The 1,153,433-nt window shown below is 42.1% G+C and overlaps 18 protein-coding genes and 5 long non-coding RNA genes across 64 annotated transcripts in view; 15 read left to right on the top strand and 8 right to left on the bottom strand.

The window, feature by feature from the left end:
• Positions 1–197, top strand: part of LOC116782851 (transcription initiation factor TFIID subunit 13) — a 2,415-nt gene extending 2,218 nt beyond the window's left edge. The window contains exon 4 of the mRNA XM_032679883.1: positions 1–197. This exon is cut by the window's left edge and continues 458 nt beyond it. The gene's annotated coding sequence lies outside the window, so the exon portion shown is untranslated.
• Positions 198–2,175: 1,978 nt separating this feature from the next.
• On the bottom strand, positions 2,176–5,399 carry LOC116782850 (nucleolus and neural progenitor protein-like). The gene is made up of 6 exons (XM_032679882.1): positions 5,337–5,399; positions 5,099–5,230; positions 4,677–4,754; positions 3,442–3,803; positions 2,683–2,744; positions 2,176–2,293 (listed from the first exon to the last, which is right to left on the bottom strand). The coding sequence occupies exons 1-6, from the start codon at positions 5,381–5,383 to the stop codon at positions 2,264–2,266; spliced, it is 711 nt and encodes a 236-aa protein (XP_032535773.1). The 5' UTR covers positions 5,384–5,399; the 3' UTR covers positions 2,176–2,263.
• A 2,491-nt stretch (positions 5,400–7,890) lies between these two features.
• Positions 7,891–25,050, top strand: LOC116782848 (protein spire homolog 1-like). The gene is given in 18 exon segments (XM_032679881.1): positions 7,891–7,978; positions 7,981–8,007; positions 8,861–8,892; positions 9,326–9,490; positions 10,258–10,331; positions 10,333–10,381; positions 10,653–10,718; positions 13,574–13,735; positions 15,822–15,890; positions 16,357–16,486; positions 16,888–17,012; positions 18,619–18,694; positions 19,245–19,393; positions 20,545–20,676; positions 22,001–22,065; positions 22,909–22,936; positions 23,343–23,485; positions 24,645–25,050. Coding segments are annotated over 18 exon segments (1,752 nt in total). The 3' UTR covers positions 24,817–25,050.
• A 24,876-nt stretch (positions 25,051–49,926) lies between these two features.
• On the top strand, positions 49,927–146,264 carry BOC (BOC cell adhesion associated, oncogene regulated). Of its 3 annotated transcripts, none has more exons than XM_032678801.1 (19): positions 49,927–49,939; positions 122,327–122,494; positions 122,870–123,148; positions 130,866–131,012; positions 131,604–131,747; positions 132,168–132,461; positions 133,267–133,539; positions 134,178–134,476; positions 137,243–137,402; positions 138,286–138,396; positions 139,595–139,801; positions 140,601–140,782; positions 141,878–141,983; positions 142,169–142,291; positions 142,956–143,177; positions 143,595–143,821; positions 144,350–144,429; positions 145,041–145,234; positions 145,575–146,264. In XM_032678801.1, the coding sequence occupies exons 2-19, from the start codon at positions 122,410–122,412 to the stop codon at positions 145,757–145,759; spliced, it is 3,318 nt and encodes a 1,105-aa protein (XP_032534692.1). In that variant the 5' UTR covers positions 49,927–49,939; positions 122,327–122,409; the 3' UTR covers positions 145,760–146,264. The 3 variants fall into 3 exon arrangements, with proteins under 3 accessions (XP_032534692.1, XP_032534691.1, XP_032534690.1); XM_032678800.1 differs by lacking the exon at positions 49,927–49,939 and adding an exon at positions 90,695–90,830; XM_032678799.1 differs by lacking the exon at positions 49,927–49,939 and adding an exon at positions 90,695–90,830 and having other exon boundaries at positions 137,240–137,402.
• A 1,466-nt stretch (positions 146,265–147,730) lies between these two features.
• CFAP44 (cilia and flagella associated protein 44) lies at positions 147,731–190,620 on the bottom strand. 3 transcript variants are annotated; one of them, XM_032678796.1, is made up of 34 exons: positions 190,542–190,620; positions 185,873–185,962; positions 184,085–184,247; positions 182,947–183,109; positions 181,815–181,917; positions 181,280–181,496; positions 179,691–179,805; positions 178,988–179,152; positions 177,845–178,000; positions 177,158–177,205; positions 175,988–176,087; positions 174,627–174,721; positions 172,466–172,675; positions 171,413–171,523; positions 169,596–169,748; positions 168,036–168,254; positions 167,425–167,567; positions 166,273–166,543; positions 164,277–164,332; positions 163,702–163,864; positions 163,260–163,390; positions 162,068–162,288; positions 161,519–161,684; positions 160,049–160,226; positions 157,673–158,173; positions 156,108–156,311; positions 155,497–155,692; positions 154,416–154,523; positions 152,814–152,944; positions 151,575–151,691; positions 150,398–150,599; positions 149,642–149,802; positions 148,716–148,850; positions 147,731–148,153 (listed from the first exon to the last, which is right to left on the bottom strand). In XM_032678796.1, the coding sequence occupies exons 2-34, from the start codon at positions 185,949–185,951 to the stop codon at positions 148,019–148,021; spliced, it is 5,316 nt and encodes a 1,771-aa protein (XP_032534687.1). In that variant the 5' UTR covers positions 185,952–185,962; positions 190,542–190,620; the 3' UTR covers positions 147,731–148,018. The 3 variants fall into 3 exon arrangements, with proteins under 3 accessions (XP_032534687.1, XP_032534688.1, XP_032534689.1); XM_032678797.1 differs by lacking the exons at positions 184,085–184,247; positions 190,542–190,620 and having other exon boundaries at positions 185,873–185,954; XM_032678798.1 differs by lacking the exons at positions 182,947–183,109; positions 184,085–184,247; positions 185,873–185,962; positions 190,542–190,620 and adding an exon at positions 182,022–182,042.
• Positions 190,621–190,729: 109 nt separating this feature from the next.
• ILDR1 (immunoglobulin like domain containing receptor 1) lies at positions 190,730–205,268 on the top strand. Of its 2 annotated transcripts, XM_032678803.1 has the most exons (9): positions 190,730–190,879; positions 190,990–191,041; positions 194,099–194,269; positions 196,447–196,596; positions 197,315–197,434; positions 197,593–197,739; positions 202,005–202,136; positions 203,308–204,113; positions 205,088–205,268. In XM_032678803.1, exons 1-9 carry the CDS (start codon positions 190,745–190,747, stop codon positions 205,127–205,129), a joined length of 1,755 nt encoding a protein of 584 aa, XP_032534694.1. In that variant the 5' UTR covers positions 190,730–190,744; the 3' UTR covers positions 205,130–205,268. The 2 variants fall into 2 exon arrangements, with proteins under 2 accessions (XP_032534694.1, XP_032534695.1); XM_032678804.1 differs by lacking the exons at positions 190,730–190,879; positions 190,990–191,041 and adding an exon at positions 191,135–191,231.
• A 5,287-nt stretch (positions 205,269–210,555) lies between these two features.
• Positions 210,556–214,135, top strand: LOC116782330 (apovitellenin-1-like). The gene is made up of 4 exons (XM_032678805.1): positions 210,556–211,059; positions 212,507–212,605; positions 212,899–213,058; positions 213,711–214,135. Exons 2-4 carry the CDS (start codon positions 212,545–212,547, stop codon positions 213,805–213,807), a joined length of 318 nt encoding a protein of 105 aa, XP_032534696.1. The 5' UTR covers positions 210,556–211,059; positions 212,507–212,544; the 3' UTR covers positions 213,808–214,135.
• A 12,226-nt stretch (positions 214,136–226,361) lies between these two features.
• On the bottom strand, positions 226,362–230,405 carry GPR15 (G protein-coupled receptor 15). The gene has a single exon (XM_032681059.1). The coding sequence runs from the start codon at positions 228,452–228,454 to the stop codon at positions 227,288–227,290; it is 1,167 nt and encodes a 388-aa protein (XP_032536950.1). The 5' UTR covers positions 228,455–230,405; the 3' UTR covers positions 226,362–227,287.
• Positions 230,406–235,228: 4,823 nt separating this feature from the next.
• CLDND1 (claudin domain containing 1) lies at positions 235,229–243,281 on the top strand. 2 transcript variants are annotated; one of them, XM_032680491.1, is made up of 6 exons: positions 235,229–235,289; positions 235,649–235,827; positions 239,832–240,130; positions 241,314–241,421; positions 241,793–241,930; positions 242,024–243,281. In XM_032680491.1, exons 3-6 carry the CDS (start codon positions 239,842–239,844, stop codon positions 242,242–242,244), a joined length of 756 nt encoding a protein of 251 aa, XP_032536382.1. In that variant the 5' UTR covers positions 235,229–235,289; positions 235,649–235,827; positions 239,832–239,841; the 3' UTR covers positions 242,245–243,281. The 2 variants fall into 2 exon arrangements, with proteins under 2 accessions (XP_032536382.1, XP_032536383.1); XM_032680492.1 differs by lacking the exon at positions 235,229–235,289 and adding an exon at positions 235,483–235,501.
• A 20,070-nt stretch (positions 243,282–263,351) lies between these two features.
• LOC116782887 (phospholipase A2-like) lies at positions 263,352–276,880 on the top strand. The gene is made up of 4 exons (XM_032679943.1): positions 263,352–263,394; positions 266,603–266,768; positions 273,461–273,567; positions 276,643–276,880. The coding sequence occupies exons 1-4, from the start codon at positions 263,352–263,354 to the stop codon at positions 276,804–276,806; spliced, it is 480 nt and encodes a 159-aa protein (XP_032535834.1). The 3' UTR covers positions 276,807–276,880.
• A 1,884-nt stretch (positions 276,881–278,764) lies between these two features.
• Positions 278,765–288,575, bottom strand: LOC116782225. Of its 2 annotated transcripts, XM_032678600.1 has the most exons (5): positions 287,641–288,575; positions 285,575–285,676; positions 281,601–282,044; positions 279,946–280,087; positions 278,765–278,887 (listed from the first exon to the last, which is right to left on the bottom strand). In XM_032678600.1, exons 2-5 carry the CDS (start codon positions 285,639–285,641, stop codon positions 278,878–278,880), a joined length of 663 nt encoding a protein of 220 aa, XP_032534491.1. In that variant the 5' UTR covers positions 285,642–285,676; positions 287,641–288,575; the 3' UTR covers positions 278,765–278,877. The 2 variants fall into 2 exon arrangements, with proteins under 2 accessions (XP_032534491.1, XP_032534490.1); XM_032678599.1 differs by having other exon boundaries at positions 285,575–288,575.
• Positions 288,576–288,643: 68 nt separating this feature from the next.
• GRAMD1C (GRAM domain containing 1C) lies at positions 288,644–341,407 on the top strand. 6 transcript variants are annotated; one of them, XR_004355173.1, is made up of 18 exons: positions 288,644–288,721; positions 290,038–290,166; positions 306,726–306,810; positions 310,039–310,142; positions 311,887–311,982; positions 313,191–313,271; positions 319,385–319,503; positions 320,661–320,781; positions 324,613–324,772; positions 331,539–331,685; positions 332,483–332,601; positions 333,677–333,819; positions 335,482–335,585; positions 336,281–336,460; positions 337,965–337,981; positions 338,573–338,683; positions 339,508–339,613; positions 341,190–341,407. XR_004355173.1 is itself a non-coding variant. In XM_032678594.1 (18 exons), exons 1-18 carry the CDS (start codon positions 288,644–288,646, stop codon positions 341,265–341,267), a joined length of 2,016 nt encoding a protein of 671 aa, XP_032534485.1. In that variant the 3' UTR covers positions 341,268–341,407. The 6 variants fall into 6 exon arrangements, 5 of the variants coding, with proteins under 5 accessions (XP_032534485.1, XP_032534484.1, XP_032534487.1 ...); XM_032678594.1 differs by having other exon boundaries at positions 331,542–331,685; positions 337,965–338,022; XM_032678593.1 differs by having other exon boundaries at positions 337,965–338,022.
• A 1,110-nt stretch (positions 341,408–342,517) lies between these two features.
• On the top strand, positions 342,518–349,611 carry ZDHHC23 (zinc finger DHHC-type palmitoyltransferase 23). Of its 3 annotated transcripts, XM_032680640.1 has the most exons (5): positions 342,518–342,655; positions 342,839–343,525; positions 344,164–344,331; positions 345,129–345,283; positions 345,373–347,780. In XM_032680640.1, the coding sequence occupies exons 1-5, from the start codon at positions 342,549–342,551 to the stop codon at positions 345,381–345,383; spliced, it is 1,128 nt and encodes a 375-aa protein (XP_032536531.1). In that variant the 5' UTR covers positions 342,518–342,548; the 3' UTR covers positions 345,384–347,780. The 3 variants fall into 3 exon arrangements, with proteins under 3 accessions (XP_032536531.1, XP_032536530.1, XP_032536532.1); XM_032680639.1 differs by having other exon boundaries at positions 345,129–349,611; XM_032680641.1 differs by lacking the exon at positions 345,129–345,283.
• Positions 349,612–352,715: 3,104 nt separating this feature from the next.
• On the bottom strand, positions 352,716–373,259 carry CCDC191 (coiled-coil domain containing 191). Of its 3 annotated transcripts, none has more exons than XM_032680612.1 (16): positions 373,202–373,259; positions 370,973–371,102; positions 369,576–369,704; positions 368,863–369,041; positions 368,139–368,362; positions 367,195–367,351; positions 365,211–365,401; positions 364,227–364,476; positions 362,458–362,912; positions 361,855–361,949; positions 360,219–360,301; positions 358,712–358,813; positions 357,410–357,553; positions 356,071–356,223; positions 355,518–355,672; positions 352,716–354,023 (listed from the first exon to the last, which is right to left on the bottom strand). In XM_032680612.1, the coding sequence occupies exons 1-16, from the start codon at positions 373,247–373,249 to the stop codon at positions 353,891–353,893; spliced, it is 2,628 nt and encodes an 875-aa protein (XP_032536503.1). In that variant the 5' UTR covers positions 373,250–373,259; the 3' UTR covers positions 352,716–353,890. The 3 variants fall into 3 exon arrangements, with proteins under 3 accessions (XP_032536503.1, XP_032536505.1, XP_032536506.1); XM_032680614.1 differs by having other exon boundaries at positions 355,518–355,648; XM_032680615.1 differs by lacking the exon at positions 373,202–373,259 and adding an exon at positions 373,134–373,182.
• Positions 373,260–373,299: 40 nt separating this feature from the next.
• QTRT2 (queuine tRNA-ribosyltransferase accessory subunit 2) lies at positions 373,300–387,792 on the top strand. 2 transcript variants are annotated; one of them, XM_032680707.1, is made up of 8 exons: positions 373,300–373,557; positions 374,637–374,692; positions 376,998–377,074; positions 379,666–379,875; positions 380,842–381,041; positions 383,649–383,800; positions 385,276–385,396; positions 386,475–387,792. In XM_032680707.1, exons 1-8 carry the CDS (start codon positions 373,355–373,357, stop codon positions 386,734–386,736), a joined length of 1,281 nt encoding a protein of 426 aa, XP_032536598.1. In that variant the 5' UTR covers positions 373,300–373,354; the 3' UTR covers positions 386,737–387,792. The 2 variants fall into 2 exon arrangements, with proteins under 2 accessions (XP_032536598.1, XP_032536597.1); XM_032680706.1 differs by having other exon boundaries at positions 385,273–385,396; positions 386,475–387,791.
• Positions 387,793–397,778: 9,986 nt separating this feature from the next.
• On the bottom strand, positions 397,779–414,390 carry DRD3 (dopamine receptor D3). The gene is made up of 7 exons (XM_032679309.1): positions 414,322–414,390; positions 407,785–408,076; positions 402,644–402,756; positions 401,297–401,439; positions 400,030–400,226; positions 398,833–399,178; positions 397,779–397,989 (listed from the first exon to the last, which is right to left on the bottom strand). Exons 2-7 carry the CDS (start codon positions 408,064–408,066, stop codon positions 397,793–397,795), a joined length of 1,278 nt encoding a protein of 425 aa, XP_032535200.1. The 5' UTR covers positions 408,067–408,076; positions 414,322–414,390; the 3' UTR covers positions 397,779–397,792.
• A 41,816-nt stretch (positions 414,391–456,206) lies between these two features.
• On the bottom strand, positions 456,207–933,894 carry ZBTB20 (zinc finger and BTB domain containing 20). Of its 25 annotated transcripts, XM_032678450.1 has the most exons (11): positions 905,575–905,750; positions 905,434–905,478; positions 846,236–846,295; positions 811,442–811,563; positions 770,341–770,416; positions 617,546–617,646; positions 571,929–571,983; positions 490,557–490,653; positions 483,207–483,394; positions 462,869–464,476; positions 456,207–457,716 (listed from the first exon to the last, which is right to left on the bottom strand). In XM_032678450.1, exons 10-11 carry the CDS (start codon positions 464,454–464,456, stop codon positions 457,298–457,300), a joined length of 2,007 nt encoding a protein of 668 aa, XP_032534341.1. In that variant the 5' UTR covers positions 464,457–464,476; positions 483,207–483,394; positions 490,557–490,653; positions 571,929–571,983; positions 617,546–617,646; positions 770,341–770,416; positions 811,442–811,563; positions 846,236–846,295; positions 905,434–905,478; positions 905,575–905,750; the 3' UTR covers positions 456,207–457,297. The 25 variants fall into 25 exon arrangements, 24 of the variants coding, with proteins under 24 accessions (XP_032534341.1, XP_032534343.1, XP_032534344.1 ...); XM_032678452.1 differs by lacking the exons at positions 905,434–905,478; positions 905,575–905,750 and adding an exon at positions 925,630–925,703; XM_032678453.1 differs by lacking the exons at positions 905,434–905,478; positions 905,575–905,750 and adding an exon at positions 917,628–917,702.
• On the top strand, positions 649,221–655,742 carry LOC116782188. The gene is made up of 4 exons (XR_004355163.1): positions 649,221–649,316; positions 653,419–653,521; positions 654,716–654,787; positions 655,553–655,742. It is a non-coding gene; the product is annotated as an uncharacterized LOC116782188 (long non-coding RNA).
• A 248-nt stretch (positions 933,895–934,142) lies between the features above and the next one.
• On the top strand, positions 934,143–935,210 carry LOC116783097. Its single transcript, XR_004355465.1, has 2 exons — positions 934,143–934,291; positions 934,651–935,210. It is a non-coding gene; the product is annotated as an uncharacterized LOC116783097 (long non-coding RNA).
• A 35,220-nt stretch (positions 935,211–970,430) lies between these two features.
• Positions 970,431–976,204, bottom strand: LOC116783065. The gene is made up of 4 exons (XR_004355452.1): positions 976,135–976,204; positions 971,461–971,632; positions 970,788–970,869; positions 970,431–970,474 (listed from the first exon to the last, which is right to left on the bottom strand). It is a non-coding gene; the product is annotated as an uncharacterized LOC116783065 (long non-coding RNA).
• A 6,440-nt stretch (positions 976,205–982,644) lies between these two features.
• Positions 982,645–984,566, top strand: LOC116782797. The gene is made up of 3 exons (XR_004355356.1): positions 982,645–982,902; positions 983,467–983,585; positions 983,716–984,566. It is a non-coding gene; the product is annotated as an uncharacterized LOC116782797 (long non-coding RNA).
• Positions 984,567–991,821: 7,255 nt separating this feature from the next.
• Positions 991,822–993,225, top strand: LOC116783082. Its single transcript, XR_004355461.1, has 2 exons — positions 991,822–991,876; positions 992,137–993,225. It is a non-coding gene; the product is annotated as an uncharacterized LOC116783082 (long non-coding RNA).
• Positions 993,226–1,076,966: 83,741 nt separating this feature from the next.
• GAP43 (growth associated protein 43) lies at positions 1,076,967–1,136,189 on the top strand. Its single transcript, XM_032679614.1, has 3 exons — positions 1,076,967–1,077,283; positions 1,107,092–1,107,719; positions 1,130,189–1,136,189. Exons 1-3 carry the CDS (start codon positions 1,077,254–1,077,256, stop codon positions 1,130,275–1,130,277), a joined length of 747 nt encoding a protein of 248 aa, XP_032535505.1. The 5' UTR covers positions 1,076,967–1,077,253; the 3' UTR covers positions 1,130,278–1,136,189.
• The last annotated feature ends 17,244 nt before the right edge of the window (positions 1,136,190–1,153,433 follow it).

The following is a 1,153,433-nucleotide window of genomic DNA, read 5'->3' as shown; positions in this document are numbered from 1 at the left end:
TAGACAGCTGATGATCCATGATTCTCTACAGCTATTTCAGTTATCACTGGGTACTCCTGTGAGAGGAAACCCAGAAAATGGATCTTGGTTATCTGGACACAGGCTGGACACAGCCTTCAAGCCCAAACTACTCTAAAAGTTCTGCTTTTTGCTCTGTATATGCTCTTTGAATAAAACATTTTAAGTTTGTGCCTACTCCTCATAACTAAACTTACACTGATCGATTCACACAAGATGCACAATAGAGGGGTTTTTTACACTTAACAGGCTAGGAAGGTTATTTTAATTTTTGTCCTGGTGGGCACAGCTCTTTTATTTTTTACCGCTCTTAAGCCTAAGAAATTGAACTTAGCCCATTCCTGATTTACTTCCACTTACAACCTTTCCTTATCCCTGTTAAGCAGGTGCTCTCTACCAAACCAGATTCCTGTTCTTTGTTCTGAGAATTTTTTTCCTTAATATTTCCTGGTGATCCTGCTCATGGGAATTACTTACAAGCAAAAGCCTGGCAGAAACTACCAGGCCAGTTGCTTGTTCTAACACTATGGAATACCTGTACCTTACACTGCCAAGCAGACAAAAATTGCACTTATATTAAAAAGATTTTTGGACAGTGAGAAACATGTTCATCAGTCAGGAGTTTACTGTTGCAGGCCAGACTGTGCTTTCCCCTATTTCTGGAAAAACAGTAGGTTCAGCTAACTCCTCATTTCAGGACAAAAGCAACAATGCTAAAACAGCAATACTACTGCATGTCAAGGCTGTCCCCTCTACAAGCAGCACAGAAAGAAGGGTGTACGACTTGGAAAAGTGTTTGCAAGTCTTTTATCCTAAGCAGCAGTAAGTGATCAGCTGCAGCCTTCTGCTGTGAATGGTAACTAACTGCACTGTGGATTTGACAGCAGCACTTAACATGTGGTCGAGCAATACAGAAGGGTCACTGAGTGAGAGTAACAAAGTCGCTGCTCCTGGACAAGGCCAGGTAAAAGGATGAAGACTATTCAGCTGTTTGGAACACCCTTAAAATATAAAAAAACCACCCATTAAAAATAGCTGTTTTACAAAAACAAAAAAACGGTTGCTACTTTCTTAGCAGAATTCAGAATTTGAGTTACTGAGACACCATTAGAGTTCAGATGGTTTACTTTAAAAAAAAAATAAAATAATTGAAATTACTTCCTTCAATCCAGGGTCAGACACCTATTGCTGCAAAAATAGAATCAATATCCATGTTCTCAGTAGATTCTTTCCACACAGGGCCGGGGCTTCCTTCAAGCAGCAGCTGCTTAGGGGTCCCTGCTGTGCTTAGTCTGACACGGGCTGTATCAGCATCAGAACGTTCTTCTTGACTCAGAGGTCCATCCTGGTAGGCGGGGAGGATGAGTGATGCACTTGTCTCACAGACCCCAGAAAGTTCAGAAGGCTTTTGCTGAACAGTCTTCAGAGCTCTCTTCAAGCGTGCAGACGATTTGATCCTCCTTGGACAGAGCCATGTCCCGAGGTACCGCCTTGGCCACACTTGGTGTGTGTGGGACCCATACAGGAGGTATTTACGGACAGATTGTTGACACAGCGCAGTTTTTCTTCAAGCTTAAAAGGAGGCAAGGTGCACAAAACATAACTTTATCAGATACTGAAGTGTTACTTCATTTGGAGTTTGGAGAGATTTGGTTATTAGCCTTTATCATTTCCTTTGTCATACCAAGGAAACATAACAGCACCTTCTATATAGCACTACTATAATAGTACCCAGGGCAATCTGAAGAAAGACAACCCATGCATCATACAACTGTTACCATTAAACATGCAGATGATTGAAGTTGCATTTGTTATGTATTTATGCATTTGTTAGCCTTTTAGATCCTTTCACAAGTGACTGATGCTAAACAGAATGCTCATGTCAGAGCATCAAGTAACCTGAACTAGTGATCCCGAGTTTAAAAAGAACGGCTTAGACCACTGTGTTTCACTATACTGTAGTAATATATGTATTAAAATGTGAAGTGTTACATCCAGAAATCCCACACCCATGCAAAAACTACCTGCATCCTTGAGCTTCCACGTGGTGCAGCCGTTTGGTTTTCAACAACTTGTTACGCAGAAAATAAGCTTCTGATTGAGTTTATTGTTTTTGCACCACAGAATAGCTTTCCTGAGTGCCTCTGACAGCTCCCAAAACGATGCAGCTGTTTGGACCATCTGTACAAGAGATTCAGTATGCTGTGACTTTGCTACACGAGAGGAAGGTGGTGCCAACTTTGCTTTAAAAGGTGTTGATTGCTATGTTTATACCCTGAAACAATACAGAATATTAGTCTTTTAAAAGATTATGTGCCTGTCCTTTCGGTGGAGGGGGAGCAGAGTACTGAGATTTTGTGAAGAACATTCCTATTTCCCAAGAAGAAAGAGAAAGAGCACTCTTGTTTTTGTGGAATACAAAAAGAAGACAATTAGAATTTGTATTCCTGTCTACTACTGAGCTCTCTGGTCAGTTCACTTGACAAACCAAGAAATGCTCAAATTCCTAAGCAGAAATGAGTAGTGATTTTCTGTGCAAAGCTTCCACAATACTTGGGTTCTCAGACAAGCAAAAATAAGGCAGGGAAAGGGGACGTTTTCAATCAGGGATATTGTGTTAGGGTCTGTAAAACTTAAAAATGTGTAAAAAAATACCCTACAAACCTCTTGTGCTGGATGTCTGGATGGCTTAAGCAAGCTCTTCACATCAATCCCAAGGTGCTTCCCTACAGAGAGAGAGGAGATTTCCCATTACAATGTTGAGATAGTTTTATGTCTTTGCACAGAGATGCTGCAGTGTTTTGCCACGCTGAGCTCTCAGCAGGTTCACACCTGTACTCAGCATTTTCAGGCAGCTCAAGGGGACTACACTCATCTTGCATTGCAGCTGGCAAGGGATGAAGAGGATGCAGAGATTTACAGATGGCTACAAAGAACTTAATGGGTAAAAGCTTCACACAAACACCTGGATGCCTGCAGTCACTGGCCATAGCCCCGAGTACAGAGAAAGTCTTGGGCACAGTCCAGAACCAGCAAGCACAGGATACCTGCATCCTGTACTTATAGCCTTGCCTACTCTTGTATGGAATGCAGACAGTGTTCTTAGCTTCTCACTATCCTTACTATGCAGAAGGAGGAAAGTAAGATAAACTATTTTCAGGACCTGGATACTGCATTCATTATCTGCTTCTCTCCAGGCTGTATCCTCTTTAAACAAACCCTCCAAAAAAATCACAATGCTGACATTTATCCACAGCTTTTATAAAGGCAAGGTACATGCAGCATTCTCTTCTCCAAGGACAGGAGAGGGGAGCTTGTACTAGAACCACACTCTGTGGTAGAAGTGCTTGGCTCTGTTGGACAGAAGCTGTGGTCAGTCTCTGAGATGTCAGAAACCATTTGCACTGTGGCACAAGGCTTTACCTCTGCTGGCTCTGGGCACCAGAACTGTCTCTCCAATATCCATGGGGCGTGGGATGCTATGGTTTGTCACATCAGTTGTACAGGTTACAAAATTTCTCTTTTTTCCAACCTCTGATACTGCCTCTGCCATTGTTGGGAAGAGCTTCTTCAGCCAGCTGGTAGATTTTTTTGTTGTAAGCATTTTAGCCTTTTGCTTCTTCACCTCAGAAGATAGGTTAATTCCAAGGAAGTTACTGATATCGGAAGGGAAGGTAAACCCCTTGATATAAGGCATCTGTTGGGTCTCAGATACCAGCTGAAGTGTTGTTGACAAGACGTCATACAAGGACATGAGGGTCTGCAATACACACCTGTACTGAATCCTGAAGAGAGAAAAGACAAAAAGGTATGGAGTCTTCTCTAAGAAAACGTTATGCCCACTGAACAGCTACCTTAATCTCAAACAGAAGAGATTCCAAGCTGCCCTTTCCCTGTTTTCCCTCAGTGCAAGCTTAGCTTTTTACACTCCATCACCCTGCTTTCTTAAATCTGAGCCTTAAGGAACCATTAAGGATTAGAATGTAGGAGTGACTTGACTAGTAAATTCCAATCAGGAGCCCCTCTGCTTCCCTAGAGTTTTGCAGAGTGCCACACCTGGGACTCATCAGGTTCTCGGGTCGCATCCAAATCATTTGCCATGAGGTATTCCCCCAAAAGCACTCTGTACCAACTCAGGCTGATGCCATACAATTGCCTGCTCTATGTTTCCTGGAGAGACAGATTTCTTGTGCCAAAGAACATTTTACTGAGTTCTTCTACACAATGATGTTATTTTCCTGTACTGAGAGAGACCAGAAAACCATTTCCCTGGAAAACTCAGCAGTGTTATAGAACAGGTTTATCCCAGCCTTTCCCTTTCAGCAGGAGGCAGGACTTACTGCTTGCTGCACAGAGTACCAGGTGTCAGTGTTTGTGTCAGGCTGGCACTAACACTGTGATTTCATTAGTGCTACATAAAGTTTGCTATGAGCCAAGAACAAAGCCTTCCATAACAGCATGTAAGAAGTCTCCTCTCCAGTTGTACAACTCTTCAGGTGCTACAATCAAGTCCAAAAGAATGGAGGGACATCCTCTCCTCCTCCTCCTCCTCCCAACTGAATAAAGCTCACTTAGCAGCAAGGCCTAACTACAAGCCCTTATCCCTGACAGGCACATCAAACAGACAGACAACAAACAACAACTTTGAAGACACAAACCATAGCCGGCTCAACAGCCCCAAAGCCACCGTGTTCAGAAGTATGAATTCCTTCGAGCAGAGATGTTTAATGGACAAGCTGAAGATTACAGCAGTTAAGGATAAAAAGTAAACAGCATGTAATGAGACTTGTTGAACACACCACTAGAGGCAATTCGCAAGGCGATACCCTGTAATAATTTGGGAGATGAGTATCCAAATTTGAATTGCTCAAGGCCAGAACAGCAGCCAGCCAACAGCCTGAGGTTCCTACATAATAACTTGAAAATAAGGTGTTTGGCTATCAAATAAGCTTCAAGTTGCACATATGAATTGCACAGTTGAGTCCATTAGCAATACAGGGCCTCCAGCAGACCTAGGTTTGGATGTCACGAGGTGCTACTAGTGAACTGTAAGAATATTTTTATGATGAAAAAAGGATACAGAAAAGTTTTACTGCAACAGTCCAAGAGACGCAGTATGAGCTTGCAGCCTCCCAATACCTTCAGAGCCACTGTTTCCAGCATGGGCTGGCTGGGAACCAAGCACTCTGCATGGGCTTCAGATGTATCTTTCCTACGTTAATACAAGGATGAGAAGATGGTTACGATCTAGCAGCCCCCTCCTTTAGCTCTGCAGATTGAGTTAATGGATAGTATAAATATAGGATCATGACACTTACTTAGGAATCAGTTCTACCAGAGTTTCAAGGCAGCCCACCAAATTCATTTTCCATAGGCGCTTCAAACATGTTCTACCTAGAAAAAAAAGAAAACTCTTTTGACTGGTATTTTGAGAGACTGGCAGTGCCTTGGTCTAAGAACCATCACTATGTTAAACGACACCTTCCCTTTACCAGTTTAGCAGCACAACAGCAGGTTTGTGTTATGAAATGTTCTGGGATATTCCTGTATCTGCCCTTCATCACTCTACTGTAAAAATGGAATTAAGAGAAGGAACTGCAGTAGGTCATGGTTAATTGGTGCAGCATGGTTTCCCCTGCTGTATACAATTACCTTTGGTTTTCTGTCAAGAACGAAAACACATGAACAAATCAACAAGGTAAGCACCATTCCTGCTCTGTTTCAAAACAATTATTTGAAGGTACTGACAATCCCTTTCCTGGAAAATCGGTAAGAAGTTTACTTTTCATGCTAAACCAGAAAGTAACCTAATAAAGCAGCTTAGGACTATTCTTCCCCCTCCCACTATTACAATTAATTGAGAACGAAGCCTCTGTATTACTCCTGCATTCAAAGGTATGTAACTGTAGCGCCTTCAGGTCTCAGCGTTGAGCACAAGACACACATATGCGTGGAAAAGTGAAAATGGCACTGGCCGCACAGAGCGGTCGCTCACCTGCTGCAGGGCGAGGTAGGGGCGGTGCCGGAGCAGCCTGCTGTGGAACGCGTAGAGCAGGGCGCGCACGACGCAGTCCCTCGGCGGCCAGGCCGGGCCCCGACAGCCGCCTCCCGGCCGTGTCGCACCGCCGCCGCAGCACCGACAGCCGTCCCACTGTGGGGGGGGGAGCCGGACACGGCCTCAGCGCCCGCCGTCACCCCGGCCCCCCGCGCCCCCGGGCCCCCACCGCCCGCCCGCCCGCAAGCGCCCGGCAGCGCCTTCAAACGCCCCCCAGCCCCTCTCGGTACAGCGCCGGGACCTGCGGGGTGTTCGGCCGCCAGCGCCACCGTGGCGCTGCTCGTGGGCCAGGGCACGTCCAGCCGGTTCCACGGCGCGTCCAGCCCGCTGCACGGCACATCCCGCCGGTCCCACGGCCAGCACAGCCCACGCCGCCCTGGGCGCCGCCATGTTTCCCGCCCGCGCCACGGCCTGGGCGGGAACCATCCAGCAGGGCCGGGGGAGGGCCGCGGGCTGGACCAAGTCACGCCGCGGGGGCGAGGCAGAGCCCGGGGCCTGGCGTGGTGCGCTGCGTTTCCAAATGTCGTAAGCGAGAGAGAGGAATAAATGTAAATTATGAGTGTTACTCACACTTTCCAAACCTCGCAATTCTTCAGTGTCAGCCTCGGGGGCTGGGGCTGTCGGTAGCCAGCGCAGCAGCCGCTGAGCTCCTCCGTGATGCGTTGCCCGAGAGCCCGGGGGTGACCCCAGTCACGGGCCCTGCAACTGCGCCCTCCCCTGTGACACACACACCCCTTAAAGTGCAAAAAATCTGGGAGATCGGCTTCACACCAGTAGCAATTCCTATCTGGATGAGAGGATACAGCCTTAAGCTGTGTCAGGGGAGGTTTAGGTTGGACATAATGAGGAATTTTTTCACAAAAAGGGTGAATAGACATTGCAATAGGCTGCCCACGGAGGTGGTGGAATCACAGACCCTGGAGGTGTTTAAGGAAAGACTGGACATGGCACTTAGTGCCACAGTCTAGTAGACTTGGTGCTGGTCAGTCAAAGGTTGGACTTGATGATCTCAGAGGTCTTTCCAACCCAACTGATTGTGTGATTCTGTGATACCAACACTCTGAGCAAGGACAGGCCTTGCTGCCCATACCCCAGGTGCCCACCTGGCCATCCTGGTCCCTGCATGCATTTGTCCCAGCTCCTGGGATTTGCCATGGCAGGGACAAAGGGCCAAGGCCAGGCAGAAGTGGGGCCTGTGGTGAATGCAGGTGTCCCATGGAATTGATTGCTGACATTTATTAGTGTTGTTAGAATAGTTTTCCTACCAAATGGATTGAATTTTTGTGGTCTTCAATGAGTTCTCCTCCCCCAAGTATAAGACATTGTTTCCTGCCTCTTTCCCTTTCTGCCTGTAGTTGAAATTTCCTAACTGCTAACACTGGTATTCAAAATTAAAATATTTGTTGGGAACAATGGAGCTAAATTGGGCACAATTTTTTGTATAGTCTTATCTTCTCTTGATTCCATTTTGTTGTATACTTTCTATTCTCTTTTAAGGAATCTTGTACAAATACAGATTAAAGTGATGTCCTTTTAAAAAGATAGAGCAAAGATTGGCATTAATGGTTGCACCTGTAGGGAAGAGAGATAAGAGCAAACCAAGAGGCAGAACTGACAAAAGGCTGCTGTGAGCGCTTGCCTGGCCTGGAAAGAGGAGTGTTAAGCTTCTAGACTAAGAGTGAAGGTGAAAGTAAAAATGGATCTCTGAAGTGTGAGCAGAGGATCACAAAGGTCTCTCTAGCTGAGCTTCTGAGGTGTTTTGAACATCCTATAAGTGAGGAGCAAGCCTGGGCTATCTGCTTTCAGTGTTGCTGTAAATGGAGCAGTTGGCTCAGGAGCTGAGCCCATCACTCCATTCTGTATTCATAAAAGGTTGTGGGAGTGTCTTGATCCATGCTGATGGTACTGCTCCTTCAAGGTCTACCACAAATCTGGTAAGAACATAGGTAGCTGCAGATGCCAAGGGTTGTTCCTTTAACAGGCTGAAATGGGACAAAGTAGGGAAATTTTTCTTTTCCTCTGTTTTTTTTTGGTTTGGTTTGGTTTGGTTTTTTTTCCCCTCTCCTCTCTCTGTATATTGTCATGAAGCTATTCTCCTGCCTATACTTTATTTCAGAGGACTGTAGATGAACGGTAATACAGATATATGACCTACTAATTTCTCTAGTTGTGCTCTATCGAGTCATTTGGTTCTAGGAAATAGCTGGGATAAAAGCTTTTCACCACTTACTTTATTTGAAATAAATAATCTGAAGCTTTATTATATGTCCTGCTCTGTTCATCTTCCAACCTTCATCTTCTTACTTTGTTATGGTAACTTTCCCAATGGATTTATGATTGCAGTTTCCCTTTTTCTGTCACTGTGTGTAGCCAGCAAGTGGCAACAAGTCTGTGTTATGTACGGCTTGGTGGGGCTGCTGCAGAGGACAGTGCTAGGCTAACTCTTCAGGGATTAGAGTGGATCATTAACAATAAAGACAAAGATCCCATGCCTTCCTTATGGTTAGATATCAATTAGCAGACAACAACAAAAAAAGGGGGGGGGAAACCTGCAGCAGCCATTAGTTTGGGGCTAATGCTTACAGTAAGAAGAGCATCCCATGTTGCTTTCTAGCAACATAGGATTTCCCCCAAATCTAGACCTTACTTTCCCCAAGTGGGACTGACTTTAGTCAGAGGAGTTAGAATTCCTTGTCAAAAATTCTTCCTGTTTCCCTCTCTTGAAAGGGGTTTCTAAATGCCTAAGCAGTTTTTCTTTCTCCCCCAACCCTCTTTTTTCCCTTTCAGATATTGGCAGCATTCAGCATTCAGAGGACAAGGTAGCTTGTAGCTTTACCTTCATTATGTGTGCAGATAGAATCCTGCTATAGTAAAGGCCAGCTCAGGAGATATAGATGTCTTTGGAACTATCAAGGTGCTTAAATTTGCTGTGCCCTGTGACTATTTCCCCTACAACCTGGAAAAAGAAAGCAAAATGCTCAGACTGAACTCAAGGAAAGCAATGGGACTGGGAAACAATGTGCACAGATGCTGTCTACTGTGCCCAGAGTCTTGTTGTCTTAATAACAATAACTTAGGGGTGCTAGTTCAGGCCATTTAAAAATCTTACAACAACTTAAATGGGGAGTATCTCTCATCCTGAGAGATGTGCTCAGCCCTCAGGGGCAGGATGAGGGTACATGCATGGCTGGGAATTGAGAGCTGTGACATTCTCCAGTTTGTGCTGCTTGCTTCCTTGGTCTGTGTCTGCAGCTGTTGGAATACTTGGGAGTGGTGATCTATGAAGCCCTGGACTGGGGAATTGACAGCCAGCTGGAGCGACAACTGAGTGGTCCTTTGGAGAAATTGCTGTGCCTCATGTTGAAACTGGATGATGAGCCAATGAAACCAGAAGTCACCCTGCAGGATGTTATCAAGGTTTCCTTATTCCCACTTAGTAAATGTAGCAACTTTAGAGGAGCTGATGGAACGGTGCAGTTAACCAAGGGGCAAGACAATTTCTGGGTAAAAGCTGGGTAGATTGTTGGAGAACATAGAGGGAGCATGTGGCTTTCCCATCAGAGGGAAAAGGCAATACCATCTTAGGTACTTGCAGGTGCCCATGGAAAAGAATTAAGAAGGAAGACTACACATGGCTCTCACACAGCTGTGTCTACAAAGTCCTTCTGTACATAGTCTCCAAATTCAATACCCAGAAGACTATGGATATTGAAAAAAAAGTCACTTGTCTGTAGTATTCAGTTTCTGCAAAGGCTGGAATTTCAATGGCTCAACTCAAACAGGTATTTGCCCTCAAACAGAATTTAAAGGTATGAGAAACTTCCCATCCCTCTGTCTGATCTGGGCAGGGGAAAAGAACAGGGTTAAGTGACTCCACCTGCTGTGGGTTTTTGTGCTTTGTTGGCACTGCAGGCTTCCCCTTTCAGGTACTTATTTTAAAGCACACTCTATGGAAGACAATATACATAAATTATGCAGTTACTTACATTATCATACATATAAGATTGGACATTTTGCTTCTTTGTTCCTCTATATCTGCAATAGAAAAATAATATAAAGGGGCTATGAGGAAGATGATTTTTAACCATGGATTGAGGAAACTGAATCTTGCTTTATTCCATCCTCCCATGGTAGTTTTTTTTTTTCATTTCAAGATCTCTTTTAAATAGCTGCAATTCTTTCAGGCCTGTGAGGAGCACTTGCCCAGGCCTTCTGAGGCTACCAGACATTATGAAATGACTGTAGGAATCTGTTTGCTGATATATGGAACTTCAAAAGCTTGTGACCATCATCCAAACCTCCAAAGAGGTACATTTGGGATCACCCCTTAGCTGCTATTCCCTCCACCTTCACAGACCACCAGGTTCTAAAGTAACCTTCCCACTGCACTGAAAGTGGAGCATGTAGATGAAGGTCTGTTTTCACAATGGGAATGGCTTCTGTCTCTGCACCTTTTTTACTTATTATAGCATTTTAAAAGTTTAGGTGTTTGGGGTTTGTAGGCTTTTCAGATAAACATTAGTAATTTATATTGGATAGATACTGAACAGTGCAATGACCTCATGTGCTTGCTTCTCAGCGACTGAGAAAAATGGATGTGGAAGATTTGGTGGAAAATCCCATTCAAAAGAAGAAAAACTGTGGCGTAAGGGATTTAATTTCTTCATTATGGGCATGGGTTTTTTTCTTCAGCCTTAGCTCTCTGAGGCTTCCCACTGATTCTTCTATGAAAAGTAGAGATTGAATATATTAAACTGCTTAGGTTTTTTCAGGAGCTTAAGTAGTTAACGACTTGTCTGCAAAACAAGCTGGGGAGTGAACTTGAAGTTAAACTATTCATATGTCAACCTCACGTGGACATTTATTCTACACAAATATTGTCTTTGTGGTCCAACTTAAACCACTTCTAAAAATGAAGTTGGAGGCAGTCTTGGAGTAAGTGTCCACAAGCAATTACTCAGGCTGTTTCTTTCTGCAGCTGAGCCCCAAACTCCAGCTCTTGGCGGGAACTGACACCTGCCAAAAGCAATCTGTTCCTTTCTTGTAGCTGGGACTGAAAAATCCCAGAAAACTGTTCTGTTATTGGTAGTACTGGGATGGACTATTTCACTTTACTTTGTGGGGTCTATGTTGGTTCAGGACTGGCAGGGACTGAAGGCCAGTAGTGCTGTCCATCTTTATGGCAGCTCCAGCAGCTCAAAGGGGTGAAGGGGGATGAGGCTGGAGATGTCACTATACATGGGCTCACTGCCTTTCTGGTCTTTGCATTCTGTCCTCCCATAGATCTTGGACTGTATGTTTGGGGCAGAGAAAGCAACTTAGTCTGTTCTTTTCAAGGCCCTGCAAAGTCAGAGCTCAATCAGAAACAAATAGCTCTTCCTTCAGGCTGGAGCTCTGCCCAGCATAAACAAATGCACTGTAGTCTGGAGTCTGTGGAGGCAAACAGCAAGCCCCAAGAGACTTGTGGACTCGCTCCCTTTGTCTAAATAGCACTTGCTTTGAAGCATGCTCAAACTATTCATATGAAAATGTTTGTGAAATGTGTGTTTGGGCATATTCTCAATTTTGTGATCTATTAAAATAAACTGGCAAGCTATCTCAAACCACAAACTCATCAACTGCTATAGCTCTTTTCTGCAGGGAATACATGAATAAATACAAGGGCTCTGCTGTGTGGCCTGAAGGCCAGTGTATTTGGCCTCTGCTCCTTCAGGAGACGTGAATTCTGAAAGCTGGATGCCTGTTGCAAATCCTCTGTCTCTAGTTTTCAAGTCCCTAAGCACCAGTTGATTGCATTGCTCTGAAAAACTCTTGAGTTTAAAATAACCAGGGTGCTAACTTCACTGGGATCCCACAGATCAGAGCTGATGCCTTGAGTGGTGCTAAGAAGCTAATGCTCTCTGTGGGCCACACTTTTTTTGTTGACTGCTACAAAACAGGTCTTCTGAAATGCAGACCACAGCCTGACAGCATGCAGGGTTGTACAGTTTCAGCAGAGCTTATCTGTACACGTTACAAGTTGATATTCACCTTGAAATCTAAGCAGATGAGACCTGCTAGAAACACAGCTGTCTTACTGCTCATCTGTTGAACTTAATGCAATGGATTTATGGTGTTGTAGCATTTTTGTGTTGTATTGCACAGGTGTGGGAAGTTTAGGTGGTATTTAACACTACATGGGATGGCCCAAGTAGAATAATTGCAATGATCCAGTCAGTAGGGAAAGAAAAGTATGACTGATGATGATGTCACCAACATCTGAAAAATGTTTTGGGTGTGCAAGTTGCTCTGAAATGGACAGCTGAAGACAATTCTTGTCCCAAAACTCATGTGGCAATATTACAGTACAGAAGTCTCTCTTCAGGTCATGTTTTTCAGTCAAGTGCTATAACTATATGAAATACAACTCTATAAAAGTAAAAAAAAAAAAAAGTGCTATTTCAAAACTCTCTAGTACTGATGGGTTTGCCAGAGACTTTTGTGTGTTCTCCCACACAGTATTAAATATAGCCTAGGAGATAGGGCTTGTATGTGGTCACTCTTTGATAATTCTAGTTCTCTGGAGTTGAGGTATGACTGTACCAAAGCCAGGCTAAAACAATCCAACAAAAAAATCTCTCTCCTTGAAGGCAGCCATCAGTCAGAGCTTGTATAAGACTCTTCTGATATTGCACCAAGATATCTGAAGGGATAAGTTGAGAGAAGATGCTGTAAGTGGAAAAGGGAGAGAAGTCTAAGTCAGAAACTTTGTTTTGAGGCAGTTTTCTGAAATGTTTTGCTTCCCTTTCACTGTTTATAATACAATCACTTGTTCTTACTTAATTTGCCATTGGGATCCAGATAAGCTGTTGATTTAGCACTTCCATTACAATGTTGTCTAAACATGTTATTGAGTTGATTATTTTTTTATCCTGTTTTTGTTGGGTTATACTGCATGCCTGAGCATCCTCAGATACTAATACAGGGAGAGGATGAGCAGATGTCAGTTTTTAGCTTGTGTCTCCAGGCTGAGACTGCTAATGTATGCTTCTGTGAAGTATGAGATCCCTTGTTTGTGGACACTTCAACCCTTGTTTTCTGAAAATTTAGAGGATTTTAATGGTGAGATTTGGGATTTCATTCGCAGTGTTTCCTAGGATTCAATAATGTGAAAACACTGGCACCTGGAGTGCTTGCAGAAAGAAAATGTGTCTTGCTACCTGGCAGCAAAAGCTGTGTTTTGCTGAAGTACATTCATAAAGTTAATGACAAAATTTGGGAATGAGCCTGGTGAGCCAGCTCCTGGTTTCCTCATTGTAAATTAATCTCTGCAAAGAGAAGCAATTCTCTGCTCTGGTACTGTACCCTGCTCTGAAAGTGAGTAGAAGCAGGTATTAAGGACACAACTGTGCATTTCTGAATAACTTCAGTTTCTAAGTGTGCCCTGTTACGTGGAGGGAGGGGATGCTGCTCAGTGTGTTCTAGCCAGCTATTGACTTGGCCCTTCCTGGTTTCTCCGAGGCATCCCTGTGGCCCAGTGTCATCAGTGAACTGCAGGCTGGCGTGAGGCTGCACAAGGCCAGCGAGCGACCACAGCGTTGTGTGCCTCCGAAAGAACGGATCCGCTCTCCCTTTGAATTGCTTTTGGATGATATTCAGCACAAGAGGTACACCCTACGGAAGGTGAGTGACTTGGAAAACATCTGCTCTACTTCATGTCTAAGCAGTGTGTGTTGAGACGTCTTCTCCAAAAGCTTGTCTTTCTCAAGGGCACTTTGAAGTCCAGAAGTGTCTGGGTATCCCTCTCAGTTGCAACTCAACATTAGATCACCCTGTTTTTCTACCCAAGTGCTTCATTTCCAGTAATTTTTTAAGTCAGCAGTAGTCACAGTTTCATGAAGCTGAATAGTAAACCTCTTCTCCCTCCAGGGGTCAGCCACTCCTTTCCCTGGAGCAGTTATGCTGCCCCGCACACAACAGTTTCATGGAACAGATTCTTGCCTGCTTCTGCTTTCCACCTTGGACACTCATGTCCTTCCAGGCTCCTTAAGCTGAGCTATGCTTGGCAGCATCTCTTACTAGTTTCCTCGCCTTCCCAGATGCTCCAGATGTTCCGGGTGTATGCAAAAGCAGTTTTGAGACAATCCTTTGCTCAGTCTCAGGCAGAGGCCTCTAGGCAGTGTACTTGAGCTACTGCAGGAGTTTAGTCAGGGTAAAAAAAGTTAAGGCCCTCCCAGGGCCAGATCCTGTTCTGACTCAAGTGGCAGTGACTTCCAACTTCACCACTTGGTTGGTGAAGATGACCAGATACAAGAATGTCTGGGGTGTCTCTAAAGGCTTGAGATACTCTTTGCTTGCTGCAGCTTGATCTGGGAATGATGAGCAGATCTAAAACATTGGCATAAGGCTTTGTGGCATTGGCATGCTTTGCAAACAGACGTCTTGGCAGAAGATGAGACACAACTCTTCTTGTAATAAAACCCAGTATTACAAAAAGTGAAAACTTTGCCTACCACACTAGACATCAGCTTTTTTTCCTCTTTGTTTGTGCTGCTGGAGTGCAGCAGGTTTATAAGCTTCAGCTAAACCATGCACCTCCCTAAAGCCCCAGCTCTTGCTTGGCTTGACTGTGGTTCCAGCCTCCAGGTAAGGCTATGTCATTTCTTTGGAGATAATATCTTTATTGATATATAAATGAATAGTAGTATAAAGGAGACAGTGCATCATAACTATTTGTGTTCCTTGCAATGTACTGTATATCAGTGCACTGTGCAGTACAGAACCATAACTCAAGGTGGCAGGATGATCTGGGACTTGATTTTCTCTTTTTTTCTTCTTTTAAAAAAACAAAACAAAAACCAACAAAACCCCCCACACTTTTCTTTTTGAGGAGAAGCACAAATATGTTTGAAGAGTAGTAGACAGAAATGCTCAAAGAAAGCAGAGTGCACGGGTCTTTGTGAAGGCTCTTAAACTAGGATTTCCCCATCTGCAAAGCTATTTTAAAGCTTCTCTAGCAAACAGTGGTCTAATTTGCAAATGAATGAAAGCACAGCTAGTGTGGGAAGCTGTAGTGTTGTTCTACCTGCACTCTCACATGTTCTGAAGTTGTACACACAGGCACCATAACCTCAAAATAACAATACGTGAACAAGGCAGCTAAAGACATGTGTGTACAATTGACTTTTTTGTCAGTTCTCCCCTATGCAGCTAGCACAGCGCTTGATGCCTCACATGAATATCTGTCCTGCAATTCTATCTTGCTATTGTTCCTAGTTTATGTAGGGCTGTAAGCCAGTCTCTGAGACTCTAGCTTACGCATACAGCTGCCTGCTGCTGCAGTTTTTGTTGCAGTTCTGTTAACCCGTTCAATTGCTCTCCTCCCTGGAGCTGAGTTCTCACTGACGAACAGGATGTGACGATGGTGCTTATCAGGATCACTCCTGACATCAAAATCTGAATACAGTGTTTTCCAGCATCTTCATGAGCAGTTCATGAGCTGCTAGGGCTGGAAGCCTCTAAGGGCTGTGCAGCACTTCTGATTACCTCTAGCTTACCATTGGCAAATCTGTCTCCACTGAGAACCCACATAAGTAAATCTCATCATTCTACACTTCCCAACTCATTTTTTTTATGCCATCCCCACCTCCCCCATTGCCAAATCCTGGATTGCACTGTTCAGTGTGCCACTGAATGGCAGGGTGTACCAGGAGGAAGGAACTATCGTAGAAAAAACCCTATTTCTTAAGCATCGTTTTTCCTCTTTCAGGTGATCGTTGAGCAAAAACACAAGGACCCCAAAGTTGATGTAGCTGCTCCCAAGCCTCATCTAAAGCTGGTAGGTGACCTGGTGCTGCATCTGATGATAGCAAAAAAAGGTAATTCTGGGGTGACAGTACAGCTTCAAGGAACATAGAGGTAATACCTTAGCTACTGGTTTGTGTTTGGGAGGGGGATATATTAACTTCTGAGCAGATCCTCCTGCCAAAACTGGGACCTAGGAAAATGGGAGTTGACATCTTCACAGGAGAAAGATGGTCAGTCTCCTTACTTCTTCCACTGCTTCTTTCATTTGGAACATTTTGTGGTTCTGAAAGAACTTCTGAAGTTCTCAATTTCAAATTTGAGAGTCACCAAAGTATTCTGCTATGCCCAGTGCTGGAGGGTGTCTCACATGCAGGGCCCAGTGCCCTCTTGAGTGACAGGCACTTGTAAAACAATGCCATTGCTGATGGATTTTTCTGTCACCACTGGTCTCCTTGCTCTATGCAGTGGCTCTTTGTGGTGCTGTGCTTTGCCTGCAGGTGTTGGAGAGGCAGCTGAAAGAGTGTGTGCCATGTGAGACCAGCTGGCATGAACGGTCCATGGTAGAAATAAAACAACCACAGAAGCTTCAGTCAGCAGCAGCACAGGAAAAAGGGAGCAGGCCCAAAGGTACCTGCTCCAAAATAGTGGCTGGCCTTTGAAATGAAAGCCCATTTATTTTTTCAAGAACATTTATAATGCAAAGGGGGTGGCAATGCAAATTTTGTGTTAGAGGTGGTTTGGCATAAGAATAGTTATTTCTAGAAAATCTGTCTGTGGCTTATTAAGACTCAAAAGATGGTTCAACTTACCCATTTTTTTATGGATGTTCAAAATTGTCCACTAAGTGAGAGGGCAGAATTTTGACCATCACCTAACACTAAAAGTTTATGTAACTATCATGAAAAAGTCTGGCCTAATCTCACATTCTGATTTATGGGTATCAAATTTGTAATTTTCTTGTCCCAGCACAATATGTCATTTAGTTAGTCTGTGTGTATGGGGGTTTTTGTTCTCCCTCTCCCCTGCAGAAATGCTTTTGACACCAAATACAGCCTTGAACTCTCCAAGTGACAGTTTTTTAACTCTCCAAGATGCCAGTACTGAGTTTAAAGATGTCAGCACTAAAACACAGCAGCTGGGACCAGGAGTTCAGGTAAGGCTTTAAGTGAAAGGTCTGTGGAGAGGCATTAGATCTGCAAACAAACACATAACCTGGAAGGCCAGGTACAAATCCTAGTGTAGGAAATCTTGTGTCAAAAGTGAACAAATGTGGTACTGTTGGGTTCATTGAAGTTCTTTTCTCTACAGAAGCACATATCATATTCAGACAGTTCTCTTTGTGGCATGACTGCAGTCTATAGGTACAGCGTATAGGATCCCTTCTCTCTGACCAGTGCTAGGACCTGAGGAACTGGCCTGAAGTTGTGTCAGTGGAGGTTTAGGTTAGATAATAGGAAAATGTTTTTCACCCAGAGGGTGGTTGGTCACTGGAACAGGCTCCCCAGAGAAGTGGTCACAGCACCAAGCCTGACAGAGTTCAAGAAGTGTTTGGACAAGAGTGTAATTCTTGGGATGGTCCTGTGCTGGTCTAAGAGTTGGACTTTTCTTGTGGGTACCTTTCAGCTCAGGATAGTCTATGATTCTATAGAACCAAGGCCTGCTCTGGTCTCTTAAAACTAGATCCTGCAGAAGTTGTAATATGCATGGGAATCTGGCCAATCTTACAGTGAGGCATTTAATGCTAGGGGTATTGATGTATTTTGGTTTCACATGGTATGTGAGCTCATGGAAGGAAAACTTAATTATTTTTAAGAAGCAACTTGATTGGTGAATTCCCACTCTTCTGTCTGTGGAGTTATTTTGGGAGCACCACTCCTTAATAAACCAAGATGTCTTTGGGTTCTTTTACTCCTGGCTCAATCATGAAAAGCTTGACTTACTCGGTTCTGGGATTCAGTCTGAGCATATTCAGAAATTCTGTGGAACAGAATTTAAGCCCTAAAACATCATGTCTAGCACAGATGCTCTGGCATACAAACAGGAATCTGTTTTCTGTAAATATTTCTGTCTGAAATGCAGTTGCTTAACTGACGAAAGCGGATATGAATTAATAAAAGCAGAAAATCCCAACTATATTTGCCCCCATCTGTGCTACTTGGAGGAATGTTCAGCATACAAGAACCCTGTAGTTGATGTATTACTGCTAAACTAGAAGGACCTTCATATGGAGACTAATATAATCAAATTTGTTTTCTGCTTTTCTAGAGAAGGTAGAAACAATGCTGTTGAGATACAGCACTGGGTTTGAGTTGGGTTAGCGAGTTGGGTTGGTCATAGTCTCTTGAACTGTTCTCCAATGTTGCTGTGTGTCAGCTGGAGCCAAGAATATGGTTCCAATGTACTCCATGGGTTGCTTAGGGAAGATTTTGCAAAGTTGGTTCCTGAACCGATGAAACTTTCATATTAGTATCCACATTGAACTTGGGAGAGAGAGAGCAGATGAATTGGAAATTTCACGAACTTGGCTGGAGCTTCCTGATTGTGGAGTGCAGAGGAGGGTTAACTTTATATTCCAAGAAGTAATAGAAAGTTCCTAAATGTACTCCATTGATTTCTTTCTTTGCTTCACTTTCGAGTGGAGCCCTGAACATTTCTGCTCAGTCCTGGGTATCCTGGTTTTGTTTAGCAGCAGTACTTCTGCTGAAGTGGGCTTAGTGTCTTGCTTGCAGCTTATGAACATCCTGTCCTCTGATCTACAGGAAACCACTCCCAAGCTGCCTGACAGCGCCTGCCTTTCCTCCAGCAGGTCATCGCTAGTATCCTACAACAGCACAGGTCAGTGTACTTCCAGCTGCATGTCCAAACCAGGTGACAAAGTACAGTCAGTGGCCTGCTGAGTTCCCAAAGCCTTAGGTTGGGCTCACTGTACACTTTCTTTTCACTCTGATCACTTGGAGTTACTTTACAAGAAGAGCTCCAACACTAAGTAATGAGTCTGGGGAGGTGCCCTTAGAAAACCATTTCTCTGCAGTTGACTAAAGCCTGTGAAGTTCCTGCAGCTTCAAAACAATGATACCATGTCCCCAAAGGCCTAACTGGAATTTGCAGTAAAAGCTAAATGAATGTTTTGAATATTGAAGTAGAAAGTGCACCACTTGATTTCATTAAACTAAGTGGTGTTAATGAAGCCTCATCACTGCCTACTGACAAGCATAATTACTGTAACCTCTGCTTTTTGTGATCTGAGCAGATGGGGTGAAGGAGGAGAGACCTAAGCCTTGCAACCTTCAGAGGGCAGTGTAGTGCTCTTGAGTGTTTTTTGGGGTGAATACTTAAAAGCTGCCAGTTAGTTTTCTGCACCCTAAAACTCTCTCTTCCTATCCAGGTCTCACTGCAAATTCCCTGTGTCCCCCATGTCCACCCACACTAGGAGACATCAAACCCAAGAGTTTCCTGAATACTGGCCAACAGCAGCCGCCTCCTTACAGAAGAAGGTCCAAATCTTTAGAGACAGGCCTTCAAAGCAAGGAACTTGTAAGTCCAACATGTGAGCAAGCAGCCCTGGTCTGATAGATCTTGTAATGACTAGAGTTTGCACCTTGATCCTCATGTAAGCGCTAAGCATGCTCTGTGGTTTTTATCTTGGGACATGTTGTATACTGATCTGAAATGGGTATATTGTTCTCTCACTGGAGACAGCTTATGAGGGGACTGGATGCTGCAGTGTCCTTGCAGTGCCTTCCCAGTTTGAATGATATGAAATAGTTGTTTCTCATACAAGAAGAAAAAAATACCTCTGTATTACTTGAAAATGTCCATCAAGACTTCCTCAAGCAGACTGTAGTTGACAGTAGGACTGTCCTGCTTTCTCCATCTCCCCTCATTCTTTCTAGATTCTGATATGTTCACAAGTGTCCCTCAAGCTGCAGTAAAGGGATCAAGCAGTTGACAAACTGTAGATAGCACAGCATTGGTGACTTCTAAATATATCATGTATGCAGTACTGAAGTCATCAGGCTCTGCATGATGGTAGTGAGAGAAATGCTGGGGTTTGTGTGCTTCTGTGCAACTTTCTGAATTATGGCCTTGTCCTGTTTTGCCCTGACAAGGTGTGCTGTGCCCTTGCACAGCATCTCTCTCTGCCTGACCTTGGCAAGTCTCTAAACTGACCTGAGGACTCTGAGACCTCTTTGTTTAGCAGTGGGCTGGGGGATGCAGGTGGGTTGGGTTCCCCAGGTCTCTCCTGGTAGACCACCAAACTATAGTTGCCATGTGTGTGGGGCCAGTGATTCCTGGGAAAGAGAAGGCAAGACAGTGCTGTGCTGTGGAAAGGGATCTTGTACTCAGGAGGGGCCAGGGTGGCATCTGTTCTGTGGTCTGTTCCAAAGGGTAAAATTCCCCGAAGACTGGCTCTGGAGATGGTATTAGCTGCTGTGGGGACCAATGGATCTGCTTCCTTTATGAGGTGTCAGGAACCTGCTTGAAAACTATAGCAATCACTAAACCCCCTGTAGTAGTTTCTCCACTAGCATCATCAAACAGTCAACCGATATTCCCCATCACAGGCAAAACTGGGTTTTGGAGACAAATGCTCCTCAGCCTTTGGGACCCAGTTTTGAGGATAACCTCCCCAAATAGCTGCTTTCTTCAGCTTTCTCCAATGCTTAACTTCTGCCTTTCAACAGGACTGTCTCTCTCCTACCAAGTGGCCATCACCAACCATTGCTGAGCTGATTGGAACCAGATATTCAGAGATGGTGCTGAAAGGGCAAGACTTCTTCCAAAGAGGTGGTGATGGTGTCTTTCTAAGAGCAAAGGTATGTTTCCTCTTCTTCTCTTTGTGCTATCCTTGGTTTTTCAAAAGCTATCTGGTTTCATAACCCTCAGTGCTGAACTGCTGAGGTGCCCTTTGCCTCAACTTATCCTGTTCATAACAGCTGATCTGAGTTTGGTCCTAGGCTGGAAACAGTTTTTAGTACTTGTGCAGTGATGGCTTTTAATCCAGTTTAAACTCTGTAAATTACTTAGAAAGTAACCCAGCCTTTGCTTTTTACTTCTTGTCTGTGATTTCCATGCTAGGAGAGCTGACTGCCGTGACTGTTGGTGAGTTCTGAAATCCTGAAGTAAATAGTTGGGATTTGGTACTGCTAAAGAGTGAAACTGAGGCTCCCACACCCGAGTTGACCTAACGCAAACCACCTTGCTGAGCGGACTCAAAGGTCAGGGAGATGAGAGGGGCAGAGAATGACCTGCAGCACAGGACTGTTGGCTGTTCACATTTCTTGACTACTGCCTTACTCACTGAGTCTCCTTTAGAGGGGGTGTTGCAGCCCTTCAGAACAGATGTCCTGAGTACAAGCCCTTTGCAACACAGATGTGAGGAAGTCTGTGCTACTGGGCTTATGGGTCAGCTTCTTGCCCTCATTTATTTAGCAGTACAGACAGAGTCAAAGGGTTCTACTAGCAAAGCTATGCTACTTCCACAGTCTGTCTGATGCTCCTGAGACTGAATTCTTGTTTTTATCTCACCTTACCGACCTTGCTTTAACTTGCCTGTTCTATGCGTATTCAAAAATGGCTCTTATCCCCTTTGTGTTCTTGCTGCTGAAGTTTTTTTAGCTTTCTCAAGCTCTATTTCTCAAGATAATATCACTTCTGACTGCCAGCTGTGTATGAATGTGCTCTTTTTTATAAAGTTCAAGCGACTCATCAGCTTCCTTATGACTCATTTTTTGCTTCAGGATTGAATTCAAATTTGCCCTGATTTAATCTCTTTGGGATTGCTGCAGTCTACCTCAAAGAATGTCTCTCTTCTTCCCTCTCTCTTAACTAGCTACTGTTACACTCTTACACAATACAGCTATTGTTTGCTCCAGAGCCTTTTTTTAAACTCCTGTTGTCTGGCAGCTGCCCCAAACCTCTGCATCATAAAAACACTGGCCTACAAGTAAGAATTTTTTTTTTGCCTTTTTAGCTTTTAATTCCTGTGTCTTTGCTATCCTTTATTCGACCTCTGTTATTGTATATGGATCTAAAGCCTTTAGAAGGTTGGTTTATATGCTTGCTCTTTGACAGGCAGTGGATACTGTTGGTACAAAGATATTTCCCTTTTGCATTCACAAATAACTTTCCTTTCCACAGATCTGTTTCAGCTGCCATAAGCAGATGTTTCTTAAGTGGCCTTACAACTGTTACCTCTGCAGCAGGTGAGCTGGTACAAAAGGGGTGAATGAGGAGGGAGAAAAGAGTGAAAGAATAATGCTGAAAATACCCAGTATTCAAAGACTTGTAGTACTGGATAGGAACAGGTTGCTGAGCCCTTCAGTTTTGTCTTATTGCACAAGCCAGGCTGAAGTGTCTACAGCTGCAGAGGATGTGGAAAAATTTGTCTCTGAAGTCGTATCTCAGTTTTAATTCTTAGTATTAAGCTAGCAATAACCAAATTTACTGTGCCAGTATTAAATTCAATTTCTCTGAGATCACTCTGAATTTTGCTCTAAAGATTGGATTTAACTTCAGACAAGGGCTTGAACAGGTTCTGGGAAAGGGTCTTCACCAGAATCTTCTCTTGAGGACTGAAAAGGAGAACTCCAGACCTTGTGACTGGGGAAGGAGTTGGACCTACTTGTATCCGCTTAGTTGTCAGAAACTTTCTGTTCATGGAAGAGGGAGAGAGATACTTCAGGCTCATTAAGGCTCACTTAAATCTATTTGAAGCAGGGGTGAAGCACTGAATTGATTACAAGCAGCAAGTAAACAACCACTGGAAATTGAGCAACTGTCTGGTGGTAGTGCTGGGTGAATTTTAATGAGGATTTGCAGAGAAAGCCTTGAAGCTATGGATGCTGACACATTTCAGATGAATTAAACAACCATAAATAGGAGAGCTGGCAAACTGAATGGGGGAGTTCTAAGCTTGCTTACTTTGCCATCAAGGAATTCTGCCACAATCACAAATTCTGACTTACTTGGGAAAGTCACCTTTAGCTGCCATATTAGTATCTGCTGAGCTTTACTCAAATGATAATGCTGGGAACTTTTTCTTTCAGTGTTGTCTGCTGTGACTGCTGCATCAAGGCAAGTCTAGTCTGTACAACAGCATATGGGTTTTTTACATTTTCTGTTTTCCCAATGCCTCACGTAGTCATAGGAAGCTTTCCTTCATCCCACTGATACCTCAAATCTTCCCTCTACCTTGTTTCTAAGAAAACAGAAGAGGGAACATTATGAGGTGCAAAAGCAGCAAGGGTGCTGCAGGCATCTCTTGTCATACTCAGCTAAAACAACTCTGGTGCCTCTTTCATCCTGTGTAAAGTGGTTGGGATTACACTGTGATCTATTTATACAAGGGTCAGAAAGTTCAATGCATTAACGTCTACCTTTTAAGTGCACTAATAAATCAATTGCATGCCATGCAAATTCTCCTGCTAAGCAGGAGGATGTGTTTCCCTGGGAACTCAGGTGACTTGCGTTGTGATTCTAGATGTCGATGCCCTTCAGAACGTGTGTACATCTTCCACTTCACTTCCTAAAACTTTTGAGACTCTCCAGAAAGGATGACCCAGCTACTGAAGAGCAGAAGAGCTCAGAGTTGCTACATGAAATAGAGCACGGGCAGTATTTTGGGTAAGCTGGGACAGGGATGTTCTGGTTTTACCTTGAAAGATGTTACCAGTTACTTATGCAAATCTACAAACATGCAGACAGCAGTATGTAGTAGTAGGTTGGTCAGCTGAATGTTCTGCTGAATGACTGATTTAGTCCCTGGTCTAACTGGTGTATAGTTCTCTGGAAGTATTGTGGATTTTAGATAACCAAAAGGGAGGATGTGAAGGTGCTCTGAAGTAGATTTTCCTGTCTAACTGTTAGGTTTTGGATGTGGATTTAGAAGTGTCCACAGTAGCCCAGACATGGAAAGTCCTTTGCAATAGTTTCAACTGTATGAGGATTTCCAGACTGCATTACATTCTATCCCCCACAGTTGGAGGTCTGTCACTACAACCCAGGCGTAGCCCCTTTATACCTACAAATCAAATATGCTAATTGTCTTAAGCATAACTGACTGAAGAGTAATGCCACAAATGGTTTCTCATTTTCCCTCCACACATATAGACACCCTTTCTTTTTTGTCCCCAGAAAACGAACTATTCCAAAGAGAGCTTTTGATAGTTCTGAGTGGAAAAGACAGACCATGTGTGTATAAGTGCAATATCTAAGACTGAAAACATACATTATCTCTTCTCTATGTTCTCGTCTTCCCAAAACAGTTAAGTGGAGGAACTGGTGTCTTTTTTTTTTTTCCTTTCTTCTCTGAAACCATTCTTCAGTGTAGCCAGAATAAAGTCACAGCAGTTTCTGGTTCAAAGGCTTGTACCTCAGTTGCCAAAAAGCAGGGGTAGTGTTCACTATTGAAGTTGACTGCATGGGGCAGGCAGTGGTTTGGTCTGTCTTACAGTGCAGGTGCTGTAGAAGAGGTCTGAGAGGCTGCATTGCTGTCATACTTCAGGATGGCAAAAAAAAATCCTGCTGCATGAGGATGCAGCCACAACCTTGAAACAGACATAGTCATTAGCCCTTTGACATACTGACGATAGAGAGAAAGTGTCGGTAAATGAAAGTGTTCTGGTGCTTAGTAGCCTTCCTAAGTGGTGCTGACGGCTCTTTTGAACTCATGCAGTTACCTAAATCACTTAGCAGCCTGGGGGGAAAGGTGGAAGAGCACGATGCCCTCTAACAGAAACCTAGGTCAGCTTTCCTGCTTTTGTTTTTCCCTCTCCCTCTCCAGTGTACCCGTTATTTTGGAGCCACGTTGCCTAGCACGGCCTCTGTGCTGTTACACAGGGGCCATGGCAGACTGGCTGACTGCAGACATCTGTACCCACTGTGAGCAGTACCTGATGAATGTGGCTTCCTGTCAGCAGCAAAGCATCCCTCCCAGAAGAACTTCCTGGGCTTGATCCAAACTGCAATAACTATATCATATATTTCTCCTGTCACTTGTTCTGTACCTGAAATAAATGAAACAGCTTTATGCACATATTGACATAAAGGCCTGATTAGAAGACCTCCCTGCTAGTCAGTCTAAGCAGGAAGCACAGTTAGTATTTCTGTATTGTGAAGTATTCTAAAGCTTTGTGGGTTTTGGAGCTGTTTTGATTCTTTTTATGTTTCTTTGAGGAAAATAAACGTTGAAGCACTATCACGTCTCTAGCATTTTCTTCTTTGCACCTGCAGTTGCCATTGTTCCGTGGCACTGTTTGCATTCATTGCTGAGCAGGCTTCACCCAATGTAATGAGTACAGGGAAACTTTTAACCTAAACCCCCATTCCTGAGAGGGTTGGAAAGTGGAACTCTCAGTTATGTGACCACATCACCATGCATTTTGCAAGTGCTCCTTCCTTATAACTCACTAAACAGCACTTAAAGCTCACTGCTTTGATGCATGTAACACCACAGTGATGGCTGCCAGGCTTTAGGAAGCAGATTTGATTTAAGAAGCTTGATTTGGTTTTTGTCTGTGCACAATCATCCTTTGGCACCAGAGCTTCCTGGTGTGTGTCACTACTATATCTCAATGCCATCATCACCTGAGGAGTAGATGTTTTTTCTTGAAAGATTCTTCTCTTTGTATTGGCTTTAAGCTTTACTCTAAGGTGAACTGGGCTGTTGCAATGTATATGAAAAATAAAGAATGTTTTAGTAGATTTTTTTGTGTGTTAAAACCAGAAATGAGATATTTGATAGTACATGTATTTCTCCCCAGGAATTGCCTGTATGGAAGGGATGTAGGACCTAAATGGAGTTTGCTTTGATTAGTTTCGCAGTGTTGAAGGATACAATGGACTTGTAGCTGGAATGAGTCATGCTGAAGAAAATAATGTCTAGGGAGGGCCAGTTCTTCTAGATAGAGTAGAAGGGAAGAAAGACATGTTTAAGCTGAGCCTAACTAAGGTCTGCATCCAAACTGCCAGGAGGGTCAATACCTCCAGCTGACTTGCACTGGCCTGACTCTGCTTCCTCCAAACTGCCTGTCTGCAAGCTGATGCCACTTGCAAGTTTGGGCAAGCTCTGCAAGTAAATGAATGTGGAGAAGCTGGAGCTTGTGCTTCCTTTTGGAGCAAGTTCAAGTGCTCCTCTTCCTTCAGTCAATTAGGAGGGATGCAGCCTGCCTGCCCAGGTCCTCTCCTGTATGTGCTGCTGGGAGGCACATCCATATCAGGCAGGTGGGCTCCTTGCAGCCTTCAGGGAATGGCAGCCAAGCCACAGGTGCGCTTGCTGGCAAGATGGGCACAGTGTGGGCCCAGGGGCATGAGGTGCTCTTGGACACTTGCTGAGTGGAGTAGTTTAGGTAAAGCTAGAAATGAGCTGAGATCAGCCTGTTTTGATTAATGTGTAAGCCCAAAATGCTGCTCAGAACCTGAGTGTAGCAGCATGGAGAGTAGTCTGTATGGCACTGAGGTAGATTTCACTTTATCTGGAGAGCAAACGTAGTTCTACGTTCTGTCTCTTGCACATCTGCTGTGGTGTGACGTGGGCTTGTTTTATTGCGTTTCCCTTTTCCTACCTTGTGACCATGACAGGGGTGAGGCAATGCCCTCACTTGCAGAACAGACAGGCAAAAAGGTAGGGGTGGGTGGATGCTAAGGGATAGCCTGACTTTCTCTGCTTCTCCCTGATCTAGCAATCTCATGGGATAACCCATGTTCCCATCATTCCTCTCAACTACATCGGTTGCATTGACCGCTGGGCAGGCTAGCAAAACCTCTGTCCCCTGTACAGGGGTGACATCTTCAACCCTGGTGAGCAGCCATTGTTCCTGATCATGGCAAGTCATGAAAGTTGGCAGGGGCAGACTTACTAGAAAAGTACACCTGTTTAAATACAGCCAAAAGAGTCTTTCCTTTCCCTGGCTGAGGAGAGCCTTTAGGCGGAAAGAGAGAAAAGGCCTTATCTGGGAGCCAAAGAATGCAGAGTGGAGCAGGTACAGGCACAAGACAGGCAGCCTGAAGCAAGGGTGCAGAGAGGGAGGCTCCTGTGTGGAACAGATCTGGGACAAAGCCTTGAAGGCACCGAGAGCAGCGCTTTCCAGGGATGTAGAAGGGATTGTGCAAAATGTGTTCTTTCCAGACCCCCTAAAAGGTGGTGGTTTGGAAGAAAGCCTTCCCTCTGCAAGCACACGGCAGGATTGGATCTGGTTTTTTAGCTCATTCCTCTCTCATATGGACCAGAGCCTTCACGGCTTGATGTTAACCCTCTAAGCGAGCTTGCTCCAATTTTGTTTCCCCGTGGGGTCAGCTCTGTGTCGGTGGTGTGCTGGGGTCAGCCCTGTGCCGGTGTCTGGGGTCAGCCCTGTGCCGGTGTCTGGGGTCGGCCCTTTGCCGGTGTCTGGGGTCAGCCCTGTGCCGGTATCTGGGGTCAGCCCTGTGCTGGTGTCTGGGGTCAGCCCTGTGCCGGTATCTGAGGTCGGCCCTGTGCCGGTATCTGAGGTCAGCCCTGTGCCGGTATCTGAGGTCAGCCCTGTGCCGGTATCTGAGGTCGGCCCTGTGCCGGTATCTGAGGTCAGCCCTGTGCCGGTATCTGAGGTCGGCCCTGTGCCGGTGTCCCCGAAGGGCGGGCGGGGCCGGGCCAAGCCCGCCCCGCCAGGGGGCAGCCGCGGGCCGCGCTGCCCGGGGCCGGGGGCCGCAAAATCAGGGACATCTCAAAAATAGGAAATATTTTTTACCGCCCGCTTTTCTTTTTTTTTTTTTTTCTTTTTGTCGGTCCCGCGGCGCTCCCCCAAACCCTTGTCCTGGAAATGTCCCAGTGGGCATTTCCCACTGGCAGAGAGGGCCTGGGTAATGGGCAGTGGGGAGGTGAGAGTGAGGGGAAGGTGGGGGCACACGGGCCAAGGACATCTGGGACAGAGGCACAGGAACACAAAAAGGAGGTTTTAGCTGGAGGGGAGAGGCAGCACAGGCGTGACTGCAGTAATGTCATGTGGCTGTCAGAGTAGTTTGGTGTTTGCTGCTTGAAGCCACCTGGGAAAACATGCTCCAGTAGAATCATAGAATGGCTTGGATTGGAAAGGACCTTAAAGATCATCTATCTCCAACCTCCCTGCAGTGGGCAGGGACACCTTCCACTAGAGCAAGCTGCTCAAAGCCCCATCCAGCCTAGCCTTGAACACTTCCAGAAAGAGGTACAAACCCACTTGAATAATGTCACCCAGCGCACCACTGCCAGCACCTTCTTATTCAGATGAAAGGTGGATTTTGAGTGGGGTTTCACCCTACATCTGATCCAGTTCGGCATAATTATTTTTGTTTCTTTTGTTATAAAGGATAAACATAAGGACTTCATATTTTACATATGAAATAAAGCCATAGATGTAGTGTTGGGCAGGATCGGATTTAAAAGCAGGATTAGATTTAAAAACTGTGTGGGCAAATTGGGGAAATGGTCTGGAAGAAACAGGAGGCAGCTGAATAAGGAAAAAGTGGAAGGTCGCACACTTGAGCAACAATATGAACTCCCAGAGTACAGAGGAGGGAGTGATGGGTTAAGTAGCAATTCTTCAGAAAAAGGATCAAAAGCTGAATGCAAGTCAGCTATGTCATGGTGTTGAGGTGATGGAAAATAAGTTGAGGGTAGATGTGGCGTAATTGGATCCAGCCCAGTAGAGAGCAGGGAGAGCAAGCGGAAGTGGAGAAACCATTACCTACCAGGGAAGTCTGAAAGAACTGAAATTCTCTAACTCAAAGGAGGAGAGAACTGAAGTCTTTAGGCACATAAAAGGACATAATCGTTGCTCCTTGTCTGTGATGGAGGAGAGGAAAAAAAAAGAAAGAAAAAAGAAGGCTTAAGTCACAGCAGGAAAGGCTCAATTTAGATGTTAGGAAAAACTTTCTAATGACAGGGATAATAAAGAATAGACTGCCTGGGGAGTGGAGAGCTTTAAGATCAAGTTAAGCAACATCTGTCAGGGATGTCCAAGGTTTAGGTGATCCTGCTTCGGTTAGTGGGATGGACTGGTCTGACCTTTCAAGGTCCCTTTCAGCCCTAATTTTTCAGTGGTTCTGTGAGTCGACATTAATCTTCTTGATGGTATTTAAACAGTCAGCAGCTTCTCTTAAGTAACTGCTAGCAAGTCTCTTCTCTTGCCTGCGGTTTAAAATTAACTTAATTTCCATGCATCACTTTCGCCCTCCAGCTCCCAGGTCCTGCACGGCCAAGCAGCAGCTGAATTCCTGGACTGCTTGTCAGTACCTTCCTTGTGGCTCTGTAGCTATGCATTAAAAAAAAAAAAAAAAAAAAAAAAGGGATGCAAACGCTGTATATCGGTGACTGTGCCACCAGTGTGAGGGTGCCCTCCTTTTCTGCACTTATATGTAGGAGATATGGTCCCCCTTCTTGAGACAACAGGATCTCATATGTGGTTATTTCATTTTGTGCACTCCAGGGACCTGCCTCTTCATGTTGCCTGCAGCCTTCTGATTCTATAAGGTTTGAGTGTCCAAGCCCAGACACTGCCCAGCGTGCATGGCACTTCTGTGTAACAATGTGTACAACAACAGGTAATACTTGTCCACAAGTGATCTCTCTTCAAATGGGGCAGACTTCAGAAATAAGAAGGCTGAAGTTGGCCCTGGAGGCCCTTGAAGCCACTAATGGAGGTGAATTTCATCTGCCAGCAACAGAGTAAGAGGGAGAGAAAAAACCAGGCCACGATGAGCAGTATCTGCAATCCTTGTTGAGTGCCATTGGAAAACAAGGAGAGCTGGTGAGTGTGTACTGAAGGCATGGTGTCTGAAAACTTCTTAGTTTTTTGCTTAAAACAGAAAAGACAGCATTTCCATAGCTGGGAAAAACTGAAAAAAAGCTGAAAAGAGAGGGAACCCCTGCCTGGAAGTCCTCACCTTTGGAAAATAACTCCCTGCCAGGCAGTGAGCTGCACATATGGGTTGTGAAGAGTGACCATGAAAATTGGGTGAGTATGGCATCAAGAGGAGCACTGACCCCACATCACAGCTAGAAGATCAGCGATAGAGGAGATAGCCATAAACCAAAACAGGTTATCCAAAGTCAGGAAAACATGAGGCTTCCAAACATTCATTGCATCCTCCTTAGTTTATTTACTTAAAACAGAAAAGATTACATTTCTATAGCTGGGAAAAATCATCCCCATTGAGAGAGAGAACCACAAATATCTTACCTGCCCACAGACAAGCAGTCACAATTTCTCTCACTAATCTTCTCCAGTGGTTTTAACCATCCAAGATAATTGTGGGCCCGATACACAGGCCTTCACACTTGCTTTTGTTAACAGAGCAAGCAAGATCTGTGTTATCTCTGCATGACAAGTAGTAAGAACCTTATTTCATACGTGTGAGTAACGTATAAAGAAATGAAGCGGCCACCACCGGAGCAGGTTGAAACACAGGGTCTTTCACTCCCAGCCCTGAGCTCCTTCTTTCAGACCATGCTGCCAGCTCCGAGACGTGGCTGGGCTGTTATTTATACGTGTAATAAAACGCCACCTGAATGCAGCTGGAGTCCTACCTTTGAGCAACACGAGCACGCTAGGGACTTTATTTACGGCTCTTTCACTTTGCCTCTCTTGATGCTGGGAATGGGAGTTTCAGGTGTGCTACCCTTTAAAAAAACCCACTGTGAAATATGCATATGTTAAAGTGGGTTGTGCTTTTGTGGAGCCTGTATCCCAAACTACATAGTAGCTGCTTTGTGCACAAATTGTACAAAGGCACAGTTCCACTCCAGTGAAAATGTATTTATCAGAACTAAGACAGTATGAATCTGATTCATTAAATAAGACCTCATTTTTTTAAGGGAATGTTAGGAGTAATACAAATACAGCAAGCTCATAAGGCCCTTGAAAGGTAAGGGTGAAGCAAGCTTACTCTTTAACTACTGCAATTTGGGAAAGGTGTTTTTGGAAGTGCCACAAAAATTGTAACTTTCTTGGGATATTCTGGACACTACTGTACCCCACAGGATTCGGGGGAATGATGAGATTACCCACCCAAATATAAGTTTATTTGAACAATGCAATTTATATGAAGTCCAGGATTTTTCAAGATAAGAGAAAATCAGGACCTTTTTCATTTTTTTCCCAGACAGCTGGGGAATTCAGGACCAGCTACACTTGAGCATCCTGCATTTTGGGCATTGCAAACTCAAAAGTTTCCCATCTGAGGGGTGCTGCCAGCTGCAGTGAGCTTGATCTCTGCTTAGCTTTGGAGCTGGAGCCAGACGGCCTGCTAACACAGTATGGCTGCAGGCCTTTTTGGTGTTTTCACTCTGTGGAGTTTTTATGAGACCATATCTGTCAAACGTATGTGTGAAGATAAATCAAACAAGCACAGCCATGGCTATTAAATAAATGTGAAATCTGAGTGGCTTCCACCAGCCCCTCGGTCCCTCCCCCTCGGCTGCCGTGTGTACTGAGTGTTTTATAGGCACAGGACGGTGAAGGATGGCTGGTTATGAGAAAGGGGAAGCAGTGGGGAGGCAGCTCCAAGGGAAGGGAGTGATTTCATTGCAGCGGGAAGCAGAGAGCTACAGGATGGGTTTGGGGCTCATGCTGATGAAATGTTTAGGTCTGGAAAGAACCTGTTTTGAATCTCGATGACTTTTGAAGAAGGAGAGACTCAACAAATTCCATCAGGGACGTGGTCTGACTGCTGTGATGGCATCCAAACTGCAATGAAGATGGGAATTCAGCAGAGGAGACAAGAAGGCACTCCATGCAGAAGTGTAATGGGGTAATCAGTCTCGGACCACATTTGGGGCTAATGCTGTGTGAGCACCACAAGGTTCCTGCAACTTGAATACCAAAGCATGAGAAGGACATCAAGCTTCTACATGCCTCACAGCCTGTCTTCTCCTGGAAAATAAAATAATCTTGACCTGATCACCACTCACATTTTCCCACTATTCCCTAAATTGTTCTTCCCCCAGGAGAAGGGTGGTCTTTCCAAGGTCAGGGTTGAGGTTACTGACAGGTCAGGGAGGGCAAGGTCAGGCTTGAAGCTGACTGTCTGTACCAAAGCTGTCCCACATAGGGAGAGGGCCTTGCAGTTTCCAAAGCCATCAATCTCCTCCCCACTTTCACCAGCTATTCACCTCTCCCAGTTTTAAGTGGAAGAAAATACAGCCAACCTCTTCAAGTCCTTGTGTCACGCCTCTGGGAGCTGCATTCTTGCTCTCGAGTGCTCAGTCACTGAAACAGAATAGCCAATATATCACTCCCAGTGTCTTTATTTGGGGGTTGAAGTTGGATCAATGTATCTGAAGCCTACTGTAACCAGGAAATGATTCTTCTTATTTCTGACAATGGGGTCGCTTCTGCTACCAAGAAAGCATTTGTCACTTCTCCCTGGCTGCACTGGGGTTTGGCTGAATGTGCCTGTTTACCCTGGCACACAGGGAGAGCATCCTCGCAGAGGAGATGGGGACTCAACAGGAGTCGAGGCTAACAAATCATGTGGTGGTGAAGTGTACGGTGCTGGTGCTAAAGGCAAAGCAGGAAGGGCAGGACATGGCCCATAAGGCAGGAGCATGGGACAAAGATTATTTGACATGGCTCCTAAATCTGTGATATCATTGCGCCTCCATTGATTTTTAATGCTGACTGACACTAGGAGAGGATTTGACCCATAAGATTATAGTCTGCTGCACAGAGGATGTCATGGCAGCTCTTGGTCCTTCTGTGAATATCACCGATGTTCAGCTGAATGAAAATAAATACTCAGAGATGGTTTTTGCCAGTAAAAACATACAAGGAAAGAGAAGGCTAATGTACTAACAAGTGCATTTCTGCTGAGTTGCTAATGCAATGCAAAATGATTATTAGTAATATTAGCAATGCACGTGAGGCTACCATTGAACAAATGATCCGTGAACACCCAAAAGGCCAGGAAAACACTTAGAACAAATCTTTCTTTCAAAGTAAATAATTTAGATTGGATTCTGTTAGCTCATGGGGCCAGGTTGCTTTGTTGATGTGCTGGCACTGTTACTTTCAATGAAATCTAAATCAGCCAGTTTACACAAGCTGAAAATCTTATCCCAAGTTTTTTGTTGATCATCAGAGTCATTATTAATGTTAAATATTTAAGAGACTAGCTTTTCATTCATTGTTGGAGATGGGTTTTTTTAAGAGTATTCTGTAGGTCCCCGCGTATACCATTTACATTCTGTTCCAAGGGATTCAGCTGCCACTTACCATCTGAAATGCTGAGTCTATACCATGATGTCAATGGGAACAATTTTATTCTGATTCCAAATAACAGAAGGCACAATTCAGAGGTCCTGAAGTGCTCAATTGTCAGGGCAGAGCACAGGGCATAATTTGAATTTAGAATGGGAACACAGAGGAAAATATGTTTGTGACTCATGGCAGCGATATGCCCGCAACTTATCTGTGCATATAAACACCTAACAACCCTTATTCTGCCATTCAAGGTAAGGATCCATACTTTACTCCTACAACTGTGCTTCCTCATAGAGCAATTCCATTCAAAAATGCAGGTTTTCATGCAATAGTGGTTACTTCCAGCTCTCAGGTCTTCAGTTTATCCTACCTATCTCTCCTGTGGTCACCAGCCATCCTCTGTTTAACACTGCTGCCCTGTGACCAGGGTAAGAACCTTGTCAAGAACAGGCTAGAGATGCAGGTTGGCTTTGACAACTGCTGTACTGCCTGTTGTGGGAAAACTCCTCACACGGGTATCCCTAACATTCTCCAAGGCACAGGCAGCATGGACAGTATCTTGGAAGCCAGACCTGCTGTTGTTGTCTTTCCTTAGTCCAGAGGAGACAGGCACCATTGCTGACAGGGGAAGTGTGAAGGCAAACCACTGGCTTCTCACCTCCTGCAGGCATATCCCTCCATTCCTGTCACCACCACCAGTGCTGGTTGCAGGGAGCTTCCTTCTACAGCAGCAATAGCTGTTTTCCCACCCCATCCCTTCAAAGGCACTGGGTGCAGCAAGCCCTACCTCCAGGGTTTTCAGTGCTCTCCCATGTAGCCCTGTATCCTTCACCTTCTCAGGACAAGGCAAATCTGGACAGGCCCGTCCTGCTCCTCAGGCATTCAGCAGCAGCTGGAGAAGTGCAAAAAGATCAGTGACACCTGTCGCAGCTGAGGGACTGCAAGGGGAATAAGTGGAAACAGGCCCTGTGTAGAGGGAGAAGTTGGGGGGGGCGGACTGAGGAAGGGGAAAGGAGAAGCATTCTAGTGCTTCTCCATTCCTGTCCCACTGAATACTCCTAACAAGGCTCTCCACATACAGTGGACCCTTACCAGCTCTCCTCCATAGTCAACCTCCCTCAGAAGAGCTGCAGACTAACCCCAAATCTCTGCTCCGCCTTCAGAACCCCGAGGCAGGACACTGCTGTCATTCCTGACAGCTACCCAACCTGTTCTTAAAGCTCTGGCCTTAGGGAGGCTTCATGCCTGGACACTTTATGCATTGCCTATATCTATTTGCCCTATACTTTTGCAACATCAAGTTTGAACCTTTCTTACTGCAGTTTAAGGCTGTTATTATTTCTGAACATCTTGGTTTTCGGCAAGTAGAACTGACAGTGCCTTTCTCCTCTGTCCCGAACTTAAAGACTTGCTGTGCTTACTGTTGGTCTTCTTTTTTTTAAGGCTAAGCTTTACTAAGACTTCTCAGTTTCCTCCCAGAACATGTTCTCTAGACCTCTGATGATAATTCTCATTTTTGTCTGGATTGTATTTAATTAGCCCTCATCTTTTTTTTGCTTTTTCCAAGAGTATGGCACTGATGACAAACAGTTTGGTTTTTAATCTGTGCTAAACCTCAGCTCCAGTAGTTCCATATCCATATTTGTGCAGTCAGTTATTCCTCAGTGTGGATTCTCCTCTGTAGAGATTCCTACTGTGTCCTTTCTTTTTTTCCTCTGACTGTTTCTATAATTTGTCGGGCTGTTGTTTGCTTTTTTAAAAAATTCTAGTCCTGTCTGCAGTGTCCTTGCAGATTCTTCAGCTTTGGGCATCCTGCAAATTTAATCATCTTTCTTCTAGTTCACAGTCCAAGTCACTAACAGACTGGAACTGGAGACGGAGAGAAACCTGTACATATCTGTCCAATCTGTACATCTCTATTCCTGTCTGTGGCAAGTGAAGTCCTGTTCACAGCCTTCTGAGTACCAGTGCTGTGTCTGCTCTGCAGTAGATAGACCACACATTCCTTGCTGGTTTATGAGAATTTCATGCGAGACAGTGTCAAAGGACTTCCTCGAGTCAAGATACTGACATCTGCTTCTCCTTACTGGCCTGCGAGGTCTGTCTGCTTGTTTTAAAAGAAAATTAGATGGGTTTGTCAGGACCAGACTATGAAGCTAATACTGGTTGTTACTCATCCCATTACATTCCTTACAAATAGCTTTTTTTATTACTAATTCCAGAACTTTTCCTGTAATTGAAATTAAATGAATGTCTATAATTCCCCACTCCTTTTTTTCCCCCCCAAGACTTCTTGATTTTTACTTTCGTTGCTTTTGCTATGCTTTTATATTAATCCTTAGTAATCCAGCCTAGGTTTCACTCTCTACATAGCCTCTTTAAGCTTAAGGTCAACAGTGGCATTCTAGTCAATCTATTCTTTTCTTGTATTTCTATTCCTTTCTCTGCACTGGTGTAGAGATTGCTTGGGCAAACTGTATCTTGCTGTCTTCCTGTCCCAGCAACTAGCTGAGTGCAAAAAAATCCCCCTTTACCACCAAAGTCTGGACTGTGGTTGAAGTCTGCTTATTGCTTCTTGGCTCATTGGTTTGCAGGAGACTTGTCACAATGCTGAGGCCCACACTTGGTGACCTGTAGGCCACCCTATGCTGTTAATGCTCATATTTTCTCCCTAAGCTATTTTAGCTATGGCATTTCACCTGGTAGAAGTTCTGGGCCACCCACCTCACTGCTGGTGCCACCTTCTTTCTTTCTTTCATGGTTGGCATGACTGAGATGGCCACATCTTCTGCCATGCCCAGCAACTATCCATTCCAGCTACTCTGTAGGAGAGGGAAGGAATACTGAGCACCGCTGGCAAGCTAAAGCCTCCCCACTCTGTTACTTTTCTTAGCCTTCGAAGTCAAGGTTAGATCTGCATTACCATACTGGCAGTGAAATCCTAGTTCAAGCCAGCTTTGGATAATGTTTGCTCAGGTGTAGTATCTTGGAAAGTGAAATCATCGCTGCTCCTTTCCCAGAAAAAATAGTCATTGTTTGCCACATTTAATTAAGTTTCCCCCTCTGTTCACACAGCCTCCCCCACCCAGATCTGAAGTTAGTTTTATAGTTTCCTCTCAGCCTTCTCCTTTGATCCTAAAGGAGCTGTCACCTCAGTACCTACAGCCCTTCCTTTCTCACCTTGGCCAGCATAAAATGTGTTTGTGTGTTAATGGCTTTCTCCTTAGGGGCAGCTGACTCTCTTTACAAGTCAGCTGGATGCTGGATGAAATCATTCTCTCTGCTTCAAGTATGTCACACATATATATTTCCCTGCCTGGGTTTTATGTTCCATCCCAACTTCATTCATAGGAAATGATTCTGGTTTAGTTCATTTTGTTTTGGAAAGTGAATCTGTTGCCAGGGGAATGTGAGAGATTTCCAGAGACTGGGTCCAACTTTAGTGCAGGAAGGTGCTACAAAGACTTTGCCACACACAGCCTGCTGCTGCTGCTCTTCATTCCTGCACTGCAAGAGGCTGTTTCCTCCTTAGAGCCTCCTCAGCACCAGCCATACTCAAGCCAACGTGTCTGAAGTTGTGTGGAGTCTCTGCTTTGGTCAGCCGTGTCTGTGACCTGCTCTCTCCACCTTATCTGGCTTCTGTCAGACGACTTGCCCTATCCCTTAACTAGCACCAAAGCTTGAACCCTCAGGTCTGTGCACTGGGGAAAAACCTGCTTTGCTAAAGAAAGCTGTATTACAGCAATGAAAGGGCAGGATCAAGCCTTCAGGTTACGGTGAAGAAGGCTTAAGAGAGAAAAAAGAAAAAATGCCATTTGACATAAATAAACAACAAAATTACCCGTGGTTGTGAGACCTAAGTGCAATTATGAGTAGTGCCATTTTTAGACTGTTGGGATACAGTTCTGCAACAAAAGTTATTAATAAAATGCTTCACCATGAGTGTGGCTTCAATAGCGTGACTCAGAAACCTCAACCCAACGACAGCTTGTCTGCTGTAGAGCCTAATATGGATGCTACATTTAGCCATGCCACAGCAGGCTAGATTCAAAATTCTCAATTAGTATGATTAACCCAAAGTATAAAGCAGACTGCACATTTTCTCTGCTGTACCATCAAATCAATGCTGTTCAGCTCCAGTACTGGAATGGGATGGATCTGCAGGATCCATTCCATAGATGCGGTGTATGAAGAGGGCTAACAGGGGAGAATGGTGACTTAAGGAAAGTCTGGAAGAGCAAATCTAGAAGGGAGGAGTGAGCATGTGGAGTGAAGTGCCAGAGAAGAGTTGTGTGCAGTTGCACACAGGGACCCCAATCTGCTCCCCCTCTGCTCCTCAGAGGTAGAATCTTAAGCTGCTGTAATCGGTGACAGATGCCGGCTGCTGAGCCAGAGCTCTGCTTCATCTCAAGAGAGGGAAGTGACGAAGGAGGCACAAAAGATGTGTGTTAGAGAGGTACACAAAGAACTGTTACAGATTGCACTGTCTGAAATGAACAAATGTTGTTCTCTGGTGTTAGCTGTAGATTAACTTTCAAAAGTACCCACACTTGTAAAGAAGGTTTAGAGAAAATCTCTGACTTTTGACTTTTTTTTTCTTTTTGGTGTATTACTATGTCAACAGGCTTATTAAATCTTACTTCTACAGATCATTTTGAAATTCGTGCTTACATTATGACCTAAAAGAATGAAGGAAAAAAGTACCTCCATCCTAAACATGGATGGCAGAGGACGAAAAAAATGTCTGCTTTGAAAATGAACACTCACTCATTTGGAAATGAACACCCCTCTCTCATACATATGCACACATGCTCTTGCTAGGCAGATTACTGCAAATCAGGTTAACTAAGAAGAGCTAAGGCCAAATCTGGAACAAGAGAAAACTCTGTCAGTAGAAACAGCTCAGCAGATGCACATTTATTACATTCACTGAAGCAGCAAAATAAAAAGCAAAACAAAACAAAACAAAACAAAACTATTTCTTGGTGCCTGTGTCTGATTTGCCTGCAATGACCTCTCTTTCCTTCAAGCCAAGTCCTTTCTTTCTGCAGATCTCCATGTATGGTTGGCATTCCACAATTAGGGAAGCATCAATAAATCAGTGACAGACAAGGAAGGACTTCAGCCTTCCCTACAGCTTGCAGTACTAAAAGTTCATCTCCAAGTGCTCCCTCTTCATTCTAAGCAGCAGCCAGGGTGCTTAAGGTTTGGGAATAGGAACAGCATGGGCTCAATGCTGGCCAGGCCGTGAAACTGGAGTCGGAGGGGATGGGGATGCAGATAATACTGCACTGAACCAAACACCATTAGATATTGGACTACACAGCGAGCCAAGAACTTGGGTGGTAGCTGTTATTGTGAATCATGATCAAGAAATGTTGTTGTTACATAGTGCTTTACGTTGGGTTGATGCCTGATGCAAACAGTGGGGATCCAGCTTTGTACAACATAAAGAGCAAAGAAAGGCTCACAGAGCAAAGGGGCAGAAAAGCCTGCATGAAGACAATCAATATGGCAGAGAGAATACTGTATGAAGCATCAGTGGCAAGGTTCAATTGCATAGGTAGCTTCTGTGATACAGCATACCTGTCACAGAATACTTCAGATGAGACCTTGGCAGAGCTCCAGCCTTGGCCCCTACTCAGACCAAGGCTATTTTCAAAGTTAGGTCGTGTTGTCCAGGGCTCTGTCCAGTTCACTTCTGAAAATCTCCAAGGATAGGAGTTTCACAGTGTCTTTGTGAAACTTGTACCAATGCTGAAACATCCTCCCAGACAACATTTTTTTTCCCTGTGACTCTTCCAGGTGCGGTCTGTCTTCTCTCTAACCAACTTTAGCTAACTGAAGACTGCAGGTAGATTCCTCCTTAGCTAGGGGTTATCCCCTTGTTCCAGGCTAAACAGGCCTGTTTCCCCCAACTTTTCCTGATATGCCCCTCTGTAGCCCCCACATCTCTTGCTGGGCAGTAATTTTCCTCTGTCCCATGTATTTAGACAGTCAGGTCTTTGGGATGGGTATTGTTATTTGACAAATGCATGGCAGATTGATTGAAGAGGCAAGGGGCACAGATGGAAAACTTTCTCCTTGAAGTAATCCTGTTCCTTTGCCTTGCTGGAGGTCAGAAAGGGGCTGTAAGTAAAGCTGCAGGCTCACTTGGAGACCAGGACAAGGAAGGAGTACACCAATGAGTGCTTGGTTATGGTCTAGTGGGTGTCTTCATCTTCTGAAGCAAGATTTGTTACACCTGAGCCATCACTGACAAGCGTATCTCCAGTCTCCACCTAAATTGTGCTCATGAAGAAGAGTCTGTGGTATCCCTTATCAGCTCCAAAGCCTCCCTATAACTGCTCTGTTGGCCTAAATCTTTGCTGCAAACCAACCGCAGTTTTTCTCATGCTTCTCTCTTGGACTCTGAAGTCTTTAGGACAAGCCCTTATGTATCAAAAGGCTGTTAATGCTCTCTCTTAGTTTTTTCTTCTCCAGACTAAACAAACCCAATTCTTTCGATCTGCCCTCATAGATTATGTTTTCCAAAGCTTTTATCGTGCTTGCTCCTGCACCTCAGAGCGCTCCCCAGTTTGTTTACCCATTTTGGAGAGCGCTGTGCCCAGCATCCCCAGCTGAGGCGTCCTCAGGGCCAACTGCAGCACAGTCATTTTCTCCCATGCCTGTCCTATGAATCTCTCATTAAAGGGTCCCAATCAAGAGACTTGCCTCTTTTGAAATAGCATGACAGTGTTGACAAAGTTTTTGTCTGCAGTCCTGGGAGCCTTTCCTGCAGCAGTGCTCTTTATCCAATTAGTCCCCATTTTGCGTTTGAGTTCCAACACCTCGCTGTGGTATTTTGCACTCACTCTTGTGTGATTTCCATCCTGCTGATTTGAGACCAATTCTCCAATTTATTCAGATTGTTTTGAAATCTGCTGAGGCTGCCTTCCCCTCCATGCAGACCCCATGGCTGCAACTCCTCCCAGCTCAGTGGTGCACATGAATGTTATCCTGATTTCTCTGCAATATCCCTGACATTGTGGTCCCTATTATCTCCAGTTCTGTGGTCAGGTAAGCTGCTGAACTGCCTGGGGCAGAAAGCTGTTTACAACAAACACAGTCGTTAACCTTTTGGGACAGTGTTACAGTGAGCTGCACACCTGCTTGTAGGATGATTTCACCCACCACAGGTTCCTGGTGGTCTATGAGGCAGTATTCCAGGACACCAGAGGGGTTATTGCTGGGCTGTGGTCACTCTTGATGGTCTTGTGGTGGCAGCACTGGTGAGTGCAAAGGTTTGGGGAAAAAAAGCTTCCTTGTGGTCGACAGCTGTGAAGAACTGAGCTGTGAAAGATATCCAAAGGGAAGTTTTAGGCAGAAGGATGCATGGAAGGGTTACTTCCCTTTCTTTAGTTTCATAAATACCCAAAATACCCTGGCCAGCTGGGGAAAGGGAATGCATCCTCAGGACCTGGGGGCTCACATCAGCCCTCCTTTGGCCCCATGAGCTCTTGGATGACCACAGGGCCCCACGAAGCACCAGCTCATGCCTGGAACCAGGGGCCTCCCCACAGACTGAGCCTGGAGCAGGACCCCTTCCCCATTGCTCCCTTCGGTGCCTGGCTGTCTCCAGGTCCTGGCTGCCAGGCTGGGATGTGGGTTAGCAGATTTTTTCCACGCTGTTTCTCCGGGATCCCTGACAGAGCCCATCAGAGCTGCCTTTTATCAGCACTGCACGCCTTAGTGAGCCTGTCATGACTCACACACAATGTGCTCTGTGCCAGATTAATCCGGCTGGCTTTCATGCTCAGGATGTGGGCAATGGGCAAGGTGGGGGGGGGCATGGGGACAGATGCAGGGCTAGTGGGGGCCCGGGAGATGGGCAGACATGAGGCCTGTGAGTACTGAGGAGAAGGACTTCATTTCAGGATGGTCAGAAGGGACAAAGAGAGAACAAGCCCGGGGCACAAAAAAGAAAGGAAAGCAACAGGTGTGCATGCTGCCTTCCAGCTGCAGGTATAAGTTGCCCTGAATTTTTAACAGGCTCCATGCTGGAAGTTGTGCAGAGGTGTTCATCCCCATCAGTGAGTTTGTTTGCACTGTTGCACCCCTAGCTTCACTCCCTTAGCTCTAATTCCCCCTTCCCAGCAGTGTCAGTGTTTGGGTCTGGTGGAGCCAAGGGTGGGAGGCAGCCCTTGCCACGTGATTGTCTCCTGCCACCTCTTGAGTCTCTCCAGCTCCTGGCACAGCAATCATCCACTCAGCCAGCAGTAATTTATCCCCAGCTTTTGGGGTCACACAGTATTAAGCGTGGTTTGCAAGATTTCATGGAGCTCTTCTGCTCCAGAAACTCAACTTGTTGTCAGTCCAGTTGGGATCATGCCAGTATGTTGCTGCAGGTACATGAGATTATAATTAGGTGTTCACCTCTGTTACACAGCTCTATCCCACCCTAAGAGAGAGGGAGAGACAGATATTTGCAAATTCAGGTGCAAAAACATTCTTTGATGTTGCTAATACTTTTGATTTAGGTTTGACATTTCTTTGATACATAAACACATCAGTTGAAACAGATCACTTGGGGGGCTTACTGAGACAAGTGTGTCTGAAGCCTTGGTCCATGAACTGAGGGAGGACAGTGTTTATAGCTCATCTTTCATCTTTTATCTTTTCTGGACTGCAATTCCGAAGTAATTAAAATTTCTCAAAAATGTATTGGTTATGAAATGGATGTCTTCAGAAAGGGCTGCCATGAAAGTCATCCCTGAAATATGATGCAAGCTTGAGAAAAGCTGCCCGCTTTCATTCCAAGGTTAACTGCATGCCACTCAAATATGGAATCTCTTTCTGCTCATTTGTTTAAAGTGTTTGCCCCTGAAATAAAGACCTGTGAAGCTGAGCTATGAGAAAGAGTTACGTATACTATAGGTAGAAAATATCCAGTAAATTATGTTCCCTCCATAGTTAATTTCTGTGAGTACAATTTTCTGTGAGTCTGTTTAGCATGTCTCCTAAATCATGTTCAAACTGTGTTGATTCAAGAGGAGTGTAGAGAAGTCATATTTTTGTCTTCCAGACTTTCTTTGGAGCAAGTATCCCCATGACATGAGCTGCAACCTGAGTAGTGCCACAACAGCTCAGAGGCACAGAGGAGGGAGCTTGACCTGCCTTCTTGGTGCTAATGCACCTTGTAGGACAGCATTATGGACACTGCTGTTGCCTTTACTGCTGGCACCTACCTAGTGGGAATGCTGAAAAAAGCTGAGCAATTACACCCTGCAGAGCTAAACAGGGTGTTCAGGTTATTTTGGAAGTCTTCCTACAGTGCATCACATTGGGGTTTGGAGCTATTGGTCCAGCACCTGGTTAAATAGCCTGGTTACTTTTTATTTAAAGAGCTATAAATTTGCTCAGAGGGCCCTGACCTGCACTGACAGCTTGGTTAATGGTTTCGAGGTATGCAGAATGGAAATCAAACATTACCACGTCTTTCTGAAAAAAGACATGTTTCACATCGTATGCAATATAAAGAAAAAACAGGAAAATGCAGGAAAGTTTACATATTTCTTGCCAGTTAAAGGTATTCAGTTGTGTAATACATCACCACATAGCTCTTTCTCATTGGTTGATTGTTCCATCTTCAGTCACCAAGTAATGAGCATTTTCATTCATCTTCATTAAATGCAGAATAGAGAACCTGAAGTGGTTCATTGTTCAAAAGCTGCTCTTCTATTCTACTTTGGCAGCTTTTTCCTTTTGCTTTCCTCAGGTGTAAGGCCTTGATTTAGCAAGGTGTTTAAACATCTCTTTAAGTTTAAACATATAATTTAGTTTATTCCTTCCCGGCAGCACCTCTAAGCATGCACTCCAGTTGCAGTGAAGTAAAGCAAGCAATTAAGCAGGTGCTTTGCTGAAGCAGATCCTAAATGACTACTTAAGTCCTTTGTAAAAAGGAATATAAATCCTCCTCCTGACAGGGGTGGGAGTGGGGATGGATACGTTTTATTATCATCCTCCTCTTTAAAGCTTGACTTCGTCTTGCAGACTGCCCGGGTCCTTCCTTGGGCTGGTAACCAGCTGGTAAGTGGCTGTCACCTCTGTGAGAGCTGTGACCATGTACAAAAAATTCAGATTTACAGCAACAATGACACGATCATCATCCCTTTTATGGAAATGCAAGCTGGTGGCAGGGATGTTGGGAGCTGGCTTGTGTTAACTCAGGCAGGGAGAAAACAGCAAGGCTGCCCCAGTTTACACCTGCTGAGGATGGGGGCAGTGAGGGAGGGAAAGGTTTACCCTGGTTTTGTTTCACACCACACCACCGTCTTCCCACGGGGGCCGCGAGGCCCTTCTGCGGTCACCGTGCTGCTTGGAAAATGAACACCGTCTCTGTTTAATTTTAATGCAGCCCATTAACTAAGCTGCCTCACTGCACTTTGTCCATCTGGGTCGTCCCATGCACGCCAGAGTTTCCCTTTCATATTATTCCCCATCGATTCAGGAGGCCCTTTTGACTCACCCCCCTTCCCTCCTCCTCTCCCCAGCCCATCAACATTGTGTTGCTCAGCCCTGGAGCACAAGCCGCGGCCATTCCTCGCGTTCCACTGCCAACACAGAGAGGCAGCAACCTGTGCAGAGATAAGTTGCACAAGTGTTCGCCCCACCACCACCAAAAGAAATAGCCTTTGCTGCCATAAGAAGGGCAAAAAGCACGATGGAGGGAGGGAGCACAGCTGTAACAGTGCACACTTGTTAACCAGGAGAAAAAAGGGGTAGGGAGGAGGAGGAGAAGGAGGAGGAGGAGGAGAAGGAGGATGGATGTAGCAACAGCAAGGGCTTGGTCGGGAAGGGGGCTGGGGGCAAGGGAGGCAGCCAGACAAGTAGAGTCTCTCTGCTGAGGCCATCAATTATAGGGCCTGGGGCCTGTTTGTTGCCGTTGTTGGCAGCACGGAGAGTTGGGGTTTGCTTTTTTTCTTTCTTCTTTTTTTCTTCCTTTTTTTTTTCTTTTTTTGTGAGGTCTGGGCTGCAGCTCAGCCAAGGAAGGCTGGGGGTGGGGAAGGAGGGGTGAATATGGGATTTTGCCCAATCCACTGACTCTCAATGGAGGCTCCAGGCAACACTCAAGGCGCTGTGAGGCAGCACTGTCCCGAAGAAAGGAACCTTCGTGGGCTGTGGTGGGAAAGCAAGCAATAGGAGGCATCCCTCCTCACCAGGTGAGCGGGAGTCCAGCCGGTCTCCCCCCACCTCAGTCCCATTGCCCAGTTAAGCACTGGGGATGCTGTGGAGATTTTGGCCCCTGAGCTCGGGCCAGTCAGTTGTGCAGCACTTTAAGACTGAAATGGGTAAATAGAGTGTACAGAGCAGACCTTTGGCTGGGGAGGTGATGGTCTACGCCAACTGGGGCTGTACGTGTACTGGGGCTACACATACACATATGTGTGTGCATATATATATATATATATTTATATATATACACACACACACACATCCCTGCGTGGAATGTGGGCTGTAAGGCCAGTGGCACTGGCGGCAACTGTGACTTTCCAGCCTGGGCCCTCATGGTTCCTTCCCTGAGCCTGCCATCCCTGGCTAGGTGATATCATCTCTTCCAGGGAAACATCTGGTCCTGATTTCAGGCCTGTCGGTGACTGAGGCACCGCTGCCTTTCTAGGCAATGTGCCCTACAGATTAATTACTTTCACAGTTGAAAACGTGCACCTTGATTTTCAGTCTGAATTTGTCTGGCCTCAACTGCTGGCAGCTGGTTCTCATAAATGCCCTTTTCTGCCCGATTAAAGAGCCCTTTGATATCAGGAATCTCTCTCTTTCTTGAAATGCCTGCAGATCAAATCGCTCCTTGGAAGAACCAGAGTGATCATGCCTTTTTAAATTGCACGCCATAGGGTGAGTTGTCCGACTTCAAACCTTTCCAGATTAAGCCATGTGGCATTAAATATCCTTTGGCATCCACACCTGTTCCTGCATCCCTCACCGGCACCAGGAAGGGCTGCCTGCCAGCCCAGGATGCTTGATGCCTTCAAGATGGGAGACACAGCCACGTGTGGAGCAGCGGAGAGCAGAGACTTTGGGAGAGACCTGACAGATGCATTTGGCCATGGAGGGGTTGCTCCTCAAGTGTAAAAACACTGATGAAAATAAATTTGCTGCTTTTTCTGCTGCTGAGGAAGTCATGGCATGCTGAATGGGTCTGAGCAACTGAGGCTCATCACTAGTGCGAGGGTGGGAGGGAGACAGCAAACTGGCCAGCACATTGTGTACCAGAAGCCTTGGAGAAACAGATTCATCTCTTGGATCAAAGGATGTTTAGCCACAATAGTTAATATATGGGGGAAAAAAATTGTTGGCTTACAACATTTATTTTTCAGATTTAAAATTTTTGTGGTAGTATGGCATAAAAGGGGAAAAGGTTTTTAGTGAAGCCTCAAGCTCACAAAGTGCAAAAAATAGCTTCCTGCCCAGCTTTGCAATAAAAAGATGTTTGCATAGAGAGAGGACCCTGCAGAAATTCATCTTGTATGAAATGGAAAGGAGAGCCATGTTGTATCTCTATGCTATTACATAGCTTTTGTTTGTTTGTTTGTAAGCTCTGCAGCCCAGTATCACTGCTGTGTTCATCAAGCCCAAAGCTCATGCAGAATGGCATTTCCATGCAGCTCTGCTTGCTTGCTGGAGTGGCATAGTCTGTAACATGCATAACCTAAGATGCTGAGGCATTGCTACTCTATCATATTTAAAACTCTCTAGGGTTATAACCAGGTGAGATAACAGGCAGTTAGGTACAACCACCCCTGTTTAAAACAGCTGGGGAACATGAAACACTGTCCTTGGCGAAATAACTTGCAAAAGGTCACCCAGAGCATCTGTGGCAGGGCAGGACCTGTACCCTGATTCTTTTAACTCTGCCTCCTAATCACAGAACCATCTCCCAGGTGGGGCCACTCCTCAAGGGCTTTAAATCAGGCAAAGCTGTCTGTGCAGCCTTTTCCACTAAACTGCATCTCTAAAAAATTTATTGACCTCTCACAATTGTGCATAGCTACAAGTCTTAAGGTGAGGGTAAAGCACCTACTCCCCACCTGCTGAGTCTAAGAAGTAAATGCATAGGGTATCTCAGGAGGGAGCACCACAACAAACTAGTCCAATGCAGACCACAAAACTTTTAATCAAAACCTGGATTAAAATTCACCTTTCAGAAAGATTTAATTTCTTTATGGACTCAGTGCAGGCTCCAATTCTGCAAACTAAAGCAAATGGTAAAAGTCTCTTTCACCTGGCCGAGTAGGACCAGTGAAGTACTCCATCCCACTGGGGTGCTGACTGGTAGGATATTTCCCTTAGGCCTGTATCTCCATCAGGAAAACTAGGGAGAGCGCTTGGCTGTTCAGACATCAAAACTCCTTCTTCCTGTGTGTTGCTCAGCACTAATGGGAATGGAAAGGAGAAGAAAGATATTCTTTATTGCCTCAAATCCTCCTCCCCTTGTCCCAGTCCCAAGGGTCCTGTGTGATATGAGACATGTGTTTGCCTTTCATCCCTGCCTGAGAAACTCATGTTTCAGCATTAGCATGCAAGACAGAAGAAAGCCAGCATTTCTTTGGGGCTACTCGGGGAGGATTTCATCCCAGGGTTCACTTCTACTTTTTTCTTACTTCACTTTTTCCCCTATGTTGACTGCAGCAGGAAATCTCGTCATTTTTATAGAATCATAGAATCAGCCGGGTTGGAAGGGACATCTGAAATCATCAAGTCCAACCCTTGATCCAACAGCACCATGGTTACTAGACCATGGCACTAAGTGCCACATCCAGTCTCATCTTAAAAACCTCCAGGGATGGAGAATCCACTACTTCCCTGGGCAGCCCATTCCAATGTCTGATTACTCTCTCTGTAAAGAATTTCTTCCTAATATCTAACCAAAACCTCCCCAGGCAGAGCTTAAGACCATGCCCTCTTGTCTTACTGAGAGCTGCCTGGGAGAAGAGACCAACCCCCACCTGGCTACAACCTCCTTTCAGATAGTTGTAGCGAGTTGTAGCAAGGTCTCCCCTGAGCCTCCTCTTTTCCAGGCTGTTTGTTACCTGCTCACCCCTCAAGGTGGTGAACTGGATCTCTTGACTCTGTCAGTGATGCCCTTAGACATGGTGACAAGCACCTCTCACCAGAGGCTGTTTTCAGCAGCTCAGGTATGAGGTGCTCTATAGGGTGGATGGCAAAGGAGGCATGGAGGGGGGAGGTAGCTTCTTGTCTCACTTGGTTAAGAGGTGTTAATTAAAGTAGCTATTTTGACTTTTTCATGCCCTGACATTCTTTGTCAGTGTGATGAGAGCACATGTGACCCAAGTGGCCCCCCAGCAAGCACTGTGTGAGATCCACTCTTCACCATCTCCTGTTCATCATCGTCTCCCACCTATCTCAGTGCTGCTAATGCATTTCCATTATTTATGAGACATCCCTTGGGGTTTCCAGTTCAGCCTTTCAAATCCACTCTCTTACTGCTCTTTACTTGGCATGTTGAAGTCCATGGTCCAGAAGTCAATATGATTCAACACTCAGCTACCAAACATAGATCTCTTGAACTTTTCCTTTCTAGCAAGGATTGTTTTAAAGGAGCAATATGTGATCATTGCACATGGTTGTATGCACAAATAAAAAGTCTCAAGTTCTGGATTAACAGCAGTGGAAACCAGTGCCTTCTCAGGTTGGTTGTAAAAATATATAACATACCATCAGCAGTAACATGGACCAGAATCCTGTCAAAAGAGGGAAAAGAGAATTAATCTTTTCAGATGCAACACACTCTTACTTTGAGTTTACCAATGCAGCAGCCAGATGGTGCCTATCGTGACAACAGGTTTCTTTTGCCTTGCACAAGGAAAAAATATGAGACACTATCAGTGCATTTCCCATGTGCCCTCATCTGACAAATCCTTACCATCACCAATCCTCTGCTCAGGGGTACACAGCATTTTGTTACCGAGTTCTCATTACATGAATAACACTTTAAGCTGCAGGAAAAGTAGGTTTGAACTCACTGTGGTGAGTTCACTCATTGCAGTACTGCTCTGTAGGGAAATGGGCCTTTTTACAAGGCCTGCATTTGCTCGCTGACAGAGGAGGCCCAGAGGAATGCTTCCTCACCAGACACCAGCCAGACCTTAGCTTATGGCTATGTATGACCTTATGGCTCGCAGACAGCAGTTTTACTAGCACATCCAAAATAAACCTATCCTTTGTTCTGATGCAGAAACTGTACGGAGGCTGTTTCATTTAGAAGATGTTCCTTGGACAGCTTATTCCTCCAGTGGCCTGAGAAGGCTGTCAGCTTCTCCTGTGAACTATTTACCACATCTGCCCTTTGTAACACCAAGTTTTTTTGCTGCCTTGCTCCCTCTCCACCACCCACAGCATGAAAATAACAGTGCACACCCAATTTAAGCCACGCACAACTCCCCCAACATCTTCCATCAGCCTTCATGGATGTCCATGGATTTTTCCACTCTGAGTGCAGGTTTCTCATTCCCACTGCAATAGCCCAGAGCTCGTTGTCTAAATCTGATTTTGAATTAGGCAAGGGTCCATGATTCCATGTCAATGCCAAACTGTGGGTGGGAGCAGAGGGAAGGATTTTTTTCCTAGGGATTTGAATTCTCTTCTTATGGTGTTTCTGAAAGATTTCATCTCTCCAGGAAGCAGAAGTCTCTCGAGATGAGCTGTTTGTGCAAAACTCTGCCGTGTGGGCTTGAGCTGGAGGCTTCAGATGAAGCCAAACCAAAAGACTGCTTTTTTTCTGGGTTGGGTCCAGTCAGGATCCAAACTTCAGGGGAGGATTTTGGTCCAAGAAATTGAATCTGAGCTGCTCTTATCTTCAAGTGTTTCAGATGAAAGGATTGTTTGAGTCCAAGAAGGCGTGAGAAATGCAGTCACCCTGACTTAGTTGTGCCTCCAGGCAGAAGACGTGGTAGGACAGTAAGAGAAGCTGCTTATGGCTTATGGTGGGCGCTTGATGAAGTGACTTGACAAGAGACACACAAACAGCCTATAGCAGAGACAAGGAAAAAATGATCTAAGTACTGTTTTGTTATCCCTCTTTGATCCACAGAGACTACTTTGGCTGGGCCAAATCCACAGCTGGCGTAAGAGCCTTCATATTATCCAAATGTCTAGGAAAGATACAAACATAGAGATCAAGTTAGGATTGAGTGAGCCCCATTTCCAACTGGAATTTACGACAGGAGCCGAAGCTGGGGTTCGCATGAAACACATCCCGTTTCACATCCCTAAAGCCAAAGCCTGGGTTGGATTTTCTTCTACACCAAATATCAAGGCTGAAAGCGTGGGAATGCCTTCTCTTGAAATATATCTTATTTCCACGGTCTGGCTAAAGAGGTCCCTCACTCCCAAACCATTACAGCCTTTGTTTCTTTCCTAAATCTCATAGCACCGACGTTTGCCGTGAAATCACTGGGTCAGCATCCCCCTCCTGGCTTTACTCCCCCATTCTCTGTGAGCTTGCTGCGTTACACTCCAGGTTACACACAGAGAGATGAGCTGAGAATGCCCGGCAACGGCAGATAAAATGCCGCCATGTGAAACCCACACTTGTTTCAGAGTCGTGTTTTAACCTTGTCCCACCCCTCCCCTTCCAAGAAGCCAGCCTGGGTGGGAAAGTCGAGGAGAAATAAGATGTTACGTTCATCCCGGGGAGCCGAGAGACGGGGGATTTGTAACTGGAGACCGGGATGAAGGCGGGGGAGAAAGAAACACGCAGAGATATTGATGACCCCCTATCTCGGCAGGTCGGCGGTGCCCGGTGCCCTTCTCACAGCACGTTTCGCATCTCCCGGCGCCGTGCATCCCCGTACGTGCATGTCCCCGCATGTGCGCGGGCGGTGGGACTGGGGGGGGGGGGGGGGGGCGGCTTAAAAAGCCTCGCTGAGAAAGGTATTTCTTGTGGGGAGAAAGACGCGGGGGGGGCCGGGGGGTGTGGATAGAGGGCAGGCCCCTTCGCTCCCCACTGAGTCCATTTCTCCTGCTTTGCCGGAGCTGTCAGCCTTGAATCCCGGTGGCGTCCCGTAACTAATTGACAGCAATGGGGGCCTTTGGGAGCCGAAGAATACGCATCCTTGCTGGGCGAGCGCTGGAGCAGGGGCTGCGCGGGCAGCTGTGGGGGGATATAAAGGGCGGCTTTTAAAGCCTTTGTGCCTGTCCGCAAGTGCGTGCGTGCGTGTGTGTGGCGGTTTTGTGGCGGAGGTGAGGGGATGCTGAGCAGGGCGGCGGGGGGAGAGGCGGAGGGAGAAGCCGCCGCGGAGAAGTGAGTTTCTCCCAGAGAAAGGGGGAGGCAGGGGGGAGAAAAAGCCCCAAACGAGGTCCCCGCGCTCTCAGAGGCCGTCAGCGCTGCGAGGAGGGAGCAGGCTGGGATTTCGGTCTAAACCCAGGGCCATCGAGAAACTAGATCTCTGTTTTTCATCCTGTCCTGGCCCAGACTGTAAAATATGACCTGCCGGCACGGCCGCCAAGCTGCAGCTTCGAGAAACAAAACCCCCACTGTGGTTTGGTTTTTTTTTTTTTTCTGGGCTTGGGAAACGGGCAAAGAAATCTGCCCTCCCAGGTGTAACCTGGCTTTGTCCCTGTGGTCATCTTACTCCTTCCTGAGGATGCTTAGATACCCACCAGAGGATGGCCTGGGTTTTTGTCATTGTCCTGAAGACAGTTGCACAAACATGTACCCACGTCGCAGACAAAATACTGTCCGGAAGACATTTTTATGCCTCTGGCTTGACTCATGCAAAAATGCCCCATTGTCTGTGACATTTTCAGAGACAATCTGTGATAAAAGCATTCACACATTTACAGCTGGAAAGAAATAAATAAACTGCTTGCATTTCTCCGGGATCTGTCACTGTGGAATTTAATAACAGAAGCAACCAACCAGGGACAAGTGTAGAAGAAACAGCTCCCAAGGCAGCAGGGCAAGGGTAAGACTACCAAACAAGCCCAGCACAATTGTAGTGGCAACATGGGACACTTATATTTTAGACCTAATCTGCATCCAGCTCTTGAGGGAGAAAATGAGCGTTTGAAAGATGGGGCATCAATTCATAGGTTTGAAGGCCAAAAGGTACCATTAGACCAGCTAGTCTGATCTTTTGTGTTATAAAGACCCCCGGATGACAACCAATTACCCGTATATTGAGCTGTATCTGACCAGGTTTTTTTGTTTGTTTGTTTGTTTTGGTTTTTTTTTTTGTTTGTTTTGTTTGTTTTTTTTTTTTTGTCACGATCTTTAATCTCTGTATTTCAAGTAGACCCTGGGCATTTGGCAAAATGTATTTTTCATTCTGCATTTTCCTCACTTAAGTAGATGTTGTACTTTTGCTACATCCTGTGTGTGGAGATAAAGCATAGAAGTCCAGATCCTCACAGGTTTGCTCGCTGAGCAAGGCTAATTGTCCTTCTAGGCTAAAAGAGAGGTGCCAAGCTATCTCCCAGGTCAAGTCCAGAGGCCCTTGGAAGTAATCCCATCCACAATGTTCTTCAAGCTGTGGGCAAAGCAGTGAGTCCTCACCCTTTCTGTTGCTTGGAAACTATACATTACAGCAAAAGGGGAGCTGGTTTTCCGGTGATGATAAACAGTTTTTGCTTGGCAATAGCTCACTGTGACAATCCAGGTGCTGTGCAGTGAGCATCTGGTAAGGTTTTCCAATTAAGCCAGAGTGGGCATGTTAAATGCAGGGAGCAGGGCAAGCCCTGGGCAGGCAGGGGACTTGGCTCAGAGCACCCAGCCCCTCTGATGCCCATCCAGTAGCTGACTAGTGCCTCTGCTGGTGTGAGTTAGTGGTATTAAAAGGTGGCTGATCAATTTGTGCTGCTAAAAGAGGAGAATGCCTTATCTAACTGGTAGAGAAAGGCATGAAAAAGTATACTCATTTATCAATATTTTTGAAAATTTTTTGGTTTTCTGGTTTGATTTTAGTCACATGGATGATGGCATTGCTTTCTCCATGTCCAAAACACAATGCTTGGTCCAACTAGCAGCCACTGGCTTCAGCCTGAGTTCCCAATGAACTCAGTAAAAAGATTGACTCAGCTTAAAAGGGAACATGACCCTAGTCTGTACCTTGAACAATAGTTCAGAAATGCCTGCCTGGCTGCAAGCTTCAGTGACCTGTTGCCACTTGTGATAGTTGCACTGCAAGCTCTGGGCAGCACCAACCATCTTTAAGCTCCGTGTTTGCAGAGTACCCAGTAGGGAATCAATATCAGTTTTCTGATGGGCGCTTTTACACATTGTTGCAGCAGATATGTGATAGCACAGCCTGTCTGTGCAGGTGTGAGCAGGGGTGGCACCACTTTCCCCCTGTGAGCTCTGGAATCTTAGGTGGCCGTTTTGTCTGCAGATGGGTTGCTGGCTTGTGTGGGAAGAAAGACAGGCTGTGGCTGCTGGTGGAGGCATCAGTTCAAGCCTCCTGTTTGCTCTCTCTCGGCTGACAGTAAAAATAATTCAGTTTCAGATAATACAGCGTTGTTCTTTCCATGTGGAAAAATTGGAAAGGCATGCAAAACTCTCCCTCTTTTTTTCCTGCTAATTGCCTTGATTTCTGCTTCCACACTCCCAGCTGCTGCTCCTCTTCAGCTTGCCCTTTTTGACTCCTCGATTAACTTCTTTGTCCACCCATTTACCACTCAGGACATGGCGACCTTTGGATGTAAATCTGTGCTGACGTCCCTCCCACTTGCGTGCTTTTGTTGGGGGCTGACATCTGTGAGACTCCTTGCGGCAGAGGTGGGAGGGAGCTGGGTGGATGTGGGTTCTGGGCAGTGCCGTCTTCTGCCAGGGCTGCTGCCCACCTCCACGTTGTGTCATCGGCTCCCCATCCCAAAGCTCAGTGCCTTAGCCTAGAATGAAAAAATCATGGATTTTGGTCTGCAGCTACCAGGTGGGACACGAGTGTAGGCGTAGCCTTCACCCTCTGATATCTGCTGGATCAGGAGTTCCTGAGCTGATGGTGGGATTGCTGGGTATCACCTCCTCAAGACACAGACAATCTTTACTATTAGTTTAATTTGGACAGGCATTCTTGACGAGAAAGCATATGGTCCCAGCCCACATATAGTGCCCTTTGCTGAGTGCTGGAGATGCTGCTGTTTGAAATGGGAGGCTTGTTTGGAGGACACCTCCAGAGCCAGCACAATGCATTTGCTCCTAATGTTGCCTCAAGGTGCAAGAGGAACTCACAGCACACCAAATCTCTGACAAGCTTTGCAGCTGTGAGGGGGCCAGAGACCATTGCAGAGCCCAACTGTGCACCTCAGAGCTGACAGGTGGGGTGGCCACAGCACCATTTTGCAGAAGAAGGGCCCTATAGACTTCTGAAGCAGATACACAGCTCTTTCCCAAAATGATGTCCCAGGCTACAGAATGAAGGCATTATTTGCTCTGCAGCAGGTTTTATTCTGCACAGAGTTTGACTCCTGGAACATGGAGCTACGCCTCCAGGGTCCACTATGATTTCTGTGATTTTTGGTAGCATCTCCTGAATCCTGCTCCGAAGCTTTCTGCATACCTGTGGGCTCTGCCCAGAGCCTCTACCAGCGATGGGAGACTCCAGTTAAGATTCAGCTTTCCAGCATCATGCAGGGCTTTTGGCTTTAATTACACAGACAGATCCCCCTTCCCCCAGCCTTCCCCTTATCCCCAGCACAATGAGTTCAGACACCTGCAAAACTGAACTTCTAGTGAAGTCGCCCCAGTGCAGGACAAAGGCATTAGGCGGCGGGGGAGGACGTGAGGGGCAGTCAAGCAGCTGCAGCAAAGGAGGCACAGCTGGATCCCTGCACACTGCTGTCTCCCTGCCTGCCCCTTCCTCATCCTTTTAGAGCCTGTTAGCAGCAAGCAAAGTAGTTTCTGCTTGAATCCCACAGTATCACCCGTGCTGCCATGCTAAAGTCCCTGGACAAGCTCCTTGCTGAAAGCATCTCCGAACAGTCAAGGGAAGTGGTCTTGTTTGATGTTTATTCACTGAGCCCTTTTCCTCTGCTCAGCATTATCCAAATAGAGAGAGACAGCCTTTTGTGGAAGTTGAAATAAATGAGGTCTCCCCATCGGACCTGTAGACACTAGGAATGGGCAAGCTAGAAATCCCTGCCTTGCCTCACTTAGATCAATCTTTGTTCCTTCATTGGAGGTAGCATGCAGATGGCATTGCCAACCTGTGTCCAGATGCTTGAAAGACTTGGTCTAAATACCTTCCTAAGCAAAAAGGAACCATGAACATGGCAACTGCACAAAGTGATATGAAGTTGGACTTACATGCTCAAGAGGTTTGGGAGCTTTACCGAGCACTCTGGGCAAATGGGGTTTAGTGAAATCATATGTGAGTTGAGCTACATCTGGGTTTTTGTTTGCCTCTTCCCACTCAATAGAAAGGAAATAAGAGGACATACCCATTTCTTAAAAAAAAAATAAAATTAAAAAATTAAGGATTTAGAAAGAAGCAGAGAAAAAAAAAGAGCAGGACCAATAGGTGACCTATGTTTCCACCACTGGTCTACTCCTCTGGGTTCCCATACATATGGGAAGAAAAACAATGAGTAGATAAGGAAAATAGATCCCTATCACAGATAGGGATGAGTAGGAGGATAATGAGGGAAAAAAAGATTAAAAGGGTCATCAGTTCTCATGCTTCAGGATTCATCTCAATATATTAAGTGCCATGAGGAAATCTGGGGAGTTGCATCATTCATCTGCTTCCAGTAAGATTGTTTGCGCTTCCTATTGACATTGGGCAAGTGGATCTGGCCCAACAGCACCTGCTTTCACACAGCACTTCTCTCTAGGGCATTGTATGAGCATTGTATGAGTATGAGAAAGCATCTCTTACTAGAGATGAGTGGTTAGAAGGGCCAAGGGAAGTCCCTACACTGTAAAGGTCTACAATGCAGCAGTTACAAGGCAGTGAGTTATGCCTGAGCTTCGGACAGTGTTGATTTGAGGACTTCCCGTTCAGGTTCCATCTCTGTTAGGAGGGGTCTGTTCTGCCCTGGAAGGGTGTCAGGCTTGAAGTCCTCTTGCCATCACACTGTGGGAATGTTGCTGAGGGGGTGCTGTGCCTCTCATCATCTCTCCCGAGATACAACCCACTGTGTTGCTGCCTGGGCTGAGAGGTGGTGGTGAGGGGTCGGGATGGAGGGGAGGGGTGGGGGGAAGAAGTTGGTGAAGAGGGTAAAGGAAGCAACTTTTTAAATAAAAAAAAATAAGTGATGAATAGATCGGCTAATCCCGGGAAACCTTGAGAATATAGAGCAGCGTCTGTGGAGCCTCCCTTTTTTCTTTTCTTTTTTTTTAATTTTCCTTTCTTTAATTTCGCTGCAGCACGTATAATCAATTATGGCTTGAATCGGGGATAAGGGGAGGGAAAGTACTTCAATTCATAAATCAATTTTATACGGTCATCAGTCAGGTTGTGAATGCAAATACCTCTGTCGGTTTAGGTTATTCAGAATTAATTGACTCCCACCGGGCTGGGCTGCAGATGGAGAGAAGCTTTCTCACAAAGTCTGCTCAGGCTCAGCATGGGGGCAGGCAGGCGGGCCGGCTTCCTCCTCCTCCTCTTCCTCTGCTTTCCTCTCCTGGAGCATTATACTATTGGCGTTGAGGAGTTTTGTGTGTGCGTGTGTGTGTCCCCGTCTGTGAGAGGGAGAGATGCTTGAAGAAAGAAAGGGATATGCAAAGATTAAAGTCACAAGCCCCCTCTTCAGCCCTGGCCTGCGCAGACACTTTTATGTGATTAGGAATGCTTTGCTTTCAAGGGTTTGCTTTTAAGCCTTGAGCTTCTCTTGAACTTCTCCAATAAGAAAACAAACAGCAGTGTCAAAGCCTCCCCCTGTGCCTGGAATTCGAGCTCAAGTCGTGTCATTAAAAAGCCACTTCGCTACTGGGACTTTGGCATCTGAGTCACTGTTTCAAAGCCAGTCTGGGGCAGGAGAGATCGAAAGTCATTAAACATCTAGTGGTTGTTTTGGTGGCCTATTGAAAAATGAGGTTTGGAGGGTTTCAGGGCCACCGGGAGGACGCAGAACAAATGCTGCCACCTGAATCCCCCCCCTTCCTCCTCCTGCACCTTCTCCCCAAGGCCTGCATGGCCAAAGTGTCTGGCAAGGCAGGGCTGTATGGAGAAAACCCAAAGGACGGATTTGCTGGAGGGTGAAAAAGGGTGTAACCTGCAGCCCCTCTTTTCCTCTGCCATTAGCACTACCCAGTTCACCACACGTCCTGGGCTAAACAGCAGGACAGAGATGGCACTGGTTCACAGAGGGAGCTCTCTCAATTTCCCACCACATACTTCAATCCCTTTGTGGGACTGCATCCAGTCACCCTACATGGTACTCCTGGGCTGTCACACCACTCCTCTCCTGTCCCTGTGACTCCTTCCCTCTTCCATGGCCATTTCCCTTTGTCTCACTGGTTAGATGATGCTGTGATCCCAGCTGTGAGTTCCCTCACCTGAGGGACAGTTGTCCCAGCTTTTTTGCATGGTCTCACCAACCAGTCAAGGCTTCGGACATCACAATGATACTCTCTATGGAAGGCAGCATGAATGGGTGGGGAACACCACTCCATGAAACTCTGTGGGAGGGATAATTGGTATTAAGACCTAGGTATGTGCCTTTCCCTCTTTGTTTTGGCTTGTCACACCTAGGCCTTTTCAGACCAGGACATCTCAGCCTCAAACTGCAGGAGCTCATCGAGAGCAGGAGGCCATCAGACATGCATCAATAGATACCTAACTACAAGATCAATTGCCAAAAATGATCCCAGTATGTAACCCTGTTTTCTGTCTGGGGAAACTGAGGCACAGATGAAGATGTGGCTCAATCCAAAGCATCCCCCTCTAAAAGAGTGGCATAGCTGGGAATAAAGCCTAGGTCCTGTTGTCTCCACTCTCATTATTGTACCCACCAGGACCCAGACAGCAGACCACCAGACCACACAGGGCATATCCATGCCAGCTGCTGTACAATGGGTTCGACATATGAGGTTTCAGCAGGGCTGGAGGAACTGGCATATTAGTGGAGTGCTGGAGATGACCCAGTGGAGCTGATCCCCACAATGCCATGGAAACAATAGGTCAGAAACTCTAAAAGCTCTGAGGAGGCTGTGGAGGTAGCAATAACTGGAGAGGAAGCTTGGCTATGTTTAAAGCACCCTGGGAGGAGGAGGCTGCAAAGGAAGATGAAAGAAGCTGTCTGTAACTTTCTGCAGTTAAGTGGGGAGGTGGGAAACGGCTTTGCAGTTCTTCAGCAGGAAGCGTGGGGAGCAGGTCTTGGCAAAGGGAAGCGAAAGGGAGAAGCAGAACAAAAGACCCATGCAACTTCCACTCAATGGTTTCCTCCATTTTGGGCAAATCTGCTATTCGAATAGCAACCAAAGAGCCAGGTGCTTTGGATGGCCCTCTGCAAGGCTTTGCCAACTTCACAGCACCCCATATCTGCAGAATTTTCCACTAGTTTTCACAGATGCAATTTTGCCAAAGCCCCTCCCCTCAGCCCATGTTCCCTCTGCCTCCAATGCAGTCATGGGCACTCCTACACACACCGTCCTGTCCCTCCATTTCCCCTCAGTGCTTCCCCTTCGTGAAGGGGAATGAATGAATTACTACGGACAGTAATTGATGAGAACACAAATGCTCCAAATTCCTTGTCCTGCATTTTTCAGAATGAACTTGTGCCACAGTCTAGAGAAGGCAAAGATGGGTTTGTTAGCTCCAGCACCAACTTGGAAGCCTCAGGGAATTTACCACTCCTGCCACATGCCAAAGTAGGAAGGAGGGCTCGGTATTTGCAAGCCTGTCAAGTCTTTCACACTGAGAATGAGAATCACACGGACACTTCAGACTCTCTTCTGCTAGACAACAGCCCAGTGGGATCTCCATGGCTGGCATGTTGTCTCTGCTGCTCCTGATGGCAGCCCAAGTGGGATGTCCTGCTCTGGGGCCAGCAGTGACTGGGATGGGAGCACCTTGTATGTTTTGTGTGTGGTGTGTCAGGCTTGTGGTGGTACCAAAAAGCTTTAGCCATATGGCTCTTCATGTGGGAGCCATGTGCTCCCTCTCCCTGTGCCAAGCACCAGGAAATCCATGAATTTGATAAAAAAGTGTCATGATGGCCTGTTCTGCTCTTTGTGCACATCTGAGTCCCATCTACCCACCTGACAGTAACCAGGTCTAACTCTTGCTAAACACACATCCCTGGGGCCAAAAGCTGGAATCTGCGCTGTGTCTGCTAAGCCTCGGCTAAATTCCCTGCTGAATACCCCTGGGAAGGTCTGCTTGTGTTCATCAGGTTGGAAAGCAGTTTTCAAAAAAACAAACACCCTTTGGGATCTTCAAGCAAATCTGTAATATGAGAGAATTAACCTATTTTTAATGCACTGCCTGCTTTCCCCACACTCCCTTGCTGGCCCGAGGCTGGTTCATCTTTCAGAGCTGAACAATGCTTCATGTGTTTCTGTTTGCTCAACGTTTAGAGGGGAGGCCTCCCTCTCTTCAGCGCTTTCTTAGCATTTTTTAATCATGTTTATAAAGTCAAATACCTAAGTGACCAAAAGAGCGGCGAGAACTGCTTCTCTGCTCTGCAGGGTACTGAAATCTCCTCTTGAAGTCAATGGGGAGAGCCATGCTCTGCTGAAATCCTGATCAGAGCTGGGGCTTTAGCAAAGGGGAAGAGTGAGCCCCTTGCTTTACTACATAGCTCCTTTCACAGAGGCCCGGGGAAGGAGGGGAGAGGTGTGTGGGGGGAGAATCTTTACACCCATGGTGGGACTTCTGAAGAATTTACAGTCATCTTTCATAGAGACACTAAAGATTTTATAGCCTTGGTACCAGTGGTTACAATGCCCTATGGAGCACAGAGCTGAGCGTATGCCAGGGACCCCTTCATCTCACCAGAGGCTGGAAGGTGGCCAGGGGCTTCACATGGGGAAGTTTATTTCAGAGAGAGAAGGGAGTGAGGAAGCGGGAGGGAGAAAAGAGGGGAGAGAGGCCGAGTGGAGGGGGAGAGGGAAGGGAAAACAAAAGCATGTGAGATTGGAGAGCAAGGGAAGGAGGCAGGATGGAGAGCCAGGGTGAGGGAGCAGAGGGAGGCAGAGAAAGGAGAGGATGCCAGCGTGGGAGGAATGAGAGGAGAGACCCAGAGAGGAGGAACAGGAGGAAGAAATGAAAGGGAGGGAGAAAAACATTTTTTAAAAGTGGCAGAGGGAGGAAACATGAGAAGAAGGAATAACAAAAAAGGAGACAGACAGAGGGAAAGGAAGAAATAGCAAATATGAGAAAGTTAGAGAGCAAAACAGGATCTGAGAGCAGGTACAAGAGGGAGGCTCAGAAGCAGCCTACAGCCCAGTACCCCAGACAAACTCAGCACAGAAAATGAGGCTTTTCAGCAACTGTCCCCATTCTCCTGCCAAGTCTTTAAACTGACAGAGGAGCCAGGGAGCATTTCTACATACCCGATTCTGCACAGACCTGCACACCCAGGCTCTTCTTGGGCAGATACTCACAAAAATGAATATGCATCTATATATGCATGTGCGCACATATGTGTATGCACCCCTACATGTATGTGCAAGCATTTCGTACATCCAACCATATGACATCCATGCTTTCCCTCTCTTCACACTTCTGTGCACCTGCTGTGCATGTGCAGGCTCTTCGTGTGCCTTCACCTGCCTCCACAGCCACCCACAGACCCAGCTCGAACTCCACTCCCTCTTTGGCTGGCTGCAAAACAAGGGTTACACTTCATGAAAAATGCTGAGGTTTGGCTGTTTGGGTTCATTCCATGCTGGGGAGAAAATGAGCCTTTAAGATGTTGGTTGTTCTTTTTTTCTTTTTTTCATGAGGGGAAAAAATCCAACAAAAAAGTGAAGCCAGCAAGTGCTCCACCCCAGAACATGAAACACAGACATGCATTTAAGAAATGGTTTCTATGATCTGGTGGTCTGTAAATGCAGATTTAATGACAATGGTAGTATTCAGTTACAGCCTGCTCATTTATAGACCTATAAGGCTCTGCACAAGATCCCCAGCCTAGGAGTTACAGCGCTTAAGGGTATAAGAGAGTCAGTTCCACGTTCTTCATCCTAAATCTGGCAAAATCAATGTGGTGGCGTATCTCTGGATGTAATGGGGTGATTTCTGGGCACTGCATCTGTTTGGTTTGCAGATGGGGGGAGTGTTTGCCCGGTATTCCCACACAGTGGTGAGCCTCCTGCGAGCAGAGCCACGGCAAACCTGGGGCTCTCAGGACAGAGTGGATATAGAGCTACTGCCAACATCCACTGCCCATCACTGCATTTCTAAAGCACAATATGCCAACTTATTCTCCCAGAGGATCAGCAACAATGATAGAATTCCCTTGAAGTGAACATTGCACTCAACATGCTTCTCTCTCATTATAATGAACACAAAGTGATTTGTAACAGAGATTTTCTAGGCTTTTATAGGTGTGACCAGGGCACAGAAAGTGTAGGGAACCAAAGGGCAAGAGACCGGGCAACCATATATTGGGATAAAGAAGCAACAGTGGTTTAATATTCTATTAAAATCCCTTCCCACAAGCTGTGCAAACCTTCTCCTATTACAAAAAGGCTGTACAAAGGCCCTGGGTGCTACATTGTTAATGGGTCTTTCTCATACTGATGGTAACCACAGCTTTGTGCTGGAGGACTCAGCAAACCACCAGAGGAGGTAGACTTGTGCATGCCACCATTGCAGGAGCGTGTCCTGACATTTGAGTACCATAGCAGAGTCATGAGGATGGCAGGCGGGCATCCTCTCTGTGTCAGTGTTAATGTCAGACCTCCTATAGAACAGCTGCATGTTTTTGGATGCCTAGGGACATGCTGTCCCCTGCCATAATTTGGCACCAGTTGAGTCCCTTTGACTTAAGATGGATGAGATGTAGAGAGACAGACCTCCAGTTAGACGGCTGTTGGGGAATAGCTTGGGGAAGTGAGGCTTTTATTTCAAGACCTTCCAGATGTACATTTCCTTCAGCTTGTAATTCAGCCTTTCACCTGTTTGGGGGAGGACTCATCTAATGCCACTTTTACAGTCTCCCTGTGAAAACCACTACTTCAGAAATACTCCTGTCCCCTTTCTCCCCACATTTTCTTTGAATTTTTTTTGCTTTCCTGTAGAATAACAAAGAAATGTGTAGAGTACAGTGCCAGTGTCAAGGTGGAGAAAGCATGAATCAGGAGAACAACAGGAGTACAAGCTGAGCACACCCTCTGAACCCAGCAATGGAAGTCAAATTTACTTTATTTTTACTGTGCAGGCCCTGTTCTTGTTTGGTCATCAGAGGCAGATGTAAAGTAAGGCCGTCTGCTGTGGAGGTGTGTGGTCATTTCTGCTATGAGAGAGTACCAGCAAGCCTACACATCAGGGCAGGAATAGGAAGGAACTGGCTCTTTTGCCAAGACTTTCTTGGTAATCCAAGAAATTCACCCACAAAAAATGCTAAATAAGTTCAAACTATAGTCCAGAGGGGCCCTGGCATCCTCAAGCCATAAACAGAGAAGAGAAATGGATCTGATAAAAAGCTGCATTTCTGGTAGGCTTGGAGGAATGCTGTGTGCTTAGTACACAGGAGCTGGAATCTGCATGGCTGGGCACAGGTCTTTACTCTGGGGCCATGCACTACTGGCTGATTAAATCTTTTACTCCTGCTGGTGAATAATTATCCACCTGACCTGTTCCACCACAGGCAGCAGGAACACCCCATTAGTGACTTCTCCCCAGAAAGTGGGGTGCTCATTCCTCATCTGGCTCTACAATGATGCTCAAGCCAAACGTTTCATTGCCATTGCTGGCAGGGAAGTCCCCAGGTTCAGGGACCTGGCTCTTGCAGGTAAGGAGAGCACTGGGCTCCTGCTGCTTCCCAAAGGAAAGAGCTTGGCACCTTGGGAGGTGTGGCCCAGGGCCTTAGTTCTGATGTTATTTTGTTCCCTGATTTTGGAAGGAGCAGTGGAAACAATTAGGTCTCTTAATTTCTCTGAGGCAAGATCCAAATACAGAAAAGAATACATCTCCCAGGCAGGGAGAAGTGGGGAATTAACTGCCTTTTTTTGGATGAGATCAGAGAAAGCTGATTTATGAAGCAAAGGGAAAGCAAAGTGCTTTTATGGGTAAAATGTTCCCTGCTTATTTCCTTTCTGTCAGACTACGTTCCTCCCACGCTTCTGGCTGCAAGCTCACTCCTTGGAAGCCTGTTTAAGCATTTCAGCATGTGATGACTTAACTGGGCATGGATTCTGACAGATCTTTGCAAATAACATCACAGGAGTTGCTGGAGGTGACTGCCTAATGCCGACCCGGGGCACGTTCAGGAGGACAAGGCTGGCAGACAGAAACCCAGCCATCCCTACATGCTCACAGCCTCTTCCATGGCATCTCTGAGTACCAGGCGAGTACATCTCTGAGTACCGGGAGACACCCCTTGCCATCCGCTGGGATGAGGAGCACCTCACAACCTGCTCCTTCTGCTTGTCTCCCTCGAGGAGATGGAGGCAAGGCCAGTCTACAGCAGAGAGGGCTCGAGAGCTGGAGCCTCGTGAAGAGCGGGGGCGTTTGGTTACAGTTCAGGCGGAGCGAAGGAAAGCAGAACAGGAGAGAAATTCAAGAGGTTGGGTGGGGAATGAGAAAGTTTTTGAAATCGAATTTCCACACATGGATCTTTCAGCTCCTGCCAACGTACATATAGGAAGGGATGAACTCAGGGAAACTCAAGAGGCTTATTCCTACTAAGGGAGAATGTAGCAAGCAACTAATCTTGACTTACGGGATGCCAGAACTACATCTGAGGCATCTTAAATGTTGATGGTCATGCTGTGCTCTCTGCCTTGACAGCATGGTTCCTAGTGATAAAGATGTCCAACCACAGTAGGTACAGGTCCTGACAGATCTGTCTGCAAAGATGCATCTGCTGTGCCCATAGATCCACCCACCCATGCAAGCAGAGCCCAGTTTTCGCCTGTATAGGTGCAGGCATCAATATTGTCTACACTGTCCAGAGGAATCACACCTGTGGAGCATGAATATGGAGCAATTCAACGCACGGATGTAGCATGTTTTGAACACCCACGAGACCATTCTGGGGATTGCTGAAAGGTTTTGGTACCACTGGCTGTCACTTCTGCCCAAGCACCATCCTGCTGATATCAACCAGAAAAGACTCCAGAGCACATCCAAGGACATAGTAAGGTCCAGGGACAGGAACAATTCAAACACTTGACATATCCTCACAGAATAAAATTAGCAAAGGAAGTGAAATTAAATTAATCCCCTATGAAGTCAGGCAGAAGAGGAAAATATAGTTTAATAATTGATAATGATATAGAGAAGCCCCCATGCTCAGACACCAAACTGCGGTAGGTTTACAGGGAGGAGAGGAGGGGTGGAAGGTGGGGGTAGGGAAGAGAAAGCTGTACGAATTGACCTCCCTCCCCCCTTGCCCCCTCCTTTTTCTTTAAATCCCCACCTAGTCAGGAGTGCTCATTAAGGATGGCTCTCGTTTCCCTAATTAGGCTGCCCCCTTCCCTTCACAGGGCTCCAGACCTCTGCCATTCAGCAATAACAAGAATAACAAGAAACTCGTTATTTTACAACCTGGGCTGGAGGGGAGGGGGAGAAGGAGAAGATGGCTTTGTGATGTGCTGCTTGGAGGAAAATCAGTTTAGAAAAACCTGGGTTGAGGGAGGAGTCCCTCCTGCTAGCAAGACCTTGTGTGCTTTTTAACACCCTCTTGCCTGCACTAGAAGTAACACTAAAAGGAATGGGGATTTGGGGGGGTTTTTCCCCTTTTTTGTAGGCTTATTCTTGAAAGTTGTTTTTCTCTGTAGCAATCATATGTATGTGCACTTGATTTTATGTGAAAAGTAACCTTTAGGGACTCTGACAAGACAGGAGCCATCCCAGCCCTGAACTGGGGAGGAGGAGGTGGTGGCAGTGGGAGGCTCAGCGCGTTGATGTGGTCTTTATTAGGCACTCAGCAGCGAGAGGGAGGCTGGGATGGCTTGCCTCGGGGAGGGCAGCAGCAGCAAGCCTGGTCTCAGCCTGGGTTTCCAAATTCACTTTTCCTCTCAAATGCAGATGCTGTGCGCACTCACCCAGCCAGCGGGCCCAACAGTGCCCCAAGCATGCGAGGTGCCCCCCTCCCAGCCAGGACACCCTCCCCGCTGCGATGGCCACAGCCCCTGTGCAACTCTGCCATCTCCACTCTGCATCCCGCGTGGCCCTGGCTGATGATCCCCTCTTTCATGGCACCCCGGCAAACCTCCTCACCAGTGGATGTTTGATTCACAAAGCTGCTGTGAAAAAAAAAAACAGACAAAGAAACCTATGCCTATTTTATACCCACAGAGCAAAGGTAGAGGCCTAGTGAAATGAGGGCTCTCTGACAGACTCTTCTGGGTCCCCAGTACAGGATCAAGAGATGATCTTTCCTCTAAGAGTCACATTGCGTAGCATCCCACCCCAGAAGTGAGCAAGCCAAGTCAGCACGACCAAGCATGTGTTTAAGTGTTGTTCTAGATGAGGGGAAAATAAATAAATGCTCACCACCTTGCAAAATCAGATGCTCTCTGAGCATTTGGAATGAATTTTGTCAAAACCAGCTTATCATCTCCATAAATTGCCACAAATCCACTCCGTTTTGCAGAGCTAAACATTTCAACATTTTATGCACATTACCAATTGAACCATCTTTGCTCAATTTATGCCTCATTTAAATAACTTATTACATCAGATATAGAGCTTTTTTTATAGTTCAGTTTTAAGTCTCTTTCTCATACTCTCTTTAAGACTTGTCTAAGTCTTTCAAGATGTTCTTTCAAGCCCTCAGTCCAAATTAAAACATCATTCACTAGACCTTCCGCACTTAGCAGTTTCTCACAGATCTGGCAAATACTCTTTGAAATACCTCGGGAGCAGAACAAATGCCAAATAGTGTCTGCCTTAACTTACACATTGACACTTGAAAGCACGGATGTCCAAAGTTATGCCTCAAAAGTAGGTGCAGGCATGTAAGCAAGGGATCCTGAATTTTTCTGAGGTGACAAATATCCCACAACAATGTCCTGAGGGATTTATGATATCAATTACTTGGATTTTGCCTCCGAGCCTTTCTTACAAATGATTGTTCATATTGTTTTCTAAATTCATGTTCATGCTTTAACTCAGTTACATCTGCTAATGGGTTTGGATTGTCCTGATTTTAAATAGACAAACAAGTATGTATCTGCTGGGACTGAGATTCACTGTGCCAAACCCTTTGTAAACTCTCTTCTCTTCCTCCCACCAAAAAAAACAAAGTCTAAATCCCAAAAGACCCAAAGCCCCCTAGATTTAGAGCAAGGTAAATTGCTTCAGCTGTAACATAGTTTTCTTGTGGTAGGTTTCTTTGTGCCAAAGACCCAAAAGTTTAGGTCACCCGAAACATTTAGCAAATTCACATCAATTTTGCTGAATTATTTTGACTTAAAGAAAAGAAACCCTTGTCTGCAGTGATAAAAAAGACTCAACTTTCTGCTTAGATCTTCACCATTTTTCTGAAGGTAAGGTGTCCCAGCAGATCCAGCAGACTTAGGAAGAGTTGTTTGACCTCTGGTTGTGATCGGCTTTCTCCCACCAAGAAACACTTATCGAGGGTGCAGGCTGGAGAGAAGGTGTGTTACAGCTTCATGGACAGCCTGGGCTGGTGGAGCCTCTTCCAACCTATGGAAACATTCAGTATGTTCAAGACTTTGCCTTTTCCTGCTGGTAAAATATGGCTTTTGCTTTTCCAGTTACCCTCGCCCTCCTGCCAAGAGCCAATATGTTGTCTGTGTTGATCCTCCATCTGGGGCCGGGAGATGTCTTGGCCACAGCAGGAAGGGAGTGCCTTGGATCACACATATGGTTTTACATCTCCTCTCACTTCTCCTGTTTCAAGCAGAAACACGTGGCAGGTATCTTTACAAGCAGGGGATATCCGTATTATACCAAGTGCATCTGCATTGCACTTGGAGGGGAGGCCAGAAATTGCTTCCGAAGTCAGACTTGCTGTCTATACTGAAAACAGTGGACATGGGAGTGTGGGAAGGACCTGGTATGCCCCATGCTGATCTGGAGGCATCAGTGTGGTTGCCCAGGGGCTGGCAGATTAAAAGCACAGTGTATTTGCATCTACCCTGGGACCCTTGTGTTGAAGCTGGGCAGCACAGCTAGTGCTGTTTCCTCGCAGCCAGAATCACTCTTGTGCCAGTCACACACTTTTTTCTCCTTAGTCCACTCGTTAATTGTATGCTGCAGTCACATTTGAGAGGGCCAGTTGGGATTACAGCCTGGCAGATCTCACATCTCATGGAAGTGGAGGCGGAGGTGGAGGTGGAGGTGGGGGAGTTATTGCCTTCAGGCAACTACAGCATCACAATGCCCACCACACTCTCTTTAATACATAAGCACAATGGGAAGGGAGGCATTCCCAGCTGGGAAAAGGCAGTTTGCAGCTATTCCGAGATGTACTGGTTGGAACCCACTTGTGCAAGTAGAGAGACGTCCCTGGTCGCTATTGACTAGGACTGCTGGGACAACACAGGCAGCTTTATTTGGTGAGAGGGGGGATAGAGAAAAAGGCCCCAAGTTCTTCTTCCGCCCTGCTCTGCTCCATCCTTGCTGCCCTGGGGTGTATTGTCCCACTTATTCCCTGGGAAGCACATGTGTCCGGTAGCACTGCGGCTATTTTTAGGCGGACTTGGCCAGCGTCCACAGTGGTGGTGGCTTTGGTGAGCCGGGAGAAGTAGACTTTTCTCTCTCTGCCTTTCAATGTTTGGAAACAGTGAGGCTGCCAAGTCAGCCCGTCTCCTGCTCTGCACTTCCAGCCTCTGGAAAGCGAGAGTGAGCCCTGAAAAGCCTGGCAAGCTGACTGGGAGAGCCTGCCAGGCAGCCGGCAGCACCCTGCCAACACCAATGGCTCCTTGCTGCCATCAGCCAGGGAAAGTCGGGCCAGGGGGATGGAGAAGGGGAAGCAGCAGTGGAGGGAGAGGCTGGAAAATTGCACAGGTCCCCCTCAGGGACAGCCTTTTCATTTCCTGAGCCTGACTCTACATTTGTTATGGATGCAACTGTGGAGAGGTACAGCACCCCATAGCTCCAACAGCACGGAGGTTGGAGCAGGAGGCGGGGAAGGGAGAGGCATGCACTGCAGTCCCTATGGATTTTTTGTACATGTGTTTGAGACTTGCTCAGGGGAAGGAGGCTGCTGGCATTGGCCAGACTTGGACACCAGAGCAACTTGCAACTGACAATACAGTTGGCCTGGGCCAGGACAGTTGTAGGGCTCCCCCTGGCCTCCTGATTTTGGCCATCCCTGGGGAGAAGGGACCAAGACACCCCTCAATGGGTCAGAATGAAGAAGCCTTGGAACACCAAGGGATGGTGTTCCAGTTGGGGGCAGCCCAGCACCTCGATAATGGAGGGGGGTGCTCTATCCTTGATGGAGCAAATAGTGAGTCTAACATAGTCAGCAGCCCATTCAGCCATCTGACACTGATATTGCTATTTTTGCCCCAGCTACTTGAATCTCACCTCTGAATGAAACCAATTGTTTTTTTAAAAAAGGAGCAGGAGGCATGTTTTTCTACCAAAAGCTTTGCAGATACCAGGATGGCAGGTCCGGGGTAGTGGCTGGAGCCCCGTTTTTCTCTCAGAGCCCCACAATTCCTGGCTCTGAGCCATACCACTGCCAAAAAGGCAAGGGACTCCAGTGTATGAAGGGGAGGGGGAAGGAAAAGAGGAGGTGCAAGCGCGCGCGCGCGTGTGTGTGTTGGGGGGAGATGGAGACATCGGATAAGAACAGACCAGCTTTCAGAGTTTGGCTAACACCCTCTCCAGCCTCTTACTCAGCATACACGGGGTCCCATGATCTGAGTAGCAGCCCCTCTCAAGCCATTGTGTGCCTGACCTGCTTAAAAAACGGTGTTATTTTAAGCAAGGGCAGTCGAGCATTTGCTGAAGGTCCTTCTCTTTCTTGCTCCTTTTCTCCCGTCCTCCTTCCCCCCCTTTCCTGCTGCTTCAGTTTTCCCTCCCACCCCACTTTCCTTTACACAGCACGATTAATCCATCAAACCGAATGGGGGGAAGGAGGAGGGGCAATGAGCCCGCACTCCACTGAGCACTGAAGAGGCCCCCATTCATGGGTCAACAAAACCAGGGAGGACTCTTGGACTTAATCAGCCAAGGAGCGCTCCAGCCCTGGAGACAATTAACATCAAAGTAATGCAGGAGAAAGAGGAGACGGGACAACCAGGAAGCCTGGAAACCCACATACAAATCCCGATTAAAAAGGAAGGGAGGTTAGGGAGAAAGCAGAGAGAGGGAGGATGCTCAGCAGTGTGCAAGAGGAACAAATTCGTGTCTGCCTTTGGGAGTGGGAAACTGAGGTGTGAGAAGGAGGCAAGACTTGCTCGAGGCCAGTGTGTGGGGCAGAAGCATGGGCTTGCTGAGGTCAGGGTCCTGGTCTCCCAACTTCTGTTCAAACCCTCTTGCTCAGGCTGCCCTGGGGTCGGATCCCGCACCGTCAGCAGCTGTGGCACATATCCCTTACACCAGCTGAAGTTTCATGAACATCAAGAAGCAACATGTGGCTGGGTGTTGCTAGACTCCCGCACCTCGTTTTGAAGGTTGTTTCCAACAGTCTTGTCATAGTATTGTCACGATCCACATAATTGAAAAAACTTAATAATACTTTATTGTTACCTTTGGGCACTACATCAAAGACTGCGTGCACCTAAGCATAATAATCATATTTTGCCTTTGTAACAGATGGTCACTTGGCTGCTAACGTAAACTGGCAGCGGTCCCGCTCAGTTCTAGGGACTCAGTGGCAAGAGCCTGGGGCTCAGGCTGGATTGCCCCTGGGGAGGGACAGCCAAGCTCGGAAACTGTCCTTGCACTGGAGCTTGGGGTCTATTTGCAGCTTCCTTTGGAAATAAAAGCAGCAGATGAAGTTATAGGTGAAAAAGGGGCAGCTCCTGCCCCTGTGGCTGTGGGCCCCCACACGCACGAGTGTGCTGAACCAAAAAGAAAGGGCTCACACACTGCTAAGGGGAAGGGTAATGGCAAAGGAGGCTGCAGGGCAATTTTCCAAAACTTTTGCTGCATGCTTCCCCCTTCATGGGCCTCACTCTGCAGAGATCTTTCCGCACCTCGGGAGCACCATGAGGAAATGTTAGGCTGTTAGTGAGCTGTTGCAGTTGCAATTTACCATCTCCTTAAGTTACTGAGGGGTTACTGAATGGAAAATCAGATCTGTGCCACGGCTTGCTAATGTATTCCCTCTTCTCAGCCCCAGACTCTTAAGGTGTGTCTTCCCCAGAGCTCTGCGACAGGTAGTGTTGTCACCAGCTTGCAGCTGCTGAGACCTTATAGTCTGTGTTGAAGCAGGACAAGGTTTGCATTACCTCCCCTACCATCTCATTAGCACTGCTAAAATGTCACAAAGGTGCTGGAGCCCTCTTGGAGGGGAGCAGGATCTGTGGGCATCTCAGGTGCTCAGCAAGCAGAAGGTACAGGACAGGCGGAGATGCCACCTCTCTTCCCAGTGACTCCGTTGGTGTTTCTCCTGGCTGTGCTTGCCTGTTTGAAGCAGTAAAATTGCCAGGACTGGGACTTTCTCCTGTGGTGGGAAAGTATAAATCCTTAGAGCTCAAAAGTTGGTGCCATAATCTCACTTGATTAAAGTATATAGAGGGGGAGTGCACAGTGCATCATGATGGTTAGGCTTAACTCCTGATTCAGGGGAACGGGGGATTCTGGCTTCTGTTTTTTGAGGAAACTGTTTACAGATACAATTCTGTTAAAGGCTATGAACAGAAATCATGGAGAACAGAGTACAAAATCTAGGAAAAACTGAGCAAAAACACTGCCAACATCACCTACCACTTCTAGTTGAAAGGTGACATCTCTATCCCTAGATAGAGAGGAATTGCTAGCTGGCCCAATGAAGCACTATGTTTCCAGACTAGTATTTACCTCAGAGTACCTTACCCAATTCAGAGTAACTTTTGGAGCATTTTGAAAAACTTTCATGTTTTTCAGTGTGTAGATGTGTGCATCATCCTTCTATACACCTGAAGCCCTGATCTACACAAGCCTCACTGTTCAGAGGCAGGCAGCTGACAACTTTCCTGATGCTGATCTCCAAAGCTTTGAACTGGGCGTGAATATCCCTGGGTATAGGGATAAGGATAAGTGCATCCCTCAAAACACAGGACCCTGAATGATAGGCTTGGGTCAAGATCATGGCCCTGGGCCAGATGAGCATAGGACCAAGTAGTGCATCAGATCCTGCAAGAGTAACGGCTCTTTCCAGAGGAGTTAGGGCCACAGAGGAGCAGGACATGAGTCAGGTCCCATGATCTCCTGAACACATAGACGGCAGCATGGGCAGGTCCATGCAGCCATTATTACCCACAGGAGAAAGGGCAACTTGAAAGCAGTCCACATTCCCTGTCCTGGGAGTTGCTCTGCTCTGGCAGGGTTTGGCTGCTCTGGTTGGATTTGGTAGCCATGCAGTAGCTCTGCTGGGTTCATGCCTGGGCAGTTGTCACCACTGTGGGCAGACAGGCGAGGCAGAGGTGAGGGAGCACCAGCATAAGGGACCAGCTCTCAATGTATCACTTACATCTTAATTGCAGCTGTCTGGTTGCAAGGAAGAACAGGAAAGAGAGAAGACAGCCAGCCTTGGCTTTTGTTTCATGTGCTGAACTTTTGGGCTCCTCTTTCCTTTCTTCCATCCACCCCTTTTTGCTCAGATAGAGCCACCCACATGCTCGCACCACGCTTCCTCATGCTTTCTCATTTTGTCCTATCATGGCTCTTCTCCAAGAGCCTGGAGAGACTCTTAAAAAGGGAAAGGGGGAGACGGGTTTGCATGGAGGTAAAACACTGTGCAATGCATTCCTTCACCTTCCTTCTCCTTCTCTGCGCTGTCTCTTGAGCATCCCTCCCTTTTCCTCAGCAGGTACCTATGGAAAGTGACACTGTCAACAAAACCCCAGCAGGATCAGCCTTTGGTCTTACTCAGGCAGCTGGTTCTCATTAAATGTTCTCAATCATGGAGAATTCTTTCTCTCTCATCTGAAATATTTTATTATTGCTTTTCCTTTCTTTCAGTTTCCTAAGGAGAAGGGAGGGAGTTTGCGTGTGTGTGTACAGTGAACTAAAGAAAGGGAATTTAGAGCTCAATCTTATCATGCCCTTGTGTGCCTATGCATTAACCAGCTGCTGTAACATTTATTCTTTCTTACACACACTGAATTATTGCCCCCATTGCCTCAGGTAGAGTTCTCAAGGATGAGAAAGGCCACTGTTTTTTGAGCGTGGACCCCTCCATCTGCTTGTCTGCAACTAAGTGAGGCCAAGATTTAAACTGGGCTGGGTTACCCACAGCAGGAGGCTGAGAGGACTCACAGGAGTGGTCGAGAGCTGTGGCATTCTGTTTTTACCCAGGTGCCACTGGTTTTGGAGGACAAGAGGAATAACTTGGCTGGACAGTTTGTCAGTACCCTCTCTCCTGAACTGACACATATAAGACCACTGTCTGGTGACACATGTAAGAACAGTGTCTGGGTTCTGCCTAAATCTAGTGAGGACAGGTCAGCCCAGCCAGGTGGGAACTGGTTCCAGTGTGTGTGCTTCTCCAGTGAAAGTCACCCAGGGAAGCTGAACATGGAGGTCAGGCACTGTGTGTAGCCCCCCTGAGCTGTGCTAATCTGCCTCCTGGCTTACAAACCCTGGCAGACGCTCTGCTGGTCGGCTCCCCTGAGGTAGAGGGACTGACCACCCCTTGCTGTATGGCTGCTTCTAACACTGGGTTTAACACATGGAAGCCCGCTGATGGCTTGGAGACACAGCCCTGGGGAAGCACAGCAGGGCTGAGAGATGAAGCATCCCAGGTGCAAGGGAAGACAGATGCCTCAGTCTTTGCCTGGGGCACCCCAGTCTTACCCTCCTTGCCTTGTGTGGGAATCCTTTTGGCCAGCAAGCTTTTGCCTTCACATTGAGCACAGACAGGTGATTTCAAGCCTGAGGCATCTGCTTGCTAAGTGACTCCTCCTCATCTCTAGCTCCCAGGGCTGTCACTTCTTGCTGTGGAGCTCCCTCACCATAGGACTTCCAACAGGTCAGTAAAGAACCTCGCTTCATACCTCAGCCTCTGGGCCAGGGTAGACCATGTGATACCGTCAGAGCTTACCACAGGCTGCCAGCACTGTTTGCATTGGGAGATGCTGAAATGAGCAGTGGGCTCTAACAAGGCTTTTGGTGGTTTGTAGCCAGGGTGGGAATTCTCCTCAAGAAGAGATGAAGGTATATGACTGAATAAACCCACTATTTTGCTGAGATTGACTCATCGCCTGAGAGGCTTAGCTGATCCTAGGGCTTGTTGCAAAGCTACTGAGGCCCCAGATGACAGAAAGGGTTATGTAAATTTTTCTTGGTAATTGTTAAACCTCTATTGCTTTTGAAAAGACAAAGAAGACATGAAGTTCCCTGCTCTCTAACGAGAAAATGCCCGCACTTGGTTCTCTCCTCTGGAATTTCAACTCTTTGCCTCTGCTGTTTGTTTCTGCCCTGATGCCTGGCTGTGGCCTGGTGCAATGCCTGCAATATTCCTCCTGGGACAAAAGACACGTTTCTCCTCATAGCTCATTAGTAGCAACCATCATATCATCTTCAGCCATCTGAGAAAGTATCCTTGTCTCCTTGCTTGCAACTGGCTTGCAAACAGTTTACCCACAGGGCTGGATGGCAAAGGATCCTGCAACTCTCCTGCCTTAACATGGACACATGAGAAACAAATCAATCCCAAGTGCTTCGCAGTAGGGATGTAGCGCTGGAAGGGATCTCCTATTTTACCATGTCTTGTCCCTTGCTATTGTCAGCAATCACAACATGCAATCTTTCGCACAAATATGAAGATCCAAACAATCCTAACAAGTTTTAAGATTCTCCCACTACCCCAATTAGTAGGCTCTTCCAGAACTTGACAGCTCTGAGGCTTAAACCATTCTTCTTATTTCCAGTCTCAATTTATTCCTGGCTGGAGCATGCCCACTTGTTCTTACGCCAACATTGTTCCAAGGCTTAAATAACTCTGCTCCCTCCCTGGTGCTTATCCCTCTGATGTGTTTACCAAGAACAATCATATCCATTCTCAGCCTGCATTTCACTGGGCAAAATAAATCAACAATCTCCTGCCTCAAGATAGGCACTCTCATTCCCTTGACCATACTGCTAGCCTTTGTCTGCATTCCCTCTCTTTTAAATTTTTCTCCTTCCAGTGCAAATGGGGAGAAGTGGAGATGGTTCTCCGTCACCTGTGCCCTGAGCAGGCTCCTGAGCAGCGCTCAGGTGTTTGCTGGTGCCCTAATGGCCAAGGAAGGTCAGAGTGTGGGGATTTTTATAGGCACAAACTGCTTTTCCCAATGGATTCTGGTTTTGACCCTTGAGTGACGTGTAGAGTAGTGCCTCATCTTCAGGCAGTTTTTAAGGAGCCAGCAGCCCCACTCTGCTCTGAAGCTATCACTGCTTGGCTGTTGGTAAACCTTGCAAGATTTGCTTGCAGAAGTGTAGGTATGAAGTTACTCTTGAGGTTTTGACTCATGTGGTGGCACTAGCTGTTGAAGCTGGCTCTCTGATTACCCAGTGCAGCAAGGCACCCTGAGCCGCATCACTGGATGGGTTTAGCAGAAAGTTTTGTGTATCTGGTAGTTTTCTTACAGAGCAAGAGGTCCATGTAGGTTTTTCCTGTGATGCTTTCCTGGACACTCTGAATTCTTGCCAATAGGATTTTGAGAGGCCCAAATAAAATTATCTAAGTGTGAGTGTGCTTTTTACCTAGTTTAGTATGCATCTGACCACTTCATTTTTCAATTATGAAAGGTGTGCAAAGTGCAGATGACAGATTTTTAGGCTAGGACATGCTGCAGCAGAAAGAAAATAGGTTTATTTTTTAGTTAAGCCAAACCTGGGCTTCTGAAAAAAAAACAAGCCAATTTCGGCTCCTCAAAGTGTAGGAACTCAGCCATGCTCCTAATTTTTAATTTTGTGACTCAACCCTTCTATACAGGATGCTCTATTAGTACCATGCCCTATAGATTTAGGAAAGGTAAGCAGCTGTGGAAGTACAGTGTGATATTACTTTAGGAGCCGGTGTCAGAAGAAGTGACTAACTAAAAGGGAGAGACGCATGGGCTGCAGTCCTTGGGGGCAGAGTCTTCCTCTGCATGCCTCAAACCAGCTCTTACTTGCAGTCTTGAATTGTTCTTCTCACTTTTACAAGGATGATATAAAGAAATCCTAATCTTTTTCCCAACATACCTTATTTTGGCCTGCAATGGACCTTTCTGGGTATATGTCTGCAGGTCTGCAAATTTATGCAGATGCACTGCCACACTGTTCAAGTTTCACAAACAATGATGTATGATCCTGGGAGGTGCTGAAAGACATCCTTCTTTCTGCATCTTTTCTGCCACCTGAAAAGTTACGAGTTAGAGAAATTTTCTCTTACTGACAGCTGTCCTTCAGTTTCATTCAATTCTGTTCTGTAGATGTGTAACACCAATTCTTGGATCTTGGTCCAAATCCTGCTCTGACTTTGCTTGGACCCAAGATCTCAGCAGACGCCACTTGTATAGAAGCAGCACAACAGAGTGATCTGCTGTTTGATAGACTGACCCCCTGCTTGAGAAAATGGGACTCTGCCAGAGCACCTGCGGCCCAAACTGTTTTAGGTCCTTTTTGGTGCCAGGCAAGTGCTGGTATTGTACCACAGCATGCTTTCTGTCCACATAGGGAGGCTGAGGTATAACAGGAAAAAATATTCAAAAACCTAAATGGCTTCTGAAGTCTTTTGTTTCTGAAACCAAAGCACAGTAAATCAAGGGGTTCTGCCTTAAATGAACTTGCAGTGCTCTTTATTTAAAAAAAAAAACAACCCCCAAACCAACTAAATCCCCAGGTCCCTGAACGGAAGAGGAGGAGGAAAAAGATGGGACCTCAGAGAGAATTCATAAATCACATTGCAATGGACCTGGTACAGATGTTCCTGCATTCAGCCCACCAGGCAAAGCACAGCACCATAATGGGACTGACGGGCCACGTGTGAAAGGAGACAGAACACAGCTGACTCGGAGGAGATGTGCTCTCTCTGGCACATATAACAATATGCTCTGTCCCTACCTCGGCCTCATTCAGTCCCTCCTGCCAAAAAGTAAACAAGCCAGATCAAACCTGTCATGGTCTAGAAGTCCTCAGCTTTCCCTTTATTTTAACATGGCGTGCATGGTCTGGTTTCCCAGCACTTAACGCTTTGGCATAGTGCTGAAAACCTGTTAATTCTCCAGTTCTTGGACTGTGGTTTCCCACCTGGTTGTCAAGGGTGTGCCCTGGTCCCAGGAAGCAAGAAATTGGAAGGAGAGGAAGAAAAGGGCCAGGCATTTCTCCACAGCCAGACCCTTCCAATATTTTTCTTAGGGGACTTCTTGCAAAGTTGCAAGGAAGCCCCAGGACTGCAGCACCTGAAGTCTGGAAAACCACTGCATGACCCTCCATGCCCTGAAGTGAGCGGCCAAGGGCTGAGGCAAACATTTGGGCACATAGAACAGAGCCAGTGAGGAAGGGCTGGGGGCTGTGGGGCTGTGGAGTCCAGAGGCACATCAAGCTGTGCGCCCATCCCCTGGGGCAGAGGCTGCTGGGTGCTGCTGCCGCTCTGCCTGCACACTGACCACATCTGCAAAAACATGGTCTGTCCCAAAATCCTCAAACCCTAAGCATCCTCATTCACATCCAAGGGTTTCGCAGCTCCTTCTGTAGTGGTCCAAGCAACGAAAAGGTCAAAAATTACAGAAGATAACAGCTCACATGTCACCCAGAGTCCATGCCCTCTATCTGGGAACAGGAGAAGTAGGTGGCAGATGAAGGCCAGATTTTTCTGTGGTTTGCCTCAGAAATTGACTTCTATTGCACTGCAGAAGCCTGAAATGCTGCTGTTGTCATAAATGGCCTCAGGACATTCACTAGCGTTTCCCTCAATGTCCTTTGGTGGATACCCACAGCAACAAGATTGGAAAGAAGCTAAATCTAGGTTTTACCTGTACTGCAATAAGCTGCATAGCAATTATGCTTTTGTTTCCTGTGCACCTGGGTATTGACCTGCAAGTATCCCAGGGCCCCGATGAGTGCAGAGACAGGCATCTACCCTGCCTTTGGCCCCCAACAGGCACAGAAGCAGGCAAGTGTGATGCAATTTGGGCATGTCAGCATGGGATATGTTATTTTTCTTTTTTTTTTCTTCTTTTCTTTATTTGTCCTTGTTTCAGGAAGAAGGAATCACTCTCATTGGGACCGTTTTGTGCTTTGTGTAAGGAAGGGAAAGACAAATAGGGAATTCCAATGGGTTTTGGGGCAGCCAACACCTGGGTGGTGCATTGTGTTTCAAATGGTCTCCAAAAATAACTAGGACCACAAAAGGGGAAAAATTAATAAGGATAATTAACTGGTTTCCATCTCCAAGTGCTTCAGAGACATGAGCTAATCAGTCTGTAGGCACATACAAGCACACACAGTGTCTGTAATTAGTTTGCTCTTCTACTTCCTTACCTCTTTCACCAGCAGATTGCCCACCGAGATTCCTATCAGACAGAACAGGTCTCTTTCTGCCCCTTCTGCAGAGGCCTGACAGTCTTGCCTCCGCTCTAAGTGCACTGTCTCTGTCAGTCTATCTGTCTGTCTACTTCCCTCCCCTGCTGGCCATGATCAGGTTTCACTAAATGAATCACAGTCTAGTGGAAACTCCCTCCGATCTTTGCCAAGAATTGCAAAGTTGATGAAAATGGGACTCAAAGCCAAAGGGTGTTCAGCACGGTGCCTTACTAGTTCCAACCAACTGGATTCCCATTGCAGTTGGTTGCTTCTGGTTGTCCTGTTTCCGCTTTCAGCCTGGCACCTCTCCTCCACCTGGAGCATCTTTCCCAGGATTATCATGCTAATTACTAGATGCTGCAACACACCTCCTGGCAGTCACAGGTTGTTTGATCACTTCCTTCCACGAAATGTTCCCTGTTTGCTTTTTGTTTGAAATTAAAAGGACTTGTTGAGACCACATGCCCATTTATCCAGATCACTGGTGTGGGTTTAAACATCTCTGTTCCCAGTTATCTGGTGCAGTTCTCCTCTTGAACCTTACTTCCCGTCTCTCCCAGATGGGACCTGGATTCTTTATGGAGTCCTAGGCATTGTTACTTTGTTTCTCTGACCCTCATTTTCTGCACCAGACACTGGATTTAGTGCTGGAAGGGTATCTCAAGATGGAGAGGAACCATTGTGCAGTCTCCTGGGAGTCTCCAGGACATAAAAAAGGAGACTGTTTCATGCCACCCTCAAGCTAACCCCCAAGGACTCAGCAACAATCTTTTCCTCAGCCCCAGGCTGAGTTGGTGAAACAAAGGTCATGGGGATGTAGCACTGGAGGTCTTCAGGTTCTCAGTCCAGACCAAGCTGGGGTGTCAGATCATTCGGAGGAGTTACTGAGAGAAAAAAGTCCCTGTGCTATCAGCCTTAGCATTTCCTCTCCATGGCCACCAGGACCATGCTATGGAGTGACATCATGGCCCTGCAGAAGAGGCCCAATCAGATCCCTGGCCACCTGTGCACTTTGTTCAAGTCTCTTTGAGTTGATGTTGTCCACATGTCCAGAAACAGACCTGCCCCTTGGGCAGTTAAGCCTGGTGAAACATTGAGGAGTAGCCTCTAGATATTTACATGTTGATAGGGAGCTCTTTATTCCTGAGACTGCAGTGAGATCCCAGGGCTCCCAGGCAGGACAGCATGCATTGTTCCCTGGGGCTCTTGGAGAGGCTGCAGCCCTGTCTGGCTGCTAACACAGCCTTCCCAGGCCACAGTGTGGTCGTTGCAGGCTGTACAGGAGCAAGATTCACATACCATACACCATCTCCTTATTCTCCAGCCTTCACTTCTTCTTCTTCTTCTTGTCTTTCCCCTTCTGCTTCTTGCTTCTTGCTGTACCTCCTATTCTATTTCCTCTCCAAGCCTCTTTCTTTTCTTATCCCGCCTACTCTCACCTCCCCAGCCCCCTTCTCTCTTATTTTCTCTCCTCTCCACCTCTGATCCATGTCCAAACACCCCAGCTGGCTCCTCTTCTCCTGGAAGCCACCAGGGATGTGTGACAGATGCCCCAGATCAACAGAGAGAAGCAGCTCAATCTCAGCTCCCAGCTGGCTCCCAGCTCTTGTGTCCCAGCTTCACATTAGAAAAGCTCAAGACCTGACCAGCCTGGGAACTGGTAAAGCCCAGGTGTGCCCCAGCTCTGCCTTGCTGCCCCTGTGCAAGCAGAAGCCTCCCCCAGGAGCAGGGAGCAGCCCCCCAGCACAGACGTGGGTTCTCAAACAGAAGGCAACATTCCTCTGCTGGCTGCTGTCCCATACACGACCCCCTCGCCTTGGGGGACAACCACAAGCCCTTATCAGGATTCAGCCCCTTGCTGTGAGGAGGAGGGATCGTTTTCCTTTCTGGGTCTCCCTGCTCTCCCTCTAACCCTCTGCTCTCTCCTTCCCTCTCATCCATTTCCTTTGACACTGGTCCCAGGCCCACTGCCAAGTCTCAGATCCATTAGTGAGGTGCCTTGCTGACTGAAGCACAAATCAGGACTGATCCGGGTGCAATTAGCAGCTTCTAGCACCTCATCTGGAAGGCATTAGCTCAGCTTTTGGGGGAGGGGGTTATGGGTTGGGAGGAGAAGAGGGAATGGATATAGATGCCAAACAGAATAAATAAGCTATTTCTACCACTCCTAGGAACCGCCATCATGCATCCAACAGCAACATACAAACAGATGTGCAGTATCCATCTGTGAGGGACACAGTTGCTGTATCAAGTCAGTGTGACCCCACAGACCTGCCCTCCTAGAAGGAGGTGGTTTATCGTGTCCAAGAAGGTACCAAGATGGCATGAAGGTGTACAGTTAGGCACAGATTGTGGGTGATATCCCTCCTGATTCTCTCTCACAAACCAAGGCTTGTGGTTATGGTGTTAGTAAGTGGACTTGGTCTACCTTGCCCTCCATCTGGTTCCCAGTGCACTAAAATCTCTAATAACACGATGATGTGGTGTCTGTCTTACACATGAAGAGCCAAGACAGACTAGCACGTATTAGTTATCATGGCCTGTATGTGTTACAGACACAAGACCCAGATAAAATAGTTCCTATCAAGCCAGGATTCTGTACAAAATATATTTGCCTAAATTTTCTTCACCCAGCCTTGTAGATACCTTTGAGGAAAATGTTGGTATTGCTCTCAGCAGAGACACAAGCCATCCCCTGCTCTCTTGCCACCTTGTTCCAGGCTACAGCCAGAGTGCAGGGATGCACATGAGGCTTTGACTCTTGAGCAGTCTCAGTCCCAAGCTAACAGGACAGAGCAAATGTACTCAAAGCATGTGTTCCTGCTCTTTCATAGGCCCAATGATGCTGTCATGGAACATGCCTCTGAGGGACTATGAGATTACTGACCATTAGAAAAGGTGACTGTCAGGGCGAGTTTGAAAGCGCTCTTATGCTCCAGAACAAAGCAGGCAACCCGTACACTTGTTCCCTGTCATCTCTGCAGAAAAACAGGCTGTGCATTTAACTTTCATTTGTCCTCCAGTCCCTACCTTATAAAAGGGACCAGAGCCAGCCTGTTCATTACCTTTGCTTTTCCTTTTTGCTGGATGTCAGCTTTGGGGAGAAGACAGGGTGGGAGTGGGGGAGCTGGGGGCTGTCCTGGGCCCCTTACAGTGACGGAGCAGTGTGCTGGGAAGCAGGACCCCGAGGGCTACGGAGGGCTGCTGGCAGCAGGTGGCTGGCATGCCTCTGAAATGGCCCGTGTCGAGCCAGGAACATTCAGGGGAAAAGTCAAACACCGATCACAGTCTTCTCTTGCAGGAGAGCTCACCAACCAGTAAAACAAAGGGGGCCGGCTTTTATTTGTTCATCTGTGTATGATCCCCATACCCACACGCCAGGTCCCCCACACCACAGCATGCACAGGCCATTCCACTTCCCAGGGGCCACCTGCTGATGGGCAGGGGCTAGGGAAGCCAAGGCTTTCTCTCAGCCAGTGATCTCATGTTTTTTCTGTGCAGGCAGCAGCTGGAAGTAGCTGGAAACTTCTCTAACAGTAATTTTTCCTACACGGCTGTTCTCAGACGATGGTCTGTGAAGCCCTGCTGGTTAATGAGCTCATGGAAAGTGACCTGCACCTGGGCTCAGGGGCCAGCCATATTCTGAAGATTTCCAGTCCTGAAACAGTGGAGACATAGGTGTGGGAGTGCCTTGGAGAAATGTTGAGGGCTAATGATATTTGTTGGTTCAAAGAGTTTGGGACATGTTGTTATTTTCTCTCTTCTCTGTTGGTTACCCCCTGGTAGGTACAAAGTGAAGGTGCTGATGGTTTATCCTGTCAAGAGAAACAAGACTGGCAGTGGATGATGTTGGGTTAGTTTAGCAGGACAGTGGTTGGAGGGACCCTGTGACTGTTCTTTCTAGTTTTGGTACAAGGAGGCAAAATTGCAAGGCATGACAGAAAACCTGCAACTCCTCTTGCCCCATCCATGCCTCTTGCTAGCAAGCTGTGGCCAAAGCCACAGGGATGGCAGAAACTGTGACTTTCATGCTTTCAGTGTCCTTGTTCATCAGCCTAATGTGACAAGGAGGCAGCCCCGTGGTACTCAGTGTTTCCAAAAGGGCAGATGTGCAATGCTTGGAGAAGGATAGTGTAAAACAGCATCTGGGAGCCTCCTCTGGGTGAGAAACACCAAGTAGATGGGAGAGGGGCAGAAAGGCAGGAGCAGATGTGCAATGAAGGGTGTGAGTGCCACGGTGGCGGGAAGTGTACCTCATGCCAGTAGCTGCTGTGCAGGAGCAGGGGACAAGGGAGGCCACATGCCCTGGCGGTGCCCCATGAGCGATTGTCTGCCCTCCCTCTGGTTGTGAGGGGCTGTGCCTTGCCTACATGCTTGGAGGCAGAGGAGGACACCCGTGCACGCTCTGCCGGTGGCTGCCTGCACGTACTCTCTTGTTTTCCTGGCTGAGGCAGAGGGAGAAGGCCTGGTTTCGGTTAAGCCTCGGTCACACGAAGATGCCTTTCCTATTACTCTTTTGTTTTTTCTTCTAAGCAACGTTCCCATTTAACTCTTCCAACTCTCCCCTGTTAGTGTAGCCTGCCCTGCCTGAGGGCTGGCCCAGGTCAGAGATAATTCAGGAACAAATGGGAGTTGTTGGACTGCAGGGCTGGAAAACCCTCAGCCCCACAGAGAAGCTTTGGGAACCTCAGTAAATAGGCAGGATGGCATCATTGAGAAGATCTAGGAGGCAAGAATATAGATACTCCAGTGGTGTAGTGCTGAGCATGGTAGAAATACCTAAAGAGTCAGTCATGGTATTATCATGTCTGAATTTGGCACCAAACTCCAAATCCGTAGAGGGGGAGTGGGGGAGGTGGAAAAGAAAACACGCAAAGGCCTTTTCAAAACCCAAGACCACAAGAAAAAACTTCCTATAAACAAATCAAATGGAAATATTTTTTTAGTTCTATAAACATTTCCCCTTGAAGCGTTCAACCCAAATATTGCATCACTGTGCTAAGACATAAACAAATCTTTCAGTGAAAGAGATGCACACCAACAATAGACTAGCCTGTTTGCCTTGTCCGGGCTGTGAGAAGTGCAAAAAATAAACAAACAGGGCAAAGAGTGACAAGCAGAAGAGAGATGTCTGAGGAGTACTTGTTGGAATATTCAAGGGAGAGAAGAAACACACACCCCAAATCTCACTGAGGTTCAATAAGGAAATTCATCTCCTTCAGGATCCTTAGAAAATCACAGCTCTGGAAGGTCACAGGACACCAGCCAGACTTGTCTTTCAGAAAGCAAGGTAGCTTCTGGTTTTCCCCAAATATATTATTCAAAAATATTCTTCAACACAAATATCTCTTGAGTAGAGATGTATTTATTTTTGCAGTGATTGTAATGGTGGTATCAAGAACTAAACTGCGAAGCTGTGCAGTGTTTTACGCCGACGTTGTTCTTCCCCTTTGGGGAGCCCAGCCACTCGCCCACGGGAAGGTTTTTGTCTTCTGAGCAGCAGTCAGCAGGTCTTCAGCAGGAGGCAGGGGGCTGAGGCCTGGCTCTTAGTTGGTAAAAATCGTTGGAGGCACTCTAGGCGGAAGAATTTGGGACCAGATTAAAAAATGTGAAGTACCCCACAAGAAACACACCTGCAAGGAACAGCAGCATAAGGTGATACTGGAGGCCTCAGGGCTGCCATTTGCTCTATCTTCCCGGTGTATAGGTTCCTCTAATCTGGCTCTGCCCCCTTCACTTTTCAATATTTGGTTCATCCCTCAAACAGACACTGTAAGAGCTGCCAGGGATCTACTGGCTTTGTCTCCATCATGAGAGACAGGCGAGGAGCTGCACAAATCACTCATGGGAGAGGATTTCACTGTTGTTCCAGCTCACAAAAGAGACACTGTAGAAAGGGCCGCCAAAACAAGCTGCTTAGTCTCATGGGAAAGTTTCACTAACTTCAAACCTCTTGGGCAGATAAACTGGCTCTATATTCAGCTGAGATAAAACAGAAATATGATTATGCTTGATCCTTTGGCTGGGACCATACTGCTCAGTCCGTGCAACAGGCAGACACAACTACAATTTATCTGGTGGCTTAACGTCCTCCTTCCAGGAGTACTCCTGGCACTGAGCCGTACTAGGCATTGTCCTCACACTCAGCAACCCTGGCTGAGCTGCCTGCAGTGCTGCAGGGAACAGCAAACCTTCCGAGACCATTTGATCTCCCTAGACTCTTGACAAAATTTTCTCCATGCATGCTTTGGTCTTGAGAAAATGACTTCAGGTGCTGCTGCAGGAGCTGATTTAAAAGGGGAGGCTGAAAGAATAAAGGGCCTCATACACTTCTCATGTTACATTGCATTTTAGCTGGTGTGAATTCAGAGGCGTTTACACCCGGCTAACTGAGGGAGAATTGGGCCCAGACCCAGTATATCTGTCTGACCAACAGAGAAGATCAAAGACCCGTAAATGCTAAGCAGGGGTGGTCCAAAAATATTAGAATCAGAAGTAATGGGATGAACTATATCAGAGTAAAATTTAAGTTGTAGAGAAAAGATTACCGCTGACATCTATTCCCTAAGCTGGTGTTCTGCCTTCCACAAGAAGCCTCTAGGTATGGTTTACATCAATCAGAAAAGGGAATTAAATGAGTTTTGGGTTTAGCACGGTCTGGCATGCAGCAGCCAGACTAGATTGTGAGTATTTTGAGCACTGATGGTTTGCAAGACTTCAGAAGGCAGTCTGCAAGTGGATTACAGCACCCTTCTCCAAATTCCCACCCATACACTCATGCCTCATGCAATATCTAACACACACAGTCAAATGAAATGGCAACAAGTAAGAGCAGCTGGCAGAGATGAAAAATGCAGAATTTCAAAGCTTTGCCTGATTTTTATTTGCCTATAACCTCTGGCTGCTGTGTCGTATCACACCATGAAAGAATGCGTGGCTTTCTTTTTTATTCCTTGAAAGGTTACTTTGCTCTTTGGATTAAAAAAGGATTGGAAACACTAAGTTATATAACCTTTTAAAGTTCATCTAACCCTTGTTCTCAGAGACTGTAAATTCCTGAGCACCATGGCCTTGGTATTGGCCATGATTCTTTTTTCTAAAAGACAACCTGGTTCCTAAAGTTTTGAAGAAACAACTAGTAGGTGCTTTGCTATCCTGCTCTTTAAAATGCAGTAGAAGTGTATGTGTGCACAGCCTAATGAAAAGACAAAACAAGTCATATATGCCCAGAGGCGCAAATCTGGAAGAGCAGCTCTTTCTTTTTTTGCCTTTTACTGAGTCTCCAGATTGCAGTAGGGTGACAGGATTCAGTGGACAACATAAAAAGATGAGAGTATTAAGAGGATACTGCAGATAGGCAATCCATAACCTGGCTGACCAAAAGGAGAGGAACTTAGAAAGGCTCAAGCATCAGTGTCTGCAAGGCTTAACACCAGAGAGTTGGAGATATTGATGAAGATGAATAAAAGGGTTATATGAAGAATAATGAACAAATAATAGGAAAGTGCAGGTAGGTAAAATAATGCAGTTTTGAGAGATGTGTCCTCCAAGTTGGACAAGAGCAGTCTCCTACAGGCTCCCCCAGCTGGGCTAGCTGCTGGGGCATAGCAGGAGAAGGTCGCTTTAGGGAGGGTGACACCTCTGACATTGCTTGGGATGTCAGGAAATGTCCTTTGGCCAGCTGGTCTCTCTGGGGAGAGGGAGGTTACCCTAGGGCGCATCTTCAGGACCTGGGGGCTTGCACTAGCCCTCCTCTGGCTCCATGAGCTCTCAGATGACCCCAGGACCCCATGAAGCACCAACTCATGCCTGGGACTGGGGATTTCCCCACAGGCTGAGTCCAGAGTGGGACCTGCCAGTGCCACGGGGGCTTCCCCATTGCTCCCTTTGGTGTCTGGCTGTCTCCAGGTCCTGGCTGCCAGGCTGGGATGTGGGTTAGCAGATTTTTTCCACACTGTTTCTCCGGGATCCCTGACAGAGCCCATCAGAGCTGCCTTTTATCAGCACTGCACGCCTTAGTGAGCCTGTCATGACTCACACACAATGTGCTCTGTGCCGGATTAATCCGGCTGGCTTTCATGCTCAGGATGTGGGCGACGGATGGGAGGGGGGGTGTTGGGGGGCATGGGGACAGATGCAGGGCTAGTGGGGGCCCAGGAGACTGGGGATCCCCAGCCTTTTCACTTGCTGAAGTTAAGGATTTGCTCGAGGGCTGTTCCAGGGGACAGGGGAAGAACAAGCCATAAGCAATGAAACAGAAAGATGGAAAGGCAACAGGTGTGTGGGAAAGTGGTAAAGGAGGAGAGATTACAGGTAAATAATAGGTGAATAAATGAACTACAGCAAATGCAGAATGTGATGTAAAGGGAGATCTGTGTGCCTTAAAAATGTGAGCTCCCTTGTTGATAGACGTGACAGGTAGCTATTTCCCATAGGTGTAATTACCCAGGGACTGCACTCCAGCTAAAGGGATCTTTTCAGTCTTCAGCAGTAACCTGAAATGCCTTTAGGATGCCTCCCCATCTTCACTGTTGTCTGTTAACCCGCAACAACCTACCTCAGATTAAGGGAATCATAAAAAGTGTGAAATCCTAAACCCAGTCAAGTCCATACTGATGGGAATAAGACTCCCATTGACTACTGTAGCACTAGGTTTCCATGCAGAATCTCCACAGAGAAATCTCACATGAGAAGAAACGAACTGCTTTTTCCAACAAACCTCTACCAAGCTAAAAATAAATTGCAGGGGAAGAGGATCAGTAAAAGCCACCCAACCACTAAAACATCTTGCACTCTGACATGATTTCCAACTGAAGGTGTGCATGCACCAAAAGAATCCCCTGATTTTCGAGGAGCTGGGAATGCTGCAGTTTTATGTGCATACATATAATGTGAATGCATACACTAAAACATTAACTACATTGCATATATATATATATGTAGATATCTCCTCCGATTTGAGATTCACAATGTTCATTTGAAATCATTCTATCTAACGCATTTTACCCGTGAAAGCTGCATTTTCATCACCTACTGCCCAAATTCCCATCTCCACTTGGAAGGGTGTTATTTTATAACATCCTGCCCTGACTATCCACTGTACATGCATCCTAAAATTTCCAAACAATTTTCCACTTGATGACTTGAATAAGCTTGCCTGTTGCTGAAATGTCACCTTCTCTGGGGTAAAACACAACATATATCTAATAGCACAGAGCAATGCTGTCACTGCAAAAGATGACAACCATGGTCCTACTTTTACATTCTGTCCATCAGGGAAGCATTTGTTAGTATTACTCTGAGATGGATCTTGGCAATGAACCCAAAGGCAGGAGGACATGCACTACCTCTTTCTGCATGCAGCAGGTTCATGGCGCTTTTGTATCCAGTCTTAGGACTTCCCATATCCAGCACTGGCAGTGAGGTGTGTGGTCATGATCACAAATGGGGTTGCATTTGTTTTCACTGCATTAGAAGTTTTAAACTGTAGGACGGTTGTTGCTAAGTTCTGAGGAAGGAAAAAAGGATTTGGGGGAGGGAGGGGGGAACTACTTATTTAGAGCATTTCTCTGATCTTCTTACTCAAGCAAAAAGTTTTATCTATTGCATTTGATAATTTCCAATTAACAAAACCTTTTCTTAAAGACCCTATCCTCCACCCAAAATGTTCAGTGATGTTGTAAAACACTTGTCAAACACAAGAGGGTCTCTCTGGCTGCTTATCCCTGAACATTTTAAGACAAGGAAACAAATAGACCTGAACTGAGTCTTCTCATAGACTTGGGAGCCCACTGACTCTCCAAATATTTCCTTTTAATGACCTGATTACAAACAGAATGGTAGTTCTTTACAACATCCCCTGTAGGTAAGCGACACAGAGCAAAGGAACAGCTGTACCCGTATATAACACATTTTATTCCAATATACCTATCACTGCACAAAAGGAGAATGACACCTTTGTGGGGCTGTTTCTTTTATATTGTTTTTACCATGTCTGAAATAGGAACTCTACTAATAAAACTCCCCCAGTGCCAACCCCTCTCTGACACAGGGCAAAGCTAGCACCAGCTCACTGAGATTTATTTTATTTTATTGCAGAATACCCCTCTTGTGTGCTTGTTTCGCACACGAGGGGTAACATATATATTCTGAAATAAAAGAAATGCCAATGAACATACAATATTTCTGTCTGACATCAGGGTGAGCTTGTCACAACCAAGTCTATGCCCCTCACTTGGGCTCTAGTGGTAAAACTAAACTGACATTGAGTTGGTTTAGTTTACACCATCAGAGATTTCCTAATATAGACAGGCCCTATCTCTTGTCCTCCCATCCCACCCCCCTCTTTAATTTGGCTGAGTTTTGATGACTGAATCACTTCCCCCTTTGTTTCTCTGATTTCTTTCCTAATCTCCTGCTCCTGAAAGATGCTTAGTTCTTGAATCCCTATACAAATACACTTTCCTTTCTAAGCTTCTCACCAGCCAAACAAGGTTTTATTTGTTTATTTAATTTGACATGCTGAGAGAGAAATGATCCCATTTCCTATGGATTATCAAAGTAACAAATAGCTTTACAAGAGGGTAAACAAAGTAAAACTCATGCTGAAACTCCTTTGAACCAGGGGCTTCCCATTCCCATCCCTTTCCGATGTGAGTCTTTCCCCACTCCTCTACACCATACGTGGGATGAATTTCTGGTTGCTTTGGACCTTGACTGCTACCCTCAGATCAGGCCACTGCTGGGACTGAGCTAGTTATCACCTCCCCATCCTTCCTTTCGCCAAACTCACCATGAATTTCCCACAACATGGCCAGAGAGCTTTGAACTGACTCTGAGAAGGAGCACTTTATACATTTAGTCTTTTCCTTCATAGCCCAATTCCCCAGATCAGTTTTTCATTTTTGCAAAGATGCAGAGCTAGAGAAACTTGGGCATGAGTTTGAGAGCCTCCACAGAGGTAGGGATGCTGTACTGATTTTTGCTGGGAATTTTGCCTAACTCAGGTGGCAGACACGGACACCTGAGAGCATCGCTCTGCAACACACCTCCTGCAATATACATTTCTGGAGAAAAATAGACAAAAGAACAAAACTCAAGCCTGAATATGGGCTAAAATTCATAAGGACTTGGAGCCAGGGGTGCTGATTAGCTCCTCCCAAGGTGACAGACCCCAGCAGTGCGTAGCTCACATTTCTTTTGGGGTGCTTAGGTTTGGTGGCTTGGGCCTGGCCAGCTCCCCCCGCCCCCAACATCCTCTTCTGTTTATTACTCCTGCCATAATTGGGAGGCATGTGTGGATGAATTAAACATAGCAGGACAGATGAGAAAACTCTCCCTCTTAGCTGGCTGAATGAGCAAATTTAACTGAGCCTGTTACCCACTGAGTATCATACCGACATGCCAGGGTCCGGTTTCCTTTGATTTCGCCCTTTCATGCGGAGTCCCTCTGTGCCCCCCGCCTTGCTCCTCACAATATCAAACAGCTGGAGTTTCGGCGGCCCCAAGGAGGAGCCTTTGCATCCAATGGCAGCAGCAGTGGGAATTTTATCTGGGATCAGAATGGGACGGGGCTGATCCGCACAAGCTCATAGCTGAGAATCAGGGGGCTCTGGCACCTCCAGAAGGAGACAGATTCCCCCCCCCCCGCCTAGCCACAGGCTATGCCTGGTCAATGCCCAGAGTAAAAGTTTCCTTATGCCTGAGGAACTGAGGCTAAATGAAAGGGTTTTGGCTTTCACACTTAAAGCTTCAGACAGGCCAGTGGCATCCAGAAGTCAGTTCTGGTGGGGAGTTTGATATAAATGGGTGCCAGCATAGAGCAGGCATTCCCAGCACAGCAGTAAGAGAATTTCCGGAAAGCAGGACTGCCACTGGCATGTCCAGGGGTGCCAAGAGGATATGGCTGCACAAACCAGAACCCTGCTTCCTCCCAAGGCACTTCTTTCGGGAGGCAGGTGGGAAGTGCAGTGTATGAAGGGCACCATTGCACCCACCGTTTCCCTTAGCCCCGGGGATAAACCGGGAATGTAATCCTGCAGGGCTACAATCTGTTTTTTCCCCAGCATTAAACAAGCCCTGGGGCACTTCTTTGCAAAAGGTACCTCTGATTCTTCTCCCTCACCTCTTTCTTCCTACCTCTGTAACCCTAAAACTAGTCAGGGCTAATTCAATTCCTGGTTTAATTTAGGAGAGTTTACGACTGCTCTAAATTAGGAAACCACTGCTTTTCAGACAAAGCAGGTGCTAGAGGTCTTAGCACTTGTAAAAATTAGACCACTTAGTGAGGTGTCTACGTATGGATTTAGCACCTGAGGAATGTGTTACTGAGCAAAATAAGGAAAAACTTGGAATCTTGGAAACAATTCTTTAAAAGATAATTAGCAAAGTTAACATTTCAGAGGAAGGAAGTTGTGTTCAACTTGATAAACCTTTGTGTTCAACCTCATAATCCTACCCATTCAAATGCAAGTTGAAGAAGCCATCAAAACACATTCCCTTGGAACTCAAGAAATCCTTCAGAAAAATCAGTTTTGATCTTTTCAGTACCCATGTCATAAAACAAGTAAGTAAGAAACCAAAATCCAAATAGAAAAAAACACAAAATCCTTTGCATCATCCTCATGTGTGAGAAGGCAGTAATCCAGATCAGACCCCTCCTACAGTGCCAATAAGCAGGAATAACTCTGAAACCTAATGATGACATGATGAAAAACTGCAACTCTTTCACCTTCTTCTTTGAAGACTGAAGGACTTCAGATTCCAAAAGAAACTATAGATTATGTTTGTGATATGTATATGGCAAAGATGTGAGAAATCTATCCTGACCTTTCAGTGACATCAGATTTGTTTCAAGATGGTCTTTATTGAAGGGCCTTGAAAGATGGAAGATTTCCCAGCACCTCTGGGTAAATTTAAGTTTTGGGGTCACGAATTCATCCTTTGGCGTGGGGAGACCCAGTGAGCAGGAGCTGGTTTGGTTTAACCTCAGGGAGCGGTGCCGCGGCTTTTCCCGAAAAATTTGTGCCCGAGACACTTTCCGTGAGGGCTAGCACCTGCCGGAAAGGGATGGTTGGAGGAAAAGACCTTTTCTTTCCTGTGGTATTTACTGCAACTGATGGCTACCCAGGGCCCCGCCACAGCCGGGATGAGGCGGGATGGCCGCCCGGGAGGGGCACTCGGGGGCTCCGTGAGCCGCTGGAGCGGCTTCAGTCAGCGGTGCTCCCCCGACCCCCCCCGAGCCCGGGGCGCCCCGGCCTCGCAGCCCCCCTCACCCCTCCTACAACCCGGGCCGGCAGGGCCGCCTCCCTCCCTCCGCCCAGCCCGAACTTCATCCCAACTTTCCCGCTTCCGCCTGCCCGGGAGAGCGTGGCGGCGGCGCAGAGGAAGGGCGGGAGAGGGGACAGCGTCTCCCAGTTAGTGTTACTGGGGGGACGGGGATGCTGGGAACAGGGGACGGGGGGTCGGCCGCTGCCTGGCTTTAGGGAAGGGGTTTTCTTTCGCGTCTTCTCCCTCCTCTGACTCCTCCTCTTCTTCCCTCCTCCTCAGGGGGAGGGGAGGAGGGAGGCTCTGGGGCAGGAGTAGCCGGAGCAGGGAATTGTTTGGGAGTTCAGTCATCCAAAAGCCGTCTCCCGTATGGAGGGTCTGGCTTCCCGCATCCCGGCGTCTCTTCCCTCCTCCTCCCTCTCCTCCTCCTACTCCTCCCGCCGCGCCTGAGCTCAGCGCGGCCCCCCATCCCCAGCGCCAACCCGCAGAAAAAGCACAACCACCACCCCCAAATCAAGGACCCAGCACTTTCCCCTTTCCCCCAAAACAGGCTTTCCCCCACTCTTTTTCTCTCTTTTTTTTTTCTTTTTTCTTTTTTTTTTTTTTCTCTGTGTGTGTGTGTGTAGTGAATTCCCCGCAGATCCGGCCTGGAAGTTCACAGCTCCTGGAGTTAAGCCTCTTTGTTGCTTCCCTTCGTTTGGGGCATCTTTGTGTTTCCCCCCGCCTGCTCCACTGGAGACCGCGGTGAGTGAAGAGAAGGGGGCCTGGGCCTGGTGGCCCTGGCGAGGGACCGGGAGAACGGACGGCGGTGGCGGGTGATGAGGCGCAGGGTTTTCCCCCCATCCATCTTCAGGCAGCGGCAGAGTTAGGGAAGTTGGTGTGGGGATATGAGGAAGGGGGTCTGCGTAGGGATGCGGGAGACGTGACAAGGGAGTAGTGGAGACCTGCTGGTCCCCACCAGTCCGGGGCTTGTTTTGGCTCAGGCAGGTGAGATGTGAGGGGCTCGGATGTCTCCCTCCAGCTCTTCCTCCTCGGCGGGTCGGCAGCACTAATGGAGGGCCCAGTGCACGCACACTCGCTGCCGTGCTCCAGTGCTTGCCTGAAACTCTTCCAAAAGCTTGGTCCACGACCTTGCCCCGTCCTCGCTGCCGGCAGTCCGGGAGGGACGGTGAGCAGCGGAGGGAGGGAAAGGGAAAAGCTGTGCAAAGTAAACCATTCATCCTCCATTGCTCCAACTCTTGTCAAAAGCTGATAGGAGTTTGGAGGCAAGAGCTGGCTCTGGCAGATGCGAAGGCATTTCGGTTTGTGCTCTGTGAAGGGGCTGCTGCTGCTGCAAAGAAAAGGGGGGAATGTGTAGTCCGTTAGTAAAATTTTTATCGTTTTTTTCCACAACTGTAAAGTTTTTAACCCTGGTGCAAGGATGACAAGTGATTTGGGTCAGGGAAAGTAATTTTCTGCCCAGCAGTGGGATGTTGTAGGAATTGTGCACGCGTGTCTCCCTGCTTGGACTGCAACTTTGGCAGGTCCTCTGGATGGTGGCTGCAAATAGAAAATGTGTTGGGGAGAAAGTGGGATGCTGAATTTGTAGCCATGTCCAAAGGAGACTTTTTAAACTGCTCTGAAGATACTAATGTTTACTTTGAAAAATAATAATAGACTTTAACTAATATCCCTGGCTGGCAAAAGGTATTTAATACAAATCCCATACTTTTGGGCACTTCCCCAACTAATTCTGGTATCCCAAGTGTTATTTCACTGGCATTGTGTGAAAGGCAGGTCAGGTCTATTAAAGTTTTTTTTTTCCCCCTTGTTTGTTTTAAAGAAACTCTCTTGACCTCTCTGCAGCATTATGTGAGTAGGATAACAGGAATCCATACACACACTCAGCACCCGCGCGTAATTCTCAGCATGTCGTAAATGTTTTTCTTGGTGCCCAATTCTCTTTAATTTCTACACTGCTACCATAGTGCCTTTTTGATATGTTCATTTGCAATCTGCCATTTAAGTTTCTTTTCCCATGGGCTAAAAAACTACCATGGAAAATATTAGAAGAATGTGGGCGTTTTGTAAGTAGAATTTTATCTTAGCTTTCTTTTCTTTTGAAACTAACTGACTCAGTGTGCACATGATTAGGGGAGAATTCTTCCATATTTATGCCTATATACATATATGGCAGACACTTAGATTTAATGGGTTGGATGTTGAGGTTCATGGTTCAGAGAAGGATTTCAGCAGAAACACATCATTGGTTTGCAGTGAAGATTTGTTCTGTTTATTTAAGTGACCTAAAGAAATGAAGGTGAAATAACTTCCCATGCTAATAGGAGTCATCTGGGGATCTTCTGAAGTAAATAGGACAATTAGAGAGAGCTGTGAGCTCTCTGCTGGGTGCATGATATTCTTTTACAAGAAATAAATGGAGTTCTGTTCCACGTCCTTTTCTTAATCCTCCCCTTCAGATAAAATTAGAGGGACTCATCCTGCATATACCATGCAGAAGAGGTCCCAGTAGGTGTTTGCTGTGAGGGTTGAAGTCAGATACAGTGCAGGTCTCCCTGCTTCCCGCTGCGGAGTATGAACCAGGTTCATCTGAAGAGTGCACAATGGTCCTCTGCAGGTTTGAAAGGCAGGTCCAGTTTTGTCCCTCTCATACACATGCACACCCACAGAACTCTTATTTGAGAGATATCTCAGTACAAGTAGCTGAATCCACACACATTTCTTCTCTGCTTGGAACCAAGAAGAAATATTAGAGGTGCATGATTCTATCTGTACGTGCTAGAAAATGGCATGTAAGTCTTTTGGGTGTTCTGCAGCCCTGCAGTCTGGAAAATGCAAGTTTTCAGTACCTTGTACTGGCATGGTAAACAAGCACAGAGCAAGAGGTTCTGAGATTGCAAAGTGAAACACAGTATTTGGTGTTTGCAAAGGTCTTTCCAGCCCTCTGAGTGTAGGACTCTTGGCTTGGAGTTTTGCCCTGTTGAAGGACAGGTGAATCATTGCCCAGTTCACCTCACTCTTTGAAATTCTGCTGTACCCTCAAAACTAGTAGCAGACAGATCCCTCCAAGCCTTCAGTACCAAACTGGCAGTCCCACAATACTATCAGGATGCTGGTACAACTCCTTCATTTGACTGGGGCCAGCAGAGTTGCCCCTTCAGCAGCCAGCTGGAGCCTCCTGCCAAGCAAGGAGCATAGCAGGAGGGGCTATGAAGCAAGCAGCCTGCTTTGTCCCCATCCTCCCCAGTGATGCAGAGGAGAAACTTCCTTTCCTGAGTTAAGAAAATTGATCCATTTAGGGCGGTTCTGAATTTTTGTACTTTCTTGTCGTTGTTACTGAATAACCACACTTGACTGAAACACCACCAAATCTACTCACCAGTGTTTCCTGGCCTCTCCCTGAGCCACATGCACTTAGGAGCACACAAATCTTGTGGTCTGATAAGAAGCACAACATGAAAAAAGAACTATTACCTCTCCTACCTGGGCTGTGGGAGGGAAGATGGGTGATAGGACAGGAAAGAGGCTTAAATTGGAAGCATGTGTTTGAATGTGGAGGTGTTTGGGCTGTTCTCAGCCAGTGCCCATGCCCAGTGTGAGCTTAAATGATTCCCTCTGCTGCCCTGTGCCTTCTTGTTCCCATGCAGAAGATGGGACTAAACCCTGTGCTGATGGGTTGAGCACTGCAGCAGGTTAGATACTGCTTTCCATGTTGACTCCTGCCAGCCAGCCAGTACCCATTCTCGTGCCTCTCAGAGCAGAGCTCAGGTGTACCAGGAAGGACTCTCTCTGTCATACTGAGCCTCCTCAGGACTGCCACAGGGCTGGAGAGGCACCTCTGTGCCTCTGAAATCATTCTCTTCCCAAGCTGTTTCCCAGTACCCCACCTTTTGTGCCTCATGAAGTGAGGGAGCAATGACAGCGAAGAGTATGTTGGGGACCACACTGGTTGTTTTAGCCTAGGTTGGCCTGCAGGTGGGTTTTCAGAGACTTCGGGCTCAGCTGAGCTCAGTTTAGTCACTCAGCCTGCAAGATGTTACAACAGCAGTAGGCCAACGTAACTCCAGGTTAACAAAAGTTTCTTTGTCAGTAAATGGTGGTAGGTTGTTCGTTTTAATATTGGGTGCCGAGTACCCCAGAGGTATGAGGCACAATTCCATTGGACTTCTTTAGTGGGCAAAGATGACTTGATATGTTACTGCTGACATGTTACGGACCAAGGCTTGCAAATCTCTTGGTTTAAACCGTTACCTCCTTTGCAGTGAGAAGTCTACAGTTAGGATGGCATATCCCACAAGGAAAAGATTCTCTTGCAAAGTCTTTGGAGACTTCCTGTTTCTGGTTAGACTGAAAACATCCTGAGGGAAAAACCTGCTGCCATGTATTTTGGTGCTCCTGTGGTCAGTCTCAGTTTAAGAGGTTGTTATGTATTCTGGTTCCTAGGCCACAAGAACAATTTAAGGCAAATAATGACTAAATGAATTGCAGGTCCTTAGGTGGAACGGGGGTGAATGCCATCTTCCAGTTTTCTAAGAGTACTTTGGGTAACTGTTCAACGAAAGGTATCGCAAGCATCTTTTTCTATTTCCTGTATTTGCTTTAGTTCCTCTTGGCCCCGAATCATACAACATCGTATCTTCTGATTCATTGGCTGAACATAGTGCTTGCAGCCAGTTTTCTGGAGGGAATGCTTGCAGGATGGGAAGCTTTCAAAATTTGCTTCGTATGCATATTTGCGCGCAAGAGTCTTTTAAAATCTCTCCACAGGAGCGTGTGCTCCAGCAACACAGCTGTAGGAATATCCATGGGAAGCTAAGACATAAGGAGTATGGATACAGTGGAAGCAAGTTGGCTGAAAAGCTCAGAAAGATATTTGTTGTAAGGAAAACACCTTCTTGATGCTTACACAGTCCCAAAGCTCCTGCAGGCACTGCAGGGCTTTCTGCTTAAACAGGGAACAACAGATCCCTGCCCTGAGGATGTTGTTCCTTTTATTAAAACGACCTCTCTTCCCTGCAAAAGGACAAATGGGATGGGAGGCTCAGCTCTGCCTGGTGGGGTTGTTAGCAGAGCACCTGGCACAGCACAGACAGGGTGCCTGAGAGGGGCTCTCAGGGCTGCCATTGTGTGTTGTAGGAGCTCTTCAGTAAGAGGCAGTGCCAATTTATTTTGGCTCTGGTGGCATCGACGGAGGGAAATGTGCTTCAGGGAGCGTGTGGGACGTGCTTGAGCTTCTTCTCCCTCCTTGTGGGCACTGTGCCAGCACAGAGGTGAGAGCCAAACTTTATTCTTGCTTTCTGCTCAGCTGCTCTTGAGAGGCTGCTGCCCTGTGTCCAAAACCCTTCCCTGAGCTCCCCTTAGATGTGAGGATGGTGACTGCACCTTGTGCCTGTGCAGCATGTTGGAGGCTTTCTGGGCAAAGTCCAAACCACACCACAGCATGTTGCCCCCATGAAAACCCACTGTTGTCAAGTTCACAGAGGTTTTGGGCTGTGGCGTCTCTATATATGTATGCAAGAGCCAGATGGTGTTTTGGAAACAGCTCATTTTTCATTAATTTCTGTGCTCAGCATAGGCAGTAAGTCTTTCACCCTGAGTCCTGCGGTGGCAATGCCATTTTGGCTCTCTAAGGTCCACTCTGGCAAGGAGATTAGCCAGCAGGTCATACTCTTATGCACAGCCATAGACCCGGGGCTCTGCCAAATGCAAGGGATGCGTTCACTGGTTGCAATGTCAGCAAGTCAGAACAAGCTTGTGTGTCTTAAAGACTGTGCATCAGGCCATTCTGCTGTTCTTTAAATCATGAGTGGAGAGGGAAAGGGTGTAAATATCCCTGTCAGAACTGTGTTGTCAGCTTTCAAATACCAAAATGAGGTTGCTTTTTATTTTTCTTCCAGCTGACAAAAGGACAGGTTAGGCAGAGACCTGTGAATTAATGTGTTGAGTTTAGTGTGGTTTAGAAAGCCTGTGGTGATATAAACCTGCTAAGGAAGTCTTTGGGAAACAAACCTCAAATGTGCATACACTGGCCTGGAACACAGGATTTGTATGCAAAATGCAGCTTTGTCTGATAATGTCACTGTAATTTATCCTGGTACTTTTAGGGAGAGCAGCCACCTTGCTTAGTGATTGCCAGTGTTTTAGGGCTCAAGCCTGCGATGTGAGGAGGGTCAAATGTCAGTCTCCACTACACCACAGATTTCCCCCCAAGTTGGGGCAGGTTGCTCTTTGCCTCATCCCTCCACCTGTAAAACCTGTAAGTGGCACATCCCTGCCTCCTTGTGGTGTTGAGAATAGGCCTGCTGGAGATCAAAAGAGAGACCATACATTTGCTGGCCCTCGAAAAATCTCTTGGATAAGGACCACGGTGTTTTCAGCAGAGAGCCTCCTGTGGCATTGACAGCCCAGTGGGGGGCTCCTGCGGCTGCCTCTGGGGACGTCTGCCTCTGCTTCTTGTGTGGATATGGGCTCTGTAAGGGCTGTGGGATGCTTCTGGTTTGGAGGGTAGGCTGGGTGTGGGGCTATAGAGAAGCCCCTCTCTGAGTGTGACCCTCGGGGAGTCCAGCGTAGGTAGTAGCACTGCAGCTGCAGCGAGTTTCTGGCTCCAGCCAGTGGTGGTACAGAGAGGCCATTGTAATCCTATGTACTGTACAGTGTACATCTCAACAGGCAAAGTAGCTCCTGGGTTGGTTTTTTTTCCCCCCGCCCTCCTCCTCTCCATCCCTTCAAATCTACTTTATGAAGTTCCTTCCCTTAAATTGCAAATTTGGCCTTATCTTCAAAGAAACCCTTTAGTGCCAAGCTTTTAAAGGTAGGGAGGAGGCGAGAGCAAAAACATCAAATCCATTAGCAGCCCAGTTGCCAGAGAAAATGTTTTTTAAAACATAATCTGAAACCTTAGTGTTTGAGAGCCAAAGCCGAGATTGAATACAAGTATGGGCCTTGTCCCCAGAGAGTCGCAACGCTGGGAATATGTTGGCACAAAGACAGGCCATGGAACGAGGATTCTTGTGCATGCACGCACACAAATAGACAATTATTTGGAAGCCAATAGTATTCTGGATGCTGAAGAAACTTAATCTAGTGCCTTCTGTCCCAAGTTGCTCCCTGAGCTGTAGCTGACTTGAAGAGCATTCTCATCGCTCCAGCACTCTGCAGGATGGCAGTCCCCTCTGGGGCAGGAAAGTTCCTGCTATTCCTTGACCATGGGTGGTAAAAGGACTAGCTGGTCCTGCTTCTTTAGAGCCTGCTGCTGTCAGTGAGAGGTTCCTTTGGGCCCCCAGAGTGGTGATGGGAATGATTTTTATTTTTTATTTCCCCATAGGAAAGTTGCTTGTTTAACAAACCCAAGCCCTGTCAGATTGAAGGGGTGGATTTGAGTCGTAGTGTCAAGAGGTGTTTTCAAAAATGTAGTGGGTGGAATATTTAAAAAATACGTGGGCTGACTTTAATGTTGTGGTGGGGAGTCAATGAGATTTGTGCATTCAGAGGTCAGACAGCTCTCCTCCTCAGTTTTAAGTACAGGATCACAATTGGTGGGTTTGTGGGATGGTCCCACTGTCACCAGTGTAACAGCTGCCCAGATTAGTCCTGACCACCTACTGCTGCATGGAAGTGGACTCTCTGTTTCAGGAATGGCTATCAGACACATCTTGGCTGGCAAGCAGTTGAAGTGCAGTTTCTAAGCCAGAGTCATCTGGGGCAGAAGGAGGGCAAGATGCCCTAATTATCCAACTGTAATGGGGTTTGAATCCAGTGAGGAGCACCCCATTAGTAACTTCTTTGGGGGCCTTGTGACGTGGCCAGCCAGACCACAGCAGAGCTGTGGGACCCTTGCAGGAGGAGCGCTTGTTATCTACTAGCTCTTGAGTCCCTGTGGAGACTTCCCTACTCCTCGGCTGGCCGAGCAGGATATCTGACTTGTACCTGTCAGCCACTTCTGGAGTGGGGGCTTGTAGGGTGAGACAGGGCTGTGAGAAGGGGGCCCATGGAAAGCTCCTCAGAGAGTCATGCCAGCTGCTCTGGATGTGTCCATTATCACTGTTTCATCACTTTTGGGGTGTCTGGGAATGGCCTAAGGAGAAAAGGTGTTTGCTTTCCAGCTGGGGAGGAACAGAGCTCCTGTTTGCATGTGCAGCTTGTACCTGAACACCTCTGTAATGCTATAAAGAGTCCAGGGCGGCACAAGGGCTTAGATGACTTTGAGGACCTTGCTCTTCTGGGTGCCTGAGCTGCTGTGAAGGTTGCAAGAGTAGTTTAGCATGTTGTCACCCCAGCTCCAGACCCTGCTAGAGATGGCTGCCCAGCCAGCAAAGAGGGAGAAGGTCTTGGGATCATGGTCAACTATGCTCAATGACCACGCAGCCCATTAGCTCCCAGTATCTGGGAAAGAGAGATCAGTACTAAGGTATAGAGCTGGAGCTGCTGGAGCCTAGGTGTGTGTTTGCTGACCCTGCACCCCTCTTGGCAGGGAGGTGTGTAGCCAGTTTCAGGAAGCATTAGGGAAGAGGGATGGTTTACATGGCTACAGCAAGATAAGCCAGCCCTGTGTCTCATAGGACAGGCACTGGTCTACTTGTATTCTCACCAGGGCTGTACTTGCCTGGTATGCAAATGTGCAGTACAAGCTGTGGGATCCTGCTGATGGCATCAGGAAGCCTGTGGTCTTTTGTGGGAGCAAGGGTCAGCTACTTACACCATGTAGCAATTTAGGCAGGAACATACTTGCTAAATATACAGTTGTCCAGTTTTCTTCACAATTGCCTGGACTGCAGATTTGTGGAGGAGGGAATAGGAGCACAAGAGAACAACATCAAGAGCAAGTGGCAAGCTGTGTTTATCGTTGATGCCTGACCCTGTAATCTGTCTCCCTGGGGATAGCTTTGGACATCCCCAACCTCTGAGCCACTTGAAAGAACCACCTTTAAAAAAATTTCCCAAACTAGTGACCAAGCAAACAAGCACACATTTCATCGGCCACAAAAATGTGAGCAAAACCTAGTTTTTACATAGCTTCAGCATTGAAGATAAGTAGAGGTTTCTTGATTCTCTGGATGAGGGCCTGAGAAAGGCCTGCTATGCCATCTTCTGCCATCACCATATTCCAAAACCTAAATTATTATTTGTATTACGGTTGTGTCTACAAGTTTTAACCAAGGCTGGAACCCAGCTGTGATAGATACTATGTTAACTTGTAGTGGGAGATGGTTCCTACATCCCTGTTCAAAACAGCAAGGCTCTTTGCAGAAAAGAAGATAAAAACAGAGCATGAAAATGACTCTTGTGCCTTGGAGTGACTCAGAAGGTCAGGACTGGAGCTTAGTACAGACCCCATGTTGGCTGATATTTAGTCTTGTGCTCCTTCCTCCACCTTACCTGGCTTGTCAGAAGGGGAGGTCAAAGTCTAGCATCACTAGGGCTTGACTGAAGGTTGTCTGCCTTCAAGCTGAGAGTTACCCATAGAAGAACCTCATCTTCCTAAGCCCTCAGCTCACATCAGTCAGTAGAGAGTGACATGGCTACATGTGCTCCAGTGAGTGGTTTCCCACATGGAGCACGTGGCACTGCAGGTGTTGCTGGTGACATCTTGCCTCTGTGACAAACCTTACCTTGGGGTGGGCAGCTGGTCCTGTGGAGCTGGGGGGTGGCAGGTGGAAAGCAAGAGTGTGTGGCTAAAGGGGAAGGAAAGGAGCCAGTTATGTCTTTAATTCTCTCCTGTCAGCTAGTTTTCAGTTGCGGCATTGTGCTTTGAAAGATAGCTGGAAGAGCAGAGAGCCAGTGTAATAAAAGTGTTTTGCTTGCAGCATGCAATCTCACGTAAAACAATATCATTACATAAACATTGTGTGCCTTCTTGCCAGGGGGTCTGGGACTGTGCTCCTCCTGCTCTGGAGGCATTGTCTTTCAATGTACAAGCCAAGGATGAACTCCAAAAGATGCTGCTGAGGCCAAGTCCATGGCTTGCACTGTGCCCAGGTGCAAGAGGAGGTGTTCACATCTCCATGGTCAGCACAGAGGTACCTTACACCGGAAGGAACACGGATGAGGGACAGCTGGGTTACCAAGAGCTGCTCTTCCTGAGAGCTGCCAGCCATACTGAGGGTATGTCTGGGAACACACAGGGGTACCTGAATGCTAATCTGACCCTTGCAGGCACAGCTAGCCCAGGGTGGAACAGCTGTGGAGACACCAATGGCAGGACACGAACAAAACCTGGCATGATGGGTTAACTGGGATCTATCGCTCAAGAAGGGTAGGAGTGCTTCAGTGAAACCTGGGCAGGTTCCTTCACCACTCCTTTCTTGTCTGACCTAGAGGACTTTTTGGGGGAGCAGGTGGAGATGCGTATGCATCCTCTTCCAGTACCTGTTTGTTTGCAGAAAGCTGTGGGCGAACTCTCCTGAGGGGCTGCTCATGGCCATGCCCTGCTGCTGTCTGAGTAACAGCCTGAACTGCAGCTGGAGGCTTTTTGCTCAGAGGAATGCTTTGAAACATACTGTTTTTAATGGCACTGTGTTGTCAAGGGCTCTTTGTGTCTGGGTGAAGAGATGACTCCATGCTCTACTCTGCAGGGACAGGAGCCCATCTGAAGCAGGACTCCTCCATTTTGCGAGTGGGTTTGATCTGCCCTTTGCAAGCTAAATAATTGAATTACAGAAGAGATCTTAGATGAGGTATTTGTGCCATTACAAGGCTCAGTCAATGCCTGGGGATTGGAAAGGTGGTGGGAGATGTCAGACAGCTGCAAGGTTATGGCTTTTTCTTTCTCTGTTGATCCCAGGTCACTCCCTATGAATGAAAGACTGCAAAGAGGCTGTTGCCTTCACTTCTGTCCAGCTGAACTAGACAGGGTGTGGGATGGAGAAGGTGTCAAAAAATGGGTTTGTGCCACCCATGCCTCCTCATACTCTCAACATATAATCTCTTCCTCTCTCCCAGCACACACCCCCCTTTCAGTTTTGCCTCAGACCCCGGAGAGAACGGGATTGCAGCTAAGGCTTCTAGAGTGCCCCTGTTCCCTGTATGTGTGCTGCCTCCCAAAGGATGTGGGTGCTGCTGCCAGGTCCTCGCACCCTCCTTTCTCCCCCTTTTCCGTCTTTATTTTCCCCTCCTCTGCCTGAGGTCTCCCTGTGCTGCCAGCAGCAGTTGCTGGGGCTGAGAAAGGCTTGTTGGGCCATATCCTGGATGCCCCTGCCCTTACTTGTTTTGGGGAAGGCTGATAAGGAACAACTAGAGGTGCCTCCCCAGGCACCATCCCACTGCCGGAGAGGTGCTCCCAGCCCTCGCCAACCCGAGGCGAGTGCCGAGCGCTGGCATGTCGGAGCGGGTCTGGAGAGCCCTTGCCTGGGCAGAGTGGCTGCCTGCAGATGCAGGCAGGGCTGCTGCCTCCCCAGAGGTTATTCTGTAGAAACACCATCCTTGAAACGAGAGCTGTGTCTCTCCTGCCCTTCTTTCCTCGCAGCTGGTGGGTTGGGGCTTGGGGGTTCAAAGGCAACATTTTCCAGTCTCCGCCACCGTTTGTGATCTCACAGGGTTTTGCAGGCTGGGAGGGTTTTATGCTGACCTGTCTCCTCACGGGCAGTCAGAGAAGCAGCTCAGTGAGGCTGGTGGACGTGGCATGCACTGAGGTGCCAGCATCTGCAAGGGGCATGTAGGCACCAGGCCAGGAAAGCTCAGTGAGCTGTTAATGAGACACAGATGGTCAGCTTTATCTGGGAGCCTGCCGACTTGGGCTTCTAGAGCTTTCTGCAGAAGAAATACATGAGTAAAAGCTGGTGGTAGGTAAGGGTTGGGAAGGAAGACCCTAAAATAAAGATCCTTCCAAAGGCATATCAGGGGGACCTCAAGAGATCACCTCTGCTAAAGGCTCATTGTGTTTTTGCTGAAGGTCTCCTTAACTACTCATGGGCTGCAAAAAAAAGAGTAATTTTCCACGTAAGAATTTTGTAGTTGATGTGTAAGACCAGCAGAGACTTGTGGCTTCTGCAGAGAAGGGTCTCCAGAGACTCTGCTGGGGTACAAAGCCCTGAAGGCTGTGATGGTTGCATTCCGCTCTTGCAGGGGAAAGGACGCTCCCAACAGATGTTTGTTATCAGAAGAGCAAAGCAGAGAAACAGAAAAACTTCAGTTGGCCAGAAACGCAGAGGGAAATTGTCATTGTTTCCCTGTTGGGCTTGCAGAGGGAATTCTTGAAGCTGCTTTTTGTCCCATTGTAACATTTTATGTTTATATAGCTTATCTCTTTCATGAGGGATAGTTAAATCCTGCAGCATGTTGTGGATGTGACTATGAAAACAGCTTGTTTTACCCATCCCAGGGCAGAGTGTGCCAGCTGCACAACTGGATCTAAAATCATGGAGCAGCATTTTCTTACAACTGAGTGGTTTTTTTCTTAAAAGAGTTTATGGTATTTTCCAAATTAAGAAATGGTCAATCATTTCCCTAATGGTCATTCTAAAGTTGCGTTTCCCTTAGATAGCTGAGTTTTCCCAGTTGCTAAAGGGAGGGGGGAAGACCTTGTTCCTTTCCACTTCTAATATCTGTAATAAGTGACAGTATTTAATGTAACATTTAACTGTGGAAGGTAGGTACTGCCTGAGCTGGTCTACAGATAACTTTACACTGAACAGTTAAAGTTTTTTCTAGGGGTATTTAGTGCTATGGGACAGTCACAGACTTCCCTTCTCAAAGAAAACGGTTTGACAGTCCCCGTAAGCAGTTAGAGATAAATGTCCTTGAGGCAGAGGATGGCTTTCCTAAAGCACCTAATACCAAGGTCTTAAAGGACTCTCTGTAAAATGAGACAGTCCTTATGTTCCTTTACTGTACAGTAATGTCAGGATCTTTGGAAGACCCAGATGTAGTTTTAGATTCCTTTTTCCTGGTAGACAAGCAAATATTAGGGGTTTGCCATGTTCTCCCAGACCACTACTGGTTGAGTCTTTGGAGAGTGTGATCTGGTCTTTCCTGTGAAATACATACTAACACCTCTCGAGCAAAGGTGATTTTTGCATTAAAAAGGCTTTCTACATTGATAAAGCAATTCTCAACATAAAAACGTCTTAGTCCTTTGCAACAGGAGAGGTAGACTTCTTGGATTAGACTATTAGTCTCTTAGATTTAGGCTTTTAAGAATATCTTGGGCTGAACAGAATGGTTTGAGAGATGGAGAACAGATTAGAATCTCCTATTGTCACCCCCCAAAGCCTAGGAGCTGGTGTTACTGTTTATTCTTGGTCTCTTTACTGCTTACAGTTTTCTCCAAAAATGACTAAACATGTAAAAAAAGGTTTGGGTTTGGGGTTTAAGGTTTCTTTTTTTTCCTTCCCAAATTCTAGGCCAGACTTTGACCACAGTCATGTAGTTGTTTTTTCTTCCTTACTTCCAAATGCAGTCACATAACAATACCCTGGAATAAAAAGTACTGGAAGTGATTTGTTCATGAATTTGTTTCCTTTTTTGGGCTACAAGGAGTGGGTTAGCATTTGGGTAAGGAGGCTGGGAGCTCCAAGCCATCTCTTTCAAGGTTGAAGGAGGTTTAAATGGGAATCATCCTGGTAAAATGAGAAGTACTGTCGAGAGGCAGCCTTTCCTGGGCAAGTATTTCCATTACTCCATGTGCAGAGCCTCATGCTCAGTGCACCTTTTTTCAGCTGAACCCAGGACTTTATTTGCTATTTATGTAATAGCAGAGTCTTGTACAGACGCTACTAGACAGGCTTTGTCTGCCACAGGCAGGCAGGGACGGACTAGAAGAGAGAGAAATGCTCCTCCCATATTAAGGCTTCTTCAGAAGTGGGTGATTGTTTGCTTTCCTTAACAATCTGCTAATAGGAGGTAGTGGGTGGTGGTGTCCTTCTTATTTATTTTATGTAGGATGTCATGACAGATGGTGATTTTGACTGTTGTCCACAGCTGTAGAAACTGATTGCTTCCTAAACCAAGTTGACTAGGATGGATGCATCGTAGCTGAAGAGACACATAACCATCTGTGAAAGAGGAAACCAGTCAGTCTTAGTTGGCTGTGTTCAGTCATCTCTGTCCTGAGGAGCAAGAAAAGAAGTGTTTTGCAGACAGGGCTAGGGGATACAGTTTTAGTGTCTGGATTTTTGGGTCTTGGGATGTGATACCTCCAATTACAAAGAAAATGAAAGGTCACCAGGTGGGACAATGTCATGGTTTGAGAGCCCCGAAATCCAATTCCCTAGTCCAAGCCCCCTCCCACAGACAAAAATGAATATATGATTGCTGTGCTGGTCAGAAGGGTGTTTGTTGAAATATCAAACAGTAGAGCCAGTGAAATCTTGACATTTTATTGATGATTCAGTGGATTTGGTCCCTACAGGAGAGAAAGCAGAAGTGGAGCTTGTGCAAATTGGCAAGAGAATATAATCTGATAAAGGCTAGACCAGTCGGTAAAGTTTTCAAATCTCAGGAAATTTCCTCAAAGTATTTATTTATTTATGGCTTTGCTGAAAAATTTTCAACCAGCTGTGTTTAAAAATATAACGGTAATGAGATACTTAAAAAAGGAGTTAATCTCTCCCTCTGTTTGACGTGCTGCAGAGCACCAGCTGTAGCACAAGCAAGCCCTGGGGAATCAAAGTGGCCTAACCCTACAGCCTGCGAGCCAAAGTCACACCTTGGGAAGCCAAACCTGAGAGGGAAGCACTGGCCTGTGGCAGGTCATAGGGGTGCTGGAGGGGTGAGCATTTGGCCATCCTCCAGGGGCAGCAGGTTTAGCCTGCCCAGCTCTTCCACTCTCCAAATCTCCCCAGTTCTTACAGACCCCAGCCACTTGTCCTCAGGGCAGCAAGACCCAGTTTTGTCTGAACTGCTGGGAGGCCTTGAACTGTCTCTGACACCCCTGATGGGGAAATGCTGGAATGAGGAGGAGGGAAACCAAGGGCTTTTGTACCGAGGGAACAAAAAACATGCTCTGCGTGTCCCTGGGTTCAGCTATTACAGACTACAAACTGGACTGGGTTTTTTTGTTTGGCTTTTAAATGCTTCTTTGGCCAATGTGATTTTTTATATTTTTTTTTTTTTGTCTGGAGGATGTCTCTTTGGGAGACAAAGCCAGTCTGGGACTCTTCATTTGGCCCATCCAGCTTATCCACAAAGCATGCACAAGCCATCTTCTCCAGGCTCATTTCCTCTAGGATTCCCTATGGCTTTGCAATGGCTAAGCCTTTGTGTTTGATATCGAAGGCAGAAAGGCCAGCAAGGGCAGGCCAGCTGTGCTGTGTCCTCTAGCCCCGTGCCAACAAAGCTCAGTGCAGGGTGGGGGAACTCTGTGAGAGCTACAGCTGTGAGAGCGGTGCAAAATGCGTGTGGTGATTGGCAGAAATTGTTTTGAGGAAGAAGATGCCTCTTCTGATGATGATGGGGTGGCACATGGTGGATGGGAAAGGTAAAGCAAGTTAGTTTTGGTCACTGGTGGAGGATTGTGTGGAGAAGTCCTGTCTGGGCCTACAGGTTTCAGCTTCAAGTTACATATCAGAACAGAAAAATCTCCTCTCCTCTCTTTCCTTTTTCTACCACTGGTAGCTAATCAAGATTCAGTTTTAATGACTTCCCTCTACTCTCTCTGCTTCCTCTCCCCCTGCCCCACACATGCCTTTTTTATATTTTTTCATGCATTTTTTTGGCAGAAGTTGAAACACAAGAAGCGTTTGGACCAAGATGAAAACAGTGGAGGAGCATGTTGGGCAGTGCAGTGCTTTGTTCTGAGTTCAGGAGGAGAAGAGGGGGAAGCGAGGGGGGACGGATGTCATTTCCCAGATGGGGACCCTGCCAAAGATGTTCTTGCTGGAGAAAGCAAAGGCCGATTTTTGAGGTTATACCAGGTTTAACCCTTTGTCAACCCGCTTCTGCCATGCAGGGAAACGCCAGACTCTGGCGCCAGTCTACTGTTGTGACTAAATGCCAGCAACAGTCCAAAGTTTTTACTGGAAACCCTAATGAGAGTATGAACAATCTGCTCTTGTTTATGAGTGAGGGTCCAACACTGGTGCAGTTGCTGTTGAAAAAGAAAGATCAGCATGTTCTTTACAGGGGGTCAGGACTGCTGGGCTGTCTCCTGTCCTGCCAGAAGCATCTGGTGGGAGTTGGGATGTTGCTGAACCCTGCCTCAGCTGTTCCCATTGTGGGGTAGGGAACTTTTGTCTCATGATGCTCAGAAAACACCTTGTCCTTTGACCCTGTGCTGCTGGGACTGGGGCAGCAGCAAGCCCCAGCCCCGGGTAGCTCGTGGTTGTGCTGGGGACCACTGGGAGGTCACAGCACTGGTTCCTCCTCTCTGGTTTGAGCCAGTGTCTTGTGTGAGAAAATTGTTGGTTTGGAGGGTATGAGGGGTGGAAAACCTCTATAGGCATGTACTGTTGCTATATTTGTGTCTGCCTTGGGCCATAAATACTGCATGGTGTGTAGGCTGCTGATTTAATTGCCCCAGGGCTGTTGTACAGTAGCAAACTAAGGGTGAGGATACAGAAAGGGAGCAAAGAAAGAAAAGTTAAGGCAACATCATTGCTTCATTAAGATCTCTTCCAGGTTATAAATACTTGGAGCACTCACATCAGGACCCCAGAGGAGTTCATTTATCTCCTGATTAAAAAAACTCAAGGGTTTTTGTCTATGGTACTGGACTGTTTCTTGGTATGGAGGTCCAGCCTCTTCAGTCTGGATGGGATTCTCCTGGGAAAGACTACGCTCTTCCCTCAGAGCTGGAGCAGACCAGTGCTGTATGCATCAAGTGCCTTTGTGTAGACTCAGACAGAGTCACTGTTCACCAGAACCAAACCTGCAAGCCTCTTCTTCGTGGGGCCCAGCAATCTCTTTGGCCCTTTGATCTCTCACAGTCCTTTTTCTCTGGCTAGGGGGATAACAGCTTCCCTAATCCCCACGTGAACCTCCTGAACATAAACACAATCTTCAGCTACAAAGAAGGTGTCAGGAACTTTGGGCTGCAGGCCACAAACTTCCTCTTTCCAGCAGCTTTGGCTGCAACATGTGAATTTTTGATCACTTGTGCAGATTGCAGCAGGCTGCAAACATGACAAGGGGTGGGTATAGCAGCACCACTGTGGGTGCATCCATGACCAGTGACTAACAGAGAAGTGGTACATCCAGTGCTGGCCTTGAAACATACCTTGTGTCTTGCACACTTCTTTCTAGACAGCCAAGAGAGGTCTGATCTGTAGGAAATGAATATAATGGCATTCTGGTGTCACCTGTTGGGATGCAGCATGGAAGAATAAAGGCATGTGGATAAAAGATGCACGTGCAGGTTTGACTGTGATGGGTGTCAGCTTTGTTTTTGATGTGCAATCTTGAATGCTTTCCCATGGAAGTCAGCCGACCTGGTTGGAAATTTCATGTGTGCAACTTACTGCACAGCATGTCTGAACTTGCACATTTTTCATCCCTTTTCTTGGACCCTGTGAGTCATCCAGGTACGCTTTTCAGCAGCCTTGTGAACCATGGGTAGGAAGCACTGACAGGCACTTGGGTGGGAAGCAGAAGACTAGTGTTTCCCTTCACTTACTCAGTGCTCCCAAACTGGGATCAACTGGCTTGCCCTCAGATCTGTGATGTGTGTGGCCCTCGTCTCTGGCTCCTCATAAGCACAGTAACAGGTTTCTAGGTAAAGTGGGACTAAAATGCATGATACCAGTAGCTGTTGGGTATCTCTCGTTGTCTTGGAGGACTCTCTTCAGCCTAGAGTTTGGCTTCGTTTCATTTGCCCAGGTGGTTGCTTGTGTGTGGTGCAGGAAAGTGTCCACTGAACCCACACAGACTACTGTACCCATACCTGCCCAGGCCTGCAATTCCTGTTCATTTTGAAGGCATGAATTGCTCCTTGTTTGTCCAGCCTGGTGGTGGGTCCTCCTGCAGTAGCTCAGCCCTTTGGCTTCACTAGTGCCTGCTGATGGGCTCAGTAGGCCTGTGACTGCTGATCATGGGGTATTTGCAAATGGTGCCACATTGGCTCTGCTGCTTTTCCTTCTCTGTTTACTTAGTTCTTGGCAGCTGCATATTTGAATGTTTGCTTGACAAACACTTTCCCTGCAGTCTGTGATTACAGAAAGTTTAGTCTGACAAACACCACTGAATTATCCAGTTCTCTGTTGTCAATAATATCTTGATTGCTGTCTCCCTTAACCAAAATATTTTGTGTGTGGTGCATATTCATATTTTCCCCCTTGTTGCAATCAGCCTGCCCCTCCCTGCTTGGTTCAGTTACTGAGGCAGTATCCTCAGGATGCTGACATCTGTATTTTACTAATCCAAAAATCCTGGGGCTACCAGGAAGCAGCACAGATAATAACACTACATACCTGTCTAGCACCTTTCATCTGAGAATCTGAAATTGTTTGACTCATGTTCATCTGGTTACTGCTTGCACCAGCTGGGCTTTATTATTCCTGTTTTTGCAACCTGGAAAGCTGAGGCACAAGGTAGGGGTATGTTTTGTCCAGTAGAGGAAGCAAATCCAGAAATATGACATCATAAGCTCCAAGACTATGAGTTTCTGTCCCTCTATGTCTTGCAGTACCTAATTTGCCTCCAAAAGGGAAAGAGATCAGAGTGGGATGAGAGTGGGATGGTTGGTTGAGCAATGGTTTATTTGCAGCAATCCATGGCTTTTTTTGGCACCTCAGTAAATTCCACCCAAGAACAAAAAGGCAATTGCAAGATTTCTCCAAGGTAAGTTACCTTCCTTGGCTGTGATTGGGGTCCATAATGTTGTTCTCAGGAAGAGCACTATCCAAATATCGTCTCTTGTTGTCAGTTTGGTGGTTTGGAGCGATGCTGAGGGACAAGTATTCACGGCTGGCCCGGAGAGGGTAAAGATCTTACTGTGTTTCAGGGTCGGTAACGAGACTGGTGAAAACATGTCTGCAGGTGGCTGGGTGGTCAGGCTGGGCTGTTAATCTGTCCAGCTGCTGGCCTGTTTTGGATGAGATCCAAGATCAGGTAGGACACTGCTGCTTTTCTTACAGCCTCCAAACACAGCTGAGGACCTGCCAGGCAAACCTGGGCTGGTTTATGGTTTTGGGTGGAAACCACAAGTAAACCACGTCAAATCGCTGGATTCTACCCCAAACCAGGCAGAGTGCATAGGCTTCTGTTTCTTTTCGTATGGAGATGACTGGGAGAGGTGGGAGAGTGAGGAAAACTGCATGGATCCAATGTTGATGTAAGGCTGTAGGTGATGCCATTCCTAAAGCCTGCAAGTGCGATTCCCTTGGCTGGACCAGACTGGTGAGGGTAGAATAATAAATAATACCTGAGCTGACATCTCCTGGGAACTTGGGTTTGAGAGGAGGGATATTTTGCCTGAAACCCTTCCAGAAAGGGACAGTTGGGAGGGGGATTAGTGTAAATGTGTGCCGTCAACATCTGTAATCTCAGCCAAGGTGATGGGGCACTTGGGTCAGGGTTTCCTGTGCTGTGGGGCCCTGGAGCATAGTGTACATTGGAAATAAGAAACCCTAAGAAAGAAAGGGGGAGAATTGCATGCCTCAGGGGGTAGAAGTGTGTTTATTTTTCACATGTTGCATCAGAACACAGTAATTTTACCTGAGAGGGAGGACAAGTGCATGCAAAACCAGTCCATCTCGCTAGGAAAGGGGGTGGGGAAGTGTGATGCCAAATAGCTGGGGTAATGTGGGGCACAAGATCAGCACCCATATGTACAGACTTTCCTTCAGGCATGTGCCAGGGCTTTGTAACAGAGTCACACTCTCCCGTTGAGGCCAGGACACCCCCAGTCCCCACTCTGCCCCCCTTTCTCCCCTTTTCCCATGTGCTTTTATTCCTTTTGCAAACAGCGTATGCCAAATCCGACTTCACAGCTGGCTCTGCTCCACGTGTTTGTTTTCTATGCCTGCGCGGCGCTCGCCAGCTCCACTTGTGCCACGGCTCAGAGGTGGAGGTGGCGGGGGGAGAGCAGGGGTAGTAGGGAGGGAAACAGGAGCAGGCTGCTGCTTGCCAAGCCCTTATTTGTTTAAAGCTTAAGCCTGTTTGAGAGAGCCTTTTTGGAGTGAGGGGTAAGTGGCAGGGGTGGGATGCGGGGGAATGGAGAAAGTAAACTGTGCGTCAAGGAAAGCAAACTTTACAGCTGGAATTGCTGCTGATGCCTGTTGTGGGAAAGGCCTGGGGAGATGCCTTCGGCTCTGTGCTCCTGCTTTTAGCATCGGTACGAGTGTGGATGGGCAAGGGTGAAAAGTGGGGAGCCAGCGGCAAGTCTGTGCTGTGCCCACTCGTCACGGACGCTGCTGCTTGGCCAGCACTGGCCATGGCACTTGCCAGTGTGTCCTAACGGCTGGCTGAGGCATGGGCAGGTGAGTCTCCCTTCCCAGGCCCTGAGGCATCAGCTTTTTGCCACCTTTTTGTTATGGAGCATCATCTTGTTGACAGGGAGAAACCATATGCTGGGCCCTGCCCATCTGTCTCTACAGGGCAACGTGAGGTCTTGCTCCATCTCCTGCCATGTTTGGCTCGCAGTCCTCAACAGGATGATTATTTTTGGAGAGGTATATTTATTGTTGGGGTGATAAATGAGGCAAATCACATGCAGACAGAATCTTTAAAAAAGCCCAAATGATGTTACCCTCTCCTGTTATTCTCTGGGACAGGGGAAATCTGTCACCCATCCCAAGACCCTATTGTGAGTGCCTCCCCCATCATTTTTCACCTCTGGGTGGGCCCTGTGTGGTTTTGGAGCAGCGTGGCATCTGCTGGTCATGGCACAAATGAGGGCTGTGGCTCAGCCCGTCTAGGTTCTGGCACTCAGTGCTGAGTCCCCACACCCCACCTGGGTGTTTGGCACCAGACAGAGCATTTTCTATGGGCAGTCATTTCTGTCCCTTTGTTTTGCTAGCCTTGAGCTTCCTCCTATGTTTTTTTGAGTAGTGACATGTCTTCCAGGGGAAATTTGTCCCATCTGAGAGTTCTAGAGGCTTTTGACCCGCTCCCATAAACAAAATTATTATTGTTAGTGAAAAGCAGTTAAGTGACAGCTATGGAGAGTAAAAATTCCCATTTATTCCCAAATTTATAAAAGAAAAACAACCCCAATTTTTAAACACCATCCTCAAAGGACAAGAAAAATGGACTTGTGCTCTTTTGCACCCCAGCAACAAGTCATTGCTGAAAGGAGTGCAAACTAGAAGGCAGTTTCTCTTTATGGTGGTGATGGGGATGTCTCTAAAGCCAGCCATCTGGGGATTAAACTTTGTATTGACGTTACTGGCAAGTACTTTGTCCTGTCTCTTTTGTGTGCTCTCCTGGATTTTGATGTCAACGGTGTTAAACTAGCCTTGCACTTGTTAATGCGGTTTCTGGGCCTGCTCCCATTGAAGTCATGGCAAAGATCAGGCTGATTTTGGTGGCAGCAGAATCAAGTCCTCTGTTATGATCCAGAGGATGCATCGTTTTAGCAGGTATTTCTGCTGTGCCGCTGGCTTGTATTTTAAGATAAGCTTGGTCAGTTTTTTACTACAGCTGTTGTAAGCACCCCTGCTCTTCAAATACACACTGGAAGTAAGTTCAAAAGCTGAGAAAGCTATCCAAGTCTTTGCTCTGCTCCAACAGGAAAATTTCCCCATGGTGGCTTTCTCCAAGGAAGGCTTAACACTGTCACCGGCAGTTTCTGTGGACTTTCCTGGTTTGTAGGGGAGAGGTTGTTGGGGTATTTGTTTAATTCTATTTTGTTTCTAGTTGGACATGGACAAGATTTTTCTATTGTTCTAGACAAAGATGATTTTTTTTTTTTAATTTGGTACTTAAAGGTAGGCTTATGCTTAAGGATATGAAGACATGGACTGCTCTCAAAAAGCATCCATAGCTGCTGTCTCTCTGGCTTGTGACCTACTCTGTGAACAAGAGCTTCCAAGTCTCAGTTTGGAGGTGGCCATAGCTGACAGACACACTGAAATGCTCCTTTCTCCCTGAGCACTCCTGCTGTGCTTCATGCAGATGCTGACTGGTGTGTCTAGTATACCACTCCTCTGTGCTTTGGTTTATGTTATACAGAGAGGGGAGTGTTTCAACTGGTGGTTACCAGCATGAATGGGTGCTATGATATTTATTGTCTGTCCTGTTGCAAGCTTGACCTGTCATGTGACAGAAACAATAAAACAGAGATGGGTCTTTTCAGGGCAGCACCATGTCACACCTTTGCCATGATTTGTGGTCCTCTTTCTCGTTCCTGACCATTGGTCCAGCTACCTGTAGGATGATTTTAGGTAGCCTAGGATTTGGGGTTTATAGTGTTGCTGCCACATCGGTGGCAAAATGGTTGTTCTGGTCAACATGTTGGTGTCCTGTGGTTGGGGAGTGACTTTGGGTGTGTGTGCTCCCCAAAAGCTGCTGGGGGAAGGGACACAGAGCAGAGCTGAGCAAAAACACCTTTCGAGGAGAGCATCCTGCTTTCCCAGTGGAAAAATGCTGTTTCCCTGGGACCAGAGCACACTGTGGAAGTGCACCTGTCAATTAAGCTTTTGTCTTAGAGCAGCATGGAGTTTCTGGCGAGAGCAGGAGTGGTTTTCCTGCTATTGTAAGTAAGCCATGTTTAAGCAAAGTGGAAGAGTGGCAGCTGGGAGAGAGACTTGCTTGAGAGGTGATAATCCCAGGTGACAGCCCATGCTTGGAGGAAGGCAGGGCAAGGACTTGAGCCTGGATGCACAGGCGGCAGGTGAGCTGTGATGTTGCCTGCTCCTTACCTGACCAAGCTCTGAAGCAATGGGGACAAATACAATATAAGGAAATTGGCCAAAATCCCAGCTCCCCCATTTCTTTGTCTTTCTTGACCCTCTCATCTCAATTTAATTTTCCTGCCTTTTCCTTTCTGCCACCTTTATTCCCCATTTACCTTTAGTATCTCAGAGGGCTTTTGCCCAACATCACTTCCCTTCATCTACTGGGGCTGCCTTCTCTCCGACCTCTCCCTGACCCAGGAGGCAATTAGAGCCTCAACATCAGACTTCAAGGTTTGGGGTTTTTTTTGTTTGAAAGGGATGAGAAGGGAAAAACAAAAGCAGTGCCCTGAGTAATGTAAACTAGCCACAGACACATCTGTGCCTGTTCGATGACAGCTCCTGATGGGAACTGCCTGTCCCTCCCAGCACTCTCCTCCACTGCAGTTGTTGACAGGGAGGGGAACAACCTGACGCCCAGCTCCTGTTGATGTGGGATTTGGCATAGTGGAGCCCAGACTAGAGCCAGCTGCGTGGCCTCGTGCTCTCCACTCATCCTGTGTGTCCCACAGCATCAGGCCCCAGCAGAGCTGTCCTCTGGGCTTTCCTTGTCCAGGTGCACACTCTTCCTCATTCCTAGCTCTTTGTTAGGTGCTTTGCCTCTCGGCCCAAACAGGGGAAGGTTGTATATAGATAAATTTTGTTATTGCTTGTATCAAGCATCCTAAAGTGACCCTTCTTACCCAATGGTGTGAAGTCTGCAGGATATGGAATGGTTTTTACTCTGTGTTTAGTACAGCATCTGCCTGGAGCTCTGGTTGAATTGACACTGATCTCTGGCTTTGCTTGTGATAGGAATGATAAAATGGGTATTGTTTTCATGTGGCAAGAGATAGGGTGCTTCAGGCAAGTAATACTGTACAGTAAATGCCTCGCTTCTAAGACTGAAGGCCTGTTTTCACATCACATTTGTGTCAGTGGGGAACTCCTTTCCTGCTGTCTCCTTGAAGTGTTTCTCACTGTGAAGATACAATGTTGTCCCATTGCAAAGCCTCAGATAAGTGAGACTTTGTTGCTGCACTGTGAGCTGAGTTTGTAGCAGGTGTGGGCAAACTGAAAACACTCCAGAGTAGGTAATTTCCCACAAGTATGTGACTACATTGATGTGGTTTTCGAGGGGATCCTGACCCTTTTTGTCTGACACCAACCTTGGCAGGAGAGTAGGTTGAGCTGCACCCCTGTGGGGTCAGGATCTCGCAGGACCTTGATACCAGTGATTCTGCTAATTCTATGACGTTTGATGACCAAGGCCCTGAATACACAGCCTGCACCCCTTGGTAAGTGCTGCAGATGTACACCCTCTTTGGGATTCCGTAGCTCTTTAAATCAGGACCTTAGCTGGGAGGCTGGAGAGCCTACAGGTGGATCAAGGATGAGGAGTGCAGAGAAAAAGTTGGTCTAAAACTATGGCAGCTCTCCCAGGTTGGGAGTGAAGTTGGACTGAAAGGTTTTGACCAGAGAGGCATCCTGTCCCAGCCACGGGGGCAGCCCCGGCAACTGCTGCGGGGCCGCTTTCTCCCCTCACGTGCTTGGGAGAAGGAGACGGAGAGCAGCCAACAGTTCTGAGCTTGTTGCAGCAACAACATCTGTTTCCTAGGTGCACTTTGTTTCTGAAGAGGCTGTGCAGCACGCTCCATCTGCGCCCTTCTCTTTTTTTTTTCTTTTTTTTTTTTTTTTTTTTTCTGCTTGTGCCGTGTTCGGCAGACAAGGATGGAGGCTCTTAGGAGAGGCAAGCGCTTCCCGGGAGGACCCTGCGCCAGCCTCTGTGCCAGTGCTGGCTGTCGGGCTCTTTGCACCCGAAGCAGTATTGTCAGCATCTTGACAGCTGGCCGGCTGCGTGCTTATTAGTTACTACTTTCCTCTTGCCCTCCACTTCTCCTTCGCCTCCCTAACCACCTCCACCCTCTCCCTTCCCCCTTCCCGCTCCTGCCCCATCGGCTGGCCAGCCCTTCGGGGAGCCCCCAGCCTCTCCAGATTAGAGCTCTCCAGGGACTTGGTCGTTTTGAAAGGAAGAAAGAAAAAAAAAAAAGAAAAAAAAAAGGGAGGGGGAGAAGGAGGGGAGGAAAAAAATTTATTAAAAAAAAAAAAAGAGAGAGAGAGAGAAAAGAAAGAGGGGGAACAGAAGAATGAAAACAGACCCAAGGGGCAATAGTCCCTCGAGCCATTTCACTGCATTACAATGAATATGGACTCTATTAAGCTCCGTTCTGCCTGTTAGTGTTTCCCAGGGCAACACAGCTCCCATATGGCAAGCATGCAGCAGATTAGGGTAGGCCTCCGGGCTTCATTGAGGGCCTGAGGCTTGACTGGCAGTTGAACCCCATCCTTCCCCCCCCCTCCTCACACTTGACACTGCCTGTGTTTATCTAAAGCAAAAAGGGCTGGGGTGGGAGAAGGGGGCATTTGGGGGGTTATTGTCCCGGGCAATGGGAGAGGGCAGGGAGAAGGATGGGGGGGTGATGAGGGAGGGAGGTGGGATGGAGGAGAAAGGGAGTGGGGGGGTGCAACCCCTCATACATATTCAGGAGGGGTCTTGAATGGGCAGAGGAGAAATAAAGCAGATGGAATTCATGTTAAAGAACAGCCACAATCGCCCTCCAAAAACAAGGAGAGAAAAGCGGGCAGCCTTAAAGGAGCGTAGGGAGCAGCGTTTATCCAATTAGCAGGGTTGTCAAATTGAATTTACTCAGAATGGAGGGGGAAGCTGGGGGGGAGAAGGAGGGAAATTAAGTGTCTAGGGCATGGGGGGAGCATGATATTGAAGAAAGGACGTGGGTTTTCTTTCTTTCTTATGCTTTAGCCTTGTCTTTTCAAGAACTGGAGCTGTTTTCAGGGCACACCAAGGGGCAGCAAAAGCCAGCATGCATACTCAGTTTTAGCAGAGGGCTCCTATCCTGGTAGCTGTGGAGAAAGGGAGGCATATCCTGTGGGGCAAGGCCATCCCTGCATCCCTGGCCTGCCTGTATGAGGGCTGTCCCAGGCTGGTGGGTCCAGCCACCCTGGGACCACCATGCTGCAGGCAGCGCCCAAGGCAAACCCCATTCGTGTCAGTGCCACCACCGTGATGACACTGGGGAGCCTGTAGCCCATATGAGGGTGGTATTTCGTCCTTCAAGCAGCCTCACACTTGCTGGCTGACAAAATACCAGTGTGAAGGGGTTCAGTGGGGCTCAGTGAAGTCAGACTGATCAATGCCAGCTGGAAAGTGGCACTCAGTTCAGAGGAACCATCGGATGGAGAGGTGCCAGAAACTGCAGGCATTGCATCTTCAGGGATATGAGCAAAACTCAGGCAACAAGGAGGCTTTGCATCCTGTTGCTAATTCGAAGCCAGCATGCCCAGTGCTCTCCCTGGTGATGCTGCAGGCTGTTGCAGAAAGGAACTGTTCAGGAAAGTAGCTTTATCTTCAGGAAGACAAAAAAATCACAAAGATTGTTGCATGTTTGGTTTAATTTGGTTTGTTGCTGGTTTGGCTTGCATGAGCAGTTCTGTTCAAAGAAAAAGAGTTTTTCCACCTGAAAGTTTTGTTTATTTTTTAGAGAGATGTCTATAGCTGCTGAATTCCTCAGGACTTGCTTGAATTAAAACTGTAGCTCTGCTTTAGGGTCACTCAGTGCTCAAGTGGGATTTGCAGTTCACAGGCAAACTCCCTGATTTGCATGACGGTTGTGCCATGCCGGGTTTTACTCCGGGTATTTTTCTTCACCTGACTGTAAGCATGAATTTGTCCCAGGCTTTCTCTGTTGTGGCTTCTTGATAGACTCTGAGCTCACAAGCAGCCAGTAAGAGAGTCTTTTTTTGCCTAATCACTTTAAAAGAGAGAGGAAGGGAACTCCTCATACAGTTAGTCAAGGGCTATGTTAAAAGAGCTAATACACTCTCAGTGCTAGAGGGGAAAAAATAGGCAAGCTTTTATCCCTGTTTGCACATACACCGTGCTACCTCCTTGACTTCAAACATAGTGGTGTAACATTGGATTCTGCCTCTCTGCCCACTCCTGATACCGTCTGCTTCCTGTTGGAGATCCTTCCTCTCCCTATCGCACCTGCACCCTCATTCCCGTCAGGTGCCCATGCTGTTACATGGAAGCAGGAGCGTCTCTCCTGCTGCCAACCTGTCCTTCTTCAAACCCTTTCAGAGAGAATGAGTATAACTTAACAATGTGAAATGAATACTTTGAAATGGGGATAGGGTATGGGTAGAAGTTAATTTTGTCCTGCGTGATGCTACTGTTTGATGGGTTTGGGAAAAGCAGTCGGGGTGCCCAGATTGCTGTCCGTGCCCAGGAATCATGCAGGAACTTTGCAGCTGACCTGCTCAGCTATGTCACTGGGACCGTATTTTTTTAAACTAGAGGATTATACAGTTCTATACTGTCATTTTTGAGATGGGATGCAAAAGATTTGGGATCCAAGAGTAACTTGCCTGATGGGATGGAGCTACCAGTCAGAGAGCTTTTGATTTAGAGCATGGTGCCAATAACAGCAAGGTTGCAGGTTTGATCCCCATGTGGGCCATTCATTAAAAGCTGGACTTGATTATCCTTGTGGGTCCCTTACAACTCAGAATATTCTGTGAATCTGATTTCTAGCCTTGCCTCTGCTTTACTGTATAACCCTGCGCCAGGTTGGCTTTCTCTTCTAGCCCTCAGATTCCCTAATTTGTAGAACAAAAGGGTACTGTGGCTCTTTTGTATTTTCTTTTTCAGTGGTTTATACTCTATGGAAAAAAAATCCTGTCTTGTATTAAAAACTAATGATTACAAGTAAAGTTGGCAGACAGTACTGTGTAAGACATTGCTTTTTCTGAAGAGCTCAAGTCTTGATGTATAAAACAGAGAATTGGGAGTATCATTGTCCCTACTTGACCTGTTGGAAACAGAGACCAGCTGCAGTGAATTCTCCAGAGTCACCCAGGGTGTCCCCAGCTGGTAACAGGACCGAAGTTGCTGCAGCCTTTCCTTTAGTGCAAAGCAGCCCCTTCCCCTTCCTGCCGTTCATCCCTTACACGAAGAGCTGCTCAAGGTCCAGCTGCCTGACACGACCCCAAACCACCCTCATGTGAGTTTTCCCCAGCTCCCAGTCTGCCTCTGCATTCCCCTGGTTGAGCTGGGGCGTGTGGTGCGGGGATGCTGCCCCGGAGCCGGGGTAGATGCTGGTTCCTATTTGGGAGGCTTGTAAATTACGGACAGTGTGGCAGTAACAAGGGCTGCTTGGCTGGCCCTTGTTAAGCAGGAGGGGGCTTGGGGCTGTGAGCAGCATTTCCTCAGTAAAACCTTCAGTTTCTAATCAGCAAACACCTCTCCTGCTGCCTGTGCTTAATTCAGATCCCTTTTTCCTTTCGAGCTTTGTCAGCCCCCGCACACGCGCGCGCCTTTCTTCCCTTTTATATCTTCACCTCTGGTTTTCCTTTCTTGCTACGCTGCCTTTGCAGTGCCCTCCATGTCCACGCCGAAGCTGGGGCTGCTCGCAGGGGCCTCGGTGGGCTTAGGTGTGTGGCGGGAAGCCGAGCCGACAGATTTTACGCCCCCACCACCCTTCCAGAGCTGATGAAGCTCTCGTTAATTTTGTTCTCCTAATGGCCCCTCCTTTGATTTACTGGTCTGTCTGAAAGGGACTTAGAGCTCCACCGACAGGAAATTGTTATTTTAACCTGGCAGGAAGGAATTTAAAATAAATAAACAAATAATTTTTGTTTTCCCTCCCCCTTGAAGCACTTTAAATTACTTTAACTCTTTCTTTTCCTAGGTAGCAATTAAGCAGGAGTTTTTGAGGCCAGTGGTGTCGGTGGCTGCAGAAGTGTCAGCAACTACCCCTGTGAGGAGCACCTCGCAGGGTACCTGCCCTGGGGAGAGGAGGCAGCAGAGCAGGACACTGTCATGCAGCAGCCTGGCAGCTCCCAGTGCAGCCCCCTGCCTGGGACCACCACCTCTGGGAAGTCAGCTGGAGTGCCTGGGGCCTCCTCCACTCCCCACCTCTGCTGCCTGTCCCACTGCAGCCCACTCTGGTGCCGCTTGCAGGGGCACCAGGCAGATCGAAAGCTGCCTGATTAATAAAGTGTCATGCTTTGCACTATTGCAGGCTGCTTAAGGGCAGCATTTTCAAAAGAGGTCAGCTCCCATTTAGGCATCGAAATAAGTTGGTTGCCTATTCAGGAGAGCTCAGCATGTCAAGAACTGAATGCTTTTGAAAATCTGGCTTCAATTGTGGAAGCTGAGAATTTCAAAATCTGGCTCTGGATCCTAATAGTTCTTTTGGAATTGATGTTTTCATTCATTTTCCTCATTATTTTTATGCTGCCTATTTACTTTTTGTACTTCACTCAGCTGTGAAAGAAATGGCCACATGTCCCTATTTAGAGCTTGTACTCTTGCCTGGAGGTTTGGGGAGGTACTATACACTTGTTGCAACACACCTTCTCTCCTCACTCTCTGCTCAATACTGTTCAATCTGCCCAGTACTGTGGCCAAATTTTTTGTTCTCCCCTTTTTTCTCCCCACCTATTGCTCTTCATCTTTTTACAGACCTGGGAGCAGCCAGTTTAGTCGTTGCATCGATGTGCCTGGGTGGTCCCAGCTCACGAAGGGTCTAGTGCACATTTCTGCTCCTTTGGCTTTGCCCTTCTGGCCAGAGGCTCCGTGCGATGCAGAGCTGCAGGGAGGTCTGGTTGGGAACATCTTTGCCTACCCCCTCCCTCAGCATGGGCTCCAAGGAGCAACTCTTTTTCCGTCCAACATTTTTCCATCCTACTGCCAAACCCATCCAGATAGGGGGGGAATGAGTCAGCTTTGCTCTGTAGACTTCCAGCACTGAGGAACAAGAGGCTAAGTTCTACCCCAAAATGTTTCTTCTACATCGGTGTAAGGCTTTCTATCACCAGTAGACATTAGAGTATGAGGTGTTTTTAAGCCTAAACTAGCTCAAAGTCTTTTCCAGATGAGTGTAAATAGTGTGACATTAACTTGTGCATCAGCAGTGGTGTCAACAGTGCATGCTCTGGTACAGACAGACCTAGGGCACTTTTACAACCATTGTCAGGGGTGACTTGCTGAGATGGTTCTAGTATAATGAAGGGTGCTTTGGTGGCTGTCTTACATGAAGAAATGAACTTGAGTAACTCAGGTGGTCTCCAAGTCAATCACTACAGTATCTTGTACAACGTGTGCTGATTGGTGGGGGAAATTGTCGAGACTCTCTTCTTAGGTGAGGAAAGTGAATATCAAGAAGGATGAATGTGTGGAAGGGAAGTTCCTGTCCTGTTGCTTTGGCACTGGAGATTGCCAGCAGAGGTTTTTCCCGTGCACAGGGGCTGTGGTCTGCAGGAGGTAAAGAGTGAGCCTACCTGATCTGTAGGTGCCTTCAGAATTTGCCCAATGTCTGAGCTCTGTCCGTGCTCCTAGATGCCTGGAAGCCACATCAGGCCATGCCAAGCTTGACCTAATTTACCCTGCCTCTCAGCAGGGCTTGTCATCTTGGCCTCACAGCCACACTAACCATGACTGTGTGACTCCAAGGAAAGAGCTGCCTTGCATGGAGCCCCCTGGGCCAGCCAGCCAACTGAGCTCACACTGGCCAGCAAAGTGCCATGTAAAGATGCCCTTTGTGGCATTTGCAAAGCTCTAGGGGCAGGTCACTTTACTTAGTGTTGCTTCCTTTTGAAATCGCCAGGTCAGAGGAGACTTTTCTTTTTCTTCTGTCTTCTCAACTTTATATGAATGTGTCCTCCATGCCTTCTCCCCCAAGCAGTGCTCTGGGGCATGGTGGGGAGAAAGGGGACAGCTTGAGAGGCTGCCAGAGGGACAGCCCAGTTTACAGGGATTCCTATGCCTGCAAGCCAGCTAGCTGGATTCTTGCTATCACAACATGGACCTCAGCATGGCTGGCTGTGGACATTGCCCCATACTGCACTCTTGCACCTTTGCTGTCACCAGAGGCCAAGCAAAGTCATTTGAGAGTATCTCACCTTTCCCCAAATGCTGTAGTTCCTTGCTAGGAGTAATCAGCCTGGCCTTGAACAACTTGCCAGGCATCTTGGGAGGAGTCTGGGTCAGTGCTTACTTCAGGAGCTAGGAGGTTTAATTTGGGAGGTTATGCTGGAAGGGACTTGTCCCCTCTTTTTAATGAGATGGTTGTGGAAAGGGCATATGCAAACAGTTGATGGCTCAAGCAGCGTTAAAAGTAGGAAATGCTGTTCTTCGGAGTCCAGGTGTTCTTGAGTATGGTGATTGGAGCTAATGAGATCATTGTGTATCTGCAGGGGGAGCAGGCAATATAACTGCTGCTTGGGCTGGCTGCCATGGATGCTTTGGTCTTGGGCTTCTCTCCTGTAGATATGCCATAGGGGCAATTCTGCAATGCCTTTGAGACTTGCGGGTCACCTTAGTGCTGCAACTGGAGGGAGCTCAAAATCCTGTAGCTGCGTTACGATGTCCGTAGAGGGAAGTCTCTTCTTGACTTCAGTCCATTGCCTTTGGTTAAAGTTGAATTCAGTCTGACATCTGAGGTGTCTCTTGAGGCAGCCACTGAGGTCTTTAATCCCCCTGACCTGGCTTGTTTGCCTTAGAGTCAGTTTATGAGTCTGCCCAAAGCAGCTGCTGTGGTGTGCAGCTCTTCACAGCAACCTGGGTTGTGACAGGTGGCCTTGCACTTCTAGCTTTTTGGAGATAGTTGATGCTCTCAGATATGAAGTTGGTGGTTTGTCCAGACAGGGTAGTTCTACTCAAAATAGGCAGTGTATTTCAGGCAGAACAGTTAATCTGAAATCTTTTCATAGATTGAGTCTCTTTGTTTAGAATAAAGATGTATTTTGCCAAATGAGTGTGATCTGCCCCCAGCTTACTGCATTGAATTTAAACAAATTTAGAACCGGGCATTTCTTTGTCCTGAAAAAAGGTGTCCCCTTCACTTCAGAATAATCCCTTTCAGAGATCCCCTGAAACACTTTTGTATCTCCTAAGATCTCCTGGATTGAAACATAGGTACGCCCAGTAGCTACATGGCCAGTGCCTTGGGAAGAGAATGTAAAACTGCAGGATTACCTCTGTTTTCATGTGGCTTGTGACTTGTGCTACTTATTTGCTTTTGTGTTCAAGATACAATGTATTCCAGACACAGTCAAGAAGTGGCAGCGACACTTAGTGAATATCTTCAGTGACACTTTGTTAGATTGTGTTTTGCCCCTGAAAATTGCCTGGTGTGCATTGCTCTTACTGACTGGGCCAAGTCTGAAATGGGGAAGGGGAGTGTGTGTCTGTGTACACACATGTGCCAAGGGCTGAGGGTGGGATCTCTTGGGAGACTCACAACCATGCCTGGGGGAGAGGCTGGAGAAGTGCTTGCTTTAGTGTCTGTAGCCTCCTCAGGTCACTGGCTCGGTGAATCTGTGGCAGTTTAGAGATGTTGGTAGAGAAGCCAGGCAGGGCTGGAAAGCAGAGGGAATTCTGAGGGTCTCATCCATGATATCTCTTTTCATCCACAGGAATCTGCTGCTACACGTCCACTGCACCCCTTGAGGCAGCTTATGGGACCCTTCCCTGGGCACCCCAGGTCGCACTGCATGGGATGGCAATGACACGTGGAAAGAAGAGGCCCATGTCCCCCATCCCTTGCCTTATGCTTGCTGCCGCTACCTGTTTTGCCAGACTGAGTGAGTTCCTGTTCTCACCCATTTGTTCCTTTCATTTTGCCTTGTTGCTGTTTAGTGTAGCCATGCCTCAAGCAGAAAGTGGTTTCCTCTTTCCACTACTTCCTCAGTAGCCTTGACCAAAGATCAAACACTCCTATAGAGGAGAAGGAGATACATAAGGAGGGGGACATTTCTATCTGGCAGTGTCAAGAAAAAGTGGGGCTGGTGTGCATCTTCAGGCACTAAGGGTGGGGGTGTGGGGAGCTAAGGGGAAGCTACAGCACAAGCAGAAGTGATGGGGAATGCAAAATGTACAGTGCTGCAGCTTTTTCCTCTGTCCTTTCTTTTGCTGAGTCTCATAGAGCTTTCTTATTCCCATTTTTTCCCTCTGTGCAGGTGAATCTCTGCAAGTCACAGTGCAGCCTGCTTCCATTGTCCAAAAACTTGGGGGCCCAGTCAGCCTGGGGTGTGTGGTGGACCCCCCCAGAGTGAACCTCACATGGAGACTGAATGGGAAGGAGCTGGCTGGATCAGATGAGGTGCTGGGTATCCATGTGGAGCGAGGGAAACTCGTCATCACAGCTCTCAACAACCACACCGTGGGGCGGTACCAGTGCATTGCTCGTGTGCCCGAGGGAGTCATTGCCAGTGTCCCTGCAGTGGTCACATTAGCCAGTGAGTAGCTTTAGTCCTCTGCCATCTCCTGCTTTGCTTGGGCCATCCCTCATGCCTCTTGGGAGGCTCATCCATACTTACCTGTTCATGCTGGCATCAAGGGAGGGCTCCTTTGGCTTAGGCTATTTTGTAGCTTTTTTGATCATGGACTGGCTGTCATGTTGTGACCCAGCCTTGACCCAAGAAGTTCTCCTCCTGCGGAGTAGGCTGCAGACCTGTCCTGCAGTGACAAGTTTTTACAAGAGCAGGAAATACCTGAGCTATGGGGTTTGTGTGTGTGGTTGGTTTCCCGAGTGTCATGCTGCCTCCTCTGGTTGCTGACTTCTTGGTTGAGTTTACAAATGGTACCTGCTGATGCTGATGGCCAAACTGCTGCCTGGGCTGCTGTGGGACTGCTGCCAGCGCAGGGAGAACATGTGCTAAGTTTTACTGCCTTCCTGAGACACAACTCTGAGGGACTCCACTTCTATCCCTGAGCTTACATGCTCCTCACTGCTACCTTCTGGCACTGGTGACAGACCAAGACCTGTGCGTGGGAGGGGTTGTCTTAGAGTGGGCAACTTTTCTTACAAACACCTGGTTTTGGCCAGATGTTATGCTCAAATGTGAGAAAGTGCTATATTTGGAGGCATCTGAGAAAAAGCAGTGGAGAGCCCGACCTTCTCAGAAACCCACACAGTTTTTGGTATGTGCAGAGGAGACTGCTATCCCCTGGCAGTGACAGCCCCTGAGTGTAGAAAGGGCTTCATCTTCTGGACAAGGGGGAGTTTGGGGCTGTCTTAAGAAAATGAAGAAGTGAAGATGTTTGTGCAAAGTGGGAGCTGGCTTTGCTTTAAAGCCGAGAGCTATTGGCTTGTCACTGGTACATTAATCAGGAGTGAAATGTTTAGGCCAGGCTGGGTGGGAGGAGGAGGCCAGGGAAAGCGAGGAGGGAGTTGCTGAACTCTGAGGCGGGGTGGGAGGGGGTTGTCACGGGGCCGAATCTGTCAGGGGATTTGGCCTGAGCCCCATGCTGAGATTAAGTTTCGTAGAACACATTCCAGAGCAGAAAGGGGGCTGTGTGTGCTGGTGGCCTGATAGAGGGAAGGAGAGGAGGGGAGAGGTGGATGGGATTACCAAGGGCATGGTTTGCATTTAGGAGAGCAGGGTGTGCACAGCTCCTCAGCCTGATCAGTTCCTTCTTAGGCTGATCCCCTTTTCTTTTTTTACCCTCACCCCAACCCACCACCACTAGCTCTGTCTCATGAGACAAAGTATGTCTGATCTGCCTGCTTTGGTGTAGCGTCAGTGGTGGATAGGAGACAGGTCCTAGAGCACCAGAAGGTCCCACCTTGTCCTTCAGGAACAAATCAAAGCCACAACTGAGTAGTCCATCAGCACTCTCCAGGAGCCAAATCACCTTTACCTACTGGATTGCAACTGGGGATGTGGGTACAAAAGAGAAGGACTTGGCCATTGCTTTGGTCCCTCCCATGGCAAAGGTGCTACTGCTGAGGGGAGGTCAGGAGCACCATTCAGTGAGGCTCACAAAACTGGAGCCAGAGGTTGGATGATCATGCAACTAATCCATGGTGGAGCATCCCTGTGCTGTGCTGCATTGGTCCCTTTTCCTCAAGGAGAGCTGGGCATGGCAGAGGCCATATCCCATACACCCAAACAGCCTTGGGCAATAGAGAACCCCCACATGGGTAGACTGGGCAGTCATTGAGTGAAGAGAGAGAGTGGGCATCCCAGAAAAGCCATGGGACTGAAGGTGTAGGAGGGAAACCTTCTGGAGGGGTTCAAATAACCAGTTTCATGTTCATGAGCTGGAGGTTGCTTGCAACAGTGGCTTTGCAGTAGTCTGAAATAACAGGGAGCATGGATTGATTGTGGGACTGAGTTGGAAAGCTATGGTAGCAGATGTGTCACAGGCTCTCACTCCTGCTCCAGACCTCCTCTACAGGATCTTGTCTGGAGCTGATTCAGTGCCGACCATGGTCCTGGGAGTAAGAGGGAAGTCCCTGGCAGGTTGGCATTGCAGTTGATACTTCTCTTCTAGATCACCTTCTGGACTGTAAGAAAACCCTCTGAAAGTTTTAGCTCCATCCAAAAATTATTTTGGGGTGGCAGGGAAAGAGTGAAACTGGAATGTGAATGAAAGCTCTGGCGTTGGGGGTGGGAGGGTGAGAATGGAAATATTTTCAAGGTTTAGGTTTATTTTGGAAGATGACCTAGAGTCATTGGAAAAGTGACTTGCTAGGTTTGAAGGGGTGTAGACAACATCTGGCCAACTTCTAGGCTGTTTCCACTCTTTTCTCTTCACCTCCTTTGGAGGAAGCACTCCTGAGTGGCCCAGGCTGTGTGTGCCCAGTCCCTTGGGGTCTCCCTGTGCTTTGCTGACAGTCAGCAAGCAGATAACCATCGCTGCAGTGCTGGCAGCCACAGCCTAGCCTCGGGACTGATACTTCCTTCTCCCATCTGTGGCACAGTGAAGCCACATCCATCTCTGTTCTCCCTGGCTCAGAGAGCTGGTTGAAACTAACATTTAATTCCTCCAGCAGAGATAAAATAGCTATTGTATAGCTGAGGGGCGGAGGGAGGAGAGATTCGCAGAAAGGGAAAGATTTCATAAAGTAACAAAAAGACAAGCACTTCAGGCATTACTTGGATGCTTTTGGGTCCAGTTAGAGCTGACCTGGTGCTCCATACTCAAACTTGGCAGCCTGTGGCATATTGGTGCAGATACACACCTGCTGATGACTGCTGGCCTAACTGTGGTAGGCTGCAGTCTGGGACAGCTTGAATAGATGAGACAGGGATATTCTTGGTTTTCCAAGCCAGGCCTTAAGCCTTTGTATGGCTAACAACTGCAAGGAAGAGAAAGATACTTTCTGTGCCTGATTCTAGGTAGCAAAGAAGCCCTGCCCCAGCACCTCTCCTGGATCGAGGTGCTGTATGTAAAAGGTATGGCTGCAGTGGGCTCTGGTGGGGCCAGATAAATCCACCAGGGACACAAACATGCTGCTGTGGGGCTGGTTCTGCAACAGCAAAAGGCTTGGACAGCTTCAAGAGCTCTCGGCGGAGCTCACGGAGCAACTGAAATGCAGGACTGGAGCAAAGCTAGTGAGCAGAGGTGGCGAGAGCTGTGTAACTCCCAGCATTCAGCTGCACACATGGAAAATCACTGCAGCAGACACAACAGCAAGCCTGACCTGGATAGATGTGACATTTAAAAACAAAGCAAGAAAATAGATGAAGGGTGCAGCAAAGAAATTCCACCCGCTCTGGTGTATCTCCTGTGGCCAGGGACATGGGAGTGCAGGGCACCTGTATCCCAGGGATGCTGTGGGACAAGAGAGGTTCATTGCCCCGTGGCCCTCCATCAGTGCCACTGGCAAGGTCAGTCCTCAGCTTTTTGGCAGCACATGCGGGAAGCTGGGCCTCAGTGCATGGAGCTCATGGGCAGTGACCCTGCACCAGGTCGGGTTGGGCATCCCCCAGGAATTTGCAGCTGCTTTCTGAAGACAACCCCATTCATTTTCCTCTGCTTGGGCCTCTCCTCTGATACTCCCCAGAGGCGATAGCAAGAGGGAGGGAGGGAAGGGGGTGGCTGCCTGTTGGAAAGGCATTTGCTGAGCAGGCACGGGGGCTCTGGCCTCGGGGGCAGAGGTGGTGTGAGGAGGGGAGAGAAGGAAAACACAGGTGGTGTTTCATGAGCCAGTAGAACTGTGACATGAGGACTGTGAGGTGGGCCCAGGGTGGGGTAGTGGGGCTGAGGCAGTGGGGGGGATGTGCTTGGGAGGGTGTGAGTAGGCAGGAGTCTGGGGGGCTGTGTCTGTCCCAGCAGGGCAGGAGGAATCTGGTGGTGACAGCACCAGTGCCCAGGCTCCTGTGGTGCTGGCTGGATGGGGAGCAAGAGCCAGGCTTCTCTGACAGGCAAGGGGATTAATGGAAGTTGCCCGCCCCCATTCTGGGGGACCCCATCCCTGCCCATTCCCCTTCTTGGGCTCCCTCCCTTCCCTCTTTCTCCCTTCCCTACAGCAGGGAGGACTTTTACCTTGAGGACCGTCATTTTATTTACTACTGCTTTTTCTCTGAAGTTATTTATGGTCTCCCATTCATTTAATCTGGTCTGTCTCGCCTGCCTCGTTGCTTGGCCCCCAGCCCTGGGATTCAGCTGGTTTCCCTCCCTGATGACAGCGGCACAGCCAGCTGCAGGGCTGACCCTCCCTGTGCCCCGGTTCGCCCCATCGCACCTCAGAGCCGGGTGCAGATGACCACAAGCATTGGCCTTTGGTTGCACCCCCTCCTAAACAAAAAAAGAGGAAAAAATGAAAAAATAAGCCCTGTTATCCCAGCACGGCTGGGATTAGTAGTGCTCTGTCTGTCCGCAGCACCTCCCGGATGGTGGCTGATGGATGAGGACTTGCTGCTTCACTGTGGTCAGGCATGTCTTTTAAGGACAAGGACATGGGCTGGCATGCTGGGTGCTGCCATATGAGAAGGAAAACCCAACCAGTGAGAGGGGATGTGGTTTCTCCCAGCTGCAGTGGATGTTGGGCTGGGGGTACAAATTGCATGTTAGACGTGGGGCATGGCTGCTGCCAGCTGGGCAGCCAAAGGGGCAAGCGCTGCTTCCCCCTAGTGCTCACCCTCTCCTCCACCCCCCCACCCTGCACTGCCTACTGGGGAGAGCAACTCAGGAGCAGCTTGTTTGAAGCCCCCAGAACAAAGCTGGCTGTCCCAGCCTGGCATGGCACCCTCTGTTTTGCTGTGCCAGATGCAACAGGATTGTGAGGGGGAGCTCAGCACATGCACAGAAGGGGACAGGGGTGCCCCTGACCACCCGTCACCAGCCGTGGCTGACCCACTGGCATTAATAGATGGCTGTATGTGCCCATACCAGCAGGGAGCAAGGGTGGTTGAGGCCGCCCATGGCCAAAATCCATTGGCAAACAAACCAGTTTTGTTCTCTGTGGGGGAGCAGGAATTTAGGGGAGTAGTTTGGCCGGAAGCTCCTACACTTGCATATTGGAAAGCAGATTGTCCTGGTGCCCACCTGATGTTTTTCCCCTCTCTCCTGCCAGTTTTGCTCTACTTCTCCAGAGGCACCTGGTTCTTGCTTCTGCAGCCACCCCAGAATCCGTTTCCTCTGTTCTTTCCCCCTTTGTCCCCAGTTTCACCCCTCGTCCCCCAGGGCTGGGCTGAGGGAAAGCCAGGAAGAGCTGGAGGCCCTGCTCCCTGCTGTGGGGCTGCAGCACTTCCAGCTGTGAGAGAGGTGGGCTGAGCTGCCATCTGGGGGGGCTGCACGTGAGGGGTCCCCATGTCTGCCCAGCCCAGAGTCATTCCAGAGGTCCCCTGGCACAGGGTCATCATTTTCCATCTCTGAGATGGCTCCACCTGGCAGGACCATGGGTCTGCTCTTTCTCTGGGCTCCTGGGCCCCTTCTTCTCTTTGGGGTCTATGTGTGCATGTACACGTGCATATGTGTGTGTGTGCAGATCCCTGCCAGCAGTGCTGGAGCCTCTGCCTTGGCTCCAAAATCTTAATTTGGCTGTGATGAATCCAGACCACCAAGGCACACATTAATTTTCCTGATGCTCGTTTATATTTTGTTGATCGGAGAAATATGCATGATGTGGGCAAGCAGACACTGGGCTTTCGCCACTTCTCCACCTCTTTCCATTTCTGTGGCTCTTACTATTTTATTCCTTGATCAAATATAAAAAGCAAAGAGGAGAAAATATCCAGCATCCTTCCCTTCCCCAGCAGTAACTTTCGTTGGAGGAGGAGCATGAGGCACTGCCAGCTTTTCATAAGTTAAGAGTTAACTTTCATCTGGCTTTAATATCCAGTGGAAACATGGCTCCCCTCCTCAGCTTGTCTTAAAGGATTGATCACATTTCTGAAGTTCACCCGTATTCCTTCTTTTTATTATTTTTTTTTTTAAATTGAACAATGCCAAGAAATTCCAGAAGTATGAAGCATGTTCACTGCAAATCATTTTTATGACATTGCAAAACCTCCCCTTTTCTTTTCAACCTCCTCCCCTTCCCTCAGATCTGGGCCCGGGAACGCTGGCTCCCCCAGCAGCCACCCAGCAGCCCCTCCGCGCCGCGCTCGGGGAGGCTTTCTCGACTCCTTGCCAAGAGAGCTGTTTTTTATTTAAACTCCATAAAGGATCTTGCTTTAATCAGAAAGTCTGCTTGAGAAATTTCATGTCACTTTTCCATGACTGTGGGTGGGAGAAGCTTGGAGCCACAGTTGTCTTTTGCTCTTGGAGCGCTGCTGCATTTCCCAGAGAACAAAAGCACATTTTTCTGCTGGCTGGGGCTGCCAGGGGAGGCTGCCTGCTGTCCGCCCGCCGCCAGCCCTCCTGCTTCCCCTCGGGCTCTCCAAACTGCCCGAGGTCGCGGGTGCCACGTCCAGGGATGGGTTTCTAGGGGCGAGGGAGCTGTCGGCAGCACGTGGCTGTGTCGTGACGACAGATGCAACGTGCTGCCTTAGCGTGGGGTTTTGAAAGGGAAGGGCAGTCTCATCCAGATTTAGCAGCAGTGCCACTTGGGAGTGTGTTCGTGCTGAGTCCCGGGAAGAAGCACCAACCTGGACCTTGATGTGACAACATGACCTGTGACCAACTGTGGGATGTGCAGTTGTCACTAGTGGTCGCCTGGGCTGGTGCGTGGCATTGTAAAAATGCATGTGAGGGATGTTCTTCCTGGCACAAAACCTTCTCCTTCCCACAACAGGCTGTCTGAGACAAACTTTGAGCTTGCAGTGCCCTGCAAGATTTGCCATCATGCTCAGGGAGAGTGGAAACCAGTTTTCTCCCTGGAAAGCTTGGTGGGGCCAGGCTGGCATGCTACCTATCCTGCCAGATCTATGAGGTTTTGCTGCAGTCTTCTGCTCCTGCTTTGAAACACAGGGAAAAGAAAACAAGTTGGCACCCCTGCCTCCTCACCCCTGTGCTTCCAGTCCTGCTACTCTCATCAGCCTGGCCAGGGTGGGAACCCCCATCACAGCCTGGTAGGGAGACACGTGGTGGGATGGGGTTTTCACGGCTGCTTTAGCAGGGGAAGCGGCTGTGCTGTGTAGAGGAGGAACTGTTTTTCCTTGCAAGTCCATGTTCTTTAAACTGGAGCGTGGGCACTGCTTGGGCACATGTGAAGCGTCGTGGTTGACCAGCCTTTGGCTGGGAGATATTTGATGGGAGTGAGAGTGCCTGGAGCAGAGACACCAATTGCTCAGGCATTGGGGGACCTCAGGGAAGCTCTGGGAGCATCCAGCACTCACACACTTTCTCCCACCTGTCATCTTACACCCTCAGAGCAGGCTGGGTACCCGAGTTGTGACTACAAAGTTAGCTTCTCAGTAGCAGGACAGCAGTTGTGTTTGAAATAGCAGGCAGCAGAAGGACCTTTTTTGGCCACCCTTCAGTGCTGCAATAAGTTGGCTCATTTTTTACTCTCAGGCCAGGATTTTTCGCACCCAGTTTCCCAGCCCTGGAGCAGGCGGTTTCTGCAGAAGCTGTGTTTTAAGTTATTCATTTTGTAGGAAGGGGGAGGAGAAAAAAAATAAAGCTGTGAGACCACACCTGTTTCCCCAGCTGCTGGTGTCAGAGCGGTCCTCTGCCGGCACTGCCGTGAAACAGTCCTGAGTCCACAGGGGGAGGATGAGCTGACACTGAGATGCTTAGCCAGCCACTGAGGTGCCCTGTCTTTTGCTCTGTTTGCAGATCTCAAAGATTTCAAGTTTGACGGCCAGCACGTGATCGAGGTGGATGAAGGGAACACGGCTGTGATCGCCTGTGACCTGCCCGAAAGTCACCCCAAGGCACAGGTCCGCTACAGTGTGAAGCAGGAGTGGCTGGAGGCCTCCCGAGGTGAGTGCACAGGGGTCTGTCCTCATGGGTCCCCTCCCAAGACTCTCAGTTTTATCCTTCCTTGCCAGCAGTAGCTTTCTCTGCTTGCTGCCTCCTTTCCCTTTGCCAACAAGTTAGTTTAGGGCCCCTGGCAGGTCTCCCTGATGTCCCTGCTGCTTGGGATTGGGAAGCTACATCTAACACTGGCTTGCAAAAAGGCAAAAGGAAGCAGAATTAGGTGAGGCATATCACTCTTTATTGGGTGTCTCTTTGTGCCCATTAAGAATTCTTTCAGCCCAGCTTGGACAAAAGGTGACCTTGAATTTATTGAAACTTTTAAGATTTAGGTCTAAATTTAGTAGCTTCATTCCATTTGCTGCATGTACCTGTGACAAGCTAGCTTCACTTGAGGCTCTGTTCCTTCCATCACTGCATGATTGCTCCCTGTGATATTTGAACCAGAAGGGATCATTTTACTGCCGTCGGTGTTGCCATGGTATTTTTTTCCTTTCCCACTTATCCACCTGTCCTTCAGGACACTGCGTGTCTTCCAGGAGGCTGGACAGGAGCATATCTTGTGACCACCTGCCACCTTCTCTTCTGTCTCTACAGACAATTACCTTATTATGCCATCTGGGAACCTTCAGATCGTCAATGCCAGCCAAGAGGATGAGGGGACTTATAAATGTGCTGCCTACAACCCTGTGACACAGGAGGTGAAAACTTCGGTCTCCAGCGAGAGGCTCCGTGTGAGACGTAAGCCTCACTGCACATCTCCATAGCACTTCCAGCTGTGGCAGCATGTACCAATGCTAACACAGCTGTTTTTCTGTTTGAACCAACGTTACCAGTTCCCGGGAAAACTCCTTTCTGGCAGCAGAAGGCCCCATGGTCTGCTCCTGGAGTATGTGCGTGCAGCCCTGGGATTGCCATACTTCCTTAGGATTTGTTCTTGGCCATGGGCAAGCAAAGGCCCTTAGCCCTTTAGCAAGGCTCCTAGCTGTGTGCATTCCCTTAAGGAACGTCCCACTTGGCCTGTGTTGCCATTTATCTGCCCCAGCACAGGGAAACAGTGTACTAGCCCTGCCATTAATCCTACCTACCCACTGCACAGGGTGCTTTCCCACCCGCCACTTTCCTTCCCACCCACTTCCTTCCCCACTCTCTCCGCCCCAGGCTCTACAGCAGAGGCAGCCCGGATAATCTACCCTCCTGAAGCTCAGACCATCATTGTCACCAAGGGCCAAAGCCTCATCCTGGAGTGCGTGGCCAGCGGGATCCCCCCACCACGGGTCACCTGGGCCAAAGATGGCTCCAGTGTCTCCGCATACAACAAGACGCGCTTCCTGCTCAGCAACCTCCTGATTGACCCCACGAGTGAGGAGGACTCGGGCACCTACAGCTGCACGGCTGACAATGGGGTTGGGGAGGCCGGAGCTGCATTCATCTTCTACAACGTGCAGGTGTTTGGTGAGTGCTGCTGTAGCCATTATTTCAGGAAAGGCCTGGACTTTCTCCACTGCTTTTAGGGGAAAATACTAGCACTGATGTACAAACCACAATGTAATGCAAACCCTTGCTTGTGGTTCCAGTTTCTAGGAGACCAGACAAACTCTTCCTTGAGGATGGTAGTTCCTCCTTCATGGATTCCACCATGGGCTGGAGATGGGGGATCCTCCCTTCGTCTGCAGAAGCTCTTCTCTTGTCATTTGTGGCACTGTTTTTGTTCTAACGCTTTCTAGTGGAGGACTGGCTGCTCTTTAGACATATTTGACATTGGCATAGGAAGGCATCAGAGTGTCTTGCTTTTTCTTCTGTTCTGTAGGGAAGCTCTCTATGGGATGGGAAATGTAAGGGATACTACCTACACCTTATATATTTCTACCATGCATCCTTGCCCTTCTCACAATCACTACGTAGGCTAAGCCTCTTTTATGGATTGCATTTCATCCAGGTGCTGATGTATTGTTGTGGCACAAGCTCAGTCTTTGAAGAGTAGCATTTCAGCTCAGCAAAATGGGACTTGTAGGTGGCTGCTGTCATCTGAGAGGGGCAGATGGCTTTGGGCCACCTCTCTTTGTGGTTTATGTGGATGCAGAAGGGGAGGTGCATTGAAGCAGACCAGTGTGGGCCCCCACAAAGGGAGTGGGACTTGAGGGCAGGAAAGGATCCATCACTCTTCTCCCATCCCTGCCAGAGAGGAAAGTGCAAAGCCATGACTGTGCCATGCTCCCAGACAAGTGGCACTCAGCAGCTGTGGTTTTTCCCCACACAGAGCCCCCAGAGGTCACCATGGAGCTGTCCCAGCAGATCATTCCGTGGGGCCAGAGTGCCAAGTTCACCTGCGAGGTGCGAGGGAACCCCCAGCCCTCCGTCATGTGGCTGCGCAATGCTGTCCCCCTGTCCGCCAGCCACCGGCTCCGGCTGTCCCACCGGGCACTGCGCCTGGTCAGCGTGGGGCCCGAGGATGATGGGATATACCAGTGCATGGCGGAGAACGAGGTTGGCAGCGCACAAGCCATGGTGCAGCTGCGGACAGCCCGGCCGGGTAAGTCCCTCTTTCCGAGCTTGTGACCATCCAGTCACAGCCTAACACACAGGAGAAGAGCAGGGCGGGGAGCAGGAGAAGGATGTTGGTGTGTAACCCTCCCACTTGTGTTTGATCTGCCTTGCTCTCCCCTCCTTTTTAACCTACACTTTGACTACTATTTTGACTGGGATCTCCATATCTCCCTGTGGGAACAGATGACAGCAGAGCAGTTTTGCTTCTAAGGCAGGAGGACCATGTGTGCATATTTGAGCAATCTCTACATGAGAGAGACAAAACATTCTGGGTGTAGTGCCTTGCCCCTTGGCTTAGCTCTGCCTCTGAGCTTGGGCACGAGCATAAATACTGATGTGAGTGGATTCACCTGGGGCAAGAGAGAGACCACCTTATACCTTGGACCATGTTGAACTTATCCAGGGTAAGAGGGGCTTCTAAGAGGGAGGAAGCCTCATGTGGCTAAGGCCTATTCTAAGAGAGGCCCCAGTGAGATGTGCTAGGTTTAGAGCAGGGGAAGGAGAGATTGTTGCCAACACCTTTTTCAATGGCACTGCAGGCAGCACCACACAAGGGTCTCATAGCTCTGCCATCACCACAGACTGGGATGGACATTTACCCTGCCTTGACACCTTGTCTTTCAGGAGCTTCACTCAACCCTGGGCGAGATGCCCAGCTGGGTTCAGCTCAGCTTCCAACACCACCTTCCAGGGAAAATGCCTTAAAGCTGCCCCTGGATAAAACTGGGCTGCCAAAGCTTGAGACAACTCCACTGGCAGTGTCTCCACAGTGTGCAGCCAACAGGGAGCTGGTGGCTCCAGCTGAAGCCCCCATCATCCTCAGTTCCCCCCGGACATCCAAGACGGACAGCTACGACCTGGTGTGGAGACCCCGTCCCGACAGCAGAGCCCCCATCCTCTATTACGTGGTGAAGCATCGCAAGGTATTGCTGTTTTGCCCTGCTCCCGTCTCTCCTCTGCACCGTTCCATGGGTGGGCTGGTGCCTCACCACACGTTTTCACACCTCGTGAACAGGTGTGTTGGGGCAGGGGCACCCACTGCTCACTGGTGGCACTGGTTGGTGGGACCTCCTGGGCCACAGTCTCAGCCGGCTGAGGTACGACGAGTACAGGCTGTGAGAGGAGGTTTGCTGAGCTGAAGAGCCCATAGCAGTGCCCGTCTGCCTCAGTATGCAGAAGGCATGTGCACATACATGGGTTTCCAGTAGCTTCCACTTAAAATTCCCTGTTGTGTGCTTGCACAAGTAGGAATTCCTGAGAGCATATTGTGCATTACTTGCTCTGTAATGCTTTTGTCCTGGCACAAGCCACAGGGACACCTCTGCCTTGAAAGGCTTGGGCTGCAGGACACAGGTCAGCAGCTGTGTGTAGCTGCCATGCTCAGCAGCACCAAAGTGTCCATGCTCACTGAGTGTGACAAACCAGCAGAGAGCCTTCATAGCCACTGTAAATCCTCTGGGAAGGTCCTTAACCACCAGTTTTATTCTGGAAGTTGAAAGGCAGGGCACTGTTGAGTATGTCTCTTGCCAGTGGCACGTGGTGCGGTGCCGAGTCCTGCTTGAGTCCAAGGGCTCCTGCCCTCTGTGGTGCTTCACAGCATCACGGGCACACTGCAGGCAGAGCTGTACCCCAGCAGTTTCTTTAAATAGTGAAGTATTGTTGAGGGAAATATTCTGCTTTTCTGATGTAAAGTATCACTTTCCATTTTGCTGGGGGTAAGTGGAAGAAAGTGGCTTAAATTTATCTCTTTGCTGTTTGTCTTTCCTTTGGGTAGTTAGGGAGTTGCAGTAGAGAGGCAGGTTTTGCCTCAGACTCCAAAGGGTTTGAGTATATTCCAAAAACATGCCAGACTGTATGTTTTGAATTCCCAGCCACTGCAAGGGAAGCCACTCTTTTCAAGTACATGTCAATATATGTATCTATTTTCCTGGAATTGTTTGATTTTTGTAAAAATATATTGTAGGCTGTAATAATCCTTAATTTCTTTCTAAACAAAACTTAAGATGAGGATTTCAGCTAACTGTCTCTTTAAAGAGCCTTTTAAAACAAAGGCAGAAGATGCCAACACAAGAACACAATAGAGCAAGCTTAAGTAAAAAACAAAGATGCCTAAAGCCTCACCAGACTATTGGCTCTGGTTGTCTGCCAAGAAGAGATTTGTTCCCCAATGGTGTATCACATAACTACCAATTCTGCATGTGATCTTAACTTGCAGGCTTGGAGTTTGTCCATATTTGATTTGTTTTTCCGCACTTCACCTGGAAGGGGCCGTAGGGCAGTGGAGGTCACCGTGGGTCACTGCAGTTTGCAGTAATATGTTTTCAGTGTAGTCCAAATTCTCAGCTGGAGACTCTTTCTTGGCATGCTTAAGGATTATGTGGAAAGGAATTAGTCCCAATAACCCTTAAACTTGTTTAGAAAGAGTCTTTCCATCTGAGATCTTTAGGATCAGGTTATATAATGATCCGGTTTTGACATTTCTGACTGGAAAAGCATGTGTGCGGAGAGGGAAGAAATCAATTCAACAACAAAAGAAAAGGCTCTTTGTGTAAAAGATGGCTGAAAGGAAAGTTAAACCTACAGACGGGAGACTTACATTTGTACTGGGCAAGAGTCTGCTTCTTCTCTGGAAAATATCTGTGGATGTCTCTTTTTTTCTCCCTGTTCTTGCACTGCCCCTAAATTCTCAGCAGCCTCCAAGCAGTCAGATGCCATGCAGCCCTTATTTTTGTTTCCTAAGAATTTCTCTTTTTCTTTCCTGGATATTAGCAGCCTTTAGGGCTCCCCTCCCTGGCCCCACAACTTCGCAGGTTCAGGAATAAAAATAAAATGAGGCAGGCATTAATCAGTCAGTGTCAAACGCTTGGAGAAGATAAATGATACAGCAGAGTCTTGGCATTTCCGTTTTGTTGCGTTGCCTGCGTTACTAATGCTCCTTTTGGCATCGGGTCACTTCAGTGTCCTGCCTGTTTGCCTGCAAAAATATTATCCTTGCAGCTGGGGAGAAGGAGGAAGGTCCCACCTTCCCTCCACCTCCGCATGGGGCATCAGGGCATCACTGAAAAACAAACTGTGTTTCCAAGCCTTTCTCGGGGCCATGGCCATACACAGTCTCTTTCCTGCAGGAACCTGTGCTCCAGCATTATGGTTCTTCATTTCAGCCTGAAAGTGCCAGTGGTGAGGCTGGATAAAACTAGGTAAAAAGCTGTTGGTCAGATGATTGAGGTCCGGATGACCGAAGTAGTGTCTGGTACCTCATCCTGTGGAAATGGCCAGTGTCTAAATGAGCAGCTCAGTAACTGGGCTGCAGGAGAAATCTGGCTCCCTACAGCAGCTCAGTCCTCTGGTTAATGCTGCTTTTTGTGGGGCATGCCTGCTCTAGGGCTTTACACCCATTGAGGGGGCATGGTATCAGAGGGAACCAGCACACAGAACACAGCTAAGTGAACCTCTGGAGTCAAGACAACACTCTGGTGCTTGGGTGACTTTTCCCACATACACCTGAATCCTTCAACTTTTCAAAATCAGGCTGGAAACATCTCCCTCCTTTGCAGACAGGGAACTGGCCTCCAGGCAGAGGAGGTAGCCCTGGTGGATACACAGCCTGTTGTGAAAGTTTCTGAGCTCAGTGCCTATGAGAAGCCCAGCCTGCCCCCAGCTTTGAAATGCCTGTGTTGGTCTCTCAGCAGGTCGCCAATGCCTCGGACAGCTGGGCAGTGAGGGATGTCCCAGCCTCGCAGCACCGCCTGACCCTGTCCAGGCTGGACCCTGGGAGCCTCTATGAGGTGGAGATGGCTGCTCACAACTGTGCTGGCGAGGGACAGACAGCCATGGTGACCTTCCGGACTGGTAAAGGTCAAACCTTTCCCTGGGTGTTTTGCTCCGAGTCAGGGGAGGGCCCCTCAGAGACATCCTGTCCCAGCCCTGAGGCACAGGCACCAGGCTTAGGACAAAAGGGCCGTTTCTGCTCTGGAAATCCATCTGCCCTCAGCTTAGAGTGACTGTCAGAGCAAAAGTGGAAGGTAGGATGGGGAAAATCAGGTCCTCCCCTCTGTACGGGTTGAAACAAGTCCCTTCCTCCCTCCTTGTCTCAGTTGAACACCTGCAGAACTGTAGAAAATGGGTCTAGCGGGGATGTCAAGAGGTTTAATCCATCCTTTGCCTGGAGACACAATCAGCCTGTGGGGATTGTTCCCAACACCTGTTCATCTAATGTCTTTAAAAGCTTCTCTTGTGCTAAAGGAAACTCCAAGCTTTCCCATACAGTATGTGGGGTGCTGCACTGTCTTTGTCACTAAAAGGATATTCCAAATGTCCACACAAAGTCCCCATGTCCCCTGGCTGTTTTTCATGTCTCCAGCAGGTGTGGAGAATGTCATTCCCTTTGTAGCAAGCTTCCCCATAGTGGTGGGCTTGCTCACATCTCCCCTCAGGCCCCCATCTTGTGCTAATTACTACTTTCTCAAGGCAGAAATCTAAAAACATTTCAATAAAACCAATTAAAAGTTGTAGAAAATTAAATATGAGGGAGACCTATTAACAGTTTAACAAACTTGGCCCTTTAGCTTTAGTTCCTGCCTGCAGGCTGAGTGCTTTGAATCCCTAGGGCCTCTAGAGTCCATAGAGTATTTATTTCTGACCCTTGGCTGGGAATATTTTCTTTCCTCATCACATCACAAATTAACTCTGAGCCGCATCTCCATGTCAGTGATGCCACCTCCCTTCTGCACAGGTCGGCGCCCAAAACCAGAGATTGTTGCCAGCAAAGAGCAGCAAATCCAGAGGGATGACCCAGGCACGAGCACTCAGAGCAGTAACCAGTCTGACAACAGCCGTCTGTCCCGTAAGGCCCTCCTGGAATGGGGCAAGGAGGGAGGGCAAGGGGTGCTGGATCTCTTGTGGGTGGCAGTGGCCAGGCTATGCTGGGCTTGAAGTCTCCACTGGGTGAATCAAGACTGTGCAATGCTGTGGGTGGTCTCTACCTCCTGACAAGGAGAGGTCCTTCTTGAACATCCCTGCTACTGCCCTTGGCAGACTGTCTCAGGAGAGCAGGGAGATCCTACTGCCTGGCCCCACCTTTAATGCAATGACTTGTCAGAAACTCTCTGTCTCTTGCTGAGTTTCATGTGGAGGGTTCAGAAAGCCCTGCCATGAACTCTGTGAATGCGCAGGGTACAGGAACAACAAACTGCAGTGCACCAGTGGGTGCTGGCAGAGTGTGAGGAAGGAAAGGGGACCAAGTCCCTGCATGTGCTGGCATCCTCCCCTCTCAGCCAAGGCCTGACAAGGGCCGGTTAGTGCCCATTTAGGGGTGTAGGGTGCTCCATTTGGGTATTTTGCTGCACTGGAGAAACATCAGATCCCTACTGGTTTCTCCAATTTATTGTTTCCCACCTTGTGTTCGTTATTACTATTGCCATTATAATTTCTGTGAAATTCTCTCCTTCAGTCTGTATCTTTTTTGTAAAGTCCCATCAGCCTCCCCCGTACAATCATGTATTGCCTTTTCCTTCATGTTCACAGATTCGTTCATCTCTTTCTCTCCCGTCTTGTGATGATTTTCCTATCAAATTGTATTTCCCCAGTTTAGAACTTTTCCATATTTCCTCCTCAGCTGTTTCTTCTCAATCTCTCTTGTTTTCATCTCCTACACTTCTTTGTCCCCAGCGTTATCTCCCCTTGCTCACAGCCAGGCTTTTTGCTCCACCTCCAGCCCTGCATCCACACCTCTCACTGCTCTCCTTCCCATGATGGGGGTACACACCTCAAACCTTGTCTCATCCTACTTGAGCTGGGAGTGGGAAAGGAGCAAGATGCAAGCAGGAGTAAAAGATGTTTGTAGGCACAAACTGAAAGGAGTGGGGATTTGGGCGTGCCAGCTCTAATGAAGAGATGGAGGGAAGAGAGCATTCAGGATTTAAAGAGCATGGTGGGTTCGTGCAATGCAGGTCGTCCTTCCTTCACCCACATACCTCTGAGGTACATGATCCTCCAGACAGGGCAAGAAGGATATGTTTCATGGCCTTCTGTGCCTTTTGCAGCTCCAGAGGCACCAGACCGTCCAACCATATCTATGGCATCAGAGACATCTGTGTATGTGACCTGGATCCCCCGTGGGAATGGCGGGTTCCCCATCCAGTCTTTCCGTGTGGAATACAAGAAATTGAAGAAGCTGGGAGACTGGGTCCTGGCCACCAGTGACATTCCTCCCTCTCGCCTCTCTGTAGAAATCCCAGGCCTGGAGAAAGGTAGGCAGGTGTTCCCCTCCTTGCTTCCTGGAGGTCTGCAGGAAGGCTGCACAGTCCCTGTAGGATGGTTATCCATCTATCACATCATGCTAAGCCCCAGTGTGTGTGAGCAAAACAAAGCCTCCCTGGCTCCCGCCTTAGGTGCGTGGGGAAAAAGCTGCAGATGCTTCTCCAATTTCTCCAGCTGCAAAGACCAGCGTAGGTTTGACCTCCCTCAGGGAGGCTTAAACATGCTTTTCTACATTACAGGATATAGTTATTTAAAGGCATTTGGTTTTGCCATTTACTAGACAGGACAGAACTTTCTGTAGCCACAGGCAAGACAGATGGGCACACAATTCCCATTGCACTTCACATGAGAAAAGATTTCATCACTGAAAGCGTAAGAGGGGACATAACTACCCCAACCTAAAGACCAGTAAAATGATGATTGAGTAAAAACTACTTAGGCTTTGAGCTTTTAACTGATGTTTATGTACTTAAGTCACATGTAGTAGAGAAAGGACACCTTTCCATACCTGCTTTCAGGTCAGGATATCCTTTCATGCATCTCTTAAACCCCACACAAATCCAAAACTGCTACCTGACCTTTAGACCATCCAGACAGGAATTGGGGAAGGTAAATAAAAGCAGGCTCCATCAAGAACATGGCTGAAATGTGGCCATTCAGTGTTTATACCTAAATCACAAACTCCCTGTAGGCTCTTTGCCTTCTGGACAAGATGTAGCCCCTCTTCACAGACAGGCCTGTGCTAACAGTAGAAGTCTCTGCAACTCTTATTTCCCATTTTCCCCCTAGGCACATCCTATAAATTCCGTGTCCGGGCACTGAACATCCTGGGAGAGAGTGAGCCCAGTGCGGCGTCTCGGCCGTATGTGGTGTCTGGGTACAGCAACCGGGTCTACGAGCGCCCTGTGGCCGGGCCATACATCACCTTCACAGATGCCATCAACGAGACCACCATCATGCTGAAGTGGATGGTAAGGTTTGTAGGGGCCGAGATCTCTGCATGTGCAGGAAGAAGGTGTGTGGGAGCTACTTGCCCAGCTTACACCTCTTCCAGGTTACCACAGTGAAGCAAAAATAGATCAGAGATCCAATAGCTGCCTCCACCAAATGAGGACTGGGTTTGGGCCGCATAGAAGGGCAGGAAGTCCCTTGAATTCAACATTGTATACAGGAAGATTTCAGTGGATAACCTCAGGGTCTTGACCATTTTGATCAACAAGCACAGTTCAACAATGCATGGGGTGGCTGCTTGCTCTCCTGGCCAAATTCCTGGAATCCATTAGCACCTCTGTCTGTGCTAGTAGTTTCCAGCAGATATATCCTTCACTCTGACTTGCTGGATAGCAGTCCTAAGTGCTAAAAATCATTTACAGCAGTCCACCCCAGAGGATTTTTAGGAGTGGGCAGGATCTTTTGGATCACAAGCCCTGTTCCAAGTGTTTTCAACAGCTTAAAGCTTATTCAGAGGGATGTATTGCCCTCCTCTCTCCTAGTTGCTTCTAGCCAGAAATTGCTACAGGGCAGGATGGGCACTGCTGTTCATTTGAACACAAACAGTAGCTGATAAAATACTGTATGAAAGACAGCAAGAACATGTGAAGCGGGGACAGTACCGCCCTGGGTGTGGGAGAGGAAGAGAGCTGTCTTCAGAAACACAAGACTCCTGTGGTCACCAGTTTGTGGCAAGACGTAGTTTGTCTGGAAGCTATGAGCCTACTGGAGTCAAGATGAAGGTGTGTTTGCCCATGCCCAGTTGAGTCACTGTTGTTTAGGAATTTTTTCTCTGAATCATTGGTTGTAGCTGCTGAGAGCGAGCAGAGCACTGGATGCTTGGGGTGACAGGCCCAGACTCATGGCTTGTCTGTTACCTGAGAGAAGCAAAGTGTGAGAGTATAAAATAGCACTGAGCTCTTGTAAAGAAACCCCTACTGTGCAACACAAAGAAGATCCCTCTGCTAGGTTTTCTTCCTGTCCCATCCCACTTATCCAAACTGCTCCTCACCTAGAGCAATATGGAGCACAGACATCTCTACTAATTTCTCTGCTCTCCCTCCCATTCTCTGCAGTATATCCCAGCCAGCAACAACAACACTCCCATTCATGGATTTTACATCTACTACCGCCCCACTGACAGTGACAATGACAGTGACTACAAGAAGGACGTGGTGGAAGGTAGGAGAAATTGAGAGACTAGTCGCAGGTGTTGGTTTCTTCTGGAAGATGACACAGCCAGAAGGAGCCCTGTGCACAAAAGGTGGCGGCTGTCTGGGCCTACTCTTCCTAGCACTGCTGCAGAGCTGGGCCAGCCGTGTGTTCCCTGAGGAAGTTAACGTCACGTGTGTTTGTTCCCTCCTCAGGAGATCGGTACTGGCACTCCATCAGCCACCTGCAGCCAGAGACCTCGTATGACATTAAGATGCAATGCTTCAATGAGGGTGGCGAAAGCGAGTTCAGCAACGTGATGATCTGTGAAACCAAAGGTAACCAGCTTCACAGGGCAGCTCTGGGAGTGCAGCAGGTTGCCTTCCCTGCCTGCAGCTGTCAGAGCATAGCAGAGGAGGTACCATCCCTGCCTGACAGTGTGTCATCCAAGCTCAGGCAAGGTGATGGATGGAGGCAGCACTAGGGAGAAGAGAGACATAGGGTCATTCGTGCTGTTGATCAGTATGTGTATGTACTCACAGCAGTACTCACAGACCCCTTGCACAGAGTCCATCATTGTCCCTCAGAGTTGTAGTTAGCTTTTGTTTTCCTAGATGGTGACTTGAACCAGAAGGACTACCTTTCTCTTGCTGTGCCAAACTCCTGCATTGGGTTAGAAGCAGGTCCCAATGTTGTCTTCCAAGCAGCTGCACTGTCATGATAGGAACAGCATTGAGCCCAAGTGTGTGTTTTGGAGAAGCTATTTTCATTTTTGCTTTTGCTTTAGCAGTCCACAAACAGATCTGGCAAAGTTGTAAACCAAGCACAGAGGACTTGCCTGTACTGCAATATGCATCAGCCTGAGAAATCCTATCATCCAGGGCTGCTTCTTTAGATCCACCATAGTCTGCCCACTCCACAGCAGCATAGAAATCCCTGGAATAGGCTGCTATTCCATCTGCCATGTCTGTGTCTAACGCTCACTCTCTCTTCCCTTCACAGCTCGGAAGTCTCTTGGCCTGCCGGGTCGTCTTCCACCCTCCACAGTGCCCCCCCAGCAGCATCCCCCACTCAGTGGTGGGCACAGTGGCCTGGGGACAGGAGCCATGGTGGCCCGTTCCAGTGACTTGCCATACTTGATTGTAGGCGTTGTGCTGGGCTCTATTGTACTCCTCATCGTGGCTTTCATCCCCTTTTGCCTTTGGAGAGCCTGGTCCAAGCAGAGTAAGGGATCTTTCTTGAGGGCTAATTTAAAAGATATGCTTTGTGTGTGGATTAGATCTGACCCTGGGTGTAGTTGGTCAAACGCCCAAAATGTGAGGGCTGCACATTCTGGGAAGCAGGGAAAGGGTGGGCAGAGGGCAGGTCTTGGATGCTCTGTGGAACCCCATAAAGACAAAGGCCACTGTTTGTCCCTTGTTCTGCTTACCTTGTTGAAAAGGAACCTCAGGGACTAGGGGCAAAGGGACACTCCCCATTGGCAATTATGTAGGGCCCCTTTACACCATTTGGCTCCAAGGGTGCTTTGGGTGCCAAAACATCTTCCTGATAGGATAGCCTAACACTATCCCTGCTGAGCTTCAGGAAGCTCAGCTTTACCTCTGATTTTTCCCTCAGACTTCCCTTTTCTTCCCTCTGCAGAGCAAACCATTGACATGGGCTTTCCAGGAGCTGGGCTGCTGGTCTCATCCTGCCAGTACACCATGGTGCCACTGAGGGGCATCTCTGCTCCTCGTGCCAGTGGACACCCTTACATTAATGGGCAGCCCTACGCCAACAGGGCACACTTGAATGGCATCTGCCCCTCCTCAGGAGTGGGGTATGCAAGCACCAAGCCCCGAGATTACAGCCCAGATGAAGTGCCACCGGTATGTCCACACCTGTAGTTAAGAGCTGGTTTGACATGAGCTGGAGGCCATGGTTGCAGTGGGAGGGCTTCTCCAGAGTTTGCCACACTTTGCAGCATGTAGAACTGACAACACTGGCTTTTTAAAAGAGATTTCCTCTTTGCAGTGGAGTCTGAGACATGGGGGGAACAGGAAGGTCTCCAAAACACTGGTAAATGGGTGGTTTCTTGGGGCAGTGGCTCTTAAGTATGGAGGAGGTTCCTGTTTCTCCTGAGCGAAGCTCACAAGGACTGACAGTGCTGAGGACTCTGTGTGTAAAGAATAACACAGGCCAAGGCAGTGCCTTGGCAGAGACTATAAATTGGTTATTGTCCCCCACTGATTCAGCAGTAAGCATGAAGTGAGTTTCACTGTCCTCTGTAGCAAAATAAACAGCTTTCTCTGCCTTCTGCCATAAAAGCCTCACCCATTTGCCCCAGGGTTTCAATTCCCAGAAGCACCTGCTTCTTAATGTGCTATTGCTCCAAGAATCCTTCTCTGTCCTTCCAGACACACGAGGAGACCAACGCCTTGCTGCAGGCAAGAGTGCTGCAAAATGGGAATGCCCAGCAAGACTACCAGCCCTCCAGGTTAGTCCTGGCTTGTGGAGGGGGTGGATGGAACCCACAAGACTACACGCTCACAAAAGCTTGCCCTCAATACACTCCCATCTGTCCCAACTCATTTGGGAAACAAATCCATGCTCCACCACTAGGCCTTCTTGGTCCAAATTCTCATGTAAAGCTCATTCAGGGAGGAATAATTAAATTGTAGAGGTGTGTAAAGGTGGCCAAGACCTACTTCCCCTGTCCCCTTTTGCTCCTCCTACTCCTAAATGGGAGAATGAAAAGTAGAACGATAGAAGCAAGCAGCTATGACTGAATGCTGATAAACAGCTGCCCCAGAATCTGCCTGGGTTCCAGCTGGGGGTGCTTTGTGTCTCACTGTTCAGATGTCTTTATTACCGTGTTCCCTATGAGGCACTACTTCTCCCAGCTCCTGTGGCACTCACTAGCTGTTTGGATCAGGGATACCAGGTCCCATCACCTCATTCCCATCTCACAAGTAGATTCCCATTTCTTCCCCTCACTTAAGAATGCTGTGTGTCACTGCATTGATGCAGCTGGCTGTTACACAGGTTATCTCTTTCAAGGAAGAAAGATCTGTTAACAGCACCAAACCTCTCTGCCTGCCTCCCCAGATTGTCCAGCTCAAGAACAGAAGACAGCTCTTTCCTCTACAGTCTACCAGATGACTCCACCCACCAGCTTCTTCAGCAACAAGATGACTGTCCTCACCTTCAAGAGCACTTTGTTGGCCTCCATCATCCAGTAATGGGAAGCAAAGTGGGATGCCCTAGCCTGGATCCTCGACGGGACACCTTGTTCCACCAAGGTCAGTGGTGGAACACTTTGGAAAAGTCCATGTCTCCTTCATCTCATCATTTGAAGCTGATCTTGAAGGGAAGTCTCACTGTAAAGCATTTCTGGTTGCTCGTGTTCAAATTACGTGAATCCGTCTCCCTAGGACATGATCCATTGATCCACACCTGTAGTATGGATCAGACTTGTTTTGTGCAGTCATGGGATCGAATTCCCATACGGACTTTCAGAATGCACGTTCCTCTTTGACCAGAGTACCTCTCCTCAAAAAGTGAACTCTTAACTAAAAACCTCCCATCTCATCTCTCATTTCATCATGCATTGTAATTATTTCTTGCTCCTTTCCCTTTCAGGAAGCCCTTGCTGCCTAGGCCTAGTGCCAGTTGAAGAGGTAGAAAGACTAGAGTGCTGCCAGTCCAGAGGAGATCTCCATTCCCAGAATCCAGTGATCACATCTTTGGGTCAGGATCTACCAAGACACCTGAACAGCAGCCCGTCACCACTGAGACCTTTAGAGACTCACCCTCCCCCCAGCTAGGGACCAAGCTGCCTTTTGCAAAAGACTTATTCTAAAGAGAAAAAGAGAAAGGGTATTTATTTTTGTATAACACCCCTATTTATATATTTATGCACTTGTATATAGATGTATATGTGCCTTTTATAATGCTATGGAGACAGAAGGCATCCTCAGCAAGGTCACAGGAGGACCCAGGAAACAAAGCAGCAGCTCTCCATGGCACCGGCTGTTCATCAGAGCACAGGATTGCAACAGCTGGACAAGAGACATTGCTGGACACGGGCCCAAACAGAGCTGCCACCACCAAGGTCGAGTACCCTCTTGCAGGGAGGGCTTCACAAAAGGTCTTCTCCTGTCCCCTACAGGAAGGTTTGTTCCAGGAACACACTCCTGTGAATGGACTGGAGTTACACACTCTGCCTAATCAACTTAAACAACCCTTCACATACACGCCATCTGCAGCCACCTATCTGTAAAGACAAACCACGCTTTAACATCTCAAATAAAGGCTTTAGTCTTTGCTGTGCCTGGCTTTATGCTAATTCCTCACACAGAATGAGCCTTTTCTTTTTTTTTTTTTACTTGCAGACATACAGCAAGCAGGACACCTGGGGAATGGTGACATTTTCCTGCAGTTAGAGTTTTTCAAATAGCCACCCAGGTGAAATCTCCTTAATGCTGAGCTCAGAAGAGGGACAGCTGCTACTTGTGCCAGTTAAGTGACATGAAACTTCCAGTGAGGAGCACAGCTAGAGGAAATTTTCATTTATTTACAAGGATAGTTGCATGAGTTTGGTGATGGAGGGAGGCAGCCAGACACTCAAATCTCTGCCAGTCTTGTTTTCTTTACCCCCACCCCCATCCTGTGGTTTTCCAGTTTCAGGAACTTTCAGCATGCAGGCCTGTGGATAAGAGTGATTTTTTTTCCTTAAGGAAACATGGGATGCTCAGCACCTCCAAAGGGACTGTTAAGGAAACTTTCCTCTCTGACCATCCAGGAGCCACTCTGGCAGTCACACTCCCTCTACCCAAGACTTTTAACTGCTGGGACCGAAGCCCCTTCACAGTAGGCAGCTCCAGTGAGGCAACAGGTGCCCCTCTTGACTCTGCACACCCCCCACTCACACTATCAGACAAGTTTCTCTTACTGGCTCAACCCTGGATTCCCCAAAGCAGAGTCTCAAATGTTTGGTTCCTTAAAGTAATTTAATTGTGGTGCAACACCGTAACAGCTCAAGCGGGTGCCTCCCAGAAGGGACCCCAAACAAAAGAACCAGAGAGAGACACAAAGACCAGTGGCAAAAGGCACGGAGGGGGGAGGAACAGCAAGAGCAGCTACAGGTTGTCCAACCTATTCAATTAAAAATGAGCAACAACCCCCAAGTGTTCCCGTGCACTCTCAGAAGCCTTGCACTGGAAGACCTGTGCAACATAATCCTTCGCCCTGGGGGTGAAGGAAGTTTTCTCAGTAAGGGTAGGTGCTGTAAATGATCACATGCTGCTACCATACTAAATGCAAGAGGCAAAAAATAGTAAGACCTGAAAACACACTGAGCCTGGCTCTCTCACTCTGATCAGGCAGGTGCAAGTGGAGTTACAGGCTGACTTTACATTTGCTATACCCTCCTCATGCCAGGTAAATGCCATATCCTGCACTGCAGTGCAGTTTTCCACTGCTCCATACCCTTCTGAGCACCACAGGCCCTGAGGAAAAAAAGCCCCCTTGCTTTCTCCCAGTAAATAGCACTTTCCTTAAGTAGCTCAGTTAGCAGAGCAGTGCCGTTCCTGCTGGGATGCTCAGTAATAACAAATGCACCCTTAAGGCAGACCTCTTCTACCATTTTTGAGAACAAGGTACCAAAGCTGTATTTGCCCATGTGAAACTCTGATCCAGCTTTGCACAGCCACTTCACTGAAGAGCAGACAAACATAATGAACACACACACAGGGCACCTGTCCAGTGCAAGTCTCTCCAATGGACTGATAACAGTATTTAGTCGTTTTATTTGCAATTTATTTTATTCCATATCTGTTGCTGCAGTCATATTTTGATAGAGGAAACAAGTGTAACCCTTTACAACTAACCCCTATATAGCCAAAACAATTTCTCACTCTGAGCATGACTGCTGCCACAGTTAATTTTAAGGGCAACTTGGATTGCTAGTTACCATTGCTGGTGTAAGAACAAGGAGTACTTCAATTGGAGTCTCACAGTCCTGTGGTGAAAGATTGTAGAAAGAGGTGCCCCCCTTTCCTGCCAAGGAAAGTGAGTCCTTCTTTTCAGTACCCACCTCTTCTGACCAGATTGATCTCCTCTCTCAGGTGGGCTATGTCATGAGCCATGCGCATGAGCCGTGACCCCAGCCTGTCTCTCTCTTTCATGTCTGTAGTTTGGGTGCCCTGAAATTCTGCTCCCTGTATGGAGAGGAAAAAAAAGGCTCCTATAAAACATGGGAGGATGAACGGTGGAAATTTATTTCACGGGGGGAAAGTGAGGCTTTCCAAGAAGCAGGACATCTCCATGACTTCTCCGTTCCTTAGTGACGACTACTTGAAACTTGAGAGTGAGGGACCACTAACTTAGGCTGTCACAGGTGGCTGCCTTATCCCCCAGTACAGAGCAATAAAACCACTTTTCATTGGAACACTTTGTTACATGACTATTTCCATGTAACAAAGGAATATATTTTAATTCCTTCCTGCAAGGCATATTTTAATTAGAAATAAGATTAATTTGTTTCAGTCTTAGAAAGCAGCTAAGTAAGAAATTACAGAAATGCCAACGTATGGCTTCTTCAGGATCAGCTCATTACTCTCCCTTTCTACAAGATCTGGAGCAGCCATTCTTCCTGTCCCACTATTAGCCCAAACAGCAGAGCAGGGTGCAAGACCAGACAGCTGCTGAGGGCCAGATGATCCCTTACCCATTTCTGAACAGTCCCAAACCTGCATGTAGTACAGTGACTAAGAGGCTTACCAGATCATTTGGTAGTGAATCCAGCTTAGTTTCAAGTTGATGCTTTTCCTGGCAAAACTCTTCCAGCTGCAGCAGCTTGGTGGTGTTTTCCTTTGTCACCTTCATTAGCGTCTGCTGCAGTTCTAAGATTCTTTCCTGGAAATACGTAAAATATTGAGCAGGGATGAGAGAGGACAAAAAGTGTGAAGTGGGGAAGAAGTGCTAGGCACAATGTAAGTGTCACAGAAGTCATGTAAACAACAGACTGATCCTGCACACACCACCTGATCCCACAGTATCTTTAGTGCAATCTGTCATGTTTATATATATATATATATATATATGTACACACACATATATATATATTGCAAATGCCTAAGTAAGTGAAGCAGTTAGGCAAAACTGTGAGAAAGAGAAAGCCATTAGGTACATAGTACTCCTGTACCCTTCTGTGCCTTTCTGTAAGGGCAGCATAAGCATGTTGCCTCCTTGCACTAACAGTAGCTGAGCCTTAGGCTCCCCCAGATAGAGACATGAACTTTCCAGACTGCACAGACTGGCATCCCAGGCATGAGCCAGGGCTTGCCCTGTACTCAAACAGTTTGTCACTAAAGGTGGTGGGAGAAGGCAGTAGGTGCTGAATGCTACCTGAGAACCAAAGAGAAGCACTCTTGAAGAACTTCATATGGGGACTGAAGCAGAACAATGCATTTGAGGAAAATAAAACGAGATCATCAACTACATCCATGAGAAAATGGGATGTGCATCAGCAACTGGAGCAGAGGTAGGAAAGATGATGGATATTATAGTCTATTAATGACAAGTGAAAAATAATCAAACATGAGCATGTTCACAAAAGATTTTAGTGTAACTATTCAGCTCCAGGGAAATGAAGCCTTAACAGATAATCATAACACGTTCGTCTTCCTCATTTTCCTCCTCCTTACCTCCCATTTTTTAAGCTCCAGGTAATGCTCATATTCTTTCTCCATTATTTTCACTTTCATGTCCTCCATGGGTATGTTAACAGAGTGTGCTTGTACTGCTTCAAAATCAACCAGCCGACCAAACTTCTCCATCATCAGATGATTGCACTTCTCTTCCAGTCCTAACAGAGGGGCACGAATGGCAGCACTGTTGGTTAATAAGAATTTCTGCCTTATCCCAGCTTTTTCTCTGACCTCTTTTGTATTTGTTTTCTAATAAATAATTCACACAAACCCACACAGAGCTCACAGTTGAGTATTGCTGTTTGCCCTTGCCCATGATCACGCCTGTGTGCTCATCAAGCCACACTCTAAGCCAGTCCTAGTAAGCCATTCCCACACCATAGGCTATATAGGGCCTCTGCAGGTCTGGTGGTGCTAGACACAGCTTTGGGTTTAGTTCTTGGGACAGTGCTTTGAATAGGGCTTGTTTCATTCTTCTGATGTTACACAGAAGAGGAAATTGCCAAAAAAAGCTTACATAGCTTTGGGGAAGCAACTTCCTTCCTAGGAGTTCTGGTTTATAATCAGAAATAGCAATCATGTATCCAGACTTCCAGTGTCTCGCCTCAGTCAACTCTACTTATACTAAGGTCCCAAATTATTTTGCACAGCCTGTGGAAGTATAGAGACAGACCCATGGTGAGTACCCACACCCAGTGAGGGGGAAGGAATGAGCATTAGCGTGCTGTGTAGTTCAGAGTCTCTGTTACTCACGTCGAATCTCTGTCTCCATCTCCTTTTTGTCCTGGACAAGCTGCCTATGTTTCTCCCGGGCCTTCTTATAATGCTCCCTTTGCACTGTCTTCTCATTACGTAAGTCCACAACTCTCTTCTGCAGGTACTCCAAGGACTGACTGGTAAATACCAAAGCCTGGGAGAAGTCGCTGGGCATCTCCCCATCAACTAAGCACTGCACCTGCAAGAATCAGCCACAAATAAGCAAGGCTGACTTTACTTATTAAGGTGACTTTACTTATTAAGGTGACTTTACTTATTAAGGGTGCTGGTGATCTCTGGGTAACAAATGTGTGAGCAATAGAGAACTAAGGAGGGAGGTAATAGTAAGTGTGAGCACAACTCGTGTTTTGGGCCAGGGAATTGTTACCACTCAGTGAAGCTGAAAGACCACTTAGATCTATCACGACTGCCTACACATAAAGCTGTCCACCCTTCAAAGGCTACTGGAACAAAGGGAGAGTAAGCCACTCCCTGTCAGCTGTAATTTTGAATTATCTGGGAGCTGCAGGATTGCACAGTCAGGCCTTAGACTCCCCTGTCTTTATTATGAACCTTTTAATGATGGGAGATAGAACAAATGGAGAGAGCTGAGCTTGCCTCAAAAGTATACAGGCACTAACAGGCAGAGCCCTATCTTCTCTGAGGACATGATCCAGCCCAGACAAAAAACCAGTATTGTCATGAGTTTTCCTCTTAATTTTCTGCTATCTTCCCTGTGCTCACAGCTGTATAAACAAATGCAGTGTATCCAATCCAACATTATTGAACTGGGCAGAACTCACATGAGTTTCAATAGTTTTGGGGCTTTTTTGGTCTGTTTTTTTTTAGGGTGGGTTTTGGTTATTTTTCCAGAAGAATATCAGTAGATAAGGTCCTGAAGGAAAATACCATGCCAAACCTATAAAGCACCTGAAGACTATGCACATTTCAGCAATGGACCAACCTGCCTGTCCTTACCTCATTTCTGTCAGTCCAGGAGAAGGAAAAAAAAAAGAATTCTAGAGGAAATAGCAGCATGAAGTTCAATTAATGGCACTTCACTCCCAGGATAATATGGTGAATCAGGAACTAAGGGGCCCACAGAACAGTAACACCATTGTTTAGATGTACATAGGCCATTCTGCACCTGCAGATGCACAACATCTTGAATTACCTGATGGAGTTTCAAAGGCACAACTACATTTAGCTCATTCAGTCTCTGCAGCTTTTCCCACTGAAAGATCTCCAGATCCCTCTTTGTTGTGTCCAGACTGGTTTCCACTTCTTTTGCCTGCAGAAAGACAAACTGTGGATTAAAAAAATCCTGTAGTACTCAAAATATAGAAGGTAGCAAGGTTCTGGTCCTCATCCTAAGGGAAAGAAGTATAGAAAAAAATGCTCTTTTACTTTTTTTTATTATATATTATAGGTGAGTTTCACAGACAAACACGAGGCTCATCTATATATTCAAGCAGTATTCTAACCTGAATATGTCTGTACACATGTGCACCCGTAAATGTCTCCTTAGAGAAGCCCTGTATATATCAAGAGACAGCTGCTTTGTTTAACATCTAAAATACTTGTAGATCTACAGAGCCTGCAAGATAATTTTTATTGTGTTATGCCTGGAAATGCTTATTGATTCTGCATGAGAAAGAAACAATTCAGACTCAAATGTCAGACCCCAGGGTGAATATGTGGCAGCTGGCACTTAGGAAAGCCTTTAAAAACTAAACAAAAAATGTTGTAAGTTAAGCATATTTTATGGAACATTTTTGAGACACAATAAAAGAAAGACTTGCATAATGTTATTTTGGTAGCACTCTCTCTCTATCCTGGATAACCCTTCAAATGAATATATTTTTGAATTAATATAAATGAAATGTCTTCGTGAATGCAGGAGTTCAAAAAAGCTAAAAGGAAAATTTGCATCAAGAGTTTATTCAGTGATTATCTGTGACAAAGAGCAAAAGAAAATAACTAAAAGCAAAAGAAATAGATGGAACAATAGCAGTTTTATGCATTTATTTTAACCTACATTTGTGTTAGGATAAGTATTCTTCCATCTCTCCATCCCCATACACCTGCACAGAGGATTGGGCAGGCTACACCAGGTGTTTCTTCTGATCCAGAGAATCCAGCTTCTGCTGCTGCATGATGGCTAAATAGCTGGAAAGGGACTGGACCTAAAACCGGGATCCAGCCTCACAGAAGCTAAGCTGGGACTACCTTGATTCCCCCTTTTCAGGAGGACAGGTGACCCACGTTGAGATGCCTCCTGCCTCTGTGCTACCTCCACCCAAACTGAGGCCTTTCAAAGGCTTAGGATTTTGTTTATACATCTTAGCCAAAATCACTAGCACAACATTTTCAGTGGAGCATGCTGATGTTTGCTGAGAAAACACTACAATACCTTTTCAGCCAAGGCATTATATTTCTTTCTGAGGTCAGCAGCAATTTTCTTCTCCTCTGCTAAAGCTCTCTCAATGTCTAACCGCTGCTGCCGGAGCTGGAGGGTGTTTAGGAAGAGTGCCTCGTCGCAGTCTGAGGAGGAAAGAGCCAAAGAACAGCTTAGTTCCATTATGACTGTACTATAGTTACTGGCTGGAGCTGGTAGCATCTCCTACTGTGCACATTGCCCAGTGTTCCTCTTAATAAGACCAGGGTTTTGGTCTTATGTTTGAGCTTTCTCAAACATAAATCCCGTGGGCCACATTCCTCCATGAGGTGGTGAATGTCTTGGATGGATCTTTTTTTCTTTACATTCAGTAAGTTTGTTTCCAGAAGTCAGATTAAATGCATCAAAGCCAACATTAAAGCCAAGTGCTCAAAAATTAGCTTTTTTAAGCAATACAGTCTCAGTAATTAATACATGTTACAGTTCAGTTATGTGAACACATAGTTTTTTATCCATAGCACCCTTCTCTATAAATTAAGAACTTGCTGTAGGATTCAGTTCTAGCTCTGTTTGTAAACGAAGCTGTGGTTCACAGGACCTCTTTCATTTGTTTCATGGTAAGGAAGACCTGCGAATTTCTATCTAACACTGTGATTTCAGTCATACTAATCAAGTGCATAATTATGCCCAAATCAGCAGGCAAAGTAATAAAAAACAGAGTCCAATAAAGGCAAAGAAAATGACACATGAAAAGACAAGTAATTTCCCTATTAAATTAGCAATTTGGACTTTTTAAATAAAAAGTAAAAATATTCATTTCTTCACAACATTTCATTGAAAAATGAGATGAATGAGGAGTTAATAAAAAATTCAATTTGTGGAAATGATATTAAAATCCAATTAAAAAAAAAAGTAAGGTGGACTGTTAGTAAGTTCTAACTTAAAAATGAAGCAGTGTTGTTACATGGTCATTGGCATATCAATTGAAGATTTTTTTAAAAAACAACACCCTAAATTAGTTAAACTCAGACAAAAGAAAAAGCAGGGGAGAAGTTTCTTGCCTTTTTTGAATGCACGGATGAAGAGGATTTTGCAAAGTAAAGCTCCCAACCTTTCAGATACCCTTAAGAGAGCAGCCTAGCAACAGGCAATTGCTGCATAAATCCACGAGGTGGTAACAAAGAGCTTCAATTAACAGCATGGTAGAGCCTCAGAACTTCCCTGAACAGGGAGGGATCCTGCTAGGCCAGGCAGGAGGTTTCAGAGAGCAGCTACAGCCTTGCTACAGCTCCACTCCTGACAGGAGCCTTTTTTCTCCACAAAACAGCCGTGATGGTGAGTGGTTCTTTACACAAAATAATTAATTCTTAGTGCTTACCTAAGTTTTATTTTTCCAAACTTTTTAATTACAGTACCCTATGCTACCAGCTGTTTCATTATCTTCACTGAGATTTCCTGGGAAAAAACGCTGCACTCAGGAGGGGCACACACATTCCAGCCCTTCACGGCTTTAATATGCAGTGAATAATGAAAAATTCTGTGTTTTCTTTTTAAATACACAATACTGTCCCTAAAGCTAAACAATTAGTCAATGCAAGGAAATAATGGCTTAAGTACCATCCGGGCAAACAGAGTCATCAAAGACTTCATCTTCAGATCCAGAATCTTCTTCATCAGGCTTCAAGTCAGACTCTTCATCCTCCCCTTCACTCTCATCTTCTTCATCTGAAAGAAAGAGACAGTAACGTTGGCTTGCAAAACACCTCCAGACCCACAGCTGTGCATTATGCCAATGTGCTGGTGAACATAATCCCAATAATCCATGAAAGATCATCCTGGTAATAGGTGAATCCAGGCACCTTGTGCCTATTGCATTGATCTGATGATTTCACAGAAAAGAAAAAAGAGGGGAAAAGAAAGAGGGAGAGAGATCACCTAGTAAAGGTAAAGGCACAGGTATATTTTTGGGACTTCAATAATGTTTCCTCTCTATACACGCCAGGAATTTAAAACTTGTGGGTTTATCATTCTACTACACAGATTAATCAATCACACAAAATATGGAGGCACAAATCTATTATAAAAGCATCACCATTGTCTGCACTTTTTGCTAATCCTGTCCCTCTTGAAATCAAAAGCCAAGTCAGGAAGAGCACAAGTATTTTAGCTCAGTACGGCTGCCTAGCTTTAACAGTGTAAAACTGAGTCACTAAGACAAATTAAATCCTTTTGTAATATGTTTAGTCCTGTGACTAATAGATGATTGCAGATTAGGTTTATGATCTCTCATCAGTCAATGGGCAGATTAAAGCAGAATGTCATGAGTGTGACAGACTAATAACTTATCCATAGCTCCCATTGGTACAGCATAGGAAGTACCTATTTAAAGCTTTGCCTCTTCTTTTTACCAATTATCAGTCATCAATATTGACTTACAGGAAGTAAACTGCAGGACCTATGATCAGACCAACTGTAGTCATGTTAGAAACTGAATCACAGCATTGTTATCATTCAGGATAGTTGCCATAGAACACCTTGTCAGTATACAAACAAATACGGGTAGATCTGATCTATGGGTTTTTGAACTGACTTGAGTGCTGCATGTACTCAGGGCCCCAGATAGAGTGAGAGACGTTTACTTGACCACACAGACATACATGTAACAAATCCATAAAACAAAAAGAACAGAATCTCCAACCTGCTTCTCTTCCTACTTCTCTTTTTTCCACACACTCGATTTTCTTCTTCAGAACCTTGGTCAGAAAATGGGCAAATTCATTGTCTTCTCCAAGGGATGCTTGGAAGTTGGCATAAAGAGCTTTCTTACATTCCCGAAGCTTTAAAATCTCACACTTTTTATCCTCCATTTGTGCAAGGTAGCTCTTCAATTCCAGCTAAAGAAACAAAAAAACCTACTTCAGTTAAAAGGTAAACCCATGTGTATGTATATATGATGCATCTGTGAAGATCTGGATATGCAAAACTCATCTTTCTCTCTTTAAACCCATGGTTCAACCAAGCAACACCTAGGAGTATGTTCTTAAAGTATGTGATTTGTCACTTATGCCACATCATGAAGTACCCATTAAAATGCAAACATTAAGATTATGAAAAGATTAAGTATTTGAAGTTAAAAGTGACCGTCCCAGGTTGATCATAAGAGTTTCTTGGTTTTCAAAATCTAGCACTAGACACTGCATCAGTGCTAAAATGAAGCAAAAGCATGCCACCATTTACTTTATGGCTTGCTTTTGTTTCAACCCGTGCATTAATGGTACTGTTAAATCTAGAGACACGTGGCCTATTTACTTGTATGGCCTCCTGTTCACTGATGAGGGCGTAAATTTGCTCCTGGAGAAAGTCCTCATGTTTCTCAAGTTTCTTCAGGATAAGCAGCTCTTCACAGCATGTGATGCAGCGCAGGTCAGCATTTTTCATCTGCACATCCATCTTCAGCTTCTTGTGCCGCAAAAGGCGAAGTTCAGCATCAAAGTTGATCACCAGCATGTTGATCTGGAGCACATCAGAGTCAAACAGGAAAAGTATTACGAGTGGAGCTAAACATGTAAATCTAGAGAAAGGAGCAGAAGGGTAAAATTCTCTCTGCCAAATCAACAACTCAATCAACTGGATTACTGAAGCACTTAGAAAGACAAAGTTACCCCCAGATGTTTCTTCGTTCTCAGTTCTATAGTAAAACAATCACTAGGGATTCACAGGAATCTTTCACTGCATTCCACTGCACCCTAGAAATATTTTACTCTTCAGAGAATACTTTACAGTAAGTCTGTGGTTTACAGTAGTTTATGTAGCAATAAATAAGTCTTCTGCCTTGACAGACCTCTTTTGGAATACCTGCCAGCTCTTCCTTAAACATTTACAGTTAAATCAGTACTAGCAGCTGCCAACGTTAACTTACATATATGTGACTGTCACAGGAGAATTTGGATATTCCCTCAAAACATTCATATGCATAAACACAAGAGTGTCTGTGTTGGAGAAGACTAAAGAATCGATGGCCCGTAGCAGAAGTTAGAGAAAAGATAGCAAGAAATGGAGCAAACGGGTGTACCTCTGGTACACTCCTCTCCATACCCTCCTAATTCTGACTTAGGGACATCCTGAATTTGAAGCAGTATGCTTGTGTTCACCAGCTTTGAACGGATTTTTCTTCCAAAGTTTATCAAATTGTAGCTTCCCCCACATCCTCACACTGAGTTCCAAAGCTTAGCTATTGTTGGGTAGGAAAACTACTTCCATTTGCATGTTTCAAGCTTTCTATGTGACCATTTCATTTGATATCTCTCTTTTTTTTAAGAGATGATTCCCACTCTCCTTGTCTATGCTATTCATAATTTTATTACATCTCTACCACTGTTTCAGTTGCTCTTTTTGCAGGCCAAAGATGTTTTATCCGTTTAGATGTACCTTTAAAAGAAGCTTTTCCATGACTAATCATTTTGGCTACTCTCTTTTGCATCTTTTCTAATCCTAAAAAATAGTTTTCGAGACCAAAGAGTTGGGACTACAGTTATTTAAGAGCTGAGAACATCATGAATCTACAAAGTTGTAGTGATGCTCCTTTTTTAACTCTTTGTAATTTTTCAAGTACTGTCTAATATTTTACGTGGGGTTTTTTGCCCATAGTTTCACAGAACAATCAATAAGAAATCTAAGATGTGTTTTTCAAGTAATAATAGCCCACAGGTCATAGTTATGGATTTATAGTGATTTACACTGCAAATTTGCCACAGATATAATTTTTTGAACTTCAGAAAGGTAATAGCTGCAATCCTGAGAAAAAAAGGGCTTTGGTTTTGTTTCTGATCCAGTGGCCTCGTTTAATCTGACAAAAATAGCTTTTGATTTCCTACCTTTTTAATCAAGGTCTCCTGGAAGTATAGATTTTTTATCTTCTCCCTCTTTAAAATTTCCAGTTCTATTTCTGTTGGCTTTGCTTTCTCAGTCTCAAACACCTTCTGCTGCTCTGTGCCCACAGATGATGCTGTGTTCACTGGGTGTGTATCTGCAGCCTGTGCCATGGGGTCAGTCTCCTCCACTGAAGGAGCTGGAAAAAACCCACGTCTAAATGCACGAAACGAGGCAGACCCTTCCAATTGTTCCTGGGGCTTTGCCTTGGCCAGCTCCTCTTTGAACCTCTGGAGGATGTCACTGTTGCACTCAAATTTTTTTTCAGGGACCTCATCTGGGTGTAGCTGAGGGATCAGGGGAACAGGGAGACGTTCTGACAAATCCAAGGTTGCCTGTATGGATTTCAACTCCTTCACTAAACACTTGATTTCATCAATAATAGAAACCTTGAGGTCCCGCAAAGACACGATCTCTTTGTTCATATTCGCTTTCTTCCTATGGATCTGCAATGGAAAAACAATTTTAGTAGGATTCCCCAGGAATACTTACATAATAAGAAATCTTCCTCAACACAAGAAGGCTAACATTATCCTGGATTGTGTTAGGGAGTATTGCCACAGGTCAAGAGACGTGACCCCTCGTCAGCATGGCAAGGTCACATTTGGAGTTCTGTGTCCAGTTCTGGGCTCCCCAGTACAAGAGAGAAACAGTGCTACTGGAGACAGTCCAGTGAAGGGCCACTAAGATGATCAGGGAACTGGAGCATCTCTTCTCTGAGGAAAGGCTGAGAGAGCAAGGACTGTTCAGCATGGAGAAGAGAAGGCTTGGGGTGGATGTCATCAATGTATATAAATACCTGAAGGAAGCATGCAAAGAGGATGGAGCCAGGCTCTTTTAAGTGGTGCCCAATGACTGGCTAGAGGAGATGGGCACAAACTCAAACCCAAGTGGTTCCCTCTGAACATCAGGAAACACTTTTTTACTGTGAGGGTAACTGAACACTGGCACAGATTGCCTAGTGAGGTTGCAGGGTCTCAATCCTTGGAGATATTGGAAAGCCATTAGGACATGGTCCTGGGCAACCTCCTCTGTATAGTCTTGTTTGAGCAGAGGGTTTGGACTAGATTACCATCAGAAGCATCTTCCTACTTCTGTCATTCTGCAATAAGGAGATGCTGTATTAGTTGACCCTTTTGACATGAAATAATAATTGAATGTGATCTATCATTAACAGATTTGGCAAAAACCTCTCTGATCTTTATAACAGAAAATAAGCCTATACACCACCTACCTGAAGTAACTGGAAATCTTCATCTATACAAACCCGGAATTTATGAAAAGAATTGTTTCCTTTGTTTGTATTGCTTGTCCTAATGAGTTAGGTTAATCACTGGGTATCTGGTAGCATCAGCACTACAATGAAGTGCTGAAGCCCAAGCATGAGACTAAAGTGATCCAAAAGACCCCCTGTGACTGTAGCATTGATTCTATAATGCTTAGACCTCACTGTCAAAGTCATCCAGCACACAGGGTGCCTGAGATCAGGCAACACGTTCATGAGGATAAGGCTGGAGAAGACTCAAGGCCACTTCACCAGGCAAAGAGAAACCATGCAGCAAAGAGGCTCCTCTGTCACTAAGCAGGGCAAGAAAGAAGCCTTCCTACCAAAAAGTAACTAGGCAGTTCCAAGTGCAATAGATGTATTTCTTCACTGTTCTTTTAGATAAAGAAATGTGTCACTATTTGCACTCCAACAAAATAAAATGAAAAACAGTTCCTATGAGAAAGACTGGGAGAAAGAAGTCACAAGGAAAGCAGCAAAGATACTGCACAACACTTGTGCTTATTGTGTATTTGTGGTTAAAAGATGTGTGGTAGCTGTAGGAGTCCTATCGCAGCAAGGTGGCTCCAAAAGACCTGATTTCTCAGGAAGATTCTAGAATCAGTGATAGCCAAAGTGCAAATATGGGGAGGCCACACTAGAAACACTCATCCTTGCTCACATCTCTGTTTTTGGAAAGGTATTTCATGGGGGGGATGTATTTAGCTCAGTGTTTTGCTACATGATAAGACTTTCTGAAGAATTCAAAAAGACGTCTGTTCCTACTGAAATACTAGTAAAGGTAAATTCTCTTTCTCATTTATAATGAGCCATCTGAAGATTATCCTGGATTGAAGGTGAAGCACTAACAGTTCACAAGAAAAAGGCTGATTTGTAACTGAAGCTGACTCAACACAGCAGTCTGTCCTTCAAGGCTTCTTCCTACATCCACTTTGATTTCCTTTCAAAAAATTTCTTCAGTGACTAATACACTATCCTCCCTTCCCCCTCCACCAAAAAAGGGGAAATATACACAGCAACGAAGCAGTTTACATACCAACTCTTTCAGGGATGAAAGCTGCATCATCTTCTTCTCAGTGTTCACATACTTGTGTTCAGGGAGTTTGTAGTCAGAGGCAGTCTTGAGCTGATAACATCCCATATTCTCCCGTTCTTCTTTGATCTCCTCAGCATCTTTGGGATTCTCATAGTCATTGCGAGGTTTGCTCTTGTATCTGGTAGGTACAAAATAAAGCTGAACTTTAAGACAGAGAGCATACAGATGAACAAACAGGATGATTTCACACCTTCTGATTTGTGCAGCAAGGAAAGCGAAAGAGGGATCAAGAATGATAAGCCTCTTTCACAAAAGGATGGCTACTTTGGCAAGAATATCCTTGCACACTTGAAAGAAAACCTCAGATTATTTTTTTTTTCCCCTAAGAATTCTTAAAACATAGTTCTGTTATGGGACAGTTTAAACCTTCACACTCGGACTGAGTTCTGGGTTAAGTAAGTACATGCTGCTCTCAATTTCAGGGAGCCATGTGTCAACAGTCTACCAGCCTGTAGCACAGAATACCTTATCCTGCTCTATATTGTTAAACACTCGATAACCTTAAAAGCCTTGTATTCTGACTCACATTGGTCCCATTCCCTTTTATTCATCTCTTAATGAAGAACTTCTGTACTTCCATGAACATAGAATCATAGAATGGTTGGGGTTGGAAGGAACCTTAATGATCATCTAGTTCCAATCCTCGTGCCATAGGCAAGGGTACCTTCCACCAGGTTGCTCAAAGCCCCATCCGACCTGGCCTTGAAAAAAAATCATTCAAAGATGTTACTTAGGTTACACATTAGGAAAAGGTTTTTCACCCAGAGGGTGGTTGAGCACTGGATCAGGCTCCTCAGAGAAATAGTCACAGCACCAAGCCTGACAAAGTTCAGTAAGCATTTGGACAATGCTCTCAGGCACATGGTGTGATTCTTGGGGCAGTCCTGTGCACGGCCAGGAGCTGGATGTCAGTGATCCTTGTGGCTCCCTTCCAACTCAGGATATTCCATGATTCTGTGAAATATGCCACCCTTTCTTGCCTCTCAAGATAAAGATCATCATGGAGCATGAAGGCCTATTACAAACACTGACATAATGGCTGTAATATTCACACCAGTGACCTAACCCACCTGTTACAGTATCTGCTCCATGTGGTGCTGACAGGATTAACCGAGAGTTGACTGTAATGGCCTAGGTGTCTCTCAGTCATGATCAATTTAGACATATTTTACTACCTAGCTGAATTCAAATTTGTTAATAGCTTAGAAGAACCATAGAAACTAACTGAAATATTTTAATGCTCTCTTGAGACTCAGAGATACATGAACATTCATCTATTTTAATTACAGCCTTTAGGAATATAAAAACCTAAGCAGAGAGATTATAGTGCCATATGACAGCTATATAGCATTACTTGATCTCAGACAAGAAGCACAACTAAAAGGGCACAGAGACCAGTTCAAAACTCACAATTCATCCCACTGTGCCTTCCTCTTTATGATCTTGGCTTTAATTTTGTCAGATTTCTCAACAATTCTTCTGATTTTCTCACGTTTCATTTCTATATAACGTGCAGTTGGCTTTTGGACCTCTGGCATCTTCAGCTCTTCAGCCTCATCCACAAAAATTCTAATATCTGGACCAAAAAATAACTATGTGAAGTTATAAATACCATGCAGCACAGTGCCGTCCCAACTACTGGAAAGCCCCTGGGACAACTCCTGTAGAGCTGATGTAAATCAGTATAGTTACAGTGTAGTGGAGGTTCTGAAAGTATTCAGGTTCTTTGACCTGGCTCTTAGTCACATTCTACCCATGGGGTTGATAGACAATTTGCAACATTGACCTAAACGTGGAAAACTATGTATGAGTGTTACTATGTATGTAGGTACTGAAAAAATACCACACTACATTTCTTTACCTGCGTTTACACTTATTTCTTTAGCTTGGACTCATGGAAACAAACTGAGGTGAAAGACAGAAATCATATTACTGCAACACGTAAATAGTTATCATTACCACTATGTATATGCCTTTTCTCTGTGGTGATCTCCATTTTTTTTGCTGCTTCTGCCTGTTTAAGTGCTCTCCACTTGTCTTTAAGTACTTTCCACTTGCTGCCCACTTGTTCCTTATCTTGGCTGTATTTCTCAGTCACTGGTAGAAGTTTGTAGGTGGAAATCTGATGATTGCTTTGAATAGCATGAACAACAACAGTAAATTCTAGTGAGTCCCGAAACCTGAAAAGCCAAAATAGAAAAAACTGTCAGTAAAAATTTAGTCAGTAGGCACAAGATACCACTTTGCCTTGACCAAAAGGACATGAATAGTGTAGTTTACTTATTGCATATGCAATCATTACACAAAAATTCAGAAGTCATAAGTAATATTTAAGTGCTGTAAGTAATATAGCATATGCTATTACAGCATAACATCTGACACTATCTATTGACATTTATCCAACCTAGGAATGGAGACGCTCAAGAATAAATATATTAAGACCTCTCCTAATATTGAAACTTACACCAGGTTCTTCATGAGAATAACTTTCATCTTCCATTAAGGAATTATTAAAAACATGTTCATTCAAGCCTTTTCCCCAGTCCTCTGTGTGCCTAAGGTGTCTTTTTTATTGTGTATTATTTATATTGTGTATTTATTTTTAGGAATTCATCTTTTGCTAGATACTTAGATTTACAAAAAGCAACCCCAAATGCACCTCATGTTTAAACTTGTGTTCTTGAGAAAGTTTTTGCATACCTTTAAATTGTAGAGAGAACACTGTGTTAGCAATGACACTAAAATATCTGACGGACATGCAACATGCCTGAAAAACAGGCGTTCATTTCACAGGTTGTTCTTTAACATTTCAATAACAGTTCTGGGCTCTTACTGAACTTAGAGGTAAAACTCCAGGCAAACAGTCTCAACCAGCTTTCTTGATATAGAAGTGAATAAGAATGAAGCTATTTCTTTCATTTGACTATCTGAATTTTTATCAAAGATTCAAAAGAACTAATTTCACACAAATATCAATATGTACTTTCATATATGTTCCAAATAAAGTAAGAACAGAATCAGAACAGAACAGATGAAATATTGACTATATGAGGGAGAAAAAACATCACATTCTTTTTCCTTGTTGGAGGCACAACTTCATAAACAATAAGTCCCATGCAAGGTCAGAGGGAGAAGTAAAAGTGGTACTTACTGTTTTTGTAGCTTCTGCAGTCCAATCAACTGTTTCTCATGCTCCCAAGCCAGCTCCTTTTGCACTGACTGGATTCTCTGTGCTTTCTGTCTATCCAGCTCCTCAAAGATCCTATGGTCCATCTCATACTCCTGCAGAAAGATGGAAAACCCAGCATCACATTATCTTGGCTACTAGGTTTTGATAATAAATATTTTTGCCCAGGTACTTTAGTTCCATGCACATCAACACAATCCTTTATTTCAGAAGCTACTTGGATCTGTACAGAGAACCACATTTTTCTCCTATACTTCTTAATTGGCACAAATCATCAGCGGTGATTCAGAAGTTCCAGCAACTTAATCCAAAGGGTTGGACATCTTTGGCCCCAACATGATGGGCAGCAACATTTTAGAAGAAGGGGCCTCTAAAGTTAGATGGCACTCATAAAACCCAGATGTACCTCTCTGCGCAGCTGCATGTGCTTGGGCAACTCCTGATTCTTTTGAAGGAGAAAAACAAAGTCATGTCTCAGTGCAATTATCTCCTGTCTTTTCTTATTTTTCTTTTCTTCAGCTTCCTTCATTATCCGTTCAGACTCCTTTTTCTGCTTAACTTCCTCAATACTGAAAATGAATGAAAAAGGAAATAGTGTTATCTTAATGAAAGAGAGGAAAGATTACAGTTTATGTGACCTTTTAGATTTCCTTGACAGCCTTCAATTCCCAGTGAACTAAATGACTCTTACTGTAACTTAGAAAGGAATCATCTTCCTTCATATCTGTACATTCCTAGCATCAAGGGGCTTTGACCCTGTAGCCTGAAGTTAAGTATGTCCCACAGTAAGTATCATATTTGAATTACTGCCACAGAAAAGTATGGAGGGAAAGCATGAAAAAACTTTTTGTATAACAAAGAAATGACCCAAATTCAGATCAACAACTCTCTCCTCTAAGTAGGATAAAAGAAATATGTGGTGTGAGGAAAGAGCTACCAACACTTGAAAATCTCTTTCATCATTATCTAAGCATCTCTTACTTGTAGGCATCAGGATCTTCAATGTCTTCAGCAGCTTTCTCCTTCTCAAGACCAATCTGGAATAAAAATGTTGTCTTGTCTTTAAACAAGCAATAATAGCTTCAACAGACAATAAGGCTTTTATAAACATTAAGACAGAGCTCCCATTGCCTCTCACAAAACCAAAAGAAATCTTCATGTTCAATATTACTATATGGGCCTTAAATATCAGGTTTTAATGTTTCAAGAAGAAAAAGCAATGAAGCTGGCTTTTATATGTAAAAGAACTAATGAAACACAATTCTTAGGGACAGAGAACACAAATCCTATATCCTCCCCATCAACATTAACCATTTACATCATTGCTTGTCCTAACTTCACTCTGCCCCATAACATCTTTAGTTCTCCCAGACCCAATTCTCGTCTCCCCTCACTGGCACATTGACAAGAGTCAACATATCCTGGGCTAATTCCAAGTAACATGTGTAATTAATCTGGTTTGCTTTTGCTGACTGCTTAATGGGTTCACAATTATTAGCTGTGAAGTATGACAGATGGATGGACACTGCATTGCACAAGCCTCATTTCCCTAGGCAATTATGCTCTAAAAAAAGAGGGGGCCTATCACCCAACAATTTAGTTGTACTAAATTGATCTGTAATTTAACTCAATTAGCTTCAGATGATTTGTATTTCATTCTCTAAGAATCTCATTTAGTTTAATGAAGATAGAATTTCTAAAATCTTCCACATGACTTAAAATTAGAACAGATACTTAATGAAAATATACTTTGAAAAGGGAAAAACTCTATTAGGATGGTCATTAAGCAATGTTGCTAGCCTGAACAATAGAAATTGACCATAAGGATCTTTATATAGACCTACTTACATATTCAAAATTATAAAACTGCATATATGCTTTATAATTGTATATTAATCACTTCTTGTAGTACTGGAGCTAGCAATACTCTGATATCAAAGGTTCCAATCATTCACTTATAGAAAATAACTCCGAGTCTATTCTCAGTGCTGTATGTTCTTGTGATACTGGTAAAGAATTCCAACTAATCATGAACAATGTGGCTGAATGACCAAAATCACAATTTCCTCTGTCTCCATTGTCAAGCACCCTTCAAAATGTAGTTACCAACTAGTATTAACAGTATTTAAAAGTTGAATTTGTTCTATGGTGACACTTTCAGGATTTTTAAACTGCACTCAATGTATATCTACTGGAATATTAATTGCATGAAAGCACTTCTTTACTCAACAGGTCTCATTGCTTCTTTCAAGCTATATTTATTTAATTCAGATTTTCTAGGGATTTTTTAAAAATTCAATAAAGTCTGGACATTTTCAGTGGGGGAATTGACATCTCTTTTTTTGTGTATTATCAATACAACTGTTATTCCAGTGTCATCCGTTCAAATGTGCTAGAGATGATGAGCTCTGCAGTGATTACAGGACACCTGTAAACTCATTACTGTGAATGCTGTCCAAGAGTGAAAAAGCAACAGGATCAGCATCATGCTGTGCTATTTTGCAAGTGTAAAAAAGCCAACTTGTGAATTTTAGATGAATGGTACTAGATGCATGGAGAAACTACACATTTGGTATTCTCCAACATTATTTCTAGAATCCCCATCCAGAGCAGAATCATACTTTACAGGAATTAAACCTAAGAAAGTAAGAAGTATGACAAATCCTTGTGGTCCTTGCATTCTGGGAATTTTCATGATTACACCTCTGAGTGGGAAAACACTGGTAGAATATTACATATGAACAACATATACAATGTTTATTTAGAGAAAAACAAAAAACATTGAGAAGGAACAATACAGTCATAGTGCCTGTTTATTAGGGAACATTTTGCAAGAACTATTCTTCTAAATTGTTTGGAAAACCTCAGCTTTTGCTATGAAAGACCTATGATGTCAAATAATTGAACTTTGTTTTGCCCATCTACAGTACTTTCATACCAAAGAGGCCTAATTTAATGAAAGGGGGTAGCAACTTACCCTTGGAAAGGGGATTTCGGCTTTTCGCTCTAGGGGAACATCCTCCGTTGACAAGATGTCGAATGTAAAAATGTTTCCATCTCCACCACAGGTAATCAGAAACCTATCATCATAGCTAGAACAGATCCCCTGGATCTGGCCATCATCATTGTCATGTACATTGAGGGACCAGTATTTCTTCAGGGTATTCACTGAGAGGTCTTTCTTAGGGAGAGGATAAACACGCAGTGAGCCATCCTGCATCCCAAAAAACATCAGTGGACTGCTGGCACTGTCAAATAAGCAACGAGAAACAGAATAGCAGACAATTTGTAACAAGTAAGCTCAAAACATGATACTTGAAAAGAGCTAATCTAGGTTAATAAAAGTCACTTTCCCAAGTTTGGAAGCTGAGCGCAAAGTATTTGGATCATTTAAAGTACGTGTGATTCTGCTATAAAATTTTTTTCAGCTAACTGGTTGCTCAGGAATGTTCAAACATTTGCTATGCATCACGGAACTAGACTCAACCCTGAGTTGGACAGTGTAGCAGACACCAAGTTAAAAGCTAGAAAAGCAGCTTTTCCTCCCTGCTCCCAATTTAGTACAGATGGTGGTGAATGCAGCCAGCAGTACATTAATGCCTAACTAAAACTGCCTCCTTTGATGCAGAACATGCCTAGTCTTACAGGGAACCTAATTCTGGGAGTCTGAAAAGAATCCACTCTTTTTATTCATACAGTTCACAGACGTCCAGAGAAGCCTATATTCTTCACACAAAAGGGATGGACTGACCCCTCTGTGTTCTCCTTGAGGGCTCTTTGCTAACTATGAAAAAGAACTGCTGTTCTAGGGATCACTGTATGGAGGGACTTCTAATGGGTCACCTGGGGTTCTACAATCTAGGGTGTTTGAGTCCTAATCAGTACTTAATTAAAAATCAGACTTTTTCATCTTTGAAGGGCTTTTTAAATTATTCTCTCAGACACAAGACTCAGCTACGTCTATTAGGAATTTTAAGTGAAACTCAATGCCAGGAAAACCAGAGAGAGTTCCTGCATACTAGAGTTGAGCCACAATTAAAAAGGGACTAAGGAGTGTACACTCCTCCCTTCCAAGTTCAATTTCATCAAGCTTTATCACAGAGCTATCTGTTACATTACAGTGTTTTACCAGAAGGAGATTTGGTGAATGGGATTGTTGTCGGTGTCCGCAATAGGAATCACTTCAAAGGGTTCATCTTTCCTGTTTTCAGGGTCTTCTTCATGATCATGTGAGAATTCACAATGATAGAGAAATCCTGAGTCATACCCACCCTGAAGAAGAGGACCATAAAGAAAAGGTGACAAAAGAAAACTGAAGCAGCTCACCAGGTAAATGAAATTTTCAGAATGATTCTATGATACATTTGAAAATGTTACTTCCAAACACCTAAAGATCCTATTTATCCACAGACAAAAATCTGTCATGATCACTGGCATTACAAGCCATTCTACCAATATGTTAAGATTCTATCCTCTGCCTGTGAGGGAACAGCTTGGTCTTTGTGCCCATTCAAGCATCACCAACAGCGATACCTATTGGAAATTTACCAAACAAGCTGAATTGGAGTGACACTGCTGGTTTATTTCACAAAACCCACAGAAACTATTAAGTATGAAGGGAATTCAATGTCCTAGAGATGACAGGTTTCAAAAAGTCAGGTTTTTTATAAGGCAGTCATATGTGAAGGGAAGGTTGTCACATCATGCAATCCCATCAACACAAAGTAAAAACTGATTTACCAAGGAAAGCCAAAATTTTCCTGGTGTTGAATAAAAACCACAGAGGATGGGACTGGGTTCCTCTGGTATATAGAGAGGTGGCAATGGCTCTTCTTCGGGTTCCTTTTCAGGTTCTTGTTCTATCTCAAGTCCCATCTCCTTTTGCTCCTTTATCCATTGAAGCCTTGCCCTCTCCTTCTCTTTCTTTTTTTCCTCTCTCCGTGCAATCTCCTCTTCCAGCTATTACAACAAGCAGAGAAACACAGAGATATGAAACTACGGCACTGCATGCATCACTGACTGAAGGAGTCACAAATATAATCCAAGGTGGTCCTGGCATTATACATATGGAATATCTAGAGAAATCTCTTTTCTGTCAGCTAAGCAGAGATCAACCAGACTTCATGGGACTCTTCAGTGGAATGCCCCATTTCCCTTCTCTAAAGTATTTTAACTCATGGTCCTTTGAAACAGAAATAATTCTGTATGAGAAGCAGACTTCAACATGTCCTCAGAGAGATTATTCCAAATATTCACCACTATGCATACTCCTTCTGCAGAACTCCTAAGTCCTGTCCTCTGCCTGCTCAGAAGAAAGAAAAGTACTAGAAAGTTGAACTCAAATTCCGAAGACCTAGTGCATCACTGATGTAGAGAAAAAGAGAAAAGTAATGGACTTTACTTTTTCTTAACAACGAAGGGAAGATGTGCATAGTTATCAAATCTTATAAACTCCTTTTCCATTCAAGCCTACTGTAGCATAAACAAGTATCATTTTCTAAAACAGGATCTTCCTAAGAAGATATTAGATAGCAAATCATAATGAAAGGTCTGGAAGGGATCTCAAAAGAACATTGTTTTTCCCAAAAGCCCAAATCAGCAAAGCCTTAAATATTATCAGCTGATGTTTGTCTGATTTACCTTTTTAAAATCTCCTGCTCTGGGGACTCTACAGTCTAGGAAAACTAATTCAGTGCTTCACCACCCTTACTGTGAGAAATCTTCCCTTGCATCTTATCTAAAACATCTTTGTTGTAACTTATTAATTACTGATATATTTCTAGAGGAAAATTAGAGCAATTAATATTCTTTTTCTCTGCAGAAACCTTTTCAATTTTAAAGATTTATAGTGTCTCTCAACAATATTCTTCTCCTTAGATTAAAAAAAACCACTCAAAAACCCCTAAAAAGCAAACCCCAACAAAACTCCACAGACATTCTTTTAATCTTTCCTTTCATATGTATGCTTTGTGATCATTCTTGTAGATCTTCCCGGGAAAAAAAACCAAGAAATCTTCTCCTGAATACTGACTTCTTCCAAGTTATAACATGAAATGAAGCTTTGCCTGACATTCAATAATACAGCACTTTCAGTATGATGTATGTTCTATTTGAATAAACAAACAACAACTTCTAACTTTAATGCTGAAGCACAGCCACAAATGGACTTTACCTAGCCTTCCCTTTCAAAAGCTTAGCAAAAATCCGATGATGCAATACAGGGACTAGAAACCTTTTTGGGTAGTTTTTTCCTCTGGTACAACAAAGAACATGAAATTCTGCCACAGGAGAGTTTTTTACCTTGATTCGGGATTTGATACTATAAAAATGGAAGTATTGCATCGGCAGGTTTTTTATTTGATAGGTGGACACTGTATCCTGTTCCCCAGGGAGAGGGGCAGGAACCTGGACAGCAAAGCCATTCTCACAAAGGATGAGCAGTGTGCTCTTCTCCTGTATAAAAACACAAAAAATACAAATATAGGGCAGATGTATATATGAAATCAAGACTTATGAGAAAAAAAGTTAGTTAGCAGATGCATAGATACAAAGCCAAACTCCAGCCACTCTTAACTGTGCTCTTATTTAAATGGACACTTTTAAGTAGACATCAGAAATCAGTGAGCTTCTTTTATGCTATACGTGCTAGGGAAAGCTGAGGAATTGAAGAAGTCTTTGCCATGTACAAAGCAGTTATAATTCTGACATTGCTTAGCTTGGAAGCACCATGACGATATTTCGGGTGTTTGCTTAAATTAAAAGATAGATCTGACCCAACAGTTAGGAGCTGAGGTTTTGGGTTGATAATTGCATGAAATATCATATGTTTCTATACTAAATAAATCCTTTATATCTTCAAGACTTGGCTCAGAGTTTTGCCAAATGCTATCTAGCTTTGAGTTTGTTTGTTCTTTGATAATACATGCCAAGTCCTTTAAAATGTAAAAGTTAGGAAGAATAGGTGAGGGTAATAATTATTTAGAGTTTTGAGATTTTAAAAGACAAGTGTGTGTTTAGTTTCAATGTGGAGAACAGAGAGATAGGTTTATTTTATTTGATCCACTACTAAAAATGTGCAAAAAGGGCATATTAGAGTTGCTATGGAAACCTTAACCAGGACTGATATGGTTCTTCTTTCTATAAGATCTCAGTTTAAAAATGCATTCATTAAATGTAATGTATTTAATTACCAAGGTGCTTTTTAAAACACAAAAATAAGTAGTGTACCACTCAGATGCTTGTACTATGTTTAGCAGGTGTTCAGATCTAGCAATGGAGACCTGACACTGGTACACAAAACTACTCAGTCAGAATCTAACATATCCGAGATACAACAGGTGCTTTTTTAGTAAGTAGGAGTACCTCGTCTTGAAGGAAAGGGCTCAAAATGCAACTGTCATATTGAGATCTGTCACACCAGCAGTAAGACAGAATTTATACCAGTCCTTTTGCCAGCACAGTCTTCAGAAGTTGCAATGAACAAGCAGTAATACCAACACCTTGCCACTGTGCACCTGTATAGTGTATCTTGTCAGCATCTAAGTATAATGAACAGTCTCTTCTCTAAATAAGGATACTGGACCAACCAAAATTTCAGATGTTACCCTAACCCCACAATACTTTTTAAATATTAGCAAGAATCTATTTGGATATGTCCCTGATATGCTTCGAACACAGAATGTGAATTCCAAGAAGCATCCAAAATCTTTCTTAATGTGGTCCAAAAGCTTTGCAAAAGCCTGTTTTAACATGGGCAGGAGTCACAGGCAGTAACACTCAAATAACCTCTTTTGTTAAAGAAGACTAAGACCTTCCGAAAGATAAGGAACAAGATTGTTTCTTCAAGGCAGGAGCTCAAAAAGCATAGCAAAATCTTGTGGTTTGCATTATCCAAGGTCCAAAATACATCCAAAATGTCTGAACCAGTGATACTGCTACACAGAATCTATCTTTCATGTTGAAGCAGCATGACGAACAAAGCAGCAAAATATCTTTTGCATTTTCTATAGAGAACACAGCTAGAGTCATGGATCTTCATCTATTTTCATTGCAAGTTCTTTTCAAAATTATATTTTAACACTGTAGGGAAGGAAAGAAAGCAAACATGCAATACTCACATGAGAAGGTGGAGACCACTGTAATGCCTGTACAGGCCCAGGGACACAGATAAATCCAATTGGCTTGTATTCAACTTTAGCAGCAAAAAAGAAAACTGTTTTGTCTTTACTCTGAAGGAAAAAAAATAAAAAACAAAAATAAAGATGACAACTGAATCAAAGCTGACCAAAAATTCAAAAGACTGTAAGCACTTTGTGATAGAAACACATACTTCAAATTTTTTTGTTGGTACTTAGAATTGGATTCCCATGATGATTACTGTGAGGAAATAAAAATTCTGCCCACATTGCTCCAGGGCCATGAATGCACCCATAGCCCTTAATTGCTCTCATGGGCCTTCTCTGGCATCCCCAGTCATGTGCTTTCTGGCCATTGCTCTGGGAGTTCCTTTAAAGCTCAGGCTCAGGCCCGATTTTTCAGATAAGGCAGCACAAGCTGATTTCCCCAGATAACAAGAAAATCCAGAACTGGTGCATAGCATAATTCATGGCAGCTTAAATCCTACATTAAGTGAAATGCATGGCAATTCAGCTCAAGGAACATGTAACTGCAAATGCACTGCTCATGGCTGAGGACCAGCTTTTAAAAAGAGAGACCACATTAACTTGAAATCATCTCAAAGACTACCAGGCATGCTGACAAACCGACTGGCTGACCCTGTGGTAAGGCCAAGCAGTACTGGGTAGCAGCTGGAGTGCTGCCAAGGTGGTGTATAAAAGGACTTGCTTTTACTAATTCCAAGATCCTACTAAACTAATTCCAAAATGAACCAAATCCATCTTCAAAGGGGATTACAGAATTCACACTAAACAGTCCAGTAATTCACAAAATGAATTGTGTGAATTGCATGGTTGCTTTCCTTCAGAAAAACAGATGTGAGTGCAAACAGATCCTTCTCCCAGCAGTGCAGAGGACTACAACAAGCAATCCACAGCAGTAACAGAAGTATAACAAGTATAACTGCATTGTCGGTGAACAAACTTCACCTTATCTCTTTAAACAATCTCTACAGTTTTGGCTTAATAAAAATAACCAAAAGAAATTATACAAACCCCTGTGGCAAACACATCTCCATTTCGTTCATATGCCAAGGCTGTAACTGCAGCAGAATGAGGTTTGAAAGCCTGTTTCAGATTTATCTCTGCCTTCTCTGTACTGGCCTGTTCTGCACGACCAGGCAGTAGTTTGGGATCATAAACTTCAATTATGCGGACAACACCATCTTCAAACCCCACAGCAACTAGACCTCCTGCAGGATTTACCTTTAAGTGAAATGAAGAAAAAAAAATCACAGTGTACATCTGAGACCTTAGAAGAATCCATATGGCACATGCTCTTGTGTTTATCTGTAACTCATCTTACATACAAGTGCTGCTGAAGCACAAAGAACATTTCATACATGGGAAATGTTGTTTATTCTCTCTAATATGCTACTATAAAGGAAGGGAGAGGATTGGGAGTTATTTTTTGGGTTGGGTTGTGTTTTGGTTTTTTTTAACTGGTAACGTCATTGAGACTGGAAGTATTAATGAGGATGTGGTTGTAATGTCTGAAGAAGAGGTAATTCATACTGACATCAAGATATATCAGTAGCTTCTTACGGAAAAGAGTTGTAACTCAAAATGGAAGTATTATAGTACCCTGAATATAATATTGAGTATCAAATATAGGTATGATTTTTGAAGAGGTGAGGGGACGGGCGTGGGTCTGGCTGACTCCATGTAAAGTACAAGTGTCAACAGGGACAGCTACTTGAGATGGAAAATAGGAGTTTTTACCATAAGTCCTGTAGGTAAGCCAATTGCTACCAATTAAGACATTTGAATTGTGAGAGAGAAGGATTAGCAGAAACAGGCCTGTGTTTTAGCTGGATATAGCTGGACTTGCAGATTTAGCTGATATTAGCCATACATGATAGTGCCTTAAAGTCATTTACAAGCTGAGCCAGCTCCAGACATGGCACACTAGAAATGAGACCAGACATAGAATTGCTGTATGAAGAGGTAAATGTAAATGGATAGGTTTTATCCATTTGTCCAGATCCTGCTGAATGGCAGCACAACCCTTTGGAGTATCAGCCATTCCTCTTGATCTTGTATCATCTGCAAAGTTGTTAAGGGTGCATTCTGTTCCAGAGTCCAGGTAACTAATGAAGAATACTGGCACCCATAATGACCCCTAGGGAACACTGCTAAAGACTTGTCTCTAGCTGGATTTTGTGCTACTGATGCACCCCTTGGGGCCTGGCTATTTAGGCAGTTTTAAATCCATGTCACTGTTCACTTATCTAACATGTACATTGCTAGTGTGCCTATGAGGACATTATGGTATACAGATGCTCCAAAGTATGCTGGATTAAATTTTCTTAGATTAATAGCACAGATTTTCAGATACATTTGAGCACCTTAAGCTGGGTGTAAGTATCTAATGGGATTTTAAATGCAGTTAGGTAGACTAAGTACCCTTTGTTTCTCAGACTGTGTTTGGTAATAACTTTCATAGAACTGAGTCAGTTTTGTGATGCTGTACAATTTATTGTGGCAGACAGCTTACCTCTTGAACGTATAGGTCATCACCTAACAGCATCCCAGAAAGGCTGCATGGCCAGAATTGTATTTAAAAAGCACTCTCCCAGCGTAACCCTCACCTTAGAAATTCAAGTAAGTACTTTCCTCCTAAACTTGCTTATAATTAATCCACCAGGCTTGCTACATTTCCTCAAGAACATAACTAGACACTATTTTAATTAAAATTAGCAAATATGTCTAAAAGCGATAGACTCCACACTCCACAAATGATCAGTTCTGGCAACAGTTTTTTATGATTTATCTCCAAATGTTTGTGGATTGTCTGGGCTGTCATTTCAAAATGTGTTGACTAACTCGTGTTAATTGACAATTACCCTGCGTGGGTTAAATAGAAGCTGTCAGTCTACAAACTAAGACTACTTTGCAGACTGCACACTGACATCTGATTTTACAATCTCAGGAAAACACAAAGTAGGATACGTGATAATCCATAGTAAAGCCAAACTGTACACATACTATATACGTACATACTACTCCACAAAATTATATACATACTACTACAGTACATTCCACCATAGCCTAACAGTGACCTCTTTTATGTCTTGTTTGGTGAGCAGCTTTCTTGATGCTGGCAGGCTCATAGGCCCCTTTATGAATTTTTGTTAATATGCTAGCAAAAACTCACAACGTATGGTGCCCATGTCAGTGCTGTTCCTCCTTGTTTAAACTTAATTTCACTCAGTTCAATGTGGCTGCTGAAATCATAGATACGCACTGACCCTGTGTGGAAATAAGACAGTAAGAATTTCTTTCTTGCAATATCACTTACTGTATAACTTACAGGATTTATGGAGAACTGTCTATTTATTTGAATTAAAATCTGGATAGAATGTATTTTTTCTCTTTTGAGTAACAAAATGCCTGCCTGGACAGACATGACTGATGGTTACAGAGTACTACAGGTAGCACGGTGTTCATGAAGAAAACATATTCTTTCTTCGCTCTTTAACTTACACAGAAACAAGAGCTGTCGAGGTTAAGGATTGTAATAAGAAGTTCCATGCTGACCATCCACATGTAATTTTCAAGTAAGCACAGAACTGTGGCATACTGTAAGGAGTATCTGTACTGACAACATAGGAAAAGACGATATGCTACTACTTGGGATTGCCTAGGGAGGAAAACATTTAAAGGGAGGAAAACATTTAAATTAATGAAAATGGGAGATTGTCCACAGAAGATCCAGTTTCACCAGAGGTAAAATTCACAGATTCGCAGGCACACATTTTGGTTTGCATAAAATTCCATTCCAGCTGGCATATATCCAAAGTGTCATTTGCTCAACTGGTAGGAGTTTTGTCTTCAGGCTAGAAGACGTTGCATTGTAAAATACAGACAAATTACAAGATACTACTAACAAAAATTGAATTAAAAGACCTTGTAGCATTTTCTAAGCAGTGTAAATGACATTGATGACATTGTTAATGTTCTGACCAGTTGTTCTTCTTTCAAAGCACAAAAAAAGCTAACAGTGAGAGGCCTAAATGGTAATATTTATACAAGTTAAATAACTCTGTCTATAACTACATGTTATCTGTTGTTGAGAGCATAATAGTTACTGTATTTTCTAAGAAAGACACAAATATTAATATTCACAATGGCTTACATAATGCTAGAGGTGTATGTAATCCCTTACAAAACAAAAATCCCAACATTTATCAATCCAGAGTCTTGAATACTAGTGCTGTTATTCAAACCAGATGTCTCAAATTTTCAGACATTCCTTCAGAACAAACAGAATTTACAGTGTTTCCTATTAAAGTCTGTTGTTAAAATCCCACATTTTTAGGATGAAGCAGTCTTAGTGAATTGTTTCAAAACATTAATGATTTATTTGCTTCAACTATTAAAGAACTGTGTGGAAAGTGACTTTGCAAGAGCAAATACACAACTTCAGTATCAAACAGAACAGTTCCAAACCAAGCATCACTGCTCTTCGAAACCAAGAATGACAGTGGTATGAGAGGAAAGAAACAGTGCACTTACGGTCAAGAGCTGTGGTGGCCATAAGGTATGTAATGGGAGAGACACTAATGGCCTCAACCCTCCCAGAGTGAAAGGTACACAGGCACTCTGGATCATGGGTCTGCAGTGCAAAACAGAAAAAGAGGAATTCTGCTACATTCTACAGCTGCACTTACAAGGCAGTACCGGTCATTTCTGGCAAACTTGGAAAATCTAGGCAGGTGCTCTTTGTGTGAACAATATCTGGCAAGCACGAGATATCTATATGCAATTCCCTTTATTTTATTTAAATGTTCATAAGAAGATCATGAGCAAACTTAGCACAGGAACATTTTGTTCATTTAAAAAGTCCATCATTTTCTATGTGAATATAAAGTGGAATGCCTTCTGTTAAGTGGTTTCAGGCTTGGAATTAATGTTTTAAACAATGAGCTGTTGCTCTGAAGGCAAAGAAAATGCTCTCAAGTTTGAGCTTATGCTGCCTGGGAAATCATTCATCATCCAAGGAATTCTAGGTTTTGCTATACATTTTTTACATTAGTTTTTATAGTATGGTTTGTAAACCTTTATTTACCATAAAATTCTTGGAACACATTTTACTTTTCACAACAGAATTTTATTCCACTCACGGGGTTGTTCCCATTTATTTTAATATGCTCGGGAGCAAAAATTAAATGCCCCCTTTTTTCACCTGTGTCATCTATTTCTCCATCAAAAACATCTCCAGCAGTAACACTGGTTACCAGCAGGCTAAAACATGTCAAGTGTGTTTCATCTTCTCCTTGTTTTTTTTCTAGTTCTTTCTGTCATTTAGAGACAACAATAAGGATTGCTTCAAACACCTATTTAGATAGGCTATATCAACAGTCCTTCATTTCCTGCATCCGTGCAACTTTCAGTTAGCAGTTTATGCAAATAAAACTTCTTTAAAGTAGCTTGAATTTGGCAGCCAAAATTTCAGGAATCAAAAATCAAATTACTCTTTATAACCCTGCACAATCCTTATAATCAATTACACTTGAAATTTTTAACGAAAAAAAATATGTTTCAATCCTAAAATTTTCAACTGAGCAACTTCATAAAACACAAATTTTATTGCAGATGCAACCAGTATATTTAAAGGATGCAATAAGATATGGTTCCTATTACAAAGGAACTGAAAAAATCAGAAGAAAGAAAAAACAAGTTTACCATATTTGAAAAAGTCAAATCCAGCTTCCAGATTGCTCCATTTGTATCCTATAGAAGGAAAAACAAAACATGTAAATTGAATATTTTCAGAATCAATTTAGAAATAAAACTGCACACTTAAAAATTCCTTAACAAATATCACTGTGAAACAGAAATGACTAAATGTGATGATGTTGGTCCTATGCATCCCATCCATCAGATCAGGGTAATAGAACTTGGACAATACTTTTTGGCATTCTTCTATTCTTATGCAGTTCTGGCTCTGAAAGTTAGAGTCTCACATGTTACTATACACTAAAAATACAGCATAGCATAACATAGCATAATTCAGCTGGGAGGGACATACCAGGATCATCTAGTCCAACTACATGGCCACTTCAGGGCTGACCAAAAGTTAAAGCATATTATTAAGGGCACTGTTCTCTTAAATGCCTCTTAAACACTGACCGGCTTGGAACATAAACCACCTCTTTAGAAAGCCTGTTTCAGGGTTTGAAATAATAAAATTATATATCTGGGGGGAGAGAGAGACTGAGAGAGAGAGAGAATTTTCTATATATCCAGAAGAAGATTGAACTCTACCAAAAAGAAATGCATTGATTTGTAATGGACTCCTGCTGTTACCTAATATCACCTCCCCCATTCTGTGTTCCTCCACAGAGATATATGTACTTGAGTGCATCTTACCTGAGCATACCAAACAGTCTGTCCCTGGTCCTGAACTTTTGACATGAAATTCAGGCTGACATTCTTGCCAACACAAAGTTCATTCATAGGCTCCACCTCCAGTAACCCTGTCTCATCCACAGAATCAGCACCATCTATTACCTCAAAGTTCCACACCTTCATGGAATTGGAAGCATTTAAAAAAAAAAAAACAAAACAAAACAAAAAAAACAGAACAAAAAAAACCCAATACTTTTTTTTGTAAGACCACGTTGTTTCATACACAACTGATACAGAAATTCAAACTTATAAGAAAGCAAAATCACTGCTTTGAATATAACTTAGAACAGTGACAGTAGCTTAAATTCAGCCCTGGCCCTAGCAGAGCTATACGTGGCAGCTTCAGAACTATAGAGAGTAAATGATATTTGTGGGCTCTCGGTGTTGCTGAGGCAGCATAAAAGAATGGGAAATATAACACATCCATGTTCTGCTCTGTGGGATAAGGACAGTATGTTTATAATCAAGTGAATTTTTCTAATGGGGTAATACCAATTTATAAAACACAACAACGACAACAAAAACTCTAGGGCGTTTGAAACCATCCACTGTCTATAACAGTCAGTTTTCCATTGATTATCTGGGTCATTTCACACACCAGCAGAAGACCCATCATGTCTTCCCTTAAAGAGCAGGCAAAGAAAATCGTTAGTTAATTTCTGTGTAATTTTAGCGTTAATAATCTGAGCTTTCAAATACTCAGAAAATTAATTTCAAATATTCCTGTAGTTTATTATTTATTTTCTAAATAACACCACATGTATTGACAGTCCTGAAAATTTTAAAGAATGACAAAAACTACATGTGAAAAAAATGTTAGAATGCAGGCAAGAACAAAACTGTTAGAGAACAGCTGAAAATCACTTTGATTTACTAAAGTAAAAGGTGATTTATTTATTATTGTTAAACGGGGAACACTTTGTGAATGTTGTCCAATTCAAACATACACTGTGGAGATGTGCTCCTATTTTGTTTGGTTTAAAAATTCATTTTCAGGAACTACACTTCAAAATTTCCTCCAGAAACCTGGCAAAGGAAATATGTAACCTTTACCTGTTGACCATATATTTGCATACCTAAAGACAGAGCAGAAGGAAAACTCACCCGAATGAACCCATCTTTTCCAACACTGATAAGTTCTCCCTCCTCAAGAACTAACTGGTTGACAGGGCCATGGTGACAGGGCTGGCGTCCCTCTCGACAGAGCTCTACTTTAATGAGGCCCCCTTCCCAAAGCAGCAAGTTGCCCCACTCAGTTCCTGAGACAACCTTCAATGCAGATGAAGATAAGCACATAAGCATGTGCACTTACTTGTGCAGAAATACTGGCAAGAACCCAGTTCACATTTGTGCCTTCCTTCCATGAAAGCATTAAATCAATAGCAATGCACAGATATTCGCGAGAGAAAATGTAAGGGGTGAGAAGGTTCAACCTTTTAGCAATGTGACATAATTTGCATGCACTGAAATGGTTAAAGATTAGGACTAACAGTCTTTGTATTTCTGTAAACTATTGTTTTCACTACTCCATTAGAAGACCCTCAGTTCTAAGCCAACAGAGATCTTTAATCTGTGAATTGCAGCACTAACCGTATTTTTCAATTATTATAAAGCCAGACAGGTTTGGGGTTAATTAATGGCAATATTATATGATCAAAACAAGGGTCTAATATTATATTATCATCGTGGCTCTAATTCAAATCACTTTGAATCAAATAGTAACTCTCCAATTTATGTAGTAAACTTTATATCAAAGCCTAAGAGAGAACATAAAATCTTTTTCTTTTTGTCATTTTTTCTTACTTACCTTCCCATCGGGGAGCTCCACAAAACCTAAAATGTCGGACACTGCTGTTTTTCCAAACCTGCCCAAAGCTCCTTGTAACTTGAGACCAGTTAATGTGAGAGCCATCTTCCAGAACCTGAGTATAGAAAAAATATCCCTCTCTGATAAGATTTCTTACACACTCTCCAGTCCCTCTTAGATATTTCAATACTGCTATTAAGGTTGTTCATTTATCACTATTTTTCACAGGAGAACTTGTGTTTTTTCTTTTGAAAATGAAATAAAGCTTTGTAACTACTAACTAATATTTCCCTATACAACGCCTATGAAAAAGCTAGGAAGAGCATTTGGAATGGGCAGAATGAAGATTAAATTACAATTTAAAATTAAGAAGTGTAAAATCAACTGCTACATCTTTCTAGCTACAACCCATACATATAGTTAGGGATACCTATTTTATTCTTGCTGTCTCCAGTGTACGATGCTCAGCCTTGTAAATCTAAGGGACTAAGGTCTTCACCAAATGTCATGTAAGTACTCTCGTGGACTTGAACTGTACTATAAAACCTTACCAAGCCAAAGGTTTTATCCTAGGTCTTAATAGTTCTTTTTTTAAGTTACTGCATTACAGAAAAATTAACATCTACTGCAATTAGGGATCGTACACTGTGTGTGCAGAAGACATTACCTCTAAGATAGTGTTGGAAATTGAAATTTGAGACCACATTTGGGTGAAAGGTCATGTTTATCATGTCATAAAAGCTGTGTCAGAGTTTATTCATAGCATTTTAGCTCAAAAGAAAGTTTACAGGAGAGTTTGTTTTGTCAGATTTCCATAAATAATGGATTCTAAACCATATTTGCTCTGGGTCTAAATAAGTAGTTTGCTATTTCAGACCCAGCTTGCAACTCCACTATAAAGCAAATCACAGATTTTGATCCGATTCCTCTGTTAAAATTCCAAGAAAGTTTAGATGCATTACAATTTTAAAGGTATCATTTTTATTACAATAGAATCCCATTCATATCTTAAGTCTCTGCTGTGTTAACATTGAGTACTAGATAAAACTCTTGTTTTGTGTTCTGTATTTAAGTTGTTGTTTATTTTTTATTACAAAAGGATCCATGAACTTATCAGAGAAGGGAAGAATACCTTTGGTAAGCCTTCCTTGGAGGCTTTTGGTGGGATCAGAGGGTTTCTGATGGTTGACTTGGCAACCAGCTCTAACGGCTGCCCAAACAGCAGATGACTTTGCAAAAGGTAGAAAGCCCAGAAGGCACAGAAGGCATATATGCTATGTTACCAGCTAGAAGACATGTATATGTAAATATTTTTATTACTTCTCCCCAGTGCTTGTTGAAATTACAAGAATGGAGCCAGTGGTACTGACACTTAACATCAAGCATTGCCCTTTTTGGACACTGAAGGTGTTAAAAGGCTTGTTTGACTCCCTGAAGGATTTGAACTTCCCCATTTTTGTAATTGTAATGCCCAGGTAAAATAGCATTCCTCATTGGTCCATGTTTGCCAATGATACATTCCTGTTAGTCATCTTCTATATATTATGACTTCAGAGGTGATATGTATTAATCCTAATCAGCAAACTTACTTGATGTGTCCTGATCCAGATGTAGTTAGATGCTCTTCATTCTCAGCAGAAAATCTGACCTTGTAAACATCCTGTGCAAAAGCTTTTGACCTCAACACAATCTCTTCTTGTTTCCAGTCCCAAATAGTCAGCATGTAGTCAGGGCTGCTCCCAACAGTGGCCAACAAACTGCCAGCACGGTTGAAATCACCAAAAACATAGGCTTTCTCTGTTCCACCTGAAGAAATGTACAACCTCAATACATATGCACAGGAAAGAGGTAGAAACAATATGAAAATCTACTCATAAGGAGCTCAACTTTCACTGCAATTATTTTTTTCAATAGTTAATAGCTCTTGATTGGCTATCTCTACCAAATAAAAGTTTCCTCCCATGCAATAATGAAAAAGCTTGAAACCAGTGTTTTCTATTCTTGCTGTGAAGGATTTAAACATTGTATTTCCTTCTAAACTTCAAGTGACCCACTACTCCATCTGCTGAGATCTATAAACACTAGCCCGTCTGTGTAAAATGAAAATAGAACTTCTTACACTACCTTGAAGTATTCTGTAGGGCCTCAGTGAAGGATATTTGTAGATGATAAGGTTTGGCTTCTTTCCTTTTTCTCCTACTGCAAAGTACTGCTTAGTAGGGTGTGCCTTGAAAAAGCAAAAGTCCTGTTGCATGCTGTAATGACACCTTTGTCTCCATCCTGCTAGTTATTGAGTTATTGTATTTTTCTCACTTAGTAGTCTAAACATACTGCCATAAATTCTAGGTTGCATTTTTCTGTGCATTTATTCTGAACAGCTGCTAATCTATTGGTCAATATAAGAATGAAGCCACTATGCACACAAAATGGTGTATTGCACATATATGCACATATGACAAACTGTGAAATAACTTGCTTTATGATGCATTCTTTTACTATTCCTACCTCACTCAACCCTCGCTAGCTAATCTTTCCATAGCAGCATTTGTGTCAGCAGCCATTTAATTCTGCAGCCATCAACTTCAGCAGACAGCTGCAGAAAACCCATCCTGAATGACACTATTCTGAAGATGTAAAAATGTACACTTATTCCCCAGAAAAGGCTGCTTACAATGAAGTAGAACAGTCTGAGGCTGGTAGTCTGAAAGCCTTGCTCATGTGAAATAAAACTGAGAGATGGTAGAGCTTTCACAGGGGAAGGTGCTTCAAATTCAGAGATAGCACTTGAAAGTTCAAGCTCTTGGTAAGTTCACTAGAGTGAAACCAGATACTTTTTCTCTTCACTTGTATAGGAACTTGATCTTCTAAATTTTAATACTAGTATCACTATGACTAGGACAGATTAAGTGTTAAAAAATAAGAGTTGTTATGAGCCAAAAGGTTTAAACAAGAAATTAAATTAATTAAAATGAAATCAATTTTATTTTATTAATTAAAATTAATCCCAGCTGGCACTTGTCAGTTTTTTTAGGTACCTGAGCCTAGGATTGAGGTGTGCAGATATTTATCCTCTGCCAATTATATTGATGGGACAAGTAGCCTACATTGCATGGTTCACACACTCCTCTAATCAATACTACACTTTCTTACATATATGCATGTGCAGCTGTAGAAATCTCCCATATCTGGCAACCAAACAAACATTTTTTTTCCTAGAAAGTGACCAGCATTCTAAAGCAAGAAACAAGAGCCATACTGCAATAAATCCAATTCCACCACCACTGCTGCTCCGGAGATATCTCTGAGATTTAGTTTTCAGATCCTGGATCACCAGCTGGTTGCCTGCTATATACAGCAGTTTTTGGCTATCCATCATCTGCAGGTTTACGGTTCTGGTAGACTCATATCCAAAAGAATATCTGGGAACAGTCCAATAAGGAAAAGATTAGACACTGCCTTTCTAGAAAAGTTTACTAAGTGGATAGGAATGCTTAAACCGAAACTGAAATGGGAATACTGAAACTAGTGACTAAAAGCCTGATGGCAGGAGATAGTTTTCTTCAGTATACAGTGAAAAAATATATTATGCCTCTATAAGTGAGAGGAAGGCACAAGTGAAGGCCTTCTAAAGTTCACATTCCATCCTTTCATCTCTACTACAGGCCACATCTCTTGCTTCTGCTGGATCCTTTGGAGCCGCAAGGAATGCATATTCTATCCGTGTTCTCTTTTCAAACAAATGTGAGAGATGTGCATCAGATTACTAGAAACTGTTCTACAATAGGCAGATGTAGACAAGGGAAAATCCAGTCTTCAGCAGCAACTGAATCATGTTTGCAGAGAAAACCACCAGCACATACGGAAGTCATGTATCATATCCTATTTGACCATACCTAGCACAGGATTTATTGTAGCTCTTAATTGATGGGCATCATTTCCTTCATTCTACCAGTTTAGATCTTCTGAGCACCAGACTACAAATCTACCTGGTTTCTTTCCCACTTCCCCCTTAGTAGTTCTGTGAGGAACTATGAGCTACACAACAGCTCTTCTGCCCTCCCCTCAGTTTCCTGTGTGCCTACACAGAAAGGGAGAGCTTTGCAGTGGACATTCTTATGCTAGTCTTCTGCCTGGTCACATTAGCTTGTCCATGATCTAGTTCTACAGAAGTACTTATGATAGTAAGCACTTTGTCTAGTAAGAAATGTTTATGAGATCAAGACAATGTTTAAGATTAAATTCACCCAGAACCATAACTGGTCAGGATTCTTACCTGGGTCTCAACCAAAGGCATTCCACTAATACCACATAGGCTATTTCAAATCTGACAATTTTAAGAGCACATATTAAATATCATTAGCTTTGAATTTGCACAAACTCAGCAGAAAGGATACTTAAGAGTAAGGAGGTTAATGGGTATCTCAGAGTCTTCAGTGACAAATGGTCGTGAACGTATATCTTCATAATTATAGCAGAAGGTTTCCGAGAGTTTCCTTTTTACCTCCTCAGGTTGTTTTTCCGAGGGTACTTCACTCTTCCCTTGGTCTTCTGACTCACCTTCGGCATCTCAGAAGTGGGAACATAATGGAAATTTATAGTCAGCATAAATTTTATGTTCCTTGCTGATATTTGCACCTAACCTCAAAAGGGGAGGAGTCACACATCCTTTGCCTTCTTTGACAGAGCATGGCTCAAAACAGGGGTGCCTTATCTTAGTAACTACTGGTCCTGGGACGATCTGTAACAAATTCTCTCTCTGGCAGAAAAATTCTGAGACTGTTTTAAGAACAGTGATTTTAAAACTTAAAGACTTACCAAAGCAGCTCAGTTGAGGTTTGCTTTAGGTCTCAGCTTTAGAAACCAAATAAATTTTAGAGTGTCTCTTTTCAACAGCTATTGAATGCACATTGTCGTACAAAACAATTAGTAAAACTACATATAACACGCCACAAGATGACACCATTGTCCTCAAAAAGGCACACTGATAATATGTGACCCAGGGTAGTTCTTTGCTGGATTGCAATGCACAGTGCCATCAACTTGACTTCCAACTAGTGGTAAGCATTTGTTGAAAGTAGTTTCCAGTTGGATATCTCAGGACAAATCCTCATTATCTGTTTTGTAAGCTTTTCATGCTGTCCTCACCTTTTTCTCTCCTAGGTGTTCCATGAAAAACAGCCAAAGGGATCAGAGACCAGCCATGGGAAAGAGCAAAGTTAAGCCAACTGAAGGAGAGTAGAGAAGCTCAGTCACTGTAACTTGATGGCACTGGCTGAGACGCTGTTCATAATAGTTAACAGTGAAAAAAATGAAAACTAGAAAGTACTGGGGTTTTTAAGTTTGTGCCAACATCTCCTCAGTGGACAGCAGTACTCAGCAATGCTCTCAGTGTCTGACTCAACTTGCTCCACTTCCTCCTGCTCCTCTGCAGTTGGTGATTCCTTTGGAACACTATTTTTGTTTTCTTCTGCAAAGTATAATTGGGATCACTCTCCTAGGTATGAATTTCTTGGTCTTCTTTGCTCACACATGCCATGTTAAATAAATACATAGGTCTGCAGTAGTAAAAAAATCCCATCTGTCCAACAATGGACTTCCTGCTGTTAGCATTAAGTGTAGGGAGAAGCTTGTTTCCAAAAAACAGTAATTTAAAACTTAGGGGAAGGAAAGAAATACATCCTATAACAAGAAAAAAGGTATAACAGAAAGATCAAACAAATGCCAAAAGTAACGCGGCAATACATAAAAAAAATTCTTCCAAAGCGGATTTTGTTATCCATGCTACCTAGATGTTGTATGTTAGATGACACACAGGACATCTGAAATAGACACTGGACAGGCATTTCAAGATGAAAAAGACATTAAAAAGAGAAATACAGGCCTCTGGCTGAAAGAGTCTGGTGGAGTCAACAACCTTATTGCAGTATTAGCTACAGAGACAGGCCTAAGCAACAAAAACTTTTAGGGGAAGGACTTTGTGAGCTGAGGGACAGCAGCAACTGCAGGTACAGTGGTTAGCCCAGAACTTCACTTTGACCAGAGTCAAAATAAAATTGGGCAACACCAAGAACAGAAACTGGAGATGAACACTTACTACTAAGGAAACAGTCAGTGGTGGGAGAAGACAGAAGGTACTGTGGGTTTGGTATTGAAATCACTATATAATGGGCAGAAATACTCACGGACACCACTAGGATCTTCCTGTTCATCTTCTGTTGGTTCCTCATCATCTCCCTCCTGTTCCCTTGGAAAAGATGGCATGTCCTCTGTATCTGGTGGTGGCGAGGAGGAACCTTTACAATTTTTGCATTCATCTGTCATTTAGACTATTTTCATTTCCTCTCCAATGCTTTGAGATTCCCAAAGATAATATTTGCATTCTGTCTGTACACAAACATGGATAACCCAAAGATATGTCTTACTTTGTAAAGTGAATTAATTGGTTCAGGTTTCAGGACGCCAGGCTTTGCATACAGTTCTATAGAAAGACTTTTATCTAAATACTGTGAACTGATTTAAACTGATTTAAATGTTTTGGGCTTCTCTTTAATATATTGTGTGGGGAGATCTGTTTTTGAGACAACAAGACTATTCCTTCACCTTTCTGATGGACTTCACTAAACTATCAGGATGTAGACATTCTGAGAGTATCTAATATCTCGAATGGAAAAGCAAGAGAGATGAATCTTTAAGAAAAAAATCATCTTTTCTTCAACACATTCTATAATAATAGAAAATTAATTTAAGAAGTTAACACAATTTTAGAAAATCTGAAAATTTTAAACAGCTTAATAACACCTCCCCACACATGATTTTTCACCTTTCAGACTACCACTTTCACAGTGCTACAATTTCACTAGTTACTATTATCCTCTGGAGTGGAAAATGTCCAAATTTTTCATTTAAAAACCCAAAATATTGACCATTTTTATAAAAGTCTCAGAAAGAAGCAAAAAAAGCATAAGGATTGCTCTTATGCTAATTTTGTTCTACCTTCTGATTTCAAAGGTGTTCTCCGTTTTCAAATAAAACACCTTAAAATGAACATTGGAGCAATTTTTTACAGATATTACAGTTATAAACTATCAGAAATCAGAAAATTCAGAAGTTGAATGTAAAGAAACCTAAATATTCAGAATATGAAATATAGGCAGGATGCAAGCAAATCTCTCTTTATTTGTAAGCATGACTTTGATAACAAGGAAAAGTTCCTAAATATGCATTTTCTGTTTCTGGGTTTCGGTCAGAATCCATTTGGGAAAAGATATTTAGAGGAATTTCAGACTTTTCAGATATTTCAGGAAAGGCAATATGCCCAAACATAATGACATCCTATAGAAGGTCAATGAGGATAAAGAAATATGGTAGATATGTCGTTCTTGTCATTAGATATCCAATCTTCATCTAAGGATTCTGAGTCTCTGCCAGAGTCTGACTTTCCTGCATTATTTCACTTAAAAATTATGAATGAGCTTTTATCCCTCAGCAGTGCTGACAAAAACTTGAAAATAGACATTCAGAAAGTTTTGCATTTAGAAAACAAATGAAAACAATTGCAATATATCTCAATATATTTAAATGAAATTAATGAGTTTTTAATGGGGTACCAAAACTGATATCACTGAAGTTGAAGAAATAGTTGTAGACTATTTGCATAAATATATAGCAGAGTGTTCAGAGACCTGAATTCTAATTCCAAACCCAGTAATGACGTGTACAATTTGTATCAGCCATTTCACCTCTGGCTGTCTCAGTTATCTCCTGTGAAAAATGAGATAATAATACTTACCCATCTTAGCAAAGTGTTTTGATATCCATAGAGAAAAGAGCTATAAAATTTCAAATTATTGTAGCTAATTAGAAATCATTTATCTTCTAAAAATTAAGAATATCATAGTTTTCATTATAAATTAATTCCTATCTGGAAAATGCTTTAGGCTGAAAGAGGGTATGAACATTTCCGCCTGCATTGATATCTGGGTTCTAGTTAAAGAAATCTATTGCAATGTCCATTGTGCATACTACTGTGATAGCGTTCAAGCACTGTGCCAAAACAAACTTTGAATTTAAAGACTCAGAGGAGGTTCAAGGGGGTAACATGTCTACTTTGGCTGCAGATTGTGGGTTTCATGAGGTGGCTGATCCAGAAAATTTATGTGCGGGTTCACCGTGCTGAAAACACGTATTTCTCTGAGTGTTGATTTTCCTCTCCTGTATGTTTTTTTTTTTAAATAGATTTCCTAAATCAGAAAGAATTAAGGGTTTTGGTACTGAAAACTGAGACAGTGGCAAGTAGAACTGGTGTGACAAATCTAGTGGGGAAAAAACAAGTTAGCAGTTAGAATTTTTCTGCCAACACCTGACCAGGGCAGTATATTTTTCCTTCATTCCTAGTAAATCAAGACACTGACTTGAAACGCTGTACCAGATCCACATCAGTTCCACCATTTATAAGAACTCAATCAGGAGCGAATTCCGGTTTTCCTTGTTTCAGTGGCCGGTGCTGCAAACTGTGAATTTCAGCAAAGCTTCATTTTCTTTCAAATTGCCTTTCTCTCAGCTTGTGTTCTCAAAGGCCACAGAATGGAGAAATGTGTTCATTCTGGTATATGCTTTCAGTTATTTCAAAACTAAAATGTTTCTGGCAATTTTGCTCCCACACAGAATCCCTACATATGGGAGCTTCTCAAATATTCTCATCTCAGACAACTGTCTCATTTATTCAAATACAGCATAATTAAATGAAATGGGTGTTTATTTGGTAACACATAAACAAATTCAGTGAGATGACACCACTTTCTTTCTAGTTTGTCGTCCTACACTTTTCATCTTTCCAGAAAAAAAGATGTTTAAATGTGTAAGCCTCATAAATGCAGTTCTTGCTTTCATAAACCCTGTGACTGATGCTTCAATTGCATAAAATACATCAAATTAAATAATGATCAAAATGCAGCCTATAGTTTTACTGTAGAAACAGAACATATCTAATAGTTATTTTAAGCTGTCTCTGCCCTACTATTAAGCAAGTGTGCTTAAAAGGCATCACTTTTACATGTACAGAAGAGTTATAGTTCTGTCCACTAATCCAGGATATGTAGAAATAGGGAACTATTAATGCTGAACATAACTACAATGCTATTAGTACCAGCAACAAGCAAGAGATTAAAAATTAATCTCTACATGGTGCTACTTCTTCAGGATTTTATTTTTTGTTTCACCCTAAAATATGCCATTTTTTGTAGAAAAGCTTTGGCCACTGGAGGGCTTTGAAAAAAAAAAAAAAAGACACTTGGTCTTTCTTTCAGGAGAGATTGTCTTATGTATCACTCCTTTGTCTTTATTCCACATGAAGGAATTCAGTTTGTCCCAGGACTTCCAATCCTGACTCCTCTTAGCATTGCACTGTGATCCTTAAAGGCTCTTTCTGACCAGGTGGTAACACTGGCCTAAAATATGGCTGCAAAATTTGGCTGTCATGAGGGGTGTCTGCCAAGAGGACTGCATACTAATCACCTCTTCCAGGATGAGGCATCTTCTTCAAGCCTAGCTCTGCTTTGGATGTGTCAGATTTCTCCCCATCTGCCAAGTCCTGCTCGTTTAACTCACTTTCAAATAAAGTCTCCTGTCTCCTCAGCACTTTTTTTTCTGAATCTTCCATTTCTTTATGAAAAACAGCAGACCAGTGAAAAACTCTCTTAGCATTCCTTTTAGCCTTCAGACCACATCAGAGTCCATCAGCAATTTATTGGGCTGCCGATGAGCACCAAATGTGCAAGCAGGAGAGTTCTGCAAAATTTTTTTGAGTTCACTCAAAAAATATTGAAGTCTTTTAGTGCTTATACACACTAAGAAAAATATCTAAGTGTAAATCAGGCATAGCTAACCAGTGCTGTCTGTTAATCATTATCCATCAGCATTACTACAGAATTAGTAATGAAAGTCAGTTTTAGGCAAGCAACCTAAGATCCCAAGGAAAAAAATTCTGTATGAGAGAATATTGCTGTCTCTTTTACAACAGCTAGAAGACTTGAGAGCAAGAGAATAAGAGAAGACATCAATTCTCACAACAGCGAAGTCTATAAATTATTTACTAGTCAGAGACTGAGACAGCAAGGAAAAAGCTACAAAGCTGGATCTAGACACACTGTCTTTACTATAGCCCCATTGTCTCTTTTTCCCCCCATCAGAGAGAGAAAACAAGTAGATGGAGAGCCCTGCTTAGAAGCTCACTATTGCTATGTTGCAGACATGCAGAATATTTTTTTATAAAATTAGGAGAAATAAAATCTAACTCTAATTTCCAATTTACATCTAAAGTAGCCCTCTCTATGATCCACATATCCTAGCTCTGTCTCAGGCAAGCAACTGTTTCAAGTCTCTTAAAGCGCGCCTTGTGAATAAAGGTTACCAGGTTTTTATTAAGCAGAAACCAGAGTGGGTGACATCACCAGTTACTTATTAACTTAGAGCATAAAGGAAAATCATAAAAATGAGTATGAGAACAGTGCCACAAACGCAACAAGTCATAAAATTAACTGCCTCGCACGTGGTAACGAAAACCCAACAAGTCCCACATTTCAGATGAAGTACGGGATGTGCTGCAGGACAGTCATTCCTGTCTTGCAGCGGGTACCAAAGGGGCAGGCAGGGGACACCCGGCGCTCGCCAAGGGCAGCAGGGGAAGGCGCCTCAGAGGGGCCAGGGGGAGGGTGCCTGGCACGGAGGGGCCCCGGGGAGCGCAGTGCGGGTGCATGAGGAGAGGGGCTGCCGGGCAGAGCCGCACGGAACCCGCGGGCCCCCCGAGGGGCGGCGTGAGGCCGGAGCGACCCCGACCCTCCCACCTCCCCGTACCTGGGGCCGGCTCCGCCGCGGCGTTACCGGTCTCCGGGCAACGGGAGCCGCGGGGCGCCCCGGGAGCCGCCGTCCGGCGGGGCGGGCCCGGCGGCGGCAGCGGGCGAATTAGAGGGGCCGGTGGGTGTTTAACTTCGGGTTGGTTTGGTTGTGGTTTGCTTTTAAAGTAACCTCTTCTTTGGCCGCGGTCGCGGTCTTTTGAAATGTCGGCAGGAGAACGGGACGAATTCCCCAAACGCTCCTCCTGCCCTCAGGACGAGGCGTGCGCTCCCGTGCGCCCCTGGGCTGGGAGGCGCTGCCCCGGGCGAAGCTGCGTGCCCATAACTTCCCGTACACCTGTGTGCGAATTACATGGACTTTTTAACATTTTATTTTACATTTATACAATAAATATATACCGTGGAATATATCTTTGTATTATACATATATATATATATTTTTAAAGCAGTGTTGGAAGCAGGCGGCGGGTGTTTTGCCTGGCTTTGCGGAGCAGAGCGCAGGTAGAGAGGGAGGGGACTGCAGCCGGCGGCAGCGCCCGACCCAGGGACAGGTGCCACGGAAGGGGAGGGACAGTGGGCGCGACGTCCCCGGGCGGCGGCGGCGGAGGAGGAGGATTGCGCGCCATGGCCCCGCACGGGCGCTGCCGGTGGGCGCTGGCCCTGGCCCTGGCCCTGGCCTGGCTGCCGGCCGGTGAGTGGGGCCGTGGGGTCCCGGCCCGCCCAGGGGTCCCGTCCCAGCCGGTGACACCCCCGCGGCACCGGGCCGGGACCCGGGAGGCGCCCTCGGGGTTCGCCCGGGATTAAGGCGGTGCGGGGTCGCGGGGAGCGGCGGCGGCCCCGCGGCGAAGGGAAGGGGCGGCCAGGGCCGGGCGAGCGCCGTTCTCCTCTCGGTGCCTTTCCCGGGGCTCTCCCGAGCTCGTTACGAAGCCATGCAGAGGGGAGTTTCGCTGTCCCAAAGGTGCGGCTGGGCGCTCTCCTAGGAGGAAGTGACCGCCTGCTTCCTGGCAGCCTCCAGTATCGGTCGCGTGCGGCTGGCCTGGCTGGAACCTGGGAGCAGGGCGCGGGCACGGACGGGTCGGTCCCCTTTTGACCTGTCGCAGTCGCCCACCTCCGGCTTTGCTGCTGGCTCAGCCTGTTTGCGGATCGGGGGAGCCGCAGCGCTTCCTCACCCGTGGGTACGAGCTTGTGGGGAACGGGAGCTCACCTCCGTGTCCAGGGGCGGCCTCCAGCAAGCAGAGTTATTTCTGCCAAGCTTTGCGGGTTGCCTGACAGCTTCGGGCCTCCAGTCGGAAATAAAATTATCGTTTTGCTTCTTGGATGCCTGGGTATTGGCTGGTGATCTGGTTTTAAGTACCGGATTTCAGTTTTTCACAGAGAACAAGTGAAAGAAGCAAAAAAGTGTGGAGGGATGCTTGTCTGTTGTCTTGCTTGACAGCCATATTCCTGGGTGATGCTCTAACCAAACCTCGGTTTCGCTGGCCCTGAAGGTTCGTGGCTTCACTGCGAAGCCATAGCCTGAGGGAGCCTACTAGGTTAGTAGTGTCCAGATTTGTTCTTCCCTGCCAGGATAAGAAGGATAGCAGCCTGCAGTGGAGTAATGCAGTCCAAGTTTAGGAAACAGCCTTCATTTTTACAACTTTTCCGTTTTCTTGGAGGAGGTTAATATGAAACATCACACATGCAGAGACATCTGACTGTCCTCCAGTGGGAACAGTAGGTTTTTCTATCTCCTTAGAAAATAAGGAACTTACCTTTCAATTCTGACTCTTTTGCAGAACAGAGGTAATGAGAAAGGATCCCCTCCATAAAAAGATTTTGTTTCTGTAAGTGAAAAGCACGTAGTGATTTTGAGTGTTTTACTCTTGCCAGAGAGATTCTGTTGTAAGAAACCCATGGAAAATGTTCTGTTCCCATGAGACAAGTCAGAATTCATATGGAGTTTCATTTGATTGGCCCTGAGATCAATGTTCTGCCAGTTTTGAGAGTTCAAAGTTTTGATTGGTTTCCTGTGATTTTCTGAATTAAGATTCCATGAGTCAACTATTTCACAATGAAAGCTGAAACAGGATGTGTTGAACTACAATGCTTTTAAATAAGAGCAACTGTACCTGTCTGCAGCCTGGACCTTGCTTTGCTAGAGCATTGTAAAAACTTGTTTTCCCTAGAGGTTTGCACAGCTGCTGGTATTTCAGTGTTTAAGCGAGCCTTGGATTCAGGGTTTGCCCTGGTCCTCTCTGTGTTTGTGTGGTATTTTTAAGGCAAATTACTTCGCTCTGCCTATACTTTCAGTTGGTGACCAGGAGTCCACTTCAAACCAGAAACTGAGCAAGTACTGCATTGAAAATACCCTACTGCAGAATTACTTGCTGAGGCAGTGTTGCACCTCTGCAGCATGTTTTCCACCATGTGGAAACTGTGTGAACTCGTATTTGCCTGTACAATAGTGTGGGTGTCCAGCCTAAGAGGACATTGAATGATGCTTGACAAAGAATGATGCTTGCAGCTGTGATCCAGATGTCAGTACATAGTATTAGCAACTTGTTCCCTTGCTCTCATCCTGAAAACATGGAGTAGAGAGAAATGTGTTGGTTAATGGAGACCTGTTCAGTTGGTACCTTCCAAGCCTCCCCATTTCCTTCCTGCCTTTCCTGCTATCATGCTTCCCAGTTAAGAAGCAACTGGCACAACACTGCAATCACTGCCCTGTTTTCTGGCATGTATTCAGACAGGGCATCCCACACTTGCTCTACACTGTTTGTATTCCCTTATCAAAGGCAACTGGTGATAACTTCACTATTGTTAATGACAAGCACAACTTACTGTATTATTTAAACTTTGATAAGATAGAGATGTCTCTGGAGTATGCCTAAAATAAAGCATAGATTATGAGAAGCTTTGTAAAACCCTCCTCAGTGTGTGCAGCTTCTTAGATAGAAAATGATGTGGAGGTTGTTAGGAAGAGTTCTAAGATACATAACAATAGCTTCATTAAAAAGGAAAAAAAGGGTAATTGATGTGTGCTGTTCTGAAGTTGTGATAAACAGATTAAGTTTAACTACAGTGCCACAGGATGAAAGCTGTATTGTCTTAATCCTGGTCACCACTAGGTAATGTTCTGATGACTGTCTTAGTGAGACCTTGATAAAATTAACTTGGTGTTTATATGAACAGGTGGTGCTGCAGAATTTTTCTGGTTAGGATTAAAAGCCAAGGCAATCCCATCCTGTGTGCTTCTGGGCCCAACAAATTATCTCCCTCAGCTTGGAGGGACAGTTTTCTCCATGTAGAAAAAGAACACAGAGTGATTTGCTGCATAATGGCTACTCATAGTTGCTTTGGAGAATTCAGCCCATAGGGCAGGCCAAAGAAGCTGCCTTCAAGGAAGGATGGGACTCACATTCTAACCAGGGTTTGTAACCCTTAATATCTTCACCAGAGGGGCTGGAAGGTCTGTAGGTGCAGGTCCTGGATGAGGCTGAAAGAGATGTGATTCTATCACTTGGTGTGATGTGAGGTCTGAGTCTGTGGGCTGATGGTCTTCTCTGTTCTTGTTTACAGGTTGCCTCTCTCTCCTGGTGACAGTGCAGGATGCTGAGCGTTACACCACCTTATTTGCCAGTGTCATCCTCAGGTGTGACTACAGCACCTCAGCTCAGCTGCAGGACGTGGTGGTGACCTGGCGATTCAAATCCTTCTGCAAGGACCCCATCTTTGACTACTACTCAGCCTGTAAGTGTTAAGCTTGTCCTCCAAGGAATCCCTCTTCCAGGGGAAAGGAAGGGGAAGGTGGACTTACTTGGTAATACAGGCTTTGATACCTTTCTACTCACAAACCGAGTGGTGGTGTTTTCCAGCACTCCAAGGAAAAAAATAAGTCATGTCTGTGATTTGCTTTGAAACGTCAAGGGCTTATGATATGAGACTGTAGAGATTCCAGCCAAAGCACTTCATTTGTCTCCTTGTCATCAATTCAGAAGGCAGAGCAGCTCAGCCACGTTTGACGTAAGTCAATCTTGGCAGCCCCATTTTATCCTTCAGCTTGTTTGAAAGCAAGGGCCCTGCAACAACATGACTTTATGATTCCATGGGGGACCCCACAGTTGGAGATAGATACCTGTGACGAGATGTTACTGATCTTAGAAAGTAGAAGAAACACATGCATTTTGGAGGGTAGAAAGACTTCTAAGTAATAACATTTAATACTGGTGAGAGCACTTCATGTGCAGACACTCTGGTGTGGGCAGCCTTAATTCAGGAGTGTTTAATATGGTATGCAAACTGCATTCCAGAGTGCACCAAACACAGTATAACCAGCTGGCCAAAAGATGTGATGATCCCACTATATTTAATGTTGGTGTGGCTTCACCTTGAGAATTGTGTGCAGTTCTGAGTCCCAGAATTTAAGAATATTAAGGTACTTGAATGCATCCAGGGGAGGGCAACAAAGCTGGTGAAAGGGCTAGAATGCATGTCCTGTGAGGAGCGGCTGAGGACTTTGGGCTTATCTGGTTCAGAACAAAGGAGGCTGAGAGGTGACCTCATCGCTCTCTACAGCTTCTTGAGGAGGCAAAGTGGAGGCAGAAGTGCTATCTCTTCTCCCTGGTATCCAGTGATGGGATGTGTAGGAATGGTCCAAAGCTACAGCAGGAGAAATTCAGACTGGACTCCAGGGAGCACTTCTTTAATGAGAGGGTGAGCAAGCACTGGAATAGGCTTCCTAGGGAGGTGGTCAATGCCCCAAGCCTGTCAATGTTTAAAAGGCATTTTGACAGTGCCCTTAATAATGTATTTTAAGTTTTGCTCAACCCTGAAGTGATCAGACAGTTGGACTAGATGACCTTTGTAGGTCCCTTACAAATGAACTATTCTATTCTATTCTATTCTATTCTATTCTATTCTATTCTATTCTATATAAACCCTGCAGTATGTTTAAGAGGCCTCAGCTTAACTGTACACTTAGGACTGAGCTCAGAGTGGGTGTCTTAGTGCCCAGACTCTCCTTTATGCAGCCTGAGTGGGTTAGGTAGGCATATTAACAAGTGCTCTACAGCCTAGTCCACAAGCAGGCAGGTCCCTGGCTCAGCTGATCCCAGCATAACATGAGTGCTTTTAGCCCAGGCTCAAGCTAATAGGCGCAAACAGTGACAAAAAGCATGAAGGTCATGGTGTCTGCTTAGCTGGGTCTGGTATTCATGCTCTGTGGTAAGTACAGCAGTGGAAGAGACTTTGACAAGCTTTGTTCTCTCCTCTCTTCACTGCAAGCCCTTTGCAGGCAATGCTGACTGAATCAGTTGTCTCCCCAACTCTCAGCTCCCAAACACCTGGCAATTCAATGCTTATATTGTGAGTCTGTCACAGGAGTATTGCACAGAAATTGCCTCTAGTCCTCCATTAATTCTCTTGGATATCTCTAACTTAATCCTTAGCCGGAATCAGATGATGGATTATATCCTGTCTTTATAAGATGCACAAAATCTAATGGGATACAGGAGGGAAAGGCAGACAATCCCTTTCGTGTATGTCTGGAGGTTTTGTTTGGTAAATAAACACACTTTTGTTTTAGTTCCAGTACTCCTTGGTGTTTTAGGATTTTTTTCCATGAGCTGCCCTCCAGCCTACCACCATTAGGCTCTTTCTGTTGCTGTTCTTTCAGTTGTGAGTACAGGAGGGATCTCCTCCACATCTTCTGCATTCTCAAAATCCCTGCCATTCCTGTGGCTCTACCTCTGTTTGTTTTTGAGTACTCCAAAGTGACTTGTCCTTGCCGGTTTGAAGCCATGCTTTGTATTATTAAACTAAAGCAAATGCACACACGCACTCAAGAGTTTCTCTACTGCTCACAGGGGAATAGAAATTGGTCCTTTGAAATAACTTTTGGCATCTTATTTGCTGCTGTGTGTTTGTAGCATACCAGGCTGGTTTAGCCCTGGGCCAGGACCCATCTAACGACTGCAACGACAGCCAGCGAAAGGTGCGCATTGTCATCCAGAAATACGGGCAGAAGGACCCCGTGCTGGGCATCGACTACCAGCAACGGAAGATCACCATCCAGAACAGTAAGTGACTCGACCTCCCAGGCAGGCACTGAACTCAGTAACTATAAAATATCTGGGTCTGCTAAGTGAAGAGAGGTATAAACGTTGCTAATGTAGTCTGTAGCTTACACATTCCGGGAGGTGGCAGTGGAATAAGAGCTGTGAAGGGCCCTGTCCCCGGTTGGCCTGAGGGTGTTGGAGCCACTACGAGCTAAGGCTGAGCTGGGGATGCCTGAGCATTTTGCTGAAGAGCACAAAAGCTGAGGAGCCCAGAGGCTAGAAAACAGTTCGTTCTTCTAAGAAGTACTGTGTAATTGTCCAGGTGTATTATATGCTCCCTGCTGTTCCCAGAGCAATAACTGTTGCTCCTGCCAGATGAGCTATTGGGATGGCTGGCCTAAGAGGGACAGTGAAGTGTGTTCCAAAACCAGTAGAGCTGGCAATCGGCAGCAGCTGGTGTCAACATTCAGCAGCATGCTGGTTATTTCACTCTGCACAGAACTAGTACCTCTTCTAAGTAGTGTTACCTTCTAGCAACACAGAAGAAAGGGACTGGCAGTGAATGTTGTCTATAGGAATTCTCAGTTGACTCAAATGTGATTGTTTGAAGGTGATTGCTATGCTTGGGAAGAGGGGAGATGCGGTACTCCGTGTTGCCTGCAGGCAGAGGTTTTGAGCGGGGCCTGAAAATAGTGTCAGTCCCAAACAGCCCACTGACCTCTCAGTCTCTCTCCCGCAGGAGCAGACCTTGTCATCACTGAGGTCATGTGGTGGGACCACGGCGTGTACTACTGCACTGTGGAAGCACCAGGAGATACATCAGGTGATGCGGACAAAGAAGTGAAGCTGATTGTTCTCCGTAAGTGCCTGTGGTTTGTTGCCCGGGTGGCAAGATATCTCCTCCTGTTCTCTTCTTCCCCACTCCAAGACATCTCCAGCAGTGGAGAGGCACTCAGTAACTTACCACAGCCAGATACATCAGGATCAATCCTTTTTCTCTCTCCTTTTTTCCCATAGATTGGCTTACGGTGCTCCTCATCATTCTCGGTGGCCTCCTTCTCCTTCTGCTGATTGGAATATGCTGGTGCCAGTGCTGCCCCCAGTATTGCTGCTGCCACATCCAGTGTGGCTGCTGTCCAACCCGCTGCTGCTGTAACCAGGAAGGTGAGGTTCAAGCAAATGTGCATCCATTTATGGCTTTTGTCAATACAAAAGCTTGACTAGGAGCTTGCTGAGCTCCCCTTTCTCCCTTCTGCTCAGCATCCATATAAAATGAAACATTTCTGTGGCCAATGTGACCTCCAGGACCAGCTTATCTGAGTTTAGAGGAGGGGAGCTGAGATACATAGAACCCACCTTGCTCTTCTGTGTCCAACTTTCAGAGGTTCCTCCTCACTCACACCTTCTTACCAGCTTCTCTCATGTCATCCAGCTCCCTTGTATGAGTAGCTCAGGACTTTTCTTCTCTGTTTTGTGGTTCATTTGCCTGTGCATGTGAGGAACACAAGCAAATGCCTTTGTGCTACTGTCCAAACTAGCCTAACCTTCAAGTATGTTGCTCCAAGAGGAATTATGTAAAAATTGGCATTTTCTGTCTTCATGTTTTTTTCAGAGCTGCTCCCTCCACAAGAAGAAGGTTGTATTTGTTTTTCTTGGGGGAAGGAAGTGAGAAAAAAGAGGAGAAAGATGGTCTCTCTTGGTGCTCAACTGTATAAGTGTGCTTTTGAGGTCAAAAGAAACTTCGTTATGTTTGTTTTTAGCAGTAATAAAGTTTCTGCAGCCAGATATAGTTTTTTTAATACGGCTGCTGTTTTAATAACCTCTGCAGCCCTGTAAATGAAACTTAGCCACATGGTGGACTAGCCCCTCTGCAGCTTACACAGTCTGACAGAAACAAAATAGAACAAATAAGTTCATTTATCATTGAATCACCTGATTCTTCCCCAGATGCTACAAGGAGAGATTTATGAACAAGGAGCTGGGCTCCTGGTCTCCCTTTACCTTCAAAAGAGCTATTTGGTATCAGTTGGGTGTAAGCTGTAAGAGTTTTAGGCTTAAGCCTGATTTGGTTAGCCCTTGCAAAGAGAGAACAGAACATCCCTCTTACTGCTAAAAAGAAAACAAAACACTTTTGAGGGGCTTTACAGGTTGTCAAGTGAAATGCGTAGTGTTGAGGAGGCTGTGGAAATTTGGCAGAAAAATTAGTTTCCGTGAAAGGAGAGAGAGGTGGTGGAGATGAAAGACTCTCGCCTCCAGAATTCCTAGTTCTCAACAAAAAAGGGATTCAGATTTGTGTGAGCTCCTTTCTGTTTCTCTTTGCAGTAGATTATAGCTCACTCCAGACCGCTGCTGTTATTTCCTGCCTCCTGTTGAGGAGGAGGAATTCTTGCAGGGTTCCCAAAACTTCTCCCTGTTCATGAGAGTAGGTACAGACAAGACCAGCCTCCTTGACTGGCTGCTGGGTTCTGTGGCTGTAATTTCCATACCAGCTGCCTGCCCTCTTTATCCACTTTGCAAAGGGTCCTTGTGCCTGCTCCCCTCCTCTAACACACCTTCTCTTCACTTCATCCTGCCTCTGACTTACTTTTTTTTTCACTCCAAGAAATGAAGTGGAGGCCTTAAAAAACACAAGAAGATAGATTCAGAGAACATCTTAAAAACAGTCCTGAGGAATAACAGTTCCATACAGCTGAAGAGAAGGCAGAAATCCTCATCTCCATTACGATTACAGTGGGAGCCAAGTGTGGGTGTTTTCTTCCCAGTTGTTGGCCACTAGAGGACAGCCTAGATCTACAGAACAGTCACAGGTGCCATTGAGGAAACGTAATCCTGCGGCTGTGAATCACGGCACTAAGTACCGTGGTTTTGAACCTAGCAGTAAAAGAAGTGCATTGTTTGAGTAATTCAGGATTGGTGTACAGAAATACTAAACATGCCCCAGGAGCAAGCCAATTACGTTCCCAGTGGAAAGCTCTGCGAAAAGCCCATCAGGGTAAATATATGTATGACCTCCTTCTGTTCCCATTAGTTCGTTTTCTACTGTGGACTTCTTCTAATAATGAATTGGTATAAAATAGGATATACTTGCACCTGGGTCTGACTAGGTTTAAAAATATTTTTTTTTATAATTGAATAATTGGCCCAGCAGCTGTAAGATCTGTCAGAGGTGAAGAACAACCTTTCTCAGCAGGGAATAAATGAAGGGAACAACACAACATTCTGCTAAAGTTTTACAGCAGGTATGAATCTTGGAATTCAGGTGAATCTGACCTTTCTTAAATAAATATGTTCACTTTAAAAAGATCTATAGCTTGTATTTTGCAGGTGGGGAACCAGAATATATATCAGATTCAAACTGGAAAGCAAAGTATCTGGGGAAGGAAGAAAGGCTAAAAGTAGTGAAGGAAGTCCAGGGGTAATTCTGCATTTGTTCAGCTGTAGGAAGAGATCAGAGAATTACAGGGACATGATGACCTTGGTCCTAGTGACTACCTTCATACCTTAAGGGGGAGAACCCTAAGTAGGTATGCCCACAGCTGCTGGACCTCTGCTCCTCAGGCAAAGACCATGGTCAAAACCGAGGGACGTGCAGTCAGCAGGTTCTGGGACATTCTCAAGGTGGTAACTGGAGGAATAAGAGAGGGAGAGATGAGGCTTTTCTCTTCTTTTTATCCTTCACCTTCTTTCTCTCTTCCTTCAAGTTTGAAACCTAAACTGGAGGGAAATCTCTTGGGACAAAAAAAAAAGAAAAGAAAGTGAATCAAGTTTGACATAAAGTGCTTGAAAGCTGCTACCTCAGGCCACAGAGCTTTGAAGATATATTGGAGTATTAGGATTAAAACCCCTGAAGTTTCCAGCTTTGTAGTTCTCTCTGGTTGGAGCCAGACTGAGGAGGGAGTCTGAAATGGAGAATGAAGTGGAGCTGCATGACCTCTGGGGAAAGGGTAGGATGAGTTGAGAGGCATGGTCAGTCCTTGTTTTGCTGCAAGTGGTGCTCTGTATAAATTCAGTGAAACAGCTAAAGGAGGACATGTTTAATAACTGGAGTGCTACCTGAAATGGAAAGCTCAGTCCCAGAGAACATGCAGTCTAAATGCTGCCTGATACAATGAACCCGGGGGACAGAATTAATTGGAGCTTAGCTGTAGCCTGGTTTCTTAAAGAAGCAAATCTTTTGCAGTCAACCTGTCTGTCTATCCCCTATCTCTTTCCCTCCAATAGCTTTTAATTTCATCAGCCTACTTCAGCCAGAATTATCAGAGGAGTAACAGTCTCAAAGGCAATTATGTTCCTATCTGTTTCCTGAACTGTATAGCCAGGAATGTTCTGTTCATGCCTGACCAGAGAAGAGGTTGCAGTAAAAGCCTATCACTTCTGAAACTTCAGGGAAGCCATATGAGAGAAATTTTACAAAGGCCCTGTTGCAGAAAAGCTTTACTCAGTAATGACAAACAAATCAGGCTTTGTAAAGTCTGGGACTTGCAGAATTTGTTTGCTTGTAAACCTAAGTTTTGAGGCAGAAATAGTAAGTTTCTGTAAGATGTTTTTAGGTATTCCCCCAAAAGAAGCAGTGACGAGCTATGGTTTTGAAGACAAGAATGGTTGGGTTGTCTATGTAGAGGAGGTGAGATGGAAGTGCTGAAAAAAGTGAATGGAGCCCGACCTTACGAATAGGGTTCTGGAGATGGTGGCGGAAACCCAATGAGGAAGAGACATTTCCACCGAGTTTGCTCTTTTGGCGCACAAGACATTGCTGTTGAAAACTGGAAATTTAGTTTGTTCACCAGTTTGATCACACTGTCCTAAGGGATTTAGTTTTAGCAATCATGCTGAGGTAAATTACAGAGAGAGACTAGAAAGGGAGAAGCTGGACAGTGCACCTCTGAGTGCCCTATATGTGGAACAGAGAGGAAATAATGGAGTATAGAGAGGAAAATACGATCTGGACAGAACCCACGTGAAAGTGGCAAAGAAAGATCTTGTTTAGCTGTAAATCAAAACTAAAAGGGGAAAGGACCAATGATGAGCTGAAAAAGTTTTGAGAGAGAGAAAACTGTGCTATGTCTTACTGTATGAAACATTATTTCACACCTTTCCACAACTATACTCATAATGACAAAGCAGGTAGAAGTCTTACACCTGGTAGTGCTGCATACTTAATCATAGTGTTATTTGTTCCCAGTTACTGGGACTGGACTCTGAATGTTAGGCAGTAATGCTTTTCTTCTGTTTTAGGTATCTTTTTGAAGATATACAATGTCATATTGGAATTTCCCATGTTCTGTTTTAACTTTGTCATAGGGTGGAGAGAGATTTTCATTTTGTGAATTTCCTGTATCCAAAGACTACAGCCTAACAAGCAAAATGGTATGTGATCTACAAGCTGTGCTCTCTGGATAGCTGCAGTAAGCTTTCTTCTTCTTTTACAGTACTGGAACGGCATCGGTTCATAAAGCGGGCTCAGGCACTTGCACCTTGGATATCACCCAACATGTTCTATGGAGGTGGTGACAGGAACTCAAAACTTTCCTCTTACCAGCTGAACCCTCTACTGCAACGAGGTAAGACCATGGGCATCATTTCAGAGGGAAATCAGGATGAGAACTAGGTAACTTCTTAGGGAAGTTCAGCATTGAGCCTTTAGCCTCTCTACTACAAAAGAGAGATGTTTCTAGCATGGTTGCATGTCTGAGCGTAACAGCTCTGCTACATCTACAGCGTACTGTAGACTTGCCTGGGTGGATAAATACAGCCTGTTCATCTTAAGTGTCTTGCTGGGCTCAGTGCTGGGTGAAGTAGTTTAGTGCTAACTAAGGTATATCTGTGCTACACCCCAGCGACTGCAGGGTAAATATACCCAGCTTATCTTGCTTTGTGTGGCAGAGGAGGGTACTGTCTCTTTGTTCTGCTGTGCTGGTCACGGTCAACTCCTTATAGCCAAAACTGACATGACAAGTGAGGTGCAATTTGTTTGAGTTCTTATCAAATCTCTAGTCTTAAATGATTAAGGGCAAACTGCCTTCTGTGAAATAGATCTACCCTGCATGCAGCAAAAAATGAAAGACTCTTTAATGAACCAGGAAGAATTTTAAATGCTGTTCTGCCCCAAAATCACTTGTATAGTGGAATTCATTTGTAACTTAAATGGAGGAGGGAAGTCTCTGAAGTCCTGGAGAAATAAATAAAATAACTTACTACCAGTAATATTGTTTAACCACTCAAGGAAAACAGAGGAATTTAACATAAAGACTTCTCAGAAGTATATAACGTATTTTTATCTGAAATTAGCTTTTCGTCACTGTGCTGTAGTCACAGATTTAATCTGTGTCTGATGAGTTTTACCTGTTGTTTGAAGAAACTGTTTGCAAACATCTTAAATGCTAGATTCAAGATGTTTGAGTATATACTTCTTCAGCCCATTAGTTAAATCTACAGTTACCATTTTTCCTAGTCAGGGCACCAGTTTCCTTAGAAAGGTCCAGTGACTGAGCCTCCATGATTTAATACACAATACACTGAGTCTTCTTAAGGAAAGGCAGCTACTAGTTACTACTCTCTGCATCTTACCTTGTTTGGTCTGGATGTGCTGGTTGTGGTACTTGAGAATCATGCAGCTGTTGCAGTGAGGAGCAGGAGGAGGAGAGAAGGGACTCAGCCAGGCTCATGAGTGCAGAAGGGCCCTCTCTTCATTTCCTCTTGACTTGCTGCATTCTCCTGTGCTTTTATCCTTAGATGTGTCTTTGCAGAACAGTCTTCCACTGGTACAGCCACAAGCCCAGCTTTCCCATAACAACGGTGTTTTGGACTATCTGGAGTCTGAAATCCAAAACCTCAACATGTCACAGCTCCGGCCACCCTCCCACCAGCGGCAGGCTGTGCAGCCCAGCCTGCTGTCCTCCCTGGGCTCCGACATCATGCCACCTCCTCTCGCTGATCACATCTCCTCCATCCATGGGAGCAGCAACTCCTCACGGCCGCAAAGAGCCACCCGCACCCCCCGACCCTGGGACTCTGCAGCAGAGGACAGAAGGGAAAACCGGAGGTGGCCCGTGCCTTCCAGTGGAGATTCTCATTCCAGCTACAGTCAGGAGATCTGGGACAGGCAGCGAGAGGATCATCCTCAGAGGCAGAGGACAGGTGGCTACAATGGCAGGCCACAGTACTCCAGGCAGGATGTGTCGCCCACACGCCAAGCTGAGAGGGGCAAGAGCAGCAGCAGCAACCGTTTCTATCCAGAGGAGGCCAAGGAGCGCTCCAGCCACCATCGTGGCGGGAGACAGGAGCCCACAGGGAGGCGAGAATACGAGAACCACACTGGGAGGAGCAATAACTCAGGCCAGCAGCGGCACAGCTACTCCCCCCCGTCTCGCAGGGGGTCGTGGAGCTCCTCAGAGGATCAGGTCCATGTCCCAGCGACAAACCACGGGCGGAGGAACCGGTCTCGGGAATGGCCGGAAGATAAACCCCCCAGTTATCGCTCCTTAGAAATCATCCCGAGTCAGGACAAGAAGCTCAAAGGCAGAGCAGGGACACGCTCAGTGAGTCAGCTACCTTTTCGCTTTCCCACCTAAGGAAAAATTGGGTTTTGGGGAATGAGAGTAAACGTTTTATACTTTCTATAGCCTGTCGTCTTGCAAACAGAGGCTGAGGAGCAGGGGGTGCTCTGTGGAGCCTGGTTGTGAAGAGCTTACTGAGTTCTCTGTCTTGAGACATGTGTTGCATGGCTGTAGAAGTAGGTCTCCCACAGGGTGATATGTTATACCCTCTCACTTTTGGGGTTCTATGCATGTGTCGGTGTTAAAATAGCTGTTCTCTGGCTCTGACTGGAGAGAAAGCACCTGCAGACTAGGCAGCAGTACTGAGTACCTCTCTGCAACCATCTCTGGAGTTGGTTTACTTCTGATTTCTTTTACAATGTGCATCATTCTCCTATTATCTATCCTTAATTTTTATTGTATCTTGGTGATATTTTTAAGATGATTCATATCCATCCAGGTAAGATGCCTAAAGCTAAATAAAATAGGCTTTCAGGTAGCATGGATAAGAAATGTGTCATTCTCCAAGCCAGGTGAAAGAGTATGACTCTCTTCTTGGGACTCCTGAAAACTGAACATGCATTATATGGGCAGTGAACAGCTATTGTTTACAGCTCATCTTGTCTGGACTGGGACTGGATTTTAGGTGGCAACCTAAATGTGAAAAACTTCACATCCAAATGCTAGTCTCCAAGTTAGACAGTGTATTTCCCCTTAAAAAATGAAGGTTCTTTTAAATAAAAAAAAAAAAGTGTCCCTTATGACATATATGCAGAGTTCTAACAGGTGGAAATCTTCTGAAGGGACTGTATTTTGCACATTTTCACTTCTGTGTTTTGGAAGGAAGCACAATTCAAGTTCCAGCTGGGATGTGTGTATGTATGAATGGTTTTTGTTATGGTGTTCAGAGCAGGTAGGAAGACATATGATTTCTATTCATCACTCCTTGTTCCTGAATCTTTTCTTTTCTCTTGCAGGACAGAGCAAGTTCCCACAGTGGAAAAAGCATAATCATTTAATGTCAGTACTGAAAGAACTACGATTCCCACTGGACTCCTCTTAATTTTTTTACTGTGTGGGTTGGGATGGCTGCTTTTGACTGAACAGACAACCAGCAATAAACCAGCAATAAAACAGATAAAGCAGCTTCTCCTTAGATTTGCAACTCTGAAGAATCTATGACTCATGCCCATGAAAGCCATACATAACCCATTTTTATTCTCGCCGTGATTGGAAACACAGGTTTGCAATGGGCTGTAGTTCATTGCTATTGGAAACAGCAGATTTTTTTCAGTAAATAGTATACTCCTAATCTGAAAGATAGATACCAGTTCTCTTTGTTAAGTGCACTGCAAGGAGCCCAGTCTGTAGAATGCTGGTGCTTCACACACCAGTTACTGGAGAAAGGCTCCAATGTTCACAGAGTTGTAAAGTCACAAGACAGTAGAATAATTTTGATTAGAAAGGGCCTCTGGAGATCATCTGATCCGGTCCCCTGGGAGTCTGTTGTGGGGAGGCACAGCATCTTCTTTCTAAGGCCCTTTGTTGTGCTTCAGAATGTGTAATGTTTGTTGCTTCTGCCTGGCTGCTCAGCACAGTTGGGGCAGTTGCTTCCTTTTGTCCCCACTAAGCCTCTCTCCCAAACAGGAGGATCACAGTGTTGGAAGGATGTTCACTGCCTTAAGATCTCACTAACATGTCTGCAAATTTCCAGGTTATCCACCCTTTACTGACTGAAACAATTTGACCTTCTTTAAGCTTAGACCTTAGTGCCTTAAAAGATACTTGTTCTAGCCTTTCATCAAGACTTGAATTTATTTGTAACTTAAAGGGCTAAATTTACCAAGGTTTGGCCTTCTCTTCAGGGACTGAGTAAAGTATAACTGCTGTCCCTTGCACCATGGACAGAATTTCCCTCAACTCGAGGAAGCACAGTTTTGGTGAATATATCTTTCCTAAGCCAGGTACTCTTTTCCATGCATTTTATATCCTCCATTTGCTCTCTATGCCATGTATCATATACATGGGATGGGATAAAGGGCTCTGAAGAACTCTTACAGTCACCATTTTTAATATTGTCCCTGATCTTCACCCTGGCACTTACACAGTGCTGCATGTGTGGTGCATCTGATCTATAGCTAGATTGTAGGGTCCCCTCATCTCTCACCTTACAACTAGAACACAGAATTTCTCTGTGCTCTGAGACCAGTTGTGAAGGAGAAAAACTTACCATTTCTCCTTGATGTGATTAATCCACTGTTTTAATTTAAAATGTACTGGAGAAAGAGAAGCCCTCTGGATGCTGGCTGCTTCCATAGGAAACTGGCTTGCCAGAGGCATTTCTTGGATTTAAGAGACTCAACGGTTGTCAAGGAGCTTTTGGAGAATCTCATGAATTATTTTGTAACCCAGAGGCAATGGAGATTGGCCAGTACCAATGACTGTCTTACCTGGTTCGTTTCCCAGCCAGTGCCGCATGGGACACTTGCTACTGTTTGTTCTTTAATGTCCTAATTACTGATGTGCTTATGCTTTCCCTTGGAAGACTGACTTGGAGAGACTTTCATTTTGCCCACCTCCTTGTTTTTCTTTTCTTTGGACAATGATGGGAAGCATCACACTTCATACAAATGGTCCTAGTTGGATATCCGATGCAGTTGCTGGTCGACCAAAGGCTACTACAGAGAGTGCTCATCTTCCTACAGTTTCTTGGCTGAAAGTGCTTATTCCTAATTTCTGCCTCTGGAGATAAAGCAGAAGGACCAGCTAGCTTCTCTAGTTGACTTTGTTTCAGAACCAGAGGCCTACTTTTTGGAGACAGAGGGTCTATTTGCAGCACTTGTTGGCTATCGAAAAAAAAGATCTAAAAGACTAACTCCAAAGTTTGAATTTAAGAAAGGAGGGCTATATTAAGCGTAATACTTGTCTGCATTAGACTCAAACTGAACAATGTGAATAGACCCCCAACTCACATTTGAAATATAGGGAATTAAGTGTGTTTGCAGAACTTGCAAAGCCAGTATCACTCTTGAATCTGTTCCTCAGCCACTGGCTGTGAATCATTTTTATTTTTATTTTATGACCTGCTGAGGATTTTATGAACCCTCTCTTCTAAGATGGACTAGTATTTTTATTAGTTAAGAGGAGTTTATGATGACCGCAATGACAGAAAATAATATGAGGCACCTTCTTCCAAAACTAGCATCGAGTTCTGACTTTAGCTTTGCCCTCTGGTGACTTCTAGCAGATAGCCAGGACCCTGCGGATTCTACCCGTGGAAGCTGAATTGGTAACTTGGAATTTGATTCTCTCCTTGTGCTTCGTAGTTTCATGCAACAAACAGGATAAATTTTTCCTGTCATTCCAACCAAGCCCAAATGTCCAGGTTTCAGGGAATGGCTGCCCCTTTCTCCATCAAAGAGTAGAGGCTATTTGAGACATTAGGGGAGATCCTAATATGGTAGCATGGAAAGAGTTCATTTTCAATGACACTGAAGTGTGTATAAGCCAACATGTGTCCAGCAAGTTTTCTCAAGAGCAAGAACCCCCTCACACTGCAAGAAAACCCAGATGACTCTGTAACAGGAGAAGCTGTTGAAGCTTTCTGCTGTAGTATGAGCACACTAACTGCAGAGAATGTGCTTTTTTATCTACATCCTATGAAGGAGCCCTCCATCTTTATTTGCTCCTCTAGTCCCCATAATTGAGCTAGGGTGACTAATTGCAGATTGTGTGAACACAATTTGTGCTGTGCGAAGTCTGAAGAGTTTTGTCTTTATCGTACTTGATATCCTCTTCAGTCACTTTGTTCTTATTTATAGAAACATTAAGCAAAACTCTTCAGGGAAAACTGATTGTATCTGAGTGTTAATTCTGTAACTTCTTAAATTGCGACAGAAGTAGACTAAGTTATCCAGCAGGGAAGCAGAAATGATACCAGGTTTACTGGTCCACAGACCACTGCGGTTCATAAAACACCAGTTGGTGGTGGGCTGTGAAATAACGACAGAGGAAATCTATATATGCATACTTTTCAACTGCAAGCAGACAGAAAAGTGGGAAGGAAATAGACTCTGCTCTAGATGCTTATTTCTAGTTTTAATTGGCTATAAATGAAACCCATTGTGACAGCATTGCACAATACAATACCCTTTTTTCCAGTAAGATTACAGTGTCTTTGACTTTTGAAAAGAGACTGAGAACTAAGAGACTCCAGTGCAACACACTAAAAGAAATAGCAGTAGGGAATCACCTAACCTCATTCTTTCTATATTGCAATTTATTGATGCTTAATTTTTCAGCCATTCCAAAGAGCTGATGTTCATATGTCAGCCCATTCGTGATGGAAAAAGTTGAATGTTTCACATATGGGAGTTATTGCTATTCTAGTGTTTTGTTCTTCTTGTCATACAGTTGAAGGAATATATCTTACTCCCCAAAAATGAATCTTCTGTCTCGAATAAAGTGCCTTCATAGCCACTGGAGTTATCCTAATTTAAGATAATGTGACCATGCCACATAGAGAGGGCCAGATAAGGACACCCATGCTGCTATCAGCTGCTTTCCACCTCAGACCATAGATTCATAAGAGAGATAAAAAATCATGTAATATTTCTTTGATTAAGAAAGGACCTGCAATATCTGGGTTTCTTGCTTATTTGCAGAGCGCCCTGCCATTCTGGAATGCCATTCCAGGAATGGAGGGCAAGGGCTGCTTCTGTGCAATCATTGATCTGGTCTTGGCAAGTGCCTGCTTGGCAGTAGAAAGTGCTGAAATGCCCAGTTGCTATCTCTGCGATTGTATTCATGATAGCACTAGCTAAAGTTAGGCTAACTAAGCTGGGGAAGTTACCTTGTGTGATACAACCCCAAAGCAAAGTCTTCAGCAGTATGTATTACCACACAGGGCAGCTAAGTCTCCTCTGTGCCACTGTCTATCTCCAGCAGCACATCAGTTACAAACACTCACATAATGGGGTGAGAGCCTTCCATTTGTTGACCTGACACAGGAGAGGGATGACACTTGAGGTTATATTAAATTAACCCCCACAAGTAAGGACTGCTCATTCCTATTTCTGCTAAGTTTAATGCCTATAATGTGCCTTGTTACGGTCTTCTGAATGTTACCCCAGCTGTAAAAGCAGATTATAAATGTGTAGATCCTCTTCAATGAATGTCACATGTCTAACTGAAATATAAGAGAACTTTCAACCAGTTGCTCTTATGTGTACTTCCTAGACTATAAATTGCTTTTAGTGTTTGCACCAGAAGTAGAACTGAAAATTCTATGTTCTTATTTCTGGAATTAGCCTTGTTACCCATTAGTAAGAATCTGCTGTTGTCGTTTGTTGGACAAAAATGCAAAATTATTTGCTTCGATGGGGGAAGCAAATAATAAATAAATAAATTTTTTTCTTATTTTGGAGACTTTTTTTCTTTGTTTTTCTAAGGAAGATCATTTGAATAAATACCAAGAGAGGGGAAAAATATATGGGAAACCATTGACAGCCCTCTTTAATGATGTGACCCACTCTAGCCATCACTGACTGGCTACCATGCCTGTAAAATGAGAACAGTTACTGTTTGATTCTAAAGCACTTGAAGCACCATGAGAAGAAAAGTCTAAAAATTTTGTTTGGTTGATAAACGAAGGTACTGGTTGAGCTTCTCACACTTCCCACGTGTGACAGTCACCTAATAATAAAGTGGCCAACATGAAAATGGAGGTCTGTTGGGGCTCACATGATAGGTTTAATTTATGTCCTCCCATTCCCCTTAGCTGATGACCTTTGTAGCTCAGTGTTGCAGCCTTTCTGTCTCTTCCCCCTTCTGCTCAGTGGTCCCATGTGCTCAACTCAGATGGTTGGCCCGACTGAAGACCCAGCAGGCGCTTGGAACCTGACATGCCCTACAGCAGCAATGCCACCACTTTCTGACTGGGACCAGGGATCTTTCAGAGACATTATAGAATCAGAATAGTTTGCACTGGAAGGGATCTTACAAGGTCACCTTATCCATCCTACCCCTGCAACTAGACCAGGTTGCTCAAAGCCCTATCCAACCTGGCCTTGAACGTTTCTGGTGATAAATAGGGTGTCCACAACTTCTCTGGACAACCTGTTCCAGTGTCTCACCACCCTCACAGTAAAGAATACTTCCTTGCATCCAATCTAACTCTGTCCTATTTCAGTTTAAACCTGTTTCCCTTTCTCCTGTCACTACAAGCATTGGTAAAGCCTATTTCTTATAAGCACCCTTTAAGTATTGAAAAGCTATAATAAGATCTCCCTGGAGCCTTCTCTCTAGGCTGAACAGACCCAATTCTTTCAGCCTTTCCCCATGGGAGTGGTGTTTCAGCCCTCTGATAAATTTTTGTGCCCATCTGGGCATGCTCTAACAGGTCTGTGTCTTGCCAGCCTGTGCAAAAAGACTTGACCATGGGGAAAGAAGAAATGTGAGAGGGGTGCACACTTACCTCTGTGCACCATTTGGTTAATGCTTTTACTGTAAATGAAGGGGGAAATGCCAATGGCCATAAAGCTGCAAGTAAGTTCCAACTATCAGAGCAGGGAGGTTATGGCACAGGCCTTCCCAAAAATTCAGCTCAGGTCTAGCTACTGTTAATGTGGAATTTGGTCAACTTATGAGAGCGGTCTCTATGACACAGATGCCTGCGAAAGTAGGGGACTCGGTGACCCAGGAGCTGCCTTCCACATCTCTTAGGCTCAGGTCAGACTGACCCTCCATTACCAAATCTCAATAACAGGTCCAGAGTCCTCCACAGCTTCTTACCTGTCCCACTGAGCTGGATGTGCTTGCAAAAGAGCAAATGGGGAAACAGAGCAGGACCTTTGACCCCTCGCTATCATTATATTCGCTCCATAAATGCCGGTGTCTCAGATGAGCATCTACCTCAGCTTCAGCCTGAGAAAGAGAGAAGGCAGGACAGGTAAGCACTGAACTCTCTGTTCTGGGTGGAATGGGCATTATGACTGGTGTGTCTAGATCAAAGGGAAGTGAGTGAAGATGATCTTCTGTTTTTCCCCATTTCTTATTGCAAGCCAATAAGAAATTGGCTTCTCACACTCTGCAGGCAGGAATACTGATGAAATGGGAGAAGGTGGGGTGCTTGAGGTGACCTGGATTGAAGTTGAGTGATGGATGCTCCATAAGACACTCATAGGAGGGTCAAGCCCATGGTAGGAATCACAGAGTTTCAGTGTTGGAAGATACATAAGCTTTTCCCAGCTGCCTTCACCACAGGGATTACAGGCTCTAAAGTGGATAAGAGCACCTCTTTATACTCTTGGGAAGCAAATTTACGCCTTTTGTGTACATGGAGAAAAACTGACTCTGGGATTAAAAATCAAGGTAGGGTGGTAAAGGAGCAACTGCTCCTGGGCAACGTATGTCTAGTAAATGTAATGGTAGCTTTTGGAGGCAATCTGTGCACAGAAGGATGTAAAAATGGATGGAAGTTTCCTTACTGTGGGATAAGAAGGAGCACTGACTTGTAGCCACCTGGTATGGGATTTAGCAAAGCATTCATATGTAATAGACTTGCAGCCTTTTTTGCTGTTGCAATTCTAAAACTTCAGTGTTTTCTTCATGTTGTTCTGAGTGATGCAGCCCTATAGTTGAGGGCATAAATCAATATTAATTTCTAAACATGTTTTTAAGCGCAGAATGTTTGAAAAGCTTGTTTAGATGTAATGTATTTTCAATGTACCAAGTACTGAATTTTCAATTCTCCAATTCTGACTTTTTTAACAGACAAAAATAAAGGAAGTCAGATGAAGCTAAATTTTGCACTCACTCCCTTTTGAGAACTTGTTCTGCTTGGGCTACTATCTGCTGCATTAATCCCAGAGTGAAAAAGACAAGTGAACATAGTTGGCTGGTTGGCAACTTTCCTCAGCTAAAGCAAGGCAAAATACTCAGATCACTGGGTCACTAAGATGATCACTGTATGTGATGCACACATGCACACTAGCACAATGTTCTTTAGAGCAATTAAATAAAACAAAGAAATCCCACATTATGAATTTTTCAGTTGTATTTATGCATAGAGGAAACCTATTCTTATTTCTGGCAGTTTTAGTGGTTTGTTCATGTGCTAAAATAAGGGATTTTAGCTCTCATATAAAAGACCTAGCTTTACTCTCACATATTTCTTTGAGCTCTGAAAGTTATTATTGTGGATATTTGTGATTATACAAATAAAAGGACACCTTCCTTTTTATACTATTTTTTCCTCACTTCTTCAGAGTAAATGCACCGTGGTCTTTCCTGTTCTTGTTTTCATTTATTGGTTAGCTTTGTTGCAAAAATCTGGTGTTTAACCAACATGTTTTTTTCTCTGAAAACAAACAAACATTGTATGCTGATTCCTGCAGGTCTCTCAGTATAGTGAGCAGAACTGGTACTGCAAACCATGTTGCAATCCAGGGTATTGGTGATAGCTCTGATTCTGCTCCTCAGCACCACTCTGCCTGGTAAGTCTGAAAAGCTTTTCTGTCTGCCTGAGACAAGGCTCAGCTCTACAGGTTCTCACTGGACTTAAGCCCAGCAATACAGTTGAAGACCATGAATACATAGTGCTCAGCAGTGTGAAACAAGTCAGTAGAGATCTGGCATGAAAATTGTCCATACATCGCAAACACTCTGCCATTCAGGGAGAGGTTCTGAATCTCAGAATTTCAAGAATCTTCCCACTGAACCTGGGGGAAAATATGAGAGACATGAGTGACTGGAAAAGCCTCATGGGGTTTTGCCTCCTTTTTTACAGAAGTGCACTCAAAGTCCGTCTTTGAGAGAGACCGTCGTGACTGGCTGGTCGTCCCTGATGCAGTTGCATCTTATGTCTATGAAGCTGTGAACAAGGTGTCCCCTAGAGCGGGTCAGCTCTTGGTTGATGCTGCCCAGACTCCAGCAGTTGTTGCAACTAGGTATGGAAAGCTCCTCTGTGCTAACGCTGCAATAGCCATGTGTGAAAAGGAAGAGGGAGGAGTGGGAGGAAGAACAGATTAATCAAGTATCTGTATGGGGAGACCCAATGGGAAATGAATCAGCAACCAAAGCCTGATGTGACTACCATGGGAGTGAGGTGCTGGGAGGTAGGGTGAGATGATATGGTCTCCTGTGAAAGCACAGGCTCTTCCCAGGGATGCACATTGTACATGACCATGCTTGTGGGGACAGCAGGTTCTGCTCTTTATTCTTGGGTAGTGAGGGAGGAGGCCTCTGGCTGGTGGGGGATCAGCTCCCCTGGAAGGGGGTTCTCTGGTGCTGCTGTCTGTGAGGGGCTCAGTACTGACTGTGCCATTGTCACTTGATGCAAATCACAGAATTGGCTCTAGCTATGCATACATATTCCTCAAGGAAGAGGAATGAGTTTCCTCACAAAAGGAAAATCGTGATCACCCTAGAGACAGAGTTTCATGTAACTCATGCCACACACATGCTGCCTATTGAGGAAGCCTCTCTAAGACTGCTGAGGAGCTCTGCACTCTCAGTGACAGGCAGCGTGATATCCACAGCAGATGGAGATTACCCTCATGTATTTGTGTATCTTATCACATGCACTGTCATCTCCTGCAGGAACTTCCTCATAAGAGAAACAACTAAACTCAGTATAATGGCTGAACAGCTGATTGAAAAAGTAAAGAACCTGTGGACAAGAGTCCGAGGCTATTAGCCAGAAGAAGACAAGTCAGCGTCTCCTGATGTGAATTGGTAACACCCTGCAGTGTCCTCTTTCCTCCTGCTCCTACTACGAGCCAAGATCAGTCGATAAGACAGAATCAATGCTCCTCTTAGTGCCACTAGAGGGAACCCACCTTCAAAGACCAAAAGACGGAAGGCATCTGCTGAAGCCTCCCCCAGAAAAAAAAAGAACACGCAACTGGGCATAGGGAAGACAATAAGATTGTAGAGCTCTTCTGTAGCCAAATCTTGAAAATTAATTCCTCCTGAAAGGCTTGGCCATTGCCCCTCCAATAAAATAGTGTTGGTTGTTACACTTCCTTAAGTTTCTTATTTGTATTGACTATTACAAAATCACACTCACCTTGGCATTCCATTCTGCTGAGAATGTAGCTGTTATCCACAAGAAAATGTTTCAGGCAATGCTAACAAACCCTGACTGTTCAGGCACTTTTAACTAAGCTCAGATTCTTCTTGAGTAGAGGGGGCACCACCTGAGCATTTTTCAGGGTAGCCACAATATGACAACTGTAATCTCACATAAGGAAAGACCGTGAAATTTAAGTCCTACTGATTGTGCTTCTTGGTTAGGTAAGAAGCAAGTAGGTGCGCCTGTATCAAATGTATTAAGATTTCAGATAATTTGGGAAAACAAGTGCCAGTAAACTGAACTGTCCATCAACCTGAGCAGGACTTCAGAAGTGTGTTTCATCAGCTTATTCAGTGAGACTACCGAATAAGCTTTTCCAAAGGAGAAACAAGGGGAAAATGTCTCACTATCTTGAGCAGTTTATGAGAAGGGCACCCATGCCCAGCACTGTCTATGAAGACCTGGCAGGTCCTCATCAGTCCTATGTAACTGCATCATTTCAGATGCCCACACTGGACAAAGACATTCATCTGGTTTCTCATTAAGCAAGCAGAAACAAGTGGGCAATTTGTCTGAAATCACTCTGTGAGACTGTGGCAGAGGCTAAAACAAACAAAACCCTGCTAGCCTGAGAGCTAGAAGTCATTTGCACATGGGTAGAACTACTGGTTTGGAGGGAGAGCATTGCTGCAACCGGCAAAATGAGATTTGCCTAATGACTGCAAGGCAATATTACTGTCTTTTTAGATACATCTCCATTTACTTTTCCCTCATAGGGGTCTTAAGCCTCAAACTTTATTCTGCTTCAGCATTACCCTTAAGTATTTGTCAGAACTTGAGAGCAGCAGCAATGACTCTCATCCATGCACTCTGCCTATGGGCCCAGAAACCCCATCTAAGCTCAGGCTCTGGGCACCCAGACCTGTGGCTGCTCCTGGCTGTCTTGGCTTACTGGTGGGTTTTTCTGCATTGATGTTGGACCTACGCTGTAGGTAGTAGCCTCATTCCATCATTGGTTGTGCTTCTTGGATCTGTGACGTAGCCTTGCCTCCATCTCTGCCTCCCGCTGTCCTGAGCAGACTCCCTGGTATGACTGAAGGGCCCCGTCACAGTTACTACTCCACTTGGGTACAGTGGGACTGTGCCCCAGCTGGGGACGTCACAACCTGTGCTGTGGTCTCTGCTGGCTCCTGAATTGTCCTCCCTCTTAGAACACCCCAGCTCTTGATGCTCCCTGACAGTATTTCTAGATTATCAAGTAATCAACAATTGAGTAGGGAAAGCTGGAAAAGCAGAGAAGCCCAAGGAGTAACAGAGATGTCAGTGTTTGGCCCTTCCCATGGAAGTGTGCAAGAAGGTAAATGAAGAGAATGGGGGTGACAGGGAGAAGGGAGAAGCAATAGAGGAAATTGAAGGAAGTATAAGAATCAGCAGCAATTGTGCTAAAAGCTGAATATATTTCCCCAAGGCTATCCTTTATCCCCCTGATGGGTTTGACTATGGAAATTAACTCAAATAGATGACAAAAGGCTTATTAATGGAAAGGCTAATTAACAGATGAAGGCTATATTTCATCCAGTATCTTTCTGCCAGTCTCCATTAGCATTGGTGGGAGAACTGCCCTGACATCACATACATAGTTCCAGACTTTTATTTTAACCTGATCTCCACATTTTACAGAAGTATTTGACCACCTCAGGAGAGTAGGCTTTGCCATTGTTGAGCTTCAATACTCCTATTACTTGGGTAGCAATAGGGGTGGGGGATAAATGCCCTAAGCAAAGCTTTTTCTCCAGCCTGAAGTGCTGGATGTTGAAAATCTGTCTGTTCACTTTCTTTCTCAATGATCAGAGAGACTTATTGCCAGCAGTACTTGATTCTCCAAAGCTTCCTATTGCCCCAGTCTGAATTTCATCTCGCAGAATCTTTGCTCCTGAGAAGTTTGCTTCAGCACAAACTGAACATGCTGCGGCTGTTGTCCTGTTGGAGCAGTTTAGTAGGCTCAGTAATGCAGGAGAAATGAGTCCCCAGTGTTGTGGGGTTCGTTATTTTGTTGATTTTTTTTTGTTTCTTTAACTGTCAGTCAGATCAGTTATAATCTTGCACTTAACCACCTGTCTGGAATAAAAAGTCCTTCTTTTGCATTTCCTTTGTCCCAGCAGCTCCTTGATACTGCGTGCAATCAGAATGAAGTCAGTGTCCCCATGCAGCAGCAAGTTCTTCCATCTCCGGTTGCTTTACCACTTCTGCAGAGCTCTTTTGCAGGTTTCTTTATTGCTGCTTGTTTTGCTTAGACAGTCTGTGCTTCCCTGGCCACGAATGAATGTGCACATGCATATGTATTATGTAAATGTACCAGTATTTAGAGGGAGACTTAGAAAAGCGGATGTTTGGGCAAATAAGAACATTTACCATGTGAAAAACCCAGGACATTTAGCTTTTTTGCTACTAGGATGATTTCCTACCTGCTTGTTTTGCATATGTCTGCTCAGTCTTTCTTTTTTTCTCAAATATAACCCTTGTAGGAGAAGTCCTGCAGCTTAAATTCCCTCTTGCCCCAGGAAAGAAATACAGCTTTCTGAGTTTTCTTGGAACTGAGCTTGTTCTTCTGTATTTCAAAAGTATTCCTTTCTGAAAGACTGAAAGTCATGACAGAGCCTGAATGTGCCCTTAGGAGTTTGGTGTCCTGGAGATCTTTGTTGCAACCTTTTCAATCTATCTGTATGCACTGCCAAAAAGAGTAGGAAAAAGTCTGGAAAGCATAGGAGTCTCATATTGCATTTTGAGCCTGTTGTGTGACTTCACCAATGCAAGCCAGAGGCATTTCTGTATTGCACCATTGCACAGCTGGAGCAGAGCAGTACCTGGTAGGAATTCTATGCTAAAACTTAACAAAGTTTTGATATTTTTTTAAATGCACTTAATTGTATCTTTTTGCTTTTCTGCAATGAAACCTCCAGAAAATTCAAGCCAGCCACATGCTCATTAGCTGTTTGATTTTAGAATATGGTCAAAACTGAATCAGCCCATAGATCTCTGTATTCGTTTGTACTCAATCTCCTGATCATGTAGTTAGTTATCTCTGCATTTTTATGCTTGAAAAGAAGTAAAAAGAAGAGCTTGCAGGTGGTTAATCTGCTGCACAATCTACAAAGTAGGGCAACCTACAAAGAGCAAAGTAGAAAATAGAAAATCTCCCGCCACCACTTCTGACGTTATTGGTATCACCCTTTGGTGTGTTCCTTAAAGGCAGAAGCTAGCAGCCAGGACAGCATTCAGGCAGGGACCAGGTAGCAAAATAAAAAAGCTTTTTATCCCCAAAAGGATCCTGGGGCAAATTCATAGGATATGTAATGAGGGGGGCATATATTTTACTCTCAAAATTTAAATATTTCATATCAACTCTCAGTTTTCAGTCGGAATAAACAGGTTAATCTCTAATTTCTTTCTAAAATATGTATAGAAATCACTTCCCAGGTGATGTCTGTTAGAGTTCACTGAGTGCTTCAAGATTCTTGGAGAGGCTTTGTAAGTGAAGCATTCATTTCAGTGAGATTCATGTCACAGGAAATTTCTTTGTGAGTAATCATCATTCACTTTACAGCTTTGGAAAAGCTTGTGGTGTAACGGGTTCAACTGAGTTCATTGGAAAAAAAAATCTTAAGAAATGTCAGGTTTCTGTTGTTTCTGAGACGGGTGAATAACGTGCAATTTTCTGCAAAAATGTTCTTTCTTTGAAAGTATTTATTATGGTAAATACTTTACACCATTTTCAGTAGCTCAGAGTGTCGATGGCTTTTACATTTTCTAGTTCCCCTCACCTCTTACTTTAACTTGTTAAAATCCCTAACTAATGCTAGGGAACGCACGCCTCGGGCTCTGCACTGCTGTGAGCAGTAGCGGCTGCTTTTGTCGACAAACAGCCCAAGTCCTTCAGCAGGGGAAATCCCAGCACGGGGTGTTCTCTCCTTTCAGGGAGAGAAGACGAGGACTGGAAAAAAAGTCACGTAAAGTATCTGAAACTAATGGCTGGTAGTCACACCTACACACACGGACATTTCCATCTCCAGGTACCGTATCGTTTGCCCTCTGGCGAGGGCTGTGCGGGCAGGCAGAGCAAGGTGAGGGAGCGGACTGGGACGGTGTATGTTCTCTGAGGCGCAGAGCTGACACGGCCGTCTGTCAGACGGCTCTGCGCTTTCCGCGGACTTTTGGCGAAGAGGCTTTTCCAGATTACTTAAAAGTAAACACCAAAATCACCAACGGGGTGCCTGTGCGTGGAGCCAGTAACGAGAAGAGGCAGCACACGGATGCGGCAGGTGGCTGAGGGTCAGCGCTCCCTCCAGAGGGAGGGGGTCACCGGCCACCCCCAGCGGGGCAGGAGCAGCGCCTCGGGGGCTCGGCGAGGCCGGCGGAGGAATGCAAGCCTTGCGTGCCAGGCGGGCCCCGGCGGGCGGCAGAGATCAGTCAGCGCCGTTCTCCCTTTCGCTCCCCGCCCGCGGTTCCCGCCGCAGGGCGAGCACTGACTCAGAGCGGCACCGCCGCTTCGCACGCGATGCCGCGGCCTCGGCTCCCACATCCCCCGCCCCGATCCCGCCACCGCTCCCGCCCCGCTCGGGAGCGCAGGTGGGCTCGGGCACCGAGAGGTGCCTGGGAAGGAAGGCCAAGAGGGTCGCCAGCCCAGTAGGGGATGCTCGGGGAGGAGGGAGTCGGGCAGAAGTGGCTGGAGGAAGGGCGGAGCAGCTTTGCAGCCATAAAGCCGCTCTTAGGGGCGGCTGGGACAGGTAAATTGCTCTCCGCTGGGCGGTTGACCCCGTGGAACGGGAAGGGTGTTTCGGCATGGGCCGAGTTGGGGTTGAGAGGCTGCAGGTGGGACGGCGTGGGGCGGGGAGTGTTTGAATGTTGTTTCTGTAATACATAGAAAGGCAGTTTTTCGCATGTGTTTGTTCTTTTACCTACCTGCTCACCAGGGAGGTGGGAGTTCCTTTCGCTTGGGTGTGTAGTGATCACGCTGTGTGTAGTGATCACGCTGTGCTTTGCAGACCCAATTTTTGGGAGGGAAGTGATGGTGCGCCTAATTAAATGATCCCGTGTTGCAGACTTCTTTACATTTAGATTTGGGGATGATACGAGACTAGGTCACTTCTCGAAAATGTTTCTTTGTGAAAAGTTCCTTAAACCATTTCTAGGTTTAGCTATTCAAAAACCTAGAAAATTGCAGCACAAGTACAAGTTACCTGTTTTGACTGTAGCTGTGAAAACACTTCTTTAATAAAGTTTCTCAGTGCCGTAACATGGCGACAGAGCATCAGGAACCGTCCATGTTGCATGGGAGATGCACTAACCTGCTCACTGCCATGAAAGGAGTGTATCTGGAAATGGTTTATAAGAGCAGTTGCTATCAACCCCGAGCGGCACTGATTACTGAAGATCTTAACAGAATAAATATTTACAAGTATAGCTGTGATATATGTCAGTGAAGAGCAAAGATCGTTTATATTCACAGCTCCTATCTCCAGGTGTACAGCAGCATCCTTGTTAAATGGGTTCTGGTATTGGGTTTGAGGCTGCTTTATTCTCAGAGTCCACGTGAGAGGCAAAAACTGCAGATGTGAGAGAAAATGTGTAACTGAACCAGTGTTTGGATCAAGTTCACTGCTTAGAAAAACCACTTCAAGATTGTTATTTTTTTCCTAATTGTAACATTTTCTCTACTCTGCAAAGGCCTCGTTGTCTCTTGCCTTTCTCTGGGGCGATGATGTTAAAGGTTCCTGCCAGTGAAGGATTGCTCCCTCGGACTCTCCCAGGTAACGTTCCCCGCAGCAACGGCTTTGAAATGGTGTGCTCAGGTCGGCTTTGATGCCTGGAGAGCACAGAATTGTAAAACAGTCGACATCTGTTTTCAGCTGTGGTCGCTTAAATGCAAAGTTTTGGGATTTTGTTTGGTTTTTTTAACAAAGAAACCCACGTAAATCAAACCTTGTTAACAGCATAGGCTGTCGTATCCTTGGTTTAATGCTCTTTTGTCAGTTTAACTGCTGCTGTAGCTGTAGCTAATTCAGCATTTCAGGTCCCCCTTGTTTCTGAGCTGCTTTTCTTGGCGTGAAAGTGGGAATTCTCCTGTTTCTCCTGTTTGGGTGTCAAAAATAGCTGGAGCTCTATACAGTTATTCTAGCAATTTAAGTGACTAATTAAGCCTTTTTTTTTTTTTTTCAGATAAAAGCTTGTGGTGATTTTTAGATTTCAAAGGAGCTTTTAGTATTGTAGTAATAAGGTTGACTTGATAGAAGTCCTATTTTGTAAAAATAACTGGTAGATATTGCTGGAGGGAGCAAATGCTACTTTTACTTGGAGTTACCCATTTTTCCAAATAGTATGCTGATACCTCTGAAAGATAAAGATCTGTTGTATAAAATCAACACAGGTACACGTTACATGTAATACTTCAGTACTTATTGAGGAACAATGTTTTATCTAAAATAGTCATTCATCTGATCAACTGTATCTGTAAAAATGTCCTTTGTCCATAGAAACTCTGCCTTTTTTTCTGAGGACTTTTTATTAGTGGTTCGGTTTAAAAATTTTCCTCTTCAATTGTAAGCACCTTTTGTTCCGTCATATATTATTGTGCAGGGTGCACGGGGTGGCTGAATGGGAGAGGAAAAGAAATATTTCTTTACTGAATTGACTTATTGTGGGTCAGTAATTTTTGCCAGCTCATGAGCAGTGTCAGAAATAGGCTGCAGGGAATTGTCATCTGTCAATCTAGAGAAAAATGCTCGTAGCAAAAGACAAAAAGACAAGAACACCAGGCACTGTTACAAGTGTTTCGGGCACCTAATTGGCAGCTAGCCACCATAGAGGGCTGGCTGGTAATGCAGACATTGCTAACTCATCCTATGTCATAACACATAAAATCAAAATACATTGAAATAAAATGAAATTAAATGAAAATACAACGAATCAAAATACATGAATGCAGAAAGTACTTCAGTACTCAACATGCATTTGCTCCCACAGGGTACCAGGGTTTATGGTTGATTCCCTTGATAAAGTAAATCACAGGCCTGACTTAAATAACTGAGTAAATAAAAAAACTGGTTTTGAAGTATCTAAACTGGTATGTGAGAGCATGTCCATTCCCTGAGAGAACTATGTGGTGATTCTAATAAGTGGTTAATATTCTCAAAATCTTTAAGCTTTCCTTTTAAATGAAGGTTTGTTGCAAAGAAAGCATGTGGTTAAAGGGTAAACCTACCAGCTCAAAAGCAATTAAAAGGAACCTCTGAATATATTTGCATGGCATCTCATGATTTTCAGTGGATTTTAGAATAAAGAATGACCACCTACCCTTATGGTTTTTGACAGATATATGTCAGGGATAATCTATAGGTATTTGCTCTTAGTGAACCTGATGATTGCCTGCAGTATTCTCCAACCGTGTTGGTAATGCCACTTGTGCTAAAGCATGAGTCAAAATACAAGTTTACTTTTTTCAATTAAAAAGGAAGGAGGCTGCATGTCATATTTGTCCTTTCTATGAACATGAGATACTCTGTGTTAAAACCCAGTAGTATTCTGCAGCTGTTAGCAGGCACTTCAGTCTTTGCCTTTTTACACTACAGTTTATCACCTTCTTGCAGCCACAGGAGAAGAGCATGCACACCTCAGCAGGGATTTCAGACATTTTTAATAGCCTCAGGATGGCTTCAGTCCCTAAAGTGGCTACGGAAATGTGTGTGCCACAGCACCATCAAAGCATGTTGCCAACATGTTAGTCCTGGAAGCTGTGGGATTATAAGGGTTGTTCAAGAGTTATTCTCTTCTTTAGTTAAATTTAGTCCTTTTTCCATGCAGCAGCTCTGCTCTGAAATGTCCTCCTGCTCTTTCTGTGCTTCTTAGCACCCCTTTATCCATAATGCCCTGGTTGGTTATAAGGAGAACATGTGTTTCTTGAAAGCTGTCAAGCTTTTCTTCTTACCTGCAACACTTCTTTAGGTGTTGTGATTATACCCATGAAAGGAAACTCCAACGGGTTCAAAGACAGGCAAACCCAAATATGCACATCTCTCTCTCTCTCTCTCTCTCTCTCTCTTTTTTTTTTTTTTTTAATTTTTTTTAATGGTTTGAATGTTTTGCTCTGTGTGAGGCCTGGGTAGATGTTTCTGTGGTTCCCAGAGGAGGGAGGGTGAGGAGTGAGTGACAGGGGAAATGCTGGTTGTGGTCACACAATTGTTCAGGCAGTGCATAGAGGGAAGTCAAGTGAGTGGTCAAGTCAGGTGCATGATACTATAGATGGAAACATCTGTGGGGTATTTATTTATACACAGCACTTCTCAGTAGAAAAAACTGCTCCTTGCATTTAAAGTCTGACTTTCTGGACATTTACCAGTTTTAAAGCTAGACTGAAATTTTGGATTGATTTTAAAACCACTGACCAAGTTTCATTCTCTGAGCAGAGTGCCCCACAGTTTCACAACCTGGTTTTCTTTGCCTCAGATTGAGGATAAAAGAAAGGGCATCCTTTGGGGAACAGCTGGTTTTTTATATTCATATTAACTAGTTTTGTCAGTGTAGAAAGAAAGAGGGCATCAGATTCTGGGATCTCTGTGGCACTGTAGAAGGCAGAGGTGTGGGATTTTTTCTAGAATTGACTAGTGACTTTTGGGTGCATCCAGTTATTTCCTGATATTATTGAATCCATTTATTTTTTAAAAACCTGCTGTTTAGAAAGTGAGTATTCAGCCCTTTCTGCATATCAGTGCTTTGCAAAGGATCTGAAGCAAGGCATTTACAAGTGAAAGCCTCTGAATTTACTAATCACTTTGGTGGAAGCATTCTCTTTCAGCACAGATTCTTACCTTACTTTCCCTGTGCCCTGCTCTAGTCCCCAAAGCAGCAAAATACAGTCCAAATTTCAAGAGAAACATTTGCTTCTTCTTTTTTGAGATCTGTTGTTGAGATGCCTCTTGTAAAAACCCATGTGGTCTAGAAAATATGAAAAGTAAACAGTAGAGGAAGTATGTTCACTTACTAATTTAGTGGGAGCTTCTGACTAAGAATGTGGTCTCTTACTAACAAGGAAACTGTTTTGAAGTTTGAAAATATGTATTTTGGTCACAATGCATTATTTAGGTGACCAATACTGATAATGTTGCGTGCTCTCAAACCATAACATGTGGCCTCGATTTCCAAAGCTGCTGCAATCTGTTACAGAAACATAGGTGAGGTGAATTGGGAAAATAAAATCTACAGTTCAATTCGTATTTAAAAATAAGTATCAACCCAAGCAGCTTGGCCTTGGGCAGGACTTTTTTACCAACTCACAGGTGGAAGACTGTCTTTTGTCTTGAATGCTGTTGGTTTTCAATGCACTTACTTTCTCATCTCCTATATTTTACATTCTTTATGAACTCAGATCTTAGCTGCCCAGATGTTTGGAGCCAAACTCCCTCTGACTTTTACTGAGACTGGAGTACTCCAAAGCTTCCTGTCACTTGCAGCAAGACTCCAGAAGGATATTGAACACCCACATCTGCGAAGTGAGCAGGTGATGGGGCTGTTATTGAAACTTGAAGTGCACTAATTGCAGGCTTTGTGGTCACTGCTTTCTGTTCTTCACCAGCCATGTAATGTGCTTCTTAACTGGGTGGAGCCTTTTAAACAAGAGAAGAATCACAGAACTATTTAGGTTTGAAAAGACTTTTAAGATCATTGAGTCCAACTGTTTCTGTTAGAAATTTTGGGACATGTAATGAACTGTGCTCACAGCTTGTAAATCTACTCAGAAGTTCCTGCTGACCTCATGAATGTAAGTGATCATACAGGGATAACAAATTAGTATTCCAATAGTATATAACTGTTAAAAGTACATGTAAGTGTCCCCACCGCTCAGCTGACATCTCTTTGCACTGTATGCCTTGCAAAACACCTGAAAAAAAACCCTTCTTTTGTCAACGACCTTACTATTCCTGTGCACTAGTCAACAAACATATCACTGCAACATCTTTGCAAAGTCAGGAAATGTTCTTTTTGTAATTCACCCTATTTGAAACCTGAGGCACTGCTTATATTCCATCTGAAGCTATTCCCTGTGTGACTTTTTCCTCAGTTCCCTGCAACTCAAAGTGCCATTTAGCTGCTGTGCAGTTGTCAGTGTTAGCAAATCTGGTGCTGAAATTAAGGTTGCAAAAATTCTTTGCCTATTTAAAGGAAGCATCAGGTCTGGATATGATTTTTCTTTGTGTTGAGATGAAATACTCTATTTCTGAAAAAATGCTGATTCACTGGAGCCAAAATGGAGACCAAGAGATGCATCTAACAGGGTCCTGATTTATATCAAGAAGCAGAGGCACTTCAACCTTGATTATGCACTTCTCATGAAAGTGCACCAACCTCTAGATTGTTAGGGGTGGTACTGGTGGTGTAGTTGTTTTCATTAAAAACCTCAAAAGATCTTGATTTCATTCCAAGGCAGTACAACAGCATCTCTGAAGTCGTGAAAATGTTTGTGGTGGGATAGGCAGATGAGTGTTCCCATCCAGATCTGCTGACAGATTTTCTAGTAATGCTTTGCTACTTTTTCATGACAATGAAAGCAGAAGTTCAATTTCAAAAAGCCAAACCATATTTATTAGCAGCAATCACATTGAATTTACTTTAAAATAATGGAAGTGGGAGAAAAAAACCCCAACAATCCAAATTACTTACCAAGACCTTCGGCAGGTGTCATATCAGAATTGCACCATTTCCATTTCACATAGCAAACGAATTTACAGTCATTAAATTATTTTAACCTGCGTAAAATAGGCATCCTGTTATATCACTCAAGCCTACCAGGTTAAATACTTTCAATCACAATAATTTTGGTATCATCCTATGCTGTTTAGTTCTAAAAAATGATCAGTATTAACATGGAATAGTAAAAATTCGAGAAGTTAGTTTGTTCAAGCATAGGTTGTCTTTTCTTCGAAAAAAATAATTGAAAATAATGTTTACACTTATGAAAATGACAAATAGATCTACAGTTCACAAGAATATAAAGTACACTCTTTTGGATGGAAGTCTAAAACAGTCTGGTGAGTTTTCCTTTGCTGAATTAGTTGCCATTTTTGTTTTCGTTTTTGCTCATGTGGAGCATTTGCTGTGGCATTTATATGTGATTCTCTTCAAGCGCAGCAATATTTATCAAGTTTATTATTTGCCAAATGCCTGTACTACAGCTTGAGGCAGGAGATCTTGGTAGATTTCCTTAGTCATTTTTCCGATTTTATCTGGTATTTTGAAGTATTTAACAAAGAAAGAAAGAAAGAAAACAGAAGTCCTAGCAGAATTATTTAAAGTCTTGTAGATAGATAGATAGATAGATAGATAGATAGATAGATAGATGGATATCTTCCAAAGATTATGTACAGCTTTGGCTGGGAATTGAGGAAATAATGAATTAGGCTGACTTACTGAATTATTTTGTAATAAAAATCATGGCTTAGTTGAAATGCAAATCTTAGGCTAATTTTTGCAAAAAAACTATATATAAGTCTCTTGTTATACACTACTAAAGGTAGAGAGAAGATAAGAGATTGAGAAGAGACAGTAGTTTTTGATGATTACTGCAAATAACTTTAAAATTTGAACTGACATTGGTCTGATTTTCAAACACTGGAAGGTTTGAAAACACAGTTGGTGCTTTTCATGCAATTTTAAGGCTGAAAAAGGAGTTTGGCAGCTACGTGTAGAAAGAAAATCAAAATCTTTTAGAAGAGGTAGTGGTTGAGAAAAAAGTGCAGGGGATGGGAGAGCAAAGAGCTAGTGTGTGTTTCTGTAATATCCCCCTTGTAGCCCAGGCACATGTCCCAGTACCTTACTGGGTGCCAGAGAGCAAAATGCCACCAGCAATTGCTGAAAGATACTTCTGCCTTGACAGATCCTGCAGTGCCAGCTCTCCACCTGCTCCAGTGAGGGTTTGCTCCATTACCCAATGGGTCCAGTACAGAACTGGCTGGGGAGTTGGGCAAGATGTCCATGCCTTGGTTTCTAGGTTTGCGCTGCCATTGAGTGAGATCTGCTTTCATTTCTCTGCGTGCACAACACAGCTCAACTGCAAGGATCAATAATAATGCAAATACCAGGATTTATTTGTAACACTCAAAATAGTCATTCTCATTTACAGATGTTTAGAAAATACAGAGGTGTGAAAATAAAAGCTATGGTGAATGGTATTCATGCTGTAGTTACATCACAGGGAGACCCCTTCTGTCATTCAGACTCCAATTTTATTTTTTTTTTTCTGTCCAGACAGTAGTCAGGACTTCAGGCTTTACCCATTTCTTTGTTTTTCATTAATTACATTAGCTGGTATAGCTGTCTTTCCTTTGAAGCCTTTTAGTAGGTTTGCATGAGTGTAACCATTCACCCTGCAACTCACCGTATCCTTTTCCTTAGTAGGAGGGACTGATTCGTTACTTCTGACCCAAGCAGTCAGAAATTGTGTCAGGTCCTCAAAAAAGTCTTAAAAAGCACAAGTGTGCTTTTAATGGTCTTTTTCGTTTAAGAAAAAGGTTAAATGCAGGACCTCTTTTGCTTGTCTTCTGGTTTCTCCGCCTTCGAGTTATCTTCTTTCTTACTAAAATCACAGGGGGTAGACACTTTACTCATTTTTATTAAAACTAAAGATTTAATGCCATAATAAGAAGCAGAGACTTAAGATGCACAGGACTTAAATCACAAGAACTGGTAACACACAAACTCATTAAAACATTGAATTTCTAAATTCAGAAAAACTCCAAAAAACCAGAATTGATTAGGTTAGTTTGAGAACATTGTGACACGTTTGTGGGTATGCTAGGAACCAAAAAGAAACACTTGTGTTAGTTTTGTTGCACAGAATAAAAACCTATATACATTTAAGTTCAGAGCTTTTCTTGGAGTGGCTTTGATTGAATCACACGATTCTCTTCTGTTGTTTGTAGCATTTGTGCTGGGGTTCCAGGGTAAGTCCTTCCACCCAAAGCGCTGACTGCATTACACTTGCACCTCTGTCTGTGTTGCTCATTTCTCTTTTTCTTTTCCTGCTATCTTTGGAGAGAGAAGTCCCAGCTCCCAGTCACAGGGACACAGAGCGCTTCCTCTTCCTAGGAGCATACTCCCCCGCCCCAAAATTGGATAAGGAATGACTGAGGCGAGTGTCCAGAGTATCAGAGTTATTGCTGCTGCTGCTGATATTCACCCGTGGGCACAGGCACTGGAGCATGGCTCTGCGGATATAGCTGTCGAAGCAATAATAAATCAAAGGGTTGGCACAGCTATTGGCAAAAGCAAAAGGGTTGCTCACCTTCATGCCCAGTTGGGCAACCATGTTGGAAAAACAGTCAGACTGCTTCAGGAGTCCCAAAAGAATGGCCATAAGCTTGAACAGATTGAAGGGAACCCAGGAGACAACAAAAGCCGCCACCACAATGAAGACGATCTTGATGGATTTTCTCAATTTCTTATCATGTTTCCCAGTCTTCTGATAATGCACACAGAGTCTCTTGGTGATAGAGCAGTAAAAGGTTAAGATACTCAACAGTGGGAAGAAGAAGGCCAGGATTAAAAGCATCAGCGACGCAATCTGTTTGGCTTCTGTCATGGCTTTGTCTGTGCAGTAAGTCTTTCCATATTGCTTCTTCAGTTCTCTAGACAAAAGGGTTGGCATCCCCAAGCAGCAGGATAACAACCAGACACAGATGCAGAGTGCTCTGGAATAGGATCTTGTTCTGATCCGTCTAGCAATAGAGGGGTGCATGATAGCCAGGTATCGGTCAGCACTCATACAAGTGAGGAGGAGGATGCTGCAGTACATGTTGACTGAGATGACATAGGAACTAGCTTTACAGAGGAAAGATCCTACCCTCCAGCTCCCATCCAACACCTCCTCGTCCACCCAGAATGGCAGCGTGATGAGGAAAATGAAGTCAGATGCAGCGAGGTTGATGATAAAGACGTCAATCAGCCTCTGGACCTGTCGCTTGAAGACCAAGGCTATGATCAGGACTGCGTTGCCAACAATGCCCACCAGGAACACAGCAGTGTACAGGATAGGGAGGAAAGTAGACAAATGTTGCAGGTGCTGATACTGGCAGCTGTCCTCGTAGTAGTACTCATAGCTGGGGGTGACTGTAGACACAGATGAGAGCTGGTTGAGTTCCATTTCTGGCCAGGCTGTTCTCATCCCTGCTCTGAGGGAGGCTCTGAGCTCCCCGGCCCTTCCCGTCAAGGTCTTTAAAAACATTTTATCGAGTGAGGGGGGAGGAGAGGAGGGAGGGAGGAGGAGAATAGTGGTTTTGTGGGGAGATAATTTATATACTTTAAACCAACCGCTTAGGCAACAAATAAGCACCAAGAGTCTCTGATTAGTTGAAACCTCGTCTTCAGAATAAACACTTGCAGCTTTTTTTAAAAATCAGGTTTAATTTTACTGATTCTATCTCGCTTTTGCATTTGCCCATGAAAGCAAACGAGGTTCAGGTTTTGCTTTTTTTTCTTTTGGGGGGAGGGAATGTAGTTTTCAAGATATAGAACTTTTTATTTTTTAGCATAGGATATTGATAGCTTGCAGAGATTTGAGATTGTACCAGCTCAGAAGAAGTTAGAGAACAGTGAATTCGGGTGTCACATTCTTTATCTATACTCAAAATATTTTGTATAAACTGCTTGTCAGGGCAAGTTCAACTTTCCTGAGGCTTGGAGTTTTTTACTTTACTTGTTCATTTATTGTTGTTGTTTTCTGTTGAGAGTTATATGAAAACATACAGGGAGAAACACTTAAAACTACTATATCCTTTCTGAACTGTAGTTGGTTGTTCTGTATCAGTTCCAGGCTCTTTGCTGCCCTGCCAGTGCACCCCTCCTGCCCTGCAGTCCTTTCAGTTCCCCTAGACATGGACTCTCCACACCCAACTCGATGAATGTGTTAGAAACTTAGAGAATATTAGAAACTTAGAGAACAGTTTTCCAGAGTGTCACATATTCTTCTGTAATTTGAAACTTGAATTGATGCTCCCATCCCCCTCACAGACTTCCTTATCAGCCACAGTCCTGGACTCCAGAGCAGTAGTTTGTTCCTTCTTCTTCTGACTGCACAGGCTGCATGGCTCTTGAGCTGTTCTTATTTACAGTGCTTGCTTCCCTTAAAGAGCTCTGATTTCCTTCATCTTTCATCTGTAGTATCTGTATCGCTTCAGCTGTGACTTACCTTACAGACAGCCCTTTCAGCATTGCATAAATCAAATGGAAAGTCTCATTTTTTAAACTACTGAATTCATTACAGATTTGTCAGTGCATACTAATTTGAAACCTCTACTATTGGTCGTCATCATCCTTCCCCTCTTCTGCAGATAAATTAATTTTCTCCTTCCACTCCCTCCCACCTGCATGTTCACAGACCAGGCGCTTCTTCAGGATTCTCAAAGCTTTCAGGAAATTGCCTACTGGTGTAGGCTCCAGCTCTGGGCACATAGATTGCATCTCTGTGTGTCTCCACAGGCAAAGAGCAACTGCAGATTGAATGGGCAGCAAATCAGTCCCTCCAGTGCACTCTGGATGCACTCAGATTCACTCTCTCAGTGCTCAGGTTATGTGCTCCTGTGCAGCAGGTGCCTGGTAGACTTCCAGGCACCTGGAAAAGCAGCCAGCTGCTATTGAAAACTGGCTGCTGGATGGAAGGATATTTAGGTGGGCACTGTCTCTTGTGTATATGTGCTGATGTCTAATAAGGAGTTAGTTATATACAACTGCCCTCCTATCAGTAGGGCACTAGTGGACTCTAGCTGACTATTTTTAATGGAATGTGTAAGGATTTACTTAGTGATTGCAATTCAGCCATCACAAACTCTGAAAAAGGATCAAGGTGTATAAAAACACCCCGGATTAGATTACTGATTTGTATGCCACAGATGTAAATGTGAACCTGTAAGGAAGAATAGGCTAAAAATCATCTTGCCATCTCAACTTGGGTGTAACCGTTCAGTTTAAAAATAACTGTGTCCTCTTCCTAAGTAGGAGGCAGTGACCCTTTTTAGTTAGTCACTTGTGAATTAGAATAAAAATAACATTCCATGGATTTGTAAAATGCCTCATTGTTATTCTAGGAGTAATCTCCTGCACCTGATTGCCTAAAAGACAATTCTTATTTTCAAGGCAAAGTAAAAGTCTCTTCCACGGTGCTAAAAGTGAGCAGATACTATTGCTGCAAATCTTTTTGTCTGTGAGACTTGTCACAGATCAGCTACAGCATGGATTTATGTGCCAGCTTATTCTTTCCCTGGCAAAGCTGAGAGAAGGGAATGCAGATCAAAATTCATAAAACTCTTAAAATCGGGTTGGGTTGAGGACATTGGGATTTGTACATGACAGATGTAAGTGTAAACCTGTAAGAAAGCACAGGCTAAAATTCATCTTCTCACCATCTGAAGATCACAAAAGATATAGCAAGTTTCACAAGACTTATGTGAAAGTGCCGGAGTAGCTCACAGTTTACAGAAATTATGTTTGATAGATTCAGTGCAGAGGTGAGTTTTGTGTCATCTCTGCTTATTTCTACTCAAGGAATGTGTTTCAGGCTTTTTCTTCCCAGGAGCCCTGGGAAATAGATGCATTCTCTTTGTATTAGTACTAGAGTAGAAGATCAGCTGAATCCTACCGTCTGTGATATTGATTCACTGAGGGTATCACATAGTCTTACTCTTCCCAGAGCTCACTTCCCTGAGGCAGAGCCAAGCTCTCAAAAATACTGAGTACATTGAAATTCCCTTCATAACACTCTCCAGGAAGGTCAGCAGGTAACGTGCAAAGATCCAAGAGATGTGGTGAGATGTTTTATCATCAAGAGAAAGCCTCCATCCTCTCCTCGCTCTTCCAGATTTCCACAGAATTTTTTTCCTCATAGACTTTGCCAGATGCACATAAACCCTTTTCCTGAACAAAATTCTCTGCTGAAGAAAACAGCTAGTGGCTTGGCTTGGGTGTATGTTCTTCCATTTGGGATACCCATCTTGTCCAGCCCTTGACACAGGTCTGAAAAAATGCAGCTGCTGGGTGCTGACTAGTTTTGAACCTGAGAGTGAACCTAAAGCTTCTGTAACCAGACACTCAGAGCAGCTCCTGGGATCATGGCCTCGAATTTGGCCAGTTCTGCTTTAAAGAGCATTGATCTACTATGGTCCTGCCTTTCTCAAATGCACCTGTGAAATCTGTCACGGCAGTATCTGGACCATTCCTTAAATCTTCCTCATAGGAAATGCTGAGGTGTTTCCAACAGTAGCAAGGGAAAAGACTACATGTTGCTGTTCACAGTTCTGTAGTGTTTGCCATACATGTATTGCAGGCAGTAGCCACCTATTTTTGTGACAAAATCTGTAAAAGAGCTGCGCAGCAGAACCATCAGCAAGGAAGTATGCAGGATTGCTGGTTTAGTTTGTTACACACACCACCTCCCCCTTACAAATTTCTGCAATTGAAGCATTTCAGGTAGCGAGGTGTGAGTTTGTTTTTTGTAGTTCCTTTTTTTCTGTTACATTCTCTGTTTTACTGATAGCTCAAATGTGGTCTTATTCCAGCTTGTATATGCACTTTTATACAAGTACAGGCATCTAGATAAAATAAGGTGTGAGTCTGTAAATTATTAATGATGATAAATGCTGAGAAGGAAAGAGGTTCATTTGGATGTAAAAGAAAGTGCAGTAGTTTCTAAATGATTGTGCTTCAAAAATATGTAAGGAACAGAGATTTGCAGACCTAATTAAAAAACAATCCAAAAAACACACTAAATTGGCTGCAACTATGCCATAACCAGTTGAAGGCAGGCTCAGAGGTGACCAGTGAATGATAACGAACAGAAGTTTCACCCCTCAACAAAGAGGAGAGGCTGGAACCAATTCAGGTAAAATCATGGGCAATGAGACAACGTATTGCAATAGGTTGAAATAGTTCCATGCTGAGAGCAGTGGTCTACAAAATGCAGTGCAGGAAGAAGATAATTTTTGTACACTTAATTTTTAAATATTTATTATCTCGTCATTTTTTAATTTTTATTTCTGTATATGTTTTATAGTGTACATAATCTATTGGTACGGTAGTACATTTATATAATTCTAAAAAAATATATACATATTAGAGGGATGCCTGCTCACAAAGATTTTATAGATGGGGTGCATGATAAAAAGGTTTGGAGACCATGGACCTAAGTGAATATAATTAAAATGCACCACTGCTATTCATGGTATTTGGAGGAAGTGCATCTAGAAGGTCTTCTCTCTGTGAAAATTATAATTACAGTAGGATTTTCTTATCCTACTGTGTTCTGTGCCACAGTAGGAAAAATAAAGAAGGCAGAAACTGTATAAAGAAGTCTGAGACGAATCCATGGGATTTTCTGCTCCCTCCGGCTAAGTGCCTAAAACACAAAAACTAAAACTGCCTTTTCTGTTATTACAGAAAGAATGTTTGTTGAGAGATGCAATATCTTGTAAATTAACGAGTAGTATTGGAAAAAAGACAGACTTCTGAACACCTTTTTCAGATCTGAATCAGTACCTCCTGAAGTGAATGTGATATATGAAGGGGTTTTTTCTCTTCTCATCCTATATCAGCTTCATTTAATACAGATGGTGCCACCTCCTATAAATACTTACTTATTTCCTTAGACTGTGAGAAGAAAAATGACAAAAATTTTGTACTAAACAATTTTTTTTTTTTGCAGCATACTGGGGGTTTGTTTGTCTTCCTTGCAGCACTCTGATGTTAAACTGTCTGTCACTGCCTGAGAACTTACTAATGCACATGATCCAGGTCTTCTATCGAAGAAACTTCACTTTTACAAAAAGCAGGAACAACATTTAAGCTATAGCCCTCAGCATTATTCTTTTCACACTTTCCTGTGCAAACTACCACTGTTTCTGCACACTAAAGCAAACTTTTACTTTTATAACCTTCCCAAATGATCCTGTTCTGTAACTAAACTGATTGGCCAATGGTTCTGCTGAGGCAAACTGAAGTAGTGTGAAAAAAAGAGAAAAAGAAAAAAGATTGTTGTTGGCAAGGAATTACCCTGTGCGTTCATTTGTAATGTTTTTATTGGGTTACTCGTAAAATATGGGAGGGTATTTTTCCAGGAAAAAAAAATAATCCAAGTGAAATCTGGAGGGATTATTTGAATTTAAATAAATAAAATGAAAATGAAAACACGTCTCTTCTCTCTGGATGCTTTTGAGCAGCTACACAATTCATATTGATCAGGGCAGATTATGAAAAAGAAGAGGCCACTGTAATTTAATTTAATAACAAAAGTAGCAATGGCTACAAAATTTTCCAGAATTGATTCTCATTTTTACAAAATTAGATTGTTTAGGAGAAAAACCTATAGAGTTGCCAATGTTAGATATTTCACTGTGATTTACAGTAAATGGTTCCAATTATCCTATGGCTTAGAACATGGACAGGTTTTGTTTTTTCCTTTTAACATTTTCTAGCTTCAATCTCTAGATCTCTAGATCTTCGATCTCTAGATCGTTTTGTCAGAGAACTGCTACTGATTTTTTTGTTCCCTATTCCCTTTACATGTATTTTATGGTGTTGCAACTCCTTAGTTCAATAAATTAACTCCTTAAATAAACTCCTCTTCTATAAATTAAATTGACTGACGTTCTGTGATATATTTCATTGAGAGAGGTTTTCTAATTGCTCAGTGATTTTCACACACCTTTTTAGGTTTATCTCTACTTTATCAACATGTTAAAACTAGACATGCTATTTCAGCACCCACCAGCAACTCCAGATGTGATACAACTTCTTTCCTCTCTGTTATTTCTCAGTTTATACATCTGAGTTTGCAGGAAAGTTAGGGGTTTTTTGGCCACAGCACTGTCTTGGCAGTTGGTAATTCACCAACATTTTTCCTTTTCATTTTGTGCTTCCCAGGATAAAGTCTCACGTCAGTGAGCCTCCAGTCGTTGCTTTTAAATTAATGAGCTCATCGCTGACCTTATTGAAATGCATGTTTGCTTGCCCCAGCTGCTAAATGATCAGGTCACCCTGTACCAGTGCCTTCTCCATGTCATTATTTACCCTTCCCTCAGGCCTTGTGTCATCTGTGAGGTTTATCAACAATGCTCTGCTTTCTTCCAGGCCCTCTATAAAGATGGTAAGTATTTTGGAGTCTAGAATAAACCCCAGTCAGACCCCAAAATACATCCTTGCAGACAATTACATTATGAGGTGTTGGTGAGAAAGTTCCTTGGTCTGGAAAGGTGGGGTGTATAGACAGAGGTTTCTTTAGTATAATATTACTTCTAGTACTTTTTTTTTTAATTAAAAAATCATTTTTTGCACCAAGTCAGAGAAGTTTCTTCTATCACTACTTTCACCTTTGCCATTCTAACTTCTTACATTGCTTCAAAAACGCTTCCTCGCTGTTCTGGTAGAGGAGTTGGTTGGGATAATTCCCCAGAGGGTCCTCAGTGGCGTGAAAACCTGGGATGTTTCTGGTTTTTCTGAGTATTTGTTTGCTAGTTTGGTGGTTTGTAAAATCAAAACTGGGTGGGGTGATCTCTTGGCCAGGGGAGTCGTTAAACACTTTTAAGAGTCCTCTTGCAATTCGAGTGGGTTCATGTACCAGGGAAATGTCCGGTTTGGGGCATGGAATCAGTGTTGACAAATTTTTGCAATTTTTACTGAATTTCTTTTTTTTCCCTTTACTTGGTGTTTTCCCAAGTCCTTCCTTTTTTTTTTTACAAGCACTCAAGCAAAATAGAAATAAACAGAAAGGAGGTTGTAGCCAGGTGGGGGTCGGCCTCTTCTCCCAGGTAACTAGCGACAGAACAAGAAGACATAGCCCCAGGCTGCACCTGGAGAGGTTTAGGACGGACACGAGGAGGAATTTCTCCACAGAAAAAAGGGGCTGGATGTGGGAACGGGCTGCCGGGCGCGGTGGAGGAGCCGCCGCCCGGCACCTCCGGAAGGGGGCGGCAGAACTACATGGCCCAGGGTGCCCCGCGCGGGCGGGCGTGACGGGCGGAAGCGGGGCCGGGCTGGGCCGGACCGGGGGTGCGAGGCGGCGGCGGCGGCGGACGGTGGGTCCTGGGAGCGGGGCTGTTCCTGGCGGTGGGACGGGGCAGAGGGGTCGGGGATCGGGGCGCTTCCCTCGCGTTGGCTACCAGCCGGCGGCTGCCGTCCCCCCCGCGCGGGGCTGTTGCTTGTGAGGCCCGAGCCCCCGGGGGTGGTCGCGCCCAGTGGAGATGCCCGGCCAGCCCGGCCCTGCGCTGGGCTGGCCCTGGTGCAGCAGGTGGTGAAAAACCCTAGAGCTTTTCAAGTCGTTTTTCCCTCCCCTTCATATTTTTTTCCTTAATGAATAGCACTGAGAGGTGTCTGTTAAATAATGTCGGAGTTAAGTAATTGTCTCCAAACCATTCGGTTTGCTCTCTGCTTCTAGATCACTTGTTGTGAGCTGGTGGTGTGGAAGGAGCTGAATGAATGGCACAGTCGGGGCAGAAGGGAAGTTTGCGTTTCGTGCTCTCTGCTGGCCACGGGATACAACCAACGCTGTGCCTCTGAAGCCACCTGGAATCACTGGAGCTGCGTGTCCTGAGGGACGCCTGAGGACCGCCAAAGGTAAAAAAGTGTTTGGCAGCAATCTTTCCTAACCTTCCGTTGCCCATATGAAAAGGACGATCTTGTTCGGTGCTGTTGCCAGCCCTCTCACCACATTTACACCTTCTTGTAGGCCTTCTCCCTAATTCCTCTTCCTAAAGAGCAGTCAGATTGCAAGCATGTTTCCCGAGAGAGAATGCCAGTGGACGCAGCCTCCCTCTTTGGCGATGTCACGTAACAGGAGTTTTTTAAATGTGGTGGCCCACTGTTGGCTGAAAGGAGTGACCACAGTAACAAGATAAAAATCTTCATGTTTTTGTATTCCCTTCCGCCATGGTACAGTAACTTCTTACAAAAGCTGTCCATTCTTCAGTCTTAAGTTGATTTTTTGCCAGAATACTTGTTTTTGTTCTGTTCTACATTTTTTCTCTTTCAGCTCTACTGACTTGCCCCCTTTGTTTCCCCCCCCCCCAAACTGCGTGCATCCAGTCGTTGCTTTGAATGTTGCTGCCAGTTTGGCCTTTGCCTTCTCTTTGTGAGGTGGACTTTTACAATTTTTACGTCTTGCTTCTTTAATGGTTACGATATCATGTGAAGCACTTCTACCTGTTTACAACTGCCTTATGTTGTCTTAGATTCGTTGCATAGCTTAGTTGCAGCCATGACTTGTTTGAAGTAGCCTCTGCTGTTAGAGTAAAATGTGCTGGCAGTGCTATATGAACAAACCTTCTGTAAAACAATGAAGGGTCTTGCTGACAGCCTGTAAAGACAAAATATTTTTATTTGTAATCAATCTTTATGTCTTTATAATTCATGTCATCTTTGGCAGTAAAGTTATTTTTTCGTAAGTAAGTTTATTCCAAAGCACCACCTACACATTGTTCTGTACAGAACCTTTTGCAAAGTGTGGCAATAATCCTGTGAGCATACAGTGTCCTTCTTCATGGTCTTCTCTGGTAACTATTTCTTACTGACTGTGCTTGCAACTGCCATTGAGCTCTTCCTGGGGCTGGGCAGAGGGTTGTGCCTTTTAAAAGGACACTTCGTTTAAGTGGGAATGCGTCTGCTGTACGTGAAGATGCATTGGATATACACAGTGAATGGGCAGGGTAGTCAAGTCTACTACATAGACTGTGGCAGGAAAAACTAGTTCAAAATTTGCTTGAAGCGTTGTGGAGTTCTTAATCTTTTCTGTAAGCAGTTGAAATGTTAGGCAGAAGCATTGAGGGGACCTTTGTTGTAAGGAATTGGGGATGTGCTCATGCCTTTGCACTGTCTTGTCCATACTGAAAATCTGCATGTGTTTTTTGGGACAAATGCCACACGAAGCCACCCACTAGATTTTGGGATCTGTAGCCCCATTAGCTGCTCTCTGCCTGTGCCTGGAGTTACATTACAGGGATTGAACCTCAATAGATTGCCACATCCCTTCTAGCAAGTGAATAATGAACACTGGGCAGTGCTTTAATTTACTGTTTGGGGATTAACCCTTCATTTTGCTTATGATTTGTTCTTGGTTGCCAACTGGCATCGGCTCTGCCAAGTCCACAGTATGCCAGCACAGAGGAGGCTGGTCAGAAGGATGTGGTCGTGTTTTAATGGTGGTCTGATAGGGGCATTTCCAGCAGCAGTGTTCTGCACCTGGCAGCAGGGATTTGTATCTGAAAGTAAGATTTTTGAGTCAGTTCTTTTCTTTCTGTATGTTAGGCACAAAGTTGATAGGGCTTTGTTATTATAAGCATTTATTGAGCATTTGTTATTATAAGCATTTATATTGAGAGGCAGTGACAGCAGATCAGTGGCCCAGTAATGTTCTGTTTACGTTCTTTTTCATTAGACACCAGTCTGAGGATGGAGCTTGAAGGTTCTTGTGATCCTTCCACCCAGAGAGAGCCCTTTCTAAAGAGAGGAATCTGTTGCAGAGGGTTCCTCTTGCAGTGAATGTGACTGCAGTGGAGTGAAAAATCCAGACCAGCCTGCTCGCCAGCCTGTTCTGCTGCTTGCTGGGAGAGTGGGTTCCTGGAGAATCTGCTCAGCTCTGAGCTCAGCTGGGCAGGAGCTTTGGCCCTGGAGGTGCCACATGCCCTGTTTGCTTGATGAGATGTTTGTGAAGGGGAGGGGATCCCTCAGTGAATTCAGTGGCGGGTGAATGGTGAGGCCAGATCTACGCAGCAATGTGCTCTGTCCCTGTCCTGCTTATCCCACACCCTGTGTTCCTTGAGCTAGATGCTGGGATATCAGAAGAGAATGGAAGTACGTAACCAAGAATTAAACACTGCGCAGAGAATTTGCTTCCAAGTCTAGTCTTGATTGTGTGTTTTCTGGATAAATAAGCCTGGATACAATGTGTTCTCCCTCTCAGTATTTAAGTTAGCTTATAAAAGTTCACAGCTTGTGGATTATTGTTTAAGTGCAGTTGTGGTATGCAAACTTTGCAGTATTTTAAATGGGTGCTTCTTGTCAGTTCACCAAAAATCAGTTCTATTCGTGCTTGTTGCTAAGGATGCAGTTCAAAGATGGATATTACAAAGAGTGTGCCTCATTTAATATGCAAATGAAGCATAGGGAAAGATATGGGTACACATAATTTCTCCTCCTTGTTAGCCAATTTCAGATAAATAGAGGAGCAGATGGAAGGAAAAAGAAAAAGAATGGTATTGTTAACAGCAAACACTGATGCCTTTGAAACTCCCTGCTTTAATTTGCACCTCGTTTCTTAGTTCAGAATTTCTTACTGGCAGGTCTGACTTGAGCACTGGTGTCTTTCCTTGAGAATGTTGAGTTTTAAGGCACTTGCTGTTTCCAGTTGTGGTTCAGTCACTTGCAAAAAAACTAGACCAAAATATTTTGATCAAAGTATGTGGGAGAAGGGAGGTAGAGCAAGCAATGGACAAGAGCTGATTAGATAGTAGCTCCTGCCACAGGCCTAGCTGCCGAGTTAGCTTCCATTGATTTTTTTTTTTTTTTCCCCTTCTGGCTACTTCATCAAGCCTGATTCATGGTAATCCATAAATTTAATCAAGCACAGAAACTGCATGAGAACAACAGGCATCTGAGAGGAGTCGTCTGGTGCTTTGCATTATCCGCAAAACATTTCATGTGTTACCAATCACTTGCTCATTAAAGTCACAATATTGTCATAAGTGTGTGGTATTTGTATTTTCCCATGCCTCCTTTCACCCCGAATCCATGCCATTTGTGAACACAGCCCTGCAAAGGAGGGCATAAGTGACCCCTAATAGAAGGAGGCAGAGCAAAGTCCTTGTGGCAGCATATGGAGGCCTTTCAGTTTTATCACCTTATTCCCATGGAGCAGGGCACCCTCCTGCATTGCTGTAGTTCTTCAGAAATATCACAATATGTATTGTGGCATTAGTGCACCATTTACCATAACTTCAAATCTGTCTTTCAGTTCTTCCTTCATGTTCTGTCTCTAGTGCCTGGATGCATTTCTCTGATTCCCTAAAGGCATTCCAGTGCTTTGGCATGGCTGGCTTTAGTGAACAGTCTGGAAGAGCTTTTTTGGCATGCCTGTGGTTCTTATCTTTGCTGTAAACACAAGCTGTGAAAGCCGTATGGGGTGGCAGGCTAAAAATAACTTCTACCCTTGGTAATCGCCTAAGGAAAGATAAGTCTTCTGCCTGGACACTGTGGATGGATTCTCTGACGTTCCTTACAATCAGGATCACAAATGGCAGCGAGCTGTGCCATCTGCTTTGGGGACGGAGTTGGTGTTGCTCTGTCAGTTGCTCTTTCAGAGAGAGCCACTAGTGCAGTGTGGCTGGGAGAGCACACTCTCTGGGATATTATCCATACTTTGAACTCGCAGATCCAATGTGCGCTGGCCAGTACTGTAAATTTGCTCAGTGTTCTTTGATTCCAGCATGTTGGAAGAGGAAGACATGGGTATCCTGACAGGACATTGCATAAAAGAGGGATGATGTGATGAGTTTGACCCTGCTAAGATAACTTTATGTGTGCCATCAGAAGAGTTGCTCACTTGTCACTCTCCTCCCGTGCCGCAGGAAGGGCGCCATGATGGATAACCGGTTTGCCACAGCACTGGTGATCGCCTGTGTGCTCAGCCTCATCTCCACCATCTACATGGCAGCTTCCATTGGCACCGACTTCTGGTACGAATACCACACCCTGTCCCCAGCTGAGAATGTTAGTGAAGCTGGTAGAAGCATCTGGGAGGAGTTTTTCAGCAAAGATGCAGATGAGAAGACCTACACAGATGCGCTCTTCCGGTGCAACGGCACGGTTGGACTGTGGCGGAGGTGCATCACTGTACCCAAAAACTCTCACTGGTACAGCCCACCAGGTATCTCCAGAGCAATTAACACTTCCCTAGCTTGCCTGGGGTGGTATGTGCTAACTTCCTCAGAACGTATTTGTGCCACTTTGTTCCTCCAGAAGGCTAGCTTATGTTTTGTTTGTTTGTTTGTTTGTTTGTTTAATAAAGACAGTCCAGATTTTTAAAGGAGCAACAGGCAAAATGGTCTGTGGCTGTCACTACTGCAGATTCTGCATTTGACACATCATACTTGATCTAAATTTAGTCTTACACAGCTCGATTTTTATTTCGCATCAGCTGTCCAGCTTGGGATACAGTTACAGCTGCTGTACCAGTCACTGTCTTTTTAGGACAGATCCTGGGATCCAGCAGTGGAATAAAGATACCACTTTGTCAAGGAGGAACTCACTCCTTTTAGCTAGTCATTCGCTTTGTTTGCATGTCACAAATATCCTACCATTGCATCAGCACATTTTAGATATGAATGGATATGGACTGAAATATTAGTAATATTTTTCACAATGGTTGGGGGAAAATAGGTGTGGTAAACAATTATTTTAATTGCTTCAAAGTAGATTTTGTGTACTTATTGTGTGTGTGTGTGAAGCCCTTCATTTTGAACCCTCTTAAAAATGTACCTTCAACAACATTTTCTAAAGAAAAAATGTTAAATTCTTTTTTTTTTTTCCTCTCATGAAAATACTTATTTTGGAAAACATTTAACATTTAAACAAGCTTTGCTCAGTAGTATTCTCAAAGCAAAATCTGAGACGTAAAAAGGGAGAAACTTAGTGTAAAGAAGTAAATATTTCCTGTTCTTTAAATAGTTCTTTCTATCCCATTTTTGAATTAAATGTTTAGTATGAGACTATATTCTGCACATGGAGATAAGCACAACTTATTTAAGGGACTCTGAGCACAAGAATATGTGGCAGCATAGTTGAGCATCATATGCCACATTTCTTTTCCAATCTGTCAAGCATGGAACAGTTTTGTGGATAACCCAGGTAAGCCTGAAGATGCTGCATGTTTGAATGCTAACTGCATCATAGTAAGGCATCTACAGATCTGTTTTGAGACATAATTTTTTCTCTCAATAGAACTCTTCAAGAGCTTCCCAGCTCAAATGATTGGGAAAGGAGGATTTGAAAGGTGGAGGGAGAGGGAAGGGAAGACACCTAATAGTAACTTTTTCTTTTTTCTCTCCCAGAAAACGACATGACTACAAACTGCATCAGTTTTTCCCTCTCTGATCAGTTTATGGAAAAGTACATTGAGCCTGGAAATCACAATAGTGGCACAGATTTGAATCGGACTTGTAAGTGTCTTTCACTTCTGGCAGATAAACAAATAGAATAAAAAAAAAAAGATGCTTCTCAAATACAGTCACTAGTAAGGAAAGCTGCTGTGTCTTGCTCTGCGTTTATTTTTACATTAGCGCAGGCAGTAGATCAGAGTTTGAAAGGAAAATGTAGATGTGTTAGCAAAGGCTTTGCCCATGAATGCAGTACAGGAATTTGGGAGTTAACAAATTAAGTTCTTTCTACTTCACTGCAGCCTTTGGTCCTTTTTAGCTATGAATGTAGAATATCTGGTGAAGAAGCATCAGCACGGGTAGAAGGTAATGTAAGATGGTGGGAGAAGATCAGTTTCTCACACATCTTCAGCAAACTTGTGTGTTTCTTTCAGATCTCTGGCGACTGCAGTTTCTCCTGCCCTTTGTCAGCATCGGCCTCATGTGCTTTGGGGCTCTGATTGGGCTCTGTGCCTGTGCCTGTCGCAGCCTTTACCCAGCCATTGCCACTGGAGTCCTGCATTTCCTAGCAGGTAGTTGTCCTGCCATCCTCCTCCCAAAGCTCACTGTGCCCACCAGAGCACTGCAGGGGTGAGCTCATTGTGCTTTGCCGCTTCCTTCCCCAGGGCTTTGTACGCTGGGCCTCGTTGGCTGCTACGTAGCTGGGATTGAGCTGCTCCACAAGAAGCTGCCTCTGCCTGATGACGTGAGGGGTGAATTTGGCTGGTCCTTCTGCCTCGCCTGTGTGTCGGCACCTTTGCAGTTCATGGCAGCTGCTCTTTTCATCTGGGCAGCTCGCACCAACAGGAAGGAGTTCACCCTCTTGAAAGCGTACCGGGTAGCATAAGTGCTGCTGCTGCACTTTGGGGTTTCCATGTTAGAGCCTCCTCTCCTCCCAGCCTGTACTACTTTTTTCTTTTAGTCAGAATTTTATCGTGTACTGCATGCTTCTTGCCAGTGGAGACAATTTAGCCTGTGGGCCCTGAAGACAAAGACCTCTGGGCTAAATGACCAAACTCCGCCAGAAGTCTGCAGAACTTGAACAGGTTTTTTAATTGGGTTTTTTTAAGAATTGCTATTATTTTTTAAGCTTCATTGGTTGTTGACAATTCCCCTTAGTTAGGTGTACATGCCCCTTCCTAATTTTATTACTCTGTCAGCCTGGAGGAAATAGAAGTGGTGTTGTGGGGTGAAAGAGAGATAGGAAAGGGTGCAGGTAGGCAAGAATGGGCACTTCAGTGCACAAATAATAAATAATCAGGAGCTGTCTGCTGTGTGACCCAAGTAGGCAGTACCTACAAGGGAGCACCCAAAAGACCTGGGGGAACTCAGAAACCTCAGTTACGGAAATACTGTAGCTAAGTCAGTCTGTAGCTTAACTCTGGGTCTCCTGTTCTCACTGGTTTGCTACATCTTGTGTCGTCTGCCAACATTGATGGAGGCAGAGCAGCCAGCTATGGGAGTGCCTGCACAGCACACCCTCCTGAGTGCAGGCTCTGCACTTGCTTCTGCCAAGGAGTGGGATAAGACGGCCCTTGTGGAGCTCTGTGCTGCTCTAGCTACACTGCTTCCAGGACCCAGGCTAGTTTGGTATCTGCACTACATGTGATTGTGCACTCTAATCTTAACTTGTGGTGCTTTTGCTTGCTGTGAAATAAGGCTTTCTTCTCTCCTGTTGAAAATGACCTCCTCACAAGTTTTTTTGGTTTTAATTTGGTTTAGTGTATGTGTGTATATGTACATATATAAACTTAACTTTTTTTAAATTTCACCTGTTTGTCCTATATAACACACATCAGGTTTTTTTTAAAAGGTGCTGCTCTTTTCCTATCTTGCCCAAAACCTAATGTTTAAATGAAATAATAAAAACTAAAAAATCAGAAATTTTCGGCATTGCGTGAATCTAATGGGAGGGTAGGGAATGATCTAAAATGAATTTTGCCTGGGGAAAGTAAAGCCAATGTGTAGATAACTCTCTGTTTTAAGGGAAATGTCACCAGAAACAAAGATAATAGATTTGGGCTTCTATTAATTTTAAATTTTCTTCTGCTCATCACTGGGGGGCACAACACCCCATAAATTCTAATTAGTTCACAACTGCACATATTTCTTCTAAATTACTTCAACTCTAGCCAGACTGTCATATCGAGAAAACAATGTTCCAAGACTAAACTGTTTAATTCTGAGGCCTTAACTCTCCTCGTTTCCTTACTCCATGCTTAATGTAAGAAGTACGAGTTAGGAGAAATAAATCTTGACAGTAAGAGTAAGTCTGTTATGGCAAGGATTCTGTGAGACACTTTGATGGCAGTGACACAGATACAGGCACTTTTATCTCATGGCTGTTTTTCTGTTTTGTTTTGTGCCTTTTTTCTTTTTTTCGCAGTAAATGTTTCTACCCAGGCTGTGTTTGCTGGGTCAGCAAACAGCCCTTGTCATGATTTCCTTGAAGATCAGGTATATCTGCTTGTATCTTTCTTTTTTTTTCCTGAAGTGTGTGATAGGAATCAACCTACTTCTTTTGTTATCATCATTGGAATCTTTACAAAGTAAAACAAGGATGATGATGAAAACAAAGATAACTGAAAAAGCAGTGGCAGGCCATTCAAGATAATCCTCTTTCTCCTGGTTTGGAGTAATTTTTCACTTTTCCTCCTTAAGCAGCTTCTTTCCCTCTCTGCAATGTCTGAGCCAGGTGTAACATTGTGAGAGGGGATGTGATACTTTTGTGCTGTAACTGAGAGTAAATGAAAATCTGTGCTGCTGATCTGTACTGATATGATGCTTTTTCAGTGTAATTATCTCTGATTTAGATAAGGCCTAACTGCTCATGTTCCTCATGTGCCAGAATTACTAGGGCACACAAACCTCAGCTTGGGTCAAAGGGACTGGAGTTGTTATTCTGCAGTTGGAGAGGAAACACTGCTGATGTTTTTATCTAATACAGTTTGTTGGGTTTTGTCTTTTTTTTCAGGAGCTGGCAGAATAATCATATTGTGTGATTTTGATCTGAGCAATGGAAATCCTGTGCCCTCGTTCTCTCTCCTTGTATCAGATGCTTATTTTTCTGAATTGTAGATCTCAGTTTTCAAATGTTAACTTTCTTGTTTCCAAAAGAAGGATTATTATGGGGAGAAAAGAGAATGTTAGTGATGCTGTCTATCCTTTCTTGATAATTTTAAGTATCAGCAAAACCAAGATTGCCTGCTTGTGTCTGTGCCTAAGATAAATGTTTCTGCTTTTTCTGCCCAGGAATGAAGAAAAGAGGCTTTAATTGAGCCTTAGTTTGGACCATTTTAACTAAAAAGAGGGTCACCTTTCAGGTTTGGTGGGGTTTTTTTTCTGTTTCACTCTTGTGTAAAGATTTCTTCATCAGAGTGGATCTTGGTGAGAGGCACATTTCACCTAGAAAGGAGGCTGGTCTGTTTTCTGGGATGGTGGATCTGTGTATCACTATGTTCTTTTGTAGCCATGTGCTTTGCTCAAGGTGTGAAGGGAGCAAGAAGAGTTCTTAGACTGCTGGCTTGGGTCCAGTAAATGGCGTTGGAGGACAGAACAGCAGAGGAGATGTCAGAGGAGATACGGAGGACGGAGTAATTCTGTAAAAGAGAGATGACTGAGCACACTGACAGATAATGATTGAGCTCTTGACCCAGTGGCACAGGCCCTTCACACTGTCAGAGCCTCATGCCAGGTTCAGAGGCTGCATTCAAGAGGATCTTGACCTGTGTGTATATGTTTGTGGTCACATACATACGTGCAAATGCAGGCACAAGTGCTCCAACTGGGGAAGAAAGTGGTGAGATCAAAGGCTGATTTGTGTTCCTTGGTATTTTGTGGTCTGACCATGTGAGATGTCTACTGATACTGGTTCAATGCTGGAGATAGGGATGAGGCAGATATACACAGTCATATGAAAATAGGGATGAGGCAGATACGTGCAGTTGTATGAAAACGGGTGAAAAAAGGGATGTTGTTGTGTGTCTGTGATCACAGAGAAAAAGGGACACATCTGTAACATTCTTGTATGGGCCAGTGAAAATGAAGAGAAGGCATATCAAAGGAAAAGGAGAAGCAAAAGAGGAGGAGGAGGAATCCAGTCAGATTCTAAGTGTGAGAACTGAGGACTCTTGGCACTGCATGGGAGCAAGCTCCCAGGACTCCATCATGAATTCGTGGATTCCCTGCGTGGTACTGAGTAGCATAGCAAGGGCCAGCTGCTGCTCCTTCACCACAGGTACCTTCCTCCCCACTCACAGCACCATCACAGTGGCAGCATAAGAAAGTGGGTGAATTCTCCTCTTGTGCTTATGAGAAGCTCATAAAGGTCCTGTCCCCCAAATCTAAGGTGAGCAAGCTGCATTTGCCTTTCAAACATGCCTTTATATGACACTGTCCTTCTTCACAGGCTTGGGTTTGTTTTGCTGATGACACTGTGAAACCTCTGGGAAAGCAGGACTAGCAGAAAGCTACACAGAGCAACTAAGTTTTTAGTTTAAGTAGCAGCCTCTTTTCCTCAAGTCGATGTTTTCCCTGTTCTCTCCCCCTGCTCCAAACCATTCTGAGAAGGGACTGGTCAATGAAGCTGCAAAGAGGGGTTTTATTATTGTGATTGTAAGGACAGCTCCTGCTTGTATTAGAGGAGAGATGACTGAAAACAGGTGGGCCTTCCCAGCCAAATCTGTTGCAATCTTCTTGCTTTGGTAATAATGAATCTCTCCAGATCTAAAATGATCTGAAGTGGTTTTTGAGAAAGGTGTTTGCATTGTTGGGGGGTTTTTTGTTTAGTTTTTCTGTTCTTTGTCACTTACTGTTGGCACCAAGTTATGTACCAGCTCAAAGTCAGTCTCCTGCAGTGCTGCTGTTCAGTGACTCAAGGCAATGACTTCAGAAAAGCTCTTTCTCTACGCTCTAGCCTTGCTGTGTATTCAGCCAGCACCTGCTAATCAAAGGGAAATTCTGAAATGTCAGCAGCTTGTCATCGGTACATCTGGGACTGATTGTCCACCCCATCTGTGTGTATTTCCTGCTCAAGTGGATTGTGTGTCTCAACTGAGAGGATAACATCTTGAAACTGCTTTTTTTTTTCTCCATTTCCTCAGGAACAGCTGGAGTTTGTGCTACTTCTTTATAACCTGCTTTCTAATAGGAAAGGATCAAAACTTTGCATGTTTACTGCTAACTCTTCTATTGCTGTAGAATATTGCCCTATATTTTTAAACTACAGCTTTCAGGACTACAGAGTGTAAAATGAAGCCTTTGTTCAAGTTGCAGTTCAGATATATGACAGTGGAAGGGTGGATACTCCATCACTGGAAGACTGTGTAGGTATCTGGATATGGCAATAACAGGCATGTGCAAAATCAACACTTAGCAAGCGCCTGTCTGCCTACTGATACTTGCCAAACCTTTATACAAATGATGAGCACTGAAAAAAATCTGGAAGTGTTAATGTATCCCACTCCTCTGTCTCCTCCTTCCTTCTAAAGTCTCCCCTTTTAAAAATAACCATGGGGACAGTGTTTTTATTTATTGATCAGATTAGAGCAATGAGTATCAGATGTGTCTGCTGCATGCTTTCTGTGTACAGACAAAGGTGAAGATGACTTTTGCAGAGGATTCAAGCATCTCTCTAGCCTGGGATTTTCGGAGATGAAGATTGGAAATCTTCAAGAAAACCAGAATCTTTTGTTTAATGAAAGTTAATTATTACTTAATCAAAATTCTCCTAAAAAAAAGTTGGGGTTTCTTTTCAGCTTTCTCACATCTTTCATTTGCCTCTTTTGAAGTGTCTCTCACATAAAAAGATTTTAGAATATTATATTTTTTAGATTGATGTTTGCAAAGAGGATGTCTGCCCATGGAAGCTCAGCTGTGGGGAGTTGCATTAGCTTTGTTAGTATTGAGTGTCCTTTGCTCTGTGTCAGGCGAGTGTGATTTGGAGCCTTTCCTAGCACTGTCCAACTGCAATGTGCCATCAGTGTAGGTACTCTTGGACTGAGCAACAGAATCAGCACTGCAGAGAATTATGATTTTTTTTTTTTCCTTCCTCGGAGGCCAAGTACAGCTTGTACCTTTAGCTAATTTGATTTTTTTGGGAGATTTCTCTACAGAGCCAGGTAGCTGACACTGTTGGCCAAGTCACCGTGACAATACCTTTTTACATTAAGTGGTTTCCATGTAAATTCACCGAGAACTTCCCTCATTTTCAGAGGATTTGCCTGTGACAAACAGGCGTGAGAGCACCAAAGCTGACCACCCGAAGTGCTTACAGTGATGTTGATTTCGTTGTTGATTGAATCCACCAGTTAATCACCAAGCTGGTATGTTTTGGAGCACTGGCTGGGTGAGATCAGGAGTGTGCTGGAGTGGCAGAGCCAGTGCTAATTTTCTGTGATGTCTTAAGTGCAACAGAGCCTTCCTGCCTGCTGGTGATTTTGATAGCAGATGCTGGAGAACTGGTTTCACAGCTTCTCCAAATCCTTTCTGGGTCTCAGTCCTGCACTGGACCGTCCTCACTTACCCACGGCTAATTCCCTAATTTAAACAAACTGCTTGTGATTTTGTGGTCCCAGTGACTTAACTCATTTCTCCAGCCCTCATTAAATTGCTTTGATTGAGAAAGGGGTGCAGTTTGTCTTCACTACAAAATCAGCGACGGGGCTGTTGCAGTAGTTTCTTTTGCAAACAAATCCCTTTTGTCCTGTACTGAAGTGACCCATTTAAGCAGCTAGCTTTGATTTGCATTTTGATGTTTACTTCCCCACAGAACAACAGCAGTGGTGGTGTAAAGCCTCAGTGTCTGCCCAGTGCTGGAACTGCTTGGGTTCGCTAAAGGTCTTGGAGTTCCATCACAAATGACGAGGTTGTCACGAGTGGTGTCAGGAGGAGCAGATGCTGCTGGCAGAGTCACCCCATCTTCCCAGCGCTGAACTGTGAGGTGAGACAGCAGGAGCTGGTGAGCAGGACAGGCTGCAGTGGGAAATGAGCGGCCCTTGAGAGTGAGTTCCAGGTTCTGGAGCAGCTTCACCATTCTGCTTGAGCCACTGCAGACGTGCCTGAGAACAGCACTAGGACAACTCTATCAACCATGTGAGGGACAGAATGGACCAAACTCTGTGAATTCCCCTGTGGGCCGGGGATTGAAATGCAGGCTGGGGCAGCCCGGGCTCTCCCTGCAGGGAGCACAAGGAAGTGTGTAGCATTACAGGGAGAGGAAGTCAAACCTGTTTTGCAGCAGATAAGTGTGCTTTACCTTCAGCCACCTTTGTGAGCTGACAGGAGTGTCATCATCCAGGTGATAGACTTGTCCCCCTTCTGTGTCTCCTTGCTTTCTTCTCCCAGCTCCTGCACTAATTCTCCCCACATTGTTCTCTTTCTTTCATAGCTTCTTTTACCACAATAAATAAATTAGCTACTCACTTCAGGGGCACTTTGGGCCCTATGCAGAGGATCTTAAATCTGTCCACATCCCCATTACACACCCAGTTGGGTGCGTCTGGAAACTGAGGCAGAGGAACAGGTAAGGGCATGCAGCTCCAGCCATGAATGCCTTTAAAGCACTGGCACCCTATTTAACATGGCCTGGATGATGTTAGCTCTGCCAGTTTGCAGTTTAAACTCTCTACATCCAGTGTTTACACAATGAGAAATAAGACCTTAATTTGCAGTAGCAGATTTGCATGATACAGTGTGGGCTGTCTGCTTCTGTTATGCTCCCTACTCCAGGTCATCTTCACCCCAGGAGATGCCAGTAGAGGGCTGATAGCTTCTTGATATATGGATATTGTTTGTTCAACAAGCTGGCAAGGAAATAGGGATCAACTGATGGAGCAGTAAAGAAAACTGCAACAGTGCCATCATACACAGTGCAAAGATTCTGATCTATGGGTAAAGACAGTACGTGCGGAACTTTTCCCCCCATTTTCAGAGGCTGTATCATACATTTAGTCTGGGTTTTTTCTTTATTGCCAGTAATTTTTAGATTAACTGCTAGGGTTCCTAGAAATTATGGGAGTCACCTTTGTCTTCTCATTGGAAAGGAAGATTTTCAACAAAGATGTCAGAGATTCCAAGTTCCCGACCCAATAGAAAGTTGGGAGGGTTAGTTAAAGCAGTGAGAAGTAAGTGAACAAAGTAAGTCACTGATAATGAAGATTCAGGAAGTTGAATTTCAGATAAAGGTAATGTTTACTGTAGATTCCTATTCTGAAATGTATTAACTTGGGATATGCATAAAAGATGCAGGAAATAATTGTTTTTCACTTGACCATGTTCAGCCTTAGCTGACATTGTGTGTTGAAGTTGTAGATAGCTGGGAATATCCTGAGAGGAGTGAACAGCACCTCTAGAATTTTTAGAAACCATAACCAACAAGACAGGGAGCAACAGAGCCATTATGTAGAAGCAAGGACACTTTGAGTGGGGCAAGTAACATTTTTTTACAAAGGAAATTGATACAGAAAATGGCTGGTAGTTCTCCACATCCACTGGTGATAGGAGAAGAGGTAACCAGCTTAGTCTGTAGTAAAGGAGAACAAAACTGATGGACAGAAAAAAGAATTCTAGGTCTAGGTGTGCTTGATCCTGGCTAGATGATTATCCATCCCTTCAGCATTACACTGTTCCTCATCCAAGCTGTCTTCAGGAAAACATTTTACCAAGGGCTCATCTACTCAGTGACACCATTTCTGAGGGACTGTCTTGGCTTAATCTGTCGCAGAATTATTTATGAAATACAAATTACCAAACCTGGTAACTGAACATGGACCCTCAAATGAGTGTTGTGAAATATGGTGAAGATCCAGTTATTTATTTTACCTAGGACACTGGCTCAAGATATGTTCCAAAAAGTCACTTCCATAGTTTTTTTTCCTAAAGTTTTTGTTTATTATATTTGTTTGAGATGTATTTAGTTTGGGGCTTATTTAATCTTGTTTCTCAGTGAGACAAACCTGAGGAAACTATGATGTCTATGTATTTATGATTATTGTCCTTCCTTCCCTTTTAGAATTTATTGGCCAGTTCAAGATGGAGTTGCTGACATACTGATTCTGTTTCCTATAAAGGAGGCTCATAGAGGACAGGGGCTCTGTTAGTGCCTCCACTGAAGGCAGCACTGCCATCGGAGTGCTTACTAAGCAAGAACAGTCCTTTGTCTAGATTACAGTTCATAGTCTTCTTACCCTTCTTTTTTAATCAGTGGTGTTACTGTTATACAATGAATGGGAGGTATTAGGTATCTGGACTTCTTTAGTTGATATTGCAAGGCCTGAATGAACACACTGGGGTTTGTACCTCTTGGATTTAGAACAAAAAAAAAGAGTAGCCTTGAAATCCCGCACACACCTGAGTGATGCCATGCAGATCTGGTCTGTAAAATTCACAGTCTTATGTAACTGTTTTGAACCTTGGTGAACCATTTTAAGAAAGTCTGTTGCTTGGTGTAACGAAGAAGCATTGATTCACTCTGCATGATACATCTCATCGTACTCCTGTCCCATTTACAGCATTTCTTGTAGGGGTGAAATGAGACCACACATATTATTTGTAGCTCAGAACTGCTGTCTCTTAGACATTGATGAAGTAGTTCATATGGAGTTATATTAAAAATTTGTCATAAATAGCAGAATAAGGGCAGATGTTTGATATGCAGTGAGTCTTCTTTTTGATGTTTGTTATGCTGAGTCAGGCTGAAATGAAAGGGATCAAAGGAAAGCATCAGAAAATAGAGGTGACATAGAATTTGACAAAGGCAAAGTTTGGAAAATAAGTCTGAAATGCAAATAATAAAGCTGATATTCCTTCTGACCTTGCAGGAAAGCAGACAGCTTCATATTAGTGATACATTCATATCCCTTCTGAGATAGTATTGAGCTTATTCACAAGGAAGTACTCATCAGCCGTTTCTCCACAAACTTCTTTGGAATTTACCACTGAAAATGAGGTTTGTTAAGCAAGATTTCTTCCTTGGTATAGATTTCTCTTCCTTGTCACAGATTTCTAAGACAGAACTATCTTTAAAATAGGAAATACTTATTTCTCATCAAACTGTTCGTCTAACAAAAAATTCTGCCCTATCTGAAGTCATGATGCCTTATCAGAGATGCTTCATTTTTGAGCTCCACTTTGTTCTCTGTGTCTTTATATTTTAATGAAAGTTCTTTCTAATAAGCGACTGACTTCTCCCAGATGAGTTCTTTGAACTGTTCCCAGCTCATGTTATCCAACGCTGCACAAATCTTCTCATAGTGACAAAATTTAACAAACAAGAAGAGAAAATTAAAATCATGAGCAGGTAAGCCCATGGAGAGAAGAGCCAGTCCAATTGGAAATAATCAAATTTGAAGGAAGTTTCTAGCATCCCAATGTGACAGTGTTGTGCACTTTGTGCTCTGTGGGTATATGAAGCTGATTGGAGTAGGTCTCGTATTCAAAAGTTAGAGGGAAACAGTGTTGAGTTCAACTCTGATGACCAGTTCTCACATTTAAGGGCTTTAAATAAAAATTTAGGGTTTTAGTGTTAGATGTTAATTTTGTTTCAAAATCTTGCCCTAAATCTTATAGAAAAATAAGGAGAAAGTTCAAGACTTTTTTGCTTGCCTACAGTCAGTGGTATAGGGAATTGGTTTTGAAACCACATTGTGGTTTTCAGTGGGGTTTGCTTTGCTTTGAGGTTTTGTTTGTTTTTGAGGCAAAGAAAATCTTAGTAAGAGAACTGTCTCCCCAGAGATCACTGCACCAACACATTTAATCTCTAGGATTATGTTGCTTTGTCAGTTGTCAGTGCTTTGAGGTTGACACATTTACCTCATTTGAGGCATTATCCTATGAAGAGTAACAAAATATTGGTGAAGGGAAAGGGGCAGCCAGTTGAACATTTCCAATCCCTACTTTTTTTCACAAAGCACCCTGCCATTGGCCTGTTAATATCAGGCTTCCAATTAAAGTTCTGTGTGATGGTACTGAGAGAGCTGGGCAAAGAGCACAACAGAGCCCTGAGTATACAAGTTAAAGTAAATGCACAAGTACACTACTACAGACGTGCAAAATATCAGGTTTGACACCTCTCACCATGTGTAGGTAGTAAGCAATGCAAATCCAGAAATGTTCTTCCACTAGCCAAGTATAATAACTGTAGCCAGAAAAAGTATGCAGAGAACATGAAAGAAGAACTTTCTTTCAAAGAAAGTATGCCATGACTCAGAAAACAAGATTTTGGTCATATCTGGCATTAACATAATGCCAATAAGCAAAAATTAATTCAGCAGTAGTCTCAGAAAAAATACTCGCTGTACAAACAGGAAACAAAGCACCAAACACATAATTTGGCAGTGGTTGAAATGTGTGAAGACGTGCTCAGTGCTGTGGAAGAGAGGATAGCAAACTTGCCAAGCTAAATTTAAACTAAACAGTGGACGAACTATCACTCTGCCAGGGAAAGCCAAACTGCAATGCCAAGGAAAATTTAAAGGTTAAAATATCAGGGAATATAGCGATTACTGAGAAATATGTTTTGATTGATGGATGTATTTATTTACAGTTAAACTTGCTAAACAATTGGCAAGTGATGACCTTGGTAGATTTACAGACAAAACAATTGCTACTGAAAGAGCATGCGTGCAATTTTGGCTTTTCTCTAGCAAAGCTGCAGAAAAACTTAATGTTTTGGAAAGAACACAAGTAACAACTTTTGGATAAGTTACTCCAAGAATTAGACTGCTTGTGTCACTCAGTCCAGAAGAGCTTTACGAAGTTCTTTTTGAAGAAAAAAACCAACTTCAATAACCTGTATTCCTAAAGTAAGAGAAGAAGTTAGGCAAATAGACAGAGTCCTTGTCCTGAAGTACATAAAGCCAAGTAACCAACTGGCCAGTCAGCCTTGCCTCAATCCCTGGCAAGGTAATGGAGTGCCTCATTCTGGAGGCCATCTCTCTTCACATGGATGAGAAGGAGGAGATCAGGAGTAGTCAGCATGGATTCACTAAAGGTAAATCATGCTTGACCAACCTGATTGCCTTCTACGGTGAAGCAACTGCCTGTATGGATGAGGGGAGAGCAGTGGGTATTGTCTACCTCAGCTTTAGCAAGGCTTCCAACGCTGTCTCTCACATCCTCATAGGCAAACTCAGGAAGCGTGGAGTGGGTGAGTGGAGAATGAGGTGGATTGAGAACTGGCTGAATGGCAGTGCCCTATGGCACAGAGTCTAGTTGGAGGTCACTAGTGGTGTCCCCCAAGGTTCAATACTGGGCCCAGTATTGTTTCAGTTATTCATCAATGTCTTGGATGAAGGGACAGATGCCTTCTCAGCAAGTTCACTGGCAACACAAATCTGGGAGGAGTGGCTGATACCCCAGAGGGCTGTGCAGCCCTTCGGAAGGACCTCGACATGATCCAACAGGAGAGATGGACAGAGAGGAACCAACTGAAATTCAGCAAAGGCAAATGCAGGGGCCTCCACCCGAGGAAGAATAACCTCAGGCACTGGTACAGGCTGAGGGCTGACCTCCAGAAAGCAGCTCTGCGGAGAAGGACCTGGGGGTCCTGATGGACAACAAGCTGTCCTTGAGTTAGCAGTGCTCTTGTGGCCAAGAAGGCCAATGGTATCCTGGAGTGCATTAGGAAGAGCATTGCCAGCAAGTTGAGGGAGGTGATCCTGCCTCTCTATTCAGCCCTAGTGAGGCTGCATCTGTAGTGCTGTGTCCAATCCTGGGCTCCTCAGTATGGAGAGACATGTATATAATGTCAGTGTCTGTAACTATCTGAAGGGGGGTTGTCAGGAGGATGGAACCAGGTCCTTCTTGGTGCCAAGTAAGAGGAGAAGAGACAAAGGGCAGAACCTGATGCACAGGAATTTCCACCTGAATATGAGGAAGAGCTTCTTTACTGTGCGGGTGACCATGTACTGGAACAGACTGATCAGAGAGGTTGTGGAATCTCCCTCACTGGAGTTATTCAAGACCTGTCAATGCAATCCTGTGCAATGTGCTCTGGGATGACCCTGCTTGAGCTGTGAGGTTGGACCAGGTGACCCACTGTGGTCCCTTCCAATCTTACCCAATATGTGATTCTGTGAAAACCGAGCCAAGACGCATGGTTGGCTACATTCAAACAGTTTAAACAAAATACCCTCAAGAGTTGACTGCCAGATGCATGCAACAAAAGAAATACCATCTCATTGGGATAAAAGTCATGATTTTCTTACAATTTGGTACCAAAAATAAATATCAGCAATTTGGATAGAGTGCTCCCTACTGTGGTAAGAACATTAGTAACAGAACAGAGGGACTGAGAATGCTCCTGAGGACCTGACTTGGGGAATACATGAAGCCTCACAGCACAGTAGCTGTTATATTAGAATGTCATCTACCAGGAAAATTTGTATGACTGTGAAAACAACTGGTTGAATTATTCTTGTGTCTTCTAGAAGCAGCCAACAAAGCAAAACTAAAATGTTTGAGCAGTAAGTGCAACAGCATGCATGTCAGACCTACTCATCTCAAGGGTCTATGATACAAGGCTGACAAAGTCCCCACAAAAAAACCCATGCCTGTAGCTTTCATCATATGCTTTCTGCCCAACAGAAGAATTTGAGAACCAAAGGGATCTCTGTCCTCAGTCCAACAGAACTAGAAGCAAACATCCATCGAGTCACCTCTGAGCTAATTTCCAGGTAGAAGCCACATAGAAATTGTGAGTAAACAAAGAAGTGGCATGAACTTTACCAGTGTTCACACTCACTCTTCTGAGTGGAGAAAAGAGAAGCCTCATCTTCTCATGCATCTCAAACTCTCACTATGGATTGAGTGCTCAATATAGCATCATTTATGAAGACACTGAAACCTTCAATAAGTCTTATGTCAGAGAGTTCAGGAGCTGATTGCAACATGTATCAAAGTGTCCAGAATGAGAAGAATGCCTTTGGGCAGAGACAGATGCTGTTTACTGTGAAAATATGACTGTGATAGAGATCAGGGACTTGATGTCCAGTGGAATATATGGATGGGAACAAGATGCAAAAAGAGACAACGAAAATACGCAAAGTCCAAATGTACAATGGAGCGAAGTGGCAAGGGTGAGTGGCTTGACTGAGAGAAAATGCACTGAAGTAGAACGTAGAAATTTTAACTAGGGCTGTACAGAGCTGACCTACTCTTTGCTGCCCAGCACGGAAGGCCAGACACCCCCACAATAATTTATCCACTTCTTTATCATTGCAGATTTTTTCTGCTAACTATACAAACATTCTTATTGCAGGCAGTTTCTTGGTGTACTGAGAACTGAGTGAACTCCTGAACTCCCAAGTGATGACTGACATCCATGAAGTGATAAGGCATTTCATCAGGCACAGCCTGCTATCTCATTCCACCACCTCACAACCAACAGCATTCTAATCATATATTACTACGTAAAATCATAAATACACTATCTGTGTCCTTCAGTGTTGTCTTAGGTTTACTGTAAGTACTATGACTGGTATGAGAAACAGGCAAGAGAGCCAGGTAAAGGTTGAAACTATACTTGTAAGCAAGAGACTACATGAAGTCATAATCAAAATGCCTCATCAGGATTATTTGCTGAATATAAAAGAGGCAGCTTTACTGAGAATTGAGATCTCTTTGGGGCTGGGAGCTTCCTGTGTTGGGAGATCCTTGTTGTATCTCAAGGAATGTTGGTCACAGGAGGTACTAAGCTCTTCAGCATTCAGAGCACAGCAGCATCCAGCCCTCACCTAACCTGTCCCTGGGCAAAAACGTATTGGCTTTGATCAGATAAACCCTTGTCATGTAAGGGAGGAAAGGGTTGGGACTGCAAATGTGGTAATTTACCCGCTACAAGCACAAAGCTTGAAGAGTAGATGTAATACAGGCAGAGTGCCCTCAGCTAGGGGCTGGTCAGAGAGGAAGGAAACACAAACCAACTAGGTGACCACAGTGACCAGCTCAGTTCTGCCATCCCAGCAGAACAAATTGCAAAGCCATCTCCTCTCTTCCTCCTGAAGGGTGGAGCTCTTTTCACTGTCCTGATGTTTTTTTCCTTTTCTTCTTTTTTTTCCAAACCTTTTAATATACCAAGTATGGAACTCTAAAGACAACAGTTTCCACAGCAGCAAAGAGGTGGTGAGTCATGTAACAAAATAAGGTAGCAGTAGCAAATATGTGTGTTAGTGCAGGTGTGTATATGTGTTTAGAAAGAGAGAGGTTTTGTAGGGCCTGTGGAAGGATATTAACCATGTGAGTTACAGCATTTGAACTTGGGCTTGATAATTCAGACTGTGATTGTGGAAATAGTAAAGAGGAGTTTCTAGGGTATTTTAATTTTAATATAAGCTTAACCATATGTATGAGTTAATGAAACCGTGGTGTGATGAACAGCAGAGGGATTCCAGGAACACTTAAAAGCTTGCTGTCACAGTTTCACTTGCCATATGCAGCACTGGTTCATGTCAAGAAAAGAGAGCAGCTAAGCCTTTATTTTCCAGTGTTTCTTCTAGTATGTCCATAACAGTAACCTTGAGCTCATGGCCAGCCTTCACAAAAAGGCTACAGGAAAACAGATGGTGAATCATCGTAGTAGTATGTTCAGGGAATGATTTCACATTTCCTGTAGGAGTAGCAACACCACCTAAAATTTAGCCAATTATTGGCTTTCTCTTTATATACTGAGATATGAAAAATAAAAGACATTAATCTATGTATTCGGTGCATCCTAGTATAACAATCTGAATAATGGAGCAGAGGTATTGTAAGTTTTATCCTCTTTTCTTCAGGAAGTCTCTAGTCGCCCATTTCTTAAAAGTGGAAAATTCAGAGCTCCCAAGTGCTCCATGATCTAAACAAGACCAACTGCTGTTATGAATGGAAGCCTTCTATAAAGAATAACCCCACACTTTTCTGTCTCTATTGGTGCCTGAGGCTTGAGACAATAACAGCATGAGTCTTCAAGCTGTTTATGATGTTGTAGGTGAAAGTGGTAGGTTGGGAGAAAAGGTGAAAGGAGAGAGGTATGAGGTGGCAAGTGTAGAAGCAAGAAAATCTTTTAGCAATTGGAAAAAAAAAGAAAACGAAGCCTGAACAATGGGGAAATGAGAAGCTAATTCAGACATTGCATAGCAGACTACACAGTTAGGCAGCACTGGAATATACTGTGGTCTAGAGTTGTCAGGGTTGAAATATACCTGCAAAGGTGAAATAATAATTTTATGTGCTCCTGATCTGTATTACGCCTTCTCCACCCAGGCCATCCCTTCCTCTGTCTCCCAAGAGGATCTACGAACACACCTCTGTTTACACTACCTTTACGATCAGAAAAGAAAAATGTAATCTTGCTCTGTTGAGGACTGCCTGTGACTTTAAACAACAGACTTTGAAACACTGACACATCAAAACAAGTATTTTAGTGGGCTTCAGAGTCTGGATGAGTATCATGAATCTTGGTGTCATGGGTCTTTCAAGTTTGCCTCCAACAGGGGTTCCTGTTAAATGGACACAGACATTTATGTTGGTCGTTCCTTTTCAAGGAACTCAGGGGCATTTCAGGAGCTTGTTTGGGATATCAGAGTGTATGTTCATCTCCATGTGTGTGTGTTCCCTGGGTCTCCTATTGGATAAAATAGCCAAAACTCTTGGTGGATCTCATAGACTAAGCAGCTCGAGAGGGTGTCAGTATTTAAATAAGACACCTTTATTCAGCCTGTTCCCATTTTAAGTGGTCTTTAATCCTGGTGATACAGCCATATATCCTCTCTATTAAGTGGGAATTGTCACCAGGGCTCCAAACTAAAAGCCAGCTGTCTCAGGGTGCTCAGCTGATGGTATATGCCTCTTTTTCACTACAGGCAGTGCTCAGTGGGGTTCCAAGGAGATGCACTTTTCCCTGGTTTGTATCAACAGCAATGCCCCCAGGTGGTGATGGCAGCAGGTTTCTGCACTGCCAGGGCATGCTACGTTTCTGATTCCTGGCTATCTGTGGCCAAGGGACATTGATTGCAGTCTTGAAAACCTTTTTGGAGTCGTGGCCCCATTGTCCTGACAGATGCAGTAGGTTATGTGAGGCCCACGAAAGCTCAACAGTTTCTGGGGGACAGAAGAACCTCTCTGTTCCTGAGCGAGCCTGTCCCTCGGGCTGCAGGACAGCTGCTTACTCTACAGCAAAGGGGGCAGAACTAGGGAATGGACACTTCTGAAGGCCTCAGCATAAAAGATAGTGTCGCTAACACTTGGGAAGACTGTTAAAGCCAGAAAGCCTTGAAATTTCCAGCGACAAGAGAAGGAGGCAGCCAGAGCCTGTACCCATCTGCAGTGACTGCACAACAAGGGGACACCTGCACCCCATCTCCCTTCTGTGGATTGCATCTCCTCTCTCCACGGCCTGTGGCAGGGATGTGTGAAGGGTTGCAGTTCTGGGTTTCATGTGTAGTGAATGGAGCTTGAGCAGTGGCAGATCCTCACGAGGGCTGGATGGAGGCAGCCATGAGGATGGAAAGGCAGCCTGCCGGGGTGGTGTAGCTCTTCTCCAGCACATGGCCCACAATGTTTACCCTATATCCAGCAGTGCTAATAAGGAAGAAGCTACTGCTCCCTCAGCGTATCACATTACCCCCCTGTTTCAACTATTCATCATTTCTGACTTGTATCAGCTCTGCCTCCTTTCCTCCAGCAGTTATACATATGGACCATGAGATCCACTCCTTCATGGGAGAACCGCAAGAAAGTGTGCAGAATGGGAACATCATATGTAGAAACAACTTCCAAGGGGAAGGTCCCCCACAGTCAGTTCAGGAGACAGCACCCGCTGAGACTCTGCTGGGAAAAACCTGTGACAGCAAAAGTCGGAGAGAGGTGGCCTTTCTCCTTTGTCACCTGAGAGAGGTGTGTGTGTGACTGACTATTGACAACAAAAGCAGGCACTGACTTTGAGAGGGTGCTGCAGGCTGGAGACATCCAGCTTCACTATTCAGAAATGCTACCATCAAGATGAGACCGGTGCACAGCAGCAGTGAAGCTCAAGGAGATACATACTGGACATCCACAAACCAGAAGCCACTTTTAAAACTCCTTTTGGGGCTGTCTTAGAAACTGGAAATAATAATAATGTTGTCTTTCCTCATCAAGGTCTGACTGAGCTGTATCAGCAGTAAAGTATGTGCAGACCTTCCATGGAAGTCAATATTAAACAAGACTGTTTGCTTATTGTATTGCTATGTTAACTCTGTAACTGGTTATGTCACCACAAATCATGTGGCAGTCTTAGAGTTATTTTTCTTCCTCCTGAGAGGTAACGTGGAGTTTTTTTCTCTTTAGAACTGATTTTCTCTTCTAAATCTGATTACCCAAACAGTCATTCTGTATCCTGCAGTTTCCTTAGTCCTACAAACCAGTCTTTGGAAAGGCAGATCCAGTATTGCAAGAAAGCCTCCCCTGCCCCTTATAGGAAAAACCCTTGCCTGTGCAGCAAAAGCATCATTCCTTCTGCTGGTACTGAGCAGAGACCTCTTCTTGTGGTTAGTGGTGACATCCACAGAGGTGTCTGGGTATTTCATTTGAAGAAGAACAGACTCCATGAGGTGAAGGACAGCCCAGCTTCTACAAGAAGATCTGACGCCTTGAACTGTGTTAGGTAAACTTTGTTAAAAACTGTAGAGTCCTTAGAAATTTCTTCTCCCCTTCAACTGAAGACTTTTCCGTAATATTGTCTTTCAACGACAAGTCCAAGAGCATGAAGTAGTATCATTCCTGAAGGCCAGCTGGTTTGGTGGTACACGCCAAAGGAACTCTGTTTTCAACAGAGCTGAAGAAATAGGCCTCCAACAGTACAGATCGATTGCCCCACGCAAGTGACCTGAGGCTCAAAGTAAGTTTATTGCACCTGCAGTTTTGGACAGACAGTAATCTGCATAGCTGAGTTTGATGAGATAATATCCAACAGCCTCATGTGCTGCCTCTTGTCACCAGTGAGAAGTGGAGCTCAAGCAGGTAACATGCAAAATGCACATGAAGGGGTGGGATCAGGGAATTCATTTTGTTTCCCTAAACAGTAATAAAAAATACCCTCCTGATCTCAGTGCCTTTGACATAACATAGTAAGAACGTGATTAGCACTTAATACTGTTTAATAAATATGCCCATTAACTTAGGCAACAGTAACCAGTACTTGCACAGATAAATAACAAACTTGACCAGTCAGTGGTGTGAAACAATCACAAGGAAGCAATACATTAATTCTGCTTCCCACTTTAAGGCTGAATTTGGACATCCCTCCCTAATACCCTGCAGAAGTCTTCTTCAAACACTGCAAATATATTTGGCTATGAAAGGAGTCTCTATTTATTTAGTATTTGTTGCTAAATGGGGGGTAAAAACCCTCATCTGTTATTTGGGGGGCTGTGAGAATGGGAAGAATAGAATTAATTTGTGATCTGAAACTTTATAATCTGAAACTTTCGGCCCTTGGAGGAAGTTCCCAGGCTTGGGGACCCAAGGAATCCTGTAAAGCACCTGTAGAGGCTCCTCACAACTCCCTCTTGGTCCCCACTAAAGAACAGAGCTTGCCAAGCACCTGTCAGGGTTGGAGCTTGCTCTAACAGGGCATGTTGTTCAGCCAGGCCCCCCATGGTGTTTCAAAGCCTGTGTTCTTCTTTGCACTTCCACGGGATTGGTGTCCACAGAGCCATTGGTCACAGCACAACTGCCCTCCAGCATTCTCCTTCCTCAAACTTATATTCTTAAGGTTAAACATTTGCCAAAAACAGCTCACATACACAGCAACCCCAAGCACAATTACAGGCTGGGTGGAGAATGGAGAGAGAAACCCTGAGGAGAAGGGCTTGGGGGTGTTGGTGGGTAAGAAGGTTGACATGACCCAACAACGTGCACTTGCAACCCAGAAAGCCAAACATGTCCTGGGCTGCATCAGAAGAGCGTAGCCAGCAGGCCAAGGGAGGTAATTCTGCTCCTCTACTCCGCTCTGGTGAGACCCCACATGGAGTACTGCATCCAGATCTGGGGTCCCAACATAAGAAGGAGGTGGAATGTTGGAGCAAGTCCAGGGGAGGACAATGAAGATGATCAGAGGTCTGGAGCAGCTCTCCTATGAAGACAGGCTGAGATACTTGGGGCTGCTCAGTCTGGAGGAGAGAGGGCTATGGGGAGACCTTATATCACCTTTCAATACCTAAAGGGGGCTGACAAGATGGATGGAGAGGGATATTTTTACAAGAGTGTAGAGACAGGACGAGGGGGAATGGCTTTAAACTGAAAGAAGGTAGGTTTAGATCAGATATGAGGAAGAAATTCTTTACTGTGAGAGTGGCGAGGTTACCCAGAAAAGCTGTGGATGTCCCATCCCTGAAAGTGATGAAGACCAGATTGGATGGGGCTTGGAGCAACCTGATCTAGTGGAAGGTGTTCCTGCCTGTGGCAGGGGGGTTGGAACTGATGATCTTTAGGGTCCTTTCTAACCCAAACCATTCTATGATTCATTGATTTTGTATGATTTGGCATTATTACTTGAGTTAATTAATAATTACTGAAGGGAGTTTCCAAAGGCAGAAGAATAAGCTGTGCAGCTCCTCCCAAGCCCCTCTGAGGTAGTGCAGGGAGCAACTGGGTGAGTGGTGCTCATGAGATTTGCTCAGTTCTTCTGTTTCATTTGCCCTGTATATACCGTATCCTGAAAACTTGCTTGGCAAAGAGTGCCAGCAGCTGCACTAGGGCAGGACTCAGCAGAAGGAAGCCCATTAAATGACTTGCTGATGACCTTTGATTTGAGTACCAATATTTAGAAAGCAAATGTTTAAACCCATGCCATTAAGAAGGGAAGCACAGCTTTGCCATGGGCAACTCAGGCAAGGGGTGCTGCTGAGGCAGTCCTGGGCCATGCAGGGGAAGAGGGCTGTTTGCCCTCTTCCCCTCCCCTTCCTCTCCCACCAGAGCAGCCCACCCTGCCCATCCTGCCCACACCAGGGAAGGGGCAGATATTTAGACTCCAATAAGGAAGGTGGCTGCTGCACCACGAAGGGTGGGAGTTTTAGAGCTGTTTCAAGCCCAAAGGCAAAATAACTTTGGACATCCCTCGTGCCCACATTGCCTGAGACCCTGTACAAGTGGAGACTGTGCAATGAGAAGAACACCTTCCAATCCAGGTGCCTGCTGTGACCAGAGCTCAGCTGGCCCTGTGAGACTGGCCCCAGCTGCTGGTCTTCTACCTGGTTGGTACCCACATACTGATGGGACTTCATGAAATCAATTGATGTTGGTCAGGTGCAGCAATAGGCCAAGAGAGTATTTTTCCCTCAGAGTGGTGCAGAATTAGCTCTGCTGGTCAGTTTATAATTGGGCACTTGCACTTAACAGTATTCTTTCTGTTGGATTTTTATAGTTTTGTCTCTTCTTTTTTAAACATGAAAAATAATCAGTCTTAAAATAAAATAATTTTAAAAAAAATACCCTGGAAAGTGATCTATAAAAAGAGAAAATCCTTGCCGGGGGAATGCCACAGCAGCGAGCCCAAGCCACAGAAAGCCCGGTTGAAGGCTTCCCTTTTCCGCAGCTACTCAGAGGTTAACCAGGGTCTGTAAGCAAACAGCTTAAAGAAGGAGCCCGGCTTAGTGCCTGGTGTCTTGGGCTGTCCCAGAGACTACCACCCTAATGCCCTTCCAGCAGCCCCTCCCTCCCAAAGGTGATGCTGGGCAAACAGAGCCAGCCCTCGCCCCACGCAGCAAGGAGCCTTTTGCGGGGACGGGACTGGACCCGAGCTGGGGCTCAGGGACATCGCAGAAGAGGGTGTTTCTCTTCAGACGGGCACAGAGCCATGTATATATAAACCCTGGAGCAGCAGCCCGGGAGGATTGTTTAGCACAACCACACCTCGGCTCACTTGGCAGCACGGCGAGGCGCTGCCGGGAGTGCCGGCGGCTGAACCCCGAAGTACACGAGCGTGGAAGTGATCTGCCCATGGGCTCCCGCTGGCTGCTCATACTGATGCTGCTTCAGGCAGGTGAGTACCACCTCTCGGTCCCTCTGCCTTGCCATGCCTCCCCCCTGTCTGGGGACAGCCTCTCCCCTTGCCGTCAGCTTTGCCTTTTTCACAGCAGGCACCTCGGTGTGATTTGGCCAAGTGAGAAAAAAAAAAGCGTCACTGGACAATTTTCAACTTTACAGTGAGGGGCTGTGTAAGTGACCTGCCTGCCCACCTCACTTCCCAGCCCTGACTATGGTTTGCATAGCTGGGGCTGTATGACACAGGTCATTTTCTTTTTTAATAGTTTTCTGCTACAGAATTTTTGGTGTCCGTGTTTCATAAAAATACCTTCTTTTTATACCAGTGACTATGGAGTAAGCAGTTTTCAATTAATCTGAATTTAAAATAATTTTTAAGAAGTCTGTTTATAAAAGCCATAAATGACATAAAGCCCCTACACAGAGAGACAACAGTAAACTGGTAAGTCTGGGGTTATACCTGCAGTAGAGTTTCAAAATAAAAAGCAAAACTCTGCTTTAATCTAAAGGCTGCCAGCGTAAGAAGGACATCGAAAGTGTAAGTTGTCAGATCCACCTCTGCTCACCTCTCTGCAGGTATGTTCCTAGCCAAGGTGCTCCACTGCTCCATTAGTAGTACAACTAATGATTGGACATGCTCCTAGTGGGAGATGTGGCTAGATGCAGGCTACTGCAGAGATTCAGACTTTTTCTAGGCTTTCCTAGCTGTACTGGCTTGGCTGCCCAGCACAGAAAAAGTAATTTCAGTTCTTGGTCAAGTTATTAGCTGTGCACCTGAATATTAAAATGTACTTTCTGGGGCTGACCTCTCAGCTGCAGCAACCCGCTGCTGGCTCAAAATCCAGGCAGCTTTCAAAGAACAAGAACATCAGAGGCTGCCTGGATGCCTCTTGCAGAACATGCAGCCCTAAGCACACTAATTGAGTCTTTTGGACTCAATTTCCTTTGGGGCTTTCACTCTACTTCATGAGCAGATCTGCACTGTAATTACAGTTCCTTGATCCTCAGAGATATCCCCAAAAGAAGAATGGCCTTTCTTCTTCTGGGTGAGGTACAGTTACCTTACATCATTTTCAACCAGTGGCCAACAGACCAAGTCCAGCAGTCCTGTCTTAAAAGGCCAGTGAAAGATAACTATAAAAAATTCAAACTGCTCGTCAGGGAGCCAGCCTACAAAGAAGTTTTTGTCTCCATTGGAACATTTTCAGGGTCTGCAAACTGCAACAGGTTAAAAAAGCATGAATTATTTCCCCGAATCCAAAGCAGCTTACTGCTTGTGATTTCCCCTGAGGTGCCTGAGAGCTTGAGCCCCCTTCCAACTCCGAAGCCCTGCTGTTTAGACAAGGAAAATAAGTGGTCTTCTTAGTTTTGAATAACACCCATATAATGTGTTTTTAGTACGCAACCTGAACACTCAAGTAGTGTTTAGGTGAGCAGCGCTGTTACTTTTTCAGGAATGTGCATTTAATCCCCGAGGAATGCCCCAGGAAGCAGAGGGAGGCTCTGCTGAAACCCCGTGCCCTGCCAGGGACAGCCCGAGGTGCGATCACCGGGGTGAAAATGGTGGAGGACAGGGATGAAAATAGTGGAGGACAGTGCCAGTTCCTGCTGGGGGCTTGGGCTGCGGAGAGGGAACAAAGCTCTGCTTTGTCCTTCATGAGGAGAGACCCTCGTTGTCCTTGCCAGCACTTGGATTGGGCTCAGAGGGCGAGCTAGCCCAGAAGATGTGGGGAGAGGCCCAAGCAAGGGGATTAGAGGCTAGGTTTTAAAAGGAAAGCAACTGTTTTAATAATAGTATTGAGTCCTTGGGTGGTTTAGGGGATTAATTAGTCCATGTTTGCACAACGCTTTGAAGAGGTCAAGCGTGCTGCAATAACCAGGGGCAGGTGGCAAAGCAACTTCAGTGTCAAGTTCCCAGCTCCCAGGCATCACTTCCCTCTCCATCCAAGCGTGCCACGAAGTCCCCTTGTTTCTTTTTGGAGTGGTTGTGCATTGGTAGGACAAACACATGGGTTAGGCTGTTGGTCTGAGGGGTTTGATGCTACTGGTGAGTTGTTTTGCAATTCAGGACAGAGTAGAGCAAAGCACACTTGGTCCTTCACAGTAAGCCCGGGCATAAAATACTCCTATTTGTCACTATTGTTAGCATGATTAGCATCAGCATTTGCAGCTGAGTATCACAGTGGTTTGAGTATTAGGGGCAGAGTACTCTTGGTTTCCATAACAGTACTGCAGAGTCTGTGGTTTCCAAAAAAGTTCCAAATTAACGTGTGAAATCACAACACTGAAAAGTTGTAACTCAGAAATCTCCAGACTGGCTTGGGTGGTAATTCAGACAGTTCAGCTGACATAGAGTTCCTTTCTTTTTTTTTTCCCCCCAAATTAATGTGGCCAACCTGTTACGAATTGAGTGGAACACAATAATGGAAGTGGATGCAAGTGTTGCCAGCACTTCCAAAGTGTCAAAAGAAAGGTGATATATACATGGCTATTGGCTAATGTAGGGCACTCTGTGTACATATCTATAGTACATACTCTTGACAAAGTATGTACTATACAGGCTCAGGGACTTGTAGCTATCCCTTAATGCAAACTAATAGTTCTGTCAGCTTTTTGCCACCTGGAGAATGGGTTAAAACATCCTGGATAGCAGATAATGTAAGAAATTTTGGGCAACACAGAAACCTCATTTTTTTCCAGAGAGTCCAGGTTAGGTCTGGTTGCGTGGTTGTACTCTGCTGCTTCACGTCCCACTTGGGACCGCAGCATAGCTGGAAAACTTTCCCAGGTTTGGAAGCTCTGGGGTGCAGTGAAGCCTAGCTGGCTGTGCACGGTGCCAGCTCAGGCCCTGCAAAGCTTAGCATCTTGAGCTTTGTGATCTGCAAAACCAGGCACGCTGCTCCTGGGTGCAATAGAGCTGCAATCACAGACTAGTCGACCAGAAATAGTAAATTTTGCTTGAATTGAGCTCTCTTAGAAGAAGTAGCCTGCTTGGGTATTTCTGCATCCACCTCTTGGTCACCCCAGACCTCAGGCAAAGCCTCCTGCAGAGTCCCCCTTACCAGCTGAATGTCATGGCTAGTTAGATTGTTAGGGCTGCAACCAACTAACCAGTCAAAACCAAAACCACTTCCCTTTAAGGACTGTAGGAAAATCAGTGGCAGGTGAGTTTAATTCCTTTGTATAGCCATGTCCTGTCTTTGCAGTTTGGAAAGGTGCTCTGGGAAAATCACATTCACTGCACACTCGAGGAATCATTGAATTGGCTGGAGCTATATCATGTGGCACGGGACGGTCTCCCTTGGCATATATTGGCTATGGATGCTACTGTGGACTGGGAGGACGAGGCTGGCCTAAAGATAAAACAGACTGGTAAGAAAAACATCATCTATGTGTCCAGAAGCAGTGAAAACCTCCCCACCCTTCCCTGTTTGTACTACTGTGTCTCCACGGACTCATTTCCTGCCTTGTGGAGAGGGAACTTAGTATATATGAACAGTACTGGGGATTTGTGGGTAAGGACCCACATATCACTTGGGATTTGAATGAGGGTTTAACCTCCTTTTGGATGAGACCTTGTGCTATGTGGGGTAGAAGGCAAAGGGGAAACCAGGATACAATTTCCTGAAATAGCTTAATATGTATTCATAGAGAGTAAACTCTGCCTGACAAAAAGAGAGTGATCCAAGGTATTTGGAGGGTTATTTAACCCAGGTCCTTAAAATGTCAGCAATGGGAATATCACTGTTTATTCTCTTGAAGAAATCCAGATTGTTGCAAGGAGGAATCAATCAAACCTGTTGCCTTCATTGCCTGTTAGTTCACACTGAATCAGGGAAGAACAACAAGGGGGGGAGTATGATGTTATTTCCCCTTTTCTTCATCAGTGGGGGGAGATGATGTGCTTGTTATTCCCAAGACTACAAGCAATGTGTCTAAGAAGTGTTGTAATCATGTTTCTTTCGTGTACTTTGTGATTAGCATACATGTAAAGCTTGAGCACAGTGGACTCTTGTGTGCTCTGAACCTGTTATTTGCAATCTCATCCAGTTTGAAATACCAAAGGCAGAGCACACAAGTCTGTCTTTACCTAGTCAACACACCAGGCCTTACTGATAATAAGCAAGCCCTGCTTTTAGCAGTGGTGAAGGTGGTCTGCAGCTCACTGGAAAGGAAACTGAGCTTTCCAGAATCCCCGGCTGCTGGAGACATTTCACAAATGCTACAAAATTTTGCTGAATTGCCGGGTAAGAAAAAGGGAGAGAAAAAAAAGGAAGAAAAGATGTCAAGGTTAAAGACCAGCTCCTCTGCGGGCATGAAAAAAAAGTTGTCCCTTAAAACTAATGGAGCTGCCTTCATTAATGCAGTGAGATGTTATTCTCCCAAAGCCATTTCATCATACCCCTTTTTTTTATCTGTGAAATATTTCTATGAACAGTCACTATGGGGCTCACAAATGATGAGTAACTACCTACAAAGGGTCATAGCTTTCAGGTGTATAGGTTTCTTTTAACTTTTAGTAATATCTCTTGATCTGCTTATCACCATCTACAGCAGAAGATGTGAGGTGTTTAATTATTTCTGTTACCATTTACCAGTTCTCATAATAAAGCCTTTAAAGTAAAACATGACTTCACTAATTTGGAGTACTGCTTTTATTGAAGGGCTGAGCAGAGGGACCTAAAAGCTGTTTTCCATCGAGGCTGAGTGACCTCCAAGTTTATGTGACTCCAGGAGATGCAAGTAGTCAGCACTCCTGAAAAACAGAGAGTAAAATATGGCCACATATTCAGCAGCCAGTGTTTCTGCTGTTGTTTGAATCCCATTGGATATGGATTTTATCCTAAAAGCAGAAAATGAGACTTTGCAACTGGAAATGCCTCAAAATACCAGATAGTTTGTAAAAGGGAAGCTTGATCCTTTAAGTACAGTCATTATTATTCCTTAGCTGCAATGCTTGGCTGCAATAGAAAAACTGGGAGGTTTTATTTAGCTGGGAAGAACCAGCAATGCCCCACTAGATTTAGCCCTAAAATATTCTATTTTCTGTTTGCTAGAGAAATATTGATATCTGTTACAGAGAACTGCTGCAAAGATCAGTGTGGTTGAGTACTCCACGCCTGTGAAAGTGACCACGTTACTTTCCACATTTGCCATTCTAAAAAAAAAGGAAGCAGAGTGGCAAAACTACTGGCCATGAATGACAAACACTGTCTGAAATTACCCACTCTCTTGACATTCTAGGTTTGTTACTGAGACCCTTACAAAAGGAGTAATTTTCTTGTGAGTAACTCAGTCAATATGTCTAGACAGGGCTAGAATGCTTCTAAGCACCTCTCTTTTATTTGAAAAGAAAAAGCCGCTAAGTGGGCAATCCTTTTACAAGGTTTATTCCACACACTGACTTTGATGTGGTGTTGTCAGTAATTACCTTTTCCCTTTTGTTCCACTCTTAGTCTCACCACTTCAAGACATAATAGCATCTCTTCCACATCGTAAATAGATTATTTTTTTTTTCTCCTTTCTGATTCCCTCGGCTGCTGCAGCACCTATTCTGTAAAGCAGGACCTGGAGGGTGCTCAGTGTTTCCCTGAAAACACCAATGCCATGAGAGGCAGGGTGGCATATATGACTCATCTAAGTCATAGGATCATTAAGGTTGAAAAAGATTTCTAAGATCATTGAGTCCAACCTTTAAGTCCTGGAAAACGCATAGGAAGGAGAACGATTTCTCCTCTGTTGCAAAGCTAAAGCAAAAGAAAAAGCCACACAGCAATGATGGGGCTGTTAACATGACAAATACAATGTGACAAATTCTTACTTTATTGGCCTTTGCTCCACAGCAGGGGTCTGGCCGGCTGATCCTTGGGGACCAGCCGGAGCTGTCTGTAGCCATTAGGGCTGTCTCATAGCCCAGAGGTGATGAACAGGTTGTTTACTATCTAGATGACACAGTTGTATTTGTTCTCCATACCTGCTGACCAGTGCTCTGCCGTGGTGTTGGCTGGCTCTGTTTGTGTTGGTGTTAGCAGGTTATTAAAAGCTTAACACTACTCTGACCCAGGTGCAGCAAAGGGCATTTCCAGACAGGAGGGGACTATCTGAAGGTGGCAAAGGACAACAAAAGGCTTCCTCAGTCTTTGCTCCCTGGCATCTCATCACATCTGAAACAGATGTTTGTAAAATATGAGCCAAAAACTTCTCACTTTGAGTTGGTGTAAGCTACATGTCACCCTGCTGCAGCTATGGGTGTCATCAGGAGGAACTCCTGTAAGGGGAAACAGAACTGTGTCCCAAATCCTGTGGTTCTGCAGAATTTATGCAATTCTCCCTGATTTTGCCAAGCCAGATAAGGAGCAGTGAGTTCTCACAGCTAACTCGCTCACCGCTCTGGTGCTTATTTGCTTGTCCTTGCCTGATTCCCAGACCATCTTTTTACTCCAGCAATATCTGTTCTCTCTTCTCCTACCTCTTTTTGTGTTTGTACCCTCTGACTATCCATGAAGAACAGTTTCTTTCCCTTGGCAGAGGCTCTTAACACCTTCCTTTGCCCATCTACCTCCATGTTGTTCTTCCTCCCCAGGTACCTCCATCCCTGACACCAACTTTCCCAATTTGCCTCTTGGTTTACTCCCCAGACCTCACAAACCCTGTGATCAACAACCCACTGCATCGCTACAGGCTGGGCACAGAGAGGCTGGAGAGCAGCCAGGCAGAAAGGGACCTGGGAGTGCTGATTGACAGGAGGCTGAACATGAGCCAGCAGTGTGCCCAGGTGGCCAAGAAGACCAATGGCATCCTGGCCTGTATCAGGAACAGTGTGGCCAGCAGGACCAGGGAAGTGATTCTGCCCCTGTACTCAGTGCTGGTGAGGCCTCACCTGGAGTCCTGTGTCCAGTTCTGGGCCCCTCAGTTCAGGAAAGATGTTGAGGTGCTGGAGCAGGTCCAGAGAAGAGCAACGAGGCTGGTGAAGGGACTTGAACACAAGTCCTATGAGGAGAGGCTGAGGGAGCTGGGGTTGTTTAGTCTTGAAAAGAGAAGGCTCAGGGGAGACCTCATCGCTCTCTACAACTACCTGAGAGGAGGTTGTAGGCAGGTGGGGCTTGGTCTCTTCTCCCAGGCAATCAGCAGTAGGACAAGAGGGCATGGCCTTAAGCTGTACCAGGGGAGGTTTAGGTTAGATATTAGAAAGAAATTCTTTACAGAGAGGGTAATCAGACATTGGAATGGACTGCCCAGGGAAGTGGTGGATTCTCCATTCTTGGAGGTTTTTAAGTTGAGGCTGGACGTGGCACTTAGTGCCATGGTCTAGCAACTGTGGTGGTAGTGGATCAAGGGTTGGACTTGATGATCTCAGAGGTCCTTTCCTGTAGAGGATTTGGTTAGAAATGCAAGGACATATGAGCATGGCTAAGGCCATGTATGAGCTGCTAAAGTCCAGCTAGGCCCGTGAGAACTCTGAGACAGCAGGGCCATGAGAAAGCAGCAATGTCCTTGGGCATTCTAAATTGGGCTGAAAAACAGGAGCTTGGCATTAACACAACAAAGACCCTTAACGAGCCACCTGTGTAAACAATGAGAGGCAATTGAGATGATATCACCACCTAACTGTGTACCAATAAGGAGCCTAATCTTGTAATATTCATGAGCCTATTATAGAGTGTATATTAAGCTACTGTCAATTTTCAATAAAAGAAGTTCCTGGATCCTTACATTAAGGTGTCTGAGAGCTTTCCGTCGCGACACTTTCCAACCCGTCTGATTCTACGATTCTATGATTTCTACAGCTGGCACTCTGCCTCAGCTCAGCCTGATTGTGGCTCTCCACCATGGCCTCCTGTGCACTGGGTCCCACATATGAGACACTGATGATGGGCCTGCTCTGCTCTCTGTCATCCCCCTGAGGATGGATTAGGCTTTGCTGAAGCTTCAGGTCTTAGCCAGGATGCCCTGGGCTACAGCAAATCCTCCAGATGACACATACCCCAGCTGTAGCTCAGTGACTTAGTCCATCCCTGCCATATTTTATGACACATTGTATATGGACTCAAATGTTGGAGAAAGCCGAGACTTTCACACTTTCCACAAGGCTGCAAGTTCTTCTCTCCTTTAGCCTTTCATGTCTAACCTCTTCAGGACAAGCCCAGGAGGCAAGTGTTACTAGACCAACAAAGGTCTGACCCACAGCCTGCTACTCTTGTCATGTCCAACAGAACTGGTTCCATAGGCTGGGTAAGGTCTTCTCAATTATAGCAATTGCTGCAACTCCTCATGGGAAAACTTCTAGATATGTATGTCCCATAGAGCTTAGTCCCTTTCCAAAGTCCTTTGAGGAGCTGGCATGGAAGATGCCACAATGTCTGCTACAATTAACTTACATTTCTATGTTTCACAATGCAGTGAGCAGTCTGGTTGTAATCTTCACACAGCTTTCATCTTCGTAGGTAGAGGAAAAAAGGCATTTAGTTTGCAGACTCATCTGTGGGATGAAATTGCTACTTTTAACCACTAAATTGGGACCTCAGTCAGTAGGGAAAGCAGGCTGAACTAAACACAACCTCCATATAATCACAGAGGTTACATGAAGGCTGAATTTGATCTGTTGTCTCTTTCACCTGATTCACCTGATCTGGTTCCAGGGATTTTTATTAGTATTTGCATCAGTGGTGAATTTTCTTTGCACTTCAAAAATTGGTGGGTTTTTTGTTTGGTTGGTTGGTTGGTTGGTTTGGTTTGGTTTGGTTTTTTTCTCCTGGGCTTTATCACCTCACAGAGCCCACCACCCCTCATATCCATAAACCAATTTCTAAAAGGGAAAAATCCTCCTGCAGCAGAGGGTAATGAAGTTCCTGATGCTCCTAAGCTCTCGAATAAGGTACTGGCAGCTTCCAACACGTCCCTAGAGAAGTCCTATTTCTTGAACAAGAAATCCTTATCCTTCTCGCAGTGGTTTTCCACTTTTCCACAGGGACATAATGATGGATCTCAGACTTTTATTGACTTTTCGTACATTGGCTTCAGGTCTTGAAGATAATCAAGATCTTCAACTATGTTTGGTAATCTACAAGCACCCAGCACAGCCATGTTCCCTTTTGGTCAGCTCATCAACCTCTTGAACCGATTTACATTCACAACTCCAGAGCTTCTCTAAAAGCTGTCCACTCATCATTTACCCCTAAACCCAGCCTGTCTCAATTCCTCCCGCTTAGTACAGTAGTTTCTCTGTAGAGTCAGAGCAATTGTGCAGGGGTGGCTTCTGGAAATACAGATCACTCCCATCTGCCTTCAGCCTCTGACTAGCATCTTTGTTGAAACAACCTTTGTTATTCAGCAGAGAACCTCTTTAAGTGCTGAATCTTTTCGCAGTTTATTTTGAGTCCTTAAACTACCAGAATAAAATTCAAGTGGGGTCAAGTTTTATATAAATTCTGAAGTAATTGACAGTGAGAGTTATCTCACTTCCTAGTCTGTAGGACAGATGTCATAAGCTGAGCTACTCACCCTCATCCCGCTCTATGGTCAGCGAAATGCAATTGCACTTTCAAATACAATGGTTTTCACCTATGTTAGATCTCTGCAGCATGAAAATGTGAACTGTGCCCCAGATATGCATAGAGAGAGCATTTAAGGATCTGAAGTTAACTGATACAAATTTCCCCATTGAGTCTGATGAACTTGTAGCCAGCCCTCAGAAAATGGATGGGTCAAAGAGCATGTGACAGGTTCAGGTGAACCGAAGAGATGAAGCTTCTTGGTGATATTGAGGAAGGCAAAAAACTTCCTTTCAGTGACATTACCATGTCTTGACCATATGTGCCTTTTTGAGGGCAGAAGCTCAAAGGAAGAAGCACAGTGGTGGGAACAAATATGGCATTAATGAGCTCCTGAGAGATGTGAATCTTCACACAGATGTCGGGATACTTGGTTTGTCAGCAGATGATTTACTGACAGCCAGGGCCAAACGGTGCTGTCATGAGCTGTGTGTGAGCTGAGCCGTCCTGGAGTATATGCAAACATGCAGGATGCAGGAGGACACCCAGACTCTACCTTTTATTCTCTCCCAGGTGCTGCCACATGCACGACTGCTGCTACGACAAGGCAGAGAAGGCAGGCTGCAGCCCCAAGGTGCAGCGTTACCGGTGGACGTGTGAGCAGAACACCGTGCGGTGCGGTAAGGAAATGTTTGCTCCTGTCGGGTGTGTTTCTCTCCCTCTGCAAGCACTAGGCTGACCAAAGAGCTTTGTGGGCCCCAGAGGCAGGTCTGTGTATGCTGAGCTGCTCTCAAAGCTGCTTTAAGAAACATCTATTCTCTGCCAAGATCTCTGCCCATCCCTGGATTGATAGGCTTGCCAAGAGTCCCCAGCTAGAGCTGGGAGGAAAGCTGGAGCCCCAGCACCACCCATTCCAGGTAACCTGAGTGGTCCCCAGGCTGAAGAGTGAGAGTTGGGGTGTCCACAAGCCATCTCAATTTGGCAGGGGTGCAGGTGCCTCTCTGTAGACCTTCTACTCACTGGTATTAAGCATTGCCTGCTCCTCACTGACCTCTTTCCACAGCTGTGCAATGATCTACAGGGGTGCTCTTCCCATTGCAGTTTTGGCCCTCCCTCCAACAGGACTGTTCACTTTTTTACTTACCCTTGTGTGCTGCTAGAGAAGAGCTATGCTGTTTTGCATGGCTGCAAGACAGGTTAAACAGGGTGCCAGCCTGCATCTCTGCCTCATATGGGGCTCGGGTCTAAAATCCCCGGGTTCCAGCAGGGATTTTGAAGCTTGTAGAATCAAATGCTCTTCAGTGCTGCAGGCATACAGTGAGTGTAGGCTGTGCTGAGCTCTACAGCTGGTACCCAGTCAAGAAGGTTTGAATTACACAATCACAGACCGTCAGTGTCTTGCAGAGTTTGTTTTGACGTGCACCAGATGACTTGAGTCTTAGTATTTGTCACTTCTAAGTCTTCAAGAAGTCCCTGGTGGTAAAATCCATTGTAGAACACTTTGAAAGTTTGAATAGAAACACGAGAGTAAAACTTGTCCCCATAATCATCAAAGCTACTTGCTCAAACATTAAAAGATACCTTATCGAAAGACCATATTCTATTGGTGCAATCCTCAGCCTCGCCAGCAGCTGAAAACATGCCAGGAGGTATGGGATGGGGCACAGCACATCTGCAGTTGCTCTTTTCCAAGTGCCGGAACAACCTATTAAATACAAAGTGCTGGCTAAGGAATGTACCACTTTAATGTATAACTGCTCTCCCTCCTGCTTACCCACATTTCCATAACTGACTGATACCCTCTGCAAGTCATCTTTAAATGAAAAAAAAAATCCTGTTTCTTTTTGCTGTGAGGGAACAAGTTGTGAATATAAGATGTATCACTGAATCCAAGAGACGTGCAGAGTCTGTCCCATAGGAGTGCAGTGGGCTGCAGTTGCTCTGACTTGGCTAACAAGCATTAGTTAAACAAATGCCATTAATTCCCTAACTGACGTCCAGGCAAGACCTGAGATGCATCCATGAGGGCTTGGTCTCCACAAGCCCTCAGCAGGTTTCACTTCCCCTGATATACCCCATGGGGACGAACAATAGAAATGTGTTCTGAAGGCATATTTCCTACCCCAAGCTACAACACAGCAGGTGTTACTGGGGTGCGAAGGTATAGTGTCTGATCCCATTCAAACAAAAGGGATGAAGAATTAAATTTCCAGGCATGCTTGCTGGGCCCAGGGTAATGATGTCCAGAAGCTTTAGAAGCAGAATTGTTTGCACTGTCATTCCAATGCAATAGGAATTAAATGACTGTTGCCTGACACTGTAACATAAACACAGACATTTTAATGTAAATTGAATAGAAACTCATTTTACCTGGGATTTCTCCTCCTTTTGCCACCGTTCAGTGGTTTTATTTGTGATATGAAAATAATTGGCAAAACCATATTCTTCAGTCCATATATGCCATAGTCTGTAGGCAAATTGCATTCAATAAATATCTGAAATATAGGAAAGGCTGTAAGTTATGGAGGCTGGTCAAAAAAAATCATTCTACTCTAACAGAAATGCTGCAAAGCCAGACTTTTGTACTCACATTAGATAGTGGCTAGCACAGCATAGGAAGAACTAAAGGAGCAGAAGGGCAAGATTGGTATCTCACGCAAGATAGGTAGCTAAAAAAAAGTGGCCTTAGTGCTAAAGAACTAGTTGGTAGGATCCTTGAAACACTTTTTACCAGTAAATGTGTGATTGTTCAGACCAGCTTAGGAAACACAGGCTTTATTTATTTATCAGATACAGGGTTGATCCAGCAAAGTCCAGTGTAATCTGCAACAATTCCTGTACTCATTGCAGTTGGTTTTGGAGTGAAACTTTGCATGAAATTATATATTGAACTTTGCATACTGGAGGTTTTGTGGGTGTTAGATAATCCATGGTAGCAGCCTCAAAGAAACAAGGCACTTTGCTTTGAAATAATATTGGCCCAATGGCTGCATTTGAGCCACCTAGAGGTGGGATGGGGTTCATTAACCCCAAATCAGTCATTTGCAATGTAGCCATCTAAGCTGGTGGCTTTGATGTTCCTTATGGTCCTTACTTAGTCATGACTAAGTTGCATTCTCTATAGTTCCATGTATGGCTTTGATCAGTTTTGTTAGCTGCTGGCTTATAAAATTCAGGTACCTGGCCCTGTTGCAGAGTTCCTTGGCTCCTCTGCCATGGTCAGAGAGAGATGTAACATTAACTAATGGAACATGAGTGAAGAATGCCCAGTGGGTGCTTCTATGCCCTCAGGTTTCTGCCTATGGGAGGCTCCTCCTTTCAAAGCAGTATTTTTTTTTCTTTTGAAATCAGTCTGTTTTGCAGAAGGAAGAATTAGAAGGGAAATTTACTGACTGAGGAAAGGTAGAATATTTTTAGTTCAGGCTAAGATAAAATAATTTTCTTCTTTAGCTCTGACTGCTGAATTAAGCCCCCATTGATCACAGAGCTCTAGAAGCAGGGAGTGCTCTGTACTGGACAAATTTTTATAAGCACTGCCAATTTACATTTAGCTGCTACTTTGTGATGCTCTTGGTCTGTTGACAGAGAGAGGACAGGGGAGGGTCAGATCCACTCACAACATGACATGTCGGGCCTGCTGCCACAGCCTCTGATCCCTAAGAGTTGCTTTTTCAGGGTATTGTTCCTCCTAAAACTGTTTCTTGCCTTCAACTGATATAGAATCTCTCATCCTCTGCTCACATTTTCTTTTGCAGGTAACCTGACAGACCAGTGTGAAAAAATGGTGTGCCTGTGTGACCAAGAAGCAGCCAAGTGTTGGGGAGCAGCCCCATACAACCCACACTTCATCCTCTGGCCAGATTTTTTATGTGGACGGACTCATCCCACGTGCCATGTCAGAAACGGGGGGCCAGAATAGTCTTTTTAGGACCTTTCTTCTAACCCTTTGAATACAAAGGTGCTGCAATAAAATTCTTCCTCCTTCACCAGAGCTAACAATGGTATGAGAGAATTTCTATCAGGCCAGGGTTTATGGGGAGGAGAGACAGACCAGGCAGGCACAGTGGTGGAGTTGCCCTCTATGTGAGGCAACACATGGAATGTATCGAGCTCTGTCTTGAGGTGGACAATGAGCAAGTTGAGAGCTTATGATTTAGGGTAAAGGGGCAAACTAGTAAGGGTGACATCATTGTGGGTGTTTGCTACAGGCCTCCTGGTCAGGAGGAGGAAGTGGATGAGGCCTTCTACAGGGAGTTTGAAGCAGCCTCAGTCACACACTCTGGTTCTGGTGGGGGACTTTAACTACTCTGACATCTGCTGGAGAAGCAACAGGTGAAATAAGTAACAGAAATAAGTAAGAGACTGGAACATCTCTCTTATGAGGACAGGCTGAGAGAGTTGGGCCTGTTTAGCATCGAGAAGGTATGACTGAGAGAGGACCTCATCAATGTCTATAAGTATCTGGAGGGAGGGTGTCCAGAGGATGGAGCCAGGCTCTTCTCAGTGGTGCCAAAAAATAGAACAAGAGGCAATGGGCAGAAACTGATGCACAGGAGTTTCCACTCAAATATAAGGAAGAACTTCTGTACTGTGCAGGTGACCCTTCACTGGAACAGGTTGCCCACAGAGGTTGTGGAGTTTCCCTCAGTGGAGATATTCGAGACCTGTCTGAACACAATCCTGTGCAATGTGCTCTGGGATAACTCTGCTTGAGCAGGGAGGTTGGACCAAGTGACCCACTGTGGTCCCTTCTAACCTGACCCATTCTGTGATTCTGTGACAGGGTAAAATATATGCTGAATTAAGGACAAGATCCTGGTCTGATCATGTCCTTCGCAGAAACAGAGGGTTTGGCCTGCAGTGCAGTGGGAACACATTACCTGTCACCAAATGGCTTTCTTTTTTTTTTTTTTTTTTTTTTTAAATCACAGAATCATAGGGTAGTTTGACTTGAAAGGGGCCGTTAAAGATCATGTAGTTTCAATCTCCCTGCAGTGAGTAGGGACATCTTTAGTCAGATCAGGTTGCTCAGAGCCCAGCTGTGTTATCCCTCATGCTCCTGCCTCCCAGCACTAGGGACACTTCTGAGCTGTGTTGCAAGGATCAGTGTTTCTGACTTCTACTTACTGGTAGGCGCAGCCATACTTTGCAAAAGAATATATGTGTTACACGCGTTTCAGAGCTGATATGCTGCTGCTCTCTGATTCAAATAGAAGATGGTCCTATATTGGTACATCCCCCTGTCACTGACTACCTGGGAATCAATTATTGTCATGTCAGGAAAGGGAGGCTGTGGAGAACATCAGTCATGTCAAGAACATTTTTCATCTCTTTTTTTTTTTAAGGGTATTAGAGGCTTATATTGAAACACTACATTTTCTTCTGGCAAGAGTAAAACAAAATCCCGTTCTTTCAGCCAGGGGGTAGCTATGTACAAGTGGGTCTTCTTTCTGCCTTTGTTACAAGCCCGTAGGCTGGAGCAAGGCAACAGGACAAGATCCTCTATACCAGGAGGCACAGGCAGATGGGAGCCACAGCTACACCCCAGACGCAACGCTTTTGATTTCTTTGGGTAGGTGGAAATAGCTGGGTAGGTCGGGTTCCTTCTGTCTCTGCTGAAGCACAGCTGACAAACTTTGAATATCACCTTTAAAATAAGAAATAATAGCATGGAAAGACCCGAAGTACCTCATCAGAGTCTAAATTCAGACAAATCTGGCCAAACTATGTGGCGTTTTGGCAGGTGAGAATGCAAATTTCTTCACAAAAGGCTGCTTTGCTCCTTGCTGCAGGAGGATGGTGAATATGCCACTGTGACTGTCAAAGCTGCAGGAAAAGAAAAAGGCCAGCAAAAAGAAAAATCTCAAAGACAACATGTAGAGGCAAAGGCTTTTATTCTGTCTAGAGCTCCATTTTTTGGCTTACAGGGCATCAGAAGTTGTTCCACCTGCAGGCTTCGCATCTTCCAGCAACTCTTGCAATGTTGCACCTCAAGCGATGCTGAGCAAGAAGGAAAGGAGAGAGAGTGAGTGAACAATACAGAGTCAGTACAATACAACAAACTCCTCCAAGGCTTTCTGGCAAGTAAAGAAGTTGTGAACTCTTCGTGCAGAGGGTTTGCAGAGGGCTGATGCTGGGTGGGCAGCATTAGCCTAAGGGAATGAGCGTGCTTCCCAGCAAGGGGTGGAAGACCCTCCCCGTTGAGGGAGGCAGAGCTCCTGGCGCGTCCCTGTCGCTGCCACACTGTCCATCAGGTGGCGGCAGCGCTCCAGTGAATGGCAGGAGCAGCTCTTCCTTCAGCCTTTCCGGGAGGGGATTTTTTTCAGCAGGCCGAGCAAGACCTTTGAGCGCCAGGAGAAGAGGTACGAATCACACATCTCCTCACTGAACGCCAAAAAGTCAGCTGAGCTCGGTCTGAAATGCATACCACATCTCGGGTTGCACAAAATGGGAACTAAGCTTGCTTCAAAATCCAGCCTTCTGTGTCAGTCTCCTCAAACTAGACTAGTTGACAGAACTGTAAAAAAAAAAAACAGGTGAGCTTTCAGGCACATCAGCCTCTTATTGGGTCATTTCTTTGGCTCATGTGTGATGAAAACCTCTAGTTTTTCCAACCTGATCAGCTGATGTAATAAAAGAGATTATTGGGTTTTACAAACCACACCTCACTCATTTAAGCCATCATAGGCTTTCTGTACATAAGCATTACAAGAACACAGCATGTAGTCGGTAGGAGGAAGAACCATCCTTCAGCATAAACCTAAAAGAACTGAATGAGTCGTAGGACTTTGTTGAAAGAAGCAGCAGCATCTCATTGAACAACTCTGTCAAAAGTGGCAATTAAAGAAGATCGTATTGTTTTGTTTATAAGTAACTCATTAGGCCCATGCATCAGGGTCTGCACAGCATAAACAAAGAATTATTTGAAAAAGAGATGGAATATAGAACAAGCTCCATTAGCATTTTATGCACACTGCTTATTTCCTGAATCAGATCCCATGTCTGACCAGAGGTAAGTAAATGGCTAATTCCTCTTTAAGTAAGTTAAAAAAAGGTACCTTTGGCGAGACTCTTGTCTCATGCAGAGGATGCACTTCCTCAGCTGCGGGGTTAAAACAATGATCAGAACCACTATGCCTCCAATACCAGCTGCCACAACCCCAATGATTGTTCCAATGGATTCTTCTATACCAAACAAGGCTGGAGGAGAAGGGAAAGTAGAGAGAGTAAAATAAGATGTTGTGCAGACATGCAATGCAGCCAGCATGTTTTCTGCCGTGGCTGAAGAGGAAGCTACTTACTAGGATATCGATTATGCTGACGTCTTGTCTGACATGAAATCATGGGCCTCTACGTGGGAGAGTGTATTGCACTACAGAGGTATTGGTTTTTTTCACTCCAATGTAGCAAGCTGCTACACTTTCTGGGGCTTTAGAGACAGGACAGCCCCACTGCCCTCGGAATCTCCCTTAACATGCTGCTCCCTGAATTAATGGGACTCATGGCATATGCTTTATTTTCAAATGGAAAAAAATTACTCTGACGATTTCAACAAAATCATCGGTCTCCTTGTCCGTCTCCAAAGAAGACAGCACGGGAGAGCAGACAGAGCTCTTCTGAAATCCTTTCTTCAATTGGTTGCTCTTTGGGACTGTTACATGGCAGAGATGGCATAGTGCTGAAATTACATATTTCATAGTCTCAGGAACACACAAAACCAATTATACCGGCTCGAGTGTAGACATTGCAAGAGTAACCTGCACTATTGAGACTATGAGATCAAGCCAAGAGAAGGCCCCATTAGTTACACAACTAAGCCCTTGCAGAGGGACACAGTTTTCTTGCCTTGTTAGTGTTGCAGTTTAAATTGAATAGTTTCATACAAATTAGTAAATCAGGCTCAGAAGAACAAAGGCCTAGTGAATCTTGGTGAGCTAGAAGCTTTGGTAATTAATAAGGGGGAAATGGCACTTGCATAATTTACTCTTGACACAGAAGGTGCTATTTTTTGTTAATTAGATCATAAGATAATAACCCTTCTGATGTATTGACTTTTTGGGACTGCAATGTGTTTAGCCTATGGAAAATGGTTTGACATTTCCAGCTGATAAAGGCAAAGCGAGTTCTCTCTTTACTTAATATGCCTAGTGTCTATCTGAGAGGCTAAGAAAACACAGCATGTCACTTTTAATGCTACTTTGATTTTAATGTGAATGAAGTTAATCAGAAATTATACTATATGATCCTTGTGTTCATTATGGGATTACTTATGTCATCCAGAGTTAAGGAATGACTATGCAAGTTAGTGGGTTGGAGAAAAATAATGCCAAAAAAAATGTTTTGGAGCTGTTCCCTGAGATGATATCTTGACACCTTTCACTCATGGGGGTTCTGCCAGAGCTGTGATTACAAGGGAACTTGTCTGTTTCATTCTTGGCACTGACTTAATTTTTAAGGATAAAATTATTCCTTCTTTTTTTTGGTTGTATATGCTCCTCCTTATATAATACCTGTTTGACTGTTTATAGAGACAAGCCAATCCAAATTAGATGGCCTTACAAAAATAATGAGAAATACTATAGAGCAATTACACTCCATGACACTGGGCCCTTACAGCTAGAGGACAAACAGGCCAAATTCCCTTTCTGCAAGCATGTAAACCAGCTTTGGAGGAAAAACAAGGAGAAAAGAAGTCAATAACATCAATTATTACCCAGAGCCCTCCTGATCCTGAGCTTTGTGCCATCTCCTGTCACCACCTTCCCGTCTGGAAGTGTAACCTCACAGAAATAAATACCATGGTCACTGGTTGTCACATTGAGGATAACCAGGGAGGCATCCCCTTGGGACAAGTCTCCACTCATGAAGACCCTGGAGTTATTTGGCAAGACGGTCACATTGTTTTCTAGCAGGTCCATCTGCCCCTTTTCATCTTCTTTGTACCACTTCACCATCAGGCCATTCAGGGAGGGGCGTCGTGGACTGTTAAAACGGCAATTTAAGACCACGGTTTCGCCCTCTTTGGCTTTCTCCTTGGCTGGTGTTTGAGTCACCAAAAGGTTCCATGGCTCAAGTGTTGTCAACAACAAAGGCTGTGCTGTTACATGGGTTACAGCTGCTGCATTCTCCTTGCTTGCGCTTCCACCAGTAACACCATCTGCACCAGGAAAGAGAAAGAAGACGACAGTTGAGAATGATAAACCTTCTAGCTGCTCCTGACCTTTAACCAGCACAAAGAATGGCTCCTGGAATTAGCACTTGAGGGCAGTCAATATTATGATGATGGGGTTTTCTTCCTAATTCCTGTTTAGATTATATTCGTGTGTGTAGATGGATCTTTTCCTGAACCTCAATTCCTTCCTACTGCCATACTAGACCAGTCAGCCACATTTTCACCTGAAACACTAAACTCTTTCTTCCCACTCCAAAAAGCATCAGGGCCCGATGTTCCTGCCTCAAGTGCTTTTGAAGCAAAGCAAAAAATGCACATACACTCACACACTGGCAATTCTGTTCTGGCAAGTACAGTAAATAAGTGTGCATCCTAATGCAACTGCCTGCATCCCAAAACATAATATGAGCTTCTTAGAAGTTTGGGTGTGCATTTCCAGCTGTGGAAATTGAAATTGTGGGAAGAATGTCCATTGCCAGAGACCGAACCCCCAGCAGATCTGATCAGCAGTATGGGAGACAGAACCTCGGCCTCGTCCAGGTACTGATACTGAGGGTGACAGCTGTTCTCTCTGAAGAGACCATTGTCCTATTAACTTCTGCTAGAAAAATATGAGGATGACTGTAGTAGATATTTAAACCTGCCTTCTCGCACTCAGGTGCTAATCATAGTATCAAACAACTTCTAGCTACGAGTAGTAAGAGTGGATCTTGTTTCTGGAAACAATAACCTGGACGCAGAAGATGAGAGGAATAGTTGCTGTCTCAAAAAGAGGGGAAAACAGACCTAAAAATAAGCCAACAGCTTTTGCCAAGAAAGTGTTCAGACCAATTTTTGGAAAAGGTTCTTCCTTTCAAACTAGTTGATGTCCTCTCAAGGATTGCAGACAATTGCAGAGTGAAGGTCTTGATTTTCCATTGTCTTGAGTCTTTCATTGCCATCCATAGAGTGTGAAACACTATTGTCTAGGTCTGGTAAAGCTTCACAATGACAATAGATGCTCTCTGCTCAGGGACAAATGTCTCAAGACAACATAGTTGGTTTGGGAGTTAGTTGAATGGCTCCTTCAGGCATGCTTGTATACAAAATCACAGTTGTATTCATAGTTATTATTATTTATGACTCTTATGGGAGTAGAGGATTTCTTTCAGACAGCAGGGCCCTGTTGTTCTGAGTGCCTTATAAAAGGATGGGGTATATAGCTTACAGTTTAAATATCAGACAAGAGATAACTTGTGAATGTAAAAATACGGGAAATATAAACAGGCTATGAAACCAGGCAACAACAAAGCATATGAAAAACATTATGAGCTGTTTTGGCTCTTACCTCAAAGAGAAATTTTTTGCCTTTTAACTGGAACACCAAACCATGAAAATCAAATACCTGAGAATTAGGCACCCAAATATAGTTTTGAATCTGGTCCCCTAAAATTAGTGGTCCTTATTAAAGATACTGGATGAGATACTATCCTCCTGTTCATATGTAATTGTACCAATGAGCCTGCTGGAGCTTCTTTGAGAAATCTGAGTTCCATATTCTCCCTTTCCAGTTAGATACATGTATTGATGCAAGAGTCACAAAGTTGAAGTATCTTGACAAGATACTTTGATGAAATACAGACTATAATTGAAATACTTGACTAAGTTGATAGTAGCTTGACATACTACATACATATTTGTGCATCCAATATTCTGATGTGATATATTCGGTTATTCATTAGAGTGAATTTGAGCAGTTTCATAATGAGTACTCTTTTTTTAAATTTCAGTTTATTACCCATCATCTTCACCTGTTGCTTTAACCAAAGCAGTATGTGCTACTGCTACCTTGTTTTCAAGGAATGGCCACAAAATTTCTTCTCCATTACCAGTATTCTAGCCTTGCCATATGCATCCCTGTAACACAACTGTAATTTTTATTCCTTTTAGTGATGCAAAAGGTATCATTTTTATATAGCCACTTAGTGGGTAGAGAACATAACTGAGCAGGAACAATGTGCTCCAATGTTGCTTCTGTTCATCATGACTTTTATTTGCATCTCTTGTCATGAAATAACTGGCCTTATCATCTGTGTTATCCCAGATCTTTGATTCAATACAAATCATGTAACTTGAAGATAATCAGGAAAATCAAAACACAAGAAGAGTCAGCCGTGTTGTTTCATCCCAGCTCTGCTTGAGGGTTTCACTGAGAAGGTCACAGCACTGCCTCTATTTTTCTTTCTTCATTTCTTTTTCTTCTTTAAGGCTGCAAAACTGGAACATATTAGTTCACTGGTATTCAAATACACAATGCCCTTATCGTATTGGCATCTGGGAGCAAGCAATGCCAAATGCTTTGTTGACTCTGCTTCAAAGCTCTTTTTAAGTCAATTGCTTCATTAGCAGAGTGATGTGTAGGTCCCTTGTCATGCGGGTTGTAGGGCTGGAGAGGAATGCAAGGCTTTTTGGTGAAAGCACTTGAGCAAGACAGAGTACAGAGAAACACAGCATGAATAATCTTGTCTTGACCTGGAAAAACGATTAGATGATCTAATAGGTCAGTGTCACATAAAGTTGTTAGTTCACGGTAAGTTTTCAGCCATGAGGGGAGAAAGCTCTCTGGGACTCCCCGTAATGTGGCAGTGTGCTCCACATTTGGCAGTACTAATAGGGCACCTACTAAGCCCTCAGCCTCCCCTTTACATAATCTGCAGGTTGATACTTTCCCATGTAAAGCCATATCAGGCTTTACACAAAGCAGGCTAGAGGAGGTGGGGTGACAAACGGAAAGCATAAAATATAACTGCACTCTCTTCCTGTCCTGGAGCCTCTAACTGACTCTTTGGTGCCTGGAGTAAACCCAAGCAGCCCTGCAAGCTTCTTTTGCCAGCTCTCAGCAACATGGGGGAACAAAAATGGTGGGCGGAGGTCAGCGCAGAATGTTACCTTTCCTTTGTTCACACTCAGTAGCTGGAGGAGAGCTTGACGGCAAATAGGGTTTGATTTCTAACCCACATAAAAATCCTCTCCTGCTGAAATGACTGTCTTTCAGGTGGTTTTGTTGGCTTTAAAGCTCAGCTTCACATTCATGCCATGCTGATGCCATGAAGGTGCTTTAAAAGCTGTATCCAGCTCCCAGCGATCAGTGACTGTACTTTGCTACTCTTAATTTATATGACTTTCGCCCTGGACTGAACTTGGCTTTCACAAATGGATATGAATAACTACCTTGTGACAATAACTGGTTGCTAATACATCAGAGAACCAAAATAGAAAAGAAACTTCTAGCAATAATGATACACATCTCAAAAAAGACAGGCAAATACACTCTTTCTGAACATTTATATTAGCTGAACAGGAATGTATATAAAAAGAAAAGTATGTTTTAATGCAATGCACAACACTAAATACTGTTTCTCTGCAATCTGAGGAAACTTTCAGTGGGAAGTTGCTTTCTGAAAAATAGAAGAGAACCTCTCAAGCCAAACTCTAGGAATAAGCTATGTTTCTTCTAATCAAGGTTTAGTACTCACCCAGCACCAAGAAGAAGAGGAATGAAGTTGCTGCAGACCTATAGAGCTTCCCAATGTGCTGAATCATAGTTGCTGAAGTATATGGCCTCACTGTCTCTCCCTCTGGTCGTATGGGCAAAAAATATGTGTGTATTATAGCAACAGGACCGCACATTCTGCCCAGTGAATGTCACACTTACTAAAGTTACCACAGCTTTGAGCTCACAGTGCTCTGCCTGCTGCCTGGATGACAGCCACGTTTGAAGTGACAACAATGACTTCCCCGGCGGCTGTTCTGAGCTCCCTCTGAGAAGATGTCGAAAATGCTCTGAGAGCAAAGATAATACATTGTTTTTCACTTTAGCCTTGTACAAACCACAACTTTGGTTTGAACACAGAGTATCCAAATACTCAAAAGGAGACCTTTCTTCTGCTGAACCACTCCCAAGTAAGTGGAGGCGAGAAGAGAAAGAGCATTGGATTAATTTTCTGAGCAGCTGGACTCCTATCATCCTAATACACCACAAAAGGAAATTTCCGAAATTTAATATTTTTGTGACTATATGTACATGGTGTTTACAGGTAAAATGTATTCCCCAAGGTATTCTTTTCAGTGCAGAACAAATGCTTTTTCATCAAAATTTGATTACTTAAACTCTGTTTAAGTAGAGCTTGTCCATGCCACCAGGGTGGAGGGGAAAACTGCTGAAGCAGGTGGTCTATCTGCAAAACCAGCAGGTGTACTCTGAAACAGAGTCTAGGTTTACATGAGGCACATATGAAGCACGACTTTGTGGGGAAAGCTGAAGCATCCCCAAACCCTACCTGTACCATCCAGTCCCTCCAGCAGTGTACCCCTGTACCAAGCATGTACCACCCTCAATACCTGGCTGACACCTCTTCCCTCAGATACAGGATTAGGGATTACTGCACATTTTGTCTAATGATCTCGTATATCTTTAAAACTCTCCAGGTAATGGAATTGTGATTGAGTATCCAGTAAAAACTCAATTCCCTATCTCTTAAAATACATACAAACCACAGTTCAGCTGAGAGAGGCATGAGTATTTCTGCTTTTCTTTGTATTTGAAAGCAAAAAGGACCCATATCTCACCTGAAAAACTTGGCTGACCAAACAATGTCAAGAGGAACAATTCATTCCTGTAGTCACCAGTTGTTACTCTAGCTTTGGTGTACTGACACCAAAGCAGTAGTATCAGCAAAAGCAGGATAGGCTAGAGGGAGTATAGCTAAAGGAACTTGGAGGGCAAATACTTCTCTGAAATAGCTTGGAACAGTGGGAAGACCTAGGATTATCAGGCAGGAATCACTCCAAAGCGAAGTATACATTAAGAAGGGAACTGGGATCAAGTGCAGAGCAACACAGCGCTTCAGAGGAAAGTTGGAAGGAAGTACTGCCAAAGCGTAACTGAGTAAAACCAAATTATCCATGAAAGGAAAAAAATTAGAGGAGTCAGAAATGATCAAGAGTTTGAGGAGGGAAGATCAGTAGAGTCAAAGGGATCTGGCAGATGAAGAGGAATTGGGACCAAGTTACTGAGCTCAGAGTATTGGTCATGACTGCATGTCAGAGAAGTCAGCGTGGGAAGATGGAGGTGGACTAAAGGCAATCCAGTGTCTGATTCAAACCCGAGTATTTGGTGTGCTTCAAAAAAACCCTTCAAGTGTGTTGTGATGGACATACTACCATTGTTCATGCAAATGTTGTTTATGTTCATTTTATCCTATAATAGCAATTCTCTTGTGAATCCTCTATTGAATAGGTCAATGCCTGAGCAAAACTGCCAGATCAGCCAGCTTTTAACCAAAGGAATACAAAGGAGGTTTAGTGTCGCTGGCAGCCAGGAGCTGAAAACGAAGCTTCTCCCACTTGGATAACTCAATCCTATCCTAAGAGAACCTCAATTTTTGGACAAAATGAAAAGTAAACTTGGTACACAGATTGTTGTTGAGAAAAGCATGGAAAAAAATTGAGTTTTAGAGGTCCAAATCAAGAAACCAAGGAACAAAAATGAAACAAAGCACACATTCTTTTTCACACTTTCTTGTAAATTTTGGAGACTCACAGTCTCTTGCATTAAAACTGTCCTATCTGGGCCAACAGCTGGGAGGGGACATCAGCCACTGGGACTTCACCGGTACCTTTGCTAATGTATCAGGGGGCAGATATTGCAGGGCCCTGAGATGTCCTTTCAGGGAGAGCATTCACATGCTTTCAGGGAAATCCGTGGAGAGAAAGGGGACAGCAGGAAGAAACAGTGCTGTCACTACGGTCTGCTCTACCCTTCCTTCCCTTGGCTGGCCATCCATCCATCCATCCATCCCCTTTCATCATCTAGCAGGCAGCTGCCCAGCAAGGTGGAGATTTCTTTGTACCTCACAGGGCTCTTCTTCTTCTGTAAAGTGACCCGAGGGCAAAAGTCTGTGAGCCATCATTGCACTGGTTGGATCCCCTGACTTGAGAGGCATCGTTTGCTGCAGTCTAAGACGGACTCCAGCTTTCCCAACCTCCGTGTGCTCACAGCTTGGGGCAGAAACTACCGGGCGCTGCTCAGCAGCTTCAAAAACGAGACCCTGGGTTTCCCGCATTAACTTCCTTTGTGTCACCTCATCCTCCGCTGAGCCCGCAGCCAGCCTTCCCCCTCTCCCCCTAGGTGTCCCCCTGGAGCGGCCTCCCGGCGGTGTTTCCCGTCGAATCCCAAGAATTTAGGATTTGGGAACCTTTTTGCTGCCCGGGCGCTGTTGAACCCATTGCCGGGACTGCGCGCACGGGCTAATCCCTGGGGATGGAGGCACCGCCCCCCCCGCCCCCCCCCGGCTCCCTGCTGCCAGGAGTTCTCCCTGCCACAGCCCTCAAACTTTCCACCGGCTCCCGGTTAACTCTTGTGGAAGGCGCAGAGGGGTCGCCGGAGCCGGCCGGGGTGGGGGGGGGGGTGGGGAGGCTGGGAGGCGCCACCGCCCTCTCCGCCCCCCATGACGGCTCCCACTCCCCCGAGCGGCGTTGCCGCTCGCCCTTGGCAACCCCCTCCCGCCGCGGGCCGGCGGCGCGGCCGGCGCCGGCCCCTTTAAATGGCGGCCGCGGCCCCGCCGTGCGCCCCGCGGAGGAGGCAGTCGCCGGGCGCCGCGCCGCCCTCTCCCCCTTCCATGGTAAGCGCCGCGCTCCCCGCCCGCCCCTCCGGCGGGGCACCGCCGCCCCCCGGGCCGCGCAGGTAGGTGCGGGGGGCACCAGCCCCGCTCCTGCCCCCGGGGAGCCGCGCGGGCGGGCCCCGCGGGCAGCACTGGGACGCGCCGCCGCCGCCTCCACTCCTCTCCCCCGAAGTTGGGTTTTTTGCGGGGGGGGAAGTGGTGTCCCTCGGGGCCCCCGGTGAGGAGCGGCGGCGAGCGCCCCGCGGCGTCTTCACAGGGAGAGTCTGAGCTCCCGGGAGCCGCCGGGGGGACACTCAGCGGGGAGGCAGCCGCGGGGGTCCGGCGTTATGGTGGGTCGGGAGCGGGCGGGCAGCAACTGGTGGAGGTTGTAGGCATCCCGGGTGTTTGCGTGGAACCCCCCCCGGGGTGAGCCCTGCTCTCAGCCACGTATGCTGGAGCGCCTCTGCCTCACCCCGCTGTCCGCCCCGGAGCGTGTCCTCTGCCTGGGCCGCGGGCTCGGCTGCAGCCCCGGGAGCGCTGGGCGGGTGTGCGCAGCCCGGGCTGGCTGTGGGGGCGTGTGTGTCCCATCACCGACTCGGGGTTGAGTCGGTTTGCACTCTAAATTCAGCGTTGTTTCATCCCGGCAGATCTGGTAGTACAGGCGGTGTTACTGGTTAGGGCCCTGGGCTGGTTTGGTACCGTTTGCTGGGTGAGTTGGGACAAGTGACGTTTTGTGGCTCTGTTTGCCTTCATAAAGTAAAACTGACCTTCAAAGTGAGGAATACTGATACCAAGAGACAGCGCTACAGAATTCGAATACAGTGCCACTTATCATCTTTCTAAGTGATATGAGTCCAACTATGTGCCTATAAGTGTTGTGCTTGTATTTATATACAACAAAATGTACAGTTTATAGTGTAAGTAAAAGTATTTGATGTATTGTTATTATAATAATATATATCAGTCCTCTGGTAAAAGTGCTACAGCTGTATGACAATTCTCAAGTTTTGAGAGGTCTCACAGGTTCCTGAGATGTGCTGCATGTTATGGACTGATGTTTCATGTTGATATTATTTCAGTTCTAAGCATATGTGCAGCTTCAATGTGCAAGTTTTGGGGCTGCTGTGGAAATGAAATACTTTGAAAAAAAATGTAAGTAATAATTAAATGTAGTATATTCTAGGAAAAAAACCAAAAAGTTGTCAATGGGAAGTGTTTCAATAACACTCACCTTGGTGAGACTAGCATGCCACATTTTGTGTAATATACAGATTAGCCATCTTATTTCACCTTTCTCCACCACTGCTGAATTACATACCTTGCTTCTTTGTTCACAGGAAGTTCATGAAGTAGATCATGGTCTTGTTAACCAGCTACTTGCTGATTCAGAGGAGACTCTTAATTTGTGCACAGAGAAAATGCAGGGTCCTGCTCAGTATAGCTGGAGTGCTGACTGGAGCTTTTGGGTAATGTGTTTTATTTCTCTTCTAATTTGTTTTTAATTTATAAATGTAATACATGTATATTTTAATTTATATATGTGTGTATATGTACAAGCTTTATATCCACTGTTCTCAAGTTGCTTTGTAGTCATGAATTAGTAAAGTGCTCTCCACCCATGTAGTGAGGTAGGTAATTTTATCATTACGGGTTTACCAAAGTGTAAGCTGAGACTGAGAGGGGGTGAAGTTGTTTACCTGATGTCACATATCAAGTTAGTAACAGAATTTCTGGCTTCTCTGCGCAGTCCTGTCTCCCGGTTCCTGGCGTGGTTCATTAATGTACCCGGTGTCTCTTTATGCCTTTAGAAAAACATTACTGATGCTTTTTCACCATAAGGGCTGAATTTTGATTCTCATTGTTGGGTGATTCTTCTGATGTGCTTTCTTACTGTCTGTTTTTTGTCAAGTAAACACGTTTGTTTTCTACAAGAGTAAGTGAGCTTCCTATCTTCTGTGTAAAAATGAGATTTGTGAATAAGAAGGGCAGAAATGAGGGGTTTAACTTTGTTCCTCTCCAGGGAAATGCCTCACTGAAAGCAGAGGGTGTAATAACAAGTGCTGATTTGAATACTTTTCTCATACTTTTGGTAGTGTTTTTTTAATGCCTTCAGAGAAGGTGAATATGTTTTGCTGTTAGTTTGGTAGATGAGTTGGTGTTGTTTGATAAGGAAGAGGATTACTTGTGCATGCAGCCATGGGCAGGGTAACAGCTGATCATGTGAGAGACTTATGTTCCCTTCCTCACAGCTCTGGCAGTCTGACTAAGGTTCTGCATGAGGTGTCCTCAGTAAACTGGTTTGCTTCAGCTTGTGCATAAGATCGTCCTCTGGACTACTCTGTCCTTCTGATGAGGTCATCCGAGTGTTCATTGTGCTCAGCAGGTAGAAGATTAAGTAACTGGCAAAGGCCATATGGAATCTGTGGCAGAGCTGTGAGCAGAACTGGGGGGGATCAGGTTTCCCAACTCCTTATTTATAAATCTAGCTTGTATGTGTTTTCATCCCTTCTGTTCAAACTAAGTGAAAGTCCTAATGCTCAGAACATCGGTTTGTGCATCTCAGGCCCTAAGATAAACTCCCTACAAATGTATGTGTACTCTTAAACTGAGCAATAGTAGTCTGGAGCCAATGGAAATAGGACAGGCCTAATGAATCCCAGCAGGTTGTAGATTCGTGTTGCTAGAGAGCAAGTACTTGGATTGTTCAGTATTTTTTCCGCTATTCCTACGGAGACAAAGGTGATACAGGGCTGTCCTGCCTGTGCCCAGCTGTATCTCTGTACTTGAATCGATAGTAAATCATGCTGTGCAGACACTGTAGCTGCCAGTTATGCTCTCATTAGATGGCAGATTAGACTGTGTAAACTAACTCTGGATGGTTTGTATACAACCATTAATGGAGGTGGTAGTTTGTGTGAGAAATAAGCCTGTTCAGGTCGTGGGATCAGTTTGTTGGACTTGCGCTTAGTAACTCAGTGTCTCCTTGGTAAGCTTGGCAATTGAAAATAAAGTCACTAAAGTATACTATATGAAGAATATAACTGCATATATTGCACATATAATTGGCTTTGCATTCTTAGGTTTTAGGTGCATGATGAAGGTCTGAAGTTTATTTGAACAGAGCTTTAAGCCTGTACAGTGTGTCCTCACAGTGCCACTTTCTGCTTCCTGTGGTAATGTGTGCCTGTAACTTCAGCGGAGTGGGATTCTTCAGTGCAGTGGCAGCTGCTGTGTAAGGTGTTTTCCAGCATGATTAAATGATTGCCTTCTGTCTATGATTTATACTTCAAGAACCTCAGTATTTGTTTGATGTTAGTGTTTATCTGGTTCTACAAATATGACCTTGCAGTTAAAACAAAGTCATTGTGTAAATACTTGCCTCTTGTAAGATAATGCTGTGGCTTGTAGTGTTCTAGCCATGCCGTCTGTTACTGATTAGTTTTAAAAAATCTTTATCAGTCTGGTTATAGGAAGCTGTGGTACTTATTTTGTCAGCCTCGAGGGGGCTGAACTTAAAAGTAGCAGGAGTCAGAAAGCCACAAATTCAAGGCAAAACTAAGATCTTCTCATTAAAATGTTATGTCATTGGCATCTTTCCTCCTCTTCTTGACAGAAAATGTATTTCAATAACTTGCATGGTTGATGATCGGCTGCTGACTCTGAAAACAAATCCTTCAAACTCCCTACATTCTGAGTCATAGTAAATGTGTAGGTGATAGCATGGAAGGCAGCTTGTTGCAGTGTGTAAAGCATGTGTCACTAACACTTGACGAAGGATGATGTTACTGTCCTGTGGCAGGTGTGGATTTGTTATGCTCTTTCCTACTCTTCAGTCAGCAGAAGAAAGGAATTGCTAAAACAGCAGGATTAGCCTGTGGTAGCATCCAGGGATCAGCTTTGTTGCCTGAGTTATTTGCTTTGAGAGGCTGCATGTTTCTGACAACTTTGGTTTACTCCAAGGGTTCATTTCTTCTGAGTGTGATGTACTCTTGTTTCTCTGATGTTGGAAACCAAATGTGGATGTTGGAGCCTGACTGGTTTGACTTCAATTTTTCATGGATGGAGTGGGAGTAGGCACTTGTGCCATGCCCCTGGAAGTCAGGCCAGATATCCTGAATGCTCAGTAGGTGCTGTGAGCACATGTAATTAACAGCAAGACAGGGTTGGCAGCCTCTGGGATACAATCTCTTTCCTGGCTATGGTGAGTGGGGAGAAGAAAGGGTAGCAGAAACATTAGAAGGGAGGGAAGAAAAGAAGAGAATCCTACTATGCAGAATAATATTGAAAAATTTTGAGAAATAATTAATTTTCCATTATTGTAATCTTAAACTGGTAGTGTTACTAACTGCTCTTTTTAAGGTTGATGGTGTGTCATGGATGTTTTTTGTGTAGGTTTTTTGATGGATTTTTTTTCCAGCTGGAGGTGTACAAAGCTGGACTTCTGTAACCTCACTGGAGGAAGAAAAAAACCTGCTAACAAAATTAATCTCAGGGCTTTCCCTCTTTGCTGGAAGCCATAAAGCTTGTATCTGCATTTGATTAAATGATTCTAGTTTTGGCAACTGCAAATAGAAGTGATGAAAGTCAAAGATGATTTGGAAATTAAGTTACATCTGGAAGCCCTATCTCAAGATTCTGAATTCATCTTTTTACTCCCTTCATACTGAAGTATAATTCAATTTAATATGCTTGGAAGAAGAAACCTGTGAAAGTCTTAAGTGTTCTACTGTAATGAAGAAAGTAAAGGTGAATGAGGAAGCTAATGAAAAGGATCTTTGCATCAAAAGTGAGGGTATTGTGTCTGGGGACTCTAGTTTATATTAATGAACAGTCAAAGAAAGTTCATGTGTGCTACAATAAGAAGAATGCCCATGGCAAGAAAGAACAAAAAAGTGAGTCCTGTTGGAATGAAAAGGTAGGTGGAAAGAGTTGAAATCAAATGAGCATCTCTGAGAAAATTGCTTATATCTGGGAGGCTTGTTTAAGGATTTGGAAATGTGAGGTGTCAAAGAGGTGATGGATTGAAAATAATAGAGGCTTTAAAAAAGCCAGTTGATTGCAATGTAATACCAGTTTAAAGAGTTGGTCAGTACAAAGCAGTCTGACAAGAGAAGCAAATGATAGACTGAAAAGTGAAAATAAACTTTTACTTTTCATAATAGAAGAGCAAGTGAGGTTGCGCAAGATCGGGAAAACATTTTGAATTATTACATAGAATTGGCTTCTGTGAGAAAGAGCTAATCTGTGGGAGCACGTGACAAGTATGTATGGCAAGAATACAATTGGCATATACGTCTCAAACTTGCACAGGAGGGATGCAGATACGCATCACAATTTGGAAGATGACTTATTGAAGCACGGAATTGAGTTGAGGTACTTTGTGGCCCAAGACTGGTGAGCGTTGAATGAGATATTTCTTGTATTTATGGTTGTTTGGATGCTCCTTCTGCTTTTCTCTGAAGACTCACAACACTTGAAATGGCTTACTGGGCTGGTTAAATTGTAACTATGTTTTGTCAGGCTGGTATTTAACGCCCTCTGACAGTAGCTACATTGTTGTGTATTTGGTATGTTTCTTCTTCTTATCTGTGCCTTCAAATCAAATGTTTGGGTTGTGAAGGAGAGACATCAATGCTTATGACATTGGGGGAGGATTTTTAACCTCCTTTTTCTTTGCTGGTATGAAACAGTCTGCTAAGGAGGATGAGAATTGGTTAAATGGTGTAGGTCTCCAAAGAGAATAAAAACCTTAATCACATTAGTGCTAGGTTTTGGGGTGGCTGTTTTTTAGGCTTTTTGGGTTTGGTGGTTTTTTTAAATGTTATAACTTCAGTATAAATAGCTTTTGTTTTTGTAGCACTGGTGTGTTGTTTGTTTGCCTGTCTGGAATCCCTACAAATAGGTGCCTTTTTCAGCCCTGTGATAGCACTGATTATATAGCATCAGTGTTTTAACATGGTAAGAAAAGACAAACTGCAGTTCTGACCAGCCTTCGAACATGGCTGATTAGGCCTAAAGGGTTTTTTTCACTTCTTGCCATGCTGGGAATCTCCTTACTGCTGTTGATGCAGCTCCAAAGTGAGCGCTGGCTGTCATCAAGTTTCAGCCTGTCCTTAACACAGACTGACAGTGGTGCCCTAAGTAAGCTTTTGCTAGCTGCAGCAGTGGGAAGCCCTATATAATATGGATTATTACTGCACACATGTAAAGAATTAGTTTAGAACCTGAAGAATAATATTCATAGATCAGAAAGAAAATATTTCAGATTTGTGTGGTTTACTTTTTTTTTTCCCAAGTCACTGTGAGCAAAACCGTTAGAAATGCAACGTAGTTCAGAAAATCCACATGGAGTTGATAGAATAATGATATCCTTTTAATGAAAGGGCAGTTCCTAAGCTGCAGAATGCAAAGTTTAAAAGACAACTCTAGGAGATGGGAGTAAGCTCTCTTTTTGGTCCTTGTGTTTGTTTACAGCTTGTATTTCTGCAAACAGGCAGTGCTGGAGCACTGTCTCTTTCAGGTTTGCTACAGATGAGCCACTTGTATCTAAGGAGAGGGAAAGAAGACAGGCAAACAAAGCAGGATGTGATTCCTTGGTGACACTTGGCAGCATTTTAGAAATTATGTGGAGTAAGAGGGTTTTTTTAAGTAGTGTTTTTTATTGGAGCTGCTTGCTGAGTCAGTAGAGCCTATAATTGTGATATTTGTGTATTTGTTACTGCAACCCCCTAAAGCCTCTAGAGAATGACAGATAAAGGCATTCAGGACTTTGGTCTGTTCATACAACCTCTCAATGTCTCCTCCTGTTTTCTGCTGTGCCTACTACCCACCAGGACTCAAGATATCACCCCTTCTTCAGCTATGGCAGCATGTGGTCGTGAACCATTGTCTCTGTGGCTCTGATCAGCTTGTACTGACATGCAGGTCTCCCAACAGCTGCCCCTTTGCATTTCACTCTATATAAAGCTGAAGAAAAACTGTATGTGGTTTGTCTTTGAGAATGGTTCAATCAAATGTGGTAGCTGCTTTTGATATAGAAATGACTAAGAGCAAAATTGGTGTTTTTCTAAGGCATAAAAGGAAGAGATCAAATAAGGTATTTCATAGGAAAAACACTTTGGGGACAATTGCTTGGTAAGTGCTATTTTCCATGTAATTTCAAGTGCAGTAGGGCTACCAGCAGACTTAATGAGATGACCAGAGTAATTTATAGGAAAGTAGTTTATGTAATTGGCTACAGTCACTACTGCCTTAACTATGTAACTACTCTTCTGGCTTAATACGCTCCTTCAGGTTTTCACCCTAGTCCTGATCCAAAGTATTTATGTATCCTTTCATCAGTTGCTGAAAACTAAATGGCACCAAAGGGAATTCCTACCAAGATGACTGTTTCTTTCCTTCGTGATTGTTTTTGATCAATATTTGGGTACTGTTACTAAACATAAATACGAATCAGAGATGCATATATAGTGCTACACATCTTGCTGGCAAAGTAAGGAGGGGAATGCCCATTCTTTTGCTTCTGTATTTGACTAGTTCTGTATTAAGTAATCTTTGTGGTACTTTGCAGGTAAGGAAGACACGAGTTCAAATTTCGTATCTTATAGTTCCTTTGTATGTGGCTTTTTTTCCTCCCCTGAAAAACATCTGGATTTTTTTTCTCCTGTTTATTAAATGGATCAAATATGTCTAAAGACAAACAGTTTATTACTTAGGCAGCCTGCAGTGAAAGATCAGGTGAAAGAACAGATGTTCTTAACCACTAACATTGGCTAATTGTTTTATACACATGCTGTAGAAACAAGCTTGAGTCAGATGGAACTGCTGTTCAGAAAGGAATGTATTTTGTTATCCAAAAGGAAGTCATCTTGCCTGAGCTTTTAATTGCTCTTGCATCATATTAGTTAGTACACTTATGGCTGTTGAAACCTGGACAACATAGTTTCAGGACTCAAAGTGGGGAGCGGATAAATTGTCTTGAGCTAAAGGATACCTTTCTGCTGGGAGGGTGACAAACTCACTTCAATTACACAATGTTAACTGCAGAGTTCATCCAAACATGCTTGGTTTATTTGTATTAAGCTTGTTTTAGAAGTCGATGTATCACAGGTTTTTGTTGTTGTATTTTGGTTTACTTTTTCTTCTTTTTTTGGTTAAATCCTCATGCAATAGATGAAATTATTAAAACAGAACAAAAAAAAAAATGCTTGAATGATGCATCTTTGAAGTCAAGGAAGTAGGTACAGATCCACAATTTTTCCCTAAAATGAAAAGGAATTAGATATTTAAGAGCCTTGTGAACTTGGTTTGTACTTGTATCCTGGGAGGGGAGAGCAGCATGAAACATGGTCTCTGGCATGGCCATTACATGCATAATTTTACTACCAGGTTTGGAGGAGTTATTACCAGCCACGGATGGTGTTGGTGAGGATGCTGAATAAATCTGAGATTGGAGTATCTTACCTCTTGGAAGCTAAAACCACCTCAATTTCTAATTCCTTGTTGAGGAAGATGTTTATCAATGGAAGTGTCCAAACCTCTTGAACTTTTTGCTTAACTTTATTTAAAACTTAAATGTTTGTTTCATCCAAACTCAGAGGTACTTGGTGGCAGTTACATAAATAATTATATTTGAAACTGAAATAATGAGCCTTATTGCTAATTGCAAACATCCAGACTCAGGTGTTTAATCAGCTGCAGATGGTGTTATCTCATAAACAGGAAATACGCTTAAATCACTTCATGCTCATGCTACTTCTGAGACCTGTCACATTGGTACCCAGGCTCTGGCAGGACTTTTCTGAGATCACTTTGAATCTTCCCACTGTCTTTCTGATGGAAAGAAATGGCCAGTGAATGGTTTTCAGTACAGGTATGCTTCCCAATATCTTGCTCCTCTTTCAGCACACAGAGATTTCCCGTGATGTATCTTGTCTGCTTTGGGAACGAAGAAGAGTTATCTTGTTTTTCTGGTGAAACCAGTTCCTGCTATTTGCATATGTAGCTGATCTTGACAACAGAACTGCAGGCCATCCAAAGCACCACCACCGAGCTAGGTGCACAGACACAGCTACTTATCCTAGGGAGCAGCCTGGGCTGGCAGAATGACTGTAAATATAGCCTTATTGTGTTCAGTTATCTTCTTTCAGGCTTTCAGATTTAAATCTCAGTGATTAAAATGCCTTGAAAAGCATTTTTCTGTTTCTTCTGTCAGCTTCCTTAGTAGGGCTATGCTAGGAGAATGATCTCTCTTTGCTGCTCTTGAATCATTAGCTCAATGTTCAGCCATGTGCCCAAGAGGATTGGGCTTGTAGAAGGCTGGGCCTTCAGTGGGTGATGTGGGTGCAGCAGAGAGACACACCTGCCTCTTGTCGTGTAGCTCTGAAACTGTGTGCATGTTGTGATAGCTTCTAGGGATGCAGTCTTGCAGCTGGGGATGTGGATGGTGCCTTGCAGCAAAGAGGGGCTGCACAGCCCCTCACTCTACTGTGCTCTAATGGCTCACAATCTGTGCAGGATGAAGCTCCTGCACAGCCTCCTGTTCCCTCTGTGATCTTCCTTGCTTCCAGACCCTGACTTCATGTAGTTAGTTGCAGAAATGTAGCAGACAGGTCCTAGATAAGGCAGATGGAAAGGGACAGACAGCCTAAAGAAAGCAGAACAGATGTAAGTCTGTCTTTCAGAGCAGGCAGAGATCTGCCAGGCACACAGAGCCCTGTATCCCTTGCCTCACAGTGTCTGCTCAGTGTCCATGAAGAAGTGAGCTCTTGGCAGCTGCTGAAGGGGTGTGTTGGTAGTGTATGCATTTGGGGAACGTGGCTATGCATGAAGCATGCCCTGCTCTCCTCCCTCCCCAGCTCTGGAGCTCAGACTGAGAAGATCTCTTAGCAAGGGCCGCGTCTTGTGTTAGAGTAGACTTGGGACAATGCCAAGTTACCAGATGTAGATGTACTCTGGGACTGGTTCATGGACTGTAGCCTTCAGTAATCCAGAGAGGAGGAGCACTGGACATCGAGTGCTCCTTTCCAAGCTGGTGTTTCCCTGGTGATAGTACTTTTCTCTGCTATTCTCTTTGGGACTTTGTGAACTTGAAATGATCAATGCTACTCCATTTTGATGATGGTGGTTTTAGGTGTGAGCTGGGCAGCTCTAAAGTGTGTCCCCCTCCTCTTAAGTTTTCTTTGACCACTTGCTGCAGCATTTGCGTGCCTGTTCTGCAAGGCTGGTGTGTTTCAGCCTGCTTTCCAAGCTGGCATGCAAGCAGAGGCTAGCAGAACATTAGCTGGCTCTGCTGGATGGTGTCCAGCACCAGCTCTAAGCAAGTGGGGGAGAGAGGGGGGGAGCTGGAGAGGGTTTGGCCAGGGATTTGCATGGTTTAGAACAGGCTGCAGGCAGCTAGAGGAGGAGGTATGTGTAGGGGGTGTGTGTGTCTCCTGACTTTACATTAGCTTCATGCCTCAGTCAGCTTTATTCTGAAATGGAGCATATGCTTTGCTCTGTACTGTATGTGTCAAACTTGCAATTATATCTCCAAATCAGAGTTGTCAGGAAAGTACCTTGGCTCCACTGTTAAAAATGCTTTAGAACACTTATTTGCAGGAAGAAAATACTGAATACTACAAAACAACTGCTCCAGAATATGCAGGGAATATTCTCAATCCAAACTTCTGTTTTTCTGGGAAAAGTCTATAATGCTGCTAATGACAAGAGGCTTTCTTATCATTGATAAGAAGCTTATCAGCTTGTTTGGAGTAGCTTCAGCTGAACCCTATTTCAATGAAATGTAATGGCTTGTGAAATTGAGCTAATTCTTGTGGGATCTTGAAAGAGAAACTTGGGAGAGTTCCTCACATGTTCTAAACTAAAATACTCTGTTACAAAATTCTTCCAGGTCTGTTCTAATTTTGATTTTGTTTTTGGTTTTTTGATTTGTTCTTTTAAAGAACATTAAAAATGTAATTTTCAACTGGTTATGCAACCAAAAGTTCTCTGAAGAAATACCTTTGTATCATTCGACTCTTTAAGTCTTTTGAGTTTTCTCTGCTTGGGAAGGATGCCAAATTTTAAAATTCTTCACAAAAATGATACTTTTGTTATAATTATATAACCTCATGTTAGCAGCATAGTATTTCATATGATGCTAAATTTTCTTGTCTGTCAAAACTGTAATCATGACAGCTTTGGTTGTGGATTTTCTAGGCTGTTTTCCAAGCTATGCTCCAACATGATTTGATATTTGTACTTATACAGGTGAAGCTCAAGTATGAGACCTTCCTTCCTGCACTTGGAAGGGCCATGTGACTGATAAGGTGCAGGAAATGACCAGGCCTTCTGTGAGCAGGATTCCAGTTCAGCCAAGTTCATGTCACACTATGGAGAAACAGTTGTGATCTGGTCTCCCTCCCTGCTCAGTAGTTGAGCAGAACTGCTTTTCAGAAAAACAGATTTTCACCATGTGTCAGGTCAATGATGGCTGGATGAGTCTGATGTCCACAGTGGAGCTTGTGGGAGCTGGACTACCCTTGTGGGACACAGTGCTTTTGACATACTAGTCTCAAAAGTTAAATAAAGAGTCTCCCTTCCTCGTTCGGTCAGCTTCAGGATGCTGGGTGTTAGAAGTTTTTTAAGTTGGTGTCCAATATTTCAGAAGATCTCTATAATGAAATATTTCTGAGGAATTTCTTTCTACATGGATTTTTGGAAGCTACTGGTGTTAGTGGTAAATAATAGTCTGTTAAACATTTTCAGTGTGCCTGCCTGTGCATCTGTGAGAACTAGTTAATAATAACACATTTGGGAGGGAGTAGGGACTCTGTCTTTAGCCTTGTTTATGGGATCTTGTAGGCTTAAAAAAATACAACCCACCCCTCATTCCCCCCCCCCAACAAACAAACAAATCCCTAGAAGATACAGTAGCTGGAGTATTTGCCAATGAGCTGTATTTTAATATCCCTTTGTTGAAATTTTATATACTGTATTTCCAACAGAAGAAGCCCATAGTTTCACCAAAATGCTATTGGATGCTACTCTGCCTGTACACAGATGCCACTGAAGAACTGCCATTGGTTTGTTTTCTGCTTAGTCACTAAGAAATCTTTCTCCTTCAGCCTCTACAAATAAGAGGGGGGCTGGGCCACGGAAGTGGGGACATAATGACCCTAGTGCACAGCCCTGTGCCTGCCAGCGACCCTGTGCTTATGAGACTCCCCTCCCCAGAGGTAAGGGTGAAGGAAAAAGCATATAATGAATGTCATTAAAATAGTCCTGGCTCCCTAAACTCTTCCCCCTCCCTCTGTGACTCTGACCTTGTTTGCATTTCCTTGAGAACATGGGAACTTCTGGAAAGCAGGCTCCTGAGGAGTACAGTGGCTGAGCAAACCCTGGCAACAGTTGCTTGGTTTCTTTATTTTAGTTGGTTGACATGCCTCTCATGACCTATGAATTAAATACAACTGTGTGGATAAGCAGGTGTGATCAAATACCTTCTTATTTAAAAAAAAAAACAAAATAAAACAAAAATCCCCCCCAAAACCAAAAAAAAAGTGAGCCAAAGTGTACAGTATACTGTACACAGCACAGTAAGTCATGCTAAGTAATGTGGTGCTGCTCTTCACATCCTGTGAGTGGTTCTTTCTCTTTGTAAGTTTAATGTTTTTGTCCTTTAAGAGAAAGAAGAGTAAGTCACTGCTAGTAAAGCTTTTGAGTACTCAAACTGGTTTAGGAACAACTTTCAATCATTTTTTTTTCTGTGATTGTCAGGAATTGGTCAGTGAAAATAAATCACTTTAACAGAGTGGATCTAGACTGTTTACATGTGATAAGGTATACAGAAAAGTCTGACACTTCTAACATACAGCCTAGTGCTTGTTTTCAGAAGAAATGGAAAACTCTGCCCGGTAACTACAAAAAGATAAGGGAGACTGGTAGTCATGTGGATCTGGGCTTTCACTGTGATTTTTGTGCCTAAAAGCAAATGTGAGTCAGATTTGTGTGTTTGTGTGACAATGCTATATTTAGCTTTCAAGAAGGACATGACAAATAGGAGGGGATTCAGAAAAGCCACAAGAACAAGTCTGAAAAAATAAAATCTTGAGAAGCTTAATCCCTACGTCAAAAGAAGATATGGAGTAACTTGCTTACAATCCAAAAATAATTCACAAAGCGAAGATAAGATTAGCTAACAGACCAGTAGAAGAAATATCCATAGCTAGGATGGATTTTTCCATCAGGAGTGACTTTTAATTTAAAAAGGTAATATATATATATATTTGCCAAAGGGAAATTTGGTCATCACATCTCTAGTTTTAAAGTAGGAGAGCTGTGGTTTGTGTGATATAGATTAGATGGGTGGTCACAATGAACTTTTCTGGACTGAAGAAATGGCTGCAGTGGTGTCCACATTTCTCTGATGGAAAGGCTTGTCAGACTTGGCACCTTCTACAGGTAGCCTCAGCAGGGAGACCACCATCTCAGTGTGCCAGAGGAGTTGTTCTTGTGTTTATAGGTAAGCATGCCTGAATTTATTTTAAGGTATGTGAAACCCTAAGTTTGCCTGCCTTACCCTGCTAAATGAGGCTTTTGTTCAGGACTATTAACTTGGCTCTCACCTAGCCTAAGGAGGCTTTAGTCTCACTGAAAATGGGATGTTGGCATGTTTTGGTTTGGCTTTTTTTGTTTGTTTGCTTTTGAGTTGATTTTTTTTTTCTGACTTATCAGATAAGTTTAAAGAATATTTCCATTATAAAGTAGTCTTGTTGTATAAAATCAAACCTCCTCTCTGACTGTGTGTTCTTCTGGAGGCTTTCTTTTTCTTTCTGCTGATGCTAAGAAGGGTTTTAGCTGAATTTGAAGAGGGAAGAACACAATGTGTTCTTCAGTAGAAATGCAGGAGCTTTTGCAAGAATATTTAATATTTGTTTTAATGTACTAGTGTAGGATTATAATGTACTTTCATCCTAACCTTACTAATGTCTCCAAATTTGTTTTTGACCATGTCAGGAAACTTCATAGGAAATTACTGGTCAGGCTCTTCTGTCTTTGGGGAATAGCATGTCAAGTGGTCTTTAAGTAGAGTTTAGAGAGAGTGGCGTGGATTTACATGCTTTATGTGGATTTACAGAGAAGCAAAGCCATGTGTTCCATGGGCCATATTTTGTTGCTTGAGTGAGGCTTCTGAGCATAAAAGGGGAGTAGGTGGGGCAGCTTCCTTGTAGGCTTGTTTGATTCTGGGACCCCAAGCACTTGGTGGTAACTGATACCAAGACGGAATCTCAGTGAGAGACACGTGTGCATCTCTTAAAATGAGGTGACATCAGAGTTGTGTTGCTGTACTGGTGAGGTCAACTTACCTGTGATCTCAGCTGTTGTATTCGTAGCTGCATGTCAAAACCATGGAATGCGAATTGTCAGGTGACTTGGGTTTTGTAGTTTCTCAAAACAAAGGGAAAACACTAACAAAGTAAATGCAAAATTATTACTGTCATTAGTTGATTGTTAAAGAATGTGCAAACCATTCTGCTGAGGTTGATTGACTATTTGCATGCTTAGTGATATGTGCAATCAAATAATTTCATAACGATTAGGGGTTTTGCTGTACTCCTGAGAGAAGGTGTAGCTTAATTTTCCTCTGCAGTTTGCTAAGAGGCTCAAATTGTTTGCAGTGGCCACACTTCGAAGATGTAAATGTGAAGGGAAGCTGGTTTTTTCTATCCTATAAATAACTCAGCTTAGTGCTAATTTAAGTTTACATATTTTTTTTTCTGGAACATGACTTTATGTAGTTGGACTGTTCCTTTTCTAAACAACATATGAGAGTCACTTGGTTATGTGTCTCCAAGTAATACCTGTTTCTTATATAAATGTCTTCTGTAAAACTTCTTGGTTGTCCCTGAAGATGGTTTTCCATTTATGCTAATCTACAGTTTTCTGGTATATTTTTTTGGTTCAGATGGAAAATGCTAATATACTGTTAGCTGGACTTAATTTCCTTGATGATTATATAGCATAACCTTAAATGGCTAAGATTATCCTCAGGCAAAGTGTTTACCTGATGACTTATAATTAAACCTAGAAATGTGTATGTGTTAAAAATGAGTTGCTGTTTTCATCTCTTAAATATCATACTACAATCTGATTTATGTCTTTCTTCTTTTAATATTTGATGTTAGATTTTGTAATCCAGAGGTGGCAACCTGCTTCAAATGCTGCCACATGTTGGACATTATAGTAGCCATTATAAGAGATGCTGTATTCATAGAAATGTCTTATTTTCTTCAGTTTAGGGAAATCGAAATTGCCAATAGTGTTAAAATTGTCCCTGTTGTTTCCCAAGTCCATGGAGGGATCTCTTAATCACCAAGCCATGTATTGAATAGGTAACAATTACAGATCTAAGTGAGCCTGTTTTCATGCAAAGTAGAGAAAAGATAAGGGTAGAAAGTTTCAGTGTGCTCACTCTCTCTTTTCCTGCTGATTAGATAAGGATTCAGAGCAAGCTCCGCATAAATGGCCTAAGAGCTCAGTAGAAAGCTACAATTAATAAGAGACTTCCTTATTTGTGGCTCATGACAACACTTCTAAATGCCAGCCAGGATTTCTCAGAAGCTATAGCAGGTTTTATGCTCTAGAAAAAAAAAATCCTTTCTAAGTAAAACTCAGTGTCTTGAGTTTGGATTCTTGGAGCTGTTGAACTGGCTGATTCAGACACTAATATAAATGTGTCTGTGATACTATGATGTTCCTATTTTCCTTCTGATTCCTTTTGTCTTATAGCAACAAAAATGCTTAACTCCAGTGTAGCTCTTTTCTCTTGTATACAGTGTGTTTGAGAATCTACTTTCCTCCTTAAAAGTGTTGCTGCCTAAATCATAGTTTCATAAATCAGACTTGGAGATAGTGAGTTTTCTTTTACTCTCATGGCAGACCAGTTCTTTTTTCTCCTTGTGTGCTGGCATTTTCAACACAAGCTATACTTTAGTCAACTGAGGTATGACTGAGTGTAAACCATAGGGTCTCTGGAACTACAGGTGGAAACTTTACAGATGAGAGTTAATTTCTCACTTTTCCCTATGTCTCTTTCCAGAGTAATTGCAAAGAACTGGGTTTCTTCAAAGCAGTGCAGTTGTTGGATGCTTGTTTTGGATGAGCAGTTAGAAGTGGCCCATCAGGGCTTGATGTGGCTAGGCCAAGAAACCACAGCCTATCTACTTCAGGAGGTTACATGCTCTCCAAGAATGTTATTTTTGTACTCTCAGAAACAACTGAAATATAACTGGAAGCATACAGCTTAGAGGACATGTTAAACATGTTGCCCTTTACCTGCACCCAAAGCTTTCGTGTTTACTTTTCTCAAAAGGGGGTGGGGGTGGATGTCTTTTCAGTCTCCATCCTTCACTGTCTTTTTGCATTACAATGCTCAGAATATTAGTGGACAGCAAATACCTCCTCAAACAGTGATCAAATGTAAAGATTTACCTTTAATTACCGTGAATAAAATAAACGTTAGCATATTTATTTTTTTTTAAAGCTGAACCGAGTCAAGGCAACTTTGCTCTCTCTTGTGTTAGGTGCACTTAAACATTTGACCTTTCATGTTGTTGTGGCCTAAGAGCTCAATTCTCAAGTATAAGTAGATGACAGACCATCATAGTCTGTGAGTCTAGGGTGGTGTTCAGGGAACTTTTGAACTGCAAGAAGCAGGAATGTCCTCTGTGGAAAAAAGAGTGAAAATATGAGAATCTTGAGGAGGTGGGAGCAGTATTGGCTTTAGTTTATTAAAAGACCCTGATAAATCTGTCTTTATTCTGGGATTGTTTTGACAACAAGCACAAACATAATGAGGACAGACCAACTAACATACAACAGGAGTGTGTCAAAAGTAGTAAACATCCTGCAAGGTTATACAGTCAAAAGTGGTTCTTTGCCTCCTTTCTTCCCTCATGCTAAAAGTAAATAGCAACGAATCTTATGGCAGAGATGGATTTAGTGGTGAATGTCAAGTTTTGGAGTAATAAAATTGCGCAAGGAGAGAATAGCAGCCATGTGCTTAAGATCTTCAGAAAGGTTAAAAAAAGTGTAAAGGAGGTCTTTTTGTTATATTTGTACCTGATTTTAGTAACACTTGAAAGTGGTTTCTTCCTGTCTAGCTATAGTCCAGCTGAGTCATGGCCTTATACAGAATTTAGTTAGGTAGTTAGGACAACCTCTAAAATAAGTGTCCAACATCTGTCAAGAAAAAAAAATGGCCCTGTTATAACTGCAAAATGAAAAATAGGGCTTTCACAGCAGAATATTTTCTGGAGAACAAGCTGAAGCTCTTTATTTGAATGGGAGCAGGAACATTTGTTTATAAGAATAAGGAGTTAAAAGTCCATCAAGACAGTCTTCTTTGCTGTGAGTTTGCTGCCCACTTTGAATCTCAAATGAATCATATAAACAGTGATCTTGAATATGAGGTGAAATGTAGAACAGATCAGAAAATCAAGAAGTGATTTCCTCCTTATTGGAGGAAACTATTACCTTTATTCCTACTACCTTTATTCCTAGTTATACCAACTGGAGAAAAATCCAGTGCATTGTAGTGTTCCTGAAATGGTGTTCCAAGTAAGACATAAGTGTTCTAGGTTGTGTTCTTGTGTCTAGCTAGCAGCCTACATGAGGGCTTGATCTAGTCTGTCACCTCTGTGTTGTGGCCTTGCTGCCTCTTCATTTAGCCTGTGCTAGAATATTTAGTCCCAGAAGGGCTCTCATCTCCTTATGAGTGCAGCAGGTTGCCATCATACAACTGTAATGCCTTGTAATTGGCATCTGGCCTGATACAGGGAATAGTTTGGCCCATGCTCTCCTAAATACTCTTATATAAGCAAGCATAAAGTTACAGTGATGATCACATTTAGATACCACCTATTCTTTATTGCTCTTTTGATGTTCATTTGTTCTTCAAGATAAAATTACACTTCCAGTATGAAGACAGTTGAAGGCTGAAAATAAATCTGTTTGCATAACCTTTTACTGTTCTTTGTTGCAGCTCTCAAGTTCCACTTACAAATATAGGAGTGAAGAATTCAAGAGGCAGTTTTCTCATCTGCCAGACTCAGAGAGACTCATAGTAGGTAAGACATAATCACAGCAAAAATCCTTGTCTTCTGGCTGAGAACTCCGGATTGCAGTAGTGTCAAAGCATTTTGACTTCTTTTTATGGCAAATTCTAACTACAGCTGATAACTTTCTGTTCTCCTGTCTCTGAAATAGCACCAGATGCCTTAAGGGAAAGTCAGGTTCATATTCCTCTCCTGTACTGACTGCTTTGGGAAAATGACAGATTCTTTTTGGGGATTGAGAAGTGAAGGAGAGGGTGCAGAATCCTCCAGTTCATCTAGATACAGGATGGGAACCTTTTAATGACTTTTCCTGATGCTACTTTTAGTACATTTTTAGACAAAACCCATAGTGGAGATATGATTGTCTGACAGTGGACAAGTTAGATCATTATGCAAGGTCAGGGTGAGCACTGAGCACATAAACTTTGCATACATGCGTTGCCAGGCTTGTGAGATGGTAGTGTGAGAATAGCAGAGGTAGAATTTAATCCTGAGAGCACTGAATTTGTTTTATGCTCTTTCCATCATGGGCAACCAACTTGGTGTACCTTTTGCAGTGCTACAACCTTTCATTTTCTATCCTGTGAGTCTCTGCATCCTCTCTCTTACTTTAAAGAGGCAAATATGACAGTCAGTTATGACAGTCAGTTGCTGTAGATGTTGGGGGAGGGGGGAATGATTCCGCAGTTGTAATGGTTTGGGGCGTGGATACAAAGTTAAGGATGTTTCAGAGACCCTCTTAAGTAGGTAGATCATCCTTGCAAGGAGCATTTCTCTTTGCTCCCTGGAACTAACACCCTTGCCCAGGCACCTTGATTAATGTGACTTGTGGGACTGAGTGGCGCAGTGGGTGTTTGTAATTTTAAAAGACTTTTTCAGATGAATAGGAGAGGAAAGAAGCTGATGTCAGAGAATATCAAACTATGGTGTATAACATTTCTCAACACAGAGATATATTCCTTTTGAGCTCCAATTCCCTGATTCAGTCCACTGTAGAATCCATAGAAGGTAAACATGTAACCTACCTCCTTCGAATACAGTGATGCACCTTATTCCCTCCTTTATTACCTGTCTGCACTGTATTTGTTTAACAAATACCCTGTCAAAGAACTGGGTGTTAGTTTTATACAAAAGTGGCATTGTGACTGTTTAAAATTAATCTCTCATTTTATGCAACCTTTAAAGAAATTAATATTGAGAAGCTGTCAGTGTATGCCCACAGTGTGCAAGTGACAGCTCTGAAACAGTTAAATCCCTGTATCTTTTTCCAGCCTCAGAAGGGGGCAGTTATCCTCTGAAATGCCTTCTGAATTTTTAAAATATTTGAGTACCTAAAGTAAAACAGAAGAAATGGGTATTACTTCAAAGCATTGTTTTGATGTTTCTCCTTATACTTGATTGATACAAAAAGCCATGGAGCAAACTCTGAAGCACAGTTTCAAAGAACAGACTGCCTAGCAGTTCCTAGATTTAGGAATGGGTTAATCCCAACAATTTAGTACCTGCTCCATCAGAAGCAAAGTCACTACTTTTATATAATTTTTTTTTACCCTGTAAAAACAGCGCTTCTCTGAAATGACTCTTCGCGTCCCCCAGGCAAAGAGCATTTCCTTTGCTTGGTGCAGAAAAACTTATTATAGGCTTTACAGTGCTCAGAGAAGCCCTTACTTGCTGCTGTTCATTAAAACTCTTGTTCTTAGCTGTTAAAAAGAAGCAACTATTCCACTGTAATGAGCACAGTATACAAAGATTTTAGGAAATATTTCCTTAAAATGAAAAGAATTACTTAGACTTTCTAAATCAGAGCTTAAAGGAGTGCTGTTATAATTTGCCTGAAACTGTTGTTTACAATCAGCATATTTAGTTACTGATTCTGAAAACTTAGAAGGAGAAATGCTAATCTCTCCCTTTTGTTTTAATATTTTCTTTTATGTAAGTAGGTCAGATGGGGTTGCTCATCACTTGTCTAGTGATGACCTTTATAGGTCTAAATCCCTTCCATGCAAACTTCTTAGTAATGCTTTCCTCGAGTCCTTAACCTCAAACTCCTGCTGCATTCCTCTCTTAGCATTTTGGTATCTGACTTTTTGTTAAACATGCACTTACTGGTTTAGATTTAAGCTTATGTCATTCTGTTTACAGTTATATCTCCAAGGGCTTGTATACATGTCTCGTTATTGTTGCAAGAAACTTTATTTCCACTTGATTATTTGAGGGGAAAAACTCAAGGGAATGTTAAAAACTATAATAAAAGCTTATGTAGATGCAGACTTAGCTTGAAGTTAGGATGTTGGGGACTCCTGAACCTCTTGATATTTGAACAAGAATTGTATTCATCTTGTAGTACACAAAATCAAAATTCTGGCTCGGACAATACCAGATACGATGCTTTTCAAAATAACAAAGACATTTGATATCTCTAAAGTTAAAATCATTAATATCCTGCATGAATACCTACATTCTGGGTATTTTCTATATGTAAGGTAGCCTTCTTTAGGTCAGAGCTTCCAGAAGAGGTCTGTCTTAATTATCTAGCAGTAGTACTTCTGAAAATTCCTTTTGTTTGAATCTTCAGGCTCTGAAATAGTGAAAGCTCTTGGAGATTTTTATAAAGTGCAACCAAATCCTCTGCTCTTGTTCTTAATTAGCAGGTATCTGATGATGCATAATTACCTTCTAGCTGAAACTTGTTTCTCAATAGGGATGTTTCAGTCAGAGGCAGTATCATAAAAATGACAGCTTCTGAAAATATCCCCCGCCTGAAAACTGGATAGCTTCAAGATGCCCTTTAGTGTCTCACTCTGCAGATAGTTTTAGCTAGTGATAGGATCTGTTTAGTGGAAAATTATTATCCTACTACAACATATGAACTACTGTTATGTAGGAGTTGACAGTATAATCTGTTATAGTATAAAACATTTGTGTATTCTGTTGTTTAGGCACTTCAAAGTTTTACTAATTAATACTTCTCACATGTTCCTGGTCTTGCCTGATACCTCTTCTCTGAAAGCATAGGATAATGCACAGAGGGTTGATACACAGAGATATTCCATTAACTCTGGGTGTTCCCAGAACAATGATCTGGATGCAACCCAGTACAAGTCTGCCTTTGTAGACTTCTTAAGAGTGAAAGAAATGGCTTTTTATTATGTTGTAATATTCCTATCTCATTCTAGTTAAGAAGTTTGGATCAACTGTACTGCAGTGAGTGAGTAACTTGCTCTTGCTCTCTCTACATAGATTACGCCTGTGCACTCCAGAAGGATATCCTGCTGCAAGGGCGCTTATATCTCTCTGAAAACTGGCTCTGTTTCCACAGCAACATTTTCCGATGGGAGACCACAGTAAGATCGCTTAGCACGCTTGAATCCCACCTTTTCTTTGTCCTATGCTATCAGGATATTGGGGTAGAGTCCCTCAAGCAAAGTTTGTCCTGTCAATCTCATACTAGTGACTTTGGGCTGTGAAGAAAGAGCCTGCATCCCTGAGTCGATACACAGATGCATTGCTCTGTGTAAAATGAGAATAGCCTTGGAGACATCCTAATGCTTAAGTAAGCCTGCTCAGTCAGTCATTCAGCATAGGAAGTTTAGGAGTTATGCAAAAGCTGATCTTTTACATTCCTGGGTGACAGTTTGCCTCTCCTTACCAAGGAGAGTTACCCAAGGGATGTAACACATAATCTTCTCCCGTAAGACCAGAAGCACGACACAATACATGGTGTTTGAGAACTCTCCAGCATTGAACCTCACTTGATTTAGTCTCACATGTAAATATCAGCATCTAAGAACAGCAAAAGGGAATTGATAAATGATCTCTGCATGTTCTCATATTGTGGTCTGTAGCTTTTGAACAGTATGGACAAAATTTGGTATTTGTGATATGTTGGCCCTCTTCTTGTGTAAAAATTAGGTTAATGAGTTAAAATTTTTCGTTCAAGCAGTTGTTGCATCTGGTGTAGAACTTTCATAAGGCAGTGAATGAGAAAAGGGAGATAACCTAGGTAGTAGGTGATGGTTGTGTCAAAATGTTCTGTGAGCTGTAAGACTGCTCATACCTTAAGTTAATCTCTTAAATTTAAGTGCTCTGAAATACACAGGACAAACAACAAATAGCTGGTATACTTTAGGAGAGTGAGGGTATGTAGAAATACTTAACTGAAAACCAAGCTTAATTTCATCAAGTGTATTTGACTGAATATTTCTTATTTGAGACTTGAAATAAATTAAAAATAAACTCTTTGAAATTACACCCTTGAACATGTAAACTCTTTCAAGACTGATTTTTCAGCCAAAACAGCATACATCCTGGTATGCTGTTGCTGCCTGTTTAGCAGAGTGGTATCTTCAGTGATAACCTTTAGGCAATCTGAGCTCATCAGCTGCAATGGTAGAGCCAAGTTTGGGGACCTCCTTAGCAGGTTGTGTTGATGCAGAGAGAGAATAAGTGGAGGACCTTCTGCACACAGAGGAAAAAGCAAATCCAGCTGTATGTTCTTCCTTTTTCCAAGCAGAATGGCAGCACAGCCTTCTCTGCAAGTGAAGGGGGTAGGCTGAATGGAAATGGCTTGTTGCAGCCAGTCAGACCATGCTCTTCTAAATTTCAAGTACTAATATACAAGGCAAGCACACTTAAGCAGGAAGATTTTCTTGCAGTGTCTGGACTGCAAATAATCTCTGAAAATGGGATATATTGCAAACTTCTGTGAGATGACATAGACAAGAGAGATCAGATAATAGGCTGTCCTGCTTTATGTCTAGCATGCTGATTGAGATTGGCTTTCACATCCGTGGTTTTTATTTGGTTGGGATTGTGGAATATGGCTGGAGGAGTGGAGGGAAAGAAGAAAGAACCACTTGCTTCCCTAGTCCTAATATGAAAGGAGATTATTCTTAAGTCACCTTAGCTTCTACTTTGGAATACTTGCTGTTAAGCTTAGCAAGTGAAGACTGTAATTGCCTTTGTGATCTCAACTAAATTGCATCCCAGGGTTTAGGGCTAGAGTTCCTCTTGCATGTTCTGTAACTTTAAATTTTTAGTCTTAACAGTTATTTTTTGATATGTCTTATTAAATCTGTTTCTGCTTAGATTTCTATTGCCTTGAAGGATATCACTTTCATGACAAAGGAGAAGACTGCTCGGCTCATTCCAAATGCCATACAAATAGCAACAAAAGGAGAGAAGGTGAAAAGTTGTTTTAAAATATCTTCTTGTTAAATTATAATGTCTAGGACAGAGCACTTGTTCTAGTTTATATTTGCATAAGTAACTTCCCTGTCAAATTTCAAGTGTGACTGGGACTGACTTGGTGGGATTGGGACAGACTGGTGGTTTGGTCCCTGTTCGTATTATTTTAGTAATTCAGCTTCAGTTTGATTGCAGAATCCCTTCATACTGTTGATGGAGTAACCAGGAAGGAAGAGGCTTTGTCTCACTGATTGAAAGGAAAGCCATTTGAAAACTATAAGTTCAGGGCATGAATTCAGAATTATCGTTCTTGATATTGGAAAAATATGAAAGTGATATGAATCACTGGATTTAAAGTGCCTCTGGAAGAAAACTGCTGAAAATAAAAGGACTGTGGTGTCATGGGGTTTGAGTTATGGAGAAATTTACCCTAGAACATGCAGTTATATGTGCTGGGAAATTAAGTTTGTGAGTGTGTATTTGAAAAACTGAAAAGCATGATGTAGAATTTTCTTACGTGCAACACAGTTCTTCTGTAAGTGCCTTGAAAATAATAATTCTTGGTGGATGCAGAGAATAGCTTTCCACAGTTAATGTGGAGTTGTTCTTTGTGAAGGAGCTGTGATTCCTCATATTTGGCTGTTCCCTCTCAATTTATCCAATATTAACTTTCATCAACAAGGAAGATAGACCTCTTTACTAAAAAATAACTTTCAAATGGGAAAGATTTTAATACTGCAAACGATGCATCTAATTTGATCTCATATTTTAATTATTTTAATTTCACATCATCTCACGTGAAAATGTTAGTAAAAGGAATGTGTGGCAAAAGGATGGAAAGACCTGTGGCCTGTAAGAAACAGGCATATGCATCTCTGATTTGCTTCACTTCCTATGTGGAAGTGAGAGACATTTAGGTTTGTAGTTAGTTGAAGAGCTCTTCCTTCATGCCATGGGTAGTCAGATGCCTGGAAGAGCAAGTGTCTTTATATACTGTGTGGACATTGAGGGTCTGACTCTTACTTATGGAAAGTGATAAAAAGTGTGGAGTGTGAGGAATATACTCTAGATTTGCTGAATGTGAAAAGAGGCATGCTGTTGCTGAAAACCTTACAATATTCAAGATAGAGGAAAGCATTCTGGAGTTCTTGAAAGTACCTACAACTGAGCTTTTTTTTTTTTTTTCCACCTTGTTTTTCCTGCAGTTTTTCTTCACGTCATTCAGTGCAAGAGACAGAAGCTACCTCAGTATCTTCCGTTTATGGCAGAATGTGTTGCTGGATAAGGTGAGTTTGTACCTGTCAGTACCTTTTTCTAATGTGGGCATATGTGTCTTTGGAGGATAAGAGACTTGAAGTTAGCTTTTCCTTTCTGACTTAGAATTCTAATCTGATGTTCTCCTTTGGTTCCTTGTACTTTATGTCCCAGATAAAATTCCCATCCTTTCCTTCTCATACTGCCACCTAAACTCTGCTGCTGATGGAGCATATAGGTTGCATGCTTCTCTTCACTACCAGCTCGAGCATGCGTTACTAAATTAGTATGCACTTGCTTTACATTTTTTATGATTAATTTGTGATTCAAAAGGCAAGAGGGTTTCTCAGTGATAACTTTTAAGGAAAAGGGCTTAAAATCTCCTTCTCAGTTAAGTTAGCTGAACCTTTGCTATCCAGCTCATTACAACTCCCCTGACCTTGAATAAATGCAACAAAGGCAGGCTGTATGATTTGAAAGTGTATTTTGGCAACCTATGTGAGTTAGTTTGATTTATATTGCAATTTGTGGATACTTAAGCTAATCTTTCTAAAAATGCACTGAGACTTTTGCAGAACATCACTGTAAGAAAGATAATTTTTGTAAACCAATTTCTTCCTGTTTATAGCTCTCATTGTTTAAATATTTTAACACAGTTGCAATTGCACACTGAAATATCCACATACAACTGTGCTACAATGGCCCCCAAAGGATTAAAGCTGTTGGACTACTTATAGATTGTAGCTACCCTTTTTTTTTTTTTGTTACGTTAATTTTAGGGCAGACTTTTTGTCAAACAAAAGCTGAAAATAATAAGGAAGTGCAATTTAAGGCAAAACTAATGTTTCCTGCTAATCTCTTCTCCCTCAAATCAAATACTATTTAACTGTAACATCATAACCATCTTGTCTTGAATCCAGCCACAATGTACTGTGTCATCTTTTAACAACTGGAATGTGCAACTGGAAGTAACCCTGCTTTCTTCTGTTACGCAGTGTGTCAGAAATAGCAATTACCTTATTCAGTTGATTAGTTTGTGGTGCTGGAGGGTGAATGTATGGACATTCACGTACACAAATCTGCCCAAGGGGCTGGAACAGAGGTAACAAGCTTTGTGCTGTTCAGTATTAGTTTTCCTTGTTTGTTTCGACTCTGTGACACTGAAATGAGTGTCACATAAGGAATGACTTTTCAGAGCACTAACTAAAGGATAGATAAGAAAGTAGGAGGCATGGACTGCATGTAAGATGAGATGTATTAAGCTAGCAGTTTTTAGGGATCAGTGCATTTGAGTAGCTTGGGAACTATGCTTATTCTTTCTATCAAATCTTGCTGTTAGCTTGCTTGCATCTTCACTGAAGTATGTTAAAAGGTAGGTCTATGAGGTTTTCTGCTTGGGGTTCTCAGTTGTAATATGGAACATTTCCATGAGGAATATGTAGGGCTTTTTAATGTAGTATGTTTAGAACTAGTTACTGAAACACGATTTCTGTTAGGTTGAGCTCCTACTTCTGCAATGTAATAATGACTTCTGATTCTCTGCTAGAATGTGTTTGAGTCACCTGTCAGCCTACTTTATGATTCTTTACTAGATCAAGCTATAGGGGGGCACTGTGGAGTTGAAAGTAGAAACTGAAGTTGCTAGAGCTGGATCCACTGACTCCTCTACAATGACAGCTGTCTATTGAACTGCTGCTAAAAGAGAGCCCTTGGTACATCCAAGCAGTTTTACTGCTTTCTCCTCACTACCCCATTGCAGGGACAACATACATTTGAAAAATATCTCATAGATCTGAGGCTCTGGCATGGTGTATGCAATGTTAAATTGTGAAATAAAGTAATTCTGTTGTAATCTGAAGTATAACTGACTGCAGCTGTCACAGTGCTGGTTTGCGCCACCTGATGGTGAATAATCCCCAATTTCCAGGATTTGGATTCGGGGGATTGGAATTGTATTTGCTTCAAATCACGTCTGTGCCGAGGTAATTTTCGGTCACTGGCCTCTTCAGCACTTCCTGGGCATAGATTTCCTGTTACGAGGTCTCGCTTCTGAAGAGTGACCTGTCTGCTTTACCTGATACACCTGAAGCTTTCACCACCTGCAGAACTTCTTGGTGGGGTCAGCATGCCCTTTCCCAGATCTCCATCTTGTGGCCGTTCTGTCTTGTACCTCTTCAGTATTGCACATCCTAGGTGGTTGAACAAGTAGTCCTTTGTTAAGTCTGCCTTTCTACTAGAAGTGGCTTGCACTGTGCAAGAAAAACATCAAATGGTTAGATGCTATTCTGTGCCTAAACTCATCCATCCAGATGCTCTCCCCCAACTTTGCATCGCTGTTCTGACAGGACTCCTGGTCCCCTTTAGCTGAGTTGTAGTTCTCTAGCTTATAACTTTTCCTTTAGACCTTGCTCAGAATACAGTACTGTGCATCTGGTGCCTTTCTGGGAATCAGTGGGTACCTTCCTCTTAAGATGGTCCTTTCTTAGGCTTTTTATTCTTAAAGTGTCCATGTAAAGATATTTTTTTCTTTCAAGTAAAATGCTATCTTTTCTTTTTTCTCCATCCCTATTGCAAAATGTGTGCAGAGTGAGTCTCTTAGGCTTTTACCTTGCCATTGTTTTTTAAATGACCCAGCATCATGGAAAATAAGGAATCATTAATGCAGGTCTGGAAGAGACATGACACCAGTGTTGATAAAACAGATAGCTGCTTCCATATCCACTGCAGCTTTCAATAATACATTGGTTTATAAAATCAGCTGAAAATCCTGTTTTGCAATAGGCTTTCCAGATTGGTAAAACAAGTTTATATGGCTGCTATTGACAGTAAGAGCAATGCCATTTATACCTTTGCTTTATTTTCCTAAAGCTTGTGGGTGTCAAATATCCCTCCAGTTTAAGGGAGAAGGAACAAATTAAAATGTAATTAGACAGGTCATTCAAATCCCAAACAAACACAGCACTCCTTATTTCTAATGGAACAAGATCTTAACTTAATCGGTCTCAATTCCCATGAGTCCTCTTCCTTAGAGTTGGATTTACTTTCCTATTGTTCTTTGTATGCTTTGCTGGGTAGAGATTTGCACCTGTCTCCAGAGACATTGTAGCAGGTAAGTCTAGAGGTGTGAGAAGGGACCAGAATTTCTGATCAGTTGGGCTTCTTATGGCAGACATCTGCCAGGACAACACTTCTGCCTTCTCCAGCAGCTTCTCAGGAAGGTTGTGAAAAAAGAGAGGTTTATTTGCACCTTTGTGTGCAACAAGCGTTATTTTAGAGATCAAAGAGGGCTTGGTTTGATTCTGACCTTCATGTTTGGGCACTTAGAGAGCAAATTTGCTGTTTTCCTCCCCTGTTCTAAAAATAAGCAGTCAGACAGAGTTCTGTAGCAGAGTTGCCTGGCAGGAGTGTGGTGTGTGGTGGGCTGTCTCTTGAGTCAATCTGTATGGCATGTCTTGTTCTTATTTCTGCATTTGTCCATAGGGGGTAAAAATCAGCAGCTTTGCTTCTGTCAGTGGCATTCTGTAGTATTGCTTGTGCCATGACACTGCTTTGTTGACTGTGAAGCAAAGTATTGATGTTTTATGCTCTTGCTGAAAAGACAAAACAGTTTTGGAGCTGCTTCTTGTAGCCTTTGTGTTTGCACACAAAGAGAACTGAGCCCAGCAGAGACCATCACCTTGAATGGGCAAAGTAATTCATGTTAAGATTCAGCCTTTCAAGCTTCAGAGCTTCTCTAAACCATCCTCTCAGAAGCAGAAGTCTGACCCAGAAAATTTATGCCCTTCTTTGCTTTCAGAACTGATCCTTTCTGAGAAAATAAAGCAAGTCTGGTTTGGTTCTTGGGTTATGACCATTAAGAACTTATTATATCTAGCTGAGCTAGGAATAATTGGGCAGAGCACAAGAATGCTGTTTTAGAAGCAGAAGTTGGTAGCATTGACTTTACAAAACCACAGGAAACAGCTTTATAGATTCCTAAAATGCGTAGCTGAAAAGCTTCTCTGCTTTCCTCAAACTATTAAGCTCACTATACAAGGGCAGTCTGATTTGCCCATAGACTGCTGCGGAACATGCCAGTGAATCTAATTGGTGACATTAACTATTTCCCAGTTATTTTCTTATGACTGGAAATAAAAGCACTGGCAGTATTGGGCAATGGAAGTAAGTGAAAGTAGCTTCTCCCCCTGTCCTTTGATTTCTGATTGAAAAGTGTGCTATCTAGATGATACCTCAGTCGTATTTTGAAATTTTTTTTGTAATATTTTTGAAATATTTTTGTAATGCTTGCACCTGGTCTTGGCCACTTAATGATAGCAGCTGTAGGTAGTTGTTTATGATTATGACTTTATTGCTCCAAAAGACAGCATGCCTGCGGAAAGTAAGGCAGCTGTGTGTTGATGCACGTGTTTTTAGCAGTGCGTTGCTCTGTAGAGCAAACCCCGTGGCAGAAGGAGGCTGGCACTAGCTGCTGTGACCCTTGCTTTATGGCTGTGTGTTTTGTGTTTTAATGTTTACTTTGTCCTCGGTAGGATTAAATACCTTGAAACTGATCTCTGCCAATAGCGTGCTTGTGCCAGCTGCTTTCTGAAAAGCCCGAAACCTTCTTGTGCCGGAAAACACCCGAGGGAAAAACCCCTCCTGATCTCCCGAACTGGGCCGGGCTTGCCCCGGTCCTCGCACGCTTCCCCTGAGGTTCGGCGGGAGATGCGATGCAGCGCGGGGGTCCCGCAGCGGGGGCAGCGGGACCCCGACGGAGCTCCCGGTCCCGCCCCGGGCCGGCGGGAGCAGCCGGGGAAGGCGCTGCCCCGGCCCCCCTGCGGGTGCGGGGGCGGCCCCGGCCGGGCCCCGCCGCCGCCGCCCAGCAGGAAGTGGGAGCGCGGCGGCCCCGGCGGCGGCTCCCGGCGGGAGCGGGGGTGTCCCGGGAGCGGCGCTGCCCGGCGGGAAGCGCCAGGTTGGTGTCGGTGCGGGACACGGCGCGGGCAGCGGGAGGGGGGAAGAGCCGTGAGGCCGAGCATTTACATTCCTGCCCGGGGGTCAGCTCCTTCGTGTCTGTCTAAAATTGCGGGTAGTGTAACACTCTACAGGTGAAGCAGGGAGGTGGAGAGGATCATTTAAAAGCTCTTTAAATAATGCATGCGTATTTAATGTCATCGTTTCATGCAAATAGTAAGCAGTACTTGTGTTACTGCCTCATTAGCACAGTCCTGTTCCCTTGATCAATATGAATTGTGGCCAAGACACATTTTCCAGTGTGGTGTCTCTGTTTTTTAAGATCACTAGTATCGCTCTCTGAGCTCTGCTAAATACCAAAGCCTTATTTCCTTTATTTCTTTCTCTCTCTTTTTTCCTTCTTCTCTTCTCCCTATAGCCCTTTGCAGTTGAGATGGACTTTGAAACTTGTTGCTTACTTTGCAGAAGTGAATGTGTCATACTGCTTTCACTTTCCAAACTTTGCATCTAAGAGAACTTAAAATATGTTCCAGTAGCTATGGGAATTCATGGAGCAGGGCAGAGATACTGTAGAGAAAGAGAAGATAGGTAGTAGTGAGTCAAGGTAATCCTGAACAAAATCAACTATTTTTCATAAAGAGGCTGCTGGTGGTCCAAAGTTAGGACCTCCTGTCTCACCTTAGCAAAGTGGGCAGTTGGCTGACGTGGACACCACTGTAGTGAGTGAAACACAGGCCTCTCACAATTTGTAAAGTACTCTAAGCACCTTCAAGAAACAGGCAGGTAGGTGTCTATTAATTAAGCAGTTTGTCTGGGATCAAAGGGGGAGTCCTTGGCTGTCTAATAGTTACTGATCTTGTGCTGTATTGAGTAAAAATCAAGAGGGAGGTACCTTGAAGGTATCTGTGAAATTATTGATGACACACAAAGTAGCAAGTAATGGCTACAAGTGTGTGTTTTCTTGAAATGACAATCCAACGTCTGGTTAAACAGTGATCGGTTGAGAATATAGAGTAGACAGGAGTACAGTTGCCCAAAATGCTGAAATCCAATCTTGGAATGTGATATCTAAATGCTTTCAGTGCTTTTCAGAATTGAGGTTAAAGGCTGTGGCGTAATTCAGACTTGTTGCTGTTTTACCTCCGGTGCCTTACTGTCCCATACTGTGGTTCTTGACTAGCCTGCTTTCTTTCAGAGGCTAACCAAGCAGGAATTCTGGCAGCTGGTACACCAGAGCTATGGTTCTGAGCTGGGTCTGAACAGTGAGGAGATGGAGAGCTTCCACTCATCATCTGAGGACAACGGGCAGTCTCGGTAAGGAGAGGCTATAAAGCCTGTTGAAACACTTGGGGAGAAGCACTGTCCTCTTTCTTAGAAGTTCTTTTGCCAAAGTACTGCTGTAGCCTTACCAGAAAGGTTAAGCTTGTAGTAAAAGGATGCAAAAATCTGACCTGCATAGACCGAGCATGCATAAAAACTTAACTGTGTTCATTTTCTAAAATAATGGGAGCGCAGCAGAGGCCCCCGAAGGAGGGAGGTAGGAAGATGATGTTCTCTCTGCATCTGCTTGGGCAGATAGCAGCATAGGACAGCTTAAATACCGACTTTTTTCATGATGGTGTCCAGTCAGTACCTCTTTACCCTTCTGCAATATGGAAGGGCTGAATGAAATGGAGCTATATATGATTTTCAGATACTTTTTTCCCCTCCTCCCTTGACACTGAAACACTTGTTTTGCTTTGCTCTCCTGATGTCTGTGGTGTTAGCTGAATATTGGGTTGTCCTCAGCTTGAATTAGAAAACTATAATAATAATAAATATAATAAGACGGAATAATTGTAATAACAATGTGGGTTTTTTAAGAATTGCCTTGATTTTTTGTTTTGAACAAATGTGAATTAAGTTATGAACTGCCAGTGTCAATTAATAACAGCACTTTATGCAAATAAATATGATTTTACAAAACTGATCAATGTAACTTGTCTCTTTGCAATCCTGTGTTATCTATGTTTGTTTAGAAAAATTCAAGTTCATTGCAAGCTTTAAAAGATGTCCTATTAAATATTTTCTGGTTGGTTTTTTTTGTTTGTTTGTTTGTTGCCTGTAAAAAAGGCACAACTATGCAACTCTGGAATAGGGGATGCAGGAAAAAATTATCACACTTTAATACATTTTCTTTCCAAATTTCTTCTAAACTATCTCTCTTTCATCTTTCCCCGCAGCACTCACTATCTCTGTGATTCACCAGTGCTTGGTTTTATTAACCTTATGATCAGAAGCTGAATCTTCTGAGAGGTGCTTAGGATGAGGAAAATGGCTTGAGAGATTAATGAGCTGTATGTGGGAAAAAGGAGTTGGTAGTTTTTAATGTTAGATTAACAGCCATAGTTTGAATGCAAAAATCACACATAAGCTTTCTCAGATTTTTCAGCACTTATCTCCAAAGATATTTTCCTTTTTGCTTTGGACAGATCCAGCATTTGTGATGATTCTGGAGAAAGGGATGAAAAACTACCTAAAATGATTGGTTTAGTTCGTGAACCCACACTTCAAGCAGAAGAAGAGTCACTCAACAGACACATGTTGCCGGGAGTAAGTGCTGACACAGCCTTTCCTGCTAGTTGTAACTGATAGGCATATATGCTTAACTTGTGTATCTGTAAGCATAGGAGGCATGGGGTTTGTAACTTCAGAAGCCTTTGAGAATTCAAGAATGTTTCTTGAATTTGAAAATTAACAAAATTCTGTATAAGAGAATGTTGTTGGTGTGAGTTTCAGCAATGTCCTTTCACTAATTCACTGCATAACCTGGCTGGAACACTGAGGCTTATGCCCTGGTCTGTTTTTATTGTTTCCTTTAAAAACAAAACTACCTGGGTTTTTTTATCCACTTCCCTAGGGACCATATGTTTTTTTTTTATCCAAGTGCTTTATGGAAGTAACACCTTTTTCACTTCCAATGCTTTCTTACTTGTGGTATTTGTCATTTAAAAAGATATCTCTCCTGTACATAGGGTTTATTAGAGGGTAGTTATACTTTGTTTTCCTTGCCTTCAAAGGTCACTTAGCCTACTATTATGAATATATGACACCTTTTTTATTGAAATTTGTGGAAATGTTTCAGAAGGAAGGGGAAAACCTCCACACTTGTTCTTATAAAGATGAGTTTTTCTGTAATTCCTTGGGTTAGTAGAACTGAAGCAGCATGAATGTTTCACTCATGTTCATTCATGTCATATGAATTTGTGAACATATTTGGCTGTTTGGAATGGCAGGTGCATTAGTAGCAATATCTGAGATGGGCACAGTGTCTAGCACAGTTGCAGGGACTCCTGTGTGTAGTTGTAGTCCTGAAAGGTTACAAACATTTTCTCTTGGTTATTAGATATCCCAAAGATCTTTGAACAGCAAATGAATTACTAAAGCCTTTTTTTATGAGCTTCACTAAAGTTGGGTACTGAATTGCTGGTTTTGCTTTGGAAAATTTGGGGAAGGAAGAAAGGAGATGATTTTAATGGTTTTTACTACCGTATAAATCTGGCTTTTGTCACTTCCTAAAACTGATCTGGAGGTTAAGTAGGCTTTAAATAGTTTTGCCAAAATCGAAGTTAATGGCTAGAGACTCATATCCAGCAAACTATACTGGTGTTTGTCAGATGTTAAAAGCTTAGTTAATTGCATGATGAGTATCCATCATGGAAATCCTAGCAATATAGGACATTTTTGGAGGTAAGGGAAGCCTGAGGGGACTGTGGATGCTGCTGGAATTTTAGCTCTTTAGAATAATTAAAAATCTACACAGGTAGCCTTGGTTTAGACTTGTAAGTCTTATTTGCGCAAGAACAAGCCATTTAAAAATAATTGCTATGTTTGGAAAAGAAGCCACACCCAGAAATGTCTCCTGTGAGTGCTAAATCTAATTGGGCTTGTTGGCAAGGAGGAATGCCTGGGGATTTGGTCTGTAAGCAAGGAAAAATGCCAGGATTCTCCCTTGAATAAACTGCCTTTAAAAAGTCTTTTAATTATAGTGTAAAAGTGCAATCTTGATAAATATGTAACTAAACTGTTTAGTTTACTCTTTCAGAGTAACTAAAATGCATAATGATTGTGTTCAGCTATATGTGTCACTTGGCATTTCTCAAGAATGTCAACACTCTCTCCACAGCACTGGGATTACAGCATATTTTGTAGAACCACAGGAGCAGTAGGAGGAGGCAGTAGTGCTTAGAATGTATTTATCAAAAACCATTGCACTGATGACACAAAACACAGCTAATCACCTCCAAAGACTGGAGGGAAACAGGCTTAACCTCCCCTTTACTGCTCTGATAGACAAAGCAAGTCCCAAAGCCCTCTTCAGTGGAAAATCTGAGTTGGTTGTAGTACTTGGCCCATCTTGGAAAAAATGTTGTTAATGGCTGTCTATAGTTGATTGAAAAAAAGTCTGTGTGGAACACCAGTTGTGGCTCATCTGCTTCTCTCACTCACTACATCGTAATTTGGGCACCACCTTATTGCCTGTGTTTACAACTATCATCTTCCCTCTGCCCCTTGTAGGGAGCCCTTCCAGTCCCAGAGCTTGCTGTTCGCAGGCTAAAAATCAGAAAAGCCTTGGCACAGGTTTTAGCAGTACTGGACTAGCTCAGGAGATAAACGTACATAGGGAAGAAATTACACATCTGTAATTCCAGAGACAGATCTAAAAATCATTACTCTTTAGTGTCAAGAAAACCCCACCAAACCAACCCAATATCCCAACACCCAAAACCCCAAGAAAACAGTGTTTAAGTTGATCAGTTATTCCAAAAGCCTCAGCATGAATGTCTTCTTTGACATCATGAAAGGCTTTTTTGTTGGAGCTGTTGCTCTTGTCTTCTGACTTGAGCCTGACTTCCCTGCTCTGCTTATAGCATAGTAGGCTGCTCTGATGCTGCTAGTGGGAGCTCCACTTGTTCACCAGATCCGAAATGGATATCAAAACTCTCATAGAGTTCCTTGGATTTGTGCTGGATCTGTGTCAAGTTTTAGACTATTCTATCACTACTAGTTCCTTTTTGACTTCCGTCTATATTGGTAAAGTATTTTGACATTTAAATATTAGTTCCCTCCTAGGTACTGTTGTTTGACTGAGTAAAACTATAGGCATGGTAGGTCCTTTCAATAGCAGCATTTGTTAATTGATCAGCTTTTCTGATTCAGTCTTTTTTTTTTTTGACCTTGAAAGGAGTCTTTTTGTCTGCTTATACTGCAGTCAGATTCATGCCTGTTTTCCAACCACCCACCTTTTGCTAATGGCCTTTAGTTGCACAAAAAAAAGTAAATGGTTTTTATTTTGAAAAAAGCCAAGAAATACAGGAAGTACCTGATGATGGTTCAAACAGCAGATGCTTTTTCTTTCTTGAGTCAGTGCTGAATAATTTTACAGGATGATGGTATTGCAGATGAATCAGAACTACTCAGTTGAGGAGGCCTGATCTCGTTTGCTATGGTCCGTGTACTGCTGTGTATGGGAGCTGTACTGTTGTTGATCCCAGGTGTTCCACTGGAGGCAAAAGGCGCTTTGAGGGGAGCTTTAGAATTGAAACTATGATTGAAAGCTCATAGATTAAGCTTTTTGGGTGGAATTTTGAGATACACAAACCTTGTCCATACAGTTTCATTGGATATTTACTTCTTGAGGTGTGCAATGGCACGTATGCGTAGCCAACAGTTATTACAGCTTAGGGTTAAGAGCTGCATCATTGATTCAGTGACTGATGTTCTGGGGGATTTGGAGATGGCAAATGACACTCCATCACTGTGTTTCTGAGCAGTAACATTTTATATGTAGGATGGCTCTAGGCAGTATTTTAAAAGGGTAAAGAAGTCCTGCAAAATAAGAACCTTTCAAAGATGTAATTGGGATAATCTAATCTTATTGAAAGAGGAAGGCCCTGCCTATGTTTCATTGTGCTTCCCCTCCAGAGTGTTGGACCTTTGCTAAACTGGTAGGAAAAAAAATAAATTGATCAATACAAAGTAAATCTGTATATTATATATAATATATAATTTATACTTGTGTTGATGTAGGGAAGCGGACCAAACTGTGCAGGTGGGTACCAGGGGACTGGGTGGGGTGTAAACTGTCCCATTTAAGGCAGCTCTTGGTACCAGTGGTACATACAAGTAAGTCTGTTCCTTGCTACCAGGATTTAGTGAAAGATTTAAATAAAGAGGAAGGGAGGTTGTCTGGGGTAGAGGAACAAGGGAGAAATTAGCACTTAACTGTGTGGTGATCAAGTAGATAGAACTTGTGGCTTCCTTTGTATGGCTGTCTTCTTTGAAAGTAACTTTCTCTTTGGGTTTTGGTGTGGGATTTTTTTTTTTAACAGTCTGTGATTACTGATTTTTATTTTTTTTTTTTTGTACTCTGGGTTGTTTCAGGTGGAGGAGTCCCTAAGCGAGAAGCAAATAAAGAGCCCTCTTCCATCTTCAGAAAGAAAACCTGTTAAGCTAGTCAGGAGCAGGTCTTTAGAAAAGTCCTTGGACCTTAATGAGAATGAAAATCTTCCAGAGAAGAGCAGTGCCTCAGATAGTGAAGAAGGTAAATCTTATAACAGTTGGGATATGTAAGACAACCTGACTTTGGTGTTCCATCTCACTCGTGGAGCAAGTTAGAGAACTTTCTGACCTTATGAAACTTGTTTGCTTATTTGTTTCACAGAATTGCAGCAAAAACATCTATGTATTTTAGTTTCTGGGGAGAAAAAAAGAAGTTGCTGGGTGTTTAGAATGAACACGAACAAATTGTGGTTTTGATTTTTCTCTCTTGGTTGGGTAGAGAGTTGCTAACAGCTTAAACTAAAAAAAGTTTATTGACAATGAGGTGGCGTTAGTTCACTTTTTATGTTCTCACAGATATTTAAAAGATTTTTGTTTTGTTTTGTTTGCATTTCTTGGAAACTGAGGGAAAACATTTCAGGCATAACAGTTCTTAAGTTTCTGAAAGATCTCCCCCATCCCCCTTCTTCACACTTCTACTTTCTTAAGGCTTGTGGACTCCAGTGTTACTGATGAAGTAAACTGAGGAACTCACTGAAAGTCCAAGCAAGACAACTTCCCGTCTTTCAGGATAGTATTGTGCATATTCTGAATGTGATCTGAAAATGAAAAACCTTCATGAAAACCTTAATGAATATCTTGGAGCAGATTACACTTTCTGTGCCAACAGTTAGTGTCTTAATGGATCCTAATATACTAACTATCCTCATAACTCATACCTCATTACTCAGTACAAGATGAGAAGAAACTTGGATACCACAGTGGTACAGAGATGGTAACTTGACTGTTACATGTTTCTTTTGATCTTCTCACCATAGGAGTGAAAGTGTAGCACTATCTCACAAAATGGTTTTGGTAAAAGAATTTTTGTTATGTCCTTGGGAGAGAGTTAGGCTGGAGCCTGCCTTCTACCTGGGCTGGATGACAGTGAGACTTGTGCTGAGGTCCTACAGTAGCCCCTTGCAAGTTCTCACTTTCTAAGGAGAGCTTTTCACTTACCATGGGGAACTTTTCTGTGCTGCAGGGCTCTGGTTGTTCAAGCAGCTCACTGAAGTTGTGATGGATGTTCTGTTAAATATCCGAATCTTGGACTCTGTAAATGCCTTTAAAGTGAAGTGTGCAAAACCTGTACTGGTTCCAAGGTTATATGGTGGTGTGCAAATGAAAGACAGAAAAGCTCAACAGTAGCAGTGTGCTTAGTAGCAGCTGAATATTTCTTTCATGTATGAAAAGAACTTACTTTCATCACTTGTTGGCAGAAATAGAACAGTTCAGTTAATTGAGGCTGGTTCTTAATCTGTCGGGAAATTTTGTATCTTACCCTTTCAGAGTTGACAACTGAAGTTGTGTGCAGGGGTCTTTATGTTGGGATCATTGAGGAGTCCAGGAAAGCTTTTAAAGTTATGGATTGAATTGGCTGCTTGCAAATCGTGATTTTTGCCTGGGGATATACTTTTTATTCAACTAATTTTCCTTTTGCTCACTCATACTCCTTCTGTGTTTGCTGGAGTTCAGATTCAACTTGATGCATGTCAGGTTTTATCATTTTTGTGAATATACCTAATTGAACAGGATGCTGTTTGTGCCATACTCCTACACACTTAACAAGCTTCACAAATTAATTTACTCCTTCACAGGTGTATCTTTGAGAGCAGCAGAAATTTTGGCCTTTGGATGTTTTAGATATCTTGCAGTTTTCCTTCTTAGTACCACATCTCTCTTCTGGGTTTTATTTTTTATGGGAAAGGTCTCCAGTGAAACTAACTGAAAAATAGTCCTGTTGTCTTTCATGCTGCTAACTGCCTGAACAATAGCAGTAAATACTCCCTGTCATCCTTGCATTAGTGATGTTGAATAAATAGAACATTTTAAACTGGAGATGTCTCTTTAATAAAAAGACAACTGACTTCATGCTGCTTTTCTTATTTCTCCTCCCTCCCCCAAGACTAGTCTTTTATTCAGAGCAGGATTTTCTAGACTCACAACATTAATCTTTTCTCTCAGATTCTTCATGCTTAGAATTTTTTTCTTCTGTTTCTGTCTGTTTTCTATTGCAGTTGCCCCATACCCTTACAAGGTGAATTCCTTCACGCAAATGAAACTAGCTTTCCTACATGACAAAGCTTTACCCATGCGATTAATTTCTCTTGTGTCCTCTGGCTCATACTCAGGCTGCCCATGGAGGTGTCCTGGCAAATAAGGTGAGGGGCAAACTCAAGACTCTTGTTCTTCCCAACACTAGTTCCGTTGTCCTAAGCAGTTCTCACACTGGTTACTTTGGGGGAAGTGGGGTGTGCATCCCACTAGGCACCACTGGCCTATGGACCCGCATCTTGGTGCTTTTGTCTGGTTTCGTAAATCGGAGTATAAATTCTTGAGCCATGACAAACTTTTGGCTAAGCTAAAAATTAATATCTGTGGTCTTAATTGTAAATTTTAGAAAACGAATTTTAGTTCAAGCATGGAATACACATTTCCAAAACAGGGTCAAGAGGTTTTTTTAATTTCCTCTAATGACTCTTTTGTATGTAGGGTGGGGTTTTTTGTTTGTTTTTTTTTTTTCTTTCTTTCATTGGCAATGTTCAGCTGCATGAAATACTTCAAAGAAAAAAAGGGGAAAGCAGGAAATTGGAAAACAATGTTTTCTATTAGAAAACTTTACTGTATATAAGGGCATAATAAATTTCTGATCTCCTTGCATAACTTGACAGATTTACTGCATTGTTTCTATTTGTACTAATAACCACCTTAAATGTGTGGTGTGCAGGAGAGTGTAACTGTCTGCACTGTGGTGCTGTGAGATGGGTACAGCAGTGGCTTGACCTTTCTTGGAGGCAGGGATGTTTGGGACATACAGTGTTTGAAATACAGGATGGTTGAAATTGGTTCAGCCTTGTGTTGGTTTCCCCCCACCTCAAAATAAAATTTTGGTTACACAGTGTATGTAAGGAAGAGTAGCCCTGTTATCTTGTTGGCATTTTAATTAAAATACCGAAAGGACATATTTTTTTGAATATATGTCTATTTCTGTCTGTCTACACAGCTGGTTTGGAGGATATACGTTTGAGTTGTCTAAAGGCAAAAGGCGTAAGGTTGGGGGTTTCTTATCTTGTGAGCTGGAAAAAACTAGCATTGAGACAGTACTTAGTACTTCCCCAAGTTAATTTTGTACTTAGTCTTTTAAAGTATAGGAGAGTTCTCTGAAAATGGCTAATTCTGCTGATACAGTCTTGAACATGTCTGGAACATGTTCACTTCTAGGAATTGGTTTTATTAACTTGATTTCAGATGTATCTGGTTAAAGGCTCCTACCTGTATATGTTCTTCATGCAGTGTGCACTTTTTTCCCCCATCTCCAGTGGTACAGAAATGCTGAACAGTGCCAAGATTTGTGTACTTCTTTCTTTTTTTTTTGAATCCTGATCCTCCCCTAACTCTGGAGTGGAAAAATCATCATCCTTATTAATTTGTTTGATAGCCTCTGCTCCTATCAGTTCAGCTTTCTTAACTTGCTTGTGATGTGTTTAGCTTTCAGCTGTTGGTTGCTGATGACAATTTTAAGAACAATTTTTTTCTTACTGCCCCCTTCCCCCACCCCACCATTTTCTGTCTCTTTTCTTGCACTGCAGATGTTTTTAAACCTGTACAATCACTGCTGCATAATGGTATTATATTCAAACATTATTTCACAGCTTGCCTTGCAGTGATGAAAATGACCTTATAAAGTGCAAGGCAATAGAGGGGGAGGGAACAGACTTGCTGTCTTCAGGCTGAACCAGGACACTCTGGGTAATATATTTACTTCTGGATTTTTGGGTCCCTAGGGATTCTTACCCCAAGTCAGAATAATCTCATGTTCTTTTATCTTTACAGCTCCAATTCAGCTATAAATGTATTCAGGCTAAGAGAGTTAGTGTTGATAATTGCATGCTGCTGAGGGGTTAGAACTGCATTAAAAGGGAAGGAGTTAGAATGATAGCTCTATACCTGTACAAAGCATTTTGTTCATAAAGAATATTTCTAAGCCAGTCATAGGTCAAATGCATGATGTTGCTCTAGTACAGAGATAAATAAAGGCAGATACAAGTTTACCTGTGTGAGTAAAACCAAATAAAACAGTAGACAAACATGCATCTTTATTTGTAGCAGAGGTAAGTGGTTAAAGCTGTCTATTCAAATTGCAAGCATATCAATTGTACACTTATTCTTTGCTGTGCCACTGGTTGTGCTTGCTGCTTTGTCTAGGATTTCTACAGATAAATTTTGAGAAACCTGGATGAAAGTGACTTGAAGCTTGTCAAGCTCTTGGTGTATGCAGCAACTTGCTTCCACAGTTGTGGAACTCAGAGCAGCATGTATACATACATGCACTCTAGACCCATCATCCAGAAGATTTCCAGGCTTTCTGGAGAGCAGCTTTTTGAGTCCTGGCATCTAAAGTAGCTGATAGGCCTGATATATAAACCCAGTTTCAGGTTGGAGTTTCTAAAAATACTGCTTTTTTCTAAAAACATTTTAAAAAATTTTTTCTTTGTTTGTTCTAAGAACTGAGAGGGATTAAAGTAAAAATGTGTTTCTCGATAGACACTGTCATGCACTTGGTACTTCATTAACTACTCCTTGTTAAAGACATGACTAGACAGAAATAAAGTGTAAGTAAATCAACTAACAGGAAGTTTTGTGCAGACCTGCTAGTGCTCTTGCTTAAGACTCACTAGATGGAGGACAGGCTTCTTGCATGCAGTGCAAAACAGCTCAGTAGCAAAGTCTGCACCCTAAGGTATTAATGCATGGGCTTTGTGCATATCATAAGTTTCTGTGGCTTACCAAATTACCTTGCATCAGCAGAAAAATAGTAGCTGTCCTCAGGCATTTCAGGTGATCGTGATGTTGTGCCATTTAGCTAAGGCTTACTGGGGCAGAGGTAACTTATATTATCTTGTATTTGCTAAGACATATACAAATAGCTGACAGAGCTTATCTGATGCATGGTGACTTGATCATGTGTCTGGGCCTTTGTATTTTCATTTTTTAAGCGGTAGCAGATTCCTTGGGCATGTCAAGGTCCAGCTGAGTAATGCTCAACTAGAATAACTAGGTTTGAATTACCTGGTACCTGACTCCACATATTAGCTGATGCACAGTAGGCAAAGGGGATGTCAACATCAATATCTGAAGCTTCGTGTTTCTTAGTGATAGAGAGGAAGTGGTGGGTGCACTCTGAAAGGAGAAGTCTGTAATGCTGATTTTGTTAACTGAGGTCAAATTTACAGTTCACTTGGCCTGCATTTTCTTAGAGTTAGATTTGGCTGGGAGAGGAAATATAGTGAGCATAAGCTGAAAACTCAGGCAGAATTTCTGGCTTCCCACAGAATGTTTCAGCACAGCAGAATTTGTATTCTACACATAATAACTGCATATTGACTGGTTAAATAGGCCTCTTGAAATGTGTGTTTGCTTTCTGTCCCATCTTGTAATTGTGTGGAATTACAATGGCATAAGCAGAACATGGCACAGGAAGGAAGTCAATCTCTTGTGCAAACACAAAAATACGGCGCTCACGCTTCACTTTTGGGGTCCTACATTGAAGCCTGAGAGATCAAAAAGAACTTTTTTTGAGGCAGATGTGAAATGGGGATTTTTAGCAGACTAGAAGCAGCACGAGAGAGGAAATCTGCTCAGTCAGAATTGGGTTTCGTTGGGGACTGCTGTGGTGTTTAGTTGCTGCATTTGTATTTATCAATCCTGACTTCTACTAAGCAGTAATGTTTTAAGTGCTGCAAGTTTAGCTTGTAGGCAGTGCGTGACCTATAGCTTGATATTCAGACTACCTTTGTGTTGGTGGCTGGCACTGACCTTTCCTAGCTCTGAGCAGTCATTTGTATTAGTCAAAAGGTTAGGCATCCTAACTGTCTGTCTGCTGCAAGATTTGCTTTTGGGCTTTTTATTTCATTTTAGTAATATGTGTGTGTGGGGGGGGAGTGTTTTGTGGTTTTGGTAATTCTGAATAAGCAGATTGAGTTGGGGCTGGCACAGGAGACTGCTTGCCCTCCAGGATTATAATTCTGTCCCTTATCTCTTGCAAGACTGGCTGAGACAACCACAAAGCTGAGTCATGCCAGCAACCACCAAGAAGCAGAAATAGCAAAGATCAGTGCTGCAGCCACACAACACCTCTGGGGTGCTTGGTGGCTTTGAAATGGGTGATGCAATTGAGCCCCTTGGTGCATTTTTGGGACTGCAAAATGGAGCAGGGTACATCCTGTGTTCCTGTTAAATAGGTATGGAGGGAGGAAGGGTTTGAGGAACTGTTTGTGAGTCTACTCGGTCTCTTAGACTGTGGACACTACCAGCATTACAAATGTTAAAAGCAGAATTCTGAAACTAGCCACAGCTGAGAAGAAAATTATTATGGTTTCACTGTCCTGTTTGCTTGTCCTTTGTACAATAGGCGCACATATTAAGAAAGATTATGTTAACTTTTCGTCTTTCCCCAATGTTTCTTGTAGGATTAGTAGAATACTGAAGGCAAAACTAAGGAGATAGGATCTTTTGATGTTGATTTATGAATTTGCACAGGGAGATGGTGGGGGTGGTGGTAGTGGTGTGTGTTTGAAAATCAGTTCTGGACTTTGTTGCTGAAGGCAACCAACCTACCAAATCACATGCCAAGATCATTACTGGGGTTCTGAGAATGAGAAACAAATGTTGATGTAAGCTTGGGAAGAATTTGAGCTGTAATAAAGCTTAGAATAATATAAAGGTGCTTCATAATACTGTTCTTAACCTGCTCTCTCTGCCTTTCTTAGCAGTGAAGGAGACAGTCTCTGAGAATGATCTCTATGGGAGACTTTTTATAAACAGAGTTTTCCACATCACTGCAGACAAGATGTTTGAAATCCTTTTCACCAATTCTCACTTCATGCAGAGGTTTCTCAATTCCAGGAGTATAGTAGGTAATAAACTCTTCTGCCTTCTATGTTACAAACTACCCTGAAAATTTTGACCGCTAAGAATTGCTAAATAGGGCTAAGGTGAATTTTAAGTTCTTCCTGCTTTAAAAGAATTTTGAAGCTTTAAAGTTTCACTACGAGAGAGGACATTTAAAGCTAGACTGTTGCTTCCATAGATAGCAGATGTAGATCAATCATATTTTGGAGTAAAAGCCTTATTTCAGTGTACCTTAATGCAAAACTGCACTTTAACGCCTGAATTTTGGGTAGGCTATTAAGTTGATGCATTCCATGGGGTATTTCTCATTACATTGTGTCCCACAAATAGTGAAATTTGTATGGCTGGCACAATCACTGCATCTTCTTAAATGATACTCATGGGCCTTAATTTTCTGGACGAGTAAATTTTATTCACAGAGGTCAGAAGAACAGAAAATTAAGTCAAAAAGGATAATATTCAGTGTCAGCTTGGAAGGCAAAGTGGCAAAAGCTTTTGATAATGCTGAGTGAATCTATTCAACTTTAAGCAGATGGGAAATGACATATTTTCATTTAATTGTGTATTCTTTTCTATACCCTCAAGTCTCTTTGAGTAGACTCAGGTTCAGCTACTTAGTGCTTCCCCTTTGTTCATCAGTGAGCTACAATTTTCCCCTTCCTGAAGAAAACCGCAACTATTTGGAATCGGTTTTCTGTCTTTCTCCCCACTGCTGTTCTCGAGCTCTTAAGATATGATTGGGCAGAGATATAATGCCTTTTAGGTAATTTGCATGTGAGATTTTGCATAATTTCTCATCTAGATGCTGTATCAACCCCTTGGAATAGAGATTCCAATGGCAATCAGTTAAGGACTTTGACGTACACTGTAACAATTAACAATCCACTTTGTGGGAAGTTCACAACTGCAACTGAAAAGCAGGTACTGCGTGCATGTGTGTGTCTGTCTGGTGCCCTTTAAAGCAAGGGAGATGTCAGCTCTCTGGTCTGTCAGAGTTCTGACCATAGATTAAAGTTCAGTGAGGTGAATGTGGATCTGTAGTTTAAACATGGCATCTCTAAGCCCCTCTCAACATCAGTGAGCAAATGGTCATGAAATCAGAGAGGCTTTCTACCTTTGCAGATGGCTGTAAACTCCCACAGAGTTTGTGGGGAAAGGTATTAACGCTTCTTAGGAATTGGGGGATGAAAAGAAGCAATTAAATGCTTTCAGTGTTCATTTCTGGGCTCCCCAGTACGAGAGGTGAAGAGTCCAACAAAGGACCACTAAGATGATGAAGGGACTGGAGCATCTAATAGGAGAAACAGCTGAGAGCTGGGAATGTTCAGGCTGGAGAAGAGAAGGCTCAGGGGATCTTACAATGTATAGAAGTATCTGAAGGGAGGTACAAAGAAGTCTGAGCCAGGCTTTCACCACCGCGGCTTTCAGTGGTGCCCAGTGACAGGACCGAGGTGATGGATACAAATTGAAACACAGGTGATTCCTTCTGAACGTCAGGAAACACTTTTTTACTGTGAGGGTGAATGAGTAGTGGAACAGGTTGTCCACAAAGGTTGTGGCATCTCCTTCCTTGGAGATACTGGAAAACCACCTGGGCAACTTGCTCTAGATTGCCCTGCCTGGAAACAGTTCTTGGACAAGATGTCCACCAGAGATGCTTTCCAATCTCAACCATTCTGAAATTCTGCTTTGGGAAAGATGCAGGTCTCAAAGAAGAGCTGTGGTAATGAGTCAGTGGCCAGCCTTGCATGTGGTACTTGAAGCGGCATCGGGGAAGTACTGCTGCTGCCTATGCTGGCTGTAGCAGGAGGCATCTTCTCTTTCCTCACCCCATCTATATTTGACACTCTTAACTGATTTTTATGGTGGTTCTTCAGGCTTCCTCTCTATTTCACTTATAGTTGGTTGATCTAGCCTAAGGAACTCAGGCTGAAAGAGGGGAGAAAAATTGTGTACCATGGATATACCTTCTTACTTTTACTTTCTTTCATGATAGATCCTGCATAAACAGAGCCAGAAAGGTCAGTCCTATCAGGTGGATGCTGAGGTACTGACCCATGATGTCCCCTACCACGATTATTTCTACACTGTGAACAGATACTGTATCAGCCGCACGTCCAGTCACAAGTGTCGATTGCGGTGAGCCTGGGTGGGGCACAGTGGGAGGGGAGAAGCCAAGGCACAGATCTTACAGGTTGATGATGTGTGCTTATTAAAAAAATGTGCCTGCCAGCAGCATAGAGATTGTCAGTTTCTCTTGAAGTTGGAGATATCTTCTGAAACATAAGCTTGCTTTATTCCTTGTCACATGGATGCTGTATTTGGATCTCATTAATGCAGTGAGAAATGAACTCGTGTTGACTCTGAGGTACAGAACTCGCCTCCAACTGGGTTCTGACCAGCCGTGGGGTTTGGAGTACAGCTGTGTGAGTGGGATATGTTGGAACAAAGTGAGATATTTTATTACAGAATTTCCTAGATATCCTTGCTGAGGGCCTGCAGAGGAGGTGGTTTCACCAAAAGGTGCAGGAAAGATGGAACGTACTCAGTTTTGCTGGAAGGATACTCAACTATACCTAGATAGGAGAGTTCCTCTCCCATTTGTTGAAAACATTTGAAGTGATCAAGTTCCATGTTCAGTACATTTCCATGGCTCTCTGACTATATAATCCTTGGTAGTTCTTGTGTTGTCATTAGTAAGACCTTGTATCTCAAACTTCAGCAGGAAAGGTAAGCAAGCCTGGATTCTATTCTGGCTTATTTCAGGCTATAAAAGTAGTAAAGACTCCCCCTCTGCTGGGAGGAGGATGGAAGAAAAGTCCTTGAACAACTGTTCTAGATGATTTTTTTGAGTGAATCACTTCCTCTTTGAGAACTAGGTTTGTTTTATCTGAAACACATGACAACCCTAGGGTAAGAGTAAAATCTTAGGTTTCAACATAGTGCACAGAGCAGGCATGTACAGAATGGAAGGCACATGGTGATGTTACAGCTGGCCTTATACTGAGTTTAAAATGGCTCAAAGACTCCATTTGAAAGATTTCATTTTGTTAGACTAGAAATGCAGTGGGCTTGCATTGATGTGGAAGATTATTTGAAAAGGTGAAAAAAGTGTATTCTAGGATGGTCAGTGTTCTTGACTGAAACTGAAGTCACAGGCTGTCTTTTTGTCCTTTATGGAGGGCTTTGGGATTCACTCAGTTGCTAGAAGCATCCTTCTGAAGGATTCTACTCCAGTTAATTTTTGTTCTGGAAGTGCTATTGATTAGCTTGACCTGGGGAATGCAAGCCAGGAATGCCATTTCCCCTCTATCATGCTCACAGAAAGGCAGATTTTAATTTCTGTCTACTCAGAGTGGGGTCTGAGCACTTGATGTGTGAGTGGTGATAATGAATTTTACTTGCTGCTTTTGAAGTGCCCATGTAATATATGTGTACACATACAAAGTAAAAATCTTTATGATCTGAAACCCTGAATCTTATTTTAAATGTATGTTAAAATGAGAATGCTTCAGTGGGTAAAAACGGTCTGCTAGTCTGAGTCTGAAGGAAAACAGTTTAAAGTGTTTCCCATAATTTGGACATTCAGATTTTGAGGCTTTGGTTAGAGATGTTGTCTTTGCTACTGTCTGTTTCTTGCGTTTCTTCAATGAAAGTGCTGCCCAGGTGGAAAACCAGGGCACTTCCAGTTGGTGTTTCAGATAATAAACATAAGCTAGAGGCCTGCTTCTGATGAGAGATTTCTGTTATCACTATGATGCCTAGAAGACCGCTCTTTCATTATTGCATTCTGTTTACTAGGGTTTCTGCAGAAGTGAAGTACAAAAAACAACCTTGGGGCCTTGTCAAGACTGTAATCGAGAAGAATACATGGGGAGGAATACAGGAAAACTTCAAACAACTTGGTGAGACATTTTCTTCTTTGTGCTGGAGTAAGGAGGCTACCTTTGCTCTGTATGTTCTCACATCTGTCAAACTTGGTTCCTTAAAGAATGGGTTGAAAAAAAGACACCTAAGCGGTCTCAAAGACAGAATTTCCTGTCATCAATATATCTGCCAGTTCCAGGGTATGAAAGAAGCTAACAAGAAGCTCTTGTATACCTTGTCAGAATTGCTTTCTGAAGGAAACATGAAGAGCAGCAGGAAAGCTGTTACTCTCAACTGCATGTGCTTATCTCTAAGCATTTCCTTGATTGTGCACATGAAAAGAGAAGCAGTGGCACTTGGCAGGCTCCACGGATATGTCTATTAACAGCCTGGCCAGCCACGGCTTCAGGCTGGCAGTCTAACACAATTCCTAGTCTCAGTCTAACAGTGTTTTGCAGTGCTCTTCCGGCTGCTGTCTTGCATGTCGTTAAACAATCCCGCCAAGGCTGAACATGCACCCATCTCTGAAAAGTGTTCCAAGTGCCCTCTAGCAAAGAGGACAGGTGGTACAGGTCAAGGTGTAGTTTGTTAGACCTGCTTTAAGTTTATTTACTAGAAGATGCACTTGTTCCTCTCACTGCCGCCCTCCATAACTGACAATTTAAGTCTTCAGTGCTAAGCTTTTCAGCTTTACTTTTGACAGTTCAGTAACTTTTTATTTTTTCCACTGCAGAATCAGATCTCCTAATGGAGGAATATGCAATTAATCAGTCCATAGAAGACTCTGGAAAATTAGTTGCTCTGAGACGAAGACGACGCACTTTACACCGGGGTCTGGCAGAATCACTTCCCAAACGCTCTTCCCAGCATTCCTCTGGTGACATGGGAGTAGAGTCCCAGGGCAGCATAATAGGTAGGAATTTTTATATTAAGTGTTTTCCAAAAGGTGTGTTCAAGGAAGCACAACTCTTATAATAGTGCAAGAGTAGCACTTGTGTATATATTACTCATGTCTTTATCTAATCAGTATGACAGCAAATGCTTTAATATGTTCAAGTTTGCATAAAGTAGGTTTGGAGCATGCATAGTCACTTTTAGCATGATTATCTCATGAAATTAAGCTTAATATCACCTTCAGTTTTAAAACCTAAAATGCTGCTCTCAATGTGCATAAGATTAAAATGAGATTTGAATCAGGAAAGAAAAAATTAACCTGACTCTTGTACAGTTTCAGAAAAATTGCTTTGTTTCTTCAGATAACGGCATACCCAAGTAATGAGTTGATTCAACTTTGTCAATTGTGTCTTGGCCCTGTCACCTCATTTTTGTTTTTTTTTTTTTTTTAATGTTAAGTCTGTTTGCCATCTGCTTCTGTAATTTCTGGGTCACTGAAGTAGTTCTTGCAGCTCCATTGCCCTAAGGCATGACAGACTTGGCCACTAACACATACAGTATTAGCTATACCTAGAGAGATCAGAAACATCTGTGCATTAATGTGTACCAGGGAATGGTGGATTCCATGACAGAAGTTGAATTGTAAACACTGAAGTAGGAGCAAGTGCACTTCTCTGAAGGGAGAGGCAACACTGAGTATAGCACTGAGAGAATATTTGAATCAGCAGCATGTGTAAAGGACTGTTTACCTATCTGAAATTACTTCTTGATTACTTAATTTTGCTACTGCTGCTCCATCTTTTCAGATGAGTGTATCTGTCTCTGTGTACACTACAACTTTTGCGTATGTCCTTTGTCCAAGGCAGGAGGTGTGAATGTATGAAACTGTAATTACATTTAAAGATCAGCCTGCCCACCTTGGTAGGTGATTGCTGCTCAGTTTGGAGAGGACATGCACACTTCCTCTCCCTCAGGAGTGTCTGGTCCCTGTTGCCTGATGAATAGCAAATAGTCTTTTGAAAGGCTGTCTTCAGGACAATAGATAAACCAAGACAGTAACGATGGGACAGGTCACAGGAGAACTTGATTGGCACTGGTTGTCAGAAAGATTAATGTGAGCATGAGAACAAGCAGCAAAGAGCCACTTTGCAGCCTGTCTCTGCTCATGTGTGACCAGCAGTATATATGGTGAAGGCATGTTAGTAATGGATGGACTGTAGCCTTTTCAGGCTGTCTGTGTTTAGTGGTACCATGCCCCAGTGCTGTGTTGTCCCAAGCATACTGGGGTAGGGGGAATTCTGATGGGAGAGCCTGACTGTTCAGCTTGACTTGTTGGAGTTGACTGCAGAAATGCCTTGGTGAATGTTGGAGATGATCCTGTGCACCCACATGATCTGTTATTTTTTTCCATCAGAAGCTGTTGAGCTATTCTGTGAAGTGTTGGGCACTGACATATATCTGCAGGCATCCTTTAGGAATGTTCTTCAGTACTTTTTAACCTCCTTCTCTTCCATGCCCTATAGGAAGGAAAAGAGATGCAGTAAGTAGGACCACCACCATCATTGTAGTAATGAGTGTCTTGTAAGTACTCACTTGCATTAAAATGTGGCTTGACTCAAGCTCATCTTAGTCTTTATCTGTTTTTGTCAGTTTCTCTTTTGCATGTTAACATTGCATGTAGCATAATAGATCTTAACCTAATTTAACAAATGAGTGGAACACGTGGGTATAGGAGGGGAATGAATTGAGTGGAACACGTGGGTATAGGAGGGGGAATGAATTGACTTAGAAATGACACTTGGAATGAAAATGCTGATTTGCCAAACTGCTCTACCTTACAGATTTTCTTAGGTCTGATCCTATTAAAAAAAAAAAGTCTAGAATTTACTAATTCCTAGTTTTAAAAGTTCCTAGAGGAGATACTATTGCTCTTTCTGTTTGTTCCTATTCCACAGCTTAATGCTAACTGCTAAAAATTGGATAGATCTCTATTTTCAGTATAGTTCTGCCCCACATCTTTTTTTCTCCCAGAAAGATTCTGTTTCCTTAGCTGTTTTTAGCCTAGATCTTGTTTTTCTAGCATTGCAACCGAAATTCTTACAGGACTTGATTTTTTTTGTTTTCTCTACAGTTTGCTGCTCTTGGTCTTGCTGAATATAACACTGTTTCTCAAACTGTCAAAAATAGAGCATGCGGCTCAGTCCCTCTATCATGTCCAGCTTCAGGAAGAAAGCTCTTTGAAGTAAGTTGAATTCACAGTCTTTGCTTGCTTTCTTCCTCAGCTTATGTGAGAATCTGATCCAAAGAAATAAATTCTAAAGAGTGAAATTCAGTGGCAAGTTTTCATAAGTTACTGGGGCTTGCTGCACTTCTGTGGTCTGTGTTGAGATCCAGGGACGTGTCTGACTGCATCTTGCAGTAACAAGTTTTCTCCTTTGACAAGCTGGTTTTTGGGGAACATTAACCTTAGTTCGCATTTATCACCCTGCTGTGACTCATCTTCTGTGAATATCACAGAACCGAAGTGTTCATTCCGTGTGAACCAGCATGATCTCAAATGTAATGTTAAAGATTCATTTAACTTGTTAGCTTCTTTCTGTGAGTTTCCTGGCAAATCTCTCCCTCAAACTTACATGTTGCATGCCTTTTGTATTCGGACACAGGAAGATGTTGCTTCCTCTCTTGAATACAGTATCAATAAATAAGTTAAGAACCATAACCTGAAGTTGAGTCTGGAAATGGTGTGGTGACCTCCTGTAATGACTATCTCAGAACTGATTAGAACAACTTTATTTATAAGAAAGATTTTGCTCACTGAAGTGTGAGAACTTGTTGTAGATGTAATGTGAGCACGTTTTTTTTCTTAGTGGCTGTTGCCTACAAAGGTCTGAAGCAGTATCTTGGAGGCAGCAGGGATTGGAATTCAACTGCGGGCAGCTTTTTCTGTGGCTCTTGTAAAAGGATGGTTTTAGTAATGGCAGAGCAATGGTGGCAGAGAGCAGTTGTTTTTAAAAAGGTGTCAGGGTGCTTGTTTCGTGTTTCTGATGTAATCTCAATCTTTTTCAGCATATCTCCAGAAATGGTATCAAAAGAAGAGATCCCTCAGTATGATAAGGAACAGGTTAAACACGTAAAGGGAGTCTTAAGAGACTCAATTGAAATGCTTGAGCAGGTAGGTCTGACAGTCTTTCTCTGGTGATGTTCTTGTTTCTCAACAACTCAAGTTTTCTCCCATATGTTATCATACCTTTTGTTTGATGTCTTCTGGTACTAACTAAAGTTTTCGTGATTCTTTGATGTGTTTTGCCCTAGGCTTGAATTTAGTAAGTAGGCAGTGCTTATGTTTCTGATGTTTTGGCTTGGTTTGGTTTTGGTTTGGTGGTTTTTTTGTTTGTTTGTGTTTTTGGTTTGTTTTTTTTTTTTTTTCTGACTAAGATATAAGTATTCACGTCAATTTTCTTAAAACTTGTCAAAACTTGATGAGAGGTGTTGATGCAGTTCTGAATCATGACACAGCAAAGACTGGAGTGTTTCAAAACACTTTGCTTTCTAGGACTCATGTTAAGACATCTTAAGTGTTTTCCCACCTCATTATGGGGTGTCTTTGTTCAAGTTTATCCTGGGTTTTGCTCACCACTACTCTTCTAGATATTGGCTAGAGCTTCACTTAGCTTTGGTGTCAATGGGCCACCTAATCTTCAGTAAAAGATAAATAACTGCAGACCATATGTTTCTGAGAGGCTCCATAGCTATAGAATTAATCCTTCTTTACAGTAGGCTCCATAGCTATAGAATTAATCCTTCTTTACAGTAACTTTCTGAATGCTGTTGTCTCTCTGATCCTGAAGTCTATGACTGGTAAATCCCTGGCTGAAATTTCAACTCAGTAATTGAGGGACAGTAATTCATGCTTTAGTTTTAACTTGCAACCCACGAACGTTCTGATTTTCAAGTTCCTTTATTAAACCTTAAAATGTGATGGAATATTAGGAAAACTGTGAGGGGAGTTCACATGTGCCTCTGTCCATCACCAGTTTGCTCTGTGTTCTTGTATGCATTAAAAGTGGGTAGAAAAAGAAACCATTTTTATATTCCTTATTTACAGGTGCCTCTGCACACAGTATTGCTGTTAATCTGTTAATTAACCACTTTGATCACAGCATGGTTTCCATGCCCTTTTCATTTCCTCTGCTTACTATCCAAACAATTCCTAATTCTGAAGTGTTAAGTGCCTTTTGAACACACAGTGTAAAAAAAAAAAAAAAAAGGTGAGAATTTCACCACTTTTTTCATCCCAAATAACACTTTTTGCCTGGAAGTTCTGACACGGTGCCTGTTACTTTGTGTTTTTTGAGTGTTGTCAATAATCTAAACACATTTTGTGCACCGGAATGCACTAGGAGGGCCAGGTATTAAAAGAAAATTCTTATTTTGCTGCCATGTTCCTTAGTATTTGCTATGAACATTATCTGTGACTAAAACTGAGTGGGGTGGCTTATCTTCTGCAGTGTTGTCTGGTGAGGTGTTAAGACTTTATCATCCTGGACTGTTACTATTTATAAACTGTACAGGATATAGCTGTTAGGAGAGCACAGTAAGTCAACTGTTTATGGAAACAGGGAGGAGGAAATCATATGAAATCTTGGGGGGGGGGGTGGGGGGGAAGAGTAGGGAGACATTATTTTCCTGATACCACTCACCCATGCAGGAGATTAACTTAAGTAATTGGGGGGGTTGTGTCTTCACAGCTGAAGACTTCCCTTTCCATGCTCCAAAGAAGCTTTGACCACTTGAACAGGACACAGAGCAGCAGGACTGAGAGTTAATACCACATCAGCTTTTTGTTCAAGACGTGGGAAGAAGAGATGTGTGTGTGAGGACTCGTGGGGTAGGGAATGTAACTGTCACCTTTGGACTCCTCACTGTTTGGCTCAAAAGCTGTACAGAATAAAGGTTTGTGGAAAAAAGTAAGTTGGGTTCTGCAATCCCCAGCAGCTTGGCAGCCTTTTCTGTCCTGCCAGCCCTCTACCCTGGGGGGTCTTGCTTACGACCAGTGCACAGCTCTTGGATCCTGTAATGAGTGAACAAGGGCAGTTGTACTGCTGGTTAATGGATCTGCAAATTCCAGAGGGGGGAGAACACCCTCAGCAGAGAGCAGGGCTTGTCTCGAGAAAATCACATTTTTTTATGTCAACTTAGAAAATGACCATCAGTGAAGAGCCTTTTGGAGAAAAATAACGATGGTGGTTTCTCAGCCACAGGATCTTCATATGATTTTTTTTTTTAGCTGTGGGGACCTTTGTAAAACAACTCACCATTCTAAGGCTGAACATGCCTAAGATTAATAAACAGGAAAAAGCTTGATATCTGTTGCACAGTGCAAGCTTTGGCAGTCTGCCTTCTGCCATATGTTTCCAGCTCTCCCAGAGAAATTTCAGCCCTCGGTGTTTTCCCTCTGTCGAGGTCTGTGCTTCAGCTCTGTAGCGCCGTGTGCCCACTGATGATGAAACACCTTGGAGCACATGGAACCTGCTTTTTCTAGGCGGGTTGAAGGGAAGAAGATGAATATAAAAACCCCAAAGCCAGTGGAACGCCAGCCTGCCCGCAGGGTGGCCCATGGTTGTGCGACAGCGCTGGCTGTGTGGTGCTCAGCCTGTGTGGCGCTGGTGCGAGCCCAGGGAGGGGGTGTAGGTGTAGGGTGCGGGTTGCGCGTGTGGGTCCCACAAACAGAGTCCTGGGGCCACAGCCCTCCACGGGGTGGCAGGTGCGAGACTCTCCCAGCCTTGTGAGCGCAGCCTCGGGAGCGGCGGCGCCGGTCAGCGGGACCGGGCCGGGCCCCCGCGCCGCCCCCGCGCCCCACGGCCGCCACCTGTTGCGCTGCCCCTTTAAGGCAGGTGCCCCCGCGTCACGCGCGGCCCCGCCCCCCCGTGCCGCCATTGGGCCGCCCACCCCCCGGGCCCCGCCCCCCGCACACCTCGGGCGCGCGCGGCCAATGGCGGGCGGGCACTGCCGGGGGGGGCGGGGGCGCGGCGGGCGCGCGGCACCTGCGGCGGCGCTGCCGGGTGGGAGCCGCGTCCCGGCCCCCGGGAGCGCCCGGGCGGGCGGCGATGGACGAGCCGCTCTGCTGCTGCGAGTACGTGGACCGGCGGGGCCAGCGCAGCCACCTGGCGGCGTGCTGCTGCGACTGCCAGGAGCTGGACGAGGGCTGCGACAGGTACCGGCGCCGCGACCCCCTGGGGGCCGCCCAGCTGCCGAATCCCGCGGCGGTGTCCCCGCCCTGAGGGCAGCGGGACTGCGCCCCGCTTCCCGGGAAACTTGTCGGGAGGGAGGGCAGGGGGAGGGCACGGGGAGCGCGGTGTCCCGGTGCCAGCCGGCGCTCTGCTTCCCCGCTCCATAGGTGGCTGGCGTGCAAGTCCCTGCCCCCGGGAGCGCTGGAGAGCATCGCCGACACCATCGCGGACCGGCTGCGGGTCCCGTGGTTCTCGGGGGCCGTGAAGATCAACGTGAGCCTCGTGCCGCCGCTCGTCCTGCTGCCCGTGCTGCTCCACGTTGCCGCCCTGCACTTCCTGCTGGGGCTCCTCGTCCTGACGTCCCTGCCCGTGGTGGTGCTCTGGTACTACTATCTCACCCACCGGAGGAAGGAGCGGACCCTCTTCTTCTTGAGCCTGGGGCTCTTCTCCCTGGGCTACATGTACTATGTGTTCCTCCAGGAGGTGGTTCCCCGGGGCCACGTGCAGCATTCCCAAGTGGTCGCTCTCAGCTGCGGGTTAATCCTTATGCTCGCAGCCCTGTCTCGAGCCAAGAAAGACCCTGGCTACCTTCCCATTCCAGCAGGCAATGAGAAGCCATCGCACCAGGTCTTGCCCAACAGGAGTGTTAGAGGGAGCTCCAGCGGGCTCCATGGTGCTGCCAGCAGTCGTGCTGTGAATGGGGAGGCCAAAGGCTATACCAGGATGGCAGCTGATGAGCCAGAAGGTGTGAAAAAGGACTGGTGCACCAAATGCCAGCTGGTCAGGCCAGCCCGAGCAGGGCACTGCAGGCTTTGTGGCAGGTGTGTAAGAAGGCTGGACCATCACTGCGTCTGGTAGGTTTTGCACTGCTGAGGCTACGCATGTTCTCTCTCTGAGTTCCCCCCTTTCTAGAGTTAGCTTCTTTTTTTACAGTCCCTGTCAAATAGGGTCGCTTTTGCTATGTGCAAGACCTGGGAACATTCTTTAAATATAAAAAGCTTTGTATTTCCCCTTTAAAGAACAGTTAGAAGCACTGTTTATTCTAAGTGGGTTGACCTGATAGCTAATAATTTCTACAGCATGCTTCAGAATTGCCTTTAGTTTTCATCACTCTGGGTTTTTTTTTTGGTTATTAGTACTCTCCTGGGGGGAGAGAACTGAAAACTGCCTGTGTGCATGCAGTGCTGGAAGGAGCACTGGAGTAAGGGGTATGATGGTATGATCATACCCTACAAAGAGCAGTAGGGTATGACGTGTCTTAGCAAAGGATAAACTTGCTAAAAACTTGAGGCAAACAGTCTGCTGCCAGTCTATTGACTTGTGCTTATAACTTTTCTATAAAAAGCTCTAAAGCTTCTTTGAACGTATTTTGAATGCCTGTGTTGTATGGAAGCACCTTGGAAATTAGGTTCTCTGACAGCTGGGGGGAGGGAGGAGGAAAGAGAAGCCAGTTTCTTTTCTAAGCGAAGTAATCTCTTCTTTCCTTTTGGAGGATTAACAGCTGCGTAGGGGAGCAGAACCATCAAGCATTCATCCTTGCACTCTCCTTCTTCATGCTCACCTCTGTGTATGGGATTATGTTGACCCTGCACACCGTCTGTAGGGGCCAAACTCCATTTGTGGCATTGTTCTACTGCCCTGGGGCCTATTCTGACTACAGGTGAGATGTCTGTGAGAGAGCTGGGGTGGGAACAGGTTTGGTCAGGCAGCTTAGCTCCTGTTAGCTGTCAAACCTGACCAAAAAGTGCTCCCTAAAAAACTCTGGAAAGCAAAGGTACATCACTGCTTTTGCCAAGGTAGGCAGCCTGAGACTTGGAGAGAGCTCACCATTTATTTGGAAAAAGTTGTTGGAGGAGCTGCGATTTGAAGTATTTATTTATTGTGTCTTCTGTAGATACACCTTTAAATGTGTGCCCCCAGATGAAGGTAACAACAGTCAGGAATCCACATGCTATCTCTCCCTCTCATTCCTCCCTGTTTATCAAGTGACTGTCCCTCCAAGTTGTCTGTTTAGAACAGACAGCATCAACATGCCTTACTGAGCAGAGAAGGTGCTGAGAACTGTTGGACACGAGTTCAGAAACCAGCACTACCACTGATGAGCAGAGCATAGGGCTGGTGAACAAGTGACTCTGCCTTCCTCTGTACTCCATCTCATGACCTGTTGAGTGTGAGCATCCTTGTGTTCTTTACAGCAGGAAGAATAAAGAGCTAGGTTGTGAGATAGCAATATGCAGGAGTAACTCTGGTAGCACTAAAAGCCCTCATTAAGTGAGTCCTGAAGCTTTAATTTTGAGAAAGCCTTTAAGGATTATCTGATGAAAGCAGCAAAGTGAGATCACTGTGGCAGATGTAGACAGGGATTTGAAAGGATAGTGATTACCAGGGAAAGTCACTCTAAAACAGCTGCTCCAAAACTAAATGGCTTCCTTCCCATCTTTTTTTCCCTGCTGCCAGCTCTGCTCTGTCGTTCACCTGTGTATGGTACTGTGCCATTGTAACAGCTGGCATGGGATACATCCTTCTCATCCAGCTGTTGAACATCAGCTACAACGTGACTGAGAGGGAAGCTCGGCTGGCTCTGCGGGACAACACTGGGCGCAGACTCCTGGGTGGGTTAGTGATAGACACTGGCCAGTATAACAGGGGGTTCCTATGCAACTGGGGCCATTTCCTGAGCCTCGGGTCTTCTCCTCCACAGCGCTCTGCTGAAGACATCGTGTGACACCCTTCTTTCTGCAGATGATGTTGACTGACTCTTTTTAGCAGGGGAGTGGCCCCTTCCACTAGGACTCCTTTCTCGCACACCCTTCCTTCGTGGGCGGTGTATGGGCTACCTGTCCCCCCACTGACAAAATCAGAGGTTTTCCCAGGCGGAATGGTTGGTTCTTCATGTGCTGTCAGCCAGCAATAGGATGCACAAAGCAGTAAGCCATATGCACAAACATGGAGAGAAGGAGCCTGCTGCCTTTTTCCACCGTGGGAAACAGGAAGAAGAGCACAAGATTTTGAGAACTTGAGTTTTCATTAGGTGTGAACCCTGGCATCAGGAGGAACCCACTGCTGGGCTTCAGAGCATGCACTGGTTCCTGCAAAGGTGGAGGAATCCCTGGTTTGTACCTACATGCAGCATTTTGGAGATGTCAGGAGGATGAACTTTGAATACAGATAACAGATGGACCCCTGCAGAAGCCAGGCTATTTGGCTAAAAGAGACTGTCTAGGCAGTCACTGGGCAGTGCTCTCCTCTCTGGTGCATTTATTTGTTTTTACTATCTCTTATTCCATCCAGCTGTGTACATGCTTCTATTAAGTGCCTTTGTGAGCTACATTCCTGTAGGGCTGGGTCTGTGCTGGTTTGAAGGCTTGGCTCATCTCCTTCAAAGTATTTTTGCTCTGATTATGGATTGTGACCTGAAACAGGGGGTAAATATACCAAGGAGATGTTTTGAAGCAATATGCAACAGTGAACTCTGAGGGCAAAACAAGAGTGCTGTCTGTCTAGTGTTACTGTAGCTTTATGGAAGTTACCCCTCCATCATGGGATAAGGCAGTCTGTGGGAGAGTAGGCAGTCCTACTAACTGTTTTGGTAGGTAGCATTTGGTCAGTTGTGTTGCTAATAACGTAGTGATCCCACCTGCCCTCAACCCAGTTACTGTGAACTACCTGACTGTAGATCTGTTTTCTCAAGCCAAGAAGCCAAGGAACAGATCAGCCTCTGCGTATGTAGGGAGAGGAAGAGGATGTGTTGGAGGTCTCTGTTTTGGGGATAGATGACCTGTACTGGCAGGTGAATGTTAACGTGTTGAATGTGCTCTGCAAGAATGCCATTTGTTTCTCATTAGCCTAGAACTGTATTATTGCCTGGACTTGAGCTTCAGCTGAAATAACAAGGTTTTGATGGAAAGGGTTTCTGTTTTTTTGTGGCTGGAATTTATTATTACTTTTTGTTTTAAACCCTTTATGTGTGCTGTAGGCCCTGCAGTGAAAAGTCTGGCTGGAAGAGCTGGAGACCGTAGCACAAGAGTTACATGTTGGAACTAAGATGCAGCAGCAGAGATAAGAGCCTTGTCCTGGCTACTGATGTTTTTAGATGTGTGTGCAGGAGGCACAGATCATGCCTGCTTCTGACTCCATTTGCATGGCAGGCAGCTGGGGGATGTTGGCAGAGTGATGCAAATTCTGTGTGCTGTTGTGCATTAGCTTTGAAGAATGGATGGACTGTACATGGTGCCAAAAGAAAGCAGGGTTGGGGGTGTCCCTTAAGATCCCTGCTCTATTTGGTGTGTATGCTCTTGATTACGTGTTCCAGTTTAATGTAGAGACCGTGTCCCTCTTTGCACTGTTTGGTTTCCTTAAGTGGCACTTTCCATAACCAGCAGATAATGGATGAGCAGCTGCACTTGGAATATGTCTGTGCAGAGTTACTGAGTTTCCCTTATTTCCTCTTGCCCTCTGGTCATCCAGTGAGCAATCCTTTTTAGGTAGGTAAAGAGACACCTCTCTTGCTTCCTGCCTCTAACCAAATACACTGAGAGGTTTCTGACTGCTTCCCTGGCCCTAATGTGAATAAAAAGACACCCAGCTAGACTGTACAGACTGTTCCTCTACAACCTTCTGTTTGGTTGTTGGAGCCTGTCCCTAGGAGTACAAATTGACACAAAGTCCATGTTTCCACATGAGTTTTCTGTAAATGTTTCCATGGCACATAGGCATTTTGTGATGCCTGCTGAGATGAACTGGAGCTTGGCAACCCTGGAGACAAGGATGCTGTGGGCTAGGAGGTTTGTGATCTTAGATTTCATCCTGCTGACGCTAGGGATATGAGGCAGAATGACTTCCTGGGCTAAACGAACCCCTGCAGTGGAGACAGCCAACTTCTCTGTCCCTGTATGCACAGAAATCAGTCATGTGCCCACGAACTGAACAGGCTCTGGGAGCATTTGCAGGTTTGAGATAAGTGGTTTCTCAGAGTCCTGCTACTCCTGGCTGGGAGAAAGCAGAGCAGGTCGCAGATCATTTCCCTGGCAGCGCTCACCCTGTGGTGCTCAATTTCTCCTACAGGCAGAGATTCCTTGCTACCTTGCAGCCTGTATGTCAGTGTAGTCTTGTCCCAGTGCTTGCACTGAGACTCTCTGTGCTGTTCTCTCAGGCAGCATGGATTTTGGAGTGCAGATTAGGAATGGAGGACCTGGGACTAATGTAACCATTCCATATGTTGTTTAAGCTTGCTCAAGTACAGTGAGGGCTAAGTGCTAAAGTAAATTTTATTTTTGCACTTCAGGGGGAACTGAAACTATTCGGGACACTTAAAACCCCAGCCTTGCAACCTTTTTCTAGGAGGAGAATGCAGTGCTGATTCCCCAGTGAACAGGAAGTTCAGATGGCTGTAATCTGCATAGCAATGGTGACTTAAATGGCATGTCCTCTTCTTGGGAGGATTTACCTTGTGAATGCCTTGGGAGATGGGAAGCATAAAGTAACATGATATATCTAAAAAGCATCTTAAAAGGATGGATACTTTGGTGCTCTCCTTTTAACAGCCAGGAGAATAGCAGGAAACACTTGAAGGGCAACTCTCCCTTTTGTAGTTATAGCAAGGGCAAACTGTTGTGATCTGGTGCACTAAAGGACAATTTTTTTTTCTGAGTAACTTTTTGCCGAGCTTGTTATTGACCACGCTGGTAGAAAAATGTTAAAATCTAGGCCTAGTCAGTCCTCGGGCTCGCTGTGTTAGTAGCTGCCTAGATCTGTGCTGCCTGGGGGTTGGAGCAGTGGGAACAGCCTGCATTGGACAGGTGACTTGTGGGTCGTGTGTGGCATTCTTGAGGGGAGCACCAGTGTCTTACCTGTAAAACTGCGTGCCTGGCAGTGCAGAAAACCTTACCCTGCTGACCCTTGAAAAGTTTTCCCTGTGTAAGAGAGGACCTAGAGCTGATCAGCAGCAGGGAAGGATTTTGGTAATAGCTAGCCCATAGTTGGAAATTAGTTTATCCTGCTTTAACCATGACCTTTTAAGAGGCATTTGATGTTTCACAAATAGTGTGGACTTTGCAGACCAGGCAGCTTTTAAAGGGCCAGGGTTCTGATGTTGCTGCTGTTGTAGTGTTAAACCCTCTGTGTCCAAATGCCAGCACCCTACTGTTTGGTGACTGTAGCACCAACTGTGCACCATTAGATACAGCCTGTAAACAGTGGCTTGGCACTCTTTAACTGTGTCTTCCTGCATCGTGGTTTTTTGTAGGCAAGTCACAGGTCCCCACATCGACTGTTTCTCCATTTAACTTGTCCTTAAATGACAGAAGTCACTGGTGAGCCTGAGCTGGTGCTGCTTGTGACTCCTAATCACATTTCAGCCTTCATGCTATGATGGTGCTTTTTTTTCCTTTCAAAGTAGGTTGCTTTCAAGTGTCTTAATGAAACCATTTGCTGTAAAATTTCTTCTGAAGTTAAAATGGATACTGCCTCACTGCCTAATGTCTTAATAATGTGCTTGGTTTTTTCCTTCTATATGAATGTATATTGCCTCATTAGGGCAGAAAGCGTGTGTGATTATGGATGTGTTTTCATGTATTCCTTTCAGTGAAAAATTTTACAGTTACCTAGGATTCTTTTCCCCACTACCAGGATGTTTGGACAGCAAAAATCTTTCTGCGGACAGGTGAAGTTCTTTCTGAAATGTGGGAATTCAGCCTCCCAAGATCTTGTCTTTATGGAACTCCTCTAAGGATGATGTGAAGAGCAGTGGGCTCTGGAGAGTGGGATGTTTTGGGGTTTGGGGCTTTTTTTTAACCTAAGCTTGAGGAAGAAACTGTGAAACATTTGTGAGCTTTTTTTGAAAGGACTGGTGTGTGTGTGTCTGTATGTGTTTGTCCATTTTGCATCATATTCAGTGTTTCCAAATGGATACAATTAGGACTCAAAATAAATTATTGGAAATTACCTGTGGAGTGGCCTGTTGATTTATGCCCACACACTCAGCCAAGCCAAATGACCAAAAGCTGCTGTCATCTCATGGCTACTTAGCTGGGAGCTGGACTTGAGAATAAGGCAGCAACAGGCTAAGGAAAAGTTAGGAAACAAGTTCTGCAAAAGTTGACCTTTGGGTTTGTTGGTGTTGGGATGAAACAGACCTGCTGGCAGTTCTCACCATCCTGGAAACCAGGCATATTCCCCTGCGGTAGGAATTCGAATAGGGATCTTTCATCCTATGAGCAATCCATTATCATTATCTGATCCAGAACACCCAAAAGGAACAATCTCTTACTTTAAACCCTTTTCTGAGCCGTATTTGGAAATGACATGGATATTCTCCATGTAGGTAGTGGGAAGAGATATAGCCTTTGATTCTGTTGGTATCTTGGGACAGCTGCTGAAAGGCAGGATGACTTTTAATGAGTAGAATCACAGGTGGCTTTGACTGTTCCAGAGCTCTGCTTTGATTTGCCTGGGTAGCACTTCTCTCTGCTGTTTAGCTGTTCCTCTTTGAAGATTACTTTGTGCTTGCTGACAATAAGGACCTTGTGCTAGCAGTGAACCAGGATTTTAGTTAGGTGAGAGTGGTGTGTGCAGCAGTGTCAGACTTCTGACACCCAAGGAGTGCCCAGTTTCTTTAACTCCAGTGCTGTTAATGGGGACGTGTGAAACTTCTGTTCCTCTCAGCTTTTTTCATGAGCTTTTCCTCTCATGGCTTGTCATGTTGTCCCTGCAGAGCAGGGCCATGTCTGGAGTGGCAGCTCCTGTGCTGCTGTGGCTGGTATCCATAATGCATAACAGGTCTGTAAAGATGTGAGCTGTGGATCACACTGCAGTGGTTCATGGACCCTTCCCAGGCTAATTATTGTGTCCCACCTCGCCTGGGGGGAGCAGAGGGAGTTAATACTTCAGGCACTGTTTCCCAGTTTGAGCTGGGCCTGGGAGACTTTGAAGAGACTGGTATACAGATTTAATAAGAACCTGTGGTCAAGCTTTTTGGGAAACTCTGTAAGAACTCTGGAGGGCAGGTGTCAGCAGAGGATGGGGAGTTTGCAATTACTTCAGGGTTTAGCATTTGCTCTTGTATCAAAGTGAAAATCCTCCCCCCTCTCCCTGTGCAGGAGAAGGAGAGTCTGGCTTTGCAGCCACCTCCCTCTCTTGCTAAGAAAAGCAAGGAGCTGACAGGCAGGAGCGTGCCTGAGCTGTGAGAATGTGGGCTGATGACCAGCATTAAGGCATTGACATCTGCATCTATCCAAGTGCTGGAGCAGGAGGAATGCTCTGGCACAGCTGCAGGCTGAAGTGGTTTCCTTGGTCTGATATGCTCTCTTAAATCTCAGCCTCCTGCTGGAACTTCAATTTGCAAAACACTATCATTATGCCAGGGATTTTAGAGTATCCTGTGCAGTATCTCAATGGCATCATCTGGCACAGCCTTCCAAGGAGGTTTGAATTGTTTTGGCCAAGTGTGGATTGAATGGAGAAGTCAAGCGGCTTCTTATCTCTGCTTTGATTCAGACCGCGTTCAGCATGAATGTGCCTTATCCCTGAACATCTTCTCTCTTCCATAGCTGGATCCGACTGAGGCTTCAGCTCCACGCTTGCACTGGCAGTAGGCAAGGGCAAAGGGTTGTCAAATCACAGCTCCTCCTGGATCATCTTCTGCCTTCTTGCTTCTGGAACTGTCCAACCAAGGAACATCTCACCAGGATAATCTTTCAAAGCTACTAGGAATATAAGAAAAACCCTGGAAGGTGAGAGTATTGGAGACTAAGGCCAGTTTCAAAAGTGTTGACTGTACTTCAAGTTCTTAGGGGGGAACTATGCTCCACATAAGCAGCATTACTTTCATGGATGGTGAGTGGGCACTGAGATGAGTGGGAGCTGTTGGGCCTTGAGGACAAAATATGCATTGCTGGGGAAAGAATCTGCAGTTTAGAAGACTGGATGCGCCCCTGAGTAGCCAATGGTTTGGGGTACCCTTTTAGCTGTGAGAGATGTAGATTCAACCCTGCTCAGCCTGTTGCTGGAGTCCAGACCAGGCAGCATGTGGGTCCATCTACTCTACTACTCCATACTCCCTTACAGCTGCAGGTGTCCTGTCTCCAGCTCTCTGTAATGCTGCCTTCCCTCCTCCAGCTGAAGAAGGATGTGATGCCTTTTGTCCTCTGGGTCACTATCCTGCTTACGCCGTGAATCCGGATGGAAGGTGGGATGGAGACTTTCTTTGCTGTGTTTGTTGTCAAGCCTCACTAAGGAGGAAGTGAGCTTGGGAAAAGGCCACCAGTAAAATGGGAGCATAAGGGCTGGCTCAGAGGTATTCCAGGAGCTTGTTAGGCTCTACGTGGCAGAGGCTTCCAAAGGGGAGGATTGTACTAAGAGAAAGTGGATTGCTGTTGCTGTGCTGCCACAGTGTGCTGCTGTTAGCACCAAGTGTATCTGCTGGCTGCACTGGGGCATTATTTGGGTAGCTCAGCCCCCAGCTCTGCTTCTCCCTGCCTGTTTGGCTCAGGGAGAAAAACACTACCCTTCTGCAGTGCCTGTTCCTCACTGCAAGACGAGTTATTCAGCCCTCTCTCAGCTTGTCACTTCCTCTCACAATCTGCCTTTGAATGTAGCCAGATGGTCTGTACTCGCCCACACTCCACGCAGGCACCTTCAGCTCTCTGCACTTGGATAATGTGCTCGTCTGACCTGCTGGTGATCAGGTTTGTAAAGAGCCTTTAGGAGACGGTAAACATTCACGTGTTGTAGAGGATGGATGTGGGAGAGAACCTGGGAGTGACAGTTGTTTTCAGACCTGCACCAAGAGCCTGCTTGACAGCCTGGCATGTGTGGGCAGGGAGGGTCTCTGGCCACATCCCTGTGAGCTCTCCACGTGGACAGATTCCCAAAGCTAAAGCTCTGGAGCCTGTTGCTGCACTTGGGCACCTGACCTATCCTACGCAGGTCATCTTTATCTGCAGTGCTTAGTGCTGGTCTAGGTTCCTGACCCTGGACTTCTGTCTAGAGCAATTCATCAGCCAACTTCTGACACAGAATCTGCACCACCAGCTCAGTTGTGTTCATTTCAGATTTGGGTTTATTGGAAACTTTCAGTGCTTATACGGGTTTTACAAATGATCTGATACAACATAACAGTAGACTGTTGTCTTCTCTTCCTGGTGTTACTCAAGTGCTTCCTCTACTGCCAAATGCTTTTGGAGAGAGCTTTGCCTATCTTATGAGGGGGAAATGATTCCATCTTCCTGCCCTTATGCTGTTGCTAAGACATTCTGTATCTTAATGGCATTACACTGTCTGCATTATGCTGCAGGTTCAGGTTAAGTAAGAAACCTTCATTTTAATGATGTCAGCTTTAGCTTATATAAAAAACACATCTGCCTTTTTCTTGGATTTTTGTCTTTTTTTCTTTGAAGTACTGGATCAAGTGAAACATCCCAGACAGACTTGCACAATACACCCTGAAATACTACAGTTAAACAGTTTGAGAAGTGTTTAAATTACCAGACAATGAGGCTCATAAACTTGTAATCGCCACTTGCCACCACAGTCAAAGCACTGTGCTTGTGAACTGGCCAGCAAGGTAGTCCCTCAAAAAAGAATCCAGATTTTAGATTATCCATATGCCATGCAATGATCTGGATCATTAGCAAATGTGGTTTGCATAAACAGCTCTTCCATCTCCTCCTCCCATCCAAACTTTTGTGGCACAGTTAGCCTGAAACTGTGCTCTGGGTGGCCAAGTTTGCAGCAGTGGCTGGGGGTCAGCTGACAGTCAGGTCTGTCTGCTCTCTGAGTGAGCTCTCACTTACAGAAATGCACCAGAAATGCACCAGAAATGCACCAAGTTACTGCTTAAGGAAAAAGTGGTGCAGTTCAGTCCTGTGCTTCCTTTGCCGGAGGACTCCTGTTAGTGCCGCAGCCCTGTGTGTGGAAATGGCCTTGGCCTCAAACACACCCCGTGCTAGACTTTGGTTACCTAGGCTTCACAGCCGCCAGCCAAGACACCCTTACAGAGGCTTTACATGAGGAGCTTGTGGGGAATGACCCCAGGAAGTGCAAAGTGAAACTGTCAGATAAGCTTCCATATATGCTTAGTTTACAACAACAGTGATTGCAGGGAGCTTTCTTTGGCTGTCACTTGGCAGGCCTTCTCCTTGGACTTGTGTCAGTCAGCAGGGAGATAGCATTGAACAGAACTGGTCGTTTGTCTCCCTTCCATCTCCTTTGACTCTCTTTTGTCAGGTTTGGAAGTTGGGGAGAATTTCAGCTACTCTCCTCCGTAGCTGGTTTCTCCTTTCTTCTCTCTCCCTTTCCTTTTTCATCAGCAATCGGTACTGCCTCCATGCCTTGAATGCATTCAGTATAAGTCTCCTTAAAGAAATTAGAGACAAAAGGAACAAAGTGACAATATGCAGATGTGTACAAAACCCAACAGGTAATAAAAAGATGACTTCTATTTGAGGGGGGAACTCCCCTAAAACAGCTGTAGGATATAGTCCTTCTGCTGTTAGCCAGGGCTGTGACATGTTAAGCATCTAGGTGCAGATCGCTCCATTGATACGTCAGTTGTGCTGGGGAAAAATAACACATTGCCCTTTTCTACTCCTCTCCACCAAGAATTTTGCTCCTCCCTCCAACAGAATTCATTAGCTGCTGTTGGCTTAGCACTCTGAACAGGAAAGGTGTTTCTAGAAGAATAAACAGAGCCTCTGCAAGAAGTTTCTCCAGGAAAAATACAGGCTCATTTGGTCCAGACCAACCCTTTGGGAGTATAGGCAGCTGGGTTCCAATTCTTACCTGATTTTAATCACCCCACCAAAGATGCCCTGCCCTGGCTTCCCATTCCCTGGGTGATAGGGAATAACAGTCCTGTCTAAAGAATAGTTTGCTATGACAATGTCTGAACTGCCTTTTACCAGTGAGTGGAGGAAGAGGTAATGAGGAACAACAGGTGATTACACTCCTAATAGGAGGTCATATGTAGAATGAACCCAGTCTCTTCCTGCATCTGAATTTCTCCTGGTTCCTCCAGTTTGCTGGCTTGTTAATGTTAAATCATGCACTGTTCGGATCTTACTGACACAGCAAGCTAGAACAGGTTTGCTTTACTACATAAGAGGTGAATTTAATTTAATTTTTCTTCCAAGGTGCTGCAGATCCTGTTTGGGCTATGTACAGACACAGCTTATTCATGACTGCATGCAGCTAACATGCTTTCATAGTGAGGCAGGTGAACATGCTTCAGTTTTCTGCTGAACTTTGACAATAGCTTTTTCTTCCTGTTAAAATGCATTTTATGGGACAAGGAATGGACTGGGTGTGTCCAACTCCAGTCATGACTGGTAGAACTATCTGTTTTAGTTCTCACTGCCAAGTCAGGCTGACGACAGCACAAATTGAAAGACTCCTTAAGTCGGATTTATAGTTGATCAACTTTGGATTTGTGAACTAAATCATCTGCTGTGGACAAAACAGTACTATGTAATTCCTACACAATCGTTTGGCTTGCTATAATTGTACTTAAAGATTTTTCTAAGGCAGCTTTTAGCAGAAGCTGCATGGTCAGATCTGTTAATCAGCTTAGAAATTTCAGCTACTTATCTGCTTTCACTGTATTCTCTTTCAGCAGATTTAAAAGTCCTGTGAAGGGTACCACTACATTTTCTTTTCCAGGCTGCATGGAAACTTAGCATAAACCTCTGCTGATGTTTGTCCATATTACAGAAGCAAAATACCAGCAGTATAGAACCTGTTTCATGTGCTCTTGGGGAGCAGATTACTGACCTGTCAAAAGTAATCCCTAAAATAGTCCATTGGTATATTAAACCTAAGTAAAAAGAACTGCTGCTGAGGGTGTATGCTTACTTGTTACTGTGTTCAGTAGCAATCTTCAGCTTCTCCCATAATGTTCTTTTTTCCTCCATGATAAGATCAAGCCATGCCCGCAAGTACTTCCTCATGAGGCAGGCTGCATGGAAGGTACTTGCTCTCTCCTCCTGAGTGGAGAGATAATCCTTGTACTAGGGAAGGAGGACGACAGAGAAACAGGTAAGAATAGCTTCTTTTTTTTTCCCCTCCTCTCTCTCCCAACCTCAGGCCCAATAAACAGAGACACAGCAGTGGTGAGACTGTGGCAGTGAAGAGCTGTGGGCACAGGAGAGGAGGAAAATCAGCAGGGTGAGAGAGTGCAAAGGTGGAGGAGTAGTGTGTAGGAGAAAATTCTGGGTGGAAGAGAATGATGGAGAGTGAAAAGCTGAAAGATGATCTCTAGAGAAGGGAATATGTTGCTGGAATGGAGACAGTATAACTCAGCAAAAGTTGTACTATAGGTGTGTGAAGTGAGGAGGGTGTGGTGAGGGGAAACTGTGGCAGCAGCCAGCTCTCTTGGTATCATTTCTCCACTGTGGTGCAGGCCAACCTTTAGCCAGTTCCTGAAGCCCCATCTCAGTAGCATATGGGAATAGAAGTCCTCAGCCTGAGACATCTTCTCCATGAGACTCTGCTGGGTGTCCTGAAGCCAAGTCATCAGGCATTTCCTCTGCAGGCCCAAACAGTGGTGCCTTTGTGCCACCTGAGTGAAGACAGCAGAGACAGCAGCTGGTTACTTGGACTACTGACTACGTAAGTATAAAGCTACAGAAAACCAGATGCACTAGAAAATCACCTCAGCTTTTTGGGGCCCCCAAAATGCAGATGTCTGACAGCTGGAATAACCCCCCCACACAAAGAGGGGTCAGCATAAGGAACAAATCCAGTCTATCAGGCCACTGCTGTCACTTCTAGAGAATATCCTTTTGAATTAGATGCTCAGTTTAACGTATTGTAAATGGAGCAGAGGCAGGGCCTGTAGCAGTTTAGGCCAACCCTGTCCATAATGCTGACCAGCAGGGTGGACATATGGAGCAGCTTGTATCCCTCTGCTTCTTCCCAGCTGGAGGCCTGTGTGCATTTGGTGAACTACTGTGAGTAGCTCCAGTTCCAGTGACTTCAATGGACGCTTGCCAGCTTAGCCCTGGGCTCTGGCTAAATCTTCAGGATATGGCTGAGTGTTAGTGTACCTCTGGTAAGGCACGTCAATCCAGTCACGTACAGAAATGTTTTATTTGCAATGTTCGTGCATCAAGGTCTCAGAACTGTTCTGCACTGAAGGATATGGACAAGATAGAATAGATTGCTGGATCATCACCTGTAGTGTCCTGCCACTAGCAGTGGCCAACTCTGCACCAGCAGCAACTCCAGAGACAGGGAAAGAAAGCCCTAATGATAGGCTGGGGTCAACAACTAACTACAGTGGCTTGGTGGTGTCTTACTGATTAGCTTTGCTGTGGAGTAACAGAACTGACAGGCTCATGTCATATAACTTCAATTTAATTTTTTGGCCATATCACACTAACTTACCCTGCATTATTGGCATCAAATCACATGGCAGTTAGTACTGCAGACAAGTGGAGGCTAACAAAAGATGACTTCTCAATAGATTGAAATGCTTTCCTTTCTCTGTCCTTTTGGTTCCTGTTTAATGAGCTATAAATGAGGATGCCACCCTTGTGGGACTTGATGACTTCTCATGATTATTGTCAGATGGGCTGATTTAAAGAGCTAATATAGGGCAGGGTGTGCAGGGAGAATTTTTGCTTTTTCCGTCTCTACCCAGTTTAAAAGCCTATTAAGGCTTCTGCTAAGTGCTGCATCTAGGAAACAGCACTTTTTCCGTTCCTTCCGTGGCACCAGTCATTTCCTTTATCCTTAGCACTTACCACCAGGTTTTCCTTGGCTTGCTCCCTCAGCCTTTTCCATGGCACTATTCCCAGCTTTCTGAGCAGGACCTTCTCATAGTGATCTTTAGCCTTTTTCTGGAGCTGTTGCTCTTTCTCCAGCCTCCTCTGCTTCTCCAGTTCTTTCTGCAATACAAAAAGCAGTAGTTTTAATTCCCTCAGGATGAAGAGGATGTTAAGCAATTACAATAGATTATCATATTGGAGCTGGAGGTTCTGACCTGACAGGAAATGGGGATCTGCATCATCTTTAGGAGTGCAGACCAGAGATGACCCCATGTACTAGAACCTGTGTTTGAAAGCAAACTGTCTTGAAAATTCTCCTGGGAGATGATGGTGTTTCTGAACACTTCATTGGGCCATGTATCAGCACTGCAGTTGGGTACTACTGTAGCAGACATGTCATCTATGGCTACCAGGAGGGCTGATGTAGCAGGAACCTCCTTTTATGGACCTCCATCCATGTGGGGCAGGCTGATTTAGTGAGTTTGGGGAGTGCAGCTTTCTGTGCTTATAAAACTAGATGGAAAACGTGTCCAAAAATGATTCTGAGTTTATGCATGGACCTTACCACTTAATCTAGCCTATATTGTAGGGGAAGGATGTGGGTATTGTCTAACTATATAATATTACTTTTGACTGATACTTAGGGATTTAGGTCAAACATTCTAAAACACTCAAACCAAGTAGAACAGTAGTTGCAGGTCAAATTCCTATAGGATTTTAAATGTGCTATTTGAGTTATTAGGACAGCTCATTCCAAGTAACAGTAATGAAGTGCAGCTATTCCTAGGCTAGCCCCAATGAGAGGATGGTTCTATTCTTCAGGTGGAAAGTTGCCCTTAATATAATTGTCAGGCTTGTTTACTTTTAAATTGTGTATTAGTGACTGGTATCATTGTGTGCACTGGATGGGGAACACAAGTGAAAGGAGCAGTCTGAAAGCAGACTGAACATGCTGCCCCTGTGGAGGCTGATGTGGCTGTATCTCAGCACAGAATGTCCACCCACTGGGGCCTCTAGTCCTGCTTTTGAGACAGACATTATGGTACTTCCTAGAGTGTTTAATACACAGCCCTTCCCCTAATGTTGTCAAAAAGGGGGAAGGTGGTGAGTCTGTAGAGTAGGTGCTGTGCTCTACCCTCTCTGAGTTCTGTGTGGAACTCTGCTCTACTAATGAAGACCTTCATATCACGTTACTCTGGCTGCTGACCAAGAACTAGTGGGTAATGGCTCTTCCCTATCCCTGCTAAAGAGAGAGAAACAAGTGAGGTGTTTGGTTACCAGCTTCTGCTGCCTTCTCTCCTCCCGTCGTTTTTCCCGCAGAGCTTCCTTTTCCTCGGCCTTCTTCCTCTGTTGCACTTCCTCTTCAGCCTTCAGCTGGGCCTTAAAATGGAGAAAGATGAAATTTCATTTGATTCATATGACCTTTACGGTGAACACAGACCTCTACACTTCCCTAGTATTCCTCTAGTATTGCCCAGCACCTGAAACTTCAGAAAGAAGCAGACTTTGTCACATATTAAACATGATCTGTGCTCAACAACGAACTGCGGACAGGAAAAGAAGGAGGGACTGTTCTTTTTACTACCTATATCTATCTATCTGTCTATCTATCTTTCTACTTCCTATATATATCTTTATCTTTCTTTGCCCTAAGTTATAGTATTTGTCCACTCTTCCCCTAAAAAAATGTAAACCATACACCACGTCATTAATTGGTAACTTGATCACTGAAGTCAGTTCTGAATCCCTGGGCTCTGTTCTCAAGCTTCATTTCTACATGCAAAGCAGCATTACAGGTACCCAAATATTTCTTTCCCCAAACACTGAAAATCAAAGTTGTCTTGCTTCAGTACTATCATATTTGGCACAATATTCTTCTCTGAGTATTTATCTCTTCTCCTTGCAAACCACACTCTTCTCTCATTTCACAAAGCTTCTGCTCTTGGTGTACACATCAAAGGCCTAAAACCCAAACCAACCATCATGCAGGATTACCATGACTGTGCTTGCTTTCTGATCCCTACAATTGTGGCACCTGCAGCTGAGAAAACCTAACCTGAAGTTGTCTGTCCGCTTTACGGTTAAAGTGTTCTGTAAGGCTCGTTTCAGCCTCCTATGTATGTGAATATATTTTGCTTGGAGAAAGAGGAAATGCCTGTTGGTTTAGGATCCCAGTTATAAGCTTTCTAATCCTAATGCAACTTACTAGCACTGTTTTCAGTAACACCTTAATACCCTGAAGCTAAGAAGGCTCCTTTATTGGATGTGTATCACAGAATTTGTTTATTAACTATGCAAACATTGTCAATATCTTCTCTTTTCAACAGAGATTTGGTAGAAAGATGACTTTTACTAGAGACTGCATGTCCTCAAGCTGCACATGACCAGACAGGAAAGGTAGGGAGGGGAAACCTGCCACTGCCAGGTCCCATCAAGTGGATCTCTGCATGCACTTTCACACTTATTCACACAATTCTCAGCAAAGACAAGCTATGGTCATGGGTAGGTGTGAAAAAAGTGTTGGGGGTGGTAAGGGAGGCTGCTTCTAGAACTGCAACTTCAATATGAAGTGTCTGCTCATGATACAGCATGTTCATTGCCATATGCAAAACCAGCAATAACTACTTCTTTCGATGTGTGATGGACATCTGCTTTCTCACAAATTAAAAAACTCCTCCTTTGGATAAAGGGCTTTTTCTTGGTCACTGACTCTGGGGTTAAATCAGCATTTCTGGTAACTGGAATGGTGTGAAAGATACTGTATTTCTTTTTCCGCTTCCCTTACCAGTTTTTCCTCTGCTCTTCTTTGTTTGGCTTCCTCTAGTTTCCTCCTCTGTTCTGCCCGCTGAATTGCTCTCTCCTCCATCCCTACAGAAACAGAGGACATAAGGCTTAGTGAAAATAAGCTATGGGACAATGGCAGAAGTTTGGTGCACAAGGATAACCACATCACTCTACTGCCAGGCCCGCACTGCCCTGGCACTGCCTGCACAAAGGGACTTGCCTTCCGCTGCCTCTTAAGGCTGGCAGTGTCACGAACAAGGAACTTATAAATGCTTATGAGATGACTCAGGACTACTGCAATTACATTCACTCCACCCTCCTTGGTTGACAGTCACAGCCATGAGGCTCAGTTATGAAATAAGCTGTGTTCAAAGAGTTTGTCCCTGTCTTTCCTGATTGAGGGCTGAGGCTCAGGGCACATGATTTAGCAGTGATTGCTGTGAGGTCTCCAGGAAGCTCTAACTGCTTATTTAAAGAGCAATTTCAAGACAGAAAACATCCTTGTCACAGTGACATAGGGGTATTTGGTCCTGCTAGTGAGAAACTACTGCTTAATGCTTCTTTTGGGAGATAAATTGCAATGCAATGATCTTCCTGGCCATCAGCAAAGGTGTTACAGTGCTGATCTGACCACTCAGAACACACAGTGGAGTTGGGAACCTGTGCTTGCTTCCTCTGCAGTCACAAAGCACAGGCTGGAGAAATCGATAACTGGGGGCATCAAAGTGTTTTGAACACAATAGGTTTCCCCACAGTCTTTTCTCCTTCAGTTGTCACAGGATCCTCTGCCAAGAAAAATCATCCAGTGGTAACTTATTCACTGAAGTTTTGGGAATCTTTAGACAAAAGCACTTGAGGGCTCTTACTGCGTACAGAGTGTGTACACAGTACACTGTGTACACACTCTGTACAGGTGTACAGAGTTCAGGCAAATCAGAGTGAGTGATGGCTTGGACTAGGTAGCATTGGAGCTCAACACAGGCAAAGAAAGGCAACTTCTAATGCCAAACTCAACTTCTAATACCAAACTCTGATGATCCCAAAACTGTTAAAATATCACAATAGTCATGTTCCAGACAACCTTTAATGCTGACCATGATAACTAGTGTTTATTGTGTAAGTGCTGTTCCAGTGTGGCCAGAGAAAGGGAGATATCTCACAAAAGGAAGGGATCTGAACCACCTTCCCCAGCCTGGCTACTGTTGTCTCCGAAAACCTTGGGTAGGTACTTAATTCTCTTTGAAATCTCAACACCTCTGTCAAAGTCAGATGAAAATGACTGGTGAGTTTAAGCATCTCTTGGATGTGTAATGAAGGGAGACTGATGGCAAAAAAACCTGTAGAGCTCCTCTCTCTGGGTCTTGTCACACCAGAAATGATTACAAGTGTTTGGAGTAACTGCTACAACAGTGTACTAAGTGTGGATGTAAGGGTCTTGCAGTGACCCATGTTTTACATGACGTGGGCATGAAAACAGCTCACCCTCTCACAGCACTGGTCAGGCTGGGAAAGAGTGTGCTGAGTTTTACTTACATACTACCATCAACCAGCAAAGCTGAGGCAAAGGAAGAGAGACATTTTGAGACAAACTGTTGAGAAAAGCAATCACAAATGGTTTTTGCTATCTAGAACAATACCTTTCAGTATTGGATGAGCTGAGGTCAGCTGGTTGGAGGGCCTCTTGTCTTGCATTGCTACCCCTGTGTTTTCTGGCCCATGAGAATCAGGTGAACTATGAAAGGAAAGAGTTAAGAAATTCATCAATGAATGTGGTCAAATGATGTTTCACACCTACCACCTATGGCCTTGTAGTTTCTGTTCTCCATTTTGCTGCATTTTCATTCTGAATCCCTGATATACCTTTCTTCTGCTTGAAATGGGATTAATGATGCATCCTTGTAAAGGAACTGAGTTCCAGGGCTGCTGTATGTTCTGAAATACTGAGGATGATGTTCTCTTTTTTCCTAACTAAAATAAATCCCTGCTGCTACTATGTGTGACATTGGTGTTGCTATTTCTAAGTGGATCCTGTATGGATCACGGGGTGTCAAGCCATTGCAAAAAACGGAGAAGGACAGAGAACTATGGCTAGCCTGATACTATCCTTGAGGTTAAAACACAGCTGAGAGGAAGAGCAGATAGCACTTCTATGACTGAAATGTGCCTGGCACATTCTGGCTCAACTTGAGTGAGAATGAGACATACTGAGTAACTGACCCTGATTTATTGAGGGCACATACCTCAAAGGGATTGTATGCTTGCATCTCGATTGTTTTTCCTCTCTGGTTTGAGAAACAGAATTGTCAATCAGCTGGGTTACAGCTGTAGCTTGTGCTACCTCTTCCTTATCTCTGTTCAGCCTCTGATTTTCCTGCAGCTTAAGGATCAGCTCTTGCTGTTTCTGAAGCTGCTGCCTCTGCTCCTCAATCAGACGTTGCTGGAAGGCGTGACGGTGCTCAAAGCGGCTTCCATAAGCAGGAGATGTCTTTGGACCAAGTGCCTGAAACGGCTGGAGGACAGTAGCTACTTGATTCCTATACACAGCCTGGTCCTGGACACTCAAGGCTGCATGTTTTACAGTAATCTCCCAGACAAATTTGTGTTTTCTGCAGAAATTAGATGTATGAACAGTATCCCAACAAGAGTGGTCTCTGGTCTGATCAGGCTCTTTCTGTATGTTGCAAGTTTCAGTTGGCTGGGGAAAAAAAAAAGGAGGAAAATTTGGCATTGATTGAAACCAAGCACTCTTCTGCCCTTACTATACAGTGGTTTTTTAAATGCAAATCTAGTGAGATGCCTGAGAAGTAGGGTAATCTCAGCTGTGCAATCTTTATTCAGTTCCTAGTCAGGCCAGAGGGGCCCCATTATGCACAAAATGGGAGGCTGTGGGAAAGAACTGTTAAGGAGCTCTGTGCCATTTCACTGGGAGGAAGAAATCTTGATCAGGCAAGAGCTTTGGCAGGAATATATCCTGAATATTTTGCTAGGGAGCACATCTTAGGACAGCTTATTTCTGGGGGGACTAGCACACTCCTTTTTGTACTGTGTTGCTTCCACTCAGCGCTCAGATGGAGAATAAAGGGACAAACAGTTGTTGAAGTGATATACATGACTGAATGGTCCCTTTTCAAATGCAAGAGAAGTCTACACAGTGCTGCTTCCTCATGCCTCTTCTCCAGCCTTGATAAATAATACCATGAAACAGATGCACAGTGGGGAATGAGGCTGAGGCTTTTCTGACACGTCATTCTCTGAAGTGGCATCAGATATAATGTCTGCTTTCTGGTTCCTAGGTCAAACCCCAAATTCAGTCCCATTCTTCCAGCACAAATTTTATCAAAAGAAAAACGGGCCTACTAGGACAATATAAGCACTGAAGGAAATCAACTTTTGCTGACGCTTACGCAAATGAAAAGCTTCACATGAAATATGTGTATGTGAGCTCTCATGCTGAGATTGGGATACTGCTGTAGTACAAGTTTTAGAGACAGAAAGAAAGGTCAGGATCCAACCTGACAAATGACAATTTAAGGAAGCAACCTCTGATTCTTCTCTCCTACCTCCTTGTGATGTGCATTATCCTAAAACAGCCAGTGACAACCTTTTTTTTTTTTCCCCACACTTAAATGCCAGACATCTGCACTGGCATGAAAAAAATTCTCGTCATGCAGTCAAGTTACTCTTTTTAAGTCTAAGCTGCCATCAAAGATGTAACTAATCTCCCAGTAAAAGTGATCTGGGGGTGGGATGCTCATTGCAACTCACAGTACATGAAGGGCTGTTCTGTGGCAGCACTAGAGATTATTTTTAAAGCTCATCCATTGTCCTTCACATCTGCCTTTGATTTTTAGACTTCTCTCCTGAACAGTTGCAGGCAGGTATTTGGGTGTTGCCCTGGGAAAGAAGCCTTGCTCTGGGACAACGTGCTCTTTATTTCAGACTGCACAAAAGAAGTACTTTGTAAGAGTTCTGCGATGCCAACAGACAAAACTACGTGGGAAGGATTTACCTTGTCTTGCTGCAAATCTTGATGAAGGATTACTTCTGCTGTCCCAGGCTGGTTAACCTCCAGTGGCCTGTGCAGACCACCCTTCCCCTGTGACACAGCCTCCAGCAGCTGTGCCATCTTTCTCTTCGTCTCCTCCCTCTTGATCTGCAGCTCTCGCCTTTCCGTCTCTGCTCGGCTCCAGCGCTGCCAGGCCACGAAGCAGCAGCGCAGGAGACGCTGCTGGTTATGCTCTGCAGCCAGTTGGTTCTTCCTGAATGAGGAAGAGCTTGTGTTATGACAGGAGAAAGGCTTCTGCCCAGGCACAAAGCCCCATAATTTCCTGAGTCTTTTTGTTGCTTAACTCTGAAGGCCCTCTGAAGCTGTACAGACTTCCTCCAAGGAGGGAGTGGGAGGGCAGAAAGGCTGCCTGCTATTTTGAGTTAAGTTTCCCTAGTTCACATCTTGCCATTCCTATGCCAATCCTGGGCTGTAGGATAGTTGCAAAAGAGGTATCGTGTTCTCTGGCCAGCGTAGAGGAAGTGACAGTGTCTCACCACTGAAGCCTGCCAGACACCTGCAACAGCAAAATTTTCTCTGGATGATAGGGAATTCATCCAACAGCCTCCTTAATGAAAGGCACTATCCAAAATGATTGTTGCTATACTACTACTGAAATGGCAAATAAATATATTAATCAGGAATAAATTTGGCAACTCATATTCTCCAGAGTCCAGAGCAAGCCAGGGTGAGATTTCCAGGAAAAATACCTACAGAGAGAATGAGACACAGGCTTGTTGGAAAGGGCTAAAGCTCTTGTTTATATCTGTCCTCCTTTTCATCTGTGCCACAACGCCTCTGGCAGACTGCAGGCAATGTAGCAATTTTCTCCAAAAGCTGCTGTTTCCCTCCTGCTGGCTAACTGACAAGCTCCTTTTACAGTCCCTGATCACTGCTCTGCCCAAATACTGCTGCAGTAGGAGGAATTCCACAGTATAGGGTCATTACCTGTTTTGATCTTGGAGATGAACTTCCAGTTGCTGTGTCTCCTGCTCTACTTTCTGGGCCCAAGTATAATTTCTCCAGGCTCGCAGGGCCTTCAGTTGGCATCTCCAATCAGCAAGGGCTCTTGCTTTTCCCATTTTGATTCTCTGCTCCAGAATGACTTTCAGCCAAGCAGAGAAATGTCGTTGCAGGCACTGCATGGGAGAGTTTCAGAAAACCAATGAGCAAGATACAGCCAGTCACACAAATGCTGATCCTATCCGCCCTTCCCCTTATCTGACTTTTCCTTTTCGAGATTCTTTTTGGAATCTTCACTTTCAACAATTACCTTGAGGGTAAAAAAAAAAGTAATGCAGAGCATGTGCAGGTCTTCTACAAAAAGCAGAAAGGGTCTAGAAAGACATATGTGTCTCTATGCTTTGGAGTGAAATGCACTTAGTTCACCAAGTGCAAAGGAATAAAATGGGTGAGGAATATAGAATTTCTAGAGACTGGGAAGATGTTTCAAAATCTAGAAAATGTCTAAGATGCTACAGCTAAGAATGCTTCTGTGAAGAAGTGTTGCTTTTTAAAAATTTTTTTTTAACTTAGACAAAAATCAAGACACTTCCTAGAGTGCATTTGTGGCACGGCCTCAGCTCATCCTTGTTCCAGTAGGAAGCCAAACCTTTCCCCTATTGTGTAATTAGACTCGCTGCCTTTGGGAGTGATTTACATTGTACAGAACAGCAATTTGCTATCTAATCTACCCCATAATTCTAGCCCTGTCACTGCAGACACTGTTCATTTTGATCCTCCAAGTGGGTAAACTCACAGGACTCTGCTGTTCCCCTTTTGTCGTAGTGCCTTGTGCTAATTGCGTTCCTCTCACTCACTGAAATCTTCAAATGGAGACTTACAAAAAGTCAGTGCCTTAGCCATTCTTTCTGCTTTGGGAAAGTAATCAAAGTGTCACCATTGCTTAGCTCAGCTAAGCTGTGGCTTCTCACATTCCTCCAGTCCTAAATTGTTCTGTGGTTTCATTCAGGCTTATCTTCACAGCTTAGACTGTGCTGGAAAGAGGCGGTGTACTGCTTAACAGCAGCCAAGCTCAAATCCAGCAGATGGGCTGATGGAGTGAGCCATGAGGAGAATCACCATAAAAGCTATGGGATTCTTCTGTTAAAAAAAAATCTAGATATAGATATGCAGACACTAATGGTTTTGACTGCTCTATTAATTAAAAACATTATGTGATGGAGAGCATTCATACCTGCACTCAGGAACTTTATTCCCTTTGCTGAGACTGCCCATATAAAATTATTCGGTACAAGGAGATCACTCTTTAATTGCAAGTATCTGATACACCGTGTTTAACCCAGAGCTGACCATGGTATCAGAATAATGAAAGTAAAAGAAAGAGGTTCCTACTGGGAATTATTAAAAGAGCTGTTGCAATAACACAGAATATTCTACTGCACCCAGCAGGAGTGGATCCCTGAGGAACCCATTACTGTGGATGTGCTGACATGCTTCAACTGCTGGAGACACAGCTCAAAATTCATCCCAGGCTGCAGCACTTCTCTTTCTTCTCCCTGCTCCTGCAGGGCAATCTTTAAAATGCCTTTCCACGCACACAATAAATGCTTCCCAGGCCTCTTTTCTGTCACTTTCCCCTTTTAATTCCTTCCTTAAGGCTCTGCTGCCTTCCCTGTACAATCTGCCTATTCCTTGACTGCAGAAGCCTTTATGTGTGAGAGACACATCTTTTTCGCAACTCTAAGTGAAACGTCCCACTTGAGGCACAGGCACACTGGGGTTGGTCTTCAGGATTTCTTGCTCCTAGCCTTACAAGATACTTTTTGCCCTGCTCTCCCACTTTCCCAGTATCAGGAGGTCTTGGAAAAAATAACAAATTCCACACAACCAGGGCTTTTAACTTCAGTTTTGCACATGGTAGCCGAGGGCAGGTAGCGCAGAGTCTCAGATAAAGAGAGGTGATGCTCACTCTCTGCTTACTGGTGTGAATCCTGCGCAGCAGCTCCTCAGCCTTTCTCTGTTTCTCCAGTTCTTGCTCTTCTTTCCTCAGGACCAGGGGTGGTGACACAGTAACGGGTACCTCCTGCATTGACAGCTTCTGAATTTTCTCTTGTCTCTTCCCCTCCCTGGAAAGTGAACAAACATACAGATCTAATGCAATTATAGACAATCTAATAATCTTTTTGGCCAGTCCTAAGAGAATCACCTCTACAGCTTAGAAAGTTGCTGATTATTTAATTTGGCCTTCTTAAAAATTGATTCTGTAATGGTTTGAGGTCCCAGAGGTTAAACAGTCTGAGTATTTCCAAAATATAGCAGGCAGAAGAAAATAGTAAAGCATTTCAGTAAAGATTTCACTAAAGCACTTATATGAGAAGGTTTAGGATCTCAGGGCTGCCTAAGTAAATAAATGGCATCCCTAGAACTAACATCTCTGTGACAATCCAAGCTCAGCAAAAGGAAAAAAATTGTCTCTGCAGAATTCTCAGCCAAGAATGCTCTTTATTTTCTCATAGCAGAGGAAGTATTGCAAGTGCTAGACTTTCAACAGACTATTTTTTTCTTTTATTTTTTTCTGTGTACTGGCTTCCATGCTGCATTAGACACTAAAAAGGCTGGATGCAGCCATGGAGTTGATGGAGAGAATGTTTGGTGGTGCAAACACACTCCTACTTTGTGATTCAGTGCACATACTGGTAATGGCTGAGGGGAGGATAACAGTACCTTTAGCCCATCTTCCCACTGTGATAAACTCTGCCACTGATGTTGGTAACAAAGGACTAAAAGGTTTTGAGATGGGTTTTTGACAAGAGAAATAACAGCTGTTTCTTTGGTACCACCACTACTCTTATATTTAACAAAAGGAGCTGATAAGTGTTCTTCATTCTTTCCCTGCCTCCCTCTCCTTCTTACATTCTCCATGCTTCTGCCACAGTGAGCCTCTTCTCAGCCATTTCCTTTCGCAGCTTCACCATTTCCCTCTGGATCTCCTCCTCCTCCTTCTTGGCCTTCAGGGCCTTCCTTCTATCCTCCTCCTGTGCTCGGAGCTTGGCCTCAGACAGAATTGCTTTCTTCAGGGACTCTTCTTGTCTCTGAAGCTCTAATGCCTTCTGACGCCTCATTCGGTTTTCTTTCACCTGGGAAGGAGGACATCGACAAAAGCAAACAGGAAAGGCTGAAGAATTTGAGGTTTATTGTACACTGAGAGGGTGGGTCACGATCCACCTTTCACATGAAGCAAGCAACCCTATCCATAGCTGGCACTGACTGGAGACATACTGCTCTCAGACCAGAAAACAATCCATTCCAGAGAGTGACATTAAACCAGTATTACTCGATGGGAGCAAACTGAGAACTAACTGCTGTGGCAGCTTTTTTTGTCAGTCTTCAGGAAGGGGGTAACCTGAACAGACATAGTAGAAGATGACTGTGTAAGCTACTGTTGAATGGCTTATATGCCCATGGAAATGCAGTAATGTTTCAGCTGAACTGTGGAAGAGTATCCTTGGGTATTTGCCTCCAAGTCAGAGATTACTGCAGCCTGGGAGAGAATAGTGGGCAGGTATCACTGAGCATTTACTCTAATCCTATAACCCTCCATCTTCTTCCTTTTAACTGCGCTGCCTTGCCTGCTCACCTGCTTGTGTCTGAGCTCCATGATTATTCGTGGATCTGCAAGTTTTTGTTTTTCTTTGATGTCTTCAAGTCTAAGATGTTTCATTATCCCACAGTTCACATCTTCACTCTGCAAAAGATGCTGTAGGTATTTCTGGACAGAAGAACTTTCCATTTCACATTCCAGATAGCTGCACAAGTCTGAAATGAGAAGTTCAGATTATCTCAGGCTAGTCTGAAATGAATAAACCCCTCTGTGTCAGATCACAAAGCCTAATGTAATTAAAGGGATCACTTCCCCAGACTGTGAATGCATTTCTGATGAACACAGACACACTGACTGCTCTCCATTTATCCCCAGTCATAATCAGTCTCCCATTGAACAGGCTAGAGCAGTAACAATGTTTCATTCAATTTTCACTGCCTTGCCTCTGAGCATCTCAAACGGCTGTATAGACTTGACAGGCCTCAAAAATACCCGTTCAAAAAAGAAAAAAAAATTCTTTTACAAAGGGAGACATTGAATGTTTATGAGGTGCAATTGTGCAGCCTTACAGCAAGCTGCTGTAATAACTGGGGGAGAAAAATCACCACATCTAATCTTGTTTCTACTGAGTCCACTATCCTGGCCTCAAAACAGCTATTAGCCCTCAGTGTGACAAGCCAGGAGACTCGGCCCCCCTCCCCAGCACATCCTCAGAGAGGAAATCAGGAACTGCTTTGCAGTGCTCTCACCATCAAACTTCTCAGACTCTGGAGGGGTTGCAGAAGGCACTTCCAGAAGGACAGAGTCAACTTCATCTTCTCCATCACTCAGATCCAGTTGCAGTTTGGACTTCATCCAGTTCCTGAGCAGCTCTTGGGCTATCATGAAGGAAGACACTGATGACTTCACTTGCTTAAAAAATATATGGATAAGTGTAAGCTAGCAAGACTCTGTCTCTGGAATAGTTATATAACGTTGGGAATAACTTAAAGCTGATCTGCAACAGAAAATTAAATAAGGCTAATAGTTCTGCTCTCATCTTGATCTGCAAAAGAACAGGAAGAGAAGGTGGCAAACTTTCTGCCTGTCACGCATGTCACATATGAACTCTTTTCCACTTCATTTTCTCTACAGGATTCTGTGGACATTTAGATCACTCATGTGATTATTATAGCATTTATCAAGGAGCTGGGATTCACATGAGGTAATTCATAACTCAGATAGCTTTCAGATGTTTTACCACTGCACTCGCAGACACTTAGATCTATTTTCCGCATGTACAACCATGGTTGCCATATGTTAAATACAAAAGAACCACTGTTTGGACAAACATTTGCTTCATGTGTACAGGTTAACCTTTGCAAGTACCACAGCTCGAGGAGCAACTGGTGAGTCTAGATTACAAATCTGTCAGGTGGCAAGCTTCACCTGGGACTACCTGTACCCAGAATTAAGACTGCCACTACAGGAATGCACCCATGATGGATGTGGTACTCCTCAGGGAGCTCAAATACCTAACAAAGAACTGGGTATAAAATTCTTCTATGGACTACTTGCATCTCCACTCTTCTGTGGGAAAACACAATATTCCTTTTTCAGAGTTTCTACTCAAAAGCAAGGACAGCTGCCTGTCTGCAGCCTCAACAAACCACCTGGCCTTGCTGCACAGGTGGCCAAACTGCTCCTGAAGCAGAATACAGGGCTGTAAACTCAGGAGCAGCCCCCCAAGAAGCAGAGCCATCCTGAGTTATCCATGTGGTGAGGATGGGCAAAGAGCCAGGATCAGCAGCCACTAGAGTGCGAGTCATTCCCTGTAAAGGCACACAGTCAACAGACAGGAGGAAGCAGCTGCTCCAAATCTCCAGTTCTAATGCAAAGTGAAGATGCTCCCAGGTATTTCTAAGGCAATAAAGCCTTTTTCAAATTTTCTTAAAAAAGGATGGGTTTTTTTGAAGAAAACATAAATCTAATGTTTATTGTCCTTCAAATCACCTTTATTATCTCTCAGGCCAGCTCACGAACAGGGAAATATATCTGATAACAGAAAGAAGAGAGAAAATCGACTTGTCACTTGGGGAAGGGTCACTCTTTTGACTAGAGAACAGTTCATTTTAGACAGCTTGTGGCAAGCAGAATTTTAGCTCACCTTCCTCACAGGCCTCATCATGATCTTGCAGCTGTTCCATGGTTTCCAAACTTGTTACAGGACCCCAAGGCCCCTGTGGATAGCTTGACTTTTGATGGGAAAAAGCTTCAGAGACAGCTTGGTCCACTCTCTTTAAACTGAAGAAAGGAAAACATTTCTAAGTATTGCTGCAGATTAATTTTGACATTTCCCATATCTGTGTTTCTCCTCCAGAGATAGCAAACATCAGTGGGAATGTAATATAAGATAGCACAGCTGTTATAGATTTCTTTTGAAACATGTTTCTCCAATTGCTCAATTGACTGGCTAAGTTTGACTTAGAAGTCATTAAGCAATAAACACTCATTTGGCAATTAGTGTCAGTCACAGAGGTTGGAGAACACACAGGGAGAATGCAAACACCCAGCCCCTGGGGACTGGATGGAGACTTGCTGAGCTAGTCCCCAGCAACCAGCAACTATGAAATTTGATACCAGCTTTTTGTCATAGCCAGGCTGGTCACTGTACAAATACTCTGAGAGACTGTCCAATATTCATCTCTCTGAGATGTAAATGGTCCTGACATGTCACTGTGTTTTCACATGCAACACCTGTACCTTGGACAGTCTGTACTTCTGTGTAACTCCTTCCCTTTGTGTGGCTGCCAGAGGCCTGGGATGCTGCCTGAGGAGGCAGATGCACGCTCACACCTGCCATAAGAAGCAGGCTGAGGGCGGGAGCATGGGTGTGCTGAAGAAAGCAAAACAAGGGGAAGTTCATCCTAGAATTCTCTTTCTTTGATGTCAGGTGATTGTAGATGCAGGAGATGGTGCTTTAGGTTAAATCTCTAGTATTACTTGCCCGTACAACCTGCAGTACTGCTCAACAGCAAGTTTTGTGTGTTGACCCATGAGTTTTTTGCATAGCAACAAGACACCTTACTCTTCATAGAGTTTGGGTTGGAAGGGACCTTTACAGGTCATCTAGTCCAACCTCCCCGCTGTGGGCAGGGACATCTTTGATAACACCAAGTTGGATGGGAGTGTTGCTCTACTCGAGGGTAGAAAGGCTCTGCAAAGGGGTCTGGACAGGCTAGATCGATGGGCTGAGGCCAATGGTATGAAGTCAACATGGCCAAATGCTGGTTCCTGCCCTTGGGTCACAACCTGTAGCATTGCTACAGGCTTGGGGCAGAGTGGCTGGAAAGCAGCCCAGTGAAAAAGGCCCTGGGGGTGCTGCTTGAGAGATGGCTGAACATGAACCAGCAGTGTGCCCAGGTGGCCAAGAAGGCCAATGGCATCCTGGCCTGTATGAGAAATAATGTGGGCAGCAGGACCAGGGCAGTGACTGTCCCTCTGTATTCAGCACTGGGGAAGCCACATCCCTAGTCCTGTGGCCCAGTTCTGGGCCCCTCCATTCAGGAAAGCATTGAGGTGCTGGAGCATATCCAGGGCAACAAGGCTGATGAAGGGTCTGGAGGCTAAGCCCTATGAGGAGCATCTGAAGGAGCTGAGATTGTTTAGCCTGGAGAAAAGAAGGCTCAGAGGGACCTTATCACTCTCTACAACTACCTGAAAGGAGGTTGTAGCCAGTTGGGGTCGGCCTCTTCTCCCAGGAAACAAATGACAGGATAAGGGGGAACAGCCTCAAGTTGTGCTATGGGAGATTTAGATTGGATATTAGGAAAAATCTCTTCACTGAAAGGCAGGAACAGGCTGCCCAGGGAAGTGCTTGAGTCACCATCCCTGGAAGAGTTCAAAAACCGTGTAGATGTGGCACTTGGGGACATGGTTTAGTGGTGAACATAGAGGTGCTGGGTTAACGGTTGGACTTGATGATCTTAGAGGTCTTTTCCAACATTAATGACTCTGTGATCTTCAACCACCTCAGGCTGCTCAGAGCCCCTTCCAACCCGACTCTGAATGTTACCGCTCAAGTTACTCCACCTCGACTCCACCACTCTTCCGCGCTACCAGCCCCAAATCTAGGCAGGAGGATAAGAAACACAAGAGCGTTCCAACCACCCGTCTCCCTTCCTGAACCCAAGTTTAAACGCTGCCAACTTTGGCGCCGTTCGCTCGAGCCCTGCGCGGACTTTCCCCCCCCCCCCCCCCCCCCCCGCAACTCCCCCGCCGTCAAACCGCACGGCCGCTGCTTGGGAAACCTCACCCCTGACCCTGACCCCGCCGTGCCGGGATGCCAGGGGACCATCCCGCCCCCGGCGCTCCCCCCGAGCCGTGCCCCCGTTACCTCCGGGAGGCGCCGCCAGCGGAGCAGCGGCGGCCGCTGCTCGGCCATGGCAACGGAAGGGCGGCGTCGGCGCGCGGCGCCCGCTGATGACGCCCGGCGCGGTGGGAAGGGAGATCCGCGCTGCCTCCGGCCCCGGGCGCTGCCCGACCGAGGATGAAGATGAAGCTACAGCTGCTCGGGGCGGGCTGCGGGCGGCTGGGCACGCTGGTGGGGCTGGGCAGGAGCGGGGCTGGGGCGCTGGCGCTGCCGGGCTGCCTGCTGTACACGCGGACCGGCTCGGCGCCGCACCTCACCCACGACACGCTGCGGGAGGTGCGCGGAGTGCCCGGCGTGGCGCAGCTGCCCCTGCCCGCCCTGTGAGTACCGCGGGATGGGGGGCGCGGGGAAGCGGCGAGCTCGGGGGTCCCTCTGCTGCTTCCCTGTCGAAGGGAGGTGCAGGGGCGCGGTGGGAAAGGCGAAGGTGAGGGAGCTGGAGGGCCGCGTGGCTTTTAGTGTGTTTAGGCCAAACCCGCGGTAGTGACTTCACAGCCGTCTTCCCGTCTCGGCCAGCAGGTCGAGGGAGATGATTCTCCCCCTCTGCTCTGCTCTGGTGAGACCCCACCTGGAGTACTGCATCCAGCTGTGGGGTCCCCAACATAGGGCAGACATGGACCTGTAGGAGTGAGTCCAGAGGAAAGCCACGAAGATGATCAGAGAGCTGGAGCACCTCTCCTGTGACAACAGGCTGAGAAAAGCTGGGGCTGTTCAGCCAGGATAAGAGAAAACTCTAGAGAGACCTTATATCAGCCTCCCAGTACCTAAAGGAGGCATATAAGAAAACTGGGGACAAACTTTTTATCAGGGCTTATCCCGACAGATAATGGTTTTAAACTGTAAGAGGGTAGACTAGATATAAGGAAGGAATTTTTTACAATGAGACCAATGAAACACTGGAACAGGTTGCCCAGATTGGTGGCAGATGCCCCATGCTGGAAACATTTGAGGTAAGATTGAACCAACAGTTGACTCTCAAAACTAGTTAGGTAAGTGGAAACTGGAAGGAAAGATTAACACCATAAAGCTTGTTAGAAGCTCTCCTGTCCCTGGTTGTGCTGTTGCTGAATGATGCACATTAGTGATGCTACCCAAGAAGTCACACTGGGGCTGCGTGTTCTCCAGCAAGTCAGTGGGCACTGGTCAGTGCAGGTAAAAGTTCTGCCTGTTTGCCACAGAATTATGAGTGCCCTAGGTTGTGGGCTATGATTCTTGAGCTCCATGTCTCTGGAATTCAGTTCTATCTATCCCTGCTTTACTGCCTGATAGCTGGATGGCAGAAATCAGTGCTTGACCGATCCAGTTAAGCATAAGTATGGAAACAGAAGCCTTACTTATGAAACCACTGATCTTTTTTGATAGATGTCTGCTTAGCTAATGTATTTCTGTTTCTGGATTGCAGGGCAGAAATTCACGATGTCCTGGAAGAGTATAAAGAAGGAGCTGCAAAATTTATAGGTAAAGTGCATGTGTTTGCTTGTATGTCTGGAGAGAAAATGCAGGTGTATCCCACTAGAGCATGTTCAGGCAGTACAGTAGGGAGAAAGATGGAGGTACAGCCTTTCCACATTTAGGCATTTTCTCACTCAGAGAGTCACTAAGGAAGACTTGAAATAGTATGTTGACATTGGTATGGTCAGAAATCCTTCTGGCCAATAGTATGGCCGAAAATCCTTCAATCGGTGTACAAAAATAAGTAGTTTTGCTTTTTTCCCCTCTTTTTCTGCACCCAGCCTTCTCCTTGCAGGCTTCAGCACTGACTGGGGTGGGCTTAGCCCAAAAGTTGAGACTAGGACTGAGAGTGGTTTCACTGTAGCCCCCAATCACTTCTGCAAATGAATCTTGCCAGGTGCGATTTCTGGCTTCTTTTATGAGGAGAATGAGAAACTTTCATTAAAAGGGCCTTCCCCATACAGCTGCTCAAATACATTTCCTGTCTTTTTTGGTTCCCTTGAAATAGTTAATTTCAGCTAAAGATTTCCAACAGGAAATCTTAATGCAGTATGAAGAATGAACAGGTAAAGCATCCACATCAAATCAATCTCAGCCGGTGGACACTTCTGTCTCTGAGCTGTTTCTGTTTTGAGAAAATGTTAGGGGGAAGGACCCATGTTGGATTTGTGGGAGCTTTGAGGAACTAAAGAAGCAGGTGGAGAAGCTCATTTTCCCCCTGTTCTTTGTTCCTGTCTGTTTAGCATTTGGACTGTACTTGCTCCCTGTATTCCTCTTCCACTTTTCCATCTTAAAGAGTCAATTTTAAGAATTAACTGAATTTTATTTATGGATAGTCATATGAAAAACAGTCAGTGTTGCCACATCCTTTGGCTACTGCACCAAACCTTTGTGATGTTCATCAGTCCCTGTACTCCATTCTTGGAGCAGCTCCTGAATGGAATCTTTGTCTTAACACCTTGATGATAAGAATGAGTAAAGCAGTAGTTCCTGTGTTTGCAACTCTCCTGTTTTTTTCCTCTGATTGTCACAACAGATCAGTAAAGGCCTGACCTTGTGCAGCTCAGATCACTGGTGTCAGGCTCATGTGGCAAAGGACCCTGAACGCACAGTGAGTGCAGTGCAGGGTTGGCCTCTTGTGTGAATATGTGTATCACAGACTGTATTTATATCTGAGGAGGCAGCTCAGAGGAGTGGAGGATTATCTGCCAGGACAACAAGTTTCTCTAGGATGCTTTTTCTGGGTATCTCAAGTTATACTTGGATATGGAGTATGGGGTAAGTCTTGTGAAAGTGATGATGTGTCCATAATTTCTGTAATTTACAGACAGTTTTTTGTGTATGGAATATAGCAGACTTTGCAAGAAAAAAAATCCATGTTGATAGTGTGCCTTTTTTTTTTTAAGCACATAAAAATTTGGAACATATATTTTATTATATAAACAAAGTTATGGTTTGCCTTTCCAAAGGAAGTTTGCACCCAACTCTCAGTAAACTTCGACTGCTTTGGGGCAGCTTATTCCTTCACGAAAAATTGAAGAATCTCTTTATCTGAAACTTCTTAGAGGCTTTACCAATTTCAGTGACTATCTGTGAAGACTGTCATTGAGACATACTGTCTAGCTTTCTGACATTTGAAGCCTCCAGTCTTGCAGGGGTGATATAATTCTCGTTTTTGTAGCTGATATGTTCTCTCAGTATTCTGTTCTTTACTATGAGCGTGGTGAGGCACTGGAACAGATTGCCCAAAGAAGTTGTGGCTGCTCCATCCCTGGAAGTATTCAAGGCCAGATTGGATGGGGCTTTAAGCAACTTGGTCTAGTGGAAAGTGTACCTGCCCACGGGACAGGATCTTTAAGGTCCCTTCCAACCCAAACCATTCTATGATTCTGTATGTCCTTCCTTAAAAGTTCTAGGCTTGGGGTTGTTGCTCAGTTTAGATTGTGTCAAATGTCTTCAGTATATCAATTGAGTGGTCAAGTGAGTCAGCTGGTGGGTCTAGAAGATTTTAGTAGGTAAAGTATTAATCAAGAAAAAACAGAAATAAATCTCAAGGGAGCTGAACCAAAGGGTATTATTTCATGGTTTGCCTGATGCTGCGCTTTTCTCCCTGCAGATAGTAAGACTGAGGAAGAAGTCTGCCTTCTTTGATGCTGAGATATCAAATGATCAATATTTTCTTTGTCAGAATGGCTGTATTTGTGTGGGGGAGAATACCCTATTCCCTTTTGCAAATTGACAAGCCTCATCTTTGCATTAGCTTTGCTTTAGTTCATGAAACTCTACTCCATGTCTGTCTCTCTGCTCCCAGGTATGCCAGATGCTGTGCTGTACTGCTCCCTTCATGACCCAGTCAGTCCCTGTCCATCTGGCTACAACACCAACAAGGTACAGTAGCTGTAAAGACTCGAAAGGGTCCACCTAAAGTTCTCAAGAGAAAGCTGCCAGTCCCTTCATCTCTGTGGGTGTGCTCAGACAGCCACAAGATTTATTTTTCTAATCTTCGCACAAAGAGGAATGTCATTTACATGCTCCTACCTACAACTAAATAAAGCCGTACGTGTTCTTACTTGTCAGCATGTTCCCTGAACAATTCCGGAGCAGTTAAGTGGCAATTTAGATAGAAAGGAGAGCTCTGTCCTCCCATGCTGTTGTGGTTAATATGGTAGTAAAGAAAATACCTGTCTTTTAGTGTATTTGCTGTACCAGCTTACAGTGATGTCACTGATAAGCAATAAATCTGAAACCCTGTGTATTTAGAGTGCTACAGGCCCACAAAGGAGAAATAATTTTCACAGGAGAGTGGCTCAGAAATTCAGGAGTGCATAGTCTTGCAGGCATTTTCCTGTTTTCCATCCCACAGGCAGACACATTCCCCATGCAATCCACACGCTACCTGCCACAACTTTGTCCTGCAGGGGCCATTCCTGGCACCTGCTCAGATCCAGTCAGTCTCAAGGCTTGTTTGGGTATGGTCACATTTGGTGAAAGGTGACTGAATGACAGAGGATAACTCCTGCCATTCAGCTATCAATATATATTCTTTGCTGCTGGGAACCAGGCTGAGTCCTGCCTCTTTGCAGGGAAGGAATTATCTGAAGCTTGTCCTACCATTGTGCAGCTATGAGGTGATAGCGGCAATCTAAGCCTGGGTGTTGCAGGTTTGATTCAGCTTTTTTTTTAAAAAATAAGCTGGTGAAGATATTTGTCACCTTGTTACAAGGCCTTCTGCAGCTGAATCTGTACTGACAAATGCTTATGATAGCTTTTTGAAAGCAATGGGACAGAAAGCTCTGGATTCTGTGCCAGAAAGTCTAGCACAGGCTGGATTTAAATAATCACAGGATAATGCTCAGTTCTCTAAGCTGCATCACTATTTTATTTATTAAAGCCGCTTTTTTCCTCTCGAGAGCAGAATGAAGGTAACTAGATGTGATTACACTCTGCCCTTTGGCTCAGACAGTTCTGACTTTCCTCTGCCTGCCTTCACCAGCTGTTCCTCAATGCTCTCACAATAAGAGGCAGCAGGTACTATCTGATCAACATGCTGCTTCAGAACAACATACAGCTGCTGTCTTCCTGTTATTTTGCAGGTACTAATTTTGGATCTCCTTCCTTTGGAGTTGCCTTATTTTAGTTGGAAATTTACAGCAATATTATTACTTTGGAGTCTTCTGTCTTTGTTACTCAAATTTAGTGAAACTGGCTGAGGAGGCCAGAAGTAATCAGGAGAGATGGATGGATGGACAGGCAACAGGCATGTGGTGTACTAGCACAATGCTTTTGGGGCTTTGTGGAGATGAAACAAAAAAATTGTTCTTCTCATATTTTTTGCATCAGCTGATCGAATTCAGTTTGCAAATTAGTATGCGTGAGAACTGCAGTGCTTAATCTGTCTGTCTGGCGTAGGCTAGCAGAGTGGATTTAAACCTTCAGGTCCCAAACAGGTCACAAAAAGTCCCTGTAACACTTCAAGCTATGTGCTGTTTCTGATAGCTGAACACACTTCCTCATTTGACAGAATTGTAGATGAAAAGAGCTGAATTCTAAAGACCAATACTTAACTACTTGAATACCCCTTTAAAATTTTGGAGCAGCAGTGTCACAAGTCTAACCATAATACAACAAAATACAGCAAAGCTGCACTCACAGGTTAATTGCAGATTCTGTAAAATAGGCTGAAATGTGGTAGCATGTGTAGTTGCAGTGCTTGCAGTAACATTTTTTGAATCTGAATGTTTAGTGGATTGAATGGTGACATCTGCTCGCCTGGAGGTGTTCAGGTAACATAACCTCTCTGTGCAGGGGCTTCTGTCTTGCTTTAAAATCTTTTGAGGGTAGCATGGAATAATGATGGAAGGTGGGGACCCAAGTACACACACAGAATAGAAAGTGTGTGAAGACACTGAGACAGAGATTCGGTGAAATCCTGATGAGCACCTGCCATTTCTTATGTTGGCTTGGTTTGAAAGCTGTGTATTGCTTTTGCACTTGGTATTTCAATCCCTTCTTAAGTGGCTGAATTTGGACCCTAAATAACAGAATCACAGAATATGCTGATTTGGAAGGGACCCACAAGTCCAGCTCTTAGCCCTGCATAGGACCATCCCCAAGAGTCACAGTTAAAGATGAAATACCAAGTGCAAAAGCAATACATAGCTTTCAAAAATAACATGGGGTTCTAAGATTAAGTTGCTTAACAACTTTTTGTATTCTTCCCAGTGTGTACGGTGTCTGTATGGTTTATATATACTCATGTATATTCACGTATGAGGTATGAATTAAATGCTTGGAAAAGGAAACATTTTCTTGGTTTTGTATACAGAAAATTAGTGAGCCGTTTTTTGCCATTGCAGCCTTTGCTGAATAAGGTATCATTCCAGTATCTGGTATTTCACCAGACCAATTCCTTCCCTCCTTTCACCCTTAGGATCTGCTGTCCTTCACAACTAACGTTCATCCCTATTCTTCCTTGACAGACAGTCTCCCTGTGGGGAAGCTCAGGGCGCATGGAAATGACAGTTTCCAAATTCATGGACATACAGCGAGCCATCCAGCCAGACTGGTTCCAGTGCATCTCTGATGGAGACACCATTTCTGGGGAAGTTGGTAGAAAAAGAGCCAAGAAGTCTGTGGATAGGTCACTTTCCTTCCTGGATGTATGTCTTCAGCTGCAAGAAAAATCACCCGTAAGGTCCCCAAAATACTGAGGCAATAGCACTGCATCTGCTTTTTGGTCTGTGCTGCATCCTGGGCCAGTCCCAGGATGTAATTTAATAGGAATTGTGTCACATATATGTATCAGAGAATGCCCAGGTCACAGTCACATGGGGTATAACCAGTAGCATAGGGAGTTTTTCTTTCTCCCTTTAGTAAATTGTCTCCTGCACTAGAATACTCATCCTTACTTTTTGGGGAGAACTACTTCTAATTTTTTTTCCTTACTTTTGGACTGTAGTGCTTTTCTTTCATTTACCTTATTGCTATATTCATGGGCAAAGTGGGATCTTCTCATTCAGGTCGAGAAAACCAATCTTTTTTCCCTGAAATCACCTCAATTCCAAGTGACGAAGGACTTGATAGAATTAGTCAGTGCTGTTCTTTGTTTCTTCCAGCAGCTTTGAAACTTCCCTCCCTTTTGGTGAAAGGAGATATATATCTGAATGTGCACTACAAGGGAAAGAAAATGGGTGACAGGAGCTGATATCAGTATCTTCTGGAAGGGAACTCATTGTGGGATCTGGTCTGATCATTATGAGATGAGTTCTGACAGACAGGATAATGGCACCTGCTTTGTATTCTGCACTGACATATGCATTGCTAAGGGGCCATCCATAAAAAGCCATGTACAAAGATGGCATGTGGTTATTGCCTTCAGTAATAGGGAGGTGGGAAGAATGGCATCAAAATTCTCAGTGAGTTAGTGTTAAGGTAAGGAGCAGAATCTTGTCTTCCTTAATCCCATTTCTTACACTCTCACATGGACTTCACAGTGTTGTGTGGGGAATAGTCTTACGTGGGATGAAACACTGTGGTTCTGGCAAGTTCCTGGGAATGTGGGGCTTAAGTAGCAGGCATCTAAGTCTGGGCTTTGAGATGTCTTGCATGTCTTTGGCAGAGCACGCTCTAACACTTGTAGCTTTCTCCTGGGACAGGAACTACAAGGAAGTGTAATGTTTGGGGCAATTGAAGGTGGAGATATCTTGGAAGAGAGGCTCAGATCAGCCAGGGAGACTGCCAAGCGGCCTGTGGGTGGCTTTCTGCTAGATGGCTTCCAGGGATGTGCCATGGCCACGGAGACCAAGTTGAAACTGATAGCTTCTGTCACAGCAGAGCTGCCAGAGGATAAACCAAGGTAAGTCTTGTGGGCAACATCCCAAGAAATCCATCTGTTCTATTATGAGGAGCTTCTACAGGCTGCTGTGCAGTATCCCTGTAGGAAATAATCGCTGTATTGCACAGCTCTGTATGTGCCAGGCTGCATAAATTTTACCACTGTCAGGCTGCAGGCTTCAACCGTTGTTTCAGTTTTTAGCTGCAGTTGGCGCCAAGCTGTGCTCACACTCTGGGTATGAGTATTCTCCACATTTGTCATATATACGTTTTTAGAAAGAGTTACAGGTAGGATATGTCAGAGGTGCTTGCATTTGGCCTCTGAGGCCATGGTTTACTTGAAGTTCAGCTCAAACAAGAATGTTATTATCAAGATATTATGCAGGTACCTCATCTTATGAGGGGACCTCATCTCGTGATGAGGACCTTATCAAAACCTGTCATGTTTCCAGTTCTCTGGTCTCAGCTGGAGGATGGCTCCAGAGACGGGTGCTGGCAGAACCAGCCAGTGTTTACATGATCTTTTGGCAGCCAGCTCTGACCTGGTACCTGAGACACTGAGCCTGTGGACTGCCAGAGGTGGTACAGCCTCACCTAAAACAATGATGTTCTCTTCTTGGACAATGTGGGGCTTATTGTGTGTCTGAGTAGTTAGTTTTGCCCATCACATTCATGGCAGAGACTGGACAGGGGTGGAAGCTTTTTTGATGGTACAAAGGAGTAACAGTAACTAAAGACTTCCCGAAAATGTGTGCTAATATGAGGGGTTTCTTAGCATTGGGTTGAGCTTGCTGGGTTGCTCTTAACAAGAGCAGCTGCAACAGAAATAATGTGAGTGCTTTTTTCATCATTTCCTAAAGAGAGTGACTGAGGCCCCATTGTCATCCTGCTTCCCTCTGCTAGCTGAGCATTGCTCTGACCTAATGATGTTCAAAAGGAAATTAAATGCAAAAGCGTGTGTCTGGTGTTGCAGCTTGTTCTTGCTTAATGGTGCCTGGGGTTTGAATTTTCCTGACAATTAGAAGGCTTGCTGTGTTGTTGCCATCCTGTCTGGTTGAGCTACTTAAAAGATCCCCTGGGAGCATTAGAGTCCAATCTGCTCAGCTAACCTTACTGGCTACCTGTGCATCTGCCTCATCTATCAAGTAGTTTGCTTGTCTGGTTAAGACAAGTGTTTCTGACCTCTCAGTAGGAAGAAAGCTGGGTAGCCCCAGGGGTCTTGTAAGTACCTCAAGTGAATTTCAGACAGTCCTTGTTCCTGAATCACCCTTGCCATTCTGGCTGGAGAAGTAGTTATGCAGCTGTGTTCTACCCCAATATGAAATTCAATATGAAATTCTCTAGAAGACAAACACTTTCTGTGCTTCACTCAAGAAGCGACTGCTTTTTGTTTGATGATGAAATGACCTTATCAATGTACTTTTTTAAGAGTCCTTTTATGTATCTAAAGATGCTGAAGTCTCTTGGTAAAATTTCCTTTCCAGTAGCAACAGAACCTTTGCAAGAAGAAGTGTTTGTCCTTAACTGTGCAGAGAGAAGTTTCAGCAAGGGCTTTGATCATGCATGCATGCAGATCTACTGTTCTGACTTCTGCACATCATTTTCTCCCTGCCACGGGAACCTGAAACATAAAACACTCATGCTGTAAACTTCTCCCATCCTTATTCTGTTCTCATCAATTTAATTGGAGTACTTAGAAAAGTGACTAAAAATGGCACCTTGTGACTTCATTTATCAGCCCCTGTGTATTTTCCTAATTATCTGTTTAGATCATTGCCCTACATTAACTTCTACTGCTGTCAGCCCAGCCCATGCACCTGCAGGAGAGCAGGCACTGCTCTTCTCTCTTATGCTTCACCCACCATCGGCAAACCTACCAACTAAATTTGGCTAACGGCAGGATCTCTATTACCATTGATGGCAATCCAGCCAGGCTCTTCCTGGCTCTTAATGCGTGTCTCAGGAGATGTTACAGCCCAGGTTTTTGGGTAAATCATTTGAGCAGGTAGAGTGTAAAGACGAGAAAAGACTAAAGGAAGGAAGATCTCTCTTTCTGATGACATTTCTCAGTAGTGCATTCTCCTCCAGGCAGGTTTTCCAAGTGCAGTATGATGTGTCTGTCACCCGAAGGACTTGTATCTTTGACCAGCCATCTACTGCTGTCTCTGCTGCTCTTGATCAAGTCTTTTCAGACTGTCTTCTAAACAGTTAACAAGCAAAAGGGTCCATGTGTCTGGAAATCAGTAATTCCCTGGGGCACAAACATGACTAAGGAAAATATCTGTTCTATGGCACAGATGTTTTGAATCTAAGTGTATTTATGTGTATGTGAAAGAAACCAAATCACTTCAAACATAATGAACAGAATGAGTTTGTTCCGCAGGAAGTGAGGGATTATTGCTGTCTTCCAAATGGCAGATAATGAAAAGCCTGCTATGTACTGGATATGTTGGAGGTGGGGAACTGGAAGCACACAGGATTCTGGGTGGTGACTGTTGTCCCCAGTTGCCTTCTGGTTAGCAGTTGCAGAGATAAGCTACATGAGCTGCACGTGACCTGAAGATCTTCAGGTACCTTCTTGCTTCTACTCAGAATATTGTAGATTTGTCTTCCTGTGTGTCTCTTACAGAATCATTCATGGTGTGGGCAAACCAGATGAGGTGCTTGAGTGCATTGAAAGGGGAGTGGACATTTTTGAGAGCTTCTTTCCCTTCCAAGTGACAGAGCGAGGCTGTGCCTTGGTTTTCAGTTATGACTGCCATCCAGATCCTGAAACAGCAGGTAGGCTTCTTGATGGTCATTATAATTTTTACAGTTTACATTGTGGCAAGGAGAATTCATACTTTGGAGGAATCTGTACTTGAGTGTTTTGTTCCTGAAATAAGTGCAGTAACCACTGGAAAAACTGGTATTCCACTATCAAGTGTTGCTTTTGAAGGTGGGGTACTTTGGTGTGAAACCTATTGAGTAAAACTTGAGGCCTCTAAATGTGGTTAGCCAAAACATGATTAAATATTTCTTAAACACCTACTGAATAGAAGGGTTTTAGTTTGATACCCTTGGGAAATCTTCTGTTACCTTTAGCAGTGAAGGCTGAACCTATTAAGTGGAGATGTAATATGTTTGATTTCTGGAATGAACTGACTATGTGTCTGTAATAATAATGTGTTTCTGAAGTTCTTTCTTTCTAGCTGTCAGAAGTTTCCCATTTCTTTGGGCAGCTTTTCTCTTTGTCCTTGGACTCATCAGTACATATCAAAACAAAAACGAGATGTTCATAACTTATTACCTCATTACGCTGTGAGATGGGAACATGCATATCACCCGTTAAAGCACCTATCAAATGTGTTTCAAGCAGCTGTTTTGTTTTGGCCTATTAAACATTTTTAATACAGGGAAACATTTTACATTTTTTCTCTTGGGTAAAACCTAGTGGCTTTTCAGGCCTGGATAATTCAAAACCATCTGAATAGAACAGAACATCTTGTTGCTTTGTACCTGCTGCTATTTTTTTAACCCTTGTCTTTAAGGTCTCTTGTTTCACTGTATTCTTAAATCATAAGATTCTGGGTAAGGGGAGTGGTTTTGTTCTGTGCCTGTTTTGAAGTCAGTAGACATGGATTGTGCAAACAGTAATACTGGTATTTCCAGATACATCTCCTTTGTAAGAACAAACTTAAAATTGCAAACCTACAAAGTTATGGGATGATTCTTTATTTTTCAGATAGGTGCAGAAAAGGCAGATGTGGAATCTACATCTTCTGAATTAGTGCTACCAGCCTGTTTTGATTTCAGTTGTTTAAAAAAAAAATCGAGGCATCTAAATCCCTGAGTCTTGATCACAGCATGGAAAGTAGAATGATTGAATGCAAATGAGTTGCCTACCTACTCTAATAAAATCTCAATAAAATCAATTTGTTCAGGTGATTGCACTCTATTCAGCATGCAGTTCAGATGAAAAGTTCTTATTTTTTAAGAATTTAGCTCAGTAGAGCAGCAAAGAGTTATACTGTTGTTTCAGCTCCAACTTTTGATTAGTTTTAGTAGATTAGTTTTCAGTTGTCTCTTGTTGTTTTAATCATCTAAAAGTGTATGAGTTAACTAACCTATGGCAATTAAGGAAAATAGCTGCTTACTCTAAGAAAGAGGTGTAAACCTGTGGCAGAAGAGTAGCAGAAATACCTATTCTAAAGTTGCTATCCTTCCTTTGCCCTTACTCTGTTTGTAAAAGGCTGTTCTCTTTTTATTTTAAGCAGTTTTAACACAAAATGGGGCCCAGGACCTGGAGAAGATTGGTGCTGAAGAAAACCAGGATGAAATCTCCTCCAAAGCTGACCCAGAAATGACACCGTTTGAGATATGTCTGAAGGACAAAAGGTATGTGAGTTTGTGAGGAGGGTATCTGCAGCTGTATCACTAAATGGGATACTTTTGACTTCTGTATTTGGTTGTATGTGATCAGCAGCTGGATGGGAAACTTCATAAAACATAAAGCTGTTGAAGACAGTGCCTCTGGACATTTAGTAGAGAGTGTTGGATGAGCATTCTAGCTTGTTATCAGGCAACAGTGTGTGTCAGAAAGCACTGTCTTTTGCTTGACCTAAAGCCAGGGACTTTCTGATCATTCATCCAGCAGACATACTGTGGTCATAACTGTGGCCCAACTGAAAGACCATAGGTTACAAAGCTTGTCTGGGGATCATTTTGGTCTTCCACAACTAACTTGGGTCATCTTGAGATACAGGATTTTACTTAAACTATGGAGACCCTCTGCTTTCTGACTCAGTTTAAGCAGCTGCTGAGCAATTCTGCCAATTCTGGATACTTCACAAAAACTTTGGCCATTGTTACCACTTGTCCTTCCTTCTCTTTGCCACAGGTACTTCTGGGCTGTCTGAGTAGACAATTGTGTTGCTTTGTTCTCTCCAGCATCTCACAGTAGAGGGGAATATTGTTTTGTGAATAGAGAAATCAGTAAATCCATAGTTTTGATAGGTTTCTCCTTCATAAATGATGTGATAGCTAGTGACTGGTGTCTTGCACTGCAGCTTTTCTGTCAGGGAAGGCACAGATAGGGCCTCTCTCTACTGTTAGCTGTAACGTAGTCAGAGTTATCCTGATTTAGATGTGTGGCCTTTTGGCTCTGAAGTGAATTCTGGCAAGATGAGGCTTGGAGCTTTGAGCAACCTGGTCTAGTGGAAGATGTCCCTGCCCATGGCACAGTGTTGGAGCTAGATGACCTGCTAGGTGAGGTCCCTTCCAACTCAAACCGTCTATGATATTTGAAGTCCTTTGTGCCAGTGGTGCTGCTCTTAGTTGTCAATAAGTCTTACAGCAGCTGGAATCAGGACCTCAGGGCTCAGCTCCCTGCAAAAGGCCAGGTGGTAATTGGGTACTCTATAACTTGAATGGGTCTTCTGACCTTTGATGTTATCCAACATTGCTTCTTCCTTAGATACCAAGATGACTTTGGTCCTTTGCTGGAAGGATGCACCTGTTACTGTTGTCAGAGGCACACCTGCGCCTACGTCCATCACCTCCTCGTGACCAATGAGCTGCTGGCCGGTGTCCTGCTCATGATGCACAACTTCCAGCACTACTTTGGCTTCTTCAGTGCCATACGGGATGCCTTAAGAGACAATAAACTGGATCAACTGAAAAACCTTGTCTTCAGGCAGGCACTTCAAGGCCCAGTAAATGCGAAGCTGAGCCAGTGAGATCAGAGAGGATAGAGGAGTTTGCAGGCTACACCCTTATCCAGTGGAACTGTGTAAGGTGGACTTCCAGCAGGGTCACCTGGATCTGTCAGTAGTAAAATGCCTTTTTTCCTTCCTGGAGGGAACTGAAGGAGATATTTCAAGAAGATCTCACTTCACTGGTGGGGAAGGATGATCTTGTCCGAACGTCACTTTTGGTTAATTGGCTTGGTACATTCTTGGTGTATGGAAAAGCTTGGACAGTTCACAAGACCAGTATGCATAGCTTGTTTTCAGATACTCACTGTTGGTTTTCCATGTGCAAGGACAAAGTTATTGAACTTGTGACTGAAGATAAAGCAGGGCATATACGTAAAATTAATCGAGCTGCCTGAAGGCTCAGGAGCGTTTTGAGACTCTTGTTCCATACCCAACAGTAATTATCTTTCTAGAAAAACCTAGTGGTGTTGTTATCTCATCATCTAGCTCCTTGATGAGAGTCCCACCTCAGTTTAACACACTGTCTTTGAGGCCACTGCCAGCATCTGTGTCATTGAAAAGAACTGACTGGAAGTGCTGCTGTGTGTTTCTCCCTCAGGCTGCCTGCACTGCAGTGTTCTCTGGACCTGGAGGAAGCCCTCCACCTTGGCCTGGCCTTGAAAACCCCTGCCTCAGGAGTCCCAGTCAGTGACATTAGAGCTAGAAAGCAGAGAAAAATGTTTAATCTGTGTCCTGCTGTAGAGATTTGGGTTTGGTTTTCTTTGTTTTTTTTTTTTAATTTTGTACCCTTATTCCAGATTTCACTCCCCTGTTAGCACATGGATGATAATGAATCTATCATTCTTTCCAACTACGCTATCACTGGTCACATAGCAAGCTGTGTTATGTGAGATGGAGCTGTGGAAGAAATGTGGCACAGGAAAAGGCATTTAGAAAACATTCTTGTGGCTCTGTTTTAAAATATGACACAGTTATGTCACATTCCTCTTACTCAGTTTTTTTAAATGCCCCTTATTTTGGAATCATGAATTTAATTATTTTATGTTACAAAGCAACAATAAAAGAAATTTATTATTTGTTACACTGGCTCCTCAGTGTGTGACAGAGGTGATGTACCAGAGAGCTTGAACTCAAGAAGCTGTCTCCTGGAAACTTGACCTAGCAGTCTGATGGAGGACAGAGATGTATCTAGGAGTAGGATCCTGTCAGGGACCAGGGTTCCAAATAATTTGCTTCCAAAGATTGTCATAATAGACCTGGAAGTGTTAAAGACACCTGTCCATCCCTCTCTGCGTAAGAATTCTACTACCTTAATTAAGCTTGAAAAAATACTACTGTTAAAATTGCTGGCCTTAAAGCAATTAAGGATTAATCTGTAGTGTGCTCTTCACAATTTCTTTACCATAGAGTATAAGGAGTTTTTAGCTCCCGTCTCTTTGGGCAGCTACACAAGGTTGTCAGAGTCCTTTCTACCATTCCAGTCTTATTCACCGTGTTATACTAACTATACTTTGGTTCCACAGGATCCTAAAGAAATGGTGCAAATACTGCTCTGCTGTTGTCTTCAAACAGAAATTACAGAGAATGATTCAGCCACAGAAATGACATAAAATATAGGATTATCGTCCTCACTCCAAGTAGTACAACTCCAAGGTTGTTAAAGTTTATACAGCACTGGGAAACTTGGAGATGGTGTCCTGGATACACAGTGCAAGGTAGAAGGGCACTTCTAACTTAAAGGGCAGGGAATTCTGATGAAACCGAAATGGTTCATGCTGCTTTCAAGAGAAATGCAGGATGTGATGGTAGCGTTTGAACCATGTTTCTGCAGTGTCTGTTTCTAGTTGCGAGTGTCAGCGCTAAACCTTTTGGGAGGGGACAGGGTTTTTTCTCACTCACTGATACTGCTTTATCCGCACACTCAATCACCGAAATGCCTGAGTCAGCCCAGCACTCAGGCACCAAGATGTTTGTGTCCAAAAGGTCAGCCAGGGATGCTCTGTGAAGACAGGGAAGATAAGGAATACCAGCTGTTGTGTCCTCCTTGCACATACTCCTGCATGCTTCTTAGGTTGGTAACCTTACTGCTAGTTGTGGAAGTGTATCTTTCGGAAGCTACTTGTGATTGATCATTTTCCCCGTCCTGCCCCAGCTCTATGAATCATTAGGATTTATTAATGTTTCTTTGTCTCCCAACCTGGGTGGCCTCAGAAGCTGCATGTAGCTGTACTGGGATCTTAGTGACCTGCTAAGCTAAGTGCCAGTAAGATGACATTCTCAATAACCCTTCTGTTCTTCCTCCTGGCCTTCTGATCTTTCTCTACTGCTGTGTTCCTTTTCCGGTCATACCCATCAGGCTTTCCTATTATAGTTCTCTGCTTAGCTTTTATACGTGTACATGTATGTGCTCTGGCTTTGCATTTTTTATTGTGCAAGAATTGACCAGCTACATCTACTCACTAGCTAACACAGTAACAAACTGCACTAAGTCCAGAACAACCTTAATGTGTTGTATGTAGACAACTTCTCAATATGTCAGTCCTCTTCATTCACATTGTAAAAATTCAGCAACATTTTTCATGCTAACTTAGAAAGTTTTTTATTCATTTCAAAGCAGATATCTAATTTCTTTCAAAACCAGAATTCTTGCCCTAATATGGGGAAGAAAACTATGTGAAAAAATGAAACTTTTCACGGAGAAGTGAAAATTGGAATTAATAAGGAGAGGAAAAATGTCTGTGCTAAATTAACTTCACTAAGCACAGAAGACTGCAAAAACATCCTTGACTGCCATCCATCTCCAAAGGGCAGAATATAAATAAGAGCAGAGCAGAATACAAAAGAGATGGTGTGTTACAAAAAGATTAGACCCTTCAGAATCTTTCCCTTAGCAACTTCTAGTGTAACCTTCCCCTTGATAAAGAAAAATCTTTCATGCTGATGAGAATAACTGGCAGGGCCTCATGTTAAGTGCCAAGTCCTGTGCCTTTCTGACCACTTCATCAGTATTCTGCTCAGTAACTTTCTCCTTTCAGAGCTATTTTAATATTGCAGACTCTTAAGCAGTTTCAAAAGTATGCTTTAAAATGTATTAAGGAAAAAAAATCAAATTGGTTTATCACAAAAATGTTTTCTTTTTTCCTTGAAGTATGTAATTTTTCCCCCACACACATTCACCCACCCCATCCATCCTCTAAATTATTAGGACACAGTGTCCAAGAGACATATCAAGCCTTGTCTGACAGTTTCTAGGTTTGCTCTACTGTGGCTCTGAAGGATTGCAGGAGCTGCCCAAGACGAAGTGTTCCAGCAGGTTGTTCAATTTATTTCTACATCTCTAAGGTTCAGAGGGCTTTCGGATCATGGGATTTTTATGCATAGAAAAATCAGTTCCCAGTGTGTTTCTGAGGTGCTTTTAAGCATTGGGTAGTTATTTTTTTTCATCCTGAACCCTGTTGGGTTTTGATTCATAACCTGAGTTGGCAGACAAAGCCCCTCAATAAAATGTTTAAACCTTCCTTTCAGTAATTTCAGAGATGTTTCCTCTGTGATGTGGAAGGCATACACAAAATAGATGATGCTGCAGGCCAGTTTAATGGTTTTATTTGTACTACATAATTCACTAGGGACCTCATCTCTTTTCTGGTAATGCAGCACTCACTTCTTCAGACTATTAAAGATGTTCAAGCACATGTTACCATCCTTTCGTATGCACATTCTGGACACATGACAGGACTTTTCAAACAAAAAGAGAATTAATTTAAATTCCTTTGAGAAGTTCGATCTAGATTGTCAAAGCTGGTGCTGGCACAAAAATGGTGCAGCAAAATGTTCATGCTTCCCTGTTGATGTTGCCAGTGGGATGGTGTCTGTCAGACACTCTCCAGTGGCATATTGGCTCGGAAAGGCGATACCTTCCCTGCCTTACAGTGAGGTGATGATGAACTGCCTGGTTATGTCTACATCTGTTGTCTGTATGATTTAATTACACTGCTCAGGTGAATGTACAACAAAGTGGGATGCTCTGTCATGTTTCTGACATAGCTCCTCCAGCTCCTGGCCTTGCTTACTCCCCATCATTACAAAAACTTTGGAGAAAACCTGCTCTGTTTAGCAGCTCTTTGTGTGTCTGAACATTTGCAGAGCTCTTTATGAAGGAGGTTTGGATGAAAAAGGGTTATCTGATTAGCCAGGATTACTTCAAATTTCGGCCTGAAAATTTAGGAAGCTGTGTATGGTGGACATGGTATGTGTATGGTATGCCAACAATAAAGAAATTATAACTAAAGGCATCTGGATCTGCTAGGCAGCTCAGGATTAATCAGCTTTCTGTCTTCCCTATCCGTCTGCTACAGTGTAAAGCATTTTCTGGTCCAAGGGGATGGCCATAGCACTGTGAAGGACAATGGCTGTGGTTCATGCCTGCAGATCCACAGGACAAGATGTATCTCACCTGCCTGCACTTGCAGAGCAGATTGATTTGCAGGTTGGTGATCATGAAAAGATCTGAAAACTATAGCCCTTACATGTAATGTCCCAGCAGAGATTTTCACAAAAGAAAGTAGTGGTTTCAAGGTCCTTGGCCAGAGTTCCTGGACCTATTCCTGTGCTCTGTGTGTGACACTTTGGGCTCTTGAGCTGACTGCCTTTCTGGGCTGTTGGACATGTGTTGCAACATGTGACACAAAGGCGGCTTTGTAGCAATGCTTTATGCTCATTGCTTCTCCTTCCACAGGAGAACATCTGGTTTGCCTTTTGATGAGGTAATCAGGGGAGGTACTGATTAGCCAGCATCTTGCAAGAAGTCAGCAGAGGCTGAAAATCTGTCTTGAGCTTTTTTATACTGCCCTTCCCAGACCAGAATGGAACTGTCTACAGTGTAATGACAACTTTAATGGTACCATGTGCTGAAAAACAGCTGAAGAAACCAACCCTTAGGAAAGCCAGATGCTTTCCTCAGACAAAGGTGAGTGAACCGGGATGGGAGAGAACACAGAGACTGGCAGGCAGCCGAAGTCTTCAAAGAGAGGCAGGATCTTCAAGGAAGGAACAGGAGATGGAGCGTCTGGGAGGAAGGAGCATAGGCAAACAGGATGATGAGGATTTGGCAAGGCCAGCAAGGAAAGGAGTGGGAGTTATGCAGTATGTCCGTGTGTAGCACTGCCAACATCATGTTGCAGAAGCCACTGGAATGTGCCTTTATACATCCCTTGTTTTGTGCATGTCTTGAGGAGGAAGAAGCATTCTGTTGCTGTTCAGGAAGTTTAGCAATGGCTGCTATACTGCTCACAAAGGCAAAAGGTTACAGAGTAATGCTTGTGGCCTTCAGACCTGAGGCTGACAGGGGAACTAAGTGCTGGACTCAACACTGGTACCTGGCTCCCCTCCTCCCCACAGCCAGTGCCATCAAAAATATTCAAGAAAGTCCTGTCACCTTAACCATCTGCTCATCTCCTTTGACCAGACCCTCACAGAGAGACAGAAGTGCTGCTGCCTCTCAGCTGAGGCATAGCAAGGTGAGCAATCCACCTGCATCATAGCCCTTCTGCCATGGCATAGTGTGGCAGAAAGAAATGTTAAGTCCCATAGTAAATGTGCTTGTGCCTCGTGAAAAGTAGTCTTTATTTGGAGTATTCAATTTGCCATGCTCACAGCTGCAGGGTAAAACTTATTAAAACTTAGGAGAGTCCCCAGGGCAGGGAACCAGAAAGGTCTTCCCCACATCACCAAACAGGAAACAGCCTGACACTTGTCTCGCTGAGATGCTTAAATTATTACACTGCAATTAATTTTTAATTATGTTAGTTTTCTTCTTTGGCTCTAGGGGTTTTCTTTGCCTCACATTTCCACAGGCATTCAGGAATGAGATGAGACCAGTGTCTGGCAGGAAGAGGTTCACTGATGTGTATTCAGAATTATGAAGGAGGCTCAGGAGAATTCCCTGCCTGTGTCTGGGGGAAAACCTATCCCTGTTGGAGAAAGGTGTGGTGGGCATCACAGCTGATGGGCTCCTGATCTAACACTTGAGGCAGCATGAAACCAAGGAAGAGTGGCATGAGTGATACTGGGAAAGCAGAACAAGAAAAGTCACTGTTCTGTCTTGAGACTGACTGACTGGAGAGTAACAGAGCACAGCTAGTTCAGTGGCTTTTGAGACTGAAAGGCAGTATTGGTCTGGGATATGTCTTCTACATCCTATTCAATGTCATTCAGCAAGAGGTATGTAGCAGCTGATGCTGACTTTGAAGATGTACGGTTTTGAATCTCTTACACCTTGAATTACCTACAGCCTTGTGAGCCTTCCTTTGCTCCTAAGGCAGCAGGTCAGGTGGTAAAATACTGCCAGGAGATGACAACAATGTTAATTCATTATTGCCATTAGATAAGGAAAAATTCACGTCAGTGGTTCTCTCAAAAACTAATGCATATTTGGGGTACTTGCATTGGTCGGAGAAAGAACTGATGTGCCCGTTCTTTTCGGGAGATGAGACACCTCACAGCCAGGAGTGTTTGCAGGTTGAAGGCTGCCAGACTCTGTCATCACTTCATGAACAAACCATCACACACTTGGCTGAAACTAATCAGACTGCTACCCATGTCCTCTGGGTTGTCCACAATTCCTATTTGTAGTTTTTTAAGTGTCACCATATCAGCAGCCTGCAGTCTGTTGATCCTTCCTTGAAATGCTGGAATTGATTAGACATTCTTCAGAAAACATCCCACCAGTAACATCAATAAGCTTCAGCCAATCTCTGTCTTGCATAAGGCTGCCCCTTCCAGAGGAGCTGCTAACCTGAGACGTTTGTGCTGGCCCCAGCTGTGGACAGAGGATCCCAGATCACTTCAGTCCCCCTCAGAGAGGCAGACTTCAGGTGTATCCCCCACTCTCTCCCCAGGGGGGAAGCTGCTTGCGCTTAGCTCCACAGCAGGGTCCAGCTGAGTATCTGGCCTGCCCATCTCCTAAGGAGTCTAGGGATGATCACCTGGGGAAGGAGATTTTCCACAAGGCTTTGCTTTGCCTTTGTTCTAGGCTGACAAATGTAGATTTTAATGTCTGGCTGCAGCCAGGATTGTTGAAACAACATGTTCAACAGCTGCTGGAAGGTACACTGGAGCATATCAGTTGAGCAGTGTCACCTGAAGAGCATTGGGCTGTGCTAGCAGGTGAAACCCACCTCCTCTATAATTTCCTTGTCTTCCCAGTAGTCAACTTTCTCTTGTGGAAGATTGTTTTACCTTCTGCTCCATGGGCCTTTGTACTTTCCTGCTTAAAGACTCCTTCATGACCCAGTACCTGCTGCTGCCTCTGACAAGGTAGAGTGTTTTATGATTTCTTTTCTGTTTACATTTTTGCAATATAAAACTCAACATAAGAGCTGTTGTTTTTAGCTGTGGATGGCTTCAGTTTGGTGCTTGGTACCACTTAAGGTTTTAGTAACTTGGATAACTGGTGGTTTTGCTGCTAGACCTGAGGTTTAACATGTGCAAGGTATGGCACACCTATCACAGATGTACCCGTGGGGAGCCCCAGGTGCGTGTGGGGATATATGGGCTCAATGGCTCCTTTGTCTCTGCTCCTGCAGCTCAGTCAGAGCCTATAGCTCTGTGGACTGGGACACTCTGCTTGGAGAAGGTGGATGCAAGGGATAAATGGTGTTTTTCAGTCCATTTCTCAGGCGTGCTGTAAATGTGTCTAGACAGGCAGTACTTGGATGGTTGCCTTGTACCTTGCAGGGGGGGCTGCTCTTCCCGGTGGATTTTGCCAGATCTCCTTCATCTCCAAAGGGTCTTAACTCTCCTTAGCTACAGTAGAGATGCTTCCTGGCTATTCTGTCTGCTGGCTCGTTTACAAATAGCATCGAGCACAGAGGACCTGTGGTATCCTGTTCCAGCTGCCTGGTGGAGTGAAGGTGAGCAGACACTGTGCAACCCCTTGCTACACCTGCACATCTGCCCAGCTGTGCTGTCAGAGCAGGTCTCCTGACATTGGGAATTATTTACAGCCTGCAGCTGTCTCTGAGTTCCCTCTTCCTCTTTGCAGGGGAGGAGGTTTCTGCATTCCCCAAAGGCTCTTCTAACGCAATTATCATGAATTAAACCCTGGAGAATGCCTGTGGTTCTCCAGCAGAGCACAGAGTCACGCTTCACCTCTCCTCTTCCAGCCAGTCACGGAGCCAGGGGAAACAAAACAGCAAAGAGGAAAATGTAGAAAATTAAGGTTAGGAGGAGGCACTGAGGAAGAGGAAAATGCAGATTGTTCTACTGTAAATAATGAATGGGGATGTGTGAAACACAGGTCTTGGGGGGGTCCTCAGCAGTCCCTCTGGCTTGCTGGAGAGGGTAAAGGGGCACCAGCTGGTTGCATCTTTGAATGCTTTGATTCCTTGGATTTTTCTGTGGGGTCACCTATAGCAGCACTTGAGGGAGCAGGAGAGAGATTGTTTTGTTTTGGAGTTGAGTTTTTTTAATCGTGTAAAGGGGTTTGTGGTGCCTTTTTTTTTTTTTTTTTTTTTTTGGTCCATGGCAGGTTATAGTTCAAGAGGTTGCAGTCAGTTTTGTGATCTGGAAGTTCAAATCATAATTATTAAAGGAAGGACCATAATGTTTAGATATAGAACTTTCCCCTTCCTTTATAGCTGTGTGGATACAAAAATACTGCTTAGTTTTCTGCCATACCTCCTGTTCTTACCTCTATTTGGAATCACCTTGGGCATCACTGCTTGAAGAACAGGTTCAAATTCAAGTAAAATCAAACTAAACATGACCCCTGAGAGATACTAGGCCAGAGCTTGAAATGGACCTACTCATCCTTTCTGACAATTGTATGTATAAAGCACCTGAAACTGGTCTCTGGTGATCTCTGTTATGAAGCGTCCAAATTAGAATTACTTGAGCGGCAATCTGTCCACGGGTTGATTCACTCAGCTGATACCTCCAACATCCTGTGTGCTGAGTGCCTCCCATGCTGTCCGGCATCTTTGAGCAGATGGAGTAGTACTACTGCATGCCTGCCCGGCATAGCTGGCAAACTACTTGAACTTATTTTCAGAATTCATCTGCTGGAAGTGCTTACAGCAGCCCTTGATTTCTTTCCTAGTCGCAAGTAATGTGCAAGCAATAATAAAGACCTCTCGTGGGTGTCCAGATGGATGATAATTTTTTACAAGGAAAGTGTTATGAGGGCTGCAGATGAGAAAAGGCTTATGGAAGGGGGTATGATCACCACAAAGGTACCAACACTTCCAATAACAGTTGTGTTTTATTGGATTAACGCAGTTACAGTGCAGTATGAAGGGCACCTCCCCACACAAATGACACATGCTGTCCACAAGATCTTCCTCCCAAAAGCCAGACAAACCAAAGGAACAGCTGGAGCTCTGCTATGTGCTCCAGAGGCAGAGGACAATGGCTTTGGCTCTATATCAGGAAATAGAGGAAGCCCTTCCCAGATGGAGAAGCTGTGGCATTGACACAGGCAGGGACAGCACAGAGTTGTGTCCAAAGCTGTCAAAGGAGCGTGGCTAACAGCACAGCTAAGCCTAGTCTTGGGAGCGCGAGCTGAAGCCTTGATCCAGTAGAGCAAGGGGGGAAAATGAGAGAAGTGTGTTGAGGCTGTCTGTCTCACGTCAGGTTTGCCTATACAGGGAGAAGAGCATTAAAGTGCCCTGACATGAGACCAGCTTACATGGTATGTCAGGGCTCGTCTGGTGTTTTCATCCAGGAACTACTGGAGATGGCTTTGTAAAATGCTGTTTGGAAAGGAGACCATGGCAGGGCTGTATTTGTCCAGCTCCTGGATGCTGGCATATATAGATGCCATATGTGATGACAAGAACATTAGCAAGGGGAGCCAGGGAGAGTCCTCGGGCTGATCCCGAGGCACATGTCTGTTCTTACTGGGAGGGATGTTATGATACAGCTCTCCCCTAGGTGTGGGCTGCAACCAGATTTATTTCAGCAGTCAGGTGCTACAAACCCTTAATCTAGCAGTGCTCCTGTTGAGGAGAGGAGCACAAGTGAAGATTGGTTCCAAAGAGACCATGAACAAGTTTTGAGATGAGGTGCATGCAACCCACCCCAGCTGAAAAAACAGGTTTGAATCTACTGCAGGCATGACTGGAGCTATGATAGGCCTTGTTCATTTAGTGGCCTCAGTAGATTACTGGGGTGTGTGGTAGTTAAGTAGCAGCCAATCTATCTGGTCTTTGGGTCAGGAAGAGAGGGGACAGTGGGATAATGTTGTACTTCTCAGGCGATCTGACCTACCAGTGGGATGGCAGCCACCTCTCTATCTTGCAAGGAGCAATAAAATACAAGCTGGCAGCACAAGAGAAGATTTCATTTGCAACTAGGGCAATTTTCTCAAGCACTTTGACCCAGTTTTACATGCAAACCTTTTGACTGAAACAACAGGAAAGTTGTCAATTCTCCATCGATGCTCCTTTTCCAAATTCCCTTGTCCAGATTTTGCTCTTGGCTCCTGATCAAAAGGTCAGGATCCTTATCAAAGAGGTCATGTTCTGCCCTCTTACTAGGACTGCTAGGCATGAGCTGGGTGCCTTCTGCAGGTTGAGGCTCCAGCAGTGGGAGGACAAATGTGTATTTAGCATGTAGGCAACACAGATGAGAGATGCCATCTGCATTTGGGTCCTGCGTGCTCTGTGAGCCTGGCAGCTCCCAGGAGCAGTGCACTGTTGTGGCTGATCTACCGCTGCACACCCAGGTCTGCCTTTCAGCACCGCTGTCCCTGCTGAGGGACTCACTGGCTTACTACTTTTTCTTATTCCCCTTCCTCCCTCCCCAGAAATGGGAAGAACTTGTACTCTCTTAAGCAGGAGCGCCGAGGTTGGTGTGGGAATCCAGCCGTGCAGGTGGGGCATATTTCTGCTCTTCACTCTGGTGCAGAAGGTGCCTGGATGTCAAAAATGACCATGTCACACTGATCACCATTGTTCACAGCCGAGGGGAGCACATCCCTCTCCACTGTGTGTAAAGCAGAGGGAGGGAAGGGCCCCATGCCTTTACCCTGGCCCAGGATTCTGCTGCAAAGCCGTGCAGCCCGGTGCCGGCCCTGCAGTCAGCAGCACAGGATCTTGAGGAAGGCTTTGCGGAAGTCAGTGTTGAAGGTTGTGTAGATGATGGGGTTGAGGGCACTGTTGACGTAGCCAAGCCAAGTGCTGGCACTGTAAAGCCTTGGAGGCACATGGCAGGATGGGCAGTGGGCATTGAGGATGTGAATCAAGAAGAAGGGCAGCCAGCAAACTATGAATGTGCCTGGGTTTAGAGAGAGGAAGAAAACAATCATGAGTTCAGGGGAGTAACTACTTGGAAAAGGGCCTGCACTTGTGCCCTCACCCTCCATCCGCTTACTACTTCCATGCATGTGTCTGTATTTCACAAACACTGAAGGCAACATTTATTCCTGACACAGAGGGACTTGGCAAAAGCTTGGGCTCTTGGGACCAGCTTTGTGAGTGGATAGATGGGGCTTCAGAAGTGGCCTGGTGACAGACCAAAGCAAGTGGCCACCACTTTGAGGGAAAGACTGATGCCTCAGCTGCTTTAATCCGTTACAATTAGGGCCGAGTTATTTCCCTGCTACTACTGAGTTAATGAGGGGAAACAGTGAGTCTGGTGACCACAGCAGATGACTGGGGCACCAGTCTGCTGGCTTCTCAATCCAGCTGTATGAACTGGTTCCTCTGCAGCTCCTTGCCTCAGTTTTCACTCCTGGAATTGAGCCCAAGAGCTTCTGCATGTATGGAAACTTAGGATTGTTCCAGCTTCATAATTGCAAAATAAAGGAAAAGGAAAAGCAAAGGTGTTTGCTGTTGCTCCCTCTAGCAGAGCTTGTTGGCCATTGATTTAAAACACAAGGCTAACAAAACATGGCAAATAATACACTAACATACTTGGTTTTCAACATCTGTGAGCAGTGCTCTAGATCCCTAGATGTCCCACCACTCTCTCTCTTGAGTTTGTGGAGCAGTGACAGCTGAAGCCTGGGCTTGGCTTGCATTTTTTTAAATCTCACTACTATATTAGGAGCTTCTGTGCTCCAGGAAGTCCCAAGCCATCACCCTTTGCATGCCACTAGGCAGAGTGGCTCTCACTCACCCAGGACAATCGCTAGCATCTGTGTAGCCTTTCTCTCCCGGAGCTGGATCAGTCGGGGCTGCTGCTGTGCCAGCTTCAAAGAGCTGATGGTTTTGCCATTGCTGAGCCTCTGTACCTCCACTCCTGGTTTTGTACACATTCTCCTCTCTTCCTGCCTGCTGTTTTGTGTAGTCCCTGGTGTCTTGGTGAGGGATGCCTCATGGCAGAAGCTCCGGTACCGCTGCAGGCTGAAGACAGTCAGCAACTTCCTTTTGGTAGACATCTCCTGGCCTGTGCATTTGAGTGGGAGACAGGGGGGAAAGGTGCCTTGGCATCCATTTGGCAAAGCTTTTCTCTCCATGTGTTCCTGCAAAAGAGGATGCCACAGAGGAACTGGAAACCATCCAAACTGTTCAATGGGACAAAGGATGATGAAGAAAGTTGTAGGAGTCATCCTTAGCCCCACTTGTCTCTTAGGTTTGCACTATATCCTCTGGACTGACCTGAGGGGTGAATGAGCACTGCCTCCATCCCACCAAGGAGAAACATAAAAGCAATAAGAGCAGAAACACCTGCTTGCTAACCTTTCATCTGTATTTTTGTGTTGGCCCTGCTCCCCTCAGTATCCCCACCCTTTTAATGTAGCTCCACTGTGCGAAAATGGGTAAAAGGAGTGGATATGTGTGACCAGCAATTCCTTTCGAACTGTTGTGCTGGTTCCCATGGTTGCAGATATTTCATCTAGAAAGGTCAGTGGAACAAATGCACCATGAGCATCTTGACCTCTTACGTCTGTCAGATGAAGAGGGTTTTCTGTTTTAATAATGTAGGTTAAAGCCTGTGAAGTCCTGAAAATGAAGCTTCATAGAGCGAAAATCAATAAGTGAAGACATTAAAATCAATAAATGAAGAAATTAGCCAGACTTATGCATGGCTGAGAAAGCCCTGCTCTGAAGAAATACTGAAGTAGGCTATGCTCTTTTCTAGTTGCCAGTTCTAGATGGCAGAGATACATAAGGAGTATCCTCTTTCTAGAGGGCTGAAATGGATTTAACTGCAGCTTCTGCATCTCAAATATCATAGTGTATGAGCAAGGGATGGGATGAAAACATGTCATGCCCTTATGCTTTCTGTTCTGTGTTTTGACCCTTTGAGGAGAAGAGATGGTGCATTCCCTGTCTTTTTTGACAGCTCCTACTGCGTTCATGTGGATCTTACTTTGTGTGCATGGCACGGTTTGGTGCTGGCGCTGTGGCTGCCCTGCCGGGTGAGGGTTCTCTTCTTTTGCCTTTGTCTTAGCACGAGATAAATCCGGACATAGAGCAGCAGGGTCACCATGAAGGGGAGGTAGAAGGACACCAAAGAGGAGTAGATGATGAAACTAGGGTTGGATATGGAACAGACACTAGGATCCCCTGGGGAGGAGAAGAGAGAGAGAGAGAGAGGAGTGGCTGAGCTGCTTCAGTTTAGTACAGGGAAGCTCTGATGTGTTGGCAAAGCGAGTCAAAAGGTGGAACAAAGGCAGTCTAAGGGCTGCAGATTATGCTGTGGCTTACCCACTCACCTAACTGATACTTAAAATTAACTCTACATAGGGCCATCTGGCATTATTAGCCAGCATGTATCTGCCTGCTTTTCTGGCCAACAACTGTTATCTTTTCTAATGTATATTCCCATCCTTTCTCCTAGGATCCTAACTCCTTTTATCCTTTCTCCTAGGATCCTATCTCCTTTTATCCTTTTTCCTATTTCTTCGACAGCTCTGAGCTGTTTAGAAGCAGAGATGTGCCTTCACCCCCACCGGTCTGGACTAGCAGCACTTCCCACTCCCATCCCCTTCTTGCCTCAAGCACTGCAGAGAGGATGGATGGGGAGCAGTGGACTTCTGCCCGTGACTCAGTGGGAGGGAAGGTTCCGCTGCTCCTTTGCCTCCAGGGAGAACAGGTTCTAGCCCTATCTGAGGGAAAGGAAAAAGACCAACCTGTTTCCAAGGTGGAGGCTAAATTGTTTGCTCTCCTCAAGGGATTAGTTGAGGAAGCAGACGGTTAGTTGGATGGGAAGGTTTCTCACAAGCAGTGCTAATATGCAACCCTTGCTGTTTAGAGATGTGTCCTGTATCAAATTGTGTGTCTGGACCTGTTGATATCGGCAAGGTGTGTGTTGTATGTGCTGCACGTTTGGAGATTTGCTCTGTGTGCTCAAAGGGATTGTTTAATGGGAATCTGTAGACCTGGACACCTTGATGGGCATTGATCTGGCAGTAGAGCAGGTAGGTCTGCCCTCAGAGCAATAGTCAGTGTCTGTCTGAGCAAATGGCAAGTTTATGGACAAGAGCACAGGGAGATTTTTCTCACCCTTCATAGTGTGCTTACAGTTCCTTAAAATTTCCTGTAACTTGGCAAGTCTGCAGGACCCCCATTATATGACCTGGCCATACACAATTTCCAACCCCTCCCTGCATGCTGTTGTCCAGGACATCACCTACCTGTAGTATTGAAGCCAAAGAGGAGAGGACATGACACTGCAAATGCCAGCATCCAGACTACCACGATCATGACAGACACCCTCCTGCAGGAGCTCTGCCCAGTGCTGTACTGGTATTGAACTGGTTTCACCACTGCGGTGTATCTGCAGACCAAACCAGCTCCAGGAAGAGGAGGGGTAAGAATGGAGGGCGGAAAAGGACCAGGTTTTTATGAGGAGAAATGAAAGCAACATAGGGAACATGATGGTGAAAGTGGTGAAGAAAAGGAAGAAGAAAGAACAGATCAGGTGATGGAATCAGCAATTTGCAGAAATGGTAAGTGGGGCATTGCGGGGAGGAATAGAGGAAATCAGAGTTAGTTGGCAGCACTGCAGAAAAACTCTCTGCAGAACTGACAGCATGTGAAGCTACAAGGTTTGGGATACCAGATGGATCTAGAAACCCCAAGAAACCCACAACCCTCAAGCCCCTAAAGTTATATGTGCACTGATGGGAAAGAACACTCTCTGGAGAAACCACAATCTACTAAACTCTTTGTCTCAGCTGCCTTGTCTGGTGTCAGCCTGACTGATAGACAGTGGATTGCCCATGGGCAGGTGTCCAGGACCTTCAGCTGCTAGGGTGCCCCAGGGGGTGCAGCTCAGCAAGGCTAGGATTTGGAAGGCCCAGGAGTCTCACCTTTAGGATAGCCTAGGGGCTGCTCCTTGCAGACAGAGCCAAAATGTGATAAAGACGCCCATGAAAGAACACTAGACCAACCCAGCATTGAGAGCTGCCTTGCATTATTACCCTTGAACCACATATTACAAAGGTACAGCATGCAGTATTTTTTCCTTCTCCCACTCCTTGGTCCTAACAGCACCACGTGTGCCAAGGTCTTGGCTCCCAACCCTCAGCATTGCTTAAAATAGGCTCAGTCTTAATATGCAGAAAACAAGAGCAAAGCTGAAGATTACAGAGCAATAATCTTCACCTCTCCCTATGCGTATGGCAGGATTTTCTTTATTAAAACTTCATGAGTGAGATCTCCAGAAGGAGAAACCCTCTTTGAGACTGAATGGGAATTGGATGTTCCTGCCTTCAAAAAGCATAAGGACGTGGTTGACTACCTACTGGGGATGTCTTGTTGCTTGTGTCTCTCTGCCCTCCAGTGCAGACCTGTTCTAGCTCATGGTGGGCAGACCCACATTATTAGCAGTAGTGGCAGGAACAGACTTGCAGGGAGGTTTGTGGTCCTGAAGACACCACTGCTGTCTGTGCACACCCCACTTCCTTGTCCTTGCCACACTGGGGTACAGGGTCGACCCCCATATCCAGACTATCCCCCTGGATGTTGTTGTCTCTCACCTGTCGATGCTGATAGCACAGAGGTTTAAAATGCTGGCTGTGCACATCATTACATCCATGGTGACGAAGATATCACAACAGATACGGCTGAATGTCCAGACTCCTCCGGTCACCTGCACCAGCAATCACAAAACTGTCAGCCTTGCTCTGCACCAAGTCCTGATAAGTTACCTGGAGGAGAGCACCTCCTTACATGTATCTTAACAGCTAGATAAATTCATGTCCACAGCGATGTGCAGAAGGAAACTGAGGCACCCATCTTGTGCTCAATATAACACAACAGTAGGTCATGGAAAATAAGCCTCACCCTAATTTCACTCCATTTGCTCTTGCAGAGGGCGGCAGGATGAAAAAACAGGAGCTATTCCTTCCCTCAAGGCCCAGCATAATAAATTGATTTAAATTTGATATCACTGTATATATCCCTTGATTAAGGATTATCTGAGAAAATCTAAGGGCTGAAAGTGTTTCTCAGCTGATGGAGTGCTTTTGCAGGCAGTGAGCTGGAAAAGCACTGCAAATTTTATGCATTTATGTATGAAACAGGGACCTGAGACCGAGGCTTCTCTAAAACCTTATTTGGATTCTTATCTCAGTTAAATTTTGATTATTAGATCTGAGTGAGAACTCATAGGCTATTCAGATAAAGGGTCTTGGGTTTGCTACCATGTTGAGCTGTTGTTCTCATTGTTTTGAATTTTTAATCGGAACTGTGAAAGTTGTGAAAACTCAGCTGCAGCCAATCTTTGTGATGGAGAAAAGTGGTTTTTTTGGACCAGCCATCAAATTCTTGACATTACATTTTCGGTTGAAAATTATATCCTCCAAGTGCCCTGTGGCCCTGTTCTCCTTGGGGCTGGGATGACAGCCTGACTGAGCAAGGTGGTCTGTCTCAGCACCCACTCCTTGTAGGAGATGAACAAGGAGGCAGCCTGGCCTCCACCTGCAAACAAACCCAGCACTGTGCTGAGTGGGGAAGGGAGTAGGAGAGAAAGAGGGAGAAAAATCCATGCTCAGGAGAGAGCCTGGATTTTAGCCTGCAACCCCATAGATTCTGCTGTTTCAGCTGGACCCTGGGAAGCTATCAGAAACTGGCACTAGTTCCTAGTCTCTCTGCTTACATTTAGACAACATCTGGAATACTGCATCTGGTTTTTAGGCCCCAGTAGAGGAAAAACATTGATAAACAGGAGTGAGTCCAGTGAAGTCCACCAAAACAGTCCTTAGGGGCTGGAGCAGTACTTGTTCTGTAAAGACTAGCTAAGGGAACAGGACTTTTTCAGCCTGGAAAAGAGATGGTTTGGAGGGGTGGGAGGCTAACAGCCCTCTAGTGCCTAGTGGGAGGTTATTGAGAAAGTTGGAGGCAGGTTACTAAGAAGATGCAGCTAGGTTTTTCACAGCAGTGTGTGATGGGAGGACAAGAGGCAACAGGAATGAGCTGGAAGAAAGGTGCAAACTGGTCATGAAGGCAACTTTGCTGACCACAAGGACAGTGAGACAGTGGAGGCAGTTGCTTAGTAAGTCTGTGAAGGATCTGTTATTGGAGGATTTAAAGACCCACTCAAAAATACCCATCCCAGATCAGGCTGGAGAGGGTGCCACAAGTAGGCTTGGCTTCTGAGGTACTGGATCAACCCTGCAGCAAGTGTTGATGCCTAGACAGGATGCAGGTCCCTGCAGAGAGAAGGACTTATATAAATACAGAATTCACTCTGTGAGAGTTGTTTAAGAAATAATCCTGAGAAATTTAAATGGCTTTGATAGTAGCAGCATTCCCACACATGGCACAGAAACGTGCTGGCATGAGCTGTGTCTTTAGGGCATTCTCTGCTGGACCCAGCTGCTACATTTCAGAAGTCAGGTATTGAACCAGGCAGTCCTCCATTAGACCTTCTGACCCTGAAGGCAGGGAGAGAAATGGGAATTGGCTTGCAGAATGAAGAAAGGAACTGTGCTTTCCTCTCCAGTTCTCAGATACTGGTGGGACTCCTTTGTTTACTTCTAAAAAAAAAGTAAGTGAAGGAGAAAAAGCCAAACCAAACCCATTGAGCTTTTCTGCACAGTCAGGTGAGCTACAAGACAGGCAAACTGAAGACTGTCCCTCTGAAATTAGGGATTTTAACAGGTAGGTTCAGCTTCCAAAGAAACCCCCCCACACACTGGTTTTACTTTAGTTTTACTTTAGTCTCAGTGAGATTTGCTTGACCACCTCAAAATATATATTTAAAAAAATAAATGCAGGAAGCCTTTGCAGTAAAGGATATTTCTGCAGTCTGAGGCAAAAAGCAAAGCAGTTTCTATGGGATCTGTGGAGTCTAAAGAATATTTCCCCAAGAGTCAGTGACAGATGTTTGCACCAAAGCGAGCTGCTGCTAGACCAGCAGATGTGCAAACACTTAACTGAGGGAGTTTCCAAGGTCTTGAGCACATTAAAATGCTAAACCCAAGAATGTGAACTATTAAAACTGAAGAAGGTGCTGGTGGGAATGGCTCTGAAGTGAGCCCTCTCACGATGATGCATTCAGATACCACCATCTGCATACTAGACTAGCTTGTGTTAAGAAGATGCTCAACAGATCAAAATGCTTGGGCTTAAAAGCCATCCTGACTTCCACCAGCCATAGCTTCTAAAATGGGGAGTAGCTCTGCTGAAGTCAGTGAAGTTGTTAATATTTACCCATGGGGTATGTGAACCCAGAATTTATTTCAGAATTTAACAATGAAGAAGAGCCTTTATATTATAGGCCCAGCTCATAATTTTTAAAATTCTATTTCTGCTCTTCCTTTTATTGCTCTGTTCCACTCGTCTTTGTTACAGCAGCTAGAACTTGCTAGTGTGCATTTCTGGTTTTCATGTGCTAGTGGGGTACCTGTTCTTTATCCCTCTGGTGCCTTTTGTCCAGGAATCTCAAAGGACTTCCCAGGTATTAACTGAATGAATCCTCACATCTGCCTGGGTGAGGTGGATAGTCAAATATTATTCTCTTACAGCTGATGAGAGCAAACCACAGAGAGATGAGCTGATACAATCTCTCATTACCGTTTAGTGACTATGCAGCAGAAGTGGGAACAGTGTCCAGATGAAATCCTGGCTCTGTCAAATGCTAAAGCTCCATATAGACTATTCAGGTCAGATTCTCACCTCATCTTTCTTGATGACCAGTCTGCTTTATCTACAAAATTGTGGTGTTATTATTTTTACCTTCCCAACTCTATAGGAAGCTTTCCAGTTTATGAATGCACAATGATATTTTTTTAAAAACTTATGCCAATCCATCACTTTCCTGAATTCTTAAAATAAACAAAAGAATCTCTGCAATTCAGATATGAATGATGATGCCACGATGAGGAGCACACGGATGGGAAAGTAGACAACCAAGTTGCATCAGGTGATGACTGGCATGTAAGGAGCAGTGCCCCTAAGCACGCTCACTGAAGGGTTTTGTGTTTAGGAGAGCTTTTTCTTGGGGGTGCTCTTAGCTCCAGCAGCTGTGAAATGGCTGCTCATGGTTTTGCACAGTGGGAGAAATGAAGAGCATGCACGAAGTCAGGACTGCTGACAAGTGGTGAACTGCTGAGCTGCAGTAACTCGGCTGTCTGTCCCCCCGTTGACAATAGTCCAGTCCTTGAGCTCAAAGAGCAGTTGCAGGTCTTCCTGCTCAGGTGTGAGAGACACAGATCAGGAGACAGTGTTACTCTCACGCTCTGAACAGACTGGATCTCAGTGACAACCATCTTCTGAAACTTTTTTCCCCTTTGGAGGTAGAACTGGATGTTGCGAGAAGACTAAGAAGGATGTTCCCAGCCATGCTGCTACATGTCCTCCTGCATTTATGCAATGACTGTAAGGCATGATGGTGTCTAATGCCATCAAACTTCAGCTGGCAGGATACCCTAATGCCACTGTCTTAGAAACCTTGGTGAGCTTCAGCAGCTGCGGCAGCCACAGCATCAGAGATCAGTAAAGAACTGGGGCAGCAGTGTTGGTATATTAGACCTACCTGTTGACTCCAGAAGATTGGTAGACACATTGCTGAACAGCATTTTTGTGCTAGAAACTTCATTAGGTGGAGATGAGGATTTTGAGGCTATAAAATATTTCTATTGCTGCTTTGTCATAGCCTTCCTAAAAGACTTCTCAGAAAGAGACAGTTCTGGTCTGCATGACTGATAAAATAACATATTTCATGGCCAGAGACGACTCTAAAAATGGAGTGTAAAGTACAATGTTCACAAGAGGCATTCATCCACCTTTAGCTTCTCCATAAATAATGGCCAGTTCTCAAATGTCTGATTTGGCAAACGTTCAGTAGGTGAATAGATATCGTACATGGTTTTTGGGACTCAAAGATTTTTTTTTTTGGCAATTTCCAGGCTCATAGTGTATTGAAACATGATGCCATTTCTGCTTCATCAGTAGCATCACTCAACCACAAACAGCAGCAAATATTGAAACAACTTTGACAATTTTTGGACTGTTTTTTAAATCTTAGTCTTGCTGGAATCCTACAGCCCAGTTCTCTAGGAGACACTGCACAGCGCCAGGAGAGGTAGTTTAGGATGTGTATGGGTTCTTTCCCTGTTGTTTGGATGACTCTTATATCAGCTACTTTGATTATCCAAGCTCTGCAGATGGAAATTAGTCTTAAATGGGTCTACAAACACAACTAGGGAACAGACCTACTGCTGTGCTCACAAATTGTGACCACAGCACTGCATGGGGGCAGAGGCTGCTCTGCAGATGTGCCTCAGTCCCACCCTGTCCACAGCAAGAGCAAGTGCCAAATCTTTTCTAATGCAAAGCATAATGTGATTTCATTAAAGATTCTAATGCCCTTGAGCTAATAGACTATTCCAGTCTGAAATAAAATTGGACTTTTAATAAAATTTGACTTTTAATAATATTTTTTAGTTGCAATCAAATTGCAGAGTCTAATGGGATGGCTTCACACACACACATATGCACTTATTCCTTTTTTTTTAATCATTTGATATAACACAATCTGTACACATCCTGCAGGCCAGCTCCAGAACTGCTCCACACGGGTTAGTCTAAATTTCATCACTGACTTTCTTAGGAACATGATCATGCATGCAGTGGTGTGGTTAAATTCTGCTGATCTTTCCCAAGATGCACTCACCTCTAGGTACACCATCCATGGCATCACCAAAGTAGCCACCAGCAAATCTGCCACTGCCAGGCTCACCACAAGATAGTTTGTTGTGGTTTGCAAGGTGCGTTCCCTCAGCACAGCTAAGCAAACTAGCACGTTCCCAAAGATGATGGCCAAAATCAAGAGGCAGTAGCAGAGGGCATAGTAGGCATGTGAATGTGGCAGGTCAGGCTCTGTAGTGTTGTTTGCCCCACAGGGGATGGGGTTAGTGGTGTTAGGATGACTGCTGGCTCTTGTGAAGACGGCCATGGGGATGCCGCTGCAAAGAGAAAAGAGAGAGATGACCGAAAGTCAGAGCTCTACAATAACTGTGGAGAACAGTACCCTCTGTGGGTGGTGTACGAGTTTCATACTTCCTTTACGAATGTTACTTCAAGCCAATCATAGAGGATTTTTTTCTCCTCATATATGGGCAGAGCTTTGCTTAAAGACTTGCTTGGCCTGTTCTGTTTTTCACTGAATCTAAGCCAAGAGAAGAATGCAAGAATTCACCTTCTGGGTGCACCTGAAAGGTGCTTCTTACCAACCAACGCAGCTGTATGGGATGTGGCAACTGTTTTAAGAGGCACCAAAGTCACAGCACAAGTCAGCTGGGCAAGAGTGCAGTCTGAAAGGTAACAGTTTGAAATGCTGAGGAAGATCCAATGCAGTTACCCAAACTAGGGCTTTAGCCAGAAGCTTGGACCTTGTATCTTTTTTTCTGGGAAGTATCCTCTCCCTTCCCTCATAAAAAAATGTCTTCAATAACTTTACACACTTGAGTGCTCGGCATCCTGGCAGAGAGGCTGCACCTGCAATGCTCACATAGCCTCTTGATCCCTAGGTGTCCAACAGCACAGTCTCCAGAATTTCTCTTTTCCTGCACGTTGTTTCTGTCCCAGACCCTGCCTGCCTTGCCAAAGCTTGACTGTCATTGGTGCTCCCATTTCATGCATACTGTGCTCTGTGTTTTCCATGCCTTGCCAGAAGATGTGCTTCCTGTGCTGAAAAGAAAACTAACTTGAAGTTTGGGATGAAATAATGGAAGGATGCTTGCAGGGTATTCTGTGTTTCTTTTTCTCACAATAGATTCAAGATCGTGCTCAGGAACCTACCCTTTCTTGATTTAGGAGAATGAATTTTTCCAGAAATATGAAGGCTGCTGTCCCAAGGTTGTTCTGTGACATTTAATTGCTTGTATCTGATTTTTTTTTTCCTTTGCTACTGCTCCCGTTGGTGAACTCATCATCATTGTGACAGGTATGAAAGGCAAGGGCAAAACACTGCAATATCAGCGGTATAAATATTACTCTGTTTCACCTCACCCCTTGAACAGCAGCATCTGTGATGCATAGCTGCTACACAGCTACACTCCTGGAAGAGTAGCTGTGCAATAAGTATAAATTGCTCCAGCCCCTTGGTGCCACTCTCCCCTGCTGCTTTTTAGCTGGGAGAGGACAAGGGTTGAATGAGATGGAAACTGAACTTCCCTCTGTCCTGTGGTACCTTCAGGATACCTCTTATGGCGTGTGTTTTGTTTGAAAGTGCTTGTGCTCTCGTCTCTCCTTCTTCTGCCTGCCCCTGACAAAGAAGTTAAGCCTTCCACTGGATCACAAGGATCTCTTGTAGCATGAGCTGAGTCCAGGACTGTTTGTTCATAAAACAGTTGAGCTGCAGCCACCCCAAACAGGACTCATTTTGTTGCATCCCTTGCAAGGACACAGCTCCTGCTCTGGGAATTCTGTATTGTCAGGGGCCAGGAAAGGCTGGTTCTGTAGCACTGGAAGAAACCCTACATTTAACAGCTGACTGATAAGCAAAGCCACAAGAGGGAATAAACAAAACATTATGCATAATATAACCAGAAGGCTAAAGGCACCATATTACACAGTTCGCCCGTGGGTCATCTGTCCTGTCTTCCCCTTACATCCTTGAGCACTATTTCTGACTCTCACCCGGGGGCCAGTCTTCCCTACCAAGCTCTCCAGCCCTGTCCATCCCTGAACTGCCCCCCAGCCCTACAGCCCTGCTCACTCCGCACCGGGCCAGGGTGCTATCAAACCAGGCAAGTGCCAGCGTACCTGGATACCCGCAGGACACCCACCACCCTAGGCAACAGGGTGGCAAGCTGAGACAGGGACAAGAGTCGCAGCCGTGGGGACGCGGAGGGACAGAGGAAAGGGAGGAAAAGGGATGTTCCTCCCATGGGTCTCCGCCTCGGAGGGATCCGGGTGTACGTCCCGGATGGCGGGTCCAAGCGCGGATACAGAGCGCAGGGAAGGGTCTGGTGTCCGAGCGTAGGGTCCAGACGCCTTTGGGTCCGTCTCCAGCTGCGGGTGCCGCTCCGCGCCCGCCGCTCCCGCACCCGCGGGGCAGCGGCGCCGCTCCCCGTCCTGCCCCCGACCCCGGACTGCCGTGAGCCCGGCGGGGGCGAGGGAGGCTGGAGAAAACCGGGGGGGCGGGGGGGGAAGTGAGGGGCGAGAGGGAGGCGGAGGGGCTGCAGGAAAGGGGACCTCCGGCACCGGGCGAGAGGGGAGCGGGGAGGCAGCAATCAGGACTTACCCCCGGCCCGTCGGGCCGTGGCACCGCCGCCGCCCAGCGGGGCTCCGTCCCGATCCCGGTCCCGTTGACTCCCGGCCCGACCCGTTCCCTCCTGCCGCCTTCCCGTTGCGGAGCTGCGGGGCGGGACCGGGCTGGCCACCTCCTCCCCGCCCGCCCCCTGCCCCGGGACCCCGCGCTGTCCCCAGAGATTGCCCTTCTCCCAGAGGGACCTGGCGAAACGGGTCCGGGCGAATTTTGGAGCCAGGGTGCGCAGCAGCGGTGTGCTTTGCCGAGGGGCTGGAGGCGAAGCGGGAGCTGGGAAGCCGAGGCGCCGGGGCTGCGGCGGAGCGGGGGGAGATGCCTCCCCCAGCGGATAGAAAGTTGTCGGTTAAAAAACAGTTAGTTGAAAAAAATGATCAAAACAAAGATGGTTTTGAGAATGGGGAGATAATATATCTATCTATCTTTAAATAAACTGCCTTAAACTTGAGATGAAAGAGGGCAGGTAATCGGAAAGGAGAGTGATGTTGGGAAGTATCCTTCTCCAGGGACCACTGCCAGTAGGGACAACACGCCACATCTTCCATGGCCGCACCATAGCTGCAACCCCTGTCTCTGAGATGTGTCTTCCCCTGAGGTCTGAGATCAAGTCTCTGAGGCACAGTTCTCCTCCAACTGTGGGCACTGGAAGAGCTCTGTGGGGGTACAAGTGATCCCGGTGGGCCTTTTCTCTCCTGGGGTTGTGCCCACCACCCTCTCTGGCACAGCAAGTGGGGCATGCAGTGGGTTGTCATGAGGGTGCAGGATGCTCGGCTGCAGGGCTGTGCATGCAGGAGTTGTGGCCCCAGGAGGGAGGAGAAAAAGTGCTGTTCCCCTTTATGTACCCACTGGTTAGGGTGGCTACACCTTAACTTGTAGGTGGGCAAGCAAAAGAGAAGTTACTGCGGAGAGCAGAGTTTATCTTTAAGAATTTACTTATCTTAAGAAGTGTGCCTTGGGACTCTGGCTGCCTGGTTTATCTATGCTGACTGCCGCTATCCAAGCTAATCTCTCTGTGGGTAAGGGTGGTAGGATGGAGGAGTGCTGTAGGGAACACTCATACCCATCAGGTGTGAGAGGTGTGAGAGTGCCATCTTTAGCCTGCCTGGGCATGATGGAAGTACCCATACAGGATTTGATGGGGACTAATCAGCACCAATGTCTTTAACTTTAACTGTGACCCTAAGGCGGGTAGGTGGATGGCGCTGGATGAGTGTGATGAGTCACTGCCTAGTCCCTATGGTCAACACATTCACACGTGTCCTCGCTGGAGGATACAGCTGCTAGGCTATTGGACCAAATGACCCATGAAGGGCTCTACAACCCCTTTGTTCCCTTGGGAGATCCAAAATGGTGTGACATGGACTACACTTACCGTGCTTATATTATATGCATACAGTTAACTTTTGCTGTCATCTGTACTTTGCTGCTCATCTTTGGGGAAATGCATTTGCTAACTGTGCCTGGAGCAGTCAAGGAAGGGGGGAAGCCCTCCTGCCCATGCCCAGCAGGAGGATTTTTAGCTGTGAGCTTGAAAAGAGTCCAACACACCCACACTTGTGTGGTTAAAACCTCAGGGGAAAGCACACACTGTAATGCTTGTTCTTACTGGTGAGGGCTGTGCGAGTCACAGGCTGGGTGTGAATGGCCAGTAAGCACAGCTCCTCGCAGTGGGGCTAGCAAAGAGATGGAGGCATTTTAACTTCATTTTAGCAGTTTTTAAATGCAGTTTGTTCATTGGCAGTTCCCAAAGGATTGTGGCCAGCAAGGTACTCACATCGGCTCTAGGACTACGGGACCACAAGACACTATAGTAACAGCAACAGATAACAGTGCTGTTATCTGTTCAATGTAGCATCTAACCACTGATCAATAAAGAGACATTGCCTTGCCTTCCTCTAAGATAAGTGGGGTGCAGCTGGGGAAATTCACTGCTTTAACCACAAAAGCACTGCTGCTCTGTCACATCTTTATCTTCCAGTGCTGAAACCTTCCCTTTTGCTTTGCATTTTGTGTCAGTGGATTCCCTCTTGTTAAACTTGTTTCTTTCTTTAATTATTTTTATCTCATTTCTTAATATTAATCTGACTCCATAAAAAAATAATCATAGACCTATGATTATAGAAAATAATCACAGACTCAAAAATAATCATAGACTGGTTTAGGTTGGAAAGGACCTTAAAGATCATCTAGTTCCAGCCTAGCCTTGAGCACTTTCAGAGATGAGATATCCACAGCTTTTCTGGGCAATCTGTTTCAGTGCTTCACTACCCTCACTGTAAAGAATTTCTTCCTAATATCTAATCTAAACATACCCTCTTTCAGTTTAAAGCCATTCCCCTTTGTCCTGTCACTATATGCCCTTGTAAAAAGTCTCTCTCTGTCTTCCTTGTAGGCCCCTTTAAGAGCAGGAAGGCTTATCTAAGGTGTTCCTGAAACCTTCTCTTGTCCAAACATAATCTAGTTGGAAATGTTGCTGCTCTATTGAAGCTCATTCTCCTCAGTGCTCCCTCCCCACCTTCTTCCTGTGGTGGCTCCCTTCATGAACGCTTATTTTCCTGAGACTGGAATCTCTTTGGGGTAAGGTAAGGACTTAATGACTTTTTTGTGTTTACTCTGCAGCAGAGATCTTGTGGAGCAAGATAATAATTCGTAGGATCATTTAATTTAGAATAGATTGTACCACACACAGAGGTAGGGTTGGATTAAAATTGCATAAGCAATCTTGTTGTAATATTTGCCATGATTATTTTAATAGTACAACTTCTTTAATACAGTGTGCAATGTCTCTCTCATAAACTCTTTGCCTTCCTCCTATCCCAAAACCAAGCATGTGGCGTATATTTGCCCCAGTTAAACACTGGACAAGTTGCAGGCCTTGGGTGTGACAACATGGTATCACTGGAGCATGGCAGAGAAACAGGTCAGTAGTGAGAACCTCAAAATGAGAGAATGAGCCAACAGGTTTCACTGCTCAAAATCCTGGTTCTCCAGCTCCAGCACAGGCTTTCTGCCCCATGTGCAGAAAGTTGAGAGAGGCCATAATTCTTAAACCTGGTCCATTCCCTCTGGGTCCCCTCCAGCCTATTTCTTTGCCCCCATCTCCAATGCCAACTTCTTTACTTCTTTTCAGTCCTGTATGCCCACAAACTCTTTGGTAAAGATTTCAAATAACTTGGATAAATGTCAGTGTTCTCTCTTAATTTTCCCCACCTCCTTGCCCATCAGTCCCATTATTCCTCTGTACTAAGTTTGTCCAGTGAGTGCTGGTGCACTCCTGTTCCCTTATGTCCCTCTCTAGTCTGTGCTCGTGTTTCTTCCTTTGGTTTCTATCCACAGTCTCAGCATCCTGTCCAGTTCCTAAACCTCTGGTAGCTTCATCCAGCCTATTTGTCCTTCTCTACTACTTCTGCTTCCCAAGCTCCTCACTCTTCACCTTGTCATCTCTGGCTCGGCTGCTAATCCCCTCTGCTCCTGCAGCTTAAAGGATTGTTTCCAAATGGTATTTGCTGTGCTTTCACACCTCAGTTGCTGTCACTACAGCCAGTATTTGATGTGCAGTGTCTAAAATGTGCCACTCAGGTGGAATTAATCTTCCATCATTCATTTTGCAAATAAGGATGCCCTCCTGACAGTGAGTATTGTTAAAGTACTCTGCAGCCAGGGGGATTTTCAATACCTACCTGCATAAAGCTCTAATCTGACCTCATGGCTGTCCCTGTTTGGAGCGGGATGCTGGGCTAGGCACCTCCAGGGGACCCTTCTCAACCTGAGTTTTCCTATGCTGCCATGAAAATAGCCTTGCCTGATGGTTGTAAAGTAAACAGAACTTTCCTGGCTGGCACAACCTGCAAACTTTGGATGAAACTCAAGTTCATACCCATACCATCTAAGCAGGATATGCCTATTTGGCCCAGATAGCTTTAAATTTTTTACAAAACTCACCTGTTTTCACAGTGGTGACCAAAAAGGAATTCAATCAGCTTCAGGATAATGTATGCATAGCACCTTGTAGAAGCAGGACAGGTTCCTTGAAGAAGCTACCACAGCTCATGTCAGATAAGATTCACAGGAGATTCAGATCCTGCCGATATTGATTCCCTTCTGCTCAACATTTACCTTTCCTGTTTCCTCTTCTGGCAGTCTGGAAAGAGGTGGCACAAACCTGCACAGCACACAGAGATGTGAGCTTAGCCCACAGGGAATGTTTGTCATGCAAATCACATCTGCAATGGATTTTATACAACTAAACAACATTACTTCAAGGGTAGGTGGTAGCAAAACAAATCTTTCTCATCCACTGCTTAGGTATTAAGCTGGGACTTTCATGTCCAAGTCCTTCTTCTGTTTCACCTCAGGCATAATCTGGTGTAGATGAGCTCTCTCTAATTAGGCAGAACTGGGACTTCAGGCACTTCATTCCATAAAGCGGGCTGATCGGATAAAGCCAGCATCCTGCCAAACTCCTCTCTAAAATTACTGTTTTGATCCTGTTTTCCTTTCATTATAATTTGGTCATGTTAGAACACATGATTTGCAGTGTGCAAGTGAAAGGATGGATCCCGCCACAGTTAGTTTTCTTCTGCATCCAGTACTGGGCAATCGACGCTGCTTGTGAGGAGAGGAGATGGAGCTTTTAAAAATGAAGAGGCTGACTTCTGCAGGGAAGCCTGACAGAGGAAGGGCTGTGGAGAGGGTCAGGGGATCACACTGCTATACCTCACCTCATGGTGTCTCCCCACAAGCTTCATGCTACACCATGCACAAGGGGCCCAAGGGGCTCATCTGAGTGGAGCAGTTTCAGGAGTTAAGAGAGGAAAAATACCTATGTGAGAAAAAGGGCATCGGTGTTCAAAAATATCATTATGCTCTTCAGGGAAACCTGTTCACATTTTCATGCAAAGAAACCATGGAGTGGCAGGACTGTCTTTACTCTGTCCCTCTTTTGCTCCTTGGAAAATGAACCTGTTTGGTCTGTGACAATCTCTGCTGCTGGGGCTCTCGCCATGCCCTCTCATGAGACACAGCCTTTCAGGAGCCGGAGCAGTCAAGTAATTTATCAAAGTGGCCCAAAATCTCAGAAAGGCTGGTTATGGTTTAGCACCTGCCACAGACACGTCTGGGGGCAGGGAGGGGGTGGAGTTTTTTTAACTTCCACATAGGACAGCTGTGCATTACTGGAAGGGAGCAAAACACTGCTGGAGGCAAGACTGGTTGTGGGGACAGTTGTTCAATTTGAACGGGAGCAGAGTTTCTATGTGCCAAACCAAATGCTAAAAGCTACATTCTCTTCTCAAGACAATACTTCTTCCATTCCTCCCCATCGCCTCAGCCTGAGAAACCTCAGCAAATAGGATCCCTTCTTAGAAATGTCTGCTATGGCATCAGCTCTTTCTGTGGTGCCTGTGCCCCTCTTCTTCCCTCACACCTCCTTCATCCTGAGAGGCTGTTGGGGTCTTGGCATCATAAGTAATAGTACTGATGCATTATATCCTATACCTGGGATTCCTGCTCCAATCTGGCTGTCTGGTGCCCACAGCTCTGAGGTGTTCTCACTGCTGGTCAGAGTAATAAGCTCATCTCACAGCTATCAGGCATTTTTAATCCTCTTTTCCTGTTCGAAGTAAGAGACTGCATGCACACACAATGTTTTCACTAGGCAGTGGCTCTGGATACCTCTCTTTTCCAGATATGGTGTGACTGCGTGGCAAAAATCCATATCACTAGAGAGGATGCTCACTGGGGAGATATCATGCTTCCTAAATAGATTTGGACAGTCCTAATTGCCTCTTACTGAGATGGCCATGTATCCCACAACACATACCAAACTGTCATGCAGGAGTGTTGCCTCTGCTAAATTTTGACTTTCTAGCCCTGAGGCAAGAATGTTCCAGGACACTTAGTTTCTACTTTAGGAAAGACAACAGAAGATCCCATTTCCATTTTTTTTTCAGAAATTAGTTGTTCCAGGAGCAATGGGAGGAGTAGGGTCTGCCCTCCCATGAGTTTGAGACCCTTGCCTTCCTCCCACCACTGTAATACTATTTGTTCTTCTTTTACTCCCTGGCTGAGCAGGAGAGTTCTCCAAGCAAGCACAGCAGCACAGCAGCAAGAGCAGGCAGCAGTGGAGCCTGGGCTGCTGCCTTTTTCCTCCTCATGCTGCTAGTTTGCATGGGGCTTGGAATAATGACATCCTCTTTAGGCTTGCTCCTACTCCCCCTGTCAGACTTGGGTCACTGGGCTCAAAATTTTTGCTACTGTATGATTGAGATGGTGTGATTGCACGAGTCATGTTTTCTTCAAAGAGCTATGAAGCTAAAAACATCTGAACCATTTTTACTTAAAAGCACTGGAACACTGAGCTGAGGCAAGGCCCACAAAATTATAGCCCGAATAGTGAGCCAAGAAATTAGGCTGCATTCTGGTACTCTTCATTATAGCTTTCAGAGGTACTTCAACTGCTATATACAGACACACCATGAAATGATATCAAGTGAAAATTGCTGGGGTGGATGCAGCATTTATGCATTTCCCTGGCTGTGAACTGAAATCTCTCTCTGCTTTCTGTCTGCCTTGAAATCATACTGCCTCACAGACCTCCCCTTTCTCTTCTGCATCCCCTCAAATACCTGCCCTGAGTCTTACTCATCTACTTGCCTCAGTGAACTCTGATTTACCTGTGGTTTCTTGCGAACTTTTCAATGCAAGCCTCTATTCTGGGCTGTCTGCTGGGACAGCAAATGGTGAGAACCGCTACACTGGTTTTCTACTCTGCATCCCTGAAGTGCATTAGAAGATGAGCAGCGGTTTAAGGTGTAATTCAGAACAGCATCTTATTATCTCACTGCTATTTGCATGCTGCTCAGGTTTCAAAACCTGGCTCTAAGTGCTTTTTCCTGAAGATGCAAACAACAGCTCCATCAGAAGTCATCTGCAGGGCAGTTGCACAAGTGTTATGGAGCTTCAGGCTAATTTATTTATTTCTATTAAGCCAAGCCTCTGAGAGCCACAAATCAGGAGTTCCTGCATGCACTCATTTTCAACTTTGGGACCCTTTTCTCCCAGACTGAGTTGCGGAGTAAGTGCTGTGGTCCTGGGGCTGTGAGTGCCATGGGATCTGGGCCACCACAGCTCCTTGAAGCTACAGAGTGGTTCCTTGTGGTTGGTGGCTGGTGACAGGGAGCAAAGTGGTTTTGTGGGGGAATGTCTTGCCATGGAAAATGCCTGAAAGCCAAAACCCCATAGCATTTGGCTTGCTAGATCTGATGAACAGATGTTCTGTTTAACATCTGAAAGCCTGTAATACTTTCACTGTCCTACTCCTGCAGCAATGCTTATGGATCGCTTGCTCAACACTACTGCAGAATGCTGCTCAATGACCTTCTGCTTCACTCCTTTTAATTGTGCTACATGTAGAAATTTTCCATGCCAGTGGCCTGATTCCTGCTGAACGTTTTCAAAAGTGTTAAATTAGAAGTAGAACACAGGGGAATAAAATGCTGGTTTGCCTTTGTTGAAACCCAACCTCTTAAAATTGTAATCTCTGGTGGTTTTGAGCACAGACTCAAAATTTGATAGGGAATTGCTGCAGGAGCTTTTCTGCTCATGTGGGGATTGGTCTGATGTGCCCCAACCCAGACCTGAGGTTGCACATATAGGTAATATCTCATGAACAGGTTTGGTCTGAGTGCTCTGACCAGCACATCTGCTCTGAGGGTACGTGGGCTCTGCTTACTTGTACTGATTTTTATTTTGTTTTTTTTTTATTACTTGGACTGAATATTTTTGTTACTTTAGCATCTAGGACCGTGGCTAAGGTGAACACCATCCTAAGCTGGGTGCTGGGCATACCTGTAGCAAGAGGAATCTATTTCCCTGTACACAGGCAAGACCTACATCATGAGATGACTGCAGCTGGAGTCGCAGAGATTTGACTCTTGCTGGTGGAAGGGCTGTTGAGGGAGGTGGGGTGCACAGGAGGCTGCCACAGGGCACATGGGGTGTCAGTGACAGAGCAGTGATGGCAGCCCACAGGCCTGTCTGTGGGATGTGAGGGGACAAGGTGTTGCTGCCCAGAGTGAGAATGGATGCGCAATGGCTCTGGAAATGTATTTGAAAAGAGATTTTTCATGTAGTAGTTGCTCTGTTGTGTTTGATACATCCCCTGTCTTCATCCCTCCTGCCAGTGGCAAGGCTGGATGTGCCCCACTGCAGTGGGTGACACTGGAGCAGCATCTTCCCATTTCCTCTTGGAGCCCAATCCTGCTGGTTGTGAACAAAGCTGCAGCCTGTGGCTGTAAGCTGGGATGCTGGGAGAGTCTGAGCACCCACGGCCCTACGTGGGGCTGCGCTCCTGGGAACAGCCTCTGCTGGAGGTACTGCAGCATCCTGGCATCAGCACTAAGCCAAATTCCAGCCCTTTTGGGTGGAGCACCCCAGTGGCTCAGCCAGAGGGGACTACTCAAAGAAAATGTAGAATTGCAGAAGAGCTTCATAATCCTGCTCATGACCGATGCTCCAAAGAAAGAAAGAGGTATCCTGCATTGGCTTCCCTGTCTAACACAGCTACGTACAGTCTTCTGACTCATAAAACCGCTATGTGTTTTTTTTCCAAAAAATCTATATCTAACTTCTTGGTAGCAGTGATAATGGTGTGGCAATGAGTCACACAGGATAATTATGGTGTTTAAAAAACAATCTTTGTCAGTGCTGAGTGTTTTCTCTTCTAGTTTCACTAACTACCTTCTTATGAGTAAAGATTAATGAATTAATGCTCAAGAATGGGCTCTATATGCACAGCTCTGAAGAGGTCATCACTGGATTCCAGTATGAGGGGTCTTTTTTCACCGCCGTGTTGTGGTTTAACCCCAGCCAGCAACTAAACCCCACATAGCCATTCACTCCCTCCCTCCCAATGGGATGGAGGAGAGAATTAGAAGAACAAAAGCAAGAAAACTCATGCATTGAGATAAAGACAGTTTAATAGGTAAAACAAAAGCTGCCGATAGAAGTAAAGCAAAAGAAGGAATTAATTCCCCATTTCCCATGAGCAGGCAAGTGTTCAGCTGCCCCCAGGAAAACAGGGCTCCATCACATGTAACAGTGACTTGGGAAGACAAATGCCATTACTTCTAATGCCCCCCCTTCCTTCTTCTTGCCCCAGCTTTATATGTTGAGCGTGGTGAAATATGGTCTGGAGTATCCGTGTGGTCAGTGGGGGTCAGCTGTCCTGGCTGTGTCCCCTCCCAAACTTTTTGCACTGCCAGCCCAGTTGCTGGTATGAGGAGCAGAAAAGGCCTTGACTCTGTGTAAGAGCTACTCAGCAATAATGTAAACATCTCTGTATTATCAATGCTGTCTCCAGCACATATCCAAAGTGCATTCTTCACAGCTACTGTGAAGAATATTAACTCTACCCCAGCCAAAACCAGCACATGCCATGATGCATGTTTCTGCTTTGGTTTGGCTACTTACCGACTTTCACTGTGGTTTGGTCTCTGGTGTACATAACTTCAGCTTTTTTGGTGCTCGCAGAACAGGCCCACTCTGTAACATGAGGTGACTGAAGAGTATTTTAGGCGCTGCTCATCCCACAGCCTTGTCCACTTGACTTTCCCTAGCAGCCTGCAGATCAACCAGCCCTCCCAGGCAGTCATAAAATCATAGAACGCTTGGAAGGGGCATTAAAGATCCTCTAGTTCCAAGCCCAAGTCCCATGTCAAATTTCAACTCCTCCTTGGGAGTGGAGCGATTATGGTTTCATTCCAAAAGGCAGAAATAAGGAAATAAAAATGCTATTTCTGTGTGTTTCCATCTTCAGCGTAGGAGAAACACAAAATGATATTAAGTCAAGTGCCTTTTGTTAAACTGATCAGTGAAAAGCCATTTGTCTGTCTTGTCTGCTCTGGCTGGCATAGGAGAGCAGCAGTGAAGTTATTTGTACTTTTATGGCTCTGTTATTTACTCTGTTTATTCTGTTCCTGGCTCATAAGTTGGCACTGCCCAAAGCAAAGCCCTGCTGTTGTGAGGCCCATCTCTCATCAGCGTCCAGAAAGATTCAAATATGAACACCCAAAGGAGATTGCTAATTGTCCCTCTTTGGTCCTAGGAAGAAGTCCACAAATAAACTGTGTTTTGCTAGCTGTTACCTATCTGCTGATTCACTTTAAACTACTGAAACTTTAGCCTTGAGTTCACCCCCTGAAAGCTCTTGGTTGTATAGAGATGCTCAGGAGAACAGATGAAGCCTCTGCACTGTAACTGGGCAATCTCCAGTCAGGACTCAGACTCCTCTTGGTCCAGCTCCCACAAGCCACGATGCACTCCATGGGCTCACCAGCTCTCTGTAATGGAGTGTGGGCAGTCACCTTGCAGGCAATAGGGTCGCAGGGGATCTTCCTTCAGGAGCTACCTCTGATTAGCAGAGCCAGCTGTCTTGGGGCTTCCTCTGCCAATGCTAAAAGCAGTGTGTTTTTGCTTTGGAGAGGTAATCTTCACAGTAATTGCAATCGGTCTGCAACTGTAGGAAAAATTGAGAGCTCATTCTTTCTCCGGTTTAATAGGTGGATGTAACAGCACTGATACCAAAAGACAGAAAACAATCACTTTGTTGGTATTAATGTTCCTGAGGCAAACTCTGCACCATCAACAATTCAGTTCACCAGATTCCTCCTGCTGCTTACATGGAATCAGTGCTTGCCCCCTTGCCTTGTGCTTATGCTACTGTTCCGAGTAAGATGTGGACTAGCTATAGTGTATCTGCATTGAGGAGCTGCACATTTACAGGATGGATGTGTTAGTCAAAGGAAGGAAACTTCTAGATTTGCAGAAAAAAGCATCAGCATTCATTAATTATAAATATAGCCCAAAAAGTCAGGCAAGACACCAAGTGCAGTGAGAGAAGAGAACTAGTTATTTTTCTAACCTTTTCTCTTTCAATGCAGAACATTAATCTTTTCAGTCTCTCATTAGAGATGTCTGTGTTTTCCTTTGTCTTACCTGCTGGGAAGGGAGTCAGAGCTACTCCACGTGGTGTGGTGTGTGCTGGCACACACCAGTGACGCAGTTCTCGCACCATCGATTGTGGCTGTGCTACCAAGGCAGGAGACTCTGGGCACAGCTGGACTGGAAGGCCATCCTGCAGCCCAAGATGGGATTGTCACACCAGGGCTAAAGCAAGGGTCCCTACAGTGTTATAGAACAGAAGGCTGGCTGTACTCTGAGTGCTTTATTTCTCGGGTGTTTGGAGGTTTGTTTGTTTGTCTGGGGTTTTTAAAATTTTTTCTTTTTTCTTTTTTTTCTTTTTTTTCCCCCTTTTTTTTCTTAATTTCCACAATGGAATCTTCACATGAGATGTTCTTTCAGTAAAACAAAAAGCTATGAAACTTTTAAATGCCCAGAGTTTAGTGCAGCACTGTGCAAGACTGGTCATCATTCTAAGAGGGGCTGGAGAGAACTAATCTGCTGTTACTTGTCTTGCTTGCCAGCTGTTCTTGCCTCAGTGGGTCAGTGATTGTCAGTATGGGTCAACCATAGCAATTAATTCCTTGTCTAAGCCTTCCTTGAGGTACTAAATATATCCCTAGAAGTTCTTGTTGTCTGTATGCTTCCCTACAGATTCCGAAGTATTTCAACATATTAGAGGGAAAGTTTAAATTATTCCAAGCACTTACAACACTAAGGACATTTGCAGAAGAGGAAATACATGCTGTGATGCATAGGACTGAGGGATGGTCTCCTGTCATTTGCTGACACGGATTCGTAATGACAGAAAAGGGGAGAAATTATTTTGGACTTTTTATCATGAACTTTTAGAAATTTGATAAAGATATCAAATGCATATTAGGTTCAGGAGAGGTACCTCCAAAGGGGGAAAATGGGATTAAGCTGCTATGCAACAGCTGCTGAGCTGTGCTCAGTGCAGTCAGGAAGAGGCGCTGGTGCTTTGGTCCTATCTGGGGTGGGGCTGGACTTCGCCACACCAGTAGGCTCAAGGTGGAGCTTGCTGCTCAGGCTGGAGTTCACAGAGCTTTGCTGCTGCCCTGTTGTTCTTTTGCTAGAAGAGAAACCTGCTGGCTCTCACCAGACCTCCAACCAGCACATACATCAAGTGGACAACCGGGGAATTAAAGCTCTGAATTCAATGTGCACATTAAGATCACTTCCATAGGTTGGCCATATAGGTCTACAGGTATTTTGGCTGGAAGATAGTTCAAGAGTAGGTGTGAAAGGAGAGGTGTTTCCTGGTGGCCTTTCCCAAAAAGTCCACTCAAGAACATGTTCAGGTAGTAATATTTTTTTAGACAAATGCTTTCAAGATCAGGCCTCACAGGGTCTACAGCTTATGAACCATCCATGTAGCCAACATATGTGTGCCTGCCACCCTTGGGTCCCTGCAGGCATCCTAACTCCCAAACATCCAAGAAGAGCAGCAACTCTGCAGTACCAGCCTCATTGCCAGGAACCTGAAGGATACCAGCACCTAGATTTCTTTGGTACTTTTTCAAACATCACCCAAAGCTAGTGCAGGATGGTTGGGTAACATTTTTCTGTCTCACATATTGCAGACTAATGGCCTTGTTAAAATACTTGAGTTTATGATCTGTTTTTCTCCTAAGCAGCTGTTTAAATGCTTTATTAATGGTTACTAATTAAGTCCCTTGGATGAAGTCCCTTGGAGACTGTCCAAAGACATAAACCCAAATAAGCCTGGATCACAGGCACTAAAATATCTTCCCCAAACCCATGTAAACAGATGCAAATGGACCAAAGAAAGGTTTGATGAAGAGGTCGGTGGGTAGATATATAGTTTCAGATAGGTGTCATCTAAAACCTAGGGTAAGGGAAGGAAGGAAAACAGGATTTAAATTCCTTGAGGTTCCTTTTGCGCATGAGATCTTAAACCCAGGAGCTTGTATTTATGGTTAGCTCAGGTCACTAATGCACTTCTGAGCCAAGGGGCACTTGGGAGACCTGCAGCCCTGAGCTGTCACGCCACCGTGCTGGTGAAGGCCATGAAGGTTTTTGCATCCCAAAAGCCATGAGCAGCTGTGAAGTCAAGCTATTGACCTCAATAGCTTGGATTGTAAATCCCATTGGAGCCAACCCTGCCTGGCTTTAAAAGGAGTTTGGATAGGCAAGAGATAAAATATTAAGAGTAGGAAAATTAAGAGCAGATGAAGTTTCAGTGCACTGTTAAGCAGGGGATGGAGGCGGTGAGCGACGTGAGCACCAAGAACTGTGTTTGCTGGCAGGACCAAAGGATCGCCCGTCATGGCTGTACCTGTGCACCCCAAACCAACCCAGGCTTTACCCTGTCTGCCCTGCAGCTTGTTTGGCAGGATGGGGGTGGGGGGAGGTGTGAATGCATCAGAGGAGATGTACATTGAAAGTTGAAGTGAAGAAAAAATATAATTTGACCGATGTTGGAGAGCTGGCAAACCCATCCTTTCTGAAAGGCAGTGGTCACTTTTGGAAGTTTGAGTAAAGCTGCCCTTGATCAGTGTTGGATGGGTGTAGGCTTAGCAAGCTTCTCCAGGCAGAACTCAAAAGACAGGTCTTGGGCACATGCTGCCTCAAGTATTCAGGGCTCAGCTGTATGACTGACTTAGCAGAGATGTGTTAACAGCTCTTCTTCTGTGAGGGAGTTTCAAGACCCATGAAAGCACAAGTTGTAGCTGAAAATTTTAGAGGTGTCTTGCCAGCTTGCTCTGTATCTTAAGGCTAGGACTTAGGTAAAGGCAAAGCAACTGCTGTTCAAATCCCTGGGGCAGGTTTAGCTCCTGTGGGCACAGTTGTGCTGGTGGACCGGCTGGGCTGCAGCCCTGCACTCTGTTGGGGGCTGGGGTGGTTGTAGAGGTGCCACAAAACCCAGCACTTTGTGAGATGGGGTGTGCAGGTCACAAATTTCGAAGGATGAGGATCTATTTGGCTGAGAAACTTTCCTTCTCCCCTCATCACTAAAGCTATGAGCTTGCAGATGCTTCTCCCCTCTTCCTTCTTCCACGAAAAATCAGAGCGGTGTCCTTACAGGTTATTTCCACCAGAAGGGATGCAGGAGGGGTTGTCTCCCACCCTACAGCTGCTACACTGGGAACTAGAAATGCATTTGCAGACACATGCAACTGACTGCACGTTGGTGGTGTGAGCGTTTATGCTTATTTCAGAGAATAACTTTAAAATAATCTCTTAAATTCTATCCGTAATAGCAATGCCTGCTGGAGTGGGAACTGTGAGAGCTATTGCTTGTGAACTTTCGTGGCTTCATGGCAGCGTGGCCTGGTTGCTCCTCCCAAGGGGTCTGTGCTGGTGTGTGATCACCATCTTCATGCTGGTCCAAGTATGGTCCTAGGAAGGTGCTGGGTTATGATGGCTTTCCTGGGGTTCAGACAGGGAATGAGAACTCCCGGGTTTGTCTGAAATGCTGCCATTCATCTGCAGTGGGGGCAAGTTGCTTTTATCACTCAGTGTTTCCCTTAATGCTTCAGGCCTCCAAAATCTCACAAGAAAAGAAAAAAGAGGGTTGTGCTGTTGTCTGGGGAAGTTGGGCTCCTGCTGTTTGCTTGTTTGTTTGTTTTCTTCCTTTCGTTTGATTACTTTGTTTTTAGTCTCTCCCAGACAGCTGGCTCTGCCTCATTCAGCCGGCTGATGGATGACAGACAGTGTTGCTACATGGAAAACAGAATTTGTCTAAATAGTGGGATTCTTCTTTGCTTACTTATTTTAATGAGACAAGATGAGAGAGATGAGATTGTGGTCAGTAATACTGCCAGTGCTGTTATCATGCGCTTCTTCTGGCTTGGGCAGAAAAGCCTGGCATGAAATCCCTGTAACACAGCCAGAGAATTTAAAACTGGGGAAAGGCTCAGCCACGCTCTTGGTGAGATGTTCATTAGTGCTGTGCTACAAGGACAGTCCCTGGGTGAAAGAGGTGCTAAATCATTGTTGCCTACAACCTTCTAATGGCACAAGGGCTACCACTGAGGGGGACATGGGAGCTGAGTACTTTTCTCCACCCATGTTTGAGTCCCATACTGGGACTGATGTGGGTAGGGAGATCCTTGTCTGCTGGTTTGTAGACACAGAGAGCTTTGTCGGTTCAGCTCAGTTTCCACAGACACTTTTAATTCCTTGGATTACTGATATATATGCCTTCCCTCCTAATATAATGACTTAGTCTGCAAGATGTATTGCACAGTGTTGTATAAGTGTTGCAGAGTTGTCATTGATGATGATGGGGATAATGATGATTACTAAAAGAAACTGCTATGCCAAGGCCTTGAAGCACAGTCAACCCCATTTCACCAGGGCCATGAAGAGCATCTCTGATACTCAAAAAGATGTGCAGTGGGGGCCATGATGGCAGTATTCCTATGGTCTCTCTCCTTACAATTGTATAAGGGCACTTTCCTGTGTCTCCCAAAGGTGAGATAATATTTAATATTTCATTCCCCTATTGTGCTCCAGACTTGGGTTTTGGTGCACAGACCCACCAGTGAGTGGGTCAGCCAAGGAAAATTGGAGGAAAACAGGTATTTTAAAAGCAAGGCAATATTTCAAAAGCAGCTATATCCTGCTTTCAGAAGGGTCTGGGGCTCAGCTCTGAGGAGCTGTGTAGATGTTTTGCCCCCTTTGAAACAGAGCCATGTGAGAGACACAGAACTGCCCCCATGGACCTGACCTCACAGCATTTCATAAATCTGTGTGGGCCTCGGAAATCAGAGCTGCTGTTTGCAACTGTTCTGCATCCCATGGGATCTGCCTGGAACATTAGGACTGCAGCCCTTCTGAAGAAACCAAGCTATTTTTAAGGAAATTTGACTGTAATTTAACTTTTTTTTTATCAGCACTTACCAAAAGTTGAAGTTTTGATAAAAATTACTTGAGCCTCCCACATTTTCATGGGAAATGGGGATTATTCATCCCGGTTTTGGCATAAGGAGGCATTTCTAGTTCTATGAGAAAGTGGCTTGAAAAAACTTTGAGGTTTCTGGTTGGTTTGTTTTTTTTTTTTTAAATTATGTTCCATTTTCCATACTCTGAGATATGTGAATGTGAAGCTTTAAATATACATTTCTGAAAATCCTGATTTAGGAGTGGTGCCGTAGTCTGAGCATTGGGCCACAAATCTCCAAATACAGATCTTGCATTTATTTCTCAATGTTATAAACAATTGTATATCAACAGGATTATTTTGTTCCTGTGTGGGCAATTTAGCCATTGACTCTTGAAGTGAAAGGTCTTCAGAAAAAAGCCAACGACAACAACTTAAGACTGACCTTGACAGAACTGCAGCCATGTTTGCCAGCTGACAGTGAAGCTTCACCTCCCTGCTGGTGGTCTAGGAAAGGCTGTTGGCTGGTTATGGTGACTCTGGAGGGGGTTTGCTGTTGTAGCTCCTACCTTGTCATATGGCTTGATGTACACCTTGCATGATCAATACACTCAGCCATACATCTATTTTGTCGTGTGTCTGGGCATATAGACCTGGATGGAGAAAGTTGCAAGTGGCTTGTGAACTCCAGCAATGTCTGGTCCCAGGCAGAGGAGGGGAATGGAGGTGTTAAGAATGGAGGCTACTGCTCCAAACAACATCCACTGCCCAGTTTCATGGCTGCAAGGAGCCTGAGGACTGGGGAAAGCCCTGAAAGGAGCACTCTTGGGACCATGTTTAGCTCAGGAACATAATGCTGCACTCCCTTTGCCAGCCTTGCAGTCTGAAGAGGGAGTGCATGCACTGCTGGTAGATTTAGGCTGCTACTTCATCTCAGCAGGTAAGGGAGAGCTGTGGCCATGGCCCAGCCCATCTGTGATTATTTTAAGCCTGAAATAACTCAACAAAGCAGGGCTTATTAACATTTGCCACTTGCCTCTAACTGAGGTTGGACCCATGCATGCTGAGGTGAGGGGACCACGCAGCCACGTGGCTCTCACTGTACTGGGGGACAACTGGTGCAACCTCCACATTGGGCCAAGGAACCCAACCAGACCCTGTCAAGTCATGGCTGCTCTCCCTGGGGTAGCACCTGCTGTCCCAGCTCTTGGTAAGCAGCTAGAGCACCTCCCTAGCCAGCAGGGTCTCAGTTGAGCATTTCAAACTAAAACAAATGTCTCCAGGCAAAAAGTTTCTGACTTAGCAGCTATGAAGGAGGGTGTTGAACCCACCCTAATTTTGTGCTTTTGTGTTCAACTGCATCTTCTGATCCATTTTGGGGCCTGAGGTCCAAGCAGGGGTGTTGAGCAGGGGCCAGCACTCAGGGTCTCCTGGAGGCTCAGGGTAAGGAAACCTCTCTGTGATGGTGGGAATGAACATCTGCATGTGCATGCCATGTGTGTCTATGTGAGATATCCCCATGTCCTTCTAAGTGTTTACTGAGGACTTGCAGTATATTTCTAGAAGTATATTTCTAGGCAGTTTCATTTTCCCCACTCCCAGCTATTACAGGTGCAATTCTGAGGAGGGGCTCATGTGAGGATCCTCATTTTAGGCTTATCTTCTGTGTTTGTGTGTGCTGGAATACCTTACGGCTGCATCGACTCTGTCACACAGAGAAGCCACAGGGGACCACCCTTTCCCTCACAGACCAAAGGTGAGGGTACAGCTTGGGAGACTTTATTTCTTCCTTGACTGCTGACAGGTTTCCTATAGGAGCTTCTGCCTCATCGACTGAGTGTGTGACGCCTCTAAGGAGTACTCCAGACTATGGGGTTGGTATAGACACACATCCCACATCACCTCGATTCCTCATCTCCTTCTTACTCCTCCACTGAGTTCTCACCCAAAACCTCCTCAGGAGACAGTAAGACCCTTGGTTGAGTCATACCAATGCATCTCCCAAACTTCCCGAAACACTGGTACTAATCAGTGGCAGGAACATTGCAATAAAAATGGGCTGATTTGGTGAAGAGGAAGGAGGGTGAGGCTGAGAGGGGAGAGGCGTGTGGATATGAGATCAATTGTTTTTCCTGGCATTAGTTGTATCTAGGCCTCTCTGGCTCCTCTGAGCTCTGTAAAAGCAGAACCAGGCGTTGGAAGAGGGTTGCAGATGCAGGAAAAGGAGCTGTTTGGTGGAGATGAGTGAAGTTGTTGTGTGACTGGCTGAAAGGTTGCGCGGTGGAGGCCCCTCCTGAAGGGTTAGAGGGCTGCTTGCTCCTCCATGCAGGGAGGAAGAGAAGACAAGTGACCATCACACGTCACAAATGGTGGCAGCAAAGCCTCACAGCCAAGAGGTCAGGTAGGACTGAGCCTGGGTTCTTGCTGTCTCAGCCTCCCTAGGGTGGCCTCTGCCAGGGACACACACAGGGGACGTGCCACAGAAGGCTGTGGCTTGGGCCACCCGTGGCCCAGCAAACCTCAGTATGCAGAGTCTGTGAATTTGTCCTCCTGACTCAGAGGCAGATGTGAGGAGTTAGGCATGAGTTAGGAGTTGGCTTTTCTGCTAATGGTGGCTGACAAACAGGATTTTAGTTCCATGCAAAAACTCCCCTTATAGCTGTTTATGCAGTGGTTTATCCAACATGGTTTCTCCCAGGGGGGAATCCTTTCCTTTCTACCAGTTTTGGGTCAGAGGATTCCGTGGGGACAGTTGTCCTTCATCCTATTGTGGAAAATGAAGAAGGTAACTGTTTTGCATGCAGCACATAACAAAAGACCAAAATGGTCCTAATTTTCACAAGGAGAAAATTAGAATAGAGTACCACAGTCTCACCTTTGGGTCTCACTCTGCTCCAAGCACAAAGCTGGTTATCCTAAAGTAAACCTAACTGTAATATGTGACCTGGACATTAAATTAGGGGCTTTTCTGCATCCAATATGGTTTTGGTTAAGTGGGAGCAGTGTTTGGGCAGTGAGCAGGAGCTCAGTTTAGGTCCGCATTTCCAGTTCTGGTTTGCACAACAGTACTAATTCTCAGCCTCAGCAGCCTGAGCTTGGCAATGTCTGTGCCCTGTTTTTCACATCATGCATTACTTCCGCTGTAATTTACAGCAACATTTTCTGCATTTCTATGGCACTGCCTCAAGTGTGACCTAGGATTGAGTTTGGTGGGGCTTGGCAACCAAATGTTTTAAATGAAAGGCATAAAACTTAAGGTATTGCAACTCAGTGTGAATTGGTAATGGAGGGGAAACTGTAGTGAAAATATGGAAAGTTAAGAATGATATCCACTATGAAAATGGCAGGGCTGAGAGGACAAAGCCAAAGGGTAGAACTACTTACATCTTCAGTAACTTTTAAAATATCATAGTTAACAAAATTGGCTCCATTTTAAAAGTTTGCTTTTAAAAGCTACTCAAGTGTAGCATTGTGCCTGTTTCATTCAGCAATGTCTCAGTCTCACACAGCCATTGGGGAATTTTGATCATTTCAACTTTAGGTCTGCAGGAAAAATTGTTAGTGAATAGCATGAACCCACACAAACTATTAGCTGTTGTTCTTTGTCACTGTTCAACAGAGTAATTAGTAGCTTTTAGGGATTTTTTTTTAATGCACTTGTTGCAATAATAGAGGAAAGAAAGATATGGAAACTAGAGGATTGAGGACTAGACATTGTCAAGAAGGGGAAATCCAGGTGAAATGAGACTTTTCAGTATGCGTGTGGATCCTGCTGCTCCCAAGGAGCACGTTGCTGTTTCAGAGCCTGACCTGACTGGTAGAATATGTTTCTGATATTTGGAGGGGGCTGACAAGGGCTGAGCAAGTGGAATGTCTTGCTTTGATAGACTTGGTGCAGAGTTCTTAAAACTGGAAGAACAGAAACTCTCTGAACAGTATCTCAGACACCAGTACCCCAGACTTCCAGGTATCTGGCCCCAACATCAAATACTGCTGATGTTCAGACTTGACAGTAACCCCAACATGGTAAACCTTGTGGCTGATTTTGCAGACAGCCACCAGCTGCATCAGAGCTGAGAGGGGTCCGCAGGACACTTGCCGTCCACTTTCCATGTCCTCCATAGAAAAAGGAACACACAAAGACACCTGCCACATTCTTTTGTCTTTTTTTTTTTTAATTATTCCTTCATATTCAAACTTCACAAACAGTGTGAACTTGTACAATACCTCAGAAAGTGAAACTTACAAAAAAAGTGCTGGTAACATTAAAAAAAAAAACAAAAAACAAACATCATTCTTAGCAACATCAATTACTCTTCCACACAAAACAGAAACCTTGTAAAATTTATTTCCGTATTTTTTTAAGGCGTAATACTTCCGTATAAAGTATATGCAAGAGATAAAACTTCACAGTATTCCAAAATGTCACAATAATAATAATAATAATATAGTATAATGAAGCGCTACAGTTAATTTTCTTTTTTTATTTTTTTTCCTGTTTTAAATAACAAATACAAGTCACAGGTAAATATACGTGAGAAAAATACGAGGCTAATATTAAATGGCAGGTAAGGATACTCTCACTGTAAGAAAAAACTGGCAGGATGTGTGTATTTATTCTATATTTTAAAGCACTTGATAGAAAAGGCGTATGCAAGGTTTTTTTTTTTTTTAACAATTTTCTATTTGCTTGTTTTTGATTACTGACATACCATTTACAGAGTATAATGAGAGAAAAAAAAGGAACTTAACCCCTCAAAACTTTTGACCTGCTCTCCACATCGTCACAAACCGTGTTTCTCGAGACAGATGCCTGTACAGCGAGTGTGTGTGTGTGTGTGTGTGTGTGTGTGTGTGTGTGTGTGCAGGCAGCAGTGCGTGCTCAGGGGGGGTGAGGATGGGTGAGTGTCCAACGACATGTATGACCATGGCAACGTGTGTCGGCACCTGCAGAGACCCATCTCCTGCGGAGGATCCCTGCCACTCCTGTGCCAAATCCTGAAGTCTCGATGTTGGCAAGCCGGTGCCCGAGGTCATCATCATTGGCTGCCTGCATAAAGACCTCAGGATCTAGCCTGGGTGCAGTTTCCCATTCACTCAGTATCTGTTGAATGCTGAGAATTTCTTTTGTCCCCAAGAGGAAAATGTCCAATTTTTATCTTTTACATTCGCACACAAGAAGCGTGTGCTCTCCCCTCCGCCATTTAGCAAAGACTGACCAACAAATTTCCACCTGGGTTCAAGGCAGCGCCGCGAGGAATGGGAATGCGGCTGGATGCCCCCTCCTTGTGCATGTGCAGCGTGCTGCAGGAAGGCCGGTGCCCACGTGTGTGTGTAGCACTGCAGCCCCCACCCAGCCATCCCCGCACCCCGCACGCTCCGTGCCCACGCCAACAGCCAGCCACTCGGGAACAAAAAGACAGCAGATAGCATAAACACATCAGTAAGGTGCTCAAAGAAAAAAAGGCAGCTCCCACTCCAGGAATGGGCAGCCACATAAGGTGCTTCAAAAAGTTTTTTTTTTCTTTTTTTTTTTTTTTAATTTTTTCTTTCAGTTTCAGACATTTTAAAAAAAGGACTGATTGAGCATGTGGTACGTGAGAGCAAGGCCGAGAGTTTTGAGACTTCTGACATCCTCCATAAACAAGAGCTTCCTCAGGCCAGGATGCATTTTTGTTTGCTTACTTTGTTGTTGTTATTGTTGTGGTGGATTAGTTTAGATGGAATTTTATTTTCATATAAACCAAAAAAAAAAAAAAAAAAGGGTAACAAATCAACCCAATGTGAGAATTAGCATAAAAGTCAAACTGTGTTATTGGGCTGAGTTTTTGTCCTAGTCTTCTTTTTTTTTTTTTTTTTTTTTTTTTTGCCCATTCATTCATTTAGCACCGTTCCTTTTTATTCTGGTTACAACCCAATTCCTTCTGTAATTATTGAATGTACAGAAAGGACCAAGTAGTTGTTTTTGTTTTTTGTGATCTATTTCAAGAACCCAACCATAATTCCTCTGCTGCTGCTGTGTTTGTGTATCATCTGGTTTCATGAGCTTAAGGAGAAAGGTTAGTCTGTTGATATTTAAGGTTGACGTGTGTGTTTGTATGCATACACATTGTTCTATACATACACACTGCATGGAGTACATTTTAACTGGAGATAAAGTCAACTGGGTTCAAACACATATGCACTATCTTCTCCTATGTATTTGAAACAGTCTGGAGCTTTGATTTGATTTTTTTTTTTATTTAAAGTGCATTTAAAGCAAAATAACTGGCATTCACATACCCCATGGAAAACATGATTGCAGTGGAAAGCTTGACTATGCTAAACTCCTTGGACTTGACAACACTAAAAGCAAATGGGGCAGTGACAGGCCTCAGTGTAGGCAGCTATTACTGGGCAGCACCATTGGCAAAGAGGGAAGGCAGGAGGTGGTGGAAGGGAAATTGCTTTAGAGGTTGAATATTTGAACTGTTTTCAATTCTGACACAGCTGTGTCATTCCCAATGCAGCTTCCTTTACAATGATTAATGACCTCTGTCTTATGGATGTATACATCTGACTCTCCCTAGTTCTGTCTTTCATTGTGTGTGTCTCCCAAGTGCCAGCATCTATTAGGAATAAGGCACTGTTGAAATTACAGTTTTACAAAAGATGCAAAATAATCTAACCGTAACCATCCCGATTGCCCACACTGCTGTCCTCCCCCTCCCTCACTTTTTTGGGGGGGAAATATTGCATGTGATAAGAGTTTATTTTTATGTTCTCTGTGTCAAAAGTAGGCCTTGGACAAATGTCTTAAGTCCATCAGCACCAAAGATGGGTAGGAATACACCCTTTCTCTTGTATGTATGTGAACACATGCAGACTTGTTCATTGGGAGGGGGGAAATAAATACACCATTCCCCTGTTACTCCTCCCTGGCTTTAGAGCCCAGCCTGAAGAATAAATTTCCAATCCCCCATCTGCAACATTTTCATTTACTGGATCATTTATGGAAGCAAGCTAGGGATTTTTCATTCCCACCACCCAGGTGCTACAGGTTTTACAGGTGGATTTCTGAAAGGCCAAGCTCTAGGAAAGCCTGCGTGGAGCTTCCTGATCTGCAGGAAAACAGCACCGGCGGGCGTTCATCCTTGTGCCTGCCTGACAAACAGACACCTCTCAGGGGCTGCTTTGCACTGATTCTTAAAATCAGAAAAGCTTCTACAACACATCTGGCTCCTCCATGGAGTCAGGGACACTGACTGTGCAGTGGGCAAGCCTGCAGAGAAGCTGGGAGGCAGCTGGGTCCCTGTCTTTGCCCACAAGCAGCTGTGGATTGCAAACCACTTTTCCATTGTCCCAATGCACTCTTTTTACTCCATGGTTTTGATCTGGGAACAAGTCATCTTCTAGTAACTGGGTGGGGTTAATTTGCCCTAAAAACACTGCAGTCAGCCTATCATAATATGCATTTGCTGTGGTAGCTGGTGTATCCTTCTCCTGCTACAAGGCTGAAAACGATTCATGAACTACCTTCCTCGAGCCAGGATCCCACTGGCTCCTCTCACCCTCCACCAAAGGCTAGGGCTGCCTTGTAAAGCAGAGAATATAGTAGAAAATGAGAAAAGCAAGCAGACAGTAGGGGCAATAGCAAACAAAACATGAGACCAGATGGTCTAGCATTTAAGCTCTAGGCTAGTCAGTTTAGCCACCATCATAAAAATGGACTGAGATTAAAGGAGTCTAAACTGCTATGGACTGGGTTTTTAGAAGTGACACAAACCTTGGGCGGGAAATGAGTTGCCTTTTTTTCTTTTAGTGGTTTAAAAGTCATCTCAATAAGGCCACAAACTGCATTTGTCCTGTCAATGTGACTGCTTGCAAATGGCATGAATTGAAATTGAGCGAGTGCTTCACAAAGTAGGATAGAAATGGGAGAGAAGAACCACCCCATGCTCACTACAGCTGCAGCGTAGGAGAGGGGAGTGTCTGAGGAGGTGGTGGTGAAGGGTGTCTCCTTGGGAAGACCTGCTACGTGTGGAAAGGGAAAGGAGCTAATAGCATCTCCCTTGCTCCTCTTCCTTTCACCACCACCTTACTGTTTTGCTGGACACCTATAGACAAGTAGCACTTCTGAAGAGCCCCCTCCTGTGTCTCTCACATGTGTAACTTGGGGAAGGGGAGGAGGCTGGTATAATTACAAAAGGGGAAAAGAAGGCACATGATTTTACTCAGTCCTGACTGAACCCACATTTTGAAAGCAAGGGCAGTTTAGGTGGAGGGCAAAAAAGTGCTCAGTGGAGCAGGTGCTCACTGAGAAGAAACCTCAGGGTAAAGGAAGAGGGAGAATAAAAAGGAAAGGCAGGAGAAATGAAGGCCACATTCAGCTTTCTGTCTGCTTGACAGTCTCAAGATTTGGCTGCATTTTCGTCCAGGAAGGAAAAGAGTCTGGTTGGTTTTGAATGTAGCCCAGTTACATATCTCCAGTTTTTGTTATGGCTGTTGGTGTCTTCCTCCTTCCCTTTTCTCCGGTCCCATGAGTACCTGGAGCACCGCTTTAGTCTTTTAAGCCTGTTCTTCAAACATGGAGAACACGGCACACCTCTTTGGTCACCCTCAGCCTCTACTTCTCCTCAAATCCAGACCAGTGATCAGATTGAGTAGTGCTCCCCGTTGAGCACTCCCATTGTTGGGGTGCCAAAAAAGGCTTTGATCAGTGACTGAAAGTGTAAGTTATCCTCATGGTTTCAGTTGGGTTGGTGTGTTGGTCACAAAAGCCACTGGTAGGATGAGGGCAAACCAAGGGAGCTGTTGACTGAGAAACTGCGATGTCACTTACAGAGGTCATTATGATCATCATGTCTCTCAGTCACTTAACCCCTTGTGCACTGCCACATCTCAGTACCATGATTTTTCTTTCTCCTCCAGTGACTGTAAGCCTTTTTCATTTCTGTGGTAGATGGGAGAAGTAGCAGAGCTGATGGTCCAGCTTTGGGATTCCAAAACACTGTTTTGTATTTTTCCCCCGAGTCTCTGACTCAAAAAGGCATTTAGTTTCTCTCTTCTTCTCCCCCCATCCCCTCCAAATTTGCTCAGGAAATCATAAGGCAGAGCAATGAGAAGTAGGATCATCAACAGCTCTATGAAGACACAGGGTGGTAAAATGCTTCCCTACAAACTCACAGTCCAGTGTTTGTGACATTTCATAAATAACTTTTTCTTAAAAAAAAAAGAATAACACAAGAACAATCCCTTTACTTACTCATCTGAAACAAAATAAACAGCAGTGGCTACAAACTTCTTCTTGTAACAATTACAAAAAAACTCCCAACAATACAATCCCCCAACTTTTAACACACGCCTTGAATGTTTTTTTTTTTTTTAATGTTAAACCTCAAAACTGCAGCATATCCTTAAGGGCAAACTTTTCAATTAGTTTTTTCTTTCTTTTCTTTTTTTTTTTTTTTAAATAATGTGTTCACCAAAAAGAAAAAAAATTCCACAAAACAGTCTTGTACCAAGAAAATGCATTCAAAAATAGAAAATACTACACAACAAAAATATGTACCCTTCCTTTCCAAAAGAGTCTTCACAAAAATGTAGAAAAATGCCAACCATTTTTTTCCTTTCCTGAACACTTAACTTTCAACCTAGGGCACAAGTATTTATTGACTTATAATGTCTGTTTTTGCATAAAATATGGAAGATAAAAACCAACTATCAGGACTGTGAAGTTACAAACAACACCTCATTATTCTCCCCACCCCACATTCCCTCCTTAGGAAACAAAACAGAGAAAGCCAATGTTTCAACAACTGATTGAAAGCCGTCAGGCTAGGAAAACCCATCAGCTGATATGGGGATTCAAAGATGATGGCATAACAGGAAAATCATCTGTCTTTTAAAATGTATGCTTTTTGCATTTATCTCAACACTAGTCTCTGCCCCGCTGTACTCAAATGACCAGGCACTATGGAGACAGGACACTGCTGGGCACAGAAAGATCCGGGAAGAATTCGGGGTGAGGAGCCCAGGGTGTGGGTGTGTGCACGCATTTGTGCACGTGATGTTTTACTCACAAAAGAACCGTTGCCATTTTGAAAGACAGAGAGGATGTTTCCATATGCCTTAAAAGTGCAAGGGCCATTTCTGGATCATAGTAGTTAAATACGCAAAAGTTTTTCTACGCTTAATAGTCAAGTCCGTTTTTCTGGCAAAGGCGAGCCAGAGATAGATCACATCAGTTCACGTCTGGGAGTGGGTAACAGCTGAAAGCTGGCAGGCAAGAAGTGTCACACCAAGGTGCATCCAGAACTGATTTATTCAGTGGGAAAGTGTTTTGCCTACCTTGAAAAATGTTCAAGGGATTTCATGCGATTAACACAGCCGAAAGGCCAACGGTTCTGACAGCAATAAAATCTAGCAGGGGGGACTTAGGTACTATAGGGAAGGCAGCTGTATCTTGCACGCATGTGACTAAATCCATCCTTTGGGTACCTCCTTTGACTTCATCGCAATTACATCTGCTCGCACCAGGGATGAATTTGCCCCATGTGGTTCTGGATTTTACAAGTGTTGGCCATTTAGGAGCCCAACCCTGCAGAATACTGTGCTAAAATACTCCAGATTGCAGAGCTAGGATCAAAGAGGCTTCTCTCTTCTTCTGTTTGAGAATGCTTGTTTTCTTTCTAGCATATCTTTTAAAGGATGCTTCCATAACAATAAAGAAGAGGGGAGTTTTTTCTTAGCCTTTTCCACTGCGTGGCTGTGTGTTTTCCTTTTTTTTCAAATGGCAAAATGTGTTTGTGTTTACTTCCAGTGCATTTTTTTTCAAAAATTCAAAACAAAAAGGAAACATTACTTTCCCCATCCTTCAAAAGGAAACAAAACCAAAACAGACTGATAAAGTACAATACAATAAAAATCAGGCATTATAAAAGACAACATGATGTGCAACAGCAATACCAAAGAAACAAAAATAAAATATATATATATTAGGATACAAGTACAAATGAACCAAGAAAGCTATCTAACCCCACTACTGGATGATTGGTAAGCATTGGTTAAGAAATACGTAAGGCTATTCTGAGATTTCTAACTTAACACAGTTAACCACTGCTTCTCCTCTCACACCTTCACTTCCTAAATTTTTCACCTTTCACTCACTGGTCTTCTATGTCTTGAAACTGATTTTTTTCCTTTTCGTATTTTTTGGTCTACAGTAGAATTACATGTTAATAACAACAGCAAAACAAAACTCAAGTTTGTTGTGAGAGTAAGTTGGTGCCACATCCATGATGCAGAAGAAAGAAGACAGACAACAGAACAACTGCATTCAGCTTTTCACACACAAAGCATATTTGAGGGCAACAACATAGTTGACCAAAACAAGTTTGGAGGGGCAAGCAGCAGAAGCTGTAGGTTTATAATTACACCATCAAACAGAGCCTGGTCTTTTGCCTTTACCAATGTCCTTGAGGACAACAGTAGCTCAGTTGCCATGTGGCTTTGCCATTCTTGTCATCTGGAGCAACAGCTGACCTGTTATCTACTTCACCACTAAATGCACACCTGGTTCAATGGAAAACCAAAAGGAAAAGAAAAGGTAAAAGGCTCCTAGCTGCAGGGAGGGCAAGGCTATCCCAAGGTCACCTTGGCTAATGTGACAAATCCCCAGCCAGGTGTGATACTAGGATCAATGACGGAGGGCACCTGGCTGGCAGGCCATTTGGAAGCAGTCTTGAACCAAATTCAGACTGTCTAAGGTGGTGTGACAGATTGCTCAGTCTCCTTCATTAAGAAGTGTGAACACTGACAGGTTACTCTGGGATCATTCTGTTAGTATAAATTCTCTTAGTTCAGCGGGGATGAGAAAGCACACATTCTCTATGGCTTTCCAATTGCCTTTGTAAATGTCAGCATCACCAGCCACCAGAAATGCATTCCCTACAAACTTGGCTACAGCACTGTGACTGAAGCTCCATCCTGATTGCTGGCATTTTCTTTTTTCTGTGGAACTTCTGAAACATAACTTTTCCCTCAAGGGTAACCTCTGAAATTACCATAATGTTGAAAATATCATTAGCATCTTCTTGAACCATAACTACGCCACAGTCCCAGCAAGAACTCAAGCTGATCCTCAGTAGTGCTTGCCATTGTCAAGGAAAGGAACGTACAGAAACAAGATGATCAAACAGTACAGGAAAGTTCTGTTTTGGATCTAGCCTACTGGCCAAAGGGATTTTCATTCAAGAGAAAAGGTGCAACAATGAAGCAGGATGACAAATGGAGGGGAATTATGCAAGTTAGTGTTTCTCCATCTGGAGAAAAAATAGGGCATTAAGTTATGCGGCATCTCTAGTCAGCAACATATGTTTTGGCTTCTTAAAATAAACCTCAAGTTATCCTTGGTTTCTCAGTCAAGCACTGTCTACATGGGGCTTTAGTACCATGCTGAAAAAAAGAAACGAGTTTGTGCTATATTTAAATGCAGTTCCAGTTAAACTAGTTTCAAACTGACCATGTAAAAAGGAAAAACTTATTTAAAAGCCATTAAAACTATACAATCACACTTATGCCCAAGAACTGGTCTGGTCGAGCACTGAACTGAATGGAAACATAAACTGGAATCTGGCTTTTAAAAAAGGTTTTAATTCCTGTTTACATGGACTAGACCAGTTCTTTTGAAACTGAGTCAGTTGGAATCAGGTTTAAACAGGCTGAATTCAAACCAGGATTTGGAGCACGGCTCAAAGCCCACTTCTTCAGGTTGCAGTACTTCTAAAAAACTAGTGCAAATGGCATCTTATCACAGCATTGCAAATATGCAGTGTTCCTCTCCTTGTCCAAATATGGTTGCCATCAGGTCACAGCACAAGGGAGGAATATGCAGCAATCAGTCAGCTGGAACAGCTCAAACTAGAAAAGTTCTTTATTTTACCACAGCAGGAAAGGCACTCTGGACACAGCAGGCTCAGTAAACCCTCAGCTTCACCTTTCTTCTGGAGCAGTCCACTACTCCTCTTTGACAATGCAAATCCACTCTGACAGTAGCAATATATGCAGCTGCCTTAAACAAGGAAACAAAACAAAAACTCACCTAAACAACAAACAGGCGTATTGGCTCATAACGTGAATTAACTTCAGCAGACTGACTTCATTTCCTCCCATATCATGACTCTGTAGCTGTCACTACTCTTATGGAAGCAAATGCCACTTTACAAAATAAAGGTGCTCTCCTGCCTCTCTATTATGCTGGCTCTCGAACTGTGCTGTTGTTGGGCATCTACTGACTCATTACTGGAAGTTGATCTTCCAGTGGTTTTCACCTTAGAAGGTTCCTGCAGATGGCAAAGAGAGATTGCATGTTCCATTGTCCTGCTTGCTTTCAAGGGAAGAGTCATTCAGTAGTTCATCTAACAGTACATCAGCGGATATCTCCAGTTCTTCTCTTCCAGTCCTTTCAAACCAGGATGGCTGAAATCTGAGTGGAAATCTCAAGAGCTCACCAGAAAAGCACATCCTTAGCTCCAAAGTGTCTCCTGGTTCCAGACAGACTTGTTCCTTCCCACCTAGCACCGCCTCCTGTATACCACTCCTCCTCTAGTTCTTAATACTTTTCTCAAATGAGGCAGTCCGACAGACTGACCATCATCAATCTGCTTCGCATTGTGCAGCTCCGTGAAAGATCTGAACTACCCATTTCTTGGTGCTAATGAAGCCAAAATATCTTAGCTTCAAGTCTAAGGAGAAATTCAGGGCATGAACAGACTTCTAGTCCCCCAATTATTCTAGACTTCCCTTAGCAACTGGATGACTACCTCCCCATTTTTGTCCATGAAACCTCTGTATAGACAGGTGGCCCCTCCACTATAGGACCAAAGCAGATGCACTCATGTTTTACATTCTTGTCCCAGTTGCTATACAGAGCATTTTTCAGGACCCTGTTTTACCATCTGGCTGAAGTTGCAATTATAGTCTTACTGAAGAGATTCAACACAAACTTTTGAGAGTTTATAGATCACAAAGAGCTACAGCAGAGACGAATCTTGCTGCACATTACCACTGTTTTAACTTTTCTCATATTATGCTTGTTACAAAATAATGACCAAGGCATAGGCCAACATGCATCTTGACTGCAACAGTATTTTTCAACTTAGAATTCCATTTGGTTCCAGCTGAAAGCCTTCACAATGCTAGACTATCCATTTAAGAAGACAAATCAGAGAGAAGATCTTAAAATGCTAGACGGCATCTTTGCCTAAGCAGGAATATTTCTGTATGTACTGAATTCCACACCACCCTTTCTTGGCCAAATGTCCCTCCTGCTTCCTCTTACCCCAAAGGTTTGACTGGAACACCTGTAATTGTGTGTTCAGGATGACTGTTTATTGCACTGTTCCCATAACAGCCTCAGAAAGACGTGCTTTTTTCCAGTGACCTTCTCCTTTGGTAAGTCTGCTTTGTGGCTTCACTTCTCGAGCTGAGAGATCATGCTTATACTGAAGGGATGCTAATCACAGTCAAACCTCTTGAACAGATTCTATCCGACAGTGCAAGTTTTGACATCTGAACTAGGAATCGGTATCTTTATGTTGAAGCCTTACGCTGGTTTACCAAATGAGCAGTTCTTTTAACTTTCTCACAGCCCCAAAGAACAGTCTCTAGAGAAAGGGGGGGAAAGATCTGTAGCGCCCTGAAACCTGTGATGCCTCTTCAGTTTCTATTATATTATAGTACTTTACTTTTATTTTAAGAGAAGGTATCTAATATAGCTGTCTCAGTGTCTGACTAGTTGCTTAAATAAAGGTTACCCTAGTTCTCTTTCAACCTGATCAGGTTTATGGTACATCCTGGTTTCTGTGCCTATCCCCTTCTCTTCTCCCTTCCTGCTTAATTGGCCCCTTCCAATCCCACCACATGTAAATACATTTCAGTAGTGCAATGCAGTGCAGTGCAGTCATACTTAGTGCAAAAATAAAAAGCCTTATCCAGACCAAAAAAGCACAGACTCCCTCCCCACCCCACCCAGCCCCCAAGAAATCAGCACTCAGTAAAAGTATATGAATGCCCCAAAATAAAGGGGGATTTGCAGTCTCCTAGCCACACTTTCACATGCCTCATTTTCTCTCCTCCCACTCCACGTGGAGATCTCATTAGCAGATAGGACATTTACTGAAAACGCAGTAAGTCAAATGACAGAAATCAGAAAGGAGACAAGCCATTGTTGGGGGGCTGCAGAAAGAAGAGAGAACTAAATGGATATGGCAAAAAGGTCAGTAGTGGTTTTACACAAAGTCGTTGGATGCAAACTTTACAAGGGCACCCCTTGCAAAGGGCATGTGTATGTGTGGATAAAAAACTAAGATGCTTCCCTGTTCCAAATATACAGTCCCTATTTTAACAGTGCCCAAGCTAAGGTTCTGTAGTGCAATCAACTTTTTGAAGCTCTCTGTGGCCACCCTAAAACAAATGGACAGATCACCACTAACCTCAGTTCTCTCCTGCTCATGCAGGCACACGTGCACGAACAACTCCCTCCTCCATCCTGCAAATACTTGAGGATATATGTGAAGTATTTATTTCACGGCCCACCTAGGGCTATGGTGGGAAAAGCAGGAATTTTGATGACAGGAATTTAAGCTCTTAAGTACTTTAAAATGAAGACATATAAGAAAAACAAAATAAAGCTCACTAATTATAAAGGCAAGCATGTTACTGAGTCCCAGTCAGTCCATAACTCCCCTATCCCATCTATCTCTTTTAACAAAATAAAACATCTGCCAGGGCTTGCCACTTGTGACGATCACACTTGGGAAAACACAACAAAGACTTTGGGGTATTCACTGGTTTGGAGGTTATAATTTCAGTTTGGACAGCCACAAGAGCCTCCATCAAACCCTTGTAACTACTAGAAAGGAGTGTGGGGAACCACTAAAATCAGTGTAAGAGGCCACATCAAGGAAGGAGGAGCAAGAAAGGGAAATGTATGAAAAATGGAACACATTAGGACAATACTGCTGCTGTTAGACTAATCTCAATGTACTTGCTCAGTATACAGAGGAATACTGCACGCTGCTTCACTTAGGCTCAGGCACGTGCTTCCTCTTGCCTTCTGCCACTTCTCTCACTCGCAGTCCCTTATTGAAGATGGTAGCTCACCCCAGAATGTAAACAAAAGCAAATACCAAAAGATAAACCAAATTATAACCAAGAAGCAGGTTTCTCCTTTTTATTTCTCTTGCAAAGATACAAGCCTTGCCTGCAGGCACATACACTCTGTTTAACCCCAGTGGAGAAAAGCGTTAGATTTTCTTCACAGAAAATACAGAAAGAACCTAAGAGAAAGAAACTAAGTAGGGGGGCAGGGATCCTGAATATCCACCTCGAAAACAGAAAAATGCCAGGCTTTAAAGACTTTTGCTGTTTATCTTTACCAATGAGCCTACAATGAAAAACAAAGAGAGCACAATGGAATCACTAGCTGTGGCAAAGGGAGAGGACCTAAACCTGCTCTCTCAGAGTGCAGAGCTACAGTGGTGCATCTCATGCCTGAGCATACATGAGACAAAATGAATAACACTTGTCAGCTCTTCTGTAAAGTCTATAAACACCAATTTAGTCAGTATAATCAGCAGCAATGAATTTTCTTGCTGTTCAGCTGTGTGTACTTTGAGGGAGTCCTACCTGTTTGCTGAAATGCTGTTCACACTATAAATTCTCCTGCATACCTAATGCAGTAGCACTTATTAAAAAAAAGGTCCACCAAAAAGCTTGATGTATAGTCTGAATTTAGGGTTATATAATCAGATCTTATAAAGAAACAACTTTATTTTACCCACATGAATATGTGACCATCATAACAGAAAAGGTATGGCCAGAGTGCTTCTGGGTAGAGCAGTCAGAAACCTGGAATCAAGTAATTCCAAATATCCAAATACCCAAATGCTTTTACATTGTTCTGACAATAGAAAAGGGACACAGCAAGGGTATAAATTAGGGAAAAGGGATTGCAGTGAAGCATATATCTACACTAGCTGCTGTGGCTCACTATTTAATTACTTAAGATAAACATGCCATCACCAATAAATCAAACCCAAAGAAAGACTCAAGGTTATTTAGAATTCTCTGAACAAAACAAAATAAAACAAGAAATTCCATGCCTTGTTCAAATGGAAGCAACCTTCCTGCTTTATATAGTGCTTTTGAATTAAGTTTCCCAGCAAGGAGAGACTATATAATCACAGAGCCCTTAACACAGGCAAAATCTGCCTAGTGGAGTGAAATCAAATCTTAGGTCAGTTTTATGAAGATTAGAAACTTTGGGCAGAAACATGCTAAATTATGGGGAACAATCCTGTGGCATCTTAAAGGGTGTATATGAAACTAGGTCTACATATGCTTTCCCTGTCAGAGAAAATGGACTGAAGTCAACAAAAGAGAGTCCTGCCTGCAGAATTTGGCCCACAGAGTATTGGTCCAATCAATTTTCAGGATTAAGCATAGATCTCACTGATGCTGACAAGAAAGGTCATGGTGTACATCCTCCCTGAACTGAGCAGCCTATTCATATTATGTTTGACAAACAAAAGCTCATTATGGGTGGAGTGTATGGGAAATCACCAATTTTCTGCTTCATTTCATTATAAGAATTTCTTTGAACCTGAACTTTGGAGCAAGAATCTAGGGAACTGATTGTTCAGAACACATGAAACTGGGAATAAATTCCAGACTTAAAGGACCTCTATCAGTTTCACAGCAGACCAAGCTACATCCTGGTATTTGGACAAAGGAAACAGGGCACTCCGAAAGACAATTAAACTTGTTGAAGATACTTGTGAAAAAGTAGTTCTGATTCCAATAAATGAAAGAGTGACACTTCTTCCACCAATAAATAGGAACTATATATTTTTTACAAGTTATTCATACATCAAAAAAAAAAAAAAAGCAGCAGCAGATACTGGGGATTCAGTCTTTTCCTCTAAGTGGCACGGGTGAAGAGCAAGTCCCTTGTATGGAGTTCAAGCACCCCCTCTCCTGGGAGGTCCCCTATCTTTGGTGCAAGCACCCCCAAAGTGGGGGACTCTCCTCTTATTCAACCTTGCAGGGAAAAGCTTTAAAATCCCTTTCTGTCCCGGCACAGTAGAACAGAGCAACATTCTTTTAGTACAAGGTTCTCCCTCTCGTGGTGACAGTGTTACCTACTTCAACCGTTGTGTTCCTCAAAAGCTGTATAAAACAGAAGAGAAGTGCAAAAAGGAGCTGAGTATAAATGCTGTCGACCACAGAAACGTGAGACCATTGCCTGTATTAGCCCTGGAGGTCTGCTTGGTCAACGAGGAGACGGAAAACGAAAGTAATAATGAAAACCATACATTAGAATAAAGCTAATATTTGGACAGTCTTTCCTTGATGTTTATACCATTCAAGAAAAGCAGCCACTGCAACAATCTATAAACTGTAAAGTTGATATCGCCTTCTGTTTTCTCTCTCCTTAAAAAGCAGAAAATATGCACATATGAAACGAGTTTCTTAGAAAATCACAATTCTTAAGATTAGTATTTCTTCAGAGAATGAAAAAGAAAGGATATATGTTCATAAAAAAGCAAGATTTCTGGATTCACAAATGACTGACTGTCTTTTATGTAAAAGATATGTTAAAATAGTGTTCACCAGCTGATTATTTTGTTAGTTTCACTTTCCTTTAGGCAATTGTATCTGTACACACTGCGTTCTAAAAGTACAATCTCTAGTGTGGATAATCTACCTGTTTGGTACCATCCTGTTTGTAAAACCACTTCTTAGCCTAAAAATATAAACTGTAAACTGTATAACATGCAAAATGAATTGAGGTGTTTAAAAAAAGCATTAGGAAAAATAAAAGGCAACAAAGAAGTTAAATCAAGAAAAATGTTAAACTAGTAATTATGCTAAATGAATTACTGAACCTCACAAAGGATTAGCAGGGCAAGTGTGGAATGGGTACGCAGCCATTTAAATGATCTGGCATTCTCAGTCAAGTGAGAACACTTTCTAAAAAAATATGTATGATTCAGGATTCAGTCAAAGGAAAAGGCAAAGAGCATGGTCAGAAAATGTGGACCACTGAATCAGCACTCCGTTGCAGCAGCTATATGGAATTAATTTGGGAAATGGCACCTGTTTGGCTTAATGGGACAAAGCCCATCCTTCATGTAGTAGGGTAATCTAGTTTTGTTACCTGCGTAATTAATGTTGAGAGGACAGTCTCCTCCTTCCCTTACAAATGGGTATACACAGAGTAAAGAAAAGCCAGACTTAGAAATCACTGCTGGAAGACCATAACTTTTAAACTGCAAGTAGAAAGAAAAAGAATGTGGCCTCCACATAAGTGCAAATGGCAGGAGCCTGTAAGGAATGCTGGCACTTTTTGATTCCCATGCTTGAAGTTCTGATTGCAATACCCCAAGATGTGGCATAGGTAACTCCTTCCCTCTCTTCTCACTCCAAAATAACTATTTATTTGCAGAGACACAGATTTGCTCATTCTCAGTGAAAGCACAATTTGTAATCGATGTGACCATCTCTCATTTCTTTCAGTATTCACAGTTAGGAGAAACGAGATATAATGAATACCTCCTCCACAACCCTCATCCACTCGGTTTTGCACATTTTCATTTAGAAGTGAAATGTTATCAACCAGAGGAGTGAAGATCAGCTGAGATGTACCTGAATTAGGAAAGCAAACATAAATTCCCACCCTCTCATAAGTTTGCACTCTCACTAATTTTGAATCAAGACTTCCTGCCTGGGACATCTGTTGCAAGATCAGAATACAGAAAGGACACAAAAAGCCATGAGGCTTGGGTGTCTACCAGCTTTCCCTGGGCTATTTGGATCTAGATGTTGACATATCCCTCCCTAGTGACATTTTTTTCAGCAGCTCTGTGGTGACAATTAAAATCCAGCAGGACTGACACAAAATTCAGACCCAGCAGGAATGTCCTATGAAGCTGGTGCAGGGAACACTCACCTTGAAAAACTTATGAACTGAAATTAAAACTTTCAGAGGTTGTTTTAATTTGAAAAAGGGGTGATCAAGTGGATAAATAAAGATGCAATTGGAATATATTACTAGCAGTGGATGGAGGTATTTCTTATCCAATTCCTAGCGAAATCCATTGGCCACATTCAGTATAACTATAGAGAGAACAATGTTTTTCTATCCCACCTTAATGCAGAAGATAATTTTAGGAAACCTTAAAACTTTAAAGAAACAGAACTTGGAAGGAGTGAAAGATCACTTGCGGCATCTTTCTCCAAGGCTAGGAATGGAAGAGGAAAGTCTGACATACACTTTTACAACTGAAATAACAAGACATCTTAGAAGAGAGCTAATAGATAACCTTAATTGTCTTGATTAATTGTTCTTCTGATATGAAAGGGTAGCAGGGAACAATCTCTAACTTTTTGTAGAGCCTAATACTGTTTTACCTTTTCTTTAAAAAAATTACTTTTCTACATCTTACTACACAGAGATTTAAAAAAATCCTGAAAAATTGCTTGTAAAGACAATAAAGAAGCCAATAATATGAAAAAGCACACTAGAGCTGTAATATTGGTAAATGCTTCAAATAGCTGCAGCACTTGATTGGGTTGTGAATGATACATGTGAAAAATTATTTTTCTATGATCATAGGCAGATGCAAAAGTTAAATGATTATACTATGTATATATATTGATATAGAATTGCTATATATATTGTGTACTGTATGTTCTAGCTTTCAGAAATACTGTATTGTAGTGTACTGTACTTAACTAAGCAGATCTAAATAGCAACTTGTCATTTTCCACAAAGTCACTAGTACTGTTAACAAAAACCAAAAGTCTATTTTCTCCAGTAAAAGAAATACATACTGTTACAGTCACAAGACATTTTGACTATAGAGAGACAATGTACATTTAACCAAAGAAAAACACCAAACCAAAATAAAAATCTCACCCCAAAATCAACCAGCCAAAACTGTTGCATTATCATCTTATTCAAAAGGGGAAGGGAAATGCCACCAATATAAGAAGAGGAATAGCATTTACTTAAATTTTTATAACTGAAAATGAAAGAAAAAAAATCCCCAAAAAACTTCAACTATCCTGTCTGGACCAAGGAAAACCCCCTAGTCAGGCAAAAGAGTTAATAAAACGCTACTTCGGGGGCCAGCACGATACCAAAATAAGCAGCTGTAGCTAAACATACTTAATCATCCCACTAACTGAATAGGTGCAAAATGAGTTCTAGAAATCCTGCAGTTCTCATGGATTACATACTAATTAATCTTACTGACCAATTTCTTCTGCTTCTGAAAATCTATTGGTCTTCTAGACACACTAACCATGGTCCTGAAGAGATTTTGGCAAAGACCAAGGGAGAGAAAGTTACTTGTTATTTGGTAGTGACTGCACATTTGAAATGGATCTCAGATGACATGTAAAGATATTTATAATCAATATCTTTCAGAGTACATGAGGTGGGGAAAGAGCTGTTTGACATGGCACTTTGGAAACCAGAGATTCCAGATCTGGAATATTTTAGAGCCTCTCAATATACTGTGCTGCTACCTGTTTAAAGACTTGATAATTTCTTAGTGTTCTTTTTAAGGGAGAGTGAACAAGCACGTTATTTTGCTTGGATTTTATTTCTTTGTAAGGTGAACATGTTGAAATTCAATGGAAATGAGTGACTGAACTCAACAGTATTGTTCCAGAGCTGTCATCCTCCATGGATGCCTATCTCTGCTAGTGAAGCCTGCTGAGATCAACTGGTTTATTTATTTTGTGGTTGAAAGACCACATATGACTCTGAGAGACATAAATCAGCCTTCCCTTCAGAATGAGTACTCACAAAAATACACTGGACCAAATCTGAGTATCACATTTTGAATGAGGGCAAACATCTTATTTGGGCAAACATCCAACTATGAGCATTTGGCTAACAGAACTTTTAAAATGAATATATATGTGCATATATACTGCATGAGAAGCATACTTATTTTTCACTAGAGTCATGCCAATGCTCCACAGTTAATATTGTAATCGTTGTTTCATCTAAACCCTTTCCTGCATCTAAACCAGGCATATCCACATGCTCAGTTAGCAACCTGTCTGTAAAGCCAGGAGGAGACAACTGGCTCTCTACCTGGACATACATACATACACACACATACTCAGACATACATCTGCATGCACACACACACACACACAGGTCAAATAATTTGGTTTTACTCAAAGATCCCATGGGTTCTAGCAGACTATGTGACAAATGAAAGTAAAGGACTTCATGGGAAAAATGAAAAGAAAGTTGGGCAGGTGAGTGAATGGAATCCTGCTTCCTGAATGCGATGATCCTCTCTAGTCAAACAGCGTATATTCAACAGGAGGGTTGAACCTTCAGGGAACTTTATAAGGTTTAACAAAGAACATGGCAATATCCAGGTGGCAAAAAGAAAAGGAGCAAAGTGAAATAGAAAAGGTGCCTAATTAAACATATAGATCTCAGAAAGATGTCTGTCCATGTAGTAGGAACAGGACACTGGAGAATCAGACAGTTAAGCACAACAATAAGTATCTAACCAAGCTCTGCACTTTTCCCAAGTGCCATAGGACTATGAACTCGGCAAAAAATCAAGTCAACAGTATAAAGTGGAGAAGTCTGTAGTTCTGTCTGGAAAATATCTAAAGCAAGCAGTGTTTTGCTACACTGGTAGCAGATTTTCCAGCAGGAAAAGTCCCAGTGGGGATCTTATGAAAACATGTGGATTACTGTAACACCTTAGCTCAATCTGACACAGAGCATTTAGGAGGGATGCTTGAGGTGTGGCTGCATGACTGTGCATGAATTTCGCAGCAGAAAGAGGGCTCAAGTGCTAATAAAGTTTGCATGAGGGGTAGAAACAAGAATGTCCCTATGGGCTGAACTGGATAGAAGTTATCACACAGGATGGGATATTGGTAGTTCTTTTGTTTGTGTAATGTTATTGCTGCAGTAAAAGGATATTTTTAGAATATGCTTTTCTTAAAAGGAATCGCAGCTAAACTAATCAAGGAATCTATATTTATCACCAGTGACATGCATGCAATCCCAAAAGTGCCAATAGAGGTTGCATTGATAGAAATTCAGAACAGAATATGCCACTGGGAAGTAGCTTTTCACTGGATTTCTCTCTCCACTAGCACTGGAGAGGCTGGAGTCTGTAGTCAAATCACACAGCCTTACCCCCATATTATTAATTTGGTTTAGGAAGACCATTTACCCTCACGAGTTTTAAAGGGAGTTGATGCCAAACAACCCAACCAAAAGTAGGAGATCTCTTTGGAAGAGGACTGAACTTGGAGCTGTAACTGAAGGTAAGAAACAGCGAAGCATCTTCCAATATGAAGAGAACACTATGCCTCACTAATACTTCTTTCCTTCTTTCCTACCCTTTCAAACAGGAAAACACAACATAACATTTTTCGTATGAAAGGAATGTTTTAGATAAAACTTTGCTATAGATACAAAACATAAGTACACTCCACACTGCTCAGATGCATTTCTGTTTTAAGGCATCAATTGTCCATGAGGCTGTAGTGTATTCAAGGCTGTAGTGTATTTGCTTCTGAAAGAAGTATCTTAATGCTCTTTGTTAACTGTATTTTAATCTCCCAATTTACACATCAACTATTTTTCAAAAAGCAAAGTTTTTAGAAGGCTCCAGAGAGGACTATGGAGAAAAGGAGGTTGAGGGGAGATTTCATCAGTCTCTACAACTACCTGAAAGGAGGTTGTAGTGATGTGGGGATCAGTCTCTTCTCCCAAGTAACAAGTGACAGGATGAAAGGAAATGGCCACAAGTTGCATGAGAGTAGGTTTAGATTAGATATTAGGAAAAATTTCTTCACTAAAAGGGAGGTCTGGCATTGGAACAGGCTGCCCAGGGAAGTGGTGGAATCATTGTCCCTGGAAGTGTTCAGGACACGTGTGGATGTGGCATTTTGGGACATGGTTGAGTGGTGGGCTTGGCAGTGCTGGGTTAACTGTTGCATTCATGATCTTAGAGGCCTTTTCCTAATCTAGCTGTTTAGTTATCCGCACTAGGAAAAATTATATGGACATACATTCTTATCTAACATGTTTCTCAATTACATTTTCTTAGGAAAAAAAAAGATTCTTCCTTGTGTTCCCTTACACCAACAGGTTTACAAGAGTTAAGAATGCTTATTTTTCAGATAGGTCGTCTCTCTGTCATTATCTCTCTTGCGGACCAAATCTCTCTGTTCTATTCCAAAGAAAACATAACCCACCTTTTTTTTGGTCAGAGTTAGTTTGAAGAAAGGCACACACCTAAAGCTCTCTCCATATTTCCCACCTGAGTCATCTGTGAAAATATCTGGACACCTTTGCTCCTGCTGAAATGAACTGGATCACTGAGCAGCTTTAAGGGAAACTAGCTGAGAGCTTATTACTTCTTGCTGGACAAATAAGGTTAACAGCAGCAAGAACACTGATTTGGCATGGCCAGAACAAGCCCCTGATGGACACGAATCTAGCACTAGGCCACCTTCATGCACTTGACTGTCTTACTGGACATGCTGCAGAGACTTGCTACTTTCAGCATCTGTCCCTCTGCAAGGCCCTTCTACCTGTATTTGGTTTCTGTCAGCAGGACTGTCAAGGTTTTCAATTAATTACAAACTCAAACTCCAGACAATGTATTATCTGTAGTTTCCCTCATAAGCCTTTTTTCACAGCAGAGTTGTGATTGCTTAGGGGCCAAGGTGTTACTGAAGAGAAACCTTCTGGGAGCAGAGGAGGCTGAAAACCTCTCAGGGCCAAGTTATCATCACATTACACTTCCTTCACAAATTTTCACAGCCAGCATAAAAACAAATCAGGGAATGTGAAAAGCAGCTATTTTGCTTTAGGTTGATCAGATGCTGATGAAATTAGGCTACCTGCTGGTTCTTTTCTATGAGATTTATTTCAATAACTCAGAAGAGCTGAATTGAAAGGGTTGGTTACCAAGGACTAGTCTTTCTTGGCAGAACAGCCACCAAGTGCTAATTTGATACTAACATAGAAGGGTTTGGGTTGGAGGGGACTTTAAAGAATCATCTAGTTCCAACACCCCTGCAACCAGCAGGGAACCTTCCACTAGACCAGGTTACTCAGAGCCTCATTCAGCCTAGTCTTCAACAACTATAGGGATGGGGAGTCCACAACCTTTCTGGGCAACCTGTTCCACTGTCTTTACTCTTCTTGTAAAGAATATTTTTCTAGTATCTAAACCTACCGTCCTTCAGCTTAAGGCCATTTCCCCCCCATTCCTATCACTACATGCCCTTGTGAAAAGTCCCCCTCCAGCCTTCTTGTCAGCCCTCTTTAGGTACTGGAAGGCTGCCATAAAGTCTCCCCAGAGCCTTCCCTTTTCCAGGCTGATGCTTTTTTTTCCTTTTGAGTGGCAAGTCATTTTCATCAGTGAGAGTTAGAGGATTTCCTTAGCATAATTGTCAGAAGGGTAGCGGATTTAGGCACACCGAAGGTCTGGTCATGTTTGAAATGATTTGGGTGCTTCTGATTTTGGACTGGACTCAACACTCCTGTGAAGAGTATGTTTTGTACCTTCTCCCTTTGGGATTTGTTTTCATTATTAAGAGAGACAGCAAATGCTAGCATAATACTCAATAAAGGGAAGAGATCTGTTCCTCCACCATGTGAGTGATCCAGCGTTAAAAGAGTAGCTCCAGGTTGAAGGAAATCAATCAGTTTGGGGTTGATAAGATGTGAAAGGGCTGATGGTATGTGGGTTATTACTCAACTCTCCTTTGGATGAAAAAGAAATCAAAAGAGGAAAAATGGGTTCCACCTGGCCTCTTTGATCTTAGAGCAAAAGGAAATCTCACTCACTTATAGTAAATTAAAACAAAGTCAATTAAATGCTACTCTTCCCTGTTAGCTTACTGTGAACTTGAGCTGTTTTTGAAGCTAACTAACAGCATGGGCCAGAAGCAGGTCTAGTGAAAGCATGACAGATGTTGAGAAAGTGTCCCCAGAGTAGCTCCTGCAAAACATCTATTTCCCTTATAAGAGACTATTAATATGGGTTTTCTGAGATGAGGGACCAGATTGAAATACAATATTACAATTTACAGACTGATGTACTGTACTGGTATGTTCCCATTATTCATAAGTTGTGCCTGCTAGTCCTCTGCAAGAGATCACTGTAGGAGAACCTCACTAATGCACACACCCCAGACATGCACACGGACACACTCAGTAGCTGTTCTCTCCTTGCTGATCAGCAGACACTGAGGTTGTGGTCCTGCATTCCTTGTGGATTCATATTTCCCAGGCAGACCTCAGTGGAATGGGCAAGAGAAGTTAAATTTTGGTTCTCTGATTTATGATTTCACATAATACAAGAGTATTTCATGAACAGCAACAGAATTAACTTGAAAAGGAATCATTTCAATGAGGGGGTAATTTACCTGAGGAACTCACTTCCACAGGACAGCAGGGGGCCCAGCTAGGAATTAATAAAATAGATCTTTAAAGGACAGTGAGAATTACCTGCCACAATACATAATTTTTATATGGGATAAAAACTTAAAGTCATAAATTATTATGTCTTTAAGTTATAGGCAAGTAAATATTTTATTCAAATTTATATGTTTTTTGTATGTACAAATAGTTAATGAGGGTTATAATAAATCTTCTCCCTTAGGCTTATTGCTTTGTAATTATCCAACATGGGTCTTTCATCTTCATTCAAATCATCTCTAAGTGGCCACATGTCAGAGACAGAGTAGTGGATGAGATGGACCACAGGGCAGATCTGCTCTGGCCAATCCTACATTTCCAATTCACTTCACCAGCCTCAGCAGCAGTAAGAGAAGGCACTTACTTCTCATTTACTCTAAGGCTTCCTTTATTGCACTTTTGCCTTGCAGAGAGGCCTGGATTTGTAAGCTTGAATTTATGTTCTATTTAATGCCCTTTTCCATTACCAAAGCAATATAAAGAGAGCTTAAGGGAAAGTGAGAATCAAGCTCAAGGAATGCAGGATATTGCATGCATGCTTCATCAGAAGGATGTGTGCTACAGTCTGTGTTTTCTCATCTGTATCATTTTATCAGGCGTTTGGCAGGAAGCCTTTTAAGCATAGTGAGATGAGATTTGCTAAAACACTGTCAGCAGTGGTTTCCAGATCACTGTGACTGCCATTCTTTCTGCTAAGGAATACTGTAGCAATACATGAAGGCTGAATATATCTGCAACATTTGGATATTATAGTTGTTTCCAAGTAGCATATAAGTATTTCAAAGATGGGAGGAAACATTACTTAAAAGAATTTAACGTTGTAAAAGACAAAGGGAGTTATGTTTGAGCTCCTAAATTCACAGTGACCTGGCAAGCACTTTCAGCTACATTAGCAGTCATGCTGCACGTTACTTCCTGTTTTACAAAATCAAGTCTCGAAGTTCAACAAAATCAGTTAATATTTCAGGCACTCATTTGTGAAGACCTTGGCCTAAATTCTTTGACAAGTATTTTAGAATTCAATCTAGTAAGCCCTAGCTTTACTTGAAGAACTTTGTTTATTTATTTTATTCAATTGGCACCCTACATTCATTCACTACTGATCTTTAATTCAAATTCATTAGACCTCATAAAAAGTTTGGATTTAAAAGATGACGCTTCTTTGATTTAGGGAAGGATGAAAGCTGAAGGATTAAAATTTGGATAGGATTTTTCTCTCTAAACATGATAGTACTTGGATTTTGGTGGATGTAAACCCTGATTCTTGTTTCCTGTTTAGTGGTACATCTCTTCTGGTATCAGAACCATATTCCAGAATATGGTACATCTTGACTACAGTTCACCAGAGTTACAACAGCAAATTAAACAGCTTTTCCCCTACCTCAGATGACAAATGAGCAGCTACATATTTTTAAGCTGGGTAAAATTTTTCACTCGTTCCTCATATGGGATAACACTCTTCTGTACTAAAGATCTCAGAAGAAAACAACCTTTCCCCAGAGAAAAGTCTCTAATCCTTTTGTCTAGGTTCACTTTCCCCATTTTCTTCCACACCTTTGTCTCCAGAACCTTTGTTTTCTGCATACAGATTTAATGTGCCTTTGCATGGCAGACACTAGTTCTCCCTCTCTGTGTCCTGGGCTTTGTCTTTTCACTTCTCGGTTTACATGCTGGCATTGCTTTTTCCAGTATGGTTAAAACAACAATATTTGCTAACTAACTTGTGCTCCTTCTCCAGCCCCTTGAGCTACCCAAACAAATTGGTAAAATAGACGTTACCATATAAGAGACTCATTTGCTCTGGCACTCACCTCAAAGCCTCTCTTATGCTGCATACTGCAGAGAATCAGGGCTTCAGCGTTTAGGATCTGCTGAACAATACCTTGCAGGGTATAGAAAGATTCTGAGACTGAACCACCTGTTAGGGTTTTTTTCCCAAATAAATTGTAATGGAACAGGCATAGAACATATCAATGAAGTTACCTGCATTGAATGACAGACATCTGATAGAGAAGCCGCAGGCGTAAAGAACACACAAAGTTGTATATGGAGATCTATCAAGTCAACAGTTAGAAAGTTGTCCAGCATAAAAAAATGTCTCATGTGAAATGCTCAGTGTTCACAAGCAAAGTTCTGTAAACTTAAGAAAGCTTAATTTAAATATAAACACAAGTAAAAGCTAAACTAGCAATTTTTCTTTTTTTTTCTTTTTGCATATTTTTGTTAGGTGCTTTTTCTCTGCCTAAAATATGAAGTCCAGAGTGCAGCTGGTGTAAGTCCTCACTATAGATTTCAAGCAAGACAGTGTCAGACACTGATCCAACTGAACTAAGGACCCATGTACTTTGGGAGTTGGCTTTGGGGGAAAAATTCTTACATAGATACACAGAAGACAACTAGGGAGAACACCAGTTCAAACACAGTAAAACAAAATACAGAACACCGACATAAATATGCAGATCAGGAATCAATCTTTCACACTGATCCTACATTCCTTGCATAGCTCGGTATATGCAGAGAATGCGGGATGTGGCCCTTCCATTAGACATTTTTGCAAATGAAGGGAAGATTATTTGCAATGGTAACATTTTAAGTTATTTTGGCATCAGCGCAAATTACCGGGGGCAGGATCAGATTCCCACACAAATATGGAAGCTCTCCAGCGAGCAAGGCAGGGATGAGAGAACAATACAGCAGATTAATTCTTGTCCAGTGACCAAAAAGAAGGGAAATCCTAGTTATTACACACTTCCAAAACTTTCATTACTTTTTCAAAAAAGAAGAAAGACTACAGATTATATCATTCCCAAAACCAAGGAAACATTGCTAGAAAAATCTCTTTCTCAAAAGAAACCATCCTTCAGCAGAAATAAATTCTGAGATGGAATCAAAAAAGAAACAACAGAAGCTTGGTAAGAGCCAAAAAGAGAACCATGTAATTCAAAAAACAAAGTAGCAGTTCAAATGATACTGCAGGATGCACAAACACTAGTAGATAATCTCACAGATGACTTCACAGAGCCCCTCATCGACCCAGGTAATTCTTGATTCCATTAGAAAAGAGAGAGAATAATACTAGAAAAGAAAATTAAGAAACATCCTTCCTCTTTTTTAAAATAAAAATCAAGATCATCTCCCCTCCCCCCCTCTATCTGGAAGCAGGTTAGCTAACCTTAACAGTCTCAATTTAAAATAAAATATATATTTTTATATATATTCATATATATAATAAAAGAGATTAGTGGCAGTGTATGCAAAACAAAAAAGAAAACAAAGAAAAATTACTTTTAACAATCTCGCTTTTTTTGTTTTTTTACACAAATACTGTTGTAAATATATTAAAAAAATCAGCATTCTATCTGGTAAACGTCACTTTTGCCCCTCTATAAAATTTTGAATTAAAAAAGTCCCAAGAACTCTTTTTTTTAAATTATTATTCCCCTCCCCACCCACCCTCTATTCCTCTTTCTTCCACAAGAATAAATCCTGATGCAACTTTTTTTTTTTTTTGCAAAGACTGTGGGAACTAACTCTTCTCTTGTACCTAGATCCATAGGTTGCAACCTCTGATATCTTTGATTTTCCTCTGTGTTTCTCTTTGCCTTCTGTGAAAGTCCCTCTTGATTGTGCTGAGGCCCTGTGCTCAGCGAAGACACTGAATAAATTACAAAAAGCCACCGTTGCTCGTTGTCTGAATCTTCTTGGTTTCTGCTATAAGGTGGTGGTGGTGGTACGAGAAAAGCAGCGGGGAGGGTGCGCCAGAGAGCGTGGGATGGAGCAGAATCCAGGTGAGGAACCTCTGATTCTTTTTCCTCACCCTCCAGGGACTCCACACTATCCAAGCCACACTGCCTCGCATTCCCCTCAGCCCTTTTGTGTGTTTGTGGATGCGTGTGTGTGTGAAAAAGCAGACTCGTGGTGGAAACCAGCAGGGCCTTGTTTCCTCTGGTTGCTGCTCAACCAGAAGCAAAATATTCCACAGTTCTAACTGGATACTGTGAAGTCCAAAAGCGGTCAGCAATGTGAATTATGTCCATTGAAACACTGCAAGCGGTGTACTTATAATGACAGTAGGCCTTGTAGATTTGTAGTATATTTTGTTTTGTTTGTTTTTTTTGTAGTGCTCTTCACAAGTGAGAAAAAAAGATTTTTTTTTTTTTAATATTTTTCTGTCTGTTTTTTTTTTAATTTTTTTTGTGGTTTTTTTTTTGTTGTTTGCTTTTTGTAGTAAAGAAGGGTTGTATTTAGAGGCCAGTAGCTAGAGATCCAACCAGTGGAGCTCATGAAGCACTACCTGGCCTTAAGGCCACCATCCGAGGGAGGCTGGGAAAATTATTATTCACCCAGCCTCCGGAAATGTAATGTACCAGCAGGCAAAAAACAGTTCTTCATGTAGTACAAAAACAACAAAACAAAATGAACCCAAAAAAAGGAGGAAAATAAAGGTAAAAATGAAACAAAAATAATTTCTTAAATTCTAGTGCCATAGCTTTCTTTTTTTTTTTTGTTGTTTCTATTTTTGTTGTTCATAACAAAGAGAGAGAGAGAGATTCTACTTATCCGTCTGACACATGCATCCTCATGTGGTCGTTGAAATGCTCGATTTGGTCAAACTTAGCTGGACAGACAGAGCAGACGTACGTGGTCCCCTCCGTGCAGGCCACCACCCCGGCGGGGACAGCCCTCGCGCCGGTGCCGGTGGCTCCAGGCGTGCCGTTGGTGGCACTGTGCAGAGCCACATGCCTCTCCAGCAGGGTCTTGTGGGAGAACTTCTTCTTGCAGATGTAGCACTCGTAGGACTTCTCCCCACGGTGGAGACGCATGTGCACATTAAGGGAGCTCTTCTGGGTGAAGCGCTTGTTGCAGATACTACACTGGTACGCCCTCACGCCGGTGTGCGTCACCATGTGTTTGATTAGGTAATCCTTTAAAGAGAAGGAGCGCCAACAGATGCTGCATTGGTGTGGTTTCTCACCTGTCCATTACAAAGAGAAAGAGAGAGAGAAAGAAAAACAGACAAAAAAAGAAAATCGTAAAATTAAACCAGCCCAGTAGAATGGTTGGCAATAAACTAATGGTAAGTCTTATGGGGGTCTTTGAAGAGCTGCTCTGGCTAACGAAGAGTAATTCTGTTAATAAGTGTGTTTTGATACACAACATTTCTTGTAATCAGAGGTTACAAATGCTTTACAAAGGGGGCTGTAGGTATTCCCAATCCACGTACAGTAAAAAAGAGTTCAGGTGATCTCTTCAAGTTCACACAGGACTGGAGTTAAAATGTCCTGATATCTACACTCAGTTTCAATGGCACAGCCTCTTCTGCCCGTGTCCTCATGCTCATTTCTAGACAGGTGTTAGCCAGGTTACTTTACCTTTCAGTGCCTCCATTTCCCTGCATGCAACCTGCGTTCAATAAAAGCATGGACAAAGCTAGTGATCACCATATAGCTGACCTGTAACACGTTTATTTTGGCCAAATTGCTTTGCATTTCTCAGAAGAGAAATGCTAGAGATTGTCAAAGGAATCCAATGCTTTCTAAGACGTTTACATTTGTTGCCTCCTTTTTTCTGGTCAAATCTCATAGATGAAACATGGATAAGAGTAACTGAAAAGGGAACCTCAGTATACATAATTGCCCAGGCTGGCCAGCACCATGTGAAGGGTAACCTAACAGATAAAATTATAGTGTAAGAGACAGGAATTTTAAATGATTTGACTGCCAATTAAATAAAACACCTTACGAGGTAAATCAGAGATAAAAAAAACTTATGTAATCTACCACATTGCCTTGGATCTCCAGGACTGCTGTAAAACTGATTATGGTAACTTGTATAACTGAACTCTGATCATGAACTCTGACAAACAAGTGACTACAACGATGAACTGGGAAAATTACTTAACTGAGAACATACAACTGCTTTGTTCAGGCTACTCTGAAATCCTCCTCATGCTCAGAGTTCTTCTGGGAAACGATGCCACAGTCTCATGTTTCATGGTATCAAGCAACGTTTTCATGATATGTTGTTGCATTAATAATGTAGACAATAACTAACACCCTGGATGCCCCATCAAAAGCTACTTTTTAATTTGTTTTCTGAATCGCTTGTGGTATATTTCAGGTTTGGTAATTCATCATCCCCAGAGCTGTTAGGGAGAGAGACAGCTCTGTAACAATCAAAATTATTCTCTGTTTCACTGATTGAAAAAATTATTTTCCTGTGGTTATTCTGCAATTTCCCATCTAGCAGAGATTTTTCTTTATTTTTTTTTCTTTCCACAGACATCCTGCTTCCTCCTTTTTACAGTCTGTCTGCACTGTTTTAAATCCTGAAGAGTCAATCTTCAGGGACCATGACACGCCTGTGGTAATATATAATTTACTCTTTGTATAGTGAGACTACAATATGCCAGTTATACTCAATTTTAATAGGAGATAATTAATATGGATTGGATGTGAAGGACCTACTTTTTTATCTCTCTGAGTCTCTGTTCCTTTTTATTTCATGGTTTGCATATATGATGGTGACATCCATGAATGAAATCCACTTGCTGCTCTTCCTTGCACTCATGAGTTTGTCCCTATTTGGTGAAAGACACTTGGTCAAAACACTGAGTCCTTACTTTCCTGATGGCTTTGCCAAACACAGTAGTGAAATGAGTGCAGACAGACCAATTTGCTTGACACATTATGTGGAAAATGATAGTCTGTCAGTTAGAATAACATCTGATTAACTTAAAAGAGACCGATTATATTTACAGTGCTCGTTTTTGCCTGAGGAAATATATGTCCGTCCCAGAGTTTGTAATAAGTTGGTCTCCTCCACTCTAGACCCTGTTAGGGCTATGCTATAAAAACACCTTAATTTTTTCCTGCATATGTTCCTAAGAGACACTGAATTCTGGTTTTTTAACCTCAGTTTCAAAGCCTTCCCGAGAGTTTTCCTCTCCTAAGAATCTCAAAACTTTTTAGTTGGTTTTTTTTTTTTTTGCATGTAAATATATGTGCTTCCTCAGTGAGCACTGTAGATTCTTTATTCCCATGATTCTTCATCTTGAAGTCAGAGAAAACTTTGCTCAGTGAGTTAAATGTGCATGTTCCTCCTTTTGCTTCTTTATTTTGTATTTGGCTGGTATTAGACAGCGATGTGGGGCACTTAGAAACATAGAATCACAGCATATCCTGAGTTGGAAGCAGAAAAAGCAATGTCAGTGCCTGACCATGGTCCCTTTGGCATGCCTTTTCCAGCTCCAGCGTTCCTGGAGATGTAGCCTCTGTGGCTCTTTGAACCCTAACCCTAACCATAATGGATGCTTGGTCTGACACTGAGGCCACAGAATCCTAGAGTATTCTGAGTTGGAAGGGATCCACAAGGATCATCAAAGTTCACCTCCTGGGCCCGCACAGGAGCACCCCAACAGTCACACTATGTGCCCAAGAGCATTGTCCAAGCACCTCTCAAATTCTGTCAGGCTGGTGCCATGACCACTTTGCTGAGGAACCTGTTCCAGTGCCCAATCACCCTGTGGGTGCAGAAACTGTTCCTAATATTTAACCTAAATCTACCCTGAGACAGCTTCATGCCATTCTCTCATGTCCTATCACTGGTCACCAGAGGGAAGAGATCAGTTCCTGCTCTTGCACTTCCCCTTGTGAGGAAGCTGTAGACCACAATGTCTCCTCTCAATCTCCTCTTCTTTAGGCTGAATAAGCCAAATGACCTCAGCTGCTCCTCATATGACTTCCCCTCATCCCATCACCATGGGTGCCCCAGATTACGGTGGTATGGAGGCAGCAGTGTTGGGGCCCTGCACAGACATTGCATCCATTCCAGCACTGCATTTCCGCAACACTGCGTGTCTTGGAGAACAACATTGCAGGATACATTAAAGCCAGTTTGTAGGGAACATGGGAAAATACTCATCTCTAGTATGTTTGCATCCACATGAAAGAAGAAAAGGAGGTTGGCTTCTGTTGCATGGAAAGCTACACCAGACTGTAGTTTTCGGAGCATAAGAACATACAGAGATTTGAAGACCTTCAGATTGTTGAATTCTGGTTTATGATTAGACTCCTCCATGACTTCTCTTGTGAGCCCTCCAAACAGGAAGACTAATTCAAACATTTACATGTCCTAAATCTTTCCCTTTTTCTGTGGATCTTTTCCAGAGCCACTTTGCCTGGCTTCTTTGACCAGGGATAGGGAAAATAACCCTGACAGTGAGAACAGCTGTCTGCTCTCCATTTTTGTAATGATCCTGTCCAGCACTACACAAGGTAGCAGACATCCTATCTCTGAGGCTGCACATACAAAGATTATTTTCAAAAGGGTTTTCTGAAACCCAGCCCTCTGTTGGTTGAGGTGCAATTATTCTCCCAGACATTCCAGGAGCCAGTTTGTTCCTAAATGAATTTTGAAATAGTTTATCTCCCCGATCTCTCCTTGCCACCACAGTTCATTATTCTGGGCATTCTCAGACCCATACAAATATAACATTAATTAATGATTAGAGATGCCTACCAATTTTCTTGGTTGGTATTATGTGTAATAGCTAGGAATGTTTTAAGGTCAGGTCTTCCAGTACTACTCTTTATCTGACTCCAAATAAAAAGTGCAGTGAACAGTTTGGGGGTAGGAGAAATAAAGCACCCAATCTCAGTGAAATTATTTGTGAAAATGCCTTTCTAGCTTTTAGACCAAGGATGCAAGGAGATATATTTGAATGTGTTCTGAAGGAGATATTTTTCTGAATAAAACAACACTATGTACGTAATATTTTAGCTACGCATCCACAACAGAAAGATGAAGAACATAAACAGATACAAAGGGTAATCTTGGGATTCAGGACTCTTGATCCTTGCAATTATACATTTTGTACCAGTCCTGAAATGTTGATCTTTTTGTACACGTACATGTCTGCCTTAGATGTCTAGAGCAGTTTTTCATTTGAGTGATAAATATAGGTAAATTGAAGTTAAAAGTTTACATACGCACATGGAATTGAAGTCTATTGCATACAACTGAGAGGTATGACCTACATTCCTCCCATACTTTGGGTAATTTTTCCAGGTTTCTACTCCATGTATCACAAACCCAGCATTTATTTTAAGATCTGATGTTAACAAAACCACTGCTGGGTGAAAGAAATATTTACTCTTTCTCTAAACTAGAATTTCTCTCCGATGTCATGAAGAGCCGAGGGCTAAAGCAAGCAAAATTTAGTCCTGAACTCATGACAGCTCCTCCATGTAAGATACATATATCTCCTTGCTTTGAAGTCTCATAACTTGAGAAAGCTAGAAAAGGCAGTTTTGGTTCAGTAGAAAATATGGTTACCTATATTGTCTCAATAGCTCATAAACCATATACTAAAGCAGCTGCGTTTTTAAACAAAAAAGTGCTGATGTTGTGTTCTGTTGCGTTTTACATATATTCTTTCAAAATTTTCTCATTGAAACCTATGTTTCTGTACTCACAGCTAGTGAATTACCTGACTTTCCAAGAGAGAAGGGATTACAGCAATCAGCTTCAATGTAGTACAGAAAGACCTCTTTCCCTCCTTCCTTACAAAACTCCCAATTTACTTTCTTATAGGAATATGTGAGATCAAGAAAATATGTGGCAATGTGCATAACATCCAGGTCTGGTCCTACTGCTGCAGCTCCATCAGTAATGACTTTGCCCTAACCTCATGCCAATTATCATCACCTGAGCTTAAACCTCTGTAGATTTAAAACCTACAGGGGTATGCCCTTTCTTAGTATATACAGTTTTTCTTATGACTTATTACAGTTTCCTCATGCCACTTCCACTTAAGGTTGCCTGGTCACCTTGCAGGATACAACAAATGCTTACCATTTCCTTGGACAGATGCAGGGCACATTTTACTCCAACTAAAATGAGCTTGTTTCTGCACCATGCACAGTTAGGCCCCTGCATGAGATCTGTATGTTTCTGCAGAGGCTCAACTTCAGTGCAGTAAGCTTGGGAAGCGTTCAGTGACACCCTGGATAACCCCTCTCTTCTGTTTGTGTTGGGGGCTGGCATGTTGGCAAACAGACTCTAAGTCCATGGTTGTAAAGGACTTTCTCTGGCTTCATATATAAGCCAAAGGGAAGTACTCTTACCTGTGTGTACAAACATGTGCTTGACATAGTTCTGTTTGGCGGTGAAAGTCTTGTTACAGAGAGTGCACTCGTAAGGCTTTTTTTCGCCTTGCCCACCCGCTGTGCTGTGGCCCGCAGAGGGGGCCAAGGGCTGTGGGGCTGGCAGCTGGGCAGTAAAGGTTGACAGGCCAGGCTGGGACACTGTCACAAACTGTGTCTGTTGGCCAGCTAAAGGCTGGGGCAGGCTGAAGAGAAAAGGTTTAGGGCCACTGCCAGCAGACTGCGTGGTGAAAAGGGCAGGCAGGTAGGTGTTGCCAGCTGTGCCAATGACCTGAGTGTTGCTGGTCAGAGTCAGTGGCATCCTCAGATTGCTGGTGAGGGTTTCTGTCTGGCGTAAGTAGATCTGTGTGGTTGGCAATGGTTGGGCAACAGTTGTGTTGACAGAAGGCTGCAAAGCCCCCTTTTCGGTGCTGTTATTGACTGTGAGCACTTTGCTGTCCATTTCAACGTCATTGCTTCTCTCTGGTGAGGAAGAGTTGGCATCTACATGTTGCTGCTGCTGCTGCGGCTGAGTGCCATCAGCAGGGACGTCATTTTGATCTGCTTGAGAAGGTTCTTGCTGCCCATCCCGGCCCAGAGCAGCCATAAACTGCTGCTCCATGGAATCAGGCTCAGTGCCAATGGAGGAACTGACGCCTGAGTCAAAACTCTCCCCTTTGGGCTCACTCTCAGTGCCTTCTGCTTGGTCAGTGTCCTCAGTGCATTCCTCAGACTCATTGCGCTCAAGGATCTGCACCCTCTGTTGGCCATAGTAGTCATAGTCATCCTCCATCTCCTGCTTAATATGGATGTTGCCCATCAGGGTTTGAATTCGGACAGGGCGCGGTTGCTTGCGGCAGTGTGTGGTCTCTGGAGTGGTGGAGAGGTACCGCTCCATCTGTTGCGACCGTTCATGGATCCGGGTAATCCAGCTGGGATCTTCTATGTGATGGTCCCTGGGGAGTCCCAGGGCTGTTTCATGGTGGCTGACCACAGCTCCACTGTAAAAGGAGCGCTCCCCGCTGCCATTTTGCATGGAACAGGCATAGAGGGCCGAATAGATCCTGTCCACACTGTGCTGTGAATGGCTCTGCAGGTAGCCAGACTCTGTGTCGGTGCTCTGCCCCGAGGTGCCTGATTCGGGTGTTCCTCTGGGTGTCTCCTGGCCAGAATCCTGAATCACTGGGTAGACCTCTCCCACATTTTGCGAGACAATCCTTGTGCACTCATCGATCACAGTCTTGATCTGCAGGATGCTGGCAGCTGTGAGGATCTGGAGGGCCTCTGACTGTGAGACCCGCAGCACCCCGCTGTACATGAAGTCAATGAGCTTTTGCACAGACTGGACTGACACCACTGAGGGGATCTCGATGTCACTGTAGCCCAGCAGCAATTTGTCCTGGAAAAAGGGGCTGCCAGCCGCCAGCACACAACGGTGGGCGCGTAGCATGCTCCCGTGGATGCGGACCGTCACGTCACAGAAGTGGCCACGGTTGCGCTGCTCGTTGAGGGTCTCGAGCACAGAATTGCTGAAGTTGTGAAGGTTGATGCTATGAATGCGCTCTGTCATCCCCTTGCAACTGATGTTACCTGGAGCAAAGCAGGAGACAAAAAGAAAAAGAAAAAAAAAAAGAACGGATTGAGTTTTGTCCTCTGCAGGGCCACAGTCAGAGCACTGGCAAAGGTGACTGCCCACTGGGTAAACAAAAGTGACTGCACTGTAAAAAATCACATACAAGGGCGTTGGTAAGAAGACATCATTTTTATAAGGCCAGGAGTAAATTTTGCTGGTCATTTGCAGATGCTCAAGTCCTGCATTTCTGGGCAAAAGCAAATGAAGACAGGTGTAGCTGGGCCTAAATTCCAATCATATTACTGGGCCTATTGGTTTTTCTGGCTTTAAAAAGCTTAGAGCCAGCCAATTATAAACACTGAGCACATGGATTAAAGCTGGATTTTAAACTGTTTGGATGTGGACCCATGCCAGAAGAGATCAGAATCTTATTTTAATGACCCCAAGTTGTTAATGCAAAGAGTATATATGAAAATGTGATTTCTATCTAGATTGGTATTTTAAGGAATGTGGATCCTATGTTTCACAGTACAGTGAAAAAAACTGGCAGTTGCTTTGTAAAATCCAAATCTGGTTCAAGATTTAGGCTGTAAATGTTCCTAAAATCCCACGCACAGTTTTGTCTGGGTTCTGGTTTAGAACATTTGCTACCCAATAGTAACAAACAGTCCTCTGAAAGAACCCAAAGCAAAAAGTTAACATGAGCTGTCCCCTTAATTTTTAGCATATCCCAAGTTCTGACTTGCAGCAGAATGCCATCATATAAAAACAAATGTTCTCCTGCTGTTATTTACTTGACAGAAACTGGAAAATTACAGACATTTACTCCAAGGAAGATTTTGTCTTAGTTTGGCTGGATAATCTAAATAGAGAACAGTTTAGAAAAGCATCTAACCAATTTGGGTACAGAGCCAATATAATCTTCAAATTTAACTTTTACAAGTGACTGAAAAGTAACTTCTTGATCTCTTTATCCACTGTTCCCTATTTTCATCTTGCTTCCTTTGGTTTTAATGCTTTTCTATTTCCTTTCCTGTTCTTTACCATTTTTAGTTCTATTCAGATTTTGATAGGCAGAAACTGTTGTTTCACCTTTTAACTCCGAAGAACCAACTGCCTTTGGAATGGTAAACAAATAAAATAGTATTAATAATTTTCTTCTCTTAGCATTTGTAGCACGTACATCACCTTGGTTCCTAGAAAAGCGTGCAGAGAAAAGTAATGCTAAATCACCACTAGTATTACAGACATTTTATCTTGAATATTCCTACCTAAAGCTACAACCCCTCTTGCCACAATTACTTGTCAATGTGTGAGGATACAAAAGGAAAATTTGGTAAGCAAGCACGAGTAAATTAAACTAGCTTATTGTCACTGTCTAACAGAAATATACAGAGCAAATAGCATTGATAGCATTGAAAGCAGTGCCTTTTAGCCCAGCAACATCTCTCTAGTCCACACGGGCACTAGAACACTATTCACTGCAATTTGCAGGAATATGTGACATCTTCCCTGCTCCGCCTTTTCCTTCCCATTTATTCACTTCTGACATCTCAAGCACCCTCTACTTCGGTGGTTCAAAGAGAAACCATCTTGGACACAGGCGGTTGTTTTAATTCTCTGAAGTAGTTAATGATAAAAGGGAAGCACAAAGGCCAGGAACTGGAAATCAGGATGGGCCTGGCTGTCCTAAGAAGCCTGATGTTAACAGATGTACCAACCAGTACCAGAAGGGTACTAATTGCCATGTGTGATTAGCACACTGCAGGGATGCTCACACAGCAGAAACAAGGAGGAAACTACTAACAGTATGATGGAGGTTGTGAAATACATCTGTCTTGTTCATAAGCTTAGCCAGGAAACCAGAGTTTCTTCCTCTGATGAGACTGACCATAGGACTGGAAAAACATCTTAGGCATTCAAATACATTGCAACTATTATTACACAAAATAATGTACAGAAGAGATGTATTTCCTCCTTCCAGACAGAGTAATTCTCCAAATGCTTACAGGGCAGTTCAGGATGCTTCCCTTCCCAACATGTCGGATCACACAAGAATCCAAAATGTATTTACATAAAAAGTCGGAATCCTTGGTAAAAGCTTTGTTCTGGTGAAGCAATGGAAGGGTGAAAAATTAATGATAAATAGATGACACATCTTTTCAAGACCTACTGTAGGCCACAGCAAATGATTGTATAGCTACCCATTTATCTCTGTCTTGAGTAGTATCAATGACAACTTGATTTGATCCTAGGACAGTCTTTTCACAGAAACATGACTTTATGTTCTGCTTTGTCAAATGAGGTATTTGATAATAAGAAATATGCAGCAGTCCAACTCAATAACCAAAAAACCCTGCTTTCCACATACATTCACAGTGTGGAATATTCTACACATCTCAGAGAGGCTACAGACAGGTCTCTTGATTTGAACAGGTGCAAAGTAATCTGCTTTTTCCCTTATGCCCCTTGGCAGATAAAATAATTTTGTGAGTGGAACTCTGAAAAATGCATCCTCAGGACAAGTCCTTTCCAGAAAGGTGTAATATGCATCATGAGACTGGATCACTTCTTGGGAAAGTAAACTCTGCCACTTACCCACAAATTGTGTACAGAAAGGAGGAAGGGCAAGGTTCATCTATAAGTTTCAACAGCCCTTCTCAGGTCCTGGCTGTGGGAATCGAGAGTTGTGTAGCCACAGAGTTGTTAGATGGCTTGATCTAACAAATCAGGCAGCTGGGCTTAATCATGCCACAGAAAAGAAGTTTGTTTGCATTGTTGAGAGTGATGTGAATATCTCTCCTCTCTCCTACAGGAGCTGATTTAGGGTGCACCTTGTGGTGTAGGACCTGATCTGAAAACCAACTGAGTCACTTCATAAATGGCATGGAATGCTTTTTGTTGTTCCTGTTAGTAAAAACAGAGTTTGCCCTTAGAAAAAAAAATCCTTTCCTCCTTTACTTCTTCAAGTGAAATTGGAACAAATACCACTTCTTCACCTGAGAAACAACTGAAATTTACTCCTTAAGGATAAAACAAGAAGGGTGGTGGAAGAGACACACAACAAAGGGAAAAAAAAGGTAATAGAGATTTTGAGGATGATTATTCTAGGCCATCTTCCTTGACATTCAACACTGTAAACTATATCTATCCAAAGTGCAGGCAATCAAATAATTTGCAATAGTGTCAGAGACACTACTGCACAAACCACAGCAGTATGAAGAGCAGTTTTAACAAATTCCAGAGACTGGTTTGTAGCAAAACCTGCTGTCCCATGCAGATCCTCTCCCTCTGCAGGAAACCGGGTACAGATTTTTGTGGTTGAAAGCCGAAGGTCCAAAGCTGATGCTTCCCATAAAACGTGGACTTGCCAATGCAGGTTTGATTCTAAGTAAGTGCCACATTCTGACAAAGGCTACTAGAGCCTTGGACAAGCCAGAAAGCGTGTCAGCTCTTCACAAGACCCAGCTATACACACGAGCACTCACCTACTCGTCACCGCACAGAATGCCTGGCTCAGGAAAAAGACTGCTGTCTTGGGCTCTTCTCAGGCCTGCCACTCTTTTAAACTCGAGACAGTGGGAACCTTTCTGCGGAATTCAAGTGGTCTTTGTTAAGTATCCCCCCCTTTTTTTTTGTCCAGTAAACATGATGTAGAGATCCCAATGGACTTGTTCTGAGAAACTCCTGTAAAATGGTTTTGTCCCCTTTCTGTGAAGCTAGTTCTGATTGGAGGGGTATTCACAAACCATATAGGAAAGAATGGGTGTGAAAATGCAAAGGCCATTCTTACCCAGATGGGCAATGAATAGGCATTTGCAGTTAAAAAAAAAAAAAAAGGCAGAAAAAAAAAAAGGAAAAGAAAAAAAGCCCAGACAACTGCACAGATTATGCACATTTGAAATCCTCCTGGGATACAATTTGAAGCTGGCATGGCATAAAGGTGAAACATATTACTGTGCAACTTTGAAAAAAGCTTCATTTGCCCGTATGCAAATGTACCGATTAAACTGTCAGGCTATTCACATAAACATGCATGGAATTCATCCTCAACTAGTAAGAAGGAGCAAAACGTGGATGGGAAAGGAAAAAACTTTTGTTGTGTAATACATGACTGAATGCTTAGATTAGTGTTTCCCTGAATCTCATCCACCCCTCCTGCTGACTTTTATGCTATGGGCATTCAAAAGAAAGTAGGTTTTACCATGACAATAACAATGACAACCTCTCCAAGTACAGTACCAAAGAGGAAGGCAATGGCAGAAGGAAACAGCAGGCAGTGGACTCCTGGAAGATGCTATAGAAAATGTGGAAGTGCTGCAGTGAGGTACATCAAGCATGGCCTGAGGCAGCTTTCTATTTGCCATGGTTACCGTACACAGACCTACATAAACTAGAAAGTTACGGCTTGCAAAGGTGATTTTTTTTTTGCCAAAACCATAAAAAATGACCCCCAGCAAACACATGATGTAGCAGAGCTAAAAAGATGTACAGAATACTGAAGACTGAAGGCCAAACACAAATGGCTATGCTGTACATTTTAAAATGCATTGAGAAAGGATTTTTTGGTATAGCCACTAGATGTCCCTTTCTGCAAAGCCAATTGCTGACAGCTTTACTGTTCGTACCTGAAGGATATCAGAGACTTTGATTTTCTCTAGTGCCCTTTAAAATCACAGTATCTCAAAGCTCATTGATGACTACCATTTCTAGAAACACACTGATGATGAATCCACCACAGCTACTGTAACTCAGCAGTAGCTTGGTGCATAGCCCGCACCTGGAGCAAAACTGCCTAGGACACCGGAATCCAAGCTCTTTTTGGAAACTTACTGTGTGTTCTTTCACAGGAATTACTAGCAGAGTGAAACCCAAAGACTCTGTCTTGCTTTCATACTTACAAGGGAAAGAGAATAATTGTCATATCCTTGAGAACTGGTAGGCTTGCTAAGACATATAGATTAAGTTTTAGCCTCAATCTTCTGCAGTAGCATTTAGAAAATTGTTTGGCAACCCATCCAACTGGTACTAAGACAAGATCAACTAGAACTAGCTTGATATATTTGCCTAGTTTGTCTTCCTGACAACCTTCTCAGCCCTTGCATTAAGAATACACACTTTGAAAGAGAGCAGAAAAGTTGGAGGTATTGTATCTTGTACATAATATGATAACTCTATATTCTTAATATCAAAATGACAAGTGCCTCCCTAGTTGGGAGAACACCCTGGGCTAAGACAAAGATGTAGAAGTTAGGCTTAGTAGGCCTTCTTCCTGCTTCTGAAGTTGTTTCTCTCTGCATCAGTAATCCAGCCACTAGTTCCTGGGAGCACAACAAGCCTAACTAACCCACTGCTGCTGGAGAAAAGCATTATCATCTATTTCTTACTCTCTTTCTCTACCATGGGTGGTTTTGGAAATCTCTAATCCTTGGTCTTCACACCAAGTGCTGTATGACCACAGCCTTCTGTTTGTATCAGAAGGATGCATCAGGTTCTTCAGATTGTCATCTAGTCTACTCCCTTTCCTCATGGTGGGAATAACTTACCTACACTATCTCTTCAGTAATTTGTGTATCATGTTTGCAAAAAAATCAACATTGTGGGGGATTTCCACTCCCTCCCCAGACAGACTGTCTGCTATCTTTCCGGCAAGAAAGATGTCTTAGTATTTAACTTTGAAAACGATTATTCATCGTTTCCTCCAGCAGATAGAGAGAACTACTGACCACTTCTCTCTTTATCGGACTCTCTCATATATTGGAAGGTGCCTCACTTTTCTTCTTTAGACCTGTCTTTTCTAGGAAATACAAACTCAGGTCTCCAAATCATTATCACTGGTTATAGGTATTCCCCTCATTTTTATCTTCTTCCATCTCCTTTCCAATTTGTCTTTCTTTCACTTAAAATGCAGCCCTACAGTGGATAAAGTACTATAGCTAAGGGAGGTGAATGAAAGAGTTGCCTATTTATCATCATATATGATACTCTTTAAAAACTTTACAGAATAAATAAACCAACCAACCAAAATCCTGTTATCAAAACAGATTTGCCCTAAGAAAGATATATCTCAGTAAAGAATCCTTAAGTTGGGATGAAAATCTCAACTCTTGCGAAATACAACAGTTTAGTGGAAATACAGCATTTCCACCACAACATATGAAAACTACTATAGCCCCAAAATTTCCATAGGAAGTTTTTTCATTTCCATACATTAGTGTGTTATATTCCAAACTTAGCACCATAACCATTGGTGCTTTCTTCAGCTTCATTGGCCCGATTTATCCCAATTGACAAAGCTTTATTTTCTGTTGTCCTAAAGTTAGTTACTCTAAAATAAAACTGAATTAACAGAGCAAAAATTTCCATATAATGTTTCCATACACAAAATTAGTTCTGCATCATGTTCTAACCCTCTGGGACCAATGTAGTGGGGCAACATTTCTTCCACTCGAAGAAGTGACCAGAACTCAAATCCTGAAAACCTGGTAATGTCTGACTTCTCAGCATATCTCAAAAACAGTGGAGAGGCCATTTTAGTCACTCCTGCTCAGACTGATTCTCCTGAATATTTGGCCTCATTCTAAGCAAGAGGAAAAGCTTATATGGAGTTTCGGGAACACAGAAGAACATTTGTATCCTCAGCAGGAGATCTGACCAGGAGTAGCCCTTGCTTTCTGTTGCCTTAAAGGTTTGCTGGAGTTTTCACCCAATCATCTGCTTGAACATCTTGAAATTCAGTATCTCCTTCTATAATATCTATCCAAAACAAACACCAGATGACACTACACAAATTGCCCTAACCCTACCAGATTGTTGTTAGAATCAAAATATGTAGCAGTCTACATTTAACAGGAAGTACTGTATTTTTACCAGTACAACATCTATTAATGTGTCAGTAATACACTCTATGGAAGAAAGAATCACTGCGTTCTGAAAGCTGTCAAACTTCTCTAAATTTCATCGCTAATAACTACATTTGTTTGAAAGACATAAATGCACGCACACACAAACAGAACCTTGTTCTCCAAGGATAAAACATATCGAAGAGACAGCAAACAAGAAAGAGTTTGCTTAAACTTTGTTCAAGAAATAGACTTTTTCTGAGACTGGAGAATATTCAGCAAATTTCCTATGGACGATTTATTCAGTTAATTGCCCTGTCCTTTTTAGCATTTACCTAATGATGAGATATCCATTTTACATAAAACTGAAGACTAAACCATAGGTGTTCTGTACATAAATGGCTTCTATATCCAGTGGGCATAAATCCCCAATGTCAAGAATAAAAGCCTCTATTTCCGCCTACACGCTTGAGGAGCAGGCAGTGAGTCACCTTCCTGTGCTTCGTCTGAAAGACCACGAGAGGTGTCCATCAGCACTAATCCTGTTTGCTCTACAATCCACAGGAGGCAATGTCTGTGCCTCAGTTTGCTCCAAATGTAGAACAAAGACGGCATCACTCATCCCATCCTGCAGGACTGCCTGCCTTTATTAATCCTAACAAACTGTTCTGCATTCCTTGGATAAAGAATACTACAGAAAGATGAAGAATTATCTCCACAGTTCTCTTCAGATTTTGTTCTCCATGATTACCAAAAAGTTGTTTTCTTCTCAAACTGTTTAGTGCTTTACTTCCTCTATACCTCTTTATGGTCAGCATCCAACTTAAAACCATAAAACACCAGGTAAAAACTGCTCCAATTCATAGCAGTGTCGTGACCAAAGCCTTCAAAGTGTTACAGCATGTTCAGCTATTTTTAAGTTAGAGAAGTACAACATTTTTAGTAACATTTTTAGCCGGGGTATTTACTTTTCCCACTTTCAGTCCAATCCGTATACTTGCTATTTTAGGAATTTCAAAGATACTTTAAAGATGGTATAGGCAAAAGCCATTTTTTATTCCTAGGCACATATTTGGGGTTCAGTCCAACATAACTCCACATTGAACACTGGCACACATATACACACACACTGTTTTTCTCAGGTCCTCTCTCAGACTTTGTCTTCAGACCTTGTGCTGCTACAGCCATGCCATCGTATCCCCCTAACATAGACTATGTTGTTGGGGGATACTTCTCCTGTAGGTACCTACAGCACCTCCAAGCAACATGTATGACATTACCAGAAGAACCACTGAAGCTGTCATCACAGCTGCATTAACAGGGATTTCAACAGACTGGCTATATCATTACAAGGGTGGTAATTCCTGTGCCCCAGCCAGCTGCAACCTATATTTTGTCAACAAAATATAAGCTTGCCAAATAGCATTTTAATGCTCTTTTTTAAAAATGTAAAGGGAGAAAACTATTCAACTGCCCTCTTAAATTTGGAAACAGAGAAACAACATGGCCACATGATGGCACCATTTCCTAGGAAGAGATACGAGGCCACACTCATCCCTTCTTCAGCAGAGAACATTTTCATGTTCTACGTGAAAACTGTTTCGACCACACTCTCTTGTTCCCAGGGAGTCATGCACGATCCTGCCAAGCCCCAGCATGGTCCAACTGTTTTAATTGGCTATAAGTTTATAGCAGTTTGGCTCTTTAAAAATCTAGGTGCATCTATTGCTAGTTTTCCCCTCACAGTGCCAGGTGCTGTTACTCAGAGGGCGTTTTGCACTGGTGGACCCGCAGCAAGAGAGCCACTGAATAGGGAAGGGGTGAGATGGGCCAGCAGTGCTGGTGGAGTTATGGTGTGAGCACTCCCCAAACAAAGAATAGGGGGATGCTTCTTGGGAAAAAAACCCATCACTTTTTGGAAAATGTAGGCAAACAAGGTGATTTATTTTGCTGTTCTATGGTCCTGATTAAAAGATTACTCTAGTCCTTAAGAATACCTTCACCTGCTTTAAGGGCTTTTGTTTAAATCCTAAATAGTGTATTTCAGACTGAATACTCATAAGGAAAGTGGATAAGGATTGCTTTTGGTTATCTTGCTGTGGGGGAACTGTATAAACTTATACCCTCTCTCAGAAATGTTGTTTAGGGAGGAGAAAGGGCTGGGGTTGGAGGAGGGAGCTGAGTCTGGAGAAGGAATGAATTAACAGGATAATAGGTGCAAATATATTAAAACATGTCTCCAAAAGAGACAACTGTTATTCCATGAACTCTTTCACGTTCGCCCTGTATTGTTAGGTTTTTCCCCCAGGCAGAAAGACAAGGAGGAAAAGCTTATCAGCCTGAGTATGGTTAAATTCAGTAAGCCTGAAAGCCTGTGGGCTTTGGTTAAAAGGAAAATATAGATTAAAACCTCTTAAGGTAATTACCTGTTTAGAAGGTTTCTATTCAAGCTAGAATCCTCTACAGGGAGTGTTTGTAGCAGTCTGTTAGGAGAAGGGTGCAGTCAGATATGTCTGAGTTTTGTGGGAGAGCTGCTGCCTGTAGAAGAGCACTGCTTATATCCTGCATGGTTCCAGAGAGAGGCCTTTCCATGTAGGAGATTTTGTTCTGGTCACAAAACTGCTGGTTGATGGGAGAAACAAGGGATGGATGAAAAATTGTAAATGCCAGTCCTTAGGGCTGACAAAAGGATTCTTTTATCTCTTCCAGTGACTTTATCTAAGCCCTGAGTAGAGGAAAGCTATCACATGAAAATGCTAGATTTTATTTGGTTATTTTTTCCATTTATCTTTTTTATCTGCTAGTGAAAGGGTAATTGTCAACTAGTACAACTGGGTGCTTTGGTGAATATTTCAACTTAGAAATATCGTGAGACAAATATTCATACTGTTTTGGACTGTGGCTTCTTTATTTTGAGTTTATGGGATGAGTGCTCAGGCCTGCTTATAATTCAGATTTAAATATCAGTGGGAAACAGCACATGCTCATGTCAACAATGCTGAAGGCCACAGGGAAAGTTTCTGTGCTCTGTAATCCCTGGGAACAGACTTATTTCCAAAATCACCTACTTAGTTTTGATAGGAATAGAAATGTATGGCAGAATGCTTTAAACTAATAAATCAAGGAAATAAACAAGAACACAGCATTGCTGGGTGGGTGGATATCATCAGATGGATATCTCTAGCATTAAATGTACATTGTCAGTTCCAACGCTTCTCACTACCCCTCAGGGAAAAGGCCCTGGAATTACATGTATACACAAGCATACAGACACCAACAGGTGATACTAATGCAGTGCATAAGAGCTATTTCTCAGGTCTGCCTTCAGGCACATTCTACCCTCTACTCAGCTAAGAACATCAGAGACAGCATCTGGGAGTTTTATTTTGAATACAGGGAATATGCCCTGTTTTGAAATGTGGCATAGGATCAAAACACAAGGTAGTTCTGTTAAAATTGACATGGTTGCCCACATAGACAAGGAACTATGGGGAGAAGCCCCTTTCTCTGTTTTTATTTCCTCTATCATACCCCTTTTCACACAAAAATTGCTACTTTGTGGATTTTTTCTCTATCTGTGTAACATCAATAAATTACACGTTATCACGCCTATCATCTAGTTATAAAGAGCCTTTCAAGATTTTTAATAGATGCACAATATTGCTACACTTACATTTTCACTGGTTAAGAAGTCAAAAATAGCTGTTGTGAGATTACTCTTAATTTATACTACTTCTCTCTCGTGGGCTTTCAAGAAGCAGCATTTCAATACAAGTCACAGATTGATACAGAGTATATATTGCACATCCCAGCCAGGCAGAGATCCTTTCAGTGTTTAATAAAACAAAGCTAGGATGAGTAAGGGTTCTAGGATTTGTTTATCTTTTTTTCATAGGTGCAGTTAATTCCTCAAGGAGCTAATAGAGCTGTCAGGTTACCTAGACATCTTGAATTCTCTTTGTACTCTAGTTCCTGAGTGGTACATACATAAGACTAGATCTCATGTTATTTTAGCCCTATAAGTGACTCTGTGGACAATGAAAATTGTCACAGAAAACATAAATGAAAAGATGGCACAATGGCATCCCCTCTAGAAACAATTTGGATTCCTTGGGAATCCAAATGCACAGTGCCAGCCAGAACACATCGCTGTGGTCTGCAAGGCAAACACCACGATGTAAATGAAGTTTAGTGACATTCTGACAGGCTTACAACTGACTTTCACCTATGGAGTAGATCAAACACCACATTTCTTGTGAAAATACAATGACTTTCCCCCACAACATCTCCTAGCACGCTTTATACACATTAGTAGGAGGTACTAAACAGCACCTCGATATTATGTTTCAGGTTCTCTCCCAGTACCACGCTAAGGCCTCAGTTCAAAAAAGACTTCAATGAAAGAGCTCTCTTTGTTCAGCTGTTCAGTGGATAACAAGGCAAGAATTGTTTTTGGTTTTCTCTTATTTGAATACTGATTTGGCCCTACCTTTTTCTAAAGTTACCGAGGGGGATCACAGCACAGAGATTACATGGCTACTCTACCATAGGCAAACAAGAGAAAAGAGGAGGAAGTGACTAGGGAAGCTTAGAGGAAAAGAGCAGAAAGCTCCAATGCTAAACAGATCACAGTGGTGAACAGGAGCAGAAGGTGACCAAGTAGGTCTTTACACCTGTAACTTTGGAGTTGCATAGCTGCAACAAACCAGGCAACTAATGCACCAGTCAATGTTTCTCTAACCATGGGACGTGACTCCCGAGAGAGATGCAAGCACTAAGCTACATAGCATTTTAACAACCCACAGCAGGATAAGAAGGAGATGTAGATATAGCTGCTTCAGTTTCCTTCAGACAAGAGTCACCTGTCAAACACTGAAGTGCCCCTCTGTAGACTATATTAACAAAATGGTGCATTTGGTTTAGTCTTCTCACCCAGTTGGGACAGAGGAGATGACAGCAGTAGCATGTATGGTTAAGACAAAATAACAATGATTGGCATGATTTTGCTTGACATCCTTCAAGCAGATCACATAAAGTGACAGTTTCGGTATGTGCAACTTTGGGAAGAACAAGTACTAAAAGGAAAAAAAAGAAGAGGAAGTTAGTCAGAAAGGGTCTGAAAGGAAAAGATAAGGAAGTAAAATCCGTAAGATCAGCAGGGAGGTGGCCTTAATAATACTTTAATAGAGTCCCTATGCACACCCAAAGACAACAACAGAAAGATGAGGAAGTAGAAAATGCTACAATAGTTAAATAACAAGGTATAAGAGTTCAGTAAAGCTGAAAATGTATTCTCCAAATATGGAAGTCATGCCCAAGTGACACTAATAGAACTGAGCATAAACTGTAGCAGGCTAGATGTAAAACAAAGATTACATAGGGTAAAGAGGAAACTTAAAGAGAAACTCACTAAAGGCATAAAGATAAATACCGCAATAAAACATTATTTAAACATATCAGACAGAAAGTTTACAGGGGAACAATTGGTACCTGGGAAGTGCTGTAGATTATGTGGACTTACGGATTAAGTAGGCAACCAGTAGATTCAGAGTGTTAGCTAGACTACTGGTCTGTGAAAGCAGTAAAGGTAATTAAAGAGGTTACAGAAACTCTACAGTGGAATTGACATTATTGCTTTAATTTTCAAAATGGAGTATGATGGAAGAAGGTAAGCTATCTCAAGAGGAGAAGAAGAAAGCGCTGCTCTGGAGACTTGTTAAAAAAAACCCCAAACTAAACATAAAACCCCCATTACAGAAACAAAAAACATGAACAAAATCCCCGATAACAAAAAAGTACTGGAAAATCTTCACACATTGAACAGTGACAGATATTTGTACAGTATTCATCAGTCCTTTCTCATTTCATGAGTGAAGCTGTTGAAACACTCATCCAATATATAAAATAAGGATTTTCCTGGAAGACTCACAACTTAAAGAATGATAATAAAAATCTTGGAAGAGGCAGACTCAGAAGACATGAACAAGTAAACTCAGACTGCAGATATCTTACTGGACAGTTAAAGCATGCCTTGGTGGCTACAGCATGACTTAGAAACAGAGACACCACAGTATTACCAACTCAGTCACGTCAAGAATGGAAGCTATGGAACCGTAAAGATCAATAAGCCTTATCCTTTTCCCTGCTATTTAGAAAGAATAGATACACTGCAGACACATCTTCAAGTTCTTCCCTGAAATCATGAAAGCTACGTACTTGCATGGCAGTTTTAAACCAAAGCTGATATTACACGTTATCACTGAGAGTTCTCTAAATGGAGAGCAGTAAGAAAAGCGCTGAATAACACAGGAATTGACAACCTAGCATCAAGCCAGTATTAAGGGGTCATCAAATAAGAAAATCAACATTTAGGATAATTAGACAAACTTTCAAAGGAGTCTACGTGTTAGAAATGTGATTTATGCATCAGTGAAACTTAGGCTCCAAAGTCACACAGTTGCTTCTGAAAACATACTCACTGACTTCATAACTGAAGTACCATATGCTATTAGTCATCTCTCAAGAGAAGAAAAGCCCGAGAGACCAACCTGACAAAACTCACTTAGTGTACTGATTAGGAATGTAGAGACCAGTTCCTACCAGTACTACAACATTTTACACTGCCAATTCTTCAGTGTATTGCGATGACTTTCAACAGAGGCAGGGTGAGCTCAGCTTATAGTTTTGCATAGCTGTACTTGTACTTAGTTCTGTCTCTACACAACTCAAGCAACATATATCTGCATCTATGAAAAAAACCAAGTAATTCCTGACTGATATTTCTTTGAGAGTTTTACAAACAGAAATATAAGTGTACAGGACATAGAAACCACCTACAACTACTAAAAAGCAAAGTATTCATTAAACAAAATTTCAAATATTCTTCAAGATGAAAGTAAAATTAAGTGTTGTGACACTAGTATTTGAGAACTATGGGTACCCTTGCTTTCAGTTTAGCTTTCTACAGAAAAGGCCTGTATCATTATTATTATATCATCTAAAATAGATATCTAAACATACATCATTTCTTAGGTCACCAAAAACAACCTAAAAATATTCAGCATTAGCTAAGACATACCATACATAGATTAGCAAAAACACAGATGAAATTACTATTGACATACTGTCTGACTATAAACAAAGAAGCTGCTAGAATCACGGCTCCTCTTCTCCTCACTGAGAGTGGAAACCATTTGAAAGCTCCAAAGCAGTTCCTAGGGAATCATAGCCAGATATTTCCAGAGGGAGAGGGAAGACCATAAGGGCATGTAACCATTCTCTTCCCGCCACAGAACCTCAAAGAGGAATACAGGAAACCTAAAAGGTAAAGATGAGGCCAAACCACCTTCAGATCCATCCAGCCTCTATATTAGCCCCAGGCAAATCAAACCTGCAGATTCATGGGAAGAGAATGGTAGGTCCCTCTAGCTGCTCAAGAAAATGGAAACCTGGAGTTTCCATATCCACTCTCAACGCTCTGTGGAGCTCAGGAACCTCATGAGCTTCCCTCTCTTGACTTTCCCTGCCATACTGGAAGGCTATGAAGCCACAAAAATCATAACTTAGAAGGAAAAAAGAAAACAGACTGCTTCAGAGTTCCCATCCTGTGAAATCTGGAAAATGCTGGAATTAGACCAACTCAGCCACGTTACTTGAGCATGTAGGGGCAAAAAGTTCAGATGTAGTCTATCACTGAGAGTGTTTATAAAGTGCATTCTATTTAATGCACAAAAACTCCCTGGTCCCTTGCTAAAACATAACCTTAGAAAGTCCTCTCCTATTTCAACATCTTGCCAATGATTGTTTAATGGATTTTTCAAAAAATATTCATGCTTTACTTTCCTTCTCAACTCATTCCTTACCAGAATCTCAGGTCTCTGCAAGAATTCTGTGTTCTCTAAAATCATAAAAATTGCTTCAGAAGTTTTTCCAGTGATTGTCCAACCTGTCTCTCAGTCCCATGGAAACTCTTTGCAAAGATGTTGCTTTTGTCTTGTCTGGAACAAATTCCTTCACAGATGGACCATCCAATATCTAAGAATAATTCTTTTAACTATCAATAGAGACAAAGAGATTCAGTTGCACTGTTCCCGTGGGATTCCTTTGAGTTCGGACACATCTGTTAAGATGCATACATCAGAGCTTGAATGAAGTTTTTGTCTGATTGTATCTCTGAGAAAGTTTCTGCCAAAATGATCTTATCTCTTCGTACTTGCAGAACATATATAGTTATAGATGCTTTCTGAAATGCTCCTGAAATAAGTGGCCTATACAGATCAACTCAGTTTAAATACGGCCAAGTCCTAATGACTTTCTTCCTCTCAGCAAAATCTTCAGAAGCTTTACCTGAGGCAGTTCAGCCTTTGAACAAGAACCCTACTAACCTTATGCATTCTCTGTCCACAAGCAAGGAAATACGTGAAAAACTGCATATAGCACAAATCTCATAAGCTTTCCTTTGTTTTTTTGTAACCTTTCCAGAACCTGTGCTTGTCCTTGCAGCTTTTTGCACAAACACCTCTCTTCTGGGTAAGCAGCTACATCTGTTTGTGACAGCTGAGTAGCTAGAGGTATAACTCAGCTGGAGCTCTATCAGCTCACTCTATCGCTTAATTCGAAATTAATTCAAAGTGGTGCTTTTTATCTGCCAAGCCCTCCATGAAAAGTTACCTCAGGAAGAACCTCTTCCCCTAGATTGTTTCTCCAATTGCACTGCATGACTTAGCTTTTCCCAAGACTGAAAGAGATGGAACTGGACACAATGCATCCTAGGTTCTGGATTTTGCTTCAAGGATTCATCTGTGCTGGAAATATAATGCTCAAATCCAGAATGTTAGGACCCAGTCCTACAAGTGTGAGAAATAATGCAATTTCATTTGGAGTAAGTGGCACCAGAAACAGCATGTAGAACATACTATGCTACAATAAAACCCTAAATTAAACTGAGTGTCACATACGACTTCAGGGGTTTTTTTTGCTAAGCATTCATATCAGGAAGAGTGGCATTCATACTATTGCTTAGGCTTTCTTCACCTCTGCCTTTTACAGCTGAAGAGCAGATGGCTATCATAGAGTTTTTATTTCCTATGCTTGGAAAAAGTATTTTGATCTGAATCATTCCAAAAGCACCCTGATATTTTAAAGTAGATTGGCTTCTGAATAATTCTCATAAAAAATACGTGGTGTTGTTTTCTGCCAAGCACTAGTGACTGTGCATGCAAAATGGTCAGTGAAGATTTCAAACTGATTTGAATAGGTGGCCCATAAAATCCAAGTCTTTTTTTCCAGACACACGAATGAGGCCTTATGAAACCATCTGTACATCTGTGCATCTTCCTAAGAATTGATATACCCTACCGTGCTAACTCTTTCTGGGTGTTTCTGATATTTTCAACAAAAATTTCTCCCAAACTTCCTATCTAATGCTAGTTTTTAAGTATCTTTATATTATTTGCCATCCACTAGAAAACTCTCCACCAGAATGAAGAATGTCCTTTAAAAATGAAATAATCTGCCCAGCTGCGGGGGAAGAGGCAGTATGATAGTCTGGGCAAGAGAGGAGAAGCAATGCTGTACTGTCTAGAAGGAAGAGAGAAGAACAGGAAGTGTTGCTGGCCCAAAGAAGAAAAGCATCGCCACAGGTGATGGAGAAGGAACTTGTAATGACAGGCCTTTTTTAAATGTTGGGAGCCAAAAACATTAATCTCTCGTGTCAAGGAACATATTTCAACAGTAAGTCTTGAGGCAATATTAAAAAAACACCAGAGAACATGAGAGAAAGCTATAGTAACTATACAGTAAATATTCATCATGCCTCATTTTAGTTCATGTGAGAAACTGGCATTGCTATTTTGCAAAGGCATGCCAAATAATAATTATATGCATACCATCCCAAACAAATACAGACCTGATAAAGGTCATAACCCATCATAAATAATGGAAGTTTTTCTACGGGTTTCAAAGCACAGGGAATCAACTAACAGAGATCAACACCACAAGAGGTCTTACCATTCCCTGAATTTTTGCAGGACTCTATATTTTGGGAACTAAATTTCAATAATTCATGACAGGACAATATTAATGGTGAAATTGTTATTAAACCTCTTTTCTGAAAAAACCCCACATTTTCAGTGTGAAAGGAGCATCTAACCTGGCTTTGCAGTTTATTCATATTTATAGAATCATAGAATTGTTTAGGTTGGAAAAGATCTTTGAGATCATCTGGAAGATGATTTGGGAACATTAAAAACTTAGGAGTCTAAAAGACTGTCCACAGAACAGGTAGAGCATGAAGAGCTGCAGGCTCCACCTCCCCCTGCTGCCCTCTGCCAATATTCCTCACCCCTGAACTTGGCTACCTCAGAAAGCAAAAGCAGGAGTTCATTCTCCAAGTTCCCTACAATCCCTGCTGGCCTCTGTCCTAAGGTTGCTTTCATGGGTTTCCATTTGTACTGTCAAAAAACATCAATGTGAGGTTTCAAATCCCATTTACTAATGAACTCTTTCATCTTTGTGAATGGGATAAAGGGATTCTTTGTTTGAAAATAAGGATTATTTCTTCTTGTTGTTCTGCTCATTTTTTGCATCTTTTCACAAGCTTTTTGTTTTCAGAAAACATTACAAGACAAAACTGCACCCCAGTTTTAACAAAGAGCCTGACATCTCCAATTTGAAGAGAATTCTTGTATATACCAAATTGCATGCTGCCTGCTGTTCAATTGTTTCACATCTCTTTCTTCTCCCCAAATCACCAGGTGAGATTTAGGAAAGTCTCCCCAATGTTTACCAGCTCTATTAAAATCAAGATCTCTCGCAGAAGCTCATAATGAATAAAGTCAGAAGCCAACAGGAATGAATTGCAGCTAAAGTGATTTTGATAGTGATGATCCCTATAACCCGGCTGCTTCCAAGCTTGGCCCTGAGGCAGGATTTTTAAATTAAAAAAAGGAAAAGAATACACATACTTTTTAATCTGATTTTTTATTGTCATGCCCTGATTTTTTTTATAGGTTTTTGCAAAGTCTGGTTGGCTTCCAAGCTCTTGAAACATGGTGTCATCATATTTCTTTCTTCTTTTCCCCCCCTCATGTAAATTTTACAACATCCTAAAACCACTGCAGGAGAGGTAAACTATATATTCTAAAACTAGTGAATGATGAGGTTCACAGTATCCTGCACATTCTTGCCCAAGAGAATTCCAGGCAGGGACCACTGTGAAACAACATTTTGAAGAGCTGACAGGGTAAGTTATGACTTTCCAAAATCGAGTTTTAATCATTCCCTCCCTTATTTTTGTATTTTTTGGCAAAATGGAAAAGAACATTTTTAAAATGCCAATTAACCCATGCTGAGTAATCTGAAAGTGAACGCACTCAAAACAAGGGCCTTAAAACTTAACAACCTAACAGGTCTACAAAGATTTTCCAGATTCTCACAGACTGATTCTCTCCACAAAACACTCCCCTTTCTTCGTGGAAATCCTTTGCAATCCTGGGTGTCAGAGCCAGACACTTGTTTTCTACCACTGCAATACAGCACAGGCTGAAACCCCCCAGTCAGCAGATATGCTTGGGTAATGAGAAGCATGTGATTACCTGGAGAGGAGCACCTACAGTTCTAGTTGGACAGAGACACGTTTGAGAGATCTTCCCTTTTTAATTTGTAAGAAGCAGCAACCTGACCCAACAACATGGTCTCAGCTTCCTCTGCTCGATTGCATTATCACAACCTTAACAGAAAAATGCTCTGTTTCAGTGGTAATTCCCAAAGAAGGGTGAAGGTAAGCCCTGAGGAAGTCTTGCTTATGACATTATGGAAAGAACATCCAACTGGAAAACCTGGTCCACAATAGGGGACGTGTTTTCAAGAACCCCAGCACAACCCAGCAGCATCTTGGTGTACTCACAATCAGATGACCCTGTGTGTGCGTGCAGGTTTGTTGGTGAATGTGGAAAGTGGATGAGGGCCGGGCTCAGAGACAGAACAGCTTCAAGGTTCAGGCAGGGAAGGCCCGGCTTGGCGCTGCATGCACCCGTCTGAGTAATCTCATTCTCCTCAGACGCCTTCTGGTTTTCAGCTGTCTTGGGTTTCTTCCTGAAAATAAACAAAGAGACCTTTGAAGGGACTGACTGCATATTTGGGAAAAGGCATTTTTAGAATCTGTTAAAGATAACTTTCTTCCCCCACCACCACCCCCCTCTCGCCTCTCTTTTCCCTTACAGGGAAGGAGGCAGAGAAGACTTTCCTCCATGCTTCTTGTTTGGAAACAAGCTGCTCCTTGTTTTGACTCTGATGCAATGGCCCTGAGACTGTGTTATAGCAAATAGGCCAAGCACGAAGCTCCTCATTCTGCCCCTACTGATGACATATAAAATGAAACTCATCCCAGTGGTTTAGACAATCGGAGCTCCATTTGACAAATATTAACCAAGGCTGTAGCATTCTGAATAGAGAGAGTTATACAGAAATCTAACAGCATTGTCTGAAAAGCAAACAAATATGCAAGTTTCCAGTTCAAAACAAATCAGTGCAGAGACTCACTTTGTAGGGAAAAACTCTGAAGCAATTTTGAGATGCAGAGGTCATCTAAGTAAAGCATGAAGACTCGGAGCCTGGAATAATGGTCTGTGAGCACTGTGCACATGAGCTCTCAACACCTCCCTTGATCCAGGACCTCCAAGGACTTAAGCCTCAGTGGTACATCATCAAGCAGGTACTCAATCATCACCTTAGTTTCCACAGATGGAGAAACTGAGGTACGAGGTGACGTGGCGGGTTTTGGATCACACAGCGAGCACTGAACAGGGTATGTCTGTTTTCCCCGCTCCGTTACACAGGTGCAGGTGCTCCCTCCTGTGCTCCCCGAGGCCAGTCGCTGCCCAGCCAGGGGCACTGCTGCCCTGGCCCGGGGCACACCGACGGCACCCCGGCAAACGTTCGGCAGTTCCCGCTGCATGCCAGGCGGAGAACTGGGGTCACACTTGGAAAAGGTGCAACAGGAGGCGCGGACGCCGAAGACATCCAAATAAAACGCCGCTATCTGCTGCTGACACTCGAGGTGCGAGCAGCGGCGGATCCCCCCGGGAGTGGGGGGGGTCATCCTTCCCGGGACAGCGCATCACACTGCCGGGCGACCACGGCGTAGGGGCAGCGTCCGGCTCGAGCAAGGGCCGTCCCAGAGCACAGAGGTGTCGCTGGAGCCCAGGCAGCGCTGCCCTACGCCCCGCACACACAGTCCTGCTTCCCATCTGCGGGCAAAGCCCTTCCCAACAGGGCTGGGCTCTCCTCCTGAAGGGCCAAGGCGGGAGCCCCTTCTTCCCGCACGCCCTTGCCCTCCTGCACCCCACCCAGGACGGGCGGCGTGCAGATGACACGCCAAAACACGGCGTTTGAGAGCCAGAGCGGCCCCCTCCGTAACCCGATGTTACAGCAAGGCAGGCCCCGTTCCCGCGGGGGGCGAGGAGGAGCAGCCCGGCCCGGCCGGTTACATAAAGGCGTTACATAAGGGCGGCACGCCCGGCCGGGGGCAGGGCCGGGCCCGCCGCCATTCCCCGCGGCCGCCGGCGGGGGGCAGCACCGGCCTGGCCCGGCCGCACACCCCGGGGCGAGGGGCAGAGCGGGCAGAAAAACTGTAATAATAAAGAAAAGTTAAACGGGACAAAAAGTAATAAAACAAACACACACACACACACCCCTCCCCTTGCAAAGCCTCCCGGAGGTGCTGGGCCGGGTTGGCCGTCGGCACCTGCCTTGGGCTGCCCGGCGCTGGAGGGATGCCCTGGGCAGGAAAGGGCGCCCGGTCTCAGCGGGACGGGGTTCCGGGGCGCGGCCGGGGAGCTGAGCTCCGCACATGAGCCATCGCCAATGGAGGTCACACCGATAACCCCGCGGCTGCCGGCAGCCCTGATGTGTTTTGCCTTACTGGGGCTACAAACCCCCACGCCACGGGACGGGCCAACGATACTGCGGCTGTGAACTACGTGTCTATAGTCAATATGCTCAAAATACACTGGCTAAAATCTAATCTGATTTAAAACAATAGCACATGACTATATGGACCTTACTTAAAGTTGTCGAGGTGTAGAAAGGGGCCGAACTGATTGAACTCCGTTTTAAACAGAAGGAAAATGAAAGCATTTAAAAGTGTATTTTTTTTGCATGAAGAGTAAACAGAGCATCTTGTCACTCCAAGCTTGGGCATCTATCCGTCTGTTCCCTGTTCTGTCATGGGAAAGATCCATCTCTTGCAACGCGAATGAGAATGCATGAGACATAGAGCTTGTATGTGGGCACATATATTTTGAAGTACATGGACTGCATATGTTTTGTTTATAACAGTCTGCATGGATCCTTGGCATACGAACTCTGGCACACCTTCACACGCCTCATTTCCAGATCCCATGATGTTCCCATGTGTAGCCAACATGCACTAGGGACTGCAGGAAATCTGTGTGTAAAACAATGGGGTTTTACAGGATTGCTATCCAAGCAGCTTTCAGATAGCACATCTTTTTGTCCAGGGAGCAAAGGATGTATGTAAGGTTGGACTCTGGATGCACAGGGCAATGAAGTTCCTTGCACCTGGAAGCTGAACTGCTGTTTTTAAGGTATGTTTTCAGCTCAGAGTTAAGCCAAGTTACATGCTTGGAATACAGCCTCTGACTTCAGCTCTATCCACACACAAAGCCACCTACCCTGGGCAGGACATTGCTGTTATTTGTAGGGTAGGGGCTTAGTCCAAGTAAACATGACTTGTCAGCCACTAGCACAGCCAGAGTTGTGCTGTTAGACCAAGCACTGACTGATGCTTCATCCTGTGGCTGATCCTGTGTGTGCCTCCCAGGCCTTCAAAACTCATTACAGGGATAGGTTAAAAAATGCTATAGCAACAGGTAGTAACACCAAGGAGACTGTGCAAAGGACCCCCTGTTTCTTCCTTTCCAAAGCCATATATTTTCTACTTTGCTCTTAAGGCTGACATTGTGTTATCGAGATGCTCATTGTCATCACTTTTCAACATCAGAGTCCTGCAGCTTGATGACTTGTGCTTACTAGGATGGTAAGAATAGCAATGATGCTGACTGGCACTAGAGACAATACCTCTCCACAGCAGTTCATTTCTCTCACTGTTTAGACATGTTCGGCATCTCAGTACCTCCTGAAAGGAACACAGGCTTCCATAGGAGAAAGGCTGAGTAATGAATCAGCCAGGTCAGTTAAGGATCTAAAGAAAACTTTTCAGAAAAGAAAAATCCTGGAGACACTGTGATCAAAACTACCTATGAAGAAACCCAAACGAAGTTCTCCACCCTGCTGTTGCCAGCAAAGGCAAAGCCAGAGCAATCCTGCTGTTGTTTTAAGTATATTGCTATTCTTTTGTTCTACCTTATCACCCATATAGAAAGCTCCTATTGCTATGATCTTCACCTATATATTCTAATTAAATATTCTTACATTCTCTTTCATAGTCTACTTCTATTGCTATGTTATTACTATAGTCTTCACAGGGAGAGTTGTTAAGTGCTGAATCAGGTTGTCGTACCTCCATCCTTGGAGATTTTCAAAACTTAATTGAACAAGGCTCTGAGTAACCTAATCCAACTTGGAAGTCAGCTCTGCTCTGAGCAGGGAATTGGACTAGACACCTCCAGAGGACCATTCCAACCTAATTTTTTTCTGATTGCACACTTCTTCTATGAACACTTCCATCAGCAAGCTCTCTAATATATCTCCAAGTTCCAGAAGCTAAAATAGCACACTAACTGTGGAAGAGTATGACTTGCTATAGCTACATGAAAAACCCTGAAAGAACAAGTGTAGGAGCGAGAATGAAACAAGTAATAAATATTGTTCATGGAACCTTCCCTAACTATACCTACTTATACCATCTCTGGACTTCATTGATTGGCAACCCTATGTGATTATTTCAGTACTAAGGGTCAGTTTACCTTGCTACTTTAGTTCTTGTGATTATGTTCTTCTCTACAGACTAATCCTGGAAACAAGATGTTTGCTATTTACTTGTTAGTCAGGGCAATAAAAGTTGCAACTTATTTGCAAAAGAATTGGGAATGTGCTCTTGGAGCAAGGGGCTCCATTCTGATATCCAGTTATCTCTGAGCTCCTTCTCCACACACAGGTGCGGTGCATTACAGGTCCTTTCCAATAGTGCACTCAGTATTGGAAATAATCAGAGGGCCATCATTGTTTTTGCTTCTTGTGAAGGACAGCAGAAGGCCAGTATAGCAAAGAGATGGCACTTCTGTACATGGACCTGATGCACAGAATACCAGAAGCTGGGGACAGAAAAGATGCTGACCTTTCTAAGACTAATCTGAGTCTAGAGGGTCACTGCAGAATTCGTATTTGCTACTGATTTACAAGAGATTTATCCAGTCCATTTCTAAACATCCTACCTACTCCATCTCTTTAAATTTGCTGTCCTACGTCCAGGTACTTTTGTTGGTATTCACTTTCACCATTCCCTTATATTTATTGTGTTTGTCTTCATTATGTTAATTTACACCTCTTAAAATATATTCTCTTTTTTCTTCATCGTATGTTTTCCAGTACCAGTATCAGGCTAACTGCATCCACTGTCATCCTTGAACTGAACTGTGCATATCAGTACTTGCCAGCTCATGTGTAAAGCAAGATGTACAATCACTGCCATAATTTTATTTCTGTTTGCTGTCAGTATCTTCATTGCACTGAGATATTCCCTCTTGTCCACATACTTTAACACTGCACTGTCATAACAAGTGGGGGGCTACTCACAGTGATGCAGTGACTGCAATGATCTGGGCACTGGCTGTAAACTAGAATTGGCTCCTTTCTGTTTAATTTGAAGGCAGAATGGGTAATATTTTGGATGTCCTAACCTCAAAGCTATCTAGAAACTAATTACTACTTCTGAGCTTTGGAATGCCTTTAAAACCCCTGCTACACTTCCCCTTTCTTGCTGCCACTCTTGCATACAGCTTTCTCTCCCTCAACCCTCCACTTGCTCTCCACAGTTGATTTCTTAGCATGTATCTCCCTTCCAACCATTGGAATGAATTTCCCCTGGATGACTTAACATGTTCTCACAGCAGGGCCAGCAAACCAGGTCCCTGTCAAAAATAGACAATGTATGTTGTACTTCTCACCCAGCAGCTATAACTAGTGCTTGAACCTTCCCTTACAAGGGGAACAGCTCTCTATCCTGCAGAGACACCAGGTTAGCAATGAACAAATTAGCTCAGGTATAGGAGCCAGTGTAGCCACGCAGAGCCCACAGTAGCATCCTGGCTCTCAGGGGAAGCTATGATAATGTGACTGCATGAGAATAATACTACATAATGAACAATAATGAGGCAGTTTTCAGCCTCTGAATACAGGGAGGGCTGGGTCACCAACCAGACCTTTGTTCATCGTATATTAAACAGCACGGAGGGAACACACCACAGGGTTGCTGATGTTGTTATGAGTGTTGCTGCTGCCTGAGTCTGCCCACCCATGTTCCAGGCATTATTTCACCTCCTCACAGATACGGCATCACCTTACAGTAAGTGCCCTCAGGTCAGAGATGCCTATAGTGTCCAAGCACTGCACTTAACTCACTGGTGTACAGTTTGTTTGCAACCTTAGTAATTCACAGAGGCTATATATAATTGGAAAAAAACCTCCAGCTTTTCAGATCCTAAAAATAAGAGTGTGAAAATAGTTCATGTCTGATTTTAAGTAATATTTTTCCTGAGTCTTCTGCTGCACATTCTTCCTCTGCCTGTGTGCGGCTAACACAGCTCCTGATATCAGTGCTTATCACTGCCAGTGTTGTGTCTCTTCCAGACGTGACATTGACAATACATATTTAGAAACTGACGAAGTAAAGAGGGAGAGAGATGAGCACGATCACAGAATATAAAAAAAAAAGACTCGAAAGAACAACAAAAAGCACTGAAATCTGCCCAGAGACCTCACCTCAAAATTCAGGGCACTCTGAATGCCAGAACTGAGGGTGAAGCTTCCCAAGATGAGCTCGCTTTACCTGAGCCATCACAGTTTTCCTGCCAGAAGTGTTGTTCAGTAGTTAAAAGTCCTGCACAGGCTGACTGCCTGAATATTCACAGAGCTTCTCTGATGATTTTGCAGCCACATTGATCTTCATGCTGTTACAGCTACATGACTGGCAGTTTGTTTAAAATCTCTGATTGCAAGTTTGTGTCATACAATGGAAAACACAAACTCCTGAAAACATCGCCATAAAATGTAATACGAAAGAGAAATCCCAGCAGAACACTGCAAAGCAAGAATGGGAGGCATGGAGAACTGACAAGAGAGACCCAATGTTCTAGTGCAATAAAAGCCTGGAAAATTTAATCAACACAGAAAAGTAAAATAAACTCCAAAATCCCTTACAGGAGACTGATTAACATAATTAAATTAAACTCAGAGATTAAGTTAGAGTGAAATTTGCTGTGTCTTTTTTAGGCCTGAAGTGGGGTTTACATGCCCCCAGATTTGTCTGGTTTTTTCCGTCTCAACCACAAGTCTCATGAAAGTTGGGTCCCAACTACAAAACTTGCCTGACTTAAAACCTCAGAGCATCTCGGCTACAGCAACACTGTGACAATACTGGCAAGTACTGAGAATTGATCATAAGAATTCAAAAATATGGGATCTACAGGGGAAAACCCGCAAATAACAGACAAGTGGTCATTTCAGAGCATAATAAAACCACAATGCAAAGTCAAAATTCTCTCAGACAACTTTACCTATATAATCCAGCCAAATCTTACAAATCATAATGGCCTTAAATCATAAATGACTCAAGGCCTGGAAAGAATAGTGTAAACCTTTAAGGAGATGCAGTAGATTTCATCTGTATTGCCTGAAACACCAGTGAGAGAAAAGGTGTCTCATTAAAAAGTTATAAGAATAAAAAAGAAGATAAACACTCCAAAGACAAACATGGATGAACCAACTAGAACAGCGTGAACTAGAGCAGTAAGTAGGGAGAACCTGCCAAACTAAAAGATACAAGCAGATCAAACCAGCCGTTGCTGAACTATGCTGTGAGGCTACGACTTAAATATTTAACAGTTTTTTATTGACATACTTTTTGCCCACATATTTCCTTGCAAATTTCAAAAGCAAAACTTAGTTTACCCTCATCAGTAAGGCTTGCAGGTGCTGCAGTTTGGTTTTGTTTTTTTTAAGATGTCTTTTTTTTTGCTGAACAAGAAGTCTTTTATAAGAGATAAAATATACTTACAGTGGTTTCCAAATGGTATCACTCTTCAGGTAAATTACTCCAAGCCTTGGACCTAGTGCAGACGGTCATTGGGGCAGGGAACAGAGAGAGGCTGTGTCTGTACCAAGAAGAATCAAAAGGAAAGGTCAGGGGCAAATAATAATTATTTAATAAAAGCAAGAAAATTTGCTACAACACTAACTGGCATTCTCCACTGTCAGTACAGCTGGCTGCAGCCTGGTAGCACCAGATTCTTCCTGCTTCAATCCCTCCAGCTCTGGCTGCAAATTACCACAGAGTCAGTCCCCAGTTATCCCAGGCTGCCCATGCAACTAATCTGGTGAAGCGAGGAGGAGAGGGAGGATTAGACAGCAAAGTGCTATCAGTAGGATTCATTCTGAGAAGCGGCTCACTCTAATGGCATGAGCACGGAGCAGTGATGGGAGAGCTAGCACAAACTTGGCATACTCAAGTGCATCTCATCAGAACAACAAGGCTAGTCCTGTTCAGAGGAGCAACAAATGCTTCCTCAGGACTGAAAGGCAGGAAAAGGAAGGAAAAAAATTCTCCTTCGTGTCTTTTGCTGTCTTCACATCACAAAAATGATGGCTCATATCAAAGCAGAAACCCCACTTATCTCCCATCAGCCACCAGGTCTACTGCAGTGACACCAGGGAATTAACTTATTGTCAGCCTTGCAGGAAAGATTCAGCTCGGCAGCAGTTTTATCTCTGAAATCTTCTGAGCTAAAGAGAGAGTTGGAACCAATGGACTAATATAGAAAGGGATCCACAGAAAAACCTCAGCTCCAATATTTATTAGAGGGTGATTTCACCATCCAGACCTAAGCTTTTGGAAGTATTTACATTTTTAGGGGACTTGAATGCCTCTCTAGACTTATAGAACTCTGCCTTTGCTAGCTTCCTATGATCCTTGGGTGGTTCATTGTGGATGTTGGAAGTACGTCTGAAGTCAACATCCAGGGACAGAATTAAATCCTGCTTACTTCACTTATGCAAAGAACTCCTGGGATATCATATACAGTGAAGCCCCTGGTGCTACTTCCATGAAGAAATGATTTTGCCTACTCTGATCAGACAAGAAAAGCAAATATTTGCTTTATCAAAAAAATCAAGAAGGTGAACAAAAAATGATAAGAGATGTAATTGTTATTTCACAGGTAGCTAATGTCACTGTGCAAGTTGGAATTTATCTCTGTAAATGCAAAACAATAAAAAAACCCCACTGTTCATGCAGCAGGAACACAGGAATGAGTGCCAACAGACACAATGAAGGATTTTAGATGACACTGTAATAATGTACTTCACAAAATATACATTCAGTTTTATGTTCAATTCACACATTTTGTAATGATGATGATTATTAGTGACTGGGATAGTTACTACATACTGATTTCAACAGGCCACATGAAACCTGGCAGCTACACTTCACAGGGGCTCAAGCAAACACTTTCTTTGATTCCAGTTTTTGTAGGTTCTTCCCTCTTGGAGTCTGCTTTGAATTGCAAATTAAGTAAATTCAAACACACACACACAAAAATCCTCAACTTGGCCTAAACCTCTGAGTTTCACCAGGGCTTGGGAGAGGAACCATATGTCAGCATCAGGTTAGCTCAAAAGAATTACATAAAACAGTGACACCTTTCACCAGTACCAAGAACTGAATTTCAAAGGTGCAGCAGCGCCCAAGGATTCTGTAGATTTAAGCCCTTGCTAACACTCAGCATGGCTTACTTTCAAGCTCTCCTTCCCACTTCCATATACGTCCCACCTGTTCTATTAATGCTGACCTTGTTTCTTTTATCCACCTTGCACTCATAGGTCTGTCTTTTATCTGGCTATTCCTCACCTTTTTAAGGCATAAATCCCATGTGCCTTAAAGACTGCCTAGTACTTCAGTTAAGATGCATTTTTAACTTGTACTAGAAGCAGAAAAATCACAGGATTGCGTCTTTAGTCTTTACTTTGCAGAACTCCTGCTCACTTCACTCCTAATTTCACACAAGAGAAGCCTAAGAACTGCATGTACTAATCCTGCATATTTTGTCACCTCTCTTTTTTTGTCATTATTGCTCTTCTAATCTCTGGGATCCCAATCCAAGTGGCTCTCTCTTGTAGCACTGCCTAGCACTCAATCTGGCTTCACATCAAGGGTCAGGCAGACAAGTTGTTAGAGATGGGCTGTTCAAAGTCTTCTACAAAATCTGGGCACAGGAATCTCTGTGAAAGGCAATACTTAAAATATCTCCATTTTGCTCCGTATTTTTTTGCTATGGCCTGGGAAGAGATATCTCTTTCCTCCAGGGTAATGAGCATAAAGCACAGAGATCCTCATCAGTTGTTAGGTACTTTTTAAATACATAACATCAGCAAAGCTGATGGTGTTTCTGAAGACATGGGGGGGTGCAACAGAGAAGGAAACACTTCAAATTTTTCTAAAAGACTTAATCTTGGGAGAAGTTAGAGGAGAAGGATATTTGACCATAAGAGAGGCAAGCAGGACAACAGAGGAATGGGATGTGTGACAGTGGATTAAGTAATTCCTTCCCTCTCTACCTGGGCTTCTCTATCCAGAAAAGGAAAGCATTACATTCCTGCTCCATGAGGTACTGTGTGCTTAATTAAGATTTTGGAGGATAAGTTTTCTGCATGAATGCATTCCAGAAATGCAGACTTTTATTACTTAAATATTCCCACTAATGGTAATAACTTGGGCATTTTATATATGCTCACTTTTATCCCACCTTGATCTTTCCAAGTTTTATCTGTTAATTTAGAGGGTGTAAGAAACATTAATTCTATCAGTGTTTTTATTAAGGAAGGTCCCTTTTATGATAGCAGTGATGTACTACAGATTGTGATTTAAGATGTACACTTTAGGTCAGTTTTATACTGACTTCAGTGCAGTTGCAGTGGGCATAAAGTCAGGAGAAAATGTGGTACTTTACATAATAGTGCTGATGATTAATGGACTCCAGGACCATAACTCTGTATTCTGAGGCACTGATCGTCCTTCTCCCTCCTGAAATTTGTGTCTTGACCCTTTCATCTCTTGTTAGCTACCTTTCCAGAGCTGTTCATTAATCAGCACCATTGATCTGATGTGGTCTGTCATATCGTATTACTTAAAACACACAGAAGCAATCATTGGCCTGACTCTGCTCCTTACACAACACACCATCATATTTCCTTTACAGATGACTTAAATATTATAAACATCAATTTACTGCTGGTGCTTGGTCCCGAAATTGGCTTTTTCTAGACTGGTTCCCTGCAGGACATTTCTGTCTCTCCCCCTGGATGTACTCCTGTCTGCTCAGAGACACCATCAAACACCTTCAATATTCCCGGTTTGTTAGGGGCACTCACATGTCTGACCAGCAAGGGACAGTTATGAAAACAGCCCTTACTTTGCTTGAGACCTGGTACCACAGCCTTCTGTTACTTTCTTGCAGTGAGTCCTGATCAAGCAGACTCAATTTTTTACTTAATTGCTATTTATTTTATCCCTGCAATAGTCTTTTCCCTGATAGCTTCAGAATGTTGCTTCCTTCTGCCTTTCCTGTGATCCCTAGTAATGAAAAAATTAAAAGATGAGCTTCTTGTGAGCTTATTTCTGATTATTCTTATTTGCTGTGCTGGTATGGTGCTGTCGATCATGAGGCAATGGAAAATAACTTGCTCGTGCCTTAGAAGTTAGCATGTCTGATCTTAATTCACATATTGTACAGGTCTCCTGAGTAAGGTGGGGTCAATTTTAATTGATGCTTTCACAGTCATGATATATTTTCAGACTGGGCTCTCTAAGCTAAATCCAATTCTTTTCTGGTCACTTTTTCTCTCTGGAAGTAGCAGAGGAGACAAGAACATCAGTGTTAGCCATCAATAAACATTAAGAATCAACTTTCTGCTTGAAGTGGGTTATTTCAGATGCACTTTAGTGTTTCTTATTCAGAAGAAGGTACATCCTCTGACTAAGACTGACTATAGCATTTATGTTACAAGAACAAGGTTAGGCCACTGGCTACCTGTAGGTAGATATCCAACCCCGGTGTCTTTATACAGAGATCAAGGTAGACTGATATGAAAACCACCATTCCAACAGAGGCCAGAACTTGCACCATAGAAAACGTAAAAATTTAGCAACACAGGACATGCTATCAGAAAGCCATAACTATGACTTTTTCACAATAGTCAAGGCTTCATTTAGGACAGGAAACTGCTCATTTTTGTATTCGAGTGGGAACACTGTATATGTCCACTATCAGTATGGTCTGAAATTCAGAAATTAATTTGTTAATGGATTAGACATTTGCAGAAAGACTGTTTAAAGAGGCTAGACTGCTCTAGCCTGGTAAAGGCCAATTTCCCACAAGGACATGTTTGCAATAGTACTAGGGAAAAAAAATCTCTCCTTGAAGTCCCAGGGGTACCTACTGAAATCCAGAATAGCAAAGTAGTCTGTAAGAAAGTCTACATTATGTTCCCACTTTTTGTCTTATAGACCCTCTATTATTTGTCTGCATCTGTTTCTTTTTCCCTTCTTTCACTGCCTTTTATCTGATAGTATAGAATTTCACTGCTCTTAAGCTGCAATTCTTTTATTAAATTTGACTTTGGCACTTGGAATAGGCATTTTTAAGGTCTCACTTTTGTCTGTTTATTCTTCTGGTATTCCTTTCTATTTCTAAACAGTATTCTCAATGCAACAGCTACCCATACCTAAGAGCTCAGGTCAAAAAGGATAACTCTTCTCCTATTGACTTTCCTTTCTACTTCCCATGCCGAATGGCCCCTCCTACCAGGTACAGTGGTACAAGGCTTCAACCCTGAACATTTTGAGAAGTTCTCTCTCATTGAAAGTCTAAATCTGGGTGCTGCCTATTTTCCATGAATGAAGATCTCATCATGCTTAGTGTGTTGGGTGCATAAACTCCACACTTGCAGGTGAGCCGGGTTAGATGGTGCCCAAGCACAATGTGTGGCTGCCCTCTTGGCTGCACTGGCTACACGTCACTGTGGGTGGAGTAGGGTAAAGCCATGGTAGGCAACGTTAAGCAACTGTTTGGACTTTGCACACCTGATTTGAAATGGTGAAGATAACTGGCACCGGGAAGAGGCAAATAAATGTCAGCTGTCGGTGAGCTTAATGAGAGCAGAAGCAGGTCACCAAAAGTCCTGATGTAACATTCAGCTAAAGATTTAAAGGAATACAAAAATCTATGATGCCAGACTGACCCATGGTAGTGTGTCAGACCACTTTTCACTAGTGGTAACATGTAGGAACAGTATTGTACACATATGTAGATATATACATATCCATTAACCATATATTTATATGTATGTATAATTATATACATGATTATTATTTTAAAATTATCTTGTTCTGGCAAAACATTGCTGGGTATACAACACAGAATTCTCTATATTCCTACTATGGAGCCTTCTCAATTGTACCTGAATGTTAAAACCACATACTTTTCAAAATAGTTCATTAATGAGGGGTGTGACTGAGGCAAATAGATAAATTTGTAATTTTATGCTGCTGGTCAAATATGGAGTAAATCTTCTGTGCTCCTACGTAACCTTTTCTGGGAACAGATTGATTTGTGGGCAGTGCTTGTATGCTGGTAGCATTGCTGAATCTTGAGTGCTAGTTTTCTACAGATACTTAGTATTTACAGAAGCAGTTTGAGAGTATAAACAGCCTCAGGCATTTATGTGCTGATGCTGTAGGTTAAAAGGTATGAAACTCAATGGAAGAGGTTAAAGTTTTGAAGCTGTGAACACTGAAGATGGCCAGCGCAGACTATTGCCTTGTTAACAAGAAAGCGGCACTTGGACAACACGACACTGCCTTAAGCAGGGTTCTCACAAAACCAAAGGTATAGTTGTGCTGCAATTAATACTGATGTTTCTGCAACTGAAATATGAGTTGCCATCACTGCAATCACCAGAGACAAAGAAAATGTGTAGAAATTAAATTGTTACAGTAATATATCCGCCTAAGCTACTGCTTTGGCTAGATGAGCCAGATTAGCTCATGACAGATGAGCTTCATGAACATTTCATTGCCAAGGAACCCTGTCAAAATATTGGTGATTTCTCCGAATCTGTTCAACATCATGGAGATGTCAAACGAAATCTGAAAGGACATTATTTTTCAGGAAGAACAAAAACAATGAAAGCATACGAAGAAAATGAGCTGAGTTTTTTCCTCCTTTCCTAAACGTTGCTTTAGTTTCATTGAATGTTGTCCTTACAAGTACTTTGGCCTAAATCCTGAAACCCTCAGTCCCATAGATGTTGGTGAAGTGAAGAAAGTACTGAATCTATTCTCAAAGAATAGATCTCCATGTTTAAGTAACCAGGTTTTCAAACTGAAAATGTATTTTCAACTAAGTGCAGGGACCATATAATCTCAACACATAACAGAATTTAATGAAGATTTACACTGTTGACACTGGTTCTGCCATATGACCTCCCTCCTGGTCACAATGGTACAGCACGTGATGCATCGATGTCTGGCCACCAAATTTTTGGTTCTTATGCTGAAAGATGATCTCAGTCACAAGTCGGAAGTACATCGTCATAAGTACGGAACGTGATACAAAATGGCAACTGATAAAAGTAATGAAATACTGGTTTTTTCATGACTTGTTGCTTGCAGAGACTATGAGAAACTGTTTACATTAATTAAAGGTATAATTCTCTGTAGCACAATGAAATAAATTTCAGCTATAAATTTCCATGGATTTGATCCATTTGTCACAGGACCGTCTCTATCAAGGTAAACTAGGAAATAACAATTTCACAGATACATCTGGTTTTCTCAAGCACCAAGATCCAGGTTATCAAACAGGTACACAGAAAAATTGAACACTCTTCTCCCCTCACAGAAACCAGCATCTTCTTGATGGAATTCTTCCCTCTCCCTGAGCTTTGATTATGCAAATTGTTTTATAAGGAGAGGAAGATGCTGGCACGATTTTTACCTGCCTTTACTAGAGGCAAGTTTATATTAAAAATCATGTTTGCATGGATTCTGAGGGGTAAATTCTGAGACAAGGAATCTTTTCCTTAAGTTTTAAGATTCATACCACCACTGCCTGAATGCTGAGCTAAACAACTGCATTACTGACAGTCACAAAAAACATTAAAATGATTTCTAACTTTTTTTTTTGTTTTGGATGACTGTCTCCTGTCTCTGAAGATTTCCCTTGCAAGTCATTCATTAAAGAGTTGGTAACCAACACAGTGAAAAGACTAGGTAAAAAGCACCGTGAACATATTTTCCCATACCATTCTTCCTCTGTGTTTGCTGCCTCTGGCCTCAAACTGTACAAATGAAAGCTTGTTTGATTTATGTCAAAAACTATATATAAAATATCATAGGGGATCCACAGAGAAACAGAGTCACTGTGGGCTTTGGTTTCATTATCCATTGAGGAATAACTGACTACAGCCTTGGAGTATGAAAAACTGATCAAAGCCCTTGCTTCCTCATATGCAAAGAGAAACCCACTGTAGATTTCCTGTTTCATGCTTCAGTGCCAAAACACAATGAAAAAAGTTCTAGATGAGCATGTGAATTATTCTAAAACATTGTTAAATCAAATCTGATGGTTATGCACATTTGTGAAACTCATCATTTGAAATGTCAAGTCACTGACAGCAGTGTGTCCTGAGGTGTGATGTATATTTGTGATAATTATTTGCTTTTTAAAGTTATGTATCATCTGCATCAAAACAGGATTTTTCTTAAGTATGCCTGAAATGTAGAGATGTCAGTGCCAGCTGTGTTATTCAGATCTGGGTTTTAAACACCCTGTGCCAGGAAAACACGGAGTCAGGATATGACTACAATGCCATTTTTAAGGCACTCTGAGTTATTTTTCACTTTTCTCTTAAAACTGTATGTAGTGTGGCTGATGGAGAATGATTACTAGCATTAATAGTAGCTGCAGTGATTTCTACTCTGTGCAGTATACGCAGCGTGATGCATTAAGGAAAATAGCATAGCAATAATTGTTGTTATTCTTACTTCAGTATTAGCAAATGATAAACTCTTGGGATTTATTGGAATTCAGTATTCAGATCTCTTCTGTGGCTCTTAGAGGCCTTTTCTCTGGTCATTTCAAAACTTTTTTGAATGAAACTGAAGACAGTTGGCTCTGTTGTTGGATAAGTTCTGCTAACGTAGGAGGGCTGTCTCCTGAGTGTTAAAAAGACCATTTGCAAATCTTCAGCATCTTCTTCCTTGACAGCAGAAGTTACTACGCAGAATGGTTTAGATGATGCTGAAATGAAATTTTACAGGAGATCCACAATCTTCCAACAGGAGACAAGGTAGGGAATGGCAGTGACTTGAGGTGACCCAATAGCAACTTCCCCACCTTTTCTTTCTGGCAATTGACACTGTAAATCAGCACCCCACCAGTGTCTGAACTCAATCTTTTTTCCTATCAGAAAAGAAATTCTGTGAGGAGACTGCAGAGAATCTGGCAGCTACCTTACTCCTGCTATTTCCTGACAGAAAATGTTATAAGAAAATTGCCCAGATGAACAAAATTATCAGGGCGCTTGCAGATATTCTAATCTGTGCCATGACCGGCAAGAAGTACCATAGGAGATGGATCAGGAATCTTAGCTGTAGGGGAGCTCAGAGCTATTCTAGTTCAATCAGATTTCACAATTTGCTCTAATGAAGACTGCTGGCAGAAGTTCAAAGCTACTCCAGGTCTCGACTCTCCCTCCACATTACTATAAAAATGTCTGTAGAAGTGTTAACTGCAGAGGAGCCAAAAGTTGTTTTGGTTCCAGCCTTTCCCAGCAGGACTAACTGAGAAAATAGAGTAGGAGTGCTAGTTCTGCTCACAGCTCCCTCAGCCTCCTGTAGAACACCAGAGACGTTGCCGGGAACATGGCAAAGTGTGCCCAGTGCTGTCACCCCTCAGAGCTCCTGCAGCCTCAGCCACTCCCTCCAAACACCACTGACACAGATACACTGGCTCAGTAACTCCAGAAGTCTTTGGAATTACCATCAACCTCTGCTGCTGATAACCTGAAGGCTGTTTGAGAGGCAGCAGGTATCAGGAGGATGGCTGTGTTCAGCCAGCATTGATTTCTTCAGCCTTTTGTCTGTATCTGCTTTCTGTCTCATTTGGAGGTGGTTACTGTTACTACACGTAGCATGAATCATGTCTCCGTTAAAAAACAGAGCTTCAATTGTCTTACATAACCCCTGGTAACTGCATGTCTAATAATAGCAAGCCATTTCCAGGTAGGGAATCTGTCTGTGTCCCAGACCAGACACATCCACATGCACGCACACACACATATTCATATTACTTTCTACACTTCACTTCTGGGAAGGAGTGAGCTTTTCACATGCAATATGACAGTTCTGAGCTGCAGGACCAGACAACTATTATTTTTAAATGCCATTTTCACTTATTGCCTTGAGAAGCCAGTCCAGTACGTGCAACTTGCTTCTCAGCCCAAACAGCAAAAAGGAGCAAAACCAAAACCTGACAGCTCTGTTTGGTTTTTAGGGAACATTGAATGGTGAGGGCTATGTCCTGAAAGCTTGAAACTTTCCAGATTTTAACCCTCCTTCTGTCTCTTAGGGAAGGCCCACATTTTAATCAAGTTGGTACTTCTCATAGTTCTGACAAACCTTATTTTTCCTCCTCTCAGTTTCCCCCTTGGAAAAGTAAACAACAATACGCAACACCCTCATTACTGCCAGCCTAATGGAGAATGGTGCAAATTAATGATGACGTCTTCAAATGAAACTTCTTTATAAATTGAAAATATAATTATTTTGTAATCCATGAGTGGTCCACAGAAAGGAGGAGTTTCTGAAGATTACTATGGTGTCACAAAAAATCTGAACTTTCATTCAGTAGGAGGTTAAAGAAGAAATTTTCACTGGCAATGTAGCTGCTTTTCTGTGAGACATTGAACTGCCCATCCTTTTCCCAATGAGACAACATTTTTCTGCAGAGAAACATGATTCAGGTCCATCAATTATAGTATCCTGATTTTGGTAAATAACAAACACAAGACTCTTCAAAGGGAGGGAATCACAGAATCATAGATATCTCAAATTGATCGTATGAGGATCATCGAGTCCAACTCCCTGTTCCTCGCATGACTAAAACTAAGTCATATAACTATAAGCACCATCCAGGTGCTTCTGGAACTCTGAGGGGCTTGGTTTGCAAAGAGAGTGGTTCTAGACTGTTTCACAAGGTTTTCCAAAGAAACCTGTTCCTTCTAACCTCTCTTGCCATCAATCACCACATCCAGGCATCTCAGATTGGATTATATGGTATTACCAATGTAAGAGCCAGGCTTCAGTCATCCTAAACTTCTATATTATGTCAGTGTAAGAGAGGAATTGAAGGCAGGGATTTGGTAAGTCAGTTTCACTTCTGAATTTGTTCAGCTTTGAGATTTCAGTTTAGGTTCATTTCCTCACACTGTGTGAATAAAACACATGTGAATAAGCAGTTAAAAACTTAACTGAACACATAATAAAAAATGTTCTCCTTGAGCTTTCATTTCTAAATCTATTATCTTTCTTAGCTTGGATAATCTTTCCTGAAAGTTTCCTGGGATTATTTGAAAACAATAAAACTTAGTGGATCAGATGTCAGAATCTGGTTCTATGCCTACTTCTGATCAAGACATACCATATAGCCAGGCAGTATCTTTGGAGAAATCATACTTTCCTATTTCTTGGGATCTATGGACAATGACTAACAATTTGGTATTGTTATTCTGGGATCAAGTGTCTTACTTCTTGGATCTACAAATCACCTTACAGTAAAGTCCGAACTGAACTAAACCTAAATTGTATTTGAACTCACAAACTGACTGGTCTGGCCAACAATTGCAGACCAGCTTTCATGGATGTCCTCCCACCAAGTTAGTCTACGATACTCATATGATCTCACACAGATTTCTGTGGGTGCAACAGGGAAAAAATTGGACTGGTACTTTTATTTGTTATCAAATAAAAGCCTATAGTTCAGCAGCAAAAAAACCCAAATCAAACAAGAAACCTGCTGAGTTGTAAACTGTAGGTTATCAGTGTTGTGCAGTCATGAGCTGACTGTGTTACTGCTCTAGGGTAAGAAGTTCTTACCTTTTCTGTAGGAAGTCAAATTAATTTGCCTTCACTGTCTAGTAATCTTGTCAAACAGGAAGAAATTCACATATTGGCCACTCTGCATTACGACGTATTATTTAGAAAGTTGAAAGAGAGAAACAAATGGAAACCCTAGAACATGCATCAGTTGCTGAACTTTCAGCATTCCTGCTAAAAAACCAGTATTGCCCAGATTCCAGCTAAACATCTGAGAACACAACGGATCTTGAGCACTCAGGTTATTTTTGTTAGGGCTGAAACTCCTGTAGGAAACACTGTAACTGGTGACCCAGTAAAGGGTTAAACAGAAGTTGGACTCAAGTTTACAAAGCCATCTGAACTGGCTTCAAGTAGACATGAAACATCTATGCATCTGGAAAACGGAACTTGCAATTGACTTTTCTGTACCATCTGCTCTCAAGAACATTTTCTGCTTGGGAGTTGCATAAGCAAGGAAAAAAAAGCACACAAACAACTTCCTGTACCATGTTTTTGGTCACTTGTAATGGCGCATTACAAAGCAAAGCAGCTAAATATGCACAACTGTGCCTCACTCCAGATGACAACATGTATTATATAAGAGTAATGCCTGACAGAAAGACACTTATTTTAAGATATCATGACACAAAGAGCACCCAAGGGGAAATATTCACTACATGTTAGAGTTGGGGGCAAGTGCCAGGGAGAGTTTTGCCTCCATCTCAAAAGGCCAAGTGTAGTTCAGAAAAATCAAAAAGAGGACTTTTTTTGGCTTATGAAGTAAAATGACAGAACTTGTTGCACCTTCTTCTGTAAAGGGGAACTTAACTTGTAATGAATGTAAGCTTTTTGTTGTTATTTAATGTCACTTTGATGCGTTTTAGATTCAAAATTATTCTTATCCCAAAAGCTTTCAAAAATATAATTTGTTTAGACTAGCTTTGTTTGCCTGTTGGGAAGCCATGGCCTGATTTAATCTTGTATTGTGGCATAAATAAAACAATATCCACAGGAATTAGAGTAGTTTAACCAGAATAAAAATATCTACCTCTCCAAATGAGTCCCAAGCCTTTGAAACTGTGTATGTGTTGGCCTCTCTCTTTCCAGTGACTGCACTAATGGAATTGCATGGAGACATATGGGGAAATCCCAGTACCTGTGCAAACACAGGGAACTGCTGAAGGTGAAGAGGGACGAAAGCCTAGACTGGAGTAGGGTGTGCAGCTAAAGAAGGCAGTTTGCCTCTGCTTTGCTGTATTTTTGAAACTGAAGTTGAGATGAGTTTCCCCACTAATGAACAGACTCAGGCTATCAGTCCACAGCCGTTACCACAGGATCAGCTGGCAGTATAGATCTGACCTGGTTTGGGCAGGGGCACATGATCACATTACTGTTAAATTAGCAAGAGTTTGTATTGCTGCAAGAGAACAGACGATATATAATCTAGCCTGAAGTCAGAGCGGCGCAGACAGGTGATACCTGATCTGATAGAAAGCCTGAGATATAAAGTTAATCCATTTGTTCTGAAAACATTCAAATCAGTATGTGAATTTATCGCAGATTACGCTTTGTGTTACATGGCTACAGTGGGTTTGATACAGTTTTATGACTGAGATCCACTATGCCATCAAACCACAGCTTCAGAAGTTGATTTTGCATGGAAACAACCAATTCTATCAACCTACAGGGTAAATCTGGGGGTGCAAATAGCTCCAGGGGAGACAAAGTCCCCCCATCTGAGAAGAAGACTGTCTTTTTAAAGACGAGCCATGGAAGAATAAAGGGGTTCACTTCCAAATCAGTATCTGTTACTTTCCATGGGCCAAAAGGACTTAGAAAGCCAAATTTTCTTCCTACCTTCAAAACACAGTGGTTTTATTGTTAATATAGGGTTTTTCTAGATAATGGACCCTGAAGTTTAGAATCTGCAAGATTAGATTATTCTCAGGAGACAAGTCCATCTCCAAGAAAACATCTCTGCCTGTGGCAACAAATTCTCAAATTAATGTAAACTGTTTTAAGATTTCAGCTGAATTAAGAAGGTGCACAGTTCATACAGGCCACCTCTGCATGGGAGGGAACATCAATATGCTTTCTGTACCTACAATTCATTAATAGCAAAACTTGGTTCATATCCTCTTTGCTACAGCATCCTTCCTTTCCTGCCTAGCCCCCTTCCTGACTCTAATGCCTTACACCTCCATCCATCAGAAGGACACCACATGAAATTTTGTCCATAATTACATTGGCAAGTCTCCTTTGGGCTTCGTGGAAGTTACATACTCATAAATGGGAGCAGAATTTGGTCCTCTGTCTTTTCAAAAGGAAGACTAACGATCAAATAATTTTCTCACATCTCTGTTTGCACTTTCACAGTCTGGTTACATTGATTTGTGTCTCATAAGTAGACATTTCCTTTGTTGGTTACAAATCAATGTTATAGACCTAGCCTGCCTGCACATTTTCCCCTTCCCTCTTACTGTGAGAAAAACAAAGTGCAGCTTCAATTCTTCTTGCTTTATAAATGTGAATTTCCTTGATGAAGTATGAGAGAAACACAGATAAAATTCCAGTTCTCCCTCAAAAAACAGGAAACGTCTGTGCTTAAATTTCTAATTACCAAGATGCTTTATGGTATGATAAACACCTTTATCATTCCAGTCCTGCCACTGCTTTGTTAACCTAGTTATAATCCTCTCCTTCAGATATCACAAGGTTTCCCAGAGCAATCCAATGTAATATCACAGACAGCTATGACTTCATGGCATGAGTAAGAAAAAAGAGGCAAAGGTTTTAGTCTTCAGCAGGACTGAGCTGCCACACAAATCTCCAGGAAAGGATGGAAAAGAAAAGGGTTTGCAATTGGTGCCTGAGAGGCAATGAGCTTTTTGACTGCAGTATGAAAATACAACAGTGAGGATAGATGGGTATTTTACTACAAATGGATACGCATGATAATAGAAAAGAAGTAGTAAGAAATAGAGCCATCAATAAGAATATACCAAGTAAAAGAAAGTACAGGTGTAAATGTGGAACATATCAGTTTGATTTTCCTTTATTAAAAGAGAAAAAAAGTTTTTTAAAAAAAGTAGAAGCAGCCTCAAATCAATCTCATCAATTTTAATACTATGAAGAAGTTTAATAAGTGACAGTTCCACCAATTTGATGGAGGACTCATGACTGCCGAAATAAAAATAGAAATTTTTTAGAGCAGGCATCAATAATAATAATAATGATAAGGTTTAAAGGATGTGAGATCAAAAAGGAAAAGAAAAATTTTACAAATATGAAACAAGGCTTGCTACACTGCCATCACCACCATCAAAGAACATCCTCAGAAGTCAAAAGGGAATTCTATTTATTTTAAAGAGCAGCACTAGTAATCAGGAAATCTGGGTCCTACTTACACCTCTTCTGGGGAATCTATGCTTGGCCTTGAGAAAGATATTTCAGTGCTCTGTGCTTCATCTTCTCTGTAAGGCCAATCAAGATAATAATAGCTCTACTTCGCAGGCATCTTCTAAAGCTTAACTCATGGGTGCTGAGCAAAGACCTTTAAGGTATTTATGTAGAAACTATACATGGAAGGAAACACAAAAAAGAATGTAAAGATTTGGGAAACACTTGAAAAAGAGATTCCACAGCTCAACCACTTCCTGGAAATCAAAAGAAAAGAACAAATAACTTCCTTTTTTGTATTTTATTTCCAAAGGAAGTGTAAAGCTTCCCAGCTAATTGGCAAAGAAGTTGCCCCTGCAAACATCATCATACAAGTGGTAACAGGGAGCCCTGGCTGGCTGCATCCTTAAAAACATTGCGTACACGTGCCTGTGTTATCCCAGTGAGGTAACACCATTCTGCTGGCCTGATAAAAACAGAGATGAGGAGAAGTTACGACTACTTGGAGAGTTGTCTATTTGCACAGACTCTTGACAGCAGCAGTTCAGGCGAGAAACCATATTGCTCTAAGACTCTGGGCACCAACCATTCGGTCTCTCTGTTCCACCAATCCACAACCTTAGGCAACTACCTTTTTTGCTTGTGTTTAAAGTAGGCCTGGCTTTCTAAAAATTTTGAGTTTTCTAATAGTAGATGTGGTGGAATAGGCCTTGATAGAGTAAACTCATAAACTAAATCAGAAGGAAAGAAAAAGAGATAAAAAATAAGAATGCTAAAATGAAGAGAATTATAAAAACAAAACAAAATTATTCTGATTTAATACAACTTTGATACAACTTTTCCAAACCATTTTACTTAGACATAAATGACAAACAGAAGACACAAAATACCATGAGTCAGATCTGCAGAATCAAATAGCTTCATTGATGTTTGTCACAACTTTTGTCTCTAGTAATAGTTAAGAAAGAACTCAAGAGCCAGAACTGTCCAAACTCTGGTTAGTTTACTGATTAAGAATATATCTACCAAAAACCCAAAGCAGTGATGTGTTACCAAACCAAAAGGACTACCACAACTATGTTCATCTACAGGACACAGAGAACTCAAAATGCATTCCAATGCAAATATATTTATAGCTGCTTATTTATAGCATACGGTGCCTTCCACTGTATTCTGCATATTTTTCTTATCTTGCACTATCAAAGTTAGCAGACAGTGGAAAGGTATGTATCTTTTTCTTATCATATCCTGAACAGGCTTTGCTAACAAGGACATAAATTCTGTCTTTTCAATACTAAGCTACAATTAGGACGGAGGTCACGACATCGCAGTTAGCACAAAGGTCACAAGTAGTATTGCTACTCAGGGGGTTCCATGCTAGAGCTAAGCATGAACCCAAAGCACTCTGGGCATACAGAAATGAAAAAGCTTTTTTATGTCTGCATATATGCATGTCAAGAGTAAACATTTAATGAACAATGATAACAAAAAACCCCCATGTTCATAAGCATAACAAGGATCAAAATATTTAACTGTCAGATGGACAAGGTAGGTTTACCTGGTGGAGAGCACTGTAGGTAAATGAAGTCTTGCCTCTTACATTTCATGCATTTTAAGAAGCTGCTCAGATTATTTGTTTACTTTAACCAGATGTCAGTTCTTTTGACAGTAAGTGCTAGAACAAAATTTGTAGTGGAATGCATACACCTCCAAAAATTCCAAAATATCTCAACAGGTTGTTTCTTTTTGGTTCTTTTTATATGGATAAACATCAAAAGGTGAAATATCTGGGCATTATTCACCCAAAGACTGGGAAGAAGTACCCAGAACGAGCATTTTGCTGCAGGTGCATGTTACTTTAAAACCTAGTCTCATGAAGACTCACTACAGGACAATATGATTCACTTACCCAAGCTTCTACAAAAAAGCCTTGGATAGACTTAGGTAACTAAAGCTGAGTGCCTGTTTTTGCACATCGGAGTAAATAGCCTCAAAAACTCAGCCCACAGGATTGGCTCTGAGAGCAGGGGGAGCTGAACTGTTAACTGCAGTATCCAAAACACACGAACCATGAGAGGATTATACTGAGCTCTGTGACAACTACACTTGAGGAAAATGAGGGAGGAAAGGGGCTGAAGGAACATGAAAGGAAAATGAACAAATTCAGATCAATGGAACAGACCTGGAGGCTTCTAAAGAGGATCTTTTAAAGAGCCACAGACAATGGCCACAGTCTAGACTGAACACACAGAGAAAAGTCAAGACAAATCATCACCATTAAAAGCTAAGTAATCACATCACATAACAGCAAGATTACAGCAATAGTATCTCTGTCTCTGCTCTGATGTGAAATCACCTGGAATGTGAGATTTGTTTCTGGGCACCTCCTCATCAGAGTGATTGGAGAGAGTTCAAAGAGCTGCCATATAAATGACCAGAGTGGTGGAAAGACTGAGCTATTAGGGAAAGAAATGAAGAACTACACCTGCAATACCCCAGTTACAATGCCAATGACTATTGGATGAAGGGAAAGGTATGAAAACAAGCTTCATATAATTGAAAGGTGCAAATGCCAAAAACAAAAAAGAGAAAAAAAAGAAGCAAAAAGGGAAAGAATAGAGGGTAGATAATAATAAAAAGGTGTAGAGATAAAATCAAGATCAGTAACATAAAGCTGACATTCCAAAGAGCAAATAGCATAAGCCTGAAGAGTAATATACTTAGGGAAGGAACTGAAGTTTGACTGTGTATTTAAAACTGATCTAGACAAAACACTAGACATGTGATGCACACACCATCCTTCACTGGCCCTGGGAAGATGGGCTGAGCAGGTCTTGATTGTTTTTCCAGTTTGATGACTCCAAGGTACACTCTGTTTTTGTGGCCTAAAAGCCATCTGTAAAAATATGGAAACCCATGAAACACACTTTGGCAGGTTAGAAGATGATTAACCAGAAGGAGACTAAATTCATGTTCATTGGATAATCTTGTGAATTAGGCAGAGCTGTATATGAAGAAAGAAGTAAAACAGCAAGAAGCAAAATCTAGCCAGTTGAGGAAAGGACTTTTAGCATCAGACAGTACGACGAGGAATAGCCACACAGCAGAGTGGATAAATAATCCATTGCATAAAAAGAGAATAGCATGTATGGATCAGGCAACAAGATGTGACAATGGAACTGGGGAAATGACTTCAAAGGATATGTGACCTCCTGAACCATGAGTTGACTAGGCTATGGAAAGTTTAAATGCTTGCATCACAAATCCGGAAACCTGATTGTGCAAAAAGGGAGCTAGGCTCTCTAGAAAGCATCCTAAGAAAGTCAGTAACAGACAGAGTGAGCCTTGAACCTTTCCATACTATTGAATGAATATAAGAAAATAGAAGAAAAAATAATACTCCACTTACTTGAGTATTAAAACACTGCAAAAAGCTGCACACACAGACAAAAAGTATATTAAAGTCATGCAAGGGGTGGCAGTGGAGGGAGTGCAAGTGTCTAGACAAGATGAGGTGAAACACTGCTGTCACTTCCCATCCATAAACCCCCAGCAGCAAGGAGTGCAGACAGGAAAACCACCAGCTAAACCTGAGACATAGAAATTATTACATTTCTGACTGATTTCAGCTTGCACTGGAAATAATCCTTAGTTACTCTAACTGGAAAGTAAAGGACTTATGGGTGAAAAGCAAGGGGCAGGTGGAGACAGAAATAAACTTGTTTTTATTGACAGTTTAAAGTGGTGGTGTTATCAAAGAGAAAAATTAGGTTAATGATATCTTCATTTGAGTTGTGTCTCTTTTTATGTTTTTTGGAAGCAAGGGAAGAAAAGACAACGTCCTTTGGACTAGAGACACTAACTGATTTAACTCTTCTATGCTTACTTCAGATTTGGTGCTGCCACATAGCCCTGACAAGGCAGCACCTTCCCAACACTGCTAGCTTGGCCTGAGGTCTTATGAGTACAGCTCTGCTGACTGTCAGATCCTTCACGTTGTGAAGGAAAAACATCTCATGGAGTTTCATGATACAGAGATCATACTGGCATCTGAGTTATTCTTCTGCTAATATTCCTTGTTGGTCAAGTATGACACCCAGAAGACTCTTTCCCTTTGCTCTACCTTCAGGAGCACATAACTTCTTCGAAGATGCATTTTGATGCTGAATTTGAAGTTGAGCTGGTTGTACCAGCAATGGTGCTTCCTGCACAAAATGGTAAACATAAATGCAGCACTGATTACTTTGCAAATCATGCCCTAAAGCTCGAGGTCCAATGAAACAGTGATTTTAGAGGCAATATCAGATAAGGTATTCTCATTACTCCCCAGGCCATTGCAAAAAATTACTCCCCAATCCCTGCAAAAATTTATGATTTAAAGAAAGATTGGTTGTCTCCGCTCATAACCCAACTCTACAAACAGCTGTGCTGGTATGAGTGGGGGAATTGTGCAATGTGTTGGCAAATCTGAGCAGCCAAAGAGGGAAATTTTTTCAGCTGGTTTGGTCCCTGAAGCTCATGTGTCGACAAACCACAGCCTGTGCACCTTATTAGCTTTCTGCAGGTCCCTGCTAACTAATGGTATGTACCTGTCCATCTGCAGAGCCAAAAATAGCTACTTTTAAAGAACAGAAAGGAATTCCTGCTGAGCCTGACAGAAGACAAGCCCACCATGTGTCTGCCTTGTGTGGAGTCCTGTGACAAAGGTGGCTTGAGGCAGTGCATTTATTTTCCAGCTGATGTGCACTGATAACCTGACCTCTACACTTACAAGATTTGTGTAATATTTCATCACTTACCTCAGCTTCTACTGGCCCCATATTCTAAACCCCCATGTACGTCACAAAGGACCTTCCAAGCAGCTGACAGACAAAACACTTCTGACATCCATTCTGGGTAGGATAACACTTAAATATGAGAAGGAAATACAATGCTGCTCACTCCCCCAAGTGCAAGCTAATTTTAAAGTTAATACTGTAAGTCCTTATTGATACAATGTTTTAATTACCTTCAGCCCGTCCAAACCAGCTCTCCTAGCTCTGTGTGTACTGCTGATATGACTGACAGCTGAGAGCTTTTCTAAACACCAAGCATAACATTGCAGTCACTAGCGACTCAAACTGCCTAAAATGGTGTGATTTTTATCACTTTGACAAAACTTATGACAACTCTCTTTAAGTGTAAAGGGATTTTTAAAATTTACTAAGATTTATAAAATAAGCCTACCTAAAAGTTTGATGTGTGTATGCAAATTATCTTCAACATCACAGTCTACAACTTCCTCGTGGGAGGAGGAGGAGAGGCAGACACTGATCTCTTCCCTGTGGTGACCAATGGCAGGATCTGTGGGAATGGCCTGAAGTTGTGTCAGGGGAAGTTTAGGTTGGGCATTAGAAAAAGATTCTTCACCCAGAGGGTGTTTGGGCACTGGAACAGGATCCCCAGGGAAGTGGTCACAGCACCAAGCCTGACAGAATTCAAGAAGTGTTTGGACAATACTCTCAGACACAAGGTGTGACTCTTGAGGGGGGGTCCTGTGCAGGGCCAGGAGTTGGACTCAATGATCCTTGTGGGTCCCTTCGAACTTGGCATATTCTGTGATTCTGGTATATACAAAGAACAGTCTGCCTTTGCCTTATACCAACACTAAAAAAGGTCTCTTCGCTCACAGAAACAAGCTTGGCCCTCCTTTTCTCAGTTTACACAGCCTTCCACTCAAGCCTGGGAAAACAGATAGGGCTTTCCCCCCCAAATATAACAATATTTGATTTTCTCTGAGGAAGGGTATACCAATGTAGCCAGTGAGATAAGGCATGCAAGACAATCAATGGCAGAGCTAATCAGGCTAATTCAGCTGTTAAGAAAGCAACCAAACCCCACAAAGCCCCTCAAAGGTCAAAAAGCATCTCCTAGATTATGCCTGAGAATGACCTGGAAGTCAGCGTCATCCAAAGAGTGTTAACATATTAAATTCAGTGGCAGAAAAAATTTTATGCAAGCAAGAACTTGCTCTGTAGATGAGCTGAAGTTTTTAAACCCTCCCCCACAGAGACAATCATAGTAGGATTCACAATGAGAAAGGTCTTATTACAATTCCCCACCAGATACTAATGCAAACAACACCATGTGTCTATATTCAGAAAGCATCTACATTTCTGACAAGTCTAAGATTTCTGAGACCAGAGCAACAAAAGACAGTCAAATGCAAGTAAGTCTTAATTTCCAAATACAGGTATCTTGACACCCAAAGGGTGCAAAGTTTTTTGGTTTTTTTTTTCTGGCTCACAGAGTATTAGGTACTAGAATATCTAATCTCTATTTTATGTCTGATTCAGTTCCTGCTAAAATAAGAGATGCTGGTGGACCCAAATGGGAGTCTAGGACATTTCAAAAAAATTTAGCCATTATTGGGCTTGGCTGGCTATGATACATAAAGATGATTTTTCAGGCAGAACCAATGAGCATGGCTCCACCCAATGCAAACTGTGGTCCTGCTAGAGCAGTCCCTTTAGTAGAGACCTGTACACCCTCCCCTGTGTACCTGACCGTCTGTATATTGCCAGTGTAGGTGCACCTACTGCTGGTGCAACAGATGTTAAAGCAGGAAAACCTGACTCCCAGGGCAGAGGATTAATGGGGCATTAACATCAAGGCCCCAGTTGTGACCATTTAAATGCTAACAGCCATAAGTAAGTTATCCAAAACACGAGCTTACAGTGTGTGCCACTAGAACTTTACTATAGGACATTTGGGGCCAAAACTTGCCCCAGGACATGCATGAAGTCATCCCGATGATGCTAAGGGAAACCCATGTGCTATATAATAAAAAGCAACTGATTCTAAATAGGGCTATTTTAAATCAGAATGTAACAGGTTATCTTTTACTGAACAGTCCCTTTACTATTTACATTAAGAAAAATTAATCATGTCACAGTTGCCTGGATTCATCAGCTGGGCTTTAGTTTATATTCTTCACTAACATTCCCAGAAAAATGGTTAAAGAAAAGCTTGGTTTTAAAGCCTAGCAGGTTGAATTAATGTTCTGTTAAATCTGGCAGATTTTGTCCATGGTTCTTTATTGACCCTTGTATTTCCCCTTTTGACACGGTTGTGATGCACCTTTTCCCATCCAAAGTTCACTTCACGGTCCAGAGATGTTTTTTGACTGAGGAGAGTGTATTTTCACCTTCTCTTCACCTCCCAGAGCAGTATTTCAGGGCCCATCATGAGGTGTGCCATTAAAGCTAAAGCATGCTCATGGCTCCTCTCATATTGCGGCAAACAGATCTGTGAGATTTCAAATCTGCTGAGCAGCAGCAGGTAAACACAGCTTTTGTTTTAGCAGCTCAGTTACAGCTAAGTGAGCATCTGCCCTGGCTGTACACAATAAACCTTCTATTTCAGAGGAGTATAATTGTCATTGCATTTTGTTGTCCTTTGAAACTTGGAGCAGGACGCTTCAGCCTGAGGGTCCACTTCAGACTTTAAGGCACTAAAAACCCCACATCCTTGACTGCTTACTATCATATGCAATTACTGATATCTGTGTAAAATGGAAAGAAAATATCACACTATGTAAAGCCTCAAATGATCACCTGGCTTGGGATTCATACACAAGAGGCAAAGCCACAGAAATTCAGTATTGTTACGTGGCTGTGGCACGTGCTATGTGCAATATACTGAGTAAAACTCTGCTGTCACTTTAAAGATTTTCTTATTCCTGTTGACAGGTTAGGAGGCTCTAGAGAAGTGTCTTATCAGATGCCACTTTTCAGTTTTAATGAAACTTTCTGCAAAGTGGGAGTTGAGCTGCCTCCATATGCCACTTCTCTTCTAGGAACTTCACTTGAAGTTATGGACCTGCTTCCTTATATGCAGCCCTTCATTTCCCCCCCAAAAAAGACTTTTATATCAGGAATATATATATATTTTCTTCAAGAATATATATTTTCTTCAGGAAATGCATTAGCACTTCTTTCTGGTTTATGTCTCAACGCATGGCACAGAAGGAACTTTGAAAGCAAATCTGTGGTGAAATTCAAGACAGGAATGTAGCATGTATGTGTTCAGAACAGAGTTTCCATGGTATGAAGACTGCAAAGTAATCGGCAACTGATCCAAAATCTTAGAATGAGCAATTTGTGGCAATTTCTTCTAGGTAAAGTTATCTATAGCATGTAGGGAACAAACACATACATGCATACATGTCTTTGACAAAAATACCCAACCTCTTGGTACACACTGACATTGCATGGCATATGTGTAAGACTTAAATAAAATGTTTGGGGCCCACGCTAACTTTGATTTGTAGAGCTTTGAGTCATGCAGCCCATGCTAATGTTACTCTACGCTGCTATGAATACAGAGAAGAATTTTTACGACCAGCTCGGTGTGTTACACTCATAACTCTCATTTTATTTCAATTTAAATTGTGTGTTTAATCTCTTTTGAAGGTTTCAAAGATCCTATCCACCTCTTTTTTTGGGCACAGGATCTCATGAAAGCATGCATTGTAAATTCCATTCCACTGTGTTCCTCCCTTTTCCACACTTTTCTTTCTGCCTGTCCCTTTATCTGCCTTTTCTGGTCTCTCTTTACTAATTTCTAGTAATTCCTTTAGCCTGCCACCTGTTCTCTGCTTTCACGTATATATTTTGTAATACTGTCTAACACACATCTTTTCCCTGCTGTTCCTACTTAACTCTCCTGGTACCATCAATGTTCCATGCCACCACAGTACCAGGATTGTAATTTGTGTGTTTACCTTTGCCTTCCATTTACTAGGATAAACTCCCTCTGTCTCACACCTTCACCTTTAGTTAACTCTGATTTCCTATCCTCTTCAATTCCTGCCACTCCGGAAAAGGCAGGAGGAGGAATGAAGTGCTTGTGGAGGCAGTGCTGGCTGTCACAGATTGACAATGAGCATGGTGCCTCCAAGCGCCGAGATGCCGCAGTTTGTAGAGTGCAGTGAGACCTTGCTGCCCGGTACGCCCTCCTTGATTGAACAGACATTTGGAGTGTGGCTGCCGATCACTGTTAGCCCAGTGATTCCCTGCATTCTCCTCACTTCCTTCTCCCAAGCTGTCAGACTGGCAAGGCTCAGGAGAAATCACAGGTTTCTTAATTGCATTTGTGCCTGCACAGAAAGAAAACTTAAATACAGGCTGGTCAGATCTGTACAGATGATGGAGAATATTTTGCTCCATTCTGCATTAGTGTGGGCTCTTTGATTTGTGCCTGGCAGCTTCCTTGTTCCTGAGGACAGAAAGATAAACTGTGGCTTTGTATGGATGGGGAATATGACAAAGCAAAAGGAGAGAAAACGAAATTCATTACATTTATCTGTGCAAACATTTTCTTGTACATTTTACATATCGAGCCCACTCCATGAGCACATTTATCCTGGATGGCTCTACCTTGAATTTATAGAAAAAGCTTGTTCCTACATATACACAGTCAGATTGGAGCCCTTTACTGGTGGTGATCAGTCTGTCCAGACTCTTCTGACTGCTCCTTGCTCAGAGTCAAAGCATCCTGCGCTGTTTTCAATGGCTATTTAAGTGGTGAGTGGGCTTTGGCAACCAGGCAGTCCAGAGGGAACGTGCAGCAGCCGCAGGCAAGTCTGACTGTGAATCCGACTCAAAAGTGGTCAAATTTTCCTTTCATTGCACAGGATAGACTCACCTTTAAGAGGTCATTTTCTAGTCAAACCAAAGACAAAAGTTGACTTAATCAAGATGGTCCAGTGACTCTTGGGAATCCCAGTGCCGTTAGTGATCGGAGAGAAAGCAGAAGCCACAGACAGTCCTTCCCCAGGTTTTGGGTGGCTTTATGGGCAGCCTTAGTTTATTTGGCTCAGTGTCTCACAATTACTGAAATAACAAGTTGCTTTCTTCTTTTTATCGCAAAGTCTCATGGGAAGCTTGATTTGCATACAGTGACTCAGAAAGCTGCCTGCTAAGCTGCACGTACTGTATGTCTGTCTGGAACAAGTCAGAGTAATTTGTCCTCTTATTTACAGCAGCCTATTTATAACAGTACGGAGATGACCCAAGGATACACCAAGTCCACCCTCCAAATACCCAGAAAGGGGCTTTTCACGCTCATCACAAAGCCACTAGAATACTATAGCTCCCTCAACTCCTCCTTCCAAATGAAGATGATCTCCAAGGGCAACGGGGAGTGGAGTGGATTAGAGCAGGTTTTGATGAAATACATCAGCAAGAACATTTGTTGTGTCATGATCACAGTAAGAATCCACCTATCCCAAGATGATACAAAGCCCAAAGGACGGAGGACAAGTGTCCTTGAATACCTATGGATTATGGTATCCATTATTACTGTTTTCCCCAGAAATAAGATGTTTGCAAAGGGTAATGAGTGATGCAGACGGTTGATCTGCAGGTTTCAGGATTTTTGTATAATGGTTTCCAATGCCCAAAACTCCTAGAAAGGAATCTATAAAGTCACAACCTTTCTCAATCAGATAATTTAATCTCCTAATAATATCAGTTTCAGAAAGCACCATATATCATGCATGTAGAAGCAACAGACCTGTAATGAATCATATATGTGTATTCTAAATTAATTTTTCACAGGAGTAATTTTAAGCGTCCTATATTAGCATCTCCTGCTGGCTAAGGTTTCCCCCCAAGAATAAGATTAACAATTCTCCAACCTGTGCACCTTCAAACAACTGCTTCTTCCCAGACAAGGAAACAGTTTTTCTTCTCTGTTAGAGATATAATATTCTTCATTAGAACTGCAGAAGCCTAAGTCTTTATCCAAAATTTTGTCTCATGTACAATTTCTATTTTGCATTAGAAGAAGGTCAGTGTCACTGCTCTGGAGAAGAGAGCAGGTTTCTTAATAAGGCTTATCATGCTTATTTTTGACCCTGTTACCAGACTGAAATTAGTGACTATACTATATCACATATTTAATATACAAATATAAACATGTATGTCTGCACACACGCCCATCAAACAGTTATACATATTCATGCATGCATATGTGCAAACAACTCTTTAATTTTATTTTTACATATATATATTTACACACGTTTGTATAAATACTTATACATACACTCGCATATGTAACCTGTAAGCATTTTACACTCAGAGCACTTCCTAATCTTTCTGATGTCTCTTTCGTGATATCTAAAGTGTTTGGCTGAACAGCAGTTTTGATTCCTGGAGAAATGATAAACAAAAGGCGTGAATTTTGCAATTCATGATGGAAAGAAACAGAAGAATTCTGTATCGAAGCAATACAATCCCTTTGATTTTCAAGGAAGATATGCAGAACGGGGTTAAAGGTGGCTTGTAAGGTCCTGAGAGATCAGCGATGCTACTTACAGCAATACTACGTACAGAAGAGCCATATATGTAATTTTTCAATTATTCTAACATATGTTTACAGCTTTCCCTATCTCTAAGGCTGGTCATGAAGGATTGGTAGAGTTGACTGTACAACTGATGCAGAATGGAAAAATTTACTCCCTTTTTATTTTTGGTACCTAAGTCTCAATCTTTTCTAGTCATGTTTTTGTTCAGTTGTGTGAGCTGAACAGTCTGGATAAATGGTACATATACCTTTGGCAATACATGAAGGATTCATTTTTTTTTGCCATTTGTTATTTATACTATGCGTCTGGCCATCTAAGTCATATGCTTCCTGTTTTTAACTGAATGACAAACTTTTCAAGCAGGAGGACAGATTCCAAGTGATGCAGAAGTGCTCATAACCACAAAAATCTTCACCTGAACATTTTGAAAATGTTCATTAGGAGAGAAATACGGCAGAATAAAATAGAATCTGGACAAGTATGCGCAGATGCCATTTTGTAGTGCTTTGCCAGGCCTAAGATAAAAGACTCAAAATACAAATAGGTGAAATAAGGAACTCTTAATAGTTTCGCAAATGGTTTTACTTTAAAAAGAATTGCATGTCATGAGTTAGAGACTGGCATTAAGATTTTATGACATTAATTTGGGAAGACTTACTAACTTTTCAGAGATTTTACTTTCCAGGAAAGTGATTCTCCCAAAGTTTAAAGATGTTATGCCAGGTGTCAAACATTCTCTAGCTATATCACAGCAGTAAGAACAGAAACCTTCCCACTAATTACTTGGTTTAACCTGTGGGTGCATTTTGTTGTTTTCTGGCCATCTCACTTCAGGTCCTTGAGCCTTCTCCATCCAGAAAGAGTGGGAGAGAAGTGGAGGTAACAAATATGATTACTGGTTGAGAGCAATATAAAGCTCTCTCTTCCCAGAGAAAAGATGTGTTCAGTAGTATGTGACAGTAGTATGTGACAGTAGTGGCAGGCAGCAGGAAAAATACATCTTGGAGTACAGGGAGTTTAAATGATTACTCCTTGGCCTTGGGCAGCCTTTAGACCCACTTGTGCTATGGTCCCTCAGCATTTCAAGAACAGAGCTGGCAAAGAGCTGCTTTCCCATGATGCAAAAGAGCAGCTCATGCCAGAAAAACACCACCTGGAGTGGGCATATGAGCGGTGGGCAGTGGGGGCTGGCTCCTGGTGCTTTGGACAGAGGAGTCAGAAAGGGTTCTGCTTGGGGGAACACCACCAAAACCATCATAAATGTGAACTTGTCTCTTTATAGTTACGTAGAGTGATCGAACTATTTTCTTGTGCCCATTAACATATTGACAGCTGTTATGAACAGAGGCTATCTTAGACACTGTGGCTTGGAAGGAAAACAATGGAGAAAAATGTAGAAGATCAACTCCAAGCTGTCAACAATGATTTTCATTGCAAGACCTTCAAAATATTTTGTCTCACAAAATCCTTGTAAGTTACTGAAGTGCTAGTATTCCTATCTTACAGGCTAGAAACTAAGGCTTGTTACTTGCCAGGGTCACAAAAGAAAATAATATGCAAAAATTTGAAAATCAGACTTTAGAATTCCAAGTCAGTGACATAACTATTGGAATAGTCACACTGTCCACTTCGGGATTTAAGACCCTACAGACCTCCTGCCCTCTCGCATAATTAAACTGGACCTTGAAGCTTTGTAATTTCTCATTAGGTTTTGTCCTGTGATTTTACTTAACAAATATTTTGTTTTGAATACTTTTTTCTCCGCCAAGTTACTTCCACTATTCCTGTTCCACCTTTGATTTTCCTTCTGCATCCACTTGGTTGCAATTGAGATCAGTAGAAGCTGCTGTGCTAGAACTCCCAGGAGTCAGAAAAACCCCACCAAGGATTTTTAAACTTCTATCTTCTCCCTTTGTTTCATTGAATTGCTTAAAAATTCATGCACCATGCAAAGTTTGAGTCTAGTTTTGCCATAGGCAGCACAGACTATATTTTGTTACAGCAACATTTTCTGGTGCTGTCAAGGGGGGCACTTCTTCCTATTGCATTGTGCACTTCTGATTTCCTGAATGCTCAGAGACCACTGGATATTTATTGAGTCTTTCATAAACCTGAACTCCTTGTCTACATCAAGATTCACTTTCACAGACCAGTTCAGAGCATGGCTGTTCCCCAGTCCTGTATCTCCTTTCCTCTTTTCTCTGACATTCAGTCTTCAAGAGGTGTTACTGGTTGTGTTTTCCCCTCAACTCTACTGCCTTGTGCTTGGTGGCAGAGCTGTCACATGCAGCTGAGGTCACGCTGACCCCATAACTGAGCAATCTTGTATGCCAGCAGCAACAGTAGACCGAGAACATCTCAGTTAGGTGTCGTAAAACGTGAAGTGTGTCTGGCAGCCACAAACCTCATTACATCCCTAGCAAAGGCTTCATACAAAATGATGCTCCCCTGATGCAAGAACCTCGTCTTCCCATATTTCTTTACAACTTCAAGTACAATCCTAGAGCCAAACTGATAGCATGTGAGAAGTAGGCTGAAGGCTCTTTTCCTGATGGAGACAAATTGTGAGTGCTAGCTACTTTCAATACCATGCTCACTGTGCTTTGGCATTTAGAGACATCCTTAAGCATGGATTTCTTGGTTTCTATTGTTTGTATGTTCTGCCCCAATGCTATTTCAGTGTACATTTTAATGACTGAATTTATTATATAGCTCACTGCACAAAAATTTCAGTTACATTATTAAAAACTCCCTAGTACTGATTTTTGGATCAGATATTTCCTGCATGTATTTTGAATCCACTGTTGGTTATTGAGTAGCTTTTCTTAATTTTTTTTTTTTTTTTTTGTTCTTGGTCCTGTCTGGGAATAAAGACTAATATGGGTCTGCCCTCAGCACTGCTACCTTTTTTTTCCTCCCCTGTATTCCAGACTACAGCACAGACCTCTCTTAAACCCAGAGAGACAAGATAAGCCTTTTCTGCCTGGCAGCATTTCAGAGACATTAAGTGTAAGAGAGAAGGTAAGTAATTCACCATGCCTCCCCATTTCTGTAATGGGGGAGGACATCTTGATACATTTACAATACTCCTTTGGGGATATTTCATCAGTTATATCTAACTCTAATGGACAAGAATTGATTTGAACTTTCTACTTAGTGCAGAGCTGTAAACAGCTTCACTCCAGGTTGCAGAAATGAACTAGTGTTTTGTAAAATTGAGAGAAATTTGGAAAACTTCTGCGTTGATCTATTAAGTAACCTAGTAGCTGAATGATCCAGGGGTTACTAACTTGTCTTTTCAATTTTAATAACAGAGAGAGCAATTGCTAACCTAGATGATAAAATTTTTTGTTCTAACATCTCTCTTCCATTTTTGTCAGGGTATTGGCATTTAAACTATTTCATTTCAACTTTCCATTGAGATTTGTCAAATCAGGATAGAATCTGAGAAGGTATTTTTATTGTTCTATTTGATGTCAGATGCTTATTTTTGTAGTTCTCAGGGCAAAAAGTCCAGAGAACTCTTTGTCCTGCTGTAGTAATATCTGCTAATGTTTGAAGTCTATCAAAAAATAGCATCCAAGGCTCTTGGGGTATTCCCCCCACCATCAAGTTTTCTATTGGTTGGTACCTTAGGCAGTTTTATTCCTGGGCATGAAAGCAAAATTCCATCATTTTTTAAAATTTGGCAAATACAGTATTATATCTTTGCCAAGGTTTGCAAAGTGAAAATACAGAGTTCTTTGTAGCTCTGCTAGGGAGCAACTAAGCAGCTACTGTTATCACATGCTGTATTTTTTAATGCCTGTTGTGTTAGAGATTATCTAGAAAGGTTGAAACTGGGGCAAATGATCACATCAGTAATCCATATTTTAAGATGCCTATTTTCAACATATTGATCATCATGGTGAGCTATGAAAGCGCTTTTGTAAGGCATTAACAATTCTTTACAGATACAGTCAGAGAAAACAGATGAGCAAAGGAGATACATTTTATACTAATTCTAAAGTTAGAAATCAGGCAAACATAAGCAAGAAAAGCCAAAACTATGACCTTCTCAGCTCAACCTTTTGTTCCTCTGAACTAAAGATGTTATTCTGCACAACTGTGTTTCTACGCTGTTTCCTCTCATTGAAGAAAGAGAGAATTGCCTTTTTTTTGGTGCATCATCATCAGGAACTGCTGCTGAAACAAGACAATAGCCTTGAAAGCTTTACTATGGGGCCACAGAATTGCCTCTAACATAGGTAGGGCAGAAGATGTCAGCTGCCACCACCATCTGACGTTGAATGGGATCCCAACCTATTTCCAGCTGGCATGAACACTGAGAGCCTAATCCTCACAGGCCTTTCTTATTTTGGTAGTCTAACTGACACTGGTGATACTTCCCTTTTGTTACCAATTTTTCTAGTTTCTAGCAAGAGATGACTTAAAGACATATTGAAACAAAATGGCAGAAGACAAGATTGCCACAAGACTACTGTAACTTTGATACTGTGAACGGTGAGGTAAATAATGAAAAACAGCCTATGTGCCTTCAGAAAGTTGAGAACCACAGTACTGGATACAAAGCTTCTGTACCTCTGGCATTTTAAGAGAGAAAAGCTGTTAATTTCCTGCTGGTCCCATGTTAGATCAGAATTTTTGGCATTCATCCAGCACCAATTTAAGGAATTAGTAGCAAAAACTAGGTCTAAAGTTTAAAGTCTAAATTTTGCTCCCTGGTTTCTACTGGTTCTACAAACATGGCAATAGGGAAACTGGACTACTGCTATTAACAGGCTGTGTTCTTGTCTGCAGTTTGTAAACATCTGATTAAATTGTGTATTTCCATATTATAAGGGTCAGGTGAACCACGTTGAATGCCAATATGTTTCTGCTTATTACTTTGGTGATTTTCTTCTCGATATATTTTTTTAATAGTTGAATTTAACTTGATTTTATAACAAGAGACAGAGCTTTATTTTAAGTGTTTTCTAATGAATTGCTCTAAGATACATATTTCTTGACCCAGTACCTCGATTTAGCATCTTTCTTGAGACAAGTCTGCAATTTGGGAATGGCAGAAGATGAAGAGAGAGAGGTGCTAGCACTAAGGATTTCATCTGAATACTTCACATTCCAACACATTTCAGGGAGAAACTGCTAAAAGGAACTGGCTCTTCTAATACACTCCTTATTGTGAAACCACAAAGACAGACTGGAACAAATTTTTAACTTCTGTAGTGATAACATTTGCCCCATCTCTTCTATCCTCATGGATATCCTGGGAAATGGATCCTGGATGCAATACACAATGCTAGCTGCCAATTACTGCTTCACAGACCAGCATCTAGCTGGTAGTGGGAAGCAGTAGAACCTCCTGGCATTCAGTACTTTAGAAGGTGCCCGTCCGCAGAGATGACACCTGGGACCAGAGGGGTGGCCTGTTTGCTCAGGAGGCATTAGGCACTGAAGCACTCAGGCATGGACAGATTCTTCCAATCAAGTGGAGAGAGCCTATGAGAAATTGTCTATGGTTTTAACCATAGTGGTAAACAATTTACAAACTACCAAAACAAGGTTTGCTAAATTAACTCGAAAGATGACCACCTGGTCTTTCAAAGTAATTGAGCAATCTTTGAATTTCCTTGTTTCTCCAACTAATTTTAAGAACAGATTGCATTTTTTGGTTTGGTTGTTGTTTTATTTTTGGCTAGGAGCACCTACACCTTCTTCTCAGTTCCCTGAATGCTCTAGGATTCACATGAAACATAATCCTAGATGATACGTCACTACACCCTCTCTGTGGAAGGTGTCTAAAAAGGATCTTAATCAGCTGAAAATCATAATGATCTCCAATATAAACAATGATGACAAACAAAAAGACATTCTTTACAATGCCTCAGTATTCCTATCCTTATGTCTTTCCTCTTTTCTTTGATAGTGTCTATTCCCCCTCAAACTGAAACTTAAGTACAGAAACTCTTCTTTCTATGGGTTTGCTCTTTGCTTTTCCAACCACTGTTTCATCTTTTTTTCAGTAACTTTTATCTGAGATTTATAAAACTTTCTTATGGATCTGCTTGGCCTGGACTTGTGCTTAGTGAAAAGTATTTTTTTTGACTTGAACAACTTCTTACACATTTGCTCATTTGGGCACACTCACCTTCCTGCTTCTTACACTTCACGATACTGTGTTTGTGATATGGTAAGAAGTCTTTGTGAACCTTTCAATTTTGAATTTTACAGTCTTCCTTGAATTATCTTTCTTTTCTTCCTTTATTTTCTTTAAGCCAAAATAAAATAGGCTACCATTATGTATCTGTTCTGGTATTCAGCAGCATCAGAAGTGTTTCCAAAGCAATTCTTAAGCACTGTAGTGTGGCCTGGGCCAAAGAGAAGTTCTTTAAAGGCATATTATAAATGAAAACACTCTCCATAATAAATGCTATTTGCACAACTGCTTGACTTCTTCCTTCTAGCCATTCACTAATGAAAATAATATTTCTAATTTACCTAAATAAATAAATAAATTCTAGTGTCTGGCAATATTCTCATTCCTACTAAACAATTTTAAAGGAATGTATTAAAATGCAGTGTGATGGATTTATTTTCATGAAAACAGGGAGGAAGACAATGAATCTGGTAAGACAAGATGCCAAGATCTTTATACACAACATTCTTGAAAATCTATCTCTTCCCATTCTGTTTAAGAAAAAAATTTTGCATTGAAGTGGCTTAATCCAAGGTACTATAAACTTTGGAATTCAAACTAGGTGATCATTTTTTCAAATAATTCTTAGACCAAACCCATCTTACATATGGTTCCTACTCAGGGACTCCAATATTATATTGCTAAAGGAAGGTATAATTTTTATTGCTCACCCTCTCCAAAACTTTCCCCAAGTGGCAGCCCACATATCTGATCCTGATATTTTTCACTTGTGATTCTGGATAAATGCAACAATTGTCTGGGAGATACTGCAAGATCCCTTTACACAGGGTGAATTGGGTAAAGACTCAAAATAAGTGGTGCCAATCCTTTATCCATCTGGTTTATGACTGTTCCAGATGGAAGGAGGCTATTAGAACACCACTCTTAACTCACAGCAAAGGCGGAATATAGTCTCCAAATTAATGATTTACCATATGAGCGACCTAAGCTTCGTCAGAAGGCCAAGAAAGTATTTGGCCCACTCGAAAATTTTCATATCTGTCTCGAAATGGAAAGGACCAGATTAACATTTCCTGAAGTTTAGTACCAAAAGGAGCTAGGACAGCTTGACAATGCCTGGCAAAAGCAAGACAGAAGTCACCCCTTCAACTGTTACGCAAGTTAAAAACAGAGGTCTTCAGCCCACAATATATTTTAGGACAGACATGCTCTCCTGTGGCAGAGTTACCAATCCAGTCATGCAGGTGCAGCCTCTGACATCCAGCTTTGCTTAAAATGAGAAAAGCTACCAAAACGAATTACTTTCATTTTCGTTCAACTGTAATGTTGTGCAGACAACCGATGCAATCATGAAGCAATGGAGGCAGTAGCTGGGGGGTGACCAGTGGGCCCCCAAGCTGCTGGGGCAGCTGAGTGGCAGGGCAGGGCTCAGCACACAAAGGGCCGGATGAATAGGAGGAACCCAAAGCTTCGAGTGACACCTAAAGGCAGCTGGGATAATAGAGACCTTTAAAGAGGTCTTTGAAAGTGGAATGTGGAGCGAGGATAGCAGGGGTACAGGAAAGGCATTGCCGAGGATTTTTCTGTTCGTTAAGTGAAGTAAAATACAGCCCTCGCTCATTATGGAGGCAGGCAGCCTCGCCTGGCTGATACATCTCATCAGCCTATTAATAAAGCTCTGCTCGAATCTAGTTTCACAAGGCAACCCATCAGAGTCTGTGCTTCCAACGCGTGGTACAGACACAGGGCTATGGAAAATCTCACCCTCCAGAGAGACCTGAGTGAGGCAGTCTTTTTCATTAATACCAAGTCTGCACAATGAATCAACAACAGATTCAATAAGGCCAGGAAGAGCAAAAATAGAGCTTCTGACCAAATAAAAGATGTAATGAGATCAGAGTGAATTTAATGGGAACCTCTATTCCACTGAATAGGCAAGGTCCCAGACATCCTCCTTCCTGGGTCTCAGGAGCTAAGCCAATAGACTTCAAGTTGCATCATTAAGTTCAAAATCAGACGAACTGTAATTGAAATAAAAGTCTTATTTTTGGCTTGTTGATCAAAATGGAGCTCAGATGTGCCTGAGGGCATGATTTTCATCAGGACCTCAATGCAATCCTTGATTTCCCAAGCACTGCACCTGCAATGAATCATGGGCTCAACTAGTAGCATATTAATACCCAGTTACCTGGTGTGCAGGTGGAAATAGAAAATGCAATATTTAAATGCTTTAAAAGCACCTGCCATTTATAATGAACACAATTCTTTCCAGGCACAAAATTGCATCTTAACACACATATGCCATTACTGAAAATCATGCCCGATGATTTTGAAATAGTATATTCACATTTGTGCCTACATCCTGATAGCCTTTCATTTCCCCTCCCTCCAGTAATTAATCTAAAAGACCTTCTTCCTGACTAAGGAAGTTAGTAGAGTCTCCATATCCTGATCATAGCAGATCCCTTAACCTTGTGGGAGAGTATCACAAAGCTCACATCAGCTGAGAGCCAAGCAGTGATCCTACACTGTAACTTATAGTCAAAGACCACTAGTTAAAAACAGCATGTGGTCCCGCCTTTAATATGTAATACAGTAGGTGATGGAGAACTGAGAGAAATGAAAAATCTTGTTCTCATGGGTGAATGGACAACCTGTCATCTGTCCAATTTCCCCCACACATGAGTAGGTAATAAATACAAATTAGCATCCATTGTCCTAACGTCTTGAAGCTTGGCCTCTAACTTGGTGTCACACAAAGATTCACCAAGTCCCGTGGGATACTCTGGTACCTAGGCAGAAGAGAAGATAATTTAGGAGTTTGGTGATCTGGGGCAGACAAATGAAAGAAATAAATGGCTTCTACGTTTCGCTTGTTTCCTGCAGAAGAAAGCATCTGCATCAAAATGAGTTTAAACATAAGGGAATACATTCTCAATGTGTTGCACAGGGATTTAGCCACATGACTCCCATTGATGTTTATGGGAAATGAGTGGCTAAATCCCCATGTAATAGGTTGAAATTTTAGCCCAAGGAGACTGACTGTGGAGGAACTCGTCAAGGTCTCTGCTTACAAAAATTGTGAGCACATCAACCATTCTCAAATACCATCTCTCTTTACTGGTACAGAATCAAGGGGACCCCTTGAAAGGGACCAGTGAAATTAACTCTTTATTAAAAGGTTGCTGAGAAAACTATAAAACTGCTCTGCTAGCGAGTGCACGAACATGATCTATGGGTGCAAGGGCATGTCAGAGGATGATAACTTTTGTGTCGATCATGTCACTATTTACAAGCTAATGCTCTCCTGGAAGACAACAAGGAATTATTGAATGATTTAATGATTCAGACTTCAGCAACAAAAGGTATCTAGCAGCATGGACATCCTGCTATAACATGCATCAAGAAGAGCTTCTAATCACAGTTAGTCTCAGTAGGTTGCAAAAAAAGAAGGAAGATGCTAAATCCCTTGGCTTTTCTCCTGCCTTAAGGAGGATGGAGATAAGCGTCAGATTAAAGTGAGAGAATCTCTTCTGTTTTCCAATTACACAGATACAGGCCTACCACAAGCCAGAAAGTTTTCAGTAGCCAAAATTTACAACCAAATCAGCAATATGAATATCAGATTAGGGGTTTAACCAGGAAATACATGTTTAATTCTTTCCTCAACCACATGACAGTTACTGCTCAGGGTAAATTAGCAAAGGGCTAGCCTATTTCTGCCTAAAATACATAGTCTGGGTAAGAGTGTTGCTGTGAGACCTGCACACTTTCTGCAGCAGCAATGACAGTCAAATTCTGCAGACATTTCCCCTCCCTCACCTCTTGCCTGCTCTCAACCAAAGAGGGTATTATGGAGCTAGTATGGACAAAAATGAAGTGTTTTAACACAGCAGATCATTAGATTGTATTCCATCATCCAAGTTCAGGTTTAAAGGGAATCTAGTTCAAGTACAGTTATTATAGAAAGCATGTTCTTCACAGATGTGCAGCCAGCAAAACGATTGTTGCATGTCTGTAGTTTTTTTAATATAGCTGCTGAAGAAAACCCTTCCTGTAGAGATTTCATGATTATTTCATAGACTTGAGAAAACTCTGAAGGTTGTGATAACAGCAAAAGGTTTTTTTTTTACAATTATAAACCATCAGTCAGCGGCATTTGATAAAGTTTGAGCAGTGCATACCTACTCTTCTTTGGCCATCACACTACAATTTGAAAAGATAAACCGCAATCCTCTGTGTGTTTCAACTCTGAAATAGTGTATATGCGAAAATTAATCTGGCAGACTCTTCTGAAATCACAGGCTTCTGAGATGAGCAAATGGGTACAGTTTTCTTTTAACTGTTTTTTGAACCCCATGTGTTGAGAGAAAACAACAGAATGGAAATTGCTCATCAAAATGTTAACTTGTGGCACGGCAGAGCCCCAAAGCAGGTGTGTGGCATGCCGTTCCCTTCACTGACATGCCTACCACATGGCACTCAGTTCTGCCACCTCCATCCCTTCCTTTTGGAATTCTTCCTCCTGCAAACAATGAAATGTGGCTTGACACTGAGTCTAGCACAGAAGTGATGTGACCTTTCAAGAAAGCAGGCAGTTTGGGAAAACCTTCATTTAAGATAATCCATCATGGAATAATCCCTTGGATTATCTGTAGTGACCACAGTTCTTCCAGCCCAAATATAACTGTTTCAGGTGATAATTTTGCTACTGGGAGCATATCTAGTCAGAAAAATAATATGACCTTCCTAATTCAAGCTAACAGCTAGGATGCTGACCTATCACAAATAGTTGAATTTTTCAAATTAACAAACACTTGAACAGACAACACAAAATATAAATAAATAAAGAATAAAGCATCACAGAGCACACTTTGTTCACTTATTTTGACAACTCCTTAGGTTTTAAATTGTGGAAATACTTTACAGTGTACAAGTAAATGTGCTGTGATGAACTTTCTAAAAATAATGAAGGCTTCACCATCTCTAAATGAATGTCTATCCCTGTAGTGTGTAGCTGGAACCAAAAGCTAATGGACAAGTTACTGTACAAAGGTGGCTGAGATTTTCAGAGAAAATACGGGAGAAGAAATGTTCTTTTTGACTTATTCTTCATTCTTCATAGTGTTGCGTGTACTTGGACATCACAGACTGCAAGAAGCCAAAAGCTATTCTATGTCTTCTGAATCCTTTAGCCGTCTGCTAAACCTCAGTGAAGGATCACTCAGATTTCCCTAAAATGTCTAATGAAAAACACAGTATTGTTTCTCTGGCATCCCCCCCTTTGCCTTGTGTAGGGCCTTGCCAGACTTTCACAGGGGTCTCAATCTGATATGCTAAATTTCAGATACCTGCTCACAACCAGGTTTTGGATAAAGAGATGGATTTGAAATAAAAATCCCCATGAGCCTAGAATAAAATTTCACTTGCTCCAAACTTTCACATTTCTTAACATATTACCCAGAATTTTAGAAGTCACTTTTGAAATATAAGCTTAAAGCTATAAAATGTTTATCTTCACAACCTTTTTCCCTCCTCTTAAAATGCAAGCAAATGTTCAGTTTTTCTAAGGTACAAAGACAAATGTTGCTCCATAAACTAGAGACCAATGCTCTTTTTCCAGCTGCATCTTTTTCTTCCCAAAAATACAGTGGAAACATGGGATACCTTAATAATGTCATTTGAAAAGATGCTATTAAGACCATGCTATATGAGTAGTTGTCTCAGGGCTTAATCTATCACTCTCTTCCTGGGCAGAGCAGCAAACTAACATTTCACTGTTTTTCTTATTGCATTGGTTCAGTGTGGCCTGGATGTGCCAGAGATCACTCTGTAACTCCCTTTTGGAAAAGCAGAAGAAGCCCTAACATACTTCCAAGGGTCCTTGCATCCCCAATGGGAATCCATCTTCCATTTGCTTCCAATTTTCACACAAGTGTTCCCCCATGGGTTTACATTTCCCTTTCCCAGCAAGAGAGAGAGAGAGAGTATCACCTGAATGGGGAACTTGAGAGGTTTCAGAACAGAGGAAATCTCCCTGCAAAAAGGTAACGGCACACAGGAAGTTTAAGAAAATCCTGATCATGCCAAATGAGTTATCAGGCTGCAGGGAAGTCTGTGGGCTATAGTGGCCCATCTTTGGTGGCCCTGATATATTTGCTGAATTCACGCTTTCTCTTAGAAAAGGCAGTATGAACAACAGTGTTTCAGGTGGCAAAGAAGGGTTACCAAAGCACATATGCATGGCACTCTTTCCAAATCTTCAAGAGGAAAAAAAAAAAGATTGGACAAAAAATCCTCACAGATTCTGTCCCTAAAGAAATATGAACTCTCAACAGTTTCAGCCGTTGGGTTCCAGCAGCTGCTGTTTATTTCTTTCCCCCACAGAGTGAAAGCTGAAGAACAAAAGGCTGAGGACAGAGTATTGCGAGTGAGCTGGCGTGAGTCAAAGAATTGCACTGAACATAAATAGGCTAGAGATGAAGAGGGAAGTTGGTAGGACACATTATGCTGATAGCACATTTATTTACCACAGTACAGGGCTGACTGAACAGGCAGGGGAAGCAGACATTGACTGGACTGGGCTGGTGGAGGGCCTGATCAAAATTCACTAGGAAAAGCATTCTCAGTAAAATATAATGCAGCAGTAACCATTGTTATCATATTTATTACAGAGTTACTGTAGTTTGCTACTCTGGTGTGACAGTATTCAGAGGTGAAAAAGGGGCAGCTCTTGTTACGTGGACCACACTGATGGGCTTTTCAAGTTTGCCATTTTCCTGTGACTGGAGAGGTAAGTAACTCACATAGTTTGATTTCAGCCATGAAATGGCAAAGGGAGAACCAAGTCATAGCTCTGCAGATACTCAGTTGCTCCACTGGTGGCCTCAGCCTTTCCTTTCTTCTCAGGATGGAATTTATTACGATAGCTCTGAGCTCTGACTTCATTCTTAGTGGCTGAATTTGTGTCCAAATGTCTCTTTGCTGGTTGCTTAGACTAGGTGGGGGAGTATTGCCCTAGAGGATCATGCTGTTTGAGACAATAAACAGCTCTAAAAATTCATTACTTTTCTTTAACCCCCACCTCCTCATTATCATTTTGCAGTAGTAAATACAAAGTGCAGATAAGCAGTGGAAACAGAAGACGTGAAATACCCATGACAAAATACAGAAGCATTGAAGTGATGCTTCCTCTGCCTTTACTTGGAGCAGAAGTTATCTGACATGACAGAAGTCATAAAACTGAAAAGCAAAAATATTTTCAGCAAAAAAAGTGATTTGATAATTTTTAAAGATTATTCATAACCTGTATAGCACTAGAGAACCTAAGTCCCCAGGATATGTTGGGATACATGCTGTGTGGCTTTCGGGATGGGTACCATCTCATACTATCAGCTGAACTGCATTAAGAGCCATATGATGCCCTGTGGCCTAACAGCAGGGTATGCAACATGGATCAACCCATTCCTAAATTTGGTGGGCATACTGGAGCAAAGCTCACTCACACCCTTATCAAGACAAAACTCAGGAGTCTTTTCTTCTCTATGACTGTTTTAAGAGAGAGATGTGTCCTTAGAGGAAGATGTTTAAGTATTATTCAGTATTTCCCTGAAATTTTCCAGTGCTGCTCTTATTCAGGATTAAGTTCTACTTTATTGTGTTGTATCAACAAGCAAACAACAAATCCAACCCCAGAGCATTTAGTCTAAATCCACTGGATTTTTATTGCACTACTTCTTAAGTGGGAACAGACCTCAAATGCTACTTCTCCTTTTCTGAAGGCAGAAGACCATAGCACTCGAGCTCAGAAGCTTGACCATTAATTGTTTGTATTGCAGAGCCTATGACATACTTAAGTAGCTGAGCACAACAATAAACACAATAGCCAGTTCATTAAATCATTCTTTGTTAAGACTTTCCAAAGCTTTGGGCTTAAGCCTCTTAAAGTTGAAATCATTATGCTATTTTTTTAAACAAATGAGCAAACATAACTCACATAAAAAGGGGAAAGCACAACAGTCTTTGATGTATGCATCATCACTGTGATGTCTTACTGAGATTAAACTATATGTCTAACACCGCTAAGAGGTTTCAACAGCTCTTTCCAAGGAGAAGCTGAAATCAGGAAGGGCTATAAAGTGCTGCTGCTGCTGTCACCTCTCCTGCAACAGCTTTCCTTGGCCTGTCATATCATGAGAGAGGCTATCAATAAACTTTGTAGAGTGGTGTTTGTGGTCCCTCTTGTGCCTGTAAGATCCTGTCAAAACCTTGACTTGTTGACGCACCCTGACAGGCTCTAAGGATGACTGGAAATGACAAAAGGTGGAAGAAGGAATGGAGGTTTGCTGCCTTGGGCGAGTTTGTTCTTTTAACACCATGTACTAATATTCCAGCTTAGAAAAATGGAGCTGAACTATTCACAGCCTTAAGGTATTAGGCAGGCATTTTACACAAGGCTATTTAGATATGGACAAAATACCTTAATAAAATGCTCCTGTGATGAATGCATCAAGTTATGCTACTTTTTAAATAAAATCATAAACCGCACCCTTTATTTTGCTACACAGCTCTGGCTGTCTACAGCTCATTTCTTCTCTCTGTGCCAACATTGCAGCCACACTGCAAAAGAACTTGGTTTCTCTTTCTCCATAAAACAATCCTGCACCTTTACTCACATCATATGCCATGGACAGAATCTTTGCCTTTCCCTTTCCCTTCCTGTAAATACCTTTAGTATGTGAAATCACACACTATTTGCATAAGAACATATTCTAGGGAAAGCAGAAGAGATATGCAGAGCTAAGCAAAGACTTAAAAGAAGAAATTACCATCTTTTTCCCCACTGTTGCTACTATCTGCCTTTTCTCTTCTCTCAGCTGTGTTGGTTATGATGTTTGTTGTTTACAACCATGTTGCTCTAAGAGCCAGTTTCTGATGGGTGTTGAGTGTCCCCTGTTTTTGATGGGTTGTTAAAGTTGTCGGGGCCTGGTTTCCTTTCCAGAGGTATCCCCTAGACTCTAAGCAGTATAGGGCTGGGGAGTGTTGCTTAGAGGCTTCTGAAGGGACATGTTCCTCTTTGGGAAAAAAAATACGACCAGTAATGGCTATGTTCGACATCCTACTCTATCAGACCATTAAATCACTTTCTTGCAGTTTTTACCACTTCTTACAATTGTTGCTACTATAAATTTCAAGACAGAGCTTACCCTGATATGGAAGTTACAAAATCATGGCTTGGCCAAGGACTCCCTCTCTGTGGCACACCAGTCTTCAAAGCAGTTCTTCCTGAGAAGAGCAGGGTGAAGAAAAAAGGTGGGAGCGAGAGAAGGAGGCAAAGCCTGACTTCTTTTTCCCCACGTAAGGTACCTCAGCCTGAGCAGAGATATATGCCCAGGACAGTTGTGACCTCAGCTCTAACACTAGGCTTTTTCTGTGCAGACACAAAGCACTTACAGCTTTAAAAACATGTATAAATGAATTGAGAGTTAAAAACTACTAGAGAATACTCCATGGGATTATCTGTACCATCAAGACAGGAAAACTTTGCAGATGCTACTGTCTCTCTAGAGGAATAAATGCTTGCATTTTAATATTCTCAGCAGCTGGTTCCTGTTGAATGCCATCAGGATGATTCAGCCACCCACCAGGAACACCAGTAGCAAGTGCACACACAGAGAAATCTGCAAAACTTTCTGCTCCTGATGCCAATGCTGTTACTTTGGCAGAGTCTGCTCTGTATTAGCTATTCTTCATTACTACCAGTAGCAGGTTTAACTTCACCCCAGGACGGTGAAAGAAAAAGAACTAGTCCCTGGGGCTGCTCTAATCAATCCAACTGTCTGCCTCCTATCAGCAGTGCTTCCCACAATCCACATCATTAGCAGCTTACTCTGTGGTTACCTCATTCACTTTCAGCCTCACCACAAGTAACATATCTTCTGTGAGCTCTCTCTTCAAAATGATGGCTCAGGCAGTCTGATGTCCTTCCCCCTACAGTGGTCAACATCAGATGAAAGGAACATCACCTTCTAACATGCTTGGTTTCTGCATGAGGCTCAACTGCAATAGATTACTTCCTCACCCTAGCTGATGATCAATTTATGTCTAAAAATATGAGATCTGCTATCTCTCCCCATTAAAAAAAAAAAATCAACCTCAGTGACGTTCTGTCTGTGGTCTGTGGACCACTTCCAGGTGTTTTATGGAGGTGCATCTGTCTAGCAACAGTAATGAGGCATTTACTTTTCCTCAAGTGGCAATGCTTCCTGACAGTTGTTGACTGGGTCAAATCACTCAAGGTTTCCTCTGATCCTACTGGGACAAATTTCTGCCTCTCTTTTGTCTGGCATTTCTTGGAAGTAAACTGTGATGCTAATCTGCAGAACCCTACCTGGAGAGGCCAGAAGATAAAGAAGACTGAACCAAACAGCACAGTCACTCCTGGATGTTGGTGGACCCGTGACTATGGATTCTACAGTAGGAAAAAAGTCTTTCAGTTCTAATTTGTGTGATGACTGACAGCCAGAGAGTGAAAATAAACAGCTCAAATGCAAAATGGTGGGAATGCAACAGAGCAGCTGCATCCATCTGGTCAATAACGCCCACTTAGGTTCTCCTCCTTAATACTCCTGCCATTTCATTCAGCTTAATATGGAAGATGCTACAGGTGGACTGCAATGTCATATCAACATCTACATCATTACAGAGCATCCTAATTTTACCATTATTCGATGTTTTGAAAAAAAAAATCATGCCTTCAACGTGGAGATAAATGTTAGCACAGACCAAATCAGTGGTGCTGGCCTTCCATAGTAACAACCCCAAATATGGGTGCCATACACACAGATAACTCCTCAAATAATCTCTCAAACAAAAGAAAGAAATTTAGGTTTATCGCCTGTGCCATGTCATCCTCATGTGGAAAACAAGCCAAAATAGATAAGTCGGAACTTGTGCATTGGGTAAGTGACAGAAACAGTATGAACATAAGTGTTCACATGTCAGATCCCTGATGTACCCATACAGCTTGTGACATCTACTGCTGACTGCAATGATATTCTTCTTGATTAGAAGTGATACTATCATATTCCTTACTTGCTTTGCAAAGAATATCTTCAAGAAGCTGTGTCATTTACAGAATCCAGAGTGGTCCCTACCATGATCTCACCTTAAATCAGTAAAGTTATGGAACCACCACTTGCTGTCTTAATGAGTGAAACAGCTAAATGCCATTCAGAGTCAGCCATGAGTCTGTAGGAATATGGAAAAGAGAGACAGGATGGTAGCAGAAAGTGAGAGAATAACCTTTCATACTGAATTAAAAATGAAAAAAAAATTAATGAAAATTTTAACTGCTTGCACAGTTTTCTGGTATTTCATCTCATGTGAAAAACGAGAGTTAAAATTCACAGAAATTAAAATCACTGAAAAATGGGAATGAATTTAAATTAAACAATAAAAAACAGTGTTTTGCTTTTCTGCCTTAAAAAAAAAGAATGAGAGGAAGGGGAAAGAGAACAATTTAATTTCTTTTACTTTTCTTTTTTTTTTTTTTCCCCAATCAATATTGAGGTTTTTTTGACCAGGTCTTCCAGTAAGCTATCTCACTGGATGCGATGTGGCAACAAGGATCTGTAACCGATTGTGGTTTCGGGGCTGAGAATGCATTGGATTGTCTTCTCTGCTATTTTAGCCCCAAAGTATATTTTAAATAGCCTTAAAGAGAATGAAAATTCTTCTCATACCAGCGACAGGGAGAAATGGCTTTAGAAAGGACTTTCATGTTTCCAATAGTTTTTACCTCTTTCTGCTTCTGAATAATTTTTTCTTTGCTTGCACAAGTGCAACAGGATAGCCTTGTTTGAAAGATTTTAGAATATGACACTCGGCAATCCATCAATCAATGAGAACACCCAGATATGTGTTTCTAGTAAGTGGTGAGTGTCATGGCGTTAACTTCCACACACTTCATTCACATGGGAGACAAGTCAGCCATACAAAACCAGTCTGAAGGGATGGCTTTTTTTTTTTTTCATCTTCTTAAAAGTACGTTATCTTCTTAAAAGCTAGTATGAATGATCCAGACTGGCCCCATTTCAGTGCTTGGCCTACAATGGCAACTTAGAAATTATCACTTTTCTCACTCTATTTTCCCAGATTAGGACTACTCATGCATTTTGAAAAGCAAATCAATGTCCTCCAGAAAAATATTTTTTCTTTCTTAATAAAAACCAACCAGACTTCTACCTTAGGTGGAGGATTTTATCAGGTTTTAAGAGGAGAACACTAATACCTTCAAAGCACGAAAAACTCATTACACTTATTTATCTTGTAGCATCAGTGATGAGCATCAGTGATGAGCATTACCAGAGCTATTTCACAGGTAAAGGAAGACAGGAAAGGAATGATAGAATATTTGAAGTGAAGACACAAGAATTCTTCATACTGAACTCCATGAAATCCAAAGATAAAGGCAACCTTGCCAAATGTGCCTCATGATTTCCTAACATCTCACAGTCCACGTTGACACCATCTTCTCAGCTGCTCTTGAGATAGGAAACCACTGGCTGGTTTTAGAGTTGTTTGGAGTAATCTGAAGCCAGGGGGTTAAGTGACCTGTTCCAGGCTGCACCATGAGTGGGCAGCATGTGAGGAACATGCTCATATCATGATGTCCCAGCCACCAGGGCAAAGAGAGGTGTTGCTCTGGAGAGGACTAGAAGGGAAACAACTTGAGAAAACTAACAATACACTTACCCTAATAAAGTTTTACCCTATTCTTTGTTCCTTTGCTGTCAGGAAGAAAAAAAAAAAAGAAAAAAAAAAAAAGAAAAAAAAAAAAAAAAAAAAAAAAAAAAAAAAAAGAAAAGCTATGTGTGTCAGAAGACCTTTCTCTCTCCTAATTAGGCCGCCCTTTCGTTATGCCCTGAACATTGGAGTTTTAATCCTAAGGACAGAGAGGCCTTGGGCAGAAAATTTGGCCAGTCTTTTTCACAAAGTTTGAATGTGTTTAGACCTTTCAAAACTGTACCAGCCTCTCACTAACCTTCAGATTAAGCAGTACATTTTCAAAGCCATAATGAGCTAAGCCCGCTGGCCTCCTGTGAGATGGGAAAGTACCGGCAGCTTGAGAAGCCCTAGTCCAAAGAACCCATGGTGAATTACTGCTACTTTTTGTTACATTCTTAACATACTCTGATATTTCCCCATTTGGTCTGATCTTATTGATCCTGCAGACTACATTTGTTTCTTTTTCCTGTCTTCAATAGCTTTACGATGCTTCTCTTTTTACACTACTCTCTGTGTCTGTTCTCAAGACCTTTTCTCTTATATTCCCACCTCTTCCCCTCTTTATAACTGGGTCTTTGCCTTTACCCACATATTTCTTTTATTTCTGCCTTAAATACTCAGGAAGAAAAAGAGACCTGCTCTCTCTGCGTATTGTTTCTCTTCTCTATTCACCCACTTCTTCTGCAACCAGTAATTCCTCACCTCTTACTTCAAATTCCACTACTCACCTCCCCATTCACTCAAACCGTATTCTGGGTGTCAAAAAATCACCATCCATCAGCCAGACCAGCAAAGTTTATTAATACCAAGCATGGGGAGAAGATTTCTGACAGTAGAGGGCTCCTTAATACACCAGACAAAGGCATAGCTGAAGTTAAGTCAAATTCAGACTCAAAAGAAGTGAACTAGATTTCAAAATCTTCAGAATAATTGTGTAAAATATGTGGTCATTCCTTATGACTACATATCTCAATTACTTAAAGACTTAAAGATTATCTTTCTGAAACATATGTTCTAGTTCAGCAGAAGCAAAGTGCTTTCAGAAATTCAGTAGGCTTTATCACATAAAGGAAACTAGTTAGGACTATCAGCAGTGCCCTTGCTGCTTGACCATCTTCAGAGATGAAAAGGCAATAGCGTCCAGTCTGTCTTGGACTTTGTTTGACGTTGCCTCTGTTGTTCCACCTGCTAGCAGACATTGGATAGTTTGAGACAATTCCTTCTCTCTTCAACTACAATGCTATTTCTCCTTGTTTGCAGGGTTACCCCTTCCCAAACCTGGGCTTCATAGCTCCTTTAAAAATGGTGACTGAGGATCTAAATGGATGTATTTCCCTAGCACTCATCTGTACACTGAGAGAAAAACAGAGCAACTTTTACTTTTCAAGAGCCTTTCCTCATTTTACAGCTCCAGTCCCTGCCCCAGCTTCTGCTCAGGGCTTTTCCAGACTGCCTCCAAGAAGACTGACCTAGTTCTCCTTGGCTCACTGAGGTCCGCAGAAGCATCACTAAGAGCTCAAGATTAATACGTTTTTCCTACTACATGTTCAAAGGACCGTAACAGCCACAGAGCTGTTAGACCCAAGACACATGAAGCTATCAATGACTCAATTTACATTAAATTACCATTTAGATATTTATGTTCTTAATCATATCTATGAGAATATACAGTCATGTCTTAACTAAGTACAACTGACAGATATGGAACCAATCAGCATCGAATACATAGATTTTTCAAGGTCTGTTTAAATTCAGTCTAAACTGTGGGTTTATGGCATCACAAAAATTTACTGAAAAAACATGAGTTAATATTTGTCCAGTTCTTTCACATGAGAAGCACTGTTACTGTTGTCAAAAGTCTACTGTGGGCTTAAGTAGCTGTGAGAATGCAAAACAGTTTAAAATTTGAATAGCTTTCGTAACTAATAGCAAGTAGGCAATATAACAGATGGCGACTTACATGAAAGATAAACCACATCTTAATAACAATAACTTACATTCAGAGGGGTAGTGTTTCTTAGTGCTTAGAGCATGGGACTGTGAAGCAGCATTCCCAAGTTATTCTCCTGGCTCTGCCACTGATTTACTGTGTACTTTGAGAAAAGTCACTCAAACATTTCTGTGCCTCAGTTTCCTCCTCTGCAAAATAGAGATAGTTCTTACAAATATCACCACAGCACTGAGGGAATGAGGCCAAATTTGTTAGATTTTATAATAAACATTTTGAGACAAATAAAGGTATAGAAGAGAGGTGTTGGCTGTTGTCATTATTCAGTCATTGATCAAATTGCAAAGCGGTTACTTTGCTCAACACTGAGCTAATAAAGCCATCCGTGGAGTGGGAGGTGGCAGCTGCTTAACTATGCTCTATACCCTTATGGTGTGGATCAGTCCAGAAAGTGAATATTGCCTCACCCAACTGACACTTCAGAGGGAACTCAAGGAGGCCAAATACAATTACCTCCATTGAAATTTAGCCAGGGCATTATGCAATCTTTAACAGCGGTCTAAATCTCTATTTTTATATCTCTGATAAAAGGGAGCACCTACAGTTCTCCAGGTTTCTGTCATCATTAGTTGGCACATTACTTCATTTTGATCAGAAATAAGATTGCTTCTCACTCACTGACTTTGCTTTGTGCAGCTCTACAGAGTTTCAGACAGGTCTTCCAAAGCAAGCACCAGAACAGTGTTAGGCTGTCTGACATGAGCATAATACAAAATGAATAGGCTGCAAATCAATGTTCCCCTTTGCTTTCTAATATATATCAACTTTTTTTTTTTTTGTTTGAGGTATGGGTTGAATTTTTAATCATATAAGTAGTAGAGACCACTCAGAGAGGGTTCCATGCTTGCCAGACAGAGATTTCCTCATGACTTTGGTGAGAATTTCATGAAAATAGAAGTTAAAGAATTGGACCAGGATGTTGAAAATGATTACAGAGAGGAAGATTCCTTGTAGGGTACACCCCGGTGCTTCAGCAATGTGCAGGCAATGCCATAAACTAAAGCCTGAAACCAACTTGCTAGCTTGTCTCATTAGTGGGGAAGGCTGCCTCAGATCAGCTCTGTTTAGCATTCTCCATCTGTATAAGGTTACTGTGGCACTGATAATTTTCTGTGGCTTCTCAAGATTGTGGGGATATATTTCAACAAGCAAAAAAAAAAAAGGCACTATATATATCTATATCTATCTATCTATATATAAAGAACAGTTGATCTCACTGAAGAAGACTCCAGCGTCTTCCTACAAAGAGTTTTCACTGGTATTTCCTGATTCTCCAGCCAAAAAAATCATCACTAAATCCTTTTCTCTGGGAGGATAGAACAAAAATTATTTCTCACACTGGCTTTATGGGATATGTAGTAGAGATTAACAGGTCAAAGAGTTTTAGGTCTCCTATTCAGAGGACTGCCTAAAAAATATTCTATGTACAACTGCTCTCCAGATGGTCAAAACTGAAAAAGCCATCTGAGCAAAAATCAAGTTTTGGAAAGTGCCATGAGAAATTTTAACCAGAGGATGTGGATTCTGCTTGTGCTGGCTTCGGTGGAAATAGAATCACTCTAAATACCAATTATTTTTTTAAAAAACCCTTAAGTTCGTAAAAAGAAATGTCTGGAAATTCCATGTTGTTATTTTCAAAAGTGATGAGCTCAAATCACAAAACCTGGATCTGGATGCCTAACAGTGCCAGAAGTTCAGGAGAGTTTGGACCGACAAGGTTGGCTCAGGCAAGTGTTGAGTGTTTTCCCAGGATTTTTTGAAGGCCAATACAAGGGTTTCAAAGAGGAGAGAGGCATGTGCAACATGGCAGAGTCACAAAAAAACATCGCTTGGAATTTCCTGGGTTTTGTGAGATTAAAATTGTAAGTCTAATTAGTTTAAGGAAATTAGCTCTTTATAATTTTCATTTTGTATTGAAGAAACAAGAAAAATTAAAAATAGAATGAGAATGGAAAAATTAATGGGTTTCAGTAATTAGTTAATCAGAAAATGCTCCTGTCTTAGTGTGACTGCCCAACACATTAAAAAAGAAAAAAAAAGAAAAAAAAAAAAGAAAAAAGTAACCATGACTTTCCTCATACTTTCCAAAACAATATAAGCTTCACCTCTGAGCTTGGAACGACTACTTGACATTTCAACTCAGCTCATTTTTTAGCGGTAAGCCACTGAAATTGGTGTTTAGGTTGAAATACCATCTCACCATAATATTAATACAGACATAGAATAAATACATACATCCTGGCAAAAATAAACCAGAATTTGTTGCTTCTACTGGCCACATCACATTTACATGAGTTGCATGCTCTAATGAAATGTTAAATGGAAGAGAAGCCTCTTCTGAAAGCAGACCTTTTCACCAAGTGCTGAACCAGGGATCTCTGACATCTGAAAGCAGCAGGACAACCTATTACACTGTAGGAAAACACATTTCTCTTGACAGTGGTGATCCACTCTGAGGCCTCACAAGCCACACACTGGTACACTAAAGAGACATGTGTTAGACAAGCTGTTTTGTCCCTTGGCTATCACCCTCCTGAGCACTGAGCAGATCTGGATTGGGCTGGCTTAGAAAAAAAGTCAGATGAAAGCAGTGAAGTTAAGCCAAGTCAAAATACAACTTTGGTGCAATTCCACCAAGTCCAAGTTATGCTAACAAAACTTCAGCAGCAGCAAGCCTCTGCCCAGCCCAAGTCACACATTCAAGCATTAGTTGCAGCATTTGGCTTTCACTTTTCCGCACCTTTTAGCTGTATTTATTTCACAAGGTAGCTAAGCATGTATTTTATCATTATTTGAGCTTGTAATATCTTCGAAATAGAATAATCTGCTCTGCAGAGATGAAGGCAACAAGTTTGAGGATAACTTTTCTTTTTTCTATAAATAAAGATGCTGAGCAACAATACACTGAAACAGCCAAAAACTTGAAAGAAGTCTTCTACCTCCCACTTATATAGCTCTCACACTTCAGCCTTATCATGGGGCTGTTTACTGACTGTCAACTAAATTCACGGGCAACTCCCAGAATGAGCTCACAAACAAATACCCACAGCTAGGACTGCTCAGAGTATTGGAGCACATGTAGAGTAACAGGGAACATCACGTACTGTGCATGCACAGCAATTTTTAAACATTCTTAACACTTACTCCAAAACCAGATTTCTTCCAGCAAAGTCTGTAATACCTTTCTCAGTACCATGAATGTGCCCAAGCATGAAACATTAAAGTTGGTTTTAAGTTGCTAGAGGAAGAGAGAAAAGGAAAGAAGCCTCAAAATGTTGTCTCTGGTGAAAGAGCCTCTTAATCCTCCTTGAAATGACTGGCAAAAACTAAACAAAAAGAAAGAGTGTGCTGTTGACAGTGAAGCAGAGATATTGGTACTTTGAAGGAACTCGAGGCACATGCAAATAAAGTTTCAGACTGTTGGAGTCATCTCAGCTCAGCTCTAGCAACTCCACTAAAGCAAGTGTGCCCTGCAGGCTCCAGAGGGATGCTAGGCTGTGCACATTCTGGGGTGTCTGGTTTCCAACACTGATTCAAGGGGACCACCCTAAATCCTGATGCTCTAGCTCTGTTTTTCATCAACTTTTCCTCAAGAAAACCTGCACTGACTTCAGTGGGAAGTCAGATGAGAAATAAGAAATACCACCAACTAGCAGGGAGACCTCAATTCGGTTCAACACACCTACAGTAAGACTGAAATGCAGTTGTTTCTGGATTATTAACAGAAAAACCTCTGGTCTGTATTTGCCTCACTTACGAGATTGTTCTTGTACACTGGCCTAAGTATACACCAGAGAAGAAATGCTAAAACTCAGAGCTCTTCAGCTGTGCTAATGAATATCAGCATGAAATGTATATAAATTGCGTGTACAAAATATGCCCATACTTTCCCTGGAGCGTGGCAGTCGGCCCGCACACAGCCAGCTGCTCAGCAGCACAAGTTGGTGGAAGGACTGACTGGCCAAAGCATCTACTTTCGATGGAAAGTATCAGTAACTCCTTTGTGTCTCCACAGTGCAAACAGGATTTCGGCTTTGCTAATCTTACCAAATTTGGATGAATAAAACACCAAGTTCCATAAAAATACAGCAGTAATTACAGAGGGAGCAAAGTTGTGTAAAAAGCTCATTTTCTGGTTTGCTTGACAAAGTATAATATGATTCAGGTTGCGTAAAACTGAACAAAAAATGAACAAAAACCCAAACATTTTAAATTCCTCCTAAAAAAACTAAATCTCCCCCCTTTCAAAATCTATCATTTATGAATGTTTTACATATTCCACCCTCCCGCCTTTTTCCTTTACAAATAAATTCTTAACAATTCTCAAAACAAATCCTTAGTTTACAAAGAGAAATTAAAATATTCCATAGCAAAGTATCAAAACAAAACATTACCTCTCTTTTGGAAAGACGGACTTTTTCCTTGCAACAATTTAATACGTTTGGTATCAATTCACTGTTTCTGTTGACGTGACTTAGCATTTTCAGGCAAAAAAGTTTTGCAACACTGTTTATGTAAATAATGTAGTGCTACAGACAGCACAAATAGGGAAAAAAAAAAAATCTCATCTCCCTTAACTAAAATGTGATTCGGTATCAGAAATATTGCTGCCATAAGGCTACTTGGCTACACACCTCCGATTGTTAGATGCTGTCTGGCTCCCCCCATCCTATTAGTAGGCACCAGCATTCTGGTTCAGGAAACTTTTATGGGTGGTGTACACAAAGAGCGTCTAATTTCTACCTCGCACTTCATCCTCTCTTCCTTCAGCACAATGTTTCATTTTCTTACAGCCTTAACTTCCCCCGTTTGCTCACTTAAATGCAGAAAAGCCCAGCACAGGAATCGCTGCCTGACAGCTTTTCAAACTCGGTGTGAAGAAGGTGCCCAAATGAAATAAATAAATAAACAGAGGAAAGTTTATGAAAGTGAAGCAAATGGCAAGAAGCAGCAGGAGCAGCTGCAGGCAGCTCTGCACTTCTGTTTAGACTGATACAGGTGTATCCCAACTTCACCCACTCAGGTAGGAGAGATAGAAAGACATGCTCGAGTATATACGGACACACTGAGAAGTGCCAGGGCAAAGGAAGAAGTAAAAGAGAGAAATAAAACCCAAAGGTGTTATTTATTTTTACAACTTGACAATGAACTTCAATTTTGGCAGAGGATTAAAAACAGTCCTGGGAAATGATTAAGTTTTTTTTTTTTCTTTTCTTTTCTATAAAGCTTCAGCACAAAAAGAGAGATTATAAAGGGGATATGCTCGCACAGGCAAACATAAAATAGGGGGGACTAAGGAGAAGGAAATGAAAGGAAAAGAAAACAAACAGCCTCCTAACAGGCCCATACTGCTAACGGGAGGCCAAATAAAGAGTCATATGATATCTGATAGTGCAGGACACGTCGCCAGGAGCTGGAGCGGATTGCCTGCAGGAAGAAAGAGCCAGTGTGTTACTGCTCAAAGAGCTTTTCTTTCCCCTTTTTTTAATTTTTTTCCCCCCTCTTTCTCTTTTCTCCTGTACTGTGAATGTGCTACTCTCAGGTCAGCTCCACGGAGTCCCCGAAAGACAGCTACCGTCTTTCTTCCTACTTCTGGATGCAGTGACAGCCACTGGAAGATGCCTTCTAGTTGAGACTGAGGGGGCTAAATCTAGGTTTCAGCTCTGTTCTGTCCTCTCTCTTCTGTCACCACCTCCAAGGTTGCAGATACAAAATACTCACAAAAGCATGTTAGATTTAAAAAAAAAAAAATCAAGGGGAAGTGGGGGAGAATAAAAAAGATTCAGGCAGAAAAAAAATTAGACTGCTTATCCTATGGAAAACTTCAAAGATCAAGTCCACTTTCTGTCCTCTTTTGCTTACTTTTCCTGTGATTCTTTTTCCTCCCTTTTCGGAGAGAGCGAGGGAGAAATGTCGCAGAAAACATTCAGACCATGAAAAACATCAGGAATTGGGAAAACTCTCTGAAGGAATGAGGAAAGCAAGAATTTTAGGTAAAAGACAGGCATTTGTAATTTGCCAAAAGTTGTTCTATTTGTTATGTTTGCCAAGAGAACGACTAACTCTTTTTGGTGGTCCATCCCTCTTGGCCAAGCATTTTACATTAAACTGGGAAGCCCGCAAAGTACTGGGTACCACTATTGCTGTTACCCGTGCAAAAGCAGAGCATCTGGGTGACCTGCAGTGAAGGAACTTGGTCTTGGAGCAGGGGACTTCAGGCCACGATAACCCCCCAACTTATGCTGGGAAAACTGTGCCCACCACAGCTTTGGAGAGGGAAGAGTCACAACTAACAAAGCTGGAGGGTTACAAGCCCCCAGACTGGATACTGGCATGAAAACAAAACCGTGTTTTAACTGGTGGTTTCACTTGTCATGGACAGTTTCCCTTCACTTCTGCAAAGGATGGGCTGTGTCCTGCAGGATGTTTTGCCACTGGAGGGTAGTGGGATTTCTAAAGCAGCACAAGCAGAGCCCAAGAATGGATTTTTCCCCTCTTCATCATATAAGATGTAAATGGACTGATTCTCTGTGTACCCTTACACAATGCACAGGTGTTGCTTAAAAACAGTGACACAAATACATATGCGATACCTATGTAGCTGTAACAGACAACCTCTCCTGAGGGAAGCCTGCAGCATGAAAATAAAAATCAAGGTATTGCAGTAATAGTGCTCTGCATCCAGAAACAATCGTCATAACTCTATAATAATTTGATACAGATCTGTGTATAAATTGCTTATGGTTTTTAGGGGGTACATAGTATCAAAACCAAGAGTTTCCTCTCTTGTTTTCTGTACCTCTGCTATATGATGCTGTTCTTAGACTGGTAAATTGTCAAAGGCAGGAAAATACAAATCAATAAAGGAATGAAATCAGAATTTGGGTACAGAAAGCACTTCCTCAAGCTACTGAATTTGCAACAGTATATATTCTCAAACATCCTAACCACTGTTCAGGAGAAACTGTAAAGAAGATGTCTGGTATACTATATACTATATGCAATAAAATTCAAACCTAAACACCTCCCTAAATGTGATGCGCTATTCCCTTCTCTATTGCATGTGCCTTTTTCACGTACAAAAAGACAAAGAGTGTATCTAGAAGAAATACATTCAGAAGAACAAAAAATCTACAGTGCAAGGTCTATCCAGAAACCCTCAATCTGGGGCTCGACTAAAGAACTAAACTCAGAAGGTGAAATGGAGTCATTTGAGAGAGGGTCCCACCAAACAGGAGGAACAAGCAAACAAACAAATAAACAAAAAAATCCCTGAGCTCCGACTAATCATTTGAGCTGCCAGTGAGAGGTGACTTTTAGACAGATGGTCAGGGAAAAGCTGGGTCCGTGGACACAGACGTTAGTGCCCCATCTGTATTTTAGGATCCTAGCTTCAACAAGCCATTACCAACTTTTTTTCTAAGTGACAGAAAGTGAAAGATTTCTGTTCCCACTCATTTGTTTCTTTTCTACCATAACCGCCCCATTTCCCTCCTTTTTTTTCCTCAGTAAGAATTTGTTGTTTGATTTTTTAAGTAAACAGAAACTGTACAGAAACTGTTTGCAATATAACTTTTATGGAAAAAAAAAGATGCTAGGTAAGTTGGCAAAACAGCAATTGGAATTTGAAGAGAGAGTTTAAAAAAAGGGAGAAAAGAACGACATACCAAACTCACTTGGTCTTGTCCCCCTTCCATTCCTGTTCTTATTAATTCCAAATTATAATTTGGAGGTAAGAGAACTGCATTTCCTTTCAATCTATTTTGTTGCTGCCACACATTCTGTGCTTTGCTTCTCTCTTTCTTTTTAGTAGGGGAAAAAAAATCCCTAATAAAAATAGAAAAACATATCTCAGGCGTTAAGCTCGCTCTCCCCCTTTCCTTTGTAAAGAACTCTTTGTTCTCTAGTGAAAATGCTGAAAAAAATCCCCGGGCTCCCTGAAACAAGTGCAAAACACTTAGAGGCTTTTGGGCTGGCGAGGAGCCAGAAACCCTCCCGCTGTCTGGTTAGGAAGAGAGGAAAGAGAGAGAGAGAGGAGAGAGAGAGGGAAAAAATTGGAGCTTCCTTTAATAGACATAGGAAGCAGGTCCTTTTTTTTTTTCTTTTTTCCTTTTTTTCAAAACTGGCGGTCAAGCGTTAAGTAACTCCCTCTCTAAATCCACCTGCTGGAAATGAACTTGGGTAACCCCCCCAGGGGTGCACAAAGAGGAGACACAGTAACACACTCCCGGCTCTTCTCCCACCCGCCCCCTCCCCGCTGCCCTGCTTCCATTCTCCCTGTTCCCAGCACACAAATGCCCACGGCTCGCGCTCCCCCTGCCACCACCAACCAACGTACCAAAATAAACGCTCACTCCATCTCCTTAAAGAGCAGGGGGGGGGGGTGAGGGGAAAGAAAAAAAAAAAAAAGAAAAAAGGGGGAAAAGCGCTTTTTTCCATCTCGGTTGCGACAGTGATAAGGGGTAGGGAACATCTCATACCTGGTGTGAATGCTAATCAGCCAGGAGTTCTCCTTTTTTCCCAAGACAGGGAACTGTTTCCTTCCAAATTTATTAGAACCTCCTCCACTGCCTCTTTGAAAAACCTTCTTTTGTCACCCTCTTCCCAAGTCCTGATACTTCTTTAAAAAAAAAAAAAAATGGCTTCGGAGCTCCTTCTATTCTTGATATTGATTCTCTCTCTCTCTCTCTCTCTCTCTCTCTCTCTCTCTCTTTCTCCCTCTCTCTTTCTCTCCCCCCCCCACCCCTCCTCCTTTCTCCTGTCTCTGTCTCTTCTGAGTGGTCTATTGATAAGTCCCTAGAGGCACTGGGTCAGCCTGCCCGTAGGAAACCAGACACAATGCACAAATCTCCGAGTGCCATTCTGCCATCAGCAAGCAGACCACGTTTAGGAGAGAGGAAAAAAAAACACACACACACACACAGTAGAGCAAAAGACAGAGAGAGAGAGAGAGGGAGAGTGTGAGAAAAAGACTGATTGGAACAGGAGGGAGGGAGGGAGGGAGGGAGGGAGCGAGAGAGCGAGGGAGAGAGAGCGACACTGCCAGTCAGGTTAATCATCCCTACTTTAATTAGCTGTTCGGCTTAGACATAAAACAATTGAATTTGAATGATCTGTCAGTGGGCTCGGCTGAACCAAAGGGGAAATGCGAATATTACAAAAAAGACTGTTGGTGTATTCAGATAAGCTCGCTGGGAAAATCCTCAAAGGATAACTATTAAAACTTACCACCAAACAAAAAGTAAAGATTTAAATGGCATTATAGAGAGGCCATCTCCAAAAAGCTGGGAGATCCCTTCCTCTCCTTTTTACACATCACTGCAGCTCTCACCAAAATAAACACCCACACCTTCCTACAGTCTTCAAAGACTACCTGTCCTGTGGCGTGGGGAAAGGAGTGCCTACTACTTCAGCTCGCTTAAAGCAAGACCATGCTGCCCTTCAGTCGAATTTTCCTGATGGATCACTGGAATGTTATGATTCTGGAACTACACAAGCTCTGAGAGCACATCCTTGCCATGCATGTCTGCACAAACACAGACAAATCGAGTACCTGCAGGATACAGATGGAGATGCTGTAAAAAGGCAGTGCTGGGTACTGGGATAAGACAAGTCCCAGGCACTGGGGAGGTGGAGAAATTATACCCCAAAATAGGTGTCAAAGCAATCTATTCCTTCTACCCTGGGCTGCAAAATGAAGTACAGTTCAAATGGATGAATCGTGGTGATATCCAGGGCAGCAGCAGTGCTGTGTGGCAGGCCAGGCAGAGATTTATGACACTTCTGCAAAGTCTGCTTCTACAAAGGTGTGGGGCAGGCGGCCTCTCCTTCTGAGAGGGAAGGCAGCAAGTAACATGCTGCTCTGACAGCAAGCTGTCAGCATGTTTAGCCCCAAGACATCACTCCCTTGCCCCACCAGAACTTTCCCTTGTCAAATGCAAGGGACCTACTTTCGATTTCAGGACACTGAATTCCCCCTCATCAGGGGCTCTGATGTCCCCTCCTGAGTGAATAGCAGCAAGGAGAGTGTGTGAATTTATTGTGCAAGGCAGGTATATTCTCTGTGTTCTATATACATTCTCTGTATTTCATACAGGGCTGCAGCTACAGCAGCAAGTCCATAATTCCTGATCAGCTCTGTGAACATCTGCTGTATATAAACTTTAAAATGAGCACGGCTAACCTGCAAGCACTGCTCAAAAGCATGGGAAGAAAGTAGAGAAGGGACTCACAACCTGGCTGATGGCTGGCCTTTGAGAGGAAGTGCTGCGATTCCCCCATCACTCTGCATTTTGGGTACAAATGCTTAAGGAAGGAAGAAACAAAAGAGACAGAGGCTCCAGCAACCTCTCTATATTAATTTCACTGTCTTTTCTACATACATGTCCAGGCAAAACTGGCACCAGTTTTATGTGTTTTGCCATTAATGGGAAGTTGATGGGAGGTGTCATTATTATTCATTCCTTCTATCACCCTCTGCTATGGGAAAAGGTGGGTTCCTGCCCTTTTCCACCATTGAAAATGTCACATGCTGTGTATCTGTGTCCCACCTGCCTACCAGCCCACTGGAGCTTGTTGACTCAGCACAGATTATAGGAAGACCTAACCAGGGTCAATAGGAGAGGGATGCACTGCAGAAGCAAATGGGATGTTGGACTTAATAAGGTCTGTTAAATGTTATTTATGAGTTTTCTTCCCAGCCTCCCAATATGAGTTGCTCACACTTGAAATATCATGGAAGGTAAGATGCTCCCAAGGAACAGAAAAAGAGATTTCAGAGAAACACAGTGCCATTAAAGGCCTCAACCCCTTTCCAGAAGAGGAGATTTTGTAGAGCACAGTGACACAGACAAGTAGTTTTCTCTTCCCTAGGTCAGTACCAAAGTAATAATGCAGCAGAACAGCTCTGGGCTACGTTTCTAATGAAATATGCAGAGGATTTGACCACCTTATGCAGGGGTTCAGTGGAAGAAACAGTGTGCAGTTATGTAATTACAGGCTATGGTAATGGTACAAGGGGCCCTCCCTAAGGTGGCACAGACAACATTAACTGTGGCATTTCCTAACTTTTAAGTGTTTGACTTAGTAACATTAACATTACGGTAATGCGTTTTCAGTATAATTTGTCAGGGTTTTCTTTAAAAGTCAACTTAAAAATCGAAAGCTCTTCCATGTTGCTGCTGATGCTGAGGTGGGTTAGCACCTGTGGAGCTGTAATACAGAACTTCACCACTTCAGCCGGCAGCGTCATCAGCAGCAGGAGTAAAACGGTGCTTACGAGCTGATCAACCCACTGCAAGACTGTGAGGATACTTCATTCAGTGATTTGACAGTGTCTTCCTGACACTGCTTACTTCCTGCTGAGATTCAGGAGCCCCAGGCTGACTTCCAAGGAGCAGAGCAAAGTGCACTGCCATGGGAAGAGACCCTTTGGTCACTGGTCCCCAAACTTGTACACCTCCTGTTGTTGTTGATTTTGCTTTCATCCCTTCCATTCTCTTGACTCCATGAACTGCTGTATCTCCTGTTTTCTAGCTTACTTTTGCTCATACTATTTCTCCCTCCCTACACTACTCCTTATCGCAGCCTGTTCCTCATCCCATTCCCCTAAAATAAGCATCCCCTCAAATGCCTCCCAACCTCTGCTCTATCCCAGACACAGACAGACTTCCAGCACAGAGGAAAGGAAACTGCTTAGTATAGTAAATTAGGCCACGTGGTATTCCAGGCTGCCTTAACTAGACCACTCCTTGCAAGACTGTTTAAAACTAACTCGGATATCATAATTTGCAATCCACAGTGTAGACATATCAAAATGTCCTTGTTCTCATTTCCAGTGCTTGCTGCCATAGCAACCCCTGGTCAAAAGGAAATTTCCATTGATATCAGAAGGAGCAGCATTTCACCCAGGTGAGTTTTTACTATGTGGCACACATTTTATTAGCATGTGTTCCTGATATGGTGATCCCCAAATTTCCTACAGCGCTTAATGTAGCAAGCACTACTATTAAGTCTGGCTCTCAGTTGGTCCCCTTCTACTAGAAGATACACAAGTCTAAGACCTCCTGCTTTCTACATGAATATCATCCAAAAGCCAACCCACAGCCTAAATAAATGCAAAAGGCCAGTGGGAGCTCCAGAAAATGTACATCACCTACCCCTCCTGAGATTTTTATCACAGATTTTAACTTAGATACATGATGATGATCTCTTGCTTTGCATGGCACCCTCTTGCTTGCTCTTCCTTCATATAAATCATTGCATGTATCAGGGAGATTTAGGCAAAGAAGCAATAATTCAAAGCTCAGTCTGTCTAATCAGTTGAATAAAGTTTACTCTTTGCTATGGAAAAAGCAATCAGTGCTGCAACAAGCTTTCAAACTCATATATATGATACTTTCCCCATAGGAAGAAAGTGTTGCTAACAGAATTGGAAGAGATCTTTATGAGAACTGTACCTGGATTTGCCAGTGGCAAATGGCAGGATTTCTGAAAAGAAGAGCCACCAGAACTGCTCCTCACTTTCTGTCTTCTACATGCATTACTTAATGCCAGCCAAAAGGACATGGAAATGGCAGACTACTTACTCCTTTAATGTATATAAAACATTCTGCAATGCAACTTGTAGCACTCAGTAGAGCTGACAAGAGCTGACATTAATGGGAAATCAACAGATCTGGGTGGCACAGAGAGGAATTTGGTTCCTTTGCAAAGAAGGAGCTCTGCCTACTTGAAAAAAAGGCATTTAACTATGTAATCTCAGGATGAGTTGTATAAATATATTCCTCTAGATTTATTGGCTTGTCTTCATAAACAGCTGTGAGTTTGTGCTTTTTGTTGAGATGTAAACCAGCACAGCATGTTGGTGAGGGTGAATACAGTTATTATTCAATACATAAAAAATTAGTAAAAGAGACTGGGAAGTCCATCCTATTAGAGAAATCGACTGCTTGCTTATCTTTAGGGTAAGCATCATTCCTAACTTTTACCGTTGTGCTCAGTAGATACCTTTGTATGCTAAAGTGAGAAAGGTACCATGCCTTGCATCTACTTCATTTCTGTCATATATGCAATTTGATTTTCTGGGGTAAAACATATAAGCTTATTTCTTATTACACTGATTACCAGGACCAACTCCTCCTGCACTCTTCACCCTACCCTAAACTACATGAAATCTCCAGGATTGGTTCCTAAAGCACCTTTTACTGACACTGTGCAGTTCCCAGTTCCCAAGGCAATTCCTTTCAGACATTTGCTGACAATAGGGAAATGTAAATGGAAACATAACAGAGGCTTCATAGTTTTACTCTCTTAGGCAATTCAAATATAATGGCTTATTTTGTGGAAGAACCTCTCTTTTTAAAAAGAAAAAAAGAAAATATTGCAAACTGGTCTATGAGAGGCATTTGGTTCTTCTGTTTCAGTGCATTGCTGAAAAGTGAGCCATGCCCTCATGGGCACCAGTGCAATCCCCTTACCTTCAAAGGAAAAGCAACAGTGCAACCTAGGGGAACTCTATAAAACATATGGTTGAGAAGACACAAGAAGAGCAAGACTCCTGCCTTTCTTCATACTCAGCTGCATTGGGTCAAAAAGTAACATTTCAAAAGTGTGTTTTTACAACAAATTAAGGAAATCTGATTACTGGTTAAGAAGCAGGTAAATGAGGAGGTGACTTTCGCAGGTAATATGTTTTCTGTACGTTTATAAGGATGTTTACTGTGAAGGCCTCAGAAGATTTTTAAACACCAAAATCATTAACTCTCTACCTCACTCTCTACCCTCTATCATGATTCCATACTGTTGTTACTGATGGTACCTCTGCTCCAAAATTAAAAAAAATGAAAATTACTTAAACAGCATCATGTGTTATATTCAGCCTATTCTACTCCGTTCTATTATATTTTATTCTAAGATTTTTGAAAGAAGCATAAGTATTTCAGGATGTCAGGAGGCTTAATTTTCTCACACGCTTTCATGGGAAGACAATTATAATTCTGATTTGAAGAACTTTAAAGCGGACGTCTGCCCCACTTCTGTTCTAAATGCTGACGGGAAACATGGTATATATCCCTCTTGCTAACTTTGGTCCTGTCACATATTCACAAACCTTATTTCCTGCATTTGGAGGTGACAGGTATTGTGCTGCTGCCTCCAGTCTTTCTCATCTAAAGATGTGTTGTTTCCGTAGGCTTTTCCATAGGCTCAACACTGAGTAAAAACTGTAACTATTCTCATATTCCTCATTCTAGATAAAACTTTTTAAGAACAACAGCACTGCTAGCAGTCTGGGGAGTTGTACAGCCTCAGCATACCAAACCCATGAGACTGCCACCAAAATAACCCCACCAAGGGCTTCTGGTTTCTCTGTCCAACCATCTAGTTTTGTCTCAGGGACAGATGCAAAAGGGTCTCTATCTGTACATTTCACTTTATCTCTTAGACTTGGAAGCCAAAAACCCAGAGGAGAGTGTAGAGTTCCGAATATTTCCTGCATCTGATATAATTGTCCATCATGTCCTTGGGCTGGGTGAAGCCATGAGGGAAGAAGACACAGACAGGGTTGATTTCCACCTCCACTCTCTCCACAGACACAGCTGCAGCTTGCACATTGACTAGAACAAGACCGGCTCAGGAAATGAAGAGTAGCACATCACTCATTTTTCCTGCCTGTTTGCTCCTAATTATCTTGCAATACATTTCACTGGTAGTTTTATCATAGAGAAAGACAGAAGGTCCTTCTGGTTACAGCACATAATTACTACTTTTAAAATGGCTTGTTATTCATTCATGGGCAAACTTCAGTCTCTTCCTCCCTCCCTCAAGCTCACTGCTTCTCCTCTTTGTTTGTTTGTTTGTTACTTTGTGAGGTAATTCTCTGATAATGTTACCCAATAAAGGAAAAGAAGGGCCAGCAGAGGTGGTGTTCACTTTCTTCTGATGAGATTGTGGCCACACTGAAAGAAGTGTCAACAATCTCAATAATTTAATTTTGGCTAATACAACACCTCTTACAGGCTTGAGCTATGCATCTCCTGTGTAGCCCCTAGTACAAATCAACAGAGCCACTGTTATACTCATCTTCCAATATTTCTCTCCAACCTTAGAAAAAACAGAAAATTGCCAGAGGGCAAAGAACTCTCATTTTGCCATTGACATTTCTGCAATCCATCTCCCTGAATTGGGAGACCCTTTCACAGATCCAGAACCTCACCAACATAAGGAAGAATTAGTATAATTAAGAATTAGACACAGGGTCTCTAAAATGGGAATCATAACAATGACTAACGTCACAGGAGTGTTTTCAGAATTAATTCATGTAAGTAAAGCACTTACAAGATAAAAACATAGGAGCTGCCACATCAGATTAGACCACTGCTCCATCTAGGAGAACATTCTGTGTGCCACAGACAGCAGCAATAAATGCAGGGTAGCAGAAGTGGGGTCTCCTCTCTGTGCAGGAACAGGGTTCAGTCTAAGAATAGTCAATGCCAGTCCTTAGTTACAGCATTACTTTATGATTTAGGTTACATATTTAAGCCCCTGCCACTCACTGTCAATAAACAAAGTGGTCTTGCAATTAAAGGAAAGAACGAGGGTCAGCAAGAGTTGAGTACAGTGACTGTACAGCTGCGCATTCATTCCTGTGCAGGACAGTTTCTGATCAAGAGTTTCTGCTTATCACTGAGCTAACTTAAAATTATTCTAAAAATCTCAAGTTTCAGAAACACGGTTATTGAAAAAATGCACAGTAGGATATAAGTACTTATAAAATTGATATATTTCATATGCATATATATTTATGTATATATATTTACATAAAGAAGGATATACATGGACATGAACAAGCTGGTTTAAAAAGTAACCTCATCCTCACTGGTGCTGCTTTGAGCAGGGTGAGGATTGGACCCAGATGACTTAAGGGGGTCCTTTCTGATTTTCATTATTCCAGAATTCTGTGAATCCACAATTTTCCATGGCAGAGCTCTGCCACTGAACATGAAACGACTTGTGGCAAACATAGCTTTTACAGAAAGTATTATTAGGGAAGTTTCTTGGGTCCAGGATAGAAACTCAAAGTTTCAAAGTCAGAGAAAGATGCTGACCCTAGACCCAGGCAAATAAGGATGTGGTGAGGGAGACCTGGAAGTGAACAGGCTCCCACACTCCCTCACCCACTGGAAAAGTCCTGGCCTTGGTCTTTTAAAACCTAGTTTTTTAATGAAAAAGTTTCATAAAGTTTAATTCTCACGCTCCAAAATTGCAAATATTTTCACTGTGGGACATTGTTATTTTCTGGCCAGCTCATCTATATGACTGTGCATTCTGCAAGTACCTGCAGACCTTACATGATTGCTAACATTAGTTGTGACGAGGGTAATGACAATCTTCCTGTGATATTTCACTATCTCAGATGGTTTGACACCTTTATTTTAATTCTTACAAATTGTTCACTTTATGAAACAGCCTTATCTTAAAAGTAAATATATGGGTTCAGATGAGTTTTTCTTAGTTTAGGAGTGGGATTTTAAAATTTGGTTTTACTTTTGTACTAATCATGCAGTGTTTAATAGAAACAATCTATACAATGTAAAACCCTCCTGAAAGACAGAGCCACAATATATTTTTGTGTATGATTCTGTTCTATTCCATATTCTACTTCAGGACAGTGTAACGAAAAAAACCAACAAATTAGAAGATAATCTGTAAAAAAACCAAATCCCTCACAACTAACCGAACCATAAATGAGTCTTACATTACTAGAACTGGATAAAGTATCATCAGTATCAGATTATTACATAAGAATATGTTAGTAATGTAGCAGCAGTCTAGTCTTTTAAGATGTGAAAGAGCGTTATCTAACCTCTCTGCAAAGTTCAGGAAGAGGAGCCATATGTCCAAATAACCATTTTCTTCCTGGTGTTTAACATGTCAGTTTTTCTAAGGGGCCTATTTCAAGTTAAAAAAAAAAAAAAGGCGTGAAATGCATTTTGATTTTTTTTTTTTTTTTTTTTTGGCAAAAGGAGCTCATTCTCAAGCTTGCAAGGAAACAAGAAAAACAAAATCAAATGTCAAGTAGATTTGCTCTTTGTTGTAATTAATACACAAGCATTTGCTTGTAGCTAGTCCTAAGCCTGAAAACAAGTAGTGTCAGTTGTGGCGCTTTTTAAAAAGGATTCGTTCTCTGGGCTTCAAAGGGTCAAATGTTCAACGACTGAAAATCCCAACTCAAATCAATGGCCCTAGGCCAGTGTACATTAGCTAAGGATCTGACCACAAAGGAAGGATAGCATGAAGCCTGATGGCTGAGAACATGACACACGCTCGCAGCATTGGGCCCTAAGTGTGATGAGACAGCAAAGAAGGCAGGGCAGACTTCTTCAGAGCAGAAAGAGGGTTATAATTAACTGAAAACAAGGAAATTTCAAAGCCCTGTGCTGCAGACTACATGCATGCTCAGTTTCTGGTCAAGGAAGTTACGTGAGATTTCTCTTTGAGTCAGAGCAATGCAGTGGATAAAAAGGCCCTGTCTAGCCAGGGGGATTTCCTGAGGCCATCACAGACCAGCTCAACATGCTGTTAAGAGGCTCGTTTTCATGAGAGTTCTTGTTGCATTTGTAACGCTGGCTCCAGGCCCCTAGAGCTTCAAGTGCCACATCACAGTGCTACAAGCCCAGTGCTGAATGCTTGGCACAAGACCAGGCATCTTCCCTTCCTTCTCTCTGTTTCCTCAAGTCAGCAGGTGGGGCTCCAGCGCTCCATCTTGTTTTGATTTGTGGGGGGATTTTTTTTCTCCAAGAAGAAAAAAAAAGAAGAAAAAATTTCCCATTGAGTACTTGCTATTCTCCTTTTCCCCATGTTGTTCTGTGGAAACATTTGGAAAGAGGGAGAAAAAACCCACTTTTTTTCCTTTTTCTTCCAAGGGGCTCGGTATTTCTCCTGAAACGAGGTGCTGGAAACACCTCATGACTGAGCGCTACTGGGCCGAGATCTGCTCATCTTCACACCAGGGTGAACAGCAGCAATTCAACTGAGGTCATTCCAAAATGGTCTGGCAGGAAGCTCCCCTTGCCGTACGCGGAGTCAGCCCTACTGAGCCGAGCTCTTCGCCAGGACCAGCTGGGTCTGAGCCCCATGACAGGTCACAGAATGGGTGTAAATGGATGCAGGGCAGAGACAATATAAACCTCTACTAACTTCCCCTGTGAGATAGTCATAAAAGTGCTGGAACTCAAATGCTGGAGGGAGGAACTGGGGGGCAAAGCCAGCACAAGCAAAAAACCCTACCAACAAAAGTGTGTGATACTGGCCAGGATAAGAGAGAATCAGGGCAACATATATTAATTTGGTACTTATTTTCCCACACACTTGTGTCTGATGTGTAATTCTACCATTTAGGTCACTGCTGGATTTAGCCCGATGGGTTTGAACAATTAATTATTTTCAACGATAAAACTATTCCATTTTCAAAACTGGATTGAGCAGTAGATTAGTTCTAGATTAAATAATTTAGAGATCAGCAGTAGGTGTTTTTTTCTGTATTACATTGGCATATCAACGAGCAGATATTACTTTTCAGCATTTTAATTTACTTAATAATTCATAATACTACATTGTAAACTGGGTGGACACCTTGGAACACTACAGCCAACACCTCAAAATTTAATCTCCTTTCCAAAGAGCCTTGTTCAATCTTTTAAATGATCAACTACGTGGAGAAAAGAAGGAATATAATCACAATAGACTAAGAAAAGCAAGCTGCTTAACTCCGCAAGCATAAGCTCTCAGGTTGCTTGACCTTAAGCAAATGCTATGCCTTGGTTTTCCCATCTCTGCATAACAATGGTACCTAATTAATCGATTGTTGTAAAGACCACGCAGTTATTTATAAAATACTTTTCAGTAGACTACTTGAGGCAGACATTTCAAATGATTTCTCAGAAAATCTTTTAAAATGACACTTAAATTCAAAGAAATCTGTGCTCTGGTATTCTGTTAAATCCAGAAGTGATTCATCCTGTGCTTCAGTTTCCTCCGAAGCTAAGTGCTGCAAATATGACCCCCTTACTTCACAGAATCCATGGAAATCCATCCACAAAATCCAGGGAAAGCTAAGTCATTAACAATTACTTAGTAATTGCAACTCCTTGGATAGAAAGTCTTGGAGAATGCAGTAATATTACATACTATGAATAACTGAGGCAGAAGAGCCTCAGAGCTCACACCATAAGAAGTTTTGAGGTTCATCGTATCAGAACCAAAAGGAACTGAAGTCGCTTTTGCACAGAGCAGCAGCATCTGGGAACAGGTAGGATGTGTTATGCTCCACTTCCAGGGGAGAGAGAAGGGCTTCAGACTGCTCTGTCCCATGCTACTTCTCATTCACAGCGAGAACTGCAGGATGCTTCTGCTCTGATGGAAACAGGGGCACCACACAGATGCCTGCTTTCTAAATGGAAACGCAAGAGTAAGAAGAAGACATGGACGAAGAAGGGATGAAGGAAGGGAATATTTTCAGAGGAGGGAAAACTATCAAGACTTCTACCAGAAGTGGCCAAATTACTTTCCAGCTGCACTAAAGATGGCCTTTACTTTCCTGCCGTGCTTACATGGGGACAGACCAAAATCAAGGCACTGGAGGTTACTTCTGATACTCAGCAGAGAAACTTGTCCTCCCAGTTATTATTGTTATAAGGTCTGAAACACTGTAGATGGAGGACTTGTCATTCAAGAAGACACAGTGTACATTATGGAAATAAACTGGAAGCACGGTTAAAGATTAGCAAGTCTTTTTCCCTCCAGCTGCCATTGATATGAATGAAGCCCCTTCTTGCACAGGCAAAAGGAAAGAAAAGATGAGTTAATGTCACTTTCTCTCCTCTAAATTCTCAGATTTGATGACTAACAGGTTACCATATTTCACTAGGAAAAAGCCTCGTTTTTTGCTTAAAAACCCTAAAAGTATATAGAGAAAGTAATTTTCAAGGTCAGAGGGTTGTTTTGACATTTAAGAAATACTAAAACAGATTTTGGCTTTTAAATTTGTAAACCAGAACTACTTCCCGACCTAAGAGACAATCTGCCAAATTTCTAGCCGACCACAGGTTCTTCAGGGTAAGCTAGAATTATCAGATATATTATGTTGTCTATGTACACACCTCTGTGATTTTAAAACAAAATGCTGATCAACTTTAAGAGAACACAGTTTTTGAGACCCTTCGTACAAGAAACATGCACCTCCTTCTCCCAGTAACCGAAGAGGCGATCCTCTCTTTAATAACCGCTTTGGTACAGTATTTTGCTTACTACTGGAGAACTCAATTGCTTAATATACTAATAAAAAAATGAAGGGAAATAGAAACATTTCAGCACACAGAACCCAAAACCCTCCTTTTATTTTACAGTAAGACTTTGATCCTCCCACCAATCCTGCTGCAATACAAACCAATTTCATTTAAGGCTACATCTGACAAGCCAGACTTCTGCGAGACTGCAAAACTCTGCTAAATTCCTGGGTAAACTGCAAATGGGCAGAGGGAAAGGTTCACAAATTCACAAATTGTGAATACATGCAGGTGGACCACACATACACGGGTAGCACAACCTTGCTATGAAAGCTCAACTTGGTGCATATAGAGATTTAAAGATCCATATTGTTGTTTAATATTACTTAAGAGATTGCATTGCTTCTCCTTACAGCCTCTTTCTCTCACAACCCATCCTGCCTACCGCTGTGGCTCCATTTGTGCAAAGTGGGCTGTAAAATAGTTATGTTATTTAAAATGGGAGAGGCTGTATTTTCTGCCTTGCCTCTCATGCCAGAACAGCCAAACCAATTTTGCTGTTTCAACTAGGCAAGAAAAATGAAATTTTTAATTGTTTCTCTCCATACTTTTTTTTCAGTGATGAAGTCTGAAAACTTTCAGCCAAAACTGGCAACAGCTTAAGATGCAGTCCAGCAAAGGCAGCTACACTGAGGAACAAAAGCCTGCTGGAGTGGAGTGGGAGCAAAGAGGATGCTGCGAAGTTTCTGCTGCTTCCTAAATGCATCCCATATACACCTGTGCTATTTAAATCATGCCAATTCTTGTATGGGCTATAATAGAAAATACTTACCAAGACTGTTTACTAGATTTGTTTGTCCTACTTCCACCAGAGTTCAAATGTAATTGTATTTAATCTTCTATTTGTTGTTTTTGTGTTGTTTTGGTTTGTTGTTTTTGGGGTTTTTTTAAGTTCTGTTCATAATAGTTTGCAGAAAAACAGAGAATTTGCCAGCCTGAAACTCTGTTACACTCAAATCGCCCTGGGCATTACAGGATGTAACTTTTTGTCTAGGAAAGGATTTATCTTCAACAGTCTACCCAACTTCCTGACTTCTGCTTTTTAGTAATTCTTTTCCTCTTTTCTCTATCCAGTCATCTCAACATATCATCCTCTAGCCAACAAATATTTAAAAATCATGCAATCTAAAAGATGACTCAGGAAAGCAAGAACTGATGAGTTCTAATAAAAAGATCCATGGTCCTGGCACTTCCTGGTGCACAGGATATACATATACAAGAAGGACAGAGATGCATAACAACATTGCTCAGCGGTTTTTTTTAGGTACAAGAACTGCAAAACACTTAAACACAGTAATGGAGAAGTTTTGGATCAGATAATGATTAGTGAAGCTGAGGAAGTGATACTGCTAGCAAAATGAGAAGAGTGTCATTTCCTTCTAATGCCCAGTTAAAGGCTGGCTTAGGCTGTGATTCTGGTTTTGGCAGGAGTACAAGGACAGCTTCTTGTGAGAACCACTGCAACACTAGACACCTCAAAGTGGAAATGATAACAGGAAAACAAAACTGAGGCTGTTCATGAGCAAGATGGTCAACACATAGGGCGCACAGCCAAAACTTCAGAAAAGCTGAGAAAAGATTGATGACACCCTGCTTTTGCTGAGGGAATTTGTGGAGTTAGGTGCTCCTAGCTGGCTAAATTGAAGTTTTTTCTTCATGTGAATGTATAGTTTATGTGCACAGATTAAATCTAACCAAATCTAGTGCTACTGCAAATGTGCCTGCAAAGATGGCAATGTCTCATGATTAGCATTTCTCAAGAAGCTCACATAAACTGTGTTTACAAAATGAAATTATATTTATGTCCCACTGAAAATATCAGCACCAAATTCTTAACCTGGGGTTGCTACCGAAAATCTGCATAATGCACAAGGCAGCACTGAGTCTTGCTCTTGCTCTCAGAATTGGTAATTCTGCACAGTTAAAAAAGTGAAAGCCATAAAAGCCTGTTTAGTTGGAAAAGTAAGAAAATGACACTCTGAGCATTGACAAGGAGTGGGCTTGTTAGGTTAGAAAAGATCTCTACAAAACCTCTGATAATATCTGAACTTCAAGAGGAATGGTATTCTGTTGAGTTGGGTCACGGTGGTCACCAACACAAAGAAGAAACTGAGGTGCAGCAACAGGAGATCAAGTAATTTCCTCAGCATTGGAGGGAGTTATACTGCTAGGGTTAAAGTAAAAAATCCATGTCCTTAGTCCCATTAGCAAACCACAGTCTCATATTGCTTTCACTACAAACAGATTTCCCTTCACCATACTGTTCTTTTCTTCTCGCTGACTGTTCAGTGTGACCATCCAAAACCACTCCTATTTGTGTTATTTTTCACACACACCACCCTGAAAAAAAATTCAGCATGAAAGAAGAGCAGTTTCCTCCAATACAGCTCAACATCCAAACTAAGCAGCAGTAAAATCGTATTTATTCAGTGACTGAGGTTTCAAACAGTAAAGTGATTGTTACTGAGTTATAGACTGGACCATGCACTGAAAAAGACCCCAGAACAGGTTTCTGGTAACAGCTCTCTCATCCTGACAGTCCTCAGGAGCACTGGGAGAGAAGGAGGAGTGTATGTACTTGTGTAATTGGGGGTGATATTTGAATATGGCCAAGCTTCACAATCACAGTAGGTAGAATTTGTCAGACTTTGCCTTTGGGAATGAAGTGGGGAGACAGAAAGAAGGGAGCTGGGTACCTGAGCCCAGTGCATGCGTGTGAGCGAGGCTCTTCACCTGCAAGCTGGGTGTGCCTGAAATGGGAGTCAGAGAGAGAGGTAAGCCAGGAGCTCCCCAATGCCAAGCGTGCTCTCATGCTGCCAAGCTGAGTGATCCAAAGGCATTGGTGCTAAATGTGGTCTTCTTCTCTTTCTGTGTAAAGTCTGGCAAGCCCTCTACCTTTCTCTATGTCTTTGTTTTCCTGTTTGAATACGTCGTATTCCGATGAAATATAAATATTAATATTTGATTAACTCTCATCTACAAAGCTTAGTTCCTTAAAGTCTCGTACAGATCTTTGAAATCCTTGAAAACCTATATAAATACAAATCCTTTTATTTTTATAGCATTACATTAATGACTGTACAGTGGAAGTTGAAGAATTAAATAATCTCTGTCTATATTTGCTCATACCTTTGTGAAACTGTTACCTTTTCAGCTGCTATTTCTCATGCCTTGTCTCAATCCAGAAATGTCATTTTTGGTAAAGTTTTGCAAAAAGCCATTCAGCTGCTCTTGAGTCATCCAAGTATGTAAAAAACAGTTTCCAGCTGTTAAGTTTTCCATAAGCTTTTTTTTCTCAAACATGCTCGTATAATTATAACACAGCTTTGTTTTAAAACATCAAACTTGACACGTACATAGTCCTGAAAGAGAAGTAGCTGCACTGACATGTTTGAAACCATTTAGTTTTGAAACAAAAAGGTTTTTACCATATTAAAAAATATTTATTTTCTTAAATATTCTCCCAGACACTGACCTACGCTTTTCTAATGGTAGACAGTCAATTGTGTAAATCACCAGTACACAAAAAAAAAGAGGAAAAAAAAAATAACTAAAAAAAAAAAAGGACACTATTTTTGCAATCTGTGACTGAGCTGAGCTGTAACAGGGAGGACTGGGGGACACTGTTTACATTGGGAGCAAGCTCAGACCTGCATATGGGGCACTCTGCATACATACACACATGCACTCTGGAAGAGCATGGCTAAAGCTCTAGCCTGGTGTTTTCACAAGACCTAGCTTGGCTGCATGTACTCCAGAGAGACTGGTAACAGCTGGACACCTGCACTCTTCAGCCTTGTCTGCTGGCAAGTGGCTCAAGGTCGCTCTCTCCAAGCCCAGGCCCGTCACCATGAATTTTAATGGTTGGTGAACTAACAGCTGGCAATAAGGTCAGAAAACATGAAGGTGGCACAGTCTGCTTTCAAGATCATGCTTCAACTACTAGTACAAACCTATGATTATGTACTTGCTAAAAACCTTGGAACTGGCACTTAAGGTGGGACAAAGACAACCGTATCCTTTCACCTTGCCCATAACACCTGGCACTCTGCTGTGATAGCCATAGCTTTCCATAAAGATTCTGAATTCAATTTGGTGTTACATACTTCTACAGTTTTAATTATTGCATATTTGCATTTTGGTATAGAACAGCATCAAATCAGATGGAGATGTTTCCTTGTTTATACTCAGCATAGACAGAAATGCACTGCCATGATACTAAGCAGTTATGAATCAGCCATTTCACAGAATCACAGACTGGATAAGGTTGGAAGGGACCACACTGGGTCATCTGGCCCAACTTCCCTGCTTAAGCAGGGTCATCCCAGAGCATACTGCCCAAATTGCATCCAGATGGCTCTTGAATGTCTCCAGTGAGGGAAACTCCACAACATCTCTGGGCCACCTGCTCCAGCGCATGGTCACTCACAAAGTAAAGAAGTCATATTTGGGTGGAACTTTCTGCCTGTTGCCTCTTGTCCTATTGCTAGGCACCACTGAGAAGAGTCTGTCTCCATCCTCCTGACACTCTCTCTTCAGACAGTTATAGATACTGATGAGATCCCCTTTCAGTCATCTCTTCTTCAGGCTGAACAGACCCAGCTCCCTCAGACTTTCCTTGGAAGAGGGATGGTCCAGTCCCTTAATCATCTTTGTTGCCCTCCACTGGACCTGCTCCAGGAGCTCCATGTCCCTCGGTACTGAGGAGCCCAGAACTGGACACAGCATTCCAGATATGCCTCACTAGGGCTGAGCAGAGGGGCAGGATCACCTCCCTTGACCTGCTGGCAATGCTCTTCCTAATGCACCCCAGGATACCTTGTGGCTTTCTTGGCCACAAGGGCACAGTGCTGTACTTATATACCTTGGTAAGATCCCCTCTCAGTCATCTCTTCTGCAGCCTAAAAAGGCCCAGCTTCTTCAGCCTTTTCTCATAAGAGGGATGCTCCAGTCCCCTAATCACTTCATTTAATCTGTAATATTCCAGGTTCTAATGTCTTAGAGGAATAAGTGTTGGTTTTGAGAATATTAGTGAAGGCTGAAACAGCAGCTGTAGTCTGACGGATTACTGGATTACATGGGTTTCGCTCTCAGAACTATTTTTTTATATGACAACGTAAAGGCATATATGACTTTGCATGAACCACTGGCCTCAGCATGAACTCTTCTGTCAGGCTGGAGGAACTCTTTCTAAAGATGCAAAAGGAAAGTCACTGCATTTATAGGTTTTTATATGAGACTCAACTGTGCTGATTTGTACAGACGAGAAGAGACTTCATAGCTGTTTCTTATTCAAAATAAATAACAGTACCTTCCTGCTCTTGCCTTTCCTGGGACATATCCTCCTACCATGCAGGTGTGAGTCCACAGAAACCATCAATGTCAGAAGATACATCTTCATGTACTTTTATCAGTACATCTATAACTCAGTTGTATGTCCACTACTTTGAGAGGTTTTCTGAATGTGTTTCAAACCACATTAAACATACAAGCAGTGCTCAACAAATAAATGTCACTAGAATACAATTACAGGGAAAAACCCAGTTCCTATCCATTGCACTGTCTTCTCTCTGTACTCAATCATGGCTAGGCTTCGCGAAGGAAGATTTGGGAAGGGCTCTACCCACAGTTTGTTGCAATCTCTCTACTATCTGCGTTCTAAAGCCCACAGATAGGGATCAGTAAGAAACCCTACTGTAAGCAAGGGCAGAGGTAAGGTTGCTGTGGGAACCTTAACTCTAAATTTCCTGAGTTTAGGGAGATTAAAATCTGAGTCGTCACATCCCATTAGCACACTTTGTTGTGCATACAGAACATGGCCTAGGCAAGTGTATTGTTTCTAAAGGAAAAGATGTGCCATCAGGTAAATAGGTGTCATTTGGCATTGACATTTTGGCAACTCTTAGCTACACTATTCAGTTCTAATCAATGCTACTGGATTTTGAAACCCACCAACATAACAAAGAAGTGGAAAAAGCAGTAGAAAAAATCCAAACAAACTGTATGTTATGCTATATGCTCTACTATTTTGAGTTCCAGTGTCAAGACAAAAGAAGAGTAAGAGTTTGCCATTTACTAGTTGTAGTAATCAAGAGAAGATCTGCCAGACACACTCTTTAAGGGGCTTTGTCTGTCTGGACCAGGTAGATGCTGCAATACACAAAGGACTTCACACACAGAGAAAGAAAGAGTGTTCATGGACAATGATGCAGCGTTCTTAATTAAGATTTTCATTACTGATACATACATTAAGGTTTTGCTAATGCAAGTGCCCAAGCTCTCTCATGTACAGGTAGATGTCTCTGATTCTATCTCTAGAAACCCTTTTGCACATCATTCCAAACATTCACCAGCCAATGCTCAAAATCAGCTCACCTGCCCTTTGCTATAATGACAATGAAAAATAAAAACCCGATATTTTATTCGTCTGACAGATGAGAACTTAGCTTTTTGCAGACATAAGAATGAACAGCCTTTTGCAAAGCTGTGCTACAGCGCATTGAAACTGATTCTGATCTCACATCTGTTTGATGCTGATGTAACATCAGAATCTTCAATAGTATGAGTGCGGCAAATGTTGAAGGAAAAAATAATGGAAGAGGCATGAAGGTAAATGGAAAACTGGATAAAACAAAACATGAGTTTGCCAAAGGTAGTTTGTAGTTGACTAACCTGCTCACTTTCTTTGATAAGATAACTGATAATCTAGACAAAGGAAATGCAGTAAATTTAATTTATCAGTAGAGTATTTGATAGAGTATCACAAGGGAAATTATGAGTTTAGATCAAGATTTGCAAAAGGACTATAAGGTGAATAAGCGCTAACCTGAAGGGGGAATGGAACAGTGGCAAAGAAAGAATTATTGGGCAAGGTGCAGGCTATATATCCATAATTTTTTAGTTAAAAAAATAGCATTTTGTATTTGATCAGATTTGGGTGGAGTAGGTAATATTTCTTTATGAGGCGCCTCAAAGGGAGGGGCCACAGATTAAGAAAAATTGGGAGCATGCTTAACAGCCATAAAGGGATCAATCAACTTCAATAAATTGCTCATTAGCAATATTTAGGCCTCATTCATCTGCAGTGTTTCAATATTATTTCTATGGTTCTCTTCTTTGGGAAGTTCACAGATGCTACAACTCACTCAATAGTTTACTTATACAGTTGAATTAAATACCTAGTTCAGTTTTGTGCTTTTAAAATATTCTTACTCCCAGAACAGGATGGCCATTCATCTACAAAATCTGTTTGCTGAATACCTTAGATCTCCTTTGAATGCTGGACCCTGTCTCCCAACAAAATGCTGCTGGATACGGTATGGAGGAGAAATACTTGGTGAACAGAAGCACTTACAAAAGCATTGCTTCTCCCTGAACACACTACATGCTTTTCTTCATCCAGTCAGATTATGACATATTGTGAATTTCTTCAATAGGAAAAACTGGGTTGACCCTTAGCAAGGTGATAGTGTTGCCCTGGCACACTGTATGTACCAGGATGACGTGCATCAAAGCACAGCCATGCCAGGATAGAAGGTGAAGACAGTGCCACAGAAGTCACAGTAGAAGGTATCAATGTGAGATTAATTTGCAGCCTCCAAAATAAATGATCTGCCAATCTATTTTCAACAAGCTAAGAAAAAACATAGGACTTCTGACAATCTTCCTCGAGGCATGCCTCAGTCCACGCGTATTTCCATGACTTAAATTGTTACCTTTCCATTAAAGTCCACTGGAAGAAAAGCTGTATCTTTGTTTTAGCCTTCTGTAGCAAAATTGAATTATTTAATGTTGTGACTAAACCATGCTAAGTATGCGTGGACATTCACACAAGAAATTTGCCCTAAACCCCAAAACTTGAAGGATTTTTTAAGTGTAAAAATTGAAAACCAGTGTCTGAAACACTTCATTCTTTGGGGTTGGTTAAATGCTGATGACACATAGTAGGTTTCCTTCACAACCTTCAGTGCATATTGCAGAGCATCCAGAATGTAACACATTATTTTTTGTCTTTCATGTAAAAGTGGATTTACTACAAAAAGTGAAATGCAATTAATCCCTTTTACAGATATCCAGGATAAGTGAACATAGAAAAATATGAAATTTAAATACACATCCAGATCCAAATGTTGCAATTGATCCTTACTTTGGTGATTGAGTGAAGCATGAATACTTCTAAATTGTATGCTATTTGAAGTTGGGATTCCAATTTTGTCCCTGAAAAATCAAGCTGTTTAGAGTATGCTTAAGAAGCTAAAACATTAGAAAACTGCATTCAGAAAACTGATACAGATATTCTATTAAACTTAAAACTCAGTATGATGGAATGGGAGAGAGTGAGATCTATTCAAATCCAAAAGCATTTCCTTTCAGTGATGTGCAAAAATCTAATATCTTGGGCATGCAAACATATGAAATGAAAATATTACCTGGGGGGCTGAATTTGTGAACCATATTCAGCATGATATTATCCAAAATGATGGAAAGCAGCAGCAGTGAACTTCAGAGGAAGGAAACATTACTTCTTAATACACTGTGAATCTTTTATGTCTAAGAGTTCCCATTCCCACCAAGAGGTAAAACAGCCTTCGTGAAGCATGGCCTGAAGACTCACAAGTGCTTTGACATGTTACATAGTAATGGCACACAAATGAACTACATGGCAGATGACTTTCACTTCTTTTTTAAGCAGAAGAAGTGGAAAGGAAAAGGAGATGGAGGAGATACTCTTTCAAGCTCACTTTCAATCATTGTGTCTCACACATAGGACATTCAGTATGAATATGGACACATGATCGGGCATGTACACCTCCGTGAGTATTCATATTTTGGTGCCAGTTTTAATAGTCAAATCTATGGTGCCTTGATCAGGAGGTGACTTTTGGGAAATCATGTATTTCTGGATACTGCGTTTCATAGTAACCACTCCTCCAGCACAACTTGTTCTTGGTACCATTTTTATCTTTTATCTGGTGTGTACATTTTATGGAGAGAGATAGACAACATGATGCTAAAGCAGGGTGCATCAAAGAGGATTTCTGCTCTAGGAGAAGGTCTAAACAATACATTTCAGAAAAGACAGAGAGACATTTGGTGATATAACTGTAGAATAGCAATGTGCTTGCCAAAGTTGGAAGATAATCTACCAGAACTGCAAAGGGAATATTCTGAAAAACTCTGCCACACTCTGTAGTTGTTACCATTTTGCACAGTGATTTCAACCTAACAAACTTGTCTGTCTTAATATTTTGATGGTTGGTATTCAAACTGCTGGAAATGCTGCTACTGATTCAGAAAGGTGATCTTTTCCATCCAAATATATTAAATTATGCCAGTGTGGGGTAAAAGCACTTTGAACAACTGCATTTTCTTTCTGTCCCCTTCTTTTTTCTAGCTAAATCTAAAATATTATGCTCCTACAACTGTCTAGTTAAAACCCATTTTTTTTCCACTGTAATCTGTAATATTTCCAAAAAAGCTAACAATCAGTACATAATATTACACTAAGTAAGTGAAAAATAACCCAGAACAAAGAGACTGCTAGTATGCATAATGGCAAAAAGGTCTGACATTTTCAGCTGTCATGCTGGCCAATCTTAAATTCAATCTCATCCAGCTTCAGTGGATGTATCGTAGGCATTGCAGTTAGAAAGCAGGTTGCAGACATGCCTCTGTTGTAATCCACACATCAAGTTCACAGCTATGTGCAGCCATTATTACTTGTTAAACAATTTGAATGTCAACACTTAAATTAATGCTTGAATGAAAAATTGGTACCAAATTTTCCCCCTTTTTTTAACCTGGCTATGTCTCTGTACCCATAGACCCTATGGATACTGGGTCTATTTTTATCACAGATGTTTTAGAACAAACCCATGAATATTATCAGATTTGCTTTAAATAAGGAGGGGTTTTTTTTCTATGTACATCTATTGCTTAATTCTATTTGATGGCTCTGTCTTCAGATAAATAATAAAGTTGTGGCAGTTGTTCAAGAACATTCATCCCAAGGTGTACTCCCAGATACACAGTGTGATTTCTATAAACACATTAGAGTAGAATTTCAGCTCTACTGCCATTTCAAGGCTGTTTCACCAGTTCTCTCATTTGCAAATGCCAAATAAAGTGCCTCTGCCCATGTTGTTTTCTTTTTTGGAACATTCCCTTCCTTCAGGAAACACGTAAAAGCTGGGGAAATAATATTCCATTCCTGTCTCAGATTGCTGTGTAGGTGACCATTCCCTTCCAGAACCTCCTTATTTTCAGCAGCAGATAAACTGATTCTTCTGGATAATTTGCATGTCTGTTTATTACATTAATTATGATAATTCTTGAAAAATGCTAACTCTTGAAAGCTGTTGTAAACATAAGGCTTATTACATGTAGACTTTTTTTGGCATTTTGCAAATGTTCATTTCTGATTTATGAATAAGCTTGACCTGGAGGTTATTATCCTCTTCTGAAGTAAGGGGAGAGCTGCTTAAGAAACCTGAGAAGAGAAAAGATGCCTCCTCCCTGTTCCTGATGTAGCAATCACTGTTGTTGTTCCTCATCTGCCAAACAGCACTAAGCACATGAACTAAATAAAGGGATTCAGAGGGTGCTAATTAGTTGCTATTTCATGATGATGGTTCAGAGTGGTAACAGATGACAGTTTGGTGGTGAACAAGTACCAACAGCAGGGACATATACATAGATATCAAAGACTATTTGAGGATCATCATGCCTGAAAAAGTGAATACATATTCTCAGAAACTGGCAACTGGCAGGCTGGAATACTGCTGGGTGTCTTTTGACATACAAATCACTGACCATATGATGGATGGTTCTCATAACTATGATGAGATCAGTAAGATGCTGCTCAGCTTCCCTTAGGTCATCATTACTTGACCAAATACGTCTTCATGAAGCTGGGGAATAAATGGCACTTTTTGCACTTTTTTCCTCCTTCACCCCTCCCCCCCCTTCTTTTTAAACTAGGATGTCAAATAACAAGAATTAGAATCAGTCAGTGCTGAATCTGATAGGAATGATGGTGGAGCTCAGTGCAACTCAGTTATATCAGAAATGTATTTCAAAACAATGGACAGATGTTCATGGAATTAGGTTAACATGTCCTGCAACTTCCTTGTATCTGGATCACTCTGGTGCACTTCTGATTTGCACTTACCAAAGCTAACAGCAGATAACTCTTCAATATTGTATGGGTTCCACCTGAATGGGGAGTGCTCTGGAACTAAAAGAAGTGTCCTACTGTAGCTATTTATCCTACTGTAAAGCACTGTTGATACTACTACACACTGTCGACATTATGAGTGAAAGGCTCAAGACTGGTTGGAAGACTTCTTCCATGAAAAGGATAATTTTTGATGAAGAATACACCTGCTTCTCTCAAAGTCCTGAGGACATTTGAGTGGAGCAGAGATTAATCGTATTCCTCTTAAGTGGGAGTACAGTTTGGGGGAGAGATCCATGAAATCCTTCCACCTCCAAAACCCTGGTGCCATAATCAGACTTACACTTGTGTAAGCTTGGGGAGGAGGATAAAGACTAAATCATCAACAAATTATGGGTAGGCATATGAAAAGAGAGCCCAGGTGCTAGACACTGAGGCAGAGGGCAGAACAAATCTGTTATCTCTAGAACAGAAACATGCTTCAGAGGTACCATTACAACATCTAATGTAAAAGTATCCCAATTATACTTTTTCTGCTACTGAAAAGAACCCAGCTTATCAGCGGCCTGAAGGACCTGACTTCCAGAGAGAAAGGAGACAACCAGTACAAACAAGACAAATTCTACGCACACGCCTGAAATATAGCAGGGCTCCCATGGAGCTTGCTAATTTGGGAATGGAGGAGGACCTTCCTGGCTGTGGAATAAGCCTGACTTAAGGAAGCAAGAGAGCATGTGATTCGTTTTACATGTCAAGAAACAAAGGCAGACAGACGGGAAACAACTTATGCAACACAGCAAAGCACTGCTGAAGAGGGATTTTGGCTCTGGGTTTCCACATGCCTGCCTACCATGAAGCCAGCTTGCTGCTTCCACATAAACTGCCTTGCCCTGCAGAGGTAGAACAATGATAGACTGGTGCCTTTGCGCAAATGTTGAAGGCACATGTTCTCTGCCACAGACAAATGGCTTTGCCACTGCTGTAGGAGGTGTTACACCAGTGGTGTTAACGCTTCACGTCCCTGAGCATCATTAATGCTTTTTATTGATATTATGAAGTTTTGCAACAAAATTAATGGGATTTGTCTGAGGCTGTTATAAACCGCCCCTGTTGGATAAATACATAATACATGATGGCAAAGGTCTGATGGGCTTTTAATCAATTGCCTTTCTGAGTCAAATAAATGTCACATTAAGACATAAGCCATGTTACATTCTGTGGGTGCTTCTGCTCCCCTCATCTCATAGGGATCTCATCCCTGACACCGCCACAGGGAGCTACGGACACACATAGACTCCTACTTATTTGTAGCAAATATATCAGAACAAAACTGGAACAGCATGTTGTAAATTACAGATTTGGGACACCTTATAATGAAAGGCAAAGGGGAAAGGAAAGAAATATGGGGACACCATAGGCATGATAGGTCAGCTCAAATACATCTCTTTGGGAGCTGGCATTGTCATACCACCTCTTGCAGCCACTGCAGCATATCTCATCTTGCTGCCCACAGGGCAGGGTAGAAGGCGCTGTGCCATTTCTTTCTACACCGCAAAAGCAGTGGGTCAATTTTAAATGTTAAAGTCACATATTTTAGGTCTCGAATCAGGAAAAGAAACCTCTTTCATTGTTTCAGTCTGCACCTGAAAAAATTACGAATGTCCATTTGCACTTCAGCATCTCTTTGAAGAAATTCCAACAATCAAAACACTACTCAAAATTAAATTTACGGATTTGCAGGTTGACTTCCTCCCCCAAATATGAAAGAGCTATTTTTCTTACTGTGCTATGCTGCCTTTTTTTTTTTTTTTAAATTCCAGGCAGCACTTTTACAATCATCAACTGAACAGGTAGGAGACACGAATTTAAATTGCAAAATGGAGATCTAAAGTAGCACAAAGTCTAGGCATATTTGGACATGGAGTTCTAAACCAATTTAAAAGCCCTCATTATTTTTGGCATTCACTAAATAGCTTCACCTTGGACATCCCAAAACAGTGGCTTTAAATGCTGGTGGACATTTGAAAAACTTTGGTCTGTCTTTACTTAACTATGGTAAATATTATGAAGTGGTAGTGCTATATTTCTCTTTATATTGCAACAAGAAGAGTCATTGTTTTAAAAGCACTAGATTTCACTGCCAATACGTATGAAGGAATCCCAGAAAAATGTGAGGTTTTGTTCCAAATGCGCAAAACCATCATGTGTCAGAACCTGACAAAATTAAAACTCAAATGATAACAAACAAACACTCCCAAAGGTTCCTTATTCCCCAAAAAAGGAAAAAAACAAAGCTTAAACTATGAAATAATTCATTCTTCCTGTTCTGGGTCTTAAAAACGCAATCGTCTGAATAAATATAGTATTTTCTTCACTTAAAAAGGTCACCAAATCAACAACCTATATAGCAGCACCCAAACTCAAGTGAAGGGGAGACCAGATGAGAAGAGAATCCTGCATAACATCTTCCAAAGAAACCACTAATAGATTTTTAATCCTGATACGGTTAGGTGCCAAAGAAAATATAGCATATTTAATCTACCCAGATAAGAAGAGCAGGTTAGAGAGCACTCAGGATTGGGTGAAGAAGAGTCCCATGCCACAAAGGTCAAATTTCATCAAGGACAGGTAGCAACGCTAGTTGACTGTTTTTTGTACTTGTGCACTTGCACAGAATGGAATACTGTTTTAATTTGAATTAGAGCACAACAGCATAATGGCCATCAGAACAAGTATATTCCCAAATATAAACAGACACCGTCCATATTGTCATCCAGAAATGCACATATAAATTCCGGATCAATCAATCACACAATGTCACTGAACTAAAATCTGAGTCCCATAAGGTGATACTGCATCAAAATCTTGGACTGCATTAGAAGAAAAACTCAGTATTTAGTCCAGTGGCCATGGGGAGCAACAGAAAAGTTTACAAGGGCCCCGGGCTAACTTTGATGGAACTTCACAACTCATACCAATGAAAAGTATAAAATGTTTGGTATAAATACTTACTCAAGAGACAGAAAAGGTTCCTTCAGAGAAAGGCCACAAACTGATTGTGAGTGATCTGAGAAGAAAAGGGAGAAAGGAAAAAGGAAATCAGGTTACAATAAACACACTAAATTATACCAATATAAAACAGGGATCAAGGAGACTTACAGATGGTGGCAATTCCCATAGAAGAGGTAAAAAAAAGCAAATGGTGTTTTAAATTCACAAACTGTGTAGATCTTGGAGGCTTTAAACTACCTGACCCCAGAACTATGTAGCTGAGAAAACTGGTAGTGGCTTGGGAGTCTTTCAGTCCTGGGATAATTCCAAGCCAGCAAAGACTAAATATTCTCTGGTGGCCTTTCAACAGTCTCCGTGAAATAGGCTTGTGGCTCCTACGGACAAATGCTCTTATCACAAAAACACTGCCAGACTTGAATGGCATCCTTCTTACCAGTCATGCCAGATATACAGGATTCTGAAACAGAACTCGCCTTCTCAATCCTGACCTTCACAGAAGAGGGGTTAGGCTTATTATTAAGGTTGAGAATGCTTACATTACAGCTGATAGCTGCACAGAAAAATTGTGTTGTCTTAGTTCCTTCTGTCAACATAGTACCTTTCGGATTTGATTGATTTGCTACCCTGAGACCCCTAAGAAAAAAATGACTGCATGAAAGTGGAATGGCTAAAGGATTGCAAACTTTTGGTAAACTACAGGTCTGCTATGGAGTATCTAAGCTTTATTGTCAATATATTTATTTCCATATTTATTTCCAAAACATATTAACCTGGGATGAAGCAATAAACAATATTAATCAAATCCTGATGCTCTGAATTGTAATAAGAAGATATACTCCTGTTGGACACACAAAACAAAGGCAGATGCTCCCCAAATGTTCAAAGCTACAAATCAGTCCTGTCCCCGCTTCCCTTCACCAAGCTGAAAAAAATTTTGTTAGACAGACCAGACAGAGCTCTCCATAAGGTTGCTATCAGGAGCACAGTGGACAAAGACCATGAGACCCATGTCTGTGCTACAGCACTTAAGATATGGCCCTCAACTACTGTTTCCTGTCTAGTTACAGGAAGAGGTAGAGAAATACAAGTATGACTTGAGACAGTGAAGGAAAAGAGAGGAGCTCTCACAGCAGAGAGAGAGGAAAGGCAGGCAGAAAATTTGTTCAGAGTTATAGCAACTATTTGTGGGACTTATGGTCGTGGTAGAGGAGAGTGTGAGAGAAAGCATTTTTGCATATCTAGTGGTTGGTCATTGGCAAGGGAGGTGGAGGAAATAGAGGAAAGAGCAGAGAGAATCATAAAAGCTGTAGAGTAGGAAACAAGACGTTTACAGCATCCTTCAGACAGGCCACCCAGAGAGGCCCTGTTTAACAGTAAATTTCTCTTCACAGAAGCTGACTGCTCCCACATGTAAGGAAGACTTGCATGAGACAGATAACAGGATGGATTCTGCCCAAATTGAAAATCTGAAAAGACATAAAATGAAAGGAAGGGCAAGATCAGGCCTGGTGGAGAGAAGGTCTTACTTTCAAGAATCCATTATTCTAATGAACTTTAAGGGGGAAGTTCTCCTGGTGGAAAAAAATCTCCATTGCTAAGCATGTATCCCTTATTCTCCTTTACATTGCTCCTGAAGATTTAATCATGGAATCCCATAGGCTCATCTGTAATAAATGATATGTGAGGGATTGTTAGTGGCTGGTAGTTGGGTAGTATTTCTTTCAGGGTTCTGGGCAGATGGGACAGTGAGCTGCAAACCAAGGAAGAACCTGAGACGAGGTCTGAGCCAAAGAATGTGCCTTGGAGGCCCAGAGTTAAAAAAAAAAAAAATTAAAAAAAAAAGTAAAAGAAAAAAAAGTGGGAGGTATCCAGTATGGGAAAAAACCCCCAGAGAATGGAAAATTTTAGGCTGAGTGGTTAGTGTTTGGCTCTGTTATAAGCAACATAAAACAAGGTCTCTTAAGGGAAAACGTCAAGCAACTTTGACAACATGGATGCCAAAGAATTCTACAAATTACAGCCTGGGATTCTGGAGGTGCTGAGTAATGACTTAAACTAACATTACCACCAAATTTGCTATAAGAAGTGAACGAGATTGTCGTGCCTTATTAAAACCGTAGGGTAATTTTAGACAGGCACAATATACTAGAAGGTGCAAACCAGGATCTGGCAAATCACCAGAACTGAAACACCGTAATTTTTTAAATGATTGCAATTGGTCTGGACACTTGATTACCAGTTTTGTTCAAAAGAAAATATATGAAAACAAAACTTGCCCTGTAAAGTACTGGAAAAACAAGACGTGTCTGAGGAAGCTATGATTCATTCCAGGTTAGATAACTGCAGAACACGTATGCGGGAGAGAAGTGGGCCAAATCCTGTTGTCACTGCCCTGTGCAATCATGCTAACTTAATTGAAACCATGAGCAGAACCTGAACCATTAAAATGCTGGGGTGAAACATTTTATGATATGGCACTGTTGGTCACTAGAGACATTTAACCTAATTACATTAGATTAACACAGTAGATTTCTTCAAGATATATTATTATATAACAACATAAGAAAATGAAGTCTAAGAAAGCTCACCGTTTTCTCCAGGTCACTCTGTTAAAAGCAGAATAGTAACCTGTCTCAATTTATGTCGTTTGTTTTCAACCCAGTATGGCTCTGTTTGCTGGAATGGACAAATGGAATCCACTGATCTTTTCTATACTGAATTCCAAGTGTTAATTAATCATTATTACTTAGAAGCCATTTTGGCCATTGGACAGAATAACCAAGGGCTAATCTTAAGCCTGTCCTTCCTTCATTGTGGCCAGATTCTGCTCACTTTCTCTTTCTTTGCTACATGAATAAATTTTATTTAAATCACAAAGACTAAAAGACAAGCAAGATTTGAATGTTAAGGCTATTTAGGAATCTAGTCCCCCAAGTTTAATGAGAATAAGGTTCCTAAACACTGAAGAATTTCTATTTATGGGGAGTTGAGATGGTGAAAGCCAGTGGTATGAGTTACTTTATATAAGCAGATAATAGATTTATGAGGCTAACTACAATTTTCAAAAGTGACTGAGGCATTCAAGTCAAAGTCCACTGGAAGTCAGTGAAATTTGGGCTGTAAAACATGCAGGGACTAGAGAATATTTTACTTTGTTAGATTAAGCATTACTTTCTTTCAACAAAATATCGTTAAGTGTCAAAAATATTTTTGCAATTGGCATTCAGCTGCTTCTTAGAATTTATTCACTAAATGGCTTGAGTTAACCTGCTTCAAGTGCAATTCTGCTCCATTTTTGCAAAGTGATTTAGGATCTCTCTGATATACTGCACTACCAAGGTGAGCATTCCTTCAGCCCCAGACTGGGGAGAAGCAGGACTGAAGGACTGACAACAGATTCAGATAATCCTAAAATGACTGGTCTGCCTGGAAACATTTTCACCCTTTACTGACATAAACCAGTGAAGGGCACAGCTTTATCATATGTAATCTACTCAGTGAATTGGATCTAAGATGCAGTCTTGTTTCCCCTCCCCTTCTGAATGCACTACACCTGCTATCTAAACTAAAATTTAATCCCAGTGGAAGATAAATAAAATAATTTACTAGAGAATTCTGCAGTTCAGAGGGGGTCAAATGGAGCCAGTGCCATTCTGGGGGAATGCAGTGAAAGAGCAGACAGCTGAAATTCAGTGGAGCCCTTTAAATGATCTGAGGGGGCAAAGAGGCTGCACTGCATTTCTGACACAGCCGAGACAGATTACAGCAAAATTAAATTGAGGATTTTAGTGGATATAATTGTTGTTTTCATATATTAATGAATAACAATAATACATGATTCTAAACTGAATACCAGGTTTGACATTTAATCTGAGCGCTCATACTATCCATAAATGTTCATAAACGTCACAAGACCCCTACTCTTTGATTGAATTACAATCTAGTATGCAATTTAGGAAACACGGATTAATCTACATAGATTTATATTTCTGCAGGTTACACAGTTATTTGTTGATTTATACCCTTTTCCCCTAAGTGTCCTTTTCACTGAGAACCCAGGAACATACATGCAAATCCTTAATAGGAGAGCAGCTCAAAATCCAGTGACTAGCAGCAGATGGAAACTTGTTTCAGTGAAATCTATACTAATTATCATTTGCCTTTTGAAGTCACCTCTGCTAATGGCCAGCAGAATCTTAGTCCCTGTGATATCTCCTATTACCTTCCCATTACTTCTTACTACAGACAGCAATCACCTAACATGTTTCTTGGCAATGCTGTGCAATTAAATCACCTTTCAATCAGCTTGCTGAGGAATCCAGAGATGGAAAGTGCTTTAATATTAGGAGTTAATTACAAGAATGCAGAGGAAGGCAGTCAAATGTTACGTTAGCATACCAGAAATATGACAACGCCTTAGCCACAGATGTCACACACGAGGTAAGGGGCCACATCAGGAAAAGTGACATGGTAACACAGAGAGGAAAACGATCCTCAAGTTCTCCCTTTCCTTTTTTTTTTTTTTTTCCTGTGGTCACCTCCTTTAGCAGTCAAAATATCTGGAACTTCAGTCACCTGTATTAACAGGCTTCACTGCACAATGGTGTCTGCTTAGGGACTGATAATGACACCTACTTAAGCAGTGTGTCACAGCACAGAAGTGGCCCAAAAGGCCCATCAGAGAAAAGCAGTTCTGTGGATCTTGACCTCTGCAGAGGCCTAATTCTGCTCCCTTTGATATCAAGCAAACCTTTGCAAAGGATTAACTGGGCAGATTCCTTTTCTTCCTCTGCATCTTTACCTCTGTGTGCCTCCTAGAGGAGGAAGCTCCATAGCCTGGCCCCTGTCGTCATGGACTCATTCAGTCATGCAAGACTGAAGAGAAGGGCTGGCTAATCTACGTAATACGAAGGGAAATTACCATCACTTGGTTGAGCTGGTGCTAGGAAAGAGGTGAACTGAGGGATGGTTTTACAACTGAAAACTTATTGCAGTGAGGAAGAAAGCTCATATGGAAGAGGACACTGCAAATTCAGCTTTAGAACCAATTATATGGCCATGTATCAACTCTTAATCTACAGTACTGGAGAATCAAAATAAAATGATCTTTGAGAAATGACAGGGAGTTTTTCTATTTACATTAGAATTGACATTCGTTTGCATACATTGGTACACATATATGCTTTGTATCATTAAAGAATTTGAAAAAATCTACCCACCTACAGGTGCACATGCCCTTTTTAAAGCAATAAACAGCCAAACTGTTGTTCTGTAGAGAATGCAATGACGACTTGAGAACAATTTTGAATCAATATTTATCAATAATACTTCCATCACTCATTTTCCAAAGACAGAGCATGTTTAGAAGCTACAGTGCACAAGATAATAGAAAAGGTAACTGACTGTTTCCTCTCTCAGATTTGAAGACAATGCCTTGCAGTTTACCTCAACACATACTGTAAAGGATTTATAACACAGCTCAAGGTTATATTTTCTTTCACTAGTGTGAAAGTATCACTGTTAAATCTGGGCTGGAAAATTTAGTCAAAGGAGCCTTTTAATTTTTTTTTTTTTAATTAAGAATAGTTAAAATTTTAGTCTTGTCTTTTTCAAATTGAGAAATATGTACTGAGAAAAGGAGACTTTAAATGTGTGATGCACATGCACACACATAAAAATGCTTTTATAAACCAGAAACTTCACGGACCCTTAACTAGAAAATACAAAAGAAAAGTCTTGATGGAATAGATGTTTCAGCACACTGTTTGCCAAGAAGGCTTGATAATATTATGTTTTGATAAGGCAAAAGAAATTTATGCAATCAAAATTTGGACTTTCATGTATATGTCAGCTAATTCTAAAAGACATCAAGCTGACTCATACCACAGGTAACTTAGCCCAAAATAAGTCCTAACAGCTGTTCTCAATGAAAACAATGAGACAGATGAAATAAGAAAAGTAATCTCTTGCATCTGCAAACTGAACTCTAATTAACATCCTTTGGAGGTCTCCTGCTCCCTAAGAACTGCAGTCAAGAAAAGTCTATACAAAGCACCACCTCTGAGGAAAACATCTTTAAAAGAAGAGCGAGAGAGCTCTCCGGAAGCAACAGTGCATTACAGCTTTAGTTGCTTTAAGAGGCTCAGGGTGAGAGCAAAGGTAGCCAAAAGTGAGGAAGAAAAATGTTAAATAGATTCTTGTTTTCTAATGTAAATGTAGCACTTTGAGCACGCACCTTGACTTAAAGATTGCCTGAAATAGTACTACTTTTATCTTTCAGTAACTCTAACCACTGACTACATCTTTGAGGAATTTGTAGCAATATGTTGGAACTTAGCTCTGAAACCTTAAACAGAAGAAAACAGAAAACATAACTACCTAAATATACAAAGATATATACCTAAAAGTGCTGCCTTTCAGGATCATACCTTAAAAATTACGTCTGGTCTCTGCTCACACCTATAGGTGAATTTTCTGTTCTGATGGAGTGTGGTTGAACTGGCAGCTCACAAGTTAGATCTGTTGCCTTACACCATAGTCACATCAAATTGTGCTCTCCTTATTGCAAGTTGGATAAGCAGTGAAGCATATCTTCTGCTTCCCTGCTTGGAGATTTGCAGTTCTAGTGCAGGGTCAGTGTTCCCTGCACCCTCTCAAGTATCTGTCCTGAATTCAGCAGTTCCAAAACTGGACTACACAGCACAAGAAAATACAATCAAATAATACTGAATTATTAAGGCAGACTCAAGTTCAGTAACCAAAATGTTAAGCTGAGCAAATAAGGTATTAGGAACTAAATGCATCTTTATTAATAATAGCAATTAGTGAAGTTACTATTAATAAGGAGATAATTGCTACAAAATCTAGTGATACATACAAATAGGTTACTAATGTGAGGAAGTGACCCTGGAAAATGAGTTTAAGTTATTGGTTGGGAGCTTTCTATTGCTAATTATGATTTTCTTTCTGGGTATTAATGTTCCTCCAGCATGATCTGATAAACCTGGTTGTGTTGTGATCACTTCTCTAAATGGTGTCTTTGGACCATATGCAGTCCCAAGAGCCATGACACCCCACTCTATGTAATTTATTTCCACAGTGAGACGCGCTGACTCCCCATAATATTTCTTTCATTTTAATGTCTGACTAACATTCAATTTGGGACATAAGTACTCCGATATATCATTTTTCCCTGATGGCACTGCAGATCAGAACTAAAGGGCACTGGCTGAGTTTGCAAGTACCACGAGGCTCTGAGAACAGGCTCAGCTAGGGTGGAGGACAATGTGAAGCCTGAGCTGCAAGGGCACTGGAGGGTTGTGCAGGGATGTGGGGGTCTGCATCATCCATGGGTGCTGGAGGGGCAAAGGGTATGGGCAGAGTTCTGGCTGGGGTTACATTGAACTTTAAAAATCCAGCTTTCTCTCTTTGGTGAGAGCTGTATGGTTTAGGACTAGAATATGAGGGTGTCTGTTAAATCAGAAGCAAAGTGGCAGCAAGATCGTTACGGAAGAGTGTGAGCATGTCAAATCCATCGTCACAATCATTTAAAGAACGTGTCAGGATGTTTTCCTGACTGCCTATCCAGTAAAGAAATCAGAACTTGACTATACGAAAACCTGTAGGAAAATCTTAACCTGACAGAGACTGTATACAAGAACAGCAAAATCTTGAAGGATAAGATAGCATATGGTTTCTGCTTCATTTTTTTATAATTTGTGCTGCTTCGAACACGAATTGTGTTCTTGTGACAGTATGCAACATTTGGAACAAGACTAAAAGCATTGCAGAAGTATTTCACTTTCCTTTAAACCCCTGCAGACCCACTGAAGTCACCAGGGTTACGCAGCTGTACTTCTGTATGCAGTGTTAAGCCTTCGGCATCTACAAAGACAAGTTAAGTATGTGCTTTGTCTGAGCTTTCCAGAAGGAGAACCAACTTGTTTTTTCCTAAAAGGCCATAATCAATACTTTGGAATTTATTTTTCACCCGTTTCTTCTCACTTTATGCCTATTAAAATAAATCAAAACTACCTTATAAAGATCCACTAAAACGGCTTCTGGGAACAATACTCTCCATTTCATATTTGGTATGAGAACAGTGTACTCTGTAGAAATGCTGTTACTTTTGTGATGCGTGCCCTGACAACTGAGTTTCAGAGGAACTAAGTTTTTCATTGCTCTTTTATATGGGGACGCACGGCTGAAGTGTCAAGCATGCAGTCTCTTATCATTGAATCTGATCCCTCTTATCAGCAAATCTGATGGTATTTTATAGGATCCTGTTCCTAATCCTAAGTTTTACTGCTAATATATCCAAACCACCTCCCCTCTTGAATCCTAGTTGTGTCACTTTAACTTTGACATGATTCCCTCCCTGACTCTTACCACCTACATGATGCTGCAGGAAGGGAGTTTAGGTTGTGCAACAGTAGACTAGCTTAGATGGCATTTTTTACCAACTCTTCTACCTTAATTGGAGTATCCATTTGATAATATAGATAGAGGACAAGACAGGGTAGTCGACTGAATCAAATTATTGCAAAATGTGACTGAAGGAAAAAGGTATATGCCCCAGTCAGACATAATACAAAAGAAGTCACACTTGTAAGTAGCTAGCACCTTCTCTAGTAGGACTCAGCCTATAAAGCGACACTTCTGTTACACTCCTGAACTTCCTCTCCTGAACAACCAAACCATCTTGGGCTATCTCAGCCTGGCAATTTCATTTGCTGACCTAGTCAACAAGTAGAAATAATACTCATAACTGAATTGTAGGATATGCTTCCTGACTGTCTGAATTATTTCTTTTGTTTTCCAAGCTTCCCAGTCTTCCCCAAAACAGTGCAGCTTATCCATATCTGTACAGCTACAGAGAGCAACTAACATGCCCTAAAGCTGTGAAATTCAATATACATAGTCTCAGAAGCTTTATTTGTAAAAAAACCCAAACGAACCACCAACGAGCTGAACATCACTTTTTGCTTTATAGGGGTAATTGTCCTTATTCCAATTTTATGGAATGAAAAATGGAAAGAAGAGAAAGCTAAACTAATCTTGAAGCTGATCAATACTAAAGGAGAACTACAAAATGAACTCACATCTTTTGATGCCCAGTTTAGAGCCTGTATCACATCAAATGAGAAGAAAAATCCTTACAGAAACCTGAAAAGCCACCTGCATGCTCCTTTCAGTGAAGAAAAGCCAATCCCTTTGATTGCTGAAGCCAAACCAAACAGCAGACACAGAGATTTTACAAAGTCTCTTAGTGGTGAGCCATAGTTTATGCTACTTATCAGCCTTCCTGTAAAGCTAAATGTCCATTTCACAAAGACAAAACCAAAACCAAAACCAAACAATTCCAAGAACTTATTCAAACTCAGTTTACATAGTTCACTGCATCCATTCAATTCAGAAACATAAACCCTTCCTTATGGGTTGGATTTGAATATAATAATCACACCATTTTCCCAGTTATCTAAAAATGCAACAACTTACCATGATCAAAAGGAGGTTTATAGGTGAGTCAGTTTAAGAAGCAGCACAATAAACAGGCCTTATAGTCTAATAATATGTCACTTCTATAGATGGACCCTGTCTCATATGCGATTGCAGAACTATATTCAGGGTTAGTTTGGGAGACAAGTGGGTAGGGGAGGAAAGACTCAAATCCAATGGATACTGTATAGCATGAGAGCAATGCTAGCTTTATTTTGCAACCCATTATTTTCATACAAACATGAATCAAAGAGATAAACTACGCCAATTTCTTCATAGCTGACTTGTTACAGGATATTGTCAGTCTTCACTAATGACTCCTTGAGGTTGGATGTTACTGTGATTAGGAGTTGGGAGGATAGAGGTCTGAGACCTTCCAAAGGAAACATTTTGTTCAGAACTGTTACAAGAAAATAAAGTCAGCATTACAGTAACTTTAACAACCCAACCAGGATAATGGTCTGTTCATGCAGACAGTGTTTTTGCTATTTAAAATGAGGGACATAAACTTCATGTAAGATGGGAAGCTGAGATAACCCAGCTATTCAGTCTTGGGGATCAGAAAGCTGTCAGGTTGAGAAATATGAGTATCTGTGGAAACACACTAGACAAGTAAGGAAGGCAAAGTTATTAGCAGGTGGCAAAAAAACCTCAAACCCCAACACTTTAAAATTTACTTTTGGTTTGTGGCATGGATAAATGGATTAATGAACCTGAGATGATTTGACACCCTTGGAAGCCTACTCAGATAGATTTTGGTTTTATGCTAAAGCAGGCTGTAGGCAATGCTATTCTGCACTGCCAGTTAACCCAAAAAAGACTCATGGTCGTGCCCATCATCCAGGTCGACATGAAAACCTCTACTGACTTCATTGAGAGTGAAACAAAGAGGTACCTCTACACCATGTTCCCTCGTAGCAAAGGTAGATAAAAAGCATTCCTTGAAGACAAACGTAGGTTTTGTGGGATCGGATTTCCCCCCAGCTCCTATCTGCTTTCACCACAAAATCTTAGTTTCCTGATTGCCATAAAACTGAGATTAAAACAACAAACTTCCTTAGAAAGTATGCTGTGAGGGGATGAATTTTAAAATAAAGCATCTTTTTTTCTTTCATTATCAACTCTATCATTTATCAGCTCTAGCTTTTATCAGCAGCATCTATCACTTGCCACTGTGGCAGAATCAGAGGCAACAGACGCCTTTGGAATCCCCAATAGTGCAAGGTATCTGGCAGAGGTATCACCATATTGTGGTGAATCTTCACTGGAGGATTTTAAGTTAACCATGTATTAGAGAACAACTAGAGAGTTTCCTTATTCAAAGCACTCAACAATTTCCATTTCAGTGCAAGTGAAATGGTGAAAAATACTGAGAAATGTCTTATGTATTCAGAGCTTTTTACTGCACAGAGATATCAACAAACCAATCCACACAGCTTAAGAGCTAAGGTCACGTCTCCATCCTAAAAGAGCCTTGAAGAAAAGTTATGGACTAGACTAATGAGAAGACTGTTTACTAGGAGAGCTATACAGAAAATGCCTGTGTTTCCTCAAAATATGTTTTCCTGGGGACAGGTCAGTGGAAAGACATACCATGTAACCTGGGAGATGATCACTGTTTTCTAGCTTCAACGAAGGGAAAACCATGTGAGCAAACAGTCTCCCCCATGCACACCATACAAAAGTGATCCCTGGGAAGGGTTTAATGGAATCAGATTGTCAAAACGATGAAGCTGAAAAAGCTTTTACAGATTACGTCCGTGACAAAAACTTTAGCATAATGTATATAGTGCAGAGTGGTTTTTGTCATGGCAAAAAGGAAGGAATATCATTAATTTAGACACTAAGTGTAAAGTTCTGCTGAAAATCTCCATGGGATAAATCAGAGAAATACAGCATTGACCAGACAAATGGAGCCAGGCAAGTCCCAGTTCTTGTTAGAAGTTATCGAAAGTGCCATTGAGTTTTTAAAGTCTGTCATCTCCGGTAGATGATAGGAAAAGGGTTGGGCTGTTTTCTTCAGATCTACAAGCATCTGGCTACAGTCTTGCTGGGGCATATACATGATTGGAATCGAAAATGAGCTCTTTTAAAAGTGCTTCTTAAAGGGACCCTATTCATACAAAGTACTTTCTCCCCAAATCTTTTATGGGAAAAAAGCTCATTATGGTCACACAGACAAATGCTGTATAATCTTTCACCCTGTCCACTAGCAACGTGTTCAATCCAATTTACAGCACTTCCCGCTATTCTACTTCTGGACTCCCCACACAGCTCTCCTAAATGCATACCCATCCTGACCCACTGCTCCCCACCTGCTGCTCTTTCAATTTCAGGCTTCCCTGGAGCACTGACTGCCATTCATGCCTAATAGCAAGGTGGAGCAACTTGATTAGACAACTCTGAAAAGTGAAATTTCTGAGCCTTTTTTAGACACAGAAACACCATAATTAAGACACATAGTATTGTATGTTGGAATGCTCTGAGACAGAGATGAGAATGGCCTTCACTTCAGGAAATGTAATTTTGTACCCATGACAATATATATTCATCTGAAAAACAAAACTTTCTGATTGAAGCTCCTTTCAACTCCTCAGCCTGCTGAGAGATCTATCCCTGCTCTTTGCATCCACTTCCATGTGGACGCACTAAGGGCAATAGGGGCTGGCAATTAGTAGAGAGAAATTTTCAAGGAACCCTTATCCACTTCTGGAAGGCCCATCTGCAAATTGCAATTTTTTCCCAATGCAGCTTATTTTTTTCATCTACCTTGGGCAATTCTGCTCACTAAACATATACGATCTGCTTCAAGTACTTGACATTCGGAGCAGGGGTGCAAAGGTAGGATCAAGCAATGCAATAGACCATGTCATACAACTGATGTACAGCATTGGTTTTGCATCCTGACTGGATTAACATTAAACCACTGAACCCTCAAATCATTTACTTAAGGCCATGTTTAACTTCAGATGTGTGAATGCAACGGGATTCAAGCACGTAATTAAAATTTAACCTTTACTTCCCTAACTTTAACCTTTACTACTTTAACAGAAATGGACTTATGCATGTGCTTAAATGGTTTGCTTTGTAAAGACTATTTATAGAGCTGAAGTAAGAATTGGGAAGAAGAGATGAAGACATCATCGTGATTTGGACACATTCAGGATTAGAGGAGAGAAAAATGTCACTATGAAATTATAAAAGATGGTAACTTCTTCTGGAAGACAAAAAGCATTTTTGATGCAATACTATATTTACTAATACTCACTCTATAGCTTTCTAGTTAGGGATGCAGTTTGATTTTCTCTCACTATTTTTCCTTAAGCTAGTCTTATATGTATGTCCATCACCATCTGGAGAAGGTCAGGGCAGCTCCTGGGCTGATTCCTTTGCCTGCACAAAGGAAGGTAAAAGGCATGTGCAGAAAGCCGTCTGTCACAGCACTTACCACTTACACGGTAAGTATGTGTGTGAGCTGATAGTTCAGTACCTGAAAGTATATGAACATGTGATTTTTCAAGCGGGCCGTTTGCTTTGACTAGAGCAAAGCCTGCCTTTCTTGAATGTTTGCACAAAGCAAACACACAAAGGGTGTGACTACAGCTGGAGCAAACTCATTTGTAAAAGTAAGTGAATACTCACGGACTTTTTGTCTGCGTGTGTGTTAATGTCCACACAGTTGCTCTTTTATTAGGTATAAGTGGCCTTTCTGGTTGACACTGAGAAACAGTGCATCAGTGCTCATCCCAAGGAAACATTCACATCTGCCAGCTTCCCTCATCTGTCAATATGCCCATGCACAGGGCAGGAGCAGGGGTGAATCAGAAGGACTGAGCAGGATTGACAATAGAGCTTGCATCAAAGGTAGTATTTCTCTGTCTCTCTGAAATGCAGGCATTTTACAAGCCTTTCTCCCTGAAGGAATTAGGATTAGACTTCAAAGCTGCAGAACAAAACAGAGTCATACAGGCACACAATTATTGGACTAAGTCCATGGACAATGATACCAAGGGGTTTAACGTTCATGAGATCTTTTCAGACTATTGTAGTATCCTTTCTGTTCTGAGAGTTCTCTTGCCAGCAAAAGCCTCCAACCCCTCTGGTAGCGGCCACAGTATTAGCTGGCATGACAGCACCGTGTGTCCCAAGCCTCACCGGTGGTATCGTATTCCCACTAGAAAGATTCAGCATACATCTTTCATGTTTCTTAATAAAGGAAAGGATTACAAGGTACTAAGAGTATCAGACATAACCCCAGCAGTCCCTCTTTCACCCCAATTCTCTTCTCCCAAGATAGTCATTACATCAACTCTAAATTAATTTATCTTAGGTAAACAGGACAGAAGTATTACAAACAGAATCAACTCCTCTTCAACTTGCAACACTGTTTTTCTTTTACATTCTTTACAAACAGAAGTGGAAAAAAAATAAAATATGTACATAACAGCAAATGTTCTCTCACTATTTTTCTTTTTTTTTTGTTTTTTTTTAAACTGTTTTTATCTTATATAAACAGTGGTGATGGAACTATAAACACCATTATTCCACCTCCATGTTAATACTCTTATTATCTTGCATAAACAGAAGTGAACGAATATGTACATGACACCAATCAATCCTTAGGAAAAAAAAAAATGGAGAAGTTTTTATCTTTTATAAACAGCGGAGGAAGAACTTAATGAATTCAAAATGTAGTTTTCCTGTTTATACTATTATGATCCGAAAGTAGAAACCAAATGATGTATATTCAACATCATGCAAGCAGTCAGTTATGAAATACCTTCTGCTGCCTTCAAGAGTAAATGCAGCATTAGTGAAATCTGCAGGTCTGAGGGATTTGAAAACCAATGGTCTGACTTTAACCACAGAGCAGGGGATGCGCTGTCTTCTCCTATGATACTTTTGCCAAAGTTCTTCAGCCCCTTCCTTGAAGTGCCACCCAAGATAAAACAGGACAGCTCAATCTCTGTGGTGAACCCTTAGTATTTGGTCTTTCTGGTGAGATTGCCAGACATAGGGAGGTAATTAATATAGATGGGTTATGTGTAATTTGGACACCTACCATCAGAAACTGGGCTCAAACCCCTAAGTCATTTCACAGAGGCCACCCAACAGCTGTTCGACAGTAATGACGTAATGACTTTGGGGCATGACTGACCCAGGTCAGATTTAAACATGTAACTTCAAGCTGATAGGCTCCATATGTCAGTACTAATCCCCATAACCACCCACGCCTTCTGCCTTCTTATTTTTGTGTGTGCTTCTTTCTGGCTGATCTTCTAAAGCCCACCTCTGAGCCTAAAAGATTCTTCCCTCTACCTCATATATCAGCCTTAACCAAGACAAAGTGTAGCTTCAGGTTTTTTCCGCCTCTACCATAGTTACCTATGGTGGATCCTGTTTTCCTTTCCTTTGCAGTGTCTACTTCCTTCTCATCCTAAATTGTCAGCAATGGCAACTGGTTTTCCCACAAAGGATGCTTAGAGGAGATTTTTTTTTTCAGGTCCTGTCCCTTTTCAAAAAGGGGGCTGCTCTTCAGATTGATGGTGCTCTTCTCTGCTGTTATTCCTTGCAAAAGCAACATGCATTTTGTTTCAGCCAGTCTGTGTATAAACACAAGCTGGGGTCTCCTACATAGCTAGGTGCAACTGGCGGCCCAGGTGGTCAGCCTTGCATTTCTTTTAAAAGCATTTATTCCCAGGTTCCAGACTGAATACAGCTTTAACTTATATCCTGCTGCCCAACTTCCCACAAAGTTGGGACCTTTGCAAAGGAAGAGAAGATCACTCGAAAAATTAGAACCCAGTTCCACTGTACAGATTTTAACAGGATGCATGGTCTGAACCACCTGCTAAAGGGCAAAAATCTCTTTTATGGGTTATTCTATGTGCTAAGGAGATCATGAAGGAAAATCCCTGTAAGAAAACTCAGGGGAATTAGGGCCAATCAGGGAATGCACAGCCCCTCTGTTAAGGAACTAGGAGAAAGAGTTTTGTTTGGCAGCAATCTGCTTTGCTGCATCTGAGACTGTGAAAAGAATTTCCTTAAAATAATAACTGCTCAGATAATCGTGATGCAGTGATCGTGAATATAGAAACAGTGTTGTCCCCCTTGTTTCCCTCCTTTCTTTTCCTTGTATTTCACTTGTTTTCTATATTTGTACATACTCTGAGACCCAGTTAGTGACCCTTCTGCGTTCTACCAGAGAAGAGCCCTGAGATGCAAAGTTCTGGCCAGCAGGATCTATGTCTGAATTTTCCCTCCTCACAGGGATGTTAAGTCTACATTCTGCAGCCTCTATCTAAAAAGGCTTTTTTAAGCACCAAATTAAACACACAGGGAGAAGTAAGGCCTTTCAGAGGAGGGTAGCCAAAAATTGAAGGAAAAAAAAACATATTTCACCATTTGTTTTGAAAACACCAAAAATGATTAAAACATATTATAAATGAAACCAAACTAAGAAAAAAAAATCTTACCATATGAACAAATTCCCTGCCAAGTTCCATTTTTAAATCAAAGCCATTTTAGGCTCATATGTTGAAAAAGAGAGTCTTAAACTAACAAACTTATGTAATGGATTTTAAAAAACTGCACAGACGTGCTTAACTGAAATTGCCAAATCTGTTTGGACTACATGAGGAGAAAAGGAGGAAAGGGAAGAACGTACAAAGGTTTGGGATTCATCTGTGCAACTGCCCCCAAGTTGAGTCTCCCTTTGAAGTTGGTTCCAGCTTTCAAGGAGCCAAGAAAGATGACTCACTCCATTCTAGTTTCTCCCCCTGCCCTCTTTTAGTAGACCTCAAAGTTTGGGACAAATACAAGTGGGCTTCCTTACCCACAGTAAAAATTATGAACTTATATGTGGATAGCAAAGGGAGAGAAGAGGGAAAGAAATGGGTAAGTGAGAAGTGAGATACAAATCCACAAAGACTCTCAAGCAAGAAGTAACAAAGGTTAGGGAGCTTTTGGGGTTGGTGGAAAAATATAGACTGTAAACCAGGACAAAGAGATTAATCAAGTGGTAAGCAAAACACTGTTAAGTATCATGAACAGAAAAATGTAAATGACAATTAAATACTTGTATATCTAACCCAGCTTTTGGATAGTTCTTTTCCAGCTAAGAAATATCAGGCTTTGCTTTGGCTAGGAGGATTTTTCTAAGCAAGTATAAGAAAATATAAATGGCAAGAGAAAGGATTACTCAGCCCACTGTGTTGCAACTGAAAAGGCAAAACTAGAGGTCTCATCCTGTCAAACAAGGACTCTCTGCTTCAAGCACTACATGTCTCCTGTCATCTGACAAGCATCCTGATACTCCAGCCCTACACAACAACAATTCCACAACTTCCATGACCTTCCCTCTGTGAAGGATCGAGACGTGCAGCCTGCCTTGTACCTGTTCCTTTGAAATTCTCCAAAGGCCAAGTGGAACACTCTCTGACCTACTCAGGTGCACCTGCTCCTCTCTTCACGCCAAGTTTTGGGTGGCCAGGAAGGCCTGCTCACCCTCTCTCAGACTGCCCAAGAGAACTTCCAAGTCTTCCTAAGACATCAGACACTTGCCAAGGTCAACTAGCAGGTCTCTTTCTTTCCCCTTCAACAGGTTCCTCAATCAAGTTTTGTTCCTTTAGGATTTCAGCATTAGCAATAACAACAAAATTACATCTGCATCTGATGACTGCATGGCCTTGCTTCCCTGCCACGTTTCTGCGTTTGCTTTCTGGTGTTCAGATAAGATTTTGTCTGGATCCAGGTTTAAAAAGCCGTTCAAAGCCCATAGCTGGTGAGGTGGTTCAGGGGCAGTGTCCTGATTTAAGCCTCTCCTTGTACTAATCTGACAAGAATGCTGTAAAGACCAAAGGGTAAAGAGTTATAATTGCTTAGTATCATAATTATAGGCGGGCAAAGGGGGTTCTGCTGCTTTTTAAAAATTAAAAATGTGTTCAAGTTCAAGAATGCTTCTCTGTTAAATTTACACAGAAAAATAATCTCAGCTCATAATGATGAACAATGACTTAACAGGAAAAATAAATCACAGCCAGAAGGCAGGTCACAGGATTGTGCAGTCAGTAGAAGATATAAAATATAAGAAAAGTTACAATAGGGCCACAATAAACTATCCATGTTTGGTGGCCTAACTCACTCTCTCTGTTAACTCCTGTACAACCCAGATATCCTCAGATGTTTCTTCCAGTCACATGTCTGCAACTACAAGGCCTAAGAAACAATTGTTGGTAATCCAGTCTCTATTCTGCTGCCTTCCATGAAGAGCATGGTTGCAACCTAGGGAGAATTCACCCATCTGGGATGAGGAAGTTCAGAAGTCACCTCAGGAATGTCTCATTACAGTTGGATTTGCAGACTGTTTATACAGGCTCTTCTTTGGATTCCTTGCTTAAATTAAGGTCCCTACATGTGAGGCACTGAAGATAGGGGTTCCAGGGAGCTGTCTCTCTCAGTGGCACCCAACCACTGTCTTGTGCTGACAGGTACACTCAAAGGGCATGATGTTTTCAGTCTCATTTCTCCAAAAGCAAAGGCTGGATCAACAGTTTCTTGGAAGTTCCCAACAGTAAGTGGCCATCAACTCAGACTCAGGAAAGTCCAATTTGAGTGTAAGTACTGCTTTGTGCCCATAGCTTTAACCTAGGAATTACCAAGTCATACTAAGGCTGGACTTGATGATCTCTGAGGTCTTTTCCTTTAATGATTCTATGATATGCCATCATCATCCCCAAAGGGAGGAGTTGTATCAGGTGACCCTGGCCACTGATCCTGACCAAATCTTTAAAATAGATTGAGAAATCAATAGGGACAGTGGCAATGAAACAAAATGCCCATGCTAAATCAGCCCCTTCTCATGGTCTTCCCACAGCAGGAATAACATGCTGGTAAGTCATTATTTACTTCCCTAACCTATAAACACCATGCATCAGATTAAGCACCCATGGGGTTTGTTCAATACAAAAAAAGGGGACTGGGGCATTTGAACTATACTAAACAGCAAAATATCAGCAAAACAAGAGACTGAAATATGCCTTCATTTACATTTACATTTGTATAAAACCTTATACACTGTATAGCTAGAGGATGAATTTTGTTCAAAAGGTTTTAGACAACCAATCCTAGAAGGTCCTAATGCTCTTGTTTTTTACCAGCTTCCAAGGTGCTCAGCACCTTATCATAATGATAGAGTTATGCATATTCTGATCTTCAAGATTTCAAATTCCAGTAAAAAAAAAAAAGTAATGAAACGGACACTTCCATTTAATAAATGAAATAATAACAATAAACCAAAAGTACAACTGCTTCAGCTTCAGTTCACCTTTTATGCATGTACGGAAGTGTATGGAACAGCGGGGCTGTTCTGGGAAAATGAGTAATTTCCAGCTGGGGCGATGTAAAAATAAAAAATTGTAATTTGGTCAAGGGAATGATCTCTCTTCCTTTCTCAAATCAGTATTTGCTGCCTGATATGGGAAAGCTGTGACTCAACTCTCTAAATGCTTCTGAAAACACGATGGCTTGCAATAGAATATGCAAGCACTTACTTACAGCCACCTCTTTAAACATAAGTAGAGAAGGAAGCATGGTCTAGGGGCTAGTGAGGCTTTGCAAAATTATCACGAAATTCCACCAGCCCCACGGTGAAGAGCAGTTAGCCTACAGCTATCTTGGTACCATGTGCCTGATGGGTCAGTGATGAACAACAGTGGTAAAGAGCAAAGATCTTTTAAGTCCTCCATAAACAACCAGACAAACACTAAACTCCCCACATCCCTGCACCCTAGAGAAAACTGAGATTTTTGAAGACTCATTTAGAAAAAACTGCTAAGAAACAAGAACACCTGGGAAGTATCCTCTGAGATCAGGGTGACTCTTAGTGAATCTCAAGGCAAGTAAGTTCATGTGAACACTTCTGACCAGTTGGAGGAGAACTTGGTTTTCCACAGGGCTAAAAAAGCATGAAAAAGTACAGTAGAAGACAATTAAAATGCATCACCACACTCCAGTGATGCTGTGTTCTTTTAATGGGCCCATTCCTTTAACAGATGTTTGAGCAGTGGGCTGCAGCCTACTATAGCTGAAACCCACAGAAAACGGACGCGTGCTTTGTTCAGTTTTTGGAAAGTACTCTGTGGCCTTTTAGAGTCGTGGAATAAATGCAAGCCGTACCTGATCCCAGCTCCCAGGAATAATTAAGAGCCAGGCCAACATCTATTCCAATTCTGATTTACAGTTCTTGTCAGTATAAATACAACTGTCCTTTTCTGCCAGGGGAAGGGTGAACTGCCTTACGAAAAAATGCAAACCAGCCTGATCTTTTACCCAGAACACTGCTGAGTAACGAATCCTTTAACCATGCCAGTTTGGGAGGCAACAACAAAGGAAACAGGCATTTTCTTCTGGGAAGTGTTGCATATTTGGACCCTGAATCTTCTTCAAACTTTAAAAATGCTGATGGAATTACTGAACTCTTTCTTACTAAATTCATACAATGAACTTTTGAAAAAACTTTGTTTAGACATACAATGCATTTTGCTAGGCCTATGACACTAAGTGACAAAATACTCTGTTCAACACAGTTCTTAAATAACTTACAGTCCAGTTTGAAAATATAAACATTCAAAGGAGTTCCTACCATTCTGGATACTTAGCTAAGCTGAACTTCCTAGAACTTTAGCCTATAAGTACTCAAAGGTTAAATGGACAGAAAACAGATGAAGAGCCTGGAGCTATCTTCAGAAAAGCTGGTCCCATCAGTCAGCTTTGCCTTTGATTTCAAGAAGCCAGCATTAAACGTGGGATTTCATTCCCTGCTTTGATACTCACTCCATTGTACGATCTAGTAATTTTCTGCCTCAGTTTCCCTTTGACACTAGGGAATAAATTCAACTGTAAAATAAACTACTGGTTTTAAATTTGAATATGTTACTGTCTCAAGAAAAAGCCCTGGATCCCTAGAACACACTTCAAAGAGGGGAGAAGACTGAAATTCCATCAGCCGTAAGACAGTCAATATCTCAGCAAGATACTGAGAGCCTTAGCATAAAGTCTGTGCCTCTAGTGAGCTTCCTCGCAACTTCTGTTCATATTCCGAGAACCAGGAATCCTTTGGAAAAGGAAAATCAGAACAATATAGAAAAGAAGGACTCTGAAGGGAGCTTAAAGAAATCTTACCTGCTGCAAATCTTCTGTTGACCATTGAAGCACGAAGTTTAAATGTTTTCAGCCAAATCTTTAAAAATACTTATACATAGTAGATCTCCCTCAGGGCATTTTGTCCTTTTCAAATCTAATACCAAGATAGATATACTGCATTAGGTACAGAACACCAGATCAGCATTCCTGCTGAGCAGATGGAGCACAGATGGAGGATGCACCTGACCTCAATGCTAGAGCAAAAGGAATTGGTATGACTTAGAATCAGTTCTAGGTACTGGGATGTCAAATGTTACTGCCATCCAGCTCTCTATCCACCACTGCTACAATGCTGCCTGAAATGCTCACAAAGCAGATTTTGAAGTGTCATGGCTCACATGTCAAGGTAATAAACCGAATCATAAGTGGTGATGGGTTTCTTGAAAATGTTTAGTAATAAACTGTTATGGTTCAGGGGTTGCTTCAAAACAATGTCAGATATTTGTAGAGTTGGGATAGAGCAGTCAGCTTGGGCAGGTAACTTTACTTACCACACCGGTAACAAGCTGTCTGCACTCATGAGTCAAAATTCTTGGCTTTTCTATTCACCTGAAGTGAATCTCTCCCCTGTGAACCCCAGTGCCACAGCAGAAACTGTATAGGCAGAGAAACCCGGGCTTTCTCATGACCCCCTCAGCCCCCATGGACCCAGATTCTGGGCTCATTCTCTTCACCTTTTTAGGTACCTGTATAGTCCACATCAGGCATCTCTCCATTTTTGTAGCAATTATTTTTAAAGCACCCTTTATAAATTAGAGAGATGTACGTACAGGTGGGAAATGGTGATACATTAAAAAACTAAGGCTGAGGTCTGCAATGGTATTTTGCTTCCTAGTTCCCAGGAATTCAAACCAACTTTAGCATCCACTTCATCTGCTTAAGGAGAGTGGAAGCTGAATTACCCGAATATCATGCAAAACCACTAATAAGTATTTGGCCAGTCAAAGGTTCAGATTATGTAGGCATTTTTCATTGGAATAAACAGGCTATAAAGGACACAACTCAATTTGAGATAAATAGAAATTATTCTGTATCCTAAATCAAAATAAAAACTACTGAACTCGAAGCTTTAAGTGATGCTTGGACTCCAATCTGCTTGTTCTGAAGTGCAAGCACAGGACTCCGTGTCATTTCCGCTATCACTTTCTTGTTTTCTTCTTTCTGTACTACATACCATACGACGGAACATATCATGAAACTGAGTATCATCTGGGTGCATACAACTAGGACGACTTGAGATTTTTCCAATAGAACATATGGCCATTGGAAGATGCCTATTTATCAAAAGTGAAGCACTGAAAATACAACAATTTCAATGAAATTTTGTTTAGGGAAAAAATTGAATTATCTCCTACAATCAAGTCAATATTGCATCTCAATATTGCACCTTCTAGAGGGTTTTTTATTCAGATGGAATTGCATAATAGAAATTAAAAATAAAAGTAGAAGTCAGAACAAATGTTGTAAGTTTTTAATGGACTATCAATTAATTTTTTGGAGTAAAACCAGGGGCCCTTATGCCAGAAAAGGAAGAAAACACACACCACCCCCTCCCCCTGAACCAACCCAGAGAATCCTACAGTGCTGTGAAAACCTGAAAACGAATTCTCTCCGTTCACGTCTAGTTCTGCACACATGCTAAAGGAAATAAAAATCAGTTCAGCTTTGTTATGCAAACGAGAGTGGGATACTTGGAGATAGGTCTGTATTTCCTAAATGCCACGGATGCCTGCAATGTTTCAGGACCATCTGGGGAGTGGCAAGAAGAGGAAATAACATGGAAGACATACTGTGGATTAGAGAACTGGGTATACAGGACCTCCTGCCTAAATGCTACATATATAAACTTAAGCACTATCAGTGGAGTCTACTGGAGTCCTAGGGCGACAATAATTTCTGCAGGGGCATCAGTATGTCTGTGGGCTGGGATAAAAAGGTCCCCTGTACAAGGGAATAAATGGGCTGAGGTGGCACAGTGCCTCTGAATTTCTCCCTGATGATACAGGACTGGGCCCACAAAAAAGGTCTTTTCTGGACTACACAATCGGAGGATGAGATCGTCGCTCCTGATGTTGATTTCAGCATGGTCCATGCTTTTAAGTGCTGCTGTGGATCAGGGCCAGATGGGTCTGTTTCCCAAAGCACTGCTACTGAGCCCAGGCCTCTTTACACAGAGTTAGCACAGGGATCAAGATAAGTATTTCAAAACACGGAAGCATGGCAGATACCATACAGAAATATAAACCGATGTTAAACTCCCCTAACTAACTCTCAGATCTCCTTCCTGATAATATGCTAAGCCTCCAGCTCTGCATTTGTCTTAACAGTATGGCTCTTGAAGAAGAAACATTACATTCTGCTCTGACTCCATGGGGGGGGAGACCCATCATTCCCACAGCAATCAGAAAATGAAAGACATACGAGGACATAGTTCAGGCATAAGAAAACCCTAATTGCTGATTACTAAAGTACCATAATGTGCTAGAGAAGAAAGGATTCCTGAGAACATCAGGACAGGACATTAGCAGATTAATATTAATCTCTAGAGTTCCAGATTCATTTCCTGTCCATGCTAATATCCTCTTGATTACTGCAAAAACAATCACACAAAAAAGTTCAATTACAAACATGAGAAGAGACTTAAAATATTAAAATTTTTGAAGCTTTCAACAAAATATGTATAATTAAATGAAAACCTAGGCTAATGTAACGTTAAAGTTGAGATTTTAATTGTGCAAAGGTCATGGAGTTTAGCACCAAAATTCATCAGTACGCTTAATCATATTGGGCCAAATTCTGCTCTCAGTAACACTGGCATAAATTTAGAATATCTTTATTTTATTAAGCAGAGTTGGTTTTTTTGCCATGCTACATCGGTGTGCATAAACACTAGAACTTCCTACAATGTATGCAATACACAAAACATTACATATGTACTAAAAGGTACATTGTAGACATGAGACAAAGCATAGTTAAATTTAATTACATAGCCTATGCAAAAGTTCAATTAAAAAAAAAAAAAGAAGAAAAAAGCACTGCCTTTTCAATCGCACAAGACTTTATCACTTCTCAAATTATTTCACATTGTCCAGGACAGTATGATGAAAAATTGTTTTCCATGCCTTCAAGACAGCAGAAGTATATTCATTGTACTGTTTCAAAAGCAATATCTGGATCTTCAGATATATTAGCATCATTGCACAGCTAAAGACCTATATTCAAAAGATGGCCTCATTTTGTCTATCTAACCTTGCACTGTAGTCAGACTTGCATGTGCACTGTCAACTATCCACCAGAACCACATAGCATTGAGCTGTTGTTTTCCTGCAGAGAACAATCTGCTGAACCCCAAAAGCTTTTGCACCCATAAACAGACCCATTAGTGAGCTAAGTGTAGCAAACCAGCGTGCTTGCCTGCACAAAACTGCATGTGAACAAACCTTGCTTGAAGCTCATTTAAAAATCTGGTATAAAATGTCCTCATTCTCTTTTAAAAGACAACATAATTTAAAACAGGAGAAAACAGAATAATAATGTACTTTATTGGGATAAGTAGGTCATCAAAAAATAAATGCGCCTACGTTTATTGGAACGTCTAGTCCTCATAAATGGCTTAATGGATTTTTTCAAACTTACTGAAACATTATTCACCTCTGAGCTTAGAACAAGCTTGAGAAATTTCAGCCAAAAAGGTAATTGTTTCAGAAAGTTATAAACCACCAAAGATAGGGGGCTTGCAATAAAAGTGCTGTTTCAACCATAACTACAATAAATACAGCTAATGAATAAATGTGGTCTGGCATGAACAAATAAAATATGAAAAGTCTAATGCGGCCTGCACAAAATGCAGGAAGGTAATTGAGTGAGTAAATGTCAAATGAAGGATGGTCCTGTCTTCTGAAGAATTCATCTCAGTGCAAGATTCAGTGAAGGACCTCAGGACCCAAAAGCACGATAGCTACATTCTGAAAACCTCTCCTCATTTATTAACAGCAGTTGGCTCCAAACTCTGCAAGCAATAATGATACAACAAAGATCACATATTACTACAAATTCCAGCACTGGTAAATTCTAGCTGAAACACTGACAAGACCCTCCCTTCTTTCACAACTTCCTGTGCTCAAACAGTACCAATCTGCACAAACACCCAGATGCAGTCTTTCCAGTGGCAACTCTTTCTGTGGTAACTTAACTCCAGTCTTAGACATCTTGGGCATCTGCAGTATCATTATGTGGACACATCACATCTTTGTGCTCTAAAACTGTACAGACAGGCAGACTCAGGCACTGCTTTCAAATAACATTATTGACACAGTCACAAGGCCCTGTCTATATACATGCAGGTGCAGTCTCAAAAATCTCTTACAAAAGGGTACGATTATTTTAAATTGGATATTAATTTCCACTGTAAATAACCAGAAGATGTGCATTCCCTGGTGCCATCTAGATATCATGAAAATTTTCCTCTACCAATCCTTTTTGAAAAATGTAGTGCAGAAATCTTGGGAGAAAAGTTAATCTTACATCACTTGGATTGAAGATATATAGACAGAAAATCACAAGAAAAGCTTCAAAACAACCACTGATTCTGCCCTGAAATCCAGCCATATCCATACTTCAGCATGACCTTTTTGTTTCAGCTGTGGAATGTGATACTTCAACGAGAATGTCGTTTTCCATGTCCTAAGGCATCATCTGAGGAGTATTTGGCAACTGACAGACATGTTGTTTATTCCTCAACTGCCTGGATGTTATAAACTTCTCCACCAAAATAAATTCACAAAGTCAAACAAATTCCCAATTGTGACCAACTATAACAAGTTGTTCAACCTGTGAAATTGTAAGTGAAAAGGAATTAGAACTCCATTTCACAGCTAATACTTACACTTCCCAGGTAGTGAAGTCAAGGAAGAATTTGAATGAGGAAAAGATGAGGGAGGACCTTGTATCATCTCAATCTTATAAGAAAGATGCTGTTAAGGATGCTGGACCATAATTTCTTTCACAATCCTGCTGAATTTCATACAATTCGGAAAAAGGAAAGAAAGTACATAACAAAATAATATACAATCACCTTAACTTGCAAACAGTGCCACAATTATTTAAACATTAAACCCACAAAGCTCTAGTTCAATCAAGGTTCTCCTCAAATCCTACATCCAAGCAGCCTCTTGCAGGTGTTTTACTAGCTAAAATCCCACAAATGCCTCATTTTGTAATTCATTCTGCCATACACTTTATATAGGATACCACCTTCATCACTCTCTGAAAAACTTGCATTGGGAGTTGCCAGAGAACTAAAGTAGCTAGCTCTGTCAAACAAAGTCTAGGAAGAAATGTAATTCAATGCTTGTGTTGTCATCCCACTTTTTCAATTAAAAGGTTCCCAAAAGTTATTTCTTGCTATTTTTAGGGGTTCTGAATTGCCATTAATCTGATTTAAGGCACAGTGAAGTTGGTGTGAATTTCTCTATCAACCCAACATTTTTCTTATGTGGTCCCTCCGGAAAATATCATCAAATAAAACAGATATGTATGAAATCATGGTATGTTATTTCATCTTTTAATTATTTCTTATAGCATGCCATTTAAAGTACTTCCAAAACACTTTCCAAGTTATGAAAACTCCCAAATTCTTGCAAAATGTCAAGTATGTTGAATTCTTCCTTGTGTAACTGCAAGTATTCTACTGCTATTTGACATAGGTGTTTTGCTGGAAAATCTCTGTACTTTTTGATTAATTCACCAGAGTAAGGGTATCTATGGCTTTGCAATTTGTAGATTCCGGTTTGTCTCGGGTTTTTCTTTAGATGTTTTATGATTCAAAAACCCCAAAGAATGAGACCTGTTACAAGGAGTGACATTTCCATTTAATTTAGTTTAAAAATATGCGTTTGAAATTTCAGAATATCAACACCCCTACAGAAACACTTAACTACACACAGGGATAAAGCTCTTCCTGACATGAATTATCGCAAACAAAGGGCTGGGTATTTTGCAAGTATAACTTAGTATGTTTCAACTAAGATCTAAATAATCATACTGATTTTACAACATCTAAAAATGTGGCCAGACATTCTTTTGGCTAGTCGATACGCTATTTCAACAGCTTGGTGTTTTAACATTTCCTTCTTGCTTGATACTTAGAGCCATCTTTTCTCTATCAGTGTCACTAAATGTACCATTTGGAAGCACATAATAGTCAAAACATAACATAAAGGAGAGCTTTTCTCTATGCCTGGACTGGTGACGTAGGTATCATCTTCTGAGAGGCTGTTTATCAAGCCAAGCTATGCTGACTTGAATGGCTGAAGTTCATATTGCAGCTGACATGTCTGCTCAGTATTTCAGTGTGACTGTGAAGCCCACACCAAGCATGCCATCCTTCAAATCCATCTCATCCCTGATGAGCAAACACAGCACAGCGACAATACTGTGGCTTTCAGTGCAGTGCTCATTGTACAGGCTTTCTCTCTCCTTTAAAAAGGCCGTTGAAATTTCCCATTTTTCCAGCTCCCTCTTATTTACACCTTCTCTCAATACTTACATACTTCTCGATACTTTGAGAGAAGCAGACTGAGGCCATATCACCCCCTCACAGGTTTCATATAGGAGAAGCCTAGAGGGCACTCACAACTCCGGTGGGCAAGCTGGCAAGCCTTGGAGGTGGCAACAAAGATCTTTAGAGAAATTGTTATAATCAAACATAACAGCAGGCAGCAACCAGAATTTTAAAAGGCATCCAGTGCCAAAGGAACGCCCCTAACCTGCTAATGTGCTCTTGAAAATACCTTCAGGCAATCAATGACATCTTTAAACATCTAAATGCTTTTGATAATCTGGCATCCAACAACTAGATCCCTCCATTGCAGAGTTTCTGTAAATGGGAAAAGTGACAACAGTACGAATGTGTTGCCAAACACAACATATAAAACACTGCTGTAAGGGTTGACATTCATCTTTCATGTTGAATATCGAGGTACGATCCAGAGAGGCTACACTGTCCATCATGCAACAATTCCCTATCTGGTTCTAGGTATCAGATCATCCCTTCATGCTACAGAAATAACTGCAATCTATTTTCTTTCTGTATAAAGCACGGGTGCCTCTGAAGCTCCAGACATTATTTGCCTGAGGCAAAATTTCCATTTACTTCAAGGGTTCAGAAATTATTGTTCATTTACTTTAGTATTGTTCATTTACTTCATTAAAGCATTTGTTCCAGTTTCAAAATATAGAAAATGCCTAGTCAGTCAGATGTCTGGGTATAACCAAAAATTGGGTTGGCAGGCCATTTTGAATCCTTGTTTTATGGAAAAAATAACTGCTCAGGAAATTGTTTCCCTTAGCAAATAATGTTTACAATTCAAAGGATCTAAACAAGTTCTCCAAAAACAGCAACAAAAAAAAGACAAAGGCAAAAAAAAAAAATGATTAGGTCAGATAAGCAATGGTTAAACCCAGTCAGAAATCAGGGTTGCTCTCCATTTTAATTTGATTTTGCTCTCTACAAAAGAGCACAAAGCTCTTCTCTTACAGAGAGCTAAATACCAGCTATTCCTGAAGCATTATGAGAGTGAAGAAAGGGTTCAGGAGAGCTTTCTTATCTGAACCTCTTTATTTATCTGACTGGGATCAGGTAAAACAGTGTCATTAGCACTTGCTCAGCTCCAAAGTCCTGGGTGCATCATGCCCACTGGCATCTCCGGACTCCCAAGGGGGATGACTGTCTGTTGAAGTGCAATGCCAGCCTCCTCCTATTCCCCCCGCTCCTGCTGGCACCCTGAGGCAAGCATCTGGGAGTGTACGCTGCCCCTCTCTGAAGCAGGTGCAAAGAATGGTAGTCAGCGTGTTTGCTCCCCATGAGCCTGCTGCAGGCAGACAGAAAAGCCTGGAAATCCCTCCAGTAACCCTCCCGGGGGAGAATGAGAATTTAGCCAAGTGCACTTAAGACCAAAATTGTTGCAGAAAGGAGACACATACACTTGTTAAAATCCGTCTGTAACATTCCCTCCCATCCTCCCCTTACTGTGGACCGATCTGGATTTCTAAAGAGTATAATTATGTCTTGCACAATGATTATGAGCTTTGGGAGCTCTCCGAGAAAATTTCCTCACTGCACATGTGGCCATTGGCTGACATACCAAACACATATCACTCTATTTTTCAATTTTTTTTTTTTTTATACTCTCTGAATTTTGCTGAGAGAGAGAGGCCAAAAAGAAAGGACTGACACTCAAGCCCAGAGCCAGGTTCTGCACTATGTTGGTGTGTCCTGAAAGCCAAAGGGAAGAGCCATTAGAATGGCCTTTGTTTCCTAACACTGACTCTGTCTGCCTTCCCAGTAGCAACAGCAGGACGTCTAATCTATCTGTACATTACCAACAGACCCTATACCAAGCATTCACAAATTCTTGATTTGCCCCACTTATTTTATGTTTTCCTTTAACTGCTGTATGAAATAGATTCTATCTTCTCTAGAGCAGATGCTCAGAATTCACTGTATGCCCATGCAGTGATACCAAGGTTTACAATAATTGTCAAGCTACCTGGAAGCTTTAAAAAAACCCCCACTGACTGGCAAAATGCTAACAGCAAAAATTACTATAATACGCTACTCCTCCTTTCTAAATGCATCACTGATGGGCTGGACATCAACTTTGCCAATGGGAGATGCCTTTGTACTGAGTACAATTAATGTTTTTATTAAAAAAAAATCTTTCCTAAACGAGAGAAGACATTGTCCACTCATGTGAAAACGGCACCACTATTTATCACAAATGATACAGCCAGTCAAGAATAAAAGAAATGATTTCACTGGCATGCTGTGAAAATTTCAAGGCACCTGCACTTGGTAAAATGGAAGGCATGTAAGAATAGCATCAGTCAGATTGTACGGCTGAGGGTAATGGACATCATCCTTTTTCCCATCTCAGTCACCATCTTTCCCATTTCCAAAGGGCCTCCAAAGATGAAAATGAATTTGACAATCATTTTGCAAGGCAAACTGATCCTGATTCTTCCAGTCACTTTGTAATTCACTGCAGATGGTAAGAGTGAGATGTTTACTGGCTGGCAGGTAATGAGCCTCGTTGTAGGTAATAGTGATGGACGGGCAATCTTGCCTGCTGACAAGGAGGCAACTCAACATGGGCACATGGCATTCACCCATGACTTCATGTAAAAGGATAGCTGTGACAACGTACACAGGTTATAAACTACCCTCCTCTGTTAATGTCAGCATGCAGCTATACTTAAGCCTTTCCAGTTCACATTTAAGTAGCGTAGAATTGATCCTGATTGTCCATGAAAGTAGAACAGTCAGATTTGTGACCTAATGTTTACTCTTCTATAAGAAGAAACCTGATCTGTTTAAACATCTAGATATTCCCTCTTCCCAGGTAATGCCATTCATCACAGCTGTCAGTGCTTCTTTAAAAGAGAAATGACCCTCAGGCATAGTATAAAACTCCGTGGAAAAACTACGTACACCTTTGCCAAAAGAAGAAATAGCTCCTTTTTTTACTGGTCTTGTATGTATACACTTTGTGAAAGGCCTACACACACTGAATTATAAATCAGTATTTCCGTTTCCATCCCCACCCCCATATAAAGCAACTCGTATTAAGACCTACACACTGCCCTGTTTTTTTTTAATCTCAGACATAAGGGTAGTGGATTTGGACAAGCTCAGCCATTTGATGAGATATACTTAAACAGCTGGTTCCAAGGGAAAACCAGAGTAATTCAGAAATGCAACAGAAGATAACAGAAAAGCCCTAACTCCATTTCTCTTCTCCTTGTAGCTTCATGATGTAAAAATAAAAAATCACACACTCAACCAAATACCACCGATGTCTTTTGTTTCACCAGAATATATTTCACTTGAAGAAAGTGGACATGGCTAAAATTCATAAAATATACACTTTAAAAATGTATTTGTTTATAGATATATATGTAAATATACACACATTTAAACACGGATATTGTTATTCCACAGAGAGACACTTGGCCTTAGTTTTCCTATTCCGAATCGAATATTCTTTCCCTCCTTCCCTGGTGAAATCTGATCATTTGTACTGTACCCGGGCTTCAAGATGCGATAAATGATCCCAGTGCTATATAAGTTTCATCCAAAACCTGTCTCTTCATAGATTCACTCCACATATTCTTTTTACTTTAAAGACTCATGTGATCATCGCTTTGATCCTTTCTCCCTCAGCTCTATTAGGGGCACCATCTCTTCAGGGCTTGCAGCTTATAAAAAGACCACCATATTTTGATATGCCTTTGATGTTGTCTTCCAAAGTATCTTTGATTTTTAAGTTCTGTTCAACTCTTTCACCATTAACCTTGATTTCACTTAGGAATTAACAGATCTATAGTTTCATTGGAGGGCTAATTTAGAAATTCCGTTTTCTCTGGCACTATTTTCCCTCTCTTAGCTGGAAAGGCAGGTAAAGCAACACAAAGAAACTGACCAGTGTTACCAAAAAAAAAAAAAAAAGGAACTATATTATATAAGCTAATACCTTTCTTGAGTTTTGAGTTATGCTTACTGAACAACTCTCTCACTGAATCATTAAGCTGCCAGCAAATGAAGTGGTTCTGCAGGATGATAATGAGCCACATAGACCTTCCACAAGGCCACTGGTGACTGAGAGCTGTTACTAATGGATGACTACTCAGTAGGACTGTGGTTTCAGTCCTGTGCTTGGAGACTCTCTCCCCTGCATAGGACACTTGCATTTCTCCTTCCTTTGACACTCAGAAAAGATGCTGAAGCTGAAAAGGCCAAAGAAACTATACAATTTGAAGTAAACTAAACACAGAGCAGCAAAACACATTCTCAAAAGGAGAAACTGGCACTGTCTTTCAAGTCTCTTTAGTAGGTATTTTCAATTTTTAGCTCATGATATTTGAGATTTATTCTCTCTCCTCAGGCACCACTAAGTGCGACTGAAGATTCATTTTTGCTGGTATAAAGAGACAGATGAAGGCTAAAAACAGGTCAGCCATACACACGTGCACACACCCTTCCCTGTCCCTTCCCACCCCCACTCCCTGGATTTATTTATACATCCTAACTACATTCAGGTGACATTCAGACACATTTCAGGTTCTTGAAAAAAAAATTAGCTCCGTCGATGGGAGCTGTATCTCAGTGTGCCTTTCCTTTATTTAAAACTATCCTGCTTTTCCTCCATCACACTATTTCCTATTCTTTAGAGGCACAACTTAGAAGACTTTACCCCCTCTTCTCACTTAAATAAAACTGCTTCTGATAGAAATGAACACATGTAGTACTTGCAGCAGCTGGCATGGGCATGCCCATCCTTTTCAGTAACTGCATAGGGCTATCACTGCAGCCTGTTGCCCTTGCTAAGGCACCAGCAGCACAGTTTAAGGGTTCCTTCCCAAGAGCACTCGCAATGCTACCACAATAATCATTCCGGGCTAACACTCTAACACCTAACCCTGGGGACACCCGGAGCTTCTGATAAGACACTGCGATGAGAGAATCCAAATGCAGCTCATCAGATATGTGCCCTTTCCAATGATCCTTCCTATCACTCATCGCACTTGCTATCTAAAACATCTTTGGCACAGAAGCGCAGGCTGGGCGCTACATGACCCGTTCACAGCACTTCTCACCCTGCACCGCTCGAGCGCACAGTCTAACGTTGTAGTGAGAGGGTCCCACCCGGGGCTCCCTGCGTAGCCCCACGGCCCGGCACAGTTCCCACTGTATCACGCCTTTCCCAGAATCTTAGCCCCGCTGGAAAGCATTCAGCATTGAGAGGACCCATCTTTATGCTGATAACACTAAAATATAAAATAATGCCAACAGCTGGTGCTACAAATGGCTTTTAAAAACGATGTTCATTCACTAAAATTCCTCTTGCTACTTTTGACATGAAACACGCAGTCTCTAATTATTCTGATCAAGACGGTGAAATACAAAAACAAACTTTAATTGTGTTTAACAGATATTTAATCAGGACTCACTGAACTACAGATTAAAGCTGAAATTCATAAACCATAATTACCCAATTGTCGCAAGCTTTTTGGTCCACATTCTGCTTCCGTCTGGGCGTCTGGCACTTTGCCCCGAATTTCTTTTAGTGTCTTCTCAGTTTCATTGCTGTTCATGTTTTCCAGCAGAGATTTAGCACAGATTATAAAATATCTGTTCTTGGCAACTTTATTAGTTGTTTTTTTCTTAAAAAGATTATATCCCACCTATCCCAATTCTGGGGCTGAATGAACAGGCATGTACCATGAGTTAGTTCTTGTCATAAGCTGTCCTTTCCACCTGCCAGGGTCCATGGTATTCACCTACTCTACTCAGGTTCTGATTCCCTGACCATGGCCATGCTACAAGAGCATCATCCAGATATTGCTTTGAATATGCCATCCAACATACCTACCATGAATTACTCCTTCCTTTCTCCAAAGACAGAAGTGGGTGCCATATGGTTTCCTGTTTTGGTAGGAGCTTTCTCATGTGCTTGATGGTCTGTATTTATATGTAAGAAGACACAGTGAAAGCAATAAACTTACCATAGGAAGCAGGGAGTGGTAAGGTATGTACTAACCACCAGTTCCTCAGGAAATTAACTCCATGGATTCAGACTGCCTCCCAAGAAAATTACAGACTGTCCTTTAGCACAGAGAGACTGTGCCAGAGAAGCGTGGCTGTTGACAGCAGCTTTCTGGGGACCTCCATACACTGTGTGCATACATTGTGTGCACCCATTGTGTGGGTACTCTGAAGGCAAAGATTCTTTCCCCAGGAAGCATTCTCAGGACCTTGCAAGGGAAGATTACGTGGCCTTTCAGACACAGGAAAAACAGCTTATCAAACTGCAGGTCAAAGTGGTGAACAACAAAGACATTTCACCTTATCAGAACAGTGAAGGAGGTTCCTATGTTGGCACCAGGCCACACACCCAGCCTGCTCAGTTGTGGGGAAACACACAACTCCTGTTGGCCTTAATGCCTCAGAAATTTGGGGCATGAAACAAGATGAGGGGAGATATGGAAAAGATGACACTGTGGAAGATGAGATTTCAGCTCTCTGTTGAAGACAGAAAAAAGAGTGAGCTTGATTAAAAACAGGATGGCCTTCCATGCTTTTTCTCTTAAGAGCTGAAGTATTCTTGAAGAACTCTAAGTCTGGGTGAAGATATATGGAACCACATACTGAAGTTCTGTCAGAGGTATTTGTCCTTTGTGGTCATTCATAAAGTTCAAAGAATTTCCTGACAAGAAGTATGAGAGTACAGGCTAAACCTTTACCTATTTCTTTGGACCTGTTCTCAGCTAACATACAAAACATACATGCCTTTTACTCCATCTTTCAGACACTTTTCATTACCAAAATAGTATTTCATAAGTTTATTTCTATCATGGTCATAATGTCCTATTTCCACTTCCCGTTCTTTTAAGAGCCAGGCACTGAATCAGTCACATACCTTCCTCATCAACTCCTTCAGATCAAGTCTTAAACAAGAAGCAGTGCACCACCTTAGTAGTCACTGCTGCATGTATATCAAACTGCTTTTTTGTTTGTTTGCTTTTGAAACTTCCTCTGAAGCTTTCATGACTTGACGGTCTCTGCAAGAACCTGTATCTCACATTTCACAGCAGTGAGATACCAGCATGTGAACACAGAGAGACAGAGAGAAGTATACTATTTCTTCTGTTTCTTTTCATACATAAGAGAGATTTGATTCTTCTTTTGTCAGCCACACAGTCTGAAGTCCAGTCACAGTTAGGTCTTTGCAGCCTGTGCAGAAGTCTGACGAGAACACACGATGCTTGATGACTTGTCATACAAGGCAGGCCTGATTTTTCACAGAAAAATTGTTTTCCAGTTTGGCACAATTGTTTGTCCAAGGGTTTCAAGCTCCGTATTTAAGCAGTGATAAAGAAATTGCTATCCAGTGTTAGTGTCATTCTTCATTCAGACTGTTCCTCTGAAAATAGCCTACAGCCTTTGAGATGCAAAATGTACCGTTTTAATGTAGTCAAGGTCCCTGCTTGCTACATTGCTAAATCTATTTAGCAGATTCTTCGTGCTATAATCTGTCCCCAGACCTGAGGAAGCTCAGTGATTTTAAGTGTTTTAAGCTAATGATAATGGTTAGTGCTGAGAACAGATGTACCTGGCTGTGGTGTGATCTATTCTATTAGGCTGTTAGGAGCTGTGTATTCATATTGACTTAACATTTTATGTCTATTTTCAAGGTGTGATGGCTGCATGGGGTGTAGTCTAGTTTTTTCCCCCTGACATACGATGTATCATCATATCTGTACTTTTGATACATGGTGACTGCACAGAGAGATGAAGAACATGTGCGTGTTTGTTTTCCTGCCTTCCTAAGACTTTGTATGTCTATTTTTGCTGTCCACTGGCACGATTATGGGAAGCAGTAATGTATACCTGCATTCATACTAGACCATAACCCAGGAAATGGCTGCACAGATTAGATGTGCATGCAGAGGGTTTGATGACTATGCTACGTATCACAGAGGTTTACTTTCCCTGGTGTGAAGGCACTGTGCGTGACTGAATTCCCTATAACTGGTGGCTGCACGGATAACATGCCAAGTAGAAGCTGCTTTACTATTCTTCTCTATCCCTAACACAACAGAATGTAAAACTCTTCAGTCGTATCAAAAAATGGTGCTTCACTTCCTTTCAGCACAATGAAGTGAAATTTCTGCTGAGAATTATTTTGCTTGGTCTTGCCATTCACAAACATCTGCTATTGGCACCCTCTGGGGACAATGCACTATTTGGGCTGTGCTATAGAGGAGGTCCTGCATCTTATGGCCTCACCACAGTCTTCCAACGCATGAGCAAACCCTTTCTACTTACCTAGACTATACCACTGATGTTCTGCCAGTAGGAGTTACAGAATTAAGCTCTTGCAGAATAAATGCAACTTTAACTTGTCCATGTTATCACAGTGCAACAGGAGACATGTCTCCTGAAAATGAATACAGCCTCCTTGAACAAATCTTATGCATGTAACCTCTTGCTGGTGAGAATTCAAAAAGCAGACACTAGTGAAAAACCATGTGGGGCTCTAGTAGAGACATCATCTCCACACGGACTAAATGAAGGGAAATTTTAAAGGGAAGATCCAAAAAGGTTAAAATCCAAAACCACTTAAACAACTAGAATCAAGGACAGGTTGAGAGAGATGCAAGCATAGGACAGTACACTAGATCTCAACAGAGACATTTTAATTACTATCCTTATCCAGAAAGATTAACTGGAAGTGTCACAGTGCAGCTCTGGATCAGCCCACCACCAGTTCAAGTTATGAACCATACTTTGAGCAGTTCTTGGGCTACAGGGTAGTGAAGTGATGTGCTGCAATGCTAAAAACAAGAGGTTAAAGATTTAAATTCAGTGGCCTAATTTTATCTGATAGTTTGGCCAATTTGACTAAAGCAGAGCCCTACTAAATGACAGGCACTGTAACCTTCACATCTCTCAATCAAAGAATTACACCAGTACCACAAATTTAATTTTCATTGCAATGTAAAGAGTAGTTTCTCAGACGTTACTGACATACATTCTCTCCAATCCCTAAACCATGTCCTAGGTTCTTTGTCTCTTTGGAAATGGAAATGCATTCTTATGAAAACATCACAGGCTAAATACCTACGATATTGTTTCATGAAGCAGACAACTTTACTATGAAAAGAAATAATATAATCTAATTCTCACCTTTGAAGTTCTGCCTACACATGAATGAATTTCTCTTTTTTTTCTCCTGTTACCCCATTTCATTCCTAAATCCATCTACCACAGAAGTCAATTTTCTCTACACAGCCCCTCAGAACATGTGCTATAAACATCCTCCCTTTACCCCAAATCCTTCTTTCCCCTGACAGGACTTTATACAGACGCATGGGGGAAAAGGGCCTGGTATCTGACATTTAATAAGAATCTCAGGGAGAATACACACAAAGTGCGTTAAGATTTTCTCCCTGGTACTCAGAAGGGAGTGAACGCTGTTTGCCCACTGCTAGGGGATTGGTCTGCATCTGAACATGGGATCTCTGTTTTTGCAGCTGGCACAGCCATTTCTCTCTTTCATTTTACATTCCAGCTAATAAGGTTCATTTTTTGGGCTGGGAAGAAAACATCTTCACTGGAAATCATGACTGTGGAATCAAGTATTCCCCAATAAAAAAGAAAACAACTTAAACAGAGAAAAAAACTTAAATGGTAGTAATCTGGGATCTCACATGCTGAAACATGATACTGTACTAGCTATACTTGAGTCACATTTTTAAGACACGTTTCTCAGCTATGATGTTGAGAAATTTCTATGGTTTTGGTTTTAAATACAAATTGCTGTTGACAGAATTTAAACCGAAGTTCATGATGCAAAATACAATAGAAGAAGCTCTAACAATGGTTCCTTACCTTACATCACTCTAGTCATCCTACTCATCTCCCATTTGTTTTTGATGTATTCACATGTTAACTGTATGCACTAGACAGTGGGTCTTTCAAGAGGCAGCCTGGACTCAGCCAGAGGTGCCTTTTAAACTTCAAGTAACAATGGTTGAGAAGTATCACCTAGCAACTTCAAAATTCATGACCATAACTCCCCAGGCAAGGAGAATAGCAGATTCCAAGATGACTCAGGTATTTATACACATATTGAGAATATATGTGAAAAAAAGCCTCAAGTTTCCAACACAAATCAGCCACTTGGGTCCTTGTGGCACTGATCACTGTTGGGCTGCTCAATCCTCCCTCTGACATACAGATATCATGGGCCACTGTGTAGGACTGGGTGTAAGGTTGGGGAAGGGGCACAGAGCCCACTACCAGCAGTAGCAGTATGACTCAGCGTGAGCACACCACTGCTCTCCTTCACACAGCCACTGGAGCAGTGCTCTTTGTCTGGCCAACCCTGCCCTCCTTCACCCCTGCTGCTGCCTGCACCCTGAGGGACTACCCCAGGCAAGGGGCAGCAGGGGAGCATTTTGGGTAGATCAGCAGCTAAAGGGACATGTTGGGGGAGTGGGAGAGGAGCAGGCAAGGAGTTGAGGGGGCTGCTGAATAACAAGAGGCCTCAAGGCAAAATCAAAAGACACACAGAAGCACACTGCTACACCTCCTAGCACAGAGCCCCTACAAGGCAGCAGTTTCACCAGCTCAGACAAGCAAAGGACTGAGTTTCTTCTCCCCACAAGGACCATAGCCCACAGAGGAGGAGTGAGGAGCATGAGGCAAACTGCTGTTTTCTACCCCGAAGTCTCTAATGTGAGAGGGCAAATATTTCTCACTTTCTTTAAAAGCCATTAGACATGAGCTCTGACCAGCAGGCAGTGAGGCCAGAACTCCTTGCACACTGACAGGGGCAAGTGGCAAAGCTGGTATTGGAGCCAGCTGAATCAGGACCTGAGCACAAATGACAGATGTGCATTGTGTGGCATGTAAGGTGTGCCACAGCTTCCAAGATACCTGAACATCTGCCTTTTCCAGCTTTGGAAAGTAGTCCTTCCAACAACCACACTGATGGCAACTCGTGGCCCAGAACTAAACTGAACAGGACTAACTTCATGAAAGGGAGGGGAGGGTGCAGGGGCCTAGAGAAGATGGTGATATACCCACATTGTAGGACAAGGAGGATGATGCTACTCTGTTAAGCAAACAGTAATTGTTTATTTAACCATAAAGGAAACGTGAAGATGTCAAAAACCTTTTCTGACATGACAGAGAAAGGAAAGCATTCATTAATTTCTAATAACAGTCTTTATTCCTGTAATGGCATTTATAAACTGACCAGAGTTATCATTTGTAATCTGCTTGTCAACTCAACACTCTTAAGAAACTTTTTATAAGGGAGGGGAAAAATCACTAATTATTAAAAACAACCCTAAGCTGTACTTTCAGGTTTTGGTTTGAATCCAGTACCCACAACAGAAACCTTTCAACAGAAGGCAGCAAGGACTTCTGAGGGAAAAGCTACAGGATCAGGACACACATTTCCAGTAAAAGCTGGCCTTTCTTCCCCCTCCTCCCAATCTCCTTATTCCCAAAAGATACCAAGAAAATACAAGATTGTTGGGATTTCTATAAGAAGATTTGGCAGGTTTTTCATATTTGTTTAGACTGTAAGATATAATTTGAATTTGGGTCTTGCCTCTTTCTCTCAGAAAAAGAATGAGTTATTTGTTCTCTGAATAAGTATTTGTTATTAGTGGATCAGACATGGATAAGGTATATTATTACAACCATGTTTGTTAGGTATGATTTACATTGTTTGCTGCATATCATCTTAGGCTGTCTTTAATTTTGTTATACTTTAGGGGGTTTTTGTTTGGGTTTATGCATTTAGTCACAGTTGGTTGTGTTTTGAACTTTGAAAAAAATTAATACAAAGGAAATTAAAAAAAGAAAAAGAAAATATTTTCAAAATGATGTGGAAATCAAATCTATCCCTGAGTAATTTGATTTGTAGGAAATGGAGAGCAAAGCATTACAAAGCATTATAAACAGAATGCCTTGAAGTGCATCATAATTACTTACATGTGCAAATACATTGTCTAGGTTTAGGAATTCAGTTAATAATAGTCATAATAATTCTAGGCCCTCACACAGGGTCTTTCATCCAAGCTTCTCCAGGTTTGTGTAAGCAATTATTAACCAGTGCTTGGGTACCCAGGAGTACTCTGCTGCTATAAGGATGGAGAAAGGGGCAGAAGGGGTAGAAGGTCTCCAGGGTCAGGGACAAATTATGATTTGCTCTCCTGGTAAGAGAGAGCTGCAGATGATAGTCTTCCAACAACAGGTAGATCACAGATGTGGAAGTTTGTAGCTCATCTGACATTTCTACAACTTACTGGCTCTGTAAGAAGAAGTGCAACAAATGTGCATCTTAGATCTTCTATTCCACAAAGTTTAGAGGCTGAAAATCGACATAAATCAGATCCATGGCTGATCTTTGGTGGAACACTGGTATATGCAAAAATATACCGATATTTTGTATCAAAGCACAAAGATTAACACATTTGCTTTGTTTGGAACTCTTTACCAGTGTGAACGGCTTTCATCCGAAACTCCACAAATGGTTTTCAGACCAAGGGTACCCTTTAAAGTTCAGTGGGAACAGCAAATCCCATGCTTGTAGATTATTTTCATATCAATCTCTTAAGTTTTAAGAGACCTGGAACTCTCAACAAAAATCTGAGCATGCCATATTACCCAAAAGCTTTTCCACAATTCCAGGCCATGAAGAAATGTAGGACTTTATCTTCTTCTACTGCTTAATTCCATGACACTTTCTAAGTGTACATCTTGCAACCCATGACAGGAACCTGCAGTTTCTGCAACCCAGGCCCTTTCCTTCTTGCCAGCCATCCTTATTTTACCAGAATATATGTTTTCATGCTTCACTAGGTGACCAACCCTGGGCCGTGGCGGTGAAAGCGCCGCATCCTAACCCCTAGACCACCAGGGGGATTAAAGGGTGGGCTCAGCTCAGCGCACACTGTGTCTCACCTAAAAAATCCACTGCGCAGGCTCGAAGGGTAAAGACCTTTCCCAAATCTTCGTTCGTGAAGACTGGCCATACAGGTGACCAAAATCCAAGACTGCCAAATTATTTCTGCTGTTTCATTCAGCCATGCAACAATTCTAATGCTTTAAACTACTACCTGCTGAAATGGCAATAAGTGCTGTGCTACAGTTACTGACCCACACAGACACACAACTGCCTGTTCGAAGGATTTGACACCAACACATCCCAATTTCTTTTAGCCTACATTTCTGTACTCTGTGTAGCTGTGACAAGTGTTTCTCCATACATTTCCATTACCTGTTATGCTTTACACTAATAAAAACACTGGATATTATTTATTTGTCTGGCTGACTGACAAAGCCAGGCATCAAAGCATCATTCGGTGTCACATACTTCAACGCTCTAATCTTTCAGAACTTGTAAAGCAATCTCTTACGGCGCTTTGTGGGCTGTGAGATCACCCTGACAAACTGTGATAATGTTGGCAATCTCCAAATGGGTGTTCATTTGCAATCTTACTACAGAGGAATTGCTATGTTTCCAAATTTGAGGGTTTGACATAATCTGTCTTCACAAAGCTATCAGGGTCTGTCATAAGGCTGCCTGTGACCCAGGGATTTTATGGGGTCAATATCTATCCCCAGTGCAACTTCATTGCAAGCAGTGGAATTACCAAGAGTATGACTTTATCTATTTGCTTTCTTTCTCTTTATTTAAAATACACCTTGTGTTAGTTTTTTTCGAAGTGCAAACAGCACCTACTAATAACATCTGAGCCAGGTAGGTGAGATTACTCCTCCAAATCATGGCCAATTTCTTACAGTTCATGCCAAACCCTCTGCTCCCCTCACCACACTTAGCAGCTGAGAAACAATGCAAATGTCAGGTCAAGCTACAAAGCTATTGCCATCATCTCTTCCCTTCCGTATGCTCCCAGTACTGGCAGTCTCTGGGCTGCAGTCCACAGGATATCTACAATTATGGCCCAGATTGAGGGAGGGGTAGAAAAATGATGGTACTCTGCCAATTATGTCAGAACCTAAACTTGATCCATTTTAAAACTGAAGCTGGTGACTGTGGGATAGCACCATGTTCTCTATAATCTGTCTAAAGAAAGGAAAATAACTTATGATCTCAGGAAAAAAAAAAAGAAAAAAGAAAAAGAAAAAAAAAGGCAGTGTTAGTGCAGACTTTAAATAAATAACTATTTTATATTTGCCTCTGAACCTTATCTTTAACTAAAGAAATATCCTGTCTGAACATAGAAGGAAGATTTTTAAAATGCCGTAGGACTGTTAAGCACCCCAAGAAGAAGTGATACAGAGAAAGTGTAAGGCTTGTTATATTCACAAGGGCCACAAAACTGCTAGTGAAGTAATTTAGTTTCGAAATTACTTAGGATTCCTTTAGAAAAGCCGGGAACACAGAATAGAAATAGAAAACTAAAAAAAGTGCATCCAGTGTTTCAAAATAAGTTCCCTGCACAACACCCTTTCCCTGCTGTCATCTCCTGAGGCAAACTTCCCAGCTCAGCAGTGCCTCACACTTACTAGAAGATCCTCCCCAAATCCTGCTCAGGGTGTGAGTGAGCTGCTGGGACCCGGCTGCTGGGACCTGGCCACAGAAGTCCATGCCAGGGCACAGGCACTCCATGTCAGCACTGCACTGGAGCACAAGCTGAACTTTAAACACTGGCTTGGATATTCTGCTGAGCTAATGTTGGGATGTTTTCCTATGTTTAGTACGTTTTTACAAAAGAAGTTATCTTCCTTGGATTATTCCATCTAATCAAAAATTGTTAAAGATACACCATACTTTGTTTTATCCCCATTTAAGCTATTTTCTGCATTTCATTCTCTATGGAAAAGGAAAGACAGTGCCACTATCCAACCTTAGGAATAAGGACCTAGCTGCAATGCTAATGGAAAATTTTGGGACCCAAATAAATTCCAAACTTGTATTTCGGCATGAATTTACAGTAAACTTGCTCCTCGTCTCAAAACACCCACAGCTTTTACCAGGAACAGCAATTATCCCTTGTATCTCCTTAATCCTTCAGAAAAGAATGCACAGTCTTGGAAGCCCAAGGTAAATGTTTTAATGTGTCTATTATCTTAGTGAAGTCAGTAGGTTGCATGGATATCAAAAAAAGGTTGCATGAAAAGACAGCACAAAGACCCACAGGCTTCAAAAGGTTAAACAGCTTCACAGATACAAACACTGCAGTTGGGACAGTCCTGAACAGAACAGTGAAAGTGGTATGTGCTTTTCCTTCCTAAAACTCCTTTCTTGAGGGCAAATGTTTTTATCTCACAGTAAGCTGAAAATTGGTGAGTAAACTTGTATACTAGTTACTATTTGACTCTTTTCTACATAAATCTATTTTTAAAGACAAAAAAGTCAAAGGAAAAAGCCCTACCTTTCAGGTAATGCTACTTCAGAAGGTTTTTGCTAGTCACAGACGAATTATAGTATTATTTCTCCTTCCAAATTTCCATTTTTTTAGTATTTTCAATACTGAAATAAGATACTACACATGTAAAATTTTGTGAAAAATAAAGAAAAAAGACCATCATTGGTAGATCACTATTCATAGATGGAAAGAATACAGAAACATATTAAATTTACCTTAAACAAAGGGGTTTATACCATGACAGCAACTTTTAATGTAATTCATTTGTCTTATAAATTACATCCCTGGGGATATCCCTGAAAATTAATTAGGTCAGAGAGGGAAGGAAAACAAATTGAAAACTTCTCAAGACTCCAGGAAACAATACATTTTAAACACAGCACTGTCAACAATCTCACTATAAAGTTCTTCCCTCCTCTTCCCCTATTCTTCCTTCCAGAGACCAAGATAATCAGATCGAGAATCATCTTGGCCCATCAAGGTCAAGGAAACCATACATGTTCAAGTACAGAACATTTCCGAAATTGAAGCTTTTGCAAGCAGCTTTCCAAACTACAAAATCCCTGGAAAAAGTCTGAAATATAATTTAGTAAAGACAGTCATTGTGGCAATGTGGCTTTGAAGCACAAAGCTCCAGTCACGAAATGTGGACATGATACATTCATCACCCAACACAGAAAAGCAAAGGAGAGAAAGGCAAAAGAAAACAATAAGAATTTTAGATGAGTTTTAATACTGGCCAAATTCATCCTCAAATCAAAACTCTGAAGCTTTGCCTTTTCATTAGCCTCTCTAGAATTTAGGCAAAAAGGAACTTGCCCATGTAGTTTTCCTGTAGCATCCTGTCTTCACTCTGTGCAAGAAACAAGACTTAGCTTTTTTCACTCTTTTCTACACAGTTCACCGAATTGGAAGTGTTGACACACATATACAAAATCAAAGACATTTTCTGATCCCACTTGCAACATAAATCAAATTTTATACTTCCTGATGCCTGTGCCACCTTCCGGTACTAAGAGAAGAATAGGAAGACAACAAAATGCAGAGAAGTAACTGAGTTGATGGTGCTTAAACACTGAAACTTTAAGAGACTGCACGAACAGATAGCTTCACAGTACAGACTTCACCTGGATCATGTGAGGGCATGAGATCACATTTCTTCCAGCCCTTATATGTGTTAACATTAGCAGCAGGGAACAAAAGGTATCAGATAAGGCATGGAGCTTGCTGGTAAAAGTCAACACATCAAAATATATTTAAAAAACTGCATCAGAGAATTTATAATGGATCCGTGCTTTGCATTTTGAGGTGACAGAGTTCTCGATCTGGTAGAAAGTTCCCAAAGCTCAATTTACTACATTGTCAAAATATAGCCTGAGGGGACAATCTGACTTACAGCATCTTCATGATTGGTGATGAAAGAACCTCGCTTGGCTTTTAGATCCCAAGTTTGGCTCAAGATAGTGCAGTAGAGAACAGAACATCCTCTATTTTACTCTGGGTGTTCACAGTGTTCCTCTTCAGCACAGAATTAGGTTTTACTGTATAGAATTCTCACACACAGCTTGCTGATGGGTTAGAATTCACACCTTCAGATTTTGGGGATATACTTCACACCCTGCATTGTTACTGCTACTAAAGATACAGATTACAGTGTCCTCATGTCATTGTAGCATCTGTAACGGAAATCTTAAGAAAATTCAGGGAAAAACTGTGTCTTTTACAAGGCCACAGCATGTCTTATTCAGCCTTGGAAAGGCTTCAGAGCACAGTAACCACATTAATTGGACATTATATGGACAGCCAAGTATACTCAGTTACTGTGCAGCTTTTACTGTTCTTTGTCATGTTGCTTCAAAACACATTTCATGTTTTAACCAGTCATATATACATACGAAAGCATTTCACAACACTGGACAATGCTACAGATCCACAGGAAATAATTGTTTCACAAACATGAAGCAATCGGCATGAATATAAATAGTGTGGCCCAAATCTGTTCTAAATTATGTGTCTACAAACTCATGGAAGTCAACTAGTACCACTAACGAAATACAACAGATAAGAGTACATAAAAATATAAAATATGGCTTAACTATTCATGGTCCAAAGCCTGCCATCACTTACATTTTCCTACTTTCCCAGCATGGCTTTACAGGAAATAAGAAAAAATAGAGTATCTGAGATTTCTAGTTCTTTCATGCACTGGAGGACACAAGTCCAGGAACATATGGGCTTAAATGTGTCAGCATCCTACATCGCTCTTATTTCAAGAATGTTATTAATTTTTGTGGGTGGAGTCCAAAATTTTAATGCCATATCAACACACAGTGGTTGTTTTTGTAATGCATATGTCACAGGGAGCATATGTGTAGCAGTTCAAGGATAACATTTTAACTAGATTTCAAGTGACTTTCTGAATTGTAATACTCTCAAAAGATGAAGTATTGATGCTACTAGCAGGGTATTTAACAACTTCTGTCTTCACAGTTTCATCCAGTCACCTCAATTCTGACCTCTAGGATATCATGCTATTGTAAAACTGGATTCTCCACACAAAGCTGTTTCAGCAAACCTCATTTTGCTCTATAATGCACAGTGTGTGACTTCAGGATTGGTATTTTCAACGCTGAACCAAATTATATCAGTGATGTATGCTACTCTAGGTAAAAAGCAAGGCTAATATCAGAAGATTCTTTTCCATGCTAACTTTACCTAAATTTCAATCCAAATCCTCTCAAATGAATTAGCCTCTTTACCAGACTTGCAGGTACGGACAGATACTGTGGGAATCAGCCATGTGACTGTTCCAACTGGATACAGTGAGAGCAGTATTGCCAAGGGCTTTTCGTCTGTGACTCAACAGGTGGTTTGGCACTGAGATTTCTACCTGTTTGTGGTTTTCAGCTCTGGTTTTAAGACAGAAAATGAGATTATTATACCTTTCAATGCTGCATCTCAAGCAGGATGTATGGAGAGCAAGGTTTCATTCCAACCGAATATCTCTCTCTCTTGCAAAGCTGAGGAAAACTGCCAACCGCTGCTGCTCTTCACATCGACATGCAATGGAGATGTCAGGAAAGGGAAAAGTAAAGGGAGAGAAGAAAAGGAAAACAAAATTGTAAGTTTTACATAAATAATAAACTGTACCTAGTGACTACCTCTGAGAAAAACAAAATAAAAAGTACTGGCTTTAGCATAAGGAAATAAATAAACAAAACCTTGGAACAGCTTAATCTAAGAGGCTGGCTGTGGGTTTGGCTCTTCTTTTTTTGGTTTATTTGATACAGAGAATAATTTTTACATTTCTTTTCAAGAGATATAATACTTTGAAAACATATGATAAACTTAAAGGGCAACATTAAAGAAACAAACCTATCATAGCATCAAAATTAACTACTCCATTACTCAGACAGCAGCCTAAGCCCCTTCAACAAACACCCTGCAAAGCAGCAGAAGCACTCCCAACATATGTTCTTGCCTGCAAATAGCCCAGGGTGCAAGAGGTGGGTTTCATTTTTTGTTTTTTACAGTCTTCTGCATAGGCCTAACTCTGCCTTTGTTGAAGGTAGTGTTAACACACACTGCATACAGAAGGAACTGAATGTGGGTAACTGCATACTTCAAAAAATCACACCCAATATGTTCAACTGATGCCACTGTTCCCTGAGGACAAGTGTAGGCTATGGAATACTACAAATAATAGAGAGCAGTAGTCTAAAGTATGCTTTTCAGAACCAAGAAAGCATACTTTTGATACTTTCCACAGATAACTGGGAATGTGCATCTTCAAAATAGTAGCCAAGAGTAGGTAAAGACTGTCTAGAGATGCTTACTGTGACAGAATTCTCAATGCCTTTTCATAAAATAAAGAGTTCTTCAAAGCAACTCTCAGTAACCACTAAGAGAACAGTCAGTGAATCTACGCTTTTCAGATTAAAGCAAGAAAACGAAAGTCAGTGTTCTCCACAGATGTAGACGTAATGAGAATGACTTCAATACATCTGCTAGTAATCAAAATGGCTCCACAGTCACCAGTGCGCAGAAAAGTGGAATCCCAGTGATCAGCAAGAACTTTGTTTTGCCCCAATAACTGTAAAACCATATCAGAAAATCGTGTATACTAATTTGCCTACAGAAGATGAGAATCACATGATCAAATTGTATTTAATTATCTATACTAAGAAAGACTGAGCTGAAGAAAAAATAGACCTATCTTATCATGCACATATAATCACTTCAGGGAAAGGGGCCCCAAAGTGTTCTATTCCTGAGTTGGAATAAAAAATCCCCAGCCAAGTGGGTCTCTTTTCCCCATGAGAAGGTGTTTCCACAAAAATACAACTCTCAGATAATCAAAATAGAAAATTTCCATCAAGTACCCAGAAAAAGGAGGGGGAAAAAGAAAAAAGAGTATAGAATCTTCCAGAACCAGCATTTGGGAAATATTTATTTTGACTTTTCTTGGGTAAAACCTTTATTCCCAAAGAAAATTTTCATTTCAAGAAAAAGGATTTTCACTGAAAAATCATTCCAATGGAAAACACCTGGCCACAGAGGATAGGACCACTGGCCTCAGCCAGGGGAAGGCAAATACCAACCAAGGTCAGTGGACTGGGTCTGCCACAGTCCTCTTGGAAAATCACGGGCACAGCGCATCCATCCTCCACGATGTTAATTCTCCTCCAGCTTTTCTGCCTATGTAGACTCTCCATGCCTTGGGGTAGGAATCCTCTCTCACTGTATATTGTATACAACCTACTGTAACATGTGTGTTTAATGATTTTCAGCATGCAGTAACAACAGTGTTCGTCCCTCCTACAGCAGCTAATTTCCAATATCAAGATGAGGAGAAAAACATGACCTATGGCTGCAACACACTGCTAATCAAACGCTATTGTACAGCATGGTGCTGGGGGGGATGCCTTTTCATTGTACAACTAATCAGAGTTTATACACACAAAACCAGACAACTAGATAGTCCAGTCTTGTGATCTGTGTTCCAAACTGCCAGAAATAAGGCAGGAAAGAGGGGTGTGGGGGGCTGGTGGGGAGCATCTCCTGCGTTCATAATGAAAGAAGAGAGATGACTGGACTAAGAGCTGATGAGGTTACAAGGCAACAGCAGTGCCATGAGTTGTTTGGGCTTAAAGCCAGATGTCTTGTATTTCCTTTGATTGTTTCTAAATAATTAATGGTATTAATTTAATCATGTGACCCACCCACCCCCCTTTTAGTATTTGGCTCTGTGTACTAACACTAAATATAAAGGAGAAAAACAGTACTGTCTATAGCATACTGAATATTGATGCCGTGTGTTTGGACTGCAACAACAGCTGATACTCATATCCATGAGACTACATATTCTACAGCACTCACACAGTGTTTGCATGGAGTAGATGAAGTAGTATCCTTCATACTCCATCCATAAACCAACTCAACTATGACATATGGACACTGCATGTTTGAAGTAGTAAAATAGAGGGTACATCGCTCTCTCTCCGCCCACACTAAGATGAACCTGCCACTACTATTTCACGTAACATTTTCTGGCAAGCTCCCAGTTTTCAGTCATGCTGGTTTGCTTGAAAGAAACACTCAGAGGAGACTCTGCTTGTCTTGCTGTTCGAACAAACAAAATAATCACGCATCTTGAGTTAATGGTCCAAAGCTTAATGAAGATCATAGAAAAGAGGCTGCCCATGATGAGAGCATTCCCTTCTGACTTAGCCACATAAGTCACTGCTGTTGGCAGAAGGAAATGGATTATGAGGATAATAATTAACCCTGAGCTCTGGTCTAGACAAACCTTTGCTTGGTACAGTAGCAGTAAGCGCACAAAGAAAACAGCAATAACCAGAAGTAAAAATTTCCCCAGGGCACTGGCAGCAACAGCAGGAGGACCCCTGTTTCTTGATGGGGCTGCAAGTGTCATAGGCATCAAATAATCCCATGGGAATATTAGGGTTGAGTACTAGGACTGCTGAAATCTAACAGCAGAATTCCTGAACAAATAAAGACTAATGAAGGCACCTCCCTACATGCATGATTCTATTATATGCACTCAGTAAAAATGTTTGCCCATCCTCCTACATATCCCAGCATACTCTCAGCTCCCCTAGTCAAGTATCCAGTTCCACCCATCTTATCTACTTTTTTTTCCTATCACATTTTCACTTATGTTCAATCCCATGGTACTCACCAAAGAACAAGAATCATAGAAGTGTTGGAAGGTACTTTTAAAGGTCACCCAGCCCAACCTTCCTGCAATGAGCAGGGACATCTTCAACAAGATCAGCTTGCTCAGAGCCCCCACCTAACCTGATCTTGTTTCCAGAGATGGGGCATCTACCACCTCTCTGGGCAACCTGTTCAGATAGTATTAAATGGGGCAGCTGTAAGGCAATGAAGAAAGAAATCTGACAGCTTGGAGAAGACCCTCACTTTGTCCAGTAATGCCCCAGGCTTCTGGAGGTAAAGACAAAGTGATAGGAGGCCCTCACAGATGTCAAAAGAAATTTCCGGAAGTGTGTACAACCCAACCTCACCAAAGAGTACCTGTGGAGAGTCAGAGAGGGCTTGGTCAAGTCTCATTTCTTATATGTGATCCATAGTTCCCTATTTGGTTTTCATTCTGCAGCTAGACTATTAGATTAAGAATGGCAGTGGTGTTTTTCTACAGTTACAATGCTTCAATCAAGGGAAGTGAACACTGAAGAATTCTCCACTAGAAAGCCTGGTCCTAGTCTTCAAGGACTTGGCAGTCAAGGCCTAGCAATCCTACAGGCATCTTCCACCAACCAACCAGAGGTTCATAGGAAGAAGTCTGTTTCATTACATAAAGATTGTATGAGATGTACACCAAAGCCCTTCAACTGGTGTTGAAACAGTGCCAAAACAAGCACTGGCTCTGCATACTACAGAGACCATCAACTGAAGGAAGAAATCACAATTGCCAAATCACAGGCTGAGGCACTGCAGAAAGAGTGGTAGAGTGCCCTGCGTACCAGAGCTCAGGCTATGGGGCTCTTCTGCAACAATGGAGCAGAATGAATACCACACTGACCGTGCCAGGAAGAAAACATCTCACCCTGTCCTATCAGTGCATCTCTAACATGGTTATAAGGTTGAGTAACATCATGGGTTTATTGCTCATGGATATATGTAAATGGAGAAAACATTTAATTATATCAGTTATAACAAGAAGAAGAGTAACATACAGCCAAACTTAAGAGCGACTCCTTCAGTTCCTACCAGCTACCTGCAGTAGAGAGGCAACACATAAACAAGCAAAAAGCACATCAGGACAACCTGATACCAGAGTTCCCACCTTGGGGAAAATGGGCTCTGTGGAACAAGAGGAAACTGCTTCTAGACAGGAATGATCACAAAGAAATGACTAAACTCTTTGCAAGGTAGAAACACTAGAAACAGACAAAAATATAGCAGAACAGCACTTTATCAACAACCCCTGTACTTAACTACTTGGTTTTTAGGATTTTGGGAGGTCGCAGTAGAGTGAGAAGACAGCATTTTTCCTGTGGTGACAAGGATCTTTCAAAGTGTCCACGTCCGACTCTGCTGAGAATGTATCTTTTATTCCTTCTTTTGCATTATTTCCCTCTAATGACAGCTTTGCAGTGAACCCCCTTTGTGAGTTGCTCAAATAAATGTAAATTTTATCTTGTAAGCAATATCCTCCAAAATACAACTATCAACTTATAATAAAAATCTGAAAAGCTAAAAGGCAGTGGGTCTTCCCCAGTGCCCTCATCTCCCCAGTGCACTGGACTGCTTGCTATTATTATATATGGAGTTCCAGGCAGGGTACTCGTTATTATAAATATGTACTGTATTGAAATATATAGCCCAAGTCCCCAGGGCCCAACATTTTAATTAGAATTACAGTCGTGCAAATAACTGGTTTATTTGGCTAGCAGACCAAACTGAGAACATGGAAAGGAAAAAAAGCCCCGAACAAAAATCACCTATGTGTTTAAGAAAATGGACTAGTTTTTTTGTTTATGTTTGATACATTTCCATTAAAATTGACTTAGTTTCAAAACAAAGCCAGAAACCTTGCTTAGAAATATCAAAACAAAACCTTTTGGCTTTCCAAAACTTTTAATTTTTTTCTCAGTTTATTTTTTTATATAATTTTGGTTAACCCATATCTGAGGCAAGCAGCTTTCAGCAAATAAAATATTTAACTTAACAATTTTACCCAGATTTAAATCTAAGGGCTGAACTGTGAGTTGACAGGATCCTGACTTACTGAAGAAGAGCAGGGAGTTAGGGGATCTGTATTCTCTTCTTGGTTCAGCCCCTGTCTTTGTGTTCAAGGTGAATTATTATTTCATTTCTTTATGGTTGTCTCTCTGTCCACACTTTGTCTCTGCAGTCTCTGAGCTCGCTGGGGTGAGATGCACCTCCTACAGCATGTCTGTACACTGTCTAAAACAACAGATTGCTCATCTCAACTGGGGCCTATATGATTTACTATAATATAAATAACTCCTCAACTGCAGTCAAATCTCTTTTTAATGCCAATAGTTTCACTTGCATATATTTAGCAGTCCATCATGGGAACATCATCTTTCTTTTTAATTAATTACTTCTTAATAAACGTAAAATATGAACGGACAGCGAGTCTGGATTTTTCTTCCTTCATCAATTTCAGCCCTCAAAGAAAGCATCTCGTTTACAGCTACCAGGAACCAACAGGGACATGCACTGAATCAAACCTGAAACCCAAGATCCCCTCAGCACTTTTGTACCCCCATGATTTGGGGACAAATCCTCTCCTTCCTCCAGGGAAGGAAAGCTAGCTGGACTGAAAGAGCTGATTAGTGGAAAGCCTCACAGGCAACCTCCAAATTCTCTGTGCTGGGCTTTTAGGCACACAATTGTCACCAGTAGGAACGGGAAATGCCAGTTCAGTGTCTGCAGAGAGGTGGAAACAGCCTATGGGATTGCAGGGAAGAGCTCTGCCTGCCTCTGCTTTGAAGACCCCTAGCATCTCACAAGGCCAGCTTACCTAGTTGAAAGACAACTTTAGAGCTCATTAGAAGGTAAACAACACAGAAACAAAAACGACTGCAACACTACGAACTCTTCAACTTTCATGTGCAGCACTTAGGGCTGGGGGTGGGGAGGTTTCTCAGAGCACACATGGCTGTCACTGACAGTCACGTTTTTAAAACACTGGGGACAGAGTTGCAAATGTGCCCCATTATGTCTTGAGATGTACTCCCCGGGTACAAAAGGTGCGTGGGTTACTGTAAGCTCCTGTGTTACTTGGCTGAGACCGTAAAAGGCAGTGCAAAGTACAGACTGAGAAAGAAGGAACTGTGGAGAATACAGGGTGGTTATTCCTGCTGTACAGGCACGATGCTGAGTGCTCCAGGTATCCCAGAGTCCCACTGCAGCTTTAACCTCATGCTACTTTTCTCCATCCCTGGGGCTGCTGCTCAGCTCTGGGAGACCCTACCAGTATTTCACAGCCCCCATGGCTGTGCCTCAGCCCCCGTGTCCTGTGAGGGGACTGTGACAGATGTACAGACTGTGCCAGTCGATGCCAAGGTGACCACACTCTGTCCAAGGGCAGCATTTGCAGGTGGCCATTCCCCTCTGTGTTTGCATCCCCCGCGCTGTGCTAAAGGAGCAATTATTATCATTAAAAATAAATCATCCTCCCTGTCAATTGACTGTACTTATTGGCCATTGCTGCCATCTAGCCAGATGCATTTCCAATATTCACAGAAGCCTTGAGCCTATTTATTTTCCCATTGCTGCTTGGCCTGAAGCAGGGATAAATGCATCCCTTGTTACTTGCTGCCTCTGCAGAGACGTTTGTAAACTTTCATGGGGTTTTCGTTTTTTTTCCCAACAGGTGACAAAATACTGTATAACTGCAGGTGCTCTGCAACACAAACAGGAAAATGGAGATCAGATGCAGCTGTAGTTGGAGTAAGGGGAACATGAAGATAAAGGCAGCAGATAAGAGAGTGCTAAAACAAGCAAAGAAATGACTGAGAAGGGGTAGTTAGCTACTTCTGTTGCCAACTTACTCTTGCAAGGTAGCTATAACAGAATAATTTTGTCTATTTTGTTATCATGCCAAATTTTTGCAGGTGTTACCAGGGGAAATTTGGAAGTTTGTTGAAAAAAAAGGTTTCTGAACATTATTGGAAAGGATGAAGAATTTGTTACCTCAAGCAAGCACTGAAAGATTTACTGGAGGTCACAGCTGAGGGGCACTGGCTGATGTTACTGGACTTGTGAAGTAGGAATTATATGGAAGTGGTTTCAGATAGCTTCTGAGTTCAGATTTATTCTTCTAAGAATTTGTTCCCAAAATTCAGTCAGGAAAATGTTCATAAGGGGAGGGCTTATTCTGCACCCATCCCTTCATCTCCTTTTGGTATGAAATAGGTTGAAAAAAATTAATATTCTAAGGAGACTTAGAAACTGAAAGATTCAGACAGTTTCATGGCTTGATTTCCATCCACAATTCAGCTCTACAAAGCCAATGCAAACTTCCGGACACTGTGGCCTTTCACTTCTCTAGTCAACTTGGTTTCAGAGCCATATCCAGCAACACAATAAAAAAGAGGTGAAGCACAATGGATAAAGAGAAAATAAACGTGACTGTATTATAAAAGACAGTGATTGCTGTCTGACCATAACATTCCATCCAAACAAAAGGGAGAAGGAGGATATCAATAAAGGTCTGTGAATTCAAATGTCTTTTACTATACTTCCTATTCCACCAGAGGAATGACAAAAAAGTTGTATTTTGCTTCCCTGACTTTTCTCTTCTTTGAAAAGGGAGGTTTCATGGGTAATCCCAAGTAATATTCAGCTGTGAATCCAATTTATGCAGTGGGATAGGATTAAAAAAGGAACAGAAGGTCTGGATTCTGAACCTGCTGTAACAGTTTTGATTTGAATACAACCCAAGTCTTGAAATGGCTTGTTTTCCACTTCTGGTTTGGAGCTGGTTGAAATACTGCCACAGTAGCACTTCCTGCAAAATTTATGTCCAAGATTCTCATTATTTGGAACTGAACTCCAAAGATTTTGGCACCATGAAATCCAAACAAAACTCTGTTCCTGACTCAACTGGCCCAGAAGTCAACCCAAGCTTAATCTGGTTCTGGGTCCAAATCCAGCTTCAGCCCATTTCCATTGTTATATAGATTATGCCATAATACCACCTCTAGCCTCAGGATTTATGATGCCTCCTCACAGGATGCATATTTGTGTGTAAATACATAAATCACATCAGACAAACAAAGAAGACATGCCAGAAAACAGGAGGGGAGGGAAGAGGAGAGATACCTACCAAGCAGTTTGTCTCTAAAGTGTTGCCAGTTGTGAAAGGACCCGACGTGCTAATATCCGCTCATTCAGACTCTTACAGACATGCTAAGAGCGTGACGGCTGGCAGGCAGTGCATTTAAGTGCTGTTACTGAGGCCCCCAAATATTGACAGAGTGCCAGACTCTGAGAAACTATTGATGTATGCAGCCGGCCGCTGCTCCAGACACCTCTCAGACAGAGTCTTTAAATGTCACAGATTAATGAATTTTCATGAAACGGAGAATGAGAGAAAGAATTAAAAAAGAAAATATCCCATAGCACCAACATGAAAGCATCTTTTATCCCTACACAAAATTCTGCCCTCAAGCCTCAAGATTCCTAATAGATTATAACAGATTGTAAGTCGGCATGAGATGCAGGATGAGGAGGTTAGACCCTCTAGATCATGCAGAGCATCCTCAAACAAAGACAATATGAGAGATGTTCATTTTAAAAAAAACCCAGTGACAGTCAAGGGCCACTCAGGTCTCAGTTTCATTTTAACCTAACCCAAGAGTTACAAAGCTTAAGGGGTATAGCTGGGTAAATGTTTTTGTGTTTGTTTTTTTTTAATCTGAGATACAAAGGGGGCCAAACTGCAAAGTTCAGCTGTTGACTTGCAACGACCCTAACTTCAGAGCCATTGAGACAGACAGCTGTAGTTGGATCCTCTCTTAGTATTTGATCTTGTGCTTGATCTTATCCAAGAAATTGCAAAAGTTATGATAGAACATTTTTATGCCATCAGATAAACCAAGTATGCTGATTATTTCTCTTTTTTCACTTATATCAGTGAACTCAAATATGTATGCAAGAACTTCAAATATCATTAAAATGTAATAATGCAAAATGCAGTTGGAGTGTAAATGACAAATCTATGCATAACACATCACTAGAAGAGGAAGGAAGTGAAGGGATGATGTAGATGTTCTTTGCAGAAGTAAAAATGGGTCATTTATACCCAACCACGTAAGAAAAATAGCTTCAGTGAGTCCCTCTGCACACAGCCACTTGGAAGTGCGGCTCCAATGAGCCATTTTGTCCCTTGTTCCCAAAGCCATAGGCACTGATTCCTGCAAGGCTCTACTGCCTCCACTGCCCCCAGGCTGTCCTGCAGGATTTCTCTTGAATGCAATGACAGCAGGTGTGGTGACCACCGTCACACCCAGCTCCTTGCTGGACGCTTCCTTCCCCCTCAAAAGTACAGCTGCTTCACAGAGAAAAGGGAAATTGGCACCACCACAACAGCAAGGCCTGTTGCAGAAAAATCCAGAGAAGCTGAGAGCACCTCAACGAGTGAAGAGTGCTGTAAGAAAAGCCAAGAAGCAAGACTCTTTGATGGGACAGCAAGACCCTGTGGTTTTCCACTTTGTTGGAGGGAGTCAAGAGGAGGGCAATGAAGATGCTTGGAGGGCTGAAGCATCTCTCCTATGAAGACAGGTTGAGAGAGCTGGGGTTGTTCAGTCCAGAGAACAGGAGGCTTTGGGGAGACCTTACAGCAGCTGTCCAGTACTTAAAGGGGGCTGACAAGAAAGATGATGAAGGACTTTTTACAAGGGCATGAAGTAACGGGACAAAGGATAATGGCCTTAGACTGAGAGATGGTAGATTTGAATTGGATATAAGAAAGAAGTCTCTATGATGAGGGTGGTGAGGCACCGGCACAGGCTGCCCATAGAAGTTGTGGATACTCCATCTCCAAAAACGTTCAAGACCAGGCTAGATAGGGCTTTAAGCAACCTGGTCTAGTGGAATGTGTCTCTGCCCATGGAAGGGGAGTTGGAATTGGGTGATCTAAAGATCCCTTCAAATCCAAACCATTTTATGATTCAATGATTATCGTTGCAGAAAAGTCAATATTCTTCACTGAAAACAGATCCACTAACTTCCCTCTTGTCTCTGGCCACACAAGACTTCATAGCAGCTATAAAATCTCACTGGAAGAATGGGGACTAGCATGTGCAGTGTTCAAGAGGAGCTTGTTTTCACATCACTTTATCAGTCAGATTATTTGTGGCAACCTTTGCCAAAGCAAAACAAAATTTGTTGTTGTTTTTTTTTTTTAAAATCTACTTTTCTGAGTATGAAGTCACGTGGAAACAACTGCAAGGATTCTGATGGCAACGTCCTGCTCCTGATGACATAGAAGTCTTTGGTTTTCAAAAGCCAACACACTTCTGTAGGTTGGCACATCTGGCAATTAATCGTATCGTGGACTACAACAGTCAGCCTTTTTCGTTTTCCACTCTTGTCACCACCCAAAGCATGTCCTCCCTACCCCCACATATCCACCACACATCCCACAACCACCAGAGCTGCAGCAGGGTCTCCAACACCATTATCAATAGCTCTACAAATGACCTGGCTAAAGTAGCAAGTAGCCATCCTTTGCCAACAGCCAGAGAAGACAAAGCACATATGTGTGTAAGAGGGGATGACACAAATGACTAATTAAGTATATGAGAAGGCAAAATGTCAAAGCCTTTCTATTCTGTGAACAGTCTCTGTACAAACAAAGAAAAGAAAATCAATATAGCTTTTCACACAGGGAACTATTTTACACATCATTGTAAACTTCCTTTAAAACACTCAGTACTTTTTCTTTAGGACTTTCAAAGAGCCTGTCTAACATTACTGCCCATTCTAGCCTGTCACTTCTCCTCACACACCCCTTTTCCTTTCTCCTTTCTTCCCCTCTCTCTCTTTTTAAAAAATAGTAACTGAGGAGCTATCACAAAACACTAACCCAGCATTTCATTCACTCCAGTAGCACATCTTCAGTAAAGGCCAGCATTAGCTATACTGAAGGAAGATGTAAAAAACCCTCAGTATTCCCCTGCTACAAAAGTCTTCAAATACCTCAGAAGAGATGGGCTTCAGTCTGAAGACTGAAGTCAAGCATCATTTGGGATGATCCCTGAACCTCACAGAGAAGCCCAAGTGCCCAAGCTGTGAAGTTGCTCTTCACAAGGGCTGATTACCCAGACTCTGCAACACAAGACATGATGATGCCCCTTTGGGTGACTTCATCTCTTGTGCATGTGCTAGGGCACAGACAGCTCATCGAAGAGCTGGCCTGACACATCTCTTTCCAGGAACATGGTGTGTATCCCCAGGCAATGCAAACACTGTCTCCTCCAAGACTGCCTCACGTGGCAGCCAGTAACAAAACTCCCTTCAGAGATTTGTCTCTTTTCTGGAGGAGTAGTAAAAGGAAGCCAAAATTTTTAAAAACTAGCAAAATTTTGTAAGTGATCATGTTGGAAAAGGAGCAAACTGGGCAATTTTCTAACTCACTGCAAGGCTAGGACACTTTTTTATTCCAGTGAGCATCTGGCATTTTAACTAAATAAAGGGACCGAGTTAGAAGACACAACAAAGTCTTATGACCTGTCCAAACTTATGCAACAGCCTTCTCTTCCTGTCTTTTTTGCAAATACTAGAATACCTAATAAGCCTTGTCTGTGCTCCCTTTGCATGTCAACATTACAACAGCCATTCCAGCTCCATAAACTCTGCACCATCTCCAAGACGGGGGTAACAGAGGTGGGCAAAAATTTAGAAGAACTGGAAGTATTAATGATAGCACAAAATTTATCATAGAAAAGAAAAAAGTTGAATACCCTGTGCACACAAAATAGCAATTGCAAGGTAATGAACAGGACCAATTTGTTACAGAACTAAAATTATTAGGTCTGAAAGAGACCTTGGAAGTTCCTAAGTTCAACCTCCTTCACTAGGTTTAGGATAGTATCAAAGGCCAACTCCTTTGTCTCATCTTGTCTCTTTGATTGTCACCATAAAGTTTCCATCAATTAATTAATTTCTTGTAATCATTTCTGATTAATGTTGTCTACCTTCTGTCTTTTTCTTTCCTTTCCTCCACGTGCATGTGTGTGCATACATCACAGAGCACAACCAGCTTACACCCCCCTCCTTGTTAAAAGTCCCACCTCTTCTGCTGACTTACTGTACTCTTAATCAAAAGGGCAGGAGGAAGCCGCCAGGATTCATTCTTTCCCCCCTCTCCTTCTCTCTCCCTCCCTTTTTTCAAATGGCACAAATGTCAAACTTTCTAAAAGGATGTTTGGCATAGCTGAGTTCAGTCATGTAACGTACAAAGTCGGTATGATCAAAAGGTTGCGGGGCTGCCCACTGCTAAAGAAGAGAGGGAAAAAAGGAAACAGAGATCTTTTCTAAAGTGGGAAAGAATGCATGAGCCAACTGTTGCCACTGGAAACACCATGTCTATTAGCAGCAGCAGTGGGTCTGAAACACAAAAACCTTGATCCAGATTCCAGATTCTCTGAAAAACAGGGCTGTTCTGATCCAACTTTCCGCCCATGAAGAAACAGGGACAGACACAGCTATGGAATTGAAGACTTTTTTTTTTTTTTTGCTCTGTGCTTTGCATCATTATATGCAAAATAACTGTATCTATGTGGAAGTAAGAGCACTCAGTTTTGTAGTCAAAGTTGTGAAATAATCAGATAGAACATGGATTCACACACCCAAAATACATGGTCTCTCTGGTACTTCTATACTGCTACCTTTCACCACAGTATTTTCATTCTTACTCTACCCACTGCTGAAAAAGAGGGTAAATTATTCCTCCCTTTTACATATCTAAGATCGTTATGATTTCATAAGGCAACTGGTTTGCAATCGTAGAGCACTTCACAATTGCATGCTTGCGTCTTCCTCTACATTTCTGATACAACTCTTCTGGTTTTATTCATCCATTTATTTGCTTCACTTTGCTGAGTCCTTGTGAAAATGTCTGCATCTTCTTACCCAACATCAACGCTAGAGAACAGCCCAGCTACGCCACTGGCTCCTGCAAAATGTCTGCACTCACTGTGGCATTAAAATTGGTGGTCAGAATCTCCCCATGAGTTGAGACAGAATTTCCCTCCCAGAAGATAACCCCAAAAATGTAGACGAAAAAGCTCATTGTCAATATCCATTTAATAGAAAAATCTTAATTATAGATAGCTTTCAGTCCCAGAACAGTAGACAGGAACTTGAGATTAATTCCCCCTATGACAAAGTATGTGAACAATAACCAGAACTTGCAATCAATACCCAGAGGAGAGAGCATCCAAATTGTAACAGGGATTTGGGATTCATTCCCAGAGGGCGTAATATATGATTTGGAACAGGTAGACTGGGATTAATTTTTTGATTATGAAATATTTGAACGCAATTTTCAACTTTTAATGAAGAGAGGATGTGGACACCACAATTAACATAATTTCTAAGTCTCTCCATCATATTTCAAGAGACAGATGACAGATCACAAACAGCTGTTCAGGTCATACACAAGTTAATGTGGGAGTGCCACCTAAAGGAAAGTGCACTAGGATGGGACTCTGGAGAGGGGCAGTCAAAGACCAGAGGTGCACTTTCCCCATTTCTAATAAAACTTGCTTATTGCAAAGTCTGCATTAGAAGTAATTATTCCATGTTTGCTGACTTTACATGGATAATTGTAAGTCAGAGAACATCAGTATGAGAACATGGCTTTTCTCTCACACAGGGAAAAAATATAAAGGTGTTCACAGGAGAAATAATTCTCACTCTGAAGGAAAATTTCAAAATAGGAGAGCACAAGGTAAAATATATAGAACCTCACCATATCCTGGGGGGAGAATACAACCCAAATTTCTAAAGTTCCTTAGAATATAATAAAACAGCTAATTGTTTGCCTAGAACAAAGATAACGACTGAGCTGCGAATCTTACCCTTTTCTGTTAGTTTCCACAAAATAATTTTCTTTATGTTTTCCTCACAGGCCAATGAGTAATTTTAATGATTATGAGCTGCATCTGTAGCCATGTAAGACAAGGCAAATTTCCTCTATCTGCATATCTTGCCATTTATGAATGCATCTAACAAAGTGCCGTTTCAGGACAGGTTGATTGTCAAAGGGGAAAGAAAACCTAGTCTCCATGTGCAGCATTCAGTATTGCTCAGTTGGAAGGAAACTATCCAGATCGAAAACGTCTTGCCCTGAAACAACTGATGGTAGAAGAAATAATAAAAATGAGATAAACCAAAATCCTCTTTCAGTTCAATATATACTTCATTCCTAATTTATCTTTTCAATCTTGTAAAATATTTTTAAAGATGCTCTGAATTTCTGAAACTGAAGATTTTCCTCTTCCATTTTATGCCTGCTGTGTTAAACTTTTGGGTCTTTCACTGAAAAGAGACAAGCCAACTGGGGGTTCCTTGTGGGGCCACCCCACCCCTCTCTAATTAAGCCCTCAGACCCACATCTACCCAAGGATCATTTCCTAAGCCTTCAAAATTATATATAAGTATGCTGTCTCTGCCAGGTCCTATTAATCATAAACTTCTTCTCATTTCATTTCAGTATTAAACTCATCTTGTTCAAATCTCTAATTTTCCACACTGACAGAGAAGTTCTCTATACATCATTCAGTTCTATTTCCTAGATACGTTCAGAATTACAAAATTCATTCAAGCCCATCTGATCTCTTCTCACTAAACCTTCTGCCTTCCACTGACTGACAGAGAAGAATTAGCCTTCCTCCTGTCAAGTATACATCTTTTCCCCACAGAAGTATGTGAAAACACATCCAAATACAGGCAATGACTCAGCTTGCCCTTGTACTTGTGTCTTTGCTCTACAGAGCAGTCAGTTTTATGGAGCAGCAAGTCCCATTGATACAATATTAGACAGACTACTAACATTTCTAAAGTAAAAACAGCTGTAGCTACAAGGCAGGGTACCACACATTGAAAGCAGAGGTATCATTAGCACCCCTCATTCTAGTGGACACAGGAAGCCTCACGATGAAGTCATGCTACAAAGTGACACTGCTGAGCCCAATACATCACAGGTCATTTTAAGTAATTAAAAAGTAAAATTTGTCACCCACAATTTTCCTCAGTGATCCTATCTAATCTTAAACCCAAGTGGGCAGATCTCAGGTTTGGGAAGAAAAAGCATGTCAGATATTTTTTGCTCTTTCCCTGCTGCAGCAATGTCATCGATTTCATTTTTAACCCAGTGCCACAGCTTCTCTCCAGTTTTACAAAGACACTGCAGCACTATTCCGGCAGAACAAATTATGGTACTGCTGCAGCAAACAGGAGATGGGACTAGAAGAGCACTTTGTGTTTTTTTTCTGTTGAGTCAGACATTCAGTAGAAACAATGGTGGCTTCCCTAGAGGGTACACAAGGAGTTCGGTGCTCCATAGCTGGGAACAGCCCCCTTCTGAGAGGCTTTGGTTCCCAAGCAGCAAGTTTCAACCCACAACATGACTCAGGGACCTGCAGAGTTCTCTGCTCCCACATCCACACACAGGCTACACCAGCTCTTCTGGCAAGTTAATCAAAGCAGCTATGGCAGGGGACTCAGAGTCAGATAGACTCCATGAGGGCATGGTGTTAGATTAGTCACCTCACCAATTTCTGCCTCAGTATCCCCAAGTGTGAATTAGTTTTTGGCACCTACGAGTTAAGAGGTCGGCAGCTTTAGAAGAACTGTATGTTAGACAGAGATCGATATTTCATTTTAAAGAACAGTTTCTATTCTACTGCACTTTTGCTGATTTGAAAGAAAACAGACTCTGTTTCAGTATTTTTTGACTAAAAACCTGTAGAAGAAATCATTACAGTCTTTTACAACCAGAATCTGGAAGGGTGTCCCATTGTAATATTTTCAAAGAGAAGTTGTGCATGCAGTATGTATGTGCATATGGTGTTTATGAATTGTTTTTTAACTTTAGATATTTTATTCATTTTTCCACATGGTACAAGTAGAACACACATCTTTGTTGGACAGACACCAATACAGTAACATAGCTTTTGATTTCAGGCACTCAAGACTCTGTAGGACAAACGGCTACTCTATCTTCATGCCAGGACATCACATCCTGAAATTAGGATGCATGCCATCAGGCAGTCAATATCTCACTGAAGATACTCAGCCCTCAATACGTTCAGTTATACTAAATGAAGGAAACTGTAACCACTTCCAGTTATTCCATAGAGAGATTAAGGTCCATGAGAACTTTGAGTCTTGGCATACAACATCCTATTTTGATTTCACTGTGTTGTGGGATCTGCTGTTATCCACAGTTTGTGCACTTCGTTGGTTTTTTTTCTCACTTGCAGCATGCACACAGGCAGCATAGTAACTTCAGTCATAACAAGGTTCAGAAGACCCTAAAGCAGAGGGAATTGGGTAAGGACTGGCACAAAAACACCTGGCTGGAGCCTTTCAGGATAGCAGCAGAAAGAGCACAGATGCTACTGGTACCTGCATCCCCAGCCCCAGAGTGAGCAAAATGGAGCTCAAAATTCACTTCTCCCGTTTATGCTGTGTGCGTGTGTGTAAGCTGCTCCCGCAGACCTATGGAAAACACTGAAAGCACACTCTCTAGGATAAGTGCCTATCCAGACTCACTAGTGTAGTTCATTGGGCAAAGTCACATGAAATGCAAGCGTGAACAGCTTACCTACAGACCAGAAAAGTCTTGCCTCTGCACACTGCCATGTCTAATAACTATATAAACCTTGTTTATTTAATTTCAAAGCTGCTGTTTCACTTAAGCTGTACCACGGTCTCAGGAATCACAAGATGGTGGCATTTAAGAAGTAGAGACGATGCTTTCATTGATTTTCCAGGAAAAACCTAGGTCTGAAAGCAAAATAAAGTTTCCTTTATAAAGAATGGAAACACTAATAATATAAATGAGTTCTTTATATCATTTAACATTGTTAACTATCACTCTGTTAAATAAAATATAATAAGGGACAAATCAGTTCAGAGAAAATACATAAATATTAATTCTGTTCCCACTGGTAATTTAACACCTATCTTGCACCCCAAGGTCTTGAAAACACTGAGTACAGAAAATAGTTCTTTCCCACTATCTGGGAAAAAACAAAGATTAACATTTACATGAACTTCAGACGCACTGGTTTTAAGACAGCCAAACTAAAATGCCCACGCCGAGTATCTATGGCACAGAAAACTAATCATGCTTGTTCACTGTCCTACCGAGAGTTTCTTCCTGTGATTGGCTTAAATTAGAGGTTTCTTGACAAGATCTAATGAATGGTTAACCTCGCTTTCCTGATAAAAAGCAAATGCTCCCTGACTTCACTCTTTTCTTGAAACAAGTCCATATGGATGAAATATACAAACTTCTGTCAACATGACCGCTGCCCTGTGCATTATTTAAATGCTAAAATAAAAAAAAGGGGGATTTTTTTTTTTTCCTCAGGCACGGCAGGTTCCTCCGCGGGGAAGTTCAGCTCTGCTCTCGCAGGCACAGACCTGGGGCAGTGCCAAGCCCTCTCCCCTCACCCATCCCCTTTCCTGCTCTCCCAGCAGCGGGGCAGCCCCAGGGCAGCAGGCAGCGACTCCAGCGAGGCGCGGTATAAATAGGGGATGTGCTGTAGCCTTGTGGATCGCAGGTGGCACAGAGCATTTATCTTCACACGCGCCAGGGTGGATATCTACAGCTTACGAGTGGGAAAGGTCAGGTATGTCAGCTATGATGGCAACAAACAGCCTTACTAGCAGGCACGGGTGTATTCACCTTTCGCTGCTCACAGCCGGCGGACGCCTCCGGAGCTGGAGCGGGAGCAGCAGCCCTGGAGCACCGGCTATCTCCGGGCATGCTCCCACCTTGGCTTGGGGCTCCCTCTCCTTCCCCTGCCTGTTGGGAAGGCGCCACTGCCTGCGAGGGTGGCAGATAACGCCAGTATTTTGGAACTGCTCTCTTCCGAAGCCACTGAAGAGATTTATTATTTATAGGCAGAGGGATGAAAACATGAAGTACGTACATGGGGGCCCGTGGGGGGAGAGCCAGTTACTGCCAGGCAGTAATTTCAGTCTGAAGTTCCTATGACTTAAATAGCCACTTGAGCTCTGCTCTTGCAGTTTATGATGTCAATAGAACCCCTAAATGAAATTACAGCCTTCTGATACGCAGCGGGGTAGCTTTTCTTCACCGTGTAATATACCCGGCCGGGAGAAATTGCACTATACGCAGAGTTTCACTAAAGCAGAGTTTATCATAAGAATGTTCCTGCTAAAATATGATTAGGCTTCTTGTTTGCCAGATAACACATCTAATGAATCAGGGTACGTGTGATAGTCATGTTTTGTGAACGCAGACATATACCCTGAGGTGAACTGGGCACTCCACTGCCTCAAAGCACCACTATTTCATTTCCACCGTAATTTGCACCTGCTTTGTTTTGCCAGCAGCACAGACCCATGCTAGCTCTGGAACTTGCCCCCGTTCCAGGAACTCGAAGCTTGCAAAGACAAAAAAAACAAACAAGGCAGCAATGGGGGGATCTACATGCTGTATTTACAGGCTTGCTTCCCTTTTTTTTAAGCATGCCTGAGCCTGGCTAAACCTCATTAGTAGCCCTGTGAGGGCAGGAAAAAAAAAAAATTCCACTTTTCAGATGGTTGAGAAACAGAGGTAAAGATCACAGTGATAGACCTGGGATACAGATTCAGGTCTCCTAAAGTCTATTCCATTTCTCTCCGCTGTCATTATGTTACTCCTACAAACCCCTTCTCAGCCCAGGACAGGAAGAAAAACCCTTCATCTTACCGTTCATGAACCTTCCTATTTCTTTATCCTTCAGCTGAGGACATGACTGCAGTTGATAACTAGAGATCTGTAGTTAGTGGCTGCTTTATCTCAGTAACTTGCAAATCCCTTTTACTTTCCTAACTTTCCCCGTCATATGACTTAATTCAAAATCAAGTTTCACTTTCTTTTCTGAATTACAGGAAGGAAAATTAGTGCTGCTTCAGTGTTGTGACCCAGGAAAAAAAAAGCTGTTGTTCAACTTTTAGATAGATAGAAAAGATAGGCTTACACTATAAAATAAGAAAACAAATTGAGAACACCTTAAAACAGGCAATGTACTCAAAACAAGGCATTTTTATTCCTTTTTGGTTTTATGCACTTTTACTGCAAAAATTGTCTCTGGATATTGCTTAAGTTCTTGTACTTCTGAAGCATCCAGTACCTATGAATCTGTGTACCTTTATCATTACATCTTTTTCTGTGCTTTGTTCTTGTCTGATGCAGTTAACAGTCATAGAACAAGCAGCATATCACATCAAACAATTGTGCAGAAAACAGTGGTTTTCATTCTACTCCATAAATATATATTCTCTTCCCCAAAAGTTCAAATGTTCAAACTGGTGGTTTGAACATGAGCGAAAGAATACCATTTTCTCTTTGGTGGTGTCAGAGAAAGGATGACAACCTTCCCACTTTATCTATGGGTAAAAGAGAGGTTTTAATTTGGCACTGCACGTAAAGCACTTGAGATTACTACTTGGAAGGGATGCTCTAACTAAAATGGCTACTGCTAGAAGCAAACAGTGCATGTATAAAAGAATGACCATATGTATTAATTTTAATTTTTTAAAGCAACTATGATAAACTATTACACAGTAGACAAAGAAGCTAGTACTAATGAGACAATTTATCATCTTACCATCCCAAAGTGTTTAAATGGCATGTTAGAATATGATTTGAAATTGCAGATTTTCACCCTAATGATTTTAGACCATAGACAAACCATTAGAACCTTGGCTTACAGTCAATAAGCAGCTTATACCATAATAAGCAAAACTGCCTATTTTTTCCTCATTGCTGTACATAAATACCAGCAAAGACAAGTTCCTTTGCTACCAGAGAAAATTACAGAATAAATAAATTAATTAAATAATTTAAACATCAAGAGGTTTAGAGCAACACAGAGACTCTTAAAAAAGAGATTAAACATTGTTTTGCCTTCTTGGTGAAAGATGCCAGAGTGACAGCCCTTGACTTCAGCATATCCAGAGAACAAGTGTTATACAGGCAGAAGTCTGAAGTTTCAGACATTTAGCACTGTGCTTTGAGAACTTTCCATTTCAGAAGTACTTATGTCTTTCAGACTTACACTGCCTGGAGGGAGAAAGTAAATCAGAGATAAGCTTCAAAGATCAGACCCCAAAGTGTGTGTGGGCGTTCAGTATAGCCCATTTAGAGAAAAGAAAAAAAATCCATTATGTTTCTATCTCTGATGTGAACTGCCTGAAAGTTTGGGATGTTCTGATCTGTCAGCTGCTTTGAGTATACTGTAGAAAGGTGATGCAACAGCTAAGTCGGGATCTTAACATCAATTTAGTCAAAAGCTGGGACCATTTGGATTGAGGCTTTGATGTATGTAAAGGTTATTTCTATGTGTATGTAAGACTCTTTACTGAAGGGATCAGCCAACTTAATTGCGGGTTTTGTTGAGAGCTGGTGATTTAGTTGAAGTTCAGAGAGAGGTCTGCAGCACCAGGCAATGAAGAGAAACAGCTAACCCTTGCTGCTCAGTGCTGAAAAACGTTTGTGGTCAACTTAGGGGTTTGTATATGAAAAAAGAGAAGTTCACAGTTCTTTATGGTTCTAATGCAAAACCAGATGAAACTCAGAGGTTTTGTCTATCTTTCACTTGAAGTTTTCAGGCTTCCAGGCAGTCAAACTGCATGCTGAAATTGAAGCAGGGGGAGGGACTGACAAGCCACATGGATTGAAACCAACAAAAATATTTGCAAAAATTGCCAAGCAGTAAAACCACCAAATCTTACATGACTTTACTTATTGGTTATAAGAAATAGCAAGTACTTTAATATGGGTTGGACGTGATTTGATACTGAGCTCAGTTCTGAAATCAGTGTCAAAGCCTCCGACAACTTCAATGAAAGACTGCTCAGCGCCAGCCTTTACGTACCATCCTTGGGACTTATACTGGGCATGAAACCAGGGAAAAGGTGACCGGACTTTTCTGTATGTCACAGGTGACCAGCAGCATTTGACGAGGGGCTATCTCCCTCAGTGTCAGAGAGACATGCTTGTTGATACATGTGCTGAATGAATCCTACTCAAAAGCAAGACAAAGGCGAGAAGAATGCTTCCTAGTTAATATCCCATGTGAGATATATTGGTGCCATTAAAGATCTTGGTTTTTTGCCAGGGACATGTTTCAGAGAACAGGATAATAACTCAAAATACAAATATTTTGACTGCTGCCCTGTGTTTCTTATATGCCTACTTTGTTAAGAGTAGAAAATGTTAGTCAAGAAATGATTCATTGCTTCAAGTCATATAATATGGAAGATGATGAGGGATGAATGGAACAGCCCACACATTGCCCTGGCCGCCTTTATCACTACAGCAGAAATATATTAACAGAAGTGATACATTCAATGGGGCAAGAGAGGACAAAAGGATACAGTCTGGGCCTGGAACTAGAGATGTTCATCCTACTCCTTTTTCTTTTGCTGGCTTTCCCATGTGGCCGTGAGCAAATCACTGCAGATTTCTAAGTCTCATCTTCCCTATCCAACAGCTGAAAGTAACTCTGTGTAAGTACCTTGATGTTGGCTGAGACACTCAATTCTTTACCATCCAAGATTTTGTATATAAAGTTCTTCAAAGTACATTTTTTTTCCTGATTTCCAGTTCCCCATACAGCAGACAGAGAACATAAGGGAATCGAGAGAGTTAAAAAAAAAAAAAATCCAACCCTTCCCTCTCCCTCAAATGGACCAGCAGCCTATAAACCAACTAGTTCTTCCTATTCCCAGAGGTGGCTTCCACAGAAGCATTTTCTTTTACTATGCATCCACTGTAGAGTTTCTTTTCTGCTTGGCTGGGCAATCAGGTATTCAGAGCATAATGTAAATGCTCAGAACACAGAGGCATGAAAACTTGCCAGACAGAAACTCCAAGCGAAGGATTAACATCCACCACCACCCCCCCCCGCCCTTCTCCGGCTCACCCAGCCCCTCCTGCCCGCCCTCCCCGCCGCAGCCCGGCCGCGCTGCCCAGCCTGACCCCCGCTGGTGGCGGTGGGGATGCCGGGGTGGGCACAGCCCCCCTGCCCGGGCGACGCCGGGCTCCCCGCACTCCGCTCGGCAGCCTCCGCGCTCCAAGCTTCATATTTTCCTCCTGCGATTGTTGCTGATCTTTGCTTTTATATACTAAAAAAAAAGGCAAAACACAACAAAAAAACCTTTATTTCCTGCTTCGCCGCGGCGGCCCCGAGAATAGAAGCCTTGACACATCAAATTCTGGGAGCTCACCACTCACCAGGGCTGTGGTTCCTGGTCCAAGCAGTGACGAAGGAGAATCACCTCACAGTCTCTGGAGAGTGGCAGGGCTTGGCTGCGAAGCGCGCCCTGCGCCGATGGGCTTTTTGAGTTCGCTCTGTTCCAGAGCGAGTGCCGAGGCAGAGAAATTAGGGAGGGGAGAGGTGGGAAGGAAAATCACTGGAGCCTCTTACGATCAAACTTCCACTAAGCAAGAGGAAATGTCTTATAAATAAACAACAGCAAGAGAAACAAAAAAATCCATCCCGTCCTGCCAGAGGAATGTACATTATTGTCTCTCGACGGAAAACTTTACACCACACCAGAAAGCAAGACAGCAGCCATGTCTCCTGAAGCCACCCTCCCTTGAGCGAGGGGGTGGGGAGGAGGAGGGCAGCGCGAACTTAAAAAAAAATATTGGGAAGTTCGTGCGATTTCCCAGTAGACAAACAAAACTGTCCAAATTCAACAGATGTCAGTATTCCAAGTTTTCACACAGTGCTGAATTTCTTTAGGTCTGATGATCATCGCTCCGCCATGAGGACACATTCAAGGAGGAAGTTCAAAGCAAGGGGAAGGAGGAGAAGGTCACAGTATATGCATCTGTTTGTGTAGATCTGTATGTATATATGTGTATATTTATTTATGCCTAATATTCACATTTTATGATTCATATTTATAAGCATATTTTTATATAGCTATTTAAAAACTTGAGGTAGATGAAATTCTCTTCTCTCGTATCTCCCCATAATTTTTGAGATTTACGGGCCAGAGTTCCAAGGCCTTCATTCTCACCTCACAAGACTGCAGGTGTAATCTGCTTAAAACTAACACGTTATCATACTGCAGCTCACAAGTGACATGAGTTTGGTGATTTCAGTACAGTCCCTAGCTTTGCAAAAACCTATTGCATGATTTGGCACGGCGCACAACAAATAGCAGCCTCTTCATGAGGAACTACAGATGGCAATTGGAAGAGTAATTCAAATAATTTATCAAGCCCATTTGGAGACCTACAATGCGAGATGGCCCGAGCCTATGAGAAGCCAGTATGCTACAAGTCATTATTAGCGAGCTTATTAAACCTGTCTCACTGTACAGAAGTAAAAGATCAGAGATTGTTGATGAGAACTGAGGTGCTTGGCGGTGCTGTGTCTTGGGTCCTGACTAGGAAACCAGAGTACAGGAGGTGAGGACCTACTTCAGAGGAAAAGTGGGGTAAAAGACTAAAAGATCATGAGATAACTGAAAATAGCTTGGCACAACCTGCACTTCATTTCTAGGGGACTCCACCTTTAAGATTGAGATGTGATGCTAAAAGTGCATAGTGCCCACCCCAAAATTCAGTTTACCAATTCTCAAAAAATTTGCCTAACCTGTTGAATTCCTGAGGACTACCATATTCACAGGACACAAATGAAAACATATTTTTTAAACTAATTCGTTTTACATCTGTGCATTGTTGCTGCTGAAATATTGCTATCATAGACTTTTGCTAGCAACAATCAGTCTACAGTGCAGGTGGATAAGGCAGAGACAAGCTTAAGATTGAAGTATGTTTGAAAATAAAAGCCTTTAATGCAAAATTTATAGTAAATCACAGTTTCTTCAGGCTCAGATCTTTAGGAGAAGCTATTGTTGAAGCATTTCGAGATCTACAATACCAAGGTGATCTTAATAAAATAAAAGGAGGCATTTTCAAGAGATTTCTTAAGACAGAGAAGTAGAAGTGACATCACTGACACAGCACCAGGGGAGCTGTGTGAAGGACATGAGTCTCATTAATCTTACCAGATTAATTGGCAAATTGTAAATCTGACCATCTAGCTCATACATGCTGGTACCAAAGAGGTCCTTAACCTGGAAGGACACTGCGTGACAGAGAAGCTGTTGGCTGATCTGACCTCACCGAGAAAGGCTTTGCTCATTTACAAATCAGCTCAGCATTCACCTTTCTCGCTACGTTTATGTTTACCAGCATTGCCAGAAATATTTAAGAAAACTGAGACAAATGTGAGCTCTTGCAAGTGAAACCTTATTAGTGAGAGGTGTCCAGAGAGCCAGGTGCTCAGAGAGGAGAGTGGTGCACAAATGATAATGGAACAGAATTTGAAATAGAAATTCCTGTCTGTGATGAGGAAAACCTTTAACATTTCTAAGCAGAAAACACAATTAGCAAGCTGATCAACTGACCTCAGGTTCCCAATACCTTAGCTGCCCTTAGGGAATTTACATAGATGGAAGTGGGGGCAGTATATGGCCTTATGTTTAATAAGTCATTTTCTAAACAGTCCAGAGATCAATAGCAGACATTAAATTAAGTACTCTGGCATTCTTATTATTTAGTATCATTAAGCATTAGGGATGCTGTACTGTAAACACAGGGTACAGAGAACTAAATGAAAACTTCTATTTAAAAAAAAAAACACATGAAATTTCTGAAATTTAGACTAGATAAAAAACCAGATGCAGCAAACAGATTAAAATCTCAGTAAATTTCATGTGTCTGCCTGTCAGCTCAGACTATTTCCATTGCAGACTTCAGGAGACTGAACTGTGCTATTCTTGTTTCACTAGCATTAACAGTGGCCGCAGCTTCAGAACTGCAAAATAATAAGAGTCAGGAGGACAATCATTCTCCTCAGATTTTTTATTTTGACCTTTCCCATTTGTGCCCTTTTTCAAAGTTTTAATTTGGTAAAGGCACTTTTCAGCCTGTCTTTTAACAGGTCACTAATAACTTGGGATGCAAGATCTCATATTTCATTTTTTGCTGCTGCCACCACTAAATATTTCATTTACCTTGAGTACAGCAGACCACTCTGGAAGGTTTATTTCTTTTTTTTTTTTTCCACAATACCGTTCACAGACTAGTTTTTGTGATTCCTTATTTGCATTAGGCTAGTTTCATCCTACCTGCTTAAGTAAATTAACAGACTGCCTACAGAAATATTTTCATTCTTTAAGTAGCTTGGTGAGGCAACTGTACTAATGTTCCTTCTTTTTGAGACCTGTATGCAAATAGCTGGGAGTCTCGGAGGTGCTACCTTATAACACAAGCTTGTTCCATAAAATATTTTTTAATATTCATAACTGTGTTACATACACAAATACATATAAATAAAATCATCAGAGTTTTATTTCTGCCCCCTGACCTGGCTGTTAGCCCTTGAACTAGAAGACTCAATGCTTTCAATTCTGCATATGTGCACACACACAAAATACAGAGCTAAACAGAAGCATTTCAAAAACAACAGTATGACCTAAGGGTTTCTCTGCCTGCCATATACCAGTCTAGAGAGGACAAGCTTCAAAAAGGCTGACGCTTTCCCCATCTCAGCAAAGACAGAGAGAAGAACCCCAGCAGATGCAAGAGAGTGCTTGGAGACCCTGACTTTTCTCTCCTCCCCTCTGTGCATCTGTCCATGCAACTAAACCTCTGCACTTAGAGACAGGCCATGCTGTGACCAGACCTTGGGAGCAGCTGCAGATAAGCACATGGAGGTTAATTCTGCTTTTTGCTCCATTAACCTCTGCTCCACCTTTGTGACACCCTCAAGGAGGAAAGACTGCGAGACGGTGTGGACAGGGGAGCCAGGCACGTGCCGGTGGCCAGGCAGCACTGAAACGGGAGTCATACCATGACAGGGCTCCCTCTGGATCCCAGGCTTCACAGGATTCAGAGACTAGTTTCCTTTGCTCCTGCCAGTTCTGCCTCACCACTGAACACTTGCAGGATGCAAGTATTCCCCTTCTCTGCAAGGCAAGCTTCATTGCAGTTCCCTGCAGCCTTTCCCTCTGCTCTGTGTTCCTCTCTATGGGAGGAGATGCACAGCCTTTGGCAGTGGGTGCAAACAGATGAGATAAACAAAAAGCGATGAATTAAACCTAGTGGAAAAGTCTTCCCCAGATGTAGTGTCTCCACCTATAAATACAGATGCTCCTGGTGTCCTCCAGATGCAAACACAGAGTTGAGATTTTCGTTGTTTTCTTGTTTAGTACAAAGCAATTCAAATGTAAAAACTGCTCAAAATCTTCCTTCATTTAAAAAAAATAGGTCACGGACACAGAAGCAGTCAGTCATGGTTTGGAGTGGGCAAGCAAACAATTTTCATTTGATTGTGCTCTTGTTTTTGTAACTAGCTTTTCTGCTGTGACCTGCTATACTTACCCTGTCTGCTGTGCTAACCAGCAACATGCCTTTTTAATCTGCCTTCCTGGGGTCTGCATTTGATTACAGCATTCATGTTCTATTTAGATTCTTTTGAATCATGCCCTGTGGTGCTAGCACGAAAGGTGTTATTTATAAAATGAAATTCTGTTGTATTGCAACTTGGATTCAAAGAGGACAAGCAATATTAAATACTTACTTTATTTAATAATATCTTGGATTTATTAACTCAATTTCATTACAAGATTAGAGATGGTAACCTGGAGGGGGTTATTAACTAATAAACAGGCTTCAGGCAACTCTGCCCTATATAAAATAAAATAAAAATACATATATATGCATTTAAATTACTTCTATTTTGAGGGCCCAGATATACACCTCTGGCTCAAAAGAATAGGTTTCTTGATAAATATGGTTGCAGAGAGCTCTAGGCTGGAACCCACTAAGCTCACAGTCCCTTTAGGACAGTGGGAATCCATATTCAACAGCTATCCCAAGTGACTGACCCTGTTTAGGTGGTTGCATCCCACGTGGGATGAAGTCTACCACTCAGCTGTGACAGAACTGATGAAAACTGCAGTTACTTCAAACCACTGTGGGCAGCACACCAGAAACCACGAAGCTCTGCTAACCCATCTGACTCTCCTTGACTTGCCCAGCATTACAAGGCTCATATTAGTGAGATATTCCACGGCTCTTACTTTCCCAGCATCAGTCCCGGATGTACCACAGGCGAAGCACCTCAAGCATTTGGGGAATCTCGCAGGCAACATGGTATATCTCCCCAAAACAATCTCCTAAGCTATCAAAGAGCTTCTCTTTCCAGAAGACAAGGGGATGGAAGGTTCCTAACTGTGTACCTAGTATGATATGAATCTGTATTCTGATACTTAGCTATTCATGACTACTTAGACAACATTTAAAACCAGTGCATATTCTATTCAGTCAGATATCGCATGACTGGCAGCTGAATTTAACTGCTATCTCTTCACCTAGTAAGCTCAAGCACACTTGCTGGCATACCAGGTTAGAAAATTCACAGAAGGTTCAAACCTCCTCAAGAGTACAACACTGAGATGCATTTTTTGTCCATTTCCTAAATAAAACTAACAAATGCTAATACACTATTAAATGCCTCTTCTCTGAAACATTCTACGACAAGATGTAGCTTATGTGACTTTGAACCTGTCAGGTCCACAATAAAGGCTGAGTCTGACAGGGGAAAATAGCGCAGTATCAATGTCACAGATACTACAGGCTGGGAATTCCCACTTGGAGGTGCATGGCTGCTAAAAGCTTTCACCCCACATCTGTTGCATAGTTAGCTGTGAGTCACCTGCAGTCAGCTTCATTAGACCTGAAGTGTCACTCAAATAAGACAAGCTATTGCTAGAAGAGATCTCAGATTTTTAGGCATTTGATAGATTAAAAGGAAAGTGTCATGATATGTTAAATGGATATTCAAATACTTTAGGTCTCAGTTTTCATCTGCTTACAGATCGCATGCCTTTTCCTGAAGCTGGATGGTAGGCAGAGACCAAAAATAAAGGGCAATTTTTTTTTTACTCATGTGGTGTTGTTCATTGCAATGACTCAGTGAAGTATAAAATCCAATGCATGAAGATCATGAAAAGACAGAAATACTAACAAATTAAATCTGATCAGAAACATATTTGAGAGTGATCTCTAAAATTCAGGAGAAAACACCTACAGCGTAGTGGTGCACAGATATTCCCAGGAGAAACTGAGGTTAAGTAACAGAACTGTATGGAGAAGAGGTTAATTTGGGTCAAAAACGAAGGGAGATTGAGAAACAGATTTATGGTAAAACTTTCAAAGGCAGAAGCAATAATTGCACCCACAAAAGGCATGTGCATCATTGCTACAAACAAAAACACATGCTTGGACTCTCTACAGGCAATCTGGCATCTGTCTCTCATTCCCTCCCTCCTCCTGACCCTGAGACCTCTCTCTCTGGAATTTTGTTCCATGAATATTCCATAATGCTACACTCAGCTCCTATTTTCATGAAAAGTCATCATTAGCTAATAAGTGGAAGTTCACAGCATTACTGTCAATCAGTGGTTGGTTTCCATGAGAATGGAGACAGATCTCAACTAAGAAAAATAGTGAGGTTCAGGCACAAGTGATATTCTGTCTACATGTGTTATGTGTATATCACTTTGAAACTACTGAACTAACTTGTTTGGCATTTGATTTATTAGCAGACTCTCAAGGGTATCTACAAAATAAGCCAAGTTTAAACAACATTGATTTGGGTCATTTTGAAGTGAGGCAGAAACAAAATATATTATTTGGTATGTTAGGAATACTGCAATGTATTCTTGTTCTCTCTTTGCTCACTTTTTTCTATATGCTTAAAACTCCATTAAGAAAAAGACTGAATCTTTTTTCTAGTTGCCTTTTTTTTTTTAAATTTCATCCCACCAGATCTCAAAGTATAACAGTTTCTATCCTAAAATAATTAGTGAGAGAAATTTATAACTGATACTGTGGATTATAAAAGGAAAAAAATTCTGTTTTATTGGTAAGAGCATGCTACTATTTCTGAATTGATGCAGTCTGTTTACAATGAACAGACCAGACCAGGTGAGTACATGATGTAAGGGTGCAGGGTATGCACGGGGTAGAACTTTACAAAGGCACACTTATCTTTTACTATATTTACCCACTCATCAAAATTTCTTGCATATTCTCCTCTAGAACTAAACAAGGTAAACAGTGCAAGAAAATAAGAAGTCAGTTATTTCCTTTTTAGGGGCCATTAACACCAGAAATGCTGTAAAATGTAGATACATTTCTACATTTCAAATGTTGTTAAAATTTAATACAATTGGGTCAACAGCTTTATAAGGAAATTCTATGAAAAGAAGGTAGTTTCATTCACTGTACTAGTTTTGCCCTTGTAATTTTAATATAAAGAAGGATTACATTTTAAAATACACTCCAAATTTAAGACTATTCATATAAAAGCCCCTGGTTTTACTTCTGATTAAATTAATGAAGCATGAGTTTACAGGCAATGAGAGAAACACCAGCAAACCAAAAACCATTTGACAGACACAGTTAAAATGCCTAATTCCATGCAGTTGCTTCAGTGTGACTGATCTCAGGAAGAATAAACTAGTTCTGCAGGGACAGACAGTCTGAGCAGTGAATGGAAAAACAAGGAAGAGACACTGGGGAGAGAACACCACTGGGTGAAGCCTGCACAAGCTAGAAATCACTTGGCCTCTCAAAGACCCACCAAGACATAAGAAGGATAAATGCAATGCCATCTGTATGCATTCTTCCAAGTCTCCACTCTCTTTCTATTTTTCTCAACCAAGAATCTCTCTGCGTGTATCTACCTAATGAAAAATTTACCTTCTCTTCCTCAAAGAAAGTTTAAGAAAGTTCTGGGACAGATCTGTTTCGAAGTCAAACAAGAATCACATTATAGCCACATAGCGGAAGAATTTTCTCACTCTCGGGGTGCTCTGTTTTTGCCCTCATGTGAGGTGAGCCTTTGAAGTGCACTCACATAGCTCTAAAATATAATGTGAGAGTTCTTTAATTAAACAGACACTAATATAAAACTGATACTTGGTTTCCATACTGAGATTCATGTATGCACTGTATGAAGCTGAAGGACCTGGGTCCAACACAGTTGTAATCCTGTTTCACAGTATCTGGTGAACCCAAAATTTACATTTTTTTTCCTAGCATGTTTTCATCCAGCATTCTGTAGAAGGACTGAGGCCCATTATAGCCACATTACATGGTAGAACACACTGGTCTGACCCCAGGCAAAGACTTTATCCTCCCTGTGTCTCAGTTTTCCCAGGTGTCAGGCTGGAAGTGTCATTCTTTTCCACTTAATAGGGAAGCTTTGGGAATTATCTACTTAACATCCAGATAAAAAAAGGCTCAGAATGGTCAAGAACTGTAGGGCTGAGCAAGTAGGCTTGCTGCATAACATGGCTGTTGCCAGCAGGCAGCAGGTATCACAGATCTCATGAAAGATCACTCGTCGATTTTAAGTTACGTTCATTTTTGTGCCTGTTCTGTAGCCCCTAGAGATTAAATACTGCTGAGTGCTATTATACAGTTAGCTCCAGCGAATGAAAAATATACTCTTTTAGCAGTTTTATTCCTTTATCAATTACTACTTTAAGAGACTTGTACTGTATTATTTTATATTGGCCAGTTGTAAAAATAATTTATTCCCTGAAGAGTTTTATTCCTTTAACATTTCAAATTTTTTTGTTCAATGTTTACCATGTGACCATTTTTGACAGAGAGTGAAAGGAATACTTTATTAAAGGAGCTAATATAGCTCCTTTTCTTATGCACATTTTGACCATTTTTTAACATAAAAGATCTGGATGGGATTTCTAGTAACGCAGAAAATCTAGTAAACTTCTTTTTCTTGCAAGTTTCTTTGCATTACTGTATTGTCATCATGAGGGAGAAAAAAGGAAATCCTGTCCAGATTTCTGATAAAGCTCCAGACCTATCTACAGAGGACCAAACCCACTTTCCTCCCTTCTTCTATGTACATCTTTTTTCTTAAGCTTGCTCCTACCAAGGACTGCATAGAATAAAGATGAGTTCCTTACAGACTAGAAGCCCAGTAGAAGAGCCATTGTGATGAAAACCTGTGAAGCAAGCACAGAACCACTATGGAACTAGCAGGAAAGCTTGCTCAAGCACTATTCATTGACTGACACTGACAGGTAGCTCTGTGACTTAGTTTTCTCTGTAAGTAGCTCAAACCATAACGAAAAGAGTTGTCATGATGAGGAAGATGCCCAGTTGGATTGAAAGGGCAAACCTATGTTGCATTTGAGAACACCGTATCATGGAGGCAGGAACCCAGGTCATGTTCAGCAGAGGCCTGTGACATCACAGAACAGGGTGACATCATTACACATGCCTCACTTATGGCCATACATAGTACAGAATCAATTAAGGATGAAGCCATCTGGGATGAAGTTCATCTAAGGATGAAGAGGAGGAGAATGAACAGGGTGTGCAACAGAGCAGAGCTGGCATTTGAGCACTGCCGAAAGAGAGCTAAGCTTTTGTGGAGACCGTGTTGCACAGACTCATAAAACCTTTGCTGCTCAACAGAAGATGTTGATTTCATTGCCAATTCATAATAAAGATCAGATGATGAAGGATTTCCTGAGGTTTGCAAGCCCTGTTAACGATGGGGGGCCCAGCTCAGACTAACCCTGGAGCTGTTAAAGTGAAAACATGCTGTATACAAGGTTTTGTTCAACTTCAGCACCAACCCTGAAGGCACTGAAGACTCACCTGAGTTTTGCTTTGGGCTACTAAACTCAAGCAGACTTTAGGAGAAAAGACTGGCTAAGCTCAAGCCAGCACCTTTCATCAGCAGTCCTCAGAGTAGTTTACAAAGGGATTTCCTATTTTATGAGGGCAAAACTAGTACAGTGAGAAGGAATGGCTCGTTCAAGAGCATTTAGCATAGCAGCAGCAGAGCAGGGAAGAACTTGAGTTACTTGTGGTCTAGGCCACCATACTTCTCAGTAGACACAACATCTGAAGAAAATGAATATTACAAATTAGTAGTTTCAAATTAGCGGAGTTTCATACAACTCTAATCAGCAGTCACAGACACACCAGTCCCCCTCAAACATCTTTTCCTGCTCAGTCACATAAGTTTATTCACTGGATGTGGATGAAAAGAAATCCTTCATTAACTGGAATGACTCGTGTCAATCTTTAGCCCTTTAAAAGACTGACTAATTTTAGATTTTTTGTGGTTAAATATATTCGTAAACTATTAAAACAGTCTCCTGGTACATGGAAAACATATGGTTTCAACAATGTTATTCCTTCATGAAGGCCTGTTTCTTCAAAGTTTCCTTTAGTTATACACTAAGCTTGTTTTTTGTTCAGAATGTTTACTTTCATAACTGTTTTTCCTCCTTTCCACAGCTATTTACTGGAGTGATATATATGTGCATGAGTATACATATATATATATAAAACACATACTTTTATTGATTGAAGATGTAACGATATGGTTAATACATTAAAAAACAGGGAAGAAGACAGCCTGTCGAGACCTAAGCATAAATTCAGAAAGAATCTCTACATTTTATTGAGGCTACAGTCTACTAATGAAGAATTGTTTCCTCATCACTCTCAAAATATTAAGCTATAGTTGCTCTCATTTTTAACTATTTTCCCTGGGACTATTTTCCACGTCAGACTGTAATCACCATTTTTGGGTAGCTCTACAGCCACCCTGCATTTACCTGCCTTCTCTGATCCCAGTATACCTTCATTGCTACGATCTCAAGTTAGTTTGTGAACTTGAAAGAAACTGTGTTTATCTTGGGTATGTTGCTTGGCAATGCAGACTGCTGTTGGGTAAGCAGTTAATCTTAACCTTGTTTTGCACTTTATGGTTGAAAGGGAGAAGTTCAGCAAAGAAGACTAGGCTAGTGTTAAGTGGGAAAAAGTGATCCTTAACTAATGTTTGGAGCAGGATGTAAAACCAGGAACTCCATGAGTTCCATCAGTCTTTGGTGGAGAAAAATTAAGGAGGTAAATTTTCAGCAGCCAGGTGGGCTACACTGAGCATCACTCGTTTGCTTCTGAAAGAACAGCAGGTCTGGCCTAACACCAGGTCTGAATAAATGAGAAGTGGACAAGAACAATATTGGTTATATGTGAGCAGTAGGGTTGCTTTAAAGAATTGAGAGCCATGTCTCTAGGAAACACTACTAGACCTATAGTTGCAAATTAGGGAAAGCAACTGAGAGAAATGAGTTAAGCAGGATGGAGCAGTAACAGAATTGGAAAAGGCATGGTGATGGAAATGCAGAATGTAAGTTGGGTACTGTATTCTATTGCTGGATGAGAAAAAGCAAAAGCCAAACAAGTCCATATATTCATGTCAGATATTAGCTGCATTGGTTAATGAACTTCTGTGACATGCTCAAATACTACGAGTGCAGAATGATAATCTATAAAATAGAATTGAAAACTATTTCAGGCTTGGGTTTTCTTCCTTGCATTTTACTGTTCTTTAGATTGAATTTCTTTTTTTCTGTGTGAATTTATGTTGCAAGGTTGGGACCGACTGATGTGTATGCATCTTGCTTGTACAAAGAAATCTAAACTATTGCTCATGCAAAAGACTGGATGCAACTCAAGAGTTCAGAAGGAAACACTTATCCATGGAATTGAAATGAATAAATCAATAGATTTATGGCTCAAACAGTCTACCCAAGTAGCATGGTTTTACTTCCTTAGTAATGTAAGCTGCAGAATTTCACTGGGTTATGTCTGCATTCAATCCATAAGGCAACAACTTCTTCAAATTGTGAAAACAGAAGGAAAAAAATAGATAAGAGAGAGATCAAGGAAATGAGAGCTTGACCTGTCATGGGAAAATATCTTTCAGTTAAGAAAAGACAATGAAGGGAGAGCAACACTTGAAAGAATAGGTACCTCCGCACTGAGTGGAGGTACTTGCAAAAGATCTAATAAATCTGTAAATCAAATGCAGAGAAGACAGCACTAGGACAGCAAGGGAGTAAGGAAAAATAAAGATGGATTCCTTTTATGCCTAAAAATGACCAAGGACATAGTAATTACAATACATACTTTTTAGGTGAGCACATCTGAACTATCATGTTTGAATTTTGACCCCTTGCTTGATATAAAACTAAGTTTCAAAAAGAGAAAAAGGAAAAATGAAGTTGGCCTCCAGAAGGGATGCTGGAAGACGTGCTGCTTCCTTTTTTTGTCCATGAAGGTTTTTTGCCACTCGTGCTAGAACAGCGTGAAGGACAATTATTTCAAGTCTAACGAAATGAGTGCCCCAATGTGAACACTTCCCAACAGGAGAACCATAACGCCTTGACAAACTGTAATGCCAGAACACTCTGCTATCACTGCTCTGTCCGGATACTGCCCTCAAATATTTGAGACATTCCTGGAATTAATAAATAAATGCTGATTTGGCCTGGCTGGTTGCTGCCTGGTATCCCTGGCTGGCACTGCCTTACAATGGATGGCATTGTTATGTTGCAGCAATTCTTTTGCTTTTCTTCTTAAATTTCCAGTGCCAGCAAGAGGAAGACTGATTAATTTCAACTAATGTGACTCTTGAAGCAAGATATGACTCATTTTATGGGAGCTTTTGTTGGATGCTTAGTCTATCAAACCGTGCATACTTTAGATTATTTGGCTCTGTAGAGGATATGATCAGGCAGACACAACCATTTTGGTTGAACTCAGGTACACATTATTTTTGTACTGAAAAGCTGGACATGAACCAAAGTTATAGTGCAGCCTCACCTAAAGTCCATGACCAAGCCTTTCTGTGCTCTCTGGAAAGAGCTGCATAGTACAACTTCTCAGAAAATGACAAAAAGCAAGTAAAAAGGACAAAAAATGTTTGTCAGTCCCAAGTCAGCGAAGCTGTAGTACTCAGAATTTGCTTTATGCAATATACATAAATGTCAGGTCACAATGCAAAACGTGGAAAAGGAAAAGAGAATATTTTCTCCTGTTATGCTTTCGCACCATGAAGCAGCCCATAACACATCACTTAACTTTGGGATCCTTGCTGGATCTAAACAGAATAATGTATTTCAAACCTTTCTTTAATGAATAAAAACTAAATGTAATACTACAGATATTGTCTCTACTTTTTACAGTTCACTGATACAGAGTGAAGTTTCAGGGAAAGTGCATCAGAATGCCTTTGGAAAACACCAGTCTAGGATCATAATGTTTGCTTTTCTATCCGTGTACTTCTACGACTAGCTTTCATTTGCAAAAATGCTTCTAAATGTTACTTAGTCAAGACTCACAATGGCTGAAATGGGAAAACAGTGGCACAGGGCTGCTGTGATCTACTCAAGGCCACAGAAGGAAAACATTGTCAGAGACAACACTGTTAGAAACCAGGATTAGCAGAAAACTTTCTTATATCTGAAACATGCTTTCATTATCATAGAAATAACTGCTGAGATCACCCACACTTCTTTAAGACAAATGCAGTCCTGGTCCTATTATTTAAAAGTGTCTGGAAAGAGCAAGTTTGCAAAGTGGATATATGTAACATGCACGGTCCTTTTACAGGGAAGACAGAAGGACTGCTATGGGTATTCCAATTACCTTCAAGCCTTCACTACTAAGTCATTTGAATTGAAACTGCTAAATATAGAGCTTCCTTTGGGTGCATGTAGGTACACCTGAATACTTTCATGTATTTATACATAAACTATATATATATATAATATATCTACATATACAATATAAAGTGACTAACAAACAATTCATTGGCATGGTAGCAGCACTGCACACTTGGGACTTGCAAACAACTAGAAAGCATGGAAGCAGCGCTCCTGCTGTCTGGGCAGGAAGAATAGCAATGATATGCCCTCCTCTCACATCAATATCTTAACAGTCTCACTAGCAGTCTAGTCCCATATAGTGCTCAGAGGAACCCATATAGGGTTTCTTTGAGAGAACTATTCTTTTCCATCTCGTGGCGAGACAGTTAAGTTGCCCCTATCAAAGAGTTCAAGCAGGAATGATGTGTGTGTAGGTAAGAGGAACTGTACTATGACCTGAACCTGAACCAAGAGGCTCTGGATTCTTGATTCATATGTTTGTGGGTTCTGCTACCATGTCATAGGAGAATTTTGTGTTTCCACTTACCTATTTATTAGAAAAGGAATGAAAATAATTACCCAAAGTACTTGAGAGACTCAAAGTCTTGACAGGTGTACAATTACATTCATGTCATGCATAACGTCCCCTGAATGACACGGAGATATATGGGGGCATATGCTCCACTCAGCCCTGTCCTCCCTCTCCAATGGAGGTCAAGAGCATTCATCTACAAGAAAAGGTATAAAACCAAAGCATCTCCTGTCATATCTCCTGTCATACCTTCCCAGAATATTCTCCTTCCCTTCAGTGATTTAGCTGAGATACCAAGTCATTTGGAAATAAAGGGTAACAAAAAAAAATTAAACACTCTGGAAATAGGGAAGATTTCCCTGCATTAACACTTATGCTGTGATAAGCCTGATCACTGTCTGAGTTAAAGGTCCATTTCAATCAATCAATATCAGCTCAGGGAAAACCCAACTGGAAAGCTCAGATTAGAAATGAAGAAGACCGGCTATCATTTTTTTGAACACATCCAAGCGTGGCAATATTGGATAGTGTTCAACTCACTTATTTAGCCATCTGTAAAGTCTGCATTTAGCCAGGTACCCTTGCTAACCAGTGGATAGAGACAGGCACCTATAAAGAGGAATCTGTCCTATCATAACAGGATTATCAAAAGAGGGGAATAATTCACACTCTGGAAGGGCTCATTTATCTTAACTTGTTCTAGAGAAAAATCTAAAATCCTGACTTTCAGGTTTCCAGAGTTAAGCAGGAATGATTTTTACCCTTAGCTGCAACTTTGACTCTGCCAGCTCACAAAACAGTGGTGAGTTAGACCCAAATGCTGGATTTCTGAACTTCAGAGCTTGGAGGAAGTTTAAATCCCAACTCACACCAAACTTGCCAGACTTTTCCTGTATGCACATGCTCCTCTTTTCCCACAGGGGAGTTGTGTGTTGGGGGAATTCCTCTGCTGTAAACTGGTACTCTTTTTTTCCTTCTCATCTGATGACAGCCTCAGTACACAGATGAGAAGACCAAAACATTTGGGGTCCCTTCCTCTGTATCTACAAAAAGGATTTATGTATGAATCCCATTAATATTAGCAGAAGTATTGTGAAGAAATCTGCACTAAGAAGAGAACATGACCCTAAGTTTAAAAAAAAAGTCAAAGTTCAGACATCTGGGGATCCCTGTCACAAAGACAAACAAAGTAGTAAGGAATGCAGCACAATTTATTTGCTGAACAACAGGACATCTAGCCTGATAAACTCAAGTTGCCTTGATTCAGAAGCAGAAACTATAACAAGTTAAACATTTGCAAGGTGGTTTCACTTTCTTTTATCATTTGTTTGGATATTCAAAAAAAAGAAACTGGAATAATGGACACTAATAAATGTTCACACAGAAGGGAAAGTAATCCAATTCCCTTCATTGTTTTAAGTACAACAGAGAGTAATGCTCTTCCCATTAGAAGAAATGGATCATGAAGCTACTTTTCAGTTTGTCCAATCTCTGCTGCATTCAAAAGAAAGGTACAGAGAGGATCCCTAAGCATACCTTCCTGTTTTTCTCATTCCACCTGGAAAAGAAGGACGAGCCTGTGCACAAGGTACTCCCAGTACATCCGAAGGCACTGCCTGTGGGGTTCTGCAGTGAATTGTCTGCCTACAGGGAAACCTTAGGAAAAGCTTTTAACAGATTCCTGCAAGAAGAATTAAATAGTTCTTCAGAGAAGAGATGGAAGGAGAAAAAAATATCTTTCCATACCCAGCACCTGCTCCAGCCTCATATAACTGGATGATTATAGCATTCCTGTCTTAAATCATTCTCAAAAGGGGACCAAGTTTAAACTTTACAAACCTCAAACCCTAATTTAACCAAATAAAATACCACTCAACCCCACTGAATGCTTTATATGAATTTTAAATAAAGGAGGTAAGTTCTTCTCGAGTGAGGCATCATATTTATTTTGACTTTAGACCTAGCTGAAATCCTGCAACTCTGTGAATAAGAAAGAAAGAAAAATAAGAGTATTTTAAGTGCACTTGCCAGATTCCAAACTGGGTAAATACAATTTGCTCATTTCAGTCCATTTTGCAGTTTCAACAGTCTAACTTCTCCCTCTCTATTTTAGGTTAGTAATGCACTTGTTTCTTATTCCAAAAGGAGGCCCTGTTTTTTTGAAGTAGATGATAAGATTCCTGTGCAGTTTCTTTAAAAATTTAAAACACTGATTATGAAAACATGCACTCACATATTCTTAGCTTACAGCTGGTTAGCTATTCCCCTGAATTTTTAGTCCTACAGGACTAGTCACACACTTCAATAGTAAGCAGTTATAAGTATTCACAAGAGTTTATAAGTTCCATCAGATTTTTTTCAGGTAAACAAACCTACCAAAATTCAAAATACTAATACCAGAGTTTATATTACTGCTCTGAAAATATAACAAATATATAACATAAAATGCATATGTAAGGTAAATATTGCAATATTTACAAATGCAGTTCCCAGTAGAACTGAGATATCCCAAAACCAGTGACATTCTCAAATTCCAGAAGAAACAAATCTTTCTGAGCCATTATATATTGCAAATTGCAGTACACATCATGTAATTTTTATAATTCTTATTGGTAGCTTGTCATGTTGTTACTACTTTTTACATCAAAAAAGTACTACTGATCAGAACATCTGTTGTATATTATATCCTTTTTAAACAAGAACACAGACTGTTTTCATTAGTACTCAGCTCAGAGGTACCTGCATATGCAGCCCAGACTGGGGCATACAGGTGTTACTGGAAGCATTCCCACTTAGATAAATGGGTTTTGATGTAGGCTTATTGGGAAAGTTCCTGGAGCTGTAACAATAATTGCACTGAAGCCAATGAAAGTTCTGGGTGTGCCATTAGATGAGAAAGAAATAGGTCCACATGGGCTTGTACAAATTAGAAATAGTCTAAACGGGCTGCAAATCTCCAGCTGATACCTTAATTTGGATTTTTAAACTAGAAATTCCTTCATCTGCTTTTCATTTAGCAACATCTTTGTTTTGTCCTGCCTTTCAGCCAGAAATCTGGTCACATACACGGTCAAGACCAGGAACATAAAAATTCGGCATTAAAACTTGAAGCACTACTTGCTTCTTTCTTGGGCAAAATTCCCTCTGAGATCTATAAGAGAGTACGGGCTAAAAAAAGCTGCTGAGAATTTATCTTACTCGAATAACAGATGACATATTATGACATGGTCCTGTGACAGTCCGCCCAAACTGGAAGAACTGACATACAAAAGGATTTCTTCCATCACCTGCCAAATGCACTTTGACCTCATTTTAGTAATTTCCTTAGGTCTTTTGCTGGAATTCAAAACAGTCCTAAAGTCCATTGTCAAAAAGACAGCCACCTTACAGTGCTTCACTTTTAAATCTCAGGAAGACATCCATGTACCTAAACTGTTCTCCTAACTCTGCCAAGTACTTTGTCCAGTAAAATGATACAAAAGGACTGATTGACAGGCTAGGCACCGCATTTTACTGCTGAAATTATGTATTTCTAAACATCCATAAGTAATATTAAGACTAACTTAAAACCAGTGCAGTTACTTATTTCATTTTCTTTAAGAAAAGATATAGTTCACAGAAATTACTGTATGTCCCAACAAGCTCTTAAAGTAGGCATTCTCTCCAAAGTTACACAGTAAAAATGTCACAATATTTTGTTGATGTGTATGTTGCACTTTACATTAGATGTTACACAAAGAGTCCAGGCTAGAAAACATTTGTGTGGATAGTGGATCGCAAAAAAAAATTACAAAAGCAACAGAAAATCATATGTAAAACAAATAATTCATCTGCTACTGGATGAATGGCTTAAGTGCAGTTCTGGAGATGAGAGTGATGTCTAATCTGCAAAGGGAAAAGGCCTGAAGTAAACAGAAAGGTTCCACATACATCTTATTTCTCTGTATCAGAATGATCTATTAGGCTATGGAAAAGAATTTCTGGGAACAAAGTATCTCTACATTGTGAAGAAAATTCTCTAGAATAAGATAATAGGGTTTCCACTATTTTTCTCTTTGTACCTTTCCTGTACACAATCAGAAACAAGTCTACCAGGACCTGGAAGCTGTGCTACCTGAAGAAAAATTCCATGCAGAAAAAAAAAAATCATAGAATTATTTAAATTGGAAAAGACTTTGAAATCATTGAGTTCAATCATTAACCCAGCACTGCCAATTCCACCACTAAATCATGTCCCCAAGTGTCATATACACGTTTTTTAAATACATCCAGGGATGGTATTTCCATCACTTCCCTGGGCAGCCTGTTCCAGGGCTTGACATCCCTTTCAGTGGAGAAATTTTTCCTAATATCCAATCTAAACCTCCCTTGGTGCAACTTGAGGCCATTTCTTGTCCTACTGCTTGTTACTTGGGAGGAGAGGCTGACCCCCATCTTGCCATAACCTCCTTTCAGGCTATTGTAGAGAGTGATAAATTCTCTCCTGAGCCTCCTTTTCTCCAGGCTAAACACCCCCAGCTCCCTCAGCCACTCCTTGTAAGACTTATGCTCCAGACCCTTCACCAGCTCCATTGACCTTCTCTGGAGACCCTCCAGCACCTCAAAGTTTTTATTGTATTGAGGGGCCCAAAACTGAATACAGTATTTGAGGTGTAGCCTCACCAATGCCGTGTACAGGGAGAGAATCGCTTCCCTGGTCCTGCTGGTCGTGCTATTGCTGACACAAGCCTGGAAGCTGTTGGCATTCTTGGCCACTTGGGCACACTGCTGGCTCATATTCAGCTGCTGTCAACCAGCACCCCCACGTCCTTTCATGCCAGGCAGTTTTACAGCCACCCCCAGCCTATAGCACTGCATGGGGTTGTTGTGACCCAAGTGCAGGACCTGGCACTTGGGCTTGTTGAACCTCATACAATTGGCCTCAGCCCACTGATCCAGCCTGTCCAGCTCCCTCTGTAGAGCCTTCTTGCCTTCTTACCTTCCAGCAGATCAACATTCCTTGCCCTACTCGGTGTTGTCTGCAAACTGACCAAGGGCACACTTGATTGTTGATGAAGATAAACAGGGCTGGACCCAATACTGAGCCCTGGGGAATCCCACTAGTGACTGACCACCAGCTGGATGTAACTCCATTCCCCACCACTCTCTGGGACAGGCAATCCAGACAGTTCTTTATCCAATGAACAGTGCACCTGTCCAGGTCAGGACAGTCTCTCCAGGAAAATGCTGTAGGAAACGGTGTAAAAGGCTAAATTTACTAAAGTCCAGGCAAACAACATCCATAGCCCTTCCCTCATCCACTAGGCGGGTCACCCTGTCATAGAAAGCAATCAGGTTGGTCGAACAAGACTTGCCTGTCCTAAACCCATGCTGGTTGGGCCTGATACCCCAATTGTCCTGCACGTGCCACGTGATGGTACTTAAGATGATTTGGTTCCATCCATAACCTTCCCCTGCACTGAGGTCAGACTGACAGACCTATAGTTTCTTGGATTCTCCTTCCAGCCCTTCCTCTAGATGGGTATCACACTGGCCAATCTCCAGTCAATTGGGATCTCCCCTCTCAGGGGACATCAGCCAGGACTGCTGATACATGATGAGAAGTGGCTCGGTGAGCACTTCAGCGAGTACACCCACTCAGTACACTTGGGTGGATTTCATCTGGCCCACAGACGTATGTGTGTCTAAGTGGTGTAGCAGCTCGCTAACTACATTTCTCCTTGGATTATGAGAGCTTCATTCTGCTCACCATCCCTGTCTTCCAGCTCACTGGGCTGGGTATCCGAGGAACAACTGGTCTTACCATTAAAGACTAAGGCAAAGCTCTAACACTGCACGCAGTCAGCCAAACAAGGATTCTTTGCTCCCATGGAATCAGCATCCTTTCCAACATAATCTAGAAACCTGAATCACTGTTTGCTGTTACCTTACACCCATTTATATGTGCAGCTGTCATCTGTTTGCTCAGTAGACAGGGCAATGAGAAGAGACCCGAAAACCCAATACATACAATACAAATCTATTAATCCTATCCTCAAATCAGTGCCAGGCTCATGAATTGGTGTACCACCTTCTGAAAATACAAGCATTCCTGAGAGAAATACCACCTTTCTTTGGAAATCCTAATGTTATAAATATGACCTTACAATAAAAAGCTCACAGCCCTTTCCAGGGCAGTACTATTCTGACCTCCTCCTTTACATAAGCAGAAATAGTCCTGGAGGGACTGTCACAAATACTACCTCACATCAGACTCTATAAAGTAACAAGAAATATAATAATAAGGACCTTGTGAATGTTCCCCAGCAAATAAAAAGAAGACATAGCCAGTGAAGCCCTGCTCTCCTGAACCCTAGGTTTCATGCTTAGTCTGAAAATTCCATTGCAACCTCTGGATAAATACAGGATCTCAGTGATGATGATTGTGAACGCTGATCTTGTGGAAGTAACTACTACTGACTTTTGAGATCCTTAACACCATATCTGGAGCAAAACAGTCAAGAGTTTCGTTCTACATGTTGCCCAATTAGCGTGCAACGCCAGGAGTTCTCATCGTGTCCATCAGCTGCACTCACGAGCCACAGAAGGAAAAAACCTCCAGCAACAGTCAGAAGCCCACAGAGCATAAGCAAAACCTGTGTTTTGGAAAAGCAGGCCTCACTGAATCTGGAAAGCATTACCATATCTTGCTGTCCTGTGTAGGAAGCTCTTCACCTCCATTTTAAGCAAGGCACAGCAAACAAAAGTCTATTTTGTCTCCTCTAACATGGCAGCATGTGACAGTCCGAGTGTCTCTCCTCAGAGTAGGCGCTGCAGATTAGACATGCCTATAAGGGAGAAGAGTGGCTGAGATACGTTCTGGGGGTGACCAACAGAAGATGTGAGTTTGCTCATGCACCACGTCACCCCCTTGGTCTGATGAAAGCCTCCACACCTCCCCTCCCTCCCCTCTCCTTTAATCTCTGCATGCTGCTATGCGGAAGGTGCCAACTCGAGAACAGACAGTTCTGAAAAGAAGGCAATTAAAAAAAAAAAGCACACTACTTTAGAAATTTAAACAACAAGCCCTGTGATCAAAATAATTCATAAAGGGAAGGATTTTATGAAGTCATTTCACGAGCACACAATGCCTTTCTTTTTTTTGCTTTGTTTTTTAAATAAATCCGTCAGTACACATGCCAAGGCAACACATCTGAATACAATATCAGTAGACACACCCTTGAATCCATGTGCCTGTGCTCTCCCAAGTTACAGCAAAAGCTGAAAGTTGGGCTTTTTGCCTGAATTTTAACAATTATCAATTTATTTCTTTTCATTTGGGTGCGTTAGTTAAAACCTCTTTCTTCCCTTCGCTCTCTCTTTCTCCTCTTTTATGAGCACTTCTTTTTCTCCTCCCTTCACCAAAAAAAAAAAAAATCTGAAAAATGGATTTTTCTCTTACTGACGGTGTGTTTCTTTAAAAAAAAACACGTAAAGAGATCTAACTTCTAATGAATCCCTCTGGCATAAGGAAGCCTGTTCTAATCTCTCTTTATAGGGCTTGAGTGATAGTTTTGCTCAACCAGTATTGACAGGGCCGTCCTGTTTCTCAGGCTTTCATTTTCCCTGAGTTGGAAAAAGGATACAGTGCATTTTCACATTCTCCAAGTCTGCAGTTGTTTTTATATAAGAAGCAATTTGCTTGGGTCACATCAGGTCAAATGGGAAGCCTGCCCAGCTCTTGGTTTTAAAGGAAAAACATACAGAAAGACACAAAAACACAGCAGTTTCCTTCATTAAATTCCACTCTACCTGCCATGGGCTTGCAGCCACAATGGAATTTCCCACCCTGGCTGACCATAGCTAAACTTCTCTTTTTTTTCCCCCTTTCAATAAAAAGTCTTATTAGTTTTCTTTCAAGTGAACTTTGAGGTAAGGGTTATTAAAGTCAAAGCAATTGTCCATTTTAATAAATAAATAAATTAATAAAGGCCTTCACAGGACTGGGGCCAAATGCCAAAGTCTTTATTGAAGCCCAGATTCTGATCTTTGTTACAATGCTGTAAGTCAAAAGCAACTCTTCTAAAGTTGTTGGAGTTGTGCCTGGGTAAAAGATCAGGATCTTGCCTCAGTTTTTAACTCATTTCTCACTCAGGGAAAACCTCAGCTGACTTCAGTATGAGTTTGCCTGAGTTAAGACTGCCTGTGAAGCACAGCATGAAGCCTGTCTCTGCAATGTGTTAGGCATTCTGCTGAGCTCTTCCAAACTCGCAGTGGCTTCAACACTTAAAAGGAATGGCACCCAAATAACTGCCTTTCTTATTACTTAGTAATTGTAAAAGTTACCAGAACTAGGAAAACTTACTCCCAAGGAAAAGGAAAGCAGCTATAATCCCTTCACAGCCTCCCAAACAATCAGTGAAACCTGAGGTGAAATTCTACCCTGAACTGCAGGAAGAAGATGCTGAGGAGGTGACTCAGTGTGAACACTTTTAAGAACAATAGATCACGAAGATGCTTCACTGATTTCAATATAGCCCTTAGGAGAACCATAGCTGCTTGCTTTGCTTTGATTATGATTTAATTGTACACACAGGCAAGGGGGGGGGGGAAGGGAAGAGAGAGAAAAAAAAAAGATACACCCTGAACCAGAGGTGAGACTGTTTCTTCTAAGATGCTAAAAAGGTGTCTAATTCAAATTCAAATCCATTTAACTATCAAACAAAGCATTTGTACCTGGCCTCTCTCTGCTGAGCACCCAGTTCTTCCCACTGCTTTGCTACTAGTTTGCATTTAACTGCAAATGCTATAATTAAGTTTGCAGAACAGTTTGCATTCAGACTGTTTGCCCATAACTTTCTGCAAAGCTCTCCTTTTGGGCTGAAAGACTGGTCTCAAATGATGCAAACTATAAGGCAGATTGGGGGCAGGTGGAACGGAAGAAGTGGAGGATCTGCTCAGCCTTGACAGGCCACCACAAGTGGGTGGCCCCCTCCCTTTCTCACAGTTTTCTCCACTCTGAAAAGCCGTTCAGCCTTTTTTTTTCTTACAATAAATTAAAAAAAAAAAAAGGAAGATGAAGAAAAAAAAGAACAGTTGGCTCAGTGCCCCTGTATCCTCTGTTTTCCAGACACTCATGTGTGAAACAATGGCAGTTTTGCCTGAATCAGGGCTGAGGATTGCTGAACTTGGCCTTTGAATGATTTTTTGGACTTACTATCGTGACTTTCATCCAGAGATCACAAAGGAGTTTGCACTATTTATCACACCGGGAAGACTTTTGAAGCAGTTTCAGACATATAAGAGCAGAGTCACTTCTTCCCTTGCAGTCTCCTTCCCCTGGCAGCCTAAGAAACAAATGAGTTTTTAAAAATTTCATATACCCTCTTCAATTTCAAAGGCTGGCTAGTAAGATACTGCAAAGTTCTCTATTTTGTTTTCCTACGGTCAGATGGTTCTTTTCTTTTTCTTTTCTCCCTGCTCTCTCTGGTTTTTCTAGTTGATTCATCTATTATCCCTCTTTATGTAATTAAATTTCTCTACTCAATGTGTCATTATGCTCAGGCTGTATTGAGTGCTGTCACCTCCAATTCCTTTCTTTCGGAAACTCCACATCCCAATTCCTCTTTAAAGTTGCTTGCTGAAGCATTTGTCCTTTCAGCATCCCCATACGTTTATAAACTGGAGATTAGTTCACTTTGTCCGACTTTCAAAGCCGTTTGCTGCTTGAGACCATTTCACGAGCTTGTCTATTCATGTAGATAAACCAAAAAAAAAAAAATCAACTATAATATGAATAAGGAAGAAGAAACAGCAGTTGCATGGAACAAACACCAGTGAGGGTGAAATTAGTAACAGTCACAGTTTTCACCAGTGTTGCCCCGCCTGAACTATTTTACTTTGGCAGATCTTTATACAGTAGGATTTCACAAGTTAAAAGGATGATATACTTTTTTAGTAGAACCAAGTGATGCACCATAATGTTTAGCTCATGATTCCAGCATTTCTATACTGAAGAGTCCCTAAACCCACAAACTTCTGTCTAGATGATTAATCTGAATACTCTGCAGTTCCCCAGAGCAGTCCATTATTTCCCACAAAGCCTTTAAAACTTTCTACTAAATTCAGGATTTTGAAGCAATGTCTGGCTAACAGATGTGCTTTCTCTGAAACTTTTAGTTATACCTCAAAACAAGAGTCCTTTCAACTACTTAAATTCAAGTCAATGGCTAAACTCCTATTGATTTAAGAAGATGTACTCAACTCTTGAAACAGGGAACTGGGCCGAGTGGCAGACACTTTGTATGTAACATCAGAATAAATACAGAAATTCCAGTCTCCAGATGTATTCCCCAAATTGTTTTCATTATTTGCAGTTTAAAAATATGGCAGAAGGGGGAAAAAAAAAGAGTGTTCAAATGATTTACACAAGAAACGATGCCTGAAGTTAAATGTAGCCCAATAAGCTACCATGAGCAGCAGAAGACCTGCAAGATGGTCTCCTTTCCCTTGAGGATGGAGCTTTGAGCACCCTGGTCTAGTGGAAGGTGTCCCTGTCCATGACAGGGAAGTTAGAACTAGATGATCTTTAAGGACCGTTTCAACCCAAACCATTCTATGCTTCTGTGGTAAGATGTGACAGCCCACAGCACATTTCCACTCCTCTGAAACGATCTCACCCAATTTGCAAGACATCACACATCCCATTTCACTGCTTTAATCGCCACGGACCTGCATTTCTTCTCACAGAGATGCTGAAACCTTCCCTGCTTCAGGGTCCACACTCACAATCTGCAAGACTCAGAGAAAAACTGGATCATCTCTGGGCAACCACAAATGTTACCAAGTGGGCAGAGGTGAGAACCAGAACATTTTGCTTATCTGGTGCAAACCTCTACATAGTAAATGGTTCATCACAGAGCTATTGGAGAAAGAACATGGAGACCAGGTGTACCACTGAAGTCTTAAAGAAACATTTGCCAGCAGAGCTTCAGTTCTGGTCAGGGAAACTTAGCAGCCTTAAGCACCACAACTGACTAAATAAATGTCTTATAATTTTATAAATGACAGCAGGAATGACTGCAATTATGCTTATTAGCAGATAAAAATGTCTCTAAAGGATTGGATTGGGGGGGGGCTTATACAGCAAAACAGGAAACAGGCTCATTGAACACATCTGTGGTGCATGGTTAATCTAAGCCGAAGCCTTGTGAACGTTCATTTTCCATGCCAAGCATGATCAGTATAAGACATGATTATAGTCTATCAGTTCTAGGGGTTATAGCTTGAACCACTATAGAAAACTAGCTTAAAATTATAATCATGTTAAGATATTACATGTATTTTCTTAAAGATCTGCTTAGCAATTTCATATTTTGACTGCTTCAACAATATTCTCAGAATCAAGCCTTTAAAATTGACTACTTCATTATTTGTGTTGCTTAGGATTTTTCTGAAGGCAGAGTAGAAAAAAAGTTTCAAAGATGTTACAAGTTCTCTATAGCCTGCCTGTGCTGCATACAGTTTGATTGAAATTCCACATAATTTACGATTTTTACAGCCCTCAAGAGTGGTAAGCACAGGAAAGATAAAGTCAGAGATATTAATCAATTGTAACTCAATGATTTGGATATTTAGGATAAACCTACGGACCCGGAAAGAACACATTTATTTCCATATACCTGGGATTTCAGATTTCTTATTTGTTTAAATTGTAGATAATTTAATAACTAAAGTACCTAATTGATAAAGTAACTGGCAGAGGTAAAAAATCACTAACAATAAGTTAACCACCAACAAACCCAATATTTACCCTTTTAATTCTCTTAGATCAAGAGCAACTAACCTTCCTGCCTTTAAAGCCATGCACCACACCTAATCTCTACACAGCTGAAAGCCACAAGACACATTCCACAGACAAAGAAAGATATGAGTTACGGGACCTCCAAAAGCAATTCACAAGTTGGAGATCACAAACTCTCTCCAGGATCCCGCTGTTTTACTGCACAACTGGGCTGAGCTGAGCTTGCAGCTGGGACGCCGAGTGAGTTGCTAATATTGGCCTCCCTGGTCCTCACAGTGAGGGACGGAAATGATTCAGCGGTGCCCTGTGCCAGCTCGGCCCTGCTGTGCATCATACATCATCCCTCCTCAGCCCTGCACTGAACTTAGAGTGCTCACACGCCTGAGTACAGCTAAATACTAAAATTTTTTGCTATCACTGTTAGGAGGCCTGTAGATTAAAGGTCTGTGGGTCTATACTGCTTGCTGTGCTGAAGGGTAGATAAACCTGGACCAGCTTCAGGCAAGGAGGAATAAGCCTCATAGGGGTCTTTAACAGCGGAACTCAATGAGCTGCCTAATAGGAATATTCGAGGATTTTTATAAAAACCCCAAAAATTTCACTGGAGGGCTGACTTTGTAAGATAGGTGAGGATACCAGGACTTCTAATTTAAATTTTATTGATCACCGCTACTAAAATACTTAGATTTTTGTTCACATTTCAAAACCTGTGAAAATCATACTTTTCATTAATTTATTATTATTATCATTATTTTTCCAAAATGTGCAATTCCTGCATCAAAAAGAACTGGGTACTATGTTTGAGATGCTAAGGCTGTATGAATTCTCTAGAAATATTCAGCATTCACTTGCTCAGAATGGCAAGTTTCAATGAGATTTTCCTTGCTTTAATTGGTTTGAGCTAGCTCTTTGGCATTGTCTTATAAATAATAGAAGCTACACACTGCACTTTTATAACATCATTCATCTAAGGATCTCATAACTTAATTAAGAGGGACACTGTCAGGTTAAAAATCATATATTTTTCATTAAGTAATTTCCTTATCTATGTTACTAATAACATTTTAGGCTATTAAGCTGAAACAAATTCTTAAAATCTAATTTAACATCTACTACTAGCATGTATATATTATATATATACACACAGCTGGTTTACTCTCTGGGATATTAAAACAGATGTCCTGGCTTTACTCTTGTTTCAAGTTGGTTTCATTTACAGATTTTCATGTGTGAACAATGTTCTTCCTTGGGACTGGTATAAACACTCCACAAGAACATTTAAATGCAAACAAAAAGCTGTACTAACATCTAAGAAAATAAAACATATGTTTTTGTTAATATAAGACTTGCAAGGATTCAACAATAAAACTTTAATTTTGGAGAAAACTGCCTAACATTGTGTGGTGGTTATTTTAACTTTTTCTAATGGGAAGGTGACAAGTACTACTTGTGTATTGCTTAATTACAGGAGACCAAAATCTGTTTGCTGTGAGGGAATGCATCATTAATAATTTCATTCCACTACATTTGAGCCTTTTCAGATATCCAGAAATGTGCTGTTACTTCACGGAGGCTTAAAGGAGAGGTTTGCTTTTGATGGCAAAAGCTAGCTGTGGGGAAAGTTAGCATAATGAAGTTTCTACCCGTCAGAGTTTAGCTAAACTAAGTTGTTGAAGTCTACATGGCACTTCCGTAACAGGCGGACAGCACCTAAACCACTGCAGGGGCTCTTGGAATCTATATAAATAAAGTGTAACATCAAAAACTACAGTACACATTTTTCCAGTCTTCACTTAATGCAGGGGAAAACTAAGACACATGATCAAAGTCACACAGTGAGTTGATAATAAAACCAAAATAAAATCCATAGCCTGCACTCACCCCTCACTAAACTACTTAGTTTCTTCCTGACATTTCAATGTATTTTTATGAAGAACAAAAAAAAGCTATTTTTTGCTTGTAGTCTTACTAGCTAATACAGCAAGCAAGATGTGGTTTTGACTTCCAGTAGGCCATTTTGCTTTGAAAAGGAGTCCTTCTCTTTTCTCCCTTCCTGAGGTTCAGTGATCAGCAAAGCACGTGTTCACTTGCAGATCCAGAGCTCCTGACACACAAGCAAAAAGGAGTTTTACGTTTCATTTTGCTTTTTAATGGTCCATTGCTCAGACATCAGTCCCAGGAGACATACTGCCAACTACTAAACTTTTTAAGCAGGTGGGGGCTGAAATGGGAAGCAGGTCACAGAGTCAACAGCAGTGAGTCTGCTCTGTCTACTGTTTAAAAAGAAAACTGCAAGAAGACTGAAAATAATAAATACAGATAATAAAAGATACAGCCAAAAGGCCTCTCAAGAACTGGTGAGGAGCTATGGAGGTGTGCTAAAGCCAAGAATGGTGGTACAACCTGATATTCAGAACTAAACACAAAACTTGTGCACAAGAATCCCTTAGATGAGAAACACTAGGGTTCTTCAGCGTTAGATGAGACTGCCTTCAAACTCAGCTGCAAATGCTACATGCTCAAGGTTAATCCATTTCGCAGCACAGAGACAATATGAAACTAGGCCAAGGACCACCTTCTACCACAGGAAAAATTAAAGAAACATATTATTATTCTGCCTGAAAATGTGTTTTATACAGTAAACGTGAGCTTTCATAGGTACCCTTTTGCTGGCTGATTGCAGTACTAGAACTTCAATGTATATTTGTTTCTCATTGCCAACCCTCTGATAAAACTCTCATTATTTCACATTAGCATCATCTTATGTCAGAGCCCTACACCTAAATGAGAGCCATAGTTTTCAAAAAGAGCACGAAAATGTATCCAGGATGCTACAAAATATGGATCCCTAAAACAGGATAACATTTTTTGGTTACAGACTTCTCATGTTGCACCTGGATTCAGGATCCAGGACACAGCAGCTGAGAACTCATGGCATGGGTCTGAATGGTGGCACTCCTGTGTCATCTGCCAACCAGAAAATTCTGTCACGGGCTTGGTTAAATCTTTCAAATCATTGGTGTTTTGTTTTCTTAACTGGTAATGCATGGGACTTGAGTGACAGTGCTTTAGTACTATTAAGTCTAATTATCATTATGCACATCTCAGCCAAGCTAGCCAATGACAACTACAGATAGCATAAAACTTTTCAAAAATGTATTTGTGTCTTTATGTTGGTGTCTTAAAAGTATGAGGTCTGATTATACTCTGGTATTAATGTGTATAATTGTCTCATTAATCAGCACAGACCTTTCTCAACTGTACGTATGCTTCAGCAGTGAATAAATTGTAACTGTGATAGTATTTTTCAAGTAAGACAATTTTTAAATGTCACACACACACATATATGTCAGAAGATATCTGCCTTCCTCCCTGACTATTCCTAAGACCAGAATGCTGAATTTAAAAGGTAGTTTGTCTAATATAGCAAAATCAATCCTGAGTCAAGCACAGCTATCACCCTCAATGCCCACTTTGCCTGCTTTAAGGCTATGTTAATGCCCAGAAAGCAAATTTAATCCTGTATTTCTATGCCTGGAGGGGGGGGGGGAAGGTTCTCTCAAAATTTAAAAACAAATCTCTTTTAGATCCTTCATGGATCTAAAAATACTGCTGAAGCAAAAGTAAAAAAGAAAAACCCAACACGTTCAGACTTGATACAACTTAAAGTTCATATTTACTGTAATAATCAAGGAAAAACATCACAGCAAAACATTTGTACCTATTTACAAAGGAATTTAAGACTGACTTTGGGGTCTGATATCCTTTTCTCATGGATAGGCTGAGCACACAGAGAAGATTTTCACAACACAGTACTCTTAAATTACTAAAACAATTAGCCAGAGCAACCATGAGCCAATGGCCTCAACCTTTTCCACATAAAGGCTAAAAAATTCAAGTTGACCATTATCCCAAAATAATCCTGTTAGGCCACCACATGGTGATATTTGTTACATGTGTCCAGTTCAAAGGTATTGCAAAACACAGGTAGAGAACTTGGTTTTTCAGAGCTGAGCATTAACAACAAAACCACCTGTTTTTTCAGTGCTGATTACACAGGAAACCAAATGAGTTTCTGTGTTCCAGTAGCTGAAAGCAAATATGATTGTATTCCACATCTTTCTCTCCTTTGCCCATTATTTCTTGGGCTCACATATGCACTAATTCTCCCCCTCAAACATGCAATGTCTCATTTACTTTCTCCCTTGCTCTTGCATTCCTCCAACCTCTCTGTCCATAACCAGCTATCCACCCATGCTTTTACAAGGTGTTCATATTCTCCCTTCACTCTTTAGCCATTGCATGAGCCTGCAGCAGTGCTTTGTCCCCTAAGAGCCACCTTCCTGTCAGGTTGTGTGGAGCCCAGTAAGGCAGTAGCTGCTGCAGAAATTCCCTGCTGGGAATGGGACACTCTAGGGTTCATGCAAAGCACTGAAATGCAGTCTTTTGGTCTGTGTTTGACTGAGATTATCAACAGACAATATAGCCACTAATTATAACTTTGCCTTGTCCCTCACCTCTCCCTGAACCAGTTTCCTCTCTTCCCTATAAGGAGAGCTAGAGGCAGTAAAGTACATCCTTTGGGTATGTAAGGAAAGCCTCCTTCATTAAATGCTATGAAGTGCTTTGATATCCTCAGAAGCGTGGTGTTATTTAAGTGCTAATCACTCTAGTCTTCAGTATGTCCAAAACTATTTCACTTGTTACCAAAAAGCTCCGTTGTCACACATTACATTGCCGTTGTACTGAAAAATAATTAACAGCCTACATTTTGGGGTCCATTATTTGAGCTGTCTGCCTGATAGGGGAATTATCCAGAACTCCCAAGTTTTCAACAGAGAAATTAGAAAACATTAAAAAGGTAGGCCAGGGAACAGCTCTATGAAACAACTCATAGAAAGAACGATAAAAGACACCATTCCTTCCAAACACTAAGACAAGGCAGTAGGTAAAAGTCAAGGCAATCTGATGTAACAAGCAATCTATATGATAATTTAAGAAGTAATCTTTTAGATGGAGTCCCAAAGATTATCAAACTCAAGTGTTCAGTAAACCGTTCTTAAATAGCTAGAAATCCTACAAGTTATGAAGAAGAGCACATAGTGCTCAAAACAGAAGGTGTAACATACAGCTATACCATTTTCAATTTCAAACAACACACAAAACGAGATGTATACAAGAGAAACAATCTCTAGCCCTTGGAGCACTAGCAAATGAGGAAATTCACTGTCTCCTCTTGATTGTTCAGAACCTCTTCAACTCTTTGCCTTTCTGGATGCAACCAACTTATCACTTAGAAGTCAACATCCTTGGGTGACCCCAATGAAACCGGGTGTGGCTAAAACTACATCCAAACGGACCTCAGACCTCAGTGCCCACCAGAGTATGACCTGCATCACTTCCTTATCTTCCAGAGTTCCCAGATTCAGTTAGATAACATGGGCAAATACTTTGATTACAAAAAACCAACCACATCAAACCACCCTCCCCCACTAAAAAAACCCCAAACACCAACACAACAAACCCAATACACAAAAAAACCCTAAAGTACCAGTGATACAGAAAATCCAATAAATAAATAAACCAACCACTAAGCTTTCAAATGATACATAAATAAGCTGAAAATTTGCACAAAAGCAAATCTTTAATTGGAAGTAGAGGAGAAAATGTCTTAGAAGGCAGTACAGATACATTAAGAACCTGAATCTCAAGATCAGAACCAGCCTCTGAGGAGCAGCAGTCTGGAAAGAGGCCTCTTTCAAAGACACTTCCCTTACATTCCAAACTGGGGTTTTTAGTGTTTATTTTTTTCCCTTACAGTCTCAAAGCTGTAGAAAGTCATCTTTCTTTTCTTTCCAGCTCCAACTCCTGACTTCCAACACTGCCAGCCAGGCCAGCACCCAGTGCACTCTGCCTCCAGCCACTGTGGAATTTCTCACCCTGGCACCACATGCCCAGCTGTGCTCATGGAAGTGGAAAATCTGACAGCATTGTCAAAGACACAGCTTGGGATAATTGTTCCTCATAGTTCCTCTGTCAGTGAATATTCTCATATTCTTCTCACAGGAAAGCTACTATACCTCTTATATTCCTCTGCTTGCAGCCACAGTTAAGTATGTTATAATGTGAGAAAAGGTTTAAAAAACTTGTGCAGATTAAAGCTAAAAACTCCATAACTGTATCTGCTTTAATAACTTCTTCGTGCAGCATAAACATGGGAAGAAAAGGAGAAGGAAACCAAAAGTTACCTATGTTTATGTAACACAGATGGGTGTCCCTCATGCCTGTAAAATCCTTATTTTATAAATACAATATATAGATTGCACTTGTCTTAATGCCAGAAAGAGAAAAATCACTATTACACTACAAACACTTTGGTGTAAATTTTAAACAAAACATAGGAAGAAAAGCTGTGCAGCAGCTCACAGCCAGGCAGATATCTGGAGCCCACACAACAGATCCCAGTATGAGGAACCATTTTCATCACAGATTCACAATTTCCACCTTCAGATCAATCAAACCTTGGTACCCATCTAACTTCTTTGGAAGGCTACTGTTACCATTGTGCCTGAGCTCCTCTTCACCTCTAGTGCCTTCATGTCACTGCCCCTGGGAGGCAGAGCATGATGCTTCCCCAGGGTCCTCTGGGAGAGCGGTGGCAAAGTACAAGACAGCCCAGGGCTTCTGTGTTTCAGGCTGGTACACTGTTTGGTTTTCCTCTTAAGTGCATGCAACAAGTTTTGGCTTTTTTTTTTTTTTAGGGATGCAGAACTGAAAGAAAGATGCCAACAAAAATCCCGCTCACTCCAGCGGGACAAGGGCTGCACTTTCTAATGTCCTCCACTGATCTTCACTTTTCTCTGTCCCCTTTTCCCCAACCAGTGATGTTGTACCTGATTATTTGCAAGTCACTGCTTTTCTTTTTTTTAGAATGGTAGCCAGTGCTTAAACTGTCAAAACCAAAGTCATGACTAGAGGGACTTCTCTTCGCTGCTTCCTTCTGTTCCTTTTACTACAGGTAAAGTGTCATTGTTATTTCAAGAGGAAAGGGGAATAAACAACATTCCTACTCTACTACTTGAATGACAGTTCCTCTGAGCAATTTTCCACCCTCAGATCTGTGCACACTGCTGTAAAGGCAACCCTTGCTCTGATCTCAACACTTTTAGGTGAAAGCTTATGTTAATAGAGCAAATTAAGCTACACAGTTTCACACGACCTCTGGCTGGTTCCAGGCCAGGCCTGATCTCCCATCAGAAACAGAGATGACTTGAAAGCAAAATAATTTAACCAAAGCCACTTGAGTATCACACTGGTATCTCAAAGTAGATTTGGTGATCCAGAAAACATAGATAAATAGCTGATGCCCAGGTGCGGGAAGCAATGCTGATGGTAATATATTAAGTGATACCCTTTCTTTGGATTACATAGAACAATATCCATAGTCTCTACCTCTTCTAGTAATCCCAACAAGGTTCCCCTCCATTTGTTTCTACACAGAAGTAGGTGTAACCTAGCTATCCCTATGTCTCTTCCAAAAATTAGTCATGATGTGAGGTGATTAAGAGATACCTTAATGACTAATAGAGCTCTTAAAATGGAGGTGCACAAAACCCTTAGGCATTTAATGAAATTTAGGCCAAAAAAATATAAAACATACATAAATTATAAATGTATTTGGTGCCATGGATGTCTTTTCCTATATATTTTGTATGTTACGAATTGAAAGAAATGAAAAAACATGAAGTAGATACAAATACATGCACACACAGAGAGAAAATTATGTGGCCCTTTCTAGCATGAAAAGGAAATTATTAAAAGTTGGATAAACAACAACGGAGGATATGACAGGGGCAGCTGGAGAACCACACTGGGGGACAGAACTTCTAAGTGAATCCACACAAAAAATGTCTCCCCTGACAATCCGTTGTTCTTCAAAGAGAATAATGATTCTAGAGATGAGTTTGCATTTGTCTTTGGATGTCACAATAAATGCTAAGAAAGCAGCTGAATGAGAGTTATTATTTCCTCTGAGCAACGAAGGATTTGGGTAGGCTGTCAGAACACCAGCACCCGCAATCTGAGGGCAGATACAAAGCAACAGCAAGCTAGCAGGAAGCTCAGAATCTGTCCAGGGCCCTGGGAAAGGAAGATGAAAGAGGCTATGGGGCAAACTGGAGATCTAAGAAAGGTAGATCTAAGAACCACAACTGTAAGGCAGCTGTTAAATCATGAGGGAAACAGGAACATTGTTTGAGAAAGCCATCGCAGGAGGCATAAATGTTTTCCAAGAACATAAATGCTCGCAAATTGGCGGAGAATGTGCTCCACAGAGGTCTATGCTACTTCACTGGAATAACTCAGACAGTTTGGGGGTACTGGGGCTGCATCCAAGTCCTTACCCTATTCACATACGCGCTACTCTGAGCACAGCAGAAGGACTTGTAAGCCCTCAGTGCTCAAGAGTATCACAGCTATATTATGGGCTATCTAATCCTCCCTCTCTAATTGAGCGTGCTGGGCAGAACATAAATCCAGCCCTACCTCTCAGTAACAAGATGCTTTTCCAACTGGCCTGATGGAGTACTTGGCCTGATGATGACTCTCACAGTCAGATGTGCAATCTACCCTCTGGCTCCCTGTTGGTTTGGACTCATTGCCTATATGCTCTAATACCCAAGATTGAAAGAGATAAAACAGAGATTCCTGTTTGACTGTATAAGACAATATGTTACAGAAAATAGGTAAGCCATGTCCTTGTCACCTGCTGTTTGCAGAAACTAGCCCTTTCCACTGCACACTCTTGCCTGCAGTGCTCCTGTATTGAAGAAGACGACTGTAAGTGACATGAAATAATCTTTAAAGACACTGCATGGCAGCTGGAAAAACATCACAAATTGACCTAACAAAGTAGGGTGCAACCTCCCACTTAGTCAGGCTGCTTTGGAGTGTCGGTGTCACAATGCTAAGGAACCTGTTTCACTATTTGCTAACTTCCACGGCACATATGAATATCTTTGTTTTATCTGATCTAAGTCTAAAATGGACTATGGTTTGTGTTACGAAAGCATAAAAATATTTTTTAAATCCACAGCCCTGCCCTCCGCCCCCATACCATTCTATCAAAACATACACAGGAAAATGTTTACAAGTTATAATCTTCCAGCTAGGCTTAGTTTCCTGTATATGTTTCAAATGCAATGTCTAAAGGACACACACATACAAAAAGCTAAAAATGCAGGTGGGATCTGCACAGAGCTGAGCTCCAAATTTTAGATGTGAACCATGTTATCTTCTTACACGTTGGCTTTGGTCTTTCAGTTTTCCCCATTACAGCTGGGTTATGAGACAAAGTTCAGACTAAAGATGAGGGGGAATCACACTGGAGTGCTACTTTTTATGTATGTGAAGGTGCTCACAATTAAGGGGAACTCAGAATCACAGTTTAATTTGGCATCTTCAAAGCTGAGATTTCTTCATTTCAAAGACTGAGGTAAGTCTGCAAATTTCAAAATATCTAGCACACATCAAACACAAGAAAACAGAGCAGTCACCAGAAAAGAGTTGAGTGCTTAAACTCTGACAAAGAAATAACTGACATGGTATACTGGGTTTGCATGGCAAGGCTTTGGTAGCAAGGAGTCTACAGGGGTGGCTTCTGTGGGAATCTGCCAGAAGCTTTCCCTCTGTCTGATGGACCAAGGCCAGCTGGTTCCAAGATGAACTCACCTCTGGCCAAGGTTGAGCCCCTCAGTGACTGTGACAGCACCTCTGGAATAAAATATTTAAAAAGGGGGATAAGAAACTGCAGAACAGCAGCAGTAGAAAGGAGTTAGAATATGTGAGAGAAACAACTTCACAGACACCAAGGTCGGTGGAGAAAGAGAGGGAGGAGGTGGTCCTGGCACTGCAGCCCATGGTGAAGACCATTGTGAAGCAGGATGTCCCCCTGCAGCCCATGGAGGCCCATGGTGGAGCAGAGATCCCCCTGCAGCCCATGGAGTACACCACACCCATGCAAGTGCATGCCTGAAGGAGACTATGTCCCCATGGGAAGCCCAGGCTAGAGCAGACTCCTGGCAGGACCTGTGGCCCCATGGACAGAGAAGCCCACGCTGGGGCAGGTTTGCTGGCAGGACTTGTGATACTGTGGGAGACCCTCACTAGAGCAGTCTTTCCTGAAGGACTGCACCCCATGGAAGGGACCCACGCCAGAGCAGTTAGTGAAGAACTGTAGCTCATGGGAAGGAGAAGTTCATGGAGTCTGTCTCTCATGGGAGGAACCACATGCTGGAACAGGGGAAGAGTGTGAGGAGTCCTCCCCTCCTGAGGAGGAAGGAGCGGCAGAGACACTCTGTGACGAACTAACCGCAGCCCTCATTGCCCCTGAACCATGAGAGGGAGGATTTAGAGAAAATCAGGAGTGAAGTGAAACTCAAGATGAAAGGAGGGGTTGGGGGAAGGTGCTTTTAAGATTTGGTTTTATTTCTCATTATCCTACTTTGATTTGGCTGGTAATAAATTACAATAATTTTCCCCAAGTCAAGTCTGTTTTGCCCATGATGATAATCGGTGAGTGTCCCTGTCCCTGCCCTTATCTCGACTCATGAGCCTTTTGCAACATTTTCCCTCCCCTATCCAGCTGAGGAGTGATAGAGTGGCTGTGATGGGACCCTAGAGACCAGTCACGGTCAGCCCACCACACATGGAACTGGGCTTTTCCCCATTTCACTCTCACAGTCCTGTGGTAAACCATTTCACTTCAACTTTGGTTTAATTTAGGAAAAAACTATTGAAAACTCTTATGCTCAGAATGAGCACATATTAATCTTTTGTTCTGAGTAATAAGGTGCAAAGAAATGAAGTCCTGGCAGGATACTAATTTCTGATGTTGTCAATTAAAAAACTTCTCCTGGTGTTTTGAATGGAAAAATCTCCCAGAAAGTGTTTTTATCGAAGCACCCAGTTCCAAGTCCTGGATTATTAGGTTAAGCTCCATCAGCAGAGAGACCAATATAAATGCTTTTCATACCATCTGCCTTGATGCTTTGACAAAAAAATAAAGAAGAAGAGAAAATATGTAAGTCCAAAATACTCTGATTTTAACCTGTTTCCCTTTAATACAAAGCTCGGAAATTCAGGTCCTAAAAATATAAAATGAAAACCATGCAATTACTTTTTTTCTTTTTATCTTTCCTCAAAACCTTACAGAACATCCAAAATCACCCAGTGTTCCCACGACCTGATTTCTTTTATATTTTAAAATCAGAAAAGCAGCTTTAAGTAAATAAAACCACTAGCAAATAATTTTCTTCAGTTCCTTTTGCTATTCTGAAAAGAGCTCATTACAGTGCGTTATTTTACCTGGTGTTTATTAGGAGGCTCTATACAATTACCAAGGTTTTGATTTCCCTGTTTAAAAACAAATTAGAGTGGTGTGCAGGGCCTTGCAATATTAGGCGACAACTCCAACAGCTAATGATGGAGGACAGTGCCTCGGTGAAGGTGTTAGCAATCCATCTGGCCAATTAAAGAGTAACTTAGGCAGAGCCCAATACTATTTCTCAGTTATGGTGGCTGTGACATCAAGAGTTGAGAAGCAGTGAGATTTGGTGTGAAACAATAAAGTGAACACATAAAAAAAAAAATCAGGGAAGAGCTACTACAGTCCCACAGCAGAGAAGAAAGGGAAAACGCTAACAGCCAGAGATGTACCTTGACTTATCAACAAGAAAAAAGGCTGGACTTTAAAGAAAACAAAACAGTTCAGACATGAAACAGATACTGATAAAGTCTGTCTTCCTACAGGTTTGCAATCAGAGCCTGTGAGTGCTACACAATATGAGTACAATTGTCATTGGTCTCTCCCACAACAAAGATAACGTTCTCAGTGAGCAAAAGACAGCATGTGCTGTGACTCTGCTGGAGCAAAGCCTGTGCTGGCCAGCCAACTGTCCTCTGCTGAATATGCTTAGCTGATAAGTTCTGCTTGTCTTTCCCTCAGCAGGGGCACTAATTTGAGTTTTTCTCCTCTCCTTAGATACCCATTCTGTAGAAGACGAAACATCTTTTCAGTTCTTTCCGACTTGGCTGAAAGAGATCGGCACACTCAGCAGCTACGTATGGGTGTGACAGATGGGCACAGGGACAGGCAGTCCCATAAACTTAGATGAGATAACTTGGCAACAAGTACTCCAGAAATCTGAGGTGTTTAAAATCTGGAAGTGGATCCAAACTTCAGCTTTAGCCATGCTCAAGGTAGAGAGAGACCAAAGCCTTGTTCTGTTTTCTGCCTTCCCATTTGGACCTCTGTGAGGTGTGACCATGCACTGTTTTCCCTTGCGGGTTATTTCTCATGACTGCAGAAGCAGGCCAGCAGGATTTCCCATTGCTTAATGTGGACATGGATACCACACAGGACTACATGTATTTCATTTCTTATTAGAGACTATTTTAAAACTTCTTTCCCTTTTTTTTAACTTCTTCTTGTCTTGCAACTTCAAAAGCATCTAACTTGAACTCAGAAGTCATTAATAGCATTTTTTCCTGTCCTTTCCCACCTGAGACACTTCTTCTGACCCCCTTTTAGGAGCTTAGCACATCCCTTCCTTCCCACAGCCAGTCTCCCACGCCAGTTTCTACTCCTTTCTCTCATCTTCCAACCATGACAGAAGAAGGAGTTAAAAAATCTCATGCTGCTTTCTGGCCAATACCTTCCTAAGTATATCACCCCTCCCCACGCACGCAGGAGTTGCACTGCCCTCTCTCTGGATGGTTCCACATATCTGTTCTCTGAAGTTACCGAGATGGGAATGATTTTCCTCAACATGAAATGCTGTATAAAGAGTGTGGGTGGGAAATATGCAGTGTAATGGAACTGAAACCCCATAAGGGAAATCAACGCAGGCAGCTGCTGATACACTATTTACTTGGATAAATCATCCATTTTTCTCCCAGGCCAGATGACTTGAGGTATCACCTACCCAGGATGGCAAGTGCAAATATAAATAATAAATAAAAATAACTGAGGAAGAATTCTCACTGTAATGGGTTTTGTAGAGAACTAAGTTTCAGTTAAACTTAATCCTTGCTGTCTTCTGTGTCTCCAGCAGCAGAAACATCTGGTCGGTTTTAGATTCCCCTTGGATTCCCAACTTCAAAGGGAGTTATAAAGAATAACAAATACATGTACTGGCACTGAAAAAAAAAATTAGAGCAGCAGGAGAGAATGGTAAAATTGTCCTTATTTGACTGCTAGTGACAGGCGCCACAGGCAGAACTGTGAGAAAAAATCTTAACGGCTCAGGCAAATAAGCTTTTTTTTTTTAATGACTGGCTCTCTCTACTAATGACGCAGAAAATCTATGGGATCTGCCCCATAATGGCAAGAAGCACATGTGCCAAGGAATATGCACGCAAGGGTATGCAGAAAATAGATTTCAAATCAGATATGTACTAAATAATAGAAGGAAAACAGGAACTAAGTTTTGTTCCCAGCCTTTTCACTGATAGTGCCCTGAGTATATTGCTGGCTAAATAATGCAGGTCCAAATTTTAGCTTTTTAAAGTCAGTAGGATGTTGTAAAGTATGGTCAAAAACAATGACTGTCATATGTGCTTTTCAAATCCTATTTCAAAACCTCCAGAAACAAGGGTACGTAAGCAAACACAATAACAGATGTCTGCAGATCTCTGTCTTTCCTTTACTCTCTGGTGGCTAGAAAGTGAATGCTATGCTCCTTTTATGAATGCAGCACTACCAGCAACAACTTCTGACATGCTTCTGCCCTTGTATGCAGTGAACAGAAACATCTAGTTTCACCCTGATATTCTGAATCAGTGCACACATGAAATAATCACAACCCATTCCCCACTTCATCCGTGCAGCATCACGAACTCCTTTTTCTTTTTTTCGTTCCTTACCTTTTATCATTTCAGTCATAGGGTTAATAAAATAAATGTAATATGAAAGATGTGTGAGAATTCAGAAACCTGTGTGAAGCCTCCTATCTGCCAAACGCTAACTCGTGTTGTATGAAGATTAAGTCTTGTATGAACACTAAAGTTACCCTCTTTCATGAAAACTACAGACTCCTAAATGCCTGGCATCATGCAATGCAAGTTTACAAGATGGATGCCAGAGAGGAAAATTACAGAATAGGCTTTTGCAAATAGTATTAAAACCACAGCCATCCTTCTTTCACCTCTTCTTACAGAGAGTCCATAGAACATAAGTTTTGACAGTAGTCATCAAATAAATTCCAACGATTCCTGAATCTTAGAGACTGATCAATTTGTGTATATTTGATGGACAAGAAAAGCTATATTTGGCAAATAAATTATTTGTTGCAAATAATTAATTCAGTTCTCTTGCTGGAGCTGCAACCGTGACTTTTTAATGACCTTATTTTACCTTATTATGTTATGAGGTAAGCAGCTTCCCATTGTTTCATCTTTAAAAATATTTCAGGATTTCTTAAATGCTCCACATAACAGCAAAATCATATCAAGATTTTCCCACAAATACAGCAATCTAATATTTATATCAGAACTTTAAATTGTAAAAATCCTACGTGCTTGTACAATGTAATGATCAAACGACTTCTGCACTTCTGCAATAGGCTCCATATTGAAGGACCCTATTCCCAAATTTATTTCTCTCTGAATATTAAAAAACTGTAAGTGAAGATGCTTTACAAACTGTTAAAGAAATAGGAATTAAAGAATATACTGTGATATTTATCATGCCAACACTTCTGAAAGAGCTACAATCCATGACATACCAATGCCAAATTAACTTTTGGGAACGTCTCTGACTTCTTGACCTGAAAACCTTTGATTCTTGAAAGGGAGCCTGCCTTCTTAGCACGGTTGTATTACCTGTGTTGCCAAATTCCCCCTGTTGGGAACCCATTTGGATTAGTGTTTACAATCTTGATTTTCTTTCAAAATGGACCATTTACTTCTAGAGACAGTAAGGGAAGATAAAAAAAATTCAGGAAATCTCAGGGTTCCCCAAAGTCATACTCCAAGAGGGGATTCACCTCTAACACTTAATACAAAGTTAACACCAAATGTTTTCTGACTTCTGTATTTGCAATCAGTCTTTACTGCCAGTGTTGATTTGGCGCTGAAGGCAGCACAGGCTGCAATACTTTGAACAAGAGTCATGGGTTCTGAGTGCATCTAACAGTTTGAATGGAGAATTTCCAGCATGAACTTGATCCCCAGCCTGCTAAAGCCAAAGAGACAACTTAGATGAAGCTCAGTACGTGTTCCAAGGGACTTCATCTGTTTTCTACAAGAAATACTATATAAAGCAAAACACAGTTCATTTAAAAACCACACAGTCATACGTCCTGTCCATACCCCTGAACCTCCACTCCTATACCCTGCAGAAACGGCCTTGGCTTACTGAAGACAGGCTGGAAAGTGAACACCAGGTTCACTGAAGGCCTAGCAAGATGCATCAGTATTCCCCTATTACAAATAGTGAGGGAAAGGAAAGGTACTGAATGAGGAGAGGAAGAATAGCTTTCTGTTTACATTTATGATACATTTTTAGCAATACAAAGCTTTCCAGTTTAATTTGTATCTCAAAGTTTAACATGGTAATTATTAAAGGCAATAGCAGAACAAAAGGGACATACATCAATCCTGGGACATCAGCTAACAAACACTTCAGTTACATCCCAGGATTTCTCCAAACACCTTTCCAAATGTTTCTTTACATCCTGTTTATAGCTCGTTACATTCTCCTGTGACCAGAGCTGGTAGACCAGATCCTGCATGGTCTAATAGTTTCTCAAGTACCTTTCCTGCTCTCTTACATATCTGTAGGCATTCAGGCACAATGCAGTAATTGAATATAACCATTATAAAGGCAGTTCAATTCCTGGCCAACCCTCAGCATGCACATATACATTTGCAAAGCATTAATGGCATGGTAAGCTAAAAGCAACCATCCCAATAATACTAAGCCAGCTAGGCAAGATCTAGATCTACAGATGCTTTCTGTTTGCTTGGGATACTTTACTGCTTATATTATTATCTTTTTGATGTGCACTGCTCCGCTAGCATGCAGGAAATATTGTGAGCGTGTCCAAAACATAAACTATTCTATTCTATTCTATTTATTTATTTATTTATTTAGCTCTGAGGTGGGGGAGATTTTATTGTTATATTTTTTTTAAGGCCAAATTACATCAATACCTCAGCTCTTCATGTCCAAGACCAGTGTTAAAGATAATATTCAGATTAAGTCAGCCTTCTTAAGACTAAATTCAATTTATACTGATATAGTAGGTTACACGCTTAGTCACGTAAAAAAATTCTGATGGATACAGGAGACAGCTGTTGGACAAAGCATATCTTCCTGCCTTTCATGTCACAGGCCTGTTTACTGAGAAATACTGAACCAACCACACTATTGTCCAAATATACATTTATTTAAAAGCAGTTTTTTGGTATCACAAAATATCCCTTTCCTGGTCTGAAAAATAGAAATAAAAGGTGAAGTGGTCTAATGAATGGAAAAATTTTTCAATTTGTATTATTTTGTCATCTTCTGTTTACCTCCAATGGGAATAAGCACACCAAAGTTTGCAGAGCCACAACTCCCCCTGAATGGGCGATCAGACTGATCTATCCCTAACTTGCAAAAGTTGCAGTGCTGATGTTCTCAAGGACTATGACAATGTTGTATCTATCCAAACTCAAGGAGGACAGATACAAATAACCAAGGTATCACTGAGTGGATTAAGTATCTCAGTCCTTGTTCAAAAAGCAAGGATCATCACAATGTTGAGAGAAGGTCAGAGCTTTACATTTTCCAGCAATAGAGCAATTCTTAACTATATTCTTTGCTTTTAATCTTCACCCTTGCCCTACTTGTCCAAAATACCCCCCTTACATTCATGTTCTTCCTTTGTAGGGTGCTCTCACTGAAACAGATTTAGGCCACTCCTGAAGAATTTAAACTCAGCCAAAACCATAAGCTAAAGTAAAATGCCTACGAGGCACAAACCATGCTGTGGCCCTTGACAAGACTGCTGCCAGAAGAATTTTACTGTTTAAGTATTCAGATTCTACATGAGGAAGAAAAAGAGATAATGTGTTATGGGTGTTATAAGGACAAGGAGAGACTCAAAGCAATAACCACAATGTGCTCTTCTAGGGGAAGGTCCCTCTTAAAATTAAGAAGTAACAAATAAAAGTGAATGCACTAATATTAACTGCATAGGCTTTACACTCACACTATCCTTACCTTCAACTGTTTGCTCACTTTGCAAGCAATTGCACTGATAGGCACCCAGAATTTGAAAGGGTTGATTCATGACCAGCCCACAAAGAAGAAAGCCAGGAGAGCTGAAATGGTGTCAAAGGCTTCCCAATTTTCTGAGCAGAAACACAGAATTCCCAGGGGAGATCTACATACAGTTGCTAAGACAGGTTCTGATCAACTGTTACAGAGACAAAGTCCCATTATTACATCAACACAAGAAGACTTCAGCATAGTTTTAGGGTCATAGAATCATTAAGGTTGGAAAAGATCTCCAGGATTATTGAGTCCAACCTTTGACTGAACAGCACCTTGTCAACTAAACCATAGCACTAAGTGCCATGGCCAGTCATTTCTTGGACACCTCCAGGGATGGTGACTCCACCACCTCCCTGAGTAGTCCGTTCTAATGCTTAACCACCCTTACAATGAAGAAGTTCTTCCTGATGTCCAAACTGAACTTCCCCAGGCACAGCTTGAGGCCATTTCCTCTTGTCCTGCCTGACAGGTCCTCAAACATTTTAAAATTTTTGTCGATTCAACAGATTCAGTAGAATTCTGATGAAGCACTCCCTTCAGCATGACCTAGAAGAGCCCAAACACAACCCTATATTCTTGCTTTATAGGATAGCTAGACTTTGAAATTTGCTTTTGTTTCACAGTTGAATTAAACACTGCATTGCAAAGTTACCCATGAAACAAAAATAAAAAATCATTTCAATCAATTGAATGCTGTTTTGACAAAATAATTTTGTTTTGATTGCTAGTTTCAGGTTTGATTTAAATTTTATATTAGAATATAAAATACATTTTTGAAATAAAAGTTTGAAACAAATGCATTTCTGTTCCACAAATTCCAAAAAGCTTTATCTGGAAATATGAATAATGAAAATAAATAAGAGTCCTGGAAGTATTCTTCTTTTAATGAACCAGTATTTTTTTAGTGCTTCTAGTCCCGACCTTCAGTACACTTTAGTAAGCCTCAGAAGAAGCTTATAATACCTCTGCCATACTATCAATATATCAGTGACAATCTAATTATTATTAATAACCTATGTGTTATGCTGTTCTTGTCCAAAAACTGGTGAAGCTAAGAGGCTTTTTCAGACAGTCAGTTATGTAATGACTAACACACATCTTGTTGGGTCAAGTACCATTAATTACTACTGCCATTTGGGCAAATATCAAAACCAGTTTTGAGCAGGATAAAGCAGCAGACTGAAATGCACAGAGAGTCCTACAGAAGACTCTGGAGTGAGGAGAAGTGAGGGGAATGCTAGTTGTTTCTGCTCTGTCCTTTAACCTTAAACTTAACTTAGAGAAAAATGTAAGAGTAGTTGTGATTAATAAGATATTTAATATCTAAAATTCCTTTTTCTTTAACCATGTGCTTCCTCTGCTAAGAAGGCTCTTGATCACTGCTCATACATTTCCAAATTACTAAAACGCGAAATACCATGAAGTCATGTGAAGCTTGAGTGAAGCTATGAGACAAATCCTGGCCTAAACAGCGAAGAACTGAGGGATTTCACCTAGATCAGGTAGCAGCAGGAGTGCCGACATCTGAAACTATTTATTTAGGAAGATCATAAGGAGAGCTGAAGTACAGCTAGTCCTTTAAGCATGACACTCATCATGCCCAGTCATCCCTGGCTGTTTCAGCACTGAGATGCTTATGAGAAGTGGTTGTCTCCCATGCCATTTGGTGAAGGGTTTTTCATAATGTTGTCAGAATCTCAGTAAGAACCAAATAATTTTTGTTTCTTATACAGTGCATTTCTGAATGCAATGCTTGGAGCAGAAGTTCAAGAATTCAAACAGCTGTACTACTTAGTCCCCCATGAAAGTACATTCTAACAGGAGCTTGAACTGACTTATCAGAACATCAGATGCCATGATTCACAAGGCTGAGATGGGCGAAGTCTTTGGGAAAACTGTTGGGATTATCTCACCTGTCGGATTTTTGAAGCATTAGATCTGGGGAGAGGTATTTGGGAAGAGAGAGAGTAGCTAAAATAAAAGGAGTTTGGATTGCATATCCTTACCAATAGGTTATTAACATGAGGAAAATACAAAGGTTTGTTCAAAAGCCTGAACTACAATTACTTCTAACAGAGCTTTTCCTGCTGCACACCGAGCAGTCTGTTGAATTTGTGTTCTGCATACTGGAGCCATGTGCTGACACTTTGCACAATCTGAAAGGAGTTGAAAACTCTCTCCTTCACCTTGTGTGTGCTTTCATCTAAGGTTGTCTGTAACCCTTTCTAACAGTAAGATTTCACAGCCTAACTGCCTGAGGAAGATGACTGAATCTCTCACCCTTCACAAAATAAAAATACAGATTTAGAGATCAGAGAAAACAGAAAATACCCAAATGCATGTCCATGCCTCAGCATTCTCATGACTAGCAGTCAATGGTCCCCAGGCTTAGATCCATATCAGACAAAAAGTTTCCCTTTCCTAAACACAGTGCCTCTTCTGAATGGGGGACTTCCAATCCTTCTACCACCAGCTTCCCTCTCCCTTAGCTGGCCTTATTAAAACAAACAAACGAGAAACGCCCCCCTCTGCTAAGCATTTGTCCACCCTCCTCTCTTAATTTTCCTTATGTCTCCCAGGGTTTGGGTTTTTTAAGCCTCTGTACTAATACCTGCTCTCTTTGTTTTTTTGGTTTGTTTTTCTGGGGGTTGTTTTTTTTTCTTGCCTTTTCTTTCTGTTTGCTTAAAGCTCCAGCCTCTAAAAGCAAATTTGGAGAAAACTGGCTTTCTCTAGTTATCCCATTGTTCTTCTCAGGCAAGATCTATTTCAGATGTTTCTATTTCAAATATTTAATGACAGACCTATTCATACAAAGACATGCCAACACCACTCCCCTGTCTCTTTGGCATGATGCAGAGCACAGAAAAAGATTGTCACAAGATACAAGGACTCTGTTAGTCAATAAAATCAAGTTCTAACTCATAAACAGTACACAGCAGATTCCATACATTGACATGCTTCCCAGAAGCAAAAGCCTGAGAAAAAGCAGTTTCAAGGGAGACCCCATGGGACAGGCCCATCCATTTAGCACTACCACAGTGGACCTTGGCTGGCTTCCCTTCCAACAGGACCTGTAGAGAAGCCAAAGACTGTATTGAGCCTTGGAGAGTTAACTTCCTTTTGGGGTCTTGTCTTCATTGCAACAGTTGTTTGTAAGTACAATGCTAATGTTGCCCCCAGCATGATTCCCACCCACAACAGAAGCCTCTTGCTCAAACTAAGTGCTATTTTAACTTGACTCTGGCCTAAAAACAGATTAGAAGTGGCAACCCATGTGCTGTAGTTACTAGTGTCAGTAACACAGTGGGAACTCATCAGTTCTCTGGTTATGTTTAAAGTGCTGATCTAAGATCCTGTCTTGTAACTGGGGTCTAGACTAAAAGCACACAACCCTTATACCCAGTTATCTACAGTAAGCTCAAGTGGGTAGCAGGCGATAGTCTGACGTTAACAATTTGCTTCTCCTCTCAATCTCTACAGTGCATTGCTGACAAATAAATACTCTGAATTTGCAGAAGAAACTGCATGTGCACAAAAAAGTTTAGGATACAGAACCCTTACAAACATCAGCCTGTAACACTGCTGTAACAAACGGATTCAATGCATGTAAAACAATACTTGTTTTAAGCATTTTTACCCAGTACCTCTGCCTACCCAGGCTATTGTTCGGAATGAGGAGGGTTTTTCTCAAGTACTTTGGAGTCACCATCTGTGAAACAGAGCACAGCTGCACCAATAATCAACATGAACACAGATTTTAGCTTTGTGAATTGCAGATCTTATCTATATAGTCAAAAGAATTTTAAGGCCCATGTGGCCTGTGAGAGCAAGCTAGGGTGTCCATACAGTCAGTCACTGTGTGGCAAATCCAACCTCTCGCATATTGACTGTTACCTACATAATCCTTCTCTTCACTCTAATAAATTGGCACGAGATGAGCAAATCTGACTACAGGCAACTAATACAAACCACCAGAGAAGTGGCCATATTGTCATCTAAACATCTCATGCTCGACTTTATTTACAGTCTCCAGGGCTGTAATCCCAGCTGGTAGTTTTAATTAGTAGTGAATGTACTTTCACAACAAATTGGACCTTCTCCTTCTTGGGCATCAGAGATCCCTTCCACAGATGACTGTGGATTATGAAGAGACAAAGTTTGGGGATGTTGGGCAGGCAGCTTTCTCCTATCACATATCTGAAAAACTAGCATCACTCCCTGGCTCACAAGAGGACTTGGCAGGAAGTCAGACTATGACTATCCAGAAGACTCTTCCCTCAGCGTCAGAGTAGTAAGATACATCATGGAAACTTGTAACAAAGCATAAATAATTCTATTTAGAAGTCAATACAAAATTGTGGACTACAAGGCCAGCTGCAGGGGCTGTTTTTTGCTTATGAGTTTAAAGCCAAAACATGGATAACGTGGCAAGCATCATCAGAGAACGTAAATATCTACTCTTTTGCTGTTATTGCTAGCTTTGCCCATTCTGTAGCCATTAGTGAATGCCTTACTACAAAACTGCAAGTGCAGCAGCAGGGTTTTAACAGCTTTTTTCCTCTAGCTGCTCTGGGATTTTTCCTTTCTTGGCTGTAACCAGTTGCAACCAGTTGTGAATAAGTCGTTATCCCTCTGTGCAACTCACAGCAACCAAAAGAAACCAGTGTCATTATGCAAGTTTCAAAAAAGAAAAAAAAAAGTTTTGTTTTATGGTTAATTATCCATGGTCTATTTACAAAATAAATCAACCCATTGTGCACCACCAGGATTTGTGGCCTCATTTGAACTTTGCTTTTCATTAATCACTTTAAAAATAAAAGCTAACTAGTTTTTGTTTTTTCTCCTTTTTGGTTTATTACTTGCATCTGGCTATAAATTGTAAAAACGGGGAGAGAACAAAGTATGGATTATTAACCCTCAGTTTCATGACTTACATGATCTCAGTCTTGTCTTTCTCCACGTGCCTAAACAGATGCACAGTCCAAAAATTCCAACATTCTGTAAAAAATGTAATCACAAGAAGATTGAAATATTTTTTAAACTCAAACTTTGAGTTACTAAAAGGCAAAAAGCTTGCCTTAAGAAACACAAAGGTGGGCAAACATTTACAAACATATTTAAGCTACTGAAGGAGGTCAATAAAATTACTCATGTAGGTATCTAAGAAATACACAAATGTTTGTGAGCTCTAAGTGCAAGACTGTTTTGTTTAGAGAAAACCTACTTGCAGGCAGTCTGGAGAAGGCAGAAAATGGATATCTGATTTCTTTAGAGTGCTTACAATTTATACAAGAAACCAGAAATATTTTTTTCTGAAAATGTTTTAATTATATAAGAAGTTTAGATTTTGTCCCTATGTGATGACAGAGAACTACTGAATTTCTGAAAACTAGCCAATGGAGAGGTGAACAAAGGACATTTTTAGCTGCTCTGTTAAAAAAACCTAAGTGTATTAACACTTATTTCACTTTGATAGGGAATAAAATACATATTTGCATAAAACTGAAATTCTCCTCAGCTTCAACTAAGAAAACTGAACAATTTATTTATGTCCACTATGGACTCTTCAAGTAAAACTATAAAAAGTAAGAAACGCTGATAAACAAACATGATAAAAGCATATATAATGACAGGATATAAAAATGTCACCCCCCTTTTATTTTCCTTTTTTTTTCATTTACCAGTTACTCTTAAGTGTCCTTTGCCTTTACTATGACAAACAGAAAGTCACGGCACTCCACTTAATCCTTAATGAAATGCTTTAGAAAAAGCTGTGCTGTCTGTTGGTCAAAAAATGTGGCTTTGCTACACTCAAAACTACAACTTTTTATTTCAAAACTCCTGAGCTGGATGCGAGTATAAGGAGACTGAACATAACCAACAGGTATATTTTAAAAACTGAGATAAAGAGCTGAAGCTAAGAAATTAGATCATTAATACTATATATTATTACTAATAGGAGCTCAGGAAGGTAATTTTTGCTTGCCTGTTGGTGTGAAAAAGAATTGTAGAGATTTGAAAAGTTAAAAAAACCCACTGCCTCCTCCTCCACTTTGCAGATGGCTGAGATGCTTTAACTTTCATTTCCAAAAGTAAATTAGCTCCCACTTAAATGAAAGTAAAAATTAAAAGCTGCCTCCACCTGACTGCAAAGCACAGCGGCCAGGCTGGGAGAGGAATGGATAGGCCTTCAAAGAAAATAAAAGCCTTTTTAAGCGACTCCTCATATGAACGCCTGCCCTTGCAGCAGCAAGCTGTGGCCCTACAGCCGCTTTCCATTATAAATGCTAAATTGGGAAATGTTTAACATTCTTTGTTTAATCTTTGCAGTATAAAGAAAAAACAGCTGATTCTCAGAAACATGACAGCCCGAGCAACCATTAGTGATCTGCCTCTCCCTTCCTCAAAGCAGAACAGGCCATTTCCAGCCTCAGTGGTGACTGACACTTTATAATCAGAAATGTATATTTAGATGGATCCTAGAAGACGAGATTAAAACTTTGCCATTTTTTTTGTTCCAGTCGTGTAAGGGGCCTAAGGTAAACAGGATATTTAATAAAAACTGTAAGCAGAAAAAGAGTTTAAGAAACACATGCAGTGGAAACTACAGGCAAAGGTGGTTTCAGATTCTTTCTGCATTGTTTTCTGTTAATATCTTTCCACAGTCTTTCCAAGAAGAAGAACATTATTATTTATTTTGATTTAAAACATTATCAGTTGAGTGTATTTTTCTCTTGCTCACAGCACAGTCCATCTATTCTGCTGCAACCAGTCACATATAAATCAGCACAAACTCGTGAGCGAGCAACCCTGTCTGTTGCTTAGACAAGCAAACTCTCCTTGTATCTTGTCTCTGCAAGAACTTCCCTAAAGGGGTGAGTTTCATCATGCATCCCAAAAGTCAAACTAGTTAGAGGCTTCTTCAGTTGAAATTATGAAATAATACCCCAAATCGAGTCCCCACAGAAACTGAACTAACTGAAATAGTTAGGGTTTTTACAATATTTTGCCCTGGAGCACACTTTCCGGATCATCAAGTCTAGTTCATTGCTCTCTTCTGCTACAGATATTAAAGGTCACATCCTAAAGAGTTGTTTTTAAGGCTCTGCATCAACAAGGTGAACAGACCTTATCCATCCTTTCCACCCTGGCCACCAGCATTCAGCAGCGATGAGACCAGACATCCAGGAAGCAAACCCGTGAGCAAATGAGGATGTACTCCTTCCCCAGAGGGGTTCTGACAGGCAGCATGGTACATCCTCTCGTGGGGCTCATGCTGATGAAGGCACTCAGTCCAGAGTCCTCGCTACATTTTGTGACAACAGGAAAACATTAACCACTGTACAGAAGAAAAAGTAAAGAACATCGAGGTGTTGACCCTGCTCTGAGCGCTGCACACATCCTGACAACTCCTCTACACCGCTGGACTTCAGGGATCCTGCCCTGCAGGTGTCATGGCCCACCTGCACACATCAGGTTTAACAGCAACGGCAAGAATATACAGGTTCTCTGATGGGAGAAACGAACCATCTGCTTTGTTTGCTGTGAACATGGAAGATAATAACTTTGAAAACGAGGGCTGCAGGAACATTCAGTGCAGCTAGGTCTGATACTTTTGTTACAACTATTATAAAAATATCGCTTTTTGCGCCATTTCCTAGGGACTTCTGCAAGGCAAAAAGACCAGTGAAACTACTGAAGGCACTAGCAATGAATTACTGATGGTGAAGGACACAAAATTGTCATAAACTTCAACCAAAGTGTGAGAGTTGCAAAAAACGACAGTTCTGAGGAAGGGAGGGAGGGAGGAAACCTTGCAGAATAATTGCTAGATAAAAAGCCTACCGTAGCTAATTCAGCACATTGCTGGATACAGAAAAATCATTTAGCTAGCTATTTTTCAAATATACCCCAAGTGTGTGTCAGGGAAGAAAAATAATGAAATTTTAAAATAAAAATTAATGTAGAGCTCCTTTCATTTTTGTTGTTGTTTTTGAATCTTTAGTGTTCATATTTAACCTTTTCCCTAAAATAACAAACTTGAATTTAAAAAAACTAAGGCACAGATCTTTATAGAGGCAGGACTCAAACAGCTTATGTTTAAAAATAAAATAGCAGTCTTTTTAAGTTGTGAAGACTTATTCATTAAAACTGAATATTAACATCTCATTTCAGAAACTGTTCAAACCACCCCTTTTGCCTATTTTGCCTATGAATTTAGGAAGACAGAAGTTTCACAGGTTGCATGTCTAGCATCTGGTCAAGTCAAATCACCCTCTCCTCCATAAATTAAAATTAGATTTCCATTCTGCAGAAAACACAAAATTCCCTCATTCTGGTTGCTGTTCAACTGTGTATATATAACCAGAGCTTGGCAGCAGACATTTCTAAGGTTTTTTATCTTGTTTGATTAGTAAATACTCAGAAAATAATTAAATGTTTGTTTGACCATTAAGGAAGGTTAGTGCCTTGCTAGTAGTCCACCTAAGCATACAAAGTAAAGCCGGGGACTGAAGACTGGAAGTTAGTAGTAACCTAGTGACATGCAGAGAAATGTCTCAGTAACTGAAAAGCATGCAGATGCCTTTAAGAGGGAAATTTGCTTGTCTAGCATTAAAAGTTATCAGGTTTTGTACACCTATTCCAAATAAGTCTCCCATTTTATCTGCAATCAGTGCAGATAAAAAACTTAGAGACTAAGACTCTGAGAACATAGGCAGAAAATAATTTTCATTCAAAGACAAATGATCACTCTTTTGATTAAGTTAAACACTGGACTCCTTATTGATCATGTTCTCTGTAAAGTTACACCATCTTCATCTTCTGAGCATTTTCTAAAGGGCTGACAGCTACGAGGAGCACTAGAATAAGGGATTTTAAGGAGGTTACTCTCTTCTACTGCCTGCAATTATGTTATAAACTGCTATTGGTATGTTGATTTAGGTCCACTTTACAATTACATAGATTTTCATGCCCCATAATTCCTATAGGACACTCTTCCAGCATTTAGTCCTCTGGTGACTAGGGTCATTTTCATTTATATGTGATCATCTATATTATATAGGGTTATTAAGACTTACATGTGGTTAGTGCCCAAAGTTTGGTATTTGTGCAACACCAGTCTGAAGTTTAAATAATTTTTTAACTTCTACAAATTATTTCAACACCTTCTCCCTATGCATTTAAGTAGATTTTATAAGCATTAATAACATAGCTTGAGAATATTTCTGCAGGGCACAATAAAGCAAGTATCTATGACTATAATCCCTAAGTGATTCTGTACCGAGAAACAAATGGAGGCAGAAGAAGTTTTCATTGCCCAGAGCCAAAGCAAGGGCTAGTTTCAGAATTAGGCAGAGAATCCAGGTGTTCCAATGCACTTTTGAATATATATGTACTCCCCAGCAATTTGGTGAAATATACTTACACAGCTTAAAATACACTTACAGAGCTTAAAATATTCCACTTCCTGTTTTCACAAAATCCTGTTTCATTTAAAGTTTGTCTCAAGGATCACTGTTGAAAGTTGTCAGCTTTAAATATTTTTTTCTATTATGCCCTGAAGTGGGCATAATTCACATGCAGATTCATTTTATGGCTCTTTTCCAATGGCAGAAAAACACTTTAAAATAACTGAGGATCGAGCCCTATAACTTTATAATTGACCTAATAGACTCCTGACATCATATCAACAGAATTAGCAGCATTACACTAGGGAAGAATCTGTCCAAGAATGTGCACACAGACAAGAACGATTTGTAAAGGGCAAAAGAAAACAAACCCCGACACAATGCTCACAACCACAAACAGGTCAGATCCTCAGAGGATACAACTGGGAATAAATTGCTTGCAATAACTACAGGAATAATTTCTTCCTGTAGGGTAGGAATGAACAGGAAAAAAAGTATGAACTTTTCTTTAGTACTGACCCTTTTGTTCCTTTTTTTGAAGCCCAAAAATCCCTCATTTATTTATTTATCTATTTAAAAAAATATTTTAGCAGGGCTATATATATTTTTGCTTGCTAAAATATCCCAAACAACCCTAATCAGAAGAATATGGACATCAGTCACTTAAAATAGAAATTAATAAATAAAGTTCAGCATAACCTAAAATTTCACTATTCTTCTGCACTTGCTGCTGTTACACAGAAACCAAACTGACACTTGCATTAAGGTCAGGAGAGGAAAGGGAAAAAGCTTTCATTGTATACATCCAAAAGCTGGAGGGAGGGGGAGAAGAGAGAGGAGGAGAGAGGCAGAAACACTGTGTAGAAGCCAGGGATGTTCCAGAGCACACTGTGACAAGAAAATACTCAATAAGAATTCCTCCAGCCAAAACCAGATCTTAAATAGATCCATTGTCTTCCAGCCTGAAGCCCTTAAAAAGGCTCAAAATTAAAGTCTGTGCTGTGGGCACCCAGTTGTTCTTTCCTTTCATCAGGATTTGCAGGTTTTAATACAATCTGTCGTCAGGAAAAACAGTAGAGCTGTACAGTCCAGAGAGGTAACAAAAGCGAAAGGCAGGCGAGAGTTACATAACTGGCTTTTTACATAAATATTACATTGAGAGATATTTTGCTCTTCAGCAAGGAAAAAAGATTAAAAAAAAAAAAGGCACAAACCACGTCAGAGCATTCAATCCAACCTCGCTTACTCCTCGTCCCTCTTTCACTTTGCAACATGTATCGAATAGCTGAAGTGAGGTGTTTCTTTTTCTTGTTTTCACTAAGACTAAAGAAATAACCAATTCAGACTTAAAACACTTCATAATAGATCGTCTTATGTTACCTGAAAAGTGCACCACATCATGGAAGCTGGAAAAAAGTCTTATTTTCAAGCACAAGCAAGACTGCCTTGCTTATCTGCAGCACGGGGCAATTAGAAATGACCATGGATGTTAAACGAACTCGCCTCTGTACAGTCTGAGAAAAGGGAAAAAAAACCTGCAAGTCTCCCCATCTGTTATTTCCCTTTTTTTTTTTTTTTTTTCCTCTTTTGGCTGTAGAAAAGCAAAATTATGCAAGAGCTTTTGAATGTAAAGCCTGTGTGTGCTTTTTTCCCTTTTTGTCTCTGTGTACACGGTATGTGATATTGCGTAACTGAGTACAGAGTGGGCGGTTAGCATTTACTATTGATTTACACTACTCCTTATATTGAATGCAGAGCTCTAAGAGGGAGATACACGCAAAGAAATGTGTGGGGGGGAGGGAGGGGTGAGATGGATGCAGATTTAAGGTATGTACCATGGAAAGGGAAGCAAAGCATGTAGAAACAGAACTATGCTTTTCTGAACTAAACATGCTTTTCCCAACCTTTTCAGTTTTGTGTCCTTTGGTGGAAGAGCGGATGCCTAACAAAACCCACAAACCTCCCCATCCAAAAGTAAGGTTTCCCTCCTACACCCATGCCCAAATCCTATTAGAAACTACAAAAAACTACCAATTAATGCTTTTGTGACATTTTGTCACAAAGGTTACTAAGAGGTCTTTAAGGTTACTAAGAGACGTCTTTAGTAGTACTATACATGAACTTTTTACTTATCCCTTCAGGACCTACTGGCTTGTAGACACACAGAAATCATAGACACTATGCATAGCATGCAATACGAAGCCCTGCATTTATTGAAATGACTGGATGCATTTATTGAGATGACTGATCCTGGAAACAAGGAAAGTTTAACCTATTTTGTTCACTCATTAACATATCCATGTGTTCTCTCTTTTCCACAAGCACACACCCAGAGTCACCAATTTAGACAGAAAGGCCTCTATCTCATGAATAAGAATAATTTTGAGTCAATAAGGAGAAATCCTCTTGTTCCCCTCATGTTGCTGAATCCTTTGCCTCCAAAGTGAGACATGGCTACCCAAATTCTTCCTGCTCCCACTTGACACTAGATCCTACAAAGCAAGGAAACGCCACTAGGTTGGCACAACACTGGACTTCTGGGCAGCCATTTATTTATTCATATTGCGTTGGGGATTTTTCTGATAATGTCAGTGGGATTCTAAAGTCTGTTAACATGGTTTTTAAAGGATGTTGAAAGACTGAAGACTAAAAGGAAGTTTATTACAAGCCACAGCAGACACTGAGCCTAGTATCAGAAACTAAACTGAGTGTGCTGATTAAAAAAAAAAAAAATCAACTATCAATGCTCTTAAAACTTCTTTTGCATTATCTTTACTGGAAGACACCCATTCCCCATATTAATTTATTCAAGTTGTTTTCAATGGGCAACATATTTTTTCTTTGCAGATATGACATCAGGCATTTTTACAGGTCCTAAAATAGCACAGTGTGCAAACAAAAAACCCCGTGTTAGAAGAAAGGCAAACCCTATTTTAAGGAAATTACACAGATATACAATGTTTCTGACTATTCTGTTTATTTTTTTCTTTTTCCCAGATCCACATCTACTAACATTAACTAGGGTACTACCAGCCAGCAGGCAGTCGGGATCTCCATCACGATGTTAGGAAAATAAAACATATATTCAGTGTCTTGCACACGCTTATTCATTTTGTTTGCACATAAAAAGAATTGCATGGAAATTACCCAGCAAATTTTACACAAAAAGTCATGTGCAGCCTAGCTAGTCTGATTTGTCTTAAAATGAAAGTGATCCTTAAAGAAAAAGAGTAAGGCCTTCATTAAGAGGGATCTAGGCATGCAACCTGTATTAGGCACTTACTAATACAGATGGGGCCAACTCAAAATGTGCTCAGGTACCTTTTTTTTGCTCACCGTAGGAGTGGTGGGGGAAAGAAATGAGACACACAAGACAAACTCTACTTCACTGTCTTGCAGTCACTAGAGATGATCAGACTTTGAGTGATGCTATGAGGAGTGTTTCATGAAGACTGGACCATAGGACCAGCGTATCAAACAATGAAAGCTCGCACTGTTCTGAAAAGATTGCACGTTAAGAGGAACATATTTTTCAGCACTTAAAGTTAGTCTGTATTTTTATTATATCCTCACCTTATGAGATGCAGCAAAAAATCTTAAAATGATTTAGAGTCTTATAGGATGTTATATAAAAGAGATACGGAGAGAAACTAAAGAAATACCAGCTAAGGGAAAGCAAGCTCGGATATTTGTAAGGGTAGCTCCAGTGCTGCTATACTTGCTTTATCATTGTCCAGAGCACACATATTTTTAAGCACTTGTTTGCATGTCAGATTATAAGTAACTATCTGTGGACTGTACATATCAGGTTCAACCAGAGATTTGAATCCCCTAAAAATATGGGAGACAAATTAGGGAGTTCAGTTCTGATATATTTGTACTTGAGGGCTATCGAGCGAAGCTGACAGAAGTTTCCACTATAATCCATCTGCCTTCAATCACTCAAAAATGTTGGAAACTTCACTATGTAAATTTTCTATTCTTAATGTTTACCTAATCTTAAATTTCATGAAAACTTGAATAAATAAAAGTTCATCTGTTTTACACAAAAGGGAATTAGGAAAAAAAAAAAAGAAAAAAAAAGAATATCCAGAGATTTAAGAGAAAGGGGAAAAAAAAGAAATTAAACTACAGCAAAAAGCATTAACAACTGAAAATACGAAGGGACTCATAGCCTATAAAGTCAATACCGGCTAGATTCATGTTTCAAGAAAAAGTTTTCTACTATGAAAAATACTGAAGTTTTTAAAGGTCCACACAGCTACAACAGCCTACCAAACCTTTTATGAAGTGCAGCTTGGATATACATTTGGGTCAGAAAATCCTAAAAAAACCCCTTCTATGTATGTGCTAAATAACCTGCTGTATTTGTACCTAATTGTATATTACATTCTTTAATGTATCTGATACATGTTCTCCCTACAAGAGAACACACCTACAAAGTAACATTATTTTTTGCTACAGTAGACAGCTGGTTTGGTTAGGTTTTTTTGGTTTTTTTTTGATTAGTGAAGCACATTAATATTAGGTGCCATTTGCATGTATCAAGGATTCTATAGCCCTGTATTTGCAGAAAAACTATGTGACTTCTCATTAAAGACTGTATCATAAGGGAGAGACTAAGCTTATAAACAAGTTATTACTCTAGGATTTCATATTTTACATGTAAGCTTAATGTTTCTCAGTATAGGTTCTGTCTTTTTAATGACTGTAGGAGGAGATAAGCACAGCGCTAGGTTGCCATGGGCTTTTAATGGCAAAATGAATAATAAAAAAATATTAAAATGATAGAGACAAAACCTAAATATAAGCATACTAGAGACGCTTGCCAACTGTCCTTGCTAGTTAAAGAATCAATAAACCTTTGCAGACCTTGTGCAACATGACTGTACTTGCAATAAAAGTAATTCACAACAAATATGCTTTTCTTGGCAATTTACCTTTACTTTTCTCCTGCTGACTTCTCTTTCACATGAACCTTTTGGACTCAGTGTTTTGGAATGACCATGACACAGCAGAAGTTGCTAAACTTTCCCCACCCTTCAGCTAACCTATTAAACATGTGTAATGGTGTTATTTCTTAATGGTTCCTACAGACTGACGTATTTCCAAGACGGTTTTAGACAAAATGAATGGCAGTAAAATTGGCAAAGACTCAGAAAGCAAAGTCCAAGGAGACTAGCAAAGAACTCAGTCAGAAAAAATGGTCTCTGGATATTTTTGACATGTCTGCCAGAACCAAAAGAGTAGAGGTTATGTCAGTGTTTCCATAATAAACATCAGTTTTCAGGATTATAACTCAGCTGCAACGATCTGATCCAGAGTCAAATCAACACGTGCACGGTTTTAGATCAAGAGCAATTTTTTTCTTTAAATATATATTTCCCCTACTGCAAAAGCAACCTAATGCTATAATTTAATCTGGTAACGAATTACTAATTTATCAGAATTAGGGAGAGAAAGCAGAAAACAAAATGCAGAATTCAGAAAGCGAATGCTTTCTGGGATTGCATAACTTCCCTTCCAGATATTCCCTATGAGATTTTGAAAAGACCATATTTCTAAAGTAATTGGTGGCTCAGTATAATCCCTGTCCAACAAACCTTAATAGTTGTTTTGGTCCCTAAAAGCAAAACCTTGTTTTGAAGCAAGTGTGACTTTTGTAATGTGCAGTGAACTCAGGAAAAGACTAGGAGGGATTCAGAAGTATTTACGGGATAGGCCAGTTAATTTTTGAAGTACTGTAATTTATCACATTAATTCATCTTATTCCTCTTAATATCACTCTTAAAACACACAGGTTTTCTCCTGAGGAAATCTGAATAACTTGAGGATATTCAGGCAACAGGTAGATGGCACATCTGAGGCGTCCCTGAAGTGCAGAGGGCAAGGTGCTCCTGTGAGGCGTGAGGGCTGTGCCCAGAGCTGAGAGCAGCCTCCAGTCCAGAGGCCAGAGCAGCTGCTGCCACCACAGTCACCATGAGCAGCAAGCAGCACCTGAATAAAGTCCGGGTCCTGGTTTTATAGAACTTTTTCACTAGCCCACTGACCAGAGGAAGTGCCAACACCTCCTGTATCAGTCAGGGATTTTCCATAGCTTCTTATTCATATACGTATGACTTCAAACTCCTCCTTGTGTTTAATTCAAGTATCTCAAGAGATATAGTAAAAACAAGCACCTTCACAGGATACTTCACGTGACTCAAAGACCAGATTTTCAGGAAGCACCAAGGTGATAGGAAACTGGGGTGTAAACCAAACAATATGTTAAAATATGCCTGGAAGTGCTTATTTTCAGGTAGCAAAATAAGACAACTGAGTAAAAAATGGCTTGTGCCAAACCCAGTAATGAGTTCAGGAGCAAACCCCGGATGTTCTGGGCTGCCTTTTCCCTTTTAATCTACAGAGAAAAATTATTTTAGACTAGATTCTTTAAGAAAACCTGCATTATATGAGCTAAATACCACAGCAAGCCTTTCGCCACTTCACATCTTAATTTTCTGTCTTTGGTTATGTTTTGTCATATTGAGTACTGCTGGTCTGAGTATGAATATATACATGTTTACCTTTCTTCTGCTTTGCTATAAGTTCCTCAGAATACTGAAACTTGACCACACTCATCATCTGATAGTATATTTTGAATACAAAGAAATTAAAAACAAGTGAATTGTTTGTAACACAACACAAAGCATCAGCAATAGTATTTTCTACTGTTATCCCTTCATTTTTCCTCAAGACCATCAGAGCACTTTGTAAAAAGAGATGTACTCTTAGTGAACACCTTGCTCCTTGAGTAGTTCTGGTGGAATCATGAGACTGATTAAAAAACAGGGTATTATTCAATTACCCAACTCTTTGACATAATTACCAACAATTCTACTCACAAACAGGAAAATAAATACATAGATTTTAGATAATTTGTGCAAGATCTCACTCTAGGCAAGTGGTCAACTGGAAGTAGAATGCCAAACTCTACTGCTAGCCTCTTGATGTAAATACCTCAATACTACCTGTATTATATTAAAAAAACCCCAAAAAACAAAAAACAACAAAAACAACCAAAAACCCAAACAACAACAACAACAAAAACACAACACTGATAATTTTCAGGGATTTTCCAACAACCTTGATCTATCTAAACATTCTTATCCAAATGCAACAAAATAGGAAAAAATTGACTTTTCAGGCCCTTCTGAATAGCTGTAAAGTTTTCTTTTTATCTAGTAAGGTTAAGACCTTTGACTATCTACATAACAGCTATGGATTAACCAAAGTTATATTGCTACAACAAAGAGAAAGACGAGCGTTAAAACAGGCATCAGAGATTTAAAAACAGAACGCTAAAACACACATATATGGGCACACACTCACAACATTATTTCTGAAAGCAATTTTGTCATGAAGTTAAATGTTTTCCCCAATACTCTGCCACACAAGTTCATCTGCAGAGACTGAAGGACCTGAAGCAAAAATCAGTTGTACAGTGGAAGCAGAAAGTTGACAAACAGTGTGTGAGGCTTACTGTAAAATAGAAACTAGATGTTGCACTTCTTCAGACTGTGAGTCAGGATTTTTATTTTCTTTACTTCTCTTAAGGTAAAATTACAAATGTTATGCTTTGTTTCTATCCTCTGACTTTATAAGAAACTACACAATGACTTGTATTAAGCAAATTATTAGAGATAGTAAATATGTCATTTTTGCTGCTCATATTGGAAAGAAGCTTTCTTACCTTTTTACTTTGTTTGCTGAGAGCCAACAGTGTCATCCCCTCAGTCATTTCAGTGTCAGAGACTCTTTTTATTATACAGAACACAAGTAATAGCAAAACTGTGCTGATCTGCTTGCTTTCACTCTATATATTCTCTATATTTATAGGCTTATGCTTCTATCTGAATCTATATTTATCTGGTTTATCTGCCTACAGTGCATCTGTTTCTCGTACACACAGACATATATACATACACACACGTGCATGCACACAAATATACAGACACATATAAACACACATACGGGCATGCCCCAGAATATGTGTACTTACAGTGGGCTTCTGTTCAACAGCAAGATTTGTGTAAATATAAACATATGCAGTATACACAATATAAACGAAGACACATGCACAGAGAAAATCATAAGCTATTGCGAGAATATGCCTTGCTGGCTTTAGGAAGGTTTATTATTCAGCAGGCTGCCTAGTCAAGAGGATTGTATACAATTAGTTTCCTTTACATTACTCTGCTGTTGTAGCTTTGCAAGCAGTAGCAGTTTATGCTGCTATTTTGCTTGGAGTTTTTTCTGTTTAAGCGTATCTGACACAGTTGTGAAATCACTGCCATCCTGTCAGTAAATGGATTCCCTGTTGGTACCGCTAACAGTTTACCTCAGGCTAGTCATTAAAAAGGCAAGAGTTAGGCCACCCTGTGCCAGTTCAGGAGACCACCCCTAGAGGAAAGGAAGAAGGTATGACCCCAGATCCAGGTCAATCTGGCAATTTTAAGACCAAACATTCCCTAGGTCTTAAAAATAAACATTTTCCCGAATTACCAGAGCATAAATGGGGATATTCACCTTCACATGAGGAGAAACCAGCATGCCACACTTCCTTCCCTGTATCACCAGAGAGAAGTGCAGGTATTCTGCCCCATTCCTTAGACTGGAGCTAGGTCTTGCTCAACCCTTCTTCTTGCTGGCTAGGCTTCTGAAGTCTATCAGAACTGCCAAAGGAGATGATGGAAGTGAAGTATGTGACACTAACGGTCTCTTTGATGCCATAATGTGATAAAGCCTCCCTCAGGCCAATTTAAACAGATTATAGCATGCCTCTGTTGGAAAATCATAGTTCAGTACTTTACTTGTTCACATCCTACTATCTCAAAGGGGTGTTGGAGGAGGAGTTTACACAAAGTAAGAGCAAAGCCAGGCAACAAAGTCACTAGGGAATTCTTTCTATCCCCCTCATAGCAAAGTTATATTTTGGCTTCCCAGTTGTTCATAAGGCAGTGAAAATAACTGCTGATTTCATGCATCACCTCTGGATTCTTCTGAAAAGAGCAGGAATCCCTAAGCCAAAAACTACTGGGTATATAGGCTAAAGAAATAAAATACGAAGAAGCTACTGGGTATCAAGGGCAGCTAAGAGGGCCTTACCCATAATATTTCTGAAATCCTACAAAGCTGCAAATAGGGCCAAACAACACATCTTGGGATTTCACAGGAGTAAAAAACTATACTCAAGTATAAAAAAAGAGTCTCTTCTGAAATTCAGGTAATAAGTATATTAACTAGTAGCACTTAATGGATAAACAAATTATTAGGTTGTATTAAAAAACCCCAAAGAAGTTCTATAACTCAAAATCAGGTAAAAAAAACAACAACAAAAAAAAACACAACAAAAAAAAACACCTTAAGAAGACTTTTTATGTCAAGATCATGTTGGATAACTAAATCAGAAATACCGCTTCCTAAATCAAAGACTTCTGGATAATTCTTTCATTCTCTTAATCATACTGAAGACCTGCTCCTGTAGTAATTTTACACTTATTTGGTATTAGATGGTCCATTTGAAAGCATTTTCAGAAAATCTACAAACAAGATGGTATTTAAATATAATATATATACTTTTCAAATAGACAGATTTTCTACGTATCTTCATTTAATTTTTTTTGGTCTTAATATTCTGATTTCTCAATCATTATACTGAACTGCAGCTACTGAACAAAACTCCATTCATGGTTTCCTCACTGGTAAAGTTATCCCTTACCCCTGATGGCTGACACAACTCTTCTAAAACTTTTGAAAATATAATAATTCCATCCTCTTAACATATTATTTTTTAACTGCTCAGATCAACTTACAGAGTAACAGGGGATGCACTCTACTTAAAAATTTTGCCATCTACAAATAAAATATGAATTTGAAAGAGGAAAGAGAAAGGATTTTTGGTTAACTTCTGCATTATCTGAGCATCATCAATCTAGTATGATCTATTATGAAAATAGTGCTAAAAATGACAGTTTGTGATTACTGTAATGATTCTACATTTATTTTATCTTTAGCAGTGACCATTTAGCAACAAGTCCATTAATTTTTTTCTCAGCAGGGTATTTTATAGTTTTAGTGTATTTAAGAGCATTTCTAAATTGAAAAACATTATTTAATTATTCAGGTGGCGGCAGACTGATTACAGAATATAGTTTCTCTTTGAGGGTGCCCTACAATGTACCTTTATATATATAAGAAACTATTCAAGCATTTCTTTGATGCACAAATGTACAAACTCCAACCTCATTTGTTCAGCATTCTTTGAAATTTTGTAGGTAGAACATAAAAGGAATCTGTTTAATGCAAACTCTCTCCTTTCTTATGACAAAGAGAGTGAACATTACTGGAGTTCAAGAAATGTACCCTTCTCTCTGTATACATTGCACTGAAAAAATATAGGCTAGGACAAACATCTGATACATCTTGCATTGCTTGAAGAATCTTAACATCTGACATATATCCATCCCTCCTAAAGAATCTTTTTATTGGATTTGCTAACTGATATCTAGGGTCTTAAACATACTATCTTATTACTTGGAGCAGATTTAATGGTATGTTAAAATTGAAATTAGTTAAAGTAACTCTTTACTTCCAAATAAATTAAAATATAAAAATTTAAGCCCTATCCTTCCCTCAAAAGAAAACCCCAAGACTCATGTAATTTTATGTTGATTTAACTGTATGGGTTTATAATGCAATCTTACATTAGTATAACTATATCTATGCATGAAGTTGATCTAGTATAATTACTTAAGTAAAAACATCAATCCTTTCAAATAGAGGAATTATATTAGTCTAAAATCTATGCACATACTAGACCTTAGATGTCTGAGACCTTCTAAGACAAAATGCTCAGGACCACCTGTCTATTCCAATGGTCACAATTCCTGATTAATCTCAACAAAGCTGAAACTGCCCCAAATGTATGAGACTTAAAAGCAAATAAACTACATGGGCCACACGCTAATGTAGAGATTCCAAATTTCAGAGACCAACAATAAGAATTTAAATATTAAAAGAAAATATTTGTCCAATTTATCATCAGACAGACAGTAATGAGAAATCATTAAAGAGAATTCTTTTGCTGGAGTTCAGCTGGACAAATTCAAAGAATTGTATGGACACTGTAAACCAACCAAGTCTGTTTAGCAGCTCTGCACAGAACAGGCTGAAATCTCATCAGCAACTGACCAGTACTGCTTCCTAACAAAGTCTTGAGCCACAGATATACAACTTGGCACCATCGTCACCTCTTTATGAAGATTTCATGTGGCCAACAACACTTAAAATTTGGAAGTAGGGTAGGCAATGAGCTTTCTGAAACACATCATTCCAGCACTATCTCAACTATTTTACCCATAACTGTAACAAAAGACAAGAAGTGCAACTTAGAAAAGTCACTTACAGAAACAATAGAGCTGTAATAAAATTTGAATGCTGCAGGAATGCCTAGCTTAGCACAACACAGTTTTTCTTTCTTTTTTCTTTTTTAAAGCACCTCCGAGTATACAGATGACTTAAGAAGAAAATACACTCTTGAAACTGTGGTATCAACAGATGAATTTTAAAATATTATAAAGAGACTTCCCAAATGGAAGTGTTCCAGGGCTTTAACACTGAGTTTGATATATCTTTTCAGAAGCTCCTAGCTCTTCATAACCCTTAAATACTTTGTGATTCTCTGAACACAGGAAAAAGCCTTATTCCTCCTCAGAACTCAGCAGAAACACATTCTTGAGAATAAAGGGAAAACAAAAAGAAAAAAGTTAAGTCTGTAGATCATCTTGAACAAAAGAATGAATTACCTCAACAAATAAAATGCTGACAAAAAACTAAGAGCCTATTTTAGTCCTATCACTATTAACTTAAATTAATCATCCCAACTTTCCTGCAGAATTTTTGCAAATAATTTGTCTCCTTACACAATGGAAGAAAAGCATCCTACTCCCTGATGTGAGCACTGAAAAGTTATTGAGTAAGATTTTTGTACATTATTATCTCAGGAAGTTATCTTGAAGGCTCAGGGGGAGCTTCAGCAAATATCTGATGTGGGGGAGTAGAGAAGACCATGTTTTCCCATGGAAGGACAACAGAGAATGGGCACAGATGGAAATATAGGAAATTCCATTTAAATGTGAGAAAAAAACCATGGTGTTGAGGGTACTCAAACACTGGAATTGTTACTCAGAGAGATTCAAACACTGGAATGGTTACTCAGAGAGACTGGAGTCTCCATCCTTGGAGATCATGGCTAGGCTTCGTGAACGAAGATTTGGGAATCCTTGGAGATACTGAAAAACTAACTCAATATAGCACTGAGCAACTTGCTCTAGGTAAAGCTGGTTTGAGCTGGAGGATTAGACTACACCTCAGTGGTTCTGTGAAATCTTTTCAGATATGAATTTAGGAGCTACACCAAAACATATTAAAATATCGTCCTGCGCATGGCTTTATTTGACTTGGTCCTGCTCAGAAATATTAAGCTTGACTCCAGGCTGTATAGGTTAACAGAACAGATGGCAGAAGTATCAGTACGCTTTTATAACACCTTCAGTAGCAGCAAAAGGCACATCCTGTTCATGTATTTTGTTTATGATAGCTGCTGGAGACTGATAGAGACTCAGGTCACTATAATCTATACACTATCAGATCTCCCTATCTCTGCATGACACCTTGCTTTAGAAATCAAATCTTCATTCTGCATCTCAACAAAGCTTAAAGACTCTTTGATCAATCTGATGTAAATATGTCCAAGAAAGAACTAATGATTGCCTGCACATATTCAACCAGATGCTTTTTTCTAGCCTAATAGTTACTTCTGAAAGTCCAAATCATGAATGAACAACTCTGATCCAACTGATTTTCATCATTAATACTAATATGCAAGCTCTTAGCTTCCCTAAATTCAGTTTCTAAAAAGTATCATTATTTACAAGGCAACAGGAAACTAATATAATTTCTAAAAGTCTTTCCATTATTTCTTTTTATTTTGTACAAATAAGAGCTAGAAAGAGACACAGCAATTGCAGCACAGAAAGAGATGAAGCAGTAATCATTCAGTTGAAGTTTCAAAGCCAGAAAAACACAGGCAAATACCAACCACCACAACTAGAAAACCTGTATTTGGAGAGCCCCAACTGGATGTATATAGAGCTATCAATATTCTTAAGAATTAAAACCAGTCAAACGTGCCAAAGCAATGGACAGAAATTTAGTAAAGGCCAGCTTCCTCTCTTACTCATGATCTCCAGTCATCTCATCTCCTCTGAAATATGGGGAAAAGCAATAAATGGAAAATATGATAACAGAGTCAGAATCCTTTGGCCATTCTACCAGTCTAAAAGATGTAATTATAAAAGACAGTGTTCTGAGGCATATCAATCTTTGCAAGCTTTTACTAGAGCACAGTGATACTGAATTTTCAGATGCTCAGAATTAAAATTATTTTACCTTCTTGTGATTTCTGTTAGTATCTATAAGTGAGATTTTTTTTCAGATGTGATTGTTAAAAGATGTGATAATTCTCTACAACAACTGATTAGAAGAAATGCTTGGGCAGTAGTGTAATATAAAAAGAAGTTTTATCATTGCTGTCTAATTCTATTTTAGGAAGAATTTGCATTTGGACTGTCCATCTTTTACTCTCAATTCAGAACATATAGATTTCTTCAATAGCCAGTAGGTTATACTTTCAAGGAGGCTACTTCTGAGGGTTTAGAAAATGATTAATAAAGGCTTTAAATAAATGTTTATTAACTGTTATAAAGGATTGAGTGGAACAAGCCAATGAATGTTTCTAATAACCTACAGATAGATATGTGATGCACTTACAAAATGTGGAATACTTATTATCCATCTCAAAAATGTTCTTAGAATGCTGATAAATCATATATAAACTTCTATGAATTGTTTATAAAGTGTGTCATCAATATAAGTGTAGCTGGATAAACAATGCAAGAAAAAACTTGCAAGGAGGCTATTTACAGTAGCTGTAAACATACATAATACTTCATTGTGCAAAGACTTGAGTAATAGTCTTCTGCTTTCACAAGGATTAATCCTTCTCATCCCTCAGCTGGTGATCCAAATCTTATCTCCCTCTCCTGCATAGTACCAGCAGATATCTCAAACATCCAGGAAAATGGAGCAAATTGTACCCATACAGACATACGGACCATCAAATCCCAGAGCATCAGCAGGGAGATGTGTGGCTACAGATTTTCAGAACCTTGAAGGAAATTCCACCCTAAGGAACACCAGGGATTACATATGTATGGGGAATATGTGAATCTCCTTAAGGAACTTAATCAGTGAATGGATTACTACTATAAACTCATGCAAGTGTTACCTACGTAACAATTATAATATTAACAGTATTTCTCCCTTTACCCCTGTATAGTTGTAAATTATGCATTCTGTTGTTAAATCAGTAAAAATTCTTTCATATTAGTCAAATGACCTCACATTTTATTGAAAGCAGAATCTGGTCCTGAATGTCACATCAGTGAGAACACAACAAAATAGAAGAAGGCAGTGCAAAATTTCATGGCACATTAATGAATCTTTTCTGATTGTGGTAAAGCTTTCACTTCTTTGACACACGCTAAATAGCAGACAACTACCAGTCCTTACTATCTTTTTTTAAAGAAATTTCCTGGTGACAAGAAATGCCCATCCAAGAAGTTACTTACTGTCAGGAAGTTTGCTGGATGGAAATAAACATACTATGTATTACTTATTGAAAAATATAAAAAATGAGGCTAGAATTTCTAACTATGTGATTTTACCCACACTGGCACTAGAGTTTAACTTCAGCAACACTCATGTTTCTGCAGAATTTATAGCTCTGCTTTAACAGTAATATCATATATTGACTGTTTTCAGTAGAAAGTATCAAGATTATCATGCTCTAAGAAGTAGTCTATGTTTGTAGTCCTATGAAGAGAACAGGATTGTTTATTACTTATCCCCTAATTCTATTATTTTAGGCAGCTGAGTGAACTACAATGTCTGAAATTCAAACCCAACTTCCTGTCCAACACCACTGACTGAACCAGTATGCTTCCACAGGTTTTCCCAGAAGCACAACTACAAAGGAGCGTGATGGTTATGCTCAAGAAAATAGAGATAACATAATGGTTTGGGAAACACTGCCAGGTGAATACATTGCTCCGCATCAGCTCTAACCGTGTCAGAGTAGCACATCACAAACACATTACAGTTCTGATGGGAGGGTAAGTGAATACAGGAACATATTACACTCAGTACAGGAAAAGTCTAAGGGCATCATAGAAAAGCTGGAGAGAGTGATTATATAGGCTCAGGGGGATACCAGCAATTATGAAAAGGACATTGCCAGCCACAACTGAAAAGCAAAGAACAAAGCCAACAATATGGTATTAATCACATGCCCTGTCCACATACGATGCCAAACTATTCAAAGCACAGAATGTTCTTTATTCACCTCATTTTACATTGCTTGAATGAATTTAGCGTTTATGAAAATGAGAGATTAAAAGCATTGATATCAACCAAGCTTTGGGCCAAATCCTACTTATCTTATTGATGCAAGTAGTTCCACTGATTTTAATGGATGTAATTACTATTGACTTCAACAGAGCTACTCACAGAGTCAGGAGAGCAGGATGTGGCTCATTGCATAACCAAGCTTCCCTTACCACCATGAATGGTGCCAACTCATCCATTCTGATGCAATGCCCCTGCTTTTTTGGTAATGGATCCCTTGAGCAGAAACAACTTTACACACCAAATGCTGTGATACTTTTGATGTGAGAACAGCAACAACTTGACTGAAATGACCAATTTTACTTTCTTCAAAAGCAACAGACGGGACTCTCTGACACCTAGAACTTCATAGCATGGTTTTATTATTCATTCCTTCAATTTCTTATGAATGAAACATCTGTGTGGGGCTGGAATTACCCTCCTGCAAGGACTGCCTATTCTCTGATGATTACTGTATATTTGAAAAGGATAGTACAAACCTGATTTACAGTCAATCTCTTGGGCACAGGAATAGGTTGTTTCCAGTAGCAGGTTTCTAGCAGTGGATTGCCCTTTTGAAGGAGATCAGACTCATCCCATTCTCCCTACTTTCAGGCTTAGATGCAGAGCCTCATTTATGACCACACCGGTTTTCTTCTGCAGTATCCCCTTAGGACCATGGCAGTATGGAGGAGATTTGAGGGACAAAAAGAGAATGCAACAAACAACATCAGTGAGAAAAAAGGGAAGGGAATCGCCTTGGGGTTTGACAGTTTAGGAGTGATGTTAAGTTGTCATCTTTTAGGGGCTTAGTCCTTGCTCTTCAGTCATACTGCTTCAATGCCACACAGGTAGGAGCTTTTCAGTGTGTAAGATGGTATGGAACACAGAAAGGTAGAAGCCTGGAACTCTTTTTTCAAAGAACTGAAAAGGCAGAAACCCAGTTTTTTATGTCAGTTAAACCCACTGGAATATACAATAAGTCAAGAATTTCTGTCTTCAATCCCAGCTTTCCACAATCCAATTCCTACAGCATATTCTCAGTGGCTATTCATGGTAGGCACCAATTCTAATACCTTTTTTATTTCATTATAAATTTTAAGTTATCTCCATCAATCTTAAATTCCTTCGTGGGCAGCTGAGATAAGAACCAGTCTAAAGACGTTCTGCTGCACTAGCTCTTACTCATCTTAGTGAGAGGTTATTCATTGCCCTCTGAAATTCCTCACTGGCTCCTGAATGTAGTTACAGATTCAAAGCTAACACAGATCTATATATTTAAGGACACAGAGTCCAGATACTTCAAGAAAAAAAGTGATCTTTTCTTGCAGAGCAAATCTTTGCATGTAGGACATTATGAAATTTTTCCTTTATAGAAATAATACAGATTTTCCAGGCTTAGGTCCTGTTATGTGCACATTTTTGAAACGATTATTATCTCAAGCATACAGAATAATGGTTAATATTTCAGATTTTAAAATACAGCAGAGCCTCAATTATCCAAATTCAGTGAACCCAGACAAGGTTTTGCCCCTTGTCATTTATTAATTAAATGGTAAATTGCTTCTATTACTAATTATTTCCACAGATCCATGGGCATGCAGGGCATTTTGGTTACTGGTAAACGCGATTATCAAGCGCTATTCAGTGTTCTTCTCATGTTCTTCAGATAATTGAGATTCTGATGTAATCTGGAAACCGTTTAAACTATTTTTTACAATGTATTACTGGGAGGGCTTCCAGGTCTTGTAGGTCCTCTGGGGTAGAGGCATCCCCAAGATTGTGGGAGGCAGCACTCCTGACAAGCCAAACAACAGGAAAGTGTGTCAGCCAATACGTAACACAAAACTATTTTGTGAGCTCAATCTGACAAATTTCTAATCCCAGCAGTATATTAGTTTGAATGAGTGACTGTTTCTTTGAATAGGATGCTAGCAAGTCAGATATTACACTAAAATTTGCTCTTTTTTTGAGGAGGGTCTTTATTTAAGGAAAGAGAAGTTTAGCTAAAGAATCCCTTAGATGTGAGGGATCCTACAAAGGAGAAATGGTTCTAACTAGAGCAAAATGGAGCAGACTTAGAAATACTATCTGAGAGATTTTAAGGGTAGAGTTACAGAACTGTACACAGGCCAGAATGATGCGTCATCTGTGGGTGAAACCATGAGCCTCTGCATCAAAAGATCATTAAGTCAATAAAATTCAGGTACCAAATACAGCAAAGTACTGCCTCAACAGTCAAAACAAGTCTGTTGTCACTGAGTAGAGTATCTAGACAGCCAGGGCAAACGCATAAGCACTTCAAGACAAAACCTAAGGACTAAGAGGAGTGCAACATCTATTAAAAAAAAACCAACAAACAAACAAAAAACCCCAAACAACTTATATAAGACACAAATTCAGCAGCTGGAGATGTTGTATGTTGCAATACTTCATAATAATCAGCACTTCATAATAATCAGCAGAACGCACAGATGAGGGGTTGTTGCTGTGAATTAAAACATATCTAAATATAAGGAATAAGTGAAAATTTAAAAGTACCAAAATCATACTATGCACACTATCCTACTAAAGTGTTTACTGTGACTATGAAAAGCAAAATGGAAGATCTCAGAGGCATAAAACCTATGAAAGAAGGAGCAACTTTCCTTTTTAGTGCTAAACCTACTTTAATACGTGTGTATTACAGTACCACCTTGCAGTAATTCAGTTCTCTGTAAGACTGAAAAAATAAGAACATAATCCACTACAGCAATATATAATTCCAGAAAGAAAATCCTATTTAAAATAAGGAACACAGAAAAAAAAATTAAAAGAAGCAGCTAAGGGTAAAATGTTGTGAGATGCTACTGTTAGAAGATATTATATCAGAGATTCACGTCTCTTACAAGTAACAGGAAAGCCTCACCTTAGAATAGCTATAATAATCCTGACCCCCAGTTGTCTGCCTCAATCATTTTGAGAAACAGCTCAGCAGTTTGTCAGGTAGACACAGCAGATTACAGCCTGAGGTACCAGGTTGTACTAAACAGGTACTAAACAGTTCTGATTTACCTGAATATGCTAGGTTGTAAACTGTCATAATTCGGTTGCCTCTTTAGATGAAAATCCTTTGCAAGAGGGCAAAAATCTCCAGAAGTGCATAATATGGTTCTTTTAGATGCAAGAACCTTTAAAGTTGCCCTGCAGTAATTTATTTCTACTCAGAACTCACAAAACAAATGTATAACCACATGTAAAAAAAGAAAATAGGATTTTAAAAGCGACTCAAGTGAAGGGATTTACTAGAAGTAAAAAGACACCATCCAAAATGAGGAATTCATAGTGAAATGCAGAAATCAGAAAAAAAGTGTATATTTTGTTGATTTTTTTTAAAGAAAATAAATGTTGAATAAGTCAGGCCCATGAAAATGTTGACAAACAACTTTTTAAAGTCATAAATAACCTTGTTAAACCCCTCACATAGAATCTGTTTCTGCCAACAGATGAGGTGTAATAGGATTCTTCAAAGAACAAAAATCCCAAATTAATTCTTTGTATTTGTGTTCACTATGGAGTAGTTTAAAAAGGTTTGCAAGTGAAATCCCTCCTCTGGAAGGTCAAATCTGAGAAAATGTATAATGGAAAGACTAAATGGTTCCCATCTAACAGTTATAAAAGAAACTGTTATAAAGAAACTCAGTCATGAAAGAGCTTAACTAATAATTCTTGTACAACAAAAGAATGGAAAGTGATTTAATGGTAATAGTAAAAAAAGGGCTTTAGGAAGATCCACATAGATCACTTGGTCTATAGTCTATGCCATAGAAACTGGTAGAAATTACAACAAATAATAATAGACACTTGAGTAGATAAAAGAGTGAAGATACAACACGAATTTTTGCAGAAGGAAACTTTGATTCACAAATCAACAGAGTTCTCTGAATGAATCAGTGGGCATATGTGTGAGAGATTCAAGCAGTACTAGTTGCTAAAAAATAAAAAAATATTAATAACCTCACCAAAGTAACTTTCTAAAAGAAAGTTATCATGACATAAGAGAGACTAAATATTCATGCAACAAAATAGGACTTAATTTAGCTATTACTACACAGGAAAGACAGTGTGGAATCCTTGTGGATATACCTATGAGAGCACCAGCTCAATACTCAGCATTCATCATAAAGGAGGGAAAAAAACCCTTTAAAAAAAACGCCTGGGAATTATTAAGAGACAACTAGAAAGTGAAACTAAAATCATAATGATATCCTTCTAATAAAATCCATAGCAGACTCACATACTGAATACTATATGTATGTTTCAACTCTCAATAAAAGAGAGGATGTAAGCAGCCAGAAAGATGCAGAAAAGGGCACAGAGATGTTCAAAGCATGGAATAACTTCTGTGCAAGGACAGATTAAAAGGAGTTGAGTTCTTTGCCCTGGAAGATAAATGATTGAGAGAAATATAAAGGACCTTTATAAAATCATAACAAACATGGACAAGGTGAACTGTTAATAACTGCTCTCTGTTTCTCATTACATATTTCTAGAAAGCATCCAAAGAAGTTATCAAGCACCAGGTTTAAAGCAAACAAAAGGAAGTACGTTTTCACACAGTATGTAATTAAATTGTGGAATTCACTGGCACAGGATGCTTTCAATGCCAAAAGCAAAAATGGTTTCAAACACCAATCAGACAAAATTAAAAAAATAAAGCTTAGGTTTTAACAGCCCTTTCTATCAGTGCTATTAAACACAATGATGCTAAAGCAGAAAACGCTACTCCACACTAAGAATTGGGAAGGTTCATCTGCACATTTCTGAGGAGCAGAATGAACCAATCTGACGTGTATCAGATAGCAGCTAAGCCTCAACATAGTTAACACATAGATCACAGAGATTCCGGCTTTAAAATGAATTTATGGAGCACATGGATTATGGCTGCAACTGATGATTTACTACTGCACTGTCAACCTACTGGATGTTGATTAATATCCTTCCCCAGGTACAACCATAGTTGAAGTGTATGTTAAGGAAAAGGAGCTAAGAATGAAACAGAAATGTTTGGAGGACAAGGTATTCTTTCAGGAGACTTGTGATATACAGGTACAGCATGCTTTCCTAACTGACTAAGATTCCAACAGGTAATACTCATTCCCAAGATGAAAACCATCAACCTTATGTAGTTACCAGTGAGGATACCCCCTTTGGTTCTAATGGGTGTTCAACATTCACACTACAGAATGATTTCTGGGGGAGCTGCACTTAGTCTACTGGGCATGTTACACTCACAAATGCCTTTTAAAACTAAGTAAAAACATTCAGGTCATAGAGCAGAGCATGCCAAAGTACAAAAACACCAAAATGAAGTCTGTCACAACAGCTGTAGTGTTACAATACAATCTTCCATGTTATGATTGTATATTTTGTGTTCTGTATAATGGATAGCATCCAGGGAATGAGACTAATTCAAATACTCTTTTTTTATCCTCTCTGTTCAGTGTGTGGCCCCAAGCCTTGTTTACTGAGTGGCATCCAAGTCTTGCATGAAATAAGATGGTTTTTTGTTTCTGGATTTTCTGTGGTACTCATCAATATAGCATCTGAATATCTCAACAATCTTGGTGAATTAATCCTCACAATGTACCCTCAGATGCCTGGAATGATTTTAATTCCTCACTGATGAAAATTATGACAGAAATTATGTGAATTTTTTTTGTGGCCACACAGGGAGTCTGTATCAAAGACAGAAAGACAATTTATATCTGTTCATTATAAGGGGTGCTGAGCATCTCCTGAACTCATCTTATGGAAGGAGCACTCCAAGAATTTGTGCTCTTCCAGCAGATCTGCAGTTGATCTATACCATAAACCTCTCCAATAGGGGCAGGATACCATGGACAGGGACCCCATTCCTACAACACCATCTGTGTTGGGAATCCTGTGAATCGGGAAAAGTGTCTCAAAGGATTCAACACAGCAAGACTGGTAGACCCCTTGGAGATACTCAGATCATCAGCACGATGAACAACAAAATTATGACATTCTGCTGTTACAATCCTATGAAGAAATTTCTCCTTCAGATTTGCTTTGTCTAGAATTCTTGTCAACATAAGGTATTTTAAATCATATTTTTCTAGAAAGTCTGAGGCAGGGGCACTGGTATGGATGTAAGACGTGAACAATTAACACATGGACCCTTTCTGTAATGTTAAAGATGGCAATTTATAGTTGTAGTGTCGTTCATAACTATGAATTACAACTTTACGCAACACTCTTTATACACTGCACTTGTGATCTAAGTGTACAAAAAACATTAAAAAATAGCCTCATGTATTGCTACCTTAATGGTCTGTCTCATCCAAGAAACTAAGAATAAAGCTCAATGTCTGTTTTTCTATTGTGCCTATGTATTGCAGCATTTGTGGTCTGTAAGATCACACATTGCAGGAACAACTTTCAGTTCTCTGTGACAATAGGGTGAGCTGAGGACAGATTGGCAATCTTTGGAGATGAATTTCCTGCCCTTTGTGGGTTTCAGTTAGACTCTTAGCATTATTTGAACTTTTGTGGTTTAATTTTCTTTGTTGCTGTTTTAATTCTAATGGCAGAAAACAGGAGACAAAACAACATCCCTCTGGAGGCAGTGAATCTCAGGATCTGAGGAGTAAATGGCCACGTTGTCTCCTTCTGCCATTTTAGGATACATCAGCAAACAGGGAAAGGACATAACAGATCTGTAGAACAGCAAATAGATGTAGAGCTTATTTTCTGGTAAAGATACCAAAACTCTAAGGATCTGTTGATGTTTTATGGTCTTCTGAACTAATTTCTTCCCATTAGCATACAACCACAACTACAGGCTCAGAAACTGCTCACTATCACTCTCTTACTAAGACCTGAAAAAGAAGCATGAAGGCTGTCCTGCAGTTGCAATAGCAGTCACACAAAACACGTAGAAAGATCCAGCCTCAGACCCAAATATTTGTTTCATTCGACTATTATGGTTTATAGTTGTGCACATCTTATTCAGAGAACAGGAGGTCCTAATTACTCAGGGAGCAATGGAAGTCCTTAGAAAAGACAGCCAAAAAAGTCCTGCCCCACATTCCTAATTTCTTGAATTCACAGAAGTACAGTAAGACTGTACTTCTTGCTCCCTATTTCTAACATCTGTGGGCATAATCCACTACCTTTAGGATGAGAAAGTAATGAAAAAGATGTTTTCTCTGACTATGTGCAAGCCTAGCTGGGCAAGGATATTTTTCCACAACCACTAGTGGCTTTCAAATAGTGACCCTTTCAAATAACCGTGAATTTTGGATGCAAAGACGAGATCAAGAACAATACTTAAGTAACTACAGGTAATAAATTGTTAATGGAGGTCAGATCTGTTTGTTATGTTCTCCCCTCACAGACACAAAGAACATTATGAAATATTATTTATTATGTATATGAAGGGATTTTCCCTTTACATGTGTTTGAAAAAGAATCATAAAACAACTCCATTGTAAAACTAAATAAGCTACTAAAAGGAATAACAAATGACTTCTCCGAGGGAAAGAAGTGCCAGTTATGGGATAGCAGTCACTAACTACTGCCAGGAGTTTTCTCAAATTCTGGATAACATCAGCATGAGAGAGTTTTATTTAGGTCCATCTTGACTAACACATGTGGAAGGGAACATTTTTGATTCTTCATTCCTTCATTCTCTTGGGTGTCACAGCTTCCTATCCTTTGCTTCTGTTTATAGTCGTCTCTCACCACGTATTTCAGGAAAAGAAAAATCTAAATAAAGATCACAGCCTGTTCCATTATGTGCCCTTCCTCTTATTTTCTCCTCCTTTCTTGCATTTGTGCAGTGTTGTGGCACCTATTAACTACCCATGTTTTCAGAATGACATTATACAAGGTGCAGGATGTACCACTGTGCCCTAAAAATATCAACAACTGCATTAGTCTCACAATAATTAATGGCAGGCATTATGCAAATGACAATTTTTTCACTGCAAAATAATGACATTTCTTCATTTTGAGCAGAGTTATGCAAAACAATGAATTGGGGATGATAAATCACACAGGAGAATTAAGAAAGCCATAATGTTCCTGCCCAGGCAGGCAGAAAGACAGACAGACCAACAATTTAGAACACATTGTTTGTTCTCAAACTGCTATTAAGAAATAAATAAAAGCATAGCCAGCCGGTCATTAGAACGTATGTATAATTTAGTTTCCTCCCTTTAGGCAACTGTGCATAAGGGGACGTTAAATTCTAGCAATCGAATTATTACAAGTCACAAGCAAATTTTTTTTATTAACCTTAATAAGTCATTCACTCAGAGACTACAGTCATCAGGCAAATAAAATGTATCACATGTCATTCTCCTACACATTAACTAATTTCTTATGCAAACATCACAATGTATAGCAATTACCACTGCTCAAAAAAGCCTCAAAGTCAGTTTCAATTTATTTTATTGCTTTTGTGCGTGGCCATTTCCTGTAGAGCTTTATTTTCTATCCCCATGTTTTAGGTGCAAAAGAAAATGAATGCAAGCAACAAGAAGCTACTTCTCTAAAAAGTTGCCACAGCTTTTCCTTATTGTGAATACTGTTAGAAAAAGACATTCGTAAGATCCTCTTGTGAACTTCAAGAAGCTTCTCAAAGGTAAAAAGCTAACAGTGACCAGCCATAAGCACCCTCCCTTCCCCATCCCTTTCTCCACTACATGCAACCCCTGCCCATTCCTCCCAGTGCCTCCTGCATGGAGTCTGGTGCAGGATGGTCTGTGAGCTCCCCAGAGCCACCATTCCCACACTGTTCCCTGAGGAGCAGGCTTCCCAGTGAGAGTGGGACTGGAGGGTAGCTTTGAACTCCCCTACGTACAACACTCCACTGTTCCTTACAGTGTCTCCTGCTGGAACGGAAGTATCTCTAAGCTTTTAATAGACATCTTTCTTTTTAGTGATTCCTGCTGGGAGAGTCTGATGTATCAAAGAGTTACAGCGATTAAAGCTGGAAAGACCTATGGTATTTAATCATTTAGTCCATCCTCCCACCTGAGCTGGGATATTCCTTACACTATTTTTTCTGATGCTCTATTTAGTCTAACTTTAGAGAGTGCCAAATAACTGGGCTCCCTTCCCTGGGGAGGTTATTCCACAGTGGTATGTCATGAGACTGGAAATTTCCCAAGGTATTTGCTGTACTTTTACTGCTTTATGTTTAGTTTTATTAAGAAGGCATTAGTTTTCAGACTCCCAATACTGCCATAAGATTTCTTTTCTGTTAGTAGAGACTGAAACTGCATCAGACTTCCTCATGTCCATAGCTCAGCATGACATTTAACAACACTGTCTACTGGAAAAAAAAAAGAAAAAGTTGGATTTGCAGCACCTAAATATTATCCAAAACCTGTTTGTATTCTCCACATTGACTGTTGACAAGAACTGGTATGGAAAGGGATCCAGTACAAGACCTTTACAGTCAATGCAATATTACCTTCCTTCTAGCCACATCAGCTGCTCCCCTCAGGAAGTGCTGGTGGCAGTTCCACATACACATAAGGCAGAGCATCAGCAAGGACTACATATTCCCCATGAGGAGGTTAAATTGCATAGCTCCTGTGAAGCACAGTGAGGGGGTCTGGAAAACCCCAAATTCACGCATCATAGAGAAGAGTCAATTCCAGCTTTATCTGAAGGAAGAGGAAGATCAAATGCCACTTTTTCTTCTCCCCAGATATTAGTATCCTTGCCTCCACCAAAGACAATTGAATAAGTCATTGACATAGACATACAGAGAGCTTAGGAAAGAGAACAGCTGTGCTGGAAATAACTGGTGTCTTTGAAAGCAAAGTGGTAGCAGTTGACCACCACCCTCCCACTTTTAAAATTCAGTGTAATTCACTCCCCTTGGAACACTGCAAAAAATTCTTCACCTCCAGCCTCTCATCCGGAAGTTAATAACATTTTGCAGCTCTCCTTAAATAAAATCCAGCCCATCCTGGATCAATAAGACTGATGCCTATTTCCCTAATGGCAGCCGATTGCCATTTGCTATTCAAATCAGACTAGATAAATTACAGTACATGCCAAGGAACAGGCCAGTGAATTAAGACAAGCCTCCTGAGGACCAGCGATATTATTAATCTTTTAAGACACTATCATATTTCTTCTTGACAGTGTGCGTAGACTCTCAGACATGCTGCACCCAGATTGAAATATCAGCTGCCGCAAAAAATCAATAGCGTTAGAAACACAATAATTTTCTGTCTGCAGGGCCCCCAATAAGCAACACTTGTGTTTCTCCTCCTTTCCACATCTATGTTCCAAATGCATTTGTTTTAAAATTCAGGCCTCAATTCTGAATAGTCATTGTGGTGGGTAAAGTTGCTTTTGTTGTCATCCTTTGCCACAAAAGCCACAACTGTTATTCTCGATAAGGTTGTGGTTCTCAGAGACAGTGTAAGATATTCAAGGGTCAGATACTCACCTAGTATATTCTACCCTTCTCCCCACATTCTCTGCTGCTCAGCCTCTTGCTTTCTCACTGAAGGCTTTATAAAGACAGATATTGCTACAGCTCACGCTGTCCCTAAGAAAAATGAAAACGGGGACCTTCGACTGAACTGACAAAGGGAGACTGTACCTGACAAGAAAACAAAAAGCTTAAGGGATTTCTCTTCAGATTGGCAAGAGAAGGGGTCAATTCAAACAATTTTATCTCTTTAGACCTGTGGATGAATTCAATAAAGGCTTTGACAGTCAAGTAAGCTGCCCTCTGGTTTCTTAACTACTCCTTGTGCTGAAGGGGAGAAAGAGTCTGCAACTGATAACTATTCCAAAAAGGGTATTTTATGATTTAGGAGAGCAGCAAGCTTAGGGAAAAATCTGTAGCTTAGGGGTTTGGCAACAAGACGTTAAAATGAGGTTTCTCCTCACCCTTGACATGATACAGTTTAACTGTGTGAAAAAAAAGTCATAAAAGACAACAAAATCAGAAGTCTCCACACAATTCTAAGCATGAGATTATTCTGCATATAACTGGGTAAGAAAAACATCTACAGAAATGGACTAGAGCAGATAAATCAACTCTAGGTTGGCGAAGTTGCTATTCAAGATTGCCAGATTTCTGGCATCCCAGATCAGCACTGACCAGAAAGAGTTGATGAATGTCCCAATAGGGTGAGAGGAGTGAAGCGATGAAATCATTCAAGTTACATCACAATTAGCAGTTGCCTTCTGCCCTTAAAACATTGCTAGCAGCATTGGTAGGACTAAAAATATTAACTCTCCTCTGACTCTTGCAGAATCTGAAGAGCTTCAATTCAACCTCCATTTAAAAAGCGGGTAAGCAAGGCCACAGGCAATATAAACATAGCTCTGCCTTCTGATGAATGCCAAGGTGACCTGGCTGATGGACACAGCATATCAGCACAGTGTTGTTAGCAAATGGATGAAGAGCCACCCTGTGTGGTTCCAGGGTGTGCTCTACCTTTTCTATGTTAAGCAAAAGACTTGGCTCCCCTCCTTCCTCAGGTTTCTCAGCACACCTCCTCTCTCTGGTGCATGAAGCGATGTGCTTAGACAAAGAGAAGAGTGAACTGCCATCAGGCTTGTTCCTAGGGAGTGGGTAATTTTGATTAAGGTCAGTGGATAAGAATTTTATTTTCTTCATTGGAACAGAAGTAACAGGTCTCAAACATTATAAAAAAATAAGCTGGCCAAATGCCTTCAGACCTAAACCTCTGAAGCTTTCAATCTCTGTGTCACCAGAACTGACCAGAAAATTCTTTTCAAAGTCTTTGCACTAAAGACAAAAGGGAGTGATATGGTGAAATGACAGCTTGCCAGCGGTGTTCTCCTTAGCACCACAAGGTAATTTTCCTGCAGCAAAGGAGTCTCAGTGGAGATCTTAACACTCTCTACAGCTACTTAAAAGGAGGTTTTAGCAAGGCGGGATCGACATCTTCTTCCAGGAAACTAGCAACAAGACAAGAGGAAATGGCCTCAAGCTGCATCAGGGGAGGTTCAGGTTGGACATCTGGACGAATTTCTTCACTTAAAGGGTGGTTTAGCAGTGGAATGGGTTGCTCAATGAAGTGGTGGAGTAACCATCCCTGGAAATCTTCAAGAAACAACTGGACATGGCACTAAGTGCTATGGTTTAGTTGACATGGTGGTGTTTGGTCAAAGCTTGGACTAGATCTCAGAGATCTCTTCCAAACTTAATGACTCTGATTCTATAATTGCCAATTAGAAAATTAGTTACTTCCCAGTAATTTTCACATCTGAGGAGCAGAGTTGAGATTTAGCTCTTGCTCCTGATTCTCCATGAGCTGGACTTGATTCACACATCCGAATGAACTGCTCCCAGTATATACAAGTCACTCTACTTCCAATAGATTTTGCTTGTGGGACCTAGGAATACACTGATAACACTTCATACTACTTGTAAAAATGTCACGGTGAGCCATGTGCATGTGGAGCTCAGTCTAAACTGTGGAGCTAATATGAGCATTGGCACAGAACTATGAGCAGTAGGAGGGCTAAGGAATAAATGAAGGACCAGCACAGAGAACATCAGGGGTGATGAAGGATGGGATTTGAGTCTGCCACCTTTCCTCACTGATCCTCAAACCACTCCACTGCTTACTTCTCCTCTAGTCTCCTCCTATCTGTGCTACGTCCTCTAACTACGGATCATTTCTACTTTTATTTAGCACAGCAAAAATCATTCATTCACACAGTATAGGGCTAGCAGCAGCATCATTTTTTGGATGATACCACGGTATCTATTCTAAGACAATGGATCTACAAATATCACTGAGCAATAAAGAGAAGAGAAACTCATTTTGCCAGTGTAGGTAAGAGTCTAAAATAATCATACAGCCATGAACATTTTGAGTTGGGTCTTCTGACAAGTTCCTATGTCAGTCCAAATAACGTGGTGGTAGTCTTAAGCTTCTCCAGAACCTGTGCTACATCTATGCAGAAGGCTCCAAAGTTGTAACTGGGCTGCAGTACAGCATCGTGCACACAAACCATCAAAGCACGTGAGAGCCATTACATTAAGAATGCCCCACATTTATTGTTGTAAGCACACCGAACACCTGAGTATGAACTGAGATCTTCAGAAAGATGGGAACTTCAAGTCACTAAACATTGTAACAAGGCTTTTCCACACTAAACCTGTACTCCACCTGCATGTATCCTTTTCCTGTTATAAATGAACACAATTTACTCCGAGCAATACAGACTAATTTCTTCTGTTCTTTTTAGGTGCTTTTACTTGCTACTGTATGCCCTCCATTGCCCTTGCATCTGGAAAAGAATCATTTCTGTAGTAACTGGCCATACCACTATTGTTCAGGTTCCCCTGGTATTTTTGTCCTAGGAGCAAGATCACCAGTGCAGCGGACTGGTCTTTGCAAAGCCATGTAACTAGATGGACTCTTTCATGTTGAAAAATACGCTTGGGATTTAAAAGAAGCTGTGCACATCATCCTTCTGACATTTCTGTTTCTAAAGGAAAGGATTAGACTGAGGGTAGAAGTACTGTCCAAATAAAGCATTAGGGCCATTGCTGCTAGTCACAGCTGGTTCAGAGGAGATTCTCTAGACAGCCTCTTCCAGATAGATCCTGCTGGAACTGAGTCTGCAGACTGTAATGTTTAAATACGATAGAGAAGTTAAAACACTAGTGACAAACCCAGTTAAGTTTAAAGCCAGATTTCCATTGCAAAACACCCTGCATGCCATCCCTGCTGACAGGCAATGCTAGGCATCGCTGTCAGCTACAGGGTACAAAAGGAAGAGGAAGAAAGTAAATGTATTGCAAGTTTAAGGCACAGACACATACTGCTAACAACTGCTGTCTGATATTCTTCCTCACCCACAGTCTCTGCCCCAAGACATTGCTCTGATTTTGCAGTACAGAGGAGAACTGGTCTGTGCACAGAAATCTACCCACAGGCTACAGCTCCAGGACACCTAGAGAGCATTCATCTTATCCTGTGCTTGGTCTCTTTAGTCATAGGTATTGAACAAGCCCATCCTTTGAGGAGAAAGCAGCACAGGGATTATTCTCAAATTTGGTTGTGACTCATGACAGTCTACCAGCTCATTCTATAAAAACAAATGGACAGAGATGGAAATTGCCAAGTACTTTTAGGGGAGAGGAGCTGGGAGAAGAGTGACAGTATAAGATTTCCAAGCTAAAAGGGAGGAATAGAGACAAAACTGCAACTGAGATGGTATGGGTTGACTGACTATATCATGTAAGAAAAAGAAGAAAAAGGAAGATCTGTCTGTAAATGGCCAAAAGACATAAAAGACGTAAAGGGAAATGGAGAGAAAACTGAATGATAAGCAAGTAAGATGAGATAAATGAGGATTTTGAGGTGGTTGGGGGAAGAAAACCCAAGCATTGAAAAGATGTCAATAAATCCAACCATACTTAACCCAACCACAGATTGGGAGTGCCCTCTCTAAATGATGCAGCTAGATAAAAACTGCGTTTCTCTTTCTGTTCATTAGCATCTATGTCTGGCAATAACCCGAGAGTATTTTTGAGGGCTTTCTCAGCTATTCTTTTTCCATACCTCTACCACAACCTCCCTGGCACGGCCTCAAAAATAACCAAACAAACCATGTATTAAAAACTTCGTTTCTTCTCACCTCTTGTTAATGATCCAGTTCTGCTGAGGCCAGAGGTGAGAGGAAGTCACTGGTATTCAGTCAGCTCTGTGAAATGAGCCTGGAAAAGGTAATGAACTTCCCCAGAATAATACTCTCCATGGTATATTTAAAAGAAATTGCTGCTGACGGTCCCTGGTTGCACCCTTAATAAAGGAGGCTGGGGGGAAGAAGGCCTGACACCAAGAGATCAGGAGCATCCTATATTCTCCTTTTGCTTTCGGTGGGAGCTCGCACAGAGCAGCAGGAAGTGAGACATAGACCTGTGCAAGAAACGTTAATGTGTTTCAGTAAGCCACGGCCTCTTTCTTTGTCTGAGTAAACACTCCCTCCAAATTGTTGCTAATATCTACTAAGAGGGGTGGGAGGAAACATCTCACACTGTGGCAGCCCTGCTGCCTCTCTCACATGAGTAGAAATATGATTTCTCACACTCACATGACTCTATCCCTGTGCTGGAACCTCTGGTGGAGACACTCCCAGATCAGTTACAGGTTTTAATTATGAAATGACAGTACTGATAGCTGGCTTTGCTTGAACCGGCATGTGTCACTGAAGCCGATGGGAAATATGTAAGAAAGAGACCCAGTTTAATTAGCCTGAATATTTTACATTGATTATTTTCTACAAGAAAACCATTACACATCTTGATTTGTCACCTGTCAGGTTGCTGTTCTTATCCACCATGATCTCTCATTGTCTCTTTGTGTCATAAAAAACCAATGGTAAAAGTGACAGACAGATGCAAACAAGATTTTGGTAATTACAGCACTGTGGCTGGTGGTTGTTTGAACATCGTTTTATTTCTCCCAATCAAGTCCTTGGACTTCACAGCCCTAGAGCTTCAGACAGGGGTGAAGCTGATTATATTATGACATTACAGTGCAGACTGGTAGATCAGACAAAGTGGATTTCACTCAATAATTAAACTACAGTATCTTTTGTCTAAAGTCCAGGACAGGATTAACCAAAAGGTAGCTCTTTATCATTGCGATTAGCACTGGGATTTGAAGAGTGAGTCCACAGATTTCTGATTTGATAGCTCATCCTGGGTACCAGCTTATTGGAGGCTGCACATCTGTCTGACTTGCAAAAATAGCATGAGGTCAATATGTATTTGCCAAGTCGCACCATTTCCTTTATTTTATTTTTAGCTGGAGGAAATTCAGATTCATTTAAATATCACAGTGTCTTTTGGTTTTCTATGGCAGCATGCAGATTTCTATTTAAGACCTGTTAACATAACTCTGCCCCCATCCTAAACTGCATTGTATCTATAGGATAGACTCACAATTTTCTCTGTAGCCTTTACCATTGTTCTTCAGGGTCCAAGAAAATACGCCTGATCTTGGGAAAATGAACAATACAAATTTAAAATACAATAGCTTTATAGCTGCTCTAAAGTGGTCTAGCAAATGAAGTTTCAAGCTTTCAAGGAGCTCCTAAGATTTATCGGATGAAAATAGTCTTAAGATTTTGGGGTTTGTGTCAGCATTGCATAAAATTCCTAACATAAAATACCAGCTGATGCTTTTTTATTTATTTTTTTTTAAGTTTCCAAAAAGCTTTTAGTGCTTCTGCTTCTCCTCACAACTTTAATAAACACAGGGCTGGGAAAACTTGCTCAGTACAGCGAGACAGTTTCCTTATGCTGCTGGCTGGGGAAGCAGTACTCCTGGCAACTGCCTTGATTTACTCACTAGAGCAGACTTTCTACAAGTGGAAGCAAGGCAGGGAAAAGCAATGGATATCTCTTTTTATTTTGTTCTTCAAGTAGCCATTACGTCTAAGAAACAGAAAAATCAAGGTAAGAGAAATAAAAACACTACTTCTACTTCCCATCAACAAAACAGAGTTAGGAACTGACTTCAAATTCTGGAGATACTTTCTACCTAAAATCTGTTGAAGGCAATGTTGTTTTAGGTGAGACTCTAGGAGGAATCCCAACAGCTTCCAAAAGCATATGGAGAGTGGTTTGGCACTTGCCTTTAGAAAGTCATATACATTTTTAGGTTCCTTTCAACAAGTTTTCAAGCCATGACAGTCACAAAAAGTGACAACCCACAGGCCACTATTACTAGGTTCCAACTCTTCCCCAACAAAGGCTGACAAAAAAAGAAATGCATTAGTAAAAACATCAGTAAAAAATTTATTTGCAGCTGAAAAAGGTTTTTGAAAGGCAAATACTTTTACTGAAGACTGAAAGAATTTTTTGTGGAAAACAGTTGAAAATCCAAAGTATTCTCTCTGGAAGTAGGTTTTCAACATAGTTTTAAAAAATTCGTAGGCTTAAAAAAAAAAGTCACAGTTTATACTGTTTTGTTTCATCCACAGAATAGTCTCGTGTCTACCACATTCTGCACGATTCAGATGTGATTTAGAATTGCTTGGCCCGTCTTTCCAAAATGTCCTTTGACATTTTTCCTATAGCAATGTCTCCTCTCATTTGTATGAATTTCTGATGTAGATTATGAAAATCTAAAGCAGGGGCAATCTCTTAATTTCTACCCAAACGTTTATTAGAAACAGACCCTAATTCTGTTTGGGGACTGGGTAGTATTACAATCCAAATAACAAACTAAACAATTCCCTAGGCAAACAAACTATTTTATTTGCATTTTATTGTTATTGTTATTTTTGTAATGAAATTTACAGAGAAAACCCCCAAATTATTCATAACCATTCATTTTAAGTCTTGAAAGCTATTACACAGCTCTCAGAGCCATGAAAGACCCTCAGTATCATGCAGTTTGATTCCCATACAATAAAGAACTTACAATTTCACCCAGGAATTCCCGTAGCAATTCTAATGACAAGTGTCTGAATGAGCACATAACATTTATTAACACTTATGATCTTAATTTAAGGAATTAAACCAACAGAATATCACAAAATACCTTGGAAATCTGTTTTAGTTATGTACTTTCACTTCTCAAACACAAGTGAGGAGAGAAGAGGAAATCTAGCCCAGCAAGCAGGCAGAGGCACAGAAACATCACACAGATGAATGATCAATAATGCATTTCTTGGTCAACTAATAAAGACATAGATAAGTAATACCAGATAGAACAGTTCCAGTAATCTTTGTTTAAATGACTAGCAAAATATGTAATAAAATCTCACTGCTACACTTGTTCTTTGTAGAGCTGTGAAGGTGTGAATTTTATTCCTAGTCCTGCTGCTGATACTGTAGATACAGATTCCACTTGCATAGGGATTTCAAAGGTAGTATTCAGACCATTAAACTTTTCCTCAGACCAAACTGAAAACAAAATGCAAATGAACTACTGCTGATCCTGAGCTCATGCTGTTTCCCTCCTGCTTTTCACAATTTTCTCCATTTTTCCTCTGAAAATTCTGAAGTTTTAAAAATACTATTAACCAATCAAATAAGTACCAGCCTTTATATTTATATTTTTTTCCCTTTCTGGGTCTTTGTATTATGCTTTGATCATAAATTCAGTGTCTTCTCTCCAATCATGAGGACTAGAAACTTATTTTACAAACAAAAACCAAAGAACTTGACATTATCTGTTTACTTCAAGAGTACAATCTTTAAGAAAAACATCAGATATTATGACACTTCCAGTAAAACTGCAACCACTTCCAGCAAAATAAAACATTAATATAGGTGTGCACATCCCTCTGGCTTTCACATCATGCGTAAACACTGAAATTCCACAAAAAGAGCCTTGTAGTTGTGAGTTGCTCTGGAGAAAAGCTGAATAGCATAACATACCCATGACTTCAGAAAGTGGTCAAGTGCTTCCCACTAAGCAGGAATGGACTCTTATATGCCAAATCCGGGCTTTGGTAACACAGTGGTAAATTTCATATTAATGTAAACCAGGGCAAGATTTTTCCCAGTATAAATATAACCAGAATTAACGTTATGTTTTACAGAGTTCCTAAACAACTACAAATTTCTTCTACCAAGCACCTGGAAAAGGGGGAAATACATGTCCTGCAGCATGATATTGCTTTTTGAAATTAAATCACAGCTTAAAGCTTGGATAAGTCCAGTTAAGAGAGGAAGAGAAATTCCCAGCCATCAACACCAAAAGTGACTGCACATGTTCCCCAAACTCAGAAGATGCTATCAGCACCCAGTTCCTAAGACCATATGTTAGTTAGATGAAAGAAATCGACCCATAAACCTAACCAGGAAGTTTTCATTAAGGTTGAAACTATGATGGACTGGTTAAGGATCTGTTTTTCTCAGTTAAAGACATAACCGTAACTACTTTCAACTGAGTCACTCACACTCAGATGTAATGTACCCATCCTCAAAAGATACTTAACATTGTATATTAAGTATGTCAAGCATTTGTTCTGTTAATAATACTTTGCACTTCTATTTTGCTGGTCTCTGCCAGGAGACCAAAACACTTTGTGATCATGAATTAATCAATGCTATCACCAGTGTGCACTGTAAATAGCTGGCTGGTTGGTTGGAGCCAACCCAGTGACCCTGGGTGATACCAAGTTTTAACCAGAACAGAAGACAAATCAAGTAGTAACAATGAGTAACAGTGGTTTCCCCGAGTTCACCAAGTACTGACCACAGTCAAAATAAATCTGCCAGAGTAAGCAGAGATCATGAATTTTGCCTTTATCAAGGTAGAACATATGAAAAACAGAAATATCAAAAATTAAAAAAAAAGAAAATGCACAGCTTGCAACTTCCTAAATTAACATCTACTTGGCCAGGATAACAGTATCTTATTCCACTGATTGATCATTAGGCAGGTTTATATTTTCTATCTCCCATGCTATCCTTACAGGGAACAAATGAGATTGCCCACTATGGAAGATTCAAAAATTGGAGAATAAAATAAATTAACTGACCTTGCTAATTTCTATTCTCTAAGTTTGATTCTAGGGGGAAGTTTCATGACACTAAAGCTATCAGCGCTGATTGTCAACAAAATATAGGTTTCTGGAAAAGGTTTAAACAGGACTGGCCATATTCAAAAGCTCCTTGGATTTCACCATCAAATAAATCTATTCTTTCAAGTCCCTCTAAAAAGCACTTATAATCCTCATACACTTCGCTAACTTTTGATTTGATTTCTACTTAGGTTAAAAAAAAAAATTAAGTCAGTGGGAGCCTTCCTGGAATAAGGTCTGAGAAGAAAGTTTGTAAAAGGCATTATTCTTATTTTCAGGGTAGAAAATAGCTGCAGAGAAATATCTGTGCCTGAAATGAAAGAAAAAGGTTCAGACTTCACAGTGTTGCTTTTAGTAAGGTTTACATATTCAAAAAAAGGACTCAGCAGACCAGACTAATATTAACTATTAGTTAAAATATAACACTACATTACCAGCTTAGAAGAAATAATGCCCATAGAGTAGGACAAGATCAACACATGTTTTACACTATCTAGAATTAGAATCCCAATGTTTAAAACATATGGTATACATCTTGAGTAACTTCAGATAATACACGTTTTTCCTTTGTACTTCAGATTTTACCAAACTGCAGATATTTAATATTTCCCTCTCACATCCAGCACAGATTTCAGTAATATGGATATAAATTGTTTTTCACTTTTGTATGATATGTATTGCAATTAATACAGAGGTTAAATAAAACAATTCAATTTCTAGTAAATTTTTCTACAATTAACAGGCAGAAACTCATGCCAGTCTGGGAACTCAAGTCGTATTCACAGCACTCAGTGAATGTGCTGAGGAAGCTTTTATACTATGTCAGGTTTCTCAAGAGTTTAACTGTATGCTAATTTTTCTTAACTGCTCGTCACACCCCCAGTACATGGTACAAGTAGGTAAAAATCTCGGCCTATGGGCTCATCTAAATTGCCACAGGATCACTGAGGTAATAAAATCAGTATTAATGAAATCAACTAGTCTAGATCTTGCCCCGCCTTCTTTGTATTATACACCATTTTAGCAGACTCAGAAATTTCCTCTAATAACTGCTATAAAAGTATTTATCCTAAAATACTCTATGGTAGGATTATCACCATAAATCATATGCTAAATGTGGTTTCAAGTATGTAAAGTTTGGGGTTTAGAGCTCAAGGCATTTGCTTAAACATAGCTTTCAAGTGCTATCAGAAAAGCCTTAGGGCTTAAGCACATCTGGACATGGGTAGCAGAATACAACTTACCACTTCTGAGAGGACTGTCTTTTGGGAAAAGCAGCTGGAAGGCCAGGCAGTGTATCCCACAGCATCTCACGAGATAACAAATACCTGCGTTTGAGCCTCTACTGTACAGACAGTGCACGTGTACCTTTCCATCTACTCATTGCTTTCAGACCCTCTCGTCATCAGCAAAAACGTAGAAAAGACATATTCCTTCTCTTTCTGGCCAAACACAAGATATCAATGAAAACTCTTGCTCACAAAACTTCACTTTACACCCTCCGTGTCTTGGCTGAGGAAATTTATATGCTATCTCTGCAAATTAAACCAGCTGTAACATATGCAAAATTTCCTCTGATCAAGGGAAAATTTGGAATTCTAAGAAAGAACATCACTTTTACGTTTTATAAATACACTGAGCTCAATCCTGACAGGAATTCACAAACAAAGTCCTAACTGGACAAATTGTGTTGGACTGCATTTCCCCTGGCTCTTGAATTTTCCTTTCAAGCTTATGAGATTGAATTTTCCAGACTAGATCCACAGACTCCCCTAGTCTCTTATACCAGCCAACACACTTAACCCAGTGATTTCAAATATTTGCCCAGATGCTTCAGGAAGAAAGTATTATTTGCCCTAGTTCTTACCTTCCTTCTTCATGCACTGTGAAAGCTACCAGGAAGACAAGCTGACATGAAGAAGCTTCTCTCAAAACCCAGAAATACCTGCCTGTAAAGCTCACACAATGCATTGTCAAATTTGAAAATATGAATTTAAAACCACAGAGACTTATCCATATTTATTCAAGATCTCACAGATATCGTAAATATGATTAGACAGGGATTTAAAGATAAATAATATCATCTGCTGTCTCATCTTCACTACTCTAAAATAAGAAGGCCAACATTGGTACAAGCATTCAAACTGCAGCCTGTATTCTTAGGATTCTACAGTTTCTTTTTATTTCACCCGTACTTGCTTTTTTAACTGGCAGTGGTGGCACTTTTCAGTGGTTGCACTTTCCCCAATACAGCCATTAGGAACAAGACTTTTGGTTCAGAGCACTGAAAGACTTGGTAGTGCAACGTGCCCCACAAAGGAGACATGGGTTTGGATTGAAAGCAACCTTGGGGACCTCGGTCAGTGGAGCACAGACAGACTACAATCACACATTTATTGAAATGGGAGACTCCTCAAGCAGAGTGCTACTGTTGAATGCTTGAGTGTTTTTCCTTCAGAGGCAGTATACTGACTCTGAATTCAACAAGAAATCAAATTAGGGCTCCTGGGTTCCATTTCTGGCCTGCCACTTACCCACGATAAGATATTGGGCAAATCATTTAACATAAATAAGCTTCAGTTTACAGAGCTGAAATACTGCACATGGGTGTAGTAAGACTGATGAAAAATACTATAATGGTATTATTAAAGTGCTTTCTCCCAGATTTTTAAAATTCCTTATCAAATGTTGTCTTAACCCTCCTTGCTGAATTTTAAAGCCTACTTGCTTTCTTAAGAATTTCCTTTTCAAAGGAAAAATAATTTCAACTGTCTGAAGATTTCCTTGCAGACATTTGAACAAGATTTTAGAATAAGGTTACATATCGTGTTAGTAGACAAAAACAATTTAAGAAATTATTGCCTTCAAGTCCTAACAGAGAGTAGCATAATATGCTAGGATCTCTTTACATGTTTTTATCTGACTTTAGTTTGGGTATGTGTGAGAAAGGGCAGCTTTCCATCATCTCAGTTCTGCCCCAGAAGCTGTTTCCTTTCACTTGGTTTGGTCTGTACTTGAGCTCTGTCAAGCAACTATTGGTATGTGTAACTTTTTCAAACCAATGAAATTAACTTAAATTCAGTCTTTTAATGCACAAATTAATGTTCATCAAAACCTTGGGGATCAGATGCAGCAGATTAGAAGTACTAAAGGGAGTCAGGCTACATCAATTAATATTTAAGAGAGACCAATAATTTCATATACAGCCAAATTTAGCAATAGTGTAAGGTACCCATGCTGAGACATAACCACTCAGTACTAATCTATACTCATACTGTATGTGAAACTAAAAAGAGCTCATAAATGTAAATGCAAACCATTTAGGAGCTAATAACTAGTCACATCATCATAATTACATATCAAGTAAGAAAAGTCCATCTTCCCATAACCTGCAAACCTGCACAGCACTCCCAATTTACACACAGAAACAGAAAAGTGAAGACTAACATTTCTGGGGCAACTCCCTAATTTTGGTTATTAAGCTTTCAGCAACACGCAAAGAAGAATCTCAGAAAGCTTTTAAACTGTTTACAGTCTTCATTCAGACTTCATAATCTACGAACAGAAGTGATCCCTTGTATGAGGGAGTATTTCAGATGCCTTTCTTTGTGACAGGCTGAATCACACCTCTAAGTGCCTAATATTCTCCAACTGACTGCAAAGGGAGTCCAAAATGAGGATGGAGGTACCTGCACTATGTGCCACTGAATGTCAGTGAGAAGATCCTTGGACCCTGGTTTTCAGAAGCTCTGAGCATTTCTGGAATTTCATGAAATCCACAGAAGCTACAAGTGCTTAGCCCTGACTTGAACCAAAGATGCATAAAAAGAAGCTTTCCAGAATTAATGCACAATAATTGGGAGATCATGTTGTGAATTCATCAACAGTTTGTTAATTCAAAACATTAGCATCATAAGCACAGCATAGGAGCCTTATTGCTCCTGCAGGTTTGTTGTTTTTTTTTTTTTTTTAAGATGGTGTCATCTCCCCAGCTACAAATAATACAATGCTCAGACTGGCCACGAGGAAGTCTAATATAGGATATTTCTCTAGGGACAGCATCGCTTCAACCACTACCAGGAAAACTTTCTGGTTAGCTATTCTATTGTGATAGCACACACTGTACCTGCTTTAGGGCAAGAGCATTCTTCAGCAAATTTGTCACCAAGGGGTTTCCCACAGCTTTTGTGAAAGTTGTGCAATTGTCTCTCTTTTTCTTCACTAGTATATTTTTTTCCTCCTTTTCTCTTCAGTAAAAAAAAGATATCTTCACAGATGGAAAATTAAGTATTGCCAGGATGGTCAATATACCCAACAGCCATTCAAACTGGTCTGATAAATGAAAGCATTTGAATAGTTGCAACCAAAATAAGCGACAGAAGGTGGGAAAAGAAATGCATAATCATGCCAGCTACTAGGGTACTGTTTATGTTTTATCATTTGGAGCATCACAAAGTACAGAACACAAACTACTACTAGCATTTGTGCATACCTTAGTATCTGCACACTAAATCACAGGTACGTGTGATACACAAAATTTAGAGAGAGTATAAATTAGCTCAGCTTGTCCAATTGGTGTGTCAGTGTTGTCAACTGGTCATTCAAACCCCACTGCCAGGAAGATTAGTCAGTAATATAAAATGGCCAATCCAAGTTATGACACAACTCTATCGCTTTAAATCGACTCCATACCTTACATGACGTTTCCATGTTTGCAGGCAGTGCAAGTCAGAAATACCAGAGATGAGGTAAACAAGATTACATAAATTAACAGACTCATTCTTCTCTTTCACATGGTCACCCTGACCTCCAAGGGCCCAAGCAGCAGAGAAAAGACAAAGTAGTAGTGGAGGGAAGGCCTTCATGGCTGTCCTTCCTTTCCCCTTCACTAAGTAACTTTTCAGGGACTTTCCTGCATGTTAAGCATCTTTTTTGCATTGCTTAATATTGTTATTAATAATTCATATTTTTGTCTTTCTCCTCTCACTCTGACAACTTTTATTTTTAATCAATGGGCATGTGTCAAATTGCTTTGTTATTTATTTATAATGTAAGCTGACAAAAGAATGGGATATGTGGTATAAAGATGAGACAGTGTTTCTCTCCTACAGCTGATATCCTCAGTAATAACTATGTGTCTTGTTCTAATCAGTAAGGTCCAAAAAACTGTTTTTGCCACAAATAATTGAGGACGTATTTAGATTTGTACAACTGGATGTCTGTCCTCTTTCCCCATAGCCATACACTGAAATAAAAGTTGAAATGTAGGTTTATTTGTGTGCATGCACATCGTCTTTGAGAAAAAAAGGAGTGCACAAAGGTGTTAATAACGATGTGCCAAATACTGATGCACTTATTCAGACAAATGTATTACTACGATCAACATGCTTTGTCCCCTAATATATCAACAATTCTCTCAAATTGTTTAAGGCAGAAACCTTATCACTCTTTTCTGCTCACAAAACATAAACAGAATCACTAACTCACCTAAGATTAAAGAGGAATTCAGTAGCACAATGCCTGCTTCAACCTGCAGCCCCCCCTTTGCCACATAACACACGAGAAACCCCTTGCAACACAACGCATGGGAAAAATGCATTACTAGGCACCTCCCCTCATAAAGCTGGGAAAACAATTAAACACTTCTTCATTGAACACGTGAAAAGTAAGCTGTTTGTTACAACTGGCTTCCACATTACCTACTTAGGATTTGACTTTTACACTCCTCTTTCACGCACACATATTTTACCTTGACTCTTACTTGAGAAGTCATTTAGTTACTCTCTGGATTTATTTTTGTCAAATAGTAAAAGCATCTCATAGTTCCAGTTGAACGAAATTCACTGTTGTGACCATCCTGGTGTGTCCTGATGCAGGAGCTAGCCCCGTGTGGACTGTGGGAATGGTCTGGTGGAGCTTAAGATTGTATTCCACAGCAATATTTGCCTGCTGGACAGGATATTTCCATACAGGGTATAATTATTGTAAAATAAAATAAAGCACAAAGGCATAGGAAAAAAGAAAAGACACTTTCTTTCTCTTTTTTTTTTATAAAAGGGATACTCTGCCATGCAGCTTTTAATTCAAAGAAGGGCATAGACCCAGGTTGTCTACTTAAAACCTTTCATCCTCAGAAGCTCCTATTTCCCATTTTCCTATAGTCACCACCACGTGTTAGGTGCTCAGAGGGGATGTGTTTTATTTCTAAGCCTACTGAGAGGGTTGGTGCAATATAGTGACACCCTATTCCAAGTACAATGTAATATCAGTAGATACTAGGTCTGAGTCACCTGCTGTAGCTCTGAAAGCCAACCAAGCAAAAGGACATCAAAGACCTCAAAGTAACCATATAGGCTGGCCAGCGAATTTGAGAATGTCCATCAAAGCAAGCAAGGTAGAGGATTAGGTTGTTCAAACATTAGGTCATTAGAACTACGGTTTGGGAGGGGGAAGATTTTACTTTGGTTTTCAGAATAAACTGCCATAGTTTACACATGCACATTTATTTTTGTTTTTAAGTTTGCTGGTGTTTCATTCTGTTTTAATTAATCCACCATGGAAGAGAGAATAAAAATTGAAGCATTTTCTTTGATGTTATCCTAGCCTTAATGCTTTCTTTCAATGCCTTCTTCACCAAACACATGCTGAGAATAAGCATGGCATTCAAAATGAGGATTGCTCCTTCTGATTTACAGCTCAGGGACACAAAGAGCACCAATGTCTATTTCTAATGAGTAAAGACCAGTTGGTAGTCAGATCTTCTCCATCTTAAGTCTGCTTTTGAAACAGCTATTAGAGAGTCCAGACTCCAACATGGCCACAATGAAAGTGGTCAGTTCACATATATATTATGAACGCCACCAGTAAGTGAATTTCCCCTCATCTACAAACTAAGGGACCTTCAGATTTTGAATGCCAGGAGAAACTACAGCCATTTATCACACTCTGAAGAATAACTCTGAAGGATAACGCTCAGTTATCATAACTAACCCCACTGCATAATCAGGGTTCAGGCACATACAACATCTAGACAACTTGAGAATTGAAGAGCGCTGCCCTGGAGAACATTGACCTTATCCAGGGAGAGGAACCAGGCAGTCCAAATCTTGTGACACTGATGGGGAATTAGTCTGTGATTTCTGACCTCAAAAGGCTAGTGCTCTCCTCATCAACTTTCTTCTCCTAGAAGGACCTAAAAGAATGAGCTTTTATTTCTATTTGTGTTACCAGTTAGAAATGGCATAAGCAAGTAGAAAGAGAAGAGGGTTCTTGTCTAGTATTTTCAACAACTTTGTAGATTTTAAAAGGCCAGAGGAAAATCCTCTGGGTGCACAGATGAGTTGGCTGCAAGACAATTAAAAAACCAAGCAATTTTGAAATAAGGCTAGGGTGATGGAAAGCACCAACTCTCCCTGATTACGAATAATTCCCATTTCTGTTCACTGTCTTCCCTTATCTGATTCAGGAACAAAAAAGCAAATGTGTGTATCAGTTATTCAGCTGTTGCTGGGGTTTTCTGTTTGGTTGGGTTTTTGTTGTTGGTTTGTTTGGTTTTTTTTTCAAATGAGCCTGGCTTTATTTAGGGGTGAGTTTTTTACAATAGGTAGTACTGGTCTGTTTCATCTAAAGTGCACGGTACACCACTCATTGACTTCCATGCACATAAAGCAATTGCTGACTTTTGAGAAGTTTATCCTAAAAGAAAGGCAAACCCCCTCAAACAAACAGAAATATAAAATGACCATTTAGTGTTAGTATGTACCTGATGCTTATGGGTGGTCTTTTCTCGCAATAAATTTTTTATTTCCTACGAGCTGAAGCTTTTACCTTTTTCTCGATTTCTGTTATGCTTTACTAACAGATACTTTACTACATACTGAACTGATAAAAAGCTTTAGATGTCTAATGGGGAAAAGGGATTGCCGCAGATACTACAGTTAACTTTTCAATACACACTGGTACATACATATCCATACCATTATAATCTGTCAGTAGCATGTAGTGAGTGCAGTTCAAAATGTTGCTCCGTGTGTGTTCAGGCTAAAATCTACGAGGGATTAAAAAAAAAATATATGGAGGCTTCTCCTTGAAGAACTGAGACTACTTAGAATTAGTGATTTTATGGCTTGGATCTTGGGATGAGAGGGTCAAAACAATTGGATCATCTGAGGTTACACAGAGCCTGAAAGAACAAAAATCAGCTTGAACTGTAAGGACATGTGTGTGCTTCCAAGGACTATAGATCTTCTGATTTAAACAGAGAAGAAAAGGTCAGGGCATCTGTTTTTTTCTCCCTCAATATCCACTTTATTTGCTGTGTGTCCTGCTACATTTCTGTGTCTCAATTTCCAAATGCTTAAATAGGAAATGTTAATTGTACACAAGACCAGTACCTCAAGATGATGTGGTGCATTTTGCTCAAGTTTTTTTGCCATTGACACAAGAGGTTGGTGGTTTTCATGTAAAAAGTAATGGTACTACTGCTGATGTGAAACCAGAAGAAGTTTATCTTTTCATGTAGTCACTTTTCAAAGTATTTACTTCTACTCTACAAGCCTGCCTTATGCAGTATGTGCATTTTGAAACTAAGTATATTAAGAGGTAAGTCTCCTGACTGTATTTACACCATGAGCCAAATTTAATCCTGCCTTATACACTGGGTAGACACTTTGACCTTCAAGAGATGCCAATCAAGACAGAATTTATCTCAGAACCTTTCTCTGCCAAAGTTTTCTGCAGTCTTGCTCATATGTTTTACAGTAATACTTTCTTTTTTCCCTGTTCATTAACTATTAAAATAAAATATTCACATGACAGATTTTTGCATCAGTTTTCCCACAGCAATCATATTTCCTCACCCAAGAGGATATTAGGAAGCTTCATTAATTGTTTCTGAAACATTTACAACTTTTCATGGAAAAGGTAAAGCATCTGTCTCCTAAAGGAGAAAAATCATTTCCAAATGGATAAAGTATCTCAGGTACCCTCTGAAGCACACATGTATTTTAATTCTTCTCTCAGAGATAAAGAATTCAAGACACAGACATTACAATCAGTTTGTCAAGTTCATGTGTATTATCTGAAGACCAGAACTTGTGTCTTTTTCCCTGCAATTCATCTTTAATTTCAAAACATTGCTGCTTTGTTGAATCACCTCAGGATATGGTGACAGGCGAGAGGTTATCTGAATTAGGCAAGTCATCCACAAGTAACAGCAATTTCTGCCTCTGCCTCATTTCTTTTTTTAAAAAAACACCTGTAGCAATTGGGTCTCCTTGCAGCCCCTCTACTTCTGCCAAACTTGCTTAAAACCAGACATTTTTAAGCTAACAAAGGAGGAGGAGGGTGGTCTCCTAGAAATAAGGCATCTTCTCATATCAGTATCTTAGCAGTACAAACACCTCTGTCATCTTTACATGTATTTTTCTGGATTGATGGACTGTTATAAGCAGTTGTTGCAGGACATGATGGTTAACACATGTAAAATACAAAGCCCACTTACAGAACAAAGAAATTACCTGCTGGCAGCAGTTCACTTGAGCTCATCTTATATGAGGGGTTTTTAGAATATCTTTCAAAAGCTGAATTAGAGAAATAGAAATTTAAAAAAAAAAACCTGTAAGATTTCTAAACAAAAAAAATCTAAGGTAAAAGCATCAGCAGTTGATGCAAATACAGCAAGAAGCTAAAGAAATAAAAAGAAAAATAAAAAAAGACCTTGAACTTTAAATATTTCACCAGGGATACATTATCAAAGATGGCCACCACTAATTAAAGACTGTATTGTCCCTTTCAGAGGGAGAATTTACTTTCTTTCTTTCTACATATAAGAACTGAAGCAGTATTTTAACACTGGGTTAAACTATTAATTTGAAATGATAAGTTAGGAATGAGCTCCACAGGTATGCACTGAAATAGTTCTCTGCTGCAAAGTGAAAAATGGGGATTGATGCTTGGAAGAGATTAAGGATATCTCAGGATTAGGGAAAAAATACATGTCAGAAAGTTATGTCTTCAGGATAGAAAGCCACTGGGAGTTTGTAGAGGATATTGAACCACTGTTTGCTGAGAACTTGAATTAATGTACTAAGCCTCTGTAATGATCAACTCCAATGAACATATCCAGTCTGAGATCCACTGAAAGAATGATTAGCAAGGAGTTACATATCTGAAAGCAAGAAGGCATCATATATATACTATTCTGCCTTTATGCATAATACAGGTCCTAAAGTCCTGCCTTGCTACACGCAAACCAGAGGAGCCCCACGCAAAATAAAGATCTATTGGATTTCACTTGCTCAGATTGAATGTCCTCATCCAATTCCAGCCCTTCAGTCACCCATCGCAGCACAGCACCACCTGTGCAGGGGAGTGCTTTAGCTTCTCCCCATCTTGTGGTCCCTCGTGCCAGGCACAGCCTGACAGCTGGTCCTCTGCTGTGCTAACAACACTGCATCCACTGCCCGGGGCTGGGGAGGAGCCATGGGCATGTACTGGGGAACAGCTGTGCTGCCCGAATGCCCCCACACCCCAAGTCCTTGCAGAAGTAGCACACGCTGCATGAGCCCAACTCTGTGGCTCCTCTGCCACCACGGGGCTGGTCACGTGCGGACGCCTCAGTTAACCTGGCGCACGACCTAAAGAATGTACATTCTCTTAACTCCTCTGCAATGTGACCCTGATGCACAGCTCTCATGTGCTGGGCCTGAAAGCAAACAGTACATTTGGGGAGCCTTGGATCTATTTCAAAATAGATGAAGTCCTTTTCCAAAAGAAACAGGAACATTAAAGCCTTTGTAATGGAAACAGTGAGACATGGGTTTCAGACTGATCAAGCTGAAGCAGTCTTCAAGGCAATCCTTTGTCACAAACAAGCAATATTTTCACTCCCTGCCCTGCAGCAGACCCCTGTGATATATTTTATTTCCTTTGCAACTGGCATCAACTCATTTTCCAAAGTCAAATACATCTACCTTCCTTGCTTCTCCCTTGGGACTCTTTGAAGGAGAAGGAAAACATCAAGACTAGACTGTGTTGTGGGATTAAACATGTCAGGAGAGAAACAACAGAGAAAACAATTATAGGCATGATACATAATACAAAATGGGCAAAGTGTGAGAAAAAGAAAAAGCATAGCCAAATCATCTGAGCTATAGCTGCAGAGAGCATAAATCCCCCTATAATTTGCCCAGTCACCATCCCTCGGTTTAGGATTCTGCTGTACTTTGATTCACCACTGTCCATCATTTACACACATAAAACCAGTGCTGCTTTGAGCTACTCTGCTTTATCATAAAAAGCCTTCCTACCCCAGCACCTGTCCTCCTGCCAGCACATAAATCCCAGGTTAATCTGCCACACAGTATCACCTCTTCACAACACTTAGAGCTTCTGTGCCACAGCACTTTTTATCAATCTCACTTCAAACATCATTTTCTGAGGACTGACTCACACCATTACTTCCTTTATTTCTAGGAGGACAGAGAAATCTGCCCTTTGTAGAAACATCCATTTTGTCTGATTTCCACTCCTCTTGGAATTTCATCACGTAGCATCGATTCTGTGTCACAGGCGAGTAGGTGAACTAGTGTGAGGGGGAAAATCATCATGGAAAGAACAAATGTCTTCATAAAAGGACACCATCGCTGCCTTACAACTATTTATATTTCAAATGTCATCACAGTTTTGAATGGTAGCTCTCATTCTGTCTCTGACATCCTCCTGTGTGGAGATGTTTGTGGCATTTCTCTGCTTTTCCTGCATCATTTATACAATATGCTAAGTACAATTCCAAATGAATCCATTCTTTTGCTCTCTTTCAAAACTCCTGCCCAAGTAGTTCTGAAACCTCCATCACTGACCACCTTTCACATCCCAAGGCTAAAGAACCTCTCTGGAACTTCAGTTGGCTTGCATTTTCTACAGCTTCACAGTGAAGGGATTGTACAGTAACCTGAGTGATGCCTTAAATATGCAGAAAATAAGTAACACCTTTATAATGAAAAGGTGAATCTTCTAGTGAGAGATGTCACAACCTAGTAGTGATGTACAAAGAAACGCTAAAGCCTCATTACTACTCACAGCTATAGGGAGAGCTCCTTCAGCTCAGCTGATAATTATGTGGAACCAAAGGACCAGGACATCCAGGGCAATTTGCCTGAAAACAGGAACAGGAGAACAATCTTTCCTCCAACAGTACCACATATTCATAGTTGGCTACAGTATTCTTCCTGCTTAACTCTCCATCAAGATCCTATCTTTTAAACAAAAGCAGAAAAAAATTTCCCCATTACCTTCTTTTCTTCCAAGTTCTCAGAAAGTTTTCCATCCTATTTATCTTTTCATTTTAACTTTTTGAAATGTTTTATAGCCTTATGATTTGTTTTTCCAATTTGTATAAACTTTGCATCAACCTGATGACTAATGGAAAAATGTTTTTACGGAAAAATTGAGATATGATGCACCAGATTCCATAACGCCCAGAGAAACTTTTCCATAAGATTATTGATCTATATTACTTTCTTATTCCTGTATTCATTAATTTTAAAATGTGACTATGGTTACGAATCTGTTTTCTAATATGACTAAACACACCAAAACACTTTCCTTGCAATCTACATTTTGAAGATTTTAATAGATAATGCTTGGGTAGTAAGAGCATTAAATCCCCAAGCATTATTTGCTCTTTCCTCATTTTGCACTACTAGCTAAAAATCTGATTAGTTATCCTCTTGGTTTCCTTTACCTTTATTTTGCCCTATTCTTCAGTGTTCAAATTAGAAGGCTAGAAATTAGTGTCTCTATTTTTTCTACTTCCAGCAATGCAAAAAACTGATTTTGTTGACTTGTATAAATTACTTGCTTCTGCAAGGACAACTCTTCAGACTGCTAGAGAAAGGTTGCACCACTTCATAGTCCTCTGTTTTCCCAAAACTGAATCTGCTTAACAGCACCTATGACAATGAAGTGCTCCCAGCCCTGATTCAGTAAGCACACACTAGGGTTTTTCAGCTGGACAGCTCTAGCTTAAGATCACAAAATTAGGGCCTAATGATGTTATTAATAATGAAGCATTGATATTCTCCAATCATTTTCATTCTGAATTGGGATTTATGGTAGTGTGAATAAAACCCAGTATAAATTATATCTGAAAGGTATCAACAGCTCACAGAAGTCAAGTCCAATCAAAACATAAAGAACTGAAGAAGTGCAGACATAGCTCCTTAACCACTGGAAGACTGGACAGATACTTTGTCTACTCCATATTAAATGTGTAAAATAGGACAGATGTGACTAGACAGAGGTAATGTTGATGATATGATTTTTCTTTCTTTGTTAATGACCTACATGTGTTGTTTTGCTTGAGGTATTCAGTAATTTACTCTCTATATTACAGAAACACGCATTGAGTTGCCTCGGTATCTAGCATTTCAACAGTAATACACTTTTCTTTCCTTAGTTTTTCCCAAGCAGGGTTCACAGTGATCTGCAGAACACATTAGTTATTCCTCAGCTACTGTCCAGCTTTTTTGTGAGACAGACATGAAAAGAGTTTTGCAAATCACTCAGCTCATCAGTGGCCATTATGGAATTTAGTGCAAGTCTTTACCTTCCAACACTCTGCTTTAGCCATGAAGCTTGCCTTGTTCTTAGCAATGGATGTCTACTTCCAGCATAAAAACACTGTCCCCGTATCACCTATCATAAACATGATTAAAAAATATATGTATTTGCACTCTTAAAGTCCATCTTTTAACTATTTCTCCTAGTTTTTTTCTCATCTTGGAAACAGAATTTCTTTGCATTGCAGAATCTGAAGAGGGAGCTGCACCTGTTAGCACTGCAATACCTTAGGGCTCTCTAGTCAACCATCTGCTTTTCAAAATCTATTTGTTATCTCTTGAGCAACCAAGAAGGCATGAAGTATGTTTTATCACCTTAATGCTGGAAGTGATCATTTACAGTAGAAAAATATACCATGCCAGGTAGAATTTTTACTAAGAAAAAGGAAGAAAAGTTCTGGTGGAAGGCAGGGAGTGGCAAGAAGAGGAGGCAAAAAGAGGGTGGAGGGGGTGAACTGATAAGATTTGACAATCTAAACTGAAAAACGGGTTTTTTTCAGACATTTTAACATGACTGCTGGTCTTGAATTAGTGCTTGAAAAACACATCTTTCAAAGGAATGAAGTATCCTAGTACCACCCAAGGAACAGTCCCGGTTTTTGCCTGTTTTTTCCAGTAAGAGTAGACCAATGACTGATTCATACTTCCATTATATCACAATTGTGCTTTTGTTTGGCACCCTCTCATCTCTTGCAAGTCACTTGCAGATGGTCTAGAAGCCACAGAACAAGCTGTACTTCCTTTCTATGTCAGCCATCCCCATCTTATGGAATCCTTCCAGTTTGCTGCACACAAGGTACAAGGATACTACTCCACAGACATCTCTTTTGACTTCCAAAAAGCCCCCTCTTTCCTTAGGATTCTGTAGCTAATTTTTCCCATTAACAGAAATAAAGAAATAATTTGCACTGCTTCCATCTCTCAGCGCACAGTAAGTTCACATAACCCAACTCAGGAAAGGAAATGGAGGGATTTGGAGAGGTTGTTCAGTGCCTCACAGTGAACAGTGGTGGACATCCAAAGGAAATACTTCTGAAACTACTGTAAGTAGTTATAAGTAGTTATGTAAGTTGCTGTTATGCCATCATATAGATTTTGCAGTCAACGCTGATCACTCTGTTTTCAAATAGGACAGAGAAAAACCAAAAAGGGTTCAGAAAGTAAAAAAAAAGACTCAAGAGCTTTTCATGCAAAAAGTTTAGAAAGCTTCAAACTGACAGAGAGAACGAAAAAGACTGAACACAGTGGAAGTGATGTAAATGTAACTGCATAGAGCAAAAAATAAATCTGACCTCTCAAGAAAAGATGGGACAGTCATTAAAACTAAAAGGCAGAATACTAAAACCAATAAAGATTATTATTTTTCATCCACATAGTATATAATAAACTTACAGTGCTCTGTACCCAAGACATCAGATGGGCCAAGATTTTATGAGTTTAAAAAGGAATAATTATTGCCATAATAATAACAATAATAAGGCCCTTTATAATAATAAATATAATTACAGAAATAGTTAGCATAATACTGAATAAACAGAATATCCACAATTAGGGTACAATAAACCCTGAGGACTGAAAACTACCTATGTTTAAAGACATAAGCCAACTCCAATTTGATACCTATTAATGAGAAACTACCCCTGTGTGAAAAGTTAAACCACCATTACTCTTTACCCATTTTTTTCCTGAAGGATCTGATACTAGGTTCTGTGATGCTTACTGTGTGGTTTTCTAGAGGTGCATCTGCAATGCATATATGCCCATCAATCAGCTTGGATGCCCCTCCTGAACACAGTCAACACAACCAAAAAAAATCCCCGTAAAATCAAAGAAACACATTTGTTATTCAGAAACATGTGCTATGTTTATTTACCTGTGAGACTTGAAATTGTTTTAGCCATTACTTTTAATGCACATGATGAAATGGGGAGAAGAAATGAAGGACAATATTTTGTAGGTTTGATAAAAAATGGCAATGTTATTGTTTTGTTATATGATGATGATTAAGACGTGAATAAGAGTTATATTTTAAGATAAAGTATTCGTAACCACCTATACATCTCCATGCCCTAATAGACTTTTTTAGTATTAGAAAATGAAGTTCACATGTGGAGTAAGCAAAAATAAAATCGTCTGTCAATTTGAGCCTGCTCATGGAGAGTCAAATGAGCCTCCTTTCTTATGGTTTCTGTCAGAGTGTCGTGTCTGGTGCATAATTTTGAGTACAACTGCAAAGCAGCGTCTCCCACAGCAAGGCCGTTAAAAGAGCTTTTCCCCTTTGCTGTCTACTTCAAAAAAAAATGCAGAAGCTCAGATATATTGGAGACCTTCACCCATCAAACTTGGCTAAAAGTGCTCAGATTTGGGAAGGAATGGAGTAGGAGACAGGTAGGCAAACTGTATACAGGAGTAAACAGAGTGGGTTTCCAAAGGTCTCATTTCTCTGGGGAGCCACACCTAGGGAAGCCCTAGGGATGCAGGTAGTCCCTAAGAGTTGCTTAGAAAAAGTTCTTTCCCTGCAGCATCTCACAAGCATTCCTCCAGTGAAACCAGCATAGCAATGCAAGCACATGTTCCTGCCCCACATTTAGCTGATGTGTAGTTTTTTAATAAGAGGCACCTCCATAAAAGCCAGAACCCATTTAAACTAAATAAAACCGGGCCGTACACTTTATCCAAGCCCTTGTTTTGTTTTCTTGTACATCGATACATCTGTGCTGACACAAAAGCACACACTGTAGACTGCTTAAAAAACAATCTTCACTTCCCCAACTTTTAGTCAAAATTTAGCTATGAAACCAAAACAACAGTACTATCAGAAACAGAAAAAAGCATCAGTCCTATAAACTATGGACAATCTAAAGCTTTAGAAGAAATATATGCAGTAATACACACATTCTTACCTGCACAAGTCTGTACCATCAGCTTTTGAGAGTTTTTTTTACATCTACTCTGTAACGATGCATTTTTTGAAAATGGTTCTAGTGCTCAGGAATGCCAAGAATTTAGGAAGAGAGCCACAGCTTAAGAGCGCAATTATTTGCCAGTAAATACTCAATTTGCTTGTCCTGTGATTTTTCTTCTCCTAACTCGCCCTCTCCATAATCCGTCTCTTGCTGCGTCATGAGCACAAGAAGTCTTTTCTTCATAACATAACACTTCAGTTTGCTATTTTGTTAGCATTAATTAAGAATTCCCTCTACTGGTCATTTTCTATACTCTTACAAATAGCACCTTGAGCCCCGGACATTAGAAGGCAGTGAGTCAGTGTGTGGGATTCAGCCACCATTTATAAACACCTTCAACCACATTCACCCAGTTTACAATATTCAGGACATCTCAGCTGAATTACTGCTTTGTGTCCAGTTTGTATTCAGATGGGGGCCATATGTTCCTTCATGTATTAGAGCAGAGCTCATTAGCACTGCTGCAGTCACGCCACAGCAAACATTTTTTTCTCTATCTTGCCTCCATTTTAACCTGATTAAAAACATTTTCTCCAGGGTAGATTTCTGGAAAAGAACTGCTTAAATTCAAAGTGCTGTTAAAATGGATACGTGTAATTTTAAAATTAGTTTTAAATTAAAATTTGCTGCAAAAGAACTCAGCTGTTACTTAGGATTAAACTACTTACTAAAGGCACCTCCTAAAAACACGGAAAAGTCTTCACAAAAACTCTGTTGCATTAACCACAAAGGCTCAATATTCACTGAGCACACAGACCTAGAAAAACTCAGTATATGAGATCTCTCGTAAGGATATAAGCACACAACCTATTTTTAAAGAGGGTATGTATGCATGCATCCGTGCAAGCAGCATCATACAACTAGATTAACACCTTGCAATAATGGAGAGAGTGGGTGTAGTTAGAAATCTGGATGTGCAAATTGTATTTCCTAAGAAATTTCGTGTAGGCAAGTCCCATTCTGCTCAATCAACAGTAGGCAGAGAAATACTATATTTGGAAAAAATTCATAAAATACAGAAGGAGTGACTTGAATCACCCACATTAATTGCTAAATGAAAATCTAGGTTCTGAAATACAAAACAGGAACACTATTATTGGGAGCAGAAGAAAAAAAAAGAAGACACACCTGGGATTGAACAGTATGATCCAGAATCCCTTTAAATCCATTTTAGGATAGAAATGCATCATCTGTCAAAATCAATTTGGGTCTGGCTACTTCTTACATGAGTGAAAACAACTTTTGGGCCCCAAATTGAAGAATAACATCATATCATAGACACTTTAGTGCATTTAGAAGGACTGTGTGTATTTCATATGATGCAGTGATATTGTAGAAAACTGTGGAATTCCCACAAATTCAAACCATAGTATGATAAAATGTGATAACAATTCATCACGTACAAATAAGCATTTCAAAATCCCACGTTCAGAGCACAAACTGTATCAGAGGCATCAAACACCCTTAATAAAATGCATTTCTGTTACATATATCCTATATATCTACTGCTAAAAAGCAGACAATTTAGAAATATGCTTAAACCACTCAGTCATCTTTAGGATTATTGTACACATATATCCTACAGTGCCATATGTCCAAATTGATTGTGAATTCATGTTAGAAATTATTTAGTTTGCCTCTCCCCACCCCTCAGTCAAACAGCAACAGAACAGCAGGATCCGTGAATTTTTATAGTGCATTGACCATTTCCTCCACCCAAGACAGCATTCTCCAAAATCAAAATAGGATGGGGAAACAAACAGCATGAGAAAGGTGAAAAACCCTCTGGAGTGCATTGCTCCCTTCTTCCCTAAAGTTGATTTTCCTCTGAAAGCTCTAAAACCAGTGCACAAATAATACATCTGGTGGCTGATACACCTAGCTATACAAGTGCCTTCAAAACAGGAGAACTTCCCAGTGTCCAGGTAGAGCCCATCCTGTATGCTTTGAAGCAGCCAGTAGAGTTAGCACGTTTCAAGAAGACAGCAGTGGACCTGCTCTTCAATGCTTATTTGTGAGGGAAACACATACTGAACTTTACTTAAACAGAGCTACATACTAATTGTACATAAGATTAACTGTTCTCCCTTAGGCTTTGACTTAAACTGACATAAACAAAGCGTTTCGGAATGAAACCTGACTATTGTTGAGTTATTGTTATGTATAATTTAAGAAGAGGGCAGTGAAGAGTAGATCAGTCTTAGGAGGTACTTTCAGGTCAGATTTTCAATATTTAGATGAGAACCTGAAAATGAAACTTTAAATCAATTTTAAACAAAATTATAGTACATTGAAGAAAATGAAACTGACAAGGATAATTCTGTTTTTAAGGCTAAAAGTGAAAAATAAAAAATAAGAACAAAAATAAACTTAATTTTTATAAATAACTGTAAGCAAGCAGAGTTTGTTGCAATATTTTGTAATAAATAATTCTTTCTGAAAAAATGGATATGGATTTCCCAGTTTTTCTTGTCTTAAAATTACGTGCTTTCACATTAATATACTAATTTGCCTTTGCGCAGCAGAGCTTTTGAAAGAAGAGCTGACACACTTAATAGGGACAATTGGGTTAAAAGGGAATTTCCTGGATAAAGTCAGAACATAACAAATTCTTACTTATCCAGTGTAGTTAATGTAAAATTATACTCTTCTCAACAGGGACTGCATGGTGAAAGGGATATCTGGTTTGTTTAGGAGGTGCCCCCATTAACTGGATTTTTTTTATTTTTTTTTTTTTTTTTAATAATGCTCTAAGCAATCAGCTAGTAGAGCCAGACACTGTCCTCAGGTAACCTCACACAGCTGCCTCCAGTGCAAAACGCTGTCACTTCTCAGACTTCATACCCTGTGATCTGCTTCCTTCCTTCACATTCGTCCCCCGAGGGATGACAGTCAAGTGCAGCGGTCCCTCCTCGCTGCGCAGCCCGGGGAGCGAGCACTCACGTGGCACGATGCTTCAGCAGCAGGGCTGAAACACGGCCCGTGTCTTAACATGCGTGTTTTGGTAGGAATCCCTTCCAAATCCAACTGACAGGAAAACGGCTACATGGTCACTCTAACGTTTTAACCTCACGTTTGTTTTCTCCCTAGCTTGCAGCACCTACTTGCTTTCACTTCCGAAGGTATTTTTACTACCCGAAGCTGGACAGGCATGCTGCAGTGCTTTTTCTAATAAGAAAAATTCCTCCCAAAACAACCTGGTGCTTATTTTCTGTGCCACAAAGCTCCCAGTACTAACATCTCTATCCCATCTCTGCACTGAATTAACCCTCTGCTTTATCTACATAATGTGTACTACAACTACTGCTGGGCATCTTTAGCTACTTCGAAATGAAGAAAGTAGACCTCCAAACAATAAATGTACAGAAATCATTAATTTTGAGGAAAAGAGAAAAGCAAATTAAGCCCACATTTATGTATGCTAACCTGGTAATGTAAAGGAATCAACTGGTTCAGAACAGTTAAAATGCAGCTGCTTAATGATACATCTTTTTCCAGGTAAATTCCTACTGAAATCAAGAGACAAGCTTCTGGACAGTAACACTGGTGCAAACCTGAACTATTTCTACTAAAATCCCACAGATTATAAAGGTGTGACCATGCCCCAAACCTGACCTAAGGCAGTGATGCCTTAAGGACAACTGACAAGATGATCAGTAAGAAACAGCTTGCTATAGAAAGCTTTTCATTGGAAAACTGTCTCCTGGCAGGCACCAAGGTCCACTGCAGCTGAGTGAGGAGATAAAGGCTATCACTATTTCCCTTTAGCAGTGTTAGGAAGCTAAGGAGGTAGGCAGTGACACGTTTCTCAATCTAAGCATATCATGTGAACTTATTTTTTATTTTGATCTCTACACTGATATTTTCCCTAAATAAACCTTACCATTTATTTAGTGAAAAAATATGAGTTCTCATTATAATATAATGGATCTTATAATTAATTTTCTGTACACATTCAACAATAGATTATTCTACAACATGGCAATACGATATAACTTAGGTCAGGCGTGGAGGCGTACTTTGTACAGGCTGTTACTAAGTGACAAAGGAATTTAGGGCATCAGTGAAAAGGTTGCATTTGTTAACTGTTCATTTCCAAACAGTGGTGGCTCCAAGGGAGTTGCATTTTTTTGGCTGTTTTTTTGATAAGATTTCCTGCCTACCTCTGCTGAAAGTTGCTGGAGAAGAGCTGGTCAGGTAATTTGGTGGAAGAATTGTTCAAAAGAGATTTAACAAGCAGTCCAGATGCTAAGCAGACATCACTGATGTACAGTTCCAGCCTCTGCTATTTCTCAAGTGTTTTTTTGTTTTATACTTCCCCACTTAGTGTTCATGCAGTGCAGTTATTTCCAGCTCAGATATAAAAACCCACCAGGAAAAAACTGCAATACTTTATCCTATCAGACTAATAATGCACAGCTTATGTGCCATTTAAATCAGAATTGTTTTCCCCCAGTGAATGGTGGATAAAATTGTTCTAGACTGCAGCAGATGGAACTGGAAACTTTGTCTTCCTGTTTGTATCTGGGGCACGTATGATCAGCCTATGTGAACAAGGCTTCAGCAAAACATTTAAAAAGAAACGTATCAGGAACACGAACATTTGCAGATAATAAATCACAGAAGCAGCACTACATTTATCTGCTCTAAAACAACCACTTTGATCCTGCAAAGGCTATCAAACCCTCCAAATTAATGAGCTAGGCTGGGCAAGCTCACTCACTGCATCCTGCAAGGATGAGAGGAGTACACAGAAGTTTCCTCTGTGTCAACAGCCCCATGCAACAGGGAGGGAGATGTGGAGATTTCCCACAGCAGCTGCTGCCAAGGTCTGCTCAGGAAGGAGCAGAGAAGACTTCTGCGATTGCCTTGAAGCACAGATAATGTTCGGGGGGATCTTCAGGACCATGTGCTGCCGGAGAAAAACACCACCGTGGTGCAGACTGGGAACCTGACCCACGTGCACATTTTCCAGTACTCACCATCAGTTTCAGAGAGCAGGTTTATCTTTAAAGCACCTCTGCAGCAGGGAAATAGCATCCCCTTCCTTTTACAGCTGGGGAATGTAGGCACAAATATATTATTGACTTTTCCAAGGTTACTGAGCTAGACAGGAGAAGCCGGATCTCGGTCTGGTCTGCTGATCAGAGCCTTAATAACACCAAGCAATCCTCCCTCCAGCTTCAAGGCCACAATGTCTGCGGTTTAGCATTTTCACAGAGGGCATAATCTGGGCATAAGTGAGGATGTGTAAGACAGAAAAAAACCTCTTGTTTGATCTTCACAAGTAACCTTAGCCCTGAAGTAACCTTGAGGTAACAAAAATAATGACAAATATGATTTTTACTTGCAAGTTTAAGACACGAGGTTTGAAGGTCATCAAAGTGGTTTTGTCTCTGAAGTGAGAAATGGTGTTTTTACACTATACTTTCAGCACACGGGTTTTAAGTTATCTCTGCAAAGATGGATACAAGCAGTTTGTTTACCAGGTTAGGAATTAAGGAAAAAAAAAACCAAACCCCCAAATCAATGAAACTTAAAACTCTCCTTGGCTTAATTACTGTTAACGTTTTATTCCCTTAATCAAAGGAAAGAAAAAAAAATCAGCTTGACTTTTTTGACAGCAAAGTCAAACCAAGTGGAAAATTCACCTCCTACAAGAAATTTTGAAAGGGAAAACTCCAGATAGCAACTGGATTCATGTAAGTGAAATGCTTTCTGCTGCAGACAGAACTGTGTTGTAATGAAATATTATATATTTTTGACCTCCTATATCTCCTTCCCTCTAAAAGACAAGGAAAACTGTTGGATTTGAATATTAGTTTTGATCAACTTATTTGCCATAGAAAGGGCCACTGAATAGGAGATAAAGCCATACAAAATCATATGTCTGTGAATTTACTTTGCAGACTACCTGTACACATAAAAACATGAAAGAAATTATGATAAGGTTAGAGAGTATGACTATTTCTTAAAAATTATTTTTCCCTTCCTTAATGCATGTTGTTAAGCTACATAAGCAGTCTGAAATTAATTTCAGAAATGGGGATTACTGGAGACCACTAATAGTTTTTTACAAATATACAAGAAGCCAGCAGTAATGCTGGAAATGGACTGGAACTGTGAGGTCCTCATTCAGCATCTCCCCAGCACTTTTCTTGGGCCCCAGTGATCTGTAACTGCTGGGAAACAGTGATTTTTATATTCAGAGATCAAAGGGGCAGAATCTGTTCTCTGAGGACATGAAGTCCTAATACAAGCTAAAACTAAATGCTCTTAAGTTGTTCACTGTAGGGAACTTGGAAAAGAGACTTTGTTTTGCACCATTTATAGTGCTCTGCAATCAAAAGATTTTAGAAAAAGCAGAGAAAGATATACATAAGTTTAGGCTTGAGAGGACCATTCCAGGCCTCATCCTAAAGTGATATTATATAGAAAAAATAATAAAATGGATATAGATGATCTTTCATAACAAGCTTCCAGTTTTTTTTATTTAGTTCTATTTAAACAACGTATTTTGCTGTGGCCAACTTCATTCTCTCTGGTCTCTTAAACAGTGGGTTTCATGCATTCTTGCATATATTTGAACTTTTGATCGTTTTCCAAAAATTCACTGCTAGTATCCTAGGCAGCAATCACTGGGCAGTGATATGGGTCATTCTAGTTTAGAATAAAAAGGAGATGAGTGTGACTGATCCTCTTTCTCAAGGCCAAATCTCATAACAAATCATCTGGAGAACTGCCAACAACTTCAATAAGACCAGAAATTGTCCCTACTGTTATCTAAAAAACTTATCTGCCTTATGAGAAAATCAGGGTGCAAATTCTCCAGTTAGACTGGATCCATTCTCCTACAGACTTAGAAAAAGAATAATCAGACAAAGGAGCAAAGGGAGGGACAGCAGTCTTTACTGATGCCTGTACACTACTGCTTATTGAATTCCAAAATAGATGGAGGAAAAGCAGGGAAATGTGAGCAGCACTGCATCATTTTTTTTCTGAGCAAAAGTCGAAATATTACCTTTTTTTTAGTACAATTTAGAACAGGTTTAGTATCCAAATAGTGTATATTATTTATATAATAATATACAAATATAACACAGGGCTGCTCTTGTCTTAATCCTTTAGACTTTGCTCCTGGCAAAGAGTAAATGAAAGAAAATAAAGCTGGAATATAAACAACTTATGAAGTTCTTTTTTTTTGTCAGAAAGTGACAGGACAAGGGGAAACCCCCATGCTTTTGTTCCCTTTTTTTTAATTTCATGCTTTGGAAAGATGTCAGTATGCCTACACAAGTATGCATGTGCATGTATGTATGTCGAATTTACTAGAATGGCAAAGAAGAAAATGAGTTGATCTCAAAAGAAGCCAAGAATCTGGGACTTTGAATTCTCTGACTTCAATAGTGTTTCAAGGACTTGGAATGTGACAGATACTGGCATATTGTGTCTTGCTGTGAATGAGGGCTTGACTCTGAAGCTTTACAGCCTCTCTGTTCCTAAGGAGGAATATGCACAGCTCATGAGGCACATCTGAAGACTTGGGATGTGATGAGCCATTCTTGACCTCTCCCTTTCTAGTATGCAGCGCTTACCCCAAAGAACGCCCGGCCTTTTACCGACCTTTAATTTTATAATAGGCTCATGTTGACAAATCATTTCAAAATGAGATCAACACAGATAGGTAGTTTGTGCTGTTATACAGAAGGGAGTTTTCAAAAGCAGGGGAGATAAGCAGTAGTAGCATATATAATGGGAGTTACATGTCCAACTGTTTGCATGTTGGGCTATCATCTTCAAGTACTGCATATTACTAAAGTATCTTCTTTCTTTTTTTTTTTCCTAAAAGCCTATAATTTATTTTTTTTTTATTTATTTCTGGGGAATGGTTTGACGGGGCTTTTTGTTGGTTTTGGATTTTGAATTTTATTTTAACTAGTCCCGTATTTCACTCAGTTCCATCTGGTAGCCACCTCTAAGGTGAAAGACAAAGGCAGATGGAAGGCGGAAAGAGTTTGAGAGGAGTACCCAGAACTGAAGAATTTCAGGCTTGAGCTTCAGACCTCACAAGCAGCCATTTTACCAAAGTTACCTTGTCTTATTGCTCTTTAAGTTACAGGGCAAATACTTAAAGCGATAATTTAGCCACAGAATGTTTGTATTAAACAGGGGCCTCCTGCTCTCAAGTTTCTATAATTTACAACAAAGAGTTTATTAAACACAACTCTTTCTGTCTAACATTCAAATCCATCTCTGCAACACACTCTCCTCTGGATTTGCGCCACCAAATGAAATGCTTTGGAAAAACAAAATAAACCAAAACCCTGCTGTGGAAACAGGACAAATCTAGTTTCACATCCCCTGCAGAGAGAGAAACAAGACGGAAGTAAAAAGCACCAAATGGAGCTCATAAAGCTTCACTCTGATCTCAGCCTCCACATTCTGGCAGAAAGCACTACCTAAGAGATGTGCTCTGCTTCAAGTGAGAACAGCCTCTGATTGCACCGTGAGCACAAAAATATATTGCCTGTGAACAATTACCCTGAACAAACTCTGAATAAGGGAAATCTGACTACAGAATAAGGGGAAATGTGGTGAGAGGAAGGCTAATTGTCCTCCTCCCTTGTCAAGGCCTTATCTTGCATGCCAGCCATCTGTAGCAGCTGTGCCTGCAAGTATAGTTTTGTGGACTACACTGAGCCTCCTTTCCACAAGCTCTGTCATGAGCCACAATGAGGTGCAATCGTCTTGCCCATCAGGAACCATCCACCACAGAAGGGAAGTAATTTGAGTCCTGTAACAAAACCAGTTTCTCACTTTATGTTCACTTTATCACTGGTAGCTGCTCATATTCCTTATTACATTCCATACAGCTGTATATAAGCAGAAGGAAACCCATCCTAACCCACAGGTGCCATGGGGAGTTAATGAAGCTGGTATTAAAATTCACTAGCTCTTTCTCTTTCAATATATCTACAAATAAAAATAATTTATTTGTTGGGAGGTCACCACCCAAAATAGGAGCATATTCTGAACATTTTGAACCTAACACAGCTAATGTCTAAGGAGAAGAATGCACACCTGAGTACAGTTTTTCTCCATTCCTGTATCGTGGACATCTCCTCTTTAATTACATGCTTAGGACCATCAGCAACTTAGAAAGTGCGGGTCGTGACTCTGCTTTCAGGTTTCTCTTTTGTTTTCTACTTTTACACAGAATCTGCATGCAGTTGGTACATATATATGCAGATGGTAAAGAGAAAGCACAACTAGATACAGGGAGGCCACCTTGTGATCAACCAAGCTCTCATCTTGCTTGTAAAACTACTCTCAAATTCAGGTAGGAAACAGCTTTTTCTGCAAGAGAGCACAGCAGAATGCTTTGCCCTAATATGGGAGATGTAACACAATACATTGCTGACGGCTTTCTTGTGACCCCCCTATGATCACATTTACTTCTGGAACTTTGAGTTTGCTTTATTAGTATACTGAGCACTCTGTATATATTCATCACCAGGTTTTTATGGCAGGAACATCTTTGAATCCCATGTGATAGGACAGTCTCTGTTTTAGGCTTTAGTCCTTCATTCCTTTAGAAAGGCAATGTTCTGCTGCAATTTTTGTTGTTGTTAATTGATTAATTTGAGATTATTCCTTAAATTTTCATTTTAATGCATTTTTGGTGGGGGTATATTAGTCACTTCTAAAGTTGCGCACAACTGTCACTGATTTAAAGATGAATCTTTTTGTGTTATATATGCACATGTATATATGCACACGTGTGTGTGTGTATGCACGTATTAAAAAAAGCAAACCAAAAAACCTTTTCAGCTGCATCTTTCTCCCTCCTCCCTTCTCTGTTCTGAGCAGTTTCTTGCTATCAACTGCTGGAGTGTGCTCACTCTACACCTAGAGCTATAATTATTTTGCTTTAATTTTACAAAACCTTTTGTTCCATTCCCACGAGCCCACCTGATCCTTATATTACACTTGCTCTATTAAAACACTCATGCAGAACAAAGCACAGTTGTACTGATTCATAAGTAACTCACCCCCCACCCCCTCTTTTTCTTTCTACTAGGCTCATGTATCTTACCACAGTTTCATGACACTGTCCCTGATACCACTCCATGGTCCCATTTTTGCCTTTTTTTCTTCCTTTTAAACTGTTGTTTTTATGTGCTTAGGGTCCAATTACACTATTGTGTGCTGCTGTTTTGAATTGCTGTTGTTCTCAGTCATTTTATGTTATGCTCTTTGGCACAACAACAGATATAGTGCAGAGGGTGTTATGGAATTTATTTGTTGTAATCAGACTCTAGGATTTTTTTATTATTATTATTATTCATAGAGTACAAGCACTGAGGCTAGCCCTACATTTTCTCAAGGCAAGCCAAAGACCATTTGTGGCCCAGCCTCTGACACCAGACTACCCTATCTGCAGGCAGAGAGCACAGCAGCAGCTCAGATCAACGTGATCTCTATCACTTGGGCATGGCCTGCAGGAAACACCAGATCTTACAGAAGACCAAAGACACCAATAACACTTGCAATAGGATCTTCACAGTAGCACTGGTCATTTCAGAATTAAAAAAACCTCAATCCAAACTCTCATAAATTATTGTTGAGAAATGCGAGGATAGAGTACAGTCAGTAAAAATGGGAACAATGGAAGGGCTGTCTCATCAACTTGTCCTGTACAACTTCCTTGAGCTGAGACAGCCTTCATTTCCTGGCTTACAAAGCACCAAGCATTTTGTTAGGACTAAGTAACAGATAAATAATTATCAGCCAGAACAGTGAGGAGTGGGTGTATATGAAGACAGTGCTAGCAAAGAGCAAATAAAACTGAGCTCTTGGTAGGCACCTTTTCAAGATAGGGAGCAGGACATTTTGCAGTGCCCTACTGAACACCAGAGGAGGTAGGTGAGCACACAAGAACAGACCAGATGAAGGTGTGAGAGAAAGCAAGAAGTGGAAGGAAAACGGGGTGTGTGTATATTTTTCTGGGTGACATGTGTAACAATGGTGAATACTAATGATTTCTAGCAATTAAAAAGAATAACAGGAAAATAAAAAGGGGAATGTGGCAAGGCACAGAACAAACACGTCTGTAAGGGGTACAAATGAAAGTTGCAATTTACCAAAGAATAACCATTCTGCACATTTTATGTAGCATGTCAAATCTATCAGATTTTTCTCTTATTAAATCATCATTCTACAGCAACAATCATTCTCTCAATCAATCCCCCGTGTTAACAACTCTTAGTAATGACTAACTTGGCAGGAACCGATGTTTACATATATTTGAAAGTCCTGAGCACTGTTCTGTATTTTTGGATGTTAAATTTCCTTTACGTTTTGTCCCTTATTTTTTAACCTGTTTTTAAAGGATGGATGCATTCAATTGGAAAATAAAGTTTTGTGACACAAACACTCAGATTATGTTAGCTCGGGAAATTGGCAATGGGATAAGAACAAAACCATTCACCTCCTGATTCCTGACTGAAATCTAGTCCAAGTGAGATAGTCACAGAAGCTATAAGCCTCCCATGGTGGCTTTGTGATTTGAGATTATTTTTTATGAATCTCAATCCACTTCAGGCCAAGAACCAGAATCGCAAATCCACTGCCTCAATGAGCATTAACTATCATCACTGCACACAGTAACAAGGGAGATGCCAAAAACCAAACTGGTCCTGGAGTCAGACTTCCCACCTTATCCTGGGAAATGATCACTAAAAAACAGGGTATTTTTGTTCTGTGCAGATGTGGAGCAAGGGAAACACGTATATATCTATCTATTAAACAGAAAACAAACCTGTAGTCACATCACGTAGTTGCTGCAACATTCACCTGAAGTGTGAGCTGGTTCTCCAGGACTTCAGCAGTCCTCACCCTCTGCAAAGCCAGGAGGTGTCTTATGTTCTGGCCCTGTATCACTTGAGAACTGAGTGAGGGAGGGCATGGGGAGAGGACAATACAGCAAAGGTTTTCCATCATAACTCCTGAAGAAGAAGCAGCAAGCCCATGCAACCCTTTAACCCTAAAATCAAAAGAGCCTCAGAACAAGTGCAGGCTTTGGTCATTATTTGGTCCATTTTTCCTGCCTAGATAAGAAAAATAAATGGGGTATTTAATTTTGCAGAAGACCAAACCTGAGGAGGGCTGTGTTGCACTTTCTATTTTATTTGGGACCTGACTGATTAACAAAGCTATTTCACTAAACAAACATCCTATGACATACAACAAAATAATGATGCTCAGGCATATTTCTCATGGCTCCTTCTTTTAGGGACCATGAATCATTAAAATCATTTGGGAATTAGCTACTCAGCTTCCTACGTTAGATACGTTTGCTAACCTGAGAGGGGTAAAGGTCTCAGGACTCAACAGTAGGTTTAAGTTTGTCCACCATCTGTGCTGAAGGGCAGCCAATGCAGATTGCACCTTCAGATCTGCACTTGGGTGCCTCTCTGTTATGTTTCATTTCACACTTCTGATCTCCCTACCTTAGAAACAGCAAAAATGCACAGCTGATGAGCCAAGTTTGCATGCAACTTGAAATTGTTCTTCCGTGGCTGTAGCTTGCATGTGCACTTGACTATTCAAAGGTAAGTGAGATGAGAAATAGAGCTGCCTTTAAAATGGCCAAGTATTGTTAATTTTACATGGGGAGTTTTGGAAGCAAGTAGTTATTTTCAGTTTTCAGAGGCATCACTGAAAGTATTCAGGTATACAAGTAAAAGTTGGTAAGAAGGTCAGACATTTTCTCCTTCCATTGCCCTTCATTAATTTTTTTCTTTTCCCTTTTTACCAACAAGAAGAAAAAGGAAGACATTAACAAAATGAAAAATAAAAAAGTATTGATTTGATGATCCTTATCCAAAATAAATTTTTTGAGAGGGAGTAGCCTTACAAGTTTTAAAGTATACCTATAAATACATACACACATAAATGTTTCTATCACAGCAAGTTCCAGTAAAATGTATAAAAATTCTAAGTATACCTAAGTAGATAGGCTAAGTACAGTTAAATTCAGCTGCTAAACTGGAAGGAGCAGATAAAAAAAAAGTAAAACTATTAAGAATTTGGAAAAAAGTCACATCTTTTATATGAATTTAAACTTAGGATCTGACACAGAGAATGATGATTTAATTTAGGAGTCATAAGGTTAATAATGCTGATTCACTTTCAGAGAATTCAAATACACATTGTTTCTTTCTAAACCTTTTAAATTGTTTTAAGCATGTTTTAGGGAGGATCCAGAATGAGCCAACTTGCCAAGAGAACCTGTATCTCAGTGGAAGCCAGTATTCAGCACACTCAAAATCATAAATTACAAGTTACATTAGTCCAGCAGAGCAAGGAACCACTATTTTAGGGAACAGGTATGTCTTCACTGAAAATAAAAAGAAATAATTTTCAGAATTCCCAGTAGACAACTTCAGCTCTCATTTAACATTAATTTTTATGGACACTGACTACACATCAAAAAACCACTTGTGAACTTGCTCTGTGTTTTTGGGAAAGCTGAAAACACCAGGAATCAGAGAGAACTCAAATCTAAGTATGCTTCACAGAGAACCCAAATCAAAGCATGCTTCAATCTGCCTTGCCTATTGTGAGGAAAAAGGTAGCACTAGCCCAGCTTACATGCAGGGACTGCACACAGGCCCACGCTGATATGTTGAGCACTCTGATGATGTGCTGGGCCCCAGTGTGCTTTTCACATTGATTTAATGTGATTTTCACAGTTTGATCAGTGAATCTGGACTCTTAGTATTCTTGGTTTCTGAGGAAGCTCAGATTGCTGCTCAGCTGGTTTAACTTGATAACTGGCACGCTGGGCTTCAAGCACTGGTATTTAACCATCTTCTTCAGTGACAGCATATAGGTTGGGATCTGACCATCACTTTGTGTACCAAGTGACCCACAAGCTGAGAGTCTTTACCAAGAATCGGAGGACACAGATATTTACCATGCAATCCCCTAACAACATGTTCACCAGTGTGGATAGTAACACAGCAGTGAATAAAATCTCTTCAGTTATTTCCTACAGGAGAAAGTCTCCGATGAAGAAGGAGTACCTCAAGTGAAGACAGCATCACTTCTACATGCCAGATCTGACCTTGACACGGTATCTGAACCTAGAGCAGGATTTGAATTTTTCAATTAGCTTCACATGCTCCAATTAGTTTCTCAAACTGCACAGAAAGCAGAGGAAGTTCAATAGTAAGACAACAGTAAGCTTTTGAAAAAACATTATAGGGAATAATTGTGCTCTGGAGGATTTATTTATTTACTAATGCAAACAGTACACACTGAGATAACATCTGGCAGTGTTTATTACAATGAAACCCAATCAATACTTCTGTCTACTACAATATCTGTCCACAAAATAGTCATTCCTCCTGGCACTCACAACAAATACTCAACTATGTATTGTAGTAGACTTTGCCAGCAAAAAGGGAGGTTGACACCCCAATTCTTCTTTTAGAAAGAATTAGATGTACCTAGACACAAGAATGGTGGTGGAAAATTAGAGAGATGCAGCTCATAGCATTACAAACAGCATTAGAAATTCATAAAATCATAGAAATCGAATTTCAAACCTATGAAATTCTTTGGGTTGGAAAGGACCTTCAGGATCATCTAGTTCCAAACCCCCTGCCATGTGACACTGCAGTGACACCTTCCAGCAGATCAGGTTGCTCAAAGCCCCATCCAGCTTGGCCTTAAACACGTTCAGGGATGGGAACTCAATAGCTTCTCTGAGCAACAACCCTACAGAATTTCAAAAAGCTGTATATCCCAGACTTATTTCTTGTACCTCAGTGGAGGGTCCTGATCAATGGCAAGTTGACTATGAGTCAACAGTGTGTCCTGGTGGTCAGGAGGGTCGACATGTCTGGGAGGGCATCAGGCAAAGCACCACCAGCCTGTTGAAGGAAAGGATTGTCCTGCTCTGCTCTGACCTGGGGTGGCCTCACCTTGAATATTGTGGCAGTTTTGGGCATCATGATATAAGAAAGATATTAAGCTGTTAGAGAGTTTCCAAAGGAGGGCAGCAGAGATGGTGAAGGGCCTTGAGGGGAAGCCATATGAGGAGCGGCTGAGGTCACTTGGTCCGTTCAGTCCGGAGAAGAGGAGACTGAGGGGAGATCTCGTTGCAGTCTACAGCTTCCTCATGAGGGGAAGAGGAGGGGCAGGCACTAATCTCCTCTCTGTGGTGACAGGACTTGAGGAAACAGCATGAAGCTGTGCCAGGGGAGGTTTAGGTTGGATTTTAGAAAAAAATTTTTCACCCACAGGGTGGTTGGATGAACAGGTTCCCCAGGGAAGTGGTCACAGCACCAAGCCTGACAGAGTACAAAAAATGTTTGGACAATACTCTCAGGCACAGGGTGTGACTCTTAGAGTGGTCCTGTGCAGGGTCAGGTGTTGGGCTTTGTTGGGCCCTTGTGGGCCCCTTCCAACTTAGGGCAGTCTATGATTCTACAGTTACTTTTGCTAGTGAGCTACCAGGCCTTTTGTGGCATTTTACAGCTACAAGTAAAGGCAGAAATTTTGACTTCTAATTTCCTTTTGAAGTCAGGATTCAAAAAGAAGTGATACTGAACCTTCCCACATAATTAAAAAGCCAAAAATAAATTTGTTTTGAAAGTTCTGTGTATTAGAATTTCCAAGTAAGCCCTTTCATTTTTTTCTATTTCTGTATTTACATTATTGCACATCACTGTAGAAAAACTAGCAGTATTTCGAGCAATGAAAAAAGTTACTCAGCTAATGCTTAGCAGTTACTGAATCTTCACCTTTCTGAAATCTAAGTGCCTCTTGCAGTCTAACAAACAGACTGACGTGCAGTAAGACATGCACTACTACTTACATATCATGAAATTAAGAAAAAACTAACAAAACCATGCAAAACAAAATCAATACTATTATTTTTCCTCCTTACATTTTAATTGCTATAATTTTGCTTTTGTTGAAACAGTCATTTCCAAAGAAAAATTATATGTCTGTTTAATGTGACTATACATAAAATAAATGTACATTTGCCCCTGTTTAATTTCACATTTTGCTGGCTCACTGTTCAAGGCATTTCTATTTGTACAGAGCCTAGAGGTAAAATAAGACCTTCTGTGCTACACCAAGTCCTGAGGCATGGGCTATGCTCAGAAGTTATTGTGGTGATATGTTACCTTTTTCCCCATAAAAACTTCACTTTGACAAGATAATTGGGACTGTAGTTATGAACTGGAGAGAGCAGGGAGAAGAGGGGACACAATTTGTTTTCCTCTCTACTGGTCTAGATCTACTGGGCAGAGGAGAGCACATTTTAAGTTGGACTGGTACACTGAGCAGCCAGAGTAAACACAGCAGCATTGAAGATGCCTGCTCCTATAATTTGTGTTCCATAAGGTTTGCACTAGTATTTCATGTTTAGCTTTTTACTATTTCTTGTCCTCCGCACCATCAATATCTTTCTATAACCTAAAGGTCCTAATGATATGGCTATTAGAAATGAACTGGGGAGGAATTATAACAACAGTGCTATATTATCAAAGTGGTGAAAGACACAATAACTTACCTTCCAAGCACTGAAAGGGGTGAAAATCCCACTACGTTAAATGGAGACCCTATAAAGGGCAACAGTACTATCCACTGCTGTCAATTTGGCCAGATGAATTTCTGCCACACTTGCAAATACACAGAATATTTGACCTAGCTTTAAGTACGAAGGCTGAGATTTCAAATGTGCAGAACAGGCTCCATTATTTTTTTTCTATGTTTAAACTAATACAGGACAAATACAGACTTAGTTCTGAAAGCTCTCAACGCTGAGAAAGATCGGTGCAGGAGTTTCCATTTGCATATCAGTGATGCAGAGCAGTAAAAAAGCCAAAGTGAGACAGAGACTGGGACTTTTACCCCTGATTCAAGCAAGAACCCCACCCCAGTCCAGCAGAGGACCAGTCTGTCAGAACTGCATACAAAATTTCCTAGTTCCTCATCAACTCCACAAACTAAAGAACTTATTGTGAGCTAGTATTAAAAGTGGGTTAGATAAAAGTGGGGAGGGGAATGACTTCTAACCAATAGAGTCTTATAAACTTCCATAAAAGAACTCCAAACCACCTGAAAATAGGAATAAATCCAAAATAAACCTTCATTCAACCACTACCAGGCAAAAATGTGCATGTGACAACTTTTATGTCACTTTGATATTAAAACAGGGTAAATCTAGTTGTTTGAAAAAAAAAAAAAAAGCCTCTCTAAAGAAAGCATGATGTATTTATTTTCCCCACTGTAAAATATTTTTTCCCCTACATCAGCTAAGGAAAGTCCTGCACTTCCAGCAAGACAGCAGACAGAGCAATTGGTAACTGCCCCTCACCAGGGGCAGCACTGCTGGAGAGGGGTAACAGATGAATACATGTAAATGCATCAGACATACCATAAGCCACCCAATGTAAAGGGCCAGCTCAAGCACATACATTTACAGTGATTACTGACTTCACTGAAAGGAATGTGGAAGAATCTCAGTGACTTCACTGGGGCCAGGATTTCTCTCTTTATCTGTAAAAGAAGTGATCAGAAAATGGCTGCACTCAATACAGAAATGGTGTGCAGAGATCTGGCAGGGATCACAGGTAATAATTATGTTCAACGTTAAATAAGGAACATCTATTTTGCTAAACAGTACATTTATTTTACAAGAAATAGAGGCATAAGGAGCTTAAAGAATAACTACTATATGGTATAGATACATTATAAACATTATGACAGAGACAGAGTAAGAGATTTTTAGAAATCAAATGCTTTTAAATGTAATTAAATCATAATAAAGATAATCACATAGAAAACTGTGCTCCTGACAGTCTGACAATGCAGGGACATCAGAAATGTTTTCCACCATTATAAGGCACAGGAAATCTATGCCTATCTCATGTTGATGAAAGGAAAATTCTATAGGGGGATAGAATATGTATTTTAACAGCTGGTAATTTCATAAAAAGTAAAATGTACCTAGCGCGTTTGGAATTCTCTGGGACACAAATGACTGCAGTAAGGAAAAAGATCTTACCAGTAAAAAAACCAAGTCTTTACTCTCTCGAGCTTCCCTTTGGTTGCCTCTAGGTTGAATGCCATCTAACAAGATGCTTCCCTTTGCCCTTAATACATCTCAAGTACTGGATAAAGACCCTGACTCTGGGGTTTGAATTCTACTTGGAGTCATGCACCTGAATGTTATTGCATCTAGCTTTGGAGCTAGTAGCAAAGTGCCCTTTCATCATCCATTTCCGTATCTTTGCAACAGTCTAAGATATACATACAAGAAAAGAATGACATTTTGAGCACCCCAGAAGTTCAGAGGCTGTCTGAATGCAAAGTTTTGGTTCAATAGCACTCCAAAAACATATACATTATAGGATTTTATATTTTTTATAGATTATAATCATACCTACTTGTTGTGATTACCTTCCTGCATTAAGAATTCTGAACTCTTGCCAAAGTACAGTTCCCTGGACAGGACAGGGAACCATTTGAGGTGACCATGACTGGTATCCTGAGGAAACTAAATATTTGCTAGGTATCTAGAGTGGTACTAGTATCTGATTGTTTCCCTCAATGCTGTTCTAGAGTCACGTGTATCAGCACATAGGCATGAAACCAGCACAGCATAATAAAGACTGGTAAACTGAACAAGAGTTTGTCATGACAAATGTCTTCTTGAATGGAAAGCATGATCAGAATAAGGGCAGATGCAAATGTAGAGTAGTATTTTCTAAGCCACACACACACACAAAAGCTGAGAAGTAGTAATATCTCAATGTGTTATTGAGGAAGGAAACGGAAAACGGGATCATTTCTGGGGTGATTTTCACATGACCAAGAGTCACAGGGACAAATTTGATAGCACTGCAGCCCTGACAAAAGTAACAAAAGAATCCCTTCCTTCCTGCAGGATTGAAACAATTATGAGGAATCAAAACTCTTACATTCAGGTGCCATCCATGAGCATCAGTACCTATAGCAACCCTTCCTATTGATTCAGGGATTTTTCACTTCTAATCCTGCTATATTTTCCATCAAGATGATAGACTAATTTAATTCTATACCTTCTTGGTCACCTGGTTTCTGGATCTCTCAGCATCCTCTCTCTGCATTCCTCAGGCTTGTGTGATGCCTTGACCACTAGAATTTCTCTCTAATTGCTAAATGCATCCAGGCTAAAGCTGTCATTTACACACTAAACATGCCCCAAAGGATGATCATTTTATAGCTGTTTGCTTCAAGAATCCAGTATCACTTGTTCTGGAGAAGTGACAGCCACTGAGGCATAAGAAGGTTAGTCATGTATTAAAACAGGGCAACAGACATGACAAAACAGATTACTCTCCTCACTTGAAACCCTACTGAATGGAAAGAGAAGCTGGGAAGATATAAGAATTCAGCTGCCTTTGGCTCAGATTTTTCCATTGATGGTCTGATCTTGCAAACTATATATATAGGAACCATGCCACTATACCCCACTTAAATGAATTGTGGCTGCATGATTATGACCTGGTTCATAACATGGAGTGATCTGGTGCACAACTGCTACCATTGCTGTTGAGAAATAATGTTGAGAAAACTTATGCCATGAAAAGGTTCTGCTAATAAAAGTCACATGATTCTCAATCACTTATTGCAAGTCTTGAAAGAAAGGAGATAACACTCTTCCATTCTGCAAAATAGTTTCCTTATTCAAAATTTCAGTGAGAACACTGCATGAACTAGAATGAAATTTCTATGGAAACATTATGAAGACAATGAAAAAAAATCTGCCAGAGAAAGCAACAGGTTCAAAAAATTTGTTAATGCAGGTTCTGACTTAGGGATGCCTTCGGTTATTGCTGACACCAAAACATCTTGCAAAGTCAAATACTTATTTTTTTATTATGATTAAAAAATCAAAAAAAAAATAAAACAAATAAACTCATCTTTTTCATGCCAGTGGAAACTGTTGAAAACAACAGATGAATTTTGACACAACAGATTAAAATCTCTTCTAATCTATTATCTAGATGCAGGTGCAATGATGGGAAAGAGGGCAATAAGAATGAGATCCTTTATAGTAAAATTCAGAGCTAGATAACTTATAGTAATGAAGAAAACAGACCAGAAAGTTTGGGTAACTTACATTCATCAGACTGCCCTATATCTGACTCTGGAATTTGAAATGATTCAGTGTGAGTGTCCTCAGGGACACTGATGTAAATATAGAATAACCGCAGTGCCTTTCTCTGGAGTCCCTCCCATTACACACTGGTTTAGGGCAAAGTAAGAATACTAAGGCTTGGAAAAGGCCAGGTCTGTGTTGCCTTTTTTTCTTTGGTGGCTTATCTGATGACATATTTGGTCTAAGTTAACCTTCCTTGCTCAATAATATTTAATCTTTATTTTATCTTGAAGTAGACTAGCAAATGCTTTGATAAATGTAGTGGAAGATTTTCCACTTTCACCACAACATCTTCAGGTAGTGAAATGCTGAAGTGTTTTACTACAACTTACTACAGCAGTGCTATGCAGGGAATCAATGCTAATATTCCCATGCCTTTTTAATATGAGTGAATCACAGCCCATACTCCTTTATATACTAAAGCAACCACACACTGGAGAGTCATTTTCCTATCTTCATCTATTGTGGCCACTATTCTGCAAAAATAAGAGCTGCCATCTCTGAAAAAAAGTCTTGATTCTACCCATTTGTACACTACAATTGATGCCCTTAAAATACAAACCTACAACAACAACCAAAGCACTACACAATCCCTCCACTGCCCAAAAAACCCTAAATGTTAAACATTTGTAAGAAAACAAAAAAAAGCATGAGGGACTTAATCGACAGTAATTCCCAACTCCTTTTCTGTGCTAAGTTGTGAATGAGACTGACTAAAACCAACCTGAGAACTAACAAAATTTTCAGGCTGGCCAACTGGGTTTTGAGATTAGCAGTTCCATTAAGTGAATACATCTTTCAAGGATGAAAATTCATGAAAATTCAGAAAACAGAGACAATTAAGAGAACAGAGACAATTACAAAGCTCCCAATCTCCTGAGACTTTTACCTTTTCGTAGCAGCCTTTACTTCAGCCTCATTACGTATTTTCTCTGATCATCAATCCTATTTGCAACTTTTAACTGTCTCCATGTTCTGTGTCAGAGGAGTTTGTATCAGACAATACCTGGAGTGTCTCCACTAATCCAAATTTTAAAAACCAGTAACTGAAACAAATCAGCATTTGTGCACTGACTGGAAAGAAACCCTGCAGACTCTGTGCAACTGAGAATCTGTTCTTCAGTATCTATATGACTCCCTCCCCTGCCCTACTCTTAAAAAAAAAAAAAAGAAGGGTCAAAGCAAAATCCTGGCAGCCCAATTGAATCTTTGTAGAGACAGCGCGGTTTCAGTTATGAGAGGATGGAAAAATTAGAACCCTGGAGATCTTTTGGGAACATTAAGCTTTATTAATCAGGAATGTATTAGCCACATACCAACATTCCCAAACTGTACACTGAATCAGAGAATGCCAGGGAGCAACAGAACCCATCAAGGTTGGTCTTCTGTCTTATGGGAAGTTCTACCACACACTGAGAGATAGTTTTCCAAGCCATTCCTTAAAAAAGAAACTTCCCCTGCTTCCACAATACCTACAGGTTGTCCATTCCAGCACTTTACAGCTCATACAGTCACAACATGGTTCCTGATATGTGACTTGGTAATTTTCACTGCTCATTGAACTGATTTCTTTAGGTCTTTCTCCCAGTGGACATGAAGAACAATTAATCACTGTGCTCCTGATTATAAGTTTCACTCACTAGAATTTTTTTTAAATCATATTCTCCTTAATGCACAACAAAAGCAACACTTTCAGAAGCATATAATACCATGTAAGGCTCCTATATATCCTCTTGCCCCTGGGCTACATAACAATCAACCAGTTTCTGCTTTCTCAACAATTTCAACTCCAGGACAATTTCTGCCTTGACAAACATTTCTGACCTCTCCACATTTCCACTGGGGTTCCACAGGTAGAAATCAGGGCAGAATTTATCCCCATGAGTTTCTGGATTAATGTCTTGGTATAGGAAGGGGAAAAGCCAAAATTAATTCTCTTTGTTAATGCTAACACTATTCCTCAGTGACAGTCAGCCCCAAGACATTGATCTTTGTTCAAAGCAAGCACAATTCCATACTCATTTCACATTTGCAGCACAGCTTCTACAAGCCAGTATCTTCTGCATCAAAAGAAAAAAAAGGAAAAAAAAGAAAAAGGCTTAAACTCAGGGGGGCTTATGTTTTGTCAGAGGAACAAGAACTGGGAATTTGGAGGACTCAAAGCCCATCTTAGACCTGAAATTCTAGTTAAAAGAGCAAGTTACAGGAGGGAAGGACAGATCACATATCCATCAGGAACTATGAGGATTCTTGCACTATAAAGAACACGGTAGGGTAACTTGTTTGTTGCTTCAAAACTCTTCCTTCATTTGAAAGCACTACTGTGATGGACGAAGCCCTTCTCAGCCCTGACATCCTGACGCTACACATGCAGCCTGCACTCTGGGATGCCAGCTTACTGTGTCACATTGGTTTGGGTTCTGCCTCTTCCTTTCCTTATGCCTGCAAGCTCAATTGAACTTATGAAAATTCAAACTGTCTTCTGTCTGTTTCATACATCATCAGCAAACAATCACTAGGCAAAATGAATTTGCTTTATGTAATTTGTAGGCTACACAAATGCCTCTGCTGTATAATACCAAAAAAATGGAATAAAGTTTGGTTAATTCAGCATGGAGGGAAGTAGCAAAGCAGCAGTACAAAGAGAGAACACAAACAATAAAATACTCAACAGTAGGGAGAGCAACATGGGAAATACTTCTGTAAATCGGAGTTGGCCTTGATACCTTTGAGTGATGGAATTAAAAAAAAGCATAACCAAATTGTGAAAGATCACCCCCACAAGTGGCTATATCTCCATCCATTGTGATTTGTCAACACAATATACTTATTAATAATAACAATGGTTACTATTTATCCTCTAAGAGCTTCACAAACACAAATTCAATAATGTTCACAGAGCTGTATCAGTTTGAACTAGATTGAAAATGTGATCAGTTGAACGGGGCACAGTGAAGTTAAATGACTTGTCCAATGCCACTCATTGATCCAGCATCCATTAAGATTAGAACACTGGATCTCTTGGTCAGTAATCAGATCACAAAGCTGTGTAAGGCTGAAACCTTGACAAACCAACTTCTTTTTTAACAAAAATAACACATCATATACTCTTTATTGCCCTCGGCCCTTGGCAGTGTAACTAAAACCATTGCTTTGAAAGCACATCTTCCACATCTCTTGTATAGGTTTACAAGGTTATGCATACAGAATCTTCTCCACACACAATACATTGTCACTGTCTCATTCCAAAATCATGCAGACGCTGAATGTGGGCAGAGGTAGCTCTAAATGCTTGACTGAATCCTATTTGGGGTCAGTTGCAAACAGCAAAATACTTAAAAAAGTATTTAAGTAGTCCCACTGACCTCAATGGATCTACTTGCCTATCAACCCACACAAGTTTAGTAGAGAGCACACAACATAGAAATCAGCCCACAGACCTTTTCCATAAAGAGTGTACCTACACCACATTTAGAAAGCTGAGTTCTCGTGCAGCTGTCTGACAGATGTTCATGTTGTGAATATGTATTTTCTTCTAATGCCAGGCACCAAGTCAAGCATATTTTATATTAGCCAAAAATTTGGTCCACCTTATATTAATCAGTTGTTTTAGAGCCATCCCTACCCTAAAGCAAGATTTCCACCCTTCAATTAAAAAAAAATCAAATACAAAACTATCAGAACATGGTTTGCTTTTTCTTCTTGTTGTTTTTGGGTTAGTACAGGAAAACCATATTGGCAAGTTCACCTTATTAAAGATCTGATTACAGCAAACATACAGAAAACAAAGGAAATCCTTAAAGCAAACCTTCCTCTATAAAAAAAGTGCCACCATTTTTATTGTGGCAAGTAACGAGTTGCATGGACACAAGGTGCAGTAAGAATCTCATCCTCATTTTATAGGATACATGTGCATATGTGAAAGTTTCTTCACCTTATTCTTCTGTATTGCAGAGACAGGCTGTATGCCAAGGCTACAGAACTTAGGAACAGCTAAAAGTTTAGAAGTGGGGCTTTTTCTTTTAAAGTAAATGATACAAGAAACTCAAGGATTAGAAACATAGGACCTTTACTTCATGGAACAGAAAGAACTAGACAGAAAAGACTTGGGAGTCGTGATCCCACACTCCATTCCCAGTTTGACCACTGATTCACTTGGACCTTGAAAAAGCTCCCCAAAATCTGTGTTGATGTACTTGATGCTCTTGATAAAAAAAAAAAAAAATAAATTTCCTATACATGAGTTTTACACTTGTGTATTTGTTTCCCCTCCAAAGCTTGAATCTCATATAACTAAGAAAAGTACATTCCAGGCAGCACCAATTATCAGGTCCATATATTGCTACTTGTTATTTTGCCTTAGGGCTGTCCATACAGTAGTTAGTGACCATTTGGATCCTAAGGATTCAAAGAACTTGTCTAAATTCACTCCTCACTCTGCTGTTCCATTTTTGAAAGAGAATTACTTTCCAACAAAAATTGTCCTGGTTGTTCACACTAAATAAGAAGACAAGTATGAAATTCTGTACTCACAGATTCAGAAGAGGTCTCCCATTTTTACCCAAACACCTCCCTTTAAATGGCTGCTGGACTTAGCAAATCCCCGAGTGTTTTCAACTCTGCTCACCAGTGTAATTGCAAGGTTAACCTCTGGTGGCCAAGGAAGCTGCTCATATTCAGCAATGATGAGCAGAAAATGTTAAATACCATTCACTGGCCACAGCCTGCAGTTAATACACAATATTTAAACAACACAATGGCATGGCCCTTGCCAGTAATGTAAAAACACAATGGAATAGAGCCAGAATGGCACAATCTGCCTGTCTGAGTCATGCTTGGCACTACATGCTGAAAGGGGCATGAATTAGCTGCCCACAGTGCGACTGTACCCTTTAGCTAGTTTACAATAAAACATTAAAATATATTAAAAAAATTAAAAAGGGGAGGAAGGAGTGATAAATCCCACCTAATAGTTAAAATATTTTAGCCCTGAAGTACAAAAGCACCACTTTGGAAGAAGGCTCTGGATTTCATTACAGACTGCACATTATGATCTCAAACAAGAAAACAAACTAACTGACTTTGCTTTGTAATATTCCCCAGCTTTGTACTGTTCAACTGAAATCAATCTTTTTCTTACTATCTACAAGCTCCTGGATTTTTTTTCATATATTATTTCATTACATTAAGAGTATCTGAATACAGTAGATTTTCCAGTCCTCTTTTGCATGCCTGTTGTTGAGCCACTGAAGTTCCAAATCTTAATTATTAACCCAAATACATTCAGATTCTAAATAAGGGTAGATCAGAGTGATGTACAATCTGACCTGCATTCATGGAATAACTCTCCTCTTAGAAAGAGACTCCTTTCTTGCTGAGAGACGTAGATGTTATTTTGGCTGTTTTGTTGTGTCACAGCACAGATGAATTAGGCATTTCTGCCTTCATCTACACCCTAAAGCAGCTGAAGTCCCCTGTGATGTCATCAGAAAGTTGTTTATTTTTTTTCTTGTATAAAGGAGAAGAATTTGTTACGACATCATAAGAAGAGAATAAACTATATTTTGTGCTATAAGGAATCTTCTGCTACTTTCTGTTATCTCTGCACCAACATGCAGAAATCCTCACTGACAAAGCAACAGGAACTGTAAGTCAATAAACAGAGATGCACAGTATTCCTAATAATACGCAAAACAAAGCAGAAAAGAATGATCTATTCAGTGGTCTGAAATTAAAGATCTGCTAGATGTAAGTTCCTTTTTAATTTTTAAATAAAACATCCTTTGAACTTCTAAATCCTATTCAAGGGGATTCTGACCTTTATCCAAAACCAGCTACTGTGCTAACACTTTGGATGCATATAGAGGAAAAATACGGACAAAAGGTACCGGAAAAGCTTTTACTTACAGGAACGCAGTGCAGCTTAATCTTTTTGTTTTTAAGGTGCAGTGATTTCAGCATCTACAATGTAACTTCAGGCAGTCTGAAAAGAAACAGGTTAAAATCTCTTTCAGTTATAATTGGTATTTCAGATTTAATTAAAAATTAAACTTTCATAATGTTTCACCATCCAAAGCAATGCATTATCAGTCAAGCGTAGCCTTTTTTTTTTTTGTTAAAAGAAGCTCTTCCCAGAGTAGTTTGCAATGAAAGAAGAAGGGGGAAAAGGCAATTGAGAGTAGCAAAATATATTTCTTCAGCAAAAGATCTCGGAATAACTTGGAAAGAAGCCTTCTGCCACTTAATTTTAACAATCAACCTTATACTAATTAAAAAAAAAAAAGCATCACAATTAAAGAAGACAGAAAAACACCATCACATACCAACGACTGTGAGGAGAAAAATGTTAATTTCAGCAAAACAAGGACATTGCTAGGACCAGAACATACGCACCAAAAGGGAAAATATGGTTTTACATAATGCCAGCCAACAGCATTTTTAAAAATTCGTTCTACAGCATGTAGCACTTTTAGACTGTTGCATGGAGGAGCAGAGAAAGACAAGTTCAAAAAGAGGAAAGCTGTTTTAAAGTGTACAAGGCAAAAGGTCCCTTGCAACCTTTTGTTAAGGGATACAAAATACCTCATCTATAAAACTGCACAGTTTTTTATCATGTAAAATAAATGTCACGTTACTGTGCAAAACAGATGATTAAGAAGTGGTAGCTGTAGACATAGCATTTGAACAGATGCAAAAAAAAAATATTTTTTTTTTTTCCAAAATGCAGTTGGAATAGTTGGAATGACAATAAAACTCCAGGGGTTGCACCATAAATATGAGTTTAAATGTTAGACTGGAGTTTAAAACCTGTGGTTTTAATTATATCTAATTATAAAAGCTCCACAACCAGGAGAAATGAGAAAACCAAAAAATATTAATAATAAATTCAAACAATTTTGCAATAAGTTGTCAGGATTCAGCCTCATAATAACAAACCATACTGCAATATACACAGACACATACAATGTATCAGTGTCTCCTTAAAGAAACAAAGTAAAACTTGATTAAATTTTATTTTTAAAAGGTGACAGCAGAACTTGCCTAATTTATCTCATTCAAAGTCCAAGCTATTCTATTCACCATCAGCACACTGACAGAGATCAGCAAATAAATCCTGGACGTGAATCTAATACTGATTTTGAATGTCCCACAGGCTGGGAGCAATTCCTAAGTGAAATTTTGCTTTATTCTCCCCTAAGTAAAAATCCAGTTCTTCAGACTGCAGAATTATACAAGCCTTCTCAATCCATCCCCACAGTTGTTTAAAATGAAATGCACTGCATCAGACAATATACTGTCACACAAACATGTTCATACACACATGTATACCACAAACAAGAATGAGCTCACGAACTTATTTGTGGGTTTAACTTTCCCACTCCATCAAGATCAGAGGTATTGAAGATCAGGAGACAAAGCAGAGAGTACAGAAGAGGACAGCACAGCAAGAACCAGAAACAATTCTTGAGCATTTAAATGATGGAACAAGAGCCCCTGACAGAGGCAGTAGGATGATGCCACAAGATAACCTTTATAGGCTTGGATGAAATTTTTCCTGAAGGAAGCATTTGAGAAACATGTTCTTCAACCTTTAGACAACATTATATCAAGCAACTTTCCTTCTTTCTCCTGATTGGCATGTAGTCAGACTGAGAAACAAGGGAGAAACCCAGGCAAGAAAATTGGAAAATCCATCAGAAGCAGGCAAGAGCACAACTGCCACATAAGTGATAACAGCTTCAGCCTTTGAACTTCCAATTCTTTCTCTTCCTTCCCCCTCCAAATTTACCCCTTTTCTAACACCTTCAGAACTGTAATGCTGGCAGGGAAGGAGAGGGGCAGCAGTACTTACAGTCCAAAGCTATTTCTTTTAATGAATGCAATGAAAAACTGACCTCAACTGAGAAAACAAAGAGCATTCACTGAGGGTGAAATGTATCCCTGTGTAGAGAGCCAGCATACAGACTGCACCACTGAAGCCCTATTCCAATGACCTAAATAGGAATAAATCGGTGCATGGACTTCACTGCTGCGAATTTTGTCCAAATTCTTGTAGAGAATGAGGAAACATGGCCCTCTCCTATCAAAGCACAAAGGCATAGCACCTCCTTCCCATGCTGGGCACCATCCTGACAACTCTTCAGTCTATATTCCCTGTATTTTTGACCTGAAGTCCTCCATGCTTTGCACACGTTCTTCTGATTGGAAAGGGAAAGGAGGGAATGCAACATTTAGCGTTACTCTCTAAGTTAAACATGAGGGCACAGTACCTGCAGACAAAGCCATCTCTCTCTTCGAGGCAGGAAGAGCCAGCACACACCATGATCCTTCCACTAAAAGAAACACAGTCTTGGAAACAGCTCTTTATGAGAGCATGCTCAATGCCATCTTGAAAAACTTGCAACTAAATAACCATAGTTAACAGAGAACCTGACATACAACAAACACAGCCAGAGCATCTTAAAGAGCTGTTTTAGCTACAAATTAATGTTAAACCCAGAGAAAACCTCATGAAACTCAGAATACCTATCATTGCCACTTTAGCAGTATCTTCCTTTTACAATCTGAGAAACCTGTAACTTCACCTGTATGAGTGAGACGTAGAAACAGAGGTAGATTCTTAAGCAGGAGACCTGCATTCCTGTGCACAGGTGATGATGCTTAACATCTGTGGGGCAGGAGATCATGATTGTTGACTGAAAGGAGTGCCCTAAGTCCCTTATGGAAAGCAAGAGACATGGCTCAAGAACAGGCAATGAACTTCTACTTGAGAGAGGTCCAAGAGCTGGAATTGCAAGAATGAAGAATATGGCAGGTCAGGAATGAGGCACATGAGTAAAGCGTTAACAGCAGAGCAAGTGTTAGCTCTTAGGAAAGGCTTTAAAAGCAAATATGAGAAGGTAAACACGCTTTGCTTTCTCATGATTTCTGATTGCCATAAAGCTTATGCAGAGACTGAAAACTGAGAGAGGAAAGCTACTGACTGTACGACTGAAGTTCATTAACAATATTCCATGACTTACAAGGGCTCCTGACTCTGCCTGACTCATGTTTATGGTCTAGTTCCCCACTTTCATAAGAACCACATTCATTCCATCTGAAAATTAAAGAGAACAAAAAAGAAGAGTATAATTTGTTGTTAGGAAACATTTCAGAAGCCGTCGGCTTTCTGCAAACTCTTAGCAAAAAGGAAGTTCCACATCTGCGAGGTTTTGATTTTCTTTGAATACCTTAAGTCAGATGGAGCAGGTTAATTAGAATCCCATATAGCTGATTAGTTATGAGGACAGGGAAGGCTAGGAGAGAATACAGTACAACACTTATTGATATATTTAGAATCTTCTACATACAGAAGTTACAGCATCAGTCATTGATCTTTCTCAAGTTCACTTCTGGAACTGAAAATCAATGATGAACCAACTGCCACACATAACTACTCAGAGAAGGTAAAATACTGATGTCCTGACTCAAGAAAAAAACCCATTGATAATATTCAGAAAGTCATCTTCAACAACAGGAAAAGGGGGGATTCGGAGGGCACTGGATGACAAACAGATGTACACAAACAAAAAACCAACCCAAGACCTTGAAGAGAATTTTCAAAACTGCTCATGGGCCTGACATGAGACCTCATTCCAGCTTCAGAATCTAAATGATTACTTAGAATATGGCCCAGATTATTTTCTGACATTTTAGGTTTGAAAACATAAGCAAGGCTATGGACTAATTGCATCACAGAAATGAAAAAGGAATGTCAATCTTTTACAGGTTCCTCATCTAACAACAAATAAGCAAACTTTGAAATTGGAACCATAGACACACCAGCACAATCCTCTGTCCAGGTTCATCAGTAATGCAAAAGAATAAATCTTATTAACATAGATACAACATTACATTACTGATTTTTTAAGATGAATGCACTGCAGTTGGTATTAGTTCTCCATAAACAGTTTTATTTTGTTATCAGTCTCTTGTCTTGAGGGGAGAGAACCAATAAAAGGGGGGGGGGAGGGAATAAAGTAATGTCAGTGCTTGAAAAAGTCTTTCTGAAAAGCTTTCCTGAATTGGAGACCTTCATACATTTTCTAAAAATATGCAGGAATTTCGGTAATTTCCAATTCTGCCTTCAAACTCACAGCTATTCATATGGTATAGCAGTCTTGATCTGGGCTTATTTGTAACACTATAGCACTGTGGCTCAAACCAGAGTCACAGGGCTGCTGATGGCAGAAACCTGAGGTTTTTTGTGATTCAGTAGAACAGGAGCAGAGGACAACCTACAGCATTGTGCTGGGATCAAGGGTTCCTTCCATTGCAGGAATGGACAACAGGAAACTAAAGGTTTCTTTGTCAAAATGGTGAATCTCCATCTGTTACTAGTTCACTGCAAAGATGAGCACCCACAGAGAATTTGTCTTCCTTATGGCATTCATCTTTTGAGCTTACTTTCCTAGTGAAGACTGTACCCATCACAAATTTTAATTTCCAAACCGTGGCTGTTTCAGCTAGAAAAACATTTTAATCAGGAAAAAGGTGTACTTTTGGCTACATTTCACACACATCCCCCGACAGTATTTGAACTATTTTTGTTCAAGTATGAAAAAAAACTACCTTTGGGCAAAGACTAACACTCCTTGAAATCTAGGTTTCAGAAAGTTAGAGATACTCAACTGAATAAAAGATGCCATGCATAATCCACCCTAATGGTCACTTCAAAACAGGTATTGGATGCAATTTCAACACAAGGGCCCTCAAACTTGTTAGATGTGTTGGATCCCCTAATAGCACAGTCCACCCCTCTCATTTGTTCCTACTGCTAACAGAGTAAGCAACAAGCACTTGAGAAGCCCAGCTGTGAAAGCATATGAGAAGCTGAACTTCTCAACCCAAAGAAGAGTTAGTCTCTATAACTGTACTTAAGATCTGACCTGGACTCCTAAAGTGGAGTTTAATGGATAGCTCTATAATCAGGTGGGACCCAGCATCCTTCTAAATACCTCTTGAAGCTTTCCTCCTACGCAGGGGCGATGATGGTAATCAAGTTGGCTGCTGAAAACCACGATATTCCTTATTCCAACTGTTTTCTTGCACAAGCTGTCCCTAGATCCTGTTTATGTTCCCAAGGAACAGGAATAGTGACAGCATGCAGCTTTCATGAGGCCTTGCCCAAACAATTCTTTCTCTAAAGATGCAGTTTTTTTGTGAAGCAGCTCTGAAGCTGATATTCTCTGAGCATCTCTTGGAATAAAGCTTGAAGACTTCACTTATGCCCTTTACAAGCTATTGTAGCATATAAGCTTCTCCTAGTTCTTTTCAAGGTTCGTAATGCTTTGATCTTCACAGCCTCCCTGCTCCTGCTAAATGGTATCATCTCCCATGGCTCGTATTATCTTTAGCACATAAAATGATAATACCTGTTAAGAAGCAGGCTCTATCATGTAATCACAGCAGAACCTTTACATTTATTCTGGTTTAACACAGAAACTTACATCAATAAGTGCTTCATTGTGATGGGTATTTCAATGCGGTGACAAACTGGGCAGATAAAGGTAATGTGGTGGATATAATTTGTTTGGATTTTAGCAAGGCCTTTCACACAGTACCACACAGGAAGCTCATAGAGGCACTAGAGAATTATGGTCTGGATACCATATTACAATAAGGTGGATAAAAACTGTCTGACAGATAGGAAGAAATGAGTTATTAATCAATGGTATTAGATAAGAATAGAAAGAAGAATCTACTCTGATGTCGAGCAATAGGTGCTAGGATTATCATTAAACAGATTCATTAAGGATGAGAAAGTGAATGTAAATACTGACAGCATCCAAAATTGATTATTCAAAAAAAAATTAATGTATGAAACATGAAAGGTATCAATATTGTAAGATACAAATAATGCAGATGTGCAGGAGCCAGAACAATGTGGTATTTGATACATCTTAAAATGCAAAATCATTATTGAAAACCAATAGCGAATTTTGTTTTGAACTCAGAAATAAAGTTTTCACTGTATTGGTTTGACTTCGTCATGGTATTCTGCACTGTTATGGTCTAGTTGTGAAATGGCTCCCTTGCAAAGCAAAGTAAAATAACAAATTGCAGTCATTGTGGTAAGGGACAATCATCTGGCTTACTTTCCTAGAGTAAGGATATTAGTTCTAATGATTAAGATTTTGAAGTTTTAAGTAATCACACGTAACATCCTTCGATTCTTCTTTGGAAATGAGGTCCTCCTTTAGTTGTAGCTCCAGAATTTCCACTGCCCTGCATAGTTAAAGCCTTTTTGTTACTGATTTCTGGTACAGGAAGTGACATTGAGTTATCTCCACAGACACACTGCGTACATGTAACACTCCAAGTTTGATGGGTACTACCTCTCCACTTCCTTCACAGATCTGCCCCAAGGAAAGTCTTGGATGAAAGGCAATGTACTCAGATGAAATGAAAAACCACGTGGCAATGCACATACACTTCATGGGACATTATGGCAGAGATCAAAGTGATAAACCTTTGTTTTCAATTCTACATATTCCTAAGTGTTGAGCAATTAAACATAGTTGAATAGTTACAGGATAAACTCAGCAATATCAGCAAGATGTGAAGTTCATTATATCTTTCTCTTTCCTTTTCCTTGCATGGAGAACACACCCCCAGCATCACAACCTCAGCTTACTTGTGCTGCTCCAAGAATAAGGCCAAAATAACTTTTAATGTTCTCCTTCTTTAGATGGCAACACTGAATAAGTGAGTGAAGGCTACAGGTTTTCAACTGTAAGAAATTTCATAAAGTTGTCACAACTTTTACTCTTGACTTATCACTAATGGTCATTGCCTTGCTATCTGACATCAGGAGACTGTGCCTGGTAACTCATCTCCATTGCCTATGAAATCTGTCATCTATGTTTTTGGGACCTTTGATCTTCTCCCAGGATCTACAATACTACTTCTACCCTCATGTAGCAGCCTAACCCTGTCTCCCTGACAAGCACCTCCTTCCCTCTGCCTTCACTGGGAGAATCCACCTTGTTTACACTGCAAAGCTTCCATTTTCCCTTCTTCACTGCGGAGAGAGAAGGGACTACAATGAAGGTGTGACACTCACCTCACAGGAGAAAGAGACAATGGGGGAAGTGCAATCAGCACAGAGACATGACTTTGGAGTTCTAATTGATGCCAGAGAAGTGGAATGAATGAGAGGCAGCAATACCCACTTCAGGTCTCTGGAGCAGCAAGTGTAAGTGTGGCCCTGATACACTTTAGATGGACTGTAAGTCCATCACTGTTACGCTACCCAAAGCGGATGCCTTATCTCTACAGGTCTGCCAAGGACGTTAGGAGAAAGTTGGGATTTTGATGTGTAAGAAGGGATGTACTACCTTTCAATAATAAATAAAATTTAAAAAAAAAAGCAAAGTCTACAGGATAAGTTTGGACTTCATATAAGCAGGTGCATCTCAGGTGGTACCGGGACTCTTACAGATTACACATGGACAGATTTTATCCCACCATGTGCAAAAGCACAAATCAATGCAGTTTTTTACTTTGGCACATTACTTATTCTTTTGCCAGAAGGCCATTAACCTGAAGCCCCAAACCAACAGCATCTTGCACAATGTCATGCACTAACCACGGCCAGAAGTTTCACATTATTTCAGTTTATGTAACTCCCATATTAAGCTCAAGGCCCAACGAGGATACTGAACAATATCTTATTGTACAGGCTATTGAGATTCAATATTACAGGGACAATGCTACCAACTCCCTCCAATTTCATTCATCTCAGAAATCTTTGCAAATTTAATACCAGAGGGCTTTGAGACCTTTGGACTTAACTGTAAATCTGCTGCTTAAACTTTTAATGTAACACCAATGTAAACTCTCAAATATTTCCCAATAAAGTCCATATATGTAATTCTTGTTTAATTCACAAGAAGTGAAATTCAAACTCAGATGGAACTATATAAAAGTCCAGGGAAGTTCAGTGCCTGCATTATGATTTGGCAAAGCTCTATTGTAATTTTTTTCCCCAGAAACAATGCAGAAAAAAAAAAAAGAATATATCAGCAATTATTCTAACTGATCACTGTGTCAAGACAGGAAATAATATTTAGAAAAAAAAAAAAGAAAAAAACCTTCCATTTACTTTCAATATTAGTAAAAACAAGAAAAAGCTTTCTGTGTTGCCAGCCACATCCTGCAAAGTCTATATAATAAAGCAATGGCATAATGACTAGATAAGTTTAAAATCTGGATTCAGAGACCTCAGCATCCTGCTGCCCTGGTCCAATACAAATTATATTTGCAGTTATTCCAGGGACCTTGAGTTATGGAGTGTACACACTTAAATCTATACACAATTTACCTCTGCTTCAAGTACTTAAGATGAAGAGTACACGCTAGGTATGAGCTTAGGCTTGCAGGGCTTCTGCAATGATTGAATTGTTCCAAGATAAAATTCACTCTGTCTCCATTTGCACTACAAAAAATAAAACACCCCTAAAATACAATAAAACGTTATTATTAGAAAAATGAGGTTGAGTATTCAACCTGTTCCGTAATCTGTGTTTAAACAAAGAGATAAATGTATTCTCCTGGTGGTCAACCAAACTACAGAATTGAAACTGATATATCATCTTTTAGCAGTAAAAAAAATTCTAACAAAAAATCGTATACAGAAAAATATAACGTTAAGTCCCACCATGTTAACACTAACACTGGGCAAAACACTACAAGACCATATGTTAATTACATTGCACATAAAGAAGAAGTTCAGATATGCTAGTGGTAACTAAATTTCTAATAAAATAACAACTTCAATCTTTTTCAAGTCTTTTCCAAAATACCAGAAGTGATTAGAACACATTATGGACTAGTCACTTGCCAAGTTTCATGTTTGAAATCAAAGCTGTTTTAAAATTTCCTGAACAACAAAAAAGCATTTTAAAACTGGTAACATTCATTCATGGTGATATAAGCAAATACCAGCCAATCTGAATCTTAGAACATTCTTGATCTAATGCCTTTGTGTTGCAACTAAGCCCAGAAAAATATTTCAGGCCCAATTGCTGAGACAATATAATAATATTCATAAATAAAAAGGATCATTTACATATTATACAACTAAACTTTTTTTTTCTACAATATACCTTGAAAGTATTAAAAGGAGAGATCCTTTGGGACTATTGTTGTCATAACTGAGATGCATTTACATTTACAAAATTTACCAAACATGAACCTGCCTCTAATTTGCATGGAAGATCTCAGCACTCTTCAAGTACTTTCTCAATAAATAACTATAAAAAGGAAGTGGGTCTATCATGGAGGAACTGCTTAGTTTCTTTGCATGCACTGAGGAACTCTTTTTGAAATAATGCAGGACAGCATCATCTCATGCTCGGTCGCCCCCCACCCTCTCTCCGCTAAGTAATACATAAGGAACAAAATTTGAACCTGTATCTTCCACAGTAAAGGCACTTGCAAAATACACTGAGCCTGCCAGGATACAAAACACCAACTGCTATTCCACTCTGTGGCTACCTTTTTTAAGATTGCTGCCTGTTTATTCTAATGTATGCAAGCAACAGAATGAAATTCAATAAGAAGCTGAACTTTAGGGTAATACTTTACAATAAAAAGAATAATATTCTAGGATTTATATGTACCTATAAATTCTCATTATGCATCTGTGTGTACTAATAGAGCCTATGACACAAAATACCATATTATTTAATGTCAATTGAATGAAGGTTTACTTTTAATTATATATAATCAACTGTCCCTATAATCAGTTGGTGCAGTAACTGGGCTGAAATTTCCAAACATATTCAGCCTTTCCTCCTTGAATCTCAGAATTATTTAGAAACACACTTTCTTTTCCATTAAGAGACACGGGGATGCCAACAACTACATTATTACCCCAGCAGATCCAGAGATGCTGGAGCAGAACTATGAAGTCCAGCTGCCAGATCTTCTGCTGTAGCCATCTGACAGAAAACTCTCTCCCTCATGCATTTCTCTCTTTTAGCTTAAGTTTTTACTCTTTAACAACGTCCTACGACATTAATGCCTTTCTATTTTCTAAGTGACTGAGCCTCATATTTGGCCAAGAAAAAAAACTTTCCATCTCCTGAGCTGTAACTCAAACCAGCCTAGGGTTTTATGTAGTTTGTGATCTCCTTTCTGTCCTCATTGAGTTGAAGTCTGCACTAAGAAAAAATAGCCAGTTCACAGGGACAAAAAAATATATCTCTAATGTATGTAAAAATGCTTCCCCTGGTGAATTACAGGAGAAAAGTTGGGGGTTTTTCTTAATTCTAAGCCACATTAAGTCCAAAAGGAGAAAGTCCTCCACAGAAAATGTGTACAGAATTATTTCTTAACTCTAGAGACTGCAGAAAATTCCACTGTGTTAAATAAGGTGGTACCAAGGCCACTTAAACATATTAGCATATTCAATCTGCATCCCCTAATTGTTCTTAAAAACGCTAATGAAATGTTCCAGACCACTTTTTATTTGTAGGACTTCTGAAGTCATCCATTACCACCATTTCTCTTAAAGCAGCACAGCAGTCCACATATCACTGGTATTGCTTCTGGCCTGCAGCAAACTCTTCAGTCACATTGCTCTGGCTCACCTTTTTTGCAGTTGCTAAATTTCATTTGAAAACAATTTGACCACCACCACCCTGTCCTCTTGCATAAAAAACAACAACCTCCCAACAAAACTAGCTAAAAGTGCACTCAAGATTTGCACTGGAAGCAACCCCAGTTAGTTCTTGAATAGAAAACTACACAAACCAATGCAGAGGGGAGAGAAGCCTCACATCTATGAATAAGATGATTGTCTCTCATTTCCTAGGATGTAACCCACAACAAGATGTGTCCATATCAGGAAAAAATAAAGAACCCTATCTTAAAGTTCCCGCAAGCACAGTTCCAACTAGGAAGGGTTCTTAGCTTTGAGCTACCACTGTGCTAAAAATAGAAATGTTCAGGAAACACATTACTCTTGAAAGTGATTTCACATACAATCTGTAAACACATTGCCCTTTTAGGTAAAATGGCAATTGTTTGAAAGCCAGAAGCTAGAAATATTAAAGTAGGAGGGATCTTTAAAGACAGTTTGCAACTCAAAAAATTGAAATTTGTGCCTTTTTTTGTTTTCTGTAAAAAAGAGGCTGACAGGACTAAGCAAAGTAGTGATGGGGGAGGAAGGAGAGTGAAAAGCAGCTTCTGCACTTTTGCTTTGGAAGTTTTTGTTTATACACAGAGAGAGAGAGACATACATATATAAAATAAATGCTGGTGTTCTTTTCTTTTCATAACCTTGTGTGCATCTCTGAGGGACATGATTTGTACCAATCCCCCATTCATGTTTTATGCAAATTTCATGTTTTCATTTTATCAGATATGGCTTATAAAAGACAACTTAAAATTCACATAGTTCAGATTACAAGTACAATGCTGTCATAGTTTCCTCTCCTTCTTTAAGAAAAAAAAAAAATCCTTATTTTTCTTTTCTCTTATAACTTCCCTATGCAGTTTGAACGGTACAATACTATTTTATTGAAAGATGTTGTGGACAACTTCTGGTTGCAGAACACTGGATGATTAATAATAAATTCGCAGTAAGCAACAGAGTGATTTTTATTCTTTTGGGTGATCAAAATACTGTTTGTTAAGTTTCTTGTGCAAGTTCTTAAGCAATACTTGGAAAAATATGGGATTGTTAAGAACTTACTGTTTGAATATGCAGTGATAAGAATTAACAGTGATGAAGAACTATTTGCTATATGTATTGTTAATCAATACCAGCCCAGTAAAGGTTTGCTTTCAAGCTTTAAGCTGGCTTGATTTCCCAGTCTTCCAAATTTGTTATTTGTATCTGATGCCGATACACAGCTTCTCATTGCACGGCTCACATGTTGCATCACCTCACCAAATACAAAAAGAAGGAAGGGAGTGGCTCTAGCATACATTACAGACAGGTGAAAGGAATGCAAAAGAAGCCCTTATGCTTTACTTTTCACAAATTTGCCAGTGTATGACCAAAAAAACCCACCCAAGCAAGTAAACCTGTGTAATCTGTTTCTCGTAAGAGAAGCAAGTTTCAATTATCAATAAGTCACAGATAGTACATGAAGAGTTAAACAAGCCTCTCCTAATTTTCAGGAGATTATTTTGTTAATGGTAAAATAATGTTCAGGTAAACCTCTCAAATTTGTAAATGCTCTCAGGTCTCCTCTCTTCAAGTTGCACAGTCCATACCCAAACTGTCCTCAAATCAGAAAAATGTTTTCACCTGCATTATTCAAATCAGCAGAACCTGCTCAAATCGTTAAATATGAATCATTATCAAGACGTATGTCAGCATATCTTAAGAAAATATTGACAGCCTGTTTACCATCACCTGCCACCTTCTCAGTATTTGGCAATAAAGAACCCTGAGATTCTCAATCAGGAATCTGAAAATTACCCTCATCCCACGCAGAGATCAATTCAATCAATCGATATTTTCTTACTGCATAAAGAGACAAGTGGTTTTCCAAAGGTCATAGAGCAAATCATTGGTTAAGCCTGGAATAACTAAGGATATCTCTGAATACCAGGGTTTTTTTCTTGGTCTCGTTAAGGCTAGAATTGTACTGTCTCAATACATCCTCTCACTAATACTCTAAATTTACCAATTTCAACCAAATTTGCTAGAAGGTCATCACTCTGAACAAAAAGGCTGATTCCTATAAGCTTCATTGAAAAAAAAAAAAAAAAGAAAAAAGGCAAGGGTAGAGAGAGACCCTAGTAATTCCCCCCCAGACAGAACCAACAGTACAAGTTCATACCTTAACTTAGCACCACAGAATTGGATTTATAAACATCTCAAAACCCAGGAAAACACTTCAGTGAGAGGTCATACCTTCTTAGTCAAGAAGTCAATCAATCATAACACTAATCTGTAGAAAATCTAGATTCCAGTGCTCACTGAAACAATTAGTTGTTTCTTGAAAATTACTGGAAGCGTATTCTTCTCCTCTATGACCTTCAGGAGTCCTGATAAAAATGAACCCTGTGAGAAATAGCCTTCTCATTAACTTCTTGAGATAGAACAAAGACTACCTATCAGCAAGAAGCATCATTATGCGTAACAAATATGTTACTAGAGGAATCTGCTAATGTTTTGGATAGGTTTATCTATGAATATCTTAAGCTGCCCAGAATATCTTTCTGATTCCAAAGTAAGGGGAAAAGTTAGTTTCTACATTATTTCTCTTTCTGCAACTTCAAACCAGTCTGCTTCTGGCTTCAGAAATCACTTAGCTGTGTTAATGGCACAAGGCACATTTAGACGTGACCATCACATGTGAAAGGTGAAATAAAAGATTTCAAGACTACATAAACCATCTGAAGCTGCTAAACAGCCACTCATTAGTACACCCTTCAATTGCTTGAGGTAGGAGAAGGATTCAGCCTAATCTGAAAGCATTAATGAATTGGTAAGCAATGGGCTGGATATGGACAAGTACTTCAATCAGCAAATAATTTTTCCCAAGGAAAAGGCAGCATAGAAGAGAGATTCTCCTACAAAGGTCACAGACAGTCAGAAAAATCTAGGCTACAGCTCTTGCAGCAAAGAGTAGTTGCTGCTGAGCAGTGGAGGAAGAATGACGAAGCAAGAATGGACAGGGTACAACACAACATGGTCTGCAAGACAGAACGTGGCCCCAGGACTGAAATGCAGCGCTGACAGCCATTGTGCTTGGGGTAGGGGTCTAGAAGAGTAGTCTGGGAGTGAATCTGCACTGTCCTTTCCACATTCCATGAGATTTTTGCTTTTTCCTGTTTGAAAAACAGGAATGTAAAGTAACAGTTTGACTTCTATGTTGTCTCTTTTAGGCATCATCAACCATTTCAGAGTGTTGTTATAAAAGACAAGTCTAAAAATATTTTTTTTTTTTCCCTCTGACAAGCAGTTTGATTGCTCCATTAGCCAATACCATCACTTTTCCAGAAGCTGTCAGTAAAATGGCAACTGATACCTACATAGGAAATAGCTGCAATACCTCAGGTCACACACCATGACAGCAATGTGTGAATGCTGACTACTGTGTACAATGAACTTTCGTTTTCATTCGCATATTTCTTTTCTTTTCTTTCCCAATCATGTGACTCCAAGGATTTTAATGTAGCAATCCCCAACTTGACAACGCATTTATACCTTAATCAAACCTACAGCCTTCAAGCTGTCCTTCAAGCTGCTTAAAGAGATAGACAATTAAAAGAAATAACAGTGCTTTTCAGGGCTTTTGCCTTTTCTGCTTCTACTCTGGAAGAGTACTGTGTGGACATTCTTTATGACTGAAGTATCTGCAGACAGTTTTCCTCTCTGCTTATTTCATTATTAAGGCCAAAATTCTGCCACATAATCCCACAGTTCCTGTTTACACCCAATACTACTGCAGAGTTTAGGAACTACATCACAGAAAAAACTGGAGGCCCTTCCACGCATTCTTCATGCGTGGAAGTGGTGCACAGCTTCTGAAAAGCATAATCACAGAAAGAGCACAATGTATTCCAACCACACAGGAGAAGGCCATTCATTACCTGAACAGCTTCTTTTTGCCTTTCCTAAGTCAGAACATGACCACCACCTGCAGATTACCTCTTGACAACACCTCTTTCTGGGAGGCAGTGTTTCTGAAAAGCATCTTGCTGTGCTAGAAATCTTAACAGGCTCATCATACAGGTAGCCATGACACACCCTCTTACTGTGCTTTTTGTTTCCTATAATTAAAGCTTAATAATAATAATTTGGGTAGCACTGGTAAAAGAATGAAGAAAAAAGCCCAAAATACTACCTCCTGCACTAGCAGGGTAACATAATGAAAAAAAACCCTTTGCATCTGAATATCCCCACCTAGTACACAAATTTGGTATTTTATCTGAGTGTGAAGTTGGTGGCCCAGGTCCCTCTGTTTTCATTTTCTCCTGTGCTCTACTTTACATCCCAACCATGACTGCATTCAGCAGCACACATTTGTGATTTCCAAATCATCAGCTCATATTTAGCCCCTATTTTCAACCGCACACTAGAGACCTGCACCTATTCCACAAATAGAAAGAAGCCAAATGCTTTCCCCTAGGCTCCTACTTGGGATTTCATTATTAATTATATTTGAAGGTTATACAGTTAAAATACTAACTTTTTTATTTGAACATTTATATTAAGCTGCTGAGATTTCTAGCAGCTTAGCAGCATTATTTCTGTGTAAGAAAATAAGCCTCTTAAATTCTGCACGCAGGCCTCTCGTCTAAAATGGAAGATTTTAGAAAGGCACTGAAAGGTAACACTGAGTTAATGATGCTTTTTAGACTCAGACCTCCAAGACTGATCACACAGAACTCTATTACTTATGCACCCCCTTGACCTTAAGCCCTTTCACATGTACTGCCAATAGTGTCTGAATTCAAATAAAGTTTAGCAAAAAGTTAGTTCCAGAAGATGCACCTCAAACTCACTGTTAGTTACAATTCACTACAAAGATTTACTATTTCCAATGCAATAATATGTTTAAATATTTGGTAGCAAATCCCAGAGACCTGTATTTAACTGTTTTCTCCAGAGATAATCAAGGTTAGGTAGGAGAGTCATCCATCAAGAATGGTGGATATTAAGATAATGAAATTTGTTTGCAGGTGTGGATTTTGGTGGAAAGACCAGATGACCTCAGCAAAAGGAGGCCTACGCCAACCAATTCCTATTTCCCAACATAAACTGAAAATCCCAAATTTTAGATAGCTGGCCAAATTTTGATTTTAGATATATACTAGAGTAAATCCAGAACACTGACTGTACGAAAATCCAGGATTATTTCTCATTTGTGACTCTGTAAGAGAAGAGAATTTTTTTCACTGAGCCAATTTAATTTCCAGTCTTGCTCTTTAATTGATGGATATAAGCTAAGCATTAGATATCTAAAGGGTCAAGTGCTGAAAAAATCTAAATAGAATTATATGTGCAAGGAATGCACTTTTTTTTCAAATAAATATTTTATATTTATTAATGACAACAAGACAAGCACCATCTTTTCATATATGTCAGAGACAGAATTTTAAGCCACTGATTTTTTTTTTATCCTTCACCTCTTGGTGCATCTCAAATAGAGAACTTTTCACCCACACTTTTGATTCTGATGTACAGAAAGGTTCATTTTCCCAGGTCAACTTCAGATTTCACAGCTGAACCTATCTACTTACAAATCTGTATAACCTCATGAAGAGTTACCACCATTCACTTCCTTTCTTTAAAAGATTCTTGCTGGTCTGCAGCACCGAAGATTCTCCCTGATCACTATGACCAGCTACAAAATCAAAAGTAACCTGATGGCTTTAATTTCAAGATGACACCACCATAAAAGCATCCAACCACTTTGAAAAATGAATGCCTGTTCAAAATGTTGATCCTTGATAAAGTAGAGCAGACAAATAAACCAAACCATGCTCTCTTCACATGATTACAGCATGCCTTGTACCAGATGACTGAGTCAAAGCTAAGGTTTTATAATTATAACTACCCAGCAGTTACAACTGTATGATAGCCTTGAAATCCATCTCTTGGAAAATATTACTAGAAGCATTAAATAAAATACACTTCATATACTTAGAGCTTGTTATAATCACCCAAACTCTATACAAATACTAACTAATGATAGCTAGTTAAATGGAAATATTAAATGTTTAAACCTTAAAGCATAGCAAAACAACAGTGCATTTAAATTCCATTTAAATAAATGTATACGAAGGGCTTGATGGATTTTTCTCCATGTAAAAATAACAAGGAACAGATAAGTTACATGAAATTTAAATAGTGGTCTTTCCAAATTTAAGAAGTGTAAGAACACTGAGGAGCATCAGGGTGCCAGAATCCAATGTAATTTTTAATCAAAGGCACAAAATGGTGGGCCCTTGTCCTTGCTCTCTCTTGTCTTTTGAAAGTAGCTGTACACACTACTTGTGTCTTTTAACACTGTTGGGAAGCTGCCTGAGGACAGCCTAAGTTTCAGCATAACTTGCAGAGACTTCATCTTGTGTGCCAAGTTCCAGCCTGGAGTGAATTTTTAACAGTTGAGTTATAAACCCGTGAAAACAGGGGCTTACAGTTGAACTGCTGACAAACCCTTAACTATAGCAGTGCACACGGCGCCAATAATAGACAAAACTGCCCCATTTTACAGCATGCAAAAAGGCTGGAATTCAGCTGTTATCAGGGATAATAATAAACTTCTGCTGGGGACTCAGGCTCTCAGCCTCAGATTTACATTCCCTCTGTCACTAAGAGTTTTTAAGTTAAACAATTTAGCATGAAGAGGCAGCACACAACATTTATATTACTGATGGCAGTTGTTCCAACTGCTCTTGTGCTAAAATACCGCGCAACCTTCTTCCTGCTCTTCATCTCCTCCTCCCCATCCTGAGCCACTGGATCTGGGTGTCGATCTGCTCCCTCCTCGTGCCTCTTGCAGCACTCATCAAGCCAGTCCAAAAAGGAAAAAAAAAAAAAAGGAAAGCAAAAAAGGAAAAAAAAAGGCAGCAAAAAACTTGTAGGTTAACATTGCATCTTAGCTCTTTAGCATTTCCTCCTGCTAAAGAGTCAAGGTCAGATATGGAAAAACTAGAAAAAAAAAAAGAAAGCTTGCTTCTCACGCAACAGACACGAGGGGAAAAAAAACCCATCTGGTCTAGAGGATGTAAAAGATCTTGCAGAGTTGTCACCCAAGTTGCCCTCAGTCACCAGCTCACAGAGACCAGGTATTCAGACAACTTCTTATGCACAACTCAGCACTCCTTTGAAGTTCCCTTTCCTCTGGAAAACTATCCTTCGACCCCACTAAGGAGCAGAATTACATCAGTGATCACCAAGTTTAAATTTATCAGCCCAACGTCTACATTTTAGTTTTTAATCCATCTCTCAGGAACAGCTTTTAACGCATTTTGAATATTTTTTTTTCTGTCATAAAATATTCTATTTATTTCCCAGCAGCTGGTGTCAAAAAAGTTGTTGTTTTCTTTAAATATTACTCTTAAATAAATAAAATCTGTTTTCATATAATGTAAAATTAGTTTTGCCTGCTGTGAGCTTGTGGCATTATGAAGTGATCATTTTCCTATGAATTATTCAAAATGAGGATAAAAAAAGGAAAATAAAAAGATGACGGACAATAGCATGCCATTCAATTTGTACAAATGCAGCAGTCATACTAATAGTTCACTATGTGCAGCACAGATGAAACACTTTTTCTTTGTCAAATGTAGCCACTAACCTTAATTTAGTATTTCAGAGAGAGGTAGTGAAAGAGATTTATTTCTTTTCTGTGTCCCCCTGTGACTTATCTAGTGGGGCAGATAATAGACATGTCTCTTTTTGCTAGCAAGATATCAATATTTTAGACAACAAGTTTTTGCTTGCTTATCATCTGTACCATGGCTCAACTGGTCCTTGATGTCCTTTAAGCCTTTCTTTTTTATTTTAACCTATTCTTTGTTTAAACCTCTGGTTTGACAGTGTCTCTCTGTCTTTTACAAAAAACTATTAGAATTGTTAACATTTCCTCTGGAGTCTTCAGATTACCCTGTCTTTCAGAACTGCCGTAACTGCACAGCTGTAATTATTCTCACTTTGAATTCTGACTGTCATATTTGGAAGGGGATGAAGGGTAGGATTTTAATAAATCATTCAGGTTCCCCAAGGCATATAGTATCTCACCAAATCTACTGTGAACTTTCAAGGTGGAGGGGCTTATGGACTGAATGTATAGATAAACTGCTAAGACATAAAATACCATTTTCATCAAGAAGAACGAGAGATTAATAATAATAAATTTGTGGGTGAAAAGACTCAGTAAGTTAAAAATGCTATTCTTCCTTGAACAGGCTTGAAAACATAATTCTTTTATAAAGTTTCAGAATATGGCTACTGAGTAAAACAAGTCTAGTGCTAAAAGAGTAGGTTTGAGACTCATGAATTTTATCTGTCATTACAACACAGAAATCACTTATTATCCGTTTCAACTTCTACAATTCATTCATCATGGTAATTAGAATATTTGTATCATAATAATGCCCAGAGAGTCAGATCAGAAACAACAATCCCTTGCACCATGAAGAAAGAGGGAATCCCTACCCCCAGTATTTTTAACAGGGATAACATTAACCTGCCACACAATATTCTTGGGAAACACTGGCCTTCACGATGTCATCTTTTGAGCAAGAAGAAGTTTTAATATTCAGAAAGAAAGTGAAGATTTTTTGAGGGAAAGAAGACTGAGTGGGGTTTGTTTTTCAATAATGAGTGAATTTCCCTCAGAATACAAGGCAAATGGATTCAAATGAAAATCCTGGACCTAGACATCGGAATTCTGGACTATTTTCTCTGAGCAGTACCATAAAAAAAAACTGTTTCATGCAGCAATGGTATGTTGATCACAAAGTCCTTCCACAATAAAGCACAAACATGTCTGTTGTCAATTAAGAGCAAGATTACGATGAAGTGTCCCAAATTCCATTATCCCATAGCTACAAGCCATTACTCTTTTTTCCAGTTTAATTTTTTTAAGTAGGTCATTCTGGTATACTCTAATTTTTTTTTTTTTTTCCATCCATGCCAGCCCAATTTTGGCCAAGTCTCCATGCCCTCAAGACAAAATAAAATTCACACATTTATTTTATACAAAAATTCAAATATTTTTATACACACAACTCTTATCCACATCTTGCAAATTTCAAAGTCAAATGCAGCAGTCTGTGAATCTTGCTTGCAGAGCCTTTCAACATTTTTCATTTGGAGACTAATGCAAATGGCAAATATTTCAGGCTTACTAGACAAAATAGGGTTTTTAAAGCACAAAGCATCTCAAGACCTAATCGGAAAAAAAAAAAAATCACATCTCAAGCTGTCTGAAAGGAACACCTATATATTTACAGTAATCATTGGCCTCCTGCCTCCACACCAGCTGCTTCATAGGCATCCCATCAGTACCTACAACTCTGCAGCATTTTGAGAATTTCCCCGCTAGATTCCCTTTGTGAACTTTAGAAAATGAAAGAAGAGACCACCTAAGAAACACCAAGTTCTACTCTGAGCTTTAGTACAAACAAGGAGGGAGGACTGTGTCAATGCCACCAGAGCATATACATATGCTGTATGCAAGATAAAAGAAGATTTCAGATCCAATTCTGATTTTTGTAAGAAATTCCACAAACGTTTTGATGGATTAAAATTGCAGTTAGAGACCTTCCCCACTGTCCACTCTGCCTATGGTCACTGGGACTTGGCAGTGCATTCCATCCACAGCCACACAGAGAAGTTACAGACTGCTTTTTCAAATATTAAAGTACTCGAGTACGTTGCAGTACCCTTAGCAGGGAGTTTTGCCTTATTTTTTGCTTTCTTTAGTAATACTGATTAAAAACACTGTGAGGAAAATGTACAAATCTACAGACACCAGTAAAATTGCACGCATGTACGGTGACTGAAATTATTGATAAAGAACTAAAGGGCAGGAAAATAATTAATGCTAGTCAACACAATTTTACGGAAAATAGGTCTTGCCAAACAAACTTGGTTTCATTCTTTGATAAGAATAAGCCAAAGAGCTTATACACTTACACTTTTATAACCATTTGACTTAGCACTACAACAGAAAATTCCAGCTCTGTCAATGAAAGTACATGTTGCATGGCTAACTAATGGAAGACCCTCAGAAACCTATTACCCTAGGGGGTTTACGAACACAGGTGGGCTTAGGAAAATGCAGATAAAATTAGCAATAACACCAACACTATTCAGCATTCTGATCAATGAATCCTAGGTTCTAAAATCACTGCTGATAACAATTTCTGGACGATGCAAAGACTGATAAAAGATCAGGAGAACAGGGTATCAACAGATGGGGAGAATCGGGCGCTTGCAAAACTTCTGTTCTTTCAAATAAAGCTTTTTAGTGTAGCATGCCTTCAAGAAAAAGGAACGCACGCTCTGTCTATCTACAGGATGGGGCATGGATGCATTTGGGGTGAAAGCTCGGAAACGGTGATTCTGAAAAGGATTTAGAGGTCACAACAAATAAACAGCTGAACATGAAGACCCCATGCAATGTGGCAAAGATGGCTAACAGAATCCCCGGAGGCATAAACAGGAGATAGCGGGTAGGCTTGGGAAGGCATTTTTACTTTTCTTTATTGCATTGTTTTCTGAAGGAATCTTTAGTTGGGTGAAGAAAGGCATAACAAGAACCAAAGTCTGGAACATGAAGCCAAGAATGAAAGAAAGAAAAGTCAAATCGAAGCAGAAACAAATCCCACATTTTTAAACAGCAAGGGAATTGACCAGTGGAACAAAACTATCAATGGAAGGGAGGAGCTTTAACCTCCTGATGGTTTCAAGATGGAGAGTATCTGTTTGTGCAAAACTGGGTTCAAAACAGGAATGACCTTTCTGACCTCAAACCATACAAAAAGAAATTTCTGATATTATGTTTTATGCACCCTCAGAATTAAAAAGAACATTCTTCCTTCTGAGTGACCATAACAAACAGTCCTCCCACAAAAGATGTATGTGCGTTCAGCACAGTGGAACAGGTTTCACTGCTTCTGATGGTTTCTGAGAAGAATTCTGAAGTCTGGAGACAGCCTGGAAAGACACTGCTCATATCCTCTGAAAAAATGTGTTGCTTTGTTTGTTAGTTAAGTGACTGTATTTTACCAGAGTGTAGGTCAATGGAGGGCCACCATTGAGAGCTCACATTCAAGCAACTCCCAGAGCTGGGATGTTTATAGTCCTGTCTGGGTCTGCTTCTGGATTCAACTTCACCTTGTGCTGGAAGCCAAATCTGGTACTACCTAAGGAATGCTATCCACACAGCAAGGAAAAAAAGAAAATCACAGAATCACAGAACTGGTTTGGAAGGGACCTTAAAGATCACCTAGTTCCAATCCCCCTGCCACGGTCAGGGATACCTTCCACTAGACCAGGTTGCTCCAAGCCCCAGCTAGCCAGGCCATGAACACTTCCACGGATGGGGCAACCACACCTTCTCCAGACAACCTGCTCCAGAGCCTCACCACCCTTATAGTGAAGAGTTTGCTCCTTACATATAATCTAAACCTGCTCTCTTTCAGTTTAAAGCCATTATCCTTTGCCCTATCACTGTATGCCCATTTGTTGCCATGGAGGTTTTTTTTTTCCCAACCATGACTCCTGGAATTCACAGATCCTGAAATTTCCTTCAAGCTTCAGGTTCAAGTATACATGAGATGACTCTGAAACTATTATGCTTTATCCTCCACTATATTTCCCATCATCCATGCTACCAAAAGCTCAAATATGTACCTAAGAATAGTGCTACAACTGAAAAAAAAAAAAGGCAGTAATGAAATTTTTTATGGCAGCAAATAGTTAGATTTTCAAGTCCTACCTAAAAGTTAGAGTTGTAGAAATAAACAGCCCCCTAAATATCCTACTGCACACAGCATCAGAGCTGGCTTCAAGGGAACAGCACGACCTATTGAGTTGCTCCCAAGGATCCCTCCAGTTATTCACGGTGGTTCTCTTGACCAAGTACTGACCAGACAATTAAATAAATCACACCCCAAGATGGCACAGTTGCATTTACTGAAAGTGATAAGAGATGTTTTCCATTCCTAATACTAGCTTTGAATTTTCCTTCTACCTGCTGTAAATGGTTCAGCTTATAAATGCAATAATTTTTTTGATGTCACTAAAACTATGTTTTACTTACAGTTACAAGCAAATGTCACTCATCTGCACACTCTACCTACTGCCTGAAAACAATATGATTTAAGGAGTATGTCAGCAGTAAGAAAAGACTCTTCCCACTGGATTAAAAATGTGCATTTTAAGAAAGAAAACACTTTTAGAAAGAAGGAGGGGGAGTCTTCTGTTTCTGTAGTTTATTTTTCTGCTTAATGAAACAAGGTTTCCAGCTTCTACAATAGCAGCTGCAAAGGCACTTCATTAATCTCCTGAGTGCACTGCCTCTCCCTGCATACCTGTAGCTGCCCTGTTTGAGCCTCCTGAAAATTATCTGTTGGCATCGCTTCAACATTCTTATGAAATAAAAAAAAGTTTAAGAAAAAGTATAAAACTATGTAAATCGTACAACTTTCAGAAAGAACAAGTTAACCAACAAGTTCATTGCCTGTACTTCTCCCATATTTTGAAGACATTCGGAAGCAGCGAACTCCAACTTGTTCCCATTGAGAATAAATCAAAAGACCGTCTGTAGAGATCTCCTCAAGTAAATGACAAACAGGGGAAGAAGTCATTACTGCAATCTCAACACAGACTGCGTCAAATGCCAGATGCTTGTTCAGGCCAAAGCCTTCAGGGATGATGAAAAAAACACACAGGAATTTTCAGAAGTGCTCAAGTATGCTAGGAAAACAAATGCATGGGAAGTAAAGGCTGCTGGTCTCCTAACATCATCTAGATGATCTGAAAATCATATGATAAGATTTGGCCCGAGGATTTAGACAAACTCAAGTTTTCCCATCTTGTTCTGGACTTGACATCGCTTGAAAATGGATGGATATACACATATTAACGCCCTCTATTTTAACAGGAAACGGCATCAGTGAGCCTCAGACCTCACCATCTTGTGTTTCTTAGTTTAAAAACTAAACACTAATTATGCAAGGGCCTTACAGGGTTCTCAGATCTGTAATGGCAAAGTTGCATAGAGAAAGTGTTAGTGACATGGCAGTACTCATAGGTCTGACTATTAATTACATTTGGTCCCTTATACTTGCACCTGCCACAATTATGATAAAGAGTAGAGTTTCAAGTAGAGTAGATAATTTTATGACATATTTCCCCCCAGAAAAATGGAAACCACCACACGTTTTATAGTGCCATATTTGTTAAAAACACAAAGATGTTTCATAGCATCCATGCCATGGTTAAGCCACAGCTCAGGATATTCCCTCACAGATGACCAAATCTAAACTATGCAAAGTTTAGTTGACTCCAAATATGGAACTTTTTAATAGTATGGAATGGAAAAGATCTTTGCTTACAATTAATTTCATATATGGGTTGAACAAAAATAAAATCATTATCCCACAAGTGAAAATTCTGGCTTGTGTTCCAGTCAAGGTTTAGAGAACGAAAGGGAAATTATATGTACGCTTGAGTCTATTCACGCAGTTACATTTTAACTCTGCAGTATAATCTCTTCTTCTTCACAATATCACAATATTTTTCCTAACTCATCTCCGATCTCGAGCTTCACTTCTGCATAAACCAGGACATACTGTTTTCCACACGTGTACAGTGCACACAGTAAAAAGAAAATCAAATGAAAATTACAGAAGTGGTCAAATGGAGGTAAAAACAGGGGCTTATTTGCTGCAGTATTTTTTCCCCAGTGGTGGAGTGACTTCCATAATGGAGTCCCTTCATTCACTAAAAAAATTGCTCTTCATTTCAATGCCCATTCTAACCATAAAGCACAGGAAAAATGCTCGGTAATACTTATTAATGCAATAAAACAATAAATGCCATTCTGCCACCAGGAGAACAAGCCAGTTAAACCCACTACTTTATTTTTTAATTCACAGGAAAAAGCAGAGTTGATTAGGTAGGAACTAGTCCCTCCCATCAGCTACCCCACCCCTCCAAAAAAAAAAAAAAGAAAAAAAGAAAGGCAAAGAAATAAAGACCTTAAAGAATGGGCAGTTGAACAGAGGAAAAAATATCCCATGCATCAGGCAAAAGTCTGTAATATTATCTAGAACGACAGCACAGCCATTGTTAGTGCTGCCAAAGCACTGCATGTTTGCTATATCACCCCAGGTCCTTGGAGAATAATAAACTAAGCAGATTAGACAGAGACTGATGTCTCTGCGCTGCTTCCACCTCCACCTAACACGGGCACTGGTCTGTGCTGTGGAGCACAGGCGGGCAGGTAAACCCAGAAAATGGGGACTCCATGTTGGCAGGGGCGGGGGGGGCCGGGGAGCTGCTGCCAACAACCAGGGCCTGTTTATTATTTAACAGTTGGTATTGCTGGAGGCCTGGCACTGCAATAGAGCAATCTCTGTTTCAGCGCGAGTAAGCCTGATTACAAGAGCGCGGGAGCCAAATCGTGTTTACCATCATCGGCGAGAACCTCAGTGCCCCCAACAGGCATGGAAATCCTTATGGCAGCGTCTGCCCACCCATCCGTCTGCAGGCTGCCTCCCTGGGGCAAAGGTAAAGTTAAGGGATGGCGATCTCTGTATGGAACAGGGAAGTAAGGTTCTGGACAGGATGATCCTCAAAACTGCAGGGTACCCCCTGTACTGGCACCGGCCAGCCCACGCCCTCCTCTCCATTTTTATGAGCCAATATGCAGCCTCGACTCACCATCTCAAGCACTTGATGTCACCCAGGGCTAAAATAAACTTCCAGCTCTGGGCAAGTTGGGGGCAGGAGGCAACAATGCTCTTGTGCACATAGTCTACCTCATGCCCCAGCAAGGACAGTGTGCCACAGAGAAAGGACTGGAACAGGTTGCCCAGGGACATTGTGGATGCCCCAACCCTGAAAGTGTTCAAAGCCAGGTTAGAGAAGGACTTGAGCAACCTGATCTAGTGGAAGGTGTCCCTGCTCATGGCAGAAGGGGTTGGGAATAAATGATCTTTAAGGTCCATTCAAACCCCTTAACATTCCGTGATTCTATGACTTCCCCAGTGCAACTCCTATGATTCATGAAAGATAGCACTGACGAATAACTTGGCATTGAAAGTTTTCTTAGCTTCTGCTGGAAGTCATTCCTGTACACAAGAAAAATCTGGAACACCTCCCTACACACACATGAATTTCAACTAATCCAATTTAAAAAAATTATTTACAGGAATGCTCACAAAGATTCACACTCTAAAACAGAATTTGTCAAGTATGGAATCTATTGAGTAAATGCAACTATCAAGCACCATGAATAAATAACACTGGGTCAACCCTCAACAACCTATGGCTATAAAAATCATAATAAAGGAAGATCAGACCATGTTCGTGATATGAAGCCTTCAGTTTTAGCTGGTTTGTTTAAATGCTATTTCATTTCAGTAGCCACAAGAAGCTAATTGTACCTGATGGCTGCTTCTCAGTCTTCACAAAAGAAGCTCAATGATCACCTTTTACTTCCTGATGAACAGGCGTTTCTCCAGTTTTGGTGAGGTTCAGTGCAAGGGTTGGCTGTTGGAAGACCTGTAGTCTACTTGAATTGCCACCACTGGTTTGTTACATGACACTGAGACCTGGTAGAAAGTAACTTTCCTCACATCCCCTTTTCAATAAAAGGGGAAAATGAAAAGCAATGCATATAAACCCCAACAACTGACTCTTTAATACTGATGAAGAGTTTAGCAGTACTGACATGGTACATGTGCTTAGAAACACAAAGTTTGATTTTATGCTGCATCACTACAACAGAGCCTGACTGCAAAGGGACAGCAAGTGCAAAAGCCTGAGGAAACTAAGGTTTAATTGTAAGTTGAGGTCATTCCCAAGTTAGGACAGCCAGGAGCATAGTCAAGGAGGATCCTTGAATCCATTCATAACAGTCACGTTGGGGAGGGCCCTGAGCATCATGAGGGATCCCATACCCAGGGAAAATTGGAGCCTGCCATAGCTTCTGGGCAGTACAGGAAAGCGTTACTCAGACAGGTGGTTAGAAGCACAAACCACCACCTGCTCCTGGATCTCCTCTCACTGTTTTCCCCAGCTGACTCTGGCCCTAACTGCTTTCAGCTGGCCAAGGCAGCTGCCCTGCACTGCTGCGAGGGAGATGGCTGCAGGCTGCTCACAGGCAGAGGGGGAAGCAGCAGCTGCACACCCCTTCCTTGCCACCTCCTGCACACAGTTCTCTGCTGGTCCCTGAGAGGGGGACCAGCCTGAGGCTTCTATTTGAATTCCCTAGTTTACTCAAAAACCCCTTGGCTGCAGAACACTCAGCCATGGGACCTATGCTATGGGTATGTTCAGCAGATTTTAGTCCCCAGAGCTGCCAATTTGGCACTAACACATAATTTGTACTAAATAACCTTTCAAGAATTCAAACACAAATAATGTAATAATAGCAATTAGAATCTTTACTGAGCATAGCTGTATCAGATACGCAGTCCAGTCATTTCACAGAAGGCAAAAAGCACTTGACAAAGGAATCTGCACCTTCACAGGCACTAGAGGTGTGCAGGTATATGTAATAATTGCATTCCTTGTGTATTAATGTTTGCATATAAGAAATGCATGCTGAGCTAGCATAACACCTCCTTCCTCAAATAATAACTAAGTTTCATACTGTGCCTGAAGTGCTCTTTATATAGTACACAGAAATGGGTTATGTAAAGATTAGAGCTGTGAGAGTTGTTCACAACATAACTAAAAATTTAGCAACCAAATCCAATTCTAGGCTAGGTTTACCCAACAAAAAAGTCAGGACAGTTTTACAGAAAGGTCTGTGAATTTTTAATGGTTTTGACACTGAAATCATATACCAATCTTATACCAACGAAGAGAAAGAAGAATAGAAGGAGAATAAGAAAAGGATAAAATGGCATTGAAAAGGACTGGAAAAGAAAAAGAAAAAAAAATTAGGAGCAGTAAGGTTTCTTCCCTTTTTCCTGTGCTACTGCCCTTCTTTCCCATGGTGAAAAGGGAAAAAACAGCCCCCAGCTTTCAGTAAGTGAATCTTGTTATACTGGAGCCATGATGCAATGTGTGGAGCTCAGGGTGTTCAAATGCTTTTGTATGCACATGCATCGTTACTAGGAGATGACTAGATTTGGTACCAGGATAATATTCCATCATTGTGTGGTGTTTTCCCATCTGATGTTGCCTTTTCCCCAGTTTAAAAAAAAGTGAAACTAATAAAAAAGAAAATTAAAAAAGATACAATAATTGTTACTGCACACTCTAATGAATTATTGTGTTCAAGGTTCCTACAAAAAAGTAATATTATACTCGGCTTATGTTTTAATTGATTTATTAATATTTTATCACAGGAATGTAATTTAAGCTCCTCATGATTTAGATCTCATAAACCTTTAGCATTTTGCAAATTCAAATTCCAATTTAAAGCCAGGGCGAGCAATTAACTTTTCTATCATCTTGTCAGGGGAGAAGGTTCGTGTTTAATTTGAGACAAAGTGACAGAAATATATATACACTGTATGCATTACCCCAATTTAATTTATGAGTCAGCACCATCCACCTTCCAAATGTAGATTTAATGGAAGGGGAGGAGGGAGTGGGGGGAAGATCCCCCGCTACTGTGGCACTTGCTGCAATATCTGCCCCAAATTCACTATTGAAATAATGTCCCTGGTTTATTGAGATGCAGGGCTAGATAGATTACAGCTCTATTTTCAACCCTTTTGTTTTAATTTCCATTCACTCATCACTTTCTCATACAAAGTATGTTCTCTCAAATGTCAACTAGCATTTCTAAGCTGGCAATGGGCAGTTGAAGCCACGGCAGGTACTCCCACTGCCTGTCCCAATTTCTCTGCTTTCTGCCCCCATCAGTCCCCCTAAAAGGCAGACAGCAGACAAAGAAAGCTCCCTGTAGGATTGACATGAGTTAATACCTGTGGGGACAAATCCTGTAGTCCTCCCTGATGCAGCCGTCACGCTGAAGTCTGTGTGGTTCTCGTTTGATTAAGGAGAAAACAGAAAAAAGATGGTGCTACTAAACTATTTTTGTTATTATTACCCACTCATAAGGACATTCTAACCTCTTTCTGTGTAATGAAGGAAACCTGCAGTCTAAATTTGCATGGGCAAAAATTTGCATGAACAAAATAAACAGTTGGTTAGCCATTTGCATGTGCTGTTTTAATAAAGGGAAGGGCTATTTTATGGCTACCTGCCAGAAATTTTTCAGGTCTTCTGTCCCCACAACACAGCTAAGCTTTACACATGTGTTAGCTCATGATCTGAAAAGGTGACTGAGAAGATGGCCCATATATTACCTATTGGTCTTTACTGTGTCCCTAAACACTTACATAAAGCAAGTATACTTCAGCTTTCTAGGGGAGGAGAGGCTTCATTAACACGTCAAAACTTTACCATTACTGTCAGCAAGTCTGACAGTCCTATCATATCTCAGGGGATTGTTTCAGAAAGGAACTAGGGGCTCAATTCCAACACTTCTATACACAACCAAGCTGAATCTCAAGAATCCCAAAATCTTGACACTGCAAACTCAAGCCCAGACAGTCCAAGATACCGGAATAATCTTGTCCCCATTTACAGAGCTGTTATACCCGTACCACATATGCAGATCCAGCTCTACATCCAAACCTACCTAGGTAAAGCATGTCAGATGGAGCCAATTCAGAAAAATTCTTCCTCCTTGTGAATTGAAAATTTTGGCCTTCATCTTCAAAACATTTGAAAACTGAAACTTCTTTGAAATAAGCAAAAAAAATCTCCACCAGTTTAAATTAAATGAAATATTTTGTTTCACTAATTTCAAGGCATTCCTCTGTAATTCTGAGGCATCTTTAGTACTATTTTATTTCCTTAGAAATAAAAAAAGAATGCTCTTGTATTGAAAAAACATGATTTCTTTAAACAACAAAACAAAAAAATAACGTTTCTGTATATATGCACACAGACCAAAAGTTTATTCAATGCTTTTCTCCAAAACTTCTTGTGCAGTCTTATATCAGCTTATGGTCAAAATCTGCATAGCACAAAACAGACTTGAGGTACAGTCATTATACAAAATCCAAGATGCAGAAGATCTGATATTCAGCCATATTTCACTCTCAATACACGCTGGACTTAAACTCAAAAATCTTGTTTCATGTCTGATTCATTTATGAAGCTTCACTCTAATTCAAAGCCTTATCGCTCTCTAAACTCAGGTAAAAAAGCTCTGCTGTCATGCATATTTTTAGACAAATTATAACAGTGCCCTGAAATTTCCTTTATTTTGTAGTGTCTGCATTGCTGATAGACACTAGCCCACACTGGCATCACTGCTGAGGTGTCCTAATACTTGTCTGAAAAATACTATTAACTGCACATCACAGGCATTTTGGAGTGCATAAGAAAACCCAAAACTTAATTACACTGGAGTACTGGTGTGATCTCACATGACATTTGAGCTACTGTTATTAAAAACAGGGAGATTGCATTTACTTAATGCTTCTTACAGTAAACCAGTCAATTTTAAACTTTCAAGGTTGTATAATCAGACAAAACAATACTGGATGGGAGGCGGGTGGAAGAGGCTGTGGAATTTACAAGTGCAAACATTTCACGCAGCAAGCAGCAAAAAATTGTTTATTCTGCTAAAACAGAATATTCCTTGAATTACTGTTGTATATGAACTAGCACAGGTAGACAGACTGCACAGCATAAAAACTCGACTAAAATAATTTGCAGAAAAGATTGATTACCTTACTGCACCCCCAACATATCTCAACACATTCTGCATTTAAATCAGCCTTTAAATTCTTAGATCTGTTCTTAATGCTGTGTAACCATTACATCTACTCAACATACTGGGAACATTGCCCCCTTTTCCATGCACTATCCACTCCTAGAGGGAGAAGAATTTTGATTTCATCACTTTTCTTTTGTTATCCAAATTTTACTTGTTTGAGCCTATGAAGTTTACCAGCAAAAAAAAAAAAAAAAAAAAAAAAAAAAAAAAAAAGGAACATTTCCACTTCCAAAACCACAACCAGGCAAAAAAATTGATTTTGCTTAAACTTACAACGTGAACCCATGACACTTAGTAACAGTAAGATTTCAGACACTGAACTCAAAAGATGCTCCTTGGAATGAGTCAAATCCAGAGACACTAACTTCCCTAGAGGTACCTTTGCACTTGCTGGGTCTCCTTTTAGAGGGAGTGGTAATGGTGGGTGTGGAGGGGTGAGGAATTAAATAACTTACCCAATCTTTCCCTTACCCTCAGAGCAGCAGAAAAACTATATTACATTATCCCTTTGCTTGGAGAAAAGTAAAACTATCCCTCTTCATTTCTCTTCCTGTGCCCTCTAATCCTACCCCTTCCTTCTCAGTTTCTGAGGCTTTGATAAGGGAATATATGTACAAAGCAAAATGCTTGCTAAGTAAAGGCTTGCCAAGCATGCCTATGTCATAGAAATCCAGAAGTCAAAAAACTTTTCCAAGGGAAGAATCTTAAATCTGGTTATGGCATGAACCTGCCTTGGGGTCACATCAGCCGGACTCTGAAGACAAGGATGTTGAATCTTACTTCTGAACGTTACAATGTGCATACTTAGATTAGGAAAAATGTTTAATTTTTATGTTTTATCATCAAAGACATCTCCCAAGGGCTCCAACAGGAGTGTCAAATCTTATAGTCTGTGTTGTCAGAGTTTTTATGCAGGAAAGTTCGCTTTTCATGCATTATTTCAGACCTTTGCAAACTACTTTGACTTGGAAAAAAAATCCTATCTTCCCCAGTTTTTGAGAATTAATGATACATAAGGTAGCATAAGAAAAATCTTTTCAAATTAAACTGACTTACATCTGATTTTAACTACAGCTCCTCCTTCCAGCAAACAATGTGCAGTCACTCCAGCTGGACAAAAGCATCACAGCTTGTAACACGCAAGGTAAAATTATCTACTGAGGAGTGCATTGCTGAAGTTGCACCCCACCTAGGACCAAGTTCCCCTGAGTTACACTCATTTGAAAAAGGGGCATGAACCTTTAGGGTGGGCAAAAATGGGCAAACAAATAATCTCCTTCTGGTCTTCTTGAAATTTGGCATGCAAAAAACGATGTTGCTACATAATCTTCCAAATCAGTGTGGTTTTGAATCAACACACTCCCCCTCCCATCAAATTACAGAAAAAAAACTCAAGAAAGACAACTCAGAGTGACACCTTAAGAGATTAAAAACAGAAGCAGCAGAATAACCCGAGAGGCAGGGCCACTCTTTGTGAAAGGGCATTCTTCAAAAAATAGCTTCTGAAGCACACCTACACAATTCATACACTACTTTACTTAACGTTCCTTTTCATGTTTGCCCAGGTTCATGTCAAGGGTACAGCAACCCAAGGTGTTTCCACAGCAAACTTTCATGTCCGCTGCAATTTTCTCTTTCAAATTCAATACAGTAAAATGAAATGAAGCAAAATGAAACAATCTTTATATACCAGTTCAGCAAGCATTCCCCAGCTCTCATTGTGCTGCATCTCTCATCAGCTCTCATTTACTCAGACAAGACAGAAAAGATTTGCAGATCCTATTACACTTTCCCACCCTATTTCCCATTCTGTGTGTAATTTTTTTCTTCAAATAATACTGATTGTGTCAACTGGAAGAAAAAAAAAAGAAAGAGAAAGAAAGAAACAGGCACTCTTTGTGTTCTCTTTGTAGCAATAAAATATGAAAAGAAGAATTCACAAGAAAACAGCTGAATTCCCAGCGCTTAGAGAACGGACCTGGATACAGACACATTCTACTTAGAGCAGCATCTCCCACTAAACTGTCAAAGTGTCAGGAAGAGTTGTGCGCACTTTTGTCAGTGAATAATGTAGAACACAGTGCACTTCCTACCAACTGAAAGTCAAAATCCTGGAAATTGCAATTTTACAGGGAGAGTAAAAAAAAAAAAAAAAGAAAAAAGAAAAAAAAAGTGTTTTGCATACCAGCAAAGTGATGAGAAAGAAGGTAAGACCAGGGTAGGCTGTTACTGCTGCTTTGACTTTATTTTTGTCCTTCAGGGAAATCAAACAGAATGTTTGAAAAGATAGAAATAGTGAAGAGTTAAAATGAGTAAGTGAATTGGTAAGAGAAATCAGAAATACTAGCTTGCTTTGTAATCCACCTAAAGATGTCTGATTTTACAAACAACTCAATTCAAGCACATTTTTTGCTTTAAGCACATGCATGCTCTCATGGTAAGCTTGAGAATAAAAGCACCCTTTGATTTGCTGCTACGTTGTCTCATATACTAAACATTTTCCAGTGTTTGCAGAAAGTGAGGCAGCTGATTCTAAAGAAAACAGTCTCTTAAGAACCTCTCTCCAACCTCAGACCAGGTCCATCAGGTATACTATGAGAAGACTGATTCCCACCAAGAGCAGCATGCGATTACATAATTAAAAACTGGAAAAGCTCAGGGAAGCTGAATTAAGGTTGCTGTCTCAACTTTAATTCTAGTATTCACAGGTTTGACTTTAAGATATATGAAATATTATTTCATTTTTTTCCCCCCATGTATTTAATTTCCTGGATTTTCAAATAGCCAAGTGAAAAAGGGAATCTGCTACACACCAACATATCAGTGCCTTGTGGCTATCAACAGTATGGCAACTTGCAGGCCCACTAGATAGATCTCTGCCTCTTGAGTTCATTAAAAAGCTGATAATGGTAGTAGGTCCTCCTTATTTTCATGGAACAGCTATTGTCAGGCTGGTGAAATACACAAGTATCGAGTAGAACAAAAATAATACGTCCTTGCCACAAAGTTGATTTCATTTCAAACCATGAAGGCACAAGAACTCTTAAAAGATGTTATCAGAATATTTTAGCATGGGCAAACCCAAACGTTTTCCTTCAGCATCAGATTTGTGAACAGCAGAAGCACCTCTCTCAAAAATTACGTTTAAAGCTACTATAACTAAAAATGGTTACAACTCAATAAAACTTAGATGAGAGTGGTTTCTGTAATGGTAACTGCAAGGCAATGAAACCTGTGTCTAATAAATGTAGATAATGTGCATGAGACAGAGCAGAAAGGAAAGCGCTAGGCAGGCTTTAAACAATCTGGAACATCAGAAACATGTAATTTTTAACTTGGACAAACACAACAGAAGCATGGGTTCAAGGAAAATTTCCACCTAACAGAAGAAATGATAACTGATTAAGCTGAACTGTTCCTACACATACAGTATATTCAGGCAGCAACGCTCACTCAGTTTAGAGGATGAAGAAGTGCCTCCATCATCACCAAAATCTTCTACACACTCCTGCTGCCCAGGGGATTAAGATGCTGATAGTAACAGCAAGTGTAAAAGGGAAGATTTTGTTCAAAGACATGGGAGAGAACTGCGAAACAGGAACAGAGGAGCAGGAGGGGTCTCTGCCACCAGGCATTTTGTCACCTGTAACAACTTCAGTCACTTCCTCCTGAGAGAAAACATACATCATCACTGAACAAACTGAGAGCATGACAAAGTTATTTCTTAATTAGATGAAAAGTTAAAGTAACTTTATTCCTCCCCGACAAATCCTACATGGCTTTCCTTGTGTACCTACCTGCATTAATCTGAGCACAGAAGGTCCTGCTTTACTACAGTTCCTGCTACCACAGCCTCTCTTTCACTGGGAGCACAAATACAAACTGACTGCTTTAGAAGGAGAAAAAAAAAAAAACACCCCACCCACTATTCACCTGGTACTGTTCATAGGAGGCACTAACCTGACCATACTCCCAAAACAGCACTGCTCCTGTAAATGTATACATTACAAACATACAGGTCTGGAATTTATAGTCAACAAACAGCAATACATTCCCACCATGGAATGTATAAACACTTGTAGAAGCAAAAATACTCAGACTGGCTGCACCACACACACTGTTTATTTATCTCCCTTGAAGAAGATCAATGGGAGAAGACATTTGAAACAAATTTTTAAACAATATGTCACTTTCTGTTAGTTTATGTCAGTGGGGCTTCTTCCAAGTACTTGTGTCACAGTAAGACAGGGACACGTTTAGATAGTTTTCTTGTTCCTTTACTCCAGTCATGGCAGCTGGGCACAAGAGAACTGAAAGGAGAAGGGCTGCTAGTCTGATCGAGTTACTGATTTAACATTTAGAGTCTTTGCAGCTCAAGAGAAAATTGCTGTGTATTTGTAACCTGAATGCAGGTCAGTAAATTTAAAAGGTCAGGCTGAACATTTAAAATCTTTTTGTTATTAATTCTCCACCAGCTCCCAGTTGTGTGAATGCCAACGAGCAGACTCAGCTCCTACTGGGCTAAGTAGCAGTTAGCCTGCACCTCTGAAGACCAGGTCCTCAAGAAAATGCAGGAGCAGTTTTGAAGCAACAACTTTCTACCATACAAGCAAATGCATTCTCTGTTCACACTTAAGGCACAGGAGGCACAGTTTCTTTACTAGGGACTCCTTATTTGTTGCTAACCCATTAGCTTAATGTTAATGCAACTGAGTTTTCTCCATCCACTTATTTCACTCTTTAGGAACACACAAACTGTTTTGGTGCCATCTTGCACTAATTTACACGATATCACAAGATTTGTTGATGCTTCTTAATAACACAAATAACTCCCCATAGTACACAGCACTTTTATAACTCCTTTAGTCCAGAGATATCAAAGCACTTTGCAAACAATATGTTTGTCTCATAAACCACCTCTACTGCATTAGGTCCATGTTATTAACCATACTTTACTACCATCAAGAAAAACTAAAATAGAGCAAGGTAATGCAATTCAGCAGGGTTACAAAGAAAACAGTAGGAATGGGAGCCAAATGTGAGTTTGTGCCTTTCTAGCTCCCCAGTTCATCACAAGGCCAGCCATCTGAGATGGTGAAATTCAACAGAAGTTACGATAATGTCTCAGGTAGATTTATATTTCTAAGATGCAAATACTATGATTTGAGGTTTATGCTTTTGGCCTTTCAAGGGTCTTCTGCCTCTACAACAGCTTTTAAATACTATGGGGAAATACAGATGGGAACATGAAAGCTTTTGAGTTTTCTTTCCATAGGATTTGACTTGCATTTGAAAGGATGTGGATGATAACAAGGAACATACCTAAAGCATCGCAATAAATTTCAAACTGATTCCCTTCCGATATAACAAGTCCAGCCTCCAAAAAACAGAGAAATGATCAAGAACGTGTGTGACTGCCACTTTCTGCTACTACAGCAATCTGAGTAAGCATCTGCTTCCTGCAGGGCTGCTCAATGCCAAGGGATTGCATGAAAAAGTCAGTTTTCCCCTATTTTGGTAGATCATACACACTCTCCTATTGTGCCTCATCAAAATGCTGATGAGGGAGGAGTGGAGTGCACTGAAAGAACAAACAGGCACTGGAACCACTGACAATAAACGAAAATAAAACAATAAACCTATGGAAATACCCTGGCTGAGGAACAGACAACTTCAAGTCAAAATCAGATCTGAGGCAAACAGACCAAGTTCTTCTGGAGCAGCACTTAAAGGTAGCCACAACCTGATCCATCATCAGTTTATTAGAAACTGCACATCAGCTTCAGAGGATTCTTCTCAGACAGGAAAGCATTCAGATCTCAGGACCCTGATGTCTGGTGTATCCCACTCTCACTTAAGGTTATTTGTGCCCCATACTCCCCTCCTCCAGACCTAAGGCTCTAGACTTGACACCAGACCATTGGTTTGTCTAGATTTCTAACACCAGAAGGAATTTGTAAGAATAGATGAGGGTTTTTTGACCACATATCTGGTAGTAAACTTGTTTCAAGGATCAGTGTCTTGTGGAGTAGTCACATAGCCAAGAAGGTAATACTATCCATTTTCAGGCTCTGGTTTAAGCCATATATTACTGATGCTTTGCTTTACTTTCTACCTTAAATATACTTGGAAATTTGTCATGAATCCCCATAAGTAAGTACCCTCATTGATTAATTTTTCAAAGAAAATTTCTCTTGCACTGTTGGTGCACTAACCTTCTAGTACTGACGGCCTTATACAGAAGTAGTCTTTTGTTTTAATGACTTTAAAAATCTCTTAAGATGCTTTACCCAACACTTTTATGAGCAAGTAGCTTTCTGCTCTGGGAATGTCATCTCCATTACTAACTGAAAAAAGTGATGCTTATGTATCCCACACCAATACTGAAACATAATCAAATAAGGAATACTGGTTACATATTAGACACAGAGCATATAAGAGAGACAGAGTGAAGCTTCAGTAATTGTCAGGAGAACAGAACTTACTGAAAACAGATCTTGTTTCACAGGAAGACAAAATTCTTGTTTATAATTTAGCACTAAAGAGGAAGAAGAAATGCACCTAACATACGTTCCACTGACAAGGCAACCTACATTCCTACAGCTTTTAAAGGTATTACACTGAAAGAAATATATTTTGTATGCTCATACAATGCCCTCAACCATAAAAACATATGAACAACAATCATACAGGTTACATTATCAGTAGCCTACTTACCAGGGCTTAAAAGGTGACTGCTACATTGACCAAACTCTCTTAATTTGTGATTTTTTCTAGTTATGCACCTCAACATATTAAGTGGGTGCACCTCGTACCCTATCCATTAAAGGACTACTCTGCAATACATTTTCCCAAATCAGTGCACTCAAACTCCTACAGAAATTATCCAACAGCATGAGCTGACTTGGAAAAAAAGTCTGCCTTGCTGTGAAAGAAGAATTACCCCACCAGAGCTATCCCCCTCACGGCTTTTTTTTTTTTTTTTTTTTTTTTACTATTTACTTCTAATGGAAGCAAAAACCCCTATCATCTCACCTACTCCTCTTTTAATAAGGAATGACTGCCGTGACTACCCCCATCTAGAACCACCATTCACTGCCAGCACCTCTGCTCTCCTCGTGTGCTTAGAGAATAACTGATTAGCACTTTGCATAATTAACCTGATTAGCACTGTGCATAATCAAACTGATTAGCACTTTGCATAATTAAAAAGAAATAATAATAATAACAATAATAAGCAGTAGGTAATAGCAAAAGCTGCTAGTCCCAATGCCTGTTCGTTAGCTCTAGGATTAGTTTAGTGTGGCATATTTTATTTCTTAAAACTATTTCTTTAAAGCTGCACAAGGTCCTGAGAAACACAACTTCTAATTTACTATCAAGATCAATAGCGAAAAAATTAGTTGTTCCACTATTACAACTTAGGATTTCTTGTGCCTCCCACTGCTGCAGCAGAAGACATGTAACAGGATGGATGCCTGATCAGATGGACCAGTGGTCTGATTCCCACCTCTGTCTACAGTATTGCTTTTGGATTCATTATCACAGAAGTCTCACATCTTTTAATGCATATATATGCTTGCAATGTACTTCCAGGGTAGGAAAGCCGTAGTATAACAATTGTTATTGTTGAGACAAGTAGGGTAGTGAGATGTGTATCCTCAAAAATATGTAGGCGCTGAATTCTCTCCTGCCCTGAACAATTACTCCAGACCACAGGAAGCATGGAAAGGAATACAGAACTAATCAAATCCTTGCCCCTAAGCCTGCATCGTTCTTCCCCCATTTGTACATCACTTGCCTGTATGTATTTTTTGCAACTTGTTGAAGAATATGAGAGACAGAAGGTACTTTATTTGTTAGCCTGTCCCATTTCCACAGTAAATCTCCTAATTAGTGTTTCAGGTTTAACAACCACCTCCCAAAACCTGAAGAATGTGCATAGCTACACCTAGCTAGATTGAAAACTGTGTCAACATCCATGTTAAATGCCTGCATCACTAGTAACTCAGTTCTTCTGGACATTCAATCCCAGAAAGCCTAGAAGACTTTTGCCCCAAGTGAGTCAGTAAACCACTAACATTTTCTGTTCACTAATGTGGCCTCATTCCTCCTAGCCATCACTGTATTTCATCTTTCCCCTCACTTCAACCTCACCTCTCTCTAGAATCCATATATTATAGCTCAGATTTTCCTTGCATTCCTCAGTCTTCACCTTACATATTCTATTATACCTTCAAAAGTACCTGAAATATTCACTGCTAACCCTCCATTACCTCCTTCAATGATCCTGTCTACATTTCCCTTTGGGTAGCAGACACATGTTATGGCTTCTTTGCTGAGTGCTCAGTCAGTTGTTGGGACACTGGGCAACTGGGAGGTCAGCTTGTTCTGAGTCATAAGTCTGACTGCCCTTTAGCTGACCAGAAGGGAATTGCAGTGTCTAGACTGCACACAGCCCAGATGCAGCACACTGCGTGGACCTGTCCTAGAACCGTAGCAAAAACTCCCACTGTGCTAGTTTCCCTTGTGAATTCTCTCTCATAAAATGAGGCAATGAGAAACTGAAGAGAAGAAGGGGAATAAAAGATAACTTCACCATAATTAGCTGGAAATGAAGTACCCATGCACAGAGGTCTCTCAATCACCCCAAGCTAAAGAACCCACATGAACAACAAAGGGTGCAGAACTAGTCACTCATTTCACAAGTTGTTTAGTTTCAGAAGAAAAGTGTTGCTGTAGAGATTTTTCAAGTCCAAATGTTCCTGGTGAAGGTAGTTCCAGTAATTCTGGGAAGGAAGCCAATCCCTTGGCTTTATATGTAAATATTTAAACAACATTATTTTTATATACATATATTTTATACACACACATATATATGTGTCTTCAGACTTCCAGACTTGCAAAAATGCAACAGAAAAAATATGCAAGTCGACCTACAGCTATTGTCTCATCTGCCTGAACCATGATAACTGACCATCAGAAACACAATACAGCAATGACTTCAAAATAACTGAGCCATGTCATCTTTGTATTCTAGTCCACCCAAACAGAAGTGCTGAAAGCAGGACGAGAAATTCTATGGTAGAGAGATAAAAGTCTAAAATTTTTTTCTCCTTCGAAGTGGCAAGAAAATAAGGGTTTTATCTACTTTAAATCTTTCAGAGCCTAGATGGATACTAGTGCTCCATCCACTGGAGGTGTGGAATCTCCAGCTTTGGATGACACAAAGCTTCACGTTCCTAGCATCTTAGTGCTGTGACACCTGACAGTAAAGCTGTGACTTCATGTTTAGAAAGGTCACTGCTGCTTCAGACTTAAATCAGGTCCATACCTCAAAAGGGATAACTTGGCAAAAAATGCAAGTGAAAGAATGGAAAAATATCTGTTACTGAGATTCGGTGGATAAATAAAATGGGGGGAAAAAGAAAGCTTTGAAATTGTTGAGAGGATGTTTGATTAAATGGAGGAAGATGATTTAGTGAGAAAAAGGTATCCAGTCAGAGCACATGATGAATAAATCAATCCATGAAAATAAAATTTACCACATGGATTCCACCTCTGTCTACTCAGTAAGCAAAAAACATAGCCTAGTGCAAGGTACATGTATGTAAATTCATAGCTATATGATTTAAAGAAACAAAAGACTTATGAATACAATACTTATATATCTGTATGTATAGAACAGCCAGTGTGAGTTTTAAGAAAAGAACACAGAAGTGTATAGACATAAAAAACCATGCAGAAAATAGGACCAAGAGTAGGGCAAGTCTTTTAGAAAATATCTTAATGGCTTTATAAAAAGCCTTCATCCAAAGTTTGAGGGGCTTTTGCAATCTTACATTTTTCTATTGCAAAATACACCTGCTTTCTTCTCTTTTTTTCCCCTAAACTAAATATTTCTTCCATCTAATGACTCTCTTTATTAGACAGCATCTAATTTGCATACATTTACATACAATTTAACTGCTAGCTTGTGAGAACAAAGAAATGGCTCTGTATTGCACTGAAGGACAATACTCAGAAAAGGAAGGTATAAAAACCAGCTAGCTCGGTGGCTGTATATTCTCTTTGTTTCAGAAATACTAGGAGTTTTAAACACACTACTTAAAGGGTGAAAAAGATTATTTCATCAAACAATGAAAAAAGATACAGTGCAGCTTCCTTTTAACGCATTCTCTCTCTGGCCTGGTTAATGGGATTTAAGGGTCCAATATTTCTTTGCTTTCTTCTGTTTCCTTTATTAGAACTGATGGATTTAATTCTGTCACATATTTTACTTCATATTTTATTCCTATAACAATCTATGCTGAAGTTCAGCTCCTATGCTAATTCAATGCTATCTTCCTTTCCTTGCAGTCAGCCTGGAATACAACTGAACGATCTCTGATGGGCATGAAGTACTCTGCCCTCAATGCCCAGTGCTAATGGATTTTAGAGAGAGTCTGCCAGAATTTTACCTTGTGGCAACAAGTCTAGAGGTAATGAAAACTTACCATGTAGCTGACTGGGAATCAACAGGAAGGGAAGCAGGGCTGAGCTCTACTTGTGAGAACAGGGAGGGACTGTGGTCAGAGTAAATGCAGGATGTAAAGGATGCGTCAAGCCCTCCAGTTCCCTGAGGAGAGGGGGGGGAAAAAGAGGATAAAATTATCTTTAAGATCTTGCATGAAGGAAAAAACCTTTAGTAACAGTTGCCAGGAACTCCAATACAGGCCCTATCAAAAGCATGATACAATCAGCAAAGGGTTTTTCTCCAAAGGCTTTGCAGTTGAAGCACCAATTGCTCAGGACATCTACAAATCTAATCCATGTAGACTTGACATAATCTTGCAGGAAAAAAAAGCATTTCAGGCTGCATGCTGCAAATCCCCACGTCCCCTCAAATGTGCAAAACCCAAGGATACAGACTAATCTGCCATTTGTCACTGCCTGCACAGCAGAGCCACTAGCTTCACTTCTGAACTCTCCCCTTCCCAACATCAGACTCAATGACCTGTCTGCAGTGAGGCAGGGACAGTAAAGTATCAGCATTCAGTGACACACGGATGGGTTAAAGAAAACCCAGTCACTCTGGCAGCATGTTCTGAGAGCCTGTCCTACAGAAACATATCAAGTGAAAACTTTTCTGGTATCAGCAGACCTACTGCAATGGAATGGAATAGGGCTATTCATGGTAAAAAGCATTAGGTCAAGTCAGTGTGCATACAAAGCAGGTGCAAAATTCAGGACCCAGCAGTCATCTGCTCTGCTCAGTTAGCCCCAGCCAGCCACGTGGTATGCAGCACACTGGCTTTATGTGATCAGCAGAAGGCCAAGTGTTAATTCAACAGATATACTCACACCAGCATGTGTGGCACAGTAACATGGTGACTGATGATAACGGATCCACATCACAAGCTGTACACACAAGAAACTTGGGTTGATACTGCCCTGATGTGACTCACCAGCACTCAAAACGTTATGGATTATTTTCAGATGAAAATTTTAATTTAAAGCTGGCTGAAATGTTAATGAAGCTTTACTCTTTTTCAAAGGGGAAAATTCCCTACCGGTTACAAAAATTTTTTTTCCCTGTCTGATCTACTTCTAATGACATATAGCAAACAAACCTCATAAAAGAAATTAATCAAGCCTTCATATTATTTTCCCTTTTCCCTTTTCAAGGGTGGAAAGGTTGAGGTGTGTGATCTTCAGCGTTTCTGATGCGTACCAAAATGCATGTCTTAAAAAACTAAGGAGGAAGGAAATTCCAAAGCCACAGTTCCTCTGATTATCATATCCTATGCTCACAGACATATCTTGCTGAAACCACTAAGTTATTCTTTCCAAAACCTTACGAGCACAACTGCACTAAGATGTAAGCTGATTTTAATTGTAGCTGCCAAAATTCCACCCCTCCCTCACCTCCTTTCTCTCCTTGACACATGTCCCCACGTCTATCCTTGATCTAGGACTGGATAAATGTCTGGTTTAGGGAGCTTTCAGACGAATGAAAGTTTCTTTCCCATGTGTTTTCAGCCACATCAAGCCCCTGCTTCAGCTCAGCATCCAGGCAGAAAACTTGGAGGTTACAGCAGAACTGTTCAAGTGGAGGAACAGCAATAGAGCAGCATCAACATTGATCAGTTTAAGCTGCTGTGGGCCCACATCTTGGGATGTCTAGGGCTGCTTTGGTATGACACAGAAGAAAGGCTCTTATCACACAGCTGGAAGCCAAACCAATCAAAGCTTTATAGGTAAAAAAAGCCCCACTCCACATGCTAACTTAAAATAAACTGGCAGGCTATACGGATCATACAGAACAGATGCAGTCTGCTTCTGATGAAAAATAGCTTGAGATAATGGTGCAGTGCTACAATCTGCACCAGGGGCATTTTCCAAGTAGCAGGTTGAATTAGCCTCAAGTGACTTGCACTACAGTAACACTTCCCTGAGGCAATAAGGCAAGGTCCCACATTCAATAGGAAAGAATTGAACTTTCTTGCCAAAGGCAAATGATAAATCATGTGGTTAAGAACCACTGTTACCAGAGCATCAGAAAGTTCCTGAACAATCTTTCAAGGACTTCAGAAAATACTTCTGGAAATAAAGAGCAGGAAATTTCTTTTACATCTCTAGAGTTACCATACTGTGCATGTCTTTTGCTACTTTCCAGAGCACAAGCATCAATTCCATCCTGATTAGAAAGTAACCTTTACCACCATCAGTATTTTTAAAGTCACTGGTAAGGTTTGGAGACCTCTCCTCATTTCTTGTTATAGTCTGGCTTACGTAAAAATCGTAGGGAATACTGGGTAAATCTGGGCCCTTCCTTGGCTACAAACTGGTCACCAAGGAAGGCCTAGACCAAACTACCACATTCTCCACCCCTTATTCCATACTAAGGTTTGGAGTCACTCTGCCCAAATAGCTGCGCAGGAGGTTGTGGGATGTGTATCTGGATTTCAGCTGAATACAGAAGACACTGCAGTTCAAGTCTCTTCCTTTAGCTTCTGTGCTCCAGGAATAAGAAAAATTAGAACATTTTAAACCCTACAAGAGAGGTCCTTTGGCGTAAAGGAATCATCCAACACCACTATCAACAATAGTTCAGGAGAAGTTGCTAAGAGCTTCACTAGCCAGTTAGCACCCACAGGGGATTTACCATCTTCAGAAATTACAGTAACTGAGAAAACAAAAAGAATCAGTGCAGACATCTGATCTTAATCCATTTTCATCAGCTCAACAACCAATACCTGCCTTTTCAGTACTGCAGTTAGAATTTGTATTGCCAAGTTACAACTAGGCCTCCAGGGCAGGACTCCAGACCAGGCATAAGAATTGGTGACTTTTTCTGTTCAACAATAACAAACTGTTCTTTCACATGTAGCACTATATACCAGCATATGTGAGTCTGCAGCAATAGCATCTACACAATACTTGTCTTCATTCCAGTCTTCTACACACTCTCAAGATGGCTGCAGTTATTCTATCAGTCACGAGCAGCTGCACAGGTTGTTACACAAACTTAGACATGTTCAAGTTATGTGACGCCTATACAATAGGCTTGGCTGGTTTCCCCAAAAGGAGACTCCCATTTTCCTTCAACTGCCTTTAAGATACAGCAGCTACCAGTACAACGCACTTGTGCATTAAATTATTCTTGCTGTGGTTTCTCACTGAATACATGTCTCCATAAAATAACTGTTCATTGGAACAGTTAAGTATCTACATGCTTAACATGTAGATACTTAAGTATCTACATGCTAACATACATATATACAGACATGTAAAGTATTCTGGCAAATATCTGTTTCATTTAATTAATTTTACTCTTTCTACAATACAGCAGATGCCCACATCAATTCTGACTGTCTTTAAAATAATGACAGGAATCTAGAAAATTTAAATTATGCCAATATTTGAATACTTTCTATTCAAGTGCTCTTCATCACCTTAAAAGTGTATTACCACAACACAAGCCTCAAATTTTATCTTCTCTTTAACAATTCTTCTTGGAGCTTAAAGTAGGCTAAGCAAATTGTTCATCAGATTTTCCCTTTCCTTTCTTTTGTTGTTATATACTCCATTGAAGCTGAGAGATGAAAATGTAGAAGTTGGTTTAAGCAGAAGAATAATTCAGTGGAAAGGCACTCCTATTGCGCCTAATTAAATTCTGGCATTTATCAAGTTCCACTTTTTGTACATAGCAGTGGGATTATCGAAAGGAACAAGCGTGTGATTCTCTTTCCACTCAAATCGTGGCAAAGAATTCCAAGTTGAATGCATCAGCAGCACACTGAGACCAGCTTCAAGCACTTTTGAAAATCCTCCCCCTTCCCAACCTGCCCAGAAAGTGGGCATAAGTAAATAAACTTCCATCACCTTGTGTCGTGGAAGCAACATCCAGAAGCTACAGTTTGTGTAGTTCTGTCAAGTTAAAGATGCTGAGAATTCCCTTTTAAATACAAACAATATTTCTGAAGTTAGTAAATTCTTGCAAACATTCACTTTGATTTGATAAGTTATATTTAATACAATTTGCCTCAGCTGCATTTTAAACCATGACAGCTAAAGCACGAGTGGGTCATTTTTACATAGGAACGTGAAATCTCTGCAGTTGTGTACACAGCCCAGATTATGCATGCAGGTCCACACTCCCTGAGATAACAAAATTACCCGGCTTGCACTCCAAGCCAGTCAGAAACTGTGTAGTCGCAGATAGCAAAGTCAAGCCCGAGCCAATCAGTCCTGCTAAGCAGCTGCTATCTCTGTTGCTTATTAGTTCACCAGTATAGTAGCCACAACCAAAGGCTTCAGATGGGCTTACAGTATGCACAGAACAAAACTGTCCCTGCACTCAAAATACCACAGAAACGCAACCGTGAATGAACACTAACAAAGGGTGGAGGTAGGAGAGAAATCTATTTTAACTTTTCTCAAAACATTATTTTTTCAACACTGAAGAGAAAAATCCTTACTCTTGAATCCTGTATAATAGCAGAACCATGCTGTTTGCTGGCAGAATGCTAAGTTTCATTTTCAGCAGAAAAAAAAGTGTGTAATAATTTTTCCTGATTTAGATGGGGTTTAGGTCAACCTTACCTACATACAAATGAATGTTTTGTTCAAATTACAGGGTAATTTTAATTAGGACACCCTGTTAGACATCCTGTTGTTGTATTTAATGGACTTTCTCAATTATGAGAAGAAACACCTCCCCACCCGCCTGCGACTTGAAGTAAAAATTATGCTGAATAAATATACAAAGACAAAAATTATTATTCGACATCAGACCTTTTTATTTCTGCTAATCTTTATTTGGCAACTGCTGCATCAAAAGGGCAGAGTTCAGAATCCCACACCTATTAAACACCTGTTTAAAAACCACTTGAAGCACTGGAACCAGCCAAATATGTCCCAATTAAGCAGAAATGTTGGCACTGCAGTCCCCGGTAAGGAACACCCATTGCCATTTGCTCTCATTAGGTTAAACGGGTTTCTTGGGACATAACTGAATTCCTGATTAGGTGCACTATAAATGGATGGAGAACACCAGAACAATAAATTTTAATTCAGTGTAGCCTTCTGTCCAGTTGTCAAGCATGGAACTTTGGGAAAAGGGAAAAACTGAACCTTTGGGGAGTGGACAAGAGTTATGTGTACCACATGAGACAACTCATGCTTCTTTCAAGAAATTGCCTGGTTGATATAACAGAAAGAACTGGGTTGAGATTTCTTCTTGAAAACACTTCAAGATTTAGAGTTGATTACATTTTTCTCAGCACCTCCTCCTCTGTACTTTGTATTGGTTTGATTCTCTTACATAGTTTTATTTCTTAGTTATAATACAGTATCTTTATGAATTCACTTTAGTGTTAAATTGTTCACCAGTTTCTTCGTTTTATACGTTTATGATTCAGTGCTGGAATGCAAAGTCCAGACAATAAAAGTTTTGTTCACAGATCAGACACAGTACTGCAAGTTTTCCAAATATTTTTATCAACTTATTCAAAAGCTTTTCTAGAGAGACCAACTGCATGGCAAACAGAAGAATCTTGTCTATCATTCATTTAACCTCTTGACCCCTGTCAAGGATGCGGACATGCTTGCCAATAAGTAACAAGTCAAGTGGTCTTTTTCCAAATACTCAACAATACATTACAGGGTGGTGCCACTAGAAAGCCACTAGACAGAATCAGAGCAGAGTGGTAGTGATTAAAAAGTATATTTGAGATGGTTCTAATATCCATGCTCAATCCCCTATAATCCCACTTCATTATCAATTTATTAACTTCCTTTGTTGTCCTTTCTGTCACCCTTCTGTGCTAGTCACTAATACATCTTAGTTTGGAAAGTGCTCTACTCCATGTGCACAAAAAGCTAGCATACTTCACATAAAATTGATCAGTTAACTGTATACAAGTAAGAGATGTACAGAGTCTCCAAACTGATATCTTCAAATCGAATGGATAAAAAGGATGGTTCAGCACTATAAACACTGCTTAATTCACAACTCAGAGTCAGGATGTTAGCAAACTGAAAAGAACAGCCATATATTTTTCTCTTCACTTATGCCAGATAGACTTCTTAAGAACATAAATCCTCTTGGTTTTCTACTACCTCTTGTACTTAGTGTAGATTCACAATTATTTAATGCCTATATTTCTAAAGTAAACTTTAGTTCATGAAAAAAAGCCCTTTAGAAACAAAATATGTCAGCTAGCAGTTGCTGCTGACCTGATACTATATTTATTTTCAAAACAACCATAAGAGTGGCAGATGCTTTCTTGTTCTGGCTGGCTACAAATGGCACCAAGAAATCCTAATATAGACACCTGCATACTTACTCTTTGCTTGTTTCCTCCCCACACACACACTCAAGTATTTTTGCATACAAACAACACTTTCTGATTTTCTATTGCTATTTATTTAGATATTCATGGGTGCTATATTCATTGGGGTTTCAAGAACAGTTTCCCTTCCATAATCCTACTGATCTCAAAGATGCTTGGTACTCAAAACATGTGAAAAAGATAAAATATTCCATATTTACTCTCCATTATTTAAATCACAGATTTAAGCATTGCTGCTTATAGTGAAAATGCTTTAAAATCATATACCATACAAGGTTTGTATGGCCAATTTTAATTTAAGCCCTAGTAACCTCCTCTCTTACAACTTGTTGCTGGCATTTTGTTCATTAGATGATATCTGTAGCTGCAGCACTTCCAGACTACAAAGAGTTGCAAAAGCTATCATTACAAAGGGATGTTTTTATTGGTAGACATTTTGAGACTAACCAAAAAGGAGCAGGAAAGCAGGAGCCTGAGTGGAAAGAAAACAAAATAAGCCCACAAACAAACAAAACACTACAAATCACAACAGGACAAGAGAAAAATCAAGCGATGACATCACCTCGCTGGATTAGTAAAAACAATTCTGCCTTGATTGGAATTTCACTTTTTTTTTTCCTTTGTAGTTCCATTAAACAACTATTAAAATGTTTAGCTGCATCACTTTCACAGATACAAGTAATACAAGGTAGTTTATCAGGGTATCTAAGTATATTTAATGCAATTTAAAGATAAACCCAGTAGTATTCTGTACTGTAAAAACAAAGAAATAAAGGGAAGCATCTCCTTTGTACTGAAAAAAAAGGCAAAACCAACTAACTCTGTAAGTTTCAACTGACATTTTCCTTCCACTGAATCAAAAGTATATTTTGAACCCTAGAGAAGTTGCCGTCAGTAACACCCTTCAGATGCCTGAGCTCAACAAAATGCAGAGAGCTACGAATTAGCATGTGAGTTGGAGAAGCAATGGAATATTCAATGGTAGGGGAGACTTTTCCTACACCCCAAATATCTACAGACAAATCTTTTTATATGCGATATAAATGCAGGATACAGGTTTAAAGGAGAGAAAGAAAAACAGCTTCAGAATCACCTGGAACACTTTGTGCAACTGACTTTTAATTGCCTACAACAGCAATCTTTAAAGCTCTTGCAGGAGGCAATTAAATCCCCATACATCAGCTGAGGACAAGACCCTCTGGACCCTAGAAATATGTGGTAATACCCAACAAATGAGGGGAAAGAGAAAAAAAAAATAAAGAGAGAGAGAAGCCAACCCAAATATTTAAAGCCAAAAGAAAAAGTTAATCATAATTACTCTCATGTCAGTAAATACCCTCCTCCTCACTGTCAGGACTCCACAGTGGAGTGCGTCTTTCAAGACAAAGTCAAAAACTGTGGTCCATAAAATAAAAACTCAGGTAAGCAAAAGAGAAGAGTAAGAAGTGAGGTGTGGGGCTAATACTAAAGACAAAGGTGGCTGGAATTAAGAATCCAGATCCATCCTTTATCTCTGGAGTAGGGAGGGACAAAATAAAATGGAGGCACATACACTTTATTCACAAAGTAAGGTGAAGTCAGTGGAGGGATATATTAAAAAATTAATGTTGCAATATACCATCTTGTAATACTACATGGAAAACCACACCACTGTGTGTTGTTAATGTATTTGGCCAAGTGCACTCCTGTATTTAATTTGAACTTTGATTACAATAAATCACACAATACAGAAAGGCAACAAAGTGACTCACAGTCCATTCTGAAATCTTACCATATTAAAACTTTGACTGTAGTAGGAAAACAGTAACCAAAATCTATGTACACTACACCAGAGGAAGGGAGCAGAAGTATTGAACAGAACATCCCAGGACTCCGTGGTCATTTGTTAGACATGAACAGTAACTTGCCATGCCAGCAGCTGGACTGTTAGAGCAGTAGATAAATTTGGTGCTCCCTGTCTCACATACAGCAAACCATGGGCTGCCCAATTTTCTAAGGAGGGCACAGATGCTCTGCACACCTGAGCACTATTAACTCTTGCTGCTTATGAAGAAGAGAGTCAGTATTGGCAGTGCACTGGCTTGAAGCGGGGGGAGGCAGTTGGAGGGGAAGCATAAACCTGTTTCTGCTCACTACCAACAACGTTATTACAGGCACCAGTAATGAGGTGGCTAGGCTAGAAGGGGAAAAGGATATAGGAGCTGGAGTGCTTTATCAGCTCCAAGACCAATGCTGGTTTTGGCACTATTTTCACTCTAGCGAGTTACAAACAACAAAAAAAACCCAACCAAGCAGGTGCTAGCAATCTGAGAGACCACATGCCAGCTACAGCTGCTTCAAACTGATTCAATTACATCTGCCTGAATAGTCCCAGGACATTGAATCCACTAAAGGGAACCACAGGTCGAATGGAGACCCAGTACTTCGGGATCTTAATGCTCCGTTAAATTGAAGTGGAAGCCCTCCCAGCTGAAATGGGAGGAGGATATTCAGATATGGTCTGAAGCATATGATCACACTCAGCCTAGGATAAGATGGAAGACAACATATGCATGACACTGGGATACACAGTAAAAGCCCATTGGAAATAATGCCTCAAAATTTTCTTGAAGCAGTCCAACAGCATTGCCTTGTTTCCCAAAACACTGGGTGCAGTACATTTGCTTGAACATGCTCTTGGGATCGGGACTTCACTCCAAACCTTGTTTGTACAAAAAGGGGCCAAGCAGCTGGGAAATTCTGGAGTGTAGTGTGTCCTCATTAGCTTCCATCTGCCATCAGAACTCAGCTCATGGCAAGTTTGGCTAAGTCCTGGTGTTCTCAGGTCCAAATCTGGGTCAGTTTTAATTACACTATACAGAATTCAGTGTGCAGTTTTTAAATCCTTATTATACAGCGCAGAAGAACGGGCAGCTCTCCAACTAATCAATTTTTTAAAAGTACATATATAAAAATTTTAAACCAGGCTAGACAGACAGTGGGTGGAAGAGAAAAAAAATGTATAAGCGAGTACAGGGGTTAGTTAAGAGAACTGTTAGCAAAAGTGGGTCACCAGCAAGTTCTGCTTTAAAACTTCAAAGGAATGGGAAAAAGGAAAAAACTCTTCATTTTTTAAGACACTGAAACTGATGTGCAAGATGTATACAATTCATACTGCTTTTAGAATCAGCATGGGTTACACACAATAATACTGCAGCCAGATTTGTCTGAAGGGAAAGACAGATTGTCTGATGGCTACAGAACCCTACCAGGCACTGGCTGACCTATTCCCATACCTTTTAACTGTGTTATTGCCAGGCTTGGGAAAGTCATTTTCCCAAAGGGAAAAGCCTTTAGCCCACAAGTATAGAAAAGGTGTGGTGATTAGAAGTACAGTTCACTGGGATTTTCAAAGGTGATAGGAAACTGCAGGAAGTTAGTCTAAATCCTTAACCAATTAATGTGTTTTGGACTACTGCAACTGCTATTTATTTCCTCTTTTTCTATGCCATCAAATAGCCATCAGCCAGGTCAGGACTTGAAAAGAGTTTTGCATGCCAGGTTGCTGGCAAACAAAATGATAGGAGGCACAGAGAGTGGCATGTTTTTCACTGAACAGACACTTGGGATGGGACAGCACGCCAAATCTTATCTATGAAAATTGGGCTAAAATCTACTCTCAAAGTCAACAGCCAGAATCTGCCCTGTTTAGAATCTTTGTCAGATGCAAGGGAGCAAGTGGAAGTCTTCAGTGACAGCTACTGACATAAAGGTAGCTCAGAAACGAAGAAGGATGATCAAGGAGCAGAGTAAATAGCAAGGAAATGATAGATGCTTGTTAGACAAGCATAATATTCTGCCATCTCCTACACAAAAGCTACACCTTCTTCTGCACTGTTTCCAAGTTTGCTTTAACCATTTCCATGAACAACACCTGTTAAAACAAGATTTCCCTTCATGCACCTTGTTAGTATTATCATAGCTTTCATTTCAGAACTATAACACAGCAGCAACACGACACAATCCTGCACTCTCCCTTGTACTTCTTCACTTGGTGGCTAATCAATATACCTCCAGCTTCTAGATTAATCCAGTACATTCTGACGCAGGATGAAATACTCTACTCTTTCAGGATCAACAAAAGCTACAGGGCTGGAGCAACCAGCGAACTCTTTTCATTTGAAAGGAAGCTTTTTCTTTAAGGTAAGGCCCCTCTCTCAGACACCACCCTTCATATATGAAAATCCGCACATTCAACATATTACACAACAATCCAAGCAGAAATTAAAAACAAAACAAAAAACTTACTACAAAAGCATCACAGTCTTAGGTACCACCAGCTTCTCCATCACAGTACCAGTTCTCAAACAGAGGAGGGCTTTTTGCCCATACCACCTGACTGGTCTCAAGCTCTATCCCCACCTGGGTCCACTTGTATTAATTAGGACAATTAGCCTCACTGTCTCCAAATAATTGTCAATTTAGTTGAGCTTGGATAAAAAAAAAAAAAGGCAAGCTGAGGCCACAAGCAGACTGGGCAAGGTAATCTTCAATGACTGAGGAAGAAAATTACCGTGTGCTAATCTGTTTTCTGAGGGTCTCCTTTCTTAGCATAACTTTTTGATATGAAGTTTCAATGCAGATCAGTAACAGAACAAAAAGGTGCAGAAGAACAATAACACAGCAAACACTAGTAAATTTAGATCAGATATTATCATTGTAATGGAAAGATTACATTCCTGTAACAGAAATTTCAGTGCTCAGATGCTGACTATTCTCTCTTTTAAAGCACTGTTACTGCTGTTAGGCATGTTTGACGGACTGTTTGAACACATGACCCACTAGTGACTAGGAAGAACAGCCAAGCTGCAAATTATACACAAAGAAGAGTGGAGTAACAATGCTAGCTAGTGCTGCATGTCCTCTGAAACAAGGAAGCTCAATGATGAAACAGGGTGGCTACTTGAGAAGTCCAGGAAGAGAGGACTCTGCAGTTTGGAAGGAAAGTTCAGCTTCAAGTTATTTTTTTTGTTTTATGTCATCTACTGATGCAGCTTTATAAAATTATTTTATTTACCTCTTACTTTGGCATTTCTTGCTTTTCCTCTTCCTTCATTTGACATGTATTATAACAAACCAAGCCAAAAGGTAAAAGTCAAAGATGCCTAGCCTTGTATCCAAGTGCTAAGGTGGACTTTCACTAGGCCTTGAGTAAACTTAAGGATCACAAATATGACACCATGTGTCACCCTCTACCTGCTGCAATAGGGGAACTACAGAGTAGAAGAAACACTATCCTCTGAAGTGTCTTTACATATCACTGTGTAGACATGTGGAAGATGCAGTGTTGAAAATGAGCTTTCTTCCCCTCCCCCCACCAAAAAAAACCCAAAAAATCAAAACTGAAAAAAAAAGATGAGAGACGAAACAGTGAAAGGAGAGGTTCTGTTCCTGCTCATGACTCTAGAAATAGACTTTTTTTCTTTCCTCTTCTCCATCTAAAATGGTGTTTGGATGTGACCCAAGTTCAAGTCACTGTAACTCTTCAGGTTCTTCAGCTGATAATGTAGCCACTTCAGAGCTGTCTGCTGTCTACTGCCACCATAGACACTGACTTGCTAAAGGTGTATCTGCTAGCCCCAAATTCTGACCAGGGAGCCTATGGAAAAGGAGATTGACTGGTATTTCCACACTGTTCTTGCATAACAAGGCTCCCAGAGAAGCACATCTTCCTTTTCCAACTCTCTTCATGGGGAAACAGTGAAAGATGTGTCATGGCATATGAATGCAGATATAATCTATAGCAACAAAGAAAGTATGCCATTCTGAGATAGGGGACTGTCAACATCTGGGGATGTTACAAACACAGGAGTAATTTACAGAATGAATTAAAACATGGTGGTCCCAAGTTAGAGAAAATCTTGTCAGACATACCTCCACTAAAATTTCATGCTACTGTATTCATCTTACTGTACCTATACATAGCTCACATAATCCTCTTAATAGGGTCTGTCCTCACCACAAAATCAGCTGGAATATCTGAGAGAATAGTATGATTTATAAACAGAACAAGTCTCCCAATTTTATTGTGCTTGGCTGTGAGAATTTAAGTCATATCCTTAACATCTGAATGCCATTTTTCTATTGCACTTTATTTGTGAGTGGGTGTTTTTGGTGCTGTACAGTTTACGTAAAATGAATCAGAACATAAGAAAATGCAACACCTATTATCATGTGTTTCATAAACATCCAGCCCCTGACTTGTGTGTGCTGTGCAGCAGAGTTGTTATTACCAGCTAACAACATGTTCTAAACTAAGAGTAAGTCCTACGGATTTCATTTTTTTTTTTTAAATTTTAAAAGCAGCGGATCCATATTAAGAGGAATTTGCAAAATTACCTGCAGAGGAGGAAACCTGCAATTCTTTTACTGCAATGATGAGGTGGTATCAAGAACAGTGCTAACTAAGGCCAACCAAATGGATCACAAATACTTTCCTAAAGAATAACACTCTTGTACATCGTCCTTGAATAAAAACTGTGAGACCACACTGAAGTGATGTCCGTTTGCAAGTTTTATGGTCCAGTTTCCAGTCTGCATGGCAGAAGACAGCAAAAAAAGCACACAGACCTACATACATATCTCAGTTTATTCCTTTCTATGATTTGATAGCCAAATTTAGATCAGATGGTGAATTCAGAAGACCCTCTACAGCGAGAGAGTATAATCCAAGCTTGAGACAGAAAATTAAATTACAACAGAAAAACACAGGAACGACCATGAAAAGAAATTTTACAACATAACTGCTTTTGTATAGCAATATGAGATAAACACCAATTATCACCGTTTTCTAGATGAGGAAACAAAAAGCTCTGATCACAAAATAAATCATGGGACTCATGCTGAATATACATGATTATGGCATACTCTGGTTTCTCTTAATTTTTTTTACATTTACCCTCAGTACCTGAAAACTAGTGATTTCTATATTCAGCTGAAGAAGTCAACAACAGTAGATAAGCACTAAAGCATGTATTTGGAGCATGGTTCAACTGAAAACATACCATGTCCAGATCACATCCCTTGTAGACCAGACAGACAGGCTCAACAGCATGACCCTGACACTAGCCACAGCAGTTACTTACTGAATCTATGGGCAGGGCAACTAAGTCCTATTGCCCTGCACTAAATCTTTCCAGTTGCTGGCAAAGCACTGCCCAGGGATTCTCTGAGCAAGTGGTTATATATGTTATACATATAAACATACATACACACATACATTCATATATACACATAAATATATATTTGTTGTATTATCTGGGCATTAAATGGATCCTTGATGTGCTTTTCTTTCATGAGTTTATCTAATTTGCTTAGTAGGCAGATTTCCTTCTGCTTTTTCTTCAGCTTGGGTTAATGACCTCCACTGTCAATATTATCATTGTGTGTCTAAACAAGATTTTCTGGAGCTACAGAAAAGAGATCGGTCTATAGATCACTCTTTCTTGGCTAAAACAGCATGGAGTGTAAAAGATTTCAAGACAATGGCAGATCTGTTCCCATATTGTGATGTAGATTTCAACAGATCATAACAATGCTGTAGCTTTGTGGTTTGTTTAACTAGATTTATAACATACTAACTCCCTTTTACAAGAGGAAAGAGAAGCTTGATCTGAACGAAGAGGCACAAACTGAGTAGATATGAAGGTGAAATGGTCTGAATTTACCAGTCAGACATGCAGTAGGACTGCATTTGCTGCTTGGATGCTGCCAAAATAGGCCAAGATCAAGATTGCAAAGGTTGGTTTGATTCTGATCCCTCAAAGTAACAAGACACAGAAATCAAAGCTCATAATAAAATTTAAAATTACCCCATGAAGTCATCTTGTATGTCCATACTTCAATGACTATATGATGTATGCATGTGTCTGTGTGCACACTTACACACACTTTCACATTCAGTTCCATGTTATCCCCTGCATTTCTATGTTGCACCATTGCAAATATACTCTGAAAGAACATAATTGCTAGAAGAAAATAGCACCCATTGGTGCAGAGAACCTATATGCTACTGTTCCCCTTTTGCAACCAGAAAACACTGATTAACATATATTTGCCTCACCTCCCTGCCCCTTTACCAATGAGTAACTCACCTTACATCCCTACAATGCTTTCCTTGGCCAAATCTGCAACCCCAGGCAACCCAGCCTCGACTGTAGGCAGCAAAGGCAGCGAGCTCAGCTCAGAGTTTGACATGCTTGGTGCATGTCACATAACACAAGCAACCTGCTAACGAGCTGCTATGTGCTCTCTCAAAGTCACAGCTGCCAGCAACAATTGAGCAAGTGCAGCCTAGCTTTTCAGGATTCCTGCCTGTTGCCCAGGAACCACACAAAGCACTGGAGATTTTAAACAGGTGCAAGCAGTGCTTTTCTCCCATGCCTTGTCCTCCAGCACGTGAGACTGCACAGCCTCTGCAATGGCAACAGAAGAACCAGAAGGCAGGAAATGAACTTTCAAAATGTGATCAGAGTTCCTACTGATAATGCAACGCTTTGATGACATGAGAAAAACAGCTTGTACACAGCACTGTAAGCAGATGCAGGAAGGCTTGGTCAGGCTTGCCTTCATGAAGACCTGCTTTTTGCAGAAACATGCAGCTGTATCATAATTCTGTGTTACACATTTTTCTGAATTTGTCAGTATTTCTCACCTGCAAAATATTTTGTTAATGTAAAAGGTAATGTTTCAGAACGTGCAATGATTCAGAACACGTAATGAGCATCAGAAATAAATGAAAAGGGTGTATTTTAAAGCTTACTTTTACAATAATTTGATAGCTGCATAGGAATTTTTAATGCACAAAACTGTCTTTCAAATAAATGTCTTTAAAAGCATAATACAAATTACGCACATTATCTAATTGTGTGTATGTACAGAAATTATACACGTACCATCTGTTTACAGCTCATTGCTTAACATTATAACCCTGTATGTACACAGCTCAGTGCATAGGTGGTACTGTAGGTAGACAGAAATTGTATATCCTGAACTGAAAATCTGTGAGACAATTTTTAACAGGCTCGTTAGAAAAGACTGCACTAACTCCAGAATGGTTTGTTTTGTCAATATTGCCTACGCTGTGTTAAGGTCATCAGTACGAGTTTGTTATTAGCCACGTTCCCACGTTGGTAATCAGGCAAATTCCTGTTAATTTCAGCCAGAATCTTGCCTGAATTGGAAGGAAGCAGGAACTGGTTAAGGCCATTAACCAGATGGTCATTGAGATCTGGCATTCTGATGTTATGATCAACTGCTAATCTGGTGTCTACCTGCTACTTACAAGCCTACTCACAAGAGCAGGCACAGGTCAAGCCTTGAGCAAGGGTCTTTTGCTGTTTGTTCAGAAATGTTACAATGCTGACACGCATGCTAAGGGCTTCTTTCTAAAATGAAACTGCTTAGATAGGTTTTACCTTCCCTTTTGGATTCAGCTTTCCACTTGGATGTGAGGCTGAAAAGGCTAAAGGGTTCTCTTGTACAGACGCCAACAAAAACAAAGGTAAACTTAGAATTTTCATTAACTGTAAATTACAAGAGCAAACAGAAATAAGGATTGATGTGAGCAACAGGGAATGCTAAAGCTTCACCAAATGTAATGTGTAATGCTTCAACCCAAACATATTTTGGGATGACTGCCAAGAAGATGGGTATAAATGTGGGAGGCTTAGTAGAGTACAGTTTGAGCTAAAATGTGTAAAGTTTTCACTTGCGCTAAGGAAACATTCGTAGCTAGGTAAAAACAAGGCCTTATGAAAAATCCAATTTTAACATCTAATCTAAATTTCCCTGGGCAAAGCAACTGCTCTCTTCCTAAACTGATCCTCAAGATAGCTGGCAGTAGCATATAATTACTTTGGATGGTATTGCCATGGGTTAGGCACTAGTTGAATATTGTAAAGTCTAAAGGTGTCTTATCCAGCATTATATGGTTTGATGTACTCATCTAAACCAGAATTGGAATTAGTCATTATGATGCTTTTGTTATTTGGTGGTCCAATGACTTCCGTACAACTACTAGACAGAAATGTTGCCCGTCTAACAATTTTTCTTGTGCTATCTTAGTTTACACTGTTATCTGTTAGTTCTTTTGATCCAGAATCTCCTTTTAGTGAAGTATACAGCATCCCTAATCATCAGTTTTCCTAGTGAAGAATAATTACAGTGTCCTACATGTTGTTGGTGCTGCAGGGGAGAGGGCATTAAATAACCCAAATAATCTCAATTTGCTGCTAAAAATCCCCCAGCAGAAAGAGGCCTACATGGTTGAGTTTTGGTTATCTACTATCAGAGCTGTGCTTCAACAGTAAAAGGCTCTTCCAGCTTGACTAGAAGACTAGTTCATGAACTAGGATTTAAGTTTACTTTCGATGAGATAAACAATGGATAATTCTAGTAAATGCAAGAGGCTGAAGAGTAAAAGGCTAAAAATTTTATAGAAATTTTCAACACAGGCTCATTTCTCAAAATTCTTTTCTAAAGGTACTTTCTTCTTGACTTGATAGACTAATTATTTCAGGGGAAAAAAATCATCGGTTAAGATTCTTACAATTTTTTCTGCATAGACTTTAGGAAGCAAACACAGGAATGAAGTTCTAAGAAGGCATCTCACTGGCTACCGCTTCAGCTTTATTCATGTGATTGGTTCCAAGATCTTGAGACAGTAACCCAAGTTACTTCATGTTTCTCTGGTTTAAGTGTAGGGTACCTCCTTCCCTCTCTGTGCCTGAGACGACACAGTACCTGCAGCTGACAGATACTTACAAGCTTTGGAGTCTCCTTCGCGCACCTCCAGTTCCACAGATGTGGAACCCAGAAATTCCTGTTGAAACACAGTACAGGAATCATACTGACAATACTCAATGCACCCCCATACTTGGCAAATAAAATGACCCTTTGGTAAAGAGATGGTGACAAGAGAAACTTATCCTATCTAAAAGAGAATTAAAATCTCAAAAGACACCTCCTATTCATTCCATTGTTCAACATGTAGATCTATTCATCAAGGAGGGCTGAAGGTGACAAGTAACCCTAGCAATATATGCACACAGTTCTACCTGCCACCAGAATTAATAATACAACCTCCACTGGTAGGGGAGACTGTGTTTTACCATTTGCTGGAGAATGTCTTCCTTAAGGCTAACACTGGCATGAGAATGGTGAGAACATTTAGGAAGGACTCTAATGTAAATGCAGCTCAGATCTGTTGCCAGCTACTCACAGGCAGGCAAAGACATTTTTTAGGTTATCCAAGAACAGAAAACACAGAGTGTGCAGTAGAGTTTAATGACAACAGTAATTCGAAAAACTCTCTTTAAACCCTAAGTAAGGATTCTAGACATTCTAGAACAGGCCAGGATTCAGTATTTTGGCAACGACCTTAGGGTGAAGTTACACTCTCTGTAAATTGAAACTTTCCTTCAAATTGCATAAGTGTGTGTACCTCAGCAAAGCTTTGAGGAGTCTGAAAGAAGAATGTATCCTTTTCTGCAGTCAATTCTGTAAAACAGGAAACTGGATTAACCACAGGCTTCACTGGTGCCAGCCAGACCACTAAGTGTGCCATCTTACTCTGTTTGTAAGATAAAAGCTATTGTAATTTTAAAAAAATATCAGTTATACACCTTGCCCCAGAAATACTATAACCTGACTTCAAATTTCTTACAAACTGTCTTCTTACACCCCTAAATAATACCAGAATAAGAAACATCAGATTACTTTCTAGGAGATATTTACAAAATTCTGGGATATTTCAAACAGACACAAGCTAATATTATTATCCTGAATAGGACTACAAGCTGCCCTCCATCCACAGCACCGTTCAGGCTGTCATTTTTGTAGTTAAGATTCATTTTGCAGCAAGACTTAACTGTTCTTTCAAGTGCACTGTACTGTTAGTTGTTGTCACAATTATTTATAACTAGGGACATCCATCTCCTACTAACCTTCTGTTCTGGTCCAATATACAGGAAACAGTATCTGAAGCATTGAAGTACATTTATAAGAATTTCAATTCAATATTTTTTAGCTACATTCTGCCCTCTGGTTTCGACTCTAATTCCAGGCAAGTCGAAGATGGTATTCAGTCTTCCTCTCTACTGTGGGATTTGTGTGTATGAAAATTTAATTTTGATAAAAGGTCAGGATAGAAAATGAAGATGTTCAGCTGAAGAAAAGTGTTTTTAAAGAGACTTGAAAACATGAGACCACTAGCTGTGTTTCTTTTTAAAGTGTATCATAAAGGTACTGTAGCATTCTTTAACACGGGGAAGCAGTGGAATAGTGCATGAAACGCTCAATGCCAAGAAATAATCTATCCTTAGTTTAGCCATGAATTATCTTACAACCTTGAGAAAATTACTTAACTGTTCTGTGTTTCAGTTTCCCCATCTATCGAATCTATCAAATGAGAACAATGATACTTTGTCAAACCACTCAAAGGTTCTTTAAAAAATGTATTATCATTTGGAAACTTGTATACTGTTATTTCCAAGAATATAGGAATCAATATTGATTTAAACATTTGCTGCAATATTTTAGTGTTTCTTTTAGGTACTTTATAGTATTCTCAAGTGTTTCTATGTTTAAGTGAATCAACTACAATTATGAGCATAGGGATTTGAAGATACTACATGCTTTAAGTTTAAACTTATAAACTGTTGGTTGAAACATAAATATTTTCAAGGACTTCAGTAGGAGATGGACTAAACTAAAAAGTCCTATACTTTTTCCTAAGACAGTCAATAGTCCTCCAGCTGAGGTAGCACCGGATTCTTTGAAAAACACAATAGTTAGCAAACTAAAAGAAAAAGAGATTAACATCATGTCCTGCCTCCTCAGTATTCTTTTCAGCACCTACATGATACAGATGCACACAGAAGATACACTCTTACTTTGAAGTGCAGGAAAATATATCCTGGTAAGACTGAGTGTCATTCAAAGCATCCTTTGAAACTTATTAAAAAACTGCATCTGAGTTTTGTATTTCTATAGATGTTTTAATGATTAGTTTATTTTCCTGTACTTTTGGAGCACAGAAGAGCAAATTCATTACATGTTTAAACTCAACAAACTTTGCAGGCTTTAGATATGCAAATACTTCTATTTCTGAAAGTTTATCCTGCTTAAAAATGTATTTGTAAGGTGTAATCCAAAAATGGCTGGACAAACATACTGTAGGTCAAATTCCAAGTCATAAATCAGTTGTTACAGTTTTTAGGGCAGGGATTTTAGTGCAGAAGCAAAGTGTTTCCTCAACTTCATATTACAAGAACGGATCACAGAATTTCCTACATTACAGATGAGACCAAACATGCAAACTGCAAGACCTTAAAGATTATATTCTCTGGACGTTGTTAACAATCAAAACCAAGATACCAGAACTGGAGATAGCTCACAAGTTTAGAGATAGCACTCATTAGAAACCAAATGCCAAAATATATTACTGAGGGAGAAAAAAGTTGGGGAGATTCTACAGCTACTTCATCTTTAATAAGTATTTCATTCACTAACTTTGTAATATGGATAATTTCTATCCATCAAGTTATTCAATCATATTTATAGCATCTAAAAATTTATAAGCATTACATTAGGTACAGCTACCTTATCTCCAAGTAAAACAAAAATACATACATATTTGAATACAAAGGCAGTAAACTGAATTTTCTTATTCCTACCAAGATTAATATACTTGAATGCAAATAGGAGGACAGCTAGATGAGAGTTACAACAGAGACAGGTGAAATTCCCCTCATTTTTATGTGTGATTACGAAAGCAACACCAGAAATATAGGCAAACATGAAAAAACAGGGTCATCCAAATTAAAATTATGTTAAAAAAAAAAGTATGGCCCCAAATCTATGGTAGACCTATGAGGAGAGACTGCCAGCTAGAAGAATGGGAGTGAGGTGGGATGCTCTCAGATATTTAAGAGCATAAAGTGTGGAATAGAGTGGAAGAGCAGGAATGTGCCCACACGGCTGTGTTAGAGCTCCAAATGTCTCCAGCTCAAGTGACTAATGTGAATGTGCAAAGAGACAACCACTTCAAGCAGAACTTTTTACTGATTAAGTCACTACCATAAATCTCAATATGTTCCCTGCCATATTGGCAGCCTGTCTCTTTTTTCCTTTTAACTGTGGGCCAGATCCTCAGCTGGTATAAGTTGGCATCGCATTTTGTTGCCTTCAGTGGAGCTAAGCCAATTGATGCCATCTGAGCATCTGATATTATATTTCTGTAACAGTGAAAAAATGATACAGTGGCATTAATTACTACATAGCCACGTCTCATAACCTCATGGCAGCGCTGGAAAGACTTCTCATTTATAGTCAGCAGTCAGCATACAGAGTGGAAGGGTCAATTGGTCATTCCAAGCTCAATTTGATGGCTGTAAAGTTACTAGTCATTCCAAACATAGAAGAAACCACTTTTCATTTTCCTATGTGATTTAAATACTTAAAATTTGTTAACTCACAGGCATGTAGTAGCTACATTATGTCCTTAAAGCACCACAATCTATTGCATCAAAAATGCAATGGATGTGACATGCAGAAGAACAGGCAACTGAGACAGACAAAAATTTGTTTAACTGAGAATCCCAAGTCCCACTGCCAACAGTAAATGCTAAGGGAAAGAGGGTAAGTCAACTTTCATCTGTAAGCACTCTGCTACAGACTAACAGCATATCAGAGATGCAGACACAGACATTCTTCAGTTTTGATATGCTAATAGAGAAAGTGGTCAGGGTTTTTCTGGTTCAGCAAAGGAAGAAATGGAGCACAGGACTAATTACAGACTGCACATTAGTTTGGACTATCTTTTACAATGACCTGACACTCATAGTTTATACTCTTGGCGTCAAAAGCCCATATGTTCCATTTCACTGCAGAAGGAAATAATCTTAACAGGAAATCATAACACCCAAATAAAATCCTTCTTCTCTGGTGAAATAACACTTCCTACTTTCTACCCAACACAAAAAAGTGTAGGTTGAGACTCCAAAGAACAAGGGTGGGCTCAAACACTTGGACATCCAGTAGAAGTAAAATAATCAATTGCATCAACATTGTAGATGCAGCAAAGTTTCATTAACTCACCTGGCTTTTTGAAGGTTATTGTCAGCGTATTTGAGGGAGGGGTAAATAGGGAGTTTTTCTGTGGAACTGAATCTATCTTGGCTTGCCTTAATTTGTATTCCCTGCCCTTCCCAGTATTTCCTCTCATCGATAATTATCTCCTCACCTCCTAAGTTATTTTGTTTTAAGCACTTCATACCCCCTGGACACTTAACACTGAGATCTTACTGAACATTAAACAAGCAGATTGCCATCTTTGTCTTTAAATGGGTGAAATAAAAGTACTACCCTATCAGACAAAACCATACTTATTCTTCACCTACTCATTAGAATTTGCATATTATAGCAGCATGCACATTCCTAACAAGCTTCCAAATGGGGGATTGGAAGTAAGTAGATTCATTCTACAAGTAAATGTAAAATAAATGGCCTTATGTTGGCTGAAGCACATCCCAAAATACAGATAGTTTGCTATGGATATAATGTAGCTACTTGATAACAAGCAAAGGCCAAAACATGGGAAGATAAACCCTGGCTTCACTGACTTCAGTGGGCATTTTGCTTGCAGAAGGACAGACCATGAAATTCAGGGCTTTAGCCACAAAAGTGCAAAGCTGCTGAGAAACAGGAAACAAAGAAAGAAGGAAAACAGAGAGGAGATATTACAGAAGACAACATATGGGGGAAGGATAAGAGCAAACAAGAAAAGGAAAGGGAATGAATAGGAAACAGGAGAAGCAAGAAAGTGCAAGTTTCAAAACACAATAGTATTTAACATTCCAAAAGACAAGTAACTGAATCTACTCATATCTATCAGGAAAATGCCAGGATGCTTCTGAAGTGTCCTCACAGCCATGCACATTTGCTATTAGGTTCTAGTATGAGGACACTGACAGAAGCTCTACTACTGTCATTCCAGAGAGCTTTCCACTAGGAACAACTTCAGATAGAGGAATTACAGACGTTCTCTTGGACCTGAGTGTATCTGAGTGTCACATGTAAGATCCACACTACAAAAAAGTTTGAAACCTATTACATATCCAGTAGAAAATGTAAGAGTATTTCAAACAGATACATTCTGCCTAACTTGAATTTAAACCAGTTGATTAAGAATATGACTTAAATTCACATGAAGAGTATCATCCATCTTTTAAAGCTTGTCCTCCCATTTTTATATTATACTTGGCAGAAATATGTCCATATTCAGTTATTTTGTCTCGAGTCAGTGATGGGATCCAGCTGTTCTGATATTGATGAAAATGAAAATTATAATCTTCAAATACTTCATTTAACTATTATTTAAGAAATATTATTGCTTAAATGAGACACTCCCTTCACAAAAGAATGCTCATGAAAATATTTGCCTTTTTTTTTTAAATGGATTTTTTCATGTCTAAATTTGATAACAATCTATAACTATGTTTAGTGATCCTTACCACAGGGGAAGAAAGTAAGTAGGGAATTTCTGCCTGACAGAAATACTTCAAGTAACAAAGCTCTTAATTTTGACTTCAGTGGAAATTTTGGCTCGGTATGAATTCACAGGATTTGGCCTATGCTTTGCAAAGATGACCGGGATTCAAGTTTATTATTACTTAGATAAAGGTTTTGCTAGAATCTCAAAAGCACCCTTAAAAGAATTGAAGGGAATGAGTTTGACAACGGGTCGAAGAGATCAATTATTATTGTGTCCAGTGAATATAAAGCATCCAGTGGACACCAGATGGATGGGCAGTAGATGGGAATTAATACAGTTTGGTTTTAGAATGCTAACATACAAAGTAGAATAATTTCTTTCTTCCCCAAAAGCATGGTTAGAGTTTATATTCCAATTTCTTATGTAATGGAGCTTTCCTAATATTTATTATTTATCAAAAATAATAAATTTTCAATGTTTCCTTAGGAAGCTGATATATACCCAATTTCAATTTCTATTCAGAAAAAGCATGCAGCTGCTACTAACAGGCCAAATGCTGAAATGCTTGCCTGGGATTTAGGCTGTCCACTGTTACAGATGCAATGTGACTAAGACTCCCCATGACATTTAGCTAGTAAGCCTGGAGAAGTCTGGACAGGCACCTTGATAATAAACAGAAATATAAAGGCTATGCAGCCTCATAACTTCCATGTCTCAAGTCTGTTTCTCTGTTTCCTATACATTGACTCTTCTTTCTTCCCTTTGAAAAAATGTGGAAGGGAACCAGGAAAAAAAGCTACAAGCCCATAACAGAACGTGTCTAAATCTCCCTGAAGGAGGAGACAATAAAAATAGCTCGTCAAAGTAAATCCCAGGTGAAAGCTCCTTGCTGCAGTTCTGTAGTCCTAAACAAGAGAAGGGATGCAAATATTTTTTCATGCTGGAACAACCTAGCCCCTAAATTTGTATTTACTTCATTAAATTGTTCTTACTTTAACCTGTGATTTTGCTAGCTAGTAATAATTTTGGACTGTTGCCCAGAGGACATCTCTTTTCTTTGCTTACTGTCTGTTTTGACATGTATGTCACTGCAGAATTTAGCCATGTAAATCTTGAAAGTAACTTGAGCTCTGAAACAATTTTGAAATATTCCTTTCAAATCCTATGCTGTCAAAACTCAGTGAAACTTTGAAAGGTATATGAATATAGCATCTATAAACACTGCAGCTGGCTACACAAAAAGCTGAAAAGAATAAGGGTTACCAGAGCAGGAAAACACTGTTAGTTACTAAGCATTGTTTCTTGAAGCATAATACTCATACCTAGGAACTACACATTCCTACCTGTAGATCACATCAGTATTACAGGGGTAAATGTCTCTAGAAGAAAAGAGAAATCAAAAAGAAATGAAAAAAAACCCACACCAAACAATCAAGGTACTCACTAGGTAGCATCTATCTGAAGATATTCAACCAACAACTTCACTTTTCCCACTCCTCCTTTCAGCAAAATGCAATACTAGGACCATTACAAAATATTAAATTCCCTCTCTGGAGTGCCCACTGTTGGAAGTTCATAAAAAGTTAAAGGATAATACTTAGCAGAAGCCAATAATAATTTTGTGTTAAAATATCCACATAATAAGAATACCACTGTGATGCTAAATTTCCACCTTGCACATTAAATACTAGTGTACTCAAGCTTCCCCTATGCTTGTGGCTTGGGCAATGCTCTGCTCAGGAAGTTCAGGATAAATCTGTCCTCAGATTATTCTGGTGTGAGCTAGCCCAGCGGAAGAGACTTTTATTCTGATGTGGCTCAACCAAAAAAGTACTCTGGACAGATATTCAAGGAAAATAGAAAATACCGCCCAAACAGCAATCATATCATCATCATGTATTAAAATTTAAAGTACTTACAGGATTAAGCAGTAACAGCACTGACACGGTAACACACAGTATGGCCTCACCCTGCAAACGTCTCTCATCTGAATAATCCTAAGTGTGTGCAGTCCCTATTAAGTGCAGAAAACTATGAAACTTGGGAGGAAACAGATCAAAAAGCTGAAGCACAGAGCAGCGACGTGACTCACTTAAAATTCTACAGAAAAGAAACAGAAATTCATAAATTAAACTGTTTCTGACTTTTGATCTTGTCTGCGGGACACCAGATCTATCCCATGAGAATAAGTATAACAAAGCAAAAGCAACCCCTCCCTTGACATTTTATTATATTTCTATAATTGTCTCAATATACCAGATCAATTGCATTTGAAAAGGCAGCTATTAAAACATAACTAGACCATCTTTGGAGCCTTTGTTTGTCAATTGCATCAAACAACAAATCTTCTGCAGAACAGAAATCAGACTGTATTTTTACAATAATTGCAAGTCATTTCTAGGAGAAAAAGGTAGCAACAATACCCAAGGAAATAAAATAACACACTTTTGTGCTTTCCCATCAAACCCGATAGTGGTATGGGTTTAAATCAGTCAGAGGCAGCTACGCATGAGAGACTGCACTCTGCAGGCTCTATCAGTCAGAAGTCAAGCATACACGTCCATGATTTATCATACTTTTCATGGTAATTAGCTAGAGTGCCATTTTGCTTCCAGTAGCATCATTCAACTTTCTTTTTTTAATTTGGTCTTTTTTTTCTGCAAATGAATTTACATATTTCTCAATCTCTCATCCCCTACTATGTTTTATTTATGAATATAGGCCTTTCCTGATGGTAACTTTAATGTGAAGAAGGTAGTAATTAGTGTACCTATCTGCTAAGTTAATCCCTTTCCCACAATGTCTGCAGAGAAGTTTAAGGTAAGTAACAGTTTACAGTCAATATTAGGTTTAATTATGCTTAATGAGGGTAACTATCTCTGTTTACTAACTGCACCTAGGTGTGTAGCTCCTATATGAGTTTTTCTCCCAGCCTCATTCCACACTGTTAATAGTGCCACTGTGCAGGGTACGTGTGGTGCTTTAATCCATAAAACTGCTCCAGGAGAGCCAAGCAAGTGAGGCACCTGTTTCAGTACAGGTTCAGAGGGAGCAGAATGGCCTTAAAACACTGACAGCTTTGTGTAAGGAGAAAGTTTTACTGTCTCATATTTTGGTGTATGCAGTGCGCTAGCAAAAAGAGGACAAAACCCAAAAAACCCACAGACATTCCCCAAGCCCCTCCTCTGAAAAAATAAAATAGAATAAAATAAAATAGAGCATTTTTTCCTAGTTTTCAGGGATCATCCACATAAATATTTCCTGTAGGAGTTACTATGTTCTTTTAGCTCATCGAAAGCTGTGTTAACAATTAATACCCTGAATTTACACAGACAAATGAAGACTTCTTGTCCTACTCGTATTTTATGAGCAGCAATCTTCCACAACTAAAAGGATTCTAGAGGCAACTGAAGATGACACCAATGTTGTCTTAGAATTCTACACTAGTAAAAGGTCAAAAGCAAAGCCTCAGACAGAAACCCAGTTCTACTTCAACTGCTCTGATTTTAGCATCTCGGTAATGTTGTTACTTCAATTGGCTTCTTCCTAATAGGAAGATCTAGATTTGAGTTTACTCCATTACTTTTTGCTCTAACATCTTCTTTTGTAATTTCATGTATTATTCCCTTAAGAAATGCATGCAATGGGAATTTTTTTTAATACATATTTATAACTACCTATGAAAAAGGTACCTTCTTAAATCTTTGATTCCCTAGGACACATGGATGTAGGGGGTTTTATGTGTGTGCATGAGGGACTAAGTTTGCAAGAGAAGTGCTGAAAAACAAAGCTGTTTGATTTCTAGTAAGAAATGGAAGTTGAACACTCAGAGAAATTGTTCTGTAAACGGAGAGGTTAGTTCATTTGATTTTTCTAAGGCAGTAAGAAGCGAGTTCTACATTTCATTCATATCACAGAAATGTGACATTTCCTCAGAAAAAACTTAGGGGTTTTCTTTCTTTTTTTTTTTTTTTTTTTGCCCTAGTGAGCACTCTGCATGAGTCCACATGTTCCCTCCTTATCTTTGTCACTGGCAAGATTTCAAGAAAAAAATCTCTGGTTAAAAAATTGTTCAAAAAAGCAGGAAAAACTTCTGCTAAATCATGCTTTTTGTTTTTTAGAAACCACCAATTTTACAATTACTTGACTGTCAAACAAGCAGTTACTAAAGTAAGATCTTATTTAAAGGCTAAACTCTCTAATTCTGCAAGCTATATCCAGATCAACATGCTTTGACTACACAGGTTTCAAAATCTAAGCTCAAGACTTTTATGTATTATTCCTACAATGTGCCAAACTAACTCGAACATATTACTGGATGTTAGGGAAAAGGTTTCTAAAAGAGAAGTGAGATTTCGTAACTGATGTCTTTCCCTCTCAATGTCATGTTCCAAAAAATGTGATCTCAACATGTAAACACAAGTTTAACTACTATGTAAAACTGCCAATAGCTACATAACAAGAAAGAAAAGATACCTGTTTTCAAAGTGACAATATATTCTTTCTTTTGCCATTTAAGAAATCAATACTCAGATAAACATGGACTTATTTCTGAGATAGAAATTATTTACAGGCACATACATTCTTCAGAGAATTGGTGAAGGTTTTGTATCCAAGAAGGGAGTAGCAGAGGTCACGTTACTTCTTCAGTACAAAGTCCAGCATCTAGGTTAATTTAATGACTTAAAATAATACAGGATGACTCTCAGAATCTGGAAAATTTAAACAGCTCATGATTTCAAGGATAGATTATGGAAAATCTAACTGGAGAACGAAAAGAGCACTTAATACAACTGGTCAACACCAGGAGAGGGCATATTCAAATTACTTCTGCCCTGATGCTGCCTTTCAGTTAATAAACAAGCAAAAACAAAGCTTGGGTAACTGAACATTAATCTATTTTACTAAAGCACAGTCCTCAAGTTAGAGACAACAGGATTATCTACAGGGCACTGATGTTCAGTGTACATACACGAGTAACTGTCTCCTCAAAAGTCCACATGCAGATCTCCCTAAGAGATAGATAGATGTAGGCATTACTACAAAAATCTCTGCAGCTCCCCCCCCCAGACAACTGGTTGGAAAAAAGTTCCACACTTTTCTGAAGAGCCTAGGAAGAAGGTGGGCTTGCTTATTTGGATCAGTCTGGATAATAACCAGTTTTTTCACATTGCAGTGTTGCCTCCACACATCTCTCTGCTCAGATTCACCAATTACAATGAAGAACAGTGGGAGGATGAAGATTTTTTAAACTAATTGCAAAAATAACTAAAGAAAAGCTATTTCTCAAACATAAAGATTTTGAACACGTAAAAATATTATTTTTCAGTCACCCTTAAATGAACTGAATCTCTGCTGCAGTATAACATCTTGGCAAAGAGAAAGACACTCTCCCTTGATGACCTCTGAAGTAATGATAAGAGTCTTCAGTCTTGGTGGAGGAGATCACCTGAGAGACATTGTCTGGTGGCCTCCAAAATCTCAAGGTGTCTTTATTATACTGAATTATTATATTGAAATAGTGTGTCTCATGTTTATAGCCCAGTCAAGTAGTTGGAATTGGAACACTGTGTTTTAGCCACATACCAATAAAACTGTTACAAGAAACACGTAGAACATGTAGACACAGATATTGAGATCTTGGGGCAATCTCATCTCATAAAAAACCCCAAACATTTAAATGTGCCAATAAACATTATTGTACAGATATTTTAATTCAGAGGATGGAAAAAGTCTAAGATCAAAGTTCTGCAAATGACCACAATTCAGATTAATAAAAACTTATGTAATTTAAATGCTCTATGAGTGACTAAGTAGCAACATTTCTTGCTTCATTTTCTTCTTCAGTATTGATTTCTTGCCAGAAAATATACATGTTTTCAGCTGCTTGTCTCTTAGAAGAGTCTCTGCCTACTTTCATGAATTCTCTCTGCCATCCTTAAGATATGCCTTCGGAAGGCATAGAGACTTGTATAATCCCCCAAGTCCTATTAATATCAGTAAGAATGATACAAGTTTTATTCAAAAGAACCAAAGAGAATGACTAAAATGGCCTCAAAGCTGCTTTTCAGAGTCAAAATGGTCTGCCTCATCTACTTGGCATTAAAATGTGCTGCTGCCACATAAGTGGTCCAGCTCCCACTGCTGCTGACTTCTTGCTGTCTCTCATTTTGTTGTCTGCTGTTATATTTGCTGGTACAGAAGAAATAGGGGGTTGGTCTTTTAATGTCCTACACTGCTGATAACACCAAGTTATGCAGTAACTCTACTCTGCTAATCATAGTATTGCATAACTTGGTTTTGAACTGGAAGGTTTACAAAATGAATGAGGCAGCAAAAGGTATTCAGCGGCATCTCCACCATGTCCCCATACAAATGTCTGATTCAGCTCTAACAGGAAAACAGACATCCATCTATACAAAGAGGGGACAGGGAGAGAAAGAGGGAGATACTGAGACAGAGAGGAAGAGAAAAGAAGAGAAATAAAGAGAAAGAAAGAAGGAGAGAGGGAGGGAGAGAGAGAAGGGCAAAAGTATTTCACAGTACTACTCAGTGAAAAGTATATATATTGAACTTTGCAGGACACAATAATGTTTGAAGTTAAACTCTTGTACCACCAGAAAAAGGATTTAACCCTCCCTTTTAAAATTAGTTCCTTGTCAACCCAAGTTCTACTTTTATGGACAACCAAGTGCCTACTGGGTTTTAAAAAGGCAACAGAATAGAAATCTGACCGGAAGCAGCAAAAGAATTCACTGTCCTGAGCTACCCACTGAACAAAATTAACTTCCTCAAAACAAACACCAGAGGCATTAAAGATCAGTACTTTAATCTCTCTGGACACCTGAATTTGACACCTGGACAACAGAATTGCTATTTATTATTTCCAAAGACAGTAAACTGACTCACTGGCATAAAAGAAAGAATTTAAAACCAAATCATGTTCCATATGGCAAAAGTGCCAAGTGTCACCTGTGCCATATCCTCCAGATAATCTGCAGTTCAGATGAAGAAGAAAATGAGAATGACTGAAAGGAACTGACCTTGGCATACATTTAAGAAAAACCATTGTAGTTTCATACCTTCTGAATCTCAAAAGACTTCCCTGACATTTACTCTTCACCCATACCTTTTCCCTCCCAGAGAACAGGGACACTGTCTTTTTCATAGGGGAAGTATCAGGTCATGGCCCATGGCAGATCAACATGAATCACTGACCACATGATTCAAACATGTGCTCTGAGAAAGCAAATTTTAGCATCGTGAAATTCCACTTTTCAAGTGCTGAATGCAGAAACCTGTTGTGCCAGTGAGTTGGTTAGAGAGGAAAATCCTTTCACATTCACTTTCAAAAATGGTAAAGGAGGGAGGGTAAAACATTAGCCCTCCAACTTTTGCTTTTTAAATAGAAAAACCAGGCACACTGGCCTTGCATTGTTAGCTTTACTGGAGTATGTGCTGAACAACATAACACATATGCATGAAGATAAACATTAATACGCATGCACAATGCTGAACTTTGTGTTGGCAGCCAGACTGCAGTAACCCATGTCCCCTGGGCAGAAATCAGCTATGAAAGAACAGGAAAGAGTCAGTGTAATGGTTAACTAGCCCAGTGGGATATTATTCAAGACAAGTGGAGCAGCAGTACTGCAGGCTGTGATGCTGGTCACCTCTCCCTCTGGAATACTGATGGATGCCTGGAATCGAATTCAGAACTGTAAAAAACAGCAAATATGGTGTCAACATAAGAAAAAAGTTGAATTTCCCCTCCTGGAGTTTGCATATAAGGAAGACTTCTGCAGGTGCTCAGATTTCCTGTGAAGCTTGATGTTGAAAGAATATGACAGATTCCAATTTATCAAATATGAATGCATAGGTTTTGGTAAGATTAATAAGGTGATTGGTATCACATCTAGGCAATTATTCCCTATACAGCAGCAAGCAATCAACTCTTATAGCAACTGGGAAGTATCAGTGTTGATAACTGCAACCATGGCATCAGGACTGCAACAGATGGTTAAAGGGCATCCATTTAGGTGACAGATTAAACCATGAGTCCTTCACCTATAGCCAAGCAGGGAAAAACCAAAGTCATCATGGCTGATTCCCCTCCTTTGGTGCTTTTACCCTGCAATCTCCCGCAACGTCCAGAAATTCTTTCAAAATACTTTCAAATCTTTCAAATTCCTTTACAGCAGAGCATTAAAATGAACATACCACAACACCTGCTATATTTCTTTCAGTGCTACCTCAGTCAGCTTTTGCACAGGGGCAATACACTACTACCCGGACTTCCGCTTGAAAAGACAAATTCCATCTGTTTTTTTTCTAGCTTTCAATGATTTAATTTCATCAGCCATTGCAGAAATGACAATCAAAAATTCAACTTTATTTTTTATTTTCCAACAAAAGCATTTGCTTCTTACTTAAGAAGACCTTGAAACAAACTATTTAGCAAAAACAAACCAAAAAAAAAGCAAATTTTTTCTTTCAATAAACCCACTTTCCCTCTGAAAGGGTTTGCTCTGTGTGTAGATTATTCATTTACTTTAATTATTTTGAAGTGCCTCTGTTTGAGTGGGTAGGAGTTAAGTATCCACAACACCAAAGTAGGTCCTAGAATTAGTTGCTGTAAACAAAATGTTCTGCAGTGGCCTAAATCTGCACAAGCAGTAAGCCCTGAGTATTTTGGAAGTCTTTTTCCAGGAAGAGTACTTCGGGGGACCCTGAAAGCTATAGGACTCAGGTCCCTGATAATGTATTATGGGACTTACATTGTGTCTTTCCAATCAGGAACACACAGAAATCCTTTTCCTCACTCTGCAGGAAAACAAAAATGTTACTCTTATTTAAATGTGGATAACAAAATCCAACCTGGAAGAGGCTGTAACTATCTAAAGCATCTGACCAGAAATTTTAATCTGTCATAGAGGAGGATTTGTTAGGACAGAGTGGCCAAGTAAAATAAGAGAAGGCAGAGAGACAGAACAACATACACAAGCAGGCATGTAATCAAAAACTCTCTAATGTAATCATAACCTCTCTAATCACAGCTCTCTCTCTCACACACACACACACTGCACAGATACAGGAGTACTTAAGTTGCTACCCTTTGTTGAATGTTTCCAGTCCAGATAGCTTTCTGGTTAATTAGGTACACACACTAAAAACAACAAGAAGAAGAAAACAAGCCAAAAAAGCCCTAGGAAAACTTAAGATAGAAGCGTTTGGACATAGTTGTGAGCACTCATCCACAGAGAGAAGAGGAGGAACTGAATCTGGGGAAAATACACAAGATTATCACTTTATAGGCAGTGGGCACTGAGTGGAACAAGGATTCCAAAAATAAACACATCTAACATTTAAATCTCAAGCTGCATTTTCAGTGACACCCTTTCTGTCATGACTGTATGTACATTCAAAACCAAAATCCCAGCAGCTAAACATCCATAGCTTTGAGGAATTTCAGTTTTCAATCTCGTGGAAAAGCTATCATCAAAATGTTCCACTGTATCCACGGACTACTACTATCACATTCTGATTTAAGGACACAAATGCAATAAAACTAAAAACAAAGATAGAGAAAGCAACTGAAATGAAGAGTTTGTGCTACCCATTCCTTTACAGATATGGAAGATGTGATGTAGGCATCTGGAAAACTAAAGGATATCTTCTCTGATACACCTCATTTCATAAGTCTCCCCACTTTCAAACTGCATTCCTGTGCTTTGCACATACTTCCATATACATTTATAGCTCCTCTGCACCGTTGCCCATAGTTACACCCAGTATTTACAGGTGAGCCTGCAACCCCGTTCCTCCATGGAGGTAAAACAAGAGAAGAAGGAAAACAGTATGAAGGAAAGTAGGAAACAATTCTGCACTTACTCATCTATAGTTGGTAGCTATATCTTAGGAATAGTTGCTTTAAAATACAAGTTGTTGTTGAGGTTTGATTTAAAAATCTCTGTCAGTTTTGACATTCGGGTGAAGGTATTGCTGCTGGGTCCAGAATAATTTGCATATCTTATCACCAAATAAAATGTCTGAGGTGTGCACCAATCTGATGAAATTATAAACAAGAGTCCACACAAGTACACTTGCCTTCCTGTTTGATTTCCATCCTGTTCACTCCTCTATAATAAATTATATGATCATCTCGTTCTAGCTAGATGTTTAACTGTCCATGTAAAAAGGAAAATGATAGCAGCTTATTCTTTCCCACACTTTACAGCTGAGAACCTGACAAAAATGTGAATTTTGGGAACAAGCAGAAAGCTTATTTTGTTACAATCCACCAACTCTTTAACTGCCACAAAATTAGTGGAAAATTTCATGTAATTATGTATTTTTAAAAACAATTTCCCACCCTGAAAGTAAATAAATAAATGCAACTACACCTCTCTTACAACAAATATACATGCTTAACTTTATGTCCTGCAATTAATCTCATGTACTTCAACAGGATTACTCATAATGCTGAAAGAGAAATACATGTGTAAATCCTTACAGAATCATGGTCTGAATTGCCAACAAAGTTATACTGCACAATTAAATGCCTAGGTTTAAAATGGCTCTACAGAAGGTCAGAAAAAAAACCCTTTAGGCATAATAAGTAACAAAATCTACTCCAGGGAGTGACTATGAGGAAAAACAGCATTGAGGGTGTCACCCTTCCTTGGGAAATTCACCTGCCACCAAATCCTTTCATTAATTCACCTTCTTCCTCTACCAGTTAACACCTTAACTTACCACTCCTTTCTCACCCATCAAATACCATTGTCCCTTTCCACATTTCCTCTGCTACTGTGTGAGGAAGGGGACAGGAGATGCATCTTACCCATTCTTTTGCCCAGTGAAGCAGGATGAGAGCACAGTCTACTACATTAACTAGCATAGTAATAAGGAGTTCATGTGCTAATTAACAGACCTGGGTGCACAACTTCCTCCTTAGCCTGTTGCTGTACTATTCACAAGCCAGTGTATCACTGAAAATTGACCTATGGACAATCCTTAACCTGTTATTGGAGTTCATTACAAGAAGCTGATGATCAAAATGTATACAAATTGGATACCTAAACTGCCTAGCCCTGTCTCCTGATGAGTAGCTTTACCATCTGCTTTCTTCTGCAAATACACATGAATGGCATATTAGAAGTTTCTCTCTGTACATGATCAAGTTTTTGACTAAAATCCATGGCTTCCACAAACACTTCTGCTTGTAAATTAACTCAGTCAAAAATATTAACTAAAATACCAGGAAAACAAAGTCAATCCCTTAAAAGTTCAAATGACTATTTGTCACAAACATTTCACCTCTACTAATGAACTGCAAAAATGAATGATAGAAAATGCAAAACTGTATTATGTTTAGCAGTTAACATTTTAATAAGGAGGAGATTAGCAATTTTTAATACCTCCAGTGCTTTGTTATATACAGTAGCACAATAACTGAATATTTTAATTGCTAATTATTTAGACCTCATTCAGTTCTCACTCAGGCAAAACTCCCATTGAGGGACTCTTGCCTGAGAAAAGAGCTACAGGATTTGTTTTACTGTAATTTGAAAAAAACTTTATATATCATAAAAACTATCAAGTTATAGTGAGACAAAAATCATTAAATCCTTAGCAATATTAAATCCTACTGGAAGTCCCACTGACTCTTAACGCCGATGTTTTCATATTAAGTAAAACAGATAATTGCAGTTTACCAGTTGTAACTTACCTGTATAATTTATGCCCAGATATGCTGGTGGCTCTTAAAGAGGTCTAATAATGTTTTGATTCTTCTTACTTTATCCCTGCTTTTCTCCTGTGGGAAATCTCCATTCAAATGTGATAAGGAAACAGCATTTCCAAACAATTATGGTATCAACACCTTCAGAAACACAAAAATTAGCATTTGGTTTTACCTTTTGACTTCGGAGTCCAAAAGGGTTAAGAGCAGCTCTCAACACTTCTCTCTTGTGCTGCTGTAAAGAAAAGAAATGCTTATGTTTAGGGATTTGCACACAAAAAACCTTGAGTTTCCATAACAGTCAAATAGCTCATTGTTCAGTGGGGAAAGTGGGTGGAATGCTGTATATATATATAAACATACAGCTATTTGAGGGAAGACAAAACAAAGTCCTACACATTCACATGTAGTACACAGGTGACAAACCAATAAACTGTATCAGTATTTCAAATGTCATTTTAAACACATGCTTCAGAGAGAACAGTTATACAGCTGGACACCAAATTAATAGGGAGAGATTTCTAACACTCCAAGCTTAAAAAAACCAAAACAACCCTCATTTTTATCATTAAGTGTAGTTTCATTCCTCTTAGGGATGAGTGTCACAATCAAAGTTTTGCCACTTATGTTTGTCCTTCAAATGCACTTTGGAAAAAGTTACAGTTAAGTACTCTAACAAGTCAAGAGTCTGAAGAGTTTTTTTGGTTTGTTTTTATTTTTTTAAATGAGAAAATATGTATAAAGTCTTCACATCTTTCAACTATAAATGGCTTTAATTACTAAAATGTTCAGAAAATCTCTCCATAGGCAGCATTGGGGAAAAAAAAAAGAACTAAAAGCAGACTTAGTACCATAGACTGTTAATTACTGAAATGTTCAGAAGTTGCTGGCACACAGCAAAGGAAAGAGTAAGCATTTTGAAGACTGACAGTAAGACCTGGGCATTCACCTTCACCAGTACAGAATACAGTTTAGGAACCTGACTGGCATAGTTTCCAATTCCTGTTATAAGAGGTTCACTTAGATTACAGTGCTCAAATCCATTTCAGCCAGGCTTCTTGTTTCCTTGCAGAAGCAGTGAGATTCCTTTGTTGCCCTCAAGTGCTGACTTTCCACCTAAGAGCCTGTGTTCAAAGCTAATGCCAGCTGGAGTATGGCAGGACTAACTAAGACTACTGGTATTCTTTAATAATATAAAAAACCAATTTTTTCTCTGAAACAATATTTTAGATAAATTGTTAAAATAATTTAGAAATTAAAAATAATTTTTATTTTCTATATTTTGCTAGTGGGGAGGTTACATAGCTAGCCATAAAGACATTTTAACTACTGGGATTACTGTTAGGATTACCTATCAGAAATAAACTGATCTTTGGAGCACCCTTACTTATTTAGAAAGATCTCAAAAAAATGTAATACCAGTAGGCTTTCAGGCTTGGTGTTTCCAAGCTTGATTTCCTACCGTTCCTGGCTACTACAGAGATGCTTCTGTTTCTTTCTCTGAGACATGATCTCAATTTCTTTTCAGATCTTGTCCTTTTCCTCTTGTTTTCTAGGTGCCTTCTACCTCTGATAATTACAATCAAACAATGCCTCAGCTTCAGCATTCATGGAAATTTCCCCGTGGCAACCTCCCAGCCTATGTGTGTTGGTTCTGAGCATACTCAGCATAGTCTGTTCGGTAGCAGCTTCCACTGTTTTCAGGGAAGAAGGTTTATTTTGCTTGATCTAAGGCTGTCTATCATGTGCTTCAGCTTTCATAAGGCCTGCAGTTGTCTGAATAGAGACACACTGGACAGAAGCAAAACAGAAGACCTAAAATACGGAGTAATGAGGATAGGAGTTTGACCTTTAAATGCTGCTGGATGTATTGCACAAGGATACGTTTGATTTAAGTGATACTGTTATGTATGAAACTGCACTGTTCCCTTAATGTCCACCTCATCTAACAAGTGAACCACTCCATACTTGCTGGCACACTACATGGCTCTTATGAGTGAGCCCAGTAAAAAAAGGTGGCACTGGTGAACCTGGAAGAGCTGAAAAGCATGGAAAGAACATGGGAAAATCTGGTCACAGGGTGAACGAGAACATTTTCTGTTTGAAGACCCACTGATCAGTCAGACTTCCACTGGTGTTTAGACTCAAGCTCTGCAAAGGATTAAATCCAAGTCAAAAGTTTCAGTTGCTCTTCTCAGGCCTACTGTCGTTTGAAATTTTGTACAAGTACTCATGATGTACCCAGCTACCCTCTTGTCACTTGTGATTTTTGCCAGAAAGTGCTGTACAAGACTCTTTATAACTGTTACAGTTACTTTATTTTCACAATCATTAATTGATCCTTTCTAAACATTTGAACATCTGAGTTTAATTAGTGGCAACATTTCTGCCATAGTTTTTAAAATTATTTTTATACATGATTTAAATTAATCAAGCCTTATACTTGAGATGGTAATTTGTTGGACAAAACCAGCTACCTCCAGGCATTCACTTTGTTTTCAATTCCAACCTCCATGTTTAATGGTTTAGCTTAAATCAACAGTGATTCAAATCACAATTAGTGATTCAAATTATATCATGTAGTCAAGTAATATGCTCGAAATCTGACATAATAGAGTGAAAAACTATGCACACAACTCAGGAAACCACTTCTGCTTTTTCACTTTTACATGAAAGTTAACTTTAACATGAAAGTTACAGCATAGGCTCACAATAGGCTTGCTGGCATCAAAAACATAAGTACATCTCAATCCTCAGAGAGGCTTGAGGTGGGTCATGGTAATTTCCTAGAAAAATGTGCTTTCAAGGGTGAAGTAAATGAGATACACTTATTAAATCTTCTTTTTCAATATCCAATCCTACCACAGAACTAAGGAATACAAAAATGGATAACTTAAACAGTCCTAAATAAAAAATGCCTCTTCACTCTGCCAGTTGTTTGTACAGTAAAACCAGCATATTGTACTGCTGTTCAAATACAAACAAGAAAGAACTATATATACTTGTTCATTTCTGTATGTTGATGCCTTACACCCTGCACAGACTTTTGACATTTGCTACTAATGAAAAAAACACTATGCAGTGGCCTATCATCAGATTAAGTGAAATCGAGATAAATACATTCCATTCAAGAAAATGTAAATAATGTGTCAATTTTATTTATGTTTTTCCTCAAGGTTGTAGAGCTTTCATGGTGAGGGGAGAAAATACTGTAGCATGGTATCTATGAAGATCTTCTCTTTTAAGATTCTATATTTAAGAACAAAATTCAAAGAGTAAAATAAATCATATTAGCATCACTCCAGTTCAATTCCTTCCAAACACAGTCATCATACATACAAATTAAACTCTGGTAGCAAGTGAATGAAAGGAATCACTGTTGATGAATGCTGCGAATATAGGAGCCCAAAGGATTTCAGACAATGATTCACTGTGAGACTACCCGTAAATCTCTTGGTTTGTTTTGAGATTCAGTCAACCTGGCATGAAGCTTGGGCAAAGTCTATCCTTCGAAAATGGACAATGCATCACAGCAATGTTCCAAAAAAAAGACTGAAAGACTAGTGTGCAAATTTAATGCTCGTGGAAAAGTCTTATCTGGCAGGCTTAGAGCTTCAAATCCTTTCATTTTCAGGGCAATATTTCTGTCAGGAGAACCGACTGGTTCACACAGGCTCACCACTACCCCTCACTTTGAACTGAGGGACCATGTTGAGTGGTCAGGTTTTGTGGCTGGTTCAACCTTTCATTGGACTTAAAATCAAAGATCAATTATTACCAAATGTAGTAATGTTTTTTGTGACGTGGACTTTGGTCCACTGCTAACTACAATTGAGATATCTTTAACTTGAGTCAAGCTTGTCTGTCTGGGGGGAAAACAAGAATAAATCAAATGATTATTATTAAATTAGTATTAAATTCCGTGATAATGACAAAGTCTGAGGAATTTCTGAAGACAACTGCCCAAAGCAGACCACCGACTTAGTCTGCAAGTATAAGACAATGAACTGGATATGAACTGGCTTTTTTGCAGAAAAGAAAGCTTCACACATGTACGGAAAAATTTTAAAGAAACAACATTGCTACAGTTCCATTCTTAACACCTGAAAAAGTCTTTTAGAAACCAATTTAAATATTTTGTGCACTTCTAAATTCTATTTGAAAAATACTATCTGCCCATATTTATCTCCATGGAAGACTTGGATTAACTGTGTAGGCTCAGGATAAAACTATTGTTGAAGGCAACAGTCACATGATGAAGAAAGGAGAACATTTGTAACACTTTCTGTCAGGTTAACCTCCTCTTACCTTAATGTACTATAACTTTACTTAAACAGAAATCATCACCTGGAACATGAGAAGCAAATGGCACTTTTAATATCAGAGGCAGCAGCAACAAGCCTGTGTATTTCTTCAGAAAGAAATACCAATGCAGACAGTGAATTAAAACATGCCATGGTAACAGATGAAGACTTCAACTGTCAACAAAATCAGGCTATTAATTCTCACTTAAACAGTCTTTTTAAATCTTTGATTTTCAATATACAGTCCAAAGATCACTCTCACATTTCAGCAGCTTTTGTCTTTTAATGCTGATCACTTCAACTGACTTTTCACACTACTCAGTGCTTTCTCTCCCCTTTGGAAAAGGTAAGTGAAATTATCAAATGGTATCTTATTTTGCCAAGACCAAAGATACAGTTCAAACGTTAAAAAAAATTAGGCAATGGCTTTGCTTAAGGTAGGAAGGGAATGAGGAGGGGGAACCAAACCTGAATCTAAATTTCTTTTCTTTCTCTGTTTCAGTCTATGTTCAGGTCTAGACTATGTTAACAGCAACCAAAAATTACTGCATGGAAAACACAGAATTATTTTACTTCTCAGTACTTTCTTTCTCAAGTGACAGATATGAGATTCAAAGGGAACCTGGGAAACTATTGGCCTGTTAATTTCCACCAAAGGCAAAGGTGCCCAGACTGATCTACTTGGACTAAACTATCACCTGCCACAGGATGTAATCTCTCAATGGACGGTTCCAAATATGTCTGGGAGAGCAGCTCACCTGCTGTTGGCCTCTCTGTACCTTTTCAAAAGACAAAGACTCAGACTTTTTCATCTGTCAGCTTACACCAGACTGTAACTCACTCAAACAACAAGAAAACAGACACACAATGTGTCTGTTACCTGATCTTTTCCTTCAGATTTTTGTTCTATTTCTGAAAGAGAACAAGGCTGAAACTTTCCTTTGACTGAGATGAACCAAATGTCACCTCATAACGAAGAGAGACTTCTCTGTCTCTGGTCACTGGCAACAACAAAGTAGGAATCAAAGGTGCCGCTTTTGTCTGAAAAATCATTATCACCTTTAAAATTTAATTCCCTCAAAGCACTAGAGACTAGTCTGGAGGAATGCAGAAGGGAAGCGAGAGATGACAATTCTCCATTTTCTCCAGAGGCTATGTGTCCCTGCAGAATTTGGTTCCTGTGCAGCGCTTAACTCCTTGATGCCCTTTCTCTCGTGAACTCTTCCTTGGCAGAAACTTCTTCAGATTTAAAAATCAGAATATGAGCCAAGTAAATAAAAATAAATAAATAAAGTTCAATGTCTATAAAAAGCACACAGACCAACCTGCTTAATTATTAACAAGTAAACATAACAAATTTTGAATTATTTACTTAATCTTTTTCAGCTACAAACCTCAGACTTTTAGAGCATGAAATACATGCTTTATTTTAGGACACAAAACAGGTATTTTATAAGGCTGTGGAATTTTGGGGTTTTTTTGAAGGTGGGGTTGTTTTGAAGAATACACATTTCTTATTAACCCCAAAATACCTTCCTCTCACCAAACCATGCTGGAATTTTAAATAGAGGAATAAAAGTTTTAGTATAAAGATCCTGTATTCACGTGTTTGCTAGTGAATTAGATGGCTGTTTCTGACTTGCAGCTGAGCATAAACAAGATTCCTGTGAGGCATATGCACCTTCTCCTGTTTCTGTACATCTGTTAGGAAGAAGCTAGATTCAGAGGGAGAACCTGGTGAAGATACCAGACAGAAATTCTACAATGAGGCATAAAACAGCCCCAGGTACAATCCTGTTTTCTTTATGGAATAAAGCTACAATGCCAAAGGAAATCTTATCTGTGCCTGTAAATATTAAAAAAGGTCATCGCCACTGCACCCTGAGGTTCTGACAAGATGCTCTTCTAGGCCTGACCTCCAGCTGGGTCCATCTCCTTCTGACACATTGTTCTGTCTAATTCAGTGCTGATAAGAGACAGCCCTCCTGGATGACATGCTGAAAATGAGGGAAATGCAAAGTTTCTTGCTGGATAAAACAAGTGACATTTCTTTACGTACTGAAATTAGCACATACCCTTTGAAGTCCCCAACAATCAGTAGTGTAAAACAATGCCATGTCCTCCTCAGGAACCTCAGGCCATCAAACTGTCATAATTATTTTCTGAATGGTAGTATCATCATCATCATCATCACAGAAGAAACATGGTTGGGAATCTCAACAATTTTTCTTAACTAGCATTTCATGGAAATTATTCTATAATATTACTTTTGAAGCCCTGGATTAATGAAGACATATGCATGTACAGTGAAGCTGTACACATGAGACATGCCACTAAAAATCTATTCTAAAATTTGGCACACAAGCAAAGTCTTCACAAGAGCAATACAATAATATTTAACAAGGTATTCACATATTAATATTCCCTCATCATTGCTACTTATGTGTACAGTGTGACATCTGATAACACATTTATTCATCTACTGTTAATTGCTATAATGGTTGGATATAATTTGGTTTTTTCCTGGTTTTAGATCTTAAAAATTTTGTCAGTATTTGTGTACTATACTTTTATTTTGCCTACCAAAGCCTTTCAAAGGTGCAATTCAGAGATGAGACAGTTAATCACAGAGCTGGCTTAGTCTCTAATTTAGGTGGCCTACTTATGTTAGCAACATTTTATTAGCACATTATGCTGTATATTTAATATTTAGTACACTGTGTGAAAATGGTTTACTGTGTACTGCTCGCACAAATGACTTACAAATTCTGTTTGACACACAGAGAAGAGTGTATAAGCAATACATGTATTTCTAAGTATACCTAATGCTACAGAAAATAAGGATAAAAAGAAGACATGTAGAGACAACACTAAAATGTATCTGTGATGGAGTTAAGCTTATGAATACTTCGGTAGACAAAAGATGCAACATTAGGGATATATGCACAATGCCCATCCTTCCTTTAACTTTTGATTTCAGCTGAGGCTCCTCCAGAAGGAAAGGAGCTTTCATGATTCCTGAAGTCTCACAATGCAGACAATTGCAACAAAACATACAGCAAATCCTCCCAAAACCTTTTGTATTTTACCATACCCAAAAGACAAAGTAGTATCTTTCTTCTGAGTGTAGGAGTGCTTTCAGGACCGTTTTCAAGAGGCAGAGAAGTTAGCTATGTCCTCATGAATTATGCAGCCTTTCCAGCCTGTGCTTCGACAATGTTAGCTGGAAGTCCCAGAGAAGGATGCCCAGTGCATGTGAGCAGCAAGTGGTACCAAAAGAGAACCACTCAGCCAAAGCAGATCCAAGTTTTCCTTGAAGAGCTGGAGAGCAGCTCTGAGCAGGGATCTCAGTTATCTAGCTATAGCTGTAGCCAGGTTGGTTGTACTGATGTTCAGACATTACCACTGGAAAGAAGATTTTGACTTTAGTCCTTAGTTGCGAGGAAAACTATACTGGTTTTCATGCTCCTACTTACAAAGGGAATCAAAGCTACACCAGCAGGCATTTGAAAGAACCAGATAAAGGAAAATCCTTTAGCCTGACATGAATCAGCCCTATGTGAAAACACCCATAAGCAGTCCTGGTACAATTCTACACTTGCTTTTGATCTCTAAGAAGTGAAGCATTCACATTTATCAGAAATGCGTTTTTCTGAAACCAACAGACAGGTGAGGGCACCAGTGTGAAGGATGAATGATAACCTCCCAAGACAAGTGATCTCCAGTTGCTTCTGATACCCCAGTTAAGAAAGAAAAGGCAAGAAAACTTTTTTGCAAACAGTAACCTATAGCTTTTCATATTTCATCTGCTGTGTAATTTGTCGATATATCTATCAATACTTTCATAATGAGGTAGCTACGACAGACGCTAAGACTTCAGTAAATACCAAACTTCTTTTTTGCAAAAATACGTGCTCTCACCAAAAGCATTATTTTTCTGCTGGTGAAGTATTGTAACAAAGGACCCTTACTGTTTATTACATTCCCTGACAAAATATCAGTTCCAAAGCTTTTCTCAGTATCTTCAGTCGATGTTTGTCAAGTGACATTCAAAACATTTTTATTTTGAAAAACAAAACAAAATTGAGCCTATTTCACATTCTTTTTATTCTTGTACTTTACAGAATTTTTCAAAATTATTCCAATACATGTATAACACTTACATGGCATACCTAAAGTGCCTCACAATAGAAAAATTTAGTTCACATTTCCTCTAGGAAAAAAAACCACAAAACAAAACAATCTACAAAACCTCTTAGAAAATGTATCTTTCTCCAGTTATATTCACTGGGGAACATTAAAAATTCAATATTTGCCACTTTGCAATGACTTCTGGACACAAAACATGTTTGTGTTCATGCTGCAATAGGTTCTTCTAGTCTAAACATAAGGGGAATTAGAACAAAAGTACGACTTGAAACAGTACTACATATAACACCCACAAAACATTTTGGATCCTAAGATCACTTTTCCTCTTATTTTTTCCGATCATTCCTATCATTCACTACAGACACAGTATTTATTTTTTATGATGATTAATATATAATATATAAAAATGAGTACATAGAAACCAAGTAACAAGAATGAGTCTAATTAAAAATTAATATTATTACAAAAATAACTATTATATTAATCAATATGAAGACAGATATTCAGATCAGTAGGACATTTTTAGTTCTAACACTCATTCTGCTTTAAGGACATGAGGACAGTCAATTTAGTAAAAACCTTAGCTGAGATAACAGCAATACATAGTATTTGTATTAAAACCACGTTGGGAGCGGTATTGCAAGTTAGCAGATATCTCCATTACAAGAACGCATTGTACCTTACAGGACAAATATAAAGTTTGTACAGATTAAGATCTGAAGGCAACAATACAAAAGGGTGTCTACATTTTTAGCTGAAAATTCACCAGCAAAAGTGAAGGGATAGTTGTGGATCAGACTTACCTTTGCTTAGTTTTACCAAAATCAATGAGATTCAAGGATGAATTTTACTCACTGCTTATTACACAGTAGAGTTTTTAAAATAAGAAAGCTTTATTACAAATACTTTCCATAGTAAATCTCTTTCTTTAGGTGATACCTCTCAAAACACACAATCCACTTAGTAAGATTTTAGTAGGACCTACATATATGACTTCTATCTATATTTTTCTCAAACTAGCACTGTTCTTCCATTTGATACAGGTCAATGGATTACCCAGGTTTTTGTCCTGTTGTGCTAAAGGAGACTAACTAAAGTTTCTGAAACATGTAATATAACACAAAACTATGTTCTCAGGTAATTAATTATTTATATCACAGTTGAGTTTCGAGATGACAGTGAGATTGATGTATTAGGCACTGCAGTGACACAGACTGGAAGATAGTTGTCACTAGAAAAAAAACTTTTCAGACATGCCAGCCAAAGAGTGGAAGAGCAGGAACTACTTTTTCAGATGAATTGAGACACACAGATTGGAGTTACTCAGAAAATCTGCAGTGTTGAACTTTTATCTCAGGTTACACTCCACTGCTTTAACAACAAAGCCTGTCTTCCTCTCTAGTTATTAATATAAAGCCAACAATCCCAGTTATTACATACACTCCTCAGCAACTCTTCATGCTCCTACACATTTGCATAACTCCAACATCAAGAATCTCAAAGCACTTTAAAGCAAACCCCAACAGAACTAAGTTATCCTCACTTCGCAAGTAGTAAAATAAAACAGAGACATTAAGGGTAAAGTCATCTCACCCAACTTTGGCCATCTAAAAGACATTGTTGCCTCAGCTACTCCTTTCACCACTGGAGCAAGGTGAGCATCTTGAAAGGGCAATTCCTTCTCAGATACCCAGGTAAGTCAATCGCCAAAGAAAGGTCACCCTTTCTTCTGCCTATTCCTTCCACCTAGCCTAGATTCCAAGACTAAATGCCTCATGTTTAGATGAGTGAGCTATATACCCCTATTCTATTACAAAGTATTCCTATTCCCTATTCTTTTCACTCTTTTCTACAAGGCAAAGAAAAGATGATGGGCCAAGGTCTGTATGTGCTGGTTACTCAGCACACACATGTGGAAAGTTAGGTGCACACAGCTACACGTGTGAGTGTACTGACAAATGAGACAATGAGAACTCATTGCTTCTTAGAGTCCAGGTGTTCAAACATTTCTGGAGCTACTGGCAGGCCAAACAAATGTGTGTAAGTTGCTAGGTCTAGATGAGATTTGTGCTGCTCTTAGCCCAGAGTGCAAACCCAGTAGGAATATTCACAGTTCTGTCACAGCATAAATAATGCTAATAAATAAAACTCACATCAAAATGAGATTTTTTTTCCAAGAAAGGTGATAAAAGTCTGCTATCAGATTTTGATCACAAGTCCTACTATTCAGAAAAGGAAATGCCTCTGAATCTCAGTAAAAATGAACCTGTCCATGGCTGAAATAACTTTTAAAAACAGAAATGCTTGTATCATTTTCTCTGTCAACTCAGAGATCAGACTTGGGGATCCAAAAACGTTTGACTTTTCTATTGCAGATCTGCACACTTCAGAAAAATCTGTCACTATACTACAAGATAGGACCTTGAAGCTCTGAAGTAACTGTAAAGTGGTATTTCAAATAGCTCTCCCAAAATGAAAACTGGCTAACACAAAATTAAAGTGATGGCTCTTACAACATCAAAACAAACAGACAACAGGAATGAAAAATTCTTTGTCTTGCCTCTCCCTCAAAAGAATGACTTTGACTAACAGCCTCCATTCTATGCAGAGAAAGTTAAGTAATGTATTTCAGTGGTTTTGCCAAATAAAGCTTGGGAAGGAGTTTTCTAAAGGAATCACAGGATACCCACGGAGTCACATTAAAAAATACCAGCACTTTCACTCAATTAATTTCCAAGTTCTAAAGGTAATGAGAATCAGAATTTTCAAAGTCAAGCTTCTTCTCTTTCTTCAGTCACTGGCAAAAAGCACCCATCAGGTACACGGAAAAGCTCTAAAGTCTTGCTTTAAAACAAAGACTCCTGAATGGGCCTGAATCGTGCACACTTATCACAAGTCAAGCAGTTACCACCGAGCCTGCTAGAAACTCCACTGCCACACTGATGCTTCTCAGCTTTAGCAAGACACTTTGTTTAAAACAAAAGCAATATGCTAACACTAATGCTTATCTGTTATCAGCAGAGAAGAATCAATATTTAATGCAGTAGCTGAAGATCAACTCTCATTGTTTCACGGTTGAAGGGAGAGAAGGGAGACGGATGCTTAGGAGCCGGACTCCAACTGCTGATCCTGCCACTGGGAAGCACAACAGCAGCAAGCAGCTGACCAGCTCATTCATCAAAAGCAGAAGGATCTTCCAGAGCAACAGCAGTGGAATGGCCTTTCCTAGGAATAAATTTGCATCTCACACCTTACCACCTCCTTCCATACACGCAACATTTATTTGTTTATTTTACCTGCCCAGTGCAAGCAGAGCTATGTTCAACAAAAAGTACCTACCGGAAAACCACAGTGCCTGTGACTCTTTCTCCAGGTGATGAGAAAAAAAATTTGAAAAGCTCTCAGCGATGAGTATATCCATAAGCTAATAGCGCTAATGCTAATAATTCCTCCTGTAGGTACTAACTTGTGAATAACACCTTTGGACAATTTTTTTAAGGGCATGAAAGTAATCTTAATACTTTGCAGAATAATATCTTCATATCCATCTACTATTGTTAACTTTCCAAACCAGAGGAACTGACATTATGTATAGGAATTAGAACGGTAGTTAATATTTATTTTTATAGGGAGGAAGAAGAATATTTTAACTCTGAACTTTCCACTTTTATTAATGGTTAAAAAGTTAACTAAGTATTAACTTTATTAAATTAGTAATTTCTATGATACATCTAAAATTTGCCTACTACTGACACATACTAGTCAAATCTGTTTGTTGTTTTGGGGGCAGGTGGATGGAGTGGGTGAAGTGTTCAGACGCAACAAAACAGTTTCCAATAGAAGGATACAGACCATCTTCTATTTCTATGAGAATAACATCTATTATTTAATGTGGAGCAAATATGTTCAGAAGCTAAGTGGTCTCTTTCAAATGACAGAGAGTTTTTTTTCCCCTTTTTGTTTAGTACAACATGCCTGTGATAAACCCAAATAGCTTTTATTTAAAAGGCAATTTCATTAGGTAATTTTTAAAATGGGAATTACGATACGTACCAGAAAAAATTGCTTGGCTATTTCTTTACTGATTCTTTACAAAGGCTAACTATTTTACCAAATGGGCAAGATGAAATCTGTTACAAAAAAATAAATAGGACTTACACTTTAAATCCTATTCATAGCAGAGAGTTATTTTGATTTTAGGTCTGGTCACCTAAAAATAGGGACAATAAACTGAAGGCTGTATCATACTTCAACAATAATAACTGATGCCCCGAACATTTTCTATCACAAATATCACTGGCAGGATTCCTGCTTTACAAGCCATCAGAAAAACAAGTTGGAGTGGGATAAAGAACAGAAGAAAATAAAAGGCTTCCTAACTTCCAGTCTTGTGCTCAGATGATAATGTTTCTGTTTCTAACCCAGAGACATTACATTACCTCATTTTTAAAAGAAAAACAAGCCTGCCTTTTTAACATCTCTCTTGTATATCCACCTTTGCATCCATATTTGTGTAATCCACTACCATGACTAAAATAAATCTATCATGGCCATTCAAATCTGAAAGTGAATGTAAAATTTCAGTCCTTATGATACTGAGTTTACCTGTGTGAGCCCCTTAAAATATTGGGCATTTCTATTCAGCAGAGTCCCTTCAATGCACACACTTAGATAACCCCCCTGTGACAACAGAGGCAGTGCTTTCCAGTTGTGTAGAGCCTCACCAATTAGAAAACGTCAGGAGTTAACAGCAGGATGCTGTGGAGAAAAAGCTTAACTTATGAACATGTTCAGATTGCCATTGCCCAAAAATCTGAGTAATGTTCCAGATATGTTAATCTGTTACATAAGATTGTCCGTAACATGAATATTTTTTTAAAGAGTACTTGAGGGTGGTGTTGGGGGTTGAATGAAGGCAGGTGGCCAAAGTTATTACCAGAGTGAAGAGGATTATTTTAATTATTATTGGACTATTAACCCTCTGCATGTTCCTATTGAACCAGTTGCATTGTATTCACAACTCATATGATCTATAACCATTGTACTTGAAATTACTGTTGATCACTGAGCATTCGGGAATAAAAATAGATATGATTAGATGTGCAAAGCTCATTTGAATGCAGTTTTATGCATAGACGATTTCTATCCTTTAAAAAATAGCCTTTAATAATAAGATATCAAGGAAAACACAGTGAGAAATGATATTTTCTGTATGTGATCTGCGTATTCTAGATACACCTCATAATGAACGTGACCAAATACTGAACACGAACTGAAGAACAAACCTTTTGTGTTGATGCAAAATTTGAGTGGCAGGAAAAAAACATAACAGAAGATAAGGGTTTTCATTCACAATGCAATGTAAATTAAAAAACCATGGATACAAAAGAGTAGAAACAAGAAAGGTAATATAACAAACTTACATTTCATCCTCCATCTTTACAGGGATCAAAAAAGGGGCATACATCTTCATTCTAGTTGAATGGCCACTACAATAGTAAATTACAGTAGCTCATACAAGAAATAAAATATGAAGGACTCAGTTATGTTTTAAATTGAAACAATGCAAACCATAACAAAAAAAAAAAGAAACAAACAAACTGTAGAGTCTTTTGGTTTTTTTTAAAACAAGGGGCAAAATATCAATGAAAGTAAGATATATCTCTACTTATGCAATCACTTTGCCTTTAGCTTCACTGGGAACAATAAGAAGCTCAGAGACTTCCCTTACCAAGCCTATATTCACTCTAAATAGGTCTTGACGGTGCTGTAGCTGCAGAGCCAAAAAAAAACGAGGCCAAATTTTATGTGGTCATGATAGTGTGGGAGAAAAGCTTTTGTGAGGATTTGATGCTGTAACTGCATTTGTACATCTGGCCCCCCACAGGCCTTCAAAGACTTAGACATCTATAGATACTTACACGGATTATTAAATGGCCTGTTAGTAAAAGGGGTGGATTCAGGACACTGACACATTTGAAATTGGTATCTGCAACTGGACTCTGACATTTCATTTGGATACTTAAAGCATTTAATGTTATTGCATCCTGAGGACCTATATTAACAAGTTTGACGTAACAGATGGAAGCTTTTTCAAAAAAATGTAAACAGCTGATCTGAGAGCCAGCTCTACTCTATAGACAGAACTTACAGTGAAATATAGCACTCTACTGCTTATTCCAAACACATCACGTCATTGTAAGTAGACTACTTTATACAGTGAAGAAATACAGTAAATGTAAAAGGAACACACATCAAGAATTTCTCTTCCCACTTTCACTAATTTTAAATAGAACATTCTCCTGCTAATTCTCTGCTTTTGACCTATCAAAAAAAAAAAAAATCAAGGTAATTATTGCCCTCTCCGAGCCAGAGCAGATAATCTGAACTACACCTCATTGAGTCTTCTTGCAGGGCTACTCATTGTGCATTCTCAACATCACCACAATTCTGAATTTTGCTAATTTAAATATGATGCTCATTTAAATACTATCTATTACACTAGACCTTACCGATTGTCTGTAATGTGAGTAGCTTTCTAAACATATACTTGCAAACCTGATCCTCAATAAAAATAAAATACTACTTCAGAAATAAGAGAAGCACAAGAAAGCTGTGGGGTATTTCTGGAAATGGGGTTTTAACTGTTCTTGGATTACCTGTTTTGGTCTTTGAGTTGCATGATTGTTCTCGCACATATATTTTAAGGGCATATTAATACTACAAATGGTTACAAATACAGGATCATCTACTTTCTGCATTTTTCACACTGTATATTTGCTTTTGCACAATGGAAATTAATAACAATGGCCATGTCTGACTGCTGTTGCTTCTTGCATGATTTCTGTGCTGCACTTATAAAAGACACTGGAAGTTCCGTGCTCTGGAATGATAACTCTATTTACTATAATATTTTACCCCAGGAACTTACCTACTGGATAACCCTGCCCAGAATCCTTAGCTGGAAATGAGACAAATTTCTGTTTGTGGAGAGAAACAGCCAGCCTAGTGCATTGTTAGCAGCAGTGCTTGAAAACTGTTCTTCGTTACATACGATGAAAAAAGGAAAACTGCAACTCCTACATGAATGCAATATGCAATAGATTCCCAGAACTGCATCTCAACGTGGATTGGGTTTGGGTTTTTTCCCTTGAAAAATAATGAAATCAAACTGTTTAAGGCAGCACTCCCAAGTAGTTGACAGTTATCTTAATAACTTGATTAAATAAGTAAACAAGAAAAAAAAAGATCCCTGTTCACAACAGAGAGTGAAAGCAGCTCAGAGCTGCAGGATGGGAACTGCTTAGAAGGAGAACTAAATCCCTGTGGTCAGAGTCCACCTACCATACCCTTTTATTCAGATGCTCTTCTCTTTCTATGAGTCCATAACATGCTTTTATAATATGTCTTGTATGCATCAGAGAGCAAATATCCACATTTATTAGGCTTATGACAGTGTAAACACCATTAGAAGTGGTTCTGGTACGACAAGCTTCGTTTTGCACTTCTCCATTTCTAATTTCATTCATCAATTCTCACTCTCATCCACTTAGTGCTTCCATTTTTTGTCTTAAGGCCAGATTTTTAGTACTTTCTGTTCATCTCCAACTCTCTCTGCAGCTTTGTATGACAACCAAACTGACTCCCCTGCTGTCATCTGCGATACTTTTAACATTAACTGGACAAAGTCCACATTCTGTTACTTCAACTATTTCTTGAATATCTATTCGCTCTGTGTTTTAGTGATCTCCAGGCTCTAGTTTACATTCTTTAAGATTTGATTTTTGCCCCAAGTCCAGTATTTTTATAACATAACCTTTATATAAAACAAATGTTCCAGTACATGCAGAAGATTAAAGGAATGAAGGAGGTATTCGGCTGTCCTTTAATTTTACATGTGTTTAATGTTATCTTGGAGAAATGTACCTATTTTCATTTTGAATCTAATCTACAAACTATGTTGGATGATTGTGCAAAGAGTCAACAAGGTAGCTGTTTAAATAAACAAAATGGAGCCAGGAACAAGCACAGGATATTCAGTGGCAAAATCCAGTGGATAATTTTGCTTACTCTCTGATACTTGGTACCTTTGACTTTATTTATCATATCCAGAGGATTGGAATCCAGAAGCAATCAGGCTGGTGGTTTTTGTTTGGCCTCTTACACAAAGAAAGCAGCCAGACATTTCCGATCTGGGTTCAGCTACTCAACTCTTCTTCTAGTCTTGGGAATGGAGATGAAAGCAGGCTGTTTCAATTAGCCTGGCTATAGATATGATCTGGAGCTGTGAATTAATTGATTTGAAGACCAAGAGGGACAGCTCCTGCATAATAGAGGCCATGGAATTTCACTCTGTAATTACAGTTAAGTTCAGCTCCAAATCCAATAGAAATCAAAGGTGACCATATAAGGCCCATCTCTAATCAAAAGTGGCTCTTTTCCCTAACCACTAAGTGCAAACTATTCCGCGTTTCTTTCTATTTCAAAAAGCCATCTGGGTCTAAAATGAACCTGTGTGAAAGATCTTTATTCCTGCATGGACAGGAACAAATTTTCCACTGCTGCATGAAAAGACTAGAACAATGAAAGTACTGGGAAGGGAAGTGGCGGGGGGGAGGAAAGCTCTGCCTTTTTGGCAGTACTCGCAGAACATTAGTTAGGGTAGGTGGAGTCCTGCTGGGCCTAACCAACTGCTCAGATCCCCCGTAACATTTTACTGGCCCCCAGCTTTACACTGTACATCTTGGAACATGGCGAAAAAGCTCATATACACATATACTTTAAAAGACACAAAACTCCTGAGCGCATATCCAAAGCAGATCAATTGCCTTTGCAATATTCTCAGAACAAAATGTTCCACCAGCAGATCTGATAAGAAGAGCCAAAAAATGGAAAACACTTGCTACCAATTTATTGCAGTCACCCATAAACTATTACTAGAACATTATGTATTGGGGTTCAAGCCAGAAAGCTATTAAAGCGGACTGCACTAGAGTCTTTCCACTATGCTACTGAAGCATTAATAAGTCCTTAGAGAATTGTGTTTATGTTGAATGAATAATCTTATAATCAAATTTTCACACACAAAAAAATGCAGCTCTTTCTAGAATTACTGTGTGCCTTTGCTCTCTCCCCCACATTGGCTAGTGTCTCCACAAATACCATCATTTTCTATGTTTCTGTCTGGCCCAAACCCTGACGTACATACTTTGTGTTCCAAGCTGGACAAATTTCAAGATAAATGGTGTTAATTGACAGTGTTAATGGGTGCAGGGTGTACCACATCCTTTCCCCTGTTGTCACTGCCTGTGTCTTTCTCACTCCTTACAGTCAGTCTTTGTACAAGATAAAAAAGAGTTAAAAGACAATGCTAAAACAGCATCACTACTTTTTGTTTGTTTGTTTGTTTTTACTTTGACACACAAGTAATAAGCATCCAATGCTATTCTGTGGGGCTGTGTTTTCATCCCTGTTACAGGAAAACCCATAATAAATCAGAAACCTCCTTTCCCATTTTAGAGACAACAAGGATACCCAGCAAGATGATGATTAACCCAATGAATCACTGATTTTACCTCAAGAATTGATGTTTTCCTTTGAAAAGGTGTGTGCTTTCTTTTCAGCCACTTTCCTCTGGTAGCACACAGGTGCAAACCATATGACTGAGCAGGCCAGGTGGAATTGAGGCAGCTCCTGTATCTCTAGAAGCTCCTTAAAACAATACATTTTGAGTTTAAATGTACCAGGCCATCACTCCAGAAAGACTTCGGATTCTACCTGAATTAAGTAAGAAAGGGATCTAAAATTTCAAGAAGGGAAACCAAGTTCCTTGTATGAATTTATTCATATTAACCTAAGCAACTAGTTTAGTTAAGAGTTGAAAACTGTGGTGTTTATTATCATCACCACCACAATCACCAGATATCACCTAATATCCCCACTTGGAGTCCTAGAGAGTGCAGGCCAGGGGAACAGTATGACAAGTTTACATTAATATAACACCTTTCCTGATTTGCCTCTTCAATTCCTGGAATATCCTTAAGGTTTGAGAAATGACTGGTAAACCACTCCTGGCTGCCAACTGACCTGTAGGCTGCTCTCACTGGGCAGGAAAAGTTAAATTTCCTTGCAAACAGGGAGAACTCTCAGCAATAAAATACCATTGTAATGGCTGTAAGTACTAATTTTTCTATTTTCTGAACTTGTTGAATAAATGCCATTAAATTGGATCAATACTTGACGTCAAATAGTCTGATTTGAAAAAATATTAAGAGCTTGCATCTCTCTCTGATATTAATGGAAATTGTAGAAACTTAGTATCTATCCTTGACTTGGGCCTTTAGTATAAACTGAAAAAACCTGAATTGTGGGTCAAATGTATCCCTTAAGTAACTTCACTCTATCCCACGTGTTTTTTATCTCTTGATTAATGACTGTGGGATATATTGCTTGCTCAGGCAGCACATTTATGTGTGGAGCTTTTCTACTTCCTTGTGTAATTAGTTACATTTCAATCAAACTTACAACAAAAATAATAAAAAATCATTTCTACCTGCACTAATGCACAGGACGCCAGAGAGTGATTTTGCAGTAGATAAACAGACCACATCTACAACTAAATCTCTCTCTATGGTTTGCCTCTTCACAGCAGGACTCAGGCTCTGCTGTCATCATTCAGCTTGAGAGGTCCTTTTTGATTCTTGAAGGAATACAGAGACACGTGCCGGCACAGCGATGTGTCAGCAAGCCATTTTATGGGGAACCCTCAGCATAATGCTTAAAATCTCTCACTATGCCAGGAAGAGAAATGAAAATACTTAATCACAAAAATCAACACCCCAGAAAGGCCTGGAAAGCGCTCAGGTCTCCGGAGGAGATTTCATCTACGATCTCTGCAGCAACTGAGTTATTGCACCTTCTGCTCCAGCTCCATTAGTCCATACGCTTGCAAAAAGTTGTCCATTGCTTCACTGAAAGGTTTACATTAAGATACAAGTCTGGTGCCCAGGAGAAATGTCCTAGATGTTTTCTATGCTTAAAAGGCAAGATGTGCCTAATATGATTTTTCTGTAAAGAGCAACTGAAGTATGGTATTAATAAAAAATAAACTATGTTAACTTATGTTAAATCTTTCTCTCTTCTCCAAAAATCCACAGCTGAAAAAACCCTACCCCAGCAGTACTAATGCACAAGCAAGTCCTCTCCATCTGCCAAATATGTAGGTCATTTTGATGAGTGACAGAGACAAAGAGGCCTGATTTTAATTCATGAAATATTCCTGCTAATAGCAAAGTTATTGAGACATCTGTTAAAAGCCTGACCTGTTATAATGGGGGGATATCTAAAATGACTGAAATTCCTATTTAAATTAATGCTACAGTATTTTACTGGGCATTCTAAAGAGGTATTGCTATTAACAAAAACATTATATAAATTAGAAACAGGCCTGCAATAATCCTCCAGATCAAATCTGGTACTGTCTTCTAATACTACAGTATGAGCTTTTATTTGCGTGTGCACTATGTGTATATATTACAATGTAGCAGATATGTAAAAAAAAAAAAATTAAAATCTTAAGAGTCATAGCAGCCCAGTTTAAAGTTTGGCAGGGAACAGTTGGCAGACACTAGGAAAAAAAAAAAAGAAAAAAAGGGAAAAAAAGTAAATATGTTTCATGGCCTATATATTATTGAACATTTTTCCAATTCCTGTAATGGAAGTGTCAATACCATGGAAATCCTTGAAACATGGACAGAGACAGATAAATGTGACTGGAGCCAAACACCTCCACCCAGAATGAATAAAAGGCCTTCAGACAAAGAAAATCTACATAAAAATAAACTACCCACTCGATAACACTAATTAAATTAAGCTTTTGCCTTTGGGGTAGTGGTGAGGTGAGCAGAGGGAGGTGAAAGGTAGGTGATGAAAGCTGTCAGGAGGACTGCACTGCAAAAGCAAGGCATGGACAGGATCTCCCTCCATCAGCACTCAGAGGAAGGGAGCTGAGCACCAGGGAGGACCCTCTGGCACTGCATGCAAGGCTGTGCCCCGGGTAGTAGTGAAGACAACAGCTCTTCTGTTACTGACTTCAACAAAACAGGACTAATGACTGGCTTTCTTCTCTTTATGTTAGATGATGTGCTGGAGGATGCATCACACACAATAAGCACCTCATTCCTGGAGGCTGAACCAGGAGCTCTTCCATGAATGCTCTTCTTCCTGCTGGCTCGCTCCCAAAAGCCACTGTTACAAAGGGGAGGCCAGAATTTCCCAGGCCATAGAGAGATGAGCTAGAATGAGGGGCACAAGTCCCAGGTCTTCATTGCAATTCCTAAGAAAATGCTCAGGAGATCATCTCAATCCCAAACCAAAGTGAACATACACCAGCCTTTTTCCTCTTTCTTACCTATACCTTGATTTCCTCACAAGATGCTCCATGCCCACACCAGTGGATGTTGTAGTACTGTACTTTCTACAGTATTGCCCCTGCTATGGATGCCTTGTGGATTGATGAAATACTGAATTGTAGAGCAGAAAATTTGTAAATAACCAGATACAACTGAGGAACAAATCCTAAGAAAGCTGCTAAAATACTCTGAATCATGCTGCAGCATAAAATATAGCTCTGGAAGTTTATCAGTAGACAATTTATACGTTTTATATTTAATTCAAGGTTTCTTCTTCTGAATCTAAATAACGCTAGTAGAATATCAATATATTTACATTAAAAATGCCACTTTGTTTCCAAGGAAAAAATGCAAAGATGCAATTTTTTAAAAAGTCTTAGGGTCAGCCAAGACAAACCCAATACCTATAAAAAAAAACACTAGCGTATGAAGAAAATACGAAGTCTAACACACGCTCCTCCACTATTACAAGATATTGTGCATCCCCCTGCAACATCCACTTAAGTCATACCATACAGCCACTTGATGTACCACCCGTGTGAAATCTTGTCTTTTTTTATGAAATTAGCTAGGCAGAGATCTGGTTTTAATGTTTCTCCTGAGATGCTCTACGAATGTTCAGAGTTTAACAAGCATATCTTTTTTTTTTCCTCCATGATCTATATTTTACCACTTTTCTTATTGCTTTTTCCTTCTTCTATTGCCATGTGAGACATCAATGTACAGTGTAAAATACATAAAACAAGGAGGCAAACTGCCTCCACTGAAGTCCTACCAAACACACAAAACACACAGATTATTTTTGTCAGCATTCAGCTATAAAAACACTGCACACTCCTAACAACAGTAAGAGGGAAAAGTCATGATTTTAGGCTGCCAACGTCCTCTTAGAAATGAAATGTTCAGTCTTGATTTCGCCACTCCTTAAACACTAAATACTTCTCTGTGCAATTCTAGTAACTTCTTAATTGTATTTTTGAATGGATTATGAGCACACCTTAACCAAGCAAGTTAGGAGCAAACAGTGCCTAGATGGGTTATATTCTCCTTTGGTAAGACCAAAGGATGGTTTTGTATTATTCCATTCCTCTCTCTAAATATATGCTCTTCTGGCACAGTTAGTGGTTTCAAGGAAAATTCTTAAAATCCATACTTAACTGGGATCAAATAAATGTCACTGAAGAAGCATAACTGAGCCTTTGCGTGCAGTCATTATGAAATGGGCATTATGAAAATAAAATGGAGTAAAAGTCAGATCTGGTCAGAAGCATGTAAATATCCATCCTTACTCAGTAATACTTTCCACCCTTTCAACCTCATTTGGGATCTTACTTGACAGATCTTTCTCTTAGACCACCATTGCAAACAAACAAAAAGCCCAATCCTACTTCAGGATAGGACAGAAGAACAGTGGATGTACTCTACAGAAACTGAACTTGTGGGTAAAATTCCTTATCAGAGAACTGCACTGCCACCTTCTCAGCCCAAGGAATGCTAGCAAGGAGAATGATACTTATGAACATGAGTGAAAACCTCTTGTAAAGAAAGGTCTTCCACTTGGAAAAAAAAAATCATTTGTCTGCAGATTTTTGTATTTAGTATGGTTAAAGGTAACAGAAAGGAGAGATGCTAGTGGGAGAAACCATTATCCAATTTTCAGTGCACGTGCACTTCACAGCTTCTGTAATAAAAACATTCACAGCTGGCCCATGAAGAACATCAACTATGCTCCTCATAGCAGTATAGTAGAAGCTGTGATTCTCTATCTTGTTTTAAAATACCGTCATTTTATGAAATCTTTTTTTGCTTTAATGCTGAAAGCGTTGCTTCAGCATTTTCTAGAGCAGAGCAGAATTCTCCCCTTGTTCCACGAGACTTTACAGTGTCATTTTTTCTCCATTTTGGATCAGAAGAGGAGCACGTTCTCTTGAGTCTTTCATTAAAAGAATGAGAAGGATAAAAGAGATTTCATTTCAGACTTCTGAGACTCAGGGACAAGACTTTGCTGTCTCATTTAAAAAGAGGATTTGTACATGGTCAGTCCCCATCTCACATAAAGTGACTCGATCATAAGACAGCTGACCATTCTAAATGGATTCTCAAAGTTTTTGTTGCTTTGACTGTTTCTTTTCTTGTGGGTGGGTGGGTGGGTGTATGGAGGGGGAGGGGAGATTGGTTAGTTTGTTTGTTGTTTGGTTTGGGGTTTTTTTTGAGGAATGCTATAAAACTCAGGGAATCATTAATAAGATCTGGTGAAACACTGAAAAAAAAAGCAACTTGAAAAAAACCTACCAAAACCAAATTCAATCTCCACTAATGTCAATAATACCATATATAATGATTAAATATCAGTTCTCTGAGTTGATCACTTTTTCTAAGCGCATTTGCACACAGTTGTTTGTAAGTTCTTTTTCTGGTTAATGAGCTGCACTGAAAAGTAGATGAAATTTTAAAGTAAATAAGTATAATATTCTTTAAAATCAGAAAGCCCAGGAGCCCCCAGGCTTGGCCCAACTTTCTTTAGCACCTTTGTAAACACAGGGAGATTGAAACAGAGGGAACATGACAGGAGAAGCTGGGAGACCAGATGCCATAACAAGTCATCACAAGAACTTTTAGGCATCTCAGAAGTATCACAGAGATTTATAGTGGGCCCAGTGGTACCAAAGGTAATTCAGAAGTTCTCATTTCTACAATGACAGTTAGAACATGACCACAGTTCCAAACTCAGAAGTGTCAGAGCCAACACTTCACCGACTCACGACAACTGTACAAGTGGATTTCCACCAGATCTAATTTTTTCAAAGCACATTCATTTCAGAGAGATACAGTGGAGCAAATCAGAGATCAAGTCCTCTGATTTAGCCTTTAAACAATACAGTTGAAATCTCAATTCCTTTTTGGCTTCTTGAAAATAAAAGCCTTGGGATGCAAAGGCAAGGTGGAGAAAATCAAGCACTTACACTTTACATTCCTGTTTTGTCTCGCACATTGGAGTGCACTAGGATAATGAGTATGAGGGGACCAGGGGCCTCCATAATCTGCATCCTGCTGTGAATTCTGCACTCACAGCTGGTTAAGTCTTTCTGATTTCCAGTATTTTTATTTCATAAAAGAGAATAAAAAGATAAGTTTCAGTTTGCACTCTTCTGTCGCAGCCATAAGGTGCTTCCAAGACCAGTGCCTGACCATATCCCTAATGTGCCCTCCACATGTCATCTGGGCAGAAAATTATTGTACAGTCTGTTCCCTTTTACAGTAAATTCATTGTGTATTTTCACTCAAGAAGGTGTATGGTTGAAAGGGATTCTGTAAAGGTACAAAACAGACCCGTGAAGCTCAAATCTTTGTAGAGATTAGAACTTTTCTGAAGCTCCACTACACAAACAGGTTGTGTTTAACATATAAACACAGAAACCTGACTTCAAAGCAGACAAGACTTAAGAGGTTGTACTTTCTTCCCTAGGAGTGAGAGAACAGTACAAAAGACTTCCTAAGTGGCTGTGAAAGATCTCTCCACAATAGGTTGGTACATGTTGTATGTACTAATACTTTGTCATAAAAGGATGATCACTACTCCAGAGCACCAGCCATAGGCTGTGGAGCATCAGGTTCATCCAGAGGCTCTGCACTTACGCTGTTACTTTTGGCAAGTGGCAATCTCACCATGCTCCAATTCCTCATCTAAGAAACGAAAATAACAGCTCTGCCCCTCTGTCAGTGTTGCACAACTAACCATGTTAAAATTCTGTTGTTAGTAAATATGAGGGTTAGAGGGGTATCATTCCCTGTTACTGAAGACTGAGCAATTATTTGTTTTAAGCCTATCTGGTAGAGCTTCCCATGCTGAAAGCCAGGAGTGGTTTAGGATTAACTTTATGGCATATTGGACAAGAGCTACAGGATACATGCACAGCTACTTTTATCATTTGTGTCTCGCTCATTTCTAGAGAACTACAGTGAAGGGAATACTATTAGTTTCAATGTCCTGAAAGCTGTGAGACCTTTAAGTATTATGCTAGTCATAAAATAAGCATTTAAACAGTTTCTGAAAGTAGAAAAGGGTTTTAGGATATTTAATGCAAAGAGAAAACACAGGATGCTGGAAGGCAGTATGGAGAAAAAGAGACTGAAAAGATTTAACCTGAAATATTTCTACATTTATTTTCTTATTTGCATTTTGAGCTCTAGTATTCAACTTAAATCTTCCAGAAGTTTCAAACAGTACTTTAAGACCTTTGGAACACAGTCTGTCAGCCTGAATTCAAAGCTTTTGTCCTTTATACCTGTTTTTCAACACTGTTACTATCTCATATACCTTAAAAAAACCCACCTAATCCATCAAGTTGGGTTTAATTTACACAGAATAAAAAAAAAAAATCATATATTTCTCTTGACATCAGACATTCCTATTTCCAAACTCTACACCAAAAATACAAAGTTAGACCTTAATATGGGTTTAATGTAGACTTAAACTGTCTGGTTTTGGTTAAAAGCAAGTACAATGAAATTTAAGAAATAAGAAAAAGTTACATGAGAGAAACCACTGGGAGTTGGATTGTGTTGGATTTTTGTTCATGTTTATTAAACATTTCCCAAGAAAGAAAACACTTTTACCATCGAAAGCCTTCCACAGGAATCCACTAAAGAACATTCCACCTAGTCTAAGAAGTAGAAATATGTCAAGGATGAAAGAAAGCAACCATGTTCACAGGATCAATCAAGTTCTCTTTCCCCTTTCCCAGGCAAGACAAAAAGGAGCTCAAATGCATTTAAACAGAAATGATGCATATGGGCCAGCAGAGAAACCTCACATTTTGATTCAGTCTTACCAAGTAGATTTTCAGCAAGCATAAATCATCACAGACAACGGAGGGAGGCTGACAGCAAATATCTGATTATTTGACCATATACTTTGTCCTGACTAATGCTGGAAGCAGAGTCTACGGGGGAGAGTAGAGCTTCCATTTGCCCACAAACTCACTCGCACAGTATACCCTCTACAGCAAGCAGAGAAGTCCTCAAGTCTTCATTTAACTTCAGTTGAGAATCCCAAAATGGTAGTAGAGTGCCTCAATAACATCAAAGTGAATGAAGTCACAGACACCTTTCAAGTCCATGAGATCTGCTGCTGTTCTGCCTTCTCAATGAAAGAACACATCCCCAAACAGTGCATGGCACAGGCAATTCTCAGTTCTCATATGGCAAAGAAAAGAACTACTATTCCATTTCAACAGGATCTTTAATGTAATCAACCCCATCTACCCCATTCTTATTGAGACTGTCTTTTTTGCCTCAGGCAGTTGGCTCCCTGCCACAGAATGTTTCTACAGCGACATTATGTTTCAAACCTGAGAGCAATCTGAACTCCTAAGCCAACGTGGCAGGGCCTAGCTCATGTCCCCACTGCTCAGAGCTAAATGTCTCTACAGCAGACTTGTCTTGAACAGAACTACTTGAGAAAGTGCAGTGCAGAGCCATAGGGAAAGCTAACACGTGAACAGCGTAGATGATCAAGAGTCAGGTGCTTAAACTCACCTCCTGGCCCTCTTCCATTCAGGAGAACAAATCAGCCACAGCATACAATTTTCAAACTTTAGCTGAAGTTACTTTGGCATCTACAACTCATTTTCAAAAGTGACTTTGGGTATTTCTGATCCTAAGACAAATCAAGCCTGAAAAAAAATGCAGATGGCATTATCTCGTAACGGATGATCCACTACTGAAAATGGATTTTAAGAACTTTAGGCATGATTGAATCTACTATTGAAAAACTGAGCTGACATTTGAAAAAGACAAAATAAATGTGTACAAATGGAAAACAATTCTAAAGTCAAGCTTTTGTAGCAGAAAATTTAAGGAGGTTCAAGGTGTTTTCACACAAGAACCAATGAGAAAACCTTTTCAAATGCAAACATCAACTACCTGGCATATAATTTTGTTCTTCTAGCACTACCAAAAAACCCTTCTGTTTACTAAAGTGATAACAGCACTGAGCTTTCTGTCTCTACTGCCCAATGTCATGTCATCTCTAATTTATTTCTCACATAGAAACCAGTTTCCAGTAAGGAACTACAACAAAAATATTGAGTACTGTGGTTCTAAAATTCTGAGGGTATCAGCAAACTCAAAAGATTGACAAAGCTCTGTCCCCGCTGATCATCACTGGCAAGTTGGAAGACAAAGTTCAGCTCCTATCCCAGGGAAAAAAAAAAATCACTAACCTCAAGAAGTTTCAAGTATTTTGATCTGGAGTCATCATTCTGCACTCAGTCTCAGTTCTGGCTTATGTAATGCCTTCTTCTCTCCACACCCCAACTTTAATTTTTGTTTTTTTTTTACCTCTGGAAAATGGAGTTTAAGTAAAGTTATCTGTTATTCTTGCTGATCAATACCATCTGTGGCAAAAGACTAGGGGTTACACTGGACAGATTAGACATTGAAAGGCTTTTAAAATTACCAAGAAATCAAGTGCAACATACAGTTCTGTTGACTGGCCTGGATTAACTCCCAAAGTTGGCTGATAGAAAGATGTGAGAACCTTTCCAAGAAGCTAAAACCTGTAGTTAATAAAAGTAGCTGTAATATGAAAAATTAGGTTCTTCTCCCTTTAAATCACAGCCCATAGAGGCACTGAAGTAAATCCCTTAATCTCTTTTTAAGTAGCTATTTTATCCCAACTTCCTCTGTGGTTTATACCCTCAAAGCATCTACACCACAACTCAAGAACAGTCAGGCAAAGAACTTCAACTTCCTTTTCTTCAGAAAGTATCTAAAATAAAATTAGATAAAATATACACCCCCATCCCCACCCCACAAGAAAAACAACACAAAAAACCCAACCCCAAAACAAAACAAAAAGCTAAAAAAAAAAATAAAAATCTCAACAACAAAAAAACCCCCCCACAAAACCATGAGAACCGCTAACCTGAGTTTGGCCTTCCTGATCTTTTAACCCTTTATCCAAGACCATGCATCAAAAAGAAACCTTCACCAATCTTTAAGCTACCATCATATATTCACTGAGGCATGCAAATGATTAAAACACTGTATTTTTGCATCTTTTACAAGTGTATCAGATCTGAATCTCTTCTCATCCTTGTAACTGATTTATGGACCAGAAAAGTGGAACAGCAATTTTAAGGCCTCAAGTCTGTATCCACGGACAAGTTTTGTGCTTCCTTCACCACAGTATTCAGTAGAGCACTGGGCAGATCCAACAAGATCTGTAAAAACTCAGTGCACAGCAGCCAAATTAACTTGCTCCAGGATTTCTAGCAAGCCAAGGATGGATTGAGATGCAGCCTCCATTTACATCTCTTAACTCTTGCTGACACTGAACGGCTGAAGAAAAATCTTTGTAAAATATTTCAGAAGAAAGATTCAGTAATAACTTTTAAATGATGATGTTGTTTCTCCAAGAAAAAAAAGAAAAGTATGTTTTAGATGTTGGACCATGCCTTCCTCAAACAAGGACAATTCCACAATGTCATAAACCTATGTATGACTCACTAGTCAATAGCATAAAAGGTGCTGGATTATGAACGTGAAAGTGTTTGCTTTGACAGTCTTCAATTAACTGGTGACACATAATTTTTATATATATATGTTTGGGGTTTTTTTAACAACACTTTGCATTTTCACTGAACTCTACAAACTTTAACTAACTGTCGTAAACTTCAGCCGGGAGACAAGTGCCATTATCTACACACTACAGATGGGAAATTCCAGGCAGAACAGTTGGGCAATGCATCTAAGACCAGAGAGGAAGTCCTATTTGTACCAAGGGGAGTAGATCCTCGCCCTCAGACTCACATTCACATCATGCCTCTCAAATTGCATACTAGACCAGTCTCCATTTGATAACAAAGGTCACTCCTATCTTTCAGTTTTTACGAGACTGTAGATGTTGACAGCATTTACCTTGTGATCTCGACAGTTCCACTAGCACAGCAAAGGAAACACCAGGATAACGTTGAAGGCTACAGTCTGAAGTGTAAGCTCACCAGATTTTAAGGAACATGCCACAGGCAGATGGTTATACAGTTATGAAAGGAGAGCATTATAAACTAGAACCACATTCTACAATCCCCTTCCTTGTTTAGACATATGCACCCTGACTATTTACTAAACACAACTCATTTCTTTACATTTCATCATCTGCATCAACTCTGAAATCTTTTGTGTTTGTTTTTGCTTAAATAAAAATAAACAGAAATCTTCACACCTGGTGCTCACATTTAAAGTCACAACACAGATAAAGAACCACTCATGAACTGGTAAAGGGACACTCAATAGTTGAATTATGGGTTCCCATAACATTTGATTCCTTTGGTTAATGCATTTCTTTGAACTCCTCTGTCCTAAGTGCACAGGATATATGAGCATATCAACACTTTCATGACAGCCCAAATCACCCACTTTCCATAGCAGTAGATTGACATGTCATGGAGAGTGTGATTAGGAGGTCATCAGAGTACACAAACCACTAGATTAAAGCTCAAACCCAAGACATATTTGCTCCTTGGGCTATTAAAAAAAGATCAGCAGAGGAAAAAAAGCCCTGCTGTAATTGAAAAATATGAAGCTTAATATACTGTTGAAAAACCTTCTGTGCGAGGCTGTTTGGGATTTTTTTTTAAGCCAACAGTATGTTATCTTTTGATAGTGAAAATATGTATTTATTATAATGTGGCTTCTACTTAGGCTGGCATCAGGTTGACAGGCCAGCACCATTTGTTGCTGCACCGAACTCTTAAAAAAAAAAGTAAGGGAGGGGTGGAGGGGTGGAGGGTGGAAGCAGAAGATGAATATGTGTTCCTAACTCTGAGATCTTTTTGATTCTGTCTATAAATCACATTGATGATTATGTTACGAAACAGAAGATAATTCTCTGGATCTCCGTCTTTCAACTCTAGCCCACTACGATCCACCTTCTGCTTTTTTAATACAGGAATCTGAGTCTGCCAGTTTGCTATGCATTCTGAGAAAATCCATCAGAAAGAAGGGAAGCAGGCAAGCTATCATCATATCCCACTGATGTCCAGGAAATGCCAGCCTAACAGCTGTCACAACAAAAGAACTTCAAAGTCACAGCAAAAAAACTAACAATTGCCCTTACTAACACTGAATCATTGATGAAAAACTTTATGAGAAGCAGAATCAGCTTAAGAAGGAAAAGGAGGAATTAAAAAAAAAAAAAAAAGGGTAGGCAGAGGGGTATTTTGTTGTGGATTTCCCCCCCTTTTTTGAAGGAGAGATCCAAACACCTACACTCTCCAAAATGTCCTTGATTAAAATCTCAAAGAAAGTTATCATTCATGCCACCTCTAACCTTATGCCTTCTGATTGAAAATTTTCAAGTAAAAATGTTTCCATCACGTCCTTGGTGCAAGAACTCAAGGATGTGCCTTTCTCATGAGCTCAGAAAATCTTAAAACCCCTTGTCTCCTTGGAGGAAGTAAACAGATGTCTGCTAAACACTTAGGTTTACATAACATTTCTTCCCCCTTATTTATTGAAAAAAAGGTCTTTTTAGAAAGCACTTCATATTTTGAGAACACTGAATGCTTTCTTTCCTTTTTTTTAGTATTTTTGGCAAAGTATGTTTTTGATTATTTAAAGATAATCTCTATTCTAAATTGCCTCTGACTCACATAACCTCCATACTTTAGAAACCACAATAAAAGTGCAATATATTAGCTATAAATGAATAGGGAGTGAGTCAGCGAATAGTTAAGGACATTCCATGGAAATGCATGAGCTGCATACTAGGTTTTTAGAAAAATATTCTATTTCATTTTTAGAATTAACAATATAGATTAGTTGGAACAAAGAAAATACTCTCTTGCAAAACACTGCAATGTGTTTTGTTTTGTTTTCCTTATGTGTCTTTGTCTATTGTACAAAGACACCTTTAGTGAAGTGACAGAAACACTGGTTTTGCAGGGAAAGAATAGTCACAACTTGCACACACTAAAGGATTTCTGTAATTATGGGAGGTTTTTTAACACTTTCCCTGGGAATACCTCATTTGTTGTCCTTTGCAAGGCCATTTTAAAATATCAGCTTACAGAAAATACTGTAGGAAAATCACGTTTTTCTCTAGCTACTGAGTTCAAGTGTGTTTAAGTTCAGTGCTTTGAGTATTAAAAGAAAAAAAGAAAAAAGAAAAAAAAAGAAAAGAACCCTGATACTTCTACTTGCCAAGGCTCATATTCTCAGCAAAGTCTTCATACTGAATATATGAAGAAGTCCATTAAATACTAACTAATGTTTTCCATGCATCATCATGTCTGCAGATCCCCACTAGGGAGTCATGCCCCTTACCACATGCATCCCAGATCTAGTAAGCATGGTATAAATAACTACACAAAAATTGTAAGTAGGGGACATGAGACAAACAGAATTCTTACAGCACAGGATTATGGCTATAAAGAGAGTCATAATAACTCCCATTCTATCAAACCCATAGCTACTGCCTGAAAAACAACTTTTTTCAAGATTGAAATCTGCCAGAGGTAAAACATTTACTACAGATGAACCTAAGACAAAGGTTCTCCATTCCATCTTAAAAGCAACAAAAGCTGACTGGACCATAATCTGAGCATGAACTTAAATATGACATGGATAGGGCCTTAACTATCTTGGCAGACATCATTCACTTCCAGAAAAAACATTAGCCACATAGGTGTTGAGCATGCTGGAGGACCCCAGCACAAGGCTAGGGAAAAACAACAACAACAAAAACATGGTAAGTAAGGAAATGCTCAGTGGATCTAGGTGTACTAAAACCAAAGGTGTGCAGTATTCTTTCCTTCTTGACTTGGGCTGCACAAGGTATTTGGATGCAGAATGCAGGTCGAGTTGCAACAAAATTATCCAGCCTTAGCTACTTGTAGCTATCTCCTGGAATGGAGGAAATAGCAGCCAAGGACACCCCAAAATAACAGAAGATAAGTACTGAATAGCTATTAATCTCACATTGAATCATGGAGACTGAAAAGGACAGGTTCCTGTAGCCAGTATTCTGCACTCATAAATAAAGGTCATGCAGAGCTCTGGGGAAAGACCATGTGGTGACCCCAAAGCCTGTGTTGGTGGAATCTCACCTTTTTTCCACTCCTACTTGTCTGTCACTACCACACAGAGAAAGTTCAGGGTTCAAAAGACAGTCCACCCACCTACACCTTTAGTTCACAGCAATATTAAGCAATCCTCTCTGTTAAATGAGAGCTTGGGACACCAGCTCTTTAAACTGAGTAACTAAATAAAGAACTCCTGGGCAAGCTGCTAGTAACAAATCTTAAATCAGCTGCTGTTTTCTATACATGATAAAATAAGCATTTCCTCAAATGAGACAGGTGTGGGAGATCCTAAACCCCTTCCCATTTAATCTCCATAGGAAAAAAAAAAAAAAGGTGTTCACCCAGCCAGCCACTGCAAAACTTTTCACCTCAGATGCAGATGTACACTCCCCTGATATCTCTGCCAATAAAACGAGAAGGAGGAGCGAAACTTAATGAGATATAAAAATACAACTGGATTCCTTTTTGTATCGTTCGCTGGTTTTATTTTTGGACTGTTTACCCACTGAGGTGACATGATCTGTAGCAACACAGCATAACCCCAAAACCCAGCATCCCTCTCGGCAACACTTGCTCTGGCGCATCCAGGCTGAAGCTAAACAACGGCTGATGGTGCAGAAGCAGATCATCCACACTCAGAAAATGAAACAACAGACAGAGGGATAAAATAATTCTTATTCTTCAGGGTTTAGATTGTAGCTGGCCCACATGTGCCAGATAGCTAAGGATGGGAAAGGCTCTTCCCAAGAGTATGACTGGGGCAGACAGCCCAGCATTTTCAATTGTGAACATAACATTTCTAGTGAGTCTAAGGAAAACAGCAAACTGCTTTCTATCATGTAACTTTAAGAAGACATTTTTCAATAGCAGGAGGACTAAATAGGTCACAGCAAAACCTCACGTGCTGTCAGCAAAGACTGTAGTGGTTTTGCTGAAGTAATCTCTTCTGTAATCAAAAATGGCCCGTCCCTTCAGCCTTCCTCTGTGGCCTCGGTCTGACAAAACAGTCTCTCGTTTTGCCCAGTCAGGTGCTGTTACAAAGCAGAAGAAGGTGCTTTTATGAAATCAAAAGCCCCAGCCTAGAAAACTAAATGACATTTCAAAACCTATCTGGTTCACCTGGTGCAATTTCCCCCTCCGCTTCCAGCAGATTAAAGATAATGCAGGATTACCAAAGTTGGGTGTGCTCCCAGCTTTGTATCTGGAGTACTATAAAGAATGGCATTTGGTTTGCTTTCTCCTGTACATACCAGTGAAGTGGGACCTTCTTATTGAGCCACTTCAGAACTGAAATATTCCAGTAACCTAATATCACATAAGCTTAAAGGCCTATCCCCAGATGTGTGCTCAGAGTTGTCCAGTGAATTCAAAGCCAGAAATACAAAACCCTTTTATAAACGGAAACCTGTTTAATACAGCTATTGCTTCTCAGTGAGAAACTGTACGCATGCAACACTGGGTACTGCTCTGAAGCTGGAAGCAAGCACTATTTATACTGCAACAGAGAGCAAGTTTGGTCTTAACAGGAGGGATGCCAGCTTCCCAAGCTGGCATGCATGATGGTTTTGCACACAAGAAAATAAAAATGAGGAACAGAGGGCAGGGGGGGAGCAAGAACTGTAGTCCTCACTCCTTCTGTCTGTATCTATCACGAGTGTAAAACCAGCTGTAAACAGTAAAGACTTCCCTATCAAGCAAAAATACCATCCTGATTAAACAGTGGTCATGACAGTTAAATATTTTTAGACTTAAACTAGTCCACTACAATTCACTAGAACCTCCTAACTAAACTAAACACACAGTGTAAATCTGCAGCCTTTATCAGAAGGAATAAATACGTGTCAATGACTTAAGTTGTGCGGGGAAAGTCTACAAGAAAAGAGCTTTTAATGTGATTGCGCCAACTTATAGAGGTGAAAGAAGAGGGTAAAAGGAAAAATAAAACACACAACATGTCATATAAATCCTTTGCTGGGATATTCCAAAATGCTACTCATCATTACACTGAATCTTCTGCATATATTCTGCTGGTGACAGTTTGATTCTGCCTATGCTTATCAAATGGATGGGTGCATGTACAGTCATATGATAGAAAAGGGTTTGTCCATAAAAACAGCAGCTGAAGGCAGTTTGCTGCCACCAGAATGAACCCTCCAAGCTATAGCTCATTCTGCAGGAGCCCTTGGCCAGTCTGGGACACAGGTGAATATGCCTGCCCAGCTGGGCTGCACAGAGTCCAACAGCCACTGCTGAAGCACCACTTGGTCTAGGCAGCTGCTTGGAAATGCATGGGACCAGAGCAGTGAGCTTTTGTGTGCACCCATGTGTGTGATCTCTGGGCTGTGTGAAACTTAAGACTTTTGACCATTCTCTTGCACAACACACTCCGTGACTTCAGCACATGCAAGTCTCAGGAAGTTTTTATGATTCACACTGAAATTTTTCCTGCTGAGTTTTACCCCTTTGAACATCTTAAAATAATTCCTTTTTTGTCTTAATATTTTACACCCTTCAAATACTTGTAGATTGTTATCATATGTCTTAGTCATCATTTAGTCCAAACTGTACATATTAAAATCTTGTAATCTTTGCTCATATTTCAATCTCTTCAGCCTCTTAACTTCTGTTGCTCTTCTCTGAATTCTCCACTAATTTCTTGACAACTTTTTGGCAACAGAGTGGCCAGAATAATAGTGTCATGGACACCTTACGGCTGTACAGAGATGAAAAGGGAAATGTGCAACACCAAAATGACATTAGCTCTTCCTCAAAAAACAACAAATATGTCTAATCTGTTGTCCAGGATCACTTATTTTTAGTGGCTGCATCATGAAATGCTCTGAAATACAAGTACAAATATTCACCTAAAAATAATAACTCAGAGACAAGAGTTTAATATTCTTGAACCTGTGTTTAACTAGTCTTCATGTTATCTGTGAGGAAGGTAACATGGAACAATATTTACCTGCAATACTGAAGAGCAAATGGCTGAAGGGAAGTCTAAAAGGACATAACCCATAGAAAAGTGACCACATAGAACCAAGAATCCCAACAGTTTCTTCACCACAAACCAAGTTAAGCAGCAAGTGTTTAAAAAAGGAAATATTTTAAAATAAATACAAAAATATACAATATTTTAAGTTAAATACAAATACTCTTTCAAACTCTGGAAAATTCTAACATGCAACATTTCTACAAAATAAGAAAAAGCACAGTAGTTTTCTGCGTTGTCTGTCTGGACTGTAGAAATATTCTTCAGATAAATCTGATCAGGCCAGGGACTAAGATGCATATAATCTAACTATTATCTTCCTGAAAGTTAGATATCAAACTGAAGCCACTGTAATCATCTCCAGAGAGCCATTAATCCCATCCTAAAACTGTAATATATTTAGGATGAATAGCTCTCTAGAGGTATTTCTCCTCCTCTCCACTGATAACAGAGGGAGACTAAATAGCTGCCTTGACGCGTTTTCCTTGATGATGACTAAAGTTAAGTAACCTGTACCCAAACATCATTTATAATGGCTGGTCTCTAAAGGAATTAATGTAAGCAATTAGGTTGTGCAGGCACTTTAAATATTATCTTCTATGGAATTTTTCAATTATTTGGTATTAAAACCAAACCAACCAACCCACAAAACGAAAACTAAAAACTTACAGATTCGCATTCAGATGTCCTTCCAATTCTCCCAGTACTAAACAAAGACCACTGCATATCCACATGCATGGAAGATTTCCTTCCATACAAGTCTCCAAACATTGGTGGCAATACGACGGGTTCAGGATGACAGAAATCTGTCATTGCCTTTGTATGTAGGGTTCAAATGCTCTGAAGTGGCTATTAATTAACTAAAGTTTGGGAAGCAGCATTCAACCTTCATCTGGTTCATAACAGGCGGAAACGGAAAACGAGCATGAACAAAGCTACCCAACAGGGAAGACCCACACAAAGCTGAGGCAGAAATAGGATAAAAAGGGTTAATTTTAGAGGAAAACTATAGGGAACCATATAGTTCTAATGGCAATGATCTGCAAAACTTCCAAAAATGCTACCAAGAAAATGATGTATGAGGAAAACTGAGAGAACAGCAAGTCTATTAAGACATAGACACAAACCCTTGCCACAAGGAACTTCCAAGCTAAGAGGAAGTAGTAATTTTTAAAAAGAAGAAAAGAAGGGGGGAGTTGTTTAAAAATTAAATGGAAACCAGAAATACAAGAAAAGAAACATAATATATTGATACTATAAACCACTTCAAATATATAATCTTTGTGAGAAGTATATGGAAGAGGAAAACAACCAGGAAAGGAGTGTTGCCTCGCTAAACAGACTGCACAAACATGCTCTGAGGCCCAAAATGTACAGAGCATCAAACCTACTGAAAACTACATGTAGTGATTAAAGGCAAAAGCAACTAATTCTGCCATGATCGAGAACTACCACAAACTACCAAATCAGGAGATGAATGTGATTTTGAAAACAGTTTGAGAAGTAAGACAAAGCATTTACATGAAAAAGTTGGTGAAGATGGGAATTAATTATGCATTTCCTGTGGAGAAAAGAACACAGCAGATCTCAGCTTTCCAGCATTGTCATGCAATGCACATGGGACTTTTTTTTTTTAAATTCAAAAAGTAAATTAGAGACCAAAGGGACATTATTTCCAGACTAGGCTCTAGTCTGTGTGGATGAACAGACTTGAGTAGGTGAGAGTGCAAGACAGAGTAATGAAGTTCAAAATTCTTTGGAAAAGAAAGAGGGATAAAAGCAAAGTAAAAACAATGGAGTTCCAGAACGTAGATCTCAATGATCTTTAAGAACTAGTAGGTAAAAATCCCTGAGAGTCTACAGGAATAAAGACCTTAAAGAGGTATAACTGTTCTTCCAAGCAATTATAATAATAAAAGCACAAGCTATGCCAATAAAGAGGAAAGAACAAGAATAGTAGAGTTTTAGCAGCACTAAAGTATGAGGTCTTTACTACTATCAAGACAGAAAAAAAATCCTGAAGAAAACAGAAGGATATCAGAATATGTAAGTACAAAAATGACATAAACATGTAGAGACAAAATGATAACGGTTCAGAGCACAAAGGACAAAATTTACAAGGAATGTCAAGAATAGCAAGAAACCATTCTATTGGTACATTTAGGCAGATGAGAAAAAATGTGGCTCTGTTAATCAATGCAGAGGAAGTTCAACTGACAGATGATGTGAGTAGGCTGAAGTGCTTAACACCTTTTTTGTACCACCATTCATTGAAAATTTCAAGCTGAGAGACACGGATATTTCACTTAATACTCATGAAGAGGGGTATGGTCTTACTCCAGAAGAAATGGCAAACAAATTAGAAAGCACTTAGCTAAGTTAAATATTTTTCAAGTAATTTATATATGAACTCATCCTGGTCTCCTTAAAGAACTGCCTGAAATAGACTTTGAGATTTTGTAGAAGGTAAGAAAAGACTCAAAGAATAAATCTAGTACCTACTATGAAAAGAGAGAGAAAAAATAAAGAATAGGGGAATTCCAGACCACATGATTTAAGCTTAATTCCCAGAAAAGCTATTGAACAATGACTCAAACCAGCTTTTAAGCACCTAAGTATAAAAGACAAGTAGCACTCAAATTGATTTGAGAACAAATCATGCCAAAACAGACTAATTTCCTTCTCAACAGGAAAAGAAACCTTGTAGAAAGCAAATGTCATGTACTTTAACTTTATTTTGGCCTTTGACATCTTATATAATATTCTTATATGCAGGTTAGGAACAAAACAAGCATATCCATGGTATCGCACAGATGGAAAACTATTTTGGATAAGGGAACACATAGTAGTTACCAAAATACAAGAATGCATCAACTGGGTTTCTGCCCTGAGTTTTTTCTATTTGACTTTTTATTAATAACCTAGGTGATGGAAAAGAAAACATGTTTATTAAACCTGCAGACAAATCAACCTAGGAGGGCACTGAGTGACTGAATAAAATTTAAAACTACCTTGGCAAATAAAAGAAATTGTCTAGAGGTACTGGATGAGATTCAACAGGACTACAGGTAATGTACCTGGGCAGAAATTATTAATGACACAAATACAAGACAGTGATAACTGAGCAGGCAGCAGTTTTCAGAAAAGGATCTAGAGTTACTGTGAATTACAAGCTTAATATCAGTTAGCAATATTTGACAGAAAAGGAGTCAATCATCTTTTGGGGGTTTGTAAAAAGACATGTTGCTCCAAGGACACGGGAAGTAATCTTTCAGCTCTACAAAATCTGCAGAAGTTTCAGGATGTAAACAGACAATCTGGGTAATGCTTTTCAAGAAGATGTGAAGCAAATGAAAAATATCCGCAAAAACACGTGTTAGAGACTAACAGAGAGTCTTCATAATAGAATCCATTACCTGCCAGACCTTTCAGCTAGCCTGATGCCAGCAACGAGTCACAGAAAAGTGGCAGCAGAAAATCTAAAAAATTTTGTCATCTGCTCACTATCACGGAAAAAAAAATGAATAAAAGGTACGAAATATCTCGAAAGCAGCAGCAAAGGCAGAGAGTTCTGGAAATCAATTGCACCAGGGCACAGTATTTTGTTTTTTAACCAGAAATTGATAAATTTGTTAAAAACACATTCATCAAGACTGGACTCCTGTATAGAGAAAGTAGAAAATCTAATTAGTGGGTCTCAATTGCATTTACTTTCAAGGTTTACAAACTTCCTCAAAAACAGTGAAGTCTCTTATGGTACCAACACATTGGAAATGACATCTCCAAGTTCTGTGATGAACCCCTAGTGCGCACAGGTGGAGGCATGTCTGTACTGTTCCTTCTTTCCCTTCAAAATAGACCTCTCCAGCTCGTCATCTTCCCATCCTTCTAGTGCAGATTCTACTCAAACCACTTACTTACACAAATTACTGTCCACACCCTTCTATCATGGCTAATCCCATAGCACCGGTTCCTGCTTCATTCCCTCCCTGCTTTCCTCACCTCCACAAAGCCAGGGTCCAACTCCATCCTCTTACCTTATCGCACTCCCCGCCCACCTCCCCATGATCCCTGCCCTGTGTTGCCTTGGATGTCCCCCCTAGTCTTGAAGAGAAAGTGCAGATCCTGACACGGTCAGTGTTTTGGCAGTGGCTGCTGGGGGCGGAGCAGGCTGGGTTACCAACACCAACAGAAACGAGTTGCCACCTGCCACATTATTTGCCTTAAGCACTTTTCAGATGTTCGGGGCAAATATCTGAGGAAGAATGTTTGTCATGTGGTCAGATAAGAATCTCCAGGTAGGCAAGGCTGGGAGCTTCTAGCTGTTTGAGTGGCTCAAGTACCTCAGTGTATTGCTCCAGTCTGCAGCATGTAACGCAAAAGGTGATTGCAGGGAAACTATTTCCCAAGTCAGATTTCATAGCTTTTTGCCTGCCTAGAAGACAGGTACCTCAGCTGGCCCAATGCATAAGACTTCACACAGCAGTTTGTGTTACCTGGGCTGTCACTCCAGACAAAATGCCTGCTGGCAGATCTCCCTGAGCTCAGAACTTCACTTGGAGGCATAAAACCCTCAGATACTGCTAAGCACCACAGACTCTTTCTGATTCCCGGGATCTCACACAGAAGACACAGCTGGCCAGCAGGGTGGTCTGATGCATCTAGAATACAGAGATGCACAGCAAGAAGAGATGCTGCCGTGTTGCAGTTGCCAACACATGAACTCCAAACACTATGGCTGAGAAGTGTAATGAACGAGCAAGTCCCAAACCTCACAGTGCCTTACAGATCGGAAAGGCCTTCACATAAAAGAATGTAAAGGCTCTTCCCACCAATTAAAGTCCGCCTGCTTGACAGGGAGTTGTAAAATAACAATCATATCTTAAAGATGGGTAAATACATAATATCTATTGCCTCAGGAAAGATAGGAAGTTCGCAATTCTTCTTGAATAATTAATGCAGGCATAGGAAAGGACTACTGCTACTACTATCAGTGGCAGAACAGTTTGGCGAATGAGAACAAGATTAAGTTTTAACATTTTTTGAAGAAATGGAACCAAATTCATTATTCAAACACTTTTTATACATTCAGACTCTTTCCAAACGCACTGCCGGTAAACACAGGCATAAGTGTAGGAGTAAGAACATATATAAACTATTTTGTACACTTCTGTGATGACTGCAGCTAACCCTGAAGCCTCTGGAATTCTGCTAATCACAAGACACACATGTTCGCAAGATAATAAAACTGAGATACCAGGAAGCAAATCCATGCCATACTGATTCATGTTTCTGACTCTGTCTAGCTGCTCAGTGCTGTCTGCTTCTACATTATTTGAAACCTCAAATATCCAAACAGCTTTCCCAATACCCACATATAAAACTTCAGAAAAATTAAGCCATTTCCTTTCATGTGTGAATCAACCTGTGGATTCAATAATATCTACTACAAAGTAACAGTGAGACCAAGAGCTTATTAAAAAATAAACAAACAAAAAAATTCCTTTCATATGGCTAGTATGAATATCCATTACTAAGTCCAACAGAATTCAAATTGAGTATAAAACCTACATTGTTCAAACACTTGGCCAATTATCTCATGACAGAGTAAGGTAGTAATGTCCTCCATGGCTAGTTTTTTCCATACTTGCTCATGAGAACGCTTTCCTCACCTACCTCAAAAGTGTTAGGTACTTTCAGAAGCTGAGATGACCAAAGTAGGCAAACAACTTGATTTCTTCAACAGTTCCTGTCTTCTTACAGATATACATATGTTTTAATTTCATGTAAATATCACACACTGGATTATACAACTTTTTAAAACAACATTTTTGCCAGAAATGTTACACCATTTATTTGGAATTTCTAAGTTCACTAGAACCAAGAGTCTTCTGGCCAACTGTGCTTCTAAATGCATATTCTACTAGAAGTTCTCTGCATCCAGCTGCTTCAGCAGGTGCACCTGGGCATTAAGCACTTTGGAAAAAAAGCAGCTACTTATTTAGAAACATAGAGAATTGGAAAAGTAAGATGAGATAATCACATATTTCAAAGTTTAAGTTTTGACAGTTTTAGGATGTATGTTTCCTGTCTCTAGCTCATAAAAAACCTGAGAGCAGTTAGCACACTTGAACAAGCACCCCTCTACGACACAAGCAGGGAACTATCTCCAGTGAAGCTTTCAAGTTCTTTCTCTACTTGCCTGACAGAGCTAGAACCCACAGATATTTTCAAAATCCATCCTTATGCAGAGAGTTTTCACTGTGCAAACCCAATGTTGTTTAGCATTGAGATTTTATAAACTAACTCACAATTTTTCATTAATTATGAAATTCGCGAATTAACAGCATTGTAACCTTATATGTGTACGTAGGAACAAAGTAAAATTAAACAGATGTCATACGAGTAAGGTTGGCAAACATACTCTAAAACACTCTTCAGAGCACAATCTCAACATACAATTATATTTTCACACTTGGGCACAGGCCTCTTTAAGAGAAAACAAGTTTCTCCCAAGGTAGCTTGTCATTACTGTGCTGCCACCATATTCTGTTCGACCATCACAACCAAACAAACCTACCCCAAAACTCTCTTTCTCATCTTTGAACTACACCAGAGTAGACAAATGTAAGGAAAGCAGAAACAGAACTTGTGAATACATTTGTTTTTCTTGTAAAAATTCTAGAATTCATTGCAAAAACACAGTATATCTACCTTTGTTATGCTTTATATTGGAACTCACGTATGTACTAACAGACTGTAGCAGAAAGCCATCTCCAGTATCTGTGGGCCCTTCAGCAACTGCACAGGAACACAACAGTGTCCAAGGAGAGAAAGGGCAATCATTATTACTCTGTCAAGAACAGTGCAATAGTTGGCCCTATGATACTTCCCTCAAAGCAAAAAAGTTATTGAAATTTGTTTTGCTTTGGATCCCCAGTACAGAATTAATTGCCTGGGATAGTTTATCTATCTCTTAAGCCAAGTCTGCATGGGGACATTGAGAATGCTAAGGCAAAACAACTAAAGGTTTGACACCAATATGCACACATTTAATTGTCTTGAAGCTGTGAGTAGATGCTCTAATTCAACAGCAAAGCTCCCTGTAGTTCCTTATTCAGTTAAGCTACATTGGTCTAAGACTAATTTACTCCTGAATTAAAGCAGTCCCCCAAGGACTCAGCACAACTCATTTTTGCATACTAACTTCATGCAGTTAGCCAATTTGCCTTAGCTCTTCCTGAGTTCCCCAAACCTTAGGGAGTTTTCAACTGAAAGGAGCTGAAGGGAGCTTGGCTACTTCATCTCCAATGGTGGGAACCCAGTGTTTTCTTTAACATTTTCCTTCTAGAACACAGGGGGGAAAAAAAAAAAAACTAAAAGAAATTCCTTGCATTGATTAGCTGCTTCCTTTTCTAAGATGAAAATTCAGTGAATTTGGAGTTTATCATTACTGTGCTCCTACTCTCACTCTTCAAGGTTGTGGAAGCCAGTCTTGGGAACCGACACGTTAACATAGAGGAAACAACCAGAAACAGACAATGAAAAAAATGCAAGTGGATACTAATCTCGTAGTGGGATTTGAACTGTCACATCATCTTTAGAGGCTTCAAATCATGTTGGAGCCATAATCTACTGACACTGGTTTTGTTCATCATGAAATGATTTGGAAATGGCAAACATATCACCATGCTCTACTGTTTCTCATCGCAACCACTGTTGTGGTACCTCAGCACTCTCTGTAAATGAATTGTAGCCTTTTAATTCAATACTAATTCAATTTAATACTAATCCTAAACTGGGACCGATATTTCCCAAAATATTCTAATAAAATTACCTACAGAAAGGATCAATTGTTTTTAAAGCAAATTAGTTGCTTCCTTACTGAGAGAGCTCAGACTACCATTTTATTTAAGTCAAAATGTAAAGCACTTCTGTAACTACAAGCATTTAGGAGAAATAAAGATGTCCTTCTTCCATCCAGAGTCATTAGAACTTACCTGGATACTGGCAGTAGTTGGACAATACTTTGTTTTGGCCTTACTGCATGGATGTCCAGGTTTCAGTGATGCTTTGGGTGTACCCGCAGAGACATCCTTATGCACACACTTGTGCAGACAATATCCCAAGGTACCTCATAAAATTAAGTTCATTGACTGAGCTATCAGAACTAGTGTTAGAGGCCCTACTGTACAGCAGCTAGCTGAAAGGAGTGTTTAGAGGAATAAATAAATATACATAATGCCTGACGTTTCCTTTCCCCAAAATAAATTCATTCATTATAAATGAACTGTCACATCATCATCTTTAGAGACTTCAAATCATGTCAAAGCTGTATGTACTGACACTGGTTTTTGTTCAGCACAATTTGGAAATTGCAATCTTATCACCATGCTCTAACATTTCTCATCACAACCACTGCTGCAGTATCTCAGCACTTTCTGGAAATGAACCATGTTCCATGGATTCAGTAATAGATCTAACACTTTAAAATACCACTCAAGCCAGGCATCACCAGAATAAAGTGGGAAGTATGCAACATGGGATGCACTGGAGCATGGACTTTTAAAATTTTTATTTTCAATTCTAGATGTTTTTAAACTTAGTATTTAACCTCTCAGTGTTAATTAAAAAAAATCCCAATCCCAAAGGGATTTGTATAGCCATATCAAGCAAGAACTTTTAAATATTTTTATATATTTTATTACTTAAAATAATAAAAACAATAAGTATACAAATGGCAGTAAAGCCTCAGAACAATATTTTCATTGATTTGCTGGAGAGAAGGACCCCTAGTGTCCAGCTGGATTTTAGCCAGCCTGGGGTCTGGTGACTACACAGCATCCAGGATGAAAAAACATTTTAGCTTGTACAATATTTCCTGCAAACATTTTCTCATCCCTTTTATTTGGAAACTGATTGATGAAAAGAAAAAATACATATATGCAGTTCTGCTTTCCTAAACTAATTATTTCAAAATATTATCAAGGTATCATGTGATCACCTGGACTCTGAGGATTCATCATTACTGATGAACAAGAATGTGCCTTGGCACAATAGTTTCAGTGGTTGATTATGCATTGCAGACACCTATAGATAAACATCTCTATTTGTAAAAAATGAGCACTGTCTCCGAGAGCAGTTGCTGATGAGGCTTTAAAAGCAGCATCAAAAAAATGTAATGCTAGAAGGATGAGGCTGCCCAGCCCTGTCATATAGTAGCTTCGCTTTCTAAGAGGGAAAAAAAAATCTGCATGATTCCTTATGATCAGGGTTCTACCCATTTATTTGGCTAATCATTTAAATGGCTAAACAGACCTCTAATTTGAAAATAAAAACCGACTGATGCAATCACAAACAAGTTCTGAAATTGTGATTTATAAAAAAGAGGAGAAATCTTGTTCTAAGCCAAAACACACACACAGTTACCTTTTTCTAATCAGAGCATTCATTTCTCCTCATTATGATCTCACAAGCACATTAAAATCTTATTAACATTAATTACTTCTGAGCGTCTATGCATGAGCAGCGACAGGCTTGCGCGCGCGCGCGTGTGTATGTGTGTGTGTCTCTGGATCATATCTACATTTATATACCTTGCTGCACTTTGCTTATAAAACATGTGAAAATATTGCTGCTAACACCAATTAGCTAATTTCACACACACAGATAGTAAGCTGCTGTCTCGCTGCACAGCTTATTATAGACCAGCAGACAGATGGACAGACAAACAGACGCAAAAAGCATCACGGCTCCTCCTAAACGCAAGATCTAAAATGCCTGGCACCCCCAGGAGTGCGAGTTTTATCCTCGTAAGTCTGAGGGAACGAAATGACACAAATAAAAATAATAAAAAATAATAAAAAAATACAAGACAGCCAAATATCCCATTTTCTACACAGATGGGTTCAATGATGAAGTGATAGAGACAAAGAAAAAACTGGCAGGCAGACAAGCAGCAGGCGCACAGAGAGATAGACAGAGACAGATAAACAAAGCAACAGAGAAAGAGATGAAAGCATATTCATATATGTGAATCTGGGCTAAGCAATATTAACTTTAGCCCACCAAAAAGGTAAGGAAAGAAGTGGCAGAGGCAAGAGTCACCATAAGACTCACTTCACAAGTGAAATCCTGACTCTTTACAAAACTGTTTATGATTCTATTTACACTGAGCATACTATGTGCAGCAGTGCTGCTGGTGACACTCAGCTCCACCACAAATTCCAGAACCAACACAGGAATCCAGGCATTGCTATGGAACTGTACCTTCCTCTTCTTTTTCACCCTTTGTTTCCATCTAACTTAGATTCACCTCTATCCTTCTTCCAAATCTCATCCTCCTGAACCCTTCTCTCTACTAGGGGTTAAGATATAAACATCATGCCAAAGCCATGTTTCTTCTTCCCTGGGAGATCAGCCTCTCAACTGGGTCCTTTGCAGAGCCTAGGTGGATATTTGCTGGTTATTTTCCTCTCTACCCAAATACCCATGTCTGCTCATCTTCTGCAGCTCTGAGAAGAACTGCAACCCTCAACTGGAATTAAAACTTACACTGACATCAGTAGGATACAAGGTTTAGGAGTGTCAAAATTTGCCTTTTAGAACTACTACCCTTTGTTTCACTTCTGTATTCTTCCACTGATGACATGATCAAGCAAAACACTATAAGGAAGAAAATAATCAAAGCTAAGGAAGATGGTTTTCTGGAGAAATTTCCAGATGGCATGAAAGGCTTCTTTATTGGGAAAATTTTTGAAATGAACAAATCTTAATTTCTCATGGTAACACGAGTATTTGCATTTCCTACTCCCTCTTCTCAGATCAAGAGAAGGTAAATGTGGCAATAATGACTGTGTTATCCCCAGCCTTTTACCTAAAGATATTAGAGCACTTCAGAAAATGTTCATGAAGCTTCAAGGCATGTAGAAGTTTCTCCCATCACTCCATTTTACTGCTAGGGAACAGAAGAGCAGAGAGGTGAAGTAACCAGAGAAGTAAGAAGGTCTATGGCAGACCTAAAACGTCCTCTTATTTACATTTGTCACTTTTTTCTTCTTATACATGCTCTATCAAAGGTCATTACAAATAGTACCTGAATTTTAAAACGAATAAATTCCATGTCTTCAGACTGTACTCGAGACCCTTGATTTGTATTTATCTGACTCATGACCTTCTCCTAATGCTTCTTATCCAGAAGGACCCACTCCCATACAAACCCAGCACAGCTGCTGAGAAAACTACCATGAATTCAGTCAAGCAACTTTGGGGCATATCGGTTGTATTTCAAACATCCAAATCAGTTATGGTGCATTGTTAGTAAATCCAGTGATTCCAGGAAGCTTTGGAGCTCCTGAGCATGGACATTATTAGTTCTATTGCACACAAGGGGTAAGCTTGGTGCACCTTGACCGAATTCTGCCCAGCTCAGTTTTACTGAGCACACAGAACAGATCTGGTTACACTGCAGAGCAGGAACCATGGCATATGGCCCCTTCTGCCACAAGAAGAGGTACATGACCTGCTGAGGCAGAAAATAAGTAAGCAAATTGAACACCACTCCATTTGCTCAGCTTACTGTGCTTCTTTAGTTAAGGTTAAATATACAGGCTTTGAGAATGAAGATACAGAAAAGTAAAAACTTTATAAAATAAGCAAAGAACAATAAAGAGTTGAAGCTTTACAGTTTTATGCATATGACAAAGTAGGCTTTTTCCTGCATATTTCCTAAAAAACAGAGCATAGACCATTAAAATCTCTCTAGAATCATGCAGAATTACTTCCTTCCTGGCCTTTACCCAAAGAAGTGGTCTGAGAGGAAGCAAGATTCTCTCTGACAAGGCATGGAGCCTCACCAATTCCGGTTAACAGTGATTCACCCAGAAGTTCAGCTCATTTGCTCAAGCTTCCCAGAAAGCTCAGAGAAATCCATGGACTATTATTCTTCCACATTTCAAACTCTCTGCTGTATTCCCACATCACTGATCTATAGGCACATTTGAAACTTAGGAAAACAGGACAACCACGGAGAATTTCCCTGTAAACACATCAGTGATGCCCATCAAACACCAAGGAAAGGCCACACAAAGACATGAGTTCAATAAAATGGTTAAGAAATAAGTATCCAATAGATTTGCTGATTTAATGCGTACATAGCTGTTGACTCTTTAATCCATCTTTCCCCCAAACCCATATATGTAATGGTTCATGGCACCCAGAAAGAAGAATGGTGTATCCTATAAAGCACTGCTTTTAAGTTTTGAAGACTACGAGCATCCTAATTAAATATAGCAAAACTTGTACCTCAGTGAGTTAAAAAAATAAACCCCAAACCTCTTTTTTTAAGTAAATGCATAACAGTGAAGATACTTAATGACAGAAAAAAGTTGCCAGTTTTTACAACCACAACAACATGTAGAGGCAACTATGCACAAGGAACCTCTGTAGAGCTTCCCTGTGTCTGAATTTTGCATGTAAAATGGACACAAGGGTCCTAAATAGTAAGAGGACTCAAATACAAGTGGCTTGAGGATCTCTCAAAGGACATATGCTTATCAGCAGAGACAAATGAATCTCAGAGACCATTCAATCTCCAAAACTGGTCATGTATATGTGAAGGGGGGACAGGGGAAAAAACTCTTCTTAGGGGGTGTACAGGAGGGAAAGACATTTACTGCCCTTCCTGTACAAAGAAGCTTGACCTGCCTTTCACAGGTGGGAATTACCCCAGTAAACCTGTCTCCATCTACTGTATTCATCTGCTTTGTGAACCCTACTATATTGTGTCTGCCAAAAGTTACAGCAGGCTGAGACAGTATGAGAGTACTTAGGAGGTGCACTTGGCATCCAGACCAGCCTTGAGATCCAAACCCCTTTGTGTCCTTTCGGAGGTTAATAAGACGAGGTTTTACTGACTCCATCCTGGCTTTTATAAGCTTCTTGGGGATTATTGAAATTGGAAATTGCATATGAAAAAGCTGGTTCATCCAGTTTTTAGGAGGGACGTTCATCTGGTTTGCCCTTCAACCCTTGAAATGTGAGACAAGCCTGAGGAGTGTTCTTTGTTACAATGTCTCACAAATATATCCAGTGATGGTGAGTCCATATGTCTCTGATAAAGGAAAACCTTATTGTGCATTCCAGCCTTTTCCTTTGTAAACATACTACACTAGATGAATTTGGCTCTCAAAGAAGAAAGTATTAATTGTGCTGGCTAATAAAACTTTCTGTTGCTGTCCTTCCAATCTGGTCTTCTAAGCATCAACAGACATTAAAACTGGCTCTTGGGAAGTGAAAGCAGTACAAACCCAAAACTTGTTTGCAAGTTTTCAAGAATTGAGATCTCCAGATCTTGAGAATGTCATTCTCAAGCTAAATTCAGCTACTCATTGTACAGCTTTCAGGTTGAATGGTTCCTCCTACTGTTCACTCTCTGACAGGTGCCTCAGCAGCAATACACCTGTGTTCTGCCCAGACCCAATACTTGCAGGCTCCTATCATTACTTGCATAGGCTTTTCTTTCACTGACAAGTTTAAACAGAGAAGTAACAATCTTCTTTAAATGCCTGTGTCCAAAGAACCCTTAGAGGCTATGTTCTTCTTTACATATCACAGTTCCTAGAGGTTAATTGCCATTGCACATACAGCAGACATCCATACAAGAAGTTCAGAACAATGTAATTATTTGAAGGTACATTTGTCTTTTTACGTGATAGGAAGCTGCAGTCTTCTCTTGATGACTATTTAATTAATCAAGCAACACTATTATGCATTTCAGCCAGGTATAACTTTCCCCTATGATTATTACTGTACAAAAAGAGGGGACAGACTGGTCAAGTTTTCAAACATCTACTTCTTGGACAAAGCTAACACTGGAGCTCATTGGGATATATCCAGCTGAGAGAAATCCAACTGGGGGAAAACAAAAAAACTGAAGTTACATTAACTGAGTTAAGAGAGTAATTATAAATAATAAGCAAACGAAACACCAAAAAGATTTTGTTGTCTTAAAAAATTCTGCTATTAAAGACTTCGTTGATGTGTTGGTATGTTAAATGTATTTGGCATCAATTTCTAGTTACTGTACGGTTTCTATATCTCATTCTGAAAGTAGAAGTAAGACTTTAATGGCAAAGAAGTTGTATATGTGTTACAATACCACAATGGTGTTTAAAAAAAAAGCCTAACAGTCTTTAATATAGCCAAGAATCATCTGAGCTTCCTTTGTCCATGGAACATGGTCTTTACTTTTCCAGCTCCTATTTACATGTACAGTATACTGAGGAAGGAAGAAAGAAAGGCCTCACTTCCTTTTTCTCTCTGTGCCTCAATTGTTTCTGATTAAAAATTAGAAATAATAATGTTGATTTAGCTACTGGAATTAAGCAAAACTAAATTAACTACTTTTGTTAAACACTGTAAGATATTTGAATAAGTTTCTTCAGAAATGCAAAGTGCTATTTATTCATATCAGCAGCTATCTATGGCTAAACTGTCCTGGAACCTTTCGTGAGCATTCCCTTCTCCTGCTGATAACTGTTCTCTGTTTTAAAGTGCATGTGACAGTCCTATATCTGAAAAAGCCTGGGAAAGACGTAGACAGAACTGGCGCCTCTCTTTTTTGATTAATGAGAACAAAGCAAAACAAAACAGTAACAACCAAAAAAAAGAAATCACTCAAGGTCTCAGGATTAAACCTTTGCAGATGAGGAAAAAAAAAAGGCAACTTTTTGTACATTAAATTCTTTGCAGGCTTTGCCTGGGCATTATGAGAATAATCAACAACACCTCGTAAAAGCAAGCTTTTTCATCAGTTCCATAAGCTGAGATTTCAAGGAGAGATCTGGTAAGAAATTTATTAATACACCTATGTATGCTGCCACAGGGGAGACAGTATCTAACACAGCAAAAATGAGGTCAAATTCAGCAGCACTGTCCTAAAGAAAACTGTCTCCTGGTCACAAATCACTTGTGGAGTCCCATGCATCATCTTTACTGCTTCAGACGTATGCCAGCTGCACCAGTAGGCTGGAAGTACAAAGCTAAATTCAGCTCCTGCTTCAGTGTTATTTTTTCTAAACTTCATGGAATTGGTTCGCTTTTATAGAAATTTAACGTAGGGCAAACTATGACCCACAAACATTTTAGCAGAGACACAGACATTCAGAAATTTCACGTGGAACTTCTTATCCCAAGAGCACAGTCCTCTGAAGATGATTATTGCATGATGATTATTCCAGCTCACTGCTCATGAGGAAAAAGGAAAGGGCTGTGGCCTCGTCCCACCCCACTCCGGTCCTACTCACACAGAATCCTGCTGCTAAAATTTTCTCCCTCTCTTGCCAGTGGTACCAAGTTAGCCCCTCTTTTTGCATGAAGTTCAGACTTTTTGTCCTCATTTTCTTTGAACAGCTCTGCCCCCTGCCTGCGTCTCAGCTTTTATTTCTTCTAGCTGCTCACATTCTTCACGAACCTCCCTCCTAAATGCTCCATTTGTGTCCTTCTACGACACTGAAGCCAATGTTCCACAGTAACATTACTCCAGATTTTAATAACTCTTTAAAACAGCCTACAGTCTACTAAACTGTGTTACTGCACAACCAGACTTAACCAGGAAACTCCAGAAAAGTGCATTTTAGCTCACTTCCTTTTTGTTTTCAACTTTTTTCACCTGAAAAAGATGTGGAATGAAAATTAAATTATTTTGGGAGCAGAATAAATTATCACAGGGCTGGATATGGATGTGATCTAGACAAGAGGACTCTCACCCCACCATAGAGACAGCTTTACTGAGCTAGCTCGCTTATTAATAGCAGTCTGGTCAAGACAGCAGAGGGCTAAATGCAGTGAAAGTACGTGGCTTAAGACATATGCAAAATTCAACTGAGTTCCAACATAATACAGCCTGTATGATCAGGGCAGAACAGTTACTGTCATTCAAACTACCTAAGAAAAGGCCAGCTGTTAATTTCCATGTGGCAAAAACTCTTTCAAAAACAAAACTAAACAAAGCAAAACAAAAACCCAAACCCCAAGACTTCAGGTATCAGTTCCAGTCTGACATGCCAGAGAAAGACCACAAGTATTCAAAAACTTCATGGGGAGGCTAAAACAAAGCCGATAGATTAAAGGAAAAGGTTGCAATGCACTTCAGGGTGATAACAAGGCACAAACCCAAGAGGGAAGGACAAAACTCACTAGTATAGCTATAACTAATGCCTCCTAACTGCTCTCAGAAACTGATAAACATCATTATCCCTTTCCCAAAGACAAGTAACTGAGACACTGAGAAATAAAGTGACTTGTTGAAAGTAACACAGCAAACTAGAAACAAACTTCGAATCCTGGTTATCCTTACCAGTATCTTGGATACAGTAAAGACTGCACTGCAATTTGATTACAGCCTCTAGTACTGCACCATGACTTTGTGCTGACAAAAATATTTAAGATCCCTGTACACAGGTTGAAAAAAATTGTCTACAAAAGTATTAAGAAAGAGTTGGAATGAGATCCATTCCCATCTAAAATGTGACTTGGAGATTGGAAGAAAAAGCGATTTAATTCCAGAACCAGAAATGTCCAGCACCAGGGAAAAATAACTGAGCGTTCTGTTGTCCGGCACAAAGTTCTGCATAGCCGACTGTACAGTAAAAGCACAACTGGCTTTTAATCTCATTCAGGAGTAGCTGCTTTCACAGCAGTGAAATCTTTCAGGACAAGCCTGACTGACTTAGTGGATAAATTATTTGAAGTTGGTATAGCACAGAAGGAACCAGCTCATTTAGGAAATGTCGCCATCTTAAAAACACTTATTCTATCCAATTGGAGCAAGCTTTGAAGGTTTCAAAACTTGGCCGTCGTTTGGATAGGAAAATAAAAGCAGCATTTTTATGAAATGCTGGAAATTACAAAACACGGCTTGGACTTCAAACAGTTCACCCATGAGCCAGGACAGGCTGGGCCTTCGCCGGGAACTCATGTCGCTTCTCATCACTTGTATTAGTTTAGCACCAGCAAAAGGTGCCAGATTGGTAGCCCCAGGCGCTGTATTCTCTATTTATCCCCAAAGCAGGTACAACAGGATGGCAAGCTATCACAGAGATGCCAGCCACTGCGACATTTCCTCATGTCCAGGGACCTGGTGAGAGGAGGGTGATGAGGCCTCAGTGCTATCTCTGCTGTGACTGCCCACATGGGGGCCAGTACCCTGCGCTGTTTCAGGAGGATGGGCTCCTAAACTGCAGGGCCTATGAAAGGGAAATAATGTAGCATCAGTCTACAAGTATCCTCCGAGACTCCGAGAAAGAAGAACCATGGATTCTTTTCTTTGCATTATATTCCAGCCGTCTCAAAATGAATGAATACTAGAAAGAGCAATGAGGCCAGAGAGAGTCAACGTACTGAGTACAAATGAGATTTATACGTGGCTTGAGTCACTCCAGACAATTAGCTACCCACCAAGCTGTTTAGTTTATTGTCCCTACTGGATAAAGATTTAATAAGCAGTCACCTAGATGGGAAACATGAGACCTGCAGAAAGGAAACTTTTCACTGCTCTACATGGAAAACTTGAGCCCAGTCCTGCAACAGCCTGCACAGCTGATTCCCAGTGATGTGTCAACGGCTGGAAGATGGGGCTCTTTATCAAGACAGTCCACATAGGTGGAAAATACAGGAAACACAGGACAACTTTTTATTATATTATCACTATGTCAGAAATCTTCCATACATTGCAAATATTCTATGGAAATTAATACAGCTTTCTTCAGTTTTTTTCTCTCCAATACGCAATCTTATCCAGGACTTAGACCTTTTTTCATAGTATGAAAGTGTAAATTCTGGATTTTATTAACTTATCTACTGGGGAAATATGCTGTGTAGGGAATATATTAAACAGTTCAGTCTATGTTTGGAAAAGAAATACAGATTCATCACAACGAGGAAGGATGTTCAAGAGTATCCTGAAAAAACAGCTGGTATTCAAGCCAAAGGACAGGATGAAGTGGGCACAACAGTATAAAGCTGACAAGCAGATTTAACTGACAGTGACAGAAAGAATTGGAAGCTGCCAAACTCTAAGCTACATCAGGGTTTCTTCAGATACTACATGCACTAAAATTGAAACTAAAAGCATCAATGAGGATATCAGATAAAACTCCTTAAGATGGGAAAAATCCTAGAAGCAGCCACAGCAAAATGAAAAATACAAACTTTGGGAAATGACAGAAAAAGGAACGCTTATTAAGTATAAGACTGGAAACAAAAACGGCTGAATGACAGGATTGAACATTTCAGGACCTCTCAGCAGTCATGCCCGGTATACAAATCTTTAACACACTTCATCAGAAGACGTCTTTTGCTGATAATACTGCTAGTTGAAAGAGAGCTCAAAGCCACTCATTTAGGCACAATTTTTGTCAGGCAGTGTCCCAGAGGGTGTGGCCCAATCTCCTGGGAATAGCATTTGTTAGTTTTAGAGAACCAGCAGAGGGAGCACATCAGCAATTAAACATGGTTTTCTTGTGTTTGTGCCTAAACAATGAGATTTTTTTTGTTGTTGTTTTGTTTTTATTCTCAGCATTCCTCTTTCACTAATGCCTGTGACTCACTTAGCTATCAAATTGTTAGGAGTTTAGGAGCCAAAGTCATGGAGAATAACAGGCTCCACATCTACCCCACATAAAAAAACAATGGACATATGCTTTTACCTACTTGTCTTTCTTCACTCTCTCCCCATGTCAACCTCCATCTTACCAGTTCCTGACATTCTGCCCATGAAATCTTGTGTTGCCACACGATGATTGCTCTCAAATTCCTGCACTGTGACCACTAACTTTCTAGTCAGAAAGAAAGGCGTATGGATCTCTAGGGAGGAAAGAGAAATCAATAATTAACTTTCAGTCAGCTGAAAGAACAACTCTGAAGTCCATAAGGCAACTTTCCCAGTCCTACTTCTTGTATCTGCAAGGGATTGATCACACAGCTATTGATGATTTTAGAAGCAAAATATTAGAAAGCTCTTCTTTTAGTTGAGATGAAAAAAAAGGAAAAAAATGAAATCAGTAATTCCCATGCTGTATTTACCTCAGAATCAAAAGACACACTACACTTGTCTGCATTTTTAGCTCTACCACAATCCCAAGATAAATTCACTAGGAAAGTGTAACAGTAAGAGGTCATCTACAGGTGTATCTTAGAGAATGGCACCAAGTCTGTCCTGCAAAGGATTTCCCACCAGGTGCTCTGCAGAGGGTTGGAAGCATTGCCTATTGAGGTTTCCTTTCTTCTTTGTTGTAGTTACCAACTGGTTTAAATACAGACTTTTATAACCACTAGTTTGATAGTAGCTCAAACCTTCTGGAAGACTCTACGGGTTTTGGTTCATCCCTTGCACTGTCATTTACACTTGTGCAAACCGGCCATAAAAAGTTACCTAGCGATCTGTGTCCACCCATTTCAGAAAATCACCAGGAAAGATTTATGACATGAGGTATTGAAGAATGAAGTCCTAAAGACACTGACAGTGTTTGAATTAGGTAGGACTGGTTTCTCCTAGAATACCTGTCTGCCATAAAAGATGTCGAGGTACGGTACCCGATAACAGCAAGTACAGCACAGACTGCAAATCTGCCCTCCATGGGGCTGGCGGGGCAAGTTATCGCTGATGGGATGAGACCATTCTTGGCATGAAAGGATTTCAGCCTTTGTTCTGGCATAGTCCATGGCCTTTCTTCCCATAGTGCCACCTAGTGCCAAGGCAGTCAGCAGCTCACTTTTCTGCGAGGTGAACATCTGCCCCATCGCAAACAGGCTGGGACTCTCCACACTCATTTCACCAAGGCCAAAACCCAGCTGTCAGAGAAACAGTATTATTTTCTTTAAGGACAGCTTTGTCCCATTAGCTTGATTTCCCACTCCTGTATTTTAACTACTTCAAGATACAGAGCCTTCACTACACGTGGTAAAAGCTGAACTTCTTCCGAACCTCTGGGATGTGTAGCAACCTGCCCCGTGGCAGCGGAAGCCCTGGCTGCCCCAGCAGCTATGGAAGATGGAGGTGGCGCGTGTCCCTGGGCTTCTGGTGCCCATTTTACAAGACTTGTCTGCAAACAGAACTCCCGCCAGCGCCGGGCAGTCAAAATGCCGTCATAGTACTCGCTGGCACTGAAGGATTAAGTACAAAAATGTAAGAAAACATAAAAGACATAAGCACCAATCATTTTGAAGTGCCAGTTTCCTATTAGAAGAGAATGGGATCAGTGCAGTTAGAAGTAAATATTAACTTTTATGATAAATTATAACCAAGAATATAGACAACACTATCAAAGCAAAAACCACCTGGACAAGAGCCTTTACCTTTATTCACTCCTCACGGGAAGTTTAATACATCTGCGAAAACCTCCGCAAGTTAAAGCTGTACAGATATTACAAAAATATCTCAAAATTTGGTATACGGTCAAACACTTCTCTTCACCAAGAGAAACCTGGATTACTTGCATAAATAGATTATTAAAATCCAAGTTATTTTTCACAGTCAATACTGTTTGTTTACTTTCTTAATTTTCTTGGGCCAAACTAACAAGAACAGTGAAGCCCGTTTCACTTTGATTTGCCATCATTTTCTCTCTGCAGCACAGTGCGAATGTCAGACCCTACAGAAGGAACAAGTTATGCTTTAAAAGTAACTATTTCCAGTGCATTGTTTCATTAAAAAAACCAACCAAACAAAAAAAAAATTATAAAGTATTTGGATTTTCTAAAAGTTTTGCAAAAAAAAAAAAAAACCTAAGTAACTTGAAGTTAAATTTCAGTCTTTAAATTTCTATTAACATTTATGAATCTCTTTCAGTAGAAACTCTTCACCATCGAGAATGCAGTGCAAAAAAGTCCTATAAAAACAGACAGGAGTGAAACCAACTGAAATCTATAAGGCCACAGCATGCCACCAATTTCTAAACAGAACTCCTATTCAAATTATTCTGCTTCAAACCTCCTATGGTCTGCAAAAATGAACAGGGTTTTCTTGAAACGATTTAAATAACAATTTATCTAAGACTGTAATCTCTCTTGTATGGGATTTGTAAGCCATCCCACAGCATTCTCTAGCAGGGGACACTGTTCCCTATTTACATCAAAGTTTTATATAAATAATATTACATTTTTTTTAATATTCTGCAGCTGTTTTCCCTTATGAATAAGCTGGGCCTATGAAGAAAATGCAAAGATAGGAAAACTGTGAGTAATATTTATAATAATGATATAGTCAACGCAGGAAATTGCTACAACTGTCTTTATCAAAATAAACAAGATTGATATTTTTTCCTGCTTTAAGAGAAAAGAAAAATCTTCTACTATTAAAAATAATTTGACTTGGTATTTGTTTGGTATTTGGATTTAACTGTCTTATATCCCATTTTTGGTCCTATTAAAAAAAAAAAAAAAAACACCACAAAAACATACACACAAAAATCCCAACAGCACTGCTTTTCGTCTCACAGGAGTGAAAGAGGTATATACACACGCCAGTCAGCCCAAAATTACTCTAGCTACAGGGCATGGCAAAGCATGAAATAACTGCTCCAGAGCACTTCCTCATGTGGGTGTGTTAGATAACTGTCTGCTCCAACACTAAAATAAAGCACAGTGTGACCCAATCAACACCGCGGGCTCTGCCCCGCACAGCTGCCCGGGCTGCGAGCAGGGGAACCCCGGGCACCCCGCACTGCCCCGCACACGTCAAACTCGGTCCTACGCCCCTGGCCAACAGGTTTGAACATTCCATATGCCGGATTTAAGTTTACTTAGGCATACTTTACCCTTTGCTGCTGTATCCAGATTGCAAACGGACTTTGTGCTATTGAAAGGGGCTAAGATTTTTTTTTTTTTTTTTTTTTTTGCTAGAATATACTTGGGGTTCAAAGAAAATTACAGCCTCCTAGTGAAAAAGGTTTTAATATTAAAACAAGATCTTCCTGGGTAATGAAAAACGTTTCTATCACTCTGACTCACTATCTCTGCTTGAATTCTTCTTGCCTGGAGTTTTCATAAAATCAAGAGATTTCTTGTAGTCAGTTTTCAAGTTTTTCAAAAATGTTAAGGTGAGTCTGGGCTTCTGCTAAATGTACGTGCAAGAATCCTCAGAACAGGTTCATGTGCTTTCCTACAAAAAAAACCCCTGGGTGGTTGAGGAACATACACCTGCACTGGTTCAGGAGAAAATGATAGGTGCCTGAAAACCCACCACCCATCCCATGAGGAGGATGGCTGCTAACACTCCTGCTGCCTCACTCGAGGCTGATCACCATCTAGAGGGATCAGCAACTCCACCTTTAAGACCCCTACATTTTGGCATAACTTCAGCATCCCCTCTACGACCAATGCGAGTTTCAAAGCTTAAGGTTCAAACTTTAGAGAGGGGAGGAAATACCTTGCTGGAGTTAACAGATCATTTGAAGCAATAAACACATTTTAAGTCTATCAACAAAATATTAATTTAGAAGCTTGAATAAAAAGAAGGAGGAAAAAAAATAGTAAATAATGAATGTCATTTCCCCAGCTAAGAGATGAGCCACCAATTCTTGGCACACCGATATATAAAACCTTGAAAAGTTTCGCTTATGTTCTGGAAATAAAGCTGCTAATAAAATGGAGCAAGTAGTTTCTGTAGTTGTAGTGCCAGTGAATAGATCTGCTGCTTTGGATTTCAATTAACTTAGTTTGTTCAGTGAGGAGGCACTTCTGTTGAAACTGGGGACTGGTAAGTTAAAGGACAGCTAAAAAAACCCCAAACAACAGCAAAAAAAACCTGTTGGCAGCAAAAGTTCTTTCTGGCTGCAAAATAATGGATTTTTAAGAAACATTTCAAAGGATTTGAAGGTTTTGGAGAATCTCCTAGGCAGTCTCAGGTGGGTTAGGAATATTGCATTATAGACTTCTTTGTGCTAAAAGGAAGGCCTAATGCATGTTTTTAAGAAGTCTGCCTCTTCCTATTAAATAAATAATTTTCTATTAAAAAAGGTGACTGTTACTGTTGAGAGATCTCCACCGATCAGCGTCCATTTTATATAATTACTTACGATTCTCCAGAACATTTTATGTAACTCACTTCCACTATCCCTTCTTTCTTTTTTTTTTTTTTTGTTACCAGCAGAGTAGCAGTTTTACTCTCCAACAGAAATGTCAAGAGCTCAGATAAAAAGACCATTTCAAATGGATCAGTTTAAGCAGTCTTTAGAACCCATGGGCTCCAAAAACTCGACAGTGCTAAATGGGCTATGAAATGCATCACAAATCCCTCCCCAGAAAAAAAAAAAAAAAAGAAGAAAAAAGAAGAAAAAATTAATTCAGAGAAAAGCTTCAATGTTCGAAATTACAAATAAGCAGCATATTTGTGGAATGAAAAATGGTAAATAAATAGTTACTATTTCTGGACAAAATGGCTCGATAGATTTCATAATTTGCCACCACTGTAAAAAAATATCTATTCCCTTCCCCCCCCCTTCCCCGTCAGTACACACGGAAACACAAGCATAACCATGCATAAAGTGGGAGGGTGGGGGGCAGCCAAGGATACAAACTCCCTCTTAGAAAGTTTGAATTCTTATTAACCCAGTGATGCCTCCATAACGTTACATTAGATCAGCAACATAAAAGTTAGAATATACGTCTCCTTTCTTCCTAGTAAAGGAAACTGGAAAAACACTAATAATGAAAAATAGATGTTAAAAATATCCAGGAGGAAAAAGTACATGTACAATAACCAAAATTAACCCCCTCCGCCCCCACACCAAAACAGATAAACAGCAAAATCTCTGAATAAAAATCCTGTCAGGAGGAGTGGAACCTGCTTTCTCTTTTTTTTGCTTTTATTTACAGTATGCCAAGCATGGACTTTAAACTTACATTGTGCATATATATAGAAAACAAAGAACGAGAGTCACCGTTAACCCTGGTCACCGGCATTACAGTTAAAAGTCATTGGCAAATACTAATAAAACCCCATTTAGCAGTAAATAAGGAGAACATGATATATGGACGGACAGATGGAACTGCATAAACAGAAAAGAAAAAGCAGAGAGACCCACAAACATACGGAGAGGGCTGTTTTACAAGAGTGAAAGATATTGATTTACTTGGAACTAGTGTTGGAAAACAAACGTATTTGTTTCCTTCGTGATTAAAAAAAAAAGTAATTAAAGTGAATCATAAGGGGGCACACCCTTAAATAAGTGGGGGGGAGGGGGGGGAAACATTTGTAGAGGGTAAGGCCTTCTATAGATGTTCCGAATTTTAAGCTAGCAAATAGGTCTGGCAAACTTACATCTCTAAATTAAAAATCGAGGGGGGGGTGGGGGGGAAATAAAGAAGTGCTGGTGGTTTAAGGAGAGTATAAGCTTTATTCTTTCATTTTTTATAAAAGTTGACTGGCCTACCTTGTTCCCCAGTCCTCAGTTTGTCTCCTCATAGTCGCTGTCTCCCTGGAAGTACAGTGTGAGTGGTAATGACTGCCTGCCTCCCTAATGAGTCCATTTTCCTGCTCTTGATGTTGTGTATATACACACACTGCAACCTACCTTACAAACCACAGAGACGGGAAAGGGAGAGCGAGCGAGAGAGAGCGAGCGAGAGCGAGCGAGAGTGCGAGAGACAGGGAGAGCGAGAGAGGGAGAGAGAGAAAGGCGCACACAGACAAAGCCCTCCTACCAGACAGCAGACAACCCTCCTTCCCCTATCTAGCAAAATACAACTCGGCTAATGCAGCAACAGGTTCAATACTGCCAGGCTGAGGCAGCGTAGAAAAGGTATACGGGGCTGAGCAGGATTGCTGGCAAATAAACAGTTTGGTGCCGGCTGGCTCCACCTTTCTTATTTATGTTACAGGATGTTGGAATGCATTGTTTCAGACAGTCCATATGATTATCATAAATACATTTTTTGTGCATATTAGCACGAAGCGCTGAAACGTCTCAGCCATTCTGCTCCGTAACCTTATAGCTCTAACACATGCAGGAAAGGTGTAAACATATCTCTTTTGACAGGCAGACTACACAAAGCCCACTGATGATTTTAAAGTCATGAGATCTTTCAAGAAAGACGCTCCTGAAGATAGGTTTCCCCAGACAATAGGGGAGCAGGGAAAATTGATCTTGATGAGGAAGAAGTCTTCCTAAGAGACTGCTCGGTAAACAATTGAAAAGAGAGGGCTATTCTCCCCAGCATTCCCTCCTTTCAAAAATATATATTGGGAAGCTTCTACCCCTACAGCTATAATAATGTGCTGTGCTTATGTCTGAACAGGTGCAATGCATATAGTACATGGTGTTACAAGGACAGAAATAAATCTCTCAAGTAAAAAAACATTTTCCCAGTTGCAAACAGGCCAAGGTTATTTAAAATACAGGTCTAATTTGAAGAACGTTCTCCTCACTCCCTATATATTTTTGCTGGGGGGGGGGGGCGGGCGGGTAGAGGGAAGGTGTGAAGGGGAAGCAAAGATGGGAAAATCAATACATGCAACCAGTTACTAGATTTTTATTTTTACAATATTCTGTCACATCTGACGAAGATATAGACTGCTTCTAAAATAATTTTCACTCAGCCCTGCCTCTTATCACACGTAAACCTATGCTGTCACAAAAATTCTGTTGATTTTAATGACAACTACAGGCATGTGAAAGTAGCAAGAGAAGGAAAACAACGTTTTGCACCAACATTTCATCCTTTGCAAAGGTTCTCCAAGAACTTTAGCTACGGGGTATTTTTTAGATGGAGAAACTGAGTCCAAGGAAAAAAAAAAACAAACTTTAAGTGATATTCCCAAGGTTATGCTGTAAATCAGTGGAAAAACAGATGAGGACCCAAATCTACTGGAGCAAAACAGAATTAGCCTGGAGTAACTCATACCCACCTAAAAGTTAAGTGTCCTGTCTAAGCCAGTTGTGTAGGCTCCCTCTATTGTCAGTGGAGAGACAGTCACCTCCCAAAAGTAATTCATCCCAGCTTTTTTCCCTCTCTCCCCACTGAGGAGAGAGCTTACACAACTAGATTAGGCTAGGCAGATAGCTGGTAGTTGGCTAAATTAAGTAAAATGAATCTCACTTTTGATCTAAAGCTCTATTACAACAACATCCTGCTTCCCAAAATACATTTTTATTATCACATTTATTATTAGGTAATATATGCCTAAATTGTAGTGATGGTAAAGGGATAGCCTGCTGACTAAGACAGACAGGTAAACTCCCTAGATTCATGGATTTGTACCCTCAGGCTGGCTTGATATTCATGATTCACAGAGTCTTTATAATATTAACCAGCCTGGTGACTGGTGAATGTGATTAGTTTTGCTCACTGGTAGATGCTACACATTTTCGTATTTTGCTTATAAACATTCTGTTTTCATCCAGATGTACAGTAAATACAGAAGGATTAAGTAATTTATTTCAAAATGTTAATTTTCATTAGTGTTTTCATCAAAAGACAGATTTTCTTACCTTAGGGTAAAATATAAAGAGTAAAAAGCTCTAATAGGTGACTTAGTCCAACTCCTTCTGTAATATTTAGCTACGTACACACCTGGCATATGTAGAGGCTGCTCTACAAGTTACTCCAAATATATACTGCAAGAATATAATCATATTACATATTTTCTTCTCTGCAGTTTATGACCATAATCACCTTATTGAAGGGTATGTCAGGTCAGGAAAGCAGAAGGGGCATTTGTAGACTTTGCTTCTAACTGTGGTAACTTGATCTGGCTGTGTAAGTACCAATCGAGCACTCACTGCCTCAGTTTTTCCATCTGTAAAACAGATTCAACTGTAGTTCCACGAGTAGATGGTACTGTAAATATGTGAAGAGTCTTCCCATCTCAGCCTGGCATCTCTCAGAGTTTTACGATGGCAAGTATTATGGGAAAAATATAAATACTTTATCAAAGGGACCTGTATCAAAGCCAGCTGATGAAAATCACAAGTTTTTATACACTTATAATTCAATTCAATTAATGGAATAGCCTCTGAATTTAAAATTTAACAACTAAATCTACACCAAAATAAGGATATCAGACATGAGAAGCTCTTAGTACTCTGCATTATTTGACCCCAAGCTAATATGAATTCCTTGGTCCTACCAACCTTACACCTACAACCTTACACATACAAATATGAAGAGATATTCAAAATGTACCAAGTTCAGATGAAATACAGACTTCAATCCTTCAAATTTAAGACATTCAGGTTGAAATCTGAGGACTGAGTTGGAAACACTTAATTTTGAAAAATGTTCAGATTTGCAAATGATCCAGATCCAAAACCTGTAAGTTGAGAGGCACCTAGATCCTTACTTTCTTTAAGTTTCTGGAAATGTCATATATGTATCTGAACAAAGATCACAGGCTGGTATTTTGAGGAGGCCTGAATCTCAGTAAGAACACTAGAACTGAGCCCAGTTCCATCCTGTTACAACAATGCTTAGAAGCCAGACTCAAACTGGAACCCAAAGCCACCCCTTCCAAAGTCACATAGGTTTATGTACTTGTAGAACTATAGAACTAAACCAAACACTGAAACCTCGAGATTGTTGGATAGAAAATATGAAGTAGATTCCAACTTAGCTAGTTTTGGCCCTCAATCAGAAATTAATCAAATTAGCTATAATCTTTATAAAATCCAAATATATGTTGAACCCGAATGAAAAAAACCACAAGATGTGATCTGCACAACTAGTTCCTTGCCTGAAGATCTTTCTTAGATTTAGATCCTAAGCATCAATGGCTCAAAAAAAATCCTGAATGGTGCAATTTGAATAGAGAATCCTGATTTAATGTTTTACCAACAAAAAGCTGCCCATTTGCTTGATTCAAAATGCTCAGTGAAAGCCTGCTTGCCATCAATCCACATTCCTGTAGGCCTACAGTTTGTCCTCCCCATTATGTGAGGAGGTCGATGGATGTGCACTTGGATCACTTGCAGGAAGAGGAAAGAGGACATGTAACTGCTGGCAACAGGAGAGGACACAGACCTGCCATGTGACAGGGCCTGCATGGCAGTCACATGGCTGGTCTACACTTGGCCATGCAACAGCACAGGCAAGCAAATTCTTGTCGTGTGCCCAGGATTGTCTCTCTCCCATGGCAGAGGCACCAAATTTTGGTTATGCCACACATGGGGTCACCCCAAAAGAAAGAGGCTGGAACAGAGGGCTCAGAGCTGTCTTAGTAAAAGGTTGCATTATCCATCCTGAATGCAAGAACAGGCAATGCTGGTCTACCCACTAGATGATACTCCTGGTTTTCTTTTTCTGCAAACTGGTCTTCTCAGTTCAGTTAGTGTCTAGTGACTGTCATTAGGAAGGCAAAGGAGCCCTAACCCCTCTAGCAAAGCCTTAAAAAGAATGAAAAAAATACTAGCACCATAAAGACAGGTGAAAAATTCTGGTGCTTGGTGCAGCAGGGGCACCCACCTACAGTTCTCCCAGGAAGCTGCAGAGCCCTACGAAGACACTGATCTTCAGTAGTAAGGGGAAGTAGGGAAAACCAAACTGCCCACCAGAACTGTGAAAGACTTTGCTGCAAATTACAAAATTCTGGATGATGGACTAAAAGGGAAGGAAGGTGCTTTGGTGCCAAATAATTCGATACTGCACCTCTCCTCTCCTTTTTATGTCCCCAGGTGCACCAACATGCTGAGTTTAGACATATCTTGCTGGCAAACCAAAACTGGAAAAGGAGTCACAGCATCAAATAACCATGTCAGAGGCTAAGAGCGACTGCCTTTGAAAAAACACCCAACTAAAACCTAGCCTCTTGGCAGATATCTAAGGGTTGGTTTTCAAATTCTGATGAAATTTAAGTGGGACTGACTTCCTAAACTGGTTGGATACCTTGCCCATCCCTGTGGTGGGCTAACACGCTGTTTTTTATGTACTTCACATAGTTGCCTTACGACAGTTCCATTAATACCTTCAGGGAGCTCCATTTTTCCAGAATCTCAGGAACTGTTCTTAGAAACCAGGCTGGTTTAACAGCATACTGCTGTTAAAAATCCCAGGCAAATTTCTGTCACAATTCTGTTTCAGATGGTATAGGCAGGACCTAGAAACACTCACAGCAACATGTCTGAACTTGATTGCTTCCACTTAGTCCCTTAACCACATATGCAGATCTCCTAGACTCCCCTGGTATATCACACCATCATATTGCCAGCCCAACAGGATTGGTGATTCAGATGTCTCTACTGGTGTCCTGCAGTGTCTCTGCAACTTTGTGCAAATGTAATGAGAAAGATGCCAATTAAAAAAGCACAAGAGTCCTGCAGCGTGGCAGGCTGATTCAAATTAGATACCTGTATGAAGTGATTAAAAATAGGTTTTTTAAACCTGAAGATTACAGGAGGACAGTACATTTGATTTCCATCAGCAGGGGCCAGAAAAAAATGTAGAAGGACCACACAAAACTCTTTATCCCTGCAAATTTACTGGTGATGATGTTGAGGATAGAAAGGGAGAAACACAGTGTACTTCTGGTGCCTTTCAATATGCAAAGAATCTCAATTTTTCTCCCATCTCAGCAGCCACTACTTACTGCCAGACCTCCAAACAAGTAATACTTTTCTTTAGCAACTGTGATCCATCATTCTGTAGTTCAGGTGCACATAATCAGTAACAAATCAAATCTCACTACTTCCTTTGGCAAAAAAACTAGTCATTCTCATTTTACAAATAGTAAAAAATAAAAGGAAAGAGTTAATCACTCTGTTGAGAATAGGAGTGAGACTGGGATGTCAGCCTTTCCTGCTCAGAAGTTCAGGCTATGTTGCCTTTATGGATCAGTCTCTCAGACAGCCCAATTGATTGGCAAGACTGGGACGCACTTACTGAACCAGAACTGGCTTTTCTAATCTTGTTTGTTTGGGTATTTTTAATCTGAGAATGTCCTGAATAATAAGTCAGATGCAAAGCAGATATGTCTCCAACAGTTTCAATAGTTTTGTGTAAATCTGTCTGCAATAGTATGTACCAAGTACCATAAATGCCCACTTTCCTTTATGATGACACGACCTGCACTTAAGTAAAGGAACACTTTGCACAATGACTGTTCCCTTACAGCCCTTAGGCCACCTTGCACAAAGGCTGCAAAATGGTGTTTCTGTTGCATAATCATCCCATGTCAGATACAACAGTGCTGCATTGCTCTAGTACTGTGGTGGGTATTACTGCTACATCAGTAAATTGTGACAGTGAGATCTGGCAACATAATAAATTTTGTCCCAGCAGGGCCAATCCCTTGCTTCTATACTCAACACTGGTGTATATCAATCACCACCTACAGGGATGAGAGTCCTCTTCAACTCCAGAAGACCAGTATTGTACCAGCATATCACTTTCCAATTCAAAAACCAAAACCATACAAAAAGTTCTCATACATACATGCACACACGCTTGGGATGTTCACTTGTTCAGTTTTCTGTCCTGAGTGTGTAGACTGTGTTGCAATTATTTAACACTTGAGGTGCAGTTACATGCAGCCTTGGCTATATGTGTGTTCATCCTCCCCACTTACACAGTGCTGGGATATTACCTTTATTTGCATCAGCAGGCCATTTGTGACCAATTTAGCTGTTGAGCTAACGTGCGAGGCCCTCATGCAAGCTGTGGAGTTACAATGAAGTTGGATCTTGTTACATAGCCTACTGCATTGTATGGTGCACCCTCTGTTGTATAACTATATGGTTCCCAAAGGTTATCTCTAATTTCATTATAAAGAGTCGTGTTGCAGTTCAGTCAAAGTTTAAGGACTAGAAATTTGATTATTTACTTATGCAAATCCATGCTGAATCCATCCCAAACTGGACAACAAATTGTAAAAAATAGTTTTACCATCTGAAAGGAGCTTTGGTAACAAAAGAGTCAAGATGCACATTCATCACTCTCTTCTACCAGATAACTAGGATGACTGTAAGAGATTTCTATTTTTGTCCCTGAAAGTTAGGGAGCGTGCAGAGGATTTGATTGCTGTCATAATGATTGCTGGCTATGACATGAACTGCAGTGAAAATTCTGAAGCTCAAGGTGGCCAATACTTCTACTTTTACCCTCTTTAAACGGTAGGGGAAAAATAGCCAACAAACCAAACCAAACTTCTGCAACTCTACTGATTGTTGTAGCAGTTGAAATGCACAAAGTTTATCATGAACGAAGATCTGATCTAGATGGGAAAAAAAGTGAGACGCATCACTAGCAATATTTTGGAAGCTGTTATTTTACCCTTTGGGTGCAACTGAATATTTTCATAAGCCTATCAGCATGAATCCATTCTACCTGGAAAATATTTATGTCAGCATTTTCAAAGGTGCTACTCCTTCAAGAGGTAATTATCTCCTAGTTTAGAATATCACATCTGAGAGTACTGTGCCCCAAATGAATAGCCACTTCTGGAAAAATAAAAACAAAAATGCAGTCTACGTGCATCAGATTTACAAAGACAGAAGTTTCATACTTTTATTTGATTGACTATACATGAAGTGGACAAAAAACTCCTCTACAGAAAACAAACAAACAGTATTGAAACTTCAAACATCCAAAAACTCTTCAGTAGGCTCTAAAAGTTACATGATTATCTTAAAAGCCAGGGATTTTTTTTTATCTCTATTATGATCAGAAGTACTTTTTAAGCTTTTTTATGCAATTACTAAAACTAGAGATTTCTTTACTTATTTTCTTAAAGCTAAGCCTCTATGACCAAAAAATAAAAATAAATGTCAGCTTTACAATAATGCTGGAATATTTGAAAGGGGCAACACTAAGCGCCATTATTCATCTAATACTTCACCATGACATCCCTTCAGTGGATGTAGGATTATTTTTCTCAAATATAGTCATTGTGAGAAAGTTCCTCTATGAGATTTTTCTTCATGTATTCTAGGCAAGGGTGAACCAATGCATTTACCAGGCAGACTGAAGTTGTAAATTACTAAAAAGACTGGACTTTTGCTCAGACCTCGTAGGCAGTGAGACCTTGTGTCTCACTTTGAAGCAGTTCACCCCAAAATTTCACTGTAGGACCCAGTGTCAGTTGGCCCAAATTCCTGCTAAATCCCCACATTTAGTGTTTCTGGATATATGCCCCTAAAATCCCACTGCCAGCTAATAGAAAACATAAAGCACAGGGACTTGGGGGCATTTAGGCCAATTGGCTTTGACCTGTGAGTATAAAAAAGTGCCTGATTCTGTTGTGGGGCAAGATAAATATTATGAGACCGTGCAGTAAAAAATAGAAGCGAGTAAAACATCAAGCAAAGGTTTATCCTTGATAGCCTAAGAAGCCCACTCCAATAATAAATGTAACCACTGACCTCTGTGCACAGGAAACACTACGAAGGATGTAACCATTTTACTAGCAGTAATGCCACCAAAATTATGTATAAAAGTTTCACTTTCACAAACCTTGAGTTTGTGTAGACCACCTCAGGGGGATTATTTTTGTGTCTATGTGGGCAGGATTCATCAGCTTTGAAACATTTAATAAAAGATGTTTCTGAAGAATAAAAAATAAGATACACTAGATGTAATAAAGAAAAGGAATGTCAAGGTCTGATTTTTTTTTAAACTTTATATAAGCTAAGTTCCATTAGAAAAACTAGGCAAGACTGGTTCCAATTAGTCTTTTAGTTTTAGCCTAAAGGAGAATATTTTTTATAAGGTGAACACAGTTTGCTCAGCTGTTTTAAAGGACACATTTAGAGTGCATTTCTTTTCCTGAAATATTAATTGAAATTCATTTTGTAAAGAAAAGATGAGAGAGTTTATTATTTAAAGCCAAAAAATTAAAAGCAAAAAGTTGTATTAACTGAAAATTAAGCCTCAGGTCTTATTTTACACAAGAACAGAGATAAGAGCCTTTCTTTCAATCAGACCTATCAAAAATTGGAAGATCTAGTGAGGTTAGTGGTGGTGTAAGTCAGATAAAAATGAGCTTCGGTATCCTATAGACAAACAACCCTTTTATTTTGCCTGTATTTGAACAAAAGGGTCTTTCATTACAGAACTAGAACATACAGAACAAGGTGACATAATATTTTCAAAATGATATAATAGAAACAAAGTGTACCAACTTCAGTGTTACTCTTCAGTCAGGTTTTGTAATGAGCCCAAGTCAGACACTCATTTTGTAATGAGCCCAAGCCCTTTGTGGTCAAAGGGATGTTTTTCTATGACTTTCTTTGCAATTATTAGCTAGGACTGTATTATTTGGTATTGCTACCAGGATTATCTATGATTATATAATGAAGGATCCCCTTTGTAATATCTGTGCAATTAGACATAATTAAGTTTGTCAGAGGAACGTTAATTTCCTGATTTTTGAGTAAATAAAGAATCAATGTTAACATTGCACTAATCAGTACTAACTAATGTTTAATTTGTTTTGTTTCAAAATCAGAGGTCACATTGTGAAACCATTTGATAGTATGCAACAAAAGAACTCAACAAAATAAACAGAAGTTGGAATGAAGATAACTTTATATTAACAGGTATTTTGCTGCCCTACTGTGCCATTTGTTGAGTTGTCCTGAAGCCAACAAAATATTGGTAAGAATCAGGATACAAATACGACTTTAAGTACTCTCAGTTGTAGTCTTGGAATGAATCGACATTTGTTTTTACCACACTGTGATAACATCACAGATGTTAGAATCATAAATGCCTGTATACATTTAAGCTTTCTGTTTCAGAAACAAAGGTACTACCACAACAGCTAAAGTCTCACTAGCTGCAGTAGACCATTTGTGGGGCAGGCACCAAGCAAGAGATGAAAATCATGTCTGAGAAAAATCCCATATAAATATCGAGCTATACATCACCCATCCATCCAGCTGAGTAAGTAAATGAGTTTCAACCTGAAATTCCTAGGGATTCCTATAGTAAAGTTGCAACATACCATACAAATTCTCTGGGGATTCTCAGATATGGGCTTAGGGAGGCAAACTGTGAGTGAGCTGTTGATGGCTACCTGGTGCAACACAGATGTTGTCAGTCAAGAGAACTGGGATTGGCTGTTCAGGCGCCACATCCAGCTCATGCAAGCATCTAGTGCCCACAGTTTAAAAAAAGGTACCGAACAGGTTTATAATGAAGAGAATTTATGGGGCATTACTCTCCCTAACTGCTGTTTCTATAACCAATACTCTGGGCTCAAGGTATCAAAATGTGACAATGCTGAACGTCTCCATAACAGGATTCTCTCCTTTATTTTTCCTGTCTTATTTCTTGAAAAAAAAAAAAAAACAAAACCAAAAACACTAAAGCAGTAAATAGTTTCTACATTTAAATGAATGTCAACAGTCTTAGGAGTCAACACTGGATCAGACATCCAAGACTTCTTGTATTAGGAAACCGACTGGAAATAAACAAGTGTCAGTTCACATCTGATGCAATCTTTAATTAGAACTTCACAGTCAAGTAGGCTACAAGCTTTTCACATCCTAAATTAAAGCTGTACTTTTGGAGCACCAGAAGTCAACCACCAAGGAACAAAAGCACCAGTTTACCATACTGCTAAAAGTCAACTCGGTCACACCTCTGTTTCAAAATATGAAGATAATTGGTAAAGTACATCAATTTCTGGAGCAGACACAAACATAACAGTTTCTGTGAATTTTTGGTGTGAGGTATTTAATGATGTGCAAATTCTTTGGGATAACTACAGGCTACTCCTGTGAGAAAAGAAAAGTTATGTGCAAGACAAATAAAACTCAAAAATTGATTTACAGGTGCTACCCACATGCATGTTACAGCACTATTCACAGATCTCAAAGCTTAAGATTATCCATCCCTATCTACAACAAGAGTTCACTTTCAGACAAATGAGAATACTTGCTTCACAATAGCTCAAAGGTGTTCAAATCCCTGCAAGATACTAACACTTTATTCCATTCGTTTTAATGGAAAATAGATGTCCAAATTCCCAAAGACAGCCCTTTTACCACTGGGTCCAAAGAAACAGATTACTTGAAAATATCTTTTTATCACAAGAGAAGACAGGAAAAAAAATTCCAATTAAAATTGATGGAATTGATCAAAGAATAAAAGCCATCAAGGAACAAGACGGGCAAAATGGGGAATAAAATAAGGGAAAAGTGCATAAAGTTATCTCATTCCCCTCAAGGATTATAAAAAACTTCCTACTAGAGTAAAAGAAGATATTTCCAGTTTGTTTTCTAACAGCTAAAAAGAATGTAAATTAAAGGCTAGGAACCATATTGAAAACTGTGGCAAAGGCAGACCATAAAGCTGGAAGTCAAACCTTGTACCTTGAATTACTTCAATGTCACAACTAAATGGCCAGAAAGCACTTTTAGGAGTAGCCATAAGCACCTCTAACATCACAGATTTGCCTTTAAACTGAAGTTTCTTCTGCTAAAAACAAATTCCTGGTTAAAACTGCTTGGGCTAAAAAGAAATTTCCTATAGCTGCAGCCCTTAGGCTTATCATAGAAATCTGTATATGTCTGGGAAGATCTGTGGATTGTGGCATGTAATTAAAAAACAGTACAGTAAAAAAACACTGTTTCTTTGCAGCCTTAACCCTGCTCCTCTTAGCACACTTCCATACTCCAACTCCTTCCTGCTAACTTAGTCTTTCAGTTCTTGGTTGTCTCATGTGCACTAAAGACTAGATCAACTAGTCTATTAAACTATTAAACTAATAGCTAGGTTTTCCTTTAACAGAACTAAATCTAAGATTGCACAGAGAAGGGAATCATAAAATCATAGAGTGGTTTGAGTTGGAAGGGACCTTAAAGATCATCTAGTTCCAACCACCTGCCATGGGCAGGGACACCTTCCACTAGACCCAGTTGTTCAAAGCCTCACCCAACCTGGCCTTGAACACTCCTGGCACATAGATGTATACTACTTTGCAGCCATGACAGAGATTGAAAAAAAACAAACAAAAAAAAACCCCAAACAAAACAAAAAACAAGCCAACAAACAAATAAAACAGAGGCAAAAAAGGCAATAACCTATAAAGGACCACTAAATATGACAAATATGAACAAAAGCAGCACAAATTGTATGGTATTGGTGAATTAGCATATTTTTCTCTTTTCAGCAACTGAAAGCATCTGAGGAACACTGGCTTTTAGAGAGATGCTCCCCATGCCCTCCCATTTAAACACCAAAACAAAACTCACACAGATATGATTGATGGGATAGAGACCTGACAGACAAAGCTAGGGATAGTTTCAAAAGCAGAAAAACATTTGACCCAAGATGTCAGCCCCTCACAATAGACCCAGAGAAGATGTTATTACATTTTGCTGCAGGGGTTGCTTATATTTAGTTTGACCAAGAGTCCATGAGTCATGATACCTGTATTACAATGTCAGATACAGGAACAATCCAGTGGTATTTTTCTATTCGTCCTGACTCTTCAGAATCTGACACTTAGAAATGTTTACGTGAAAATAACAAAGAATAGGAACAGGTGATGTTTGAAAAATTAGGCTCAAATTTCTATTGGTAAATAAGAAATTTAAACATTCTAAAACTCAACAGGAAAGTGACAAGAGTACAATGATTTCTGTCCCTCATAAAAGACAGTAAAAATGTACACTTTAGCCTTTCTACTTACATGGAGAATAAGCAATGCTTTCAGGGCCTGATGAGAGAGGTGCTGCTAGTTGATGGAATAATTTTTCATCTGATGCTAAAAAGAAAGTAATAAATGAAACAAGTTTTGAACATGAGCTTACAATACTTTTAGTATCTAAAACCTGCTATTAAGTAGTCTGAGTATTCTGTAACAAGGGTCTAACAAAAGCTAGTGTTCTCACTTAGGTTTTCTGTCCTAACTGTTAAATCCAGGCTGCAGGCTTCTTGCTCTACTGTTAATATTAAAGTTACCAGTGTTAAAAACTGGAGTGTAATGGCTAACACACATAAAAATATTCATTTATCTGACTTCAAGAGAAGTTGAATGCAACAAGTGTATGCATGTACCAAAGGAATACAAAGCCCAAGATAATTCTTTAACAGTATAGTGTAGGCATTATCAAAAATTGTTCAAGAATAAGTTGGGATGAATTCATATCCATCTCAAAAAGTGCAGACAATTCATTTTTGCAGACACTTCAAGATGAGATTTCTTTTAAGTGAAACTACTGAAGCAGGACTCTGATGAGTTTGATGATTCTGAAAGTGAGATGTTTTAATGCTATCATTATCATTATTAAATGTAGCTGTAATGATGATTTAAATGTGTTCCAAACCTCCTAGATGCTCTTCAACATTAGACACCTTTGTGTTTTGAAGTCCCAGAAATACGCTTACTAGTTGATTATGCTATATAGAAAATCTCTGCTTAACAAGACAGATGCCACCTTATTTTTTTCTTAATGATATTGCCTTCAGTGGAATACAAAAGAAGCAATTGATAGCAATGATTGAAACATTTCTTTAAGAGACTTGTAAATTCAGCTGTCCACTACAAGAATCTCCAAGAGAAGAAACAGGGAGATAGTAAAAGAAAAAGTAACAGCTTTGAACAGTGACATTAGTGTAGGTTTGCTGTCTAAACATGACAAATTATCTCCCAATGGCCACAAGCTTATGGACAATGAAATGTATGTCCTTGTTTGCTGCTATTAATTCTGTACCAAAATGAAAATCACAAATTTTTGTGCGGTGTTACCGAAGATACCATCCAACAACCAAGAGTGATACATGAGAAAGGTGTCTTTGCTCTTTGGTTAGACAACAAAAACAAAAATCAAAACAGGAATGTTTAAAACTATTTCTTCTGCCTCCGATACACAGTGCTGTATTGCAGCCACACTGAGTGAAAAACTAACAGCCAAACTTTTCCAAAACTGTACTATAGAGCCTAAAGACAAAAATCACTCTGCTATCACCAGCAGGCTGCCTAAACGCAGTGAAGAAGGTTAACCTGAGTGAAAAAGTGCCTCTGGTTCTCAGAGACACTTGGTGTTCCTCTCAGGAACATGTACCTCTGCGTTTGCATCAACAAGTGTCTTGAAATTTGCACTGAGAACAAGAAGGACTTTGATCAAAAAATAGCACACATTTTTCTCTGCAAGGAACTTTACAGAGAGGTACTAAATTTACAAAAGCAGCTGAAAGAGGTTTCAGAGGGACTTGACAGATTACAGGCTGATGACACTACCGTTACAGCCTCAGTGGAAATGTGGTTTGATCTAATTAACAACAAAGAACTAGAACCACTGAAGAATAGAATTAAAAAATTATTCAAAGACTCTTGGAAGCTTTCCATTTCATAGCCACCAGGACTGATTTGAAACACAGAGGGATGGGATTAAACCCAAGGTAGGACGTCAAGGTTGGGACAGGTACTGAACATATTCTAGATATCTCAAATCTTTTAAGATTAAAAACTGAAGATCTATATTTTGCCCTAAATATGCAATTAAAAATGGATTTGATTGAATACAATTAATTTAGTCATGCAGGTGGAAAATACAGATGTTAAATTAGGGCAGACAAGATGGCTGAACTTAGAAATGATGGATTTTAGAACAGATGCATTGCTGTCCAGCCAGCTCAGCATCACTTTTTACACATTTTTAGTTTATTCATATCACTTGCATTGAAACTGTGTAACAGCATAGGTGCTAAAATCAAAGAATCTGGTGAAGTGCACCAATATGCAAAGTTAGATATAAAGCCTCATAGACCTAAATTTTTCACAGGCTACAGAGACCATGAAGATGTTCTTGTTTTTTAATTACACTTTGCATTTTAGGTAACTTGTGTTCAAGGGATAAATATGCTTATAAAATACTTCATGTCATTTGCATGCACTGTTTCAGTGGATAAAATGCTACGTTTGTGTTTTCTCCAAGAGGCTTTTGCAGAAAAAAAAAAAAAAAAAGTCATACTGCAGAGAAAATTCAACTTTGATATGTTGGCTGCTGTTTCCACATACAAATTTTCTCTCCACACCCAACAGAGAACACATACCTCAGTTAAACAATTGTGAGCATCTGTTAGCTATGCCAATATCCTGTGGAAAGTATCAAAAGGCTTTAACTTTTTTTTAACTGAGAGAACCACATAACTAAGAAAGTTTTTGCTTGAGAATTTCAAGTCAGATTTGGGATTACTGTATTTCCCTCTTAGGGAAGTTGTATGATTATTAATCTTATAATTAAAAAAGTAAAAGTTAATGAGGAAACATGTTAACGTCAGATGATTTACGTGCCTATTAATAATAAAAGTGTATTGGGAAAAAAAAAGGGGGGAAAGGAAAAACCCATTGTGCAATCCAGTTCTGATGAAATGCCGGACAATTTTGAGACTGATAAAGTGAGTCACTGCCAACTGACTCAGCATGACAATGGGAGTTCATTGTTGCCTTCGGACCGAAGGAAGCAAGCAGACAGTTGGTTCAAACTGGATTTATTCTTTCACTAAAATGTGCTCTTCCCACCATCTTCTTTTTCTTCTTTCACGTCTTCCATCAGACCCTCTAGTGTCTCCAGTACATACTGCATTTATTAAGCCCTGCAATATTCAGCTAGCATTGGATACAACACACATCAAGCCCTCAGATGCAGCATGTTACAAAATTAACTTAAAAGGCTGGAATGCAGCTCCATTTTTAAGTCCCAGTATATTTATATTTCACATATGGTTTTTGCTAGGCTATTCACAGGGGGGACTATAAAGCATCTCAACATGTGAGGTACTCTTGTAAACCTCACTATGTCCTCAGTTGCACTTAGTGTCCTCAGGCATGGGGGATGTTGTACTGCAAGCATTAATATGTATATAAGTGCTGCTTTTTACATCCACATTTCCCCCTCCCTGCTTGTAAGTTTGGTAACAGCGGGATGGCTGAATTCAGCTCAAAAAATGGAATTCCTCTTTGTCTCCAAGGCTTTCCAAACATTACCTTCTGCCAGTCACTGCAACTTCCCCCGGCACCTTCTGAATTTAACAAAACAAAGAGAGCTCATGGGACTCAGGACCCTTCATAGTCTGGGCAACAGAACTAAACAAAATATACTGCCCCCCTCCTTGAAACCTCTCAGCTATATGAGAACGGTTTACTTTAATATTGCAATAAGGTGGATTTACATTGTTAATGTACACAAGAGAAAGGTTCACCTGTTGCATAACATTGTATAAAGGGTACAGAATAATGTTAGAAAATCTAGTTTGTGGTTCTTTACCTTCAATACACTCAAATCTCCATCTCATCATTCATTATTTTCTCCTTCTCTCATTAAAGATGCTTCTCCTGAAGTCTGTCTGAAATGTGAAAGTCACTTTTTGTTTTTTCTTTGTTTTACTAGTCTTATTAGTCTTAGAAGTTTATTGATTTAACTGTAGCTTATGAAAGGCTCCTAGAAATAAAATTAAATTATTTTTGAAAAGAAACAAGCAACAAGAAAGGTCCAAACTTGTTCAAGCAGCTAAAGCATACTCAGCCATTATAATTTTTTTAAATGCATATTCTACCAACAGGAACTATGCCACATCAAAAATTATCATGCCGGGTGAAAGAAACTCCTCACAACTGAAGGAAAGATTGGTATTCAGCAAATGGGTTATATTCAACTTGAATACAGACAGCTTGGCAGGTGACTTGAACTCAACATCTCTAAATATGAGTTTATCCATCAGTGCAAGAGGCTACTGATGCTTCCCTATTTCAGAAGGGTGCATTAAAAGCTTAATTAATTGTTCATAAAGAACTCAGATTCTCAGATGAGAAGCATCAGAGAACACCAAAGTATTATTAATCTCAGGTGCCAAAAAATTCTCCCTGCTCTTGCATGAAACAGGTCTGAATATGGCAGCAATATCCCCAGTTCAGTTTGCAAATGGTGAGAGTTATCCAAGTAAAATAAATGTCTGGCCATCAGAGTAAACAAAGACATCATTTTACGAGCCCAATCTAAATTGTAGAGATAATCAATATGAGAATAGCAGTGCCCACAATGAAACCTGTATTAATTATGAAGAGAGTTTATGAAAGAAATTAATCATTATTATGGAGTTCGCTGTAGGAATTTAATAGCATGAGCCAATTCTACATGACTCTTATGATGCTTGAGGTCAAATATGCTGAGTTTGAAATAAACTTTAATCTACTCTGAACTAACTTTGTATAAAAAAAGAAAGCTTCTCATAAGTTCCACATTACTGCCCAAAATAACAAATCTATTCTACCCCATAAGTGTGTGTGGTCTGATATACCATCCTGAAAATAGATTCTAATGTCTCTATTCCCTCTCTTCTTTTTGTTTGTTTTGTTCTGGATTTTTTTAGATTGGTGCTATAGGAAAATTATATACACTGATTACAAGAGAAAATTAGATATGAGAGACGGGCAATATATTTTTAAGCTTACTTCGGTGGTTTTTTTTTCCTTAAGTAACCACTCTTCCAAAATAAACACAGAAATGTTTATGGAAATAAAGAAACAAATTATAACAATTTTAGGTAGCATACCGCAGTCAAATAAATACCATTTTCTAATAAAACAAACTGGGAGAAAGCCTAATAGAACTTAACCCATAGTAACCAAAACAGCAGCTCAGGGGACTTTCTGTTCCAGAATCAAAGCTGTTCTTGAGAACTTAAGATTCATATTAATTGATCGACTTCAGTATTAATCAATTCGTCCCTTTTGTAAGATTATAAAATCTCTGGGGAGAGGCTATGACTGGGAGTGTTGAAAATGCCCAGTGTGGGTTTAATTCCACCTCCAGTCCAGTCCAGTCCTGATTGTTTGCAAAAGGAGAAGAGCAAGGCTGATGGTGAGAGCTTCTGAAAGGCCTATCCTTTGTATTTATTTGTTTTTGTGAAGTCCATCTTAAAACAAATAAAACCAGGAAGATGTAAGTAATGAGCCCATCTAATTACTCTGAGGTCCATGCATAGCAAGAGCTCCATGAATCAGAATTTGATAGAGAATTCTTGGGAGATTTCTTGTTTGGGGTACTTCTGAGCATATGTGTGGGGTGTTTGTGAGGGGAAGGAGGGCAAATCCCGGGGATGCAGCCAGGATGAAGGGGTTGGCTACCCCTACAAGTGCACAGAGAGAGGCAGCAGAAGTGGTATCTTCTTGCTTTTGCAAAATGCAGGATTAGCCATTTTGGAGACTCCTAATAATGTATGCAAAGCTTACAATATGGTCAATAACAATTAGGTGTGCAAGAGGAAGAACAAACCCTTAAAATTTTACAAGAACAAACGGTCTTCAATTAAAAGAGTCAAAAAGAGCTCAGTGTGAATATTTCTGTTTCCTCTGTTGATGCTGTAGGATTTCTTTGTAGCTGTACAGTTCTGCTTGCTAAAATCCTCTTGGCAACTACAGACTTCCTTACTTCTGATCTCATCACACACAGATGGCTAAGGCTTGTAAAATATTATTAGGGGACGTGTTGGAGTGGCCTGAACACGGGTCACTCCAGTAGTGTAATTTGACTCTCACAATTTCTCCAGATTTGTATAACCTCGAGTTCTGCCAGTGTTTCCCAAACTGCAAAATGGGAAGGGAGTCTACCTCCTCATGAAGTGATGAGAATGTGTGAGTTAATATACATACAACTCTGTATAAAAGGAAAAGTGTTACTGCTATTTGGGGAGAGTAAGATAGGGTCATGTGGACTTCAGTTTTATTCTCTTCTCTGAAACAAACACCGACACAGATATAAATAGCGCCCGTAGAAAAGCAAGGGATGAACTTCTGCTTGTTTTTTTAACAAGTTGTAGCTTTTGCATGTAAAGTCTGTTTAGAAGAGATCTGAATAGTTTAATAATTAAAGCAAAGATCTTTAATTCTAAAAGTATTACATTTACCAGAGTGGATTTTTTTTTCCAGTGGTGTCATAAATTCACAGTATTTACCCACCAGTTCTGGTTTTCATAACAAGACTGTGGTTTTTATTTTGATCGCTGGTTAATTTATTGCTGCAGCACATCATTTTGCTTTTCTTTTGGAGGTTCTGAGGAAAAGTAATTCTTTACAGACACTGTTCAGATGGTATTTTTCAATTAAAAATACTTAAAGCAGAAAGGAACGATTGTCTGGTGGGGGACTGAAGATCAGAGTTCAATGCTTGGCTCTACAATAGACTCCCTGGGGAAATTTTCAAAGGCACAAATGGCAGGTTGGCACATCACTCTCATACTTGCTTTAGTGGGAGTTAGTTGCCTCTGAAAACCTCTATTTCCTTTCCCTAGATTATCCCGATCAAGTCACCTATTTTTTCTCTGCTCCTTGGTCTGCAACCACAACAGTGGAAATTCTAACATTTTGTTTCCCTCACCTTTCTCTCGACTTGCCTGATTAACTATAAGCTTCCTGAGGTTTTACAGTATGTAAAATACTCGGCTCCGGTGGATGGGGCACTGATCTCATCTGGAATTCCCTAGTTTCTGTTAGAATACACACATGCAAATAACACTAATTGTAATTGGGAATCTGGAGTTAGCATTCTTATCATATCAACTCCAGGTTATTGTGCAGCACTGCTTTGGTAAAAAGCACCAGATCATCAGCCCAAGTGAATGGGATCTACAGAACAGGTGCAAGACAGCAAGAGTGGGTAAATTGGTACCAAGATGACCCATTCATCGAAAATGAGGGATTATTAACCCTCTTATTCTCAGTCCTTGGTTTTTTTGGTAACTTCACTTTAAGCCAACCTGCTCCATTTAAGTAGACGTCCTTTGACCAAAATGTTACATTTTACAGGAACTAAAAGCAAAGCCTTAACAAATGGCCACAAAGGCTTTCAGAAAACAAATCATGAACCTGAGTATTCATTTGCACCATGAGAGTACAAGTACTCTTCCACTGTGGTAACAAAACCAGATCAATATTACTTATCTTGCAAGACAATTTTTATTTTCAAATGACAAATGTAAATTTCCCAAAAATGTGACACATGGAACCACTTAAAGGGAGTGAATGACAATATACTGAATAAATGTGCGTGACAAGTAAAATCAAGAAAATGTTGATCTGTACTTGTTTATCCAAAAAGTGGAGTGCCCCACAGAATTATTCCAATAAAACTAATAATTATTTTTTCCTACTCTACTGAACTTAAATGCATCGTGACCACCACTAAAAATAAAAACCAATTCATATTCCATGTGCACTCATTAATTATCTGCTGTCCTACCAGGAATTACCATGTTTGCCAAATGAGATGAGGCTAGTGCTCATTATATTCCAGAACACCACCACTGAGCAATGACGTCTTTCAGATACCCACTACTAGTTAAACTAGGCTTTTTATTTTTGTCCTATTGCATAAATTATTTTCTAAGCCATTCATCTTTCTCAATGATCTCTTTATGGCTGTAACCAAGACCCTAAGTTTTGTAGGCATTTTTTTTCCCCTCAAGTTAAGGCAGCTAAAGCCAGCAGCATTACAGTAGAAATTATTTTTTATATAATATATTCATAAGACTACCACATATCTTTATGTGCTAGGCACATCCTCCATTTCTTTCTGCATCATTCAGTTTGTATCATCTATGCAATCAGTCCAGTATGCAATGCAAGACAGAATTCCTACAGTAGATGTAAATAATTCACGAAAGTTTGTGACTCCTCAGGGAGATTTACTCACAGATCACCTGTTCACAGAGTTTAAAGAGATGTCAGAAGAATTCCAGGATTATTACAGACCAACGATGGGGAAAGTTACAACAAAGTATCCGTATTCTTACAGCGTAGAACTGAAACTGGCTTTGATTTTGGGTACATTAGCAAACTTCAAAAGGATTGGTCTAAATCTGCCAGGGGAGGAATGTTGTTTGATTGCATCATGTACTGGGATGCTGCTGCAGTCGGATCCAGAAAGAATGACGCATCACAGTCTGACATGGCTCTGATAATAGATAAGTAAACCGTAGGATTGCCAAATGAAGAGGTCAAAAAAAATCCCAACAAAAACAAAAGAGCTGATAAAGCAAATTACACCAACAGAATTTGCAGTGCAACATGAACAAAAGAAACCCAAACAAACCCCATTCCTATTACTGATGGGATGCCCCTGTGTCCCACACGGCATCATTGCAAACGGATTCTGCACAGAGTGAGAAAGACACAAGCCCATAGTTCTGCAGTAACATCAGCCCACACAGAATACCACCGCTTGCCAACCGAGAAACCTTGTCCTACTGGCCATGTGCCTCCATTTCTGTCCTCCTGATCCACTAAATCAGTCACGTCTTAAGGTAGGTTCATAGGCACGAGTGACGAAACCCAAAGCTTTTCTGTTTGCAACAATCATTGTATTTTCCTCCCAAAGACAAAGCATGCTAAGGACATTTTTTATATGTCCAGAGGCCAACAGCCTGTCACTCTCTTTACGCAGTGTACCACACGTATCTAGGACATAGAAAGGATTATTTAAAACTCTGAAGGAGACATTTATACCCACTACATTTCCAAAATAAGGATGACACGTTGCTGAAATAACTTATTTAAAACTTTTTCTCAAGTACAGAGTGATAGAATTAGAGTAAAATCATCTAGAAGGGGTTGGAAACACTTTCTCATGAAGTCTTAAACATCACTTCAAGTGACATTAACTTCAGCTACATGTCCCATTGGAGAGCAAGTGTCAGCAAAGTAAATGCATTAGTTAAAGCTTAATAGTAGTTTGGTGTTCAATATCCTGAAATATTTAATATGTTTTTTCCCAAAGTAAACTGTTATTCAGTTTTAATGAAGACATTAACCTGCTTGATTTGTAAGCTCCTGTGGGAAGTCAGTCTAAAACACTGTCACAAGAGGTAGGCAGATGTAACAAGAGCTGTGACAGGAAATCAAGCACATTTTAAATGTTAAAAATGCAGCCAGGCAATGTCTCAATATGCTCTTGTTTTCTTTTAGTTTTGTTTATTTTTTTGGTAATGCGATTTCTGCCTTTTAAAAGACACCAATTAAGGCTGGCTATAACGTAGTCTGAAGGTAACTGTGGGTACTGAAGTCTATGTGAGTCCTCACCAACTATTTTGTAAACAAGACGTGGTAGAATACAAACTAAAAAAAAAAAAAGTTTGGATCAGATTCTGAACTTCAAGACACTTTGCAGTTTCCAGCATTGTAGGATGACAGCTTTAAACTGGAATCCACTGTTAGACTTTTAGTCACAGTTTGAATTTTCTAGATTGACTTTGAATACAGTCTAGGCTTCATGGGAACAGCCGGTCTTGTGAGTTTTCAGCTTGAAATGATAGTGATATAACAAGATGAGCAAAAATGGTGAGACCCCAAGCAATTAAGGTGGGTGTGTACTCTTCCTGAAATGCATATTGGTGGTTTGACAAGGGAGACAAGCTGGCTGCTTTGTTTCACAGTAGCTGTGTTTAGTTCATGCTGTCAAGCGTGGATTCTGACACTTAACAGTATTAATATTGCTATTTCTATTGATATAATTAGCACTTCTATAAATAATAGCTAAAGCTGCCATAGCTAAGTATATTACTGCAATCAGCACCATCAGGCCCTTCTTCGTTACACACCCTCCTGGAAATACAAGCTGATTGATCTCAACAAGAAGACAGCCAGTGAGCAACTCTGTTGATTCTAGCAGCCCAGCTAAGAGCAGCCACCACCATGTAGAAGACTCTCCTAAACAACTAGTTTGTATGTGTGAGACTAAAGTTTCTCACCAGTCTTGCACCTGCCAACGTTTGAATGCTATTTTCAGCCACATGATAAAAAAGCCCTCACATTGAGTTCAGTGGGTGTTATTCATACACTACAATGAGGGAGAAGTCCTACAAATCGTTTTGGAGATAAACTAGACTCAACACTTAAACTCCATCTAAATAGCACAAAGCTTTTATTTATTTACTTGACAGCTATGAAACAGAAAATTTCTTAACAAAACATGTGTTGCTGCTTTTAACAGAAGAACAGCAGCACTTGCCATTTCAATCCCTGACTTCATTCTGTTACACTTAAAAATACTGAAGAATGACAACTTTTCTAGAGGCCCAAACTTCAGGCACTTCCAATCTGTTTCAAAGAACTTTGCCCTTGTTTCACTACACCTAAAAGCCATAACTTCTACATGAGTTTTGACAGTGTTCAGTATCTTCCTTGAGGTAGTTATGCTTCATGACTGCAACTTACAGCTTATAGCACCAGTGGGAGAAGGATGTGTACAGAACTAGTAGTGCTGGTGTTGGAAATAAAGCCTCAGGGTCTCAGAAGGCGCATGCAAAAATACAAGCAGTCAAAAATTCCAGTTTTGGAAACAGTGGGTATTTTCTTCTTTCTTCATCTTCCATAAAGTGATGTGGGTAAACACTGTACAAAGCTTTTCTGAAGGCCAATATTTACAGTGTCTGGAAATAGAAAGTGTTACGTATAAGAAAAGCAGCCTAGATGTCTGACTGGAGTTTGTTACAAAAATGCTGTAAAACTTCTACGTTCTTAAGCTTTAGTCAAATGGATGTGCTAAAGGCCATATGGGAAATTAAGTCATTTGTGTGTACAATTAGTATTGAGTGTGAGACGTGCACATTTTTGAATCCGGTAAGTTCTTACAGAAACACTGCTTGCTAGCTGCAGGACTTGAAAACTTAAAATGGTAAAGAGGAGACTACAATTCCAAAGAAGTTTTGTACTCCTGTACTACTAATACAGCTCACTTTGTATGAGGCCAAAGCACTCACAGAGCACTATGTTTTTCAGTAGTATCAATGCCAAAATCATTCCTGTATAATTCCACTGATGTCACTTCAGTTATTTCAAAGAGGAAATTCATGTCTAAGCCACCTTCTCTTTTCTGATGCAAACCCAGAATAACTACACCAAAGTTTATAAAATTACTGGCATTGGCATTTATTGTCAAACCAAACAGTCAATGGAAAAACTGGCACCTACCATTTGAAATTATTACTCGAGATATTATTTATAACCCTGACAGCAGCATTTCGGAATTCTCCATGTACATACCTTTGCAAATATTTGTGATGACAGCACATGGTATTATTCCCGTTGTACAGATAGGAAACAAAGACTGAGCAATTTTCCCTAAAGTCAAATATGCTATTTGTGGCAGAGCAGAGAGCTTCATGATGCCCAAGTCTTAAGCCAGGAACCCAAAACAGTAAACAAGTACTCAGTCTTCAGCATGCTTTCGTGAAAACGTAAGAAGCAATAACTGAGTTGGAACCCATATTGGATCAAAAAATTAAGGAAAGAGGAAGGAGTAATTATTTCTTTGAATAAGCAGCTACAAGAACCAGAATCAGAACTTTCCCTTATGAGAAAATTTGATAACAAAGTGTTGTATTTTGGTATTCCTTGAGGTATCTTTCACAAATATCTGGGAAAATGAGAGTAGAACCCGAGACCTACTGATATCGGTAAGCACAAAACAATCTACACCCCAAAATCTTTTTTTTTCTGCTCACCCTGATCAGGCAACAAACCTGGGACCTCTTGAAGCAACACAGACCTTCCAAAATCACCTCAGGTTGTGAAAAACAATCAATGGCAACTATTGTCTTTCACTTCACAAATGTCCAATGATTCATCTCAATGTATACATGAAAATTAAAGAAATGAATTTTGATTTGCTCTGATACCCAAGATCAAGGGTCAGCATGCCTGTGTAAGGGTAAACAAGCAAAGTTTACTAAAAGCTGCCAATTTGAGACACTAATTTTTTTGTTTGTTTGTCAATACCGTAATGATTTGTGCACACTTTCTGCAATAGCTCTTCAGAGAGCTTAAACTGCTGGTAAGATTTCTTGGGCAATTACAGATGAATTCTGCTTACTTAACATTAATCTGGTAGTTTGAGCAAATTAAAAATAATTATTTTTCCCCATAGCATCTTCTACATTAATATCTGCAGTCACTCTGGAATCTTAATGAGCTAAACTCAGTAAGTTCTGTCCATACTTGGCTAGAGGACAGCCTTTTCCTTCAGGATACACATGCGATCATTTGGGAACAGTTTGCAAATCTAAAATTCCACCTCGCTTGAAGGGATTTACAGCCTCACATGACAAACTATACTGAACAATACCGAGGCCCTGTGAAAAATAAACAGAAAGAACACACTTATTTTCTAATACCAAGATGGAAATAGCAAGTCTTGAGGGCCGCCTGGAATTTGACGAAGGTTACCCAGCAAGGATCAAATCCTATTTGTCTTAGGCAGGCAGCCCTGCCGAAATCAAATAAGCCTACAGCACAGATCAGTATACTGAGGCTATGGTTTAACCTCTGCGGCAGGCTATAAATCCTGTGCCATCAAATAGGTGCTATGGATTAATTTCTAATCCAAATTACAACTCCTCATTGAAGAGCTGAAAACCCAATTCCCCTCACAGATTTCCCTAACAAGGACAGGACCACGCTGAGATTTTTTAAGACTTCACTTATAAAATTTCGAACAAAACATTCTCCAGGATACTCAATTAATGCAGTGACAAATAAATCACACTGTTTGAGGTAACAGAAGAAATCATACACTATGACACACCATCTTTTTTTTTTTAATCTGCTTGCATACCTAGTCATTAATTTACCCAATAAATTAATTCCACAAGTGGCTCTCCGAGTCATCAGTTTGAATTATCAAGTTTCTGCTGTATTTCCAAAACAATGCCAGGCATGCATGTGCGTAGGAGGGATGGGACAATGAAGCCAATAGGTGCAGCTGTGGCCTGGGAGGCAGAAGGTCTGTTCAAACTCTGTCACTGACTGCTCTTTGACATTGGGAAGTCATTTCCGTGCTGTTTAATTCAGGGTCTTTCTACTACATAATATTTTAACAACAAAGCCACTCCCCAATGCTCAGAAGGCAGAGACAAGCCTTTATGAACTTTATGAAATCTTATTTTCCTCTGAAAATCAGAAATATAGAGGAGGGGGAAGGGGTGTGTGCAGCCAGTCTGTTTGGATTTCTTGCCTTTGTATCTTCCCCATGTGTAAAACAGGAAATAATTCAACTTTCACAAAGCATCTTTATGCAAGTACAGGTGAAAGACCACCTCTGTAAATTCAGATGATTGAATGAGCTAGCTTGTATCTCGTACATCTGGCACTGCCAGGATCTGAATTGTTCTCCTCTTTAGTCTGAATGCTGGCAACCCTGATTTTAAAGCAGGGGGCTTAGAGTTCCATTCCTAATGTTATAACATAGTAAGAGCAACCACGAAATCCTTGGCCAAAAGGATTTTTATTTTATTTTATTTTATTTTTGTGCTAACACAACAAACAAGGTACATTTTAAGACTCATAAACCATTTCATTTTGGAAGACACAAGGCATTCGTGTCTTTAACAACTGACTAGGTACAGATTCCACATGCTATCAGAAAGTTTTTTTTCTCCTAGAAATGAGGATTTTTAAAAAACACCTACAGATTAAATGATGAGATTTAAAATAATGCTAAAATTTTCTGTAATGTTCTTCCTGCATTACAAATGGACTATTAAATCAGTGAAGTGCCAATCAAATGCTTTTGTACTTTGAAAGAAAGGTTTAAATAACAAAAGCAGTTTTTCAGGCCTCTCTCTCCCTCAGTAGTCAGTGTCACCTATGCACTAATTACAACATATTTACTCGCTTTTCTAGTAAGATCACAATTGAATAGATTTTTCAGAACATGATTTTTAAGAAAAGTTGTAATCAGAGCCTTGCGGATTCTGGTTCTTATTAATCCAGCTTGTCTAAGAAAAATATAATGTTGTGCAGTAAACTTCAAGATATATGAGAGGATTGAATAATAACAGCTCTGGATTCAGTCTCCAGCTTTAAAAATCAACTTGCTGCATGACCTCGGGTGAACCATTAATTAACTAGGGCCAAATCCTCTGTGGACTAAACACAATGGAACTAGCCAGTTTGTACAAGCCAAAGATCTGCCCCAAGTTTCCAGAAGTTTTGAATTGGGCTGGCCAAATACTGGAATTTTCATCCTATGAAAAAATGTTCAGTTCTGTTTCAGGGTAAGAAGTAAAGCTTCTCATGTCCTTTGTAGAATAAAAATTCCAAGCAATTCCTTTAAAGGGGGGAGAAAGGGGGAAAAAAAAAAAGTGGAGGTCTCAGGGGAAGATTTTGTTAACCATGCTTTCTCCTTGCAAGCAGAAAGTAGAATTGACAGAAGTCTTCAAGGCAGGTAGCCATGAACCATCACTTTAATTTTCTGGTCAGAAAAATCAAACTTAGTTTTTTCCAGCAAAACTGGAATCTGCAGTTTTTCTGCAGAAAACTGCAACTTCACAAATACCACATTTTCCACTGGGATGGGAAGGATCCTCCCAATCAGCTCTAATATTGTGTACTCATTGCATCCTGTGAAGACAGCCTAGCTGCTAAAAAAGCTCTTGCCTCTGAGGGTGGTTTGTGTGTGTGTGTGTGTGAGAGAGAGAGAGAGAGAAGGGTAACAATACTTTCGTATCATAGATTTATTTTTGTCTTGAGTTACCCATTCTTTTACAGCACCCCAAGATTCACGCATGCTAAATGATTCTGCATTTCTACCACCTTAGCCCCGTAAATTCCAAAGACATCGTTTCTACATGGAGAGTACATCCCAGGCATTCAGAACGACCCAGGAAGGCGCTCGGATTTCAGGGCTGTGATACAGTAGCTGTAGACAACAACAGGTTTTATGGCGGTACTTTTCACTCCCAAATAACTACTCTGCCGAGAGAGCCCAGCTACAGGCTTCGCACATTACTTTGCTTTACTAGGCAGCGACTCCTACTTTGTTACAATTTCCCATCTGCCGTCCAGCAAAGAGGATACAGGGCTGACACAGGAGGGCTTTTAACCTGGGAAACACCGACTGACTCCGCTGCAAAGGGAGGCAAAGTCTGGGAACACGGCCGGCGGGTCGGCGGCGCGTTTCCTCTCATCCAACATACCCATTTTCTTCGATTTACACCCGCGAGCCCCCTCCCTGCCGACGGGGCTAAAGGATCCCGGGAGCGAGTCCCTGCGAGGGGCGATGCCCGGCGCTGGAAGCACAAGGCACGGGGGGGGCTTTTGGAGTCCCGCTCGGGTGGGACCTGCCAGAGCCTCGGCCAGGAGCAGCGAGGAACAACTTATTTGCTCCACGAGCCTTCGGCCACGGCATAAAACAACAACAACAACAACAACAACAAAAATAAAAGAAGAAGCCGAGCTCTGCAGTGGGGGAGGACGAGCAGCTCCCACCCGGCCCCTCATCCCGCAGGGCATCCCGGGCGGCAGCACCCGCATCGCCTCCATCCCGGGGGTCAGGCGGGGTCAGGCTGGAAGGGAACACAGCGGTTCATCGGGTCCGGCCTCCCTGCTCGAGCAGGGCCGTCCCAGAGCACAAGGATCCTGTGGCACACAGATCCTATGGCACAGGACCGCGTCCGGACGGCTCCGGGATCTCTGTCCCCTCCCCAGCCCTCGCGAACAAACAGGCGCCGCCAACTTTTCCCAGCGCCGCGGCCGGAGGAGGAGGAGGAGGAGAAGGAGGAGGAGGAGCAGCGGCGCTGGGGTGGGGGGGGGGATAAGCGGGGGGGGTGGAATATCGGTGCCAACTCTCCCTCTCCGGCCGCGCGCCCTCGGGGGAGCGGCCCCGCCGGATGCCAAACTTTTTTTTCGGGACGGTTGAAAAAACTCCGGGCGGCGGCGTGTGCGGGCTGTCCCCCCTCCCTCAACACGGGCTGTTCTCCCTCCCGGAGCAGGGTCTCTCTCTCTCTCTCTCTTTCCCCCTCCCTGTCCTGCGGGACGCGGGAGCCCCTCACCCCCCACCTACCCCGTCCCCTCGCCCGCCCCGCCCCCGGTGGGCGTGTCCCGGCGCGAGCCCCGCCCCCGCCCGCGCGCTGACCCCGGAAGCGCCGGTACCTTTCTCATCTTCCCGCGCCCCCCGCGCGCGCCGCCGGCTCGCGGCACTTTCAGAGGCGGCCGCCGCCGCCCCGCGGGGGCCCCTCATTGGCCCCGGGCCCCCCCGCCCCGACGGGCCGCTCCCATTGGCTCCCAGGGCCGCCACTCACGGTCCGGCCCCGCCCCCTCCGCGCCGCCGCCTGGGCCCGCCCCGCTCCTCGCGGCTCGGCGCTAATTCTCTATAGGCGAAGCCGGCCCGCTACGCGCCGCTTCTATTGGAAGGTGTGAACGTCGGTCAAACCGGCGGCGCCTCTGATTGGCCGGATTTTAGAAAGCCAGCGGCCGCCCTCGCCGCTCGCGGGCTGTGATTGGCTCCGCGGGGATGTCACTCTCTCCGGCGGCTGGGCGCCGATTGGTCGCCGCCAGGGCGCCCGCCCCGCAGTCAGCAGGTTCGGTTGCACTCCCCCGCGCCCCGCCCCCCCCCCGCCCGCTGCGCATTTTCTATTTCCCGCTTTATTTATTTATTTCCCTCCATAAACTTAAATGACCCCTTGGGGGGCGGGGCCGGGGCGGGGCCGCGCTGGCGCGGGCGGCCAATGGGAACGGGGGAGCGGGGCGGAGCCTCGGTGCTCCAGGCCAATGGGAGCGCAGCGGACGGGCCGCGCGCGGCCAATGGGGGGGCGTCCCCCGCCCGGAGTGCGCGGGGGGTCGCGGAGGGGGGGACTGGGATGAGAAGGGGAACGAGGGGTCTGGAGGTTGTCCCGCGGGTGGGAGGAAGGGACACGTATAATCACTTCCTTTCTCGCAGGCCTGAGCCACGGGAAAGCGCCCGCCCCGCTGCCTGTCCCAGGCCGGTCTCGGCTGCTCATCCTGGGAAGCGGCGAGGGAAAGGCGTTTTCTCAAGAGTGCTCCAGTCCCTGCCATGGCCCTGGGACGCCTCGCCCCGGCACAGGGCGCTGTGGGACCTCTGTGTTTAGGGCTGAGACCCCCTCAGACAGAGCCAGCAGGTGTTTGTAGAGCAAAGGCTTATTTGCAAGTGCTGGGTTTGCAGCCGAGTCCGAACCGGGGAGACCACGGGAATTCTCAGCCCCAAGACCCGCTTGTTGGTTGCTGGTTCCTCCGGAAGGGAAGTTGGCTGTGTCAGGCTCCATCCTTTCCCATCGAAAAGGCCAAGACCTTCCTCAATTGTTATACCATTAGTATGTTTATAGAGCTTTTCACCGTCCTTAACACCTCTTTGTTTTTCGGGGTGTTTTTGGTTTGCTGGTTTTTTTTGGTTCTCCCAAAATTCTCCACCTGAGCTACCTTTCTGCTTTCTGAATGCTGCTTTTTTATTTCAGGTCAAATAAAACTCATGCTTTATCCAAATTAATCTCTTGCAGTACTTCCTTTTCCTTCCTGTACACCAGAGTAGTTGACATTTGGTGGCTATCAAGCCTTTGAAGAACCCTGAGCTTCCTATTTCCTTTATTCCTGATGGACTACTCCTTTGTGATCCAACATAACAGTTCTCCCAGTTCCCTCATCCTGGAGGTTGGTTATGTTTGCTGTTCTCTGTCCTTCCCTTTGTGCAAACCATCCAATTTAAAGTTATCACCCTTACCCAAGTTGCCTCCCGTGTTTGTAATCACAAGTATTTTTATCTGTCTCTTGGAGCCACACGGGGAAGCACTCCTATTCCAGATGGTTTCTCCATCTTCCACGTCAAAGTTTGTCACCAGTGTTTTCCCGGAAACATCCCTTGTTGGGGTCCTTCTTGCACGACGGGGTGTCCCATTACCATGTGCTTGGGTGATTCTGCTGGCTGATTGCACAAAGCTCCTCTGTCTCATGAGCTGGGTTTTGTAGGAGGTCCTCACCAGGACAGTGCCCAGCTTCTTTCCTCTCGTCGTGCCCAGGGGCTTCTCTCAAAGCAGCACTTCTGTAGCACACTCAGCTTCGGAAAAGGTGTGTAGAAAACAAGGCCATCTCTCTTCCTCCCCCTAATACTTCCTTGAACAAGGCATTACCTTTGTATTTGTATTCCAGTCATATGGGTTACCCCACTACCCCTCTGTTGCTCCAATTAGCAACAGTTTATTTTTATACTCTTTATTTTTTAGTCTATGTAGCCCTTTGTGTTTTGGAGGAATTTTTGGTTTTGGTGGGTTCTGTAATATAATGGCAGTAAGTAAATGACAACTGATAGTAAAAAAAGGTAAGGACCCTCATAAGACTTGGCTCAGCATTGTAGTGAAGCACTTGGATTTTAAGCACGGGTGTAACCTGACTGCACAGCTGCTTCAGTGTAAGCATATGCTGAGGTTCTGTGCCGAATCAAAGCTTTAATTTCCTTCTCATTTCTTCTGGCCTGTTCTGCATTTTTAAGCTGAGACAGAGTGTGAAATAAAATACTTAGAAAAATAATTTCTCTAGGGCATATTCTGTTTGATAATGTCATACCTGGAACTTCATCTGGGCTGTCAAAACAATGATGCATGACGGTAAAACCGAGCACACCTCATATACATAAATCTTTCACAGCCTGTAACTAAGTATCGAGAATTAGTTGAAGGCTCCTCTAGCTGAGTTATTTCACTGAGTGAGAAATGATGTGACCATTAGAGAGCAGGTTCCTCCCAGCTAGTAACTCCAGGTAACAACAGGTAGAAGTGGCAATGAATAAATATATGGACGGACATTTATGAGGCACACTGTGAAAGGACAGGGGATTTTAAAGAAATGCAGAAGAGGAAATTCCTCTCCTTAAACAGCATTTGTTGTCCACCATGGACCATGAGGCTGCCTTTCTGGTGGGAATTGCAGTTGTATCAGAAATGCCCAACAAGTTATTGGTGATTTATTGACAAAGGAGGGAACAGTATTTCCAGTAGTGATGTGGGTCTGCTTATTTTTGATGTCATCATTGACAACTGTGAGATACCTTTAAAATCTATGGTAAGAAATATGGTACAAAGCTCCCAGAGGACGTGATGAGAACCAATTGTGATAACTTGAGGAAACGATTCAACCAACAACCTGGTATTGAATAGAATTGCTTAGCATGGTGTAGAAATATAAATCAATTACAGAAAGAGTTAAGGAATTTCCTCCTCTAAGAGGAATAAATAAGAAGGCAAAAAGACTATAGAAGAGGATGGAAGAGGTCAGAATAGATCACCAAGGAAATAAAAAATAAAGGTGAAAAGGGTAAATCTCATTCCGGGGTATCTGAACAGGAGAGTCATACTTAAAGTAATCTCAGGGAGAAATAGTTCTATACTCAGTGCCAAGGAGGCCTCAGCTGGAATACTGTGTTTGGTTTCAGACACTACATTTAAAAAAGGTTCTAAAGATCAGAGATTGAAATCTTTGAAGTGGCAATGGTAATGATCTTAGAAAACGTGGCCAACAAGAGAAGGGAAAAAGAACTAAATTTGTTTAGAAAAGGGACAAAAGAACGAGGGGAACAGTACAAAGTTCTAGCAATAAGTAGAATTACTGTGGAGGAAGAGAAACAAATTGTTCTCCAAATCCACTGTGTCAAGACAAAAGGTAACAGCAGCATTTTATTTCAGATATTGGGAGAGCCCTTTGTGGTTTCAGCTCTGTAACAGAGTCTTTGGAGGCCATAGGATCCCCGATGTTGAACGCTTTTAAACCTACAACAGACTGGAGCCAGCCAGCCTCCGGACAGTCGCCCAAGCAAAGCAGGAAGATTTGAGGGGCGCGCTGCCTCGCTTTGCTGGGACAGACTGGGAACTGCAGCACTGTGAACAAAGCATCTGTGAGAAACAACCCAAACCTCCCCAGGTCTTTCAGCAACAGCCAGTCAGCTCCGTGGTAGCATATCACCTATTGAAGTAGCAGCATTTTCCAGCTTCTGCTTAGTTGTGTTGTCAGGTTTCATGTCAAATTGGAGATGACAAATATAGTCAGGACACCACTCGGGGAGACTCCCAGGCACTGGGTGTCAGATACTGTCAACTGTTGCCTACACTTGTCCCTGCAAGATCTTTCAGGTCTGTCCTAGCATTACATTCTTATGAGCAGAGGTTTGACGAGAAGAGCATTATAACAAAAGGCCACTCTGTAGATCTACACCTCTGTGCTGCTTGAGCTAAAATCCCATAGGGAACAATTCCTTTCACACCAATAGAGTTGCAAGAAAATGCTTCTATTTGTGGAGTCATTTGAAACAGTTGTTAAAAATAAGGTGTCTGGTCACACAGTAAAAGGACTGGTAAGATTGGATTCTCGTAAACAGCAACGTTGAAATGTTACATTTTTTAGTGACTTTATGCATATGAATATCAAATTCCATATAGATGTTTACTGAATTCAAGGTTTGGGGGCTGAATGTCCTACCTTAATTGGCAGGAATGGAGAAATAATACCTCACCAGACAGAGTTCATAGTAAAAGCATAAAAAGTCTAATTTATTGCATTCTTTGAATATGACTTCATTTTCGAGCATTTTGTGACAATCTGACCCAATATTGCACTGATTCAGACAATAGAGCTGTTCTATTGTACTTTAATGGCTGGAAATGTAATTTGCTTCCTGTTTAATATTTAAGCCAGCAATAATATCAAAAAGGCTTATTGCTCCTAAGAAAAGATGAAAGGGGCATAACTCTTAAGGTTTTTTTTTGTGTTCAAAATTTGACCTACTTAAAAAACACTAGAAACTCATGGGAATGGTCCTCAGAATTAAAAATACCAATATAAGATTGTTGCCTGGGAATTTTGAGATACATCACTTCCAGCTCATTGAAAAGCAGAATTTCCCTCCTAAGAGAAATCCAGATAATTCAAAATTAATTTTGTCCCAAAATACTGATTTAACAGTTTTTTCACAGAAAATTAGGTTCAAAAAGAAAAAATATTCTGAACTTCAGAAATATTTAATTTGGGTTTAATGACTGTCTTGAAATTTTTCAGTCTGGCTCAGCTGAAGAACAGTCTGTGCCTATCCCAGCTGCTTCAAGTGACTCTCACGTCACCAGTGTTCTGTGGTCTTGCTTCATTATGCTCCTTGGAGAGAGCAGCTCCATGGCTATCCTGCCTTACCATATAGCTTTTCCATGGGGAATGAGGAAGAGAAGTTTTGGTGTAATATGTGTGGAAGACAACTTGCAAAGGCTAATCTGAAGAGGATAGCAGGAATACCTGTTATCTGAATTGCTACAACAGTGAGGTATATGGTAGCCCAGACAGGGATGTAGAGCTACAGAACTAAAGCAACATGACTAAAACAACCTTCACATGAGGTGCAGCTGTGGATTTGCCCTATCACTTTGCCCAATAAAGGCCTGTTGCCTTTTCATTTGGCATTGCTGCACGTCCTGCTATCCTGTTGGATGATATTACACAGCTCTCCAAGACCTCTCCTTATCCCCGTCCCCTCATTTCCCATGTCAGACCCTTTGGCAACCCCATTCGTCCTTGTTGGTTTCTTATTAGGGCTCCATTGCAGGGCTCAGTGTGCAGAGTCCCACACCTACATGGAGAGGAAACCTGACATCCAATGCTTCATGAAATCCCTCAGGGACAGAGCCATTTCTAATACTTTACATATTACAAGCAGTTAGATGTATACTGAGAAGCCTCTGCCATACTTTCACTGGACAAGTGGATATGCTGGTGTTTGCATAAATTTACATTGGTAGATATAGGTTAAAAAATCCCCCCAAACTATCGGAAGTAATTCTGCAGAAATACCCGGTTTTGCCAGGCCCAACTAAACTCACTCCTCTAGAAGTGCAGACAAGAATTCCAGGTGTCATTGGAAGGAAAACATGCAGGAGACAAATACCTTCTAATGTTTTGTTTCACTTGCTTTTATAAATAAAAGTGTGGCATCTCTTTTTAATCCATGACATTTTGACAAACAATGATGCTTTGTGTTACCCTTTGGTGAGAAGAAATGTGAACAGAATAGTTTCAGGCAATCTGAAAAGCAGCTTGGGAATGAAGACTGCTGTGTACTATTCCCAGATCAGTCATTTACTTACTCCATATATTTGGATAAGATACTTAGTCCTTATCTATATTGCCAAGGTTGCACTGCTTCAGCTTTACCAGTTCAGTAAAGCTATACAAACTCTAGTATTAACACAGCTATATTGGCATTCAAGTACTTTTATCAGAATAATATATACCCATGTTGGGCAAATCTTACCACTATAACATACCTTTGTACCATTACAACTGCTGGCAAAGCAGGGAGCGTACTGTTATAACAAAAAGATAAAAATCGTATCCCTTGCCAAAATACTTATACCTAATACTAAATTATGTGTAGCTCACCTTTGCTGCTTCACCTTCACCCATTTATAAAAGACTTTTAGATGTTACCTTGCCAGGTTGTTGAGCTTTAATTCCTGTCTGTAACAGGGCTTCACAAAGTCTGCATGAAAGGTGCCAGGGCTTGTTTTTAACCAGCCATAGATCTTTGTTAAGTCTCTAAAAAGTGTTTGCAAGAGGCAGCTCTGCCCAAAACATGCCATAGCAGAGGAGTTTGGCTGGGCTTGCTTCCTGTTTCTGTGAACATTTCACTTTACGTTTGACTCAGACTTTTCTGACAGCTATTTCATGACATATTGACCGTATGATTGTCCCTGATATTTCATGTATTAATCTGAAATCCACTCCTCTTTCCCTGGGCTTCAGAGATTGGCTTCTTTCCCCCACCACCATTTGTCTGACAAGCGAAGGTTAAATCAAGAAGGACAAAAATCTTTCATGTTCAAGGCAAAAGTATAATAAGGCTGCTTTCCCTGCTGCCTTTTACTCAGAAACTGAGCGTGAAAAAGAGAAGTCAAGAGGCTGCCATCTGTGGGAGAAACGAGGGAGGACACCAGAGCCTGGAGCCCTGGCAGCACCTGAGGAGAGTTGAGCAATGTTGGGCTGATTGTTGGTGTAAATGACATCAGCATTTGGCCTAGGATCAGTAGGTTCTCTCCGAATAATTTAGTAAGTACAAATATTAAAAATACTTGAAGTTAGACATTAACCAGATGAAATGTTTAGACAGCAATAGTAAAATGCATTTGATCAAACTTTATGGACTGAAACTCAAACAGAGGTTTATTTAGTAAAAATAATGGGGATGATGATGCAATTCCTAGTTAATTAAAAAGGAAAAATTCAGAAGAAGCAGTCTTTTGAAATTAAAAATATAATTTCAAGGACAGCTTTGGACTTGTTTACAAAAGATTTCCTAATCCATAAATCCATTCTGATGGCTCTTTTCCCACAAGCATTCGCTCTAAGCACCAAGGCCACTGATGTTTTCTTCAGGTTCACTGTTCATTTTGAAGCCATGGAGCAGAATACTTAAAAGCAGAAATCCTGCTGCAATCTTTCAAACCACGCAGGAATTCCAGCTTCTCAGCCCTGCATTGACTCAGTTGTCTGCTGCGCTGGATACGAGAGAGACTCAGATGCAACATTATCAGGAAAAGTCTGGATTGCATAGGCCCCAAAAGATGCCTACACAGAATAGGATACATAGGAATGGGATCCTCTGGATTGTCAGACTCTAAAAGTTTACGTACCTGTGTTTTCCAACATCTAAATAGAATGTATTTTAACCCACATCATGGACATAACCCCCCCCCTTTACCTGCTTTCTTCCAAGAAGTACATTTTTAAGCAAAGTGCAAGGACACTAGAACAGCCAGTCTGCCTGCTGGATGATAGCCTGGGTCCAGAAAGTCCTTCAAGCTGGAGGAAAGGTGAGACCTTCAAGAGCCCCACTCAATTTTAAGTGCTGGAGCCTTCCATGAGGCTGCAATCCAAGGCACCTCCACCAGCATGGGACTCCAGCTCCTCCCTCATGTCTAGGGAGGGGGTCACATCTGGCTTGAATTTAGCATTTGCTCTTTGTTAGTGCTCTAAAGACTGTTTAATTTATGCTCAGCCTGCGTGTGTGTATGTATGTATTAAGTAAGAGGCAGCTGGTCCTATGCAGGCAAGGTTGACTGTTACTCCTGAGGCAAGAGGCCCATGGAAAGCAAGAGTGACCACTGTTTTATTACTGCCCTTTACTATTCTTTTGACCTCCACTTGATATATTTTTCCATAACCCTAGGCAGTGAGCAATCTGGGGTGGGAACTATCTGTTATTGTATGTTGAATGAGGACCTCACTGTGGAATACAGCTTCTGAACATCACTACTAGACAAATTTACCAACAGGCAAGGTGGCCAGCATCTGTCTTAACTGGTCCATCACCACAGGCAAAGTGGATATCACCTGATCCCAGGGAAACCTGCAAGGGAGTAAAATGCTGTTCCCTTAGACTTGTGTCAACACCACTAAAATATGAAAGCCACAATTACTAAAAGCATGAATAAATAATACATACGCATTTCAAGAAGCAATAACTATGTTAGCAGCACACAAAGGTGACCTGTGAACCTCCTGAGAAGGACAATGGGGACACAACAGCAAGTACAGTCAGAAGTAATAGTGTGGGAAAATGCTGCTTCAGGGCACACCAGAGGCACATACTAGTCGTTGGTGTTGTCCTTTCAGTTGTGTTTGTTGCTGAAAACTGAGTGATGTCAGCATATTAAGGGAACATCCAGGAGACTTGTACCTACATTTCTGACCCTCCAATAGTCCTTTGTAGTCCAGAACAAATGGACTTGCCTATGGTATCTGATATGTGACAATGCTCACAGGATATTTATACCCAGGTGCCACTGTCATTCAAAGGAGTAACAATTAGAGTAGTTTGAATTGCACCGTTAAGGATAAATGAAACAAAGCTGTATCAGAATGAAGTTGAGAGGCCCTTAGCTCAAAGTAAACTGAAGGGCCCAGAGCATTCCCCAATTCTGTGGGAATAGTGTCCATCATTTTGCCATGAAACTGCTTTAGAATGTGAGTCCTTCCTAAGGAAGCACTGAAAGCATTAGCTGAATGTATCTGATGAAGTATTGCCTGACTGCTTCAGTGGACTCTGAGGCTTTAGCTTGGGGGAAATTACAAGCATTCAGTTCCTCTCCAGGGGACATTAACTCTGGAACGTAATGCTAGGCATTAAATTACAAAGCATATAATCATTTCACTGCTAATCAACTCATGCTCATACTAGAATTCCTATTTATTCCTTACACCTTCCCAGATCCCACAAGTTCATGTTGCCTTCTACTCAACTGCCCATTTGGACTGACAATACATGAACCCTGTCTGAGTGGTGTCAGGACAAAAGTGTTTGGCATTCTGAAAACTGAAAGTAAAAAGATTAAACAAACCTGAATATAAAAATATAACATGTGACCTAGGGTCCTCAAGGTCCTATTTATTTTCACATTTAATTTCAGTAAAAATGTACCTCTAAGATTAGAATCAACACATTCACTGTCTAGTCTGCTGCACTGTCAAAGATAAAAATCCAGGAGGCTTTCTAAAGGGACTGGATCTAGCTGCCTGAGAATTTCATGGTGGTGAAAGGCCCTGATAATGCAGAATGTTATTCAACAGGAGGGGAAACAGGATATGCAGGTAACTGCTTGTTTGTGCGATACACTTGCAGAGGATTCTCAGACAAATTATTTATTCTTTGTGTCTTCACCCCCCCCCAAAAAAGAAGTAATAACAACATTCAATACAAGCAAGAGGCGTAGAGGTATTACTCATATACTATCTACTATCATTACTATGGATAATGAATAAGTATAATTAGTGGCATAGTGGACATTATTATACTAGCAATAATGGAGTAAGATTGTAGTGTGTTGAGGTTAGAGATCTGTAAAAATGTTAACTTTCTTACTGATTCCAAAAATAAGCTTGTCTCTCTCTGGACAGCTGACAGCACTTGCTGTATCTTGTGGTAATGCTGAAGTGACAACTCTCTGCCCTGGCTCACTCCCTCATTTCTGTTCACATTAGGTTAGGACCTAGAGGATTGCAGGACACCACGTTGCCTCATTAGTGGATGATGTCATCCCCAATCATTTATATATCATGTCTCTGAGGCACTGAATCATTTCCCTTTTTGTGCTCTTTCTGATGAAGAGGAACTGGAACTAAACACTTTGCCTTTCATAGCCCTGGCTAGTAGTATCTGGCATGGGAAACCAGTTATACTGAGCAGGCTCTGCTGGAACTTCACATTTCAACCAGAAGTGCCTAGAAATTATGGTGCTTGCATCCCATCTAGTGGAGGGATCAGATGAATTCATCAACTGTTTGTTGCTAAGTAAGCGCATACTTCTGCTGTGACTGTAGGAGCAGAACTCTCAGCCTTGTCAGGATGCAAGCAGTCCACACAGCACGCTCACATGGTGTGATTCACTGTGCAGAGTGAATTGGGTGCATTTCTTGTCATGAGGAGAAGTCTGACAGTTTATACTGATGTTAGGCATTTGCACTGGGAAGGAACAACTGGCTGCCTTTAACTGTGGGCAACAGCTTTGCTGCTCCAGGGCATCAACATGAGAACCAGCTGTAATTTCTGAGTTGCTGCCAATGATTAAAACTAATTAACCATTTTGAGGCTAACAAACACTTTTCAATTCCCTCTGAATCCTTCTACAAACTCGTAAGTATCATGATCCTTAGAAGAACTTGTATCTACTTCACGAGCAAGATGAAGGGGGAGATATCCTTTCTTCCTACATGGAAGAGGCTGCAGAGCCAAAACCTGTTCAGGTGTCCTTACCTGAAAGAAGGACCTGTTCACCAACAGGTCAGATAAGCAGGGAACATCACAAACCACCCTAGTGCCAGTAGATTTAACCATTGCTTTATCTGTACAGATTATTTTGACTTGCACTGAAAAAAAGGGGGAGAGCTATGTTTCTAATAAGTCTGAAAATGAACTTGAGTGACTCCCTCTTGAGGACAGTTTATTCTGCCAGCCCCTAAGCCTCATTCCCCACTGACTCCCCGCAGCTACACAGTGCAGAGCTCAGCTGTCTGCCACTGGGCAGACAGCTGCTATATGGTGTCACATGCAGGCATTTCCCACTGTGTGCCTCGGCATGTGGGAAGCTCATGTGCTAAGGCAAGAGAGTTATTCCTGAACAGGGAGAGGGCTGCAAACACTTTCTGCTGTTATTGCTTGAATACAGCCCATCAGGCCATCTCTCTTAAAAAAAAAAAAAAAAAGCAAGTGATCCAACTCAGTTTTACAGACAAGAGTTTTTCTTACAGCCGAGAGGTACAGAGAGAAAGCCTGGGGCATGTAACAAGCTGGGTGCAAGTGTGCACACAAGATAGGTGAGCATGCCACCATCCTGACACATTATGCACTACCAGAAAGGAATCAGGCAATATGAAGGACAAGCTTGCATCCAGAGAGCTTGTGGAAACCTACTATGTAGATCAGGCACAGATTCCAGCTGAAAGCATTACTCATGCATAATGAGTGTGTTAGAAGGGGACTGTTCATTCTTCTTCCCCTTCATATTTAGTGATCACCTGTAAATTAAAACACTGTTTCTTTAAACAGCATAAAAATACAATGCCTTTTCTTACCTACCAGTGCCTCCAGCCTTTGCACACACAGATGCAAATCACATTATTTTCATAGTATGGAAAATCTCTGTTCGAAGTGCACTAGATGGCAGTGTTCCTTTTGAATCACTACAGAGCCACTGCTCCACTATGATCGCCACATTCAGAAAGCAAGGCTGTTAACAAGTATTGACATTGTCATTCCCAGGATATTCTTCCAAATTTTGAGTTTCCAACCTTTGTGACTTTCAAAGGTGGAAAATGGCATCCTAGTTCTTGATTCCCTTCTTCCATTGCTTCTACAAAAGCTTGCCTTGTGTCCAGTTGTCCACTGTTGCTTCTTGCTGTTGAGCCCTCAGAGCTAGTACTGAACACAAAGGCTGGTTGTGTTTCTGCAGCACAGGGGCTATGGCTCATATGTTCTTTAATCTTATTCAGACTGAGTTTAAACAATAAGTTTACAGCAATTTCCCAGTACAAGCTTTGATCTGTTGTCTACATTGCTCTTTGGATTCTTTGGTAGAGAAGGTGCTTCCTTGATGTATTAATATGAATTTGAAACTTGCAAGTAAAACATATGGCTTTCCAGTATGAAGCCAAAGATATTTTTATTCTGTGAGATGCTGGGAATGCTTAGAATCAGCACACCTTACCAACAGAAAACTGCAAACAGGGAGAGGAACAAGTAATTTTGATAGGCTTGTCCCATGTTTGAGCTTGCTCTATTCACTCACTGGATTCCTGAGAGAAGATTAGGATTGCCTACATGTAGTGAGAAATTTAACTTTAGCCAGCTCTCTCAACTGTGCAGGTCTGCTCCCTTTTGTCTCAAAGTAGGGCTTCAACTGACTTAGCATCTCTGATTTTGGGAGAGAAAGCAACTCTAAAGGAAACTGCGCTCTTCATTTGATGTTGAAGGGATGGTGAGGGTTGAGAGCACTCAGAGAAAGAAAACAGGGAAAGAGCAAAGCAGTGCTCAAACTGTCTTGTTTGACTTCTAAGTCCTCATAATGCAAGAGTGCTGTAAAAGACAATCATTTAGGAGGGAAATCTGACAGTAGTGTTAAATCCCAGGTGGCTGAAGGACAGAAACTGTCACCCTAGACTCTGCTGTAAAGTGGAAGGTAGAACTGCTTCCACGGTAATGAATCCCTGGTAAACCCCAACACTGCATTAGCAGTGTCCTGTTCAGTGCCTGCATTCAGCCCATTCCTGCAGACACTGGAGGAAGAGAGAGGAAATTAGCCCAGCCCTTATTCCTGCACAGTCAGTCTATAAAGACAACATAAACATTTCCTTTCCAGTAGATCTGAGCTGAGTCCCAAACCCAATATCCATCTATAGGAAGAAAACTGAGCTGGTATAGCCTTAACGCTGGGTCTGGTCTCAGAGTTCAGTCCAGGCATTAATGTATAATTGGAGGATGTGAACACTTCTTGTAAAACAAACAAACACTCCCCCCACACAAAAACAAAACCAAACAAACCCACACAACCTGCTCCCCCCCCCCCCCCCCCCCAGTTATAGTGTTTCTTGCTTAAATGCCCCTACACTAACTACTTGGATGGAAAGCCACCAAAGCTTGTTGGGTACCATACCCTGCCAGCAGCCCTTTACAACATGTCAGATGACCTGCCTTGACCACAACACTTGGGAGCTTGTAATCTACACACTGATGCTACGACCTCAGCTGTATCCTATGGTGTCCTTCCGATGGCCAGAAACACTAGCCCCTGTGGGGTAGTTTCCGGTGGCAAACATGGCTTTGTGTCCATATCCAAGAGAGGGCAGCATTCTCCTTCTGCTGGGAAGGTAGAGGAGGAGGGAGCTGCATGACCACACATCTCTTTCTAGGAAAAGGCATGCTTTGTCAGATGGTATTTCAGAACAGACTTGCGATTTAAGACTTTGTGCATCTGTTAGGGAGACAGCAACTCATTTACACCTTGAGTTGCTGGGGACAATTTATGACACACCTGTAAGTAGAACCCGAGCCAATTTTTGGTCTGTCATCTGCAGCTGCCCATTCGTGCCTTTATGTCATCAAGAAGGCGTGGCAGTCTCTTGGTAACCAGCATCCCTCCCCAGGTGGTGGCACAGCAAGAAAGGCAACTGCGCCTCTGTTTCAGAGCCTACAGCTTTATACTGCAAGGTGGTGATGGTGAAGGAGAGGAGGCAGAAGAGAAGAATGAGTGGGCAGATGCCTACACTTTCTTTCCTGTTTTGTATTCATGCATAAGCTGTACCAAAACTGGACTTCAGAAAGAGCAGCCAGTAAACATAAGACTCCAGCATTTAGCAGTGGGGCCTCTGTTTCCTAGAGCTGTATCTCCTCCAATTAGTTATCAGCATAAACCACTGAGGTGGATGCCTGTGGAGGCCCACACTGATGCTCATACTGTCTGTACATCTGGCAGCCTTCAAGCACTGAGTGCCTGATGACTCAATGAAGATGTGGTGCAGCTGAGAAAAATCCAGCCTGTGCTGCAGCAAGGGAGAAAAATACACAAAAGCCTTTCCCTTCCCAGGTTCCTCCTGCAACAAGTGAGAAGGCAGGAGAAAATGTAAATAGCTACTGATGCACCTTTTCCCAAAGTATAGAAGGTGATTGATCACAGAAGGGTTCCCCATCCAGGAAACTAGCAAACTTGGGAAAGGTGTTCCGCCAGCATTTCATTGAAGAGTTGTATTTCAGAACTCCTGCACTATGCTTCTTATTGGCCTAATTAACGAGCTTGAAAGGCTAGGAGTCACAAGGTTCACATATAAAACAGATGGTAGACAGGACATCAATAAAGCTCTTTCAGATTATGCTGGAAAAAAAGCAGAAGCTTCTGCTTGAAATAGTTTCAAGCAAATAGCACTTGATTTACAGCCCTAATATGGCATATTATTTATACTGTTACAAACATATATGAAAGTGAGCTTCTCACTGAAGATGGGTTTAACTGTAGCAGTAGATGAGGGTGGGTTGGATGTAGTGCTTTGAACATTGCATCACTGTCCGAGAGAAGAAAGTCTTACTGCCACCTCTGCTATTGCCCTGGCACACAGCACTTCACCGCCCTTCTGGCAGCCTTTTTTAAAGATAGGAATACCTCCTTTACATAATGCTTTGAGATCCTTTTAGGCTATGTATGGTTTAATTATCCTAGCAAAGAGAAGAAAATGGAAGACTGTAAGAAACTTATATACTTCAATTTCTGAGTACTGCTATATTTAAGTTGGCAAGTGTTTTCACCATTTTGATTAGTACACTTTCAAAGAAAAGCCAGGATGAGCCACTGTGCACTGATACACACAAATACTGTACAGTTCACTGAGCCACCTCTCTGGCTCAGTCCCAATTCTTCCATAAACCACATGGAAGGACCTAAAACCCTGAAAATACACAGGTGAGAGCCAACAAAATTGCATTTGTGGGGATTGTACTGGCGACACTGTCCCCCACTGTCAATTTAAGATTAGCAGGACTCATACCACCATGCCCATGGTTTGACATCTAGACAGTTGGAGGGATCCAAAGAGCAGTAAAAATATATGATTGTGGACAAAAAATCATAGCCACTAGACTGTGTGCCCAAAGGCCAAGCACTGGTTGGTACTGTCTGCTAGCTCATGCTGTCACATCACCACCACACCAGGACACTCACACTCCCAACAGAAAGCAAGTACTAGGATGTGAGCCCATGCTACACTTCCACTTCTATTTAATGTACAGACATGGCTCTCAGCTTCACTGTCACCGGTGACATTGGATGCGGATTTCAAGCATAAAGAGAAAACCTCTCTGGGGACAACTGCAGGTCACTGTATAACAAACCCAGCACTGAAGTGGAAAGCATGAAGTGAGAGTTTAGTAAAAGCCTGGTCTGCTCTATTGACCAGGCCTATTGAAGTGACTGCTTACTGAAAAGCAGACAGAACATTTGGAACTTGGTCTCATGAGAAACCAAATATAAACAGAATAGTGCTATTTCTGCAGCCTGTGCCTGCTGGGCCACAGAGAATGCTGGATGTGCTCTCTATTCCAGGGGAAGAAAAGATTCCGCACTCTGCTATCTGGTCGTTACCTAAAGCCCTGATCCTGATTGATTTTAGCAGAAGGATAGAAGGGGCACACCACACCCAATAATTAACTTTTGTACCGATTGTGGCAATGGTCAGAGCAGAGGTCATCTGATATGCTTGTCTCCTGTGAAACATTGATAGAAATGTGAGGATTTGCAGCTCTCAGGCCCATTTCAGTGGGAAGCAAAGATGACTGGTGTGCTGAAAGCAAATGGCATCAGTGGTTTTCCTGTATTTCTTAAAGTGCTAAAGCGACCTGGTTCATTCAAAACCACAGGAAGGCACATTAATATCCGATAAGCTTTTGGCAGAACACAGAACAGCAGTAAAATGCTTGCCAGAAGAGTTGAAACGCAGAGACTTGGGACTAGGCAGATCCAGTAACAGGCTGGAGCACCTAGAGTGGCAATTAGACAGAAGTACATAGGTCTAAAAATGCAATTCAATACCCCTAATCTCCTTTCCCATCATATACCGTCCTATCCCCAGTCTCAAAGACTGTAGGCCTCTTCACTTCCCTCCAGGAGTCCATAGGTCCTTTTAGTCTGGAGGATGTTCATAGTGCTGCTTGTGCAAAGCTATGAGCAAAATAAACCCCTCCAAAGGCAAGTTCATCCCACTGCTTTTTCCACAGAGGCGATGGGGAATGAGAACACCACACAACTACATTCTTATGTAGATGTCACCCTAACCTGCACATCATGGATTTCCAAGCCTTGCTTTGCTTCTCTGTGTGCCTGATGGGAGCACCTCTGCACTGAGCTATCTCACCCTGACTGGAGCTAAAGTAATAGGTATATACCCTTGAAGCATGGATTCCCCCACATCAAGCACAACTACTGTACCATAGGATTGTTCTTTTAGATAGAATCCCCTTTGGATGCATTAAAGGGCAAGAAAAATTCCTTGCTTAGTCCTTCGACAGATGCAGCAACACACACTTGAAAACTGCAGAGGATCTGACAGCAATGCACATGTAAGATGGGTCCTGCCCTCTGCCACAATTTATGTGTCCCTCAGTAACAACAGAAAGACTGTCTTCTGCAGGGCCATGGGGGAACTGTTTGCATTTCTTGTAAAGTTTCTCCTACCTCTGATGTACTTTTGTTTCCCGACCTGATACAAACCAGTCCAGCCCTTAAACCAACACATCTGCAGAAGCTCCAGGCTTAGTATTGAGGCAGCAACAAGCTGCTCAAGGAGAGGCCTCCACAACATGGTATTCCTGATGTTATCCTATATAGTGAGCTCTTGCTCTCAGAGCAGCAAGTCCTAGACAAGTACATGGGCCTATCTATGTGTAACGATTGCTTGGGCAGGAGGATTTGCTTGCCCCAGCACTTCCCAATTGCCTTGGTTTTGCCGGTTGCCAGCAGACCCAGAGCTATGCCCTTGCTTAATGAGCAGGCTTCTGTAGGTCTCTTTCTGTGCCATTTATCTTCCCTCAGACACTGCAAAGGGAGCCTAAGCCAGGATGCTGGGCTCCAAAAGCCATGAAAGCTAAGCACTGCAGCACCCACATCCTTATGGGATGTCATGGGTTGAGTGGAAGCTTCAGAGAGGGTTTATCAGTGAGACTCCCCCATTGAATCAAAAGGCGCAGAAAGGACCCATTTGCTTTCTAAACTCCTTCTCAGAGAGGAGTCTATGGTGTGGCTGGATCCAATCCTGAAGTCCCAGACTTAGTCAGCATTTTCTATCTAAAGTATTATATAGGTGAAACTGAGCCTTTATATGACTTTATCCCGCAGAATGAAGAATAGCAAACCAAATACGTTTACATAAATAAATAATTTATTTAAATGGGTGACAATAACGTTTAGATCAAAAGATCTTAATCAAAATTATTTACTACACAGTATACATAGCTGCAACTAGTAGTGTAGTGCACTGTTTGTTGAAGCAATTATATTAAAACTAGCAAAATAATTCTTAAGTAGACATTGATGGCACTCACCCGTGCCAGTGATTGTGGGCAAATCTCTTTTGCTCAGCCTCAAGGAGTAACCTTGAGAGTCATCTCCACTTAAGGGAGGAATCTTCACACACACTCCAAGAAGGGAGTTAGAAGACCCTACTGTTAAGTCTGAACTGGTCTTTTATAGCACAAAATGATTGACTGTCAGTTATATGTCTCCAGGCCAGCTATGTCAGCTCAGCAGCTTGAGATAAATTACCAATACTGTCTTGTTGGTTCCTTGATCGGGTACTTTGTCTACCACACCCTCACCAGTTCCAGTTTCAGTCAAGAAACATCATTCTTCCTTAGAGTGTTTAACTTTGAGATTGATGAGTCAGGCTGGTCTCAGCATTCTTCAACACATCAGCAGCCTGACCCCCCTTCTCTATCCACCGCTGTTAATTTTTGCAAATAGGGTAAAGTCTGAGCTGTTTTACCCCCACCTAGGCAAAGCATCCTCTTATACAGGATCTTGATCTGATCAGTGGGAAGCCACATGGTCTGGTGACTAAAGCACAGACTTGGGCATCAGTTTCTACTGCCAGTTCCAATATTGACATCTTGTGTTGTTAACTAATACTCGCAGACAAAAAGGACATCAATGGCTTATTGCTTGAAACACATAGCACTTAAAGAGAAGGCTATTCTCTTAATGACTACTCCAAGCATCTAACACATCACCCCAATGGAGTCACTTGTTTAGTAACATTCCTTTACATACTGTTTTCACTTTGACTCACCTTTCATTATAACTAGAGAATTTTAAAATAAGATCTCTGTTTTTATGGAGGTTCATCAGTTGCAAGCAGCAATACCCCTTCTATTCCTTAGAAGATATTCGTAGTACATAATTGTTGTCTATAGAATGTCCTCTTCCCGCACTCCAAAATTCTCCATAAAGTTCTATAGGAAACCACGTTGCTCACCTTACATTACAGGTACTTCCAAAGCAGAATGCTTAACAGTGTTAAGACTATAAAACTTCAGATAAAACCGACAAATAGCTTCATACCCAAGTGAAGTGAAAGGGAAAGCATAGCTAGACATCAGATTTTGTAGTGCCAGCGCTTTATAGGAGTCCTAAAGGAATCAATGACTTTAAATGGTCAGAATCTCCATTTAGGCTTCATGCAAGAGATGGCACTGTTAGCACCAGCAATGATTTAGAACTAGGAGGAGGTGTATGTGGGAGGGCACGGATGTATTTTTAATGGTAGATTACAACATTAATTATTAGAAAAGATATTTTTGTTTCTGTTTTGATTAACAGAAGGTTATTAAATTTTTCACTGAAGAAAGACTCATACATTCCACTGCAAGCATATTCATATTTCACTAGGACACAGGAAACAGAAAATAGAGCCAGCTAGGAAAGAAAACACAGAAATCCAATGCCAACCGAGATAGGAATGTTTCTGTTTAATCAAGAATTTACTTTTTTCTCCCCAAATGAAGAGATCTATGCACACACATGTGCCAGCCACACTAGCATTGTAAGTGTGAAAAAGTGAAGAATTTAGGTCTTGCTTGGCAGGTATCATGTAAACCTTCACTTGCTAGATTCTGCAGATAGTAGTCAAACATTTCCAGTTTTAAAAATCCAAGGTAGAGTTAAAAAAAAATAATTAGCAGAGCAAGTGATAGTCACAAAGCAGACTATCAATGCTTAAACACACTACTCAAGTTCCACAGATGTCTCTTGCTAACCTTACACTCACCTTAGTTGTAAAGGCTACCAGTAAAGCATCAAACCTCTGCTGCTCACTACACCACCTCAAACACACTGAGCTGCTCAATGCCTTTTGAACGTTGGCCCTTGACTGGGACTGGAATGATGAAGGAGAAGAGCTGCCTCCTTGGTGGATCCTGACCTGGCAGGTGTGTCTAAATCACACAGAGTTAATAGAGTGCAGCTGAATAAGGCAGTGCTGTTGTTCTGATAGGCAGATGTACCCAATACTTAGGATATTCACCATGGTGTGAGGCACCTAGATTTCCCTCTCAGGTAGGGAAGGGAGCAGAGGCTACTCTTGAAATGTGCTTTTAGGCATTTAATAAAAGCCGCCTTTTCCTCCTTCCGCTTTGATGCTAAAGACCAGTAAAAGAAAAGGCCTTTAATCACAACATTTCCTATTAGTCCTTTGGGAGGTTTCTTGCAGTATTTCCTATTAGTTCCTTTGGGCAGTTTCCTGTCAGGTTGTGGTTTCCTAATTGGTGAAGCTGACCAAAGTGGAGGCTGGAAGACCCCATCTCCCTCCCTCCACTCCACCTCTCCCTCCACTCCACCCTGTCAGCATGTTCCAATCCTTGCCCTGTGCCGGTGCAAGCGCCTATACAACCACTTTGTGTTTGGTTGGGTTGACTTTTAGGTGGGTCAGCCCTGCAGTCCAGCTTCCTTGTGCCCCATGAACACTTGTACAGAACAAGGGATGAAGTGGGGGAAAAAAAAGGCTAAGGGTACCTCTTTTGCCAGCAGTTTTTTGGGGCAACTAAAAACAACACAGCACTCCTGTGTTGTCTTTTCTGAAGGGTGGCTGGTGCAGGATCTGAATGCACCTTTCCACAGAGAATCTGAACACTCTCAGCATCTAAATCAGTTTTTTAAAAGAAAATGGTCTTGAAGTCTCAGTGTAAATGTGTCCTAAACAGTGAATGTATTCATTGTGCAAAGAGGAGAATAATTCATGAGAGAAATGCAAGCAGATGTTGTTGACCAATTAAGTTACTGGAAAGTGGTTGTTTCAACTGCTGAAATCCCAGTGTGCCCAGCTCTGCTGTAAGCAGCTTTTCTTGGATGTTGGGCAATTTCCTAGGGTAAGAGATCCCGTAACTAGAATATTACTAGGTGACAAAAATACACTGTAAGGCACTTTTAATGCCTTTCAGATAAAACCCCTAAACTGACATAGGCCAGATCACTGCAGGTTGATGTGCTGTTTTGCTTTTTCATCCAGGGGACAAGAGGAGTGGGAAAACATTCAGTGCCCAGACATTTCCTCCAGTGCCACCCACAGACTGAGGGAAAGGGAGCAGGACCATCACACTTCATGCATACCAGGACTGCCAAGTTCCCTGGCCATCTGCTGAATCTCTGAGGAGAGTGGGAACATTGCACAAAAATTTAGAAAAAAGCAAAATCAGAAGTTAAGAGAAATCCAGTTCTCCTTTTTCTTGGATCAGGGTAAGATAGATAACTTTGCCCATTCTCCAGTAATAGCCAACTCACCTGCTCCAGAAGGAAGGAAGGAAGAAGGAAGGAAGGAAGATGGATGGATGGATGGATGGATGGATGGATGGATGGATGGATGGATGGAAACAAAGGTGGGCCAGCCACAAGCTAGGGTAGGAAATTTCCTGCCTGTCACTACAGGAGCTCTGAGGTGGGAACACTGAAGAGGACAGCCCCAAATGTAGTTATAGGGAATTGTGTTTAACTCATGTTTAACTATAGGACAGTGAAAGTACGGGTAGTAGGATGAGGGCATTAGCCACACAGAGGTGTCTGTGGAAGTTTCTGTGCATAGAGTGCCCTTCTCTGGGAATAGTGATGCTGATGGGGTACTGGACAATCTGAACAGACAATCTGAGGGCCTGTGTTTGTCCATATATGCTGTTTGGATGTGATAAGGCAATCTTGTTCCCACCAAATATAGGATTCCTGTGCTAGAAGCATTCATGTTTCTGAGTATAAGGTAACTGAAAATCTGTTCAGGTATGGAAGGTTAGGGCTCTGTGCTGGACTTGGGAACAGAAGGAAGATAAATGCTGCTGATTTAGCTGAAAAAAAGTTGTGGGAGGATGATGCTGCATCCCCATTACAGAAGCTCAATTAAATAAGCACATAAAAAATGGTAACATAAAAACCTGTTGTCTCAGTGTGCTAATATGAGCCGGTTTCTGCAGACAGTAACACCAAGGGACGAGCGTATCTAGTGTTAGACCTGGCTGCTTTTGAAACTGCATTCTGAAGTATGAGGTATTTATTTACTATTGGGCATATGGGGGTGAGAAAGCCTCAAACATTTGCTTTGGGAGCAAGAAACTTAAATGACAGCCATCACACCTCTAAGGGTCTCAGTGTTCATCACAGGCAGAAGTATTTGATAGATTATCCTATCTTCATCTTAATGAAGCACTTCAGTGTTGCTCACAGCACAGAAGGAGTAAGTAGACGTGTCCTAGTGTCCTGTTGTATCATCTCTTTCCAAGGTTCCTGGAGTTACGAAGTCATTGTAATTCAGGTAGAAGGCTTTGCATTGATCCGCCAGAGAAGCTGAGTGAGACTTACTGGGTTTAGGTGCTGGATCTCAAGCACTTTCTACCTATGTGCAACATCTTACTTCAAAGACTGGAGATATGGTCTTTCCACTTCCATACGCTTAAGTCAGCTGTGTAGGAAAATACTGCCCTTTCCACAGCAATGCTCCGCTGTGACTTAGTAAAAAAATCAAACAAAAATGCACAAAAAACCAAAGGTTGATTGGAGAGCCAAATGTTTCTCCCAAAAAAGCACTATCACTTTCTGCTTCCGCAGCACAGGACCCAGATGGGACCAAAACCAACAATCTTCCTGCATTGCTTCTGGTACATGTCATTAATTTAACACAAGGGATGTTGTTGATAGACACCAGTTTCTCAGGCTTCCAGTGTTATTAGTGATATGGAATCTGCTGCGGAGTCTGGTGCAATGTCTTGTCTGCAGTAGCTTTGCTGCATGAAAAGAGAAAGCCCAGCCACCACAGTCACAGGGGTGTATGAAACATTTGTTATTTACCATGACTCCTAACACAGAGCTTTTGTTCACATGTGCCTAAGCTTTCACAGTAAAGATATATCTATAATATGATATTATGAAGCAACATTTGTTCAGCATAGTGGGTTTTTCACAGCAGAGAAGCTTCATATTCTTTGATGCTCTCTGTTTTGCTGGTGATTTCTCATGCTTTTGAGAATCTAGAACATTCACGTAGTTTAAGTACATAAGTCATCCACCATCAAAAAAAATCTTGGACCTTCTTCCTGTGGTGCTGGTTTAAGGCAGTGACTGAGAAATTTCTTCTCTGGCTTTGAATGTAGAAGCAGATGACAAACTGGGCATGAAAGAAATTTTCTTTCAACGATGGATAATGGACCTCCCCTGGTTTCTGCGACTGAAACTCCAGTACTATACCTGCCTCTGACACACTGTATGTCTCACTCCCCGCCTTGTAGGCAGCAGACTGACACTCAGCACCATGCATAGGCTTTCAGCAGCAGCCTTACCGGGTCCATGTGTCAGATTCCACTGCTCCCTACCTCCTGTTTGCCTCCCAAAGCTATATAAATGGATTGCTATCATTCGGTGCCGATGCCTTCTCTGCTAATGTTTATTTCATGCATGCTAATGAGAAGACCGGTAAGAACAGATTTATGTTTGGCTCAGCCCAGAGGTAACACGCATGAAAACGCTGACACAAATGCTGAATAAAAGGGATTTGAAAATCAACATCCCCTACTGTTACTAGCTACAGTGTAATCCTTTTCCAGGCCTGTTGGGAAATGTCCTCGGAGAAGCTCTGACATCAGTGCAGCTGCTTCGCTCCTCAGCAGCTCAAGATTGTTTTCACATTTTCGACTGAGGCAAAAAGAAATGGCAGGGAGTGAACACATTAGAGAGGGAGAGATTATCTTTATTTCTTAAAGTTTTGGAGATAATGTTCTTTATATTTCTGAAAATTAAATGGGCAATGAAAGAGGATAATGTATGGAAGTAGCTAACTCCTAGGCACTGCTTTGCCTTTTGCATGCTAAACCCCTCACCACTGAACCTTTTCTAATCCAGTGGGATTGTTGGTACAGTTATTCATATGATCACAGCTCTGCTTTCTTGCAGCCAAGTCTCTCAGTCTTTCAGGCCACGTGCAGAAAGGCAGCTGGGAAGATGTGAGGATATGCATGATTGTAACTTCTTTTTCCCACTGTGTCTGTTCTTAATTCCCTAAAATATCTACTTACTGCACCTAGCACGACACATGGCTCCAGTCTTCTCCCCTGGGCAAAGAAAGCAAATATGGGAATGTCAGTGCTGGCCTTCAGCTGAGGAAAGCAGTGCAGCTCCCTGGGAGTCTGAGCAGCTTCGCATTTGCACTCCCTCAGAGACCAAATAGCAGCCCATGGGATTAGATGAGCACTGACTGAAAGTATTTAAAAAGGTGAAGAAGACTGGAAGAATGTGCAAAAGCCCAGTCCTTTGTCTCAATCAATGTAACTTGCACATTGTCTGGGGTGAAGAGAGAGGCCTGGGAGCTTTAGTATTTCTGGATAAATGCCATCCTTGCAACCCATGCCTAGCATGTAGGTATTTGGAGGCCCTGTGTACTGTAGTCCTTTTGCATTAGTCTTTGCTAAGAATATCACTTAGACTGGACTATAAATGAACAAATCTTCCCTAAAAAACTGAGGGCAAAATAAATGATCTGTCCAGGCTTCCCCTACAATAAACATAAAGAGACGGGAGAGAAATGCATCCCATGTTGTCTACCCTGTCCTGACTAATTTACCCTATTTCTCCTTGGGTGGAGTGAACTATTCTCAGAAGATGTTTTATTCATCTCTGTTGACTGTAGCAGGAGCCTAAGGAGTAGCTTAGACCTGTCTTGGTTTCAAGTTGCATCTGCTCTAGATGGGAGGGGTGTAAATGTTGTAAGAAGCACTGTGCCTCTGTTACAGAGATGACCAGTGGGAGCCTGGATGCTTGGCAGACCACAGGTACGGTCAGATTTGTTCCTTTGCCCCACTGAAAGTCTCAGTAACTGTGTACATGCAGCAAGTATGTTTTGGATGCTGAAAACTAAGTGTTAGGTAATAACTCTCTGCAGATTACTTAAAATTTATAAGTGGTTATAAATAATGAATTATACAATTCAGCTTTTAAAGCTATCTATGCACTCTGAAATTTAAAGCTTCAACAAATGTGTTTATTTAGTTTTGGAGAACTGCACCCCTTTTTTTTTTGTTGTTTTTTTTTTTTTTTTTAAGCTATACAACCTATTAAAAATGAATGAATATTTTAGGAGTTATAACAGCCCTACAGTAAAAAGAAACCTGACTCTATAACGTTGCACCTGATTTCTTTTTTTTTTAGTTGTCTGTCACTGCGTGCAACATTGATGATTGATCCTACCTCTCACCAACCAACATGAGGATAAGGAGACATGTGTGTCCATAGAGATGGCCTCATGTGTCCATCCAATTACATATGATTCAGATGACCTTGGAAAAGTTACCTGAAAAACAAATAAATTACTCACTGCATGTCATAGTGGATCTAGAGCCCCAATCTATAAGACACCTCTGGAGGTGCTGACTACTAGCATTTCAGTGAAAATTGAAGGTGCTCAAAATTAGTTAAAACTTCATAGAATTGACCTTGTGCGTCTTGATCGAAAGCCCATTAAAGTCCAATGGAAAGACTGACCACCTGCACTGGGCTGTTGATCAGGAAGGAACCCATAGATACAAGATAACAAAACCATGCTGAAGAAAGGACCTTAGCACAACCTTGATGTTGTCAAAGTCCTGTATAGTGATTTCCATACATGCCAATGTGAAAAAAGACCCCCCAAAGGAACTAGCCATCCCAACCACGTCTCTTGCCCTTGCAACCTTTTTCTGCACGTCTTTAGGGACTGCACTTCATACTGGAAATTGCCTGTATCTAATGCTTCAGTCACTGATGCATGGGTACTTGATGTGATTCAGAACTAACTTCTGGTGCAAGCTGAGCCTGAATGGTCTCTTCCTGGGATCAACTGGAATTAAGAACTACTCAGGTTGTGCCTAGTGAGCCATAGCCTGAGATCAACACCCACACAGACTGAGAAAGAATGAGGATGTGTTTAAATATATTGTTAGCATGTTTTGAGGTAAATATTGATTCACTCCACTAAGTTGATAATTAGTGCTTAGTTTCTTTTCTGCAGCTTTTTTTCCTGGATTTTTTTTTTGTGTGTGTGTTTTCTTTTGATTTTTTTTAAAGGAACTTTCTGGGTTCTTTAATTCGCAAAAGAAGTACTGAAGTAAAAAAGAATTAATGAAGGTATCCCTAACTAGCTGTAATTTTCGCTCTCTGTCTGGCTTACTTTGCACAATAAAGGATGTGCAGAAGTTGTGAAGGATTTGGTCAGACCTGTAAATAATGCTGTTACATAATTGTCTCCCCTCCATCTCCATCGGTGTCCTTAAATAGAGAGACTGGTGCCACTTACATAACCCACTCCCATTTCCTCCCTTCTGGCTGCAGTCAGATCCCTATAGCTGATCAAGATTCCTTCTTGCTTCTCCAGCCCTGGCCATGTCCCAGCATAAGTAACCCTCCCCTTGGGACTTGCTACCAGCTATTGTCTGGTGGGACCCAGCCTTTGGGATGTGTTTCTGCGTGGTGGGGGAGACTGAGGCTGTCCCTGCTTGAGCAAGTGCAGTGCATCTTCCTGGGCCTGATCAGCGATGGGTCATTTATCTGACTCCACCTGGAGCCCATGTCTTGTCCAAGTAGGGCATCAAGAGGGGTGCTGTGCCTTCTGGGGCCAACATTAAAGTCCATGGAAGTGGTGGGTTCGACACAGCTCCTATGGTACAGTCCTTATGGTAAAGGTAAGGGCTGCCCTTACCTGTCAGGGATGCTGACAGACCGAGACATTACGTGTTGGCCGCTCTTTCCTCAGAGCAAAAGCACACACCGCCACGTTCTTCCAGATCTTTTCTGATGTTAAGCTGCTTCTCCCCACTCCACTAAGGAAGATACCTTGGTTTGGAGAATTTTTCACTTACAGCTTGGATGAAGCCTGTTGTGTGTCTTAACTCCAGGTGTGGGGCCCCATGACCATTGGGTGGGCTCTGCAGGATCCCTGATTGACCTCAAGATCCCGGGTGAAATGCATAAAGCTCATGCTGCCCCATGCGGTCCTGGCTCAGGGGAGGTTCTGGCAGGCATCCTCCAGGCTCTGCTTGTCTTGTCTCTTACTGCTCTAAAAGGGAAGTCAGACATCCAGAGGGAATACAACCACAGGATATTACAAGCCACTCACACAGGCTCTGATAGAAGCAGAGTATTGTAGTAAAATGATCCTTTATGGTCTCAAAGGTATTAAAAAAAATCTACTGGGGAGAGTATTTTGACAAATACCTCATTAAAACCCCCAGAATCTCACACTGCACCAGTTTACGTAAATCCCAAGGACAAAGGAATATTTAACTTTTCACGTACCATAAATAAACCTGTTAGACTAATACATCTCCAAGGAATAATAAAATAGGCAAATACAGTAAATACATTAGTTCTGCTCCACTTTTATGTGAGAGGTGCTTTCCTTTGTCTGCCAGACAGGCAATTCTTTCTGGAGGGGAAAAAAGGAAAATTGTTATTGATGAAAGGTGGCAGCCTGTTCAAATCTCAGGAAGCGAAGTCACGGCCTTCAACTGAAGGAGTGGCCAGAGCAGGCAGAATATTTGGGAGATATTGGAAAAAATCAAAGGGAAAGGAAGGCATTCTAGTGCCAGAAAAGGAGCATGAGATAGATGCCAAATACAGCTCTAGGTATGGCATTTGTGACTGTTAAGATGAAATTCCAAAGTTAGTGTACACTGCCTCTCTTTTCAGCAAACGGGGTAGAAGACTTGGGCCTTGTAGTTTTAAAAAATCTCTTGTTTCTCCATTCCTTGTTATAGCCATCTTAGTCAATATAGAAGAAAATTTTGAGACTTGAGTCACAAATGACAGGATGTGGGAACACAGAGTATTTTATACTGAGTTGCTGCGCATAAATAAGAGAAGGGTGTTGAGTGGTCCTTAGAGCTGAAAGCAGACAGTGAGTATTATGGTGAATGGGCACACACTGCAGAGTCTGTCCACTTCAGCCAAATTCAGGTCAGGATGTCTCCAATTCTAGTTGTGTCAAGTCAGGGCCAACCTCCAGCACACAGGCAGGACCTCTGTAAACACTGGGGATGTGAGGGGTTTATGAGACAAAAGCCTGAAGGAAAGAGCTTTACCTTGGATAGCATTTTGCTTCACAGATGAATTTCGCCATTCTGAACTTTGCAATTAAGTACAATAGGGTTATGAGTTATGCAGAGACCTTTGGAGGTGATGAAGGAATATGGATGCCTGCTAGTTTCCATGGTGGACAACAAGAGCAATAAAGGAATTGAAAATGAAATTTTGGAGCAATCTGGATGCAAACCAAAGCCTTTCTGTCCTGTTCTGAAGGGCAAGCTTGGGACACACAGAGAAGCCTAGTCTTTGCCTGACAGCATAAATCCGCAAGTCCTCAAAACATAGGTACTGCAGTGTACAGCAAGCTTCTCCACTGTATCCCGTCACTGTGCCTCCACAGTGGTACAAAGAGGCTGGATGTGAGAAGGGTCTCTGTACTCCCAGTAACACACCTATGGAAGGACTACTATGCCTTAGAAGTCTAGTTCGGGAGGTTTTACAGAACATCTTAAAGAACATTTTAAGGCCAAGTTGGATGGAGCTCTGAGTAACCTCATCTAGTGAAAAGTGTCCAGGGTGGTTGGAACTAGATGATCTTTAAGGTCCCTTCTTACCCAAGCCATTCTATGATTCTATGATCTGCTCTGCTAACAAGAATAGCATAAATCCCTGTACTCTTACAATAAACTCACAACGTATTCTAAGACCAAAAGCTTATCAATTGTTCCATGGAAGAGAACAGGAACACAGGTTACCCCCATTAATATCCTACGCTGCTAATACAGTGAGGCATGTTAAAAAACAAATAACCTCTCTGCTAAGACAAAAACACTGAAGGAAAACTAATGGGGACTCACCCACACCCCGTCCAAGTGGTTCTAAGTGATCTGACCAGTGGAAGACATCCCCTGTTCCTGAATTCAGGTATCAGTTTAACCTTGAGCGCATGTGTGGAAAACATACCAGCCAGGTAGCAGAAAATCCAGTGCAGGTAGGCATGACAACATGCCCTACCTGCATCGAGTCACTAGTTACAGTGGGAATTAATTATTTTCTCATCCTACAGACAATTAAGGTATGAAAAGTGGAGGGAGAATTCCTGTATTTGGCCCAGACAGACCACCAATGGAAGATAGATGCATGAAATTAAAATAATGCAAATATCAAATGCTATTGATCCGGTCTCCTTTCAGCCCCTCCAAAGTACCAAAATATGACACCCAAGGGTTTTATCACAGGCTGGCTTTCCTATCTGCAGGGATTCTTCTGTTGAGCTGTATCTTCTTTCCACATGCTTCCAGGTCTTGGTTTCTCCCATGGAGCTGTAACTAAAATTGCTCCAACTAAAAGCATGTGCTTTTCTGTGATATGGATTCTTATCCTCTTTCTTTCCAGCAAAAGCAAGCTTTTTGGGTTTTGCCTCTTTTTTCTAGAGGCTTATGAAGGTGAAAAGTGATCTCTGCAAAGGCTTGCTCTGTCTGGTTTCTTCCTATGTGTGAACTATAACTTCAGAAATACTTTTGTTTTCCTCACACTGCCTTTCATTGGACCAGGTAGCCATTCCCTTTTGCTTGTTTCTGTTTCTGAAGATGGTGCTCTTAACTCTACCAGGTTCTTTCTCACATACTGCTCGATGCAGGGAAAGGTGGTGGTGGTAAAGTGGCAGACTTTACCTAAATGGAGACTGCTGGTCTCCATTTAGTAGGAGATGATATGTTATATATAACATAAGCAACAGTACTGGCTTAGAACAATGATTCAGCTGTCCCAGTATGTGGTCTCTCTTGTTGGCCAAAAGTGGATACCTGAAGAAGTATGTCAGAATAGAGAAAGTATGTATAACACTACTTTCAGCTTTGTTTCCATCTCAGGGACATCCTGAACCTGGTCTTATTTCTGGGCCTCTGAATTTTATTATCCACCAGTTTGTCTAGTTGGTCTCTGAAGATAACTAAGGTCACTGCATACCTTGTGGCAAGGAGTTCCCCAGTTCAGCTGTGTGTTTGGAGATAAACTACCTCTTTTGTTTATTTTGAACCATCTATGTACTGGCTTCATTTGGTGCTCAGGGTTCTTGTTTCAGAAAAGATAGGTCACAGTCAGTATGTGTCTACCTTCTTCGTGGCACTTGTAGGTTCACAATTTTATCTGTTGTCTCATTTCTAGGCTAAAGAGTCCTAGATGACTTATCATCCCCTGTAGGTAAGCTTTTCCATACAACCTCGTTGTCTTTCTCTGAACCTTTCCCAGCTTTGCTATGTCCCTTCCTGAAAGGGGAAGTCAGAGCAATAGACAGTCTCCAAGATGTGGGCAAACTGAATTTCTAAAATAGACTGCATATAGTCTGTGCTTTCTGCTTGGGTTATCTCCTAGGGAGTCCTAACATTTTCAACCACTGCAGGTTGCCATTCTCTGGAGTAAAACTTCCAGAAGGAATGTATATTAATGGATGAATGTTGAAAGACAAGGGCCATGTGTACACATTTGATGCAATGTATTTGTTCATTGACTTGTGTCCCATGAATCCTAGCGTTAAGGATCACTCGGCTGCAGCTGGTAGCTGACATGATTAGCAGCCTGCAAATGATGGTAATGTGGTTATCTAGAAAGGTTAGCAGGTAAATAATCTGTGGATTTCCTAAGGGAAGTCTCAGGCACCGGTGGCCAGAAAGCACTGGCTCTTCAGACAATGCCAACACATTTCATGAACTAGGCATCAGAGCTCCCCTTCCTGTGTTAGCCCAGTAAGACCAAAGCAAGATGATTAGTAGAAGGCACAAACCTGCCACTTTAGGACTTTTTTCCTACCACCATTGGAACCCTTATTTTTCAGCCATCCTGTAATTCCAGAAAAGTCTAGAACTTTTCTCTCTATGCTCTCTGAACAAGCTCTTTCATTCCTGGTTCCTTGAAGAGAGAGCAGGTGCAGTCCTGCTATCCACCTGAGCCACAGGGACACTGTCCAAAGGTGTTAATCCAAAAAAAGACATGGTACAGCATTGGAAATCAGTCATGCTCCATCTTCAGTAAGCTGGAGTTTTAGGTTTCTTGGAAACATTGATCAGTGTAAGTGCAGGTCAACAGGGGGTTTTGTGTTGGCCTTTAAATGTTAATCAATCATATTTTATTAGAAGTTTATAGAGACTGACAGTATGGGTATGTCAGTGTGTGTGTGTAGCAGGTGGATAGCAAAATCTGTCAATGTCAGATCAGGTAGCAAGGTGGGCTGTCTTGCTGCTGCACAGTGGAATTTCAGTGCCACAGCAAAGCAAAATGGTGCTTTCTAGACTTGCACGGAACAGAGACAACAGAGCCCTATGGGACAGCTGAGAAACAATAACTAGTTGTGCATTTGAGCTCTGTGGTTAAGTGCTCAGTACCTCCATGGCTGGTAGCAGGAGGGTCGAAGTTAAGGCAGGGAGATATGCCTTGAAGCAAATGCCAGCACACAGTGAGTCTGCTGCAGTCATCCAGACTTGCACTGGTAGCCTCCATCTATACCAGGGCCCTTGAATGACATAAGTGACCGACCTTTAAGTAAAGAAAGAGAGTGGTATGTTTCCCTGTAGGCCCCTGTTATCAAGGACTGCAAGGGCAGGGATGCATGGCCAGCTCAGGTCCATACTGCTCATCAGCAGAGTGTGAACAAGGGGTCTCAGGCTGTGTGGGAGGGCTTTGGGGAGCCCCTCAGAATCTCAGAAGATCAGATAAGTATAGATGTGGCCAGTGCTTTCCCGTCCCAACACTGAGCAGGCAGAACCTGGAGCAGTTCTTTATGGCTTTGTTTCTCTTTACTGACATACAACCTGTATAGCCCAGGAGCGTGATAAAGCCAATCCAGATCTAAAATGTCTATAAGCAAGTTGGGAACTAGGACTATAAAGGGTTATTTTCCTGGCTGCCACATTCCCTACTACTTCCTGCAAGGCGATGCCTGACTGCTTCTCTGCCATGTTTTGAGGCAGCTGGGTAAATGGGGCTGTGTGCCCACTCCCCCACAATGGGATGAAGAGAAGAATCAGAAAAAAGTAAAGTTCATGGGCTGAGATAAAAACAGTTTAATAATTGAGACAAAGTAAAACATAATAATACTATGGACTTCAGCAAAGCCTTCAACACCGTCTCCCACAGCATACTCCTGAAAAAGCTGGCAGCCCACAGCTTGGACAGGGGCACTCTGTGCTGGGTTAGGAACTGGCTGGAGGACTGGGCCCAGAGAGTGGTGGTGAACGGTGCTGCATCCAGTTGGGTCACTAGTGGTGTCCCCCAGGGATCAGTGTTGGGTCCAGTTCTATTTAATGTCTTTATTGATGATCTGGATGAGGGGATTGAGTGTACCATTAGCGAATTTGTAGTTGACTCCAAGATGGGGAGGAGTGTTGATCTGCTGGAAGGCAGGAGGGCTCTTCAGAGGGACCTGGACAGGCTGGAGAGATGGTCTGATTCCAGCAGGATGAGGTTCAGCAAGGTTAAGTCCTGGGGCCTGCACTCTGGCCACAACAAACTCCCAGGTCCCTTTCTGCCTGGCTGCTCTCCAGCCACTCTGTTCCCATTCTGTAGCACTGTAGGGGGTTGTTGTGACCAAAGTGCAGGACATGGCACTTGGTCTTGTTGAGCCTCATCCCAACTCATTCCAACTGTTGAGAGTTGGAACCAGCCCAACTCTCCAGCCTGTCCAGGTCCCTCTGCAGAGCCCTCCTGCCTTCCAGCTGATCGACACTCCCCCCCACTTAATGTCATCTGCAAATTTGCTAATGGTGGACTCAGTCCCTTCATCTAAATCATCGATAAAGATACTAAACAGAACTGGGCCCAACACCGATCCCTGGGGGACACCACTAGTGAATGCAGCAACTGGATGCAGCACCGTTCACCACCACTCTCTGGGCCCGGCCCTCCAGCCAGTTCCTAGCCCAGCACAGAGTGCCCCTGTCCAAGCTGTGGGTTGCCAGCTTTTCCAGGAGTATGCTATGGGAGACCCTGTCGAAGGCTTTGCTGAAATCCAGGTAGGCTACATCCACAGCCTTCCCCTCATCTACCAGGTGGGTCACCTGCTCATAAAAAGAAATCTGGCTGATCCGGTAGGACTTACCTTTCCTAAACCCAGGCTGTCTGGATCTGATCCCTTGATTTTCCTGTGTGTCCTATGTGATCACACTTGATTCCTGCGCAGCCACTTGCTGGCAGAGCATGAGAAACTGAAAAGTCCTTGACTTAGTGTAAGCACTACTTAACAACAACTGAAATGTCCATGTATTATCAACATTATTCTCCTACTAAATCCAAAACACAGCACTGTACCAGCTCCTAGGAAGAAAATTAACTCTATCCCAGCCAAAACAGGCTGTAAGACACATCTGCTAAGCGTGATCAGTATCAAGCTGTAGGGAGAGGGCAGAATTTGTACTTCCCAAATGCCTCTGCTGATCAATGCCAGAGTGAAAGCTGAAGCAGAAATGGATGAATGAAAGCAGTAGTGTAGGGGGCAGAAAGCTGAGGAAGTAGGTACATCATAGTTTGAACAAAGTGGTAGGAAGAAGACAGATATCCAGGAGAGGCAGAGAAGAAGGCAGAGTATAAATCCAGGGCCTCAGTGAGGGACTGTTGAACTGAAGAAAAACTCTGGAGTATATATAAAAGAGGCCTTTAACAGGGACTTCCAGTGACATCTGGAACAATGAATGGCTGAACTAAATAGAGACAAAAATCTCTAGGAAAAAAGTATGCATCCTTCCCTCTGTAAAAGCCCTCTTGGAAACCTGTGCTGAACTGTTGTTCTATCCCTCCTATAATAGAACAGGGAAGTTTTCACTGGGAAAGGGCAAGGCTCTATTTCAGGATCATATTTCTCCCAAAAAATGAGAGTGAAATATAACTGTGGATGTAATTTTACTGCCTTATGCAACAAGTCAGACATATGCTCATGATTATTTTAATTGTAAAGGGATGGCTGCCTCTCTTGTGTTGAGGAGAAAGGAAATTCCTCTTTCTCATTGTTTGAAAGTCTGGGTTCATGTCAGTAAAGGTCCACAGCACTTCGAAAAATTAGATCATACATGCTGTGATGGGCATCTGGCTTGTCCACCAGTTTCTATAAGAGCTGGAGTGACAGCTCTGGTTGAAGATGACACTCATGCTCCCAGGAAGCCTGTTCCAGGGACTTTAGCTGCCACTGCGAAAGGCTCACAGCTTAGATCTGGCTTCTCCTGGAGATCAATCTTTAGCTTGAAACTGTCAGAGCATGGTACAGGGATCATATCTGAAGGAAAACATCTTCCTAGTTAGGGAAAACCGTCACGCCTTCATTTGTCATATTTTTAAGATAATTCTAGCTGTCTGCTGTAGAGGTGTGCACTGGATAAGTGCAGTATCTATGCACATAGAGAACTTGCTGCTGACAGCTCAAGTCAAACCGTTTTTGCTGTCTTTGATAATACCTGTGAGGAGCTATGGATACTATACTGATTGGTACTTTAGGTTTACCTATCAAAGAAGAAAAACAAATTGCAGGATAATAAGGGTGAACAATACTTTCTTGGTGACTTTCAAAATAATGTGCAGTTTGTCCTGTGCAATATTTCAGTGGGTATCAGGACCCAGAACCCTCCAAGATTTCCAGAGTTTTGTTCAGTCTGTAGCCTTGCTTTGAGCCACAAAGGTGGTCAAATTCTATTATTATTACTGAAGGTCCCTGATGTATACAGGCTCACTGGAAACTGAAACTCACAGAGAAACTTAGAGATGCAAAACTTTGCAAAACTAACACGTGGAAAATGCCTGCTTGTCCTTTCCACTGAGCTTGAGAGTGGGTTTGCCTCTCAAATACAGTGCCATATACAACACCATGTTGCCCCATTCCTTTCCAATATTCTGTCTCTACTTCCTATATAGCCTTGGGGAAGATGCTGATTATCTCTATGCCTTTAGTTTCCTAAAATGTAAATTAAAATAATGGTTACCCACACTGTGATGAGGTCCTGACTCTTCATCCATTAATGTTTTCAAACTACTTTGGGAACCCGTGTAGAATGGCACTGTCGTTGTTTATATGCAGGTGAAAGAGCATGTTTTAGCTAAGATGGGAGGTGTAGGCGGAATAAGGTCAGATGCAGATGAAATGACTCAGGCCTTTAGAATTGAAAAGTCATTTGTCTATCTGAGGACCTGATGTCGACTGATGAGTGCTTTGCCATGGTCCTTATACAAACCATCTATCTGATAAACAAGATTTATTGACCCACTCCCAATAGGCTGGAGCACTCAGAAGCCCATGATGCCATCAAGGCATGAGTGTGTCACAGGCAGGTGGCTGGATTTCATGGGTTTGTGCTGAGTTACAGTCATGTTGTCCATCACAGCATTTGAATCCTGCCCACCAAAGAGCAGATGTAAGCAATGCAGGGATCTAACACAGAACAGCTTGGGTGACTTCAGAGTGACTGTGTGCTTCTGATGCGAAATGGTAGTATCAGGGCAGAGCAGGTGTGAGTCATCTCCCAGGAGAGGCAGGCAGAGAAAGGGAGATGGGGAGGGGAGGAGGAAAGCAAGAAACAGATTAGCTCATACAGATATATTCCCCCTGCCTGGCTTCCCCTCCCTTTGTGCATCCCCCTCTCCCTCCACAACACACATACATAGGCACGGAGACGTGACTGTTACGGCTCAATTCCAAAGGCCTGTCAGACAGATCATTTGCTGCTTTGTTTTCTTCCCTTGCCCATTTCTGCCCCAAATTCAAGATCATTTAATATGTGGCTAGATAAAACTTGACCAGTTCTTCAATAAACATTTACTTTCTCCTGTGCATTAGTCCAGTTCAATAATTCCTGTGTCAGGAACTCAAATAAAAGTGGGATGAGGATCTAGACAGCATTGGTTGCAGAATGATTGCTGTATTTCTTGTAGGATCATCTTTCACCACATCCCTAGTGTGTGCCAAGTGCCTCGGTCTAATGACTTAAATATGCAAGGCCATGATCAGGGCAGGAGGTGCTTCAAGTTTGTTAGCTGGGTAAGGCAGATGAGCAGTACAGGAGGTGAATGAGTAGCAGAGAGAATCTATGTGTTATCAACACAGAGGAAAGGACACCCCAATGCAAAACAACTCGTGTTGCAAATGTTCCTTGTCACCGTTAATCCCACAAAGAGCTAGATGTGCTCTCTCTGGCAGGCAGTGAAACACATGAAAACACACAAATGAAAGCACTGCCCCACTCGCCAGCCCTACAAGTTGTTCTGAGGCTGTAGCACCAGTATTTAGGACAGTGGAGGAAATAATCTCTCCAGAAAAGGAATGGTACTCGAAATGTTTGTTAGATTAAAAGCTAAAACAGCAGAAGAGTTCCTGGGAGGAACAGATTAATAACAAACAAGACAGCCTCAGATCCCCATGGATTCACTGCTCTACAAATGACCTCACCCCTGTGCAGTGTGCCAAATTCTGCCAGATTGTTACCAAATACAGAATCAGTGATCTTAAACTGCATTTAGAGATGACGATTGTGCACCTAGAGTAACAATGGGGAAAAGAAGTTGGGTGACTCTCTCATTCAAGTCCCAAAGGCCCAGGGAAGGGAGATGAGTTTTTCTTTTAATTGTGAGGACACACGCAAGGTGTTCTGTTAAAGACAATAATGGGAAAGTGCCTAGCAGTAAAGATAGGGGCACTACAGAGTAACCAGCAGCACAGAGTATGAATGAATATACAGAAGAGGTCCAACTCTAAACACACTGGAAAGCCATGGTCAGTGAAGATGCTTGTGTTAATGTATATACCTATAACAAATACCAAAGGCTTTTCTTCTGCTATATCTTGACAACATTTTTCTCACCTGTAACACAAGTAGAAGATTTTATATTTAAGTGTGGGTTTGTGTGTATGTATGGCAGGGAGTAAGAGTTAATAAGTCAAATGAAAAAGCCTGGGGAAATTTGACCATTCTCTGCTGAGAGCACCCCTTTTTTTCTGCAAGCATTGAATGCACTCCTTTCACACTATCTGAAATTATGGGTTGAAGTAATTAAGCCAAAAATAAAGAGAATCAAATCACTGAGAAAGTCTTGTAATGCCAAAGGTTTAGTGTTCCATAACAGACTGGGATGACTCATCTGCAAAGCACTCTGAAATCCTCCTGCATGTTGACACAACTCCATTGTCCTGCTGTTCAGTGTCTGTGTTCCAGTTGTCACAGAAAATGAAAGGACAATACTCACTGTTATGTTGCAGCTGTATATTGTGACTGATTCATAGTTTCCCTTTTGGGAAGGAATACAAGCTGGTCTTGCAGGTTCTCAGGCGTTTGCAAGACACATATGCAATTCTGACATATCTGAAGATGGTGAATACTAGACCCCACTTGCTGCTAATAAACCATCATTAGTGAATAGCTGATGTAAGCTGTAAACAGAATTGGTATGAATGTTTCAAGGTGTAAGAGAGGTGAGATTTTTAGGCTGGGAAGCCTCTTTTATTAGATGAACTGACATGTTTGGAGGGAAAAACCCCACAACAGAAAAGCCGTTGGGAATCCAAGACCTTCTCCAGGCTGAATGCTTTCCAGCAGAACCTGAAAAAACAGTGTTGTCGCCAAACGAAAATTCTGTTTTTATAACAAGTTTGCATTTGTTGTACCAAAAAAAAAAAGAGCTTGTGTGGTTTTTCATTTCACTGAAGCCCCAATATTTCAAAACAAACATGACACCTGTCTGTCTGTCTTTCAACTGATATTTTTTGTGGAGAAAGCAATCCTTTCTAAATGAACTCCAGTCTGGCATAACATTGGAGAGCATGAGCCCTCTCTCTCATTTACATAAATATGTCTTTTATTAACTGTCAGTACAAGAACAATTTATCATGTAAGACATAAGCATCTGATAAGTAAACAAGTTGGATCCTTCACTGGCATAACTCAGCAGACCCACGTGAGTTCAGTGGGTCAGCATCAGTTTACATCATCTTGAGGTCTAACCCAGAGACGTGTAGGAACACAGGCCAAATCCTAACCAATTCTCCATTTCATTTTCCCCAGTTTTAGATGACAGACAGCAGAAAGTAAGGGAGAGTGAGCCCATATGCAGAGGTAATGTATATGGGTCTGTGCATGTAGACAAACTCTTTTATTAAGCCACTAATAAACATGGATACAAATAAAAGGCACCTGGGGTGAATGACAGACAACTATAGATGCTGCTCCTCTGACTTCCTCTGTTATTGTTCGTCTCTGCTCGGGTGGCAGCCACATGGTTGCCTTTCAATAATTCAGGATCCGTTTTGCACGCATGGCCAGTCCTGCTTGTCGCATTTTTTCACCTGATCACAAGTCCATTTCTCTGTAAATGAAGCAAGGTTTGTATGGAGTTGCAATATCTTTTATTAGGCTGGCTGATACTGAAGGAGGGGGGAGGGAGGACAGTAGGAAGAGTTTGTGTGCCTGAAAGCTTTATAATTTTCTTAATTGTATCAACTACTCTAACAATGTATATTACTTTCCCCAACATCTTGTTTTCCTGATTTCCTTAGATTGTCGTGACTATCTTTTCTGCTATTTTGCTGATGCTATGTTAAATTTGTGTGAACTAAGAGCTGCATTCCTACTAAGTGCACACCTCCACTGACACCTATGTGCCGTTTTAATTACCTCTCATGGATACCACAGTTCATAAACATATGGGAACAAACAAGATTTATTAACGTTTGATTAAAGATTATTTAAATAATTGCCTGTCACTTCAGGATTTGAACCATTGATCTGACCATTTATACATGAAGATGTTAGCAGTAGAACTGTTAAAAAGTAGAGATCAGTAACAAAACTGAACTGAACAGTAAAAAAACTCAGTCTGAGTCTCAAGCACGCTTTCCTAGTGTAATATGGAATACACCACTAATGGCCACTGTTCTTTGCAGTCTGACGTAGGAGAGCTTGCATTAGAAAGCTCAGTAGCTGCATCACTTTTAATCCCTTCAGAAACATTTTTGCTTGAAAAATATCCTTTGCTTCCTCATATGCCACTCTTTAAATGAGCGTTTCAACAAGTTCACCATCAGCAATGTCAAGGTATTATCTTTGCAAACATGGTTGTAGAATTACCATGGTATTTAATTAATGCATATAGAATGTTCTGAAGAGTGATCTGAACTGCAGTGTCACACACATGTATAGGTACAAGCTACTACAGATCTTTTGGGCAGCATAATCCCCTTTGGGGGGTTGTAGACTGCTGTGTAGAAGGGATAGAAAAGAGCCAAAACAAAAATTAAGGATGTTGTAAATATCAATCACAAGGCAAAGGTCTCTTTCTTATGTCTGTCACTTCCATCTTTTCTTCTCCTTTTCTTCTTCTCACCTGGCCTAAGTGGCATACAGAAAGGAGTGTTCCTTCCCTTTCCTCTGAGCACCTCTTTCTCAGTCCTAAGCACTCTCAAAACAAGAGACTGTCCCTACAGAGATCAGTCCTGAGAGTTTAAGCTAATCATGTATTTCAAAATAACAAGGTCTGAGTTCATTTCACTTGCCATTAGGGTGCAATAGCTTTGTGTTTCCAGGCTTTTATCTGCAACCATGAAGGATGGATGCTTTATCAATTTTTTAAAATGTTTCTAAAGAAAGCTGAGGATCTCCTTTAATATCTCAGTGGTTTAAGCAGTGTGAGGCAGCAGAGACAACTCTGATTTCGGGGGTCTTGACTCCCTCTCCTTGCTTTACTTGTTACACTGATGTTCAGCAGAAGTTAAGATGCCAGTAACAATTTACGTGTCTCTCCCATTAGCAACTCTGAGAAATCTCTGGGATTGTCCTTTAGGTTTGTTAAGGTTTATTGTTTTGTTCCGATCCCATCTCTTATTATGTACGAATATTTATACATAGATTTAATATATTTTGCTCTCCTGTCTTTCCTCGGGTTATGTTTTTTTACTTGGTGCTTTCCATTTTGATTGAGGTGGTGACTAGATGGGCCTCATCTTCCTCTTGGTTCAAAGAACAATTCATTATTTGCTCATGTCTGGGGAATGAATGCCTCTGTATGATATGTTGGGAGACAGGGATAAACATCCCTTCTGGCTGATTGATAGTCTTATTAAAGATTGCAGTAGATGAAATAATCCCCCGTAGCTTCATAGGGGTAAGATCCCTTTCTCTTTTCCCCTCAGACTGGCTTTAGGGCGTGCTTGGGACTTGGCTTATGCTCTGTCCAATCTTAGAGCATTACTTAATTAGCCTTTATTGAAAGCCATTAGCATTGATCAATGGTGGCACACACTTTTTTTACTGAGGACAATGACCACAGTGTTTATCCACTAAAAACTTGCAAATGAAAGTTGAATTTGATAATTTGTTGCTATTCTTGCTGTCATTTTATAATAAATTTAATCGATGTGCAAAGATTTTGATCTCTTAGTTGTCATCTGCAATATGCAGGAGGAGGAAGAAACAGCAGTGATACCTTGATTCCTCAGTTATGTATTCCTTGCTTGAGTTTTCCACTTTGTTTCCATATTGATCTTCTCTTAAGGGGCTTCTTTGCACATTTTCCCATCCTGTGGTCCATCACTGGTTGCACCCTTGACACTGTCAATGCATTCAGCCTTGTCCTCTTCCTCCTACTGCCCTCTTGCCTTCTCCCACTGTACCCTGTCTGCAGGAGACAACCATCTGGACTCTGTCTCTCTCATACCATAAATCCCTTCTTGTTCATTTTTTCCAGGAACATTTATCATCCAGTCCCCCCATCGACTGAATGTCCTTTCTAAATTAATAATTAGAGAACAAACAAAATGTGTACATAGCCTGCAATGTGTTCAGCTATTGTAGCTTTCTGATCCAAAGCATGTGCAAATCAATGTGGACCCCTCCCTTGATGCTACAATCCTTATCCTTCCTATAAAATGAACTTTTTTTTTTTGCTTGTAATGCACTGCTGCAATCCATATAATAAATTAGATTATAATCCCCTCATGGGCAAGGACCTGTCTTTTTGATATGCCTGTGCATTGTTGATCTCATAGTACATATGCATCTTTGCACATTCTCACCTCCTGCCTACATCCAGTGCACCAGGATATAAGAATGAAATGAGAATAAAAGTGGACAATATTTTTCTAATTATTAGCATGCAGATAAGCCCCTTTAATTAAGGAAATTATATACCCTGTAAAAAAAAAAAAGCTTCTCTGTTAGATTGCAGTCTTGTAATGGCTTTGTGTTTGTGCAATTAGGACCAAATCTTGAAGCCACCGAAGCCAATAGTGGCCCTTAATGGGATTAATTCTTCATTTGTGGGGTGATGGGCTAGATGATCTAAGAGGCCTTTTGCTTCTTGCGCTTCTCCAGTCTCTCTCAGGGTAGATGACACATAATGGAGAAGACAGCTGTTTTTGAATAAACTGCATTAAGTGTCCACATATATTTCCTAATGCAGGTTAAAAACCCCCCACCCCTGTCTCTCTGCTAGTGTGCGTGGCCCTCTTATAGAGCAGGTCTCTCCTGTGCTGCAGACAGTGTATGAGCTCGTCAATACCCTGCAGGTTTCTTGGGGGTATGGATCTCTGTATTTCCCAAGATCCTCTGGGAAAACTCCGCAGCTAACGCTAATCAAATTGAACCACTGTCAAGACTTCCTGCGAAGCTTCGAGGAAACATTTCTGAATATTAGAGGTACAGGAGAGGAGAGTTAAAGTTGGGGGAGGGAGGCAGGACAGTTTTAGAGCTTAAGTGGATTACATAGCTCCATAACCCAGTTATGGGTCCGTGGACTCGAGTGAGCTGTTTTTTCCCCTCTTCTGGCTGTCTGCCTGTCAGATAGTTCCCCTGACAGGCAGGCTTTATTAACCTCCCCCAGCTGGCTCTCTCAGCATTTCTTATTTTCCAGTGCTTGCATCCCCCAGCAGCTCATCTCAGCCCTTCTCATATCTCTAAGCTCCCCAGGGTCCTTCCTTTAGCTGCACCAGCTGTCAGCACCCGTTGAAGTCTCCTCACTAGCCCACTCTACCCGCATTTACCAAACCCACTGACTGGTCTCTGATCTCTGCCCATGCAAGCCCCAGGGAGCCAGCAAAGTGTGGATGGTTTAGCTCAGACCACGGGACCTACCTTTCAAAGGTAAACTGACTTGCTTCTATTTTAAATAGCTAAGAGGGCTAGCTTAAAAACAGATGAGCGCTTGAGCATCAGTGTTTGCTGGTATGAAGGAGCAGCAAGTGCCTAGTGCATCTGGGTGCTCTAATACTTCCACACTCCGCAAAAAAGTTGTGTGATCATGAGTTAACTGCGAGTCTGGTTGTTGAGCCTGAGCCCTGAAATGTCACCTTAAGACTGAGGTGTGAGCCTGACATCTGCTGGGGACAGCACCCTGCTACAGAAAATGCCAGGCCATCTTTCCTCAGGGATGCTCTCCCAGGAGGGATGGTGGCAGGGAAGCTGCTGCCTGAGGCACTCTGAATGGAATACATCCAGCCTGGAGGAGGCAACACAGACAAAGGACAGGGTGACCCAACCACAGCCTGATATGAGGTAAAGGCTGAAAACCCAATTTACACCGGAGGGCTTCAGTCCCCCAGGAGTGAGACAGAACTAAGGCAGCAGCCAGACAGCCAACGAGTATACCCAAGTATACCCAACATCTGCATGGGTGTCCATGGCCACATGAGAGACAGAGCTCTGTATCTGCACTGACACCAAGTTGAAATCTGCTTTCCCTCTTTTCTTTTGAAGCATCCACCACTGTCACTATGATGTTTTTCCTTTGTTGACATAGTTGGTGGCTTGCCTGAGTCTTATTCAGCCCTCTGGGCTTGACAGCCAGAAATGCTGCAGATAGACTCCCAAAGTCACTGCTTGGTGTCTGCCATCCATGCGTCTCCTCTCTGTCCTCAGCCACAGCCTCCTTCTCTTCCCTCCTCTCCCTGCCACTATGACATATCTGTATGGAACTTTAGTCCAGTCGTACAGGAAAGGATGGTATCCAGGGCTGACCGTAAGAAAGTCATGTATGAGTGGCTCAAGGACATAAGGAGTGATGGAGAGTAGAAGAAAGTGCCCCTTGGTCTGATTAAATACTGATCTGCTGTATTGGCTCTGGCTTGAGTGCCGTAAAGGAGGATGGTGGTGACTAGGCACCATCCCTGGACATCTCTTTGTCAGTGAGGGCATCAGGTCTTCTGCTCTGACCAGATGCAGACAACCAGACAGGGCTCACTGCTACGCTGTGGTACTGCACAGGTTGCCACTAGTGGAAGGTGCTCCTGCCCATGGCAGGGAGGCTGGAACTACATGATCCTTAAAGTCCTTTCCAACCTAAACTATTCTATGATTCTATGATGAGGGGCTGTGCTGCTTCTGGATTTGCATACAGCTCACCCAGTACCAGTATAGGCACTCTGGGTCGTGATCTAGTGGGTATATTAAAAGGAGGGATACCAGAAAGTGTGTAGACAATATGTTAGCTTGGAGGTTTGTTGATAGCAGGGCTATCAGCAGCACCTTTGGGCTCTCTGCCAACACCTAAATAATTGGAAGTGTTACTTTCTCCTAAAAGTAAACCTGGCCTTTGTGCTGTTTAGTCACAGCATTGTATTTTTTGCTGACAGACATGAGCAGATAAAACATATTTTAAACCCTTGAGGAGAAAAAAGAAGTTGGCAGTTCTCATGGCTTTATCAGGGTTCTTATGACAGTGTATGTTGCTTTTTTTCCCACAAATATTCATATTCGAGAGGAATATGACTAGTTGAGGACCTCAGAGGTTTCATTAGTATTTTTAGAGTGAGGTTTTAGAGCTTTAGATATGGAGGAACACTAAGGACATGATGCCAGTTTAACCTAATGATTCAGAAACTATAAAGCAAATAATAATAAGCTAACACATCTATTTTTAAACTCACGATTTAAGCCACTGTCATGATTTTGATAGGGCCTGACATGATTTTACAGCATTGGGACTGGTAATAAAGCTTTTGTGTACTAATTTGAATGGAAAATCCTTTGAAAATCCTCCAGCTTGCTTGCCTTAGTCAATACTTAACAAGGACTCAGCCACAGCAGCGAAAAATATCCACCAGTCAGGACTTTTTTTTTGACTTTCTCTTTCTCTTCCCTCATAGAAAAAAAATCTGACACCTAATAGTCATGATTCATTGTAGTCCTAGAGTCCAGTCTGAGAAACCTGTGTGCAAAGATCCCTGTACATGGGAATCCTGGAGCTGACAACAACCTCCCTGGAGTCCAAACACAGGGCAGGAGTATCCCTGTGTCAAAGGAGTTTTCCATAGGGCTGAGCATCAACTAAAGAGAGAAGAGGACAGACCTGAGTCGGGTCTACACAGCTGGCTAGGGCTTGTGCTACAGTTATTCCATGTCCCTATAAAGTTGTCCTTTTACTGGGCAGGACCTGAAGGTAAGATGAGCTTCAGAGATGCAGAGAGGGCCAAGCCATGGCACCAAGCCTCGGTGCAGCTCCTTCAGTCCCTGTGTGGGCACATGAAATTGCTTGTCTAGTGGCTGTGTCCGTGGAGGAGTGGGAGAATGCCAGCTGCTCCCTGTGGTATTTAATTTCTTCTCAGGAGCTGAGCAAGGAAAACGTACATGGGATGAACCAGCTGGAAGCAGGAGAGATGAAGTGCCATGTCTGCTGTCCCAGCCCACTGTGCCCTTGCACTCTGGATCCAGATACCAAACCTGGTGGGAGATAACTGCTTTTTTATACCCCTAGACACAATCCAGTGTTTTCCAGCTCATCAAAAGGGCCTGGGATCAACTGAAAGAGCAGTAGGCACTGAGTAAGGCAGTGCTATTTTGAGGCACTTAGCTTTCTGGCCAGCGGGTATGCTGTTATTCCTCTAATACAAGACAGCAAACACATGGAGAATACATATGAAAAAACAGGTGACTCATAAGTGAGAATAGCCTCATTCTGTCATTAGAGGACGGTAATTTGCCACATATTTGTATCAATATTAAAAACATCTGCACAAAGCAGCACTGCCCCGTCACACACTCTGGGCTGCACATGTGGCTACAGCTGCCTGCAGCAGGGGAGCAGGAGAGGGTCCACAGTCAGTCACTGTTTGACCCCAATTTCTTCTTTTTGTCTGAAGAGAGAAAAAGGGTGAATCCTACTGCTTGGCCTTAAATCTGTCACCTGCTACTTGGCCTTAAATCTATCACCTGCTGCTTGGCCTTAAATCTATCATGAAGTAATTTGAGACTTTGAGTAGAGCTTGGTCTTTTCTTCCTCATATTAAAATGGAAGAAGATGGTGTTTTATAGGTCTGTTACATCAGCAAGTATGCACTGATCTTTAAAGAATGATGTGAATAGCCTTTTGTGCTACTACTAGACACAGAGCTGTCAGTAGAAAGATGACCCGAAATGAAATCTCAGACAAAAAGTGAATTGTGAATGGCCTTGATCAACTAAATAGGTGTGTTCACTCTGAGGACTAATGATGACACAGGTAACTGTTTGTATTGGGTTTGCGTGGCAAAGCTTTGATAGTGGAGGGCTACAGGCATGGCTTCTGTGAGAAGATGCTAGAAGCTTCCCCTATGTCCAATAGAACCCATGCCAGCAGCACCAAGATGGACCTACCACCAATCAAAGCTGAGCTCATCACTGATAGCAGTAGTTCCTCTGGGATAACATATTCAAGAGTGGGGAAAAAACTACTGTGCAACAGCATCCAGGAAAGAGGAGTGAGAATATGTGAGAGAAACAAGTCTGCAGACACCCAGGTCAGTAAATGAGAGGGAAAAGAAGGTGCTTCAGATGCTGGAACAGAGACTTCCCTGCAGCCCATGGCCATCCCGGGCGGACCAAATATTCACCTGCAGCCCATGGAGGACTCCACGGTGGAGCAGGTGGATGCCCAAAGGACATTGTGACCCCATGGGAAACCCATGCTGGGGCAGGCTCCTGGCAGAACCTGAGGCATCATGGAGACAGGAGCCAATGCTGGAACAGGTTTGCTGGCAGGACTTGTGACCCTGTGGGGGACCCAAAGCAGAGCAGGCTGTTCCTGAAGGACTGCACCCCGTGAAAGGGACCCATGCTGAAGCAGTTTGTGAAGAACTTCGACCTGTGGGAAGGATTCATGCTGGAGAAGTTCATGAAGGACTGTCTTCCGTGGGAGAGACCTCACAGTTGGAGGCTGAATGTGTCAGGAGTCCTCCCCCTGAGGAGGAAAGAGCAGCAGAGATAATGTGTGATGAACCGACTGCAACCCCCATTCCCGTCCCCCTGCACCACTGTAGAGAGAATGGAGAGAAAAATCTCATCATAAGGCTTTTTATTTTCTTGGTTTTTTTGAGGCAGAGTTTTTGGTGTGGGCTTTTTAAAAACAAAACTAAAACCAAGTATCTGCACATATGTGGAATGCATCAGCCCTACTGCCAGTGGTGTGCAGGCCATCTATTAATGAAAAAATGAATTAATTAATGTGAAAAAGCTGGATAGGGAAGGGCTGGAAACTTCTAATCCAAGCCTAGAGCTCTGCCAGCATGGCTATAGAAATAGAAGGGATGGCGCAGTTCCCTGCTCACTCCCTGGCAGCAGGATGGCACTGCTGCTGGGGGCAAGAACAAGGCATCACCTTTTCATCAGTACTCTTCTCTATTCCTCCCCATTTTGTAAGAGAAAAACAAATATCTTTTTCAGAAAAAAAAGTTTATTAAAAATCAGAAAATAGAAAGAACCAGGAGCTAAGCATCTTTTTGGAGACAGGAGAAGTGGGGGCAAGCTTTACAATGGCATTTCTTTTTCAGAAGTAATCTCCCATTATTTCAGGGAAAAGCAGTTGGCAACTTTCACTCAGCTTGGTTTGGCCCATGGCACTGAAGAAACATGGAGTCAAATGGTGTGGAAGATGGGAATCCCCTCGTGCCCTGGCTACCACGACCCCCACCTTGCTTCTTCCTATAGCTTGTTTTGAGGAAAGCAGGCCGCAGTCTTTCAAGGACCTTAAAGATCTGCTTCATATTTATTTCAGGTGCCAACTGTGAGTGCAAATGCTCCCTACTCACCCATTTTCAAAGTCCCAAGTGGAAGAGGAGTCTACCTGTTTGCAGGAGAGTGTTTGTTACTGATCCTTCCAACAAGTGCTCTGATCCACAGCAGCTATGGCTGTGCCAGTGCTCTGTTAATTTAGTTACCACAGCATGAATATATCTCAAAAGATACCTCAGTGAAATTGCAACAGCTCCAGGCAAGAGGGCTGCCAGTAGGGAGCTGCCTTACCACTCAGCTTGAAAGAGCTCAAAGGTAAAGGCAGGTTCAGTAGTGACAAACAGGGAGCAACAAGCATGTCATTCTGCCTCCTGTTTCCTGAAACATTATGTTTTCAGAAAAAAAAAAAAAAAGAAAGAAAAAAAAAGTGTCCTTCTAGTGGAGCAGGTTTATCTGAGCCTGTCAGGTGTCAGTGGTGTGCCATAGCCACTGGCAGGGTGATGCACCGAAACTAAGAGAGGTAGGATGATGCAAGGAGGAGTAAGAGGAAGGGGTGAAGAGTATCAGTGCTCTTTTCTGGTAACAGAAGAGAGAGATCATTGAACCTGCCAGAGCTGTCTAAACATGGGGAAAAAGTAACACAAGGGGTGCCAGGATCACAAATCCTGGTCCTATAAGAAGCAGTGTTCCACATCCCGGGCTGTGTTTGTCCCCCTGGCTCAAAACAGAATGAAAGACGACATGGCACAGTCCCAGTCATTAGGGGGGTCATTAGACCTGCTGACACATCTGGCTCCGACACATCTGGATTGGATGGTTTCTGAAGGATGCAGACTTTAAAAGCAGACCTTATCAATAGATGTTGTCCTGAACACAGGCCAGAGGGATGTGGGAACATGCAGGCACTCCTACCAGCCTAATGAATGGGTAGGAGACCCCATACATCTCAGTAGACCTTATCACATAAAACTATGCTTCCTCTGCCTTGTAGGTGATCTATTCCAAAATGGGAATGTTTTCAAACAAGCACTCCTTGGTGTAAAGATGTCATGTGGGGGGGGGGGGGGGGTTGTGTTTGTGTGGAGGGTAGGGCAGAAACTGAGTGCTGAGAAAGAAAGGCACGTAGGTAAAGTCCAGGTACTTAGAGGTGCTTAACAGCTTGCATGAACTAAAACCTGAGATTTTCATATATTTTCTGTCAGAGCTGTGTTGCTGGCATATCAGACGGTCTTACAGCAGGAGACTGGTGAGAATCACTTTGTCCATAGTTGGGAAAAGAACTACTCATAAATGTCTCGGGGATGCTTTCTTTCCGCACCTGCAGACCAGAGTCTGCGCCCTCTCACCCTGTGTCCCACAGGGAAATATGGTGGTGCTAAAAGCTCTGTGTGCATTTCCAGAGTACCTCTACATGCTGCCTGCATGAACCTGAACCGCCAGTCTGTGCAGCAGTGACACCCACCTCGCTGTGCAAGATGCAGAGCCATTCTCTGCACATAGGTGTGTGTCTGACTGCACGGCACGGCACGCACGGAGGAGGTCTGCTCTGCCACACCATCAATCTGCTACGCCCCGGCCTCGGCAGCCCTTCTGAATGCAGGACCCAGGGCACCTGCCTTTAAACAGCACTGACACTGTGACCACAAAGACAGCGCCTGCTCCCTCTCCACGGAGGAGGAGAGAGAGAAAGGAGCAATTCCAGGCTCTGCAGTGAGTGTATGACTAGCGCACATATTGGTAATAGCACCATGCCGGGGTCTCGGTGTGATCTTCCTGTTGCTCATTTGCTGGCAAGCGTGAAATGCAAATCCCTCGGGGCTTCTGTCTCCGCTCAATATTCACAGGAGCATGAAGGCTCCTGCGCGGAGGGGAGGGTGAAAGCCGGCAGACAACAGGGAGCTTTGTCTCCTCCTTTGTCTGGAGTTTACGGGTTAAAAAATCTGCTTATCTGCGAGGCTTTGCAGGGAGGGTCAGCTCAACACCCTGACCCCTGCCTCTGCCTCATCTGGAGGTCTGGCGTGGGGCACGATATCACCACGTTCGAATTCGAGTGCAGAGGCCATTGCACCAACGCTGTGGCTCCATCGAACCTGGTGATGGCGGGACGGGGAACTCGGGCTGTAGGAGGGCTGTACCCCGAAGTTAATGTGGCCCGGGGGGCTCAAGAGCAGTTACCCCCGCCCGGGACCCGTAGGGCGATCGTTCCCACCCTGCCCCTTTCCTGTGGTGTGATGGTTCCAGTCCAAACCCAGTCAGCTCTCTGGAAATGGCAAGTGAGACACTTGTTGCCATGGTGATCCTTAATAGTTCTGACTCAGATGTAGCGTTGCTACGGCAACCGCATCCGCAGCCCTTGGGAGGCAATACCGGCACGATTTTTCTCTCGTAGTGGAAAAGGGCTCCGAAGCCCCATTTTGCTCACTCCTTGCTGCAGTGCAGTGATGAAGCTTTCAGGCTGTTTTGTTATTCTCCTAATGAACGGCAATCCTGATCCTTCACCAGAGGATCTGCTGCTATTCTGCAGGCTAAAAGTGCTCCGGACCGCCTCACCATGGGCACAGTGTCTGCACCGTAAAGCGACCCCAGTCTCTCCCTTCCCGTGGCTCATCAGAAAAAAAAAAAAAATTAGTTTTCAAAAGGAGCGGTAACCTTTCTTCCTAGGTATGAAAAGCTCCTTTCATCTTGGAAGCTGAAGATCTGTCTGGGAGGGGGGGTGGGGTGGGGTGTGGTAGTTTTGAGATGAAGAGCGGCAGTGGCTGTGAAAGGCAAGACAAAGGCAGAGCGCATGTGATGGAGTGGGTGTGCCTGTGAGAAAAGGAGCGGATCTGTGTGCAGAGAGTGTGTCCGTGGGCATGACTACGAATGTGAATGGGAGAGGAACTGCTGGGAGGGGAGACGCGAAGCGGAGCATGGGTGTGTCTGCTCTGAGAGAGGGGACACTTATAGGCCCGCGCTTTTGTTTTCGAGAGCGTGCCTGCACAGGCGTGGGGGGGGAACAGGTTCAGGTCATGCAGATCTGCGTGAAAATGCTCTCGCTCACATTCAGTCCGCTCTTCTGTTATCTGTACAAAGTCAGGCACCAATACACATAATGTTTGAAAGGCACCTGAGTCTCTAAGGGACGGATAACTGTAGGGTTGGAGTGTGTATGTTAAGTTTGCTCTTGCAAACCTGTCAGAAAAGATTTCTTCAGCACTAAATAATCCAGCAAAAATCATTTCATAGTATCCTTCTCAGACAGAGGCAAGTAAGAATGAGGAGGCGTGTGAGTTCTACATGTCGGTGTCCCTGGACCTACATCTCAGCCAACCCCTGTCCTGAGGGACCTGGGCATGGATCCCAAGGTAACTGCTCAGTGCTTTTCCTGAGTCGAATGTCTGACTGCTCAGTCAGGCCAGAGGAGTCACCAGAGAGATGTTTAAAGCTCCCCAGACTTCTCAGGGGTTTAATAAACTTTCTCTGTGGTTTTTCCAGCTTGTCAGAGAATCACACCAGGCTCTCTCCTATCTGACATCCTGGTTCTTCTAGACACCATCTTGCACTGGTAGGGCATGGCTGGATGTCATGGAGCAGGCCTTCAAAGAAACTGGGATGACTGAAGGATGGAAAAAATTACAAATTCATCATGAAGGTGGGAGATTACTGCAAATAACAGTCCAAGAAGGGTCTGAGAAGGATTTAAAAGTGGCAGATGCAAAGGATAAAGGATATTGCTAAAGAAATCAGTCACATTCTACACTTGGAGTGTCCAGGGTGACTCTTGTGTGTCTGGCTTAGGTGACAGAAGGACAGAAGCCTTATCAGCAAGGCTTAGTAACACAAGTAATGGGGAAGATTTTGGCATGGAGCCTGATGAATGTAAACCAACCTTAAAGAGGTGTTGGGGGACAAAGACACAAGAATGAAGATTCTGGAGAGGTCTAGGATGGGGAAAGATATCTCAGAGTTCCTGCAGTGTACAGATGAAGGTCCCCTGCAGGATAAGTTAAAAGGGAAAAATAGGGCTGAATTACGGTATGAGCTATAAGGGCTCCAGCAGAGAGAGGCTCTCAGGAAATGAATGAACCTGTGGTATCTGCAAGATTTCAAGGAGAGGAATCTTGGGACTTGGGAAACAGCCAGTGGAGGGTGAAAGCCAGATAGAGACGCTCCAAGAGCAAGTCTAAGGCTCTTCAGAGGTTAATACGGCTTATCCAAGTAGTTTAGGGATATGGGGAGTTGTGAAGGTAATTGAAGAGACTTACTCAAAAGTAACTTTTAAATATGTACAATGACTTGCTTGGTATGCAGAGAGAAACTCATCCCTAGTGTAAATCTAATGAAATCAGTAGCTTTGGCTTTAGCTTAGTCTGTTAATTCCACATGCTGAAGGCAGAATGAGGGGAAGTGGCCCTTCTTCCCAGCTCCTTAGAAGAAAGTGCCCACGATTGGGAAGGTGCTTGTGAGAGGCTGCAGCTGTGCCTGCACTGGGCCTGTGCAGTCTCACGTGAGCCTTTGTCCCATATGATGCCAGAGCAGGGCTTGTGCCCTGTCACTGCACACGTACCTGTTCAGAGATGGGACCCTGTGCAGTAGCCTGCCTTCGTCTTGCAGCCATCCCCAAGGACCAAACTGGCTCTGGATTTGATTTCTTCACCCCATTGTGAACTCACAGACCCCTCCCTCCCAGTGCAATGGTGCTGGTTCTAGTAATCATGGTCTGTGTAGCATATTTTGACCATGACACCTGTTGGTATCAAAGTGAGAGGAGAACCACACCAGGGACAGCAAAGCCTATCGGAAGAGTTCTTTGGATCTAAGACTAAATGAAGCAGAGGACTAATTATTGCAATGTTTTCATCTCTACTTTTGGCACGATAAGTTACAGAATTTGCTGAATGTGATTTCTTGCCTGAGAACTGTAATAAAACACAAAAAAATTGGACTGAATTACTGTTTGGTTTGGGGTATTGTTGGGCTTTTTTTCCTTTTTTTTTTTTTTTTTTGTTTTGGTTTGGTTTTGGGGTTTTTTTTGTGTGTGTGTGTTGTTTTTTTTCTACAGAAAACAAGGGAAACTGGAGAGGACAACCCAAGTAATTTGTTATTTATTTACCCAGACAATACCTAACCTGCTAGTCTCTGCTTTCTTTGCTCACACCTAAAGAAAGTGATGAAGCCTCTGTAAGGCAGTAAATATTTTCCTTCCTTGTTGGTCTTTGGGACAGCTCAGTCTCTCTCACAGAGCAGCAATTTTATTAAACAAGAATTAGTGTAAAGCATGGAAAAAAGAGAGAATTATTGTTAAGCCAATACTCTCAGGAATTCCAGCAATTACCAGGTACATCATGATTATTTCAAACAGAAAATCATGCCTCTGCATGGATAGGGTTTGGGGGCTGGCTGGGAAAGAAGGAAGAATAGGCCTAAGTACTGCAGCTGTCTTCTGTGCTGTTTCTTGACCCTGAAAGAAATAAGTTGTTGTGCAGTTGTGCGGGTTCAGCCAGACCTGAGCTGCAGACCTTCTAGTGGGATTTGAAATCACCAGCTAGGAAAAATGGCTAGTTGAGGCATGGGGTTTGGGGGGCACATGTGTTCTGAGGCAGTGGAAGGCAAGAGGAGGTTGTAGGGCAAGTAGGAATGGAGAAAGGGGTGCAAAGAAGATAGGATGGTCTCGTGACTTGGATGCTAAATAGGGTCTTGGGACGATATCTACTTGCTCTTGTTGAAGAGGATTTTGTTTAACAGAACCCCTTTCTTCACAATAAACGTCCCTTAGAGTAAATGATAAAAAAAAAAAAAGAAGCACAAGAAGGCAGAAAACTTGATCACTACTGTTCCATATACATTTGGAATCATACTGTAGTGAGGGGTCAAAGCACAAGAGCCATGAAAATGTTGTTACTTTTTTCTCCCTGTGCTTCTTAAGCAGTGATGTCCATCAGATTAGTGTTTACCTTGATTTAATGTCTCATCAGAAGCATGACTTCCCCGGTAGCCCTGCTGCAGTGCTACTAAATGAAGCATGCCCTGTTTTCTCAGATGGGACTTAAAACTCTGCCCTTAGAGACCTGAGAGGTGGGAAAGAAGGATGGGGATAGAGTGATAGATATTGACCCACCTAGCATGTACGTTAAATTAAATAACCAGGCTTTATTTTTTAACCTATTTAACGCAGTTACTGTTCTCTGCACAATTGATGTTTGTGTTTGCAGAGGTTATTGGGGCGGCAGCCACCACAGCATGAGCCTCCCTTGCTCTGTACCTTTCCCATGACTTATTCTATGGACGACCTTCATGTGTAAGGACAGACACTATCTTAAGGAAATAGGAGAGAGAGGGAGAGAAAGAGAGTGAGCGAGAGAGAGAGAGAGCATTTTCTCTGCCAGTTAATTGAATCCAGGTCTTCCCTTCAAGTAACACTGGAAAAGCCTTATCGTCTTTTCACAGTGAGGAAACATTTGCTCATGAAGGAGCTGAACAGATGAAACCCTCCAAAGTCCCATTGCTAAAGATGTCAAACTAAATTTGGATCACATCTGCTCTTAAACCAGAACTGACCACAGTCTATGGGAGAACGTCACTGATTTTAGTGCTGCAGTAAGCAGCAATATGGCTCAGTGACTTATCCAACTTGATGACCAATTTTTCAGTGTATCCTACATTTTCCTTTTTCCTCTTCTCTTCAGCATATATGCCCCATACTGAGTCTCTAAGAAATCCCACTCATTAAAAAAACCCTCCTTTGAGGGCCTGTTGTGACAACCCTTTGAACTTCTATGCTGGGAGAGCACAATGCACAGGACACAGAATTACAGGCAGTTAAATTGCCTCATTAAGAGAATATTATTAGGTCCTATGCGGTCTTTTCCTATCAAACACTTTTGAATACTTTATCCAAGCCAGTTTTATGTCACAGGATCCCTGCCATTTCCCCTGAGAAATTTTCCTTTACTCTCTTCTCTTTGCATCTGTGTCCCCAGAAGGGCTGAATGTGAGGTGTGACGTGGAAAGGGTGCAGCATCAGAGTAATTCCCTTGCCACAGCATGCCCAAGAAGGACTGTCTGGGGAGGACACTCTTCTTTCTGCACCAGAATATCTAGTGTCTGCACATCCCAGAAAACATCTTTGCCCTTGAAGCCAAAATTGCCATTTTTTTTATTTTTTTAAATCCCACAGAGGTGTGTGCCTCTGTTCCCCCCCAAGGTGTTGAGTTTGGTTTAGCACTGAACTACCAGCTAGGAACTGTAGGATCTTCATAATTCCACTCCTTTGTCATTTCTACAGGGATTTACTCCACTGAGATCTTTCAGACTGTAAATTTTCTGACCTGCTGATTGTGCATTTCTATTTCACAGCGTCCCAACCATGTGGACCTTCTAGGTAATGTGTGCTAACACTTTACACATATCCTGACATCTTCTCTCATTTCCTGTTAATCTTTGGTCACAGTTCAGAACTGCCCCTGCATCCTGTGTAATGGTTTGCCTTTTAATGTTACTGTGACCTGTAAAGAGCAGCTTACCCCAGACCAGGAATCTGTGTGTGCTTGTGTGCTTCTGACTGCTTTCTAATTAGGGAGACCTTAATTTACAACCTCCCATGTTCCCTGCAGTGTTCCCTGCAATACTGTTTATCGTTTGTCTGCCAGGATCTGTGCTGGCTTGCCCTCACCAAGGGAGCTGCCTTCCGTGCTGGTAGGAAAGGTGCCTCAGCTGCTGATACTGGGGTGGGAGATGGGGGATGTTTTACACAGGAGGTTACATGGGGTTTTCTTTTCCCCCAGTTTCTTACAGGACATTGAAGTGGTACTGCCTGGGTTCATCTCTGCTGCTTCCCTCCAGGCAAAGAGCCATGGTAGATGCCTGGTCAGCTTGAAAAACGGTGCTTTTGTGCTGTATGCTGAAACACACACAGTAACTGATGGCCAGGATAAGAATCAGAGGCTTAGCCAGGGTAAATTGCCATGGCTTCAGTGAAGTCAGTAAAGCTAATCCATTTTCTTCCAGCTGAGATTCGAGGAGCATGGTTTAACTCTACTGTCTGGAATCATCCTTGATTACAAATCCAGGCATAATGAAGGATGTGGCTCCACTGACCCCCTTGTTCTGCAACACCTCGAGCTTGTCCTCCTCACGGTGGGGCTCAGTGGCTCCTGTCCCCTGCCTTCCTGCAGTGCATAGGAGAACAACCTGGCTGCTCATTCACAACGGGGATGAGGAATGCAAAGGGAAAGAACCCACTGTTCGTGTGCCGAGATGCATGCCAAGGCAGCCTGGGTCCACGGAGACTCTCTGATTGATGTGACAGGGAGGGAGTGACAAGCCTGCTGATGCACTAACAGCATTCTACTCCAGCAGTTCTTGCCAAAAAAATAAAACACCTGTGACAAAAACTAAACCAGCTCATTTGCTCAGGGCATAGATGCACAGGACCTGAGAGCAGCCACCTGATGTGAGTTATGAAGCCTTGCCTTTCTCCGGGAAGATGAGTGTGATAACACTTGACAGGTCAGGTTCAGGGTGCTCTGCGCTCTGGTGTAATACAGCACTGGCTTGGCCTGTCCCTGAAGGGCTGCTGCCACCCTGTGACTTGTAATTCAGTCTTAACTGCAGGTCAGGAGGTGAGGAGTATGCATGTGAGCCTGCATATATATAAATATAACACGAAGTAATGGACTGGGGTTTTCCTCAGGAAATACTAATTTTCCTCGTCACTTTTACCAAAAAAGTACTTTTACTTGACTGGCAGAGATCACACCGAATTTTGGTAGAAGACTGGTAGAAGCTGGAAGAAAGCTAGACCATTTGCTCAGCTGAAAGAGGAATATAAATGTGTAATACCTAATTGCCTGTGAAATCCATCACCCTTTTCCACCAGCCCGCACCATTGGGGCTGTTGGTGTGACAGGACAAGACCTTCTCTTTTCATACCTGCCTGCTGGATCATACACTTTTCTGTCATCACATTTTCTGGGTTCCTATAACTTTCCCTCATCATTCCCGTGGTTGAACATCTTTTCCTGAGTGGTGAGAGAGCAATGCCTCTTTCCCCATATCTTTGGTAGAGTCTTATATCTATCTTCTGCGATCTTTTTGCTCCTGTTCCTGATTGTGATGGCAGAGGTCTTTGGGCAGCTGGGTTTTGAAGGACATTGAAAAATCTATGGGGCTTTAAAAGCACAGCTTCTCTTTTGGCAGTTTATTTTTAGGCCAAGGTACTATTTCCCTGCCCTGGTTCACAATGTGATGGTGCAAGCACAAGAGCCAGCTGTGGGAAAGCAAGAATACTTAATGTTCCCATTGCTGCTGAGAACTTTGTCACCAGAGGGCCAAGTGACAAAAATGTATATTTTTCTCCTCCTCTGCATGTTGGTGCAAAGTGGGACAACCTCAGCCAGAAAGACTGGCAGTAGCCTAGTTCAGAGTACCTCAATCTGGTGACTAAGTCCTTCTCTTTGAGACTGAAAACAATGTAGGTTCAAACTCCCTCTGTACTGGAGGCTGATACTATGTCTGGGCCAAGAGGATGCTGTTGGGGAAGGAGGGTGGCTGGCTTCTCCTGCTGTAGCCAGGAGCTCCTGCTTCAGTGTATCCCAGCTTTCTTTACTGTCTCATTTAGGAAATGAACTTAGAAATAAGAACTGGAAGTGTACCACTCGTCTCCCTACTGATATGGCCTCTTTCCCCTTAGTCTCACTTCACATGAAATTATTTAGCAAATTCAGTTTGAATGCGCTGATAATTTTGGCGTCCCGGAAAATGCGGCTTACAGGAAATAAATGATTCAGCAAAAACAGAGAACAAAATTCACCTGCCTCCTTGCTGTCACATTTTCTCTACTCAGCTGCTGATGTATCAGTAGCAAATTCTTCTTGTCTGTGACAAGATTAGACATAACACAAAAGCTGCCATCTGCCTTAGGAGGTTTTCTGCCTCATGAGGTAATTTTCGTTGGATTTTCCCTAATTCCACCAAAGTCAGAAGAGGGATTCTTGCTCTAGGGCTACAGATTATTTTCTTGCTTATCAAGACAACCCCAAAATCTCTTGCATGAATTTCCTATCAGTGGAAAACAAAATAGGGAGGTCTTTCTGTTGGAATACACATAATCGGTATATTTTTTTCCCTGAAAACAGGAATGGTAGACACTAGAGAAAATGATTCAACCCTAATTGCTCCAGTGACCTTTCCTTTGATGTCCACTGATTATTTCTTGTGTCCAGTCTAGCTTCAAGCTCTGCAAGCAGTGGGGTTTCTGTTGCTTTTTCTGGACATTATTTCACTGCCTAGAAAATCCCACTCTCCCAGGTTACTCTGAAGTGGTATTTTCATTAATTTCATGTCAGTGCATTTTCCTATGACCATCTGCTTGCTGTCCTTTAATACTCTAAACCATTGCATTGCTTGTGTTTCCATCTTCAAGGCTTGTTTAAACCTTTAATCCTCTCCTGAAATTATCACTTGATTAAATTATAGAGAATTACTTTCTTTTTAATTTTTTTCTCTCTTACTTCTTAACCATTTTTGTTGTTCTTCGATGAGTTTCTCTTTAATGTTGTCAATCTCTCCCTGGCTTTCAACATCCAAAATATAATGCAATGTTCAAAATACAACACAATGTTTTCCATTTGTGCCTGAAAAATGTACAAGGAAATAATAATTCCCCCAGATTAAGAAAAAAGTCCACAAGCTCTGCCTTTTTTTCTACTTGGTCTCTGTACTTTGTCGCCTCTTCCTCTTAACGTACGAACTATTTGTTCCATCCAGTAAGATTTGAAGATCCTTATGCATATTCTGTCAATGCCATACTGCCACAAAAAAAAAAAAAAATGTCATATCAGGCTGTAAAAAAGAGGTGTGTAACATGGGAGGCCATGGTCTGCTCTGTGGTGGAACAGCCTCACTGAAACACTGCAGCCGATGTTGTTTGCTGCATGTGAATAAAGACAGCCTATTTGGTGGGAAAGCAGAGAAGAGGAATAAAAAGGAGCTGAGGTCTAGAAAACACAACCTGTGAGGGAAGACAGAAGGATTTATTGTTGTTCGGGCTAAAGAAGGCTGGGTCTAGAGGGAAGCAGTAGGAAAAGAAGTCTTTTAATATATAGGAAATTGCTTTCCAGAGAAAGGAAATTAAACAGTCTTCTTTTCTACCGAGGGTATAAAAAGGAGTATTGAGCTTAAATTGCAGTAAAGGAGGGTTAAGCTAATCACTAGGACCTGTTTTTAAGCTAAGGAAAATGTATGTGAGGTCAGGACTAGATAGTCTAGGAACACTGCGGGAATTGTCAGCACCAGAGGTTTTTTCAGAACAGTAGGACAATCATTAGGGTAAGTTTGTACAAATACTGACCCTGCTCTGGGGCAGGGGGTGGACTTGGTGAGCTGTTTTTCTTCTGGTCTTGAGAGCAGAGAGTGAGTACAAGCTGCTGACCTTTTCGCAGTACTCCCTCCTTTTAAGTAGGTGCTCTGTGTGTGTATGTGAGTATGTGTGGATGCTGCTGACGTATCTGTGAGAGAAGCTAACAGATAACACCCACTGAATGTTGCCTTTTCCCCTTTTGCAACCAACAATTGCCTTATGCTGACTTTTAGTTAACCTTAGGTTAACGGTACAGAAGTGATATCAAGGAGAACTAACTGAGCTCCACAGGCTAAGGTTTGTATCGCTTCTTCAGCACATCTGATCACTAGCTCCTTCCCACACCACACCTGAAATCAGGCTTAGAATTATTCCAGAACAGTAAGTACTGGATCCTGTTGGGCTGATATGTGAATAGAGATGGAGAGATATGTTCACTGCTCAGCCCTCAGCTCAGCCTACTCAACCTTGGAGCCAGCTAAAGCATTTGTGCCACGCTTCTTGTTATTTACTAGTTCTTTTCTAGTAATATGCTTTCCTGGTACGTCTCCCCCTAGGCTCTGAGTGAACATCCTTTAGCACAAATGAAGAGCATGTTGGAGCTGAAAGAAGACACAGGACAAGGCAGATATCACAGGACAAGGCAGATATCTTTTGGGCTTTTAACTTGGAAGTATACAATGGAGTTTAATGTGCTTTTCATTTGTAACCTCAAAGTACTTCACAGAGAGTGGCTGGCATCAGGATCCCTCATGATAATGAGCTTGAGCCCTGGGACCCTGGGTCCCTGCAGGGATGTTGGGTAGGGTTTCAAAGGGGGTTAAAGAAGCAGGCATCAATCCACAAGGATGGTGCAGCAGTGAGAACCCAAATATGTTGACCCTACTCTTTCATAATGTCCACACCTCTTGGGCTTGGATTTGATTCAGAACTCAGATGAGGTCCTGTTTTTGGGATGAATGTGAGTGGTTTAGGGTCTTTCTGCACCTGCTGGGAGAGCTGTGCCCAGCAGTGAGCCAGGCCCCTTTCTGTTCTCTCACTAATGGTGTGGAGAATTGTTGCTTGCTGGTGAGAGAAGCAGGGGCACTGAATTAAACTGACAGCTGAAACAGAGCCATTAAAAGGGTGTGGTTCTTTGAATATGTGGTTCACGTGTGAAGATCTTTGCTGCAGACACTGTAGGTGCTATATGCTTGCTCTCATTGGCTTCAGAGGAGTCTGGACTAGTTTAGGGCAGGGAAACCTACTGAGGGTTATAAAGACATCAACAATGGCTCATGAAACCCTGGTTGCAGTGTGCTAGAGGGAATTTTATGGTTTTCTGGATATTCCAGATATATATTTGATATTTGGTCTCTGAAGAACAGGCACCCTCTAGTTTCTTCCCATCACTGATGGACTAAAGGGTCCTGGCTAGATGGACCTTTGATGTAACCAAGGATAGCTGACCATAAATTCTTATGTCAACTTGATCTGTAATTGTTACATCAGAAATTCTGGCATGAACTGATGATTAGTGTAAAAGTTGACACTGTTTTGTTTATCTGGGTGAAAGCTTCAACTGTGATTGCTAAACAGAGACTGCTGCAAATCTGCTCCAAATATAAAATCCCACCTGTAAAATGTATTAAAATTCTGAGCCAGAACTCAGCTTGTCTTTGGTGATTTTCATTGTTTCAGCTATTACAGACAGCAGTTTATAAAAGGGCCTTCACATGACATTGTAAATCCCACAGTGAACTATTGCAAGGGTAGGGGAAAAAATATGTTAATCCACAGTAGTAAATTCAGGATCACACAACAAGCACATGCTTCCTTCTTGAGGCTGCCAGTTTACATGTAGCTGCAAGTGACTCACTGTGAGCCATTTTGCACTCTGCATTGTTTCCTCCCTTGGCTGATGGTGTTGTTAAAGACCTTTGCACTTGCTAGTGACAGTCGGGTGTGAACAGAATTGACAGAGGACTTGGATTGTTCCTGACCCTCTTCTGAAGTGTGATGAGACAAAATGCAGCCAAAACACACGCTTTTTCATATCTATAGGGCAGTTTAGTCTGCTTTTGAACTCTACATAGTGCCTTAAAGCACTATGTAAAAATCTCAAGCTCTCTTAAAATTTGAGCCTGACACCTGAAAACTGACTTTGATAGCACATAAAGGAAATGCTCTGTAAATCCTGATGCTCCATATGAAGTTGTGAACTGTAGAAAGCAGGTATGACTTGTCTTCATAGGAGGAATGTCTGCAGATTGGGATTTGCCCTCTCTGGAACGGGTGTTTTCATACACAGTCTTGTTATCTCAAGTAAATAGCCAGTGCCATGCTGTTTGTGACAAGCTGAGAATCTGGATGTCCCCTTTGTGATCTCCTCAGCTATTCCCCTACAAGTCAAGGGTGACAAAGGAGGTAAGCTAGACTGCTCCCATATAGCAGTTTTGCATCAGTTGGGTCCATGCTGTGCAATAATGCTGCAGAGTGATTGAGGCTTTTCTTTCTCTAGTGCTCAAAATTTTTATCATTTTTTTTTTCATTTCTATTTGCTATTATTTGCCTTTTCCTTTGTATTTGATCCCCTATACTTTATAAACGCACACAGTCAAAGTTAGGTTAGGGCACAGATTTATGAAGTGTGATCCTGAGGCATGCTCCTGTAGACAAAGCCATTTTGCTGTTGGTCTTGCATACAGCACTTCTGGGAACTGAAGGAGCATGTGCATGCTTCTTGGCTGATCTGATTGTTTGCTGTTCTGCAGGAACACTGGAGAGCTGTAATAACCTGCGTATTGTGCTGAAAGATCAAGGATCTCTCAGGGTGATGAAGGTTTCTGGAATGATTTTCTGTACTGACCACGGTCACAGTATAGCTGAGGACATCTGATTACCAAATACTTTGTTTGTGGTGTGACACCAGCTACCTTTAGGACTCTTTCTTTTTTTTTTTTTTTTTGAGAAGGATACATGAAATTCACTGTCATAATTGAGGTGGCTGACTGAAAAGGGCATCTGCGTTTGCTTGTATGTGTTGTAGTCCAAAACCTTGCTCTCCTTGAATGCTTAAGGCAGCACAGGTTCCCAAAACAGTTTTCAAATTCACAAATCATTGACTTTAAAAATCAAAGGTATATGTACCGAGTTCAAGATCAGAATGAAATGTGGACATCTCAATAGATCTCTTCTCTTTATCCTCTCAGTATTTCCACTCTCCTGAAACAGTAAGACCAAATAAAAAAATATTTTGTCCATTTTTAACAATTTCTGCAGATCTCAGTGGATTTTAAAAATATGAATGGTATCTTCCAGGTTTCCTGTGACTTGTCATGGGCATTTCATGGATGGGGTACTGAGACACACTTTGTGCTATATCCTACAGCAAGTCAGTGGGCAGACTGGTGTCTAGCAGCGCTGCATAGCACTCTTCCACCTCTACAGCAATACACAATCTTTAGACAATGTCTTAGAACACTTACGTTTTTGTTCACTTTACCTCAACACTAAATATGAGCATTTTCTCCAACTTTCTAGAGGGAAAAATCCATTTCCAAGGGGATTTCTCTGCAAAGTATCAAACTCGGATAGATTTCCGAATGCACCAAATCTAAGCTGCTCTAAATGAGGCCTGGACCTGGGATCTGTCTTTCCGCTACTTTTTAGTTTAAAGAGCAGGAGCATGAAACTTGGAAAAAAGATAAGCAGAAACACCTAATTCAGCTTCTTCACAGAATATGCAGCTATTTAATCTTGTTCTTGTGCTTTCCTATAGCAACTCAGGAACCATACTGCTTTCATAAGCACTTGCTTATATCTAACCAGCATTCACACCCTACTAGGTAGAGAGCAAGTTTGATCTTCTAGACTGATAAGGAATGAGAGCTGCTAGCAAAGGTGGAGAAGAAGCCTCTTTCAAATCACTGTCTGAATCACTACCTCTTAGCAGTATTTAGAAATCTGTGATATCCTGCTGCAGTTTCCTGAACCCTACTAATCAAGATTTTTCATTACAATGTTTGCTGTGGGACAGAAGTGGAGATTCATGGAAGGAGACAGTGGTGCAATGAGTAAAGATCTGAGTTTTCAGCCAAGAAAGAGAGGAGCTGGACTCATGTTCTCTATGGAAATGAGCAATAGTGAAGAGTACAGTTTGAAAATTGGGAAAATGTTCCCACAGGTGAGATCCCAGGGGCTGGAGAACAACCTTCCCAGGAAAGGGGTAGCAAGACAAGCCCTCAGGTTTGTTTCACAGCAGGCGAGCACTTCAGACAATAGAAGGACATGTGCCCAGTGGAAAGTGGGGAAGGAAATAGGCACTGCTGCATTACTCCTGCAGGCTTCCCTTGCCTAGCTGTATTACCAGGAAACTCCAAGCTGCAAAGCATAAACAGTGGCAGTGGCAAACTGAAGTGACAAGACTGCTGGTATGTGCCTGTGCAAAAATGACATCTATTAAGTGACTGTGCCAGTCTAGGAAAAATGCTGCTAAATCCTATTCCGTGCTGTGGGCATAACCACTGCTATCTGTTGTTGAGATGCCTCCCAGAGTACAAATTTAATGAGGAGAGCTCATGCCTCTGAAGGCCTTTGGATACAGATGCAGAACAAGTTATACCAGATAAAAGGTTTCCCAGATTAAAGTGCGATCTTCAGAGCGTGACAGCACAGAACCTTCCCATGGATCTACTTCTACCCCACAGTCAAGTGAGATAGTTTATTTGAAAATGGGATAAATGACTCCACATGAAACATGGGGAAAGAATGTACACATGGGGCCATTACACCATAGTAGCTGATGCTCTCCTCAGGATCACACTCTAAGCTTATTCTGGGCTAACTTCTTGTGTGTTGGTACTCACAGATACCAGGGGTAGGATAGTTCGGTGTGGGTGATTAGAAACATGTGGAAAAGGTACAGAAATGAAGGGAAAAATAGTGGCCTTACAAACCATGAAGTCATCTCTGAAGAGGGAGGACCAGGGAGTTATATGGGGACAGCACTGAGTGAAACCACTGTTGTCTTGGAAACTCAAAGGGAAAAATTAGCATACAGAAGAGTTCTATTTTTCAGACACGCTCTAAACACACAGACACACACACACACAGACACACACACACACATTACATAGATACATAGATAGATAGTCATGCTCCTCTGCTTCTTTGCTGATGACTTTCTTGCCCAAAGCCAGTCAATATAAGAATTGTTTGTCCGACTTTAAAAATGAGAATGAATCCCTATACTTTTTCTTCAGTATAATGAGAACTGATCTTGTGTTAGCAATTCAGAGATACAGCTGTTATATATATGGAAGAATTAAAGAACATATAAGGATGAATTAACAGCTTAGCTTTATGATGCACCACAGAAAAGAAAAGGAAGGAGACCTATCTTGGATTATGAAGGAGAGCTGTGGGCATAGCTTAAAGGCTTCCTCATGCATCACATTAGTATCTGAAATAGCCGAGATGACTCAATTCTCTCAGGTAGCTGGGATCACAGGGACAACGGGCATTAGTGATGGAGGAGGCTTGCAACCATAGCTATCCCTACAGACTACTTCCTGACTAGTGAAGGCATTTTCCGTGTGCAGGAGGTGGAATAGCAGGAGGGACTTGCAGAAGACTCTCTTGCACCCATTCGGAATACAGCCCTTGCCAGTAGGGACAAGCAGCCTCCTGAGGCGGAGGGTGGTGACTGTGTGTGTATGGAGCTGAGCATGCACAGAGTGGGAGACACCACTCAAATTCTGTGGCTGAAGGCAGCTCAAGATCAGATACCTCCTGTTCTCCTCTTGCACAGCTGAAATGAGCTTCCATCAAGAAGAAGCAGTGGAGCATTTGGTCCCTCAGCTCAGATTGATAAGCCTCTAAACCAGCCTGCCACAGACAGGCAGTGGTAGTGCAAAGAGGAAGAGATACTGTCCAAGGGAGAAGACTGCTATCTTTGTTGGTTCTGTGGTTCACTGAACAGGTAGAAAAAATATGTCCGACTCTCCCTTCTGAGGAAAAATTTGTTTACCTTTGCCAGAATCTCAGAAATAGATTTTGTCATTTCTCTCCTGCCTTGTTGTGCACTAGTTTGGGAAGGCAGCCAGTATCACAGATCCAGGCTCTGGCATATGCACGCACTCTAGCATGGGCAATGAACTCCTGTCAGCTAGATTTATTTTACTCCTCTCCATGCCACCTCTCTTTGCCCATGGTGATACAATATCATAGAACCCACAACTAGCTCCTTTAATCCATAACCTGCATATACTAGCCCTGTTACTAATAGCCTGGAGTTTGCTCCTCCATCCTCAATGTGCCCACCTCTTCCAATATATCAGCAAGGAAACACACTGGGGTTTTAAGTCTGAATTAAGTCTTTTTGTATCCCGCACTGCCCTGTGAGGGTCTGTACCTGCCTTTGTCTCTACCACACTTAGTCTGTTAGGACCTGGAAACCCATGATCTACAGTAACAGTCCACTGCAGCTCCAGCGCTTGGCATGCCACTCACCTGGAATCTCCTGTATGGATCCACAGAAACCTCTTGTCTGTTTAGAGACACAGATTTTCTCAAAGTGAAGACCTTTTATGGCTTGCTGGTTGAAAGAACTTCCAGTGTTATATCTCCTCCTACTCTCCAAGCTTCCGACTGTGGTTTATTTTCCTGGGTGGTCTGGCCATGGGAGATGACAGACACAGACAGTATAAGACCAGGTAGCCTATCGGAGGGGAATATGCAGCCCACTTGGAGTCTAATCTATCCTTAGAAAGTAACTTGGTGGACATGATACAGTTGACTGTAAGTAGCCCATACACTAGTGTCATGAGTACTACTGTCCTTGTGGCTAAGCCTCCTGGGGCACCTCGCACCAGGACATGTGAACGGAGGTTGTCCTGCTATTAATTTAAAACAGCAGCACTTAGAACAGGTGCCCCTAAACCACTGCTGATATCTTTCTGACAGTCTCCTTATCTTGGGAGAAAGGCATTGATAAAAGCCACGTTAAAGAAGCCTGTCATCAGGCAGAACTCTCTTGCCACTGTAAGTCAAAGCCACTGACTTACCTGTGATGGTTAATGAGGGTGCGTCAGCTGCCACAAGCACGACCTCAGTAAGAAGTGTCTCTAGTAACACTTGGGGTATGATTAGTCCCTTCCAGGAAAGGATGACTAAATACATGTTCTGTGGTTCATGTGGGGTGGTGTTGCCCTAAGGCATCCCATCAGTTAGATAGCAGGGCTGACTCTCCAAACCACTGTTCCTTCACTCCATCTGATGCTTCTTGAACAGCTTAAGGAGCAGCCCTTCAATATTCTCTGAAGTGTCAAGTGTGTGTAAATTAAGCAACAAATTTCATAGCCTACCTAACACCGCACTTGGTCCATGCTCCCAGTGTAAAACTGGGACAGAGATATTTGCCCTATGGTACTAATTTGGCTTATGCTATCAAGTGCCTGGCTGCTTTCTGCCAGATTCATGTTAGCAAGCAGATCTTGCCACCTCTACCCTGGGAAGAGGGAGCTGCAGGGCAACAGCAGAGGAAAAAACTCCAAGAGAAACCCAGAAGAAAGCAGAGCTGGGGGCTGACACATGATTTCTGCTGTGTGATGGGTTTACTGAGTTTTCTATGATGTACTTATGATAAAGTGAGTCAGAGTATTAATTCATACCCTGTGCTTTACCATGGACTGGCAAAGTGCTCAGCCCAGGTACTCTTGTGTAAGACTTGTGTTTGTTTGTCTGAGGATGGTTTCTTATGTGACTTCTCTTCTGCGTGCATTAGGGGAAGAAGGGGCTATTGCTTCAACTACAATAAGTCCCAACTCTACTCATCTTCACAGAGCATCCCTGGGGACTACAACTGGTCAGGGTTCCTGGAAACATACTTTGCATCCCTCTTCACACATGATGGTTAGAGCCTATGTTCCGGATGTGACCTTTGTGTAGGTGACAAAAGAAGGTATCCTTTGTAAATCTAATGGCATCCGTTATCCAGCCTGCATATTTCCAGAGTTCAGAGATGGATCTTTGTGAATCAAGAAACAAAGAGCTATGCTTTCTTCCTGTATATGCTTTTTTCTATTTTGTACCTTTTTATCCCCTACTATTTTATATCAAGGGCTATTCATCATAAAGACTACAAAATGAATCCTCACAGGAGATAGAGAAATGTCTTGGCATCAACAGTTTAGTAATGGGTTAGACAGCCTTTTCATGTGGTGTTTGCCAATATGAATCCAGCTCCCACACCAGCAGGGACTGCAAATTTCTATCACGTGCTGACTGGCTGTCAGCCGATAGGAAATGAACTTAGTCCCAGTCCAGTTCCTACTCGATCAGTGCACGTCAGAAATACCATCACTGCTGGAAACTGTCTCCCTCTTTCACTGGCAAGGCTGGCAGAGAGGCTAGAAAGTGAAAGCTAGTCTCTCATCTCTGGGGATACAATCTGAGACACATTAACATCAGAAGCTGTACAGAAAAAGCTTATTCAAGCATCGCTCCTTGCTCAACCTGCTCTTTGCTGAGGCTTTGATTGTTAATATGAAACTTTTCACCAGCCTCTCATTTAACACAAGCATAAAGCAATTCTCAGGAAGAAATAAAAAAATTGCAGGTGGTGTCTTTATTGTAAAGGCACTAAATGAGTAGCCTAGGCAGAGTTTTAACAGGTAACTGTGCTTTCACACAAGAGCTTGAAGATGTCCCAAATGCAACAGTTTTGCATTCTGAAGCTGTGCCAGGGAGAGGCAGAACTGCTCAGATGTCACAGCAAGGCCTGCTTGGGAATTCTCCAGCTGCATTGATTTGGCAACAAAAAACTGCCAGGTTGCTAAAATCTAAAACTTCTCAGTAGTTAAAATTTAGTTGGGAAGGTTTTCTTCCAGATTAATGATTGAATTCCTACCAAATGTGATTTTCTGTCTTGCCCTAAATGGAGGCCACTAGCCAAATGTCTTCTGGTGCTAGACACACCTTCATGTCAAAGAAATGCACACAGGGAGGTGCAGCGGAAAAGGAGAAAAAAGGGCCAGATCAGAGTGTTGATACCATGCCACCCCACTGGTACAAAGATGATTTGCTTCTCCTCACACCTGCACCACTGCAACAGCCCTAAGACACCCATATTCATCTTTCATCTGCCTTTTCTCATCACATCCCAGACTATAGGAACAGGTATGAAAGAGACATACAAAGTTTCTACATTGTTTGAACTTCTGTATTGGGAACTCTTCAAAACAAGACAGAACAAAAAATGTCTCTGTGGAAGCATGGAGCATGTGTGCCAGTGCGTGCATGACTGTAGAAAAGTGTGTGTGCACCATCTGCCACTGGGATTCCATTCTGAACACTATGAACAGAGGATGATTTCACCTGTGGTTTTGGAACATGCTCAGGGCTTTTCTTTTCCCCAAAGAATTTCTCACTGGTTTCACTGTTTTGACAACTGGAAATGACAGGAAAGGTAATAACTGGATTCATTTGTCACCAATTTGAGATGGCATTTACGTAGCATAATGCTTCAGAGGACTGGTAAGCATCACCATGTCAATGCTATGGCTGAGGGAGCCAAGCCACAAATTCCTGACTGCAGCCATCAGAGATAGTAGCAGAACCAGGACCAGGATTCAGATATTGTGGTACCTCGTTCCACGTGCTAACTGCTCCAATGCTGCTTACTCATTGTGCTTACAACCACGTATCCTGCTTTCATTGCTGCTTTCACATTCTTGTTGATCTGAGCTCTCCCTTTAGCTATGCCTTTCAAGTCTTAGAAGCTGTAATGAATATGTATCAACATTTCAAAGCCGTAGATCCTGTGGTGGAGAAACAGAAAGGGGACGGGAGAGACAGACACACATACAATCTAATTCATTTTTAAATGTCTGTAATTCATCCAACAGCATTATCAATAATTACTAGAAGAAAGCAGTAACTCACATCATGAAAAATCAGTGCTTTGACAAAAAGCTGGCAGCAGGCCTTACAGATATCTTGCACACGCAAAACCTTTCTGGAGCATGATAATCAGCTGGGGGCTGGGGTGAAAGGAGACCTTGCTGTCTGTTCACAGCTCTGGTGGCCTCACCAGGGAACCCTGCTGTTCTGTCATCGCTGTGCCTGCGTCAGGCATTCTGCAGCTCCTGCAGACAAACGCGGTGGGTGTGTGCTAGATCTCATCCCTGCGGGAGGTATGGGTCTTCAGAGGATATTTAAGGGAGCTGGATGCACTGTTGTATTAAGCATCCCTTGAAAAATCAAGCCTGAATGCTCACTGAGTATCCTCTTGGGGTTTTACTACTGCTTCCTCTCAGCTCCAGCTATAGCTGTCCTGTGCTCATGGCAGGGCAATAGGCATCTATGATTATCTTTGCTACGACATGTTTAAACTCATTCCTCTTAAAGCTGTGACTAGGAGATAAACGGTAGCCTGGGACATAGCAGTGAAAACAGATCCTGAACTGCTTTACAGTACCTTTGCAGTACCTGTCAGCTACCTCCTACCTGCAGACCAGAACCCCCACCACAGACAAAACCAAGCAAGACAAATGGGGGAAAGGGAGAGGGGCACTCAGAGAAGCAAGGCTCTTTGTGCTAAAACTTGAATATTTTTCCATCTGAAGCCAATCCTAGCTGCTCATTTTCTGGACATGAAGCTACGAGGGCTGTGGTATTTAGATCCATTCCCATCCACCCATTTTCATGGGCTGCCAAGACCTTCTTCAAATGTATGACCCTGGCAGGGTTGGGAATAAGGTGTGAGGATGCTGTGTCATCTTGCAGACCTTTCTGTTTGTCTATGGAGGAGATGAGTGATCCTCCTCCTCCTTCCTCCCACCATACCATAACCCCTGAGATGTATCCCTGCCTTTTGGACAAGGGCAGCTGGGGGCTGTGGCCTCTGCTGCTGCCACATGTTGCCAGTCAGGCTGATTTCTAGACTGCTTCTCCCTCGGCTTACCAGCACTATGGGAGCAGAGACACTGGCACAAGTACCATGGAGCATCCCTGCTGTCATTTCAGACCTCAGGCAGAAACACAGCTGGGACACAACATCCTAAACCCAATGGTTAGATCTGCTGGGTCTCATCAGTCTGAGATTTGAGCCTCCTCCACTGCTAAAGCTGATCAAAATCTTATTGCATCACAGAGAGCCACAGCATTGGGGTAACCTCTGGTACAGGCCTGTGTGCAGGGCTACAGGTGAGGAACATTTGGCAGTTTCAGGTAATACAATGGCAGCTGCTGACTCTGTGGTGTGTGTCTCCTGAAACTGCCAAACACCTGTACTCTCCAGTTGGTATCTAGTTAATTAACAGATAAAATTCAAGAGATTAGCTTCCTGCACAAAGACCTATATGCTTTAAATCCTTCAGGTGCACCTGGCACTTTAACAGATATAGAGAAGGTCTGGAACCAACTGTCCCAGTGGCCTGAGAGAGCAAGGACAGCCCATGGCCCATAGATGGACAAATAGCTCTCAAAGGATGCTTAAAGGAGTTGGAATTCTTTTTTTTTCTAGATGCTACTGTTGAAGTCTTTATTTGAACCCTGCCAGTGTGTTAGAAGATGGACTGCTTATACACTTTGTACAATTTCTTATTTTTATGTGCAGCTCATGACTTGATAAACACATTTTATTTAATCTCTTAAACCGAATGTTTGTAGCAGCCCTTGCTGTTTCCTATACAGTGTCTGCTGTTCTGTGTTATAAATGAGCCATGTTGCACTGGCCTGTAATGAAGGAGGCCATACACCATACATACACTCAAAACAGGAGCATTTCCTCATTGACAAATATCCATGTTTCCTACGGAGAACTGAATTGGGGTATATGCTGGGTTTTGGCTTTTCTTCCCTTTTAAATCAGGTCTAGTTCAGCACTTCAACAATTGATCAGCTCGTGTCACAGCCTGATGTAGGTTGTTGAGAGCACCTAACCCCGTGATGTCATCCCTGTGCTGGGTAACAGCAGGTGACAACACCTGTGGGGCAAGTCTGTCTCCTAGGAGAGGGAACTGAAAGTGCCCAATGCTTTACTGGGCGTAAAGCACTGGGCGTTTGTTATTCCATCCCTCCCTGAAGTTGTGGCACTAATGCCACGATAAAGGCAGTGAAATGCTGCGTGGAAATTGGTTAGATTTAGCACTCTCTAACTTTGTTATTACAGCACAGTGAGAAAGCCAGGCCAGAGCTGTGCTTTGTGAGTAATGATCTGAGCTATAGATTAGCCAGAAAATGAATCCTCAACTGGTATACAATGATACTGTCATTCCTAAATCCATTCCAAACAGCAGTATATGTAAAGTTATAATACTGACTGCATAATCAGTGGGTGGTGTTGCTATTTTTTCCCTTAAGCATATGATGGACAAACAGCTTCTCCACTGTACATTTAAACCACTTCCATCATTTCTATTCATCCGTCCAGGATAAATTATATAGGAAAAGATGTGTAGGTGATAAAATTGCCCTCCATTTTTATCTGGGGGTTTTATTATTTTTTTTAACTGACAAAGGAGAGACAACAGACGAGGTGTGTGTTGACACAGAGGTGGGTGGAAATCATAAATAACTTGTGTCTTCAGAAACAAACCCTAAAAGCCAGCTGGAATGTTTGGGGAGTAGGGCTAGGGGTAGCCTGTGTGATAAGGTGTTGGCGTTCTTGTCTTCTTAAAGCTTTCTATCTAGCTCTGTGATTTCTCAGCTATTTTTTGTGGGTTTCTTAAAAAAAAAACCAACAAACCAAACAAAACAAAACTAAGATCCCATCACAGGGATTAGAGTTTCCATGGAGAACTGTAGCCCTTGGCGCCTGTGGTACGTTGTGGTGTGGTTGTAATGATAGCCCTAGCCTGGTCCCACCAGTCCGGAGACACTAGTATGTGCACAAATGTGCACATGGAGAAACACACACACTTGATCTTTAATGGGGTTTTAATTCTGACAATGTGGGAAGCGCCAGATAACAACCCTGGAAGCAGAATTTGATTGATCACAGATCTGGTATGGGATTTGGGTGGCACCAACAAGGCGCTTGGTGCCCTTGCTGGTCTGACTGTGACGTCCCAGCCTCAAGAAAAAAAACCTTTCAGGACCAACAGCACCAGTGGTTTTTCTGATGTGGAGGTCGACCGCTGAAACTAGAAAATCATCCTCTTCAAACTTCCTGATGTTTCTTGCCCTTCTCTGTCCTACTCTCCAAGGCTTCTGGCCAAATTCAGCCTGGAGCCGAAGGGTCAGCAGCTAAATGAAATTACAAGGCTTTTAGAGAACTCAACTGGCTGGGCAAAGGCCTGGCTCGAAGGAGGAGTGAAGCAATTGGGGCAGAGATCAAGGGACAGGGATCTCGCATGGAGCTGGGAGCTGAGGGGGGAAGGAGGGGAAAGGGGTGCTGAGATCAGAGGAGCAGGAAGGAGGCGGAGATGGAGATACAGGGATGGCAGGGAGAGGGGTTCATGCAGGAGCTGGGCAAGGGGATTGAGGCATCAGAGGGGTTCCACAGGAGGGGATCTGCTCTTGGCTGTTACAAAACCCTGGTTCATCACACAGGAATCAGAAGGAGCACAGGGCTCAGACAAAACCATGGCCAAGTCAAATATTATCAAGGCAACCTTCTCCAGGCTTTGTAGCACATAGCTGCTAAATTACCGTCTGATTATGTGCTTACCTATGATTTTATGTGCAAGGGCTCTGCCTTGCAGCCACCCAGGCACACCTTGCTGTCTGTGCTCTGGAAGCCGTGCAAGCTTCCCCGGCAGTGAGCGCTCAGGGCAGTCAGCAGCTGGATTCTGCTGCAGAGGCAGCAGTCCCTGCTCACAGGGGAAAGGCACTCGAATGAGAGGAAGGCTTCCCTCAGTTACTGTGCCAGCTCTATAGCTCTAGTGTGTTTTAAAGCTAAGAAAAATACTTGAGATCTGGACATCGATTTCTGGTTTTTTCACTCACACTGACTCACTCTTTGGAGGGAAGGAGCCCGTGTGAGCAGCCGGGGGCCCAGGATCTCTGCTGGGCTGGAGCAGCAGAAGGGGGGTGTTAAAGGGAGAGGGTTGCAGCCTCCTTCATATCAAGGCAGGGTGTCCAAAGCCAGAACCTGGAAACGTGCTTGGAGAGGGAAGAAAAACATGATTTTACCCAGCCTAAGCTAGAATGGAAGTCTGTGAGACCAAGTGACTGGAACACATAAAAAACTAACTAATAACCAAAAGAGAAAGTCTGGACTACACTATGCTGTGCTATTCATTCCTTCTTTTCTCTGCACAGGATTTTCACAGCTGCCTGATTACTTAATTTATTAATTTTAGAAGATATATTTTCTATCCCCATAACACCTTTAGTCCACTGTCCTCCTGTATTGGCTCCCTGCATACAGCCATACCTAGTTCCTGGTAGGAGGCAATGAGGGCTCTGGAAGAAGGGACTAAAGCCAATCCAAGGTTTATTTCAATGCATATAGGGGGCCATTATTTGCAGTACAACAGTACATAATTCTTTCAGTGTAGGTAGGCAAATATGCTTGGTGGCTGGAACAGCAGGAAAATTAAAACTTGATCTGTTTCTGTTTAAGGCAAATGAGATTTTAGTCACCGACTTCAGACAGAGGAGGATTGGGACCCAAGAACAGAGTCAGTTCATCAGTTTGTTGTTTGCCTACTGATCTCATGCCAATATTGCCTGCACTGGTGCAGGGGAGCACAAATGCCCAGTCATGGGCAGAGGGGGGAATAATTAGCAGCACTTATTAGAACTATGGTGATCATTCATTACGGCTGCTGTAGGCCACCCTGCTTCAACAGCGTGGGCTCTAGTGTCAGAGGCAGGGGGAGGGGAAAGGAGAAGTAAATGGGGGCCTCCTTCATTCTGGTGTTCCAGTGGCCGTCTCTTTTCCAGAAGACGGATGTTGCGCTCTAAGTACCTCTCCAGAGAGCTAATGGCCGACATGGCATTATTACCAGCCTGCGATGAGCTCTATCTTTTTTTTTATGATAGTAATTTGTTACACTGGTTTGCCACATGCCCGCTGCTTCCTTGTTAATCCAATAATCTATATGAGAAAAGCAATTTGACATTCCTCCTTCCCATCTGCCACCCATCACCCAATCTATATCTTAACTATCAGTGATTTATTAATGGTGTCTGCATTAAGTACATCTCCGCTTCATTGGCGCCCTCGATTCCCTCTCTCCTAGAGACATTCTCTGGATACATTTAGAGAGCAGAGTCAGCATGAAGAGGAAAAGCAACAATAAAAGCAACCAAGCCGGGCAATTTTAGGTGCTTTGCTCAAATACTCCATGTGTACAACAACCTGAAACCCACTCAGCTGAGATTCAAGTGCACACTCAGCTCTCCTGCTCCTTGCAAAAAATAATGCACTACAACAATGCAAGACTTTATCCAGTTTATGTCTATAATTCCTTTGTCAGCATCAGCTTGCATCCAGTGGGCATTGGTGTTCAGTGGCTGTTAGAAGAGGCTTTTGATGGGGCTTAATCCAGTGTTTGTTGGGCAATGCTTCATCAAGGGAAAACAACCAGATTCATGACCAGTGGAAATAATGAAGTATGGTGTCCAGTCTGGAAAGAGTGAGTTTGTTAGCCTTTCTGCCGGTGGCAGAATGAGTAGCACAGTCTTTATGTGATCACCTGTTTTCATGACTCTTGTAAGAATAAGGTACCTTCAATACCTTCAGCAAAGTTGGTTTGAAATCAAGCAATGAGCTCAAAAGCTTGAAGGTGAAGGGCATTCAAGAGGCTAACACACACACATACACACACAGACACAGACACAGACACAGACACTCCTGCGTGCTTACAAAGGCCTTGTTTCCTTAGAAACCAAGCTAAATATCTACTGGCGGTATTTCAGCCTGCTTGCCAGTATCAGTATGGAGCTCAGGGACTACTTGAGTCCTGCAAAATGAAATTCTCTTTTCCTTTCTAAGGAATTCTCTGCTTGAAATTAGATTTGGGAAGCATCGATTCTCACATAGCTCAAAACTTGTGCTACTCCACCCCTGTCGGTTGCAGGACTGGCATTCCTGGTCATTCCCCTTTCATTCTCAAAATTCAGCCAGTGTCCTTGCACATGCTGGCTGGGCACTGCAAACGGGTTTCATTGATTCAATTACTCCCCATACAACGATTATGTATGGCACTTACAGTACAGCTCAGCATCTTGCTGGGTTTCCATGTATGCAGAAACACTGCTTAATGACTTTTAATTTAACTCACATGGGAATAGCAAAAAAGAACATTGGACTTTACATTGAAGTTCACTATGCACATTTTTCCTGCCATACTCCTGGGAGCCTGAAGATGCAGAGTGCATCTAGATCTAGACGACTATATAATCTAACTATATAATCTAACATGACCAGATTTGGTCATGTTAAAGTACCTGTTATACAGAAAGTTTATACTACAAGTTGGATACCACACATTTAGAAAGCATGGGTTGTGGACAGCATGGCAGATGATGCTTTTATTTCATTTTCACTACAGCTCTTTTTAAAGGGCCTTCATTTATTTAAAATAGCCTAATAGAAGCTTTTCTGTAACTATTACTATTATTAAGTTTCAGAAAAAAGCCATTAAAGAAAAAAGTGCAGTGAGAAGGGCCAGATTCCCAGGGAACAGTGACAGTGTGGAAATTAGAGATTTACATGAAAAACTGAAATGGATTTAATTGCTTTTTGAAGTCCAATGCAAAGAATGGGTAAACAGCATCCACCTGCCCTAGATCTGCAGGGGCAGAAGATGATCTGTGCCAGGCGGGGGCAGTGCACTGTTGGTGCTGCCAGATTGCCTTCTGAGATAGCTGGCACTATCTGGACAGTTCCCACCCAGCTTTTTTTCCTGGTACAGGAAGGAGAACTGGAAAAAGCATGGATTCACGGGGATCTGTGGTGACTGACTTGGTAGTCCTACAAAGCAGTTCTCACCTGACTTTGCAGTCTTGCTACATTGAGCAGTGTTTAGTTTACTCCTGAATTTTTGCCTCTTGGTGCTGGTGAGCTGTGGTTGAGATGCTGCTTTTCCCACTGCTCAGCTCCCCAGCCATTTTCAGTGCCTCAGGATGCCAACCTTAATATTGTTGAAGGCTCCCAAGGTGATTGTTTTTTCTGTTCCCTTTCCCTAAGGCTGAGATTTTCATTTGAGTTTTAGAGTATCAGTTAACCCACATTTATCAAATGTCAGTATCATTTGGACTAATAACTCTTTTAGGCATAATGAAAAATCTTGGAATAAACAGACTGAGAAGAATGCAGGTATGGAGTCCTCATTAGGAACAGGGTGATCTGGTTTGGTCTTTCTTTCTTTCTTTCATTCTCTTTCTTTCTTTCTTTCTTTCTTTCTTTCTTTCTTTCTTCTTTCTTTCTTTCTTCTTTCTTTCTTTTTCTTTCTCTCTCTTTCTCTCTTCCTTTCCTAATGTTTTTGGTTAATAAACTGTTTCTCGACAATCATGAATTCAGCCTTGGCCATACAATAACTACAACTAGATCAGCTGAATAGCCAAAAAGGGGTTTGGTTTGGTCTGTGTTTTTTTTTTTTTAAAGGAGTAGGAAGCTTAATTCCTAAACTGGAGGATGATGAGGAACAGCCCATGTTAACCCAGCTGTCTGCTCCAGGCACTCACTCACACCAATGGAGACACAGACCCTATCCCTGCCTCTGCCTCACCAGCTTGAAATTTTATTTCTAACCCAGATTTTCTGAGGTAAACCTCTTTTATTCCCTCCTGCTGGACCTGTTCCACTTTCTATAACATATTTAAATCCTTTTTGCATGGGGTTCATTAAGAGGTTGGTTACATGCATTTGATTGTGTAGTAAAAAGAGCAATGTGAAGATTGACCTTAACTACATGAGAACCTCCTTGAGTGGAGCAGGTAGGCCTAAAATGGGGAAACTTGAATATTTCACAGTCCCATCAGATGGAGAAAGCTGCCCCTTTGTGCTTTGTGTTTTTTAACACTGCACTGCCAAATAAAGCAATGTCTGCCTCCAGTGTTTTATTCCCATAGTTTGTTTCTGTTAAACTTACTGAAAATGGAAAGGGAACATTTCCTTTTGAATTGAATGACATGTTTTCTTGGAGCCAAAATAAAGGGGGAAAAAAAAAGAGTTTGTTTATTTGTTTGTTGAATAATTTGGCAAGGAATGTCCCCCAAGCATTTGAATTTTGGCTCAGATCAGAACTACTACAATGTTTTGTCTTTTTTCTTTTTCGTGTTATCTGCCAAACAGCAACAATAGCTCCCTACGCAGGCCTCCTGGAAATAAGATGCAATGGCTCAGAGTACCAAATGACTGAGTAAGGGCGGGTGTGATTGCATGATAAGACAGTTTTGACCGTGCAGACCTAGGGGGGTGTACGTGGCACTTCAGCTGAAGAGAGTAAGGCTGAGGTGTGTGGAAAATAGTGTGTGAGCAGACCTGCTTCTCTCCCTCCTCCTCCCCAGAGACATTGCTTGTAGTCCCTGCTGCACTCCCTTCCAGAAGCACAAAAGCACAAATATTCTGAGAACTGCACAATGCCAGCTTCTCCAGCTGACTTCCTCCACGTGAGAAGGACAAACACTCCCCCCCCAAAAAAAAAAACAAACAGGTAAGATTAATACTGGCAACCATTTTCATAAAGGGTCCTATAGGCAAAGATGGGAAGCACATCTTCAGCGTATGATATTGCAAAACTTTAAGAAGAATCTGTATATTTGCTCTGGGCATTACCTTAGGCTCCTTGTGTTTTAATAGCATAATCTTAAATCAAGTTAAGGCTAGAAGTAGAGCAGAGAATATGGAATACATGCAGGAAACTCTGGCTGAAGCTAGATGCCGATTTCATATATTCCCTACTACTCCAGATAACACCAGTTTGCTTGACCAATAACCATTACAAGTTGGGGCTTGGTGTTCTGGGACCTGGGGTTTCCCAAGATTTTCCCTTTCCCAGAATAGCTCTTTAGCAAATAGACCAGAGGAACTATTTAAATCTTTATATCATTATCCATATCTACAGCCTTACATGAGGAAAAATTTAAAAGTCAGCATTTTGTATTGTAAAACTACCTGATGTTCACTGTCACAAGTTGCAGAGGGACAAGGTAATGGATTATTTGCTCTGCCTGCCATACATAGACAGGATCATTTGGGGGTATTGTAGGGAGAAAAATTTCATCAGTGGCTGCAGAAGACAAAAGTGAAAGCTGAGAGTTATTTGAGGTGGAGGAAAACAACAGAAGGAAGAAGGGTAATCTCTCATTTAGAGCTTTGGAGATCTCTGCAAGTACTGTATTAGATATGAAGTTATTTCCCCCTTATAATCTGCTTGTGGTATGTTTTTTCTGCCAAGGAATATGATGCATGTATAAAATTCTTACAATCAAATGTGAAATAGCAGTGCTGGAAAGATAATGGTTTGACAGCAGCCAAGCTGCCCCAGGCTGCCATCACCTTCCATATTACTCCATGAGGTGTCTGAAACTTTTTTTCTGTGGAAGATTCAATGGAAGATATAATTACAATTTTATAATTAATATTTTCCTTTGTTCTTTCTTTAAAAAAAAAAAAAAGAAAAATCTCAAAAGGTATTTTTCCTGTTTATACTGAAAACATTTTTGTGTTTGATGAAAGATCTAGTTGTCTTTTTTTTTTTTAAGAGTAAGCCTTTAGGGAAAAAATGCAAAACCAAACTCTGGCAATTCACGTTGTAAAAATGTTCCCAGAGAAAAATACAATTGCTTCTGACTAGCTTTAGTTATCATGTATTTTTTTATTAAAATCTCCATCTCTTTGCACTCCTTCTGCTTATTCGACAATCTCTGCTTCTTTTTCTTATATTCGCTCCTCACCATTTCACAATCTCTCTTTGTACTCCACACTTCCTATTTTTAATTGGAATTTTATTCTTTCCGATTCCTTCACCTTTTCTGTATCACAACTCCTAGGTAGTGGATGATCCTAATAATATCTGAGTTGGAGCTGAACTTTAGACCCACGGTATATCTGAGTTGTTTTGAGTTAGCTAAAAATTATTAGAAAGAAAAAAGGTAGACATGCGACATTGTTGAATATTTTTACCTGATTTGTATAAGTGGAAAGGAGATGCATCACTACCAGATAAAACAGAGTTCACATTCTTTTCTCTAATAAGGACTAGAGTTTGTTATATGGGAGAATGCATCTATTTTTAATATCCTTATATATATTTATATGTTTATAATGAATACTTTGCATTCCACTTCTATTTTTCTGCCCAAAAATGCGTCAGTGAAACAACTTGAAAGATCACTGAATGCGAGAATAAAGGATGTGGTGAGGGACCTCTGGAGGTCTGTAGACCCACCTCCTGATCAAAACAGAGCCAGACAGACCAGGTTTGCTCAGCACCTCATCCAGGAGAGTTGTATCTCCATGGACAGAGATTACACCACTTCTCTTTGTGCACCTGCAGTAAACTGTAGGGACAAAGTGGAAGCCACTTTGGGGTCTGCACAGTAGGACTGAATCATAGAATAACTTGGGTGGGAAGGATCCTTAAAGATCATCCAGTTCAAAGGCCCCTGCCATGGGGGGGCTGCTCAAGCTGCTCAAAGACCCATCCAACCTGGACTTGAACACCTCCAGGATGGGACACTGGACATGAAGCTGCACTGAGCTAAGCCTTGGCCTCTTGTTTTGTTGTGACATGCTCATGCCCTCTCTGTCCCTCAGCTTGAAGCATATCAGAGAAGCAGTTCTGATTTTGGCCTCTCTACTGCATAAGTGTCATTCAGGTTTAAATCAAACAGATGCAGCTCACATGATCCCATGCAACAGTTTTCAGAAAGAAAGGAGAAACAGAAATACTCCCATTGATCCTGTCAGATGGGCTTTAATGTGCTGTGAGACCTCACACCCTGCCTTTGTACTAGAAGGTGGCATAAGGTAAAAAAAGTGAGGGAAAGCAGCTTTGGGGCTTTTGTTGTTTTTTGTAGGCCAAGAGAAAGGGCAGCACCCAGTAAGGGTGGATGGTTGGGATGGTGCTGGCATCAGACAACTATGGGCCTCTCACCATGTGAGTGCAAGTCCTTGTGCAAGTCCTTTTGCATTCAGGTGGTCACATGAAAATGAGGTCAGACTCTCGTATCACACATTGAGACAGAGCTCTACAGCTCCACAGGCCCTCAGGGGATACATGTCCTACTGCCCAAAATGCAGTGTGTTTTGCTGCATGGGGCAGAAGATGGTGAGGCCGGAGGTCTCACCCTGCAGGCAGACCCCAGCACTTGTGGACACCTACAGTGACTTCCATGAAGCCATGGGCACTCTATCTGGGGAAGGCTGACACAGATTTACCATATGGACATCTGTGACTTCTCCTTTACATCCAACTGAAACAACCTCAGCGCACTGTAGAAAAAAATGGCCTTGTCAAAGTTCAGTAACGGAGGAGAGATTTATCAGTCTGGCCACCTTCTTCTCTTCTGATACAGATTATATCTACTCTTTAGATCAGGGGAAATAACCAAATTATATATATTGAAGATGGTAAAGTCTAGAAGTGCATAAAACTTCTGAAATGAAACCTGAAAGGGAGTGAAATTTTACTAGTTTCAGCTGTCGGTACAAGCTTAAAGCTCAGGTAGGGCTCATTAGGAAGTTCATCTGACCTTTCTGACTGAACCCAAGGCTGATTTTATGTCTGATCCATAGAGAACATCTTTTTTTCTATTTTTTTCTTTTTTTTTTCCGCCTACATAAAATCTCACTGAATATGACTGGAAGCTCCTAAGTTTGTTCAAATCCAAAGTTCAAAGCAAGTTCAAAGTACAGGAAGCATGTAGCCATGAAAATGGAAATGGTTGAGTTTTAAATCCATGAGATCAGAGCAGCTGAAATTTGCACTTTGCTGAAGTTACCTGAGCTAGAATGCTCTGAAAAGATGAGAGTTAAATCCTGGTGAATAGAGAAGAATGAAGGAGGCCCTGGTTTTGCCCTTGATCTTTAGCAGAGATATCTGTCTTTCCTAAGGGGTTTTGCAATAGAGATGAAACTTATCCAGCAAATATTTGGGTAGACACTGCTGTGCAATACACTAGAAATAGGTAAGTAAGTGCATACAAGAAGAGAAATAACATCTTGTCTTTCTGGCTTTTAAATAGAAGTATAGTAGGACTAGGAGAGGTCTGCTCCATGGATTTAGTTTACTCAGGACTTGTTATCTCAGTAGAAGTCTAAGCAACACTGTTTGCAATCTGCTGTATGAAGCTTCCAGGTTTACACTAAGGAGTGATGAAGAAATCAAGACTCAAACTTGCTAAGCTCTGAAGATAAGAGCGGAATGTGATGCTGGCTGAAGACACACAGCACAAAGATACTGGGCAATAAGAGGTTCCATCAGAATTTAAAAAAAAAAGAGGGGCAATAAGGACTGAGAAAGAAATGGAGGAATAGATGCAGGGAAGATTCAGTCCTGACGTCTGGAAAGATCTATCTGTATCATCTTGCCTGATGTCAATCCCAGCATCAGGCATGGAGCCACATCCAGCAACTGCCTTGCCTCATCCAAAGGCACATAGCTGAACAAAAGTACATGATTTGGAAAGTCCTCATCATGTAGTTTCACACAGGCTTGGATCTGACAACCTGTAGCTCTGGGTCTGTCGTCACAGACATGGAACAGGACTGTACTTTGAGCTAATGTGATACATTGTGTTAGATAACTATGACTTCTTGTGACTAGCGCTGTCTGAATTTCAGCAAGAAGGACAAATCAAAACTTTAGGAAGAGATCTTGCTTACCAATGCTTTTGTACATTTCGGTGGTTAAATCAGGGAGTTTAATCCACAAGTTTTTCAGGCCCTCTTCTGTCCGACTCAGTTACTCTCATCATAATGTAATTCATGCTAGCAATTAGGCAATGCTGCCCACAGCAATACCTCATCCTCTCGAGGGATTAGAGGCAAAGAGGAAGTCACCATGGTCTCCCAGCACATTTCAGTATATATTTCTGTGTCTCTGCAGGTCTGCAGCCTCTTGGAGCATACAAAAATCATCAATCTTTCATGCTTTCATATAATACACTGACTTTGGCTGTAACTGGAAAGCTTTGGGTGCTTTGAGGGTTGTAGAACAGAGGTGTGGACACAAGTGAAAAAAAGTTGTTTACAGTATTCCTAGGGCAAAGGTTTTCTAACTTTCTGTAAGCTACTGTTACTCCCAGTTTGAGCCACATGTATGTCTACTAAATGGCATGGGCATCAGCCATCCAGTGCTTGCTTATTCTTCTAGTTCTGGTAATTCAACTAGAGGTGTGCTCTTTCTTCTGCCCCAGGAGCAGAGCATTCACTCTAGAATGAGGAAGAATAATGTTGGCTCTTCTGCTACTTGTACCCTGCCTTCATTGCCTTCCTGCTGCTTCTGAACCCTCTGACCCTTTCAAAGGCAGCTCAGCAGCCTGCTCCATCTTTTATTGAATTGAATTGCAAATTTGGAGAGGCTGTAGTGGGAGCAAGCCATCCATTTCAATTCTATGTCCCTGTTGTCCCTCCCATGGGACCAGGGCAGACCCTGAGGAAATTCAGTCAGCATTTGTTGATTGAGCCCTCTGATGAGATTAACTTCTGCTTTAGTAAGAAGTCAGTCATATGGTCCCTGCTGTGTTTGGTCCAGCCAAGGCTCAGTCACAAGACAGAACAAAATTTCTGGAGCTCTGCATACCCTGAGCGACTGATGGAGTGATTCATCCTTTCAGCAGCGTCATTGGAGAAGCAAACTTGCAAAGCTCTGTTGCCCATTAGGAAAAATGAGGCAAGAGCAGGCAGCCATACTAAGACAACCAACCAACCAACCAACCTACCTACCTACCTATCCTGTGACAAGAACACTTCTGACAGGAGCACCCTTTAGCAATTTGCCTTTCTGCTGACGAACCATGGAAGATGGATGACAAACAGGAGGAGCATCATGACCTGCAGCACATGCTGCAGGGAATTATAGTGCCCTGATCCTAAGGAAACCAGAATGGACCACAGCCCTAGAGTCTGTGTCTTTACTAGGAGTGACTAATTCTCAACCCGACTGCCAGAGGTAAGGGGTCAGAGGGAGAGGTCAGAGTGGGTCACAGATCAGTGGACAGAATACAAATCAAAAGGAAACCCTTGGCCTTTCAGGTTAGTTTATATTAGCAGTTGTATCTATCTTTTTTTAGCTCCAGCCTTGCCTACCCTTTGGAGCAAGTTGCTTTCCTCTGAGCACCTACAGAAGAGCAGGTCAGAAGATGGCAGCCACACTCACAAGGTTTATACCCGGCATCCCTCTGTGGTGACCCTGTGACAACAGGATTTCACTGTTGTGTCTCCCTGGAGCTGCCCTCACTGCCGTTGACTTCAATGACAAAGCTCCTAGCCTTTTTAAGCCATGCAAGACTTGCAATGAACTGCAACATGTCATTACAGTGGGTTGCTCAGGCAAAGCTCTGCTCTGTGGTGTGCTGGGTGGCACATCAGCCCTGGTGTGGTCTGCTTGGCACCCTACATTCATCTTGTATGAGCCACCAATGCCCCCTTCAGCACACTGGGGTTATAGTGCTACTTGAGAGCATTTCTTTTCACCGCTACTGCCGTCCCAAGGGTGCTTGTTACTGACTCTCAAGGACTAGGTATGGAGAATACAGGGAAAAGAACTTACTTCCTCACTCTGTGTCTCAGCTTTGGTATGTATATGTGTGTTTATGTTTCTCTTTCTTTCAATGATGATAACAAATGAACCCACAATCCTGTTCCAAAATTAGGAGTTTTCTGAGACTGGAGTTTCTTTATGTTTGGAAGGTCTTTCTGAAGCAGAATACTTTCAGTCTGGGTTATTTCTGTGCCATGCTTGCAGCCCTAATAGCGGCTGTCGTGAAAGCAATAGTTCAATTTTTCAGCAGACTTGGAGTCTTTGGAATTAGATTTTATTCCAAAACCGAGACTCAAAAGGACCCTTCTGGCTATTTCTTGACAGAGTGTTTTTGTCTCCAGCTGAGCAGTAGCTCAGTGGGACCGGCATGTCCTGATGGCATTGGAGTGCCAGGTAATGCAGAGTTTGACCCTGAGCTCACCCCTCCATGTGGGCGGCTGCTCCCTTGTCATGACCCTCATGGCACGCTCTGGCTGGAAGCTGAAGGAAGGCAATGTGCAGCCTTGCTTTTCTTTTCTTATTAATGTTCTTTTCAGAGGAGGTGGTAGCTCTTTCTCCCCTTCCCTCCTTTCATGTGTGTTTCATTTGGGGGTTTCATAGATACTGTTTGGTGTTTTCAAATCCCTCAGGCAAAGATGTCTGGCCCTGGGGGACAAAATTGTCACAGGGCTGCACATTTAGAGGCTTTGATAGGGACCAGAAGCTGCAGGGTTTGGCTTAGTAGGGGAATGTGTTCTAGCTGGGGAGAAGATAATTGGTTGTAAAAAACATATGGCACATCTCTGTGTGAGCAAGAGACAGACGTTGACAAACTCAGCCTTGTTGACAAAATGACTATGGAGCATTTTACTGTACAGTGTATTCTTTATCCTGTTGTACGTTTCCCTGTAGCTACTATTAGAAGTTATCATCTTCAATATCCCTCTTGTCTCACATCTGGTGAGAAATAGTAAGGTCAATATCCCACAAGCCATCAATGTCTCAGCAAGCCCACTCTTTTTTCTTGTCCTGACAATAGCAAATAAATCTCAGAAGGCTTCCTTGAAATCCAAAAGAGAGAAATCTGTTCATATTCTGTATATTGTTACTTAGAATATTCATAGGGTCATAGAAGAGTTTGGGTAGGAAGGGACCTTTAAAGGTCATCTAGTCCAAACCTCTTTCAATGTGCAGGGACATCTTTAACCATATCAGGTTGCTCGGAGCCTCATCCAAACTGACCTTAAATGTTTCTTAAATGTTTCTATGCAACCTGTTCCAGTGTTTCACTACTATTACCTGCTTTTGTTGTTGGAATGATCACTTCTAACTGAGCTGGATAAAACCCCAAACTAACCCAGGAAAAGGTGGCCTTGTGCCCAGGAATGTGATGGTTTCCATGGCAATAGATTAAGATGGGCTCTCTAGGGCCAAATCAGATCCCAGCAAGCTCTGAAGGAGTCTGGGGCATTGGTGCCCATTTCAGTCTGTGAGCGCAGCACCACAGTTTCTGAGTCCCTTTGATTAGCTGTGAAATAGAAGTGGACTCTGCAGCTTCTTAGGGCTTTACATTCAACAGGTGCTGCAGCAATGACTGACTCGGTCAATGTTGCTGGAAAAAAAAAGTAAACCATTGGTGAATTTACTGTTGAGGGTTGTGCTTTCACAGGTGAAGCAGAGTAGAACTAGTCCTTGAATCATAGGAGCTCCCCTCTGTCTTTATAGTCTGGTCATGACCCTAGTCATGGGAATGCAGGAAAAGGAGTTTTAGGATTATTTGGTCCCATATGCTTTGATACAGGCATTGAAAATTTAATCCTCTTACTGTGTGTAGTTTTTTGTAGGAGACTTAACGGAAACTTGAAATAGAGTCATTGGGTTGGGAATGTCAGTCTGTTTGCTTTAGACATTTCTGCTTTGGACATCTGCAAATGGAAGTAGCTCCAATAATGGGCAGCCAGCAACAAATGATCTGTGGGTTTTTTTAAGGAGCTCTAACACTAGGAATTGCTTATTTGGTGATACTTTTAGCATGCTTGATGTAATCTATCTTCTTTTCTGACAGTAAGTTGTTGAGATGAGTGATTCTCTGCATAGGAAGAGAACTATTTTTTGAGAAGAAATCTGGTTCTAGTTTGACTACTTAGTCAGTATCTAAGTAGATATTTCTTTTCTGCAGAGCTTCAGCCAGAAAAAGGTAACAAATCTGCTGCAATCTCTGGCAGAAGTCTTTCTTACTCATGACTTTAATGAAAGTCTGAGTTTTACAATCCTTTTCTTAGACAGGCTGCTTTGGTTGTTGTCCAGAAAGTAACTCCAAACTATGTATTAGCAGCTTGGGCTATTTTTGAACAAAAACAACATCTTTTTTATATTAATAATTTATGTGCCTAAAAATTTCCCTGTCATTCTTCCCCTCAGATTTGGATTTCTTTTATTAGCTCCCTGTTGAGGAGACTATGTTTTGATCTGGAGAGAGATTACAGTTACTTCTCGATGACAGTTGAGATAGGAATTATTGGGAACATCCCTGAATGTCTTACCAACAGTTGGATATATTTGGCTGAGTTGATGCTGAATGGCATTTTCATTTCAGTGTAAGATAGCACATGTGGTTGAGTGGTGGTGTCCTGCTGTGTGGTAGCACATAACATAAAAACAGATACCTCAGCACTGGTAAGATTGCCTTGTCCATTTTTATGTTTTCAGCATGGACAGTTGAAAGCAGTGAACAAGCAGTGAGCAATCTTTTCCAAACCCACCTTCCAAACTCCCAACAATTAGCAGATTCAAAATCCATGGATAAATTCAAAAGTCACAGATAAACTATAAAGTTCCATAGTTACCAGCAGTGAAACGATCAGAATCCTTTCTGAAAGCATTTCAACCGTTGACCTGAACAACTTATTATAAGAAGATATAAATATATTTAAACTCTATATGAAAGAACTACTTCTACCTAACCCTGTCAGTTCTGATGATTCTTCACTGAAGAAAGGTGAAATAGTAACTAATTGTTCCTTAAGTATCCCTGGCTTGTAAGGTTTATTGGTAGTCATGTTGTTTTATCTTTAATTACTTCAGTCATAAGCCATTCTTTAGGCTTTTGGTTAACACTGTGCTATATTCATCAACTTGTTGATGTCCCAGTTTAACAGGGCCAGTATTTGTCTGCAAACTCACTCCTCAGTGGAACAGAGTGTAAGTACTGAGCTCTAAGGATCTTAACTGGAAGGATCTTTCCTTGCCTCTTGCTATCAGTGCATCTCTGCACCTGTCTTTTCCATTTGCTTTTCTTTTTGAGAGGAAGCAGAGGAGGCTGTCTCATTTCCCTTAAGAGCCAAGCACCCCTGTCAGCCACCATTACTCATGGTGGCTGTGGCACACAGCTGCAATGGTGATGGAATCTCTCAGACTGACACCTATGCGTCTCATGGGACAGGAAGCCTGCTTGAAGACCCCAGGAGGTAACATGAAATAGGAGCACAAGACATTTCATACTGTTATTCCCATAAGCCACTTCAAAGTAAAAAAATAATGGCACTTAAAATTATTGTTTTATTGTCAACCAGACCATTTTAGTTCTGGCATAAAATAGTTTGGTTTGCAATAATCAATAAGGAAAACTCAAATTGTTTAATTGAAATTGTTGATTAAATGATTTTTCCATTTTTCTCTTTTGATTGAGATTTTCTATTAAAACACCTGACAGTAAATTTCTGATGTTGCTAAGCTGAATCTCTTAGCAGGTGTTCCTACCTTCCCGTAGCAATTTCTTGTATATTGAATCAAAACTTTTGAGCAAACTTCTGTGATAATGTTTTTCTTTGCCCCTTTGCTCCACTGTACCCTTGTCCGTCACAGCTGAAAAAAAACCACAGGCTAACAATTTCCAAAGCAGCCAAGTCTCCTGAGCCTAAGCTTTATTCAAGGCCAGTATGATTAGTGCCAGGTTTAAGCACAGCTAAAGCAGGCAGTCGCCGAGGGCAGCAGACTGCTGGTGGCAGCAAAGCAGTCGCTGCTCCTCTGTCTTCTTTTCTGTGTCAGAGCCACAGAGGACCTGCCTGCTACTGCCAGGCCTGTGGGCCAAGGTGTGTGAGCCAGCGGCTGTGCCTGGTTATGCCTCATCTCCCTGGGAGCAGGAACTGCTGCCCATCCTCCCCCCCACTCCCCTGGCATAACTGGGCATGTCTGAGGGTGGCAGCTCTCCCGGCTTCAGTTCTGCCCTCTGCTTGTCACCCCCAGGTGGTGATTGCCCATCCTTGCTGCTTCTCCATACGGTGGCAAAGTTGAACTTCATTTACACCTACAAGGACTCCGAACTAGCTCTGCAAAAGGTTTTGCCACACATTTACAAATGGACTTAGGTTCTTCAGTCTTTCATATTCTTTGGAAGATGTTACTACACAGGGAGTATTCCCACCACTGGGTTTTCTATAACTAAACGTAAGTAATTTAAATGGTTGTGAGGCATGACCTTGGTACCTTCAGAAATGTGTACATTTGTGAGTGTGTGTCTGTGACTGGTGGAAGGAATACATATTTTACATGTGCATTTGTGCATGAGCATGATCTTGACCAATGCTGTGCTTATTTAATCATGGCTGCTGGCAGTTTACATAGAAGGTTTAAAACACAGATGCTGGGTATATATTCTGTAGTGCATTGGTATATGTCTCTCTGTAGGCAAAAGAGAAGAAGAGGCTAAGGGGTGACCTTACCACTCTTTACAACTACCTGAAAGGAGATTGTAGCCAAGTGGGGCTCGGCATCTTCTCCCAGGCAACTAGAGACAGGGTGAGAAGACACATTTTCACACTATGCCAGGGGAGGTTCAGGTTGGACATTAGGAGGAATTTCTTCACAGAAAGGGTGATTAGACATTGGAATGGATTGCTCAGGGAGGTCGTAGAGTCACTGACACTGAAGGTGTTTAAGAAAAGACTGGAAGTGGCACTTAGTGCCGTGGTCTAATTGACATGTGGTGTTCAGTCGTAGGTTGGACTTGATGATCGCAGAGGTCTTTTCCAACCTGATTGATTCTGTGATTCTATGATTCTGCAGCTGAGTTTTGCTCAGTTCAGAGCTCAGTTCATCTGGCTCCTGTAGTCTGTATTGCCTGCTCCCACCTCCAGTGGGGAATACCTGGGTGAATACCTCTAGTTCCCGACGGGGGCTGTAAGGCACTACATGCTAGATGAAGGGGTGCCCACTGCAGTACCTCTGGTGCATTGCCTGGGCTGGACCTAATAAAGATGATGCTGGTATATAAGGCAGCTATAAAGTCTTCTGCAGATGACGAGTCTCCCTGTTCCAAGAGACTCTTGAGGTGGACATTTTTAGCCAGAGTAATATTACTGCATGGTGGGCAGTGACCGCAGTAGGCATGTGTGTAGTTCCATGACATGATCCCTGTTTGGTGTGGTGGCTGTGAGTGACAAGTGATGTTGCAGCTCAGTGACAGTGTTTCAGTGCTGCACAAAAGATGCTCTCTCACTACTGAGTTGCTCTAGTGAAGAGCCATGACTGTGGACATGGTGGGCAGAATGTGCATGGCGAGAAACATGGGCCAGCTTTTTATTTGTGTTGTTTTGTGGGGTGGGCCATATGTTGTGTGTGTGCTGACAGAGTGAGCATGGACATGGTGCCTGCAAGGCACTAATCAGAGCAGTGAGAGGATTATACGCTCAGTGTCGTTTGGGTGGCAGGCACTGTGCAGTGTGTTGGGCCTCCACAAAGGACTGTAGAAGGTCAAATGGAAATGCTGTCACTGTGGACACAGCATGAGCCAGAGCTGTATTTTTGCTTCAGTCCTTCATGTTTTCCCCCATGGCTCTTTCCCTTTCATCGTCCTCAGGGCAGGGAGATCTTCATTTCATCTGCCGAGTGACCTCCCCATCCCCTGCCTGCAGGGCTGGAAGGAGATTAGCACAGATGAGAAAACAGAAGAAACCTGCTGAAGCCAATACAGAGAAGTCTGTGACAGGAGGAGTGAGCAGCAAGGTGTCTGAGCATGGCTGGGTTGTCTCTAAGGGACACTGACACAAGAGGGTTTCAGGCCCTGGTGCCACTGTTCCAGTGGGGAATTGCAAACACTTTAATTAGGAGCTAGCTTTAGCATTTCCCCAGAGCAGCAGCAGAAGGGGAGACAAGAAGCCCCTGGAGAGGAGGAGGAAGCTGGTAACAAGGAGCAAAGAACACAAACTGGAATAGACTGTCTAAAGGAGGTATCCCTGTTACATCCACAGATACCCCACATCCAGAAATCTTATAAAACGACGTTGAAAAAATAGGAGCAGTTGCAATTAATGCAAAGAAAAGCTGGTGGGGAAAGATTTTCTTGTTCCAAATATCAAGAGTTCCCATCCGTGGATCATTGCGTGCTTATAGCATGGCTGCCTTTAGGCTATGAGGTCTGCTGTGGGCTATGTAGGATTACCTCACTCATCATCCTCATTTGCAGTGCTGTGCCTGAGGAATTGCTCAAGGGCCACCCTGAGCCAGTATCAAGTTGAGGTGAAAAGTAGGGCTGGGGGGTGAGGCAGCCAGCATATTATCAGCATATGCAAAGACAGCCTTGCAGTGGGGACTAGGATCAACCTTTCTGCAGACAGAGCTGGTTCTAGGCTTGCAGGATACAACAGTAGGTGTGGGGAGGAGAAACTGGATCATGCTGGGTAAGCAAGCAAAGAGGGATCTCTGGCAGAATGGGTAGGATATGACTAGCCTTCTCTCTGCAGGCAAATCTTGTCTTCCTATTATGGGACATAACTTGCATAGAAAAGGCTATTCCCTGGTGCCTAGACAATATATTAAGGGTTAATGCATTGCATGGTGGCAATAAATTTTGCTTGTATGACAGAGGAGTGGGCCGGAAATGTTTGCTGAGGAGAAGCTGATGTCAGCATTGTGCTTTTATTAGTCTGTACATTCCTTCCTTCCCTCTAATGAAATGCCCACTGACATTTATGGTCTTGTCACCTGGTGAGAAAGCCATCGTCACCTCCACTGACACTTCTCCCATCACAGCATGTCCCATTCTAGCACTTCAAAGTCCTTGCTGCCTTCTTTTTCAATGGACAAACCTTTCCAGGATGGATTTTCTTGCCCTTTGAACTGGCAAAGATTACAGCCAGCAGAGCGGACCTCTAGGGCACTGCTGTCTGTGAACTGCACCTGCACTCTTCTAGGGACACTCGAGGAGCTTGTGTCATAGGCAGTGGCTATTTTGTTCCCTTACATGCTGTAGCCTGTTGTGAAGGATCCCAATACACCCTGCTCTCCAGTGACTTACTTTTACGCTCTCCTATCTTTGGCCTGCTTTTTCTTCTTAATCCCACTGCCTCTTTTATGGGGAGGACAGGTCTCAAAGACAAGCTTTGTACTCTGACCAGATGGATAACAAAGACCCCCTCAATGTCTCAATAAGGAAAGGAAACAGTGTGAACTCAACTCTTATTAGCCATCAGAAACTCTACACTAGAGAGCCCTTGAAGGTATCCAAGATGTGAAAAAAGCTTCTTAGTTTCCATGAGTTACAGGATTCAGATGGGTAGCAAACTGTGCTTCAATAGTAGTGGTGTTTATGGAGCTACTTGCTTTATTCCAAAGCAATAGTTTTCAGATAAAACCAACCCATACTGCCTGTCAATGAAGAGGTAAGTAATTAGTCTTTGCTCAGTTGTCTTTGGTGTCTTTCAGTCTCCTTTTTGTTTGTGGTTTGTTTTTTGTTTTTTTGGTTTTTTTTTTTGTTGTTGTTGGTTGGTGGGTTTTTTTTGTTTGTTTGGGTTTTTTGTTGGGTTTTTTGGTTTTTTTGGGTTTTTTGTTGGTTTGGTTTGGTTTGAGTTTGGGTTTTTGTGTGTGTGCGGTTTGGTTCTTTAAAGTTTTCTTCAACATTGCTAAACCCCTTAGATTGGGCACCTACTTCCACAGGTAGGAGGGTGACATCACAGAAATCTTTCATGGTCTCTCAGAGGAACTCCCAGGTTGCTGGTAGGAGTGTATGAGCAAAGAAAAAGGCTTGATGCCAGCACCATTCTCTACTGCATGTGCAGCTCTAACCATCAATTTTTTTCACAAGCATGGGGGAAGGTGTTTGATTCTTAGGTCCAAATGTGCTTCCTAGGCAGCTGTTTCCTACCTCCTAAGAGGAGACACAGTGGGCTGGAAGGAAGGCTGCTTCTGGTCTTCAGGTTGCCAGCTGGACCTCTCTGGTATCGTGTTGACATCTAGAAAGTTCAACTCCTGTATGCTTTCTTCTGACGGTTTATTTCTGACTATGAAAATGAACAGGAAGAACAACTCCTAATCTGAAGGTGCACAGGTCTCACTACTTCACATGGAATCTGAAATAAAAGTCTTTACTCCTTCAAATCAGAGAATCACAGACTGGGTATGTTGGAAGGGACCACAGTGGGCCATCTGGTCCAACCTCCCTGCTCAAGCACGGTCATCCCAGAGCGCATTGCACAGGGTTGTGACTGGATGGTTCTTGAATATCTCCAGTGAAGGAGACTACAGCTTCTCTGGGCAATCTGTTCCAGTGCATGGTCAGCTGCACAGTAAAGAATTTCTTACTCTTATTCAGGTGGAACTTCCTGTGCCTCAGTTTCTACCCACTGCCTCTTGTCCTATTGCTTGATATCACTGAGAAGGGTCTGGCTCCATTGTTTTGACACCGTCCTTTCAGTTACTTATAGACATCAATGAGGTTCTCTCTCAGTTGTCTTTCCTTGAACAGGCCCAGCGCCCTCTGTGTTCCCTTGTTAGAGAGATGCTACAGTCCCCTTAATCGGCTTTGTTGCCTTCTGCTGGGCCCATTCCATGTCTCTCTTCTATGGAGGAGCCCAGAACTGGATACAGCACTCCATATGAGCCCTCACTAGGGCTGAGCAGAGGGGCAGGATCACCTACTTTGACCTGCTGGCAATGCTCTTCCTAATGTACCCCATTGGCCTTCTTGGCCACAAGGGCACTGTTGCATCATGGATGGCTTGTCCACCAGGATCCTCAGGTGTTTCTCCACAGAGCTGCTTTCCAGCAGGTCAGCCCTCAGCCTGTGCTGGTACATGGAGTTATTCCTCCCCACATGTAGGTCCCTGCTTTTTCTATTGTTGGATTTCAGAAGGTTCTTCTCTGCCCATCTCTCCAACCTGCTGAGGTCCTTCTGAAGGGCTGCACAGCCCCCTGAGGCATCAAACACTCCTCCCAGCTTTTTGTCATCACTGATCTTGCTCAGAAGGCATCTACCCCTTCACCCAAGTTATTTATGAATAACTTAAACAATACTCTTAAGTTAAACAATATCACTCCCAGCATCAAAGGTAAGAAGTTTCCTATGAATTAAAAGGAAACAAGAAAGAGAGTTGCTTTTGCTTCGTATTGTTTCCGTTAATAACATTATAATAACTACACTTACGAAAAAAGAGCCTGTTATTGATTCTGGCAGATCAGCATATATGTTGTGGCTAAAACTGTTTGCTTAGAAAGGACTGTTCCTCATCACTATCCTGAATTTGGCTTCAACAGTAACATATTCACTCACATCTTCCTTAGGCCAGTAAAAAGGAGAATAATTTAATCATTCTTTCCAGTAACTCAGGCTTTTTCCTATCTCTGAACCTTTGTCTTATAACAGCTGAACGATGTGTCACCATTATTTTTCTTCCAGTCTTTTCTGGATATAACACTGGACCTCTCCCCTTTGACAACACCTTCTTTTCCTCTTCTTTCTCTCCTTTGTTATTTCATAACTAACTGTCTGGTCTAGACATAAAATCCTAGGAGACAGATATTGTGGTTTATTTACTCTAAAGAATTTTTTCTTCTGGCTCTTTTGACAAATCCTTTACAAGTAAATACAAATTAATCTGTAAAATGGTGGTTTAAAAATAATGTAGTCAGAGTTTTCTCCAGGGTCAACAGCAGCACAAACTTGTGAGATAGTACAATTAAAAAAGGTTATTGAAAGACCACCTTTGAATGTTTGTTCCAGGGCTCTTTGAAGGACTTGAACAAAACTTGCTGCTAGTCCATCTGACATTAGGTGACAAGCAGGCAGTGCACTGCTGAATTTCTTTGAAGAATACTTGGAAGTTTCTCAGAACTGAGACAAAAATGGACAGTTGCTGGCAGAGGCAACATTTTAAAACTCATCCTTTTTGAAGTTCAAGGCATAATTCCCACTGGCCAAAATGTTACCCATGCTATACAGTCAGGCCATAGGCAAAAAAAAATACTCCCTATAACATCACTTCACAAAAGGGTTGTTTGGTTTTCTGTTTGGTTTGTTGTTGTTTGGGTTTTCTTTTAATAAGTCTTTATAGTCAAATAATAGAAGCAGTGGTTCACATTTACAGGAGTAAGTAATTTCTTCATTCACAAACTTACAATTTAAGGGACAGAAGGGAATAATACACTATCATCTAATCTGACACATGCCATAGACATTTATCCAGCTGTTTCAGTAATGAATCCAATAACTTGTGTGTAGTTAAAATAATGTATCATCCAGTAAGGCATCTGATCTTCATTTGAGGATTTAAAAAATGTGACCAAGCCAGCCTATTATTGTACTTCATTCTTATATTTGTTAAAATAAGCCAGGTCTTGTTTCTTGCCTGAATTTGTCTGTGTCTAGAAAAAAATTATGAGTTCTTGGCTCATTTTTCTCTATCATACTACAGACCCCATAAGCATTGGGCACTTCTCTTGAGGTGTTTACAAATCTTAAGTTAGGCACCCCTTGTTCTGCTCTTTGATATGGTGAACAGACTGAGCTATCAATATGTTAGTCTCCTCACTCCTGAGACTTGTGAGCTGCCCCCTGTCATGTTCTCTTCTTGGTCCTGTTTTCACCCCATGGCTGTGTACAGAAACAGCCATACAATGCAGAGTCCTTGTGCTTTGCTGATGCCATCTTTGGTGCCTGTGATTTCCCCACAGGGCCTCCTATCCTAACCAAAAGATGTGCTCTCTGGAGTTGTTTAATTTTGGCTTGTATTCACAGTTTTTGGGGTGAATTCCATCATATAACTGAGCCCAGTAGTCCCTGTATGTTCCCATTTCTTTATGTGAACAAACTGCAACTTTTTCTGAGGAAAGGATTCTCCATAGCAGCAGGTTCTGGAAAGCTCTTTCACTCAACTATAAATTTGAAGAGATTTATTTTTTAAAAATAACTCAAAGTCCCAAACTTTGAAAACAGCAGTTGTCTCCATTTGAAAGAAAAGAGCATAAATAAGCCATCTATGAAACTGCAAAAGTATGGAAAGTTGAATAATGTTTCCAGACATCAAGAAGCAAATCAGACATTTGGATTGGGCAAAGTGTGAAGTTCTGTGAGGGATGAGAAGCTTGTTAATTTTGTTCAGACCAAAATCGGTCCAAAAATACTTCCATCGCCTTATCCAGTATAAGAGGACATTCCCACAGTAGCCTTCCTCTGTATTGTAACTGAAGACTACTTGAGGCTGATCTTGGATTCTGGTCCATTTTGAGGATCTTTACATGCTTTAATCTGTCCAAATCTCTGAAATATGCTCCTCTTTGCAAGTCCTACTCTGCAATCTCCTTCTCCATGTGAGTCTCCTCAAAGGAATTCCTGAGCAAATTTTGTCTTCAGTTTTACCAGTAAGTGATGCTCTTTGTGATCCCCTGTGGATCTGTGAAGCTCAGGGTGAGTATCTGCTAGAGAAATACAGGAGCAACGGATATTGGGAAGAGGGCCAAGCAACTCAGATGTGATGCATTTGTTATTATGGGGCTGTAGGAAAAGCCCTCATTCCTTTACCCATCCCAATTTTCTTTTTCATTAGCCTCCTGACGCTAACCTCTGAATAACTTCTAAAGTAAACCGCCCATAAATATTGCACGAGTCTCCAATACTAAAAGCTGATAAAGTTTATAGCACTTATAAAATAAATAGAAGGAAATGCTTTTCAGTTTCCTATTTATAGGTCTCAAGAGGGATCTCAGGTATGATTTATCACTTCAATTTTAACTGTATTAGCCTCCCCCTATCACAAACACACAACTCTTTTCCTTGGTCATTCTTTTTTTCTCACACACAGCTGCTTCCTCTTTTCCCTGTAGACATGCTCACACCCACACAGCCATTTGCCCTCCACATCCTTTTCTAGCAGACAGGAGAGTGTTGAGTGCCATCAGTTTTCACCAGAGTCAGCAGGTGTTGAGGGTTCTCAGCATTTAGCGAGGGGCTCTCAACCACACGTAATTCAAAGGAAAAACTACTTTTTTTAAGTGAACGTGGCACGTGGCCAAAGAAGGATTAAAAAAGAGGGAGGCAACATTTTGGACGTGGGTGGATCATTAAAGCACAGAGAGTATAGTTAACATAGGGTACGTTTCTTTTTAGGGCTTTCCTATATGCTTTCCAAGTGTTAATGTTTCTACATATGCAGTATTCATCATGCTAGTGCATTGCACTTGAGCAGATAAATGGACTGTGGCTAATAATACCCTTTTTCTCGGAGCAAATAAACATCACTTCTGTTTTATAAAACGTGAAGCACACTTCTGACCACATATCATGGGTCTAAATTAGCATTTTATTTTGGTGCAAAGGTGCACTTCTGAAGTAAATCTCCTTGTCCCCATTTAGTTTATTTTCCCTTTTAAATAGAAACTCTTGTTCAGAAATATAGCAGCTAACTGGCATTCAGCCCATGGATCCAGACTACAGCTAAACAAACTTAAACTCCCCAAAACACATAAATGTGGACATCAGATCTTCAGTGCCAGCTGGTTTGCTTTAGAGTTCCATTCCTGTTACAGTGCAACATTTGCTACTGTGTCAAGCCACAGTTCTACCACAGCATTTGACACTACCGCATCCTCACTGTGTTTTCCTGGTTCTACATTAAAAACCAACTAAACAAAAATGTTTTTCATGACTGTGATTGAAATAAATATATTTATGTTTGAAATTCACACAGACTGTACTTTCAGGGTTTTCCTCCCCCAAGAGCTTCTATTGATTCTGGAACACGAAGAATAGTGAAAGAGAGATCAACAAAAACAGGAGCCCTCACACCTGAAGTCTAACTTGCTCCAAGAAAATAAGGGATATTGCTTATGTTAAGCTGCCCATCTCATCACAGGAGGGAAACTGCAGTTTAGATGACATGAACCTGCTTGCTAGAAGGACCCATATTGAATGGGGTAGGTGAGGGGAAGGTGTAATGGAAGAAAGGTTCGACACAGGAGAAAAAGGAAATGACAGTGGAAAGCATCTGCATGCAGTGGAAGGGGAATTCTTCAAAAGCAAATGCTTCTCTTACTAAAAAAATCCCAAAACTGATATGGGAGGAAGTGTACTCTGCAGGCAGAAATTCTGCTCCTGGGTGTTAAGAAGTGGCATTTCTCTTTGAAATTTGCAAAGCCCTTCTTACAATTTCTTCATATATCCTCTGATAACAGTCTCTGCACATGAAAGGCCACTGAGAAAAAGTTAATGTCAGTGAATTATTCTCAATTGTTTTGGCTTCAGTGCTGAGGCTCTGCCTCGCTGATCCTCCCCGTTACAAAATATTGCCTTGTCAGCACTGCTGTTCTTCAGGGCCTGCCCCTTTCCTTTCCAGTTCCCATTGCTCTAGATAAGACTTTGCTGCTATTGGTGTATGAGCCCTCACCTCTACCACATCTAATCAAACCATCACCCTTTTGTTATTCAGCCTACTAGGTAACACAGGTAACATGCTGAACCACTTGGATCCTCACAAGTCTATGGGACCAGATGGGATCCATCCTAGGGTGATGAGGGGGCTGGCGGAAGAGCTCGCCAAGCCGCTCTCCATCATCTACCAATAGTCCTGGCTCACTGGGGAGGTCCCAGATGATTGGAAGTTGGCGAATGTCATGCTGATGCACAAAAAGGGCTGCAAGGAGGACCTGGGAAACTACAGGCCTGTCAGCCTGACCTCAGTGCAGCAGATCATCCTAAGTGCAATAACACAGCAGCTACAGGATGGACAAGGGATCAGATCCAGCCAGAACAGGTTTAGGAAGGGCAGGTCCTGTCTGACCAACCTGATCTCCTTTTATGATCAGGTGACCCACCTGGTGCATGAGGGGAAGGCTGTGGATGTGACCTATCTGGACTTCAGCAAAGCCTTTGGCACCATACAGCATACTCCTGGAAAGGCTGGTAGCCCACGGCTTGGACAGGGGCACTCTGTGCTGGGTTAGGAACTGGTTGGAGGACTGGGCCCAGAGAGTGGTGGTGAACGGTGCTGCATCCAGTTGGCAGCCAGTCACTAGTGGTGTCCCCCAGGGATCAGTGTTGGGCCAGTTCTATTTAATATCTTTACTGATCTGGATGAGGGGATCGGGTGTACCATTATCAAATTTGCAGCTAACACCAAGTTGGAGGGGAGTGTTAATCTGCTGCAAGGCAAGAAGGGTCTTCAGAGGGACCTGGACAGGCTGGAGAGATGGTCTGATTCCAACGGGATGAGGTTCAGCAAGGCCAAGCGCTGGGTCCTGCACTTTGGCCACAACAACCCCATGCAGCACTACAGGCTGGGCACAGAGTGGCTGGAAAGCAGCCAGGCAGAAAGGGACCTGGGAGTGTGGATTGACAGGAAGCTGAACATGAGCCAGTAGTGTGCCCAGGTGGCCAAGAAGGCCAATGGCATCCTGGCCTAGATCAGGAACAGTGTAATGGTTTGGTTTTTAGGCCTTCCTTGGTAACCAGGTCAAAATCAAGGAAGTACTATGTCTGGTATTCCATCCTATCTTTTTTTGTAAGCAAGAATATAAATAAGAACGAGAGAGGAGGGTCTGCCCTCTTCTCTTTTGGTGGACACTGAAAGAGAGGGTCCCTGTGGCCACTCTCGCTTGCGTGGGAGTGAGGCCTGCTGTGGCCTGCTGTTTTCCCAATCCGAGTGGAGAGATCCGGAGAGTGGCTTTCGACTTCTTGAGGAAAGTATTTAAACTTTGGTTTATGAGTTCTTTATCAGTTGGGTACATCTGTTTTTCTGGTTTTGGGGGTTGGGGTTCTCTTTCTTATATGTGTATAGTGTTTTTATAACTGTAATTAAGTGTAAATATATATAATTTGCTTTAGTTCAGTTTATTTTGGTTTTTATAGGTTTTTTTCCCTTTCCCTTCACTTCCCAGAGTGACATGGGGAGGGGGAAGGAGGCTCTCTTCACTGTAGTCTGGGAGACTTGGCAGGGAGCCAGGTCCAAACCGACACAGCGTGGCACAGCGGGTCCAGGGAAGTGATTCTGCCCCTGTACTCAGGTGTGGTGAGGCCACACCTCGAGTGCTGTGTCCAGTTCTGGGCCCCTCAGTCCAGGAGAGATATTGAGGTGCTGGAGCAGGTCCAGAGAAGAGCAGTGAGGCTGGTGAAGGGACTCGAGCCCAAGTCCTATGAGGAGAAGCTGAGGGAGCTGGGGTTGTTTAGTCTGGAAAAGACGAGGCTGAGGGGAGACCTCATCACACTCTACAACTACCTGAAAGGAGGTTGTAGCCAGATTGGTGTTGGTCTCTTCTCTCAGGCAACCAGCAGTAGGACAAGAGGGCATGATCTTAAGCTGTGCCAGGGGAGGTTTAGGTTGAATATTAGGAAGAAATTTTTTATGGAGAGAGTAATCAGACATTGGAATGGGCTGCCCAGGGAGGTGGTGGATTCACCGTCCCTGGAGGTTTTTAAGATGAGGCTGGACGTGGCACTTAGTGCCATGGTCTAGTAACCACGGCAGTGTTGGATTGAGGGCTGGATTGATGATCTTGGAGACCTTTTCCAACCTGGTTGATTCTATGATTCTGTGGTAAGTACCTCTTTCATCATGTACTGCTTTATACCCCACTGACCACATATTGTCTCATATTGACAGCAGCTACAGCTGCAGTTTTCTACCTGCTCAGGACAAAGACAACTAATCAATTAATATCAACTCAATTCCTTTCCAGTTCAAAGTTTACTCAATCTCTGCGGTCACTGAGAACCCCTTCTGGACACAAAAAGTAATATTCTGGTTTAGTTCATCTTTAATCATGTCTGACAAAATTGACCTGCTGGATAATATTGGGTTATATTCATTGCCTTCAGGAAATATTGAAACTGTAAGAAGAGAACTGTAACTTCAGATGACTTACACTTCCACCATTTAAAACCCCCTGTTGTCAACTTGAGAATGTCAAGCACAAGGTTTGTTTCAGCTGAGTTCAACCACCTAAAAATCAGGTGTATATATAGAAGTGTGAATTCAGACTCCCTCTATAATCAGTGGGGAGACATAAGTGGCTACACATGACATTACCTCCTCCATTAGAGACACCTCTTAGGATGACATGAATGCTGTCTAGGATAGGAAACTCATTTGTCCATGTGGCCTGTATTGTTAATGAGATGAGAGGAGTCCTTCAGAAGGGTAATTCAAAGACAGATTTTGTGCTTTGTGGTGTAGGAAGAAGCTGGAGAATGTAGAGAAGGCCAGTCTGTAGTCATAGGTCTGGCATGCATCTAGTTCTCCATGCAAATGCTTTTCCTGCTAAAAGATAGTATTGGAAATTAGAAGGGTAGTGTCTTTTGGTTGTCATCCAGTGCCTGGTGAATAAGTTGTGTAGGATTTTCATAGCAATAAGGAGAATCCTGAGCTGTAGCTGCCCAGCAATTCTTCCTTCCCAACCTTCCTGACCACAGCTCATCCCCTGTCTTCGAAAGGCCTTTCTGCAGTGCATATCTCCTATGGCAGCAAAGAGGTTAATGAACAAGCCACCCGATATAGTCTGCTTAGGATAACAACAGACTCAGGTGTTGAACTGCCTGTCAGATACCGCAAGGCCAAACGCAAATGAATATAGGAGCAAAGCAGAAGATGTCTCTGGTTGCTGAGGGAAATGAACAGGACCTGGAGATGGCTGGGGGAAGCGGCCTGACAGCCAGCCATCAAAAGCCAGGTGGATTTATTAGTCTGCCAAGAAGCATCTTGGTGAAAGCAATATGTAAAACGTAAATGTCAGGAAGCAACATGAGCTTTGGAGCTCTGTGAATAGCCTCTAAAGACCAAGCCTGACGTGCCAAAGAGCCTTTATTCACAGAGGTCAGTCCTCTTGCCTGTCACTGAGTAAGGAGGATGGACTGAGCTTTCCAAGTCCAGAAAACGATATGGGTCTTATCAAAGCATTTTATTCTGTGCAGCCTTAGGGTAACTCGTGCCTCTTGATGAGCATACCTCTGGTCACAGAGAGCTGCATGCATTACAGCCCACTAAGGGGTAAGAGCCCAGTCAAGGCCCGTTGGTCCTGCAGACAAGATTGGTAAAGGCCACAACAAACAGAACCTGAAGCCTGATGAACTGGGAACAAAAGACCAAGCACTAATGTAGGGCTTAAATCCTCCCTGGTTCCTCTCCTGGAAGAATAGGTTTTTGTGAGCTGAGTAATCTTCATTGCTCTTGCTCCTGGCCTCAGAATAGATAGGAACAGCAGCCCACCAAGCCCTGTACTTTCCTTGCTGTCCCTCAGCACAGGACCGCCAGACCTTCTCTGCAGGAAGAACTGTTAGCATGGAGTTTCATGCTCCATTCAGCTGTGGGCCTCTCCATTGAGATTTCCAATGAGAGTGAATGTAACTAGCTCCAAAAGAGCTGTGGTTTTAGTGGTATGGGCACCTGTCCACTAGGAAGTGTGCTGAAACCTCTGACGCATTTCACAGGTTCCACCAGAGACCCATCAAACACTAATAACATTCAATCACTGCTAACCAAGGCTGATTTTGGACCAGATGCTTGGAAGTGAAATACTACCTATCCCACCACAAGCCCCTGCCATAAGTCAATTATACATTGCAATATTTGAAACCAATAAAACAGAGCTTTTTACTATATGACATGGCTTTCTTTGGAAGGCATTGCAACCACAGTGGAGTTTGGAAACTTCACACATAGCTTATTTTTTTCTTTAATGACTTTATACATATATATCTTGTTACCAACCTTTTTATACACATAATTTTTTTTTTTTTAAATTGCAAAGAATATTTTGTTTCCTTGTTTCAATTTGGCAATGAACTATATAATCTTGTTCCTTATTTAGATGCATTTGTTCACTATTCAGACAGCATTAGTACTGCCCACAATTAGGATCCACTGTAATTCAAACACCATCACTTATCACACTCCAACCCACTCAATAGACAGTGTGGTAGCAGAGAGATCGACACATCTTTTGAGAGAACCTAAAGCCGGAGACTGAGCAGTGGTATGATGCAGAGAGCTTCACCAACTCTAATGGTGTCTAGTCACTTTGGTGGGCAGTCAAAGGCCATCAGATGCAAAAGTAAGCCACATCTCTTACATATGACCTATAGGCTAACAGGGATTTGTAGTGATTTGGCATAATCCAGGCTTAGTTTTGCATGAGGACAAGCTGCTGCTGGTTTCAGCTGGCTCTGAAAGAGCCCCTTAGATGAACAAAGCAGATCTTGAGTGGAGCTTAGGTAGCTCTGTATGGTGAATAACTTAATAACCCTGATGTTACCCAGAGAGAGGTCATCTGTCAGCACACCATTACCTCTAGGAAGAAGGAAAATTTTGATACATAAGAAAAAAACCCTTGTTGTTTAGTGTCAGTTGAATTTATCAAATGAAGTGCATCCACAAATTCAATGCCGCAGTGGAAAAAAAGCAACAGTCCCTAAAAGTGAAGGAAAGCAAAAATAAGAGTTGCAATTTTCTTATTAAAAGAGGAAACAGATGGAGAGAGAGGTGATAATTAAGTAGGAAACACTAAATTAAAAGAGAGATATCCTACCTCTGTCCCAGAGACACTAAAGAAAATAAAACAACCTAGAGAAGCTCTTTAGCAATTTTAAGAAAACCCAGTCCTAGAGGGATGGGAATTGTTTCTTTGTGGCAAGATGGGGACCAATTCCCACTCCAGGCTCTTCAGTCTTGACCCTCTCACCTCCCTTCCCCCACCACTTTCCCGATCTGCAGCCTTGGCCTGCCATCCCTCTGCTGCTGCTCTCCCCTTATCCTTCGCTGTCTTTTTGACTTTTAGCAGTTCCCTAGCAACAGCTGTTTGCAGCTGAGAGGAAGAGCTCTGGACATTTTGCAGGCACAGCAGTGGGCAGGGCTCAGCCTCGGCTAATGGGTGATGGCTGACCCCAGAATTGGGGGAACATGGAGCAGCTCCAGGGCAACAATTTCTGCACTGATCTCTGGTTATGACCTGAGCCAGTGGGGCAGCAACTAACTCTTAAGCCTCAGTTGTTCTTCTTGCTGGTTAACAACAGGTTACTCATTCTGCTTAATCTGAAACACTTATTTCCCCTTGCCAAGCACTGGGCTTCACCCAGTGGAAAAGCCTGTCAGTATGGCAATCCTATGGTAGGGACATAGGTATTCAGACATGGCACAAGTGCCCCCATTCCTCTTGTTAAAACTAAGAGCTCTGATTTTTATGTGTTGGATGTTGTCCTGACCATTCTGCTGTCCATCCCACCTTGTTGCTGGAGGCTGTTACCTCTGGAGCAGAATTAGGAAAGGTGTGCTCACAGCTCAATAGCTGCATTTCACAGTGGCACGTGTTAGCCAGAGCCACATGGGCTACATGCAGGGACAGCCAAGGACCCAGGCTTGCGTTCCCTTTCACCCACTCCGCTTCTGCAGCAGCAAGGCTCCAGCACAGGGGAGGATGGGCAGCTGAGGGCAGCAGCATTACTGCAGTAGAGCTACTGGATCTCAGCTAAAAGAGTGCTAACTCATCATTATTATTGATGATGTTGTTACTATTATTGTTACCATTATTATAGTCCCCTTTTAATTCACCCCAAAGAAACCAAACCTGTGTTACTTCATACAGCAGCCATTCCCTCACCACCCACAAACTTCTCCTGTCAGAAGTGCTGAAGTTACTCTGGAAAATATGATGCAAGTTTTTAAGCCATTTGGTAGGACTTTTGAAAACTGGACTCCAAGTCATCACACTGCAATAATGAAGTTACTCCAGAATAGAGTAGTACACTAAATTTGTAAGGTGGGCACATACTTACATAAACCTATAATGCCAACTGATCAAAGCATCTGAAAGACCCCACAGAATAGTTATTTCACTTTAAAACAGAAGAAGAAAAAAGACAAGATTTTCTCCATTATCCAACAAAACAAATGGCCAATGTTTTTTATCAGGTAGCCACTGATGTGTGAATTCTGTGACAGTGCCTTGATCATAGGTTTTTTTCCTCCTGTTTATTCCAATCTTCTTAACTATCATGTTGAATAAAGGTGCAGAACTGTCTTGCATGATGGAAATTATATGTCTGTGATGTGTTGTGAATCTGACCTCATCCTCTGTCTTGTCTTTTTCCAGAGTGGTGTTTTGTCTGTTTCTTGCTCATCCCTGTATGGACAGGGTCTTGGCAGCCCTGCCAGCTGGCACACCTTATGTATGAGACACATCAGTTACCCATTGTTTCACCCCACCTCCCACCACCTGGTGCACATTTCCTGGCAATTCAGGAGGTTGTTCAGCACTCTTAGCAGTGTCTCCTTCTGGTACCCTGCGTGTCTGCCAGCCAGCTGTGTCCGGGGCTGGGGATCCCACAGCAGGAGAGCGGATGCTGCCTCCACAGCTGCTACCAAATGTGTGACTTCTGATCCCCACATGAGTCCCATATGCACATGTTTTGGGTAGGAGTAGACTTTCCCTGCCCACCCCATGTGACTTGGCATACTACAGCAACTTAAGAGTGCTGTAAGGTACAGAGTAGTGTTAAAGTGAAGCCTCATAAAGGATAACTAGGTGCCTTTTCTCTCCTAGCCTAAAGAGGCCCAATCTGTACGTTGCCCTTGCTGTCCTCTACATCAACAGCAGTCATCATTTGCACTTGTATCCCCTCCCTTCTCCTTGCTCTACCATTTTCACTTTCTGAGCTCTGTCCCTAAGCCTGCATCTCTATGACAGTAATCTCTGTTGTCTGGAGGAGCTGTTGTGCAGACTGGGATAGGACGTAAATGGATGGTAGATGGGATGGAGGAAGTACATGTGGGCAGAAGGCTGCTCAAGTAGAGAGAAGAGACAGTGGGGTATAGGGAAGGTGGCAAATTGGAAATGGAGCCCATATACTCCAGGGAGTAAGAAAGGAGCAAAGGACATCAGGGGGAGAAGGAACAAGAGAACTGGAGGAAAATTGACAGACTTGTCTGTCATCTCCTACTAATCTGAAAATCCCACTGCCATCCTCTCTTGCTCACACTTCCCATCACACTGATGCTGCCCAAAGTATCACTGATTCTTCCCACGCTCCCCCACTTTTCAGCCTTTGGAACTGCCTTCCTTGCCCTTTTACACCTCTTGCAGAAAATCACTTTTCTTACCCAAAACATGCTGGCAAGCAAGAAAATTCTCTGAGGCTGAAAAACCTTTGTGTGCTGGGGTCGTGACCTGATGCCCGGGAATTTACCTCCTGGTCTTTTATTTTTTTACACCAACCTCACAGGAGCTGAGCTGTGCCTGCTCTCACACCTTTTTGAGCTGCAAACAGCAACTCCTTCTTTGGTCCACAGCTGAGACCTCTCTACTGGGGTGAAAACATACCCATGTCCTACAGCCACACATTTTTCCTTTTGTGTCCTTTCTGAACTTCCTATTTTTTTTCCCTGCTCCTCTGTATATCTTAGCTACTTTCATTCTTTTTGCATTTCCTTCCTTTCTTTTGGCAATATTCAGTTTTTGTCTTATCTCCAATCTTAAGCTCATCTCTTTGTCAATCATCCAGGCTCAGCAGCAAAATAGTTAATTTGAAGTGCCCTCATTAGACTTGAAATGAGATTAGTTGTAGGGTACAGGAGTTTTCACTTCTCAGGTACTGTTTTAAGCTATCCATTGTCTCAGGCAAAGAACACTGCTTTAGTTATAACGACTCATATTTGATAGCTTCTCTCCAAAACCAGAGGCAAGACTACTTTTGTTTCCAAAGAAATTCTGATATTCTTAGAACTTGAATATGCCATTTGGGCCACATAAACATATGTTGGCCAGATGTTTAATATCCCTGTTTCAATGTGTTTTGCTACAATAAAGGAATAATGAATGTTCCTGCAGGACAGCTTCATGCAGATGAGGATACAACAAATGCATTTTGATTTTCAAGTGTGTAAGAAGAGCAGAGAAAAACAAAAAACTGAATGAAATGTAAATTCTGTTCTAATTTTTCCTCTGTGAACTTCATATTTTATCCATAGATATGAGTATAACATGCATTATGAGTTGACCAACAATATACTGTAAAAACAAGGCAAGGCATAATGAATGCCCATATAATGGGTCTATAGAATCTGCCCCTCCTACCTATACTCAGTGGGTATCTTCAGCTGCTTTCCAGCAAGACTGAACTTGGTTAAGTAAATGACAATCTGGAGTGTTTAAGTGTTCCACCAATTGAATAGATGAGCATTAAAAAATACTGACACTAAAACGGATCAAATTTGCCGTAATTTATAGATCTTAAAATTCTCCAGGAGTTACTGGGGGTGTGTTGGTGTATCTGAAAGCAGCATTAAGTCTACGATTTATGGGATCAGTTTAGTACAGTGATAAGCCTATCAGAGATTAACACACACACACAGACACACAGTTTCTGCATTTTGTAAACTGCCATCAATCCCCAGTACTGCCACCAGAGAAGATAATATCTTCTTGTCTGCAATAAAATACACTCTTTCTAAATTTGGTACGAGAAATATTTATTCCTCACACAGCTCAACCATACGAATAAAGAACTCAAAATGACTAGACCAAGTCCAACACAAATCTGTTGGTGTGCAGCATATTTTATGTCATACGAAGTTCTCCAAGTTACATGTTCAAATATGATATAAGACAACATATTGGGAACTTGGAATATGAAATCCTGGTTCTGCAAAAATCGTGGTCTAGTCATATCACTGCTTCCAACAGAGTTTGTCTCTAGGCAAACCTCAGTTGTATCAGTGCTAGAATCATTTTGCAGAGCATGGACTACAGATGAAACTGGTGGGTGAACATTCGTGTGCTTGAAATGTATTGTGCAGCTATGGCTGGTCCCTAATGGTGTATTATCTTCTAACTACTTAGCTCCTTTGGCCCTTAATAGCATTGAAAAACGCCAGAAGATGGACAGAGTGATATAGAGTGATAACCATCACCAAAAGATGAGCTGGACAGCAGTGCTTCTCACTAGAGGGGAAAAGTCACTCAGACGCGAAATCAAGAAGCAATGAATAAAATAGCAAAAATAGCATTCCGAGGTAGGGTTTAAAGTGAGCCTGAGACTGGACCACGGCTGATGTGGTCTGTGAGGTTTGTGGGGCATCATTTGGGAGTTAAGAGATGTGAACTGTTTTTTCAGCAGTTCCAATGGGACCAACTTTTCCCCAACTTGTGTTCCCTCTCTGTTCTGCTGTGCCTTTTCTATTTATCTTCTGGTTTTGGTATTTAATTCTTCTGAGGAACAACTTCTCTCTCTTCTTATAAGGTATTGCAGTACACATTATAATAAAAACCTGATTTCTGTTACGACACAAAGATCATTTTACAAATTCTATAAAGGATAAATAGGTGACGATGGAATTTCCATCTCTGGAATGAAATATAGGGATCTATTGCCATTAAAAGCTGATGTCACTAAAAGTCTCTTTAGAAAAAGCCTCTGTTTCCCAAAGGTGGGATTTCCCTGTGTGGAAGTGTGTAAACCCAGAAGATTCTAGTCTCATCCTGCATTATGTAAGAATACATAAAATCAGCAACAGCAGATGCAACCATTCTGTGTAGTCTAGAATCCTTTCTCTGATAATGTCCAGCAGTGGTGCTGTGGTAAGACTAAAGAGTAGGGCCAGCATATGGCAACCTTTGCCCTATATACTCTTCCAGTCTCCAGCGAGTTTTGGCTTAAGAACCCCCTGTATAATACAGCAGCAGAGCTGCATCAGGTAGCTTCTGATGTTTATTTCTTCCAGGATTGTATTTTGATTACTTCTGAAACTCACAGGAACTTCCAGCATCTATAAAATCCTGAGAAAAGGTACTCCAGAGCTTAATTGTGCATTATGTAAAGGAGCTGTTTCTTTGTTCCACTTTGAACCTGCCACTTGCCTGCCTTGAACATGTGCTGTGTGATTCCAGCATGGTATTTCTGGCCTTTCCTCCAAGCTGAGGTGCATGAAATCATGTTTGCAGACTCAGCAGTGTGAGGCAGCATACAGCAGCACCAGAGAGCCACATAGGAGATGCTGTTATTTTCATACTACTCCTCTTGAGCTTTCAAGAACCAAAAGACTCCTAGTCTTCTGGTCAGCCTTATTGACTGGATCTGGCTTTCTGGGGTTTGTGGATGGATGTACATGATAACGAGCCTTCCTGGCAAAAGGAATGTCCTGGCTATCAAAAAGGAATTTGAAGAGAGTCTGTTTTCTTCCTTCCTCTGATTCACAGTCATGTTTCATTTCACCAGCTAAAAGCCCTAATGTGACACAGGAGGTTATTCAAGGCCATCCCACAGCAGTGCAGCTGAGTAAAAAGCATGGTTTACAACCTTACTAGCAGCTGAGCATGCTAAATACACAACTAACTTGCCAGCATGAAGAAGCCACGTGGCTCCACCAGCTTTTTCACTGTAAAAACGATGGAATAAATTTTCCAAGCTGCACTCAAAACTGTGCAGTACAGCCTCCTTCCTCCCTCTGCATCACTCTGCAATGGCTGTAAAGTAACACAATAAGCATCTTTATAGCCATGTTCCCCGATTTTCTGGTAAAGCTGTTGGTATAAAATCCCGATCCCTTACATGCTTTTTCAGATCCAAGTACTGTTTATTGCACAAGTGCAAGCTCAGGTCTGCTGACACTGCTGCGGGGTTTAACAAGAGGAGCACACCGGGTTGTGCCCTCCCATGCCCTCTCATGCTGCCAGTACAGGCAGGTCCTCTGCAGTGACCGTGACAAAACATCAGGCAGCAGAAAAACTGGCAACAACTGCGTGCACATTTAGCGTTACATTCTTACCGGGTTCAGTTTACCTTCTCCTAAAACGAACTTTGTTCCTCTATGAGAGAAATTAACGCCTCTTCTCTTCTTCCTCGTGAACATCACCAAAAGGGAGAAGCACATGTGGTAGTAAAAAAGTGTCGTTAAACTACACTTGAAGTTTTAGCTGTTCTGGAATATTTGGGAAAATGTGTGAATAAAGAACCAATAAGGATGTTCTACAGGTTTCAAATATCACACACAGGATTGCTGCACAGAGAGGAAGTGAGAGAAAGAAGGTTGTATATTCGATGACTGAAATACTGCCAGTCTCTCCCCGCCACAAAACATGTTCATGACGCTGCCTAGACATAAAGTTCAGTGTTTCATTCCATCTCAATAGGGATTTTATGACTAAGGTGTCGAGGATAAGAAAAGACCAATTTGTAGTTTTATTGATCAGGCTAAAGGTCAGGGGCAGACGTGTAGGTCATGGTGCTTCCTCTGAACAGACACAGGACCAAGGGCCTACCTTCTGAAAGTGAAGAATGAGGCAGGGGAGGGGGAACTTATGCTGATGAAACATGACAGCTGAGATGTCAATCACGACCAAATTGGACAGGCTCAGAGATGGGAAGCCTCAAAGCAACCACAACTTTGCCCCATGCCTGCACGCTTTGGCAGAGGGGCTTGTACTATGTTTGCTGAAGCTGTGATGTGGTATATGGGCAAACCCCAGGATGTGATTTAATATAATAAAAACATAATTCATGGTGATGAAGTTTATGAGATTGGGTTTCCCAGCCCTAGCTGAACCACATAAAGCATATACTGTCACTACAGGCATTTTGGCTGAAATGGTAGGGGCTTCTGCTGCATGGAAATAGCCTGGAAGGCATCTGTCACCATGCCCCTCTCTAGGCTGGCTGCAATAGTAGAATAACACAAAACTACACTGATTCATTGTCAGGAATTTAGTTTAGACTTAAAGTGCCATGAAGTGAAATGGTTTCCACAGCAATGTCAGTTTTTCTCCTCTACTTACATTAATTTTGTCCTCATTTGCCCCTGTGAATCACCACTGAAAGTGAGACTTGGTCTCTGTAGTATATTCTGTTCCAGGTCTCTCTGTGTTATATTTGCAGTGTAAAGCTGCTTATGGCTGAGACTCTGCTTGCTGTAAAAGACAGAAGATACAGCACAGCTTTAATTAAAGATGGTTTAAGCTAACTTTTGTTCCTGCTGATTCTGAAGTATGCCAAGAAGTCATCTCATGCCTCTGGAAGATCCCCTGATTGTTCTGCCTGCTTACCCTAAGACTAGCAATAGAAGGAGGTCTTCATACTTTCCTACCATTTATGATACATGCAGGCCAGGTAAACATTAGTATAAGTGACTTCATTTAGGTATTGGTTTTCCTGACCTTACTTCTTCAGACGTAGTCAGTACAAAGCAAAAAATGGGTTTTGTTTTATGGTAAATTCAATCTTTAGGTACAAAGGATTCCTAACTCACAACTGACAGGCTAACATAGCTAAGCTCTTTGAAGATGAAACAGAGAGCTAAAACCTTCCCTTTTACTTCTCTTCCCTACATTCAGCTGAGGGCAAAGTAAGCCTGAAAATAGGCAATGTCTCTGAAGAAGGTATATCATTACATGTACAAAACATCTCTTAAGAATCTGTCCCATCATCCAGGCTGTAAGATGGCTTGATTAATATCCCACTACTTTACTAAATTTGTAATGAAGGAAACAATACTGGTAATTTCTTGGTATCTGATCCAGCCTTATGGCAGAGAAGGCAACTGTTCTGTATACTGGTATCCTTTTGAACCCTGTTTTCTCTGAATTTGGAATTAACCAAGAGCCAGTTGAAGGCCCTTGGAAGCAGAAGTTCAGGAATGGTGCATGTTACACATGAGGTATCTCAGGAAGTAAGATGGTCTAGCATACACATTTGCACAAACCACACGCTGAAGTAGAGAACAGACCTACTTTTATTTGTGTTTTCTCATTCTAGATCTCATATTGGCTGAATTTTTCTGTGCCTGTACCATCTTCATCCTGATGGTTTTTGAGCTCCAGACAAAATCTGTTTTTATCCCACACATGCCTTCCAGCAATCTAATTTCCCATCTTTCTTTTCATGCTGTCTTTATTTCTTCTACCTGTTCATCAGCTGAGTAATGAAGCTCCATGGTAGGTTCTGGTGATCATGAGACCTGAGTTCTAATGTCTTGAGTGGTGTAGTTAAGTTACACAGCTTGTTGCTATGCAGCTTGGTGGCTTCTAGATGCCTGCTGAGTTATCAGTCAATTGGAGCTTTCTCTGGCCACAGCGAATTCACGACTGTGGTAAACTGTAAGAGTCATAAAAATATGGATGTCCTGTCTAAGAGCTCATTCTAAAGAAAAAGATGCATCCATGTTATTAGACAAAATCTTATAATAGTTATCTATACCTCAAGTAGCAATCTTCATGCCTAGCAGACTTAAGAATCCAGTGTAACACTTAGCACATATCTCCCTCTGTTCTATATCTTTTCTCTGGACTGTGGAGCAAGAGAAAGGTCCTAACCTCGCATAACAAGGATTGAATAGCCAAAGCTCTGTATTCAAATTATAGCCTCAATGCTCCATTACTGTGCATTTCTATCACCTTCAACACTCATATATTTGAACGTCTGGTAAATAGGGTATTCTAGTAAGGAAAAAGGAAGGATCATATTTACTTAGTGTGATAAGAAAATAGAGAGCTGCCAGCAAATATACCCACATTTTGCAGCTGAGGGGGTTTGCATTTAACAGCCATGCCGATTAGACCACATCAGATCTTGTAATTAGCTGACAGCACTGGGGGAGAGACATTCCCAGGGCGAAGCCAAACTGCAGCCACAGTGTCTGTGCTGTGTCATATGGGGAAGTGACCCACGGTGGGAAGATTTGGGAGGACAATATCAAAAAGGATCCTAGACTGCAAAGAGTTCAGTCTGTGGAGGAGGTAATAGGCAGAGATTGTTAGAGGGAAAATGCAGGGAGGGAAAGCTGGAAGCCCACAGGCATCAGTTTGATTTAGAAGAGCAGAGACAATACAGTAGCCTCATGTACGCAGGCAAAATCTTAATCTCAGAAGGATCTTATTGTATGGAGAAACACTCTTTTTGATCTTTGATGTATAATGGCTGGTTAGGGACATCATGAAACATTACAGAGAAATTGGGCAGAAAGATTTCAGCAGCCATATAATCAAGGACAGGAGACAAGAGGATGAGATTTGGGAGGGTTTACGATGAGGGCACAAGATAGGTTTTGGGCTACAACAAAAGAGAGTCAAGTCCAAAATTGGGACCCTACTTTGACCTTACAGGTAGAATAGGTGTAAAAAGTCTCTCAGAGCTGAAACTGGAGATAGCATTTTGCTAGCCAGGAAGGTGTATTTGAGATAAGGGTGGTAAAAAAACCAGACATGATTCACTGTGGATAGTAAGATAGCAAAGCTGAATTTCCTCTTTTGTTTCAGCCTACTTTCAGGACATCCTTTGGCATGAGTTTTCACCACCAGGCCAACTCTCCAAGCTGGCACACAGATGAAAGCAAAGCCTGACCTGTTCCCATGGGATCTGTTGTCACCTGTGCATTTTGCAAGGGCTTCTGGAGCCATTTCCTACTCATGCTGCACAGTGCAGCTCTTCCCCGAGGAGCTGTGATCAAATGTGCCTGTGTGGGAACACATGGGAACAGTGCAAGGGGAGCTGCAGTCCAAAGAGGCTCATCAGGTGGGCTACTAGCGTAAACTAGTAGCTAGTGACAACTTTTGCCACAAAGAGGATGTGTTAACGATCCCAAGTGAAATCAACTTCCATGTTTTGCTGTGCATCTCAGGGTAGGTCAACTGCACCTGACCAAAAAACAAACAAACAAACAAAACCCTCAACAGAACATGAGCCTGAGTAGGGGAGACACAAGGGTTGGTAGTTACTGCCATGTGTTTGCTGGAGGAGCTGTGGTATAATATGTGACACTTCTGGGGAGTTTTTAATCTGAAGGTCTTCCTCTTGGATGTGAACAGAAAGGAATACAAAGCCCTGAGCTCAGCTCCACATCCCACTTCAGGGCCAGCAGATGGCTCAGCCTGCCTCAGGTGCACCTACCTCACCTAAACCTCTATTTTAGAGTCATAGAATTAATTCTTTATGTTGGAAAAGACCTCTAAGATCATTGAGTCCAACCATTAACCCAGCACCACCATGTTCACCACATCCCCAAGTGCCACATCCACACATTTTTTGAACACTTCCAAGGGTGGTGACTCAACCACTTCCCTGCACTGTTGCAATGTTCATAGTTTACTGTTCCAATGCTTGACCATCCTTTCAGTCAAGATTTTTTCTGAATATCCAATCTAAACTTCTCCTGGTACAGCTTAAATCTATGTCCTCTTGTCCTGTCACTGGGAGATGACTTCCTGGAAGAAGACACCAAGATCTCCACCTGTCTACAACATCCTTTCAGGTAGTTGTAGAGAGCAATAAGGCTCCCCCCGAGCTTCCTTTTCTCCAGGCTAAACAACCCTGGCTCTCTCAGCCACTCCTCATAGGACTTGTGCTCCAGATCCCTCACCAACGCTGTTGCCCTTCCCTGGTCATACTTCCTGCCCATATCTGGTCAGACCCTCAATGTCTTTCTTGTAGTGAGGGGCCCAGAACTGGTCACAACACTGGGGGTGTGGCCTCACCATGGCCGGGTACAGGGGGACGGTCACTGCCCTAGTCCTGCTGCCCACCCTATTGCTGATCCAGGCCTTGATGCCGCTGGCCTTCTTGGCCACGTGGGCATTCGCTGGGCACGTCCCTGCCACTGCTCCGCACTGCAGCGCCGGGACACGCCGGGCTGCCCCCGCTCCCCGGGGAAGCAAACGGGCTCCCGGGGCCGGGCCGTGGCCGCCTCTGCCACCGCCTTCGCCGGCGACACCGCGGCGAGCGGGGCGCAGCCGGCAGCTGCTGCGGGCTGGTTTCCATGGAGACCGCGGGGGGGAGGCCCTGGCGGAGGGGAGATGTCTGCGGGGACGCGCGGGGGGAGCGGCGGGCAGGGATGGCGGCGGGGAGCGGGAGGGGAAGGGAGGGCGGCGAAGGGCGGCGGCCGGAACGCTTCGCTCGGGAGGGAGAGGCTTCCCCGCGGGCCCAGAGGGGCAGCAGCAGGGAGGCCGGGGTCGCTGGGGTGGCTGCAGGACAGTGACGGGGTGTGCAGGGGAGGGAGAGGAGGATGAAGAGCACGTGGGGATGCTGCTGTGGCAGGCCGTCACTTCCATGGAGGCCTGGCCAGGTGACTGCTCTACAGAGCTCTGCGGCTGCATCCTCCGTGGAGATCTGCAGCACGCTTAGGGAAGGCACCAGCCATCCTCCCCGTTAAATATTTAGCAGTTTAGCCCAGCCGCATCCTCTGGTGGGAGCCCCGATGGTGCCCGTGGTCACGCTCCGGTGTTGGAACACAGGGTGCGGGCAGGTGCTCGGCGAGGATCAGAGCTTGGGGTAGTGGGCAAAGCCGCAGAGGGGCTGCAGAGGAAAAACAAACTGCCTGTGTGAGCACACGGGCTTGGGCTTCACAAAGGAAAGAGTTGCAGAGTTCAGGGTGGTGGTTATCGTGCAGCAAAGTGCTTGTCACCATGGTGACCGAGCAGTGCCGCATCTTCCTGGGAGTGGAAAGCACCAATCCTAGAGTTTTGCAGTGTGAGACCACTGGGTTAAATGCAGCTAGTTTCACCTTTTGAAGCCAGGGGTGACAATCTGTGTGAGAACTGTATATATTCCATGATATGGATTGATTGGAATCAGCCTGGTGCCAAGCCAGTGGCTATATGTATACAAGGACACCATTAATATATGCTGGTGTCCATCGCAGGCAATGTCTTCCAAAAAGAGATTTGCAAAAGTGAAGGCAGCAGCAGGGAGTGCAGCAGGGCAGGAGCGTGGAGGTGGCAAAGCTATTGTTTGTCTCAAACTTTGAAAAGTAAATGAAGTTTTGTTTGAAGGTTAAGATATATTGGTGTCATTGAGTAGGGGACGGGATTCATCAAATTTTAGCTAAGGTACTTGAGACCTACAAAATGTTCAAATTTCTGTTTTAGGTAGTTATAAATATATCAGTGTATATTTACGTATAAATTTAACATAAATATGTTGAATGTTAAGCCCAAAAGGATCCAATGAAACTTTTTTGGTTGTTTGTTGGAGGTTTTTTTTCATCTGTTTATGAGGAATTGAAGTAACACTTCTAGCTATCCATCTTCAGGTATACCAAGAGCTTTCCTGGTATTTTGGAATTTGTTTGGGTTGTTTTGGGGTTTTGTTTGTTTGTTTGTTGGGGGGGTTGTTTGTTTTTTCTTTTTTTGTTGTTTTTTTTTTAATTTTTTTTTTAATTTTATTTTACCAGCAGCAAATCATAATTTGATAAAAGTTATTACTGCTCCATACAAACTTTGGTCCTTTTCAGGAAGTCCTAAGTATTCATTCCAGAAGAAAACTCTTTAAAAACCCTCATCACTGGTGGCTCCCATGAAGGGTGACAGCAAACTTCCTTGACCCTCTGGAAAATTTCTCCATTCCTGCATGTCTGTCTAAGAAGATGGTAGCTCTAAACATGGTCTAAGAGACTTGCCATTCACTGGTTCTCATATATGGGAACTCAACCACAGCGAGGGAAAACCAAAAAAAGAAAGAAATAGTGGATTCACCCTTAGCCAGGTCTCCTTAGGGTCACTGAGAATGAAGCTTGCTGAGGGAAATAGTGGCAGATTCCTGAAGTATTCAAGGAAGATTTTGTTGTAGGGGAGAAGAACTTTTGAGTTCAAGAACTGTTTGCACTCCAAAAGACAGTGCCCATTAGGGAGGTGAAAACAGCACTCATGGATGAGCTATTTCAAAATATGTTCAGATGGGTAAGGCAGTGTTGTGCTGTGAGTACTTGAGAATGCACCAGATGAGACGGTGTATCTGTGCATATCCATGCAGAGATATGATCCCCGGAAGGAAATTAGCCATATTAGCATAGCGTGACATTGAGGTTAATATCCCCCATTTCTGAGTAGAATTTGTTGGGTCTTGAAGCACATGTGGCTATATTGTTTCCAGCTCTATAGTTATTTGGGGCACAACTACCCATGACCAAAACCAGAAAAAGCAAGCAGGAGCTGCAAGAGGTGAAAAACCTCCAACCCCACTGTCAGCTCTGCCAAAGCCTGGCTGTCAACTCCACTTAGAGAAGGGCTGAGTTGTGTACAACAACATTTATGGCTGAGGCTACTGGCCTCTCAGAAACATCCTTGTTTCCTCTATTCCCTTATTTTTTGGGGTCTTGAGAGACTCCATTACAGCTCTCTGCTTTCTTTACCTTCCCAATCCTTTTTCTTTCTTTCTCCTCTTCTTGCACAGGAATACTGCAGCGCCAATCTCCGCACCAAAAATGATTTTTCCCTACACTCCTGAGAATCCACCAGCCTCCTCTGCCACTACATTGAGGGATCTCTGGTGTAGCCACATCCTTTGAGACCACCCAGCTCAGGTATATTCCCTATAACTAACCTGACAGAAAGCCCTGCTCCCTGTCACACTTCCTTCCTTACCAAGACACTGTGGGAATGGCAGCAGCATCAGAATTACCTGGCTGCTTTTCAGAGGAATGTGTCCCAGAGCAAAGTAAAGCAGTGGCCTCAACCACTCAGTATAATTAAACACAGCATCATTTTTGTGTAGCCTGTGCCGTGGCAACCACAGCAGTTATTCTCATTCAGCTGGAAGGTTTAGAAGGCAGAGATGTGGCGGTTCACAAAAGATCCTCCTTGCAGGCAGGGCCTTAAACCATTTCACTGAATGAAATACACTCATGGAGAGAAGAGTGCCAGAGGAGGGAAACGGGGATGGAGAAAAACGCACTGCATAGAACCACACTATTTCTGGCTGTTGCTCAATAATAGCTCTTGAGGCAGCACCTGATATACTATTAGGGTGAGAAAGGCTTTTTATATGTAATGCTTTGGCACCTTGATAGCATCTCTGTTTTTTCTCTTGTTCTCTCTTAAGTTCCCCAGAGAGGCAATATATTGTCTTCCCTCTAGTTAAAGGGAGAGGGGGCTAATTGCATTGACAGGTCACTCTGTTTCTGTTGAAGGTGAAAGCAAAGGGCTAGCTAATTCATGCACACAGACAGGAGGATATAGCACTGTACTGTCAGCCATTCCAGGTACTATCATTAAGGTGGGGTGAGGCAGCTTGGCACAGTGCATGTAGCACTTGCTGGAGCAAACATCTGGGTCAGGGTGGCAGAAGGAGTAATGCTGATGAAGAAAAGCTAGTCAGAAATGAAGGGAAAAGCAGAATAAAAGACAAAGAGTCTGATTGTTTGGTTGCTATATATGACCCTAAATTCTTCTGGCACCATTAATGGGAAGAGAAATTGTGTGGTCACGGTACTTTTGCATCCCAGCTATTCTTTACTCTAAAGCACCCAACATACAGGTCAGGTGGTAACATTGCCAAGGGTAGAGTAGCAAGCATAACTTGGGACATGCCAAAAGGACTGTGAGATCCCTTGCCACCCAGGATGGGCTTTAGATATTATGCTGGAGGTCCTGAGACACACAGACAGAACTCGAGTCATGATATGCTGAAGGGAGCAGCAGAATTGGAGAGAGTAAGGTTGGAACTCCTGCATTCAAGTTCAAACTTCTTCAGGGCTTAAGGTTTGGATACTGCTGCCAATGAATGCAAAGGAAATTTGGCAAATGCCCTCAGCTAATGCAGGAGAATAATATCACCTGAGTCTAACATAGTGCTTTTCATCAAAATATCTCATGTCTGTGTCATTACTGATAGTTTTGTATGTCTTAGGAAACAGAGTTGTGGAGAAGGAAAGTGAAATTGTCCAAAATTGCCCTCTAAAGTGATGGTAAAACAAATAGGAAACCTGCTGCCAAACTGAGTTTACTTGTCATGCGCAAGGGAATGAAACATAAGGCTGCTGTCTTCCTCTCAGTCCTTCTGAGATAAAGCAGAGGACTCTCTCTCAGACTGTGGATACTAAAGTCTCCTGCGCCAGGATAGCAGATGACTGCGCTGTGTGTGTCCCATGCCCTATGAGGATCATTGTCCAGACACGTCTCACTTTGCAACTGGTCTGAAGTATTCTTTCCTTGTGTGGGATGGCAAATGGTGGGGAGGTAACTAGATTGATCTCCCTTGTAGGCCTTTCCCTGGGACTTGGTACACAGGTTCCAGATGGTACAAAGCCCCTGCTGCTTGGATCTGCACAAAATCCTGCGTCTTCCTCAACCTATTTCACAACAGATTTGGCTTGCTCTCAGTCGGTTGCTATTTGTACAAATTAAGCTGAGCTGCCAGGAACGTTTGCAAACAGGGAAAAGCAAAGTGGGATGCACAAAGCAAGTCAAAATAAGTCTCAAATCTGGCAAAATGCCTTCAGGTGCTTATAACATTTGACTTACTCTAGCCCGTGTATTACACACCCACACACTCATTCATCCAGCTTTCTCTTGCCTTCACGCCCACACATGCTCACCCTTCACAAATTCATTCACCTTCTCTTCTCCCCCCCCCTTTCTCTCCCAAACACGGTCATTCCCACACACAAATCTACCTCAGACACACTCTTTGTTCCCCACATACAGGCACACACACATTTTTGAGTGCTGAGTGCAGTGTCTGTAGGTGGTGTATATACATTCATGTAGCAGACGATGCTGTAACCTTATACCTATGCTGAGAAAAAGCCTTTGGGATTAGTGAGCTGAGAGCTCTGATTGCTCTCACTTTCATGTAAAATACTACTAATCCAGTTTATGAGGCTGGCTGTTTCCATCCTTCTCTGCCTTCATTTTCCACAGAACCTCCCTTTCTACTCACCTTCCTCTTTCTCCCCTTGCCTGTTTCTCCCTATGCTTTTCCTTTCCCACGTTACTGCCCAAGATCACAGTGTTTTAGAGAGCTTGGCCACCCCTGTATCTCTCCATGACCTAACACTGGTCCTGATTATCTCACTGAGAGAATGATCAGGGATGAGCAATGAGCCTGCCATGCAGTGTGGGGCACAGGGCAGGAAATCCTGCAAGGTGTGGTGAGATCAGAGGCAGAGACGGTAAGTGATGGGGCGGATCATGCTGCCATCCGAGCAGCGCTGAGTCCGCCTGGCATTGAGCCTGCCTCTAATGGAATGTGACCCACCGCTGGGAATGAGCTCATCTGTAATCCACTTAATTGAGTTTTATGAGCAGGACTCTCACATCAGGGAGCCAGCCTGCCTTCTCCCTAGCACTCACCCTCCTTTGCTTGCTGCTTGGGGAAGAGAAGGGAAATGGGGGTTGCATGCACTGCTCTACCAAGCTGTTGATCATCTGGCTTCTGATTTTCTGCCTGTCCTGGGGAATGGGCAAGGACTTGGACAAACATGCTCTTCAAGACACCCACTGCCATGGTGTAGTGTTGTTTATTTCTGCTTCAGGATGCTCATGTGACTATTGATAATGCTGTCAGGACTGAAGAGCCTTAACTTTTCCCAGCTTTTTGGTCTCTGTGCAAGTCCTGGGTACTCAAAAGAAAAGTGTTGATGTGCCTTATAGATCTCACATATGCATGAACCATCTTACCTGTGAGTCCAAGTAGCATGGGGACAGAGTCATTCTGATCTCACTCCTGCTTTCAGTGTGCAGTGATCTAAGTGCTGAAGCTGTCAGGATCCCGTAAAGAGCCTTTGTTTACACTGTAATGTCTTGCCATCTTTAGCATTTGCATCATCATTTGTTTGTACTGTGTGAATTGGTCATATAAGAACCAGCAGACAGAGAAATCTGGCTGGTGTCTGCCAAGGGATTTGCAGGCTTGACTCTGTCTGGTGAAAGATGCAACCTTTTCTCTTGGTGAAGTAGAACAAGGGGATCAAGAGAAAGTGAGGGAGGGAGCCTTCTCTCCAAGAGAGCATTAATCTCCTTGGAAGGGGCTTGTAGGGACCTTCTGGCATGCAAAATTTTGGATGTATTCCCTCCAGTGCTGACATAAATGTCTACATTTGAAATAAGTTCTGGGTGCAACTACCACTGCTTTTCTATCACTTCTGCTCTACCTTGTAGGAGAAAACTTTGTCATAGTTTCAGATCAAATGTGGCACACACATTACGGAGCAGTAGCTCAGCAGTTCCACAAATCTGTAACTTCAAGGAAAGGTTGTGGTATATGGAAAGGGAAGTGTCCTGGTGCATTAACACAAAGACCATAAAAGACCTGTTCAGGGAACAGCAATGTTACCACTGTGCACTGAGTGATACTTCAGATGTTTCTTAAAATCCCCAGACACCAGATTCATGGAAATACAGGATAATAAAAAAATTCATTTTTCGAAATATGTGCTTGTAGTCTTCACAGCTGCAGACAAAACTGAAAAATTGGACCAGAGAACATCTGAGGATTCAAAACCCAAAGAGGAAATAAAAAGAATCCATATTATATGGTTTGATAGTTTGGGTTTTGTTTGTTTGTTTGTTTGTGTTTGGTTTGGTTTGTTTTTATGGTATGGTTTTTAAGCTAATCTCATAGAGAGGTGCAATGACTTTCTATTGACATCCCGATGCTGAGATGCTATAATGACTATTCAGGATGGTTCATTGCAACTGTACTACAGATGAAGTGCTTGTTTTCTTCCCTTCTGCTTTCTGAAATTTAGGACTCTGTAAATTATGAAATCATAGAATCATACAATATTTTAGGTTGGAAGGGACCTTTAAAAGTCATCTAGTCCAACCTCCTGCAATGAGCAGGGACATCTTCAACTAGGTCAGGCTACTCAGAGACCAGTTCAACCTGACCTGGAATGTTTGTAGGAATGAGGCATCTACCACCTCTCTGGGCCACCTGTTCCAATATTTCACCACCCTCACTGTAAAAACTTCCTTCCTTGTATCTAGTCTATGCTCTTATGGTTTAAAACCATTACCCATTGTCCTAGTGCAACAGGGTAAAAAGTTTGTCCCCATTTTTCTTATAAGCCCCATTTAGGTAATGAAAGGCCTTAATAAGGTATCCCTGCAGACTTCTGTTCTCCAGGTTGAACAACCCCAACTCTCTCAACCTGCCTTCATAGGAGTGGTGTTCCAGCCCTGTGATCATTTTTGTGGCCATCTTCTGGACCCACTCCATCAGGTCCATGTTTTTCCTGTGCTGAGGACCCCATAGCTGGATGCAGTACTCCCGGTGCAATCTCTTGAGAGAGGAGCAGAGGGATAGGATCACCTCCCTTGACCTGCAGGTTATGCTGCTTTTGGAGCATCCCAGAATGTAGTTGACTCTCTGGGCTGAAAGCATACATTGCTAGCTCAGATCCAGCCTCTTATTTACCACGTCCTCCAAGTCCTTCTCAGCAGTGTTGCTCTCAATCCCTTCATTCCCCAGTCTGTATTGATACTGGAGTTGCCCCAACCCATGTGCTGAATGTTGTACTTAGCCTTGTTGAAAATCCTGAAGTTCACATGGGCCCACTTCTTGAGCTTGTCCAGGTCCCCCTAGATGGCATCCCATCCTTCAGGTATGTCAACTGCACACTCAGCTCTGTCTTGCCTGTAAACTTGCTGAGGGTGCACTTGATCCCACTGTCTATATTGTTGAAGACAGTATACAGTACTGGTCCCAGTACAGACTCAGAGACACTACTTGTCTTTGATCTCCATCTGGACATTTTGCTACTGACTACTGCCCTCTGGATATGATTATACAAACAATTCCTTGTCAGCTGTTGTTTTTCAAGAGGAAGTAATTTTGTCTTATAGTCACCTAGAACATTAATCCAGCTGCATCAGCAGTTCTAGGGGTTTTTTTCAGAATTTTGAAAAACAAGCCTTGCAGGACCCAAGAGTTCTTTCATGACCCAGCATCTTACTTTCACGTTTCCCTGCTGTCCCAATTCCGTGTACACATGTGTGTGAGGAAGGGCTTTACTCATACAAAATGACTCTACTACTCCACTACTACCAATTTAACAGATAAATTTGTTGGAAATCACTGAAAGGCTGGTATTCAGTTGGACAAACTTAGAGACTGTCTTGGAGGGAATGAAGATACTTTTTTTTTTTAATACCATTTACTTTTAAATCTGCAAACAGTCGTCCCTGCATTATGTGAAGTCCCCAAATGGCCATGCAGTCTGGATAGAGGTAACACTGTTCCAGTGAATCCAATGCTGGAAATATCTTCTCCCAACTTGAATACATCCTTCTGCCATGTCCTTTCACTGTGAAGCTCCTGACATCATGTTTGATTCTATTTTATCCCTTGAGCAATACTTAGCTTCAAAAATGGCAGGAGACCCTTGGTATTGCCTCCGGCTCTCTCTGTTTGTAGGAGCTGCACAAAACATATGGTACGTGGAGAAAGGAAGAGCTGTTAAAAGGATGAAAGCTGTTTCAGTAAATTTGCTTGTTAGGAGCCAGTGGAGTATCTGTCATCGATGAAAACAAAATATTTTAGGATATTTGTACTTTATGGTACACATGTTTTTCAGAGAAGTTTGGTAAAAATAATTTTTTTTGAAAAATATACTATCCAGGAAATTTCTTCTGTCATGTCTTGGAGCAGTAGAAATGTCAAAGTTTCTACAAAGGTCTGCACAGTGTTTCACTCCACTACTGCTTCAATCCCAAAGAGAAGCTTGTGTGCATCATGTCCTCCCTGTCCATGGCAGTTGGCCTAAGAAAAGACACTGACCCTCTCTACAGTATTTGCCTCTTGTTTAGATGTTCAGGCAATAGTGGGGGATATATTGTTTATCTAGGACAGAGATAATCTTGAAGTAGCCAAGATCAAAATAATTGCTGCTCTTTCTTCCTCCTTCCCCCATTAAATATCCTTCCATGGCAATTGCCCAGATTTGCTGGTGAGGCTGAGCTACAGGCAGGAGACAGAGTGCTAACAGGGGCTGTGCTGTGCTGTGGAGGTCCATACCTCATCAGCTGTGGAAGGTCATGTGGCTCTCCACTCTCAGTAATAAATACACAGCTTGGCTCTCCAGCCCTCCCCCACTGAGCTTTTCACATACATCTATAAAACACCCACTCACATGTATGCCTATAAACAAGCAAACAAATCATGCCACCTAAAAAAACTAATTGAACAATTCCTCCTACAGCCTGGGAAGGAAAAGAAGAAAAAAGGATGTTGGTTTTTTTCTGTTTCTGAAACATTGAAGAGCTACTTAACTACTATTGCAACAGAAAGGTAGATAACTAGGTTGATTACACAGTAAGAAAAGTAGAGGAAACTGGAAGAGAGAGAGAGAGAGGGAGAAGCTTTGTCTTGTATCTCTGTCAGCTTGATTAGTGGCTTTCTTCTGAATCCTCAATGGAATGGCTTCTGTGGGTCAATCTCATTAGAGATAAAAATGGAAGAGCTGCAGGAGTCCATACTGAGATTTACCTAGAAAGTTTGACAGCAGGGCCACTGTTCAGGCTTGGAGGAACAACAGCAAGGTCAGAAGGCCACTGAGGTGGAGATGGCTGTGATAACAGCACCACTGACCAAGTGACCTGTGGAAAGCCATTTGTTCAGCAGGACACCAAAACACAGGTTTGTTCCTTATGACAAACCAGTAGCCAAGACACCATGATAAGTAGATGCTGAGCAGATAATTTTCCAGACGAGCTGACTAACCCACAGGTGACATTTCCCTACAGAGGAATTCCCCAGAGAATTACTGAAATCTATCGAAGGTGATTCTATGAAATCAATCCGTTCACAATCAGCAAGTAAGGTTTTAAGGTCAGCAGCCCTCATGGGGCTGTGTGAGGCCTACAGAATTTTCTCAAGCAGGAAAGGCATCTAAATAGCATTCAAAATGATCAGGATCCCTAGGGTCAGGGTATTTAATGTCAGGAAGAAGTTGTCAGGAAGGAGGAAAAAAGTCTGTGGTTCCTGAGGGCAGCTGAACTAGTCTCCCAGTCTGTTTTCTAGGGAATATTCTCCTTGCAGCAGATGACCATGTGGCTATTAGAAACAGCAGAAAAGGGGTCAGGAAATCCATGTGCTGCAATAGACTTGCAACTGCACTGGGTTTCTCACTGTAGAAAGGGGCTTGGTGATGGTTTCCTACCTCAGGGGATTGGGTCCTGCTTGGGAAATGTTCTTTTATCTAGTGCAACACAGTGTGCCAGTGCTATGAACAGCCTCACAGATGAAATTGTGGACACTTGGCATCTGTTCCAAGGGGCAAAAGGGGAAGATGCACATGAGGGTATGTGGTACATGGGAGAAGTTTGCAGTGTATCTTCTCCCACTCTGTCAATTCTGGGGAGAGAAAGAGGTTGGCATTAACACTCACTGTATGGATTTTGCAAGGTCTGTGGTGATATGTGCTTCCTACAGTAGATAACAGTCAATTTCTATATTGTCAAAAGTGGCTAGGAAGTAGTCTATTTTGCCATGTGCTTTGCTTTAGCTGTTTTTGTGGGAGCGGAAGGCTGCACTGGCAGGGTCAAGGAAATCACTGCTTCAGAATTCCAATGGGATTATAACATAACAAGGGCCAAAATACTGCTGGGCATGGGAGTTTCCTGCAACCTCTTCAGTGCTGCTGACAATGCACCTGTGCTATCTATAGTGTCATAGCTACACTTCTACCCTCAAACCTTCAGAGATACTCCTAAAATGGGATCTAGTGTCTATTCTAGTCTTTGCCTATGTACCTCTACACTGTGATCCCAGCTAGTCCTGGCTCAGCAGTCTTTCTGTTGGGAGCTGTGTGGCCCTTGGCTGATACAGGCAAGCAGACAGTGTTCTCAAAGCAAGGTGTCCTTAATCAGAGCAGTGGCATAGGCCATAAAAGGAAAAGCTTTCTTTTACTCCCTTCTGGTAGTAGGACAGCTGCTTTTGCTTTTTCAGTCCCTCAGTGGATCAAGTTTTTTTTGTGTTTGCGCTCCACAAAGGTATTTACTTTCCCGTGTGTCTCAGGAGGTGCTCTTAAGCCATACTGATTCTTTGACCCAAATTTTTAGGCAAAATTCCCCTTATAACGTAGAAGTAGCATTTTTGCAGGGATTATAACAAGTTACTCTCTGTTAGTGACCCTAGATGTGTTTAGTCAAGAGTGCTTATTTAGAGATAAGACAATACCTCTGAAGCTGGCTTACTGGTATTTTAAAAAAACCCAACAACACATAACCTTTTCCTCTTCAGTTTTTCTTCAAAACATCCTCTAAGGAGGTAGTAAAAATCCTTGTAGCTCAGCATGGCCCAGCAAAAATGTTCTCCTTTAGCTACTCTTTGATATCACTGATCAGCTCTGGATCCTTCACTGCATTTTCATTTTAATATTTGTTTCTGTTATGAGGCAGTTTGGAGGAATCAAGCAAGGATATGAAATTCTCTTTTGAAGAGGTTCCCCCAAAATTATCAGCCAGTTACTCTGGTTCTGAATCAACGTAATGCAAGAGAAGTGCTCTGTGTTGCATCCTCTAATTCTTACTGTTAGCACTCTCCATTGTGCAACTAAGCTCGCAGAGGCAGACATTCATTTAATATTCCCATTAGAACAATCCTGCTAATACAAGTGATTTAAGCACAGACTTTTGTTGTAGAAATAATAGCTTAAGTGGAGGTGGAACCTCCTCTATACATCTTTCTTTTTTTTCTTTAGAAATTTCAGGGCCTACTGCATATTACATGTCACAGGAAATATCAGTGTAACTGCATATTGTAATTTGCTTGCAGCACATATTGTGGAACGTATCAGTGAAGTGTTTGACAATGATAGCAATACAGAAGTAATCTTTTTTGTGATCTAGCAGACAGTTTTTTATCAAGCTGTTTAAGTCTCTTACTATTTGTTGGTGGTGTAATATCATAACAAGAAGCAGTGTGTAACTAATGCTGCATCCAAAGTGAAAACATTCTTATAATGTCTTCTCCCTTGTAAAACAAAGTCTTGCCAGAAAAGGCCTCTTTACCTAAGAGACAGGCATTTGCGTGATCAAGGACTTCCCTCTACATCCTCCCATCTCTGCAATCATTTGTGTAGTTGTGAATGATGGAGTCTACAAATGAAAATGTCAGGCAGAAAATGTTTATGCAATTTTGAAAATAATATAGTTACTGTAGTTGAATCTCAGAGAGATAAGATTACACTGGATGTGTCTGTTTATGTGTCTGTGCCTATGAAAGAAAGTGAGAGATTACATTGTGTTAGAAAAAAGGAATGACTGTGTATTGGAGAGAGATAAAATTGTGTTTTCAGGGCCTCTGTGTTAGAAAGATTTCATTGTGCAGGTGTGTGTGTAGCTGTCTTTATACTAAAGGAAAGGTTTGTTTGTGTGTGTTTAGAGGACAAGATGATGGTGTATATGCATTGTAGGCATGCAGTGTGTTATAGTATATATGCATGTGTATGTATGCATATGAACAGGAAAGCCTATATTGTGTATATATTAAATATAAGAAAGCAATTCTGTGTGTCCTCAGAGAGAGAGAAAGTCACAGTGTATGTCTATTTCACAAAGCTATGAAAATAACACAGCATGTATGTTTTATGTATGTTTGTATGTATTTTAGATAATTTGTAAATTCTGTTTCAATTTTGTTTACAAAATAAGCCACTGTCAGTGTTTTAGAAACATTTTCCTGGAATTTTGGAATTTCCTAGAGTATTTTATACTTTTTAACTCAAAGCACATTTAAAAATTCTTATTCAAATATTTGTTGAAGAGGGAAAGCTATACATAGGGAAATGTGAATTATAAAATTCCTCCTGAAAAAAGAGTTAGATGTAATAAGTGTTCAGTTCATTGATGAACAGCACTTGGAGCAAACAAAAAAAATAAAAAATTATCAGAATTGTATTTTGCCCAAAGCAAATTATATTCACACTTGATGGATATTTCATGATAAATTCATTCAAACCAGTAAGTTACCGAAAAACATCTTTCCTTCCAGGAAACATGAACATGTACTGTGGTGATTCAGAAGCTGTAAGTTGTGATATATACGTGCATTTTTAAAAAGAATGCATTATATCCTTTTTCATGAGTAATTTGTGAATCTAAACTGCCTTCTAAAAGCACTCTTTTTTTTTTTAATACACAAAGTAGTCATGTGTATGGTGTATTTATCTATGTTGAGAAAAGGTAACATTTTGGATATGCTAGAGAAAAAGTATGACTGAGACATATGATAGAGCATTCAGATATTTCTTTTTACGTGCTGAAGAGAGAAAATAAACTTCTAGTGTCTTCTCCTTGGCTTGGACTGCCCTTGCATCTGGACAGCAATGTCTCTGCCACCCTACATCTTACCCAAAGTTACTTCTCAGCACCAACACCAACTGTCTTTACAGCTCTGCTGGGGGGCGATGGCCCCTTGAGATGTGCCCACACTGTGCTCTGCTTCCGTGGATGAGGGCTGAGCCTGCCAGGCAGTGTGGCACTGGAGCACAAATCAGAGGCCACTTACTATGGCCTGCAGCTTAGTCATTTTAACTATTGTCACCTTACTCAGGAACAAAGTTGAAGTGGACCACAGATAACTGCTTAAAATCTGACCTTGGCTTCATCATTTAGGTTACTTGTGTTCCTGCGGTTCTATACTGCTGCATACATGTAGGAAGTGGTCTCCCTCTCCTCTCTTGCTTATAATCCCTGAGGTGACTGGATACTCCAAGCTACTTCATACAGTAAGCAGGGGAGAACTGGATGGTCAGGACTTGCTTCTGTTAATCTGAATGCAGCATCTGCACGTAGGCTGGTGTTCTCTACAACTGTGATTCATATGCCCATCACTTCCATGTCATGGCAACTTTAGGAAAAGCTGTTGCACTGCCAGGACCGTCACCACACAGGTTTGTAGAGAAGCACTTGGCATCCTGCTTCACACCTGCTTCTAGCAAGGGGAAGAAAATCTGCCTCAAAGGGGCTAGAGGCTACTGAGGCCTGCAAAGGTGTGTGCAAGGGGCAGGAAGAAGTTGGTAGAGGGCACAAAGGGATATTCATGTTTGGTCAGTGATGGTTCTTGTCTACCTGGGGTGAAGTCCAAACCCTACAGCCTTTTACTATCAATAGCCATAAATCCATGGGACGAATTCCATAGGTATTCAGCCTTGCTAAACTTCTTTGGCGTTAACTGGGATTTCTCTGTGTCATTCTGTAAGACCCTCATTGCAATTCCGTAATAGTTAACTTCTAGCAAGTTTCCTTTCTTGGTCTACAGCAATCTCACTTCTGGCTGCAAGCTTCATGACAGGCTTGAGGCGTGAAGAAGGGTGAGACTGTGAATAGTGAAGAGAAGAAAGTGAAGACAGAGCTCTTTCATCTGTTTCAGCACTATCCCAAATGCAAGCCATACCGGTAGCCATTCAGGACAGCCATTGAACAACTGCGCCACTTTGTGCTGTCAGATGATGAAACTTTCCCTATCTCTCATGCCCAAGTAAGATGATATGCAAGCATCTACTCAAACAGTTAATCTTCTCTGTGCTCATTCCCCAAGAGACCCAGGGTGTCTAATTTGGGACCATGCTTGTTTCAGTGGTCATGCAATGTGTCTCTGCTATGCTTGGACAACACCTCTACATCTTGTCTTGGTGGCCATGTCTCTCTGCACAGTAACACCCAAGACATACTCCACCTTGTACTCTCATACACTTTGTAGCAGGTGCATTTGCTGGTTCTCTGGAGCACTCTTGTGTTTATGTGCACTGCCAGGCTTGCCACCTCTCAGCACCTTCTTGTGATTCTTCTTACATTTGCTCCTTTTCTGCAAAGCCACAGCTCCTGGAGTCAAGTGGTTGCATGAAAATGTTGGCTATCATTTAAAAAGAGATGCAGATTTGTAGCTTTTCTGGTTCTGGAGAAAGCTTGTAGTGCTATAATGGATTAAAAGAAACAACATTAGTAGACATACTCTTTCTTGTTTAATTGCTTGATTTCTAAGTCAATTTACTCATTTTTTGGAGGGCACACAGTTCTGGTTTTTAATTACTCAGTGTGGATTTAGATACCCGTTTGTATGCACACGTACCTTCTCAGCTGCATATATAAAAATACACATGCATTTTGGTGTGGATATACATGTGTACTCCCACACCTGCCAATTGCACATATTGCCTTCTCACAGAACCCTTCTCTCACACTCTGCCTTTCTTCCACACATTTCCCTTTCTGCAACTTCTGTCCACTGCCTTTCTCTGAGTTATGGAATCTCCACTGTTGCTTGTACTGAGTAACCTTCTCCCCCACTCTCCCTCCCTCCTCTCCTTCACTCCAGGAAAGCTCTTTCTGATTCTTTTTTCACTGATGTCTGGCATTTGTACCTCTGTAGACAGAGAATGGCAGGAAGACAGTGACGTGAGCAGACAGAATAACCGGGGAATAAAAAGGAGTTGGTTGAGAATCTGTAATTAGAAGCCCAATTTCCATTTCCTTCTCAAGCACTTTAGAATCCCTTTCAGGGATTTCTTAACTGTCTCAAAATTGAATGTCATTGAGATTTTTTTTTTTATTTTTTTTTTTTTAAATTTTTTTATTTTATTTTGCATCCTCTTGTTTCCTTGGCAACAAGTTGGTGATGCAGGAGCTAGAAATGTGCTGTGTCTCCGTGGAGATGTTGGCGTGGGTGTGCCATGGTGACATCCACGATGGACGCACAGCTCTACCAATCCTACCCCACCCCCCTGCAATAAGCACAATAGGTCCAACCTCAGAGGTGATGCTTTTATTTTTAGATTCATAGGTGTTAATCTGCTCTCTTTTCATGACAATGGGTCCAGATGTCTCATTAGTTACATCAGCACAAACTGACTGACTTGAGAAGGGCTTTTAGGGCCAAATCTTTAGTTTCGTATTCAGGAACTTCTTAACTCAGAAGAAATTACACTTCTATCTTGGATTGCACCCATTGGAATGACTTGATTCTTTCCTTATCTTAGTGAAGAAAGAGTTACCAGTCATTAACGAATAGTACTGTGAATCAGAACTCCCATATTTCATTTTGTTCTAAATGAAGTTGTTTCTCTCCTTCAGACCTCAAGGGTTGCTCATTTGGAACACAAAGAAGCTCCTATCACTCTTGGCCTGGGGCATGCAAGATTAAATTTTATTGAAATGTTTAGCTAGGAGGTTCCAAGGCAACATACTTGTATATTCTCATAAGACAAAACTGTCTCCTCCAAAGAGTCTGTTGCTCAAATTGCCTAGCCCTCCCCTAGGTCTGCCCAACAGCACACAGGTCACCTATAAAACTGTTCATAAAACAATAATATGTAAGTTTGGAAGACATCTGAGACTCCCTCTTGTCCAGCACACAATATCTTTACAATATTTTATTACTGTGCATCCAGTGTATTCAACCTTCTTAGTCTTATTTTGCATTCATCAATGTTCTGGCTTCAAGCCAGGACCCAAACTCTCCTTCGACGTATCTCTTGATACATACAATAGCAGAGTAAGGACTATCCTCAGTTTCGTCAAATATACGGAGGTTCTGCTGCTTTTTTTCTGTTTGTTTTCTAGGAGTCACTATGACATCACACAGAAACTGTGATGTCAACAAGAAACCCTCTGGGTAGGCCTTTGAGAGGTTGCTATGGAATTTCTTACTGCCAAATGACTGTAACTTCATCCCAATGGGATTTGCAATAGGGCTCATCCATGCAGCAATAAAGCCAAGTATCAAATTCTTCTTGCCAGAAAGACCAATTAAAGGATTAAATGTGAAAAGCTGAAACCCATAACATCCATGATGACAGGGTTTTCTTTTCCTTTTTAGACTGTAATCATCTTTGCTGTGTATTGTTCTGGGGTCAGCATCCTTGGGGATACAGTGGTACAGCAGTTGATGGAAAGAAGCTGGAGAGGGAAACAAAAGTGAACCCAGCCAAGGCAAGATAAGCTTCTCTTCCAGCCATGCTGGCAGGTTTCTTATGCCTTCTTTCCTACATTTTTTAAGTGATTCAAGCACAGACTGAGTTTATTCACCTCCAAGATGGCAAGGTGCTTGTTCAAAAGATGTTTTATTGTGTGAAGCCAGAGGAAACATGAGGAACAATCAGGCACCAGAGGACCATTAAGAAGATGTGCCACTGACACAGTATGTCAATAAGTGAATCCAGATTCGGTTTTTAAGGACATTATGTTCCAAGGCACACACATAAACCTGACTAAAATGCCTTGCTTGTTGAGTCTGAATCTAGAGTTTAGTCCCGGCTACCACTGAAATCCAGGTCGGAATTTTCTTTTTATTTGCACCTGTGTTAACAGATGAAAGGAGCTGACACATCTGTCCAGCGCCAGCATTGTATCTAATGTCGTCTAAAGGAGCTCTCCTGCCTCAAGGAACTAGCAGCCCATAGGTGTGATCTGATAAGATGCAGAACACTGTATGAGAGACACTTCCACTAACTTTGGTGGGGAAAAAGGCTGCATGTTTGGCTACATGTTTGCTGGGAATGGAAGTGACACAGCCACACAGCAGTGCCCACAGTCTAAAACCTATTATGTGATGAATTACCTGGAATCAGCAGTAAAGGTAGGAAGTTGGAAGGGGGACTGTGTGTAAACTATGTGACTAAAACTAAATAGAGAGGAAGCTGAGCTCAAAAACTTAGGCAAAACTGTTCTATGGGACTTTTTAATTTTTTTTAAAATTTTTTTTCTCTAAACGGACTAAGGGAAAGTATCTGCTCTCTGCAGAAAATTTTAATTAAAACATTGCTGTGTTTATGTTTTCAGCCCAATAACTATTACTGATTTTGCAGGAAGAATAAAATTTTTCCCTAAAGAAAAAACCCTCTTCTTCCTCCCCCTCTCCCAACTCTGGAGCTGTGGGAATGAACTCTACACTTAAAAGGAGCACTGCAAGGAAGATCCTGCCGACTCAGATTCTTCTCCATTTTGAGTCGTTACAGGGAAATCCCAGAGCAGTTTTACTAATACCGAGCAGCAATAGATTTCCTCATGTCATTTGAAAAGAGGGTATAGCATGAAATAAAGTTCAGTCCAGATTCTTCCGGCCTCTCCTTCTGCTGTCTCCTTGTTGCACTTGTTAGCACCCCTTAGTCCTAGGTGCTGTGTGCACAGAACACATGAGAGACCTCACCCTGTCTCTTGCCTGCAGGAGATCAGACAAGCATGCACCAAGTATGTGATTGCTTTTGAATTTTCTTTCCTTCCCCTTCTTCCCCTGACTGAGGTTCAGCAGCTTCTGCAATATGACAAGTTCCTGTCGGCTGTCAGGGCAGTAAAAAAACTCTTTATCTTGTCTCTACAGCCTTGAATGAGGGGGCTGGCAATAGGTGCACTGCAGCCAGGCAGCCACTCCTGCCATATGCTCTTTCAACCTCACTGCATGCTAAGACAGCAATCTGTAGCCTGGCAGATTTGCTGTTTTTCCTTGCAAGACCTACAAAAGGAGGCAACCCTGGTTCCTATCTCCTTCTATTTCAGTATCTTATTATGCTGGATTACAACCTTATTTCTTTTACCTTCTTCCTCCAGCGTTGGGTGAGAGTCAGAGCCAGACTACCAGTCCAATGCCAGAGAATGAAAATCCTACTAATTCTGTTAAACTAGAATTGGCTGAAAAACTGGCCTTGGGGCACACATCATAAATTGAGTTGAAGCCATGCATCATGCAGTTGGAGGGAAAAAACCCCTATCTTCCTTGAGGGAGAGAGGACTTTACGTATTCACACTTCAAGCTTGCCAACTGATCCTTCTTATTTCACAAGGCTAATTTCAAAATAACATTTATATGGCATGGTTTGCTGGGGAGGGCACTGATGAATCAGTTAGCTGCCCTTTATAATAAGAACAACTGCTTCCTAAACTGCTCTTTTCTACTGCCTTGTCTGCCAGTCATCTCTGTGCCACATGCTCCTTATTCAAAGGGCACCTGTTGAATAACCATGAAGCAAAGTTACTGAGCAGGGGCAATAAATAAGGTGAAGCACAAATACATAGTACAGTTTAAGCCACTATATTTCTGTGTCCTTGCTGTAGGGACATGGGGATCCTGCTGAACGACTCTGCCGATGCTTGAATGAGGAATGATAAGCCTGTAATTTACTTGCATGGCTGTGCGACTGCTTCCTGCTGAGTAGGAAAGCCTGGAAGAGTGTTGTTAGTCCTAACACTGCTGTAGCTCAAAGCAGTTCTTTGGCACCACAGGCATCACACACATCATTGGCTAAACAAGCCCTACACTACAGCATTTGGTTAAATATTGCTGCCCAACAACAGTTGGGAAGTCCAGAAATTGCAGAAGGAATATGTTTCCACCCAGCTGCCATAGGAGTAGCTTCTGCGTGGTCTGAAATACTGTATTCATTGATTTGGAAACATCTCCCTGGAGCAATTTATGTTAAAAGTGCACTACATTAACAAAGAAAACTATCCAATACACTGGTGATTCTGCAGGCTCAGAATGTCAGTCTATTGCTGTCCCTGTTCATGAGGAGACTTCAACTCACTATCTCATCCCACCCATGTTTGAAAACGAGGCAGTAGTCACAAAGATAGTTCAGACTCCACATCATCTCTGGGTAGAGGGCAGAGAAAGACTCAAATTAGTGATGAAGCGTCAGGGAAACTCAACTATTACTCGGTCTGTTTGGCAGCTTGAGAATGACCATCCTTGGGTAGACCAACGGTCCATCTAGTCCACTCTCTTTATTCAAGACCCCAAACTAGGGACAGAGAGAAGCAATAAAGAAACCAGCAAAGGTAACCTTCCAGCCTGGAACAGTCTGTAGCTCCAATACCTTCTGAAGAAGAAAATATCTGATAAATGATCTTAAAAAATTTAATTCTGAAAGAGCCCTGACAAGTTCTGCTTCTTCCCTTATGGCTAGGCAAAAAGCTGTTAGGGGCTACAGGAGTCAAATGAGGGGACCATGTAGGTTCAAGGACAATGGCTATGTCAGGGAGAGTTTATGGTATATAGTATAGTAAAGAGGAAATTTTAAGAGCATGGGGTAGATTTGGGGATACTGCTTACCACAGGAGCATGGAACAGGAGTTTTGCCTCATATGACTTCAGAAGGATCAGATTTAAATATTTCAAAAAGCATCTTCATCACACGCAGTAATATTAATTACCTGTTTGTCAGTGACTAATAAAAAGGATGAACTATGATGTATTTCAAAGAGACTTAAATAAAGATGAGTGAGGGTTTTTTTTTTTCTTCTTTAGGGATGTGGTAATTGAGAAACTGAAGTAAATTTATCAAGGTCCCAAAGGATGTTAGGAGCAGTAAATATACCACTGCAGTGAAAAGCAGATATGGAACTATTTGAAATTTAAAAAGAAATGAGTGATTGCTTTCTAAACACTGAAAAAAATGTATATAGCTTTTAAATAATATGAACTCTGGGCTAAGTCTTAAAAAAAATAGATAATGCTGTTGCCAGAGCATAAGTGTACATACATTGAGAAAGGGTTGTTTGTTGGTCAGCTTTATACATCTTTCTGTTAAAGAATTGTTTCCTGAAGTACATGAAAGTGTCCATTTGTTTCAGGAGATAATGCTGACTTACTTTAAGCTTTACTTAAGAGTAATTGAACACCAAGATCAGAAGAAAGCAGCAGAGTCTATTAGGTTGCCTTGACTGGGGCAACTGAGGAGGGAAGAAAATGTGCTCAAAGTCAAGGATAGTATAAGTGAATCAGGTTCATTAGGATGTTACAAAGAAATTTGAAAAACTGAAAGCAAGTGGTTCTGCATCTAAATTTGAAAACCACCTGCAAACTAATGTTTATCAAGGCATCTTTCAGACAATCTGAGGACTACTGGCTTTGATCCTTCTATGGATTTAGCTCCTAGGAAGAAGGAGTAAGGATCTTAGAAAGACAGAATTCACAGCAGATCCAATCACTTACCAGTGAATCAAAACAGACAAAACAGAAAACCAAAATGAAAGCAAACAAAAAACCCACAACGAAACAAATTAGAATGCTTGGATAGATTTTACAGAAACAAAACTGCACTCGATATAATGAAAGAATTTTAAACCTTTAGTAAAGTTATTAAGCTAGGCCAATTTGGCTTCTGTGGGTCGAAAAACAGAGTGTGACTACCAAGTAGAATTTCTGTCCACTTAATAACATTGCAGGAGAGGGCAGAAAGATTTACCATCTCTTATGCTTTTTAATAATGTCTTTGTAGGAACTATTGTGAAATTCTCAGTATTAGGTGAAATGACATGTCCAGCACAAACAACTTTGATATGTAGATTACCTCACTGCTACAGGAATGACAGAAAGTATTGTGCAATAGAATGCTGGAGGAAGTGATAGTAAGATAGGACTGAAGATCAGTTTTAAGACAATGAAAGTAAAACAAATATTTCCTAAATTTTCTCTGTGCAGAGAAATAGGGCTTTAATGTTGAACATGACTTAATTTTTCAAACTACAGACCCATCCTTTAATTTTCCTGGAATGTGACACCAGAGTACTTACACAGAAGGAACTTGTAGATGTCCTGGGAAATAATGAGACAAATTTTGAGCCAGTGAGGTTGGACTGTGTGTGAAGAAGATCTAATAAAGGCCTGCAGGAGTTTGACAAAGTGGTATAAAGGGAGATGCACCAAAGTCCCATTTTCCGTGGGCACAGTGTGATCAAAATTAAGTCAGACATGGTAGCTCAGCATCCCTTGAGAGATCATTTTGACTTCTTGGATGACTAAACATACAAAGGAGGCAGTATTCACCAAAGATCTAAGAATTAATAACCTTCTCTGGCTTCCAAGCAACAATACTAAATGAGCTCTGTGTTTCAGCAACTTTCCTTTGCCTGTTGGGCTCAGTTTTAGCCTATTAATTCCCAGCAGTTGCAGGAAATGCTGAAAGACCTTGAGGGTGTCACAGTGCCCCAAGCCATGGCTTGGTAACTACTGAGCATAATGCAAGAATGACAATGACCATGCTGCTCTGTGTGCCATGTTAATGACTAATAGCTAAGCAGGGGAGGGCCTGGCCTGTGCCATGGAGATCATCTGACAGTGTCAGGTTGTTACCTCTTTGTGCTTGGTGTCACCTGAGGACTCAATGTTTTATTTTCTCGTATTTATTTTTCTTTTTAGCCTTTTGCCTTGAGGAGAAAATTAATGACATATAAAGTTTTAGGCAGAACTCAGGACTATTCTTGAACAGAATCATAGAATCATAGAATGGTTTGGGTTGGAAGGGACCTTAAAGATCATCTTATTCCAACCCCCCTGCCATGGGCAGGGACTCCTTCCATTAGACCAGGTTGCTCAAAGCCCCATCCAACCTGGCTTTGAATGCTTCCAGGAGTGGGGCATCCATCACTTCTTTGGGCAACCTCTTCCAGTGCCTCACCACCCTCACAGTGAAGAATTTCTTCCTAGTATCCCATTCAAACCTATCCTCTTTCAGTTTGAAGCCATTTCCCCTTGTCCTGTCACTACCATGCCTTTGTAGATAGTCTCCAATTTTCTTGTAGGCTCCCTTCAGGTACTGGAAGGCCACAGTTAGATCAGTCTGAAGCCTTCTCTTCTCCAGGCTGAACAATCCCTGTTCTCTTAGCCTTTCCTCATAGGAGAGGTGCTCCAGCCCTCCAGCCGTCTTGGTGGCCCTCCTCTGGACTTGTACCAACAGGTCAGTGTACTTCCTGTCTTGAGGATCCCAGAGCTGAGGCAGTACTCCAGGTGGGAGCTCATGACAGTGGAGAAGGGGGGCAAAATCACCTCTCTCATTCTGCTGTCCACACTGCTTTTGATGCAGCCCAGGCAATGCCAGTCTTATTTTGTAACTGTGACTAACTTTGAGAAAGCTGGACAAATTTGCTTGTCTGTCTTTACAAAGACTTATTTTCATTTTAGGAAGTACCCAAGGAAGTAACATGCAAAAGACCATGCTGAGAAAACACAGATGCCTGACTTGAAAAGAACTCTAAAATGAGGAAGCTCAAAATTACAGTTCCTGAAGCAAATGAAATTGTATTCTCTTGTATCTATTCTTAACAATAGAACCTTTCAATATGTGATGATATGATACAGATAAGATTGTCAAACTCTCCATCATTTACTATGGAACATTGTTCATATTTGAGCTTAGCTTTCATAACAAACAGAGAATGAACTTCTTTTTCCTCCTCTCTGGATGAATAAATTAGAGTAACAAGGAAGAATTACCCTTCCCATTTTATAGCATAAGATATTAAAATAAATTTTAACTTGACCCGGCTGAGATGATCACACATGAGAAGACCGTCAAGATCAGCACACTTGTCTTCTCTGATGTAGGAAGTAAATGAATGCCTTTTAACTCCTTTCTCCCTCAAGCTGAAGGAGACCTTTCCACCTCCATGGAGCAACGTCTGCTGTGGCATTACCAGAGTAGGCATAAAGCTCCCCGTGTTCTTGACTGTAGGTTCTCATCGCCTCCCTTGCTGCTTCCCACTGCTTTCCTCAGGCTAAGAAACTGTCTGGCCTCTACTTGTGTCAGGTTGTACCTCTTCTATTGGGCAGAGGAGACTGGCAGCTGTAGGCAACTACACCAGGAGGATGGGACAAGCTGAGTGAATTGTTCATGCAGGTTGTAGGGCAAAGAAAGGGGTGCAGCAGGCAGGAAACAAGACTGGCTTTCTTAGCATGTCTGAATGCCAGGTGTGCATGGTATATGGCACTTTGTTGTATAAAGTGTCTGTGAGGTAGTAAGGAGAACTGTGTAAGAGCCTGGAGAGATTAGGCTGCCCCTCTCCAGAAAGTTTCTCTTTCTCCTTGCCACCAGAATTGCTTGGGAAGGAGCTAATCCCTCAGATTTACACAGAAAATTTACCATTATGCTTGAAGTAACTGCTAAACCTCCAGAAAAACACAGTCCGGAAATACAGCTCTGTATCCTGTAGAGCTGAGCTAAAATAGGGCCTTCTGCTGTAATGCAGTTTCCATGCACGGGACAGAAGATTTGGATTCCTGCCTGCAGCCCTGGACTCTTAATAAAATTCCATCTGTGTTTCCTGCCCTCTGGGGTGAATTCCTTTGGCTAACAGTGAAGTCTTGGAAAAGAAATAATAATATGATAATAGGGCACTATTAAGAAGTTTGGGCATGGAGTGGCTCTGACAACGTAGAACCCTTGTAATGCACACACACAAAACACAGCTCTGATGCTGCTGGATGACAGTCTATCCAAATCTTAACTATGAATTTCCATTCTCCAATATTGATTGTTTTATGGACCAAATGGAGCAATTTTTAGCATTTAGGAGTGTTGCAGTCCCAAATGCAATTCATATAGGTTTGATCCTGGATTGGATCAAAATCACTATAGGTCTATCTCCCACTTCTAGCAGATTTCTAATTAAAGGAAATGAAAAAAATTTTGGCCATGGTGAGACTGAAGTGCAGACCCATTATCTGTCAAAGCCCTGTGCTCTGCATTTTGGAGTGGGGAGCTCTTCTACTTTAATCACATACAATGAGTTGTGTGTTAAAAATCTCACTGCAAGAGAACAACCTCTGCATATGTTACATCTGCCTGACAGACTGCAGGATATGGACTTTTCTCTTTCCTCTCAGGGGGTATCTTGTGGCAAATCTAAATGAAGCCATGGCAAGGAAAGTGGGTTATTTGAACTTCAAAGGCAAGTGGATGTTTACAGTTCCTGCCCATATAATTCAGGTAGGTCTTTGCTGTTCTAACTCCCCGACTACAGCTCTGGGTAAGTGAAAAGGTCCTGTCAGCTTACTCCATCACTTATCACTTCTCCAATACAAGTACTTCCTACGTCCTTTAATTGTCTGTGTGGTTTGTGGAGTTTGCTGCTGTGGTCCTGATTAGTGCATGGCCTGGTCACCATGTGTCTGTGAGTGAAGTATGGCTATGGTTAGAAATTTTTAATGTCCTTTCCTGAAAGGCTAAAGTCTAGGACAGATTTGGCCTCTTGGATGCTCTTCACCCCTGGTAACTTCACCCCACAGCTGACAATGAAGTGCCAAGTAAGAGCATAGGAAGGTCTTTAGCTTTTTTTGCTCTCATCCATTTCCTTTCTGGGTCCAGGGTACTCCATGTACCTTCCCATATGCAGCCTGGTTTAGCTCAACTCAGTTGCTTTATTGGAGAGAAGAAAGAGTCTGATCAGCTGAGGGGACAGGACAGGAAGAGGATGAACCTATCCCTGCCCACCCACCTTTCCAGTGCTGGAGCAGCCACATCATCATCCTCACTCTGGAATGAATGAGGAGCATTGTGGGCAGGTGCAGAGCAGGGCCAGGTGGTCCAAAGAAAGATCAGAAAATTGTGACTCACACAGTAATACTGTCATGTCATCATATTGGTATCACTGGGCAGCTCCCATGTTCAGCACTGCAGTGTCGGGAATGGCAATATATCACTGAAGAAGCTAAGGAGGGGAGTAAAACAGCATTGAAGAGGGACTTCCCTTCTCCAATCATGTGTGTAGTTAGTGGGTAATGTTTTTCTGCATCCCAGTCCCATCACATCCCGCAGCATGGAACAGCATAGACATCCCCATGTGTCACTGTAAGGTGAAAGCCTAGATGCTGACAGCAACTTGTCATGGCACTGCAGGACTTGCAATAAAGAATGGAGCCATGCTGAGAAGCAGGGTGAATTGGCCCACACTGAGCTCCTGGTTGACCCTGATTCTCATTCAAAACTTCCTTTGCTAAGCCTGTGCTACAGCAGAAGGGACTGCTTTGTATATCCAACAGCACATATTGAATGGTCCCTGGAGAATAAAAAAGGGGCTTCCTGGGTCATCCTCTCTAATATTTGGGTTGGCTTGTAAAGTATCACATTTTCCCATGGCAGACTATAACTACACTGAGGATAATAGCTGGTAGGTTGACTCCTTTCTGTGATGACATTATTTTTTTTGACAGACAAGCAGATCCGATTTCATTTTATTGAAGAGTTACAGTCTTCAGCACTAAGCTGTGCCAGGATTTAACTGTTATGTTGGCATTTTTGATGATTCTGAAGCTCAACAATAATGAACATTGACCTGGGGGTTGTACAGACCATTCTTTGTGCATGCTAAAATTCTGTCTCCCATGTAGATATTCCAGTTTGTATATGCCACACAATTTACAGAAAACACACTTTTGCTAAGGATGGTGAAAACAGGGAAATTATTGAGGCCATTTCTTATTATGTTTGCTATTGTAAAGTCAGGTGTCTTCAGTGCTGTGAGCCCAGCTGTGCAGGCATAGGAAGAAAAATGGAAATCACAGGGAATAAATACAGAGCACCTGTGCATATCTCTTTGACTAGCATGATGGCAACAGGTGCTAATGTCACGTGTGCTCAGTATTGTGCAGGATGAGCAACCGAGCAGTCATTAAAGACACGGAATGAATTAGAGCATTCCTGGACTGGAACTTCCTGAAGCCTTTGCTGCAAGAGTAAGTGGCATTGTGGCTCTTGAAAATCGTGCGTTTAAAACCTCTTATTTCAGTCTGTGGCATACGGACAGTCTTAGGTCAAAATAAACTAGGCTCTTCTTTTCTATTATTAATAATTCAGGATTAACTGAAATCCAAGGTAAATTGTCATAAGTGATCCTTATACTGAAAAATGGATACTCCTCCCAGAAGATTCATGACTATGCCTAAATCATTTATAAAAGAAGTTTATTTGTAGTGTTGCACTGCACTGTTTTGTGTCATTAAGACATAGATAACTGAAAGTGAGGCCAAATGATACCAGAGTCACAAAGCTACTGAGGAGACTGAAAATGCTAGTTGTCCAACAGTGGGATTTTCAGGAATGTCTATTAAAATGAGGATACCAAAAAATCTTTATAAAATTGGCTTTTTTCCTTTTCAGCATGAAAGCTGGCTAACAAAAGGCAAGGCTACCACTATATGTGGAAGATATGAATAGAGAGAAAACCCAGTCTATCTCCCAATGAAAGCAAGTCGCTCACTTCAGAGCTGTTTTTACTGAAGCTTTAAATATCCCTAGTAACGGGACTTTCACAGTACTTCTCTCAGAGACGCCTCTTCAGTTTAGCATGCTTACCATTGGGACAGCTCTTATAGACAAACTATACTCTTCTTCTTGGTCCTATTTAGCTTTTTCTGGCCAGGGAATCAACCTGATTACAGTCCCAGGAGCAGGTTGAAACTATGTGGTTTTTCAAACCAAAACTGCATCTGAGCTGTTGCTATTGAACCTAAATTAGTAGCTGGGCTGAAGATGCTTTTTCTTTCAACTTGTAAGGACCTTGAGCTGCTGGGGTAACCTCGCAGCAGAACTGAACAGGCTTAAAAAGCACTGGTTTATGTCTCTCACTTCACCCACCCCATGTTGTAACAACCACTAATACGTCTTATTACTTTGAAATTATGTGGACCTTTTAAATCAAAGACATGGCTTTGAATTAAAGGAGTCGTCTTAAAAATTACTTTATACAAAACATACCCTCCTTCACAGTGAAGCAATGTGCAGCCTACACCAAACAGTGGGCTACATATCACTCCAAATTATTTCCTTCATGAGGCATATAGCTTTTGAAAATATCACAATTCTTCACCTCCTTAGCTGTCATTCAATCAGTTCTCACAGATGAAGCTTTTAAAATCTGTGGTCATTGTTCACCCCCTCCTTCCAGCCCCCTTCACTAGTTAGTCCCCCATTCATGTTATTCTTTGGAACTGCTCTTGCTTTTAGTTGTGTAGATTCAAAAGCCAAGGTCAAAGGGGCCTTTCAGGGCATGTCTACACTGCATGATGCAGTGTTATCCTGAAACTCTGAAGGAGTGCTGAATGGCAGTGCAGTGGAGAGACAAAAGTGTCATTTGGATGAAAGCATCCCATCTTGACTTGGTGACTTAAAGACATGGAGATTCACCTGCTCTTCATCCCCTGAATTTTGCTTCAGATTTTCATAAATTCCCTGGATGGAGTTTGTGCCTTTAATTTCTTCCATTCTCTTTGGCCTTTTCGTTGCTATGGACTTGTCCTTTTTTTGTTCCATGTTACAAGATAATTTACCTTACAGGTTGAAGTGAAAACAGCCAAAATGGCAGGGCAAGGGATGCTGGGATATGATTTTCAGAAACATATAATTTGCTGAAAAATTTAAAGTTCAACTTTATATACTTAAAGGGTCCTGATTTGAAAGACGGGGATGTTAGGAACTCACATGCCCTGAAAATTCGGGTTTTGGCTTATGGCTCTTCTGCATAAGAAGATTAATTCAGAGGAAACGCAGATGTGACTCTAGAGTGGACTGGCCAGTCATCACTATCAGTCTATATGTATGGGGAACCTATCAAGGGCTTGATTATGTGCCAAAAGTGGTTTGCAATAAGCTAGAGCATACAGTGCTCGTAGGGCTGGGCATGAAGAGAGGTGGCTCTGCCTTTGGCACTGACTTAAGGTGATGAGCAACTGCCCTGAGTGAGCACAGGAAGGTGGCTTGATTCTCACTTACTGCACAAGCGCAGCTCTTCTGCTCTTCTGCTGCCAGCCTGCTCCCCCTCTGGGTGGGTGTCTGGGAAAGATGGGGGATGGGAAGGCTTTCCTCGGCAAGGCTCCCTACCACGGGGAAGTTCCCTAAAAAGGCCTTGTCAGTGGGAAGAAAATAAGCTTTGAAAACACTTCTGAAGAGTGATTTGTCTGACCTAGTTTAGACTCCTGCTTTAGGATGATCGGAATTACACCCTGAAAGTTCTTCATTGTCACCAAAGGAAGACCAGGGTGAAGCTCTCAGATGCATGGTTGACCAGAGGAGTCACATCTCCCAAGGGAATGGGGAACAGCCCTGTGGGTTAGCAGGTGCCCACAAGCTCATGTCACACTATTTCTTCATCCTGGACACAAGTCCCCAGCAACTCCTGGGGCCAGGGCAGAGGCTCCTGAGTCCCACAGACATAATTCAAAATGCCATTGCACTGCTCCTCAGTGCCTTGGCATGGTGTTGCCAGCAGTGACATATGTTACAGAGATCCCTTCCTTAAATTTGATGTCCACTGCTTTCTACTGCTCCACTTCTTACCTAACTTCTTTTATGATTTTATAGTTTGCCTTCTTTTTCTCTGCATGCATTTTCTGAAACTGAATCTGATTTTCGTTACTTAATCCTTTGGTCTACTTCTGTGTCAGCTGGTGCTTGCAACTCTTCCCAGTTATGTATCTTCTCTGAATGTCATTACCATATAATTATTTTCCTTTTCTAACCTGTAAAACCAGGTCTAACACTGATACCTTCTTGACCCCAAAAGGCACTTCCCTTAAACTACATACAGATGAAGGTAGCTAGCCAGATTTTCTTTGAAATGCTGTTTGCTTTTCTTAAAATAAATGGTGTGCTGGGAACTGCAATGATATCATAGCAACTGAATATGATTATGTGGGAGTCTGTACTGAGGGGTATTCCAGAAAGTATATCTATATATGTATGTGTTTATTTGTATAAAAGTGCACGTGTGCATGAATATTTGGGTTAATAATGTATTTAGATGCAATTAAGGAGCAAAGACCTTAAAAATAACCTAAGACAATTTTTTTTGTTTCTTTTACAGGCAGTTTTACAATAAAAATAAATTAGAAGTAACTCCATGGTGTGGCAGAGAAGTTGATGTAGTGACATTAGTGCTAAAAAAGAGAACAGCATCTGACTGTGCCTCCCAGACTCAGTAAATGAAATAAGTTAAATTTGAATTTTGATAGATGAAATCCTAAAAATCCATCAGTCTTTTTATATTTTTAACCTGCTCAACATTGTTATACTTTGGTTTAACTGTTGTCTGGAATGTTTTTTCACGGCGACAGATGTCTCTGTCCAGCTCACGTGTATTCCGAGAAAACACGGTGTTATAACTTTCAGGACGTGTGCCTGGGGAGTGCGTGTGCGCATTAATGTTCGCTCAGGCTCATGCATCGCCATGATCTTCTATGCATGCAAACCCATACACTTCTCTTCCCACACGTGCAGGGGGGGTGGCTGTGTGTGTGAACGCGCACATCTTCCTCGGAATAGTTTACAGCAATTTGCAGTCAGATCAATAGACGTAGAAATTACTTCGACACTGAAATTAATTGAGATCTACACAGAAGGGAAGGGATGATTTCTATAGGTTTGGAAGCTGTTCTGTAAAAAAAAAAAAAAGAAAAAAAAAGTATTGCTGGAGTATAATTTTTCTGTGCCTGTGGAACGTTGGTGGGATGGACTGAAGGAACAAGGGGGAAAAGTTGTCCTGTTCGGTGCTGCAGGACATCCCCACACAGGGTTTATGCCTGTGTATAGGAAGAAGGCAGCACGTGCATATATATTTTCCAGTGTGCTGGGGAGAGGGATTTTTAACAGCCATTTTAACATATTTTCCAATTCCCATTTAGCTCGCAGCTCCCACCTACGGTACGTCACCTGTGCATGGCATATACTGCCTGCCATGGCAATACCCCCCTTCCCTATTCTCCCCTCTGTTCCCACCCCACCCCACCCCACGCTTTCTTCATGCATAAATCCCACTCCTGGCCGTGGCTGGGGGCTTTGGCTGCTCCGGTGGGAGTAGGGTTGGGGGCTCCCCACCCGCCCGGTCCCCCTCCTCACCCGGTGCCTCCCAGACACACCCCAGCCCTCCCGCAGCCCGCAGTGTCCCCTCTCCCCTGTCGCCTCTGTACAGTGGGAAAGTCGTTGGGTAATTGGGTCCAGATTGAAGATTTTAATTATTCATGAGGCTGGCAAGGGACTTGGGGGGGGGGGGGGGGGGCTGCCGGAGTGGGGGTGGGGTGGGGAGGTGACGAGTCAGGGAGAGCTGGTGAACAATTCTGGGAAGGGTAGGGAGGGAGGCAGGGAGAGGCAGCGTGTGCATGTGTGATGAGCAATAGCTGTGGACCTTACAGTTGCTGCTAACTGCCCTGGTGTGTGTGTGTGCGCGTGTGCTCGTGTGCGTGTATGTGTGTGTGAGCGAGAGAGAGAGGGAGAGAGAGAGGGAGGGAGGGAGGGAGGGAGCGGAGAGGGTGGGGGGGAGAGATAAGAGAGAGAAGAGGAAAAGGAGAGAGGAGAAGGAAGGAAGAAGAAGGAAGGAAGGGGACAATACGATCATGCTGTGCTGTATGAGAAGAACAAAACAGGTAGAGCTGAAGATTTTTATATTTCCTTCTGTTAAGAAATCTCCCAGGCTGTTGGGTGTCCGTGGGGTGCGTGTCTGCCTGAGTGTGTGAGGGGCTGGGGTAGCGGCTGGGGAAGGGGGGAGGAAATTTCAGCTGCTTTCAGCAGACGTCTCTTTTGCAATTCTTTAGCATCTTGCGACTGAAGGTTCTTTTCACACCCTGCAACGTGACTGTTTTGCCTTTCCGGGGCTGGTGATGTGGGGAAGGGGGGTGGCCTACATCCACATTTGGGGAGCTACCAGAATCTCCCCTCTATTCTTCTTATTATTTTTTAATAGGGGGCAGTTATATTGCCTAGGATTTTCTGTCTGTGGTTCTGAGGGTGTGGATTGGGGGGTGGGGGTGCGGCTGGCAGGAAACGTGATGAGATCTGGCTCTACCTTGGAGATAAAGGAAGCAATTCTTCATCTTATGCCAAAAAAGAACGGATGCCCAGCGAGCCTTGATCCCTGGTCAGAATGCTCTCTATTGCTCCTGGCTCTGATGAATGGGAGATGCTTTATGTGCCTATGCCGTGAGGTGGCTCGGAGGACAGGTGTATTCATTTTTTTTTGTTATAACAATCTGAGCAAGAATTAACCTGAAGGAGTTTGTGGTGGCTTTTTTGGGTTTGTTTGTTTGTTTTTTTAAGCCTATGCTATAGTGAAAAATCCAATTAATTAATAACAAAAGCATTAGCCTGAGGAGTGGGAGACTCACCCTTTTTGCAATACCCTTCATAGTACAACCAGTTAGACAACTGTGCACCAGCTGGTAAAGAGACAGAGGACCACGCCTCTGTTAGCTCCGAACTCGGGTGGGATAAGAAAAGCTCGCAGTGTGAACCTGTTGGAAACCAGTTCCTTTTCTTTACCGGTACCGCCCGGCTTTTGCTATAAAGGAATTGGGATGATGAGAAGGTTTGGGTGGTGGCTAGTTTTCAGTGTCAACATATTTATGTGCAAAATGATAATGAAATTGGAAAAAAAAAAAGCTACTTAGATAATTTTCCTCTCGTCCTTTCCCTTTTTATTTTGTGTGAAAGCCAAAACCTGCTCCTGATTAAGAGAGCCTACTTTAGCTGAACCTCTTGGACTTTCTCGGGAGGATGCTGGATTTATGCAGTTGGAACTTTGAGTCAGGAACTGGCCCTAGATATCTTTGTAAGGTGTTTTTGAAACTTCCACAAATTACAGATTTGTAGATAGAGACAAGGAGCTTTGGTCCTTGTTCTGAGGACAAAACTCGGTCTTAGGCACAGCACCCTACTGGTTACTTTCCTTAAATATGCATACATTTCTATGTGTTTTACAATGTAGCACTGCAGTATTCTGGAGCAATAGCCTAATATGCTGATGTGAGTAACTACAGTTACTGTGGAACAGAGCAGTGTTGAAAAAAAATTCAGGTTGAAGTATATTTCTGAATGGAGATGGAGAAGGAGAAAATTTGTAAAATAACGGGGAGGGGCAAGTGGTTGGGATAGAAAGAGACCCTGCGTCACCCTGTATTTTTCCTCATGCAGGTTTTTCAAATGCTTTGCAATTAATGATATGCTCACTAAAATCTGGAGGGAGGTAGCGAAGGCTTGGGGGGGAACACGCAGCCAGCCAGCCAGCAGAGCACGTTCTGCTGGCAAATATGGGATGAAAAGAGCGGAGGAGGAGAAGGAAGGGAGACAGGGAGGCAAAGTGACAGAGCAGTGGGCAGAGGTGCGCAGCAAATTTTAAAATAAAGTCGGTAGCTCTGGGATTCTTTGGAGTCAGAAAAGAGCTATGGGGGGAGAGGGATAATTTTGCCCATACCATCACAGATTGGGCTGAATTATGTTCCGATGTGTCTGTTCTTTATATCTGTGTGGGTTTGCCCCTGTCGTTTTGTATTCAGTCACATTTAGAAATGCATGGCATGCAGGTATCTTGATCACACACAGTCCTCTCTTCCCACTCCGTACATTAATCCACCGCATGGTACACACCCCTCTGCGCGTGCATGTGCAGCACAATCTCTACTCTCCGACCGCCTGCATCTGTACTACACATACACTCACAGGCACACCGTGCACTCGCACATGCTTTCTGGATCCTTATGCAGCCATACAACCTGAATGTGCCTGCCTGTGCATATTCAGTGGATATTCCTGGGCTCAGAGCCCAGTTGCTGCTCCTGTACCTGAATACACACCACAATTGCCAAACTGGCAATATAGCAGTTCGCCCAGGAAAGCTGATGATACACCAGAGGAAGCTTTAATTTGGAGAAGAAAAAGACCTTGGTTTTCAGCTTGTGCTCTTCCTCTGTCCCCACCCAGACCTTTCACAGAGAAAAAGATATGGAATGGGTTCTTCAGCAGAGGGAGGAGTTTCCTTCCCAAAATAAAGACAGCTCTCCTCAAATTATTTTCCAGGGGAAGCCCCTGCTGTCCCGCCTTTCTGGCAGCTAAAGAGCAAAATGTTGAAATTACAGGCTTGGGCGTGGAAGAAATCTCTTCACATTTGTGTCTAGGTGTGCCTGTGTGTGTCTGTCCTCCCACCCCTCAGAGACAAATATGTTCACACACTCATACCTTGCAGATATTCTTTCTTGTGGGTGCGATGCCAGTGTGAAGAGCGAAGTATCTGACTGACTGTGCCCACCCATGAGAGATGTAGATAGCTCAGTGTTGTCATTTCTGCCTACAGTTGACTGCAGCTTTGAATGTGAGCCCACAAAATATTCAGCTGAAAGGTAGCACAACCGAGAGCAATATCTGAAAAGCTGAACTTAACCTTTACTGCCAGCAAGAGATGCAGGCAGTAACATGCAGAGCTGGGTAGTGAGATAGGTGGCTAGAAATGCAAGTGTTGCATGCACCACATACTAGAACAGATGGACGGTATGGGGGTATGTGCTCAGTATTGGATTGCATGAGTGATTAAACAATAACCCGCAAGCAGGTTTCCCACTTGTGGGTGAGATGAGTCTCATTCATCACCAGCCATATACGACGGCTTCCCTCCCATTCGGTCCCTCTCCTCCTCACCCCAGCGCTGGAGAGCCAGCGGCTGCAAAGGTTTAGACCTGCCACACCCATCAAATCAAAGGAGAGAGAGGGGGAAAAAAGGCAGTCTGCATTTCTTTCCCCTTCCACACGAGCGGCATGAATAAACAGGGCTGTACCTCTAAAAATGCGGTTTAATACAATTGGAGAAGGCAAAAGCATTAGGGAACTGTTCTAGCAATTACAGCCAGGCGGTGAGGTGTCTTATCATTCCAGGAACTGCAGAGGTGTATGAGAAAGAGGAAATGGAGAAAAAGAGAGCGAGGAAGATGCATGCAGAGTTAAGCTTTCTTGCCTCAGGATGTTAAAATGTCTCAGGTCTCATTTAGGATAACTTAATTATGCCACGCAATACAGATGCTTCAAAACTTGCAAGGCGTGGTCTTACCTTTAAACACCAACATGGGGAGAGGGAAAGGGGTATTTTAAAGGAAAGGTGTCCATCCATGCCCCTCCTCCCTCCACTTGCCAGCGTGGTGTAAACCACCACAGACCAGTGATTTCAGGGCAGAGGCACTTCATCTGCACCTGGGGAGAGCCTAGTCACTGCCCCTGCATTTCTGAGAGACACTGAGTGGTTTCTGTGCTTCTTCCAGTAAACAATTGCTGCATGGAAGTTTAATTACTCTAAGTCTCTACTATTTCTCTTCCTGGGGCAATACCTCTGGGATTTCTACCGAGAAGGGTGTCTCCAGAGAAACACCCCTCCCATCACCCTGCCCTCCTCCACTGCCTTTGCTGACTATTAGAGTCATTGATTTCTCCTAGATAGTGTAATGTAACTGTTCTTAATGGCACAGGCAAGCCCTCTCCTAGGGAACTAATTGCAGGCAGATTTTCCAGGGGGAGAGGGACAGTGGTAATGCTTAGTGGGAAAGAAACCTGTCTGTTGATCCAAATTGTCTATCACCACTTGCTCCCAAAAGAAAGTCCCAGCAAAACCAGTCAGGCAGTACCCACTAGTGTGCAGAGGTATCCCTTCTGAGAGGGCTGAACTGAATCTTCTGTCTGGATGTGCCAGGCTGGGTACACATGTGCAGCCCAAGGAACTGGCATGTATTGTCTGAGGACTTTTCCTGGGCCAATGCATAGCCTGTCAGAGCTGGTTCTGCCTCAGGATATGAAAATGAGCTGTAGCTCCAGATGCTGTCCATGCCACACTGAGAGGGTGGGCACCACTTGGGGATGAGTGATGTGAGGGATTCCTCCTATAGTCATGTTGCTTTGACTGACTAGAAGGAGAAAGTGCAAAGAATTTTCACCTGAAGTCCACTCTCATTTCAGGCTTTGACTGACTAGAAGGAGAAAGTGCAAAGAATTTTCACCTGAAGTCCACTCTCATTTCAGGCTAGCTGTCATGGATTCTGCAATGACATCCCAGGATCTAGTAGCCACTCTGCGCAGACATTATATTTCCCTCTCTCCATTTCTTAGAGAGCGGGAATTCCCCACTGCTGGCAGCTGCCAAGTTGCAAGACCTTCTTGTGCTAGTGGGAAGATGAACTGGGCCCATTGCATGGTTGCAGCTGTTGGTGCATCACTGGCTACTGTTTGCTCAGTCCATGCACTGCTGGCCCACACATCCTTCCTTCTGCACAACTCTCCTGTTGTCCCCTCTTCCTGTGCATGACTTGTGTCTCTTCTGTTGCCTTAGGCTTCCTCCCTATGCAGGGAGGGCTTTATCTGGATTTTAGAATGAACAATAGCTCTGATGACAGTATCAGGCTAAAGACACCTGAGAATGAGAAATCTTTTGATGGTAGCTCTGTCTTGATGCCTTTTGGAAGTCACTGTGTGATTCACCTGTTTGCTGTAAGTCTGAACGAGTCTCAGGGATAGATTTGGCAGCAATCTGTACCTGTCTGCGACTAAGTTCTGAGGTCTCAGTGTTCAGCTGTAAGGAAACAACCCCACACAGAGGAGTGTCAGGCTGGCAAGAAGAGGCTGGTCATCCAGAAAGGCATGGTGGAAGGTACACATACATTGTTGGTAGAAATACCAGAGTATCTTGCCGTGGGAGTACCAGAGCAGGTATCCAGATGAAATACCTTTAACATCTGAAGTCCAAAATCAAAGTCTGGAATCCATCCACATTCATTTAATCTATAATTCCAAGATCCTCCTGAGCACACCAGGAGGTGACATGTAACCTCAGAGCTCTGATGGCCTCATGTGGAGAAGGTGTTTATATTTCCTTAGGACTCTCTCTATCGCCTGCTGAGTGTGTGTGTAAAACTCGATGGCTTTTCATGGTTGCGAGCACCAGAGGCCGGTATACAGGAATTGGTTTAGGGAGAGCTGGTTTCTCTTCCTAGCAGTGCCATTAACCTGCTTTCTAGCTTGATCTAAGCATAGATTCTCTGACTGTAATGGCCGTCTCTGCAAGAGGCTTCTTTAATTTGGAAACTAAATAATTAGTGGGTGAGAAAAAAGAAAGGATTCAGAAGCCTTCAGGTGAGAGGTGTTTTAGACAGGCAAATCACTGCTTTATCCATCCTCAGTCTCTCCTGCAGTGCTGGGATGTTTATTAGCCCCTTGAGTTCCTTTAACACAAACCATTGATTTTTTTCCCAGACCCAGGCTTTATTACTATGGACCAGAGCCTGAGAGTAGGGCTTTAACTTCATTCTCTGCCTGCTATTCACCAGTGTACTAGCTCCTCCCCCACCACCATAATGATCCAACCTTTAATATGTGCATGGGGTGGAGGACTAATGTAACAAAACTAGTGATTTGGTTTTAATATAACAAAAGGAATTTGTATGTTTGGAGTTACACTGATCCTGCTGTCTCCACTGTTATTCATTCTGTCTCCTCTCCCCATCTGTTCTATTCCTTGCCTTCCCCCTGCTCCCTTGACCATGCAATCCTCCTGCTGCTCTTGCTCTCCTCCAACTGGGTACCAGCCCTCCATTACACTGTGCTTCTTGGGGACTCCTGCTGGCAGCATCAGCCACTGCCACCAGGGTCTTATTGCCTTCATCCCTCCTGGCTTTGGCATCAGAAGGGAAGCTGGGTTCATCCTTTGTGCTTCCAGTCGCTTTTGCAGATTTCCCAGTTCTTCTCCACTTGGGCAGCAACTGCAGCTGCTACAAATGAGCACTCATAGAAAGTGGTGCGTCTTCACCTGTCACCTTGCTGTTAGCATAGGTAAAAGGTTGCCCAGCTGCTGGGGAGGGGTATGGCTGCAATAGGAGCAGTGCATGCAATACAAACTACTATCACTATTCCTGTTTTCTTGATGGTTCATACTTCTTCCGGGCTTGTCTCTTGGCTACTAATGCCACTGCTGGGTGGCAGGCTGTGCTCCAGTTGTCTTGTTGGCCCAAGACAGGATGTCCTGAACCTGCCTTCCTTGCACCAGGATCAGTTGATTTTGATGTCTCAAAAGGGAAGCCAGGATGTACTTATATCGTTTTAAATTATGACCAATAAATGTCAGTCCCGTTCATTACTCATCTTATATCTGAAGTTTCTTGAATTAATTCCAGCCATAATGACAGTATATCTCTATTTATAGAAAGCTGGAACATCTCACAATATTTAAGCACCCTCTCTGGAGAATAAACCTTTCTGTAAGCGATGGTAATTTGTAAGCTAAAAAGCTCCAAAAGAACCACTCACTTGGTTTGATTAACCCTAAAATTTAGGGGTGCCATGGAGTGTGTTTACATCTGAACCTAGCTCTGAAGCTAGTTTTATTCCACTCTTCTCATAATTTCCTAGGAGTGATACTGTGCTCTCAGGAACTTCAGGGTTTTTTTTATGAATTAGGATGATTTCTAATAATTGGTGATGTCCAGAATAATTTACTGTTTCGATTACTCTTACAATTGTTAGGACTATTATCAATTTGCATTCAGTTCATCAGACTATTGAATGGCGTCTAATCCATTTATTTTATTAATAGCATCCAATGACCTTATAAATCTGCAATGTTAAGTACTCAAGGGTGTGTAGGTTGGGCAGCATGTTACTATGCTTTGCTCTTTTGCACCTGATGCCAGTCATTTATATTAATTCAAATTGAAACTAGCAGGACGTAAACCACAATGATTTTGAATTGACCATTGTTCTTCTTGTATCATTCCGTCTTCTGTTTGCCCACAGCTTTAGGAGTAAGGCATTCTGTGGTGGATTTATAAATAATCTAACAAAAAAATCATCTAGGTTTGGAAGGGAAGACATAAAGAAACAAGTGACAGTTGCTGATTTGCTGACAGTAAAATCTGCAGCCATTTAGTTCCATATAAGAGTGAAATCCACTGCTGGAAATCACCTGCTGAGCAAATGCAGGGAGGGCATCACCTGCTTGGTGTGCCTGAGAAGCATAATGCAGCTAGGAGGCAGTACTGCAAAGATGGGGAACTGAGACAAAGGGGCTTTTAGAAGCTGGGCCAAAAGTCTACCCTCAGCAAGGAGACTTCATTGTGTTCCTTAGAATTGGGGGCACCTTTCTAATGGTCAAGATTTTAATTCTTAACTTGTTATGTTGGAGTAGTAAGACTGGCAGCTTGCAGCAACCTGGATTGCACAGGCTGAGATGATTCTGTCAGAATGGAGACTTTGCCTGACCAAAGATGAAAAACAGTTGTTTTAACCCTTCCTGCTCTTTGCATTTTCCATGGAAGACATAGAAGAATTTCAAGCCCTATATAGAGTTTTGAGGACTGACAACTGCAACAGAAAATTGATGTTTAGTGTTGGCTGTTAAAACTGCAGTCAAAAGCATGATATGGATGCAACCAGTCCCACCTAAAGCACAGCACTGGCAAATGCTCTTTCCCTTGTATCCTAAATTCCAGTGAGAATATCAGCTAGAAGAGATTAAATCCTAAGGAAATGAAAAATGGACTAAGGAAAAAAATCTCCCCCCAAAATAACTTCAGTTCTTCTTCCATGAAGAACTGAAGCTGATTGAAATCTCCATGAAGCATCAGAATTTGGATAACTTCCAGAGGATAGTTAGCAAAGTTAATATATGAAACAGTACCTGAAGCTCCCTCTTATATGGTGAAACTAGATATGCAGCAAAAAGAACCATCCATTAGGATACCAGTGTATCTGTACTGGTAGACTCTGTAGAACACAAAAGAATTGACAGATTTGTGAAAAATTATCCCTAGTGGCTCATAGGAACTTTTAGTAAATCTTCCTTCCTTATGTACTTTGTTTTTTTCCTTTGAGGGGGATGATTCCACTATTCAGGAAGAGATACCATAAGATAACGTCTTATCTTATGGAATTTCATTACTTTTTAATCAGTGTGTGACTGTCAAGAGGAGTCTGAAACATATCACAGTGTTTTACCATTGTTCTGAACTGAGAAATAAGTGATTGTTGTAAGTTGAACTACCTTCTTAGAGGTGTCCATCATAAGCTGTAGGACTTTAGAGCTTCCTTCATTTCTGACTGTAGAGGTGCCTAAAGGCCCAAGATAATTACACTTACAACTGTAAAGCCCCCATAACATTAAAAGGCTGCTTACTGGCATGCCTAGATGGTCCTTAATTTTATAAACCATAATCAGCTCAATACACGGACAAATGAAATATTAACTGAGCCAGAGCAAGAGAGTGAAAGAATATCATCCTGACTCTCTACCTTAGTGTTTATGATACTCATGGAGACAAGGGAAGAGCTTTGGTCGAAGCTTAACATCATGCATTGTCAATAAGGCCAAAGCATTTTATGCCCATTTTCCATATCTCCAGTAACATGATCAGCTGCAAGTTGATGGCTATAACAGTTATTGGAGCCACAAAGGAAGAAGATCAGGATCTATGAAAAAGGCACAACAAGTCAGGATGTACTGATGTAAGATGGTTCTTTCAAATCATCCTAGCTTATTTACAAAGCTGATGGAAGCGATCTCTGAACCATGAGCTTTGAGTGCTTTGAAGACACATGAGGGCTGGATGAGGTGTCAGAAAGCTGAAAATGAGCAGAAGATAAGCAATTTGAGTTCATTCCTGGAGAAAAAATGGTGGAAATAATCAAATAAAGGAGATTATTAGAAGCCAGCACAGATCTGTCAAAAATAGATCATGTCAAACTAATTTAGCTTTCTTCTATAACAAGCCTTGTGGATACAGAGGAAGTAGTTGTCATACCTTGTCATTTGTAAGGATTTTGACATTATCTCACAGGCTTTTATCATAAATGAAGCAAAGAAACATTACAGCAGGGATGCAGAACTGGTGTAGGTAATCCTACTCAATGAGCGATTCTCACTGATTTCCTGTTGAAACGGAAGACTCTATTGAGCAGGTTGCCACAAGCTTGAGCTGTGGCCTGTTAGTGCTTCACATTTTCATTAAATACATTGCACTTTATATTATAATTTTATCCTTGATGACTGTCTAGAGGAAGTGTTTTATAAAATCTGCAGATGGCATAAGCCAGGTATGGGATGGTGGAAATTGCTGTAATTCAAGACAAGCTTGCTAAACCAGAGACCTGGTTTGAACAGCATCAGAGTGAATGTAAAGTGCTCTCTATGGAAATGATTATTAAATGGCAGCCAGCTGTCTGTGGGATACCACAAGTCAGCTAGGCTGTTCCTTCAGGAGGGGAGACAGGGTCTCTAGAGGACCAAAAGTTCAGTGGTAGTCTAGAACAGCATTCTATTGCCAGGAAGGGAAACACCATCTTACCAGGTTGTGCAAATGGGAGTACAGACTGTAAGACACATCTAATAAGCCTTCAGCTTTGATGTGCACATTTAAAACTCAGCTAAAATGTCCTGCCTTAGTCTCTTACTGCACTCTGAGAAAGTGTGGTCCAGTGAGAGAGTGTGCAGACTGGGGTAGTGACAATTGCTTGAGGTCAAGGGAAAGACGCTTTATGAGGAAAGACTGAAATAATTAGGGCTGTTTAACCTAAAAGGAATAAGGCTGAGAGAGGTTCAGATGCTAGTCTGAAGAGTGCAAGAAAATAGGGATAATCTCTTCTTGCTTTTCATGATGCATAAAACTAGGAGTAGTGGTCTTTAATGGTATGTCGGAGTGACTCAGACTAGACTTTAGGATGAATCCAAAAAAACTGTGATGCACTTGAATATATTGAGAAAACTATGGCAGCTCCAATCACTGAAAGGCTGTATGAGGCACCTCTGGACCAGAGGATGGACTAAATGGTCCCTTGTGCTCTTTCAACGCTATTTCATATGATTAGTATCAAATAGTCACTGAAGCAGTAACTGGACCCAACCTGTCTTCTTGCAGAAGAGTGCTTAACCAGTAGGCTAAAAGCAATGTTTACTTTTGTGTGCTCCATCTCTGGCCTCATGCTTATTTAATTCTTCCATGGAAAAAACCTAAGAGCTTAAGCAGGAATAGATGGGAACAGCTTGCTCTAAACAGTCTTTCGTAGAAGGAAGGTAAGACTTGAGATTTTTTCAGGTACAGTAGAGAATTGAATCAACATCTCCTGTAATTTAGGGGAGCTAGTCTGTCCATTGAGATACTGAATAAATACCTATCTACTGCATGTTGTCAGAGAGGAACTATAGTTGTCTCTTTCAGGGCAGGGATTCAGGACGTGGAATCCAAACTAAAAGATATGCCCCCTATAATTGGAGCAAGATGCCTAAACCCAGACAGTTTAGATGCCAGTCTGTCTTCAGCATTTGTTTTAGGCAGGTTCAAAATGCATTTACTTGGTGTGTTATGGTACTGAGCTGCCTAGTTTTACCCATATTTTCTATTCAGTCTATGTTTCCTGTAAAGTCTGTGGTTTCTGCAAGACATCTCACCTTCTTCCTAGTCTTAGCTTTAATGTCCATCTTCTGAACCCAGACATCTGCTGAACTCCACACTGAGGCTCCCTTTTCATCATCTTCATGAGAGAATTATTACAAGGGATTTATCAGTTGGTGGCTTCTTCTACTTGCCTGACATTAATTGTCTTAAAGCATTTGCGTGGCAGTCACTCAGAAATTCCCAACCGGAGTGCTGTAGTCCTACTAGCAGTCACCTTCAGTGCTTAATCCCCTCTGCTGCCATTATGATGTGTCCTACCAGTTGCTGGGAATACAGAATAAAACATACTGAGATATAATATTCACCTTCACTGGATTTATGCCCATGCTGCAGAAGAGCTATTGCTGCATGAGAATATAGAAGAACTAAAGCTGATCTGTGGTATCTTCCATTATCACGTGCTGAGCCCACACAACACTCAGGAAGATATCCTTTGGTTATTCCCAAGCCTTTTTGAAACACAAGAGGGGGAACAAGACACCCTGCCTATATTCAGGATTACCCAACTTCTGGGAGATAAGTTGTGGAAGTCAAAGGCAGTCTTTTCAACTACATCAAATTTTGCTGAGCTTTTCCCTGTTTGGACAAGAATTTTCTTAGTAGGGGTCTTCTTCAAATAGACACTGTGGTTTTTTAATTTGTTATTTGTCTGTATCTGTTGAGATTAGAGCAATAAAGCTTTGAAAGCACAAAGGGTTTTGCAACCATTCAGTAGGCAACAGTTGTGCCTTTATAAGACAAAAAAGGAGAATGTTATAATTTCAAATGATGAAATTTCCTATTTCCTTCCTTTTTAGTTTACATTTTTAAAATAGATTGAACACCTTTGTTAAGCATACATTTAGTTTTCAAAGTCAAACACTTAGAATAGAGAGAATTAATTAAAAGGGTTGCCTGTCCATCTTTAATTTCTCTTCTCTCGTGAATAGACATAAAAATGTGATTCTTAATTATAAGATCAAATACTGTTGGGTTTTTGGTTTTGTTTTGTTTTTTTTTTTAGCAGGATCCCAGTCTCATTCAGTTCACAGAATGGAATATACTTAGGGACTGAATGAGGTTTTGCCATAAACGAAGCTGTTTTCTATAGGTCTCCTGTTTCATTTACTGCCAGGGTTACATATTGAATTGGTCAGGGGGCTGTTCAAAAACAGAAGAATGGTCTCATATTTTGGTAATTGAATACTGCCCTGAAGAATTAGGCTTTTTCCTGCCTTTTGTCACAAGTGATATGAAAAGGCCATATAAATTAGGTTTTCCATAGGTGGCCACTAATTGGTGTGTTCTCATTTCCTGGGTTCTCAGTTTGAACCACCTGAGGTTTGACTTGCAGAAGTGCAGAGCCAGTATTGTATGAGGGTCTGCTGTCAGCACATACAGACCTGGGGAAACACTAACCCAAGGCATCACAAATTAGGGACCAAAATTAGTGGGTGCTCTGGCCAATTTGACCTTAGCCTCTTTGTGTCTGATTTTAGTGTCTGTAAAATAGAGATACCAACCCCGCCTACCTCCCTGGAAGAACATCCATTAAGGCTTATGAAGCACTGAGATATTACGGCAAAATAGCTCCACTGAAAAAGACCACGAGGAAATCAGTATTCTGCATTCAGTGATGGGTTTGAAGGATGTGTGGCAAATAAGGCTCTTTGCTATGCTTGAAATTAGGATAATAGGAAAATACTGAATCGTTACCCACTCAGTGAGCTCTGTCTGTCCTTTGTAATAGCTGGGGTGGGGGAGACTTTCAAGAAAAAAAAGTTAGGACAAAGACTATTAAAAGGCACATGCTCCAGGAAGTCAAAGTGATGTTTCAGAGATAGTCTCCATTTTACGTTTTCTGCTTTCACCTTTAACGTATGCCCAGAAAGATGCTTGTAAGACAGTCTTTTTATGTAATACATGAGTCACACTACTTTTTACTTGTGCCTGTGCATGATGGGTTGCAAAATAATTGGGAAAAAATGGGCCAAATGTGTTATCACTGAAACTAGTACTACACTTTTCACTGGTGTAGGAAGATGTCAGCTTGAATCCTTAACAAATCAAGCGTGGAATACTCTTGCTATTACTTCACTTGAATGTGAGGAAACTGAGACACAGAAGAAAGTGGAATAATCTGCTGAAGTAATTCTTCCTGTTTTCTCTATATAAAACCAATCGCTTTTAAACTAGTATTCATATGCCTTGCATGAATTAATCTAGAAATAACATAAAAAGAATGGGTTTGTTCCTCTCTTCTTTCCCTCCCTTCTCCTTACCTGGAAGAAATAGTTTGAAAAGCTTGAATAGTTTGAAAGCATTTGTTTGCTTTATTTGCCAGTTGTTTTATATTTGTGTCTGTGGGGTGGGACATGTATCTGCCTGTAGGACTCCATGGGAGGATCTCCTAAGGAAGAGCTGACATGGAAATTTGAGAAAGCGAGTGGGTCTATGGTGTCACAGGCACTGTATCCTGAGCCTGTGCTGTTCTCATGAAGTTCAGATTTTTGGTTGCTGCCCTGGAGGATCTTCTGGTGGGGAGGTTGTGCTCGCAACAGATCTGTCTGGGTCGTAAGCTCCACACCAGGATGGGCTTAAAAAATAGATCAGGGCCTTCAAACCCGGCTTAACAGGGAGCCTGAGAGGAGGCAAGAACCTTGGTGGTACAGTGTCATACACTTTTATTGATGAGAGCCTGCCTGGGGTTTCTCCATAGTCTGAATATGCTGTTGCTTTTGTGGAGGCTACGAATATCTATATTTCCTCTCTTAGATCTCTGATGTGTAAGATGGGACACAATTTTCTGGCCCGGCACAGATCAGGAATTTTTCCTGCTGTGGCTACATATGCTGGCTGCTGATGAAATGATATGTTGCCTCTTAAGCCTGTGTGTCCATGAATTATCTCCAGAAGGAAGTTTACCTCTCCCAAGGGTGCACAAAACAGCCTGACTTGCTCAAGGGAGGGTTTTTCATAGCAGAGACTAAAATGGAAGTACAAAAATCCCAGTACAGAAATTCATATGTCTGGGGAAAAAATAAAAAGCAGTTCTCTGGCCCTCTGTAAGCATGGAAGAAGAGTTGTGCCTGTGTCTGTTGTCCTGAGACGTGCCAGGATGGCATGACCATGACACTGTAAACACACCAAATCTAGCCACTAGTTATGGTTTGAAGCCTATACCCCATAAGCATATTCTGTCTCCTATTTTGAGGACCTTCTGCTGAGATTGCCCTCTGTGGCAGCTTAAGAGACCTTATTCTTGCTCCTCTGGAGTTAAACCTCTGGCTGACTGGACTGAATCAGAATTGATAGTCAAGGCAGAGTGAGCCAAAGATATATATCATGGAGGTGGTACAGGTGGCCAAAAGAGAAGGTCCTGTTGGCAGGTGTGGAGGAAGGACACTATCCCTCCGCCAGTTAAGAATGGAAGTGGAGAGGCTGTCAGTGCAGGCAAGAAAGAGACCTTGTTGCCAAGTGAATGTGTGGTTGTCTCTGTGGGCCAAACCTGATGCATGTTTGCCAAGAAGCAGTGGAAATGTAGGTCTTGTGTTAGCATTTGTGAGATGGTGGATATTTTATAGTCCCCACTACTGACAAATCAGATGGGGTTTCAGCCTAACCCTGCGGCCATCCTTGCTTCTGGCTTGGCCACAGAAGAAGTATACACTGCCACAGCATAGAAGTGAGCAGGGAGGCAGAAAAGGTACTGGACTAGGTCAGGAGATAGTTTTGTTGGAAGTGTCTGTGATCGTGGCTTCAGTGGCTTCTTCTCCCTATAAGAAGAAGAAGCACTGACCACAGCAGATAATGCTGCAACTTGTAAGCATCCACTCCAGAACTGAAGGGGCCTTCCCAGGCTAAGGTCAGCCTTCCCATCTCACGAAGGGCAGTGAGTGGGCACACTGGCAGGGGCTTGCTTACTTCTTTCTCTTCCGTGGTTCTGACCTATCCCTGCAGAGGGGAAAATGTGCTCCTCATTGAGCTGTCTCCTTATATCCATTCAGTTCCATCTTTCACATATGGTTCATGCCTCTCAGCTTCACACAGTATGGTACGATTGGTGCTGATATCCCCAACCTGTAATTTTTCAATGTCTCTCTTGGTTACTTGCCTCTAAGCTCTTCTGCTGTCTGGTGCAGCAGACAACAGAGTATGCTGAGTACCTCTGAGAGGTACCATACAGGGCGATTCTGCTGTTTGGAAATCCATTTCCAAAAACTGAGCAGCACAAAAATGCCTGGAGAAGCTAATCGGAATTGGAGATAGACATAGTTTGTAAAAAACACAAGTTTCAAGTACTTTGGTGTAAACAGGAGGTCAGTTTGCTGCCAGTGGCAGTGAAATAGTGCTCAATTACACAGAGTACAGGAAGGAGCTGAACAGGATTTCTGCCATTACTTTGCTCTACTTTTATCAACACCCTGTGCCTCTGCCCTGCAGCACCTCTGCTGTTCCAGCTCTGATGTTCTCGGGTAGCCATGGAGTTGCTGAAAACTAGGCAAGGGTATAACTGATCTTTTGAGCAAAGTAATTCTCTGTTCAGGAGCTTTTTTGTACATATTAAATGATTAAATCTTTGGGGGCCTATTCCCTGATGCAGCAGTTGTGCACTCATTAAATTGCCAGATAAGACACATTTTCTATTAATTTATTTTTTGCTAAGAAAAAGGTTTCATTTTCTACTGATAATCCTGCCTCACCTAAATCAAGGATGGCCAACTTGGGGCTTTTAAGCCAGAGGCAGATACTGAGTGACTGAAATATGACTCCCACAATGGAATCACAGAATCATTTACGTTGCAAAAGACCACCAAGATCATCAAGACCAACCTTTGACCAACCACCACCTTGTCAACTAAACCACAGCACTAAGTGCCGTGTCCAGTCATTTCTTGAACACCTCCATGGATGGTGACTCCACCACCTCTCCGGATAGCCCATTCCCATGCATGACAAACCCTTCTGTGAAGAAATTCCTCCTCATGTCAAACCTGAACCTTCCCTGGTGCAGCTTGAGGCTATGGAGATACGTTGTATTGCTTCCAGCACGCTGCTGATGTTAGGACTGCTTTTTTATCAGTATCTCCATGTGGGAGGAAACTCTCAGGGGCTTCTGAGGCCAACAGCTTCCTCCAATCTCTGAGACTCAGCTGGACACCTGGTCTTACCCCACCCCACACTGGATGGGCACCCCGGGTTTGCTGTTTTCTGCCTGGGAGTTGCTTGTTGAAAAATCCCTCATCTCACCTGAGGTGCTAAGTAGGGGGTTTGACATCTCCTGGACACTGGAAGTTGTTTTATTTGTTTTCTTTTTTCTTTTTCTTTTTCTTTTGTAAGATGCATGTGAAGCCAAGAGGTTTGAGCTCCTGTGATTTAGTTAATTACATTTTAGAAAGTGAAATCTGGTAAAAGTTGAATTATCCCACATTACTAAGAGTGAAAATAGATTTAGGCTTCAGCTGCAACATGAGCTTATATATGTGTGATAAAGACTATGGAGATACTCTGTTAGAAGAAAGTTATTAAGAATGCTAAATCAAGTATAAAGAGAATTAGCCAACACTGGGAATGTAGTTGCCCATGCAACCTCAGTTTTGTCTCCTTCTGTGAATGCATTTCAATACACTTCTAATAACAGTAATACATCTTATTTTTCTACTCACATTCCTACTCACATTCAGGTCACAGAATACACAGTGCTCACTTAATGAGCAGTTATTCAATATTTTTTTTCTCATAATAAGTCAGCGTGTGACCCCACAACTCTACTTAATAGTATTGAAACTCTGCTCTGGAATCAGAAATACTAATTTTCTCTTGGGCTGTCTTGTGATTCTGAACACATCCCTAATATTACTTAGTAAATCTTTGCAACACCCATATGAGACAACTGAGTATTTTCACTCTGTTTTTGCAGACGGACAGCTGAGGCACAAAGAGTTTGGTCAGCAGGGATCCCTAGTTTTATGTCCTGAATTTCAGAAACAGAGGACCTGACTTTTATAAGTAGGTTGTTGTTCTTTTTCAATTGCACATATCTGAAGACATCTCCCATTGCTGTCAGCTGCAGCTCTGAGTGCTCAGCACTGCTCCAAATCAGACTCAAGGTGTCTGAAGTCAGATACTCAGAGATGCAGAACTTGTCACTAGGAATCAACGCACGAAAAGTACGGGCAGAATAACAGAGGAATTCAGCAGCAAAGGTGGGGCAGTGCTGTAGGGCAGCCATCTGTCGGCTGCCCTAACCCTGAGATCCTCTGTTCTCTTTTGCCAAATCTCTGCCTCCTGCATTTTAACTTTCCAACTTCCGACTGCAAAAACTAGGACCAAGATTTTAGTGTAATCTCTTTATACCCCTGAGTTTCCTAAGCTTCAAATATCCAGATTTCCTACTAATGCTTTAAGTCTTCTGTAAGCTACTTTGTTTTACTTTGCAATCTTGCAACAGATATTTACGAGCCTTGTTCCAAACACTGGCAGGGTGGTATTAGGAAATTTACAGAACTGTCCTAAGAAGTAAGATTTATATAGGCAGTAGCCTAGCAGGATTTTCAGAGAGCCTTGGTGCCTAATTCACACTGGTTTCAACAGGATTAAGGCAAGTAGGCATTTGTCAAGATCCCACCATTCATTCCTTAAAACCCGGCCCTTTAATTCTTCTTTCAATCAACCTTATATAGAACCACTAGAGCTAAAGCATAGGAATGTACACTAAAATGTTAATAATTCATAGTAAAGTTCTGTGAGAGTGCAATCTGTAAAGCAGGCATCTTGGGGGAATGTGTTATATTTTCTTCAGGCTTCAAAATAATTGCTTCTACAACCAAAGCAAAATGCATGTGGAAACTTTTTTCTCTGCTTTGCACTGGGATCAAAATTTTAGTTACCTGAAAGCCTCAATAGATGCAATTCTACATGAGTACTCCCAGATAATACTACGGATCATGCAGATCTCAAAACCTTAGTGTCCTCTTTGAGGGAGTACAGAAAGTGTTTGTGCATTCGTAACTCAGTCTTCCTGGAAGGGATAAAATTAATCTTGTTGAATTTAATCTGTTTGAAAACATTCTCTATCTAGGGTTCATTTCTGATTTAATTTCAGTAGGGTTTAGTGAATTCATTATGCAAACTCACTTCAGGCAGTGAATTTCTCGCAAATTACTCACTTACTCCACTATGTTTATATATATATGTGTGTGTGAATGCTTGTGACATGCAGTTTGTGACAGTTGTACAGTATGATTTCTTCTCTCTGACTGAGAAGGAAGCAAAAGAAAGAATTAGTAAAAAAATAAAAAGAAATAAACCATCATGCTCCTGGGAAAATTTTAGATAGATAATCATTCACTATGGTGGAATTTGCATGATTTGTGTCTATTTTCATGACTGAGGGACCAGTTCATCTGAAAAGTAGAGTGTAATTAATTACATAATATCCAGATCTACCTTATGTGGCCACATAAGGTAGACATTTTGCACACCATAATCTTTGTGTCGTTTGGGCAAACCTACGATTTACTTGACTCCAATGATGTGTCTTATGAAGGACTTAGTATTTTTAATGTTACTGGGTTAATAAATTGGAGTGGCAAGAGCCAGCCTTGTCCTGAGACTTCCTGAAGAAGAAGAAATTATGTCTTTCTACCAAGAAATGGCACTATATTTTTTGTGGTGCTAGAAGAAAGCAAGCTGGCTCCTGTAGTATCTGAATTGTTTTTCCTCCATAAACATAGTATCTGAATTGTTTTTCCTCCCGTTGCTTGTTTTGCCCCTTTCTCTCCCACACCACAAGGGAGATCTCTCCCAGAGATGTAGAAATAGTAATGGTTGTCAACATTATAAATCCTTATGTATTTGGTTCTTCTTCCTTCATCCTGAAGCTCACCATTAGGACAATGGAAACTCTTGGAGAACCTCTGGAGAGTGTTTGACATTCTTCCACTTCATCTTACCTGTCCTAGCTGCTCCAACTTCTTGACATCCTCGGAAAACTCCTAAATATGCTCAATAGCATTTGGGGGAGGCTGCAGGAAATGGAGCAGTCAGACTCAGGGCAGTGTTTAAAAATCTGTGTGGATTGCTAACTATCTATAGGACACTTGGCCATTCATAAGTTTCCCTAAGCTTTTTTTTTTTCCTTTTCTTTTTTTTTTTCCCCCTGAGCGCTTAGCTATTTGCAGCTCCACCTATTTTCATGGCTGCAGCTTTTCCTACTGCCTTTGGGAGTCTGATCCACACATTGATTTATTTTTAGCTGTATTGCTAATTACTATTTTAGTAAGTAGAGTGTTTCATTACATTATTCATTAAAGCTGGAGAGACATTTTAGTAATTTCTCGGTAGAACAAATGTAAATTCAGTAACCAAAGTAAGATCTCTGAGTAGGGCTTAAGAGGACTAGGAAGAGTGATCTGACAAAGAGGGATAGTATGACAGGTGAGAGCTATTGATATATGAAGGAGTGTTACTAAGAAAGCAGAAACAAGCTGATCTTGGCACAGATAAGATGCAGGGGGCTGGCCAAAACTCTAGGAGGAATTCTTTGGTTTATCAAAGGAATAAACTGCCAGAGAAACCCAGAGAATCATCTTTGGGGGAAATGTCCAAAGACTGGTAAAAACCACTCTTGCTGTGTGGGTTAAAGACGAACAAAAGCAGCCCTGCTGCACTGTACAGGGTGGGCCTAGAGGACCCTGGAGATTTCCAGTTATTTCCTCTTCAGTGTGTGACAAAGCTGCACAATGTGAATTCCTCTTACTAACAGAAGAGAAAACACTGCCCGTTTTCTGGTGTTAGATAGTCTGTGCAAACTTCCCAGTACTTTCTGTCTGGCTTTGCATAGGATCCTGGGGGAAGAAGATTCCTCTTCCAGAAATTCATAAGTCCTTCTCAAGATGAAAACTATTTCTGTATCACACCTGCAGCAGATCAGAAAAAAAAGTGGAAGGAGCTCTGCACACCTTGTCTGCCCAGCCTTGTCCTTATCAGGGGATCCTTTTTCCCTTGACTTCTCTGCCAGGGGGCTGCTGAGTAAATCCCCCACAGGTGGGTCTCCAGGGGTGCCTGGATGTACAGTACAGTCCTGCTACAGATGCACCAGACACAGAGTCATCTAAACTGTGTGCCTGGGGAAAACACATCACAATGTGCAGTGCTTTGAGGATAATGACATGCTTCCTGATTGAGGAATGGAAAAAAAGACAGAAAACTTTAGGACCAAGATGTTTAAAGCTTATTAAAGCCTTTTTTTAATAACAACTTTTAGATGGAAATCCCAAGGAGTGAAAAAATTGAAAGAAAAAACCAGCTGTCCTGCAGCAGGAAGATTAGGAGAAGATCTGGGTGACTATTTAAATGTGACTGTGATATACTAGCCCTTTTAAGTGGCAGATCCAAACACTTGTGGCAGTTTTTCCCTAACACAGCTATTCAACATGTTCCCTTTGGCTGGGGGTCTTTATAGAACTAACTTAACAGGGTCCACAAAGAGCCTTTTGCAGCATGCACTGCAGGCTTGCCTCTCCCCTCTCTCTTTTTCTGTAGGGTTGAATACAGGAAAGGAGCAAAGTAGGAAACAAAATGGCTCAAAGCCACATGTGCATTTCCCATAGCTCAGTGCCAGTCTCTAGAATAAGTGATTAAGCCCTGGGGCTACTGGGTCTGTGTCCAGCTGCCTGTGGCCCCAAAGGATCTTTCCATTCAAAACCATGCCTGTACTCTGGTGACAACACTACCTGAAAGGTGGGAGAGGGGTATGGCACAACATCATGTCTTTGACACTGTGCCGCTCAGGAGTCACAGCTGCAATCACAGGCCTGATTCATCAGTTTTACAGACTGTGGAAAGTACTGAGGTTACAGAAACTGGGCACGTTCTCAGGTGCTCAAGCCCAGGTTCTTGGGTAAAAGAAGCTGTGTCATACAGGTCCCCTCTGGAGACCTTTCAGGTTCCAGCAGACATGTAACCTGACTTTGAGGATGTTCTCATCCTGCACTGACAGGAGGAAATAGATAAGAATACAGCTTAAGTATTGCACAATGCTTTAGTTAGCTACACAGCATGTATTTGAGGCTCTTTCAATGCTATAAATACAAATTCAATTGGGTTCATAGTTCTTCTGGAACTTAACAATGTATCCTCTTGCAAGTTGTGTGGAGCATCAGACCACAGAGGTTTTGTAAAATACATCTCTAGTAAAATGTCATTGAAATCAATGAATTTATGCTCCATTTTCATTTTCTGACATTACATTTGGCATTGGACTTCCGATAAGATCTCAGTACAACTGTTAACATCCGTATCTTACCCGCTGCTTGTGGGGAATTCTTGACGTGCTGTCATTAGTCTATCAGCCACCTTGTAGAAGATCTGTGGAGCAAACATCAGCACCGATGGTACCACTGAAGTAAAGGTGGGTGGAGAGAATATCCAGGACAAGACAGAGGAAAAAGTACATTTGGATGCATGAGGGCAGTCTCTGGGTCAGCTAAGCCCAGATGGGCATGAAGATCTGCAACACAAATCAATAAACTGAGTTTCTATGAAGATCAGAACCAGCACTCAACACCCTAATTCTCTGCCTCCAGCAGCAAGGCTGCCTCCCTGTCCTAGTGAAGCTGGACCTGATTGTAGCAGGGTCAGGAAATCCCATGGAACAATAAGCAGAGCCAGTAGAGCCAATCCTAGCTGGTAAGGAGAGGCCATACCACTGAGACCTGTTGAATCCATCAGAACCAGAAGCTGAGAAGAAGCCAGCTGTCCCAGTGAGGAGATAAGATTCTATACCAATAGGTAGAAGCCTGTGCTATGGATTCCTGCTCTTTGCAGATACAAGATCCTGGTACACAGAGAGTTCATCTGCAGTGGGGATATGGGATTGGTCTATCTGGAACAAAAGCTGAACAGGTTATGAGAGAGGATATCTTAGGTGGAGCTGTTTTAGAGCCAGTTTATCAAATTCCATAAACCCACAATATTGTTTACCTGGGTTTTGCTGGGGGCAGCTCTGATGATTTGAAAGATTGTATGGTGCTACTTGGGGGATGGGGGAGCTGTTGGCTAAAGGTGGTATATGGGTTTAGGCTCTCTTTCAGGAGACTAGAAAAACAAAAGAGGAAGGTCTTACCAGGAGGTTAACAGAACAGTAAGAAAGGCAGTACTTACTTTACTGGCCTTGCCAGATCCCAGTCAAGAATCCTGGTTGCTACCTTCTTCAGTTCACCTTGTAATTTTGGGTGGGATATACACCCCAGTCCCTCCTGAAGTTTAACTGCTGTATGTCACAGAGGGCACAGGTAGCAGCCACAGGGTTTTATCACAGCAGTAGCTACAGTTCAGGAGGAGAAACACTTTTTCTTCTTTGTGCAGGTGCTAGTTATAAAGCAGTGGTGGGTGAAAGGTCCTGTAGAACATCACTGTCCAGATGCCCTATGGAGCAGAAGTTCATTGTGGAGCAGAGCGAAAAGACAGACAAGACTGGTGCATAGTCAGAGCATTTTCCTCATTGAAGCCTTTGTTGACATGAGCATGGCTGATGGGATGGTCTGTGATAATTGAACAGGATATTCGTGAGAGCACCTTGCCTCCCCTGCAGCACCACAGCAAAACTTCAGGTTTCAAGGGCAGAGTAAGCACATTGCCCTTCCCATTTAGTAGGGTGACACAGAACTACAAGTAAAGGCACATGAAGGACAGGGCGGTGAGCACAACATCACCAAGGGCAAGTCCTGCCTGACTAATGTAGTGATTTTGAATGATGGAGTGACTACACCAGTGAACAGGGGAAGGGCCACAAATGTCATCGCAGATGTCATCTATCTGGATTTCTTTAGGGCCTTTAACACAGTCCCCCATAACATCCTTCTCTCTAAATTGGCAACATAGATTTCATGGGTGGATTCTTTGGTGGGTGAGATATTTGTTGGACAGTTGCATCTAGAGGGTAGTGGTCAACAACCTGGAGTCCCAGCAGACACTGATGACAAGTGGTGTCCTTTAGGAGTACCTATGGGGACCAGTGCTATTTAATGTCTTCCTCAGTGACACAGACAGTGGGATCGAGTGCACCATCACCATGTTTGTAGACAACATCAAGCTGAGTGGTGCGGTTGAGATGCCTGGAGGACAGGATGCCCTGTGTTCCCATGGAGGGAATGGGGTTGGAGCAGGATGCAAGCTGCTGCTTCTTGTGCAAGTGATTCTGGAGACCTTGCATAAGCCTGGACTCTGGGGAGTCTCAGCAGCTGTCTGGCCTAGATCTCAGGGAAGCAGTCTGAGCAGTAGATTAGCCTCTGTTCCTTGCCTGCAGATAGATCAAAAGCAAATGTGTCCAGCTCTCATGAGAGCAAACACTCTGAGCCACCAGAGGTTAATAACAATTCCCTGAAAATTTTTGTGGAGTCCAAAACTAAGCAAGCAAGGCAAAAAAAAAAAAAAAAAATGAGAATGAGAGAGAAAAGGTGGGGAGGGAGAAAGATTGATAATTCTGGGTTTAATTACCTGCTCATGGTCAGCAGACCATGAGATTCAAAGTCTGAATGTACTACTTCAATATAATCCACATAGCAGCAACCTTCCTTTTCCAAACTGACCCAAACGAACCACATAGTTCGAGCTTAAATAAAATTTCTCTTCAGTCCAGTGACATCCAAGGTTGCATTTCTGTCTAAGCATATCTGCATCAGAAATCACATATTTGAATGAAGTCTTCTAATCAAAGCATAGTTCAAAGGAAATTTTTCACCTGTTCCTTTTGCTGAATTTCTTCAATGCAAGCTATATTGGGAGTAGATTTATGCTGTTAGCTTGGATACCTTCCTGCCTCCTTTCTAGGCTTCGATCCCTTTATCTGAATGTCTGCTGTCTGGCTCCTTCTGGAGTGACACACATATTTCCCTCCAAAACGGAGACTGGCACAACTGACAGTACAGTTTGCACCAGGATCCAAGCTCAAGTAAGAGCACAGATGTTAATTGTGCCAAACACCCAAGACCTTCAACACAGTCCACAAAGACCTTGTGCCCCCAGTGCCCTCATACCCCAGAATATGCACACACCTTGTAGCAGCGTCAGGGTAGTAGATGACACCACGGTGAACCACCAACTTGAGTGGTGAGAAACAGAGTGACAAACAGAATGGAGAGTCGCAAAGTGGGTGAGGGGAGTATCATGAATTTATTGAGAAGGCACGCTGGAAATATCTAAATAGGTGTAGTTTAGATTATCTTCTCTTCTCAGTCTCTGTACATGAGCGAATAACATCCATCCATCTGCCTGACCATCATTATCTTATTCCATAAAATATAGGGGAAATTTCCAATACGTAAGAGGATCTTGCAGAGAAAAGGGTGGAAACTCCACTGTTGGAGGATTTGAAACTGGAGAGCTGAAATCCTGCTAGTTATACCCTGGGGAGCAATCCTGCATAGGACTTCAGAGGGATGAATTAACCTTTTCTTTCTCAAGGGTGTTTTAACCACCATCACTATAGTCATCCTGGGAAAAAAAGGAACTCTGTTTGTTTCCTCACCTTGCAGACAGGTTGTGCTGACAGGTGCCATCCTCTAGCCTGGTGTCTTCACACCATTTAACTGGGTTAAAAAAAGCTGTCCTGTGTGTTAAATTGCTTCCTCACTTCACAAGGCGTGAAAACCTTTTCTCTCTCTCACGTGTCCATGCTTCACTCCTTCTGGGGAGACAGCTGGTCTTTTTTATGCTCCTTAAATGCTGTCTCTGAGACAAATCAGGTCATGTAGAGTGAGGCCCACAAAAGACACTGAGGTGACTCAATCCTGTCAAATCAATGGGAGTTGGGCGCCTAAACTTCTTTGTGAGTCTGGGCCCAAGTGACCTTGAGTAACATCAGTGTGAACATACATTGTGCTCTAGTCAGGAATAGAGCACGGGCTGAGATGCACCTTAACCCCACAAATAGCACAGGTGATTAGTTGATTCAATGCTAGTTCACCTAAGTAACTGAAGGAAAGATTTCCACATGTACCTTAGCATAGGTGTCATGAGAAAGGAATGACTTTGGGCCCCTATATCCTTGCATATGGAGAACACAGCTTGTTTGTTTGTTTTCTTAATAGTTGGATATCATATTTCCCTTGGGTTGTGAAGCAAATTATTGATAACTGTCAGTGGTCCAATGGATGTCCAGGCTCTGGCCAGTATTGATGCTTTCTCTGGTGAAAGATGTGTAAGTCCTACATCTGGGCTCGTAGCACACAGTTTTCAGAATACTGGGAGATAGTAATGTGTATTGAAGGGCTCTGGGATTCAGTGTCATGTTCAAGAGGAGTTCCTAACTAATGACAGAAAAGAGCAGGATACCAGGGTGCTGGCTGATAGCAGCCTGATCTTAGGATGAACATTAAGGAAGTTGATACATGCTGTACATTGGAGGGCAGAGAAACACCAGGTAAAGCAGAGCTATAGAGAGGGGCAGAGGAGGCCATATAATATTCAAGGACCTTTTAATGGAACAGCAAATTCTTTTTTGGTCTCTCCATCCCAGCATTCAAAATACAAAACTATATTTTTCCACGGTCAGGCAATGAGGTACACCATGAAAGACAAGTGGAAAAATGTCAGTCAAGGACCAAAGCACTCAGTCCCCTCCTTTCTTTGCCTATATGTGGCTGCAAACCACATGGAACATCTGGGAAACACCTAGTTTCTCCATTTCTCCTTTCCTGAAATATCAGCATGTGAGACATTTAAAAGGATCTGGACATTACAGTAACACTTTCTTAGTTGTTTGCCATAATCTGACCCCCCTGTAAACTGTGAGTTTGGAGACAAAAGGTGAAAAGGTGGCCAGAGATTACAAATCTTCTTGTGGTCATGGCTCCAGGAAATTTCTACATTTCTGGTACCTAAAAACTAACTTCTGCCCTACCTGTGTCTTAAACATTAATTTCTTATCTCCCACTCTCTCAGCTATGTGATAGCAAGGAAAATCTCACTTACAGGAACAGTCTGCCTGGGAAGGGATGTCCTAGAAACCTGGAGGTGTGGCAGACAAGCAGATGGAGATGGTGAGAGGATCATCCCTCTAGGACTGGAAAAATGCTGTGGGCTGTGTAGATTGAGACATAAAAGCCTAACAGTGTGTTTCATAAAAGCAAAGCTTTACACAGTGTCTTCAGTGCGTATGTGAAAATGGTCCAAATAAAAAAATGGACGTTTGACCATGTGTGTCTTTTTATATATCCATTTAGCTCTGTATCCACTAACCTCAGTGATTTCCAGTCCTTCTGCCATTATAGGATCTATGATTTATTTCACACTAAGTGAAACAGAGGACATTTGTTTTGTGTAAAATGGCAATACCTTGCATGTACTCTTACAATATCATGAATATGTCAATATTAAGTATTAGTATGAGTTTACTTTACATATAAGTGTGTAAATGAAGGGGGGATGTGATGGAATACTAATATGTGAAACCTATCCTTGCCAGATCTGGTTCCTATCTGGAAACTCTAGATTCCATACAAACACTAGTAATAATAGTAACTTTATTCTAGCCACAATTCTACAACCAAGATGTCATATATGCATGGATGATAGATAAGAGAGACAGATTCCTTATTTTCCACTGACATGCTTTTGAATTCATCCTTGCAGGGCTGACTCACCCTTTTAGCCTTCCAAGGAAGACAAATTGCTTTCCAGGAGCTTTGCTGTATACAGGTTATTTTTGAGCGCTTCCTTAATTAAGGTTTATCTACTGTGCACATAATCCACAGATAAAAAGCCCTTGGTTTTTCTTTTGTGTGAGCAGAAGTTTTCCCCCAAACGACCTGTTTCTCACCCAACCCATTGTTATACAACACGACACGCATACTATATGGACACCCTGTCCTACCCCAGAAGTAGCTGCAGACCAGTAGCCTGAAAAAAAGTCATTTTTCATGACTGGGATGCTTTCCTGTGGAAGGACTGAATAGAAATGGGATTCCTGAAGACCCAGTTGGCACAAACGATTAGCACATTTCTTTCATCCATGATCTTGAACTCCACCCCTGCCCTAGTCTCATGTTTCTTATTTTTGTGTCTGAAATTATGCTGAAAGCACCCTGTTGGAAATACATTTTGCAGTTGCAAAACTTGGGATCTGGCAAGGACTCAAACAGATGTCACTCCAACTGGAATAAGAGGACAATGATGTAATTGGAATAGCAGAGGAGCCTTTTAACTCTGTTGTGCTTTAGGTGCAGGTGAGAAGTTTTAGTCTGACCTCTCTTAGCAGAAGTGCTCCCCTATTGCCTGCCAGGTCAAGGGCGGGCTGGCAGGTCACAGCTCTCTGTCAGCGCTGCTCCGTTGCTGCCCCCATGGCCTCCTGCTAGCAGTGGGAAGGAGATAAGCCTTCACAGGGCTACGTAGCCCAGGTAACAGGATAACTCCTCTGAAGTCATAGAGTCAGACATGCAGCAGACCAGAATTCCTAATAGCTGTCCTGGTTGGTACAAGAGGTATGTGGGACCCTAAAGCAACAAGGCCAGTGGCAAGAGAGATCTCCCTTCAAGTGGCAAGAGACATCTCCCTTCAGTCAATGGTTTTCATCTTTGTCTAGGGATAAACAATTTTGTCATATTCTCTCATGGTTTTGCAAGAATCAGGCATGGAGACTGGAACTTCAGGGTCTTGTAGTTATGTCTAAATTGTCTTTCCAGCCTCCCAATATTGTGTGCTCCTTGAGACTAGCCACGGTCCTTAGGGAGAGACAGTCAAAGCTAGCACATCTAAGTGTTATACAGTGCTATAAAGGAGTACCTACTCTATCTTCATGTTGCTGTGGCTACGGTGTAGTGCCAGGATACTCAAGATCTCCTTAAACCAGCTAGTTCAGGTATTAGGTTAGGTTGCCACAGCAACACAGGACTTACTGCAATCTGCAAACTTGTGTAAGGAACAAGATGGATGAGCCTGTGTGAGCTCTGCAGTTGGATAGTTTAAAGGTACTTCCAATTTGTTTCCAACCCTCTTGTGCTGAAGTAGTCTGAAAAGTTTACCCCAGATGCTGAATAACAGTGTCAAGTTAGCTATGCAAGAAAAAATATGAATACATGAATGGTTACAGCATGCTAGTGTCTGCATCGTCTTTGCACATAACCTTCTCCTGCTCTCTGACAAGCTGAGACAGACATGAAAGATGACTTTCCATAAGTGTCACTGAATGCACTTGGGGAAGGGTAGACATAATGCTCAGATGGGCCCCTGTGGTTGGTGCAACAACCATTTTGCCCCTGGGCATGGTCAGGAGCACGAGAACTCCTTGTGCAGAATGCGGCATATTGATCTGTTGCCTATTCATTCACAGGCTTACGCCCACTGCAGAAGCACCTGGTCTCACTCTCAGACTTCCTGCTGTGTACAGACCCTCTGCATCTGTGGGGTGGCTCTTTTCCTTGATAATTTCGGACTGCTCGTTCCCTGGCCACCCTACCCACTCCAGGAATGATGGGCACCAGTGGGGTGGGGGATCCTGTGCTCACTGGGGACCCAGGGGAAGTAGTGGGTACCACGTCTGGCATGCCAGTGGACAACTGTTTGGTTCACTGGCACAGCTTTGCTCACACGTGTGTGCCTGACCCTACCTTGTGCTGTGGAAACGACTTTTTCCACTCTGTTTCCCAGGGGTTGTTGCCAGTGTGGCCAGTCCTCTCTCCGGCTCTCCACAGACATGATGTTTGCAGTGGTATATGTGCATGTTGCAGTGGCTTCTTCTCCCTTCTTCCTGCCTCACTTTTATTGAATGTATTTATAGGCTGCCCTCTCTCTCTGCTCTTCTGCTCCGGAGCCTTTCCCCAGATGGCACATCTTGGTTGCAGTGGCCAAGGCAGTGATTCCCTCTTCCCATCCAGAGTAAAACTTCTTTCTCAGCCAGTTTGTTTTCTTTGTTTTCTGACCTGAGCCAGTGTTGGAAAACAGGTGCAGACAGCAAACAGGCCAGTGGCTCGGCTTCCAAGTAGGTCTTTTGAATGCTTCCCAATGGGAATATTAATAGAACAGTGTCCTTTTATCAATATGCAGCTGAGATGTTACTTGCCCAAGGGCTGCTAAATTATTGGGGTGAAGAATGGTATGTTCTGTAGATTCAGTGGAGGTTTATAAGCTGAGCATTATCTCTCTGCAGCAGACCAGCATAAGGCAGAGGCTCTGTTTTGGTCCCATTTAAAACTCTAATGCATGATTTAAGTCTAAAAAACACAGGGAATGCCTGTTCTTTTTTACAAGGCTGAATTTCACCCAATAGTCAGAGAAATAATAATAGTCTGCTGAAATTGGAAAGACTGATATTAATCTGCCTATTAATCCTTCAGTGAAACCCTGAGCGGAGAGCAAAGCCAAAGTGCTTGGAGTGCTTGCAGGCAGGGTGTTTATGAGGAGTATATCCTGTGAATATCTGTGTGTGTCTGACAGCACATAACTGCAGTGGGGAGGGCAGCAATACTGTTCTCTGTTGGCAATCCTGAGCCAAAAAGCTATAAAAAACAAAGCACTTGGTGTCATTAGAGTCACACACCTGTGAAACAAGGTGTCATTAAAAAGAAACACAGAAGGCAAAGGTGGATTTGGAAGGACTGTGAAAATCCCCCTCAGGAGAGTGTTCTGAAAATGATTAGGGGAAGAAATTGGTGTATTTCAAAATGGATGGGAAAACAAATCATGGGAATAGAGACAACCCATCTGGTGCAAGCATTTCCACACAGCCAAGATGCTCTCAGCATTGCTGACGGAGATGATGAGGTGCTTTAAATTCCTTTTACAAACCTCCGGCTGGAGGTTTGGCTGGAGACCTAAGTCTGTCCAGCCTTAGCATGAAATCAGAGCCACCTGGCTCCAAAACCATACTAAATGGAAAGGCTGCTTTGAAACTTGTCACAGGTTAGCAGGAGGGGAAGGTGGGACATTCCCAGTAAAATCAGTGATACATCTGGAGAAATCTTATCTCCCTTTTTCTCCTCTGCCCTCCTCCCTTGTTCTTCTTCAAAGGTTGAAAAAAATGAGGATGGAGACCAAAAGATCGAGCAAGATGGCATCAAACCAGAAGATAAAGCTCATAAGGCAGCCACCAAAATCCAGGCCAGCTTCCGTGGACACATAACAAGGAAAAAGCTCAAGGGGGAGAAGAAGGGAGATGCCCCAGCATCTGAGACTGATGCTGCCGACAAGAAGGAGGAAGGCCCTGCTGGTGGAGCAGCCGAGAACAAAGAAAGCGAGGCTCCCACTGCCACAGAAGCAGCCGCCGCTGACAGTGCCCAGCTGGAGGAGGGCAGCAAAGACAGCAGCGCGCCAGCAGAGGAGAAAAAAGGGGATGGAGCCGCTGACACGGGCTCAGAGCAGCCAGCCCCACAGGCTGCCACTCCTGCTGCATCCTCAGAGGAAAAGCCCACTGCTGCCACTGCCCCCGAAAGGGAAAGTGCCACTAAAGCTTCCACTGATAACTCGCCGTCCTTGAAGGCTGACGAAGCCCAAGACAAAGAGGAGCCTAAACAAGCCGACGTGCCTGCTGCTGACACCACTGCCACCACCACCCCTGCCGCAGAGGATGCTACTGCCAAGGCAACAGCGCAACCCCAAATGGAGACAGTGGAGAGCAGCCAAACCGAAGAGAAGACAGGTGAGTGAATGCCTCCTTGGGGAATGGGCCCCTTCAGAAATGGATACCTCCCTTGGTCTGTTGGGGATGCAAAGTTGGCCAGCAGGAGCTGGTGCAGGGATTAGACTGAGAGTTAACAAGGGAATTCCCTTGCTGGGTTTTAGGGGTGGTGGGAGATGAATTTTCTTGCTTAACACCCTCTTCCTTGCTTCCTGTCAGCTTTTAGAAATATTGCACCTCCTGTCAAAGTTCCTGTTCCTTTAGATAGAGGTGCCATCCAGGCCTTTTTTCATGGTGGCAGGAGAGTGTCAGCCAGCTGGGCGGCTTGGAGGAACTGGAGAGAGCTCCCCAAGCTCTGCATATGCTAAAAATAGTGATGAGCTCAGACAGCTCCAGAGGGGCAGCAAAACAGCCTGAGCTGATATCAGCTCACTGGAGGCTTCTAACTTGAGCTGAAAATCTCACAAGACCACATCTCTCTCATACTGCAGGAGGCCATTTAGCCTTGCTGGTGGAATGGTCAAGAAGCACTCAAAAGAGTCTTTCTTCCATGTGCTTGTGAATGGGTGATATTCTTAGTAGAACCACCTTCTAGTCAGTAACATCATTTTATCAGCAGTGCTTACGGTTTCATCCACATCAATCCCTCGAGCCTCTCTGCTTGGAGAAGCCCATGACAGCCATGCTTGCATGAAGCTTTTACACATGTCAGCTGGTTCAGACTCATATAGTAAGAGGATCAGGTGGGGAAAGGGAAGATTAAAGGCCCTGACAGCTCAGTGAGGACAGAAGAGAGGGTTGAATGCCAAGAGTCACTCTAGGAGGTGTTTTCAACTCTTTCCCCTTAGAAGGGGTGAAAAGTTTCAAGAGGCAAAAGTGGGCATTTTTGACAGAGGTATACTGTTTACAAACCCTAAAGAAGAGTTCGTTTTGAATTGTAATACTGAGCTGGGCAGAAAATGAATCAAAGAACTGAAAATATTGTTCTTTCTTGTTCTTTACTTTCCTTATTTTGTCAAAGAAAAATAACATAAACAACAAAAAAAAGGTTAGATTGGGTAGACACCACATGAAAAGCAGTTAAGAGGCCCTGCCAAGGAAAACTGACCTCCACATTTATGAAACACTCAGTTGTACAGGGAATTCTGCATTCATTAGCTTTTTGGGGGAAAATGTAGCATAGCATCTTGGTATTCATAAACAGCCTGATGTAAATTTTAGAGAGCCTCAGCATCCAGTCTTGTACTTATTGATGTTTCTCCATAATTTCATTTGGTCCACTACTTCTCCTCCACAAATTACAACTCCCACTCTCTAATTAGACTTTCAAGCTTCATAGCTAACCCAGGGCTTCCGGCTACTGTATTCCTGATCAATAAAGTGGAGGCATAGGAAAGAACAGATATCCAAAAGGACAGATTAAGTACTGGGAGAGGAACTCATGCAGAACATTTATGATTTAAGGTATGGGCAAGGGGAGCAGCCTTCAAGAATGTGAGTCTAAACTGATTATACACAACTACAAAAGGGTTGTTGGTTTTACCTCTGCACATTTATAAGTTCCTAGAAATAAGCCTTGAAATTGCATTGTCCTTGTTGGCTTTTTGGTCTCCAGGTCTCCAGCTCTTTGTTCTTACTTTGTGTGATAAGTTGAGTGGAAACATAAATGTCATGTCATTTGTGAAATATAATTTGGAATGCTGCATGCTGTACTTGTGTTGGTTTTATACTTACCAAAGGTATAAACATCAATGGCAAAACCAGAACAGAGTGAATCAGTGTTTTGGGGTCCTCTGTACAGAGGATAATGAATGTTAATTACCTTTTATTTAAGGTTTAGGGTTGCCTTATTCCTAAACAGGAATGATTCTGCTTTGAGTTAACATTCCATTTTTACTCAGATTAATCTGCTCTAATTGATAGAAGTAGGAAAATTATAGTAGCGGGCTACTTCATTTGCTTAATTTTACCTGTTTTGAGTTGCCACTCATCAAAGAATGGTTTATTTCTATGCAGTGTTCTGAATAATTTACAGATATCTTCCCCATGCTCCTGTTGGCTTTAACATCATTTGAAGTGGCCAACCATTCACGGCCACATTATTTGAAGTGGCCATTTAAATGTATGATTTAATATGCATTTGCACATGATACTATTACTTATGTAAATATCTATCCAACAGAATAAGTTGGAAAATCTACAATCAAATATATATTTAAAAATGAGTTTTCAGTGGTTGAGTGTTAAAGACCAGTTTCTGCATCTATTTATACTTATTCAGTATGCATGCAGTAATACTCAAGCTTAGCAATGTTTGCAGAAAGCAAACAGGAAAGGTATGTGGCCAGAGTCAAGCTGATAGCCTCTTTAAAATGTTAATGAATATAGATTTTTTTTTCCTGAATTCCTATTCCAGTATGATATCAGCCTTCCAGTCACAAACCTGAACAGCTGGCTAAGTGTCCCCAGAGTCATTCAGGAAAGAAATGCAAAAAGATTAGATAGTCTTCTTGTCCATCTCCCTGAGGATGCAGGGCTGTGCTCTGCAATACACTCTACAGCACAGTGTTCACAATAGTAAGAAGCTGCTACTTCCTTAAAGAATATTCCTCTAAAGAACATCATCACATTACAAAAGTACCCACAGACAGGAAATATTTCCTTACAGAAAGCCTATAATTTCTTTTTTACTATCTTCATCCTATTACTCCCTCTCATCTCTTTAAACCTCTCTGTTTCTCTCCTGCTACTTACTCTTTCCATAAAGACATTTGCCGTGTCTTGACCTTTCTTCCAGACATCCCCCAGCAAATGCAGCACTGGTAGTTGCTGGCATGGCTGTGATGGTCATTCATGAAAGAGGGAGGGCTACCAAACTTCTGCCACTCCAGCACTCCTGCAGCCTGGGGACAGATCCTCTTTCAGCTTCATCAGTCCCCTTGGCTTTCAAAGGTCATCTCTTATCATTTCTGTGATCGAAGACTGGCACAGTAGTATGCAGTATGCAGGCTGCCAAAAATAAATCAAATTGGCTCCTAGCCAATGTCATCAGTTGGCTGGTTGCCATGGCATGCTTGGCTGCTACTACCATGAGGTGTGCCGACCGTGCTACTTCTGTGCAGCGACGTTCACCTGCCTTGAATTTTACTACAGTGGCTGTATTGTGTTATCTGTGAATACCTTCCCCAGTGCAAGCATGAGCAAAAGGCAAGGGCATTTAATTTATATCCAGAAGAGATTTTTGCCTTTGTCTAAGGGCCAGACAAAAAAAAGAGAGGAATAACTAGCCTGATAAAGACGAGTACAGTTATAAATGCTTAATATTTAATGTTTCTGAAGTGGGGGAAAGATGGAGTGGTTCCTTGTACCAGTGAGTAGTTCCCTTTACAGCTCTCCTTGTTATTCAGTTCCACGTACTCTATCTGTTGGTAATGGCTTAGGAAATGGCTTCAAGCAACTGTCCTGTATCCAGTATTAGTTGGTCTGGAACCACAGGCATTTCCAGTTGTATGGTAGGGCAGTTTCTAAGCAATCCTCAATGTACCAAAAAGTAGATGGAAAAAACAGATGAATTCCAACCTGGGTAAGGCATGAAAAGAGTCAGTGGGCTTTGTCCAGTGGCAATGAAGGATTGATACAAGAAAGGCAATCTCTTAAACCTCTTCACAGTTTTTCGTGGATGAATAGCATGGCAAAAAGTTGTCTTCTCATCTGAGCTTCCTTGTCAAGACTTAAGTTTATGGGTTTTCTTGTTATGATCCAACCTTTGCCTCTTTGTGTTGGTATTATGCTTAGAGAGGCTTGCTTATATGCCAATCTACTCACTAGGATAAAATTCAAATGTGATGGGGGCGAATTTATACATATGGATGAGGAAGTGAGACTTATTTTAATCTAGGTTTCATTGGCTTAAATCCAGAGAGTCTCCATCAAAGTTACCAAAAAGAGGCTATGTTAGCGCAGCTTTGAAGTGAGATCAGCATCCAGCATAGCAGACTATGGAAGAAGATGGGCTACTATGTACTTTACGGGGAGGAGAGGAGGTGAATGTCACACAATGTTAAATTCTCTTTGTACTTTCACAAGTTTTCGAGTTTCACCTCCAAATTTGGCTGGCTCTTACATCAAAAGCACTCTCATTTTGTCAGGTAAGAACACAACAAAGCCCAGGAACGTGAAAGAGTAAATTGTGCCTAAGGAAATAAATGGATCTTCTTTTGTTGGGAAATGAAGAAGAATGCTTTTTCCTGGTCGATGAAATAGCTTTACAGTGGAGAAGCTTCACAGCTGAAATGAAAATCAGCCAGGTGACAATTGCTTTGCATATAAGCGGACCAGCAGTTCCCCCCGGGGCCCTGCATCCTGCAAGCAAGGAGCACTGGGAGGCACAATCTTCACTTCATTTCCTTAGAGGAAACAAGTCCCTATGGATCCTTTTTCATGGTTTAGAATTGAATCAGTTCTTTGTTTTCAGTTCAATCACCATATTGGTGAAAGGACAATACTTGCTGCACTTAGGGAGCAGTGGCTGTACAAAGACACTGTCTATTGTCTTGTACCAGCTAGAAGGTACAGCCTAAGCAAGAGGATTGCAGTTGTATGACTTGGAATTTCAGTGTTGGCCCATGGGTAGCTGGCATGAGGCAGAACAACCTCTCTGACATTCCTGTTTCATGGAAGCTTATCTCTGCTGCTGCACCTGGCAGCCAAGGAAAGCAATGCAAATACAGTAGTCTTCCCATGACTGCCCCAGAGGGAACAAATCTAAGCAAGGATGCCAGCATTTTCTTGTATGCAGTACTACTCCAGTAACAAAGTAGGAATATAAATAAAATTTAGATTACTTGACACATGGTGGAGTATGAAGTGTATGTCTAGTCCTCAGTTGCTCTGAAATTTTTAATCTTTGCATTGTGTCTACATGGGTATAAGCATTGTGTAGGTATTTCACAGCCAGGTTTGCATTGGTGCAAATAGCCATGTGAGGGGCAGGGTCAGAAAAGTGGAATGTCACAATTTTCCTACACACAGCATGCTACAGGTGCAGGATTTCCTCCTCTGTTGCAGTGAAATACTGTCTCTTGTCCCATATGTGCCTCAGGTGTGCTGCTTCCTAATGAGATGCAGCTTGCCCCATATAGGTGGGAACTGTACTAGTGGGCTAGTGGTGAAGCAGCACTTGATCTCTTTTAATAAAATCTTAGGTGACACTAAGCATATTTACTGATGAAAAGGTGTGGGCTGACTCTGGATAAGGCCTCTTGAGGAAAGAAGGTTAACCACTCTTGTACCAAAGAAGTTACAGTTCTTTTGGAGCCTCAGTAAGAAATGCATGGACACTCAAGGCTGGTTTACTGGGTTATTTTGAGAAGGGTGCAAATTACAGAAAGGGTGACAGCAGTCTTTCATCCCTTATGATGCTGGGAACTGCAGCTGTTGCAGTATCAGACAAGCCCCTCCTCATTGATCATGGCATGCTGCACAGAGTTCCTGTTCATGGAGAGGGTTGGCCAGCCTCACTGTTTTTCGCATCTTTATGGTATTCTTCCAAGAGAACAAAGATATCAGCATTGAGCCTATACAAATCTGAACTTTCTAGATGATATATCAAGGTTTACACTCTTACACATCTTCATAGGAAGGAGCTCCTATGAGCCATACATACAGATGATACTGTTTAGGGCAGTGCATACTAATGTCATAGTATGTGTTCATGTTGTATGGTAGTCACTCATGCTAACATGTGGCTCTCTACAGCTGAGACCAATGGTTAAACTCCACCTAGATTTTGCTCAAAATCACTCTCTCATTACAAGGTTTTTCACGGAGGCTCACTGCATCTGCAGTCAGATCATCTTCAGAAGATGCTCTGAAATCTCTACATGGGAGGAATGCTTTCTGCCATAAATGACAACTAGAATTTCTCCTGAGAAAGGCTCAAATAGCAGACCAGTGAATAATCTATACAGACAATGAAATTTAGGTGGTGACTGTTTGCTGTATCTGCCAGAAGTGCTCTGCACTACTGCCAGTGTCATCTCTTTACACTAGGATCAAGTAGGCTGAACTTTTCAGATAGGTATAAGCTTGCAGAGTATCAGCTGGGATTTACAGCTCCAAGGAGCAGAACTTTAAAAGTAGCAGTACTGACTCTGTAGTACAGATGGCTGCCAAGTGCAGAGGAAGAGGATTTGGAAAGTTCACCAGGTCGGCACAATCAGATTAGTTAAACATTCCTCAAGAGCTGTGTAATACGTGCATTAATACTGGATTATCAATGCCAGTGCAGTGATCACTTCCAATCTCCATGGAAATTCCATGGACTCTGGCAAGGTGAAGTTGTACTCGCAAGGATCCATGCAAATAAACTGGTAGAGAAACATACAAGTTGCCAAGCCAGGTCAGACCTAACATCCATTTATTGTACTTCTCACAGTACCTAGCAAGAAATACTGCTATGGGCAGATCTGGGGTAAACTGCCTCTCTACTACTAGGGCTCATCACTGTCCTCTACTGTCCAGGATTTGGTTTAACAGGTAAAGCATGATGTGTTCTCTCTTTTGATGCTAATATATCATGGCTAGACTTTGCGAACGAAGATTTGGGAAGGCACTATCCACATTTGCTGCAGGCACGCTGGTGGCTTATGAGGCCAATACGTGACAGACATATCCGATTGCAAAAGGCGCAGCAGAAAGATGCTAATATAACTGCAGCATTATATCACATATATACATATATATATATGCACACATATATATATACATATATATATATATATATAGTATCTGATTGACTAAGTGTCAGCAGCTTCCCCAAATCCATCCAACTGTACAATGCCCATAAAGTTCTGTGACAAATTGGCCACCACTGCCTTAAATATCTTTCTGTACTTGTGCCACGTCACAGAAAGAGCAAAAGCTTCTGATAGCCCTCCCTTATGTAATTGATTATTGTATATAGCATGATATAATATGCATTTATGCACAGAGGGCATAGTACCATAGCTCTTGCTGTTCATCTCTTTCATGGAGAAAACAAAAGCAGTGCTTTCAGTTGCTTTTTTATATGAAATTACTCCCATGCTTTTTAGGATCTTTGTTGCTTTTCTCTGCACTCCCTTTAAATCTGTGAATCTCCTTTATGAGATGGAGCGACAGATACTGTTCACACTAGTCCAGAAAAGGCTGTACTTCTATACACTTATTTCCAGGAAAGCAATATTTCTTTCTTTTTCCTTCTCATCCCACTTGTTATGCACAGCAACATCTTTGCCTTTTGAAGACAGCTACCCAATGAGCACTGATGACTGCAGTGACTTGGGAGTTCTCCTCTTTGTAAAGACACTGCCGAAATATTTTATTCAGCCATACGATGATCTGTGAGACTGGGGAGTGGCCAAGAGAGCCAAGGAAAATGTAAGCAGTGGCAGAAGTCTTACAAGTCAAGCCACTGGCATCAGCTCTGTGGAATAGTTTCCACCTCCAGTTCTGGACCTCCAATAGACCTGTGAAAGACCATATTACAGCTGAATTTGAACAGGTCTCTAGACATAATTTATTTCTCAACAGTACACTCATGCTGCATGCTTGACTTAAAGAAGGGCTTCCTTATTCCCTAGCTTTCCTATCTGTTTGTGTTAGATGTCTTTCAGGCAGAAAATAGATGAGACACTTAAAAATAAGGTGTGTGGGAAACCCAAATGATGGAGAGTACTATTATCATGTGCTTAGCTGTTCTCTGAAGGAGAGTCCAGTCTGGTTTTGTGGGTTACCAGAATTGCGGCTTTCTTCCTAGTTCTGTATTCCCTGCTAAAGGCTCCTTTTACATGTCCTTTAGCTCTAATGGCCTGTACCATGTAAAGAGCCTTAGCTGTGTCATCACCAAATGTGAATGTGATCTGTGGAAATGTTTCTTTTTTCTTTCTGTGTCCTTAGTTACATCAGTGTCAGCATGGGACACTGGAACAGAACGGAAGATCTCAGCTGAGGTCCTGGCAGTCAGGAGTCCCTGTTGGACACCTGCCCTTTGCAGGGCTGAGAGTAGTCAGGAAAAGAACTATGGAAAGCTGGACAGTGTCCAGAGATGTAAAGGAAAATGTTCTTCCCCTAATGACCGGAAAAGTGAGACTCAATGCTTCATGCAAATAAGTCTTAGATAAAGGTCATAAGGTCCCAATTATCCACTGTTCAAAGAACCACACACTTTCCAGCTGTACCTTGAGGCAACAGCAAATGAGTCCTCTTTTCATTATGAAAGAAAGCAGAAGGTGGAAGACACTATTCAGCCTCTCCATCTTCCTTCAGGAAAACACTGTAATTGGGAATGCTATTAAAGATAACCGGATATTACCTGTAACCTACAGGGGTTAATGAAGAAGAAAATCTCTCTGACATTTGGACAATGCTAAAGTGGTGCAGTGCTACAGAACCGTAGCTGACAATGCATTGCACGTACCGGGAAAGGATAGGAGAGCAGCACCAAGAGCTGTGACCATTATGCAGAGGATTTCCCAGACTTTGACAAAGCTGTCTTAGCAGCTGTGAAGAAATATTTCAAGGACCTTGATAACCATTTGACTTGATAACTACTTGAAGAGATGGAAGATGGAATAAGGTAGAAGTAATTTAAAGTTGGGGTGGTGGCAAGTACTTTTAAAAAGTACTTTTTAACTGGAGGCATGTGTTGATTTGGAAATGACAAAAGCCTCTAAGAGGGAGGTGTGAATGAAAGCTTGTGTAGACTAGGCCCATAACTAGGTCCATAACTCCATAATTTGTAGTTTTCAAATGATTATAGGACTCCATTCCCTTACTGGTTGTGGGCTTAGAAATGAAAGGATGTGTATTCCAGCTTAGACATCCTGTGTTACCTACTCTACTTATGTATGGCTAGGATTTCACCTGTGATTTCAGCATCGGTGTCATAAGTAATTCAGGGTAATCTTCAGTCATCAGTGCTGAAACAAGGGATATGCCAAAGGAGACCAAATTCTGGGATGGAGCCTACCCCACTGCACTTCATAAAGATGTGTGAGTTGAAGGAGTCTGTGGTCTTATTCTTAGATCTGCTCACAAATGGTCTCACATATGTTTCTTCCCCTGGAAGGGACTCAGTGCAATATTGTTATATTGTTCTTCTGCTTTCCCTTGTTGTCAGAAGAGATGGAAATCCCTCACATTCACAGGGCCTGATCAGAGGGTTGCTGTGAGTTTACCTTCAGTAAGGCTGCTGTAATTTATAGGAGCAGCAATTCTATCTGGCCCTTTGTCTGCATTCTCAGTCCATTACTCAATTGGTACACCAGAGATCCAGATGGTGGAGGAAAGTAATTTCTTTATTGCCAAATACTGAGCAGGGAGTGTCACCTAGATCTTGCAACTCTGTGCCACACCTGCTCAATCCTGCATCTGTCCCATGGAACAGCTCCTGTGTTTAGCACGGACATTCAGAGTGCTGCAGGTTTGCAAGAAGTGAGACTGGTGGGTGTTTGGAAGATGCCTCAGTAGTGCAAACAGTTTCGGCGCGCGCCTTTAAGCTTATCTTTGGGGTTGAAGGTATGTTGCCACAAAGCCGTCCCAACACTGCTGCCATGGCTTTGTTGGGAAGACTTACCAGTGTGGCCAAACATGATGCCAGGCACAGGGACTGAACTTGACATGACACAACCTCTCCCAGACACACCTGAGGCTCACCAGGAAGGCAGGGGGAAGAAACGCACAGCAATCCTGCTGAGCAGGAGACTTTGGCCTCAAGAGACACTAACCCAGCACTGTTCACTGCACTCAACAAAGAGACAGAAAGTGAGAAAGAAAATGTGTCTTTGTCCCTCAAGGTAGAAAACGTTCTTCATGGCTGAAGACAAATGACTGTGAGAAAGATGAAGTCACTGATTTTTACATCAGAGAAGAAGAAAATTCCAGACACTCCTAACTAATGTAGCATACAACTACTTCTTGTCTTCATTTCCAGAGAAACACACACACATGGTTCTCCCAAACAGAGGAGTAAAGTCTTGTTGCAGTTCAAATCACAACAGCGCAGGGCTTCTGAGTCTGCTGGACTGGAATTTTTCTGTGAAACTCTTTTTTTCATTAAAGAACCCTTTAATTTTTCAAATGTAAACATAATATACCAGTACCAGAAATTATGGGATTTGTAGATTAAAGCAGTAAGAACAACCTTTATGTGCTTTTAAAGTAGCTAGCATGTCAGGGTTGGGTACTCCCTGAATGGGACAGAAGACAAGGTGGGGCCATGCCTTATGTGAGGAAGCTAAAATCCATTGAGTTGCTGGACAAAGTTTCCTCTGATCCCTCCTGCTGGAGCTATTCCACTTTGTATAAATTATTTATTATTTGCTGGAGCCAGGACGTGGAGTTTGGTCTCCCCTATTCCAGATGAGTGCATTCACCACTAGTCTACAGAGTCCATGTTTTCCTCTGGCCCAATGAATATTTAATGACTTACGGAAGTGGAACAGCTCCATCAGGAGAGGAAGAGTAAGAGAGACATGTTCATTCATGTGGATATCTCACAACATCGCTCTGTGACCAGTAGGCAAGACCCAAGCCAAGGACCTTGGCAGCAAATAAAATCAGCTGGAGGACCAGGGGAGACAATATGAGCATGAAACGCTGGGGTGCCACTTCCTACGTCTCAGTGCCGTTTCAGAGCAATTTCAGAGCAGCTCAGGACTGCTGAGTTCATGTATCGTACAAGGCCCTCTTCTTGTGACTGCAATTGTCAAAATGATGGTGCCCAAGCCTAAAGTATGGGCTGTTCCACCTTGGCCAAAAACTTAGAAACTCTGCAAATGGGACCTGTGGTAACTCACAGTCTCTGTGGACCTGTGCAGAGCTGAGCTTCATGGCAGACTTTGGCTAAGCAGTGAGATAGTGAAGGAGCAGCTGCTGCTTGGCCCTACAGCTGAGCCAGGGCTACCTTGGCTGGAAGTGTTAGCAAGGGACAGCCGAAGCAGTGCTGAAATGCCTTTCGATGAGGGAGAGAAGCTGTGTTTTTGTAGAGTAGCTCAGCGAAGGGCCATCTTAGCCGCCTGGATACTTTTTCTGCCATAGTGGGCAGTACTGAGGAGCTTCAACTTTGCTGTTGACAATCCAGACACACCTGCTGCTCCGCAGAGGTGATGCAAGCTGGCCATGGCACAGCTGGTTCTGCTCAGGGCATTGGGCTGCCTCTCTGTGCCCCGAGGAGGTCTCTCCAGCATTTGCAGCTGTCCCACTGAATGCTCTCATGTCAAGGCCGAATTCATTAACCGCCTGATTGAGTTGTTATTGTGAAAAGCCAGTTAAACCGAGATGGCTACTGTGGGACAGTCACACTGGTTTGCTTGGCGCAGCACTAAGAGAATTCAAAGACTGGGAAGTCCCTCTCAAACTGGGAGAAATGGCTCTAAAAACTGGCTAAAAAAATAAAAGGGGGAAAAAAAAACCCAACGAAAACCCCCACGACCTCCCAAAAACCAAAAACCAAACCAAAACAAAAAAACCACCACCAGACTACTAAACTTGCCAGATCTGAATTAAAATCAGAATTACTGATGCTAGCTGCTGCCACCTTCACAGGGAAGAGTGGTGCTGGCAATAAGAGCACTCATGAACAGTTTTGCAGGTAGCTCCTTGCTTCCCTCATGCTGTGCAGCTTGGCTCTCTGAAGATGACCAGTGCCAGGCTCAGGGCTGCTCTACACCTCCTTTCCCCTAGAGGTGACCACTTACTGAGCAAGCATCACCACACAGCCCAACCTCCCATCTGAAGTCAAACTGTGACTTTTTACCTCCCAACCCTTAAGCTTTCTCATGGGTACCCAAGGGATGAGGCTACAAACTGAGGAGGATCTGGCCTTTGCAGGATGATCTGGTGAAAGTGTCCACCTGCCCATCCAGTTTTGCAGGGCAGGTGTTGTGACCCTTGATCTTTCTGTCCGTGGAGGGCTGTGATTAAACAGTCCCAGACAGGGGATTTCTAGAAGATGGGAGGGTTGTTCTGCACTAGTAACGCCACTTTGTCTTGTCTTGAAGTGGGGATTTCCCCACAAGTGCTCTTAGTTCAAAATGCCTCTCCATGTGTCTGGGCTCTCAAATCTCCTCCTGTTGAAATGAAAAGCAAAGGCTCCCAGGAGCTTCATTGGGTACAGCATGAAGCCTGAACTGCGTTCTAGAAAGCGGTGTCAGTGTTTCAGTGCCCATTCTGCATAAAACACATTTGGGATTCTAAGGGTGTGCACACCAGCTGTGCTTTTGAGAAATATTAGTAATATCTTTGATGCAAAGAGCTGGTGTTGTTGATGTTGCAACTGCTGTAGACAGTTATCAAGAAGATGGCTGTGGAAGACCTGACAACAGGCACTTAATTAATTTCAGAATCCAATTTACAGAGCCTTGGTGTATGATGATGGACAGAAACAAACTAATGATCTCTAAATGAAATTTCTCCTTCATTTAAACACAAAATGGGAGGATGGCAAAGGGAAGAAAAAGAGACATTTTATGTCCTCTCCTTGATTGTAATTCCCTGCCTTCAGCTAGATCAATATCATTTCTGCTGGAGATGGAGTCTGCCTCTGGTTTCCATGGCAATGTGGTTGTTGGAGGCTTGCAGGCTCCATGAATCCCCAATTTATCAGTCTTCTAGGCCTTAATAATGGAGACCGGCAGTCAGGCAGCTTATGAATGGCACATGTCTTTTGGGCTGGGGGAAGGGAGGCAGGAGCGTGGTTTGTAGTAGGGGCTGCAGCAATTTGTTTTCCTGCCACCGGCAGCTGAAGGGGGAGGAGTACAAGGGGAGGAGCAGTGCATTAATTCTGGATGCACTGAAGGAATTTCTAGACAATTTTGCTGCAATTACGGAAGATTTCCTCCTGTAGTTTCTTTTCTCTGGACAGCTTTGCCGGGGAAGGGGAGGAGAGCAGCCTCACAGCTGGTCCTGTGTAAGGAGGTGGGAGCTGTAGGTGGAGAACCCAAAGGCTCTATCACTCTGCAGGTTTCCTTCCTCTTCTTAACCCTCTTTATTTCAGGATCAGCAGTGCGTGAATGCCAGCAGTCTGCCACAGTTTCAGGTTCATTTTTATCCCCCTACTGATCCTACCACACTTGCCAGGCTGATCAGCAGAGCTGTAAGATGGGCAGACCTCCGAGGACCTGATCTGTCTGTCAAACTTCTGTCACTTGCTGTGCTATTCTCTGTGCATCTGCTAGGCCTCTCCAAATCCAAACCTGCATCCCCAAATGCTGTGACTTTCCTTCCCTGAATTAATTACTTTTCTAGGAATGTCCTGGCTGTAGAACAATTGCTATCAGTCACTTCAATGAGGTTCAATTGGCCTGTATCTACTCAGGGTATTTTCATTTCTTCTTATCTTTCCTCTGATTTTCCCTCTGTAATCTCAGAGGGTAGTCACTCTAAAGAGGCTAAAGAATAAATGAGTGTCTCTTACAAAGACTTTGTTCTTCTGTCCCTTCACATGCCCTCTATTTCTCAACCATCATCCAGAACTTAACCCAGCAAGGGAGAAAAGATGGGTGACTCAAAATAATGCAGTTGCATGAGATGGGGACATCCTGTTTTCCAACACATATGCCAAGAGCAGCTGTCAACTGTTATATTCCACAGCTGGAAGCAAGTTAAAACCTCTATTCAAACTGTTTGAATCACAAGGTATTTAAGGAGTTCAAAAGAGCACCCCTTCTGGTCTTCAGGACCTGTGTGAAATCAACATGGGCAGGGGAGGAGAAGAGTAAAGAATATCTTATGGGTGATTTCTTCTTAGCTTTTCCTCAGGTGAAGTAATGAATGCTTTTCTTCTACCTGCCTTCCTGTGATGGCTCGGGGAGTGTTGCTGAGATTGCTGCACCTCCAGTTTTGGATTGAAATTAGGACTTCATGGAATTTCATAAATAACAGGCCCAAGGCATCACACCTATGAAAGTGTGGCTGAGTGAAAAATGGCTGGTTGAGGTGCTGGAATGAAAAGCCAAGGTGACTCAGCCTCCTGGGTACATCGCTGGCTTTTGTGTGACCATAGCCCAGTTCTTCATACTTTGCTTATTCTAAAATGCAAATAAAAGCTTTTTCTTTCTTCAGTGGGGTGCCACAAGGATAAAATACCCCCATGATTGTGAGTTAGGCTATTGTTGAGGTGACTGACACCATATAAATACTTACATTGCTGGCTGCCTGTAGCATTCTGGGAAAGTTACAAGGGAGACAGCTCTTGATGTTCACAAAGGTATGGGTTCATCCTAAATGTATGATCTGGATATTATATAGTGTTATATCTTATAGGTCTGATACAAACTTGATATTGTACCTAAAAAGACCAGTACACTACCTTGCTGGAAAGTCAAGCAGTGGATAATGAAGAACTGTGGTCTGAGGTGTCTGCAGAGGCATCTTTGATTCTGGGTCACCTTTTGTGGGAGATGAAGGGGCTGGTAGCTTGGAATCGCTCCTGGAGGGAGCCTTTCTGGTTCATCGAGGCAGCTGAGCAACTGATTGTGCATCAGATCAGCTCTGACTCCAGCTGACGGCTGGGGAGACTCTGCACAAGTCACTTCCCATTTCTCCCCTTCCAGGTCCCTGGCTGTGAAGACCATGGAACATTGGTAGTAGTCTGTTGAGGTCACAGCACCTTTCTGCATGGTAGGAAGCCACTCAATACCAGTGTAAAACATCTGCCTCCAAGGCACTCTCATCTCCAAAGAGCTCTTTTACCTTGCCTTTGGCCACTGTACTACGCAGCCTCTCACTTGCCCACCACTTTCTGGTGCAATAAAGCATCCCCACAGAAGCATTGTGACAAATAGCACTATTGGCCAGGTGGGAGCACCCTGTCCTCCCCGGAGCTGCCTTTGCTTGTAGCTGTCAGTGACTGAGAGTGGCATTGTTAAAGAAGATCTCACTGTCTGAAAACCAAACCACTCTGGTAGACTTCTTCCAACCCGAGCTAGATTGAAATTGCCAAGTTATAGGTACAGTACAGGGGAAGTTTGGGACAAAAGTGCTGATAATAGGCAGCGATAGCTGAATAGTTGGCAGTATGACTCATTTTTCTCAACCTCCAGGCCTGGCTGCATCCATGAATGTGGGAAGGAAATGGCAGTGGATGAAGGAAGAAGAGCCACTTCTTTCCCATTCTCCAGGAAGGAAAAATATTTGCAAATGTAGCTGTAACAGAGTTAACACCTCAGATTCACAAGGAACACCTTCCCTTTTCTCTCCCCACCCTCTTCCTCCATCTCTCCCATTTCTCTGGAGACCTCACTGCTCCCTCCTGTCAGCCAGAGTTGGGGAGTTTCCGTGGCAACCCGGCAGCTGGTGTCTAGACACTGTGAAAGATGCTTTGCATTGGAGCTGTGAGCCTGACTCCCCTCAGCACCCCCTCCCCACTGCTGCACACCCTGAGCATCTCTCCCACCACTCCTTCCCTTTCCATCTACTATACACATGGATGCCAATGCAGGGTTGGATTTCCACGGTGGTGCTAGAGGAAGAAAGGCACAAGGTGGGATGAGAGGGCAAGGAAATCCCTAAGCCACTGTCTCTTCAGCCTGACAAAGCGCAAAGGCATTTGGGGCGACAGAACTGGGGCTGGCTGTCCTCTGAGGATTTAGCAGGATCAGAAAAAGAGGCAGCTGTCCAACCTTGGACTGAAGTTATCAGCCATGGGACTTGCAGAAGTTGTTTATTTTTCTCTCTGCTGGAGCAACTGAGCCATTCATACATGGTTCTGAAACAAAGATGAGGTGGTCCAGGAATAGGAGGCTCAAGCTACCGCATATTGTGGCCATATTAACTGTTTTGGCTCAACCTTAACAGTCTGCTTTGCCTGCTTTTTTCCCTGGACCTCCTGCCTGCTACTTGCACTGGGGACATTCCTCCCCATCACGTTGTTGCAGGGTTTGCCAAGGGTATGCAGATCTCCCAGGTGCCATGTGCCCACCAGGACCCCCAGGGCTCACAGGAACCAGGTGGTACCCTGGGTCTGTCTGTAGCAAGTGAGAGATTCACCAGAGGTCTGGGAGAAGTCAATCCCCTGGACCAGACACAGTCACTCACCTGAAATATCCAATTTCTTCATTTCTCAGTGTTTTGCTGGGGCAGTGTAAGTCTGCCAGTTTTCAGAAGCAGTGAGTGGGGAGGGCGTAGGATTTTAGCACTGCATATGACGCATCGTAGGGCTGACTGCAATGGGCTAACATGGATCAGGAAGAGAATTGTGTAAGCAACAGCTCTGAACCTGAAGTGTGTCTTGTTTCAGCAGTCTCAGACCTACCATCGTCTGCCTGGAATAGGCTTCTGGCTGGCTAGAAGGACAGATGGATTGGGACAGATGAATCAAGCTGTGAAGCCTGGATCCAAATCTGGATCCAAATGTCATTAAAACTAGGAGAGGCTTAGGTCAGGGATTTTAAATGGAGCCTTCCAGTGCTCCTTACCTTCCAAAAAAAAAAGTCCCTAAGCAGAGTCATCTCTGGGACAGATGAGATCTCCTTAAAACAGGGCAGGAAGACCCAGATTAGTATTTGGAAGCAAAGTGAAGACCGGATGAGGAACAGGTTTTCAGATCCATCTCTGCCTAAGCTGTAGTTGGCAAAGGACAGAGAAAGGAGGGAGCATGAAAAACACTAGAGAAAGAGCAGTGCCTGCATAGATCTGGGCAGTACTTTAGCATGAATGCACAAGAGAGTTCTAGCTGCACAATCAATATCAGCAATAATTATGCAAACAAAGAGAGAGAGAGAGCAGCAAAAGCAAAATCCCTGCATCTATATTAGAATCCCATAGTGTTGTGCAATTTCTCTTCTCTTGGCATTGGCTGTGGTAATTTAAAGATCTGCAGTGGAACAGAGACAAAAAGGAAAACAAAACCCAAGCCACCAGCCACAAAAGAAATGATCATCAGAGAGGTTGCTGCTACTATGGTCATAAGCTGATGTCTGCTCTGATTTAATTAATCTTGGCAAGTCAGACGGGAGCTGGGCAGGTCCCAAGAGACAGTGTTTTACCCGGAAATCCACTCAACCTAATTTCACTAATGTAGGGCAGTGGAGGGACTTGGAGGGGAGCCTGCACACTCAGCCATTAGAGCACAGCGTAGGCAAAGGCAGCTGGAAGTACCACCATCCAGCAAAACTGCTGTTTGCGTGCCTGCTTCAGCTTTACAGCAACCAGAGCTGCATATGTTCCAGGCGTTTGCTCCCCAGCAGGGCTCACAGACATGACTCTCACCCTTTCCAGGAAATAAATGGAGTGCTGAGGAGCAGGAGCTATCTAAGACCCTATTTCAGAAAGGATCTATAGTTCATTCGGTATTATTACTCTTCCATGGGCAAGGCTGTTCCCTAGCAGGTGCCACCTGGAGCTGTAGGTATGAAGCATCTCTCTGACACAGGCCCTGCAGCCAGGAAGCAAACACATATCAGCCTGTCCCACCATGCTGTTTTATCCCTTAAACAATTCTGCAGTCACAGCTTAAGGTTTATCTGAGGCTGCCCAAAATGTTTCTCAACTTGGCTGATCCATCCAGTGTGCTAGCTGGAAGTGAGATTGGTGGCAGCTCAGCTCACAGATGCCTGCCTCTTTGGCAAAATTATGCCATGCTATAGGATGATTTGGACTGCAGCGTAGCTTTCAAAAGACTGAAAAAAGCAAACTAAAATCTCAAAATTGTGTCTATGGGGGTGGGACCACAGGACTGGAATAACCAGGAACAGTGCAAGTGATGAGTGGTGTGCATTAAGGCAACTGTAAGGGTGATGATTGCAAGCACAAACTAGGTGGGGTTTGTTGATGGTTTGGGTTTTTGGGTTTTTTTAGCTTTTTGACCTAACCATTCTTGCTTTATCCTTCAGGACTGAATTTGTTTTTGGCCCCTCCTCAGGCTTGTTTTGCTTTATATTACAGCTCTGCCTCCCCTCCTGTTCTGTTTCCTCCATGTGTGCACATCTTGAGTTCTCATTTTGTGAGTTTGGGTCTTTCCTTTTGCTCTGTGGCTGGAATGCTCTAGGACAAATGTGGATGTCTCCACCTTCGCTTGTTACAGACGTAGATGTTCCCAGACTGCAACTCCTCTTGTCCTTGTATCTAAACAGGACAGGTTAATAGAGTCCTAGAAATGTGATGTTTATTTCCACTAATTAGAAGGGAAGGAGAGAGTAAGAAGATCAGCTAGAGATGTCTCTGTGTACATGTCTGCAGTTAGGTGAGATGCCTATCCCCTTTGACCTCAATTTTCTCATTTCATGGTCTCACCATGAGCATATTGATGCTGCCCAAATCCAGACTCACCTGAAGAAACAACTGACTGCTGTTTTGTCCCCTACTTGTTTTGTCCCTTGCGAGGACACAGGGGACTCTGATCTTGCAGGAGATCTCACAATGCTGGCATGTTCAAAAGGGAGACAGCTTTAGATAGGTGAAAGTTTGGCTTCCCAGGATGAAATGCTTTTGTTCCTCTAGCAGGGGACAGCTTGAATTCTCATCTGCTTTTTTTTTGTCAACAAAGTGCAAAGTGAATGTACAACGCCAAGGCTGTGCAGTTCTGTCTGTATAATGGTATCTGTCCACTACAAACCCACAGGTGCAACAGCCTAGAGTTCAAAAAACTGGATGATAAAGACTAGTATTGGATAAAAAGCAAAGTAAATAATATTCTCTCTGATGTATAGAATCCCCAGGATAGCTATCTACTAATCTCCCCAGGGATACCTTGCCCTCCTTTGCTGGGACACTGAAAACTAGGCTGGAGAAAACCCCAGAGAACACACTGCAGAAATTGCTTGCATCAAACAAACTGGTGAGTCAGATAAACTGTCTCACTGCTTGTCGTGAATCAAAACCTGCTATTAATTTGCCCTGATGTCAGTGGGGTTGTGATGCATTGCTCCCATTGCACAGAGCGAATCCTCTTCTTCTTACTGACGTGGTTTAGCGGTGCCACAGCTTGAAATTTATTTTTTTTGTGCTGAATTCTTTATCCTTCATGATATTGCTTCTTGCTAAATTTCATTACTGTATAATAACACCAGGTTGCTTCTTTTGCCCCATCCCAGAAATCAATGAAATGCTGCTAAAGCTGCTAGGAAATAAGACATGGCTTAGCAGGGTACAGCAGTACATAGAGTATTTCCCCTTATTGCTTCAACACCATGCAAGAAAAAAGAGGGAGAGCAATTCACTGAATTTTGTGTGATAAGTCCTATTCAAAAAGCTAGACTTATTATTTATACTTGTGATATCCACGGTCCATCATTTGGTTTGTATGATTCCTCTCTCTTGACTTGAATATGTGGTGAAGTGACTTTAAATTGTTCCTACTGTTCCATGGCCTCAGAGTCAGTCCAGGCTCTTTCATCCACAGCAGAAATCAGTGCAGTTTCTGGGCTGCTTCAGCAGAGTGTCATCTGCCTACCGCTGTCTGCTCCCCAAAGAAGAGTAATGGAGACAGTGAGGCACCTTTGTGCAGTTCCTCTGCCAGCCAGGGATCTCTAGGCGCCACAGGCACTCCCTGGAAATCAGATTTGCCACTGTGGTGAGTTAACAGGGAACAAAACATGGCAGGAAACTGTGTTTAAACCTGCCTGCTTATCAAGCAAGAACAGCACGGAAACACTGTGGTCTACCCCACAGCACTGAGGTTGCCAGCTCCCCCACTTTGAGTGTGACCAGATTTCCTGCCCATCCCTCCAGGACAACTGTCAAGAGCTTACTAGAGTAGGAGCTGGACCCCACTTTCAGCTGCTGATGCAACAGGGGCATCTGTGTGGCTTAGCGGTTCATATGTCTTGGCCAAGGCACTCGGCAGCACAGCAGGTGTGCAGGACCTCCCAGTGTCTGTCTGTCCCTGTGCTTGCTGCGTTACGGGCCCGTCTGTTGCGCTGTGCTAAAGGAGGCTGTGGGACTGCTGGCTAAAACCTGTGCATATTTTCAGTAGGAAGACACAAAAAGTTTTAAACACAATGAAATACAGTGTCAGGGCTTGTGTTCCTGAAGCCACATTACCTATTCTTTGCTGCTCTTTCGCTTATCTTGCACATGTTGAAAAAAACCCAGAAATTCTACTTTACTAAGATCTGTCTGTCAGGGCTTTATAAGAAACTAGGCTTTGCTGCTGGCTAACAATAGTCTTTTGACTCAAATTTAAGGGTAGATGGTTGTGCATTGGGACTCTACTCTTAGCTTCATAATTCAACGTCTCCTCTATGAATGTCTTGGAGAAGAGCAGGATTAAAAGGACTCCCCTCCCTCCCAGGGATCAAGTCATTCAGGAAAGTTAATAAAATTAAAAATTAACCCAAGCTGGCCTGCTTTGCCTTACAGTGATACTTGCATCCTATTTTAATCAGTAGCCTATTTTGTCGTTGGTCTGTGGTGGTAGCTGTACCAGATACAGATGGAGTCCTTGAATAGGATTTTGTTTAGCTGTTCAGTATCAAGGGAAGGAAAGTCCACAGATGTTTTCGCGACAGAGGTTTTGCAGGTGCAGTGGTTCAGGCCACGGGGATGTTTGCACAGAATTTTTTACCTTTTGGAAAATCAACAGTCATAGTTTACTAAGATAAAAAAATATATGAAGGTACAGAAGTAGAGTCTTTAATGAAGATGATTCAGGGTGGGAAGTTACACACATCTCAGAGGTGATTCATAAGGAAGTGGTGCCTAGGAACATATTGAAAAGCTAGGCTAATAGCAGAGGGGGAGTGGGAAGCAAAAATGCACCTACTGCTAGTATTGGAAGCAAATACAAGTCTGCCATCTGATGGCATCAAATGGACCAGGCCAATATGCATGAATGGTGTCAGTAAGGAAAGTTTCACATCCCAATTAGCATTCTTGCTGAAGCTAAACATGAGTATGAGGATGCTAATCCTCACAAACTAAACACTGGCAAGTGAACATCTGTATTGTTAATCTGGCAGCACAGGCCATGCTGTGATTTTTGCATACGCCAACTAGCTTTGCCCCAGACAGGTCCCAGACACAGCCACCCCATTCTGGAGGATAAGAGAGTTTTGCATTATGGACATAAGCTATGTGGTGCCAGCTGGCCTTGGGGCTGGGGAGCAGTCCCTGGCCCATTTCATTTGCTGGTACTTTGTAATCTGATAGCTCATCAGAGAAGCCAGGAACTATCCAGGGACTCCACAGTCCTCTCTGAATTACCACTGGAGATAGTGATGCTATAGAGGTATGTCAAGTGCCATCAATTCAGGTTTGTGTCATACCAGTGACATGTGGTCTGTCCCACACCACCCAGCCCATCAGCACTGATTTCTTTTCCCTGTTCTTTATGCCAAGTGTGGAGTGATGCTGTTTGCTTGACCTCTCCATGGGCTGTGTGTATGTGTGTGTGGGAGGGGGAGTCAGTGAGAAATGGGGAGAAATGGTGATGCAGCAGACCAGCCACTCCAGTGCACTAAGACCCTTCTGCTTTATTCTACCTTACAGCCCTGCAGTCCTGGGTCAACCATCACTTTGTCCTGTAAAAGCAATCCACACAGTGCACGGACCGTTTCTCAAAGAGGCCAGAGAACACGTTGGTGTACCCTGATCTAAACATAGTGAGAGCTGGTCAGTAGAAACTCAGAGGCAATTAAATCTCTCCTGCTGCAATGAAGGAGACAGTGTTTCAGGCTAAATGAACCCAGCAGTGAGATCACTCCAGTTTGAGGGGCACTCCTTTCGTTTGCCTTGTTCCTCTCAGCTGCCTCTGCCTTCCCCTGGGTTCTGGTCCTCTGTCTAGTTCTTTGTGGGATTGTTCCTAGCATTAGTTTTAACTTCTTATGTGAATGGTGTGCCAGAACAAGGTGTCTGATTGACAGGCAGCCCAGCCTCCAGTTACACTCACTGCTTCCCCCCAGGGCAGCTTTGCTTTTGAAAGGAGAGCCCAGAAAAGTGGAGAGATGTGGCAACCTCCCGGATGAAGGCTCCAATTCTTGAAGGCTAGAGACATTTCTCTAAATCCTCGTTCAGTGTGACAGAAGTCTGAGTAACAGGTTACAAAATTTTTCCCTCTGGGTCTTGCAGGCTTCAAGTGTGTATGGAGTTTATTCTTTGTGACCTCTTTAAGTCTTGGCTGTAATTAAGGGACAACAATTCAGCAGTAGTTGGTGCAGTCAGTGGGTTCCATAAAAAGGTGTGCGATCCAGTTGGTAAACCAAGAGCCTAATAAGTGCATCTGATGACATGAACAGTGGTTGCCTGGCACATCAGCAGCAAGCAAGGCAGCTCCTTCCAGTTGCACATGCTTTTTGGCTGAAGGTGTTTTGTGAGAGCTACACACTTGCCTGCCGTGCTGGACCCTGGTATGTTCTTTCCATGCTGCAGAAATGCCAGGGACTTTGAGACCTGGGTCACTTTGGGGAGAGAGAAGTCTGAAGCCACGCAGTCCATTTTGCAGTGGCTGTGTGCACATGCAGGATGCTCTAGATCATGGCTGACTAACCCTGGACCATCTCTTTCCTCACTAGATGCTGTAGAAGAAACCAAACCTACTGAAAGTGCCCAGCAGGAAGAGGTGAAAGAAGAAGAGAGCAAGGCGGACCAAGAAAATGCCTGAACATTAAGAAATGACTCCCCATTGCCCCTCCCTCCCTCCCCCTATCCTCTATCCTTCCTTCCCACCCCAATCTTGATCTCCCCCCTTCCTGCTCACATCTGTGAGCCTGTCTGTCCCTCTCCCACTCCCACTTAAACCCTTTTTCTCTCTGTGTGGCAAACATTTAAAGAAAAAAAAAAGCAGGAAAAATCCCAGTCAAACAGTGTGGCTTAAACATTTCTTTGTTTCTTGGTGTTGTTATGGCGAGTTTTTGGTAATGATGATCCAATCATTTTGGGAAAATTCTTGCACTGTATCAGAGTTCTTTGACCTGGCGCGTGCGTGTGTCTGTCTGCCCACTGCGAGCGCGCTCTCTCTCTCTCTCTCTCTCCCTCTCCTCTCTCTCTCTTCTCCAAGTGTGTGTGTGTGCAATGTTACGTTCATCCGAGGAGTCCAGACTTACTGAGTGAGTTAAAACAAAAGAGGGAAAAAAAATTCTTTTCTTCCTTTTTCAATGTGATGGAATGAACGAAAGAAAAAAAAAACAAAGACCCAACACTACAAACAAACGAAGGAAAAAGAATACTAAACCCCAGTTTGTTTTCAGAACTAAAACAACAACTAAAAAATGTGCCAATTAGCGTAATGCTTGGCTCCAGGCTCCTTTTTCAAACTGAAAATAATTCTAATAAATGAGAATAATGATCATTAATACCACCGTGTCGCATTTCTATGCTGCTGTACATCCTGCTGGCCTGTGGTCTCTGGTTGGCCACTTCTTGCGTGGTCCAGCTGTGCTTCTTGGCCACCAGTCAGTGACCGACTGCTCTCCCTGGCACTGCTGAGGGGATTTTTAAGGGGAGCAGGCTTGGATTTTGAGCGAGATGTTAGCACTGACTAACATAAATAATGAAAGTCGCAAAATCAGTTTTTAGGAAAGAACATGATAAATGGCTCTCTAGGAGACCTCTAGGCCCTAATTTGGAAAACTGTGGTGACCTTGGAGAGATGAGCCTGCAAAGGGACCTGCTTTGATCCATGCTGAAGGTCTGACCCCTGCCAAGGGGTGCACCAAGGGCCATGAGGGAACAGGGTCCTGGGGCCTGAGCTTCCCCTGGCAGCAGGATAATGGTCACCTCTTTGGGCTAGAGTTGGAAAAGGCACTGAGTAGCATAGTGTGGCCTTCCAAAAGTGTTCTCTTTGGCAAAGTAAATTGGGCCAATGCACTGAATAAATAGGCACATGGGCAGGATGAGGTCTGGTGATATAAGAGCCAATCAACAGCACTTTGAGAAATACCTATTCCTGCTCCCTGGTGAACTCCAGGATGGTTCACCCAGCTCTAACAAAGAAGTTTTTAGCTGTCATTTATGGCCAGGGCAGAGCACCACCTCCTAAATCTTCACCACTGCTTTCCACAGGGTGTGTGATGTTCCCTGGTGCCACCAACTGCATGTCTGCCTGTCCCAGTGGAGGACTGACAGCTGCCCAACCCTAAGCGTGCACAGCCATCTGGGTCCGCTGCTCTGTTTATGAGCTGTGAGAGTGAACAGTTAAAATATATTTAGTAATAACTGGGCTTTCATAAAAGCCCACTTATTGGCTATTATTGCTCTGTCACTGCCCTGATTATGATCATGTGCTTTCCCACCAGCTCTTGCATGGTTTCCTGGCTGCATTGGCAGTGACAGCCAGCGTACCCTGCAGTGTTACTCTGTGATGCTGCAGGGCCATGATTAAATTGCCCTCACAGCAGTAACACCAAAAAGATGGTTATGCTGACAGCTCCAATGTCCCTTGGTGGCTGATGCCTCTTTGAGTGGCAGCTCCATGGCCTTCAGAGAGCTGGCTGGCCCTCCCTATCCTACTCATTTGTTCTCCTCCATCTCTTTGTTGGAAACAGGGAGAAAAGATTAACAGTGTCTCCTCAGAAATGATCACTTTGAACGTAGCCTGCTCACTGGAAGTGCCATCATAACGTGTCAGGATTCACTTCGATGTGCTTCCTGGCATTGTGTAGAAATAAGAGAGAGAGAGAGAGACTGGGAATATTTTTTAAAAGAGAGGGAAAGAGAGAGTGGGAGAGAGATTGGACAGAGAGTTTTAAAAACAGGGATTAGAGAGAGGAGGGGGGGGGAAAGATTTCTGAGTGGATAGATGGATGATAGGGAGAGAGAGGGGAGTATAGCTAGAGAAAGAAAGATTAGAGTGAAAAAGATGAGAGAGAGACAGGAAGAAATTAGATAATATGGAGCAATAGACGATTGATAGAGATAGTGAAACGTAGCTAGCTAAAGTAGATTAGACAGACTAAATAAGTAGAAAGATGGGCTGACTGACAGATAGGTATTGTGTCATACTTCATAAATGATATATATGCTAATATTCCCATGTCATGATGGGTGGTAAACCCTGAGACACCTTCCAGCCTGACCTCAATTCAGCAAATGTAGCGCAGACATCAGGCATTGCTTGGACCGTATGTCAGGTCTCACCACCCCGCCCGTTTTCTGCTGCAACAGCAGCAGGGGTGTGGATGGTGTCTGGGGAGGGAGAGCGCTCTGATGGACACGGGGGGCTGAGGCATAGGGAGGAGAGGTGTAGAGTATGTTTGCTGTTCGTAGCCCACAAGGTGCCCAGCCCAGCTCACACATTGCAGAAACCCCGTGTCTCTAGCACTGAGTTGAGAGAACTGAGGTTCAGCTCTCAGGATTTGTGGGAGAGGTGTTTGGGAGGAGGCAGGAAGGAGAGAGCACAGTTTTTGTTTGGCCTTATTTCCTGTCATGACCATTTACAACAGTTTTCTTAAGGACTGTCTTGCCTGTTTCCTCAAAGACCGTGTGGTCTCCCTGCTCTTCTGACTTCAGATGCCAAATTTTTCATTTTGCCTCCAGTTTGCTATTACTATTTTTAACTTTATAAGGAAATGAAAACTGCCTCTCGTGTCTTCCTGGACATAGGCCTTCCTCCCTCCTCAAAAAATTAAAAAACTTTCTCTCCCCAGGGATGTTTTATCTTTGTATTTCGCATGTTGCCTCCCCCTTGGCTGATGGTTGGGGCATCGCGCGTGTTTTGTCACCATTCGTAAAAACATACTTTGCCATGTTGCTTAGAGAACAAAGGGTTGGGTTTTGTGTTTTGGTTTTTCCCCTCCCACAAAGAAAATGGGGTATGTGGTTACCAACTGCAAACCTAAATAATTTAAATACTAATTCCTCTCCCTTGGTTCCAGTCTAAAATTTCTAGCTGTAACCAAGCACCCCCTATCTTTCTTATTGTACCGTGTCCTGATCCTGCCAGAGAGTCAGGGCAAAAAGAGCGTGAGAGAGAACACAGAGACAAACCCTGCCTTGAGCAGGCAGTGGTTTAATGTGTAATACACAAGATTTGTATAAGAAGCTGGGCTGTCTTCAGGGTACAGGAAGAGAGCAGAGAAAAGCATTTGGATTTCCTTGAGTTGCCTCCTCAGTCAGATTTTCAAAGGCTAAAAGGAAACAGTATAAAGGATGTAGCATGGGATGGAAACTGGAAAGAGAACAAGGGTATTTGAGGAATGATTTTTCTAGCAAAATATCAAACGAGCTGAGAGCAGCAGAAGAGGCAGGAGGTCCCAGAAGTAAAGAGTGGAGCAAAGAGTAATCAGCAGAGTAGTTGAAGCTTTTCTACTAGTCCTGATGTGACAACCAACAGTAATTCCCCAGGGAATATGTATCTCATTCTCTCTCCCTGAAGAGGATATAGCTTTGCCTGGAGGTGTCTGTGGTTGTTATTTTTTGTATGGAAAGGGAAGGGCATGTCAGAGTGACTCACACTGGGAATATTGTGCCTGACCTCACCGTGCAGTGCTGTGGAAATTCAGGGTCCAAGAGGGGCTTTTTCCATGCCTCTGTAGTAAGACACGCTAGTGACCCACAGCTATACTGAATGCTCCTACCAGCTGTAGGCCAGCTCTTGACATTTCACTACCACATTTCACTAGACTAAGCCTTGGAAAAGTGAAAAAAATTTCAACAGAACCCCCACCCCCTGTCAATGCAGTAGATCGTTCGCATGGATTTGGTCTGCTTTGCAATGCTTGTGGCATCCTGACTATCTGCACTGATAGCATATAAAACCCCACAACCCTTGCAATAGTTGCATCAGCCAAGGAGCTTCCCAATGAGCCACATTCCAAAGGGAGGGGAAGGGCATTCTGCTAAGATCCCTTCAGACCCAGTGTTTTCCAACCCTAAACCCTAATGCAGCCCCATGAGAGGCCTTAGCTAGAAGTAACTCACCTGTGGTGACCACATAAACACCGTAGCTTGGGAAATGTGTTACTCTAGGTGAAAGAAATGGCCATGACTGAAAGAGAGGGATTTAGAAAAAAAAGGAAAGAATTAAAAAAGGAAGAGGGAGTTCATAGCAAACTCCCCATGAGAGTTATTTCTTTTTTCTTGTGGTCTCCAAACAAGCAAACTAGCACTTGAGACTTTTTGTCTGGTGTTTGTCATAGGTGTTTTAGGAAGGAAATGGAGTGGCTGTGGTTTGCAGAGGTGGAGGGAAGGGTTTGAATGAACGTTTTTGTGGTCCCTCTTGGCTAAGAAGTCCGCTTGGTGGTCACCTGCAGCTCAGCGATGCCAGAAGTGGCATTGGGGTTCCTCTTCCAGGCCTGTGCTCAGATTCCCTGCTTTTCTGCATTGCCACATTAGCACTTTCACTGGATATTTAGAGCACCTCAGGACTGGTTCTCCTCTCGCTCACACCGGGGTAACTCAGGAGTCGCTCCACTGGAACCAGTGGTGTTAATCTGGTGTGAAAATAGTGCGAGAGGAGGATTCAACTCCTCGGGGGGGTAATTTCCAGGTCCCCGAGGGGGAAAAGAAATCAATGGGAGTTACATGTCTAACTGCCACTTGTGCCTGTGAAAGTCTGCCCCTTATCTACCTATATGTATATAGGGTACAGTTTTCAGAATAACCTAAGTGACATGGGCACTTGAGAGCACACATTTCACTGGCTTTCAAAGAGATGCAAGTTCCTAAGGCCCAGATGCTGAAGGATGTCCATACTCCTCTCTGCAGTGCATTTGGGGGTCTCAGGCCTGAAATTCTCCAGTCATTTCCCAAAGTGGAGCTGAAGATCATGAGTCATTTAGGTGGTTCTGAAAGCGCTACCCTCTATCCATTTTTCAGGGTGTTGATCTCAGGTCATGTGCGAGCCTGCATTCTTACCTACAATGCTTTATTACTATATTCCTCTGTTGAGCAATATTTGAAAGAAGAGGTGAAGGTTGAGATTTGCAGAACAGGCTAGTGACCCCAGTGGCTCACGTCTGGAGTGCCCAACTTGAGAGACACCTCACTGGGGTCCAAGCCACAGGTCCCCTGTATGCTCTGAACATCAAGATTCATGTATTACACACCCAGAACCACTGGCCACTTCCAAAAAATAAATCCCAGCCTGAGACCTAGACTACTCTCACAAAAGAAAATTCCAGGTGAACCGTTCACTCAATAGCTTGGTTTTTCTGCTCATGCCTGTTCCCAATGAATAAAACACATCCCTGTGCATCACCTAAGCCCTATTTTGAGGAGTTACACTGGCATACAGCTGAAGTAACACAGTAGTAAATCGGGGCCTGAAGAAGGTGGCTACAGCCTAGAGAATGTCAAGAACTGTGACGTGTCTGGAAGCTAATAAGAGCAGAACTTGACGATTAGAGCGGCCCATTTCCGATGCTCTTGTGTGAGGATCTGGAAAGAGTCTCTCACTCATTGTACTTGTGCATTATGAATGTGTCCATCTGCAGAGATCTAATGTACACATATGTCCTGAATATTGTCCTAAGGTTGCAAGCTTCAAAAATGAGCAGAAAACATTCCCGAGAAGTGAGAATAATACAGATGTCTGTATTTGAAAAATTGGTTCAAATAAAGTCTCTCACTTATAGATATGTGTAGTTGTGTGCAATTATTTGCTCCTGGAATAGAAATTTCTCCCTTGTGTAGGATTTCGGTGCTTTTACAAAAAAATCTCATTCTGGTCTCCCTTGACCTTCTCATTCAAGTCCTACTACTGTGGAAAGAAAGGCCTTCTACTTATTCTGTCTGGGTAAAAAGCTATGTTAAAATGAAATGATGAGGTAAAAGGCCTGGAATGGTTTTACTCTGCTCAATATCCATTGAGGTAGAGGATATAGGCCTGATGGAAGTTGTGGTCTCCTGTGCAAATTTCTGAGTATTTATGTAAAATGACACAGACATCCCCACAGAGGCTCTTTGACCCCGGAAAGACTGGCCTGTTGCTAGCTGGGTAGTGCCTAAAAACCAGGTTGAACCGAGAAAAGCTGTTCTTTGGCACCATGGAGCTGCAATATGTCCACAACCATATCTGGGCCTGGGATGTTCCAAGTCAGGGAATTTGCTTGGGTGTAGAAATGGGAATGTGGGTCACTATCCAGTAATGTTTAAGAAAAAATGAGTACAAAATGGAGTAATTTATTTTTTATTTTATTTTTAGACAACTTCAAAATCACAGAATTGTTAGGGTTCGAAAGGACCTCTGGGGATCATCTAGTCCACCCTGCCTGCCAAGGCAGGGTTAACTAGAGCAGCTGACACAGGATCTTGTCCAGGAGGGTTTTGAATGTCTCCAGACAGGGAGACTCCACGACCTCCCTGGGCTGTCTGTTTCAGTGCTCTGCCACTCTCAATGCAAAGAAGTGAGGCAAACTTGTGCAAGCGTACCTAAAGGTATCAAATTCCTCATTGCATTTAAATCTTCAGTAGTTGACTGGGAAACTCCAGAAATTTTTGAGATAGGAATATATATTTCAACACCTAAGAAGTCCCACCAAGTTATTTTCCTCAGTATCAGCTTTGTGCCAAGTGCAATGAAATATGAACAGAGCAGGAATTGCTTCCCAAGCTGTGCTATGCTGCTGACTTAATGCTGTGCTGTATCTGTCAGCAGCTCAAGAGCAGAGCTGAAATCAAGCATTTTGATCACATCCATTCATGCCAGGAAGCTTTGCAGCCACTATTTAGAAATCACTTGCAACTCATCTCTGAAATACAGCAGCTGGCTTAGCAAGGGCCCAGGAAAATTCATGATGAGGCTCCAAGGAACTGCCTGGGAAACAGAGCAGACCTCAGCACCTCACATGGGTTCTGGACAAAGTGCCAATTTACAAATGACACAATTAGATGTCTGTATTCTTGCATGTAATCATCAGTTGCCTCATGGCTTCTCCAAAAAAGGCGTGGACTCCATCTTGTGTGCAAACAAATATTTAGCATTCAAAATCAAGTGGTTTCAATTAGCCTCATCACTAGATTGCAGAGCTCAACCCTGGCAGATTGACTTTGCTTCTGTGGGGCAAAACACCTGTAAAGGGGCAGTCAAGGACCTCTCTCCAAGTAAATGGTTGTCTTGAGGTAGCAAGGCTGTCTTGCACTCTTTTATCTGCTACACAGAGGAGAGGGAGGGCAAGAGGCTGAACAGTTGTCCCATGGGACACGTGTCAGCTGAAACACTCAGCCTAATGTAAATCTCTACCAGAGACTTTCTAACCAGGCACACAAAGCTCATTTTGCATGATTTCCAGTGTCACGCTCTTGCCACTGTGAGATAGAAATAAACTTTCTGCTTGAATTGTAGAAAATGACACATGACTCACCTTGCGTGTTCAACTCCCCCGGTTGCCTCTCTGCCAAGGTGAACTCCCCTCAGATACCTTCCCACATTCATGGACCACGCCGACAACCTTTCCCCAGCTTATGAGATATGTGCGAGCAACGTTTCCTGTTCCTGTAGTGATCCCCTGTCATAGGAGAGAGACTGGGATGGGGAACACTTCCTCTCCTTGGGGAAACTGCAACAGAAACTTCTGGTTTTTCTGGTTTATGAGAATGCCAACAGCTTCATGGCAAACTTGCCACCTTCACTGCTCTACTGAGGTCACAGGCAAAAGACGAGTGTTTCTCAGTCACTCAAATTTCTAAGTCTGCTTTCCTTTACCCAGCAGGGAACATGAAACACTCTGTTACATTTACAATCTCCTAATCTGCCACACTTTGCCCTGTTTTACCATTGAATGCAGAGCCAGCATCCAGTCTGACAGAAAATGCTCCCTTGTTGAAGACGATCAGAAAAAGCCAGAAGAGAATTTATGCACTTCAGTACCTAAGATCACTTTTGTTTATTAAAAATGAAACAATTTTTCTCTATGTAGGGCCATTTTTCTATAGTAAAGAGGAAATAATTTTCATCTAGCTTTGCATGGAATGGTGAACATGAACAATAAGAGAGACAAGGAAGTAACAGCCCAATTCTCTCAGAGGAACACCACTGACTCTCTAGCTGAGAGGCAGGGTTTGCAGAGACATGGTAGCTTATACAAGACAGACTGCCATAGCTGCAGAAACAGGCTTGGGGTACTTGAGCCTCTGCAAATGCACCAGCCTACAACTCAGTGTACAAGCTGAGTACAGGGAGAAAGGCACTGCTTAATTTAATTATGGTAGTTGATTAAGCAAGTTATGAGTAAAACGTAATTAGCACTTCGGGAGCAGTGGGTGGATGCTAAGCCAAGAGAAAGACAAGGTTCATTTCTGTGGTGCAAGAGAGGAGGGATGGTACAGGTCATCGCTGGCTGGATAACGAGGAAGGGTTAATTGGGGTGAACTGAAAACTGTTGGTGAGGTCTCTCTCTGCTTTTTTCGTCTTGAGATAGTCATGTTCTGAAGGGTTTTGTGGCCATCCTCAGGACCCTGACCCAGAGAAGGTAAAACAGTTTCTCCCATTGGAGGAGAGGTCTAATGGAGAGGGTTCTGTATTCCCCCTCTACACTGGGTTTGCCCATTCTTGGCCGTTTAGTCAGCCTGCAGCTTAAGTTTCAATGAGCCTCAGTCAACCCCTGTCTGTGCAGCAGCTCATTTCTAAGTGTGGAGATGATTTCACTGTGGGTGCTGTGGGGCAAAGTCTTCTTCATTGTGTTTGCCCACGGCCTCAGCCTTTCCTTCTTGGGTCTCTTTCATTTTGAGGCAGACCTGAGCAATTTAGGAAAAGCACAGTGAAAGCTAAGAAACTGCCACATTTAGTGGTGGCCTAAGGGGGTGCTGGTGTCTAACAGGGGACACTGGTGCCTGTGGATATGGAGGACCAATGTTCCTGGAAACCGTGGAGAAGACATCTATGAGGAGCAGCCCTGTGAGTAATGACAGGTCACCTTCTCTAGAAGTCACTTAAAGACCAAAAGTTACTTCCTGGTTAAATGCCAGCACCTGGCAAAGGGGTGAGCAGTTTCTGTGTGCTGGCACTTTGGCTTCCTTGACCTCACCATTTCCCAGGGGCAAAGAGAGAGGAGACCTACACAGCTGTGGACTGTCTCCCTTGGGCTCCTCTCTGGGCATGACAGCCAAGCCTGGTGCCAGTCACCCCACACGGCATGTCTGGGAGTTGGGGCTGGAAGAACAGGGTGCAATGCAAGGTGTGTGGTCTTGAAAAACCTTGCCTGCTCACTGGTCTCTAGGAAAAAGTCAAACACGCCAAGGGCATCACCAACCCATCTCACATCCAAGGGAAGGGTTCAGCTCGCTAGCTCCCATGTAGCTCCAGTGCCTGGACTGTGGCAGGGTGCTGGTGGCTGGGAAGGGCTGGTTCTGCCTGGCCATGGCAGGACAGCCATGCTGCTGGGCTGTTGGCACGCTCTGCATCCCAGCCCTGCGCTGGCAGAGAGACCATTAATAAGACTTTCCAGCCTGTCACTTCCATGCTGAATCCTTTGAAAGCTGCACTCCTCTGGGCCCATTAGAGGGAGGAACTGTCTCTGTTGAAACATATGGGGCTGTCAGGCTCTGTCTGTTGCTCTGAAAGCTGCCGCCGCTCTGGCTGTTAGCTGATGGGGGTGGGTAGCAGCCGTCTTGAGGAGGCTGTGATGAGGATGGGGCCTTGGTAAGGGGCTGGGGGAAGATAGCAGGTGAGCTGGGAGGGAGGCTGGTAAACAGTGTGCTGGTAGTGTACTGGTAGCTGATGGGCTGCTGTAGGACACTGGGATGCTGGTCAGCTCAAAGGGAATCTGGCATGTTATGGGCTTGATGGGGGAAGAGGACAACTGGAGTAAACTGGGTGATGAATATCAGGTAGGTATGTAGGGGCAGGCTGACACAGCAGGAGATATGGCTGACAGCAGAGTTGTTTGGGCTTGTCTGGGGAAGGAGAGGATGGCAGCAGTGCTGGGTGACTCAATGGGGACACTGGAAAAGAGAGACTTTGGAAGGCATCATGCAGTCACATGGTGCTGGAGTTTCTTATTAACCAGCACACCCGCCCCTCAGCTCCATTTGTAGAGACTGAAGAGGATTTAATGGAGTCACTTGACTTTTTGCTCTGAAATATTCATAGGTTTTAGCAGTCCATTTCATGCTCACCTCCTTCTCCATTAGCGAGCATCGAAGAGGGACTGGGTGGAAAGTAGGCTGCTGTGGTGCCAGGGAGACAGATAAAGGGACCTGTGCCTCTGACCAGAGACTGCTGGGAAGCAACCCGTCCCTGGGCTGCTCCCTGTCCCTCTCAGTAGGTCTGCAAAATGACTTGAAATGAGCCCTGGGCAGCATGCACAAGGTGGTGATTAATACAGTGGGAAAGGAAGGAAACCAATTAAGGAGACAGTGCTGTGTGGAGCTGCTGCCCCCGACCCTGTCACACAGATAAACCCTTGTCTGTCTCCCTGCCCATCTTCATAATTTGCAAGACCAGGAGCTCTGTAAGAATTGCACAAGCTGACAAAAATGCCTGGAGGCAATTAGTTTCCTCTTTGCCTTAGCACTAATGCTGTGCTAGGGTACAGGGAAAGTCCAGAGCTTCAGTGAGACAGTACAGAAGCATGTTGGATTTTGGATGCCCTGTCTGCAGTACTTGGCACAGCAAGGATTTGGCTGGGAAGTGTGAAGAAAGGGTGTAATAAATAGTGCCATTTCACTCTGCTGTATGAAATGTCCCAGAAGATCAGGGCAGGTGGGATATCGGAACACTTTCCAAACCTGTTGGATTCCTGTTAAATCAGACCTCTAATAGTCTAACTAACTGATATGGCCCCACCAAAGTCTAGAACGAAATAAGATTCTAGTGAAAGCTGTCCCTGCCCAGGGCAGGGGAGTTGGAACTAGACAATCTTTAAAATCTCTTCCATCCCAAGCCATTCTATGATTCAGTGATTTTGGAGGTGGAGAGAAATACAAGTGTCTCTGCTCCAGAGTCAAACCTTTTGTGTGTCTGTGTAGCAGTCACATGCCTAAAGCTTGTAACTGAAAGTCCTAAATAAATTTTTATCAAGGACTCCATGGACAACAGTAGGGCCTGGATAGTGCCCTATGAGAACAGCCTGGTCTTCCACCAGTGATATCACAGCAAAAAGTACAAGAGATCACAGAATCACAGAATATGCCAAGTTGGAAGGGATCCACAAGGATCATCAAGTCCAACTCCTGGCCCTGCACAGGTCCAATCCCCAAGAATCACACGACGTGCCTGAGAGTATCATCCAAACACTTCTTGAACTCTGTCAGGCTTGGTGCTGTGACCACTTCCCTGGGGAACCTGTTCCAGTGCCCAACCACTCTCTGAGTGAAGAACCTCTTTCTAATCTCTGGATTTTGAATAATAATTCTCCACCTTCTGGTCATGAGTTTCTCAACAAGGGGCTCTCAAGTTCACTTGGCTTCTCTCTGCATTGTTACTCCTATGAACAAGAAGAGCAAAATCTTCATGCTAGTGAGTTGTTCATTCTGGATGACAGAAACTGAAAGCAGGATTAGAAGTGTACAAATTGCTGTGGTTCCTCCCTGCCGGATTAAAAACCAAAGCAAAGTCACAGATGCGACAGCATCTATTTATTCTTACTCTCAAAACACTTACCAGGCTGCTTCCCCTTCCCTCCCATACACACAAGCACACACACACGCGCGTGCTCGCGTGTGTCCTGGGAATCAGATGTTTATGCAAGTATTTACAGGATGTTCCACATCTCTCTGAAATGATAATCAGCATGCCCAGAATCAGCTTAATTACTAAGCATTCATCATACGCCCACAGGATCTTTCTCAGCAGCTCCATGCAGCATCTCTATGAATGAGTCTGCATGTTTTTCCTCCACTGCCAAACATGGCTCATGATCAAGAGCTTGAGCCCTTACATCTGAGCTGCTGCCTTGTCTGGTTATTTATTTATTTCCAGGAAGGAAGAGACAAGTTTGTAAAGCAGCAGCAGCGCATGAGCAGACACAGAGAGTGTCTCAGGGTGAGACTTGGCTGCCTCTGACTTTTTGCAGCACTCTCTCCATGTAGGATAGAGAAATGAATGATCCTAGTTTTAAACAAGCCAGATCAGAGGTTTAAACATAGTCTGGTAATTAACTCTCGCTGTAGAAAAGGCACAAATCAAGAATCTAACGACCAAGAAGTGTGAAACTATGAAGTTTCACATGGGTTGCACCCTGGCACACCCAGGTGCTTAGCAGATGGACACTTCCTGGTTTAGCTGAGGCAGTCAGAGAACTCACTGCTGAGGAAAGAAAAGAAATCACTTTCTGAGGAGGCAAAGTGCGTTGCTCGTAAGAAAGAGCACCATTCATAGCTGAACACAACTTTTCTGAAGGATCTTCTGGACTGAGACTGTGCACATCTGCAAAGATCATGGTCATGTTTTCACTTTCAGTCAGCGGACTTTATATCAGCCCCACAGCAAACAATCCCTCATGTAACCTCTCAGATGATTCCACAGAAGTGCTAAGCACACATGGAAGAAAGATTCAGGCTTCCCCTCATCATTCTGTAGTTACCATCTGCTAGCATGACAAGGTCTGGACTCTTCAGACAACTGTAGCTGACTTCCTTTCATTACTGCTTTTTTGTGGAGCTTGGGGATCCCAGAACCAGGGGTTGGCAGAACCTGTCTCTACTGTGCTTGCCATCACATGCCAAGAAGTCTCCATTTAAAATACAGATCCTGGTGTCAAATATGCCCTGAAACAGAGACATAATCAAACCAGCATTTTGATCTGAAACAATGGGGAAGCTCCCAAATGCAGATTCACTTCTCCATCCAGGCATTTTTACACAAAGGAGGTGTGAACTTTCTTCTCTGTTCATACAAGAAAATTCTAAAATGGCCAGAAAACATTTTGCCAAATCTTCCACATGCTAATTTATTAGCTAAGACCCTTTTTATAAACAGATTTTGTTCACACAGGCAGTTGGTTGTTGATTGCCATCATGAGTAAATAAGGTGCTCCAGCAGCATTTGGGTTCCTGAGTAGCTGATCAGCTCTAGCTATTCAAGTTTGGTTTTAGCAATGCCAGGACTTAAGGACTGTCTTACATTGCTGGTGAAGCCTCTAGGCCTCAGAAATCTGCCATCCTTATTATCACAGCATTTCTATCACACTGCACCCAGGAGCTGTCAGTACTCTTATCAGTATTATCCTCACAACCCCTGGAGCACCATGCAAAGGATGATTATGACGACACAGGGCTGTGAAGGCTTAGACCTTCCAGACATTTTGCAATACCTACCTCCTGATTGGGCAGCAGGACTTTGCTGCTTGCCCAGGGGCACAGAAAGAGGCTGTGACAGAGCACACAACTGAGCTCCTCTCAGGATTTTGGGCAGATCAGATCAGTAACTACTCTGCTCCACAGTATTTATTCTGTAGGGAATGGGATAGGAATATAACATACCTTTAAGCCTTGTTAAAAATACATGCCATGAAGACAGCTGTCTTCTCAGGCTAAAATCGTCTCCAGGGATGATCTCTGGGGAATGCCTGTGTAAGCAAAAAACCCATCAAGGAAAAGGCTTCTTGGGGCCCTCTCTGTAGGTGAACGCTCTGCTAAGTGAAATGCCTTGGGAGAGCGCGTACCCGCTCGACGTGCTGCTGCCTCTGTCTTTCCCCAGATAGCGCATCCTGTGCTTGTGGCTCTGAATATGCTTGTTGTAGTCACAGAAAAGTCTGCACATGTATGTTAAGAATTTCTTTTAGTTCATCTATATTAAGCTTGTGAAACCAAATTTTAAACTAGAAACACCTTTTTAGCTCACTCAGCTGCTCTGCGCCAGCTGAGCTGTGCACAGAGCCATGGCACTGCACGTGAGCACAGTCAGTCACCCCTTACACTTCTGTTAATATCCAGGTTTAAATGCTGCTGTCATTCAACCGGCAGTACAATGATGGCCACCTGCACTGGGCAGCCTTTGTCACAGGGTGACTAAGTAGTTGGTGCGATAGGAAACGAAAATGAGGATTTTAGGAGGTCTTGACATAAGGAAGGCAAAGCACTACTGAATAAGTGACTGGGGGTGGGCAGCAGCAACCCATAGCACTGCAGGTTTTGGAGACAGGGCAGCCAGAGAACCTCGCAGCCTGCATGGCAGCCACAGCAAAGCATCACTGTGCTGCTCAAAACAGATCAGCCCTGCTTTCTGACGCTGCTGAGGTTGCTGGAGGAGAAAATTAGATTTGCCTTTTGTTCAGCCAGCCTCACGGAAAGGCTTGCTCAGTGGCTGGATGAAAAGCAGAACCTGCTCATGGTGCATACATTTGGGTATTGGCTCAGTTGAGAGGGACCCCGAGAGCTGTACCTTCTCCTTTCACAGCTGGCTCTGTGCCTCATGCTGGGGTAGAGGCGCTGCATCCCCACCACAGAGACATCAGCCTCCCTCAACAACTATCCCTACTTGTGGTGCAGAAAGCCATAAATGATGGCAGAGATCCTTGGGACCTGTGCTTTGCTAAACACGGCTCAAGACCCATGATGCATGTGTGTGCTTCCTTAGGTGACTGCAGATGCCTCCCAGATATGCCCTGCCCTTGTCCCATTTTCATCCCACTGGGGAATACCATGGCACATCCTGATGACAGGCAGCTAAAGAAGGGGGCAGAGTGCCCTCCTTTCCTCACACTAACCATACTGTATTGTGGCTGGTCATCTCAAAGGCAGCTCCTGTAACATTTTCTCTCTGAGAGGCAGCGATGCTGGAGCAGCATTCACATTTATGTTCCCATAAAATATTTTTTCCATAAACCACTTTTTTCATAAACGGTGGGACAGATTGGAATCTGACACGTTCAGCTGTCGCTGGATGAAGGGAAGAGCAGAAGTGACAGGAAATTTTTAGGAGAACTATATTAAACTCTGTGTAGGATTTTGATTTAGTAGTAACAGTAACATGAAATTTGAGCTGATATTCCATTATCCTGTTTGCAGTGCACTCTAATAGCATCTCCATGCATGAAACAGTTCAGCTCCTGTCCTTTAGTGTTGATCTATTTGTTTTGCTCTAGGGCAGGTTCCAAACACATTGAATTTGCCTTCCTGCATACTTATGTGTATAGGAAAGAGACAACACCTTTCCAGGCTGCCAGCCTTATATTTGCATGTTGGATCCTGAAAATGGATCCTCCCAACAGTATGTTATTTCATATGGGTGACCCTCTACAAAAGTCTTTGTGAACACTTGGTCAGATCTATTTCTTCTCCCATCTTCTGGACTAGTGGAGTGCAATGTGAGCAGATAGGCAACGTAAAAGAGAGAAAATACAAAAAACTGGGCTAGGAAAGGGCGGGGGCTGAGGAGGGAAACTCATTTTCTATTTCCATCTGACCAGGTCCCAGTGACCCATTACAAGTGCGTGACTTGCCTGGTTTTGCAGAAATCACGGTATGCAGTCTCACTGGAGGGTTGCAATGCCTCTCCCACTAAGCCTGTCTTGAACTGGAAATCTTTTGTTCCTTTTGGCTCTGCACTTGCGGAGTCAGGCTGTACAGCCAACACCCAGGCAACTGTGGAGCATCTACCAGTGCACAAGCATAGGTGCCATGTTCTCCTTGCCCCTATTCCTGAAATTTTCATCCTTTGTTGTTGGAATTTATAATAATGGGTCTCACTCTTTACTGATATTTTCTTAGGACGTCTGCAAGGTGAATGCAAAGTGCTATCAAATCCCAAGGGTATAATTTTTCCCCTACTTTCTGATGGCATTATAGATAAATCACGCTTTACAGTGAGTTCAGCTTGATTTGTCTCCCTTCCCTACTCCCTTCCTATCAGATACTGAAATGCCTCAACCTCCTTCCCTTGTCTTCCAGCTCTTGCAAGACGTGCAGCTTCTTGCAGACAGCCTCTTTCTACACCACTGTTGAGTTACTAAGCAGCGAGATAAAAGGTTCTCACCTTCATAAATAATCAATGTGGGCCAAATGGCTTGTGCTTGCTCAACAAACTCATGCATAAGAAACAGAAATGGAAGAGACAAACACTAACCCTGCAAGGAAATTAACCACCTAACACCAATAAAGGTGGAAAAGAGATTCGAATAACAGAGAAGCAAGAGAATAAGAGTAGAAAACAGGGGAGTTGAGCACCCATCAAACACTTCTTTCATCTGTCCATGAAGTGTCTGGAGACTGGTTTTGATTTAGTTAATTTGCTCATTACAAGGAATTTAGTAGAGCAGCCTGGTACCTGCCAGCACGCTGCAGCTCCTAAGTGAGACTCAGCCACTGCCAATGCCTCTGACAGGTTTGCCCACGGTCATTTGCTGGCATTGGAGGGATGCAGATGTGCAACCAGCATCAGAGGGACCAGTGAGCCTAGCATCAGGGGTCCTGTTGCAAACACAGGGTGTGCACAGAACACTCACAGCCCAGGCAGTCTGTCTTGGGGACTGCTGAACAAAGGGCAGCTCAGCTAAATGGGCTGTCCTGCAAAATAAATTTCTAGGGTAAGATTGCCATTATGGAACAGCATGACTTCAAGCCTCCAGAGTAGATGCCACATATTATACCTGTCCTTTGCCTCTGTGGCACCTGTCAAACACAGAATCTATCAAACAGAAGGGATTCACCTGTGTCATATAGTGGTGGGACTCTATGTCTGATAACTCTGCCATGGGAGAGGAGCTCACTAGCAGACACATTGGTGTTGGCATATCAATGCTGATTTTCACCACGTGGGTATCTGGCCCTTAAAGAAGGTGTCTGTGCCTAGAACCAAAACAGCACAGTAATCACAGTAGTCTTTTCAGATGACAGAGCCGTTGTTGAGCATAAATAGTGTCATTTTGCTGTTTCTCTCAAGATTATCCACAGACAATTGTAATGAGCACAGATGTCAACCCCCCCCAGTCGTGCCTGATTCATCACCAAGTAACCTCTCACACCAAGGTGGTGCAATCCTTTTAAAGTGAAGCTTAATCCAGTGCAATGAGTCAGGTCTGGCACAGTTAGCTCAGGAAGTGTCAATAAGGACTTCAGGCAGGTACTAGTCTACCTCTGGTATGAATCCCTACTGTTTGTAAGCATTGGACAGAAACTGCTGCCACAGTGAGAGTCCCAGGCTGTAGACTTCATACTCCCTAAATTACTGCATTGCTTTGACTGCCTGCATGCACAGCATGACAGCTCAGGCCTGGCTGTCAAGATTTGTTCCTCAGTCACAGGTGACCCTGAAGTAGGCACGAGGTACAGAAGGATGCACAGAGCAGTGAACAGGTTCCCTCCCCATGACATGCATCTTTTCCCACCCTTGACAAACTTACATCTCTTAGGGCAAAAGGGTACAAGACTAAAAAACAATCACATGTCACAGACACAAAGCAGGAGAACGCAATGGCATTGCTAGTGTTTTGGAGATAACAGAATTCAGCAATTCATTAATTTAAATTTCCCAATAGGAAGGGGAATATTCCCTCTGGTGTACAAGCAAAATCCATAGTACACAGCGTCTCTCATGTCCCAGTCCAAAACCTCACCTTAGCCTTGATCAGGCCATCCCAGTTTCTCAGACTGCTGCATGAAGCTTAGGATAACATCAGGTTTTGGCCTCCAGAGTAGTGATGAGTTCCTACTCCTGTTCACCTTCAACACAGTAAAAAACTGTTGCAGATATGAATTAAAAAAACGTGGGAGTGAGGACAGCATTAAAGCAAATTCACCCTCCTGCTCTGAATAAATGTTTTCTCAGCTCTGGTATTTATATGAGAGGAAGGAGGATCACTAAAGGGCATGAAGGGAGAGCTCTGAGACTACAGACAGTGAGCAAGGGAGTGTGCAAGAGCACTGGATTCCTTGGGAAGTAAAATTTCATTGCAATGGAGTCAATCTCCTGAGCTTCTCATTGCAATTTTGTCTCATTCAGTGCCTCTTGAAATGAGTTTCCATTTGTCTGTCTGCTGCTAATTTTCCCTCATTTGTCGCATGGTAGCCATTGTTAGAGGCACAAAGTGCCTCCAGTGCCTTTTTTTTCCCTTTCTTCAGTCATTCTCCTTAGTACCTCTTGGTTTGTTAACTCTGCTATCACTCAGCAGCAATCAGCTGCTGTTAGTCTGATCTGGCTGCCTCAGGATGCCTCATCCCTCTGCTGCCCAAGGACATATCTCTGCCTGGGGTAGTTCTCTGGGGCAGGGGCCACGGAAGTGCTTTAGAGCAGATGAAAACTGTTATCTGCAAGTGTTACAGCCCCTCCCCAGAGATGTTTGATATCTTTATTTCCATTTCAATTAGCTAATGAGGGTAACAAAAGCAGAGAAGGAAGACTTTGGACAGCATTGAAAATGCCCCCTGAACTTGTGGTCCTTGCCCTCATGCTGATTCCAGGTTTGCTTGGAGTCAGGAGCTGGCTCTCAGCTGCCAGCTCCTTACAAAGAGGTGCTCAGCCAGCTGCACATGTCCCCATGTCTTCTCCACAGCCCTGTGGTCCCCAAGCACACCAAGAAGTGTGTTTCCCTAGAGAGATGCCCCACTCAGTCATCCTCAAGTAGACAGCAGCCCAAGGCCTTGCTTGCTCACCCATCCCTCCTGCAGCCAACTGCTGCCAGATCCCTTGGCAGTAAAAGGACCGACTGGGCTCCAGTATATGATCTGTCCCTCTAACAGAGCACAGAACAGCTTATGTTGATGGGTACCAGGGCCATGTCAGCTGGAACCCCATCCTGCAGTGTGGGAGGCTTGCCCTGATGCCTGTCAGCAGCTTTACTGTGCCAACAGCTGCCTCAGAAAAACCTTGCAGAAGAGCACCACACCACTAACAGGAAGAGCAGGTTGCTTCAAGAGCATGGCACCATGTTCATCCTCACCAGGTGCTGTGGGTGGAAACAGCAGCACTGCTCCTGGCTCTGTCTCAGCCGCAGTGAGAGAGGCTACATGCCACCCTGAGGTACCAGGGGTGCAGCTGGGGCTGGCACTAGCAGCTGCTTCCAGCAATGAACCTCTGCACACCTTTGCTTCTGTGCCACGGAGAAGAGTTTTGATCAGTGGCAGGGAGCTGTGCTGAAGGTACGCGGGGTTCTGCGGTGGAAGGAAGATCTTGGGTTGGGTAAGGTATCAGTCACAGAAAGATGTGGTGAGCCCACCCCTTCCTTCACTAGACAGACAACCAACACACAAGCACTGGTTCTGGGAAGGAAAGGTGTCTTGGCTCTGTTATGCAAGGTGGGATGAGTGGCAAGGAGTACCTTTTCAGACTCTTTGGTGCAAGATCCTTGCTTTCTGTGCTGCCATATCTATTGCCCTGAAAGCAAAATAACTTCTCTCATAATGACATGGATCTTTGGGTCCTGGTTCTGCCACTTGTCTGCAGTGGGAATTAGACCCTTTTTCCCCATGAAAATTTCAATGCTAGACAAAGTGCATGGCTTCAGTGCTGGGTGGGAACATACAAATATCAGGGCAAAAATATAATGGGACTCAATTCAGGTATCTAGAGGAAACAAGCCTGCAGAAATATCAGAGCTATATGTGATCATGTAGGGTGGAATAGAGGGCCAGGACCGGAAGACAGATGCACTGTGAGGGTCTGAAATTCTGCTGGATTCCTGCACTTGTGTCAAGTGTCTTGTGCATCCTCACTGACCCTTTGTGTGTGTGGCACCCTCAAGGGGCTCAGATTCTGTGTTGATTTCTCCATTTGGGAGGACCAGGTTGCAAACTGGGTTGCAAACTAAAGAAGTAGCCTTAGAGGCTGGGCTCCAAGAGATGGAAGATCCAGATCCATATGTTGAGCTTGCAGAAGAAGATGGGACCGTCCACTTCTGCCAATGACTTCCACAAACTCTCCCATTTTTAGTACTGCAGCCTGTAACCACAGGTATCAGGGATTGCAGCCTTCAAGTCCCAGGCAGAGAGCTGGATAAAAAAATTAGTACCCAAGGATGGGGCAGCAGCAGATCAATGCCAAAGTGTGATTTCCAAACCAAGCCTAAAGTCCTGCTGCCCTCCAGGTCTGTAACAGTTTTGGAGTAGCTTTCATCTGGCAGAGTAGTGTTATTCCTGGTCAATGTTTTTCATTATTTGTAATAATTTAAAAGACCTAAAATCAGATTTATCACTAAGGTTATTGGAATGTATGACAACTCTCTTATGCATTTCAATTAGCACCTTCCTCTCTGTGATAATGGTTCAAACATTTGTTCCTCTAACTTTCTGGTCATTGCACCATTTTTAAGCTAAACTGGAAAGGCAGCACTTGTGAAAAGAAAGCAGTAAATATTCTACAAACCATACACTATGAAAGTATTAATCACCAGAAAGCATTGTGTAAGACTCATACTCTCCAACATGTTTCTACAAACACCACACCTGCCATGTGGACAGAATTCATAACACAGATGACAGACCAGTAACAAGGTGTTAGATATAGGTATTTCTTTGGAAACCATTGCAATTTCTGGCTCTTGGAGATATCCCATGTCACAACCACTGAAAAATGCCCCCAGTGCTTTTGAGTTGCTTGGGATTGTGTTTTATGATGAGTTGTGACATTTCCATCCTGATTTATATTTGCTTGACCAACCTGGTCTCCTTTTATGAGCAGGTGACCTGCCTGATGGATGAGGGAAAGGCTGTGGATGTTGTCTACCTGGAATTCAGTAAAGCCTTCAGTACTGTTTCCCACAGCATTTTCCTGGAAAAGCTGGCAGCTCATGGGCTGCACAGGTGCAGTCTTTGCTGGGGTAAAAACTGGCTGGTTGGCTGGGCCTAGAGAGTGGTGGTGAACGTGCCACATCCAGTTGGTGACCGGTCACTAGTGGAGTTCCCCAAGGCTCAGTACTGGGCCCAGTTTTGTTTAATATCTCTATCAACGATCTGGAAGAGGGGATTGAGTGCACTCTGAATAAGTCTGCAGATGGCAGTAAGGCTGAAGTGTTGATCTGCTGGAGGGTAGGAAGGCTCTGCAGAGGGACAGGTTGGATTGATGTGCTAAGGCCAACAGTACGAGGTTCAGTAAGGCAAAGTGCTGAGTCCTGCACTTAGGTCACAACAACCCCATGTAGTGCTACAGGCCTGGGGAAGAGTGGCTGGAAAGCTGCCTGGCAGAAAAGGATCTGAAGGTGCTGGATCACAGCAGCTGAACATGAGCCAGAGTGTGTCCAGGTGGCCAAGAAGGCTAATGGATCAGCAATAGTGTGGCAAGCAGGACTAGAGCAGTGGTTGTCTGTACTTGGCACTGATGAGGCTGTACCTTGAATCCTGTGTTCAATTTTGGGTTTCTCACTGCGAGAAGGACATTAAGGTGTTGGAGTGAGTCCAGAGAAGGGCAACAAAGTTGGTGAAGGATCTAGAGGGTAAGTCATCCAAGTCATCCAAGGAGCAGCTGAGGGAGCTGGGGCTACTTAGCCTGGAAGAAAGGAGGCTCAGGGGAGATCTTATCACTCTCTACAACTACTTGAAAGGAGGTTGTAGCCAAGTGGGAGTTGGTCTCTTCTCTCAGGCAACTAGTGCAAGAGGATACAGCCTCAAGCTATGGAAGGAGAGATTCAGGTTGGATATTGGGAAGAATTTTTTCATTGAAAGGGTGGTTAAGCATTGGAGTGGGCTGCCCTGGGAGATGGTGAAGTCACCATCCTGGAAGTGTTCAAGAATCGACTGGATGTGGCACTTAGTGCTATGGTTGAATTGACTTGGTTGGACTTGATGGTCTTGGAGGTCTTTTCCAACCTTAATGATTTTGTGCTTCTGTGATAACTCAGCCTGAAATGTCACATTTTCCAAAATTTTATGAAAAAAAATTCCTTATTACACATCCCATGTATCAAAATAAGGTGTGTCTAAGACAAATATGCTGCCTTGTTTTTCCAGCTGCTGGTGGGCACAAGTGACAAGTCCTGTCAACCTTAATAGTGCCAACAAGTGCACAGCTGTGGCAAATCTGATCTGGTTTTATCCATCAGAGTTTCTCTCTCTAAACCCAGCTCTTTGCCCATTCTGAAAATGCCTGCTTTGGATATAAAGTCTATGCTGAATTGCAAGATATTTTTATGGACACACATTTTCCTCTAGCCTTTGAGCACTGTAACCCCTAAAGAATATCCAAGTGCAATTTAGTTGTGTTTGAACATAGTTCTCCAGTGAGAAAAGATGAAGAACACAGTCCGCAGAATATCTCATCGCTCTTCTTACTCTTCTGGAAGTTCTGAGTTATGGTAAGTGCTAAGAATTTAGATCCTCATTTACTGGTAGGTCTGCATTAGTGCTAATAATTTCCTATGTACCATTTTCAGTAAGAAGGGGGTACATCTAATAACTGCTGTTACAGACACAGAAAGCTCTTCAGGGTAGTAAAAGCAGGAATTAATGTTAATGAGTCTGCTGTTAGCAAGCAGTACTATTGGTGTTATGCTCACGCCTCACCAAATGCAAAGTTTCAGTTTGTTAAGCAGATGCCAGTGTTAACAGCCAAATTCCCTTCCCATGGATAAGTTAGTGTTAGTTAAATGTACCATTAAAAATAACCATTTAAAATGTTAATGAAAAGAGAGGTTGTGCTTGACAGGATTTATCCCGTCCTCTTTTTAGCCTCAGCTTTAAGGTGGTGGAGGTGAAAAGGCAAGGACAGCTTTTCCAGGTGTGTTCAGAGCAGACATCAAGGTGGAGCCCTGGCAGTGCTTGGTGTCATTCATGTACAGCATCACAAACCTGGCCTGTTTCCACCTCAGCAATCAGCCAACAAAGCTCAGAACGGACTTTAATATCCATACAGCACAGTGATACTCCCCCTCCCCGGGACTCCCCCCAGCAGCTCTGTCAGTGTTTCTCCATGCTCTGCTCCCTGACTCTCCCAGCACCACGGAAAAGAATGATGGTGATGGAGGAGGGTTCATAATCCATCGCTTCTCTTCCGTCTCAAATAGCAAAGGTGTG

This window comes from Chiroxiphia lanceolata, chromosome 2, assembly GCF_009829145.1.
Source record: "Chiroxiphia lanceolata isolate bChiLan1 chromosome 2, bChiLan1.pri, whole genome shotgun sequence".
Taxonomy (NCBI): Eukaryota; Metazoa; Chordata; class Aves; order Passeriformes; family Pipridae; genus Chiroxiphia; species Chiroxiphia lanceolata.
Note: the sequence above shows the minus strand (reverse complement) of the source record. Positions and strands in the feature narration are given on the sequence as shown.

Coding starts and splice junctions, on each gene's coding strand:
- LOC116782850 (XM_032679882.1), bottom strand. CDS start 5,383: ATGAATTTGGTGGGCTGCCTTGAAACTCTGGTAGAACTGATTCCTAA. Junction 4,755..5,098: donor TGTTGCAGTAAAACTTTTCT/GTATCCTTTTTT, acceptor TGTAATCTTCAG/CTTGTCCATTAAACATCTCT. Junction 2,294..2,682: donor CCAGACATCCAGCACAAGAG/GTTTGTAGGGTA, acceptor GTATTGTTTCAG/GGTATAAACATAGCAATCAA.
- BOC (XM_032678799.1), top strand. CDS start 122,410: ATGGCAATGACACGTGGAAAGAAGAGGCCCATGTCCCCCATCCCTTGC. Junction 142,292..142,955: donor GATGATCTGTGAAACCAAAG/GTAACCAGCTTC, acceptor TTCCCTTCACAG/CTCGGAAGTCTCTTGGCCTG. Junction 144,430..145,040: donor CAAGACTACCAGCCCTCCAG/GTTAGTCCTGGC, acceptor CTGCCTCCCCAG/ATTGTCCAGCTCAAGAACAG.
- CFAP44 (XM_032678796.1), bottom strand. CDS start 185,951: ATGCCATCTTTTCCAAGGGAACAGGAGGGAGATGATGAGGAACCAACA. Junction 178,001..178,987: donor GAAAAGATGGGTTCATTCGG/GTGAGTTTTCCT, acceptor AATTCCATGAAG/GTGTGGAACTTTGAGGTAAT. Junction 163,865..164,276: donor GAAGATCCTGATGCCTACAA/GTAAGAGATGCT, acceptor ATTCATTTTCAG/TATTGAGGAAGTTAAGCAGA.
- ILDR1 (XM_032678803.1), top strand. CDS start 190,745: ATGTCGGCAGGAGAACGGGACGAATTCCCCAAACGCTCCTCCTGCCCT. Junction 191,042..194,098: donor CTTTGCGGAGCAGAGCGCAG/GTAGAGAGGGAG, acceptor TCTTGTTTACAG/GTTGCCTCTCTCTCCTGGTG. Junction 204,114..205,087: donor GCAGAGCAGGGACACGCTCA/GTGAGTCAGCTA, acceptor TTTCTCTTGCAG/GACAGAGCAAGTTCCCACAG.
- LOC116782330 (XM_032678805.1), top strand. CDS start 212,545: ATGTTGCAATCCAGGGTATTGGTGATAGCTCTGATTCTGCTCCTCAGC. Junction 212,606..212,898: donor CCTCAGCACCACTCTGCCTG/GTAAGTCTGAAA, acceptor CCTTTTTTACAG/AAGTGCACTCAAAGTCCGTC. Junction 213,059..213,710: donor CCAGCAGTTGTTGCAACTAG/GTATGGAAAGCT, acceptor CATCTCCTGCAG/GAACTTCCTCATAAGAGAAA.
- GPR15 (XM_032681059.1), bottom strand. CDS start 228,454: ATGTTTTTAAAGACCTTGACGGGAAGGGCCGGGGAGCTCAGAGCCTCC.
- CLDND1 (XM_032680491.1), top strand. CDS start 239,842: ATGATGGATAACCGGTTTGCCACAGCACTGGTGATCGCCTGTGTGCTC. Junction 240,131..241,313: donor TCACTGGTACAGCCCACCAG/GTATCTCCAGAG, acceptor TTTCTCTCCCAG/AAAACGACATGACTACAAAC. Junction 241,931..242,023: donor AGTCCTGCATTTCCTAGCAG/GTAGTTGTCCTG, acceptor TTCCTTCCCCAG/GGCTTTGTACGCTGGGCCTC.
- LOC116782887 (XM_032679943.1), top strand. CDS start 263,352: ATGGGCTCCCGCTGGCTGCTCATACTGATGCTGCTTCAGGCAG. Junction 266,769..273,460: donor CCTAAAGATAAAACAGACTG/GTAAGAAAAACA, acceptor ATTCTCTCCCAG/GTGCTGCCACATGCACGACT. Junction 273,568..276,642: donor GCAGAACACCGTGCGGTGCG/GTAAGGAAATGT, acceptor TTTCTTTTGCAG/GTAACCTGACAGACCAGTGT.
- LOC116782225 (XM_032678599.1), bottom strand. CDS start 285,728: ATGTGCGGTCCTGTTGCTATAATACACACATATTTTTTGCCCATACGA. Junction 282,045..285,574: donor CCTCTTCTTCTTGGTGCTGG/GTGAGTACTAAA, acceptor TTCCTGGTGCAG/ATGGTGTTACTGGTGGAAGC. Junction 280,088..281,600: donor CAGGATCAGGAGGGCTCTGG/GTAATAATTGAT, acceptor CTTCTCCTCCAG/CCTTGTTTGGTATAGAAGAA.
- GRAMD1C (XM_032678593.1), top strand. CDS start 288,644: ATGGCGGCCGCGGCCCCGCCGTGCGCCCCGCGGAGGAGGCAGTCGCCG. Junction 306,811..310,038: donor CTCAGAGAGACTCATAGTAG/GTAAGACATAAT, acceptor CTCTCTACATAG/ATTACGCCTGTGCACTCCAG. Junction 319,504..320,660: donor GAGGACAACGGGCAGTCTCG/GTAAGGAGAGGC, acceptor TGCTTTGGACAG/ATCCAGCATTTGTGATGATT.
- ZDHHC23 (XM_032680639.1), top strand. CDS start 342,549: ATGGACGAGCCGCTCTGCTGCTGCGAGTACGTGGACCGGCGGGGCCAG. Junction 343,526..344,163: donor CTGGACCATCACTGCGTCTG/GTAGGTTTTGCA, acceptor TTCCTTTTGGAG/GATTAACAGCTGCGTAGGGG. Junction 344,332..345,128: donor GGGGCCTATTCTGACTACAG/GTGAGATGTCTG, acceptor CCCTGCTGCCAG/CTCTGCTCTGTCGTTCACCT.
- CCDC191 (XM_032680612.1), bottom strand. CDS start 373,249: ATGGCCGAGCAGCGGCCGCCGCTGCTCCGCTGGCGGCGCCTCCCGGAG. Junction 367,352..368,138: donor GTGGCAGAAGCATGGAGAAT/GTAAGAAGGAGA, acceptor TTCACTTTCCAG/GGAGGGGAAGAGACAAGAGA. Junction 356,224..357,409: donor AAGCCAAGGAAAACCTGGTG/GTAAGTGCTAAG, acceptor GTCTTCACTCAG/GTGGCACAAAGGCACCACTG.
- QTRT2 (XM_032680706.1), top strand. CDS start 373,355: ATGAAGATGAAGCTACAGCTGCTCGGGGCGGGCTGCGGGCGGCTGGGC. Junction 377,075..379,665: donor CTGGCTACAACACCAACAAG/GTACAGTAGCTG, acceptor CTTCCTTGACAG/ACAGTCTCCCTGTGGGGAAG. Junction 383,801..385,272: donor TCCAGATCCTGAAACAGCAG/GTAGGCTTCTTG, acceptor TTTTATTTTAAG/CAGTTTTAACACAAAATGGG.
- DRD3 (XM_032679309.1), bottom strand. CDS start 408,066: ATGGCCGTCTTCACAAGAGCCAGCAGTCATCCTAACACCACTAACCCC. Junction 399,179..400,029: donor AACCGTGCCATGCACACAAA/GTAAGATCCACA, acceptor CCTCTTTTGCAG/GAACACATGGAGAGAAAAGC. Junction 397,990..398,832: donor GATGCTAGCGATTGTCCTGG/GTGAGTGAGAGC, acceptor CTCTAAACCCAG/GCACATTCATAGTTTGCTGG.
- ZBTB20 (XM_032678444.1), bottom strand. CDS start 485,152: ATGTGCGGAGCTCAGCTCCCCGGCCGCGCCCCGGAACCCCGTCCCGCT. Junction 483,395..485,045: donor CGCCGGGCAGCCCAAGGCAG/GTGCCGACGGCC, acceptor GTTTATTTTCAG/GAAGAAACCCAAGACAGCTG. Junction 457,717..462,868: donor GCACATGTTTGTACACACAG/GTAAGAGTACTT, acceptor TGTAATGGACAG/GTGAGAAACCACACCAATGC.
- GAP43 (XM_032679614.1), top strand. CDS start 1,077,254: ATGCTGTGCTGTATGAGAAGAACAAAACAG. Junction 1,077,284..1,107,091: donor GTATGAGAAGAACAAAACAG/GTAGAGCTGAAG, acceptor TCTTCTTCAAAG/GTTGAAAAAAATGAGGATGG. Junction 1,107,720..1,130,188: donor CCAAACCGAAGAGAAGACAG/GTGAGTGAATGC, acceptor TTTCCTCACTAG/ATGCTGTAGAAGAAACCAAA.